This window comes from Schistocerca gregaria, chromosome 3 (genome assembly GCF_023897955.1).
Source record: "Schistocerca gregaria isolate iqSchGreg1 chromosome 3, iqSchGreg1.2, whole genome shotgun sequence".
NCBI lineage: Eukaryota > Metazoa > Arthropoda > Insecta > Orthoptera > Acrididae > Schistocerca > Schistocerca gregaria.
Window position 1 is genome coordinate 492,562,120 of NC_064922.1, and position 1,153,433 is coordinate 493,715,552.

General features: G+C 41.7%; 1 protein-coding gene across 1 annotated transcript; it reads left to right on the top strand.

Annotated features, from left to right (window-relative positions):
- Positions 1 to 36,590: 36,590 nt before the first annotated feature.
- LOC126355883 (neuropeptide F receptor-like) lies at positions 36,591 to 592,399 on the top strand. The gene is made up of 5 exons (XM_050006386.1): positions 36,591 to 37,484; positions 396,810 to 396,946; positions 472,026 to 473,358; positions 506,740 to 506,954; positions 591,080 to 592,399. Exons 3-4 carry the CDS (start codon positions 472,068 to 472,070, stop codon positions 506,949 to 506,951), a joined length of 1,503 nt encoding a protein of 500 aa, XP_049862343.1. The 5' UTR covers positions 36,591 to 37,484; positions 396,810 to 396,946; positions 472,026 to 472,067; the 3' UTR covers positions 506,952 to 506,954; positions 591,080 to 592,399.
- Positions 592,400 to 1,153,433: the final 561,034 nt, after the last annotated feature.

Genomic DNA, 1,153,433 nt, shown 5'->3' on the forward strand with positions numbered 1-1,153,433 from the left:
CGACTAGTGAGCTACCGTTTGAGGCGGTGTACGAAAAACGAGCAACAAAGCTGCATCAAACAAAAATATCCAGAAGTCTGGTCGGGAAGTTGTGGTTTAGCTAATGCGAGAAAATATCTTGATGATCAAAAAATTGTTCTAATGTCTGTGAAATCTTATGGGACTTAACTGCTAAGGTCATCAATCCCTAAGCTTACACACTTCTTAAGCTAAATTATACTAAGGACAAAAACACACACGCATGCCCGAGGGAGGACTCGAACTTGCGCCGGGATCAGTCGCACAGTCCCTGATTGGAGCCCCCCAGACCGCTCGGCTAATCCCGCGCGGCTTGATGATCAATTTCATTGTTATGTTCACTGTTGTGTCCAGTAAAGTAACGGAATAAGATATTAAAATATGCATTGTTCTAAAACAAGTGAATTACAACTTACCTTGATAACCTTGCGGCAAAAGTCGTCTACCTTTGCCTTACACGTAAGTTGGCGCCACCTAACTGCGGATATGGTGGCACTATCTATTGGCATACAGACCGACACGTGTGCACCGTTTGATGTTGCATACCGCCAGTGTGGTTTCACACCGAAGAGAAGTTATTGTCCACTACTGAACGTGCAGGCGAGTAAGCGGGAACAACGAAGAGTGATTCGATTTTTGTCTGGCGGAGGGAGTTGCAGCCCGTACGGTGAGTACAGTCTGAGTCGTCCAAGTGAAGACGACATTGCAGCAGTTTCTTTGGAAAAAGCTGGAACATCAACCGTACAGTCTTGAACTTTCACGGTGTGACTTTCATGCATCTGGACCTCTAAAACGAGGTATTCGTGGATATCGATTCGCAACCGAGTGTGTGACTGGATGGAGGCCTGGATCCGACAGCAGCCTACTAGCTTCTTCAAGGATGGAATCGACCGGCTAGTGCCGCAGTGGGATAAATGTGTCAATAGTTGTGGCTACTATTTTTGAGTATGTGTACTGTGCATAACTGCATTTTTGAGTTAACAAAATCGTTACCGTTCCTTTACACTAGTGACCAGGTTTCATTTGAATGCTCCTTATAAAACAAAGAACGGCTTATGTTTAAGTGCTATTCGGTGCCATACCCAAGTGATATAGAAATGTGTCATTTAACAAATAAAACTGCGTAGTCAGAAAAACATAATATTATATTTTATCGAAAGAAGCAGAAAAATTCATTATCAAATGTGCCGTATGTAAGTTTTTCACGTTTACTGTATGGGGAACTGAAAGTAGCTAGAAGACTTAACATGGAGAAGTTTTCTTAAAATTTCGTAACTGATTTACGATGTAACTGCTTGTATCACTGTCACAGAAATAGTAATACAGTGGCTTTCAGTGAAATTGCAGACAAGGGCCAACACGGACTATACCGCCACCCACTTACCCCACTGCTAGCGAAGAACTGTGGAATTCCTCTCCACCCTGTTGGCCCAGTAGTGGCCACGACAAATGAATCACAACATTACAAACGAGCTTAGTTGCAGTTTCTTTTCGTGGGCCTTTAATGGGCTGTCAAATGAACACTCCAAAACTAACCGTCGGCCAGGAATGTCTTTCTTCAGAGCACCATAAATACGGAAATCGCATGGGGAGAAATCTGGTCTGTATGAAGGATATGTAAGGTCTTCACAGCGAAATTTCTACGGCGTAGTCTAAACAGCCATGGCAGCATGCAGTTAGTCCCTATCCTGGAACAGAATGATGCCGTCAGTCAACATTCCTGCACATTTGGACCTGATAACGTCCTTCAGTTTTTGCGAAGTGTCCAACGAGCGCTGTTTATTAACTGTGCCGCCGTGTTTCAGGGAGACAATGAGAAGCGGGCTCTTGCAGTCAAAGAAAAAGTTCATAATGATTGTATTGTATTGTATGTTAATCGGGGACCTAGAAATGACGGAGAGGCTCTGTCCCCTCCGTCACCCCTCCGCGGCCCCACACCGAACCCAGGGTCATTGTGCGGTTCGACCCCCCTGTGGAGCCCCCCCGCACCCCCCCCCCCCCCCCCACACACAGGGAACGTGTCACACCAGACGAGCGAGCGTAACCCCTATGTTTGCGTGGTAGAGTAATGGTGGTGTACGCGTACGTGGAGAACTTGTTTGCGCAGCAATCGCCGACATAGTGTAACTGAGGCGGAATAAGGAGAACCAGCCCGCATTCGCCGAGGCAGATGGAAAACCGCCAAAAACCATCCACAGACTGGCCGGTTCACCGGACCTCGACACTAATCCACCATGCCGATTCGTGCCAGGGACCACGCGCTCCTTCCCGCTCGGAAAGCCGTGCGTTAGACTGCACGGCCAACCGGGTGGACGTCATCATGATTACTCGACGCAGTGTGACTCTTCTTTCGAATGCACTGTAGAAGCTTCGCTGGGAAGCCCTTACACATCCTCCATAGAGTCACGATCTCTCCCTATACGATATCCATATTTTTGGAACCCTGAAGAAAGACAGTTTATGCCAACGGTTCACTTCTCACGGAGAAAGCACACCTGAATACAATCATGCTTCCGTGGGCCACCGCAAACATTTTGACGTGAAGGTGCTGACCCACTTGTCACACAGTGGGATAAATGTATTAATTGCTATGGTGATTAATTTTGAAATAATAAACAGTTCACTTATGTGACGTTTTCCTTTTCTGTGGCCTTGTTTTCTTGTCTATTATTTTACCACATTCCATATTGCCTACAGGCTGTTGTTAGGATTGCTGATACAATATACATATCCCTTGGTTTGTAGTAACTTTTTCTTGATTGGTTTTTTTAGTTTGCAACTACTTCATGAACTTTGCTTGATCTTGCCAGCATGCACAATGCCCTGCTCGTTTCACAAGACGCTTTAATCCCTTTAGCGTGGCATACATTCTTTACAAGGCTGATTAAGGTCCTTTCTGGGTAACTTATTTGATAACCAATTTTCAAATAATGATAATTTATCACTGAATAGATTAAATTCTGTGTTAGCAAATAGTATTTAGTTCATCATAAATTTGATTCCACTCTTAAAATCACTGTCTTGAAATACTTAACTGTCCTAATTGATATCTGGTGCAAGGCACTGACTCATTTATTATCACTAACTGTGCATTCTTATCAGCAAGAGCAGTTATCACTGGAGATAAAATAATTTTCTTGTTTTCAACTTCTTTAAAATACAATTACCAATTAGGGTCCTACTACCCTTATCCACCAATTCTGTATGTTAATTACTGAGACCAAATTGTGGGATACGAAGGAGGTTTCCACATCATTTTCCCTATCATTTTGAAGATCTACACTGAAATCACCACATACTATCCACTTCCTGCTGTTGTGTGGCAGATAGATTAGTAGGAAATCCATATTCATCAGAAACAGTTCAAAATTTCCTTTTGCGATCTACAATGGAAAGTGAAATATTTTGAAGTGTCAATTGAAAAGCACAGTTTTCTAAATGCTGGTAACTACAAAATCTTCTTGTTATAGTGTTTTTCAATTTGTATTCTGTCTTAATGTGTATAACAAATCCTCTTTTTCTCATGTTACTTCCACTTGTACAAGACGCCAGAGACCTAAGAATGATCCCCCTTCTTCACGATTAACTGCACCGATATTGCTTAGTGTGAATGAAATGTGATAAATTCTGCTGCTAGTATCATAGTTTTAAAAGAGAAAAAATTAACGGGACTTTGCTCTTCGAAATCCGATTTTATAGTTTCAGAGGAACAGTTTCTCCAATAGGATGTACCTGTCTTGAACATGGAATCAACTGCTGTCTTACGCGTATGATCGTGATTTCCTGATAACGAAATACGTCACGTTGGATATGGAGGAAGTAGAGCGTTCCTCCACCACCATCACCACGACCATCACGACACTGGAAGAAAGTAGCTGTCATTCTGTTGTGGCGAAACAAGCACTGTATCATTGTGAGAGATACAGAGGCGAGCGAGTGTCATGTGACTTGCTTACCACAGTTCACTGCTAGTAGCGCCACGTCATTATAACCTGCCTGTGCTTAGCAAACAGAGGTTTGAACCATAATCAAAGAGCGAAAATAATAATCAAACTAACTTTGCCAATCTTTATCAGTGTGTGTTTCGTCACGTTAATGTTAACATTGTGAATCTCAAAATGATCTCTTAAGTACGCCTCACGAAATACATTGTTTTAAGAAAAAAGATAACTGACGTTAAATAATGAAGCTGGAAAACCAAAAATTGTTCACAATGTGTGAATGTATGTCACAATCAATAGTTACACGTCTCAACTTCATCGGGCCAATATTTTGGTCAAAATCGGCGTTTTTACGAAAAATTGAAGGCTATAAATATTAGACTCAGAAAGATGAAAATTCGTATGTAGCCACACTTTGATATAAAACTGCTAAATATGTAACATCAATAAGCTACCTCTATTAGTTTTCAAGCTATTCACTAAAAACCAAGTCTGGAACGAAAAGTCGCCATTCATAACACGTTAAGTATCATTTGTATTTGTTCCGAAAAAATCTATTTGCTGCACACAATTACAGTGTTGAAATAAACAGTTCCGAGTTTCAAGACTTTATTGTAAATAACAGTCATTACAAGAAACCTTAAAGAAGCAGTTTAGAAGTTATGTCCTATTGTCGGTTCCTTTTTAAAAACTGTAGCCAGCAACGTGTAAGTGTAATTAAGCTAAAACTAAACTAAACTAACTAAAGCAAACTTAGCTCAATTCATAAAAAAACTTTAGAATACTGTAAATTATTAAATAGAGATATTAAATATTACATCTCCAAGAAAGGGGCCATTTCGATGCTGCTGCCTGTGCACAGAGTGGTTAATAGTAGATGTTCCGTCAGGCAGTCTGCTGCGCCTAAATATGGCCAGACAGGCAGTGAAACAACTACTTCGCATGAGATATCCATCTGTTTTATGCTGGGTGTGCTGTGCCTCGAATGACGTCACAGCCAGGCTGCTATAAAGTGTTTCAGTAACAGTAGGATGATAACTTCACGAGGACTGTACACCACCCCGGATCGCTTAATGTTCACGGAAGTACCTGGGTGCTGCCTGTAATGTTGACAAAATCGCTTGGCAACTGGTGAAATTATTTCTAACTTTTAACCCTCTGTTACAGGCGCGAAAATTCGTGATATGGTCACTCGCGTGGATGACAGGTGTCATCCACAAAGCAAGCGGTCTACTTGTATACTCTGAACGGTCTTTCTGCCTGATTTTATGATTTTTTTTGTTAAATCTAAATACAATAAATTTAATATTCGTACACAGTATAATATATCCCAACGTTTTAAACAGGTCGGCCATGCGACGAACCATATCTTCAGGTGAATAACTGGCATTACATGGTCCCTCTGGTTGCTTACAGACGTACGGTTCTAAATTCAAAGTCTGAGCTGTTTTTACATCCACCAAAGCAAACACCTTTAACCCATACTTTGCTGGTTTGCTAGGGATATATTGCCTGAATGGAATGGGCAGTTTCCTCTAAATCCCGAACGATGTTCCTCAACTGGAAGATATTCACTAGGTGAAAAATAATTTTGGCAATTCTTCGTGAATAGTTCAAGTACCCCTCTTATAAGAGCCAATTTGTCAGTCTCTCTGCGAACACCTCTATCATGGATGTTATCAAACCTAAGACATCTCAACAGAAGTCTGAATCGGTTTTCACCTATGCATAAATAAAACGATTCAAGTCCGTTTCCCTTTGAGTTATTTCACAATTTCGATATACTCTTCCTAGAACATCTCAAAGATCCACACAGGTATAATAAACCAATGAAAGCTCATCTCTATCGCATCCGTTTCTTTAGCATCCCTTTCCATAGAGAACTTACCATGAACTTCACTGATGGATATATTAGTACATGTTGCGATAATGTTTATTATGTTTTTATCCAAGAACAAATTCAGAATTTCCATTTCTGTCTTTTTTATACGAGCTTAATTTTTTGGGCAATGACAATTGCGTAATAATATTACAAGTTCTGCTTCTAACAATAGTAGGATATTTTTTCCTTTCGTTTGGTTGTTCCATCTTTCCCTAAAAGAAATTCATCCTCTTACTTATTCCTGTGACTCATATTCATCGTTCTGTGGCACTTCTTGTTCTGTTGATGAATCATGACAGCTTTCTTTAAAACAGTTCTCAGTCTCTGAGTCAGCGTTATCACTGTGAGCAGCTACATCAGTCAGCTCACTGAACCATTCCAACCACACATTAGGATCTCTACTAAATTCTGTCCGAGGTTTTATGCTTTTGACATTTCTTACACAATAAGAATGAATGATTAAGGGAACTAGTAACTACAAACGATAAATGCTGTTTCTGCTTATACACTTATTGTGGATTAAAACCCTTTTACATACTACAAATGTTTATATATCAGTGTCCAATGGAGATAAATAGATACAAATGGAGTTCCTAACTAATATGATTGATTACCTGCCCAAATCTGCCCCTTGTTATGGCTACGCGATCTAATATAAATAACGTGAGATGACTGAAATCATCTACGTACCAAACAATAGAAGACACTGCTTTCATACAGGGTGTTTCAAAACTGACCGGTACATTTGAAACGGCAATACAAACTAAACGAGCAGCGATAGAAATACACCGTTTGTTGCAATATGCTTGGGACAACAGTACATTTTAAGGCAGACAAACTTTCGAAATTACAGTAGTTACAATTGTCAACAACAGATAGCGCTGCGGTCTGGGAAACTCTATAGTACGATATTTTCCACATATCCACCATGCGTAGCAATAATATGGCGTAGTCTCTGAATGAAATTACCCGAAACCTTTGACAACGTGTCTGGTGGAATGGCTTCACATAAAGATGAGATGTACTGCTTCAGCTGTTCACTTGTTTCTGGATTCTGGCGGTGCACCTGGTCTTTCAAGTGTCCCCACAGAAAGAAGTCACAGGGGTTCATGTCTGGCCAATAGGGAGGCCAATCCACGCCGCCTCCTGTATGTTTCGGATAGCCCAAAGCAATCACACGATCATCGAAATATTCATTCAGGAAATTAAAGACGTCGGCCATGCGTTGTGGCCGGGCTCCATCTTGCATAAACCACGAGGTGTTCGCAGTGTCGTCTAAGGCAATTTGTACCGCCACAAATTCACGAAGAATGTCCAGATAGCGTGATGCAGTAATCGTTTCGGATCTGACAAATGGGTCAATGATTCCTTTGGAAGAAATGGCGGCCCAGACCAGTACTTTTTGAGGATGCAGGGAAGATGGGACTGCAACATGGGGCTTTTCGGTTGCCCATATGCGCCAGTTCTGTTTATTGACGAAGCCGTCCAGGTAAAAATAGGCTTCGTCAGTAAACCAAATGCTGCCCACATGCATATCGCCGTCATCAATCCTGTGCACTATATCGTTAGCGAATGTCTCTCGTGCAGCAATGGTAGCAGCGCTGAGGGGTTGCCGCATTTGAATTTTGTATGGATAGAGGTGTAAACTCTGGCGCATGATACGATACGTAGACGTTGGAGTCATTTGGACCGCAGCTGCAACACGGCGAACGGAAACCGAAGGCCGCTGTTGGATCACCTGCTGCACTAGCTGCGCGTTGCCCTCTGTGGTTGCCGTACGCGGTCGCCCTACCTTTCCAGCACGTTCATCCGTAACGTTCCCAGTCCGTTGAAATTTTTCAAACAGATCCTCTATTGTATCGCTTTTCGGTCCTTTGGTTACATTAAACCTCCGCTGAAAACTTCGTCTTGTTGCAACAACACTGTGTTCTAGGCGGTGGAATTCCAACACCAGAAAAATCCTCTGTTCTAAGGAATAAACCATGTTGTCCACAGCACACTTGCACGTTGTGAACAGCACACGCTTACAGCAGAAAGACGACGTACAGAATGGCGCACCCACAGACTGCGTTGTCTTCTATATCTTTCACATCACTTGCAGCGCCATCTGTTGTTGAAAATTGTAACTACTGTAATTTAGAAAGTTTGTCCGCCTGAAAATGTACTGTTGTCCCAAGCATATTGCAACAAACAGTGGATTTCTATCGCTGCTCGTTTAGTTTTTATTGCCGTTTCAAATATACTGGTCATTTTTGAAACACCCTGTAGATGATCTATAGTGGTGTGCAACCTCAGTGAAAATAGAATTTATGTAATCACTGCTGTTTAGCTTTATAGCCCTAATAAGCCGAAGCAATTAGCTGTATCACCGTATGTACTGCGTCCGATGCGCTGGACTGATGGTTCTCGTACACGTCTGCGACGACAGAACAACTCCAGCCACAAAATATGTATAAAAAAACCCTCAATCAAACACTAGAATGGCAGAAGACGGTCCTCTGACGAGTATAATCTAATACTGTTTCTCCTCTCTGTGTTCTACAGACGAGAAACGCGAACTCCCAGCCACAAGGACGGAGTTCAGATAATGTATCAACTTGAGTAGAGGAAGAAGTATTTCTCTCAATCACTGAACGCGGTGTACTCGATGACGACTCCCTACCCGGAGACGAAGGCCAGCATCGTACAAGTCCGCAACAGTACAGTGCCTAACCGTTCTAACTATAAAATATCCTTAGAGAAAAGAGAGCAAGTCTGTCTGTAGCAACAAACCTGATACTGAGCGACCTTCAAATACGGGTGCTCAAAACGGAAGATCCCATTCTCTCCACTGCTGATTTCCCAGCAAGCCGGCCGCTGTGGTCGAGCGGTTCTAAGCTCTTTAGTCCGGAACTACGCGACTACTACTTTCGCAGGTTCGAAACCTGCCTCGGGCATGGATGTGTGTGATGTCCTTAGATTAGTTAGATTTAAGTAGTTCCAAGTCAAGGGGGCTAATGACCTCTGATGTTAAGTCCCATAGGGCTTAGTCATTTGAGCTTCCCTGCAAAGCTCGCTCTCCTTCTTCGTAACTGCAGAAGGTGAATCATATGCTTGAAACCACGGAACATTCTCCCTCTCTACAGATTCTTCCGACCGCCGACTAACCACGTATTATTCTTTTGTCGTCCAGCGCGGAAATTTTGCGAGGAAATCCCTATCCCTGTTAATTATGAATTCATACAATGACACACTTCTCAGAATAAAATTCCTCGGAAATAACGCAGCCCGCGTGATTTCCGAAGTAACGATTCCTTGTTCCTCTCTGCTGTATCCAATATTTTCAGAGTTTCCCGTTATCCTTTCGGTGTAACTACAACACCGGCTAGACACCACTCTATTGTGCTTCAGCGCTCAGGTTCCCCAGCTCTCAGTCTTGCATAATTTCTGTGTTAAGCAGGACTAAGACACCTGTGTGGGCTTTTCCCCCCAGGGCTTGAGTTACACATGCCGTTTCATTTCCACAGGCGTTCCAACCTCTACTAGTGTAGGCAATCATTTATTACGCAATTTTGGTAATATAGACATTCCATTACCTTTCACGCAATAAGCGTTAACAACTATTTACAAGGTGTATGTGGCAATGTCAGTCTTCATTAAGTATTTATATATACGATGTACAACCTTTCAAATTACCTAATTTCGATTGTAAATCACGCAAAGTATGTAAATGAGTGCTTGTATGGTGCGAAATTACAGCCCCCTTACAGTGTTATTCTCCGCATAAACTTGTCATAGATTGTGTTACTGCTTGTGGTTTTCGTAGTATATCGTGTATTTCGAGTACTTGCTTCGCGCCACATTTGAACAAAATTGTAAATTCTATGTTTACTTTGTGATTTTAAAAAGTTTCGTTAGCAGTATCCCCTATCAAAACCGATCTTTACCTAATTTAAGAATGTAGTTTCATGAAATAAATATGTTTGGAAGTTTTCAATCCTTTACACGTATTTCCGGTAACACATTCCGTATTAAGTAGACAGCTACAGCTGTGTGGGTTTGTAAGCTTCGGAAGTAATATCTTCTCAATAAATATCTTCTTAAGAAATTGTTTCACTTTGTGATTAGTAAAATATTTCTGTTTATTCTGCTCATTGACTTGTTTCTTCTAAGACAGTGTCACATTACGTTCGCGACGTGAACTTAGCTCTTGCAAAAGCGACATCGGTATTTCAATATTTTGTTTTGCGCCTATTTTAAATGTCGTATCGTGCTCCGTCTAGTGTCCCAATTCCACAGTAGTTGTTACTGTCTATATCTGTCGTATTAACACTGTTTACGACGTGTTGCCCAAGATTGTTAGTGAGCTTAACCCCTCTTGAGTTTTCCTTATATTACTTAGGTTTTGCTTACTTGTTCGGCGATTGGACCTTTAAGGGAGGTTGCTTATGATTGATGAAGTCCGACATAGACCCAAACAATCTGAGATGTTGCTCACGATGTGTCCAAAATTAATGGCCATCGAATGCTAACTACACAGGATCAGTATCTACACCCCTGGAAATTGAAAAAAGAACACCGTGAATTCATTGTCCCAGGAAGGGGAAACTTTATTGACACATTCCTGGGGTCAGATACATCACATGATCACACTGACAGAACCACAGGCACATAGACACAGGCAACAGAGCATGCACAATGTCGGCACTAGTACAGTGTATATCCACCTTTCGCAGCAATGCAGGCTGCTATTCTCCCATGGAGACGATCGTAGAGATGCTGGATGTAGTCCTGTGGAACGGCTTGCCATGCCATTTCCACCTGGCGCCTCAGTTGGACCAGCGTTCGTGCTGGACGTGCAGACCGCGTGAGACGACGCTTAATCCTGTCCCACACATGCTCAATGGGGGACAGATCCGGAGATCTTGCTGGCCAGGGTAGTTGACTTACACCTTCTAGAGCACGTTGGGTGGCACGGGATACATGCAGACGTGCATTGTCCTGTTGGAACAGCAAGATCCCTTGACGGTCTAGGAATGGTAGAACGATGGGTTCGATGACGGTTTGGATGTACCGTGCACTATTCAGTGTCCCCTCGACGATCACCAGAGGTGTACGGCCAGTGTAGGAGATCGCTCCCCACACCATGATTGCGGGTGTTGGCCCTGTGTGCCTCGGTCGTATGCAGTCCTGATTGTGGCCCTCACCTGCACGGCGCCAAACACGCATAAGATCATCATTGGCACCAAGGCAGAAGCGACTCTCATCGCTGAAGACGACACGTCTCCATTCGTCCCTCTATTCACGCCTGTCGCGACACCACTGGAGGCGGGCTGCACGATGTTGGGGCGTGAGCGGAAGACGGCCTAACGGTGTGCGGGACCGTAGCCCAGCTTCATGGAGACGGTTGCGAATGGTCCTCGCCGATACCCCAGGAGCAACAGTGTCCCTAATTTGTTGGGAAGTGGGGGTGCGGTCCCCTACGGCACTGCGTAGGATCCTACGGTCTTGGCGTGCATCCGTGCGTCGCTGCGGTCCGGTCCCAGGTCGACGGGCACGTGCACCTTCCGCCGACCACTGGCGACAACATCGATGTACTGTGGAGACCTCACGCCCCACGTGTTGAGCAATTCGGCGGTACGTCCACCCGGCCTCCCGCATGCCCACTATACGCCCTCGTTCAAAGTCCGTCAACTGCACATACGGTTCACGTCCACGCTGTCGCGGCATGCTACCAGTGTTAAAGACTGCGATGTAGCTCCGTATGCCACGGCAAACTGGCTGACACTTACGGCGGCGGTGCACAAATGCTGCGCAGCTAGCGCCATTCGACGGCCAACACCGCGGTTCCTAGTGTGTCCGCTAAGTCGTGCGTGTGATTATTGCTTGTACAGCCCTCTCGCGGTGTCCGGAGCAAGTATGGTGGGTCTGACACAGCGGTGTCAATGTGTTCTTTTTTCCATTTCCAGGAGTGTATTACAAAGGAGAATACGACGTACATAAACTTAGTTTGTTGGTTCCTAATAATGAATGAATGTTCCCAACAATGCCTTACACACCCACACTTTCCTAATCCGTACTGATAATAAATCAGTTGGTGAAGTCTCCATTTGATTTATCTTTACTCTTTCATGCTTTCATAATCCTTACTGATAATTTGTCACTTTGTGGCGAAGTCTCAATTTAATTAATCTTGACTCTTTCATCCATACCAGTTTCAATTTTTATTGCGAACGGTCGATTATTCATGTAAACTGTAATCAGTAACTTCATTTCTACTCACAGTAGAAGGGCTACATCTTACTCGTTCTACTGTATATGTATCTAATAACCACTCGATTTCTTGACTTAATTCTTCTTCTCAACATCGATTTTATTGGAACTCATCGCCGTCTTTACGATATGACCAACACGTCTAACGTACCTATCGGAGGCTCCGTAATGTCAGATGCGCCGCCAAGCGGATCCTACCAAAGAATAAGACGTAGCTGACACAACAGACTTTCAAGAGACCAAGTTCGGGAAATTCATAAATTCAGAAAAACTTTTTCTTTCATTACTTCTGCTAATCAGTTTCTTTGTTGTTGTAGCTGTTGTAGCTTCAGATCTCAAAGGTAACTTCCAAAACTTGTGGCGTAACAAAGTCTGAATAAAAAACAGTATCAATAGGCATAGTTAGTGAAACGCCCGCTAAATCACGCAGGGCTAACAGGGAATTAGGATTGTGGAAAGGGCCAAGGTAGTTGTGGTCGGATTCATTTCATTATTGTAATTTATTATCATTTAGTCCACAAATATACTTTAGAAAGAATTAAATTTGCTTCGCGGCTGAAGGCCTTCAAACACATGCTTTAGAATAAGTTCAATTTTGAAAAGACATGACACACAGTTAAGTTTACGAATAAGATAAATCGTATGCATATATGAGATGAGCATGCGGAGCCGCTGAAGGCCGCCGGATTAAATCTTCAAAATTTCAAATATACTATTATAATTATTGAAGGTGGAAGGCCACAGTGTTTTAAGATTGTAACAGGGCTGATGGCCCACAAGGTACACAGACAGAGATAAACAGACGCAGTGAGTGATGGCCGCAAGGTTAAATTCTGAAAATTAAGGAAATATATATTGCAACAATCGGTAAAACAATACATTAAGTTTAAAAAATTTCCATTTTGCAACACCAACTGCGGAAGGCCCACAATAACTTGTAAAACCTTTCAGACGAAATTACAATAACCTTTCAAGAGCGGAAGGTCATAATGTTTGGACTTGAAGGAAACTCTGAGAACATGTTTCCAGGGCTAAAGGCACACAACTTACCTTGCCAAATTAAAAATATGAAATACAGTCAAATTACAGCAACATTAACACTACAGAAAGGATAATTAAGAGAACTGCACTTAGGTGTCTCCAGTGGATCGATCTGCCCTCGTTCACTTAGGCGAGACAGGTGGTGAGTCCAACTACACTTAATTCGTGCGAACCCAACCAAGGGACCGTCACGGAGCGACCAACCAACCGCTTGTTTGCCACTATTGAGATTGAGTACACGAGAATTCAAGGGCCCTAAAAAAAAAAATACAAGTATCACTGTGCTCAAACAAAGGCGTATTTGAACTGAGCTACCAAAACTACACACCGTGTTTGGCAGCAACAACCGGTGAGCGAAGACGTTGCCTAAAAATTACGTTAGCGGCCAGGGCAGGTAACCAGAACACTGACGGCCACAACGCAGAAAATTCCACTGGTTCGCTTAACTATGAAACAAGATAATACTGTTAACTTCAACCAAAATGAACACTGCCTGAATTTGTGTTACGCTGGCCGGAGTGGCCGAGCGGTCCTAGGCGCTACAGTCTGGAATCGCACGACGGCTATGGACGCAGGTTCGAATCCTTCCTCGGGAATGGATGTGTGTGATGTCCTTAGGTTAGTTAGGTTTAAGTAGTTCTAATTTCTAGGGGACTGATAACCTCAGAAGTTGAGTCCCATAGTGCTCAGAGCCATTAGAACTATTAGAATTTATGTTATCGGCCAGAACACTTGCACGAAGACCTGAAAGATACGCAACAGTAACTAAGCACGCATAAATACAAATCGGGAGTCGATGCACACACACACAGCCGATTCGTGAACGATCGGCGAGCCAAAACGGACGACCGACCGATGATCCACCAAGTGATGGGTGGCAGCTATGGTCGGGCAAGCCATGTCGATGCAGGCCTCACTGCTCGAACCCGACTGCACTGGTGCCGCGTTACAACTCACCGACTGGTGGGTCAGGACTGCGCTCCAGACACGTTCCAACTGACTGGCAAACCCCAAGTCGCGAGCCCAACTCCTTACGAGATATAACGACCGGGAAGTAATAGCGGTCGAGAAAAAATACTGCGAGAGGGGATATACCGATACGCGCTGCTAGCGCCGGTAACGGTCAGGCAAAGTAGCAACTCAGTGACAGTAGTAATTTAAATTAACGTAGTAAGGTTGAAGTACGTTAAAAACAGGGTGCAAAATACGTGATGGTGGGAACACGAGCTAACTTAGACTTAACTGTATAATATTCAGATAAAGATCATTTCGCCAACGAGAATGTAGACCGATTGCGAATGTTGTACGCGGGTGTAAGACGATTTACGTATCACATTTTCTACGGGTACCACACGTAGTATCATCCAATGGTTACTGTTTTTCCTGCTGGAAGTACAGGATGTTTTACCCCTCGTTGAGTTGGCTGTGTGTGGCATGTCAGTTGTAGGCCTAGAGTCCTGTCAAGTGGAGGTATGAACAAGGAGAACTCAAGATATTACCCCCATACCATAAATAAGAAGTTCGAAGTGCTGACATTCACTGAAACCGAACCAAAGAAACATTTTCACTTGTTGAGAAACATGCGTCACACACACACACACACAGAATTGCCTACTGTTAACAGTGCGTAAGCCTGGAGACCTTAACGGAGAGATTATTCCGGTTGTCATTGAGAGAACAACATGCAACTAAGTGCAGATTGTAGAGCACATTGGGATGAACGATATCTATTTTCTGGAATCTAAGATCATTCCAGTTATTGAGGGAGAAGAAGAGTCTAGCTCAGGGAGTTTCAACGAAGCTCACAAGCTACAGCAATAACTTATTAAGGCCCTCCATATTTGACCGGGATAGAAACCTTGAACCAGATTCTTCGAAGAGTCAGTGACAAGCTAGGGTGTTCACGTTGAGGATTTATTCCATAAGTTTTACGATTGTAGTGTCAGCCTAAATGGGTCAAAGGTGCTCTGCACATCAGAGGCTAATACCCAGGGAGCTGACTGTGTGCGGAGTCTGTACTAGATGTTATAAGCTCTCCATCCTTTGCTGACACTGACAGCAGTAGAGGATTCCGCAGTGTTAGAGTAAGATTTGGAGAGATGGCCCCAACAGTGAAACCAATTAAAATCCTAGTGATCAGCTACCGAAGAATTCGCAACAATGTCCCAGAGTTTAAAGGAGTCCGAAAAAGCAGTGGCGCTCTTATAGTAGTAAGTACAAAAGAACTTCTAAGGAAACAGCAAATTCTGTATAATGGGCTAAAAACAAAGCATGGGGGCATAGACGGATGCTAAATGAAACGCATTTTGTGAGAGATCTTTCAGTCATGTGTGAAGGCTATGAATAGCACAACTGTTAGCGTCTAGACGTTCATGGCTGACGAAATAACTCAACCTGACGGTAGCAAATGAGAAGCAGAAATGCTGAATTCTGCCATCAAATGTCCTGTCACAGTTTGTCTCTCGCACCACTTTATAGATACCAGCTGTAAGTATTAGTGACAGGTGTACCGAGAATCATTTGAAATTATATTAGACTGTTCAAAAGGCTTAGGGAAAAGCGGCTGGGTGACGTCTTCGAATACCGTCGAAGTTTCGAAAGGTGCACACCCCGTCATTTTCAAAGAACAAAGGCAGTGAGACCGTGCTCCAACAGAACTTTAAATTTCGGTATGAGACACATACGCAGAAAGACAACACACGCACCGTAAACAGCGCCAGTACACAACCAAACACGACCAACATCAGTTATCATCGACAGTGAATGCTAATTACCAACGGCAGAGCGTGGAGAATTAGCTTTGCTTCTTTGTTACTCGACAGCAAGTTGCCAAGAGGAGTTAAAGCAAAATCCTCCGTCACTAATTATAAGAAGGGCAGCTCGTTTTGTATTATCGTGAAATTGTGGAAGAACGTCACGTATGTGATAAGCGAGTTACGGTGGCTGTCGTAAAAATAAAGGCGTTCTTCACAATGAAATCATGTTTTCTAGACATTTTAATCGCCAAATTTCTCCTCTTAGAGTGAAAAATAGCATTCTCGTTAGGGAACATAGGGAGGAATGATCATCGTAATAAAATTAGAGAAAACACACAAAAATATTTGTGTTCATTTTTCAAAAATGTTCAAATGTGTGTGAGATCTTATGAGACTTAACTGCTACGTTTATCAGTCCCTAAGCTTACACACTACTTAACCTAACTTATCCTAAGAACACACACACCCATGCCCAAGGGAGGACTCTAACCTTCACCGGGACCAGCCACAAAGTCCGTGACTGCAGCGCCCCAGACCACTCGACTAATACCGCGCGTCGTTCCTTTTTCCTCCGTGCTGTTAAAGAGTGGAACGGTAGAGAAATAGTCTGAAGATGGTTCCATTCAAACATCGGCCAGAGATTTAAGAGTGAATTGCCGAGCGGTCATGTAGATGCAGATGTAGATGTAGAAGGTCACTTGCTAATTTTATCTCAACTGGTTCCTTAATAACACTACCCCAATGGATAGAAGTGCACGCCAGAATCTCTCTGTATTTATGTTCCATAGGATCCTCGGCTTCAAAGCAATGTTCTGCAATAGTACATTTGCTTGTCTACTTTAAGCGTGCATGACGCTTTTGTTCAATATACCGACCCACCATGTTTTTGATGGTCTGATTAATGTTAACATGCTACAACTGCGTGGGTGCCAATACACACTCGCCAAACGCAAATCAAGATCATCTTTCACAAAACCTAAGAGAGCCCCAGCCATAGATGATACTCGCACAGCGTTTCCGCAGAATACAACCAATGCCGTTGGAAATTCTAGCTGCAAAATGCAAACAGGCTGTTGACATAAGGGCCAACTCGTAACTTCATCACTCAACTGACTCGCGGCGTTCGGTATCACTAAGTCGTAACTGTGTTTCACTACGACCTTTCTGGCGAAAAGTGACTTCGAAATGGGTTATTTCAGCTGATAATCCTTCAGGGTCTGAGATGGCATAGGCAGAAAGAATCAAGGCACAAAGGACGCTTTTCATGCTGAGCTGCATGTTGATAGCTACCACTTTGGAGACAAAAATCAGACTGTGTTGGCTTCTAGCAAAGGAACTGATTGATTCCAATTGCAGCCTGAGGTGTTCCACTTAAGACACGCTAGTGTAAGGACGTGCTATTCACTCCGGCTGTCTAGCGTTGTTAACAAGTATTGTGTTTATTTTGTGTGTGATTCGTCTGTTTCTGTCTACTGTTTCATAAGTGTTCAGTTGGCACTATTTAGCGGTAAATCTAGTTTTAAACTGAGAGCATTTTGACACTGTTTAACCTACCATTAATGTTAGTCATTACCTTTTATTGCTTTCGTATTTCTGTTTTTATGTTGCCATACGTCTGTATGTATTTTACGTTGACATACGTCTGTACACGAGATTTCCACACTAAATGGTTTAAATGGCTCTGAGCACTATGGGACTTAACTTATGAGGTCATCAGTCCCCTAGAACTTAGAACTACTCGAATCTAGCTAACATAAGGTCATCACACACATTCATGCCCGAGGCAGGAATCGAACCTGCGACCGTAGTGGTCGCGTGGTTTCAGACTGTAGCGCCTAGAAACGCTCGGCCACCCCGGCCAGCCACTTGGTGTAAGGAGCGTAAACATTGAACAACTGAACAGTAGGAAAATGTTGTGTGGAGTGACGAATCACGGTACACAATGCGGCGAACGATGGCAGGGTGTGGGTATGGCGAATGCCCTTTGAATGTCATCTGCAAGCGTATGTAGTGTCAACAGTTAAATCTGGAGGCGTTGATGTTATGATGTAGTCGTGCTTTTAGTGGAGGGAGATTGTACCTTTTGCTGTTTTGCGTTTCACTATGACAGCACAGGCCTACATTGATGCTGTAAGCATCTTCTTGCTTCCTACTGTTGAAGAGCAACTTGGGATGATGATTGCATCTTTCAGCACTATCGAGCACCTGAATTACCGATGGAGAACGCCACGAACTTGTAAGTCATCTTTGGCCAGGTGTCCGGATACTTTTGATCACACAGTGTACTTTTACTTTCGCTACTTTTCGCTATATGCTTGTATCTTGGTTGGCTCAAATTATTTTCCTGTGACATGAAATGTAACTACGTTTTGCTTTAGATATGTTACAGCATGAATTAATGTTTTTCTTGTTTTTGAAAATGAAAAATTTCAGTATTTCTTAATCTTCTTTGAATTTTTTGTTAAAAGCAGCATATAAGGCTGAATATACTGTATAGAATAGTTAGAACAGTAATGTGAGCACAACATCAAAAGTTGCAGTCGAATACAGTCAGTGGGTCTGCAGCGTTAAGTACACAGTGGTATGTAGTTCGTAATGCGTCAGTACCTCAACGGCTAAAAACACACGCAAATTTACTGCCGAGTTCTGCGTTTCAGACACGGTTTGAGCTAGGTATTGACGTAACGCTATGACAAAAAATATTAGACTGAACACTTCGAGATTCGTGGATTGCTTTACCCATCAGTGACAATGCAAAGGGAGCGGACAACTTTTGTAGCCACGCAAACAAAATTGTTTTGCAGCTAAGCGAGTTGTAAAAACTAATTTACTTTCCGTCTAAAGTTTTTCTCTCTATAGCAGCAGTGATTCCCTAACTTCCTAGAAGATGTCCTATCATTCTGTCCCTACTTATCAGTGTTTCTTATACATTCTTTCCTCTCCGATTCTACGCAGAACCTCCTCATTCCTTACCTTAACACTCCAATTTTCTCAAATGCTTCGATTCACTTCTGTTCCGTTTTTACCACAATCAACTTTCACTACCATACAATTCTTTGTTCGAAACGTACATTCTCAGAAATTTCTTCCCAGAATTATGGTCTATATCTGATACTAGTACACTTCTCTTGAGCAGGAACGCCCTTTGCTAGTCTCTTTTTGATGTCCTCCTTGCTCTGTCCGTCACTTGTGATTTTGCTGCCTAGTTAGTAGAATTCCTTAATTTCATCTAGTTCGTTACCATCAATCCTGGTGTTTAGTTTCTCGCTGTCCCCATTTTTGCTATTTCTCATTACATTTGTCTTTCTTCGATTTACTCTCGATCCATATTCAGCAACATTTAGACTTTTCATTCCATTCACCAGATACTGTAGTCATTCTTGACTTGCACGCAGGGTACCGATGTCATCAGCGACTCATATCATTGACATCCTTTCACCTCGAATTTTAACTCTACTTATAAACCATTGTCTTATTTACGTAACTGATTCTTCGATGTAGAAATTGAACAGTATGGGTGTCTTGCAAGCTTCTTAATCCGAGTACTTCTTCTTGGTCGTCCACACCTATTATTCGCTCTTGGATCTGGTACATACTACACATTATCCGTCTCTCCCAATAGATAACTCCTGTTTTTCTGAGAATTTCGAACATCTTGCACCATTTAACATTGACGAACGCTTTTTCTAGTTCGAGAAATCCTATGAACGAGTCTTGATTATTCTTCAGTCTTGCTTCCCTCATCAGTTTCAACGTCAGAATTTCTTCTATGGTGCCATTACCTTTCCTAAAGCCAAACTAGTCATCATCCAACATATCCTCAGTTTTCTTTTTCATTCTTCTGTATATTACTCACGTACGCAACTTGGATTAATGACCAGTTAAACTGATTGTGCGATAATTCTCGCACTTGTCAGCTGCTGCATTCTTCGGAATTGTGTGGATGATATTTTTCCGAAAGTCAGATGATATGTGGCAAAACTCATATACACTACAAACCAACGTGAATAATCGTTTTGTCACCACTTCCCCCAGTTATTTTAGAAATCCTTATGAAATGTTATCAGTCCATTCTGCCTTATTTGATCTTAAGTCCTCCAAAGCTCTCTTAAATTCTGATTCTAATACTGGATTCTCTGTCTCTTCTAAATCGAATCCTGTTTCTTCTCCTATCACATGAGACAAACCTTCTCCCTTATGGAGACCTTCCAGAAACACTTTCCACCTGTCTGCTCTCTCATTTAACAGTGGAATTCCTGATGCACTCTTAATGCTACCATCTTTGCTTTTAATTTTACCGAAGGTTGCGTAACATTCGTATATGCTGAGTCAATTCTTCCGGCAATCGTTTTTTTTTATTTCTTCGCATTTTTCATGTAGACATTTAATATTAGCTTCCCTGCACTTCCTATTTCTTTAATTTCTCAGCGACATATACTTCTGTGTTCCTGATTTTCCCTGAACATTTTTGTGCGTCCTTCATCCATCTATCATCAGGAATATTTCTTCTTTTATCCACTGTTTCTTCGCAGTTACCTTCTTTGTAACTATGATTTTCTTTCCATTTTGTGATTGCCCTTTTTAGAAATGTCCATTCTTCTTCATCTGTACTGCCCACTGAGGCATTCCTTATTACCGTGTCTATAGCCTTAGAGAACCTCAAGCGTATCTCCTTATTCCTTAGCACTTCCGCATCCCACTTCTGTACTTACTCATTCTTCCTGATTAATCTCTTAAACTTCAGCCTACTCTTCATCACTACTACAAGCTGACCTGAGTCTATATCTGATCCTTGGTAGGCCCTGCAATCCAGTATCTGACTTTGGAGTCTCTCTCTGCCCACGATGTAATTTAAATTCTTCCCGTACCACATGCCCTTTCCAAGTGTACCTCCTCCTTTTTCGGTTCTTGAACAGAGTACTCTCTGTTACTGGCTGAAATTTATTACAAACTAAATTAGTCTTTCTCCTCTCCCATTTCTTGCCCCAATCCCATATTCTCCTGTAATCTTTTTTCTACTCCTTCCCCTACAAATGCATTCCTGTCCCCAGGACGATTAGATTTTCATCTCCCTTTAAATATCCTCATACATTTTATCTCTTCATCTTCAGCTTGCGACATTGGCATTTATACCTGAAATACTGTTATTGGTGTTGGTATTCTGATAAGAACAACTCTATGCTCTACCTTCTTATTCATAACGGATCCTACTCCCGTTATGCCATTTTCTGTTGCTTTTGATGTTACCAAATATTCACCTGACCAGAAATTCTTATGTTGTTTCCATTTCACTTCACTGACCGTACTATATCTGGATTGAGCATATGCATTTCCCTTTTCAGATTTTTCTAGCTTCCCTACGACGGTAAAGCTTCTGGTGTTCCACGGCCCGACTGGTAGAACGTTATCCTTTCGTTGATTATTCAATCTTTTTCTCATGGTCACTTCCACTTTAGCAGTCCCTTTCCGGAGATCCGAATGGGAGATTATTCCGGAATCTTTTTCAAATGGAGAGATCGTCATGACAATTTTTCAGTTACAGGCCGCATGTCCTGTGGATACGCGTTATGTGTCTTTAACGCAGTGGTTTCCATTGCGTTGTGCATCCTCATGCCGTTTAACATTGCTGATTCTCCTGCCTTTAGGAGAAGTTTCCCATCCCAAGGACAAGAGAGTGCTCTGAACCCCAGTCTGCTTCTCCGTCCTCTTAACAAGGCACTTGGCAGAATGAGGGTGACTTCTTACACAGAAAGTCTTCGGCCGCCATTGCTGATTATTAACCAAAATTTAAGCGGTGGCGATTTCGCACCCGGGTTCAAGGACGATCTGATTACGAATCATAAACGCTACCCCTAGAAAAGTGATACAAACTATCTGTTACATCCCAATGGTTCTTCAAGTTGTGAATTCTCGGCCAAAATATGCGTGTTAGAAATGGACGAACTAGCTTCACAATCACCGAGTTAAAGCAAATTTTGCAGTGTTTAAAATCCGTGAATTAGATGTTATAGCGTGTGTGTCAGCACATAATGGAGTTCAGTCAAACGTCACCAACAGTTACCATCGACCAATATATACTCGAAGGGTGATTACGGAAGGATAGTTCTGCCAGCGAGTGAAAAATGTATATGGTAAGAAGGCGGATCTACCTCATTTACCCCGTTATCACGAGGAGCTATCGACGACTTCACACATCACCGCCTACACACGGACAAGCTGCAGCGCAAAGCTCTTCTCTATAAAGATAAAGAAAGGATTTTAAACTGTTTCGGTTCTAGTTTCTTTCATTTTATGACGTACATTTTGCCACTATTACCTTATCTAGTAGTAAATGTCGTTTTACAGTCACAGTACGTTCACATTGTTTATCCTATTATTAAGTATGGTCATTACTTTTTACTGTTTCCGTCTTTCTCTTTTACTGTATTTTGGTTGTTACTACATGTCTTTTTACTTGTATTTTGGATTTGTGTATTTCTGCATATATGTGTGCAGTGTTTCCTATAGGAAAATTTACGTAATTGACTGTGGTTAGTGGTAAATTACTTAATGCGTGGCGTCCGTAGTTAGCTTCCGGCCTCCGAACAATAGAACTAAGGCTACTCACCTGCTCCTGGTGCAAGGCAACAAATCGTTGCGAAATTAAAATTTGACACTTTCCAGCTATACGAACTACATTAACATTCTGTAGGTCGTCATATTACAGCACCTAAAAACCAGGTGAGAGTTTGTCTAGCTAAGGATGAACATTAATTCATTCTGTTTCACTGCTGTTTTATAAAATTTTGCAATGCATGTTCTTTTCGGTTCAGATTGCCATTCTCCGAAAGAGCTCATTTCAGTAACATGTGCAATGAAAGGGATTTCATTGAGATTGAATTAACAAAATTGGCTTCACTTTTTTCTTTCAAGTTAATAACTGAGGTAAATTCGTGGCCAAAATTTCGCAAAGTAGAGCTCTTAGTACTGGTTCCTTTACATGTGGAACAGTACACTCACCTGACTCACGGTCGATATCGCAACATGCTTCATATCTGTCTTGTACTGTATCCTTTCTGGCTAAAGATGACTCCAAGGTGGGCTAACTAATAATAATAATAATGATGATGATGATGATGAGCGTATGGCATTGGTGGCCAGGAGTCCCCTCGCGGGGAGGTTCGGCGCCACTCCACAAGTTCTTCAACGCCACTACGGCGACTTGCGAGTGAATGAGGATGAAATAATGATGAGAGACACAGAACACCCAGTCGTCTCGAGGCAGAGAATATCCCTGACCCCGCCGGGAATCGAACCCGGAATCCCTTTACCGGGAACCGAGAAGGCTACCGCAAGACCACAAGCCGCGGACGTGGGCTAACTAATCTGCAGACTTTCAGGGCCCAATGAGTCAAGATACGACGTCCCACCTTCAAGCTGACCGGGGCTGTGATACCTAGCAGCGATAAGATATAAATCATTGTTTGGCTTCCTATGAACGGCTTGTTGGATTATATTATTTTGAATTTGGGAAGTTAAGGGTTTTCGTAAAAGAGAATCCTACGTTGCTTGACAGCAACTGCTGAAGCATGCAGACGAACTTCCGTTTCATCATTGGGACGGAACTGTAAGTACTGTTTGCTTTCCATCACTTATGATGGCTCTAAATCTGTTTGTGTCTTTAACTTCTCGCCTGAAGTAGAAAACTGCTATTCGAAACATTTGCTATAAAAGTATGATTAAGTTAAAACATTAGATATGAGCTCTGGTCAAATCAACAAAAATGTTGAAAGTTTGTAGGGGCACGCTGTAGGTAGAAATTTTGATAAAAGTTATCAATCCGTCTCATATTATGGTTGCATGATAAAAACTGCATATCTCATACTCGGCCCAAGTTCTTACATACTTTATATGTCATGAAATGAACTAAACAGATTTTCGTTTGAAAGAATTCTTTGCAGCAACTTTAGCAAATATCGTTACTGAAGATCAACAGTCGACGAAGTTCAATTACTTCCACCGAGAATCAAAATAAAATTCGACTTACATCGTGACTGATAGTAAGCAAACCCGACGTAGGATGCACTATCTCCAAAAACATTCCCTCGGTGATAACTAGTAAGACACGAGTAAAATACGGAGGGAACAGTCCCGATGACACCATTACCGAAATTGAATACCCGTCTAATAATAACACTGGAGAAACTGTGTCTGATGCAGTTGTAGATAATAAGGCTGCTATTAACTCTGTGACCCAGAATTCTGTTATATTGCGGTACAGCGATACGACGTGCTCTCACTTTCTGCAGCGGTAGCTTAAAAAAATAATAAAGAAATGAGGGACCGCGTGAGACGATTAAAAAAAAAAAAAAAACAAGGAAACTACTGATAGAAATTAAAAGTTCTCGTGCTAGCCTAACGTCACCTACATTTCGAAAAGGACAGCCAGAGTACATAAACAAGAAGCAAATGACAGCCATAATATAATTACATGTGAAGGAAAATACAACCGTGTCGCATGCATGTGAGGTACCAGCCGAGGAGTAGGGACATGACCTCAAAATGACGTTTTCCTCATCTTCACATGTAGCATAAGATAACATCAGCCCTCGAAGTCATACAACAGTGCTACGAAACGTAAAATTTAAAAACAGATATCTGAATAAATCGGAGTGAAACACTAAGAACAAAAAATAGTAAACGTGACGAACCTGACACCGCAAAAGGCACCAAACTGGAGTGGACTGAGAAATAAATACAGTCAGATAGAATGCCAAAGTATCCCATTAAGTACTGTCGCTGACGTGCTCACTTGTTACTCAGAATTTAAACAGAATCACACCCTATATAAAAACTGCAGCAATTCATTCATGAGACAAACAGACGTTATCATCTTACAGCAAGTGATACAAACAAACTAAAATGAGCCTGGTTTTCGCAGAGTCGTGAACTTTTCACATGAAGAAAGCAGAGGTACTGTCGTCCTTCTGCATGAAGATATCACAGTCGTAGACGTGGAGGCATTGAAATCTGTGAGAGCGATCGCTTGTAAACTTAGCAGCCACCTTTCTAAAAGTTTATTCCCTGTCAGACAGTAGCGAAAAGTCATGGTCGAGCAAGGTGTCCGAAGTCCACCCCCGTTAGTTAAGTGGTCAGTGCGGCGGAATGCCACGCAATGGGGCCTGGGTTCGATTCCCGGCTGGGGTAGGAGATTTTCTCCGCTCTGGGACTGAGTGTTGTGTTGTCCTCATTATCATTTCATCCCCATCTCCGACACGCAAGTCGCGCAATGTGATGTCGAATGCAGTAAGTACTGGCCCTTGGCGGTCGAACTTCCCCCTGCTGGGGGACCCCCGGCCCTCAGTGCCGTACCCTCATTTCCATTTCAGAGATTCCGAAATCAGATTTTGGACGGGAGGATTCGTCTGATAACGTGACAGAAGGCGATGCAGGTGTCGAAAGAGAAGAAATAGGCGACCCAGTATTTAAAAGACCTTTAGATGACTTCAGATCAAATAATGCGGAAGGAAACGGTAACATTCCATCAGAATTTCTAAATTGAATGGGGCATATGGCAATAAGACGACTACTTATGTTGTTGTGTAGAATGTGCCAGACTGGCGATATACCATCAGACTGTCGAGAAACATCATTCACACAGTTCCGAAGATAGCAAAAGACGACAATTGCGAGATTATCGCACAATCCCATTAATAGATCATGTATCCAAGTTGCTAACAGAAATAATATACATAATAATGGACAATAAAATGACAGATCTGTTAGATGACAATCACTTTGGCTTTAGGAAAGGTAAAGGCATCACAGATTCGGTTTTGACAAGGCGATTGACAAAGGAAGCAAGACTGAAGCAAAATCAAGACGCCTTCGTAGGGTTTATAAAGCTGGAAAAGTGTTCTACAATGTTAAATGGTCCAAGATATTCGATATTTTGAGAAAATTATGGATAAGCCACATGGAAAGACAAGTAACATAATAGGACAAGAACCAAGAGGGAAAAATAAGACTGGAAGAACAAGAACCAAGTGCTCGGACTAAAAAGGGCGTAAGCCAGGGATGAAGTTTTAAACACGTACTATTCAATCTATACAACGAAGAAGCAGTGGCAGAAATGAAAGTTTCAGGAGTGGGGTTAAAACTCAAGGTGAAAGGATACCAGTTACGAGATTCGCTGATGGCGTTGCTATCCTGAGTCAAAGTCAAGAATTACTGCATCTTTTAAATGGACTGAACAGTCTGATGAGTTAAATGTACTAAACAATCTACTGAGTATAGAATAAGGATTCACGGCAAATCGAAGGAAGACAAAAAGCAGCAGGAAAAATAAGAAGAGCGAGAAACGTTGTATCAGAATTGTGGATCACGGAGTAGACCAAGTTAAGGAAGTCTGCAACCTAGCCCCAAAACAACCACGATAGATGGAGCACTGAGGACAGGAAAGGAGACTAGCCCTTGGAGAGAGGGCATTCCTTACCAAGAGACCTTACTAGTTTCTAACATACAGTGAAGGGAATCCACCGGAACAGAAGAGAATCGAAGAATTTGAGATGTGGTGGTGCAGAAGAGTGCTGAAAATTAGGTGAACTGATAAGGTAATAATCGAGGACTTACGGTGATGGTGGTGCTACTCTGAGATGATAGTTTGGCGTGGAGAGGAATTTATAGTGCGTCGCTTCCGCATCAAACCAGTCAGAAGACTGATGATTAGTCTCCTGTTTCTCTCCTCGCTGCTCCGTCTATCATGGGTTATTTTGATGATGGATAGCAGACTTCCTTAACTTCATCTACTTCGTGATAAAAAATTCTAATATTATGTTTCTCGCTGTTCTTATAATTCTACCTTTTCTCATTACTTTCGTCTTCTCATAGATCTGTACCCAACTTCATAAATGAGGACATGTAAATGATAAGGAGAGTTAAAGCTCAGAGCTCAAACCGGAACAACATCAGGAGCCCATTTCTAGACGAACTGCTGAACATAGGAGTTTGGAAATATAATCACTCACACTTAGCAAATAAAAACGTATAGATCGCTGAATAAAGTGTCTTTATTTATTACGTTTCGGCATCATCTATCGTAAGATACCAAAAACTTTGAACTTGCAAAACAAGTTTCATTGTAAATATGAGAATCTACATCTAATCAGTAGGTACAGGTTTCTTTGTTGACAATGACCTTTTTTTGACTAGTTCAAAGTAGTTTTTAAATCAGAAGATGGCAGATGCACAAAATTCACAACAAATAAGGACCTTTTATGTAGCAATCTACGTGGTTCTATTCACAAAATATTCATGATGATCGCTGAATTACATCACAATTTGTTTCCCTTGTTAATGTGCTCACTCTCCAAAACGAATGGAATACAACAGCATCTCGAAACATCTACCCCATACATGCCACCAATTGGGAATAAATATCTGAAGTCATACAACCACTGAACAAAGAAATCCGTGAAGACTATTGTAGAGAATCTGTAGCTGATTTCAATGTGGAAGTAGCCTTCGAATTAATTGTTGAATCATTAGGGAATAAAGCTCCAAGACCATACGGAATTCTCAAAGACTTTTATCACGCATTCTGGAAGATCATTGGGAATAACTTAATTACTGGTAGTATCGAGCCAAACGAGATGAAAGAGGGCAAAACTGTTCTTATACCAAAGAAGAGCAGAATGGAAAATTTCGAAAAAGCTGTATTCGGTTACACTGTTGAACTTTTACAAAGTAATTTCTAAAACCATAAATGAAGAGTACCACTTCAAAAGTGAAAAAAATACAAAGTTCGCATCGTCTGAGTACTATTGTCAGCTGCTTCTGAAACAAGAAACGTCATTTCAGTAGCTTCTATAACTAAAATAAATTAAATCCTCTTTTTCATAGAGTTTCATAAAGCCTTTGGTCATCAGCCATCAGTACATAATAGAATAATTGAGACAATCGATATGGAAGAGAGTAGAATAATATTAGTGGTGTTACCGCTACGTACACGATAATGGAGAGTTAACGAATTCTTTTAATATTCAAGAGGATTCTCTACTGGGCTGTCTGCTCTCTATGCTTCCTTTCATGCTTTCACTAGAGCCGTTGCTATCGTCTTTTAACGAAAGGTTGCCGGGTATTTCAAGGTCTGATTCAAGGTTTGTCGTAACAGCATATTCTGATTATTTCACTGTTCGAGTAACAGGTGAAGACGAAATAGCACCTTTTAAACGAGACACTGACAAATATAGCTTGGTGATGGGAGCCCAACTCTGTCAGAAAAGGTAAAATTCTAAATGTCAGGAGATTCTACATTCTCTGTATACTGTGGGTACGTGTTGCAGAAAATAATAAAATTTAGAAGGCATTCTAGGCAGATACCCTCTACAGGCGGCACCCAAAACTGGAGATCTGTACGAAACAAAATTCAATGGGCAGTTATGAAAAATACCTGGTGTTGTCTGAAAGTAACTCAAAAAATTAGAATCAATAACATTTACATAGTCTCCAAAGTGTGACACGTCACCCATTACTTTCCAGTTTCGAGATTGGATGGCAGCAGGACACTGCGGCTAACTAACAGATAGAGAAGGAAAGGCAGTATATTCAAGCTTTCATATGATATGATAGCTAGAGCGAAGGAGTCCGGTGGGCTCAAACTTTTCCATAAAGAAAGAAAGCAGTGGTGTATTCCTCGAGACAGCAATAACACTGAAACTTCCTGGCAGATTAAAACTGTGTGCCCGACCGAGACTCGAACTCGGGACCTTTGCCTTTCGCGGGCAAGTGCTCTACCAACTGCGCTACCGAAGCACGACTCACGTCCGGTACTCACAGCTTTTACTTCTGCCAGTATCCGTCTCCTACCTTCCAAACATTAAAGAAAGCTCTTCTGCGAACCTTGCAGAACTAGCACTCCTGAAAGAAAGGATACTGCGGAGACATGGCTTAGCCACAGCCTGGGGGATGTTTCCAGAATGAGATTTTCACTCTGCAGCGGAGTGTGCGCTGATATGAAACTTCCTGGCAGATTAAAACTGTGTGGCCGACCGAGACTCGAATTCGGGACCTTTGTCTTTCGCGGGCAAGTGCTCTACCAACTGAGCTACCGAAGCACGACTCACGGCCGGTACTCACAGCTTTTACTTCTGCCAGTATCCGTCTCCTACCTTCCAAACTTTACAGAAGCTCTTCTGCGAACCTTGCAGAACTAGCACTCCTGAGAGAAAGGATACTGCGGAGACAATTAAGAATTTACTTACAATTTATTAAGTTAATTGTTGGCAGCATAGAGGAGTATTCAGAAAGGTATGTTAAGATGTTGTTGTTGATGTTGTTGTGGTCTTCAGTCCAAAGACTGGTTTCATGCAGATTTCCAAGCTACTCTATCCTGTGCAAATGTCTTCATCTCCGAGTAGCTACTGCAACCCATATTCTTCTGAATGTGCTTCGTGTATTGGTTTCTTAGTCTCCCTCTACTACTATTACCCTCCACGCTTCCCTCCAGTACTATTTGTGATACCTTGATGCCTCAGAAAGTGTCCTACTAACCGATCCCTTCTTCTAGTCAAGTTGTCACATATTCCTCTTCTACCGAATTCTGTTCAGTACCTCATTAGTTACATTTGAAAGAGAGTATTCCATTCAACATTGTCAAAAGCTTTCTCTAAGTCTACAAATGCTATAAACGTAGTTTTGCGTTTCCTTAATCTAAGATAAGTCGTAGGGTCAGTATTGCCTCGCGTGTTTCTACGTATCTACGGAATCCAAACTGATCTTCCCCGAGGCCGTCTTCTACCAGTTTTTCCACTCGTCTGTAAAGAATTCACGTTCGTATTTACCACCTGTGAATTATTAAGCCGGTAATTCGATAATTTTCACACTTGCTTTCTTTGGTATTGGAATTATTATATTATTTTTGAAGTCTGAGGATGTTTCGCCTCCCTCATACATCTTGCTCACCAGACGAAGTGTTTTGTCATGGCTGGCTCTCATAAGGCTATCAGTAGTTCTAACGGAGTGTTGTACACTCCCAGGACCTTGTGTTGAATTAGGTCTTTCAGTGCTCTGTCAAATTATTCAGGCAGTATCATGTCTCCCATATCACCTTCACCTATGTCCTCTTCCATTTCCATAATATTGCTGTATATTCCATAATATTGCCATATAGTCCATAATATTACCCTTGTGTAGACCCTCTACATGCTCCTTTCATCTTTCTGCTCTCACTTCTTTGCTTAGGACTGGTTTTCCCACCGAGCTCTTGATATTCATACAGGTGGTTCTCTTTTCTCCAAAAGTCTCTTAAATCCTTAAATTTGTCCTCTAACCATTCCCGCTTACACATTTTACACTTCCTGTCGATCTCATTTGTGAGACGTTGCATTTCTTTTCATCTGTTTCATTATCTACATTTTTGTACTTTCTCCTGTCATCAATCAAATTCATTATCTCTTGTGTTATCCAAAGATTCCTACTAGCCCTAGTCTGTTTATGTACTTGGTCCTCTGCTGCCTTCACTGTTCCATCTATCAAAGCTACCCATTCTTCTTCTGTTGTATTTCTTTCCCCTGTTCTTGTCAACGGTTACATAATGCTCTGACTGAAACTCTCTACAACCTCTGGTTCTTTCAGTTTGTCCATGTTCTAGCTCCTTAATATCCTACAGAAATTTCAGTTTTAATATAAATTTCATAACCAATAGGTTTTGGTCAGAGTCCACCTCTGTTCCTGGAAATGACTTACAATTTATAACCTAAATCTTTGTCTTACTATTACAAAATCAATCTACAGTCCTCCGGTGTCTCCATGTCTCTTCCACGTATACAGCCTTCTTTCGTGATTCTTAAACCAAGTGTCAGCCATGATTAAGCTATGCTATATGCAAATTCTACGAGGCGCCTTTCTCTTTCATTCCTTACCCCCAGTCCAAATCCACCTGATAATTTTCCTTCTCTTCCTTTTCCTACTATCGAATTCAGGTCCCCCATGACTATTCAATTTTTGTCTCCCTTTACTGTCTGAATAATTTCTTTTATCTCATCGGACATTTGAGTCTCTAAACTTGTAATACTGTGGTAGGCGCGGGCTTCGTGTCTATTTTGACTCCGATAATGATTTCACTATGCTGCTCGTAGTAGCTTATCCGCGCTCCTATTTTGTTATTTATTATTAAACCTACCCCTGATGTACCCCTATTTGATTCTGTATTTATAGCTCTATATTCACCTGAGCTGAAGTCTTGTTCCTTCTGCCACACCACTTCACTAATTCCCACTAGATCTAACTTTAGCCTGTGCATTTCCATTTCAAAATTTTCTAATAGACCTGCCCGATTAAAGGATCTGACATTCCACGCTCTGAGTCGCAGAACCTCACTTTTGTTCCTTCTGATAAAGACGTCGGCCCGAGTAGTACCCACCCGGAGATCAGAATGGGGGTAATTTTACCTCCTAAATATTTTACCCAAGAGGGCGTCGTCATTATTTAACGGTTCAGTAAAGCAGCATGCCCTTGGAAAAAAAATACGGCTATAGTTTCCCCTTGCTTTAGCCATTCATAGTACCAGCACAACAATGCTGTTTTGGTTGTTTGGTTGATGTTACAAGGCCAGTTCAGTCAACCAGACTGTTACCTCTGCAACTACGGAAAAGCCTGCTTTCCCTCCTTAGGAACCACACATTTGTCGGTCCTTTCAACAGATACCCCTCCGTTGTGGTTGCCGCTACGGTATGGCTGTCTATATCACTGAGGCACACAAGCTTCCCACCAACGGCAAGGCCCATGGTTCGTGGGGGTATGTTGAGATATAACCATAGAAAGGGTAAACGAAAGAAGATAGACGAAACAAGTATACAAGACGACTGTGGGTAGGAAATTTGGAAGGAGTTGCCTTAGTAGATTCACTTTTGCACCTCAGACGGAATGAGATTTCTACAGTAGGACACTTTAGCAGTGCCTTAAGTTGGCTGCAAAATAAATTCTTTTTTTTTGTACTTGTATATTAGGCTCTGTTCACTGACGTGTTTCACAATGTGGCAGTTACTCGCCAGTAGAGCTGCTGTCTCTTGTTGTTGCTGCGTTCTGTTGAGATCTGAGGACTGGCAGCCGGGAAAGGGGAGTCTGAATCCATCCTCTCTCTTCACGTTGTTAGAGCGTTTTATTATTTCTATGGCTTCTCTGATCTTGCGTTTCAAACGCAGTTGCGTTATTTCCTTGCCGCAACGTTACTGGTGTTCGGGCACTGCAGATTTTCTGTATTCCCCTAGACGAATACAGCGCTCGTGTTCCCGAATGCGTGTTACTACAGGGTTATCGGTCTCACCGACGTATAGGTCTCCACGCTGACATTTATCCTTGTACGCTACCACAGTGCGAAAAGCATCTATTTTATCCATGGTGGTGCCTAGCAAATTCTGCATATTGCGGTTGTTGTAATAGACAGGCTGGACATCAGCCCAGAGAAGGTGTTTACCAGTCCAATCAGTGAAATTTTTCACCTAGGGTGAGCGCACTGCCAGCTGCAGTTTGCCGATTTCTTGTCTATCTATCTTTCCCTGTGTCTTACCGTTGCTGTTTGTATCGATTTATGGTTATAGCCATGACCTACTGGTCAAGCATCCGAAATCGACGAAACGCAAATAGTTGAAGCCAAAGAAATAATAACACATCCTAACAATATGAACAGAGAGGATGGACTCACAAGAAACGCCTTGAGTGCTACGTAAAAGGCCATTGATGTTAACTGCATTCGATATCCCACTTATTGTCTACTATGATGCCACAGTATTGGTTGCTAATGGAAACAGGGGACAGAATTGGAAATATCCGACAGTGAGCGCAGCATGCGGCTATGGAGCGTATGTGAAATGTTTAGTCGACGAGTAAATCAAAACACTAATACAGCGCTAGTGGTGTTAAATTTCGTGAGAAATGAGCACGGCTTTTGGCCAATGACTGGACAAAATAACTCGCTTTTTGTTGATTCTTGATCTGCATGTGAAAATCATATTGCTTTAGAGCTAACTATCCCTCCTGAAAAGTGTGTAACCTTTCTAATTCATACTACCTGGAACCACTGGACAAATTCAGCCTGTGGGTGCTTATTTTTCACGCGCTTGTAAAACATATTAGCGCTCTATCTGCAGAGCCCGTTTCACTGTAAAATCCACGGCGTACTTTCGCATTCGTTTCACGCCATCACATTACATCAGTACTCATCTCCCTTTTACACCAATATGATTCTATATGCACTCTTTAAGTGCGGGCACTTAACTGAACATTTTGCACGGTTTGTCACTCCCAAGGAGCTGGCCTTTGGTCTTGATTGTGTGTACGTTTGTGATTCCTGTAACACGTCATTTTTCATTCGGTGTTCATAAACCAAGTTATTGATTTCTTTTAAACATTTCTTGAATGTCGACGATGTACATTTTGTGAAGTAGTAATACATACATCCCATAGCAGGTTGATTTCTATCCCTCCCGGACATTCATTCTCTATCGCCCTGCTGAATCACATGGCGAGTCATTAGCAGATCATATTTTTCATGTCGTGATTGTTAAAACAACACTTCCAAATCAGCCTTATTTAAGGTTGAAACTGCGACCTCGCACTCAAGGGGCTCCTTGTCAGACTTCCTCCACCGTGGCTGTCAGCCCTCAAACTGGCCTCACGAACAGTTCGTGACACGAATGCTGCTCGGCGAGGGAGGAAAGCAGCACCGTGTGCCTCATTAACAGAAGAAGGCCAGTCCTAGCAAGCATTGCAAGAAGTAACAAACAACAGCAGAACCCCACTGCCTACACTATTGTAGGAACCTCTTATCATAAAGTTCACGTTTCTTCCACTTAGAGATACCAAACAACACTACGATCCATAAAAGTTGCGAAGTAACGTCATTCTCATTGAGTATCAACGATGATGATGATGATGATAATGTTTGGTTTGTGGGGCACTCAACTGCACGGTCATCAGCACCCGTACACATTCCCAATCTGTACACAGGTCAATCTAGCCACTTCCACCAATGATGATGGAATGATGAGGACAACACAAACATACAGTCACCGTGCAGAGGAAATCCTCAAACTTGCTGGGAATCCAACCCGGGACCCCGTGATCCAGGGGTAGTAACGCTGGCCATTAGACCTCGAGCTGTGGATAGCAAAAATGACAAAATGTAAGCGACTCCACACAGATAAGCACACCAGTAGAACCAGAGGAAGGCCACTGTAACCGTGGCCAAACTTTGGTTTCTCCAGAACAGTTTCCTACATTATGTGGCGGTACGATAAGCAGACGTTTTTACGTCAGTTGACTCTGGCCGCAGAAGGCGACAAAAGTTATATGTTCCATTCCATAAACAAAAGTGAATATTGAAGACAGATTGCAGTAGTGACTATACCGCCTCAACAGTAGACCCGATCACTTGTTGGAATCCACATCAGGAGTGAATTCTGATGCTTTTAATGCGCAGCGAGCATGGTTGATAATGTAGAGCGGACGTCACAGATGATATTGACGTATGGAAATGTCGCTTAAATTTTTTAATTACGCTTTTACTTAGTGGGTTTTACGTAAGGTTTATGACTTCCTCTTCTTAACATCAATGTATGAGAAACGTCTTCTTACGTAAGGAACTCCAGAGAACTACTAAATATGTTGTTTAGAAACACCAGTGAAACATCAGGATGCATAGATTCTACTTAAACGTTGTTTCTTTTCTTTAAAAATATCATGACACAACACTGTTTTTTTGCAGGTGGGATTTCTAAAGCATCTACTGAACGAGAAAAAGATAAATAAATAGAGAATACGCGTTTTCATGAAACAAACACATACGTACGTACCGTTATTACAGTTGAAATTGTCAAATATCTTTCTGCTGCTACAATAGCGACAGACACTAATTCCATTCATGCAAAGTAAAGAAAAGAGAAAGTATTTGATCAAAGATAATACTTAACTCGTTAGCCATCAGACGATTAGGCTCTTGAAGACTACTCTTATGTTTACTATACATGATACCTAGTTCACACACGTAACAATATAATGCACTTCGTGCTACTTATGTAAGTGGTTCCACATTACAAAAACGCAGAGTAAATATAATAGAATAAGATCTAAAGATCTGAACTCTCTCTCTCTGTCTCTCTCTCTCTCACTCTCTCTGTCTCTCTCTCTGTCTCTCTCTCTCTCCCTCCCTCCCTCTCTCAATGGGAGAGTGAAATGATGTGTGATTTGGTGTTTTTGCAAATTTAGATAAGAAATGTATCTACTCACAAAATGTTCATCATAGTTCATTGACATAAAATAGCATTGTTCAGGTCTTATCTCCGATATAATGGATTTCTTCAAGCTAGTCTATTCTCTGCAAAATTCTTCACTTTTGCATAGCTGCTACAGTGTACTTCAGCTCATATCTGTGAAACCTGCCTACTGTAACCGAACCCTGTTATAAAATTACAAATTTTACCTCCAAAACTTCCATCACCAAAATGACGGTTCCTCGATGCTACAGTATGTACCCAATCAACCGTTTAAATAGGTTATGTCGTAAATTCATTTTTGACCCAGTTCGATTCAGTACCTCCTCTATAGAAATGTCGTAAGCCCCTACCCTCTTCTTGTCTGAACTATTCATCGTCAATGTCTCACATCCATAGAGGTTCACTCCCCAAACAAACACCTTGAGAAGACAGCTCTACGCAAACTAATGTTGTTTGCCAATTAGTATCTCCTTTTTGCATGTTCTTCTGTGCTCTTCAGTTGGAAATCTGCACTTTATTCACTCGTCTTCGACCATCATCATTTATCCTGCTGCCCAAATAGAAAAACTCACCTACAAGATTTAGTATCTCCGTTCTTAATCTAATTCCTCAGCTTCGTCTAATTTGACTCCAGTGCATTCCAGTGGTAGGACAAATACCGGCCAGGGTGGCCGAGCGGTTCAAGGCGCTTCAGTCTGGGACCGCGCGACTGCTACGGTCGTAGGTTCGAATCCTGCCTCGGGCATGGATGTGTGTGATGTCCTTAGGTTAGTTAGGTTTAAGTAATTCTAAGTTCCAGGGGACTGGTGAACTCAGATGTTAAGTCCCACAGTGCTCAGAGCCATTTTGGTAGGACAAATATGTATGATTGTCTATCATTGCTAGATTCACAACTTCTCACTTTATAAGTCGAACATTGGGCTGCGTATTCATTCCATATGTGTATGCTCATTCTGCTATGCATCTCTCTTTAGTTCATCAGATTTTATGTTACTAAGTCAAATAGAAAATGGGAAAGATTTGCGTGTAATGTCTCAAGGACAACAAAGCAGTTAAATTGGTCATGGATGGAGACTACAACTGCGTTAACATGAACATATTAACGAAAACCAGTAACAGCATTGATCTGTATTATCCAAAGAATGTTCGAAACGCGCTGCTCGTAAATACGCGTGCATTTCCTTAATCAGCGCGGTCCCTCGATTGGTACGTATTATGTTCACTCCTTCAGGCCCCACGACCTGGGGCGCATTGTATGCCGCCTCAGTCGCGGACGAGGGCAGCGGCGGCAGGTAGTAATTGCCAGCCACCTGCTGACAGCCGCGCCACGTCGCTTCACCTTGCGTCCTTCCGCCTCCCCCGCCTCCCCCTCCCCATCGCAGAGCCGGAGCAGTGCGCGCGCGCGGGCCGCCCGCCGGCTGCTTGCATATAACGCGCGCCGCATGCTGCGCGTCGCAGAACTCGCCGCTAGCCAGCAGACGCCGTAGCGCCGCGGGGACGACGACTCCGACAGAGGACGCGGCGACGAGGCTGGCGAACAGCTGCGAAGAGCTCGTCTCGTAGAAACGCGCACGGGAAGAGACCCACCACGCCTGCGAGCTGCGACGGCGACCAGTCCGCAACACGCGCAGCGCGTGTTGCCTCACACTTAGGGAAAGTCAGTTCGTGTCATTCTGTCACTGTGCCTCAATAGTAAGTAACTAATTTGTGCACAAGTCGAATTCAGTCTTACGCGGAAGGAATGTGATTTACACAGACATTTGACATGAAGAGGTTTATTAAACACTTGTGATTTTACTTCTGATATGATTGACTGCTAACCAGTGACTACCTGTGATCGTGTCCACTTATCCACAACATATGTGTTACCTTTTCGGAACTGATACGGAATAAGCTCCACTATTCTATATAATACTGAGGATTGTTGAGGCAGAATGGTTTGACTCGTATACCGAATCACCTTGTGTCAAGAAATATCTAAGGACTCAAGTATACTGAAATGTGCTCCGTTTGTTTTACTTACGCATATAAAAGAGACAGACCACTCTTTGAAGAAAAAATATTAAGAAGCGTCACCAACAGTGTTGCGAAGCGCTTTACTTAACAATCTTGGAGGAAACCTTACTGTTACATATAAATACCCCAACGCAATACATTGAATAATTCCATAGGTTTTATACCAAGTGTCTTCAGCCAGACCTGCAAAAATGTAATCCAGACATTCTTCCTACTACAGCACGAAGATATGAAGACAGTTATGAGCATGGACATCTTCGTCGTGTAGTTGGAATCGCCAATCACCGACTGGGGAAACGCCCTCACTGCCTACCTGTTTTGCAAGCCGGTGAGTACTAATCCTTCTGTTGCTGTTTACCATGAACCCTCCTAATTGGAAAGTACACGTTTACTGTACATGTTCCAAGAAAATAGGGTATTTCTTATCCAGTGCATTTCACTGTGACAATTTACAGTCAATTGCTCTGATGTTGTGGTACGGATTTTTAATTCCGGTGCTGGCATTGCATATGTTATGCACTGACGGACTATGTTCTCCCTTTGAAGCTCACAGTGTCAAAGAAATTTATTTGTTTCCACGACATGTCTCCTAGTAATGGTGTGCCAAAATTAAGTTGTCTTACATTGGCAAGTACGATTTCAGAGGTATTGTTTGTGTGACAAGACACCCAAAGATGCTTGGTTTAAAATTTTTGTGCGATGAGATAAAAATAAAAGACAGAATGAAACAGTGATAGAGTAAAATCGAAAAACAAGGTACAGAAAGCATATTGTTACTATAGGTCAACGTATGAAATACATGTAATCTATTGAATGCTGCGAAATATTTTATTGCCATGTAACACAATGTGCTAACATTTTGCATCTTTATCACAGTATCATATTAATTCGAAAGTGGTGACTCATTTTCATAATTCGGACAAATTTTTAGCTTAAATGGTGAGCACAAACACTACTTCATACTACTAAGGAACCATATGTAATTGAAAGTAATATATTTTTTATATACAATCAAATACTAATATCATACAGTAACGCGACGAAATAGAGAAAGAGGGTTGTACGCTGTAATGATTGAAATATCTTTCTGTAGAAGGTAAGCTCTATGCAACACAGAAATTATATGGAGTTGGTCTATAGGAATGTGTTTCTATCAAATCATAGTCACACACTTATGTGCTCTATCTATTTTTTTCCTTAATCCTACACCACGTGGTTGTTATACAGAAATGTAAATATTTTCACGCTTTCTTATTGTACTGACATGAGTAGTGTACTTGAGAACCGTTAACAAAACTGAAAGATCACAAAACAGTTGCAGATTTTCTCATTGTAGGATGTAAGACTCTTTTTTAAAACGTGCCAACTCTAGACTTTATATTCCTCCTTCGCCCATATCTATTCAAAGCTAGCCTACTGGAAGTTCTATGCCCCATTACTATTAAGTTTGTTGTAAGTCCAGTGAGTGTATACTTCCTCGCTGTAGCTTACGTCACATAACTATAATTAGTTAGATCATCATACAGTGTGTGTTCTAAAAACTCACAATACTGTGGCTAGAAGGATCCACCCCAAACCTATAAACACTCACACACACAAACGCGCCCTCGCGTGGGCACGCGGGACAGCGCGTGTGTGTGTGAGTGTGAGTTGGTTCAAATGGCTCTGAGCACTATTGGACTTAACATCTATGGTCATCAGTCCCCTAGAACTTAGAACTACTTAAACCTAACTAACCTAAGGACATCACACAACACCCAGTCATCACGGGGCAGAGAAAATCCCTGACCCCGCCGCGATTCGACCCGGAAACCAGGGTGCGGGAAGCGAGAACGCTACCGCACGACCACGAGCTGCGATGTGTGTCGGCGCATTGTCTCTGGTGTTTCGGTAGATTTCTGCAGTTTCGTTTCTGCCCAAAGATATGCCACTCATCACGTCTTGCATGAAATGCACAGCGTCACTGGAAACTGTTTAAAAAAAAAAGTTAGTTTTAATGTGTGAAATTCTATGTGTCCATTCGGTAAACCGATCCCAAATTGGACAACTGTGATATTTGTTTAATTGTTGTGTATTAACCTACGTTCAAACAAGAAGAATAACCAACACCCCAGCAGCGGCAGTGCAGCAATGCTGCCTGCAAGTAGCAGTCAGCTCGGACCGGGACAGTGCTGTCAGTGCTACAGTACTGATTATTCTTCTTGTTTTTCTGTTCCTATTAATACATATCAACAAAACTGATATCGCACTAGATTAATTTGTGAGTGCTCTGACTAATTGGTGCATAAAATGCAGCTTTAAGAAAAATAATTTTGTTTGCAAATGGAAACAAACCGACGCTTTCAGTCGTTGTTGGTGCCTGCATAGAAAGATGTGACGAGTAGAATTTTTTTGGGTCAAAACGAAGTTGTAAATATATGTCGAAACCTGAAAGATAATGGACCTAGCCGGCTTTAGAGGAACAGCCTCCATATACTGCATATACACGAGTATATACCCTGCTTCTCCTCCACATACATGGATAAACACACGAACACAGCTAAGCATTCTTATGTGCTTTGTCGTAGACACATCATATACTAATTGCCAGTTTATTTTTTTCATTTCTTAACGTTTTGGGTGTTCCTCCTTGAGAGCTAAAAAGCCAAAAGACCTTGGATATGCACATTTTATAGAATAGCCTCCTATTAAAATTCTGAACTAAGACTTTGTTCGCATTATAAGTCGGTGCGTTTTAACTTTCAGTAATGTCAGATATGGGCACTGACAAGTTGAGAATGTAAACGGTTACGTTTCTTAACGAACTATTCACATCATCTTTGTGTTAAATGATTATAATTTTTAAGGAAAACTCTTTGCGTTTATAACAATACGCTCATTTTTGAACCTATGTCCAATGTCACGGCCTAAACTGATCAGTCAGAAAAACAGACTTTTCTGTAGTAAAACTCGAGCATAAATAAGAAAAATAGACCTAATTTAATAATTTTGTAAATTGTGTCAACTTCGAAGAATATTCTTGAACAAACGTCCAGAATTCAGTAAGCAGTCAAAAAGAACGATAGCCACTGGATGTATGTCCGCCTATGACTGCAACAGAACACCATTTCGTGTGCAAAGTTAGAAAACATATCAGCGTTATAGACAGATAATGATTTTCATTGTTTGACAACGCCTGGATGGCTGAACGCGTATTCTGTGTAATCGGCCGTATTGATTTATCACTGTCTTACGGAGGCAGACGCAAAGACGTCAAATTAAAGCATCAGCGAGAAGCTTTGATACACTGAGAGTATAAAGACAGCGACGATTTAAGATAAATATGTTAGTAAGCGCTTAGAATGTTGCACATATGGAATTAGCTGACATTAGTGCAGGATGGACTTGAAAACAGCTTTCACTGTCGTTAGAGGAAGACACATTGTATAGTAAACAGCTTTTGAAGGTCATTGTCAACAGCTGCTCTGTTTTGTTCTACGTGGGTGACACACAGCTGTCTAGATGTGCTTCATTGTCGCTACTGGTTTCACTTGATAGTCATCATTGCTGTCAAACAGTCCATCAATTATTTACGTGTAATTAACGTTTTATTAATACCTGTAAACTTTAAACAATAAATGATTTTTTAGAACGTATTAGATGTCGCAGGCAAGATTAAAATGCACATCGATTACTACTACTCTCCAGTAACAGTACGGCATTGCTTTAGCTAGCTTGATGGTTGGTCAGTGTACAGTTTTGTTTGTTTTTCCACAGATTCTGTGGGCCTAAACGTGATTCTGACACACAGCGTTATAGCGTCGAATGACGACAACAAATGAACCTAGAGAACACAATCGCGATCAAAAATACCTTGTGTTTTTGTTTCTGCTAAATAACGCTCGTCGGTAGCTTTCACCGAATTCCTTAACGGAAGCCAATATAATTTGAAATCATTCATTTGCAGCAGTAAGTAAATGAAATTAATCAGTCCCTCCCTCCTCCAAATGTGGGATGCTAAGCTGCTACCACCGTGTGGCAAGCAGCACATGTAAAGCAGCAACGTCTCTTCACATGTGCTAATCGTCATTGAGCCTGTCTATAACGATAGCATAAACGATATTTGTTTATTTCGATTTTGTGTAATTATACAGTCATCCAAAAGAAATTAATTGGACTCCACTCACGATTGTCTATATTAGTAGAATGTCTCGCCTGGCAGAGCCGTGCCAACAGTTTTAGACCTTAATGCGGAACATCAACACTCAATCTGATCAAGGACGGCACTCGACGTATTTGCCGCTTGTCTTTCACTCCAAAATTTCTCCTTTAAAAATATCTTGTATTACTGGTATTCGAAAGCTACACCTCAACGACGATTGCCACTGTTTCGCAGCTATCTACCAATATAATCCAAGAAAACAGGAATGTGAAAGTAAAACAGCAATAAATGGAGCAGTAGCAATTTGCTATAGAATTATTGAGAATATTATTAGTAATACAATACATTTTCTTGATACAGCAAGGCTTCTATCCACAGATCAACACAGATTTATTAAGCTTAGTTCGTCGGAAAGTCAGCTTGCCCTCTTGTCGCATGGGTGAAGGACCACAGGGAGATATCTATCTCTTGGACTTCAGGAAAGTGTTGAACACAGCACCGCAATGCGGACTGTTAAAAACATCCAAGCGTTCCGAACAGGTTCACAGATAAGTCAGTGGCTCGAAGACTTTTTAAGAAACACAGCCCAGTACGTTGTTGTGGACGGAGAACTTTCATCGGGAATAAAGATATCATCAGGTGCGCCCAGGGTATATATAAACGATGTGACGGATAGGATGAGCAGCGATCTCCCACTGCTTGCTGACTGCACTGTTGTGTAGGGGATGGTGTCGTTTTTAAGCGACTATAGGAGGATACAGGATAACTTGGGCAGAATATCCATTTGGTGAAATGAATGAAAGCTTGCTTTAATTGTAGAAAACGTAAATTAATATATGAGAATAGCAAAAATAATTCAATAATACACGAATACAGTAGTCGTCGTGTGCTGAATAACACGGCCACATCTATTAAATATCCAGGTGTAACGATGCAAAGAGAATTGAAATGAAAGGAGAACGTAAGATGGGTTGTAGTGAAGACGAATGGTCGACCTACGGTTAATGGGAGAGTTCTAATGCCGTATAGCTGATCTGTAAAGTAGACTGCATATAGAACATCTGTGCCGCCTATTCTACAGTACAGCTGAAGTGTTTGAGATCACCTCCGGGTTGGACTACAGAAATACATCGAAACAATTCATAGGTGTGGTGCCTAGTTTATTACCGTTTGGACAACATGTGAATGTCACGGAAATGCTACGTGAAGTTAATCTGATATTGATCAGAAATACGATACGAAGTTCCTTCGGGTATTCGTGCATATACGAAGGAACAGGCACTGCGACGGCGACAGCCGTTGTGATGTGCATTAAATGTACTCGTAGTTGCGAAAATGGACCACAGTGAGCCGTGTAGTGAAATAAGTAAAGCGGAAAATGGTGCCGGGCTGGGACTCGAGCCGGGATTTCCCGCTTACCACGAGCGGTCGGCAAACCTTTTGGCTCTGCTACCAGAACTTACGGCCATACACAAACATCCATAAGTCGTCAAACATGTGTCAACAACCTGTATTCTTACATTCATTATGTATGTATCCGCACAGGTGCCAACGGAAAAATAGGATATTGTAGTGCCTCTTTTGTTCTGAAATACGACGCAAACATTCTTCAGGGATGCATGCATTCTGAACAACAGAGGCAGTGCAGTATCGTTTTCATCCGTCGACACCGGCCAAACAACTTTAAGTTGGATGTGTCGCTTATACGAGAATACATATATTGAATGTACGAGAACAGGTTGCTGATCTATAGTTGACGACGTATGGAAGTTTGGGTCCGGCCGTAAGTCGTACTCTAATAGCGTAATGCTAAGGCGACCGCTCGCGAAAAGTGGGAAATCCGTGTTCGAGTCCTGGTCATTCTATTATGCAGCTGGCGGTTGTCCATCATACAGCTGATGGTTGTCCATATTCGCAACTCCGAATAAATTTCCTGTAATTCACAGTGGCTGTAGTCGCCGCAGTGCCCGTATCTTCGGACATACATGTATGTGCGAAGGAACTTCGTATCACTTATCTGAACGAAACAGGAACTGCATAGTTGTATTTACTGCCTACACCGGGGAAGCGACTTTCAATTAAAGCGTCTTCCGTGTACTCGAATATACATAATGGATGTACGAGTAGAAGTTGTTGGCACATGTTTGACTACATATGGAGTCGTACTCGTATAGGTTAAATGTAAGGCGACCGCAGGCGATAAGTGGGAAATCCGGGTTCGAGTCCCGGTGTGGCTCAAAATTTTCATTGCCGTCATTCTGTTATAAGGTGATGGTTGCCCATATTCACACCTTTGAATATAGTACATGTACTATAAGGAATATGGTGTTCTTTTCACGAAACCCTGTTGATGATCTTTAGACCGGAGGCATTTTAGAGAGACTGCGGAACAAACGTACACGTTGAGTGAGGTCCGCAAACACAAGATGAAAGAAATCAGGATTCGCACGTAAACATACAGGCAGGCGTTTTCTTCTAACTCCATTTGCGAGTGGAGCAAGAAACGGAATGGCTAGCAGGAGCACATTGTATCCTCTGCTGTGCACCATATGGTGATTATGTATGCGTGTATATATAGCGACTTAGATTATACGCTGATTGGAAATAATCCCAACAGTTGAAAATTATGTTTTAATATTTGTGTGACATAGCAATAATTTTCATTTTATCTACTTCTCAACTCGTAAAACATTCGTATAATAGACGTGCCTCGGTAGACAAGGAGGAGGAGAACGACGCTAGGATCATTAGAAACCGACAGCAATGGGATATGAATCGGTTATGGGTAACTGGAAGGAAGAACACGGAAATGAGAATGGCTGTACGGAGAGATAAGCACCACTCTTGCGCGATGCTAACGCAGATCCTGGTGTGCAGATTCTTGAGGTCTTTAGTGGCCACCTGTCCAGAGACTTGAATTTGCCTCTCTAAGTGAAAAACAGTCTTGATCTAGAACAGGATTGTAGGTGTAGCGTATATCTCTTCTCACTTTCGCAGCGCATTTGTTGATTCAGACACAGAATAGGCTTCTTGCTACAACAGCTGGAGCCAGCTATACTGATGGCTCTGTTGCAATAGACTGTCGGTTATGGACTATCGCACTTCATGTTTGTTCTTTTCTGTGTAATTAAACAATAAATCATAGGTACAGATAGAAACATATATACAAGAGTAAAACAAAAGCGTTATGTGTATCTGAAGGACAACAAGAACAAAGAAAAAGTTATAGAGGCTACAACACGCTACATTACAGTGTGACTGAAAATTAATTAAAATTTTGTTAAATGACTTAAATTTATGTGAAGGAATAAAACTGAGCTGTAAGACTACCATCTCGAGAAACATCCATAAAGAAAGCCAACGTACTATTAATGGAAATATGAGATACTACAAAAAATACGTAAAAGAATACATAATACACAATATAAAAGGATGCTTCAAAAACTAGCGCTAACGTACAGTGTTCAAGTGAAAACAATTTTTTTTCCTAGCATAAACGAATTTCGTGTAATGGAAACTGGTAATCTGTCTGTCAGCTTCATCTGTGACAGAGAACGTGCTTGTGTTGGGTAGCAAATATTTACTAACGTATCAACATGATAAGTGAACTATTACAGGCTACATAAAACACTTTAGCCAAATGATTATTAAGGAAATGATTAATGACAATATTAAGAAATATATGATAATATACGGTAATATATACGATAACATAAAGGAAGTTGAAAATGTAACTGCAGGTGATGAACCCTGTGCCGGACGTCATGTCTGTGCCAAGTGAGGTGGTACAACAGTTATACACGGTACTCGTACATAGGAGGATGGTGGTTCAAATCCTTGTGTGGCCATCCAGATTTAGGTTTACAGTAAGTCCCCTAAATCTCTTAGGGCAATTGCTACCGATTCATATTCTCATCCTTCGCCGATCCAAGCTTGCGCACCGACTCGGTCGTGAACGGGACATTAATCCGCTTTATTCCTTCTATGTCCACTGACTGACTCACCTGGAAAGAATTTGATAGAGGAGTGGAACGCATGCAGTGTACACTATTTGTTGGACACGTTTCATAGGGATGTCTCTTAGTTCTTTGTAACACTGTTACACAATAACACATCGCCTAGAGGCCCGTTAAATGAAATTCACTAACAGAATTGTTAAAAAACCACTGAATATTTGCAGTACTAATTGACTGCTTGACACTTTCCTTCACAAATTCAAAACTACGCTTTTTATTTCTATAGGATCTTTGCATACTTCTCTTTTAATTAATTTTAAAGCTGTAGGTATAATGTTTTTTAATATCGTTTCTTACGTACTTTTATTGGAATGAAGTATGTTATCCGGACAAAATACCAGGGGGTTCGCATTCATCCCGTCACACTTCTTTTAATAATTTCTCCTTACTTAACATTCGGCATTCCTGTACTTTTTCTATACTTTATACTAAGTTAGTTAAAGACAAGTATATGAATGGGCTTAAAATTGTACCACTAAACTAGTCATTTAATTCTCGTCCCTTTCCTAAGGGGCGAAATTAATGCCATCATGTGCTATTTATAGTTTCATTATTATAAACTCTTAATACTCTTCTTCTGCACAAGTAAATTTTAACGAATTTGAGGATACATTCTCCTCAGTCAGTGTATAAAATAAGCTGATTTACTATTTTGCTTGAAAAAACTGACAGACTAGTCAAAATAAATCTTTCGGCAAATTATTTATTGGTACCCGGAGAAAATTTCTGTTTTTGTAATGGAATTGCTCTTAAGTCCCCTCATCTCAAGAGTTAGAGCTGCTCTGTCCAAACTCAGCTGTGTCCATGGCGGACACCCTGCATTCTGCAAATTTTATGTGAAACAAATAATCTATAGTAGACTGAATTAATAGCACAGTTTTCTGAAATTTGAAAAATATAACGAAATCTCAGACACTTGGAACAAAGATGTAGTTTTGTCATTTGTCGTTGGTCGCGTTACTTTGCTATAACCAGTAGAAAGTAAGATGATAAAAAACACGCGACTAAACTTCATCGGCTGCCATTTTACTATCTTCTTAATTTTCCATACATTGCGCTATTATTCCGCGTGAAATATCCTATGGATTTGGGCACATTGTCAGTTTCTGTTCATTTTAAATGATATTAGAAGAATGCTGGGCTTCCATCATAGACACGACATTCTGGACAAACATCTTTATCTCCTTGGATGGGGGAGGGGGGTGTGTCTAATGACGGTTGAAATTCATTAAAAAGTCAGAGAAACGTTAATCTAAAATCAATAAAAAGTGATAAATATACTTATGTTGATTTCTGCATTAGATTTTCCAAGAAAAAGAATTGTGAAGTAAGGGATGGCAGAAAAGAGTGGACCATTAAGGGTCTTGAGCTGAGACTGGAGCAAAAAGTAATAGTCTTAAATTTTATCCTCTGATTTTATTACAGTTAAATAATAAATTTGTATCAACTGAAATGTTTAGAATTTTTGGCACTCTCGGCATATTACGGCCTATTACGAAGGTCGTTCAAAAATTTGATGTAAAGCATGTAACTCGTCATAATTACCCTAGAAATACATTCTTCCAAGTAGCCTCCAGGAGTGATAGCCGAGCCTTGCGCAAGTTACATCAATAAGGCGTTCGAACAATGGGAATAAAAGGCTAAAACAGCCCTAAAGATATACTCTACTCCTGTCAAGAATGTACACCTTAAATAAGATATTATGGAACTGACAATACATTATTAACGACAAATTAGTATAATAAAATTCATTGTCTGAATAATTTTAATTGAACAGAGGTAAAGAAATATTTGAAATTAGCATCGCTATACGGCATCAGCGGGTTTCTATTAATTTGGAATGAATTTATGTGCCGCAAATATCAGTTTTTATTTTCCGCTTTCGCTTAATTTCATTTTTTTGTACATTTCACTCTAATATCTGGACGGGTGTGCACACACACATTCTCAGTCGTACAGATTCGCGAAATGAAAAAACTGTAGTTGGGACACATCCACATTTGGTAACACGAACAGACGTATATTATAAAACTGAGTCTGATTTGGGTAGGGAGGCGACGTTGCAGTGTTGCAGAGGAGCTATTCAGTTGGTAGTTCAGGGAAAGCGAGCGAGCGCAATAAAATCCGGTCGTCAGTGCTTGCCGCTGCTCTTGGGACGGCACAGCAATAACTCAGGGTCGCGGCTGGCGCTTTTGCTCGTCTCCACTCGATACGTTGACACACCACGTCCCGTATTCTCCGAGAGAAAAAAAGAAGCACGATATGTTCAGATAATTACTATTTATAGAAATGCAGCCTCTTGTCACTAAGGCAAAGCAGTGTTCTTGTTTTACAGTTTTTTGAACGGAGCAAATGAAACGTTACGAATTTTTCATTGTAATGACTGGTTGCGGCCGAATTCAGCTATCTTAACATCTACAACGCGGATAGGACGGTAGATATCAAAGGTTTCAGTAGGTGGATGCCGTCACAATTGCAGCTGATGGAGGTAATCTAAGGAGGGTCTAGAATGTTTAGACTGATACACCTTTCTTTACATAATGCGACAGGTTCCAACCGGACCACACAGTCATCTTCGAAACTTCTGATGACGGATAATAAGAAATAATGAGAAGACGGTGAATTGGTTAAAAACTACACAGAATAAAATACACATAACGTACCATAACACTCGTTCTCCAGTAACTCCTCTGGACCTTAAATCGCAACTTTTCTTCTGGTCATCAGTCTTCTGACTGATTTTATGCGGCCTGCCACGAATTCCTCTCATGTGCCAACCTCTTGATCTCAGAGTAGCACTTGCAACCTACCTCCTCAATTATTCGCTGGATATATTCCAATCTCTGTCTTCGTCTACGGTTTTTTCCCACTAGAGCTCCCTCTAGTACGATGGAGGTCATTCCCTCATGTCTTAACAGATGACCGATCATCCTGTCCTTTCACCTTATCAGTGTTTTCCACACGTCCCTTTCCTCTCCGATTCTGCGTAAAACCTCCCCATTCCTTACCCTACTGAATGCTGCACAGACTTCGCGATTTAACATAGGACAATATGTTCCCATGGTGGGGTGCAGGTGGGAGCAGGTTCCAAACATAATTACAAATACATCCGACAATTACCAAAGGAGTGAAGCAAAAACAATATATATATCCGAATTGGCCAACTAAGGACCACGTTACAAATTCTGTTTGATGTTCACTTTCTTCTTTATCTTCTCTCGGGATGCTCTTCTGCCTGCTGCCATTTTTGACAGCGGTTCAGCTGTTACTTTCCTGTTGGTCTTTGGTTTTAGGAGCCTCTTCAAATACCTCAAATTCAGTTATTGCCATTCTTTACTTGTCCCTATTGATTGCATCCATTTCTGTAAGTCAAGGTTCACCGAGGTCTTTCTTTATTCCTTGCAGCCAAGATTTGGGTGTTTTCCTCTGTTGAATTATACTGAAGATTTTCTTCCTTAATCGGCCATCATTCATTCTCACCAAATGACCAATGAAGATCAGCCTTCTCTTTCTCAATTCCGTTATGACTGGTTTACTAAATTTTAGATATTCTCATTGCTCATCTTTACCCATCTTTCACCAATGTTTTTGTTTCCATCAAGAATCTTCCTCGGAATTACTCATTCCTTCTTCTCGCGCTCATCTATTAGTCCTTTGTCCTTGAGGCACAGTGTTTCTGCTGCATATTTAACTTCTGTTCTCATCACTGCATTGTAATGTAATAGCTTTTTTATTTCGAGATAGGCATTTTTTGTTGTACAGCTTCTGTGTTAAAATGTGTGCCCTAATAAGTTTAGCTACTCGAAGTTTGACAGATTCTTTTTTTATGACAGTATCCGTTATTTTTTCTACCAAATATTTAAATTGTTTGACCCTTTCAATAGTTCTCTTCAGTTCTTTGATTTCCTTATATTTGTTAGACATGAATTTAGTTTCTTCTTGTGACAATTGTAAACCAAATTTAGCTGCGTGCTTTGCTAAGGTTTCTATTTGTTTAACTGCATCCGCTATATATGTGGAAAGGGGGAAATATCATCCGCAAAAGCTAGTGCATGTATCGCAAGGCCTTCAACTGATGTTTCAAAAGAGATTCCCTTTACTTTTTTTGTTGTGTTTATTCCTCCATTGTTTCCCTCATACTCTTTTCCAAAGTGATGTTGAATAAAACTGGTGAGAGTTCGTCCTCTTGCCTCAAACCCGTTTGGATTTTAGGAGGTTCAGAAATCTTGCTTCGAAATTTGACTTTGGACATGGTATCCGTCAGTATTTGCTTTATCAACTCACTAATTTTTCTGTCAATTCCAAATTTCTCCAGAGTTAATGAGGCTTTCTCTGTCTATGGAGTTATAAGCTTTTCTAAAATCAATAAAAGTCGTGACATGTGGTTGACCAGCACACATTCTAATTATGCTTTTAAGGTTAATAATTTGCTGCGAGTGACTCCTCCCCTTTCTAAATCAACCTTGGTATTCTCCTGTCTGTGCATCGAGAACTGATTCAATCTTATTTAGTAGTATGTTGGAAAGGACATTGTATATAACGGATAGAAGGGAAATCCACTTGTCATTGTTTACATCTCATCTGTCACTCTTTTTGTGAAGTGGATGTGTAAGTGCCGTTCTCCAATCTTCTGGGATCTTCTCGGTTTTACAAATTTCCTTAAAAATTTTACCGAGGTGTAGTACTCCTTTTTACTGACGTAGTTTCAAAAGTTCAGCTGTGATTCAGTCTTCACCAGAAGATTTGCTGTTCTTGAGGGATTTTATAGCTTGTCGGACTTCATTTGGAGTCGGTGGATGGGATTCTGCAGGGATTTCTTCTGGAGTTTTGAATTACGGTTTCTCTGGAAGCGGTTTACAGTTGAGAAAGTCTTCAAAATAGTATGCCAAAATGTTGCAGTTTTCTTGTGCATTTGTACGTTGTTTCCCTGATTTGTCACAAAAATTTAAACTGCGTGGTTCGTAACCTGTCAGGTGTCTTTTGAAAGATGGGAATAGTCTCTGGATTTGTTTTGAGCGAAGTACACCTGTATTTGTTGAAGGGATAGTCTTTCAAACAGTCGCTTTTCGTTTCTGGTAGTGTAAGAGACTATTTTTCTACTTCCTCTGAATCTTTCGAGGTTGTTTTGTGTCGGATTCGATTTAAATTTCTGCCATAGCATTTGTCTGTTTTCCAAAACTTTGTTGCACTTTTCATTCCATCAAATATTCTTGTGTTTAGTTTTGGATGGGAAAGATTCTTCTGCAGCTTTCATTATATGGGACTTTATTTCGTCCCATGTCTCATCTTGCAATTTTGATTTGTAATAATTTTGAGTATTTGCCTCAATATTCCTGGTTTCAAATTGCTTTCTCATAGGTTTATTATTATTTCTTCCTGAATCTGGGATGAATTTAATTTTAGACTTAACAAGATAGTGATCTGTAATTATTTTGGCTCCTCTCTGTACCTTAAAACTGGAATTGTCTTAAATTCTTTACTAGAAATGGCTATGTGGTCAACTTGGAACTCTCCAAGTAGTTGATTTGGTGCTTTCCAAGTCTTCATCTTCTTGGAATGTTTCTTGAAATGTGTAGTCATAATTTCGAGGTTGAAGATTTGGCAGAGCTCCAAAAGTCTTATTCCATTGTGGTTTGTCCTCTTATACGTTGGGTATTTTCCAACGAAGTTTTTGTATTTCTTCTCTTTGCCGTGCTGTGCATTAAAATCTCCGAGCAGAATGATTACATTTTCCTTTGGAATCTTCTGAGTCGTATCTTCTAGTTCTTTCCAGAAAGTCTGTACTTTGTTCGTATTTTTTTATTGTCAATTTTTGTTGGAGCATGAGCATTCACTAGCGTACACATTTTTCTTTTATATTTGATCGTCAATGCTGAGAGTCTGTTGGAAGTAGTGCTGAAGTTTGTTATGGACTCCCTCATATTTCTTCTAACAATAAAGACTGTACCTAATAGAAGGCATTTTCCAAAGATACAATGTGCTGGTTTTCCTTTATAAATTCTGTAAATTCCAAAAGAATTTTCATTAGTATAGCGAGTGTCTTGTAGTGCCCGAATTTGGATATTATGGTGTTCAAGTGATTGAGTCAGTTTTCTGTTTTGATCAGTGAGTTAATGTTCAGTTTTCCTATATTATATTTCATCTTCAATTTGAGTTTTTCAGGTTTTTTCCGATAAAACAAGAGCAGAAATCGCAGGCTCCCCAGAAAACGAAATCCCTGCTTACTACCTGAGGTGGAGAGATTTTACTCCTTGGGGCAACTTCTTTTCTTTTCCACTCATAATCCATAAAATTTGTAAGGTTGGAGTCGTGGAGCTTTCCGAAGATTGCTCAAGATGCAACCGGAGTGTTAATCCAGAGGGTTTGTGTTTGATCCGCGAGAGTTATTTTATTTCGCTCGTCGAAGTAACACCTCTCCTCCTGTTGCGACAGCGTAACAGGTCCGTGGACAAATATATATATATATATATATATATATATATATATATATATATATATATATATGTGTGTGTGTGTGTGTGTGTGTGTGTGTGTGTGTGTGTGTGCACCAAGTCACCTGGTAGGGGGAAATAGTAGTCCCAGTTGGCCAGCTGGGAATATTTGAAACGCTGTAATGACTTCCATCATTTGCCACAGAAGCAAGAGAATCCTTGCGAGGAGTGGTCGGGATGTTAATTTAATTTCAGTTATCCTAGACAAAACAAACTCTAGCTTATTCATAAGCATATTGGTTTACATCTACAGGTAAAATTAATTTCGTGAAACCACCCACAAGTGAATAAAGTCACAATAACATGTCATACAAGCATAAATGGTACGGCAACTACTAAAGCAAGCTTCAAGAAAGATTGTAAAGGCATGCCAAATAAAACCACAAATATCAAAAGCCGCTAAAAGTAGACGATACCAAGCGATTATGAATGTTGCAATGAAGTGCTAACTGTCGTAACTATTTTCCACCTTGTGCTTAAATCGGCTCGAGAAAATATAAACGCACGGTTGTACATTAATTCGAAAGTATTCAACAGCATTCAGTACGAGAATTTGCGATTTATTGACCTGACGATTTACTGCGGCCATGTCTGTATGGTATGTTGTGTATTTTATCCCGTGCAGTATTTTAACCTAGTGATCCTCTTCGAATGATTCATGTTTGTTATCATTAGGTCTGAAAATATCAGTGAACTGCACATGCAACAGGTCGCGTTTTAGAAAGAATGGATAGCGACCTGGACATTAGGTTAACAAGTTTCATTCATTACTGAGCGCGCATATGAATATTTAAAATTCCTTTCCTTAAATGGTTAAAGCGAATGCTTTATTTGGGAAGACCGTGACCGACTTTCTTTATTATTCTTCGCCTGCCTGTACTAACATTCTTCTAATGATGTTATCGTCAACGGGAGGTTGAATCGTAATATCCCATTTTATCCTTCACTGAGAACTAATGTTCTCATGCCAATAAAAATTAATCGCTTCATACACATCACTTTGTCTTTATTTCATGTGGACAGCTACTTTTACTAGCGTCTGTGCAACTGATCTATCCCTTGAAACATAAAAGCCTTTAAGGCACACAGTGGAAGCATATACATTTATATTTATGTTGGTAGTTACACTGAAACCTAACGCTTTACTGATTCCGTAGAAGGCATACACTACGTAAATGTGTTGCATTTTTTTCATGTTGTTGATGGTTTCATTCACTTCGTTTATAAATGTATGTTCCATTGCTTCACACTGTCTTGAAGACAAGTTTCTAAATGAGGGTTTCTGTTATCTTTCGTTTGACAATCTTGTCTTTGTTGGAACTGCCGTTAATTTGAAGTTTTATTTATTTGTGGCTCAAGCCTTGCTATCCGTATGTTACGTCGTTTTCAATTTTTTTTCCGCTAAAATACACCTTTAATCTGCTAGTCATCTCTGCTCCGTTCTTACGTAGTAATAACACATTTTATTATTTTGATTTCATTTGGTCTTCATTGTTTGTTCGTAACTATAATGAACACACGTGATGTTATTCAGTTCCTTTACTAACCTTGATTCTGTTTCAAGAATCTACGTTTAATATATCCTAAATAAATAAAGTTAGACGGAGATGTAAGGCATCTAAGAGCCTTGCTACGTTTATTTAACCTAACGTGGGCGCAAAGAAGATGAGTGTAGCCCAAGGTCTTAAGAAAGAGGGAGATAAGGGTTTTAACATACAGCTGACAGAGTCATTATTGACGGACTAGAAACTGGAACTGATTGGTGGATGAGAAAGGAAATCGGCCGTGCCCTCTCAAAAGAACCATCTCGGTATTTACCTGGAGCAGTTTAGGGTAATCAGCGAAAACCTAAATCTCGATGGGTGGTTTCGGATCTGAATCGTCGTTCTCATGAATGCGATTCCATTATGTTACATAGCTGGGTTGCTAAAACGTACTGTCTTAGAGTTCCCTCAGACCACTATTCCCTGTTTTCGTTTACTCACATTGCCATAATACGTAAATAGACTGGTTTCGCCGAGTTAGCCGTCTTCTGATTTGTTTGATGCAGCCAGCAACAAAACCCTCTGTTGCCACCTCTCCAACTTAGAGGAACATTTTACACCTCATGTTCTCAGTTAGTTGTTGGAAGTATTTCAGTCTCTATTTCACCTCCAGTTTTTTACCCTTTGCAGCTCTCTCTATTGTTTTGGAAGTCGTTCCCTTATGTCCTCACACGTGTCGCATTATCCTGTCCCTGCTTCTTGTCAGTGTTTTCCTTATGTTCCTTTCTTCACATATTCTGCAAAGAACCTCCACACTCCTTGTCTGATCAGTTCACCTAATTTCCAAAATGCATTTTACAGCACGACATAACAAACGCTTCATTCTCTTCTTTTATAGTTTCTCCGTGGTCCATGATTCACTTCCACAGACTGCTGTACTCCATACAAATGCTGGCCTATGTTTGATACTAGTAGACTCTGTTTGGCCAGGAATGCCTTCTATGCAAGAGCCAGTTTGCTTCTGATGTCCTTGTTTCAAGCGCCATATGTATGTTGCTTGCAAGGCAGCAGAATTTCTTCACATCGTCCATTTCGCTCTCACCAACACTGATGCTAAGTTTACAGCTAATCTCATTTCTGCTACGTCTTAATATTTTTGTCTTACTTCGATTTACTCTCAGTTCATGTTCTGTATACACTAAACTGCTCATTCCGTTTATGCAGGTCCTGTAACTCTGGGGATAGAAATGTGAGAAGAAAAACGTATCATTGATCTCCTCTCTCCCAGCACTTTTTTCTCACTCTTACACATTTCTTTCATTTCCCTCGTTGCATCGTACAAGGACATCACATGGCAAATAAATTTTTGTAATTTTTTTTTGTTTTTAATTATGCTACGTGAAATTTAGAAATCAATAAGTCTTGCAAAACAGGTCAATGCGACTCTCAAAATTTCTCGAGAAAATTGGTTTTGAAAAGTTTCAAGCGTCCTTAACACCGTAAGGTGAAGTCGCTTCCTCGTTGGATGGCATGGTTCGGTGGATTGCTGGGATAACACCTGCGCGTCCATCGTTCGATTCTCGGCTGTGGCGAATTTTTAAAGGCACGTGAATATTCCATGAGCATTTTCTTGAAGAGTAAAAGACACACGGATAAAAAAATGCTTTTTTTTTAAATTTATACTATTTTAACAGACGTTTACATAAGATTAATAGTTTAAAAATTTTATTTGCAATGAAAACTGCCGACCTCCGTAGCCGTCTGGTCAGAGCAACAGAGCCTCATACAGCGGACGCGGGTTTCGCTCCTTGTTCTGTCGGCTTTTCTCGTTCTTGGTAGGAGAACTGCACCGGGATGTACTCAGCCTCTTGATAACAACTGAAAAACTACCGGAGTGAGAGGTAGCGGCTGCAAGGTGACAACGTCGGCAACGGACTGCTGTGGGCTGCACCCTTCCTCCATTCTGCATCCGATGCTGAATGACTACGGAGGTCGGTTGACTGTGAGATGGCCTGGGCAGGGCCCGATTGCAGGGTTTCCATTTTTAATGAAAACTGGATTTATGTGTGCGATATTTAATTAACTATAAGAAGACGTGCATTTTTTATAAAAATGGCAATTATATGTGTGTAAATTAGCATATGTTTGGTGAATTTTATATTTAAATTAACTAGGAATGTGAAATGAATGAAAAAAATAAATAAAAGAAGAAAAGGACATTGACTGAAGCGACGCTCGAGTCATCGATCCAGGGATTACTAGTTTCAAGTGCTGCTGATTTTTTTCCATCATTATGGATGCTCGTAGAACATTCACCTTTGCTTAAAAATTTGCCCTACGTGGCAAGTGCGTGTTCTATAACAGAGATACCCTACCCGTCGACTAAAGCCTGATGTTCGTTCACGGTATTAAAGACGGTCAGAAAATTTCAACGTCGGTTTAACGAAGAATTTTAGAGAGTTGCATCAAACTGCTTTGAGTGAACCACATTTGATTTCTGAAATTGAAGTAAGATCAGTATAAAAAAATTAAAAGAATTCGACTGCTGTTTGGTCTCCTTATCACATGTATAGACTGAGCAGGGGAAAGAAAGACTATCGTTGTCTTACGTTCATTTTAATCAGAGTAATTCGTTCTTGGTCTTCCATTTTTATTGATCCCTCTTGCTGTGAGAGTAATAAATAGTCGTAGTTGTGTTCAGAAAGTACCACAGCTCGAAGCGCTAATAGAAGCACTGATGGTTAAATCATTACAGGTACTGAAAGCTGGCTATAGCCGGAGATAAGCCTACATTTATGCGAAGGACCTAACGGCGTTCAGAAAGGTGTGTTTCTTGCTGTTAGAAGTAGTTTACCTTGTAGCATAGTTGAAGTAGATAGTTCCTGTGAGTTAGTGTGGGTAGACGTCATTCTTGGCAACCGGAATAAATTAACTGGCTACTTTTATCGACCTGTCATTTCATATGATACAGTTACTGGAAGGTTAAAAGAAAACATGCCCTTAATTTCAGAGACGTACCATACTCATACAATTATCGTTGGTGGTGACTTCAATTTTTCCCTTGTTATCTTGGAGAAAGTAGATGTAGAAATCTGGAAGTAGGCAAAAAAAAAAAAAAAAAAATCGTCCGAAATTGTGCTGAACGCCTTCTCTGAAAACTATTTGCTGCAGTAAGTTCATGAGCATACTTGAATAGTAAACGGTTGTGAAAACAGACTTGACCTCTTAGTAACAAATGATCCTGAGTTAATAACGAGCATTAAAACGGATACAGGGATTAGTGAACACATGTTTGTCGATGCTACAAAAATAAACGAAAAATATATCTTTACAAAAAAGCAGATGAAAATTCATTTGATGCCCTCCTGAAAGACAAAAAAATGGTTCAAATGGCTCTGAGCACTATGGTACTTAACATCTGAGGTTATTAGTCCCCTAGAACTTAGAACTACTTAAACCTAACTAACCTAAGGACATCACACACAGCCATGCCCGAGGCAGGATTCGAACCTGCGACCGTAGTGGTGGCTCGGTTCCAGACTGAAGTGCTTAGAACTGCTCGGCCACCACGGACGGCTCCTGAAAGACAGTCTCCACTTTTCCAAATTAACAGTGCACCGATAAGTACAAACCAAATGTGGCTTGAATTTGAAGAGAAGTATCGACGGCAACTGGAAGATTTATACCAAATAAATCAAGAAACAACGGAGTTGATCCCCCTTGGTACACAAACAGAAACGAAACACTGTTGCAGAAACAACAAAAAAGACATGCCAAATTTAAACGGTCCCAAAATCCCCAATATTGGTGATCTTTTGCAGAAGCTGAAAGTTTAATGCGGACTTTGATGCGACATGATTATTATAGTATCCACAACGAAACTTTGTTTCAAAAACTGGCAGAATATCTAAAGAGATTCTGGTCGTATGTGAAATATGCTAGCTGCAAGACCCAGTCAATGCCTTATCCGGCGATAACAATGGAAATATTGTCTATGAAAGTGTTGCTAAAGCAGAGTTACTAAAAACAGCTTTCCTAAAATCCTTCAACAAAGAATTCGAATCGAGGATAACGTAAGTAACTTAGAAGCAAGTCCTCTGAGTAGTGAAGCAACTTAAATCACTTAATAAAAGCAAGTCTTCCGGTAAAGACTCTTTACCAATTAGATTCCTGTCAGAGTATGCTGGTGTAATTGCAACATACTTAATAATCAAATACAACAGACTAGAAAGTTGCACAGGTCGCAATAATATTCAAGGAAGTCTGTAGGAGTGATCCACTAAATTACAGAGCCATATCATTAACTTCAATATTCAGCAGGGTTTTGGAACGTACATTGTGTACGAACATTACGAATTACCTGGAAGAGACCTTCTTACTGACACACAGCCAACACGGTTTTAGAAAACTACTTTCTTGTGAAACACAACTAGCTATTTACTCACGCGAAGTGTTGACTCTTATCAAAGTATTTCAAATTGATTCCGTATTTTTAGGCTTTTGACACTGTACCTCAAAAGCCACTTGGAATCAAATTGCAGCTTATGGTGTATTGTCTCAGTTATGTGACTGGATTCGTGATTTCCTGTTAGAGAGGTCTCACTTCGTAGTAGCTGGCGGAAAGTCATCGAGTAAAACAGAAGCGATTTCTGGCGTGTTACAGGCTCTCTGCTGTTCCTGACCTAGATAAGCGATTTAGGAGCAAATTTGAGCAGCTGTCATAGGTTGTTTGCAGATGATGCTTTCGTTTATCGTCTGGTAAAGTCGTCAGAAGATCAAAACAAATAGCAAAACGATTTAGTGACGATATCTGTATAGTAAAAAAATTTGGAAATCGACCTTAAATAATGAGAAATTTTTAGTCGTCGACATGAGTGCAAAAATGAATCCATTAAACATGGGTTACACGATAAACCAGTCAAATATAAAAGCCATAAACTCAACTAAAAACCTAGGATTTACAGTTACGAACAACTTAAATTGGAAAGAACACATAGAAAATGTTGTGGGGATCGCGAACCCAAGACGGCGTTTTATTGGCAGAACAGTTACTTGTAGGATATGAAACAGATCTGCTAAAGATTCTGCCTACACTACGTTTGTCGGTCCTCTTTTAGAGTATTACTGCGCGGCCAGGGATATTTACTTGATAAAATAACGGAGTACATCGGTACATCGAGAAAGTTCAAAGAAGAGCAGCACGTTTTGTGTTATCCAGAAAATGGGGGAGAGTGTGTCACGAAAAAGATACGGGCTCTGGGTTGGACATCATTAAAACTAAGGCGTTTCTCGCTGTGGCGCAATCTTCTCACGAAGTTTCAATTATCCGCTCGCTCCTCCAAAAGCGAAAATATTTTCATGACGTCGACCTACACAGGGAGAAACGATCACCATGACGTCGACCTACACAGGGAGAAACGATCATCATAATAAAATTAGGGAAATCAGAGCTCGCACGGAAAGGTATAGGTGTTGTTCGAGATTGAGGTAATTGGGAATTACTATGAAGGCGGTTCGATGAACCCTCTGTCACGCACTGAAGTGTGATTTGCTGAGTATCCTTGTAGATGTAGATGGTTCCTGTACATATTGTGTATTAACTGTCTTTTCCTATAGCTTACATCTATCTTCTCAAAATTTCAAACATCCTGCACTATTTTATTTTGTTAATGTGAGATAACGCGTCAGCAGTTCGACAGTAAATTATTATTGCATGAACGTACATTGGTTCCATAATAGAATACTGTTGCCTGACCGTCCAAGTTTGTCATTACTTTGATAGAAGTACGATGTTACCACTAAACCTCTGTCATTTTCTATACAGAGTTTATGGGCCAGTTAGCCTCCGTATTAACAATAATAACTGTTGACCGCAAAACAGAGCCCACTACTTGTAATAAACTACTGCTCACATCAGTCTAGAACAAGGTCAGCAGAAATGTAAGACAGCACTTCCTTCGCATATTTACTACGAAAGCACTTCCTTCGCTTATTTACGACGCCCATCTGGTACAGAGTTATAGAACATGTACTGACATTACAGTAGTGAGGTAACACAATGAACCCCTCCCTCCGATAAAATCGGTCGCGCGTGTTGACCGAACCTTCGGTCAAAAATCCAGTAGCAAGACACTGAAATGATTCACGCCTTCTTTTAATCTTGTCCTATGGGGATACCAGACAGTCGAGCACTACACTAGAATGGGTACCACTAATGTCCTATACGCCGTCTCATTTACAGATGTCCTGCACTTTCCTTCAGCTCACCCTATAAACCGAAAACGACGATTCCGCTTTCCATACTACCGTCTTTACATGCTCACTCCATTCCATGTCCCTTTGCAACGCTACGCACTGTGGGAATCAGCACATTACTAATGCTGCATCGAAGACTACATGATAGTTTTTCCTATTTTTTATATTTAGAGCAAGCTGCCATTCATCTCACAAAGTAGAAACTTTGTCTAAGTGATGTTGTATCCCGCAACAGGCAGTCAAGAACAACACCTTCCCGTACACCACAGCGTTCTCAGCAGACAGCCATAAACTGCTGCTCTTCCAGTACGTCTGATCATTTATATACACGATAGAGAGGATAAGAGTGATTCTGTCACACTTTCCTGGGGCGCTCCTGACAGACACATCTCTGATGAGCACTCGCCCTCGAGGGCAACCTATTGGATTCTATTCCTTAAAACGTCTCCGAGCCACTTACATATTTGAGAACCAAATCTGGATTCTCGTACCTTGGTAAGTAGTCTACAGGGGGCATCATGTCAAACGCTTTCCGGAAACCTAGGAATATGGAATATACCAGTAGCCCTTCATCCATGATTCACAGAACGTCTTTTGAGAATAGCACCAGACAAGATTCGCAAGAGAGATTCTCTCTAAATCACTGCTGATTTACGATAAGAAGCTTTCCCTATAGTCGGCATAACTTGAGATATTCAGAAACTGTATAGGTACTTAAAACAACTCTCATTTATTGTTCAGCACATTTTTAATTAGATTACATGTTTTTATCCCTCCGGATCATGTTCAGATCTAAGTAGTGTCGTCCCGACACCACATATCAGAATACTGTTGCCGCATGATAAGTTGGACGAAAATGAAGATATTTATGTACGGCGCAAGGTAGTGGTGTCTCTGAAAACGCAAATTTTGTCGGTGATTTGACTTTGCATTATCATTAATATAGATCAATTTACGATAAAAAAGGCATATTGGTCTTGCCAAAAGCCGAGACGAGATTCTTTCTGGTGTGCTAGCTTTCAGGGGCACTCAGGGATGCTGTCTGTGAGAGGCACCCCTCCGCTCTCTGTGAGAAGCGTGTGGACTTGCTTAGTCTTCCGCGGCATAGTGTATGTGACGGGCCCTAGCGTTCTTAGCAGACAGGAGTAGACTTGCAATGTCAGGAGGTGATTTGCAGTTTTGATAACGACGAGCGTATGTAAGCGCGACGACATCCGGTGACTCTGGTATGCGGTTCTGAGTAGACAAGAAGGGCTGCTGAAGCAACTACTTAGACCTGAACATTATACAGAGTGATCGAAACATGAAATCTAATTAAAAATGTGCAACTGAAACTGGAAAATCTGAAGGAAATTTCTTTTTCCCAAGCGTGAATACGTTGGAGAATTCTGCAGCAAATCGGTGAAACCCCGTAGTATTACTCACGCGCTGGACGCCTGTGATGACGGCGAAAGCAATCTGCCAACGGTCGTTGTCCTCGGAGCCTTCTTCTGCGTCGCTGCGTGTACCGCCTTCGGAATGCCACTCTCTGCTACCACTTCGACGAAAGACGAAACAATGGTCACCGTGCCGACAATCCGTGGTGCTCCAGACACTCTCGCTCTCTCGATGCAGATACCTGTCTTGACGCAAACAAGCAAATGTTCTTATTCAATATACGTGGCCGCACGATTCTAAAAGGGCAAGAGACGCCTGTCCCGTAGGTCCTTTGGAATCCCGAATAGCACTTGATATGACTCTCCTGAACCCATGGATTCCACATTTGGATGACAGTTGGTGTACCTCGACCAATGCAAGCAACAATACGACGGAAAGATAAACCAGTTCTGATCTTGCTACAGTCGAATATCAACATTTTTCGTTGTCCTTACATATTACTATCTTTGGCCGGCCATTGTGGCCGACCGGTTCTAGGCGCTTCAGTCTGAAATCGGGCGACTGCTATGGTCGCTGGTAAGAATCCTGCCTCGGGCATGGATGTGTGTGACGTCCTTAGTTTAGGTAGGTTTAAGTAGTTCTAAGCTGTAGGGGACTGATGACCTAAGATGTTAAGTCCCATAGTGCTCAGAGCTATTTGAACCAAACTATCTTTTCACAAAGATCCAACATTCCAGAGCGATTTGTGAATGAGAAAGGGACTGTGATACTTTTCCTTATATAGAGTGAACATTAATAAAACCGACAAACTGCAGGAGCGGAATCCTGTCACGAAACAAATAAAAAGAAGTCCCATGTTCATGTCTCCGGAAATGAACATTGTCCATGCAACGACAACAAAGCGTCCCGAAAACAGTACAGAGGTGCGTCGCTTCCACGTCTCAACAAATGTTCGAAGTGGCCTCTATGGGACTGCAGGTGACAGAGATAGTAGCAATTGCCATGCGGAATGTACATCATAGTACTTTGACTTAAACCATGTTGGCGAGTCAATTGCCTGGTGCTTATGATAGAGTTCGTCTCAATATCCTGTGGAACATGGTCCTCCTGATCTGGTGTAAGTACAGTCTGCCGCCTCCCTGCACGTTCGTCTGTCTCAAAGGACCCACGATCGCACAAATGCCCTATAAAGGCTTCAAATGTTGTGTGATGTGGTTGGTGTCTGACAGGGTACTTGCTTTGATATAGCCGTCCTGCCTCTCACCCAATTCCATCTGCTAGGCCGTACACAAACACTCTCTCAGCTTGTTCCCGACATAAATACCGGACCATTCTGCTGCTTACAGTACGCAGCGTCAATCACACAAGGAACACACGGCACCTGGTCAGAGGAACTATACTATATCGGGGCAACCATACGTTTCCGGACACATTTTTGTAGGTCCTTTTTCCCTCCGTTTCCAGTTCGTCGGTTTCAAATGGTTCAAATGGCTCTGAGCACTATGGGACTCAACATCTTAGGTCATAAGTCCTCTAGAACTTAGAACTACTTAAACCTAACTAACCTAAGGACATCACACACACCCATGCCCGAGGCAGGATTCGAACCCGCGACCGTAGCAGCCCCGCGGTTCCGGACTGCAGCGCCAGAACCTCACGGCCTTCGTCGGTTTATTAGAATTCACCCTGTATAAAGAATACGCGATTGTGCTGAATTGCTAATCTCTTATATACCAAAGTAAACCGCCTTCACGGCTTTCCGATATTAATGGTGAACAGTTAACGTCCCCCTTCATTGTTAAATTTATTTCACCCACATTACGTCCACCACAGTGCATATCATTACGGACAAATATGAGGACCCTCTATATAACGGTCTCCGTGCTTTATTTCGCGCCCTTTGTCTTCATTGAGCCTCTGTCCGCTGGAAGTCGGTAGGACAGAGGCTCGGTCCAAATTGATCTGCGCGCCCTTCAAAGAGCGCATGCGGTGGAATGACTTTCTCTCCCAACCCTGTGGGCATCACAGCGTCTTATTCAGAGCAAGCAATATAACATCCTAGTCACATCGAAAATATTAAGCTTCCTGAGTATTAACTATCCTAGATGTTTCGAGACGACGCATGTTAAACATAACAATGTGTCTATACAGAGAATATGCGTACTGTTTACCTACCACTACAGAGAAAAATAAGCGAAGTGCCCACAAGAGTAAATTTACTATCACTTGTGACAGCGGAAGAAGGTACTCACAGCCCTGCAGGAGAAAACCGGTCGAATTACACAGGTTATTCCAGATAATTTTTAAAACCGCGTAACTTTCGGAAACGTATCGAAACACAATATTCATTCTAGTTAAATTTTCTCTTTGGTACATTTGAAGCCTAGCAGAGATAATATGTTAATAGTTACACAAATGTGCAATAAGCTGAAGTCTTTTTATTGAACTGTAGCTGTAATTGTTCTGTTAAGTATAAAAATAAGCGATGTGTGACATCATCATATTTTCTGCAGTGGGGTGTTATGTAACTTAATATCCAGTGTTCAGAGGTGGAGGTAGCAATAAATGTACTTACGGTTTCCCGTAGTAAGTACTAACTATATCGCCTCTAAACTGTTTATATGATTTTGGACCAAGTCGAAATAACGCTGTGAATAGGACAGAGAGTGAATAGAGCGACGGCACATGATTCCGTTTCTAAGTTTTCAGACGAAATCTGTTTTATAATTTGCGATTATTATTAGCTTTTACTAGTACAAACGTTCACCGTATTAGAGGGCTGTTAAAATAAACACTAAGTTAAAAATACTGTTGTTTAGTCCAAATTACTTACCTGATTTTGGAAATTGGAACGCGAGAGTAAAAGATTTAGATCTACAGTATTAGGAGCAAAACTTACTACGACTCCATTTGGATAACGAAATGATACCTAATTTCTTGAAAGTTATAGTGTAGGGAGAATATGGTAAGCTATTTAGTGAGGAATGCCTTGCAGTCTGTCTGGATGAAAACAGCGCATGTTACTTTCCGCAGCCGTTGTTTTACTCGTTTGAGCAACATTACAACACGCTGACATTCGCGGAAATGTTTTACTGAAGAATTGTCCAGAAATGTATAATGTTGATAACACTGGTGACTCACAATGTATATTTGTCAATAAACATCACTACGTTTATTTATGTATGAGGAACATTAACATGTCCTACTTTACGTAGACCAGATGATGTTAATTTCTGGGTAACCTAGATAGATGAATTATTGAATATTATACTTTATGATTTCGTCGCCAAAATTATTTCCTTCAGTCCACGATCGACAGTCCTAACGATACTCATACACGATAAATGTAGCACATATAAATTCCAACGCAGGTACAGACTTGATCCACAGAGCTACTGTTTCTCTCCTCAGCAGTTACGGCACTGTCCCCTGAACGACAAACATACCTCATCATATTATACAGTAATGAATATAAAAGATCTTCAGTTACAGATGGAGCGTGTGCAGTTGCTGAAGTCGTTGTTGTTATAGTCTCGGATGCACAGCATTTTGGCTACTAGCATTAACTAATATTTTCCTTTGATATGTTGCCTTTAAAAAAATAAAGCTACTCTAGAAATTGATTTCAGTCTTTAAAGCAACAGTAGTAGAAAGAGGATGAAGTAATATCAAATGAAAGATATGACAAGCTTAAATTGATGATACTGGGATTCGGTTAATTATTAGAATATAAATACGAGTTAATTACGATAACGCAGTGGTATACTGATATTTACTTCTTCGATGATTTAGCTACGCGAGTTATTGAAGACCAATTGGCTTGGAAAGTTCTAAAACATCGAATAAAACATTAAATTATATAGTACAGGTGAAAATCATAACTAGGGCTCAATGACATATACTTTTGTATGTCTGAAGACATAACAGTTTTAGTGAAGAAAAGTTACTGAAGTTCATGGAATTGTTAAGTGGAGATCCATTTACAACACAGAGGACTAAAGGATCTAAAATGTTTTGCGCGCAGCATGCGGAGTATGTTGCTCAGCAAGAACTAACAACAATAATGATTTAGAACGAGCTCATCCTAAGTTTAGAACGATTCTTTGACTCCGTTTTTTTCAATTCCGTTTAACGATGAAAGGTTCTATTGTTTTTGAAGTCTAACTTCTGTATACAATGCAAATAAAGCCATTGAGGGATAGTATCCGAGAACACCATTATTTAGAATAAATAGCCTTTATTGGCAGAAAGTATTAAACATAGAGCTACAAAAGTTTAACCTATGTACATAGCGATGTTCAAGAAGTGTGGAATTCATGCCATATATCGTAGAAGTTAGTTTCAATAAGGAAATGGATATTATGAAAAAAAATTGCTTAAATCCCGATTAGGTGTATTAATGAAATTATTGAAACGGTGTATTTTAATGCGGATACTAGCAACTTAAATATTTGCTTGGTCCTAAGTTTTGTAGGACATACGATTTACAGTACCTTAAAAAAATATCCATGGACAACCCCCGGGATTTCATCTTCCATCCGGATGTCACTACTTATATGACCTCGGTGCGTCCGCGCTTTGATTTCACAGAGTTGCCATTGATTCACGCTGGTAATGGGTGTAAATAACTACTTTCCTTTTTACATTTTGCCACAACAAATACACTGTTATATGTAGTCCACACTGTGCCATGTATCAGTCCCTAGTCAGTCAACGTACTCTCATCTATTTAGCATAAAGTGCCACAGTAAATGCTGTGACACTGGACAGGGAAAATGACACTCAGAACTGATGCCAAAAAAATTTGAGCATCTTTTTAACTGCTGCATTAAACTTCCAGAGCGAGAAGTTTGTTATCGCCAGGTGCTTTTCCGCTTTATGGCCTTTGCATGTTGTGAAGCTGCGCACGCCACGCACGCATTCTGTGTAAGCGTTCCACAATTTCTTACAGCGCTCACTTTTATTGATCTTCTCATGACTGCCACTCGCTCGTGTGTAGCATTCAATGACCAGTTTGCGCGGTAGCAGGAGCCTGATTCATAACATTTTTAAAGGGAGTGTTCAAGGCTGAAATAATTGTTACTTACATCGCTATGTAATTACTGGGAGAAAACTCACCGGACAAACTGTTAGTCACCCTTTTGAAAAAGTGTACTGGGCGCTTCGCAGCACAGCAGATGTTTTAGAACTAATACCAGCAGTCATGAGACCTGACACAGGCAATGTAGCCATGATAGTGGTGTGGAGGAGCGAACGTGTTTGAACTTGCCACTGATCACACCGTCGTTGGTGACACTATGCGGTTTGTTCGTTGGTTCGGGGGAGGGGACCAAACAGCGGCCTCATCGGTCCCATCGGTTTAGGGAAAGGTGGGGAAGGAGCTCTGCAGTGCACTTTCAAAAGAACCATCCCAGAATTTGCCCAAAGCAAATTAGGGAAATCATGGAAAACCAAAGCCAGGGTGGCCGGACGCGGATTTGAAGTGCCGTCCTCCAGAATGCGAGTCCAGTGTGCTAACCACTGCGCCACCTCCCTCGGTGTGTATGGTTTGCCTGACGTCTCTACAAGGAATGGTGTGCTGCTCGCAACTCTGTCACACGCTATAAGAAACGTAGTTTCATATCCCACAAAAGCTGTGGCTGTCCGTGAAAGTAGGTCCCGTTCAGCCGGTTTCGATCCAAGCACTGAGAAAGGGAACTGCATGCAGTGGATATCTGAAGACGGGTACTACGCAAAAAGCACATGAAACTTCCGCAACAACGGACCAAGTAACAAAGACTGGCGTGTAGCTGACGAAGGGACCGTATGTACTTCCCTCATTATTTCACTCGTAATGACATGGTGCGTAGGACACCAATACGGCTTCAACATATTTAAACAGGAAGGGGGAACTCTCAACAGTTTTCGATAAAATGGAAAATTTTAGTCATGTTTATTTATTTTGTATGATCGCTAGTACTCGAAAAGCCAGCAGCCGAGCTTAAGCGCTCAGTTCTAACAGTGCGTGGTCCATGGATCCTGCCTCAAGTTTATATTCTTTACTGAAAAAGGAGATAATATTTTCATCGTGACATTGGAAAGAGATGAATATACAAGAAATTTCAGTCCAATCAGCATAGTCTACATAAGTAGCAATTACTCTATGGAGCACTGTATGAATCAGAATGATACTGATCATAGAAACGTAAGAAACAGTAACTATTGTGGCATACAGCACTAGCAATGAATGACATGTCTTCGCATGTGCATGGCTGTTTTCAAATTTGATTGAATTCGTATGCGTTTATCGGTGGAGTACACCCATATCTGTTGTTAGTATTACATGGGAATAAAATAAAAAAAGAGTACCGATAAGAGAATCGGTCAATAGACTTCACGATTTGCTGAATGCTTGGTTGCTAAGGACCATAAAACGTACATCGATGAGCCATAATATTATGACCACTGCCCAATGCAAGGTGGGTACGTTATGGTGGCGTTGCGGGCACGTGGCCCGGTAGGAAAAGTATGTAAGGCGAACAGAGATGGATGAGGGATTACCCTAGCGAAGGTAGGCGCTGCAAATTGAGAAATCCACTGAGAAAAGCTACTTCGCCAGAGGAAATATTATAATTACGCAGAGAAACGAGTATCTCGAAAACGGCGAAGCTGGTCGTTTGTTCACGTGCTCATGTCGTGAGCATCTACGGAAAGAGGCAGGACAGTGAGAGTGACGCTAGGTGCTAAATGGTTGGACGTCCACGACTCATGGAGATTGAGCACTTGTCTGCTCTGTGACGTAGGACAGATGGCGACCTGTGGCACCTCTGGCGGAAGAGCACAGCGCTGGTGAAAGAACATGTGTTCCGGAGCAAATCATTCAGCGCACGTGGTTGAACAAGGGGCTCCGCAGCAGGCGCTCTCCGGATGTTGGCCGAACGGCACCGTCAATTACGATAATAGTGGGCTCGGGACCATTGAGATTGGACCGTGTATCACTGGAAACGTGTCAAATCGTTGGATGAATCACGGCTTTGCTACACCAGATCGTCGCCACAAAAGTTGTCACTGAGGCGAACAGGGTCTCTAATTGTGCAGACCACCACGAACGCAGGCTGGCGGGAGCGTTATTATGCTATGATAGACATTCACCTGCGCTTGCTCAGGACCTGTGATAGTAATCGAGGACACCACGTCAGCTGCTGAGCACCTCAGTCCCTTCGAGGAGCTTGATGTCTTCCCTGACGACGACGTTATCTTTCAGCAGAATGATCGCCCGTGTCTCGAAGCCAGAAATATGCTGTAGTGGTACACGGAGCGTGGTAATGAAATCACGTTAATATCTTGGCTAGAAAATTTTCCTGATGTGAATCCAAATGGTTCGCATTCGGTTTGCTATCTAGCGCCATCACCGCATACACAAACAAGGGGCCAGTTATTTATTGGAATTACATGACCTGTGCGTGAAAACCTGGTGCCACATACCTCCACAGATCTACTAACTGTAGAATCTATGATATGCAGGCAAGGTGATATACTTCATTATGAAGATGGCCCAATAAGCTATTAAGGTTGGTTGTCAAGATGTTTGGCCTTGTCAGTGTATGTAATCACGCATAAAATGTTCAGACTTTATACTGCCGAAAATGGTTGACAATTGTGTACTGATATTTGCGTACATAGGATGTCTTAGTCGTTCCCTGGGTAGCTTCTCACTGTGAACCAGATAGGCGATTGATTGTTCTTCGGTCCCATTGTGAGTGAATGCTTGCAGTGTGCTCCAACAAGTAGCCACTCCGCTTCTTTTTAATGGTGCAAGGCGTCAAGTGCACCAAAGATTGTAGAGGAAGCTAACTTGCAGGTTGTTGGATGAGTCGATGTAAGCGCCTGTCGCAATTAACGTGGACACCTCTTATACTGAAGCCCAGGCATGACGTATTCATTCTTTAAACACATCTGAATTTTCCGGTTCCGTCTCGTAAACTGTGCCTTTGACAAAACCACATCAGAAAAAATCCAAGGGCGTTAAATTAGGCGATCTCGCTGGCCATCGAAGGCAACCACCACGACCTATCCACCGTTTGGGGTACACATTGTTGAGATATTTCATAATCCCTGTGTAATAATGGGGTGGTGCACCATAGTGCTGAAAACAGTGCCTCAAAGCTAACTGAGGTGCCTAAGATTCAGCTCATTCATTAGGAATAGCAAATACAGCCGACCAGTTAGTGTGGGAGCCAAATAAATTGGTCCAGTGATGTAGTCTCCTAGAATGACGCCTCATACGTTAACTCCCAAGTGCCCTTGCATGTGATGTGATCGTAACCAGTGAGGATTTGCAGCGGCGCAGTGGTGTAGATGGTGTCTATTGACAGTGGCGTCATTTGCGAAATAACATTCACCTACCCATAAATTTCTGGCTGATGAAATCTAGCTCAAAGGGATGCCATTTTCATTCCTCGAGAGTCCTTTCTACTGATGACCTCGATAGTCCCATGTCCACTACAGCCCTTGTTTGCCCCAATTACGATGAGAATTTAGTATTACTGGGCGAGATTTAATTACTTTAGTAATATTAATAATAATGACCATATTATTATTATTATTATTATTATTATTATTATTATTATAGGTACAAATAATATCGGAACCCAAATGCAGTAGCAGGATAACACTTTCGTCTGTACTACATTGTACGTACGCGTCATTTTCATTTAAGCTCTGCTTACCATGCATGGGATGTCCTCCAAAATACTCAATAACGTTCCGTGAAATATCGGGATCATCACGGATTGATGTTTCCACGGCATGTTGTACGTGAAAATGTCCCTCGGTTCTTAAACGCATTTCTTTACATCTAGAAACATACACGTAAGGGCGCGTTGAAAAACGTTGTGAATACAGCCTTTGGGCCTCAGCTGCATTGCTGTGCCTCTCCCCATAAGTCTGTATGTGTTTCATTGCTTTTTAATTTAGTTTAAAAGTACAGTCATGTATGACAAATGTCGGTGTTGCCGTAGTATGGGAGAAACTCGCTAGGAGTGATTATAGCAGGAAGCCAGTAAAGCATGGGATGAGGCTCTGCCATTGAATTTTAAATTTTGCACTGAAGGCTAGACAATCGTGGAACAGGGCATAATGATTTCTACCCTTCCAATAGATTTAGAAATGTCCTTTTCTGGATTAGGATGAAGGGGGAATGAGTCAACGGAACCTCGGTTTCCCAGGTAAAAACGTAATAAGCATAACAGTCACTCACTAAGCCAAAGGAGAAAACCTCAGAAATCACATTCCAAACTCCCGTTACCAATCAGTTTAACTTGTTAGCTGAAATGGGGCAAGAGCCTCAACCAGTTTTTGAACGAAGCAGTTTGCAGCAGACTCATAGGAACAGCTTTATGTCAAGTAGAAAGAAAAGAGTCCTGCTGCTGGATAACAGTTTTGCGACGGCTGCAGGCCAACAGCTACAAAAAAAATTAGATGAAAAGCACTAGCTCACAAGCAACATGATACCTAGTAGCAAGCTTAGGCACATGACAAAGAGCACAGAGGAAGTATGCACAGATTTTGATGAAGGTAATTATGGAAGGAGGAGCAGAAAACAGCCGGTCTAGCAACTGCTAGTGCAGAAAGTGGTCTGGAGAAAATAGGATAGATTCGTGTAGATTTGAGTGTATATTTCATAAAAGACTGTGACAGGATAAATTGACTAGAATCATTGTTGGTTTGTTTAGTCTCATTTCAGTCGTAATTTTAACAAGTCACATGAAGCAAGATAGCAGTACCCTGACTGATAACATTTATAAAGACGGTTCTCAGGCTGAAGTAATTAATGTTAACAATCTCATTATGTTTTACAATAACAGAAATAAACAATGTAGCATTTTACAGTTGTGAGGCAAAATCAGACAATGTGAAAAGCGTACAATGATTGATAAGTAAGTTAAAAGGAGCAGTATGGGATGAGACATATACATACAAAGATATGATAATGTGAGATTCAGTACAATCCATAGTAAATTTATGTTAAATTGTGAAAGAAGCTTTCCCAAAAATGTATCCAAAAAGGCATTAGGAAATCAATAAACTACAGACAAAAGAAGGAGATAAAATTTACGAAGAAACGAAAACTACACAGACGCCAGAATAAGTCAAGTTCTGATATAAATTGCATGTTGTGAAAAATACTGTAATATTTTAAAAAGATTCATTAAAAGTCCTGAAACATTCACATCCAGAAAGAACTTAATGATACAGATGATAAAGTTACTATTATATGGGAGACCGAGGAATGTGATACAGTAAAATCAGTCAGTGTACAAGATACTACAACAATTCAACCAAATAGCAGGTCTGTGACCTAAAATTCGCAACTTACAAGTATTTTAACAAAAACTTTAGAAATGTAGCAATAAAAATAGGATTAAATAGTTAGTGAAAAATCAAGAAACTATATTAAAAATGTCATTCCCCGTAGTCTTTACGTATCTAGAAGTAGCAGCAACATTATACACTGAAATAATAGACATATAAAAATTCTAAAAACGAAGCGCTCTTATACTACTGATGAAAATTAAAAGTGAATCCTGAAAAGTTGTTCTTACTTAAGAAGTTATCTTCTAAGTAATAATATATGTAATGCATCAGTAGCAGTGGGCAGTTTTCCTAACAGAATGAAATACGCATCGGTTAAATCTCTTCGTGTGAGGTTGACAAGAAAGCCTTAATAATTACCGTCCAAATTCTTTTCCCAAATAACCCTAAAAGCAATGTATTCAATAGACGTAGAAACAAATTACTAAGAACATCAGTACTAAGTGCTGAGTACTGTCTAACGAAACAGGTTTCTTAAATAACTCATCACTTCGAAAGGAAAAGTTAGATGCACAAAAGCAGTAAGAATAATATGTGGTGTCAACTTCTAAAGGAATCATGCATCTTAACTGCACATCGCACTACATATATTCCATAACGAAATTCATCATAAAAATCCACCATCATGTGAGAAGAATAGTGATGCCTAAACCTGAAAAAAATTACATATTACCCATTACCAAGGATGTCAGAGGCCTTAATCGGCAACAGAAAGTTTTCATCATTAGCCTAGTACCAAAAAAATTCTGGCAGATAGCAAAGCAAGTATTAAATGTAACATAAAATCATTTCGCTTTGACAATTGATTCTCTTCTAAGTGTCGCTACATGATGAGGACTAAAAAATTCTATGTCCATTAATATTAACGCTAATCTCGTATACATACTCTGTAAACTGACTTGTTCCACATCATGTCGATAAATGCGTCTTTCAGATGAACTGTCGAACATGTAATTCACTAACTAGAACATTCAGTACCACATTTGGATCCTATCTCCAAACTGATTTCCTGATAGAAATAGTTGAAAATTAGTAATAAATTACTACATCATGCTACATACTGAAGTTTTATTTCATGAACATCGAAAATGTAGTATAGGATAAACATTTTCTTCCCTTTCGTCATTATCTGGTGAGTATTAGCGAGAAAATGCTTCGTGCAGGTTTAATATTTTGCGTAAAGTTTGTTGTTAGTCCCTAATTGCTGTTATTCTCAAATACTGGATGAATATAGACTCGGCATTTCAGTGCCATGAGTTACAAGGCTTTAGGACATATATACACTTCACTATCTAATACTGCAATTTTACTGTGCTAAAAGATTTAGTATATTCCTCTTAAATTGTAGATTATGTTTTTATTTTTAATTTTTAATTTCGGTCAATAATTAATGTGGAATATTGAACATCAAATTCTTGAGGCCCCTAGAACCCGTTAGATACTAAACCTGCTACTGAGACTGTGCGCTAAGAACTCTGAAGCTGTTAAGTAACGTGGGTACTCAGCCATCATCACTTTTACGCCACAAAAACCTATGGCGTTAGCCGGAAACGAACAAAGTTTATGCGATTAAGTAACTTTTGTCAGCCTCTTCGTCATCATCCTGGGGGACTGTACATAAGAACATTATTTTGGCCTTATGAAATATACGGGGTTTAGATGTTAATGATGATGCTAATTACAACACATGATGAAGGGCGAGTACTTCAGGATCACAGGAGGACATTCTGCAGAAAATTAGTAGACAGTATTAATATTTCGGCTTTATTACCTTCATCGGTATATCTGCAAACAGTCCAATTATATTTTACATAATCTATAGTTTTTAAAGGATTTTTGTATTGGATATAGTAATCACGTCATGACGCTGTAGACAGGCATATGTCAACTTTGACAGAACGTTTGCTGATGTTTGTAGTTGTTGGATGTAGTATATTTTCAGTTACGTTTCAAATTCGTTCGATGAGTTGATGTTGCACGTAAAGTATAATACGTATTTTATTATTTTGCCTGACGTAAGAATTCAAGTTTGAAAGCTAATTGTCAATCATAAATCGTTATATCGTTTCTATTCGTGTATTATGGAACTGTTATTGATGTGTTTGTGATCTCTGGTGTTTTGGTTATCCGTTATCCCTGCATAAAAATTTCAATAAATTTGTTTGAAGACTGTGTGTGCCTGAAATCGTTTTTCTCATTTAGTACACTGTAAGGGTAATCCTTAGTGTCTAAACATTCATGGTGGTGTCTGATTGTTCTATATCGTGTCTCCCTACCACTTTCGCGCAACGACGCTCTGAGCGTGTTTTTTAGGGAATTGACTAGTTTGAACCTGGGACCTGTTGCTGGTAAGGAGACGCCAGACCACACATGACATGTGGAATTCAGAAGAGTTCAGTGAGACTAGCGATGATATAACCAAATACTAAATGATCTCAGCGTCAGCTCCACTGCACTCTCTGTAAAAGAATCTTAATACTAACAAAATATAGTGGAAAGGGTTCAAGGCTTTCCTATTTTTAGTTAGCTGGTAAAATAACGTCGAAAAAGCAGTTAAGTTTACCATTGGAAATTTTATTCTACTCACAAAACATCATTTATAAATTGCAATATAGATAAAAGAAAATGTTTCAATACAGGATGGTAAAAACCAACTGCGTTCAACAAAAATGTGAACGAATATTCCCTGAGTGGTTTTCCAAGTTCTACAATGGATCGAAGGATGACCTATGCCATATCACATCTATAATCTATGTTTAAATTAAGTTTCACAAAAGAGAAAACTATCAAAATGGTCTACAGTGACCCTCAATTATCTTTAATTACTAATCTAACCTGTCGTAAATTACAGTGGCTGATGTGGCTTCTCAATAACTATAAAATAGAAAAATCATCGCGTTTCAGATCTTTACTTCAAGTGGCGAATGTGAACACCATGAGTTTAAATAACGATCGACACTAGTATTACGCAAAAAGGGGGTGTAACAGATGAGACTTCTGCAGTTCTGAGTGAAGCTTTATGCGCTCAAATATGCGGCATCGCGTACTTTCATTACCTTGTCGGTGTTTAGGCAGCGTCAGGGCGACAGCGGCCGGCGCACCAGCTATCCAGCTCGCCGTCTCGGAACTAACTCTCCTCTAACTTCTCCTTACTAAAATTTACCGAAGTTAGTTTAAAAAAACTATCGGGCTATGTTTTCATCTGACCAATCAGGGTCTCAATGTTAACCTTACGCTCCGCCTACAAAAATTCTGTCTATCCAATGAGAAACGTTATACTTTTCGTGGGGGGGGGCAATGTTTTTAAAGTTTGCAACGTAACAGAGACGCTAAAAACTCTCAGGCTAAAATCTGCAGCTGGTGTGGTCCTTTTAGCGTTATCGTAAGATCTATACTGTTCTTCTGGAGGGCTCTATCTTTTAACATGGGCTAGGGGGTGGTCCTTGACGTACCTGAGACGCGAAACAGTCTCACGCTAAAACTTGCGGGTGGTAGTGGCACTTTTGTGTTATCGTAAGATCTATACTGTTTTTCTGGAAGGCTCTAGGTTTTAACATGGGCTTGACGTAACAGGGACGCGAAAAAGTCTCACGCTAAAACGTGCGGGTGGTAGACTTAGAGGTAGGCTGCCGACGTGGGTCTCCAGACCGTCCGTTATCGTAGGGCCTTCTAGCTTAACACGGTTCTGCTCTCGGCTTCTGTCCTCGTTTCTCCCCTCAGAACTGCGTCTGCCTCACGGTGGGAAGGTACGACATGCATTTAGGCATTCTTGTGTTAGTCTGTGGCATTCCATTTGCTCACTCGTTACTTGTATTACTTTGGTTAATTTAATGTCACGATTTATTCGGAGCTATGTGACATACTAGTAGATTTGCTTATTATGTCAGGGTTTTCATGGAAGGTGTTGGATTTACGGGACACCTTACAAGTGGATATGTATATTTTAAATTTCTCCAAAATATTCATCAGTGGGCTTTTTGGGATTCTTTGTAGGAATTACAGTGCGTTTTCTATTGTCAGCTTTGTGTTTTTTATTTTTGAGGTTTGTAAAGAAAATGGATTGGTTGTAATTTGCATCTCTCGTGTAAACTCTGCATCTGACATGAAATTTTTACCTGTCTGACCTATACAATTTTTACTGATCTCCGGTTTTCTTATCAGTTCATTTTGTAAATTCCAGTGTTTAAGTTTTTCGGTAGTGTAGCTTTTCCCGAACATAGTGTTCTGATAGTATTGTTCGTTGTTTCGAAGGCTAATTTCATGCGTCTTTTTTATTGGGGCTTATATACAAAAATTAAATATCAAGCAGATACTGTCTACAAATTCTCCAAATAAAGTCCTGTTGTGACCTAATATATGCTGCAAGTACCTTACTAAACGTACATGAATTGCAAGTACGAAATTTTGAGCTAGCCAATTTTTGGAATTTGAATATGATCAGTATGTCTTCTATCGTGATCAGCTCAATCCTTTGAACTGAAAACGTTTAATATGGTCTCCTGACCACAGGAGACCATATTAAACAGAACTAGTACGATAAGCACTGTTACGTCCGATGTTAGTGCAAAGCTGTGTTGGTGCCATAGAAGTAGCAGGACAACGCTTTCAACACCTAATATAAATCATGTGCTCAAAATTTATGGGTGTACATAATGATGAAAATTTGAACTGGAAGAGGTATAATACTTAGTTTCTTATGCAAGATCAGCTACTTTTGCTCTTCTCATAATTGCTAATCTGGGAAACAGATGTATGAACCTTCTGACATACTTTGCGTAGTTCCACTTACTAATGCATATGGAATAATTTTCTTGGGTAACTCATCTCTCAGAAAGGAAGGTAAGTACTGATAGCACAAAAGCGAGCAGTAAGAAAAGTAGGTGGTGTTCACTCAGTTACGTCATGTAGGAACCCCTTCAGAGAGCTATGCATTTTACCTGTACCATCACAATACATATACTAGCTAATGAAATTCGTCATAAATAATCTATCACAATTTGAGAAGGCCAGTGATGTAAATACCTACAACACTAGAGGGAAAAATAGCCTTTATTTCCAATTGTTCAGGCTGTCATTGCCTCAGAAAGGACTTTAATATACAGCAGCAAAAAGTTTTTAACATATACCCAATAATATAAAATGTCTGACAGCTAGTGAAGAAAGTTTTTGGTGTAATTTAAAATCACTTCTCATGGACAGCTCCTTCCATTCCACTGATGAATTTTGGCTAAAAATTGGTAACGGCTAAAAAGAGAAAAATATATTAAGTATATTGACATAAGTAAGACTGAAAATAATAATACACTCATTAAGGTTAACTCTAATCATATATATATGTCCCGTAAATTAACTCGTTCCACGTCATTTACGAAAAGGAACCGTTCAAATTCCCTAATTGGGATGTAACTAACTAATTAATTAGTCAAGTCACTCAGTTGAAAACGTGGAATTAATATCGGTGAAATATTAAAGTAATTGACCGACAGCAAATAATAAAATATTTCGGTAAAATATTTAATCATCACTGCTTTTTAATCGTCATTGCATTCTGCATGCGACACAGCTTTTAAATTTTGCGTCCTCCTCGGAGGTCTTATAAACGTATTGGCACCACGATCTGCACGCTGCTAAATTTCTTTCTCCAGAACCTGAAGCCATCCATCACTGGAGAGCACACGGTACGGGAGAGAGATTTCATCCAATCTAGGGGTCTGGGATGGGGATGCTCTAGATGCGAATGCACGTTTGACCGACAGCTTCTAATGCTCTTCACATCAAGCCAGGTGTTTGACCTCTAGATTATGTCGAGTATTTGGAAAATATTACCAATTCCGTCGATCAGAATCATAAACACCTCACTGAGAAAGTATGACAATAAAAAAGGTGAAAATGTCTCGGAGTCACATAAAATAATATCGAAATGCACTTATTATTCTACGTAGTATAGTATGCGTCAGGTTTACCATATACCTATAATCTCATCACTGACTGAAAACGTCTTTGAGCCTCAACTATAGAAAATTTATAGCCGAAGGAGGGGGCCATTGATCGCAATCCGAGGCATTCTCCAGCAATCGTATTTAATTTTTCCCTCAGTTTTCGCATTTCGATCTTCGGGGACAGCTGCACTCTCAGTTTCCTTTCTTGCAGTACAAGTTATTAAGTATTAAAAGTCTCGACGTAGACACGAAAATGTTGTCAGCAAACCAGGAAAATTTTCGTTTTTATAATTCCAGTCTTAGATAACAATGTTTATTTGTAATCAGGTTATTAATTTACGTCGGTAATGGGCATTTTCAGACCTGAGCAGAAACATATTGCAGTATACATATCATGCCATTACAACTGATGATTCAGTCAAAATTAGTAGTCATTTCGCCTTCGTCAAAAACAAATTAAATTCTCATATGTAAATAGCACCATTGAAGCGTATACTGTATATTGCACATGACGAGAGGCACAGTTATACCGTGTATAGTACAGTGGTGTCTTTCTTGTATGTGATTAATGATGCTCTTTACATACCACAATTTTAATTATTTGACAGAACCGAAATGTTTAATAATTTAGACTGCACCATTACATATAACGGCGTGATATGCACAACGAAACGTATTTCCTAGATATTGTTTATTCCAATTTATCCAAATGAATTGAGTATTATTTCAATTTATTGATTCAATATTTTTATAATAACAATGAACAGATTCGTTATTGCATAACGGAATGCATGGTTTTCTGTCGTTCCAGTTTCGATATTGATACGCCACATACAGTCTGTTGAACTAATGGTAAAGCTGTCAAATCATAGTTCAGATATTCACCTGAAATCAGTTTAGCAGCCCTTTCCGACTTAGATTTCTCATCATCAGTTCTCCACTTAAATGCATCGATTCTTGCCCACCTTAATACCGATCCTCTTCTCGATGTATTCATGTATTTTGATAGTTTTTGGTGTTGTTAACGTAGTACACCTTCACGATAAGTACGGAGTGGTTTGAAGTTCTGTGCCCGTTCCCTAACTGTTGGGAAGTACAATCAGAGAAGTCTCTAAACCTTCATCAACGTTGGCAATAATTCGTAAAGAAAGAGCAAAGAAATTTAAGACTGTCCAGTACTCTGATTTCTCCATTAACACGAAACACACAAACTCGATTATTTTCTTAAATTCTATAACTGAATCTCCACCGCGCAGCAAGTTAATTCCAGAATTACTTTAATGTATGCATACGCTAGCATTACATACCACAAATTTTATAGATATCAACACCATGTTCCCCAAGATTTCGATTACTCCTCGTTTCTTCTGCTCAGCAACTCGTGCTGGTGATGTAACAATTTTGATACCATTCATTAGTATGACTTGTTTTGCAGTAGATCCTGTCGGTTATCCTCAAAGAATAGATATATCTCGAGCAGTGAATTTTACATATTATTTTTAATGATTTTACTTTGGTATGGAGTGACCCTTACCACCAGTGGTGAGGGTAACCCACAAACAGAGCTGGAACATGGGCGAACTATGTTTCTGAGCAATCGATATTCATCTCAGCAAGTACAGAGAGCGCTACAAACGTACAAACGGCAGAACAAGGAAGAGGATGAAACTTTGGAAAACAACTTATTATTTACCATACGCTACAAATGTTTCAACGAAAATAGGCAGAGTATTAGAAGACATATAATTTAAGAAATCTTTTGTCCTGCTTCCAAAATATCGCCGCTGTTGAGGTGTGTTAAAGGCGACTTGCAAATTCTCAAGGTAGGTTTTCAAAGAATTCCGTGAGAAAGCAGCAAAAGTTTTATAGGAAAACGACGCGCATTGTGCAGGATCAGCCACATCACCTCCAGGCTAGGCTGTCGCTGAACATTGTACTTCCACTGGTCATTTGATGAAATATAATAAAACAAAAATTGTTTCCCTTACGTCAAACTTTCGAAGTTCCATCATCAGTGAACAAGTGGAAATACGACTGAATCCTGTCACAGAAAAACTTTGTGCTTTGAGTAGTCTGCGTTATTCTGCAATTTTCCCGTACGAGGACAATATATCTGATACCTAAGAGGAGATTTTTCACTTAGGAGGGCGCGCGATACAGCGCACAGACTAGCGGCAGAGGCGCGCCGTCTCAAGCAACGCCAACTCGAAATGTGTTTGCGGGGTCTTAAATACGAGAACTCAGTCAGCATTTTCGTCAGTATTCACCACAAGATGGCCACAAGAGCGTGCGCTGATATATCGTGGTAGTAACTTGGAGACGTGCGGCTGCTCTACCGAAATTTTATGCAATAGACTCGCATTTATTTACGAAAATCTATATTGTGCTGAATACTTGTGTTCCCGTAGATACTACCGTACCATTCAGTAAAGAGGCCGACTATTGATACTTTCACGGTCAACCGAAGACAAGCAGAATAATATGTTTATGAAGATATAACTCGACTCTACAACCGATTTTCTTCTAGAATCTAGATTTTTGATGATGGCTTGTCCCATACTCAAGTGTAATGATTGTTGATACTTGTAACTCTTGATAATGGCCTAAGCCGAAATCTGTATTGTGAAATGAAACCTGTTGCACAGTCAAATGGCGGTTATATCTTTCAGAAAGGTGGGTAAGGGCTTTAGAAAGCTTATTGTTTGTGCCGGATGGTGGCAACCAGTAGCTTGTAAGTATAAATCCGTATGAGTGGGCTTTCGGAACATCGAACGACCAACTGTGTCATCGCACTTACGTCGCACCAACACGTCTAAAAACGGCAAGCAACCATCTCTCCCAACCTCTAAGTAAAATTTATGTTTTCATTTATGGAGTTCAGATATTGAAGGAACAGTCGGAGTCCATCCAAACCATGAGGCCAAACTGTAAAAATATGTTTAGCGTTTCGCCAAAATTGTGTTGGTTTTAAAGTAAACCGACGAGTGATCGCCCCTGAGGATCTTACACAAAATGATTGGCCAGCAGAGGAGACAAAGTACACTCCATGGCGACAACGTCAGATTATTCAAAAAACTCGTATTTAATTGGAAAGTATGTCTAGAACAGTGTGTGCTCGAACAACGTTGTATTGCCAGCCGCAACCTGTTGCCAGTCAACTCACCAGAGGCACTGCTGTTAAAAGCGAAACGACATCAAAACTGACCTGCAAATCGTTGCTTTCTAGCTTAAGCGGATGAAATCTGCTGATAAAATCACTAGAATTTCTTGTATCATGTGGACACTTGCCTACAATCGGTTTGAGTAAAGACGAAAAGTTCTTTGCCGAATCATAGGTAGCTGCCCCATTATTGGCCCACTATAGAGCGTAAAAGCATTTCTGCCCTGTGAACCTTGCGCAGTCTATACATCATTGGCGCAACTGAATTATTTGGTCTCAGTCTCTAAATTCCCTGCTTTGGTAATAAATTGTGGTGCGGTCCTCGGCAACAAACGGCCAGAACCCCGATGCATTTTCTTTGCTGAATCTGTTGCAGGATGGCGAACAGCATCTTCCGTAAAACTGACAAGTCTGCTAGTTGTGGTGAATAGTCGTAGGAGCAAAATTAAGACCTTCTGCCAACAGGAGGTCTTCATTTGGCTCCTATACGTGTTTCACCGCTACTAGTAGACCTCACGGAATGAACCTGCTTTTCGCCAGAAAGAGGAAAGGAGCGTTATAGAAGATTCTTCCGAAATAGTAAGCAATACCACAACCAGAAACCTCTGGGACCATTGACATTGTCGATGGACCAGGATGCCGTCAGCGTTATGTGATAAGCCCAGTAAACCAGTAAACTCTTACAGGTTTTAAAACGTGTATGACATATGTAACACAGTGCTGCTTATAGCTCAGTGGCCTATGGTCAAGCACAAAAATTAAAACATCGAGATTTTGTTAGAGCACGATCATCGGAACACCTTGGTACTTATCGTGACTGGCACCTCTCACACATGTTGGTATACGGTAGTTTTACGTACTAATAGCATAAGTGACGTTCTATTACGACCGTCCGTGAATGTCATTTAGTTACTGCTAGTAATTAAATCTAGTATATTTGCTCATCTTGCCTATTAAATTATCTAAATGATAATGTAATAGACATGCTGTTCACAGGTATTTTTTCCAAGCAATCTTTGATATGTATCTTAAAATATCTTGCTAAATTACCGCAGACATCATTTCCTTTCATTTATGCTACTCAATTTAATCGCAATTGGAGTTCCGATGAATGTGCCTACAACATAATGATGCCCACGTGTACTCTGTGACATCCACTTTCAATTATGTGCGCAGCAAGATATGACTGGATGACAGCAGATGATATGTGATTTACGTGATAATGTAATGAGTTTGTGAAGGAAACCGTCAGATTGAGAGCGTGTATTTAATACAGCTGAGTATGTTATTTGTAATTCCTGGCAGTTTTCATCATATTAGCATATCAGTGCCGCATTAGAGGTATCATTAAAATGTGTAGTTACCTAAAATGTTAAGTACTTTCATAGTAACACTCGTGACTAGCTATTGGGTTAAAATATTATTGTTGTCAGTTTTGTGTTGGTATTGTACCTAACCGGATTCATTTCGAAAATTCATTCTTTTGGTTTTGATAACTTGTCATGGAAAAATACGATTATATTTTGAAAATGTAATTGAAAATTAAGGAAAACTATCGTGATTGCATACAACTTTTGTCGATACTGTTCTCATTCACTTAAGGAACACGTACATGTAGGTAGAGCATCTTTCTTCAAGTGATGCTGCCTTAGCGAATGACTGACCAATGAATATTTGTTATAGATGTTGCCTTGAAATTCATGATACACAATGATAATGTGCATTTTGTGCTCATGCTGAAATTTAAATTTTTTGTCCTCTTTATCTTCTGTAACATTACTTGGCGTCTGCAGTTTCCCATTGTATTGTCTGCATTTTACGTAGCCTCCTGGGAGTGGGCCAAGTATGTTGTAGATAGCCGTATTATGCATTCTGACAACATGATGCTTTAGCTGAGAAAATTTTGAGATCCTAAAAGCAAAATTTACATCTCATCTTTTCTTGTGCTATATTCATCGACCTACAGAACGGAGGTATACAATACATAATTGATAAGTCTGGGGCATATGTGGTTTCATATATTACTTAAACGCTACTCCTAAGACGCAGTTAATCCATTACAAAACTCTACAAGTGGGAGTCAAGCTACGTGCTTCCATAACTTCACTTCTTGATGTGTACAGCGCTATAGGAATAGAATTTTTGACAAGGCAGCAAAAATCTGTGATAATATTCGTTCATCAGAATTTCTGTTATCCTGTTGAAATTAAGAAAGCTATTAAAGGAGAGTTTCGCGCATAGTTTAAGTAACACTCGGCTGTTTGTACACGTAAATTCCAGATGCATAGAAAAGTATATCTTTAGACATACAAACAGGAAATCGTAGCCATTGCAAATCGAAATGAAGACACGTAATTGTCGAGGCAGCCAAACTGTTTGCCTGTTACTATTGACAGTGTAATCACACACCGTTGGTTTTGTGATTACATCTATTTTTTATACACAGACTTAATTCCTTTGTGCGCCACCATGTTGTTCTTGGCGTAGAGAGAAAGGGAACTAGACTGAGCGAAGGCATTAAATCACTTTCGCAATACAGGAAGGTAACACTGACGGGAAAGAAATCGTGAGAATTATTAATCAATTATGTTAACAGCACTTGCAAAATCCTGTTTTTTCTTATTTTATATAATGAATGTAATTGTTTCGAATTTATTGGTAAAATTTCATATTATCACATTTCAATTCAAATTTCATGTGGTATTGTGTAATTTCTCATAAAAAGTCTTAGGTTTTCACTCAAAGGGGACTCTATGGATAAAATTTCCCATAGAGACCACATAGTAATTCGTCAAACTGCTTTATGTTTAGCAAGTTCTTTTGTCTTGCAGGTGTAAAATTGGGACATGTGTGAAGACGTACAAGATCATTCGTGGAGTTGTACGCATAAATGACAATAACTGGACGGGCAGTAGCAACAGTGTTTAATGTGTGACGAGGAGTCGTGCGACTTTTGATGTGCGACGAGGCGAAAAGCAAAGATTTTTACTTCAGACAATAATTCCTGGTATAAAAATGTGACAGCTGGATCAGAATGAGAAATGGTTCCGAGTAACAGTTTGCATACATGGAAAGTCAGAAACGCTTCGCAGAACCCAAGACTAATTTACATCTGCTGAATGGAGTATACACACTCTGTGGGTTACGATTCAAATGCAGTTTTTTCGTTTCTCCAGCCATAATTTACGCAATGCATATTCAGCACGCATGTTGCACAGTCATTTTTGGAAAATTTTCAATAAGAGATAGTTGGCAGTTGAATACGAAAAACATTCAAGTACATACTTATCACAGTATCTTTTACTAAGTTAGTTACTTGTTTCTTTAAATATTTTAACCATGTTTTCTCGAAATGATGTCGAACGAGTCAGTTAAAGAACAATTATATACGGTTATATTCACTAGATGGCCACAAGTTGGCTGTTTACAAATTTCTTAACGACACCCTTATATATGTGTTGTTACTTCTGATTTTCCATCTTGAGCTTACTGCAATTTAATTAAAGAGAATTGCATCAGACGCGTTTCACTTTTACGTATAAGCATCTTCTGTGGTTATTCTGTAAATAAGATTTATACGTTTGTAGATTTTTGCTTGTTTTATGTTAAAAACAGCATTTTGTTTATGAAGTTGGTGTGCAGGTTACTAAAGGTGTTTCTGTACATATTCTGCGTCTTCCCTCCCTGTTAGTAGCAACTGACGTCGAAAGACTTTGATTCACATATGAACTTGTCACTTTTTGCCATGTTGCAGTATTTCTTGTGCTGCATTATTTACACGTTTTTTAACTGAAGTATAGTTTTACGTGTTTCTCACTCTGCACAGTAACACTGTTTATATCTGTTCGTTTGTTTTCGTTGACACTGTGAGTACTGGGCAGCTGTGAAACAGCATATATATATATATATATATATATATATATATATATATATATATATATATATACATGTGTGTGTGTGTGTGTGTGTGTGTGTGTGACAGAGAGAGAGAGAGAGAGAGAGAGAGAAAAATGTAGTTTCACGTGTTGAGAATACCCGCAATGTGAACGAAAACAAAAGAACAGACATAAACAATGCTACAGTGCAGAGTGAGAAACACATATAACTTCAATTTAGTTTACAAAACTAGAGTGTAGACAATGCAGCGCAAGAAATACTGCCGAACGTAAACTGCCAAGTGCATATTTGAATCGAAGTTATTTTACGTCAATCACTGCTATCAAGGAGGGAAGGAGCAGAATATGTGAAGAAACGCTGTAAGTAGCCTCCACACAACCTTTATAAAGAAAATGCTGTTTTCAGACTAAAACCACCAAAAATGTACAAACATACGTATCCAGTTGCTGATTAGCCACGGAAAATGCTTTATAAATAAAAGCGAAACGCGTTTGGCATAATTCTCTTTAACTGAAATTAGCTCAAGACGGAAAATCAGCAGTAATTGATTTTAACAGCTACTACGGAACAAGAACATACAAACGAATGTATTATGGAGGCGTTGTCAGGCATTTTCAAGTGGCTTCTACATGAAATTTAGAAGAATACATCACCACCTGCATAAAACAGACCAAGTTTAACAACATTTTACTATCAAATAATTTTATGCCTAAGTATCTTAACGTATAGGTTAACTACAATTTTGCCAGTGCACAGATAGCGGTACAAATGGCTTAAAATTGACTAAACGACGAAATCAAGTCACTTTATACCAGAAAGCAAACCCTAAATTGGCATGTATATATGTGAAGCACAACTGACGAGAGTTCTGAATAATACTGCTGTTTTCTTCTCATTTTATTAGCAAGACTGAAAATGGTGCAGATGTAGTGATAGCAAAAATGAATAGACTCACAAAAAACTGCAGATTTTAAAGCCAAACAAACATCCAAAACAGTCACAAACTGCACCCATTCTAATGAAAAACATCACTTCTATGCAAGACTGGTCTACCTCATTGACATTGTTTGGGTACGAAAGAAATAAAACTGCTCGAAAAAGATCTGAAACACAACGTCAGGGCACAAATAGACGAAATATACATAGTAAACAACATAGCTGCCTAAGAAAGCATTCTCACATAGGAGAAGACAAATGAAACTAGTGAGGTAAACACTGGTCTCAGGAGAGAGATAAGCAGTAATGAAATTAAAAAGGTAACAATACAGATGAAAGAAGACAGAAGAAATCAAAACCATACAGATTCCATAACACTGACAAAACTTATAAAGAATCTACATGAACACAACCCCCTTCAGCGGAAGAGAATACAAAGGAAACACGGCGGTTGTCAAGGATCGAAAGCAACTGAAGACACAAGAGTTCATAACAAAAAGTAAAATTACAAAACTAAAATCAGATCAACTAGGAGATTCCAAAAGAAGTTGAGAAACACTCTTTAACACATTGAATATTCTATGGAAAACAATGAAAAAAGAAAACTGATATAAACAAAATCCAGTGCACTTGCCTCTGATGCCAACCAAAGCTACACAAGCACTACCTCCTCATCAGAGACACTGTGAATAATGGAAACGCTCCCACGTAACCACTTGCAAGATACAAGTTGCAAATGTTATCAGCAAACTACAAATTACAAGGAGACAGAACTACATGAAACCCGACACAATTGATTCACTACATAAAAGACGTACACACTCCAAACACAGCCATCCTCCTGCCATTTGATGTAGAGACTATGTATTCCAATATACCAATGGTTCAAATGGCTCTGAGCACTATGGGACTTAACATCTTAGGTCATCAGTCCCCTAGAACTTAGAACTACGTAAATCTAACTAACCTAAGGACATTACACACATCCATGCCCGAGGCAGAATTCGAACCTGTGACCGTAGCAGCCTGTGGTTCCGGACTGCAGCGCCTAGAACCGCAAGACCACCGCGGCCGGCCCAATATACCAATAACTGAAACGATAAATACTACAAAACAAAATCTTAAGACACACAGTACATATCCATATGACCACATCAAAGAAATACTCTGGCTTGTAGAGCTAATAACAATCCAGAACTACTTTCAATTCAATAATGAATTAAATTTACAAAGCTAAGGGTTACTAATGGCCGGCTAGTGTTTGGACCCATAGCAAAAATATTTATGAGCCATGTGGAAAGATTATATATTTAATTAGATTTTGCCAAATGGGGAAAACATCCCCTACTAGATTAGGTGTATGGATGACATCTTGTGCCTGATAGATGAACAAAACAATAAATTTGAGAGTTAGATACACACATAGGTCCTGTTTATGATAAGATACATTTTACAACAGAGAAAGAGCAAAATATATTGTTAAATGTCTTGGACATCACCATAAAGATTCAAAGCAACCAATATACGTTTGAAATATGCCGAAAACCGACCACAGACACAATTATACGCGAAACATCACAACACCCAGTTCTCAAAAGCGGGCTCACTTAGATACACGCTCCACAGATAAACACAGAGTCATTAGATATAGCTACAAAAAAGAAATGAATACCATTATATAAGTAGCTACAAACAATGGATACAAAGATTACTTAGTAACAAAGCCAGACAAAAAGATCAAGAAATAGAAAACACCAAACACCCAGCTACCACCAGCACAAGGACAAAATCACACATAAGGAAACATACAAAATACAGGAATGGGAACAAAACAAAGTTTGAAAGGAAAAGGAAACAATAGATGGTGCACAATGACATACAACCACTAATACACACAGAAAATATCCAATGTTTTCAAAGGACAAGGCATTAAAAAATCCACCAATTCAACAATTCAGTTTAGAAGTACTTCCCAAAGCACTAGGAAAAAGTGATGTATATCAGAAATCAGGAGTATACCAACTGAAATATAGACGTGCGTTGTAGAGGATACAGTGGAGCAAATGATGAATATTATGTGCTGGCTTTTCATACACTTCAGCACTCTCACACATCGTCAAATACACCATACCTTCTCAATTTATAAACTCTACCTTCCAGTCTGTTAATACCATGCTCTTCAGCCAAGGAAGACATAAACGTTTCTTGTAGGGCGGAACATATTAAGAAATCTATATGGTAGTTTCCTGTACCATTATTTTGTACTGGGCTTGCGATTTGACATATAAATTCATTATAATATCTTTATTCTAAAATTGGAGCTCATCTACATTAAAATGTCTTTTGCAACTGCCTTGTCACTGTTCACAAACACAGTAGACATAGTTGATGCAGAGGATATTCAATTACAGTGTAAAGACGTATAACAAAATTCAACCTTGTTATCAATTTTACAACCATCCTTGATACTCGTCTATGAGAAATTCTTATGTCTCCCTTTACTAAGTAGACTGCTGTAAGTAGACTGGAAATTACGATTTAAAACTGCTAAATGTATGATCTGTCTGGTCCTGTAGAAAAATGTCCATCTTCATTAAACATCAAGAAGAAGTATTTAAAATGCTCTCAACTATATGTTTTGCTAATCACTTCTATGTCATTAAACTATTCTAAAACTTTAAGAATAGTTTCTGTGTTGTATTGCATTGTGTTCTGCATTTTGTCAAATGGAGCAAGAAAAGTATACAAAATCTAACTAGTGTGACTGGGAAATGGTTGAAAATAGCGTCTTTGTTACCTAAGTAATATGTTCCTAAAAAGGTGGAAACTGTTTACATATGCTCCAAGAAGAACAATGTAAATTGTAAAAACATTTTTCTCAACACAGGAGAATATTCTTCACAGTACCATCAAATGCAGATATTGCTGAATTGGGACTGGTTATCAAGAATGATGTTTCTCAGGAGGTCTTAAGAAGGAGGAACAATGTAATGAACAGACTAAACTATACCCAACGATAAAAATTACTACTTTATGTGGCTTTAATGTCTTATGTGTGTGCTAAACAATACTGTAAACAGGAAAGTTCGAAGTCCAAAACTGCAAACTGCATTTGGCAAAAACAGTTTTCGTGAAAGAAAAATATAATCTGCAACTGCAGAAAATAAATCCGTTGCAGATGTGAAAACATTCCTTACAAGCTACTTAAACACAGTATGTATATAGAAAAATCGGTGCATACTGGATCCAAAGTTACAAGCGTTTATTGAGAACATATACTATATTAGAAGCTATAGGAAAAACCTGTTTATAGACCTCTACCTAGACGTGGATCTACTTAAAGGGACGATTACATTATATTTAAATGTTATGGTGTCGCCATTAAGCATCTACCAACCGAAAAGCTATCTACAGAGCTCACAAATGATGGAATAACTATATTTAATTTGCTCAAGTCGTACGCTTAAAGTTCTGTACAGAAACTCCACTCACTGGTGATATCACCAGTGAGATAGTGAGTTGATATCAGCATACTTGAAATGTTTGCAAGTTTCAATGTACCTTTATTTTACTAAACATAAAACTTTTTTAGTGTGTTATACAATTGGTAACACTCAGGGCTAGTTACAGCATTTAAACAGTGACAAATAACAGTGCATCTGAAGATCAAGTAAGTTTCGTTATAGTTGGCTTTTCTCATGTATCAACAAGACGGATTGCAAATGTCTGCCCATCCTACAATTTATGATTTGGAATGTCATAGCAATATTGCTATGTAGAAAATAATGGGTAAAATTAAACTCTCCAATGCTTTTGCCTAGAAAAAGTGTTGTACTGGGTATAAACAAGAACTGTGCATTATTTATCGCAGAGTCCAGCACCAGGAAGGCAGGCTCGGACCACCACATACGCCACGTCGTGGTCATCGGGATCTATCATTTCAGATATCAGTTTTAGCCTAACGAAGACGAGTTTTCGATTAATTATACTCAATGCGACACTAACAGATTGGTATGTGTCCAGAAACACTGCAACGTCGTGTATAGGTGGGAATAAAAATATGGAATCACTAGAAACAACACGTAACCATCTTTGTATATTGTAGGAAAACCGTTGGCATTCAAAACAGGTACCTGTCGCCTCGGAAAAAGTACAAATCCTGCGTGTTTTTTTTAAGGAAATCTCACACTGTTCTTTCATCAGTGCCAAATTCAGGTAACGACGATGTAGGTGGACAGATATCACGAACCCCTCTCTCCAAAGTAGAACACAAAGATTCAATAATATTGACATCCGGTGACCTTAGTAACCAGGTGAGGGGAAAATTCATCCTCGTACTCAGAAGGTCAGTCCTGAACCAGACGAGCTCTGTGAACAAGGACCGTGCCTTCTGGAAAAACATCATAATCAATGGCGAACAAACACTGCACCATGGGATTGACCTGATCAGCCAAAACAGTTGCATAGTTCTTGGCGTAATGCAAACTTGTCGAGTAGCCCTATTGCCCATGGAATACAACGGTACGCCTGCCCAAATCGTCACGGAATCCCAGCCATACTTTACTACTGGTACGTAAAGTTAGAAACAAGAGTGAAAAAAAGACTCATCGGATCAAAACGCATTCTTGTAATGTTCCATAGTCTAGGTTTTATGACTTTGGGACCACGATTTCCTGTTAGGGATTTTTGCATCAGTGTGCGTGGTTTTGGTATTCCATAGCGCCATGTAATTCCCTGCAGATGAAGCTGCCTTCGTGTTGATTTGGTGCTGACAGGGCTCTCGAGAGTGACTTTCAGTTCTGTAGTGACTTTGCAGCTGTCATTGCCTAATTTGTCGTCACCATGTTCTTCAATGACTATCTTTCACAATCACTCAAAGCACACTTTCGTCCGACTTCTGACTAAGTGGACGATGTTTTGGCACTTTTCTTCTACGCGACATAAAGGTTTGGTACTGTACTTTTCGAAACACCAAACAGTTCAGCCACCCAGGTCACCTAAACACCCACGTAACGAGCTCCAACAATTTGTCCACGTACGAATTCACTTAGGTCCGACACAATGCATCCACAACTACACACTACAATTTTGTGACACAACTGACACTTGCAGAGTATTGATGACATTGCACAGGTGCCATCTGTGGTCAACTACAACAGTGCAACCTGCAGTCTTCCCTAGTTTTTGGTTTTGTGGCTTAGCATGCGTTTCTTGCAGTGCTTCCATATTTTTGTTCCACTCCTGTATTGCCATTGCACGTAAATTGAAAATTATAATTGCTGTATTAGTAGTTGCGTGCATATTTTTTTCGAAAAAAAGGACGGATTATTATGTTAGTCCTCATAACATGCGAAGTGTGATTACCGTTTTCAAGTTGTGCATGTGAAATGCTGTTGAGTATCGACTTCTTAATTCATAGGGTTGGTTTTACTCATCTTGTAGCTTGTAATTGATAAAAAGTTTCTTAATTTGTTCATTGAAGAGAGCAATTAATGTCTCATAACTGTTTAGTACCACAGGCAATAAAGTGGAAGCAACGCAAATCCTTCCTCGTACCACTTTAACCAACCCTTATCGGCAGAAATGCACAGTGAAATTAATCGAAGCCAGTGTGGCGAACCTGATCGCTCTTGGAATTTCCTGGGAAGGCTTTCATCCGGAACACGTGCACATCTAACTCAGCTTCCGCAGCACTCCCTCAGATTGGAAGCCGTAAACCTGTTTCCTTCCCCCATCTCCCCAGGTTTTGCCGATAGCTGGTGTTAGTGAGGAATGGTTGTGCATTGGGAGAGAGACGTATACAGTACCTGAGAGCCCAATTAACTAAATTGGAAATTAATTACAAAATAAATCCACTCTCTCTCCATTACTCCTGTAGAGATACATTTATTGCTTGTATAAAGTGGTGTTCGCCATAAAATCAGTCAGAAGTACTTATTGTCAGTGAGCCCTGTCGATTAGTTTTGACTGACATGATCCTTGGAGAAAAACTGATATGAGACACTGTAAGATCCAACTTAGCATCTAGGTTACTCCGTTCAAATGTAAGAGTTGTTATTGCATTGAGAAAATTTTCGTAACTGAGAGCACAGTGACTGTTAAATTTTGAAACACGATTTTTCACCTACACATTCACTAGATAATTTTATAATGTTCCCCAGAATAGTTTGTACTAGCAAACTGAACACGTGTTGTCAGACTAAAAAACGCATGTGTTTAATATGCAGCAGGAACCCCGTGAAAGCCATTGAACGACCGAAACAGGCAAGAGTGTGAAATCACGCAGCAACAGTGTTTGTGGACAGACAGATTTCAACGTCGTTACTTTTCACTTTAAAATAACTGTGTTAACCGAAAAGAAGTAAAGGGGTCGTACTGAAAATTATCACCTTCGAATATTTCATTCTGTTCTCAGTATCTGTTGAGGTGTTACATGTAACATATATCACTCGTTCGACTTTCACACATTAGTGACACAGTTCTGTAAGCCTTTGCCGATAGAAGGCTTTGAACTGTAACGTTTAACACCGCCGTGTCTAATGTAACTATGTAGGTATCTGAAAAACAGACTGCTGTTATCGAGCTTCTAACGTCATAAAACGTTTGTCCACGCCATGAATACCCCCTCTTGTAGTGTGACAATACCAGATTGCACACGAGCGCTGCGACATCTCCAATAATCCGACAACCTGGGTTCACAGCCGTCGATCATTCTCCATACAGTCTCAACGTGGCCCCCTCCGATTTTCATATGTTCCCAAAACATGAAGTGCCCTTCGAGGCCATCACTTTCATAGTGATGAAATATTGCAATCGGAGGTGAGCTTGTGGCTTCGTCAACAATGTTTTTCATTGACATTTTCAGTAATGGTGTCCATGAGCTGGTCGCTCACACGGAGAAATGTCTTCGTTGCCAGGGTAACTATGTTGATATATAAATATGTAGACAGGAAGAATAGAAGTGTAGAATGTCAAGGAAGTTTGTTTTTACTAAAAAAAAGTATTCAGAGTTTTCACACAAAAAATTCGGAGGGATTACTTTTCAGGACCCTACGGCACGTCTCAAGATGTGTTCACAGAGTGTTCTTTTTATTTTTAAACCTATAAAAATTGAAGAAATCTTTGAATAGAGATCAGGCAGATGGCGCTTTGCCTCAGTATACGTTGCACAGCACTCAAAACTAGGCGATTATATTTGTTACACTTTGAGTTCTTCATCGATAATTAATCAACAGCTGCATCAATTACTGTGGTTAATATGTAGATAAACGACACCTGAAAATACGATGGCAAATAATGTTAATCTAATTAGGGGTGCAAACAGAGGAATATACTTCATGAAAGTAACTCTGCGTCTATTATAGTACAACTAAATGGCTCTGAGCACTATGGGACTTAACATCTGAGGTCATCAGTCCCCTACAACTTAGGACTACTTAAACCTAACTAACCTAAGGACATCACGCACATCCATGCCCGAGGCAGGATTCGAACCTGCGACCGTAACGGTTGCACGGTTCCAGACTGTAGCGCCTACAACCGCTCGGACACTCCGGCCGGCTGAGGAGCCACTTGCTCGGCCACCATTGACCAGACGTTTTCAGTTGGTGAGCGATCTGGAAAATGTGCTGGCCAGGGAAGCAGTCGAACATTTTATGTATCCAGAAAGGCCCGAACAGGACCTGCAACATGCGGTCGTGTATTATCCTGCTGTAATGTAGGATTTCGCAGGGATAGAATGAAGGGTAGAGTCACGAGTCGTGAGAGATCTGAAATGTAACGTCCACTGTTCAAAGTGCTGTTAATGCGAACAATAGGTGACCGAGACGTGTAACCAATGGCACCCCATACCATCACGCCGGCTGATACACCAGTATGGCGATGACGAATACACTCTTCCAATGTGCGTTCACCGTGATGTCGCTCAACACCGATGCGACCTTGATGATGCTGTGAACAGAACCTAGATTCATCTGAAAATATGACGTTTTGCCATTGGTGCACCCAGGTTCGTCGTTGAGTGCACTATCGCAGGCGCTCCTGTTTGTGATGCAGCGTCAGGGGTAACCACAGCCATGGTCTCTGAGCTCATAGTGCATGCCGCTGCAAACGTCGTCGAACTGTTCGTGCAGTAGGTTGTTGTCTTGCAAACGCCCTCATCTGTTGACTCAAGGATCAAGACGTGGCTGCACGACCCGTTACAGACATGCTTATAACATGCCTGTCATCTCGACTGCCAGTGATGCGAGGCCGTTGGGATCCAGCACGGCGTTCCGTATTAACCTCCCGGACCCACCGATTCCATATTATGCTAACAGTCATTGGATCTCAATCAGCAATGTTGCGATACGATAAACCGCAATCGCGATTGGCTAAAATCGGACCTTTATCAAAGTCAGAAACGTGATGGTAGGCATTTCTCGTCCTTACACGAGGCATCAAAACAACGTTTCACCATCCAAAGCAGGGTCAACTGCTGTTTGTGTATGAGAAATCGTATCGAAACTTTCCTCATGTCAGCACGTTGTAGGTGTCGCCACCGGTGCCAACGTTGTGTGAATGCTCTGAAAAGCTAATCATTTGCATATCACAGAATTTTCTTCCTGTCGGTTAAATTTCGCGTCTGTAGCACGTAATCTTCGTGGTGTAGCAATTTTGATGGCCAGTAGTGTATCATCAGAGGATTTCTGCTGACCGCATTAGTACTGAAGCACATGAAACGTATTTGTGGATGTAAAATCCTGTTTGATGTGTAAAATAAGTTTTGTGTTATTTCAGCTTCACGTAAAAACATATGAAAATGGCACTAACACATTTTTTTTAATATGAGTGGTACATCCTGATGTGGAAGGGAGAAAAAGGAACTAGAGGACAAATGGTCCTATCGGAGCAGAAAAAAAGCTGATCTGCCTGTGATTTAAAAAACAGACTCGACAGTGGAGTACCAGCAGCCTCATTCTAGACTTCAGCAGCTTTACAATAGTTCTGAAAATTTTGGCAATCAAACATATTCACACTATTTTATGCCGAGGAGTGGAAGTGGAAAAGAGACGGAGAAGTAATAAACACTGGAAGATAGTATACAGTTATTGTGATAGAGCAAGAGCGAAGGAAGCAATTAGAGTGCTAGAGAAAAAGAAGGACACAGTGGCAGGGGAACATAGTTGACAGTGACAGAACTCTTCTAGGAAAAGTATGTAGAAGACAGTGCCAGTGGAAGAAGAATAGACAGAAGGCGGAAGTGGTTGGGAGCCAGTGATAATAAGAGGTGGATTCCACGATAGTGACAACGAGGAAGACCGGGATAGTAACAGTGAGAAGAGACAATAGCAGTGGGAAGGAATGAATGAGATAGTAGCAATGAAAGAGGCAAGAGGGAGACAATGACAGTGAGGGGATACAGTAGTGATAGAACCGAACGAAGGAGAGTGTGGTTGTCAGACAGGACACAGGAACAGAGAGACAAAATTGGATCTTGACCATTTGTTGACCTAAATGAATGAGGGTGAAGGAGCAAGAGATATGAGCGATGGACTAGTGGGTGTGAGCGAGTTACAGTCAGGGGAACTTGTAGCAGGGATATGTGAGTTGCATGTTCAGAATGCAAATATGTTCACTTGCCAGAACTCTTAAAAAATGAAAAGTGCTGAGGAAGGTAGAATGAGGCAGTTTTACCCTACTTTTCAGTCAGAGTATTTTAAACACTCACATGGAATTGATGGTATTACCAGCAAAATACTAAAAGCTTGTTCTCAACGGATAAGTAAGATTCTCAGCCACCTGTGTAATAGTTCTCAGGTACAGGGCATTTTCCCTGATAAACTGAAATATGCTATTGTTATACCTTTGCATAAAAAAGGGGAAAGATCTGATGTCAACAATTACCGTCCAATCTGCCTTCTAACAGCTTTATCCAATATTTTGGAGAAAGTAATGTATTCAAGAGTAGCTTCACATATCTGTAAAAATGAAGTACTAACAAAATGTCAGTTTGGTTTCCAGAAAGGTTTTTTAACAGAAAATGCCATACATGCTTTCATCAATCAAATTTTGAATGATCTGAATAACCGAACACCACCCATTGGGAGTTTTTGTGATCTCTCAAAGGCTTTTGATTGTGTAAATCATTAAATTCTGCTAGACAAGCTTAAGTATTGTGGCATGAGTGGGAAAATGCACAAATCGTTTAATTAGTACCTAGCTGGAAGAATGCAGAAAGTTGAAATAATCAGTTCTCATAATATGCAAAGATGAGCACATTCCTCAAACTGGGGAACTATCAAGAATGGGGTTCCACACGGGTCAGTCTTGGGTTCTTTGTTGTTCTTAATATACACTCCTGGAAATTGAAATAAGTATACCGTGAATTCATTGTCCCAGGAAGGGGAAACTTTATTGACACATTCCTGGGGTCAGGTACATCACATGATCACACTGACAGAACCACAGGCACATAGACACAGGCAACAGAGCATGCACAATGTCGGCACTATTACAGTGTATATCCACCTTTCGCAGCAATGCAGGCTGCTATTCTTCCATGGAGACGATCGTAGAGATGCTGGATGTAGTCCTGTGGAACGGCTTGCCATGCCATTTCCACCTGGCGCCTCAGTTGGACCAGCGTTCGTGCTGGACGTGCAGACCGCGTGAGACGACGCTTCATGCAGTCTCAAACATGCTCAATGGGGGACAGATCCGGAGATCTTGCTGGTCAGGGTAGTTGACTTACACCTTCTAGAGCACGTTGGGTGGCACGGGATACATGCGGACGTACATTGTCCTGTTGGAACAGCAAGTTCCCTTGCCGGTCTAGGAATGGTAGAACGATGAGTTCGATGACGGTTTGGATGTACCGTGCACTATTCAGTGTCCCCTCGACGATCACCAGAGGTGTATGGCCAGTGTAGGAGATCGCTCCCCACACCATGATGCCGGGTGTTGGCCCTGTGTGCCTCGGTCGTATGCAGTCCTGATTGTGGCGCTCACCTGCACGGCGCCAAACACGCATACGACCATCATTGGCACCAAGGCAGAAGCGACTCTCATCGCTGAAGACGACACGTCTCCATTCGTCCCTCCATTCACGCCTGTCGCGACACCACTGGAGGCGGGCTGCACGATGTTGGGGCGTGAGCGGAAGACGGCCTAACGGTGTGCGGGACCGTAGCCCAGCTTCATGGAGACGGTTGCGAATGGTCCTCGCCGATACCCCAGGAGCAACAGTGTCCCTAATTTGCTGGGAAGTGGCGGTGTGGTCCCCTACGGCACTACGTAGGTTCCTACGGTCTTGGCGTGCTTCCGTGCGTCGCTGCGGTCCGGTCCCAGGTCGACGGGCACGTGCACCTTCCGCCGACCACTGGCGACAACATCGATGTACTGTGGAGACCTCACGCCCCACGTGTTGAGCAATTCGGCGGTACGTCCACCCGGCCTCCCGCATGCCCACTATATGCCCTCGCTCAAAGTCCGTCAACTGCACATAAGGTTCACGTCCACGCTGTCGCGGCATGCTACCAGTGTTAAAGACTGCGATGGAGCTCCGTATGCCACGGCAAACTGGCTGACACTGACGGTGGCGGTGCACAAATGCTGCGCAGCTAGCGCCATTCGACGGCCAACACCGCGGTTCCTGGTGTGTCCGCTGTGCCGTGCGTGTGATCATTGCTTGTGCAGCCCTCTCGCAGTGTCCGGAGCAAGTATGGTGGGTCTCACACACCGGTGTCAGTGTGTTCTTTTTTCCATTTCCAGGAGTGTATATTAATGACTTGCCGTTCTATATTCATGAAGAGGCAAAGTTAGTTCTCTTTGCTGATGATACACGTATAGTAATAAGACCTGACAAACAAGAATTAAATGATGAAATTGTCAATAATTGTTTCAGAAAATTACGAAGTGTTTCCTTGTAAGCCGACTCTCACTGAATTTTGATAAGACACAGTACATACAGTTCCGTACAGCAAATGGTATGACGCCATTAATAATATAGACCCTAATCAGAAGCATATAGCTGAGGTAGAATATTCAGAATTTTTAGGTGTGTCCATTGATGAGAGATTAAATTGGAAGAAACACATTGATGAACTGCTGAAACGTTTGAGTTCAGCTACTTATGCAATAAGGGTCATTGCAAATTTTGGTGAAATAGCTTACTACGCCTATTTTCATTCATTGCTTGCATATGACATCATATTTTGGGGTAATTCATCACTGAAGAATAAAGTATTTATTGCACAAAACCGTGTAAACAGAATAATAGCTGGACTCCACACAAGATCATCCTGCAGACATTTATTTAAGGATCTAGGGATATTCCCAGTAGCTTCTCAGTATATGTACTCCCTTATGAAATTTGTTATTAACAACCAAACCCAATTCAAAAGTAATAGCAGTATGAATAACTACAATACTAGGAGAAAGGATGATCCTCATTATTCAAGATGAAATCTAACTTTGGCACAGAAAGGGGTGAATTATACTGCCACTAAGTCTTTGGTCACTTACCAAATAGTTTCAAAAGTCTGACAGATAACCAACAAGTGTTTATGAAGAAATTAAAAGAATTTCTGAATGACAACTCCTTCTTCTCAATAGAGGGATTGTTAAATATAAATTAAGAAAAAATAAAAAAAACAAAAAAGTTGTTATATTAACTTAATTATGTCATGTATTGGAAAATTTTACTAGTTCCACATCATTACGAAATATCGTATTCATGATCCATGGAACTAGTATTAATCTAATCTAATCTAATCTGATATAAAAACGGAACATATTAGCCTTTTTGTGGTCTAATAGCAGCATTTTATCGCTGGTATAAAGTTACGTTATTAAACCCAAAATCTTTGTCAAACCTTCACTATAATATGTAAAACTAAAAATAAGTGGCAGTTTTGTTTTTAAGCAAAACAGACCTAGTTACTGGGAAACAGGTTTTAGCAAAACCTGTAGAACTATACTGTGTTCTCGACGTCCTGCGTTTCTTCTCCTCCACTTGTACTGGCTATGTATCTTGGGACAATCAACAGAGGAGCCAGCAACACAACGCAGTCCCTCAAACTACGCTGTAACTTTCTTCATGAGATTACAGAACTCCGTGACGAGGTAGCGCGTTCCTTAGCTGAGCTCGCCACTGAATGAAGCGCGAACGATATTAAAAGCCTCGTCAGGACAGAGCCTGGCGGTGTAAGCCGCAGTGTGGCGGAAGTAATCGCTCAAAGAAGACTCACGCTGAAGTTGACTAATTCTCGAAGGAAGAAGCTGAAACAATTTTGACGAAGCTTTGCTACAGGTACATCATTGCTACAGGAACATTACAAATTTCCTGAGTCGTCATCGGACTAAGAAAACTGATGTAATCCAATCAATAAGCAAGCTTCATCAACGGATCGCAGCAATGTTACATTATGAGAAATTACGCTATGATGTGAATAAGACTTACAACTTATAAGTCTGTGAGAAGTACTATACACATACAAACCAACAGGACGAAGAAACATAGATCGAAAAAAGCTTAAATGATTTACGCTAATGTCTACAACAAATACGTGCAGAAAATAGTGAGCGTTTAGAGCATGAGGTAGGAATACGTATTCAAACTAAACATACAGTGAATTTTGTGTCTTGTTAATAATGTAACTGTACGTTCACTCTGTGAATACTCGTAAATGTAAATTTCGTGAGAGATAGCCCAAGATCGTATTTTAATTTCGTTGCACCGTCCCTTATTCTAATTATCTGATATGGGTGTAAAAACACGAAAAATACTGAAGTATAGGTTTCTAAACATTCATGGTGGTGTCTGTTCTATATCGTGTCTCCCTACCACTTTCGCGAAACGACGCTCTGAGCGTGTTTTTATAGGGAATTAACTAGTTTGAACCTGGGACCTGCTGCTGGTAAGGAGACGCCAGACCACCTGACATGTAGAATTCAGAAGAGTTCAGTGAGACAAGCGATGATATAACCAAATACTAAATGATCTCAGCGTCAGCTCCACTGCACTCCCTGTAAAAGAATCTTAATACTAACTAAATGTAGTGGAAAGGGTTCAAGGCTTTCCTATTTTTAGTTAGCTGGTAAAATAAGGTCGAAAAAGCACTTAAGTTTACCATTGGAAATTTTATTCTACTCACAAAACATCGTTTATAAATTGCACTATTGATAAACGGAAATGTTTTAATACAGGATGGTAAAAACCAGCTGCGTTCAACAAAAATGTGAACGAATATTCCCTAAATGGGTTTCCAAGTTCTGCAATCGATCGAAGGATGACCTATGCCATATCACATCTATAATCTATGTTTAAATTAAGTTCCACAAAAGAGAAAACTATCAAAATGGTCTACAGTGACCCTCAGTTATCTTTAATTACTTATCTAACCTGTCGTAAATTACAGTGGCTGATGTGGCTTCTCAATAACTATATAACAGAAAAATTATCGCGTTTCAGATTTTTACTTCAAGTGGCAAATGTGAACACCATGAGTTTTAATTAACGATCGACACTAGTATTACGCAAAAAGGGGGTGTAACAGATGAGACTTCTGCACTTCTGAGTGAAGCCTTATGCGCTCAAAAATGCGGCATCGTGTGCGTTCATTACCTTGTCGGTGTTTAAGCAGCGTCAGGGCGGCAGCGGCCGGCGCACCAGCCATCCAGCTCGCCGTCTCGGAACCAACTCTCCTCTAACTTATCCTTACTAAAATTTACCGAGGTTAGTTTAAAAAAACTATCTGGCTATGTTTTCATCTGACCAATCAGGGTCTCAATGTTAACCTTACGCTCCGCCTACAAAAATTCTGTCTATCCAATGAGAAACATTATACTTTTCGTGGGGGGGGGGGCAATGTTTTTAAAGTTTGCAACGTAACAGAGACGCTAAAAAATCTCACGCTAAAACCTGCAGCTGGTGTGGTCCTTTTAGCGTTATCGTAAGATCTATACTGTTCTTCTGGAGGGCTCTATCTTTTAACATGGGCTGGGGGCTGGTCCTTGACGTATCTGAGACGCGAAAAACTCTGACGCTAAAACTTGTGGGTGGTAGTGGCCCTTTTTGTGTTATCGTAAGATCTATACTGTCCTTCTGGAGGGATCTATCTTTTAACATGGGCTGGGGGGGGGGGGGGGTCCTTGACGTACCTAAAACGCGAAAAAGCCTCACGCTAAAACGTGCGGGTGGTAGACTTAGCGGTAGGCTAGCGACGTGGGTGTCCACTCCGTCCGTTATCGTAGGGCCTTCTGGCTGAACACGGTTCTGCTCTCGGCTTCTGTCCTCGTTTCTCCCCTCGGAACTGCGTCTGCCTCACGGTGGGAAGGTATGACATGCATTTAGGCATTCTTGTGTTAGTCTGTGGCATTCCATTTGCTCACTCGTTACTTGTATTACTTTTGTTAATTCAATGTCACGATTTATTTGGAGCTATGTGACATACTAGTAGATTTGCTTATTATGGCAGGGTTTTCATTGAAGGTGTTGGATTTGCCTGACACCTTACAGGTTGTGCAAGTGGTGTCGAAAGAAATTAATGTTACAATAATAGTTATAAGAATATCTTAAGTAGCATATGAAGTCTTTTTATTCATTGATGACTAGTTTCGGACGGCTCATCCATTATCGTATCATCCTGAAGAACAAAATACCGTGCACATTATAATACATAGCAGTGAAGGCATAAAAATATTACAAAACTGTCCGAACGCATATAATATAACATGTGAACAAGTTTTACCTTACAACCAGAGTAAGTGGTACATAATGATTAAATGGAGTTGCTGATGTGTGTCCGTAGTATTATCTGGGTTTCACAGTATTGCACCCTTTCAGATAACGATCGATGTATATATCTACAGAGAACGATTACTGACATACACACATTATGTCGATAAAGAAGCGGATTACATAAAAAGAGAGGCTTAGATGGTCATATCCATGCGTCTCTGAAATATTACTTAAACTATAAATATTCCACAGAGTGGAGGGGTGTAATGAAGGAGTGGCGTTGTGTGTTTGTGTGGGCGGGGGTGGGGGGGGGGGTGGGGGGGTAGAGGGTGACGCGTGGTGGTAGCGGCACGGGGGAGAGGGAGCATGAAAGAAATTTTTAGCTACATTTCCTTTGTAACTCCCACTACCGTCTGCAGCAGTGCTTCAACAGTAGTTACGCAATGTTATGTGCTGTTATCACAACGCGTTCCTCCAACATGATTGCTTCTCTTTGTCATCCCTACAAACGAAAAGACTATACTGTATAAGGGCTAGCATAAATCTTCTTTTCATTTTAATCAATTTATGTACTAATATTTACTTTTGTTTTTAGGATAGCTTGTTATTTCGTGTACATTTGATGTATAGATAGAACATAACTAGAGCTATGGGCTTTTGTGTAATATGCGATAACAAATTCGCACTATATTTGCACCTTATGCCAGACTCTGTGTTGATAGTTTGTTTTCATTGTAGCTGATCTGTCATAAGGCGTTTCCTTCTTTCCCTGTGTCACAATTGTAGAGTACGAAGTGTGTGGCGTCATATACCTGGTGTACTGTTCGCTACCTGCTAATATTGTATTTTAATAATGATTATTATTTGTATTGCAATAAATACCCCCAAGACTTTGATGCATGCCATAACTGGCGCTCTCTGGCATAGCATACTTGATGACTGGAGGCACCTCTGACTATCAGTTCGCTTTTTGACATACAGCGATGCATACGTTGGCGCTACATTGTATAATGCCACGTAGACATGTTTTGCAGCCTGTAATGCACGGCTGGTGGTAGCCCAAAACTTACCTAGATGGTGTGTTATCTACCTTCGGACAGTACTGGAAACTCATGCACCTTCATTGCTACGTCTTTTAACTTTTACTGTATTAACTTTTACTGATTAATTTCGTTATGAACGAACCATCCGAAACTAGTCATCAGGGACTAAATAAAACTTCCTACACATCTTAAGACGGTTCCTTTATCAAGTATTGTAATCACGTAGAGTTGTTAACCTGTTCAGCTCTAGCATGCTGAAGATACACAAAATGAATATGATGTTCAAATCATTCTCGTGTACTCTTCATATATCGATTTCTTTATCTGAATCTGAGACTATGTGGTTGTTTCTCATCACAAGCTCAATACAAGGATTGATTCTTGGTGGCTGTCAATAACGTATGTTCAGAGGCTGATATGAAACACACTACTTTGAATTACTCTACTTTACGAGGTTATCTCCCAGTAACGATTTCATACGGAACGTGATCTCTCCATAGCCCCAAATATTCAGATGGCACAGCACATGAATTATTGCTTGTTGCCGAACATGGCATTTGGCATTGCTGCTATTTATGCGTGTATGTCATTTATTGAACTTTAATTAATGAAACTTAAATTATTATGACTAACTACTGCTTTACTGTTGACATTGAAACATAATAAATTAGTTTTCACTGCGCAGGTTAATTTTTATAAGCTTTATTTTCTTCTCCAGTCTTGCTGTTACTAGCTAAGACGCTCACAGTGAGGTCTGTAACTTTCCTTTACTGCGTCTACTGAAAGGATCGAAAGAGAGAGAGAGAGTTGTTATATAATGCATCGTCGATGTTCTGTAGACAGATTTGGTTTCTTCGCCGGTCGGGCTTTCGTTAACTTAATACGTAGTTGTCTGCTCATGCTGATTTAGACTTCTATACGTAAAAGAAGTTCTGCTTGGCAATGTAGATGACCTGAAAGTGCTTTTGTATATTACTTGTACACTGAAGCATCAAAGGAATAACTCTTGTTATGATATTTCTAGTGATCTTACCCAGGCGTAGGCTTGAGCATAAATTGAGTATAGACCTGTAGATGCAGTACGTCTGGAAACTTGTACCCATAGAAATACTTTCTACATTTTGGCATGCTGTTCCTACTATTATTGGGATTTGAGCCGGAAATCATATAATATAACCTTTTAATAGCGAAATTCTCAACTGAAATACATTTTGACATCATGTGTACATTTTTTGTGTTCATTTCTTCTCGGCGACAGAAAGATATGATTTTGCGAGTGAGGTTTGAGCTAATTACCCTCCTTATTACAGTACTACTGTTCCTGGACTCCTTAGCGCATATGTATTAAGTTCTTATTCTTTGTGTTTGATTGCCAATCACGTCATGTCATGTCACAATACCACTCACCCGATTTCATGTGGATTATAATGCTGTTGCAGCTAAACAACAAAAAATGTGTAATGCCTTATCGATGCATTTATTGTATGAAAATCAAGTAAATCATTTGAAAAGTGTGAAACAAATTTCCTTTAAACTGTGATTTTCAATTTTCCTTTCCCTCTCTTGAATTTTCTTTACCTCTAAAGAGTACCATTCTACTACGCAAAGCGCATATATCAGTGACAAATATGAGATACGTTGGCGAACGAATGACACCGCAACATCCTATTAGTTGTCTTCAGTATCAGAGTTAAGAAATTCCACATATTCCTAAAATTGGCAGAATCGTCATAGTGTTAATAGAAAGTGACCAAATACACTGTAAGCTCAGTTTACTTAAAGGTTACTTACGTTTTACGTGTAAAATGTTTTCGTTACCTATGAATTGCATATTTAAAGTGAATCCAAACTGAAAACTTAAAACAGATATAGGTTTGCACACATTAAAATCTATTCGAAGTAATTGAGGACCAGTTTACTTGTAATTTATCTTTATATTACTCTTCAAGCATCTATCTTACTTATGAAAGATTCTACACGCTAGTGAATGAAACGATACTTTTACGTAACAGCATAGGAATTGATTAGTGTTCGTAATAATTCTAAATATCATAGTAAAATTGATAGTTCTGAATTATGCTTACAAGGTAATTTGCAGTATTTGAGTTGAAATGTACCGTTCGATATTTTCACGAACTGCTTGTCTGTTCTGTCATTTTGAACATTTGCAATGTTAGTATTAACTGAAATAGCTTTGTTTTTGTCTTTTCCTAGTTGTAAAAAGTAGAATGAATGGGGAACTAGTAATGCACCGACTACTGACGATGAAAGGACTTTTCTGTGGCCGAATTTTTTCCTCGTGCTTTATTCTGCTTCTTTCCTATGTTCATGCATTCCTTTCCCGATACCTTTGCGGCGTCCAAGGAATTTCGCGATCGCATTTACATCGCAGTGGCTTGAAGTTCGTAGGAATGTGAAATTTCTCACGAAGAGGAAGTGATTGAAATTCCTGGTAGATAGGCCTGAATCCTTCAATGCAGTGAACCATGCCAAGCAGAGAGCTCTGTGAAAAATTGGGCGACCTTAATCCAGCGATTTCCTTAGCGTATGTCTTCGTTCTTATGCTGATACTAACAAAAGACGTACGCAAGAATCGGCTGCTTTGTTATTTCGTTTCATTCCTCATTTGTAACATATCTTTTGTCAGACAGGAAATTATCAAGGTCCCTCTGCGTATTTCGTCAATATTAACAATGTATTTGACTCTGGCCCTGATTTCGCGTCGTCTATGTTTTTAGTGTGCAACAACGTAATTCTAAAGCAAAAGAACTACTGGAGAAATATCCTTATGCTATTAATTTTGGTTAAGTAGGTTGTAACAATATACATGAACTGTTATGATGGGGTAATGCCTCTACAGCCGCTGTCAAAAATAGCCACTGTTTCTAACGTAAATTTCCAGCTCATATTCAAATATGTAGATGATCCTCTTAATCTTCACTTATCCAACTGACTACATTTCAAATTTCGTCACACAGCAGTTTAGATACAACTTAAGAATTGGGATAGTAGAAGAATTTAGAAACCATGATATTATAACATATTTAGTGAAATTACTCATTGGCTACTCAATGATAATTACGTATTCTAATAATGTGCTATAATTATTATTTTTTATCAAAAATCGTAATTTCCGGTCGTTTGTAGAAACATATAGAAACGGTAAAGAAGACAGCATTTATAATAGAGTGACAGTTTACACAGAATGTTTCGTCCTTTAGGAGTCATCCGTAGCTTCCGTCGTATTTTCACAATATTGTTAAGAGTCCTGTAGCTACTGTGTATATTCATTATGGTTGTGCGAGGAACTATTGAAACATTGACCTGTGTGTAGCGTTTCTTTGAGCCGGCTATACGCACAGAAATTATCTTTGCAGTAACTTGTAATTATCACGAAATGCATAACTCTATTTGACAGACATTCGAAGAAAAATATCTCTCTGTCAAAATAAAATGTGTTTCTTGGTTTTACCATAATGCTAGTTGAAATCACAGTGAATATGTAGCACGTTTAAATATGAACGTTCGTTATGCTCACCAACAACATCATAGGCATGATTTCTAAGCGTAACATCGAAACAAATGCCTCCCATAGACGCGTCTATCAAAATCCTTAGAAACCTATCAGTGTGTATACCTCATTTGCAATTATTAGACCCGATTTGAAAGTTAGTTTACCGCAGAGTCACGAACTGGAAACTGTGTCCAGGGGCTAAAAGAAAGCACCAGTCTACTAGAAGGGTAGCAGAACTGATCCATAGAACTACCATCCATTCCATTGTCGAAAGTTCGAGCGTATTCAGAGCTAAGGTGAACTAAGACGTTTGGAACAGAATGACTTTCCTCAGGTCAATTAGCACGGATTCCGGAAAACATTGGTCATGCGATATGCAACTCGTGATTTTCTCACAGGACATCCTGAAAAGCATATATGAAGAAAATCAAGTAAATGAAATGGTTCAAATGGCCCTGAGCACTATGCGACTTAACTTCTGAGGCCATCAGTCGCCGAGAACGTAGAACTAATTAAACCTAACTAACGTAAGGACATCACACACATAAATGCCCGAGGCAGGATTCGAACTTGCGACAGTAGCGGGCGCTCGGATCCAGACTGTAGCGCCTAGAACCGCACGGACACTCCGTCCGGCTCAAGTACATCAAGTATTTCTTAACTTCCAAAACAATTTGGGTCAGCCACAAATGATTATTAATGAAAGTGCTATCATATGTAGTACTGAATGAAACTGGTTAGTGCATTGAGAATTTATTGCTACGGAGGACTAATATGTTAGTGTTATAACTTGTTGCACGCTGTGTGATTCTTTGATGGATACTGGAGCGAGGCACATACGCCGTTCTTGAATAGAGAAATAAGATTTTCATTTATCCTACATCTAACATAAAATATTAAAGATAATACGTATCTTTGTTGCAGCGTCAGTTTCTAACAGTAGATTTGAATGTAGAAATATATAAAAATATAAAAGATTTATAAATTTATCACTGTTCAATACAATATCTATTCAGGTGTCAAGCCCTAGTCACTTCGAAAGTCTTTAAAAAACACAAAGTAGAGTCAGTTCATGATTGTTCAAACTTAAGAATATCCGCAGCTGGAGCTCCGGAGGGGTGATGCGTAATCGGTCGTGACAGCGTCCTCGTGCCGCGGTGGAGGCTGTAGGCAGTAGGCGGTGTAACTGGCGGTGCGCGTGTTTGAAAGTATGGCCGACGGTATATTGGCCGATACTGCACCCTTCTCCGCCCAGCTTGGAAGGTACGGTGGGAGGTCTGTGTCATGAACAGTGATGAGGCTGGATGCTTTGTTGCGGGCGGAACAGACCAACCTGGGTCCCGACATTGCACCTTGCGAGCGCCAGGGTGTCTAGCACGTAGTACCAGGCACGGGACGGTATCGACGTCCATGGGAGAAGCGACCTACTATGCAAACTTCCTTTGAACATGCATGCATATGCAAAAGAATATCACGGACACTGTAATATCTTATTTATCCACCTGTACGCCTATACGGGAATATACTGGCCTTTAAAATTAATACACCAAGAAGAAATGCAGATGATAAACGGGTATGCATTGGACAAATATATTACACTAGAACGAACATGTGATTACATTTTCACGCAATTTGAGTGCATAGATCCTGAGAAATCAGTACCCAGAACAACCACATCTGGCCGTAATAATGGCCTTGATACGCCTGGGCATTGAGTCACACAGAGCGTGTACAGGTACAGCTGCCCATGCAGCTTCAACACGATACCACAGTTCATCAAGAGTAATGACTGGCGTATTGCGACGAGCCAGTTGTTCGGCCATCATTGACCAGACGTTTTCAATTGGTGAGAGATCTGGAGAATGTGCTGGCCAGGGAAACAGTCGAAGATTTTATGTATCCAGAAAGGCCCGTAAAGAACGTGCAATATGCAGTCGTGCATTATCCTGCTGAAATGTAGGGTTTCGCAGGTACCGAATGAAGGGTAGAGGCACGGGTCGTAACACATCTGAAACGTAACGTGCACTGCCGTCAATACGAGCAAGAGGTGACCTAGACGTGTAACCAATGGCACCCCGTACCATGATGCCGGGTGATACCCCAGTATGGTGATGACGAATATACGATTCCAATGTGTGTTCACCGCGATGTCGCCAAACACGGTGTTGACCATCATGATGCTGTAAACAGAACCTGGATTCATGCGAAAAAAATGACGTTTTGACATTCGTGCACCCAGGTTCGTCGTTGAGTACACCATCGCAGGCACTCCTGTCTGTGATGCAGCGTCAAGGGTAACCGCACTCATGGTCTCCGAGCTCATAGTCCATGCTGCTGCAAACGTCGTCGAACTGTTCGTGTAGATGGTTGTTGCCTTGAAAACGTGCCCATCTGTTGACTCAGGGATGGAGACGTGGCTAAACGATCCCTTACAGCCAAGCGGATATGATGCCTGTCATTTCGACTGATATTGATACGAGGCCGTTGGGATCCAGCACGGCCTTGCGTGTTACCCTCCTGAACCCACCAATTCCATATTCTGCTAACAGTCATTGGATCTCGACCAACGCGAGCAGCAGTGTCACGATACGATAAACTGCAATCGCGATAGGCTACAGTCCGACCTTTATCAAAGTCAGAAACGTGATGGTACGCATCTCTCCTCCTTACACGAGGCATCGCAATAACGTTTCACCAAGCAACGCCGGTCAACTGCTGTTTATGTGGGAGAAATCGGTTGGAAAATTTCCTCATGTCAGCACGTTGTAGGTGTCGCCACCGGCGCCAACGTTGTGTGAATGCTCTGAAAAGCTAATCATTTGCGTATCACAGCATCTTCTTCCTCCCGGTTAAATTTCGCGTCTGTAGCACGTCATCTTCGTGGTGTAGCAATTTGAATGACCAGTAGTGCACATTATCCATGCAAGAGTACAAGTTGTCGGCAGATGATTGACGACATACGGCAGTTTGTGTCTGGCCGTCAACGTGCACGGATAGCCAAATGGTAAGCATACCGCATGCGATAAGCTGGAAATCCGGGTTTCGGTCCCCGGTCTAGCACAAATTTTCACTGTCCTCATTACATTCTGCAACTAATGGTTGTCCATATGCGTAAATGCCAACACATTTATTGTACTTCGTAACGATGGTGGTCGCCTAAGTGCCTGTTCCTTTGGACATGCAGGCATAGAACTCTGCATCGTATTCGGAATAACACAGGCACTACAATATCATATCATTCAGAAAAGATTTCGTCGGCACGAAGATGAACTGTTGCATCTGCCCTGGCCAGAAGTGTTACTGTATCTCAGTACTGTTGAGTCTTTGTTGTCTACTTTGGAGAGGAGGATGTTTGGTCGCTGACCACATGCACCATTTACCTGAACTTGCTACTATTTTGCAGGAATCAATGTATGAGATAGGAATGGTATTGTCTTGTGCTTGTAGTATTTACATTCATTCGTCGACCTCTTGTAATACTCATATTGTCACTTACAGTCTGCAGCCGAGGGTACGTTCTTATGAAATATCGTGTTAAATGATAAAATTATGTCGATTCGCGATCCTATCCCTTAGCTAGAATTCGTTTACGTTGTGAGCTATCCAGGCAAGATCCACGCACGACCTGTCTCACAGCTTTACATCTGCCGATATCTCGCCCGTACCCTCCAGGCTTCACAGAGACTTGCCACAAACGCTAGCGGCGCAAATATTTGTGTAATGTTCAGAGAGTAAGGAGGAGCTACTGGCGGATGTGGGGCTGTGAGTGCTAGTCGTGAATTTTGTCTCGATAAATCAGTCGGTAAGAACATTGCCCCAAATAGCAAACACTTATAATCAAATCATGGGTTTTAAGTAAAAAAGAGTTCAAATTATTGAGAAAACTATTCTAACTACGACCGCCACCTGAACGGCGTGTATATGTCAACCACCATAATATGAAACCGACTGCAGTCGTGGTTTTTTTCGAAGGTTTAATGACTTACCAATAACCCCAGATACGCTCCTCTATGTGCATATTTTGGAAATAATGTCACCGGCGTCAATGTATTTAAGTTTCAGCAACGTAATGTGACCTCTGTTGCCGATGATAGTGGAAAGTCCAACTTGTATTGTTTGTTGAAGTTACTTAAGAATACTATCTTGTCAGGAGGTGAATCACGTAAGTTTTCGCAACATTTGATATTTTATTAATATTAAAATCAGTACATGAAAGTGAAAGAAATCTCTCGTAAGTTCATTGAACTGAAATCGAAAACCTTTTTGTTTATCTTAGTAGGCCAAACTACTAACGAATACAAAATTAAATCTGTGCAGGAATGCAAGGTAAACTGTAAGGCCACATGTACATGGATATGTAATAAATCTGAATCCCGTAATAGTTTGACATAATCTTTTATAAACCATATTTGAGGCTAGTCGCTGATTATATTATAAACTTCACACTTAACAATGAACAAAGTAGCACCTCCGATACATTCTCAGCAAAATTGCAGGCTGGTGCTAAGAGGAGTGTCTGATTCCAGGATGTTATATATTTTATTTATAAAAAATTAAACTCTTTCTAAAAACGTTTTTGTTATTATGTTCTATAGCTTTTCTAAATTGTAGAAATGACAGCGCGTAACATTTTAAGATGCTGTTCAATTTATTCTTAATTGAACGAACGGTTTGATTAAAGAGCATTTTCCAGCACCTGGTCCCGAAAATTTAAGGTGAAAAAGTGTTAGAAAGTTTTGGAAAAAATTCGAATAAGACGTAAAAATTTTTTCAATATCAAGAATTGCACATCTATATAAAATAGTCTTAAAATATAATATGTATAAATAATGTATATTCATGCAGAAGCTGACTGTCAATTACAGACATCTACGCTAAGAATATACGATAAGATATAAATTCGGTACATTAGTTCTAATAAGTTGGCCTTAGTGACTAGTATAAACTTTTTGACGGTACAGTATGTCTTGAAAACGTTCTAGATTACTGTGTTCTTCAATTAGAGTTGTTCATTCTTAATGGTATTGGCTTCTCTGTCACAATGAAAAAAATCTTCCCAAGGTCAGCGGCCTTACTGTGGCTACAACATTCGAGCACCCTGTTACGAACAAGAGAGCTACGCTTAACCTCCTGACAGAGGCCTCTTGAGTAGGAGTGAGAAGAACAGCAGTTGACCACCCCGGGGAGATTTTAGGCGTAGCGAACCCGACCCCCTTGAGGAGACAACATTGGTAAAAAGCAGCGAAGGAAACATTAGAAAACCTGGAGAGATGGACGTATAACTGCAGTGAAGGCACCCTTCTGAGGAACACAAACCAAAACAACGCAAACACAAGTATGCTGAGGTACCTAAAAGTGTCTTCCCTGTCTATCATGTAGGGGAGAAATTGTGACATTATTCACGTGGGAAGCTCCTCATCATAGCCCCCTAGGATTTAGTGGTAAGCTGGCCCTTTAGATAGCCCGTCAAAAACTTATCACAGGTCAAACATGAAAACAGGAAGAAGGTGTAACGAACCGTAGAAAAAAGAAGCAAAATAGAAACAGTGTACGTTCCAAATTTGATTTGTTCACGTTAATGACTGTTGTGTCCTGGTTGGGTGGTCACGGTGTTAGACTGCAAAGGGGAAGGGCTGGCTTCAAATCTCGCTAGTCCCCGAACTTGTTTTTTCTCAAAATTACGAAGTGTCCGTGATGTCGTTGACGTGTCTGTTTGCTTTATTCAAATTTGTGTATGTGCCATGGTGGGATATCCATCTGCAATAGCGACGTGTGACGAAGGGACTTCAAGACGTTCGTGTCTCCTATTGTTCCACACAGGTACCACATTTTATGCCTCTTTATTTCCCTTTTGATAATTTTTACTTTTCAATTACTTCGTTGTAACACAGTTCATACTCGTTTACTCGTTATTCTCATTTCTGTGAAAGGTTTACGCAGCTCTGACTATTCATCACAGAATATGAGTGACGTGATAGGAATATATTACCCTCACGAGGAAATGTGATGAATAGTGAGAGCAGGCCATATGCGACATAGACCGTTCACAGAAATGAAAAAAAAAAAAAAAAAAGGAAATGGGTGTGAAGTACTTTACAATAAACGAATTCAACAGTCAAAAACATATAGAAAGCAGAACGCAAGAGTCATAAAATGAGGCAGTTGTGTAGAACAAGTTGCAGGTACGTACGTCTTGAGGTCCCTTACACCTCGCTCATGCAAACGGGCGTTACACCATGATGAAGACAAAAATTTTAATACAGTGGACAGACACATTAATAACCGGACGGACAGTTCATAATTCTATGCAAAAAGCAAGAAAAAAAAAAAAAGAGACACCGAGACCACACAACTACGACCCTAGGGTCATTAACGCAGCTCAATGCTGCACACATTACGTTTGGACCATTCACTTTTCTATTTGGCTTCTTTTTTCCATAGTTCAGTACATCTTCTTCCTGTTTACATGCTTGACTTGTGTTCAGTTTTTGACGAGATATCCACTGGGCTATTTTACCACTAAATCTGAGGGTTGTGCGATGGAGAGTTTCCCTTGTCAGAATCGCGATAAAGAAAGCCAGCCGAACCGATTAATTGAGGAATATCTTAAAATACAACAATTTGGAATACACTCTGCTTTCAGATTGTCTACTTGGAATATAAGCAGTTACAGAGATAATAAAGCAGAATTGGAATAGAGTGAAAATCACAAAATATGAACTTGGCCTCTATAACATAAACTAAAAATGAATTACGAGGTTTTACAAGAATAAACAAGTATGACAGGATATACAGTGGTGTCTCGCAAAAGGAAAGAACCTGCGCTGGAGGTGATATTTTGTGAAGGAAGATTTTAAAGATAAAAATTGACTCATGCGCCTTCGTCAATGAACGGACAATTATGGTTAGACTTAAGACGCGAAGATGTTTTCAAAGTCAGAGGCATTACCGTTGGCAGCCCCGGATCTACTATATTTCTAAACAAGGAAAAAACTTGATAGTCGCCCCCCCCCCAAACCCCACCCCTTAGAGCGTTCGAGTAGGATGTGGAAATTTCAAAAAAATCAATTTTTCAAAAGTATGTTGATTTTGAAGCTCACATCTTTCTGAAGAGTCTGATATACAAATATAAATGTTCGAGGAAATTTAAGACGTGTTATTTGATCTTAAGTGTGCCAAAGTGCAGTGTCACGCTTCATACAGCATTATTCTGTTGCACGTGGATGTATTTAGCTCTGTGGAATTCAAACGTGTATATTTTGTAATGGATGCTATCACACCTATATTCAGGTCAATGGAAATGTGAATATCCTGTGATTTCTCTCCTACTCCCAGACGGTCGATTTGATATCCTAACCCCGCCTTTAATAAAACAAAAATCCTCGCAATTAATCCTGGGTGGGATTATTTGTATCTCGGAGAGTGAGAACTCTTCAGAAAATATACACTCTTTGTTGTCTATTATCTAATAAATTTCTCTTTTGTTCAACATAGAATTAAATATAGGAAACATAAAACCAACATAGAATTAAATATAGGAAACATAAAACTATTAAAGCCAAGAAGCAATCAAGACAGTTCACATTTCATTAACCGTTAGGTCCCAGCATTTTTTCTCTCTGATTTTGTTACAGCTTTACACGACGTGCTTTCCTTTGTGCGACAGAATCTATAACGTCATCACAGTTCGTCAAACTTTTTGCTATATGTAAAACCAAAATGTCGTTGTCTAATACTGAAATAGCTGTTAACGCGAATAGTATCCAAGACTTTTGTGGTTTCTCGATTTGATTACATCTATTTTGTCACTGTCTGCTACATGATAGGAAATAGGTCTTTCAGATATTGCAGCAATTAGAAAACACGCCAAATAAGGGAGACTGTTTTGGCGCGAACGGTAATTTTATCTTCCTAATTTACATAAATAACGCGCCAGAATAAAATTCACGAAGTACTAATATCAAATGCCTATTATGCCTACTACAAGAAAAACGTTTTATGTTAAGACATACTTTCAAATTTCATTTAAGCTCCAGTTTCTCAAGCATGAAATCAAAAAGGAGTAGAACAAAAATTTAATACAAATTTGGAATCGGAATATTATTCCATGTAATTTGTGTGATGTCCACGTTCCTTCTGGCAAACTCTCTTGTTATCAACAAATCTGTAGCTATTCCTGCCATTGTAAAACTTATTCTGCGGTTAACTTCAGTAATCCTGCCAGTATCACCAGTTTAGTTATCCCTTGCTTATTCTCCGATTAGGCGTTATTACGTTCCCACAACGCGTTTTCCGCGCTGTCCTCAGAACAGAACTTTGCGGCTACAAACCGGAGACTGTACAACTGGGCCTTAGGGGGGTACCGATCCGGCAGAACTTTTCTGTCAGAATTTCACTTTCTTGTATACAGGAAGAAGATTAATATGTAATCTTTCTTACCTGTTATTGCCGTTAGTCTTTTATTTCCGCTCTGATAGTCTAGATGTAAGGATTTCGTTAGTAATTATAACAACGCTGACCATTCGCACTCCCAGTCAACCACACATAGGAACAGGGACTGGCGTTCACGAATTCGGGTTTATTTCATTGAGCTCGTATAGGTTCGGCCTCTTATGTCTGCGGGAAAATTTCTTATTTATAGATGCGACGATGACTGCCCTGACAGAGACATCACGTACACTATGCAAGCAACTCAGAAATCAATTTATGATTCGTTCAGAAATCATCTTAGAATGTCTTCAAAAACCAGCAAAAAATGGCTCAGAACACTATGGGACTAAACTTCTTAGGTCATCAGTCCCCTAGAACTTAGAACTTCTTAAACCTAACTAAACTAAGGACATTACTCACATCCATGCACGAGGCAGGATTCGAACCTGCGACCGTAGCGGTCTCGCGGTTACAGACTGTAGCGCCTAGAACCGCTCGGCCACACCGGCCGGCCAAAAACCAACAGGAGCGCGTTTAAAATCATATGAATAATCGAAAGACCAACATGCGCTGGATGCTTGACACTTCACGAAACAAGGTTTTTTTCTTAAAGAATGTGAATTTGGTGACCCCTTATGTACAGAAGACCTGATACTGTCTTTGAAAGGGAATAATTTTATTGGGAGTTATATTTCAGCTGGTGTGTGACATGATAGTTTGAAGCACGAACGCGAAATTACTCCAGCGGCAGCAGTTCGCTACCGGAGCTGACATCTTCATTACGTCTTCAATTAGCAGGTGTCTCACCGGATCCGGTGCCACACGGCGCGGCGCGGAGCAGTTGCAACTCGCTCTAATGCGACGCCGCGAGGTACGGCCGCTGCTGACAGCCGTGGCGTAGGCGGCACTGCGAGCAGAGAGGCAGTCATACAGCGCCACAGCGCCAGCTCCTCTCTAAATGTAAATGTGCCTCCAAGGCCAGGAATTTCACAGGCACGCTCTCGCTGTTGAGAGAGATAGCTCGCTCACAAAATTTTTCCTGCATAGCATTATCACTAAATTTTAACACTCTTTTGAATGGAGTACTTTGGTGTAGGACTTTTTTTGTACGTTGTCGTGTCTCTGCGGGGCAGATGTCAGGGTTGTATGTACAGAGGAATTAGTATCTTTGGTCTTCAGATGCAAACGAGGACCTAACTGCGCTCCTCTGAAACTATGCCACCTATCATGTTCCTATTGTACTGCAGTATCTCAGAATGCAGAGACGTATGTACTGGGTGACCAAAAAGTCAGTATAAATTTAAAAACTTAATAAACCACGTAATAATGTAGATAGAGAGGTTAAAATTGACAGACATGCTTGGAATGACATGGGGTTTTATTGGAACAAAAAAAAAAGAAACACGTCATATTGCTAGACGCGTGAAATATCTCTTGCGCGCGTCGTTTGGTGATGACCATGTGCTCAGCCGCCACTTTCGTCATGCTTGGCCTCCCAGATCCCCAGACCTCAGTCCGTGCGATTATTGGCTTTGGGGTTACCTGAAGTCGTAAGTGTATCGTGATCGACAGACGTCTTAGGGATTCTGAAAGACAACATCCTACGACAATGCCTCACCATAACTCCGGACATGCTTTACAGTGCTGTTCACAACGTTATTCCACGACTGCAGCTATTGTTGAGGAATGATGGTGGACATATTGAGCATTTCCTGTAAAGAACATCATCTTTGCTTTGTCTTAGTTTGTTATGCTAATTATTGCTATTCTGATCAGATGAAGCGCCATCTGTCGGACATTTTTTGAACATTTGTATTTTTTTGGTTGTAATAAAACCCCATGTCACTCCAAGCATCTGTGTCACTTTGTACCTCTCTATCTACGTTATTCCGTGATTTATTCAGTTTTGAAATTTATACTGACTTTTTGATCACCCGGTAGTTCCTTGAACATTTAATCTATGTGAGCCGAAATGTAAGTCGAACCTTGGACATTTGCATTTAACTGGCAACTGCTCTAAATACTTAAATTACGGAGTTGAATTAACCTTCAATAGGTAAATCAAAATTAGAATACTGAAAGAAAATTGTTTTTGCTTAATTGCGGAAGGGTACAGGACACTGCTTCGCAGCATGAAATAAATAATATGAAATAAGATGGAATGCGACGGAGACACCGAAATACATGGAAACTGTTTATGAAAGAAAAGGAAAAAGTCTACAGAACTTGTTGGTGAAGTAATACACCCAAATGTTTTGGACAAAGAAAATAACTTCGCAAGGACAACAGGAAATCTGTTTCCATAAATAGAAACCCTGATACTACAACACTGACATTAGACGAGAATGCCTGTATGCTACAGAACGCCTTTGGTGAAATACAGCAAAATAAGTAGGTGAAATGCAAAAGAACGAAATGAAAACAATCGGGAAAACCTTGGGACCATAATACTAAAAAGGAAAATGATAATTAAGAAGTAATAAAGAAGTTTATCTTATAAATAGAACGAATATTAGACACAATGTCGAAGAGAAGACATGTGTTCTAAGGACTTATAAAAAGACTACATGGAAAAAGAATAACGAAAAGAATTTTTAACGTTATTTGACAGAAACACAAAGAACATCAATGACCTGCATTGAAGAAGTTGCAGCAGACCTTAGGGAGACAGAAATAACAGAGGAAGAAATAGCAGACAGAGAAAAGTTCAAAGCGAAAGTAAAACGTTTCAGTGGCTTCCAGGAGATAACAAAGAAACAGACGCAATATACACTCCTGGAAATTGAAATAAGAACACCGTGAATTCATTGTCCCAGGAAGGGCAAACTTTATTGACACATTCCTGGGGTCACATACATCACATGATTACACTGACAGAACCACAGGCACATAGACACAGGCAACATAGCATGCACAATGTCGGCACTAGTACAGTGTATATCCACCTTTCGCAGCAATGCAGGCTGCTATTCTCCCATGGAGACGATCGTAGAGATGCTGGATGTAGTCCTGTGGAACGGCTTGCCATGCCATTTCCACCTGGCGCCTCAGTTGGACCAGCGTTCGTGCTGGACGTGCAGACCGCGTGAGACGACGCTTCATCCAGTCCCAAACATGCTCAATGGGGGACAGATCCGGAGATCTTGCTGGCCAGAGTAGTTGACCTACAACTTCTAGAGCACGTTGGGTGGCACGGGATACATGCGGACGTGCATTGTCCTGTTGGAACAGCAAGTTCCCTTGCCGATCTAGTAATGGTAGAACGATGGGTTCGATGACGGTTTGGATGTACCGTGCACTATTCAGTGTCCCCTCGGCGATCACCAGAGGTGTACGGCCAGTGTAGGAGATCGCTCCGCACACCATGATGCCGGGTGTTGGCCCTGTGTGCCTCGGTCGTATGCAGTCCTGATTGTGGCGCTCACCTGCACGGCGCCAAACACGCATACGACCATCATTGGCACCAAGGCAGAAGCGACTCTCATCGCTGAAGACGACACGTCTCCATTCATCCCTCCATTCACGCCTGTCGCGACACCACTGGAGGCGGGCTGCACGATGTTGGGGCGTGAGCGGAAGACGGCCTAACGGTGTGCGGGACCGTAGCCCAGCTTCATGGAGACGGTTGCGAATGGTCCTCGCCGATACCCCAGGAGCAACAGTGTCCCTAATTGGCTGGGAAGTGGCGGTGCGGTCCCCTACGGCACTGCGTAGGATCCTACGGTCTTGGCGTGCATCCGTGCGTCGCTGCGGTCTGGTCCCAGGTCGACGGGCACGTGCACCTTCCGCCGACCACTGGCGACAACATCGATGTACTGTGGAGACCTCACGCCCCACGTGTTGAGCAATTCGGCGGTACGTCCACCCGGCCTCCCGCATGCCCACTATACACCCTTGCTCAAAGTCCGTCAACTGCACATACGGTTCACGTCCACGCTGTCGCGGCATGCTACCAGTGTTAAAGACTGCGATGGAGCTCCGTATGCCACGCAATCTGGCTGACACTGACGGCGGCGGTGCACAAATGCTGCGCAGCTAGCGCCATTCGACGGCCAACACCGCGGTTCCTGGTGTGTCCGCTGTGCCGTGCGTGTGATCATTGCTTGTACAGCCCTCTCGCAGTGTCCGGAGCAAGTATGGTGGGTCAGACACACCGGTGTCAATGTGTTCTTTTTTCCATTTCCAGGAGTGTAGAAAGAAGAAATAAATAAAGGGGAACAATGGTGACCTACTGGAAAGAAAGTAAGGAGGAAAGAACGAAGATATAAGTTATGTCATGTGGTTGTCAGTGGACCCAAACAATAAAAAATTAAATATGACCCCTATTCCTAACATCTAAATCACCTTCAGTGGTGTGATCTTTCGTCATTTTAAGGGTTTATCCATAAATATATAAAGTTCGCTTTGGGGTAACAGCTTTGCCCGTGAGACTTCCTACTGTTACGTTACTTTCTTCTCCATGTAGTGTCTTAAATTGTTCGTTTTTTCTTGTCTTATATGCCTGTCATTGAATTAGTATGTTCACATTAGAGTTTCTGAGGTATCCATGAACGATGTACGACCGGCACCCTTACTTTCCTGCCAATTGGGTAGCTCAGTAGGCACACAAAAGGGAAAAATCTTAAGTTCGAGTTAATCGTTCACATAATTTTCACGTTCAGCAGCAGAGTGAAAATTATGTTCTTCTTCTTCTTCCATTACCGTTTATGCAGTAGGCCTGTTCAATCTTTTAAGTATTCATCCGTCTTTTCCTTGGTCTTCCTACCGATCTGTTACCTGAAAGCTCCACATTGAAGGCTTATTTATAAATCTTGAATCTGGCGTTCTTTGTAGGTTTCCTAGCCAGCTTTGTTAATCACTCTTGATCGTATTTATTACACACGTTCCCAACTCTGCTCTTATATCTTAATTTTTTAGTCTATTTAATTTCGTACAGCCCCTAAGTCCTCTTAGAAATTTCATTTCTACCACTTGGAATGTGCTTTCTTGCTTTTTAGTAGTTGTCCAGGTTTAGCTTCCAACTAGGAATCCGAGGTTGCCATTACCATATTAAATTTGATTTTTTCATCGTTTCTGATTTTTTTCCCCAATGTTCTGTTCATTGTTCCACATATCAATCGATGTTTCTACAGTTTGTTGTCAGTGTCGATTTCGTTGTGCTAGCTCATAATATTTCCAAGGTAATTGAAGTAACTCGTTCAGTGAGTTGGTTTCCTATTACGATCTTAGTTTTCAACAATTTTGTCCCTTAGAGAACTATCGCTTTTGTATTGGGAATGGATATTTTCATACTATGTTCCTTAGAAATCTGGATCAGTCTATAGATGGATCTTTGTAGCGAAGTCTCACTACCTTGTCAACTGCAGGGCGTATTAAAAAATATGTTATGTGATAATCTCAAGCCCGGCTCAATTGGTTGTTTCCATGTTTCAATCAAATCGTCAATGTATATACGAAAATACGGGGATTATCGAACACCTTGATTTATCTGTATGTTTTCTAATGTAGCATGGTTAGTTTTTATTCTTCCTTTTGTACCTTCACATAGGTTTTTGTAATGTGCTCAGCTGTATGTTGTGTTAAATCGCCATTACTACTAGGTGTCACCTCGGTTTGTTAGCAAAATTTGCTGTTATGAAAAGAGACAAGGGTGTAATCGATTGTTTGGAAAATGCTTGCAGGCCGCGGTGGTCTCGCGGTTCTAGGCGCGCAGTCCGGAACCGTGAGACTGCTACGGTCGCAGGTTCGAATCCTGCCTCGGGCATGGATGTGTGTGATGTCCTTAGGTTAGTTAGGTTTAAGTAGATCTAAGTTCTAGGGGACTAATGACCACAGCAGTTGAGTTCCATAGTGGTCAGAGACATTTGAACCATTTTTGGAAAGTGCTCATACACCTATTTTCGTAAAATGTTGTATAGATCGTCACTTGAAAATATCTGAGCAGCAAAATACGATCAAAGTCAGCAAGTTTACTAAGTACGAACGACTGATGTGGTGCGGCTTGCTGCAAAGACATCTACGGCGCAGCTTGCGATCGCAAGACCCCAATGACAGCCGTAAAGAAAGACCAAATATCGTTAAAAGTGAACATTAGGATGCTATGTTTGCTCATCGCAAATGGTTCCTGGTTTTCTCCATGAGAAATTTACTTTGCTGTTGTCGGTTGGTAAGTGGACTAACATCAGTCCGAATCGGTATTAGACTTCGGAGTTTTTGAGACAAACGCTACAGTCGGTCAGGAGAATGCCGAGAGATTGTTATTGGATTGTTTGAAAGACATTTACACAAATTTTCTCGATCCAAAACCGTCAAGTGAATTTTGTCTGAGGTAGCAGTGGCTACATTGTATTGTAGTTTTGGATTGGTTTCTCATGGCTGGCCATTTTATGCCAAAACAGTCACTGAACGTAGATTGAGAGCCGCACGTTTTTAGGCGATCCGTATCTTATATTGGAGATTTTTTTCATTTTGTTGTGGGAGATAAGTGTCGTTACCATAAGAAGTCTCTATTTGAATATTAAGATGGAGAGAGCACTCACTAAGGAAGTAGTGCCTCTGCGTTGTTGTATTAATAGATTTGAAGGAGAAAGCAAGCGCTTAGGAAATGGTGAGTTTTCGGGGATTATTTTGAGACGTTAGCGTGAGCATTTATGTGTTTTAGTTAAGGTTAACGAGAACCAATCTAAGTCAGTATGAGATCTGCACGTGCGGTCTCGAATTTGGTAGCTTTGCCTATAAAAGCCTAAACGATAAAGTAGGAGCCATTGTTACTTATGAGAAGCTAACTCTCTCTCCTATCGTTCGAGTGCTACATTTTAGGTAATGTCAGTGGTAATGTATCCGTGCAAAGTCAACGCCGGAAGTGGAATTAGTTTTGTGTCTATGTTAAAGTTCAAGAAGTTTAAAAGCGGCGGTGAGACCGATGTTCTTTTTTTTCCGCTGAGAGGTTTTTTTGACTGGCCCGTACTTGTAAAATCGATGCTGACCTGTACCTGTACAAGAAAGGGAATAGACAAAAGAGACAGAACAACTTCTGTTTTAAGAATAAAAATAGCGTCCCGAGTCTTACTTGCTCCATATTTAATATTCCAAGCTATTTTAAAAGTAAAGCTCAATTTTATAGTAAACGAACAAATGTGGCAAAAGGAAGTCAAAGATTAGATAAAGGAAACTCTGTAATGCTACAAAAAGCTAATATATTAATTCTCAAAGAAATAGGAATATTAGGCCTAACTCACATTTGTATTTTCCAGAGAGAGAAATTATTTCTTATGTTAAAAAAAGGAGAGAAATTGTTGAGAGAATGAGAATTTTAAAACGAATTAATACACTGCTATTCAAGTACCGCAACGATATTTTTATATCGCGGGTGAAACGTTCAGAAGTTATTTCAAATATCCTCAAGTAAACAAGAAAAGAAATTATTCCACTAATAGTACGACATAAAATAAATATTAATTCAATGACCAGGCAAGCAAACTGCAGTTAACAGTTTCTTCGTAGTTTAGCTGTGACTATGAATAGGAAGGACATTTGTACAGTATTATCAAGCACGAAAGATTGTATACTTTTTCATAAAAGAGCGGAACATTTCTGTTACGCCGTTGCTCAGCGAGGTGCGTTGTCGTGTTGTAGAGTTACGCACTGAAAGATTTAATTTGAGGCTGTGAGTGGTGAGGTCGAGTATCTGATTTTCTATCCAACGTGCACCGAAGTCCACATTTTCCACTGAAGCTGAGATCGTCTTTCGTGACAGTTGTTCGTATGAACCTTGTAGAACCTTTAATAGTAAGATGTGTTATTAATATCATTATTATCGTATTCCGATAGCTGCATAGCTTCTCAAACCAGTATCTGTGGAAATTTTCTAGTGCACAACATCTTCATAGTGGCATGCAGTGTGGGCTGTATCGAGAGAATTTCAGTATCCAAGTAGAAGTGCTTGCATTGTGATCCGGACGGACGATACTTCCAATACAGAAACTTACGCGCGCTAGTTATCTTACGTATAGTCTTGTGTATGAAGTCGAGTTGATTACTTCCTCAATAGAGCTAACAAAGCAGATTCTTATGTTACATCTGGGCGAAACTAAGGTGTCGGTTACCACTGTGCGACGTCGTTCTCATCCTACGTGTCACTGTGCCTCTGTATTGTCTGATCGTTTTGTTGTTTCAACGAGGATGGTCGTGTCTGCCGGGTGGCGTAGTACACCTTCTGTCACCTTCATTATTTGCTGAGGATATCTTTTCGTAAGTAATATGTCTCATGCTATCTTTCGTTGAGTCTAGAAATGCGATGTGTGTTTCCCTGTTTCTTTGTTTTACTGCAATTTTTTAAAGTGTGAAAACATTATTAGTACGGGATCTTGCTTTTTTGAAACCATTTTGGCGATATTTTATAGACTTAGGTTTATTATATCGGCGTAAACCTTATACGCTGTGTCCGCTAATGTTATACCAGTATAATTTTTGCAATCTCTTCATTTATCTTTTTTAAAGATTGCAGTTAGATCTGCTACCGTCCACGGTGTTGAATTTATCGCTTTGCCAACACACATTCTGTAAATGAAGATGGTTTAAAAGTTATCCCCTGTATTTAGGTAACTCGGTATTTATGCCGTCGGTGCCTGTTGCTTTCCATTTTTTTTGTTCCACTGACGACCTCGTTTATTTCTTGGATCATTATAAGATTTCAGTCTTATGGTTCATCCATTTCTGGGAGGTCTTCATCTAAATCTATGTGAGTACCCATATTCACAATAAAGTTCCTGGCAGAGGGTTCATTCAAGCTATCTCTCTAACGTTCCACTTTCGAAAGGCGCACGGGAAAAACGAGCACTTCAGTTTTTCTCTACAAGTCCTCATTTATCTTATTTTATAGTGATGATCATGTCTCCCTATGGAGGTGAGTGCCAACAGAATGTTTTCGCAACCGGAGGGGAAAACTGGTGATAGAAATTGCATGGGAAGATCCCGTCGCAATGAAAAACACCTTCGTTTTAATGATTTCCAGTCCAATACACGTATCATATCTGTGGCACTCTCTCCACTATTCCGCGATAATACAAAACTAGCTGCCCTCCTCTGAACTTTTTCCATGTGACCCATCAGTCCCATCTAATACGGATTCCACACCACACAGAAATACTCCAGAATATGGCGGACAAGCGTGGTGTAAGCAGTCCTTTTCGTAGGCCTGTGGCATCTTCTAAGTATTCTGCCAATGAATCGCAGTCTTTGATTTGCTCTACCTACAACGTTATTTATGTGATCGTTCCCATTTAGGTTATTTGTAATTACAATCCCTAAGTATGTTGTTGAATTTACAGCCTTAAGATTTGTGTGACTTACCAGGCAATCGAAATTTAGCTGATTTCTTTTAGTACTCATGTGAGTAACTTCACCATTTTCTTTATCCAGGGTCAAACACCACTTTTCGCACGTTACTTATATCTTATGTAAATCAATTTGCAACTCGTTTTGGTCATCTGATAATTTTACAAGACGGCAAATGACAGCGTCATCTGCAAACAGTCTAAATGGTCTACTCAGATTGTCTACTATGTTGTTAATATAGATCACGAACAATATAGACTTACTTGAGGAACGCCGGATATTACTTCTGTTTTACTCGTTGACTACCAACTGTGACCTTTCTGACAGAGAAACACGAATCCAGTCGCACAACCGAGCGTTATTCCATAGGCACGCAGTTTGGTTAGAAGACGCTTGTGAGGAACGGTGTCGAAAGCCTTCTCGAAATCCAAAAATATGGAATCAATTTGACATCCCCTGTAGCTAGCATTCATTACTTCATAAGTATAAAGGGCTAGTTGTGGTATGAAACCCTACCGCAACTCGACATTAGTGATAAGGGACTTTAATTCAGCGGATTACTCCTATTTCAATTTTCGGATATTGCTGTGACTTTAGCAATTTTCCAGTCTTTAGGTACGGATATTTCTGTGAGCGAGCGGTTGTATATAACTGCTAAATATGGAGCTATTGTGTCAGCATACTCTAAAAGGTAAACGACTGGTGTACCTCTGAAGCTTGGCTTTCGTTACACCAGAACTGTTCGTTCTGAAAAAAAAATCCCGTAGGTTGTGGTCAAAGCAACTCTCCACAGTATACTTTCATCCAGCAGCGTAATTCCCGAAAATTATGCAAGAGAACTGAGAGTTTTCGATGGGAGGGGAGAAAGTACGAGCGGAAGTAAAGCTGTGATAGCTGGTTGTGAATTGCGCTTGGATAGTTGAATCGGTAAAGCGCTTGTCCACGAAAGGCAGAAGTTTCGAGTGACAGTCCCGTGTGCCTAGGAGTTGCAGTATCTTCATACCAGTTTGCGCAAGTCATAGTCAGTGTGACAGATTTTGTTCATGAATCATATCACACTTTCATTACACATAAACCACTTCATTATCATGTTAATCACAAGACATCGTACAAGGACAGATATCAGAGAACATAATTAAACAAGAACATATTAAAGCGGAGTACAAAATACTGTATGGTTTCTTAAAGACAGTTTGTAATTGCTGAGTAAATCCAGAATGTACGTAAACCGTTTTGATAAAAAGTCTGCTTAGATATTTAAATTTGTAATTTTTCTAAGATTTGTTAACAAAGCTATATTGAATTTCATGATTTGAATTTATCTTGGATTAATGAAGTTAGATAATACTTGCTGTTTAAATCTCATTGTGAATCAGTTGTGAGTAATGTAACTTGAATTAACAGATGCTTTTGAAAAGGCAAACATAACTTGCGATATAATTTTGCTAAGAACTCAGTGTTGGTAATTCATCACAATCAGTACTGCCTCCCTGTCAGGGTCATATATTTTTTAAAGAAGTTGGGTTTTCTTAAATACTCTCGTTTATCAGCCAAAACAATTTCATGTCCATTTCAAAGTATTACAGCCAGCCCCGCACATCGCTGAGCCTGTAACTAGCACATTTACATTTTTGTGAGGCACCAGAATATATCGCATTACTCCGTTGCTTCTTTAGAGGTAAGACAATTTAATTTATTTGCTATGAGCACAGGGACCAAAGTTACCAATCTGAACAGGGCCAGATGATGCATTGGCTAAGGGGATGAATGTATTTTACAGTAACTGTATTTCTTTATTGGTAATGGGAGTTGCATTTCCCAATCAATTGGTGTAAAGTTTTGCAAACAATAACGCAATTAAACCACTTGCCATTGCAACACGCAACATGACAATTCGAGTTATATATCCGTTTCACAGTTCAGACATTCACTCAACGCAATCTTAAAACATTAATTATTTTCAAAAGAACGTTACTCTATTTAGTTCCGCATATGCACAATTTACTTATGAATTGTCAGATCAGATTTTTCCCATTGCTGTTACATGGTCTGTATGAATTATACATCATTGCATCAAACACAGTGTCACACTGACTTTCCAATATAACAGACTTCTTTTTGCAAAATATTCGTATCTTTATTGTTTAACAATATGTGATTAACAAAGGAAATGAATTTCGCGTATGAGTCCACGATCACTCTGAATTTTTTTTAAATAAAAAGGAAGATACTGACACAGAACCTTATTTTAGGAGTACCATGCCCGTTTAATAACTGACGACGGAAATACTCGAAACGTCGTAATAAATAAAAAATGTTAATAAATGATTTACAAAAATTATGCTGAAGTGCTATTTTCTGGAAATCTTTTTCACACTGATCTTGGTTTTAAAATATAAAATTTAATGTAAACAATATTAATATTCGTCCATTTCAATTACACATCCAGCACTGATTGAGCTACAGTGCCTAGACACTAATCTTATCGGTCTGAAGACAATGTACCTCGTTTGTCAAAGTCTGTTGGAGTTTCAGCCAGATATCTCTAAGCATAGTTTGTTCTGTTGTATTACTGCCAGCATACAAAAATATTACGCATTTTGCTCCGGATGAACAACCAACAGTAATCGTAGTTTTCAAGTGTGATGGCACACTGTTTTCTAAATGAGACCTTTACCTCAACACTACGGTGCTGGAGACATTACTGTTGGTCTTGCGCTCTAATTTTCGTAATAGATCAGAATTCTCTTCGCCGACCGATTTGCCGCTGTAGTAGCGCTCGTTCCCGTCAGGTCATCGCAGGCTTGACTAGCACTTTGGCTGGAGACCGTCCGGATCTGCCGAACGCTGTTGGCAAGCAGGGTGCACTAAGCCCTCGTGAGGGCAATGGATGAGTTACGTTACCGCGAAAACGGTCACGAAAACTGACAACAACCGGGACAGTGGTGCGCTGACCACATGCCGCAACATATCCGCAACCAGTGACACCTTCAGTAGGACGCCCTTCAGTAGTGGCAGTCGTATGCGTGTTTGGCGCCGTGCAGGTGAGCGCCACAATCAGGACTGCATACGACCGAGGCACACAGGGCCAACACCCGGCATCATGGTGTGGGGAGCGATCTCCTACACTGGCCGTACACCTCTGGTGATCGTCGAGGGGACACTGAATAGTGCACAGTACATCCAAACCGTCATCGAACCCATCGTTCTACCATTCCTAGACCGGCAAGGGAACTTGCTGTTCCAACAGGACAATGCACGTCCGCATGTATCCCGTGCCACCCAACGTGCTCTAGAAGGTGTAAGTCAACTGCCCTGGCCAGCAAGATCTCCGGATCTGTCCCCCATTGAGCATGTTTGGGACTGGATGAAGCGTCGTCTCACGCGGTCTGCACGTCCAGCACGAACGCTGGTCCAACTGAGGCGCCAGGTGGAAATGGCATGGCAAGCCGTTCCACAGGACTACATCCAGCATCTCTACGATCGTCTCCATGGGAGAATAGCAGCCTGCATTGCTGCGAAAGGTGGATATACACTGTACTAGTGCCGACATTGTGCATGCTCTGTTGCCTGTGTCTATGTGCCTGTGGTTCTGTCAGTGTGATCATGTGATGTATCTGACCCCAGGAATGTGTCAATAAAGTTTCCCCTTCCTGGGACAATGAATTCACGGTGTTCTTATTTCAATTTCCAGGAGTGTATTCTATTTATTGGGCTCTAAATACCTTATACATTTTTCGACTTTCTCTTGCGCTGCTTACGATCTACGCTCTATTGCTTAACGATTGCTGCGAAACGCCTAACCGCGGATACATTCATCACGGTCAGATCGAACAACACTGCTAATAGTTAATGCTTGACGCGACGTCTCTAATGGCAGCTGAGTATCGTGCATTTCAAGCTGCGCATTTGGTATGAATGGACAAGTGCAGCTCCGAGCGGCCTCCAATCGACACGCGCTTTACGCCTGCCTATTGGTGGGTAATGACGCCGCGGCAAAGTTCATTATGCACGTAACAGGGTCTGGTCGGCGCTGGATTGCAGACGTGGTGGACGGCGTGTTAATCAATCATTGGCGCGATGGGAGCTACTGTTCAACAGACGCATAGAGAATGAGGAACATGATCGTGGTTCACCGTCGCCATTATGTAAATTTTGTGCATTCAGTATCAGAATGCAGTGTAGAGCTCTGCATTACTGAAGTCTGTTGACGTTCAGTAATTCGTAAGCATCACGTTCTAAGGGTCGTTGGCCTTGTTTCACACTAAACGCATTTCAGATATGGTATTAAGGACGAAATTATTTAAATGTTATTTAGATGCATAAGTTCATAGTGCTTTTGTTTTGCATGGTTCATAAATGCCTCTGATCACTATGCTAATTAACTTCTGAGGTCACCAGTCACCTAGAACTTAGAACTAATTAAACCTAACTAACCTAAGGACATCACACACATCCATGCCCGAGGCAGAATTCAAACCTGCGACTGTAGCGGTCGTCCGGTTCCAGACAGTAGCGCCTAGAACCGCACGGCCACTCCGGCTGGCTTGTTTTGCATGTTCGTATTCCGCTTGTTTCGGGTTTATTTTTGTTGACATTTCTTTTTGAGTCCAGTAAAGGGCTGATAATAGCAGAGGAAGCAAGAAGCAATTGCGTCGTATGTGGGGATAATGTACTGGACAATACTGGGCAAGAATACGGTCTCCTCCTTTTCAGGAGGATCTTATTGACATTAGTAACTCTCCACGTTCAGGAAGACCTAGGGAGTTTCATGAAGAACATTTAAATGCATTAATCCACAACGACCCACGTCAGTGTACTCGACAGCTTGCAGATGGGACGAACTGTGATCATTCCAGAATTTGCAAACAATGGGGAAAGTTTACGAATCGAGCGTATGGGACATCATGCTCTAAGCTAAAATCACATAAATGAGCGTGAAGTGATGCTGCTCCACGATAACGCGCGCCTTTCTTACGCTACCCTGACAATAATCACCAAACAAGATGTGGGTTACGAAGTCACTCCGCACCCATCACATTCATCTGTTCTTGCTTCCTCAGATTTTCATCTCTTCCCCTCTCTATCCGACAGCCTTCAAGGAATTTTCTTTCCGGATGAAAATCTACCCCGAACTTGACGAATTCTTCGCCTCAAAACCACCCGGTTTCTAGTGCCGCTGAATCGAAAAGTTGTCCTGGAGATGGAAGACTATTGTAAATAGTGAAGGATAACGTGTCATTGATGATTGAAGTCTTTGTTATGGAAAAACGCTGTGAACTTACGCACCAACCTAATACGACGCATAGGATTCTAATCGTTTCGCGTGGCTCAACAGCATTCGCTCAACTATTTGATTGGATTCGTGATTTCATTTCATAAAGGTCAAAATCGACGGTAATTGTCGGGACGTAGTGTAGTGAAAACAATTTTACACCTGCGATTCCCCTAGGCAGTGTTGTAGGCGAGTTGCTGTTTCCAGTGGCAATAAACAGTCTGGAAAGATTGAAAGGTGTTGAAAGGCAGGTTGTGCTGGAAAATAATTGCTACGAAAAAAAAAGTTCGATACGTTTCACCGCTTCCGAGTTTTAGCACTAAGATAATTATACACCTTCTTAATACTACAGACTAACAAACCTCTAACAGTTCTTGGTAGACCACTTGATTATCTACTTGATTAAAAATGTTAACTGCCAAAATATCCCTAAATGATTTTGTAATATGTTTATGCACACTCACGTTCTTCTTGCTAAGGAGTGCACCACTTGCAGTGTAACTGATATTTTACATCGTGACTATCAAGATTGTCCAGGTTCTCCAATAATAATTACACTCAGAGGCGTTTGTTGGTTTGTCTCATCTACTTGACTAATAGCTGAGGCATGTTTAGCGTTTTGGAGTGAGACAAAATTTGAAGGGTGTCGTACATCGTCTAGTAGTGTATTCTACAAAGAACTGTTTTTCATTGACTTCAGGAACATATCCTGGAACCAACTTTATGTATCTGTATTTAAACATTTCTTACAAAATTACTGTAACCGCATTCCCAACGAGTGCACTCTCACGAAGAGTTACCTGAATTCATGCTGTGTTGACATATTAGAAAAAGACAGGGCTGACATTGGCATGTCGCCTGTAGGGAGTTTTGCTGATGAGACGATCCTATAGGCCGTTTCACCGTTAATCTAACTCTGGGAAAGTTGGACTTTAACGCTGCATCTAAACCCTATACAGTTTATTCTCTACCTTTACAGACAACCAATAGTTCAGCATTTTCTGTTCAAGTGGTTCAAATGGCTCTGAGTACTATGGGACTTAACATCTGAGGTCATCAGTCCCCTAGACTTAGAACTACTTAAACCTAACTAAGGACATCACACACATCCATGCCCGGTGCAGGGTTCGAACCTGCGACCGTAGCATCAGCGCGGTTCCAGACTGAAGCGCCTAGAACCGCTCGGCCACAACGGTCGGCAGAATTTGCTGTACTCATTAATGATGGGCATAGGGTACTATCGCTACTTGGCGTAAAGAAGAGAGAGTCCTAGTTGACATACACAGATGCAGCTTCACACCTGTTGAAGGTGGGGAAATTGCTTAATGTAATTCATCCAAACTCGGTGCATGTTACATGTACCACTAATGCATTGCAACGAGTTCCGCCACAGTTAGATATCAGTTCCCAGAAGTAAGTGCGCTGATTTCAGCAACAAATAGGCTCTTTTTGAAATGTTGTTATGATGTGCAACGCTACAAGCAGCAGCTGCCTGACGTACCTCTGACTCCAGAGACAATGATAAGGAGGCGGGAAACATGGACTGAGCTGTGATTTTCTACAGTAATCACTTTGAAACTCGTATCCTGTCTGATCATCTGCATCCATTCATGTACGTTGTGAATTCCGACAGACTTGGGATTTGCTATAGAATGGCTCCAGGAACACTCGTCGGAGGTTAAACACTTTCTCTGGCCACCAAACTCCCCAGACGTGAACATTATTGGTATGCTTTGCAACGTGCTGTTCAGAAGAGCTCTCCAACCCACATACTCTTACGGGTTTATGGACAGCCCTGCAGGATTAATTGTGACAATTTCCTTCAGCACTACTTAAAACATAAGTCGAGTGCATGCCAAGTCATGGTGCGGCACTTCTGCCTGCTCGCAGCTGTTCTGCACGATATTAAGCAGGTGTAGCAGTTTTGTTTGGCTCTTCAGTGAATTAGCTAGATGATTTACGATAGGGACCTAGCGTTTACATAAACTTGTCGATTCGAATAGGTCTATTATGTACCTCCCGAAAAGATGGATACGTTACTTACCTGACGCTGAACAGAATGGTCTAACACAAGAATAGCTGGTTAAACATAAATTTAAAGTTGAACTATACGAGTTGGGACAGGGTAAAACCTAAGAGGCTATGGTACGGACATGGTGACCCTTTTGAAAGCCGCCGTCTTGGAAGAAATTCTCAATTTTCAGACACAAACGGCTTCAAATGATCTCAGACAGAGAACTACATCATAAAATCAAACATGCCTTTCATTTGAGCATAGCTTCATTCGTTTTCTAGTCATGTCGCATTTTTTACGGAACGAGGCTAGTGCCAATGATAACTCGTATAGTCTACACTAGGTGCTGTCGGCGCTACAGTCTTATAAAGGTACATTACCAACTTTCTCTTGCACCCCAGATAGCAGTAGAGGCATATATGGATATCAGATTTTCCTGGAGATGGGAAAGTCACACAGTTCGGGAGGAGTTCCCACAATGACCACTGGATTTAAATCGTTTAGAGTGCTATCAATAAACCCCCAGTTCTTTAAACATCCGAACTCCTATGCATGAAACTTACTAAATATTTGTTTTAATTATGTAAGCAAGAAAAAGCTTAGGAAACAATGTATGAATATAAACTGAGTAACTAGCACTGCATTTTGAACAAAACTTCATTTACCACACATCTCAATGTTTATGATACCTTGTCTCCTGAATATGTGTTGTACAATGGTCAGACAAACACAGAGTGTCTAACTGTATTTCTTGTCTTATTGTGCTAACTCTTAACATAAGGTTATACCTCTTAACGAGTAGACGATGACAGCATATAAAATTTTTGTTTTCGTACAATAATCATACAAAAAAATGAAAATTAAATTTATGCTGGTCCTAGACGCCGTTAGATAGGGAACTTGCAAATTGGCGCGCTTATAGTACCCTAGGAGTCCGGATAATCGTTGAGGCATGTGTAGGCATTTCGTTATGCCTTGTGTGCACAAAATGAGCCTAAACTCGAGAATGAATAAGGATACGCCGAAATTAAAGACACCATTACTTTTCTCTTGATTTCTCTGTTCGATGTTTGACGTGATCTCACCTATGTGTGCGACAGTTACAACTTACATCCCATCATATTGGTAACGCAGCCTCATTAGTTTTCCCTATCACCCTTGACTTTAAATTCCATTCTACTGATTTGTTTTAGAACAATGATGTAACACCTACCAGTATTTTAAAAATTCTAACTGGTTGCTGTAATACCATCTGAGAGATAGTGAATGATAATCTAACCTTATGTAGGGACTTGCACGTAACTGTTAGGTTTCATTTTGTTCGTGTATATTATTGATGTAAAGTAAACTGGTTTCCTCGCGTTAAGAGGATGCCTGATATAAGAATCGCCAGATCAGTCTGCAACTGTATTACTGTATTACTTCTGACCTAAAACTATATCCTAAAGAAGCTGACCTTTGAAACTCTGTACTACCACAGCACAGTGAACAGTGCTTCAGTAAGTGACATCGCCGGCCGGAGTGGCCGAGCGGTTCTAGGCTTTACAGTCTGGAGCTGCGCGACCGCTACAGTCGCAGGTACGAATCCTGCCTCGGGTGTGGATGTGTGTAATGTCCTTAAGTTAGTTAGGTTTAAGTAGTTCTAAGTTCTAGCGGACTGATGACCTCAGATGTTACGTCCCATAGTGCTCAGAGCCATTTGAACCATTTGGTAGCACTTCAGGTTCGTGACAGTTAGTGAGTAAACAGTCCGCCATTTCAGTAATTAAGGATTAGTGAAACGGACAACAGCGTGAGTTACCCATAAACATGTTTTATAGAAACAATGATACTTTGGCAGAGTCGCAGAGGGAGTTTCGACGTTTTTATAATGTAGCATGTCATGATGCCGTTCCCACGAAACACACGATAGAATGTTGGGTCAATAACTTTGAAGAGACTGGATCTGCCCTCAAGAAGAAACCAACATGACGACCAATAAGTGTGCGTTCTTCAGTGAACATTGATGTTGTAAGCGAGTCTGTCTTACGGAACCCACGGCGTTCAATACGTAAGCAAGCAGCAGTGGTTGAAATGTCCGGGGAGAGTGTTTGCAGAATTCTTCATCTTGATTTCAAATTTCACCCGTACAAACTACAGATGGTACAACAATTGTAGGACAACGATTACTGGTTACGATTAGAATTCTGTCAACAAACGCTAACAAAGATAAACAATGACGAAGAATTTGTAAACAAGTCGTGGATGTCAGATGAGGCACATTTTCATCTCACAGGTTATGTGAATGAACAGAACTATCGTTACTGGGCAAACTAAAATCCTAATGACGCTCATGAATGCCCTTTATACGCTGGTAAAGTAGTGTGTTTATCCCATGGCGTTATCGGACCGTATTTTTTCGTAAATGATCAGGGAAACACGGTGACTGTCAATGGAGATCGTTACGTGGAGATGTTACAAACTTTCGTTACACCTGCATTTGACGACTTTCCATGCGTTCAAGTAGCCCGGTTTCAACAGGTCGGAGCGATATCACACATTGCACGATTCGGTAACATAACCTATCCCACTAGTTCGCCAGATTTATCCGTTTGTGATTTTTTCTTGTGGGGCTACCTTAAGAGAAAGGTCTACAGGACCTGACCAAGAATCCTGGATGACAATGTTACTTATAATCCGTCTTGATTGCAAAAATGTTCATTCAGAAAATGGTTCAAATGGCTCTAAGTACTATGGGATTTAACTTCTGAGGTCAATCCCCTAGAACTTAGAACTACTTAAACCTAACCTAAGGACATCACACACATCCATCCCCGAGGCAGGATTCGAAACTGCGACCGTAGAGGTCGCGCGGCTCCAGACTGTAGCGCCTAGAACCGCTCGGCCTATCTGGCCGGCAATGTTCATTCGCATGACCGGTTTCGGTTCCTATAGAACCATCTTCAGATCTGAAATGACAATGATACAAATTTACTATTTCACAAATGCAAACCTATTTCATCCTATCTGACCAACATCAAATGTACAAGAACGTACCAGCACTTTCGGTTACGCGTCACATTAAATTGGTTTACAGAATGCACGTCATTTATATTAATTATAAAACTCTCACAGATAGTTGGCGTCTGGTACATTTGTTACATTACATATGCACCTACTGCACGGCGCTCTTACCCACGGGCCGGCCGCGGTGGTCTCGCGGTTCTAGGCGCGCAGTCCGGAACCGTGCGACTGCTACGGTCGCAGGTTCGAATCCTGCCTCGGGCATGGATGTGTGTGATGTCCTTAGATTAGTTAGGTTTAAGTAGTTCTAAGTTCTAGGGGACTAATGACCACAGCAGTTGAGTCCCATAGTGCTCAGAGCCATTTTTTTTTCTTACCCACGGCGATGGACATCAGACGACTGAACGGCTCGCACCAAAACACCAAAATACCGGAAACAACGGAAGCAGACCATGGAGAAAAACACGTCTACACCAGCGCCATGGATATAGAAATCGACCTTTGTTTTCCATCGTAAAAAAATGATAATTTTATTGTGTATTTTTATTTTGACAAATAGAGATTTTAACCTTGAAAACTACAGATTTTAACTAAGTACTTTTAGAGAAAAAGCAAATTAGAAAAACTACTTAATACAGTATGTGCAGATGTAATGTAGCAAATGCACCAGACGTCACCGATCTGTGAGAGTTTTATAATTAATATAAATGACGTGCATTCTGTCAACCAATTTAATGTGACGCATTGTGAAGGTAGCTGTGTATGGACGGGTTACTTCTGTAACCGAAAGTGCAGGTACGTTGTGGTACATTTGATGTTGATCGGATAGGATAAAATAGGTTTGCATTTGTGAAATAGTAAATTAATTAGTATCACTGTCATTTCAGATCTGATGATGGTTCTAGAGAAACCGAAACCGGTCATGTTAATAAACGTTTTTGCAATCAAGCCGGCCGAGGTGGCCGAGCGGTTCCAGGCGCTACAGTCTGGAACCGTGCAACCGCTACGGTCGCAGGTTCGAATCCTGCCTCGGGCATGGATGTGTGTGATGTCCTTAGGTTAGTTAGGTTTAAGTAGTTCTAAGTTCTACGGGACTGATGACCACAGAAGTTAAGTCGCATAGTGCTCAGAGCCTTTTGAACTATTTGAACGGATTATTAGTAACATTGTATAACCAGTGATTGCGTTATCCCATCAGACATTGTCTGTTTTTGCAAACCCTGGTTGGCTTAAAACAGAGAAGTCGGCATGCAGCTCGCAGTTTTCCAGCTGAGATGATGCAGCTCAACAGCAGATTCCACGAATATATGCGTAGAGGAGGACGCCATCTAAAGGATGTAATTTTTAGAAAATGATAATTGCCGTGAGTGTTTTGTAAATGGCGTAGTTGTAAGGTTTCAATTACTATGAATGCAATTTCTTACCTTCAGCACTTCTAGTTTTATTCGATTGTGGAAATGTTCCCGTTTTTCTGTGTAACGCTGTGTTACCACGGATAGCCCCTTGCTTCTTAGAACGACTAAACTAAAAGAACTTAATCTGCAAACACATCTCTGTGTTCTCTTAGTTATTTCCAGACCGATTAGCAACGTACTCTACACCCGACTCCCTGACTTCAAAAATGGTTCAAATGGCTCTGAGCACTATGGGACCTAACTTCTGAGGTCATCAGTCCACTAGAACTTAGATTTACTTAAACCTAACTAACCTAAGGACATCATACACATCCATGCCCATGGCAGGATTCGAACCTGCGACCGTAGCGATCGAGCGGTTCCTGACTGTAGCGCCTAGAACCGCTCGGCCACTTCGGCCGGCTTCCCTGACTTCCTTTGCATTGGAGACTACTGGCAAACGACAATGCTACTGACAACCGAAGATTACACTGTTTGGACTTTGGACCTCTGTGGCGTAACGTATCGACTATTGTAGACTTCTGTTCAAAAAATATCCAGTGCACTTATCTGAAGTATGACACATCGGATAAAGAAATGGCTCACATCCCTTTGACTGAACAGCAAAAAACTTTCCAGCATTCACGTTGCCCGGTTCCAGCTCGGAACAGCCACCTGCTTCACTAAGGCACACGTTCCGCTTCAGCGCTTGTAGCACATATGAATATGTAATCTGTGTTAATATGAGTGGCAGCTCGTAACGCAGCGGTGCGGAGCATTACAGCAAATTAAAACCCTTCTGCTGAGCCCCGGAAGCCATTTAACGCGCCCCCACAGGCTCAAGTGTTTAGCTCTGGCGCGACTCCAGCCGGTGCTGCCTGTCGCTCGTTGCGGGGATATCGCAGTCACCCGGGACTCGGCCGTATAATTCCGCGGGCCGAGCGCGGAACACGGCCTCCGCGCAACTCACGGAACATTACGACCATCCCCGTCCGCCCCAGCGTGGCCGCCTTCTCCCATTAAATCGGCGCAAAATCCGTAGCTCAACGGCAGAAATACTTTTTCGGGAAAAATTATACTCCCTGCCCTCTCGACGTCCTTACTCAAGTTAAAAATTTAAAAAATAAAATAAAAAGGAGATGGCTTTTGTTACGATTAGAAACCAGCCTGGAATAGCAACGAGTGGTAATTGTTCAGTTACGGAAGTTTCCTTTCTGAGTGGTTTGCCGTACCTGGCAATGTGCGAAGTGCAAATGCGGAGATTCTGTGCTGATGAGACTGTAGACATAACGTAGGTTGTTACAAATCGCAGTTGCAGACTGCTGTTTAATAGAGGTGTGACATCGTGAAACTGATGTGAGGGAGATCAGGCAGGAAGAACCCATCTCTTAGTATATCACTGCGGGAAACCACCTAAATCTCGAAATCAGGCTCGGTGGCGAATCAAGTTTACTGTGAAATGACGGATGAAGTTCATGCATAGAACATTACTTGGAAAATTCTATCTTACTTGAACGTCACCTGGCAGGAATTTTGTCCTTACACAAATGCAGGTGACTGTGATGCCAACGGAATTGAAATTATTTGACGTATTTTCTAGCGACAATATCCAATATTTAGGAAATTAATATGACGTTTCTTCTGTTTAGGAAGGCTGGACACTTTTTTAGGCTCGACAACTTTTCATTTTCTCCATGAAATGTCTCAAAATTAATTCATTTTAGTTATGTCCTGTACAAGCGTTGGAAATACAATTGTTTTTCATTGGGGAAAAAAAGGAGAAATGTTTCCTGTAATTCAAATCACTACTTACAATCTACTTAAAATGCGTAACAGGTTTCTTACACGCCCCTTAGCAAACCGGCCGTCATTCCAATAATTTATCTGTAACTGATCTGAGTGGTGTGTTAAATTAGCAAGCTACTGATAGCAGTTACCAGTTCTGATTTCAGGTATAATCTCTGTCAATACGTTATAACTACAGTAAAAGCTACAACTGAGTACTCTTTATAAGCTAAGGACACTGCTCGTTCCAAAAAACAAAAAGAATGTCATCTGAACTCAGGTCAAATGATAAGAATTTTGAGTCACTTAATACTGATAGCTTGAAGATGAAGCTCCCTATGATCAGGAAGATAACAGATGTTCAGACACTGGTGGTCCGCACCGTAATCAACTGACGTCTCGTAGTATATCAAGTGAATTTGGCAGTGTAGGAGTAGATGACTCGAACTATAAAGATTCCTTATCGGTTATGGTGGAACTTTCAAGAGTAAATCACTGCCACCAATGACAATAATATGGCTGCGCAATATCATCAGAAATCATCCTGCTCATGTAAGTGGTAGAGTAACACACACACAAAAAAACCACTATAAATGATGGCTTCCGAATCTAAATAAGTTTTATCATTATCATTTTGGTTTGAAATACAATTTGACAAATCGTAATGTGGCCCAAAAAGTGTGATATTATATTGCTAACTTCCTGCTCCAGAGCAGCACTGTAGACGAGTGACATCAAAAAGTCAGATTTTTTTATTCTGTAATGAATTAAAATCTGAAGTTGGTTTCCTGGCCACATGGCACGTACACTTCAATCGGATACTCAAGAAGATAGTATTTTGTCTTATGGACGTATTAGAAGTAATAGTCTTGCGCTTATTCTCACAACTTCCCACCTACGTCGAAGACAGATCTGATAAAAGGAGAATGTTTTTCATAAGAAGAAGAGAAAGTTCTACAGTCCACAGCATGGTTCACCAACAGATGAAGATTGCGATAACTGGAAACTCTAAGATGAGCAAAAAGTCGGTGCCTCATGTGCCACGCGAATTACACAGGAAAGGTGGTGAAACATTTTACAAATGACAAAAAGTATATGCAAAAAACCCAGTCAAGTTATTTCAGAATCTTATTTTTATGAGCAAATCTTCTGGTATGGACCAGTTAAAGTCAGTGTCAGTTCAGAATGTTAAATAAAACACCTTTCAGGCGTATAAATTTCAAAATTTTTATTTTATTGCCTTACCAAGTTCAGCGATATATTACACTATTTCCAGGCGCTCTGACCGACCTTTGGTCCACCCAAAATAGGGGCCAGCAATCAAAGAGTGGTATCCGTTGATATGGTCGGCAGGAGTTGTTTGATGTGATCGCTGTCTGAAAAATCTACGGATACCAGTCCCTGTTTGCCCCTACTTTGACTGAACCAAAGGTGGGAATCTTCTTACACGTTCGTCAGGGGGCTTGAAGATGGTGTAACATTGCCCAAAACTGGTAGCCCAAAAAATAAGAATTTGTAAATTTAGAGCCGGCCCCTGTGGCCGAGAGGTTCTAGGGGCTACAGTCTGGAACTGCGCTGCTGCTACAGTCGCAGGTTCGAATCCTGCCTCGGGCGTGGATGTGTGTGATGTCATTAGATACTTAGGTTTACATAGTTCTAACTCTAGGGGACTGACGACCTCAGATGTTAAGTCCCATAGAGCTTAGAGCCATTTTTGTAAATTTAGACGATTGAAATGCGTTAGACTTGACATTCTGTGCTGAACAGCCGAGGTCCCACAACCGTCTGTGTGTGGAACATACTGAGACTGTGTGTCAGTTATTCAAAGCCAGGAATGTTGTAACCTAATTTATAATACTGTATGTCATACTATGCTAAAATAAATGTAACACTATCACAATAAATGCTTTCTTATTGATTCTGTCTCACCAATACCTTCTAAATTTGATAATATTTCCATTAATACCAACATTTTGTATTGGTTTTAAGGTAGACCCCTCTCATGCACCTTTGCTGTTACAACACTCTCGCATCTAAGGGTTAACAGCTAACTGTCCCAACTGGAGTAACACAACATCAACATATTCTCCAAAGTACAGGGTGATCTAGAAAGAACGCCACTTGTCAACTGTTCATGAAAACTTTATTAATACGTGTCTTCACAATTTACAAACGCAGCCGTGTTAATAACTCGTTAGAGTTTCATGAGGTATATATCACTCACTTATTGAAGATCACATCACTCAAATGAGCACCAGCTTCATCGGAGCTGTCATATAGACGAATTATGAAGCTTTTACGCAAAGTATTCTCCAGTACAGCAACAGCAATACCGGCGACTTCTCTACGGATGTTGGCCTTCAGCGCCTGCAGGTTTGCAACACGATATTCGAAAACTCTGGACTTAAAGACACAATCGGAGGAAGAAATCGGAAGCCATTAGATCTGCGTATATCACCAGATCGGGAGACGAGATGTCCCGGAAACCGTTTTTGCTCGCGTATCATGTCGTTTTTCGAAACCCAGAATCTACTCTGTAGGAATCAACATGGATTCCGGAAACAGCGATCGTTTGAGACCCAACTCGCTCTATTTGTTCATGAGACCCAGAAAATATTAAATACAGGCTCCCAGGTAGATGCTATTTTCCTTGACTTCCGGAAGGCGTTAGATACAGTTCCGCACTGTCGCCTGATAAACAAAGTAAGAGCCTACGGAATATCAGACCAGCTGTGTGGCTAGATTGAAGAGTTTTTAACAAACAGAACACAGGATGTTGTTATCAATGGAGAGACGTCTACAGACGTTTAGGTAACCTCTGCCGTGCCACTGGGGAGTGTTATGGGACCATTGCTTTTCACAGTATATATAAATGACCTAGTAGATAGTGTCAGAAGTTCCATGCGGCTTTTCGCGGATGATGCTGTAGTATACAGAGAAGTTGCAGCATTAGAGAATTGTAGCGAAATGCAGGAAGATCTGCAGCGGATAGGCACTTGGTGCAGGGAGTGGCAACTGACCCTTAACATAGATAAATGTAATGTATTGCGAATACATAGAAAGAAGGATCCTTTATTGAATGATTATATGATAGCGGAACAAACACTGGTAGCAGTTACTTCTGTAAAATATCTGGGAGTATGCGTGCGGAACGATTTGAAGTGGAATGACCACATAAAATTAATTGTTGGTAAGGTGGATACCAGGTTAAGATTCATTGGGAGAGTCCTTAGAAAACGTAGTCCATCAACAAAAGAGGTGGCTTACAAAACACTCGTTCGACCTATACTCGAGTATTACTCATCAGTGTGGGATCCGTACCAGATCCAAAGAAGAGTGGCTCATTTCGTCACAGGGTTACTTTGTAACCGTGTTAGCGTTACGGAGATGTTTAGCAAACTCAAGTGGCGGACTCTGCAAGAGTGGCGTTCTGTATCGTGGTGTAGCTTGCTCAGCAGGTTTCGAGAGGGTGCTTTTCTGGATGAGGTATCGAATATATTGCTTCTCCCTACTTATACTTCCCGAGGAGATCACGAATGTAAAATTAGAGAGATTCGAGCGCGCACGGAGGCTTTCAGACAATCGTTCTTCCCACGAACCATACGCGACTGAAACAGAGAAGGGAGGTAAGGACAGTGGCACGTAAAGTGCCCTCCGCCACACACCGTTGGGTGGCTTGCGGAGTATAAATGTAGATGTAGATGTACATAACGTCCACTGACAAACGAGTGCGATGTTTCACCGTACTCATGATACGATATTGGACGTGTACGCTATTGTGGCGCAGGGACGACAAAATTCCAGATCATGTACACATATTAGTCGGTAGTCACAGCACATGTTGCACCAGTGTCGTCGCGAAATAAATGTGTACCGACGGCCCCAACTATAGTGAGTCCACTCCACGCCGTTATTTTGGGGTGTGTAACGCCTGCTCAGTGACTTAACGTGGATTCTCAGCCCTAATAAACAGCAGTCTTAGTTGTTACCTGCCCCTGACTATAAGAAGGGTGTCTAATCAGTGATCTTCAAGCGGTGAACAATTCCTAGCTTAACCGCCCAGAAACGTACACAACGATACGTTATTGCACTGCCTGTGTTGATCAGAAGTACGATGCAATGTGTCTTCCATGCGAGCATTACCGAGGGAACATTGCATGATACTGCCCTGTACGGGAATGTGCATCATGTGTGTATGGGTGCATGTTATAGACACATGACTGAGGACACCCTGAAGTTTGACCGTGAAGCGTAATCGCGTAGCCTAACGTACGGCGACCGCTCGCTATAAGCGGGCAATTAGGGTTCGAGTCAGGGACCGGCACAAAATTTCATTGGCGTCATTCAATTATACAACAGATGATTCTCCGTATTCACAAGTGCTAATACATTTCACGTATTTCCAGACACGTGTGACTTTGTCGACGAGCCTTATGCGCTGAATTACACAACTCGCCATTAAATTTGCTACACCAAGAAGATGACGTGTTACAGACGCGAAATTTAACCGACAGATAGGGGATGCTGTGATATGCAAATGATTAGCTTTTCAGAGCATTCACACAAGGTTTGCGCCGGTGGCGACACCTACAACATGACGAAAGTTTCCAACCGATTTTTCATACACAAACAACAGTTGACCGGCGTTGGCTGGTGAAACGTTACTTTGATGGGTCGTACTTGGAGAAGAAATGCGTACCACAACGTTTTCGATTTTTATAAAGGTCGGATTGTGGCCTATCGCGATTGCGATTTATCGTAAGCGACATCGCTGCTCGCGTTTGTCGAGATCCAATGACTGTTAGCATAATATGGAATCGGTGGCTTCAGGAGGGTAATACGGAACGCCGTGCTGGATCCCTACGGCCTCATATCACTAGCAGTCGAGATGACAGGCATCGAATCCGCATGGCTCTAACGGATCGTGCATACACGTCTCGATCCCTGAGTCAACAGATGGGGACGTTTGCAAGACAACAACCATCAGCACGAACAGTTCGACGACGTTTGCAGCAGCGTGGACTATCAGCTCGGAGAACATGGCTGCGGTTACCATTGACGCTGCATCACATACATTAGCGCCGGCGATGGTGTACTCAACGACGAACCTGGGTGCACGAATGGCAAAACGTCAATTTTTCGGATGAATCCCGGTTCTCTTTACAGTATCATGATGGTCGCATTCGTGTTTGGCGACATCGCGGTGAACGCACATTGGAAGCGTGTATTCGTCATCAACATACTGGCGCGTCACACGTCTCTGTCACCTCTTGTTCGCATTGACGGTACTTTGAACAGTGGACGTTACATTTCAGATGTGGTACGACGCGTGGCTCTGCCCTTCATTAGATCCCTGCGAAACCCTACATTTCAGCAGGATAATGCACGACCGCATGTTGCACGTCCTGTACGGGCTTTTCTGAATACAGAAAGTGTTCGACTGCTGCCCTGGCCAGCACATTTTCCAGATCTCCCACAAATTGAAAACTTCTGGTCACTGGTGGCCGAGCAACTGACTCGTCACGATACGCCAATCACTACTCCTGATGAACTGTGGTATCAGGTTGAAGCTGCCTGGGCAGCTGTACCAGTACACGCCATCCAACCTCTGTGTGACTCAATGCCCAGGCGTATCAAGTCCGTTATTACGGCTGGAGGTGGTTGTTGTGGGTACTGATTTCTCAGGATCGTTGCACCCAAATTGTGTGAGATCAAGTGAGATCTAGTAAAATATATTTGTCCAATGCATACCCGTTTGTCATCTGCATTTCTTCTTGGTTTGGCAATTTTAATGGCCAGTAGTGTACCTGTTCCTTGTACTACCGTAAATGCAAATGTAGGCGGGAAACGTGACGTACATGGCCGTAGCTTGAGTTTAATTTCTGAAATTTGCGGCGGAGCGAACGTCGAGGACTTGTTTGAATTTCTGTACTTATTTGAATGTCCGTGCACAGTCCTTGTTACCCCAGTGTCCTCTTATTTTGGGGTCGTCCAGAAGAGTTGCTATCACACGATGACCGTCCCTACACCACTCAGGTATCGGACCCCGTGTGGTGTGGCTATCAGGAACGTGTGTGCGATTGTCTAAACTGCGGAAAGCTCGTGGGGTCGTTACTGTGTCTTCGTTTCAATGTAAAGCTCTACCACACATTCACGGTATTGCATATTCCACTTCTACATAATAACTGAATTTCCCATTCCCTTGCAATGTTGCTAGTACGTCACTGACCAGCTGCGCTCGCACCCGCATTCACAATCTCCATATGAAAAGGTGCGTTCTACTTGACCTGCTGTGCATTACAGTCACTGTGCCTTATAATCCCCGAGTGACTTTTAAATAAGTGATTCATTGTGGCACAACTTGACTAGAAGAAGGGATCGGTTGGTAGGACATGCTCTGAGACATCGAGGGCTAACCAATTTAGTATTGGAGGCAGCGAGGAGGGTAAAAATCGTAGAGGGAGACCAAGAGATGAATACACTAAACAGATTCAGAAGGATGTTGGTTGCAGTAGGTACTTGGAGATAAAGAAGCTTGCACAGGATAGAGTAGCATGGAGAGCTGTATCGAACCAGTCTTAGGACTGAAGATCACAACAACAACACTGTTAATAACAGTTTCATTCAAATCTCTTGGCACATCCAAAAGCATTACGACAGCGTCATACAAATACAAAATAAAGACGGACATGTACATAGATTAACTTAATTACCCTTCAGTAGAACCACGGCCCTGGACATTATTAGTTTGTTGTGTGATTGTTGGGTTGTCGTCTTCGTGCACCATTCTGCAGCCTGGTACTGCATTCCTTAGCTAGTAGAATTACCGTATGGTGGTTCCTATCTTTACTATAGCAGTTTTCAAACAAATTTCTACAAAGATTTTCAACCACTTGCTATGCCATAGCCTCATTACTTTGCAAGGAAATAAGAAAATGCTCATATAAGGCCAGTAAAGTCGCACCGCGACAACACTTATGAAAGAGAGGATCTGCTGTTACTGCTACACAACGTCCTTCATCCCAAGCATTATCTGTTATCTAGAAAGAGAGTTAACGATTTCTCGTAACTCTATGTCGTTCTATCGAAGAAGTTAAAACCGAGTCCCCGTACAAGTCACAGAAGTACTTATTATGCAGAAACATACACTGATTCACTGTGGTGCCAGCTTAGAGACGTACTACAGGAGATGGTGATAACCTTTCCCCTGAAGATGAGAACGTAACAGTGAAGGGCAATGAGTAGCCACCGTATTTATGTCTCCCTTAACAGAGGCTAGAAGAAGAAATATTACGAAGACCAGTTACTTGGCAGCACACATCGTAGATAGAAACAATATATCGACAACGCTACTAAACACTCACGTTACTGATACCAACAGTACGATGAATTGTGTAATAAACAGTAAAATGCATGAACGTAGATTATCAATCAGTGTCTAAGTTCTTTAAGTTCACATCTCGTGAGCAGCGTGGACTCCGCCCACATACACCTAAATGTCCCCTACAGGGGAAAAACCACACCACCTCGTGAACGTTGCCGTTTTGTCCGACGTGATGCATGGACTCATTTGGTATTAAAAACAGTAGCTGCCTGCTATCGGCAATTTGCTAACGAGCTGCAGCTACGTACGCTGAGATCTTTTGAATGCGACTAGGCCTACGTCTTTCCTCATTTTTATCGTAACATTTTATGAGGTCACTGCCAATACGACGTTAAACCCAAATTTTCCTTCCCAGAGATTTTTTAGATTCTCCTTCGTGTGGGCTGATGTTCGACTTTTGAAGTGTGTGTGTGTGTATGGGGGGGTGGGGGTGGGGGTAAATGACAAAACTACTGCTGTGAGCAGTTAAATGAAGACATGAACTATTAAGCTATGCTGCCAGACATGAACCTGAGGGTACCAGAAAGCAAGCTAGACCCCGAATATTTAACGGAGTACTCTCAGTCACATACTACTTATTTAACACAGGCGCAACGGAAAGGAATTTGGCTTAGCTAACTATACAAACAGTAAACAATAATAACTTTCCACCCACACACTGTCTAAAAATTATAGACTGTACCTTTTGGCGTATAGTCCTGACAAATGCAAAAGAAGAGGTTCTGCCGGCCAGGGTGGCCGAGAGGTTCTATGCGCTATAGTCTGGAACCGCGCGTCTACTACGGTCGCAGGTTCGAATCCGGCCTCGGGGATGGATGTGTATGATGTCCTTAGGGTAGTTAGGTTTAAGTAGTTCTACGTTCTAGGGGACTAATGACCTCAGAAGTTAAGTCCCATAGTGCTCAGAGCCATCTGATCCATCTGATGTTCCCTCTTATCTCTGCTCACTGATTCTAGACTGGGATGAGTAATAAAACCAATAACTTCTTCAGTCAATAAAATCGGCACACAGCTTCAAAACATAATCTGCTCCTAATTATGCAGTTATAGAGCTCCTCGTTACTATGTATTCCACAAAACATCTCAGTAAAACGCCAAATCACTATGAATTGCACTCAGAATTTAGCAGTCTTCGAGAACAGCAGACGATGGTTTACCTTTGATCACCTGAAACCTAGTCTCATCCAAGGAAACTATTTTTTGCTAATTGTCTGCAGTTGATGAATGTAATTAATTTAGATATCTGTTTGTACTAGCTCAAGTATTTACGTGACGAAGCCAGCAACAACCAGTATACCGGCAACAGCATGTGTGCACAGTATGGCGGCGTTGCAGTAAGAAATGATTTGGTTTGGACGAAACAACAAGAGACAAAAATACGTACATCGTTCTCAAAAGAATACTACCAATTTTCGGATACGTCGAAACAGGGGGACTCTGTTGGTTGTTCTGTTTTCCCCTTGGTCGTGTCCTCGAGGTCCGACTGCCTCTTAGATTCGAAAGTATATGCGATCTTGACGACACTGGAGCAGATTAGATGCGGTTCGAACACCCAGTTCCTTGTCTGCTCCGATCCTCTGAGTGCCCTTTAAGCACTACATCGCTTACATCCAGCAGATAGAGTAGTCCAGAATATTCAGGACACCCTCCTCCAACTACAGTGACTGGGGAAGCAGGTGTCTTTCATTTGTGTGCCAGGACACATGGATTTCGTGGGAAATGAAAAGATGTAGCAGCCAAAATGGCGCGTCGCGATAGTCAAACCTGCATTTGAACGCCTCCCTGTTGCGATACAGAGTCTTGCGTCGATGAGAGCGTGAGTGGCTGGAAGTGAAAAACAATTAAATTCGTCTAGTAAAGCCTACAACGCTGCCGTGCTGTATCTCCTTCCAACCAAGTCGACGGGCCAAGGTCCTCCTTACTCGTCTTCGTAGAGGCCACAGCCCTATGACACGTGGCTTCTTGTTCCGGTGAGTGGACCCTCCAACGTGTAGTGGTTGCGGCGTACAGCTCACTGTGCGCTACATTGTATTAGCCTGTGTTTTATTTTCCGACCAGCGGGCACCGGCAGATTTGCCGACAGTCTGCTCACCATTCTAAGTGACGTTCAAACGAATTTGGTGATAGTTTTAAGGTTCTTAGATTTGTCCAACACCTTTTCCGAAAATTTTACATAGATATTTGTAACCTGTTAAGCGTGTGACTGGCTCACCCCTGTTTCTTGTAAGTGGTCATCCAGTCACATCTTCTCATACCGATCCTTTAGGTCCCCTGTCGTCTTATTTCTGTTTTAATCCCATGCATAGCACGTTTCACACATGCTATATTCTCTAAAGGCGTATGAAATAGAGTGTGTAGTCAATGCGAGTGAGTTGGGAGTGAGTGCATGACTGTCATTTTAAAGGTTTCCTTCTCGTTGTATGATAACATTTTCGTAATTTTATGCATACTCTTTTCTTTAATGTGCGTAAGGGCGCTGATAACCTTGCCTTTGAGCACCCATAAGAACCAATCAGGCAAACACACGCTACAAATTTAAGAAATCTATATGGAGTCCTTAAAGTAGCAAATTCAAGTAAGATTCTGAGAAAAAGTAAAGTGAATCACATGCTCACATTCCAAAACTTCTAATTAGAGAATAACACTTTTATAATTGGGGATGGGATGATAATCTTCAAAATAAAGCAGAAAGGATTGAAAACATATTATTCCATTCTGTAATCAGCTTCTAATTGAAGGAAATTGAGCCACTATTTCGTCACGCGGAAGGATATCATCGCAAGTCTGAATACAGATTATTCGAACAATAGCACCTTGCGGTTACTAAATCACGAACAATCACCAATGGCTGATGGCCTAAACCGGCCTGAAATTACGAAATGAAGCACTGAGGACGCAAAGACATTGCTGAAAGAGGTTATTTCGACTAATCGTGGCTTACTATAGAAGAAGCACGTAAAGCATTACAAACATTGTGAGCACACAAAGTAACTAAAACTGAACAAGCAAGTTTCAAACTCTCCTGGAACAACTATTAGTGAAGCAGAGAAAAAGAAACTCGTATCAAAAGTTTACTACAGAAACCAGCTTTTCAGGCATGTTGATTCTCTGAAAGGTTACCATGCTAATGTGGACTTCTGAATCTAAAAGGAAGTTCATGTTTGTGGCAAGCTCTTCAAATTTTCTGCAGGACTTGCACTTCCTGAGAATAGCTACAACTGAATAATGCTGGTATTATTTCTTGAAAGAGCTGTGACTAAAGATCATCTGGTAAAATTTTTAAGCGCAATAACTCATTATTCGATGCAGAAACTAGTACACTTAAGAGAATGTATTCCACGACATCTAGTAATGCAAAAAATCTTAATCAGAACTTTACAGCTGCGTACATTCGCTTTCCTTTTCTTTTGAGTAGAAGATGTTACACTCGCTGAACTTTTCACTACCTTCTAACAGCTCTGATTAAGTTTTTTGACAAGCCATCCGGAGGATGTTCCTCAGCGTTGTGTAATTTACGTAGGCTCTGCAAAGTGTCCTTCAGCTAAACGCCGACTTGGCTGTGGCAAGATTTTGTGATGTGTGGTAATGAGATCCACGAAACCACTCTGAGGCTTACTGCTATGTTTGAGAAGGGACTCGGCTGTTTGCTTGCGAGGCGGCGCGATATCTCGCTGCCGGCAGCTCGGCCGTCTTGCTCGGAGCCTTGCTTCCCCCCCCCCCCCCCCCCCCCCCCCCGTTGCTTTTCTCTGTCTGTGTGTTGCAGAAGCCAGCCAGCGGGTGGCGTCTCAAGCACTTGGGATGGTTCATCTTATTATTGGCCACTGGTATGACTAGCTTTCCGCGAATTTCAAAACTGAGTAGTTAAATTTACAGGTTTCTCTTTCGATTACTTTGAAAATTCTCTCAAGTCTTCAGTTGCGTCAGACAGGTATCAAACGTAAGGCTCTTCTGCTCAAAAGATTTATGCGTCCTTTTTTTATTTAAAAAATGCCTGCGATTTCGTATGCATCTACATCTACATCCGTACTCTGCAAGCCAGCTGATGACGGTTTGTGGCGAAGGGTACCTTGAATACCTCTGTCAGTTCTCCATTGTATTCCAGTCTCGTATTGTTCGTGGAAAGAAAGATTGTCGGTGTGTCTCTGTGTGTGCTCTAATCTCACTGATTTCATCCTCATGGTCTCTTCGCGAGATATACTGCTTGACTCCTCGGTGAAGGTATGTTCTTGAAACAAAAACAAAAGCCCGTACCGAGCTACTGAGCGTCTGTCTTGCAGAGTCTTCCACTGGATTTTATATATCATCTCCGTAACGCTTTCGCGATTACTAAATGATCCTGTAACGAAGCGCGCTGCTCTCCGTTGGATCTTATCTATCTCTTCTATCAGCCCTGTCTGGTACGGATCCCACACCAGTGAGCAGTATTCAGCCAGTGGGCGAACAAGTGTACTGTAACCTACTTCCTTTGGTTTCGGATTGTATTTCCTTAGGATTCTTCCAATAAATCAGAGTCTGTCATCTGCTTTACCGACGATAAATTTTACGTGGTCATTCCATTTTAAATCACTCCTAATGCCTACTCCCAGATAATTTATGGGATTAACTGCTTCCAGTTGCTGACCTGCTATATTGTAGCTAAATGGTAAAGGATCTTTCTTTCTATGTATTCGCACCACATTACATTTGTCTACACTGAGATTCAGTTGCCATTCCATGCAAAAATGGTCCAAATGGCTCTGAGCACTATGGGACATAACTGCTGATGTCATCAGTCCCCTAGAACTTAGAACTAAACTCCTGGAAATGGAAAAAAGAACACATTGACACCGGTGTGTCAGACCCACCATACTTGCTCCGGACACTGCGAGAGGGCTGCACAAGCAATGATCACACGCACGTCACAGTGGACACACCAGGAACCGCGGTGTTGGCCGTCGAATGGCGCTAGCTGCGCAGCATTTGTGCACCGCCGCCGTCAGTGTCAGCCAGTTTGCCGTGGCATACGGAGCTCCGAGCTCCATCGCAGTCTTTAACACTGGCAGCATGCCGCGACAGCGTGGACGTGAACCGTATGTGCAGTTGACGGACTTTGAGCGAGGGCGTACAGTGGGCATGCGGGAGGCCGGATGGACGTACCGCCGAATTGCTCAACACGTGGGTCTCCACAGTACATCGATGTTGTCGCCAGTGGTCGGCGGAAGGTGCACGTGCCCGTCGACACTGAATAGTGCACGGTACATCCAAACCGTCATCGAACCCATAGTTCTACCATTCCTAGAGCGGCAAGGGAACTTGCTGTTCCAACAGGACAATGCACGTCCGCATGTATCACGTGCCACCCTACGTGCTCTAGAAGGTGTAAGTCAACTACCCTGGCCAGCAAGATTTCCGGATCTGTCCCCCATTGAGCATGTTTGGGGCTGGATGAAGCGTCGTCTCACGCGGTCTGCACGTCCAGCACGACGAACGCTGGTCCAACTGAAGCGCCAGGTGGAAATGGCATGGCAAGCCGTTCCACAGGACTACATCCAGCATCTCTACGATCGTCTCCATGGCAGAATAGCAGCCTGCATTGCTGCGAAAGGTGGATATACACTGTACTAGTGCCGACATTGTGCATGCTCTGTTGCCTGTGTCTATGTGCCTGTGGTTCTGTCAGTGTGATCATGTGATGTATCTGACCCCAGGAATGTGTCATTAAAGTTTCCCCTTCCTGGGACAATGAATTCACGGTGTTCTTATTTCAATTTCCAGGAGTGTACTTAAACCTAAATAACCTAAGGACATCACAAACGTCTATGCCCGAGGAAGGATTCGAACGTGAGACCGTAGCGGTTGCGCGGTTCCAGACTGTAGGGCCTCGAACCGTTCGGCCACCATTCCATGCACCTTGCGTCAATTCGTTGCAGATCCTCCAGCATTTCAATAGAATTTTCTGTTGTTACAACCTCCCGATATACTACAGCATCATCCGCAAAAAAGCCTCAGTGAACTTCCTATGACATCCACAAGGTCATTTATATATATTTTGAATAGCAACGAGCCTACGACACTCCCCTGTGGCACACCTGAAATCACTCTTACCTCGGAAGACTTCTCTGCGTTCTGTTATCTAGGTGGTCTTCAATCCAATCACACAAGTGGGCTGATAGTCCACATGCTCTTACTCTGTTCATTAAACGACTGTGGGAAACTGTATCAAACCCTTGTGGAAGTCAATAAACACGCCACCTACCTGGGAATCCGTGTCTATGGCCCTCTGAGTCTCGTGGACGAATAGCGTGAGATAGGATTCACACGATCGTCTTTTTCGAAACCCATGCTGCTTCCTACAGAGTAGATTTTTAGTCTCCAGAAAATTCGGGTTCCAAAACTCTACAACTGATCGACGTTGGAGATACAAGTCTATAGTTCTGCACATCTGTTCGACGTCCCTTCTTTTTCCTATCCCTCTGTCATCTATTTCGATATCTATCATTTTTCATCTGTGTGACAATCTAGAGAAGAAACTACAGTGCAGTCTTCCCCTGTGAAACAGCTTTGAAAAAAGACATTTAGTATTTCGGCTTTTAGTCTGTCATCCTTTGTTTCAGTACCGTTTTGGTCACAGAGTGTGTGGACATTTTGCTTTGATCGACCTACCACTTTGACATGAGGCCAAAATTTCTTAGGATTTTCTGCCAAGTCAGTACGTAAAACCTTACTTTCGAATTCGTTGAACGCCTCTCGCATAGCCCTCCTCACACTACAATTCGCTACGTATAATTTTTCGTTGTCTGCAAGGCTTTGAACTTTGTCCACTGATCCTCAGCACTACATATGCTTGAGATATAAAGCTTTTGTGTTAAGCCGTCAGGTACTCTGAAATCTGGTTTTTGTCACTTTTTCTAAACAGAAAAATCTACCTACCTTTTTAATATTTCTATTTACGGCTGAACTCACCGATTCTATAACCGCTTTATGATCGCTGATTCCCTGTTCTGCGTTAACTGTTTCAAATAGTTCGGGTCTGTTTGTCACCAGAAGGTCTAATATGTTATCGCCACGAGTCGGTTCTCTATTTAACAGCTCAAAGTAGTTTTCAGATAATGCACTTAAAAAAATTTTACTGGTTTCTTTGTCTCTGCCACCCGTTATAAACGATCGAGTCTCCCAGTCTATATCTGGTAAATAAAATCTCCACCCAAAACTACAACATGATCGGAAAATCTACTCGCAATACTTTCCAAATTTTCAACAGCTGTTGAGCCAGGGGGCCTATAGAGACATCCAATTACCATGTCTGAGCCTGCTTTAACCGTGACCTTCCCCCAAATTATTTCATACTTCGGATCTCCGTCAATTTCCTTCGATACTATTGCACTTTTTATCGATTTAAACACTCCTCCCTCTTCACTGTCCACCCTGTTTCTGAGGTATACATTCCAACCTGAGTTTAGAATTTCATTACTGTTTACATCAGATTTCAGCCCACTTCCGTCCCTAGTACTATGTAGGAAATGTGACCGTTTATTAATGAGAGCAGCTCTGGGATCTTTCTATAGACTCTCCTGCAGTTTACTATTACCACATTAATATTGTCATTCCCTGTTGCGTTATGACGACTGCTACCTTGTCACGTCTCAGGAGGCGTCTTGTCGGGTCTACGGAGGGAATTCTCAAACCTACAAAACCTACATGTGCACTCCACACGTACTCCGCTACACTTGTAGCCGCTTCCTGCATATAGTGCACACATGACCTATTCAGGGGGACCCTACACTCCTCCATATTATAGCATAGGTCGAGAAATTTGCACCTCCGATCTCCGAGGAATCGTCTGAGCCTCTGGTTTCAGCCTTCGACTGGGCTCCAATCCAGAGGACCACGAAGATGACGTGCTACAGACTCGAACTTTAACAGACAGGAAAGAGATGCTGTGATATGCAAATTATTAGCTTTTGACAGCATTCACACAAGGTTGGCGCCGGTGGCGACGTGCTGACATGAGGAAAGTTTCCTACCTATTTCTCATATACAAACAGCAGTTGACCGACGTTGCCTGGTGAAACGTTGCTGTGATGCCTCGTGTAAGGAAGAGAAATGCGTACCATCACGTTTCCGACTTGAATAAATGTCAGACTGTAGCCTATCACGATTGCGGTTTATCGTATCGCGACATTGCTGCTCACGTTGGTCAAGATCGAATGACTATTAGCAGAATAAGGAATCTGTGGTTTCACGAGGGCAATACGGAACGCCTTGCTGGATGCCAACGGCCTCGTATCACTAGCAATCGAGATGACAGGCATCTTATCCGCATGGCTGTAACGGATCGTGTAGCCACGTCTCGATCCCTGAGTCAACACATGGGGACATCTGCACGAACAGTTCGATGACGTTTGCAGCAGCATGGACTATCAGCTCGGAGACCATGGCTGCGGTTACTCTTGACGCTGCATCACAGACAGGAGCGCCTGCGATGGTGTACTCAATGACGAACCTGGGTGCACAAATGGCAAAACGTCATTTTTTCGGATGACTCAAGGTTCTGTTTACTGGATCATGATGGCCGCATTCGTGTTGGGCGACATCGAACGCACATTGGAAGCGTGTATTCGTCATCGCCATACTGGCATATCACCCAGCGTGATGGTATGGGGTGCCATTGGTTACACATCCCGGTCAGCTCTTTTTCGCGTTGACAGCATTTTGAACATTAGACGTTACATTTCAGATGTGTTACAACCCTTGGCTGTACCCTTCATTCGATCCCTGCGGAACCCTACATTTCTGCAGGATAATGCACGACCGCATATTGCAGGTCCTGTACGGGCCTTTCTGGATACAGAAAATGTTCGACTGCTGCCCTGGCCAGCACATTCTCCTGATCTCTCACGAATTGAAATCGTCTGGTCACTGGTGGCCGAGCAACTGACTCGTCACAATACGCCAGTCACTATTCTTGATGACTTGTGGTATCGCGTTGAAGCTGCATGGGCAGCTGTACCTGTACACGCCATGCAAGCTCTGTTTGATTCAATGCCCAGGCGTATCAAGGCCGTTATTACGGCCACAGGTGGTTGTTCTGGGTACTGATTTCTCAGGATCAATGCACCAAAATTGCGTAAAAATGTAATCATATGTCAATTCTAGTATAATACATCTGTCCATTGAATACCCGTTTATCACCTGCATTTCTTCTAGGTGTAGTTAGATTCCTCCCCGCGAGCCAGGCTTTCCGCCTTCACCAACCCCGCCAACCGCCTGTATGAACTGAGGATGACCTCTGAACCCAGACGGCAGGAGTCATTGGTGCCGACTTGTGCAACAATTCGCAGTCGGGTGCACCCATTGCTCTCTATCGCCGCCGGCAGGGCCTCCTCCAAGTCTCGGATGAGACCCCTCGGCAAGCAGACAGAGTGAGCGCTGTTCTTCTTCCACGACCTTTCCGCTATTTCTCTAGAGAGCTCCATCACTTGGCTAACATTGGGGCACCCAATCACTAATAAAGCCTTCCCCCCTGTGACTGCTGGGACCTTGCCGAAGGAGCGGCCACATGTCCACTCACAGGCAGAGTGGGTGATGTCTCATGGCCAACCTCCACACTGACCCTCCACTTCGCGCGACGCGAACGCCATTGAACCTGGCACTCCCATTGGGGAAAGGGTGGCCCAATTGCACTCAGTACCCACGAAGATTTCTCGACAGCAGGGAGCGTGGGTAAAGCATGACACACCTGGGCTGTACCATGCGACGCACGTTTGATGACCTACAACAACTTTTAGTTGACAGAAAACATTGACAATTATTAAACAAACTTTGTCCAACTAAATTTCCAAAGTAAATTTGTTAGATGAAACCGGCTGAGTACCTCGCGTTGTCCAGATACTTATTATATCTGCATGAGTCCGTCTCCTCTGTTTATCTCTCTCTATCTTTCTCCTCCACCCCCCCCCCCTACCCCGTCAGCCTCCTTCTCTAGTTTTTCTGTCCACCTCTCCATCCCCCTCCCACACTCTGTCCCTCTGAACCTTCTCACTCTCTTTCTATCAAATCGCTTTATCAACGTCGTCCAGCAGTTCCTTCACCCTTTTCCTCGTGCCCTTAATCTCCTCCTCATCCCCCTTATCTCCTCCTCCCCTCGCTATATCTCTTCCTCCACCCTTTTTTGCCCACGTCCTACTCCCCATCTCTCAGTCCCTCCCCTCGCTCTATCTCTTCCTCCAACCTCTTTCTGTCTACCCCCTACTCCCCATCTCTCAGTCCATATCCTCCTCGCCTCTACCCCCTTCTTTGTCTACCTCCTCCTGCCATCTGTCTCAGTCAATCTCCTCCACCCCCACTCCCTGTCGCTCACCTATTTCATTCCTCTATCTATTATCTTTCCTTTTTCTATCTTTTTCCCCCTCCTCCTATGTTCATCGATCTTCTCCTCAACCATATCTGTGCCCATTTCCTCTTCCTCCTGCTGTTCTCCGAGTTATCACCCTATCCCAATATTTTGGTCGTTCTTACCGCCATAGCTTTTCTTTCCGGACAGTAAATAGTTTGTGTAGCAAGTTTAGATGAAAACGATCCAGGGGATTAAAGTGAGTATTTTATCGCAACTTTACGTGCATAGAAATTTCGCTCTGCAGCTTCATTTTCACAGCATATGGCTCCTGCTGAAGATTGCAGCTATGTGGAAAATATGTTTTCATGCAAGACGGGACAACACCCCATGTCGCTTGCTGAGAAGATCTGCTTAACCCAGTTTTTCATGAATATGTCATCTCCAGATATTTTTCAGATGCACGGGCTGCAAGACCACCTCATCTGAATCAATGTGACTTTCTGTCGATATCTAAAAGAAAGCGTTCGGTCTCTACCTGTTCTGAAGAAAAGTGAAAAAAAAAAAAAAAAAACAAACAGTTCGTATCACCAGAACTGGTGACAGCTACTGTTGATCACGTCTTTTACGAATGCAGCACCTCGTCACATCTGGGAGGTCATTTTTTTTTTTTTGTCATCAGTCTACTGACTGGTTTGATGCGGCCCGCCACTAATTCCTTTCCTGTGCTAACCTCTCCATCTCAGAGTAGCACTTGCAACCTACGTCCTCAATTATTTGCTTGACGTATTCCAATCTCTGTCTTCTTCTAAAGTTTTTGCCCTCTACAGCTCCCTCTAGTAGCATGGAAGTCACTCCCTCATGTCTTAGCAGATGTCCTATCATCCTGTCCCTTCTCCTTATTAGTGTTTCCCACATATTCCTTTCCTCTCCGATTCTGCGTAGAACCTCCTCATTCCTTACCTTATCAGTCCACCTAATTTTCAACATTCGTCTATAGCACCACATCTCAAATTCTTCGATTCTCTTCTGTTCCGGTTTTCCCACAGTCCATGTTTCACTACCATACAATGCTGTACTCCAGACGTACATCCTCAGAAATTTCTACCTCGAATTAAGGCCGGCATTTGATATTAGTAGACTTCTCTTGGCCAGAAATGCCTTTTTTGCCATAGTGAGTCTGCTTTTCCTGTCCTCCTTGCTCCGTCCGTCATTGGTTATTTTACTGCCTAGGTGGCAGAATTTCTTAACTTCATTGACTTCGTGACCATCAATCCTGATGTTAAGTTTCTCGCTGTTCTCATTTCTACTACTTTTCATTACCTTCGTCTTTCTCCGATTTACTCAAACCATACTGTGTACTCATTAGACTGTTCATTCCGTTCAGCAGATCATTTAATTCTTCTTCACTTTCACTCAGGATAGCAATGTCATCAGCGAATCGTATCATTGATATCCTTTCACCTTGTATTTTAATTCCACTCCTGAACCTTTCTTTTATTTCCATCATTGCTTCCTCGATGTAAAGTTTGATGAGTAGAGGCGAAAGGCTACAGCCTTCTCTTACACACTTCTTAATACGAGCACTTCGTTCTTGATCGTCCACTCTTATTATTGCCTCTTGGTTGTTGTACATATTGTATATGACCCGTCTCTCCCTATAGCTTACCCCTACTTTTTTCAGAATCTCGAACAGCTTGCACCATTTTATTTTGTCGGACGCTTTTTCCAGGTCGACAAATCCTATGAACGTGTCTTGATTTTTCTTTAGTCTTGCTTCCATTATTAGCCGTAATGTCAGAATTGCCTCTCTCGTGCCTTTACTTTCCCTAAAGCCAAACTGATCGTCACCTAGCGCATTCTCAATTTTCTTTTCCATTCTTCTGTATATTATTCTTGTAAGAAGCTTCGATGCATGAGCTGTTAAGCTGATTGTTCGATAATTCTCGCACTTGTCAGTTCTTGCCGTCTTCGGAATTGTGTGGATGGTGCTTTTCCGAAAGTCAGATGGTATGTCGCCAGACTCATATATTCTACACACCAACGTGAATAGTCGTTTTGTTGCCACTTCCCCTAATGATTTTAGAAATTCTGATGGAATGTTATCTATCCCTTCTACCTATGTATTCCTTTCCAACTTCTGTGAAGGCCCTTTTTAGAGACGTCCATTCCTCTTCAACTGTGTTGCTTACTGCGCTATTCCTTATTTCTGTATCTATAGCGTTAGAGAACTTAAAACGTATCTCGTCATTCCTTAGAACTTCCGTATCCCACTTCTTAGCGTATTCATTCTTCCCGACTAATGTCTTGAACTTCAGCCTACTCTTCATCACTACTATATTATGATCTGAGTCTATATCTGCTCCTGGGTACGCCTTACAATCCAGTATCTGATTTCGGAATCTCTGTCTGACCATGATGTAATCTAATTGAAATCTTCGCGTATCTCCCGGCCTTTTCCAAGTATAGCTCCTCCTCTTTTGATTCTTGAAAAGGGTATTCGCTATTACTAGCTGAAACTTGTTACAGAACTCAATTAGTCTTTCTCCTCTTTCATTCCTTGTCCCGAGCCTATATCCTCCTATAACCTTTTCTTCTACTCCTTCCCGGAGATCCGAATGGGGGACTATTCCGGAATCTTTTGCCAATGGAGAGATCATCATGACGCTTCTTCAACTACAGGCCACATGTCCTGTGGATACACGTTACGTGTCTTTAATGCAGTGGTTTCCATTGCCTTCTGCATCCTCATGTCGTTGATCATTGCTGATTCTTCCGCCTTTAGCGGCAATTTCCCACCCCTAGGGCAAGAGAGTGCCCTGAACCTCTATCCGCTCCTCCGCCCTCTTTGACAAGGCCGTTGGCAAAATGAGGCTGACTTCTTATGCCGGAAGTCTTCGGCCGCCAATGCTGATTATTTATCAAAATTTAGGCAGTTGCGGGGATCTAACCCGGGACCGTAGACGTTTTGATTACGAATCAAAGACGCTACCCCCCCCCCCCTTTTTTATTTTTTTATACAAGATTTGTATTCGGAACCTTTTGCTCAGCAGCCAAATACTTTTTTTTTCTTTATAACAAAATGCGTACGTAACACAAACAGGCATTTTTTTAATAGCCAGCTATAATAGCCACTTTTTTAACAAAATTGAGAAAAAAATGATTTTGGAAGGTTTGTTTTTCTGCGTTTTTTACTTTTATTTCATTTTATTTTCATACAAATGTATAAAAGGAAGGCCGTTCCTCTTCGGCTACATAAACAGAATAATAGGAAGTCGTCCCGCTACGATAAAGGATGCTCCCGCTGCGAATTTTCCGATGACTGTCTTCTCGTTGCTGTGTTGTTTCCGCTGTTTGTTCAAATCTCATAAAAAAAAGGAACTGGGAAGAGGTGCTATGGTTATCATCTCATGTCATCGATAATCCAGCTGCGAGGCGGATTATGGAATGCGCTCCAAAGGAAATTAGAAAAATATTGCCTATATTTAGGGTTCTTGACGATCGCACAATGTCGTTCGTTGAGGTAATACCAAAAATCGGGTACTGTCTTTTCGCCATTACCGAAAAGGTAGTGAACAGCGTGGCCGCTGATCCACGTCACAGAGTTCGTTTTTGCTCTTGGGAAATAAATCTTATCGGGGAAAAGAAGTGATCGGGTAGTTATACTGTCAGGAGTCGTGCGTGTGAGAAAAGCCAATATCTGACGCACCAAATACCTTACGTCCTTTGCTGACCCGCATTCGATGTAGGCGGGACTGGCACAACTGTTTCCTATTAACAGTTACGTACCATGCAGATTGCACGTCAGTATAAAGGGTGGTGGCATTCACTGCCTGCCACACAGCGCGGCACTTAGTATTGGGGTGTTTGCTTTCAATTACATTCGGCGTCATGTTCATTTGCATGGCAGCATACATCGCCCTCGTCATCAACAAGCGTGTGGGTAGTAGTGCAGTGCGGATGTAGCTTAATTCAAGGAAGAATTGGCTAATGCAGAAGAAAGGTGCAGGGATGTCCGATATCATCACAGGGGGTGCGAGTGAGATTGGTCGTAAGACCTCCAGTAAGAGACTGGTGAGGCACGTCGGACTTCGTCGCCACAGTTGCAGGTGACAGCTGACGAACAGGTCCTTTGCTCTGTTCTGAACATGACAAAGGCCTAAACCCCCTCTGCTCCTCGGGAGGGTTAGGGACTCGTAACGAATCTTAAATAACATGCCCGTATTAACAAAGGATCCCAAAACCGCCAACATGCGGTGAGCCAGGGTAGGTGGTATGGGGAGTATCTGTGCAAAATGGGGGATACGTGACGCCAAATAGACGTTAGCATATCGTGTCCGTTGCAGGAGGTCTAGATGTCTCAAACGGTGGTCACTTATTCCTGCTCTCATCTGATTCAATAAACGCCTGTAGTTAAGGGCTGTTGAACGTTTCATGTCAGATGTGAAATCAATGCCAAGACAGCGGATTGTGTCACTGATTCGTAGCGGTGCGACGCTCTCGCCAGGTAAGCCTCTGCCTATAGACAGAACGTGTGATTTGTGGAGATTGAGATGGCTCCCCGATGCCGCGCCGTAGGTCGCCACCCACGCCAGTGCTGCACGAACATCGTCATTATTGCGAAGAAGGAGTACCAGATCATCTGCATAGGCAGTGCAGCAGAAAGTGTGTCCACCAAGGGACATGCCGGTCAGGCGTTGTCGGAGGCCGCAGAGGAGTGGTTCCAAGACGAGGGCGTACAATATCACCGAAAGAGGGCAGCCTTGTCGCACCGATCGCTGGATCTGTATCGGCGGCGTAAGACGGCCATTATATAACACCTTGGACGTCGCGCCGCGTAGGAGACGCATCAGTACATTAACTATGACGTCATGATACCCCATGTGTCGCAGTACCTCCATCAAAAATGTGTGGTCGACTCTGTCAAAGGCCTGGTTAAAGTCGAGTGAGGCCAAAACTCCTGGCAGTTGGCGAGCTTTGGCTAGCGCGATCATATCTCTATATCGGCACAATGAAGTGCGAATATTATAGTCACCACATAACGATGCCTGGTCCTGCGACACAACACATCGTACTGATCGCTTTAGGCGTGCCGCCAGAAGCCGGGTGAAAATCTTCAAGTCACTGTTGAGTAAGGTCAAGGGCCGATAGTCACTGATCCTGGATCCGCCTCGTGGTTTGTTTATGGGCACTATCAGTCCTTCGAGGAAAGCCCCAGGTATCTGCGTCGTGGGAGACATAAGTTCGCGGCAAATATCAGTCCACGCTGGTGCCAGCAATTGTTGGTACGTCCGGTAAAATTCCAGAGGAAGGCCATCAGGTCCCGGGGACTTATGAGCAGCCCCAGCCTGTATTGCTTCAATGATTTCCTCTTCCGTTACATCAGCAGTCAAATCCGCCGCCGCTGTCGGAGAGATCGAGCCATAAGTGAGTTGAGAGGCTTCGGCGATCACCTCTGGGGGATGTCGATGTTCCGAGTACAGCACAGTGTAGTGAGCATGAAGGGCGTTTTCTATGTCGCGCTGGGTATCAAGGCGTCGTCCGTCTTCCGTCGAGATAGCTTGGATCAGTGTCCTGCGTCGGCGCCGTCGTTCTGCAAAGACGTGGTACATAGACGGTTCCTCTTGTGCCACTCTGTCTTGAGTGCGCGCTCTGACGATCGCACCCTCAAGGTGGCAACGTGTTAATCTGATGATCTGTGCCTTGGCACGGTTCACCGTCATCTGCCGTGCAGGTGAGTACGGCAGTGTTGCACATTCCCTTAAGATGCTGTAGTAAAAGTCCATGGTATGTCTCTTCCATGCTGCAACATCTCGGCCGTAGCCTATCAAGGTCTTCCGGAGGGCTGGTTTGGCGCAGAGTAACCACCACGACAGTGTAGACCGTTAGGAGCCACGCCGGCGGCTACAAGAGTCCCACGTGTTCTCTATAAGGCGGCGGCATTCCTGAGAAGCTAGGTGGGCGACGTTCAACTTCCAAGGACCACGGCTGTGCCATATCTTCTGGCGGCCGAGGGTAATAGCGCAGATGTAGGCGTCGTGGTCAGAAAAAGCTGTGGGCCAAACTTCGGCAGCTCTTGTCCCCACAGCTATGGAGCGCGAGATGTAAATCCGGTCGATGCGGCTGGAGGAATGGCTGGTGTAGTGAGTAAATCCGGGCCGATCGCCACAAACATGTTCCCACGAGTCCACCAATTGAAGATTATTTATAATTGTCGTAAGTTCTGCGCAGGGAGAATGATGTGGTAACTGATCCTTAGGTGCTTGGCTACAGTTCAAGTCCCCTCCCATTATCAAGGCGTCCTGACGGCCCATAAAAAGGGGCATGATTGTATGAGCGAAAAAGGTGGACCGTTCGCGACGCCGACCAGATCCTGACGGTGCATAGATGTTAATAAGTTTGACTCCTTGGACAGTAAGAGCCATGCCTCTGGCGTCAGGGAGATACTCGACGTCTTCTGCGTATATACAGTCGCGGAGGAGGATCGCCACACCACTGCCATTGGCAGACGCATGTGAGACCCAAGTCTGGTAGCCATAGGGTCCCTTGAAGTCGGCGACATACACCTCTTGAAGGAGCGCAATGTCGATGTCTGCTGCGTTGAGTAGATCCTGTAGCATCGCTAGTTTATGTCGGGCACGTATGTTGTTGATGTTAATCGTCGCTAGACGGTATGTTTGGTCAGCCACGTCGGCAACTGGGTTGTGTTGGAGGCCAGGTGTGGGCGGCAGGGGCAGCCCCACAGAGGCTGACGATACAGCCGTAGTCACTGTTGTTGGCTGGTGCTGGGTACAGCCGAGGGAGCATCTCTGCCTTCGGCATCCTCCTGGTGCCGTGGATCATCCTCGACATCATCCGCCCAAGAATCAGATGCAGGAATTGGTAACTGTTGATTAGTGCTGTCAGTAGAGCGCTTGCGCGTATGTTCAGTAGCAGAAGTGATGTTGTCTGACCGAGGCTCAGAAATTGTATCCGCCGTAGCATCGTGATGGGAAGGTTGAGTTGCGGTGGTAGAGTCCTGAGCGTCGTCCGACACCGGATATTCGTCTGGGTCGCACATCCGAAGCAGGCAATCATCGGACGGCGTATGGCGCCGTTTCTTGCGTTTTAGAGGGGACCGTTGTTTCCGGACATGTTGTTCTGTGTCAGAGTGCGGGCGACAATCATCTGATGCGGTCTCCATTGGTAGGAAGGCAGAGGTCGGGACAATTTTAGTTTCTACTTCCATCTTCTCTTTAGGCTCGTCTTGGTGGCACAATTGATCACCGTCTTGAGGCAAGTCTGCCGAAGGCGTCGTAGAGGGGGATATGCTGTCCGCCACACTGTCATCGACCACTGACTGCAATATGTTGTTACGATCCTGGGTAGGAACAGCTGTTGCGGTTGCAGCCGCTGCATACGTGATGGGGAGTGAAGTAGGCGTCGCCGGGGATGGAACTTCACCAACCGGTGTCTGAGTCAGTCGGCGTTGAATGCAGGCCGATCGGACATGTCCTTCCTGGCCACAGCCGGCGCAAGTACGCGTTGTCCGTCGTACATGACAATGGCTCTGCAGCCGCCAATTACAAGATAGGAAGGCACATGCTTCGTCAGTTCAATCTTAATTTGTCTCACTCCATTTAAGACGGGGTACGTCTCAAACGTTTACCATTTTTCAGCCAAGTGGCTTAGAACGTTGCCGTACGGTTTGAAAGCTGTCATCACAACATCTGGCGGGACTTCGAATGGCAGCTCGAAGACCCTCAGAGTGCAAAGGCCTAATCCAGCGTGGTCGATCGTGACAGTTCCTATGTGACCATCAGAATGCTTAAATTTAAGTCCATGAGCGTGTCGGCACACAAGATCAGTGCACGCCTTTTCATTGATCATTTTTATGTAGACGACACTTTGTGTTATAGAAAAGTGGATCCCAATGATGTCTTCAGGTGCAATATGAAGTTCGTCTCGGATGAAACGTTCAACGTCAAGTGCTCGAGGTCTTGCGTAGTCCGCTTGAAATGTGATCTTAATTGTGGACTTGCGATACGAGTGCGCCATGGCACTACCGAGACACGGACGCGTGACACTCGCCGCAGCGGAAGGTAAACAGTAAACACTGGCGCGCGCGGTGCGCTGACAGGGGGACGCAGGCGCGGCGACCTTGCCCCACCGCTGCTAACAGCGGACTGACCCCTAGGCCACGGGTCATAGTGAACAAATCGTGTAAGCAGCGGTTGGTAGTAAAATCAAAGTTATGCCTTTATCACTCGCATGACCTTTCCTGTACATGTCCCATTCCTAATCCATTACATGTGGAAACATTTTTATGCGTCTTTCTCCCATTCACAGCGCCAGATTTTGACGTGGTATCCAAAACTGAAGCATTTGTTTTTTCAGCGTAAATCGGATCCACATTAACGTACTAACATTTCTACCAAGTGTAAATGCAATTCAGTAATCACAGACAACACTGGACCTCAGTGAGTAGCAGCACTTTAGTCATAACCACCCGGTATTCACATTAGAAACTTTCAATGTCATGACTGCCGCTAGTTATATGAGGATACATGGTTCAATATGCTTCCGATAACACTTCATCAAATGTGCTATTGTGAAACTAGTTGCTCCATCGCTCCATGTAATATGTGTAGCATACATCACATTTGCTTATGTTCATGTTGAAATGAAGATTCTTGCAGCAAACATGGAACCTCTGCATTTATTCCTACATTTCGGTCCCATTTTGCGGTGGACACTAACGCACACAATAGTATTAGCGTGAACAGTTTCTCGGAGCTTCCGATGTTTCACCATTAGTCGCATACATGGAGGCAGAACAAAATTGGGCTTGAAAACATTTACAGTGGGGACTGAACCTTGTTAGCGAAAATCATGGAAGATGCTGGAAATGGTCGCTGTTGACGTCGATGCCACGGTATGCTCTGTTTATCAAACTGTGAGACACGCTAAGCAGCTGTGATGCGAAAGATAGGTCCAGTGTTCTTCTGTCCGTTGCGTGCGATTATTTGAGTACACCCGATTCTAGTATTTGCCCCACAGGTAAAAAGCACAGGAAAAGTGATCAGGAGATCGAGGTAACCAGGACATTGCACTATCTCCTCTGACGGTCCCCTCTTCAGTGGAAGACTTCATACACTCGTGACAACACTGTCGAGATGGTGTGTTCTGTTGCTCGGTCTACTGAAAATATCCATAAAGTCTTGATCCACATATGGACTACACAGTTTCCGGACATACCGGTTGCCCATAACAGTTTCGCAAGAGAATAGTGTTACAATGTGGACATAATAAATTGCGCTCCAAACTTCAGATTATTTGACGGCATTCGAAGTAGTGATGGCGATTTTCTGGTGCATAACGTGCATGTTCCGCGAGTTTTCTTACCCCAAAAGACTGAATCAGGCCTCATCTGAAGAAACTAAAAACTGACAGCCTAGATGTTTTGCTGACATTTCACGTATAAACCATCGGCAGAACTCTACACATGAAGTTTCGTCTGCTCACCTGAACATTTGAAAAACAGAAAATTTGTGAGGGTAACCTGCTGGTCATTTTTGACAAATTTCCACTACGGTTTCTTAATTCCCACTTGCATATATGGAGTGTTAAAAAAAACACTTTGCGCGGTGGTAGTACTCATCGGAATAAGAAAAATAAGTCCAACAAACTTGGGTCCGGAAACGCAAACTTTCCGAGATAAACAGTGTTTGTTGGAAGGGTTGTTCGACGCTTGGTTGCAGGTCTTAGCACATTCATTGGATTGGCGCTCCGTCAAATGTGTCGGAAGGGTACTATGATGTCTTACTCGCGGTACTCTACCTACTCTTAAGCGTTACACAGTCAGTTGCATGGTTAGAGTCCTGTTGTATGGTACGTTAGATTTCGTCGTGTTTCTGTGCCCTATTGTAGAGTACTGTCCTCCCTGGGTAAGTATAATGTTGTTTTATCTTCTTCCAAAAACGGATTCCCTAATGTGTTTACTATTATTGCACTTTTTGTACGTACAAATGGAGTAGTACATTTACTTTTTCTATCTCCTATCACTTGTTAGCAATGAAAGCCTACTACTCGACAAGTAAAATGGCGTATATGAAATGCTGTTATGATTTAGCAAATGGACGTAGCCTGCAAGTCTGTGTCGTCTATGCTGAAAAACATCCACAGCACTAAGTGCCCTCTGATAAGCTGTTCGGAAGACTTTTCCAGCGTCTGAGGGATACAGGTACAACGACTGACATGGAGGAGCGTGTGCTACGTTCGGTGGAGGAAACCGCTGGAACAAATGCGCGACGATTAGCAGAAGCAGAAGGCGTTTCTCACTTTCTTATCTTGGGGGGCGGGGGTATTCTTTAAGAACAATTGCTGCACCCATATCATCTACAGCACGTTCAGGCCCTAAGGCCAAAGAATCATCGTGGCAGACGCTGGTTACGTCAATGCCTGTTTGCAGAAGTGTGCTGCAGATCCACTATTCACATCGAAGACTTTTTTTACCGATGAGGCAGAGTTTACAGGAGATGATGTTGTGAATCTCTGTAACCAGCATTTATGGGCAGATTTAAATCCCCAAGAAATCCAGGAAAGAGGGCATCAACACCCATTCTCAATCAAAGTATGGGCAGGCGTATTTGGCGATAGATTAATAGGTTTATACGTGATACCATAAAGGCCAACTGGGGCGCATTATCTGGACTTTGTCATTAATGTGTTGCCTACGTATCTGGAGACTGTGCCACTGCAAAAGCGAATACAAATGATGTTCGTGCATGATGGCGCACCAGCACACTTTCGTCCAATGTGCGCAAACATTTGACACAGACATTTCAGGACCGCTGGATTGATCTGGAGGACGCACCGGACCTTGGTCTGCTCTTTCCCCAGACATCAATCCCTTATACTTTTGGTTATGGCGATACTTGAAGGAAATGGCCTAACCAATCAGCGGTGTTCGGACACTACAGGGTCGTTTCTTCAATTCGTGGCAGCAGGTAAAGAAACAGCCGGACATAGCTCAAAGAGTGCGTCATCCCTTACGCCCGAGGGAAGAGGGGAGCATGGACGTTACGTTGAACAACTCCGGTAAACTCGTGTTTATCACAGAAAGCATGCACTTCCGGATCCATGTTTATATGACGTATCTCAGAAAGTGTGCATTTCCGGACCAATGTTTATTGGACAGATTTTTCTTGTTTCGGTGAGTACTACCACATAGCAAAGTATTCGACCCGTTCATTTGAACACCCTGTATAAACAGCGCAGAGATGTCATCAGACCTTGTTTCTGGAATTGCTACACTCGTTTTCCAAGAATCGTGCTTCGCTTCGCATTCGACAGTGAACACGCGCTTTTTTTATCGTTAGCACCATTAAATGTTGCATTCAGTTGGCGAAAACTTCTGCTCCACTCACTGTAACGTAATGAGACTACTAAGTACTCGGGACAGAACACGTGGGAGATTCTCTGGCACGGGCACGTGACAGCAATCGATTGGGGCATCTAAATCACTGTCTCCTGCGTTTTCTATTATGTGTAGTCCCTTTCATTAAAAAGAGGCTATTTTGCTGGCCAGTTACAATTTGCCCACCCTGTACCGTGAACACGGGTAGTCCTCTTGTGTAGTAGAGATTGCATGTAATACCTTATCCTTTAAGGTAGGTGAGTCAAACATTATTTACTAGGAAGTGGTGTCAACAACAATTGCATTTGTGTGACATATGACCACATGTCTATGCTAGCGGGGTTAAAATCACTGTTCAGTCTGCTAGTTCAAGGTTGTGCATGATTTGCCTAAATCTATTAAGACGGATACCGGGGAGGACGATTTTTGAAACAGACATTGTCCATTTCCTTCCTCATCCTTCCTCCACTGGACGTTGTGCCCCGTCTCTATGCATCGGGGCATTCTACATCTACATCTACATGACTACTCTGCAATTCACATTTAAGTGCTTGGCAGAGGGTTCATCGAACCACAATCATACTATCTCTCTACTATTCCACTCCCGAACAGCGAGCGGGAAAAACGAACACCTAAACCTTTCTGTTCGAGCTCTGATTTCTCTTATTTTATTTTGATGATCATTCCTACCTATGTAGGTTGGGCTCAACAAAATATTTTCGCATTCGGAAGAGAAAGTTGGTGACTGAAATTTCGTAAAAAGGTCTCGCCGCGACGAAAAACGTCTATGCTGTAATGACTTCCATCCCAACTCGTGTATCATATCTGCCACACTCTCTCCCCTATAACGTGATAATACAAAACGAGCTACCCTTTTTTGCACCCTTTCGATGTCCTCCGTCAATCCCACCTGGTAAGGATCCCACACCGCGCGGCAATATTCTAACAGAGGACGAACGAGTGTAGTGTAAGCTGTCTCTTTAGTGGACTTGTTGCATCTTCTAAGTGTCCTGCCAATGAAACGCAACCTTTGGCTCGCCTTCCCGACAATATTATCTATGTGGTCCTTCCAACTGAAGTTGTTCGTAATTTTAACACCCAGGTACTTAGTTGAATTGACAGCCTTGAGAATTGTACTATTTATAGAGTAATGGAATTCCAACGGATTTCTTTTGGAACTCATGTGGATCATCTCACACTTTTCGTTATTTAGCGTCAACTGCCACCTGACACACCATATAGCAATCTTTTCTAAATCGCTTTGCAACTGATACTGGTCTTCGGATGACCTTACTAGACGGTAAATTACAGCATCATCTGCGAACAGTCTAAGAGAACTGCTCAGATTGTTACCCAGGTCATTTATATAGATCAGGAACAGTAGAGGTCCCAGGACGCTTCCCTGGGGAACACCTGATATCACTTCAGTTTTACTCGATGATTTGCCGTCTATTACTACGAACTGCGTCCTTCCTGACAGGAAATCACGAATCCAGTCGCACAACTGAGACGATACCCCATAGCTCCGCAGCTTGATTAGAAGTCGCTTGTGAGGAACGGTGTCAAAAGCTTTCCGGAAATCTAGAAATACGGAATCAACTTGAGATCCCCTGTCGATAGCGGCCATTACTTCGTGCGAATAAAGAGCTAGCTGCGTTGCACAAGAGCGATGTTTTCTGAAGCCATGCTGATTACGTGTCAATAGATCGTTCCCTTCGAGGTGATTCATAATGTTTGAATACAGTATATGCTCCAAAACCCTACTGCAAACCGACGTCAATGATATAGGTCTGTAGTTAAATGGATTACTCCTACTACCCTTCTTGAACACTGGTGCGACCTGCGCAATTTTCCAATCTGTAGGTACAGATCTATCGGTGAGCGAGCGGTTGTATATGAGTGCTAAGTAGGGAGCTATAGTATCAGCGTAATTTGAAAGGAACCTAATCGGTATACAATCTGGACCTGAAGACTTGCCCATATCAAGCGATTTGAGTTGCTTCGCAACCCCTAAGGTATCTACTTCTAAGAAGCTCATGCTAGCAGATGTTCGTGTTTCAAATTCTGGAATAGTCCATTCGTCTTCCCTGGTGAAGGAATTTCGGAAAACTGCGTTCAATAACTCCGCTTTTGCGGCACAGTCGTCGATAACAGTACCATCGGCCCTGCGCAGCGAAGGTATTGACTGCGTCTTGCCGCTTGTGTACTTTACATTCGACCTGAATTTCTTCGGATTTTCTACCAAATTTCGAGACAATGTTTCGTTGTGGAACCTATTAAAGGCATCTCGCATCGAAGTACGTGCCAAATTTCGCGCGTCTGTAAATTTTAGCCCATCTTCAGGATTTCGCGTTCTTCTGAACTTCGCATGCTTTTTCCGTTGCCTCTGCAACAGCGTTCGGACCTTTTTTGTGTACCACGGGGGATCCGTTCCATCTCTTACCAATTTATGAGGTATGAATATCTCAATTGCTGTTGCTACTATATCTTTGAATTTGAGCCACATCTCGTCTACATTCGCATAGTCAGTTCGGAAGGAATGGAAGTTGTCTTTTAGGAAGGCTTCTAGTGGCACTTTATCCGCTTTTTTAAATAAAATTATTTTGCGTTTGGTTCTGATGGATTTGGAAGAAATGGTATTGAGCCTAGCTACAATGACCTTGTGATCACTAATCCCTGTATCAGTCATGATGCTCTCTATCAGCTCTGGATTGTTTGTGGCTAAGAGGTCAAGTGTGTTTTCGCAACCATTTACAATTCGCATGGGTTCGTGGACTAACTGCTCGAAATAATTTTGGGAGAAGGCATTTAGGACAATCTCGGAAGACGTTTTCTGCCTACCACCGGTTTTGAACAAGTAGTTTTGCCAACATACCGAGGGTAGGTTGAAGCCCCACCAACTATAACCGTTATAACATTAAGTATTAATTTCCTTTGTCGTGAAACATGCTGTTATGGTTTTGAAATGGATTACTGTAATTTATAACAAAGAAATTATCATCTGATCACTGAAAGAAACCGAACTGTGAACAGCAACAGTCACGATTAAATACATAAAAGGAGAATAGGTGTGTAAACTGAAGAAATTAATCAAACTGGTAGGTATTTCATACTGATTTCTCATAAGAATTGGAAAGGAAACTGCAGAGAAGAAATATTTCTAGAATTTCTCGGTGGGTTTGTCGTCACCCTCTATCGATCTGCTGTCATCGACTTCTCGGACGTAGGATATGGATGTTGTTATCTACTGCATATGCCCGACTTTTCGTTACATCGATGTATCAGATGGAGCAGCCACAAAGCTCTTCACTGTAACGGCGATTAAATGTTAATGTTGACCTTTTGCAAAGTCGATAACCCTTCATTTGTTACTGCGTTACCGAAACAGGGTAGTTAACCCAGTCTTTGGATGTTAGTTATTCTTTCAACTTCCTATTTCCGATGTTACTACTGATCCGCACTGTTTCTGATATTTTATCATTTCTGACCGATTACAAACAAAATGTTAAATAGCTTTTAAGTCACAATTTACGCATCGTAATGTTCCATAATCGAACCTTCCGTCATCCAGAGATGAAGTTTGCAGCTTGTGTATGATTATCGTTGGCTAATACACACGCTATTGTGGAAGTAACTTAAGTTTTTTATAAACAACATTTAATAATAGTTAAATGATGCTGAATGATTGTGTTTTGCACATAGGTAAAGGAAGGGTTGATCCTACAATTACTCTCAGCAATTACAGCAACTAAAATGTCCGTGATTTTTACATTTCGTCACTCAAAAATGTTACAACAAAGACTATGGTCCTTTACTGTACTTCGATACAGTCATTAAAACTTCGTACGCTTCTACTTTCACAAAGCTAAGTGTCCATTTCCGGTCTCATATTCAATTTAACCTCCATTCTCTTAGTCCACAAATTCTATTATCGACTATTCGGCAAGCAATAAAATTTAATACTGGGAACTGCTCTTTGTCGCGCACACAATTCCTCAGATATTCTTAGTCCGTGATCTTACTGCAAAAGTCTGTCCTGTGTAAATTAACTATAGACACTTTTCTTCCAGATGAACTGAAATGCCCTTATCCCTTCTGTAGCATGTCGCATGCCGCAGCTACGTATACTTATACAGAACGCAGAAAACAAGACAACTAACAATATCACTAATGGTTATATAGTAGAATTTAGAAACAAAAGTAGCCGCATTAAACCCTCTGTGATTTCCCTGAAGCGCTACTTTGCCGCGGGCGTTATTCTGATGAGAGATTATATATCGCTAATTTTAATTAAAACTTTTTCAGTGCTGTTAATTAATTCCGATATTATCGAAAAACTCTCCCGTATATGAGAATAAACCTGGTAATATTGTTCTCAATTAAGAGAGTGGTTATAGGTTTCACGTATTCGGATGTACAACGTACTTGTCAGTGATGAGGAGACGTGGTAAGATATCTAGCGGACTGCGTTGTATTCCAAATTTGTTTTGCGACCATTTGCTGCCACCAACGCTTACACCACTTCGAAAATACTTTTTAAATCATAACCTAGTACCGATAAGCGAGGAGGGAAATGCGATGCTGAAAGATACCGTCTACTGGAAATGGGAATTTGACGTCTGAGTTTTCGTTCCTTACTGGAGCAACATACAAAAGAAATTCCATGGAAAAAAAAGAAAAACAGCACATACATCCTAGGTAATCCTATCTACAGAATAAGGTACGCGAGAGATAATTTTCAGAAGACTTATTCTTATGGACGGATGTAAATTCACGCGCACTAGGAAATGTATACCTAGAGATATCTGTTAACAACGAAAGTGAAATATATCCAAAATTGTTATCGAAACGGTGAACGTTAGGGACGAGGCACGTATGTACAACAGTAATATAAAACATTTAGTCATAATTTGTACTAAGACGAATTTTTCAACTTAAATGTTGCTGTTTTGCATCTGAGAGAAAGAAACATAAAGAATGTGAAAGAAAAGTCGAGGAGGAAAACAGAGAAGAGAAACAGAGCAGGTGCAATTAACTTTAAGGGAAAAAAAAGACGAACGACGAAGAAGTAATGCAAATTTATCATAACCTGATATTCATGCAGGTGTCATCAGAACATGCAACATTGGAAACTTTGGCGAGCAATGGATGTAAGTGTGTCGCTGCAGCCAAGTTTCACCGCTCAGCTGGTGAGGATCCTAAACGGGGGACATGTGGATACCAGTGTATAAAATCTTCACGAATTTCGTTCCATGTACGCAGTAGAACAATAGCTATGCCTCGCAGAAGGGTGCGTGAACAATATTCGCTCTACAGTTCAGAGAGGATGTGTAGTAAGGTTTAAAAAAGTGGTTCAAATGGCTCTGAGCGCTATGGGACTTAACTTCTATGGTCATCAGTCCCCTAGATCTACTTAAACGTAACTAACTTAAGGACAACATCCAGTCATCACGAGGCAGAGAAAATCCCTGACCCCGCCGGGAATAGAAGCCGGGAACCCGGGCGCGGGAAGCGAGAACGCTACCGCACGACCACGAGATGCGGACAGTAAGGATCAAATAAGCCTGTTGAAGTAATCAGCGTTTAGCTCGACATTTGAATAACAGCAATGCCAATATCCAACGATGTTGGTAGGAATGCAAGAGACATAATCAAACACAGCATCAAGAAGGAAACGGTCGATCTAGAGATACGACAGAGGCGAAGACTGAGCAAGAATCAGAGAGGCACTCAGAGCCCCGGATTCATCATTATCATCGATTTACCGTGCAACTGGTGCTCCACTGACCACAAGGACCATTAATAGGGGGCTCACAGAGTCAGGACTGAACCACAAAAACCCAGGTGGCGTCTACGGCAAAAAACTACTTTTGCAGCGGCGTGGGGAACATTCAGCCTGGAATCTCATTTGCTGGAGTAGAATTGTCTTCATTGATGAGTCCTACTTCGAACTGAGCCCCAAAGACCAGTGAAGACCCGTCTGGAGAGGTCCCTGATATTTGCTTTATCGCAGCAGGTCATCTGCTATAAAATATTGGCATATAGCTGAGTAAAAATTTCTGTACTGATACATTTGAAGCACGTTTTTGTGTATTCTAAACATGGACTGACGAAACAGGGAAACGTACTAGAGTACCAAGTGAAAGAAGTCTGGCAAGCAGAAAGAACAGCTCATTGGGACATTTAATGGCAATGACAATAAATGTAAACAGCTGGTTTCCACTGAAGAGGGTAGCAGCAATATATAATAGTTATTTCTGTAACGATAGATCTGTAGGTAATGAAACAAAAAAAAAATATTTCAGCAAATTAACTCAAGGGCTGGCAGAAGAAATAAAAGGAATCAAAAAGGTCTTCTGAAAGCAAAGTGTTCCTCTCTCTAAACCCTTTTCACAATAGAGAAGCTTCATAACCTGAACATGCTATGCGTTTAAGTCCCCCTCGGCGTTTTTCTGCCTATATGTCGGGAACTAATGCAGCGATTTGGATACGTCTTTGACTAAAAGACAGAACGTTTCAGGAGGGAGGTTTGTATATATATATCTTTTTACAGATACTCCAGACACGTCGATCAGTAGTAGATGCCTAGTGCAAACCGTGCGATGACGGGACCCGCCGCTATTTGAAGGATAATGTTAATAAACAGTTAATGTCCCGTAGCCATTTACTTAATATTCAGTTAACAAAACTGCGTAGTCATCACACATTGAATCTTTAGCCTCATAAGAACGAGAGAAAAGCAGAAAGGAAAATCTGTCCCAAATAATTTCCTACATCCCTTGCAAAATATTACAATAACTGAGGCACTGTAAATTTTCGGGTTGAGTGCTGTTTGTCTGAAGAAACAAAAGCGATGACGTAAAATATGAAATTTCACTAGTCATCGTAAATGTCAGAGACAGTGACATTTTAAAGCGAAAAAAACAATTCGTGATTCATGGGTGTACTGAAAGGTCAGTGCCTGTTCATTTTTTTCGTTTATTTGGTAGTTTCTATAGAATAACATTATTTATTTTGTCTTATTAAAGGATTTTGAAGTTCTATTCGTAGTTTGTGCAAGGGAATTATCATAAACTGCTTTTCACATGTTTCGGTTATTGAATTTACTTTATTTCTTATTCATGTCCTTTACGGAAAGACCACTCTGGGTCTAGTGTTGTCGTTCAACAACAAAGGTATTACAAGTGTAAAATAATTAACATGTTTAATCGTCCTATCGCATTCATCTCTCAAAACATCAGTACCAAATTAATAGCAAATTTCGCAGAGAAATATTATCAAAACTGAGACACATATATCGAACGCTTCCTATGTCACAACAGTGACCATTGAAAGAGTAATGTGACCTAGCCATCACGTCTCCATTAGACGCATGCTTGTGACGAGTGAAGATAAGCTACAGCTTGACTTATTTTACAACCGCCAGCAAGATCCCAGCTCAGCTCTCTGTTGCTTGGGAGATAACGTTGAGTTCTTTAATACTCTATGTGCTGGAGTATTAAGAACGGATATGATGTACAAGTTGGACAATAGGGTATCAGCTGCAACTTCCATTATGTCAACGTAGATTGCTACATTGATGATCAGTTCAGAATGTCCCCCAGTTGAAACAAACTAATTTATTGAGGCCTGTGAATTTTCATATTTCAGTAACTTTCAAATGCCATTACACGTTGAGAGAAGTACTTTCAGTGCTCTCCAGACAACTCTGTTTTATAAGAAAAATATGAATCAAGATTAGATAAAATCTGTAATACGTAATGGGGGTTATTGGTGAGGCTTCCTCCAGTTTGTAAAGTAGCTGTCCATTGCATAGATAATCTGTAGTATTAGCTTGAGGGAAATTACAAGTATTTGTTCTCCAAATTCATGTTCCAGAGCTACAGTGTGTGTTGACATGGTGCTTCCAATGTCTCTATTGCAACAAAGGCACTAGTTCCAATTTCGGTATAGACGAAGAAGTCGGTGCAGAACACAGTGAAATACAGCGTGTCCGCGAATGAAGCCAAGGTTTGTACGAGGGTCGCCAAGAGAGTAATGCATCGTAATTTTTTTCTCTCAACCGAACACAAAGCTACGGATTGCGAAACGATACGTGTGTATTGCTTGAAGTCACCTGAGTGAGCGCAATAAGTTTCCGTCACTTCCGACAAATCGCGTAGCTGCAGGACAGTTGCAAAATGGCGTCTGTAGGTAATGTACGTTACAAGCAACGTGCCGTTATTGAATTTCTCACTGCAGAGAAGAATAACTATTGGGAATACGCACAAACGCTTGTTCAAAGATCTGCACGCGGCAGAAGTACAGTTCGTCGCTGGGCACGCAGGGTGAGGTCATCAGAAGGCTGTTCGGCCAAATTCCACGATTTGCAGCAGTCGAGGATACCAGCCACGGCTATCACACCAAACATACTGCAGCGAGCTAATGTAATTCGCGAGGACAGACGTATTACGACTTGGCAGTAGGCGCTGCATCTATCAATTATTGGGTGTAATTGATCACACTGTTGGATATTCAAAAGTGTGTGCAAATGGGTCCCACGGTGTCTAACGGTGGATCGCAAATCACACAGAAAAAACATTTGTCTCGATTTGTTGCAGCGTTTTAAAGCAGAGGGAGACTCCTGCTTGTCCGGACTGCGACAGGTGATGAAACCAGGGTTCACCATTCTGAGCCCCAAACAAAACGAGTCGCCATTCCCATTCACCACAGAAGAAAAAATAGAAAGCAACTGCTTCCGCAAGAGTTACTTCCGCAGAATTACTACGCAAAGCTTTAGAAAACAATATCCAAAACAAGAATCGAAGAACATCTTAGCTGTTTTCCTACCCACAGGTGCCGGCCGGAGTGGTCGTGCGGTTCTAGGCGCTATAATCTGGGTTGGGTTGTTTGGGGAAGACCAGACAGCGAAGTCATCGGTCTCATCGGATTTGGGACGGACGTGGAAAGAAGTCGGCTGTGCCCTTTCAAAGGAACCATCCCGGCTTTTGCCTGGAGCGATTTAGGGAAATCACGGAAAACCTTGTTCAAGATGGCGGCGAGTGAGTGACGTGCGTTAGCTTGGCTCGCAAGTTTACGTGAAATCTGGAGGTGTTGTAAGCAGTTAGGCTAGTCTACATATACTAAAGCCGTATATCTACTGCCGAGTGTCGTATTTCACATCACATACTGAGCACCAATTACACGGAATCACACTTTAAATGGGAAATCGCCGAACAACGCGCAGTGCAGCCAACGGCCAGGCCGGAGACAGCGCAGCCGTGGAGTCTACACCGGGAGTTGCGGCCGCTTCGCGCGGCGTCGCTGACATCGCCGCATTCGTGAAGGCTGAGGTGAGTGCCGCGCTGCAGGCTAAGGAGACGCTCGGGCATCACTGATGCTGTCACTGCAGCAGTGACGGACAAAATACAGAAAACTCTGGAGGCGAATGCGAGCGAGATCCGTGCACTGGAAACATCGTTAAAAGCCAGTGAGGAAAAAGCGCGACTGCTCGAACAGAAGTTGATCGAGAAGACAGACGAGCTTGAACAATATCAGAGACGCAATAATCTCAGACTGTTCGGCATTCCAGAGAGCAGCAGAGAGAGCACAGATGAACTTGTAATAAACCTCGTCCAAGAAAAGCTAGGCGTGCAGGTGACTCTGAGTGACATTGACAGAAGTCATAGAGTGGGTCGTAAGTCGCCAGGATCTACAAAACCAAGACCTATAATAGTGAAGTTTATGTCGTATAGGAAAAGATCTGAAATCTTCAGAGCAAAGAACAATCTCGCGAAGTCGGGTCTGACAGTATGCGAGGATCTGACCTCTGAAAGGCAAAAAATTTTGAAGAGCGCGATTTCGAAATTTGGGCTACAGAACGTATGGACAAATGACGGCAGGATAATAGTTAAGACCGAAAACGGAAAGAAAACAATTTGCAGTGCTAATGAACTTGAAAGCCTGTGCGTTAGAAGCTAAATCACAACTAATCTTGCTGCCACTAACCTGTATGTTTATACTGTTTACACTGTCAACTATATCTTAACTAATGTATTATCAAATTATTCGTTTCTCTACATAACTATTTTTTATCTCTAATTATTTTTTCTCGTGTAATTTTTGTTATTATTTGTATTATCAACTTTTCGTTTCTCCACATAACTATTTTCATCTTTAATTGTTTTTCTCATGTAATTTTGTTAATTATTACATAAGGTAGTCTCACTTCCATGCTTAATTAGCAACCCACCATCATACTTTAGTTGTAATCCTCATAAGTGAAATTAATATCACACTCTGTCGTAACGTGCAGATTACTCCCGTTGTGTTTAGCGAAATTCCTTACCCTGCCAGCCCACGGCTGCTTCCAGAACTGTTGCAGACCTTGCTGACCTTGTCGGCAGATCCCGTTGCCTCCCCGGGGACATACCCCCTCCCCTTCCCGGCCGCTTTCACTGCACAGAACTGGGAGGACAGTCCCTCACCCCCCTTCTTCACACGCATTCCGCCTTCCTCATGCCACACCTCTAGTCACCGCCAACCACGACCCGCAAACATCGGTCGGCAACCTCCTCGGGCAATCAACACCCGAACGCACAAAGTTGCATGTTGCACATGCAAACGTCCTGTCTCTGCCAGCTCACTTCGACGAGTTCAAATACATATTTCAAACTGCTGATATACACGTAATACTTTTGTCAGAGACTTGGCTCAAACCAAGTATTCCTACAACTTCCGTAAACCTAGATGGCTATATCTTTCTCAGGCACGACAGATGCAACAGACGAGGGGGCGGAGTAGGGGCTTACATACGCTCTGATTTGTCACCTACAGTACTACACACATCCGACAACAATGTAGATAAACAAGTGGAATATATGTTCATAGAGATCAAATCACTTAACAGAAAGTGCTTAATATGTGTCCTTTACAGACCTCCTAAAGTAGGTGGGTTCGCCTGCTTCGAAACTGCCCTCTCTAGTCTCGAATCGTCATATGAACATGTAATTATAGCAGGTGACACTAACATTAATTTTCTTTGCAGTAGTCCTTCCACTGGGAAATTTAAGAGGATGCTTTCTTCCTCAAATATGACGCTACTTGAGCTGGCACCTACTCATCACACGACTACCAGTCACACTTTCATTGGTATATTCGCAACGAAATCTCCGAACAGAATAATCCGCACCTCTCAAATGTCTGCGCCTGGCATGTCTGCCCATGACATCATTTCCATGACGTATTCACTAGAATGTCCTAGAAAGAAACAAAAACTGTCTACATACTGAGACCTCAAACGCATAAATTTGCCTGAACTCGAAACTGAGGCACAAGAAATAGTTTGAGGGATGACCTCTACTCCCCTCATGGACATAAACGACAAACTCCAGGATTTCACTAACAAAATTACTTAACTGTATGACAAATATGCTCCAATAAAGACCAGAAAAGTAAAAAAGCAACCTGCACCCTGGCTGACTGATGAACTAAAACAGCTCATGAATCTCAGAGATGCTGCACATCGAGCATACAAGATACGCCCTACACCTGAAAATCATGCTGTATACAAGCAGAAACGAAACAAAGTCAGTCAAGCGGTGAGAAACGCTAAGCTCAGATATGCCCGTACATTAGCTGACAATAGATGTAGACCAGCTATCCTGTGGAAAAACTTCATAGTCTGGGTTTAGCAAAATAAAAGTTGCAGAAAATCACATAGTCCCAGCTGAAGAACTAAACCGTTTCTTCACGTTACCTACAACCAAAATTGTACCGCAAGAAAAACAGAGAATCATTGATTACTTCATGGGGTTGAACAACTGTAGCAAAGAAAAATTCTATCTATAGCACGTCACTTGCAGTACTGTCAAGAAAGCCATAATGCGGATTAGATCAGTATCTACTGGACATGATGGTATCACTATCCAGATGGTATAACTTATTATTGACCAACTACTGCCCTCTATAACAGACATTTTCAACGATTCATTAATCACAAGTGTTTTCCCTGAGGCCTGGAAACTGGGACAAATTAAGCCACTGCCTAAAAAGGACATAGCCACAGCACACTCTGACTACCGCCCCATCTGCCTTCTTCCTATACTATCAAAGGCCTTAGAATATATAGTTCATGACCAGCTCACCATCTACCTCACTACTAACAACCTATTAGACGCATACCAATCAGGTTTCCGTAAACATCGAAGCACTACATCTGCTCTGATAAAGGTGACAGATGACCTGAAACTTGCCATGGACAGACAAGAAGCGACTATCATTTGCTTCTTAGATTTCAGCAAAGCATTTGATACTGTCGACTCCGACATCTTACTAGCCAAACTTTGCGGTCTAAATTTCTCACCAAGTGCAGTGCAATGGTTTCGCTCATACATGACGTCTCGTCACCAACGTGTCCTGTCTGGGAATATAAAATCACAATGGCGGCAGGTAGTGTCAGGCGTTCCCCAAGGCTCAGTATTAGGTCCTATACTCTTCTCTCTGTATGTGAACGATGTGTCATCGGTTCTGACCTATTGCAAATACCATATGTATGCTGATGACCTTCAGTTGTATCTAAGTGCGAAACCAAGCAATCTCAAGAAAGCTATTGAAAATTTTGATACTCACCTCGATGCACTGTCAAAATGGGAACAGGACATAGGTCTAAAACTAAACCCATCTAAAACCCAAGCGGTACTTGTTGGTCACTCTAAGCTCATTAGCCCAAAACATCGGGAATCTGTACCACCTCTTATCCTAAATGGAACAAATATTAACTTCTCTCCTTCAGCAAAGAGTTTGGGAGTAATAATAGATGAAAATCTAAATTGGACAGAGCACGTAACTGCAGTGTGCAAAAAAGCATCAGCATCCCTTCATGTCCTACAAAAATATAAAAAACTCTTCCCTTTCGATCTGAAAAAGAAATTAGTACAAACGCTTATACTCCCAATCATTGACTACAGCGATATTATCCTACAAGGCCTCTCTCGGGAAAATTCTCCACGTCTAGAACTGGTCATGAATGCCTGCGTCCGATATATTTGTGACGTTCGACTTTTTGATCACATTTCACCAGCATATGCAAAATTGTCCTGACTGCGTGCAGACAAACGCAGAGATTTCCATGCACTCTGTCTCATCTACTGCCTTATAAATGTAAACTATCCCTCATATCTCTCCTCGTCCCTAACGCTCATGTCGGAACAACATGACAGAAACAGACGTTCCCATTATAATAAAATCCTCTCCGTTCCACTGCATCGCTCAGTCACCTTCTCCAAGTCCTTTACAGTAGCGGGAACCCGACTCTGGAATAACCTCCCTCGTTATGTTAGAGAACTTAAAAGCATGTCCAGCTTCAAAAAACAGTTAATGACGTATCTACTTAAGCAACAGTAATGCCTTCCTCTGTACATGAATTCACTTCACCTCATTACTTCCCTCATTCCCCCTCCTTAAATCTCCATTCCCTAAAACACGCTAAACTAGTAAACATCTGCTTTATACACATCTGCACAAATCTTCATTACTATTGACAATCCTTCTCGTGTTTGTCATTATTATTTGACTTTTTTAATGTTATTGTTATTGTTATTGATTATTATTGCTTTTATTATAATCTGTATGTATAGCACTTGTTGTAAAAATACTGCCAGCATTTAATTTATTAGGTCTTAGTCATGTTTATCATTACATTTTTTTACTGTTATTATTATTGCTTTTATCATAATCTGTATGTATAGCACCTGTTGTAAAAATACTGCCGCATTTACTTTATTAGGTCTTAGTCACTACTCTTTATTCATATTTTCACTAGAGTAAGCTAATATTCTCATTTAAACTATGGTCATGATGTAACTCTGATGTGTGAAATGCTGCATGTGTGGAACACTGGTCCGATGTAAGAGAGGGCCTGATGGCCCTAATCTGATCAGGTTAAATAAATAAATAAAATAAATAAATCAAGATGGCCGGACGCGGGATTGAACCGTCGTCCTCCCGAAAGCGAGTCCAGTGTGCTAGCCACTGCGCCGCCTCGCTCGGTGTGCAATCTGGTACCGAGCGACTGCTACGTTCGCAGGTTCGAATCCTGCCTCGGGCATGGATGTGTGTGATGCTCTTAGGTTAGTCAGGTTTAATTAGTTCTAAGTTCTAGGCGACTGATGACCTCAGATGTTAAGTCACATAGTGCTCAGAGCGATTTCAACCATTTTTGTGATCCACAGGTTCATTCTATTAGTACTACACATGTACACTCGTCACTTATGTACAATAGGCGTCTTCTGAAAAATATATCAGTTTCTTAAATGAACTAGAGTCATAAATATTCTATTTTAGAAATAGTATCATGTAGGGGATATAGAGTCTCATTCTTACTGTCAGCAGTTAAAAGTAAATATGTTTTGTTTTACTTCGCGTTACATATTTTTGTATCCCTATTCAGAGTTAGGAAATCGTATCCTTAGCTTGCTGTTTTGTACGTAATAATTTTAACCGACCAAGTTTTAATACCTATTAAAAATAGAATGAAGGTTATAAAGCTCTTTGTTCTTACAATCAACATTCTTAAAGAAGACAATTACGTACGAAGCGCGCGTACAGCGGCCTGGCAAGGCTCGGCGGGCAGCCCGCTCCGCCAGCTGAGCGACACGGCTCGACCACTGTGACGACATATGAATTCGGCCGGGGCGCTGGCCGCGGGAGATCGCGGGCGCAAGCGCCCCAGGGGCACAGTTTGGGCGAGCCTGTCCTAGGCGGATAGCCGTTACGTTATTACGTGCAGAACAACGACCTCTGGAAGTAGGCAGCCTGGTAATGCGCAGCAGTAACAGACAAAGAACTGCAAGAAGTGAGGAAACGCAGGTGTTTGTTTTAGCAACAGTACACTACGATCCTCATGTCAGTTTACGAGCCGTTGCTGCAGTCACTGGTGTCAGTCTCACATCTCTGTGGCGTGTAGTACACGGCCACAGGTTTCACCCATATCGCCTGTCACTGACCCAGAAGCTGCATGGGAACGATTTCCGTGCGACAGTTACAGTCTGTGAATGGGCCATGCTTCATTTCACGCTGGAGTCCTTACAAGGTGTCATGTTCTCTGATGAGTCCACGTTCACAAATTATGCTGCAGTGAATCGCCATAACGTGCCGCAGACAATCCTGGGTGGGTACGAACTGTCGACCGACAACGTAGGTGGTCTATTAATGTATGGTGTGGAATCCTTGGAGATGAAATTATCGGTCCACGCTACTTCCCAGGTACACTGACAGGTCAGTTATATCGCGCGTTTATAGCCGACAGTGGTCTCCTTGAACATGTGTGTCTACACACGAGAGTCCATATGTCCATATATGGATGCACCACGGCGGTCATCCAGTCCATCCTGCGCGTGCTGTTGTGGAAGAACTAAACAACAGGTTTGCAGGAAGTTGGTTGGGACGCCATGGTCCTCACTCACGGCCCGCAAGGACGCCGAATTTAACACCATTAGATTTCTTTTGATGGGAATATCTCAAGGATCGTGTTTATGTAACTGAGCCCACATCCCTAGATGATCTAAAACGGCCCTTCGAGGACGCATGTTGCTCAAAAATGGTTCAAATGGCTCTGAGCACTATGATACTTAATATCTGTGGTCATCAGTCCCCTAGAACTTAGAACTACTTAAACCTATCTAACCTAAGGACATCACACACATCCATGCCCGAGGCAGGATTCGAACCTGCGACCGTAGCAGTCGCGCGGTTCCGGACTGAGCGCCTGAACCGCTAGACCACCGCGGCCGGGTTGCATGTTACTCCACCGACGACGTTACATCTCGTCCGCAGATCCTTTAGAAGCGCATTGCATTGTGCATTCAGGAATATGGACACATACTGTTAAACATCTAATATAAATCAACTTCCCACCGCCAGAACATCCATCACCCACCACACAGCCATGTAATATGTACAGAGTATGGTATCTGCCACTAAAACTTTGAAGGGTTGTATTTCCAAACTAAAAGTGACGGAAATGTAAAATAAACTGATGTATACACAGCTGGTGTTACTGATTTCAGTGCATGATAGGAACAACTATTGTTCCATTTAAGAACATTTTTACTGTAAATATTTGGATAATAGCCCAATAAACTATGTTCCTAGCTCCACAGACAGTGTAACGTTTCTTGTGGTGACCTACCGCAATAAATATTTCGGTGCCTATTACTTCGTAACTTACAGAGGCAGACACATTTAGTGAAACATCCTGTATATACACTCACGCTCATAAATGAAGGATAATTGCAGAATGTGGTGCCACACAACATGACAATTCACAAAACTGGCGCTAATAGTATAGGCACATAGGAAACACACACGACACAGATCTGTAATTCCACAGTATTGGTGATAAGTTGAGAAAACTGTTCCGAAACACATGTGCTGCAAAACGCCACGGTTTCCTGCGAATGTACCTTGACATCAATATGGGATATGATCACCATGCAAGCATACACAAGCCGCACAACGGGTTGGCATACTCGGAATAAGGTGGGCGAGCAGCTGCTGGGATGCAGCCTCCCATTCTTGCTCCAGTGCCTGTCGGAGCTCCTGCAGTGTCCTAAGGGTTTGAAGACGTGCAGCGTTACGTCGACCGAGAGCAACCCAGACATGCTCAATGGAGTTTAGGTCTGGAGAACAGGCAGTCCGCTCCATTCACCTGATACACTCTGTTTCAAGGTACTCCTCCACGATGGCAGCACAGTGGGATTGTCCGTTATCATCTATCAGGAGGAAGGTTGGATCCACTGCACCCCTGAAAAGGTGGACATACTGGTGCAAAATTACGTCCCGATGCACCTGGCCTGTTACAGTTCCTCTGTCAAAGACATGCAGGGGTGTACGTTCATCAATCATAATCCCACCCCACACCATCAAACCACGACCTCCATACAGGTCCCTTTCAAGCATATGAATGGGTTGGTATCTGGTTCCTGGTTCAAGCCAGATGAAAACCCGGCGAGAATAACTGTTCAGACTATACCTTGACTCGTCTGTGAACATAACCAGGGGCCACTCTTCCAATGACCATATACTGTGTTCTTGACACCAGGTTTACAGGCTCTCCTGTGACCAAGGGTCCATATAATGCACGTTGCAGGTCTCCGGGCGAATTAACCATATCTGTTCAGTCGTCTGTAGACCGTGTGTCTGGAGATAAATGTTCCAGTGGCTGCAGTAAGGTCCCGAGCAAGGCTAGGTGCAGCGCTCCATGGACGTCTGCGGGCACTGATGGGGAGATACCAGTCTTCTTGTGGTATTGTAGACTGTAGACGTCCTGTACTGCAGCGCCTGGACAAGTTTCCTGTATGTTGGAATCGTTGCCATAATCTTGAGATCACACTTCGTGTCACACAGAGTGCCTGTGATATGACCTGCTGTGTTTGACCAGCCTCCAGTCGCCCTAGTATTCTACCCCTCATAACGCCGTCAATATGTGTTCTTTGAGCCACTTTCAACACACATTCACCATTGGCACGTCTGAAAACGACTGCACGCATACTCGTTGCTCCGTACTCTGACATGCACCAACACAGCTGGACTGTTGCCATCCCTACTGTTCGACGACCGCAAGTCAAATGCAACACATGGTTATACCCTGAAGTGATTTACACTTTAAAACCGCCCACCAGAGCGTTCTATCGCCATGTATCAGAATTATCCTTCATTTTTGAGCATGAATGTTTATATGTTGTGTAAGTGTGTGTGTGTGTGTGTGTGTGTGTGTGTGTGTGTGTGTGTGTCCAGCATGTTATCCTAATCCAGTGGATCGGTTACAACGAAATCTGATACACATCTTGCTGTATGAGGAACAGCTCTGTGTGAGCTAGACTCTCCTAATTCCCATAATAGCAGAGGTAGGAGGAAAAACGGCGATCTACTGCTGACATGTAGGCTGCCCTGTGCTGGAAATATCAGTATGCCTTGCATGGTCCACACACGTGGATAGGAGTGGCTGAGCAGGGAGGGAGGGAGGGAGGAGAGGAAATGGAGGTTAATGACGTGGCCAGAGATGGGAGGAGGTGGAGAGACAGATGGGGTAGAAGGTGATGGGCACAGCGGAGGGAGGAGGAGATGAAATGCAAAAGAGAGGCTGAAATGAATGGAGGAAATGCGGAAGAGGCATCTTGATTTAGCAGTGTCCCAATGCCTTGCAGTTGCTATACATGTGGGTGTGCATGGCTGAGAAAAGAGATGGAGGGAACAAGATAGATAAACAGAGACAGTAGATAACGAATCAGAATCAGAAAGAGGTGACGGAAAAATGTAGGGGAGGGGAATAGTGAGGGGGAGAGGATGAAATGGAGAGAGAACAGGCAGGATGAGATGTAGAGAGCAAGGTCATGAGAAACGGACAAAGAGTGTGTGGAAGACAATATGGTGGACAGAGAGAGATGGCGAATTTGGGACAGATGGAGAGAGGGGATAGGCGATGTGCAGAGGGGAATAGGACATTGTCAGAGAGAGTGGGAAAGAGGTGGACAGCCAGGAGGAGGAGATGGTGGAAGTTGTAGAGCAGTAGTGCACAGTTGGAAGAGAAAGTGGGAGAGAAGGTGACAGAGAGAGGGGGAGGAGGACATGCTAGGAGAAAGTGGTGGAAGGAGGTGGACAGAGAGAGTGGAGATATAGGGCGATAGAAGAGACAGGGAGAGGGTGTGTGCGGGTAGCAGGCAGATGGAAGACGGCAGATGAACTGAGAGACAAAGAGGAGGATATGGACAGAGGGAGGGTAAGAAGATATATTTAGCGAAATTAAACTTAACTTTCGTCAAACAGAACTAGTGCTTTTTGCAGACGATACTAATATTGTAACGAATTCAACCAGACAAACAACTACGCTGCAAATTGTTAACGATGTTTCCTAAATAACTATTAAGTGGTTCTCTGAAAACAAGCTCTTCCGTAGTATTGAGGAAATATGTTGTATTCTGTTCTGTACAACAAACAGAGTCTATCAAGAATATTGATGTAGCACAGGTACAGGAGTCAGAACACAGGGTGGAATGTTACTCACATATTCGCGTAAGTAGTGATGGAATATTGACCTGAAAGAAACACATTACTGAACAACTCAAAGAAATAATTTCAGATACTATCGCTCTTCATATAATGGATAATCGTGGAAACAAACGAATTATCCTCCTAACATAATTTGCATATATCTACTCGGTACTGATTTTGGGAATAATTTTGTTAGGTAACACATCACTTAGAAAGGAAGTACCAATACTGTAAAAGACAGCAATTACACATTATTAATGCTGCCACAGGGTCTCAAGGAGTCAGTGTGCATTAACAAAAATAATTTATCATTTACCCAGTGTCATAGAACGTCTGGTAATCTGTAAAACAAGTTTTAAATCTAACCTAAAATTCTCTGGAAAACTCCTTCTAGTTCATAGACGAAATTTTGCTTAAAATCTCTTGCAATATAAATAAGAATTTTTAGTGTAGTTAGATTAATGGGACATAACATGTTCGCTAGGTCAAAATAGGACTGCGTGCCATATAGAATGGCCAGGATGTAACCACTCACTGAAATTAATCATGTATCCATTAAATGAGGAAAAGTGCCTGGACCCATATTAGTGCACATTAAAATTGTGTGTGTGCACACTTCGCCTTTATAAAGGCTTTGCCTCTGCTGGGGACAGTTCCTATGAGGTGTCTGAATGTCAGTGGAGGATCAGCGCCCATTATTTCTCATGATGTGAAACTTGATGTTAGTGATATTGGACGCTTTATTCTGGAGCGAAGTCTACGTTGAAACTCACAGCAAAGATGTTCCAATCCGGACTGGGCTAATCAGTCTATTTCAGAAACGTTACTGTCCACAAACCACTCTCACTCGTTTCCATTCATTTTCTTCCCAGTGGCATCGCTCTTTACACCAAATCCAATGTCACTCACTGCTCCATATAGAAATGTGTGGTTAATGAGGAGCAGCTCAAACATCGTACCCCATTCTTTTTAATTCTCACAGTCAGAACACGAGGTCTTCCTGGTCTTGGTTCAGCTGTTGTTCTTCCTTCACGTTTCCACTTCGCAGTAACACTACCAACAATCGAGTCTGACAGTTCTAGAAGGTCTGTAATGTTCCTGATGGACCTCTTACTTCAGTCACATCCAAAGATATGTCCTGCTTATAAGTCAGTGAACTCTTCCGACTAACCAGTGCTGCTATTACTGCTTCTCTACTTACAATGTCATCCGCCTTCTTTTACACTGGGATGGTCAGCCTTACCCTACGTCTACAATCCACAAGCCACCTTACGGTATGTGGCTGAGGGTACATTGTGTGCTAGTTTCAAGTTCCACTTTTTCCTATTTTCCCCGCGAAGCTTTCGCGTGTACTTCACTAACCTGTTACGAAACCTGCTGATCTTCATTTGATCTTCTATATTTCCTCTATCAGTTCTGTATGGTGCAGAATCCATACTGAAGAGCAATATTGAAGTATTGGCTTCGTGAATGTTTTGAAAGACTCTTCCATTGTTGATGGATTTCATTTCCTCAGGATTCCTCCAATGAATCTCAATCTGGAATCTGCCTCACTCGAGATTAATTTTATGTTGCCCTTCCATTTGAAATCACTCAGCACCGATACTCCTAGACATTTTATGGAAGTAACTGCTTCCACTGATTGTTTTGAAATTCTGTAATCATACAGTTAAGGATCTTAGGACTTACATGTTTGCAAAACGTTACATTTGTTTAAGTTGAGGGTCAATTGGCACTCCCAGCACTAATAATCGATTTCTGCAGATCTTCCTGCATTTCGAATCTAATTTGTAGCGCTCAGAACTCTCCGTATATAACAACAATTTCGCATTTAGTAAAATTGTCCGAATACTTTTGATCAGATAAGTTCATTTGCTGTTACTTGACTTGTTCTACATCATTACGGAAAAAAGTTCTTCAAACGATATATCAGGACGTAGCACTCTAACCAAGTATGAGTGACAATCAAGAAGTCGTGCTACTCGATCTTTTTCGGTCACTTTCAGCTGAGAACAATGGCGGAATTCGTTGTGGAACATAGTAGACTATCCCTGCTTCTATAGTTTCATGAAGTTCCGATAGGTTTTGGAGCTACGTACCCTTCAAAACGTCGTCTGAAACGAAGATGCATTCCGAGCTGAGAGCTGTCATTTAGTTTCTTTTAGTGGACAACTGGAGCATCGCAGATATTCCTTGGTGCTTGCAGAGAATGTCGCCCGGACCTGGCAGTGAACCGAAGCTAGGGAGTCGTTGGGCGAGGCGTCTGCCATCATCACAACAAGGTCTCACAAAATTCTACGATCCCATGTCTGCCAGCAGGCCGCACACAGTTGTGACTTCGTGCAGTGTTGGAACGGGCGGATTCTGTCATTTGAGGTGATCAAGAGATCACAATGAAACACCTGTTAATCTACATATCTACTACATATATACTCCGCTAGCCACCAAGTGGTGTGTGGTGTCACAGGGCACAATTCGCGCCAAAGTCATATTCACCCTCCACCCCCCCCCCCCACCCCCCTCCAATCCCTCTGTTCCACTGGCGGATCGCGCGAGGGAAAAACGATTGTCTGAACGCCTCAGTACGAGATCTTATTTCCCTTATCTTTGAATGATGATAATTACTCGATTTCAAAGTTGGTGGGAATAACATATGCTCTACATCTTCGGCGATGATCGGATTTCGTAATTGAGTGAGCAGCCCCTTCCATTTAGCACGTCGTCTATCTGCAAGTGTGTCACTTCAGACTTTCTATGAGATTTGTAACGCTCTCTCGATGGCTAAATGTACCAGTCACGAATCTTGCCGCTCTTCTTTGGACCTTCTCAATCTCTTGAATCAGACCGAACTGGCAAGGGTCCCATACAGACGAACAATACTCTAAGACTGGACGGACTAACGTATTGTAAGCTATCTCCCTTGTTGAAGGACTGCATCGCTTCAGGATTCTACCAATAGACTGCAATCTAGAGTTCGCCTTACCCGCTACTTGTGTAATCTGATCATTCCATTTGAGATCATTTCGAATAGTCACACCCAGATACTTGACTGATGTTACCGCTTCCAATGGGGATTTTCGCCTTGTTATACGCAGTAGGTTACACTTACTAATATTGAGAGATAGCTGCTAGTCATTACACCACGCATTTATTTTCTGCATATCCTCATTGATTTGTTCACAACTTCCGTGTGATACTACTTTCCTATAGACTACAGCATCATCGGCAAATAGTCTAAGGCCGCTGTCAATAGCATCAATCAGGTCGTTTATGTAAATCGTAAAAAGCAGAGGACCTATTACGCTGCCTCGATGCTGAGCAGGATGCCTCTGATGGCTGTGCTGACACCAGTTGGTGCACTCAAAGTTGTATGACAGCCGGGTTCCTCGCCACCTAACAGAAGACCACAAAGAGCAACGAAGGATCATCTGTGTGGCACTGTTTGCACTTTAAGAGGATGATCGTGTAAATTTTTTGTCGAACATAGTCACAAGCGATGGAACGTGGTTTCATCGCTTGGAACCGGGAACAGAACGGCAATCCATGGAGTGGCGCCACACCACCTCTCCTCCAAAGAAGAAGCTCAGAGACGCGCCCTCAGTTGACATAATCATGGCGACAGTCTTCTGTGACATTGGTGGGAGGATTATCCTGGTGGATGTCCTGCCTCAACGTGCAACCATCTACTCTGAAGTGTATTGTACTACTCTCAGGAAGTTGAAGAAACGACTTCAGCGTGTTCGTCGTCACAAAAATGCAATCAAATTTCCCTTGCTCCACGACATCGCAAGGCCTTACAAAAGTCTACAAATCCGCGAGGAGCTCGGAGAAATTTATTGGATTGTTCTTTGACATCCATCACATAGCCCGGGTCTCGCAACATCCGTCTGTTTGGCTCAATTAGGGGTGCACTTCCCGGGAAGCAGTACGTGGATAATGGGGAGATTACAGATGCAGCAAGACGTTGACTCCGGCGTCGACCAATGGAGTCAGGCCACGTGGGCATACAGGCCCTCCGAGTACAGCCGTCGTATTGAACGGAGATTATATTAAAAAATATGGTGTTGTAGGCAAAAGAATTTGCAATAACATGTTGTATTGGAATTCTGAATGAAACCAACGTGCATCGAGGAAAAAAGTGTTACATTACGTGGTGGACGCCCGTCCTTTATTTGCAAGAACAACGAGAGGCAGCAGTAGCTCGCCGAGGGGGTTATGGACTTGTGTGCAGGCGTCGCTCGCCGGCCTGTTGCGTTATTTGCGGCCACACGGTGCCATTAGCGGTGCTCCGCGGAAGCGTCACTTCCCGGTCACCGATCAATGGGCAACCTCAGCAGGTGTCGGTCGGTGCTCCCAAAGGCCGCGGCCGTGCGTGCCGTGCTTTTGTGCGGCCCGGTCGGCGCTACGACCAGGAACATTCCTTTGTCCACTCCGGCGCCATTGTCCGCGGCAGTTTCGCCGTAAGGTGCTCCGATCCCCAGCTTAAGGAGAGCGGTAGGGCCAGAGAGGTTCTACAATTTCCTGGAGGCTGGAAAGTGGAAGAGAACTTTCGGTCTTCCAGCAACCGGTTGTTCGGCCTATGAAAACCGTTCTTGGACTCCTGGTGATCCTTTCATTGGTTTCGGAGAGTCAAAAAGCTAAAACTGACGTAAATTCTATACTAAAGAAGCGATAACTCTTAGAACTGAACTTTTACTTGGAATGTGAATGACATCGATTCGTGGCGAGTTAAAATGCGCGCCCAGTACAAATAATTGGGCCTGTAGTTCTCAGCTGTTTACTCACAGCAAAACACGTAACACACAACAATGATGAGACCACTCATTTAATCTTTGGGCGTCATTCATCTGCATTCCTTCTCCAATATGTACAGTTAAACCCAATATAAAGATTTATTGTTACTTCTCCATTATTTTATCAAATTCACTGATTACCAAAATTTCTTCACCATACACAATCTGCACCAAAACTGTGCACTGTGCTACCACAGTTAGTCGGCACGTATTTACCTTTGAGACGCTAATGTAAATATCGAAATATATAATTATTTAAATAACACATTTTTTAAAACGGACTAAAAAATATAAAATAATTGGTCTTACCCCATAACGATTCCTAAAGAGATATTGCTGGAGATGTGTGCGTCTGAATTTTGCAATAGCTATGAAAATAATTATGGAACTTAGAACGGGAAACGTGGGGCACACGCGGTAGATGACAGTCAGGAGGTAACTACTTACGTACTAGTTAAGTAATGCATGCACTCCACGTTTTCGTTTAGAATTCTACAGCTGTTTTGCAATGATATCAAAAATACTGAAGCACAGAATTTCATGACTTTCTATATGCTGTTAGAAATCTGTGTGGGGCAAGGAGAAATTGTTATATACTTTTTAATTCGTTTTGTAAAAGTGTTACATTCCAAAAAAAAATATTTAAACAATTAATTTATGCTTTTCACTCTTGTGTGTGTGTAAAAATTTTCGAACTATTTCAACCATTTTGATTACATTACAACAACGACATGTGATAAATTTCAGGATTATTTGTTTCCTCCTATAATGATCTAACGAAACGACCTCGAAGGTAGAAATTACCGAGAATCGAGCTCACACTCGCACTTACAAGAAACTGTTCTTATAGCGAAACATTCGTAACTGTTAAAGGAAACGGGGGAAATAGTAGTGGTACATAAGGTATCCTCCGCTACACACTACTGACGACACTGGGTTAATATTACACTGTCATCGAATTACGAGCTATGTTGAAAGTTTGCAGTTTCTGACTTATAGGGATGTGAAAGTGGTAAACAAAGTACCCTCCGGCTATTACCGCTTTGATAAACGCGTGGCATTCGTTTCTGCATGATATTCGTTTCTACTGATGTTATCGGCAGAAAATGTCAGTCGAAATAGTGCCTAGTGCGGTGACGTACCGACCATCGTATTCGCTGTCACCAAACACGAATTCAGTAAAACGTAATAAAGCGTTTATGCGTATCTGTGTAGCGTGGGTAACACACCGTGTAGCTTATGGAGAACCAATTTATATGCACAAGCCGATATTTAAATCGAATAGATGGAACGAAGTTTGGTTTGGTCTTTTCTGAATAAGCAATACATGTTTTACCCCAGGGCAATGTTTCATCGTTGTTGTGATTCTGTATCACGAGATAATATTTTTCAATCTGAACATACACTGATCAGCGAAAACATTATGGCCACTGCCCACCGCGACGCTGGATGGCGCCTGGTGGCGTTGCGGGCACGTGACGCTCTATTAAATGTATGTAAGCGGACCAGACACGGACGGGGGATCACCCCAGCTAAGATATGGGCGGAAAATGCGGAAATCCAGTGAGAGAAGCTAAGGGCACGAGACTGTAGATCTACATCTACATCTATACGATTACTCTGCAACTCACATTTAAGTGCTTGGCAGAGGGTTCATCGAACCACAATCATACTATCTCTCTACCATTCTACTCCCGAACAGCGCGCGGGAAAAACGAACACCTAAACCTTTCTGTTCTAGCTCTGATTTCTCTTATTTTATTTTGATGATCATTCCTATGTATGTAGGTGGGGCTCAACAAAATATTTTCGCATTCGGAAGAAAAAGTTGGTGACTGAAATTTCGTAAGTAGATCTCGCCGCGACGAAAAACGTCTTTGCTTTAATGACTTCCATCCCAACTCGCGTATCATATCTGCCACACTCTCTCCCATATTACGTGATAATACAAAACGAGCTGCCCTTTTTTACACCCTTTCGATGTCCTCCGTCAATCCCACCTGGCGAGGAGGACGAACGAGTGTAGTGTAAGCTGTCTCTTCAGTGGATTTGTTGCATCTTCTAAGTGTCCTGCCAATGAAACGCAACATTTGGCTCGCCTTCCCCACAATATTATCTATGTGGTCTTTCCAACTGAAGTTGTTCGTAATTTTAACACCCAGGTACTTAGTTGAATTGACAGCCTTGAGAATTGTACTATTTGTCGATTAATCGAATTCCAACGGATTTCTTTTGGAACTCATGTGGATCACCTCACACTTTTCGTTATTTAGCGTCAACTGCAACCTGCCACACCATACAGCAATCTTTTCTAAATCGCTTTGCAACTGATACTGGTCTTCGGATGAACTTACTAGACACTGGAAACCTGTCGTCTCTTCCGGTGAATCAAATTGTTGCCTCACCAGATCGATCGTCGCATCCAAAAACGTCGTCATCGAGGTGAACGGCGTCTCAAAAGCGCAGAGCGCCACGGACACAACCTGGTGGGAGCAGTATTATGGTGTGGGAGATATTCTCCTGAGCTTGCATAGGACGTGTGGTATTCATCGAGGACACGCTGACAGCTGCGGAAAACCCTTCATGCTTGATGTCTTCCAGCACGGAGATGTCATCTTTCAGTAATGTAATTGTGCTTATCTCGGACCCAGAACCGTGCTACAGTGGTTTGAGGAGAATTACAGTGAGCTCACGTTGACATCTTGGCTACACAATTCACCTGTTGTAAACCATATAGAACACATCTGGGTCGCTAAAGGGCGCCATCACCACGTTCGTGGGTCGTTATCGGGCGCCATAATCGCGTATCAAATCTGCGGCTCATTATTTATGCAAGTTACATGACCTGTTCGTAGACATATGATGACACCTACCTCCACAAACCTACCAATGAACCGTCGAATCCATGATACGCACAATCAGTAATGTAATTCGTTCCAAAGACGGACAAAGGAGCTATTAAGCAAGTGGTCATAATGTTTAGGCTCATTAGAGTACACATGTCGTACCACAGAGTTCCTAGGGATATAAAATTTTTGTGTCCAATAACGTGTAATTCATAATACAGATAGAGATGAAATACTGCTTATTTATTGATATTTTGACTTTTGTGTAATCTTATAAAATTTTTTCTAATCTATACCATGTTGTCGGCATGATGGCAACCACCAAAGGTAGCCAATCAACAACACAATCATCAAGATCAATACCCATAACAGCATTAAACTTTCTGCTTATTACAAACACCAACTTAGTCAACTTGAAATGTGTTTGAATACAACATCTCGATATATATTCCCCCAAATGTTCTTTTTCCAAAAGGACATGGAAAGCTGTCTTATGATTATCCGCAAAAGAAATGGTCAACTAGTGGATAAATATTCAGAGAAACTATTAAGTTACGAGGGACCAAAATATCGGCTTCTCACCTAAACTCCTAAAGTGAAGTTTCTGGAATCGATGCCATCTGGTACGAAGTAACTCTTAAAAAACATTCATGACATGAAAAACAACAAAGCGTCGGGTGGAGAAAGAATTGTCAAAGAAGAAGCAGGCTGATGGAAGTCTTTTGAAGACGTCAAAACGAATAGTGCACCATATATGGTTAACAGAAGAAATTCCTTAGGTCAGGAAGGACGCAAAATTCACAATTCATGTCAGAAAGAAGACGAAATTAAAGTAAACAAATGCAAAGGAATATCACAGCTACCAGTTACATAAAGGATCACTTCTGAAGTGACACGTAATAGGCAAGACAAGCATGAAGACGTCAACCTTTGCGGAATATCTCTGTGTATTTGAGAAGAGAATGTCATATGTGGAACATAGCTTGTGTCTTAAGCACACAGTCCAAAAAAGAATAGCAAGATGCAAGTCCTATATCGCTGTGTTTATGGACTTCAAAAGAGCTTACGAAGCTGTTGACTCCACATCTCTGTTTCAGATATTCAAAAAGTTTGATGTGGATGATAAAATTCTCTCTAAACTTCAAGATACACAAAATTGATTATCGGCTGCTCTCGATATGCGAACTAGTGTTAGACAAGGAGATAGTTTATCTTCTAGTTTGTTTAGTTCCTTTTTTCTTTTTTTGAACAGATTATCTGACAATGGGAAGATGAATTCAGAATAATGGATTAAATAACCAGATACAATTAGATGTAAAACACTAAAAGTACAGTTAAGTACTTAGTTTTTGTCGACGAACTGCGAATACTGTCCGGAGACACAGCAATGGCATAAAGGAAAAGAAACGTTTTGAAAAGATCTGTGGAAAAGGTAGAACTTCAAATATTTAATACCAAATAGAAAAAGAACCTGACAAATATAAATACGCTCAAAATTTAAAGAACGCAGTTTACAGGAAAATTGAAGGAGCCTTTGTGAGGAAATGCAGAAAAACGGCCGTGACCGTAAGGCTAATAAACTCCAATCAAGGAAGATGGGGCAGCCGCTTCAGTTGACAAAAAATATTTACAATAAGAAATTATTTCCTCTCGAGCAAAGTTGAACTTATAGATTCAGAATATTTATATGCAGCAGGATGCCTAGCTATGGGTAAAACAGGGGCAACTGAAAACATGGAAGGAAAAAATTGGGCTCCAATAAAGCACAGCAATGAATACAGGAACAAGTGTAATTAATATCTGTAAAAGAACATTAACACCTAAATGCAATGAAAAAAAAAAAAACAACGTAGAATGGTGTTTTCCACCCATGATGGGATAACTGAAAGCTGGACACACAAGAGAATTTTTGATCATGTCAACAGCAAAATATCTCCCCGGTGAGAATGGTTCCCAGCATATGGGAGTGTTGTGGAAGATGTAATTACTGAAGAACATAATACTTTGAAAAGGGTTAATTTTCAAATAAGATTTTAAATTCAAATCTACAGAGAAAATGTAAAAAGAAAATATGGAACATAGTGGTGGCAGTTTTAAATTATCAGCACTCTGCTTTAGTGAAAATAAGTTCGTAAAACTCGAAGTTAGGAACGAAGAATTATAGTAATACGTAATACAATTTATGGAAGAATGACTAAAATAAATCGACTGTATCAGGGAAATACAGCATGATTTTCGGTGTGAAGCATCAGCTGACCTGATATCCAGTTTCATGCTTGAACAATTACTTATACATGAAATGAATGCAAATTTCTTGCTGCGGAAGGAGCATGTTTACTTGCTGGTATCTCCCAAACTTGCCGGAATCTTGTCTTGTTATTCTGGCACACTGCTACAGGAATTTACTACGTAAGGGACTTGCGAAGAAAATGCCCCTCACCTGAGATGCATAAACAACTTGGTTTGAATAACTGGATGTGGAATAACCCGCTTCCTAAAACCAGACATTGTATAATAACTCGACCAGAACTTCATGGCAGCTGTGACGGGGCAAAGCGCTGTAGTCCTGCATTTACTGACCGCCATGGTAACAAGTTTCACATTTGCTATGCAAGGTTATACAGGGTGTTCCAAAAAGGTACGGCCAAATTCTCAGGAAACATTCCTCACACACAAAGAAAGAAAATGTGTTATGTGGACATGTGTCCGGAAACGCTTACTTTCCATGTTAGAGCTCATTTTATTACTTGTCTTCAAATCACATTAATCATTGAATGGAAACACACAGCAACAGAACGTACCAGCGTGACTTCACTTTGTTACAGGAAATGTTCAAAATGTCCTCCGTTAGTGAGGATACAAGAATCCACCCTACGTCGCATGGAATCGCTGATGCGCTGATGCAGCCCTGGAGAATGGCGTAATGTTTCACAGCCGTCCACAATACGAGCACGAAGAGTCTCTACATTTGGTACCGGGGTTGTGTAGACAAGAGCTCTCAAATTCCCCTATAAATGAAAGGGGGTTGAGGCCAGAAGAGCGTGGAGGCCATGGAATTGGCCCGCCTCTACCAATCCATCGGTCACCGAATCTGTTGTTGAGAAGCGTACTAACACTTCGACTGAAATGTGCAGGAGCTCCATCGTACATGGACCACATGTTGTGTCGTACTTGTAACGGCACGTGTTCTAGCAGCTCAGGTAGAGTATCCCGTATGAAATCATGATAACGTGCTCCATTGAGCGTAGGTGGAAGAACATGGGGCCAAATCAAGACATCACCAACAATGCCTGCCCAAGCGTTCACAGAAAATCTGTGTTGATGACATGAATGCACAATTGCGTACGGATTCTCGTCAGCCCACACGTGTTGATTGTGAAAATTTACAATTTGATCACGTTGGAATGACGAAACTAAAATGAGCTCTAACATGGAAATTAAGCGTTTCCGGACACATGTCCACATGACATCTTTTCTTTATTTGTGTGTGACGAATGTTTCCTGAACGTTTGCTGAAATGAGGAAAGTTTCCAACCGGTTTCTCATACACAAATAGTAGTTGATTGCCATAGCCTAGTGAAACGTTATGATGCCTCGTGTAAGGAGGAGAAATGCGTATCATCACGTTTCCGACTTTGATAAGTGTCGGATTGTAGCCTATCGCGATTGCGGTTTATCGTATCGCGACATTGCTGCTCGCGTTGGTCGAGATCCAATGACTGTTAGCAGAATATGGAATCGGTGGTTCAGGAGGGTAATACGGAACGCCGTGCTGGATCCCAACGGCCCCGTATCACTAGCAGTCGGGATGAGAGGCATCTTATCCGCATGGCTCTAACAGATCGTGCAGCCACGTCTCGATCCCTGAGTCAACAGATGTGGACGTTTGCAAGACTACCATCTGCACAAACAGTTCGATGCCGTTTGCAGCAGCATGGACTATCAGCTCGGAGACCATGGCTGCGATTACTCTTGACGCTGCATCACAAACAGGAGCGCCTGCGATAGTGTACTCAACGACGAGCCTGGGTGCACGAATGGCAAAACTTCATTTTGTCGGATGAATCCAGGTTCTGTTTACAGCATCATGATTGTCGCATCCGTGTTTGGTGACATCGCGGTGAACGTACACTGAAAGCGTGTATTCGTCATCGCCATACTAACGTATCACCCGGCGTGATGGTATGGGGTGCCATTGGTTACACGTCTCGGTCACCTCTTGTTCACGTTGACGGCATTTTGAATAGTGGACGTTAAATTTCAGATGTGTTACGAGCCGTGGCTCTACCCTTCATTCAATCCCTGCGAAATCCCACATTTCAGCAGGATAATGCACGAACGCATGTTGCAGGTCCTGTATGGGCCTTTCTGGATACAGAAAATGTTCGTGTCCTGCCCTGGCCAACACATTAGCCAACTGACAACGTCTGGTCAATGGTGGTCGAGCAACTGGCTCCTCATATTACGCCAAAAAAAAAGTCACTACTCTTGATGAAATGTTGTATAGTGTTGAAGCTGCATGGGCAGCTGTACCAGTACACGCCATGCAAGCTCTGTTTGACTCAATGCCCAGGTGTTTGAAGGCCGTTGTTTCGTCCAGAGGTGGTTGTTCTGGGTACTGATTTCTCAGGATTTATGCACCCATATTGCGTGAAAATGTTATAACGTGTCAGTTCTAGTATAATATAGTTGTCCAATAATTACCCGTTCATCATCTGTATTTCTCCTCGGTGTAGCAATTTTAATGGCCAGTAGTGTAAATATGATTTCCACCGCGTTTAATCTGCCAGGAAGTTCCGTATCAGACACTCCGCTGCAGAGTGAAAATTTCCTTCTGGAAACGGTAGACTTAATCCTACACCTAGCTTCCACTTCAGGAATATTATTCTTCCAGAGAACTACTCTTTACCTGGTAACTACTCCTCTGATTTACAGCGTTCTTAATTCTGTAAGATATAAATGGGCACAAAGGCATTAAAAGCGGTTGCGTATAACAAGATTTACTTACGTAAGCGTGAGGTGCTACATAAGTTCTTAACAAGCCTTTTTCTATACAAATCATCGCTCATGCGAAACTCAACTCGGCCTTTTCTCACATGATATACTAAGAACTATGGATGTAGGGCAACAGACAAAGACTATATTTCTGGATCTCCAGAAAGCATTTAACATGGTGCCCCATTGCAGGATGTTAACGAATGTACGATGGAAAGCGATATAGGGTGGAATGAGAATGTGAAAACTGTCGTAGCTTAGGCAGATGGTCGACTTCGGTTTATTGGGAGATTTTTAGGAAAGAGTGGTTCACCTGTAAAGGAGACCGCATATGGGACGCCGGTGACATCTATTCTTGAGTGCCGTTTGGAATCCGTAACAGGTCGGATAGAAGAAAGACATCGAAGCAATTCTGTGGAGGTCTGCTACATTTGTTGCCGGTAGCTTAGAATAAAACTTCAGTGTTACGGAGATGATTCGGGGACTCAGATGAGAATCCCTGGAGGGAAGACTGCGTTCTTTTCGGGAAAACCTAGTGAGAAAAGTTAGAGAACTGGCATTTCAAGCTGACGGCCGAACGATGCTGCTTCCGCCAACATACATTGCTCGTAAGGAATACTAAGATAAGATACGAGAAATTAGGGCTCGTACGGAGGTACATGCAGTCGTTTACCCCTCGCTCTATTTGCGAGTGGAACAGAAGGGAAAATGACAAATAGTGGTACAGGGTACCGTCTGAAACACATTTTACGGTGGATGTAGATGTAGACGGCTACATGCTGCCTACAAGTCCCAGCCTGCAACTTCAGGCCTGGCCCTCGCGGTACACAGCCCGGCTGGCTCGCAAGACTACACAGCGAAGTGCACCACTCTGGACGAGTCCGGCCAGGTTGCGCACTGTGGACACTCGCTGAGCCTGCCTGTCTCCGACAATCCGTTAATCCGCACTGAAATTGCGTTTTCGATTTGCTATGCAGTGTCTTGCTGTCAGAAGATTCAGAGAATGTTGCAGTTTGTTAGCAGGACTGTAGTCTCAGTCTACGCATTTCCTATTGCTCCTAGTCATTTAGAGCTTTCATATACGTATTTCTATTATTTCTTTCCTTTCTCAGACTTTATGTCTGGTTAAAAATGGAAAGTGACGCGGATCTTGATCAAGCGTGACTTCCTTTTAACTGCACGGTATATGTTACATTGCATTTAGCAACTTTCGGGTAATTGAACATGTATCAATAATTACAGATTTCTGTAGTTGTATATATACGTTTGGATGTAGCTGTATTGCGTTGATGTACTGGTGGATATTGTGTGGTATGACTCCTGTAGTTGATAGTATAATTGGTATAATGTCAACTTTATCCTGATGCCACATGTCCTTGACTTCCTCAGCCAGTTGGATGTATTTTTCAATTTTTTCCCCTGTTTTCTTCTCTATATTTGTTGTATTGGGTATGTATATTTCAATTATTTGTGGTACTTTCTTCTTTTTATTGGTGAGTATGATGTCAGGTTTGTTATGTGGTGTTGTTTTATCTGTTATAATAGTTCTGTTCCAGTATAATTTGTATTCATCATTCTCCAGTCCATTTTGTGGTTCATACTTGTATGTGAGAACGTGTTGTTTTATTAGTTTATGTTGTATGACAAGTTATTGATGTATTATTTTTTTCTGCATTGTCATGTCTTCTGGGGTATTCTGTATTTGCTAGTATTGTACATCCGCTTGTGATGTGATCTACTGTTTCTATTTGTTGTTTGCAAAGTCTGCATCTATCCGTTGTGGTATTGGGATCTTTAATACTTTGCTTGCTACGATATCTGGTGTTTATTGTTTGATACTGTATTGCAATCATGAATCCTTCCGTCTCACTGTATATATTACCTTTTCTTAGCCATGCGTTGGATGCGTCTTGATCGATGTCTGACTGTGTTAGATGATACGGGTGCTTGCCATGTAGTGTTTTCTTTTTCCAATTTACTTTCTTCGTATCTGTTGATGTTATGTGATCTAAAGTGTTGTAGAAGTGGTTATGAAATTGCAGTGGTGTAGCCGATGTCTTTATATGAGTGACTGCTTTGAGTATTTTCCTAGTTTCTGCTCGTTCTATAAAGAATTTTCTTAAATTGTCTACCTGTTCATAATATAGTTTTTTTACGTCGATAAATCCCCTTCCTCCTTCCTTTCTGCTTAATGTGAATCTTTCTGTTGCTGAATGTATGTGATGTATTCTATATTTGTGGCATTGTGATCATGTAAGCGTATTGAGTGCTTCTAGGTCTGTGATACTCCATTTCACTACTCCAAATCAGTAGGTCAATATTGGTGTAGCATAAGTATTTATAGCTTTTGTCTTGTTTCTTGCTATCAATTCTGTTTTCAGAATTTTTGTTAGTCTTTGTCTATATTTTTCTTTTAGTTCTTCTTTAATATTCGTATATCTATTCCTATTCTTTGTCTGTATCCTAGATATTTGGAGCCATCTGTTTTTTCCATCGCTTCAATACAGTCGCTGTGGTTATCCAGTATGTAATCTTCTTGTTTAGAGTGTTTTCCCTTGACTATGCTATTTTTCTTACATTTGTCTGTTCCAAAAGCCGTATTTATATCATTGCTGTATACTTCTGTTATCTTTAGTAATTGGTTGCGTTGTTGATTTTTTGCTGCCAGTAGTTTTAGATCATCCATTCATACAAAATGTGTGATTTTGTGTTGGTATTATTATTAAAAGAGTGCATGTCACAGCTTGAACAGTTATAGGGCATCTTCACTGTGAGTAGATTCATAATTTCTAAATATCGCAAAACAAGCTTACAATGACTGAATTAGCAGCATTTCATCTACATCTACATCTACATCCATACTCCGCAAGCCACCTGACGGTGTGTGGCGGAGGGTACCCTGAGTACCTCTATCGGTTCTCCCTTCTAGTGGCGGAGGGTACCCTGAGTACCTCTATCGGTTCTCCCTTCTATTCCAGTCTCTTACTGTTCGTGGAAAGAAGGATTGTCGATATGATTCTGTGTGGGCTCTAATCTCTCTGATTTTATACTCATGGCCCCTTCGCGAGATATACGTAGGAGGGAGCAATATACTGCTTGACTCTTTGGTGAAGGTATGTTCTCGAAACTTTATCAAAAGCCCGTACCGAGCTACTGAGCGTCTCTCCCGCAAAGTGTTCCAATGGAGTTTATCTATCATCTCCGTCACGCTTTCGCGATTACTAAATGATCCTGCAACGAAGCGCGCTGCTCTCCGTTGGATCTTATCTATCTCTTCTATCAACCCCATCTGGTACGGATCCCACACTGCTGAGCGGTATTCAAGCAGTGGGCGAACAAGCGTACTGTAAACTACTGCCTTTGTTTTCAGATTGCATTTCCTTAGGATTCTTCCAATGAATTTCAGTCTTGCATCTGCTTTACCGACGATCAACTTTATATGGTCATTAAATTTTAAATCACTCCTAATGCCTACTCCCAGATAATTTATGGAATTAACTGCTTCCAGTTGCTGACCTGCTATTTTGTAGGTTAATGATAAGGGATCTTTCTTTCCATATATTCGCAGCACATTACACTTGTCTACATTGAGATTCAATTGCCATTCCCTGCACCATGCGTCAATTCGCTGCAGATCCTCCTGCATTTCTGTACAATTTTCCATTGTTTCAACCTCTCGATACACCACAGCATCATCTGCAAGAAGCCTCAGTGAACTTCCGACGTCATCCACATGGTCATTTATGTATATTGTGAATAGCAACGGTCCTACGACACTCCCCTACGACACACCTGAAATCACTCCTACTTCGGAAGACTTCTCTCCATTGAGAATGACATGCTGCGTTCTGTTATCTACGAGCTCTTCAATCCAATCACACAAGTGGTCTGATAGTCCACATGCTCTTACTTTGTTCATTGAACGACCGTGGGAAACGGTATCAAACCCTTGCGGAAGTCAAGAAACACGGCATCTACCTGTGAACCCGTGTCTAAGGCCCTCTGAGTCTCGTGGATGAATAGCGCGAGCTACGTTTCACACGACCGTCTTTTTCGAAACCCATCCTGATTCCTACAGAGTAGATTTCTAGTCTCCAGAAAAGCCATTATACTCGAACATAATACGTTTTCCAAATTTCTACAACTGATCAACGTTAGAGACCTAGGTGTATAGTCCGCACATCTGTTCGACGTCCCTTCTTGAAAACGGGGATGACCTGTGCCCTATTCCAATCCTTTGGAACGCTACGCTCTTCTACAGACCTACGGTACACCGCTGCAAGAATGGGGGCAAGATCCTTCGCGTACTCTGTGTAAAATCGAACTGGTCTCCCATGAGGTCCAGCGGCCTGTCCTCTTTGGAGCGATTTTAATTGTTTCTCTGTCCTTCTGTCGTCTATTTCGATATCTGCCATTTTGTCATATGTGCGATAATCTAGAGAAGAAACTACAGTGCTGTCTTCCTGTGTGAAACAGTTTTGGAAAAAGTCATTTAGTATTTCGCCCTTTAGTCTGTCATCCTCTGTTTCAGTACCATTTTGGTCACAAAGTGTCTGGACATTTTGTTTTGATCCACCTACAGCTTTGACATAAGACCAAAATTTGTTTAGGATTTTCTGCCAAGTCAGCACATAGAACTTTACTTTCGAATTCATTGAACGCCTCTCGCATAGTCCTCCTCACACTACATTTCGCTTCGCGTAATTTTTGTTTGTCTGCAAGGCTTTCGCTATGTTTATGTTTGCTGTGAAGTTCCCTTTGCTTCCGCAGCAGTTTTCTAACTCGGTTGTTGTACCACGGTGGCTCTTTTCCATCTCTTACGATCTTGCTTGGCACATAATCATCTAACGCATATTGTACGATGGTTTTGAACTTTGTACACTGATCCTCAACACTATCTGTACTTGAGACAAAACTTTTGTGTTGAGGCGTCAGGTACTCTGTAATCTGCATTTTGGCACTTTTGCTAAACAGAAAAATATTCCTACCTTTTTTAATATTTCTATTTACGGCTGAAATCATCGATGCAGTAACCGCTTTATGATCGCTGATTACCTGTTCTACGTTAACTGTGTCCAATACTTCGGGTCCGTTTGTTACCAGAACGTCTAATATGTTATCGCCACGAGTCGGTTCTCTGTTTAACTGCTCAAGGTAGTTTTCAGATAAAGCACTTTAAAAAATTTCACTGGATTCTTTGTCCTTGCCACCAGTTATGAACGTTTGAGTCTCCCAGTCTATATCCGGCAAATTGAAATCTTAACCCAGAACTATAACATGGTGGGGAAACCTATTCGAAATATTTTCCAAATTATCCTTCAGGCGCTCAGCCACAACAGCTACTGAGCTAGGGGGCCTACAGAGACATCCAATTACCATATCTGAGCCTGCTTTAACCGTGACCTTCACCGAAATTATTTCACATTTCGGATCTCCGTCAATTTCCTTCGATACTATTGCATTGCTTATCGCTATAAACACATCTCCCCCTTCACTGTCCAGCCTGTCTCTGGGGTATACATTCCAATCTGAGTTAAGGATTTCATCCTCGTACGTGAAATTGCAGATAGCCACAATGTAATAATTCACTGATGAAGTGTAAGAATCACGAAATACACGTCTGAGATTTTCTCTCAGTGAACCAGAGGACGTTCCAAACAGATACAGTAGTTTTCGTAGGACTGGCAGTGTGCTGGAACGGTGAATACTGTAATCTGAGCTGGCAGCACAATGGGCTCTTAAACTGAGACGCCGGAGGACTGACCTGCAGGCACGCTGTCTGGATTAGGCTGCGCACCTGGAAGTCCTCTGTGCAGCTGACGCACCCGTCGTCTACGGGTAGTGTCTTCGATTAGTAATCAAAACATCCTCGATCCTTGGTCCGAAATCCGTCGACACTTAATTTTTCATTTAATAATCAGCATTGGCGGCCGAAAGCTTCCGGCATAATAACTCAACCTCATTCTGCAATTGGTCTTGTCAAAGAGGACGGAGGAGTGGACAGAGGTTCAGTGCACTGTCTTGTCCTTGGGGTGGGCAACTGACCCAACAGGGGAGGACTCAGCAATGAGCAACAGAATGAGGATGCAGAAGGCAATGGAAACCACCGCATTAAAGGCACATAACGTGTGTCCACAGTACATGTGGCATGTAACTGTAAATGTGTCATGATGAACTCTCCCTTCGCAAAACATTCCGGGATAGTCCACCAGCCGGCCGAAGTGGCCGTGCGGTTCTAGTAGCTACAGTCTGGAACCGAGCGACCGCTACGGTCGCAGGTTCGAATCTTGCCTCGGGCATGTATGTGTGTGATGTCCTTAGGTTAGTTAGGTTTAATTGAAGTTGTAGGCGACTGATGACCTCAGAAGTTAAGTCTGATAGTGCTCAGAGCCATTTCAAACACTTGATAATCTACCATTCGGATGTCCGGGAGGGGACTGCCAAGGGGCATGAATAACCAACGAAAGGATGATGTTCTACGAGTCGGGCGTCGAATGTCAGCTACTTGAACGAGGTAGGTAGCTATAAATGTTGAAAATGGAAATGCAAAGGCTCAATCTAGGAATAGTAGTGGTCAGTGATGTGGAATGGAAAGAAGACAAGATTTCAGGTCAGATAAGGTAATATCAACACCAACGGAAAATGGTATAACAGGAGTAGGTTTCGTCATGAATAGGAAGGTAGGGCAGTGAGTGTCCTACAGTGAACAGTTTAGTGATATGGTTGTTCTTATCAGAATCGACAGCAAACAAACGCCGACAGCGCTGCCGATGTCGCAATCTGAGGATGAAGAAGAGCAGGGTATAAGAACGTAAAGGACGACGAAAGTCTGATAGTCACGGGGAACTGGAATGCTTTGTAGGGGAGGGAACAGAAGAAAAGGTTAGAAGGGAATATGTGCTTGGGACGAAGAATTAGAGAGAAAAAAGGCTGTATGAGTTCTGCAATAAATTCTAGCTAGTAGTGGCGAAACTCTGTTCAAGAATTGCGAGAGGAGGAGGTATACTTGGAAAAGGCCAGGTGATATAATACGATTTCTGTTAGATTACATAATCGTCAGACAGAGATTCCGAAATCGGATATAGGATTGTAAAGCGTGCCCAGGAGCAGATACAGACTCACATCACAATGTAGTACTGATGAAAAGTAGGTTGAAGTATAAGAGATTAGTAGGGAACAACCAACACACAAAGAAGTGTGTTACGGAAGTACTAAGGAATGACGGCATACGCTTGAAGGTCTCTAAGGCTGTAGATATAGTTATAAAGAATAGCTCAGTAGGAGGTACAAATGAAAAGGAGCGGTCGTCTCTAAAAAGGGTAGTCACATAAGTTGGAATGGAAAACATTGGTACAAAGAAGATAACTTCGAAGAAGCCATGGGTAACGGAAGAACTACTTTACTTGATCGATGAAAGAAGGAAAAAATGTTGAGGAAAATTCACGAATACAGAAATACGAGTCACTGATGAATGAAATAACTACGAAGTGCTGGGTTTCTGGCCGAGCGGCTCTAGGCGCTTCACTCTGTAACCGCGCGACCGCTACGGTCGCAGGTTCGAATCCTGCCTCGGGCGCGGATATGTGTGATATTCTTAGGTTAGTTAGGTTTAAGTAGTTCTAAGTTCTAGGGGACTGATGACCTAAGATGTTAAGTCTCATAGTGCTCAGAGCCATTTAAACCATTTGGTTCTCATTAACAAAAATGTGGAAGACATCACAACATGTGAGAACTGGAAGAGTTTGTGGAATTGTAGAGGGTTACCCACAGCTATTCAAAGGTAATGACATGTACAGTTGATCTCATCTTCCACGGTGAGAAGGTAGCAGATGACTAGGTGTTGTTTCGATGAGCATTGTTTCCACGTTTTGCAATCGTGAACGTGATAACTGTTAAAGTGTTGATCCGCCACAACACGCGATAGGAAACAGAAATGAAAAGAGGTGCTGTTATCTTGCCGCTCAAAAAGAAAAGAAACATAAAAACATATGGAGAGAATCGCAGCACTTTGAAGTAGGGTGAGTCTCTAGCATCGAGGAACGCTTCCAAACAAGCGTTTGGAGGTAATAAACTCTACATTTAATCACATGCTCCACAGTGACAAGTAGCAGATAGCCAGTGTTCTATCGTCAGTCCCTCCATCTCAGCCAGCTGTGTCAGTCAATCATTACTTGTTAATCAACAGCGTCCAGTGGACGGACAGGATATGAAAGATATGGGGCGATTATTGTGTACATAGTTCCGCGTAGTGAGTGCGTACACAACTTTCGCAGTAGAGCGCGCCCTGCTAAGCACAACAGCGCAGGCGCAGCGCTCGTCCATCTTCGCACTACGAGATGGCGCTGTCTTAGAGACGGGCCAAATTCTGCTTTCGCCGATCCGCGTATTAATATGTAACGCAGCCAATGAGATTGCTGGTGACGTAGAACCTTTTCTCCTCGCGGATCACACTCGCACAGTGATACCTGAACGCACGAGGTACTGTAACGAGTGTACAGACGTCCAATTAGAGTTTGCATTAGTCTTTACTAGTCTGCATTTGTCTGTATTAGTCTGTAGTCAAATTTCAGTCTGCGCCTAATAAGATTATCATACTTCTGTACATAGCCATGAAGAGAAATGTATACACACTTTGTCAAGTATCAGAGATATGGAGAATAAAATTAACGTACCAAGACTGAAGGAACTCCAGATTTTCAATTGTAAACAGCATCCAGAATCAAGTTAAGTAATATTTATGATTTTTATTATTTTAATAAATGTGTGTGAAAATTAATCAAGTTCTGTTTAAAGTTGGTCACCGTCAATCTGCTACTCTGAGCGTACAAGTGGCATTTCTATCGTCTTACCTAACGGCTGAAGATAAACACGCCACGATAAGACCACGAGACATGTTGCTGACACTCGCTTACTTCGTTAGAGCGACAAGTCAAATAATCTGATGGTGTGTGTACCGCAGGTCTTACAGTACACACCCCACGGCGATGTATGGTAATACACATCACAGTTGGTAGCACAGTCAATTTTAGCAATTTTACCAGTTGGTTTATAATTTCAACGCCAGTCAATGAAACAGCAGAATGCTTCCCGATTTCTGCATCATCTGTAAATCACCACTCCACTACTTTGCAAGCACCATGTACTAGATTGAAAATGCAGCTAGATGACTGTGCAGTACATTATTTTGACCATACACACCAAACCATATCAGACAGCATAACGATGCAATTAGGTTATCTACCGATTTCCAGTGCATGAATCATAGTGCAGAATTCATGATTACGACAGATCATCATTCCCTCTGTGGTTTAGCGTCACAGAGTGTTCTAGAATTCATAGGGTAGAGTCGGAGAATGACAGATCACTCTAACATTGCCCATGACCACTCTCCCTGTGGCACCAATCCTACCCATGGCACCCATCCAAAAGCACAAGGTCTCTCCAGATGCATGCGTGTTGACGAAGGTAGCCCCCTCTTATCCATGTATAGTATACATGAGAGTGTTGCAGTGATATAACAGATGATTAAGAGGAGACATGTCGTTTATACATGATGGAGCTCCAGACGGATTGAGTTTGAAACATTTCACATATATGAACCGTGATATAAATTCTGAAGCATTATTCCACAGTCTGGAATCAGCACCAGGAAGGTACCAGCATGAGAGAAATGATTGTAGAGCATAAACAAAAACTCTGATGGTTACACAGTTGTACACCTAAGAAATGCTATATTGTTATTGCCATATGGTTTCCGAAGTATTAGTAGTGCAGAATGCAACTCTGAATACTCTAATGCAGGATGTATTTGTCCAACATTAGACATAGAACCAACCCACAAGTTTCCTACCAGAAACTCTGCATATCCAGCAATGTAACGTAAAAACTGTACCGAATTTACTCATAAGACTAAAAGAAAATGGTTACTGCCGCTTTTCCTGTAAAAAGGACTTTTATTATCATCAAGGAGACTGCGAGCGCATGCGATGCCCTACAGGCTGCTCCAGCCACAGCTGAGGAAGACTGTGCTTCCAGATAAAGCGGGATCTGCGGTCACATTATGCAGAGGGCTTTCTGTTTTCCAGGTTGTTGTTTTTGTTCATCAGGGGGGGGGGGGGGAGAGTCCAGTCTTTCCGAAAAATACGTTTAAGAGATTGCACGAAGTGTCTTCATCTTACCTTTTGTCTATCTGCGACTGATTTCTGCTGGCTGGAGACTGTATCTCGATGCCACCAGAAGGATCTCTTCGTGGACCACCAGCGGCAAGCTAGAACAGGGCTCTATGCCTACCTACTGTGAGGAGAGGGAGGGAGGAATTAGGGGTTGAAAGGGGGGGGGTTAAGTCTACTTCCAAATTGGTAGTTCGTGTGCACCCATCGGGGACGATACAACTGCAACTGCTGCCCTCTGAAATTTTCTGGGATCGTTTTTGCAGTAGTTGTGTTATTTCAACGACTATTTCCCAATCAAAAGTACACGTGGTGTATTATGACCTGTTGAATATGAGTGCTGGTTCTCTTTTCTTCATGAAATTTCGATGTGTAATTAGAAGAGTATCGCATTTTGCGTCAGTTGAGGTTGGATGTTTAGCCTTCGACTACCTGGGCTGCAGGGTGATTGTCGAGCAAGCGCCTGTAGTGAAATCCCGCGACTGAGTCCTCAGCTGTATTCTTACACGTAATATACTTATTAAACTAGTCTCTGTCCAACATCAGCACCTCGTCAGTTCAATATATTTCCCATCAAGAAAAAAGTAAAGATAGTATCTTATACATCAGCCTTTCTCCTACCAACTTGTATGTGTAGACTGCTGTTTGTTTTGAGCCGTATTGTAAAATTTTTTCCCAGCAGGATAACACCAGTTGCATGGCATCGTCATTTTTTTAGCTATATTGCTGTTTTTGGCAGTCATTGTCTAACGCTTTGCATGTAGTTGTGTATTAGGCCTTATATTTATGACTAATTATGTATTTAGGACCGATCCATACTTCTGATTTCCTACCAGATTAAATGAACTTTACTAACCTAATCTTGCTCTCCTGCATCTGGGTTGTTTCCATTTATTGGGGGTGCACAGGGGCTTACTGCAACCATATGAATACAGCCCACAGCATAACTGACCTATCGCCCCCTGACTAGTAACTTGGTAATGGGTATAATCAATAGCTTCTTGAAGCAAGCGCTCGATTCTCATCGCTTCCGTCAGCTTCCTACAACTAAGGCAAACGTTCATCGGACGATGATATACGACACTACTGCTCGAAGATCCAATACCGATGTTGACGGGGCAATTTCAGTCGATGAGCTCTGTATCGATGTGGCATCAAAGCACAGGAATCGGTCGTCGGCCTCTGTATCCTGTTCATTACATTAGTCTCCTTACATTCCTGTTAACAGAGGGTTCCTGAAATCCTGCGGCTATCTGTCACAACAGTACACTGTCGATGGCCCTGTATGGCACAACGGGTGGCGACGTGACGTCGTGCGGCTGTTTGCACTTGTGGAAATATTGTCACTGCGGTGGTGAATATCCACCCTCTATAGTGCTGACCTCGCAAACCCAAATCCATAATAATATTATCGATGTGAAAGAGTGATTATTTGCTACTGTTTCACGACCTAACCGCTCAAAGGATTATGAAGAAATTTGGTATGGATGCAGCCTTACCCTCAGGAAGAACTTAAGAAAGTGAAAAACAAAAGAACACTGACCCCTTATGGGTGACCAAGATATCAGCTTGTGGGCAATTCCCAGGCCCGAGTGCCAAAGTTCTCAGCATCGCTTCACATTTCCCCCAACGTGATGCCGTGCTGTCTGAGTGTGAGGATGGGAAAAGGGGAAAACAGCAAACAGTCCACATGAAAATTGTAGTACAGTCGCACTGCATAAGACTTGGCTTTGTGTTTCACATTTATCAAGGACACAGATCACAAGTAAAATGAATTTACAGTATTAATTAATTATTTTTGTTGCCCTGATGACATAATATAATTTTTATCTGGTACAAACTCTTGGCATAGGGACAGACGGAAAGCATATTACAGAATTTCGCAACCAAGTTGTCATGTTATTGTGATTTATTTAGTTATTTAGAATTGCATCTTAGGTGTCTGTACCTTTCCTAAAGCCAAAGTGATGATGCACATGCCACTTCAACTGAACTGCATACTGCTGTTGTTGTTGTGTCTTCAGACCTGAGACTGGTTTGATGCAGCTCTCCATGCTACTCTATCCTGTGCAAGCTTCTTCATCTCCCAGTACCTACTGCAACCTACATCCTTCTGAATCTGCTTAGTGTATTCATCTCTTCGTCTCCCTCTATGATTTTTACCCTCCAAGCTGCCCTCCAATACTAAATTGGTAATCCCTTGATGCCTCAGAACATGTCCTACCAACCGATCCTTTCTTCTGGGCAAGTTGTCCCACAAACTTCTCTTCTCCCCAATCCTATTCCATACTTCCTCATTAGTTATTTGATCTACCCATCTAATGTTCATCATTCTTCTGTAGCACCACATTTAGAAAGCTTCTATTCTCTTCTTGTCCAATTTATCGTCCATGTTTCACTTCCATACATGGCTACACTACATACAAATACTTTCAGAAACGACTTCCTGACACTTAAATCTATATTCTATGTTAAAAAATTTCTCTTCTTCAGAAACGTTTTCCTTGCCATTGCCAGTCTACATTTTATATCTTCTCTACTTCGACCATCATCAGTTATTTTGCTCCCCAAATAGCAAAACTACTTTACTACTTTAAGTGTCACATTTCCTAATCTAATTTCCTCAGCATCACCCGACTTAATTCGACTGCATTCCATTATCCTCGTTTTGATTTTGTTGATGTTCATCTTATATACTCGTCTCAAGACACTGTCCATTCCATTCAACTGCTCTTCCAAGTCCCTTGCTCTCTGTGACCGAATTACATTATCGCAATGACTATAGCATCTCTCTACATTCCTTAATACTTCCGTATCCCACAACATTGTGCCTGATTCTTCCTGACCTGCACTTCATCAATACTACGCTCAGATATGAGTCTATATCTGCTTCTAGGTATGTCTTACAATTCAGTAACTGACTTATGAATGTAATGTAATTGAAATCTTCCCATATCTCCCGGCCTTTTCCATGTACATCCCATCTTTTATTTCTTGAACATAGTATCAGCTATTACAAGGTGAAATTTATTTCAGAACTCAGTATTTCTATTTTCTCACTCCCAGTTCCAAGCCCATATTCTCGTCTAACCTTCTTCTGACCCTTCAGCTACATCCGATGCATTACAACCCCCTGACTGTTAGATTCCAATCTCCCTTTATGTACTGAGCTACCCGTTAAATATCCTCAAACACTTCTTCTGTCCCTTCATCTTCAGGCTGTGATGTCCGCCTGTGTACCTGAACTATCGTCGTGTAAAGTATAGCTTCTTCAGCAGCATGACGCACAGAGCGCATCCCTGCCCATGCTTATCAGCACCCACCGCTCGGCTGCATCGATGTGTGTGTCTCCATGTCGCACACTGGGGCAATTGAGAACCTGTTTCACATCACGAGCTGTGCTAACCCGAACAAGCACAACAATAGTTTTGTTACTCACCATAAAACATCATAACAATTGATATGTGAGACCAGCCACGGGTAACAGTGATTCTTTTCATAATCTCCAATAAGTTGTTACTCATGCGTCTTTTCGATTATCATACCACATTAAATGTCGAATAACTCGCGACGTGCTGTCATTATCCACATACTCAGATGTCATTTATACTCTCCAGTCATATCCCACATTTAGCTACACATATAGAATATCTTCAAATGGGAGACCCGTCCCACGGGGGGTGACTCAGTTTATACATCACTATGAAATTCTGTAACACAACAGCTGGACTAACGCCACTACTATGACGATATTTGTCAAGATGATGACTATGAATGTTGTTACATAGAACCTTATGAGACGGAAACCCATTTTATAATTAATATGCAAGGCTGTTGTTTGCATTAACGATGGTACAAGAAGATCGGTGAAACTACTACTGAAAACCTTCTTTGAAGCTTGCTTACATTGGAGATATCTTTTCGTCTCTTGTACTTTGTGCTCGTTATTTTCACAGAAGTGAGAAAAACTGATTTAAGGGAATGGGAAAGCCATAGATGGTAACAAGCATCGTTTGTGTGCGATATCAAATACTCAACGTCGCTGCAAATACGGCATGGTAATAGCATTACAGCAGGATATTCAAGCGGCATTAAGCTGCTTACCGAGCGGCAGGGCGTCTCAGGCCCCTACAGATGCCACTAAAGCCTCTCAGGAGACATAAATACGACTCTTGTGTTTCAGGAGTCAGGCAGAAAGCTTCTGCAAGTATATTTCCCAAGTATTTCGGTTAATTCCATTTTAGGAAAAAACGTAGCGAAGTACTGCAACTGACAAGTGAGAGTGCAGTATTTTGCATCTGTGCAAGGTGAAGCAAATAGATATGTAAAAAAATTGAGACACATTTCTCATAACTAAACGTGGAAAGAAAATGGAATGCAAACATACATCCTGAAACGTTTCGACTGAGGTATTGTAAGAAGATTATTCTGTGTGCTGATACTCACAACTATGAAAACATGAGAAATGCTCATGTGATTCAGGCAGATATCCTTCAGATCGTTTAACAGGAAAAGTGTAATAGGAATCCGGATAGTGAAACATTTTTAAAACACCCTCGTTCAGCTGATAAAATTGTACTCGCTGGATGTAGTGTAGATAAATGTCAACAAAACAAAGAATTTAGTTGTAATAGGTTTGATGGAAAATGAATTAAGAATAGATTAATGTACGTTTCATTTAACACAAAACGGTACAGATAAATAATGGATTAACCGCAAAAATTGATAAGTTTTATGTTTAGGATAGTAAATGACAACAACGCAGTGAAATTAAGAGGAAATAAAAGATTTACAATCGACAGAACTGATAATTATACTCTTCTTAACATTTTAAAATGCATCTGAAATTAAAAGTTATATTGAGAGTGGATTACTGTAATCTGCTATCACAAAGTTTTCGTTTGGAACTGCGGTATATATGCATGGACTCCGATGCGGCTATAATAGCAGTGACATTTATCCAAGGAATCAGTGGGGCATTAGTGCCTTTCCGACCTAGGTGCGGTAAATGCAGAAAAGTGAAGTATGAGGCATTATTAAGGGGACCTTCACGTGAAATGACTGAAATTTTGGAAAACATTTTTTTTTTACCACCTGAAAGACATTTTTATCTCGTTTCAAAAAATGTATTTTTGTCTACTTTTCAGTTGTTGATTTGGTCTTAAACGCTCTTTGAACAAATGTCTGCAAACCAGCCACGCTCTTGCGACAGGCAAGGAACATCAACATAAACATTTCTTGCGTGCCACGGTCATGCAAACAATAAAGCCAATATTCAAGGAACTTGCAGATACAAAATTATTTAGCAAATGTCTACATGGCCGTACACAGAAACCTAATGAGAGTTTCAACAGCTGCGTGTGGCAACGAGTACCAAAAACAGTGTTCATTGTGGACAGTACTCAAAATGGGTGTGATGGATGTTGTCTTCTGTTTCAATGATGGTGTATTCAGCAGGACAAAAGTAATGGACAAATTAGACATACAGCCAGGAAATAATATGACAGCTGCTCTGACTGCCATAGATCGTCAGCGTCTATTTGAATCTGAAAGGGCTGTGGAAGCCACCACTATAGAGTTCAGAGTAAGGAAAGCGCCTGAAGAAGTCTACAGAGGATAAAGAAGCAGCTTGCCAGCAAGATTATGCTGCTGGAATGTTCTGAAAGAGGCATACGACGAGTCAAAAACACTGTGAACATTCTCGTCTCATTTTCTCGAAAGTACATTTTCAGAATATTTGGTACATATAACTTTAAAAAGGTTCTTTCCATGTTCACCTTTCCATGTCTCTCAAGTGAAGAATGGGACAGTGTCTTTGTATTATGCCTAATACATCTAATACATCGCAGAAATGATCTATGTTTGTCATTCTGTATATAATTTTAGCGGTATTTTTTAGACAGAATTGTAATGTAGTATAATAGGGGTTTTCTCTTTCGTCAGTACAGCAACCTCCCACAGTCTGAATGCTATTACACTGATGATGGACCAGAAAATGGTACCAGAATGGGAACGTGTAATATAAAAACATCTATTAGGCAAAATACTGCGATTCTTAAACTATAACAGATATTTCAATTAATTTCGTTTTGCAGCTTGAGGTAATATCATTCATTGTTGGTAAAAAACCACGACGTCCTCCTCATTGTAGATCAAGAGTAATGTGCACTGAGAGCGAGGTATGAGGATGCTGCCCGTTCACGTCCAGGTCCCCTTAACAAATGGGTCCAAACAGGACCACTGGGTTGCTTGTTACCGATAGACAAACACCAATAGACTTACTTTGGAGAGTCAATAATGTATATGAGGCAGCAGGTCTGCTGAAAACACCCATTTTGGAATGGTGATCCTGGTCACGATTCAACACAAAACACCAGATGATCTGCGAGGGCAGCCTCAGCTGTGAGACTCAAGTGGATGATACCCGAACGCCCGCCCTATAGTCCTGATCTCTCCTTAAGCTGCACTGTTGGCCATTAAAATTTCTACACCACGAAGATGACGTGTTACAAACGCGAAATTTAACCGGGAGGAAGAAGATGCTGTGATATGCAAATGATTAGCTTTTCAGAGCATTCAAACAAGGTTGACGCAAGTGGCGACACTACTACATGTTGATATGAGGTAAGTTTGTAACCGATTTCTCATACACAAACAGCAACTGACCGGCGTTGCCTGGTGAAAAGTTGTTGTAATGCCTCGTTTAAGGAAATGAAATGCGTACCATCACGTTTACGACTTCGATAAAGGTCGGATTGAAGCCTATCGTGATTGCGGTTTATCGTATCGCGACATTGCTGCTGGCGTTGGTCGAGATCCAATGACTGTTTGCAGAATAAGGAATCGGTGGGTTCAGGAGGGGAATACGGAACGCCGTGCTGGATTCCAACATCCTCGTATCACTAGCAGTCGAGATGTCAGGAATCTCATCCGCATGGCTGTAACGGATCGTGCAACCACGTCTCGAGCCCTGACTCAACAGATGGGGACGTTTGCAAGACAACAACCATCTCCACGAGCAGTTCGACCATGTTTGGAGCAGCATGGACTACCAGCTCGAAACCCATGGCTGCGGTTACCCTTGACACTGCATCTCAGACAGGAGCGCCTGCGATGGTGTACTCAACGACGATCCTGGTTACACGAATGGCAAAATATAATTTTTTCGGATGAATCCAGTTTCTGTTTACAGCATCATGATGGTCGCATCCGTGTTTGGCGACATCGCGGTGAACACACATTGGAAGCGTGTATTCGTCATCGCCCTACTGGCGCATCACCCGGCGTGATGGTATGGGGTGCTATTGGTTACCCGTCTCGGTCACCTCTTGTTCGCATTGACGGCACTTTGAACAGTGGACGTTATATTTCAGATGTGTTATCACCCGTGGCTCTATACATCATCGATCCCTGCGAAACCCTACATTTCAGCAGGATAATGGAAGACAGCATGTTGCAGGTCCTGTAGGGGCCTTTCTGGGTACAGAATATGTTCGACTGCTGCCCTGGCCAGTACATTCTTCAGATCTCTCACCAATTGAAAACGTCTGGTCAATGGTGGCCGAAGAAGTGGCTCATCACAATACGCAAGACACTACTCTTGATGAACTGTGGTATCGTTTTGAAGATGCATGGACAGCTGTACCTGTACACGCCATCCAAGCTCTGTTTGACCCAATGCCCAGGCGTATCAAGGCCGTTTTTACGGCCAGAGTTGGTTGTTCTGGGTACTGATTTCTCAGGATCTATGCACCCAAATCACATGTCAGTTCTAGTATAATATATTTGTCCAATGAATACCCGTTTATCATCTGAATTTCTTCTTGGCGTAGCTATTGTAATGGCCAGTAGTGTACTATCACGCCACCGTACCTTTAAAAATTCCTTGAAGTGTCGATGATTCCTGTCTGACGAGTGTGTGCAGGAGGCACTTACGGACTTCTTCATGTAACAGAACATTGTGGGTATTTTCGAACTGAAGTTTCGGTGGGAGGATTGCCTCAATACCCAAGGCGATTTGGCCTAATTATGTACTTTACGGTCTTCGAATGGAAACATTTTGGTCCCTCCTTCCACTAACTGTGTAATTTTAATACAAAAGCATTTCAGAATCATTTGGTTGGACATAAAACAGCAAAGATGTTTCAGATTACCGGGAGAGACAGAAACACAAATAAACGACTGTAACTACTCACGTGCAAGATGTCATTATTAGTGTACCTAAGACTTCATAGAGGTGACAATATAGAGAAAGGAATGAGTGGAAATAGGCCAGGGAAGTTCTTTGTTGATGATCAGAGGACATTAAGACGAGAAGGTAATGGAAGACGTGTGGATGACACCGAATAACATACCGGAGCAACGTGGGCACGTGAAGCTGAGAACGGGAATAAAATGAAAAATGTAAATGGTGTTTTCATCAGCAGTGAAATTTCTATGATTTGTGTTGCTCAAAATACCAATGGAGCACCAACGGAATCATAACAGATTCAAAAATCGACAGGGTGACTAATACCACAGCAATCATATTGACTATGGAAGATTACGTTCCACCGTCATAAACGTATAGTCGACAATTTCACTTTATTTCTTAATAGGAACAGCTCCTAAACCAATTACTTGATTAGATACATATTTAAAATAAAAAACGGTTTATTAGCTCATCACTGATATTCCGGTTTTCGCCTATGTATTGGAACGATTAATTTTCCTAGAAAGATTGCAGGAATCGTGTGCTGACGATCGCACGTATATGTATAACTCAGAGATTGATTTTCGATTAACTAATACATGATCATTCTTCTTTGGCTTTGGGGCCATCCCTTCAGTATTTAATATGTCGGGAAAGCCCTGAAAATCACCTTTTATTCTGATCATTATAATCAGTTTTCTGCTGTATTAGCAGGCCCTTTGCGTCTTCACTTCCTGCGATCAATTGCTTCGTTCTTACTGTTGCTATTCGTGCTGCTGTTCATCACATCATCCAGGATCTGGAATTATTTCCTCTCTCGCTTCCTCTTTCAAGGAAATTGTAAGACTGTTTTCGAAATACCCTCAATCTTTCTTACTATAATTACGTCCGATCCAGTTTTGTACCTCTTTTTATTACACCCAGTTATTGTCTTTGCCCTTCCACGAGTCTCAGTACCTCTTCATTTCTGTCTACCCATCTAACTCATTCTCTACATCCTCCACCATTTCCATATTTCAAAAGCCTTTAGCCTTGTTCCTTCTGCTTGAGTGTCCACGCTTCAGCACCATACAGCGTTTCTCTCAATTATTTGCCATATTCCCGCAGAAAATTGTCCTTTTCTTATAAAATGTCTGTTTTGTCTTTGCTATCCTGGTTTTAAGTCCTATGCTCCTCTTCCTGTCGATTTCTATCCTGCTTCCGAAGTATATAAAGCTTTTCACACGTTCTCGTTCTTTTCTAAGGTGTTTCTCATGTCTAGAGAACCAGCAAATGTGTCTTCCACCTGTCTTTCACCTCCTAGATGCACACACGACAATGTTTGCTCAACTAAATAGAGGCAATAGAGGCATGAAATGTGCAGAAAAAGACAACTGGACAATTTACATGGGAGGGACTAATGGTCCAGCGCAAACACTCGTAAGTATTTAAACTTCTCAAATTTTCATGCAATCACGGAAGCTATTCACCAAATACTAAGTATTAGTTCGCTATTAGGCCGTCTAGAGGAAGTCACGGTTAAGTCACCTACATTCCAGCACCCCAACAGCTCCTACCGTTAGCCAGATACGTGAATCATTCCTGACACAGGTCTCCGGCCCTGCACGCCAAGCTCGCATAGGCAGAATCATCGTCCTAGGAAGCCGCCCATACATATATTTTATCATTTTACTTACAATTAAACAGTACGATCGTGATCTCAATTGGACGACATTCGACAATGAGCGAAGCATCAGAAATACACCCCGATGACCTGTGGCTCTGGAAATAGAAAAATCTGTACCATGGTTATGACTTGACATACTCTTCCCTTTGCTGTCATAGTATTCCACGTCAAATCCACACCTTCCTTATGACTGGACATAGTAATTTTCTTTGCACATGTCGGAACATACTATATAAGCCCGATGCTCAAGGCGAACCTATCATGCATCCCCTACTACTAAGTATATTACTTGGCCAGTAACTGATTGCCAGCTGCACAAAATAATACTTGGGTGGACATATCGCATAAATTTCTCTTGTGATTGGTACCACTGTGTCTTAGAAATACAGACGTAATCGCCTTAGAAACCGCCAGATGTTAAACAACACGACCATATTACTGTCACAAACGCTCTTGGTTCTACATGTGCAAACATGTTTTCATGTTAAAAGCTATACTGGATTTATAAATCAAGATATGTCTCTACCTCTGAATGAATTGGTTCTTCCGGACAAATGCTATGACGCTGAATACAGATGGTGATTGCAGGAGTGTATATTATCAGACCAGCAGTGGTGGTACACGTAGCCCACGATGCTACCTCGTGATAAAACCACGGAATTTTGCAAGTGATTCAGCTAACGAATGTGGTATGAAATGGGTATTTGCTACTCATTCAAGCCGTATTTACAAATTTCTCCAGTGTTTGTAACGCATTCTATCTCGATGCCATGTCAAAGCTTCTGCGATATATATACTGGGTTATAGGTGAAGGTTGATTGAGAGCGATCACAAACAGTATGAGGTGTGCTGACTGTGGTAATAAGAAATGTGCACTAGCTTTTCAAATCTCTAGTGTTACGTTCTCTGGTAGAAGTGCTGTCTGGGATTTGTAATCAAGTCTTTCCATTCAACTTCATACCAGTGATGGATCCTATGGAGAAGTTCTCTAACGATTACAGCCAGTACTGAATCATATTTCTGGCGCTCTCACATCGTGAAATGAGTCACCCTTTTCGAATGTATCAGGTAAAGTAAAATTTTAGATAGACACTATGCCACTTGCAACTGCTGCCATTTCTGCCGGTTTGCACATGTGATCGTTCCAATTTAAGTAGGAACAGAGCAGAAATCGGAAAAAGCTGTATCTACCAACCCATGCAGAAAAAAGAGGAACCTGAGTTAATGCGACAGGACCATGTTTTGAACATTCGGTGAAAATGGGAACATTTTGTCATGCTACTGCAACATGAGAGCGTATAATAGACAATACTGGGGGGGGGGGGGGGCAGGAGGGGCAGAAAACTAGCAAGCAAGCAAGAAGGTCACGACGAGAAAAGTAAAACCTTTGTTATGAGGGGAATCGATTGTGAATTTGTACAACAGTTCTGGGAGTGAATTCAGTCTGCTGAGGGTGCCCTGGTCATGTGTTGGAAGTAGATGACATGCCAACCTCGTGGGAATTATCTACTGCAGCGAGGACTATGCCTGCTGCTTCTGCTTATATTCCTTGTCTTTGCCATATATGTACGATTGTCTGGCAGTCGATAGGTATTTTCAGGATGCAAAATGGGGGATTTTTTTATGGCGCAGGATATGAATTATATGTTTACTACATCGACACTGTACACAATGTTTTATTGCCATGATGGAGATCGGTTCCACGTTCTAATATTCAACCTTCCAATCTCAGAGGCAGAGCAAAAAAATGGTTCAAATGGCTCTGAGCACTATGGGACTCAACTGCTGTGGTCATCAGTCCCCTAGAACTTAGAACTACTTAAACCTAACCAACCTAAGGACATCACACACATCCATGCCCTAGGCAGAATTCGAACCTGCGACCGTAGCAGTCGCACGGTTCCGGACTGCGCGCCTAGAACCGCGAGACCACCGAGGCCGGCAGTGGCACAGCAGCATAATTGAACAAGTGTCTTGCTGTTTCTTATGATCTGTAGGTCACCTCTGCAGGGTTTAACTGTCAGTGCAGTACAAATCTGTACAAAATAGTTTTGTCACTGAAAATCTCGCCTGCAGATAGAAATAAGAAGGTGGATAGTGCTTCCACACAGCAGCATCAGTAATTTGGCGGGTAAATTCAGTAAGAGCCGATCAGAACGCTCCATTTATTCACAAGACATCCTTTGTGCAGGGAGGTAGGAGGCTCTACGTAATGGTGAGAACATTTGCATTCCTGGGATGTGTGTTGAAAGCAAGACATCTCCATTTCCAAGATGGGGAACCCATGATGTACTGGGTACCATGTTAGGACTATCGGGGGGAATGCAGTCAGCGTTCTTCTGGGCTATTTTCGTAAACAGGTTCTGTTAGGACAGGAATATCCATGCTGACAAGCTGAGACATCATGAAAGCTCCCACAAAAGCGACCATTAACTATTTCTGTAGCACTTTACCAATTTCCGAGAAGTGGACTTGGCTCTTATTTAAATAGCCATATGACATCACTACACCACTGAGAACGTTTCAGAAGGTAATCACCATGTGAACATTTCTGGGAGATGCATCTGCTACTCTGGGGAAGTAAACACGTGCATGGCTAGATGCAGCTCGCATCTCGCATTAGGATTGCTAGGAGCAAAGCATACTGTGCTATTCTGCAAAACATAGTAACAGATTTCTACATTGTGACCTGTGACATCAGTACCTGTAGGTAGAGAGGTATTGATCCGGCAATGGTTAACACTTGCACGCATTCTAGAAGGTGACTAGTCTCAGTATAACACTTGAAGAACTCTAACTGTATACCTGAAAATGACTTTACTTGCTGTTGATGGCAGTGGGCTGAGAGTAATGGCTTACACTCTGGTGCTGGCTTGCATCCGGCAGTGGCTTGCAGCAGCGTCGATGCTTGCATGCGTCAGAGCCTCTGATATGATGTGGTTGACTATTGTTCGAAAGCATTTTTTATGTGCACTGGGTGTTTGAGCAATGCGTTATTTTCGGCTGTTTAAGTGTTGTGACCACGTTGGCGGAGCATTATATACGCATTATTTCGGTGATTTGCGACTTGCTTTTGTGTCTGCCACATTATTTTTTGAACAGATTTGTAGGCTGTGTCATGCATGATTTCGACAGTTTAGGATTAGGAAGTAAGTTGGCAGAGCCTTTTACATACATTACTGTGACAATTTACGCTTTTTTTGCGTCTCTGCACATCAGTGTACTGGATTATTTCGATGAATTACGAGTAGCTTGTAGGTCTGTAAACTATTAACTGCGACTTCAAGCATGCCAGGGTGAGCGTTTTGTATCAGTGTAGCAGCAAATAAACTACGTGAAATCCGTCCCTAAATAAATTGTATCCATTATTTCAACAGTTTATAATTAGTGAACTAGTCTGAACATCAGTAAACTGCATTATTTCGATGATTTACGAGTAGTTTGCAGTTCTGTATACTGTTCATTACATTATTTCTACAGTTTACAACTACCAAGTGTGTTTGCAAAGCATTAAACATGTATTATTTTGACCATTTACGAATTGTTTGCGTGTCTGTACATCAGCGTAGTGCATTATTTCGGTGATTTACGAGTAGTTTTCAGATCTGTGTGCTACGTACTGCATTATTTCGGTATATTATGAGTCGTTTGCGGGTCTGCACATTAGTGTACTGCATTAATTCGTCAGTTTACGAGTAGTTTTCATGCCTATAAACTGTGTATTGTGATCCCAAGCATGTCAGGGGAAATGTTTTGTATCAGTGAAATAAATATACTGTCAAATGCATCCCTAAATAAATTGTTCCAAAATAAATAGATGGTCGTTCCTATCCAGGATCCCAGAAGAGGTTGAGTCCTTTTCCCACCATTTCCCACCCCTCGCCAGACCAGGATCTTGGATTATGTCACCAGAGGAAGACAGTGCCCTCTGATGACAGTACTGTGTACTACGTCAGTTGGATTCTGGACCTCATGGTGAACACAGTGGATGGAGCTAAAGCCTCAAATTGTTTAAATAAATACAGCCTGCAAAATAAAGACTTATGTCCATTCAATACAGCATAGGCTGAGTCATTTCCCCACCAATTCCTAGGCGGAGTTGGATGTCGGATGACTTAGATTAGTGGAGGTAGCGCAAGTGACCTTTTTCCGAGCCATTATCTTAGCTTAGTGTATGTAGCTGTGGTGTGTTTCCTTGTTCTGCTGGAATTTGAACCTCCCACTGAGAAGGGGTGGGGAGGGAGGGGTTAGGGTAGTGGAGGTAGCCCAGTTGACCTATTTTCCCATCAAACTTTGGACTTCCCACTATGACGTTATTTCAGTATTTCCATATCTACTGCCGCTATCTTGGATTCGCCATCTTGAACAAACATAGCAACAATTCAATGTGCGACTGTACAAACGTTGTCCCACTACTCTCGCCATAGAGGACAACTTACTGTGTTCTAATACTTAAGAGGTTGTCCAATCACTGACACATCTGTGAACTTATTCCATATGCTCGCAGCTTCATTAGCAGCCTGCAGTGAGGCACCATGCCAAATGCTTTCCGGAAATCTGGAAATATGGTATCAGTCTGCTACAGTTGATCCATAGTTCGCATTATATGTGAGAAAAGGACAAGCTTTCACACTAGTCGTTTTTGTGGGCATAAGCTCGTCAGTCTCAAGAAAGATTTTTTTTTTTTTTACATTCGAACTTAGAATATGTTCAAGGATTCTGGAGAAAACCGATGTTGAGGATATTGGTCTGTAATTTTGTGGGTCCGTTCTTTTACCCTTGTTTTGTACAGGAGTCACCTGCCCCTTTTGCATTCCCTTGGAACTTTGTGCTGAACGAGAGATTCATGATAATTGCAAGATAGGTAAGGGGCCAATGCCGTAGAGTACTCTTTGTAAAACCGAATTGAGATTCCATACGTATCTGGAGATTTATTTACTTTCAGACCTTTCAACTATTCCTCTATGTCAGGGGTGTTTGTTAGTAAATAGTCCATACGGGAGTCTGTCCGATGGTCATATGGCAGAATGTTTGTATGATTCTCCTGTGTTAAAAATTTCTTGCACGTGACATTTGTAACTTCGGCTATCGTTTTGTTGTCTTCAAGTGCTACACGAGACTGGTCAACAAGACATTGAATGGAAGCCTTAGACCCGCTAAGCTATTTTACATAAGACCAGAATTTTCTCGGGTTCTCTGCCACATCGTTTGCTAAGGTATGACGGTGGTAGTTGTTGTGAGCTTCGCCCATACATCTTTTCACAGATGCCAGGAGTTTTCCTAACCTTTTCTTCTTTTTATTTGTGCGTTCTCTTTCGAACCGTGAATGCAAAAGGCTGTGGCTGCTCAGCATCTCACAAATTTCTTTATAAAACTATGATGAGCGTTTACCGTCTCTTATCCACCTACTATGAACGTAATTATCCACAGAATCTGCTTACCTCTATCATAATTCCTCTACGTCCATCTCACTGGAACTAAGTGATGTCAGTTCACTGTCTAAATGATATGCTAACAATTGCTTATTTGCTCTATTTAGTACCAACAGCCTTCTAGCCTTTTTGACTGATTTATTAACATCCTCTTGCATTATCTAAAACAGTTTGACAGCACTCAGATAATGTATCGGTTCAATGCCTACTTACTTGATTGGTGTTTATGATGTTGTTGAACCAGGTTTGAATGGCATTTTCGTTTCGAGAGAAATTTTCTTGCCTGTTTTTCGTCAGGGAGCTTGAATGGTAAACATTTGAGGGCGTAAGGGTAAATGCGTGATGGATGGCTTTTCAAACTTCTGGTTGGTTTTGTTACTCAAATAAGCAGAGTGTTTAACTTTGTAGTATCAGAACGTAATGAGGTTTTGTGGGTCGTTGTTCTTACAATGCGAACGATACGTGTCTTAAGATGCGTGTCTTAGCTGATGGCAGAAAACACTAACTACTGTGTACTCTCCCGTGAGGACGTTTTCATAATGAACAGCTCCTTTTCTGAGACACTATAGGCCACAAGAATATGTCTTTTGTTAGGGCTCAGCCACTGATTCTTCTCAAGAAGGTGATATAAACTCATAAAACTAGTTACCAGTAGAAGTATTGTATTGGAATTCACAATGAGCCAACTGATGACAATCAATCAACATCCATTAATAGTCATCTCTTTGAATTTTGTTGTTTTAAATTAGGACATGCATTACTGCTGCTACCCACATCTGAACCTTTCGTATTGAATGTACACAGCTTACTACACTCCAATGGTCGCCCCCCATCACATATGCTTGTTATTGACGCTTCCTGAATGTGCTAAGTCATTCATGACACAACGATGTTTCTTGAAGTAAAAAGTCTATTTGTGGTGTGTTTTGCTAAAACGCACTTGCCCCACACACAATACAAAGGTTCAAGAATGCCTCTGTTGCTTTGAGTCCTCTACTAAAAGCAAAGCCAATAATATGTCGCAAATGTTAGACCATTTTCCACTTGCGACTAGAATTTATTACACTTGCACCACATTCTTAAGTTTCAGGCATGCTAAATCCGAGTTGTAACTACAAGGTAATTATCCTCATAGCGCTGTATCACGTTTACCTAGTCGGAGGCGTCTGACGTTGGCAGCGGTGGTCCGTAGTGGTAGTCAAGAAAATCTCATAAAAGGCTCTAAGGGACCATTATTGACACTAGTATGTGTGTTGTTTCTCACTTAGGGAATAGTCACCTCAGAAAAACGTTACGTAGGTAATGGACACACTGAGGTAAATCTGGAGATGAAAAATGTTATGAATAGCAGAATTGCTCCCTGTTTCAAAACTTTCTTTTGTATCTGCATCAGAATAAATACGCATTTCTTGTATTTATACGTGTCGATTTCTGTGTGATGTACTTGAATCAGTTCAGAGCTTTACAGCAAACGTTCAATGATAGATACGATTTATAATTCAACAGCGTTTTAATCAAGTTTATAGAACATACGCTTCAAAGATCCTCAAGCCATTTTTTGCACGAGAAATTGCCCCATGAGTAACTTCGCCACCACTGTGTCGAAATTTTATGACACTTTAAATAACACCCATTAGGTTCACACACTCCCCCACACCCAGACCTCGAAAACAAGCAGATCTGATAAAACCCAACAAATACTCAATTTTCCACTTTCAATTACCTTACGTTCTTCGTAACTCCGTTCATTGAATTTAAAGTCAGATGGAAAGTCTGCATTTTCGTCGCAGACGCGCTGGGACAATATCACTTCTTTATCGTGAAAAAGGTGTGACATAACAGGCCATACAATACCATTTCCTAAACGTAGCGTACTCGAACGGTAGAATGGTGTAGTGGATAAGACGGTCAGTTTCTAATCTGCACTTAGTGGTTGCGAATCCTGTCACCTTCATGATTTTTAATTGGTGGTATGAGTTATTAGTTGGGAGAACAACGTCAATTATCGACTATACATAATTTTAAACTGTTACATCTACATCATCGGTCTTGCACCACTTTTTCTCTAAGTACTGTGATTTCGGCTTGGCATTAAAGGAAAGTGACATCTCTTTCGTGCTTTCATCATTATGCTTTTCTTCGACGTAAAAAAAGTAAATACTTTTTCTTTTATGCCTTCATCATCACTGGTGATATGCGCCACTTGGAAAGAAGGTCTATTTTCATGTTTTCCTAAGTATTTTTGATAAATTTCGTAGAATAATTTAAAATCAGGAATCTACTGATTGATTGAAAGGAGGGAAATAGACCGACTAGTTTTTATGTAAATTTAGCTCCTCTTCTTTTTTTCCTTCGAGGAAGAACAAGACACTCATATGTCATAAACAATTTCTCCTTAACAGCGCAATAATTCAGTACCTGTCGAGTTTCCGTCCTCTTCCACCACTGAATTTAGCAGCCAGGGAATAGAGACACCAAGTTTCCGTATGAATCTGCCATTCTACAACCCTTCCCATGTGTCATTAACTGCTTCGGACAGCTCTGTCTTGGTTGTTGGTGCTGGTCTTCTACATATAATAATTTTCTCTATCTCTACCCATACATGCTCTATGGAACTGAAGTCAGTACCTAAAGGAGGCCAGTGTAGCAGCTCAACATTTCTATCTGAAACCAGTGTTTTACAGAGTTCGCTGTGTGGCTAGGAGAAAGGCTATGACGGAAGATTATTCTGCCTCCCGAAAATCTCTGGCGAACAGAAGGAAGCATCATTTTCTTCAGTATTTCGTAGCAATGAGGTCTAGTTATAGGACGGTCCAGTTGCCACAACGCCCCAACCAGTTGGTGCGAACTAAGTATCTCGCTGTATTTAGGCCACTACTTCTACAAATCAGCAAGAAGCATTACTTGTTCCCTTCCTGCATGTGTGTAGCAGCGGGAGAATGAAGACGTTAATAGTGATAACGGCAGTAGCGTTGGAAGAATTTGGTAACCTCATACACATGAATGGTACTTATCGATCTAAGAACTTTCTTGAAATAGTGAAAATTTCAAAATAGCTTTCTGTCGAAACTATGATGCCTAAAAGCACCTTTACGTCCCCCAGCTAACATGAGACTAGCATAATGTCCGAAGGCTTCTGATAAATAACCAGTTAATAAAGAACTGAATGTTTTTCACAGTGTCTAATTTGTAAACTAAGCGCATCATACGTTTCGACACAATCATAATTGTAGCAAATGTGGGCTTCAGTGGTCTGATGGATTGATACTAGTTTTTTAATTTTGAGATATGGGTTTTATTCCCACTTCTGGCACGTATTTCAAGCAAATACGGACAGATGTCCTTAACCTCTAGTAATGCTAAGTGAAGAACTCCAGGTAGCAGCGCAGTTCAGAATCAGCATTATAAAGATTACATCGCTTGGCTGCCAAATGGGGCACAGCCAGTTTAGGTTGGGCCACAGCAGAGCGGAAATCATGGCAAACAAAATCCCTGTTTCCAATGAGCTTCCTCATACTAGAAACTTTATTTTATTTAATGAGCCAATGTTCATTAACACCACAGGGCTCTTATTTTTTAACTTGAGACGAAAAATTTTGTGTTCGACTGGGATTCTAATTCGCAAATCCTGTTTCCTTGTATCTGAGCCACACGGGACGCTATAGTTCCATCATTTCGTTGTTTTCCTCAAGATGGCAAATTTCTCTAGGTCTCCACAAATGGCAGATATGTGGGTTTGAATCCCGGTCTGACACAAAAATATCCATGGTTTTATTTAAAGAAATATTATTTGCACACCGAATTACTAGTGGTAAAGTAATTTTCATTACTTATGTCGCTTCATGTGTTCTCTACAATAACGATAGTTGTCATTATTTTTTTTTAAAAAGTACACACACCTCACTATTTGTGAACAAGCAATTCGTGGATAGAAAGACGGCGGTAGGTTCTGGGCTCCATTCCCGCTCATGCGCAGAAATTGTCCCCTTATTTCAAGTTCAAACATCTCGTTGGTTGTGAAAAAATTCGATATCTGACATTTGATTCTCCTTAGTTAACAATCTGGTTATGTGCTGTGTTCGAGTAACCTTTACGAAACTTTTAATGATGGTAAGAAATGTTTCCTTGGTTGTAGTGGCTATAGGTGTTTGGTTTCAATTCAGATCTAGAACAAACAAGTTCGTCTTGTCGTTGAAGATCAAACATGTGCACAAATAATTGGTAAATGATGAGTATAGATAAATTAAGAATTTTGAGGTTCACATATATCGCTCGTCACAGTCAATCGCATTGTTTTAAATGGTTAGTTCAACATTGAATTTAGACACACCACTCATGTCAGCAACGACGTGTCATAGCTGTGGGAGAACATTTAAAGAGCGAAAGTGCTTCGAATTTTCATAGTATTTCAAGGTCCAGATATTATCTCAGAAGGAAAATTTAATTTTACTTCAAGGTTGCTGGAATGACTTATGCGCCACAGTTAGTTAACGCAGATTCCAATGGGTCTGGTAGTGATTTTGATATATCACTTACTGTAGTAAAATTAAGCACGGACTCGCTCATCTCTAAAGATGCATTTCCTAGTTTTTACGTCACAGTGTGGATTGACTTCTGGAATGATTATCTTAAAGAACAGTGTTCTCTTGTGGTATCCATTTCGTGTATTCAAACAACTACACAACGAAGAGATTAGAGAACCTTCGAGACTCAAGTTATGTGGACTGCAGGCTGGTCAGGCGAATGGCAATTCAGGTGATTCGGATGTCATTGTACGTTGGCAGGCAGTAGCATCTTTTTGCAACCAGCTTCAAATGCCAGTTTTCTAAATTTTCTCAATATCTTTTCTTTGAAAAGAACGTCATCTTTCCTCTGGTGACACATATTTGAGTTCCAGAAGAATCTGCGTAATACATGTGTTTTGATCGAAGATGCAGGCAACAGTTCTAGCAGCGCGCCTTTGAATTGCTTCCATGTGTACCCTTAATTCGACTTTGAGGGGATCCCAAACATTTGGCCAGTAGTCAAGAATGGGTGGCACTAATATGTGGTCTCCTTGACAGATGAACCACGCTTTCCCAGAACCCTCCCAATAAACCGGAGTCGACCATTTGTTCCCTGCTTTAATCGCTACGTACTCGCTACGTTTCATATAGCCCTGGCAACGTTACGCCTAGACACTTCACTGACGTACCTCAAACAAGTCGCACACAACTAGTACTTTATTTCTACTCATCTGCGTAAACGTACGTTTGCCAACATTTAGAGCTAGCTGCCACCAATCACACCAACCAGAAATTTTGTCTCAGTTATTTCTTATGTTTCCCACAGCCACTCAACGACGACCCCTTCTGTACACTTCATCACCATCATCAAACATTCACAGATTTCTGCTCATCCTGGGGCACTCGTGGCGATACCCTTGTCTCTGATCAACAATCGGCGTCGAGAACAACATACAGGGTGCTGTAAGTTAAGAAGCACTTTTCGGAAATCTAGAAATGTGGAATCTGCATGTTGAACTTCATTCACAGTTCCCAAGATACGTGAGACAATGGCAAGCTGAGTTTCAAACTAGGGATGCTTTCTATAACTATACTGATTTATCGGCAGAAGCTTTCCCGTCTGAAGGAATTTTATTATTTTCGACCCGAGAATATGTTCAAAATTCTGCAGGAAACCGATGTCAAGTAAGTTAATCTGTAATTTCGCGGGTCCGTTCTTTTTCCGTTAGTATATGCAGGTATATTCGGAGCTTTCTTCCGGCAGGTCGGGATTTTGCGCTGGGCCAGAGATTCGCTATAAATGCAAGCTAAATAAGGGTCAGTGCCGTGGAAGATTCTTTGTAAAACCGAACAGTGATTCCATCCGAACTTGTTTACAACTTTTCCAGTTGCTTCCCGACGCTTGGGAAACCTATTACTATGCCCTGCATACTGTGAGATTCCTCCCCGCACCCCCTTGGGTTTTTAATTATTTCGTTTACTTTTCCCAGGAAAAGCTGTGATGTTAGGCAGTCGGACTAAAGTTGAATACACGGGGAACGTCCTGCCCGAGGAACTAACTAATTAGTCCTGACAGTGCACTTAGTGGCCCATGTCTATTCACTCCTTCCACCTACTGAAAAAAAATCTCTTTTCCCTTCAGATAACTTTCATTAACATGAACGGGTAGCTAAGATAAAGAACGAATATTGAAATACAATCTTTTCAGTTATTCAAGGGGACAGTATCACACTTATATTCCCGGTATACACTAGCTCATTCATACTAAGAAATACTACCACACATGTTTCTCTCTCAGAGGTAACCATTGCCACTATACTCCGCGTAATTAGGAACTCTCTCCACCATCCGTCTTATCGCTTCGCTCGCTACCTTCCCGCGAACTGTGTAACGTTCGGCGTCACTCTCGCGTCTTCTAGAATGATAAGGGTTCCAAAAACGAGCGAAGCTATCTCCACCAGGCAATGGTACGTAAGGGTAAAGTCGATACTGGAACAGCACTGCCTGTCACCCCTAGAGAACGGGAGTGTATGTGATGTACAAACGAGGGTATGTCTGAACGAACCTCCTGCGTGAATGATTACTTACTCGCGAAATTTACGGCTTCAGCTTTTCTTTAGCTGTCTTGTATTGCCTGACCAGAATGGTCACGATTGACTGGATAAAAGCTGTTGCTCCGCTTAGCGATTATATATTTTGAGTCATCAGTCATCAGTCTTCTGACTGGTTTAATGCTGACCGCTCCGAATTCCTCTCCTGTCTCAAGCCCTTCCTCAGTCTTAGATTAGCACTTGCACCTCCTCACCTATTTGGTGGACGCATTCCAGTCTTTGTCTTCCTCTACAGTTTTTACTCTTTACAGCTCCCCCTAGTACAATGGAAGTTATTCCCTGATGTCTTAACAGATGGCCTGTTTATCGAGTCTGAGAGCTGGATTCTCAGGATGGGGCAGGATAAGGTTACGATTGTGGATGTGTCAGTAATCAGCTACTCTCGGTTGCACAACAAATACGAAACTATATTTAAGGAAACTAACATTTTAAAACCATCTCTTGAAAAAACACGATTGACTATATGACGGCTGAAGGTCTTATCACAGAAAAAAATTCCACAATTTTAGGGCCGAGAAGGCCACACCAACGAGAATCAGAAAATTGCAAATATCCATAAAACAAACATCACAATATAAGGAATCAGGACAAGCGGTTCTCAGCAAGTGTTCGAATGGTCGGCCTGGTAAGCGAACTCAAACATAAGGTAAGTTGAGACAAGCAGCCAAGAGTTGTACTCATGTAACAGGATGACAACTCAAAGTAGGGGAGGTTAAGCACCGACCGACCGACTGACCAATCCGCCTAGCGTCCAATCACCAGTACAACGATGGAATATTTTCAGGCAAGGGCGAAGAGTCAGACAACACTATGTCTTAAGAAAACACCCAAGACCAAACAAAGGAAACACTGGAACCAAGGCAGACCTCCCAAAAAACAATGTGTGAAATGCTTGTAGGGATGTTACAGGGCAGACTGTACTGAGTTAAGAAATAAATTCGATACGTTGCTCCGTTTCCGAGTTATTTAGCACAGAATTTAGCCAATCGGGGCGTCGCGCGCTCGCATTCAAGCGGCCTGCCAGGGGCGGTGTTGCCCAACGAGTGCTTTGACTCGTTAGCTGAAACTTTAATTTACAAGCGCGACGATCTGATTGGCTAACTTCAATGCTAAATAACTCGGAAACGGCGCAACGTATCGAATTTATTTCTTAACATTTATGTCTCAGTACAACCTGCCCTGTAACATCGCTACAAGCATTTCACACATTTACTGACCACCCTAGTACAATACAAGAGGCTGTCGAACTGCATGCTGTGTCGCACAGCCTCAACACGATGATGAAAGGTGTAATGCCCGAAAAGTACACTAAGTTCCAGGGCAAGTAACTGGGGCGTTAGCGGCCACAAGGCAGAAAATACTGCTGGATGCACTTCACTAATAAGAATAATACTAAATTAAATGATGAATAACAAATAGAGAAAGATAGCTTATAACGGCTCTTCTTCTTGATGATTTGGTTTGACTTTTACTTGGCTCCGGCAAAAACTCGGCGACAGTCGGTACAGTGTAGAGATCGTTATCAAGTTACGAAGACGACGTTACACAAAATAACAGTCCTGAACCGAAAAGTCGACGTGCGTGAGATATTTACTTCACCAAGAATCGTAATTAATCTTTCGTAATCGATGTTTAACTGATTAATGATGAAATATTAATGACAAAAACCAATACAGTCACATCCACAACAAATTCCCTACAAGCTGGTCGTAATTTTAAGTATCTAAGAAATCGTAACAGAGGGCTTGTTATTTGAGTCAAAGATTCTACACAAGCGCCGAGCGCTATAGTCAAATATTATCGCTGCGCGTAATTATTACTCTTGAGTTTCATGTCAATAATTTGATACAATTTTAAATCACAAATGCATGACTTGGCACGAGAGGGTGTTTTATTCCACATTATCAGTCACTTCCTAACCGAGCCTTGAGAAGAAAACATTCCCAGGTGTTGGGAGGATTTAAATTATATGCTTCGGACCTATCACTGAAGTTCCATACACCACTGGCTACTATGAATGAAAATTGTCTATCAGTGTTCGTTGCCTAAATCACTGTCTACGTAATGCTTAGTTCAATTATCTAGTTGCAAATTCACTTTATTATAGTACGTAAATACCTCCGTTCGAATTCTAATGCCGTGATATTTCAAGTCAGAAGATCGTATTACTGCGTCATAATAGATGGCAATTATTCAATCTAAAAAACAATCTAAGAGCGCCTACATGTACGAGCATTCAAATGTATGACCCACTTCGGCTATCTCTCGTAACGTAGTGACAATGCATTGAATTATAGTTAGTCATTACTCACGATTCCCAAAGAGTACTCACATGGAGTATTCTCTAGGATCGTTGGTTCTACTTTGCGAATGTTAATTTATGCTAATTTTGCGATTTATTATGATTTTGATTTTAATTTTACTGAAATTTAGTCTTTCCTTCGTACATTGCTAAATTGTCAAGTCTTAGATTCCTGATTTAATTAGGACCAAACAAAGAAAACAATTGTCCTAATTATAGTGATAAATAGAACTTCGTCCGCTTATTCACTTTTCTGGGAATTTGGGGCTTGGGGGGAAATCTTTGGGGTATTGGTGCTAATTTTTGGTTTTTATTTCTCTCCCGAGGAAGTGGCATTACAAGCTGCAATACTTCACCGTCTCGAAACACTTCACTCGTTGCTGCCAGGGTCAGCGGCCCTGGGAGCAACAACCCGCCGACCAAAGGCGAGATCTCAGAACACTTCAGACTGCACTAGCAGTTAACTCTTCACTCAAACGTCCAGGGTACAGTGTGCAATGAAGTAGTCGGTCTCGCATCTACACGTCCTCAGTCCGGCAGTTGAAGCACACCGCCAGCGGCCCCAGCTTGCCCTAGCGCCGCACAGGCCTGCTCGCTGCTGAGCCCCAACCGAACTGAACTCCGTTCGTAACTCCCACCAAATCCAGGATTAAAATAATTGCACATCCAAAACCACAAGATACACACGGATCCGGGAAAACAATTCCACCAACAACTCACAATACTAATACCAGTCACTGTGAAACAACACGGACAAATTATAAGTCGGCACAAACACACAAGAAGCCAGAAGTGTTCAGAAGACCAAATACACGTTGTCTGCTGCGACGACCAACCGAACGTTATCACTTTTAGCTATACGGAATAAAATATATCAAAAGATCTATGACCTATAATATAAGGGTTATAACAATAATGGTGGTATAAATATGGCGTTGTTTACAAAGCTGAACAGGCAGGTCGAGTTACTCCAGAATACTGGTGTGGCCACTGCATTGTGGATTCGGTGGCTGTTGGAAGTTGAAGTATTAATTTCTCAACTGTAAATAATTGTCCCCCTACAACTTTTATCCTCTGTAGTGCCGTATCTTACCAAATACACACTTCCTTGATACCTCGGGATGTGTGCTATAAACTGACTACTTCCTTTAGTGGAGTTGTGCAACAAATTTCTTTTTATCACAGTTCGATTCAGTATCTCCTCATTAGTTATTCGATGCACTCGTCCAGTTTTCAACATACTTCTGTTGCACCATCTTTCACAATCTTTTTTTCTATTTTTGTTTAAACTGCCTGACGTCCACGTTTCACTTACGCTTAAGACTACACTCCATTCCAATATCTAACACTTCATTTATACTCGACATTAAATGATTTATTTTGTCCAGAAATGTTTCTGATGCTAATCCCAGAATACATTTTATTTCCTTTCTAATTTGGCCATAGGTATTTTGCTATATGAAAGAAAAAGAAAAAAAGAAAAAAACGACGCACCAGGAAGGAATTATTAGAGGGGAGGGAAATCGGCAGATGTGATGTACATGTACAGTCAAAAAAAAGGATCACAATTTCAGAAGAAATAGTGTGATTTGTTCAAGAGAAGGAATTTTACAAATCGTGCAAGTCAGTAACGCGCAGGGCCACCTCTGGCCCATATGCAAGCAGTTATCGGCTTGCCATAGATTTACAATATTGTTTGATCTCCTCCTGACGGTTATCGTGCCATATTCTGTCTAGTTGGTGCGGTAGAAGCTAAAATCCCTAGCCCGTTGTGGAAGGCCCTGCCCACAGTACTCCAAACGTTCTCACTAACTCTGAAGATATCCGACGGATGGTATGGCTCACTGTGATTGTCAAGATCGTATTCCATCACTGTTTGTGGCGCCTCCAGACATGTCTTCGCTGGCCACTGGGGCTTAGTTTCAAGCAGAACTTATCACTGAAGACAATTATACTCCGATCATTGAGATTCCAGGCCGAAGAGATGTCTGGAGATACCCTAAATAGCGGGGGCATACCAGCCTGAGTGTAGCCCTCCATACGGCCCGAAAACCCAGAAGTGATGGTCTGGGATGCCACTTCTTTTCTCAGCCGGGCGCCTTTGGTTTTCATCCATGGCAACCTTACAGTACAGAAGTACGTCGACAATATTCTACGCCCCGCTTTGTTACCCGTCATGGCAAGTCATCCGAGACTTACATATTTCCGCAGGATAATGCCTACCTGCACACGGCGAGATTGTCTGTTCATGTATATCACACCTACCGATTTCCGTCCCATTCGCATAATACCTTCGCCTGTAGCCGTATCCTTTTCTGTCTTACTATATATTTCGTTTGCTAATGTAATTCTATCAGCATAACCCGATTTAATTCGACTACTATCATTACATATGTTTTTCTTTTGTTGCTATTCATCTGGAAACTTTCATCCCAGACACGATCGATTTAATTCAACTGCTATTGGATGTGCTTAGCATACTCTGACAGAATAACAGTGTCATCGGACAACCACATAATTTTTGTGTGTTGTCTCGGAGATTTAATTCCCTTAGCGAAGTTCTTCTTGGTTTCGTTTGTGGTTTTCTCCATGTCCAACTAAATAACCCTGTCTCACTCCCATTTCAGCTGCTGCATTTCATAACCTTCGATTCTTATAACGGCATTATGGTACCTGTACAAGTTGTACAGAAATCCCTGTGGATTTTACCACTTCTAACTCCAGAATTTCGAAGAGTGCGTCCCTGTCCGTACTAACAAAAATATCTCCCTCAAAATCGAAAAATGCTATGAATGCAGTTTTTGCCTTTATTTAGCATATTTACTCAGACACAGGCAGTACGTCTTCAGTGTTCCTAAATTTCTTCAGGACCCAAACTGATCTTCCCCGAAGTTAACCTCTACATATTCTTGTGCCATGATTCGTGTTAACGTTTCCCAAAGAAACTCTATTAAAGTGTTGTTGTTTTTGTTGTTGTTGTTTTTGTTGTTGTTGTTGTTGTGGTCTTCAGCCCTGAGACTGGTTTGATGCAGCTCTCCATGTTACTGTATCCTGCGCAAGCTTCTTCATCTCCCAGTACCTACTGCAACCTACATACTTCTGAATGTGCTTAGCGTATTCATCTCTTGGTCTCCCTCTACGATTTTTTACCCTCCACGCTGCCCTCCAATTTTAAATTGGTGATCCCTTGATGCCTCATAACATGTCCTACCAACCGATCCCTTCTTCTAGTCAAGTTGTGCCAAAAACTTCTCTTTTCCCCAATCCTATTCAATACCTCCTCATTAATTACGTGATCAAGCCATCTAATCTTCAGCATTCTTCTGTAGCACCATATTTCGTAACCTTCTATTCTCTTCTTGTCCAAACTATTTATCGTCCATTTTTCACTTCCATACATGGCTACACTCCATACAAATACTTTCAGAAACGACTTCCTGACACATAAATCTATACTCGATGTTAAAAAATTTCTCTTCCTCAGAAACGCTTTCCTTGCCATTGCCAGTCTAGATTTGATATCATCTCTACTTCGACCATCATCAGTTATTTTGCTCCCCAAATAACAAAACTCCTTTACTACATTAAGTGTCTCATTTCCTAATCTAATTCCCTCAGCGTCTTAATTCGACTACAATCCATTATCCTCGTTTTGCTTTTGTTGATGTTCATCTTATATCCTCCTTTCAAGACACTATCCAATCCGTTCAACTGCTCTTCCAAGTCGTTTGCTGTCTCTGACAGAATTACAATGTCATCGGCGAACCTTAAAGTTTTTATTTCTTCTCCATGGATTTTAATACCTACTCCGAATATTTCTTTTTTTTTTCCTCCACTGCTTGCTCAATACACAGATTGAACAACATCGGGGATAGGATACAACCCTGTCTCAATCCCTCCCCAACCACTGCTTCCCTTTCATGCCCCTCGACTCTTATAACCCCATCTGGTTTCTGTACAAACTGTAAATAGCCTTTCGCTCCCTGTGTTTTACAACTGCCACCTTCAGAATTTGAAAGAGAGTATTCCAGTCAACATTGCCAAAAGCTTTCTCTAAGCCTACAAATGCTAGAAACGTAGGTTTGCCCTTCATTAATCTAGCTACTAAGATAAGTCGTAGGGTCAGTATTGCCTCAAGAGTTCCAACATTTCTACGGAATCCGAACTGATCTTCCCCGAGGTCGGTTTCTACCAGTTTTTCCATTCGTCTGTAAAGAATTCGAGTTAGTATTTTGCATCCGTGACTTATTAAACTGATAGTCCGGTAATTTTCACATCTGCCAGCACCTACTTTCTTTGGGATTGGAATTATTATACTCTTCTTGAAGTCTGAGGGTATTTAGCGTGTCTCATACATCTTGTTCACCAGATGGTAGAGTTTTGTCAGGACTGGCTCACCCAAGGCTGTCAGTAGTTCTAATGGAATGTTTTCTACTCCCGGGGCGTTGTTTTGACTCAGGTCTTTCAGTGCCAAGTCAAACTCTTCACGCAGTATCGTATCTCCCATTTCATTTTCATCTACATCCTCTTCCATTTCCTTAATATTTTCTTCAAGTACATCGCCCTTGTATAGACCCTCTATATACTTCTTCCACCTTTCCGCTTTCCCTTCTTTGCTTAGAACTGGGTTTCCATCTGAGCTCTTGATATTCATACAAGTGATTCTCTTTTGTCCAAAAGTCTCTTTAATTTTCCTGTAGGCAGTATCTATCTTACCCCTAGTGAGATAAGCCTCTACATCCTTACATTTATCCTCTAGCCATCCCTGTTTAGCCATTTTGCACTTCCTCTCGATCTCATTTTTGAGACGTTTGTATTCCTTTTTGCCTGCTTCATTTACTGCATTTTTATATTTTCTCCTTTCATCAATTAAATTCAATATTTCTTCTGTTACCCAAGGATTTCTAGCAGCCCTCGTCTTTTTACCTACTTTATCCTCTGCTGCCTTCACTACTTCATCCCTCAGAGCTACCCATTCTTCTTCTACTGTATTTCTTTCGCCTATTCCTGTCAATTGTTCCCTTATGCTCTCCCTGAAGCTCTGTACAACCTCTGGTTGAGTCAGTTTATCCAGGTCCCATCTCCTTAAATTCCCACCTTTTTGCAGTTTCTTCAATTTTAATCTACAGTTCGTTACCAATAGATTGTGGTCAGTGTCCATATCAGCCCCTGGAAATGTCTTACAACTTAAAACATGGTTCCTAAATCTGTGTCTTACCATTATATAATCTATCTGAAAACTGACAGTATCTCCAGGCTTCTTCCATGTACACAACCTTCTTTTATGATTCTTGAACCAAATGTTAGCTATTATTAAGTTATGCTCTGTGCAGAAATCTATCAGGCGGCTTCCTCTTTCAATTCTTAGCCCCATTCTATATTCACCTACTACGTTTCCTTCTCTTCCTTTTCCTACCCATGACTATTAAAGTTTCGCTCCCTTCACTATCTGAATAATTTCTTTCATTTCATCATATATTTCTTCAATTTCTTCATCATCTGCAGAGCTAGTTGGCATATAAACCTGTACTACCGTAGTAGGCGTGGGCTTCCTGTCTATCTTGGCCACAATAATGCGTTCACTACGCTGCTTGTAGTAGCTTACCCGCATTCCTATTTTTTTAATTCATTACTGAACCTACTCCTGCATTACCCCTATTTGTTTTGTATTTATAACCCTGTATTCACCTGACCAAAAGTCTTGTTCCTCCTGCCAGCGAACTTCACTAATTCCCACTATATCTAACTTTAACCTATCCATTTCCCTTTTTAAATTTTGTAACCTACCTGCCCGATTAAGGGATCTGCATTCCACGCTCTGATCCGTAGAACGCCACTTTTCTTTCTCCTAATGAGGACGTCCTCCTGAGTAGTCCCCGCCCGGAGATCCGAATGGGGGACTATTTTACCTCCGGAATATTTTACCCAAGAGGACGCCATCATCATTTAACCATACAGTAAAGCTGCATCCCTCTAATGGATTGAAAATGTTTCATAAAAGATATGGGTAAGAATGCAATCTTAGCTATTGGTTTAAATGAGCAAAAATGGGAAGGATTTCTTTTTAACTAGAGTTCGTTACAATGTAGTCTAGAATTAGTTCACACCATAAAATGTTACACCTTAAGAGAAACTCGCGAATATATTTTGCATTTTACATACAACAAATTAAGTGCGTGTAGCACCAAAATCTTCCTTCGTCACATCGTCTCTGTAATTTTATTTTGATTGCCCGCGAATCATACATTCTTACTTTCCAAGAAACCATTTGCGGACTGACTCGGTCTATTCGGATTACTTCCGTACCAACGGAAATACAGGTACCAAGACGACGAAGGATAGGCCATCAGAAGTATTTTAATAGCCACTTTTTTCTGGGGGAAGTATATCTTAGTGAATGTTCCTTGTCGCAGTTAGTAATTTCGTATGTATTTTGTAAACGTAAGAGAGAATCAAAAGTACCAAATATATAGCGAAACATCATGACTAAGTAAGTAAATTACACCTAAGACTAGTTAACACTTTACGTTTTCTATGCTTTGGGTACATTAAAAAATCACTACGGACGTTTCATTTGAAACAGGAGCTCCATCTATATATCCCTGACGCAGTAAATATTTAGAGGAAGACAAAACAATTAAGTGAAATTTGTGAATGCAAAAAGCAACTAATATTTCTAGCAGGGTATATGAATGTCATACAATATTATGTTTTGCCACCAATTGAAGTTTGCATAAAATTTTCTAATCTGCAAAAGACTATGTTAGATTCGAAGTACTTTTCAATAAAGATTGTGAAGTACTCATGAACGACTCTCATCTTGGAACAGGTAATTAGTTATTGAAAATATATACATCTATTTTATACTTCATAGGAATGTTTTTCGCATCTTCCATCAGATTCTATGTTCTGCCAGCTACATTGACAATGGTATTTCTCTGGCTTCATGTAGAAGAAAAATTGCCAATGGTTTCAATGTCGTAATCTTTGCAATGCCACCCACTGGTCAACTATTTGTCTGAGGTTCTATGAGCAGTTGCCTTGATTTTCAGGTACAACTGATACATGCAGATCAAGAGTGTGTATCGTGGGTTTCCATTTGACACTACAGGTTGTAGACTCGATTGATTCGTACGTCCTATCGAGCTGTAACACTACAAGTCAGTGTCAGAAACACATTAGCAGCATAATTTTTTTCATCTTTTTATAGTTAACGTTTGTAACTATATGTGTAACTAAATTGAAATGTTCATGCGAATGAATCGAATCTAATTTAGTCATAAATTTGTTGAAAACGGATGTGTAAAGTTGTAAATAATTTCCTGTAAAATCGATTTGTAATTAAATGTAATGGGAGATCGATAACACAACATCTATGCAAAGTTAGGCGTGGAAAATTTCTGATGTAAAATGATGTTAGAAATTCTCAGAAAAACTGTAGTAAACTGTAATCTGTAAGGAATGTTGGGTAATATATACAGTACGTAAAGAACCGAGAAGGGACAATAAGAATAGAAGACCAAGATCAGAGTGATAAGATTATAAAGGATGTAAAACAGAGATACAATGAACCAGTCTTCCTTCCCTACCGTTCAAATCGCAGAAGGAATTACGGAAATAAAATATGGATTCAGCAGTAGACTAAAAGTCAGGCTGGAAACATGTCAGAAATAAGATTTGCTGATGGCATTACTATCCTCAGTGAAGCAGAAGAGGGGTTACAGGATGTGTCGAGTGGAATGAGCAGTGTAATGAGTACAGAATAAGAATCGAGAGTAAACCGAATAGACGAAAGTAATGAGAAGTAGCAGAAATGAAATTAGTGACTAACTTGACGTCAAATTTAGGGACCGCGAAGCAGACGAAGTGAAAGAATTTTGTTACTTGGTATCAAAAGAACGTGTAACAGAAGAAGCAAGAAGTGCATTGAAGGTAGACTAGCACAGCCAAAGAAGGAATTTCTTACCAGAAGAAGTCTACTAGAGTAAAACAGTGGCCTTCATTTAGGGAAGACATTTTTGATACTGAATATAGCGCTGAATGGAAGTTAGTTATAGACCGCAGAACAAGAGAAATAGTAGAAACTCGAAGTGTCTGAGATGCATTAATATGGAAGCATTTTGAAAATTAGGTGGACAGGAAATAAGAAGGTTCTCAGCAGAATCTGTGAGGAAAGAAATGTCTGGAACACACTGTCAAGAAGAAGGGTCAAGATGTCAGAGACTAACTTCCATGGTAATTGAGGGAGCTTTAGAGAGTACAGTTGGCTAAATGGTAAATGTGTGGTAATCGCACTATCGTTCGTCTATGTTTTATAACTGCACAGAATATGTTATGGATATAGGTCTTCTCCACATTGTGGCCATACTTCTTCGTAGTTTTTAAATGTATTAAAACATACTATCAGACTGCGACAAAGCAAAATAATTTGTGTTTAAACATCTATTGCTGTTGCAACTAACGTTGGTTTCTATTCCGAAATCTGAACATATCCATGGTCAAATGTAAACAGTAATGAGATCGAAAAGGGAGGGAGGTATATGGCAACAACATTCGCAACACATGCAGTGTTACACTTACACTTACGAGTAGTACACAGGGTAGTTTATTATCATAGCGAGCAAAATTTAAAATCCATTTTAAGGTGAATCTGTCTAGATTCGATGGGATGATCCCCAAATATGAGTGACGGAAAAGAAAGTCTTTCATCAACACTGAGCAGCTGAAATCTCCGTCCCTTCAGCTAGCGTGGAACGAAGAAGGAAGCTAACAAGGTGACCGGTAAAACAATGTTTGCTAAGGCTACACTTATTTATTATACCTTGTCGATTTCAGCGCTCATTAACAGTGACCGAAGATTTTCGTATCGGCAGAAAATGAAAAATAAAACTAGTAATGAAAATTGAGCAACTGATCCCCTTCCTCTCCGTCCCGTTACTAAGCAGCCAACAATGTGGACATGTACTGGAATTTTGGTGCCCAATAGTTCTGCAATGAGAAGTCTGCTAAGGTTGATCTGAATTAAACAGTCCACCATAGAGGTATCAGATAGTGATTCGTGTCAGATTTTGTGCCTGTTCATCAGTTCATACAGTGGCCAATGAAATAGGGCAAATGAAGAGTGTACCTGAAATCTTTTGAATTGAAAAACATCATGCATTTGGATAAGTAATCATTATAGGTAACAAAAAAAGCTCTAGCAACAAAACCGTTGGATATCAAAAGGATTTATATATGTATTAGCCAACTTTTTAATTGTTGATCTCTGTATCAGGATAAGACACAATTGCGTTATTGTATGAGACCAAGTATGACATGTTATTGATGCAATGTTGAATGTTCTTCTTTTCTAGCTCTCGTTTTTTTATTTTTACCAGTTTTAGATAGTTAATTTAACATTTTTAAACTACGCGATGGCAATAGTTTTGACACAGAAATGGCGCTCGAGAAAACCTGAAACAGATAAAACAAACACAGAAATTAGTAATTCCGAAAACACGTTTATTTAAATTTTATTCATCGGAAGTATTTCAACACCCGTATTCATTATCTTTGTCCATTGATGGTATTGACAGCTGAAGGTTCACAGTGACTGAATATTCCTGGGAAGCCGACTCATTGGAGAGGGATGTCTCCTCCGTGCAGTTGCTTCAGTTTCCTTCCCAAGCATTAACAAGCTGAATTTCTGTGTCTTGATGTTGATACGAGACCGTTGGTCTGGTGCTGTTGTTGAACAGTTTAAAGGCCGGCTTGGTCACAGTTCCGTAACAGTTTCTTAAAGGCTGTGCCTAATGCTATGATTACGAACATCGTGAAGATTTCTTTATGTTAATGGTTCTTTTCCTCTTTTTCGTGTTGATTGTGTGTTAATGTTAGGAATTTTGATTTCCGGTGTGTCACAGGTTGGCGACTGAGAACGCTGAGTGGGCGACTATTTGTGTGAGGGCTGATTTACTGCATGCAAGAAAGGCTCAGTGTCTGGTGCCGTGAATATTGTTGCGTCACAATGGTTTGGTGTGGCTCTATTGACCAGGCTGAAAATTTGTGAAGCAGTCTGCTACCAATCGACACAAATTCCGGTCCTCCATAGTGTCTGGTTCACAGTACGTTTTTTGGCGTCTGTCTGGGTTAGTTATATGGCTGCTAGATTTCCAGTGGACGATATAGTCCAGTTTACATCCTTGCAGCACATGCTGCTGCCTTTTCGTGGTATGAAACGCGCGCGTGAGGGTGCTGGGCAACTGCAGGACTAGGACGCAGCAACAGCGCAGCCCGTTAAACTGGCTCACCGCGCAGCTGCGTGGGTACTTGCAGCTCACGCGCGTGGCAGAAAAACAGCGGGCCAATTTCGCTCTGCCCCGTAGCGGCTGACGGAGCGACAGCTGTTGTCCACCAGGAAGACTGGGGGAAATTACTCCTACAGGACGCAAGGTCGCTAAAGCACTCATTTGCGTGGACCGTCAGGATACTGGGCACTGGTCACTGGGAGTGGGATGCACTGCCGTATACAGACTGTGACGATCCCGTTCCTTTTTCTTACTTTTTAGAGTTTACTCCAACGATGGCCTCTCTTCCAGCTTCCTCCATGAAGTACTTCCAGTTGCGTTCATCATAGTAACAATGGCATTGTGCTTTGTTAGTCACGATGTAATATACGTGATGTTTCCGCTATAGCGATAGTCTGTGGGAAGACTGAGAATGTATCAATTTTAAATTCCCAGGTCAGGGAACGGCAGCACAGGAAGTGGCGAAGCCAAACATGTTGTATCCAGGTACAGCCACACACTTCCGGAAACTTAGGAAGTACTTGTGGAATCAATGCTTTACCGAATCGTTACTGTATTGCATTGTTACGTTCCGCAGTTGGACCAACACGCTATTAAGCAGGTATTCATAAAGTTATAGCTCATAATGTGTGTGTGCGCGCGCTTGCGTGCGTGCGTGCCTGTGCCTGCGTGTGTGTGTGTGTGTGTGTGTGTGTGTGTGTGTGTGTGTGTGTGTGTGTGTGTGTATGTGTGTGTGTGTGTGTGTGTGTGTAGAGAGAGAGACAGAGAGAGAGAGAGAGAGAGAGAGAGAGAGAGAGAGAGAGAGAAATCAGCTAAGCTTTTCGCATCAAATATTTCCGGAAGCCTTTGACATTGTTTTCACCTACATGAACTGTGAGTAAGTCCTCACTAAACGATGTTTAGTTTCTTTCAATACCTATACAAATTGCAGGGATATTGATGTGAGACTTTTCAAGTTGAACCGTAGCAGTGTTTTGCTGCGAGTATTATAGAGAGGCAGAAATTAAACCACGTTTTGCTCTTGGAAATCAGATAAGTAGTTTAGGAGTACTTACAATCATGGAACATTAATTAAATAGGTAAGAGAGTCGAAAATTGTTCTCGTTTCAGTCTATTACGACTGACATACTCCGAATTCCTGAAACATGTTCCCAGGTCACTGAAGAACAAAAGAAACTGGTACACCTGCCTAATATCGCGTAGGGCTCCGGCGAGCAATTACATGTGCCGCAACAAGACGTGGCATGGACTCGACTAATGTCTGAAGTTGGGTTGGAGGGAACTGAAACCATGAATTTCGCAGAACTGCCCGCAACTCCGTAAAAGTATGAAGGGGGCGGGGGTTATCTCTTCTGAACAGAACTTTGCAAAGCATCACAGATATGCTCCGTAAGATCCTGTCTTGGGAGTTTGGTGGCCAGCGGAATATATAAGGGACAGGAATGGAGGCAAGTGATGAGACAGGATGCTTATGTGAATGTACGATGGACAGGAACGGATGCAGGTGATGAGACAGGGTAATTACGTAGGTGTTACCTGTCAGAGTCGTATCCAGACGCATCAGGGGATGCATGTCACTCCAGCTGCATACGCCACACACCATTACAGAGCTTCAACAATCCCCTGCTGACATGCAAGGTCCATGGATTCATGAGGTTGTCTCCATACGGGTACACGTTCATCCGTTAGGTACAATCTGAAACGAGACTCGTCCGACCAGGCAATATGTTTTCAGTCATCAACAGTTCAGCGAGGCGTAAAGCTTTGTGCCGTGCGCTCATGAAAGGTACACGAGTGATCCTTCGGCTCCGAAAGCCCACATCGATGATGCTTCGTTGAATGGTTCGCACGCTGACACTTGTTGATGGCCAAGAATGGAAATCTGCAGCAATTTGCGGAAAGGTTGAGCTTCTGTCACGTTGAACAATTCTTTCAGTCGTCGTTGGTCCCGTTCTTGCAGGATAATTTTACGACCGCAGCGATGTCGGAGATTTGATGTTTTACCGGTTTCCCGATATTAACGGTACACTCGTGAAATGGTCGTACAGGAAAATCCTCACTTCATCGCTACCTCTGAGATGCTGTGTCCCATCGCCCGTGCGCCGACTATAAAACCACTTTCAAACTCACTTAAATCTTGATAACGCCACTGTAGCAGCAGTAACCGATATTGTTGTCTTATACAGCGTGTCGCATTTATTTTGACCAACCAAAAACTGTTTGACCAGATGAAAACAAAATGTTTCAAGCAAATGTACTGTAGCCGTGAGGGGGACATCAATCAGTACGATTGTCTTCGTTATAGCTTAGTTTTTTACAAAGATAAGAACAGCGGTATGACTTATTTAAATGGCACCCTGTATTTTTTATTCGGTACTGCATTTCCTGTCCTAAATACGAATTCAAAACTGTATCACAGTGTACCATTCACCGAAACACAACGTTATTAATTACACTCCTGGAAATTGAAATAAGAACACCGTGAATTCATTGTCCCAGGAAGGGGAAACTTTATTGACACATTCCTGGGGTCACGTACATCACATGATCACACTGACAGAACCACAGGCACATAGACACAGGCAACAGAGCATGCACAATGTCGGCACTAGTACAGTGTATATCCACCTTTCGCAGCAATGCAGGCTGCTATTCTCCCATGGAGACGATCGTAGAGATGCTGGATGTAGTCCTGTGGAACGGCTTGCCATGCCATTTCCACCTGGCGCCTCAGTTGGACCAGCGTTCGTGCTGGACGTGCAGACCGCGTGAGACGGCGCTTCATTCAGTCCCAAACATGCTCAATGGAGGACAGATCCGGAGATCTTGCTGGCCAGGGTAGTTGACTTACACCTTCTAGAGCACGTTGGGTGGCACGGAATACATGCGGACGTGCATTGTCCTGTTGGAACAGCAAGTTCCCTTGCCGGTCTAGGAATGGTAGAACGATGGGTTCGATGACGGTTTGGATGTACCGTGCACTGTTCAGTGTCCCCTCGACGATCACCAGAGGTGTACGGCCAGTGTAGGAGATCGCTCCCCACACCATGATGCCGGGTGTTGGCCCTGTGTGCCTCGGTCGTATGCAGTCGTGATTGTGGCGCTCACCTGCAAGGCGCCAAACACGTATACCACCATCACTGGCACCAAGGCAGAAGCGACTCTCATCGCTGAAGACGACACGTCTCCATTCGTCCCTCCATTCACGCCTGTCGCGACACCACTGGAGGCGGGCTGCACGATGTTGGGGTGTGAGCGGAAGACGGCTTAACGGTGTGCGGGACCGTAGCCCAGCTTCATGGAGACGGTTGCGAATGGTCCTCGCCGATACCCCAGGAGCAACAGTGTCCCTAATTTTCTGGGAAGTGGCGGTGCGGTCCCCTACGGCACTGCGTAGGATCCTACGGTCTTGGCGTGCATCCGTGCGTCGCTGCGGTCCGGTCCCAGGTCGACGGGAACGTGCACCTTCCGCCGACCACTGGCGACAACATCGATGTACTGTGAAGATCTCACGCCCCACGTGTTGAGCAATTCGGCGGTACGTCCACCCGGCCTCCCGCATGCCCACTATACGCCCTCGCTCAAAGTCCGTCAACTGCACATTCGGTTCACATCCACGCTGTCGCGGCATGCTACCAGTGTTAAAGACTGCGATGGAGCTCCGTATGCCACGGCAAACTGGCTGGCACTGACGGCGGTGGTGCACAAATGCTGTGCAGCTAGCGCCATTCGACGGCCAACACCGCGGTTCCTGGTGTGTCCGCTGTGCCGTGCGTGTGATCATTGCTTGTACAGCCCTCTCGCAGTGTCCGGAGCAAGTATGGTGGGTCTGACACACCGGTGTCAATGTGTTCTTTTTTCCATTTCCAGGAGTGTACATAACACAACATTGACATTGACGCTTGCAGCGCTAAGTGCAGGTACTCGGGGTAATGGAGCACATCCACGTCTTGACGATGACAGAGGACAAATGTAAACATAGGTAGAATGCACACCCGTTATTCCGTCAACTATCTTCAGTTGAAGAGTTGTGTGAGTAGAATGTACACCACTGAAGAGGAGGTAGAAATGCTACTCATCTATGGCGAATGTAAGTCAGCAGAACAGTAATTGCCATAGAGTTATCTTATGTACGGGTACATTTAGTACAGTCGTCTAGTTCTTTTAAATACTATTCTGTAGAGCAGGCATACGGTAAAAGCTGTGCTTCCTACGAACTGCATCGACATAACGTTTCTTTTATTGTAGTTGTTGTAGAAGGTAGGCGAAATTCTACGCAGGCAGCGGAATTATACAGAGAGTGATATCCTGACAAGAATCCATCTTCCCGACGGGTGTTTTCTCGTCTTATTTCACTCTTCATAAATCGCGAAGTTTAAACCCAAGGCAACAAAATGGTCGTAGCACTCGCACAGACGAAGCTGCCAAATTTAGTGTTATCGCCCTCGTTGCTATGAATCCACATGTGAGCACACGACAGCTTTGACACGAGATTGGCATTCCTAGAACCAGTGTACATTGAGTTCTTATACGTCAGTGGTTCCATCCTTACCATATACACCTACATCAGGAATTGAATGGGAATGATATCCAGAATCGTGTACAGTTCTGTCAGTGGGCACAGCAGCAAATCCTCGCCAACCCGGTCATCTTCTCCAGTGTTCTATTTACCGCTGAATATTCCTTCTCAAACAAAAGACAGGTAAATACATGGAACATGCATATTTGGTCCATCGAACACCCACGAAGCCTTAGACAGGTGGAACATCAGCGTCAGTGGAGAACTAACGTCAGGTAGGTTAGAAAACGTAAAAAGGGGAATGGATAGGTTAAAGTTAGATATAGTGGGAATTAGTGAAGTTCGGTGGCAGGAGGAACAAGATTTCTGGTCAGGTGACTACAGGGTTATAAACACAAAATCAAATAGGGGTAATGCAGGAGTAGCTTTAATAATGAATAGGAAAGTAGGAATGCGGGTAAGCTACTACAAACAGCATAGTGAACACATTATTGTGGCAAAGATAGATACGAAGCCCACACCTACTACAATAGTACAAGTTTATAAGCCAACTAGCTCTGCAGATGACGAAGAAATTGAAGAAATGTATGATGAAATAAAAGAAATTATTCAGATAGTGAAGGGAGAAGAAAATTTAATAGTCATTGATGACTGGAATTCGGTAGTAGGAAAAGGGAGAAAAGGAAACGTAGTAGGTGAATATGAATTGGGGGTAAGAAATGAAAGAGGAAGCCGCCTGGTAGAATTCTGCACAGAGCATAACTTAATCATAGCTAACACTTCGTTCAAGAATCATAAAAGAAGGTTGTATACATGGAAGAATCCTGGAGATACTAAAAGGTATCAGATAGATTATATAATGGTAAGACAGAGATTTAGGAACCAGGTTTTAAATTGTAAGACATTTCCAGGGGCAGATGTGGACTCTAACCACAATCTATTGGTTATGACCTGTACATTAAAACTGAAGAAACTGCAAGGAGATGGGACCTGGATAATCTGACTAAACCAGAGGTTGTACAAAGTTTCAGTGAGAGCGTAAGGGAACAAATGGCAGGAATGAGGGAAAGAAATAGAGTAGAAGAAGAATAGGTAGCTTTGAGGGATGAAATAGTGAAGGCAGCAGAGGATCAAGTAGGTAAAAAGACAAGGGCTAGTAGAAATCCTTGAATTTAATTGATGATAGGAGAAAATATACAAATGCAGTAAATGAAGCAGGCGAAAAGGAATACAAACGCCTAAAAAATGAGAGCAACTGGAAGTGCAAAATGGCTAAGCAGGGATGGCTCGAGGAAAAAAGTAAGTATGTAGAGGCTTATCTCACTAGGGTTAAGATAGATACTGCCTACAGGAAAAGATACCTTTGGAGGAAAGAGAATCACTTGCATGAATACCAAGAGCTCAGATGGAAACGCAGCTCTAAGCAAAGAAGGGAAAGCTGAAAGGTAGAGTACATAGGTGGTATATACGAGGGCGATGTACTTGAGGACAATATTATGGAAATGGAAGAGGATTTAGATGAAGATGAAATGCGAGATATGATACTGCGTGAAGAGTTTGACAGAGCACTGAAAGACCTGAGTCGAAACAAAGCTCCAGGAGTATACAACATTCCTTTAGAGCTATTGACGGCCTTGGGAGAGCCAGTCCTGACAAAACTCTACCATCTGTGAGCAAGATGTTGTGGCTGCATTAAAGATGTTCTCTACCGCGATATTCCAACAACTCCAAATGACATGCAAGAACGTATCGTGCTTGCTTGTATTTCCCTACAGTAGGTAACAATGGAGGCAGTAAATAATTCCTTCATTCAACGAGTGCAGCAGTGTATCGGTGTCCAGGGTCAACAGTTTGAGCGCCTTGGAATGTTCTACTCCTGGGTATTGGTGCATAACAGTCGAAGTCAATTTTATGTTATGTTTTTACTCGGTTTTTATTCGTTTTCTGACAACTCCAACAAATGGACGGGTTTGTGATACTGGGCTCAAAGTCTCAGTTGTGTTATATAATTAAGAACGTTGTGTTTCAGTGAATGGGACACTGTGATACATTCATGAATAGGTCTTAGGAGAGGAAATGAATTACCGAATAAAAAACAAGGAAGCCGTTTAAAAAAAAGTCAAACCGCCGTTCACATCTTTGTTAAAAACAAAGCTACAACGAAGGCAATTATGCTAACTGATGTTCTCCTGACCGGTAAAGAAATGGTTCAAAGGGCTCTGAGCACTATGGGACTTAACTTCTGAGGTCATCAGTCTCCTGGAACTTAGAACTACTTAAACCTAACTAACATAAGGACGTTACACACATCCATGCCCGAGGCAGGATTCGAATCTGCGGCCGTAGCGGTAGCGTGGTTCCAGAGTGAAGCGTCTAGAACCGCTCGGCAACACTCGCCGGCCGACCGGTAAAGAACATTTGCTTGAAATCTATTTAGGGTGGCCACGATAAATGGGACACCCTGTACAGGCGTTGTCGACAGCACCACTGTAATCCGCCTTTTCACATCTCTGTATTTGAATACTCATGCCTGTACAAGGTTCTGTGGCGCTTCAGTGTAGAAGCTACAGCAGATTTATTCCACCACTCTGTTTTAACTAACGTTATAATTAATGATATTTTTCACGGATCAACTACATTACCTAGCACAGAAAAATATTTATCAGTATACCAGTCAGAAAATACAACAGGATAAAGTACTTTGTCTGAAGACAAACAATCCCGACAATTTCTTGTTGAGGGAAGGTTTTTGGTCACTATACCCATTATGGGTTAACGAAAATACGAAAATATAAAAATAACCAGTGTCGCAGCTATATTAACTACAGCTGCCACAGTCCGCAATCTCCCTCGGAGATGAAGTGGGAAAAAAGAAAGAAAGCCTGTGTGTGTGTGTGTGTGTGTGTGTGTGTGTGTGTGTGTGTGAGAGAGAGAGAGAGAGAGACAGACAGAGAGAGAGAGACCGACAGTCCAACATCGCAGGGCGAATGCGAAAATTACGATGACAGAACTAGTCACTCGATAACGTCACATCGGCACATTTCCACATTAGCTGACAGTGTGAAATAAATTACTGATCGTAATTCAACAAACGTGCGAAATAAGTATATTACCTGATGTTTCGTGTCAGACGTATGTTGGTTAGCTAGAACTTTAAGACATGTGCTGTTAACAGCTACTCAGCATATTAACTCGCGAAGGGTTCTCATACCCTGGTAAGTCGTGATGCATATATGCCAGAGCCATCTTATACATTATACTATCTCTGAGAATTAATTACACATGCTGTACCTGATTGTGGCAAGTACTTTACACCGTGTGCTTTCTGCACGTCAATCGTTTTCTTTTCTTCGAATTCTCACTTGACGTTAGCATCTGACTGAAGAATGCTGTTGGGCGCAACGTTACCATGGTAGAGAGAAAGAAAGTAATTTCTGTATGTTTGTAGTAAATTTGAGCCTGAGTATAGTTATCGCCTTCTTTAATATGCTAATATACGCTGCACTATCGTCTATGTGATTCTTTATTTCCTTGTAAGTGAAATCTTCTTTATTTGGTGGCGGTAGTAATTCATGGATGAGCCAAGCTCCAGGCTCACCATCACATGTTGTTGACAATATCTAGATTTATTTCGTGAGAACATTTAAAACTTTCCTTCAAAGTGGAGTGAAGTGGAAAGGAAGTTAACAACAACCAGTAATCACAGACTGCCATAAGGGCTTAAAAATTATCTACCTTAAAAAATAACGGGTACTACAAGATCAAATCAATAAACACAGAGCGCCCGAAGGCTTAGGAATGACCTCAAAATTTTTAAGCATTACTGCTAGGTCAGGATCAATACAGAGGCCCAGAAGACTCAGAAGTATTTCCTTTTAATAAAGTTACAAAAAAACACTAACACATATAGATGAAGATGTTTTCCATTTCTTCCAAAACAATTTAAGAGAGTCAATTCCCATTTTCAAAACACGTAGGCCGTGTTATTGGCTAGCACGTATGCAACAAATGTAGAAACAGTGGCAGTAAGCAGGCCTGTAGGGGCTTGAACGTTTGATGAATTGGTAATATATATTTCAAAAAATGTTTTTCTAATGCCCAATATCACGTCCTCTTGCACTGAAGAATGCCTGTATTCGTGGTGGCATACTCACCACAAGTTTATCAAGGCAATTTTGGTCCAGGTTGTCTCACTCCTCAACGGCGATTCGGCGCTGATCACTCAGAATGATTGGTGGGTCACGCCGTCCATAAACTTTTCAATCTATCGCAGGCATGTTCGATGGGGTTCATGTCTGGAGAATGCTGGCCGCTCTGGGCGAGTGATGTCGTTATCCTGAAAGATGTGATTCACAGGATGTGCACGATGGTGGCACGAATTGTCCATGAAGACGAATACCTTTCCAATATGCTCGGATATGGTTGCTCTATCGGTCGGAGGATGGCACTGACGTATCGTACAGAGAGAGAGAGAGAGAGAGAGAGAGAGAGAGAGAGAGAGACCACCTTGCTGGACTCGCTGGACAGAGTGTAGAAGGCGTTCAGTTTGACCGGGTTGCCTCCAAACACGTATCAGACGATTGTCTGGTTGAGGGAATACGCGACACTCATCGGTGAAAAGAACTTGACGCCAATTCTGAACGGTTCATTCGGAATGCTGTTGGGCCCATCTGTATCGCGCTGCATGGTATCGTGGTTTCAAAGATGGACCTTACCATGGACGTCGGGAGTGACGTTTCGCTGCATGCAGCCTATTGCGCACAGTTTGATTCGTAACACGAAGTCCTGCGGCTGCACGGAAAGCATTATTCAACATGGAGGCGTTGCTGTCAGGTGTCCTCCGAGCGATAATCCGTTGGTAGCGGTCCGGTCATCCACTGCAGTATTAGCCATTGGGCGGCCTGAGCGAGGCGTGTCATCGACAGTTCCTATCTCTCTGTATCTCCTCCATGTCCGAACACTTTCATTCACTTCAAGACGCCTGGACACTTCCCTTGTTGAGAGCCATTCCTGGCACGAAGTAACAGTGCGGACGCTATAGAACCGTGGCGTTGACCGTCTAGCTCATGGCTGAAATACCGACAACACGAGCCGTGTACCTCCTTCCTGATGGAATGACTGGAACTGATTGGCTGTCGGACCCCCTCCGTCTAATAGGCGCTGGGCAGGCATGGTTGTTTACATCTTTGGGCTGGGTTAGTGACTTCTCTGAAGAGTCAGAGGGACTATGTCTGTGATGAAATATCCACACTCAACGTCTATCTTCAGGAGGTCTGGGAGCCGGGGTGATGCAAAACTTGATGTGTGTATTAGTGACCTCACTTAGCCCATGCTTCAGTACCGCACTGAGTGCTAACAGTAAGAAATAGTATTAGTGATTCTGAACAAAAACTTCATATGGACGTATGCCCTATTCCGAATGGTTTCCGAGTTAGAACACATTTAATATCACTTTCGTACGTTTTTCTTGAACAACTCGAAAACCGAACGCTCCAGCGAAAATGTGTCACAGCACAAAATTAAACTTTATTAAATTTCCTACAAAAAGGTCCTCCTCATTTTTTTCTCTAGAACTAACGGTTTGTGCGAAGAGGGCGCGAGAATGTTGAAAAACTCGGTCAACGTGCATGCGCTGTAGTTTACGTAGTTCTTTTGGTCAATTTGGGGCAGTTTCCCGACTTGATAGCCCACAAGTGTCCGGTATCAAACTGATCGTCTCAGCTTGTTACTTCAATATGCTACCATAAATTTGCCTACAAAAATACGTAATTTACATCACATGCGAGTAGAGCTAGTTTTTCAACATTCTCGCGCTCTCTTCGCACAAACCAATAGTTCTAGACAAAAAAATGAATAGGGCCTGTAGGAAATTTAATATAGTTTCATTTTGTAGAGCAGCACTTTTTCGCTGGAGGATGCTGTTCTCGAGTTATTCAAGAAAGCCCAATAATTTTTCAACATAATAAAAGGCAATGATTAAAGGAAAGCATATACACAGTACTACAGAAAACCATCTTACGAAAACTTTAAATATCTTCATGGTATCTTCATGGATGAAGGCCGAAACAATTATTCAGAATAATTAAAGACAAACCATAAGGTAAGCATTTACACAATATAGCTGAAGGCCATTTTAAGAATTCAAGATAATTAAAGAGAAAACTTACAGACAGTAATTTACACATTACGGCTGAAAGCCACAGATTTTAAAACAGACGCTGCTGGAGGCCTAAATACAGAGCAAAGAAGAATTTGGATAAAACATGGCTGAAGGCTTAATCTTAAAATACTTCACATAAGGTTCGGCTGAAGGCCATATACTGAACATAGAACAGACAAAATTAATACATGGCTAAAGGCCTGGCACAGTACTTGTGACAAAAGAAAATCACAATCACAAAGAACAAAACAGTGGTGTTCAGAAGTGTTCCAAGGGTCGGCCTAGGGAGGAAACTCTATCAACAGTTTAGGTGAGACAGGCAGCCAAGCGAACACTAAATAATCGGGTGGCAGCACGACCCAGGGACGGCTGAAGAACGAACCGACAACATAATAATTTCCCTTACACCCGACCACCGGAACGATAAACAAAAATATCAGTGAGTACGAGGATCGGAGCAGGACTGTGGCTGAATAATTGGCGTCTAAACACAGTCAAAGCACAATAACCTCTCAAAGAGAAAGGGAAAACAACATCAAGCTGTCTAACTACCTGCAGTGCCGTACAGCATCAACATGGCGAGGGAAGAACACTTCTGCAAAACTACACTAACTACCAGGTCAGGTAACCGGAACGTTAACAGCCACAAGGCAGAAGATACTGATGGTGCACATCACTAATAAATTATAATCATTTCAAATGTTGAACACAATATAGGAAGACAATTGCAAACTTTTGCCAAATCCCGCACACCATCATGTTGCTGCTTGCAGGAACAGCCCAGGAAACAACAACCAGCAGTCAATGAAGAGATGTCACAGCAGTTGAGGTTTCATAACAGGTTCACTAATTACTCAACTCCAGTACGCAGGTTCAGTGGGCGACAAACTTTGCAGCCCTCCCAGCTAGTGCCACACAACTCCGACCGCGCATGCACGCCGCCAGTTTCCCTGGTCTGACCGCACAGCGCGGAGACATCCTTTCTGCTCTGTCGCAGCCGACCAACTGCCTCACACACACCACAACACGGAAATATAGCCACCACACCAAAGAAGGTACAGCAGTACTAGTATAAATGCTGCTGCTGCCACTGATGGAGGCGGGAGAGCAACTGTTTCAGGTAGTAACTGAGAGAGCAATAAGACGCCACACAATGGTGACAAAATGCGAAAAAAGAAAAACGGCATCAACACAAGCCTACCACGGCTCAAGTGCCGTAAGTGACTTGCACAATTTCAAACCCGTATGAGATATCTTCTAGCTGACATCCCCCATGCTGTTCATGCAGTAGGACTATCTCCTCAAGCAATATCTATTAACACATTACTTCCTCACTCCTAAATCTATTCACAACATTTTTCACAGAAAGTATTCTCTGGATGTGCCTTCAGAATTATATCATTGTACGATAAACTGTGCAGGAAATACTACGTCATAAGCACTGTGCGCCATGGAAACGAGACAGCAGTGTGAAATTCGCAAGAGATATGGGTAAAATATCAGTACAAATACCTGTGAAATATGTTCAATAGAAGGTCATTGTAAATGATTGAAGCGATTTCACAGATTTGCTGTAGCCATTTTATTTCACGTATTGTCACAGGACTCTGCACTCACAGACATAAACTGAGAATTTACCATTCTGTATGTACTCCCCTACTGATTTATCAGATATCAGGTCGATCATCAAGTGCTTCCACGTTTAGTGCAGTATGTATATATTAATTTGTTCAAAAGCGCAGTTGGTGAGAGCTTGATGATCTGGTCTGCACTCTCGTGGCAGAAATCTGAAGTGCGCCTGCAACAATAGAGAGCTACGTGAGTTTTACTATGTGAGTAGTGAGTTTTGTGGCGTTGTAGCTACAGTCAATTTATGAATTCTGTTGAACAACTTATAATAAACTTGTATGCGTGAGACGACCGTGAGTGGGCAAAGACACTGGTGAAAACCTGCTCCTAAATACTCGGTTCGATTACAACCAAACTTGGTATGCATGTAACTACCTGTTAAAAAATAGTTTTAGGATAAAAACAGGCAACCTTTTGTTGGTGTGGTGATAATAACGCGGAGAGAGATGAGGGGAAGGAGGACAGACAAAGGCAGGATAGATGGTCTAAGATAGGGGGGGGGGGGAGTCAGCAAGATATAGAGGGGGAGTGGGAAATGGACATTTAGGAGAGGAGATGGACAGAGAAAGAAACCAGGAGGAGATGTACAGAGAAAGGGAGAGATGAATATGGACAGGGAAGGGGATGGAGTGGGATGGAGGAAACGGACAGAGATAGAGATAAGAGGAGCAGGTGGACAGAGGGAGTATTTTCCAACACAATAACACATGCCGCTGGTGCAAGCCTACATGCTCACTCAACATGTCGCCAATCGCGCCCTTAGCGGACATCATCGACCGACGACTCCACAAACGGTATTAACAGTCTCTGTATTGACCGACCAAATGCAACAGACATGTAACTCCATCCCACAAACTGAAATTTGGCACGTGTACAAAACAATGCAGGAAAGATTGCATACTTGCGTTCAACATATTGGCGGTTAACCGATTAATAATGTATCAGCACTTCACATTTGCAATGTCGTATGTTGCGCGTGCAGTACACTGCAATCTTGCATTGTTAATCACTTAAATATCTTACATAGACAAACGTATTCCCGAAACCTCGTTACTCTACATTACTTAATTTTCGATGTAGAAACTGTTTTCTACCCGTGTACTTACCTGGGCAACGCGGGGTACTCAGTTGTAAGACAGTAAAATATTTCATTATGTCATGTGAAAAAGGTGGTAAGGATAACCTTATTTTGTTGTAAATTATCACAATAGTGTTCTTCGGCGCACCGTCATTGTCTCTAGAAATGCGAAGCGATTTACACCGAACCATAGCATGTAACTTCAGCAGAGAAACGTCTCTGATGATGGTATGCTGAAGGGTTTAGAATGTGGCACAGAGGAACGCTTTATAAAGACCTCGCTGCTGATGCTGGCCTGTTTTGGTTATTAGGGCCCGTCGCTCATAATTTCCTGAACGCTGTATTAAATTTCCTCAAGGGTAGCGCCACCACAAAGTTACACGAGAACAATATCGTGGCAAATGACGCAGTTCGTTAACGCTGACGGTTGATTAAGACTGGCCAGCTCTCGGCCCGGCGCTACCGGTCACCGCGATGTTCGCCGCCGGAAATTTTGGCAGCAGTGGGGGTGGTGGGGGTTGGGTGGACCGGGTTGGTGGAGGATGGGGAAAAGGAGCAGGGTGGGGGCCTATCTCTCTTCATCGTGCGGTGTCGTCTGCAACTTTCAGGCATTCCACATTAAGTGGGCGGTATCTGTGACGTAGAACATTACCGGGCTGACGACGTTTTGCACGGCACTCAGACGTCCATTGAACGTGTAGTACCGTATGTGCCGATGGCACTGCCTTTAATGCTGTTTCACGACGTATCTGCGCACTGGGGATTGGTGCATTTAACATCTATAGCTCCCTCGTCTGAACCTGTGAGTGCTACAGCGATAAATTTTGTGATTACTGACAAGCAAAAGGAGCATTTCGAGAAATTTCCGCATCATGATCCAGCGATGCTGCACTGAATGTTAATTATTTGATGGTGGAAAACTTTCTATCTCATGAATTGATGACATTAAAATTTTTGAAAGTAATTTATATCATTAAAATATCGAACTCTATGTACTATATTATTTCAACAATAACAAAAATGAGTTTCGTGTTATTACAATATTCATTACATCAATTTAAAGAAAAGACATTTCAATTATAAGCCAACATGTTTCTTGGGTAAATATAAAACGAAAAGAGAAATGTAATAACCAAAATTAAATTTATTTTACAGGGTGTTACAAAAAGGTACGGCCAAACTTTCAGGAAACATTCCTCACGCACAAATAAAGAAAAGATGTTATGTGGACATGTGTCTGGAAACGTTTAATACCCATGTTAGAGCTCATTTTAGTTTCGTCCACCTACGCTCAATGGAGCACGTTATCATGATTTCATACGGGATACTCTACTCGTGCTTCTAGAACATGTGCCTTTACAAGTACGACACAACATGTGGTTCATGCACGATGGAGCTCCTGCACATTTCAGACGAAGTGTTCGTACCCTTCTCAACAACAGATTCGGTGACCGATGGATTGGTAGAGGCGGACCAATTCCATGGCCTCCACGCTCTCCTGATCTCAATCCTCTTGACTTTCATTTATGGGGGCATTTGAAAGCTCTTGTCTACACAACCCCGGTACCAAATGTAGAGACTCTTCGTGCTCGTATTGTGGACGGCTGTGATACAATACGCCATTCTCCAGGGCTGCATCAGCACATCAGGGGTTCCATGCGACGGAGGGTGAATGCATGTATCCTCTCTAACGGAGGACATTTTGAACATTTCCTGTAAGAAAGTGTTTGAAGTCACGCTGGACGTTCTGTTGCTGTGTGTTTCCATTCAATGATTAATGTGATTTGAAGAGAAGTAATAAAATGAGCTCTACATGAAAAGTAAGCGTTTCCGGACGCATGTCCACATAAATTTTTTTTTCTTTGTGAGAGGAATGTTTCCTGAAAGTTTGGCTGTACCTTTTTGTAGCACCCTGTATACTGAAATACATTACAATGCATTCCATTCAAGTAACCTTACAGGCTAGTCTTACTACTGACGATAGTTACAACATCTGCTTAAATATCGCATCTGCCATAATGTGCTATGCTGATGTTGACAAATTATTTGGGACCGTTTTCAACTGTTTTTAGAACGTTATCATCCGTCCCTTAGCTGCGTATCCCGGCACAGTAGCTCAGCGTGTTCGGTCAGAAGGCTGGCTGCATTCTGTAATAATAATAATAATAATAGTAATAATAAACCACGTGCGACGGGACCAGCGATGAACTTGAGCGGGTGTCATGTGAAACCCGCCTCGGCCAAATGCAACGAACAATGACGAACAAAATGAATGGAAACAAGTGTATGTTGCCTCAGGGAGTGGGTATTGTGTTGTCCTCATCATTATTTCATCATGATCGACGCGCATGTCGCCCAGTGTGGCGTCAACTGAAAAGACGTGCAACTCGGTGGCCAAAATCTCCAGGCGGAGCATTCCTAGCCATGAATACCATACGATCATTTTTCCATTATGTTGTTATTACGAAAATAAAATATACAGTTTCATAAAAAATTACACATCCCTTTTTAAGCATATTTGGTAATTTCATGAAGGAATTTTAAGCTCTGTTCCTGCGCTTGTAGTAAGTAATAATGATTTAAAGAGGGATAGCCTTCTTCCAACTTTTTTCTTTTCCTTTTTCACCATAATGGTGGCATCTTCAGGGGGATCTTCTCTTTCCTTCAGTGTTTCTCAAATATACAGGTACAAATTTTATGGACGTTCACCATAACATTGAAGGTGGTCAGTGATTCCACTTTTCATACAATGTTGTGGTCTTACCACGCCGTGCTGAGTGTCTATTGCCTGCCTGTGTCTTCTCATAATTTTTCTTGCCAGGGAGGAAGTTCACAGTAGGAACCGAAATGTAGTGTGTTTAATTTTCACTTTCATTGCATTTGATATTTAGCTCACCTTGCACCGGTGACAAACTGCCCGGATTGGATGAGTGTGGTTGTAATTGCAAACTCATGCAACTTAGGGAGTTAAGGCGGACTTCGCAGCAGAGGCTTGAGAACTGCAGTTGCATTTAAATTTCAATGGTGGTTTGAGACGCCACTCAGGAGCCTTATTTGACAGTGTTTTCATTACGGTCGCATTTGCGATTGGTTACTTCAGGCCCATGCGACGGAAGCATTTGTTCAAATTTTAGGCACTCAAAAGGTGTAATATTCTGAGGATGGGTAAAAAGATGTCATGTCATCTGTAGTATGATCGTATGTGGCGTCCGAGTGCGATGAAAACTTCTTCGTTTTGATTGGTCAGTAGGCACCCTCCTTGTTTTCTGGCTTACGTACACGGAGGCGCTGCAGATACGATTTTGTACAGAGTTAACAACTCTTAGAACAGTCGCTTACATGGTCTTTAGGGAGTATGATGTGCCACTTCCGTGCGCGTTTAGACATCGGTTTTGGACTGGAATTAGCTCAGATGTTTCGGGTTAGAAACTCCCTGTAATTGTAAAGTCCTTTGTTAGAAGTTGTATTTGGCTCTCGCAGGTGCTGATTCTGCTGTTTAATTTCACTTCGTAAGTCGTATTTCCGATTGAGTGTAGTGATTCCTTCCACTATGAAGTACAAATTAGCTGTGACGGGTCAACTTTGGCTAAAAATTAGTGAATATCATCTTCGATGTTTCCGAGAATGTTTGACTCTTTGGATGTGAGCATATCTGCGTCCATGTTGCATGACTAATACAGCCTACTACCCGGTGTATAATGAATATTAATACGTTTGGTCGTACGGACCCATAGTTTTAACAGTTTTTACGTGTAATATGATTACTGAATTTCAGGAGTACGCTGCACTTTGTGATAAGTGTCGTTTATGAAATGCGACCTTTATACTTTTGCGCAAGTGCCTACCAGCACGCCTTCCCTGCTCTTAAGGTCACTGATCTTGGGTGCCTAGTAAGTTACTAGGTAGCGTCTGGTAAAGTTGAATACCTGATAGGTCGATATGAAATCCGACAGCTAGATTTACGTTGCGCGCTTTCTTTGTGTCTGAACTAAGGACTAGAACATTTCTGGGACTTCAGACGACTTGGCACTCAGGGAACGGCGGACAGGATTAAGTACTGTATTTTTTCCACAGGAAGTTCACGGGTACAGAAGTCGCTGTTATTAGGCGAAAAATCGTTCCACCGAAATATCCACTACATATGAGGAACTATAGGTCGCGAAATGGAAAACACAGTGAAAATCAATATTGTTTTATTTGCAACAATTAGCTACAACTTCCAGCTACTTATCTCCATAATCGCCGATCAGACTTAGACGTTTGTCATGGCTCTGTACAAACTTTCCAATACCCAGGGCACAGAAGGCAGCCGCCAGTGCTTTCCGCCAATTCTCTGCGCTAGACTACAGCTCGTTGTCTGTGCCAAAATACTGTCTTCATAGCCAACGGTTCATGTGAGCAGAGATCAAACTCAGAGGGAGACAATTACTGGCTGTATTGTTGGGAATCAAACAATTGAAGTTGAAAACGGTGCAGAAGCATCTTCACTGCCCCTGCATAATGCGGCTGAGAATGGTCTTGAAGAAGAAAACACAGGACAGCCATGTAATGTTGGCTGCATAGCTTCAGGCGAAATTTCTCACTAGGCCTCGTACTTGATGGGAGACACTATTGTTCTAGGTACTTTTATGTGCTCCTTGTGTGCTCAGTACTAAAACTATCGATGTAACGCTATCGACATGCATACTAGAGATGCTGACCAACACACTTGTGCAAAACGTCATCGGACTTTCACTGTGGTTTCCACTTCGCGACCGATCGTTCCTTACTTTCCGAATAACCCTCGTACATGCAGACTTTTTTTTGGATACGCAAAAAATAGTGGTCGTCTTTTAACATGATTAGGGATTAGGCAGAACAAAGTGTTCTTGCAAGAAGATGGACCTTATTTAACTCATAGTCGTTTGTTTTACTTTTTAATGTTTTGTTCTCAAACACCTGCGGTGGTCACTTTATGTTATTATAAAGTCACGAATCCGTCAGCTATTTCATAACAGAAGTATTGGGCATTTGTCTCAGTGCCAGTCTGAATTTGACGCGAAGGAGTGATGTGTCCAGCTGTGGACTTTATTTATATCACATTTCCACTGAGAATCTCAGTGGGGTGAGTATAATTAACCTAATCACGTATATGTCTGTTACGATTATTAGATGACCTGCACTAACCTGTTACAACAGAAACTTAATTTTTATTTTAAATTTTTATTGTGCACGTATCTAGATTGATGTTTCTGTGGACTGCGTGTAAATGAGAACCTGTCTCTAAGTACGAAGTGTTTCGTATTTCGTGTATGTTAAGTCATTCGAAATCATTCAGCGTATAATGCAGTTGGAACATGTGGAAATGTAATGTATGGAAGGTTTTAATTCAGTTAAGCACTCTCTATTTTCCTATTACTGGTAAATTCGTCCCCTTATTCTAAATTTCTTCAATTATTCGGCATGCACGCTTTTCTCTCTACCTTGGTAGGTTCAAAATATATATAGAGATGGGATACCATGTCATGCAATAGGACGATATGAATCTTTAATTGACCGTCGTTAAGCAGAGAGAGAGAGAGAGAGAGAGAGAGAGAGAGATAGAGAGAGAGAGAGAGAGAGAGAGAGAGGGGACCATTACTACACCAAGCTTGGGCCTGGTGCGGCTGTAAAGTTTATGGCCCTAAGGACTTCCTGATTTTTGAAAGCATTCTGAGACGCAGGTAGGAGCTTTGGCGAAATAACGCTATAGCATGCTTTCAGAGTACGTACTTATGACGGGTGACATTAACAAATAAAACTGAAAACATACGCTAGCCTACTGAAATGGATCATTTAGTGGTTTTCTGGAAGTACGAGAATAGAGGATATGATGATAGTAAATATCGTACAGATCTCAGTGCTAATGGCGAGTGTATAAATAGCTAACTGTGGGCAGGTAACACCATCTTTCCTACTCACTGATTTAAAAGTACCGTCATCTCTACGGTCCATCCCTACGGAAGTCGATGCACAAGATTTAAGTGACGATACAAATAACATGTTGTTGTTGTGGTCTTCAGCCCACTGCGTTGTTGCTAATCTCCATGCTACTCTAACCTTTGCAAGCTTCTGCATTTCCAAGTAACTACTTCATCTTACATCCCCCTGAATCTGCTTGTTGTATTCATATGTTGGTCTCCCTCTATGGTTTTTACTCTCCACACATCCCTTCAATACTAAATTGGTGAGCCCTTGATGCCTTAGAACATGTCATACCAAACGATCCCTTTTTCCAGACAAGTTGTGCCACAAATTCCTCTTCTCGCCAATTCTATTTAGTACCCACTCATTAGTTACATGATCTACCCATCTAATCTTCAACGTTCTTCTGTAACACCACGTTTCGAAAGCTTCTATTCTCTTCTTCTCTAAACTATTTGTCGTCCGCGTTTCACATCTATACATGGCTACACTCCATACAAATACTTAGAGAAACAACTTCCTGACATTTAAATCTATACTCGATGTCAACAAATTTCTGTTCTTCAAAAACGCTTTTCTTGTCGTTGCCGGTTTACACTTTCTATCCTCCCTACTTAAACCATAATCAATTATTTTTCTCCCCAAATAAAAAAACTCATCTGCTACTTTAAGTGTCTCATTACATAATCTAATTCTCTCAGCATCACTGTCCATTCCGTTCAACTGTCTCCCAGGTCCTTTGTTGTATCTGACAGAATTACAAGCTCATTGGCAAACCTCAAAGTTTTGATTTTTTCTCCATGGATTTTAATTCCTACTCCAAATTTTTCCTTTGTTCCCTTTACTGCTTGTTCAATGTAATGATTGAATAACATCGGAGATAGGCTACAACCCTGACTCACTCCCTTCCCAGCCACTGCTTCCCTTTCATGTCCCTCTACTCTTGTATATGCCATCTGCTTTCTGTAGAAATTGTAAATAGCCATTCGCTCCTTGTATTTGACGACTGCCACCGTCTGAATTTTAAAGAGAGTATTCCAGTCAACATTGTCAAAAGCTTTATCTAAGTCTACAATTGCTAGAAACGTAGGTTTGACGTTCCTTAATCTGTCTTCTAAAATAAGTCGTAGGGTAAGTGTTGGTTCACATGTTCCAACATTTCTGCGGAATCCAAACTGATCTTCCCCAAGATCGGCTTCTACCATTTTAAGTGTCAGTATTTTGGAGCAGTGAGTTATTAAACAGATAGTTCGGTAATATTCAGAGCTGTCAGCACATGATTTCTTTGGGATTGGAATTATCATATTCTTCTTGAAGTCTCAGGATATTTCGCCTGTCTCAAACATCTTGCTTACCAGACGGTAGAGGGCTGGCCCTCCCAAGGCTGTTAGTAGTTCTAGTGGAATATTGTCTACTCCCGTAGCCTTCTTTCGACTTAAATCTTTCACTGCTCTGTCAAATTCTTCACGCAGTATCATATCTCCCACTTCATCTTCACCTACGTCCTCTTCCATTTCCATAATATTGTCCTCAAGTACATCACCCTTGTATAGACCCATATACTCCTTCCACCTTCCTGATTTCCCTTCTTTGCTTAGAACTGGTTTTCCGTGTGAGCTCTTGATATTCATACAAGTATTTACTATCAAAAACAGTCTTGATCACAATTTATTAATTCCGATGACCGGTTTCGACCATTACTGTGATCATCTTCATACCAATGAGTGATTTACCACCAGAAGGAGGTTCTTACTTATTGGTCTGAAGACGACCACAACACTGGTGGAAACCGGTCATCGGAATTAATAAATTGTGATCAAGACTGTTTCTGATATTAAATATTTGTAACAACATTGATCACTGTTCACTCCCACAATATATTCAAAAGTAATTCATGCAAGTGGTTCTCTTTCCTTCAAAGGTCTCTTTAACTTTCCTGTAGGCAGTATCTGTCTTACTACTAGTGATTTATGCCTCTACATCCTTACATTTGTCCTCTAGCCATCCCTGCTTAGCCATTTTGCGCTTCCTGTCGATCTCATTTTTGAGTCGTTTGTATTCCTTTTTGACTGCTACATTTACTGCATTTCTGTATGTTCTCCTTTCATCGATTAACTTCAATATCACTTCTGTTACCCAAGGATATCTACTAGCCCTTGTCTTTTTACCTACTTGACCTCTGCTTCGTTCACTATTTTATCTCTCAACTCTACCCATTCTTCTCCTACCACTGTTCTTGTCAATCGTTCCCCAATGTTCTCTCTGAATCTACAAACTCTGGTTCCTTCAGTTATTCCAGGTCCCATCTCCTTAAATTCCCACTATTTTGCGGTTTCATCCGTTTTAATCTACAGTTCATAACCAATAGATTGTGGTGTGAATCCACATCTGCCAGTGGAAATTTCTTACAATTCAAATTCTAAGACATTAAATTGGTAAAACAAATAACGCATATCCTCTAAATTTAATGAACCGTGAAGAGTTAATGAATTTGACCCCGTTCATTTGCATCCCGTGTGTCAACACCTCTTCCCTGCTGCAAAACTAGCCGATATAAACTCATGCAATATTTCAAGAAGCTGCATCTCCCTACACCAGACAATCTGTCGTCTTTTGTCACAGGTCGTTGAAGCTATTTCGGCACGGAGTCCATGTTATTTACAATGTAACGTGCTTACACGAAAGATAATGACACACAGCATGAAAATGTTTTTTTTTTTTTTTTTTTTTTTTTTGCAAGTGTTTATATTTCACGAAACTCGATTTTGAAACAAAATCAAAGCTTCACTCTTCTGCCCATGCAAGGATAATTAAATTCCTGAATTCTCTGCCGAATTATCCTGTACCTGAATTACGTCGTACACATTTCAAAACTTGAAGAAACGTATATAGTTGTTCTTCGATTCTGCAAATTCACTGGAGTTCTTCTGGCTCAAGTTACCTTTCAAGAAATTGAAACGAACTTCTTCATAACTAAAAAGTATCCCTTCAGACTTCTGGCTCTTCTTCCATGTGAAGCAGGAATCTGAGCGTTAGCTGGAAACAATAAAGTGCACTCAGAGCTTCGGGAACATACGAGGTTAGGAATAGGGTAGCGCGGCGGTCGCGGCCTAGATTCAGCAGAGCATGACTCAGAAAGAAGATCTTTACACATCATGAATTAATCATTTATGAGTTGTGTCTTAAATATTTCGACGCTAAGTTCTTTCCCCTGCTGCCTGCAGAATACATTCCTGCTTCGAGGAAACGGCTGAGTGTTTCAGCAGCGAACTGGAGCTATATCTTACTTGGTTTTTATCAATTTAAATGTTACTCTTAAGACTGTAATTTTTTTATAATTGAATTCTTCGATTGCCTTAACATTTATTACATCATGAATAGGTTCCTCTTCGACATCATTACGCGATTGTGCCATGCGAGTAAATGTATAGGAACTTCAGTTTAATAATTATCTGGTTTAATGTTCTATCTCAGTTGTTTCTGTCAGAGAAAACAGGACTTTATAACCATAAGGTTTAAAAAATGTTTATAACCACCATGTTTGTGTAATGATTCCTGAGCTTGAAATTTAATGTCCAACCGTTAACATACAAAATGCAAGCACTAATAAATAAGATATGGGGAAATGAACGCATGCCAGAGAACTGGAGCACTATGTTTATTCAAAAGTTAAAATGTAGAAAGTACTGCAGGAGTTCAGTTTTCAATTAAACAGCCTTGCACCCAACTATATATTTGAATTAATCTTTCTTGACCGCGTTCAGATTTCTGATACCCATTAAAAAAAGACATGTGTCCGTCGTGCATTGGTTTCTGCCTTTCTATCAAAGAATGTTACTCTGGTGCAGTCAGTATTAGTATGTATTCTAAAATATTTCTCCCAGCTATACCAGTATTACTGTGTGATTATTGTCCTCAGTTTGGCTGACTGTACTTAAATCTATGGCTCAGTACAAATTTCCTCTAGTGTATAAACTTACCTTGAAATCGTATTATAATTATTATTACTGATTTATTATTATTTCTGTCCGCGGCTGGTGGTCTTGTTGTAGCGTTCTCCCTTCCCGCGCACGGGATCCCGGGTTCGATTCCCGTCGCGGTCAGGAATTTTCTCTGCCTCGAGATGAGTGGGTGTTGTGTGTCTTTCATCATCATTTCATTCTCGTTCGCTCACAAGTCGCCGTAGTGGCGTTAAAGAACTTGTCGAGCGGTGGCCGAACCGCTCCGCGAGGGGTCTCTCGGCCACCAATGGCGTACGCTAATTATCATTATTATTATTAATAGTTCTAAAGTTTAAAATAATGTTCACTCCGCTTATTATTATTATTATTATTATTATTATTATTATTATTATTATTATTACATAGGAACGGATTTGCAGCTAGTAAAGATCTTACATAATTCTTATGTCTGAATCTAACAAATCAGTCGGTAAAATCCTTACAAAAATACAAAGGAATTCCATTATGTGAACTGCACCGTACCTATCTGATTCTCTCAACCCAAACCTTCGAATTCTTTTTCTTCACTTGACAATATCTGCCACCCCTACAGTTATACCTTTTTAATTGGAACATCTTCCTTATTAAATTCATCTTCATTACTCCTATATCTTACAGCTTCTTGGTCTTGTTCATCCAAATATGCAACTGTTCCTGATGATTTGCCTTGGACATTTCTTAACCTTCACGTATACAGGCGTACGACTCATCAGTACCCTGATTCAGTGGCTTTCACTGTAGGGTTCATCTACGCATTTTCTTCTGTTTAAGTACTACCCTCAGCGTCACTTGCTATAGGCAGAGGAAGGGCTAACTCTAGTGTAAACTTCTGATTTGAGAAGGACTGCCCGTTTTTCCGTTTCGGCCTTCAAATGTCCTATCAATAATTTAATTAACTTATAATAATCGGATTTAGAGGTTAGAGATCCCTCAAATGTTTATTTCACCTTCAGGCTCGAAACTAGGGATAGCCACGTGACAACCAATAGCGTGAGTTTCGAAAATCTCTATCACGTAAAACCCAAATTGCACTTTTATCAGATACTGAAAGCTTTGAATCAAGGAAATCAGGTAGATGCAGTTATTCTTGATTTCCAGAAAAGCATTAGACTCAATACCACATCTACGCATATTGTCAAAAGTGCGATCACGTAGGGCACAAAATGAAACTTTTGACTGGGTTGGAGACTTTTTGGTTGAGAGAATGCAGCATCAAGGCAACATGTTATCTCAGATAGAAAGTCATATACACATGTAGAAGTAACTTTGAGTGCGCCCCAGGGAAGTGTGTTGGTACCGTTGCTGTTTATATTGTGAATTAGTGATCTTGCAGACAATATTAATAGTAACATCTTATAATGAGGTACTATCTGAGGGAAGCTGCATAAACGTTCAGGCATATTTTGATAAGATCTCAAAGTGGTGCGAAGATTAGCCAGTTTGTTTAAATTTTCAGAAATGTGAAATTGTGCACTTTACAAAATGAAAAAAATTTAGTATACTATAACATAAATTAGTTGCAACTGGAATCGGCCAACTCATACAAATACCTGAAAGTAACACTTCGTAAGGATATGAAACAGAATGATCACACATAGGCTCAGTCGTGGGTAAAGCAGGTGGTAGACTTCGGTTTATTGGTAGAACGCTGGTAAAGAGCAATCAGTCTAGAAAGAAGATTGTTTACAAATCACGCGTGCGACCCATCTCAGAATATTGTGCAAGTGTATGTGACTCTTATCAAACAGGAATAATAGAAGATATTGAACGTATACAGAGAAGGGCAGCACGAATGGTTGCCGATTCGTTTAATCCATGTAAGAGTGTCACAAAGATACTGAAGGAACTGAACTGAAAGACTCTTGAAGATCCTGTAAAGTACTCCTAGAAACTATATTAACAAAGTTTCTCAAAGCAGCTTTAAATCTGGGAAGATACTACAATCCCCTAGGAATCGCTCATATAGGGATCTTGAGGATAAGATCAGAATAAGTACTGAACGCACAGAGGCATTCAATATTTCTTCCAGCACTCTATCCGTGAGTGATACGGGAAGAAAGCCTAAAACTGGTACAATGGGACATACCCTCTGCTATGCATCTCACGGTTTTTTTGCGCCGTATAGATGTATATGTAGAAATTCTTGCCACTACTCCCTCAGTGGCTGCGATTTGAGTTTACAAACTTCGTGGAGACACTTCATGGTTCTGTGACCATACCGTATCATTTGAAAAAATCTAACACTGTTTCGCCTCCCGTCGTTATATGTTAAAACTATAATTTACCGCAAACGGACTTATTGATGTATGAAACTCTGACCTGTTTTAACACCTCCTGGAAATGGTTCTCTACACATTCTAATCGACCAAACAGTGCTGCTTTTACCATCGCGTCATCTCCCCCCCACTATATAAGCACTCTTTGTTGTTGTTCTCTTGGAGCACGTTTTAGGCATGCAGTACGTATATACCTGGTATTTAATTTTTTCTGATTCATTGTATTTCTCCTCCAGGAAACTAAGAATAGTTTCAGATTGTGGAATTCTGATTTCCCGATATATCGGTAGATACCTCTTTCAAGCGTTCTTTCCTTCCGAACAAGGTCAGTTTGATCAACTGTCTTTTGCCTAATAATAACACCATTTTAGTGGTTTCTTCTTGGACTATGTTTCTGATGTTCCATATCTTTTCAATTAACTTTCGTATATTCTGTTTTTTTTACCCTAGACTCGCGAATATGTTGTTCTAATCTAGAATGCGTGTTTACCATCTGAGTACCTACAAGGGAACTGTCCAATCCGACATGTCGAAACCTATCCTGAAATGTTTTATACAGGAAGAATACACTGAAAGGAACACACTGGTAAAATTTTAGCTGCTAAGACTCATGTCAATTATCTAACAAGAAAAAGTGTTCAAAATTCCCAAATTCGTAGCTCGCCAGTTGGCTGCCGTAGCTGTGGCAAATAGCGGATGCACAACCAGGCGGGTACATAGCCTTGGTGGCCGCAAAACGGTAAACAATAACAAGGCACAGCGTGTACGTAATTGTAAAGTGAATTTCAGTTTTTGTTGATAGTTTTTCTGATAAAATTCCTTGCAGTTACTATTCACCTGAATTTTCAACTCATTTAATAGCCATAATAATTAACTTTAGCTTTTGTGGTATCCCTAAATGTTAACTATGGAGATAAAATTGAGTTAATTTCTTTTGTTTTCTTCATATGTGCTATATAATAACATTTGTCTTTTACATCTACATCAGTATCTGCGTGACTACTCTAGTAGAGGGTTCATGAAATCTCCTTCGTAACAAACCTCTATTATTTCACTATCGAACAGTTGTAAGTAGGCTGTTTAGGTTTTTATATAGGTAACGCCAAGGAAGCGCTCTGTATGACAATCACTGGTTGTGCTGTGTGCAGCCTGTGGCTGGTTTGCATTGTTGTTGGCCATTGTAGTGTTGGGCAGTTGGCTGTAAACAGCGCGTAGCGTTGCGCAGTTGAAGGTGAGCCGCCAGCAGTGGTGGATGAGGGAAGAGAAATGGCGGTGTTTTGAAATTTGTAAGACTGGATGTCATGAACTGCTATATATATTATGACTTTTGAACACTATTAAGGTAAATACATTGTTTGTTCTCTATAAAAATCTTTCATTTGCTAACTATGCCTATCAGTAGTCAGTGCCTTTAGCATTTTGAATCTTTTATTTAGCTGACAGTAAAGGCGCTCGCTGTATTGCAGTAGCTTGAGTAACGAAGATTTTTGTGAGGTAATTGATTTCTGAAAGGTATAGGTTAATGTTAATCAGGGCCATTCTTTTGTTACATGTATTTGAGTGATCAGTTTTGTACTTAAAACATTAATTTTTAAAGATTTTTGAATTACAATGATACAAAGGTTTTCCGTGATACATTTAATTCCATTGCTGTAATCTGTAACAACTGAGAGTATAATTACATCAATCCTCAGGGGGGTACACGCTTACTTTGTGCACCATGTGTTTGGAAAGCACAAGGAGCCCTAGCTAATTTGGTATTTACTTATACAATTTTACACATCGGTACCATATTTCACTAACACAGAATTACACAGCTATCTGCTTATTTGACAGAGAAACAAACATTCTTTTTACTACATCAGCGACAGATGTTTAAGTAATTACACCGTTGGATAACTTCACACTTACGAAATTGTATTTTGTCTGTGCTTTGTGAACTGTTCATATTTTTCGGAACCATTGTGATGCTATGAGAGCTTTCACTGATGTATCTGGTATGGGTTCATGATTTTTAAATTACGTTTGGGGTAGATGGCACTATTAAAATGAGTAGAGATTTTTTTTTAGTTTTTTACATTATTGCAGAAAGCTATGAAATTTTTTAGATTTGGCTGAGGTTTTATGATGTTATTATTACGATGACAATATGTATTATGCTGTTGAGGTGCGTTTACGATCAATAACCTGATGCTATATGAGGAATTTGATTATGCTATGTATTTATTATGATGAAATATTGAACAAGTGCCGACGTATATGTATATGTGTAATAAGGTAAGGAATAATGAGTAGTGGTTAGGGACTCTGACTTGTGAAAAAGGGTGTTGGAAACCAAGAATCGTACTTTAAGAGTTATGAAATGAGTGTAAATGCGTGAATGTATTACAATGCCAACAAAAATTTTTTGGACACTGTTCTATTAATAGGATTTGGTTTCTACACGTTTGTAACGCAAATTCTTGACCTGTGAAAATTTTTATATGAGACTGTCACTGTGGCGGAAACTGATGTCGTAAATATTTCGGTAAGAAAGCTAAGTGACCTTGACGTAATGCGTTGTGGTGTATAGCTGTGCCAGCCGCCTGGAGAAACAGCCATTAGGTGAGAAAAACGAGGCCATTATCCTCGCTATTCACTTTTCTTTGTAGAAAGCATCACAAATATGACACGCTCAAACTTGAATACATATGATTACACTGTGGAGCTCTTAATTTATGATATTTACTAAAATGACTAATGAAATGATGAGAAACATTTTACATCTATTGTCGTTCTAGTTGAGAGATTGCTCAATTTGTTTAATATCTAGTTTCTAGTTCCACTGCAGCCTTCGTTAAAATTAAATTTAATAGATGTACTTATATCACTATTCTCTGTCTACAGACCCAGTAAGGAATAATTTTATAATCTACTTCCAAGAAATACGAGGGAGTGCAAAAAGACATTTGCACTTCACAGGAATTGCATACATAATTTTTGTCAGTGACTTGGAAAGTTGTCTGCTAGAGTAAGTTACAGTGATGCATCACTCTAGTGTTAAGATGTGACATAGGTGTTAAACATGGCCATTGTTTCTGTAATATTTTTTCTCCTTGAGCTTTGTCATGTTTAGATATAAGTTATTGCATTTGCTGCTGCTGTTTGCCAGGCATAATGATACTGAATTTGATTTTGTATTACTCTGTTAAGCCTGTTTTACTACTGATTTATTTTTCTTGTTACTGCACATTGGCTCATATTTGGTGTATTGTTGCATTTACTCTGCTAATTTAGAATTGCTGCTACTTGCTTCGACAATTTCCATTTTTTTCATTGCTGTTTGTATTAATTGTCGGCTTCTCAATAACTATATAACAGAAGAATCATCGCATTTCAGATTTTTACTTCAAGTGGCAAATGTGATCACCATGAGCTTTAATTGAGGGTCGACACTAGTATTACGCAAAAAGGAGGTGTTACAGATGAGACTTCTGAAGTTCTGAGTGAAGCTTTATGCACTGTTATGCGGCATCGCGTGTGTTCATTACCTTGTCGGTGTTCGTCAGGGGCCGGCGGCCGGCGCAGCAGCCATCCAGCTCGCCGTCTCGGAACTAACTCTTATCCTAACTTCTCCTTACTAACATTTACCGAAGTTGGTTTAAAAAAAACTATCTGGCTGTGTTTTCATCTGACCAATCAGCGTCTCAATGTTAACATTAAGCTCCGCCTACAAAAATTCTGTCTATCCAATGAGAAACGTTATACTTTTCGTGGTGGGGCAATGTTTTTAAAGTTTGCAACGTAACAGAGACGCGAAAAAGTCTCACGCTAAAACCTGCAGCTGGTGTGGTCCTTTTAGCGTTATCGTAACATCTATACTGTTCTTCTGGAGGGCTCTATCCTTTAACATGGGCTGGGGGTGGTCCTAATGCAACAGTGACGCGGAAAAGGCTCACACTAAACCTTGCGGGTGGTGTGGCCCTTTTTGTGTTATCGTAAGATCAATACTGTTTTTCTGGAGGGCTCTAGCTTTTAACATGGACTGGCGGGTGGTACTTGACGTAATAAAGACGCGAAAAAGTCTCACGCTAAAACATGCGGGTGGTGTGGTCTTAGCAGTAGGGTATCGACGTGAGTGTCCAGTCCGTCCCTTATCGTAGGGCCTTCTGGCTTAACACGGTTCTGCTCTCGGCTTCTGTTCTCGTTTCTCCCCTCGGAAATGCGTCTGTCTCACGGTGGGGAGGTATGACATGCATTTAGGCATTCTTGTGTTAGTCTGTGGTATTCCATTTGCTCACTCGTTACTTGTATTACTTTGGTTCATTTAATGTCACGATTTATTCGGAGCTATGTGACATACTACTGGATTTACTTAAAATATCTGGGTTTTCATGGAAGGTGTTGGATTTCGCTGACACCTTACAAGCCATCTTGGGCCACCAGGTTTTAAGAATTTGTTCAAGTGTGTGTAGTACGCAGCGTAATACGCAGAAATACTGCCACGATCATTTCTTAGTCCAGCCCATTTCTGTCTAAATAACGGTAGTTATTACTGTGATGTGTCTAAATGCAACACGCTTGTAGCCATCCAATAGACACTTCGCATTTTTGCAACAGCTACTGAAAATAATTAGAGGTTTTTTTGATTTTTGGAGAAATATATATTATTGAAAAGTGTTTGTAAGACTTGTGCTACAGAAACTGTTAGAAAATATTTCATGTCAACATACTGAAGTCACGATTGCTGGAATGTAACTTGATACAGTGTCTTGTTTGTCTTCCTTCTGGTAGTCTCTTACTACATCTTCAGTAGTTTAACTGATGATATGAACTACAAGCTAATCAATAAATTTATGATTTGACACATTTTCGGTGTGGTTTAAGTGCTTAAAATTCACGTATGTGCACTTTGGACTTCGAACTACGGGGCGCTATGTTTTCCTATCATGTCTGCATCTGATTATTCCTCGATTCGAGTGCCAGGAAAGGATAGTGTTGTGATTGGCAGGCGAGCCAAGCCGTATAATTAAAGGAGGCCGAAATGCACGCGTTTTACCTCACGCAGGCTGGCGTGAGGTCTGGAGCACGACAAGGGAATTAGAATTGAGAAAAACGGACGTGTCTGGTGGAATACTTAACTTTAATCCATTAATGACGAACGTCGCTCTTTATGGTACATGATTCACAATATCAATAGTACGGATATTGGCGCCTTGCTAGGTCGTAGCAAATAACGTAGCTGAAGGCTATGCTAACTATCGTCTCGGCAAATCAGAGCGTAGAAGTCAGTGAGCCATCGCTAGCAAAGTCGGCTGTACAACTGGGGCGAGTGCTAGGAAGTCTCTCTAGACCTGCCGTGTGGCGGCGCTCGGTCTGCAATCACTGATAGTGGCGACAAGCGGGTCCGACGTATACTACCGGACCGCGGCCGATTTAAAGGCTACCACCTAGCAAGTATGGTGTCTGGCGGTGACACCACAGATAGCTCTACAAACCTCTGTTATTAGGGGTTTTCCGTATGGCACAAATTAGTAGCTTTAAAAAAATACTTGCGGTTCGCCTTAGCAGCTAAAATTTTGACTGAATTTCTGTCGGTGTAATCTTCTTGTAATAGTTTGAAAATGTTAACCTGTTGACCAAACTCATTGGCCAACTCTACCATCATGATAACCCATCGTGTTGTTGTTTTTGTCTGTGAATTCGATGGCGGAAGGGCGCTCCTTTTCTTAAGCAGCTTAGTTGATTGTCAGCCTACGGCCATCCCAGTATCTCTTCGTCTCTTTAGCTTTCAGACGGCGTCGCTCGTGCGATTTTACGCTGAAGCATCGGAAAGAGCTGTGTGACAGCCCCTGATTCCGATGTACAAGCACAGCACAACCTCAGTTTTTAGCTAATCAGCTTTGCACCGCAACAAACATTTGATTTAATGGCAGTATTTCTCTTATCTTATGAGTAAGCCACAGATAGATTTCTGAGAGTTTCGGATAAGGAATTAGCAGATTCGGAAGTCAGCAGGCTATATCTTGAGTGAAATCACTTTCAACCATTCTGGGAAAAAGGTTACCTTGTCAGTGGTAAAGATTATCTTAGAAATAGGCAGCGTCGTAAGCAATCTCCGGCTGAATTGTCAGATCTTCGTAGATCGCGTATATCAATTTACCTTCCAATATCCACAGTATTTATCAATATCCAGAAATTAACTAATTCCTCTTTTATACTGGTAATAGTATCGATGTGCGATTCGTGAAATATAAGCCGCACAGCTTATTCATACCTCTTGTGGACTTCATTACACACACAAGCGTCACAGTTCTTGACACTATGACGTCAGTCCGTAAATTGACACTTAATCTCATTACATATAAATGAGTTAACACAACTATATTGATTTATTTTTCAGTTAAAATATTCTTCGTAAGTAATTCAACCGTGGGCAGAGATCGTCTTCTCCACCTTCACCGTAGGTTAGTGCCTGGCAGTGGTCGGCTTACTATCACTGGCGGCAGCGACGAAGATTCTGCCGTCGACATGTAAAAAAAAAAAATCAGTGCACATTCTGATACAAAGAGAAGAAGATAGGTAAAATAAAGACGAATAACATTCAAATACGTGCTTCTGGAGATGGTACTACAATCATGACAATAAATGAAATCACCGGTACGGAAATCTACGAAATAAATGTTTTGAAGGTGTCAGTTGCTCCCATTCTCTAGGTTTTCAACTAATGAGGTAATGCACACTGAAGTGCCAAAGAAACTGGTATAGCCGTGTCAAATACAGAGATATTTAAACATGCACAGCACGGGGTTGCAGTCGACTATGCCTATATAAGACAACAAGTGTCTGGCGCAGTTGTTAGATCGGTTACTATTACTACAATGGCAGGTTATCAAGATTTGTGTGAGTTTGAACGTAGTGGTATAGTGGTGCACGAGCGATGAGACACAACATCTCCGAGGTAGCGATGAAATGGAGATTTTTCCTTACGACCATTTCACGAGTGTACCGTGAATATCCGGAATCGGGTAAAACATCAAAACTATGACATCGCTGCGGCTGGCAAAAGATCCTGCAAGAACGGGTCTGACAACGACTGAAGAGAATCGTTCAGCTTGACAGAATCTCAACCCCTCCTCAGCTTGCTGCAGATTTCAATTCTCCGCCACAAACAAGTATCAGCGTTCGAACCATTCAACGTAGCGTCATCGATATGGGCTTTCGGAGCTGAAGGCCCACTCGTGTACCCTTCATGATGGCACGACATAAAGATTTACGATCGCCTGGGCCCGTCAACGCCGATATTGGACTGTTGATGACAGGAAATATGTTTTCTGGTTGAACGAGTCTCGTTTCAAATTGTATCGAGCGGATGGACGTGGACGGGTATGGAGACACCCTGATGATTCCATGGACGCTGCATGCCACAGGGGACTGTTGAAGCTGGTGGAGGCTCTGTAATGATATAGAGCGTGGGCACTTGTAGCTATATAGGCTCTCTGATACGTCTAGATACGGCTCTGACGCAAGCATTCTGTCTGCATCCATTCCTCTCCATTGAGAATTCCGTAAGACTTGAATTCTGACATGTGCCTAGTCAAATAATGCTTCATACCTTCACATACCTACAAGAAAACTGTCTGATCTCTGATACGCAGAATCTGTGACGTATTTTGTTCCAAAGACGGACAAACAGGCTATTCAACAGGTGGTCATAATGATTTGAGTAATCAGTTGTATAAACGTAATACTCAATCTCAATGCTTAGATTTCCAATGAAAAACACTATGCCTTGCTGTACGTTGAAATAAAATTACTTGTTAATGCCTACTGCCATGCGCAGTGCAAGAGTATTACGGACAGCCATAAGACACAGTTAATAGTGGACTCTCGCGAACTCCGAGGCAAGTCGGTAATGTTTCTTAAATTTTTGTATAACAAGTTCAATAGCAATGGGATGTCTAATGAATTAAAAACTGTTTCCGTGCAGTTGTAAATTAATAAGCGAAATTAAATGAGTGTGAACAAAACTGCGTTATTGATTGTAGTTACTTTAACGTGATTTGCAAACAAAAGCTTTTCGAATTAATTCCTTTGCCAAAACTTCAAACGTTTATAAAATTAACTCATAAAATATTATTTACATTCAGTTTGTAAAAAAAAAAGAAAGGAGGTAAAGAGTAAAGTGCTCCATTTCTGACTCCATGCATTAACGACAAACTGAAAAACAGTACGAAATTGTCAAATAATGCATGTTACGAAATTTATAAAGCCAAACTGAAAATGTTCTCGAAAAACGATCTCCAACTTTGTATAAAGTTAGCGATCGTGGCTGGACATTATCTTCTTTAACACATTCCAGGTTACAGCAGCAACGTTCCGAAATTAGACTTCCAAACCCGTTCTCACGTCTGATTCGAGCGCGCTCGGCGCCCAAGTCTCTCTAACACGCGGAATGATTACATGACAAAAACACAAACTTTGGGATGCAGAGAGTCTCGTTCATACGTGTACCCAGGAAAAGTATCTTCTGTGGACAACATCGCAGGCAAAAATGTCTCTTCTCATACTGTAACAGCTTCTCAATTGCACACTTCTTAACTGTACATTTTGCGACACTTTTTACTCATTACACTTTACTAAACACTTTCTCCTTTAGCCTTTTCATCATCCGCTTCCGAGTCCAGTTTCAAACCTACATGCGAGACCTAAATTTACATGCCCCTATTTCTCTAACGTTGTCCTATTTCTATACTTCTTGATATCCACTTCTTTAACAATCCCTGCCCGGTGATCAAAGCGGGTGCTAGGCCTCCGGGATTTTTATCGAAAGAAGGTGCCATAAACATATATAGATATTATCTGGGAAGACATGATTCCCTTAATCGTTAATTGGCCGTAATTTAGTAGCTTGACTTTTGCACTCTTGTTCGATTTATCACTGTTGATATTTCCGACCTAAGGTGCAGTTTCCCACACCCAGAGCGAAGTGGCGATCTTCCACATCTCCACCAGTTTTTAACAGTACTGACAGTAATAACAGTGGCTTCTAATATCGATACACTTCCACAGATAATAATTTATTCTTAATGAAATTTGTGCAAAGATTGTATGCGAACGCAGAATCCACGATTTTTAGTATACTGCAGTAGCAAAGTACGATAGTCCTTGGAAATTATGGTATGAGGTGTATTGAATATGAGCTGTGATACTACTCCAGGCGATATGTTGTGATGAAGTTTATCAGAAAGGTTACATTAATCTGTTTCCATTAAGCCCATAAACTGTTAATGCCCTTCAGTGGAAATGGCGTAACAGTAACGAAGAGGTAGAGCGTAAATTAGAATGACGGTAAAGATGATCTAACATCAGTGACCGCACTAGCGTTTGTCCTCCCCCCCCATCCCCTACTCCGGTCTCGGTGTTTTTCTCTTTCTCCCTCCCATCCCCCCGTCACCCCCCCCCTCTCTCTCTCTCTCTCTCTCTCTCACTCATTTTGCAATTGCTCCCAAGCACGAGCGCGCGCTCGTGTGTGCGTGTGTGTGTGTGTGTGTGTGTGTGTGTATGTGTGTGTGTGCCAACTGGAGATCAGGAACGGAAACATCCAAATCAGCTGAGAAACATCACCGCTTGCTAAACGGACGGTAGAAGCGAAATGGCTTAATGCGCACAAGTCTCTAGTAACCACGTGATGTTTTTCTAGGCGACTTTCCAGCACTTTACTAATGAGCACACTTTTATCTGATCTCAAGTCTGCCTGTCTCTTTTGACGAAGTTTTCAGAAACGTAAGTAATTAAAGCTCGTAATGGTATACTTCCTGCTCGGTAATTCACGCAGTTTCCTTTAGCGCCAGAGCTACGCTGTGTCTAAACTTAGGTAGCGGTATCCACAAGGTGCTGGGGAAATGGAAGATTTATAGAACTGGTAGTACTGAGTTTTAGACGTGTGGGCAAATCCTTTTTTCGCAGTGTTTCAGATATCAGCACGTTGCTGCGGATATATTTTTAAGAATAATGAAAATCAAATTGTTTATAGCAAATCACTTCATTTTTCACTCTAGAATGACTTAATCTTACTGATACGGGTCAGAGTAACGAGCTGTAAAGCTCCGATACAGTTAACATATGTCAGGTTGTTACTGGTCTCTTTTTATCAAAAGCGTGAATTCGTCTGCTCGTAAGGAATTTGGTGCCTCGATTTGCTATATCAATGGAATTGTTAGCAGAACATGTTCTTCCCAAGTATCAACGAAATTCAGAGAAGTATTGATGGGTACAACCAGTTGCATACTGAATGAAATATGTTATTTCATTCTGTTTATTAGGCAGTATGGTGTATACGATTTTACTGAAATGGAGTTGTGAGAGACACATCAGGCTACAAGTACACTTAGGCAGAGACGTTCAGAGAACCGCAACGCAAATTCTCCCAACTCACACTCTGATCCTAGAATAGTATCAATAGGTCAGTCTTTAGAGATATTGGTTGCACTAAGAAATAAAACAATGTTTATCGTTCTTGAGTAATTTCATTCATTCCATAGAAATGCACATTCAACGTCCAAAAGATTACTTTTCGTCTCGCAAACATGTTTTAGAATATAGCTTGTCGATATAAAATGAAGTCAATGTATCTTACTATGTCTTACTGGTATCGATAGATTGTTTTTGAATGAAAATCTAGAGACTTGATTACTTCTGAATTCCTGCACAGGAAGAGTCTCTCTCGTAATAACATCATACGTTTAAGTATAAACGTTGTTAACGTAAAACTTTATTTTGCTTCAGTGGTGATACTGAAACGCGCTTAGGAAAGTAACATATTACTGTTAATTTGCGGTTTTAAGTGTCATGAAAAATTAAGTATAATGAGTGGATACTAAAATACTGGTATGTCATTGAGACATATACAGCATATAACTTTATCATAGCGTGTCATGCTCATTTGTGGTAGCCTTTGAACTGTCTGTATGCTAATCAATCTAAAACAAACGTTACGAGAAATTGAATATATGTCGTGATACAGTTGCTTCTCTGCTGCCTTTATCTTTTCTAAACCAAGCTGATCGTCATCTAACACAACCTCAATTTTCTTTTTCATTTTTTCGTATATTATTCTTGTCAGAAACTTGAATTCATGAGCTGTTACGATGATTATGCGTTAATTCCCACACTTGTCACCTGTTGCAGTCTTCGCATTTGCGTGATATGTCGCCAGACTCGTACATTCTACATGCCAACGTGATTATTCGTTTAGTTCCCACTTCCCCCAAAGATTTTACAAATACTGACGGAATGTTATCTACCCCTTCTGCCTTATTTGATCTTAAGTATTCCAAAGCTCTCTTAAATTCTGATTCAAATACTTCCTTCCCTATCTCTTCTACATCCACTACTGTTTCTTCTTCTACCACATCAGACAAATATTCGACTCAGAGTGGGCTTCAATGTACTCTTCCCACCTATCCGCCCTCTCCTCTGCATTTAAAAGTGGAATACCCTTGCTCTTAATGTCACCGGAAGTTAATTTGGCTTTCGTATACGCTCAGTCAGTCTTTCTAACAGTCATTTCATTTTTGGATTTCTTCACATTTTTGATACAGCCATTTCGTCTTAGCTTCCCCGCATTTCCTATTTATTTCATTCCTGAGCGGCTTATGTATTTCTGAGTGTCCCTGAACATTATTGCACTTCTTGCTTTCATCTATCAACTGAAGTATTTCTTCCGTTACCCGTGGTTTCTTCGCAGTTATCTTCTTTGTACCCATGTTTCTCTTTCCAACTTTCGTTATTGTAATTTTTACATTCCGCTTCAACTGTATTGCCTACTGAGGTATTCGTTACTGCTGTAGCCTTCAGCCCTAGAGAACTTCAAGCGTGTCTTGTCATCCCTTAGTACTTCCACTTCTTTGCGTATTGACTCTTCCTGAGTAATATCTTGTACTTGAGCCTACTCTTCATCACTACTACATTGTGATACGAGTCTGTCTGCTCCTGGGTACGCCTTATACTCCAGTATCTGGTTTCGGAATCCTGCCTTACTCTGATGTAAACTAACTGAAATCTACCCGTGTCACCCTGCCTTTTCCCAGTACACTTCCTCCTCTTGCTATTCTTGAACAGAGTATTCGCTATTACTAGCTGAAATTTTTCACAGATGTCAATTAATCTTTCTCGTCTCACTCTTTGGCCCAAGCCCAATCCTTGCGTAACCATTTCTTTTACTCCCCTCCCTAAAATTGCCCACGGCCTTGCCGCAGTGGTAACACCCATTCCCGCCAGATCGCCGAAGTTAAGCGGGGCCGGGCTGGGCTAGTTCTTGGGTTGGTGACGATCCGTTATGCCAAGCGCTGTTGGCAAGCTGCGTTCACCCAGCTCTTGTGAAGCAAACTAAGGAGCTACTTGACTGACAAAGTAGAAGCTCCGGTAAGGTAGGAAAAGCAGTGTGCTGACCTCGTTCCCTCCATATCCGCATCCACTGACGCCTGTGGGGGTAAGGATGACACGGCGGCCGGTCTGTGCAGTTGGACCTTCGTTGCCTCTTTTGGAGGAGTTTAGTTTTTGTATGTATTGTATTACCCTATCAGCGACCTCGTATATTTGCCGTATCTCATCTTTTTCAGCTCACGATATCGGCAACTGTACCGGAACTATCATTGTCGGCGTTGGGGTGCTGTTGATTCTGAAAAGTACAACGATATCACTGAACTGTTGACAGTAACACACTCTTTGCCCTACCTTTATATTCATAACGAATCCTGCTCCTGTTATACCATTTTCTGCTTCTATTGATATTATCCTATACTCATCTGACCAGAAATCCTTGTCTTCTTTCCATTTCAGTTTACTAAACCCCCTACTGTCCCTAGATTGGGCCTTTGCTTTTCCCTTTTCAGATTTTCTAGTTTCCCTACCACATTAAAGCTTCTGATATTCCACTCACCGACTTATAGAAAGTGCCATTTCGTTGGTTATTCAATCTTTATCTCGTAGTCACCTGCCCCTGACAGTCCCCTCACGGAGATCCGAATGCGGGACTGTTCTGGAATCTTTTGCCAATGGTGACCACATCATGACACTTTTTCAGTTACAGGCCGCATGTTTTGTGGATTCATGTTACGTGTCTTTAATGCAGTGTCTTCCATTGCATTCTGCGTCCTCATTCCGTTGATCATTACTGGTGCCTCCGCCTTTAGGGGCAGTTTCCCACCCCAAACACAAGAAAGTTCTGAACCTCCTCCGCTTCTCTGCCCTCTTTGACAAGGTTGTTGGCGGAATGAGGGTGACTTCTTATGACGGAAGTTTTCGGCCGCCAACGCTGATAATTAATAAAAATTTCAGCGGTGGCGGGTTGGAACCCGGGACGGAGAACGTTCTGATTACTAATCAAGGACACTACCCCTTTTTTTTTGTCGCGCTGACCATTTTTTTATGTCGCTCTGTCCACTTTTTTGTTTTTTGTTTTTGTTTCATTTTTTTTATTTTTTATTTTTTAATAACCGCTTTTTTTATTACAAAATGCGTACGTAACACAAATAGGCATTTTTTTTAATAGCCAGCTATCCTAGCCACTTTTTTAACAAAAATTAGAAAAAAAGGATTTTGGAAGGTTTGTTTTTCTGCTTTTTTTAAACTTTTATTTCATTTTATTTTTATACAAATGTGTAAAAGGAAGGCCGTTCCTCTTCGGCTACATAAACAGAATAATAGGAAGTCGTCCCGTTACGACAAAGGATGCTCCATACTATAGCCCGCTGCGAATTTTTCGATGACTGTTTTCTCGTTGCTGTGTTGTTTCCGCTGTTTGTTCAAATCTCATAAAAAAAAATGGAACTGGGGAGAGGTGCTATGGTTATCATCTCATGTCATCGATAATCCAGCTGCGAGGCGGATTATGGAATGCGCTCCGAAGGAAATTAGAAAAATATTGCCTATATTTAGGGTTCTTGACGATCGCACAATGTCGTTCGTTGAGGTAATACAAAAAATCGGGTACTGTCTTTTCGCCATTACCGAAGAGGTAGTGAACTGCGTGGCCGCTGATCCACGTCACAGAGTTCGTTTTTGCTCTTGGGAAATAAATCTTATCGGGGAAAAGAAGTGATCGGGTAGTTATGCTGTCAGGAGTCGTGCGTGTGAGAAAAGCCAATATCTGACGCACCAAATACCATACGTCCTTTGCCGACCCGCATTCGAAACGATGTTCATCTGTGTCAATCACTTGGCATGTGGCACACAAGGGGGAAACAGCGAGGTGGATGCGATGTAGGCGGGACTGACACAACTGTTTCCCATTAACAGATACGTACCACGCAGATTGCACCTCAGTATCAAGGGTGGTGGCATTCACTGCCTGCCACACAGCGCGCCACTTTGTATTGGGGTGTTTGCTTTCAATCACATTCGGCGTCATGTTCATTTGCATAGCAGCATATATCGCCCTCGTCATCATCAAGCGTGTGGGTAGTAGTGCAGTGCGGATGTAGCTTAATTCAAGGAAGAATTGGCTAATGTAGAAGAAAGGTGCTGGGATGTCCGATATCATCACAGGGGGTGTGAGTGAGATTGGTCGTAAGGCTTCCAGTAAGAGACTTGTGAGGCACGTCGGACTTCGTCGCCACAGTTGCAGGTGACAGCTGACGAACAGGGCCTTTGCTCTGTTCTGAACATGACAAAGGCCTAAACCCCCTCTGCTCCTCGGGAGGGTTAGGGACTCGTAACGAATCTTAAATAACATGCCCGTATTAACAAAGGATCCCAAAACCGCCAACATGCGGTGAGCCAGGGTAGGTGGTATGGGGAGTATCTGTGCAAAATGGGGGATACGTGACGCCAAATAGACGTTAGCATATCGTGTCCGTTGCAGGAAGTCTAGATGTCTCAGACGGTGGTCACTTATTCCTGCTCTCATCTGATTCAATAAACGCCTGTAGTTAAGGGCTGTTGAACGTTTCATGTCAGATGTGAAATCAATGCCAAGACAGCGGATTGTGTCACTGAGTCGTAACGGTGCGACATTCTCGCCGGGTAGGCGTCTGCCTATAGACAGAACGTGTGATTTGTGGAGATTGAGATGGCTCCCCGATGCCGCGCCGTAGGTCGCCACCCACGCCAGTGCTGCACGAACATCGTCATTATTGCGTAGAAGGAGTACCAGATCATCTGCATAGGCAGTGCAGCAGAAAGTGTGTCCACCAAGGGACACCCCGGTCAAGCGTTGTCGGAGGCCGCAGAGGAGTGGTTCCAAGACGAGGACGTACAATATCGCCGAAAGAGGGCAGCCTTGTCGCACCGATCGCTGGATCTGTATCGGCGGCGTAAGACGGCCACCTTGGACGTCGCGCCGCGTAGGAGACGCATCAGTACATTAACTATGACGTCCGGATACCCCATGTGTCGCAGTACCTCCATCAAAAATGTGTGGTCGACTCTGTCAAAGGCCTGGTTAAAGTCGAGTGAGGCCAAAACTCCTGGCAGTTGGCGAGCTTTGGCTAGCGCGATCATATCTCTATATCGGCACAATGAAGTGCGAATATTATAGTCACCACCTAACGATGCCTGGTCCTGCGACACAACACATCGTACTGATCGCTTTAGGCGTGCCGCCAGAAGCCGGGTGAAAATCTTCAAGTCACTGTTGAGTAAGGTCAAGGGCCGATAGTCACTGATCCTGGATCCGCCTCGTGGTTTGTTTATGGGCACTATCAGTCCTTCGAGGAAAGCCCCAGGTATCTGCGTCGTGGGAGACATAAGTTCGCGGCAAATATCAGTCCACGCTGGTGCCAGCAATTGTTGGTACGTCCGGTAAAATTCCAGAGGAAGGCCATCAGGTCCCGGGGACTTATGAGCAGCCCCAGCCTGTATTGCTTCAATGATTTCCTCTTCCGTTACATCAGCAGTCAATTCCGCCGCCGCTGTCGGAGAGATCGAGCCATAAGTGAGTTGAGAGACTTCGGCGATCACCTCTGGGGGATGTCGATGTTCCGAGTACAGCATAGTGTAGTGAGCATGAAGGGCATTTCCTATGTCGCGCTGGGTATCAAGGCGTCGTCCGTCTTCCGTCGTGATAGCTTGGATCAGTGTCCTGCGTCGGCGCCGTCGTTCTGCAATGACGTGGTACATAGACGGTTCCTCCTGGGCCACTTTGTCTTGAGTGCACGCTCTGACGATCGCACCCTCAAGGTGGCAACGTGTTAATCTGATGATCTGTGCCTTGGCACGGTTCACAGTCACCTGCCGTGCAGGTGAGTACGGCAGTGTTGCACATTCCCTTAAGATGCTGTAGTAAAAGTCCATGGTATGTCTCTTCCATGCTCCAACATCTCGGCCGTAGCCTATCAAGGGCTTCCGGAGGGCTGGTTTGGCGCAGAGTAACCACCACGACAGTGTAGACCGGTAGGTGCCACGCCGGCGGCTACAAGAGTCCCACGTGTTCTCTATAAGGCGGCGGCATTCCTGATAAGCTAGGTGAGCGACGTTCAACTTCCAAGGACCACGGCTGTGCCATATCTTCTGGCGGCCGAAGGTAATAGCGCAGATGTAGGCGTCGTGGTCAGAAAAAGCTGTGGGCCAAACTTCGGCAGCTCTTGTCCCCACAGCTATGGAGCGCGAGATGTAAATCCGGTCGATGCGGCTGGAGGAATGGCTGGTGTAATGAGTAAATCCGGGCCGATCACCACAAACATGTTCCCACGAGTCCACCAATTGAAGATTATTTATAATTGTCGCAAGTTCTGCGCATGGAGAATGATGTGGTAACTGATCCTTAGGTGCTTGGCTACAGTTGAAGTCCCCTCCCATTATCAAGGCGTCCTGACGGCCCATAAAGAGGGGCGTGATTGTATGAGCGAAAAAGGTGGATCGTTCGCGACGCCCACCAGATCCTCACGGTGCATAGATGTTAATAAGTTTGACTCCTTGGATAGTAAGAGCCATGCCTCTGGCGTCAGGGACATACTCGACGTCTTCTGCGGATATACCGTCGCGGAGGAGGATCGCCACACCACTGCCATTGGCAGACGCATGTGAGACCCAAGTCTGGTAGCCATAGGGTCCCTTGAAGTCGGCGACATACACCTCTTGAAGGAGCGCAATGTCGATGTCTGCTGCGTTGAGTAGATCCTGTAGTATCGCTAGTTTATGTCGGGCACGTATGTTGTTGATGTTAATCGTCGCTAGACGGTATGTTTGGTCAGCCAGGTCGGCAACTGGGTTGTGTAGGAGGCCAGGTGTGGGCGGCAGGAGCTGACGATACAGCCGTAGTCACTGTTGTTGGCTGGTGCTGGGTGCAGCCGAGGGAGCATCTCTGCCTTCGGCATCCTCCTGGTGCTGTGGCTCATCCTCGACATCATCCGCCCAAGAATCAGATGCAGCAATTGGTAACTGTTGATTATTGCTGTCAGTAGAGCGCTTGCGCGTATGTTCAGTAGCAGAAGTGATGTTGTCAGACCGAGGCTCAGAAATTGTATCCGCCGTAGCATCGTGATGGGAAGGTTGAGTTGCGGTGGTAGAGTCCTGAGCGTCGTCCGACGCCGGATATTTGTCTGGGTCGCACATCCGAAGCAGGCAATCACCGGACGGCGTATGGCGCCGTTTCTTGCGTTTTCGAGGGGACCGTTGTTTCCGGACATGTTGTTCTGTGTCAGAGTGCGGGCGACAATCATCTGATGCGGTCTCCATTGGTAGGAAGGCAGAGGTCGGGACAATTTTAGTTTCTACTTCCATCTTCTCTTTAGGCTCGTCTTGGTGGCACAGTTGATCACCGTCTTGAAGCAAGTCTGCCGAAGGCGTCGTAGAGGGGGATATTCTGTCCGCCACACGGTCATCGACCACTGACTGCAATATGGTGCTACGATCCTGGGCAGCAACAGCTGTTGCGGTTGCAGCCGCTGCATACGTGATGGGGAGTGAAGTAGGCGTCGCCGGGGATGGAACTTCACCAACCGGTGTCTGAGTCAGTCGGCGTTGAATGCATGCCGATCGGACATGTCCTTCCTGGCCACAGCCGGCGCAAGTACGCGGTTGTCCGTCGTACATGACAATGGCTCTGCAGCCGCCAATTACAAGATAGGATGGCACATGCTTCGTCAGTTCAATCTTAATTTGTCTCACTCCATTTAAGACGGGGTACGTCTCAAACGTTTGCCATTTTTCATCCAAGTGGCTTAGCACGTTGCCGTACAGTTTGAAAGCTGTCATCACAACATCTGGCGGGATTTCGAATGGCAGCTCGAAGACCCTCAGAGTGCGAAGGCCTAATCCAGTGTGGTCGATCGTGACAGTTCCTATGTGACCATCAGAATGCTTAAATTTAAGTCCATGAGCGTGTCGGCACACAATATCAGTGCACGCCTTTTCATTGATCATTTTTATGTAGACGACACTTTGTGTTATAGAAAAGTGGATCCCAATGATGTCTTGAGGTGCAATATGCAGTTCTTCTCGGATGAAACGTTCAACGTCAAGTGCTCGAGGTCTTGCGTAGTCCGCTTGAAATGTGATCTTAATTGTGGACTTGCGATACGAGTGCGCCATGGCACTACCGAGACACGGACGCGTGACACTCGCCGCAGCGGGAGGTAAACAGTAAACACTGGCGCGCGGTGCGCTAACAGGGGGACGCGGGCACGACGACCTCGCCCCACCGCTGCTAACAGCGGACTGTACCCCTAGACCACAGGTATCTAGGCAGCAAAACTATACGTGATCGTCAGACTAAGGAGAACATCATAAGCAGAAGAGCACTGGCATAGGGAATTCCTGGCAAAGATGAGTCTTCTAGAACAAAACTTAGGCCTCAATTTAAGGAAGAAATTTCTGAATATTTACGTTTGGAGCACTGCATTGCATGGTAGTGAAACATGGACTGTGGGAAAATCGAAACAGAGGAGAATCGAAGCATCTGAGATCTGGTGCTATAGACTAATGTTGAAAATTAGGTGGACTAATAAGGTAAGGAATGAGGAGGTTCTCCGCAGACAGGGACAGGAAAGGAATATGTGGATAACTCTGACACAGAGAGAGGACAAGATGACAGGACGTGTGTAGGGGCATCAGGGGGCTGCAGAGGGTAAAAACTGTAGAGGCAGACAGAGACTGGAATTCATACAACAAATAATTGAGGCATAGGTTGAAAGTGCTACTCCGAGATGAAGAGGTCGGCACACGCGAGAAATTCGTGGCGGGCCTCGTAAAACCAGTTAGAAGATAATCCAGAACAAGAATAAAAGTGAAATATTGCGCGTAAATACACGAAGATATTCACACGCTTCTATTACGCTATTGGTGAAACAGCACTATTAAAATTAACAAACGTAAGAAATTAAAGTAAAAGCAGTGGCCTGGCCGAGGTTCGCTGGAAAATTTAATTCATGCCTGCTAAAAATGGCATACAAAACACTTGTAGAATTACTTTCTAGCACCGTTTTTCAGTTCGGAAGTCTTTCCAAGTAGAATAAACGGAAGAGATGGAGAAGATCCAACGAGTAACGGCATGTTTCGCCACGGAATCGTTAAGCGTTACAGGGTTACGGAGATCCTCAGCAAACTGCTGTGGCAGTCAACACGAGAGATCCATGCGAGTCACGCATAAGGTTACCGTTCAGTTTTCCGAGAGTATAAGTTCCCAGAAGATCTGGGCAACACATCACTTCCACGCTCGTAAGTCTTGTGAAACTAGCAGTCAAATAAATCAGGGATATTAGAGCTCATACGTATTGCTGACAGTGTTTCATGCCGCGCTCCATTTGCTAATGGAAAAGAGAGCTAGGAAACTTAGAGATCGTTTTAGGTGTACAGATGGAGATGTTGACACAAATCATTGGTGTCAGTATTTTGAAAAAGGTTAATCCATGCAGTTGCGTGAACCGCTGTGCCAAGGTGGCGTAGCGGCTAACGCACTTGCCTAGTAATCAGGAGACCTGGATTGGATTCCCGGACTTGGTACAAATTTTCACTGGCTGCTTCAGTCTGCATACATAGAAGCAAATATTTGCAATGACACTACAGCTCTGATTGCTACTACAATGAAACTTAAACAAAGAAGAATCATCTACCATAACTGAAGCGTCAGTTCAAGGATGATACATTACTTGACGATCATTCTGTCATTACGAGGGATACATATGTCTTAACTCTAATGACTTTCAAACTGTTAAAGTTGGCAACTGATTTGTGTGTATGCCTCTATACAGTTTAGAATAGTATGTTGGGAAGCAAAAATGCTAATAATATATCATTTCTGACGGTTAAGGAGGTATTATATGAAATAAGGAAGTAAGATTGATGGCATCAAACTATGTACAGCACTGGTGTGCACAGAGAAAAGCCTTGGAGTGGAAGGAAGATGCTTCGAGAACACTTACATATATTGTAGAGTTTGAGGATGTGGAAGAGTGGGAGGTTAGCGTAATGGTTTCTGTTTGTGTGTGCATTATGTAGTGCTGTTGACCTCAGCGACCCACATGTGATTTCCCAGTCCTCGTAAAAAGATGCCTGCTATACTGGTCTTGTTATGGAATAAAGAATGTTAATAATACATCACCTTTAGAAGTTTAGTTCGTTCCCCAATGCTACAATTAGGTTATTGTCGTAATATTATTAATAATAATAATAATTATTATTATTATTATTATTAGATGTCTGGATACTTATAGCAAGTAGAGTAAGTAACACACACTTTCCATATATATATATATATATATATATATATTGGAAATTGAAATAAGAACACCGTGAATTCATTGTCCCAGGAAGGGGAAACTTTATTGACACATTCCTGGGGTCAGATACATCACATGATCACACTGACAGAACCACAGGCACATAGACACAGGCAACAGAGCATGCACAATGTCGGCACTAGTACAGTGTATATCCCCCTTTCGCAGCAATGCAGGCTGCTGTTCTCCCATGGAGACGATCGTAGAGATGCTGGATGTAGTCCTGTGGAACGGCTTGCCATGCCATTTCCACCTGGCGCCTCAGTTGGACCAGCGTTCGTGCTGGACGTGCAGACCGCGTGAGACGACGCTTCACCAGTCCCAAACATGCTCAATGGGGGACAGATCCGGAGATCTTGCTGGCCAGGGTAGTTGACTTACACCTTCTAGAGCACGTTGGGTGGCACGGGATACATGCGGACGTGCATTGTCCTGTTGGAACAGCAAGTTCCCTTGCCGGTCTAGGAATGGTAGAATGATGGGTTCGATGACGGTTTGGATGTACCGTGCACTATTCAGTGTACCCTCGATCACCAGAGGTGTACGGCCAGTGTAGGAGATCGCTCCCCACACCATGATGCCGGGTGTTGGCCCTGTGTGCCTCGGTCGTATGCAGTCCTGATTGTGGCGCACACCTGCACGGCGCCAAACACGCATACGACCATCATTGGCACCAAGGCAGAAGCGACTCTCATCGCTGAAGACGACACGTCTCCATTCGTCCCTCCATTTACGCCTGTCGCGACACCACTGGAGGCGGTCTGCACGATGTTGGGGCGTGAGCGGTAGACGGCCTAACGGTGTGCGGGACCGTAGCCCAGCTTCATGGAGACGGTTGCGAATGGTCCTCGCCGATACCCCAGGAGCAACAGTGTCCCTAATTGGCTGGGAAGTGGCGGTGCGGTCCCCTACGGCACTACGTAGGACCCTACGGTCTTGGCGTGCATCCGTGCGTCGCTGCGGTCCGGTCCCAGGTCGACGGGCACGTGCACCTTCCGCCGACCACTGGCGACAACATCGATGTACTGTGGAGACCTCACGCCCCACGTGTTGAGCAATTCGGCGGTACGTCCACCCGGCCTCCCGCATGCCCACTATACGCCCTCGCTCAAAGTCCGTCAACTGCACATACGGTTCACGTCCACGCTGTCGCGGCATGCTACCAGTGTTAAAGACTGCGATGGAGCTCCGTATGCCACGGCAAACTGGCTGGCACTGACGGCGGCGGTGCACAAATGCTGCGCAGCTAGCGCCATTCGACGGCCAACACCGCGGTTCCTGGTGTGTCCGTTGTGCCGTGCGTGTGATCATTGCTTGTACAGCCCTCTCGCAGTGTCCGGAGCAAGTATGGTGGGTCTGACACACCGGTGTCAATGTGTTCTTTTTTCCATTTCCAGGAGTGTATATATGTGACATAGAAAATTCCCTGTCCGTTGGTGTTTTAAGACAGAGGTCAGGAAGATAGGTGTTGGTGATGTTAATGCTATACATCGATGATTGAAGTTTTAATGGAAGATTTGTTACTGGGGAGAATTTGCGGAAAATCGGTTTCAGTCTCGAAAGAGAGCCTTACAAAAGCCGTTTTTAAGTGATTACAGCATCCTACGTGTCTTACTAAATAGTTACAAGGAGAAAGACATTCTTTCCACCCGTCATCTGTATAAGTACGAAATGAATATTACGACACTTCCTACTACTTCCTTTCAACTACTTTTCAAGGTCATCCAATAGCAACCTTTAACTTAGTTTGAATCTCAGATAACCACTTTTTAATACCGTCAACCAAGGACACAGGTAGATAATCGTAGCACAAGACTATTAATGTTCATGGAATTGCTATTGCATTTATTTTTCAGACTGTTATAGCAAAGGAACGTTTATTTATCGAAAGCAAAGTGTTAATGCCTGGCGTCCCGCTTTTCGTGCTTACGATATGGGAACCACTAACGTCATAAAGCACTGAATAGCAGCATCCAGTTGCATTTATAATCAAGAGATATGAGAAACCATTCCTGGAATTCCGTATATAGATGTTCCAACAACTCTCAAGTACACTGCGTGTATAACAGGCAAATACAGTTCACATACCACCTATAATTCGTTTCAAAACGATCGATACCACTTCTGTCCCTTTGACCCACCAAGCACTGTACAGAGGCTTGTGCAATGTGTGTTTGGATGTAAGCTCTTGTCTATAGGGGAAAGCTACAGCATCAGTAACCCATAGCGATTTAGAGGAAATCCTGCATAGGCTCTTTGGCTGGTGTAAGAACTAGTTCTCCTTTTGTTGTGAGCAGTATATTACTTTCTATCAAATTTGTCTCGTGAAATGCCTGCGACTTGAATCTAGAGCTAATACGAATGTCTTCTTCCACAACGAAATAATATATTTTTCAACGATTTCGGGGGAGGTATTGTGAAACACTTCTATCGGAGAACCATGACCTGTGGTGGGTGTCACAGGCCTTATGTCTTTATCGTATCGGAGTTTGCGATGAAAGTGTGTGCGTGTATCTCTATGTAGATCAAGACTCTTTCTCTTTTTTCTTATAGATCAATATAATAATAACACTGTAATAACAATAATTTCGTCATGCTAACTGGCCCGTTGCTAGTATTTGAATGGGATGCCATATAGGTGACTTTTATTTCCCTAACCTACCGCAGTTACCCAACTAGGGAAAAGTCAACTACAATTAACGTAGAAACTGAACACCTTGTCGCTTCTGACGACTTCTCTCAACGTTGAGAAGTGGAGGCGAGGTTAAACACAGCCTGGGAAATCCAAAATCCTACCTGAGTTCAATCCCACCACCTCTTGGTTTCTAGTTAAACGATTTACCACTAGACTAGCAGGCCTGGCTCGATCAATACGTCAGAGACAGATAGAAAGCAAGAGCAATAATACTGCCGCATTGTAGCCTCCGCCAAGCACTGTACAGCGGATTGCAGAGTATTTGTTTAGATGTACATGTAGGATGATTTGTGTGTCTATATGAACGTAGCAACGAATTGCAGGGCGATCGGTGTAGGAACTGGTGGTTGATCTCAACGCAAGCAGTAGTAAATATTACACTAAATTAGGACCAGATATCTTCTACGCTATTGTCTGAAACATAAACGGCTTTAATAGAGTTAAAGGACTGGTAGTTGATAATGTAACTTAGTGCTTATAAATAGACCTAGAAATGTATTACTATTCGATTACGTTAGCTATAAGGCATCAAAGCTTATTATAGTCATTTCTCTAGGGAACTAATAGAACTTATAATCCACAGCTCTCGATTTCTCACCATTAACAAATTATTCATAAAAAAGGAAAAAGAAGCTACAAGCTTCTTGAGGGGGTTAACAAGCGTGGTATATGGAATCTATTTATTTATTTATATATTTTATGGGTTTGCTATGTCTTATGCTGTATGTTGCGGGAATAAAAATCAGACTTCGCCCTGCATATCCACGAACTGTAAACACACTATTTCCTCCTTGCTCCTGTGTATTTAGAAGACACTTTAAGTAACGTCGACATGTTACTGTTAGTTACTAGAGGGTATTACGCCACCTGAAAAAAGTACTTAGAGTGCATATCAAAGCCGACACTAACATCTAAAACTTCACGATTTTTTTCTCCCTTTTAAAATATAGCATCTGATTTGACTAGTGCACAGAGTATTAATGCCCATTGATAAGTGTCCGGATAATTTCGATCAAATTGGTCATCGACGAACTGGGAGGAAACTCTCGAATAAGTTCTGTTACACATTGTGGTCTCCCCTTACACCACCACCCCCTCCCCCCGCCCCCTCCACCCCTCTCTCTTTCGCTCTCCCCCCCCCCCCCACACACACACAGAGAAAGAGAGAGAGAGAGAGAGAGAGAGAGAGAGAGAGAGAAAGACACAAAGAGAGAGAGAACTGCTGCAACGGCTAGAGCGTCTCCAGTGGCGGCAGGTCTCAATCCAGCTCTGTGCATGTGGGAGGTGGGATGACCACAGGTGTGTCTACGTGTAAAACAGCGTGTCCTGTAGTGCAATAGAAATTCATTGTGCAGAGTAGGGAAGCATTTATTATTTGCTTGCCTTTAAATAAAGTGCATAGCACTCCTATTTCTACATCTACATCTACATTTATACCCCGCAAGCCACTCAACGGTGTGTGGCGGAGGGCACTTTACATGCCACTGTCATTACCTCCTTTTCCTGTTCCAGACGCGTATGGTTCGCGGGAAGAACGACGGCCGGAAAGCCTCCTTGCGCGCTCCAATCTCTCTAATTTTACATTCGTGATCTCCTCGGGAGGTATAAGTAGGGGAAAGCAATATATTCTATACCTCATCCAGAAACGCACCCTCTCGAAACCTGGCGAGCAAGCTACACCGCGATGCAGAGCGCCTCTCTTGCAGAGTCTGCCGCTTGAGTTTGCTAAAAATCTCCGTAACGCTATCACGCTTACCAAATAACCCTGTGACGAAACGCGCCGCTCTTCTTTGGATCTTCTCTATCTCGTCCGTCAACCCCATCTGGTACGGATCGCACACTGATGAGCAATACTCAGGTATAGGTCGAACGAGTGTTTTGTAAGCCACCTCCTTTGTTGATAGACTGCATTTTCTAAGGACTTTTCCAATGAATCTCAACCTGGCCCCCGTCTTACCAACAATTAATTTTACATGATCATTTCACTTCAAATCGTTCCGCACGCATACTCCCAGATATTTTACAGAAGTAACTGCTACAAGCCTTTGTTCCGCTATCATATAATCGTACAGTAAAGGATCCTTCTTTTCCTTGGTAGCGGTACTAGCTGTAGCACAAGTCTAAATTTTAACAGTTATTTAGTGACGTCTCGTGTGTGTATGTGTTTTCTCGAAAAGTGGGAGAATGCGGTAAAACAGCAACAAATTTCCCTGAATTTGTAAACAGGGTCATGGTAGTTGTGCTTTCAAGGCATAAAAAGTGAAGGTGGTTGTTAAACATTAACAGATCCCATTTAAATTTGTTTTCTGGAAGTGGGAGAAATTCTGCAAAATTGCAACGAATCCCGCCAAAGCTGTAAATAACATCATACATTTAGCCCTGCAGGGGACATAATGCGATGGTATTTACAAACCTTTTTTCCAGGTGTCATCTCGTAAATTTGAGGAAAAAATACATGAAACAGCCACGAAATTCATATTTACCTGTGTGTTTTGAAAAAGGGGACATAGTATACAAAATAGCAACGAGAAATTACCCAGTGACCATAAATGGCGTTATATTTAGCAGAAAAGTCATTAGCCGCGGTACTCCAACGGAAACTGCAAAATAATAAGACAGAAACCACTGTATGGCATACTCTGCTTGGAATTCGTGATTATCGCCTGAATTTACTACTGCTGCTACTATCGGTCGGGCATGGTACAGACTGCGGGTGCAGAGTCCCATCTGGGGATGCTGGGCATGATCTAAATAAACAAAACAAGATCCCAACAAATCGGTTTCTTACATTACGCTCATTACACTAGGCAAGGGCAAACAACTAGTTTATTTACGTAAGAGAACAACAGGCCCCATAGCCACCTTCCCCCTGCTAAGCACTCAACAGAAAAATACTGTCGCCAAATAAAAGTTAACCAGACCAAATTATATATTTGAAAACGTCACGTTTGACGTTAAATGCACTTTTGTGAGTTTTGCAACGATAGATGGGACACGTTTTAACGGTTGCAGACGTATTGCTCGTTGTCGACTGGTTGTTCATACTCACGAAGTCAAGACATCTTTCGATATGCGATGTGACATAGCGGCCGAAAGAGTTTGAACTACGTGAACTTGTTACATGCCTGCATGGGTTTGTGAAGTCAGCAAGGTTTTCGACAGATGGACTCAAACTCTGAAAAGAAGCGTCATGCTAAGAGCTTGAAAAAAGTTTGCACAGATTCGTGAACCAAACTAACCTTTCCACAACAGGCGTTTCTGGACTAACGACGAATAGTGGTGTTCATGACCTGGTGAATTCTTGATCAGGCTCGTGGATCTGTTTATCGTTGCACATTATCATTACTGTTATGTTTCAGGCTAGTCACTAATTATTATTACGTGAACATAAATTGAAATTCAGTTACAACTCGGCGTCGGGTAGTCCTACATCTTCACTGTCATATTTTCAGTACATTTATGTATTTAGTAGTAAATCCCGATAGCCGTGTTACAACGGAACTGATTTTATTGCTGCCTAAACTTTGATATGCCTTTGAACTAAGTGATGTGATAATGAAGAATATTTCACATGGGTCACACTCTTTGAATCAGTCTGATGCTTTCTTTGCCCAATGTTCTTGGTAATATAAGGTCTACAAAGTATTCGAGATTTAAGTATCCGACGGTTCTTGGCGAATAGATTATTGCAAAACGGGACCGAAACTCTACTATCTCTGGGTTCTGAGGGACTCTCACCAGCACTTTTCGTCTCTGTATCTATCACAATAAATCTAGTTCTCTTCCTCCTGTAGAGCACTTCATAACACTCGTTACATTTGAGTAAGTAATCACAAAGATTTATACAAAATGAAAATATTGGACACACAAACACACACAAAATAAACATGTTAAAAGATACGTTCAGCCTAACAGATGTTATACATTTCAGTATCCACTGAAGATCCAAAGAAACTGGTACACCTGCCTAATATCGTGTAGGGCCTCCGCGAGTACGCAGAAATGCTCCAACGAGAAGTCGCATGGACTCGACTAATGTCAGAAGTAATGTTGGATGGAACTGGCACCATGAATACCGCAGGGCTATCCATAAATCCGTAACAGCACGAGAGGGTGGAGATATCTTGTGAATAGCAAATTTCAAGGCATCACAGATATGCCCAATAGTGGCATGTCTGTGGAATTTGGTGGCCAGTGGAAGCGTTTAAACTGTGAAGTCTGTTCCTGGAGCCACTCTGTTGCAATTGTGGACGCTTGGTGTGTCGCATTGTCGTGCTGGAATTGTCCAAGTCCATCGAATGCACAATGGACATGAATGGACGCAGGTGATGAGTCAGGTTGTTTACGTACGTGTCACCCGTCAGTGTCGTATCTGGGCGTGTAATGGGTCCCATATCATTCCAACTGCAAACGTCCCACACCGCTGCAGAGGCTCCACCAGCTTCAACAATCTCGTGCTAAGATGCAGGGTCCATTGATTGATGAGGTTGTCTCCAAACACTTACACCCCCATCCGCTCAATATAGTTTGAAATGAGACTATATCGTCGAGGCAACATGTTTCCAATCATCGGCAGTCCAATGTCGGTGGTGTTGATGAGTCCAGACGAGGCATACAGCTTTGTGTCGTGCAGTCGTCAAGGATGGCCCAGTGGACCCTCGGCTCCGAAATCCCATATCGATGATGATTCGTTAAATGGTTCGCATGCTGACACTTTTTGACGGCCCAGCACTAAAATCTGCAGCAATTTGCGGAAGGGTTGCTCTTCTGTCACGTTGAACGATTCTCTTCAGTCGACGTTGGTCCCGTTCTCGCAGAATTTTTTTCCAGCCATAGCGGTGTTGGAGATTTGATGTTTTACCCCAGTTCCAGCACTCACGGTACACTAGTGAAATGGTCGTACGAGAAAATCAACACTTGATCCATACCTCGGTTACGCTGTGTCCCATCGTTCGTGCGCTGTCTATAACACAACGATAAAACCAACTTCACTCTTGATAGGCGACTAATGACCTCAGAAGTTAAGTCGTATAGTGCTCAGAGCCAAGCCAATGTTGATAACCTGCCATCGTAGCAGTAGTAACCGATCTAATAACTGCGCCAGACACTTGTTGTCTTATATAGGTGTTGCCGTCCGCAACGCCGTATTCCGCATGTTTACATATTTCTGCATTTGGAAACGAATGCCTATACTAGTTTCGTTGGCACTTCAGTGTAGAATAGACGCATAAACTTGTAAGTAAATATACAAAGTAAAGGAAAAAGTGGAGCGTTTTGGCCATAGGGGGAACTGGGCCACACAGACCGGCTTGTCATCCTATGCAACGGTGTCATTCAATGCCGCATGGATTAGCATGTAGTCAGTACACAGCTGCCCCACGTGTTTTCGCGTTTGTGCTACTGATCGGTCTAATAGCTCCTTAGTTGACCACACGAGGCTGAGTGCGTCTCGTACCATCCGTCGAACCAAAGACGGATCCCTGGCAGTGTCGGGAATTGAAATCTGTTCCCTCACATGGCAGTCAGAGGCGCTGACCACACAGCTACGGATACAACGGTATCAATAGCGTCCTCATACTGCGTCTCCCTGCGTAGATGAGTGCTCAGCTTCACTCTCTACTCCTGGAAGATTCAGGTTACATTACCGGTACTGCCAGAGATTCTGCCTTGACAAGAGGTCTGGCACGAGGTGCAATCGACCTCGCGGTGCAAATTGTAGGCTCCTTGAATGAGGAGTGGTGGCTCCAATGTCTGCAAAGCTGCCAACAGCTGGGAGAGCGGTGTGGCGATAACACGACCCTAGGACGGGGATGGCATGGCGATCGGTTTGTCCCGATTGGATTGAGACTAGAGTGCTGAGAGATTAATTCAGTTCTGTAATAAATTTCAGCTAGTAATAGCGAAAAAATTGTTGGAAAAGCACAAGAGGACGAGGTATATTTGGTAACGGCCTGAAGACAGGTGACGACCCCAGCTGAATTACATCATCGTCAGAAAGAGGTTGCTATTTGAGATATGGGATAGGGAGGTGTATCCGAGGACAGATAAAGCTTGAAGTCACAATTATATAATGATGACAAGTAGTTACTAGAGACTGAATGCAAGCCCCGAACGTTTCAAGGATGCAGAAGGAAATCTTTCACACCCTTTAAAAGAAACCATCTCCGCAATTTCCCGCATAGTGTTAGACAAATCTAGGAAAACCTGAACCTGGACAGCCCGACGTAGGTTCAAATCATCGTCCTCCCAAATGGCTTGCAGTCTAAGGGAATAGTCAGGACGAATGAGTGTGGAAGGAAGTGGGATGGAGAAATACGGCGAACTGATGATGTTCGTTTGAAATTGCTGTAGATACTGTGATAATGAATAAGAAAATAGGCAGTTCTGTTGAAGAGAAATCGACATTTCTTAGAAGGACAATCACAAAACTTTGACGAAGGTAGAATGAGAGTAGCTGTGAATAGAACAGGAATAACAGAAAGAAAACTTAAGCTGATCCGCATGAAAGGGCGACACTAAGAATCTACAGGCAGATAAAAGAATGTAGCAATATATGTCACTTAAGAATCTAGTCAACAGGAATTGCGGGGACGCTAAAGCGAAATGGCTGCAAAATAAATTTTAATAACAAATAAATTGTTATCATAAGGACTAACTCAGCATATAGAAAACTCAACTTCGTTGAAATAAAGAGTATAAGCGTCATAAAAGGAATGACAGAGGAAATCAGTGTCAAATGCAGAGCACACTGAATATAGATGTACTTTGAGGGTCTATTAGTGATAGAGAAGTGATTATCCATCTGGAAGCCACAGGGGATCAAGTGTCAGAATTTGACGAAACTTCAGAATACTTGTGAACAAATAAGGCATAAAGTACAGATAGCATTCCTTACAAATTTCTAAAGTCTCTTTGGTAAGTGGTAACCAAACAATCTTTAAGACAGTGAATATAATGTAGGAGATTACAGACACGACATATGACTTCCGAAAGAATATCATTCACAAAATCCGAAATGTATCAAAGGCAGTTAAATGTGAGAACTATCGTATAATAATCTTATCAGGCCATGAATTGAAGCTGGTGAGAGGAACAGTAAAGAGAATAATGAAAAAGGGAACTGAGGACTTTGGAGGAAGGTCAGTTGGGTCGTAGAAGAGGCAGTTAGCACTTTATCCATAATGCAAACGAAAAAGAATTATGATTCTCTTCTACTTTAAAGAATAGTTCAAGAACGTAAAATGACGTAGATTTTTGGAAGTTCTAAAAAATTTTATATGAGCTTGTACCCGTAAGCTTGCTCTCTCCTTGTACACACATTCTCTTAAGCCGTATGACCTGTTTTTGAACTTATTGGGCTATAATGGGATCCAAAAATTATGACTAAATTTGAGCACGCTCGATAATACTGTTCCAGTTTTATGTTCACATATTGTAACTATCAGAAGGAAAAACAGCAATGACAATGGTTGGATATCGTGAAGTAGCTAACGACTTGTTACACTGAATCACAGATGACATAATGATCTAGTAACGTAATAAATACAGTAACCATTCTGATCGTCGCGCACACACATAAAAATTTTTTCGTAGCCTGGTAGTATATTTACTCATACAGATATTGTAGCGCAGTTGCTAAACTGAATAATTTAGTGCCAAGCAGGAAACACTACGCTCGTAATGAAAATTTTGAGAGCCTAAATCATTTCTAACGAAGGGCGGTGAAAATAGTTGATAAAAGATATCAGTTTTTGCACTGTATTCGATGCTCTTGTTTCAAAAGCGTGATCGCAAACTGTTAGTAAGAAGCTACACTTTACAAGTAAACACCACTTAACTGTTGCTCTGGCGTCGTTGTTCAGTGGCTGTTAACAAGTGCCAAATACTTCCTCGTTTCTTCCCCCGCCATGTTACGTTAGCTGTTTGTGGCACATCTCTTCTTGTAGATTCTCTGTGTATAGCTACGATACAAATATTCCTAGATACGAATTGAATTGATCATCACAGAACGCTTACAGTTGCACAGAGACCACACGGCGTAGCCACTACGAACCAACTTCCACAGACTAATTCTCACAAAGGTGTTAGGATAAAGAAACTCTAAGCCTAATCAGTGAACAGGGACAATAATGTGTTATGCGTACTTTGTTTCTTTCTATCACAGATTCCACTTCATAACCTAGTTTCACATTTGAAATACATGTTTACACAGATAATAGTATCTGTAAACACCGAAGTGAGAGTAATGACAGTTTTACGCAAATAGTTTTGTTATGCTGCTAACAGATGGCATTACTGGTTGCAATTACAGAACATTGACCTATACTTTGAAATACCGTACCCCAGATCGGATTATGAACTGAAATTAATAAACATTCAAATAAAAATTATTCTCTGCTTTTGTGTTTGAAAGTGAGTCATTATGTGTATGCTACTGTCTTGACATAACTGAATCATGACAGGTGTAGTCTGTAGTATAATGTGTCGGGTCGCGCTTTGAGTGGAGCCCTGAGTGTGATGGAGAGAATGGGTGCAGAGACAAATAGTTGGCATGGTCTGAGCGCTCCAGCAGTCTGCTGGCAAACCAGCGCAGCGGCCCGAGAGCTACTGCAGTGGCGAGGACCCTTCACGCCTGGGAACGCGCAGCGGGTGCAGCGCACACATACCATACTGGCAGTAGCTGGCTGGCTGCTAGCCCTCTTCGGTATGGGTGGAACGGGCGTGTTTGCTGGCACACCGGGTCCCGCGAGTAATCAGACAACTCAAACGAACAGCAAATGGACACGGAATCATGTCTCCGTTGGCAGTTATCGCTAGCTCCACTTAACATTCAAACTAACTGACCTAGTGCGTACTTTGACAAGAGAATAAGCCCATAGTTGTCCATGAATTTCGACATCGCGTCCTGCTTCTGAGTTTCCAATAAGAGGTGCGCAAAACCAATGCACTTTAGTCACGGCTTTTCGGGTAACGACTGCACTGCAGACTTCTGAACTGACTTCATGTAATGTTATCAGGGCAGTTGGTCACCTAAGTACAGTTTATCAGTAATAATTATTGGCATTCAGTCCTTAAATAGCACTGATACGATTCAACTAAGTTTTTGGAGACACAATACTCTCATCACCAGGATTTTGTCACACAGTTCGTTTAAATGTAATGCAATATCTCTATGGACTTTAAATTGATTTCCTTCTTACATAAAATATTCCTTCAAAGAGCGTAGAAGATCATTTGGAAATTCCGCACATAGAAAAGAATGGAATCAAATGCCAGTTACTGTATGAATTAGAAACAGCCATTGGTAAGAAAATACCGGGTGAACAAAAAGTCAGTATAAATTTGAAAACTGAATAAATCACGGAATAATGTAGATAGAGAGATACAAATTGACACACATGCTTGGAATGACATGGGGTTTTATTGGAACCAAAAAAATTAAGAAATTTCAACAAATGTCCGACAGATGGCGCTTCATCTACTCAGAATAGCAATAATTAGCATAACAAAGTAAGACAAAAGCAAAGATGATGTTCTTTACAGGAAATGCTCAATATGTCCACCATGATTCCTCAGCAATAGCTGTAGCCGAGAAATAATGTTGTGAACAGCACTTTAAAGCATGTCCGGAGTTATGGTGAGGCATTGGCGTCAGGTGTTGTCTTTCAGCATCCCTAGAGATGTCGGTCGATCACGATACACTTGCTACTTCAGGTAATCGCAAACCCAATAATCGCACGGACTGAGGTCTGCTGACCTGGCAGGCCAAGCATGACGAAAGTGGCGGCTGAGTACACGATCATCACCAAACGACACGCACAAGAGATCTTTTACCCATGTAACAATTTGAGGTGGAGCGACATCCTGCGTAAGCATCGTACGTTCCAGAAGGTGTTTATCAGCCTGGCTGGGGATGATGCGATTCTGTAACATATCGGCGTACCTCTCACCCGTCACGGTAGCAGTTACAAAACCAGAATCACGCATTTCCTCGACGAAAAAAGGCCAAATAACGGTACATGTAATAAGTACAACCCATACAGTGACTTTCTATTCGTGAAATGGAGTTTCCACGACAGTTCTAGGATTTTCGGTAGCCCAAATTCTGCAGATGTGGGCGTTGACAGACCCTCGGAGCGTGAAATGAGCTTCGTCGGTCCACAACACGTTACTCAACCAAATCGTCATCTTCCGCCATCTTTTGAAACGCCCACACCCCAAATGCCATCAGCTTCACTAAATCGAAGGGTAAAAGTTCATGATGCTGATGGATTTTGTTCGGATAGCATCGGAGGGTACGCCTAAGTGCCAACCAAACAGTAGTGTACAAAATGCCAGTGTGACGTGCGACTGCACGAGCGCTGACTTCCCCGTGCATAGAAGAACCCGCTACAGTCTCCATTTCTTCCTGAACTGTCTCAGCAGTATTACGCCTTGTGCTCTGTCGGCCACTAAGGGGTCTATCGTCTAAACAACCCGTGGCTTCTCGCCACAGCTGCATTTGTCAACGGATCTTTAACCGCTCGAATCCCCTTCATATGGCGATAGGATCGTAAGGCTGAACTACCACATTCCCCGTTCCAATAATACAGCTTCACTAAAAGCGCCTTTTCGGGTAACGTCAACATGCGGCGACTGCTGGCGCATCCGATTCTCTCTCTCATTACAGCTCCTTTTATCCACGATTGTCATGCGCAGTCACTGATGTTTTGCTGTCCAGCGCCATCTGTCGGACATTTTGTGAATTTTGTTTTTTTCAGTTTTAATAAAACCTCATGCCATTCCAAGCATGCCTATCAATTTTTACCTCTCTATCTGCATTATACCGTGGTTTATTACGTTTTCAAATTTATATTGATTTTTTGATCACCCGGTATTTAGCAATCTTCTTAACGTGCAAATAAATTAAAACAGAAGGAGATTTTGTAATGGTTTTTACTTTTAATGAACCGTACTTGAACAATTCTAAATATTCAGTATTCCGTGGAAGTCTAGCTAGACAAAGCACGCCGGAAAAAATACGACCGCTGGTGGCCGCAGTGTACTCCCCGATGGCACAACGCACCCACCCAGACCTTCTGTATTTTTTATTTTATTTAACTGTTGTAATTGACTAACGTGAATTGAACTTTCAGGCGGTATAGTTTTGTTTTTTTGTACCTGTCATTTTATGTTTTAAATGACTTCGTAATTTACGAAGGAGCACCTCCCATCATCAACTAATAGACTTCTCATTAGAATTATTGTTTGATATGCTTATAAATTCTTTCCACATTTTATTATTTTCGGTGGTTGAAGCCTTTTACCACCATAAGCATGAGGTATAAGAGGGTGTGGAATGTGGAAAAGCAGAAGACACAGAAGTCCTCGTAGACTGAGCTCCATGTCGAGCCGTGATGTCGGATGTCTTGGCTAGCAGTGTGTCTTTAGTTCCAGGTCCATGTCGGAGTGCTATACCTTTACAAATTTTAATTTCCAAGGTTGTTTTGGTCCTCAGAAACACTTCTCTGCTGACAAAATCTGTCGTAGACCTTAATACACCGTCCACGCATATTACTATGACGTCAACGTGCAACAACCATCCGCACACGGCAGTTAGCAACACTAGTAGGCTGTCGGGAGGTCGCGAAAAATAGTACAGTCTTCGTAATACAGGAACGAAGCTATTTATCTACGAGGGTCAGTCAAAAAGTAATGCCTCCTATTTTTTTTCTACGTTTAATTGTCAGGAAATTTAAATGCAATTACATAGGTTGAAAACCACAACATTGAGGATCATTTTGTCATTTTTCAATGTAATCTTCGCCTATCTCTACAGTTTTGGTCCATCTTTGAACAAGGGCATGTATCCCAGCACGGTAAAAATCTCAGCTCTGCTTCCTAAGCCATTACGCACGGATGTTTTGACGGCCTCCTCATCTTCAAAATGAATCCCACGATGAGCTTCTTTTAGTGGCCCGAACAGATGGAAGTCTGATGGTGCCAGGTCAGGGCTGTATGGGGGATGAGGCAAAACTTCCCATCCAATTTTGACAATCTCCTCAGAGGTGTGACGACTGGTGTGTGGTCTTGCATTGTCATGCAAAAGAAGAACATCTGCCATTGATTTTGTTGGGCGAACTCGCTGAAGACGTGCTTTAAGTTTTTTGAGGGTTGTGACGTATTGAACAGAATTTATTGTGCATCCCTGCTCCAAAAAATCAACCAGAATCACACCCTCTGTATCCCAGAAAACTGTTGCCATAACTTTCCCTGCCGATCGCACAGTTTTGAATTTTTTCTTCCTCGGCGAGCTTGTGTGACGCCACTCCATTGACTGCCTCTTTGATTCGGGTTCAAAAAAATGCACCCATGTTTCGTCCCCGGTCACAATTTTTTTCAGAAACTCATCTCCCTCCAAACGGAAGCGCTGCAAGTTTTGGGAGGCTATTGTTCTCCTTGCCTCTTTATTCTGATCGGTTAACATTCTTGGAACCCACCGTGCACAAACTTTTGAGTACCCCAATTGTTTAATAATCGTGATCACACTGCCTTTACTAAGAGAAATAATGCGACACACTTCATCTGCAGTCACCCGACGGTCACCACGAATGATGTCATCAACTTGCTGAATGTTGTGTGGAGTCACTGCACTCACCGGCCTGCCGCTCCGCTTTTCGTCAGTCAACGGTGTTTGCCCTTCAGCTTCCTTACAACGACGAACCCATCGTCTAACAGTGCTGACATCCACTGTCACAACACCATACACCTTCTTCAGTCTTTCATGAATGCGTATGGGCGTTTCACCTTCTGCATTCAAGAATTCAATCACACAACGCTGTCTCAAACGAACATCGATGTCGGCCATCTTACAAACTTCTGCTGTGCTGCCACCTGTTGACACAGAAAGTTACTACTGCAGTGGATTGCAGAAGAAGGTTTGAGGAATGGCGCCAAATTCAAATTTTTCACTTAACTTAATTTTTTTAAGTAGAAAAAAAATGGGAGGCATTACTTTTTGACCGACCCTCGTAACATCCAATAGGGCATTCGCTTTTAGGTCAAACGACTAAGTTTATAAACTGTTCGCGTGATGCTGTGGTAACAGTGTACCGCAAACGAAAAAATGATGCTATGTAATGCGTCCGGATTCTACAGACCTTACATGAGCTTGATCCATAACGTCACAGCGATACAGTTTGAGATCCTGAGAATATAATAATTACATTATATCAACAAAAGGCAATTGCAGTTAATCTCATGTACCGGAAACTAACAAAACAATATCTACCAGTATATGGTCTGGCATGAACAAACAAGTTCAAGTGAAACGCGTTTTGGAGACTAACCGAGCAGGTGGTTCATGGTGTCGTGAAACTCCTATTAAGCAGGAGAACGATGAGCTTCAGCGCAGAAGGGGATAAGGCCAGAACAATACATTATTCCTTTTAACGTGAATAAGGCTGGGACCGAGGGTGAGTGGCTGCACGTCATTAACAGTGCTAGGCTGCGACCCAGCAACAAAAATAAAAATGTATTCACATCCAGCAAGATGGTGATTGGCTGAAGCCATACTCGGCGATGCAGACGCAACATGATGGAGAGATCCCCTTTATATAAAAGCATTTTGAGACCTAAAATTTCTCTTTCTCTCGTCTCATGGTGAACTGCACATGTGTGTGGAAATAAGCGAAGGCGTTGAGGACTTTGCTTCCTGCGAAGTGGGGACAATACGCTTCACATATCGTTGCGACAGGTAGTAAAGCAGTAGTTAATTATTCCTGTGGGAATTTTTGTCGGCAAAGAAATTGTGCATGTCGCTCCAACCCATAGCGAGTGTGCAATATCCGTTATATCAAGTAGGGAAAGATGACCGTTCTACAGAATGCAGGAAAGTGGCGACTGAGTGAATTCAGTCAAGGCCAGAGTAGGGAATTAGCATTTCATATCCAGCACAGAGACAATGTCGTTGGAGGTGCCGCTCAGTAAAGCATCATCACGCATTAGGCCACAGTAAATGTTGAGTCCAGATTTGATTACTCCAGCTTGCGTACGCTTTCATCATTAAACATCAAAACCTAGAATACTAACCTACCCTCCCACTGAGTACATGAGAGTTGTTTTCGTTGGTTCAAAAAGTAAATTTATTGTCCTCCAACGCAGTGCACTGACCAGATGCGACAATGTAGATTTAAATGAGCTGATTAAGATTTTCAATAATCATTCTTTCCTCTGATGATAAATTTTCGTGTGTAAAGACAACAGTTTTAATAATTGTCATTTCAATATGTCAAAGAATTACATATTTTGTTACTGAGTGTCAAATGGAATTGAACATGATTGTTGTTTATCACTTGATCCCTGAAAGCAACAGTTGATAAATTATATGTAGAATAAAAAAGGAAGTAGCTGTGTTGTCTTTCTAGAATAGACCCCAAAAATTTAACTTTTATTAATTCATGCATTCTAGGTACGTGACAGCAGCATTACTAATGATTTTGGCTACGTTCTGCATCTGATATTAGCTACCTTGTTGCAGAGCCAGGGTCGTATTTATTTAGACTGTCTGTTTGTCACCCTGGCCTTGAGAAGGAGTTCAAATATTCTGTCCATTTGTGTGCAAAGTGGTAAGCTAAGTTTTTACAAATTAGTACACTCACTGTGCAGATACAAAGGTTGGCTGTACGGCAGCTATCCAAAACTGGCGGCAAGACAACTGTAGTGCACCATGGGCCGAGGTAACAGAGATGAACCATGGCTGTTGAGTAGTGAACGGAGGAACAGATGTGCAACTACTGAGCGACTGAAAACACAAGTCATCGAAGGTTCATTGAACAGTGTCTCCTCTCTGAAGATTCAGCGAACGTTACTGCATTTGGGTCACCGCAACACGCGCCTGGTTCGTGCACTCGTGATACTGCTGCTCACTGGCGATGAAGGCTGGAATTTGCACGTCAGTACCTCAGTAGAATGTCCACTGAATGGCGATAGGTGGCCTTTGTATTTTATGCTCCATTGAATAGACGGTTTTTGGTGTGTATGGCGTGAAATGTCTGAAAGCAAACGCTCTGCAACAATCAAGGAAGTGTTATGGTCTTGGGAACGTTTTAGGGACATTCCCTGAATGGTCTCGTCATACTGAAAGGCACGACAGATCAACACCTCTATGCATCTATCCATGGAGATCATGTTCACATGTACATGCAGTTTGTTATTTAGTCGCACGATACCAGCAGGACAATGCAACGTGTCATACAGCTCTCAGTGTACGTGTAATGTTCGAAGAGCACCAGGTGAGTTTGTTGTGGATACTTAGCAGAGGAAACTAGCACAGCTAGCGACGCACTGGAGTCGGCATAGCTCCACATCCTTGTCGGTACCCCTCAGAACCTCACTCATTCTTCTGACAAATGATCAAATTAATGTGACTTTACATTGTACTTTCGCTGCTGGCAGACATCTACGTACGTGGTGAAGCACACTTTGATCTCTTGTTCCGTGCATCACAACTGAATCCAGAGGATAGTAATGTCTTGTATTGATTTGGATTGGCCACATATCATCTTTAAATGCATGAAGTTAACATTTTTAATAGACTGTACACGACAAGGTCATTAGAAACATTACAAACCCAGATAATTCGACAGTAGAAAGGAAAATTTGTGTCTCGTTTTTGGAGGAACATTTTCAGTATCTACTTTAAGAGATAAAGAGACAGACGGAAAACTTCAGTCTACATTACCCAGGGCGAATTTTAATCCACGACTTCCTTACTCGAAAATTGGAAAGAATCACCTGAAGGCTGCCGGATGAATTATTCTGCCATTGTCTGAAGATTCTTGAAAGAAAAATTTCGAATTAATAGGATTAATTTTTCTTGAACATATAAGGGCTCCATATCAGTCTCACCGATGAGGTTTGATGTAAAACAGTACTACCAATTTTCTATTCTGCAGCGTCGAATGTGGTCATGCGATGAGTTACGGAGTTTTCGTTACAGTGGACCTGGTTATCAACAAGAAGACGTTATTAACAGTTTAGTTCTTTTTAATCATCTTTCTGGTAATCGCAACCAGATTGCTGTCTCAGAACTTTAATTTTTTTCTTTTTTACCTTTTTAAATATCATTTGGAGGAAGTTGGAAAGTAACTCAATCTGGACTGACTACTGAACCGCTGCTCTACATTAAGCGGCAACTGTTTTCTAGACCATTTCACAGAAACTTTGCTCTACACAGAACTCATTAAACTTCTTTTCCAGCTTGAGTCAGTGAGTCAGTTAAATTACTAGCCACTTACACGAGAAATAGTATAAAACTAAGTTCCTCAACTAATTATATTCCCAACTGTGAATAAAATGTGCTCTACTTGTTTGCACATTATTATATCCAATAAGATCAACAAAACTGACATTTTTACCTCTACATTTGATATAATGTACTAATTCAATACATTATCACGTATCAGTTGAGTTACGATAGGAACAGTTTCGAATCTACCGTTTGAAATATTTCTATAGGGGACAGAAAAATGACTTCTTTTTACCCAGTTGGATCCATCCAATACAATCTCGCTACACAAACATTTACTGTAAAAGATATAAATGCAGATTGTTTCAAATACATGTTCAGTGTTTGCTCACAACCATCGGTAGTAATAAAGTGTTCGCGTGGCCAGTGCACTCAATTGCTTTTCAGATATTCTCCATAATTCCAATCGCGTATTTTCAGCGGAAAAACGATTAAATAGAACAGCTGTTGTACTGAGTGACCACCTCGAAGCACAGCAGACCTGTGGTACTGCCGACAAGTACTTGAAATTCTATATGTTCTGCAGAACCTATTGTCACTTATGCAAGTTCTTTTAATCTCTACAAATTTGTTTGAAAAAATTGCAAAGCACCAGGGGAAGGTCGGATGATATCGGATAGACTATAAATTTTCTGGAGATTTTCTGGGAATGTTTTCCACATTAAAAACTGAGTGAAATGTTACCTAACTCAATTATAAAACTCAGAAGAAAATACTATACGTTCTTTGGTTTGTTTATAGTTGTCCATCCTTTGCATTTTGGTTGTTTGAATATTTGGAGGGTTGCATCTAAAATGAAATTGTAAAGTAAAGAAGTCGTTTTTGTAAGAAAAAGTTTGCCTTCTTCTGACTTTTATACATGAAGTCTTTCGACCTATTCTAGTTTCAATTCCTTGTAACTAGCCGTCCTACGTTCCTCTTTCTTTGTAAAGTTTCTACGACGGAAGAAATCAGTAAAGCAAAAGTACCTAATAAGATTAAAATAATATAGTTAAAGTTTTGAGCAGCATGAACGTAAATCAAAATATTAGTTAAACACTTAGTAAAACGGTTGTTACACGCGTAGCAGAGGCTGTTCAGCTCTGCACGGACACATTTCTCGTGAGCCCTATCCTCACGAACTTAACGTTAAATAAGACAATCTCCGAAGGTTTCACTCATCGTACAACATACGACATTATTCCCTGTTCATTACTAATTGTTCTCGGGAAGAAACATTTCCTGAAAAGGTCTTTCGTTTCCCGTAACACTTTCAATCTATCAGCAAATGTACTGTGTAGATACTTGCATCGCTGAGATTTTCTATACCGTTGTTATGAGCATGGTTTTGTCGTTCTATCTTGCGTCTTTTCTTCCGTCCGCTTGGGTTTCATAGTTTCGCCTTGCTACTTACTGGATGGAGTTCAGTATTATGTTCCGTTCCTCCTCCGTATTCTCCACTTTCTCTATTTGTAATAGATATTGTGACAATGTGTTCTGATAAAGCCTCCTGACACTGTCCTCTTGCAAATAAATAGATTTTTGTGTACTGTCTTCTTCTTCTGATTAAGCTTTGTTCTTTGACGTCTGACGCCATTATATAGACCCATTAACGTTTGAGAGAACTGCCAAATGTGGGAATGCAGGCTTTCTCGGTGAATCTCGGTAATGAAGTTTCCTCGGGTTACCAGCCGAATCAAGGCGTCGTTCTGTGGCAACGTTTCGACAACGTTCCAGTTCATTATCTTCAGGCGAAGAGAAGATGGTAGGAGTCTGAAACAGGTCTAAGGCCCTAACTCTGAAGTAATGAAGAAAAGGAAGTAGAAGACATAATGTACTACTTAGAACTGAATATTTCCCACTCGCTTCACTGTCTGCCTATTTAGGAATTCCCACTTTCTCTACGGCTTTCTTCGTATTATTTTAAGCCCATTTAATTTGCGACATCTCCATACTTCGCCGTTAAAGGTAAAACATTAAGTTTTATGAATCTGTTTTGTCCTGTACAATGGGAAATGGCATTGTCCGATGCAACTAGATGTAATGTCTCACACTGTCTCTGGCTGAAACATATTTTGGGATTTTTTAAAAGGGTTCCGTACATCAATCGGTAAATGCGAAACCTTTATAGGACCACTTTGTCGTTCTTGTCTATGTCTGTTTGTTAGGAGCCCTTTTCCTCAGAAACAGATAGAAGTATCAGTTTGAAATTTATGGCAAATAATAAGGTCTGCGGTAAATAGGCGATGTAATGTGGTGTCACCGCCAGACACCACACTTGCTAGGTAGTAGCCTTTAAATCGGCCGCGGTCTTTTAGTATACCTCAGACCCGTGTGTCACCAATATCAGTGGTTGCAGATCGAGCGCCGCCACACGTCAGGTCTAATCTAGAGAGACTCCCTAGCACTCGCCGCAGCTGTACAGCCGTCTTTGCTAGCGATGGTTCACTGCCTACATACGCTCTCATTTGCAGAGACGATAGTTTAGCGTAGCCTTCAGCTACGTCATTTGCTACGACCTAGCAAGGGCGCCATATTCAGTAATTAGAATGAATTCTGAACAGACGATAATGTGAATCATGTACCATCAAGAGCGACGTTAATCATTAATGGATTAAAGTTAAGTATCAAACTAATTTTTCCGCTTTCTGAATTCTAATTCCTCGTCGTGTTCCAGACCTCACGTCAGTATAGTTCTTCCCTCCTTACGCCAGCCTGCGTGAGCTAAACCGCGTGTATTTCGGCCTCCACTAGTAACACGGTGTTGGCTCTTCTGTCAACACAACATGTAATGTAAGCTTTAAATAAATACTATCTAAATATACGGCCATTTGTTGTCAATTTGATATTCGCGAAGTTACTCATCAAAAACTACAGAAGAACTATCTAGGTACATAGCGGGGTCTGTACTGAATCCTCCGAACGCAAACCCTACTAGCACTTTCCTTTTCTTAATGTTATTCAAGCAATTTTCATCTCTGTTGCCAGTTCATTTTCATTTGTCAAATAGTAAATGAGGAGAGGAAGAGGCAGTTGTAACTTGTCGTCTCCTGACAGCCGAGGATTATAGTGGACGCAAAGAAAGGCGTATTAGTGTCTGTGAACCGTTATTTTGAATAAAACGGTGAGTTTCAAAGAATTACATTAGCAAACTAATAATCATCTATGCTGCTACACGTCTCCAAAATTAAAGCACCAAACGGAAATTTTGCAAGGTAGCGTTTACTTTTCCACATAAACGTATAAACACGTGACAGTGAAGTAGGAATAATGTAAGGAATACAGAAGGTAAACAACTGCATAACGGTAGACAAAAATGTTCAACGTCTTTTTCAACTTAACGGATTTGCATACACATTCTGACAACTGGTTAATGTGTTCAGTGTGGGATGTGACCACCTCTGGCAGCAATACAGGTCTGACAAGGATGGTGAAAGCTGTGAATGATGTCATCAATTTCATTTTGGGCCAATAATGCCCTTTCTTCGTGCAGAGCTGCTCGCAGATCTTGGAGAGTGGCTGGTGGATACTGTCGTGATGGGACCCGTATCCCTGGTGCTTCCCAGACATGCCCTGTGGGATTAAAATCACAAGAGCGGGCAGGCTACGCCATGCGTGCAATATCTCCTGTCTCCAAGAAAACATTAACCACCAGCGCTGTATGAGGTCGAGCATTATCCACAGCGCGTCGCAACAACCGCGCGTGAGATGCCAAGATCTTCTCACGGTACCTGATAGCAATTAAATCTTGCTGATGCATCCGTAAAAGAGAGGTGACCGAGTGGTCAACATAAAAACATAACCCTTGCCCACGCCATTAGCAATCCTCCTCGATTTCCGCTCTCTTACCACAATGTTTGGGTCCGGAGATGGTGTTCCACGTTCCCTTCAGATACCAATCCGTCGAGAGTTGGTCTTGAGACCAAAATGGGACTCATCTGCGAAACGAACGTTGGCCCATTGTTCGACTGCTCAAGTAGCATGTTGACGACATCACTATAGACGTTACCTTCAGTGAAGACTAAATGGTACTCTGTGGAAGCCTTTTGTAACCCATTTGCCTCGATACAACACGTCCAGTGGATGTTGCGAGGACAGATGCCAGTTGCCGTGAAGTTCTAAAGCGTTACCGTTTTGCCCTTACTGCCAAATAACGGTCCTCTCTTTCGGATGTCACTCGTGGTCGGCCCTATCCTGGTCTTCGGGATACAGTTTAGGTCTCTATAAACTGTCGCCACATCCGAGAAACAACAGAATGACTCACATTAAGCCATCGGGTCACATCATGTTGCGACTCTCCTGCTTCCATTCTTCTTATAGGCCTCCACTTCATAGAGTTTGGTAGGCGTCTTCTCTGTGCCATACTGCACCGTCTGCGACTGTACAGACAGAAGCAGTGGATGTGGGACTACCTGGAAAACGTTACTCCGTTTGATAGGTGTCCTGACGTCATCGTTAGCGTGGCTGTCCGTGACCGGAATGCCATCTTCCGTGCAGAACATGATTGTACGGATATCTGACAGTTTATATGATTACATCGTGAATTAGACACTGGACTAGGGAACAGCGGTTAGCTGCTTTAATTTTGGACCCCAGTTTATGTAAAGACAAGTCGTTGTTTAAGGCTGTTACTATAAATCTAGAAACACAATTGACACATTTTATAGGACGCTTTAATGGAGAATTGGACTGACATAGGCTACATATTTTAATATATATATTACATTAAAATATGTGTAACCTAGAAAGGGGAAACATTGTTGAGTTCTTGACCAATATACACTCCTGGAAATTGAAATAAGAACACCGTGAATTCATTGTCCCAGGAAGGGGAAACTTTATTGACACATTCCTGGGGTCAGATACATCACATGATCACACTGACAGAACCACAGGCACATAGACACAGGCAACAGAGCATGCACAATGTCGGCACTAGTACAGTGTATATCCACCTTTCGCAGCAATGCAGGCTGCTATTCTCCCATGGAGACGATCGTAGAGATGCTGGATGTAGTCCTGTGGAGCGGCTTGCCTTGCCATTTCCACCTGGCGCCTCAGTTGGACCAGCGTTCGTGCTGGACGTGCAGACCGTGTGAGACGACGCTTCATCCAGTCCCAAACATGCTCAATGGGGGACAGATCCGGAGATCTTGCTGGCCAGGGTAGTTGACTTACACCTTCTAGAGCACGTTGGGTGGCACGGGATACATGCGGACGTCCATTGTCCTGTTGGAACAGCAAGTTCCCTTGCCGGTCTAGGAATGGTAGAACGATGGGTTCGATGACGGTTTGGATGTACCGTGCACTATTCAGTGTACCCTCGACGATCACCAGAGGTGTACGGCCAGTGTAGGAGATCGCTCCCCACACCATGATGCCGGTTGTTGGCCCTGTGTGCCTCGGTCGTATGCAGTCCTGATTGTGGCGCTCACCTGCACGGCGCCAAACACGCATACGACCATCATTGGCACCAAGGCAGAAGCGACTCTCATCGCTGAAGACGACACGTCTCCATTCGTCCCTCCATTCACGCCTGTCGCGACATCACTGGAGGCGGGCTGCACGATGTTGGGGTGTGAGCGGAAGACGGCCTAACGGTGTGCGGGACCGTAGCCCAGCTTCATAGAGACGGTTGCGAATGGTCCTCGTCGATACCCCAGGAGCAACAGTGTCCCTAATTTGCTGGGAAGTGGCGGTGCGGTCCCCTACGGCACTGCGTAGGATCCTACGGTCTTGGCGTGCATCCGTGTGTTGCTGCGGTCCGGTCCCAGGTCGACGGGCACGTGCACCTTCCGCCGACCACTGGCGACAACATCGATGTACTGTGGAGACCTCACGCCCCACGTGTTGAGCAATTCGGCGGTACGTCCACCCGGCCTCCTGCATGCCCACTATACGCCCTCGCTCAAAGTCCGTCAACTGCATATACGGTTCAAGTCCACGCTGTCGCGGCATGCTACCAGTGTTAAAGACTGCGATGGAGCTCCGTATGCCACGGCAAACTGGCTGACACTGACGGCGGCGGTGCACAAATGCTGCGCAGCTAGCGCCATTCGACGGCCAACACCGCGGCTCCTGGTGTGTCCGCTGTGCCGTGCGTGTGATCATTGCTTGTACAGCTCTCTCGCAGTGTCCGGAGCAAGTATGGTGGGTCTGACACACCGGTGTCAATGTGTTCTTTCTTCCATTTCCAGGAGTGTATATGTAATGGGAAAATATGAAATGTTACCAAAAATTTCGAAAAGTCTTAGACCGATTTACTTCAGATTTTTATGTGACAGGCTCATGACAATTCATAGAGACATAGACTAAATATGATTCTAATGTATACAATTAGATATGTGACATATAAATGGGAAATGTTACGAGGGGAAAAATTCTTGACCGATTTTCTTCACCTTTTTAAGATACTACAATGAACATTCAGATGAACGTTGGCTAATTTTTTTTAAATACGTATAACGCGACAGACATTATTAATAAATTCTTATCAATCTCGTTGACAACAAGCTTTTTCTATCTAGTGTACAAATTTGCAATGCAGGATCAATAAAAGTTATTTGGTTTTTGTGCAAAACATTCTGTAATGGGATTTTGAATATCGTCCCATATTCCACATTTTTTGCCACTTAGAAAATCTGTAGTGATCGGAATAGATAGAAACCCGATTTCGCAATATCTGGCGAGAATGGTGGGTGACGCAATATCTCGACCTCCATTTCATTAATTTTTTTCCAGAGTACGTCTTGCGCAGAGCTGTCTTGAATTATCGCGTTGGTGAATAACACCTTTTCTGTTGACAATCGCTGGGCACTTTTCAGTTAAAGATCGATTTACTCGACTCAGTTGTTCACAATAATGGTCTGCATTCATTGTTGGCCCAGGATTCAACGCTTCAAAATGAACGATCCCGCGAAACTCCAACAAATACATAAAAGCACAGTTTTGGGGAACAAAAACTTCGCTTATTTGTACTTGTGGCGATTCATTCGAAGATAGCCACTGCCTTTGAATTATCATAGAGGACCCATTTTTCATGTCCAATGACCAAGCATCCTGAAAAAAAAACTACTGTATTGTGCCACTGAGGCAATAAGTGGCTTGTGGTGGGATCAGTTAACTCTGTAAGTTTGGTTAAAGATGTCTGACAGTTCACCTACTGTTGTGCCAGATTTACTTTCACTCTTATCATTCCATTGTCTAAAGCTGTTGGTCGTCCTGATGGATACGAATCGCAATGATCAAAATTACCCCTTTTTAACTTACAAAACCACGGGGATTTACGAGCGTCTAGTGCGCTTGGATAACCATCACAAATATATTTGGTAGCAACTGTCACGTAAATAAACTTACGGAACTCAAAAAGCATACAATTCGTTTATATACCTCTTCCAGTAATTATATGGCCATTTCTCTATAAATTGTAAGGATATTTAAGATTAAATTTTTTGCGAGTAAACGTGTCCCTCTAAGGTTAAAATAACTTTGCCACACAATGAGGTGATGAATGAGAAACGAATATCGACATGCGAAGAAACGATTTACTTTCCGGTACCCCCAATACTTCAGAACATTCGGATGAATATAGGCTATATCTCTTTAGAATAAATAAATATATAAGTAATGCACAATATGGGAACTTTGTTACAAAAAATCTCGACATCTTCTTGACTGAATTGAGTCAGATTTTTATACTATACTCTAATAAATGTCCAGACGGACATCGGGTGGCTGTAACTAAACTGACAGTGTTCCGAATAGTGCAGTGCGAGCTCTGCAGGACGCTGGAACATCAGGAGTGCCAATCATATCAGTGCATAAACAATAACGTCAGGTACGGTATAGCTCCAACTTAGGCGCTAGGAGCTCTGATTTCAAATGACTAGACAGCCCTTTAGGTTGCCCATGCCTGGTGTAAAGGGTTAAGAAGCTCAATATATTCCATACGAAACACAATGGCTATTGAGAAGAAAGACCGTGCATTGCTGATAGTTGTTTTGTGAGAACGGTAGCAATAACAACTCTGCATTTCAGGAATATCGCCGACGCCGACGCCAGCAGCTGCGAATAGGTCCAACGTTCTTAAATGGATCAATGAAGAAATGTGAGGAAGAAGGTGAGTTAGGTGGTGCACCAGAGAGACGGAGGTGGCTCATTCTCATTGCACTTGTTGATGAAGTTGTTGTAGCTATAGTGAGTCATGCAGCACATGTCGCAGATTCTGCATCCGGTGCTTGAGCTGTGTCACGGGAATTGTCTCTTCCCTGGTCAACAGCACAAAACATTTCGAATGGCAACAAAACGAAGCTCCAGCGTAAGCTCCAGCACCCTCACTTTGCCCTTCATTTCCGGCAAGCATGATACTGGCGGTTGTATAGGGGGGGGGGGGGGATATTCTTTGGGCGGACGAGGCACATTTTACTCTCCACGATGCCGTGATTACACACAACTGTGGTATTTGATGTTCCCCTCCGACGCGAGTTGTTCAGGAACAGCTTATTTGAGAGTGTGGTATGGTTTCGCAAGCTCCTTCATCCTCGGTCCGTTTTCATGGAGGAGATGGCACCTCGCGGGCCTGTTGAGTGAACACTGACATCTGCGAATTATCAGGACCTCCTTGCGTAACATGTGGTTCAAAATTGCCAGAATGCGACTGTGTCCACAACACTATTTTCATGCAAGATAAGGCTACATAAAATGTCGCTTATCAGGTGAAAGATTTGCTTCGCGAAACGTAAGGTAACGACCGCATCAGCTCTAGGCAATTTTAAGATGCGTGGCCTCCCCTATTTTCCAACCTAAATACATGTGGCTTCTCATTGAGGGGATATCTGAAGGATCGTATTTGTCAGGGGTGTATCCGGACTCTTCCTGATTTGAAGGATAATATACCACGACTTAACATTCTGATAGCGCCGGATATGATGTGAGCAGCTGTCGACCATGCCATATTACAGATGTTGTTGAGTCGGGGGACCATATTGAACACATCTGAACTGCGACCATATCCTAATAAATATGCCACAACCATTGTTATTACGTGCATGATTCCTCCTCCCATTTTCGTGCACATACGCCACATTCTGACTGCTTACAGCACCATTTTTCACCAGATAGCAGAACGTGGTGCTATTGTTTTTCCAAGCGGACTCTGCGAACGCACCGATAAAAGAAAATGCCTACAGCCCACAATGCACCACAGAAAACTGTCAATTATAGATCCTGGTATTTTTAATATGTATGTATATAATAGGGAAAAAATTATAGCATTTATTTCTAAAAGTTCTCAATCGATTTACTTCATATTTTTAGAGATGCTCTAATGAACATTCAGATCGACATGAAGTTCAGATGGCTATAACCCATATATTTTTTAAGCAACAATAAAATAAAATCTGCTGAAGGGTACAGATAGGGGTAACGAACGAAACATGGTCTGTCAGGACGTGGTTGGGGGGGGGATTCTTGTGATTTCGTAGCCCGGAAAGATACAGACACAATCATGAAACAGTTCGATGAGAAGGTTGAGTAAATTATGTTATCACAGTAAAATCTACTCTTGATCCATAGTCACACGTCGTCTTTTTAGATTAGGGGTGATTTTCACAATAACTTTCTACCATTATTTTAAAGATTTAGACTTTGTAGTTGTATTAGATTTAATAGTTCCTGTCCAGTAAATTTCATTTTACGTCGAGCTCATCGTATCCTACTACAAAAGTCACAAACAGAATTTGTTAAATTCTGATATACGTCAGTAACTGGTTCATGTTGGTAATTTCCAGTAGGAAACTGAAGCGTACGTAGCTTTGGGCTGCACCAGCCGTAGAGATTACGGCACTGGAAATCTTATCAGGCGGATGTGAGTATTTGCAACACGGGCAGAAGATCGATGGAAACTACGCCAATTTCCAAGGTTTTGACGTCAACACACCCGTCATACTGTACTATCAGGGTACTGAGACAAGGTTTCCAGGTTAAAAGACCTAAACTGAGCCACTAATGAACTTGAACGTAATTATTTTATGTGGAATTAGTAACTAAGGTTAGGGAACGTAAATACAACAAACTAATTTCACGATTTGTTTGCGGTGTCCGACTTTTTAAATATCTCGAGTGGAACCTGAAAGAGAATTATATGTTTTCGAAGATAGTGGACGCTGGAATCGGTCAGATTTTCGCCCTGATTCGTGATTAAGATTTCGATCATTTGCAGTTGCTTGGGGAAACCACATTCCTCGTGAGAACATTAAAGTAACATTTCCGTCCTGTTTTTGTACCACGTTTCGAGAGCATTAGATACCTATTTTGTAATTTTCACCAACGGAATCTATATCTGGGATATGAGACCAGTTAAAAGAAAATACATTCAGGGAGGGGACTTAAGGCATGGGATAGTGATATGCACATATACAGATGGCGGTAGAATTGCGTACAAAGGTATAAAAGGAAGGCATGTTCGCGGAGTTGTCATTTGTACCCAGTGATTTATATGAAAAGTTTTCCAACGTGTGTAAGTAGGCTGTTTAGGTTTTTTTATTGGTAACGCCGCCGCCACGTAGCGCTCTGTATGAAAATCACTGGCTGTGCCGTGTGCAGTCTGTGGCTGGTTGGCATTGTTGTAATACTCGCCATTGTAGTGTTGGGCAGCGGCAGCTGGATGCTAACAGCGCGTAGCGTTGCACAGTTGGAGGTGAGCCGCCAGCAGTGGTGGACGTGGGGAGAGAGATGGCGGAGTTTTAAAATTTGTAAGAATTGGTGTCACGAACTGATTTATATATTATGACTATTAAGGTAAATACATTGTCTGTTCTGTATTAAAATCTTTCATTTGCTAACTCTGCCTGTCAGTAGTTAGTGCCTTCAGTAGTTTGAATATTTTATTTAGCTGGCAGTAGTGGCGCTCGCTGTATTGCAGTAGTTTGAGTAACGAAGATTTTCGTGAGGTAAGTGATTTGTGAAACGTATAGGTTAATTTAGTCAGGGCCATTCTCTTGTAGCGATTATTGAAAGTCAGATTGCGTTGCGCCAAAATTATTGTGTGTCAGTTTAAGCACAGTCGTGTATAATTGTTCAAAGAGGACGTTTCACATTGAACAGTCACGTATAATTGTTCTAAGGGGACGTTTCATATGTCGACCCTTAGCCGAGGATACCTCACTGGAATCTTCTGATTTTTTCTTGTAGTTTGTGTAATTAATGTAGATTTTTTTTATTGCTAGCGCGTAATCATAGAGAGAATTTCCTTTGTAGTTGTAGTCTTTCATTGTTGTACAGTAAAACAGTTGTGGCATGCATGTAGAGTTGCACCAAGTATTTCGCAGCTGCGCTTGCAATTAACTAGATATTATCTTCAGTGCTATGTTAATGTGTTCTCTTATTTTTGTTCTTCAAATTGTGTTTTTCTGTGTTGTCGTGTGAAAAATTGTGACAATAATGGCGTGTGAAAAACGTAACACTAGGCTGCAAAGTAAACTGAGAAATAATAGTGACGACGAGCGTAGCTTACCAGCACCTCTGTGTAATGAATTAACAGACATTCTAAGTAGTAATTTGGTAACTATGCATAGGGAAATGGAGCGGGCGTCAAATTATGGTGTAGACAGTAAAACAGGTAGTGATTGGTTGGCAACAGCTCGCCTCAGGAATCGGGAATGACAGGACACAATCTTGCAAATACTGCAGATTCAGGTTTTGGGTCCTCACCGTTTTCTAAAATAAGTCAAGACACATTTTCTTCTTGTCAAAATGCGAATATTGCCGGTTCAAATGCACTGCCGAAAAGCACTGAGGAACATGTTTCAGACACCAGTGCACTGTTATTACAGTCAATGCAACAAATGGGACAAAGGCTACAAAAGTTAGACACAACGCTTGAACAAAATCAGAAACAAATGGGACAAAATCTTCAAAAGTTAGACACCTTGGAACAAAATCAGAGACAAACACAGCAAAAGCTTCAAAAGTTAGACACAGTGGAACATATGCTTGAACAAACACGTGAAGGTTTAACTACTGAATTACATAAAATCGAATCGAAATGTCAAAAAGTCTGTAATGACGTAAAAACACAAATTTGTGAGCATTTCCAAAATATTTTTTCGCGGCATGAAAATGCGTTACAGAATCACGAAGCAGCCATAAAAGAACTGCAAACAATTGTTCATGAAAATCATGAGACCTTGCAAGCTAAAATTGACTCAGTTGCATCCACCGATTCGGTTACGCAACTTGCAAGAACTCAGGAAAACTTAAAGGTCACAGTAGATTCGATTTCAACACAAATGGACACTCTGAAACTTGGTTCAGAAAAACACACTGAGGAAATGTGTTCACTATCGGAGAAAGTAGCCGAACTTTCAGATCAGTTCACTAACTTATCTACAAAGGTAGATGATGATCTGAATGACACAAAACTGGTAGTCTTTAATGACACAGAAGATGTCGAACAAATTAGGAAATTCAAACAAAATCAGAATCAAATTAATACGCAACACCAAAGAGAAATCCGGGAAGTACAAGATCAGCTGACACAGGTAATACAAGATTTACGTATTTCAGAGGACACTCGCGTTCCAATACCCGAAGAGGGACATAGAAATACGAAACAGCCACAAAATAAGAACACAGGGCATTTCGGAAATCATGAAAGTAATTGGCAAAGTACACCGAATTTTGAGATGGAACCGCCGAAACGACGTAATAATGACCGATATGCGACCCGCCGACACGATGATTTTGACTATAAGCTGTTCATTACTACACGTAAATTCAAAACATTTAAGAATTCTGGCAACGACATTCATCCACAAGCGTGGCTCCATCAATTCTCTCATTGTTTTCCTCCCAACTGGTCACTAGAGCACAGATTAGAATTTATGCGTGGCTACTTAGAGAATGAACCAGCTGTAAGAATGCGATCGGTCATTCACGATTGCCACAGTGAGGGAGAATTTTATCATGCCTTCCTCTCAGCATATTGGTCTCAAGCCACACAAGACCGAGTAAAACATGGCATCATAATGATGAAAAATTTCGAACAATCTGAATTTTCAAGTCTTGTGAAATATTTTGAAGACATGTTACATAAGAATCAGTATCTTTCAAACCCATACAGCCCCACAGAACTCATCCACATTTGCTTAATGAAATTTCCTGAACATTTACGACATATTATTTTGGCAGGACGTTGCAAAGACGACATTGAAGCTTTTCAGGGACTCTTACAAGAATTAGAAATTGACACTGACAATCGCGGAACGCGAAAACTGGAACACAACAATTACAGGTCACATCTGTCTCAATTCCACGATGAAAGAAATAATAACTGGACACGACAAGGCTATTCTTACAACGCAAATCGTGAACCAAACAGGCACCGCCCATATGACAACCACTGGCAGACTAATAGTTACAGAAAAATATCGCATTTCCGTAGTAATGATTATAACAGAGACAATCGCAGAAACAGACAATATGGGAGCCAAAACAATTACTATCAAGGGAGACAGAGTAACTTCAGACACAACAGTTCAGCTCGCAGTTACGATTCAGGGAGAAATTCTCCACCACTTAACCGACAAGAAAGAAATTACAGAAACTACCAACAAAACGACAGACCTGAATTGCATCAGAACTGGCGAGATGCAAACAGAGCAGGGCACTCTCGACAAGGTGAATTTGTAGAAGTTAGGTCTCCTAATCCCAATAACGACGCGCGCCAACAAAGAAACAGACAATAACTTAAACCGAAGGCAGACGCGTACGCCGGCTGGCTCAGAGAAAGATAACATATACGCTAACCTTGAGAAAAATTCCAGTATTCTTTACCGAAGTATCCACATGATAATTGCTTTGAAGTTGAAAGTATGCGCACTATAAAGGGTAAAAGATTGCACCACATTTCACATGTAAAACCGTTTATTGAAAGATAATCTGCTTTTTAACTTTGTCTTTGCCATAAAACATTTCACTTCACATTTCTAGTATGCTTTGTCACACTTAGAAACTGTTAACATGCAACAATGTTTTGAAGTTCACTATCCAGTCTAGAACCTACGGAACATATTTAGACAGTATTTACGAGTGCATTGTTATAGTGAACAGACATCACTGTGTTATTTCGTGTATACATTCTTGCTTGTTAGTTGCACGATTACGTAACGACTATAAGGCTCACATACTTAGAACATTTACCAGTATTGCTAATGAGATTTTAATGCAACATTTTGGTTTACTTGAAAATACATTCAGGATTTAAAGTACTTTCTGTGAGATACCAGATGATACAGTGGTTAGTTTATGTGACAGCTACACGATTTTATCACGACGCTACTAATGAGTGACAATTTACAATGTTGCTTTTGCAGTTTATCTGTTTTATATCTGCACAGTTTTTCTGAATTTATTTGGAAAGTAAAACATGTTTTAGTAGTAACGTTTGTGGTATAGCTACAATGAGACAGCCTTTTCTGTAGCACAACAATACGTACAGTACAGTACTTACTTCATCATGGCAATAAGCGTAATAACTAAGATATCTATACGCAAAGCATTTCAATTTCGTTTATCATGAGGTAAGTACATTGACTTCTGCAGAACTTAGCTTTCGAAGGACAATAACTATGACACTTCCACAGAGATTGTCTTACAGCAAGACGCACATTTAGCTCTACAGGACATGCATTAAACTATTTATTTTTCAACATATTTGAATTACAAAGAAAGTTTTCCGTGATACATTTCATTCCATTGCTGTAATCTGTAACACCTGAGGATATAATTACATTAATCCTCAGGGGGGTACACGTCTACTTTGTGTACCATGTGTTTGGCAAGCACAAGGAGCCCTAGCTCATATGGTATTTGCTTATACAACTTTACACATCGGTACCATATTTTTTTAACACATAAATTATACAGCTATCTGGTTATTTAACTGAGAGAGACAAACATTTATTTTACTACATCAGTGACAGATGTTTACGTAATTGCACCATTGGATAACTTCACACTTATGAAATTGTATTTTGTCTGTACTTTGTGAACAGTTCATATTTTTTCGGAACCATTGTGATATTACGAGAGCTTTGAATGATGTAGTTGGTATGGGATCATGATTTTTAAAGTACGTTTGAGGTAGATGACACTTTTGACATGACCAGAGAATTTTTTTTAGGTTTTGAAATTATTGGAGGAAGCTACGGAGATTTTGAGAATTTGACTGTGGTGTTATGATGTTATTATTACGACGACGATGTGAATTATGCTGCTGAAGTATGCTTAAGCTGATGCTATATGAGTTATTTGGTTATGCTACGTATCTGTTATGATGACATATTGAAGAATTGTCGACGAATATATATATATATATATATATATATATATATATATATATATATATGTGTGTGTGTGTAATAAGGTAAGAAATAATGAGTAGTGGTTAGGGACTCTGATTTGTGTAAAAGGATGTTGGAAACCGAGAATCGTACTTTAAGAGTTATGAAATGAGTGTATATGCGTGAATGTATCACTATGCTGTCGAAAATTTTTGAACACTATTATTTTTAAATGATTTTATTTCTACAGATTTGTAACGCAAATTCTTGACCTGTGAATTTTTTTATATGAGACTGCCACTGTAGCGGAAACTGGTGTCGTAAATATTTCGATAAGACAGTTAAGTGACCACCTGCATGTAATGCGTCGTGGGCACCCAGCTGCGCGACAACCACCTGACAAAAGAAAGCCATTAGTGTGTGCCTGTCAGAGGCACAGGTGGAGAAAAAAAAAAGAGGTCATTATCCTCGCTATTGAGATTCCTTTGTAGAAAGCATCGCAAATACTACACGCCCAAACTTGAAAACATATGATTACACTGTGGAGCTCTTAATTTATGATATTTACTAAAATGCCTAATGAAACGACGAGAAACATTTCATGGCTATTGTCGTGCTAGTTGAGAGAAATGCCATGTGGCTTGCTTTATGCATTTATTTACTCATTTTGTTTAATATCTAGTTTCTAACTGCACTGAAGCATTGGTTAAAATAAATTTTATGGATGTACTAATATAAATATTTTATGCCTACAGATCCAGTAAATAATAACTTTATGATGTACTTTAAAAAAAAACGAAGTTACACAAAAAGAGATTTCCCTTCACAGAAATTGCATACAGAATTGTCTTTTCAAGTACATGGTAGTATTTTTTTACAATAAATTTTTGTGTTGCACCACTTTAATTGCATAGACATTAAGATGTGAATAGACATTGTCCTTATCTGCATTGTTGTCTTTAGTGTAACATTTTTTCTGCTTGAGCTTTGTCATGTTTAGTTATAAGCTGTTGCATTTGCTGCTGCTGTTTACCAGGCACAATGTTACTGAATTTGACTTTGTATTACGCTGTTAAGCCAGTTTTACTGGGGATTTGTTTCTCTTGTTTGCTGCACACCGCCTTATATTAGTTGTAATATTGCAATTGCTTTACCAATTTCCATTTTTTTGGGACATTGCTGTTTGTATTAATTTGTTTTGTGCTGCTGCTTTGCCTCGTCCCTTAGTTTAGCATCTGAGCTCAGTAGATATAAGTTGGCTTAAGAGGGGGTAACCTATATAAGAGAATGAGTTGCGATGAATTTGAAGAAATGCACTGAGAGGTTATATGAGAAAAGTACAGAAAGCAGGTATAGATAGGACTTTTTGGAAATAATGAAGAACGATGGGAGATCTCTGAGAAGTAAAGAAAGTTATGTTGGCAAAATACTGCAGTAAAACAAACCCTGTCCTTTCCTTGTGTTATCCCACTACGTGTTTGTGTACCCTTGTGTATTTATGTTCTTCCTGTCTTTATATGTTTATCTGATAAGACTTATGTTGCAGAATTTTTCTAATACTAAGCTACATTCACTATGATGAGGAATACTGTTATCCTCAAATATAATTTGCATCAATAATATGTTATTTACTTTGTAAAGATGTTTAGACATTATTTATTCTATTTTGTTCTAATGCTCATGTGTGAAGTTGATGTTTCAAAAGTTATTCTGATCTTTTATGTATGTACTTATGTCGTGATTTTTGTAACACTGATGTATTTGCTATTTCGATTATTTTGTAAAGCCTGTATTACTGCAAATGTTATCTGTAGTGTTATGTTCTTTAAAGATGTAGTTGGTACCTTTGTTATTGCATTCTTATGTTATAAAATTGTAATTGACACCAGTTCATCAAATTAAGTAACTTGTAAATTACATTTCACTGCACACGTTTCTGTTGGTCATAGTATATGGATAATATGTGAGAAGTAGGGACTGATAGTGTTTGCACATGTGTTAATAACTCAGTAAGGCACTGGATAACAGCATTGCTGGTTCTAAGGACATTTCAAAAACAATTTTTATGAGTGCACAAGTGGTGGTTATGGACTTGCTATGTTATCCGCAAGACTCATCAATGGTGATTGTGCGCCTGCACAGTCAAACAGATGGCTGCTGGCCATCTCTACAAGGACTACAGTGGGTCTACACCTTTGACGACCCACCGGTACCATTATTTCTACAAGGACTGCAGTGGGTCTGCTCTGTGATGACCTACCTACCGATAGTCTTCAATGTCGACTGACTCTGCTGTGGCCCATTACCTGTCTGCATGTCAAGAGTCAGCACTGTCTTTCGTTGGAAGGACAACACTACTTCTTCAAGACTGCTTAGAAATCCACTACTTCCAAGTGCAATTTCTTTTATTGCTCAGACTTTGAAAAAAAACACTGCAATTTTACTATGATGAACGATCAGGACTGTCTTTATGGACTGTGAGAGAATTTTAGCTTCTGACCAACATTGTATCAATAAGTGTGTGCATTTGATATCTTTGTTATAGTAATTATGAAAAATTTTATCAAATCATTATTGGCCACTGCCCAAAACAATTTGTAAAATTTTTTTGTGGGGAGCATGGGGGCTATGTAAGTAGGCTGTTTAGGTTTTTTTATTGGTAACGCCGCCGCCACGTAGCGCTCTGTATGAAAATCACTGGCTGTGCCGTGTGCAGTCTGTGGCTGGTTGGCATTGTTGTAATACTCGCCATTGTAGTGTTGGGCAGCGGCAGCTGGATGCTAACAGCGCGTAGCGTTGCACAGTTGGAGGTGAGCCGCCAGCAGTGGTGGACGTGGGGAGAGAGATGGCGGAGTTTTAAAATTTGTAAGAATTGGTGTCACGAACTGATTTATATATTATGACTATTAAGGTAAATACATTGTCTGTTCTGTATTAAAATCTTTCATTTGCTAACTCTGCCTGTCAGTAGTTAGTGCCTTCAGTAGTTTGAATATTTTATTTAGCTGGCAGTAGTGGCGCTCGCTGTATTGCAGTAGTTTGAGTAACGAAGATTTTCGTGAGGTAAGTGATTTGTGAAACGTATAGGTTAATTTAGTCAGGGCCATTCTCTTGTAGCGATTATTGAAAGTCAGATTGCGTTGCGCCAAAAATATTGTGTGTCAGTTTAAGCACAGTCGTGTATAAATTGTTCAAAGGGAACGTTTCACGTGATTATGGCGTACGGAATTAACAGAATATACGAAGGAACGTTCGCTGGGGAATTCAATATTCAAAGGCCAACAGCGTCAAGAGTGTGCTGATAAAATCAAATGTAACGCATTAACACTAACTATGGACAACACAGTCGCCAACGACCAAGACCAGCTGGGTTTGCACAGAGTTGTCAGTTCTATCAGACAAGCATCACTGCGTTAAATAACTGCAGAAATCAGTGTGGGATGTAAGTCGAACTTATCCGTTCTTACCGTGCGGCAAAATTTTGCGTTAATGGGCTATGGCAGCAGACGACGGATTTGAGTACTTTTGTTAGCAGCACGACATCCTTGGCTCGTGACCATATCGGTCGGACCGTAGATGAATGGAAAGCCTTGGCCTCCTTAGATGACTCCCGATTTCAGGTGACAAGAACTGATGGTAGGGTTCGAGTTTGGCGCAGACCCCCCGTACCCAAGTTGTCAACAAGGCACCGGTGCAAATGGGTGGTGGCTTCACAGTGAAGTGGACTGTGTTTAAATAGAATGGACTCGGTCCCCGGTCCAGCTGTCATTGGCTGGAAATGGCTATGTCCTGTTACTTGGAGACTACTTGCGGCCATTCATGTCCCCAATTAACTGTGGAATTTTTACGAATGACAGTGCGCCACATCGCTGGACACAGTTGTTCGCTATTGGTTTGAACGACATTCTGGACAGCTCGAGGGAATGATTTGACCACCCAGATCACCCGATATGAATTCCATCGAAAATTTATGGGACCCAATCGAGAGGACAGTTCGTGCACAAAATTCCGCGCTGGCAATACTTTCGCAATTATGAACGGCTACAGATGCAGCATGACTCAATATTTCTGCTTGGGATTTCCAACGACTTTTTGAGTCCATGCCGCATCGAGTTGCTGCACTTCGCCGGTTAAAAGGAGATCCGACACTATATTAGGAGGTATCTCATGAGTTTTGACTCTTTTATGCACATATTTTCTGTTTAATCTCCAGTCGACAGCCGGTCAGGATTTCAACAATTTTCTCGAAACTTACGTGTTAACAGGTATACGTATGACTGTATACAGTTTGCATGTGTTTTTCCTTTGTGTGTTCGTACCTGGCATTTTGAAAGTGTTGTTCCCCGCAGCACTTACTTAAACCAAGCACTGAGAGACAACCTAATGGTTAGGAAACTGTAATCCTGCTATGGAAGAAGAGTACTGAAATATGTGCCTGCCATTCACATTTAGGTTTTAATTATTCTTTCGTAAGTAATCCACCGCGAAGCGCGGGCTGTAACTGCAACGGAAGGACAATACTGGCATCAAATTGTTTTCAGATTAAAGTGAAACGCTGAATCACGACTCGCTTCCGAAAAAAAATTAAAAAATATTTCCTGCCTGTACTGTACAGTAATCTAGATAATTTCATGTTCATCTACATCTCTACTCCACAAACCACGATACGGTGTGTGGCGGAGAGTACTTTGCGTATCAGTGTGATTCCACCTTTTCCTATTCCACTCGCAAACGGTTAGTGGGATAAGCGGAACTATGCCTTTCTAGTAAGATTGTGTGTGGGCGCGAATGTAGTTTAACCTTCACGATTTTTTCGCCTGATTCACGTAGCAGGAAGCATTATACTCGACGACTTTTCTAGGAACGTACGTTCTTGGAACTTTATCATCAAACCACATTGTAATGTAGAACACCTGTCTTGCAGCATATTCCAGTAGAGTTGGCTGAGCATTCCGTGACACTTTCATGTCTACTAAATAAACCTGTAAAGAAACGTGTCGCTCTTCTTTGTATCTTCACTATTTCACCTATCAATCCTATCTGGTATGTATCCCAGACTGATGGGCAGTATTGAGGTATTGGTGTACGAGAGTCTTGTACGTTTACCTCGTTTGTTGATAAACTACGTTTCATGATGATTCCTCCAATGAATCTGTCTGGCATCTCTCTTTTGTGGTCTTTCCTCTTTAAATTGCTCCATATGCATACTCCTATATATTTTATGGTAGTAACTGCTTTCAGCGATTGTTCTGCAATTGTGTAAACGTATATACAGGTTGTTTCCATATATGTATACGCAATACGTTACTTTTATTTATGATGAGGGTCAACTGGAAAACCGTGCACAAACTGTCGTTGGTCTGCAGGTCTTCAAACACTTCGATACAGCTTTCTAGCGTTACAACTTCTCTGTGTAGAACATCGTCATCTACGAAACGTCTACTGGAACTTCCGGCTCTATCTACCATGTAATTTATATATACGTTAAATAGCACTAGTCCCACATCACACCCTAGGGCTACCCTTAAAGTTATTTTTACGTCTGAAGACTTCTTTCCGCAGAGAATGAAAAACTCTACAGTCTAGTCACACAGTTGGTCTGATATTCTATGCACTCATATTTTGTTCATCAGGATGCAGTGAGGAACTGTATCGAAGGCTTTTAGGAACTCAGGGAACACAGCATCGACATTAGCGTTTGTAACTATGGCTTTCTATGTCTCATGGATGAACAAGTCTAACCGGGTTTCGCACAATCGCTTCTTTCGGAACACATGTTGATTGCTACATAGATTTTTGGTTTCCAGAAATGTTATAAGACGCGACCATAGAACGTGTCCCATAATTTTACAGCAGCCCGAGGACAGAGTTTTGTGCGTCTGCTCAGTGACCCTTCTTGAAAACTGGAATGACCTGTGATTGTTTCCACTTATTAGGAACGCTTCGTTCTTCGAGAGACGTACGGTACAATGCTGCTAGAAGTGGGAGGGGGGGGGGGGGGGCACGTCCCTTCGCGTCCAGTTTATAGGATCGAACTGGTATCCTGTCAGGTCCATTTCCATCTCCTCTATTGAGCGATCTCGGTTGCTTTTCTGTGTCGTAGTCGCTTATTTCGACACTGTCATTACGTAGTTCGTGCGGTTATTTAAAGAAGGAACTACAGTACGGTCTTATCTATGAAGCAGTTTTGGGAAAAGTCGTTTGGTATTTCGACCATTTCTGTGTCATCGCCGGTTTCAATGCCAGTATGGTCACAAAGTGTCTGGCAAGATGGCTTCGATCCTTTTACTAATTTAGCATGAGACCAATACTTCTTAGCCGCGAAGGGTAGCCGTGCGGTGTGAGGCCCCTTATCACGGTTCGAGTCCCCCCTCGTGCATGGGTTTCCTTAGCGTAAGTTAATTTAAGTAGTGTGTAAGCTTAGGGACAGATGACCTCAGCAGCTTGGTCTCATAAGACCTTACCACAAATATGCAACATTTTTTGCAAAATTTCTTAGGATTTTCTGTGAGAACGACAGATAGAGTTTTGCTTTCTAATTGGAATAGTTTCACCGTTAGATAAGAAATGTTTGAATTACCAGGTCAGAAATAAAGTGTCATTATTGTACCATTATCAAATTAATTCATTTTTCGAATAAATTTAATGAAGGGAAGGGCCAAAGTATGAAGTTTTAACTGAAGTTTAGAGGCGATCGTAGCTATAATGACGTATATAACAAAACCATATGCTTCGAATCCTAACAGAAATTTATATAATACAGCAATAAATTTCTGTAATGCTATATTTGCGAAATGTGATCCTATTTCACTAATCCGAAAGTATTTTGATATTTCAGAATGTAAATCGGATACTTTTATGTGAACAGATATTTCCATTATTTATTTCTGATTATATGAGTGGTGTAGTGAAATCGATGCACGTTGGTATGTAACATTCACAACTACTACCAGATTCATGAACACAATTTAAAAATACCGAGGTGGAACGACGTTTGCTGCAAGGCAGATACTGAAACACACATTCTCCACATTCTGAACATGTTTCGTTAAACATACCTCACAGACTGTGTTACCAGTGCTCGGTTTTTTACCGAACTGTTCGATATTTCAGAGCCGTGTTATGTACTCGGTACCGAAGTATGAGTGGTTCGGTAGTTTAGGAATCCGTTCATATCACTAATTTCTATATTAATTTGCTAAATTATCAAAAGGATAATGACGGTTCCAAGCAACAATGGCAATGTCGGATGAGTCTTCAGTCACGTGGATCATTTACCGTCTGATGGCAGAAGCAATTTCAATGTAGGTATGGTAAAAGAGGAATTAAGAGTTCGTTGTCTTTTGAAGTTTGCAGGAAGCAATGACTTTTAACAAAAATTTAAATATAACAAAAATGTGTTGAATGTTTTAACAAGCAAGAATAAATATAATTTATAATGTTTGCTCAACCCTCAGCACAGTAAATCCTTTCACCAGGTAATATTGAGCAATTGTGTCTGTCTGTTCTGGTAAAATGCACAAAAGATGGTAGTGTCTGAACTGAGCTATCCTTCGTCAGAGAGTGCCTTTATTACCTAGAACAAGTTTTTAGTGACTGCTCATTTCAGTATACATGTACATCACTAGGAATGTGAAATTGTTTCTCATTTCTGCGTACGTAATTAGCTTATTCTTTAACAATACCCTCATGGCTATGTGACCGGCGCGCTAGTGGTATTGAATTTATCCCAGATTTAACCTAATAATAGACCAACGTATCTGAACGTTGTGTTTGATTTAATACCGAAATTGAAATCGAGGAATTTGCATACAACATGCCTATATGCGTCACTGGCTCCTCCTAACTGCCGTGTTGAAACGAATTTAAACTGCACGAATGGACGCAGTTAATTAAAAAACTCAGTCATCCAAGTTCGGTGTTCAGTGGCACTTCGTATTTGAGCGCATAGCATTTTAGCGATTGCGGCTTTAAACTGGAACAAATGTAACAACATCCTGACGAAAACTCAGCACTAGTAGCTCATATTATACACCACGTTAACGTACTAGATTAATTAACTTACGAGTATCAGATTGCCACAATTATTCACTGAGCTTCAAATATAGTTCGCGATCCTTCGGAATAATTCGTGACAAGTGATCACATCCTCAGATACATTTAAATCAATGAAAGTAGGGTGAGTTACAATAAACGAAAGTACATGACGGAAAGCGGACTCGTTTTACTATCCTATGCGTGTTTTATGTTGGATCCTCCCACCCAACATTAACATAGCGCTTGCTTTTAAATAGTTGTGTTTTGTGTGTCACTGGACTGTTAACTCAAAAGTAAAAATGGAAGAACATTATTGTTTAAAAGTAACCGGAGTGCAACAATGATGAACGATACGGCCATTACCACTGTTAGGTTGGAGTCTCATTCTCGAGTCAGCTGCGATGAGACAGTACGAAAAATAAAATCATGCAGCGGCATATTGATTATATTCGCTCAACAGGATGGTTATAGAACAGTTAGCCATTATTTGTGGCACGTGGTGAAATGAGATTATACGAGAAAATTCAACAATGAATAAATTAAAACATTTTTTTTTATCTTAGATATTCACCAGTGCTAAAGGAGACACACGACTATTCTCAAACCTACTATCATTATCCCATTTCGTAGTAGAGAAAACTATAAATGAGAGCTAGTGATACTTTGCAACTTCAGTTTCTAGATTCACGTCACTGATATCCTCTTCCGGAACCAGACAAACGAAATCAATTTTCTCTCTACACTGGACTCGTATTCGGGAGGACGACGGTTCAATCCCACGTCCGGCCATCCTGATTTAGTTTTTCCCTAAATCACTCCAGGCAAGTGCTGGGATGGTTCCTCTAAAAGGAGACGGCCGATTTCCTTCCCCATCTTTCCCTAATCCGATGAGACCGATGACCACGCTGTGTGGTCTCCTTCCCCAAACAACCAAAATTTTCTCATACGTGCATCTAACAATAAAATTTGTTTTATAACACCCAAGGACAGTCAAAATAAAAATTATTTCTCGTATCATATTATTCTCGCACTCCATTTTTTCTTATCGATACTACCGTGGCAGAAGTATGCTGCTTTAGACATGGGGAAATAATGCAATATCAGAATAACGCTATACGATGAGTGCACCGTGTTCAAAGGATTGGAGATTAGTAGACCCACGCAACGTTATGCCTCTCCGTACTATAGCGTGTGGCTCACCAAAGTGTTCATGTTCTACAATTCTGGACGAACCCTCACGTGGCAGTAGGTAGGAACACGTAAAGAACACGGGAACATTGTCCAACATGATCGTTTTGGTAGTACAGTTGTTGTGGTGTGGGAGGCATAATGTTGCATGGACGAAATGTCCTCCAAATCACTGAACAAGGTACAGTCAGCTGCAAAAATATGGTAATATTGTAGCTTAATGAAGGTCTTTTCAGAGGTGCATTCAATCCCGACTTTATATTTATTGGTGACAGTGCGCCACCACATCGAACAACTCTTGGAACGAGAGGATTTTCGGTGAACGGACTGACCTGGCCGTTCCCTTGACTTAAATCCCAGAGAGCACGTACTAGTTTCGTTGGGAAGATGTATGACACCACATCCACATGCTCCAAGTGCCGTCCAGCAGGTGTCAATCAGCCAGGTGGAGGAATGGAACTCCCCACCACAGTAACTCATTACCAGCCTTGTGGTCACCTTGGAGCAAGTATCAGAGCATGCATTGCCGTCTGTGATCGTACGTTCTTTGAAGGAAAAGGTCCCAACGTTTGTAATGATCAGGCCATCGTCACAGATCGTGGTTACTTCAGTGAAATGATTGTCAATCTGTTCTCTCATTGCGTGTTTCTTTCATTTACCTCCTGTGCTGTCAGTGAGATATTATGTGGCAGTTACTTTTGGTTTTAAGTTATGAGCACCGGTGGATTTTATGTACTACTGCTGACCATGATCTTTTTTTTTTATTTGCTGTTTAATAGATCTTTGAATCACGAAACGAACAAATTAGTTCGAGATGGCAGAATTAATCACGCCAAAAATTATAATAGTTCAATAATTTATCTGGTTAGATATTATTATGCACTTGTGAAGAAAGATATAAAGAATATTCAGTAAATAACAATGGGCTCGAACAACAGGGGACTCACGTACGACCGGCCGGAGTGGCCGAGCGGTTCTAGACGCTACAGTCTGGAACCGCGCGACCGCTTCGGTCGTAGGTTCGAATTCTGCCTCGGGCATGGACGTGTGTGATGTCCTTAGGTTGGTTAGGTTTAAGTAGTCCTAAGTTCTAGGGGACTGATGACCTCAGCAGTTAAGTCCTATAGTGCTTAGAGCCATTTGAACTGACGTAAGGGGACATGTTGGTGAAACTATGAAACAGTGCACTGCACTAGACGTGCACTGGGCACTAGACGAAATCTAGATCTGCCTTAACGAAACCTGAAAGAAAACGACGATTGATTGCTGTAGAGTCACGGAAAACGCCATTGTGAGAGTTGACGGCACGAGAAAACAGGCGCATTACGTGACTGATACTGCAGCAACGATGAACATTTGAGTCGGGTCAGCCCATGACAGAGCTCGTGTCCTGCTGACGTCAGAGCCCGCATCTCGTGGTCGTGCGGTAGCGTTCTCGCTTCCCACGCCTGGGTTCCCGGGTTCGATTCCCGGCGGGTCAGGGATTTTCTCTGCCTCGTGATGGCTAAGTGTAGTGTGATGTCCTTAGGTTAGTTAGGTTTAAGTAGTCCTAAGTTCTAGGGGACTGATGACCATAGATGTTAAGTCCCATAGTGCTCAGAGCCATTTGAACCAATTTTTTGCTGACGTCAGAGAAAGTGTGTGCAAGGTTGGCTCAGAAAATTCGAAGTCGAAAATGAAAAAGGATCTCGTACCTTCAGATTATCACATTTTTAACCCACTCAAAGAAGCTCTTAGTCGCTGATGTGTCGCTAATGATAAGGAAGTCCAGGCAAGGTTGCATACCTGATTGCGCACACACGACAGAGAAAGTGGAATTGAGAAAACTGTCAGCGCTGGCGTAACTGCATTAAACTTGAAGGAGAGTAAGATGAAAAAAGGATTGTATTCCATTCTCGCGATCGATTTTTTACCAAAAAGAATTTCCGGTTCATTTATTGAAAGGCCCTTATATTAATGACCTGGTGGATAAAGTAGGAATCCCCATTAAGCTGTTCGCGTAAGATGCGGTTGCTTACAGAAAGTAGCAACATGAAATATTAGCGGCAACCTTCACAGCATCCATGCTTGGTGCAGTAACTTAAAGAGGAACGACGACATAAAAATAATTGTAGAACATACAGATTTCATAGTCCCGAGAATCCACCGCACCTTTGTCCACCCACGAAGCATTAGCTTAGGAAACCCTTTCTCGACCGACACTTGACTAATGCTCGTCAGTAGCGGACTCAGACAGGAAAAGTTCCATAGAGTAAGTACAGGAAATCCAAAGAAAAGCAGCGTGTTTTGTCAGATCTTTGTTTTGCTAGAGCAAAAGCGTCATTGAAATCCCGCCAGAAAGCTACAAGGGAGGTGTCGTGCATAATAATGAGGTATATTGTTAAAATTATGTGAGGGTGCTTTCCTAGAAGGGTCAAACAATATCACTTTGATACAACTTATGTCTCGTGAAAACACCATGAAGACAAAGTTACAGCGATTCAAGCTCATATGGAGGCTAATAATGTTTCTCCCCTCGCACCATTGGCGGATTGAACAGAAGTGAGAATGTTTACCCTCCGTCAGACACCTTAAGTTTGAACTGTGCAGTATACATAGAGCAGAACAATTCTTAGTACAGCAATCAGAGTACGGGGTTACCAGTCTAGCTCGACGCTGCATTGTTTCCTAACACAGGATGCCTGCTTATCTGAGTGCTAACGTGCTTCCCTGTCATGCAGCGGGCACGGGTTCGATTCCCGGTCAGATCGCAGATTTTCTCCATCCGTGGACTGCGTTTGGTGTCACCTGAAATAAGACCTACACCCGGCGGTCAAACTTCCCCGGATGGGGCCTCCCGGCCAAAATTCCACACAATCATTTCATTTTTTCCTTGTCTTCCAGCTCTTCCTTTTTTTGGTCAGCTTATCATTCATACTCCTAGTTGTGAGTTACTTAGTTATTAGATATCGGGCATCGACAAAATCATCATAAGAGTACATATTCGATTTTAGTCCACTTGCTGCAGTCAGGCGTCTACGCTGAATAAGTAGAACAAAATTGGTTAAAATATGACACATTATACTGAGGTGACAAAGAACATGCGATCACTCATAATAACGTGTCTGGCCTCCCTTTGTCCGTTGTAGTGCAGCAACACAAATGTTCGGTGGGAATCACCTCAGACGATCTGGGTGGAGAGATTGGTCGCCCGAACTGTCAAGAATATTCTGCAAACAAATCGCGAACACCTGTTGCCCGATGCCATAGAGTATTCTGATTCACAAAATTCTCATTGTAGTTTGGAATATGAAGTCGATAAATGGCTGTAAATTGTCCCCAAATAGCCGAACATAACTGTTTCCAGTCAATGATCGGTTCAGTGGGACCAGAGGACTTAGTCCTTTGCACTTAAACACAACCCACACCCTTATGCAGCCACAATCTGCTTGTACAGTGTCTTGTCGACAACTTAGTACGTGGCTTCGTGCGGCATGCGCCACACTCGAAACCTATCGTCAGCATTTACCATCTGAAATCGGAAGGCATCTGACATCTAACGAGGCCAAGGCTTTCCATTCATCTAGGATCCAACCGATAAGGTCACGTGCACAAGATAGGGCCTGCACTCGATGTCGTGCTGCTAACAAAGGCACTCGAATCGGTCGTCTGCTATCTTAGCACAATAACACCAAATTTAGCAGTACTGTCGTAACGGATTCGTTCGTCCTACGTTCCACACTGATTTCTGCAGTCATTTAATGCAGTGTTAGCACTGACAACTCAGGACAAACGCTGTTGCTCTCGGTCGTTGAAGACCTATGACGACTGTTTTGTCCGTAGTGGGAGGTAATGCTTGGAATTTGGTATTCTCAGCACACTTCTGACACTGTGGACCTTGGAATACTGAATTACCTAGCGATTTTGAAATAGAATGTCCATGAATGGAATACGATAGGACTGTAAGTAGGCTGTTTAGATGTAAGTAGGCTGTTTAGGTTCTTATGTCGGTAACACCATATAGCACTCTATATGAAAATCACTGACTGTGCTGTGTGAAGGCTGTGGCTGGTTTACATTGTTGTTTGCTATTGTAGTGTTGGGCAGCTGGATGTTAACAGCGCATAGCGTTGCGCAGTTGGAGGTGAGCCGCTAGTAGTGGTGGATGTGGGGAAAGAAATGGCGGCGGAGTTTTGAGAGCGGGTGAACTGGACGTGTGACCATCAGAGACAGTAAATTTGTAAGACTGGATGTCATGAACTGATATATATATATATATATATATATATATATATATATATATATATATATATATATATATATATAATGATTTTTGAACGGTAAATACATTGTTTGTTCTCTATCAAAATCTTTCATTTGCTAGCTATGCCTATCAGTAGTTAGTGCCTTCATTTGTTAGAATCTTTTATTCAGCTGGCAGTATTGGCGCACGCTGTATTGCAGTAGTTTTGAGTAACGAAGATTTTTGTGAGGTAAGTGATTAATGAAAGGTATAGGTTATTGTTAGTCAGGGCCATTATTTTGTAGGGATTTTTGAAAGTCAGATTGCGTTGCGCTAAAAATATTGTGTGTGAGTTTAGTGTTGATGAGAATTGGTAAAGAGAGAAATGTCTGAGTACGTTCAGTTCCGCTCAGCTGTTGGTAAATCAAATAATGTAAGAGATTTATCAGCACAGTAGTTCTAAGGGGACGTTTCAGGACAAGGAGTGACTTGTGCTAGTAGTCAGCCAACAACTCCTAAAGGATAAGGTGAACAGGTGTAGCATACATGGCATAACGCATACGAAACAGTATTTTCCATCTTTACGGTCGACTGGATGCCAGGGTCAGTGCCTGCATTGCCGCCTGTAGACGGCACAACGAACTAATTTGGATGTTTCACATGTAGCCTTACCTGGTACCTCAAAACCGCTTGAGATATTGACCTGTAAATGTAATCATTCCATGGACACTATATGCACTGTTGTAACAATAAATCTTAAGTGCAATCTCCAGAAGGATGCACTATTCTTTTCTGGGTCCGTAGTTATTTTACTGCTCATTTTACCTTAACCTCTAGCGTGCAACGAAAGGCAGGCCACAAATTTAAATCATGCATACTACCAATAAAAGTGGAACATTAAGTGAATGACGAATTATGCCGTCCCCATGTGTCGGTTGACTCAGAGAACAAGAAAGTAGACACTGACTGGCTGCCAGCGATTCAATTGTCGAGAAAAGTTGCCTGCTGCCTCGAAACGTGGGAAACAGTTGAAAATATCACTTTTCCCACCAAACACTGCACAGACATCGTTACCGCTATGAAAAAACAAAAATGAAATCGAATCCTTCTTACGTCAGTGACATAAATGTTTGGGAAGCCTAAGCTCTCCGACATCGTAAAAAAGTTACTTATCGGAAAAAGCGTCATTCAGCGTTCCCACAGAAAAAAAGAGTCTATCTATAACCGAATCCCGCTCCAGCTACTGCCGGGTCTGGGTGCTGATGAGTCCTCTCCATTTCGCTCGGTCCTCCCACCACTTTTCTTCCTCCACTTGCTGCCAGGTCACACTTCTCCTTTCTTCAGATATTCTCACTCTCATTTTCCACTGTGTTCTTGGGCGCCCTCTAGGTCATTTCCCATCCATCTTTAGTTCTTCCATAATTTTGGGGAGTCTCTTTTTTTTAGTTCTTCCAAAAAAGGGGTACTGGTTGTTATTAGTCGCAGCAGTGACACACGAAGCATTGGAATTGTAAGGTGTTTCAATTTCTGCCAGTTCAGTAGTAAAGACTCCGGGTATCGAGTTATTTACAAATAGTAGGACAAAGTGCGCCCAATTTAATTTGTTTGAGTTATACGTGGGGTGCAGAATACTTGTGTATCAAGTATCGCTACGCAGAGGACTCGTGCAGAAGAAGCACGTTTTGTAGTAAATTTCTACCCTTAATATGGATAGTTAGCTTTCTTCTTTGAGAATGTGATTTGATACTACACGCTAAAGTTGATGGTGGTGGTGGTGGTGGTGGTGGTGGTGGTGGTGGTGGTGGCAGTGGGGGGTACCAGCTAACATATGATTCTACTCAGGTATTACAGTCTCAGAAAGTTTGGGAACCACTAGTTTGTCTGGTCTGTGATTCAGACGAACAGTACTCCTCTACAACAATTTGAACCATTAGGAGTTTGGTAAAATGTGAATAAATACAGTGCATAGTTCGATAAATTTCGAAGCAGTTGCTATTAATAATTAACTTTCACCAAAGAAAATACCACAAAGTTTTCAGAACCTCTCCGTCCTTACACTGAGAATAATGGAAGAGAAAACCTGTGAAAGTAGATGAATCTCATGCTTAAAAGTGTATGAACAGCTAAATATGAACTGACACTCAATTGCTTCCTCGTGTCACAAATCATTCCTTAAAGCCCGTTTATCGTATTTTTCTAGCACAGAACAGACCGAAATATTTCAGCTCATGCGTTCCTCCACAGGCGCAGTGGAGCTGACTTTAGCGGCGAAAGAAAAAAAAAAGAAAGAAAAAAAAGAGTGAAGGACATTCAGACTATTTGAATTCGAGCTCTCGAAATATGTTGTGCCGTTCTGCCTGAAGTCTTCACGTAATAGGCGCTTCTCCTATTAGTTCCAGTCGACTCGACGACGCGATTAAACGTCCTTGCATGGAGCAAATATCGAAAGGTGAATCTATCCGCTGGAGCGAAGGGTTGGTGAAAGCGATCAATATTCATTATCATTCCATTATTCGCCGCACGCTTCGACGGGTGCACTTCATTTGTCACTCTCGCTGCGTCCATGTCACTTAGCGAAACTGCCTGACACACACCAGATAAGAACTCGCTCCGGTCGACAAACAGCTGAAGGTTTCCGACTTTCTGCCACGTGACACGAAACTAATGAAGCTTGTTATTAACTTGCGAGTAACTCCTTTAAGGGAGTCATAATGTAGTGGCTAAGGACTGCTGACATGAGGTGAAACGGTATTAGCGACGTCTCTCACAATCATTTCTTTCTATTTTCCAAACATACTTTCTTGTTACGAATATTACTGACGAGGGAATGTCCCCAAGTGTCAACAAACGATCTTGATGAAACTTGGGAGGTGTGCAGAGGGGCGAAATACTGCAACATGATTTTTTTTTCTTTGTGACAAAAATCAGTTTTAAGGGATACGTTAGCCTTTTATGCTTAGGAAGGGAATATCTTCGAGAAGATTAGCCTTTTAGGGATAGAGGGAATGTCTTCGAAATAATGATACATGAAAAATGTTTTATATAAATACTGATATGCAATTAATAATCTTGAAAACAGTACAATCAACTTTTGTAATAATTTGAATTCTTGCAGAATCCCGCAGCACTATTAGCTAATACGGAAAACCAAAACATTTGTTACAAAAAAAAACTTAATTAAGCTTTCAAACCACATATATCCGTCTGTAACAAAATTTGTTTCGGAAATAACAGTTTTGTAAAATAAGCTGTGCATAATCTACTATAGGAGTGTTTTAAAAGTACCTAATTAAAATATTCAAACATTAATTAATAGCCTAATTATTTATTTTACATATTTTTTATGTTTTAAATTGTTGTTATACGTTTCCAATTCATTTTTATTAGTTTACCGTTTCACTTCTGTATATTTTATTAATCGAAGATAATAAGTAACTCAGTACTATTGCAGAAAATAATTACAGTATTGATAACATATAAAGAAATGTTAAACGTAAAGTGTTTTTTTACACCTTGTACATAAATGAGTGAACTTTCTTCACGTAATATACACGATAGAGAAGAGAATATAAAACAAAATTAACAGGATTAAAAATTTTTTGGGTTACCACCTTAATATACCGATTTGTATCCGGCATATTTCAGTACATTTGTAAGTGTTAACGATCAGAATTGATTATGAACTAATGTCTGCAGTTTCATTACATTGTGTGTCATGTGGAGATTGACGCCATAATCGTTCACCGGAACTACTAGAACTGAAAGTCTTCACGCGAAGTTCTTCCAACATCGAAATCTGTATACATGCCACGGCTGTGTCTGTGCCGTCGCGCTTCTGGAATCACCAGATAAAAAAGTTCTTTGTCCGCAGGTGAGATACTATAAACGGTTCTTTCACATCGACCACTGCAAGAATCTAACAACAATGCAGACATTTCTCCCTTAATGCCGGCCGAAGTGGCCGAGCGGTTCTAGGCGCTACAGTCTGTAACCGCGCGAGCGCTACGGTCGCAGGTTCGAATCCTGCCTCGGGTATGCATGTGTGTGATGTCCTTAGGTTACTTAGGTTTAAGTAGTTCTAAGTTCTAGGGGACTGATGAACTCAGAAGTTAAGGCCTATAGTGCTCAGAGCCATGTTCTCCCTTAATGCCAAGGAAAACATCTTTTGGTCAGTGTGTGAGTGTCGTACCCGAGGACCACTAAGGTTAAAATGGCACAGTTACGACCGAAGAGCGTATACAGTAAACTTAGCCTACAGGCCCTGGCGGGCTCATCGCTATCATCCGACAGCCGTACTATCCTACGCCTACGCATGTATCAGGCGCAGTGTGGCGGGGCTTGGGGTGAGTACACAGCGCTCCCAGCCGTTGTCAGTTTCCGTGAGCCGCTACCATTCAATCGAGTGGCACCTCAGTTGGCATGACGAGGCTGAGTGTTCCCCCTTCCAGTCCTCTCACTGAAGAAACAGCTCTGACAGTACCGGAAATCGAACCCGGGTCGTCCACCTGGTAGTCAGCCGTGCTGACCACGCAGATGCGGAGGTACGGCATTTCAAAATATGCTCAAGGAAAGCCATCTGAACTGAAGCCAAGTCATGTGATATATTTACCTAGATACAGTGGATCTATTATACTGTTTTGTGCTTCATAATGACATAGTGTAAGTTGTTCCAGAGTTCTGACTAATGGAACACATTGGAATAATACTTCGAAACCCGTTATAATACTCTCACAAGAGGAGGAGGAGGAATTATAAAGTGGAGTAGTGATCTAGAAATATTGCATAAGTAACTCCGAAAGACATAGATCGGTCCGTGGTGCTCTTAGATCACATGATAACATACCCAAGTGTCAATAAACGATCTTGATAAAACTTGCCGGGTGTGCAAAGGGCGCAAAATAGGTAATATGTATCTTTGTTTGTTTGTGGTTAGTTTCACTTGTAAGGGGTAACACATATGCCGAAAGGAAACTTGGAGTTTTAGGTTTCGAGGAAATATTTTCGAAACGATCATACATAAAAATGTTTTCATATAAAAGTTGATATGCAACAAAGGTTCTTGAAAACTGTATAATCTTCCCCACAACGTCTTTCAGAATCGGAAACAGTATACTCTCTACGGTCGTAACTGTGCCATTTCAACCTTAGTGATCCTCGGGGACGACGCTCACACTCTCACTAAAAGATGTTTTCCTTGGCATTAAGGGAGAAAACGGCTCTGAGCGCTATGGGACTTAACTTCTGAGGCCATCAGTCCACTAGAACGTAGAACTACTTAAACCTAACTAACTTAAGGACACCGCACACATCCATGCCCGAGGCAGGATTCGAACCTGCGACCGTAGCGCTCGCGCGGCTCCAGACTGTAGCGCCTATAACCGCTCGGCAACTCCAGCCGCCTGATAGGTAGGGTTGCAACAGGATAATGATGATAATGTTTTGAGGGGGGAGGCGGAGGACGTGCTTGGGTTGGATCAGCTGACGTCATGTCTGCCCTACCTTTCTGGTCTGGTTCGAGCCTCATTCACGTGTCTGTGAGTGTTAGAGCAAAACTGGTTGACCACACATTTGCAGAATTACACGGATGTGATCCTTCTGCATGCCGAAGCTCACGGTAAGGGGAGAGCTGCTCCTAGCCTTTATCAGCATAGCTCTAAGAAATGTCCGACTCCATCGCATATCCTTTTCGCCACAATCACGCAACAACTTCTGGAAGGAGTACCTTCACCGTCAGCTGGCGTCACTGTCGTACTCCAATGAGACACTGCACACCCGGATTGGAAGACATTAAATGAATTCGTAGTTACGAATAATGACGACCATCAGCTGTAGAATGCAATGACGACAATGAAAATCAGTACCGCTTCGTGACTCTAAACCGCATTTCCCGCTTATCGCGAGCGTTTTGCTTACCATTTGACTACCCGTGCACGACTCACGTACCGACCCAAACCTCCGTATCTCGTCCGCCATTTGTGTACGACCTGTACTCGTACATCCATTATGCATACGTATAAGTTATACGTGAAAGTAGCTTGCCTGGTATCGGCAGATAAATATGATACTACAGTGCCTGTGTTATTTTGATTACGTTGCGTCCATCACCTTCTGGTATGTTGTGAATGACCAACAAGCACATCCATACCACCTCCAACATTCCATACTACCTCTGACACTCCTAGATGCGTCAATGAGGCTCGGTCCAGGTGAGAGTGGTAGGAAAGACGTCAAATGACATCAGACAATTCGACGTAAGTACCTCCCACCATGGCTACCCTGTAGCACACCTGCCTAGTAAACATGTTTTCATCCGGCTGCAGCACGGAAATGATACTTTTCCGGACACGGGTCCCTGTTCAAAATGTTATGTGCTCACTCCCCTCTACAAGCCTGACAAGCTTGTAACGGGAATTTCCGAAAACCCTGTGTATTTATTATAGGTTTTGTCTTTGCCTTTTTTCCTTAGCATGAGACAGTGAATGCCTCAAGGTACGAATTTTTTTGATTTAGAGAATGTATCCTAATAGTGGAAACATACCCGGGCGAAATGGAAATGTGTTTTCTGCATTGTGGGCCGGGAGTCCCTATTCGGGGAAGTTCAGCCGCCGAAGGCAAGTACTTATTACATTCGACGCCACATCGGGCGCCTTGCGCGTTGGAGAGGGGGATGAAATGATGAGGAGCACAACACAACACCCTGTCCCTAAGCGGAGAAAATATCCTGCCCCAGCTGGGAAACGAACCCGGGCCCGTTGTCGTGGCATTCCGCCGTGCTGATTGCTCAGCTAACGGGGCCGGACACCTGGGCGAAAATATACAGCAAGAAGGCAAGTAAAAATGTGTTCGGAAACGATGTCATCTGCGAGTTATTTGAGAATTTGTGGTTACGAGTCTCCACTGAGCTAAGTATGAGATATTGATCCTGTCAGAATAAATATATTTCACGTTAAACTGTTCAGTGAAATCACTTTGTAATTGGGCTCAGTTTTCTCATACTTGAAGCACTTCCTCTAATTAACCTCTTGACGTATCATAAATGTTCATTTATCGATGACGAAGAGTAAAGAATATACTTTAATCTTCCACGAGTTATGCTTCTTTCTGATTTAGTTTCTCACTCAGCAGTGTCTCTTTCCAACTCCCTGCAGTGCTCTTCTATAAATTTCTGCTCCCTCTCTCTACTTCTTCTACCCTTCTATAATGTCCATTGCTGCCAGACATAGCATTTCAGTCTCCCGATGAACTGGATTTATTTTTTGCTTTACACGAACCTATGTAAAGTATATTAGCTACCTTCGCGGTAGCTACTAAAGTTTCCAATATCTACGTTAGTTATTTCTAAGCCTTGGATTAAGTATGAAGTGCAAGACCTCTTAAAACGTGTTGTTTGTGTCCGTGTAATATTGAATGTAATCTAATGTATGTGGAATGCGTGGTTCGATTTTGTGAAATATTTCTGATTGTTCTAACCTTGGCAGTAAAAAGAAATCAATAAGTATAAACTTCCCCAAATATACCGCTGTACTTGCATATGACTGGCTCTGATTATTCAAGCATATTTGACTGGTATTGGTAATTTAAGTGTAACTAAATGACATTGGACATTTAAGTGCATCTGACTAACCATTGTAGTGTTGCATCTGGCTAACACTGAGACCTGCCTATGACTAAGATTTGAATGTGTTCTGGGAAATGTTTAACTTCAACGAACAACAATTTCATCCACTCAATGGGTAATGAGTAAGGCCCAGTTAAAACGCACAGAAGACAAAACCATGACTCTCTACGAAGTTGCTTTACCAGAAGTTCACACCGGATAACGATTCTGCCTCCATGGAAACTACTCCTACTATCTATTCTTCTGTGCTGTATCTAACTAGGTGTCAAACAGTGGGGTTAGGGATCAATTCGCCATCTACATGAAATCCTACTTGTAGACGTCTTTACACTGGAACAGAAAACTGAAAGAACATTGGAGCTCTGCCGTAACATATCACAAGTGATCATGCAACGGACTATCTTTGGCTGGATCACGCAGTTTCTAAGATTTTCTATCTGGATATTCTTATAAGGACTTTTTTCGCGTAGATTGCAATGTAACATCTGAATTTTATGCCAAAATTGCGGGTAAAATCTGAGAAAGAATGTCTGCTTTAACATGAAGGAGCGAAGCTGCGGACAAAGAGGGCACATGAGATAAGTCCACACACATCCATCATGAGGGTCCGTTTCTTTTCTTTGTAACTCATGCAGATCTGCAGTTTCATTTATCTTGATGAACTTTTGCATACTTTTCCTATAAGGCAAGAGAAGGATCACTGTCTATATAAGATCTCGTAACTGACTTGAAACACATATATAAAGAGGGAAGTTTTTACCAAAAATCTCTTAAAGTTCTTGACCAAGTTACTTCAGATTTCTACACGACATCCTAATACACATTTGGGCGAACATCGAGAAGTACTTGATTCATTTGTTTCGAAATTATTGCCCTGTTTACTTCAAATTTCTATTTTCAGATGAAACATTGAAGAAAATTAATGAAAAATTAAATGCCCAATAATTGAAATATATTGTGGTAACCTGACCGTAATTCTTATTGCAAGAATAAACTACTGCAGGAACACCCGTATTGGAGATAGTACCATTAGACATCACTGATTTTAACGAAATCCGCAAGTGAAGACGTATTAATTCGTCGCATTCCGTTTACACCCAGTGATTTAAACATGTCTTTTGATTTAAAGCGGTTGCAGTTTCTTATGAGGCTTGAATTCGCTATGACTATGAAGGTAAAGGTTTCTATAATGAGAATTTCACTCTGCAGCGGAGTGTGCGCTGATATAGAACTTCCTGGGAAATAAGTATTATAAAGGTTTCTCTTTCTCTCTTTTAACCTAATAAAATCACTGACACAAACGACTTGATGTTCGAATGCAATATGAGAAGGAATTTGTTTTTCGTAAAGACTGCAATGATCCAGGTCTCATTAACCATCGGCTGGTAAGCGGTCGCTAACAGCCACTAGAAGAAGAAAACTCAAATTTACCATGAAGAATAATTCAGCGAAATTTTAAGAACATACCACATACACAAAAGTGACAAATTCCTAATCATATAGGAGTTACAAGGCTGTAACGTGCCCGCAATTATGGCGTTTGATTTCACACACGAAAGCAAATCAAGAGCATCCAATCATTTGCTTGAAACATAATTAATCATACATACATAATTAAGCTATATTATTTATTTATACAAGTTGTTGGCTTTCAGTCCGTTCTCTTTCAGCCATCTCAGTACGACAGGCGATGCGACAGTGTATTTCTGGCGAATTTCGCGATAATTATAAAGATAGGAACTTAAGATTTACACAGTATACACTCACGGAGCACGAGAACGAGCTCGGGTCTCTTCGGTTAGCAATCTGCGGCGCTGATAGGCAGTTACGGAGGCGGACAAAAGCTAAAGCAGTGAAAAATTAACCCTCCGTACTCGTACAAACATAGTGTGCCATAGCGAAGTTCTCTTGAGTAGTCCAAAGCAGCGGCAGCGTGAACGTCCAAGGCGGCGTCTCCGACACAAGCGTGTGATGCGAGGGCTCCTTTGTTAGCTATTTCCGGTTGGTGTAACTGTACACGCAATGACCAACAGTTACAAAGTCTCCTGCTTTCATTAACTTCACTCGATTCAACCGTCTCTTGTCTTACTGTGACGTTACTGACCAACACGACGCGCAGAATGTGTGTGTAAGAAACGAAAAGCTCTTTTCGGGAAATGAAAACGCTTTTGTCCGTAATACCAAATATAAAAGCGACCCGGTAGGCAATTTTGAAACAGTCATCCCGTACCCTCTATAAAAATGCCTGATTATAGGCTGTTATTGGGTCACTCTCCACTTTAATCCAACGTTTTGGATAGCTTTAAGCTAATTTAATGAAAAAGCGAAACAGTTGTAGACTTAGCATGTCAGTGATGGAAAACGTTGCGTCATGAACGACCTTAGGTCGACGAGATCGTAAGGTAGCTGAGACACTAACAAGCAGTACATTACAGTGGACCATCGACACAGACCCACACTTGTTGTAGACCTCATTGTGACTGATATTTCAGCAAATAAATCTTCACCCACTACGAATGACTTACCTATTTTTATTCTTTCATAAAATTATCATCTTCAACATATTCATCCAAGCATAAATTTTTTAGTTATTCCACAAAGTATGTACGAGGGCTATTCACAAAGAACATTACGTTTTCGTTTGTGTCCGTTAGGGGCGGGGCTTTCGCGGCCATCTTGGTGTCATGGCATTCCGCCACTCTGTCGGCATCCTGCCGTGCTAGTGAGATGTTCTCGCTGTACTCCGTTGAGTTACTGTGACAGTTTGAAATGTCAGCGTTAATTCAAAATGCGGCGAAGTGTGAAGTGCGTGCTGTAATAAGGGTTCTGACTGAAAAAAACTGTACACTGATAGAAATCTATCGGCAGCTTTGTGAAGTGTATGGGGACAACATAATCACTGAAGTTGGAGTGCGTCAATGGGTCATAAAATTTAAAAATGGCCGAACTAACATTCGCGTCGAAGGGCGAAGTGGAAGACCCAGCAAAGTGACTGCCGAACTTGTCGAAAAAGTCGATGCCGTGGTCCTTTGAAAACCGTAATTTCACAATAACGGAACTCTCTGAGTTTTCCACAAATTTCACGAAGTTTGTTGCACGAAAATATTATTGTAAAGCTTGGTTACCACAAGTTTTGTGCAAGATGGATACCAAAAATCTTGACAGAGATTCACAAAAATCAGCAAATGGCTGCAACGTTAAAGTTTTTGGACGCTTACGAGAAAGATGCCGACTCATTACTCGATCGCATCGTTACTGGTGACGAAACATGAGTTAAGCATGTGAACTGCGAGACAAAATTGCAGTCAATGCAGTGGAGGCACACAAATTCCCCCCAAAAACCCAAGAAATGCCTGCAGACAATGTCGGCAAGGAAGGTGATGGCGACTCTTTTGGGACAGAAAAGGTGTGATTTTTGTTGATTTCCTGGAAAGAGGCACTACAATAAAGTCTCAAAGGTATTGCCAAACTCTGCACAACCTTAGAAGAGCAATACAAAACAAGCGCAGGGGGCAGTTGGGCTCAAAGATCTTGCTGATTCACAACAACGCCCGGGCCCACACGGCAAATGCCACTCGTGAAGTTCTCGAATCTTTTAAGTGGGAGTTGTTTCCTCATCCGCCGTACAGTACCGACCTGTCACCGACCGACTTCCACTTATTCCCAGCAATGAAGAAGTGGTTGGCTATGCAGCGTTTGATGACGACGCACAGCTTCAAGAAGAGGTAACCACGTGGTTGAAGGCGCAGGCGGACGAAAGAATTTCCAAGCTCGTCCATCGCTATGATAAGTGCCTTAATTTAAATGACAGCTATGTAGAAAAGTATTATTCAAGTGTGGCTTCCATCTGTATATAATTTAAAAAAAAATCCAATACTTTAGCCGGCCGCGGTGGTCTCGCGGTTCTAGTCGCGCAGTCCGGAACCGTGCGACTGCTACGGTCGCAGGTTCGAATCCTGCCTCGGGCAAGGATGTGTGTGATGTCCTTAGGTTAGTTACGTTTAGGTAGTTCTAAGTTCTAGGGGACTAATGACCACAGCAGTTGAGTCCCATAGTGCTCAGAGCCATTTGAACTACCAATACTTTATTTATTTTTAATTCCAAAACATATTGTACTTTGTGGATAGCCCTCGTACATAAAAGCGAAAACACCATATGGTCATTACGCACTCAATAAAGAGGCTTTAGTTGCAGTTATGACAGAATTAATAGAGGTGTAAAGCGCAGCAGTATACTATCTATTCGCTAAAATATTATCATCGGTTGTGAACCATTGATGATTTCTCCAGCAAGAATGCAGAACGATATGAGAAACTGTGGATACCTCAACACAGTCAGATGACGAACATATTGTGATGTTGTCACATTGCACACGATCATCGCGTCAATCCATCATATTCTCGAAATTGCGGGATATGATTGAGGCGCAGGTAGTTCGTCACGGTAGTCGAAGAACCTCAGTTATTGCGACGTATACTCGTACGTAAACGATGTTGTTGAAATATCCAAGAAAATACTCAGGTCTTATTATGATGCCAAAGGGAGAGGTTTACAGATTATCTGTGGATGAGTGGGGGCCTAACTGATTTCTTATGTAAAAGTAGATTTGTGTAGTGTTATATATGTACATGTTTTTGCATTATTATGTTTAACCTGTAGTAAGAATTTCACAACAGTGTTTTATATCTGTTTTGTTAGCTAACAACGTATTACAAAACTATCTAGCGAGCGAGGTGACGCAGTGGTTAGCGCTCTGGACTCTCATTCGGAAGGACAACGGTTCGAACCCATGTCTGGCCATCCGTAATTGAGTTTTCCGTGATTTCCGTAAATCGCTTCACACAAATTCCGAGATGGTTCCTTCAAAGGGCGCGTCAGACTTCCTTCCTCGTACTTCCCTAATGCGATGGGACATGATCTCCCTTTTTGGACCCTCCCCCAAATCAACCACCAAACCAGCAAAAATCTAAAATGCCGCAGTGACACAAATACAGTGATTATCGATAGGCAGCACTTCATGTATTGGTCAGGTGCACCATTTCAGCAGTTTTGATACAAACAGAGAATATCCGGCATCTTTTCCAAAGTCTCTGGCCCAGAAATTATGTAGGCTCTGTCCAGTGGTAGCCTTGGTGCTGCGCTCGTCGGGTTCTGCCAACGGGCATTTTGTCCTACAAATGTTTAAAGGCCGAAAACTGTTTGATTTGCAGAGACCTTCTGCCCCTGTGAACTATTACAAACTATTACATCTCCCTCATGCCCACGCCCTTTCACATTCTCTAAGCGCACGCGCGCACACACACACACGCACGCACGCACACACACAGACACACACACACACACCTCTTTTAAAAGCTCAAACAACAAATCGAGATGATCAAAGAGAGACGTGAGGCACAGGTTTTTTAATTACGCAGTTTCAAGAAGAGCTAACGGAAACGTTCATATCAGGAAAAGAAATGAATTTATGAAATTATTCGTTATTTGCGTCCAAGAATCAGGTGAGTAATGAAATGTACCAAATACAACTTAAGCCAGACTGAGTTTCGCGTTTATTATAAAAGCTCTGTTTTTGTGATATAATTCTATTCAGCTCGCCGTTCTTTTCATAAATCCGAGGGCTACAATGGCCATTCGAACGATTCTAAATCGAGAGCTTGAGGTGAAACTGTTTTGTTCGTCATACCCTAAATTCTACGTAATAAATGTTGCTCCCGATGTAACAAGAGAGCCATTTTCGAGCACTACATAAAATTACTTGAAATTATCTGACCCTTTCCTTACCGATATTTATACTTTTTACTTTTATCAGCTTTTATAAGCTTTGTATGTGTACTTCCGGACATTGTATTTAGTTTCTCTTTTAGAAATTATCCCCAGCTTTTCTAACACATGCTCGAAGTCAGAATCACCTATTTCTCGCAGTCATATAACAAGTTTTGCAGGAAGTAGCTTCCATAACATAATTCTGCAAAGCTAGATGTAAGAGCACTAACCATCTTAATTTTGAACTTTTATTGAAAAGCCTTTCAAAGTAATTTTAATCAAAGCACTACGTTAAAATACCTCGATTGTGTAGGCCCCTTATTAGTTTTACTCAAAGACGATGTTTTTGCTAATATTAACTGTAAGCATCTATAAAGAAATATAAATTATTTTCGTAACACTCTGCCTAGAAGAGAGAGAATTGCAGTTTAGTAATCGTCTGGTCAAATTAAATCGCTTCATGTACATCACGAGGACGTGCTGTTTCATTTCTATGGTGACATTTTTTAGTGAATTTTTGTATGTTTTTAACTTTTTTAAACCCTTTTCATCGTCTTTCAAACTCGCTGAATCAGTACATTATTCGATCAGAATTGGCAGTTTGTGAGGGGCTTTCAATATTAGTTGGATTTACTAAACTATGTGTGCAGTTGGTCACTATAACACTTTTACTTAGCACGGTCCAGTAAAGTACTTGTAATACTACATGTATGTATTGTGTGTGTGTGTGTGTGTGTGTGTGTGTGAGAGAGAGAGAGAGAGAGAGAGAGAGAGAGAGAGAGAGAGAGAGAGTGAGTGTGTGTGCACAAGAGCGCGCGTACGTGTATTTTATGATGTTGATGATGCTGATGATGATGAGACAGTTGAAAGGGAGGAACGGGGTGCCGGCATATAGCCTACTCCTCGCAACAACACAAAGGGAACCGTCCAACTTGACATCCTCAACCGGTGGACCGATCACCATCAAGCGTTACATGCTTTCACGCCATGAAATACTGTGGAGAGGTATGGTATTCCACTGAGGATACTGGCGCAATTTGTGGTGATCATGAACCTTTTGTCGCCACCTCTCGTCCCCATGTCGGTCAAATATTGTGTGTGAAAATTTTTCCACCACCAGGATTCGTACCGGTCTATCACTGGATCGAGAGCCTTTGCAATGTAGTGTCATTATAACAGAAAAATCCATCATGCTAAGCTAGCTATTTCACAGTAATTTTACCGAGTTCCAGAATTTATTAATTTTTTCTGGTAAATTTGTCGAATAGAAGACTTTAGCTTCTGAGCAATTCGATTTCGAGGAAGATAACGGAACGCTAGCTACAAATTTCGGAAAATATAGGATAAGTGAAGGAAACAGCGCGCATATCTACAATTGAAGCGTGAGTTCAATTTAAGAAATAACTGGCTTGTGAACTGGCATAAACTCCCAGAGAAAAACACTGCTGCAATCAAGAAGCGTATAAAGATGAGAAACTTTAGGTTTCTATCGTGCATTTTGATGGCGTGTTACCAAATAAAACTGTCGCTGGTGGAGTCCTCAGTCATATGTTAGTTTTCAACGTAACAGCATCAAATACGAGCTCTTTTAGAGATAAGAGTTTCTCGATTGAAAACTTTATTGAAAGATACCTTTTATAGTTATTCTGCAGGCATCACATATATCAGATAATTTTCAGAAGATTTTTTTGGGAAATGACGGGTTGTAGAAACGCAGGTCCTACTATACCAATTTTAAATGAATTTCAGTGCAGTTGGTTTAGAACAGAGTTCTTAATTTAAATGTAGAAATAAGCGCAGAGGGGTAAACGAATACTTCGATCAAGACTATGTATATCGTATCTTAGATTTTATTCGCGAAGTTCTGAAAGAACAGCAGTCTAAATAAGATGATAGAGAATGTTCAGAATTGACTGAAATTTTTCTTGAAAAATTACGTATTGGTGCGCGATGAGTTATTCACTGTGCAAGGTGAACGGCGGAGGCTATGTATCACTTGGAAATGTTTATTTGCTGTGACGAATTCTAATTATCGTTGGAAGAAGAGAATCTAATTTGAGATATCTGTAATTTTCGAGTCGGTTATATGTTGAAGAATAGTTCTACGCCCTTTTGCACCCACAGCTCTATATTGGGTTTCAGAACTCGTTCTAAAACGTATATACATGCTTTCGATTGTATAATAAACTGAAAAGCTGTGAGGGTGGATTGCGAGTCATGCTTGGATAGCTCATATGCCCACTAAAGGTAAACGTTCCAGTTTCGAGTCTCACTTCCACACACAGTTTTAATCCGCCAGGAAGCGTGAACTGAAAAGTTATTTTAACCACGTCCTTCCTGATTCTGTTGTCTTGTTATTCTTTGTTTGTAGCATTTTCTGAATTAGAAATAAACATGCTTACTACATTCGGAGACAGAATCATTAAATGAAAACGTTGAAAGGTTTCGAGTAGCAAGAGATCATAACTCAGAAGTCACCAATAAACCAAGCAGACAATATCTACCTTCCAAAACAGTAATATTTTTATTAGATTTTATTTGTGTGACAGTCTGCTTAATCTAGATTCTTCGCAAAGGCATGAAACAGGATTTCCTCAAAACTGTATACCTAGCTAGTAAACTGAAGTTAGTTACTGATCTAGCTCAGAGAGTCGTTAGACTCTTTGAGAAAGCCGTAAGTTGGTTACGAGAAAACGAATAACAGAAGTAGCATGTGCTACAGATACTGAGTACCGCCATAAACTTCTGGGACACAAGAAGCAGACTTCATCTAAAAAAAATTATACTTATCAATGTTATAAGTTGTTTCTAAAGTAAAAGCAGTATTATTACTCAGGAAGTTTTGAGAAAAAAAGTTACAGAGTAATCAGTAATTTTTCTCTAATAATCTTAGGTAAAAAGTACATAATATTTTCTTGGAGTTGATTAAAAAGTATTTTGCAGCTGATGCAAAAATGGCGTACCACCACTGACATTCATCAGAACCAGTCGACAATTCCGGTTACTGTTTTTACGGTAACGACAAATTTAAACTGAAGTGCTTATTCAAAAGTTCAAAACTAATGGACTGATAACAAACTATTTATAAGCTGCAGATGCTGAAATTCCATTAAGCAACAGTATGGCTCCATAAAGAATTGTGGTACTTTACGTATTCTAGTAAAGATACTGTTACCAAGTGGATATGAGATCCTTGCCTAGCCTTTAATGTCATTTACGCTCTTCTTACACATATTTACAACAGGTATACTGAAAAAAATTCAATGATTTTTTCTTTTATTTAAAAACTATAGTTAACATACGCACTATTATGAATGTTAAACGAAACAGGGAATTTCTGTATGATAAACTTTGTGAATAAAACATATTAAGCAGTTACGTACCATTTGTAATACGAGGTTCATTCAAGTTCTAAGGCCTCCGATTTTTTTTCTCCGGACTGGAAAGAAATAGAAACATGAGCATTGTTTTAAAATGAGGCCGCGTTCATTGTCAATACGTCCCAGAGATGGCAGCACCGTACGGCAGCGAGAATGAGAACTGTTTTAAATACTTAGAATGTCGACGTTTTCTTACTTGAACAGCGTGTAATCATTCGTTTTCTGAATTTGCGTGGTGTGAAACCAATTGAAATTCATCGACAGTTGAAGGAGACATGGGGTGATGGAGTTATGGATGTGTCGAAAGTGCGTTCGTGGGTGCGACAGTTTAATGAAGGCAGAACATCGTGTGACAACAAACCGAAAAACCTCGGGCTCGCACTAGCCGGTCTGACGACATGATCGAGAAAGTGGAGAGAATTGTTTTGGGGGATCGCCGAATGACTGTTGTACAGATCGCCTCCAGAGTTGGCATTTCTGTGGGTTCTGCACACAATCCTGCATGACGACCAGAAAATGTGAAAAGTGTCATCGAGGTGGGTACCATGAATGCTGACGGACGACCACATGGCTGACCGTGTGGCATGTTGCCAAGCAATGTTGACGCGCAACGACAGCATGAATGGGACTTTCTTTTGGTCGGTTGTGACAATGGATGAGACGTGGATGCCATTTTTCAATCCAGAAACAAAGCGCCAGTCAGCTCAATGGAAGCACACAGATTCACCGCCATCAAAAAAATTTCGGGAAACCGCCAGTGCTGAAAAAATGATGGTGTCCATGTTTTGGGACAGCGAGAGCGTAATCCTTACCCATTGCATTCCAAAGGGCACTACGGTAACATGTGCATCCTACGAAAATGTTTTGAAGAACAAATTCCTTTCTGCACTGCAACAAAAGCGTCCGGGAAGGGCTGCGCGTGTGCTGTTTCACCAAGACAACGCACCCGCACATCGAGCTAAGTTACGCAACAGTTTCTTCGTGATAACAACTTTGAAGTGATTCCACAAGCTCCCTACCCACCTGACGTGGCTCCTAGTGACTTTTGGCTTTTTCCAACAATGAAAGACACTCTATGTGGCCGCACATTCACCAGCCGTGCTGCTATTGCCTCAGCGATTTTCCAGTGGTCAAAACAGACTCCTAAAGAAGCATTCGCCGCTGCCATGGAATCATGGCGTCAGCGTTGTGAAAAATGTGTACCCCTGCAGGGTGATTACGTCGAGAAGTAACGCCAGTTTCATCGATTTCGGGTGAGTAGTTAATTAGAAAAAAGATCGGAGGCCTTTGAACTTGAATGCACCTCGTAGTATGAATTTTCTGTTTGTTTCTGAAAGAGGTAAAGACGCAGAAGACGAAGCAGAAATAGAATTCCTGGTGGACCTTGGATCAGACCGGAAGTGTCATAGAACGTTGGGTGTGATGAATTTTGGTCAGTTTGAAGACTGTTGTAAATGGGAGTATGCACTCAATATCAGATAAACGACGTCTACCAGATAAAGGAGCGAGCGTGGAATCGGACGTACATGACACTGAAAGTTTAGGCAGTAACTTCAATCTGATTATGCCAACGGTAACATCTCGTCAGCGTTCAAAATACTGCAGTCTGCATTAACGCTTTCAATACCAATGTGTTTTGAAGAACCTTTTTTACGGTGGTGGTGGGGGGAAAGAGTAGGAGGTTTACTTTACGCCAATCCTACAAAAATCACAATAGTTGTTATTGACTTTATTAAAGAATTACTTTCTTAAAAATTTCATTCATTGCTGTCAGTGTCTCTTACGTGACTATACTATTTTCGTAAAATATGTGCCCGCTTAGTGCCTGAAGGTGAAGACATAATGCAGATACAAACATTACGGGATCACTCTACTGTTGTAGTATTGCTCAAGATTAGGTACAGGTCATTAAGGTGCTGCCGTTACTGCTGTGGTTTATTTTTATTTTATTATTTCTCTCATCTTGTTGAAAAAAGAGGGAGAAAGGAGTAAATCGTACATTAGTGTAAAGACGTCCCACCGCTGACAGTGTCATCAGAAATGTAGTATGTAATCAATTGCAGAACGATGGGGGAAAATGTGCATTGATAAAAGGACTATTTCACCATCAACAATTCTGGAGAATCACAGAAAACTGAAATGATAAGATGTGAAATGCTGTTTAAAACTGATTCCTCGTGACACAATAATAGTGTTGTAACTAAAGCGCCAGCACACGTTAAAACACAAGAAGGAGGAGACATTATGAGGTTTTAATGGTGGCCTTGCCAGAACTCCTAAGACTGTCAGCTGACCCAGACTGGAACCGCCGGAATCGTAACTGGGTTTCCGTTGTATGGTTTATTTACGTTGCCGGAAAATGCGATCGTTTCCCTCGTTTTATTTTTAGGCTCTAGTCACACGCCGCCTGTTGCACTGACAGCTACTGACTAACCAAGTGTATATTTATTGACTAATCGCGAACAGTTTTTTTCCATTTGCCTTTAGCCAAAATACTACCCAAATGAAATGTTATTAAAATGACAACTAGTAAGTCTGCAACTGCAATCTATTTAAATCATATCCTGATAAATGCCATTTTTCTTCTAAAGTACGAAATCATGCTGTAAACTGACTAAGAGAGTCACAGTAGAGTGCTCATATGCACCTTATTTCCGCTCCACAATGGGTATCGTCTTTAAGTTAGTAAATAATGACGATATCTAGAATTACTGAAAATGTTCAATCAATTGAATATTAATTTTTTAGGTTTATTGTGTAATAAACTAAAATATTGACGGCTCCAAAACAAACATTTTGGTCTCGAGTTTGAAATCATAGATGCACCTGTAAATAAAGTGTTAAAAAGATGTGCTAACAGACACAATTTGTAGCAACAACGACGCTGTACTATTGCAAATATAAGTAAATTTTTTTCCATCTGATTTTTCGATAAACTAGTGTACTTGATGTTCTGACTTCATTTGTCTTTGTTTCATGCCATTGTGTTAAGAAAACTGCAAACAAGTTTCAATAAAAGGATTAATGTTTATGTCAAATGTCAAGCAATATTGTAATAGAATATATATGTAACAAATGTTGAAACTGTTGCAAGGTGTTTAAAATTTTAACGGTGCGTCTGGTCCATACGTATGCAATGTGTTAAGATATGTAGAATGCAAAACCTCGAGTGAATACCCGGTCTGTCAGGGAGCGGTAAAAGGTGGATGGCAGGCAAGTGCGGGATACTGCGCACGGGCACTGCACGGCACAACGGGCTCAGCAGCAGCAGCTGGAGTCTGGCACTGGTCTGAGCAACACCTTCTGGAGCGAGGAGGCTCTCCTGGAAGACGTAGCTTCACTGAGCCTCGGGTATGCCGTTCCAACGCCCACACAGCATGGCAAAATTTCATAGGCACTAAATAGGAAAGTATTGCGACGCTAAGAAGAATTACAGCGCCGATACTTCAAGAGCCATAGCTGTGGTTGTAGGTGCGCTCTGTGTCTCGCGATCTCGCCGCCCGCCAACCGCCGCATCGATACAAGCAGGTTGAAACATTTAATACTGTATTTGTATGGAACAGAAAGTGAACTGTTCAATAATAACCTAAATTTTACCAGAACTTTTCCCTCATTTAATTATCCTCACAACAAAGCTAGACAGGGTCCTTTCCAAATGTTGTGCAATCCGAGTGTCCCGAAGTGAAAAATTAAATTTTATGTTAATAATAATTACTTGCAGACCTAGTTATGTTAGAATGGTCTTTAAAGAACTGTTTTGTTAATGAACCAGTAACTGAATATTGAAGGTCTAACGAAGTTGAAAGATAACTTTAATATTGATATAGTAATGAAGTTTAATTATTTCGAGACAGATATATAAAGGTATTTAAATGAGAAGTAAATAAGATAAAAATAGTAGTAACTCATATACTGGAAATCTTGAACGCACGATAATTTCAGTAACCAATTTTTTCATTATAGTGATCATAACAGTTTCAGCCCCCCCCCCCCCCCCCCCTCCCTTTATTCATTTGAATTCTGAAGTGTTCCACATTGGTGTGACCAGCAAAAGTTAAAGTCAATACATAAGTCAAAATTTATCAGTGTTTTATCTTTATCAAAATTGACATTTTGTGTGTGGCTCGAAAGTGCTATTTCTAGGATAATCTATGCCCGATTTAATCAGATCAATAGACAGTACGAAGTTTTATAGTATACATTATAGTGTAGTGTTATGTATTCATGGTTTTTCCATATCAGTACAGAACGTGCAACTATCACTTCAATAGATTTTCTATTTCTAAAATTCTACTATATTATGCAGTGTTACTACTTGCTACTTTGCACGAATATCTGCCAACTTGTACAGGGAAGAAACTCAGTTAATGCCTAATTAGGCTGGCGACCTTATTATTAACAAATTGGTAGCATCTTCTGTGTTGCTTTTTGTCCATCCTGACGTGTAGCTGCATTTTGAACTTACTTGACGGATCATTGTATTTACAGAGTGGGTGTAAGTCTGATTTGCCACCATTCAGGTACACGCGGTCGATATCTATACGAAAATCCTTTCTCATAAGGTGATGCCCGTTCACTTACCATAGTACAGGCTTTAAGGAGTATTGCGTGCCCCACGCGCACGTTACAAACTGTTTTAAGCTTATTGCCGAATTTGTAGTCCGACAGGGTTGAAATTGGTAAGTCATTTAGCTGTTACGTGACAAGTATTCACATAGTGTCAAATCATGTGAAATAATCACATACCCAGGAAGCTAAATTTGGAGCTGGAGAACAATACCGTAATACAAGAGAGGCTCAATAAGCCAGACCAAATGGCTTGAGCGTTATCGTTATCTGCGGTGTGTTGGTAAGGGAGTTTTGTGGTAGCCAGCATGTTGTAAAGATATGCCTACTTGTGAGATTTATGACATACTCGTGCAGATCCTCTTTCCGATAGTCAATGTAAACTCACCGTAGATATTGCGTGAATCATACGAGGTGGCTTGAATATTTACACTATCAGACACAGTTTACCTCATAATTGCGTCGGACACGTGATAAGCTTTTAGATGAATACATATATAAATGCAGCAATACCTATCGAATGAAAAGCAGTTCTTCGTTTCACATTTCCAACAAGAATTACCAAAACACAAGTATAATAATCACTTACTGGAGACATGTAGCTACTGTTGTATGGTCTGTGCAAATGCATGTATAGAAATTTCTACTTTGTACTCTGTCCCTTACGAAATACAATGCTGACTATTTCCAGGAAGTCATTGCGCCACAGAAGCGTTTACGGTACAACAAAACGAATAGTACGCTACACAGTAATGTGGGCAAGAAGCACGATTCTTTGTGACCGTCAGTTCACAGATCAAGGACGGTACGGCGAAAATAGATCTTTTGTTGAAGACAAATACACCAGTCTGACAAGAAGCAGACTTCAATGCGTTAGGATGCTTCCACTGGCTGTAATACACTAAACTAATAGGTTCAATGGTTAACACATTTGATATAGTTTCCTGATGAAAGCGGGTGAAATCCCTGCGCGGGTACATGATTTCTCCTCATCGTGATCGGAAATTTTCTTCGAAGACAAGGCGGATGATTATTTCCCAGTTTCTTCCGTGGTTTTTCTGAATCATTTGAAGCGAATGAGAGAATAATTCTCTCGAAAAAAATTTCCCATCCCTTTCCAATCCAAACTGTGCTACCTCGGTCAAAATGTTCCAAAAGATTTTTTGTAAATCTGTACAGTAATGGATCGTGTTTTGATAAGAATTACACCACGAGCCTATTCTCAGTCTCTGAGTGTGGCTATCACTACTGAAATATCATTGATGACAGGGATGTGACGTCAGTTAATAGTGAGGCAATAACTCTGTAACTTGACAATAACGTCCATACATGGTTTCAAAAAATTACCTAATTTTAATTTTTTATTTTTAATTTTTAATGCAATGAATTTAAAGAGAAAGACCCCAACAGCAAAGTGTTTTTTCTGATATGCACGGTAACTGTTAATGCATTGCTCTTTGGGTCACAACGCTTACTCCACTCATCTCGTATGTAGTAAGCAAGTATGCTTTATGTTATGTGACCTAGTAGTCATTTGGCGTTGGCAGTCACGAAGTGGATTAGAGTTTGCCTTTTTTATCCTTAGTCTGTCTTACTTTGATGATAAGACTTAGAAGCTCATAGAAAAGACATCGTAAGCTTCAATAAATTATTCCTGGAATGACATGAAACTGGATAACTGTGTTTTATTTGGAGAAAATCTGATTTACATGACAAAATTATACAGCTGTTGATGAAGCTAACTGCATTAGGTTTCTGCTGGAATCTAATCCAGTTCTCAAAATACCGGTTAGCAAAGGATTGTAAAAAAAAATAAAAAAAATACTAAAAACGTTTACTCGACGACGAGTGTGAGTTTCATGCATTCTAATAAATAACGAAACCGTATTCATTGACAGGGAAAGACACTGTAACAGAAGGTAGTTCTAGGAATTAAACAAAGACTTTTAGCTGTCCAGGTGACCTGGTAGAAGAGGTGAAATGAAACAAGACTGAAGAATGTGTTTATTACAGTTTTCTATCTCTTGTGCCTTTTTCCCGCAGTGGCGCACGTTCTGCGTGGTTATTAACAGGTTTGACAGGTTAATTGAAGAGGTGGCCAGGTGACCTACTTTTCGCCAGATAGTTAGCTCTCTTGGTACGGAATATGTATACCCTACCTGTGTGCAACTAGTGTTATTCAGGTGGAAATGTGCGAAACCTTTCTAAATGTTGGCGAACTGCACAAATGAGGCGGGATTTGGGTACCAGCCCGGTATTCGCCTAGAGGGGTGTGGGGAACAGCCTAAAAACCACGTCCAAGCTGGCCAGCACAGCGACCCTCGTCCACCGAGCGGACTGGATCCAGGGCCGGAGCACCTCACAGGCCCGGGAACGGCGCTTTAATACGCACGGTTGTCTAGGGGGTTACGAGTGTCTCATAATTTCCAGAGTAAAATAAAATTGTGGGCCTTTACTCTCACATATATGCAATACTTTTGCACCAAATGCCTTCATCGCATCTGTAACGCTCTCCTGATTTCAAAAACGCAAACTGTTTCCTGCAAAATACTGGGTGTACCAAAAAGAATCATCCGATTTGGCACGTCCATTTTTTTGAAACTGATAAACATAAACATTGAATTTTGGTTTTTGATGAACGGGAAACTATGATTTTTTTCATACCTTTTCATAGGTGTTCAATATGCCACCCATTGAGATAGACGGCATATGTCAATACGCCATTCAGGTTTTCCTGCACTGCAACGAGCACGTCTTCAGTTACAGCCTCCACAGATATTTATTCATTATTTATTTATTTATTTATTTAACATGGCAAGATTAGGGCCATCAGGCCCTCTCTTACATCTAACCAGGCATTCTACTTATTTTACAGTCATATGTTTTAGTAGGCATGTTAAACTACCTCTAATACAAAAAGTGATATAAACAATTAGAAAGGTACACCTCGAATAATACATTATTGAAGAGAAAGATTTTAGATAGGAGTGCTGGCAGCAGGGAGTATGAGGGAGACTCATGGTGAAGGGAGGAGAAGAATAGAGAGACATGATGAAACATGATTAAGGAAAATATAAAGGAAAAGAAGACTGCGTGGCTAATAGAGATAGATGAAGTGGAAGGCATCTCAGGAGCGAGATAGGAGACGCTAGCTTTGCTATTTGACAGATGAGAGGATTGGCCTTACACATTAATTTTGTGGAGAATTTTATGCGGATGATAGTAGGAAATGCTTCAACTTCTTCTTAAAAGCAAAAGTAGATTGAATTTTCCTCAAGGTAAGGGGCAGTTTGTTCCAGAGGCGGACAGCGCCAACTGAGAAGGAGTTTGCAAAAGTTTTTGTTTTGTGAGTGGGCACAGTTAGGATACCAGATAAGAGTGACCTCGTGTTTCGATTATGATGGCATGACAGGTTTTTAATCTCTGAAGCTAGGTACTGGGGTGCTTGCGCGACGAGGAGTCAGTGAAGTAGACATAGAATGTGGTAATCGCGCAGTTTGTCCGGCCGCAGTCACCCTAGCTCGGAGTATGAAGCACTAACATGATCATATCGGCGAATGTTGCAGGTGTAACGCACACAGGCATTCATGGTTAGCTCTAGCCGTCTTTTGTTTTCACTACTCATGCCTTGTTGAATCACATCACAATAGTGGAGGTTCGGTAGAACGAGTGCTTGCACGAGCTGGCATTTCAAGTCCTGTGGGAATATGTTCAGAAACTTTTTGAGAGCATAGAGACAAGCAGACGTCTTTCGGCACACTGCGACTATATTCTCCGCCCAGTTGAGATGCTCGTCCAAAGTTACACCCAAGTTCTTCACTGTTTTCTGATATGGTATTGGAGTACCTTCGAGAAGAATAGGAGGTAGCCGTTCTCGGAAATCTGAACTTATTAATTTCTGATGGGCTATTAAGATTACTTGCTTCTTTTTTGCATTTAATTTATGACCCAGTTTTTTCGCCCATGTCACTACTGAAGACAGATCATCATTCATCAGAGCGACTGCAGTGTTTACGTCTTCAGGTCTGACGCTTAGGTAGAGCTGGAGGTCGTCGGCATAGAAATGATGTTTACAGGAGGACAAAACCGACGAAATATCGTTGACATATAAAGAAAACAAAAGTGGTCCTAAGAATGATCCTTGTGGCACTCCCGAAGAAACATGTTTCCAGGAAGATTTTTCATTTGCGCAGACAACACATATTGTTATGTCGCATTTAATCACTGTTGTTGGTAACGAAGGCAAATAAACAGAGTTCTTTATAAACCTCCACAAGAAATAATCACATACAATCAGATCCGGTGACCTTGGAGGCCAGTAATGTGAGACTGAATCATTTGGCCCAGTGCTACCTATCCATCATAGAATAATCTTTTGATATAAAAATTACCGCGATTCCAGATGCTGCTACCTAGCGGAAACCATGTGAAACGCGAGGGTTTGCTCTTTCTAACAGTATATTGTTCACCCAAATACCTCAAATACCGTTTTTTTTTAAATCAGATGATTCTTTTTGATACACCGTGTATATCATGAGACATATTTTCTCATTTGTAATTGAAAAAAACCTAGAAAAACAACGAGAATGTAAGGCTGATTTCGAATGATTACACATTTAGCCAATGTGACTTTATTTGCACTACATTCTTTCTTGTCACATTCTCATCTATTTCATGTATGTGTACCACATATACCAAATGTCCCCTCGGACATTTTCTGTGCACGTATTTTCTTCAATAACACAACTTTTCTCAAGTTTTCAGTTTGTTCTTTACGGGATGGGCAATAGTGCCTGTTCCTCTTCCATACAATAATATGTTCCATATGCGCATCTTCATGCAGTAAGACCTCAGTTCCGTGCTAATATTCGAGGTCAGTAGAATTCATTTTCCTGTACGATCTACTTTTGATGTAAGTGAAAACTTTGAACGTCCTGTGCAATCATGCTTCCTACACAGGAGGAATCTTCCAGGTCTTCTGTTCCCTCCCTAATTTTTATGTCATGTAATTGGTTATTCTGTTATCTCATGCATGCAATTTGGTATTTTATTCCCACCCACCTCAGGATTTCGACCACCTTATCGCACATTTAATAATCGAAGGTACGAAGATAAAATTATTCATCTTCTTTATCTGTTCATGACTACGTCATTCAGAATTAAATTTCTTCCAACATTCATGAAACAAAGCTTATCTGTTGCCAGCATCTCTTTTCACTGTAATTAGCAGTTTAAGACGTCAGAGCGATCGATGAACAATTTTCAGATCTATTACAGCATGCTTTTTACGATAGAGATTTTTCTGTTCTTTACCTCATGGTTGTATTAATATATGTTCATCAAATTGTATTCGAATATAGATTTGTGAGACGAAATCTGTTATTAAACTCCAAGAGTCTGCATTTATTGTCACAAAACAGCAGCTTAAATGCTAAAACAGCAATATCTCTATGCAGACCTGAGTATCTATCTTAGACAGGCAGCCAGTGAAGAAGAAACTAGAAGGCACGGAGTTGTATGAGTCATGCTGGAAAATATGATGTTGTAGAGAGAAGAACACCAACAGAAGATATATACACTCCTGGAAATTGAAATAAGAACACCGTGAATACATTGTCCCAGTGAGGGGAAACTTTATTGACACATTCCTGGGGTCAGATACATCACATGATCACACTGACAGAACCACAGGCACATAGACACAGGCAACAGAGCATGCACAATGTCGGCACTAGTGCAGTGTATATCCACCTTTCGCAGCAATGCAGGCTGCTATTCTCTCATGGAGACGATCGTAGAGATGCTGGATGTAGTCCTGTGGAACGGCTTGCCATGCCATTTCCACCTGGCGCCTCAGTTGGACCAGCGTTCGTGCTGGACGTGCAGACCGCGTGAGACGACGCTTCATCCAGTCCCAAACATGCTCAATGGGGGACAGATCCGGAGATCTTGCTGGCCAGGGTAGTTGACTTACACCTTCTAGAGCACGTTGGGTGGCACGGGATACATGAGGACGTGCATTGTCCTGTTGGAACAGCAAGTTCTCTTGCCGGTCTAGGAATGATAGAACGATGGGTTCGATGACGGTTTGGATGTACCATGCACTATTCAGTCCACCCGGCCTCCCGCATGCCCACTATACGCTCTCGCTCAAAGTCCTTCAACTGCACATACGGTTCACGTCCACGCTGTCGCGGCATGCTACCAGTGTTAAAGACTGCGATGGAGCTCCGTATGCCACGGCAAACTGGCTGACACTGACGGCAGCGGTGCACAAATGCTGTGCAGCTAGTGCCATTCGACGGCCAACACCGCGGTTCCTGGTGTGTCCGCTGTGCCGTGCGTGTGATCATTGCTTGTACAGCCCTCTCGCAGTGTCCGGAGCAAGTATGGTGGGTCTGACAGACCGGTGTCAATGTGTTCTTTTTTCCATTTCCAGGAGTGTATGTGGTACTAGTGACAGCGGCACTTAAATCCTTCTAAGGTCTAAACACAGAGGTGTTTTCGTCACCTTGTAAGCAAGTAGTTATCTAACTGATTATTAACATACGAGGCTCCATCAATTCTACTTTCTTTAGTAATTTCCTCGAACGACCTTTCTTATAAAGAAATAATTCAGCTGAAATGGCCGCATTTTTTAGGAGGGAACAGCAGCAGAAGCCGCACATAAGAAATAAAAATAATAATATGATGAATATTTTCCAAAGATATATGGACTGCAATAAAAACTATCATGACGTGTTAAAATAGTGTAAAGCTCCTCTTTGTCACTTTTTCAAGCTGTAATTCTGACTGACTTATGGATATAAGTACCTATTCCCGGGAAAGAAGTCAATTACGTCCGCTAGCAGAACACCTGAGCCCCTTGGCTAATACAAGGCTTTTTATGTGCATTTAATTCGGCACTGGACTGGCTCTTCGTCATAATTATGGATATACAGTGCTTGTGAACAAGGATTATAACGTATTTTCCCCTAAAATGTGTGCTAAGAATCTTGTTGTGGGTTACTGGGCCGTCAGCACCGTTACCTGTTTACCAACAGATAGTAGTTAGGATGCGTAAACTAATATCATTTCACTACATGTAAGGAAAGAAGCTTCAGAAAACAGTTCTCAAAGACGGTAAAAAGTACCAAAGACTGCAATGTGACTGCCGGAAGAACGACTAGAACTATACAGATCGTGCGATTTTATAAATGTTTTCGAAGGTATACGTTACTTCATGACTAGTATATAGAGAGTGAGGCAGCTACGACATGCCACCCCAAGTGTCACCAAAATGAATAAATATATCGAAGTGCGGGATTCTCCGAGTTCTAGTGAATATCATCTTTTATAATCGCCGAAATGCGACATAGACTTTGTTTCTTTTTCCTAATTAAATTGTATTGTTTCTTCTGTGGCATGTGAAACAAGTTGTGTCTATGAGAACTTCTACGACATACCATGTATGGTACTTGATCAGATAGTGTAACACCGCCGCAAACCACTGCCCGCCGTCAGGAGAAGAGGTTCCACAAGCTTATGCCCTGTTATACGAAATATAAGCAAGCACATAACTCAGGTACGATTCATGAGTTTATAACCACGGCAGTCGCATCACGTTCTCAAAATGTTCACCTCCAGAACTGCTACACGCATCATAAAATGGTTCTGGAGAAACAACACTACTCGTTGAATTTCATCTGGAATAGAGGCAAGATATGTCCGTGTTATAAGACATTTCATGCCTTCGGGGGTCGTCATTGTTTCCTAACAGACGTCTTTTATAATTTTCACCACAGATAAAAGTATGGAAGTGTTAAGTTTGGTGAGTGCCCAGACAATTTTGCGCTTCGTGAAAGACAGTTCCCATACACTCCAAGTGTTTTCTTAAGATGATTTGTCATTACATGTGAGGTATGGAAGGGACAGCGGTCATGTTGGTAGAGTGCCTTATGGCCAGTGGGTTGTCTTCCAATAACTGCGGCAGCACTTCATCTTAGTAAGTCGAGATACCTGAATGTACTTTCCCATAAATGAAACCGGGACCATGAAGCGGTTCTTGAAAATAATGCACCAAACCTTGGTACACCAAGGCCGTTGATTTTATCTGCTTCCTTGAGTCAGGCTGCCTTTTCAACTGATGAGTAGTGCACGCTGCGAATACTGGTATGTCCACGTCCATGGTTTGTAAGAGAAGCTACATCCTTAAAGAGAATTTTGCATAGAAATGCATCAATTTGCGCTTTTCAAGGATAACATTCAGAGAAATGTAACCAATTTTGAAAGCGACTGCCACGAAACTGTAGAGGCAGCGAAATGTGATGAAGGTGGAATGCGATGAAATGTAGCGTTCGTAGAACACTCATCTCGTTGATCCCCCTCATACTTTCGAGATGGCACTTACTGACATACGCAAAATTGTGTGATACTGCTGCTAAAATGTTAGTTTCATTTCTTTGGTCAGTTGCTCTTATTTTTCTTTGACGTATTTTATTTTCTTCACTTCTAGTTTCTAGAACTTCTTTATTATTTTCGCAAGGATAGGTCGTGAGTGCTGGGAAAGATTTGCATACTCTTGAGCATACAATCACTCCACAGCCCGAATACTTTGGAGACATTCCCCATAAACGATATTCACTATTTCCATTACCGTATACATTGTGAATATCTCAGTACCTTTATGAGCAAGTTATCTAATTGCTACAACAGCAGGACGTACGGGGATGGGCTTCAAGCGCCCAGGTAAACACAAGGTCCATGCTTGAGCTACGAATTTGCTTACATTTGGTATAATAGGGCACACGTTTTTAGGGCACTCCTTTGTGGAAAATATTCTGCAGACAGCGGATCAGTGACTTTTAGCGCTGTTATCTCCATACTATTTGATCAAGTCCCATACATACTATGGCGTTGAAGTTCGCTTAAAAGCTTTTATTCAATTACCACAGAAAAAGTGTATGTAGTTCCATTCGAAAAAAAACCATAGTCGATCTCGTAATTCGGCAACTCTAATCGATACAAATTACTTGCGAACGTAAGAAAATTTTACATTCTGTCTGCTGTAACTTGACGTAGGCCGCGCATGGATATATTTATTAATTCTGGAAATATTTGGGCTGCCTGCTTCGCTGCCGCACCCTCTGAAATTCGTTTTACTTTAAAGCAAAGTTCACTAAATAATACACATTAGTGTGTGTGTGTGTGTGTGTATGTAGGGCATAATACGGGAGAATGAAACTGATGCGCCTGCAAGAGGCACAAACAACACTGAATCATAATATCATGATTTCTTCATCAAAGTGAATCTTAAAGAAAGTGAATGTTAATGTCTACTTCATAGAGCGAGAAAAGTAGGTAATAGTTTGCTTCGACACTTATACAGGATTGAATGTACTGCCATTTTGATCGATTGATATGTAAAGCTTAATGACTACACAGGGTGATTCAGCTGTAGGTTATATGCAACCTGTAAGACACTCAAAAACCATGCACCAGATTTTCATATCTCTTGCATACTGCACGCATTCTGCTAGTCTTAATGAAAGTGAATGTTAATGTGTACTTCATGGAGCGAGAAAAGTGGGTAATACTTTGCTTCGACACTTATACAGGGTTGAATGTACTGCCGTTTTGATCGATTGATATGTAACGCTTAATGACTACACAGGGTGATTCAGCTGTGGGTTTTATGGATCCTGTAAGACACTCAAAAACCATGAACCAGATTTTCATATCTCTTGCATACTGCACGCAGTCTGCTAGTCCTATAAATAAAAATGAATGACTGAAATTTAATGTAGGGATACGTTATTCCTGGAGGCCAGGGTATTCGAGATATTCAAGAAAAACGCATCTGAAGGTCACTTTTGTAGAGTTTTTCATGAATAATTTGATAATTATAGCAAAAAGTCTTCTTGTATAAAATTTAAGTACATTAAGTTTCCTATGAAAGGTCCTGCTCACTTTTTTGGAGGATTTTTAGTTTGCATATAGTGAGCCACAGCGTATGGAAATACTGCACGTAATTTTTGAACGGATTACATTTGTGTAAGATGCATAGGTAGGGGCAGCTGAATCACCCTGTCTAAAGGAAATAATTTTGATAATAAAGGTTACAACAATTTAGCATTTCAGAAATACATTTTTGCTGTGTGTGTAAATTACTTTGATTACCTGCAACAGCTGCAATCGAAGTGCCGTTAAATAGCCTATTATGCGGAGGAAAAGGCTAGGACAGATTACCGCAGATATATCCTGAACACATAAATACATCTGAGTGCGGTTTCTGTTAAGTTACAGCGGACAGTATGACAAATTTTCTGACCTACTTAAGCAATTTTTAACGTTTGTAGCTGCCGAATTACGACCCTGACATTTTCTTTCTGTGGATCTAAACTGAACCACCAAAGAAAATGGTATAGGCACAGGTATTCAAAAACGGAGATATGTAAACAGGCAGAATACTGCACCTCGGTTGGCATTACCAAAATAAGACAACAAGTGTCAGGCGCAATTCTTAGAACCGTTACTGCTGTTACAATCGCAGGTTATCAAGATTTAAGTGGGTTTGAACGTGGGGTTATAGTCGGCGCACGAGCGATGAGACACACATACGCCGAGGTAGCGATGAAGTGGGGATTTTCCTATGCGCCCATTTCATGCGTGTACCGTAAATATCCGGAATCCGCTAAAACATCAAATCTCCGACATCGCTGTGGCCGGAAAAAGACCCTGCAATTACGGGACCAACGACTAGTGAAAATAAATATTGAATGCGACAGAAATGCAACCCTTCCGCAAATTGCTGCAGATATCAGCAACGGGCCATCAACAGGTATCAGCGTGCTAGCCATTCAACCAAATATCATCGACATGGGCTTTTGTAGCCGAAGGCCCACCCATGTACCCTTGGTGTCTGCACAACACAAAGCTTTACCCCTCACCTGGGCCCGTCAACGCCGAAATTGAATTGTTGATGACTGGAAATATGTTATCTGGTCGTACGAGTCTACTTTCAGAGTGTATGGAGCGGATGGACGTCTATGGGTGTGGAGACAACCTCATCAAGCCACCATGGACCTTGTGTACCAGCAGGGGACTGTTCAAGCTGATGGAGTCTCATTAATGGTGTGTGGCGTGTGCAGATGGAGTGACATGGACCCATGATACGTCTAGATACGACTATGACAGGTGACACATACGTAAGCATCCTGTCTGATCACCATCTTTCATTCATGTCCATTGTGGCCTCAGACGGACTTGGAAAATTCCAGCAGGACAATTCGACACCTCAAACTTCCAGAATTGCTATAGAGTGGCTCCAGGAACACTCTTCTGAGTTTAAACACTTCCACTGGCCACCAAAACCCCCGGCATGAACATATTGAGCGTAACTGTGATACATCACCCCCCCCCCCCCCCCCCCCCGCTCCGCACTCTTACGGATTTATGGAAAACCCTGCAGGATTCATGGTGTCAGTTCCCTCCATCACTACTTCAGACTTTAATCGAGTCCATGCCGAGTCGTGTTACGGCACTTTCGTGCGCTCGCGGGGGTGCGACACGATATTAGTCAGGTATACCAGTTTCTTTGGCTCTTCTGTGTATATATTTTCTGTGTCATACATCCTACTATGACTTGTATCGTCGTACATTCCCCTAGCACTTCTCAACATGTCTTAGAATTAAAGAGACGTCCCACTGAATTTGTGTTCTCAGTGGTTTCTAGCAATCAACATAACAATTAAAGTGAAATGTAATCATCTCTCCACTGATTGTCTTTATGTCGACATCTGAGCTACAATTCTTGTTGTTCGCTTGTAGTTCAGGGTCCTCTACATGCTAATCTCACACACCTACCAGAAGTGTTACTGTGCTAGTTCTACCAAGAGTTTTCTAATTCATTATTATACCTGTAGAAGTTGATATGGTGACTCGAAATTCCTGTGAGAATATTTGACAGAACGCTGAAACATTTTAGCCATTACCATCTTCCCTCTTACTATCCTTCAGTTGTAAATATCTCCGTGAAGAAGTTTACATAATCGCCGCCTTCCACACGTCTGTGAGTCTGATTTTGAAATACACTCCTGGAAATTGAAATAAGAACACCGTGAATTTATTGTCCCAGGAAGGGGAAACTTTATTGACAAATTCCTGGGGTCAGATACATCACATGATCACACTGACAGAAACACAGGCACATAGACACAGGCAACAGAGCATGCACAATGTCGGCACTAGTACAGTGTTTATACACCTTTCGCAGCAATGTACGCTGCTATTCTCCCATGGAGACGATCGTAGAGATGCTGGATGTAGTCCTGTGGAACGGCTTGCCATGCCATTTCCACGTGGCGCCTCAGTTGGACCAGCGTTCGTGCTGGACGTGCAGACCGCGTGAGACGACGCTTCATCCAGTCCCAAACATGCTCAATGGGGGAGAGATCCGGAGATCTTGCCGGCCAGGGTAGTTGACTTACACCTTCTAGAGCACGTTGGGTGGCACGGGATACATGCGGACGTGCATTGTCCTGTTGGAACAGCAAGTTCCCTTGCCGTTCTAGGAATGGTAGAACGATGGGTTCGATGACGGTTTGGATGTACCGTGCACTATTCAGTGTCCCCTCGACGATCACCAGAGGTGTACGGCCAGTGTAGGAGATCGCTCCCCACACCAGGATGCCTGGTGTTGGCCCTGTGTGCCTCGGTCGTATGCAGTCCTGATTGTGGCGCTCACCAGCACGGTGCCAAACACGCATACGACCATCATTGGCACCAAGGCAGAAGCGACTCTCATCGCTGAAGACGACACGTCTCCATTCGTCCCTGCATTCACGCCTGTCGCGACACCACTGGAGGCGGGCTGCACGATGTTGGGGCGTGAGAGGAAGACGGCGTAACGGTGTGCGGGACCGTAGCCCAGCTTCATGGAGACGGTTGCGAATGGTCCTCGCCGATACCCCAGGAGCAACAGTGTCCCTAATTTGCTGGGAAGTGGCGGTGCGGTCCCCTACGGCACTGCGTAGGATCCTACGGTCTTGGCGTGCATCCGTGCGTCGCTGCGGTCCGGTCCCAGGTCGACGGTCACGTGCACCTTCCGCCGACCACTGGCGACAACATCGATGTACTGTGGAGACCTCACGCCACACCTGTTGAGCAATTCGGCGGTACGTCCACCCGGCCTCCCGCATGCCCACTATACGCTCTCGCTCAAAGTCCGTCAACTGCACATACGGTTCACGTCCACGCTGTCGCGGCATGCTACCAGTGTTAAAGACTGTGATGGAGCTCCGTATGCCACGGCAAACGGGCTGACACTGACGGCGGCGGTGCACAAATGCTGCGCAGCTAGCGCCATTCGACGACCAACACCGCGGTTCCTGGTGTGTCCGCTGTTCCGTGGGTGTGATCATTGCTTGTACAGCCCTCTCGCAGTGTCCGGAGCAAGTAAGGTGGGTCTGACACACCGGTGTCAATGTGTTCTTTTTTCCATTTCCAGGAGTGTAGTATCAGAAGAAATTATTAGAAATCATTTTATAGATTACTGAATTAGGAAAGGCATCACTGATATTGTTTAACGTTCATTCACTGAAATGAGAAAAGTCAAGGGATAGCGATACGCAAGTATACGGATGGCGGTAGTATCGAGTACATAACGGGTAAAAGGGCAGCGCATTGACGGAGCTATCTTTTGTACTCAGGTGATTCGCTTGAAAAGGTTCCCGAAGGTAATTAACAGACTCTGAACGCGGAGCGGTAGTTACAGTTAGACACATGGGACATTCATTAGAGAATTCAATATCCCGACATCTACAGTGCCATGAGTGAGCTGAGAATTCCAGATTTCGGGTATTACATCTGACTAGGGACAACGCAGTGGTCGGCGGCTTTCACTTAACGACCGAGAGCGGCGATGTTTCGTAGTACTACCAGAAAAGCAACACTGGATGAAATAACTGCAGAAATCAATATGGGACACACGACAAACGTATCCGTTGCAACAGTGCAGCGTAATTTGACGTCAGTGGGCTTCGGCATTAGACGACCGACGCTAGTTCCTTTGCTAACTACACCACAATGACCGCAGAGCCTCTTCTTGGCTCGTAACTAGATTGGTAGGACCCTAGGCATGGTCAGATGAGTCCCGATTTCAGTTGGTAAGAGCTGATCTTAGCGTTAGTGTGTGACGTAGTGGCGCAGACCCCATGGCACCATGGGTCCAAGTTGTCAGTAAGGCACTGGTCGTGTCTACGTAATGCTGTTGGCTGCGCTTTCTGCGTCCCCTGGTTCAACTGAACCGATCATTAACCGGAAATGACTTACGTTCAGCTAATTGGAGAGGATCTGCAACGATTCATTGACCTCATGTTCCCGAACAGCGATGGAATTATCATGAATGACAATGCGTCGTATCACCGAGCCACAGTTGTTCGCAGTTCAAATGGTTCAAATGGCTCTGAGCACTATGGGACTTAACCTCTGAGGTCAACAGTCCCATAGAATTTAGAACTACTTAAACCTAACTAACCTAAGGACACCACACACGTGGACCCCGAGGCAGGATTCGAACGGTCGACCGTAGCGGTCGCGCGGTTCGAGACTGTAGAACCTAGAACCGCTCGGCCACCGCAGCCGGCTGTTCGTAATTGGTTTGAAGAAAAATTCGAGCGAATGATGTATCCACTCCTCGAACATTTACATTAAATAATAGAGAGATCAGTTCATGCAAAAAAGTCTTGTGCCGAAATACTTTTGCAATTGTAGAAAAGCTATAAAATAGCAGTTCAGCAACTGGAAGCAGTTAATTCCATAAATTATCTGGGAGTACGCATTAGGAGTGATTTAAAATGGAATGATCATATAAAGTTGATCGTCGGTAAAGCAGATGCCAGACTGAGATTCACTGGAAGAATCCTAAGGAAATGCAATCCGACAACAAAGGAAGTAGGTTACAGTACGCTTGTTCGCCCAATGCTTGAATACTGCTCAGCAGTGTGGGATCCGCACCGGGTAGGGTTGATGGAGGAGATAGAGAAGATCCAACGGAGAGCAGCGCGCTTCGTTACACGATCATTTAGTAATTGCGAAAGCTTTACGGAGATGATAGATAAACTCCAGTGGAAGACTGCAGGAGAGACGCTCAGTAGCTCGGTACGGGCTTTTGTTAAAGTTTCGAGAACATACCTTCACCGAAGAGTCAAGCAGTATATTGCTCCCTCCTACGTATATCTCGCGAAGAGACCATGAGGATAAAATCAGAGAGATTAGAGCCCACACAGAGGTATACCGACAATCCTTCTTTCCACGTACAATACGAGACTGGAATAGAAGGGAGAACCGATAGAGGTACTCAGGGTACCCTCCGCCACATACCGTCAGGTGGCTTGCGGAGTATGGATGTAGATGTAGATAGATGTAGATGTGAATCTCTATAGGGCAGCTCTACTTAGTTTTTATGCAGGGCACTTGTGGAGTCCATACCAGGGTGCCTTGTTGCACTACGCCGCGCAAAAGGAGCTCCGAAACGCTTAGGAGGTATCTCATGACTATTGTTACCACAGCGTAGATACTTGCTGGTGGTAAAACATAAATGTGCATACACAATGGGATTCATTGCCCCTCGAGGCAAACCAATTACATGAATGTGTGGTGTGTATTCTTTCGCGTACGTCTGAATGATTGATTATACTCTTAATGTAATGAATCCACTGCCTTCACAAAGGATGTACATTTACGTTCGACCTCCAGCAGGAATCTGAAATTAACTACCATGGAAGACATGGACGGGACTTGTGGAAAGGCGGCACCAAGGGGCAGTGTGCGTGGAGCGGGGAGCGTGCCCAGATAGTTCGCGCATTTGCGATAAACACCGTGTCAGGGTGGCGCAGTGGTTAACGCAACTGCCTCGTGAGCAAGACATCCCAGGTTCGTGTCCTGGTCCAGCACACTCGTCGTCGCTGGCTACAAATGAAGTTCTGCTGATATAACTAGCCCTTCCCTTTCTTTTCCTTCCTCCCCACCTCTCCACTTCAATGTACAGCACTGTTAACTGTGTACACTGATTTTCCTTAAACTATTGTCTGTGGAGAAGGTTACAATAAATTTGTATTTATTCGCTAGTAAGCGGATTGTAGAAAACGATACAATACCTTTTAAACTGAGAACATCCCTCTTCTCACATACAGAACCTACTAATTGCCAGTATCATCTAACACGCCGCTGCGCGTAGGCTAAAGGAAAAACAGTAACTGCAAGAAATAAATAAAACTCGACAGATATTTTTCGCCGTACAGTTTAGACTCCTAACTGCGACACTTACAACTGTCACACTTGAGAGAGACAGTTCGTACTTGTAGATTCGATGCGGCCTGAATGTGTCTAGAAGACTCGGTATTCAAAATTTTGTGAAGGGAAGATTATCAACAGGAGAAAAAAACACTTAACGCCTGCGCAGAGCACAGATATCGTTTATTAATGACAAAGTGATTCTTCTAAACCGAAACTGAATGCTGTTACTAATCTGTCTTGATTCTACGTTGCGATTAAGGCACTTCCTCGTCTTCTTTCTATTCGTATGTAGACAGTCGAGCACATAAATCCTTCCCAGATTCTACAGAGTGGTAATAAAGGTAGATTCATTCCGAGATATGACGAAACTGCTCCTGAACGAAGAGAATTTCAGAAGGGACAGGAGTGTCTTCTTCTGCGTCGTAGTGTAATGGTTCCTAGCGTGAGCAGGTCATGGCTTACGTGCTACAGACATTTACCGTGAATTGCGCAACTCCAGTTTCTCCCAGAAATTCACATGATGGTCCATTATCACTCTTAGTAAAACAGTGTTCAAGACCCGTCTCCTCGATTTGTTACTTGAAAGATTGTTAGGTTGCAAGATCTGCAGAGGGCAGGCTGTTGAAACTATGCAAAGCCGAATGCTTGCATCTTCGTAAATAACTCTATCAAGGGACAGATTATATACTTTTCCATAAGACTGTAACGTATTACTTGACAGGGTGCGTTAGCATCGGTTCCCTAATGGACAGTTTACCTGAAGCAGTATCGGACGTATATTTTCATTATAATGCCACGGTTGTGACGAAAATTACATCTCAAAATAAAACGTACATCCATATCATCACGATACAGTAATGTCTTTACCCGGCATACAAACTGGCCATCGCGAATGGTGAAAGCCCCTTGTTGTTACACGAACATCATTTACCTCAAGCCAACTTTTACATTTCTCTTGCCGCAATATCACTGGTGAGGTTCATGGAAAAGTTCTCCATTACTTTACATGCTACTTTGAGGCCAGTTAATGATGTAGACCGTGTATAGTACGTGTCGCTTTAGTGAGGCTAGTGCGCCATACGAATCTGTTTACCCACGGAAAGTGCTACAGCAAGCGCAGTTATCTGCAAACACTTACCTGCGTCCGGCATGCACAGACCAAACAATGTCACCACATGAGTCAACAGCAGAATGCTTATCGCACTGTAACTTCCCCATATGCGTACCGACAACAGAATAACTAACTGTGCGCACATGCTTTGCAAACAATGTGGCGCGGTTCTCACGACGCTAGCTTAACTTGGAAACGGTCGATCTCCAGTGCCGACAGTACAAACCTGATATACGTTTTCCTTAATAATTTTTACATAGGAGAGACCTGGCGGTCATCGCTGTTAAGAGCGCAGGGTCATTCTTGGGTGGGCAGAATGATGGCAGGGGCATAACGAATTGTACGCTGTAGCTATTAAATTCAATAACGTAAATTAATGGTACAGCCTTCCTACCTCATTGAGAGCTAATTTTCTTCTGACTTGGATGCGAATATGACACAATCAAATGACGACTGCCTTCTTGCTCCCGCAAGACCACCCGTCAGTGCGTGACGTGTGTGCGCGTACAGATGATTTTAGCTGTTTTATTTTAAGACAAGGCCCTGGTGCTATTTTGCCTGCAAATCTGCTACCTATTTTAGATGACAGAGTAATTCGATACAAATTTAAATTTTCTGTGAATTGGCAAATTTGCTTATTAAGGCAGTGGCAAGGTGACTCCTCAAAGACTTTTTAAAAACGTTTAACTTTATTTATTTTTGTAAAAATTTGCATGCGCGCATCCATACGTCGTACCCTTTGGGGTAATTTTAGCCCCATTCTTATATTTAGTTTTTGAGTCACCAGTCTTCTGAGCTATATGATGTGCCCCGCCTCGAATTCCTCTCCTGTGCCAAACTTTTCACTTCAAAGTGGAACCTGCAACCTAAGTCCTTTTTTATATGCTTGATGTATTCCAGTAACTCCTCCACTAAGTTTTTCTCCACTGCAGTTCCCTCTACTATCACAGAGGTCATTCCCTGATGCCATAACACGTATTATGTCATCCTGTCCCTCCCCCTTGTCAATGTTTTCTACATATTCATTTCTACGCCGACTTTGGTCAGAATCTCCTCATTTCTTATCTTATTTGTTCGCCAGATTTTCAAAATTCTTCTCCAGAACTAAATTTCAAATGTTTCGATACTATTCTGTTCCGATTTTCCCACAGTCCACTCCTCACTATCATACAATATTGTCCTCCAGATGTACATTTTAAGAAATTTCTTCCTCAAATTAGGACTTTTGTTCGATACAAGTTGACATCTCTTGTCCACGAATGTCCTTTTTTGGCCAGTGCTAGTCTGCTTTCTATGTCCCCCTTGCTCTGTCAGTCAAGGATTATTTTTCTACCTAGGAAGCAAAATTCCTTACCTTCATGTACTTCTTGATCATCAATTCTGCTATTAACTTTCTCGTTGTTTTCATTTCAGCTGCTTTCATCGATTTCCTCCCAATCCATATTCTGTATTCATTAGATAATTTATTCCGTTCCATGGAACCTATAATTCTTCTTCACTTTTACAGAAGATAGCAATGTCAACAGCGAGTCGTATCATCGATGGCCTTTCCCCTTATAACCCCACTCTTCAACCTTTCTTTTATTTCCGTTATTGTTTATTCGATGAAGAAATTGAACAGTCGGGACGAAACAATACACCACTGCGTTACAACCTCCTTAATCGGTCTCCCACTCTTATTGTTCCCACTTGGTTCTTGTACATATTGTACATTTCCCGTCTCTCCCTATAGCTTATTCCTATCTTTCTCATAAAATTCAAACATATAGCACCATTTTACGTTTTCGAACGCTTTTTTCAGATCGACAAACCCTACGAATGTGTCTTAGTTTTTCTTCATTATTACTTCTATTATCAGCCGCAACGTCAGGATCGCCTATATTGTGTCTTTAACTTCCCTAAACCCAAACTGATCGTAATGTAGCAGATCCTCTGCTTAATTTACCACTTTTCTCTACATTATTCTAGTCATTAGCTTGGACGCACGAGCTGTTAAGTTGACTGCGACAATTCTCGCACTTTTCGTCCCTTTAAATCTTCAGGATTGTGTTTCAAATATAATGCATGTCTTAAAAAGGATTTGCAACATCTGACCTAGGCTACAGTAATTGAGGGATGATGGGAACATGCAGATACACGAGAGTGAAACTCAGTCAGTGTGATTTTAATTAATATCTTTTTCGTTTAGAATTTTTAAGCACATACGTTGAAATATTTGAAGTGAGATGCAGCGGAACACCCATAAATAAAAACAAAATAATTACACACACACACACACACACACACACACACACACACACACACACACACACATACACACACACGTCGCACACTCGCGAAAGCGTGTGCGGGAGAGCTGGTTTAGCGGTTCAGACATGGGAGTCGCATTCGAAAGCACGTAGGTTCAAAACTTCAGTCTAATATTATTGTTTACTAAGTTTTACGTAAACCACGAAAGCTAACGTCGTGGTGATTCATTTGTAAAGGTTAAGGTTGAGTTCCTTTGCCATCTGTCTATACGCTTAAAATATACTTAAATGACACAAATACAGCGTGATTCCGTGATGGTTCGATTTTTCAGGGATGACGGAGAAGAGTAAATTTATCTATATGAGGTAAGAGACTCTGGTCCGGAAACGACAAAGTTATAAGTGGAAATTGTTCTGATGCCTCTGATAGCGGAATACAGTTTTTGCAGGTTACTAGGCCGCAATGGAAAAATGGTGGAGCTATTGACTGATCCGGGGGAACATTAATACTTTAAGCAAACTTTGTCTCTGATAACTTAACAACAATACTCCAACAATGAAATTATTTTCTTGAGAAAAGTAATATTTTATAAAACAATTACAATTATGGCAGCACTGATAGTAAAATTTACAGTTTAACATTTTAAGAACTATATCTTTCATGTAAATCTTTCGATTACTGTTCTTCATTAGAAATTTGAGTTCCCTTAATCCTACTTCAAACAGTAATCAACTTCGTCCCTTCCCCACTTACTCATAAAGCAGAATCAACTTCTAAATCTTTCAACTTACGAGAGTATGCAAGTGATTATGCAAATGAATATACAAATTAGTTTAGGACTTTTGGAAGACAAATGGTAGCCAAATTATCTCAATGTGTACTAGCACTAGTTTTGATAGAATTAGAAGTGAAAACTTTCTTCCCTGGCTGTGTCACGACCGCTGCTCCAACACATACCTTGTCCAATGATATGCCCATCCATCTACCTCAGTCCACAAATACAAGACAAAGTGATCTCTGGCAGCTAAAATACTTTAGTGTCAGAGATAAAAAATAATAGCACTTTTTAGAAGGTAAATAGCATCAACTAGAACCACCTAATGCTACAGTCCACGTTAGCGGCCTTGACCACAAATGAACATCAACTAACTCGGTAATTAGTGACGAGCCTCACTTCACGAATGTCTTTAGAACAAAACATTCAAGCAACCATTTCGTCGGCAAGTTAAAGGCTTTTCAGCCCACATAAAACAAGGCTTTAACCACAAGGATGAACAATGTGATACCAACGCGCCTTAGGTTAATGTCTGACCAAGATAATATTGGCGAACGACAGTATCCTTGGAAAGCTTTCCATCAACCTGGCGGCTCCGTTAACACTTCACGTTTCGGGCCACTTAAGACACATCACATGCACCACTGTCTTTAGTCGCCGTACTTCCAACTTCCTCCGTAGACGAAGCTAACTTCTGCTTCAGTGTAAATTCATTCCTTAAGAGCTATGGGGACTTGTTCAGTAGGAGAGATGTGTTTGATAGTAACGAAGATGAATAAGTGCACATAGTCCTTCGGGTATGAATTTTAGAGTCCATGTTTACTACAACGTTTTCTTCTCTAGTATCTCGTACATTCAACTTTATGCCTTTACGTCTTTAATTACCTCTGTATAAAACTGTATAACGTTACAAGAGCACCTAACTTTTTCAGTAGTTTAACTTGAACTGAAAGGATAATATTGTTTACGTATCAGCTACAGTGTCAAGAGGACATTGTACGCTGCTGAACACATTTACCATGGCGACATGTATTCTGTACCTACTGAGGCCGCGCTGAAGAGTTTACGGGAAGCTGCTGGTGCAGCGGGCAGGCGGGACGAGAACTTGGCCGGCGGCGACACCCTTTTGGAGCGGCTCCCCTTACAGGCCCGGCGGCGCTTGTGATTGGCTGGAAATGCGATCGAGTTTGCAAAGCACCATCCCTCCTTTGATGCCACCGCCGCGGAGAGTACAGCCGGCTGGCCATTCCACAATAAGCGGACTACGGATACAGAAGTGTGTTTGTTCTCGTTCTCTGCACGCGAGACTACGTGTGGAGCACACACAGAGTTATTGTAGTGTGTAGCACTAGGTACGCGTTGTTCCAGGAGCATTGACACTATTTAACAGTGTACAAACAGTGATGCTTGTAGCTTTCTTAAGTTCAAAACATACCAAATAACGTGATAGTACAGTATTTTAACGGTGTCTGGTAAATAAAACTCGTCCCTGTAGACTTATTCTGGGCGGCATTCAGTTGCATATCAGCTGGTCGTTGACGTACAGTCATTCTGATGGTACCCACAAAGGCGAAATATACGATTCTCCCAAGCAGTCCTTCCAATGTATCAGTGATTCCCAACCTTCCTCAGGTCATTACCCGTGAGCGCAGACAAATATTAGCTGGTATCGCTCCCTCCCTCCCCATTATCAACATTGTCGCTTAACTTACCTTCACAATGTAAGGAATTTTATTTGAACACTTTCATTTCTAAAATGAAAAAACATAGATGATATTTGGTTTTAGTATGTGTTTCATCATACTGCGAACTAATAGTGAGTCAACTGGACTATTAATAGACTTATTTCTGAAGACTGATGAAGTAATTATCAGCCAAACGCGAGTGCCACTTACAAGTGCTTTCGAGAAAAGAAAGCTAACTATACACATTGAGGATAGACACTGCGCTTACTCTGCACCACTCCTTTCCGTAGCGACATTTGTTACCCCATTCCCTGTACTCTCATTTAAAAATCAACCACATTAAAATTTGCGCTCTACCTTGTGCTTACTGTTTGTTAATCACTTGATTGCTGGACTCCTTACTTCTGAAATGAGCGAAATTTGAAGATTTCAGACTTCCAGTGCTTTGCGTCTGACCACTGCCACAAATAATAATAATAATAATAATAATAATAATAATAGTGATAACACAGTAAAAACCCTGAAGCAGTACAGTAGGTACCACACAGTTACTGTGGCGTTGAGCTCTCAATTAGTTCGTTTATTGTTACCAAGTGAATAATGAAGAAATTATTGGACATCGCGGGAACTATTTCATGAGGTAGATAAGGGTACGTGATGTACTGAGTGGTCAGAATCAGTCTAAAAAGCTTGTAACCGTTTTGCAGGTTAGGTTGTACTGAGAACCAACTGTTAAGAAAAAAATTCGTTACGTTTGGAAGTTTCCGAGTTAATTATCATTGAAGTTAGACAATTAGGTCGCATGCGCGCAAATAAAAGACGTCCGTCTGAGACGGTGTCGCGACTCGTTTTGTTTCCTAAAACGATTAGTAAGTTGGACATGGGATGATGATACCTATCGAAACCAAGTGAAAGACTGAGCAGTCTCATACGCTGTCGTCTACGCTATGAGAACAACTGACGTAAATCTCGAAACTTTCATAAATTCATAAAGCTTAAAATAAATATAGCCTTGAATCACAAGCAAAACTTAGGCCTACGCTTTTATAAATCTTGTATGCTGTCCCAGTGGTCTCATTTCGATAATACTCGTGGAAGGCGTCGTACAAACTGGAGCTTACGTTAGAATAAATTTGGTATAATTGCTTTCACTGTCAATGATCTCCTCAATACGGCAAAAAAAGTAGCACCTACTGTTGCTTTGAAGCCTATAAGTTACTAACACAATGCACTACGTTCGTTCTACCTCTCGAAGTCTCTGTCTTACAATAACACAGGTGGTTTCATGTGAAAGGTACTTGTACTTCCAAAATTAAAAAAAAAAGATGAAAACTTGATTTCAGGCAGAAACCAATGGTACTCGTGGAGTTAAAGCTGGTTAGATGAGGACTTAAATAAAAAGTTTGCATTTCAAATACACTGGTTCTAACTCTAACAGTACTTCATGTCGATGTCAATCACGGCAAGGAACCTCAAAATAGCAACTATCTAGCAAACGGCTCATTTGCGGGTTCGTGTTTATTCGACCTATTTGATTCAAAATGGTTCAAATGGCTCTGAGCACTATGGGACTCAACTGCTGTGGTCATCAGTCCCCTAGAACTTAGAACTACTTAAACCTAACTAACCTAAGGACATCACACACATCCATGCCCGAGGCAGGATTCGAACCTGCGACCGTAGCAGTCGCACGTTTCCGGACTGCGCGCCTAGAACCGCGAGACCACCGCGGCCGGCTATTTGATTCTGCTGGAATATTATAGTAATTATGAAACAACATGTAGACTAGGGTTGAACAAGCGAAGCGAAAGAAGCAAGTCAATTGTGAACACTGATTAATATTGAATGATGATAGTGACTCATGGCCCTTATTCACTACTGCACAAAAACTGAGCGGAAGACCCTACGTGTTCTAATATTTAGCAGGTTGCCATTTGCTGGAGATGAGTTCTCTATGGATTGTACTTGGGATTAATATCTTCAGTCACTTGCTAACATGATCTTTTAACTCAGAGACCCATTAAAGAGCCTCCCTGGTACATCAGTGTTCCTGTTAAGCTCCCTGTCACACCAGATATTCCTATTACTTTTTCTGTTTTGAAAATGAAAGCCTCGTCCTTACATTATATGGTATTATTCCTTTTGTGTGGTAACACATTTAAGAGCCATAAGGTGAATACGTAAATGTACCACCCGCAATATTTTGAGTATTTCTTCTTCAAAATCAACTGTTTTTAAATTATCTCCTCTGGTCTTCGTGTGAAAGGAAGTTATGACAAAGCGATGTGCGTAGCCAACCGAAAATGCTTCCAACTGATCTTATTTTACGTAAGATTTACCGGATTTGCACCAGATTGAGTCTTTTAGTGTCATGATGCACTACAATTTGGAAATGTAAGAGAATTTCTCCGTAAGAATATACAATTACAACTGTAACATAATTCAAATGTGTGCAATTCATTATCAGATACCCCTTATTTCAAAAGTTCCATTATCACAGAACTTCTGAATTGACGTTCTATTGTCGACAAACAAAGGTTTTCAGTTAAATAAACGGCGTCAAGAACAGGCGTGTTTGTATCTAATTGTTAGAAAGTTAAAATTAAGGTTTTTCACTAAATTTAAATTCTAAGACACCAGAAAGGAATCGTTTCTGCGGATGACTGCTGTCATATAAACGCAAATATCCGTCATTGACACAAACACGCGCGCGCGCACACACACATACCTGTATAACTTGAACGAGTTTTTTCGTAAGCAAAGCGATGAATTTACATAATCATATTCTTCGGTCCGCGAACACACTGTATCTAAGTGAAATAAGTCAAACAATAGAAAACGGTTACTGACGGTATAATTCAAGTCCGGAACCACATCAAAATAGGACAGGACAACCAAAACTTCTGAAACAGGAGACTGGCTGCAGCTCCCGTCATCGAAATGAGTCCCTCATCTCTGTCTTCTTAGCACGTCCGATAGTAATAAGTGTACCGCCGAGTAATTAAGGGTGAACGAGAAAGAGCGGAAGCAATCTTGCCTCTCTCAAAGCTCCTTATGTTCTCCACCTGATCGGAGGCGACACCATGTCGCAGATCCAGACGGTAACATTCTACGTGCCCTAGCGGCGGAGATGGTGACACATTATCCAAGCGCCGCGCGGGATAGCTGCGCGGTCTCGGCGTCTTGTCATGGTCCGCGCGGAGGTTCGAGTCCTCCCTCGGGCGTGGGTGTGGAGTCGTCCTTAGTGTAAGCTTAGGGACCGATGTCCTCAGCAGTTTTGTCCCATAAGACCTTACCATAAATTTCCAATTTCCATTGTTCAAGCACTTTCCTTGAAGAATGCTCCCAGAATGCGAGCTTGCAGTAAAATAGGAACAAAGAGGGTATTAGTCAGGCTCTTTGTGACGACTATAACTGGTTTAGACAGGGGACGTCAGGGTGCCGAAAGAAGTACACAAAAGACGGAGAACGCGCAGAATAACTAAGTTGCTTCTCCACAGACCGTCAGATCTGAAGTAAAGCAAATTAATTTATTTACTGAGTAGTGATATTACATCAGTACAACTATTTTCTCTTACCAGTACCAGATCTATTCTTTGATACCCTGAAAAGTTCCTGTTAGTCAACTCTTTTGTCTATTCACTACATACTTATTTTACGTTTTTGTGAACTATAACATTTATCTTACCACTATTTTGAGATGTCAAATTAATCATTTACAATATGTGTCGAAATAGACACTTCCGGAGACTCTTTGCAAGATCACTGCAACGGTATAAAGTTATTGGCGAGTCGCTTTCATTCAACCAATAGAATTCGTTTGAGAGTTCAGACACATTTGGCTTCCTTGTTCGGAGTTAGTTAGCCATTACATTGCACGCTGAGTGTAGTTTTGTTCCGGTTGTACGTTGTAAAGCTCCTTTCGAAGTCGCAGGCAGTTCTGATGAAATCATTTTGTTTTGATGTTATTGAAAGGCATTATGACGTAAAAGATATCTGATAAGATGAATCCAATTTATGTTTAGCGCTGGAATTGGTTTCGCCGTGTGACGTTAGCTGGATTTGTGTACTAGTATCGCTCCACGTGGTAGTACTCGGTTGTGTTCCTGCGCGCCGGAATAGATACTAAGCTGTTACGAATTCTAAATTTCTTTGATGATGATTACTGCTATGTTAAAATGTGTATGAAATCTTATGGGACATAACTGCTAAGGTCGTCAGGCCCTAAGCTTACACACTACTTAACCTAAATTATTCTAAGGACAAACACACACACCCATGCCTGAGGGAGGACTCGAACCTCCGCCGGGACCAGCCAACTTACTGCTAACACACAAAGCAATCTGTGTTTGTCGTGAAACTGTTTGTTACTCTAATATACGATACTTAGATTATCTCGATATGTATGCCCAGTCTTTCCGTTGCGCGGAACTTAGGAAGTATACTGTGCCTCAGATCTACAGATCGAGTTACTAATCTATTCTCCTGGGGATTACATATTTGTAGTCTGTACATCATTAAAGTGTCAGTGCTTATTTTTCGCTACGTATGACATAGCAATTCTGTCAGACAAGGCAACGGACTTGGAAGAGCAACTGAACGAATGAAAAGTATCTCGAAAAGATGTTACAACGGGAACATCAAAAAAATTAACAGTAGAATAATGGAATATAGTCGAAATAAATGAGGTGATGTAGAGGGAATTAGATTAGGAAATGAGACACTAAGAGTATTAAACATCCGTAACTCGTGGTCTCGTGGTAGCGTTCTCGCTTCCCCACACGGGGTCCTGGGTTCGATTTCCGGCGTGGTTGTGGATTTTTACCTGCCCCTACATGAGTAGGAGTGGTTGCGTCGTCTTCATCATCATGATTCATCCCCATTACGGTCGGAGGAAGGTAATGGAAAACCATCTCCATTAGACCTTGGCTGTACGGCGGTGCCGGTCCGTTTCTCTACGCTCTGTCAAGAAGCATGGGACTTCATTTCCAAGGGCAGTAAATGAGTTTTGTTAATTGATAGCAAAAAAAGAGCGATGCACGAAGTGGAGAAGATATAGAATGCAAGAGCGATGCACGAAGTGGAAAAGATATAGAATGCAAACTGGCAATGACAAAATAAATGTTTCAGTAAAAGTGTTGGAATATAAAATTAAATGTTCAAAATAGCTCGGAGCACTATGGGACTTAACATATAAGGTCATGAGTCCCTAGAACTTAGAACTACTTAAACGTAACTAACCTAAGGACATAACACACGTCCATGCACGAGGCAGGATTAGAACCTGCGACCGTAGCGGTCGTGCGGTTCCAGACTGAAGCGTGTAGAACCGCTCGGCCACATTCGCCGGCAAAATTAAATGTTATGAAGTTTTTTCTAGAGTGTAAAATTCTAAAGAAGTACAAAATGGTTCAAATGGCTATGAGCACTATGGGACTCAACTGCTGTGGTCATTAGTCCCCTAGAACTTAGAACTACTTAAACCTAACTAACCTAAGGACATCACACACAACAATGCCCGAGGCAGGATTCGAACCTGCGACCATAGCAGTCGCACGTTTCCGGACTACGCGCCTAGAACCGCGAGACCACCGCGGCTGGCACAGCTTTCTTAACTATATGGTAACTCACTACAAACATCGCAGACAAGAAGAGCATAGGAACCTTAGAAATGATTTGCCACCTAAGAACGCTGTTGATTAGGTGGTACATGGCATAGCTAATGAGAAAGTATAAAATCGTATTGGGGAAAAAAGAAATGTATGAGACAGTCTCACTAAAGGAAGGCATCAGTTGTTAGAACACATCCTGAATCGTCAAGATATTACTGGTTTCTTATTGGAAAGAAGTAAATTTAGCAATAATTATATAGTAATACCAAGGCTTTATAACAATAATCAGGTACAAACGGAAGTAGTTTTGCAGAGATAAATAGTCTTGTACAAGATGGAATAACGTGAAGAGCAGCAATGATACCTGTCTTATGACTGAAGACAACAACAACAACAATCTAAGAATGGAAAACCTTTGTCAGTTTTCAGTCTGTGTAGTAGGAACGCCAGTCCGCGTTGAGAAGCATCCAGTGAGCTAGTCGCCGTACACCAGTCTCTGAATTTTCTACCCGTTCATATGTACGTCGGCAATGTTAAGCAGTCAACAAGTAACATCTTTCGAAATTTCAGTGTTGGAATTATCTCGTATTCAAATTGTCTTAGTTGACTTTACCGCACCACCTCCCATCGCCGATAGACAGTTAAAATCAGTTATCAACAACGTACAGCTTTCTTAAAAATGGTTCAAATGGCTCTGAGCAGTATGGGACTCAACCGCTGTGGTCATTAGTCCCCTAGAACCTAGAACTACTTAAACCTAACTAACCTGAGGACATCACACACATCCATGCCCGAGGCAGGATTCGAACCTGCGACCGTAGCAGTCGCACGGTTCGGGACTGCGCGCCTAGAACCGCGAAACCACCGCGGCCGGCCCAGCTTTCTTAACTATATGGCAACTCACTACAGAACTCTGTTACACAGCTACTTAAATATCTAAAAGATGGAAACAATTTTACTTATAATTTCCTGAAGTATACTCTTAACTAGATTTATTTCTTTCCTTGACAGTTCCTTCCCTCTCAATTTACGGCTTTCGGTGAGCCTTCATGTGGCATCCCGATACTAATATACCACGTGCTAGCACTGATTGGTTACAAGGTAGGACGTCTATGGAATCTACTGTCCATATTTAGGAATGAAGTTTTGAAGCTCTTTCCTACCATTTGAGTATTGACTACTTTATCCGTTTTTTATTGATGCCGTTTCGTACACTTCAAAAAGTTTTGGTTACCGAACGTTTGATAATCATATAAATTCACAATATTTATCACATTCTTAACTATTTGCTATGTTTTTTTTTAATTTTTGGTGCTGCCAACTATTGACGATATCGTGGAAACCGCCGAATAAGGTTGTAATTTGAATAAGATTTAGTTGGTAGAATATGATGACATGAAATATTTATCGAGGCAGCAGTCACTTGTCGAAACAATGCAGAGAACAATTAGAACTAAATAAATAATGTAGGATTTTCAGAACACTCATCCATATTTAAATTTCTCGTACCACAGTTTGATGGTAAAAGATTACACATTACTTCATATTTAAATCCATCGAATCACGACAGTGTCGTAGAAACTAAGTATACCCAGTAATTTCCCATATTTTGATGTCGATGGGACGTTAAACTTTTATCTTCTTTCCTTCATTCCATTATCTTTCCATCTACACATTCGAAGTGGCACATAAGTTTACGGAAATTTACTTATATTGTGAACTCTCACTTAAATATTTTTGCCAACCGTTTAAATCAAGTTCTTCATGAGAACCAGGTATCCTCTTAGCGTCTCTTACGAAACTAGTTTGTCAATAACTTCATTCCCCATCGTCTCCTTTCACACAGAAGTGTCGTTTTCCACGTGTCAGGAATTCCACCCGACATTTTTCGAAGTTGTGGGGTAGCAGCAGAGTGTTTTTCAATACATTTCCTCAGGCAACATGCCACGTTTAATCAGAGCGCTCTTAATTATTGTTTATCTTTGGTTGTTCCCTGTCTTTAGAATTCATCACAAATGTTTCGCCGAAATTTAGCTTGTAAGAAAGTTCGTATATTTTTCGCCACCGGATTTGATTTCTGCTACCTACCCGATTTTTTTCTGAGTTTGGGAGGTCTTCTACAGTATCCGATACGCCCCCATAAGGCCAAATATCTGCTTGAATGAAGACGCAGAGGTATCATCAGCATTCTTCTAATGGCAAAAGTGGCTGGAGGGATTAGCGACAAGTTGTTCACATGTCCCGCTATCACAGGTCGCTTCTCGTACTGCTCTGCAGGCAGCAGTGGGCCACTCGGAATATGCCTGGGGCCTAACCCATGAGTCATGTCTACGCTTAAGAAAATTTTTAGCCTCATGTCATGTAACGTGATGTTCTCGAGTCATAAGGGGAAATTCCCGTCATGCGGTGAGCGGTCTCTGCCCGTGCCGGCGGGACCAGCAGCTGCATAGCAACGCTTATCACTTCACATATTGCCAGCCGAGGGCACTCCCACCGCCGCTTCCTCCAGGTGCGCCCGGCGATATGCTGATACGGCACGCCTCCACACTGTTGTATAATACCTTCTGCTGTCTGTTCCATGGATGAAAAATACCCCACCGCCTCATCTTAACCTGTCGTTTGTATGTAGTTTTATACACCAGAAAGCTTCACCTACACTACTGGCCATTAAAATTGCTACACCACAAAGGTGACGTGCTACAGACGCGAGACATAGCCGACAGGAAGAAGAGGCTGTTATATGGAAATGATTAGCTTTTCAGAGCATTCACACAAGGTTGGCGCCGGAGACGACACATACAACGTGCTGACATGAGGAAAGTTTCAAACCGATTTCTTATACACAAACAGCAGTTGACCGGCGTTTCCTGGTGAAACGTTATTGTGATCCTCGTGTAAGGAGGCAAAATGCGTACCATCACGTTTCTGACTTTGTTAAAGGTCGGATTGTAGCCTATCGCGTCTGCGGTTTATCGTATCGCGACACTGCTGCTCGGGCTCGTCGAGATCCAATGACTGTTAGCAGAATATGGAATCGGTGGGTTCAGGAGGGTAATACGGAACGCCGTGCTGGATCCCAACGGCCTCGTATCACTAGCAGTCGAGATGACAGGCATCTTATCCGCATGGCTGTAACGGATCGTGCAACTACGTCTCGAGCCCTGAATCAACAGATTGGGACGTTTGCAAGACAACCATCTGCACGAACAGTTCGATGACGTTTGCAGCAGCATGGACTATCAACTCGGAGACGATTTCTGGGGTTACCCTTGACGCTGCATCACAGACAGGAGCGCCTACGATGATGTACTCAACGACGAGCCGGGGTGGGCAAATGGCAATAGGTAATTTTTTCGGATGAATGCAGGTTCTGTTTACAGAGTCATGATGGTCTCATCCGTGTTTGGCGACATCGCGGTGAACGCACATGGTAAGCATGAATTCGTCATTGCCATAATGGCATACCACCCGGCGTGATGGTATGGGGTGCCATTAGTTACACGTCTCGGTCACCTTTTGTGCGCATTGACGGTGCTTTGAACAGTGGACGTTACGTTTCAGATGTGTTACGACCCTTCATTCGATCCCTGCGAAACGCTACATCTCAGCAGGGTAATGCACGACCGCATGTTGCAGGTCCTGTACGGGCCTTTCTGGATACTGAAAATGTTCCACTGCTGCCCTGGCCAGCGCGTTCACCACATCTCTCACCAATTGAAAACGTCTGATCAATGGTGACCGAGCAACTGGCTCGTCGCAATACATCTGCCGCTACTTTTAATGAACTGCATGGGCAGTTGTACCTGTCCACGCCATCCAAGCTCTGTTTGACTCAATGCCCAGGAGTATCAAGGCCATTATTACGGACTTTTAGTTCTAGTATAATACACTCCTGGAAATGGAAAACAGAACACATTGACACCGGTGTGTCAGACCCACCATACTTGCTCCGCACACTGCGAGAGGGCTGTGCAAGCAATGATCACACGCGCGGCACAGCGGACACACCAGGAACCGCGGTGTTGGCCGTCGAATGGCGCTAGATGCGCAGCATTTGTGCACCGCCGCCGTCAGTGTCGGCCAGTTTGCCGTGGCATACGGAGCTCCATCGTAGTCTTTAACACTGGTAGCAGGCCGCGACAGCGTGGACGTGAACGGTATGTGCAGTTGACGGACTTTGAGCGAGGGCGGGTGGACGTACCGCCGAATTGCTCAACACGTGGGGCGTGAGGTCTCCACAGTATATCGATGTGGTCGCCAGTGGTCGGCGGAAGGTGCACGTGCCCGTCGACCTGCGACCGGACCGCAGCGACGCACGGATGCACGCCAAGACCGTAGGATCCTACGCAGTGCCGTAGGGGACCGCACCGCCACTTCCCAGCAAATTAGGGACACTGTTGCTCCTGGGGTATCGGCGAGGACAATTCGCAACCGTCTCCATGAAGCTGGGCTACGGTCCCGCACACCGTTAGGCCGTCTTCCGCTCACGCCCCAACATCGTGCAGCCCGCCTCCAGTGGTGTCGCGACAGGCGTGAATGGAGGGACGAATGGAGACGTGTCGTCTTCAGCGATGAGAGTCGCTTCTGCCTTGGTGCCAATGATGCTCGTATGCGTGTTTGGCGCCGTGCAGGTGAGTGCCACAATCAGGACTGCATACGACCGAGGCACACAGGGCCAACACCCGGCATCATGGTGTGGGGAGCGATTTCCTACACTGGCCGTACACCTCTGGTGATCGTCGAGGGGACATTGAATAGTGCACGGTACATCCAAACCGTCATCGAACCCATCGTTCTACCATTCCTAGACCGGCAAAGGAACTTGCTGTTCCAACAGGAAAATGCACGTCCGCATGTATCCCGTGCCACCCAACGTGCTCTAGAAGGTGTAAGTCAACTACCCTGGCCAGCAAGATCTCCGGATCTGTCCCCCATTGAGCATGTTTGGGACTGGATGAAGCGTCGTCTCACGCGGTCTGCACGTCCAGCACGAACGCTGGTCCAACTGAGGCGCCAGGTGGAAATGGCATGGCAAGCCGTTCCACAGGACTACATGCAGCATCTCTACGATCGTCTCCATGGGAGAATAGCAGCCTGCATTGCTGCGAAATGTGGATATACACTGTACTAGTGCCGACATTGTGCATGCTCTGTTGCCTGTGTCTATGTGCCTGTGGTTCTGTCAGTGTGATCATGTGATGTATGTGACCCCAGGAATGTGTCAATAAAGTTTCCCCTTCCTGGGACAATGAATTCATGGTGTTCTTATTTCAATTTCCAGGAGTGTATATTTGTTCAATGAATACCCGTTTATCATCTGCTTTTCTTCTTGGTGTAGCAATTTTAATGGCCAGTACCGCATCTTCACTAAAGAGTGCTGAAGGAAACATCGATTTCCTTTTCGTTACCTAGTGTTTCTTTCCACTCGTGATCTGTAGCGAAGCACCCAGTATAATTAGTCATTTGCTATATTATTCACATGGCTATAAATTAACTGATCAAATAATCCGGGCATCTCTAAGTAATGCGAAGCCTACCACTAGACGTCACGCTATGTGAACCCGCCGGTATAAAACGAGGTGGGGAGTATTGTGTTGTCAGTAAAGAAAATATGAGACGCCAGAGACTTCCAACGTGCGCTAGTCATTCCATGTCACCAGGGTAACAACTCTAAACAATTACAGAGCTGCACAAGCTGACTGCTGGTGTCCAATGTGTTGTGAAAATGCGAAAAAACAACCAGAAGTAAATCAATATATATCAGACCTCACGTACAGTCGTAGAGCATCTCCTCATATTCTACACCTTTCTGTAGTTAGTGCTTAGGGGCGCTTATCGTCTGTAAAGAGTAACGCCTTGGGCAGTGGATGACTGGAAACGAGTGATTTGGAGTGATGAATCAATGATATATACCCTGTGGCACCAATGAAAGAGTTCGGGTTGGCTAATACCTGCACAACGTTACCTGCTGTCGCGTGTAATGTCAACAGCGAAGCACGGATGAGGTGGTGTCACGGCTTGTCGGTGTTTTTCGTGGTTAGGATGTCGGCCCACACTGCGCTTAAGAAAACTCTAAATATGGAACGAGATGAATACGTTTTAAAGCAGAGGAACAGTCCAGTGTCGATGACAGTATCGGCATAACGGTGCACCTTGTCATAAGGCAACAACTGGAAGGAAGAGGTTTGTGGACAGTAACTTTCCTGAAATGTACTGGCCTGCTGTGAATCCTGCCGGTGTCGCCTAGCGGTTCTAGGCGCTTCAGTCAGGAACTGCCCGACTGCTACGGTCGCAGGTTCGAATCGTGCCTCGGATATGAATGTGTGTCATGTCCTTAGGTTATTTAGGTTTAAGTAGTTCTATGTTCTAGGGGACTGATGACCACAGCAATTAAGTCCCATAGTACTCAGAGCCATTTTAACCATTTTTTTATCTCCATAACCAGGGGACTACAGGGCGCTATGGAATTCCAAAATCACGTATCAGTCATTCACATGCCCACAACAGGAATATGCACTGCCAAAGCAATGAAACTTGAATTGTGAAGCAATGGAAGAAAGTCATTTGGTCGTATCAGTCTTCTAGAGCTATGTTTCCAAATTCTTTCTGAGTTTTAGTCCTCAGAGTGAAACTTGGCGAGGGGTTCGGTGATGCTTGTGTGGTATTCTATTCCATGGGCCCCAAGGCTACTCTGGAAAATTACTGCCGAAATGTATAAGACCATTTTGGCTAATAAGGTCCATTCTTCAAAGATGAAGGTTTGTTCCAAGATGACAGACAGTTGACAGAGTTCGCATCATCCGAAACACAGTATAAAGCATGGTAATGTATTGTCTTTTACGTGTTTCCATATTTGTGTTCAAATCGGACTGCGAGCAGACGTGGACCTCTTTCCGCGACTATTAGTTGGCATCATCTTTGTAATTAAGCACATCTGACTATCAGAATCCAGATTAGTTGGTTTATACGTATATGAAATGACTTATCTGGTGTTTCTCAAACGGTAGCACTTCTGGCCGCTGAGTTATAACGTTTTTCAACTGCTGGGCTGATCATTGGACATTTACCCTGGCGTTCCTGTCTTGTCAGAACCTTTATCGGTACTGTAATGTGTAGCAAATACGAATGCCAGAAGTGTGTGTGGCTCCTTCTGCAATATAACCATACCGAATATGTCTCCTTGCATGCTGGAGACGCCTCTTTGTGCTATAGCACCTGATTACGAAACTGACTTACAATATGCCCTGCTGAGCAGACGCACCAGGCACGTGCCATGACAAACGACTGTGGCGCAAAATTAAGGAGGACGGGTAACCATACCGGGATCAATTTGCAAACGAAAATATAATCTAATCTTTCCATTGGACGTTATTGTATTAACAGATGAGCTAACACCGTTCTACAGAAACTTCATTATGCTTACCAAGAAGTGGAAGAAGTGATCATCGTACTATTGGAGTCGAGGTCAGCAAATATACAGCGGAAGCTGAGCTGATAGTAATCACACCGCTGAATACCATACACAGGAACTGCTAAGTTTACTTCAGGGCTGTCAACCCCTACTAAATAAATATTGTGGTGCTATAAATTATTCCTTGTGCAATAGCAACAAACGTTTTCCTATGAATATACTGAATTTCATCACAAGATGTGTGAAACCAATATTGAGAAGAATTATATAAATAAGAGCATATTCACAACAGAACTCTTCGCTACCAGTGCTTTATAGTATGAAATTTTGAAGCAATCAGTCTTATTGATTGAGATCTTATTTCCAAATTGTTTTCGTTATGCAGTGGCATCTATGTAATTAATATCACGAATGATGCCAGTCAGTGTCCCGGCACTTGTTTTCAATTCTTGTTACAGTTGCCATTTGTCTGGATGACCTAGAGAGAAAGGTAAAAATTATAGCTGTTACATGTGAAGTTATTACTTAATTACAAAGAAGAATTTCAGAAACTGGATCACTGCCTCAGCTCATGCGCTCTCATATTTTAGCTGCAGTGTCAATTTATGATAGTAAAACAAGTAATTGGTAAGTCTTGTTCTCACTTCATAGTTTGATGAAGACCTATTTTTCGACCAATCCTGACCTTAGTTTAAGGGCTTACGATATCGGCGTGCTAAGCGACCACTGCTGCGACGACGCAGAGACGTATTATCTATAACGTTAGTTGCATGTCTTGTATGTCTATCCCCTCATGCAAACAGATATGGATTTCAGACCTCTCAGTGCCCTAAAAGAAATGAAATCCTAAGGGAAATTCTTACCTGAAGTTCATCATACAAAGTATTAGTTCACGTTGATGGTTTCGTCCCTCAGTAGGTAAAAATGGAACCACCATAGGATCACTACTGCCTGTCTCAGAAACCGGTAGAGCTACCATGTTAAAGTTTATATATATATATATATGTGTGTGTGTGTGTGTGTGTGTGTGTGTGATTTCGTAAGGGACCAAATTTCTGAGGTCATCAGCCGCTAGTCTTACATACTACTTAAACTAAATTAAACTATCTTATGTTAAGAACAACTCATACACCCATACCGGAGGGAGTATTCGAACTCCGGCGGGTGGAGCCGCGCAGTTCGTGACAGGTACCTCAAACGGCGCGGGGACTCCGCGCGGCAAAATGTGTTTCAAATGCTGAAGCGGACCTTCATTTGGTGGAGCAAGCTTCTAAGCCAGTGCAGTCTAAAGGTACGACCATTTGTGTCAAATATTTTGACTCTAATAAACTCACTCACCAGTGTCTAAAGGGTACTTCCCGTTGACACATTATAATGAAAACTGACAAGAAGCAGGATTTCACATAACGAACAAATGAAAAAAACAGAAATTGTTGATTTGTACCCATAGCGCATCAAAATCCATTTTCTCATATGTTGTCCGTCTGCGTCACTTCGCCTTTCAAGACCCTGTTTCTCATCGACAGATAAACGTATCAAGTTGTAGTTTATGTCAAATACTGAGGTCTAAAATCTCTTAGTGATGGAAGACATTTAAGCTTCTAAGGCTACATAACGAAAAGGAACGGCCATCCATTAAGACCACTTTGTTTCAGGAACTGCTGGAAGGGTCATGTTGTGATCTAGAACAAATACTGAAGTCAACGATCCCGTGACAGTATAAAAAAATGTAAGCTTCTAAATCAACGCAGTACAAAGATACTGCCGTTGGTGTCACATATTTTAATGCTCACAAACTCACTTAACGAATCATATGGATGTGCTCCCTATATGCGTAATTAAGTTTGTATGGAACCCTCAGACATCACACCTGCTCGTGCTTGACTGGATTTTTTAGTTGGTTGCGCAGCTCAGTTTAAATTCTTAGCATGTTATATTAAATATGTGGCAACATTTGCCTATTCTGAAGCAATGCTGAACAACCATCGCAAGATTTAGCACCTATTATGGTTTCTTAAAGGAACATACGTACCGCATTTCTTTTATCATCTCCAAAGTTTTCATGTGAAGAAAAGGATGACATCTACTAATTATTCCTTGCTCGTCTAGATCGGTGTTGTCGAGAAAACGCTCTGTTGTCTGATACCTTGAACTGAAGTATTCCAGCCTCTTACATATGTTTTTATTAATTTCATTAATTCACATCTAATATCATATGTATAGGTCAAAGTCCATAAAATGTAGTGTGAAGTTATTAGGAAATACAAAACTTCGTTTTATTGCATTATATTATTATTTATCAATACGATACCACAGCTACTGTGTTTATGTATGTTAGAGAGAGAGAGAAGGAGATGGCTTAAAAACAGAATAAAAAATACTTGTTAGAAACTGGTTGAGGTTTCGCATCAATGATTGGAATCTTAGGAATTTTTTTCACATGATAAATTTTCCCAAACATCCAGATTACATGTATTCTCATCCGACTTTGCCATGTACATGCGGAAGAATATGATAAACCTTTATTTGCTGGCTCCTTACTCAGAGTGAGGGAGTTGTGACAATTTTTTCGAGCCGCCTGTATGTAACTGATGTTAGTTGGACGTAGACCTTTTTGAGTAGTAGCTTCACACCGCTCTTATCTTCTAGCAACGTAATAATGTCTTCATGTCCATTTAAATCAATGAATGTTTCTTGTCAGGGCTTGTTGGGCGGCCGGTAGTTGGTATCGAGTTGAATTCCATGACTGACTTAGCCAGCTGGCTTTGGTTCTGGATCCTATCTTCAATATTAGACATGATGTGAATATTTGATGGTGGAGCTGTTTAGAAAGAAAGCAGGGCAACCTCTTACTTCTCTAGCAGTCCGTCTGATAAGTTTATAAAAGCCTTATGTAGCTCTGGTTACTGTCATGTAGATTTATTCTCTTGCAATGAATGAAGCTTGTCATCCAGTCTAGTGACAGATATCGAAAAATCGGCTCTCCACTTGTTCATCGCATTAAACGATCGATTTTCACAAATCGGACACGTTGACATCTTCTATTTTCAGCACTGGTCTCCATAAGATGTAATCAATTACCTTTTAGCATAAGAGAAAACGTTAGGTAGAAATGCTTAAGGTAAAGAAGAAAACTGTATGTCTCCAAGAATGTCAACTATAATATTTGAAAACATAAAGGGATATTATTTGGTTAGTAACAAACTGTATTATGCATTAATCCTTTGCAAACACTTTTAGAGACATTACTTTAATACAGAAAGTGGTTGTAATAGTGTTTAAGTAAGCAAAAAATATCACAGTGAGTCACAATGTAAGTTACCTTGAATTTATCCATGACATCGTATTCGTTCTTTTGGTGAATAAAGTGAAGTTTCCTTCTCATTTAATGAGTTATATATATTGAATTTCATCTGTTTTGTGTGTTCGCCTTATTTTATAAATTTATATATGAGCGGACTCGTGCATAATAGCGCTAAGCTAAGGTAATGGAATAATTCTTATAGCAGTGATGGTACTACTTTTATGTATTCCAATTAATGTAGGAAAGCTCAGAAAACATGAACTTCTCTAAATAAATTTTCACACCTACTGAGTATAAGGTTCTTGTAGTATAATTCAGTATCAAGAAAATCATTATAAATATGTTTGGTTTCGAATGTAGCTAAAATTACGTCTCTTCTAAAGGATCCCAAAATTAATTATTTCATAGATGAAGTGTTAGAAACGTTAGCCTTGACTATCTTAGCGCATTATTTCGTCACGACTAGTTACTTACGGCAAAGTCATCGTTTTCAAACTAGACATCTTATTTTTGATAAGAGACTAAACAATCTTAAGTAATCAGTTGGAATAAAAAATGAGTCCAGCACACAGGTGAAAGGCAACAGAAAGTGTACTTCGAGTACACAGGTTAATTACGCCAGGCGAAGATGGAAATAATGTCACTTAATGTTCACTTGTTCAGTGTATTAGCGACAAAGACAATGCTCTACACGATGTGCCACCTTGGTCGTGTATCAGGCATAGCAAAAAATTACGCAATCATATCGCTTAGTTTCTCAACAGTAAATGATTCTTGTTGGAAATATAAACGGTATTTATACAAGATTTCTTGGGCTTAGGAACACAAAAAAATATTCTTATTATCATTTCTCTGATTTCAGACATCACCGAGGTCGATATTTCACTGTAAGGAGTCAAGACGAAACTCATGTAACAGCAGAACCAACCTTGGTATCATCGTCATCTAGTTCCTGTGAAGTCATCTACAAAACAACCCGATAAGAGAAGACGACGAGCTGTAAGTAACATGCAGAACTGTCTTTTTGGACATCAGTTCTCAGCTCATGTAATAAGTTTCATTTGAAGTTAAGATTGCTGTGGTTTATAAAATTAGCATTTAAGAAAACACATTTAAATCGATAATTTTATTTAGCCCAGTTACTGGTGAGGAGTTAGTTTATTCGTGCACAGACCGATTATCTAACAATATTTGATATGTTATCTTTACAGAAAGGTTTAGTCTACAAAGGATTCATATCATAACTAAAATACATTTTTGAATGTACGAGTACATATTTATAACCGGGTGCCTAGTTAGTAATTTAAAGAAATACTGGAACTGTTTTTAGGATGCAGCTTCGTATCCCTCTCCAATTGCAAAGTTTCAGTGAATTTCTTACAGTGATGAAGTTAAAAAAATTCACGTGCATTTTCACTAAATCTCTCTTCCATGTTGCTCAACGCTTAAGATACACAGTATCCTCACTTCAGGTATCTAATTTCACAGCGCTTTTAAGTGATCATTATACTACGCCTTAGGCAGTCCTTCTATGTTCAATGGACGTTGACACGTTATGTTGTTCATTACGTGTCTCGACGATACAGACAATCCTAGTGTAGAAATGTGCACCCTTATGAGAAGTGTATGTATGAAGAGGTCAGATTAAAATAAAATTCATGAAGAGAGGTAGCAGCATTTTCAGTGTTAGCAGGGACAAAAGTCTGAGTGACTGATTAGTCTACATTTGTATAGTTAGCCAACGTGCCCTTGCTATGTAGGTGAAATGATTGGCTGGAAACAAGAGCAAACAATAGCCGTTATGCTTCTCAGTGACCTGCAGCGTCACTAAATGGAGTCAAGAACACCACACTCTCTTGAGTGAATTTTTCGGGGGTAAGATAGTGCGCCATTTCTATCTGCTGTCGAGAAATGCTCTGGAGGTAGCTGTCTTCATGTAAAAACAAATAAACACAATACGGCTTTCTGTGGGCTTGGATGGGTCGTGTTGGATCCCCTAATGAGATAGAATGCAAAATCCACAAGACAGGCGAAGATTTGCAGGAGCTCGAATTTAGGGCAGATATCAATGCGGGATGCTGGTAATAGTTTCCACAAATAAACTATGTCTGGAAATCTGACAGAATATCCAGAGAGAATTTGGTCGAATGTAAAGTGCACCAACGGCAATCACTAACTACAAATCACAAACTAAAATCACTTACTAAATACTAGTCGTCTGGTCCAGACTGAATACGAATTTAACTGGATTAAATGGCTCAATACCCAACAACCAAACACAATTCTCGTTCGAGGAAAGATTCGTATTTAAAGGTTGGTAAGTAGCACAGGCCACACTAATAACCGAGAAAGGGAATATGATTGATCCGCAGAATTAGAGACTCGTATCACTCATGCTGTGTTGGAGGTCACGTACAGAGTGGCGCAGATAAAAGTAGCCAGTGTAATTATAAAGGAAATGCAGTGTAATTACAAAAACGAAGAGCTGAAGTGGAGTTACCATTTTCTTACAGTGAAAAATGCATTTGTGTAAGATGATGAAAGTGCAACATCAATACACAGCTGTGCACGTCTAAGCACATTCAGATACACTCGAGATAAATTTCGGATATCCATGAAGACAACTTAAATGCTGATATTATCTTTCAGTTCCCCTACCCAGTGTTTGGATTTCTTTCACAAACAATGCTCTTCAAGTTTCCTTAGGGGAAGAAGTCACATTTGTTAGGTCCGGCGAACATGGTGGCCATAAATGTTTGCTGGCAGTTCGTTGCTCATTGGACATCGTGGACTTGTTCCATAAATACCTCATACACGTGGCATAATGCCCCATCTTGCTGGACGAAGAAGTATTGTCTTTCATATTCACTGAGTTCAGCACAAAACGTATTAAAAATTTCGACATATGCAACCGTGTTAAGGGTAGTGTAAAAAAATATCGGTTCAATGATATGCGTTCCTTTAACATCGCAACAGATGCCGTTTTTCACATGGTTGCCGAAAAATGGTGTTAGGGTTCTCCATTGCCCAGATTGCCCAGTGCATCGTGTTTTCCTAGTTCACATGAGCGGAAAGTTGAAACCATAATTCAACACTCATGATGTAATGGAAAGGGCTAACAAACCATTCTTGATGTTATTCAAAAGCCACATGAAGTAATCTACCCTACATATTTCTGACTGTCATCCTGCTGTAATTGCTGCACAACTGTCACACGGTGTAGCTTCAAATTAAGACTTTTCAATATCCGCTGGCAAGTCTTCCACATACATGCACGTGCTGCGTCAATTTAGGTGTAGACTTCTTTGGTCTCTGAACAGTTCATCGGCGAATGTCTGCAATATCTTCTGATACACAAACTGAAGGGATCCTTTGTCGCTTTACCTTTAGCACGGATCCGTGTACGCGCCAGTTTTTTTTATTTTTTTTAGAAAGACTCTGTATTGCTCTCTTTGCTGATAGACCTCTTTCCGGACACTTGACCTCGAAAATTTCTCGAAATTCTATTGTCGAATCTGTTTTCACATACGCATCCACAACTTCAATTCTTTCTTGTATTGATAAAGTCATCTTCCAGGCCGCAAAAGGAAACTTGCAACTTGACTGATGCAAAAATAAACAGAAACGCTGACAGAAGAATGCTAACAATCGATTATTGCATAAAATTCTTCATTGTTGTGGCTATTTATTTCAGAAGTCCGTATTCAAAGAGGAGGCGACTTGATATTTACTGCACCGACCTGAATAACTACGTATCAACCTGTTTTACGAATCTCTACAAAATTCACAAGCACATTGAAAATATATTAAAAACAGCTTAGACCGTATAAACAATGTCATTTTAGAATCGGTGACCAGTGTCGATCAATGTTTCAACATTCTGTAAATGGAATAACGTGAGTGTTATTAAGTGAAACATGCTTGTAAACACAACATTAAAACGTGACACAACTGCCATACAAGTAGAAGAAGAGATAACCTTGGTGGGAGCCGGAGCTGGAGGCATAGAGCACCAACTGCTCCAGGCTGGTGTGAAGAGTATCTGTTGCGTGACGTGCAGCGGCCATCGCATAAACAGCGGTAGCTCCGCCAACCGTCTCCAGCATTACATCAGTGATAACCAGCGACCGTGAAATACGAATAAAATCAGTAAATATGCAATAGTAGCACGAAATATTTACATCACGCTCACTGTCGTATGGATATAACAAGAGGCTTTCATAAAATACAAAAGGACAATAAAACGGCAAATCACTGACATTAAAATCAAGCACAAAGTGGGTTCTATTTTGGGCAGAAGAGGTAATAAGTACATTAGATACCATAGGAACAATGGCCTAAAAGAATATAAAGGAAGTGTCAAAGAACAATAAAGCAATATAAAGAAAGAAACGGTTAACATTCGAACGAGACTCAAGGTGCCCTCAGTTGAGACTTGTGGTATCATATATATATAGGGAATAGAGGGTTCACAAAAACATCACATATAACCATTGTAAAGTTATGAAATCGATATTTTCCCATTTCAGATCAAAGGTATGACGTGGGGCTTACAATTTTCGACTTGTAACGTATTATAATTTTGGGCAGAAGAGGTAATACGTACATTAGATACCATAGGAACAATGGCCTAAAAGAATATAAAGGAAGTGTCAAAGAACAATAAAGCAATTAAAACTAGACACAAAGTGCCCTCTACGCGGACTTCAATGTAACATATGTTGATAAAAAAGAGTTTAAAAGGACGCCACCAGTAATCATGGCCACTCTATGAAGCTCGACGTACTCCGATTTCAAGTCAAACGTGCAGAAGTGTGACTTACAATTTTTTACTCGGAAATAATCTCAATTATATAAGGAAACGAAACTCGTAAATTTAATTTAATAAATATAAATAGCACCATTGACACTGAGAAGCATAAATCAACTACAAAAGGACAATAAAAGGACAAATCATTGACATTAAAATCAGTTACGAAGTGGGTTCTATTGGACGTGCACATAAGATATGTACATCTAAGATAGCTTAAAAGAGAACGCTGGTAGTAACCATAGTAACAGTATGAAGATCAATGTGTTTCGATTCCATGTTAAACATACTTAAAGTATGGCTTCTAATTTTGTACTCAAAACGTAATTATAATTACATACAGAAAAGCATTTAGTACAATAGGAACAGCACCAAAGTCCCTAAAAGCACAAGGGAACTACAGAAACAACGCGCCCTTGATAATGAACTTGGGCACAAGGTACCTACGTCAAACAAACTCATGGAAGCGTAAGACGAGCAACCACAACCACAACGGAAGATCGGACAAGCCACCGCCAGTAACCATTGTTACAGCATAAAGGTTGATATGTTTCGATACAAGTCATAGGTTCAAAAGTGTTGGATTGTTATTACAACTTTGATTCAAAACAGTATATGCACCGTATTAAGGAGAAGAGACGATAGGCACGTTACGTGCTATAGAAAGGGTTCCACCGACTCTGTACGTCAGACGTATGATATCCCCTATGAGGCTCGTGTGTAACGTACATCTATCAGAGGGCGTCGAAACGGACGTCACTGGTAACTATTGTTATTGCATAGAGATTGATGGGTTCCGATTATACAATAAGTACTGGCCTGTTATTTCTTGATTTGGAGCAATATGTGCGTGAATATATGTTCACATACAGTAAATATAGTAGGTCCATTAGATACAACAGGAACTCAAGTCATTATAGCAATGAAAATATATTTACTTATAAAATGACCTATTTAGGGACTTCCAGAAAACGTGTGCACTACAAACTGAAAAAGCTCAAAAAAAGGCCAACAGTCATGAATGGCGGATACACCGAGGCGTTTCCTATCACCAGCTGCAGAGTATAGAACCACTGGCCAGTCACTAAAACGTTGGCTGGACCAGATACGTAATTTTATAAGCATTATAATACCTTCAACCTACTTTAGCTTTCAAATGCCAACAGTAATAATGAACACAATGTTTAGTATAGCATGGATCCATCATGGAAATAGTTACTATCTGATTATAGAACAAAAATCCGTTTTAGTAACCAGTAATTTGGTTCAAGAGCGGTTTCGAAATATAAAGCTTCATATTTAGGTGCCACCAAATAACTATGTGAACATAAATGTGTGGCGGTCGGGCCAGTCTCACATAGTAGATGTTAGCCACGTCAAACAGGCGCCAGGAACCACAGCGTTCGACTGGACAGCACTACACGGACGTGACTAATGCAATAATTAATTGGTGGCACCTGAGGATGAAGCTTTAATCTTCGAAAAGTGGAATAAGTCAAAAAAGTTACTGGAAACTGAAGCGAATTTTATTCTTTAAATATGTTCTTCAGTTGCAGATGCTCGTCTTATAAGTCTTTCCTACTACATTACTTATGACGTGAAGAATGTAGACGTGTTCGATAAGCGAAGTGTTACGCTACTAAAATGTTGAATATGGAACAAATTAAGTGTCATTTGAATAGTTATACAAAATCAGTAAGTAAGTACTGACAAAAGACAAAAAGAGTACACAATTAGTCACAATAAGTGAGAAATTAAAAATAATGAAAACAGGAGAGGAAGTAGTTCAGAGCAAATCGGTATAGAGATCGAATAAAAAAATGCTGTCTAAAGTGTTCTTTAAGCAAAGACAATGCTTACTTTACGATGAACGTAATTTCGAATTGTTGTAAAGTATTAAAACTAGGCGTTTGAAACATTGTGAAGAATTTGTACGTTATTGGAAAGAGACCCTACTGAATGGTTATTGCGTGTGATGTGTTGGTCAAAAATTAGATTTACTGTTGCCATTCCTGTTGTACCTTCAGATAATATGATTTGAAAATTACCACCTGTTGGTCCAATGTACGTTTTACCACTGGTATCAAACTAATTTTATGTACCCCTGAGTTTAGGTAATTGTCACTGAAATCCAGCGTTGTGCCTAAGCTAGTTGTACAATGAATTGCTACTTATGAAGGCTAGATTCAAATGTGTGTTCTCAAATAACTTATTAATTTCATTGTGTATGATAGGTAAGGAAGTCATTTTAGTAAATTTATAGCTGCTACTATCATTAGGCGGAAGGAAATTCTTGAAACACTTTTGTAATTTTCTGGATAAAAAGTCAGTACTGTCAGTATTCTAATCACTGTATTCTGCGATATATTGAAGAACTTTAATCTCTTTCCGAATAATGTGTGTTTCTAACAGAAGTTTCAAAAGTCTGTGAATTGTGGAATGAAAGAATGATTTTCTGTATTTGAGGGGATTGCAGGAAATGGTAAGGATAACACCTTCAGTTGTTGTAGGTTTTCCATAAATTGTAAACATGTCCGAAAGAACAGACACAACACAATTATATAAGCTTCGTTGACCAATGAATCCACAATGTTCAGTGCAGATGCACATTTACGTTCGATCTCCAGCAGAACTCTATAATTAGCGAGCATGGAGAACATGGACAGGCACATAAATGTGATTTGCAGAATATCCATGTAGATGTAGACTGCGGACGGGTGACGCTAGAAGGGAGTGTGGGTCAACCGTGCAATGTTGCGATAAACACTGTGTCCGGGCGGTGCAGCAGTCAACTCAACACTGTCCAATAAGCAGGAGATCGCAGGTCTGAATCCAGGTCCAGCACAGGTTTTCATTGAAAGCTACTGTTACCGTATGAAGTCCTGATGTAGTTGATATCATTAGTTCCTTCACTTCTTTTCCTTCAACCCCCCCCACCACCTCCACCTTCAGTTTACGTAGTATGGAAGATTAACATTTAACGATCCATCGACATACACGTCGTTAGGAAGGGATGACATGCTCTGATTAGGGAAGGATGGGGAAGTAAACGGAAACATTCTAGCTTATACCTTAAGTAGTCTAGGTACATCGTGGAAAACGTACATCTAGATAGCTGGATGGAGATTTGAACCATCATCCTCCTGAATGCGTGTCTTGTGTAATATTCAATACGCTACCTCCGACGGTATTTAACTGTGAACTTTTTGGATATTATTGACACAGACTCCAACAAACGCAAGCTCCACCTTCCATACAAGTGTTATATTAAAGCAGGAGAAAGATGTTTTCTCAGTGCAGAACATTGTTCTCTACACTGCCGCGAAATATATTTAGTGAATAATCAGGATTTGTTTCCACAAAAAATCTTATTCTACAACTGTTAAGAAAAAGAGCCAATGTGTCGAACAAACTTAAGCCATTCCCTATGAAATGTGCCGTTAGTGTGGCATATGTACACAAATGAAAACTATCAATAGAAGATATTGAGGTAGAATAAAAACAGATTTGATTATATGGCGAAAACAGTTTCCGTAATAGAGGAATATAAACTACAATTTGAAAAATACTAAGCCATTGTAATATGCAAGTAAGGCTTACATGTTAGATTCAACACGGAAAGATATGGAGACATCTGGAGAATAGAAGATATCATCTTTTACTGTAAGTAGCAACGGAAGGTGACTGGGTGTTCGTGTAGTTATAAAAATAAAGGAAACCAATGACGTTTATAATATTGTAAAGGATACATGGAAAACTTATTTATAAAAATCCGTTTTCATTTAGATCTGCTTAAAAGGGATGTTTGCAGCGAAATAAATGTAGTGGATTGGTCATTATGCATTTAGCAACAGAAAAGCTGTTTGCTGAGTTTAAAGCCGATGGATTAACTATTTCTAAGGAGCTATCGTTCACTAAAGTTGAAAACCTCAAGTTTTATACGGAAATTCCACAAGTATGCCCAAGAAGCCGTAGACTAATTTAACAGTAGTGTAGGGCAGAATATTAAAGGCAACATTAAAATCTGTGATTACTCTCAGCTAGAAAAAAATGAACAACGCAAACTCTTAAAGTCGTGAAAGAGATAGTTCATGGGAAAAAATAGATATCCATTAGAATTCGAGTACATATTTTCTTTTTATTTCTTGAATTACTGTTTCGAGAAATAAGTAGGTGATTCGTATCTGCATTTAAACCATAAGTTAAAAATTACGATCGATATTACATGCAAACGTTAATAAACATTTTCTGTACGGACATTTATTTTCCTACTCGTTACTCAGCCAAAAAATCCGAAAAAACCCTATTTATAAATCTCTAAATGTGGCTTTTGAATGGGTATCTTGCAAAGTAGCGAGAACTGTGTAGTTGGGCGGCCCTAAACTGTAGACGAAACTAAGTAGTCAAAAGCAAAGAAACCATCCTTTATTATATCAATGAAATAGTTAATTTCAGTTGCGTATGAGAACATTCTACTGGCTGAGCAACATTCCCAAAAAGTAATTTTTGTAGACTTGAAAACATAAGACCACTACCGCATGTGATTTTGCTTCACACATTCGATCTTGGGAATAGATGTGGGATACTGTATTGATTCTGCAGTAAAACTGAAAATATAAGCCGAATTGTAGAGCCAGCATTATATGTACATAACAGAATGCATAATCAGAGATAGTGTACAGATGAACGCTATCCCATCTTACTGCAGAGGCGGCAGTGAGAATCTTCTGGCTATTGTTGTGATGCCTAATATGCACTCTGATTGTTACACGTTCTGTAAATAGTAAACACACTTTCTACTGCAAACTTGTGGCACACAGATGCAGCGAGTTGTTATCTGTTCCCTGGTGCATAATTTGAGTTTCCTTGATTATCTGTTTATCTTGAGTCTTTCATTCCTCAAAGATTGCGTATATTTATAACTTGGGAAATACCAAAACATGATCTTGACATTGACAAGAAGACTGAAATAACTGATTAATGCTCATTTATCACATTTTTGCTTGCTGGATCACCATGGTGGTGTGACATAGAGGCTATAAGACTTGCTGCAGTAGCTCGTTTTTGCTGGTGCTCCCTTCAGAGATGTTGCAATCGTCTTTGTAGTCACTGTCATGGCTTTACTTGGAAAATGTAAGTAGAACATTCACTACACGCTGTTAACAGAAAATATTTAATTTGCTTATGAGATTCTTGTTACACAATAAAGCAGGGACTCTTCTGTATGCATGTTACAGAACTTGAAACCTTCGGGAAGGACATTATCCATTAAAAGACTATCAGTGTTGGACAATGGGCAGGGTCATCCGATACAGAATCAAAGTTGCGTGAACATCAAACCTGGGGATGAGGTTCTAGTTCATCTGGAAGACTAAAAATAAATATTGGCTGCAACATTCTCAAACATCAGAAGAAGTTAGTTTGACTTACTCAACAGTGGTACCATGTGCACAAGATATAGTGGCAGACTGAATGATTTTGAGACAATCAATTTCAAGACTCTGCAAGCCATGAATGTGAAAAACGGTATCTCATTTGCGTCAATTGATGTTTCAGAGTACTGCACTGAAAAGGTGTTTGAATGTTGTGCAGATGTGGCTATATTTAGTGGAGTTAAACTTCTAACTGTTGCTATTTATAGATCCCCAGACTCCTATTTCACAACATTTTTGCTGCTAGAGGAGCTTCTTGGTTCACTTTATAGGAAATACAAAAAATTATTTATATGTGGTGAATTCAATATTAATTGTATAAGTGATTGTGCAAGAAAGAGGATGCTGGTAGACCTCCATAATTCATATAATTTTATGCAAACCGTATTCTTCCCAACGAGAGTTCAAGGAAAGAGTAGAACAACCATAGACAACATTTTTGTTCGTTCCTCATTACTAAAAGGGCATTCTCTTAGCAAAAAAGTGAATGGCCTCTCAGATAATGATGCACAAGTTTTAACTCTAAAAGATTTTTGTGCTGCAACTCATGTTAAATATAGTTAGCAACTTTTTAGGAAAGCTTAGCCAGTTGCTGTAGAGACCTTTGTAAACCTTATCAAGGAACAAGAGGGGCAAGATGTTTATAGTGCTGATACAGTAGACGATAAATGTAATGCTTTCCTCAAGACTTTTCTCGTGCTCTTTGAAAATTGCTTTCCGTTAGAACGTTCAAAACAGGGTTCCAACACAAACAGGCAGCCTGGGTGGCTGACTAGTGGGATAAGAATATCCTGTAGAACAAAGTGGCAATTATATCAAAACGTTAGAAACAGTCAAAATCTAAATGCAGCAGCCCATTACAAACAGTATTGTTAGGTGCTTAAAAAAGTTATTAGGAAGGCAAAAAGTATGTGGTACGTAGATAGAATCATATAGCACTCGTAGACAAAAGTGTTCCGAGACTGTTACCTGAAATCCACCTCCATGATGCTGACAAGAGGGAGATTGGGTTAATAATTAAGTCACTAAAGATCACGAACTCTCATGGATATGATGGGGTGGTCGGTTTCCTGACTGATTAAAGTACTCGGTAGTGAAGCCACTTTATAAAAAGGGAGACAGGAATAATTCTGACAATTGTAGACCTATTTCTATGCCATCGGTGTTTGCTAAGGTTATCGAGATGGATGTATATACAAGGTTACTGGAGCATTTAAATTCACATAATTTTGTGTCAAATGTACAGTTTAGTTTTAGAATTGGTTTAACAACTGGAAATGCTATATCCTCTTTTCTGTATGAGGTTTTGGATGGATTAAATAAAAGGTTGCGAACGCTAGGTGTTTTCTTTGACTAAACGAAGGCTTTTGACTGTGTTAACCACAAAATATTACTGCAGAAGTTGAACCATTATGGAGTAAGGGAAGTAGCTTACAATTGGTTCGCCTCTTACTTTAAGAAGAGAAAGCAGAACGTAATTCTCCGTAACATTGAGAGTGGTAGTGATGTTCAGTCCCAATGGGGCGATGTTAAGTGGGGCGTTCCCCAAGGGTCGGTGCTGGGGCCACTGCTGTTTCTTATTTATATAAATGATATACCTTCTAGTATTACAAGTGATTCAAAAATATTTCTGTTTGCTGATGACAACAGCTTGGTAGTGAAGGATCTTGTGTGTAATATTGAAACATTATCAAATAATGTAGTTCATGAAATAAGTTTATGTCTTGTGGAAAATAATTTGATGCTAAATCACAGTAAGACTCAGTTTTTACAATTTCTAACTCACAATTCAACAAGAAATGATATTTTGATCCGACAGAATGGGCATATTATAAGCGAGACGGAACAGTTCAAGTTCCTAGGCGTTCAGTAGATAGTAAGCTGTTGTGGAAAGCCCATGTTCAGGATCTTGTTCAGAAACTAAATGCTACTTTATTTACCATTAGAACAGCATCTGAAATAAGTGACAGTTCAACACGAAAAGTAGTCTACTTTGCATATTTTCATAAGCTTATGGCGTATGGTATTATTTTTTGGGGTAATTCTTCTCATTCAAAACGATTTTTGGCTCAAAAACGGGCTGTTCGAGCTATATGTGGTGTAAGTTCGAGAACCTCTTGTCCACCCCTATTTAATAGTCTGGGAATTCTGACATTGTCCTTACAGTATATATTTTGAAACGTCCCTTGGAACAATTATACACGAATGTGCTTAAACTGACACAATATTTTATAGCTCAACACAATCTGACTTTTAAAAATCTTTACGAAAGAATGTCCCTAACTAACACTAACCTATACGTTTCACAAATCACTTTCCTCACAAAAATCTTCGTTACTCAAGCTACTGCAATACAGCGAGCGCCACTACTGCCAGCTAAATAAAAGATTCAACCTACGGAAGGCACTAACTACTGATAGGGATAGGTAGCAAATGAAAGATTTTAATAGAGAACAAACAATGTATTTTTCTTAATATCATCAAAAGTCATGATATATATAGCAGTTCATGACATCCAGTCTCACAAATTTCAAAACTCGGCCATTTCTCTCCCCACATCCTCCACTGCTGGCGGCTCACCTCCAACTGCGCAACGCTATGCGCCGCTAACAGCCAACTGCCCAACGCTACAATGGCGGTTGTTACAACAATGCCAACCGGCCACAGACTGCACACAGCACAGCCAGTGATTTTCATACAGCGGTGGTGTTACAAAAAAAAAAAACCTAAACAGCCTACTTACATAGCCCCCACGATCCCCACAAAAAGTTTTACAAATTGTTTTGGGCACTGGCCAATACAGATTTGAAAAATTTTTTCATACTTATAATTACAATAACAAAGAAAACAAATGCACACACTTATTGATACAATGTTGGTCAAAAGCTAAAATTTTCTCACAGTCCATAAAGACATCCTGATCATTCATCACAGTAAAATAGAAGTGTTTTCCACAAAGTCTGAGCAGTGAAAGAAAATGCACACGGAAGTAGTGGATTTCCATGCAGTCTTGAAGTAGTGTTGTCCTTCCAACGGAGAGACAGTGCTGACAGGTAATGGGCCATAACAGAGCAAACCCACAGCAGAGTCAGTCGAAGTTTTGAAGAATTTTGGAAGGTTGGTCATCATAGAGCAGACCCACTGTAGTCCTAGTAGAGATTATGGTACTGGTGGGACACCAGAGGTGGAGACACACTGCAGTCCTTGTAGAAATAATGGTATTGGTGAGTCATCAAAGGTGTAGACCCACTGTAGTCCTTGTAGAGATTATGGTATTGGTGAGTCATCAAAGGGTTAGTTCCACTGTACTCCTTGTAGAGATGGCGAGCAGCCAACTGTTGCGACTGTGCAGGTGCACAATTACCATCGAAGAGTCTTTTGGACAATATAGAAAGTCCATAAACCACCACTTCTCCACTCACAAAGAATTTGTTTGAAATGTCCTTAGAATGAGCAATGCTGTTAACCAGTCCCTTGCTGAATCATTAACACACGTGCAAACACTATCAGTCCCTACTTCTCACATATTGTCCATATACTATGACCAACAGAAACATGTGCAGTGAAATGTAACTTACAAGTTATTTAATTTGGTGAACTGGTGTCAATTACAATTTTATAACATAATGATACAATAACAAAGGTACAAAATACATCATTAAAGAACATAACAACACAGATAACATTGTCAGTAATAGGGGATTTACAAAAGAATAGAAATAAACATATACATCAGTGTTACAGAAATTATGACATAAGTAAATACATAAAAGATCAGAATAACTTTTGTAACATCTACTTCACACATGAGCATTGAAAGAAAACAGAATATATAATGTCTAAGCATATTTATAAAGAAAATAACATAGTATTTGAAAAATTCTACAACATAAATCTTATTAGCTAAACACATAAAGACAGGAAAAAGACAAATACATAAGGGTACATAAACACATAGAAGAATAACACAGGAGGAAAGGACAGGGTTTGTTTCCAGTGTAACATCTGGTACTGCAGTCCAACCCAAAACTTCATTCCATAGATCTTTCGTCTTATTTCAACATTTGTTTCCAGCAAAAAAATTCTCTCCAAGCATGCTTTCTGTATTTATATGTTCACATATTTCTTACTTCATTATTTATTTTCCATTATCTTACCTCATCATTTATTTCCAAGAAAATCCTACCAAAACCTGTTGTCTCGTTCTCTTATATAGGCTACCACATCTCAAGCTAACTTCAATCTACTGAGCTCAGATGCTTAACTACGGGACAAGGCAATACAGCAGCACAAAACAATTAATGCAAACAGCAATGACAAAAAAATGCAAGTAAGCAAAGCTAGCAGCAATAAATGTAATAACTTATATCTAAACATGACTAACCCACAAGCAGAAAAAATAGTACACTAAAGACAACAACACAGATAAGGGAAATGTATATTCACATCTTAATGTGTATATAATTAAAGTGGTGCACTACAAGAAATTATTCTACCAAAAATATTACCAACTAGTTGAAAAGAAAATTATGTATGCAGTATCTGTTATTAATCCCTTCTTATTGTTCTCTCCTTTCCAAGTGCTCCTTTTTCGAAGAATGTGCATCATAAAATGATTATTTAATAGATCTGTTGACAGAAAGTGATCACATTAGCAAATGCATTTAATTTTTTGTATAAAACCAATGGTGCAACACAGCTGGAACCAGATATCAAGTGAAATAAGCAACTATGTACAAAGTAAAGAATAAAAATATCATTCGATAGTCATGTGGCATTTCATAAGTTAGTATAAATTCTCTCAATTCTCGTAGAAAGACACTTGTCATAATCAGTTGTGCAGATGTACGAATATTTCCCATCAATTCATAAGCATTTCAGTAAGTAGCACAAAGTAGGAGTAATCATAAGTTTTCAAGTTTTGAGCGTGTCGTATTTACGATGCTTTCTACAAAGGAATGTCAATAGCGAGGATAATGACCTTTTTTTCTCCACCTGTGCCTCTGACAGTCATACACTAATAGCTTTTTTCAAGGCGTCTGTCGCGCAGCTGGGTGCCCACGACGCATTACGTGCAGGTGGTCACTTAACTTTCTTACCGAAATATTTACCACACCAGTTTGCACTACAGTGACAGTCTCATATAAAAATATTTCACAGGCCAAGAATTTGCATTACAAATCTGTAGAAACAAAATCCTATTGATATAACAGTGACCAAAAAATTTTCATCTGCATTGTAATACATTCACGCATTTACATACATTTCAGAACTCTTAAAGTACGATTCTTGGTTTCCAACCATCTTTTTCACAAACCAGAGTCCCTAACCACTACTCATTATTCCTTACCTTATTCGTCGACATTTCTTCAATATTTCACCATAAGAGATATGTAGCGTAAACAAATAAGTCATATAGCATCAGCTTATTGATCATAAACATAATGCAACCGCATAATACACATAGTCATCGTAATAATAACATCATAACACCTCAGTCAACTCTCAAAATCGTCATAGCTTCCTCCAATAATTTCAAAACCTAAAAAAAAATTCTCTGTTCATGTCAAAAGTGCCACCTGCCTCAAACGTACTTTAAAAATCATGATCCCATAACAAATACATCATTCAAAGCTCTCATAGTATCACAATGGTTCTGAAAAAATGTGAACAGTTCACAAAGTACAGACAAAATACAATTTCATAAGTCTGAAGTCATCTTAATGTAATTATATCCTCAGGTGTTACAGATTACAGCAATGGAATGAAATGTATCGTGGAAAACCTTTGTATCATGGTACTTCAAATATCTTTAAAAATAAATGGTTTAAGTACAAAATTAATCACTCAAATACGTGTTCAGTAGCGCTAAAGTGTGCGTCTTGTTGTAAGATAATCTCTGTGGAAGTGTCGTAGTTATTGTCCTCCGAAAGCTAAGTTCTGCAAAAGTCAATGTACTTACCTCATGAAAAACAAAAGTGAAATGCTTTGCGTATAGATATCGTAGATACTACGCTTATTGCAGTGATGAAGTAAGTACTGTACTGTAACGTATTGTTGTGTTACAGAAAAGGCTGTCTCATTGTAGTTATACCACAAAGTTACTACTAAAACGTGTTTTCCTTTCCAGAAGAATTCAGAAAAACTGTGCAGATATAAAACAGATACACCGCAAAAGCACAATGTAAATTGTGTCACACATTAGTATCGTCGTGATATAATCATGTAGCTATCAAATAAACCAAATACTAAGTCATCTTTAAGCTCACAGAAAGTACTTCAAATAAAGAATGTCTTTTCAACTAAACCAAAATATTGCATTAAAATCTCATTAACAGTATATGTTCTAAGTATGTAAGCCTTATAGTCGTTACATAATCGTGCAACTAACAAGCAAGAATGTACAAATAACAACACTGTGTCGTCTGTTCACTATAACAATGCATTCGTAATTTCTGTTTTAAAATGTTCCCTAGGTTCTCAGTTAACTTCAAAACATTGTTGCATGTTAACAGTTTCTCAGTGTGACAAAGCATACTACAAATGTGAAGTGAAATGTTTTATGGCAAAGACAAAGTTAAAAAGCAGATTATCTTTCAATAAACGGTTTTACATGTGAAATGTGGTGTAAACCTTTACACTTCCTAGTACGCAAAGTTTCAACTTCAACGCAATTATAATGTGATATACTTCGGTAAAGAATACTGGAATTTTTCTCAAGGTTAGCGTATATGTTATCTTTCTCTGAGCCAGCCGGCGTACGCGTCTGCCTTCGGTGTAAGTTATTGTCTGTTCCTTTGTTGGCGCGCGTCGTTATTGGGATTAGGAGACCTAACTTCTAGAAATTCACCTTGTCGAGAGTGCCCTGCTCTGTTTGCATCTCGCCAGTTCTGATGCAATTCAAGTCTGTCGTTACGATTATATCGTCTGTCGTCATGTCGGTAGTTCCTGTAGTTTCTTTCTTGACGGTTAAGTGGTGAAGAATTTCTCCCAAAATCGTAACTGCTCGCCGGACCGTTACGTCTTAAGTTATTCTGTCTCTCTTGATAATAATTATTTTCGTTCCCATATTGCCTCTTTCTCTGATTCCCTGTGTGATAGTCACTACTGCGGAGAGGTGATCTTTTCCTGTAATTATTACTATTCTGCCAACGGTTATCATACAGTTGGTGTCTGTTTTGGTGACGATTTACGTTGTACGAATAGCCTTGTCGTGTATTATTTATGTCATCGCAGAATTATGACAGGTGTGACCTGTAATTATTGTGCTCCTGTTTTAGCGTTCCGCGATTGTCAGTGTCAATTTCCTGTTCTTGTAACAGTCCCTGAAAAGCTTCAGTGTCGTCTTTGGATCGTCCTGCTAAAATAATCTGTCGTAAATGTTCAGGTAATTTGATTAAGCAAATGCGGATGAGTTCTGAGGGGCTGTATGGGTTTGAAAGGTACTGATTCTTATGTAACATGTCTTCGAAATATTTGACAAGACTGAAAAATTCAGATTGTTCGAAATGTTTCATCATTATGATGCTATGTTTTACTCGGTCTTGTGTAGCTTGAGACCAATATGCTGAGAGGAAGGCATGATAAAATTCTCCTTCACTGTGACAATCGTGAAAGACCGATCGCATTCTTACAGCTGGTTCATTCTCCAAGTAGCCACACATAAATGCTAACCTGTGCTCCAATGACCAGTTGGGAGGAAAACAATGAGAGTACTGATGGAGCCACGCTTGTGGATGAATGTCGTTGCCAGAATTCTTAAATGTTTAGAATTTACGTGCAGTAATGAACAGCTTACAGTCAGAATCATTGTGTCGGCGAGTAGCATATCAGTCATTGTTACGTCGTGTCGGCTGTTCCATCTCAAAATTCGGTGCACCTTGCCAATTTCTTTCATAATTTCCGAAATGCCCTGTGTTATTATTTTGTGGCATTTCCGTATTTCTAAGTTCCTCTTCCCGTGTTGGAGCGTGAGTGTCCTCTGAAATATGTAATTTTTGTATTACCTGCGTCAACTGATCTTGTAGTTCCTGGATTTCTCTTTTGTACTGTGTATTGATTTGAATTTGATTTTGTTTGAATTTTCTAATTTGTTCATACTCTTCTCTGTCAGTGATGGCTACAGGTCTTGTGTCATTAATATCATCATCTACCTTTGCAGGTAAATTAGTGAACTGATCCGAAAGTTCGGATACTTTCTCCGATAGTGAACACATTTCCTCTGTGTGTTTTTCGGAACCAAGTTTCAGAGTGTCCATTTGTGTTGAAATCGAATCTACTGTGTCGTTTAAGTTTTCCTGAGTTTTTGCAAGTTGCGTAACCGAATCGGTGGATGCAACTGAGTCCAGTTTAGCTTGCAAGGTGTCGTGATTTTCGCGAACAATAGTTTGCAATTCTTTTATGGCTGCTTCGTGATTCTGTAATGCATTTTCATGATGCGAAAAAATAGGTTGGAAATGCTCACAAATTTGTGTTTTTACGTAATTACAGACTTTTTGACATTTCGATTCAATGTTATGTAACTCAGTAGTTAAATCTTCACGTGTTTGTGGTGTCTAACTTTTGAAGCTTTTGCTGTGTTTGTCTCTGATTTTGTTCTATTGTGCCTAACTGTTGCTGTGTTTGTCTCTGGTGTTGTTCCATTGTGTCTAACTGTTGCTGTGTTTGTCTCTGGTGTTGTTTCACTGTGTCTAACTTCTGAAGATTTTGTTCCATTGTGTCTAACTTTTGAAGCTTTTGCTGTGTTTGTCTCTGATTTTGTTACATTGTGTCTAACGTTTGAAGATTTTTTCCATTGTGACTAACGTTTGAAGATTTTGTCCCATTTGTTTCTGATTTTGTTCAAGCTTTGTGTCTAACTTTTGTAGCCTTTGTCCCATTTGTTGCATTAACTGTAATAACAGTGCATTGGTGTCTGAAACATGTTCCTCAGTGCTATTCGGCAGTGCATTTGAACCGGCAATATTCGAATTTTGAAAAGCAGAAAACGTTTCTTGACTTATATGGGAAAACGGCGAGAACGCAAAACCTGAATCTACAGTGTTTGCAAGATTGTGTCCTGTCATTTCGGAATCCTGAGGCGAGCTGTTGCCGATCAATCGATCGATAATGCTTCCCTGTTCACTAATTGTTTCACTGTATACACCATTATTTGCAGCCCACTCCATTTCCCTATGTACAATTACCAAATTACTACTTTGAACATTAGTTAATTCATTACTCGGTGGCGCTAACACACTGCTTTCGTCTTCACTGTCATTTCTCAGTTTACTTTGGAGCCTCGTATTACGTTTTTCACACGCCATTATTGTCACAATATTTCATACGACAACACAGAAAAACACAATTTGAAGAGCAAAAATAAGAGAACACATTAACATAGCAAATAATATCTAGTTAACTGCAAGCGCAGCTGCGAAATACAAATTTACATGCACGCCACAACTGTTTTACTGTACAACAATGAAAGAATACAACTACAAAGCAATAAACAAAATCTACACTAATTACACAAACTACAAGAAAAAATCAGAAGATTCCAGTGATGTATCCTGGCAGGGTCGCCATAAGAAACGTCCTCTTGGAACAATTATACACGAATGTGCTTAAACTGACACAATATTTTTTAGCGCATCGCAATCTGACTTTTAAAAATCCCTACGAAAGAATGCCCCTGACTAACATTAACCTATATGTTTCACAAATCACTTACCTCACAAAAATCTTCGTTACTCAAGATACTGCAATACAGTGAGCGCACCTACTGCCAGCTAAAAAAAGATTCAAACTACGGAAGGCACTAACTACTGATAGGGATAGTTAGCAAATGAAAGATTTTAATAGAGAACAAACAATGTATTTACCTTAATATCATCAAAAGTCATGATGTATTTAGCAGTTCAAGACATCCAGTCTTACAAATTTCAAAACTCGGCCATTTCTCTCCCCACATCGACCACTGCTGGCGGCTCACCTCCAACGGCGCAACGCTATGCGCCGCTAACAGCCAACTGCCAAACGCTACAATGGCGAGTATTACAACAATGACAACCAGCCACAGACTGCACACAGCACAGCCATTGATTTTCATATAGAGGTGGTGTTACAAATAAAAAAAACGTAAACAGCCTACTTACAATTTTCTTTAATGTCGTTTGTTGTTAGCAACATAAACTTATTCCCAAGAGTTAGCAGCTTTCACTCAGTTAATACTAGGCAGAAATCAAATCTGCATGTGGAATGCACTTTCTTGACTCTTGTGCAGAAAGTAGTGCACTATTCTGCTGCATCCATTTTCAATAAGCTACCCAAGAACTCAAAATTCTTAGCAGTTTCCCAAACGCTTTTATGTGTAAACTGAAAGTTTCCTCATGGCTCACTCCTTCTATTCTGTCGAGGAGCTCCTGGAAGAGCTGAAAAATTAAGGAAATTCCAGTGTTACATTGTTGATTTTCATTATTTAAACTTAGGAATTGTTGCCTGAATACGTTTATTGTATTTCATTGTATCTGTTTCTACAATTATGATATAAGTTCATGTATTGACTTGTTCCATGACCATGGAGACTTCTCCTTAATTTGACCCCACGAAACAATAAATAGATAAATAAATAAATAAATTGATATGTAATTCTATGTAACCAGTAGAAATAAAATGTGAAAATGAATGTGTATCTTAGAATATCAATTTCTGTTCATGATATATACGATATACTAACATTAGATCTGTACATGACAATTGTTGAGCCTCCTTGTGTACTTTGCTAGGTTGTTTAGTTCTTATATACTAAGACGTTGATGATCTAAGTTCTTATTCAGATGTTAATACAAAGACAATACATTTGCTTAACGGAGCACAGCCAGTGATTTTCATACAGAGTTGGTGTTACAAATAGTTCTGCACCCTCTTTGGTTTTTGAAGTGCATAGTAGGTATGAATGTGTTTTTTGTATTTCATTGTTTTCGAGTCAGCATAAAAAGGTCAGATGGCTTGAGGAGTATGGATGTAGATGTAGATGTAGATAAAAATCTGCATGATAGCTGAAATAAGGATATGTTATTTAGATTTAATTCAGTTTCTTCCAAAACGCTATGCAGTGCTATTTCTGTTTTATTAAGGGAGACATGGCAAGAAAAACTTCGTTCTGTAATGAAGATGTCTCAGATATTGGCTCAGATAGTAGAGAACTGCTGTTTCCAATAGACAATAATCTTAGAGTATTTGTTATTATGTTTCCACTGTGTTTGACTGCCTGAAACTTCGTAGATCACTGTGAAAATATTTTATAATATGCTGTATAGCTATACTATTTTTTTCTACTTTTCATTCTTTCTGTAATGTATTACAGTTAGAAAGAAGATGTGGAAGTATTTTGTGCAGACAGATGAGAGGTGAAATTTAGTGATGAGGCAGACGTAGGCGCCAACAGAGAGATGAAAATTATGGGGCAAATGTGGAAAATTTTGTGCACACAAACATACACTACTGGAAATGGAAAAAAGAACACATTGACACCGGTGTGTCAGACCCACCATACTTGCTCCGGACACTGTGAGAGGGCTGTACAAGCAATGATCACACGCACGGCACAGCGGACACACCAGGAACCGCGGTGTTGGCCGTCGAATGGCGCTAGCTGCGCAGCATTTGTGCACCGCCGCTGTCAGTGTCAGCCAGTTTGCCGTGGAATACGGAGCTCCATCGCAGTCTTTAACACTAGTAGCATGCCGCGACAGCGTGGACGTGAACCGTATGTGCAGTTGATGGACTTTGAGCGAGGGCGTATAGTGGGCATGCGGGAGGCCGGGTGGACGTACCACCGAATTTCTCAACACGTGGTGCTTGAGGTCTCCACAGTACATCGATGTTGTCGCCAGTGGTCGGCGGAAGGTGCACGTGCCCGTCGACCTGGGACCGGACCGCAGCGACGCACGGATGCACGCTAAGACCGTAGGATCCTAAGCAGTGCTGTAGGGGATCGCACCGCCACTTCCCAGCAAATTAGGGACACTATTGCTCCTGGGGTATCGGCGAGGACCATTCGCAACCGTCTCCATGAAGCTGGGCTACGGTCCCGCACACTGTTAGGCTGTCTTCCGCTCACGCCTCAACATCGTGCAGCCCGCCTCCAGTGGTGTCGCGACAAGCGTGAATGTAGGGACTAATGGAGACGTGTCGTCTTCAGCGATGATAGTCGCTTCTGCCTTGGTGCCAATGATGGTGGTATGGGTGTTTGGCGCCGTGCAGGTGAGCGCCACAATCACGACAGCATACGACCGAGGCACACAGGGCCAACACCCGGCATCATGGTGTGCGGAGCGATCCCCTACACTGGCCGTACACCTCTGGTGATCGTCGAGGGGACACTGAATAGTGCACGGTACATCCAAACCGTCATCGAACCCATCGTTCTACCATTCCTAGACCGGCAAGGGAACTTGCTGTTCCAACAGGACAATGCACGTCCGCATGTATCCCGTGCCACCCAACGTGCTCTAGAAGGTATAAGTCAACTACCCTGGCCAGCAAGATCTCCGGATCTGTCCCCCATTGAGCATGTTTGGGACTGGATGAATCGTCGTCTCACGCGGTCTGCACGTCCAGCACGAACGCTGGTCCAACTGAGGCGCCAGGTGGAAAGGGCTTGGCAAGCCGTTCCACAGGACTACATCCAGCATCTCTACGATCGTCTCCATGGGAGAATAGCAGCCTGCATTGCTGCGAAAGGTGGATATACACTGTACTAGTGCCGACATTGTGCATGCTCTGTTGCCTGTGTCTATGTGCCTGTGGTTCTGTCAGTGTGATCATGTGATGTATCTGACCCCAGGAATATGTCAATAAAGTTTCCCCTTCCTGGGACAATGAATTCACGGTGTTCTTATTTCAATTTCCAGGAGTGTATATGAGATGAAGTTTAATAAAGAGACAGTATAGTATTTACATGTATTTTACACCATGCAGTGTGTGTGTGTGTGTGTGTGTGTGAGAGAGAGAGAGAGAGAGAGAGAGAGAGAGAGAGAGAGAGAGAGAGAGAGAGAGATTATTTACCCAATATCCACACAATTACTGGATTACTTTTTGAGAGACATAAAATGTGAAATGGAGATATTAGTGTTCGTCTATGTGTTTAACTGATGTATTTAGATATGTAAATACTGCTGATTGTGCTTTATGGTTGCACATAATTATAGCCGTTTGAATTATTTAGTCATTAATTAATTTCTGGTGATATAATTATTTAAAGAATGAACTCACTTGTGTTTTAATTGATTATGTATTTAGATATGTAAATACTGATGATTATGCTTTATGGTTGCACATACACTCCTGGAAATGGAAAAAAGATCACATTGACACCGGTGTCAGACCCACCATACTTGCTCCGGACACTGTGAGAGGGCTGTACAAGCAAAGATCACACGCACGGCACAGCGGACACACCAGGAACCGCGGTGTTGGCCGTCGAATGGCGCTAGCTGTGCAGCATTTGTGCACCGCTGCCGTCAGTGTCAGCCAGTTTGCCGTGGCATACGGAGCTCCATCGCAGTCTTTAACACTGGTAGCATGCCGCGACAGCGTGGACGTGAACCGTATGTGCAGTTGATGGACTTTGAGCGAAGGCGTATAGTGGGCATGCGGGAGGCCGGGTGGACGTACCACCGAATTTCTCAACACGTGGTGCTTGAGGTCTCCACAGTACATCGATGTTGTCGCCAGTGGTCGGCGGAAGGTGCACGTGCCCGTCGACCTGGGACCGGACCGCAGCGACGCACGGATGCACGCTAAGACCGTAGGATCCTAAGCAGTGCTGTAGGGGATCGCACCGCCACTTCCCAGCAAATTAGGGACACTATTGCTTCTGGGGTATCGGCGAGGACCATTCGCAACCGTCTCCATGAAGCTGGGCTACGGTCCCGCACACTGTTAGGCTGTCTTCCGCTCACGCCTCAACATCGTGCAGCCCGCCTCCAGTGGTATCGCGTCAAGCGTGAATGTAGGGACTAATGGAGACGTGTCGTCTTCAGCGATGAGAGTCGCTTCTGCCTTGGTGCCAATGATGGTGGTATGGGTGTTTGGCGCCGTGCAGGTGAGCGCCACAATCACGACAGCATACGACCGAGGCACACAGGGCCAACACCCGGCATCATGGTGTGCGGAGCGATCCCCTACACTGGCCGTACACCTCTGGTGATCGTCGAGGGGACACTGAATAGTGCACGGTACATCCAAACCGTCATCGAACCCATCGTTCTACCATTCCTAGACCGGCAAGGGAACTTGCTGTTCCAACAGGACAATGCACGTCCGCATGTATCCCGTGCCACCCAACGTGCTCTAGAAGGTATAAGTCAACTACCCTGGCCAGCAAGATCTCCGGATCTGTCCCCCATTGAGCATGTTTGGGACTGGATGAAGCGTCGTCTCACGCGGCCTGCACGTCCAGCACGAACGCTGGTCCAACTGAGGCGCCAGGTGGAAATGGCATGGCAAGCCGTTCCACAGGACTACATCCAGCATCTCTACGATCGTCTCCATGGGTGAATAGCAGCCTGCATTGCTGTGAAAGGTGGATATACACTGTACTAGTGCCGACATTGTGCATGCCCTGTTGCCTGTGTCTATGTGCCTGTGGTTCTGTCAGTGTGATCATGTGATGTATCTGACCCCAGGAATGTGTCAATAAAGTTTCCCCTTCCTGGGACAATGAATTCACGGTGTTCTTATTTCAATTTCCAGGAGTGTAATTATAGCCATTTGAATTATTTCGTCATTAATTAATTTCTGGTGATATAAGTACTTAGAAAATGAACTCACTTATGTTCTTAATTGATTGTAGTGAATAAAATGTCAGTTAACGTGACACTGAGATTCACTGGTAAAGAGAAGGGAATGGGAGTGGGGTGGGAGGGGGAGGGGAGTGAATATGGAGGTCAAGGGAGGGGTATTGTACGGTGAATGGCTTGTCATTTGATGCTGTCACCGATAAGAGTGCTAACGTCACTGATAAGGTTACTGACATTTCTGATAACGAGAACTTGGCTTGTAATGGATCTGATTTGAGTGCCATACATCCATTGTCATTGAAAATCTAATATATTGTGATGTATTCTGAAACTGGTTTATGATATGTTCCGCTTGAATTATTTACACTTTAGTGTCCCTGTAAATTATTTAGTGTGTAAAGAATAGGTAGACACGTACTGATTTACCGAGACGATCTTCATAAGGCAAGATTTATCACTGACTTGAAATTCTCAAGAATATCTCAGTTATACGAGGGTGCGTCAAATGAAAACGTTAAATTTTTAATAACAAATCGAAATTTCTCGCCGTTATCCTGTAAGTTGGTAAGCGTGATACAAACAGTGTGCAGAATAGCCTGTAGCCGGAATCTTAGTCTAGATGCACATATACCGTCGCAGTATCAGTATAAAGATGGTAGCCCCACTTGCGACTTGCACCATGGAAGAACAGCGTTCTGTTATTCGGATGATGAGTAGTGAAGGTGTGAAACCTATTGAAATTCATCGACGAATGAAGGCTCAATACGGTGATGCATGTTTGTCACAGCAGCAAGTCTAGGAATGGAGTAGGAAGTTCGGAAATGGTGTGACTTCAGTGGAAGGTGCTTCTCGTCCAGGTCAGGCACATCGAGTTGTGACTCCATAGAACATTGCAGCAGTTGAAGCCATAGAGAAGGAAAACCGCCGAGTGTCACTGAATGACATTGCATCATGTTTACAGATTATTCATTGGTCAGCACACCACATTGTGCATGATCCGCTCCAGTTTCACAATGTGTCTGCAAGATGGGTGCAACGGCAGCTGACTTCTGAAATGAGAGAACGACGTTTTGATGGTTATAATGAATTTCTTCGGTGGTTTCAACGAGGTGATGGTTTTCTCGCAAGAATCGTTACTCGGAACGAAACCTGGGTGCACTTCAACCAACCTGAAACGAAGAGAGCGAGCTAGGAATGGCGCCATTCCTCATCACCAAAACCAAAGAAGTTTTGAACAGAACCATCAGCAGGGAAGGTTATCTGACTCTCTTTTGGGACGAAAAAGGCGTCATTTTGGAGCATTACGTGTCTTGAGGGACCACTGTCACCAGAGCATCATACGAATATCTTCTAACAAATCATCTGAGGCCTGCAATCAAATCAAAGTGACGTGGATTGCTGTCAGCAAGTGTCCTTTGGCAACATGACAGTGCACAACCCTACACTGCCCCTACAACAGTTGCAACAGTCACAGATCTTCCTTTTTGAATGTGATTTTCATCCACCATACTCACCAGACCTTGCACAAAGTGACTTCCATATGTCTGGACCACTCAAAGACGCAGTGTGAGGAAAGAAGTTCCGTTCTAATGAAGAGGTACGCCACACGGTGCGTGAGTGGCTGTTCGGACTACCAAAATAATTTTTTTCCTAAAGGAATTTATGCACTTTGTAAGCGCTGGGCGACTTTCGATGAGCGTGGGGGAGATTACGTTGATAAGTGATATAGCTGTATACCACTTCTGCACAATGAATAATATTTTAAAAAAATATTTAAGGTTTTCATTTGACGCACCCCCGTAGTTGTAGGAGGATAAAAAAAATGTTTTCTCGTGAGGACTGTTCTTAGCACACAACTTGTTTGTAGTAGCTCTCTTTCATCATACAATAGTTATTTATATCTTTCAAGAGTCTAATATCAAGCATCTTGGTTTTTCAGTATTTACACTATCTTGCATTTCCTCTCAAATGTAAAAAAAAAACACATTAGGAAAGATAATTAAATCACGTTTATTGTCATGTATTTGAGATAAAGAAAATTGTAGAAACACTTCGAACAGTGTTTCATGAGGTTGTTGTAAGAATTATGCTTAAAAACAAATCATCAGTAACTTCGAAACGGCAGACATATAAATCAAGGGAATAAGTAGTTCACCCTGTGTGTATATCATCAAACTTACATCATCGCTATGAAAAAGTTTGTTTTTAATTTTATTGTCATTTCACTTTTCATTAGTTATGGAAATATTATCGCTGATTTTATAGTGCTTAGAACGGAGTAGCCACATGTATAACAGTCGTCAGATATAACTTACATTTTTGTTGTGTTTACCAGAGGAATAGCGTCAAAATAAAAAAATCACTACATAAGGGAAATGAAACGATATTTAGAAAGTACATCATCTAACCTTAAACGTCTTTCTAGCAGAGGTTGCAGCCTACGGCCTAACATTCATTTTTGGTATCTGAAGCTATTTTGCGGAGTAGCTATGCCAACATTCAGAGAAAACGATCGAAAGCTATACTTTTTTAGGATAAAACTAGCGTAGTGAGTACTCAAAGCACGTCTTCCCAGTAACGGAAAACCACTTTCCTCTCACTACACAAAACTCTAAGAGAGAAAGTTGTGGAAACGGAAGAGATAACCCCTGGAAGTACCGCTAGAAATCATTTCTTATCTCTAGTAGCTTTCTACGCTGGACCTTCAAAAACAAGTAATATCTCACGCTTCAACGACTTGTTTAACGGCTTGTGCAATACGATCTTTGTTCTTCACTGTCTTATCATTCTATGTCAGTAGTTGCGAAATAAAGTATAACGACAAGCTTCATTTCTAAATTTGAGAAGATCTTGCTTGAATTACGTCGCAGTTTTAATTGTTAAAGGACTCGATGAAGAACGAATTCATAAGGTAGAACATGTGCTGTATACTACGATCTTTCCATGATGAGGTCCTAATTTTAGTAACAAAATTCGTATTTATTCTCCAATTAAGAAGTCGAGGAAAAGCGTGATATCGTTTTGAAAATAGCATAAGATTCTGTCTGTCGCTTCCAGCGACTGTAATCAACTGTACATCATCATCGAAAACAAAAAAGGGGACCACATTAGTGTTATCATCGTCTCGAATATGGATCCTGCACTAAATTTATTGGAAAAATTTTCGATGGTGTTGAGCCACAGTTACGCAATATTTAAAAAAAAGTAAGCCGCCATTTGACAGTGTGTCATTGTATCTTCAGTACTACATAGATATCGGCTTTTATACCATTATCAAGTACGATGCTAAAAGACGTTAGGCTACTATTATGTCATATCTGTTAAGGCTTTGGATGGCCTTTACAGATATGATGTAATAATAGTTTAAAAACCTTCCGCATTGTACTTGATAATGGCATAAAAACCGATATCGGGATGGTACAGAAGATAAATACATTCATATGCATTCAAATGGTGATTCATTCTTTAAAAAAAAATTATTTTCTTGCCCTTTGATTTGAAATTTCACAAGTAAAACGCGACGTACCGTTGTCTGCTTTGATTTGGACCACAAATTGTGGGAAACAGTCAATTCGAGCTACTGTGTGGGCCATATGACGGTCAAATAACGTCGGAATGAAACATCCAAACAATAGCACTGTGTCCTCTTTAACCACACAGTTGCTAGAGTTACAAAGTTGATTTCATGTAGCAGCTGTTGTTTGATCGGTGATTTTCTATCATTGCTGTAATAACTTTTCTGTGTCCTTTAGGACGCACCTTTGAAGGAAGAAGCTGTCAGTTACTGATACTATATGTATATTCCTTACTTATCGACTGCCTGACGGCTTAGAGTTTCTACGTTTACCTTGAAAGTTACCTCAAAGAAGACTGCATGAAAAATATACCCTGTAACTTCTTTGAACATTAATCATTGCAGTATCCAACGCACGTGAGATTTTCCTTCCAACGTCCTACCTTCGCCCACGGAAACCTAAAATTTTCTGCGGAGTTGGAGAAAGAACGTTGTTTGCCATTTATAGACTGGAACATAACACCGATGACACATTCGGACAACCGGTATATCGAAAGCCCATTCGTGTAGATATTTATATAAAGAATACCACCTGCCATCATTCGGCGTCAACACTAGGCGCTCACAACACCCTGATTTACCTAGCTGTTTTCATCTCAGATATCGGTAGCCTGTAGGCAAAACTGTGTTATTAGGAAATGAATATTAGTCATCATGTACAGAGACAGCTACAGACGTATGACTGTCAGAACAAAGAAGAGATTTAAGCCATGAAGAACAGCGTGTGGCCCTACTTGCCATTTATTCGAAAGGTTTCAGAGTATTAAGAAAATCGCCACAAATAAAAAGTTTCGGCATTTCTAGGATCGGTCAAAGAAGACTTGTGTTCTAGTCAGGTGATTATAGGAATCCATACGATGAAATGAAAATTCCAAGTTTGGAGCACTGGAATTAGTGAATCGGCAGAAATGAGATTGTTGAAGATCTTATCAACAGAGACAGATGTTTTCAGCAGGGTCTAGTTAGAAATCCTGTCAGTGAAAAATACGTGCTCTGCGTAGCCGACGTCGTTCCGCCGTTTTTTGGTATGAATGTCGATAAGGCGAACATCCAACGGATGGTGCTTGGAGCAACGCACAGACTTGAAAGTAGAACACGTGTTTTAACATGACGCTTTTACAGAGACATTCAAATGTAATACACATAAGTCGGTGGAATCAGAAACATGGTTGGGAGGGGGGGGGGGGGGGGAGGGTCGACTGGACTTTCGCCAATGTACATCTGATGATGAGGAGAAGAGTCTGCATAGAGATATCGTGTCCACCAGTAGAGCCGAAAGTTTTGTGGAACAATCCATATGCATTTTAGGATCAATCCTGAATTCTGGGTTATAAAAATACAATTTGGTTATCCTTTTAAAAACTCTGAACTACAATGAGAAATTAATGGAACTCCAGACTGCCATCAGTGGGAAATCCTGAACTATGAAGTTGTACATACTCTGAACTGCATTGAAAATCAATAACTCTAGGTTAAGGCTCTTAACTGTGACGATTTGCTTGCTTCACTCCTCATATTAAGCGTAACGAATTATTTTTATTCACCTTCCCTTTATCTCACTGAGTTTTATAGCGGCGAATATACAGTATCAGCTAAACAAAGCTGCATATATTTATCTCTTTATGCGGAACTCACACAGCTCAAAATTTGCGGAAGGGTATGATTATTACATTGTGGGCAACAGGATAAGCAAGAATGAAAATTATTCCTGGGGGTGTAGAAAACATTACCACCAACTTTGACTGAATGTTTGTACTAAAGTCAAAAATAGCGAAGAAAATAAGGGTCCAATCATAGATATTAATATTACCTTATGTAACTAATACCTGAAAGTTCACAATGCGTGACACGTATTACTAAGATACAATGTAAACACTTTATTTATTCCTTTATGTCGCAATATGTATCCTATCGTCCTCATTCTTGTCAGTTTCTCTATGAGTTCCCCGAGTCTTTGAAGTAACTCCTCATTCCTTACCTTACCTGCCTATCTAATTTTCAACACAGTTCGAGTCTTTGGGGAACCTTCTCATTCCTTACCTTACCTGCCCATCTAATTTTCAACATTCTTCTACAGCACCATACCTCAAATACCCCAGTTTACTTCTGTTCCGATTTTTCCACAGTATACGATGATCTACCATGCAGTGACGGGCTACAAAAGTAGATTCTTTGTAATTTCTTCTTAATTTTTAGGCCTATGTTTGATAGTAGTAATCTTCTATTGGCAAGGAATGCCTTTTCGGGGCCTGTGCTAGTTTGCATTGCGTTAAACCTTGCTTCTTCCATTATATATTGCTTCCAAGGTAGCAGAATTCCTTCGTCTTTGTCTTGATCATTAATTTTTATATTAGGTTTCTCACTATTCTCATTTCTGCTACTTCTCATTACTTTTGTCTTTCTTCGGCTTAATCTCAGCCCATAAGCTGTACGCATTAGATAATTCATTCCATTCAACAGCTCCTGCAAGTCCTCTTCACATTCACTGAGGGTAGCAACGTTATCAAAGAATCTTATAGCTCATATATTTTCAGCCTGAATTTTAATCTCACTCATGAAACTTCCTTTTATCTCCGTCTTCGATGCATAGACTGAAGGGGCGAGAGTCCTCATTCCTGTTTTGCAAGTAAGGAGTAGAGTTGTTGGATTTCCAGTCTTATTGTTCCGCATTCGTTCTTGTGCATGTTGTATACTACTCTTCTTTTCCTTCAGTTTATCCGTAATTTTCTCCGAATTTCGAACATCTTCTACCCCGTAACATTGCTGACGCCTTTTTCCATGTCGACAACTCTTGTGAACATACCTCCTGTACCTCTTTATTCCTTATCAATTGATAACTTTTTAAAATACTGGGCCTATGAAATACTTTCTAGCTCTACAATTTAGCTTCAAGTAGTTGCCGGAGAGCGGCTCGAGTAAATATTTAGTGATTGTAAGTTCGTATCGGAATGAAGTGCAATATGTCTACTCTTCTTTTAAAACGACATAGAGACTGAAAGGTTACTCGTTATCCATAATACCAATGAAAAGAGTAGCTACCATCTGGAACGTGCAGAGCGCAACCCATGTAATGAGTCCAGTCTTCTTCGAAGACGGCGGCGAACAGACTCCTCATTACCACAGAACGTGCAACGCTGTTATCGATATTACCTATATTTGTTGTATCTAACGTCTTTGACTGCTTTTACTTAATGTGACATCTGTATCACCAACCTATTTTATGTAATATCTATTTAAATGTTATATTCATTAACTATGTCAAGGTAAGGAATCTATAGATGGAATTATAGAACATAATGTTCTGCCAAAGAATCAAAATATTAAACTTTTACTTGTAAAGCTGGTTCTTTCATAGGGTAATTAGGTTTGTGATAAGGTAAAACATGGAGGTAAGTCCCTCCGCAATGAAACATGCTGGTCGGGAATAGAAAATGTGGGTTTGGTGCTCGAGCTGCAAGGCTCCTTTGTGGCAAGTGTTAGACGGTGGCTAGGAGGCCAAGAAGTGTTCTCCTCTTGTGAACTCAACTACACAAGAAGAACAGCAATATTATTTTACATGACCTTAGACGTGGAAGAAATTGTGCTATTATTCATGGCATTCACTCGTTAGCTCTGAAATACGAGAATACATCGCAAAAAAGAGAATTTTCAGTGCGTGTTATACAGCAATATCCATGGACATTTTTGTCACAGGGGATTGACACTACCGCCACCTTCATCTCAAAGAATTAGTTGAAAACTGTATAACTACATCTATCAGTAAGGTCCTTTATTAATCAATAATACTTTTGTGCTCTATAAACCTTTTATTGGTAACTGTAGTTTAGCCTTAGTCGCCGATGCAGGGCACTATAAAAGGTGCTGCGATAATCCGAGAGCCGGCCATGGTGGCCGTGCGGTTTTGGCGCTGCAGTTCGGAACCGCGGGGCTGTTACGATCGCAGGTTCGAATCCTGCCTCGGGCATGGGTGTGTGTGATGTCCTTAGGTTAGTTACGTTTAAGTAGTTCTAAGTTCTAGGGGATTTATGACCTAAGATGTCGAGTCCCATAGTGCTCAGAGCCATTTGATAATCAGAGTATCCTGTTTTCGAACTGAAAAGCAGTTACCTTTCTTAATAAAATCTAGTAACTCTTGTAGAGTAGTAAACTACATAATAATAATGATAACATAAGTTGTCATATAAGCCATGTATTTTTCATAAAAACATACTTAAAGTTGTATTAAAATGCAATTGCCAAGAAGAGATTTCACTTATTCCGGTTAACGACTGTTCTGCTTGAAATATCAGGACAGCTTTTTTCAAAAACTGTGACAATTCGAAACAGTTACTGGCTGCTAGACTAAAAGGCCAGCAAATGATAAATTATCATGCAGGACTGGAAGTAACAGTATTTACATTTTCATGTATATACTGGGATGTGCAACGGGTGTATCGATGGTTCCAGAAGGAAGGTAGGAGACGAGGCACTGGCGGAAGTAAAGCTGTAAGGAAGGGTAGCGAGTCGTGCTTGGGAAGCTCAGTCGGTAGGACACTGGCCCGCGAAAGAGAAAGGTCCTGTGATCAAGTCTCGGTCCGGCACACAGATTTAGTCTGCAACGACGTTTCATATCGATGGTTTCCTGGGTACTTAAATACCCATGGTTACAGTCTTTGCTGCTCGACTGAGACCAGAGAGATTTAAAGAGAGCGAGAGGATGGAGAGGAGAGGTGCCGGGCTGTGCCGTTGAGGCTGTTGGTGTAAACTGCACTGATGAGAGATGTTGGGGGCAGCAGATGTGCAAACGGCACGGAGTAGAGATCACAGGTAATTCTGTTGGCATTGACAGAACCTGGGGCAACGCCAGGATGCTCACTACTGCCCTTGTAAGATTACAATCTTCGAGGAAAGGTCAGTTCTGGCAGTGTCAAGCCCGATGGTTTCGCTCGCTTAAATGTTCACTACCAGTTTCACAGTAGTGTGATTGCCTAGTCAAAGTGCGTCTGTCAGTTTATTGCTTGAGTGTGTAGGGTCAGTCAATGCTCAGAAATTTGTGGGAAAAACAACAGATTCATACCAATTGTAGTTGAAAGCACTTCAGTAAATTTATTTATCAAGTCATTATCTAAGATGACTTTAGAAGGAAATTAAAATATATAACATTAAGGTGTCAATCTAAAATAACTAAATAATTAGTACACCTTGAAACATCAGATGACTGAAAGTAAGTAATGGTTTGTTAAACCAAATAATAGTAAATTAACTCCTACTTCTGATGAATTTTAATGCAAATCCCTGAAACATCCCCACTCATATGATTCTCTCTATTTATTATATTTTCAGCAACTTTAATACTGATCTAATAAACTTTTTCTCTTTTAAATCTAATCTTATTAAAAGAGCAGAAAAAAGAGTAATTGAGATAAAAAATCTAGCTAGAAAATGATAACAAACCTATTGTCTACAGATGATCAATCTACAGATATCTTTAATTTATCATTAAACTGAACTAGAACATTCCTAGAACTATTATTAATTCCATTATTATTTTGACTTACACCATTATGAATTAATATTACCTGAAAGAAACGAAATTTTACCTTGCATAACGAATTTAAAACGGTATTAGTACCAAAATCATTCAATGGAACAATATTCACCTATATTTCAATTTTCATTATAATATTATTCAATAATTTCATAGGGCTATTCTCTTGTATTTTAGCTATACCAAGACACGTTGCATTAACATTCGTAATCACCTTACCTATATGATTTAGATTTATATTATTTGGATGAATTAATCACACCTTGACCTCAACGTACACTGCCTGCACTAACATCATTTATGGTACTAACTGAAACAATTAGAATTGTTATTTGACTAGGTACATTAACAGTACAACTAGCTGCAAATATAATTGCCAGACATTATTAACCTTATTAGGAAATACAGGGACATCTATAAAACTTAATTTCACTATTAATTATAGGACAAATACTTCTATTAATTCTACAATCAGCAGAAGCTATAATCCAGGCTTACGTTTCAATGGTCAGGTATTGTCAGACATGATTATGTGCAAGTAGTGCTCATTAACATAGATGAGTCAAATCTTAGCCCACACCAAGCAATAGTCATTTACAGCAGCTAAATAAGTTGTATTGAATTTTGCCACAGGAAGCATCTGTTAGTATTCCTCTACCATAAGCAATTCTTTTAATTGTGATGAACATCACTTTGCTGCTTTATTATACAGATAATAAGTATTATTGAAAGCCAGTGTATGCAAAAAGGAAAAAAAGTGAAAAAAGTAGTAAATATTCCTGGTGTGTTTCTCATGCAAAACTATTATTACACTGCTTGCTGAAGTGTACTACTGTCTTATATCTTACTTTAAAAAGAGAATACAGCATCAAATACGGTCAGTCCCGATATTTCACTTCCTTTATGATCAGTGCTAGTACTTCCTACAACGTTTCCTACGTTATTGCAGTTTACTTTTAGCTGATAGAATTTTGGATCAAATCGCATTTGTTTTACTATCACTTCCTTTCAGTAAAAAGCTTTTGAGAGCTGAAAACAGTAAAAAGTTCTATATCTTTCCAGCAAGCACAGTCATGGTTCAATTAAAATCTTTTTACAAGACCAACATTGTTGGTCTATTATTAATTTAGTAAGAACCAGCAGATTTATAAATGCTTACCTGTGATTTCGAAAATGAAAGCAGACGACACGTTACTGTCTTCGAAACCAAATGATGTGAGGCCGCCACGCGGGATTAGCCGAGCGGGTCTTAGGCGCTGCAGTCTTGGACTGTGGGGCTGGTCCCGGCGGAAGTTCGAGTCCTCCCTCGTACATGGGTGTGTGTATGTCCTTAGGATAATTCAGGTTGCTTAGTGTGTAAGCTTAGCGACTGATGACCTTAGCAATTAAGTCCCAAAAGATTTCACACACATTTGAACACGTTTTTGATGCGGCGCCCATGTCTAAGCTCTACGTAGATGGACTGTGAGTCAACTGAGGGCTTCTTTCATATCCGCACATCGACAAACCAACTTGGTCTTTAAAGCAGTCTATTAGAAACGTCTCTCACCTACTTGTACCTACATGAGTGGCGAGGTACTCAGATGGCTCAGTGACTGCTTACTGTTGTCTCCTAGAGAAGTCCTATCTTTGAATGTGTTGTGAGAAGGATAACTTCAAGCAGCACTTCGGGACGGAGTCTTGTTAGCCAGAAAGCTTGCTTAGCGTGGAGCTTCAAGTTCGAATAGGGCCACGGGAGGCACTGCTCTTGCAGCCGCCTCGTGGAGAAGTTAATGTCGTTCTACGTCCTGACTATTTGTTAAGGCGAGTTGTTGAAACGGGTATTGACATGGTAGAGCTTTCGCAACTTTTAGCAGTTGTTAACGTCAGTAACCAGTGTGAGCTTAGCTTATGGAAACTGATTTGCCTTCAGTAGAATTAACGCTCCGATAACCCACTTTTAGCGGAGAGCGTATTTTATTCTTTTCCAGACAGTTCAGTCAAAGAGGGAAGTTTCGGATTGCAGAAACCTTCAAGAACCTATTGCAGTCTTGAATTAATCGAGCTTTTTGTGATTCAGACTTTTTTTCATTTTGTATTTGACCGTACAGAGTGCAGACATATCTGTATCGCACCGATCTTTTCTACAAGAAGGGACACATTTACACTTATAACTTGATTTAGGAAGGTTGAAATCTTTGTTGTTGGATTCCTTCAAATCATTTTAAACGCCTTCTCTACGCATTCCATTAAACTATGAAAGTAAGCGTACTATATCATAATTCACTAACAGTAGTGACATTGAGTTGTTACTCATTCATGAGCCAAACATTATACACGGGGAAAATCTTCGATATCCGAGCTGTTACTGCTACACTCTGTGAACTGAAACACTTTGTCAAGTGAAGCTGTAATAGTTAGGAACGCTCTCAAACCCTAAAGGATGATAGTAGGTTGTGAACACAGTTCGCGTTTCAAATCAAACGTAGTTAAAATACCTGACGATGAGGGAGACACTGCGCTGTGTGGTGCGTAGAACGGGAAAAGGTAGACGTTTCGAGTATGGAACACGGATTAATAATGGAACAATTGGTATATTGCCAGTAAACTTACTGTTTCTTGAAGTATCGATCTCTCATACATAAAACAGTTTCAAAAGGCTGATTAATTTTGAAGTGCGTTAATGTTTTAAATACTTGACGCTAAGCATGTAAGTTTGGGAAAAGTATGAAATTATTCATAAGATCTGTTCGAAATCGCTAAGTTTGCTCGTTATGTAATAACGGATGAAAATCGTGTTTAAAATTTGAGCTCCATTTTAAGTTAAGGCTAGATATTCTTTCGTTTCAATGTTTATGACGTCCTACCTGCTGAGCTATTAGGTACAATAATATATTTTGCTGGTAGATTCCGTGATATAAGCAGATACTATCTGCAAAGTGATTTGTGAATAGAGTTAGTAGTAAAGAAGTAATAAATTAAAAGTTATACCTGATGTTGATGTTTTAGTGCTTGCCATTTTAAGCAGAAGCTAGTTTTTCAAGCATCTAAATCTCAGTTGCGTCATGTCTCCTGAACCAAGTGTCTTATAATGATATAAACCTGGAGGTACTTTCATTGGTACATGTGGATACTGTCCATCAACTCCGTTGCGATTAGAGTATGTAGTAAAGAAGTAATAAGTTAAAAAGTCGTGTCTGATTATGAAATTTTACTGCACGAACAGCAAAAACGCACGATTAAGCGATAAACTATTCCTTTCATCATTTTGATTGGGGGGGGGGGGGGGGAACTACAAAATGTCAAGTAGTTGCTCGGAACTATATGTAAAGTATTTGGGAGTCACTAAGTGCTGTCACTCTCAAATACTGAATGAATGAAATCCAGGGATTTAGCGCCGACAGTTAACTTTGTCTCAAGGCGAACGCATAGTTTCTAACTATATACTTGTGTTATCATGTTAAACGTAACCATAGCATGGTGAGAAGACGACTCTACAGCAGAACCAATTACTGTTAAAATTCTGAACTCAGAGATACGTAAAAGACGAATTGTAAATAAGATTATATGCAGTCTTGAAAACTCTGTTCCACTAATTTTGCTCCTTACCGACGATAGTTTTGATGATGAAAGTTTCGTATATTTAGTTTATTTCACATTCCTTGATTCACTAATCCTGGAAATCACGTGTATGTTAAACGTAGAGGTCCTCTAATGGTTTATGTGCATATTTTTACATAAAATAACGGTTTGGAAAGGGACCATATGTTTAAATAAGTTTTTTTCTTTTGTCTTGATGGCAAGAATTTTACAACAAAACTGTCTGTTTCTGCTATACAAAATCCATCTTCAGAACCTTTCTCCAAAAAACTTTGAATTCAGGACAAACGAATAAAAAATGGTACTCGTAGTGTATACTCTCAAGTTTTCAATGGTTAAATCTACGTTACGGACACAGACAACAGTTTTACAGCGCGTGACCACCAGATAACTGGTTGACATGTTACTTTCCTAACAAGATGATGTCTCTATCACTACTGACTTAAAAAATCTTAGAAACAACGTATATGTTAGACGTAAAGGTCCATTAGTCGTGTCTGTATGTAATTTTACGTTAATTTATAGTTCGGATATGGACCATATGATACGCGCTAGATTAGCCGAGAGCGCTAATGCGCTGCTTTCTGGACTCTGGTAGGCGCACTGGCCCCAGATCACATCCGCCCGGCGGATTAACGACGAGGGCCGGTGTGCTGGCCAGCCTAGATGTGGCTTTTAGGAGGTTTTTCACATCGCACTAGGTGAATACCGGGCTGTTCGCGTGTCCCGCCTCATTTACACGACTCGCAGACATTTGAAATACATTCACACTATTTACTGGGTTACAGTTGACGCAGACACCTGGGGTACACTCATTCCGCTCCGTAGGGTATGGTTTGGCGGCAGGAAGGGCATCCGGCCACTCCTTAAAATTAACTACGCCAAATCTGACCTTAGCCATGCCGACCCTGCGCAACATGCGGGCCAAGGCACTAACAAACGAATAGATGGACCATATGAAGTAAATAATTATTCTTTTGTCTTGTCCGCAAGGTTATTTTGAACAGAATTACCATTTTCGGTTATGCGATATCCATATTCAAAATATTTTCTGTTTTATTATCAAAATACCTCGCAACAGGACAAATGAATAATACTGGCATTCCTAGTGTATACACTCAAGTGTTCATTGATTAAATCTGCATCTACAACATGAATGCGAATAGTAGATGATGCCTGATCTTACTGATTTCCTAATAATATGCTGTTTCTGACAATGACTTGACTCGGCTCACCTCGAAACGGTCTGTCATAATACCATCTAATATGATCAAGATATGAGTGACGAAAAATGTATATTTCACTATAGTTCTCATGCTGGAGTTTAATACCGTCAAATTTTCCTGATTCGTCAACTCTAACTCATTTCACTAAGCAACGAGCGCGGCAGAAGGTCCCTCACTGCGCTAAGCGGCATTTTTGAATTAGTTGCAGGCGTAGATGGAAGAACGCGCGTGTACGCACAGTGGGTGACAGATCTCACAGTCCAGGTAGCATGCGTGCTGTCGACGTGTAATGCGGGTTGGAGTGTCAACGCGCAAGGCTCGCCAATGGCCAGTGTGCGAGAATGGGCGGCATGCGTAAGAGGCTCGCAGAGGACCCGGCCGGCACCGCGCTGACAGCGGCTGATGAAGTGGCCTGGCGGCCGCGACGCGCCGTAAATTAGGCCCGGCCTGGACGCCACGCCGCGCCGCGCCGGGGTCGCATGTTGTGCTCTGCTGTGGACCTCCGTGGTGTGCTGTGTTGTGCTGTTCTAAGGCGTCGGCCGCAGCTGCCGCGCCCTGGTGAGCCGGCCGTCGCCGCCACTCGCCTGCCAGTCCGGCAACCCGCGTCGCAGTAGCGAGAGGCCGTGCTGCTGACGTTGACAGCTGCCACCTTCACGTTGTTTCGTAATACGTGCTACACATAACGTGCAAGACTTTCAACTGAAACGTGGAAGAGGGCGTCTTGATAGAATTTTAATATGCTCGACACAAGTTCTAAAATAGGGTTTGCCTTTTCTTTCTTCTTCTTATTCTGCTCTTCATGGTTAGCCAACGTTGCTTGTTCCAGCTTCAAAACAGATCTGACCAACGTTTCCTTAGGTTCATAGTACAACGGTGTTCTGGTGATCCTGTAATGTTATGTGTGCCTCACTGCTTTTTTTTCACTGTTTTGTGCCTGATGTAATGTAATGTATGTAAGTAATACCGTAAATGTAAACGTGATTCAAAAAGTACTTGAAGTGAAGTGAAGTGCAGCTGGGCAGCAAGAAACTCTTTAGCGTGCAATCGCCGCAACGATAGTACTTGTGAATCTTTGAGTATGGACTCTAAAAAATTATTTATTAAAAAAAAGAGGACTGTTAATGTGTATCTTGTGGAAAAAGGACGTGCTGCTAGGCCGCCGCTCAGAACGTATCGTTACATTTAATCAAAATTGATATGTTAGTGATACAACCGAGTAAAGTATGTGTAAGAGTTGCCAAACATTTTATGTATACAAATTTTCTGGAAGTGAAGAATAGAAATATCTTGTTTTTGGAAAAGGAGGTAAACTTCATTGTCGTCGCCGTCTATCAATCGACAGAATTGTAACTGTACAAATTTCACTAAAATACAGGAAAATAAATGTTTTCTCTACAGTTTTCATTCAATAAGTAACATCCTCTCAAATTTATTAATTACAGTAATTGGATTATGTTCTTGTATAACAGTATGGTGCTGAACTCCACTGACCAATTTTGATGTAGCAGGACGTGTAGTTTTAAGGAAATTTGTGTGCCAAGCAATCTCCTATTCTAACGAAAAGCAGATTGCTGTTTGATCATATTTACTTACAACAGTGGTCCCTTAGGCATGAAAAACTACGAAAACTTATGGCCAAAGCTATCCGCAATACGGCCAAGTAACTAACAGAGTCGTATTTTAAACCTTAGAGAACAATAACTTCCTCCAAACTGTAGTACGTCACCAACTGGTACAGAAGCTTATCATTCAAAGAGGCAGCAACCAAAATTCTGGTACCAGTAACGACTTAAAGTAAAAATCCCAATCAAAAGTCAATCTCTCTCTCTCCAAACACATATATAAATATTCATATTATTAAGATAAAAATCATTCTGTAATCCTCTACCCAGGTATCGTTGAAAATGCTGTGAGTAGTAATTACTAACTTTTATATTACCTTCTTTCGAAAAATTTAAGTTGTTTCCTTATTTTCTTTCATTTTATGTTTCATCAGAAGGAATACATCCTTTAACTGTTGTTGAGAATCTCTTTTCGGCAGACCGTATTTTGTTTCCTCAGCTTTTGCCGACGTACAATCTGTTAAGTGCGTGTTCGCCATTACGCACACATAGAAAAGGATATCGCCTTAGTTCCCTCGCAGAAACCTTTGTCCTTCATGCAGTGTCCATAAACAATTCGTTTACTTTGAAATCTTGAGTCAGATATACAAGAAGAGATATGAGTGCAGCTTCCGGATCGTTTCTCAGCAGCCAATCCAAAGGTCCGAAAATGGTTCATACTGCGGGGTCTAGGTATAAGGAGAAATCAATGTCATTTATGCAAAAGGGGGAACACACTATAAATTAGTTATAAACGTGGATGACTTTGAAGAACACGGGCCAGTCGGTAAAGTGACTCCAAACATGGAAAAAGGTGATTACTGATCCTTTTCTGCAACCCTTTTCTTAACGTTGCGTTAAGCGCATGTAAATTCACTTTGAAACGGCTATTAAGGCAAATTAGACACATCTGGAGAACTCTTCCACATAAATACGCGAAAAACTTTCTTTCAAACATACCTCCGAAATGCATGTAATTATCGACGCTGGGGATGACTGGACTAATTATTAATTTACTTGCATTTTTCTTTTCTTCATACAGGTTGTATGTATATATGTTTTAGTTTGTTGCCAAATACATTTTTGTACTGATTAACCCGACCACGATCTTACTTAACAGACGTTACATATTTCAGATCCATAGAGCGTCTTTAGTATTTCTTTCCTGGCTGAGTATTTAGGATTCTACTTATTGTACCGCATGTTTGCTAGAAACTAGTTTACAAAAATCGTTTTCGCATTTATAACTGCATGTTTTCCTAAGAAATTAAAACTTCTAAGCTCTTCCAATACACAATCACTGATTACAATTTTGGTTCTAACATTACACTTACCTTTAAATGTCATTGTTTATGTTTTATTTGTGGAAATTAGATATTATTTTATTTCGCATGATATGTATCTTGGCAGCCTCCTTTTCAGTTTTATTCATCTGATTATCAGCAAATGTTATCATCTTAAGCATAAAGTCTGATGCAATACAAATGCCTCAGATAAATTATTACACTCATCACAAATCAAATTACCTATATAAATCATAAACAAAACAGGAGTCCAGCTGCAGCTCCGTCTGACATAGGAATGTTTCCGACATATGCACTGATCGTTGCAACTTTATGTATACATTTCCGTACTTTATTCTGGTGATTCGTATGTCAACTTTGAAACATAATGTCCCATAATTTTTCCCTATTTGTTGGGTGTAATGCTTTTCGGTAATCAATAAAAGCTATATGTATGTTTCAGGGCGATATTCCCTTATTTTTGTTCTTTATCTGCTTAACTGTGAAAGTCACATCTGTGCAAGATCGTCCTTTTCTAAAGCCACTTTATTGTACTACTAACAAACTGGCTGGGGTGGTTAGTAAGTTGACGTTACTTCCTTGATTACCTACTTAAACATGAAATGAGGTCTCCGGCCGGTATGGACGAAAGGGTCTAGGTGCTTCAGTCTGGAACCGCGCGACCGCTACGCTCGCAAGGTCGAATCCTGCCTCGGGTGTTGATGTGTGTGATGTCCTTAGGTTAGTTAGGCTTAAGTAGCTCTAAGTTCCAGTGGACTGGTGACCTCAGATGTTAGGTTCCATAGTGCTCAAAGCCATTTGAACCATTTTCAAATGAGGTCGCAGGAAAACGTGTGATGCAGGCACAGAGAAGGATGGTGGTAGATATGCCTAAAATAAACCGTTTGAGAAACCAAATAAAATTATAAGAGACAGGATAAATAAGAGAATCAGTCTCATTCTACACAGAAATTAGAATACAGGGATTAATATCAATGGCACTAAGAAAGAGTCTTGGGTAAGAAATGCCTGACAAGATTGCTCTCTCTCTCCGTAAATCTCAATAACAGTACCATCTTTTATTCTATTACATGTAATTTTCTGCTAAAATTCGCTGCTACATCGATCTTCGAGAGATTCCGGTTCACTTTGTTACATGGAATTCTAATGACTCTCGTTAAACCTCTGTTGATGTCTCAAATGTCATGTAAGCATTACATTACAACGTACGAATTACTACCGACGGGCATGGGACAGTTATTAATAGCACACTGGTCTCGCATTCGGGAGGACAACAGTTAAAATCCGAGTCCGGCCTTCGAGATTTAGGTTCCCTGTGATTTCCCTACGTCGATCAAGGCAAATGCCGGTTTGATTCCTTTGAAAGGGCAGAGCCAATTTTCTTCCCATCCTTGACACAATCCGAGCTTGTGCTCCGTCTCTAATTTTCTCGATGGTGGTGGGACGTTAAACCCAATCTTCATTCCTTCTTTTTCTTAAGTCATTATCTGTCCACATGAAATGTCTAAAAGTGTCGTAGAATATACTAGCTCCCGACATGGTATTCACGTAACACGCTAGAAACTCTTCTCTGCAGTGACCCGCTAAGATACACAACGCACAAGCCTGCAGCCTAGGAGAGAGCTGCGTTACGGAGCCAGATCGATGCTGCGTACGGGTACCATGAGTAGCGGAGGCAGCTTTTGTTTGCATATTCTGCAGTCATTAGCGGTACGTGCATGACTACAGCCCTTTAAGACGAGAGGAAAAGCCCTCGGCGGAAAATCTTCGAACAGTGAGCAAAGATATTTGAATATATTTGACACCAGTAGCTTTGAGGTCTAATTTACGGACACGATATAAAAGCGAAACGTTAACGGACTGTCTAAAAAATGTTACGTGGGCTTTTAGCAACTGTCATAAGTACATCACTGGCAATGAATACAGGGAATTTTAAAGGGTTTGCTTTGCTACGAGTATACATACGAGGATTGGTGTGGAGGTTTAGGATACGTTTCTTAACACCTTCGCAATGGCCGTAACCCCGATATTTTTCTTTCTCACAAGTTGATGTAGCGAGCTGTGGTTATTTCCAAACAACTTACGGTCCGATTAGAAGATCATTGAGCTAAGGACTATGTTGTACAATCGTCACTATTTACGTCTCAAAGCTAGAAAACTACAGCGAAATAACGGAAGACCTGCAGAAGATCGAGAGGTTATACACTAAACGCAGAAGTGATCCAAAAAAAGTAATGTAGTGCCCATAAACAAGCAGAAAGACGTATGAATGTTTTATCACACGATTGTCGGAAAATCACTGCAGATAGTCACAACCATTAAATATATTTAGGTGCGAAGCTATTTAAAACTGAACGACGACATTAAACACACTACTGAAAAGGCAGATACCATTTCGATGAATCATCAAAGATACAGTCCACTCACGGGAGATTTGGGTACTAAGATCTTTGACTGTTCCTTATGAAGTGTTCCTCACTCTGCGATTGTCACCAAGCAGAATATATAGAGGAAACAGAGACTCTACCGAGAGGAGCAGAGCGTTTCGTTCCATTCGTTTAGCGAGCGCGAAGTCATCATGGATACGTTTATTCAGTACCAGAGTCTGACGTCATAGCATTAGCGCTTTCCGTCACGGTATGGTGAACTGTTAAAAATTCCAAGAGTTAACGTTCCTATAAAAATCGACCTACACTGTTCTTTTACATATAACTCGTGAAAATATCCCAGTGCTCAAATTAGAGAGATTGGAGCTCATACAGAGCAAGCAGATGACCTGCCAGAGTGCCATCCGTGACTGGAAGAGCAGGAGCCATTGCCAACGGTATACGAATTAACGTTGCACCGCACACAGATGGCTTCGGAGTACACAGGGTGTTTCAGGACCTCACCGACAAAAGTTAAAGGATCATATTTCACTCAAAGATGATTCTTATTTGTTCAGAAACACATACGTTTTAGACCGCCTTTTATGACTTAAACGGATCGTCAAGATGCGCACCGCTATCTAGCGATCTGCTGCGCAGCTCCTACTCGAAATTGTTATTCCTTGGAATCGTAGCAGTCCTATCACTAAGACTGTGTTGTTCTAACACTATCTCTTCAGTGCCGTGCACCTAATTATTTCTGAATTCAGAATTTCTTGCTATTAGCACACAGTGGGCTACTGAAGTATGGGCTCGGTGAGGTCATTAACACACACATCACGTTTTGCATCAAGCCGGTTCCTAGAACTCCTGAAGAAGGACGTTTACTCTGGATTTTATGCCATAGACACAGTCCCTATGACTCTTCAGAGATGTCACTAACCCCGCCGAGAGAGGTAAACAAACATTGATGAGCAGAGCCTATCAGATGGAGGGGGTCCTACAGCCGATCATATCTAGACATTCCCCCAGGAAGGTGATACACGGCTCGTGTTATCTGTAGCTCAACCGCACCTGCACGGTCAATGCCGCTGTTCGATCGCGTCTGCATTGCTACTTTGTGCTAGCAAGGGCTGTCAACAAGGGAAGTCTTCAAGCGTCTCGGAGTGAACCATAGCGTTGTTGTTCAAACTTGGAGGAGATACAGAGAGAGAGGAACTCTCGATGACATGCCTTGCTCAGGCAGGCCAAGGGCTACTACTGCAGTGAATGACCGTTACCTACGGATTATGGCTCGGAGGATACCCTGACAGCAACGCCACCATGTTGAATAATGCTTTTCGTGAAGCCCAGTACGTCGTGTTACGACTCACACTGTGCGCTGCAGGGTACAAGATACGCAACTTCACTCCCGACATCCATGGCGAGGTCCATCTTTGCGACCACGAAACCATGCAGCGCGGTACAGATGAGCGCAACAAAATGCCGAAAGGATCGCTCAGGATTGGCATCACGTTCTCTTCACCGAAAAGTGTCGCATATGCCTTCAACGACATAATCGTCGGAGACGATTTTGGAGGCAACCCGGTCAGGCTGAACGCCTTAGACACACTGTCCTGCTGTTTTTGGGGGGCATTAGATAGGGCCGATGTACGCCGTTTGTGGTTATGGATTTCGCCTTAATGGATGCATGATAAGTGAATCCCATTCTCCGACCGTTAGTGCAACTATATCGGCAACATATTGGCGAGGCAATAGCCTTCATGGACGACAATTCGCGCCTCATCGTGAACATCTAGTGAATGACTTCCTTCAGGATAACGACATCCCTCGACTACAGTGGCCAGCATTTTCTCCAGACATGAACCATAATCGAAACAGTCTGGGATGGATTGAAAAGTGCCGTTTATCGAAGACATGACCCACCAACCACTCTAAGGGATCTACGCCGAATCGCCATTGAGGAGTGGGACAATCTGGACCAACAGTGCCTTGATGAACTTTTCGATAGTGTGCCACGACGAATACAGGCATGCATCGTTGCTAGAGGACGTGCTACTGAGTATTGGAGATACCAGTGGGTACAGCAATCTGGACCACCACCTCTGAAGATCTCAGTGTATGGTGGTGCAACATGCAATGTGTGGTTTTCATGAGCAATAAAAAGGACTGAAATGATGTTTATGTTGATTACTATTCCAATTTTCTGTACAGGTTCCGGAACTCTCGGAACAGAGTAGATGCGAGACTTTTTTGGTGTGTGTATGATTATGTGTTACGGTGAGACGAGAGGAAATGGAAGAGCATTTCCATATATACGAAATTCTGATTACTAAAAGAGGACACCAACAGCACAGTACCATTGGTGGAATATATGAGCTCTTACTGAAACAGGTATTTCGCATCCTCAGGATGTTGGTGGTGACACTAAATTTTGAGGGTCAAGTAATACATAAATTTAGCAATGAACCTTCAAGCAGCTATGGCAAGAATTCAGTATTTATTCAGTATTTATTTTGTAGAACCAGCTTATTACACACATCGTAACCAATTTGGGCAGCGGTTCTTACACCAATGAGTGCATGATGCTGCGTTTCACATATATGTTTTGTTTGCAGATGACGCCTCCTTTATACGGGACAGGTATCTGAACAGCAAGAAGAGCCACATTTGGGACTAAAAAAACCCTCCCGCGGTTGCGGTTAGATCGCATCAGAGAAGGTTTTCTATAAACATGTTGGCACCTGCGTTAACTAGAGGAGCTTACTTGCAGTCACTACAATCAGCATTTCTGTAACTTCGCAGAGTCTTCTGGTTCCAGAACGATGGAGCCCCAGTACTCTTCTGCGTTGATACACGATCAGAGCTAATTGTCGACTTTGGGTATCATTGTTTAGAGCGAGGAGGACCTCTTGCGTTTCCAGAGCGTTCACCTGACTTGAAGCCCATTTATTACTTCTTAGGAGTGTGGTTCACGTTACTCCAATTACCACGGTAACTGAGCTGATGGCCCGAATCGCTGCCGGACTCCACCAGATCCGACAGAATCCTGACGTTCTCATGTTCGGAAGAGCATTGATACGGTGTGCAGATGTATTAAGACACGTGGCGGAGTGTTTGAACTATTTGTGCAAATTACTGTCAAAACATGGACCTCTGTCCTAAAAGGTCTCTTAAGGCCCAACAACCATCCTCAGCCTGTAGGCGTCACTGGATGCTGATTTTTTTTTTTTTGGGGGGGGGGGGGGGGGAGAGGATTGGCGTGTGGTCAGCCTACTGCCCTACCGACCGTTGCCAGTTTTCGTGACCGGAGCCACCGCTACTTCTCAGTCAAGTAGCTCCTCAGTTTTTTTCACAGAGGCTTAGTGCACACCACTAGCCAACAGTTCTCGGAAGATCCAGACGGTGACCCATCCAGGTGCTAGCCAAGCCTCACAACGCTTAGCTTCGGTGACCTGACGGGCACCGGTGTTTCCACTGCAGCAAGTCGTTGGGAGGGCGCTAGCACATGACTAATAATAATAATAAACAGCAATTTTTTGCACTCGTATTTTACCATTGCTGTAACCTTCAGAGGGTATTTAATACTATATGACCCTTAATAAGAATACGACCTCTTTGTGTGAACGATCAATCCTCAAGTTTCGTCATAGAGGTTCTGAAACACCATGTGGATGTAGATGTTGTATATAGTTGCCGGGCCCGTGGCCGAGTGGTTCTAGGCGCTTCAGCCCGGAACCACGCAGCTGCTACGGTCGTAGGATTGAATCCCGCCTCGGAAATGGATGTGTGTCATGTCCTTAGGTTAGTCAGGTGTAAATAGTTCTAAGTCTAGGGGACTGATGACGGGACTGATGACCTCAGATGTTAAGTCCCATAGTGCTTAGACCCATTAGAACCATTTCTTATATATAGTTGTTGACGTAGATGTAGAAATGCAAATAACCATGTTCTACAAAAAAAAACCTTTTTTTCTGTTTCTGATAAAAATATTGTCATCCTAGTTGTATTTTGAGTGCTGAATTGAAAACTGTTTTTGTTTTTTTTCTGTCAGGGACAGTTTATGAGTAATCGCAATTTTATTTCTCTTTTCAGTTTCTGATCTAGTGCAGCAAACGCGAGGTGAAATTTGACAAACAAATGCACATCTTTACGATGATATAAGTTCATCACATTAATGGAGGGTGGGATCTAACATATAACACAGTAATCTTTTGTATACACTTCGAAGTGTTTATTTGACATAAGAAATTACAGAAAACTGACAAACAATGAGCCACTGCCTTGTAATGCACATCACTTTTTTCTCTTGTATTGTGAATCTTTCTTCTTTCGAATGATACTCCAGCAATAATCTGCTAACGTAGAAGGTACCCACTTCCCTTCATAGCGCCTTTCTATGGTAGAAATGTCTTTATAGAATCTATCCCCATGTTCATCCGATACGTCACTGTGAAGTAGTCCAGATGCGAGTCCATCATATGTACTTTCAAAGACATATTGCACCCCAAATCCTGATATGCTTTGATCATATCCTTCACCATTGGTTTGTAGTTAATAGCTCTTTTTATTCTGAGGAAATTTTCCGACACCATCTTGAAACAGTCCCATGCGGTTTTTTCCTTGTCAGTTAAACATGCTTCAAAATTTCCATCCTTCTGCAGCTCAATGATTTGTGGGCCCACAAATACACCTTCCTTTATTTTTGCAGCTGAAAGGCAGAGGAATTTGGTAGCTAGGTATGCAAACCCACAGCCTGTTGGATCCATGGCCTTCACGAATTGTTTCATCAGGCCAAGTTTGATGTGAATCGGTGGAAGTAGTATACATTCAGGAGCTACCAGACTGTCACGTTGTACATTCTTTTTGCCAACTTTCCATCTTCTCGGAAATATGACAGACATTTACTTGTCAGCCAAAACACCCACTCGTTAAGACTGACACAAATTGCGGCTAACACCACTGTTGTAAACTCGATGCACTTCCCCTAGGAGATGTGAAACTTTACTGCCGAGGCAGAGACCGACTGTCGCCGTTCGAGTTAATTAGATGTTTCAGGTGGTCTTAATGACATAGGTGTGGCAGGGGATAGCCTAATAGTGTCTGATTCTTCCCACCTGCTGTTGCACAAGAAATTATCACGTTCTATCACTATGGATGCGGCAACATACCCGTATTTCTCTATAACGTCTCTGTGTTTGCCATGAGTTGTGAATATACATATATACACACATTGTCCGTCCCCAGTAGCTGAGTGGTCAGCGCGACAGATTGTCAATCCAAAGGGCCCGGGTTCGATTCCCGGATGGGTCGGAGATTTCCTCCGCTCAGGGATTGGGTGTTGTGTTGTCCTAATAATCGTCATTTCATCCCCATCGACGCGCAAGTCGACGAAGTGGCGTCAAATCGAAAGACTTGCACCAAGCGAACGGTCTGCCCGATGGGAGGCCCTCGTCACACGACATTTCATTTATACACATTACATAAAAAGTATCCTTGACAACGATATTTTGTTTACATATTTGAATTTCCCACCGTAAAATGGTCTTCAAGCACATACTTTAATATCAGAAATAGAAGCCATGTCGAACAGTGTAACCAGTGACAGACTCGACCTTGTCACTCGACACATAATCCATTCACTGTTTATACAGACATGAGACGTCCAAGCGAAATACTTTCTATTTTGTCAGGCCTTAGTACTAAAATTTCGTTAGGAAAACATTTTACTTAAGCTATAGTCTGTTTTGCCATGCGTTTAGAACGCAGTAAGCAAACATTAATATGGTTAAAGAACCCAACAAATCCTTTTTTGACGGATATATATATGCGACCCAGGCTGGCTGTTAGATCTACTACTACAACAGCTGTGCCGTATGATCTTTCAGGTTCACAATAAACCTCGTGTCAGGGTATTGAGCATGCTTTAGAGCAGTCAGAAATAAGTTTCCGCCACGTGAAAATCATAGGATGATTTACGACCAGAATACCGCAAGAAGACTTAATGATGTTTCTGATACACACATCGAAAATAAAGAAATATTTCCTACCGTAATTCTTCTATGTAACGTGCAGTGGGATACGTTACTGATCTATAGTACTGCACTAAGAAGTGCCGAAATTAGGATAGCTGGCGCCAACTACAAACAATAACTTCTCGCGCCCGACCCATCCCCCACCGCCATCCTCTCAGTACGAAGTACCCCTTTCGTTTTCTTTTAATACCCACTCCAAGAGAAGTCTCCTCTCAAATCATTGTCAGATTCCTCTGTTTTCATGCCCGAGTAAAGCAAAATGCAATTTATGATCTTTTCGTTAATGGTAGGTATTTCAGGAAAGTGCTCTTGTAAGTCTGAAACTCTCGTCTTACCGCTTCCGGAAAGAAGTCACCAACCTGTGCCACCGCTAAACGGGCCCCAGGGCACGCGCTACGTCACAGCTATCCTATTTGCGCCTCTGGCATTGGTCGATTTTTTATAATTTTTTATTCAGAGTTCTGTTGATCGCATAGATTGGAATTCAGTGTCTCAACTGTTTCCTCTTATGTGAGTGACAAACAGAATCAGGATCTGGTCACAAAATTTAGACGTCGATCAGTCACCTAACGCCCTTCATGTACACTCCATACGTCAACTGACAATATTCAACAAAAATATATTTTCCTGATTAGACCCCGTGCTCCAATATAATAATGTTGAATATCTTTGAATGAAGAGTCTCATGAAACTACTTTTGTTTTGTGTTGCTTAATCATAAAAGCTGTCGATTTCTCGACAGGTCTCGCAATATTACATTAAAATTCTTATTTCATACTGTTTATACACATATGTGTCTGCTAAGCGATCGTTGCACGCAAACAGGACGGGACAGCAGGTGCAAGTATCGTGCGTTTAGGTTTTGCGAACCTGAGCAGGGGCTCTTCGTGTTGGACTTTGTCGAGAGGAGAGCCGTGCCCTCATTTACTTTCAGATAGCGCGAACTGTGGTTTTACAACTTGTGCGTGGGAGAACTTATCTTTGAATGAAGAGTCTCATGAAACTACTTTTGTTTTGTGTTGCTTAATCGTAAAAGCTGTCGATTTCTCGACAGGTCTCGCAATATTACATTAAAATTCTTATTTCATACTGTTTATACACATATGTGTCTGCTAAGCGATCGTTGCACGCAAACAGGACGGGACAGCAGGTGCAAGTATCGTGCTTTTAGGTTTTGCGAACCTGAGCAGGGGTTCTTCGTGTTGGACTTTGTCGAGAGGAGAGCCGTGCCCTCTTTTACTTTCAGATAGCGCGAACTGTGGCTTCACAAATTGTGCCTGGGGGCAACTTGCCAAGAACTGGAGAGCAAAATAAGGAAATAATAAAAGGGGCAGTAGAAAGTGAGAGATACAACAGGTCACGGAGACGACAGAGGGCGGTGCGGTTGAGGGAAAGTGGTGGGGGCGGGGGAGGGTAGCCTAAAGGTCGGTGCCCTGTCCAGGCCCCGAGCAGAGAGGTGAGAGGCAACGAAATGCGATGGCGCACAATTTATCGGCCTTGCTGCAGACACTGCAACGGTGGGGTGAGTCTCGGCAGAGCACGTGGGAGAAAGGCTGCGGGAACTGGTGGCTAACAGGGCGAGTTGGAACTCGCAAGAGGACGCACGTGCCTGCAGCGCCGTCGCGTTTATCAGTTCAGATTCCCGTCGCGGCCCAGAGAAGGTCCTTTCTCTGACCACCTCGAAGTGACAGGCCTCGGAATGACAATGTTTTAAATAATGCTTGTGAGTAAGTCTTCCATTGTGATACGCCGCTGTGCAGAAACTTGAGGAGGAAAGTAACTTTCGCGTGATGGCTCACTGCCAAGTAGTGTAGCACGATGAATTCGCCAACACTTAGAAAGCATACCTGACCTTTTAGCAACAAATAATCCTGGGAAAATAGTGAGTGTTGTGATGAATACACGGATTAGCGACCACAAGGCAGTTGCTGCTACGCTGAATACCGTAACACCTACAACCACCAAAAAGAAACGCAAACTATGTCTTTTTTAAATAGCTAATAAAAATGATCTTAACAGCTTTTTCAGAGACAGTCTTCCCTCCTTCCGATCTGATCATATGAGTGTAGAAAAGTTGCGGAATGTTTTCAAAGTGATAGTATCAACAGCAATTGAGAGATATATACCATATAAATAAATAAGTGATGGTACTGATCCCCACGGTACACAAAACGGGTCAGATCGTTGTTGCAGAAGCAACGAAATAGCATGAAAAATTTAAAAGAACGCAAAATCCCCAAGATTAGAGAAGTTTTACAGAGTTCGAAATACAGTGCGTACTTCAATGTGAGATGCTTTTAATGATTTCCACAACGAAATTCTGTCTAGAAATCTGGCAAAAAACTCAAAGAGATTCTGATCATACATGAAGCACACCAGTGGCAAGACGCAATCAATACATTCACTGCGCGTTAACAACGGTGAAGTCACTGATGGCAGTGCCACCAAAGCAGACTTATTAAACACGGTTTTCCGAAACTCCTTCACGAAAGAAGACGAAGTAAATATTCCTGAATTCAAATCAAGAACAACTGCCAAGACGAGAAACACAGAAGTAGATATCCTCAGTGTAACAAAGCAGCTTAAATCACTTAATAAAGGCAACGCCTCTGGTCCAGATTGTATACCAGTCAGGTTACTCTCAGAGTATTCTGATAAAATAGCTCCATATTTACTCTCAGAGTATTCTGATAAAATAGCTCCATATTTAGCAATTATATACAACCACTAGCTCACAGGAAGATCCACACCTAAAGAATGGAAAACTGCTCAAGTCACACCCATACCCGAAAAGGGAAGTAGGCGTAATTCACTGAATTACCGGCCTTTATCACTAACGTCGATTTGCAGTAGGGTTTTAGAACATGAACTGTATTCGAACATCATGAAGTACCTGGAAGGTAAAGATTTATTGATACATAGTCAGCACGGATTCAGAAAATATCCTTCCTGTGAAATACAACTAGCTCTTTACACTCATGAAGCAATAAGTGCTGTCGACAGGAGATGTAAAATTTATTCCGTATTTTTAGATTTCCTGAAGGCTTTCGACATAGTCCCTCACAAGCGTCTACAAACCAAACTGGGTGCCTACGGACTATGGCCTCAGGCGTGCGACTGGATTCGTCATTTCCTGTCAGAAAGGTCACAGTTCGTAGTAATAGACTGAAAGTAGTAGAGTAAAAGAAAAGTAATATCCGTCGTTTCCCAAGGAAGTGTTATAGGCCCTCTACTGTTCCTGATATATATTAACGACATAGGAGACAATCTGAGCAGCCTATTTAGATTGTTTGTAGATAATGCTGTCATTTACCGTCTTGTAAAGTCATCAGATGATCAAAACGACTTGCAAAATGATTTAGATAAGATATCTGTATGGTGCAAGTGGCAGTTGACCCTGAATAAAGAAAAGTGTGAAGTTATTCACATGAGTACTAAAAGAAATCAGCTAAATTTCGATTACGCGGTAAGTCACACGAATCTGAGGGCTGTAAATTCAACTAAATACTTAGGGATTACAATTACAAATAATCTAAATTGGAACGATCACATAGATAATTTTGTGGCTAGAGCAAACCCAAGACTGGGACTCATTCACAGAACATTAAGAAGATGCAACAGGTCTACCAAAGAGACAGCTTACACCACGCTTGTCCGCCATATTCTGGAGTATTGCTGTGTGGTGTGGGATCCGCATCGGGTGGGACTGACGGATGGCATCGAAAAAGTAGAAAGATGGGCAGCTTGTATTGTATTATCTCGAAAAAGGGGAGATAGTGTCACCGACATGATACGTGAATTGGAGAGGCAGTCATTAAAACAAAGGCGTTTTTCGTTGCGACTGGATCTTCTCATGAAATTTCAATCCCCAGTGTTCTCCTCCGATTGCGAAAACATAAGATAAATTAGGGCCCGCCAAGAAAAATTTAAGTGCTCGTTTTTCTCGTGCGCCGTTCGGGAGTGGAACGGTAGAGAGACAGCATGAATGTGGTTCATTGAACCCTCTGCCAGGCACTTCATTGTGAATAGCAGAGTAATCACGTTGATGTAGATGTGAACTGATACCAAACACTACAGAAGGTAGCTGAATTAAATACGCATTGAGACGAATCGAAAAGACACTTTTGTTAGAAGACGATAATTAACTGAAGCTGTCACATTTATGATAGTCCACTGGACATATCAAGAGCGCAAACATCGTTCGTAATAGGGTGTGTGATCACAACGTAAGGCAGTGATTGCTCGGAAACGTGTTCGTACGCTGGCCACAAGTTTGGTAAGGAGTAGTTGTGACAGGACGTGCCATTCCTCCACCAGTTCGGTAAACAACTGGTTGCTGGTCATCGGTGCCATTTGGACTTGCTGCAGTATGTCTCACCAGCTCACCCATACAGGCTGGAGGGTTTATCTCGTTCCTAGCGCAGTAGGATTGGGGGCGCAATGGGATCCATAAAAGTGAGGTCTGAGTGAATTCTCGGCCTAAAAGACCCACATGGGGAACGAAGGGTGTGTCACAATAGCTGTGGGCTGGCAAGTGTATCTTTCCAAAGATTTGGTGGTCTGTACGCTCGTGCCACATTTTGCATCGCCACACCATAACGCCTGCACCACCAATACGATCATCTTCGACAATGCTGAAGCTGTGGGAATATATAATTCAGTCAGGCTGATATAAATAGTCATCGTCTACCAACTTTTGCTGTACTGCAGGCAGAGCACAATTGTGTAAAATGTGTTTTCATATTCTCTCAGATTTAACGTTTTCCTCGGCACAATAAGGGGGCCTCCCGACCACGAGAAACATCACCGGAGCGTAACACTACATCGTCCGCACGTCACTGTTGACGTAATGTCAGGTATCTTTCGTCAGGTATTCGTCGGACCAACACCTTTCCGTCGCATTTCCACAGTGTATAGCGTGATTCACCAAATCACTCGTTTCCAGTGGTGACTTTCTTTGCAGCACATCCAGCGCCGCTTAGCATTGGCTATGGCAGGCATTCTCTTCTGAATTACAGATAATTTTTAATTTTCCCGCACCCCCCCCCCCCCCCCAACTACTTTTCTATCCTTCCTCAGTACTTCTAATACTTGCCACAAAAATTTTGTTTCTCTCTAATGTTTACAACTATCTGTTTCAACAGTACTAACAGTTTCAACAACGAACACACCAAACATTTTTAAAAAAAATTATCATACATTTGTAATTTTTGAAATTTAATGGTTGCAACAAGTTTGTAACTAACCATGGATGTATGCGTGCGGGTACTGGAATTGAACAAATGCGTGAATTTCATTACATATATTTACAAATTAGTTAATTGTCGGATTTTACCTGTTTCCATCTGTATTGCTTCTAATTTATATAAAAAGTGTTAATATTTGAAATACCACTACACACAAAAGACGCAAAACGAAAATCAACTCCTTAAAGCCAGTTTAAAATTGTTCTTTTCGAAATGATCATCCTAAAAGGTGACTTATGGCGGCCACTGAGTGACGCGCGTTTCTTCGGCTCGCGAGTTTTTTCGCTCATTGAAGGTGTTACAGAGAAGTGCGACAGTCCACAACGTGTGCATCTGACTAAACAAGTGTTACTTGCCGTGGTGTATTGTTCTCCGTCGATTACCACAAGTGATAAGTGATAAGTGAGTGAAAAATGGGAAGAGCACGAGTAAGCGGCAGCAGGCGAGGCTACAGGGGCGCAGGCAGCGCGGGCGCCCGGTCTCCGGCGGCAGGTGAGGCCCCGCTTCCCGACATCGGGGAGCTCGTCCGGTCCCAGGTGAGTGCGGCGCTGCACAGCAAAGACACGCTAGACGTAATCGTCCAATCCATCACGGACTCTGTGACGGCCGCGGTCATGGACAAACTGCAAGAGTCTGTCGGGCGCAACAGCACCGAAATCCAGTCTCTTAGAAAGTCCTTGGCCGCACAAGAGAAAAAAGCCGCCGAGCTAGAAGCTAAACTGTCTGCTGCCACCGATGAAATTGAGCAGTATCAGCGAAGGAACAGCTTGCGCTTGTTCGGGGTAGCTGAAAACGATCGCGAAAACACCGACGACCTGGCCATTAGCCTCGTGCGTGAGAAACTTGGCGTGCAGATCGACGTGGCCGATATTGACAGAAGCCATCGTGTTGGGCGCAGGATACCACGCGCCACGAAACCCAGGCCTATAATAATTAAATTTGTGTCGTACCGGAAAAGAGCTGAAGTGTTTGCTCAGAAAAGAAAACTCGCCAAGAGTGGGGTTACCCTGAGGGAAGATCTGACGCGCGAAAGACTAAAAGTTTTGAACGCTGCGATCACACAGTTCGGCCTTCAAAATGTATGGACCCAGGACGGCAGGATCGTAGTCAAGACGGAAGGAGGGAGGAAAACGGTGACGAACATGTTCGAACTGAAAGACTGAGCGAAATCTCGCGAGACACAAAGTCTCATATTGTAATCTGTCTAATATAAGTTAATTTTTATTCTTTCTTTTCATGTTTTAGCTTAAATATAGCTCCGTTATTTCTATAAGTACCATAAGTACTCTATTTAAAATCAGTCAATTATTTCACATAAATATTGTTTCTTTATTTGTCTATCATAAGTGCTCATGTATACTCATATTGTCAGTTAAATGGGAATTAACATTCTCCATTAGCAGGAATCTCCTTACAACCGCCTTTCTATATCTGTTATTTTCATCTTCGCCACTACTACTACTACTACTATTATCTTTTTCGTAACCACTACTGCCACTTTCCATCTTTCTTTTCGCTCCCTTCTCCGATACTTCCAGCGTGTTTTTCACCTTTAGTTCACAGACGCTTGAGTCAGTCACGACCTTGGACACCTGTAAACATGTCTTCCCCCGCGAAATCCAGCTTTTGTCCCTCTTCCGGCCAGCAGGTAAACGGAGCGCGCTCGGTCCTACAGGCGGCCACAATGGGACGGACCGGTTCAGGCGGCGGGCTCTTTGTGACCCACGCGAACGCGCAGTCGCTAACGGCTCACTTCGACGAGTTCTGTGACCTGTTCTGCCAATCGCTGTTCCACATTATCCTCGTCTCTGAAACTTGGTTGAAACCAAACATTTCTTCCGACGCTATCCGAATCGCTGGTTACTCTCTCCTAAGGGCAGATCGTGAAACACGACGCGGGGGTGGTGTGGGTGCCTATGTTCGCTCTGATCTGACACCTACTGTACTATGCACATCGGATGCAAAGGGCGAAGGAGAAGCAGAGTTCTTGTTTTTCGAAATAAATACATCAAATCAGAAACTGCTAATTGGAGTAATCTATAAACCTCCAAACGTCGGTGCCATGTCCTCCTTTCAGTCTGCCCTGTCCTCACTCGTGACACAGTATGAACACATAATCATTATGGGCGACACAAACATCGACTTACAGTTAAAATCTCCCTCTGCCGAAAAACTAAGGCGACTGTTCCACTCCAATGATATGAGTTTAACACCGCTGGACCCAACTCACCACACGTCACACAGCCACACACTCATAGATATAATAGCAACAAAGCGACCAGATAAAATAATCCGCGCCAATCAGACATCCGCTCCGGGACTCTCTGCTCATGACGTGATATTCTTAAATTACTCAGTGCATACTACCAAAGAAAAATCTCACCTGGTAACCTACAGAAACTTAAAAAATGTTAACCATGACGCTCTTCAAAAGGATTGCTCAGACATCCCTTGGCATGATATAAGCAATGAACCGACTTTAGACGGAAAAATTCGGCAATTATGTAGCAAAATTATTGCACTGTATGATAAACATGCTCCTCAACGCACTGTCAAGGTAAAGAGAGCTCCTGCTCCATGGCTCACCACTGCATTACGTCAGTTAATGAATAAACGTGATGCTGCACACAGGGCCTTCAAGCGTAACCCAACTCCCGAGGCGTACGAAGCTTATAGGAAACTCCGAAACAGAACGAAGCAAAGCGTGAGAAATGCCAAAATCAGACATGCCCGCTCTGTCGTATGCGGCATATCAAAACCTGCTGCACTGTGGGAAAAGCTGCGCAGTTTCGGTATAGGGAAGCGAAGATATGACGCTGTTTATCAAGCGTCTGCAGAAGAATTAAACGATTTCTTCTCAACAGCTGTAATCTGCCACGCAGCGACAAATTACCAGCCCCAAGATATCAATCTCTTGAGAGACAAGTTTTTCCTAAAACATGTCACTACCGGCACAGTACACAAGGCAATTATGAGAATCTCTTCCGAGGCAGTAGGAAATGATGGAGTGAGCATTGGCATGATTAAAAACGTCGTAGCCACTATTATTCCAGTTATCACAGACATCTTCAACCTGTCTCTTGTCAGTAGTATATATCCTACTGAGTGGAAGCAAAGTTTAATCCAGCCTATACCCAAGACTGACAACCCTAAGTCGCCAGGTGACTACAGGCCGATCAGCATACTACCTGCAATATCTAAAGCCCTAGAATACATCGTCCATGAACAGCTGACGGATTACCTCAAAACTCATAACATCCATGACGAATATCAGTCAGGCTTTCGAAAGCACCATAGTACAGCAACTGCATTAATCAAAGTAACTGATGACATTAAACATGCTATGGACAGACGTGAAGCTACTATCCTAACACTGCTTGACTTTAGCAAGGCTTTTGACACAGTTGACTTCGATATATTACTAATTAAAATGAAACAGCTGAATTTCTCAATCAGCGCAATACACTGGTTCGACAGCTACCTCAAAAACAGAAGTCAACAAGTCGTTTGTGGGTCGGAAAAGTCATCATGGAAAAGCGTGCACTCTGGAGTTCCCCAAGGCTCCGTCCTTGGTCCACTACTCTTCTCACTGTATATTAATGATATTTCTTCAGTGATTCACTCCTGCAGCTACCATCTATATGCTGACGACATCCAACTGTACATAAGTGCAAGCCCCAAAAACATCAGCCGGTACTTTCGCGAAACGGTCCCTAAAATACTCCTCAATGGTACCCAACTACCATACCAAAAAACAGTAAAAGACCTTGGAATAATCTTGGATGAACACCTAAACTGGGAAGAACAAACAGTCACAGCTTGCCGGAAATCGCTCTCCTCCCTACATGCAATTCAAAAATTTAGAAAAATATTTCCAACCCATGTTAAACAAAAATTAATCCAAACACTAGTCTTGCCTAATCTTTACTACTGCGATGTAGTTCAACACGGCACGAATAGTGAAAATTCTAGATGCCTCGAGCTAGTGATGAATGCTTGCGTCAGATACGTGTGCAATATTCGGTTGTATGATCATATCAGTCCTTCATACTCCCAGCTAGGTTGGATACGCCCACATAAGGCACGCGATCTCCACACGATGTGCTTACTTCATCGATTTCTTAGCCACTGGTGCCCTCAATACTTATCTTCTCACATTAAACATCTATCATCATTCCACAATCGCAATACCAGATCGGATACGTCTATCATCTTGGCTGTACCTTTACATAACACAAAATCTTTCTCCGTGTCATTCTCCATCTCAGCCATACGACTATGGAACGCACTCCCCTGTGATCTGCGTCTTATCCAGAACTACTCAACATTCAAGAGGGAACTCAAAACTTACATATTAGCGACGGTATAGCCACCATTGTTGTGCCCCTAACATCTCTTTCTTTCTTCTCTCCATCACAGCTTCGAATTTTACCATTCTTTTCCTCTTCCTCAAACCTATCTACCTCTTATATATCTCCTTCACCCCATTCTATCGTCTTATGTCTCTGCTCGATGAGAATAACTCACAAGCTGCAAGAATATAACGAGAAAATTCCCAACTAACTGACATTCACAAAAGAAATGTATGTTTACTTTCATATACTTAGTCACTATTATTATTATTATTATTATTATTACTATTAACATTATTATTATCATTATTATCGTTGATTGTTATAATTATTTTTATTGTTATAACTATCATTGTACTACTGTTATAATCTCAAATTTTTTTGTTTGACATCAATACTGCATAATACGTTAAATGTTCTTAATGTTATTTAGTAACTGTAACTCGTTCAATCTGAGTATGCCTGGTTAGGTGTAAGAGAGGGCCTGAAGGCCCTAATCTTGCCAGGTAAAATAAATGCATAAATAAATAAATAAATAAATAATAAATAAAAGTAAATACTCAGGAGTAAAAATGAGCACGATGGAAATTTCGTAAACAATTTGGCAATTGTACTTTTATTGGGACGTGTGTCATTGAATTTATGAGAAAAGCAGATGCGTTCTGGGTTGTACTTCTGAAACAGCAGCTCGGAGTTCCCCTTACAGTTGCAGTCGAGACCGAAGTTTCATCTTATGTAACGCCGCGGCGGAAAATGTGGACTCACACACACTCCGTTCTTGCTAAATAGGGTAATCATTCCGTGCCTGCATCGAGAAAGTTTCACGAGACTTCGATTTAAATTCATTTCTCAATGTTCTGTCATTTCAAAGTTCTATTAGCTCCTCATGTTCTATTTTTGACAGGAGTCTGCTATGGTAGTATAGAACGGGTTGTGGATACAGTCACAATCGAATGAAGGCTCTGGAAACTTATCCTACAATTGTTGACGGAGCTTTGCGAGACTTACTACGCACGTTTTCTAAGTCCGGCAACATCAAATTATTTTTCCTATCCGTCTCCATCGCGATTTTTCAAAATCCTATTGTTCTCTTAAACGCAAGTAATTTCTCGCTTACAAAATGATGTTACTGTTTCGGTCATGACGTGATTCGTTAACACCATTCGGCTCTTCGAAAGCTTCGCTTAGAAGCCATTTTTCATCCAGAAAGAGAGCCGCGAATATAGGACTACGGGTCAAGAGAAAGGAAACAGTTCGTCCTTCATGTCCACAACGAAGGAAGAACTTTACTATGAGACAATCAACGGGTGTCGGTGTACAATAGAAGCGAATCATGAGTAGAAGTCATCTCCTGTCAAAGAAAAGAAAATAGACAACTGTTTAAAGCTCTTGCGTCTACAAAATTTACAATACTCACTGTATAGTTCAGCACTTTATTGAGTTCAGATTGTAGTAATTTAAAAACCAGAGCTACCCAGTATGTTATGCTATGAGTAAATTTTACAGAGGGAGCAGCATACACTCCCTTGAACCTCATTCTTGTTCGAGAACATCGGTGTATTTACAAACACAATTTGTCCATTACAGATGTTGTCAACAAAAAAGGAATTCAGTATCAAGAAAATACCTTTTCCTTTAGTCCTCCCTTCAAGAGATTTTAAACATAGAAAGTTATTGTGCGTTTCATTTTCATAACAGCAAGTACAAAAATAAGAGGATGGGGAAATTTCCAATTTCAGTGTTGCAGGTAGGATATCGGACCATCAGGAAGACGTGATAGAAATTAATGTATCATGTTACAGGCTGTTGCATCAATACGACGACGACGGTGTCATCTGAGAGTTCTATCGATTTCACTCTCGCCAAATCTTTCTCCACGTATTTTGACAGCTACAGGAAAAAATTATTTCTCGCAAGTAAAGGGTTGTGATTTGGATTTCAGAATTTTGATAAGTGCTTCTTTGTGAGGAAGCTGACATTTCCTTTTTCTTGTTGCTCATAACACCAAAAAAATTCGACAAGTTTACTCACGTAGTCTGGATGTTTTTCTGCATGTGTCTCTTTAGTTTTATAGTCTTCAAGATACCGTTGGCTAAAATCAAACACACATCGTGGTCTTCCTCGTTCTTCAAAAGAATGCTAGTAAATCCTAAAGTGAGATAATCAACTTGATATTTGCGCGCTTTGGTTTTTCGTTTAAAACTAACGCTGCTGATAAGTGCAGAAGAACACAAATTATTTTAACTGCATAGCTTCGAAGAGGAAACATTCGGTGAATCACTACCACGGAAATCTTGTTACCACTGGAGATCTATGGAAATGGCGGAACTTGTATCACTATAAATCCGGATATCTACTTCCACTGAACACAACTATAATTCAAACCTTAGCTACCTTTTAGTTAACTTTGGAAGCCTAGGTGACTAGGTGACACAGTGTGGACAGTCTTTTACTGTATCCATGGATGCAAGGAATTCGCGGTCACATAGTCAAGCTGCTTCCTGTCGTTAGTGGTTGCTATAAGCTTAGTATGTAGCTAAGTCTGAGGGTGATCAGTGGTAGTTTCTCAGCTTTCCTGCTGATTGGATTTACTGGTCACTACTTGTTAGATAACAGTAAATTAATGATGGGGAGCTTCCTAATTGAGTTCTTGGAAATTAGAGTCTGATGTTAGCAGTAATTGTTCACTGGAAGTCTTTCACTTACGTAATATGAAACGCAGGTACTGGAATGGAAGTAGGCAAACCCTCTACTACTCTGTCGCCCCGACCCTCTTGGTGGCGCGCCCCCTTCTCTTAAGATGGCTAGATTACCAAGAAGCTGTCCTGCCATTGAACCATATTCTTGACTTCCTACGCGTAACAGTTCTGCTAGCCGGACTTCTGGAGCACTTTGGATCTTACGAGCGATTCGTTACACTGATTTCATTTGGTTTTCCACAACCACCCTTCTCAGTGCTCTGTGGTCCCAATCCCTCACTAAATGAGATCTGCCTGGTCTTGGATTAATTGTGGTTGTTCCTTCGCGTGACGTACAGTCCAGTAGGGCAGTTTTAGGTTTGAAATGTACCTGATGAATTAGTTACATCCATTCTGATAGTACTGTTTGTCAACTGAAAACACAATACTTCTCGCCTCCTTTTGTTTTGGTGTGTTCGCCTCTAGTGAGGCATAGTGGCCCTTTCTGTATCACACAATGGTGTCCATGTACTTTTGATCAGATAGTGTGCATGGGACAGTGACAAGGCAACGTAAATGCGATGTACCGTGGGCAGAACATTTTCCAAATAGTGGGCAGGTATACTTTGCAAAATATGCTAAAATTTCTCAGTAATAAAACTATGTGCTGGCGTAGGATCTTTCCCGTCACGTGCAAGGTCTTTGATCTGGCCCATCAGACAGTTTTAATGTTCTCGGAATTTCAGATCCCAACACACTTCGCTGCCGAGTGAAAAGATGTTTGCCGGCCGGTGTGGCAGAGCGGTTCTGGGCGCTTCAGTTTGGAACCACGCGACCGCTACGGTCCCAGGCTCGAATCCTGCCTCGGGCTTGGATGTGTGTGATGTCCTTAGGTTAGTTAGGTTTAAGTAGTTTTAAGTTCTAGGGGACTGATGACCTTCAATGTTAAGTCCCATAGTGCTCAGAGCCATTTGAACCACTTAAAAATATGTTTCTGCAAAGAATACACCAGTCTGTGACTAATACATTTTTTTAAATACCCTTAAGAGCTTTTCTTCCAAGAGTCCAGGAGTGCTCGTTGCGCAAGGCATGCAGGAGAGTTTCTTTGAAATTCGAAATGTGTGTGTTTAAATGTATGTGAATTACTAAGGGACTAAACTGCTGAGGTCATCGGTCCCTATGACCCTGAAAAACTGCATCGTGGAAGACTACGAGAATGTGTATCATTTTTTAATTAGTGAGACACCCTTTCGCATATTTTTCCCGTTCGCTTCGTCTCTCATGGTGAAAAAAAGAAACATTACTTATGGGTTTGGGAGATACAATATGGTTTCACTTTCCGTCGGCGAGAAGATCGATGGAGATGGACTATAAGCTCAGGTTGGGTAAGGATCCTGAAATGAAATCCCAGGTGTCCTTTTCAAAGGAACCTATCCAGTGTACACATAAAACAGTTTAGGGTACTTAGATCTTGACCACTGGACGGAGAATTGAACCGTCGTTCTCCCGAATACGAGTTCAGAGTCTTACCAAGGCACCAATCCCCTGGATTCTAGTGGAAAAATAGCGCATTATTCTTGTCGTTTTCGTTATTTTATGACGCTTGTACGATCGAGGCGGTAGCAACAAGTAATAACAACTGCGACATAGAGGGTTTTGGTCTAGCTTATGCCTTTGCTGTATCTAAAACGTTCTCTTCCAGCAACACACATATCGTACTTTTTATATGCGCTTCGGTAAATTCGGCTTCTCCACTCAGCATGATCACCGGACAGGATTACTTGCGAGTATTTGTAAGACATAAAGCGGCAATTATTGATCCAGAAGGTCTTACTGGCCTTACTGGCAACGACATCAGGTGGAAGCTGTACATACATTCTCATGTTCACAGTCTGTACGCGATACTTCAAATCTATATAGCAGGTTGATTTTGTTGAGTTCTTCAGTCCGAAGGCTGGCTTCATGCAGCCCGATCTGCATAGTCCACCAAATCAATATTCTCTCGCACTCTTTAATATTCGAAAGTTTCTTATTTGGTGCATCATGTTTTCGGACATCATTCAAAGGTAAATCAAGTATGTCTCTGTTTCATTTCTTACATATAGAGGATTTCACAAAACATTCGACCAGCTTTTTTTATTCTCATTAAATAGAATATATTTAAGCATCGATGGGTGTTCTATTGTCATTAATATAAAATTGCATGAATTTCTTTTATTTCGTTCAATGATCAAGAAACTTTTTGTCCTTAGACAACTGGTTTCGGTCAGCAGTGACGGTCTTCAGGTCATTGGTGAGCGAAACCGGTAATGTAAGGACGAAAGATTTTGTGTTCAGTGACTAAAATAAATGAAATTCATTCTACACTTCCTGGATCACTGTTTTAAATCGACGGCCATGCCGCGACTTGTAATATCATATAGACCAAGAGAAAGCAGAGAAGTTTCAATTGATGCTGTGGTTTTCCGTCATCAGGGACAGAAATATTATCTACCAGCTGGTTAGGAATCATTTTAGTATGTGTACATCATACGAAAATCTGTGGAAATATCTGGCAATCGCAGATTTGGGAAAGTTGGGAAATTGTTAATACCGGCAAAGAATTTTGTCATTTCAATTTCAGGTAATTTCGCCCTCCTGGACAATCTTTTCTGCTTTGGTCCTTCTCATTGGCTTTTCTGCCTTCAATGTTGCTGGAAAACCTTCCCTGTTTGGCAAGCATCTTTGCTGGTCAGCCAGGCTTGTGCATCTAAGATGATGCTTGAGATATTCTACAGTCGTCTCAGTTTAAGAGGGTCGCTGACAGCTAGTAGCTCTGTTGCCGCATTTCAGTTGGGAAGCGCTAGCGGGTGCGACAGACACAATAATCTTCATTGGAGCTGCGACAACGCTTAGGCATTACCATAGAGACGTTTCCATAATCGCATTCGTAGCCTCCTATGTTCTCACAATGTCCTGAATCTAATAAATCTTTCGAAGGAAACCATTTTGACTGTCAGATGTAACACCAATGCGTAGAACAGCTAGGTCTTCAAGAGAAGAACTTTTTGATACCTTATTCGCCTTCCTAGCGTTTTATGTCCTCTACATGTCCTAAACTTAGGACTTGATTCCAAGGAAGGCTTTTTACAGTTTAATAACACACCAGTGCCATTTTTTATGTGCAAAATGTCTAAGTCTTGAAGAGATGAACTTGTTGACCATTTACGTAGGTGGCAGCGCCCGTGACTGAAATATTTCATTTTACCCAAAAATCAGTAATTATGTTTCTACTAATTACCCTTCTTTCTTTGAAGCAATTAGATTTTGCTTAGCAAAACGACACCTCACGCTGGTATATTTGTTACACCATATCTCTATCTTTGGCTACGAAAATTTGTACAACCAGTCGTGTAAATCTTGGAGAGTCATGTTCTGGTTACACTCAGGCATTTGACCAGCAGTTATTTGTATGCAAATGACAGTTGCGTAGTGTAACACTGCCGATGTACTTACGAATGGATAAGCAGTTAAGAAAATGATTTAGTGCGAGCAGTACAGTGATTAAATACAGGGCGTTCCATAAGGCGTGTCAGAATGCCTGGTAATTTGTAGATAGGTGCCATGTGAGCGTATTGCAAGTTCGAAAACGCCAAGCTTGTGCAGTATCGTCTCTGAAATTTGGTGGAGGACGTTGGTAGTTTGGACTGCACAAGCTAAACAAGGTGTAAAGGAGCCAAAGTACGTTACTGTCAGTAAAAACCAGTTTAATTTACTTATAGGTGCTCAATTTGACCGCCACCAGCTTCGAAACGTTTTGTGCATCGCCTTACGATCATTTGCCAAACGCTTGGAAAGATCCTCGGCATAGCACGTATGACTGCAGCTACTACTTTTGTTCGTGCCACAACATCTGGTGGCTCTATGGGTGTCAAGTAAACTATGGCTCACATGTACCCCTTGAAATAAAAATCTAGTGGTATCAGGACCGGTAAACGAGGGGGAACAGGCTCTTCGGCCTCCCCATTCTATTCATCTGGTGCCAAATGTGTAATTCAACTCGTCACGTATCACACGACCAAGAGTTCTGAAGCGTCATCCTGTTGGAACAACAGAGTACGACAGATGACCAAAGCCGCTTCGTCCAACAAATACAACGTAAAGGGATAATCAACACGCACGGGAATGAGCTGTGGATCTGTGACAATGTTGTCCATGGGACGTGCCCAACTAGCTGACATCCAAGCGACGTTGGTGGACTCATATATGCAACTTATGAGGATTATCTTCGACCGAAACATGATTATTACTGGTGTTATATATGCCATCCGTCTTGTAGGTGCTCTCATCAGAAAACAGGGATCATCGTAGGAAGCTAGGATCCTTTCTACTTTGATAGATCAGCCATCGGCAAAAGTTGATACGACGAGGAAACTAATGCTGTTGTCGCATGAGTCTTTTGGAGATTTCATCGTGCTGAATGTGCAACATTGCCATGTCGATCACACCCTGGCGAGTGCTACAGCGCAGGCACTCGCAGAAGGCAGCTCTGCAAAAAGGTGACGTACAGCTTCTTCAAACACATGTGAAGTACCATTGGCAGATATGCTGCTTGTTTCACGCAAACGCAATTCCAATCTTGCAAACATGGTGTGAGCTGTGTGACGCCTGCTGGGTTAGAGTACTTCATGGAGCCAGCAATCCCCTCTCGCATTCCTTTGCGATTTCCCGTGCACGAGAAGCACATCGGTATACTCTGGAGTTGTATACACAACCGCCATCATTCATTCCTGTTTTTGCAATAGCCACACAATTGACTTAAAGCTATCAGCAGTATGAAACTACGGAGCGCAACACAGTAATGTTTTCTACTGTTGCCTAGGGAAGACTTTTGAGTACCGTGTTTGTGTGTCATGTAACAAAGGAAGGACTACCATTGCTGAACACGCCGACCCCACACAGTACACAAAGAGTTTATCCTCTGTTGCTTGTCTGTGTTTGTTTGATTACGTGCAGTTGCGTTTCAGAGTCCACAGCACGACAACGGTCACAGAGCGATTGCAATTTACATTGTCTCATTTGCTTTCTGCTTAGCTTGTGTGACTCAAACAGTCTACATTCTCTTGCACAGTTCAGAGGCGCTAGCACACAAAGTGTTTACAAACTAACGTTTTCTGCACAATGGGCATATTTGATACCTAGTTACCAACAACCACGCCATCTGAAATACCTGAACTCGTGTCAGCCCAGTCGACCAACCAAACGGAACGAAAAACTATGAAGATTTCTCAGGGTATGATATTGTTACACTAATAAGTGCTTCGAAGATATCCATTCGCCAAAGTGTCATATTGATACTATCCATGCAGGTATAGAACATTCGAAAAAGCAGTATTATTCGTGAATGGAATGTGGAAGTTCGTTGTATACTTTGCAGACAGTTATTTAAAATACCTTTGATGTGTTAAGATAGCTCTCACTATATGTGTAAAAAATAAATGAATTATCTGAAATATAGATGTAGAAAAGTGATGAGCAGAAATTATTCAAATAAATGTCCAGTACACAGCATACAGATTGAGAGATGGGCGGAATGTGTAATGTAGTAGTAAGGGCTGAAATATTACTTTTGTATGGGAGATTTCGACGTATTAATGCAAAGTATCACTAGCGGCATTCCAGAAAATATATTTGAAATACCTTATGCATACTAAATATCTCGAAAGCTACTACTGTAGTTCTATTCTTAGAAGTAGCAAGCCCGCTGCAATTATTTTCTGATGCAGTGAAGTATGTAGTGCTTCAAAGCGGAATGAGAACATATGAGAGGCGTCCGTTTCGGTAGACTCCTTTGTTTTTTCCCCGCCGCTCGAATCTCCAATCAAAGAGCTGGGAGTTGCAGAATTCCCGCAAGCAATTTTGTCACGACGCAATATCGAATTGACAGAGAAGTTAATAAGACTGCGCGTGTCGACCGAACAATGACAAAGACAACACCAAATGACTTCACGCTTTGTATACTTGGTCAATACTCCGTTGATACAGCAAACTGTAACAAATCAGATGGCACAACGAATGCGTTACTCAATTTTTTATCTTCCTCTGAAATGCACTAGTAAAGTTTCCAGAATGAGATTTTCACACTGCAGCGGAGTGTGCCCTGATATGAAACTTCCTGGCAGATCAAAACTGTGCGCCCCACCGAGACTCAAACTCGGGACCTTTGCCTTACGCGGTCAAGTGCTCTACCATCTGAGCTACCGAAGCACGACTTACACCCCGTCCTCACAGCTTTACTTCTGTCAGTATCTCGTCTCCTACATTCCAAACTTTACAGAAGCTCTCTTGCGAATCTTCCAGAACTAGAACTCCTGAAAGGAAGAATACCTCGGAGACATGGCTTAGCCACAGCCTGGGGGATGTTTCCAGAATGAGATTTTCACTCTGCAGAAGTAAAGCTGTGAGGACCAGGCGTGAGTCGTGCTCCGGTAGCTCAGATGGTAGAGCACTTGCCGGTGGAACGCGAAGTTCCCGAGTTCGGGTCTCAGTCGGGTACACAGTTTTAATCTGCCAGGAAGTTTCACTAGTAAAGTTAATTTTTCTGGATTTATTATTTATATTTTAATTTGTTTTGTACAGTGGTTACCGCATTCGAGTCAGTCTGTCAGAGATTAGCAATACTATCGAAGGAACAATGCAGAGGGACTAGATGATATTCGTCTATAATTTCTAAAAATGATAACTAATGCTAACTAAACAACTATTCGAGTTATTTCGGGTGTCTTTGAGAATGGAGACATACTATACGACTTCTAGGAAAATCCAAATTACCCCAAAAGTATTAACAGCTGATAAGATTATCAGGTCATGCGTCAATGTTGACGAACAGAATGATACACAAAAGAATGGAAAAGAAGCTAAAGATCTGCTACATGATGACTGATTTGGTTTAGGAAAGGTAGAGAAAGTTGAGAGGAAATTCTGTCGGTGATTTACATTTGAAATAGGATAGAAGAAGCAAGACATGTTTTATTTATAATTTATGAAAATTCAAACCGTCCGATAGTGTAGAACGGTGTAAGATATTAAAAATCTCTCCCGAGATAAATCTAACAGGACCGAGCGATGGCAATAAAAATGCTGGAAGTACTTTGATTCAAAAACAAGCATAAAACATGCTTGTAATTTTCCTCGTGCACTTTCCAAGCTTTATATCGAAGAAGCAATGAAAGAAAGGAATATCGGATCTGATCTATGAATTTACTCAGAAAGAAAAAATATTGATGAGAAGATTACGCACCTTCTGTGAAAGTAAGAAAGAACTGTATAACCTGATGACTGGAATAATAAACTACTGCGCATAGACTATGGTACGGGTATGGATAGTCGAAAGACAGAAGTTTTGAGGAGCAAGGACAAACCTATAAAAGTAAGTGACAATGTGATAAAAAACGCGAAGGAATTGTGCCACCTATAAAGGAAATTAACGCAAAATATACTAAACAAGGATACAGGAAACAGATAACCAAAGCGAAAGAGAGCATTCCTTGCTAAAAGAAGTCAAATTGTATGGAAAGTAGACTTTAATTTGGGAAATATGCGAGGTGCGTTCAATATGTAATAGAACACTTTATATTTTTCTCGTCCAATTTCGGTTGAAAAAAATCTTCAAGTTTTGTGGGACATCATGGAATATTCCCATTGCAAGACCTATAGTTTCATGAATTTCTGACAGCTGGCGGCGCTATACGTAGCCTTCAAAATGGCGTCTGTAACGGGGATACGTTCCAAGCAGCGAACTGTCATTTCACCAGAGAATCGCTGATATTCAGATACGCTTTCCGAATGTCTGCAGCGATCTGACAGTGAACAAAAGCGCGGTGAGTCGTTGGGCGAGCAGATGTCATCATTCCAACATGGCCGCGCAAACCTGTCTGATCTCCCGTGCTCAGGCAGGTTGGACGCAGCTGTGATTCTCGCAGCTGTGGTTCCCGCAGGTACTCTCATACAAGGTGATTGACGGATTACAATAAAATACCTCGCTGCTCAACTGCACGTCTCTGTTGGTGCTGACACACCCGTCCACCAGCTGGAGTGCTCAAACATGTGCGCCCGCTGGATTCCTCCCCATCGAATGGGTGACCATAGAAAGCAAAGAAAGATCGTCTTCACTGAACTATCAGTGGAGGACGCACTCCGCGGGAAGTAGTACAAGGATGATGGAGAGATTGGTCTCGACGTCGACCAGTACAGTGACACCATGCGTACATACAGGCCCTCCTAGGAAGGTAGCGGAAGACCGTTGCATTGAATGGAGATTATGTTGCAGACTAGAACTGTGTATCCAAAATAGTGGGGTATTCTACGGTGTATTGGAATCTTGTATAAATCCAACCTACTTTCACAACAAAAAAATGTTTTATTACCTACTGATCGGCACTCGGTTTCTGCAAATAGACATTCAGACCACAGTATGGGGAGCTAGGGTATCTTGGATTGTTGGAAAGAACTAAAAGAGGTGGATTGGCGTCTTTGAGCAGAGGACCTACAGAACGATGCAGAAAATAAGGTGGATTAACAGTGAATGAAGGGGTTCGCCGTAAAATTGACTGTGAACTGATAGACAACATTAACTAGGAGGGCAAGCGGATGGTAAGGTGTATGTTAAGAAAGGAAATTATGCTATAAGTAGACAAAAAAATGTTGGAAGGCAAAACAGAGAAAATTACCGACGCTAGATGTAAGAATCTGAGTTGGCAAATTTTCGTGTTTAGGAAGGTTATATGAGGGTAAATTAAAAACTAGAGAAAAGGTAAGTGAACAGTTTATTATTTCGAAAATAATCGACAGAACTTGTTAATATATTTATACCAGTATGAGAGAAGGTGATAAATCCCTTCACGGAAAAATGATTGTATCCAGGCGTGCACCTTTTCGCCCGAAGCAAATCGATGGATGCGAATGCTTTCTTCATGGCTTTGAAAATTTGAAAACTGAATAGGGAGAGATCGAGACTACACGGAGGTTGTTTAAGGGCTTCACGGTGAAACTTCTGCAGCGTAGTCGAAACAACTTTACTCGAAATAACTTTCTCAACATGGTGACAGACCCTTACGTATCTCCCGTACAGTCCCGACCTCTCCCCATGCCATATCCATATTTTTGAGATCCTGAAGAATGACATTCGTGTCGTCTGTTTGCTTCGGACGAAGATATACACGTTTATGTACAATCATCGTTCCGTAGACAACCGCAAACTTTTTTTCCACTGAGGCATTTACAGTCTTATATCAAAGTGGAACCAATGTATTAGCGGTTATGGTGATTACATTCTTTAGACATTCGTCTAGAATCGCCATTTTTCCCATTTTCTAAAATCTGTAGACATTATGAAGATGCTTCCGAAAAAAAGACACTTTTTTTTGTTCCAAAAGTAACACTTGTGGCTACGACCACTTCTACAATTTCGATACATCTCAAATCGTCCAAAATTCCATGTATTCTTAAGGTGAAGTTCTCAAGTAACCTTCGAACTTCTTGCGTTATCACTACCCGTCACTGAGATGTACGTGTTCAAAGTTACCGCACACAAGCACTTAAAATAAGCATGCAGTATCGTTTCTGAGCCGTAAATGTAGTTTTAACTGACATAGCGAACACGTAGCAAGGATGCTAGGGTCAATGTAAGGGTTCAGAGATTACTAAGCCATGTTTTTAGTTAGATTATTTCCACTAACATAACTCTAGGACTCGCTGTCTCTGTGTAATAAACGCTTCACGCCTATGCAAATCAGCTCAAAGTGGTACTGCAATTTAAAAAAAAAGAGGTGCTAATAAGGATCTTAACACAGCTGCGAATAAATTGAAAGGGATGCCAATATTATGTACAACTGGAAAGAAAGCAAGTGTAGTAAAATATTTGTAATAACTTTTTTCTCTTTTAAGATACAAATCACAAGCCGGGCTTTTTCGATTAAAGGGCGATGGATCAGAATAGTATCCAGAAAAATATGTAAAGCAAATGATAATGTGTTAACCTTATATTGCGCATACTTCATAGTAGTTCGTGTGTGTCAATGTATATGTATGTGTGAAAACATGTAATTAATCTGTCAAAACTTTTCTGACCTGCAGCATTCGTTTTATATAAACAGTACATCTTGCGAAGATGTTCCTCTTTAAACGAGTGAGACAAAATAGTGGGGAAACAGGTGCCTCGATCCTTTCCTCCTCCTACACCACATGATTTTCCATGTGAACATATTCGCCATTTTCTTTGCTAAAAGAGAGTAGCAGAGAGACAATGACGGTGGAAGAGAGAGGAGAAGAGAGAGGAGACAGTGCTAGTGGGATACAAGGAGAAAGGTGTAGATAGTAACGGTCATTGAGTGACATTTTAGAGACGGATGGAGATACTAGCAGTGGCGCGAAAAGGAAGAGGAGATTGTGGAAATGGACAATACAGAGGAGTGGAGATCATACATGTGATTAGGGGGTCTGGACCATCTCATACCGGTAGAAATTAGGAAACTTGAGTTAAGTTCTTATGAGGCCAAACTGCTGAAATCATCGGTCGCTAGGTTTACACACTACTTAATCTTACGCTAAGGACAACACACACACCCATACCCGAGGGAGGACTCGAACCTCCGACGGTGGCGTGGGAGGGGGGGGGGGGGGGGAGGGGGAGAGCCACCATGACAAGCCGCCCTAGACCGCGCTGCTACACCCCGCGGCTGCAATACCGGTAGATTTGAACTCGTAGGTACAGGGGTGAGAGCTTATTTTGGAACGTAATTTTGAACACCTGGTTAAATGAAATGTGTAGCGAGGGCCTCCCAGCGGATAACCTGGTCGTCTGGTGCAACTCTTTTGAAGTAACGCCACTTCGGCCACTTGCGTGTCGATGAGGATGAGTTAATGATGATGATAAAGACGACACAAACACCCAGTCTCTAATGGGAGTAAAATCTCCGACTCAGCCGCGAATCGAACCCGGGGCCCTCGGCATGACAAACCTGCGCGCTGTCCACGCAACTACGGTGGCGGACTGAGCACCTGGCGATAGCAGAAAAGGTGATTTGCAACCTCCAGAAGTGGCTGAGTTGTGATGGAGACAGTGGCAAAGATAGACAAAAGGGGACGTGTAAATAAGAGAAAAGGCATTGACAGTGGGATGTACTGTAAATCGGTTGGATAAAAAGAAGATGATGGGGGAAGGACATAAAAGGAATATGCAATGTCAGTAAGGGGGAATGCTGAGTAAAATGGATTAACTACAGTGACAGGGTAAACGGATTTAAAATGCTCTGTGTTGAAAGAGAGCCATTATATCCGAATGGCAGAATATTTTGGTTAGGAAGGCGGAGTGAGAATAAGGCATCTGGTTTCCCACTTCCTGTCAGAGGATCTAAAGAGGAATAAAATCGCCTTTTTTGTGCTCAGACATCAGCATTCCCCTGTTTACTGTGTTACAACACTGTTCTCGGTTCATACACTCTCAAAAGTTAAAAAGTAAACCTTTCCATGGTTCTTAACGCCTCTGTTGTGCTGCTAGAATTTAGTGAGTATCTTAGTAAATGACTCCGTGACGTTTTGCTCGGCCATTCTCTCTCTCTCTGTCTCTCTCTCTCTCTCACTCTCCCTCTCCTTCTCCCTCTTTAACCCACTTAGTAAAGGAACGAGACGGATTAACAGCACCCAAGGATCGGTCGAACAAGTGACAAGTGTTTTGCACACAACTTCTTTCGTGGATGAATTACATCTTCTTAAGATTCTCAGACTGGCATCAGGTTTTCCTACAATTTGTTGTGGGTGGTCATTCCACTTTTGAACCATCCGAATCATTACTGCTCAGTATTTTATGATAGTTTCTGTTTCCATTAGTTTGTCGGCAGTTGCTCATTGGAACAGTAGAGTGACTTACGAATTAGATTACTTGGTTTGTGAGGCTAAATCATTAGCTGTCTAACTAAAGTGATACACAGTGGACGGCACACGGTCCCAGTTGCAGGCTGCATATCGACGGCTTCCAGGGCAACAAATATTTGGTTTACAATATGCCATGTAATTATTAATCGAACTTAAAAATTTAAAATTCTGTAATAGTCTACTCATTAAGAGGTATAATCTTATGTTACAGGTTTAACACAATAAGACCAGTATCCCAGTGACGTGTTTATAATTAGAAATTTATTTACTAAAAACTAAACCACGGATGTTAACAAATGTATCAGTGCAGGTTCAGGTATCGGTGGAAATGACGGAACTATCAGGAAAGTGCGCCATGCGTGGTGATAATTTTGCCTCGGGAAACGTTAAGAGGATCTCAACAGAATTGGGCGCACCGTCATACTTGTGGTTCTCGAAAGAGTGTGATCAGATCTCGTAATCTGTGCAGTGATGTATAAATTTCCACATGCTGAGTTTGTTGTATAGAGAGGTGTTCTTTTATTTCACTTGGACCAATAATTATGATGGCATACATTTACTTCAAGTAAAAACTTGAAACATTTTTGTAGTGACTGTAGTAGGAAACCTAAAAGCCTTGCTGGATGTCACTGATTATAGTAGTAACTCTAGTAAGTCAGAAACTGAGACGGACGTAGAAGAAATCCAGAGGAAACAACAAGGCAGGTTTATAAGATACAAGAAAAACTGACCACTTCTCCAACAGCCAGGAAGAACACCAAGTTCAGACATAGGATTTACTATCATTTCATCCAACGTTGCCTCCATAAGCAACTTCACGTACGGGGCCATTTACGGCATTAGCAAATTTAGTTGCAGTAAAGCAGCACTGCAGAAAGATTCCCTGAATCGATCTCTGCTTTCAGAAGGAACCAGCAGTATTACATCTGGAGGGAACTGCTGCAACCTGACAATTGACGTACGAAAGTATGGACTATAATGTTATAATTACAGTTTTAAGTGGCTAGTAGAGTAGGTCCGGAAACAAACGCTTTCTCCGATAGACATGTTAGGACTGAGTGCCTGACGATCCAGACTGTAGATATCTACTTGAGGATAAACTTATAACCAGAGGTACTCCACACGGCCACCGTTAATGTGAAGGCAGGCCTTAGGACGACTCCTCATCAATGACCGTAAACGTTCAAAAAACCCATGCGTGTTTCTCATGCACTGGCAACCATTCATAACGGGTTCCCGGAGTTCATCACTGCCTGCTGGCCTGGAATAATCGAGGCTTTTAAATATTCCCCCCAATAAATCCAACGATTTCATGTTGGGAGACCTGAATGCATTATGATTGGCGAGCCACGATAAAACACTTGTTGTAGAAGATTCGCGCTACGTACTCCCAAATAACTGGATGAAAATTCGTTGGTACACCATTATGCATGTTCCAGCCAAGTGGTGCTGGCACGGTAGCTCAGTGGAGTACTACGAGTTTACGAAGTTTGCAGTAAATCTGCGTTGCAAACGTCGTGGCCTCCCCTTGTTAGTTGTGGATCCCTTCGGATTTTTATGTGAGATAAATAACGTTTATTTAGATTCAGGGTCAACTGGCTGTCCTTGAGCAGATTGCATATTGTGCTGAGTTGTGGCGGCGACTGTTGCAGAGGCGGTGCGCTCAGCGCGGGGGCGGTCGCGGCGGAGGAGCCATGGCCGAGGTGCCGGGGGTGCCGGGGGCGGTGCTGCTGCCCACGGCGGTGCCGTCGCTGCCTGGCGTCGCCCGCAACCTGTCCGTGCACATTACGCGCATCCTCAACTCCAGCCAGGTGAACCCGCACATCTTCGACCAGTACAGCCGCAACCGCAAGCTAGACGACTCGGCCGCCTTCTACGGCCTCATCGCCGCCTACTCGCTCCTCATCCTGATCGGCGCCGCGGGCAACTCGCTGGTGGTGTGCGCGGTGGCGCGCAAGCCCGCCATGCGCACAGCGCGCAACATGTTCATCGTCAACCTCGCCGTCTCCGACCTGCTGCTGTGCCTCATCACCATGCCGCTCACTCTGATGGAGATCCTGACCAAGTACTGGCCGCTCGGCAAGCAGGTGTTCATCTGCAAGATGCTCGGCGCCTTGCAGGCGACTAGCATTTTCGTCTCCACCATCTCCATTACTGCCATAGCGCTCGATCGCTACCAGGTGATAGTGTACCCTACAAGGGAGAGCCTCCAGAAAGTGGGCGCCATCGTCATCTTGGGCTGCATCTGGCTGGTGTCGCTCGTACTCGCGTCACCTATGTTCATCTGGAGGGCGCTCAAGAACCACGACATCAACCTGCCCGACCTACCGTACATCTCGTACTGCCTGGAGGACTGGCCCGTGGAACACGGCCGCCTCTACTATTCGATCTTCTCCCTCATCGTCCAGTACCTGCTTCCCATAATCACAGTCACAGTAGCCTACTCGAGGATATGCCACAAGCTGCGATACCGCTACGTCAATTCGTCCATCGCCAACGGTAAGAGCGGCAGCGGCGACGCTAAGGCTTCCTGCTCCACGCACACGTCCGTCAGGCGCAAGCCCAAAGACGACCGGCGGATGAAGCGCACCAACTCGCTGCTCTACTCGATCGCGCTCATTTTCTGCATCAGCTGGCTACCGCTCAACATCTTCAACCTGGTGATGGACCTGTGGAACCCGCCGGTGCACGACGAGCAGACGATGATCATTTGCTACGCGGTGTGCCACATGATGGGCATGTCGTCGGCGTGCTCCAACCCACTGCTGTACGGTTGGCTCAACGACAACTTTCGGAAGGAGTTCCACGAGATCGCCGCCGCCGTCTGCCCCTGCGTCAAGATGGAGGTGGTGCGCGAGCGCGTCGGCTCGCTGCGCTCCAGTATGACGCGCCGCCGCCATCGCCGCCAGGACGACGCACACTCCAGGCCTGCCACCGGCGTCGTGGCCGGCTCCACTGGCCGCACCTCCAGTCGACGGAGCGAAGGTAAGGCCGAGAGCGTATGTACAAAGCGGCAGAAGAAGTTCGTGTTGGATTTGTTACCTTTTCCGCAATAATAAGGAATGATGGGGAAACAGTAAAGGAAGAGCATCGAAGATGTTAGAAAGGGCATCAGAGAAACTGGAAAAGAAGAGAATCGCGGCTGTTGATTGTCGAAGCTGTTGACTGTTGTGCTACAGAAGAATGATGAAAGTTAGGTGGAATTACAAGGTAAGGATTGGCGAGGATAGGAATATATGAAAAACACTGACAAGAAGAAGAGACAGGATGGTACACTATCAATTAACACATCGTGGAACAACTTCGATGATAAAGATTGTAGAGGACGCCAGAGATTTGAATACATCCAGCAAACATTGAAAAAAAAGTTTGCAAGTGCTTCTTTGAGATGAAGGGGCCTGCCCAGTAGAGGAATTGGGGGTGGCATCAAAGCAGTCGGAAGACTCTTGACTCAGAAAGAAGGTGGAAAAAAAAGCAAGTAGTTGGGGCTACACGCACGGAAAATTCCATTTCCGAAATCGTTAGGGAATTCAGTATCCTGAGATCCAAAAAAAGTATAGTTCAAATGGCTCTGAGCACTATGGGACTTAACTTCTGAGGTCATCAGTCACCTAGAACTTAGAACTACTTAAACCTAACTAACCTAAGGACATTACACACATCCATGCCCGAGGCAGGATTCTAACCAGCGACCGTAGCGGTCCCGCGTTTCTAGACTGTAGCGCCTAGAACCGCTCGGCCAACCAGTAACCCAAAAAAAGCATGCCAAGAATATCAAATGTGAGGCATTACTTCTCACTGCAGTCACCTTATGACACACAGTGTTGGCGTTTTTGTAGAGTTGCCATTGCCGACAGACAAGCAATACTGTATTAAAGAACAGGGACTTTTACGTTAGGGTCGAGGGGTGGAGGGGGAGGGGGCATCACTCTTCTGAGAGGTTTAATGCGGACTGCCACGAATTTCGCTCCCGTGCCAACCACTTCATCTCAGAATAGCACTTACAAACCTAAGTCCTCTATTATTTGCAGGTTGCAATCTAATCTCAGTCTTCCTCTACAGCTTTTGCCCTATACAGCTCCCTCTAGTGCCATGGACGTTATTCCCTGATGTTTTAACAGATGTCCTATCACCTGTCTCTTCTCCTTGTCAGTGTTTCCACATGTTCCTTTCCTCGCAGATTCTGCGCAGAACCTACTCATTCCTTACCTTATCATTTCACCTAGTTTTCAACATTCTCCTTTAGCACCACATCTCAGATGCTTCGATTCTCCTAGTTTCGGGTTTTCCACAGTCCACGTTTCACGACCATACAATGGTGTGTTCCAGACGTACATTCTCAGAAATTTCTTCCCCAAATTAAGACCTTTGTTTGATACTAGTAGATTTCTCTTGACCAGGAATACCCATTTTGCCAGTGGTAGTTTGCTTCTGATGTCCTCCTTGCTTTCTCCTTCATTGGTTATTTTGCTGCCTAGGAAAATGAATTCCTTAAATTCATCAACATTGTCACCATCAGTCCTCATGTTGTTCCTCTCTGATATCATTTCTGCTACTTCTCATTACTTTCGTCTCTCTTGAATTTACACTCAATCCATATTCTGTACTCATTAGATTGTTCATTCCATTCACCTTATCACGTAATTCTTCTTCACATTCACTCAGAATAGGACTGCCATCAGCGAATCGTATCTTTGATATCTTTTCAACGCCTCCTCACCCCCCCCCCCCTCCGCCCCCCTTCGACATGGGTGTGTGTGTTGGCCATAGCGTAAGTTACTCTAAGTTAGATTAAGGGACCGATGACGTAAGTATTTTGGTTCCATAAGGCCTTAGCACAGATTTTCAGTATCTTTTCACCTTGAATTTTCAGTCAACTCCTGAACCTCTCTTTTATTTCCATCATTGCCTCTTCGATGTACAAATTGAACATTAATGGCGATAGACTACATCCCTGACTTACATCCTCTTTAACCTGAGCGTTTCGTTCTTGGTCATCCACTCTTATTATTCCCTCTTGTCTCTTGCATATATTGTATCCTACCCATCTCTCCCTATGGCTTATCCCTATTTTCCTCTGATATTCGAACATCTTTCACCATTTTACAATGTCGAATGCCTTATCCGGGTCAACAAATTCTATGAACATGTATTGATTTTTCTATAGTCTTCCGCAACGTCAGAGTTGCCTCTCTGGTGCCTTTACCTATCCTAAAACCAAACGGATTGTCATCCAATACATCTTCAATTTTCTCTTCCATTTTTGTTATTCCTACAATCATTTCTTTTTCGATTTCTTTGCATTTTTCATGCAGCCATGTCGTGTTAGCTTTTCTGCACTTCCTATTTCATACATTCCTTAGCGACTTATATTTGTATATAAATAAAGGTGTTTGATCTAAAGTTATACTTTCTGATCGTATATTAATTTCTGTTGTAATGAAATTTACTGCACCAAGAATAGATGATACACCTGCCAAGTGCAGTGAAAAAATAGCTAGATCTACAGATGCACCCCATTTCCCTGAACATTTCTGTACTTCTTTCTGTCGTAGATCAACTGAAGTATTTCTTCTGTTACCCATGATTACATCGCAGTTACCTTCTTTGTGCCTATGTTTTTCTATCCAACTGCTATGATTACCCTTTTTACAGTAGTCCATTCCTCTTCAGTTGTACTGCCTACTGAGCTCTTCATTATTGCTCTCTCGGCATCCCTTAGTACTTCCGTATCCTACTTCTTTGCTTATTGATTCTTCCTTACTAATCTCTTGACCTTCATGCTACTGTTCATCATTACTATATTCTGATCTGAGTTTATATCTGCTCCTAGGTAAGGCTTACAATCCAATATCTGATTCCGTAATCTCTGCCTAAAATTGATTTAATATAGCTGAAATCTTCCCGTATCACCCTTTATTTTCCAATTATACCGCCTCTTCTTGTTATCCTTGAAAAGAGCATTCTCTATTATTAGCTGAAATTTATTACAGAACTCAATTAGTCTTTTTCCTCTCTCATTCCTTGTCCCAAGCCCATATATTTTCTTCTACTCTTTCCCCCTACAAATGCATTCCAGTTCCCCATGACTATTAGATATTCATCTCCTTTTACGAACTGTATTACGCTTTCAGTATGCCCATATACTTAGTTTATATATTCTTTTTCAGCTTGCGATGTCGCTTGTATACCTGAACTGTCATTGTCGTTGTTGGTTAGCTATCCATCCTGATAAGAACAACCCTGTCACCGAAGTGTATACTATAACACATTCTTTGCCCAACCTTTCTAGTCATAAGACGTCCTTCTCCCGTCATACCATTTCCTGTTGCTGTTGATATTACTCTATACTCATCTAACCAAAAATACCTGTCTTCTTTCCATTTCACTTCACTGACCCCTACTACATCTAGATGGAGTTTTGCATTTCCCTTTTCAGATTTTTGGGATTCCCTACCACATTCAAGCTCCTGACATATCCACGCCTGACTCGTAGAACATCATCCTGTCGTTGATTTTTCAATCTTTTTATCACGGTCACCTCTCCCGTCGGAGTCTCCTCCCGGAGATCCTAATGGAGAGGTCATCACGACACTTTCAATTATAGGCCACATGACCTGTAGTTACATGTTATGGGTCTTTAATGCAGTTGTTTCCTCTGCCTTCTACACCCACGTGCTGTTGGTCATCGCTGAGTCTTCCGCCTTTAGAGGCAGTTTCCCACCCTAAGGACAAGAGAATGCCCTGAACTTCTGTCCACTCCTCCCTCCTCTTCGGCCGCCAATGCTGATTAGTAATGAGGATAGTGCGGTGAAATGCCCTGAACTTCTGTCCACTCCTCCATCCTCTTCGGCCGCCATTGCTGATTAGTAATGAGGATAGTGCGGCGAAATTTGGCGTTAGTGGGCTATGGCAGCAGAAGACTAACGCAACTACCTACGATAACCGTGTGACAGAGCCTGCAGCGCCTCTACTGGGTTCGTGACCATACTGTTTGGATCCTAGACATATGGAAAGCTGTCGCCTGGTCGGATGAGTCCCTGTTTCACTTGTTAAGAGCTAATGGTAGGGTTCGAGTGTGGCGCAGGATACACCGAGCTATGGAACCAGCTGCCAACAAGACACTGTGTAGGCTGGTAGTGGCTCCATAAAGGTGTAGGCTCCTTTTACGTGGGATAGATGGGTCCTATAGTTCAACTGGACCGATTGTAGACTGGATATGGTTATCTCTGTTGATCCATTATGAATGCGGGACAACGGCTGGTGATGCATTTAACAAGTAAAATCGCTATCAGCCGAGCATTTTGAGAAGTTATTTTATTTTATTTTCACAACCAGTTTCGGCAATTCTGTACGCCATCTTCAATGCCCATTTTGTTGTTGTAGATGTTGTTGTGGTCTTCAGTCGTGAGACTGGTTTGATGCAGCTTTCCATGCTACTCTATCCTGTGCAAGCTCGTTCATCTCCTAGCACCTACTGCAACATACATCCTTCTGAATCTGCTTAGTATATTCATCCCCTGGTCTCCCTCTAGGACTTTTACCCTCCACGCTGCCCTCCAATGCTAAACTGATGATCCCTTGTTGCCTCAGAACATGTCCTACCAACCGGTCGCTTCTTCTTGTCAAGCTGTGCCACAAACTCCTCTTCTCCCCAATTCTGTTCAATACCTCCTCATTAGTTATGTGATCTACCCATCTAATCTCCAGCACTCGTCTGTAACACCACGTTTCGAAAGCTTCTATTCTCTTCTTGTCCAAACTATTTATCGTCCATGTTTCACTTCCATACATGGCTACACTCCATACAAATACATTCAGAAACGACTTCCTGACACTCAAATCTATACTCGATGTTAACAAATTTCTCTTCTTCAGAAATGCTTTCCTTGCCATTGACAGTCTAATTTTATATCCTCTCTACTTTGACCATCATCAGTTATTTTGCTCCCCAAATAGCAATACTCCTTTAAGTGTCTCATTTCCTAATTTAATTCCTTCAGCATCACCCGACTTAATTTGATTACATTCCATTAACTTCGTTTTCTTTTTGTTGTGGTTTATCTTATATCGTCCTTTCAAGAACCTGTCCGTTCTACTCATCTACTCTTCCAAGTCCTTTGCTGTCACTGACAGAACTACAATGTCATCGGCGAACCTCAAAGTTTTGATTTCTTCTCCATGGATTTAAATACCCATTATTAACTTTTCTTTTGTTTCCTTTACTGCTTGCTCAAGATACATATTGAATAACGTCGCGGAAAGGCTACAACCAAGTCTCACTCCCTTCCCAACCATTGCTTCCCTTTCATGCCCATCGACTATTGAATCTGCCATCTAGTCTCTGTACAAATTTTAAATAGCCTTTCGCTCAGTGTATTGTACCCCAGCCACCTTCACAATTTGAAAGAGAGTATTCTAGACAAAACTGTCAAAAGCTTTCTCAAAGTACATAAATGCTAGAAGCGCAAGTATGCCTTTTCTTAATCTTTCTTCTAAGGTAAGTGGTAAGGTCAGTATTGCCTCACGTGTACCAACATTTCTACGGAATCCAAACTGATCGTCCCTGAGGTCAGCTTCTACCAGTTTTTCCATTTGTCTGTAAAGAATTCGCGTTAGTATTTTGCAGCTGTGACTTATTAAACTGATAGTTCGGCAATTTTCATATCTGTCAACATCTGCTTTCTTTGGGATTGGAATTACTATATTCTTCTTGAAGTCTGAGGGGATGTCGCCTGTCTCATATATCTTGCTCACCAGATGGTAGAGTTTTGTCAGGACTGACTCTCCCAAGGACGTCATTAGTTGTAATGGAATGTTGTCTACTCCCAGGGCCTTGTTTCGACTCAAGTCTTTCAGTGCTCTGTCAAACTTCTCACGCAGTATCATATCTCCCATTTCATCTTCATCTATATCCTCTTCCATTTCCATAATATTGTCCTCAAGTACATTGCCGTTTTATAGACCCTCTATATACTCCTTCCACGTTTATGCTTTCCCTTCTTTGCTTAGGGCTGGTTTTCCATTGGAGCTCTTGATATTCATACAAGTGGTGAGATAAGCCTCTACATCGTTACATTTGTCCTCTAGCCAGCCCTGATAAGCCATTTTGTACTTACTGTCGATCTCATTTTTGAGATTTTTGTATTCCTTTTTGCCTGCTACATTTACTGAGTTTTTATATTTTCTCCTTTCATGAGCTAAATTCAGTATATCTTCTGTTACCCAAGGATTTCTACTAGCCCTCGTCTTTTTACCTACTTGATCCTCTGGTGCCTTCACTACTTCATCCCTCAAAGCTACCCATTATTCTACTGTATCTCTTTGCCTCATTCCTGCCAATTGTTCCTTTATACTCTCTCTGGACTCTCTACAACCTCAGGTTCTTTCAGTTTATCCAGGTCCCATCTCCTCAAATTCCCACCTTTTTGCAGTTTCTTAATTTTTAATCCACTGTTTATAACCAATAGATTGTGGTCAGAGGCCACGTGTTCCTCTCGAAATGTCTTACAATTTAAAACCTGGCTCCTAAATCTCTGTCTTACCATTATGTAATCTATCTGATACCTTCTAGTATCTCCAGGCTTCTTCCATGTACACAAGCTTGTTTTGTGATTTTTTAATCATGTGTTAACTATGATTAAGTTATGCTCTGTGCAAAATTCTACCAGGCGGCATCCTCTTTCATTTCTTGTCCCCAATCCATATGCACCTACTACGTTTCCTTCTCTCCCTTTTTCTACTATCAAATTCCAGTCACCCACGACTATTAAATTTTCGTCTCTTTTCACTATCTGAATAATTTCTTTTATCTCATCATACGTTTCATAAATTTCTTCGTCATCTTCAGAGCTAGTTGGCATATAAACTTGTACTACTGCAGTAGGCGTGGGCTTTGTCTCTATCTTGGCCACAATGATGCGTTTACTATGCTGTTTGTAGTAGCTTACCGCACTCCTATTTTTTTTATTCATTATTAAACCTACTCCTGCATTACCCCTATTCGATTTTGTATTTAAACCCTATATTCACTTGACCAAATATCTTGTTCCTCCTGCCAAGGAACTTTACTAATTCCCACTATATCTAACTTTAACCTATCTATTTTCCTTTTTAAATTATCTAGCCTACCTGCCCGATTAAGGGATCTGACAATCCACGCTCCGATCCGTAGAACGCCAGTTTTCTTTCTCCTGATAACAACGTCCTCTTCAGTAGTCTCCGCCCGGAGATCCGAAGGGGGCCTATTTTACCTCGGCAATATTTTACGAAAGAGGACGCCATCATCATTTAATCATACAGTAATCGTGCATACCCTCGGTAAAAATGACGGTTGTAGTTTCCCCTTGCTTTCAGCCGTTCGCAATACCAGCACAGCAAGGCCGTTTTGGTTAGCGTGACAAGCCAGATCAGTCAATCATCCTGACTGTTGCCGCTGCTACTACTAAAAAGGCTGCTGCCCCTCTTCAGGAACCACATGTTTGTCTGGCCTCTCAACAGATACCTCTCCTTTGTGGCTGCTCCTACGGTACGGCTATCTGTATCGCTGAAGCACGCAAGCCTCTCACCAACGGCAAAGTCCATAGTTCATCGGGGGCAATCCCCATATGCACCTCATATTATGGTGTTCTCAGTTGTTGAAAGATCTTCCAAGCATGCATTTCGAATATGAATTCACGACATACAGATACTGATGGCTGCTTATGCCAATATAGATACGATTGAGTGTCTGCTCTTGAGATGCATATGGGGCCTGAAGATGGCCCTTAGAATTGCCGAAACTGGTTGTGAAACTAAAATAAAATGGCATCTCAAATTGCACGGCTGTTTTAAGATTTTCGTTGTTAAAAGAAAGGAAATAGTTATGTTCTTCTACTGTACACCTTCTGCAGCCATTCGTGGACTTCTTATGCTCAAGAAACGAAGGGTCATTTATGGATGACTACGCGCCATGTCACCGGGCCATAATTTTTAGTAAATGGTTCGAAGAACATTCTTGACAACTCTAGCAAATGATATGGCCACCTAGACCACCCGACGAAAATCCCAACGAATATATATGGGATATAATCTAGGTCAGTTCGTGCACAAAGTCCTTTACCGGCAAATTTATCGCAATTATGCACGGCTAAAGAGGCGGGACGGCTCAATATTTCTGCGGAAGATTTCAAACGATACCTACGGGACCATGATTGTTCCCATTCATACACTTCTTCATCCGAAGCAAATCGAAGACCTGGGCTCCAAAAATATGAATGCAATAGGGACAGCATGGAGGATCTGCAAAGCCGTCGACACATGGACTGGGAATCCGAACGCAGCGACGAGCTTGCAGAGTTCAACCTGCTGCTGTACGCTCAAAAACGAAACGGCATACGGTTCGCATGTCTCAACGTGGCGTATGAGATCGCAGTACGCTCCAGAGAGGCAGTTGTTGGCCGTATCTTGCATCGGAAATCATACTGTTTTTTTACGAAACAGATGGCCGTAAAAACCCTACGTTAGCTCTGTTAAGACACACATTTCCTCCCTTTTGCGACTACTAGTCGTGTAGTTCTGGGTATAATGTGCATAAATAAAAACTTGAATATCCATGAACTTGTTGCAAGGTAAGATGAGAAATTCCATAGCCCATACTCTCAGTAAGGGGATCAGCTTATAAAAGTTCCATTGCGAATAGTGCGAAACACATTTACTGTAGTCTTCTACATTCGTTAAAAACTATTTCATCATTTTCGCTTTGTAGTAAAACCTTAAAGTCAGTATTAGTTCATCGATGTTCTTTTTGAGTAGCACAAAACTCAGAACACGTGAAATATAAGACTAAACAAGAAAGTACAAAATATCTTGCTAAAAGTGGTGGAAGCTCTCTTGTAGATAAAGCCAATCGACCACACACACACGTCTCACGACAGCGCATTTGCATAACATAGCATGCTATGTATCAGTCTAATTAAATTAATAAGATAGTTTAAGATCATAAATCGAATGCAGTGACACGTCTACCTCAACACAACACACAGCACTTTGCAACTCTGCGTTTTTACTGTAAGCTGCACTGAACGTTCATAATATACGACATAATCTTGATGTTACAACATTAAGAAGGCTTTAATCGCAGTTATGTTACTATTTGACATTTAATTATGTTAAATCCCATCAAGAAAAACGTGTTCTTCATAGATCTTCAATCTGCCATTGCACTGAAACGGCATATTTCCATAACGCACAAGTAACAATGCGGAAATTATTTAACCACCAATATGACGTTTCCCATAAAGTTATCACAAGAAATCGTAAAAATAAGCAACTGATTTCCGAGAAATCAACTTGCTGTTGTTTTGAAACTTCATATGTTCATAAGACGTAACAAATACGGATTTCAACTGAAAGCCTCTGTGGCGACTCTTGACTCTGTACTGAAAAGGGACAGTATGCATGTGACGTAGTTGGCTTCCTTCCATCTGAATGTTCTACGTTCAGATGCACGTTCAGAATACCAGCCGTACTTCATATTGTTCTGCACGTTCGGAAAGACTTTCCAACGTTCTTTCTAAACGCCATGACGTCAGAAACTCAGAACGCTAAACGTTCGAATGCAAGGTCCGTGTGACGACTGGTTAAGGGCTTCCCAGCGAAACTTCTGCAGCGAACTCGAACCAGCGAGCTCGCCATCTCGGGAAAGGTCACGATGAACTTTTCGTTTGACTGCAAGGGACCGTTGCTAATTGACTTTCTGGAACATGGCTCCATGATTAACGCACAGCTGCACGTGGTCACTGCAAGAACTGAGGTGTCCCTTCAGGTGCAAACCCGCAGGAAACTTGATGGACGGCATCATTATGGTGCTGGACAATGCCCGTCTACATGGTGCCAGTTTATTTCTACCACGCAGCAGAAAATTCGCTGGGAAGCCCTTATACATCCTGCATCCAGTCCTCATCTCTCCCCATTCTATGTCCGCATCTTTGGAGCCTTGGAATAGGCATTCGTGGCCGTCGACTTTCTTTGGTCAAAGAGGGGTGTAGCCGCGTACAATCATGATTCCGTAGGTAACCGCAAAGTTTTTCCGTGAACGCATTTACCACCTTGTCTCACACTGGAATAATGTATTAGCAGTAAATGCGATTACTTTTGAAGTAATGAACAATTTACCTATTAATAATTTTTTCCATCTGTCTCGTTTTCATTTAACGAACCCTTGTATAATATTTCCTTATCGTTGTACTGGAAGATTTTTACACTAGACAATACTACAATACTTTACTTGATACAATAAATGATCTATTAATTTGTTCGTTGTTGAAACCTCCTGCTCGTTGCAGACTTGTGCTTTCAAATCTTTTTAGCCTGAGTTGTTCGAGTCTTTTCATAACATCGTAGTATTAGCCTGAATCTGACTTCGAGTCTCGGTCGGGAACACCGTTTTAACTCAGTTTTAACCTGCCAGGAAGTTTCATGATCGTACAATACTGTTCTCTCTTAATCACTAATTGTTCTGGGAAAAACTTATTATTTCCTTAAGTGGGGAAACAACATTGCGAGGCTGTTGACACAGATTTTTTGGGATTATTTTTGGGTGGGAAGAATTAATTAGAATGTAATCAAATTTTGATTCATATTTCGAACAGTTTTTGTGGATTTTTTTGAATAATTTCAGCCAAAAATAACGAAGCTACGCTGTGATGTCCGCTGAAGATTGCGAATACAGATCAACAACTGCGTGCAGTCTAGCCATTCCGATTTTCATCTGAAATCTAAAAGGCTTCGATTTTACATTAGTAACTTATTTTCTAACAATATGTGTCTCAGTGCAGGTGAAAATAGTGAAAAGTAAAAATTTTACAGGCGTTGGAACAATCAACTTCGATTTTCAAGATTTTTTCTCTAATTATGGAAAGAAAAATACCTTTAAAGGCATGATATCATCTCACAAGTTGGTTCATATAATTCATAATTTTATAAAGAATGATACTATCAACTTTCATACCGATCGGGTTTATACTTTTTTGAGTTAGACTGCATGCAAATGTGATAAAACTGGTTTCGAAATAAACGCGTTGAAAAATAAATTCTCGGCAACTAGAAATTCAAGGAAGTTAACAATAAGTAAAATACTTACCGATTAACCTGCGTTTCCAGTACCATATAGTAATCCTCCTCCTTCCTCAATAGCCTTCGTTTTGCGCGTGCGACAGTGCTTTCCGAGCTTTTCACCCTTACTTCGATTTCAATGAACTATGTCGATTCTGCCGGCTCACGCGCTCGTTATCCATTTGTTCGGCATAATTGAAGCTTTGCGGGCCTTCTACAATTCCTGCCTCACTCATGACCATCAGTAGAGGAATTTCCTTCATTGAATAAGTCTTCTGCTAAACACAATGCCAATTCAACGTTTTTTAGTCCGGAGTGCAAGTGCGTAGGAGCTAATCGCCGAATAGTGGAATAAAAAATTTCATTCACGTTTTCAATGTGACCACGTAAACATCTCTCCAATAATTCATCCCTTGATAAATATTCATATATTAGAAGTACTTCATACGGTTGCTCGGTTGCGCTATGCTCATAAAATCTAAACGAATGCGAGTTTCGCTTAGTATTTTGAGAGCGTATTCTTTGCTGGTTAAGCTAACGATTTATGTAATGAAAAAAATTGGATTTTTTGAACCTCCGAATGTTGTTTCCCCCCTCAAACAAGATTGATGACCATGTATGGATGTAGATGTAGATCTCTTTGTTCCCCTGTAAAGCATTAGGACTTCAGTAATTTATGAGAACGTTTTTCTATGAGGACAGCGGTTTTCTGTTACTAAAAAAATCAACATGAACAATAAAATGTGCTTGAAATCTTATGTGACTTAACTGCCTAAGCTTACACACTACTTGACCTAAATTATCCTAAGGACACTCATACACACCCATGCACGAGGGAGGACTCGAACCTCCGCCGGGATCAGCCACACAGTCCATGACTGCAGCGCCTCAGGCCGCACGGCTAATCCCTCGCGGCCACCATGAACAGTCACAACTGCAAGAAACTTCATTTTTCTATGAGGATACCGGTTTCGGTCTGTTTTAAACCATCTTCAGACCTCACAGCATTCTGGCAGACAGTGTCAGTGAACGGAGCAGGCGCTATATCTTCTTGAACGCAAAATGCTGTTAACAGTGGACAGAGGGCCGGCCGGGGTGGCCGTGCGGTTCTAGGCGCTTCAGTTTGGAACCGCGTGACCGGTACATTCGCAGGTTCGAATCCTGCCTCGGGCGTGGATGTGTGTGATGTCCTTAGGTTAGTTAGGTTTAAGTAGTTTTAAGTTCTAGGGGACTGATGCCCACAGATGTGAAGTCCGATAGTGCTAAGAGCCATTTGATCCATTTTGAACCAGTGGGCAGTGCGTCTATAACTTAACGAACGCTAGGTGCTGCAAGGAATTAGCGTTCGAGGAGCTGAAGCGCCAGCTCCGTTCTGAGCCAACATCTAGCACCATGGTGTGAGGTCTGAAAAACAACATCTACATGGATACCCTGCAAATCACATTTAAGTGCCTCGCAGAGGGTTCATCGAACCACCTTCACAATTCTCTATTATACCAATCTCGTATAGCGAGCGGAAAGAATGAACACCTATATCTTTCCGTACCAGGTATGATTCCCCTTATTGTATGGTGGTGATCGTTCCTCTCCCTATGTAGGTCGGTGTCAACAAAATATTTTGATTCTCGGAGGAGAAAGTGGGTGACTTGAATTTCGTGAGAAGATTCCGTAGCAACGAAAAACATCTTTCTTGTAATGATTTCCAGCCCAAATCCTGTATCATTTCTGTGACACTCTCTCTCATATTTCGCGATGATACAGAGCGCGCTGCTTTTCTTTGAACTTTTTCGATGTACTCTGTCAGTCGTATCTGGTAAGGATCCCACATCGTGCAGCGGTATTCTTAAAGAGGACGGACAAGCATAGTGTAGGTTGCCTCCTTAGTAGGTCTGTTACATTTTCTAAGTGTCCTGCCAATACAACGCAGTCTTTAGTTAGCCGTCCCACAACATTTTCTATGTGTTCCTTCCAATTTAAGTTGTTCGTAATTGTAATAACTAGGTATTTAGTTGAATTTACGGCTTTTAGATTAGACTGATTTATCGTGTAACCGAAGTTAAATGAACTCCTTTAAGCACTCATGTGGATGAACTAACATTTTTCATTATTTAGAGTTAACTGCCACCATTCAGATAGTTCTTCTAAGTCGTTTTACAGTTTGTTTTGATCTTCTGATGTCTTTATTAGTCAATAAACAACAGCGTCATCTGCAAACAACCGAAGACAGCTGCTCAGATAGTCTCCCAAATCGTTTATGTAGATAAGGAACAGCAAAGGGCCTATAACACTACCTTGGGGAACGCCAGAAAACACTTCTGTTTTACTCGATGACTTTCCGTTAATTACTACGAACTGTGACCTATCTGACGGGAAATCACAAATCCAGTCATAGCTGAGACGATATTCCATAAGCATGCAATTTCGCTAGGAGCCACTTGTGTGGTTCAGTGTCAAAAGCCTTCTGGAAATCCAGAAATACCAAATCGATCTGAAATCCCTTGTCAATAGCACTCAATACTTCATGTGAATAAAGAGCTAGTTGTGTTTCACACGAACGATGTTTTCTAAACCTATGTTTACTGTCTATCAATAGATTGTTTTCTTCGAGGTAATTCATAATGTCAATAAAATTCTTCTGGGTTAGAGACCGCATTGTCATTTATAAAATTCCAACGTTTCGGCGTCTGTTGCAAGACGCCTTCCTCAGGGTGTGTTGCTAACTGCTGAATGAGCGCAAGTGTGGGTACATATATACTATGGAAGAGTGTTGTGATTGGATGTGAAGATGAGGAAGAAGGGTACTAGGAGTTCATTTTATTGGCGTTTGCATTGCGTCTTGTTATTGGCGGAAATAGGCGTTTTCCATTGGAGTTTCCTTTACTGCCTGCCATTGGTGGAAATCGGCGAATAGGAGACTTAGCGGCGGCTGCAGCGTAGCGTTGTTTACTAACTGCCTAGTATCGACTAGGCCGCGTCAGCGCTCTGTGAACCATCCTCCGCTGTGGCCTACCGCACGCCTGTTGCTTTGCGCGAGCTGTCCTTCCGCAAAGCTGTCACAGCAGGCAGCCAAGACGCTGGAAGTCTGTACCCGTCTTCTCTGTTCATATTATCGGGTCGCTTGGCTATTTCTATAGCCTCTCTAATCTTCCTCCTCAAAGTAAACGGCTGTTTCGCCAGTACTCGGACCTCTCGAAATTCGATGTTCATCCTGCACTGCTCATGATGTTCTGACACCGCTGATTTGCTATATTGTTTGAGGCGGATATATCTCTCATGTTCAGTTAGCCTCGTGCTTATTGGACGCCCAGTCTCACCTACATACACCAGTCCACATTCACACTCGAATTCATAAACTCCGGCGGCATGAAACTTGTCAGTTGTATCTTTTGTCGAGCCCAGAAAGTCTTTTATTTTGTTGTTGCTACGAAAAATCGGCTTAATACCTGCCCGACGGAGAATTTTGCCCAGACGTTCAGTAACACCTTGTACATACGGTAGCACGGCGGTGTTCTGTGCTTCGTTCTGTATTTCCCTGTTGCCCTCCTCCTTCGGCGCCATTGTTTTGCGTATCAGCCTCATGTCGTAGCCATTAGCTCCAAAAATGGTCCTGAGGTTCTGCAGTTCAGCTTGCAGGTTGTATTCATCGCTGATCCTGTAGGCTCTCTTAGTTAAAGTTCGCAGGGCCGAATTCTTTTGCATAGGATGGTGGTGGGAGGATGCATGCAGGTACCTGTCCGTGTTGGTGGGCTTCCTGTAAAGGACAAGTTTCATGCCGCCGGAGTTTATGAAATCGAGTGTGAATGTGGACTGGTGTATGTAGGTGAGACTGGGCATCCAATAAGCACGAGGCTAACTGAACATGAGAGATATATCCGCCTCAAACAATATAGCAAATCAGCGGTGTCAGAACATCATGAGCAGTGCAGGATGAACATCGAATTTCGAGAGGCCCGAGTACTGGCGAAACAGCCGTTTACTTTGAGGAGGAAGATTAGAGAGGCTATAGAAATAGTCAAGCGACCCGATAATATGAACAGAGAAGACGGGTACAGACTTCCAGCGTCTTGGCTGCCTGCTGTGACAGCTTTGCGGAAGGACAGCTCGCGCAAAGCAACAGGCGTGCGGTAGGCCAAAGCGGAGGATGGTTCACAGAGCGCTGACGCGGCCTAGTCGATACTAGGCAGTTAGTAAACAACGCTACGCTGCAGCCGCCGCAAAGTCTCCTATTCGCCGATTTCCACCAATGGCAGGCAGTAAAGGAAATTCCAATGGAAAACGCCTATTTCCGCCAATAACAAGACCCAATGCAAACGCCAATAAAATGAACTCCTAGTACCCTTCTTCCTCATCCTCACATCCAATCACAACACTCTTCCATAGTATATATGTACCCACACTTGCGCTCATTCAGCAGTTAGCAACACACCCTGAGGAAGGCGTCTTGCAACAGACGCCGAAACGTTGGAATTTTATAAATGACAATGCGGTCTCTAACCCAGAAAAATTTTATTGACATTGACAACGGCCGCGGAAGCCTACGGTTACGTGATTCATAATGTTCGAAAGCAATATATGTTCTAAAATCCTGCTGCATATTGACGTTAACGATATGGGCCTGTAATTTAGTGGATTACTCCTATTACCTTCCTTGAATATTGGTGTGACCCGTGCAACTTTCCTGTCTTTGGGTACGGATCTTTCGCCGAGCGAATGGTTGTATATGGTTGCAAAGTATGGAGCTAATGCATCAGCATACTCCGAAAGGAACCTAATTGGTATACAGTCAGGACTAGAAGACTTTCTTTTATTAAGCGATTTAAGTTGCTTCACTACTCCGACGATATTTAATACTACTTTACTCATGTTGGCAGCTGTTCACTATTCGAATTCTGGAATATTTACTTCGTCTTCTTTTGTGAAGGCATTTCGGAAGGTCTAAAATAGACCGAAAATGGTAACATCATATAAAAAAAGTTCCTTGCGGTTGTCACTGTTCATGTTCGTCATTGAGTTTTCATCGATTGTAGATATTGAAACCTTTTGTTTCCCACTAGCTTCCCTGATTACACAGTCCAACAAAATTTTCTTAAAAAAACTTCTTTATAGTTTTTTATGAGCTGAATCCAAATCTAGCCTTAGGTTTTTAATATCACTCATAGTTTTCAAGCAATATGCTTTCCATTATATAGTATAAAAATGCTATGCTATACGGTTAAACGGGGAAATTAATGAAACACGTTGTTACAAAATAAACATGGTTTGTATTCACAATAACCTATGATATGTGTTAATAGAGGTTTCACTTGTCGGCTGGAAATGGTTTGTATTTTCTTTCTCTTTTTTCTTTGAAGCTTCTTGTGTAGGTTTTTCTACGATGAATCGCTTGCTGAACTTCTCGGTGAACTGACCTACAGTAGTCTGCCATTACGTTGGTGTTCCAGCGGCCTTGATATCGTTTCTAGGACACTTTAATGTCCTAGTGAAAACGCTCTCCTTGATCCTCGCTAATATCTCCCATTTTTTCCGGGATGTAATCAAGGTGACTGTTCAAAAAGTCAACTTACAAGCTCATTAAACATCCTGAAATTTTTATCTTCTTTAACATTATAGCTATAACAGAAACATATTATGGGCCTTTTCATGTCCTAAGAACTTTGTAACGACTTGCTTCAATGATACACATGCTTCTTTCTCTTTTAAGGTCATTGTGGATTCAAATTTAACTTCAAACATCAATTTTCTAATCTCAGATCCGACAGAGACACCTTCTTTAAGTTTGCCTTTTGAAAAACGTGGAAACTTTTGGCAGAGATACTTAAAACGTGAGCCATCTTTAGGCAAAGCCTTCACAAACTGTTTCATTAGTCCTAACTTTGTATGTAGAGGTGGTAGGAGTACGTTTTTTGGATCTACAAGGTTTTAGCATAGAATGTTGCTCTCGCCAGGTTTTAAAGACTCCCTCACAAGCTAGTTATCTCTGCAACAGTGTTGATCCCTAGCCCTACTATCCCATTCACACAAGAAACATGAAAATTTGGTAAAGCCACCTTGCTGACCAGGGAGTATGCATATTACTTTTAGATGCCACATAACATCCAACGCTGGTTCCCAACTTCCCATAAGTTCTTTCCTTTAATCTAGAGCCAAGCAATTCAGCTTTTCTTTCGTTAAGCTCAGATCCCTAACCAAATCGTTAAGCTCGGTCTGAGTAAACAATTTGGGCTCTAGACTTTCTGTATTACAATGGAATTCATCATCATTTGGTTCATCTAAATCAGATCGTACACCAGAAAATACTTCTGCTGTAATGGAATTTAAATCATCTGGGGTTCAGGAATCGGTCAATCTACACCATGCGCTAGTGGTCGGATGGCGGACGGAAGGTTAGGGTAGCTTATTACCTTCTTGTTTTTCGAATTATGACTAGTAATATCAACACTGGATAAGTAGCAATCAGCGGAATGATTTCTTGGATCCCTCCATATCATAGGAAAAGTAAATTTGAAGGCTTTTTTCTCCTTTTTGGACCATTTTCTCAGATGTTCAGCACACACATAACATACTTTATGTCACGCTCTTGTTTACCTTGATCACGAAGGCTAGACCCAAAGTATGGTAAATATTTTTCATTAAGTCTGTAACGTTTCTTTAGTGCTTTTTAATCACACGTTCACCACAAATATAACACAAATTGTTATCAGAGTTTTTAAAACCACGATTAGAGATTCTACTGAGCACATGTACAGGTAACGGGAGAGTGAGGTAATGCTGACAGTAAGCAAAACACCATCTGTTAACACAAAAATAGAATCGAACTTTTTTGCCAGCAAATGTTTTTCATAAGAGCTACCAACGTTATCTCCATTCAATACACCTCCTTTTTAAATTATTTTAATTATACGAAAGACGTTAAATTCTTTAGAAAGTCGATTAATTTAATAGATTTAACTGTAAAACGTGAAGAAATGGTGGGTGATACAGTTTTTGGAGTATCATATTTTGATTTCCTACCATATAAAACATATGAATAAGGTATTTTCAGCAAAAAAGTTTCTCCATTGTTGGCGTGTGTTAGTATTTGAAGAAGTTCGAATTTTTATACTGCTTAGCTTATATTATTTTCACCCAGTTTATGTCCTGATTTGTATATATTTTCCAGTAAAAATTTAAGTTTTTGTGCTATTTGTTTTGTCCTTTACAAGCCGAACGTGCTAATGAGATAATCTAACACTGCCAACAGTTATTACTAAGGCTACATGTCGTCATAGCCTACATTGCAGAGTCGAATATCAGTTACATCTACACATAAAAATGCAATCTCACTAATGCAATATCTCTCCCTTTTCAACAGCAAAGCAGAACATGAATAAACAGAACTTCCTTGAGATTGAACTGTGTATTAATTTAGCATTGCACTTCAAGCAAATAAAATACCTCAAGAAGTATCATAAACACAAGACACAGAAAAAAATTTGCATTCTAAATCTGGAGAGCAACGAACTTTGCCCAGAGGTCACAGAACTCTAAATTCATAGCACTATTTATACAGCTTTACTTTAATTAAATAGCTGGGACAAAAAACATTAATTACAAAGCTCTTGAACAAATATATTACAAACCGACACAACATTCCCTTCGGCGCCATATTATAGCGACAACGGACGCCTTCGCTGTCGTCAACAGTCTGGTGACAGGCTGGTACAGAAAGCTCGTAAAATAAGAAACGAACATAAATGCAACAAAAGAACGATTGTTTTCAAACCACACAACACAGCCCCAGCTAGGGAATTGTAATAAACAATTATAGCAGTTATCATTAAAGAATATTTCTGTGGATAGGAAGAAGCTTTACATTTCTTTTAAACTAACTGCGAAATAAAGGGTACGTGGCATCAGCTAAGGATGCCACAATATCTATTCAGCAGTTATATTGCTTGTGAGAAATGAACGTAGCAGTTGCCTTCTCGGTCTTTGCGTAGTAGAGTCCCCGTGGTCGTCATCTGCGACCCGAGCGGTACGTAAACGATTTTCTGCACCCTGTTTTGTTACTCCTCGTGGCAAGCAACCCTGGGCTTACATTTCGTGAGGGTAATGCCCACCCGCACACAGAGGGAGTTTCTGTTACTTGCCCTCAAACTTGCCAATTCCTACCTTGGCCAGCAACATCGCTGCATCTCTCCCCAACTGAGAACGTTCGCAGCATTATGGCAGGACCCTCCAACAACCTAGGGATTTTGGTCATCTTACGCCCAGGTCCCTTAGGATATATGGACTTTAATGATAAACTGTCAGGATGACCTTTCCACTGGTAAATTCCGGAATAGTCCCCATTTCGGATCTCCGGGAGGGGACTCCTAAGGGGAAGTGACCATGAGAGAAAGATTGAATTACCTACAAAAGGGTAATGTTCTACGCGTGCGGATATGTAATGTCGGAAGTTTGAAGTTGGTAGGGAGACTATAAAATATGAAAAGTGGAGTGTTGAGACCAGTCTAGATGCTGTTGGGATTCTGTGAAGTGAAATGAAAGGAAGACTTGGATTTCTCGTCAGATGACTGCAGTGAACAGTTCAGTCATAGGATTGTTCTCATCAGAATCGACAGCAAACCAACACCGATAAAAATAGTTCAGGTATACATGCCGACGTCTCAAGCTAAAGATAAAGAAAGAGAGAAAGTATATGAGGAATTAAATCCTATTTCAGTACGTAATAGGTGACTGGAATGCAGCTATAGAGGAATGAGTAGAAGGAGGGGTACAAGATATTATGGGCTTCGTTCCAGGAATAAAGAGGAGCATAATTAAGTTCAGCAAAAAATTTCTGTCAGTAAAAGTGAATTCTCAATTCAAGAATCACGAGGAGGTATAGTGCGAAAAGTTCGGAAGATACGGAAGATTTCATTAGATTACATCATTTTTAGGCAGATATTCCGAAATCAGATATTGGGTTGTAAGGGGTACCCAGAAGCAGATATAGACTCAGATCACAGTTTAGTAGGGATGTAATGTAGGCTGACGTTTAAGAGATTAGCCAGGAAAAACCAATTCGCAAAGAACTGGAATAGGGCAATTAAGGACCGCTGATATACGCTTGAAGTTATCTGAGGCTATAGATACTGCGACAAGGAATAGCTCAGCAGGCAGTCCAGTTAAAGAGGAAAAGGGCATCACGGAAGTTGAAGAGAAACATAGGAACAAAGAATGTAAATGCGTAATACACAAAACTACTCCAGTTGTACGATGAAAGAAGGAAGTGCAAAAATGTTTAGGGAAATTCGGGAAAACAGAAATACAAGTCACCTAGAAATGAACAGGAGCTGCAGAGAAGCTAAGGGGGATTGTCTGCCGGAAAAATGTGAAGAAATTCAAAGTGAAATGATTGTCGGACGGACTCACTCAGCAAATGCAGAAATCAAAAGAAAGTTTGCTGTCATTGAAAACACGGGCAATGGCTATTACTCTGTTAAATGAAGAAGAGAGAGCACATAGCTGGAAGGAGTGAACTGAAGGCCTCTATGAGGGGGAAAATTTTTCTCATGTGATGGGAGGAGAAACAGGAGTCGATAAAGCAGTGATAGAGGATCCAATATTAGAATCGGAATTTAAAAGAAATTTGGGAGAGGATGGAAAAGGCAGAAGACAAATTCCATCATAATTTCTAAAATTATTGGGAGAAGGGACAACAAAACGACTGTTCACGTTGGAGTGTAGAATGTATGAGTCTGGTGATACACCAGCTGACTTTCGGAAAAAAAAATCATCCCTAAGTTCGTACAACTGCAAGAGCCGACAAGTCGCACAATCAGCTTAACAGCTCATGCATCCACGTTACTGACAGAAATGGTATACAGAAGGCTGGAAAAGAAAATTGAGGGTTGGTTAGATGACGATTAGTTGGGCGTTAGGAAAAGTAAAGACTCCAGATACGCAATTCTAACATTGTAATTGATCATAGAAGCAAAGATGAAGAAAAGTCAAGACAGATTCATAGGATTTGTCGAACTGGAAAAAGCTCTCGACTATGTAAAATTGTGCATGATGTTCGAAATTCCTAAAAAGAATAAGAATAAGTTATAGGGAAAGACGTTTAATATTCAATATGCACAAGAACCTATAGGAATTAGTAAGAGTGGAAAACTAAGAACGAAGTGCTCGGATTAAAAAAGGTGTAAGACAGGGGTGTAGTCTTTCGCCCGTACTGTTCAATCTATAGATCGTAGAAGTAGTTACGGAAGTAAAAGAAAAGTTCGAGAGAGGTATTAAAATTGATGTAGAAAGGATACCAATGATAATAATCTCTAGTGACATTGCTACAATAACAGGATTTGATGAATGACTACAGAATACTGACTGAAGTAAAGCGGAGAACGACGAGAGTATTGTGAAGTGGCAGAAATAAGAACCGCTAAATACTTAACATCAGGATTGGTGGTCGCCAAGTGGATGTAGTTAATGAATTCTGATACTTAGGCAGCAAAATAGACCACGGCCGATGGAACAAGGAGGAGATGAAAAGTGGACTAGCACTGGCAAAAACAGCGTTCCTGGCCAAGAAAAGTCTAATACTATCAGATATAGGCCTCAATTCGAGTGAGAATTTCATGAGAATGTACATTTAGAGCACAGTGCTCTATGTTAGTGAAACACGGTCTGCGTAAAAATGAGAAAAGAAGAGAAGCGAGGCATCTGAGTTGCGGTGTTACAGAAGAATGTTGAAATCAGGAGTCGGTGAGGAAAGGATTGAATGGAAAACACTAACAGGAAGAAGGGTCAGTATGGTAGGACATCTGTTACGACATCACGGAATAATTCCGTTGGTACTGAGGGAGCTGTAGAAGATGAAGATACAGAGGAAAAAGGAAATTGAAACACGCCCAGAAAATAATTAAGGATGTAGACTACATTTGGTACTATGAGATGAAGAGGTTGGCACAGGAGATAAATTTGTGGCGGGCCACATCGAACCTGTCAGAAGACTGATGACTGAAAAAGAAAAAAAGAAAGAAAAGAAACCTAATCTCTCAGGATGTTATCCAACAACTCTATCAACGGCAAATCGAATATCTGTTTGCATATGGCAAGAGGCGGACGAACGCATAATTGACTTGCCCAGTTTTGAAGCTCTTTTTCTGGAATGTATTATCCAATTTTTCTGAAACTGTAATCAATTGTCTGCACATGTACATCGCGACTACCGATATCCGTTCCATTCTGGTAACTCCTTCGTGATGCGCCACTTTTTTTGTATTGGGGTGTAAAATAAGAGAGCACCAGCCGTCATCTAGTGGCGTGATTTAACAGAAAATTCCAACAAAGCGGAACAGTTTTATGTATTTCTGTTTTCATTTGTATTTCCGTTCTCAGGAATACAATAGATATAATTATTTCTAGCATTGCACAAGAATGTTGGCGCTACACGATGTAAATCTATATAATCCACTGAATTAAAATATCAGTAAGGTAACAATCAAGTTTTTGTCTTTTTTTGTGGGTGTGGGGAGTTGTCAGTCTTCTGACTGGTTTGTTGTGACCCGCCACGAATTCCTCTCCTGTGCTAACCTCTTCATCTGACAGTAGCGCTTACAACTTACGTCCGCAGTTATTTGCTGGATATATTCCTATCTCTCTCTTTCTATACATGTTTTGCCCTCTACAGCTACGTCTAGTAACGTAGAAGTCATTCCCTGGTGTCTTAACAGAAGTCCTATCATCCTACCCTTCTACTTGTCATATTCCTTTCTCCTCCGATTCTGCGCAGAACCTCCTTATTTCTTACCTTATCAATCCATCTAATTTTCAACATTCCTCTACAGCACCACATCCGAAATTGTTCGACTCTTCTCTGTTTCAGTTTTCCTACAGTTCATGTTTCATTAGCACACAATGTTGTGCTCCAAACGTACATTCTCAGAAAATTCTTCCTGAAATTAAGACCTATGTTTCACACTAATCAACTTTTCTTGGCCAGGTATGCTCCTTTTGCCAGTTCCGGTCTGCTTTTCATGTTCTCCTTACTCCGACAGCCGTGGGCTATTTTGCTGCCTAGGAAGCAGAATTCATCTACTTCATAATCATCAATCCTGATGTTAAGTTTCTCGCGGTTCTCATTTCTAATACTTTTCATAATCTTCGTCTTTCTTCGATTTAGTCTTAAGCTAAATTTGTAGTCATTAGACTGTTCATTCCATTCAGCAAATGATGTAAAGCTTCTTCACTTTCACTGAGGATAGTAATGACATCAGTGAATCATATCATCGATATCCTTTCACCTTGAATTTCATTTTCGTTTTTGAATCTTTCCTTTATTGTCATCACTTCTTCCTCGAAGTATAGACTGAACAGTAGGGGGGAAAGACTGCATCAGGGTCTTACACCCTTCGTTTTATCATTCTTATTCGACTGTTAAGCGTTAAGCAGATAAAATTTAGATTGATAAATGCGCAAGGTGAAGGAAATGAAAGGAAAAAAAGGCAAGAATATACGGCGTCCTTTCTGTAAAAAGCTTACCGATAGCAGATATGGACATTTGAACTAGCCCATGAGCTTCTGTTCCACGTATCCAGTATCGAATGTATTTCGTTTAGCACCAATTCAGTACCAAGCACTGAGTTACTGGGTTTTAAAGCTGCCCTGCAGTAAGTAACGCTGCTGTTATAGACATCACTCTAAATATATTTACATAATTCTGCACCGTGCGTATAAAGAAACTTTCTTGGTGCTCTAGCGCCGCTGCTGCGAACAGTCGAGGCATTGCAACAGAGTTGCACACTGTTAAAACTATTACAAGTTACACTCGCAGTGTTGTTTTCTTATCTTTCACTCTAGGGAAGCCTGAATGTTGGGCATTACGAACCGCGCGACCGCTATGGTGGCAGGCTCGAATCCTGCCTCGGGCATGGATGTCAGTGATGTCCTTAGGTTAGTTAGGTTTAAGTAGTTCTAAGTTCTAAGGGAATGATGACCTCAGCAGTTGAGTCCCATAGTGCTCAGAGCCATTTTAACAATTTTTGGGCATTACGTATTAGCACAACCTCTATTGTTTCTTTGTGGAGTAAGTGCCCACAGCTGCGAAATGTTTGAAAAAATCAACACATCGGGATAGGAGTGTCTCTCTGAGGTTTGGTACAGACTTAATTATGTACACTGATAAGCTAAAACGTTATGAAACTGCCCATCGCAACGCTGGATTTCGCCTCGTCGCGTTGCGGGCACGCAAATTTTCTAAGTGGAGCAGACACAGACAGGAAATCACCGTAGCGAAGATATGGGCTGCAAATGGGAAAATCCCTTGAGATAAGCAACTTTGACAAAGGGCAGATTATTATGAGGCTAAGCTTGTGAACGACTATCTCGAAAATGGGGAAGCTGGTCGAACGTTCACGTGGTGGTATCGTGAGCATCTACGGAAAGAGATAGGACAGTGGAATTTGCACTGGGCGCTAAATGATTGGTAGTACACGACTCTGACAGAACGTGAGGTTCAGAGGATTGTCTGTTCTGTAAAGTAGGATAGATGGTGATCTATGGCACCTCTTCTAAAAGAGCACGGACAAGTGTTTCTTTGCACACCGATCGTCGTGCATGGTTTAACATGGAGCTTGCAGCAGACCGCTCCTACGTGTCCACATGTAAGCCCCACAACACCGTCAGTTACAACTGCAGTGGGCGCGGGGCCACGAGATTTGACCGCCGATCAACGGAAATGTCTCAGCTCTTCTTGTGAATAGCGTTTTTCCTACACTGCGTCGATAGTCGTCTTGACAAACGCCGTCAGCGCGATGGGCGGCGGCTCGAAACGTGCCAAAGACGCTTATTGGTGGGAACATTCCGCGTCTCGGAGCCAAAACTGTGCTACACTGGTTTGAGGAGCATTACGGTTAATTCAGGTTAATGTCTCGGCAATCAGATTAGTCTGATGTGTATCCTATAGAGCCCTTCTGCGTCGCTATCGGCCGCCGTTACTGCGTACGCAAATCAGGGGCCGTTATTTACGCAAATTATACGATCTGTGGGTAGACATCTAATGTCATATACAAATCTATCAACAAATTGCCGAATCCCTGATATTCAGAATCAGTGTTGTATTACGTTCCAATGACGGAGAAACAAACTATTAGACTGATGCTTCAAATGGCTCTGAACACTATGGGGATTAACATCTGAGGCCATCAGCCCCCTAGACTTAGAACTACGCAAACCTAACTAACTTAAGGACATCTCACACATTCATGCCCGAGGCAGAATTCGAACCTGCGACGTAGAGATCACGCGGTTCCAGACTGATTCGCCTAGAACCGCTCGGCCACACTGGCCGGCTGCTGCGTCAACTAGAGCTGAGCAGCCGGCTGTCCGAAAACGTGTAACGGGATACTCATAATGGTTTGGCTCATCAATATATATAGTTAATGGTAATTACAGGTTAAAGCTAGATATAGTGGGGATTAGTGAAGTACGGTGGCACGTGGAACAAGACTCCTGGTCAGGTGAATACAGGTTTATAAATACAAAATCAAATAGGGGTAATGTAGGAGTTGGTTTAATAATGAATAAAAGAACAGGATCGTGGGTAAGCTACTACTAACAGCATAGTACACGTATTATTCTAGCATATATAGACACAAGCCCACGCCTACACAGCAGTACAAATTTATATGCCAACTACCTCCACAGATGACGAAGCGATTGAAGAAATATATGACGAGGTAAAATAAATTAATTAGATAGTGAAGGGAGACGAAAATATAATTGTCATGGGGGACTGGCAGGAAGTAGGAGATGGAAAAGAAGGGAAAGTAGTAGGTGAATATGGAATGGGGGTAAGGAATGAGGGAGGAAGTCGCATTGTAGAATTTTGCACAGAGCATAACTTAATCATAGCTAACACTTGGTTTAAGAATCATGAAAGGAGAGACCTGGAGACACTGGAAGGTTTCATATAGATCATATAATAGTAAGACAGAGATTTAAGAACCAGGTTTTAAATTGTAAGACATTTGCAGGTGCAGAAGTGGACTCTGACTGCAACCTGTTGATTATGAACTGCAGATTAAAACTGAAGAAACTGCAAAAAGGTGGAAATTTAAAAATATGAGACAGAGATACAGTGAAAGAATCAGAGGTTGCACAGAGTCTCAGAGAGAGCATTAGGGAACGATTGACAAGAACGGGGGAAAGAAATACAGTAGAATAAGAATGTGTAGCTTTGAGAGATGCAATAGTGACGGCAGCAGAGGATCAAGTAGGTAAAAAGACTAGGGCTAGTAGAAATCCTTGGGTAACAGAAGAGATATTGAATTTAGCTAATGAAAGGAGAAAATGTATAAATGCAGTAAATGAATTAGAAAATTGTCAGATCCCTTAATAGGGCAGGTAGGTTAGAAAATTTAAAAAGGTAAATGGATAGGTTAAAGTTAGATATAGTGGGAATTAGTGAAGTTCCGTGGCAGGAGGAACAAGACTTTTGGTCAAGTGAAGATAGGGTTTAAATAGAAAATCGAATAGGGGTAATGCAGGAGTAGGTTTAATAATGTAAAACAAAAATTGGAGTGCGGGTCAACAACTACAAATAGCATAGTTAGCGCATCATTGTGGCCAAGATAGAGACAAAGCCCACGCCTACTGCAGTAGTACAAGTTTATATGCCAACGAAGAAATTGATGAAACGTATGATGAGATAAAAGAAATAATTCAGATAGTGAAGGGAGACGAAAATTTAATAGTCGTGGGTGACTGTAATTCGATAGTAGAAAAAGGGAGAGAAGGAAACGTTGTAGGTGAATATGGATTGGGGACAAGAAATGAAAGAGGATGCCGCCTGGTAGAATTTTGCACAGAGCATAACTTAATCATAGTTAACACATGGTTAAAAAATCATTAAACAAGCTTGTATACATAGAAGAAGCCTGGAGATACTAGAAGGTATCAGACAGATTATATATTGGTAAGACAGAGAAGTAGGAACCAGGTTTTAAATTGCAAGACAATTCGAGAGGAAGACGTGGCCTCTGACCACAATCTATTGGTTATGAACAGTAGACTAAAAATTAAGAAACTGCAAAACGGTGAGAATTTGAGGAGATGGGACCTGGATAAACTGAAAGAACCAGAGGTTGTAGAGAGCTTCAGAGAGAGTACAAAGAAACAATTAACAGGAATGGGAGAAAGAGATACAGTAGAAGAAGAATGGGTAGCTTTGAGGGATGAAGTAGTGAATGCACCAGAGGATCAAGTAGGTAAAAAGACGAGGGCTAGTAGAAATCCTTGGGTAACAGAAGATATACTGAATTTAATTGATGAAAGGAGAAAATATAAAAATGCAGTAAATGAATTAGAATAAAGGAGTACAAACTTCTCAATAATAAGATCAGCAGGAAGTTCAAAATGGCTAAGTAAGGTTAGCGAGTGAGCAAACGTAAGGATGTAGAGGTATATATCCATAGGGGTGGGATAGATACTGCCTACATGAAAATGAAAGAGACCTTTGGAGAAACGAGAACCACTTGCATGAATATCAAAATCAGTTCTAAGCAAAGAAGGGAAGGCATAAATGAGGGAGGAGTATATAGAGTATTTATACAAGGGCTATGTACTTCAGGGCAGTATTATGGAATTGGAAGAAGATATAGATAAAGATGAAATAGGAGATATGATACTGCATGAAGAGTTTGACAGAGCACTGAAAGACCTAAGTCGAAATAAGGCCCTGGAAGTAGACAATATTACATCAGAGCTATTGACAGCCTTGGGAGAGCCAGGCCTAACAAAACTCTACCATCTAGTGACCGAGATGTCTGAGACAGGCGAAATATCCTCAGACTTCAAGAAGAATATAATAATTCAAAACCCAAAGAAAGCAGGTGCTGACAGATGTGAAAATTACCGAACTATCAGTTTAATAAGCCACTCGTGCAAAATAATAACAGGAATTCTTTACTGACGAATAGAAAGACTGGTAGAAGCCGACCTCAGTGAAGATCAGTTTGGCTTCAGTAGAAATGTTGCAACACGTGAAGCAATACCAACGACTTACCTTAGTAGGTAGATTAAGGAAAGGCAAACTTACGTTTATAGAATTTGTAGACTTAGAGAAAGCTTTTGACAATTTTGAATGGAATACTCTCTTTAAAAATCTGAAGGTGGCAGGGATGAAATCCAAAGAGCGAATGGCTATTTACAGTTTGCATAGAAACCAGATGGCAGTTTCAAGACTCGAGGGTCACAAAAAGGGAAGCAGTGGTTGAGAAGGAAGCTGTACAGGGTTGTAGCCTGTCTCCCATGTTATTCAATCAAAAACTGAGTAAGCAATAAAGGAAACAAAAGAAAAATTTGGAACAGCAATTAATATCCAGGAAGAAGAAATAAAAAGCTTGATGTTTGCCGATGACATTGTAATTTTCTCAAAGACAGAACGGGGCTTGGAACAGCTGATGAACGGAATGGACAGTATTTTGAAAAGAGAATATAAGGCGAAAATCAACAAAAGCAAAAAGAGTATAATGGAATGTACTCGAATAAAATCAGGTGATACTGAGGAAATTAGATTACGAAATGAGATACTTAAAGTAGCGAAAGAGTTTTGTTATTTGGGAAACAAGGTGACGGATGATGGTCGAAGTTGATATGTAGACTGGCAGTGGCTGGGAAAGCGATTCTGGAGAAGAGAAATTTGTTAACATCGACTAGAGATTAAAGTGTCAGGAAGTCTTTTCTGAAAGTATTTGTATGGAGTGTAGCCATGTATGAAAGTGAAACATGGGTAATAAATAGTTTAGACAAGAAGAGAATAGATGCTTCGAATTGTGGTGCTCCAGAAGAATGCTGAAGATTAGATGGGTAGATCACGTGAATAATGAAGAGGCACTGCATATAATTTTTGAGAAGATGAATTTGGGGCACAACTTGATTAGAAGAAGGAATCGGTTCGTATGACACGTTCTGAATCATCAGGTGATCATCAACTTAGTTTTGGAGGAAAGCGCGGGGGGTAAAAATTGTAGAGGGACACCGAGGCATGAATATACTAAACAGATTCACAAGGATGTAGGTCGCAGTAGTTACGCGGACATGAAGCTTGCACAGGATAGAGTAGCATGGAGAGCTGCATCAAACCAGTCTCTGGACTGAATATCACAACAACAACAACAACAACAACAACAACAACTTCGTGCAGCTCAGTGGCCTCGTAGAATTCCACTTCGTCGAATTGCGTGTCTCTGACATAATCCAAAAGTGGAAAGGGGACCTACTGTGTAAGGAGTAAGGCGATACACGTGCTGTTTCTGGCGACTCCTCACACCTTTGATAGGTAATGGCTGGGTTAAAGCGAAGACTGGAAAATCTCTTGTCCGACCGAAATACTACTCCGCGACATGTTGAATTCCAATCACGCACTTTACCCTTAAATCACCGGTCCCCATATTTATAGAAATAGTTCATCTACAGATTTTCAGGTGTGAGTTTTCGAATATTAAAATATATGACATGAATGGCTGTGTCTTTTGTCTCAATTGACATAGAAAGTTAAATGTCTCACACCGTCGACCGACTGTAGGGTATAGTACGTGACATGAGTTTCAGCCTGATGTCTCTAACCATTCCTGAGAAGCGAGTGTTAACAGTCGGACAGACAGACTGCTGTAATCGAGTTTCGAATTCAAAGAGTTTGTCCACACATGGGGCACCCTCTCGTTGAGCACGATAGTGCCAGACGAAACACGTGCGCCGCGACAGCTGCAACTATCCGACGCCCTGGTTGGACTGTCAGCCATTATCCTCCATACAGACACGAATTGACCTCATCTGAATTTCATATGCTTCCCAAATTTAAGGAACACCTTCGGGTACTTCACTTTGATAGTGAAAGAGCGGTGCCGGTAGCGTTTACGTTGTGCCTCCATCTACAAACATTCTATGTTGGTGACACCACAAACTGTTCTTTCGCTGAAAGAAATGTGTTCGTCTCCAGGATGACTATTCTGAGAACAATAAATGTAGAATGTTAGTAACATTTGTTGTATTAAAAAGCTTCAAGAGTTTTCACATATAAAATTCGGAGGCATAACTTTCCAGCACGCATCGTATTTTTCAATACATATAAAATATTAACAAAACAATAAAAGATGCTGCTACGAGAAAAATCCGTACATACAGTCTTACGGTTACGATCTTTTTATACTACGTACTCGGTTGCCAACAACAATGTCAACTAGTTCTAAATAGTTCATATTTATCGTTGATCTAAATTACTCTAATCTTTAGACGTGTTTCTTTTATTTTCATTTTTAACCTTGTACTGCTGCAGGAGACATGTCTGAGTGATCTTCAGATAATATTTTTGTATCACTTACGTCTGGATGTAATCCTGCCTCTGCATTCCTCTACGGCTTTTACCCTTACAGCTCCGTCTTCTACTACAGAAGTTATTACAAGACGTCTTAGCAAGTGTAGTGGTCTCTCCCCTCTACTTGTCATTGTTTTCCACACATTCCTTTCCTCTCCGATCGTGCGGAGAACCTCCTCATTTCTTACCTTATCAGTACTCCTAAAAGTCAACATTCCTGTGTATCAAGGTGTATCAAATGCTTCGGTTCTCTTTGCAATCGCCAAAATTTTATCATTGTTCTCGTATGTGCTATTTCTCATTAGTTTCGACTTTCTTCAGTTTACTCTCTGATGATGTTCTGTTCTTCTTAGACTCTTGATTCCATTCAAGAGATCCTGTAATTCTTCGTCACTTTCACTGAGGATAGCAACGTCATCGGTGAATACCACCACTCACACCATTTTACAGTGTAATCACACTCTCGAACCGCGCTTCTATTACGCTCACTGCTTCAGCGACGTATAGACTGAACAGTAGCGACGAAAGACTACATTCATGAGTTACACACGTTTATCCGAGCACTTCGCTCTTGGTCTTCCACTCTTGCTGTTTCGTCTTGATTTTTGTACGATTGCGTATTACCCGTCGTTCCCATTAGCTTACCGGTATTGTTCTCACGATTTCGGACATCTTGCCGTTTTAAATTTGTGCGTGGTAACATATCCTAAAACGAATATTTATTTTTCTTAAATCTTCTTTCCATTATCAACCGGAACGTTAGAAATGCCTCTCTGGTGCCTTTACCTTTGCTGAAGCCACACTATTCGCCGTGTAACAAATCCATTTTTTCCGTTCAGAAAGTAGGATGCATGAGCTGTTAAGCGGACTGTGTTCTCGCACTTACCGTCACACATCAACGTGACTGGTAGTTTTGTTGCCACGTCCTCCGATGTTTTAGAAATTCAGATGGAATGTTATTTATTCCTTCTGCATCATGTGATCTTCAATTGGGTGAAGATAAAAACTTTCTAAAGCCAAGTTCGCATAAATATTTATTTATTTACAAACTACTGGTTTAGATAGGATTTCCTGTCATCTTCAGTTCCTAAAAATGCACTCCGTGTTCAGGCCACAAGTGGCCCATCGGGACCATCCGACCGCCGTGTCATCCTCGGCTGAGGATGCGGATGGGTAGGGCGTGTGGTCAGCACGCCGCACTCCTGGTCGTTATGGTTGTTTTCTTTGACCGGAACCACTACTATTCGGTCGAGTAGCTCCTCAATTGACATCACGAGGCTGAGTGCACCCCGAAAATTGGCAACAGCACATGGCGGCCCGGATGGTCACCCATCCTAAAGTCGGTGGCGCCCGACAGCGCTTAACTTCGGTGATCCGACGGGAACCGGAGTATCCACTGCGGTAAGGCTGTTGCCTCAGTTGCTAAAAAATTATGTTAAAAAGTTTTCATTTTGATTTTATGTGTTATCTGTTTTAGACAACTTGTGTCAAGTAAAACAGATAGCTCCTAATTTCTCAGTACGAAAAAATTCATTTTATAAAATAAATTTTTGAATGCATGAAGATGACAGCAAAGTCCATCGAAGCAGGTTGTTTGTAGATAAAGGTATAGTAATACGATACTGGCTTCACCAAGTTTTTTCCAAGTTAATTAGAACGCACCTCGTAATTTCTCATCATGAGAAAATTCGAGCGTCCAAAAATGCTTCAAATTCTGATTCTACATCTACGTGATTACTCAGCAATTCACATTTAAGTGCTTGGCAGAGGGCTCATCGTGCCACAATCATACTATATCTCTACCATTCCACTCCCGAACAACGCGCGGGAAAAACGAACACCTAAACCTTCCTGTTCAAGCTCTGATTTCTATTATTTTATTTTGATGATCATTCCTACCTATGTAGGCTGAGCTCAACAACATAGTTTCGCATTCGGAAGTGAAAGTTGGTGACTGCAATTTCATAAATAGATCTCGCCGCGACGAAAAACGTCTTTGCTCTAATAGCTTCCATCCCTACTCGCGTATTATATCTGCCACACTCTCTCCCCTATTACGTGATAATACAAAACGAGCTGCCCTCTTTAGCACCCTGACGATGTCCTCCGTCAATCCCACCTGGTAAGGATTCCACACCGCGCAGCAATATTCTAACAGAGGAGGAACGAGTGTAGTGCAAGCTGTCTCTTTAGTGGGCTTGTTGCATCTTGTAAGTGCCCTACCAATAAAAAGCAACCTTTGGCTCGCCTTCCCGACAATATTATCTATGTGTTCTTTCCAACTGAAGTTGTTCGTAATTTTAACACCCAGGTACTTAGTTGAATTGACAGCCTTGAGAATTGTACTATTTATAGAGTAATGGAATTCCAACGGATTTCTTTTGGAACTGATGTGGATCACCTCACACTTTTCGTTATTTAGCGTCAACTTCCACCTGCCACACCATACAGCAATCTTTTCTAAATCGCTTTGCAACTGATACTGGTCTTCGGATGGCCTTTCTAGACGGTAAATTACGGCATCATCTGCGAACAACCTAAGAGAACTGCTCAGATTGTCACCCAGGTCATTTATATAGATCAGGAACAGCAGAGGTCCCAGGACTCTTCCCTGGGGAACACCTGATATCACTTCAGTTTTACTCGATGATGATTATAATACTGGCTCCGAAATCTCTTCCCTGTTTACCCCTGTTTCTTTTTTTATGACCTCATCTGAAAAATGCTCCCATTCTAGGATGGCTTCAATGTAATCTTTAGAACTGTCCGCTCTTTTCTCTCCATTCAAGAGTGGAATTCCCACTGCACTCTTAATGTTACCGCCCACGCATTTAATTTCACAGAAAGGTAGTAACTATGAAAATAATTGAAGGTGGCCAGCTCGTAAGCTACCCTCGTCAGCGGCAGCATCGCTCAGCGTGGCGCTGTTGCAGGTGGCGGCGGAGGCGGCAGCGCGCGCGGCGGCGGCGACTGCGGCAGCCTGGCGGCGTCGTTGTCGCGCAGGAGCCGCGGCGGCAGCGAGGAGGCGGCCGACACGGAGCAGACGGCGCTCACCTGGCGCCGCGGCACAGACACCACCGACAACGGGCTGGCGCAGGCGCTCGCCATGCGCGAGACCACCGCGCTCACGCTGGACGACAAGTAGGCGGTACGTCGCACGCCGGCGCGCGCTGCCACGCGCCACCCACAGTCGACCATCGCAGTGGGCGCGCACCATCTGACAGTATCCGCACACTTCGTAGTGGACTTAAACCCTTTCACTGCTGTGGGGGTGCATACACTCCTGCCACGCCATTCCCCACCTGCCCTAGATCATCAGCGCTCGCTTGGGTTTTCCTAAAGTGCTATGGTCATCAGATTGCGTCCTGAGTCGCTGATCTCGCACTGCAGGGCTACTTCCGTATCTCTGTGAATAAAAAAGTTGAGTATTTCTCACACATCATATCTGTCTCACTGCGTGCTATCATTTGCAGCAAACATCGTTTCGATATTTTGAATCGATTATGAGATGACAATTGTTACGACCACACGATTCGCGATGGGCAAGGACGTGAATGGACACTTCACAAGCGAATGTCCTTCCGAAGTAAAGCCCAGTAACTCGAGAACAAATGATATATAGTGACGCGTCCCATTAGAAAAATTATTGAATTACTGTGCTGGTAAACCCCTTACGTTATTTGATTTTCAAAAAGCTCAGCAGAACTGAACGTACTCACACATTTCGCTCTTTACTTATTCTGATCAACACTAAACTGACACACAATATTTTTAGCTCAAAGCAATCCGACTTTCAAAACTCCCTACAAAAGAATGGCCCTTACTTACAAAAACCTATACATTTCATGAATCACTTACCACACAAAAATCTTCGTTACTCAAACTACTGCAATACAGCGAGCGCCACTATTGCCAGCTAAATACACTCCTGGAAATGGAAAAAAGAACACATTGACACCGGTGTGTCAGACCCACCATACTTGCTCCGGACACTGCGAGAGGGCTGTACAAGCAATGATCACACGCACGGCACAGCGGACACACCAGGAACCGCGGTGTTGGCCGTCGAATGGCGCTAGCTGCGCAGCATTTGTGCACCGCCGCCGTCAGTGTCAGCCAGTTTGCCGTGGCATACGGAGCTCCATCGCAGTCTTTAACAATGGTAGCATGCCGCGACAGCGTGGACGTGAACCGTATATGCAGTTGACGGACTTTGAGCGAGGGCGTATAGTGGGCATGCGGGAGGCCGGGTGGACGTACCGCCGAATTGCTCAACACGTGGGGCGTGAGGTCTCCACAGTACATCGATGTTGTCGCCAGTGGTCGGCGGAAGGTGCACGTGCCCGTCGACCTGGGACCGGACAACAGCGACGCACGGATGCACGCCAAGACCGTAGGATCCTACGCAGTGCCGTAGGGGACCGCACCGCCACTTCCCAGCAAATTAGGGACACTGTTGCTCCTGGGGTATCGGCGAGGACCATTCGCAACCGTCTCCATGAAGCTGGGCTACGGTCCTACACACCGTTAGGCCGTCTTCCGCTCACGCCCCAACATCGTGCAGCCCGCCTCCAGTGGTGTCGCGACAGGCGTGAAAGCAAGGACGAATGGAGACGTGTCGTCTTCAGCGATGAGAGTCTCTTCTGCCTTGGTGCCAGTGATGGTCGTATGCGTGTTTGGCGCCGTGCAGGTGAGCGCCACAATCAGGACTGCATACGACCGAGGCACACAGGGCCAACACCCGGCATCATGGTGTGGGGAGCTATCTCCTACACTGGCCGTACACCTCTGGTGATCGTCGAGGGGACACTGAATAGTGCACGGTACATCCAAACCGTCATCGAACCCATCGTTCTACCATTCCTAGACCGGCAAGGGAACTTGCTGTTCCAACAGGACAATGCACGTCCGCATGTATCCCGTGCCACCCAACGTGCTCTAGAAGGTGTAAGTCAACTACCCTGGCCAGCAAGATCTCCGGATCTGTCCCCCATTGAGCATGTTTGGGACTGGATGAAGCGTTGTCTCACGCGGTCTGCACGTCCAGCACGAACGCTGGTCCAACTGAGGCGCCTGGTGGAAATGGCATGGCAAGCCGTTCCACAGGACTACATCCAGCATCTCTAAGATCGTCTCCATGGGAGAATAGCAGCCTGCATTTCTGCGAAAGGTGGATATACACTGTACTAGTGCCGACATTGTGCATGCTCTGTTGCCTGTGTCTATGTGCCTGTGGTTCTGTCAGTGTGATCATGTGATGTATCTGACCCCAGGAATGTGTCAATAAAGTTTCCCCTTCCTGGGACAATTAATTCACGGTGTTCTTATTTCAATTTCCAGGAGTGTAAAAGATTCTAACTACTGAAGGCACTAACTACTGATAGGCATAGTTAGCAAAAGAATGATTTTGATAGATAACAAACAATGTATTTACCTTAATAGTGTTCAAAAGTCATTATATATCAGTTCATGACATCCAGTCTTACAAATTTACTGTCTCTGATGGACACACGTCCAGATCATCCGCTCTCAAAACTCCGCCATTTCTCTCCCCACATCCACCACTGCTGGCGGTTCACCTCCAACTGCGCTACGCTACACGCTGTTAACAGCCAACTGCCCAACACTACAATAGCAAATTCCAACAGTGCAAACCAACCACAGACTTCACACAGCACAGTCAGTGATTTTCATATAGATCGCTACATGGCGTTACCAACATTAAAACCTAAACAGCCTACTTACAACCGTTCTGATCTCAATTTTAAATAAAATTTTGTTATCTTATCTACATTTCATTGACTGCAATCTCGAGCTAAAATTAACCATACGCAAAGTTTACGCAATACATTTTACCTCCAAATTTTTTTTACTTTCAGCAATATTTTATTTAATTTGAAAGACACAATAACTGCAGTAAATAACGAAACGAAATTCAGTCCTTTATCGAGTGAAGATATCAGACCACAGGATGTACAAAAAACTAATTTTTCCACCTCAGTTTTCTTAAAAGCGGATGATACGCATTTCGTAGCAGCCGGCAAGTTCACGACGACGGAACTGGGTACATTGCAACCGAACGCCCGTCGGATATAAACCCAATATCTCAAGAACGAAATCTAATAACGTTCTGCTCTCAGTTGTAAACAAAATTTAGCTACCTTATTTACAATCCATTTACTGCAATGTACGAGCTAAAATCAATTATATGCAACTTCTGCGAACTCTAAAATTTTGTGCCGTGTTTTACTTAATTTGATGCACCTCTTTATCGAACGAAGCTGTCACGGTGTAAGATACGAAAAAAATCAAAATTTCAGCGTAATTCTTTTCGAAAAATTGGATTATAGGTATTTCCTATCTGCCGCAACGCCTTCTCTCAGCATGGGCACCAGCATATACAATCAGTACAGCCATAACAGAAGACGCCTAGCTGAATATGGCAAAAACACGTCTGTTCCAGCGAACGTGTTAATATGGGGTACGTCCGACCTTCCAAATCAGCTGAGGACACTTTCATTCATGTGTCGGAATGTCTTTGGAGGTGTGGCAAGCGATTATTTTTCAAGAGCCGAAACCAGAGACGGTAGTGCTGTTGGACGCAAGGGTCTCGAGCGAAGTCGGCGGTCTAACCTATCCCAAACTTATAATACGCACTTCTTGTTGGGACTAGCGCACGCCAGTCAATTTCAGAGATGATATTGTCCACAAGCCACTACCTCACAGATACTGCTTCATGACGGGTCTCATTGATATGCTGGTACAGTCATCTTCTCCGAAAAGTTCCTCTACTGCTGGCAGTACACAATGCTCCATAGTACTTTGGTATCCTTCCGCAGTAAGCGTTTTTAAGCCAAATAATAGGAGCAGTCCTAACCACGGACACACTTCTTACCGTAACAACAATCCTCCATTTCTATTGTTGACACTATACATGATAGCTCCAAGCATTTCCCAAGTCCAAAACGTTCCATCGCATTGTCAAAGATTATATGGTGGTTTGTCACCCCAAATCGCTCGTTTACCGTCATGCACTGTTCACTGGTGTAGTGGTGTAGCCCTTAACACCACCTCAAGCATTGCACAGCACTTACTACAGAAATTTGTGGCTTATAAGAAGCTGATCGAAGTGTACCTCATTTATTTAACTGGTTGTCTGCTAGCATTTTTGGAACTGACGAGTGATTCCTTCCCCTGGTTTCATTTTGATGTTTAACAATCACTCTCTGCGATGCACAGTGGCTCTTTCTGTCAGTACATGAGGTCTGCTAGATTTGGTTTGGCTATACTTTTACATGCGATTTCCTCTTCGAAAACCCATCATCAACATTCAGAAGAGATGACATGATGGGTTCGTCACTCAGGTGACATTTAAATGCTCGTCCAGTTCGAAGTCAGTGAGCTCTCCTGACCCACACATTCTTCTGTTACCCCTTCTCTAACGGCAAGACAATACACCCCCTTCCTGTTAATCCGACGAGACTGCCTCTCGTGACACCTAGTGATCGTTTCCACATTACGTAGGGGTATTCGAATAATTTTATCAGATTTTGTAGTTCACACACATGCTAACAAACATTTATCACTTATGTCACGTCTCCCTATCACATAGACATATTATACATTCCATAAGTACGAAGCAGTTCAATGCACAAAAGAATGTAATTTTATCTTGAACCGTGGATTACTTTGTCGTACAAAGAAATTTAAACAGCTCCACCCCTCCAGTTCTGGCCAAGGTTTTCCTTCGCCATGATCCAAACGCCGGTCGGGATATCCCATCCAGTTTCTTCCCAAATGGGAAATTCTCCGTACCACAACTATCTTGCCCGCTATTTGAAAAGAAACTGGACTGTACATTGAGTAACGGACAGTCAATGGGAGCATAGGCGATCGTCGCTTACTGAAACATTAGCATGGAAATGGGTTTCTGATGTCCCACGCCGGCCGTTGTGGCTGAGCAGTTCTAGGCGCTTCTGTCCGGAACCGCGCTGCTGCTACGGTCGCAGGTTCGAATCCTGCCTCGGACATAGATGTGTGATGTCCTTAGGTTAGTTAGGTTTAACTAGTTCTAAGTCTAGGTGACTAATAACCTCAGATGTTAAGTCTCATAGTCCTCAGAGCCATTTGAACCATTTGAACCATCTGATGTCTCTCGTTCAAAGCTTTTGCGATCTGATCTAAACTCGTACGATACACAGCAGCTAGCCGCAACATTCGGGATTCATTCTGATAACATTTCAGATGGAATTACCATTCCTTTGAATGAGAAAACAAACTACGCGACATCGGTATTAGTCGGCATATATATGAAACAATTAGGTTACACGTGTGCTGAGATTTCACATCTGGTGTGTCTCAAAATTTAAAGTGAATTTCGCAATTTTCCGTATTATACTCGTTCGATTCACGCGATCACGCAAATTTGAATAGAGGTTGCTTCACCTCACTACAATTCCTCAATCAGTTAAAAATGGCCTTGATGTGAAAGCTGTAACCGGTCGTGGACTGACGCAGGCTTTTAGGTGTACAGGTACAGATATTGTAATAATTGATACCTGAATATGCAATATATTCTGCGTGTTAGTTCGTTTTCTCTTCGTCTAACAATCTACCAGCAAACACGTATCACAATTTACTCACATATTTTCGAAAAACTTTTGCGATAACAGCGTTCAGTTTCACAGTTGCACTTAGAAAAATATTATACATCGCACAAATCACATTTATTGGGGACCTATTTCAGTCCAGTAGCGTATCATCTTCAGACTGTACTCCAAAGTTTTTGTTTGGAGACAGATCCACGGAGCAGTCCCATATGCCGTCAGCTGCAACTGACGTCAAAAACTTCGGTAGTCTTGATACTAAAATCAAATCTGGCCCCCACAAAAGTAATAGGACCATGTAGTACATCTTGCTTGGCAGTTCCACTAACTCCAGAAACACCGGGTTTGAATTCAACAGTAGAAACTGCTTTATACACCGGTAGACGAGAACGTCTCCATCTTCTCCTGTAACGAGGCATCTCGGTGAGCCGTTCATTGCAGTTGCCTGATGTAGCAGCCGCGAGACGAATGACTCCGTCTTACCGGAAACACCACTTATATAGCGCGCGCTTATCTCACTTCCGGTTTGGACTGAAATCGGTCACCAATAAATGTGATATGTGAGCGCTAGATTGTCTTCCTAAGTTCACAATTTTCTACTTGATGTTTTCTGCAGAGTCGTAGCTGCGCCGTGAAGTAGACTACACCTATCAGTATAGACTTTCTATTTTGCATCCACGTGTGCACACTTTAATACCTGACATGCTACACAGGGAAAAGTAGACATTAATGGCTTGCTTGTGCCACATGTGCTTGGAGGTAGTAACGAATCTCTAACAAATCTCAAAACATACTACTCGCCATAGAATTATTAATAGTCTGCAAACGAAGTAAATACTGATATAATACTATTCATACAGTATCCTCAATCATTTACAGAAATATATGCACTTACACTCCTCTAAGCCTGCACAAAGAAATGAACCGTCATGGCCTTTCAGTAAACTGGAGCATGAGGTGAAGACATACAACACTGAACCGATCCTGTAAATCTCTCGCTAACTCAAGTTTCCAGGTCATAGTCAATTCGACGGCAATGCGCTATGATAATCAATTGTGGCGCCGGCTTACGGTAAGCAGCTTACGTTCTGCAACTGTAAAGCGCACTGCTTGTTATCGGCAGCAGCGCTGGAGGATCCGATAGTAGATTCAGATCCAAGAGGTGTTATTACCTGCTTTGTCCTTACACTCATTATAAAGCAGGAGGTTTCGACTTATTCACCAATCACACCAACACGACTAAAGATTATGTTTCATAGGGAAATATTCCAAAAGTAATAGCTTGGCGTACCTCTGCCACTGATTTCGTTAAGGAAGATGAAATATATTTTGTGGGACGGGGCATACCAACACCTCACGCATTGAATACTATATTGCCACACTTAAACACCTTGCGGTGGAATGGTTCGTTAACCAGTACACAATATTCCCTAAACTTTTGCAGAGTTCTTCCGCAGATCACTCCTGCCATAACGCGACGTACATTTCTCTCTACCAAACCAAGCAGTAAGACACTGTAGAGCCAGAGAAACTGGTACGCGTGCCTAATATCGTGTTGGGCCCAAGCGAGCTCTCAGGAGTGACGCAACACGACGTGGGGTGCACACGATTAACGTTTGAAGTAGTGCTGGAGAGAATTGCAATACTGCTGGTCTGCCCACAAATCCCTAAGAGTACGAAAAGGTTGAGATCCCTTCTGAACAACACGTTACAAGGCATCCCAGATATTCCCAAACATGTCCATGTTTGGGGAGATTGGTGGCCAGCGGAAGTGTTAAAATTCGAAGAGTCCTCCTGGAGCCACTCTGTAAGAATTATGCACGTATGGGGTGTTGCATTGTCCTGCTGGAATTGCCAAGTCCGTCGTTATGCACAGTGGACATGAATAGATGCAGCTGATCATACAGGATGCTTATGTACGTGTCACCTGTCAGAGTCGTATCTAGACGTATCATGGAGCCCTTATCACTCCATCTGCACACACCCTCACCATTACATCTTGAACAGTCCAGTGCTGACATGCAGGGTCCTTGGATTAAAAAGGTTGTCTCGATATCCGCACACTTCCATCCACTCGATACAATTTGAAACGAGACTCGTCCAACTACGCAACACGTTTCCCGTCATCAACAGACCAATGTCGGTGTTGACGAGTCCAGGCGAGGCGTACAGCTTTGTGTTGTGCAGTCATCAAGGATAAACGAGAGGGCCTTCGGTTCCAAAAGCCTTTATCGAAGATGTTTCGTTGAATGGTTCGCACGCTGACACTTTTTGATGGCCAGCATTGATATCTGCAGCAGTGTGTGGAAGGGTTGCACTTCTGTCTCGTTGAAAGATTTTCTTCACTCGTCATTGGTTCCGTTCTCGCAAGATCTTTTTCCGGCTGCAGTGATGTCGGAGATTTGATGTTTTACCGGATTTCTGATATTCACGGTACGTTCGTGAAATGGTCGTACGAAAAAGCCCTATTTAATAGCTACCTCGGAGATGCTGTGTCCCATCGCTCGTGAGCTGACTACACCACCACCTTCTAATTCACTTAAATGTTAATAACCTGCCATTGTAGCAGCAGTAACCGATCTGACAACTGCGCCAGATATTTCTTGTCTTATATAGCCGTTGCCAAACGCAGCGCCGTATTCTGCCTGTTTACATATCTCTGTAATTGAGTACGCTATGACGCTTGGTGGCAATGTACGTGCCCACAGCCACAAAATTATTGCCAGTTTCACGCTTCCCTAAGTAGTAAATGACTGAAACTCGAGTAATCAAAACTTCCATTTATTGTAACGTTTTAATTAGAAATTTATGACACCAAGTTCGAACTAGTTCCTAGTTTTCACCATAAATCACGAAACCGAACACAGTTTGTACTAAGAGACTCACAAGAACAACAATCTCTTAGTAGCAGCCAGTTTAAGATTTTGACCCCGACCTTACAATGATAATACGCAAGATATTTTCATGGTTGGAATACTTCCAAAGCGTTCTGCCAATGTTCACTTTGAATTCAGCGATTTGTCGAATACAACTGCACAGCACGCCAAACGCAGTGTAGTTATTCGGAATAAAATCACAGTTTAGCAGGAAAATCACGGAATTTGCTTGACCGTCATTTAACTTCATTCTTACTTTCAGATGCTTTCTGTCTCGTAAATTTCACACTTACCCGGAGCTCACTGTCGGCATGACTGACCGTCATCAGATATGAACACTAATTCCTCATGGCTCCAGCCGGTAGGTATCGGCGAGCAGTTCTAAGCGCTTGAGTCTGGAACCGCTCGACCGCTACGGTCGCAGGTTCGAATCCTGCCTCCAGCATGGATGTGTGTGATGTCCTTAAGTTAGTTAGGTTTAAGTAGTTCTAAGTTCTAGGGGACTGATCACCTCAGATGTTTAGTCCTATAGAGCTCAGAGCCATTTGAACCATTTTGAAACTCATGGCTCCATATCTCAATCCCCATTATAGATCAATGCGCGCGCAATATCTCACTTTTCTTTGGTCGATTCCCTATATAGTCAACCACTTTAAGATTTTAATCAACAGAATCCTACGTTTTACGCCTTGAAGCAATCCAGTTCTGTATTTATTTTAGAAATGATTGTTAGGTACCAAAATCCAGAAAAACAAATGAAAGCGAATGAATCTCGTCATCAATCGTCTGAACGACTGAACTAGGTATTATGACTCCAAAGCATCACAATACACAGCTACCCATTTCTATATGACATGCAATCAGCATCCCACACTCAGTTTCACGCACTTGTCTATACTTCGTTACTTACGATTTGAAAAATTCACACCAGATGTATACCACACTCATTCCCTCAGTCATTTAAGCAACAACAAAATTAAAGCGTTATTTCTAACAGAAATAACCACCATGTCAGCAAAATATAAAATTATTAATAAAAATTGTCTTACAATATATGTGGTTAGATATTTCACTGAAATTCTAAGTAAATTTTACCTAATACACATGAAGTTGTCAGAAATTCATTTGCTCGTTTAAGCTCTAAATTCTGATTTTTGTGTGATTTTGTGTGTACCTGCTGTAGATACGAAGGTGAAATGAACATGGTTGTTAACTTTTGACTTAAAAATGTTGTAGCTGGATATTTACCATTTGTTATTTTACAAAGGTTTAATTTAATGTTTAACGATGAACGTAATATTTCCTCATTTCTAAGGTGGTGACACCTCACGACTACCTAACGTGAGAATCACCTCTCGCCGTGGAGTCATGGCACTACGCACATGTGAAGCTATCTTCTGCCTCAGTTCCTTTGGACGGTGGAAGTTGGTACGCCAAAACGTTTTTTCTGTAGGACAGCTAATTTGTTGCTACAAATACCAGGGATGGTAATTAGCTTAGTATTATCACCACGAAAGAAAATACGCTCATGAGTTCCGATCCTGGTGGCAATGTAGCCTTATAAATTCACTCTCAAACTGACATGGTTTTCCAACATGTGGATGGGCTTGTAACTAATTGGATGAAGAGTTGCTCATTTAAGTTATTTGAAAACTATTCTACTTCTGCCCCCCTCCCCACCTCCTATCAAGAAGTTGTCGTTCTTGAAATGCCTTTGGTATAGCAGCTCTTTATTCCAGTAAAGGGACCAGAGTCATCGGCTGCCATGTAGGACTCGCTAGGAGATTGGTACGCAATTTCCCACCCCGAAAGAACCGCAAGAGTCACAGTTTGCTGTAAATAATGTGCCAGTACGTTATTCAGCATACGAACTCCCATGGACAACTTTCCCAGACTGCTACCGTACACCAAGTTCATCAAGAAAATTTAGGAATTTTGTAGGCAGTTGTCTAGTCCTTACGTGCGTAACCAGTCAACAGCAAGAAGAAGCCACCCCTGTCTACTTTTCTAAGAGATGTGCTGAACATCACTACTCTCGAAGATGTTGTGTGTTCATTTTCTTATTTTTGTTTTGAATTATCTGTTGCTACCAATGGCAGTCCTGCTTCCTTCCACTGCGTGGTGTTCTTGTAATAATTATACTTTTAACAGTGGTCAAAGTTGATCGCACGAGAAACACATAAGTGTTAAAAAAATTCTGCACCGCTTGTACCTTGCTGTGAGTGTTTAAGGTACTCAGCAGGCAGAGACCATATCCAAACGCTGCACTCTGCATTATTTTAACCTGATTGCTGTTTTCATGTATTATTCTCGTCAACATCGCCCAGTTTTTACCATGCAGACTTCTTTCCATTAGAAAAAAATTTACTCCTTGATAATTAAGAAATTGTTCTACCCAGTTCGATGGAGAACTGTTTCAGTAGCTACCCTGTTTATCCATCTAAACTTTAGCATTTTCATGTAGTGCCACATTTCAAAAGCTTCTATACTATTTTCGTCTGTATCCTTTATCGTTCAGTACCTTGTCCCACACAAGGTTGTAATTCAAACAAATATTTTCAGAAAATATCGAGCAGAAGCAAAATTGGATGTTTGATGTTTCCATGGAGACAGGAGAAACAGTTTCAAACGTGGCACTGCTATCACGCCGATTTAAGGGGAACACCGTGCTAGCCAAGGCGTCGGTGGTTTTTTACTTCTAAAGGCTATGGCAGAGACAGCTGCCAAAAGCTCCAGTGTTCCGTTCATAGCGCATTGGCGTGAAATCCGAGATGATTTTATTTTTAAATTCTAACGCTCGAATTTCTTTTCGAAGTTAACCAATTTTTCTTTTTAAGAATAGTAGTTTTTGCAGTTTTCAGTCTACGTTTTCTACCGTCTTTATTTTTGTTGATTAATTAACAAAACTTTCTCTGTACGATGTTCTGATCCAGTTTCCTCAGATTCACCAGATGTAAATCGACTACACTTCATCAGACTAATTCAAAGAGAAAAGATATATCTTTCAGTGTACGTACTGGGGCAGAAGTAAAATTTCAGAACTGGAAGAGAAGGGGCGGGCAAACGCTCGTTCTTCCACACGCTCCTTCTGTAAATGGAACCACTAAGCCTTCAGCCCTTTACGTTACACTTATTTTTGAAAAATATAAATATACGCAATAGCAGATACTACTTTTTACAGTGATAAGTCCCGTCACCGAATGGGACTGAATTATTCCACGCTCCAAACGATTCAAATAATACGCTGCCACAGGCGGATAGAATGTGCATGATATTAGCAAACCAATCATCCCTTCGTCGCTTGATGACCATTTTGCTTCATATCATTCGGATGGACATGTTCAGCTTTGTGTGCACTAGGCGCTAATCAAGCTGTCTGCTGCACATGGAGATAAGCGCGATTGCTCCAGTTTGACATCTGACACACTTAGTTGCTTTGATATACGTGCGTAATACATTCTAACACTGCTTTTCAAGCACTGTTTACGTAGTGTCCGATAACTGCGGCAAAACCAGCAACCGAACTGTTCGGCGGTCACTGCGGTTGAGAGCTTTGAAATGTGGTGAGTATGAAGGTGGTCACTTGTGGAGAAATTTCCCATTAAATGTCATGAAGTCCATTAAGCGATATGCTAATGTTTAGCTGTTACGCCGTTGTTCACCGAATGTGCCAAGTTTCTCCGTGTGTCGTACATGGAGAAATAATAATGGAAATAGGTTGTAGAAATGATCAGAAATTATAATGTGTTAAATGGGATGACACATAAGAAAGCAGAAGGAGGAGGAGATTTGTGTTTAACGTCCCGTCGATAAAGAGGTCATTAGAAGCCGACATGTAAGAAACGCGAAGAAGAAAGATGAACAAAAAATAGGATTAGAAGAAATGAGACAACGAACAGATCAAGTTCTGTTGACCTAAGTGCACACAGCTCATTAGAAACAAGGGTTCGATTTAATTATTTTAGTATTCTGAAGATTAGCTAAATCAATTATACTGTTTCCACGCGATATCTTCAGGATAACGGGAAGTTGACAACTGAAAGAAGCGTCAGGCAGTTGCATTCCCTGTCATATTAACTTTACTCAGTAGACCTACAGGAAGATTTCGGGTTTCTAAATTGAGAAAACGTAGCGAAATGTGTGCCAGCGGAATTTACCCGAAGAACCTTCAGTTGCCTGGAGACTGTTTAGCTCTCTATATCAAAGAACAGAAGAAGCAGGAATGAAAATCGTTTATGGAAAGTAAGAAATTCTTTATTATGAACGAAATTACGGGAAACTAGTACAAATAAGCAATGAAATGAAGAACGAGTTAAAAAGCTACTAAAATTGAGGAAGATTTACTTATCCGATACGACGACATTAACAGTTTCATCCGACATTAGGTATCCTCAATCATAAAGTACAGGCCGTCGTTCTGTTCAACGATTGTGGAAGCCAACGTGTCACAACATGGTTTCCACAGTGGTGAGATGAAGCAACGCCTGTACTTTATTATTTTAGTATAGCCCATGTCGCCCTTAGCAAGTAACTCCGTTAGAAGTAAATGTGGTTGTGACGCGTTATTAAATTATTCTCGAGGGCTCGACGAAATTCTCCGTCGGTTTTCAAAATTTAATAAGTGACTGACACTGTGACTTAACAGAATATCGATGTATAGATGATATATTTTTTAATGCAATAGTGATGGGCTTGAGTGAACTTCGTAGTGGATGCAAGAGTCTGGATCTGTTTTCTACAGATCTACAAGTTAACCTCATTCAACTGAGGCTGATGGTCATTAGCCTTCAATTTAGGACTCAATCTCTAACATTGCAGCTGTCTTTCGGATGGAGAAAATGGTAAAATTTGTCATACGCCGGGCGTATTATTTCACTATAACGCTTTCTGTCCTTTTCATAAGATATTTTACGGTATTATCACGAGAAACTAAGAGGAGTACGAATCAAGTAACTGACATCAGAATGAGGAGGATACATGTAATAAAATAAATAGTAAAATAAAGGAATTCCTGGTAGACGAAGAAATCTTTTTTTACATATGCTTAGCCGTCTTGGATATTTATGTGTCTTAATAGACCGGTTCTGGAAGAGACGTAGTGTGACTTTCCCGTTATCGCAGTACTAAGGACACTGACACACTGCCCAAATTAGCGCAGCCATTGATCCATTCCTTCCGCCTACTACCCACACAATATGAAAAGGGACCAAGTTGTCTACATAAAAAGTATAAAATGCCTCATGTCTCTATGATTATTAGTTGTATACTAAGCTCGACATACTGAACCCAAGTTGTTTCCTACAATATTCTCTTTCGTATTGTCCGACTACAAGAATTATCAAGTGATAAGCAATAGATCGTTAGGTTGGAGATAATGAACAACATTTCTTATAGAAAATTTTGTACAAAGATATAAAATCGATAGATTTTGTAGAATCAAATGTGCAGTCGGATAAAAAGTTTAAGGATTCTCTAAAGGGTGCTGTTTCTTACTTCCATATCGCATTTTTAGTAAATGCAAATAATCGGTAGTAGGTAAGTTGAAAACTTGTAAACGCATAGTGCTCCTGCTGTTACTTATGTACCGTAAGCAGCAACTCCATTCGATAAAGTGACATGTAATTCAGTTGACGTTGTAAGGAGCAAGTACAACTATGCTCCAAGAAATTTAGAAATACAGAAACAAAAGTCACTTAGGAATGGAACAAATAATAAGTGGAGGGAAGCTAACAAAAAATGGCTGCTTCAAAAATATGAAGCAATCGAAAGAGAAATTAGAGTCAGAATGACAGACTCAGCATTGAGAAAAGTCAAAACAACATTTGGGAAAATTGAAATAGTGATAAAGTCATGAGAGCAATGGGAATTCCACTGATAATTGCAAAGGAGAGAATGAACAGTTGGAAAGAGTATAGTGAAGGCCTCCTTTAGGTGGAAGACCTAACTGATGAAGCAGTAGAAGAGGAAACAGGAGTCAGCGTGGAAAAGATAGGGGATGAAGTATCAGAACTACAATTTAAACGAGCTCTGGAAGACTGAAGATCAAATAAGGCAGTAAGAATAGATATTTCATCAGCATTTCTAAAATCGTTTGGGAAGGTGGCAACAAAACGTCTATTCATGTTGATGTGTAGCATGTATGAATCTGACGAGATATCATTTGACTTTAGGAAAAGCACCAATCATTCAGTTTCGAGGATCATGTGCCGACAAGATCGAGTATTATCGCACAATCAACTTAACTAGTCGTACATCCGAGCTGCTGACAAGAACAATATACAGAAGAATGGAAAACAAAACTGAGGATGTGATAGATAATGACCAGTTTGGCTTTAGGAAGAGAAAAGTCATCAGACAGGCAATTCTGAATTTGGGGTTGATAGTGGAAGAAAGACTAAAGAGAAATTAATACACATTCGTAGTATTCGTCGACGTGGAAAAAGAGTTCGACAGTGTCAAATGGCGCAAGAAGCTCGAAATTGTGTGAGATACAGTGGTAAAATATAGGGAAAGACAGGTAATACAACACGTGCAACAACAGGAAAGAAGTATTGACAGAAATAAAAGGTTTAAGAGTGTAATTAAAATTCAGGGTGGAAAGATATAAATGGTGAGATTTACTAATGACCTTGCTATCCTCAGTGAAAGTGAAGAAGAGTTACCGGATCTGTTGAATGGAATGAACAGAGTCTTTTGAGTACAGAATATGTATTGAGAGTAAACTGAAGAAATACCAAAGCAAGGAGAAGTAACAGAAATGAGAACAGCGAGAAATTTAACATCAGGATTGATGATCACGAAGTAGACGTAGTTAAGGAATTCCTGACAGCAAAATAACCCACGACAGTCGGATCAAGGAGGATATAAAAACAGACTGGCAAAAAGGGCATTCCTGGCTAAGTCTGCTAGTATCAAATATAGACCTTAATTTAGGAAAAATTTAGGAGAATCTACGTCTGGAGCACAGCAATAGACTGTTTAAAAACCAGAAGAATATCGAATCGTCTGAGTTATAGAAGAATGTTAAAAATTAGGTGGACTGATAACGTAAGGAATGATAAAGTTCTGCAGAGAAGCGACGAGTAAAGCAATATAACGAAAACAATGAGAAGAAGAAGAGACAGTATGATACGACATCTGTTATGACATCAGGTTGTAACTTTCACGTTACTTGAGAGTAAAAGCTATACAGGAAATGCATCCAGTAGCTACTTGAGGACGTAGGTTGCAGGGGCTGCTTTGAGATGAAGAGGCTAGTAGGCAGCATCAAAGCTGCCTGAAGACTGATAACTCAAAAAAAATCTTTGTTGATTTTCTGGAGTTGGTGGCTTAAAATGTGAAACTTTGTTGGATACCAAAACAATGAAAGCGGAGTTCGAAATCTTCAGAGCTACACGAAGATCTCAATTAACTCAGTTTATGCCACAAAAATGCAAAATAAATGTTCCAACAATCCTTAACACGAATAAAACTAGTTCTTTGGCAAAACTGTGCAAGTGATGAACTTGTATCTGGATGAAACACCGTATTACAGGAAGGTTAGTGAATAAAGAAGGAAAGCGTTACAAAAGGGTACGCATGGGCATCTATGGCCGAAGTTGGAAAGATGTCGAATATTAAGTGGAAACAAGACTTCAGAATGAAAAGTGTAATTGCAGTACATCGTGAAACATGACTCAACTTTCCATGCGGTTCGACTGGCAATTATGGCTGCATCTCACGGTAATCATAATCTGCAAGTGGTGGCTAAGTGGCTGCAGAGTCAGTCAGTTGCTCTGTACCAGTAAATTGCATTTATCAGCGTGGATTAGAGCCTCAATCCGCCGAAGTGAAGTCTTCGTGAGGGGTCACCTCGCAGTCGTTCACTGCCCGAGCTGGCGCTTGACTGAGGAGAGTCTTACCTATCAACTCTGTCGGTGAAGCAGTCAACCTACCAAGAAACTTTCTGCGTTGAGCTGTTGACAGGTAAGACTAGATTCTCCGCGTTTTCCTAGTGCCAAGTAATTTTGATTGGTTGAGCGAGAAACATTGTGGATGTTGATCAGTGAGAATCTGTCTTAAAAGGTATTGTTCTCCCTCCATTGCTCTTAATTCAAATGGTTAAAAGTTGCAAATTTCACAATACTTGTCCTGCAAAATTAAGCCCCCCCCCCCCCCCCACACCACAGTCTCTCTCTCTCCGCCTTTGTTTGCGCATCAGCCGGTAAGGTTGAAGCTCTGTGAGCACGGCTCTGTTTCTCACTCGAGCTTCTACATTGTTTAAGTTAACAAATCACAGCTGCTTTGATATTTCCTTCATCATTTTCTCCTGCGGCTCCTGAGCACGTGGCAGTGTATCACAGCTTCAAATGTGTCCTAAATGCCTTGGTTTTCAATCAACTCTCTCAGATGCTAGCGGCCTGTGTATTTCGCCGAATTCTGACTGCCAGCTGTAACGTCCACAACAGCGTCCTCAACAGGAGTTCTTCCGCGACCCTGACCAAACGGACCTCATCCACCGGGCCACACACAGCTCGCTAAAAGCAGTCTGCGTTGTTTCTGCACACCCTAGAGATACAGGCTGCGTTTCTGACGAGTTGGCTTAACTCAAAGCACTTACCTAGATCGTCCCACCGGCCGTAGTTCCTTGCACATGTTCGATCTGCCTCTTGTGAATTCTGCCAGATCTGTTTCCATGACGGTTCTTATGACCCACGATGCACCCCCTCGCCTAAGACCAAGCGCAAGATGCATTCACAGAAATTTCTTATTTAATGTAGGATATTGAGAACTACATAGCTAAGTACTGCAAATCACTGGTATTCATATTTCATCTATTGGTGGGTATTAATTTATCCCAGTTTGATAAGTCTTTCCAGTTCTGGTTTACATCAGTTATGAAACACTTTGCGAAAAACGATCAAGTAAAAAACATTGGCGACGAGACATGAAATATTAATGTAAGATATTCACTCATTTCACAAGTTTTAGCATTAATGAATTAATGAAACCTGTACATTATCTAAATGCTTAAAGTAGCTAAGGGCGGGTAAAGTTTTCGGAAAACAAAACCAATAAATGGAGGTATGTGTGAAGTTCTTCATCCGCAATGGAAAGCCATTTTGTAACTGAGGATATAATACTGAATTTGACTGCTGTGAATGCTTCGCCACGAATATAATATGATGAATCGTTATCGTCTTCCATAAACACGCAAAAGGGGAAAGATATTTCATTTACATCATATGCAAAAACTACAGCGTACATCTTTTCGCAGACTGTGCCGCTGTTTATCTCTGTAACGATAGACAACAGTTACCTTTAGATACCTATCCTCCACAGAAACGAGAAACAAAGATGAACGGCCTTGTACTCGCAACGAGCATCAGAGGCACAGAGAGGAATGCAATTATTGCGCAAACACGAAAACATAAAAAAAGTCTTCTTGTTACAAGAGCGCATTTTCGCACTGAAGTAGTGGAGTCTCTATATTCAAGCAACAGACCATTAACCAGTTACGTCCTGGTTTACGAACCTAGCATTTTAGTCAGAAAGTTTTTATGTTTCGCAAAATGAAAAGGATGGAAACCATTAGGAAATATGTATACATGTTTTTCGCACAGCGCTACTTTTCCGCAGAGCACAAAGAAAACGCATTTAGTATGCCTGCAAAATATTTAGTTAACTGCTTTTTTTTTGCAATAAATGTAGTGTTGTATGATCCATGATACTATCTCTGAAGTATATGCTTGAATTTTGACAGTCACTGTGATAACACAATATCTCATTACAAATCTCTATTCAGCATCATTTATCTTGAGACAAGTAAACAATTATCTTCTATTCGTACTCAAAGTCTGTTTGAATGATAGACAGCATCAGTCCTGCACACAAAGAGTAAACATTTCTAGGTAACTGTAATTAGGTGTTAAACAGACTCTTCATTTTATTCTTGGGAGTTATGCAGTACTGTCTAGACTCCTACAATTACCTCGTATACTTCCTAACCACGGACTTCTTAAACTTTAAAACGACATTACCACTGAGAATGACAAAAGCTTTTCAGCTTGAGGCTAAAAAAATAAATTTCCAAACCAAGTTTATGTAATATAGATCCTAAAACAATCAGTATTCTACAGCTGTAAATACAACTGAAACTGAATATCCTGGGAAGAGAAACCACCTGGGTTCGAAAACAGTTTTTTTTATTTCCGCTAAAGAATATCAGAAAATTTCAGCCCTCTATAGTTATGAAACATTTAACATCACTAGTTATTTTTATAGACCCACCTAACGTACATTCCAGTAAACAAGCATTTACTCCATTACGTTAACGATACGGACCATTCCACAGCAACTATGTGAGGACACACAGTCATGCAGCAACAACAGCTAAAATTAGTGGCAGTTACTTCCAGGATACAACTTCAAAATGGTCTCCTGAGGTAACAAGTTTCAAATAAATTAAGCGTGGCTGACCAACTATATTTGCCGCTACATGTGCAATCCTGATTCCAAAGATCTTAATACACAATTACGAGTGAGTTACTGAAGCTCATTAATCTCTAAAATTTTCACTACACATCATTTTAATACTTTTTTCTCAGAAGTGCAGTGCTATTACAGGTGAGACAATATTACTCGCCTTCCCAAACTGAGTCTGTCAATCTGTTATATTTAAAATCAGCCGCCCGTTCTAATTATTTCATTTCTTGTTTCTAGGATTTTGTCGCCAGTGTAGTTATTCCTGGAGCTTTCCAACTTAAAGAAACATGAACCTGCTGAAAGAAGTTTTAGTTTACTATGTTTATATCAGCACCAAATATAATTACTCTTTCCAAAACGCAGCTAAATTTCAGTTTTTTACTAGAATGAATAAATCGAGGGCAAGATTCGGCACAAGACGATCGTGAAATAACTACAGAAAAGGACATTCCTTTTACTCCAGCATTCAAAAAATATATTGTAATTTGGGATTCTTGTAATTTTATTTAACTGTAGCTGCATAACAAAGGTAACATTTAATTTACTTGCCACATTAAAATTGTGTAAATCAGAACAATACATCATTATAATATTTTATGAAGATACTGCGAACATATTTCACAATACTTTTTTCCTTTCCACAGTACGAAAATGGAAAAAAATGATGAAAATTCACTTTATAATTAGAAATAAAGTAACAACATCGAAACAAACTGGTGTTTGTTTGTTTCATACTCAAGACACAAGCCTGAAAATACTCTGTGTTCAAAACATATTAAATTACACAGTTCATGGTCAGGTTGTAGAGTGATCTTTAATATGATCAGCTTACTATAATGTCCCTCCGAGTCTCACAATCATACCTATGACTTCAAAAGATCAGTGTTGTTATACAGAAAAAAGTAAGGTGGAACTGGTCCTGTATATAGCTTATTCCATGCCAAATGAGCGCAGTTCTCTGCTAAAGTTATTTATATATTAGAATTAAATGTTAATTACAAAATAAAGTCGACCAATGTAAAGCCTGTAACATGGAGGATCAGTATAGCGATTGGTACAAATCTTACATTACTTCACATAACTTCAAGAACAACAGAAAATATTTGTCAGAATAAAGACTAAGTATTAATATACTGCCCAAAATGTCTCTTCCCCAAATCACGATCTCCAAAGCCAAAATTCAGGAATCTCTTTTGAAGGTACAAAAATCGGTAGTATTCATCATTTACCACACATTAAAGGAGATTAATTCTATGTCTTTCTAATTTGTAGGCCCTTTATCATTAATGTTATGTAACACTTTGCTAAATAGTAAGAAAATGTAATGTTTCATTTATTGAATAAAATGTAGAATTTATTAATTAATCATTCTCATTTAACAACTTTTAAATTAATTCTTTTACATAAATCAGCGATGGCCTTTAATTTAAGAAGAGCAAGTGATAACTGTATGTTTCATATTGAGTAGACCTAGAAGATAGTCTTAAACTTTATCGAGTACCACTTAGTAATATCCAAGTTCCAATGTTAATTTTTGTTTAACACAAATAACTGTGAATTGTGTTGAATACAACTGATCACTCTGTACACCACGAAAATTAGTAAACAGTAGGTGGCACAACACCTGTAGTTCAGCTGATTGCACATTTAATCACATTGCTCTAATATAACTGTTACTGCCCTTCTTTTATTTACTATTAATCGCAACAGTTCAATATATTAGTTATACTGGAATTAGTTTCAGTTACTGCTAAGCTAATCTCCAACTGACCGCCCTCAGAAAGCCCATTAGTACTTTCCAATCACCATGTCATACTTACCCTAATGGCATCATCAGATGTGGGTCTGGAGGGGTTTGGTACTAGCACACTGCTGTCCCAGCCATTCTCAGTTCTCGTGGAGTCAGTAGCTCGTCAATTACATTGTGAGGCTCACCCATCCGTGTGCTATCAATGTCGGATGGTGCTTCACTTCATTGATCCAATAGCAACTGGTGTATCCACAACTATTTCAGTTGTTATCAGAAAAAAATTTATATGAAATTATCGCGCACAGAGACGTAATTTACCAAAATTAAATACTTGACACAAAGCGATGATATAAGTCTTTCCTTTCTAATCAGTGCACTGCCCAAACGTTTTTTAATTCATAGTTAATAACACAACACTAACTACAATCCATCCAGAATATAAGGTAATTTGTTACCAGTTTTTCCCAGCCTACTGTGGCTTTAATCAGTTTGTTTTCATTGATTCTCGTTGTGTAATATCTGTGCAATTTTCATAATCCGAACGTCCATTTCTAAAATTACTTTTCCATTCTTTCAATACAGATACCCACTGACAAGTAGTTATATTTCTCACCTTATTACAGCGAGTACTCTGTGCATTGTGCCAAATGTCTGAAGTCTTTTCCCCCTTCGACAGTGTTGCCATGCTCTATCAGTAGAATAGTGCACCATCTGTCTCTTTTTCATCTGTTTATATAACCACATCACTTCGGCACTAATCGAAGCACATGCTCTGATAATTATCTCTCATACATCATGCAAATAGTAAATACTCCCCGAATACGGCGTTTCCACCTAACGTGCCTTTGACATGGAAATACCATTCGACGATTTCGCTATACAACATTAATAGGAACGGTAAGACTAGTACTGACGAATCAAGCGAATGTGAATGATGTAATTCTTCGATGAACAAATCCATATGTTTCTCATTTACGGAGAGTGCCAACGAAATTCGGTGAGAGCTAGAGACTTATACCCTGAAAGATATCCTCAACGTCTCATCCTACACGTCATACACTTAAATATGTGTGTGATAAACTGAGAACAACTGGATCTTTAACGCACCGGAAACATACCCGGCGAAGGAAAGTTACTAACGAGGAAACGGAAACTGATACTCTTGCCACTGTGGTTCCAAATCTTGGTGTCAGTTCGTGTCAAATCGAAAGGGAATCTGACATGAACCAGAGTAGTGTTTTAGGTGTTCTGCATCGCCATAAATATCGTCATTACCATATCAGTCCTCCCCCCATGAACCATGGACCTTGCCGTTGGTGGGGAGGCTTGCGTGCCTCAGCGATACAGATGGCCGTATCGTAGGTGCAACCACAACGGAGGGGTATCTGTTGAGAGGCCAGACAAACGTGTGGTTCCTGAAGAGGGGCAGCAGCCTTTTCAGTAGTTGCAGGGGCAACAGTCTGGATGATTGACTGATCTGGCCTTGCAACATTAACCAAAACAGCCTTGCTGTGCTGGTACTGCGAACGGCTGAAAGCAAGGGGAAACTACAGCCGTAATTTTTCCCGAGGACATGCAGCTTTACTGTATGATTAAATGATGATGGCATCCTCTTGGGTAAAATATTCCGGAGGTAAAATAGTCCCCCATTCGGATCTCCGGGCGGGGACTACTCAGGAGGATGTCGTTATCAGGAGAAAGAAAACTGGCGTTCTACGGATCGGAGCGTGGAATGTCAGATCCCTTAATCGGGCAGGTAGGTTAGAAAATTTAAAAAGGGAAATGGATAGGTTAAAGTTAGATATAGTGGGAATTAGTGAAGTTCGGTGGCAGGAGGAACAAGACTTCTGGTCAGGTGACTACAGGGTTATAAACACAAAATCAAATAGGGGTAATGCAGGAGTAGGTTTAATAATGAATAGGAAAATAGGAATGCGGGTAAGCTACTACAAACAGTATAGTGAACGCATTATTGTGGCCAAGATAGATACGAAGCCCACACCTACTACAGTAGTACAAGTTTATATGCCAACTAGCTCTGCAGATGATGAAGAAATTGAAGAAATGTACGATGAAATAAAAGAAATTATTCAGATAGTGAAGGGAGACGAAAATTTAATAGTAATGGGTGACTGGAATTCGAGTGTAGAAAAAGGAAGAGAAGGTGGATATGGATTGGGGCTAAGAAATGAAAGAGGAAGCCGCCTAGTAGAATTTTGCACAGAGCACAACTTAATCATAGCTAACACTTGGTTTAAGAATCATGAAAGAAGGTTGTATACGTGGAAGAACCCTGGAGATACTAAAAGGTATCAGATAGATTATATAATGGTAAGACAGAGATTTAGGAACCAGGTTTTAAGTTGTAAGACATTTCCAGGGGCAGATGTGGACTCTGACCACAATCTATTGGTTATGACCTGTAGATTAAAACTGAAGAAACTGCAAAAATGTGAGAAATTAAGGAGATGGGACCTGGATAAACTGAAAGAACCAGAGGTTGTACAGAGTTTCAGAGAGAGCATAAGGGAACAATTGACAGGAATAGGGGAAAGAAATACAGTAGAAGAAGAATGGGTAGCTCTGAGGGATGTAGTAGTGAAGGCAGCAGAGGATAAAGTAGGTACAAAGACGAGGGCTGCTAGAAATCCTTGGGTAACAGAAGAAATATTGAATTTAATTGATGAAAGGAGAAAATATAAAAATGCAGTAAATGAAGCAGGCAAAAAGGAATACAAACGTCTCAAAAATGAGATCGACAGGAAGTGCAAAATGGCTAAACAGGGATGGCTAGAGGACAAATGTAAGGATGTAGAGGCTTATCTCACTAGGGGTAAGATAGATACTGCCTACAGGAAAATTAAAGAGACCTTTGGAGAGAAGAGAACCACGTGTATAAATATCAAGAGCTCAGATGGCAGCCCAGTTCTAAGCAAAGAAGGGAAGGCAGAAAGGTGGAAGGAGTATATAGAAGGTTTATACAAGGGCGATGTACTTGAGGACAATATTATGGAAATAGAAGAGGATGTAGATGAAGACGAAATGGGAGATACGATACTGCGTGAATAGTTTGACAGAGCACTGAAAGACCTGAGTCGAAACAAGGCCCCCGGAGTAGACAACATTCCATTAGAACTACTGACGGCCTTGGGAGAGCCAGTCATGACAAAACTCTACCAGCTGGTGAGCAAGATGTATGAGACAGGCGAAATACCCTCAGACTTCAAGAAGAATATAATAATTCCAATCCCAAAGAAAGCAGGTGCTGACAGATGTGAAAATTACCGAACTATCAGTTTAATAAGCCACGGCTGCAAAATACTAACGCGAATTCTTTACAGACGAATGGAAAAACTGGTAGATGCAGACCTCGGGGAGGATCAGTTTGGATTCCGTCGAAATGTTGGAACACGTGAGGCAACACTGACCTTACGACTTATCTTAGAAGAAAGATTAAGAAAAGGCAAATCTACGTTTCTAGCATTTGTAGACTTAGAGAAAGCTTTTGACAATGTTGACCGGAATACTCTTTTTCAAATTCTAAAATACAGGGAGCGAAAGGCTATTTATAATTTGTACAGAAACCAGATGGCAGTAATAAGAGTCGAGGGGCATGAAAGGGAAGCAGTGGTTGGGAAAGGAGTGAGACAGGGTTGTAGCCTCTCCCCGATGTTATTCAATCTATATATTGAGCAAGCAGTAAAGGAAACAAAAGAAAAATTTGGAGTAGGTATTAAAATTCATGGAGACGAAGTAAAAACTTTGAGGTTCGCCGATGACATTGTAATTCTGTCAGAGACGGCAAAGGACTTGGAAGAGCAGTTGAACGGAATGGACAGTGTCTTGAAAGGAGGATATAAGATGAACATTAACAAAAGCAAAACGAGGATAATGGAATGTAGTCAAATTAAATCGGGTGATGCTGAGGGAATTAGATTAGGAAATGAGACACTTAAAGTAGTAAAGGAGTTTTGCTATTTAGGAAGTAAAATAACTGATGATGGTCGAAGTAGAGAGGATATAAAATGTAGACTGGCAATGGCAAGGAAAGCGTTTCTGAAGAAGAGAAATTTGTTAACATCGAATATAGATCTATGTATCAGGAAGTCGTTTCTGAAAGTATTTGTTTGGAGTGTAGCCATGTATGGAAGTGAAACATGGACGATTACTAGTTTGGACAAGAAGAGAATAGAAGCTTTCGAAATGTGGTGCTACAGAAGAATACTGAAGATAAGGTGGATAGATCACGTAACTAATGAGGAGGTATTGAATAGGATTGGGGAGAAGAGAAGTTTGTGGCACAACTTGACTAGAAGAAGGGATCGGTTGGTAGGACATGTTTTGAGGCATCAAGGGATCACAAATTTAGCATTGGAGGGCAGCGTGGAGGGTAAAAATCGTAGAGGGAGACCGAGAGATGAGTACACTAAGCAGATTCAGGAGGATGTAGGTTGCAGTAGGTACTGGGAGATGAAGCAGCTTGCACAGGATAGAGTAGCATGGAGAGCTGCATCAAACCAGTCTCAGGACTGAAGACAACAACAACAACAACCATATCAGTCTCCACCAAGAATGAGCTGGTACTGATTGTATGCTTCGCATAGAATTCTGCCAAAGGGCTCCACTTCATATTGAGAGGGACGATGCATTTATTAATTTTATTTTATTTACTGACGAGGCTACATTCACGGACGATGGACATGTTAATTTGCATAAGATGCATTATTGGGCAACTGAAAATCCATGTTGGTTGGGGCAAGTTGCACACCAAACACCGTCGTCGGTGAATGTATGGTGTGGGATTCTGTAGGACAGAATTATAGGCCCCTTTTTCACTGAAGGAAATCATAATGGTAGGAAGTACACCACGTTCTTGGAAGAAACAGTAGTTCTATTATTGGAAGAAATACTTTTGAGAACAAGAAAGAGGATATGGTATCAACACGATAGGTGTCCAGTACATTTTTCGCTGATAGCTAGAAATACACTCCTGGAAATGGAAAAAAGAACACATTGACACCGGTGTGTCAGACCCACCATACTTGCTCCAGACACTGCGAGAGGGCTGTACAAGCAATGATCACACGCACGGCACAGCAGACACACCAGGAACCGCGGTGTTGGCCGTCAAATGGCGCTAGCTGCGCAGCATTTGTGCACCGCCGCCGTCAGTGTCAGCCAGTTTGCCGTGGCATACGGAGCTCCATTGCAGTCTTTAACACTGGTAGCATGCCGCGACAGTGTGGACGTGAACCGTATGTGCAGTTGACGGACTTTGAGCGAGGGCGTATAGTGGACATGCGGGAGGCCGGGTGGACGCACCACCGAATTGCTCAACACGTGGTGCTTGAGGTCTCCACAGTACATCGATGTTGTCGCCAGTGGTCGGCGGAAGGTGCACGTGCCCGTCGACCTGGGACCGGCCCGCACCGAAGCACGGATGTACGCAAAGACTGTAGGATCCTACGCAGTGCCGTAGGGGACCGCACCGCCACTTCCCAGCAAATTAGGGACACTGTTGCTCCTTGGGTATCGGCGAGGACCATTCGCAACCGTCTCCATGAAGCTGGGCTACGGTCCCGCACACCGTTAGGCCGCCTCCCGCTCACGCCCCAACATCGTGCAGCCCGCCTGCAGTGGTGTCGCGACAGGCGTGAATGGAGGGACAAATGGAGACGTGTCGTCTTCAGCGATGAGAGTCGCTTCTGCCTTGGTGTCAATGATGGTCGTGTGCGTGTTTGACGCTGTGCAGGTGAGCGTCATAATCAGGACTGCATACGACCGAGGCACACAGGGCCAAAACCCGCAATCATGGTGTGGGGAGCGATCTCCTACACTGGCCGTACACCTCTGGTGATCGTCGAGGAGACACTGAATAGTGCACGGTACATCCAAACCGTCATCGAACCCATCGTTCTACCATTCCTAGACCGGCAAGGGAACTTGCTGTTCCAACAGAACAGTGCACATCCGCATGTATCCCGTGCCACCCAACGTGCTCTAGAAGGTGTAAGTCAACTACCCTGGCCAGCAAGATCTCCGGATCTGTCCCCCATTGAGCTTGTTTGGGACTGGATGAAGCGTCGTCTCACGCGGTCTGCACGTCCAGCACGAACGCTGGTCCAACTGAGGCGTCAGGTGGAAATGGCATGGCAAGCCGTTCCACAGGACTACATCCAGCATCTCTACGATCGTCTCCATGGGAGAACAGCAGCCTGCATTGCTTCGAAAGGTGGATATACACTGTACTAGTACCGGCATTGTGCATGCTCTGTTGCCTGTGTCTATGTGCCTGTGGTTCTGTCAGTGTGATCATGTGATGTATCTGACCCCAGGAATGTGTCAATAAAGTTTCCCCTTCCTGGGACAATGAATTCACGGTGTTCTTATTTCAATTTCCAGGAGTGTACATTGCAGAGACAATTCCCAAAACGTTGGATTGGACTCAGAGGAGATGTGTCGTGGCCGTCTCGTTCGCCAGACGTGACGCCTCTGTATTTTTTCTTGTGGGAAGTCGTGAAAGACATTGTTTATAAAGACGATCCAACTACACCTAAAGATAAGCGAGAGAGAATTGTCGGAGCATATGCTTCGTTAAATGCCGATGTAAGGAATACATCTCAATCCATTATAAAAATGCAGCACTGCATTGATACCAATGATGATCACTTCGAATACCTTCTGTAAATGGATGTTACACTTCATTGGATTCGTCTCGATAGCCACTGTCAGAAAATAAGAACCAAACTATAGCATACCATTGAAAAAACTGACCTTGACATATCTGAAGCCACCCCACCTAGCGACAAAAACCAACGTCATATTATGGCCCCAGATGTCCCATGCACCTACAAACGTTTCAGCTTCTATCATACTTTCAGGGTTATTCTTGGTGGTAATAGTTAGTAACTGAACCTGTATAGCTGTTACAGCTATATAGCTGTATAGCTGTACCTGTACTGAAACATGTCCGTTCTGACAAATCAATCTACTGCCCAAATTCCTGGTCACTCGTAATAACTGACACAAAATATAACGTAACACAGTCCACAGTAACGGGCGACTGTGTTATCAGCATACCCAGGCTTCTGTGTTTTACACAAATTGATTGGTTGGGTTCTTCTTGTAGAATATTTGTTCATTTGTTATCAACCAAAATGTCTAAGATTCGTAATCACTTTTCCATTCTTTCACCACAAATACTCCCCAGCAGTTAATTCTACTTCACTTCATACTACCATAAGTGGCTTGTGTGTATGTGTGTCTCAATATCTTCAAAGCCATTATTCTTTTGATAGTGTTGCCACTCTCCATCAGTAAAATAGTGCACCGTCTTTTCTTAATTTGTGTATACAAAACAAGAGTACATAGAATTCTTTCTGTCTTCAAACGAACACTCGTTTACAACCATGAATAACAGAACAGACAACATTATGACTATATAAACAATTGACATTTAAAAAAATTTGAAATGAATAAATATTTGCGTCCATGCAAACTCTATTTTAGGTATTGAGTTACGCTTGTACGTTGGCAGAGCATGTTAGCATTAGCGCATATTGGAGGCTAGCGTGATACAAATACCAAATCACGCTAGTTGGTACCAACTTGGGTCTTGCGCAGCCATCCAAACATCCATATCTCAAGTAACTTTCAGCACTATACGAACATGAAGTGAATTTCGCGTTCACTCATATGTAATATTACAGTTACAAAATGAAATGTCACAATTTGATACGTTACAGTACCTTCATAGTCTTTGATATGAGGCAATTTCTTGCCCATAGTTCTCGAATGGTTGCTGTCGGGTCTTCATTGCTTCTTAACATTGCAACTGTGTGACTAAACGTTGACTTCGCTCTTCACGAACACGTTAGTGCTCAACGTGGCAGAAGCGTTAGCACTACTTCTATCTCTTGATAGACAACACAATCAAAATATACTGCTATTTCCCATCCGGAGAAGATCCGCTTGTACAGAGATGAAGTAACTACCTAGTTAAAAGACAGTTTAGCAACATTTTCGGACGGCCATCATTGTACTGCAAAGAAGTACGAGACACATTAATTATTTCACTGAGGCAAATTGTAGTAACTGTAGTATAAATGTTTCTGAAAGTCGTTAGTGAAACTTGTCAAAAATACGCCCTACTTTTCAGACCAGCATCTATTACACAGCTGCCATCGTTTTCTCAGTGTCGTGAAAATGTGTACAATCAAGGAAGTACCATACCATGTCATACTCCGATTGCCACTCCATTTTCATCCTTCCTCCACAGGCCAACAGAGTGCACTTCACAGTTCACGGGCTGCGTACCGCCCACATAACGTCGAACATCTCACTAAACGCGTAGAAATTATGGTGTCACGAAGCTCGTTACTGGAGACCAACATAAAAAAGAGGAAAACGAGCAAACCGAGGACACACAAGAGACCAATATGTTGTGAGTTTCACATATCAGTGCTGCCATTTGCGTTTTTGGTGTCTGAAGGTTTGCTCCAAATACAATACGATAATTTCACCCGTGTCTGACATACAGCTAAAAATGCCATGTATTTCCAACTACAAAGTCGATGTGGAGAAAATTAGTCTCCATCAGGATCAGCCATTGGGCGTAATTTTTAATTTTCCCCCGCAGATAATAGTTATATACTGATGATAATCAGTTGTGCTTCAGTGCAAAGTCGATACATTTGTGAAAAGCCATCGAGAAAGTCATTACTAACTGGTGCACATGGTCGCAATAGCCACAATGTTTAGTGTTAAAGCTTAACACAGTCTTTAACCCAAGATGCTTTGACTGCTCCATTAAGATACATCACACTGACTTTTGGAAATGTTTTTCATGTCCGGACCAAAATGAGATACTCTACCAACACGAAAAACCTAGAAGTGAAATCGAATGAATTACTCATGAAAGTATTGGCTCAACACATTTCGAAGTAAAACAACCGAAGTTTGATATCAACAATTTCAATTCCTTTTGTCAGATAATAATCCATACATCTTAACGGTGCCGTCAACCGCTTTCCGAACTTTCTCTGTTCTCGGCGGTGGATTTTACTATGAAGGAATGTTGACTAAAGATAATGTGGATTTGAATGTTTTTATCCATAGACTACTTTACTTGTGTGGTAACTGACGCAAGATATCCACTTCGTGAGCCGGCAGACCACATGAATCTCAATTAAAACGACAGTTTTATGGCATCTGTCGGCGTTTTCAAGCAGAACGCAGCCGAATCATTCGGTCGTTGCTACCGTTTATCGTTGCACTGCTGAATTGATGAGCTTAAAAAAGAACTACATTTAACTTCTGACTGTAGCGACTTATACTACAAGGACACCCGATGAAAGCTAGCAATTAACACTAGCATTATGATAGTTCCCAAATTTTGTGCAGCTACACAGCCATCGTGAAATCAAGAACAGAGGTTCCCTCATACTCTGTCTGTTTTACTGACTTATCAACGCAACAAGCCCATCCTAGATATCCTCGATCTTAAAACTCTTGACAGTTTCAACATAGGATTAAACAGCCAACCAGTTGCACATAAACTGTAGGTACATTGACATAGGTTGCAACACCTACTAGCGGTGTCGTCATCGGAATGAAATGTTGCTAAATCGTAAAATTACATTGCTTAAAAGCAAAAGTCAGAAACTGGAGCAGCTATGCTCCTGTGAGTCGTTGTTCCCAGCTGGGCACACGTCGCAAAAGCTAGAACGTTATATTTTAATTTTGACAGGAGCATAGTTGCCCCAAATTCTGGATACTGCTTTTTAGCAACGTAATTTTACGATTTAGCAACATTTAATTATAACGAAACAATTCCTAGAAGGAATCTAAACCTAGGTCAATGTACCTAACATTTATGTGCAACCGGTTGGCCGTTTAATCCTGTGTTGAAATTAGTATACAGTTGCTGAATCAGAGTCATGTTCAAACCTGTACCCTTGACAGTATAACAGAAACACGCTTCCCCATCAGAGAAAAAACACGTTTCGTTCACACTATGCCGTTTTTGTAGTACTTTTCCGAAATGATTCTCATCAGAATACCGGAAAACGGTCCCTCCAGCCTTTTACATATGCGTTACGTGTCTGCAAAAACATCAATGATGATTCCCTTGGAAGTTGAATGAACCCTTTGTCTATCACAAATAGAATCCCATAAACATCCCAAAGGTTGATACCTAAACTCTCCATCTGAATTTCTCCCTCTTACAAGCTACGCTTACACTAGGTTACGTCGTCGGTACTATTACTATTTTTGAATCGTTGATTTTATCAGCCGAAATCTGAAACTGTAGCATATTCATCCATTCATTATTCAAGGGTTCTTACCCTGAGAGACAGCTTTTCACAACTCCAACAGAATATGCACCACTACTGCGATCATTGAACTTCAGTGATTTGGCTGTAATACGAGGCGAACTGCGTTAAAAAGTTTGGAAAGTGTGAACAGCTTTCCCACCTTTTTTCCTCTTCGTGGGAAGTGAAGCTTTTGCAGCGAGGGAGAATTCTCGTGTAATACGTAACTCGTATGGGTGAGTTGTGAAAACTTGGCCACTTGCCTAGAGAGGAGGGTTTAACGTCTACTCAGAATTTCAGAGCAGCTGTCGTCTTGGAAACCTAGTTGTAAGGTGCCGGCTCAGAATATCTGAAAGGTTCCGAAACTGGCCCACATTTCGTATGCCACAAATAATGTAGAATTCTCAGACATTCGTTGCGACAGCATAAAGCTGTGCATCTGACTGTCAAATATTTTTGAACTTTGTCACTACACTGGGACGAGTATTCTCGAAGCAAAGAGCTTATCAGATTTTTAAGCTCGCAGCTCCCTTTCTCCCACAAGCTCACACTGTTTCTTCCCTCCTTAAGACTATTTCGTCTCATAAAACCTACATGGCCGAAGCTATAAAAACCGAAGTTGTAAATAGAAAGTTGAAGTAGAAACTTTTCCTCAAATCCATGACAATGGCTACTGGAATGCAATAAGCTATATCTCCTGGAGAGTACTATTCCAAATGTAATGAGTTTCTTTTTCTGTATTCCGATGAGTTCACAAAGCTACCATGATGTTCAACGATTAGTTTGAATTAGAAATTGGCATGAACTCATTAGACACAACTTCTGTAGTTGTGCTGTTCTTTTCTCTCTTGCCTCTAGTGTGTGCTTAACTTCTTACAGGATATTTTGACCTCCATCGTCTTGCGGTTCAATGTAATTATGGAAGATTTCGGTTTTATTGACGTCTTGGTTTCTCCTCATTCTAGCATGTCATTATTCACAGAAATTTGATACTTTTGTTTCTCCACGTAATAAGGATCCTTGAGTTTGTTCTGGTAGGATACATGAAGCAGAAGTGAAAGTATAATGTCAGACATGATATCCACATACAGTCATTAAATTTGCTTATGCTTACGCAGATGGTCAAGGATCCTCTATCTTCTAAATCGACTTCCGTTTCTTCGTCTGTCACATCTGAAAAATCATACCCCTTATAGAGACCTTCAGTGTACTCATTCTACCTACCCCCTCTCCCCTGCTCATTTAACGGCGGAATTCCAGTTGGATTCTTAGTGTTACCACCATTTGCTTTTAATTTCACCGAAGGTTCTTTTGACTTTCCTATATGCTCAGTAAGTTCTTTCGACAGTCATTTCTTTTTCGATTTTTTCACATTTTTCCTGCATTTTTTTATCTGCCTTTACGTACTATATTACCCTTTCAGTATCCTCATGTACTTTCTCTGTCTCGTCATCTTCAGCTTGCAGCGTCGGCATGCGTACCTGAACTATCGTTGTCGGTGTTGGTTTGCTGTCGATTCTGATAGAACAAACCTATCACTGAACTGTTCACACTGCCACTGGATGAGAAGTTTGGTATGGACGGCGACGTCGAGTGGGCAGTGTCTCAAAAGCGTGATGCCGTTGGTGTGAATGCTATTGTAAACGTCACCTGGCGTCGGCTGGCTCATCATGGCCGAAGAACCAGCCTTAAGTAATAGAACCCAGTACGTTGTCCTAGATGGTGAGTGTCATCGGAGGTGAGGGTATCATCTGGAGTGCCCCAGGGATGTGTGGAAGGTCCGCTGCTGTTTTCTATCTACATAAAGATAGCAATGTGCGGCTGTTTGCTGATGATGCTGTGGTGTACGGGAAGGTGTCGTCGTTGAGTGACTGTAGGAGGATACAAGATGACTTGGACAGGATTTGTGATTGGTCTAAAGAATGGCAGCTAACTCTAAATATAGATAAATGTAAATGAATGCAGATGAATAGGAAAAATAATCCTGTAATGTTTGAATATTCCATTAGTTGTGTAGCGCTTGACACAGTCACGTCAATTACATATTTCGGCGTAACACTGCAGAGCGATATGAAGTGGGACAAGCACGTAATGGCAGTTGTGGGGAAGGCGGATAATCGTCTTCGGTTCATTGGTAGGATTTTGGGAAGATGTGGTTCATGTGTAAAGGAGACCTCTTATAAAACACTAATACCACCTACTCTTGAGTACTGCTCGAGCGTTTGGGATCCCTATTTGGTCGTAATGAGAGAGGACATAGAAGCCATTCAGAGGCGGGCTGCTAGATTTGTTACTGGTAGGTTTGATCATCACGCGAATGTCACGGAAATGCTTCAGGAACTCGGATGGGAGTCGCTAGAGGAAAGGAGGTCGCGCGGTTCCAGACTGTAGCGCCTAGAACTGCTCGGCCACCTCGGCTGGCTGTTAACAATGCCTTTCATTCCTGCCCTCATAGAGCGTACGGTAATTATTGTATTTTCGGCATATGTGTATAATTACGCAAGCTTTTCATACATCTACAGTAAATGTGTTGTCCTTGGGTTACCGGTTAATTGCTTAGTACCTAATTCACTCATCGTTATCCTTTAATAAAAATGAACACATTTTCACTTATGCCTTAATAGGTAAGCAAATTTCCAACCTACACTATTACTGTTTTTCTACATCTTTATTCTTCCTTTCTTACTTGTGCTAAACGTTAGGGGTCATGTTTTTAAACTACAGTGATTAACACATACTGGGGTGATAACTATGCATTAGGTATAATTCCTCCATGAGTCTAGCAGACACAGAAACCTCCATGCAAATTAGTAATGAGTCGCAATGGTAGTACCATTAATGATTTTGAGTTTGGAATTCATTATCGTCTGTAATATTAGTATACTGTGCGGTCTCAATAACACATCCAATGTGAAACGTTCCAGCATAATTGTACACCATAATAATAGCAGTTATCCACTGATATCTCGTTATATAGCTATTTGATCTCAGCAGCAGTCTCTGTATGTATGCTGGCTATTCTTTTTACCTCATTTTTCTTCTAACCCAAAATCTGTTATCTTGTGATCGTCTGAATATAACTGAATATAACAATATTATTACACTGTTGTATGGGTCACAGCCATTTGTGTGATCTGCAGAAGCAGAGCATAACAGTTATGTCGAGCATCATTAAGTATATAAGACTAGACGTAGACCTCACACCTAGACACATTTCATTAGCCTTATTAAACCCAACAAACTTAGTCTGACCTGTGAGACTATGTGCGCTGTGATGGTAAACATTGCACTTAATGTGGAGAAATCATCCTTTATCACTTGTGGCTTCCATCCTGAACAAATCTAAAGACATTATTCCTTTATTAAAACAGTAAAATGGTTACAAAATTGCAATTTCCCTACCTCCTGAACTACAAAAGTAGGCTCATAATAAAATAATACTCCGTGCAAATTCGTTTACTAAAAACATTCATTTTTATACGAATTCAGATTGGTGATTAACTGTGTATCTTCTATTTTACACGTTATAGCCATTCTTCCGTATCTTTTCACGATTTCTTTGAAGCTCTTTACACAACAGTTCCTAACAGCTAATCGGATGCCTGTATGTAATCCCCCATTCAAGCCACTTCCCTTCAAGGTGGTCAGTCACAAATAGTGTGTCCTTTAGCTGCCCCAATTACTGCATATTACTCGTTCAGAGTGTTTCAAGAAAATAACTGGATGGAAATTTGTCCTAGTCTTTAACGTAGGAAATTTACGGGCAAAGTTGCTATGGGTACCCATATTTAAATACTTAAACCATTCTTTGAGAGTCAGTTGAAACAGTCTTGCTATGGATGACGCTTAGGTGAACCTAATATTGGTGTGACACCATAACTAATCTTATAGCAGGTTTGACTATCAATTTCTGTTTTCCTACTTTTCATCTCAGTAAACGAGTTTACTCGTATTTCTGTGCCAGACATTATTACACCCTTTTCCGATCTTACTTTATTCACTTTTGTTGGCTATTCTTCCACCTTGTATATGCCTGCTGCTATGAGTAGCACCGCTCCTTCCAAACAATGGCCCGAGTTTGTTTTCCCGCTTTTAGATTTTCTTCGCTCATTGAATGGGTGTTTGTGTTGCCCTAATCATTTCAGCTCATCTTCAGCTATGCGCCAGTCGCCAAAGTGGCGTCAAATGGAAAGACATGCACCAGACGGACAAATAACCATGGATGGCTTCTTCTGTCCAATAATGCCATACCATCAAACCACTTTACTGGAGTCAACAATATCAGGTGTATATGTAACGCATCCTGCCCCCATGAACCATGGACCTTGCCGTTGGTGGGGAGGCTTGCATGCCTCAGCGATACTGATAGCCGTACCATAGGTGCAACCACAACGGAGGGGTATCTGTTGAGAGGCCAGACAAACGTGTGGTTCCTGAAGAAGGGTAGCAGCCTTTTCAGTAGTTGCAGAGGCAACAGTCTGGATGAATGACTGATCTGGCCTTGTAACCATTACCAAAACGGCCTTGCTGTGCTGGTACTGCGAACGGCTGAAAGCAAGGGGAAACTACGGCCGTAATCTTTCCCTAGGGCATGCAGCCTTACTGTATGATTAAATGACGATCACGTCGTCTTGGGTAAAATATTCCTGAGGTAAAATAGTCCCCCATTCGGATCTCCGGGCGGGGACTACTCAAGAGGATGTCGTTATCAGGAGAAAGAAAACTGGCGTTCTACGGATCGGAGCGTGGAATGTCAGATCCCTTAATCGGGCAGGTAGGTTTGAAAATTTAAAAAGGGAAATGGATAGGTTAAAGTTAGATATAGTGGGAATTAGAGAAGTTTGGTGGCAGGAGGAACAAGACTTCTGGTCAGGTGACTATAGGGTTATAAACACAAAATCATATAGGGGTAATGCAGGAGTAGCTTTAATAATGAATAGGAAAGTAGGAATGCGGGTAAGCTACTACAAACAGCATAGTGAACACATTATTGTGGCAAAGATAGATACGAAGCCCATACCTACTACAATAGTACAAGTTTATATGCCAACTAGCTCTGCAGATGACGAAGAAGTTGAAGAAATGTATGATCAAATAAAAGAAATTATTCAGATAAGGAAGGGAGATGAAAATTTAATAGTCATGGGTGACTGGAATTCGGTAGTAGGGAAAGGGGGAGAAGGAAACGTAGTAGGTGAATATGGACTGGGGCAAAGAAACGAAAGAGTAAGCCGCCTGGTAGAATTTTGCACAGAGCACAACTTAATCATAGGTAACACTTGGTTCAAGAATCATAAAAGAAGGCTGTATACATGGAAGAACCCTGGAGATACTAAAAGGGATCAGATACATTATATAATGATAAGACACAGATTTAGGAACCAGGTTCTGAATCGTAAGACATTTCCAGGGGCAGATGTGGACTCTGACCACAATCTATTGGTTATGACCTGTAGATTAAAACTGAAGAAACTGCAAAAAGTTGGGAATTTAAGGAGATGGGACCTGGATAAACTGAAAGAACCAGAGGTTGTACAGCGTTTCAGCGAGAGCATAAGGGAGCAATTGACAGGAATGGGGGAAAGAAATACAGTAGAAGAAGAATGGGTAGCTTTGAGGGATGAAGTAGTGAAGGCAGCAGAGGATCAAGTAGGTAAAAAGACGAGGGCTAGTAGAAATCCTTGGGTAACAGAAGAAATATTGAATTTAATTGATGAAAGGAGAAAATATAAAAATGCAGTAAATGAAGAAGGCAAAAGGGAATACAGACGTCTCAAAACTCAGATCGACAGGAAGTGCAAAATGGCTAAGCAGGGATGGCTAGAGGACAAATGTAAGGATGTAGCGGCTTATCTCACTAGGGGTAAGACAGATACTGCCTACAGACAATTAAAGAGACCTTTGGAGATAAGAGAACCACTTGTATGAACATCAAGAGCTCAGATGGAAACCCAGTTCTAAGCAAGGAAGAGAAAGCAGAAAGGTGGAAGCAGTATATAGTGGGTCTATACAAGGGCGATGTACTTGAGGACAATATTATGGAATTGGAAGAGGATGTAGATGAAGATGAAATGGGAGATACGATACTGGGTGTTGAGTTTGACAGAGCACTGAAAGACCTGAGTCGAAACAAGGCCCCCAGAGTAGACAACATTGCATTGGAACTACTGACGGCCTCGGGAGAGCCAGTCCTTACAAAACTCTACCATCTGGTGAGCAAGATGTATGAGACAGGCGAAATACCCTCAGACGTCAAGAAGAATATAATAATTCCAATCCCAAAGAAAGCAGGTGTTGACAGATGTGAAAATTACCGAACTATCAGTTTAATAAGACACAGCTGCAAAATACTAACACGAATTCTTTACAGACGAATGGAAAAAGTAGTAGATGTCGACCTCGGGGAAGATCATTTTGGCTTCCGCAGAAATGTTGGAACACGTGAGGCCATACTGACCCTACGACTTATCTTAGAAGAAAGATTAAGGAAAGGCAAACCTACGTTTCTAGCATTTGTAGACGTAGAGAAAGCTTTTGACAATGTTAACTGGAATACTCTCTTTCAAATTCTGAAGGTGGCAGGGGTAAAATACAGGGAGCGAAAGGCTATTTACAAATTGTACAGAAACCAGATGGCAGTTATAAGAGTCGAGGGGCATGAAAGGGAAGCAGTGGTTGGGAAGGGAGTGAGACAGGGTTGTAGTCTCTCCCCGATGTTATTCAATCTGTATATTGAGCAAGCAGTAAAGGAAACAAAAGAAAAATTTGGAGTAGGTATTAAAATCCACGGAGAAGAAATAAAAACTTTGAGGTGTGCCGATGACATCGTAATTCTGTCAGAGACAGCAAAGGACTTGGAAGAGCAGTTGAACGGAATGGATAGTGTTTTGAAAGGAGGATATAAGATGAACATCAACATAAGCAAAACGAGGATAATGGAATGTAGTCGAATTAAATCGGGTGATGATGAAGGAATTATATTAGGAAATGAGACACTTAAAGTAGTAAAGGAGTTTTGCTATTTGAGGAGAAAAATAACTGATGATGGTCGAAGTAGAGAGGATATAAAATGTAGACTGGCAATGGCAAGGAAAGCGTTTCTGAAAAAGAGAAATTTGTTAACATCGAGTATAGATTTAAGTGTCAGGAAGTCATTTCTGAAAGTATTTGTATGGAGTGTAGCCATGTCTGGAAGAGAAACATGGACGATAAATAGTTTGGACAAGAAGAGAATAGAAGCTTTCGAAATTTGGTGCTACAGAAGAATGCTGAAGATTAAATGGGTAGATCACATAACTAATGAGGAAGTATTGAATAGGATTGGGGAGAAGAGAAGTTTGTGGCACAACTTGACCAGAAGAAGGGATCGGTTGGTAGGACACGTTCTGAGGCATCAAGGGATCACCACTTTAGTATTGGAGGGCACCGTGGAGGGTAAAAATCGTAGAGGGAGACCAAGAGATGAATTCAGTAAGCATATTCAGAAGGAAGTAGGTTGCAGTAGGTACTGGGAGATGACGAAGCTTGCACAGGATAGAGTAGCATGGAGAGCTGCATCAAACCAGTCTCAGGACTGAAAACCACAACAACAACAACATGTAACGTATAAATTTATATACCTACCTATGTTATATTGCTTTAACATTAAAAAATAAAAAACAACAAACCTACACATACCGTAATACAAACTTCTGTACATCAACTAACACCTGTCTGAAAAATGAAACCTTATCTGCTTGTCTAGTAAACACAATCGTGGTCGCATTAATGTGTTTATTTTTGTTTTCAAATGACCGGTTTCGATCTTCTAAAGGGATCGTCATTAGATCAACATTCCTTGATGAGAGAAGGAACCGCTGACATCAAGGAATGTCTGATGATCTCTTTAGAAGATCGAAACCGGTCGTCTAAAACAGAAAATCAACTTCTATATGCGACCACAAGTGTGTTTACTAAGTATGTCATAGTATAATAGATCACTGTTTTCCTGAAACACTATTTTTCTTTTTTCTCCGAATCTTAATAAAATCTTACAAAGCTACTTGCTGACTTCATTAAAATATACTTGCTGACAACTTGCTTAGAGCATCGTGTTGTAGATTCATGTCTGTCACCAATTGGTGTGTCGTAGATGTTTTCCTAACCGTGAGGAACGTCATGCTTGTAGATTTCCTTAGTCACCGTACAACTTAAAATACATGAAGGTGTCTACAATTAATAGATGGACTACACAGATACTGCTTCTTACGGAAACATTTTACTTGATGCATGAGAAAATGTATCTGACTACACTGTGGCGATTGGCGATTGGCGATTTTGTGCATTGAACTGTGCATGAAATATACACCCTACTAGCACACAGCCGACGAATGGAAAAGATCAAAATTCGAGTCCGGGCCCAACACAAATTTTGACGTATCATAATATATTCAAGAATGTGAATGTCTTCAATAAAACAACGACAACCTGTTTTCCCCTTTTCACCGATAATGAACCCGTCTTCTGCGGAATGTCAGCAACTGGAGTGCCGCAAGTTCTACACGAAGGACTGACATTGTGGAGGCTTTGTGCAAGACTATTGCCATTTCTACAAAGATGAAGACAAATTTCTCAGAAATGTTTTCATAATTTTAAACAGAATACTACTAATCTCGTGTAGGTACGTTCCGCTAGTGATTTGATATGAGTTGAAACACTACGTATGAAGCAAAACAGTAATCACAGCAATGGATGAAATCCACTATCCTTGCGTCAAAAAAGATGAAGTCGACTTTGTATCCCACAAAGGTTACGGTCAATGTTTCGAGCGGAATGAAGCCGTGTACCGCTTATATTGTTAAGAATAAAACAGTAACTTCAGAGTACTATGCAATTCCTCTGGACAGATTGAGTAACATAAAACTCAAAGTAGCCCTAGTTGGAAAATAAAATCATCTTCTTTTATTGTGCAAATTTGCCAATACCCAAAGATTCTATGGTAATGTGAGATTTCTGCAACTGGAAGTTCGAAGTGTATGACTGCCTATGAGGCACCTATGACCATTGCTATAAATAAGGGTATTTCTAGCTGGTATTGAATTGTGTGGTTCTGACAGTCGTAGATGCTATTTTTCTAACCCTGAAGAATTGAATGGATACACTTTGAACTAAGTAAAATGAAGAAAAATAGGTACGATTTAAATCAAAAACAAAAGTCTTCATTGAAACCCAAAAAATTTTGTCCTTGACCCCATGCAACTCTAATGCTACCCGCTCACAATACCAGTGTCTAACGTAACTGGATTTCCACAAAGCACTGTGTAATGGTAGACAGGTGTCATTCTGTTACATGACAGCTGACAGTGTTAGGTTCGTACTGTAATGTCCTTGTTTCTACATTCATCTGGTTTACTTAGACTTCTGGGATGTAGCATTATGACAAGGATTATTATAGAATTTAAATCCACTAGTTCCTAATTTCATGTAAGAAACTCAAAATATATCTTTATATATACTATATTTATTTATATATACTAAAGTTGACGGACTTTGAGCGAGGGCGTATAGTGGGCATGCGGGAGGCCGGGTGGACGTACCGCCGAATTGCTCAACACGTGGGGCGTGAGGTCTCCACAGTACATCGATGTTGTCGCCAGTGGTCGGCGGAAGGTGCACGTGCCCGTCGACCTGGGACCGGACCGCAGCGACGCACGGATGCACGCCAAGACCGTAGGATCCTACGCAGTGCCGTAGGGGACAGCACCGCCACTTCCCAGCAAATTATGGACACTGTTGCTCCTGGGGTATCGGCGAGGACCATTCGCAACCGTCTCCATGAAGCTGGGCTACGGTCCCGCACACCGTTAGGCCGTCTTCCGTCCATGCCCCAACATCGTGCAGCCCGCCTCCAGTGGTGTCGCGACAGGCGTGAATGGAGGGACGAATGGAGACGTGTCGTCTTCAGCGATGAGAGTCGCTTCTCCCTTGGTGCCAATGATGGTCGTATGCGTGTTTGGCGCCGTGCAGGTGAGCGCCACAATCAGGACTGCATACGACCGAGGCACACAGGGCCAACACCCGACATCATGGTGTGGGGAGCTATCTCCTACACTGGCCGTACACCTCTGGTGATCGTCGAGGGGACACTGAATAGTGCACGGTACATCAAAACCGTCATCGAACCCATCGTTCTACCATTCCTAGACCTGCAAGGGAACTTGCTGTTCCAACACGACAATGCACGTCCGCATGTATCCCGTGCCACCCAACGTGCTCTAGAAGGTGTAAGTCAACTACCCTGGCCAGCAAGATCTCCGGATCTGTCCCCCATTGAGCATATTTGGGACTGGATGAAGCGTCGTCTCACGCGGTCTGCACGTCCAGCACGAACGCTGGTCCAACTGAGGCGCCAGGTGGAATAAGAATATTCGTATTCAACTATCGATTGTAAAACAATGTGTCTGAAGATTTAAACGGGTATCGTTAAATAGCGGCATGTGAAGGTGTTTTATTTAACAACTTGTGACTTCATCATAAATTAGAATCAAGCCACGGAGTATACGATTATTAGCGGCTACCACTTCAAGGAATATGACAATGCTCTGAAGTTAAGACAAGAGAATCTTCCGTAAAATTAAAAGCAAACATGTCGTATTAAGAGTACAATAGGACTTCCACTATTCAAGGTAGAGGAAAAAGTAGATATTTGAAAGAGCACACTTAGTGCCTGTTTCAAGTAAGTATGTTAAGATGTAACAAAATAAAAAATGGGGTTCGATTAGTAAGATACAGGGAATCCTATAATAGAGCTAAACAGTACTTCGGAAGACTTGAGATGAAATAAGGCGGAAGGCATACATAATATTAATTAGGAATTTCTATGCTGATTGGAGAAACCAACAGCCAAAAGGCTATTAAAATTAATCTGTAGAATCTATGGGGGTACATCATCCGACTTCCGGAGATAATATCACTCATACAGCCCTGAACATAGAAAACGCACATTTAATTCGAAAATGGTCGTACAATGAGTTTCACGAAAAATGGATCTAACTTGCTGATGAGAATAACGTACGAAAGACTGTAAAAGAAAACTGAGTGACCAACAGTTTTGCTTTAAGAAAGTTAAATAACCAAAGAGGCTTTTATATCGTGGCTCTTGATAATTTAAGATAGATTTAAGGAAAATAAAGATACTTTATATGAATTGTGGAACTAGAAACTGCATTTGACGAAGTAAAATACTAAAAATGCGCAAAAATCTGAGGAAAACAGGTGTAAGGAGTGTGGAAAGACGGAGAGTATATAACAGGTACAAGAACCAAGAGGCTAAAAATGAGATAGAAAACCGAGATAGGAGTGCCGAAATTACAGACGATGTAAGAGAGGAAAATAGTCTATCGCTCAATTTCCAGTCTGTATATCAAAGGCGAAATAACAGAAATGAAAGTTAAGAGAGGGGAATTAAAATTCAGGGTAAAGTAATCAATGATAAAATTCGCTGAGTACACTGCTAACGACAGTGAACGTGAAAAATAATGGAAAAGGAAAAAACACTATGTGTTGAATAGAATGTTCAGTCTCACAAGCACAGAATAGGGTTTGAGTGTAAATCGATGAGAGACGAGAATAATGAGGAGTAGCGGAAATGAGATTATCCAAAAACTTGACGTCAAGGTTAGTGATCGTGAAATCGAAGAAATAAAGGTATTCTGTTATCTTGGAAACAAAATAACAAATGACAGACGTAGCAAGTGGGTTATAAAAAGGAGCTTAGCACAGGCGAAAAGGGCATTCGTGGCTGCAATACGTCACAGTATCAAATATCGATCTTAATTTAAGAAAGAATTTACTTTTGGAGCACAGTATTATACGACTGTTATCCACGGACTTTGGGAAAACCAAGAAGGAAGGGGATCAAAGTGACTGAGATGCACTGCTATAGAAGAAAGTTATGATTTTAGGAAGATAAAAGACAACTTAGACAAATTTTCGAATTAATGTGATGAATGGAAGCTAGCCCTAAATGTAGAAAATGTAAGTTAATGTGGATGAATAGGAAGATCAAAGCTGTAATGTTCGGATCCAGTATTACTAGTGCCTGCTTGACATAGTCAAATCGTTGAAATAACTGGGCGTAACATTGAAAAGCGATATGAAATGGGACGAGCAAATGAGAACTGTGGTAGGTAAGGCGAATCGTCGACTTCGGTTTATTGGGAGCACTTTAAGAAAGAGTGGTTTACCTGTAAAGGGGACTGCATATAGGAGGCTGGTGCGACCTTGAATGGTGCTCAAGTGTTCGGGATCCGTATCAGGTCGTATTGAAGGAAGACATCGAAGCAATTTAGGAGCGGGTTGCTAGATTTTTTGTCGGTAGGTTTGAACAAAACTCAAGTGTTAAGGAGATGCTTTGGGAACTCAAATGTTAATCCCTGGAGGCAAGGCGACTCTATTTTCCCTGCTACTGAGAAAATTGTGAGAACCGGCATTTAAAGATGACTGCCGAATAATTCTTTTCGCGCCAACATACGTTGCGGGTAAGGACAGCGAAGATATGATACGAGAAGTTAAGGCTCGTACGGTGGCACACAGACAGTCGTTTTCCTTCCCTCTGTTTGCGAGTGGAACAGGAAATGAAGTAAGGCGAGCGAGGTGGCGCAGTGGTTAGCACACTGGACTCGCATTCGGGAGGACGACGGTTCAATCCCGTCTCCGGCCATCCTGATTTAGGTTTTCCGTGATTTCCCTAAATCGCTTCAAGCAAATGCCGGGATGGTTCCTTTGAAAGGGTACGGCCGATTTCCTTCCCAATCCTTCCCTAACCCGAGCTTGCGCTCCGTCTCTAATGACTTCGTTGTCGACGGGACGTTAAACACTAACCACCACCACCACCGCCACCAGGAAATGAAGTGACAGATAGTGGTTCACAGTACCTTCCGCCTCGCACCGTGTGTTGGCTTGCTGAGTCTCTATGTAGATGTACGTAGATGTAGAAAAGTATATGGATGATACAATAAATAATGTGTTCTCCGCAGAATCGAAGTGGTAAGAAACATTTGAAGAAAACTGGCAACATGAAAGTGTAGGAGGAGAAGGCAAGTGTCAACTCATCCGGGAATAACTACCTGCGTTAGCAGGCCGAGTACGGGGAAAGAAACTGTAGGGGAAGACTGAAATACTTCCGAGAAACAGTTGAGGACGTGTGATGCAAATACTAGAGATGAACAGATTATGGCAGGTTTGGAAGTTTTGGTGGGCCACTTCAAACCTATCAGAAGACTAAAAGGAAGGCTGGTTTTGCCGTAGTTGCAATTAGTATGTTATATTAATTTTTGTCGTAGCAGCCGAAATGCTGCCGAGAGTCAGCATTGTTTTACGATTCAAAAGAAATACAACGTCTCGAGAAAAGTAAATTCTCTCGTGGCTCTCAGCGGAAAGATAAAAATTTAATTTCCGGTCTCTTTGAAGACCTATTTCGCATAAAGCCGCAGACCTCAGGCGTAATGAAATTTAACCTACCTCTGAAGCCTCCATATAAGGTTTTGAACTGTTTCAAGTACATGAATGTGTTTGAACAACATACAAAGATATTGAAAGTTTGATTTGTCAACGTCACATGCAAGGAAACAGTATAATCTGTAAACATTAGGCTGAAAGACTAATCACCTGTATTATCAGGTGGGTCAGTCACGGGGGTACTCGCTACGGTCAAACTGGAGCTCGTGACTTCATCCCTCGATGTAGTAGCTAAAGGACGGCTTCAGGTCCTTTCAGCCTGTATCACACGAGGTTTGGGGATCTTTCCCGGGGGTAATGCGGCCAATCGATGGCCGTGCCAACCTCTCTCCTCTAAGGTCACAGCCAAGTAACGCTGTACTCTCTGTACATGAAAACCCATTTCAACAGTTATTATCTAACCCCTACATCCAATTTCTTTTTCCTCGGCAAGATGGCATTTACCAGTAGGTCAATGTATCCTACAACTCTCACAGTACGTCCGTGGTGTTCCTTGAATCTGGAAAGCAGTGTACACTAGTGAGCCAAAACATTTTTTCTTTTAGTAGTCTGTCTTCGGAATGGTTTGATGCGGCCCGCGAAGAATTCCTGTCCCGTGTCAATCTCTTCATCTCAGAGTATCACTTTATGCCTACATCCCGAAGTGTTTGGCAGATTTTACACTCTACAGCTCCCTCTGCTGCCATGGATGTTAATCTGTGATGACTTAACAGACGGCCCGTCACCCAGCTTTTCTTCTTGACAGTGATTTCCCTGTATTTTTTTCTTCTCCGGTTCTCCAAGGAACTCATTCCTTTTGTTAACAGTCCACCCCTAATTTCAACATTGTGCTGTAGCACGGAAAGGTGATTGCAGAGCACGCAGGCAGTTAAAAAAGGAAAGGGGATATTATTAAGCCAGTTTTTCTAGGTGGAATGCAACTTCAGGTCTTTAACAGTGACAGTTATCTTAACTGAAAGCAAGACAATGCATGCGAAACTACTTTGGACCTTCAAGTCAGTAAATACTCGTGAGATTTAAAAAAAGGGGTAACTATGTCCATAAATGAAAACGACTGGTTCTACAATCTATATAAGTAAATTGATTTATCTGCAACGTAGTACCACGCAGGACAGACTATCCAATATTAGGATTCACGATCGGGCTCTGACAACTTTAAGGTTCATCAGAAATAGCATTTAACACACAACAGTGAAGTTATCGATTAAGTTTATTGAAACAGTTTCAATAAATACTTGTTTGTTTCTCGTGTAACAGGATTATGCTAAGCAAAACACAGACACACACCTCCACACATGGACAGTCATCAGTATGTGGCTTCGGGTTTGAACATACCTGAGCATAATGGCACACAGCTTGCAAATACTGACACCGAGAATAAACAGTGACAGATGTCTAAAATAATTTTATAGTCTTAAGTATTGCACTACAAGCTCGAGATGCTCGCCGTTGGAATAATCACAATGCCCGCAGCTCTTGCGAAGGTACCAGACGCGGTGTACTGTCGCTTGCGATGTATCGGCGTCTAACAGCACCGACGGCCCATGGACACATGGCTCCTATCGTGTGCCATTGATAATCCTACTTCCGCAGTGACAGGAAGACCCCTTACATCCGCCGTCCAAACTCGCCATCAGCGACACAGACTTCTCTCAAGGACTGCAAATTAAAGACTACAGCTGATACCAGTGGACTTCTCTTGGCCAGGAATGCTCTTTTTGCCAGTACTAGTGTGCTTTATATGTCCTCCTTGCTCCAACCCGTCGCTGCGTAGGTAGGAGAATTCGTTAACTTGATCTACTTCGTGATCACCAATTCTAATGTTAAGTCCCTCACTGCTTTTCTGCTACGTCTCATTACTGTCGTCTTTCTTCAGTATACTCCACATCCATTTCCCTGCTCATTAGACTGTTCTTTCCATTGTAATTCTTCTTCACTTTCACTCTGGATTGCAATTTCATTAACGAATCTCATCATTGATAACCTTTTACCATGAACTGTATTTCCACTCCTGAAGCTTTTATTTCTGTCATTACTTCTTCGAGTGTTTAGGCCTCTTAGAGGTTGTCAGGACCAGATCATTAGCTTACGGCAAATAATAGAGAAGTGTCATGAGTGGAACAGGGAATTGTATCTATGCTTTATAGGTCTAGAAAAGGCATATGACCGGGTTCATAGGAGGAAGTTATTGTCTGTTCTACGAGGTTATGGAATAGGAGGCAAACTTTTGCAACCAATTAAAGGTCTTTACATGGATAGTCAGGCACCAGTTAGAGTTGACGGTAAACTGAGTTCATGGTTCAGAGTAGTTTCAGGGATAAGACAAGGCTGCAACCTGTCTCCATTGTTGTTCATATTATTTATGGATCATATGTTGAAAACAATAGACTGGCTGGGTGAGATTAAGATATGTGAACAAAAAATAAGCAGTCTTGCATATGCGGATGACTTAGTTGTTTGCAAAGTAATATTTGAGAGCTAGATCAGAAATGTAAGGACTATGGTATGAAGATTAGCATCTCCAAAACGTAATTAATGTCAGTGGGAAAGAAATATAAACGGATTGAGTGCCAAATAGGAGGAACAAAGTTAGAACAAGTGGACGGTTTCAACTACTTAGGATGCATATTCTCATAGGATGGCAACATAGTGAAAGAACTAGAAGCGAGGTGTAGCAAAGGTAATGCAGTGAGCGCTCAGCTACGATCTACTCTCTTCTGCAAGAAGGAAGTCAGTACCAAGACTAAGTTATCTGTGCACCGTTCAATCTTTCGACCAACTTTGTTGTATGGGAGTGAAAGCTGGGTGGATTCAGGTTACCTTATCAACAAGGTTGAGGTTACGGATATGAAAGTAGCTAGGATGATTGCAGGTACTAGTAGATGGAAACAATGGCAGGAGTGTGTCCACAATGAGGAAATCAAAGAAAAACTGACAATGAACTCTACATATGTAGCAGTCAGGGCGAAAGGCGTAGATGGTGGGGTCATGTTACACGCATGGGAGAAACAAGGTTACCCAAGAGTTGGGTTCAGCAGTAGAGGGTAGGAGGAGTCGGGGCAGACCAAGGAGAAGGTACCTGGACTCGGTTAAGAGTGATTTCGAAGTAATAGGTTTAACATCAGAAGAGGCACCAATGTTAGCACTGAGTAGGGGATCGTGGAGGAATTTTTTAAGGCGGCTATGCTCCAGAGTGAACGCTGAAAGGCATAATCAGTCTTAAATGATGATGATGATGATGATGACTTCTTCGAGGCATAGATTCAACAATAGACACGACAGACTACATCCTTGTCTTAACTTTTTTCAAACAGAAAGTATCGTTCTTGGTCTTCCACTCTTACGTTCCGTCTTGGCTCCTGTGCATATTACATATTCCCCGTTTTTCCCTACAGCTTACCCTTATTTTCCTCAGAATTCCCAACTTCTTGCACAATTTTTCATTGTAGAACCCTTGTTCCAGGTGACAAATCCTATGAACGTGTCCTGATTTGCCTTTAGTCTTGCTTCCATTATCAACAGCAACGTCATAACTGCATCTCTGGCGTCTTTACCTTTCCAAAGGAAAACTGATCGTTGTCCCTAACGCATCCTCAATACCCTTTTCTATTTTTCTGTACATTATTCTTGTCAGAAATTTAGATGAATAGGGTGTTAAGCTAACAGTGCGATATTTGTGCACTTTTGGACTCTTGCAGTCTTCGGAACTGTTTGTATGGTGCTTTTCCGAAAGTCAGGCATAGATATATCTCCAACCTCATATATTCTACACAACAAGGTCAATATTTGTTTTGTAGCCACTTCCCCAGTGATTTTAAAACTTTTAATGAAATGTTTTCTATCCCTTCTGCCTTATTCGATCGTAAGTGTTCCATTGCTCTTTTAAATTCTCATTCTAATACTGGATTGCCTATTACTTCTATGCTATATCCTGTTTCTTCTTCTATCACGTCATCAGACATGTCTGCCCCCTCAAGGAGGGCTTCATTGTACTCTTTCCACCTATCCGCTCTCACCTCTGCATTTAGCTATGGAATTCCCGTTGCACTCTTTAATGTTATCATCCTTGCTTTTGCCTTTTCCATATACAGAATCAGTCCTTCCCCAATATGGCTTTTTCGATTTCTTCACATTCTTCATGGAGCCATTTCGTCATAGCTTCCCTGCATTACCTATTTATTACATTCCTAAATGAATTGTAGTTCTTTGTTCCTGAGTTTCCCTGAACATTTTTCCTTGCAACTTCTGTGATTGTCCTTTTTAAAGATGTTCTTCCTTCTTCAACTTAACTGCCTTCTGGACTATTCATTATCTCAGTAACTATAGCCTCAGAGAACTTCAAGCGTATCTGTTCATTCCTTAGTACTTCTGTACCCCACTTCTTTGTTCATGGATTTTGTTGTCTTAAACTTCAGTCCACTCAACATCACTACTAAATTGTGGTCTAAGCCTATATCTGCTCCAGGGTACATCTTAAAATCCAGTATCTGATTTCGGAAATCTGCCTGACCATGATGTACTCTATAAGAAATTTTTCTGCATCTCCTACAGTTTTCCAAGGATACCGCCTCTTCTTTCGATTCTGGAACAGAGTAGTCACTATTAGCCGCTGAAATGTATTGTAGAATTCAATTCCTTTATCTCCTCTGTCATTCGTAGATTCAAGCCCATTTTCTTTCGTAACGCTTCCCCTTCCTCCTTTCTGCAAAGTCACATTTCCCCATGAGTATTAGATCTTCATCTCCCTGTACATACTTACTTAATCCTTCACTATCATCACACAGTTTCTCTATCTCTTAACATTTGGCTTGCGAAGTCTGTGTTTCTTTGCTGTCGATTCTGATAAGAGCAAGACTATCCCTTAACTGCTTACAGTCTCACTCTCTTTCTAATAATAAAGAATCCCACTCCAGACGTAGCTTTTTTGCCATTGTTTATATTACCCTATTCTCATATGACCTAAAGTCGTTCTGTTCATCCTATTTTACTTGGCAGACCCCCACTATATTAACGTTGAGCCTTAGCACTTCCTTTTACAGATTTTCTAGCATCTCTACCACGTTCACACTTTTGACATTTCACACCCCGAATTGTAGGATGTTACCCTGGGAAATGTTATTGAGTCTTTTTCCCAAGGTCGCCTCGACCTTGGTAGTCCCATGCCGAAGATCCAAATAGGCGACTAGTCCGGAATCTTTTGACGGTGGAGGGTTCATCTTGGCAGTTTTCCCATTACAGGCCGTATGTTCTACGGATACCCATTATATGTTTTTAATGCAGTCGGTTCCACTGCCTTGTTTATCATCGCTGATTCTTCCAGATTTATGGGCGGTTTCCCACCCAAAGGGCAGGAGAGAGCCCTGAACCTGTGTGTGATCCTCCGCCCTCCTTGACCAAGCCGTTGGTTGAATGCGGGTGAATTCTTATGGCGAAGTCTTCGGTCACCATTGCTGCTGATTTTTATTCGAAGGTTAAACAGCAGCGGAATTCGAACACGGGGCCGATGAAGTTTAGATTATTAATGCTATTAATGCTCTAATAAACGTCTGGACGCTCATAGGCTACATACTTCATTATTTTAGCAATGATATTGAAATGTTCTGGACCGATTTAGTTCAAGTTTTGAAACGATAGCCTTCAAATGTGAATGGGCTATATTTCTTTTAAACTATTAAAAGTTTTTATATTAACTGAGAGGGAAAAAGAAAATGCTATACAGTACTGTGAAAATATGAGGTTTGTTTTCTTTCTCACAATCACTTTTAACTAAATAGCAGAGTACACTTACACAAGAAGTTTCACTGTCCGTGTACCAGAACTCGCAACCAATTTCCACATCATTTTAAGCTATTTCGGTTTCTAATCAAGGTTGATTTGCAGTAACAAAAAACAAACAAAGCTGAAAGAAAGTCAGCGAGGGATGGGGGGAGGAGGGACGTAGGAAAGGGAGTAGGAATCGGACAAAATGCTTAAAATGAGCACTATGGGACTTAACTTCGGAGGTCAGTACTCCCCTAGAATATAGAACTACTTAAACCTAACTAACCTAAGGAAATCACAACCATCCATGCCCTAGGCAGGATTCGAACCTGCGACCATAGCGGTCGCGCGGTTCCAGGCTGTAGCGCTTAGAACCGCTCGGCCACTCCGGCCGGCAGGAAACGGACATATAGAGGGGGTAGGTGAACAGGGGAAGACAGCAGGAGGGGATGGAGAGGTGGATAGGAGAAGATGGATAGGTCAGGGGGGCAAGCAATGGAAAGAGATGGTGATGGCGAAAGAGATGGGAGAGGTGGAGACAGACTGGAAGGACATGAGGACGTATACCTAATTTACATACACACTCATTAAATTATTGCCGAATTCTCTAGTGTACGTAAATAAGCAGTGTGGATACGATTAGGAAATTATTTTAACTACGATACTGTCCGAAAATTCGTGACTTTGGCGAAAGCGCACATTCTTATTGCCTGGGTCCTGGCGAGAAACGTTGCAGAAACTAAGAAACTCTTTGGCTGTTCACGTGCTACTGTCGTGAGCGTCTATGGAAAGCGGTTCAAGGCTATAGAAACCACGAGTGAGCTGTGAACTACTGAATGTCCAAACGAGGATTGGCAGGAGATCCGACTAGAAAGTGCAGTGCAGCAGCAGGCACAAGTGTTTGTGAGCACACCGTCCAGCGCATTTTATTGAACATGGAGTTGTGTAGAAGATGATTTCTAAGTGCCCGGTTGTTTACTCAACTACTTTCTCAGTTAAGATCGCAGTGGGTACGACAACATTGAGATTGGACCGTTGGTCAATGATAACGTGCCTGTTGGTCGGGTGAATCTCGTTCTTGTCACCCTAGTCGATAGTCACGTTGGGATATCGCGTCATCAAAGAGAGCGGCTGGTCAAAACGTGTGCTGCGCCATGGATACAAACCTGTGACGGTAGTATTGTGCTATGGTGGATGTTGACCTGGGCTTCTATGGGACCTGTCGTAGTAATGTAAGGCACCATCACAACTTTGGACTACTTGGACTTTATTTCGAACAATCTACATCCCATCACAGTCGATGTCCTCCCCAATGACGATGATATCTTCTAGCAGGATAACTGTACGAGTCACAAGAGCAAAATCGTACTACAGTTGTTTCATTGACAAAGATTCCCCTTAGTTTGGAGACCACGGTTAGCTGATTATGTTCTATAGGTTTCACAGGATTTACAGCTTTTGCATGGTTTACAGCATACCAAAGTGATGCAGAGTAAGTCGAGAGGAACAAATCAATGTGGGACGCTTGTGGTCTATCAAGACAAGAAACATTGTAGAACTGGTACACAAGATCCACACCGCTTACAGCGCATAAGCGGCTTGTTTCTCTTCGCACAAACTATTAGTCATATAGAAAAAAGAGTAGAAAATTTAGTACAGTTTAATTTTGTACTCTGACACGTATTCGCGATTTTCGAATTATTCAATAAAAATGTAAGAAGTCATATTCAACCACACCATCACCCTATTACTGGTCAGGACGTTTAGCATGTTGTTCATGGGATTTCCTCCTATCATTGTATAAAAATTTTCTACTACACGAATTAGTTTTCATATTCGACTTTACATGGCTATTTCGTTACTATTATTATTTTTAACTTTCCCTGGAGGATAATGAACGATAAAAGTATTCTGTGAACATTATGTCAAGTTTGAATACAAGCACAGTACTTTCTCAGTAAGAAAACCAGACAAACAAAATTGTTTAACCGATTGTTCTATGGTGTTAAAATTCACTTTACTGTGAAGTAAAATTTACACAAACTGCAGTTTGTAAGTTCGCGACGAATCCGGAGGTGTAATAGCCCAGTCCATGAAGACGGAAAGAAGGACAAATACGTGAAGTAATTCATGTAGTCGTAATTTTTTGTGCAATGGTTAAGATAGAGTGCCTTGAACAATATAGTAAAGCATAGTAAAGAAGGGGTTGTGGATGATGGGGAGTGGTTGAGTATAAGTGGCGGTTGGTACTGAGGGGGGAAGGGGGGGGGGGGGGGTTGGAGAGGATTGCGAATAAGCGTGACATATGTACGTTTTTGTTGAAGAACTCTAAAACTGCTGCTTGGAGCGAAAACGTATCCTAGGACAGAATTAAACTACATGAAATTTCCTACAAAAAATTATATTACTTAATTCTCTAGCATTCATAGTTGCACAAAAGGAGAGAGAGAAAATTGAAAAACTCGAGTGGCGCTTATGCGCTGTAGCATAAATGGATTTTGCAAGTCCGCTTGGGATAGTTTGCTTCTTTATGCATCACAGGTATCCTATATCAAGCAGCTATTCATATAGATTTCCTCTGCACTATTGTGTTACGTTACAAACACATATCATTTATATCCTGTATTTAATCTGTCTCAGTGGTGATGATACGCACTCTCGGTTGTGATATAGGTGGGTGAATGCAGCTGTCTGAAGAGGAACTCTGTGGTGCAAACAGCTAAGGTGAAAGACATGAAGTCAAGCGTGCTGTGAGATAATATTGCTGTCTATGATCCCCATGCCACAACTGTGATGACCTGTCAACACAAAAAGAGAGTAAATTTTTGGTCGGGCTCAACCAGTTATTGGTTAATGAGCTTTTGTTCCCATTAGGTGGACTATGCTATACTGTGTTCATAACACACACACACACACACACACACACACACACACACACACACACACACACATGCACACACATGCACACACTCCACAATCATGTGTTACGTTGTTAAAGATATTCCATTCAATACTAGCTCAGGTATATGGTGCTAACACAATGGAGCCTCAACTCAAATTACCAAACCAGTTTGTGAACGCGTGCGTCAGATGGATAGAGGATGATGGATAGGAAAAGTGGGCCCTGATTTCAGTCACCGATTTGCATTTGATATATGTTGAAACAATAAGCTTGCAGGAAAACTTCCTACTTGTGATATTCTCCCAAAAATACTGGTACTGTTCTAAAATGTACGACGTAACTGTATACTATATGAGGTAGAAAACATTTGAATGTATCACTTTGATCAAATTGACTACAAAAATTGACTTTTGCGAGTAGGGCCTATTGGGACTATTTTCTTCACAGTTGATCTAAGGTTGATTTTAAAATTCCCATTTTCGCTTCCACACTTCGACTCAATCGATTCTGAAAAAGGTTTAGGTTCTTATTAACAGTTTTTCACATTGCCATCACTCTTCAAAGTAGGTGTCATTATCACAACAATACGTTGTCAGTTCGTAAGAATACGCAGAGTAATCTTGAAACTTCCGGGCAGATTATAACTGTGTGCCGGACAAGGACTCAAACTCGGGACCCGAGTTTGAGTCTCGGCCCGGCACACAGTTTTAATCTGGCAGGAAGTTTCGTATCAGCGCACACTCCACTGTAGAGTGAAAATTTCATTCCAGAGTAATCTTGTTTGCAGAGGAAAAACTTCATATTCTAATCGAGAGTTCTTCAAAGACAATGCAATTTTCTGTAAGACGTGAACTAATATTTATTTAGGATTGGGAGGATACACATAACACTGGCATCACAACACAAAGAGTAGTAATAGACTTCGACATGGCCAATCAAAACATAATAAGAGCTTTTAGAATCTTAGCCAAGGGAACGTGGAACGGCCAGTGAACGTTTGGGGAAAACATCTTCACCCTTGAGTTTACACGTTTTATTTAAACAAGAAACAAAATTATTCAATAAGAAAACGTTTTCGGTATTTTAACACATATAATAACAAGATTTAAAAAATTTAAATAAAAGACACGTAGCGTAAACTGAAGACCTACTCAAGCGATTGAGAAAGGTTTACAATTGCCCAGTCCTTAAAAAAATGGTGCAAATGCCTCTGAGCACTATGGGACTCAACTGCTGTGGTTATCAGTCCCCTAGAACTTAGACCTACTAAAACCTAACTAACCTAAGGACATAACACACATCCATGCCCGAGGCAGGATTCGAACCTGCGACCGTAGCAGTCGCACGGTTCCGGACTGTGCGCCTAGAACCGCGAGACCACCGCGGCCGGCCCCAGTCCTTAAAAGAAGTGTTAACCACTTAAGAAAAAGCAATTTAAGAGACTCCCCAAACTTGTACTTTCAAACACATTAAAATTTACAATGCGTGCAGAATGTTTAGCAATGAACAAGCAACAGAAATTTTCTTTTCAAAAAAAATGTAATTACCATTTAAGTAAAACAATCATTTAAGGAGCACCCAAAATGTGCTTCCAAGGCAACCTTCCAATTAAGTACTGTTACTTTAAATATGAAAGTATCTGTGATTCCACCACTTTAATTGAAAGAGACTGTATGATTTTAATAAAACTCTTAAGATATTAACCATTTAGGGAGACAGCCGAGACGATTTTGCAAATACGTATAAAGTGATGTACCTATCTCTAGATTGGGTGAGCCGTTTGCGGAGCTACTATCCATCAGTTCGAGCTGTTCGGAGCCTCCTTGCACCCCATCAGATCGGCACCGTGTTCTGCAAATCGTGGCCCTCACGGTAGTAAAACTAGAACACACCAAGGCGTGTGTTAATAGTCGGTCACATACCATTTGTCCAGAAGTATTCTTAATAAACATGCATGGCATGGAAATATCAACCGGGGGGGGGGGGGGGGGGGGGGAGAGCACAGGTCAATTGGGAAGCACCAAGCTCATTCTTTCGAGAATTCAGCTAAGCATTCAATGAGAGTTAGCCTTCCACCCCTTTCTCATTAACAAGGGTGTTACGCACAAAAACCGGATCACCTGCCTTACCGCTAAATTCCCTACGCCTCTGAATACGGTACTCGACCAACCTCTGAATGGCCGGCTGAATATTTCGACGCGTCCTTCTCTGGTTTACCTGCAGCACCTTAGCGCCAATATCTTCCTGTAAGGCGGGCCGCGGTGGTCTCGCGGTTAAGGCGCTCAGTCCGGAACCGCGTGACTGCTACGGTCGGAGGTTCGAATCCTGCCTCGGACATGGATGTGTGTGATGTCCTTATGTTGGTTAGGTTTAAGTAGTTCTAAGCTCTAGGGGACTGATGACCACAGATGTTAAGTGCCATAGTGCTCAGAGCCATTTGATCTATTTTTTAGCTCCTCTAAGAAATCGTTAAGTAATCACAGATTGGCCTTGATAGTCCACCACCATGGAAGAGGGGCAGCTTTCAGTGACTCATGTTGGACCATACTGAAGGCAAAATTAAGCCACTCAACAGAGCGTTCCTACTCACCATGCAAGTTAGTATGGAAGGTAATAAGAGCCCCTTTCAAATACCGACTAACACTTTCTGTAAAACATGATTGGTTGTAATTGTGATGTGACGGATAGACTGCTCAAAACAAAATCCTTTCGAGCCCTTGTATATAAAAGCCGTGGCATTATTGCTGACCAGATATCTTGGTGGACCTAAGATGGAAATTAACTCCAAGAGATATCGAATAATAATAAGATCCGTAGCGTTGGGACTAGGGATTCACCAGCACGAGTACATACCGGTTACTATAGAGAGTGGATGCCAAAGGACCAATATAATCAATGTACCGCTTATCTACAGAATACGTTTCCCTATTGGACTGCAGAAGGTCTTTACTGGGGCAAGAATTTGGTTTTGCTCTTCTGCAGACTTCACAGGCACTCACCATCCGCCGGACATCTTTGTATATGGAAGACAAAGACACATGTCGCTTAAAATGCTTTGCGGACACCTAAATGCCCTCCAACCTCAGTACGATGAAAGTACTGGAACAAAGAATGGGCTAGCTGACTGTGCAAACTGACCAAGAAACCACCTGACGCAGCCTCATGACAACTATCCACATCTCTATGCATGAGATGACGGCCCATCTGGTCCACATTCAGCAGTTAATGGCCTTAATCTTGGCATCACTGTCCTTTCCTTGCCCTAGGTCCCCTGAAAGTCCTACGATTTCGGATAGTATCCGCCTAAGCGATTTGGAGACCGGAATGCGAATTGACATCGAAATCAGCGAAGATTGAGAACTCTGTTCAATTACATTATGCTCGTCAGATCATCAACTAATTAAAATTGACTGAACTAAGAACATACAACACTAGTCCACATGTTTGAACAGAGGTAGAGCAGAACAATGGCTTGCATGCGTGGCCAAATGCAACTGGTTATAATGTTCCGAAATTAACCACAAAAATTCCTTATACCACTCAACGAGCAATGTGGTATGAGAGCAAGACGCTAATTTAAACTGGAGCTGAAATCTACAAAAATAAGATCATGAACTAACCACAACTGATACTTAGTCAGTGTCGCCCACCCGGTACCTCCCGAAATACTGCCGGCGAACTCTTTTGGAAGCAACGCCTTCCGTTCCTCAAGAAGTGCCCAGAGAGTTACGTGGTGCCAATCTGTACACGAGATTCGTCCAAGGCGAACAGACACCTCTTTGCTACGTGATCTATAGGGTTGGCCATTCTGCAACAGTAGCACTTTTACTCCCACAGATCTAGATACTGAAATTTGTGTTGTACCCTCTTATTCATGCTTTTCGTTTATCAGGTGAGTGGAGGAAAGCGTGACTTATTGGACATGAATTAATTTAACATGCGTGTGGGGCTCCAATAATTACCGAAAATTTAGTAAATTATGAACTGAAATAAAGTTAATATACCTAGTGGCCTTTATAGACATACTCAGCTGATAAGTCTTTTTTAATGTAGTTTATAGTTTGGGCCCAGAATTGAGGTGCCAGAGGTGGGTACATTAAGTTAAATACTAAGCAAAATGAAGGAAGCGCTCATGTAGGGACCCTTCATCAGGCATTATGATCCGGGATAGCATGGGGCATACTGGCTTCCGAATCTTTGAACACAGTACACTCGCCAGTCAACGTTATTGTGACACCGTAGGCTACTTCGTCCTCATGTACGTCTTTATATGGGTGCATTCGGACCTGACTTCATTTTTATGGATGACAGTGCACGACCGCATCGAACAGCATAGGCGGCCGAACTCTTGGAACGAGAGAATATTCTGTGAATGAAGTGTCCTACTCTCCTCCCCTTTTCCCCGCCCCCTTCATCGAGCGCTTGTAGGATGCTTTGGAGAGACGTATTACAGCACTTCCACATGCTCAAACGACCATTCAGGATTTGCCAAGCGTGCTCTTGGGGTGATGGAAGACACTACCACAGGACCTCGTTACCAGCACTACGGCCAGCATGAGAGCACGTTGGCTGGCCGCTGTGGCCAAGCGGTTGTAGGCGCTTCAGCCCGGAACCGCGTTGCTGCTACTACGGTCACAGGTTCGAATCCTGCCTCGGTCATGGATGTTTGTGATGACCTTAGGTTAGTTAGATTTAAGTAGTTCTAAGTCTAGAAGGTTGATGACCTAAGAAGTTAAGTCCCATAGTGCTTACAGGCATTTGAACCATTTTTCGAGAGCACGTTGCAAAGCAGCCGTGGTGGTCACACACCTTAAGAACCATATACCGCTCTTTGTAGTGTCCAAAGGGCCGTCATGAATTGCGGTACTTCAGTGTAATTATCCTCTGTGAACGTGTGTATCATTCTGCTCATATCATTGCGTATTTCATTCTGCTACCTTCTGTGCGATAGTTATTTCGATTTTTTATCCAAGTTCCATAGAGTTGTGTCACTTGGCAGTGACACATCATGCGAAAGTTATTTTAGTCCTTAGTTTTTCTCATAAATGCACATCAGGATACACGGCACATGTTCAAGTACTTATATTTCTTACAGTACGGGCGCGTGTTTATATGGAAAAAGAAATTATGACAGATATTCGTATAACGTAGTTATTACAGTAAACTGAAAGAAAAGTGCTTTTATAGGGACGGTTATATGAAAGAAAAGTACAGCAAGAGGTAGAACTGTTCTGAGTAGCTACACTTCTGACTTAAAAGGTGCTCTGTTAATATTACTCGAATTTCACGCAGTCAATATCAAACCAGATTCGCAAGTTGATAAGAAACTTAATTTGCACCGCTAAAAGGATGGCATATCCTGTTGAGTTTCATATTCAGTTCCTCCTGCTCTTGTATCCTCTATTAACACAAATCGGCGAGGGTGAAGTCCATACAGAGGGTGCGGGCGCATCTCGTTCCGGTGTCCCGAAAGAGGGCTTGGAATCTCGGCATTGCCACTCCCGCTCCGAGAATCAAGTGTCTTCCTTCTGCACGAACCCTTCGCCATCCAGCAATCTCGTACCCCTTGTCGTCTCATCTTGTCACGCAATTTTGATGCCTGGATATTGCACTGGGCTCAGACAGCCGTTTCACTGCCAATTTTCTCATATCATGTGCGACGATTTAATTCGTTTTCTGCCACTTATCACGAGAACACGAGGAGGGCAATCTCACAGCGCCTAGAATTTACCATTATAGTCTCCGCGAAACATGAAATAAGTCATGTTAAGAAGAAAGTCCTTCTATAAAAGAAGTGCTCTCCTGTAAGATTTCATAGGGAAAGGCAGGAATACCCTGAGTCATTTTTCCTCCTCTGTCAGCTCCTTAAACGTTCTGTTTGACTGCAAGGTAACCAGTGATGACTCGCGTGAACTTTTACCCGTTTTACCCTTATTTGTAATTATTTCTACAGTAAGGCCGTGCAATGAAGGGTTTTACCCTTAATCCGTGTTCTATTTAGACTACGCATGCGACTTACAAGATCCCAGGAGGAAAACAATCAGTCAGGAAAAGGAAAGAGCTTTACAGTGCTGTAAATAGTATGAGAGTGGTATTAAACGGTCACGTGACCTGCAGCAGCTGACCTAAGTTAAGGCAGTGAAGTGTTAGATCACACGGTAAATGAAATTGCCCGATTTGTCGGCGTACCAATGCTGGTTGACCAATTTATCTGCTGTGTTGTCTTCAAATCCACGTAACACGATCTGAGAACGGTGGTTGTAAAAATATTCTAACCGACATGGACTGGAGACGAATGTCGTGACAATCGCTTTCAACCCCGACAGGAATTTGTAAGACCTCATGCAGTCGGGTCAAGCAGATACGGCAATCTGTATTATTTTTTCAACAATATAACAGTCTTGATCCCAATAAGAAGTTAAAATTGCAGGTTATCTGTTACGGTTCATTAACAACCATCTTCCGACCATGCTAATATTGGGTGTAGATACTAATTTCTTAGTAAATATACTCTGAAGATGGTTGTTGATCAAAAACTGGTAATAAGCAAATTGTAATTTTAATTCTTACAAGCCAAGTACCTGGTGTTGCCCAGGTATGTATTTGTTCCACTTCGTATTTGTTGACCTCGAGACCCTCACCCTCTCTCTTGTCATCCCTCTCTTCCCCATATCCGAATCCCACCCTTCCTTCCCCTTCACTGTATGGCCATCTAAGTATCCTCCCTTCTCGTTCCCCGTTATCATCCCCACCCTACCAAGAGTTCACTGATTCTTTATAGTTTTCACGCAACTAAATGTTTATGACGCCATATCTCCTGAACTATGGGCGGTATAATAAGATAATTTTGCAAGTACTTCCAGTGGTATATATGTGGACACTGACGGCAAACCGTAAGAAAGTGAAAAATTAAAACGTTATGCTCGATACAGCAGCTTTTCACACACTGTGTTATGACCTCATACTTCCTAAATTACGTGTCCTACAATAATATTTTTTTGCAGGTACCTTCAATGGTATATGTGAGTAATGTCTGCGAAATGTGTTTCGATTGCAGTTATAATTAAGGAAGAAATAAATTAAAATGCCACGCCTGATAAAAAGCTAAAATGTAGTAACCTCTAATCTTCTTTCCTCTCATCATTTTATGGGAAGTGAGAGGAACAAAAAGTCTCGTAAACGTTTAAAATAATGCCTAAAGTTTGTTGTAAGTCACTAAGTGTTCTCACTGTCAAATACTTCATGCATATAGTCTACGTATTTGCGCATCCTCACCAACGCTTTTTTCTCTCCCACCCCACCCCTTTGAAACCAAACACTGTGGTTCCTTCCAGACTGAAAGTAATGGGTGTAGCAAGATTGGTTCAAATAGATCGACTGCTTTAGGAGGAGATATCGAACATACAAACATATAGACACTTTTATAATATGTATGGATTGCGATCAAGACTGTTAAAATACTTTAACTGTCAGAAATTGCTACGGTCAGTACATTCATGTGCGATTAAATCTTTTCTGAGGGAAAATTGGGACGGGAAGAAGAAGCAGATAGAGGCGGATACGCCGGAAAAGGCCATTGTTCACAGTGGCACACAATGCCTTGCATGAGCAGTGGCGGAAACAGCACAGAAACAGTGTGTTATATGATCTCAGGGGTATGCTGTGGCCTGGCGAATCGCGATTTTGTCCCTTTTCAAATTATTAAGGGCGTTCCAATGAGGCTTTTAAATCGGTTTGGCCTGCCTAATTCAGGCACAGTTTTTTCTATGATGTTTTGGGGCGTTGTTTTATTATCGGTGGCCGGCCGGTGTGGCCATGCGGTTCTAGGCGCTTCAGTCTGGAACCGCGTGACCGCTACGGTCGCGGGTTCGAATCCTGACTGGGGCATGAATGCGTGTGGTGTCCTTAAGTTAGTTAGTAGTTCTATGTTCTAGGGGACTTATGACCTCAGATGTTAAGTCTCATAGTGCTCAGAGCCATTTGAATCATTTATTATCGGTATGGCCCACACTTTCCGGTAATTGTGGATATGAGCGACGATTTGCACTTCAGTCGCTTTTACTTCTATTTTCTCAAGTTAAGTAGGCTGCTGACACACTCTTATCTTCACAAATGCCAAAGTGTTCACAGAACTGCACGCATAATTTACATTTTTGACGAAGATTCAAAGTACCTGTCACAGCTCCACTGGCCTTCTGAATACTCGATCTCATGAGGCATCCTCATAATATTTGGAACAACCGTTTAAACGTATGAATCTATGAGGAGCAGGCAAATGAAAACCGAACACCTGCTATAGCCGGGCGGAGTGGCCGAGCTGTTCTAGGCGTTAGAGTCTGGAACCACGAGACCGCTATGTTCGCAGATTCTATCTTGCCTCAGGCGTGGATGTGTATGATGTACTTAGGTTAGTTAGATTTAAGCAGTTCTAAGTTCTAGGGGACTGATGACATCAGAAGTTGAGTCCCATAGTACTCAGAGCTATTTGAACCTGCTATAACTGAACCATGGAATAGTTGAATTCTAAGTAATCACCATCCGTTTTAACACATTTATCCGACTGGGAGACGATCAGTTCCAGTTTCGTAAAGGACTTCCGACATGAGAAGTGACCGTTAGTCTGCCAAAGCCTTTCAAAGAGTGCGCAGCAGCGTACACAAATGCACGACACTCTTTAGCCCATGTGGTGGAAACTGCCCTTGAAGGTAGACAATCAGCACTAACCAAGGGCATGAGGATGCCGAAGGCAATGAAAACCACTGCATTAAACACAGTTAGTTTTTATCCACAGGAAGCGTGGTTTATAACAGAAAAAGTATCACCATGATATCCCCAATGGCAAAAGATTTCGTAATAGTCTGCCATTCCGTTCTTCGGGAGAGGACGGCCAAGGGGAGGTGACCATGAGAAGAAGATTCAATAATCAACGGGAGCATAACGTTCTACGAGTCGGGGTGTACAATGTCAGAAGTTTGCAAGTGGTAGAATATCTAGAAAATCTCTATCTAGGTGTAGTGGGTGTCAGTGAAGCGAAATGGAAACGAGACAAAACTTTCTAGTAAGACCAGGTAGGGTAGTAACAATATCAGCAGAAAGTGGTATACCTGAAGTAGGATTATTTATGAATAGGAAGGTAAGGAAGAGAATACGTAACTGTGAAACAATTAGTGATAGGATTTTTCCATAAGAATCAACAGAAAACCATCACCGACAGCGCTAACTGTGATAATGTGTCGACGTCGCAAGCTGAAAATAAACAAATAGAGAAAGTATATGATGATAATGTGCGGGTAATTCTGTACGTAAAGAGAAATAAAATATAGTAGTCATGGGGCACTGGAATGCCCTTTTCGAGGAAGGAGTAGGAGTCAGTGCTACTTAGAATATGGGCATCGTATTAGGAATGGAGAGGAGAAAGACTGAGTTCTACAATAAATTACAGCTCGTACTAGCGAATACTGTGTTCAAGAAAAGAGGAGGACGTATATTTGAAAAGGCCGGGGGCTACGGAAAGATTTCAGTTACATTATATCTTGGACAGGCAGAGATTCTGAAACCAAACACTGGATTTTAAGGTGTACCCAGCAGCAGATACAGAGGCAGATCACAATTTAGTAGTGATGAAGCGGAGCCTGAAGTTAAAGAGAAGAAGAATCAATATGCTAAGAATCGGCATACGGAAGTTCTAAGGAATGAAGAGACACGTTTTAATTTCTGTAAGGCTACAGCTATTGCCGTAAGAAAAAGCGCAGTAGACGCTTCAGTTGAAGAGGAATGGGACTCTAAAAAGAGCAAGCACAGAAGTGGGAAACAAAAACATAGATACATAGAAGATAGCTGCGAAGGTTCCTAGGTTACAAAAGAAATAATTCGGTAGATCGATGAAAGAAGTTGGTACAAAATCTGCAAGGAAACTCAGGAATGCAGAAATACAAGTCACTTAAGAATTCAAAAAAGTAGGAAGTGCAGGGAAGCGAAGGCGAAATGGCTGCATGAAAAGTTTAAAGAAATAGATAAAGAATTTACTGTCGGAAGGACTGGCTCAGCATATAGAAAAGTCAAATCAACCTTCAGTGAAACTAAAAGCATGAGTGGTAACATTTACAGTGCAACAGAAATTCCACTGCAGATGAGAGAGCGGATGGATGGAAACAGTACATTGAACGTCTCTGTGTGGGGCAGACTGGTCTGATGTCACAAAATAGGAACACGTGTCGATGTAGAAGAGGTATGGAATCCAGTATTAAAATCGGAATTTAGAAGAGTTTTGGAAGAACTGTGGTCAAATAGGACAGAAGCGGTACATAACCTTTCATCAGTATTCCTAAAATCGTCGAGGGAAGTTGCAACAAAACGACTGTTCATTTTGGTATATAGAGTGTATGGGTCTGGCAATATACCAACTGACCGTCGGAAGAAAACATCATTCACACAATTCCGAAGATTGTAGGAACAGACAAGTGCGAGAATTCTCTCACAATCAGCTTAATATATCATGCATCCAAGTTGCAAACAGGAATAACATGCAGAAGAATGGGAAAAATTTAGGATGTGTTAAATGATAATCAGTTTGACTTTAGGAAAGGCAAAGACACCAGAGAGTCAGTTCTGACATTGCGGTTAAAAATGGAAGAAAGTTAAAAAAAGAAAAGACACAATCATAGAATTTGTCGATCTCAATAAAGCGTTCGATAATGTGAAATGATGCAAGAGTGTTTGAAATTCTAAGAAAAATAGGGGTAAGCAACAGGGAGATATGGGTAATATACAACATGCAAAAGAAGAGAAGTATGAGTGGAAGACCGAAAAAGATATCTTAGGATTCAAAAGGGTGTAATATTGGAATGTAATCTTCCGCCACCAATGTTGAATGTATATATCCGAGAAGCGATGATGGAAAGAAAAGGTTCAAGAGTGGAATTAAAATTAATGGTGAAAAGATATCAATGATAAGATTCATTGATAACATTGCTGTCCTTAGTGGAAGTTAAAAAGAATTACAAGGTGTATTGAATGGAATAAACAGTCAAATGAGTACAAAATACGAACTGAAAGTTAATCGAAGAAAGACGAAAGTAATGTGAAGAACCAGAAGTGAGGATTGACGATCACAAAATCGACGAAGAAATTCTGCTATCTAGGCAGCAAAATAACCCATGAATTACAGAGGAAGGAAGACACCGAATGCCCACTAGCAGTGCAAAAAGAGCATTGCTGGCCAAGAAAAGTCAACTAATATCAAACTTGGCGTTAATTTGAGTATGAAATTTCTGAAAATTTACGTTTCGAGCATAGCATTGTATGGCAGTGAAACATGGACTGAGGGAAACCCAGAACAGAAGAGAATCGAAGCATTGGAGATATGGTGCTAAAAATGAATATTGAAAATTAAGTGGTCTGATAAGGAAAGGAACAATGGAGTTCTGCAGAGGACTAAACAAGAAAGGAGTGTGTGGAAAACACTAAAAGGAGAAGGGACATTGAGGTAGGACGTCTGTTAAGAGATCAGAGGGTAACTTCTATGGGACTAGACAGGAAAAATGTAGAGGAAGACAGAGATTGGAATACGTCAAGCAAATAATTGAAGACACAGGCTGTAGGTGCTACTCTGAGATGAAGAGGTTGGCACACGTGAGAGATTCGTAGCAGGCTGCTTCAGAGCAGTCGAAGATTGATGACTTCGACTGATACCGATGTCCACACATGTCATCTTCAGTTCGCCAAAGATGTGAAAATTGTACAGTGAAAGAACAGGGTATTAAAATGCAACAGGATGATTTCGTCAGACTGCATTCCTCGACGTTTGGGCCTCATCATCCACTCTTTCTTCACATTTTACAGTTCAATTTATTAAATTAAACGATTTTTTAAAGAATTTAACAGCTTTTATATAGTTAAAACAATTAAAAAGGAGGTGTAATGAATTTAGATGACGTTGGTAGACCTGCTGAAAAACATTCGCTGGCGAAACAAGGTCGATTCTATTTTTGTGTTAACAAAAGGTGTTTTGTTTACTGTCAACCTAACCTCACTTTCAAGTTTCCTGTACATGTTCTCAGTACAATGTCTAATCGTGGTTGTTTTTGTTATGATTGTGGTGAATTCGTGATTAAAAAACACCAAATAAACGTTACAGACTTTGTGAAAAAGGTTTGTCTATCATACTTTGGATCTAAACTTGGTGACGTAGATAATATTTGGCGCCGCATATGGTATGTTATGTATGTTTTGAAGATCTGAGAGAATGGTCCAAAAAGGAGAAAAAAGATCCAGAATATGTTTCCATTATAGCTACAATGTTAAAGAAGTTTAAAACTTCAGGACGTTTAATGTGCCTGATAGTTCACTTTTTGAACAGTCACCTTGATTACTTCACGGAAAATGTGGAGATGTTAGTGAAGAGCCAGGAGAGTGTTTTAACCAGGAGATTAAAGTTATGGAAAAACGCTACCAAGGCTGCTGGAACACGAACATGATAGGGTACTACTGTTGGTCACTTCACCGAAAAGTTCAGCTGGCTACACAAGAAGCTTCAAACAAACACGACAAAGATATTACAAACCAATTCCAGCTAATAAGTGAAACCTCTATTAACACATATCATTGTTTTAAGTAGCTTACTGTAAATACAAGCCACGCTTATGTTGTAACAAAGCGTTTCATTGATTTCACCGTTTACCATATAGCATAGGATTTTTATAATATATAATAAAAAGTATAATGACCGAAAACTATGGGTGATACAAAAAACTAAGGCTTGTTTTGGGTTCAGCTCATAAAAATCTATACAGATCAGCTATCAAAGTAGAAAAAAGTTTTTCAAAAGAAATTTTCGGTGGCCCGTGTCATCTTTTGCAGTCAGTGTGCTTATACCGTAATATTAATGAGGGTATAGATATTATGATTATATTTTTCCCTGTGACATTTACGTCTCTTTATCTACGATAATGATTGAATGAGAAGAAATGAATTAGAATCTGTGTTTCAGTCGGGACTCGAGCCCGTGTCTTCTAGCTTCCTAGGCAGAAATGCTAACCATTACTACGCCACAACACTGTGGTTGACACATCTGCGCCGACTACCCAAGTTGAGTGTCCTCCCGAGCACAAGCTTCATGTCTTCAGCTTATTTTCCCTTCAATTGTCACTACTGCCAGGACTCTCCGACATTGGAACAGAGCCCTAGCGATGCACGTAATGTGTAAATCCTTTTCGAGTATTAGGTTCGAGTCCCAGCCGCAGCACAAACTTTAATTCATTTCTTCTGATTCAGTCATTGTCGTAGATAAAGAAGAGACCTAAATGTCTCAGGGAAAACTATAATTATAAGATCTATAAGATTTTCCCATTACGTGGAACGCTGGTGTGCCATTCCAATGCCGGATGGCCGTGGCAGTAGCGACAATGCAAGGGAAAATAAGCTGAAGATATGAATTGTAGTTTGTGTTCGGGAGGGCACTCAAATTGAGTTGTTCGTGGAGCAGTGTTCGTCCTAGTGTTGTGGTGGTGTAACTGTTAGGATTTTCGCCTGGTAAGCAAAAAGAGCCTAGTTCGAATCCCAACTGCAGCACAAGTTTTAATTCATTTCATTTGATTCAATTACTAAGCGTGTTACGAGGGTGACGTGTGCTTGTACACGTATCTAGCGGGCAAAACAGACGACAACACTTGCGCAATTGTCTGTTCCACTGAATTGTCCCATCTAAAGAAAAGTTCAGTTGAGGTAACAGTTAAAATTGCACGGAGGCGGAAGCATTTGCCATTACGTAGTTCCAGGAGACTAAATTATTCTTCTAAAGAGAAAAATATATTGTGAAAACTAAACTTAAAGTCTTTGTTGTGGATATACAGGGTGAAGCGAAATACGCGCACTCGTGATTCGCAGCGCGACTCCTCACATGCAAGCGATAAAAAAAATGTCTGTCACAAAATCTTGTCCGGCGAGTACACCCTGCATAAAATGGACATTAAAGAGTGGCAATCTAGCAACACTGTAACCACATGTACCGTAACTGCCTCTGTCAGGACAGTTAAGGTATGCTGTATAGTTGGTACAGTGGATAGAGTTTTGGTTTAACAAGTAGGAGGTCGAGGGTGCGATCCTGGGTTGAGGTTCATTTTTTATGGCTAATTTCATTCTGACATTTCATACTGTAATATACACCGTTTCTTAGGTCATATGTATCCTAAATGTACAACATTTTGTACCGTAACATAACAAATACGTGGTCAGACAAATAAGAAATAGACAGTGGGCACAAATGACCTGTCGTAGTGCAGAATAACTACAAAAACAATGTTATTTTCGACATGCTAAAGATGATAGCACAGTACAATAACACAACATCTACTTGTCATTTACACTTTAGCTACCAGTGACAATAGTAATTTCCATATCAATGACTGCAAGACCTTCACAACAAAATACGTCGTCCTCAGAACAACAGATGCTTAAAGCGACCTCCATGCACGTCCATATATTGCGCAACCCGTCGGATCATACAGCTCTGAACCCTTCGCAGAAGAGCTACATCCACAGTAACAAGAGCAGCGTGAACAAGCGCTACCACTTATTCCGCATTCGTCGACAGAGTAGAGTACACGTGCTCCTTCAGGTGCCCTACAGGAAGAAATCTAGGGGATTTTGGTCACTTGAACATGGTGTCAATCCAACTGGACCTCCACATCCTGGAAATGTTCTGTCGAAATGCTGATGGCGGTGTGCAGGAAGCAGGTGTTGCTTGAAAGCATGATGATAGGGGTACAGCCCATGCTCGTGCAACATGTTAACGACCGTGCATTGTGAGACACACAGCTAACTTGCTACGCTCTGGGTACTTCACTGAGGTTCTTGGTGTATGACCTCCAAAATAGCACCCTCAGTAGCTGGAGTACGGCGAGTCAGTAGACGACCTCTGTCGCGCAGTGGTAGAAGTAGAGAACCTGACTCCCGAAGGTGCAGCTTCAGACGACGAAGCACAGTTTTATCTCGATGGCATCGACGAGGATATCTAGCAGCATATTCACGAGCGGCAACACCCGCCCCGTTATCAGGTGCACCAAGGACCAAAGCAAATCCACATATTCATCGTTTGTGTATGCCATACGTCTGCCATACTAATTTACAGGTTTACATTGAGAATATTGGATACGTGTATTCATTGGAGTCAGTCACGGGTTCGTTACTCTTCTCGCGACTAGTCCCTGGTTGGTGGACATCGTATACAGCATTAACACGCCGTCAGTCCTGCGCCCTCTTCCACCTTACGTGCATTACCCCTCTGACAGATATTGTTCTGCATGATGCATCCCGACATCACTAACTGTGAAATGTTCGGTTTCGAGTTACACTGTTTCCCTAACGGTAACAGACGTGATGATTCCAAAATCTCATGGATAGATTAATAATAATACATGAGATACGTACTAAACAGCATGCAGCACCAGACTCAGTGTTGAAAGGAATAATAGTGGGACCATGGTGACAACACAGTCAAATAGTAACCGAGTTGGGACATTATTCGCAAAGCACGTTGCTAGTCCTACTGGTAACGTAAGGCCCTAACGAAATGTCATGCCCCTGAACGAGGCAAAAATATTAGTTAGTGCTAATCTACTGGGCCGCTGGAGGAGAATACAAAGAAAACACGTTTCGCATGTAGTAGATGAAGAGGTGCGATATATTTACGCCCATGACGTGGAAAGGGCCTCTTTCAAAGCTGAACAATCTTCCATTTCTACGATTGTAGTACGTAAGTGCAAAAATTTGGATTTTTGTGGTAAGGTGTTATGGGACCAAACTACTGAGGCATTCGGTCCTTAAGCCTACACACTACTTAATCTAACTTACACTAGGGACAACAAACACACACACACACACACACACACACACACACACACACACACACACACACATGCCCAAGGGAGGACTCGAACCTCCGACGGGAGGAGCCGAACGGACCGTGACAAGGCGCCTGAGACCACGCGGCTACACCGCACGGCTATGTAAGCGTAAATTTTTTCTAGACGACCCGCTGCAATCACTGTTGACGAATGAAATGTCAGATACAGTACTACCTGACTACACTTACCTTGTAAAAAACATATGCTTCAACCCACGATCGATCCATTGATCTCCTGCACTCTAACCCAAAACCCTACCCACGGCACCAATTGTACAGCACAACTGTAGTGTAGTGACAGTGATAGTTACCATACATGTGGTTACAGTGTTGCCAGATTACAACTCTTTAATGTCCTTTTTCTGCCGGATATAATCGCCGGAGGAAATTTATTTGAGGATTCGCGCAGCGATGCCCGAGTGCGTGAATTTGGCTCCACCCTGTATAAAGGGTATTCAGATGAGAAGATACGAAACGTTATAACAACGAAACCAGCAGAAATTTTGTGCTGCCGCTTTCAGGGGACGTAATGAGAGAACTAGGCAGTGAAAGTACTCGTCATCACAGCCCCCTAAAAAATTCAAGGCTGTGCCCTCAGCAGGCAAGGTGACGCTCACCGTCCTTTTCGACGTCCGAAGTCCGATACCCATCGAATTCCTCGAGCACAGAAAAACTATTAACAGTGACGCGTATTGTAAGACTCTCTGCAGCTCACGCAAGTCCATCAAGAGTCCCTGGTTGGTGGACATCGTATACAGCATTAACACGCCGTCAGTCCTGCGCCCTCTTCCACCTTACGTGCATTACCCCTCTGACAGATATTGTTCTGCATGATGCATCCCGACATCACTAACTGTGAAATGTTCGGTTTCGAGTTACACTGTTTCCCTAACGGTAACAGACGTGATGATTCCAAAATCTCATGGATAGATTAATAATAATACATGAGATACGTACTAAACAGCATGCAGCACCAGACTCAGTGTTGAAAGGAATAATAGTGGGACCATGGTGACAACACAGTCAAATAGTAACCGAGTTTGGACATTATTCGCAAAGCACGTTGCTAGTCCTACTGGTAACGTAAGGCCCTAACGAAATGTCATGCCCCTGAACGAGGCAAAAATATTAGTTAGTGCTAATCTACTGGGCCGCTGGAGGAGAATACAAAGAAAACACGTTTCGCATGTAGTAGATGAAGAGGTGCGATATATTTACGCCCATGACGTGGAAAGGGCCTCTTTCAAAGCTGAACAATCTTCCATTTCTACGATTGTAGTACGTAAGTGCAAAAATTTGGATTTTTGTGGTAAGGTGTTATGGGACCAAACTACTGAGGCATTCGGTCCTTAAGCCTACACACTACTTAATCTAACTTACACTAGGGACAACAAACACACACACACACACACACACACACACACACACACACACACACACACACACACACATGCCCAAGGGAGGACTCGAACCTCCGACGGGAGGAGCCGAACGGACCGTGACAAGGCGCCTGAGACCACGCGGCTACACCGCACGGCTATGTAAGCGTAAATTTTTTCTAGATGACCCGCTGCAATCACTGTTGACGAATGAAATGTCAGATACAGTACTACCTGACTACACTTACCTTGTAAAAAACATATGCTTCAACCCACGATCGATCCATTGATCTCCTGCACTCTAACCCAAAACCCTACCCACGGCACCAATTGTACAGCACAACTGTAGTGTAGTGACAGTGATAGTTACCATACATGTGGTTACAGTGTTGCCAGATTACAACTCTTTAATGTCCTTTTTCTGCCGGATATAATCGCCGGAGGAAATTTATTTGAGGATTCGCGCAGCGATGCCCGAGTGCGTGAATTTGGCTCCACCCTGTATAAAGGGTATTCAGATGAGAAGATACGAAACGTTATAACAACGAAACCAGCAGAAATTTTGTGCTGCCGCTTTCAGAGGACGTAATGAGAGAACTAGGCAGTGAAAGTAGTCGTCATCACAGCCCCCTAAAAAATTCAAGGCTGTGCCCTCAGCAGGCAAGGTGACGCTCACCGTCCTTTTCGACGTCCGAAGTCCGAATTCCTCGAGCACAGAAAAACTATTAACAGTGACGCGTATTGTAAGACTCTCTGCAGCTCACGCAAGTCCATCAAGAGTCCCTGGTTGGTGGACATCGTATACAGCATTAACACGCCGTCAGTCCTGCGCCCTCTTCCACCTTACGTGCATTACCCCTCTGACAGATATTGTTCTGCATGATGCATCCCGACATCACTAACTGTGAAATGTTCGGTTTCGAGTTACACTGTTTCCCTAACGGTAACAGACGTGATGATTCCAAAATCTCATGGATAGATTAATAATAATACATGAGATACGTACTAAACAGCATGCAGCACCAGACTCAGTGTTGAAAGGAATAATAGTGGGACCATGGTGACAACACAGTCAAATAGTAACCGAGTTTGGACATTATTCGCAAAGCACGTTGCTAGTCCTACTGGTAACGTAAGGCCCTAACGAAATGTCATGCCCCTGAACGAGGCAAAAATATTAGTTAGTGCTAATCTACTGGGCCGCTGGAGGAGAATACAAAGAAAACACGTTTCGCATGTAGTAGATGAAGAGGTGCGATATATTTACGCCCATGACGTGGAAAGGGCCTCTTTCAAAGCTGAACAATCTTCCATTTCTACGATTGTAGTACGTAAGTGCAAAAATTTGGATTTTTGTGGTAAGGTGTTATGGGACCAAACTACTGAGGCATTCGGTCCTTAAGCCTACACACTACTTAATCTAACTTACACTAGGGACAACAAACACACACACACACACACACACACACACACACACACACACACACACACACACACACACATGCCCAAGGGAGGACTCGAACCTCCGACGGGAGGAGCCGAACGGACCGTGACAAGGCGCCTGAGACCACGCGGCTACACCGCACGGCTATGTAAGCGTAAATTTTTTCTAGATGACCCGCTGCAATCACTGTTGACGAATGAAATGTCAGATACAGTACTACCTGACTACACTTACCTTGTAAAAAACATATGCTTCAACCCACGATCGATCCATTGATCTCCTGCACTCTAACCCAAAACCCTACCCACGGCACCAATTGTACAGCACAACTGTAGTGTAGTGACAGTGATAGTTACCATACATGTGGTTACAGTGTTGCCAGATTACAACTCTTTAATGTCCTTTTTCTGCCGGATATAATCGCCGGAGGAAATTTATTTGAGGATTCGCGCAGCGATGCCCGAGTGCGTGAATTTGGCTCCACCCTGTATAAAGGGTATTCAGATGAGAAGATACGAAACGTTATAACAACGAAACCAGCAGAAATTTTGTGCTGCCGCTTTCAGAGGACGTAATGAGAGAACTAGGCAGTGAAAGTAGTCGTCATCACAGCCCCCTAAAAAATTCAAGGCTGTGCCCTCAGCAGGCAAGGTGACGCTCACCGTCCTTTTCGACGTCCGAAGTCCGAATTCCTCGAGCACAGAAAAACTATTAACAGTGACGCGTATTGTAAGACTCTCTGCAGCTCACGCAAGTCCATCAAGAGTCCCTGGTTGGTGGACATCGTATACAGCATTAACACGCCGTCAGTCCTGCGCCCTCTTCCACCTTACGTGCATTACCCCTCTGACAGATATTGTTCTGCATGATGCATCCCGACATCACTAACTGTGAAATGTTCGGTTTCGAGTTACACTGTTTCCCTAACGGTAACAGACGTGATGATTCCAAAATCTCATGGATAGATTAATAATAATACATGAGATTCGTACTAAACAGCATGCAGCACCAGACTCAGTGTTGAAAGGAATAATAGTGGGACCATGGTGACAACACAGTCAAATAGTAACCGAGTTTGGACATTATTCGCAAAGCACGTTGCTAGTCCTACTGGTAACGTAAGGCCCTAACGAAATGTCATGCCCCTGAACGAGGCAAAAATATTAGTTAGTGCTAATCTACTGGGCCGCTGGAGGAGAATACAAAGAAAACACGTTTCGCATGTAGTAGATGAAGAGGTGCGATATATTTACGCCCATGACGTGGAAAGGGCCTCTTTCAAAGCTGAACAATCTTCCATTTCTACGATTGTAGTACGTAAGTGCAAAAATTTGGATTTTTGTGGTAAGGTGTTATGGGACCAAACTACTGAGGCATTCGGTCCTTAAGCCTACACACTACTTAATCTAACTTACACTAGGGACAACAAACACACACACACACACACACACACACACACACACACACACACACATGCCCAAGGGAGGACTCGAACCTCCGACGGGAGGAGCCGAACGGACCGTGACAAGGCGCCTGAGACCACGCGGCTACACCGCACGGCTATGTAAGCGTAAATTTTTTCTAGATGACCCGCTGCAATCACTGTTGACGAATGAAATGTCAGATACAGTACTACCTGACTACACTTACCTTGTAAAAAACATATGCTTCAACCCACGATCGATCCATTGATCTCCTGCACTCTAACCCAAAACCCTACCCACGGCACCAATTGTACAGCACAACTGTAGTGTAGTGACAGTGATAGTTACCATACATGTGGTTACAGTGTTGCCAGATTACAACTCTTTAATGTCCTTTTTCTGCCGGATATAATCGCCGGAGGAAATTTATTTGAGGATTCGCGCAGCGATGCCCGAGTGCGTGAATTTGGCTCCACCCTGTATAAAGGGTATTCAGATGAGAAGATACGAAACGTTATAACAACGAAACCAGCAGAAATTTTGTGCTGCCGCTTTCAGGGGACGTAATGAGAGAACTAGGCAGTGAAAGTACTCGTCATCACAGCCCCCTAAAAAATTCAAGGCTGTGCCCTCAGCAGGCAAGGTGACGCTCACCGTCCTTTTCGACGTCCGAAGTCCGATACCCATCGAATTCCTCGAGCACAGAAAAACTATTAACAGTGACGCGTATTGTAAGACTCTCTGCAGCTCACGCAAGTCCATCAAGAGTCCCTGGTTGGTGGACATCGTATACAGCATTAACACGCCGTCAGTCCTGCGCCCTCTTCCACCTTACGTGCATTACCCCTCTGACAGATATTGTTCTGCATGATGCATCCCGACATCACTAACTGTGAAATGTTCGGTTTCGAGTTACACTGTTTCCCTAACGGTAACAGACGTGATGATTCCAAAATCTCATGGATAGATTAATAATAATACATGAGATACGTACTAAACAGCATGCAGCACCAGACTCAGTGTTGAAAGGAATAATAGTGGGACCATGGTGACAACACAGTCAAATAGTAACCGAGTTTGGACATTATTCGCAAAGCACGTTGCTAGTCCTACTGGTAACGTAAGGCCCTAACGAAATGTCATGCCCCTGAACGAGGCAAAAATATTAGTTAGTGCTAATCTACTGGGCCGCTGGAGGAGAATACAAAGAAAACACGTTTCGCATGTAGTAGATGAAGAGGTGCGATATATTTACGCCCATGACGTGGAAAGGGCCTCTTTCAAAGCTGAACAATCTTCCATTTCTACGATTGTAGTACGTAAGTGCAAAAATTTGGATTTTTGTGGTAAGGTGTTATGGGACCAAACTACTGAGGCATTCGGTCCTTAAGCCTACACACTACTTAATCTAACTTACACTAGGGACAACAAACACACACACACACACACACACACACACACACACACACACACACACACACACACACATGCCCAAGGGAGGACTCGAACCTCCGACGGGAGGAGCCGAACGGACCGTGACAAGGCGCCTGAGACCACGCGGCTACACCGCACGGCTATGTAAGCGTAAATTTTTTCTAGATGACCCGCTGCAATCACTGTTGACGAATGAAATGTCAGATACAGTACTACCTGACTACACTTACCTTGTAAAAAACATATGCTTCAACCCACGATCGATCCATTGATCTCCTGCACTCTAACCCAAAACCCTACCCACGGCACCAATTGTACAGCACAACTGTAGTGTAGTGACAGTGATAGTTACCATACATGTGGTTACAGTGTTGCCAGATTACAACTCTTTAATGTCCTTTTTCTGCCGGATATAATCGCCGGAGGAAATTTATTTGAGGATTCGCGCAGCGATGCCCGAGTGCGTGAATTTGGCTCCACCCTCTATAAAGGGTATTCAGATGAGAAGATACGAAACGTTATAACAACGAAACCAGCAGAAATTTTGTGCTGCCGCTTTCAGGGGACGTAATGAAAGAACTAGGCAGTGAAAGTACTCGTCATCACAGCCCCCTAAAAAATTCAAGGCTGTGCCCTCAGCAGGCAAGGTGACGCTCACCGTCCTTTTCGACGTCCGAAGTCCGATACCCATCGAATTCCTCGAGCACAGAAAAACTATTAACAGTGACGCGTATTGTAAGACTCTCTGCAGCTCACACAAGTCCATCAAGAGTAAACGGCCCGGGATGCTCGAGGAGGGAGTGATTTTGTTTCACGATACTGCGCATACACACATCTCCAAGGTCACACAAAATGTAATGATCAAGTTCAATTCGGATCAGCTTGAGCTTCTTTTGAACCCCGCTCTTAGCACCTGAATGCTCCTGATAATTCAGCCTAGACGTCCACTTCAATAGTTCACTAAGGCGGCCATTGCACTCTTGGTACTTAACACTCGTTTCGTAGGGCGCCATAAAACAAAAATATGGCATCACATTAAGATAGAACAGATGACATTTATTTAAGAGTGTGTTTTCTGTTTAAATTTGGTGCAGTTTGATGCCTGGTACTTGAGTCCTGAAACTAAATAAATCCGAGTAACTTTCCTGTCTCTAACTCGTCTATGGTCTGCTCACTGTAACTAATTGTAACTGTGGAGACGCTCTCGATAGTCCAGTTATTCGGTAAATAGTGAGCGCTATGTCGAAAGGTAGTCTTGAGAGTACTGTACTGAGCTGGCTGGAGACCGTGAACTGAAATGTGGAACTGCTGATCCACAGCTGTCTGTCTGTGGCGCCTAGTGTTTTGGTGCCAGTTAGCGGAAGGATTCCCGGATATGCTAATTCAGAGCGGAAATATTGCAGTCTGCGGTTGACAGCGTATTATTGGCTGTTCATACTGCTGGCAGAATTATACGACCCGTTGGACGAAGTGGCGCGGAAGCAGCGAGAGGTCAGTGTTCGTGAGCGCCTTCTGGAGGTTCCGCCTGGAACACGGAGACCACACGCGAGAGGCTGTGCATTTGGCGCCGGTTTCTCTCCGTATTTGTTGTGTACCTCTAGCATACAAACAGTAATTTTCATTCAATTACTGACAATATCAACTGACAAGAGAACCTCTAATGGTTTATTTCTTGACAGTTTTCTAATTTAGTTAGCAGATCTTGTTAGCCTGTTCGTTGGTTACTGAGTTTCTACTATACTGGATTTCCCAGATTTGGTCACTCGACCATAGCATGACATCACCTGTATATAAATTTACAGCCACTCTCGGGGATCATCTTTACACTGAAGTGTAGCGAGTACTTTGGGTGCTGCATTCATCTCACCCTTACCTATATTATTCACGAATAATGAGCAGGAATAGTGGTTCCCAGTGATACATAAATATCTATTACTTTTCTGCCACGATTGTGCAACGAGACGTATGTAGGAGGAAGTAATTCCTCCTGATTTTCATTCAGGATAGCAATGTCATTAGCGAATCGTATCATTGATATGCTTATGCCTTGAATTTTAAATCCACTCCTGAACCTTTCTTTTATTTTCATCATTGCTTATTACGTGTACAGATTGAACACTAGGGATGAAAGACTACATCGCTGTCTTACACCATTTTTAATCCCAGCTCTCTGTTCTTGGTCGTTCACTCGTATTATTTCCTCTTGCCTCTTGCACATACTGTATATTACCCATCTCTCCCTAAGGCTTACCACTATTTTTCTCAGAATTTCGAACATCGTGCGCCATTTACATTGTCGAACTTTTTTTCTAGGTCGACAAATCCTATGAACGTGTTTTCATTTTTCTTTAGTCTTGCTTCCATTATCAACCGCTACGTCAGAATTGCCTCTTTCGTGCCTTTACTTTATCAAAAGCTAAACTGATTGTCATCCAGCACATCCTGAATTTTCTTTTCCATTCTTCTGTATATTACTCTTGCCAGCAACTTGGATGCATAAGGTGGTAAACTCATTGTGCGATAATTGTCGCGCTTGCCGGCTGTTGCAGTCTTCGGTGTTGTGTGGATCATATTTTTCCGAAAGTCATATCGTAAGATGCCACACTGACACATTCTACACACCAACGTGAACAGTCGTTTTATTGCCACCTCCCCCAATGATATTGGAAATTCTGATGGACTGTTATCCATCCCTTCTGCCTTATTTGATCTTTAGTCCTCCAAAGCTCTTATAAATTCTGATTTAATATTGAATGCCCCATCTCTTCCAAATGGACTCCTGTTTCTTCTTCTATCACATAAGACATATCTCCCCACTCATAGAGGCCTTCCATGTACCCTTTCCACCTATCCGCTCTCTCCTCTTCATTTAACAGCGGAATTGCTAGTTTCACTCTTAATGTCACGTCCCTTGCTTTTAATGTCAGCGATGGTTATTTTGACTTTCCTGGAAGCTGAGTCTGTCCTTCCGACAATCATCTCTTTTTCGATTTCTTCAAGTTTTACATACAGTGATTTTGTTTTAGCTTCCCCACATTTCCTATTTATTTCATTTCTAAGAACTTGCATTTCTGTATTCCTGAGTTTCCAGGAACGTTTACGTGCTTCCTGCTTTCATCGATCAACTGAAATGGCTCTTCTGCTACCCATTGTTTCTTCGCAGTTACCTTCTTTGTACATATGGTTTTCTTTCGAACTTCTGTGATGAGCCCTTTCCTCTTCACCTGTACTGCCTACTGAGCTATTCCTTGTTGCTGTATCTATAGCGTTAGAGAACTTTTATATCGTCATTTCTTAGTACTTTTGTATCCCACTTTTTTATATATTGATTCTTCCTGACTAATGTCTTAAATTTCAGCCCTCTCTTCATCACTACTACACTATGTGTTCAAAGTATCTCGACACCTGGATGAAAATGACTTACAAGTTCGTGGCGTCCTCCATCAGTAATGCTGGAATTCAGTATTTTCTTGGTCCACCCTTAACCTTGCTGAAAGCCTCCACTCTCGCAGGTATACGTTCAATAAGGTGCTGTATGGTTTGTTGGGGAATGGCAGGCCATTCTTCAAGGAGTACTGCACTGAAGAGGTATCGATGTTGGTCGGTTAGGCCTGGCACGAAGTCGGCGTTCCCATACATCCCAAAGGTATTCTATAGGATATAGGTCAGAGCTCTGTGCAGGCCAGTCCATTACAGAAATGTTATTGTCATGTAACCACTCCGCCGCAGGCAGTACATTATGAGTAGTTGCCCGATCGTGTTGCAAGATCCAGTCGCCAGTCTAGAATTTTTCTTCAACATTGGAAAGCAAGAATGTGCTTAACACATCAATGTAGACCTGTGCTACGATAGTGCCACGCAGAACAACAAGAGGTGCAAGCCCCATCCATGAAACCACGACCACACCGTAACACCAGGGCTCCGAATTTTACTGCTGACACTACACACGCTGGCAGATGACGTTTACCGGGCTTTCGCCATACAGACACCGTGCCATCAGATCGCCACGTTGTATACCGCGATTTGTCACTCCACACAACGTTTTCCCACTGTTCAATCGTCCAATGTTTACGCTTCTTACACCACGCGAGACGTCGTTTGGCATTTACCGGCGTAATGTCTGGCTTTTGAGCAGCCCCTCGACCACGAAATCCCAGTTTTCTCACCTGCAGCCTAACTCTCATAGTACTTGCAGTGGATCCTGATGCAGTTTAGAATTCCTGTGTGATGGTCTGGATAGGTATCTGGCTATTACACGTTAAGACCCTCTGTCGGTGGTCTCTGTCAGTCAACAGAAAAGGTCGGCCTGTACGCTTTTGTTTTATACGTATCCCTTCTCACTTCAACTTCACTATCACATCGGAAACAGTGGATCTAGAGATGTTTAGGAGTGTGGAAATCTCGCATACAGGCGTATGACACAAATGACATCAAATCACCTGACCACGTTCGAAGTCCGTGAGTTCCGCGGAGCGCCCCATTCTGCTCTATCTCGATGTCTAACGATTACTGAGGTCGGTTATATGCGGTACCTGGCAGTAGGTGGAAGCACAGTGCCCCTAATAAAAAAAACTGTGTTTTTGGGGGATGCCGGGGTACTTTTGATCACATGTTTATGTTGTGTTCTGAGTCTGTAGCTGGTCCTGAGTACGCCTTACACTCCACTATCTGATTTCGGAATCTCTGTCTGACCATGATGTAGTGTAGCTGAAATCTTCCCGTATCACCCGGTATTTTCAAGTATAATACCTCCTCTTGTGATTCTTCAAAACAGTATTCACTATTACCAACTGAAATTTATTACAGAACTCAATCAGTCTTTCACCTCTCTCATTTCCTGACCCAAGGCCATATTCTCCTGCGAACTGCTCTTCTACTCTTTCCTCTACAACTGCATTTCAGTCTCCCATGACTATTAGTTTTTCGTCCCCCTTTACATACTGTATTACCCTTTCAATATCTTCGTAAACTTTCTCTAACTCTTCATCTTCAGCTTACGACGTTGGCATGTATACCTGAACTATCGTTGTCGGTTTTAGTTTGGTGTCGATTCTGATGAGAACAACCCTATCACTAAACTGTTCTCAGTAACACTCTCTTGCCCTAACTTCCTATTCATAATGAACCTGCTCCCGTTACACCATTTTCTAATGCTGTTGATATTTACCTATACTTATCTGACCAGAAATCCTTGTCTTCTTTCCACTACCCTTCATTGACCCTCCTATATCTAGATTGAGCCATTCCCTACCACGTTCAAGCTTCTGACCTTCCACATTCGACTCGTAGAACGTTACCCTTTCATTGATTATTGAATCTTTTCCTCATGGTCACGTCCCCATTGGCAGTCCCCTCCCGGAGAGACGAATGAGGGACTATTTCGGTCTCTTTTGCATATGGAGAGATCATCGTGACACTTTTCTCAATTACAGGCCAAATGCTGTTTAATGTTTATTGTCCAATAGAAGTCCTATAATCTATATAATTAATTATATCCTTCCTGGACGAGAATATACGAACAGTAAGAGTCCAGATTGTGACTCATGAAAGACGGCGTATGGAAGATTGGGTCTGGCTGTGATTCGTGCTTGGACCGCTGAAGTTGTTAAGGTGACCACTCCCGTAAAGCGCGAAATCCGTATAGATTTCCGGCCCGACACAAACTTTCATTATTGTCATTCCAACATAAAGCCGCAAGTAGTAGATATTCGGTGCTACGAATACATTTCCTCTGCTATTATGCAGTCTTTCCATTTTAGGTGTCTCCTGGCAAATACTTCTAGATATCGTTTCTGATTCAAGCTATTAATCGCTAATAGGCTAATGTAACAATAATGGGGCGTTCAACCTAACTGTGCTACTTGTACACATCTTATTTAAGTTTAAGGTCAACTGTTGGAGCTGAGTAACCACTCCCTGCAGGTCTTCTTGCATTTCGCTACGTGTAGCAGTTTTCCGTTTAGGGACAACAATTGGTGACAAATTCAGAACAACAGTAAAACTCATACATATTACACTACTGGTTTAGCGCCCTCTGCTTCAGTTAGGTGTGTGTAGTAATAACAGAAAACATTTTATGAACATACTAACTGCACCTGGCCACGCCTTGATTTGGCTCAGTCTACCTAAATGGAAAAGTAAGAAACGTGAAAGCACACGTTTCTAATATGTGTGGGAACTGGTTATACACACATCAAAAAACGTTTTGCATCACGCCGGTTCCCAGAACTTCTGAAGAGAGATGTTCACTGTGGATTTGGTATCACAGACACAGTCCCTTTGACGGTTCAGAGATGTCACTAAACCCGCCCAAAGATGCATGAGCAACGCCTATTAGACGGAGGGGTTCTGACAGCTGATTAGTTCCAGTCATTCCACCAGGAACGAGGTATACGGCTCGTGTCCTCTGTAGTTCAACCATTGCTAGACGGTCAGTAACGCGGTTCGATCTCGTCCGCATTGTTACTTTGTGCCAGGAAGGGCTAACAACAAGGGAAGTGTCCAGGCGCCTCGCAGTGAACCAAAGCGATGTTGTTCGGACATGGAGAAAATAGAGACAGGAACTGTCGATGACGTGCCTCGCTCAGGGCGCCCAAGGGGTACTACTGCAGTGGACAACCGCTATTGACGGATTATGGCTCGGACGAAACCTGTCAGAAATGCCATCATGTTCCATAATGCTTTTCGTGCAGCTACAGGACGTCGTTTTACGACTCAAACTGTGGGCAATACGCTGCATGATGCGCAACTTCATTCCGGACGTCCATGGTGAGGTCGATCTTTGCAACGTCTACACCATGCAGTGCGGTACATGGGCCCAACAACGTGCCGGATGGAACGCTCAAGGTTGGCATCACGTTCTCTTCATCGAAGAGTGTCGCATATGCCTTCAACCAGGAGGCACCCCGGTCAGGCTGAGCGCCTTAGGCACACTGTCCAGAGAGTGCAGAAAGGCGGGGGTTCCCTGCTGTTTTGGGGTGGCATTATGTGGGGTCGGCGTACGACGCTGGTGGTCATGGAAGGCGCCATAACGGCTGTACTATTCATGAATGAGATCCTCCGACCGATAGTGCAACCATAACGGCAGTATATTATAGAGGCACTCGTATTCATGGACGACAATTCGCACCCCCATAGTGCACGTCTTGTGATTGACTTCCTTCATGATAACTACATCGCTCGACTGGAGTGGCCAGACTGCTCTTCAGACATGAAAGCTATCGAACATGAGTGGGATATATTGAAAAGGGCTTTTTATGGACGACGTGACCCACCAACCATTCTGAGGGACCTACTCCGAATCGCCGTTCAGGAGTGGGACAATCTGGTCCAACAGTCCCTTGATGAACTTGTGGATAGTATACCACGACGAATATAGGCATGCATCAGTGCAAGAGGACGTGCTACTGGGTATTAGAGGTACCAGTGTGTACAGCAATCTGAACCACCACCACTGAAGGTCTCACTGTATGGTGGTACAACATGCAATGTGTGGTTTTCATGAGCAATAAAAGGGCGGAAATGATGTTTATGTTGATCCCTCTTCCAATTTTCTGTATAGGTGCCGGAACTCTGGAACCGAGGTGATGCAAAACTTTTTTTTGATGAGTGTACATTCTGATTTCCTTCTCTCCCCATTCTATCCAGCTCTCCCCCCTCCCCCTTTCTTGGTCTTTCTCCCTCACCCTCTTTTTGCCCATCACTTCGTCCCCCTCTCTCTGTCCATTTTCTCCTCCCTTCTTCTGTCTCCTCCTGCTCCCCTCCCTCCCTCCCTCTCTCAGTACATCAACTCCTCACTCTTTGTGCAACTTCTCTGCCTTTCTCTCTATCTCTTCCTGGCCCCTTTCTCTGTACATTTACTAGTCCCCGTTTTCTACATCTGTTTCCTCCCACACATCTATCTCCTCTTCCCTCCTCCCTCTGACCTTCAGTCTTATTTATTGATATTTCAAAATTCAGATTCGCTACTAGTATTGTAATCATTTTAGAATTCAACGTTGTGTCAAATCTCAGAGTAATCGGTGAAGAAGATTTGGAGATTAAGATTCTGAACCCATCCACATTTACATTTTTGTAACGCTTCCCATTTTATTACATATACAGTTGATAGCCTTCCAGAATGATATAAAAACACGTCAGTATTCGAATGCAATGTTTTGTCAAAATTTCAAACAATCATTGAATCATTTTTGGAAATTAGAGCTTCTGAAGAAACGAATATCCAAACTGTGCTTGCACAGAAACTGTAAATCTGGGACAGTTTTTGTCAGAATGCTTTAAAATTTTAACACGACTTTGCATTGGAATACGTATATTTTTGTACACATGTATTTTGAATACTTATAGTATATTACTCAAGAATGCTGTGTCAAGGTTTCAAAGCAATCGGTCAAGAACGTTCGCTGGTACATGGTATTGTATAAATAGAGATTAACATTTTTATTTACATAGAAGATATTAGGGCTAATGAAAAATTAATGTATTAAATATCGCTTCTTTTCCTATGCAACTCTGATAAAACCAATTCATCGCGGCGGCTCTTAAGTAGCTTTCTTTGTTTTAGTTCACGAACTGCATCACTTTCAAACCTCTATACACTATTTAAGGCCTTAGACGCATGATCTTTTGCAAATGTGTTTCTGACGAAAAATCGATTGTGGTAGCTAAAGACGGAGGTTTTTGTTAACCGTGTCTTCTGAGTTTTTGTGGTATTATTTCCATAGCAACTATGTCGCCTAACACATAATTCTTTATTTCTAACCGTTAACTCAAATACCAGTTGTCAAGATTTAGCTTTAGAAACATTTTCATTAAAATTTTGATCCCATATTTCACCCACTGAAGTCCTGAATTTCCAAAAGCTGCTGAAACACGTATATGTTTCAAATTTCATACCCATAAACCAAATACAAATGTTCGTAGTTCTAGCTTTGAAATGTCTTTGATAGCGATATTTAGAGAAAGACGTGCCATGCTCTCTTTGGCCCCCTTGGGACTGACATTTCGAAAAACTCCCTTTTTAAATGGAACCTACAGTGTCAGTCATCAATGTCCTTAAATTTCAGGTTTTTCTACTTAGCAGTTTGGTCTGCACCGTTATGAGCCAGTGAATCAGTCAGGACATTTCCTTTTACAACTGCAGCTGAAACAAAGTGATATTCACTGTCTACAACTAAACTTGACTCTTACAAGATGCAGCTTCTGGATCCATGAAAACCCACAACGACCATCGTGTTGGTTCAAAAACGTTTCTAGCAGTAAATGCCAAAATCACGAACAGTCATCTGTATAATCTACAGACCTACATCCACACACATTTACATTTTCTCTACTTCTTATAACTCATTGCAAGATGCTGTTTAAGCTGTCGATGATACTTGTTCACCGATTCTCATCTATCTTTATTGTAATACTCTAAAAACGTAATGGGAGCCGAAGTATTACGAATTAAGATGCTTAGATGTCTTTTCGTGATTTCATAAGTTGACATGCTGTATAAACTTATTTCTTTTCCATGTTTCAGGCCGGCTTGCAGATTCCAAAGGAGAGCGGATGCTGAGTGGTCGAACACGGAGTTTCCAAATACCTCCTTCGACCCAGAGGTCTTGTTTCCAGAGTCTTCGTTCCGGACTGATTGACTGCTCCAACGATTTAATTGTCAGTGTCGCAAAAAAGTGTAAAACGTAACACAGTGAACAAAGATTTATTTTCGTACGTAGTGAACTACAAGTCTAAAAGTACAAGTACAATTGTAACAAAAATCTCCACATCAAAAGTGTTTTAAATGCGTTATATGTGTGTGATTGTATCGTGGTGCTATCCTCTTCGATAGATTCTTTTTCAGAGGCGAAGCCAACAACGTAGTTCCTCTCTTTGCAAAGAATGCTTTGGGTACTCTAAGGTCTAGACAGACTCACATACATTTAAGAATTGCGGCATATATGTTCCGTTGTCATTCTAGTAAGAAAAAGAATTAGCCAGCCCCTACTAATTCAAATCCTTTTGAAAATATCTTTGTTCTATACGGTTCGAATTTGACTAGCACATTAATGTTCGGTCAGACGTTCCGTTAGCGAGATCCATAACCACTTGTCTTTGTAGCTGGACGCAGTATTATTGTGATTGATCTGTGTGTGACAACTCCTACGATGGGCAAGTACATTACGATATCGTCCCTTGCTCTTCTACCAACGCGCTCTGTAATATTTCACAGGATTAGGCTAAAAAGATGGACAGTAATTTAGAAAAGAAATTGTTTTTGTGTACCCGTATTACTATTGTGTGACGAAAGCTAAATCGAGGAAATTTAAACCCTTTAGTATCCACAAACAGTTTTATTAAAGACATCCATGAGACTTAGGTGTTTATAACTACCTGTGTTATGTATAGTGTCGATGTTACAGCTCACTCACTCCTTACTGTGAAAGACGACAGACTTTAAGCGTATCAGTGACTCGCTCAGCTCGGGGACAGTTCCCGTAGCCGCAGTTAACAACTACAGGGTGCTGACCGAGCCCTTCTCTTTGCCGCAAGACGCGCCCCCTGGAGTTCAATCAGAGCCCCAAGTGTTACACAAGAAGGGTTGAGCTCCAGTTCGACTCGCGTCTCCCGGCAGAGACGAATATTTTTGTAACTCCATGCATCCCCTTTACCCGCTTTGTATCCTGTTTATCGTGTAGCTACTTGATCAGTTCGTTTTGAACTGTGTGTTGCGAGTGAAATTACACTTTGAATTTTAAGAATGTTTTCGTCTCTATAAATGTGAATAATTACTATGTATATACAGACGATGTATGTAAATCTATGTGTATAATTGTTATTGAAATAAATGTGTAACTATTTCGTTAAGAATGTTTCATTCGGATGACTTGGACAGCTTATCCTACCTATTCTGAAACTCATTACAGATTGTATTTGTCAGCTAATGTCGTAGGCCATCTGCAGTTAAGAATTTGTGCCACTGTTGTATGTCCCAACAAAAACCACGCCACATACCGAATAAGCAAAACTACAACGACATGTTGGGAATTTTTAAGTCAAAAATTTTTCGAGAGTCGATTAATAAAAATGTAGAGAGCGGCTACGATGGTGCTTTTTATGCTTCAGTTGTTCTGCATAGTGTCGCCAGACTTGGCTACAAACCACTGAACGTGCTTACGACCTTGTGGAACTGTCAGAAACTTCCTACTTTGCAATGTTGTTCAACGCACGCGCCACATTGGCTTCAATGTCAGTTACATCGTGAAAGCGTTAACCCTTCACTCTGATTTCTACACCTTTATTTGCGACTCGTATCGGTAACACCAAATTTTGTCATCCGTGATGATTTCTTTTCGAGGGAGGCTCTGTCCGCATTTTTCGTTTCAAGGAAGTCGCGTCAGATCTTTGTATTCTTGCTATTGCCTAGGAATCAATGTGTACCGGACAAATTTTACACACACCTCTTTCTCCCTTTGATACATTCTGTGAAATGTCTTCTGCACTTGATATAGAGATGTTGCTCCATTGTGATTCATGACACGACTGTTTCGACACATTTTGGTCACACTGCGACATTATTGCGGTGAGCAGATCACAACCCTACTCCCAATGTTCGTAGTTTTAATAGTAACTGGCATTTTTTTTTACTTCTGGAGCATTTTCACATCAACTGACACACACACATCTCACATATCACTAAGTAGTGAGGTCAGCTATCCCACTTAAAATTTCCAAACTGTTCGGAAAAATTCTTCGGAGATCAAATCTTAGACCTAAAGCAACCCAATGCGCAATCAATCTCAGTAATTGCAAGTCCACAATCAATCATAAAATGAATTCAGTATTTAACTGACGTAAAAATACGACGAAGTATCACTGCTCAAAAATATTCTCAGAGTTAAGCCGTACTGGAGGCATTAAATACAAGTGCCAGTCATGAGACGGTTTGCAAACAATTTTAAGGTTTACCTTATGGAAAAATATATTTATGTGCCAGCCTAGTGCACTTGGTGGACACATTCTTAGTATTTCGCGGTACTGGATTAGAAAACAACAAGTTTCAAAATCACTGCTCATAAAAGTTCACCATTGAAACTAAACGTGATTTGGTCGTTGCTGCAACGGACTAAGCGCTAATTCCTGATAAAGTTGATGCCCACCTATTTGTGATGTCGCTGAACTACTAGCCAAATGAACGATTTATCATTTTTTGCAATATTTAAAATACTAAATGCTACTTTACAAGTGGCTCTGAGCACTATGGGACTAAACATCTATGGTCATCAGTCCCCTAGAACTTAGAACTACTTAAACCTAACTAACCTAAGGACGTCACACAACACCCAACCATCACGAGGCAGAGAAAATCCCTGACCCATCCGGGAATCGAACCCGGGAACCCGGGCGTGGGAAGCGAGAACGCTACCGCACGACCACGAGATGCGGGCTGCTACCATATATATATTTTACATAAGTAGCTTCCTTAGTATTAATGAATTTGTCCCTGCTGGGACTACTTTCCCTTGTTTCATTACAAAAAAGTTAGTAATAAAATAAAAAGAACATAACACATGCATATATAATTACTCTTACCATTATCTGCTAGCAATATTTGTGTTGTTTATGTAACAGGTTTTTGTGGCTCAGAATGCATGTTCCGCAGTGTAGTTCAAATGTATACAGTTTAACAAACTTACATTACTGTCTCTCGATAGTGCTCATTGTGCCCTATCCACAGACACTTCGTTATGAAAATCTAGCTATGCGTTCTGAGATGTTAACTTTACAGCAATATTTTATACGCTATATCTTTAAAGTTAAATATCTTTAAAAGCACTTCTCAGATTAAAGGCACATAGCCCTGGTCTATGGATAGCGTTTATGAATGGTAAGGCAGTCGTTATCTAGCATCTTTCGTTCAAATGGCTCTGAGCACGATGGGACTTAACTTCTGAGGTCATCAGTTCCCTACAACTTAGAATTACTTAAACCTAAATAGCCTAAGGACAACACACACGTCCATGCCCGAGGCAGGATTCGAACCTGCGACCGTAGCGGTCGCGTGGTTCCAGACTGTACTATCGTCTTTGACTGGCAATTAAACGTCTTGGGCCCCTGGTTCGTAAATCGTCACAGCTTGAATTTTTAATGAAAATAATCAACGCTGGCCAAAGATTTCCGCTTAGGAAGCCACCCGCGTTCAGCCAATAGCCCTGTCAATGAGGGCGGAGGAACGGGTAGAGGTTCAGAGAATTCTCTTGCCACTGGGATTGCAAAACGATCTAAAAGGCGGAATAGTCAGCAGTAATCAACAACATTAAGATACGGAAGGCAATGAAAACTACTGATATAAGAGACATATTGTATCTTCACAGGACATGTGGTCCGTAATTACATAAATGTCATAATTATTTCTCCATTGGCAAAAGAATTCAGACCATTCTTCAATTCAGATCTCCGGTAGAGGATTGTCAAGGTGAAGGTGGCCATGAGAAAAAGACAGAATAACCGACAAAAGCGTAACGTTCTACGAGACGAGGCGTACAATGTCAAAAGGTTGAACTTGATATAAAAGCTAGAAAATCTGAAAAGGTAAATTCTAAGCCCCAGTCTATATACAGTGGAGATCAGTGACAATGTTGCCTGGACAGACAAGTGTCGGGTAGTTGAAATAACGGGAGTATGATTCCTTAAGAATAGGAAAGAGGGGCAGGGAGTGAATTATTGTGAACAGTTCAGCGATACTGTTGTTCTCATCAGTGTTGACAGGAAACCAACAAACGATAGTTTAGGTATGCGTGCTGGCGTTGCATGAAGAAGATGGAGAGATACAGAATGTGTATAAAGATTTTGAACGAGTTTTTGCCAGCTAGCAAGCGTTACGAAAGCTAGTGGACAGAACACAAGTGTTTCTGATGCCGACTGTGTCCGTCAATGCCTTCGTTCTAGACATGCCACTATATATCGGTGCTGCCTGCAGACTCTTCGGTTCGCAGCTCCACTTAGCTCAGCCGACGTTAGCTCTCTAACGGCTGAGCTAGGACAGACGCGCCCACTGTCACACCAACACAGAACAAGCGCGTTATGTTGCGGGTGTTTTTTTATCAGTCTCCAACTGTTCGTGAAGGGCTGCACCCTCTCAATACGACCACTGCTTGACACTGACGGCTCACAATAGACTGGTTGTTTACAGTTGTTAGTCTGATATCGTAGTATCTGAGCTGACGTCGTTTATACGCCAGGTGTAACATCAGTCCTGGAACTTAACGAACGAATAATTTCTTAAACGTGAAGAATACATAACGAACTCTTCATCATATTGCGAATCATATCACCCAACTAAAATGCATCCCAATCGCATTGCAAGTGACTTCTCTGCATGACCAACGCCTATCTTCACCGTCAATGTGCGATTAACATTACAGACGGCAGGCGGCAACACTAGCAGTGGAGGATATATAAAACGTTAAAGAAGGACCAGAGGCGGAAGCATTTCCGAAACGACTATGGCTGTAAACTGTACGTGTGATGCCGTGATTACTGTCAGTATAACGTGTATGGCAAAATAACGGCACTATCCAAAACCTGCGCCTGTGGCGTACCATCGGCCTTAGATGAGCGGGTGAACGATGGTTGCAGAAATGTTTACAGGCGAACAGACGTGCAAATGTTAAGCAACTGACCGCCCAGATGAACCAAGGAGCTACCAACAGTGTCTCCTCAACAACCATCTCGTCAGCGTTGCTGCGTTTCAGCCTCTGCAGCAGGCGCCAGGTTTATGCACCCGCGCTGACTGCGGTTTATCGGCGACAAAGGCTGTAATGTACACGCCAGTACCTCAACTGGATGTCCACTGAATGGCGACAGGTGGCGTCTTCAGACGAATCACGTTTTTTGCTTCACTGGACGGATGGCCGTTGGTGTGTGCGGCATGAAACATCTCTAAGCAAACACTGAAACGTTCCCATTGAAAAATTAGGAATAAGTGTGCCAGTAAACTTCTACGTAATTTGATACAGACAGAGCTGAGTAAAACTGAACGTACTCAGACAGTTTTCTCTTTACTTATTCTAGTCATCACTAAACTGACACCCAATATTTTAGCGCAACGCAATCTGACTTCCAATAATCCCTACGACAGGCCAACCCCGACTAACGATAACCTATTACTTTCATGAATCACTTACCTCACACAAATCTTCGTTACTCGAACTCCTGCAATACAGCGAACGCCAATACTGCCAGCTAAATAAAAGATTCTAACTACTGAAGTCACTAACTGCTGATAGGCATAGTTAGCAAATGAAAGATTTTGGTGGAGAACGAACTATGTATTTACCTTAATAGTGTTCGAAAGTATAATTTTGTGACATATAACTAAACAAATTTCCTTTTCCAGACGGACATACGTCCAGATCGTGCTCACATGGTAATCTGTCAAACTCTGGCATCTCTCTCCCGACATACATCACTACTCGCGGCTCACCTCCAACTGCCCAACGCTACGCGCTGTTCACATCCTACGGCCGCAGGTTCGAATCCTGCCTCGTGCATGGGTGTGTGTTTAAGTAGTTCTACGTTCTATGGGACTGGTGACCTCAGATATTAAGTCCCATAGTGCTCAGAGCCATTTCAACCATTTGTTCACATCCAACGGCCTAACACTACACAATCGAACATTCCACCAATGAGTCAAACCAGCCCCAGACTGAACACAGCGTAGTCAGCGATTTTTATACAGAGCACTACGTGGCGTTACCAACATAAAAACCTAAACAGCCTACTTGCAACACCTTGAGACAATCTTCGGCAGGGTAGGTCAGAGGGGGGAACGTTATCGTATGGGGAATCTTTTTATGGCGTTCCCTGGGTGACCTCGTCATTCTGTAACGCACAACGGATCATAAAAGCATGCATTTAACATTGGATACGACATTCAGGGTTTTGACAGGTGGCCATATTAATGGCACTGGAAAGTTACCATATACATTAACAGAAACACCAGGCGAAGTGAAGACTATTTGACTAATTCTTAGTAGTGTTATCTACGTCTACGTCCACATCAATACTCCACAAGTCACCGTGGTGGGTATCTTGTACCACAATCACCCGTTTCCTTTCCTGTTCCACTCGCAAATATGCATACACATATGCAAATGCGCGCTGACCAGTAATTATTTTTTAAGAACATGTTTACTTAAATGATACGATATCCCTCTACAGCTTCCATCACCACCGAGTCAACCCTACAGCAAGTGAGCAATGTCTCGCAGTGTGCAACTGGAAAGGTCACGTGCAATGAATTGTATGAATGTGACATACCATGACTTTGAAACCTGTACTCTGTGTTCTTCATTTCTTTTCCTTTCCCGTTCTCAGAGGTAGAAAGGGATTTTTGAGTAGTGACCCACTGAAGATGTAGGGACTTTTTAGAAAAATACCAGGTGTATTGCTAGTAGGACAGAGCAGTTCGGGCACATGCCTTACAACCAAGGGAAACCTCTCGAAAACCTTGGTCAGAACTAGTGGATGGCAGCTTTCAAGATAACATTCTGAAGGAAGACTTTCTAACAGGAGTACGTCAACCGTAAAAGCGTTTTAATAAATGAATAGAGGACTGAGAAAGTAAAGTGCAATTATGACGCTTCGAAGACATACTGGCTGGAGACGACAATCGCCGTACACGACAATTGACGAGGAGAATATGATGCAACGTGCATTTCCTGAAACTGTAAAACAGGACATCTCAGCACTTCATTAGAAATGAGACGAAGTTCTATTATGGAATAAGGAACCGTTTCTGCAGAGAGATAGACGACAAAGGCTTCCTTTCTGCAAATTCGTTAATGGTAATCAAGTACAATGACAGCATTGTTCAAAATGAATCAGATTCAGGCAAGGAATTAAATTAGCGAATGTTGATGTAGTGAATTCTTAAAAATTCCACGTAGGGGGAAATGCAATCCCAATGGGACCTAGTTTTGACACAGTGGATTCCAGATTCGTCTACGAAGAGCCGAAATTTGGCTCAGAAACCACAGCCTTCAATTCCCACAATATGTACGTGACACCTAATCAGTAAGGGGCTGGTTCGTGAACAAAAGTGAAATCTTGAAACTTTTGTCAGTTTCCTAAATATTGTAACTTAAAGAATAAAAGTTGTAAGCCCATGTAATGCTTACCAACTTTTTAATAAATCTTTTGATAATAATATGATAGATCAACCAAAGCTTTTGGTCTTACACATTTTTCTTAATTGCACTCTGTATTGTAAGTGAAATAAAGCATTTAATAATTTATGTACAGCTTATGTACACCATATCTCCAAACAAAACAGAGTAGAAAATTCATTATTTTTCCCACAAGTTATTCCACTATTCTGTTTCAAGTACACTTTTGAAAAGATGTTGACGTCGTAAATTATGGATAATTTATTTTAATAATGATTATCAAAAATATCACTAATTAACTCATAGTTCTTTTTCAAAAATGCTTTAATTTTCATATTTAAGTCAGCTTTTTGTTAAGAATGTTTTAATGCAGAATAACAAAATTTCAGTCCTCTATCCTCAATAGTTTTAACCGAAGAATACGAGAACACCAAAAAAGGGAACTTCTGGTAAATTCAAAGTAAAGTTAAAGCTGGTTTCTCTGCCTACCCTGCTAAACACTAATGACTCCCAGGTGCATATTCACCTTGTTTCTGGTGTTGTTCTCATACCCTTTTCTTTGTTAGACTATTTATTCTTATTCTGGCTTCTCTGGTGGCTTCCAACACTGCTATCTCGACTTTTAACAGTTTCTAGCGCTCAATGGCAATTAAAGTGAATTGCATATTTCGTACATCAGTCACTCCAGTGAAATTCCATAGTCATAATTCTTGGCACTGCACCATCACTGAAACATAGCAGGGCATGCAGAATACCTATTTTTAAAGTATTTAGTAATACAAGAACAGTTTCTGGTAGCCGTTTCCATAAACCGTTGCTAAAACTCTGTTTTGGTTTTGAGCGGTACCACGTACTTACTGCAAGAATAATCTAGTGCCTCTACGACAGTAGGGACTAAAAGCTCACGGGGTGCGGTCACGTGTGGAGACACTTCGAAGTTCCTCTAATTTTGGGGCATTCTATGGTACAGTTTTCTCAAAGTGAACTTGTTCTTGTTTACAAAACTACAGAGAGTCTCTTCAGACAAGGTTTAAAAATTAATTTTTGACATTTATTCACTAACTTAGCCCCCCTTAAAGTCTTCGTTGTGTCCGATTTCCATTGTTCTATCCATTCGCCGGCATTAGTTCCTTGAAAGTCTCAGTTTTCCTAGACAACTAGCATCCATGTACAGTAGGAGATGGTGAACAAGGTGAGAAAATGATGGTCACACCCTTTTTGATCGTACCCAGCCTCCACGAGAATACAACTCTTACATGCTAACTGCGGAACACATCACGCTTTAAGTATGAAGTCTATTTCAGTGCCGAATATTCCGCAATACAAAGGTACATGCACATATATAGGTCTTTCCTTTGTAGCTGACACAAAATGAGTCTCCCCTTCCCTTGCAACAAATTGAAAGATACATGTTTGTTTGACACTTTCATTTCTTACTATTACATGTTGTTTCTAATGGACCTATGTATTTGTCTTTGCTGTACTCTGTTCGAGTCTGCTATTATCAGCTTCTAATAATCAATATAAGCACTGTAGCAACGTCTTTGCAGCTATTTATTTGCAGATGTTCATTTGGATATCTTGTAAGACCTCAAAATTTTCGTATATATATGGCGCTTTCATGACCGATTGCTTAATGAGATATTGTTTTCTTTTAAATTTGTGGTAATGTCTTCAGTAGCCACTGGAAGTAAAAATTGTGCCATTGTTTATAACACCAAATGTACGTTTGCGGCAATTTTCAGTTTATTTATATATGCTTTTATGTCCACATACGTAATATTTTCTGTCATACCTTACACGCTTCAATGCCTTTGAGCTTTGATTTTGTCACTGTTAGTAATCTGGTTGTAGAACTTACATAAAATTCCCTTTTGATACTGGCGGATGCACAACATGGAATTGTGTTAGCATGAGGTGCCCTCTAAGGGACACAGGCGCGTTATCTGTAGCTCATGCTCTGCTACATTTGGTTTCTATCTGTGAGAGTGGAAAGTTGTGGCACCTGATATATCATATGCATGTCTTGATATATGGCATTTACGACTGCCCCTTGAGCTTATATAATTGCAAATGGTATGCAATTTCTCTCCTGTTTTGACATACTTGATTTTTTTATTATGTTTATACCTGTGTGAACCTTTCAACTGGGTGTACTTGCATTTGTGTTATGGGTTGAGTTTGTAATACCAAATATTAATTGCTGGTAGGTCACCATTGGATGGGCTGGACCTGAAACACGTTGTGAATGCGGAAACAGAAAAAACTCCAAAAACAGCTATGAGATTTATTGACAACCAACAAGCATTTTTGGAGTAATTTTTACTATATTTGTCATGGTTGCCTACTTCTACCAGAACTTTTAGTCTGAAATAAATATTCTATAAGTAACTGAACGAGGTTACTGTTTCCTTGGTATGTGAAAAACGTACAGAGTGAAAGCGCAACCTATTATTCCATACCGTAAATGGTAGATAGGGTACTCTACTACGTTTTAGCGAATGCTGGTAAACGAGAGGAGCAGGTCATGTACGCCGAAAGACATCAGTGCCGCATTTTGATGAAAAAAAAAACAATGTGATCACCATGCTCTTCAATCAACTTGCAGACAGCGGATCATCCGCAGCAGAGCAGAATGCATGCCGTACACAATAGGAGCCAAAGTATCCGGACGCCTCTATCAAAAGCGCATTGTGCATTAAATGTCACGATAGGTAGACCCACTTGTATAAAAGAAGGTCGGGAGTACTGTGTTGTTAGTACAGAAGAGGTAACAGCAGAATGGGCTGCTCAGGAGAGTTCAGTCACTTCGAAAGTGGATTAGGATTGGTGTAACACATCCACCAGGCTGCTGGAAACCGTCTTAAGATGACCAAGTTGAATGTTAGTGATGTAATTGCGAAATGTAAACGTAAATGAATAACAACAGCTAAACCAAGACCGGACAGACATCAAGTACTGATCTACAGGGGCCGTCGACATTTGCGGAGAATGGTTGTAAAAATCACATGAAATCAGCGAAAGGAGTGTGTTTCACATTGCTACGAACAGTTCATCTACAACACTGACTGTAAGCAGGGAATTAGAAGGAATGGGGTATAACGGTAAAGCAGCTCCTCATAAGCCACATATCCCTATCGTGGGGGGTAAGTGATTTTTTAGAGGGTGTAAAGAGCGACGAAATTTAACAATGCACTCTTGGAAACGAATTAGTCTCCATCCTTCGGAAGGGATCGGGTTTGGTGAATGTCTGGAGAATATGAACTGCCCTAATATATAGAGCCAATAGCAAAGTACAGAGGAAGACGTGGTAGCTTTTCGCAAAACTGTCATGTAACATAGTTCGTGATCTTATATAATCTTCTCCTTTGGTCAGTATAGTCGATTTCTTACGCTCATCTTAACTGCAGGCAACATTCAGTGCTAATAGTGACTGCCCAGCTAATTTCTATTCCCTTCTTTTATTTCTGTGACTGTGTTGTTATTGCCCTGCTGACCACAAAGCTTTCCAGCTGGCACTGGCGTCGCAAAAGTTTACTTAAAGGGACCAAGACTGGCTATAAATATATTCAGTGCCGTGAGCTGCCATCAGTGCAAATGGCTGAAGGTGGCATGCCCTTAGTCCACTCTCGCACTCTTTTTAGTCCAATGGGACAGCCATCTGTCAAAGAAAAGTACTGTTTGAGACACTAGGAATAATTATTTCAGGAATCTAGATCACGTGTGGCTTTCAGAGACAGTACAGACTGAGAAAGACTGCCTGAGAAAGGCGTCCTGACTCAGCAATCAAAACACAAACGAATGGTCGTTTCATATCATTGTAATAGCGTTTCTCATACGTTCTTTTGCGTTTGTTTGTGTGGGGCACATGCCTTTTGTGTGTGTGTCTATAAGTTAGTCTTTGAATTAGTCTGCTTCAGAACTCGGCCATGAAGCGAGAGAATTTTTCTGAGTTCCTCTTCATGAAGCGGTAGCATTCGCCGACAACAGAAATAGGAGTTTGTTCAACTTATTTACAAAGATATTATTGGACGGAACCCGCAATGTCTGCTGCTGGTAGCTGGTGAGATACATTCTCTGACATAATTACGAAGTTTGAAAGTGTTTATATAGAGAACACGTGTTGCTGATTGATTGTGGAGTTAACACTCTTGCTGATAGGAGAACTAATAGTAATGTGTGGCTGTTGGGAGTTCGATGAGATGGTTCTTATGTCATACAGAAGAATGGCTTCACTTTAGTATTGATTACAGAATGCAAGTTTGAATCAGAAATCCCAGCGGTTAACCCAACTGTCTTCTACCTGCATATGCATGGTAAGAATGGACGGCGCTGTAATCGCAGGGATGAAACTTCCCCTTAGAAAAATTAATGAATTGCTATGCTGATAAACCTCTTCATTATTTGATGTTCAAATAGGCGAGCAGAACTGAACATACTTAGACATTTCGTTTTTTCCCTGTTCTGATCAACACTAAACTGACACACAATATTGTTAGCGCAACGCAATCTGACTTTCAACAATTTCTACAAAAGAATGGCCCTGACTAACATTAAACTATACCTTTTACATATCACTTACCTCACAAAAATCTTCGTTACTCGAACTACTGCAATACAGCGAGCGCCACTACTGCCAGCTAAATAAAATATTCAAACTACTGAAGGCACTAACTACTGATAGGCATAGTTAGCAAATGAAAGATTTTGATAGAGAATAAACAATGTATTTACCTTAACAGTGTTCAAAAGTCACAATATCTATATCAGTCAATAATATCCAATATTAGAAATTTACTGTCTCTGTCCAGGTCATCCGCTCTCAAAAGTCCGCCATCTCACTCCCCACATCCACCACTGCTGGCGGCTCACCTCCAACTGCGCAACGCTACGCGCTGTTCACATCCAACTGCCCAACACTACAATAGCGAATATTACAACAATGCTAACCAGCCACAGACTGCACACAGCACAGTCAGTGATTTTCATACAGAGCGCTACGTGGCGTTACCAATATAAAAACCGAACCAGCCTACTTACAGAGGCACAATATTAATTAACCCCTGTCTGGTACTAATTGCACATTTGTAACGTTTCACAACCAGCTAGTTTCTTCCATCATGCACTTTCGTGACCTCAGTCGTGTCTGTACTTGTTTCTCCAGATTCTTTCCTTCAGTCATTAATTTTTCTTGTAGTCATCGACCTTATCCATTCATTATCTTAATCATTCTTTTGTCATGATCTCCGAGTAACAAGCGGTTTACTATAACAATCACGTTTATTATCATAAAGCATCACAGACATAAATAAAAATAAGGAAAAAAACATTTATTTAATACACAAGGGTTATAACTGTGAAATTTATTTCACAATTTTAATCCCTTGTGTACTAAATAAATGTTTTTTCCTCCTTTTGCTTATGTCAGTGATGCTTCATGACAATAGACGTGATTGTTATAGTAAACCGCTTGTTCCCCTTATAGACAGATGATCCTTCCTTTCATTAATACATCTATGTGTAGAATGATACCCATATTTCTGTGCTTGCGTAGGCCGTCTTTATTATTTATCACTGAATGAAATGTTTCCTTTTGTGCAACATTGTCATTTCCTTAATACGGTCCCTACGGCTCGGCCCACCAAATGTCCATATGCAATTATTTCCAACCCACCGCCATGAATTCCGGCGACATCCCAAAATCGAGGAGGTGATTATTACGTCAAATTCTAAGCTGTTCAAGGCACAAAAATATGTATTGATTCACCCTGAGATAAATAATTGAAATATTTCATTACTTCCGTTGGCCCATCTGTGACCTGATTACAGTTTTTCATGCTGGTTTTCAATTTCTTAGGTCATCCTGTGTCCCAATGGTTGTGCTGCGCTCTTTCAACGGCAGCCGCTACAGAAAACAGGTCACTTATTGTTGGACATTAACCCCAGCAGTCTCGTAGACCGACACTAACTTCTTATCGCTTCCCTTTGTTGAAGTACTTAGCTACAACCTCCACCCTCCACCTACCTTTCAACCTGAATGTGGAGATCATGCAGTTAAGACCTTGTGTGTCTAATATTGTTAGTTTCCACATGGTTTTGTGAAACAGTCTGTGAGGCCGTGGCATCGAAGTTACATAACTTCTCTTAGGTAATTTGTTGTCTGTATATTGAAATCAATTTTAATTTCTTTGTCTTCAAATATGGTGTAATAAGGAAATTTATCTTCAGGTATATCCATTACAGAAATAGTGGCAACAAGACCACGTAAATGAAGCATTTTAAGGGAAATGATGCTAATTTTGATGTCGGTCTTGAGGCTCGGCTTGCTGAATGTCTAGATAATAAGAGTGACATGGAGGAACCGTTTGAATTTGAAAGGAGTCATAGTTTAGATTGTGAGCAAGAGTTGGAACATAAAGAACTGGTAATGGTAGTGGTAAAGTCAGCGATATTGAAAATACTGTATTTGTAGGGATAATGACTCTCACACATACTTTTCAAAAAAAATGAGTGTCTCAATTGGAGGAAGGAACAACTTACGTTGAGTGTAAGAACTTAAGTTACTGGGTAGTAGTTTGGAAAACATTCAGACATAGAATCCGTATGGGAACTTCCGTTTTCTGAAAATATCTTGTCAGAAATAATCACATGGACAAAAACAGAAATATCTAATATGAGAACACATTATGAACACCATGAGGGACGAACTTATATTCATGATCTTGACATAACCGAGCTAAAAGCTTTCATCTGTCTTCTTACGTATACAGCGATTTTAAAATCAGAAAATGAGTCTCTAGAGTGTATCTTTGCAAATGATAGCACAGGACGTGATATTTTTAGATGTACCATGATAATAAATAAGACTTTGTTTCTTTTGGCTGCTCTTTGAAAGAAGAAAGTAGATCCAGCTGTAGTAGTTTAAAAGATTTTTAGCCCTTTTTTTGGAAACAGTCTACAATTTATTACCTTGGAAGCTACAGTGAGTGTGGATGAGGTGTTGGTACCGTTCAGATGGCGTTCCAGATTCGTTTTGTACATGCCCAAGAAAAAGGCGAAATATGACATAAAAACAATGAGTAAGATAGGTTGAAAATTCAGTACTTTCATAACGTGTACATCTTCTGTGGAAGAAGGAGTGAGAATTTCACTTTATCAAATGAAGATAAACGGCTGAAAATACCACCTGAAGCTGTGGTGAGACTGGTGAGACAAATAGAAGAAACTCATAGAAATGTGACAGCAGATATGATTCTGGGTCAGTATAATTGGTTCATCATCTTCTTAAGAAGGGACTGATGTTTATGAGCACACAAAGAAGAATAAACCAGAAATTTCCAATAACTTTCTTCCTCAAGAAAGTGGACGACTCGAGAAGACTGCTGTCTCCGGCTTCACGGAAGAGAAGTCAATGTTCTGTTACGTTCCGAAGAAGAGCAAACCTGTAATCGTGATCTCCGGTATGCATCCAGAGAGTGATAAACCAGAGATTATCTCATTCCATATTGTAACAAATGGCAGTGTGGTTCTTACACCTTAGTCGAAGTATAACACGATCTCCTGTAGTGGTTTTTTTCGCTCAGGTGGACATTAGCTGCGTAATAAACGCTTATACCCTATACCAGTCCTTCAAGAAGTCTCCAGGTATAACACGCCTTTACTTCTGAAATGGTTTTCAAAGCCGCTAACATATCATCTTACGACATGCATACTGTAGACAAAAAAGTCCGCCAAGGGAACTTATTGTTTCAACCAGATAAATGTTGCATATACCAGATGAAGAACATCCACAACTTCAGGCTCCTGATGAGAATTTTGAAAACTGAGAAACCTATAGTTTTTGGCCTGTGAAACTGAAGAGGAGATTAAAGATCCTTGCCAGCAGCATAGACGTGTACTATGTTTTGAATGTACACGAAAAATGTAGAAATTGTGCTTTGAAACGAAAAAATAGTAGTTCTTCCTCAGACGGTACAAGTTTTAGTCTAAGGCTTAGAAAATGTGTAATATGTGATTTGAAACGAAAAAAGTAGAGAGTTTTTCGTCATTGACAGACTTTAAGCTAAAGTTTCAACTGCCTATTTGGTCTCAATATGTATTATTTTTATATTGGTAATAACAGCCGGCCGATGTGGGCGAGCGGTTCTAGGCGCTTCAGTCTGGAACCGCGCGACCGCTACGGTCGCAGGTTCGAACCCTGGCTCGGGCATGGATGAGTGTTGTGTCCTTAGGTTTGTTACGTTTACTTAGTTTTAAGACTAGGGGACTCATGACCTCAGATGTTAAGTACCGTAGTGTTCAGAGCCATTTGAACCATGTTCGCTGAAGATCAAAATAAACACACCGTCACATGTTCGTGTCAGCAGGGAAGAATAGCTGCTTTATAATACCAACACTGAAAGTTTTTAGTGCTAGGAGATTAGAATAGTTGCTTTAAGGTATGTAATAAAATATTATTTACGGTTATGAGATGATCGTTTATCTTTTACAGTAGCTATGGCTGGCACAAGTTGTAATCACGTTTCATTGCATGTTTAGCTAAAAAAAAAAAAATCGATCCATCTACTTCTGGGCTGCCAGAAACTGGGAAAATGTACTTCATTAGATGAAAAGGGACTGCGCTACTGTCTCTACTACTACCTAAATGAAAGTGACTGCAGAAACTATGACATCTCCCCTGCATCTGACGATGATCCAGCTTTCAGGACCCAAGATTAAAGAGACATTTCAGATTCAAATATAAGTGATAATGGCTCGTATTCTGATGAGGTTCATGATACTCATGTAATTCTGATTATGAAAAAGGCTTTGATGAAAGTGGTACCCCAATTTGGAAACCTTATGAACAAAATATAACAATAGTAAAATTTAACTGGAATTCAAAAGTTAATATTTCCACCAATTTTGATATCAATTCCGACGTGTACAAAAATTTCAAAATACAAGACACATTTAACACTATTGTTTTCCAAACAAGCAAACATGTACCATAGAAGATGTCAAATTTCAGGCAAAACAATATCGCTACTATCCAATTGGGTTGACGTTTGTCATAAAAATAGGCTTGTTGTTTTGGCATAATACTAATTACGGAGTTAAATGAGGTCCCAGAAATTTCACTTTATTGGTCAAAGAATCTTCTGTACGAAAATAAAGTAATAGTAGCCACTATGCGTCGGAACCGTTTTCTAGTGTTGTTTGCCGGTATTTTGTTGATAATAATGTCTCTAGAAATGTAAACGACAGGACTTACAAAGTACAGGTATTAGTTGAATAACTACAGAGTAACTTTTAAATAGCTCTAAGGTATATCCCCAACAAGTCTCTGTACCAAATTTGTAGAGAGGAAGGTTTCGCTCTTGCCTTGCGTTTTTTTTTTTTTTTTTTTTTTTTTTTTTTGTTGTCTTCTTGACTGTTTGATGCGGCCCGCCACGAAATCTTCACTTGTGTTAACCTCTTTCTCTCCTATACCTAACTCATCATCTCAGAGTAGCATTTATAACTTAAGCCCTCAACTATTTGCTAAATGTATTCCAATCTCTGTCCTCCTCTACAGTTTTTGCCCTCTACGGCTAGTACCCTGGAAGTCATTCCCTCCTGACTTAACAGATGTCCTATCATCCTGTCCGTTCCCGTTATCAGTGTTTTCCACATATTCCTTTCCTCTCTCATTCTGCGGAGAACTTCCTCGTTCCCTACCTTATCAGTCTACCTACTTTTCAGCATTCGTCTGTAGTACCACATCTCAAATGCTTCGATTCTGTTCTGCTCATGTTTCACTACCATACAATGATGTACTCCAGACGTACATTCTCAGACATTTCTTCTCAAATTAAATTCGATATTTCATGTTAGTAGACTTCTCCTGGCCAGAAATGCCCTTTTTGCCATTGCTGCTCTGCTTTTGATGTCCTCTTTGTTCAGTCCTCCATTGGTTATTTTACTGCCTAGATAGCTGAATTCCTTAACTTCATTTACTTCGTGACCATCAAGTGACCATTAAGTTTCTCACTGTTCTCATTTGTGTTACTTCTCATTACTTTCGTCTTTCTTCGATTTACTCTCAGTCCAAACTCTGTATTCGTTAGACTGTTCGTTCCGTTCAGCAGACCATGTAATTCTTCTTCACAATCACTCACGATAGCAATGCCATCAGCGAATCGTATCAGTGATATCCTTTCACCTTGAATTTTAATTCCACCCCTGAACCTTTCTTTTACTTACATCATTGCTTCCTCGATGTACAGATTGAACAGTAGGGGCGAAAGAATACATGCTTGTCTTACATCCTTTTTAGTACGGGCATTTCGTTCTTAGTCGTCCACTTTTATTATTCCCTCTTGGCTTTTGTGCATACTGTATATTACACATCTCTCCCTAAAGCTGTCATATATTCTGCACACCAATGTGAATACTCGCTTTGTTGCCACTACCCCAAATGATTTTAGAAATTCTGATGGAATGTTATCTATCCCCTCCTATTTGATCTTGAGTCCTTCAAGTTTTTTTTAAAATTCTGATTCTAGTACTGGATCCCCTATCTTTTCTAAATCGAGACCTGTTTCTTCTGCTATCACATCAGACATATCTTCCCCCTCAATGAGGCCCAATGTATTCTTTCCACCTCTCCACTATCTCCTCTGCATTTAACAGTGGAATTCTCATTGCACTCTTAATGTTATCAACTCTGCTTTTAATACCACCGAAAGTTGTTTTGACTTTCCTGTTTATTGAGTCTGTCCTTCCGCAACCAGTTCTTTTTCGATATCTTCACATTTCTCCTGCAGCCATTTCGTCTTAGCTTCCCTGCACTTCCTATTTATTTCATTCCTCAGCGACTGGAGTACGCCAAAATAAAAAAAAATGGCATTGATGTCAGTGACCAAATGTCTTCGTGTCATTCACCATTGAGAAAGGGGGTGATATGATGGAGTAAAGTTGCAATGGAGCTTCTACTAGGGACGTCTATAGTAAAACCTTGGAGTCTGTGTGCAACTGATGACAACTTTACATTGAAATTCAATGAGATCATGAATGTTCTCCGCCAACGACATAACAAAATAGTTTAAATACGTTACGAGCACGGTAACCACATGTGATGCAAGGCATTAAGTTCGCTTTAGTACGGGCATTAATCATTGCTAATCGACAACTAGGACCACTCACTTTACTAATCAAGCTGACAGGTCTTGTTTACCATCGATTTCTGCGCGACAGTTTATGCTCATTACTGGAGACCGTTAACCCTACGAACCAGACAGCTAATTTTTATTATATAGGCGATTTACAGTACAGTTTTCCACGCCTCCTACGACAGTACAGGAAACAAACTTTGAATGTGCGATGGACTGGTAGAGGAATCAATCCCAGCAACATGACCCTACTTTCACGTGACATTAACCCTCAGTCATCTAGCAATGGGTGCATTTAAAAGTGTGGAAAAGGATTCGTAACTACACATATAAGACATTTTGTAGGCTTTATTGAGCACCCTTATTTTATAAACACCCTTGTGTACTGTTACGTTGATATAAATGTACCTATTTGATGTGAAGTCATATTTCTATGTCTCGAGCTCCTTTTGTTAATTGTGTACATTTCGTGTTCACTACGTATTTGTAAGAGTCGTGGGTAGTTCGTTGAACTCACGGGCAGTTGTTGAGTGTCACTAACTCAGTTTTCACGAACCCAGTACTTGGAAGGTAGCGTCCTAAAAGCTAACAAGATGCCTGCTGGTGTAGTTCACTATACGAAACTTCTTCATCTACAGAGTATGTAACGGTTTCACGTTCACCTCTTACAGGAGCTGATGGTGATTCACCGCAGTTTATCGTACATATTTAGGACGACAAATCGTCTTCGCTGATCGGAAAAATTCGTAGTCCTACAGCAGGCGTTTCTCCTGCTGATTTTAATTTTCCGAGGGTGGGGCAAGTATGATATGTTTTCTCTTTTCCAAATTTCTGAAATTGTCTCTTTTTCCAGCTGGAGCAAAAGACGTCCATTATTAGTTACTTCTTGCTCGTCAGGGAATTAATATCAATTGGGAAAATCAATGTTGTCTACACTCCAGTTAAACACAGCACGGACCATGTTTCAACAGTTCACGAATATAACAAATGTTTCTTAGAAATACAAGTGACCACCTAAATCAGAAATGAGGATAGGTAGTAAGGTGCGGTTTTGCTGTATAAAGGTGATACACATCTAAAGTTCTATTAGGCATTAACCGAGTTCAGTTAGTGTGCAGGACATCTGAGTTTTCTACCATTTCTTTCCATCTCCAGCTTAACATGTCCTCATCAATGTGCGCAATTTCTGCTGTGATGTGAACTCGTAGTTCCTCCAGGTGCCTCACAGAGGTGCAGGAGAAAGTGCCGTTCACAAAGACTCAGAAGAAGCACCAGGTCGATTCTGCGAGCATAGCTCAAGGATGTGAAAAATTGAATTCTCTGCTAATCCATCGACCAGCAAATGTGTCTTCCAAAGCCATTCTAACGATCGAGGAAGACCATCTTACTGCAGCGTGATGTTAGGTTGCATTACTTCAACCTGTGGAAATGCAGACAGATCCAACAAGTCCACATAAACAGTAGAGATTACTGATGCCTCTGAACAAGAATGATGCTCCGAACAGTCATAAACCAGACCCCACCACACGTTTACCACTGGACTGTAGCACACAATTTCTACACTAAAACGGGATACTCAGAGCCCCAGATCCTTACATTACGTCTGTTTACGATCTCAGAGTTGGACAGTTTCTAAGACATGGTGCAACAAACTCTTACACAAGAGCATGTAGCAAGGAACCAACACAGCAGTTATAGCCCATGCAGGGTAGTGTGGCAGATGCACAGTGAATAATTTTCGTCCAAAGTGCAGGGTGAGTTCATTCCTTTGTATCGAAAAGAAAGTAGCCAACTTAAGGCTGTTCTTTGCATTGTGAAAGACTGGAAATAAATAAGCACTTAGATATTGAGAGTAACAATCTGAGGTCGAAATATGGGAGCGCGATTCTAAGCAGTGTTATGAGATGAGTGAGTAGTGTTGGTTAAGACCTTGGAGACAGATGATGTGTCACGCTGCCCTCACGTCGATGATGGAAGATCTCACCACACTCAAGGCCTGATTTCATTCATATTACAGGAGAGATTTAGAGTATTTAACTACGCTTGAAGGTGGAATTCAAGGAAAAATTCGCAGCCATAGTGTAAAGTGCTATTGCACATTGCTCGTGCTTGTTAGTCCCTGTATGCAACAATCCTATGTTTTTCTCTTAGTTAAGGAGGCCTCCTTATCCTCCAAATAACAATAACTATCCTCCACATCAAATTCACAAAAATTCTGTGGTTATTAAATGTTAATGAAATTTTGAAATAATTTGTTAATCTAGGTCATGATGATTCCTAAAGTTTTTAAATAGACGTAATTCATGAAATCTCTTCTCACTTGTTATTTAGTAGATAACAGGACCCAAGTAAACTCCTTTTTATTAAATTCGTTCTGAATAACCGTAAGTTTTAGATGCTACAGCGGCATGCTGTCACCAATTGCTGTAAACCACTTGGAAAAAGGCAGTCATCTAAAGCGGCGAGTGCAAAACTTAGGGCCAAATCAGAGACAGTGGCACAGCACAACATGTTATGTACTCTAATCTAGTAAATTCCGTTGCACAAGCCAGATTCTGTATGACTAGTAAATTCTTATTGAAAAACACAGTCATATAGTTTAGGTATTCATTGTTGTGGGTTCATTTGTTCCTTCAGTTTTTCATATTCAAATACGCAGTCAGATAGCTTATCCAAATGTTCTTCATGTAACGATCTGTAGAGAGCTTAAGTGACAGTGAAACTGACACTCATACAAGTCACACATACATAGTGCTATGCAGGCTAGATTCCGATTACTCATAGCTCAGGTTGCTTATCGAGTAAACTTTCACAGACGAACGTAGGCTATATTTGTTGTAGTTAAGTAACATTTATGTTGTAGGTAAGTTACATATTGTTGTAGGTACATTACACAGCGTTTAAAACTTTTCAATCGGTCAGCGTTGACAAATCTTTCTCAAACGATTTTACAGAAAGTTTTCGCTAAAAAAAATCATTTTTGGTTTACTTATAGCTTCCTATGTCAGGTTTATGATGGCGTGCCCATCGTATCGTTAATGGTCTTAATTATTGTGATATGTACATGGAAGAGTACACTAAGTGGAATCGAAAAACTTTTAATGAAAAACAAAGGTAACTATGATTTTGCGTTTGGTGCGTGTTACATAATATGTTGCACAATTTGAAACTTAACTAACATATTGAGTTTTTCTTTATAATTGAATGGAGTTCTCTATCTGTCACTGATATCCAGAAAACTGATCTGATGTTTCACACTCATTTGCGATCGTGCCACGCCAGCGATAGAGCCAGAGTGAAATATCCACAACATTTCTCGTATTTCATAAATAACAAATAATAGCACGCAAAGAGGAGAGTATTTTGCGCCACGGTTACTATGCAAAACTTAATTATCATGCGTGTTATTCCACTGACTGCAGACATTTTTGCTGAAAGAATGCAATTTTCAAGGACCATCGACAGCAGATGAAATGAGAAATGTTGTGGGGTTTGGAAGGACATAAGTAAAGACATTATAGGTTTATTTTGTACCGATAATGTTGCTTTTCATGAGGTACTGACCTTACTTTTCCTCAGTTCCTCACTTAGTACACTCAACAAACCACGTTTTCAAAATTCTTTTGCACTTGCATCTACACAATGTGTTAGTAGGGTGAGAAAGTGTAATACCCGCTGTGTTTCGGCAAAAGAAGCAAATTTTAAGAAATGTGTAGGGTATTTTCAAAGCTCGCCACTCATGATGCTTCTCTGAAAGTTACAAATGGTTAACAAGCCCGACGAAAATAAGTCATTGCATTCCCGGCGAAATTCTTTTTAGATGCTATCCAAAGTAGAGGTGACAGTAGATCTTTCCGAATGACCTTCATGCACGTGTGGGCGAGGGGGGGGGGGGGGGCTCCCACTTAATATTTACAGAAAATGTGAGTGTAGGCTTGTTTAGAACAGCAATTTCCCTCCAGCGCTCAGCATTTCGTCTACGGCTCCTATCAGTAACCAATACCACTCTCCCCGTGTGTCCCCTACCGTCTGCACATCCAAGGCCACGGCAGTCTGCGCGCACTGTAACAGCTTGTTAAGTGAATGTAGCAGTATAAGAAGGTCTCATGCTATCCTAGATGTTACAGCGCATTCTGTGAGCTAGCCAAAATTGTACTTGAAATGATTGTCTTCATCTGGTGAATTTGATGCTGCTCACGCCTGTCTTCTACGGGTGAAGAAACTGACTGTCTTCTAACAGCATAACATTACAGGGTGGTGCAAGCACTAAAATTCACTGTGGAAGCCAGCAACAGGGCTTCTCCCTTTTCAACATTCAGATGCCTCTAGGTGCTGAAACTTACCAGGCGGTCGGGAGGTTTCCAGCCGACCACGTGACTACCAACACAGGTACAATTACAAGGTATGAAGTGGGATCCGCACTTACGCAGCCTGGTTATATCACTTTGCGCTAGCCAAAGGCCGCCCCTGCTCGCAGGCAACCCGCTGCGGCGCCTGGGTAGATGACATTTTGTCCTGGGCGTTGGGATAGACGTTATCTGGATTCCAACACTCAGCTGAATGAGCGACGTCCGAGGCTGGTGTGGGAGAACGACGATTTGTAAATATTGTGAATGCATGGTTGACTCTTGATATCGTTTTACAAGGACTGATGACGTCTCACAGAATACCAACAGCTATCCTAACTTGACACAGAAGTGTCTCCACTGTGCCCTTCCCTAAATTGGTGCCAGAAGTGTGTACTCCGAATCCGTCATCAGAGGATTTGACATCGGATGTATTCGCCGCCAATGCCTGGAATTTGGAGACAGTGTTCTGTATCTTCGGCGTTCACACATCATATCAGTAACTACAATGCGATAAGCACAAAAAACAGTTTTGTCTTTCTTTCGTTGTGATATGCAGAGTTAAGTCGCATTAAGGAGCATGCGATCGCCAAAGTATCTTTCACTGAACGGAATGAACAGTGTCTTGAAAGGATTATATAAGATGAACATCAACAAAAGCAAAACAAGCATAATGGAATGCAGTCGAACTAAATCAGGTGACGCTAAGGGAATTAGATTAGAAAACGAAACACTTAAAGCAGTAGATGAGTTCTAATATTTGGGATGCAAAAACTACTTATGGAAGTGAAATATTAAAGATAAACAGATTGTCCAAGAAGCGAATAGAAGCTTTTGAAGTGTGGTGCTACAAAAGAATGCTGAAAGATTAGATGGACAGATTATGTTACTAATGAGGTGGTAATGAATAGAACTGCGAAGGAAAGAAATTATGGCACAACTTGACTGGAAGAAGAGATCGGCTGGTAGCACAAATGTTGAGGAATCAAGGGATCACTAATTCAGTACTAGAGGGAATTGTGGGGGTCGAAACTGTAAACGGAGACCAAGAGATGAACACAGTAAGCAGATTCAGAATGATGTAGGTAGCAGTAGTTATTCGGAGAAGGGCAGGCTTGCACAGGATAGAGTACCATGGAATGCTGCATCAAACTAGTCGTCGGACTGAAGACCACAACAACAATAACATATTGTAAGTGCAGAAGTGACAAACGAAGTAGAGTCACACTGAGGCGGTACTCACAAATGTTATGAAGGACAAAGGTGATATGCCTGATTATTAGTGGAAAATCAGTTGTATTTTGTAAGGTTTCCTTCACATTAACAATCTGATGGTAAAATTTAGAAAAGAGAATTGAAACTATTGAGCTATAGTCAGCCTTGGTCAGGAGATGTGCGTTAGCTAACCGTCATCAATGGGGAGTTAGTTAGTGTAAAAATGAATTATTTTGAGGAATGCAGTTTTGGGAACGGTGGTGAGTGAACCAGGTTATGAAGATCGTAGTAACAGTTTATGGAGAATGAATACGCAGTAATTACATACAAAGATGATAAGAACTCAGAACTTCCTGTAACATTATTGCTTCGGTATTATTGCAAATCTCACTGATATTTCGAAGAAAACTAATTTCGAAATTAGACACAGAGGATTTGGCAAGAGTTAAAGAATATTGAAGAGCAGCTTAAAACCTGAATTATCACATCAAGACAATGAAAAAGCCACATAAGTTATTGAGGTAATGTTCCGACCCGTTTTCCGTGAGATTTAGGACAGAACAGAGTGTGGTTTTTGCCCGTCCCCTAGACTCTACTACAAGTTGAGACTGACATATGCTGTTTCATGTATTGAAAACTATTTCATAAAAGAGCTGAAACAGTGTAATGACTAAAGTCAGCTATATTTTGAAGGGAAATAAGTAAAAAAAACCGATTTGCTCATGAAACACTTAGTTAGGCAATCGTTCATTGTTAAACTTAAAAATGTGTCTACGCTCAACAGACATAATCCAGTTCCATATCCCACTTGGAATAGTTTAAACATTTTACATTGTGTTCAGCCACGAGACGATGCGCCGGAGCAGCTGCTGAAATGCATTTCCATTTTGTGAACTGATATTCCAATTGGCAAATAGGAGTCGTCATTTCGCATGGTCCAGCAGTTATCATAACAGCAGCAGCGCGACTTCATCAGACAGCATCCATTATTGCAAGCACATTGCAGCTTGAGACATGTTGTTGGGGCGATCTGAGTAGTTTGTAACATTAGAAGCCAATGTCCCTTGATGTGAAATAGCTTATTTCAAGACTAATTTCGACGGTAACTAACTGTCATTCTCAGATTCGCAGATCTGCCAGAAATATAATTACACATCAGTCTCGTCGGCATATTGAGAACATGCTACAATTATAATAATACAGTTCCTCACTAATTCGTCAAATTCATAATACTTGCTAAATGAAATATCCATACCACCAAATAAAGAGTACAGGAGCGAATGCAGGTACACCTGTAAAGATGAGGCGTCGACGACAACTCTTGGCTGAAATGTTAGCCAACCTTGAATGTTTTCGTTGAAGTTGATGCAGTCTTAGACTCGATGTGGTGTGGGGCCTGTGCTGGGGAACAGTGTCCTGTGTACCCACTGAACTTTAGATGGGGCAGGCCTGTATAGAAGCAGTGTGCAATGGCTTTCACAATCCAATGTGAAAGGGGTTTAGTGGATTCAGTACGGGTGAATGGAGGCGTCTACTAAATCCTGTCTTCGCGGTTGTCGGGCACTCACAATGTGGGTAGCATCATGGAATCTGTTTGTAGAGGTTACAGTGCTGCATTTGAAAACGGTGAGCATCAACCATTTTACGTGTAAGTGATTTCTTGCCTTCACCGTGAGACTGAAAGTAGTAGCCTTCCCTTAATGTCGTCAGTGTTAGGCTTTAGCTGTAAAGAGATGTTACTAACCTGCCTTCGGGTAATGTTACGGCATCGTGTTGTGCTGCTTCTGCAGCATCACTGATTCCCTGATGAAATCATAAAGCAACTGCGCCAAATCGTGTGCAGTTTTATTTATCTGTCGTTAATTTACAGCGTATTCTGGCTTACTTAATTCAAATCTGTGCTTACTCGTAATATTTTTCAGAACAGGGTCACTAGGAGTTAGTGTAGCTACTTAGAATTTTACAGCCCATCTGTTAATTTAAATGCTGCATTCAGCAGCGAGGGTTCAAAGCTTATTTGTTTGTAGATAACTTTTTTAAGCTGGTGATTATCTCTGCACATGTGGGCAATATATGTGTTTTATCACGTGTGAGTTATGGAGTTATTTATGCGTTTGTGGTTTTAAAGTCACTTATACAATTCCGGAAAAAAATTACATCCTTTTAGAGGTTTCGTATTAATTCAAGATTTATTTTTGCAACAGCTCATACGAAGTACGTGAAATGATTACATTTACAGATCAATAGCACAGGCGGTAGTGAGGTTCCAGGTATCGACCCAAGCTTAAACTCCCACGTTAGTATTTGGTGTAGACTCCACGGGCGGCAGTGCCAGCACTGAGTGAAATCCAATCGATTGTACGCGTGGCAAATACTGCCCTGTGATTCTTTACGCCACACGTGTTTCTCCAGCTCACGTAATTCTGTAAGAGTTGTTGGTTGACGAGTCGCACGAATCACGTGCCGCTCCATGATATCCCACACATGCTCCGTTGGAGACAAAGCCGAGATCTGCTGACCAGGGAATTTACTGCACATATTGCAGAGCACGTTGAGTTTTACAGGCATGGTGGGGGCAAGCATTAGCCCGTTGGAACAACACACTGTCGTCCTGTTGTAAGGACGGCCTAGTGTCTTTCTGTATTTATCCAGTGTTAGTTAGCATCCCCTCCAGAAACATCAAAGGTGAACGGGAGTTGTAGGTTACCGCACCCCCGGCCTGGATGGAGCCAGTGTGTTTCGTAAGAATACACTCCGCAAGACAACCCTGGCCAGGTCTATGTCGTACGCACAAGCGGCCATCTCCTGTGTGCGTGCAGAATCTGCTCTCATTGCCGAAGACCACAGCACGCCTTTCCCTCTTCCAGGTGATCGTCTGACGGCACCAGAACAGCCTTGCACGTCGATGCTATGGCGTGCATAGAAGACGAGCTATATGTGTGCGTGCCCGTAGTTCCACTGCTAATAACGGGTTCTCAACAGCTCGTGTTGACACGTCTCAGCTCATAAGCCCTCTTATCTGTGCTATGGCAGCTGTACGATCTTCCACTGTTGCCGTGCAATACGATGATCCTGGCGGGCTTCGTAGGCTTCCAACGTCTCGCCTATGGGTGTGAGAATGTTCACTTGACCATTGATAGCAGCGTCGTGGCACAACTGGCGCAGCTCGTGCAAATTGCACGGCAGTTATCCGAAAGGACAAACCTGGCACCAGGAAGGTCACAATTCGACCCCTTTCAAACTCTCCCAGTTGTGTGTAGGAAGCACGAGTGCGTCTATGTGATACTGTTGCCTGCTTACTTCACACATTTGCACTACAATGAGCCTTTCGGCTGTTGGCATTCACTGTTCAAGGGTGGACACAGATGTCGCTCTGGTAGCATCAACATCTTCGGCCATCATTGGATCAAACTTAACGTCTAATTTGCAGCAGTGTAGTTTCGAGCCCGAGTGTATTTCAGAACTTGGCAGGCTGCTGAAAGTTTTAATGTGTGGTAATTGTTTTATTTTATGTGTGTTATAGAAATTCCTGGCTATGCTCTTGCAAACTAATCTCAGCTGCCAGCGCTGATGTTCATTCAGCGAGGGTCTGTAGCTAATTCCTTCGGTAACTAGAATTATTGGTTGAATGCAATATTATAATGATTTAATTTAATGAGTTCCAGTTCTTAATTAATGTTGTGAATGATTTATGTAATAAATTTTTGAATTCAAACTTCGTTTCATCTGGGTGTCCTGTTTAAGTACCTTACACCACTGAGCCTAAGCGTTTATTTATATGGTCCTTTTCTGTTTAATTCTGTGACTCTATGTCTTTGCTCTTAGCATTAAGTACTTTTGATGTGCTTGTGATTAATTGAAGTAAGTAAGCATTTTGTGTAATGTAATCAAAGCACAACATAAGATGATAGCAAAGCCTTAAGTAAATCGACCACGGTTAAAAAGTAAGATGTAATTTGAAGCAATTTTTACACAAAGAAAAGTAAATGTACAGAAAAATCTACGAATGGAATAAGGTAGCTCGTTTCTGTTGTTTCCTGAATTTTCTGCGTTGTCATATGCTCAGCGTTTTCAGTTTCCTTACGTGTACGCGAAAATTAACACTGGTATTTATTCTTTGGTCGTTTTCAGATCATTTGTGAAGGAACTGAAACATGGCCTCTAACGATTAACTACTACGACTCTAGGGTAGGGTCGCTGTATTTGTCACAGAGTTCCTCTGGAAGCACATGTAAAAGAAATGAGGACACTGCTTTGATCTATATAAATTGTAACTTTAGCATTGACTGTGTGTGCTGTATCTTATCTAGTCCTTGCAGTGCAACCACCTAGATATGGCTGTCGGCAATGGGAACTTCCGTCCTCTAGTCCATCGACTTTTCCTTACTTCAAACTTAATAACTATTAATAACCCACGCTAAGTCGTCGAACTAGTTTTCATGGCGTAAGCGGAACAGGTTATTCCTATTTTCACTTAACCATTCGAAGCGAGATACATTACCGGTTGCCAGGATTAATTGGGCTCCATCTTTGATTCACTAAAAGTTATTTCATATCAATCCGTAGGACACACACACACACACACACACACACACACACACACACACACACACACACACACACACCTAAGAGCGTCTGCAAATAGGGTAAACTTTTAACTCTTTAAAATATCGAGAAAATTAACTAAGAAAACAGGAGACAAAACAAACTACTGCTGCATTTACACCAGCAGTCACTTTCCATAATTTTTATGGATTACTATTTTTAATGTATTTTATGATTCATCATGGGTGATTGAAAACACTTTTGTTTCACAGCGTAATATTCTGTATTATCCCTCATAATTGTAAAGGATAAACGTTGGAAAACTCTGGTATCCTTCTAGGAAGGCTAAAACGGTTGTAATACGATTCGAATGTTCTTACCAAATACCAACTATCCGTTCAGTGTACAGCATCCATGTTCTGAATCAGTTCTCCTCAGCCCTTAACCTAAGGAAAGGTAGTATATTATGAGATATTATCTAAACACCATCGACCCATTACCTTCCCTCATTTCCTCCAAGTGTCCGTTTTGGCTGGCACCAAGAGCTCGGTAGTAAAATTCACGCTGGTCTGCCATCCGGGACCTGTTAAATCTTCGGGTTAACTTCAATCTTCCGCACTAAGTTTCTCTGCCTCGAAAAGTGCTGACACTATGAGCAATGGTGTTAAAGGATTCAGACAATACTATTTTCCTGTGACAAGCTTATGGTATTCCCAGTCCATTGCAAATTGTGCATCCCAAGTTTTCAGAACGGTGATTCCACGCATGTCAGCTATTTCGTAGCAGCTGTAGATGCGGCTACTGAATAATTCCGTGAATGTCTCACTGTGTTGTAACTAAATAATTCAGTTTCACATTAATGACATCCATCTTGGCATGGGTCCTTCTTAATCAGCTCGTGTTGGGTGTTACATTTGGCATGCCGATTGAACTCTTAGCTTTTGTACGAAATTGGGCTCTTACTTGGTGTTACCCCTGCACTGTTCTTGGAGTTATAGCTAAATACTGGTTATTGTCCCATATCAACGATGAAAAGGTTATTTCTTATCTTTATTTGAATATGTACCATCTCGTTCTCGCTTTCAATGTAGAGGTTGCATCCATGCAACTCATCAGATCATAATTCTCCTTGTACAACGTTCTGCTTATAAATTGGAATTGTCTTTTCGGTGTTGCTCATGCTTGAAGGCGTGTAAGGTTTTCAGTTACGATGGAACTTCATAAACAGTGGGTTGCTGTTTGTCCAGGAGAGGAAGCAATGCACCGTCCTATGTTGCCTGCAATGTGGTGTAGCAGTTAGCGTCGTTGGCTGGTGTCCACGGATCGACAAATCCAGCCCAATGATCAGCAATTATATCATATCTAGCATTTATCAGATCTGGTATTTTCTCTGAAGTTAATATGTTTGTTTATTTTGGGATACTGGATATTGATATAAACAGCAGATTTCTCCGGCTTGGAGCTCAGTTCAGTTCTGTTCTGTTCTGGTTGTACGTTGGTGTTCGTAATAAATATGGTTTCAGTGCAAAGTGTTGTACTTCATTGACGACTCTAATTTCGCATTTGAAATTGGTTTGGTTTATCATGTGAGAATATCACAGAACCATCAGTTTAACACGCATGGTCGCAAAATGCCGATATGAATTATTGGGTTGGTGCGTAAGATCGTACCGTTTTCCTATTAATTTAATAAACACAAGACAAACATATTAGAGAGGGATTACCCATCAGTAATATATTCTCATCCACATTTAAAACAGTGTGCTAGTGCTAGCACAATTTTTCGATTCCGTGAGTGTAGAAATCACGTCGCTTTGAAGAGAAGAACTCGTCGAGTAATGTTTGGAGCGCATTTTCATCCGGAAAAGAAGGTACTTGAGGTGTTTCGACAGAGTGCATAAGGCGAAAATCTGAGGGCTCAAGATCAGGTGAGTAAGGTATATGCGGAATAACTTTCCTTTTTTGTGTTTTATGTCAGTCTAGCAGAACGCGGACGAGCATTATCGAGGAGTAGCCTTACTTCGCGCTGTCCTCCTGCTCATTGTTCTTGGACTGCGTCTGCAAGACGTCTCAGTTGTCGACAGTAAATGTCAGCAGTGATGGTTACATTTCAGGGAAGTAATTCGTAGTACACCACACCCTTGCTGTTCCACCAGATGCATTATCTCTTGTGGATGTGTGCATGTCTTTCTCCTACAAGTTGCTGCTTTGTTTTGGCTCAACCAGTCCCTTCTTTTCCTTCTGTTAGCGTAAATACATGACTGCTCGTCAGCACTAACGTTAAAGGTTAATAAAGGTCGGTGTTGTTCACTAGCCAACGAGCAAGCATAGATACATACATGGCCACACGCCAGTTTTTGAGATTTTGGATTAGAGTCTGCGGTACCCATAAGCTCGATTCTTGAGATTTCTCAATTGTGTGCAAATGTCGCACGATGGTGGAATGATCTCAACTGTCATATGCCAGTTTTCAAGTACACTGACTTGGATCGTTGTGGACTAATGCGTTTAACTGATCTTTTTCAAACCCGACGGTCTTCATGAACCTGTAGAGTCTCTAATGGGAAAAAATTCCTCCTTAAAACGAGAAAACCATTTTCTGGTCGTGCTCTGTCTGTCCAGTGGCATTATCTCCATACAAAACGCAAATGTCTGTAGCTACCACTGATGCTGCCACTACTCTGTTGAACTGAAGCAGAGGAATATGTCGACAATATTCCGATTTCTCGATTTGGAACTCAATTTCTAGCGTCCACAGTGCCACTCACTATCTCCAGACAACAAAATGAAAATATGTAAACCCAAATAGCAACCCGAACCACGAATGGAAAATAGGTATTGAAAATTGAACCCATAGCCACAAGAATACCAGCATGCAAGACAAACACATTATGAATTTATGAACCAGCCTAATATTTACAGAAGAATGAAAAAAAAACTGGTAGAAGCCGATCATGGGAAATATGGATTGGATTCTGAAGAAATGTAGGAGTACGAGAGGCAACACAAACGCTATGACTTATCTTAAAATAATGGGTAAAGAAAGGCAAATGGACGTTTACAGCGATTGTACATTTAAAGAAAGTTGAAGCTGGAAGTTGTAAAATACAGGGAGCAAAAGGATGTTTACAACTTGTACAGAAACCAGACTGCAGTTATGAGATTCGAAAGATAGGAAAGGGAAGCAGTGGTTGAGAAGGGAGTGAGACTAGGATGTAGCCCATCGGCACTCTTATCCAATATCTTCATTGAGTAAGGAATAAAAGTAAGCAATCATTAATTTCGTAAGAGCATTGAAGTTCAGAGAGAAGGAATGAAAATTTTGGGGTCTGATAATGACATCACAGTTGTGTCAGCGACGGCAGACGACTTGCAAAACCAGTTGAAATAAATGGCTACTGTTGAAAAGACACTATAAGAGGAGCATAAAAGACGTAGAAGAAGAGTAATGAAATGTAGCAGCATTAAATCAAGCAATGCTAAGGAAAATAGACTTAGATGTGAGAGGCTATAGGTGGTAGAAGCTTTTTGCTTTTTGGGAAGGATGTGAATATTGTAGAGAAATACCAATGCAAGAATACAGTAAAGTCATGAAAAAAATGTAATTTGCAGTAGTTACTCGGTGATGAAGAGGCCTACACAGCATAGATTATGGATGGAGAGCTGACTCAGACCAATCTTCAGAATGAAGACAATACCAACAGATATTTTTGCTGATGAGTGCTTTACACACTGCACATTGCATGTCATGCAAAACTTCGTCACTTCTTTCTGTCGTGAAGTGGAAAACCACCCATTACACGACAAATCCGGATGGGTTTCCGAAGCCTAAAGCGCCGGCCGCAGTGGACGAGCGGCTCTAGGCGCTTCAGTCCGGAACCGCGCTGCTGCTTTGGTCGCAGGTTCGAATCCTGCCTCGGGAGTTGATGTGTGTGATGTCTTTAGTTAGGTTAAGGTAGTTCTAAGGCTAGAGGACTGATGACCTCGGATGTTAAGTTCCATAGCTCGTAGAGCCACTTGAACCATTTGAAGCCTAAAGCACGACAGTAAACAGAGGTTCCGCTGCATTAATTAACGATGAGTACTGTACTCGACTTCCTGCTCAGGTTCCCAGTACCGGTATACAAATTATTTAGGACGGGAACGCCCACCTGCTGGTCGATTGCTCGGTACTGGCGCAGCGCAATGAAGAATTCCTTTCATAATGTCGCTCTACTCTTACTTTTCCTCCAGCGTTTTATTCTAACGTGACGACAGTACTACTCATTTTCCAAGTCTACGTGGTTTCTGTTTTATAATGTCCGTCTTTGTATGTTCTTATATATCGAGCTGTTGCAACACGTATACGTTTTTAATTGTTACGAGTACTCAGCTGTTTTGAACCTTCGAGTGTCTCACTTATTCATGTCAACTACTTTTAGATAAACTTTTTCTTTTCTTTCATCGTGTGTTGTCTAAATTTCTTCTTAAAATACCAAAAGATTTGGAAGTGTATGCTTTATCAGTGGTGCTCGTTTTTATTAACAGAATAACTGGACATCAGTTAGAGGTTGTTCCACTCTCTAAAAGAGGTGAATAACTGAGTTGAGTCTGCTCACTCAGTAGCAAATGTGGAAATATACATATCGGTTTTTTTTTTAAAGTATTCCTAATTGTGTTGGCTTTGCACCATATCTGTCTGTGCGTAGATTTCACATCTATTACGCGTCTGTCTTTTTTGCTTAAGCAAATTTCGGCAAAGGATGATTATGCTTTATTTAATCTTCAGTTTCTATGGTGTTCTTTTAGCCTAGTATAGATTTACCTCCAAGTCTGTCCAATGCGGGAGGACTGATATTCTTTGCAGATGACCTTATAAACACTACTTTTCATCGTCCTTGTTCATCTTTTGAACTGAAGCCAAGCTACCTACTGTTCCTTAACGTACTACAAAATTTAAGTGTAAAATAGACTGCTCGATTTCCTTTCCCGTCTATGTACCTTGTTCACAGCGTACAGGAAGCATCTGGCTTGCTTCTTCAGTCTTTTTATTGAGAATATTGTTAATAATTTTGTGTTAATATGTGGGGTCCTGCGCACTTATAGAGTGCCTAAGGGATACTGCGTTCTTGGAATGCTATACAACAATTCAAGCAAAATACATAAATAGTTTTTATTAATCATAAGAAGAATGGTAATACTTTACTTTAAATTGAAAACGGTGTTGCAACCGATGGGCCACATGCAAACAGTTGAGAGTCATGTCATTTCCGTTTCCAAGAAGGGTTGTAGGACAGATTTACGTCATTATAGGCCTATCTCGTTGCGTTAGTGTGCTGTAGAATCATGGAACGTGTTTTATGACATCGACGCATATAAGGCATGAAAGGCGTTCTGTGGTATGGCAATCCATGCTGCATTCACCTGGTTCCGAAGTTCATCTGTAGTGGCTGGCATTGGGTCACAGCGCTGCACCTGTCCTTTCACCGTACACCACACATTTTTGACTGGCAACAAACCTGTTGGTCCAGGACAAAAGGCTGATATCCTATGACACCAAGAAGGAACGTGTTCGTGCAGCAGCATGTGGTCGTGCGTTGTCTTGCTGAAAAATGGAGTCTGGGGTATTGAGCAGAAACGGTGTGGCTACGGGTCGCTTTCTGCGGATGATGCTGTGATATATCGAGAGGTTGTAATAATGGAAAATTGTACTGAAATTCAGGAGGATCTGCTGAGAATTGACACCTGGTACAGGTAATGGCAACTGAATCTCAATGTAGACAAACGTAATGCGCTGAGAATACATAGAAAGAAAGATCTCTTATCATTTAGCTACAATATAGAAGGTGAGCGACTGGAAGCTGTTAACTCGCATTAGGAGTGATTTAAAACGGAATGATCAAATAAGGTTGATCGTCGGTAAAGCAGGTACCAGACTGAGATTCATTGGAAGTATTCTAAGGAAATGCAATCTGAAAACAAAGGAAGTAGGTTACAGTACGCTTGTTCGCCCACTGCTTGAATACTGCTGAGCAGTGTGGGATCTCTACCAGATAGGGTTGATAGAAGTGATAGATAAGATCCAACGGAGAGCAACGAGCTTCGTTACAGGGTCAATTAGTAATCGCGAAAGCGTTACGGAGATGATAGATAAACTCCAGTGGAAGACTCTGCAGGAGACACGCTCAGTAGCTCGGTACGGGCTTTTGTTGAAGTTTCGAGAACATACCTTCACTGAGGAGTCAAGCAGTATATTGCTCCCTCCTAAGTATATCTCGCGAAGAGACTATAAGGATAAAATCAGAGAGATTAGAGCCCACACAGAGGCATGCCGACAATCCTTCTTTCCACGAACAATACGAGACTGGAGTAGAAGGGAGAACCGATAGAGGTACTCAAGGTATCCTCCGCCACACAGCGTCAGGTGGCTTGCGGAGCATGGATGTAGATGTAGATACACAATGTTCATGCAAGTTTGAAGTTTGTCACACAGTTTGTGGATCACTTATAAGTGCTATTGGAATGCCAGTCGAGTACTGTCCTAATACCGTACAGCCTAGGCTGGCAGGAGCGGCGCTTATATTCTTTTCGGTTAGACGGCGCTCCTATCATAGTGCCGTCCTTGTCAGTGGGCTATTGGCTGACTTCGTCTCACCACTATATCTGGTCTTGCGACCTTTGCCTTCGTTCCGGTGCTTGTGGTTACGCAAGAACATCGCCCCTCTCCCCCCCCCCCCCTTCCACAAAGCGACGGACTGTCGTGTTGGGAGTGCGACTACGGGGAGGCAGGAATGCGGGTGCAACGTCGGGCTAGAAGCTGTGGCTGCAGGGGACAGCCATACCTCGCCATCCGGCCTGCACTCTGGCAGAAACGTCCTCCGGGAAACGACCAGAAGGGTACGCGTCCACCTCCTTATGTCATGAACCAGATGAAGAAGGCGTTGACTGCTGCCATATGGGTGGGATCAGCTCCATCGGTAGGGCGAGAGACGGTGGAGGAGGCAGAGGCTCCGTCTCCATGGGGTCGGCCGTGATGTCATGAGGACACATTCTGGGGGCTGCTGTGGCCTCGCTGTCCTCTGGACCCGTGAATCTGGAGGAAGAAAGACTGAAAGATCATCTTGTACATGAGAAAGGCGAAGTAGATTTTGATGTCGGCCATCAGGACCAGAAGTACGATATATGCAAGCACTAAGTCGACGGACGACCTCGCCTCGCGCCCACCGTCAGCAGCCGCTAGAAACCCTATAAAAGACAATATCATGCGGCACGAAGCGATACTTGCAGCCTTCCTTCGGCGCCGGATGTTGAGGAGGGTGGAGCAGGTGGAGCAGCGTACGATGGCGAGGGCCGTGAAGCGGTTCCGCCGGCGATGGTCCATCTCAAGGGTGCGAACGACATGAGGCGAGAAACAGTTGCAATGCTTGGTCCCTGGTGTATGGAGCGATGTTTGGCCATCTGCCGCTTGAAGGTTCCGACAAAACGTTCCGCTTCGCCGTTTGACTGTGGATGGAACGGCGCACTTGCTAGATGTTTATGCCTTTGCGTTCACGGAACGACACAGATTCATTTGACATGAAGTGAGGGCCTTTGTCTGACACTATTACTTCAGATAAAGCTTCGAGGCAAAAAATTAAATCTGAATTGTGCTACATGACGTTGTCGAGTTCATTAGCACAGCAAAAGGAAATTGGTATGTGAGTCAACCACCATAAACCAACGGGTGGGTGTACGAAAAGGGTCCGGAAAAGTCTATGTGTACACGCAGCCATGGCGATTCCGACTTAGGCCATGCAGGGAACTTTTGTGGCAGAGCGGACTGATTTTTTGCACATGCGTGACACTATGACGTCATCTGTTCTATTGGGCGTCCATACCCTGCAAGTACAGTGTCGACGAGCAAACTGTTTCGTACGAACAATCCCCATGTGTCCTCTGTGAAGTAAGTGCAGTACTTTTTTTTGTAAAGATTTAGATATCAACAAACGTGAATTTCCGCTGTCATTTTGAACAAGAATAGCACCTTCCTGTTCAGTGAGACTATGCCGACGTGCAAAGTATCATCGCACTACAGTGTTCTTTATGCTATTGAAGAAATGAGGCCAAGATGTGCGATTTTGTGTTAGCAAAATGTTCAAATCTGAATCAGCTTCCGTGGCCTGTGCAATTTTCATATAGTTCAACTGAGAAGACAAGCAATTCAGATCCTGAGCGTCGATGTGAGGGCAAGATGCAGCGGAAGAGGCGAAGTCTGTGTCAGGGCCAATCGGAAGGTGTGAAAGTGCGTCCGCATTACTTTGATGAGCTGTCGGACTATATACAATCTCGCACTGGTATTGAGACAACAACAAAGCACATCTTTGGAATGTTTGGATAGTTCGTACAGGAACTGGCTTCGTCGGATGGAACAAGGACTGCAAAGACTTGTGATCGGTCACTGAGTAGAATTTTCTCGCATACAAATAGTTGTGAAATTTGGTGACACCATACACAGTGCCAATGCTATTTCTATCTGTGTATAGCTACACTGAGCTTTGGACAATACGTTTGATGCGAAAGCAATAGGCATGTCTTTATCACCGATTCTGTGCGAAAGCGCTCCACTAATTCCTTTAGAGGAAGCGTGAACTTACTGTACAACTGGTTTTTCCGAATCAAAGAGAACTAAGTATTGGTCACCAAGCAAAGTATCTTTAAGTTTTTCAGAAGCTACTGGGCATTCATCTCTCAAAACAAAGAGGACATTCTTGCGACGCAAGAGAAGCAAGAGAGCTGGTATCTGTGCAGCATTCCGTATGACCCGAATATAGTAGTCCATTTTCCTTAAAACGGACTGCATTTCTGTGATACTGTGAGCTACTGGCACAAGTCTCGTATGACTAACAAACGCAACTGTAGAGGATGTACACATTGACTGTTATGTCATGACCAAGATACTGCAACTCTGGCTTAAAAAAATCACGCTGGTCTGTTCTACACCTTGATCCTGCATCAGCTAACACACAAAACAAATCACGTAAATTTACTATATGTTCGTCAGGTGTACGACTTGCTACCTCATTATCGGTCTAATAGTTTGAACAGTCTGATACTTGCGCAGTCAGCTGTTCCAAATACCGTTCGAAAATGGCGGGTGCGGAAGCACTGACAAAAGTCAAACTTAGATATTTAAACAAGCCCAAATGAGTATTCACAGCATACACCTTTTGAGATTCTTCAACGAGTGGTATTTGAAGATATGGGTGGCGCAAATAAATTTTTGAAAAGTTATGTCCTGCGCCTAATCTGTCAATGAGAGGCTGTAGGTGTGGCAATAGATAAGTATCAATGACAGTTTGTGGGCTGACTGTAGACTTAAAGTCTACATGGATTCCAATGCGACCTGAGGGTTTGGGCAGCAAATCCAGTGGACTTGCCCATTGACTAGCTGATTCAGGTCGAATAACTCTGCTGTCTTGCAATTCTTTAGGTTCAACAGCGACTTAGTCGTGTAATGCAATGCGAACAGTTCTGGCCCGGAAAAGTTTTGACAGAGCACTGTCTTTCATTGTAATATGTGCAACAACATTGTTAGATTTGTCTAAACCTTCAGAAAAGAGTTCTGGTAATGTTTCTAGCAAGCTAGCTACTTTGTGTTTTGCATTGAATGCAGACAGTGACAACACCTTATCCTCAATGTTAAAGCCAAATAAATCAAAAGCATCAAGGCGAGATATGTTTTCACAAACGTGTGCGATACATGGCAGGAAATGTAGATTTTCCGAGAAGGGGGATGTCGTGTCCATTATAAGCCGTCAGTTGCAAGCTAGATTTAGAAAGGCGTGTGGAGCCTAACAGTTCATATGTGTGATGACTGAGCAATGTGGCAGAGGCACCCATGGCCAAACGAAATTTGACACGTTTCCACAAATTAGTAAATGGACAAAAAGTTTCTTTGACTGGCGTATCACTGAAGAAACTGCGTACTTGCTAGGTTTGATAGTGTCTGTTGCAGGCTGGGAATATGGTGCGTTGTTCACATGGGCCTTGTGACTAGATTTTTGTGAGTGGGCTGAATTCTTATACTTGTTCCGCTGCAAACATACGGATTGTACATGTCCTTTCCTACCAAAAGCGTATCACTGAGCTTATCGGGAGGAGCAGTCTTGGCGTTTGTGATGTGAATATCACCGAGGGCAGGACTTAACTCTGTCCGTCTGTGTGGCCACCTATTTAGCAAACTGATTACGCGGCGTGCCGCCTAGTTTACTCACTGTGACTAACGCAAGCCGCCGGTGAGGAATGGGGCGATCGCAAGCAAGGGACTCAACCTGAAGAATAGCTTGCCACTCAAATGTATGAGCCGACAAGGCACCTGAATCGTACTTATCTAGTATTTGCACTACCTGCTGAAATGATTGATCGGACTGTTTCAATATCTGAGTTTGACGTCAGGTACATTGTACAAGATCGCATCGCGCAACACAACATCTGAATAATAAGCTCTGCAAGCATATTTGAATTTGCATTCCCTTGTTATACCTTGCAATCTGTTACCCACTCTCGATAAGTCTGTTTTGTCCGTTTTTATTTTTTTGCAATTACAGAATTGATACCTAGCAGCTACCGCATTCATATGATCTTCATAAGCACCTGTTCGTGACTAAGTTCACTCAGAGTGGCGTTAGGAAAGAGGTTCTGAATGAGGCAGAACACTGCACTTCCTATAGAAGTTTCACAGTACCTATTACGTTGTGAGCTAGGATTTAGACCTCAGCCAGCCGGCATGGGGAGAGGCTCTAGGCGCTTCAGCCTGGAACCGCGCGACCGCTACGATCGCAGGTTCGAATCCTGCTTCGGGCATGGATGTGTGTTACGTCTTTAGGTTAGTTAGGTTTATGTAGTTCTAAGTTCTAGGGGACTGATGACCTCCGATGTTAAGTCCCATAGTGCTCAGAGCCATCTGAACCATTTCTGAGGTTGACCTCAAACTGGGACAGCCATTCGTGCCATTCCTCTCCTGGTTCACGAAACGGTCGGAAAGGTGGTGTAGCAGCTGTAGTAGGCGGTGCTTGTTCCGTCGGGTGTGCGGCATTGGCCAGTAGCTACGGCACGGTGTTGAGTAATGTGGAGATCTGTGGCGTCTGGAACTGAAACATCTGCATTAGCTGTGTGGCATCTAATGGTTGCGGCTGCGGCACCTGAGCAAGGGGCGGAATGGGTGGGGTGGGCATTTTGGAAGACACAAATGCAACAAACAGACAAGGCAAGCAAGCTAAATCACGCCAAAATCAATTTTCTGCAACATCCACCTGAAACCACTGATCAGCAAAGACGACAAGAGACTGTTAAAGCAAAGCAGCGCCCTGCAAAGGAAAGACAAAGAGAGAATTTAGGCGCCAGCACAATATAAACTAAAGTTCCGTGGCCGTCAGGCACTGGGTTCGGCGGATACTCGCCGCCGAATGTGGGGTCCTGCCCACTCGTCGCTTATACGGTACCTAAATGTTGCTGCGTTCTCGTAATGATATATAACAATTCAAGAAAAATGACATTAATAGTTTTTGTTACGAATTGGAAGAATGACAATATTTAACTTTAAATTGAAACGGTGTCGCAAGTGATGGGGGACATGGAAACAATTCAGTGTCATTTGCTATAATGTTCATGAAAGTTTGTCACACAGCTTCCGACTTCTCTCTGAACATTACTGTAAGTAAGGAGGAAAAGCGCGAGCCCATTATCAGATCTTCATCTCGTTTATAGCATCTTCCTTGCAAGTGGAAACAATAAAAAATGTTTTGTGGTCAAGAATTATACTGTTTTTCTAGAATGAAAATTTCCTGTGTAAAAATCAACATGAATCCCTCAAGATCTTGCGAAACTCAGCTTGCTCTGTGCATCCATGAGATTCATAGCGCTATAGGTAATGGTGCTCAGATTGATAGTTTGTTTATTGATTTCAGGAAGGCATTTGACACTGATCTGCACTGCCTGTTAGTGAAAGAGATACGATTTTATCAGGTATAGAACCATACGCGTAGCTGGATTCAAGAGTTCTTTAGGGATATAACTCAACACGTTGGCCTTAACGGAACAAAACTACAGATGCAAAGGTCGGGGGAATGGAATGGAGCTGCAAACGCGTCTGCTCGCTGGCTTTGGTCGTCCAGGTCTCCTACGCTTTCTACCGCCAGGCACCTGTTGAAGTGCGTAAATAAAGTAGTCTTGATGCTACTGACCTACATGTACAAATATTAACCAGGGTACGATCTAGGAGGCTCATATTGAATGACGACTCGAATGCGTATGTTCATTGAAATTCAGAAGTTTTTAATCACAACTAAAAATAGTTCATTGGTGGTATCTTCCAAACATTTACGTGCCGTTTTAATTATTGATCGAACCCGCAATAGGAATACTGAACACGCGATAAATTTTAATAAAAGTCGTTGAATGCTAACGAACGTGGATTGATATTTCATAGATCGATCAGTTCGCTGAAACGCGGCTTAATCCCAATAATCTACAGTTAACTCGGCAGGAGCGCGAATTCCTAGGTGTCAAATGCCACAGAGTATTCAGAGTCCCGACTGTTTTAAAAGCAGTTAAAGCCCAGTGACGTGTTGAAAATAATTAAACGTGACAGTATCAGATTATAAGTTTTGTAAGTATCCCAAAACACCGTTCGGAATGCTCAAAAGTAAACAGCGGCTACGTGTGGCAGACTAGAATGGAAACAGAATCTCATAGCTACGATTTTGTAGCAATGTCCCGTTTGCTTGCTAAAACAACACCAAAAGACACAACGCGTGAAAGCCACACGTTCCTACTGTTTTCCACACGAAAATACAAGTCCTGATTCACCCTGAAAAATTCTGTCTCCCATTTGTGCACACACGCGAAATCAGGCTCAGTTCAACACTTCTGGAACCACAAAATCTATCACAAATGTGTCGCGTCGCCGGACAGAGTGGCCGAGCAGTTCTAGGCGCTCCAGTCTGGAACCGCGCAACCGCTACGGTCGCAGGTTAGAATCCTGCCTCGGGCTTGGATGTGTGTGATGTCCTTAGGTTAGTTAGGTTTAAGTAGTTCTAAGTTCTAGGGGACTGGTGACCTCAAATGCTAAGTCCCATAGTGCTCAGAGCCATTTGAACCATTTTGTGTAGCGTCGAACAACACAGGTCTGGTATCAGAGCACAGATCTCTTACTTTGAGTTTTGTGTCAGCTCCGCTTAAATACCCTCGTTCCGAAATTCCCTAAGCTATGTGAAGTAACTACTTCCCATTGATCACCATTTCTTTGCATAACTTTTTTCACAGAAGAGTAGTCTTAATTCTAGAATGAGATTTTTAATCTGCAGCGGTGTGTGCGCTGATATGAAACTTCCTGGCAGATTAAAACTGTGTGCCGGACCAAGACTTGAACTCGGGACTTTTGTCTTTCGCGGGCAAGTGCTGTACCAACTGAGCTACCCAAGAACGACTCATACCGCGCCTTCACAGCTTTAGTTCGAGTCTCGGCCCGGCACACAGTTTTAATCTGCCAGGAAGTTTCAGTCTTAATTCTGTTTGCGCCGTTATATGCACGTTTAAAATTCTCATCGGAAAACATATATTACATAAATTTGTAGCTGAAACAGTTTGCCCGCAATATATATTTTAATGTTTCACAATTATCATTGCAGAGTACGGAAATAGTTTTTGTCCATTTGTGTCACTAAATAACATTGCAGTTCTTCATAGTAGTAGTAGTAGTAGTAGTAGTAGAGGGGTTTTGGGCGCACGACAGCAAGGTCTTGAGCGCCCGTTCAGTAACATAGTGAGACGGGTGTCAAGAAAAACAGCAGAACAGGAATATAAAACGAAAGAGAAAACATGGGTAACAGTCGTTGAAAAACATGTGGTCGCCCACACCAAAGCGTGGGATGAAGCAGAGCGTCAGCACTAAAACATGGACAACAAAGGAAGAAAATGATACAGGGAGCTAAAACAATGTAGCAGATGGAAGTGGCTGGCTGACCGCAAGGAAAAAGGGGCAGAGTCAGCCATTCTGCAATACACTAAAACCTCCAGCCTAAAAGTTTAGGCCAGAGTCCAGACACATCACAAAACTTTAAAACCCTAGACACACATGTTTCATCATTAGCTAAAACAGAAGGCAGATCCCCATCATCTTGTGCTTCTGCCCGTGCATCAGGGTATAAAATGAAGTCTGTTAAAATGTGCCGGACAGAGACGTGCACACCATAAGCATCACAAAACGGAGGAACCTCCCGCCGTAATAAAAAACTATGTGTGAGAGGACAGTGCCCGATCCCAAGACGTGTGAGGGCCACCTCCTCCCGCCTCAGCAACCGGCAGGCACTTTATCAACCGCAGTTTATTGGCCGTCACCGCCAGCCATTCGTCCTCCCACAACTCCATGCACTTTCTGTCGAGTGCAGCGATGACTGACTGCGAGGGAATAGGACACTGGACCACATTCTGCTCTCTGCAGGCCTCCTTGGCAGCCCGATCGGCCTGTTCATTGCCCCATATGCCGACATGACCAGGCACACAGCAGAAGGATACTTCTGTACCCCGCCGTTGGAGCAAGTACAGTTGGTCATGTATCAGCTGGACCACCTCCTCAGTCGGGTAAAGGTTCTGCACTGATTGTAAGGCACTAAGAGAATCGGAGCAGAGATGAAATCGATCGCCCGAACACGATTCATCTGCTCCAGTGCCTTCAGGATCGCGTGGAGCTCCGCTGCGAAAACGGTATATTCAGCAGGGAGGGGAATCCGGGTAACTTGATCAGGGAACACTACAGAACAGCCAAGGAAATTCTCCTGTTTGGAGCCATCAGTGTAAACGACAGTGAAACCGTGACGCAAATCTAAAATGTTAAAAAACAGACATTGGAATGTAAAATCTGGTGTGCGATCTTTCTTAAAATTAGTCAAATCTAAAATAAGTTTGGTTCTCCGGAGGAGCCAGGGTGGAGATCTGCTCCAACCGCGACGCAAAACACGAAGACCAGCCATAGACATCGCAGCGAGGCAATCCTGTGCGCGAATCCCATAGGGCTGCGTCGCATGTTGCCGGTTATGAAATAACTGTGCCAGAGGAGGCTGAGCAACGGTATGGTATGCAGGGGTGTATGATGTGGACAAAGTTTTATACGCCTGGCGCTCTGTAAGTAGCCGTCACCGCATATGAAGTGGAGGTTCACCAGCTTCCCATACGGTTTTCAAGTGCCCTTTCTAATGCGCTGCAGAATTTACATGTATGCAAAAGGTTAAGCACATATGGGCAAAACTATGCAAAATTATTAATAAACAGAGACTACATATAATAATAATTACAAATATATCCAACTAATGGTGTTGAAATGTGTGTAGCGACAGCCACAATCACGTACTGCTTTGCTGTTCGTGTATCTGTCTTGTATTATTTGTTTTCATTATTAGCAAGAAATTAATAAAATTGTTGTTTTATGAGTGAAATATTAATGCGGTAAAATATACAAAAATGTCGGTCGTTTTGTTTCGACCTGACCTTTAAAATGAGCACTCGCTGTACTCTGCACGTGTATTTGTTCAAAGTTATAAATCAGTCAGTAAATTGGAAATTTGGCAGGTTTGTTTATTTAATATCTTTTGATATAAGATTCGTATAAATCGTATCAGCATCTCGGTTGATTCGTCTCAAACTCCTCTTTTGTGGTATCGTACTTCGTCAAACTAATTTGTGGTTGCGTGTAATCTACGGTAACGTTGATAATGTGTTCTGCCCTGACTACTCGTCAAATATGGGGTACCTAGGAAACCTGCTTTCTCGGATCGCTAGACAACACTTCAAGCAAATCGTATTAATGATATTTTATTAGATGATGATAAATGACATTACTTAACTTTGGGAATTTACAATGGTGTGTCGGAAGCAATGGGCGACGGACAAAATAATAAAATCTCTTCAGTATACACATCTCCTTATACAAATGAAACAATAAGGTTCTTAAGTTGCCGTTCTAGAGCTCACAGAACGGCTAGACTTCAACTGGGTGGCGCGGCTCATATGTTCTCTTCACCTAGAGGACGCTGCTGTCTCCGTATCATCCTAGGGAGGGGACGGCCAGCGTACTATTGGCTGACGTCTTCGTCACAGCCCTCTCTGCTCTACCGTTCGTGATCGTGGTGCCGGTACTTGACTTTTACGCCGGAACCCTGAAAATGAATAAATGTAACATTTCTGCGTACATAGTATACGAAATCGATTATTGTACAGCTATACTATTGATGACAAGTGCTGGAAGCAGTACTTAGCGTAAAATATCAAGGAGCAACTATACAGAGCGACTTTAAGTAGACTGACCACATCAAACAATTAGTACTATGAGTAGATGACATGCTGAGATTCAGAGGAACAACCTCAAGGAAATGCAACTCATCCACGAAGGAAGTGACTTACTAGGCGCCTGTTCGACCGATCCTTGAGTACTGTTCAGAAACATAGGACCCTTAGCTGGTAGGACTGATAGAAGAGACAGACAAAATTTCGACACAGGATCATTTAGTCGCTGCGAGAGTGAAAGAAATGCTCGGCAAACTCCAGTGGAAGATGCTACAAGGGATGTGTTGTACATCACATAAATGTTTACTACTGAACATTCGCGAGACCACTTTTCACGAAGAGCTAGACTACATTTTACTTCCACCCACATAAAACTAACGAAATGAAAACGACAAGAATATTCCAGAAATTAGAGATAATAGAGGGGCCTACCGACAATCATTAATCCCAAGCCCCATTCGCGAGGGGCGAAGGGGAGAGGGGATCAATTACTGGTAGAAAAAGTACCCTCTGCAACACCACAGTTGCCGGCCGGAGTGGCCGTGCGGTTCTGGGCGCTACAGTCTGGAACCAAGCGTCCTCTACGGTCGCAGGTTCGAATCTTGCCTGGGGCATGGATGTGTGTGATGCCCTTAGGTTAGTTAGGTTTAATTAGTTCTAAGTTCTAGGTGAATAATGAACTCAGATGTTAAGTCGCATAGTGCTCAGAGCCATTTTGAACCACACCACAGTTAGTTGGCTTGCAGAGTATGATGTAGATGGAAAATAATTTCTATTTAAGGTACGTTCTACTGTACCAACATATGCTTTGCTGTTTCTGTGACTAACGCTATGCAGATACAATTATTGTGACGTAATATTTGTACAGTCTTTCGCAGGAAAGCTTGAGATTACGCTGTGTATCTCCAAAAAAGCTTATTTTGCATTTGTTGACAGAAAGATCAAAAGTGTCAATCGGATTAGCTACATATGCAATACAGGCAACGCTTCACAATACTGCCCGGAAGATATACATCATTTTGAAAGCAAAACTAAACTTCAAACGGAAATTAGCATAAGGAAGAGTTAGATTTATTAAACGAGATAAAAGATTGTTCTTCATGATGATGTCGATTCTCTTAGCAATATTGTGCACTGATGCCTTTATTACAAACAAGACCCGTCGGATTGGCATTTTTGGTTTTTGGAGTTTGGGTAAGCTATACGGCTGTGGAGCCCTAGGATTCACTTTAAGAATACTATTACCAACATATTCTGACCAATACTGGATCTCTTGTTTACTAACTGCGTAACTGATGGATATTTCTATAGTTTTTCCGTTTCTTTTGTAGAACGTGTTTTACTTAACAGCACTACAGTCAGAATCACGTTACCATTTTGAGTCCATGCTTTAAGATTTTTCATGACTAAGAACTCGTTGTTCTTCCTATATTGAAGTTGTAGTTGTCGTTGCTGAACCTGCTTAACTTCTTCTGCACACGGAAGTTTCGTAGTTATTTCATTCTGTAGGGTTAATTCTAGACATTTCCTTACAAGGTATAACACCTGTAATTTCGGTATCACGCCTGAGGTATATTTGTGGCCTTTTAATATGTCTATTGGACAGACTGGTAGATGAAACTGTACTAAGCTCAAACACCACCACAGAAGCTGTAGATTAAAAGAGTCAGATTCATTCTTTACCGAACATTGCTTAAACTACTGCTTAAACTATTTTAGGGAAATCAGTCTATATGTTCCAACCAGCTGTTTCTATTTAGATCTCCTTCTTGTGCATTGAATTAACATGTAATTCATTCCTAATGTCTTAATTTATGAAGCGATCTTCTCTGGTGCACCCTTTAACACTACGGAAAAAATCTCATTTCTGCAGCCCCGATCGTGCCAATACCCTTCTGTGTGGGAGCCCAGTTTTCAGAACCATAGAGTGTTGTAGGCAGCGCCACGAATTTGTAATACTTGATCATTGTCTCTTTCAAGACTTCCTTTTGTAGCGTATTTGTAATTATTCTACAGATGGTGTTAAATTTTAGGATCTAGCTGTCAATTTCATGGGCGAAGCTTCGTGTCAGTGAAGATACTGAAAGTTGGTTACTTTCAGCAAAATTACATTATTTATTACAGTTTTAGATCTTATAGGTGATTTTTCCATGAATGACTTCACTTTCATTTATTGGTGGGGATTTTCTTTTTACGTTTAGAAGCCAAGAGATTAAAATGATAAACAGCTCTTTGAAGATTGCCTTCATTTTCTTGAATTACTATTTGGTCATTTGCGTATAATAAGATATTATAGAGTGCAAGTGATGTGGCCTCTACAATTTCCATGAATGCATGGAGCTTATTGCAGTCGTGAGGAAGTGTTGAGTGGCTGTAGGCACTAGTAAAACTTTTTTAACAGTATGCACATTTATTATTCATGGATACAAAGTTGTCTCTTTCCACAGCCTGCCAGTATCTGGTTGAGGATAAGGGCGCTGGCCATTCCGGTACGCGCTGGCGCCTTTTTGCCTCAAAGTTTTGGCCGTCGCGAGATGTGTCTGTGCACGTAGGGGGCAGCTACGTCTCAGGATGCTCCGCTGACATTGTACTTGTGTCCCAGTGGCCAGCAGCGTGAGTAGCAAGTTACCAGGGCGCTCTTGTTGACGTCATAGACAGGGACCCAGAAAAGCACCCAAGTACTTCGCGGCCTCTCAGCAAGAGAACAGCCAGTGACGCCGGTGGCTCTCGTTGGTGCAGGTCAGAAGAGGGGATGGGGCCCTACTGCCACACTGTCCTGGTTGATGCTAGCTCGGTAGCTCACCAGGTAAAGGCCGGGAGATACGGGAGGATCCCGGTTAAATTACATCTGGTCTTGGCGGAGATTCCGAAATCGGGTGCTGGATTATAAGGAGTACGCAGGAGCGGGTATAGACTCAGATCACAATTTAATAATGCTGAACAGTAGGTTGAGGTTTAAGAGACTAGTTAGGAAGAATCAGTGCGAAAAGAAATAATATCCGGAAGTACTGAACAATGAAGATCAACGCTTGAAATTCTCTGTTGCGATAATGAATTGCTCAGTGGGTGGTTCAGCTGAAGAGGAATGGACATCGTTAAAAATGATCAGGGCAACTTGCGAATACTGAAATACAATACAAATTGTATGGAATAAAATGCAGGAAAACTAAGGCCAAACGACTGCATGAGAAATGTAAGGAGACTGAATAGAACTGATGTCCAAACAATTGACTTAGAGTACAGAAAAGACACAACCTACGGCGAAATTAAAAGAAAGGGTAGTAACATTAAGGGTGCAATGCGAATCCAACTATTTGTCCCTGAGGTGCAAAGTGTATAAGTGGACACAGTGCATTCATGGACTCCGTGAAAGGGAGAATTTGTCAAGTCATGTGACGGAAGAAGGAACAGGAGTAGAGAGGGAAAAGATAGGGGATCCAGTATTAAAGTCAGAATTAAAATAGTTTTGGACGCCATAAGATCAAGTAAGGCAAGAAGGGATAGTTAATGTTCCGTTGGAATTCTTAAATCGTTTCTGGGGAGTGGCAACAAAACTTTTCACACTGGCATTGAAGAATGTACCAGACTGGCGATATACCATCAGACTTTCGCAGGAGCATCATCTACACAATTTCAACGATGGCAAGAACCAACGAGTGCGAGAATTACCGTACAATCTGCTTAATTGCTCTTGAATCCAAGTAGCTGATAAGAATAACATGCAGATGAATATAAAAGAAAATTAACGACCTCTTAGATGATAGTTTGGCTTTAAGGAAGGTAAAGTCACAAGAGAGGCAGTTCTGACGTTGCGGTTTATAAACGAAACAAGACTAACAAAAAATCGGGACACGATCGTTGGATGTGCCTACGTAGAAAAAGCGTTCGACAATGTAAACTGGTGCCAGTTATTTGAAATTCAGAGAAAAACATGGACAAGCCATAAGGAAAGACGGGTAGTATACAATACGTACAGAACCAAAAGGGAACAATAAGAATTTAAAATCAAGAACAGTGTTTGAGGATTAAAAAAGGAGTAAAACATGGATGTATTCTTTCACCCCTACTGTTCAGTATAAACAATGACGATGCAATAACGGATGTAAAACAAAGGTTCAAGTAGTGGATTCTAATTCCGTGTGAAATGATACGAACGATAAGGTTGGTTGATTACATTACTATGCTCAGTAAAAGTGCCGAACAATTACATTATCTATTGAATGGAATAACTACAGAATAAGGATTTGAGTAAATCTAAGAAACACGGAAGTAACAGTAACGATGTGGCGGTACGCAACATAACGTGATAAAAATGATATTGAATAACTTCGCAAAAATACCAAAACTGACGTCGTAACGAAATAAATATTATCGCAAAAAATTACAAAGACTCAGTAGTCAATTAATAAGGCTTGCGAATGTAATTGCAATATCTGTTCTTTTGCAAAATGATCGCTTCCCTTTTGTTTCTTCGTAGTTTAAGAAGCCATTCTGTGACGAGGCACGAAAACGTGTAGGTTTCATGTAATATTTAGCCTAAGTGTAATCAAATATAACTGAAAAGTGTTTCTAATGTTTTTCTGTACCAGCTCCTTCAGTCATGAAGTGACAGTTCTAAAAATCTTACGCAAATTTTATAGGGGAACATTGGTGTAGAGGTCAGTGCCATGGTTCTAAATGATAACGGCCCAGAGTCGTGATAAATATCTTAAGGTTCGCTAATTTTGACAAGTAAATGTACTTACTGTTTCTTCCTTAGTTTTTTCCAGTATTGAAAAATATTTGAGTAATGTGAATTCAGCTACCTTTAACGATCCCCACATACCGATATCATGAAATCTCCTAACATAGCATTTCCATAAAAGTAAATAAATATAATTAAATTGAGTAAGATATATTACATACGTAAAATGTCGTGCCTTAAGGGAATGTCTTTTATTTTTCTTTCCCATAAAAATGTTACGTTGGGCAAACTGCGAGAATTTCCCACAACTGAGTTACTGACGTAAATAGTTTTCCAGTTGTGAAGCAGGCAGAATAACACTAACTCCAACTTTTCATAATACACAAATTTCAATACGAAAACAACTTCCACAACGACAACAGCGAGAAACTTAACATAATAAGTAGAAATCACGAAGCAAACGATGTTAAACAATTCGTGTACATAGGCAGCAGAATAAACCATGAAGAACAGACCAGGGAGGACATAAAAAGCAAAGTGGCACTGGCAACAAGTGTATTCCAGGCCACGAGCAGTCTACTGTTACCAAACAAAGATCTTAATTTGAGGAAGAAATTTCTGAGAATCTTTGTTCGGATCACAGCAATGTATGATAGGTATAGGTGGGCTGTGGAAAAACTGGAACAGAAGACAATCGAACAATTTGATATGTGATGCAACAGAAGAAGTTTGAAAATTAGGTGGACTGTCAACGTAAGGAATGGGGAGATTCTCCGCAGAATCGTTGAGAAAAGGAATAAATGGGAAACATTGACAAGAATAAGGGACAGTACGGTGGGACTTCAGTAACGACGTTTTAGGGAATCACTTCCATGCTACTACAAAGAGATGTAGAGGGTGAAAACTGTACAGGAAGACCTAGATTGGAATACATCAAGCAAGTAATTGATTTGTAGGTTGGAAGTGTTGCTCTCCGATAAAAAGGTTGGCGCAGGACACAAATTCATGGCGGGCCGCATCAAACAATTCAGAAAGCTGATGACCCAAAACAAAAGAAGAAGAAAAAGTTACTCGAAACGTCTTTACTCCAAAGTTCTTCGACCAATGGCATTGTCAATATGCTCCCACCATCATAACGGAAATGCGTTCGTAAGACTGTTCTGTCGTGCTCTTCTACATGACTACATCTCTTGGCGGGACTTAACCCTGGAACCTTCAATTCCAACGTCCATAAATCCTTCATGGTTTTTAAGGTCGACACACCATTTATCTGTCCACCACAGTCGACTATCACTTACCTTCTTCTTTACCCACGGTGGCGACGCTCAGTTCATGTGTCTCTCTTGGCAAACCACGGAACCACTCTCGACACCCGCCATGAGTCCAGATACTATTGTCTCTGCCTCGCCTGCTGACCCACTGCTCGTCTCTTCTCTCACTGCTCGAGTAGCAGTTCTCGCCGTCACTTACCAGAGACCACATTAGAGCCTCCTCGTTCGGGTCTTAACACAGCGATAATCCAAGCCCTTCCGATATAGCCACAATGTCACCGCTATGAAAGAGAAACCTCGAACATGAAAATCGGATGGGGCGAAGTTGGGACTGTATGGAGGATAATCGATGACAGCGAACACAAAGCATCGTATTGTTGCGCATGTCGCAGCACTCGTGTGTAGTCTAGCAATGAATGCTGAAGGATACGGTGCTCCATGTGTGGTGAGTGCTTCGAATTCGAAACTCTATTACAGCAGGCTGTTTCTCCTGCTCCAGCTTAGTTAGGTTACACACCAAAATGTTACTCGATACAGTTCTATTGGCAGAGCGCTGATATATGCAGTCATGAAGAATAAAGGTGTTGAATGTTAATAATGTTTGCTTTCTTTAAAAACTTTAGAGCTCATGCATTAAAAATTCGGAGGTACTACATTTCAGCTTGCCATAGTAGATGCCCTGCGGAGCCACCTTTCCCCATAATCTGCCACAGCAGCCATCTATTGACTTTTTCAAACACTTTTTCATAACATACAAATGCTATGTGCGTCTCGTACGTTAAATTCATTCATTTTCTTTACCACTTCTTTTACACTAAAGATACCAGCAGTGCACGATCAGTCTTCCCTAAACTCGTTTGTTCTTCTAATAACATAAAATAGGTGGGGAGCTGTGTATCGTTTAAGATAGAACTGTAGATTTTACAGGCTATGTTAACGCATTAACGAGGCTAATTGCTCTATATTTGTTAGGGTCGCTTCTGTTGCGTTTGTTGAATATGCTGCCTTCATTCATAAAATGTTAGTGACATAAATTCCTGTGCACACTGCTATAGTCATGTGTGTATTACAGCTATTGTAAATGCTGTACTAATGAATGTTGTAGGATACAAAAGTAATTAAGTCAAGAATCGATAGATTAAGAAGTTGATTTGCTTCTTATTGCATGATTGCCACCTTTGGGATCTCTGTGAACTACATTATGGGCTTATAACCCAAAACCTAGATCGTTTGTCATACATGGCTAATTAATTGTTGCGTTTATGTAATACAATACACACTGTTTCTCCAAGAAGCTACAAATGAATCATTTAAAACTTATAGATACTTATACATACACTTTTCATAGGTTTCAAGTTTTCTTTATTTTTATTTAACAGACATTCTCATTATGGTGTGCATTTAACAGTGAGCTGACAGGAGCCGGGAATTCTCGATTGCTCTTAGACGCACACGTTCTTCTGGCTTCGGGACTGTGGTGCCTCACGGAAAATTTTAGGCAATGTACAACTACTGAAGACAGTGAACCGTCTTAATTGCCTAACGCAAGTGTCGCATCTGAGTTCTGAGTAGCAGAGTTAAATATCCTGGCCTAAGTGCTCTCGAGGTGTCTCTGTGGAACTCATTAGAGTTGAAGACCGATTAAACCGAATGGACTAGAAGACTGATAAGGCTTAAAAGATACTATACATTAATGAAAGAAACTGGACTCCACTTTCAGTCAGAGTATATGCAAAGCTCTGTAGCCTTCTACTCTCACTTCCTCTCGGTAACGAGTCAAAATTTTTCCCCACGATTAGACTGACGGGTAAAGTCTCTCCATGCGCCGTTAGTAGACATGGATAATTGCTTTAGTATCTTCCCCCCCCCCCTCTCTCTCTCTCTCTCTCTCACTCACTCACTCTGTGATCCATCTTTTCGAAAACTGCCCTTTATTTCCCCTTACCGTTAACATGCTCAGGAATATTCTGAAAATCACTAGGTGCGTTTATGTATGCGTACGAGCTCTTTTCAATGCAAATGACTCCTTTAGATATCATGCATGATTCCGTGGCCAAGAGTACGTAATTTTTTGTCGAAATACGCAGCAGCCAGAGGCAAAAGGAAAAAAAAACTGCTTTACCTGTTTCAGGCACCTAGGCCTCTTCTTCAGAAGGTTGTAACCATGACATTATTTTGGGAACGTATAAAATAAGAAGTATGCTGCATACTTTTGCATCTTATTTTTGCCGCTCGCAGATGATGCGTTGGTTATAATCTTCTGGAGAAGGGTACTAGGTGCCTGAAACCGGTAAAGAAATAAAAATTCTATTTTTCTAGTGATTGTTGATTATTTCAACAAACTGAAATACACTTGGTAAAGATGGATAAAGTAGTAACTATATTATTGTCTGGTGGCAGAGGTTATTCATACTGCGAATGTTGTCGCAGATTCCAAGACTACTAGCTTCGAAATGTGTCCCTGTATGTATTTATCGAGGAAATGTGTCCAGTGCTTATTGGAGGGTATGGAATATTGACCGTGCGGTTGAGTGTTGCTGGTGAATTATACATTTTCAGTTCAACTCTTGTATATATCTCATTCTGGATACAAAGGTATCGTCCGTAAGTAATTGATCTGTTTTTACGTCTGTAGGTTGTCTCTTCTTATTTGTATAGTTGTTTGTGTTTTGCACTACGTCTTACAAACTTCAAATATGTAACCTGTAATTTCGTTAAAATCAGAATGTGACACCTTTCGTTAGCGTACCAAAGTGTCAAGATACTCTTTCGTCTCACAGTACTTCTCTTTAACATTATCTCAAGTGCGCCTTCCACGAATGATGTATCATTTTATTTACGCTTTAATGCTCATTGTTAGAAGATATTTTACGAGAATGAACTTATATTTTTATTTATTTTCCATTTTTATTTCACAAGTGATACGCTCTCATGTTCTAAATGCGTTCATTTCAATCTCGTTGGTGAGGATACTTACAGTGGGTCTGATGAGCGGTTCTGACTAAGAAATTATCACTGCCAGTTACACTGATACAGCAGCATTGCAGCCCCACTATTGGATCCACCCTGTTCAATACAATGCAAGTATGGAAGAATCGTTGTACAAATTCTACACACTGCCTTACGTAGCATCAATCTTTTCATAACGAATGGCAAATATTTTAAGGAAAATTAATTAGTTTCGATGAGAACTTTCAGTAATCGGACGAAGATCATCTGAATTTTTCAAGAATATTAAAGGAATAACTTATCAGTCCCACATCAAAAGGTGCCCTACAGTAGGTGATAACTTTCAACCATCACCGTACAGGAAAGAGTAGATATATATTAAAATATTTTTGTCGCATACATACAGTACGTTACAAGGGCGCAAATCATCACTGTCGGTACGAATGTAAACTATACAAGCTGACGGTGGCTCGACAACAAAACTGGGGCTGGACTCCTGAAACTCCGACGCGTGAAGCAATCTAGGGGGCAGCAGGGAGTCCGAACAACGCGTAGATACGAAGCACGGAAATAACGATAAACTCAAACAATGAGAAGAATTATAAATAGGAAGCGGAAATGGGAGCTCGTCTTGGGGCGAGGGACTTGTCCGCAGTAGTTGAAATCAACATATGGACTACCGGACCAGGCCTGTGACTGTTATCAGGTAAACACCTGAGCCAATGGCTCTCCCCAGGCCATGCTTTACGTGCACTCTCCGCTACAGGGTTTTGTAGTATTGCACTTCGATAAATACATCATATCATCTGCATCCATTTCGATGCCCACTGGATGGGATAACAAATCCGTCCTCCACGAAGAAGTAAGTCACGTAGGGCCGAAAATGACCTTACTTCTGCTGCGACCGCCGTTGCAAAACTCGCGAAGGTGAGAGATTCTCCTGCAGTAGATCGACCAGCAAAGGAGCCAACATTAATTCAACTGTCTCCGCTGGAGAGGCGGAGGTTCACAGAGGCTTGGGTGACGGCTGGCCGCTGGTGCTGCAGGAGGCGGCGACAAAAATACTGGCTACTTGGGAGTGGTGTGGAGGGGCGGGAGGGGGGGGGCGGGAGTAGAGCGTAGGGGAGGGGGGGGGGGGGGAGAGAGCGCTTGGTCAGATTCCATGGGCTACAAACCGGCAGTCGCGAGGGCGATTCCAACTTGTGCCCTGCTCCTCAGTCCAAGACGTCTTTTTATTATTTTTTTAAGTCATCGGTCATGTCAGAGTAGCATTTGCAACTTATGTCATCAATTATTTGCTATATGTATTCCAATCTCTGATTTCCTCTAAAGTTTGTACCCACTACTGCTCCATCTAGTAGCATGGACGTTATTCCCTGACGTCTCAGCGTCTCAGCAGTTGTTCTGTAATCCTGTCCATTGTGTTTGTCAATGTTTCCCATATATTCTTTTCCTTGCAAATTCTCATTTTTCACTTTATAAGTCCACCTAATTTTCAACATTCTTCTGTAGCTTCACATCCCAAACGCTTAGATTCTCTTGTGTTTCGGCCTTCCAACGCTGCACGTTTCGCTACCATGCAATGCCGTAAACCATACATACATTCTCAGAAATTTATTCCTCGCATTATGACCTACGTTTGAAACTCGTATACTTCTCTCACCCAGGAATGTCCTTATCACCAGCAGTATTCTACTTTTTATGTCCTGCTTACTCCGTGTGTCGTGGTTTATTTTGATGCCTAGATAGAAGAATTCCTTAACTACATCTACTTCGTGGCCACCAATTCTGGTGTTAACGTTCCTCTGTATTGTAGTTTCTTGCTGTTTCTCATTACTTAAGTCTCGCTTCGATTTTCTCTCAATCCGTATTCTGTACTCGTTAGTCTGTTTATTCCATTCAACAGGTCTTGTAATTCTTCTTCACTTATACTGAGGACAGCAATGCCATCAGCGAACTTTGTCATTGATACTCTTTCATCTTTAAATTGGTTCCAATATTAAACCTTTCTTTTATTTCCGTCGGTACTTCCTCGATGTATAGATTGAAGAAGGTGCGAAAGACTACATCCCTGTCTTTCATCCTTTTCAAACCGAGAACTTCATTCTTGGTTTTCCACTCTTATTGTTCCCTTTTGGTTCTTGCACAAGTTATATATTACCCGCCTTTACCTTTATCTTTCGTAACACAAACTGATGCTATTACAATATATGCTCAATTTGGTGCCTTTTCCTCTGTATACTATTCTTGTCAGCAGTACGGATGAGTGGGCTGTCAAAATGATTGTGTGAGAACTCTCGAATTTGTCGGCTGTCTTGCAACCTTCGAAATTCTGTGGATGACGTTTTTCCGAAATTCTGACAGTATATCACTAGTTTCACACCAACATGAGTCTTCATTTTGTACCCCTTCCAATAATAATTCTAAATACACTCCTGGAAACTGAAATAAGAACACCGTGAATTCATTGTCCCAGGAAGGGGAAACTTTATTGACACATTCCTGGGGGTCAGATACATCACATGATCACACTGAAAGAACCACAGGCACATAGACACAGGCAACAGAGCATGCACAATGTCGGCACTAGTACAGTGTATATCCACCTTTCGCAGCAATGCAGGCTGCTATTCTCCCATGGAGACGATCGTAGAGATGCTGGATGTAGTCCTGTGGAACGGCTTGCCATGCCATTTCCAACTGGCGCCTCAGTTGGACCAGCGTTCGTGCTGGACGTGCAGACCCCGTGAGACGACGCTTGATCCAGTCCCAAACATGCTCAATGGGGGACAGATCCGGAGATCTTGCTGGCCAGGGTAGTTGACTTACACCTTCTAGAGCACGTTGGGTGGCACGGGATACATGCGGACGTGCATTGTCCTGTTGCAACAGCAAGTTCCCTTGCCGGTCTAGGAATGGTAGAACGATGGGTTCGATGACAGTTTGGATGTACCGCGCACTATTCAGTGTCCCCTCGACGATCACCAGAGGTGTACGGCCAGTGTAGGAGATCGCTCTCCACACCATGATGCCGGGTGTTGGCCCTGTGTGCCTCGGTCGTATGCAGTCCTGATTGAGGCGCTCACCTGCACTCCGCCAAACACGCATACGACCATCATTGGCACCAAGACAGAAGCGACTCTCATCGCTGAAGACGACACGTCTCCATTCGTCCCTCCATTCACGCCTGTCGCGACACCACTGGAGGCGGGCTGCACGATGTTGGGGCGTGAGCGGAAGACGGCCTAATGGTGTGCGGGACCGTAGCCCAGCTTCATGGAGACGGTTGCGAATGGTCTTCGCCGATGCCCCAGGAGCAACAGTGTCCCTAATTTGCTGGGAAGTGGCGGTGCAGTCCCCTACGGTACTGCGTAGGATCCTACGGTCTTGGCGTGCATCCGTGCGTCGCTGCGGTCCGGTCCCAGGTCGACGGGCACGTGCACCTTCCGCCGACCACTGGCGACAACATCGATGTACTGTGGAGGCCTCACGCCCCACGTGTTGAGCAATTCGGCGGTACGTCCACCCGGCCTCCCGCATGCCCACTATACGCCCTCGCTCAAAGTCCGTCAACTGCACATACGGTTCACGTCCACGCTGTCGCGGCGTGCTACCAGTGTTAAAGACTGCGATGGAGCTCCGTATGCCACGACAAACTGGTTTGACACTGACGGCGGCGGTGCACAAATGCTGCGCAGCTAGCGCCATTCGACGGCCAACACCGCGGTTCCTGGTGTGTCCACTGTGCCGTGCGTGTGATGATTGCTTGTACAGCCCTCTCGCAGTGTCCGGAGCAAGTATGGTGGGTCTGACACACCGGTGTCAATGTGTTCTCTTTTCCATTTCCAGGAGTGTATTTCAATGGAATGCTATCCATTTCTTCTGCCTTGTTTCAAATTCCGATATTAATACTATATACCCAATCTCCTCCCTATCGATGCTTAATTTTTCTTCTATCACATTATTACACATGTCATCATCCCCACAGAGGCCATAAGTGGACGCTTTCCATTTATTCGCTCTCTCCTCTGTATTTAGGAATGGAATTACCATTGCACTCTTTATGTTACCAGCCTTGCTTTTAGTTTTTCCGGAAGTTTTTCTATATAGTGACGCAGTTCTTCCAAATTCATTTCTTTTTCGATTTCTCCTCATTTGTCTTGAAGCCATTACGCCTTAGCTTCCATGCGCTTCCTATTTAATTAATTTGCAAATGTACTGAATTTTTGTATTTCCGAAATTTCCCTGAACATATTTATACTTTCTTCTTTTGTTGATGAACTGAAGTATTTCTTCTGTTACCCATGGTTTCTTTGTAGTTACCCTTCCTATAGCTATCTTTTTATTTCCATGGGACCTTCTCATAGCTGTCCCTTCCTCTTCAACTGAAATGCCTTCTGCGATATTAAATATTGCACAATCTACAGCAAAAGAGAACTTCACGCGCATCTCTCCATTCTTGTGTGTTTCGTATCGCACTTCTTCGAGCATTGTTTCTTCCTTACTACTCTCTCAAACTTCAGCGTACTCTTTATCAGTAATAAATTGTCATCAGTCTAAATCTGCTCCTGGATACATCTTACAATAAAATATTTATTCCGAATTCACTATTTTCTGTATGTCCCGCCTTTTACCAAGTATACCTCCTCCTCTTGTTGAACAGAGTATTCGGTAATGATAGCTGACGTTTATTGCAGAATTCAAATTGTATTTTTCCTATCTCGTTTCTACTACAAAGCTCATAGCCTCCCGTACACGTTTCTTATACTCCTTCCCATACGACCGCATACTACTCCCTCATGAGCATTAGATTTTCTTCCCCCTTTACGTAATGAATTAAAAGAACTAAAACTAAACTACTCCCCAACAGGCCATGTAGGCCCTAAGGTACTGACCGGCCGCCGTGTCATCCTCAGCTCCCAGACGTCACTGGATTCGGATATGGACAAAATCTGAAAAGGGAAATGCAAAGGCTCAATCTAGATATAGTAGGGGTCAGTGAAGTGAAGTGGAAGGAAGACAAGGATTTCTGGTCAGATGAGTATCGGGTAATATCAACAGCAACAGAAAATGGTATAACAGGTGTAGGATTCGTTATGAATAGGAAGGTAGGGCAGAGGGTGTGTTACTGTGAACAGTTCAGTGACCGGGTTGTTGTAATCAGAATCGACAGCAGACCAACACCGACAACGATAGTTCAGGTATACATGCCGACGTCGCAAGCTGAAGATGAACAGATAGAGAAAGTGTATGAGGATATTGAAAGGGTAGTGCAGTATGTAAAGGGGGACGAAAATCTAATAGTCATGGGCGACTGGAATGCAGTTGTAGGGGAAGGGGTAGAAGAAAAGGTTAAAGGAGAATATGGGCTTGGGACAAGGAATGAAAGAGGAGAAAGACTAATTGAGTTCTGTAACAAGTTTCAGCTAGTAATAGCGAATACCCTGTTCAAGAATCACAAGAGGAGGAGGTATACCTGGAAAAGGCCGGGAGATACGGGAAGATTTCAATTAGATTACATCATGGTCAGACAGAGATTCCGAAATCAGATACTGGATTGTAAGGCGTACCCAGGAGCAGATATAGACTCAGATCACAATATAGTAGTGATGAAGAGTAGGCTGAAGTTCATGACATTAGTCAGGAAGAATCAATACGCAAAGAAGTGGGATACGGAAGTTCTAAGGAATGACGAGATACGTTTGAAGTTCTCTAACGCTATAGATACAGCAATAAGGAATAGCGCAGTAGGCAACACAGTTGAAGAGGAATGGACGTCTCTAAAAAGGGCCATCACAGAAGTTGGGAAGGAAAACATAGGTACAAAGAAGGTTGCTGGGAAGAAACCGTGGGTAACAGAAGAAATACTTCAGTTGATTGATGAAAGGAGGAAGTACAAACATGTTCCGGGAAAATCAGGAATACAGAAATACAAGTCGCTGAGGAATGAAATAAATAGGAAGTGCATGGAAGCTAAGACGAAATGGCTGCAGGAAAAATGTGAAGACATCGAAAAAGATATGATTGTCGGAAGGACAGACTCAGCATACAGGAAAGTCAAAACAATCTTTGGTGACATTAAAAGCAACGGTGGTAACATTAAGAGTGCAACGGGAATTCCACTGTTAAATGCAGAGGAGAGAGCAGATAGGTGGAAAGAATACATTGAAAGCCTCTATGAGGGTGAAGATTTGTCTGATGTGATAGAAGAAGAAACAGGAGTAGATTTAGAAAAGATGGGGGATCCAGTATTAGAATCGGAATTTAAAAGAGCTTTGGAGGACTTACAGTCAAATAAGCAGAAGGGATAGATAACATTTCATCAGAATTTCTAAAATCATTAGGGGAAGTGGCAACAAAACGACTATTCACGTTGGTGTGTAGAATATATGAGTCTGGCGACATACCATCTGACTTTCGGAAAAGCATCATCTACACAATTCCGAAGACGGCAAGAGCCGACAAGTGGGAGAATTATCGCACAATCAGCTTAACAGCTCATGCATCGAAGCTGCTTACAAGAATAATATACAGAAGAATGGAAAAGAAAACTGATAATGCGCTAGGTGACGATCAGTTTGGCTTTAGGAAAGGTGAAGGCACGAGAGAGGCAATTCTGATGTTACGGCTAATAATGGAAGCAAGGCTAAAGAAAAATCAAGACACGTTCATAGGATTTGTTGACCTGGAAAAAGCGTTCGACAATATAAAATGGTGCAAGGTGTTCGAGATACTGAAAAAAGTAGGGGTAAGCTATAGGGAGAGACGGGTCATATACAGTATGTGCAACAACCAAGAGGGAATAATAAGAGTGGACGATCAAGAACGAAGTGCTCGTATTAAGAAGGGTGTAAGACAAGGCTGTAGCCTTTCGCCCCTACTCTTCAATCTGTACATCGAGGAAGCAATGATGGAAATAAAAGAAAGGTTCAGGAGTGGAATTAAAATACAAAGTGAAAGGATATCAATGATACGATTCGCTGATAACATTGCTATCCTGAGTGAAAGTGAAGAAGAATTAAATGATCTGCTGAACGGAATGAACAGTCTAATGAGTGCACAGTATGGTTTGAGAGTAAATCGGAGAAAGACGAAGATAATGAGAAGTAGTAGAAATGAGAACAGCGAGAAACTTAACATCAGGATTGATGGTCACGAAGTCAATGAAATAAGGAATTCTGCTACCTAGGCAGTAAAATAACCAATGACGGACAGAGCAAGGAGGACAGCAAAAGCAGATTCGCTATGGCAAAAAAGGCATTTCTGGCCAAGAGAAGTCTACTAATATCAAATACCGGCCTTAATTTGAGGAAGAAATTTCTGAGGATGTACGTCTTGAGTACAGCATTGTATGGTAGTGAAGCATGGACTGTGGGAAAACCGGAACAGAAGACAATCGAAGCATTTGAGATGTGGTGCTACAGACGAATGTTGAAAATTAGGTGGACTGATAAGGTAAGGAACGAGGAGGTTCTACACAGAATCGGAGAGGAAAGGAATATGTGGAAAACACTGATAAGGAGAAGAGACAGGATGATAAGACATCTGTTAAGACATGAGGGAATGACTTCCATGGTACTAGAGGGAACTGTAGAGGGCAAAAACTGTAGAGGAAGACAGAGATTGGAATACGTGAAGCAAATAGTTGAGGGCGTAGGCTGCAAGTGCTACTCTGAGATGAAGAGATTAGCACAGGAAAGGAATTCGTGGCGGGCCGCATCAAACCAGTCAGTAGACTGATGACCAAAAAAAAAAAATCGTGGGTCATGTGGTCAGCACATCGCTCTCCCAGCCGTATGTCAGTCACCGAGACCGGAGCCGCTACTTCTCAATCAAGTAGATCCTCAATTTGCCTCACAATGGTTGAGTGCACCCCTCTTGCCAACAGCGCTCTGCAGACCAGATGGTCACCAATCCAAGTGTTAGCCCAGCTCGACTGATCATGACTTCGGTGATATGACGGGAACCGGTGTTATTACTGTGGCAAAGTCATTGGCTAAATAATGAATTATCCGTTCAAAATCCTCATACACTTTCTCTATGTCTGCAACTTCGCCTTACGACGTCGCCATGTACACGTGAACTATTGTTGTCGGTATTGGTCTGCTGTCGATACCTACGGGAGCAACGTTACCACTGAACTGTTCGCAGTAATCACTCCCGGAGTTACCTTTCTATTCATAATGAATTCCACTCCCGTTATACGTTTTTCTGCTGCCATTGACATTACCCGATGCACGTCTGACACCAGATATCCTTGTCATCTTTCCATCTCACTCCGCTGACCCTCACTACATCTAGACTGAGCCTCAGCGCTTCCCTTTTCATATTTTGTAGCTCCTAACATTCCACCTCGGACTCGTAGAACGTTATCCTTTCGTTGGTTATTCCATCTTTTTCTCATGGTCACCTCACCCTTGGCAGTCCGCTCCTGGAGGTCCGGATGGGGGACTGTTCCGGAGTCCTTTGCTTATGGAGAGATCGTCATCTCACTTTTTCAGTTATAGGCCACATGTACTGCGGATACATAGGCCTATTATGTATTTTTAATGAAGTTTTTTCCATTGCTTTCTAAGCCTTACGCCATAGATCATTGCTGATTCTTCATTCCCTAGGGCCAATTTGACACTCTAAGGACAAGAGAGTGCTCTCAGTCTTTATCCGCTCCTTCGCTCTCTTTGACAAGATCGTTGGGTTATGAAGGTGACTTATATGACAAAAGTCTTGGGCCGTCTTTAATGATGATTTTTATTCGAAATTTAGGCAGTGATGGTGTATGAACCCTCTTATGGAGGGCGTTTCTGATTACTAGTCATAGACGCTACCCCGTTTTTCTCATTTTGTTTATCGTTGTTCTCAGCATATCTTCTGGGCAGACCTGACATAACATATTTTCAACTTTTTCGTTGTCAGCAAGCCTTCTGACCGAAAAGGGTTAGACCACTGGCGCTCTTGATAGAAAGTGAAAATAAGTGGTTGGCCGCCAGCAGGAGTGCATGCTGCTGCAGTTGAGAGCCTTCCTCAACACCAATGCCGTGACGGACCCGTTGCCCTGCTGGCTTAACCCCTTCACGGCTTTGATCACATACAGGGTGTAACAAAAAGGTACTGCCAAACTTTCAGGAAACTTCCTCACACACAAATAAAGAAAAGGTGTAATGTTGATATATGTTCGGAAACGCTTAATTTCCAGGTTAGAGCACATTTTAATTTCGTCAGTATGTACTGCACTTCCTCGATTCACCGCCAGTTGGCCCGATTGAAGGAAGGTAATGTTGATTTCGGTGTTTGTGTTGACATGCGACTTCTTGCTCTACAGTACTAGCATCTAGCACATCAGTACGTAGCATCAACAGGTTAGTGTTCATCACGAATGTGCAATGTTTACAAATGCGGAGTTGGTAGATGCCCATTTGATGTATGAATGAGCACGGGGCAATAGCCGTGGCGCGGTACGTTTGTATCGAGACAGATTACCAGAACGAAGGTGTCCCGGCAGGAAGACGTTCGAAGCAATTGATCGGCGTCTTAGGGAGCACGAAACAGTCCAGCCTATGACTCGCGACTGGGGAAGACCTAGAACGACGAGGACACCTGCAATGGACGAGGCAATTCTTTGTGTAGTTGACGATAACCCTAATGTCAGCGTCAGAGAAGTTGTTGCTGTACAAGGTAACGTTGACTACGTCACTGTATGAAGAGTGCTACGGGAGAACCAGTTCTTTCCGTACCATTTACAGCGTGTGCAGGCACTGTCAGTAGCTGATTGGCCTCCACGGGTACACTTCTGCGAATGGTTCATCCAACAAGTGTGTCAATCCTCATTTCAGTGCAAATGTTCTCTTTACAGATGAGACTTCATTCCAACGTGATCAAATTGTAAATATTCGCAATCCACATGTGTGGGCTGACGAGAATCCGCACGCAACTGTGCAATCACGTCGTCAACACAGATTTTCTGTGAACGTTTGGGCAGGTATTGTTAATGGTGGCCTGATTGGGCCCCATGTTCTCCCATCTACGCTCAATGGAGCATGTTATCATGATTTCATACGGGATACTCTACTCGTGCTGCTAGAACATGTGCCTTTACAAGCACGACACAACATGTGGTTCATGCACGATTGAGCTCCTGCACATTTCAGTCGAAGTGTTAGTACGCTTCTCAACAACAGATTCGGTGACCGATGGATTGGTAGAGGCGGACCAATTCCATGGCCTCCACGCTCTCCTGACCTCAACCCTCTTGATTTTTATTTATGGGGACATTTGAAAGCTCTTGTCTACGCAACCCCGGTACCAAATGTAGAGACTTCGTGCTCGTATTGTGGACGGCTGTGATACAATACGCCATTCTCCAGGACTGGATCAGCACATCGGGGATTCCATGCGACGGAGGGTGGATGCATGTATCCGCGCTAACGGAGTACATTTTGAACATTTCCTATAACATAACAAAGTGTTTGAAGTCACGCTGGTGCGTTCTGTTGCTGTGTGTTTCCATTCCATGATTAATGTGATTTGAAGAGAAGTAATAAAATGAGCTCTAACATGGAAAGTAAACGTTACCGCACACATGTCCACATAACGTATTTTCTTTATTTATGTGTGGGGAATGTTTCCTGAAAGTTTAACCATACCTTTTAGTAACACCCTGTATACAAGCCCTACGGCGCCGTTCGTTCGCAAGATGCTGTGGACGCGTATATGCGCCCTACTTGGATTTTTCAACAGCGATATGGACGTCTAAATGCATTCAGCAACAGACGAGTTACTTCCGCAAGATTACTTCCATATCTCGGTGAATAAAAAAGTTTCAAGTATTTATCATACAGAAAATGTACCTCAGCGAGTGCTATCATTTACCAAAACCGCGTTTCGATATCTGTAGCCGTTTAGGAGATATGAACAATTTTATGACTGCAAGAATTGACAATGGTGAATGGAACACTCTCTTTCAAGTTCTAAAGGTAGTAGGGGTACAACACAGGGAGCGAAAGGCTATTTACAATTTGTACATAAAGCACAGGGCAGTTAAAAGTGCCGAGAAGCACAAACGAGAAACAGTGGCTGAGAAGGAAGTGAGACAGGTTTGTAGCTTGTCCCCGTTGTTATTCAATCTATGTATCGAGCAAGAAGTAAAGGAAGCAAAAGAAAATTTGGAGTTGGAGTTAAAGTCCAGGGAGAAGAAATAATAACTTTGAGGTTTGCCTATGACATAGTAATACTATAAGAGACAGCAAAGGAGATGGAAGAGCAATTGAACGGAATGGACTGTGACTTGAAAGGAGAATATAAGATGAACATGAACCAAAGAAAAACGAGAATAATGATATGTAGTCGACTTAAACCAGGTGATGCAAGGCTTAAGCGAAAGGTTTTAGCTTCTGCTCACTCATTAAAATTTCGTGCCATATTTTACTTAATTTGATTCTGCGCAGTAAGTATGACGGATAATGAATACAAATTCAGTTCTTTATCGAGTGAAGGATGATTTGAAAAAAATCAGTTTCTTTCACACACTAGTTTCCGAAAAAAATCCTATGGTGAGTATTTCATATCTGCCGGAAATCCGTCTCTCAGCACATTGGCTAGCAGTACAGCCATAAAAGAAGCCCCCTCAACACGGAATGCATAGAGCGCTTTTGTAACAGCGAAAGGGTTAAGAGACGGCGGCGAAGTGGATCTCACAGGTTGCGGGGGCAACTGATTGTAATGACAGGTCATCAGCTCCCGACCGAAGACGGCCACAAACAAATGCCGACCTTTATGGCCGCCACCACACCCAGCCACCTGTGCTGCTGGCCAAAAGACAGCGCCCAAGCACCAGCCCCACGAAAACGGCGCAGGCTGTGACGCTAAGGGCATGTGACTCGAGGTGTTTCAGAGACCAGAAACAAAGCGCGTACGAGTCTAAAGATCGAGCTGCATATTTCACAAATCAAGGCGCCGCTGGTACATCAGTGCCAGGGGCCACCTTCATTCCCGGTGTAGCTCTGGGAGCACGACGAGTCTGAGAACCGTGACGCTAGCGACACTTTCTGTTCGTAGACTCATTCTCTCTTACCGAAGCCTGGCTGGGTGTAACGCTAGTCGTGAGCTACTGTTAGTAAATAAGATGAGTATCACTGTTACTGCTGTCAAGTAGCACGCGAAACTTTCGGTTGTTGGGATCAGATGGCCATTAACGAAGCTGTGTTTTGTGAGACCGTCGAGAGTGGTAAACGAAAATATTGACGCAAAGTATACAATTGCAAATTCTCTCATTAGTGGAGTGATATCTGGAATAACTTCTCGCTGTAGTCCACGCTTCATTTGAGAAGCATACAAATTTCGTCCAATGCTAACAAAATGGCTGTACTCTTGTTTATTCCATCTCCACCATGACAAAACGTATGTACTGCGTCAAACGAAAGCAAGGTAGAGAACAGCGTCACAGTTATATACCTGCCACAAGAACGCGAACTATTTCTGTATTCATTTGGCATGGTAACTTGCGTTTATTGCTAACAGCGCGTTTTGTAGCTTGTCATTCATTTCTGTCATTTATTTTGATAATTAATGACCGGTTACAGATTCCACTTCATTCCCAAACCATGTTTTCTGGGACTCTTGTTACAAACTCGGTAAAGCGTCGAAAGTCAATATATGTTAACGTCATTGTTAGAATTTCTCTAAATAGATAATAAAAATTTAAAACAAATGTACAGCAGTTTTCGAAAAAAGTTTTCTCTGCATGAATCAATACATATTTTGAAGATGAGTATGTGTGTGTGTGTGTGTGTGTGTGTGTGTGTGTGTGTGTGTGTGTTTGTGTGTGTGTGTGTTACCTTCCGAAGTTCAAGAGATACGATGTCATTAACTATGTCATCCTTTTTGGTGATAAAAATACAAATTTGTCTGTATTATTGCTCCTGTTATTTTATACAGCCCTATGAATGGGTTCACAGAGTGGATAGTCTGTGGAACGAACTCCTCATCCTCAGCTTGCAATTCTTCTTTGCCATGAGGGTTCTACGTTGTTAACTGCCAGATCAACAAATTCGCTGTCGTTGACGTCTCATTTGTGTGAACCCTGTTTTCGGCAGATCTCCTGTTTTTGCCATGCCAAGATAATTGAAATAGTTTAATAAATTTTGTATTCCCATTCTTAACAGCAGTCTGCAATTGATATTGACTTAATGAGTGAATTTTCAAGAAGAAATTATCAGTCTTCATGAAGAAGATAATAGTGTTTTTCCAGACAGCCCATGCTGTGCTCAAAGTCTGCTATGTCACTGACGGTAAATTTCATGAACCATGTAATTAATTAACGAATTTCAGCAAAAGATTCCCAACAAACAGTGGACCATGAACCATCTACCCAATCGACAAAATTTTATAGCTTCCTAGGCAGAAGAAGAAAGAATTACACGTCACCTGCATGACATTGTATTCTATTTTGTCAATGAAAATACCACTATCGGAAATTTTTATTTTGCCAATTTTATGAATTTTTCATATCCCTTTGAGACAAAATTTCTTTCCTTCATTTCTCCACGTCAGGCTATTTCATAGGATATGTACATAACATGAAACCGAGAGAGGTGGCGCAGTGGCTATCACACTGGGCTCGCATTCCGGAGGACGACGGAGGGACCTCGCATTCGGCCATCTCCAGTTAGATTTCCTAGGATTGCCCTGAGTCACTCCAGGCGAATGCCCGGATGGTTCTCTGAAAGGGCCTCTGGCGATTTGCTGCCCCATTCTTCGGAACCCGAGTTGTGCTCCGTCTCTAATAACATCGTTGTCAACGGGACATTAAACAGTAATCTCCTCCTCCTCCATACCATGAAAAAGAATAGTTTTTAGTTACGTGACAACAAAATTTGTATATGCGGAAGATTCAATAAAATTACATTTGAATCCTAACGAATGGTTTCCTTCGTATTATTGGACAGGTTCTTGTTAATTTGTGTCATAAATTTTCAAACAAGAGGATCTGGTTCAAAGGCGGTAAAAAAGCGGAACTGCAATTGTTTTTATTTGCAACTGATATTGATGTAAGTACTGATTATTTTTTACTTTTAACGAAGTCAAGTTCACTGTGACTAAGATCTTTGGTTGCGAGTTGTGCACATTCAGAGCCCGTGTAGACATAAGTGTTTTTTGTGTAGTAACTATTAATTATGGCAATATTCTATCATAAATAAGTAAATTAGTGACGACTGTAAGCCATCTGTTAAAGGTTTCATTTTTATTTACATATTTTTTGGAAAAAGGAAACATTTCATAGACGCGAATTTTTGCGTATGTTTTGGTTACATTATCGTATACTGCCAGTTACCGGATTGTTTCAGTAAAATACTGTTTCTGGTGCTACTTCAGCACAAAATTTCATGTAATGTAGACCCAGTTCTTTGTTTTAGTTCGTATCGTCACCTAAACAGTCCAAAGTAACTTTATTTAGAAACTTCCGAACTAATCTTTTGTTTACACACAATGTGCATACAGTAAAGTCCGCTGAATCGTGATTAAGTTATTTAACAAATACTGAATTTAAGTGAGTGTTAAGTTGGTGTTGTAAGAGAAAAAAGAATTTTGTTGTTACAAACACCTGAAGCGCTAAACAGTAGTCCATATTTTTGCTGCTCATAAATAACGAACATTGGAGTGTGAAACGTATTAAATGATTGAATTCTATTTTTAAGCGTATAATCTATCTTGCAATGCGTGATAAGTGTGGATGTTGCCGTAGGATAATGAAATGGGAGTAGTATGTGCAGACTGTGGGATGGAATTTCACTGGGGTGATTGTAGTGGGGAACTGAAACGGGAACTCAGTGAGGCTCTCCCATGAAGCTGTAGGCCTTGCGAAAAGAACTAGAGAATTGCTGCACAGGAGACAAGGAATTGTACCCTTCAGATTGAATTAGATCGCATGAAACTGGAACTAGATCGATTGAAGGAAGAAAAAGGTAGTGGGAAATGGGTAAAGCTAACAAGCAATGGGCGAAAAGAGAACAGCTTATCAACTTATTCTACATTTGAGTTATCGGTATCGAATAAATTTGGCTTGTTACCTGAAGTAGGAGAGGAAGAGCATCATACAGCTGTAGGTTATAGTAGGGTGCAGCAGGCTTCTAGCCGAGAAACTCAGTGTAGGTCGATACTAAAAGAGAGTGAGAAGAAAAGAGTCTTGCTGCTAGGTAGTAACAACACGAGGGGTGTAGGACAGATGGTGCAGGAAAAGTTCGGAGCAGGGTACAAGGTCACAAGTATTGTGAAGCCAAGTGCTAGCATTAGCCAGGTGACAGAAGACATTGGAAATTTGTGCAAAGGTTTTCACAAAGAGGATCAGGTTATTATTGTAGGTGGAGTAGGAAATAGCCTCGCTAAGAACAGTAATTACATCATTAGGGGTGACCTGAATAAAAGAGGAGTAGGAACTACACACACAAATGTGAGTTTTATGGAGGTACTGCAGCGCCATGACCAGCCCTGGGTTAATACTGCTGTGAGCAGCGTTAACTCTTAAGTTGAGCAGGTTACTGCTGACTGTAATGAATTGTCATATGAGTTCAGCACCTGTTGGTTCCATTGGGAGATGGGGGTTATACTAGACATGGCCCGCACCTGAATAGGAGAGGGAAAGATAGGTTGGCTGAACTTCAAGGACGAATTGTACAAGGGGCCACCATCACGGTGGTTACTGGTGGCAGAGGGGCACCTTTTTTAAGTTAGAATCAAGTTTCAGGCACCCTGTTTTGGAACAAGTCACTAGAACAGAAGTCAGTATAACAGAAGAGCCCCACGATAATACACAGAAACATAAGTGTAACTTGTTCCATAAAAATATTAGAGGATTGAATAATAAGGTAGAAGAACTACTTCCTGCTTGCAAAATTTAGACGAAAAGATAAACATCCTGTGCCTGTCTGAGCACCCCATAAGCACAGGGTTAGGTAAGTCACATACAAAAGATTACAGCCTAGCAGCTTACTCAAGCAGAACTAATATGGTATAAGGAGGAGTTGTTGCACATATTGAGGCAGAACACAAGTTCAGAAGCATTGACACAAGTATATATTGTAGCGGTCTGCATATAGAAGTGTGGTTGTGAATTAATGCTGAAAAGCATTTCACTTTTAATTGTAACAGTATATAGATCCCCACTGGGAAATTTTGAATTATTTACAAGTAACCTGGATTCCTTGCTGTGCTGTCTGTCAGACATCGGCAAGAAGTTAACAGTCTATGGTGAATTCGATGTAGCTTTTCTAAAGGATTCCGACAGGAAAAATGCTCTGGAAATCTTACTTAGATCCTACAGTTTCCTCTCAGTAGTCAACTTCCCAACACAGCTGAATAAATACATTAGGTGCCTAACTGATAATTTTTCTTTTCATGAGGCACAAAGCCAGAAAATAACTTTACCCAGTAACAAATGCACTCTCTGATCATGATAAACAGTCAGTCAGGATAAATGACATAGTGCCTTACAGTGTAGAAACACCTCAGTGGATGTCAGTTAGAATTACAATGAGTGCAAGACAATTGATTTTAAGAGTAGTTTACAAGAAACAACATCGGATGGTATTTATAAAGAGCCAAATGCCAACATAAAATTCAAGCTATTCCATGATAAATTCATCTAAGTATTTAAAAATAGCTTTCAACATAAGCTAATCAAAAGGGACATTAAACAGCCATGTAAAAATCCATGGATCACTAAGGGGATTAAGGCATCTTGTGGAAGGAAGAAGAAAATGTATCTTTTGAGACCCTGCAGTAGTTGTAATATTCGACGAAAAACTTGAGAGTGAATAATTGAATTTCTTTAAATGTTTCTACAGTATACTTAAATAAAATATAGTAACACATAGAAAGAAGCACAATTGTAAAATAGACATAAGTAAAGTGTGATCCAAACTGTTAAGGTGAATAACCTCTGTACAAAAGCATATCTCTGTTGACTACTTGTAGGAACATCTGTGCATCTGTTTTGTTTATGTAAAATGTTTTCGATGTTTAAAAGTGTACAACAAGTTGTGTGTGATGTTTACTGTGTGTGTGACTGTGCACAAGTGGACCATAATGAAACTTTAAGTACAAAGTCTTCTAAATTTCGCCACTAACTTCACAAAAAGATCGACAACCAACTAAAAACGTGTGTTTTCTTATATATTGCAGTAAAGTCAACGAAATGAAGCAGAAATTCACATATTGACATCACATAGGAATGACATAACAAACACAAAAAACGCACCTGAAAATTGGAATCATTTCCCGAAACGCGTTGTGCGAAAAAAAGGAAAATCGTGACGGGTAGCAGATGATTTATTTATTACAAACCTATTGTTTTCACAGTCGCAGGCTTTTAGAACCATTAATAATCGATCAAATCAGTCAAACATTCTCTCAAGAATAAAAGTTCTTTTACTTTGATGGTTTCTCCAATAGAGTACTAAAGATCTGATTCCAAATAATAAGACCAGTATTGTCCAAAATATGTAATGTATCACTAACTCAAGGCATTTTCCCAGAGAGACTAAAATATGTCGTTGTTAAATTGTGCTTTTGATGGACACCTAGTTAGAGCACTTCGTGTCTTTTAGTCCACTATTATTTGTAAGTTAATCTGGAGTTTAACATCTTTTAATGTTATTCGTGAACAGTGCGTTTCCTACATATTTTTGTTTATTATTTTTATATGTAGTGTGTTCCACAACGACTATAGTGTGGTCTCAAACTGTTTGCAAATTACATAATAGCTTAGTGACTTTCTTCAGCCTATTAATATGTGCGAATCGTAGAGACACGGTAAACTCTTACACTTGCTGAATTGTTAGTTGTGTTTCTCTCACAAGCTACTGTTCATATCTGTTCCCCATTTTATTCGCCACACTTCTTTCTTTTTATTGTTTCGAAAAACGTTTCAGGAGGACTTCGCATGATGAGAATAATTTTCAGCATACAATCAGTTTAATAGACAACATTCGTCTTACTTGAAAAGGATATCGAACTTTTGGTTAAATTTTTGAACGAGATGCAAACAACATTCTGCATAAATTACATAAAGGGAATTTCTGGGATTTTCATATTCGAATGGAGTGTCAAACTGACCAGCGTGATCTCCAGTTTTGCAAAACACATATTGAATTGCTGGTGGATAATGAGGATGATTTAGAAAGTGGAATACGTATTAGTATGACGAAGACATATAGAAAAAGTTAGCAACGTTTGGGATTATATGTGGAACAATAACAGGTGTTTAAAAATAAAAACGAGGAAAGAAAGAAGGTTGATATGTTATAAGATATTGGCAGTGGGAATGCTACAGAAGTTAATCTTGGGTTGCAAGTAAACGTCGAGCACGTAACACATAATCAACAGAGATGAAGTTTCTAAGAGCAAAAAATGGTTACACAGCAGCCCACAGATTTCGAAATTCGGAAATTAGGAAAGAAATGTATGATGTGTAAATAGGCAAAACAAAGAAAGGTATAATGCCTAAACTGAATATTATGAAAAATGATATATTGAACTGTTTTAAAGTAATCTGAGTGATTAAGAAAAATTTAGTGATTTGAGGGAAAACTGATAATTCAATAAACAGTTGCTGCTAGACATGAAGTTCATCCCTTCAAGGCAGAACTACTTTGTCCGGGAAAACATACGAGGAAGTATCGAAAGCAATGCTTCCCAATTTGCCACATGAAACCTCTTAAAATTTTTTGAATAAAACAAACGTTATTAATACTTCCATAATTATTCTTCACGCCTACATATTTGGAGCGCTTGGCCGCTAGTGGGCTCCGAATTGTAGCGTTCAACATAGCAGTGAAAGCATCTGTGATGGTGCGTGAAAATCATCTAGCTGCAATTGAGTTTCAGATCAGAACAGATTGTCCGCAAATGGAATACCCTCTCCTTCAGCAGGCAATGTCGTTCTCCATACGGCTCAGACTTGGCTCTCTCCGAATTGTATCTGTTTCCAGAACATAAAGAACAACTTCGAAATCTTCCCTTTGATTGTGAAGAATTGATGGAAGCAGAGGTGAGGCTCTGGCTCCGTCGACAGTGTCAAACGATGCGCTATGACGATACCAACAAACCGGCCACTCACTGTGAGAAATGTATTCGTCGGCAGGGTGACTGTTTTCAGTAATAAATATTTAGACTAGAAGAATGAAGATGAAGTATGTTAATCTCGTACAATGATGTGATACTTCACTGTGAAAAGGCTTCCTTCTAATTGAGCACAAACTTTAGGACACAGAGAGAACAGAAGACGCTGGGAAAGCACACGAGGTGTCGCAAAGTTGTTCTCTTGAAGGCCTAACTATTTTGCGAATGAAAAGATACATCGATGTTATATTTAACTGTGGAAATGTTTTCCTTCGAAATGACTGCTAAATTAAGGACATTTCAAGAACAGAGGAGGCTAATAAATCAAATGAAGTTTTAATAAGATCAAGATTTTTGAACAAAACCTGAACTGAAATAAAATTCGAAAAAAATTCGGGAAATGTTTAGTTAGAGGATTTGTCTAAAAGCAGGCAACAAAATACATTGGAGAAACATTTGACGCTAGGTTGAAAAAGTGCAGCAAATGAGGTGCATCAAATGTTTCTATTATCTATTTTATTCCTTATATTTAGACATATCATTTCACGGCAAGATTGCCACTTTTTTCCAAAATAGCTTCAAGAATGAGTTGTCTGTTAATAGCGCACAGACTGGAGGCTTCATGCACATGGGTAAACACTCGAACCGAAGCCGAGTTACGTTTTTCCTTACATTTGCTACATCAGGGCAGACGGTAACGAGAGCTGCTTTCCTGACAGCGGGACTGTGATGTCATCCCAAGAATGAGGTGCCACGGTAAAGCTGGTGCCTTGCGACGGAATGACGAGTAACGACGGAACTTTGGTGTAGACACGCCCTCAATTGTTCCATACGCCATTGCTGCAGGATGCTCGCTTACGTCAGAGCGGAGCGACCCACAACCAGTCTGCAATCATCGCCGAAGAGGAAAGCGTCGTCTCATTACAGCCAGCAGTGCGAGAGCTGTGTTAGACAGTGCCATGTAGCAAAGTTTATAGTCACTTGTAATTTGAGAGAAGAGACTATTATCTTGTACTGTGTCACGTGGTAATCTACTGACAGTAACGGTAACAAATGTAGACGAAATTCTTGTGGCAATCGATTGTTTGAAAGTTAAGTATTTAGTCTTGTTCGAGTTTTAATACAGTGATCTAATACTTTTTATGACCCCCCAATGCGCCGACGAAAGTTATTTCGTCAGGCACAACAGGGGCAGTGATTGGCAGCAGTGTTATCTTGCTACTATTTGATCAAGTTCCTGACGTATTATGTAGCTGAACACCGAAAGTACTTCCCATCGCCAATAGAAGAGAAAGAAATAGTTAGTCTAAAAGGCGGTGATTTAATACTTCGGCAGATATGAATGTTAAAAATATCTTGCGTTTCAACATATTGTTACATTGCCTAGCTCTAGGTATTTATTCCTTCCGAATACATTTACATTGGCCTGTCTTCGTCTTCTGACTCTGCATATGCCGACACCTGCCGCAGGCAAATACTGACGCCATTGCAGCAGTCTCCTTGCGGTCGTGAGAGAGACGAGGACGTCGCTGACGGCAACTTCGCAACGTCGTCGTTATAAACGGCGGGGAGCTGCTCTACGTCACTGACTCATAGAAAATTAACCAGCGCTTCCCTTAAAGGCACCTAACTTTGGAGCAGTCGGTTGGAAGTTGCCTGCGGTTAATGGAACGCGCCGCCGCTGCGCTTGTTACTCGGCCAATCACTTCCTGCTGGAGTCTCAACGTGTTCGTGATAAGCACCCTTTTTTAAAAGCTTTAAGGAGGATAATTTGCTTACTTCCCATTATTGGAATTACGGTTCCAGAATTACCAGCCAGATTCCACAGTATACTGTGTGTGCTGCAAGGGCTTGTACAGACTAGGGGTACGCAGTTTTACTTAACTTTTGGTGGTGGTGGTGGTGGTTAGTGTTTAACGTCCCGTCGACAACGAGGTCATTAGAGTCTTAGCGCAAGCTCGGGTTAGGGAAGGATTGGGAAGGAAATCTGCCATGCCCTTTCAAAGGAACCATCCCGGCATTTGCCTGAAACAATTTAGGGAAATCACGGAAAACCTATGGCCGGAGACGGGATTGAATCGTCGTCCTCCCGAATGCGAGTCCAGTGTGCTAACCACTGCGCCACCTCGCTCGGTACACTTAACTTTAGCATTGACCATATAAGGACTTATTCTGCTGCCATGTAGAAACTCCTAGAACTCTTCACCGTACACTAAACATGGAAAAAACACGGTCTAGAAAAATGATACTGTTTCTTACATCAAAACGTTCGTCGTCATTTCGGTGTTAATGTTAGTTGCCTTCTAAAGAAATAGCCTTTAATTTTTTAGGGCATTTGTAAGATCTAGTACACTCCAACTGAGTGCAAAAGGAAACTTTCGTGTCTATATTCTGAAAAGCAATGGGAACATACAGAAAACTGCAGGGATACGTCGACTCTCCGGTCCTCAGTGCGAAGGTGTGCTAGAGCAAGTGTCAAGGAAAACGGAGGGAATTATCTGGTATGTTCTGTTTCTACGTGTTTCTTATGAGTAGTGATCTATGAAGAATTGTAGAAACAGTCTTCTATCATGATAATAAATATGGCCTAAATACATTATGTTATTTCAACTTGTGAGAAGAATGTTTAATGAAACTTTGTCAGCACATTTGTGTTATACTATATATACACTGGAAAACAGGTTATTTTCGTTGCTTTTATTGTACACCTATTACGTAATTTTATTTGCACTTCCATCTGTTGTGTAAAAGACAAATTTATTACTGTGTATGAAGGTAGTGAGAGGGTGTTTACACTGCCTGACAAAAAATTGAAGCGCACAACAGACTTGGTCGGAAGTCAGTGTAAATTCACACACGTATACCATAGGCGAGTAAGTATAAGATCACAGGTAGATGACAGGTAGAAGGGCAACCTGAGTGCATTAACGTTGTTCGTGTTCAATATCGCTAGCAGGGCTGGTAGAGAGAGCGAAGGGGCGTGAACAGCATTATGTTGAGTGATCACTTTGACGACATTATCAGCACTTGACAGAGTTTGAAAGGGGCCACATTTAGGTCCCCATTTGGCCAAGAGGTCGGATCGTGCAATATTCAGATGTGTGGGGCATGTCGAACTCCTTGGGAACGTGAGAGCAAGCTTACTCACCTTATACATCACGTCCGACCGCCTAAAGTTAGAAGGGGCTATCGCCACCAGGTGCTTCGTAAACTCCTCCACATCGGCACCTGTCGTCTGAGGACATGTAATGGATTCCCTGAAACATTCTGTGTCATCTTGCACCGTTAATCGGAAGCTGGACGTGTTTGCTATTGTAAACATCACGAAACAAACAGCTTCGTTTCTAGGGGTTCCTCGACGTGGAACCATGGAGTCTTGATGAATGGCGTCACATAGTCTTCAGCACGGAAGATCATCGTCGGCGTGTATGCGGTCGGCTTCAGGGGAGGGCGTGACCGGATGCTTTTGATCGAGGTTTATAGATATAAAGTCGCAAAGGATGTTGGAAGAAGAAAAGAAGAAGCAGGGACAAAAAAAATCTTACAATGATTTTATTTAAGAGAAACTGTGTTGTTGAGATTTAGCCTGCAGATGAAGAGTTTAGCGTGGGAGCAGAAAGTGAAAGAATAGATATTAATAATTATACATAAAATGGAAAATACTTAGTAAGGGAAGAAATCCAAAATGTTCGGCCTATTATCGAGTATTTACCATGAGAAACTGTATTTCCTTGTAGTCTCAAGAAGCCGTCTTTCGGCAGTTTCTGAGAATTTTGGAAAAAATAAAAGTTTCTCAGAATTATGTAAAGGAATAAAAATGAGAATCTCCTACTTTAACTTATTACTGCCTTTGTCCAACCTCCTCAAGTAGCCAACTGGCTCTTAGTCGACAGACACGTTCAGATTGAATGACAAGAGCGAGTCTGTACTTAGTGTATGACAAGGAGACAGCGCCTACCTTCGGCACAATTTCACAACGTATATGGATGATGTTCCGTGATAAAAAATTTCTGTTTTCTCTACGAATAAGATGTAATAAACCGAAATGCTACTGAGTTACTCCAATTAATTTCAAGGTACTCTAAAGTCACCCAATATTATTCTCACAGGTGGCTGATTATTGAAAGTCTCGAATATTAAACATATTTAATATAATTAGTATCACATAACAAAGGCTGTTGAATGAACAATTTCGTATGAAAGTTTGCGTTATGAAATTGCTCATAAAAGGCGTCCAAGATTTTCACTATGTCCAGTGTAATATAGAGATATGGGACAATATACCATGTCTGTGAAGACGGACCGAGAAAGCCGCTACTCCATTAGGAAGTAACATGCACCCTTTTGAAATATGTTCCGTCCCAGGATGACATGCTACATTCCAACTACGGGTTCATTCAGCCATCAACTAAATGTGTTATATTTAACTTCGGTGTTATTACCGGTCTACCCGCGAGTGAGCAATAATACACACGCGAGCTATGTGCCTCCTTCCATCGAAATACACTCCTGGAAATTGAAATAAGAACACCGTGAATTCATTGTCCCAGGAAGGGGAAACTTCATTGACACATTCCTGGGGTCAGATACATCACATGATCACACTGACAAAACCACAGGCACATAGACACAGGCAACAGAGCATGCACAATGTCGGCACTAGTACAGTGTATATCCACCTTTCGCAGCAATGCAGGCTGCTATTCTCCCATGGAGACGATCGTAGAGATGCTGTATGTTGTCCTATGGAACGGCTTGCCATGCCATTTCTACCTGGCGCCTCAGTTGGACCAGCGTTCGTGCTGGACGTGCAGACCGCGTGAGACGACGCTTGATCCAGTCCCAAACATGCTCAATGGGGGACAGATCCGGAGATCTTGCTGGCCAGTGTACTTGACTTACACCTTCTAGAGCACGTTGGGTGGCACGAGATACATGCGGAAGTGCATTGTCCTGTTGGAACAGCAAGTTCCCTTGCCGGTCTAGGAATGGTAGAACGATGGGTTCGAGACGGTTTGGATGTACCGTGCACTATTCAGTGTCCCCTCGACGATCACCAGAGATGTACGGCCAGTGTAGGAGATCGCTCCCCACACCATGATGCCGGGTGTTGGCCCTGTGTGCCTCGGTCGTATGCAGTCCTGATAGTGGCGCTCACCTGCACGGCGCCAAACACGCATACGACCATCATTGGCACCAAGGCAGAAGCGACTCTCATCGCTGAAGACGACACGTCTCCATTCGTCCCTCCATTCACGCCTGTCGCGACACGAGTGGAGGCGGGCTGCACGATGTTGGGGCGTGAGCGGAAGACGGCCTAACGGTGTGCGGGACCGTAGCCCAGCTTCATGGAGACGGTTGCGAATGGTCCTCGCCGATACCCCAGGAGCAACAGTGTCCCTAATTTGCTGGGAAGTGGTGGTGCGGTCCCCTACGGCAATGCGTAGGATCCTACGGTCTTGGCGTGCATCCATGTTTCGCTGCGGTCCGTTCCCAGGTCGACGGGCACGTGCACCTTCCACCGACCACTGGCGATGTACTGTGGAGACCTCACGCCCCACGTGTTGAGCAATTCGGCGGTACGTCCACCCGGCCTCCCGCATGCCCACTATACGCCCTCGTTCAAAGTCCGTCAACTGCACATACGGTTCACGTCCACGCTGTCGCGGCATGCTACCAGTGTTAAAGACTGCGATGGAGCTCCGTATGCCACGACAAACTGGCTGACACTGACGGCGGCGGTGCGCAAATGCTGCGCAGCTAGCGCCATTCGACGGCCAACACCGCGGTTCCTGGTGTGTCCGCTGTGCCGTGCGTGTGATCATTGCTTGTACAGCCCTCTCGCAGTGTCCGGAGCAAGTATGGTGGGTCTGACACACCGGTGTCAATGTGTTCTTTTTTCCATTTCCAGGAGTGTATGTTCCACAACGTCACTTCTGCGTATCGGATTAAGCATGCTCATCGCTTCCATAAATGCGTTATGCAACGAAACAGAAACGCAGGCCACTATCTCTTCATGAACGCTTCTTTGTTGATACTACAGATTCCAGTGTGATGTGATTGTGGGATTGTAAAGACAGTAGAGTCATTTAATACAAGAAAGGCCATTACAGGACATCATCAAGTACAACAGTGTGTTCTTTATTATTGGAGACATTTTGTGCTCATGTAATGAATACTGAACAAATTCTCTGTGAAAACTTTACTCCATCCATTTTCGTTGGATATGTAATTTGAGGGAAGTCTTCTTTTCAGCCAGAACTGATAACGTTGTTCGTAGTCGGCAGATATCGTTAGGGCAACAAACCGACAAGTGGTTAATCTGCTCAGTGTGGGATGTGACCACCTCTGGCAGCAGTAATGGGATGACGGGGTATGCTGTGAATGATGTTATCTGTCTCATGCTGAAGCAATAATGCCGTCCTGAAGAGCTGTTCGCAGTTTTGGAGAGTGGTTGGTGGATGTTAACGTGAAGCAAGCCGTCTCCCTAGTACATCCCAGACATGCTCTAAGGGATTTAAATCAGGAGAGCGAGCAGTCTACGCCATGCGTTCAACATATTCCGTTTCGAAGAAAATATCAACCGTCTGAGATCTATGAGATCGAGCATTATCGTCCACCAATGTGAAGTCTAGGCCCACACTACCTCGCAACAACCGCAGATGAGGTCCCAAGATCTCCTCACGATGCGTGACAGGAGTTAAACCTTGCCGATTCACCCGTACGATTTCATGAACAGGAATACAACTGGTCACCATGATCCCTGCTCACACCATTTCGGATCCTCGTCAATATCGGACTCTTTACACAATATTTGGGTCCAGAAATTGTGTTTCACGTTTTCTCCAGATGCGAATCCATCACGAATCACTCTCCAGACTAAATCGGGGCTCATCTGTGAAATCAACATGACCCTCTGTTCGACCGTCCAGGTGGTTTGTTGATGACTCCACTTGAGACGTTCCCTTCTGTGAAGACGTGTCAGAAATATACAGTAGGGCCCCGACAGTAAAGGCCTCTGTCCCGAAGCCTTCTGCACACCGTTTTCCTCGATAGAACACATCCAGTGGATGTTGCTAGCTCACATGCCAGTTGCCGTGCAGTAATAAGGCGGTACTGTCGTGTCCTTACAGTCAAATAACGGTCCTCTCTTTTGAAGTCACAAGTGGTCAGCCCAGCCCTGGTCTTTGGGGTATAGTTTAGGTCTCCATTTACCGTCGCCACATCCGAGAAACCATAGAACAATTCACAGTCAGCCATCAGGCCACTACAGCTTGCAACTTACCGGCTTCCTTTTTCTTTATGGCCCTCCACCTTGGAGAGACTTGTAGCCATCTTCCCTGCTCCATACTGCACCGTCTGTAACTGTGTGCACAGCGATTATGGATATGGGGCTCCCATGTAAAAACTACATTTCATAGGTGCCCTTACGACATCGGTGGCATGGTTGTCCGTTGATCGGTATCCCATCTTCCACGCAGAACACAATCGTATAGACATCTGGTTGACAGATTGCATGATTATATTGTGAATTAGACGCAGGAAGGGGAAATAGCGGGTTGTTGCTTTAATTTTGGACACCAGTTTCAATAAGTCATACAACTACAACTACTTGCCTGTACTTCCAGCGTCCACGTTTCCTCTCACCTGTTCATAGTTTCGAGATTCTCTTCCACATCAACGAACGAAAACTCAGTACTTTTTGCGACGTCAACCATTGATTTTGTAGTATTAACACTCTGTTTTTTGTTAAGCCATTACATACAACTAGTTGCCCGTACTTCCAAAGTCTACGTTTCCTCTCACCTGTTCATAGTTTCGAGATTCTCTTCCACTTCAATGAACGAAAACTCAGTACTTTTTGAGACTACAACCATTGAATTTGTAGTATTAACAATTTGCTTTTTGTTAACTTAATGATATAAAAAATTTCACAGCTAATCTGGCAAGCATTTCTTTTCTTTATCCCTCCCCTAGCCTGTGCATGCAAGTGTGCGTTTATGCTCGATCGAATGTATTTAACACTTTCTCTTATTTCTTATTAGGAATGATGCGGATTGGAATTGCATGTTTACCACAGGGACATTAACAGTAATGAAATTTAACTGAAATTTACTGGAGCCAGGGTAAATCTCCTCGTAAATGACACAGCACACAGTGCGCACTTGCTTATCTCTTGATGTAGATGCATCCGACCACATTCCTGCACAAGAATCAAGTATTAAGGATGGAAAGGAAAGTGTGCAGAAATACGACAGCTAAGATGCAGCCAGCGCTCAATCGTGCAGTCTTATCACAAAAAAGTGTACTTTTCACAGATTACACATGTAGCTGACGAATGAACATGACAAGTATACTCTTGGTCATTTAAACATTTACCTTTACATGCACAGTATGGGCTTTAGAGTAGCCGCAATTTCTCGGTAAGATACAACATAAAATAGACTTTTAAATTATTTATTCTTTTCACGATAGCGGTATCGTAATAGAATTGTGACATTGTTAAAGGCATTAAGAACTGAACTATCAATGGTGCACTAATATCGCTACTGCTAATCTGGCAAGCATTTCTTTTCTTCTTCCCTCCCCTAGCCTGTGCATGCAAATTTTAAGAGATTGTAAGCTGCAAATATAAATGAGTGTCTGTTCCTACGGAGAGTTCAAGTGCCATACCACGGACTGCCCATAAAGTGGAGGTGTTATATACATCGTGTCTCTACTTAGAGTCATCAGGCACAGTTTCTCTGGTATTTCGGCAGATATTTGCAACGTTGTTATTATTGTGTGTAGGACAATCCTTTTTATACACGATTACCAGTTCCCATGAACTGGGCGTGAAATAAAATATGCACCCAAGCAGATACTTGTCATCAGGTCTTACATGTGACCCCCAGTGCCGAAGGAAAGCATCCGCTTGTTTCCCGTTACAAACAAAATTATTTTTAAAACAGTGGAATTCAATCAAAGTTCTTGCTCTTACAGCTGACTTAAATACCTAATTATATTTCACAACAAGCAGTCTCGTAGCGACTTCTGCGTCATAGTCCACTCGTAGCCGAAAATGGCTCTGAGCAGTATGCGATTTAACTTCTGAGGTCATCAGTCCCTTAGAACTTAAAACTACTTAAACCTAACTAACCGAAGGACATCACACACATCCATGCCCGAGGCAGGATTTGGACCTGCGACCGCGACGGTCGCGCGGCACCAGACTGAAGCGTCTAGAACCTCTCGGCCACACCGGCCGGCGGAAATGTAACTAAAATAGAAGAAGCTAGTTCATCACTAAGCAGTCCCCTGATAGACTTGGTGGACTGAGAGCTGGCAGGTATTAGGTGTGAATACTTGCTCACAGGTGGGCTTATATGGACTGTATCTCATCCGTTTTATATACGATTACCAGTTCCCATTAACTGGACGTAAGTAAAATGCACATGGATTCCAGCACTGTGCAATACTGTAGAAACACAAAGAACATAAATTAGTTTTTGTAAGCACCATCCTGTCGCAATCTCTTATACTATATCTTACATTTTACCGGCAATTGCCGGCCGAGGTGGCCGAGCGGTTCTAGGCGCTACAGTCTGGAACCGCGGGACCGCTCGGATCACAGGTTCGAATCCTGCCTCGGGCATGGATGTGTGTGATGTCTTTAGGTTAGTTAGGCTTAAGTAGTTCTAAGTTCTATGGGACTGATGACCTTAGTAATTAAGTCCCGTAGTGCTCAGAGGCATTTGAACCATTTGATTTTACTGGCAATTATCGTAAGCAAAACCTACCACAATGTATCAAGGCAGTATCTGATAAATTTTCATCTCAGAAGAGGAAGCAAGTAAATCACTCGCACGCTCTCTACTCGTGCAATGCAGGCCAGGTACAGGAACTTGTGGCTCTTTGCTGAGGCTTAGAACTCTGTGCAGACCGTGTGCTGCGACGTTCAAGTTCCTTAGCCTCTGTCCTGATGACATGTCTTACAGAAGATTAATAAAGTAAAGTGTGAAAAAATTCCTGTAACCTCATCGTCAGTCTCGAGGATCCGGCTATTATTAGTATCTTCACACTATTCCAGTGTACTATTATATCACTTCACACCAACTGTCTGCAGTGTTCCTGAATAATTTCATGTTTACATATCTGTTAAAGAAATAATAGGCTTAGATAGATCACTTTTTCCCTCTGCAAGAATTATCCTTCGAGATAAATTCTTGTTAAAATAACCAGTACTGTGCCTTTTTAACATCAAGAAATAAAACCTATTGCTTGTACTGTCTGACGCAACAACAAAACATACACATAACGTCTTTAGTCTGTACAATTACGCACTTCCAGTGCCATGAATTGTAGCTGCTTCCCCTTCTAGTACGTAAGTCCAACATTACGATAATTCAAATATGGGATAATGTAAACTTCATTAATGAACGTGGAATTTTAAGAAATCTGAGAGCATGTATCTGAACCCACAAACAGGAAACAACGCTAACTATTGCATATGACCGTGATACTTGGTACAATAAAATAATGCAGTAGAAAACTATTGGCCCATGGGAAAAACCAGCTTTAAAATATAGGCACAAACAAACATAAAATGTCAAAAGCCCTTAACCCAACGCACAACACCAAACATCAATATTTCGTCACTTTGAGATCCAAAACTACCAATAAATGGGACATAAACTATCAAAAATGGTTCGAATGACTCTAAGCCCTATGAGACTTAACATCTGAGGTCATCAATCCCCTAGACGTAAAACTACTTAAACCTAACAAACCTAAGGACATCACACACATCCATACCCAAGGCAGGATTCGAACCTGCGACTGTAGCAGCTGCGTGGTTCTAGGCTGAAGCGCCTAGAACAGCACAGCCACAGCGGCCGGCCATAAACTATCAAATAAACTAATAACATGCATGTAAAAAGGAGAAACGTAGGATACATAACCAAGAACGTTCTAACACGTAAGTGTATGTTTAAAATACAATTAAATTAGTTAAGGCACTACCCTACAAATTACAGGCAAGCCGTAACAGGCCTAAAAACGGCCTCACCAACTAGGCCTTTGGTTAAGTATGCCAGCAGTTACTGAACAGTTTACACTACAAAATAGAACAAGACTTACCCCTGCATCGTCTTGTCATAATGGAAACCATACTGCCGCTAACACTTCCTTGCTCTCAGATGCGCTGAGACCCTTGGTCGTTCCAAGGCACAGATCTTCTGCTACTCCAGCCGGAACAGAGCCCTACCTTGATAACAGGTCACACCAAATCTTGATCGTCCTTCAGCACAATTGCCCTGCAGCTGAGCTACTCTTACAGGTCTGTTTCAAGGCAGACGCCCTCGAACTAAAACTTGCTGGTTGTTTCAACTTTGGCAGCCGAACACTGCCTCCAGCAAAGTGGCAAAGTTGCCATTATGGTTCACTACACCAGACTCCACTACTGCTCCCTCAGCTCATGGTAGAGTTCAGCCCCTGGGCCAATCACTCCGATGAAAACAACGTCGGCCAGTGCGCCACTCGTGGCAGCCAGCGCTGAACACAGTCCTGTCAGCCGCTGCCAATAGCGGCCAGGCAATGGCCCAACATGATGATGCTACTACAGTTGCAGAAGCTAGACTGCCATTCGCTCTCACAGCCCACCACTTCGCGCTTTGCTCTGACACTGCACTCGGTGACATGCAGATACGCGTACGCTCTGATGCACCAGCCACACATGAGCAGTGTTGGTGGAAGTGCTACGTGGGAAGGGAATTGAAGGGTGTCGTGAAACTGATAATTCACCACACATTTCGTAAAGATAACGACGGGGATACGCCGGGTATCCTAAGAGTCGTAAACTCATTTTCTCTACTGCTTCGGCAGTTACTGGCAATTTCCATTTTGATAAGTGTAGTTGGAGTCAGTTCAAACTACTACTCCACATCACGCCTTTCATGCAACGCGGAAGATCGACAGATTGCGCTGGTTTGCTTTCCTACATAAAAACAAAATTATATTTGAATTGGAAATTTGTGTGCCCAACTGTCCACATCAGAGTATTCCTATATTCGTTTTATCGATATGTGTAGACTGGGTCAGTAAAAGGCGGGTAATAACCAGCACTCCAACAGCAACGAAGCGGCTACACCTCTATGGGAGTTAGCGCAGGCCAGTGGAGTACTATCATTGCCGAAGTTCTGGTTGTTCTTCGTGTTCTTCTGTCCTTGTTCACAAATACCGATCAAACGAATTTAGGACTAGGCTAGTTAGGTTAAAAGTACTATCTGTTATATTCATACACATCAATTTACGTGTAACATTTGGCCTGTTTTTGTATCCACGTAATAGATTAAAGGAAAATAGAAAATAAATGAATACAATAGAATTAGTTTCCTTGCGCTGAAGTTTAGGTGGGACGTAACATCGAAGACGCCCTTCACGGTGTTTATTGTAATGGCACGGAGGTGGCTCTTGAACACCGCTGCGACGTGCCTCTGTAGGTGTTGTGCAGATTGTGACTTGCTGGCCCCGCTAAGTACCAACGCAGATGTAGATACAGACGCCTGGCAGTGTCGCAGGACAAGTGATCGGTCAGCGCCGTCCAGAGCAGAACGCCTGCATATAACCATAAACTGGTGACTGAGTTCGGATCCTAGCTTTCCATGTTGTAGGCTGTTGACCAGGCAGCCAACAGTAACAGTCCTCAGGTCTTTATGCCATGGTGATACATAATGATTGGACAAAAATCTGCAGACACCGCAAGAAATGCATGTTTGAAAATAAATACAGAGCCTTAACTAGCCCACAGGTTGTGCTGGTACACTTTACCACGAACGGTATCTCTGCGATGTCCTCAGCACTTTGCATGGTCAATTGTGGTCAGAAGAGTGTTGTGTGTAGTTGTGAGTGAATTACGTCAGAGCTAAGTGAATTCTAACGTGGGTTATTTGTTAGTGCTCGTACGGCGTGTACTTACGTAACGAAATTAGTGTTTGCATGTTTCGAGAGCCAGATTATCGCGGATTTAGACTCAATCAGAACAAAACGGAAAAGCCACAACGTGGACAAAACTGCGTGTTCAGTAATCGTGGCAGACGGTCATTTCAAAATTGAAAGTCACACTCGCGTAACTTGTCAACTCCAAAACATCGAGAAGGGTGCTCCATCAGCAGGGAATTGCAGTGAGAATTTGAATTCCGAAACCACTCATAAGCGATGGAAAAAGTTTGAAATTTATAGTAAGGTCTTGTGGGACGAAACTGCTGAGGTCATCGGTCCCTAAGCCTACAAACTACGTAATGTAATGTAAACTAACTTACGCTATGGACAACACACACACCCATGCTCGAGGGAGAACTCGAACTTCCGACGGGAGGAGCAACACGGACCGTGAGAAGGCGCCCAAGACCGAGCGGCTACCCCGCGCGGCATCAGTGATGCAAATGGCCGTAACAGGAAAACGTAGTGCCGAAGCGATTAAATCTGGCCGATGGAGGAAAGTTATTTGATTGGCTGAGTATTTGTTTCAATATGTTTCCAACTTGCGGCAGATTTTACTTCCAAAAGAGTCATCCTTGGCGGGGATTTGGTGATGATTTGTGCAGTCATATCGTGCTATTCCATGGGCCCATGGCTACTGCAGTGTCCCATTGCTGCCAAGGATTCTGTAACGGTATTGCCTGATTAGGCCCATTTCACGTTGCGGTGTTTGTTCCCCCATGGTGATGGTGTGTTCGAAGAGGACAGGTCCTCTCTTTACGCAGCTCGCGTCACTCGGAAGTTACTTTGTGTTGCACGAGGATGATTTGTCACACGTACGCTGGTGATCAGTCACCAGATCTCAACATTATATAGCCATGTGATCTACTTTGCAGAGAAGGGTGCGTGATCACTGTCAACCTAAATTTTGAACGAAGAAAGGGGTAAGATTCCCTTGAACACCATACACCACCCTTATTTATCTATTCCAAGATGACTGGAATCTAACGATTTTAGTACCACATTATGCATGATTATGTGCTGTGGTTTTGTTCTTTCCATATTTTTGTCCGTCGCCTGTGCATCACTGCAAACATGTTAATGTCTTGTGACCGTTGTTGTTCATGTTGTAATCACCTCTCAGACAACTATAATAGTTCTCAGATCGTTCACAGAAAACGCAGTTATCTATAACGATGTAAGGCATGAAAAGGAAATGCCCAAATATTCAGTCATACACTCCTGGAAATTGAAATAAAAACACAGTGATATCATTGTCCCAGGAAGGGAAAACTTTATTGACACATTCCTGGGGTCAGATACATCACGTGATCACACTGACAGAACCACAGGCACATAGCCACAAGCAACAGAGCATGCACAATGTCGGCACTAGTACAGTGTATATCCACCTTTCGCAGCAATGCAGGCTGCTATTCTCCCATGGAGACGATCGTAGAGATGATGGATGTAGTCCTGTGGAACGGCTTGCCATGCCATTTCCACCTGGCGCCTCAGTTGGACCAGCGTTCGTGCTGGACGTGCAGACCGCGTGAGACGACGCTTCATCCACTCTCAAACATGCTCAATGGGGGACAGATCCGGATATCTTGCTGGCCAGGGTAGTTGACTTACACCTTCTAGAGCACATTGGGTGGCACGGGAGACATGCGGACGTGCATTGTCCTGTTGGAACAGCAAGTTCCCTTGCCGGTCTAGGAATGGTAGAACGATGGGTTCGATGACGGTTTGGATGGACCGTGCACTATTCAGTGTCCCCTCGACGATCACCAGAGGTGTACGGCCAGTGTAGGAGATCGCTCCCCACACCATGATGCCGGGTGTTGGCCCTGTGTGCCTCGGTCGTATGCAGTCCTGATAGTGGCGCTCACCTGCACGGCGCCAAACACGCATACGACCATCATTGGCACCAAGGCAGAAGCGACTCTCATCGCTGAAGACGACACGTCTCCATTCGTCCCTCCATTCACGCCTGTCGCGACACGAGTGGAGGCGGGCTGCACGATGTTGGGGCGTGAGCGGAAGACGGCCTAACGGTGTGCGGGACCGTAGCCCAGCTTCATGGAGACGGTTGCGAATGGTCCTCGCCGATACCCCAGGAGCAACAGTGTCCCTAATTTGCTGGGAAGTCGCGGTGCGGTCCCCTACGGCACTGCGTAGGATCCTACGGTGTTGGCGTGCATCCGTGCGTCGCTGCGGTCCGGTCCCAGGTCGACGGGCACGTGCACCTTCCGCCGACCACTGGCGACAACATCGATGTACTGTGGAGACCTCACGCCCCACGTGTTGAGCAATTCGGCGGTACGTCCACCCGGCCTCCCGCATGCCCACTATATGCCCTCGTTCAAAGTCCGTCAACTGCACATACGGTTCACGTCCAGGCTTTCGCGGCATTCTACCAGTGTTAAAGACTGCGATGGAGCTCCGTATGCCACGACAAACTGGCTGACACTGACGGCGGCGGTGCACAAATGCTGCGCAGCTAGCGCCATTCGACGGCCAACACCGCGGTTCCTGGTGTGTCCGCTGTGCCGTGCGTGTGATCATTGCTTGTACAGCCCTCTCGCAGTGTCCGGAGCAAGTATGGTGGGTCTGACACACCGGTGTCAATGTGTTCTTTTTTTCATTTCCAGGAGTGTATCTTGATAAGATTTCATTGTGGTGCAAAGGGTGAAGAGTTGTTCTAAATGGCCGGCTTGTGTGGCCGAGCGGTTCTAGGAGCTTCAGTCTGGAACCGCGCGACCGCTACGGTCGCAGGTTCGAATCCTGCCTCGGGCATGGATGTGTGTGATGTCCTTAGGTTAGTTAGGTTTAAGTAGTTCTAAGTTCTAGGGGACTGATGACCTCAGATGTTAAATCCCATAGTGCTCAGAGCCATTTGAACCATTTTGCTCTAAATGTTCATGAGGATGAAATTGTGTACTTTGTAAATCGTACAAATTTAGTATCCTTTGTTGCCAATATCAAAGATTCACATCTAGGATAGCTAAGTCTTACAAACACCGGTATGTAACAAAATGAAATTGAATAATGACATAGGCACATTTTGAGTTAAAACGGCAGACTTTCATTCATTCATAGAATAATGGGGAAATGCATTCAGTCTATAATATCTTGCAAAACACTTGTGTGTGGATCTCTACCAAACAGGGCTAGCACGGAATGTTGAACGTGTACAAAGAAGGTGTGCACGAGCCGTCATATTTTCGTTTGATCCATAGGAAAGTGTCATGGAGATGCTGATGACCTAGAATTGGCAGACTTCTGAAGATCCCCATCTATCCCCAGAAAGTCTACTTACAAAGTCTCAAGGAAAAGCTTTAATGATGTAGCTCAGGAATGTACTACAAACAGCGCAGGTTTGAGATCATTTCCCCACAAATCGACTTATTATTTGGCACTCCTCACTTCCTCAGCCCCCCTCCCCCACCCTCTTCCAACCACTCCCTTTTCCCCTATACAACTTGACCCGTGTGAATTTCGCTGGTAAACATGAAGTGAGCTGACCTAAGATGTTAAGCCCCATAGTGCTCAGTGCCATTTTAACCGTTTTTGAACCATGAAGTGAGCAATATAAATGAACAAGTGGATGTGCTACATAAAGTTCCAAAAAGTCTCTATCTCAACGTGCTTGAAGAGACTGAAATATACTCTCACCAAATGAAAAACCCGGACCTACTACTTAATTAGCGAAGTGATTTTATGCACAAGCATTATTATGAGAATTTTAAAGACATGTTTTAGGCTTAGTCTTAACACAATAGCACGCTGCAGCGGAACGGTTCTCAGCGCACTGACGGCGAGGTGAATTGGGTTTGGCTCTGAGTACTATGGGACTTAACATCTGAGGTCATCAGTCCCCTAGAACTTAGAACTACTGAAACCTAAGTAACCTAAGGACACCACACACGCCCATGACCGAGGCAGGATTCGAACCTGCGACCGTATCAGTAGCGCGGTTCCGGACTGAAGCGTCTAAAAGCGCTCAGCCACCGCGGCCGGCGGTGAATTGGCCGCGGCGGAAGAGGACATGGCGTGGCGCTGCGTACGTCCTCACATAGGGAAATCCTCTCCACCAACAATTACTACATAGAGGAAGAACTGCACCTTATACAAATATTTCAATTATATTTTTAAGTTTTCTTTAAAAAAAATTAATTTTTGTAATTTTTTTCAGTTCATGGTGCGCTCAAACAAGATTATGTAAATGTTATTTCTTTAAAAATTGTCTTATTATTAAACAGTATATTAATATGTATAGTGATAAAATAACGTCTTGGTACATATGGACAATTGCTACAGACATCTACATCTACATGACTACTCTGCAATTCACATTTAAGTGCTTGGCAGAGGGTTCATCGAACCACAATCATACTATCTCTCTACTATTCAACTCCCGAACAGCGAGAGGGAAAAACGAACACCTAAACCTTTCTGTTCGAGCTCTGATTTCTCTTATTTTATTTTGATGATCATTCCTACCTATGTAGGTTGGGCTCAACAAAATATTTTCGCATTCGGAAGAGAAAGTTGGTGACTGAAATTTCGTAAAAAGGTCTCGCCGCGACGAAAAACGTCTATGCTGTAATAACTTCCATCCCAACTCGTGTATCATATCTGCCACACTCTCTCCCCTATAACGTGATAATACAAAACGAGCTGCCCTTTTTTGCACCCTTTCGATGTCCTCCGTCAATCCCACCTGGTAAGGATCCCACACCGCGCAGCAATATTCTAACAGAGGACGAACGAGTGTAGTGTAAGCTGTCTCTTTAGTGGACTTGTTGCATCTTCTAAATGTCCTGCCAATAAAACGCAACCTTTGGCTCGCCTTCCCGACAATATTATCTATGTGGTCCTTCCAACTGAAGTTGTTCGTAATTTTAACACCCAGGTACTTAGTTGAATTGACAGCCTTGAGAATTGTACTATTTATCGAGTAATCGAATTCCAACGGATTCCTTTTGGAACTCATGTAGATCATCTCACACTTTTCGTTATTTAGCGTCAACTGCCACCAGACACAGCATACAGCAATCTTTTCTAAATCGCTTTGCAACTGATACTGGTCTTCGGATGACCTTACTAGACGGTAAATTACAGCATCATCTGCGAACAGTCTAAGAGAACTGCTCAGATTGTCACCCAGGTCATTTATATAGATCATGAACAGTAGAGGTCCCTGGACACTTCCCTGGGGAACACCTGATATCACTTCAGTTTTACTCGATGAGTTGCCGTCTATTACTACAAACTGCGACCTTCCTGACAGGAAATCACGAATCCAGTCGCACAACTGAGACGATACCCCATAGCTCCGCAGCTTGATTAGAAGTCGCTTATGAGGAACGGTGTCAAAAGCTTTCCGGAAATCTAGAAATACGGAATCAACTTGAGATCCCCTGTCGATAGCGGCCATTACTTCGTGCGAATAAAGAGCTAGCTGCGTTGCACAAGAGCGATGTTTTCTGAAGCCATGCTGATTACGTGTCAATAGATCGTTCCCTTCGAGGTGATTCATAATGTTTGAATACAGTATGTGCTCCAAAACCCTACTGCGAACCGACGTCAATGATATAGGTCTGTAGTAAATGGATTACTCCTACTACCCTTCTTGAACACTGGTGCGACCTGCGCAATTTTCCAATCTGTAGGTACAGATCCATCGGTGAGCGAGCGGTTGTATATGAGTGCTAAGTAGGGAGCTATAGTATCAGCGTAATCTGAAAGGAACCTAATCGGTATACAATCTGGACCTTAAGACTTGCCCGTATCAAGCGATTTGAGTTGCTTCGCAACCCCTAAGGTATCTATTTCTAAGAAACTCATGCTAGCAGATGTTCGTGCTTCAAATTCTGGAATATTCCATTCGTCTTCCCTGGTGAAGGAATTTCGGAAAACTGCGTTCAATAACTCCGCTTTAGCGGCACAGTCGTCGATGACAGTACCATCGGCACTGCGCAGCGAAGGTATTGACTGCGTCTTGCCGCTTGTGTACTTTACATACGACCAGAATTTCTTCGGATTTTCTACCAAATTTCGAGACAATGTTTCGTTGTGGAACCTATTAAAGGCATCTCGCATCGAAGTACGTGCCAAATTTCGCGCGTCTGTAAATTTTAGCCCATCTTCGGGATTTCGCGTTCTTCTGAACTTCGCATGTTTTTTCCGTTGCCTCTGCAACAGCGTTCGGACCTTTTTTGTGTACCACGGGGGACCCGTTCCATCTCTTACCAATTTATGAGGTATGAATATCTCAATTTCTGTTGCTACTGTATCTTTGAATTTGAGCCACATTTCGTCTACATTCGCATAGTCAATTCGGAAGGAATGGAAATTGTCATTTAGGAAGGCTTCTAGTGGCACTTTATCCGCTTTTTTAAATAAAATTATTTTGCGTTTGTTTCTGATGGATTTGGAAGAAATGGTATTGAGCCTAGCTACAATGACCTTGTGATCACTAATCCCTGTATCAGTCATGATGCTCTCTATCAGCTCTGGATTGTTTGTGGCTAAGAGGTCAAGTGTGTTTTCGCAACCATTTACAATTCGCGTGGGTTCGTGGACTAACTGCTCGAAATAATTTTCGGAGAAAGCATTTAGGACAATCTCGGAAGACGTTTTCTGCCTACCACCGGTTTTGAACAAGTATTTTTGCCAACAAACCGAGGGTAGGTTGAAGTCCCCACGAACTATAACCGTATAAGTGGGGTATTTATTTGTTACGAGACTCAAACTTTCTCTGAACTGTTCCGCAACTGTATCATCGGAGTCTGGGGGTCGGTAGAAAGAGCCAATTATTAACTTAATTCGGCTGTTAAGTATAACCTCCACCCATACCAATTCGCACGGAGTATCTACTTCGACTTCACTACAAGATAAACCACTACTGACAGACACAAACACTCCACCACCAATTCTGCCTAATCTATCTTTCCTGAACACCGTCAGAGACTTCGTAAAAATTTCTGCAGAACTTATTTCAGGCTTTAGCCAGCTTTCTGTACCTATAACGATATCAGCTTCTGTGCTTTCTATTAGCGCTTGAAGCTCAGGGACTTTTCCAGCGCAACTACAACAATTTACAACTATAATTCCGACTGTTCCTTGATCCAAGCACGTCCTGTAATTGCCAAGCACCCTTTGACATTGCAGCCCATCCCGCACTTTCCCGAGGCCTTCTAACCTAAAAAACCGCCCAGTCCACGCCACACAGCCTCCGCTACCCGTGTAGCCGCCAGCTGAGTGTAGTGAACTCCTGACCTATTCAGCGCCACCCGAAACCCCACCACCCTATGGCGCAAGTCAAGGAATCTGCTGCCAATACGGCACTTTTTACTTTTACCAATCAGGTTTCTCCGAACTTTAGATATGAAAGCGAACCAGCAGTTCTGTACTGACAGGTTACTCTGTAACTGCAATATATGGTATTTTTGCATTTTAATCCATTCCAAAAAATTTTTTTTTAAACTAAGATAGTTCTGTCACTAAGTATATAATAACCCTTGTTAATTATATGTTCAACGTTATCTAACAGATCTGAATATGGGCAGCTAGCCTGAAACCGATTAATGAAAAAAAAATAGTGGTCAAAGACTTAAATGCCATATTTTTATTCAAAGAACGACCGCGGCTATCCCAGTAAGGCAATCATGTCCAGTTTTGATAAATTTCGCTATTAGTTGTAATTCGCACTGTCCACAGATCTTCCACCCCGGCGCCATTGGCATCCCTCTCAGATTTAAGTCCCAAGCGGCCAGTAACGATATTGTGGTACGTGCGCTACAGAAATCTCACGCTGTGCCGCCTACGGCGCCTCTCTCAGCTTGGCGCCGTAAACGGCTGCTTGTGTCGCCTCGGCCCTGACTACAGCCCGCGGCGTATCGGCTCCGCAGGGATCTCAAAGACAAACTAGACTAATCATAGCGCTTACATAGGGAATCCTGTGGGTATATTTTTAAACAATAAAAATTGACTCCTCCAAGTTCCAAACACGAAGTTCTGAATAGTGAGACTGAAAATAGGAATGAATTTAATAGTGTACTACACTAGCTCAAGAGGTATCCAGACGCTCATTGGAATGTGGATTTGGACACTAGATGTACTGACGACCAGGTATCATCGGCGCTGTGGAGAGTGGGTATAACAAAACCGTATTAATTCAGTGAAAACAATCACTCGTGAGTCACAAAATACTATTAGCAGTACATCTAGCACAATGATTGTGCCGAGGGAATTAAAAGGAATGGAGTACAATAATCGAGCAGGCACAAATTTCTGTAGACAATGCTAAGTGATGCTTGAGGCTGTCTGAAGAACGATGCCGCTGGATAGCAGGTTGTCACTTGGAGTGAGGAATCAGTCTGTACCCTACGACAGTCCGATGGATACTTTGGGGTTTGTCAGATGCCTGCATAACTTTACCTGTCATCATGCATAGTGCGAACGGTGAAGTCGGAAGAAGTGGTGTTACGGTAAGGGAGTGTTTTCCTTGGCGTGTTTTTCTTGGTTAGGGTGCACTTCCCTTCTTGAGCTTCAGAAATCGCTAGCATGGATGGATGTGAGCATATTTCACAGCTTTATGTAGTGCTTACAGTACAGAAGCATTTCGGAAATGATTATTGTTAGGTATCATAAAGCGGCATTTGTGAGGCCATGGTCTGCCGAATAACACTCGTGAAATGGTTTGGTTTTCCGGAGTATTGACCTGTATCTAATGAACATCGCGGAATGAGATAGAACGTTCAGTTCGCTCCAGTCCCCACCCACCGCCTCATATTGACTATTGAAATGTGAGTCCCATGGTTGCGGTGTTTAGTTTGAGGGCGCAAAAGCAACTGCCATAGGCGCTCATGTCAGAACTGTAGAACATGAAGTCAGAGAGGAATTAAAAAAGACTACACTACACGTCAATCCCAGTCGATGGAAGAAAAGACAGCTAAAAACAAGGACGGAGAAAAGTCTAAAAAATACGCTATGGTGAACAGCCAACTTTTCCTCACTTACCATAACGCCCCATCACCTATAAAAAGATAACTCTATTCTCGTGGTGTAATTCTGTGCTCCGTTCTACTAGCTGGTGTGTCTTAAAGCCGTTGCGCAAGCTTTGTCAGCGTCATCAGAATTACGTGACCCCATTTGAATTACGTGACCCGTAGGTGTATAGGAGACACTCCTGTCCCCTTCCTTATAGACGACACAGCAATTCGGTATTGATATTAAGCTCTAAGTATAGCGTGGCAGCGCTCATTCATTGTGATGAAGCAGAACTGCTCACATTCTCGGTGCCACGTTCAACTATAGGCTAATGTGGCGCCAGCGTGTACAGGAGTCGCAGGGGAAGGCACAGGCTCTATACGTGAAGCAGAAATCAGCAAGAATCATAAGCACCTGTTCATAGCTATCAAATACTTCTGAGCAACATGTAGCTTTGTACACCCTCAAGAGAAACGTTTAGGACAGGACGTTATAGACAGATATATAATCTATATAAAAGTACCCTTCTGAACGAGATGTACCATTATGTACTGCTTGTTGTTGTTGTTGTGGTCTCCAGTCCTGAGACTGGTTTGTAGCAGTTCTCCATGCTACTCTATCCTGTGCAAGCTTCTTCATCTCCCAGTACTTACTGCAACCTATGTCCTTCTGAATCTGCTTAGTGTATTCATCTCTTGGTCTCCCTCTATGAATTTTGACCCTCCACACTGCCCTCCAATGCTAAATTTGTGATAGCTTGATGCCTCAGAGCATGTCCTACCAACCGGTCGCATCTTTTTCTGAAGTTGTGCCACAAACTCCTCTTCTCCCCAATTCTATTCAAAACCTCCTCATTAGTTATGTGATCTACACATCTAATCTTCAGCATTCTTCTGTAGCACCACATTTTGAAAGCTTCTATTTCCTTCTTGTCAAAACTATTTAACCCCCATGTTTCACTTCCATACATGGCTACACTCCATACAAATACTTTCAGAAACAACTTCCTGACCCTTAAATCTACACCCGATATAAACAAATTTCTCTTCTTCAGAAACGCTTTTCTTGCCATTGCCAGTCTACATTTTACATCCTCTCTACTTCGATCCTTTACTACTTCAAGTGTTTCATTTCCTAATCTAATTCCCTCAGCATCACCCGACTTAATTCGACTACATTCCATTATCCTCGTTTTTCTTTTGTTGATGTTCATCTTATATCCTCCTTTCAAGGCACTGTCCATTCCATTCAACCGTTCTTCCAAGTCCTTTACTGTCTCTGACAGAATTACAATGTCATCAGCGAATCTCAAAGTTTTTATTTCTTCTTCATGGATTTTAATACCTACTCCGAATTTTTCTTTTGTTTCTTTACTGCTTGCTCAATATACAGATTGAATAACATCGGGGACAGGCGAAAACCCTGTCTTACTCGCTTTCCATCCGCTGCTCCCCATTCATGTCCGTCGACTCTTATAACTGCCATCTGGTTTCTGTACAATTTGTAAATAGCCTTTCGCTCCCTGTCTTTTACCCCTGCCACCTTTAGAATTCGAAAGAGAGTATTCCAGTCAACATTGTCAAAAGCTTTCTCTAAGTCTACAAATGCTATAAGCTTAGGTTTGCCTTTCCTTAATCTTTCTTCTAAGATACGTCGTAAGGTCAGTATTGCCTCACGTGTTCCAATATTTCTACGGAATCCAAACAGATCTTCCCCAAGGTTGGCTTCTACTAGTTTTTTCCATTCGTCTGTAAAGAACTCGCGTTAGTGTTTTGCAGCTATGGCTTATTAAAGTGATTGTTCGGTAATTATCACATCTGTCAACACCTGCTTTCTTTGGGATTGGAATTATTATATTATTCTTGAAGTCTGACAGTATTTCGCCTGTCTCATACATCTTGCTCACCAGATGGTAGAGTTTTGTCAGCACCGGCTATCCCAAGGCCGGCAGTAGTTCTAACGGAATGTTGCCTACTCCCAGGGCCTTGTTTCGACTCAGGTCTTTCAGTGCTCTGTCAAACTCTTCGCGCAGTTTTGTATCTCCCATTTCGTCTTCATCTACATTCTCTTCCATTTCCAGAATATTGTCCTCAAGTATGTCGCCCCTGCATAGACCCCCTATATACTCCTTCCACGTTTCTCCTTGCCTTCTTTGCTGATAACTGGATTTCCATCTGAGCTCTTGATATTCTTACAAGTAGTTCTCTGTTCTCCAAAGGTAGCTTTAATTTTCCTGTAGGCAGTATCTATCTTACCCCTAGTGAGATAAGCCTCTATACCCTTACTTTTGTCCTCTAGCCATCCTTGCTTAGCCATTTTGCACCTTACTGTTCATCTCATTTTTTAGACGTTCGTATTCCTTTTTGCCTGCTTCATTTACTGCATTTTTATATTTTCTCCTTTCATAAATTAAGTACAATATTTCTTCGGTTACCCAAGCATTCTATTAGCCCTCGTCTTTTTACCTACTTGATACTCTGCTGCCTTCACTACTTCATCCCTCAAAGCTACCCATTCTTCTTATGCTGTATTTCTTTCCCCCATTTGTGACAATTGCTCCTTTATGCTCTCCCTGAAACTCTGTACAACGACTGATTTAATCAGTTTGTCCATACCCCATCTCCATAAATTTCCACCTTTTTGCCGTTTCTTCAGTTTTAATCTGCAGGTCATAACCAATAGATTGTGGTCAGAGTCCACATCTGCCCCTGGATGTGTGTTACAGGTTAATACCTGGTTCCTGAATCTATCTGATACCTTCTAGTATCTCCAGGATCCTTCCATGTGTACGACCTTCCTTTATGATTATTGAACCATGTGTTAGCTATGATTAAGTTATGCTCTGTGCAAAATCCCCCCATGAACCATGGACCTTGCCGTTGGTGGGGAGGCTTGCGTGCCTCAGTGTTACAGATAGCCGTACGGTAGGTGCAACCAGAACGGAGGGGTATCTGTTGAAATGCCACTCAAACGTGTGGTTCCTGAGGAGGGGCAGCGGCCTTTTCAGTAGTTGCAGGGGCAACAGTCTGGATGATTGACTGATCTGGCCTTGTAACAAAGCCAAAACGACCTTGCTGCGTTGGTACTGCGAACGGCTGAAAGCAAGGGGAAACTACAGCCGTAATTTTTACCTGGTGCATGCAGCTTTACTGTATGATTAAATGACGATCACGTCCTCTTGGGTAAAATATTCCGGAGGTAAAGTATTCCCCCATTCGGATCTCCGGGCGGGGACTAGTCAAGAGAATGTCGTTATTAGGAGAAAGAAAACTGGCGTTCTATGGATCGGAGAGTGGAATGTCAGATCCCTTAATCGGGCAGGTAGGTTAGGATATTTAAAAAGGAAATAGATAGGTTAAAGTTATAGTGGGAATTATTGAAGTTCGGTGGAAGGAGGAACAAAACTTTTGGTCAGGTGAATACATGTTTATAAATACAAAATCAAGTATGGGTAATGCATGAGTAGGTTTAATAATGAATAAGAGAATTGGAATGCGGGTAAGCTACTACCAACAGCATAGTGAATGCATTATTGTGGCCAAGATAGATACGAAGCCCACACCTACTACAGTAATACAAGTTTATATGCCAACTAGATCTGCAGATGACGAAGAAACTGAAGAAATATATGATGAAATAAAAGAAATTATTCAGATAGTGAAGGGAGATGAAAATTTAATAGCCATGGGTGACTGGAATTCGAGTGTAGGAAAAGGGAGAGAAACAAACGTAGTACGTGAATATGCATTGGGGGTAAGAAATGAAAGAGGAGGCCGACTGGTAGAATTTTGCACAGAGCATAACTTAATCATAGCTAACACTTGGTTTCAGAATCATGAAAGGAGGTTGTATACATGGAAGAACCCTGTAGATACTAAACGGTATCAGATAGATTATATAATTATAGGACAGAGATTTAGGAACTAGGTTTTAAATTGTAAGACATTTCCAGGGGCAGATGTGAACTCTGACCACAATCTATTGGTTATGACCTGTAGATTAAAACTGAAGAAGCTGCAAAAAGGTGGGAATTTAAGGAGATGGGACCTAGATAAACTGAATCAACCAGAGGTTGTACAGAGTTTCAGGGAGAGCATAAAGGAACAATTGGCAGGAATGGGGGAAAGAAATACAGTAGAAGAAGAATGGGTAGCTTTGAAGGATGAAGTAGTGACGGCAGCAGAGGATCAAGTAGCTAAAAAGACGAGGTCTAGAAGAAATCCTTGGGTAACAGAAGAAATATTGAACTTAATTGATGAAAGGAGACAATATAAAAATGCAGAAAATGAAGCTGGCAAAAAGGAATACAAACGTCTCAAAACTGAGATCGACAGGAAGTGCAAAATGGCTAAGCAGGAATGGCTAGAAGACAAATGTAAGGATGTAGAGGCTTATCTCATTAGGGGTAAGATAGATACTGCCTACAGGAAAATTAAAGAGACCTTTGAAGATAAGAGAACCACTTGTATGAACATCAAGAGCTCAGATGGAATCCCAGTTCTAAGCAAAGAAGGGAAAGCAGAAAGGTGGAAGGAGTATACAGAGGGTCTATACAAGGGCGATGTACTTGAGGACAATATTATGGAAATGGAAGAGGATGTAGATGAAGATGAAATGGGAGATACAATACTGCGTGAAGAATTTAACAGAGCACTGAAAGACCTGAGTCGAAACAAGGCCCCCGCAGCAGACAACATTCCATTGGAACTACTGATGGCTTTGGGAGAGCCAGTGCTGACAAAACCCTACCATGTGGTGAACAAGATGTATGAAACAGGCGAAATACCCTCAGACTTCAAGAAGAATATAATAATTCCAATCCTAAAGAAAGCAGGTCTTTACAGATGTGAAAATTATCGAACAATCAGTTTCATAAGCCACAGCTGCAAAATACTAACACGAATTCTTTACAGACGAATGGAAAAAATTGTAGAAGCCGTCCTCGGGGAAGAGCAGTTTGCATTCCGTAGAAATACTGGAACACGTGAGGCAATACTGACGTTACGACTTACCTTAGATGAAAGATTAAGGAAAGGCAAACCTACGTTTCTAGCATTTGTAAGCTTTGGTTGGGGAAGGAGTATGACAGGGTTGTAACCTCTCCCCGATGTTATTCAATCTGTATATTGAGCAAACAGTAAAGGAAACATAAGAAAAATTTGGAGTAGGTATTAAAATCCATGGAGAAGAAATAAGAATATTGAGGTTCGCCGATGACATTGTAATTCTGTCAGAGACAGCAAAGGACTTGGAAGACGAGTTGAGTGGAATGGACAGTGTCTTGAAAGGAGGATATAAGATGAACATCAACAAAAGCAAAACGAAGATAATGTAATGTAGTCGAATTAAGTCGGGTGATGCTGAGGGAATTAGATTCGGAAATGGGACACTTAAAGTAGTGAAGGAATTTTGCTTTTTGGGGAGCAAAATAACTGATGATGTTTGAAGTAAAGAGCATATAAAATGTAGATTGGCAATGGCAAGGAAAGTGTTTCTGAAGAACAGAAATTTGTTAACATCGAGTATACATTTAAATATCAGGAAGTCGTTTCTGAAAGTATTTGTATAGAGTGTAGCCATGTATGGATGTGAAACATGGACGATAAATAGTGTAGACAAGAAGAGAATAGAAGATTTCGAAATGTGGTGTTACAGATGAATGCTGAAGATTAGATGGGTAGATCACATAACTAATGAGGAAGTACTGAATAGGATTGGGGAGAATAGAATTTTGTGGCACAACTTGACCAGAAGAAGGGATGTTCTGAGGCATCAAGGAATCACCAATGTAGTATTGGAGGGCAGCGTGGAGGGTAAAAATCGTAGACGGAGACCAAGAGATGGATTCACTAAGCAGATTCAAAGGATGTAGGTTGCAGTTGTTACTGGGAGATGAAGAAGCTTGCACAGGATAGAGTAGCACGGAGACCTGCATCAAACCAGTCTCAGGACTGAAGACCGCACCAACAACAACTGTGCAAAATTCTACCAGACGGCTTACTATTTCATTTCTTTCCCCCGATCCACATTCACCTACTATGTTTCCTTCTCTCCCTTTTCCCACTCTTTAATTCCAGTCACCCACTCTTTTATTTCTTTCCCCCAATCCATATTCACCTACTACGTTTCCTTCTCTCCCTTTTCCCACTCTTGAATTCCAGTCACCCATGACTATTAAATTTTCGTCTCCTTTCATTACCTGAATAATTTCTTTTATCTCATCATACATTTCATCAATTTCTCCATCATCTGCAGAGCTAGTTGGCATGTAAACTTGTACTATTGTAGTAGGTGTGGGCTTCGTGTCTATCTTGGCCACAATAATGCGTTCACTATGCTGTTTGTAATAGCTTACCCGCAGTCCTATTTTTTATTCATTATTAAATTTACTCCTGCATTACCCCTATTTGAATTTGTATTTATAACCCTGTATTCACCTGATCAAAAGTCTTGTTCCTCCGGACACCGAACTTCATTAATTCCCACTATATCTAACCTATCCATTTTCCTTTTTAAGTTTTCTAACCTAAATGCCCGATTAAGGGATCTGACCATCCACGCTCCGATTCACAGAACGCCAGTTTTGTTTCTCCTGATAACGCCGTCCTCTTGAGTAGTCTCCGCCCGGAGATCCGAATGGGGGACTATTTTACCTCCGGAATATTTTACCCAACAGGACGCCATCATCATTTAACCATACAGTAATGCTGCATGCCTTCGGTAAAAATTACGGCTGTAGTTGCCCCTTGCTATCAGCCGTTCGCAATACCAGCACAGCAAGGCCTTTTTGGTTAGGGTTACAAGGCCAGATCAGTCAATCATCCAGACTGTTGCCCCTGCAACTACTGAAAAGGCTGCTGCCCCTCCTCAGGAACCACACGTTTGAGTGGCATTTCAACAGATACCCCTCCGTTCTGGTTGCACCTACCGTACGGCTATCTGTAACACTGAGGCACGCAAGCCTCCCCACCAACGGCAAGGTCCATGGTTCATTGGGGGGGGGGGGGGTCATTATACACTACTGCCCATTAAAATTGCTACACCAAGAAGAAATGCAGATGATAAACGGGTACTCATATGACAAATATATTATACTAGAACTGACATGTCATTACATTTTACGCAATTTGGGTACATAGACCCTTAGAAATCAGTACCCGGGACAACCACCTCTGGCCGTAAAACGGCCTTGATACGCCTGGGCATTGAGTCAAACAGAGCTTGGATAGCGTGTACAGGTACAGCTGCCCATGCAGCTTCAACACGATATCGCAGTGCATCAAGAGTAGTGACTGGCGTATTGTGACGAGCCAGTTGCTCGGCCACCATTGGCCAGACGTTTTCAGTTGGTGAGAGATCTGGAGAATGTGCTGGCCAGGGCAGCAGTCGAACGTTTTCTGTATCCAGAAAGGCCCGTACAGGACCTGCAACATGCGGTCATGCATTACCCTGCTGAAATGTAGGGTTTCGCAGGGATCGGATGATGGGTAGAGCCACTGGTCGTAACTCATCTGAAATTTGACGTCCACTTTTCAAAGTGCCGTCATTGCGAACAAGAGGTGACCGGGGCGTGTAAACAATGGCACCCCATATTATCACGCCGGTCGATGACGAATACGCTTCCCATGTGCGTTCACCGCGTTGTCACCAAACACGGATGCGACCATCATCATGCTGTAAAGAGAACTTGGATTCATCGGAAAAAATGATGTTTTGCCATTAGTGCACCCAGGTTCGTCATTGAGTACACCATCGCAAGCGCTCCTGTCTGTGATGCAACGTCAAGGGTAACCGCAGCTATGCTCCCCGAGGTGATAGTCCATGCTGCTGCAAACGTCGTCGAACTGTTCGTGCAGATGGTTGGTTGTCTTGCAAACGCCCCCATCTGTTGTCTCAGGGGTCGAGACGTGGTTGCACGATCCGTTACAGCCATGCGGATAAGATATCGGTCATCTCCATTGCTAGTGATACGATGCCGTTGGGATCCAGCACGGCGTTCCGTATTACCCTCCTGAACCCACCGATTCCATATTCTGCTAACAGCCATTGGATCTCAACCAACGCGAGCAGCAATGTCGCGATAAGATAAACCGCAATCGCGATAGGCTGCAATCCGACCTTTATCAACGTCGGAAACGTGATGGTACGCAGTTCTCCTTACACGAGGCATCACAAAAACGTTTCACAAGGCAACGCCGGTCAACTGCTGTTCGTGTATGAGAAATCGGTTGGAAACTAACTCGTGTCAGCAAGTGTGAATGCTCTAAAAAGATTATCATTTGCATATCACAGCATCTTCTTCCTGTCGGCTAAATTTCGCGTCTGTAGCATGTCATCTTCATGGTGTAGCAATTTTGATGGACAGTAGTGTATGAAATGGGATGCATTATTTTTGCTTCTATAGTAATATTTATGAGTCAAACTGGTTCGTCTACCGCTGTTGCAGATAGAAGGAATGCTGTTTTCATTTTTTGCACGGGTCCTGACATGTTTGTAAACATGAGAGAAAATATATTCTGTTTCTGGCGAATGTTATGAGGCTTAAACACTTATGCCTTTCATATGTCTACCACCAGAGCAGTTAGAATAAAATCCAAATTAGTTTACTTCTCTCAGTTTCATTTTGTCTTGTCTAAACTCCATTGAGTCGTGAAGTTTAGCACACACACGCTATCTTCCATCTTTGTGATGTACAGCTCCGTTAGACTGCTCCTCCGCCCTCCCCGCTTGTCTTGAGTCTGATATGGCCTAAGCTCTCAGCACAACGGTGTGCTTTCGTGTCATTTGCAAACAGCTTCGACGCCCACAGACTTTGCTCCTCCAGCGACTCGCACACGGCAGCGACGACGTCGTCGTACCCAGATAAATCCGAGGCTATCCAAATAAATCCACAGCTCAGTTTCGTATCGTTCGCAAAGAGCATCGACGCCGCAACTTCCTCAGTTTTTGCGCTTCCAGCAACTTTTACTCGGTGCCGTCGACTTCGTAGTACACAAATAAATGCAAGGCTCTGAAAAAAGTACAAGCGTAAAAGTTTACTGCGAGTCGTCTAGACCACATGTGCTCACACATTCCACCAACTCCAGAGCTTTTGCCCTTCCAGCGACTTGCGCCTGGCTGCGGCGCCATGGTTGTACTTAAATAAATCCAAAGGTCTGAAAGAAAAGTACATGATTAAAAGTTTACCATGAATCCTAAGGGCTATTATGTGCTCAGATACTACGACTAACGTGCAGTTCTCAAATAGAATGAACACCATCATCTCAGCGTTTGCGCTTCCAGCGACTTGTGCACGTGGCGGCATCGAACAAATACTTTCGATCCTGCAACATACTGTCCACTCGCAGCGATGTGTCTCTGAAACTCAGCGTACGGCTCACAGCGTCTTTCCTTATATAGAAGTATGACAATGCTTAGCGTGGTTTCCGTGGGTATGTCCTCTGACGTCATTTCTTCACACATTGTCGAGTACAGCGACACAAGCGAATGTCGATACTCCACTACGAATCCTTAAAGATGAAGCGAGCAAATATACACTGTCTCACCCACTGATTGTGTGTTGGATATCAGAGCGAAAACGTAGAGGGTATCATCCTCCGGTAGTTCTTACGTAGCTTGTAGAGGCTATAAAGCATTCTGAGTTTTTAGTTCCCTTATGCAACATAGAATTGAACCAATGTTTTTCTTGATTTTGACAAGCATTCGTCCAAGCGCCATACACCATATTATATATTAATAATATTAGTGAGAGAGGTGGACCAGTTCTTAACGCAGCAAAACGCTGTTCGGATGATAGATACATTGTTACATTGTGGTTCCTTTACACAGCTTAACACAACCAAATAATTCTCAAACCTTTCCTGGCTTATCATTCACCGCTTTTGACATTGTGGCTAAAAAGATATTAAATTATAAGGTTTCTCTCTCTCAATTTTTACTCCTTATTGGTTACGAAGCTAGACCTACGATACAAGAAGTCATCATCATTCAGGAAATAGCCTTGTCGAAGAGGGCGGAGGAGTTGAAATCCGCCTGCCCTTGGGGTAGGAAACTATCCCTAATAGAGAGAATAATTAGCAATAATCAACGATATGATGATGCAGATTTGTAAGTGGAGTGTCTGGTACAGTAGCTAGCTGGCTTTTATTTTAATTAAAGAAAAGACGTAGTCCTTTCTCGTAGGGTTTCAGGTATAGTACTCTTCCGATGGCTGCTGCTTCCATCATGTGATCATGTCTTCATGCTTGCTCTGTGTGCCCGGGACGGTTCTGGCTATAGCTGCAGCACCACCAATCCCTGATCGTATAGCTGAGAGACCTGCCAGGGCACAAAGTGGTAGGTGATAATTCTGAAAGATGTCTTGGGAATCACAGAAACAAAGGTGCTTTATGCTTCAGGGAGCTTTTAGCTGCATACATCGCTGTCAGGATTAGATATTATATGACTCGTGCCGTGGGGTCTCTTTCTTCTTCTTCGTTAACTTTTCTTTTTCAGTGGATGATGTGGAGGGTTCATAACGTGCTTGAAATTCCCACCAAAGTCCAACTTAATTTTAAGACACGTCGATTTACAGACTGCAAATATCCGCATCTCGTGGTCGTGCGGTAGCGTTCTCGCTTACCACGCCCGGGTTCCTGGGTTCGATTCCCGGCGGGGTCAGGGATTTTCTCTGCCTCGTGATGGCTGGGTGTTGTGTGACGTCCTTAGGTTAGTTAGGTTTAAGTAGTTCTAAGTTCTAGGGGACTGATGACCATAGATGTTAAGTCCCATAGTACTCAGAGCCATTTTAACCATTTTTTTGTTCTTACCTATACCAATATCTTTTCTTACAAGTACTTCCTTGGCTTTATCAGCTAAAATTTGATCTGCAGCGTGAGGTCCTGTGCTGGCTGTTCTCTGTACATCCCATTATACAGAAAATAGTCAACGCCAATCCATGTGGTTTGTGCTGTAGGGAAACCAAGCTATTTAACTAGTGCTCGGTACCCTCAGTGTGTCATAACATGCTCTATGTGAAACACACGTAATTCTGAGTGTTTCTGCAATTCCTCCGTGTGAAAGCATCCTGAAATTTAAGGGACACTGCTGTCCTTTAAGATGTAAGTTTTAGAATATGTTCTCTCCACAATTTGGCTTTTCAGTGTATAATGAGGGGCTTGATTGCTTACTTTTTTTTGCTGGGTGTCAATACCAATACTAATTCTATTTAAAGCATATAATATAGGTTTTATAATGGTTTCTGTATTTCACACTCTGCTAGCTTCCCACTTTCCTATGTACACAAGTCAGTTGCAGTATTTCACCATATATCTTTAGATCTTTGGGTGAATAATTTGCACCCTTCACAGGGTGCACCTTATGTACATTCCGCCACCTTCTATAACCCTTTACAATTAAGTCATAAACATTCATTTCAGTTCCGTCAACCTTTACAGCCAAATCACCTACTGTCTTTCTCAGAATGATCCAGGTGTAAATCTGTAATTCCTTAACTCTAGCATCTACGTCATTGATCTGTCTCAGAGGGCTTCGCTATGTGTCTCTAGCTCCTTACCTTCATGTTTGGCGGGTAGACATTTTCCATCAATTTATAGATGCAACTTCTATCTACATAAACTTATCCTCTGAGGCTGAATGCCTGACAGGCATGCAAACTTGTCCCTGGTGTGATTAAAGTAGTGCACTTATTACTTATTTCATAGCTACATACAAACAGATTGCTGAAACTTACCTCTCTACTTACCACCACTCAGTTTTCTTGATTTAACAATAATGAGAAACCATACTGTATATGATTTCAGCAATCTGGGCATATGTTTACAAAACCATTGAATGACGTCTCAGTTCCTATATGCGCCGAGGTAATGTGTTTTAAATTCAAACTGCCTTGTTTGAAATCTATAATTGGTTTTGCATTATCCCTCGCCAAATGTTTCAGGGTTCTTGAGTAAGTTTGACTTAAATAAAACGCAATACCCCTATGACGACCAAAATAGAAACATCATAAAATTTTATCCAGGTTTTCCACAGCAACATCGTCAAATATGTAAATAGTGTTTGGCTTTAATTTTTATGGAGGAGGGATTTGACTGTTTTGACTGAATGTCATGTATGTTATATCACATACACCTTGAAGTATCTTTTGCAGAATCTGGTACGTGGGCTGAAACAGTATTTTTCAGTTTACACATACATGCTTAAAGTGGACTCCAGAATGGTGTATTAGCAGCGACATGAGAACATTTGTCTTGGTGCAGTTGAATGGATCCACAATTGTCTCTAGTAAATTATCAGGTAGGAATATCTGATTACTCTTCCTCTTGTTCTACTTCTGGTCTTCTTGCACACCGTCACATAACCCGTTGCATACAACGAAGTCCCAATGTTTCATCCAGCCTGCCTTTGATACTGACTACATCAAGGTTTGCTGTGCTATGGGGTTTTATAGAGATATATTTGCCATCAACTAAGCTACAAGGTATAAATACACCTTCAAGTATGGCCGATCATTCAGTTTAATAATGACTCAAGACGTTGACAGTGGGGATGAGTTGTTTGAGACAGCTTGGTGCTGCTGTGGTACTCTAAACACTTCAGTGAAACTACTGGCGGAAGTAAGATTATTATGAGAAGTATGAGCAAAGTAAGAACAGGGTTCGTTGCAATATACATATTTTTGTTCAATAGCCATACAGCCATACATCGGGTGCGCTACATCCCTTTTTCACACCTGTAGAGAATTTGGCCAACAAAGCATTCTTGTATGCACAGAATTCAGTACGTATTTCTGTCAGACTGATGGGTGTTCCGTTAGCTTCTTCTTTTGACACCGTATTGATGCAGTCTTCTATATCGTCTGCATGCATCCTACCACATTATAAATAAAGATATATTTCACAATGTCTTTATACACAGTCTGAACATACAACAGCTTACCCCGGAATATATCCAAACCACTCAAAAAGTACCAAAACGAACTTTGTCTCACTACTCACATGTTATTGGCGCTATGTCCAATGCACAGTAGCCAGATGCATTTCTGAATAATGGAATGTGTTTCAATAAATCTGTCTTAATGAGTCTAACTTCACTGAGGAAAAGGATAGAAATTCGTTTCCCCTTTCGCACTAAGCAATGTATTTACTTGAAACTTGACTTTCGTGATCACATGAGATTTCGTAGGTGAATTCGAACTCTATTGCAGTGCACAACGCTACGCCAGCCTACTTTACTAATACCTATACTTCCAATAGAATGTTTAAATTTCATAATCTCTCCTTTCTCTTCAGTTAAACATTTTCAAATTCGCTAGTCTTTACTTTCCACACAAGCAACATTAGCGAATTGTGAAAGATGTGCAACAACAGTATCACCTTGAGAAAAACTGACCTCTTCATCAATAAAACTTTGAAACTCATTTACATGAGGCTTCACAGACACGTGGTCAAATCAAATCACTGGCCGCAGTGACCATGCGGTTCTAGGCACTTCACTCCGGAACCGCGTGACTGCTACGGTCGCAGGTTCGAATACTGCCTCGGGCATGGATGTGTGTTAGGTTAGTTAGGTTTAAGTAGTTCTAAGTTATAGCGGACTGATGACCTAAGATGTTAAGTCCCATAGTGCTCAGAGCCATTTGAACCATTTTTCAAATCTAATCTCCATACAAAATATTTTAAGAAGAACACAATAAACAGCAACAAGTTCGGTCTACAGTCCACAATATTATACTAGCGAAACACATCTGCAGTAAACAAATAACTCAACTAACACTTATAAAGAAACTTAAATTGTTTCTTCAGGCGTAAAGACGACGAGGCTATAAGCCAGACTATAACGACTGAGCTATCTCCCTTACTGAAGTACTTACAGACATATGTCCCTGAGAATGAGAAAGGTCCTAGATTCCAGTCCAAATTTGGCACACGAAGCAGCACTGTAACTTATTTATAACACATTTAATCTGGTTTCCCTAGCCAGATCTAAGGAGAACAATTGTTGTTGTTGTGGTCTTCAGTAATGCGACTGGTTTGATGCAGCTCTCCATGCTACTCTATCCTGTGCAAGCTTCTTCATCTCCCAGTACCTACTGCAACCTACATCCATCTGAATCTGCTTGGTGTATTATTGTCTTGGTCTCCCTCTACGATTTTTACCCTCCACGCTGCCCTCCAATGCTAAATTGGTGATCCCTTGATACCTCAGAACAAGTTCTACCAATCTAACCCTTCTTGTAGTGATGTTGTGCCACAAACTTCTCCTCTCCCCAATCCCATTCAATACCTCCTCATTAGTTACGTGATCTACCCATCTAATCTTCAGCAAGCATCTGTAGCACCACATTTCGAAAGCTTCTATTCTCTTCCTGTCCAAACTATTTATCGTCCATGTTTCCCTTCCACACATGGCTACACTCCATACAAATACTTTCAGAAATGACTTCCTACTATTTAAATCTATACTCGATGTTAACAAATTTCTCTTCTTCAGAAACGCTTTCCTTGCCATTGCCAGTCAGTACTCTATGTACAAATTGTAAATAGCCTTTCGCTCCCTGTATTTTACCCCTGCCACCTTTAGAATTTGAAAGAGAGTATTCCAGTCAACATTGTCAAAAGCTTACTCTAAGTCTACAAATGCTACAAGCGTAGGTTTGCCTTTCCTTAATCTTTCTTCTAAGATACGTCGTAAGGTAATTATTGCCCCACGCGTTCCGATATTTCTACGGAATCCAAGCAGTTCTTCCCCAAGGTTGGCTCCTAATAGTTTTTACATTCGTCTGTAAAGAATTCGTGTTAGTATTTTGCAGCTGTGGCTTCTTAAACTGATTCTTCGGTAATTTTCACATAGATCAAGACCTGCTTTCTTTGGGATTGGAATTATATTCTTCTTCAAGTCTGAGGGTATTTCTCCTGTTTCATACATCTTGTTCACCAGATGGTAGGGTTTTGTCAGGACTGGCTCTCCCAAGGCCATCAGTAGTTCCAATGGTATGTTGTCTACTCCAGAGGCCTTGTTTCGACACAGGTATTTCAGTGCTCTCTCAAACTCTACACGCAGTATCGTATCTCCCATTTCATCTTCATCTACATCCTCTTCCATTTCCATAATATTGTCCTCAAATACATCGCCCTTATATAGACTCTCTATATACTCTTTCCACCTTTCTGCTTTCCCTTCTATGCTTAGAACTGGGTTTCCATCGGAGCTCTTGATATTCATACAAGTGGTTATCTTTTCTCCAAAGGTCTCTTTAATTTTCCTGTAGGCAGTATCTATCTTCCCCCTAGTGAGATAAGCCTCTACATCCTTACATTTGTCCTCTAGTCATCCTTGATTAGCCATTTTGCACTTCCTGTCGATGTCATTTTTGAGACATTTGTATTCCTTTTTGCCTGCTTCATTTACTGCATTTTTATATTTTCTCCTTTCATCAATTAATTTCAATATTTCTTCTATTACCCAAGTTCTACTAGCCCTCTTATTTTTACCTACCTGATCCTCTGCTGTCTTCACTACTTCATCCCTCAAAGCTACCCATTCTTCTTCTACTGTATTTCTTTCCCCCATTCCTGTCAATTGTTCCCTTATGCTCTCCCTGAAACTCTGTACAACCTCTGGTTGAGTCAGTTTGTCCAGGTCCCATCTCCTTAAATTCCTACCCGTTTGCAGTTTCTTGAGTTTTAATCTACAGTTCATAACCAATAGATTGTGGTCAGAGTCCACATCTGCCCCTGGATGTGTCTTACAATTCTAATACCTGGTTCCTAAATCTCTGTCTTACCGTTATACAATCTATCTGATACCTTGTAGTATCTCCTGCTTTCTTCCACGTATAAAAACTTCTTTTATGATTCTTGAACGAAGTGTTAGCTACGATTAAGTTGTGCTCTGTGCAGAATTCTACCAGACGGCTTCCTCTTTCATTTCTTACCCTCAATCCATATTCACTTACTATGTTTCCTTCTCTCCCTTTTCCTACTACCGAATTCTAGTCACCCATGACTATTAAATTTTCGTCTCTCTTCACTTACTTGACTAGAATTTAATTTTAATACCATAATGGAAATGCAATAGTCTGTATAATGTTGACGTATAACAGTTGAAAAATTTCCTGCTCACCTGATTTTTAAGTGATTCTAGGTTTTGCCAAACACGAACTCCACTGACAAAAATGCAGACATCGTTCAGGAAAATTTTCTCAGCGTTTTGGTATATATGACAATGGTGTTCGGCTCCTAATACAAGGCTCATAGCATTTAATTTGATTTCTTACACTTATCTATTCATTTTATTTCTATTGCAGTGAAAATATCTGCAAACACTTCGAAATATAACTGTATGTGCTGGATATGTTCTCTGTGAACAAACTTGTTTCATTCACTAACGGTATGAGCTGTTGGCAGCGGTAATGTCTCCTTTACTCTTCACCTTCAATCCTGTGTCGAGTATTGCTTTGCAATATCTGGGGTTAGTATTACAGTGCGCTGACAGTGACACACAGCAAAATGTCGATGAGTTTAGTGATGAAGGTGTGACCGAGACGCTAGTCAGCTTCTTACGTCCACCTTGTTTCGGTCTCATGTCTTTCAAGGTATCAAAACTCCTTAACTTGGTCATCTTCGTGATCTCCAACTTCGATGTCAAGTTTATCGATTATCTCAATCCTACTACTCTCCTTACTTTCGCCTTTCTTCGGTTTACCTTCGGCTCACACTGTGTACTTATTGCACTCTGCATTCCATTTAACAGTTTCCATAATTGTTCTTCACTTTCACTGAGGACAGCAATGTCAGCAGCGGATGTAATCAAAAATGGTTTAAATGGCTCTGAGCACTATGGGACTTAACATCTATGGTCATTAGTCCCCTAGAACTTAGAACTACTTTAACCTAACTAACCTAAGGAGAGCACACAACACCCAGTCATCACGAGGCAGAGAAAATCCCCGACCCCGCGCGGCTGTAATCGTTCATGTCCTTTCTCCCTGAATTTTAGCCCAACTCTTGATCCTACTTTGTATTTCCGTCATTGTTTCATTGATGTTCAGATTGATGAGTAGGGAACAGGACTGCATGCCTTACACGGTTCTTACTCTCAGCACTTGTTTTTTGTCTTCCACTATTGTTTACATTTATCCAGTAAGAAAAAGTTTTCTAACTTCATATTTCACAGCTTGCTACTCACGTGTCTTTAATATTCTATTACATCACAATATTGTTTGAATACAGGAATAATGTTGGAACCCAATTATTCGTGGTATATAATTTTTTCTTTATAAGTGCTTTCAAGCATTCTTACATGTTATAAATGATTCTTAGGAGTGCTGGGACACAATTCGTTCCCATTCTCCCGTCAGCTTTTTACTCAGATCTTGCTTTGAGTTCAACGTGTTTCTCCTGAACCTTTTATGGAGTTCGTTCCATTATTTTTCCATGGGGTTATGGTGGTGACTTATTGTTTCATAAACGCGGAGTAGTTAATGTCGCCCCTTTTGCTGCCATGTATATTGTGGCACTGTAGGAATGATTTTGTTAAAACTAGAATCTATATCTAACATTCCATATTTCTTCATTCGGACATAAATGTTACATCACAGTATTGATATACCCCTCCTGGTTTGCTGTTCCGTTAACACAATGATGAAATATCAGAACACTTCTCCCAGCGTGGTTTACAGCATGTTTCAAATGTTTAACCATCAGCTCGTCATTTGACTTTCGCCTAACCGTTCTTCTTCCGTCTTTTACGAATATGTTGCATTTGCTCTAAACGTAAAATATAACAGGACTCCACCACTTTGGCCTTTTGTTAACGCTGTCCTTTTTGAAATGAGACACTGGTTTACATTTTTCTAGAATAATGGTTTCCTTCTGCTTTCTTGTAGCTTCCTTCTCCAATCAACTTCTACCGCCCCTAACAGTACATCTAGGAATACTCAGTAAAGTACCAATATATTGTGACTACGAACTTTCGATAGCAGAAAGGTGGCAAGTTGTTGCTGTTGAACCGCCATCTTAGCCCCCTTCGTCCCAGTGCTACTTTCAACGACGCACCAGGATGGGAGATTAACGGGTATGTGGGCAGACAGAAAGAAGCAATGTCATATTACACACTATACGCATTGATTCAGATGAATTAAAGTTAAATGCTTAATCACTCAGACGACATCGGAAATCGTAAAAAAACTATGCCTCACCGAATATGAATGACACACCTAGTAGGCGAATTTCTCAGAGTTTTGTCTTGTACGTTTTGGTCTTCGCAAATTACTAACTTTTCTGTGTTGTATAGTTATTTTCACAGACACAGAGGAGAATTTGGGTAAAAACTAGGTCATAATTACACTCTACTGTCTTATAAATCATCCGAGGATACGGTTCCTTTGAACCGAAATACTAGCAAACTAACTCTAAGCAAGCTCCTAAATATGGTCGGTGGAGTTCTGATTCACCATACTTGTGTTCTTTTGTGATCCCTCATTGCACTGTGATAGTAGTTCTCTCATTAATTCCCTTGTCAGAGTTGATACAGAAACAAATTAATCTATAAATAAAAAACGTCTCTTCCCGTGTTGCTACTGTTTTTTCCGCTTTACGAATTTTTGAGAGACATACAACTTTTCTCATTTAATATTTACTCACAATCACATTGTTGAAGCTCTGTCGACCATAATTATGCCCCGTAGAACTTTGGAACTGGTAACTCGAAACTGCAATTGAAACTTGCTCGCCCTTCGCAGTTGTCGGCGAACTGCCCGAGGTCTTAGGACTTCTCGAGAGCTTTGAAATTCGCTCATTTCAAGGAGCGGCGCCCTTGTTACCGTCTGTACATACCTAATTAGATCGACGTGAAAATGGGTATGCTGTTATTGTTCAGTGAAAACTACATATGCCATTCCTTTATTACATATTCTACACACTTTATACACCGTCAAAAACTTATATGATTTTCTCCAATAAGTCCATTTCACGAAATCATGCAACTGTTTTACAGCATTTGTTAATTCTACTGTGAGCTGTGTAGGATTTCACAGCAACCATTGTCAGTTGGTTAAATACTTAGTAACTTGTTCCCTAGATCATATTCATGTTAAACATTAGACGTGAAACGTGTCAACAGAAGTACCACAGAACGCTTACATACAACATAATAAAGATACAAAGAGTGATATTTATATAGCTGAACGCCGGCCATTTATGGAAGTTGGTACAATGAATAATTTTGCCAGGTAAAGAATCAAGTGTCGGAAACATTTCTGCTATGTGCCAGACATTTTATTTCAATCAGTCGAATGGGTAAAGGTTTTATAATTGCATACTTCACCACTATGAGTGATTCAGTAAGGGTAATGCAGGTCATTCTTCCTGCTAGTGCTGTGCTTGTGAATATCTCTGTTACGCTCACTCTTGGATGGATTGTTGATAAATTTCATAAACGTACGATGAAGGCGTGCTTAATATTCCCTGCGGTTTAAAGAGATAGCTGCACAATGTATGAGTTTGCTCCACCTATAATTCTAATTACTTAGTTTTCTGCAATGAATACTTCTTGCCTAAACGAGGAGCTACCACACAGTATTGACCAGATAACACGAATGAATGAAAATGTCCGAAATTTATTAATTAACTGACTTCTGTATTCCAAAAGTCGACAATTATGCTCATGGGAAAAGTAGCCGAACCTAAATGTTTTAGTACATTTACTATAACGTTTCGCCATTACCATTGCATTCACTGCATTGCTAATGTTGCCAACGACAGTGCCACTAAATCAGAGTTCATGAGTACTTTTTCCTGTTGTGTTGTTTCTTCAATTGCCTGTGGTTGGTTCGTAGTCAACTCAGCAGCGTCCATGATGCGATGAAGCACTTCAGCTCGTGTATTTACCTTCACTTTGTCCACCTCTGATTTCATCTAACCCCGTCAGCAGAAATCTAAAGGTGTAAGGTCAGGTGATCTTGGAGGCCAGTTAATAGCACAGCCACTACAAATCCACCGACTAGGGTAGGTGCGGTTGAGATGGTTGCTCATACGTAAGGTAACTTGTTGATGGGCACCGTCATGTTGAAAGTACTTCATGTTCGCTTGCCTAAAGGAATGTCTTCAAATAGTTCCACAAACGAATTTTCCAAAAAATGCAGGTACCTTCCACCCGTAAATCGCTGATTGGCAATAAATGGACCTATCGAAAGGTTACCGATCATGCCCCACCAAAGATTTATGACAAAGCAAACTTGGAACTTGCTATCCACTGAAATCTTTGTATTTTCCCGCGACCATCGATGATTATTGCGTGTGTTGTTTATTCCATGTCGTGAAAACTGGACTCCGTCAGTAAATAGTATTTGTTGAAGCAAATGACTATTCTCAATTACCCAGTGCCACAATTGAAGTCATTGGGCATTTTCGTCAACGTGGAGATTTGGGACAAGCTGTATGTCAAATGGATACAGATTTTCCGCATGTAATGTTTCCCATAGACGTGTCTGTGGGGCAGTCATACGCAGGGACATTCTTTTTACGCTCTGTTAATGTATACCACTCCTGATACCAATGTTAATGTATAAGATCCAACTTCTGGTTACCAGTGTTATAGTATATGAGCAGGGAAGGGGGGAGGAGGTTGTTACATATGCCTCGCGACGAGAGTCTGCGGAAAGTCGAGTGGTCAGGATTTGAGAGTGGGCATCCTGGATGACGTTAAATGACAAACCAAGAGATTATATACTATAAAGAGGATGTATTCAATGTACTGTGTAAGAGGGCAGCGCTTGGGGTCGGAAGTTACCAGGTTTAGGCCAGTCTGTGAGGTCGAACAATTAATTGATATGGGCAACGGAAGGTGAAGCGGTTCATGTTAACTTACGTTGGTGGCCGATCGTGAAAAACAGAGCCAAAGGCTCTGCCTTCCGAAAACACATCTGTTCAGCTCGAGGTCTGGATTACAAGAGCGAGAGGGAGCTGTGTTCCGCACCGCAGAGCACTCCAGCGTTCACACAACTGACCTGTATCCCACGCACGCTATTGGCTGAAACCAATGGTGTGAATTCTCTAGCAGTTTCACCAGAGGTCTCAGGGCGTCTCTTTTAGCAGCTTCAACTGGACAGAACTGCCTCGGCTTTGAAAGACAGGCAAATTTTGTCACGTAGGCAGAGCGTAAGTAATACGTTAAGACTTACACCAATTCTCTAAAATATTCTGTTACTGGCTGCCACCATGTGCAGCTCGTACTCGGATTTTGCTCAACACTTGCCATAATTTCTTCCTGTTCTTGCTAATTTTGTTGACGTGCGTGCTTGGAAGAGAGCCTCTTACACGCAAAGTGAAAAACAGTTTGGTAAACACCCTGCGATCAGGTAATCGTGGAGTCGGAAAGGGCCTGTGGCATTCTTCTCTTGCAGCGGTAGCACTACAGTCGCAGAAGCCGTAAACATACAACATATCTGCGTATTCCTCATTACTGTAGTCGTGTGGCATTGTTGGCAGGGCTTGTACGAACACAGTTGACACCTTACACTACACAGCTAGCCGACCCGTCGCCGGTACACTAACAATGCGGCTTACATGGCACAACTGTGCAAACACGGGTGATTGTAATATTTTCTGAGTACATCACATGACCATAATACGTGTTAGGTTGCATACTGTAAACATGGCGTGTACGCGTGCCTTGTTTCCCAGAACATCACGTTAAGATCCAGGTGCATTGCGCATATGTTCATGTTGTGCACATCAGTTTTTCAAAACTAAAGTACCTTTCAATACCCATACCTCCTTAACGAAGCATTTGCGGACCTATGTTCATATAACATTTTTTGTTCAGAATTACTTGTACTATCACTGTTTAAAATATTGAGCTTCCCTAGCCAAACACCCTGTATATTTCATCACCGCCATGACACAATACTTTAGCATCCATTGACTAAATGCTCATCTACCATAAACACAATCTCAGTACTTGAGACAGGTCAGGATCGTTATAATTTAGTGCATAATTTCTTCAAAATAATAATTGCAAAAAACTTTAAACGAAATTTATGTCACTTAACAATGTATTTCATCGTTCTCATAAAATTGTTCAGCTAAGTTATGAAGTTGTGTAGAGGCATGTATGATGTAACACAAAGAAAAAGGAACCCATGAATACTACAGACAGTTTCACAGGTTACCCCAGCATTGTAACAGAACATGTGCCTGTTGTATTAGTTTAGAAAAATAAATATTTGTATGAAGATTTAAGCTTCTTAAAAGAGTGGTGAATATAAATTATTGTGTCTGGTAACAGCAAACGTCTTGTTTCAGTTAGCAAAATAAACTGTTATGATGGACAGACAAGCTTGTCAGATGGAGGTGCAAGGCATGTAACTGAAGATTTCTGTTTATTGATCCAAGGTGACTACCGGAAGAGAAACACAGGCATACTTCCTACACGAAAAGTTCTTATTTAAGAGTAACAATTGTTAAATTTATTTACTTCGTATACTTGATGTAGTGACTGTTCTTGTTACACAAGTGAAAACTGTATTTAACAGTGAAAACTGTATTTAAGTGTTCATAATAGTATAGATTTCGTTGAAACAAGACATCTACGAGACTGGGTATTGTTTATTTTAGCTATAGAAGTGTAATTAAATGATTATAAATATTATTAGTTATTACTAGCATTGTTACTAGTCAGACAGACGGGATCTGTGCATAAATATTCTGGGTTATAAACTACTCAAAATCAAACAACAAAGCTGGTGTCGCAAATTCCATACAAAGAAAATAACTACTAATTCATTCCACTGGCGTCATACCTCTTGACTGCAGCTTGAGGGCTTGTGGCTAGTGCTGCTGCCCCTGGATCACGGGGTCCTGGCTTCGATTCCTGGCCGGGTTCAAATGGTTCAAATGGCTCTGAGCACTATGGGACTTAACTTCTAAGGTCATCAGTCCCCTATAACTTTGAACTACTTCAACCTAACTAACCTAAGGACATCACACACATCCATGCCTGAGGCAGGATTCGAACCTGCGACCATAGCGGTCGAGCGGTTCCAGACTGTAGCGCCTAGAACCGCTCGGCCACCGCGGCCGGCCCCGGCCGGGTCGGGGATTTTCTCCGCCCAGAGACTGGGTGTTTCTGCTTTCCTCATCACCTCGTCATCAATTCATCATCATTAGAGCAGGGGCGAGACTGGCAATGGTATGATTGGAAATTGTATGGGCGCTGATGACCACGATGTCGAGCGCTCCACAATCCATTATCATTGTCATCATTATTATATTTCTAAATCCGTACAAACACAGTGGCACAAAACGCTCTAGTGTCCTTTTTGATCACATACAACCAATTTTAGGCTATTGAAAACATGATATATTCCATAAAGCGCATCTTAATGCTTCTTTCGAAACTGACTATGAGAGAAAAATGTGTGAGCTCTTAAGGGTTGGTGGTAAGGGAATTTGTGGCAATTTTCTAGGAAATATTTTCACTGGTCGAGAGGTACTGTTGCGAACGTTGAGAAAATAGAAGAGGCTCTCTTCTCAAACAGTAGAAACTACAGTGAGAACATTCTGATTGAGGAACAGTAAGGAAAAAATCTGTGCCTCTCAGGCAAAATTGGAGGAAGCAGTGAAGAAATTTATATGAATCAAAAGAGTTAGAAGGAGGAAGGATTGTTGGGAACCGGCAGATGGTAGGAAGATAAGAGGAAAGAATACATGAACTGACAGTTTTCTTATCAACACTAGAAACAGGTATTTGCCACTGCCAGAGTCTGAGGCAGGAGTAGGAACAAGAAATGCGCAGCACACTTTAACTGATACCAGGTAGCTCAGTAACCTACAAGGTGTTACGAAGACGAAAATGTTGCTGCTATGTAGTAGCCATCGACGAGGTGTAAGTCCTCGGTTACAGGAAGGCTTAGGGGTATCGTACCAGGCCTGCAGTCTTTTCAAACCAAATGCAGCGCTACGTCAGGTGACAGAGGACTTGGGATCTGTATGTAAAGATTTTCTTACGGGGACTATGTATTGGCAGTGAGTGGAGTGGGATCAGTTTGGACTGGGATGGGGCATACGACATAACTGGTGACCGGGATAATGGGGCTTCTCTGACGCTCGCTATCAATGTACAGTTTGCTTAGCTTTTCCTGCATCATGATCAGCCACACTTCAAAGGAGTTATGAGATGGATTAAATGGTTTTGGAGACGGCACTGAAGTCAGCCAACTTTACGATTGTTCCTCAGGTCCTTGTCAGAAGTATTAATAGATGGGTTTTCCAAGGCATGAGTTAGATCTAAAGAGGACTGTTAAGGAAAGAATGGTACACTTGATTCATAGAAGTACGAGGGGCGGATCTCAGGCAACACAAAGTCAAATACCTGTTGTCCTGAGTAGAAAAAATGGGTCTTTTTTTTTAAGATAAATCCAGACGAAAGTTCCCCCTGACTAAATAGTATCTCCCACAGCTTAGAAGATTCTAAAACTATCGCTCGCAACATAGATTTTAACACACAAAGTGATACAGACACTAAGTGTAACAAAGAAAAATAAATCATTTTAACAAAGTAACATGGGACGTTGCAGGGACTTAGCGATCGTTCATAAAAACACGAAATTAATAAAAAAATAAAATACATCAGCTTGAAGTTGAACTTCAGTCTGGGAAATACACAGTAGTTTCTATCACTATTTACTGATGTAGAGACACAGAACATGTAGATGTATTGCTATTAGATGAATGTGCATACTCAAGCTGTAGAACTACTTCTAAGGTTGGAAGATGAAGCATCTATTACACCAGAAAAGGAACACAGCTCCACTCAAGACATGACCTTAATACGGTGAGTGAAGACAAACACTTTGAAATATCAGCTACTGAATTAACAGGATGTGATAACGGAATTAAATTGACATATGTTCTCGATATAGCATAAAATACAAAAGTGAACATAAATTTGTGTAGAGACATAAACATAAGTACAAATATCGCAAATGAAACTAGTAGCACCCTCATAAATACCTTTTAGTGTTTTGCATTTCCTGTTTGGACAATAGTGCCACTAGGGTTACTACAATCACCACATAAGTAATTGTCCATCCAGCTACAAAAATGGACAGGGTAAAGAGTGATGTACCTGTATTTGTATTTTAGACTATTCGACAATTTCTGGCAAATAATAACAGTAAAATAGGGTATTTAGAGAGTGACTAAACTGTAGACTTACAAAACACAGTTATTTCAAATCAAAATACACATTTTTTTCGAAAGAAGTGCATACCAAATCTGAGATGCAGTGAATAGAGCAGCCTGTGTAATTGTCAAATTCTCTAAATTCTCAGTATTATTTAAAATGCACTCTCCAAAAGGAAGTGGATAAAAGCACGTATTACGAATTCCTGAGATACCCCAAAGTACAACATTGCTAAGAAGAGTCATAATGACTTAGAATTCTTCAATTACCATCATAGGTGTAGAAATACTTACAGAAAGGTGCCAAGTGCTGCAAAAAGTCATTTAATGACAGAAAAATATACAATTAAGAGAATAAAAGCAAAGCTGTGTGGGATGTCATAAAAAAAGGCAACAGAGAGAAACCGAGATAGGCACCGTAATACATTGGTAAGGGAGGAAGATACAGCAACAAATGATCCACGCCAAGAAGCAAACTATATGACTGAGCAAGTATGCCTTACTATTACAACAAAATTTACAGACAAAAATATAGCATTTGCAAATAGTTCTCCAATAACTGTGATTACATTACTGCTAATCACAGAGCATTAAGTGAACACAACTGTAAAAAAAATAAAAAAAATAAAAAGAAACTGAAATATAAAAATCGGTAGCCCTAGATAAAGAACCATTTCATGAACTAAAATAGTGCAGAGAGAGTATAAAATCTCTCTTCACAAATTTAGTAAGTGAAACTTTGGCATCTGCCTAGTTGTATGCCTCTATTGAAGAGAGGTAATGCAGAAGACAGAAAATTACCAGTCCATTTTCCTGCTGTTACGATTCTCAAAACACAAGGAATAAATTATGAAAGATTAATGACTTAATGCAATAAAAATAGTGTTCTAAAAGTACCAGAGTTTGTTTTCGAAAGTGGTGGAAGTATGGAATTAGCTATACCAGAATTTATAAAAGTGATTGCTGATGCTCGTAACAAAGATGGATGTGACGAGTATATTTTTGAAACTTTTCAAGGCTATTAATGCTGTTCATGAGTGCTGCTAAATATGCTACTGGCATTAAGAATAAGAGGGACAGCAGAAGACATAACACATACCTCAAATATGTCCAAACTTCTAGCAAAATATTTATCAGAACAAAACACATCCTCATGGTAGCACATTAGGACCAATACAATTCTTGAAATACATCAGTGACTTTTCCTGGAGTGTTAGTCACAGGGAAATAATTCTCTTTGTTGATGACAGCAATATTGTAGTCATTGGAAAAACAAGAGATTATTGAAGGGAAAGCAAATGAAAGCATCAAAGAAGTTTACAACTGGTCAATTCATAAGGGAGTCATGTTGAATGTAAAGGACGGTAACACTATGAATTTAGGTTGGAAACTGTCGAATTAAATGTAGATGGAATTTCCATAAACTGTGTAGGAAATGCAAAATTTCTAAGAATGAATATTTATGTATATTTGAAGTTACATGAACATACGCACATAATGGCAAAATGAATGTCATCAGCACATTATGTCTCAGAGTGCCATGATCACTGTGTATCAGCCAGTGTTGTTCAATTGAATACCGTTCGTGTGTACACTCTGTTCGTATCTAGGGTAATCTTTTCAAAACAACAAACGCTCCATTACCAACAGAATTTTCAAACTGCATAGAGTCTGTAAGAATAATATCAGAAAGCAAGCTCATTGCAAATTTCTGTTCAAAGTAGTGTAGAATTTAGCTGCACCACATGAATATATTTATGTACCAATCCGTTGTACACAGCAGAAATAATGTTGATAATTAGTGCACGAAGTCCTCTGTGCATGACCAAGGAATAAAATATAGACTGAACTTACATTTACCAAGAAAGATAAACATAAAACCCAAAATAGGATTTTCTGATAAGGAACAAAGCTGTACAATAAACTGCCAAAGGAGGTTGTAGAAATTGCTAAAACAAACATATTTAAAAAGTATGTCTTCAACAAACCATATTATATATTGCAGTATTACTTAGATAACATAGATTAGAGGTTTGGTAAAAACTGTAAGACAAGTAAATAATACTAAACGTCTGTTACTACACATATCTCTTAGCCACTACATTTGTTTCCTTATTTCTATTCTTTGCTGGAACAACTTACTGCACAGGCTACAAAAAACATAACACATTATCATCTTAATCAACATACTATCTCACTCGTTAGAAAGGGACGCTGACTCACTTTTACTGCTAGAAGAGGGTAAATTGCAATAGTGATAATGATCCTGGCGGCACCTGATAGTATGTGTAGTGTTATGAAACAGTGTGTGTATAGTGTATGTAGTGTCTGGAGTGACTGGGAGTGAGAAATGAATGAACACTGTAGCATTAGCATTCTTTAATTTTAAATAATTTTTTTCTAAGACAATATTGTGCACTAGGGGTAAACTGAATGAGGCTGCACTGTTCTCAGAAGAGTGGTCTTGTATTCTGAAGTCCGAAGAATTTAGTCTCCATCCTGCAATCCTGATTTACTTTTCTGTGGTTTCTCTAAATCACTCCAGGCGTATCGTTGGTACCATAAGGCCACGGGAAACTAACTGTCCTATCCTTGTCATAGTTAACCTGTAATTCTGTAAATGTATGTACTAGTAAATTACTTTAGTTTTGTTCTTCTTAAATTGCAGTCTCACGTCTTGTCCGGTATCTTTGTAAAAGAAGGCTACAGATGCATAGAACTACTACTTCAGTTACAACTACTGTTACTATATGAAAATTAGTATTACACATTATCAGTCGATCCATATTGAGAAATTTCAGAAATTGGTGTTTACGATGGTGTCCTGGTTCATCTACGTGTGCGTCATAGATTTTCTTTCCTGTTATATACCTACTGTTTTCAGACCTGCTTTGCTCCACGGAGATTTAAAGTTAAAGCTATTTTTGCAGTAACCTTCTCATGGTTTTCGTTGACTTTCATGACTTTAAAAACTTAGCTTTAATATTACGAATGTCATTAACGTGTACAGTAAGTGAAACCGTGGCCGACTTACTGCTCTTCTTCTATGTTTCGAATGCTGCCTTTTAGAAAGCCATACACAAATATTGTGTTGCAATCAAGCGGAAAAATTTTACATTACTCGAAAGTGTGAAATATCGGAAAAACCGATTTTTCACAGTATTTTGTACGCAGAAGAGTAAGAAAGTGATAGCCTCCCATCACTTCAGTGAATCCTAAATAAAGAGCAAACCAAAATAAAAGGTAGGAACTTCTGTTAGTGGTTAGAAGGCAGTACTATAAGCTTCAAATGTCAGTCATGCAACGCTTATTTAATTCCAAAAACTCCAACAAGTACCTCTCAAGAATTAAAGCCCTTCAGTTAGTAAATGTTTCATTACTGAACGGTTCATTCGTGTCCAAACAGATATAGCTCGTGGATGTTCACCCTGTAGAATATTATTACCTGTCAGCAAAAACCAGAGTGAATTCTTCCCACTATACTGACAGTAATCGTATTCAACACACTTGAAAACTTGTAAAAACAATTTTTATTCCGCTTATCTGTTGTGTGAAGCTTTATTTAACGTATAAAATTACTTCTTCACGGCGAGTTGATGTGAATTCAAAGATTTAATTCATAGATCGCTGAGTAGCTGTGTCATCCTTAGTCTTTCTTTCCATATCCATACTACCTAATATAGCAATGTTATTTTTTGTATAGCTTTCTGCTTGAAGTGTAGAAGAAGAAACAAGTTATCTGGGGGCCTGTGCTCTCTCTTGCACTAGCTACAGCTGAGATTGCTAACCGGTAGGTGGATTTTGAACAAAATCTAGGCCACCTCAGTATAAAACACTGAAAGAACAGATCCACAGATGTTTCTGTTTTCTTTGCAGCGATCCAGCTCAGGGTCATGAACTTCTACATTTTGGCGATTTGGATTCATGTCTGTTGTCAGGTGACTGGGATGCTAAGAGGCTTTTCGGGGATTCATATGGACGGGTCTGTGCTACTCTAGGAGGTGATTGGCAGCAAGACCGAATCGGCAGCTTGAAACCTGGAGTGGCGTTTCCCTGCAGTAAGACGTTTATCTTGCATGACAGTTTTCCTGTAGCCGCTTGCTTATGCCCTTCAAGCCATGACATTGGAGCTTCTGGCCGTGCAGCACACACAGCATGTTCAACTGTGACCGCTTACATCCAGTCCGCTGGTAACTCGTAGCCTTCCTGCCTTTTCAAGCTACTGTGGAGTTTAAGGTTTTCCATACGCACTGTTATTTTTCTCTGCTACATGAATGGCTCCCGAACTAGTAAATAGGATTCATGAACATTAAAAGTCTGATGTTCTTGAGTTATAGCTGATTTGTTGTATTACTCCAGTTGAACATACTGTTGATGCTCGGACATGGGACAATTGATCACTCTCCCGGTTGAACCGACACAGTCTTCACCACACTGTCATCGAAGTTCGTTGATGCTTGCAGTTTGGAGAGCATCTATTGAATTCTCCATGCACTTCAACAGATGTTGGACCTTGCAGCCAATCAAGAATATTAGTTTAATTCCTTCACAGCATACCAACTTACCCGCTAGGTCTGTGATGCCTCTCAAGCAAGATAAGCCGGTAACAGGAAGGAATTATTCTGTTCCTTAATATATTTTTTCACTGTATTTCACAGCTTGCTGTATTTAGTTATCGATATATCCAGTCGCTTGTAATGTTGTCCGTAGCTTGTTTAAGTCTTGTTGGAAGTTGTCAACATCACCTGTCTGGTGAACTGTGGCTTTCAGCGTATGTATCACAATAATATCTTTGTGCTAGAAAGTCATGTGATTCCCAGTGCAGATATCTATTTGTGCCCATCGCCCTAGTCTGACACTTCTACTTCCGGGAAGGAATCATTCTGTTAGTTTCAATTTATAGTATGATTTCTATGTTTAATGTAACCGGTTTGTGTGGCGTGTAACGTGATGAATGTGTCTTCCACGTACCTCCACCACCGACTTGAACGCTGGATCACTGCAAGCAGTTGCCCAATCCTCGTTCTGTTAGCTCTGCTGCAATGTGCGAAAGAGAGTGCTAATAAGCATCGAACAATCTGGCAGAAGTTGCAGAAGATGACGGACACTACCCAGTCGAATGATACAGCCGGTTGCATAACCACACGGAAATTATATGTATGCACGTAGGCCGAGAAACTGTAAAGTGCGGAAGATCTATGGTATTTCTCTGACCTCACGCAGCATTGTGACGAAGCTGTCTACCATGCTTCCTTAGTGGACTGTGTTACACCCCAGTTGAGTTCCCAACTGCGAATGCTCTAACTCGTGAAAGTGAATGAGCCACATGGATAGCGAGTGATGGGCGGACGAGTGCCGCTCACATATCTTTGCCCCGGGGACGAACAGTTCTATTGGAAGCTATTTCAACGCTACCCCTTATGGTACGGGCACTCCCGGAGGCTGATCAGCCCGACCTTGGGATCGCAAGTGGGGTAGGCTACCCGCTACGCACACTACTACACACGTTCTGTGCATTCCATGAACCTATTGGACAAATCTGGCCGCGTGGGTTAGGCCAGTTTAATACTATCTGATGAAACACACACTTCAGCTGGCAAAGTGCACACGCATCAACTTTGGTCCTCCTCTATTCACCTGTGTACGTGAACACCCAGTTATCTTCTGGTACGAACAACCTGCTCCAGTGTGTGCAGTGGTACGGAACAGTTGCTCGGTAAGCATGTGATGTGTTACACACAAAGGGATGTGCGTTATTCATTCTGCTTTGTGTTCGTAGAAATCGTCCTGCTAACTAATAGAATGTTGACGATGAGCATAAGTGCAAAATGTCACGGTTGCCTAACAGTACTTGGTCCTGCAGGATATTAATAGTTACATTTGTAGGTTGGGTGAAATCTCCAGGACCCTAAAAAGAGGAAAAATCAATTGTGATTAACGACATTACATAACTCGTGGGCCAAATGTTCATCATATATCACTTGGGAGAGTTTATATAACTGAGGAATGGTATTAGACGATAGACTTCCTTATGCAGTTTCTATTGCGGTGTGTTTTTGGTGGCACTGATGTGTGTCCGATAGTCATGTCAGTATCGATCTTAAATCTTTAATCAGGCATTGGATTTTCGTCAGTAAAGTTCTTCTTATATGAAATCATTCATCAATTCGCTCATTTTGACATCTGTGATGCAAGTTTTCGGTGAAATGGAATTTCGTTTAGCGTTGGAAAAGCCTGGACTTCTGATCTAATGCCTTTTTTCTAACAAAAATTTAAGATGAAAGAGCACATACATAAATAAACAAAGCAAACACTTTCACATGAACTTCAAATCAGGTAAATTCAAATGAAAAAATTATTTTAAGGTAACATATACTCGCCCCAGACTACTAAAATAATTGAAATTTTAAAGAATGCACAATGAATATAAAACAGTGATTAACCTAAGATGGTTGTATAGATATCATTCGTGAGGAATACGACTTCAGCCCACAGAAACTCACCCTACTATGACCACAGAAAACAATACTGCAGAACAATGCTAGCTTAATAGAAAATACAACAGTGCCTAGCTACAACCCACATTTTAACCATCCACTGGAAATACCACACAAACGAACAACACAGTCTACTCTGACAAATTTTTATTTATTTATTCAGATGCTACCTTCTTTTAGTCTGCTAGGTAGTTACAAGAACAGACCAAGTATTCCTCATGAACTGGTATACATGAACATAACATCATATTAAAATAATTTCAAACGAATTAATGTGTGGAAGGATTATGGCGTTTAAGGAAAAATTCTATATGAAATATGCATTTTCAAAAATAATGTAAGTAATTTGTAAAAATCTACGTACTACCCTTGGTTATCTGGCACACAGTTATACGTTCATCCAGAATCCACGAGGCACATCCTAATGGACTACTCTGCTATTCTACGTTGCTACATCACAGACTTCTCAATTTATAGTGCTAGATTACACTATACTGTATATCAAACTATACATCCCCATACTACACCAGTTAATTGTACTTGGTATCACAACGAAACTAGATTTCCTCATTGTGATTCGGCAGTTTGCCTCCTGCGAGGTGATGCAGAACTCTGGGTTCATGAGGACTGTGCTGCCACACCACCGAAGGTGTAAAGACTGCTTTCAGGACCCAAAAAAAAATCCATGTCCTCCCCAGGGGTCATCTTTTCACGTGTTATGGCTGCTTATTGAAAGTAGATGTCGTGCAGCAGTGCGTTTCGTTGTCATAATGTATGTGCTCTTTTTAATTGTATCTGGCCAAATAGACCTGCAGTTCGTAAACTGATATTTTGGATGTCAGCAAGTTCAGTATGTGCCACAGGTCTTCATTCTTTTTTATTATTGACTGATGCATTACCAAAGTTGTTCCTACCTGGGCCAGCAACACCTAGTCTAATGGCACACGCCCACACGATGTGGTCTAGGTTGGCTATTGCTCCACATTTAAGGGTGTCTGTGGAGCGTTGCCATATTTTCAGTAAGTCTCTAGGATATGAATCTTCTCCCGACAGACAACGAGTAGCTCTCTTGGTTCGAAGAAAGTATGGCACTCTTGATCTCTATTTTATAATATGTGGGAACTCGTAGTTTCTGCCCTGTCCCAGATTTCCTGTCAATCTCTGTTAATGCACGCCTTTGTTTCTTATTTAATGCGGATCTTCTGCCCAGATCTCCTCTACTTTGTGCCCTTGCTGCTAGGTCCATTTGTATTATTATTTAATTATTTGTTCTTTGCATTACAGCCTGTTACCTAGAAAGCTAACATAGGCCAGACGGTCTCATTTTTGTGGATACTAATGAAAATATGTATTAGTTATTTGTTTCTGGTACTTATAAAAATTAAAAGATGCTAACACTGCAAAAACGCTACCGCTACAATAGTTCCCTACCATTACAAAGCTACTATTAAAAAACCTTAATCAATTACCTGATTATTAATGTTACTTTAGTGCTATTGATTCCGATCTGTTTATTTTCATATATTACAGTTCATCAAAACTATACATACAGGGTGATTCAGTAGGAATGCTACATAATTTGTGAGGTGATTCTCTATGTGAAAATGAACTGAAAAATTCTTATAAAAATGTGCCTAGTCTTCGATAGTTACGGATCTGGAGCATGTTGAACATTACACACATCCAAGAATGAATATGAAGAGAAGCTTGAATGTTAATTGCCGAAATGCTTTTTACACGCTGTAGTGGACAGAATAATTGTGGAATGGATGACTATTCCATCCTACAAGAAGTGTGGGGCTCTCCAACAGATGGTTGTGACATCACATCGAGGCAACAACTGCAATGGTACCCAGTGTGCAGTCCTGGGTTGGATCAATGAGAAGTCGTAATGCCGTGTACATCTCGTGCTTCACTGCTGTGTAATTGAACAAGTCAATTGTCTCAACGAACGCCAATATGCTGCAGTTTGCGCAGACTTATTTTTAGTGTACAGGTGCTGTAATTGCATTGGCCGTGTAGCTGTGACAACATACCAGAGACTGACAGGCCCCCTGTACCAGACTATTTCCCAGGGTTACTCAAACATTCGGAAAACGTCACATCAGAACTTGAGGCTGCACTATTAGTTGAGGAAAAGCGAGATACTATTGCAATGGTACAACCGAGTAGGTCCACCACCATACGACGTATTAGCATTCAGCTCGATATGCCACAAACGCGAGTATGATGTACATTACATTCCATACCACACCATACCATGTGCAGCCTGAGCATCATCTGTATCCAGGTGGCACAGTCAGTAGATAACCATCTTGTGAGTAGTTGGTTGTACACACAGTACTCGTACAACACAATTTATTCACAAATGAGGCTATATTTACACGCAGTATCAAGAACACCCACAGTTCTAGTATCCACGTGATTCTGGGGAAACAAGATTCTAAGTTAGGGTCTGAGAGAACGTTTAGTGTGGTATTATTGACGACCTGGTAATGGCGCCTGTGCTCCTGTAAAATCTCATGACAGCCGCAGCATGTATACATTTCCCGAGAGAACACCGTCCTGCACTTTGGAAGAGCTGGCATTAGTGTAGCTGTGGCAAATGCAACTGCTACATGATGGATCAGTAATTTCCAGCACATAACATATAGCTCACTATTTCAATAATACATATCCTCAACAGGGGATTGGACATGTCGAACCCACTGACTGTCCTGCGAGATCACCCGACCTAACGCCATTGGACTTCTGTTTATTGGGGTGGTTAAAGGAGAAAGTATAAACTACGAAAGTGGATATACGTGAAGAACTCGTCGCTCGCATGACCGATGTTGTTCCTCGCATTAAAGCCAATCGAGACAATGTTTGATGTTCAGGGCAGCACAAACTCGTTAACAAGTACAGTGGAATTTTTTGAACCCCTCTTGTAGGATGGATCATTCATGTGTCCCAGATTATTCTATTCACGACAGCGATTCAGTAAGTAATATTGACATTTTCTTCATAACCACTCATGGTGTGTGTAGTCTTCAACCCACTCTAGTTCCATAACGATCGAAAATGGGACACATGTTCGCAGGAGTTTTACTGTTTATTTTCGCATATAGTATCATCTCACACTTTATGCGAAATTTGTCCGAATCAACCTCTTTATTTGCTTCCGCCGCTGGAACCGCCAACATATTGCCCTAGTCAACAGCCATTGTCTGCTGGATTCCTTAGACTTAGGACAGCACATGAGTAGCGTTTCTACTCATACTATACAAGCGATTCCACGTTTCGCTGTAACGTCTTACAATTTACACTTCTGCGATCGCTTGCATCTACGGAATGTAGATTTTCGTAAACAACATTTCACTCAGTCGTCGCTGACCTCAGTTGTCTTCTCTCCATCTTTGGAGCATCTCATCTTTCCGGATGGCAGCATATTGCTATGCGGTTGAGTGCGCTGTGAAGTCTTTCTTGGCATTCCTGGATACTGCAGCTGCAGTGTCATCGCAGATGTGGCAGGTTGACTCATTCCTCAGTGCTGCGCTGGATGCAGCGTCTTTAATGCTTGGAGGTCGTTATCTGCTAGGTCTTCGTAGAAAGCACAGTCCCATAATGTGTGCTCTCAGCTGAACAAATTTCGTTAACTATCCCTCCCGAAAGTTAGAGAGGAAGTCAAATATCCTTGAAGAGTTCTACTCATTTTCCCGCAGTTGCAATATTCGATATATTAACTTCCCTGTACAGGCCTCAGGGCCTGGTATCCTTCGTGCTTACATTTGATTACCTTTCATTCACTAATCTCACAATCTAGTAGGGATATTCCCTGAGTTGCTAACACTGCGTACTCGTTGAACTCTTCTGGCTAATGAAGATGGCTGCAGAAGTTGCAGTCTATGAGCGCAAACGCGGCGTTTCCTGGTGGTCGAGTGGTACTAAGCTATCATCACGAGCAGCGCCTCAGTCGGTATTGTTCAGTACGTATCTCCCTAAAGCATGAGTACACTTCCCTGTGCTCGCCGAAGAACCTGTGCTGTCGTTGCTCTGTGGCTCTATCAGCCGTAGGCTCGACTCGAGTCCACAGTAGCGACTAAAATAGCATTATGGTACGTTCTTATTGTGCTCAGGGACAGATGAAAGCGTCTTTGGCCAATTGTTGCTATTTTGTTCAGGATTCCAATGCCCCTCAGCCAAATGATTTCTACATATCCTTGAAAGTTACACTTTTTTCTCTTCACAGGTTGGTCATTTATTCTGATAGCGTGGTACCTCTAGGATGATAAAGTTCCTTTTAGTAACATATAAGCTGTTTTTTTATACAGCTAATGTTAATTTATTCTCTACACAACATTTATTAAGTGTTTCACGAACTTTCCTACAATATTCCTCTAATTTGGCGCCTGTGTTGGTAGATACTACAATCAGCACATCGTCTGCGTAGGCGTTGCGGCTTCCATTGTTTGTCACATTCTTGATTCAGTAATGGGTCTGTACCAGCAGCCCAGAAGTCTAAACTACAAAAAGAGCCCTGCGTGAACCCTTGGTGTTGTTTCTCGCAGTTTTCTTTTCAGAGAATTGCAGTATCACCTGCCTCTCTGTGCAGTAATATCGAATGCTCTTGCAGAGAATTCTAGGACAGTCCACCTGTTTTAGTCTTTTAAACAGGGCAGACCACCATAAATTATCGAATGCTCCACCTATAAAAATCAGTAGCGAACTAGGCAATACTTCAAAAATGTTAAATATGTATTGGAATAGGATATATGTCCTAATGTCCTTCTCCCCCTTCCCTCTCTCTCTATCCATTTTTATCTCACCCCTCTCTCTCTCTCCCTCTCATCCTCCCTTCCCACTACAAATCTCCTCCAACCCCTGTCTCTCTGTCCACCTCGTTTTTCCCCCTTTTTATGCCCATTTCCTCCTCCCATGTCCTCTTCCCATCTCTCTTCGACCGTCAGCCTCGTTTCTTGTTATTGCAATCAAAGTCACGACTGGAAATTCTAATTGCTTAAAATGAGTGTGTAAACCGGTTGTGATCATTAATATCCGGGGTACGATAGAGCTCTATCCAGCGCTGGGTTTGTGGGGCTACTAACTTCAAAGATAATATTCCACATAGTTTTAATCTGTGAACAAACAGAATCACAACGTTTCCAACGCTTCATGTTCCGTAATAGTAATCATAAACCGACAACCCATAACTAAAACAAACTTGTTTTCTGTTAAAAAGGGCTGTGATCAACAAAACGAAACATCACATTCCACTGTATACGATTTTTGTTTAAAATTACTCAGAAGCGCGAAAGAAGCTGGTATAGATATGTGTATTCAAATACAGCGACATCTAAATAGGTAGAATACGGAGCTGTGGCCGGCAACGCCTGTATGGGAGAAGAAGTGTGTTGGACAGTTGTTAGATCCATTACGAATGCTGCAATTGCAGTTTATCAAGTTTTAAGTGAGTTTGAACGTCTTGTTAAAGCCGGCGCACGATCGATGGGACACAGAATCTCCGAGATAGCGATGATGTTGGGAATTTACTGTACGACCGTTTCACGAGCTACGGCTGGAGAAGGATTCTGCTGGAACTTGACCAACAACGACTGTAGAGAATGGTTCAAGCAGGCAGAAGTGCAACCCTTCCGCAAATTGCTGCAGATTTCAGTTCCGGGCCACCAAGTGTCAGCGTGCGAACCAGTCAACGAAACATCTTCGATATGGGCTTTCGGAGCCAAAGGCCCACTCTTGTACCATTGATGACTGGACGATACAAAGCTCTACGCCTCGCCTGGACCCTCAAGGCCGACATTGGACTGTTGATGACTGCAGACATATTACCTGGTCGAACGAGTCTCGTTTCAAATTGTATCGAACGATGGACATATACAGGTAAGAAGACAACCTTATGAATCTGTGAACCCTGCATGGGAGCAACGAGTCTCGTTTCAAATTGTATCGAACGATGGACATATACAGGTAAGAAGACAACCTTATGAATCTGTGAACCCTGCATGGGAGCAGGGGACTGTTCCAGCTGGTGGAGGCTCTGTAATGGTGTGGAGCGTGTGCAGTTGAACTGATATAGGACGCCTGATACATCTAGATACGACTCTGATATGTGACTCTGTAAGGTGTCAGGCAAATCCAACACCTTCCATGAAAACACTGACATGATAAGCAAATCCAGTAGTATGTCACATAGCTCCGAATAAATCGTGACATAAAATTAACCAAAGTGCTACGAGTAACGAGTGAGCAAATGGAATATCACAGACTAACACAAGAATGCCTAAATGCTTGTCATACCTTCCCACCGTAAAACAGACGCAGTTCCGAGAGGAGAAAGGAGAACAGAAGCTGAGAGCAGAACCGTGTTAAGCTAGAAGGCCCTACGATAAGAGACGGACTGGACATCCACGTCACCAGCTAACCACTAGGACAACGCGAGCTGCAAGTTTTAGCGTGAGACTTTTTCGCGTCTTTCTTACGTCAAGGACCACCCTCCAAACTCATGTTAAAAGCTAGAGCATTCCAGAAAAACAATATTGATCTTACGATAACACAAAAACGGCCACACCACCCGCAAGTTTTAGCGTGAGTCTTTTTCGCGTCTCTGTTAGGTTGCGAAATTTAAAAACATTGCCCCACCACGAAAAGTATAACGTTTCTCATTGGACAGACAGAATTTTTGTAGGCGGAGCTTACAGTTAACATTGAGACCCTGATTGATCAGATGAAAACACAGCCAGATATTTTTTTGTTAAACCAACTTCGGTAAATGGTAGTAAGGTGAAGTTAGGAGAAGTTTGTTAGTTCCGAGACGGCGAGCTGGATGGCTGCTGCGCCGGCCGCCCCCCCTTGACGAACACCGACAAGATAATGAATTCACGCGATGCCGCATAACAGCGCATAAAGCGTCACTCAGAACTGCAGAAGTCTCATCTCTTACACCCCCTTTTTGCGTAATACTAGTGTCGATCGTCAATTAAAGTTCATGGTGTTCACATTTGCCACTTGAAGTAAAAATCTGAAACGCGATGATTTTTCTGTTATATAGTTATTGAGGAGCCACATCAGATACTGTAATTTACGACAAGTTAGATAAGTAATTAAAGATAATTGAGGGTCACTGTAGACCATTTTGATAGTTTTCTCTTTTGTGACACTTAATTTAAACCTAGATTGTAGATGTGATATGGAATAGGTCATCCTTCAATCCATTGTAGAACTGGGAAACCCATTCAGGGAATATTCGTTCACATTTTTGTTGAACGCTGTTGGTTTCTACCATCCTGTATTAAAACACTTTCTTTTATCAATAGTGCAATTTATAAACAATGTTTTTGAGTAGAATAAAATTTCCAATGGTAAACTTAACTGATTTCTCGACGTTATTTTACCAGCTAACTAAAAATAAGAAAGCCGTGAACCCCTTCCACTAAATTTAGTTGGTATTAAGATTCTTTTACAGGGAGTGCAGTGGAGCCGACGCTGAGATCATTAAGTATTTGGTTATATCATCGCTAGTCTCACTGAACTCTTCTGAATTCTACATGTCATGTGTGGTCTGGCGTCTCATTACCAGCAACAGGTCCCAGGTTCAAACTAGTCAATTCCCTAAAAAACACACCCAGAGCGTCGTTGCGCGAAAGTGGTAGGGAGACACGATACAGAACAAACAGACACCACCCAGAATGTTAGAACTCGTACGTAAGTATCCTTTGTGATCACCTGCTCCATTCATGTACATTATGCATTCCGACGGATTTGGGCAATTCTAACAGGACAATGTGACACCCGAAACGTCCAGAATTGCTACAGAGTAGGTCAAGGAAAACTCTGAGTTTAAACACTTCCGCTGGCCGCCATACTGCCCAGACATAAACATTATTGAGCATATCTGGGAATGTCTTGCAGCGTAGTGCTCAGAAAAGATTTCGAGTCCCTTGTAGTCTTACGGATGTAGGGACAGCCCTGCAGTATTGATGTGTCACTTCCCTCCAGCGCTATTTCAGACATTAGTAGAGTCCGTGGCACGTCATGTTGCGGCACTTTTGCTTTCTCGTGGGTGCCCTACACGATTTGAGGCAATTGCGCAAGTTTCTTTGACTCTTCAGTGCACATACCGCGTGTCCCTCCTATGGATCCTGAGACGCACTGTCTCTGGTGTATCGGCAATTGCTATCACATTTCTTTTTGCCAATACATAGCTGGAGTCAGCCCAAAAGACTCCAATAAATAAAGTACCAAACTAGACTTATTTGGATCGTTCTGTGAATGGGCACCTAAAATTCCAGTTTAATTTTTTAACAGCAAACAGATCTATGCATTCAGTTGCCTCTATGCGTAACATGAAACATCTGACGAGCGGTATTTGTTTGAGCTGACTCTAGCTACAAAATGAATAAAAGAAACAGTGGATATCTGCCGGAACACCAAAGAAATTGCGCCTGACGATTCTTAGGAGAGAGATGCTGTATAAGGAGAAACAATTTGTTCAGTAGTTTAAAAGGGGCCATTATCGTAGTAAAAACTGACTGCGAGGAAGAATAATAAATCGCTCATTTAATCAGCACGGCACATCGCAACATTTCCTTCCTCGGAGGCTATTTTAACAGATAATCGCTGCAGTATTGTTTGAAAAATATGTTACCAATGGACGATTGAATGACAGCAGTCATGTCTTCGTATGAAGTAATTGTATAACGATTGGAACTCACGATATGCAGTGATTTACGGCGGTATGCGGCAAGTTAGTTTATTTGTATTGAAGCGTATGGGGCCTGAAGATGTAAAGAAATGCGGAAACAGATTGCTTTTAGAATAAAATAAAAGTATACGTCGGTTGGTGAATTTTATCGACAGTGACATGCCATCCAAGCCGTCGTAGTAGTAGGCCTGCAGCGCCCGATTTCAATATATTTGTGACATCAAAATAAAAGAGATGCCTGGTTAAAATTTTATGACCTTTATTTACAAACACTGTATTCCAGCCGGAATAACACCACAGGTTTTCCGCCTATTACTGGGACGTGAAAGCATTCCTTTTGGCTGTGAAAATGCTTGTTTCGTCGATGTTGCATAGAGGGCAGCACCTGTGCACACTGCGAAATCTGCTTCGCCCTGTGTCAATTTGACATCAAACGAGGACACTCTTGTGTTTGTTACTTTGTGGAGCGGACAGGAAGGGGCTGACATTCTCTGCGCTTACAGGCTGTCGATAGAAGTGATCACACTGTCCAACGTTTGTACGTTCGGTGGTTTCCGAATAGTCGAGTGCCATACCCACAAACATTTATTCCTATCCAGATGTCCCTACGGGAGGCAGATTCACTTTGAGGTACGTTTTCCACTGGCACGTCCTCGTAATGGCGCAGTGCATTTAATGTATATTTCTAAATCCGGTGCATTTATTTTGTGTTATACGTGCGAAGGCCTGATGGATGCTATAGTCAAAGCACAGTCCGTACCACATTGAGGAGCAGGCGGCTCGAATCTCGTGGTCATACGGTAGCGTTCTCGCTTCCCGCGCCCGGGTTCCCGGGTTCGATTCCCGGGGGGTCAGGGATTTTCTCTGCCTCGTGATGGCTGGGTGTTGTGTTTTGTCCTTAGGTTAGTTAGGTTTATGTAGTTCTAAGTTCTAGGGGACTGGTGACCATAGATGTTAAGTCCCATAGTGCTCAGAGCCATTTTTGAGGAGGAGGCGTTAGCACTGTTGGAAAACACACCGTCAATAACCTCGTGCGTGTTTCATGGGTAATGAACGTAAGCCAATCCACAATTTGGCATCTGTGGCCTGGAGATGATTCGCAACCCAGAAGGTTCGCCTTCTAAATCCAGACGATTTTCCACGTCGATTTGAATTCTACCAGTGGTTTTTTTTCGTTTTGTAAATTGTTTCCAATTCAACCTGATTTTCCGAACCAAGTACATTTTACGGATGAGGCGTGCTTTACCAGAGAGGATTGAAATAATTATGCGTGGGCACGGGAAATTCCGTGCCCCGCCTTTGTTTGTGGTCACTATGATCGCATCGCTGTGAATATCTGGGCCTGCTTGGTAGGCGGTAATCTGGTCGGTCTACATACACATGCCCCCGGCGACTGACCGTGAGCAGATATTTAATCTTTTTATTCGAAATTGTGCCAGAGTTGTTGAAACATGTTCCACTCAACATGTGACAGCCAATGTTGTACCACCGCGAAGTAGCACCTGCACACTTCACACACGCACTCGTGGTAGGCTCGTGGCTTGTTATGCACCCTCCGTCGAGTTGACGCCCACAGATTTTTTCTTCTGGGGCCAAACGAAATCCGTTGTCTATGAAACACCCATTGAGACTGATGCGGAGCTGATAGCACGCATTATGGCAGACTCCGATATAGTTTCTACTTTGCCAGGAGTGTTTCAAAAAGGGCGACCGTCACTCCTGCGTCGTTGCGCGACGCTGCATTCGAGCACTAGAGCGTATTTACGAGCACTCTTTGCAACTCTCTTCAAATATAACTTCAGCCTTAACTTTTAATTTACCCTGATGCTACAAATACATTGAAAACGTTGCCCTGAAGGGCTGCTACCACGACGACTTTGATGGCATGTTGTATGGCTGTCCTCTCGGCTGTGCTACAACAACGCTTAGCGCCGTACGCGGATGTGAGGTGCTATGTGAAATATGCTTATTATTACCCACTCTACCAGCGCTCTCACTTTCTACATTCATTTCAGATACACCCTGTATATTTTGCAGTATGTGTTATGAAATATGCCAGCCGCAGTGGTCTAGCGGTTCTAGGCGCTCAGTCCGGAACCGCGCGACCGCTACGGTCGCAGGTTCGAGTCATACCTCGGGCATGGATGTGTGTGATGTCCTTAGGTTAGTTAGGTTTAAGTAGTTCTAAGTTCTAGGGGACTTATGACCACAGCAGTTGAGTCCCATAGTGCTCAGAGCCATTTGAACCATTTTTGTTATGAAATATATAGCCTATGTCTGTCCGAATGTTTATTAGAGCTTCGTGGAAAATGTGATGTAAACTCTTCGATACTTTTGCTAACAACATGTCCACATTATATTGTATACATAAATTTATGTACCACATATATTTTACAATATATAGCCCATTTCCGTCTGAATGCTTATTACGTTATGGTGTAAAAATCTGAAGTCAATCGGTGAACCACTTTTCGAGATTTTTGTTAACAACGTTGCACAACGACTTGTCTCTGTATTGTAATACTGATTATGCCTATGACGGACTTGTCATCGGAAGTGTTAGCAATACGCACTGCCTCATTTACCACATCGTCGGTGGATTTCTCTTTCCTGAAACCGTACTGCAAGGAGTCCATGCCAATCACCTGTCTGTAATACCTTATGCAGCACCATAGAAATTTTTCCTTTGCTTTGATGAGAGCATTTGCAAAACAAATCGGCCTGGAAGATTTCAGTTTTGTTGGATGTCCGTCTTCCCCACTTCTAGCATAATGATATTCGACATTTTCCCGAATCTGGACCCCCTGCAAGAGATTCGTTTCATCACACTGTTAGGTGTGGAACAGTTTAATACAATAGATGCGTATCGCTGTCTTGCCCAGAAGCTTTCTTCTTCTTCTATTCGCGACCAAATTCCGTTAATAACTGTATACTGATCTACTAATTTTGAGAATAGATACTGATGATACCGTCTATCTTCCATCATTGTATTATTAAGCATTAATGTCTTCTGGTCTGTCGTTATTGTACCATCGGTTCGTTGCAGTGCTGATAATACAGTGGATGACTGATACTTTTCTGTTGGAAGTTTATTTGAAATACTCCAAATATCTGTTACCGTTTTGTTCTTGGCGTATGTCTCCTATTCTTCCTATCTTGTTTGATTTAATAGCTCTTTACATTGTTCTTTTTCCTTACTGTTGTGTAGAATCTCAGCTTCTTTATCGTTCTATTTGGCTTTAGAATTTTTGATAGTATTTTCTCGCCTTCTTTGCTCGACGTCCATTGACAGCCCAACTAATTTTGGGATCGCCTTATCTTGCGACGTCTGCAACGGTCGTACCACTTTGTCAGAACATCAGATCCGCTTCCTTGGAGTGGTTATGTTCCAAATTAGCTTAATGTATATTCTCTGGGGCTGAATGCCAGCGTTTAATACATAATCTGTGTCGGTAATTTTAAAATGCACGATAATATGGTCACTTTTGTAAATGCTTCACCGAGCTTACAGTTTTCATCTTGGTCACTGATTTCCGAGTTTCTAGAGGTGATGTTTATATTTTGAAAGGTAAGCGTGTTAATGGGCCTACCCATGACGTGGAGCCCAACTACTTTTATAGCATCTGGAACGCATAGTGCTCTTCCATCATTTACTCTGCCATATCATAATGTTGAGTTAGCATTTGCGTCTATTGCGAAAATGGATCAATCGTGTCGACTGAGTATTGGTGCTGTTCTTAACTTTTCTTTATGTGTGTGTATGTCCTGATTGTACTGAAAGTGTTGATTAGGTGTGTAAAATTTTGCTAAGGCAGTCATTATTTCTCTTCTCACCGACTGTTCGAAGTACAGTTGCTGTATCTTTTACACTATTACATCATTATCCGGCATCACGATGTCACCCATTGTATGATGTCATAATTTGATATTTTGTGCAATATCTGGCATGTAGGGATTGCCGCATTTCTGTAAAACGGCTGCGGTATACATAGAACGAGTAAGTCCAAATGTTCTAGCACTCTCCCGAGTTCTTGCTTGATGATGGCGCTATAAATCGCATTTATCAACCCGATTTTAATCTTTCGTCTGTGTTCCTTTGCCGTTATGGTGTGAACTGACTAAAAATGCTACGGGAGCCTAGTGAGCACATAGCTATGGAACCTGTCTAACATGTGATCGTATACAGTTCTGCCACGAGTCAATACAAACTGCTTGTACAGATTCTTGAAATCGAGTGTCTTCTGCGTCCTCTAAAGACGAGACTAAGCAGGGCCTGCCGCTTCTCTGTGTTTATAGGCAAGTAGTTGACACTGATGCTAATGACCTTGTCTTAGTTTTAACACCGCTTTCCGTCAGACCATCGAAGTTAAACGCTGTAGGACTTGGATAGCACTTGAATTGGTACCTGTCTGGTCTTTAGATCGCTGTTGGCAAGAGGGGTGCACTCAACCCCTGTCGGGGAAATTGAGGAGCTACTTGACTGAGAAGTAGCGGCTACAATCACGAAAACTGACAAATCCCGAGAGAGCGATGAGCTGTCCACATGCTCCTCTATATCCGCATCCAGTGATGCCAATAGATTGCGGCTGACTTGGTGATCGGTCAGTACCGTTGGGCCTTCCGGCGTATGTTCCTACGGAGTTTCCTTTAGTTAGCTGACACCGACCGACTTTTTTTCATGACAGAAAAATTTATGGTGCTATCTTACGGATGAAAGTTCCTAACCAGAGGTCTTATTCCTACGATTAGTATGCACGTGTCACCCATTTCAACTAGTCTCATTGCGTTTTCAGTGCTTTCGTAAGCTGCGGGTCTGACTAGAAACGTCTCCCATTTCTCATGTTATGTTCGTCATTATTTATATTCTCTTCATAATTCCTGTGTCATTTGTAGGTCCCTCTGTGATCTGTGTATTTTCACAAACCTCCTCTATTAGTTGCTGCTACTATAAAGTGGTGCTTGGTGTCAGACCCTGTATTCGTCGCACTTTCAATTTGTTCTGAATTTGAGAGTGTATTTCTGTTTAGCTTTTCCTTCTATGTAAGTGGCATGCCGTCCGACCTTTGTTTTCCTATCTTCTTAGATACTTCCAGAAACTACGTTCCTGCTTTCTAGCGTTACTATCTGTTTTATTGTCCACTAGATTATCGCCCTTGCCTGTATGACCAGTCAAATTTTCGGTTAGTATGTATGTGTGTCTTCTCATTCTATCCTTCCACATCAATTTGGCTCTTTCTACATCCCACTCTTTTTCGAAGGAGGTTTTCATCGTTTACAAAGATGGCCAGTTTATACTTCATTTAACCAAAGGGATACAGGTTAATAGTTTTCATTCAGTTCAGCGCTCTATCTTCTTCAACTATCGACCTGATATTTGTTACGTTTGTGGTAGCTATGTAGTTTCTTGTGATACACGTTAGCTTATTATTCAATGGTTCAGACTCCATATCCCGTTCCGTTGTTTCCCACTCCAAGTACATTTAGTATATCGCACGTCTTTACCTCGTTGGCTTCATGTTTTCTTTCTTTTCCGATATGAAATGCACTCTTAAATTCGTTTGTTATTTTTACAACCTTTTTTCAGATGGGCGGATTCTCAAGGTAGTCCTGCACAGTGGTTGATCGAAGCCTCATGCATATTTTTTTTCTGTATAACTAACTGTGCCCTGACGTTTGGATTTACGTTCACCATATAATTTACTATGAGTAACCCTCACGGTCCTGTTTTAAACATGGCTTTGGTTTCTTCTATACATTGCTTGCTATCTGTAGTAGCCTACAATTTCTGTTTGTGAAAGGACACAATTGACTCACTTTCTGGGATGGCAACTGGCATATCATACGCTATCATTTTCTGCCTCAATTTCTCAGGTGACAATCATATTATTTCTTTATTTATTTTCAGATTTTGTGTTGGGTTGATGCTTTCCTACACTGTTTCTTCTTCAAATATGAGTACATGGTTTATTGTCTTCACATTTATAATTCTGATCTTTTATTGCTTCCTTTCAATTAGCTTCATGAGACACATCCAAATTTCCTTTACATTATTCTTCTTCTTAGATTTGATGACTAGTGTGCTACCTTCCTTGGCTTGAAGTGTTTTCAGGCTCTGAATTGTTGCTGCAGCCTGAGCGAGAGGAGCAGTGGCTGCCACACTAGCAAAAGTCTAGACTGCCTAATACAACACATAAAATACAACCAGGCATAAACTGGTGACAAAATTACAAGGCGTATCTCTGTGACATGACCAGACCACTTCAGAACTTCTCCGAGCCATTCTGGTTCATTTTTTGTTATGATGCCGTAAGGGGACACGACGATCTCACTGTGAAATTTCAGTTAAAGTACCACAATGCAAGCACTACTCTACTAGTATAGATGTAACACCGCCCCGCTGTGATCTGACGGTTCACACCTTATCGCACATTAATGCCACTTATACCCATGCGGTCCTACTCTGGCATTCACCCAAACTAGCTTTTCCGACTCACCCTTTAGTTAAAAGTATCAAATCAAACACCGTATTCAAACAATGAGCCACCCATTCAAAACATTGTACATATGATGTTATACTACAATCGGAGCAAATTTAGATCCACCAGCTTTCCCCAGGTCAAGAGGTAAGGCTGCTGCAACAAACTGTGTTCACTATGCTTGCAAGGAAATCCCTAAAAAGGAACATTTGATTTTTGAGTCATCAACTTGGTTAGATTCCGTCCATCACGATTCCCTCTCCTGTAGCAACCTCTTCATCTCAGAGTAGCACTTACAAACTGTTTCCTCGATTATTTGCTGAATGTATTCCATTCCTTTCCACGTCGATTTTGCGGAGTACCTCTTCATTCCCTAGCTTATCTTTCAACCTGGTTTTCAACATTCTTCTGTAGCATCACGTAGCAAATGCTTCTATTCTCTTCTTTTCCGGTTTTCTCACAGTACATGTTTCTCTACATGCAGTGCTGTGCTCCAAAAATACATTTTCAGAAATTTCTTCCTCAAATTCAGGCCTATATTTGATACTAGTAGAATTCTGTCTACCAGAATTACATTTTATACTGTGCTAGTCTGCTTTTTACGTCCACTTTGCTCCGTACGTCATGGGTACATCGCTGCCTAGGTAGCAGTGTTCCTTAACTTCTGCTTCGTGATCACCAGCCCTGATGTTAAGTTTCTCACTGGTGTCTTTTCTGTTACTTTTCATTACATTCGTATTTCTTCTACTTACTCTCAGTGCATCTTCTGTACTCATTAGGCTGTTCATTTCCTTCAGCGGATCCTCTAATTCCTTATTACTTTCACAGAGGATAGCAATGTCTCAGCTAATATTATCATTGATATCCTTTCATCTTGAATTAAATTCGTTACTGAGCTTTCCTTTCATTTGCGTCATTGCATTTTCGATGAATTGTTTCAACAGAAAGGGCTGAAAGACGACATCCCTGTCTTACACTGTCTTTAAACAATTAAACAGTCAGTAAAACAGTCTTCCACTGTAATTGTTCCCTGTACTTATTGACGTTATCCGTCTTTCCCGATAGCTTACCCATATGTTTCTCAAAATTTCTAACATCTTGCACCATTTTACATTGTCGATCGCTTTTTCCAGATCGACCTCGTGAATATGTATTGATTTTTCTTCAGTCTTCTTTCCATTTTCAGCTGCAACATCATAATTGGCTCTCTGGTGCCTTTACCTTTCCTAAAGCCAGCTGATAGTCATGTAAAACATCCTCAGTCTTCTTTTCCATTCTTCTGTATATTATTCATGTCAATAACTTGGAAGCATGACGTGTTAAGGTGACTGTGCAAATAATTCTGCCACTTGTTGGCTCTTTCTATCTTCGGAATTGTGTGAATGATGATTTTTCCTTAAGTTAGATGGTGTACCACCAGACACAACCATTCTACACGTTAGCGTGAGGAGTTGTTATATTGCCACTTCCTCCAATGACTTTTGAAATTCTGGTAGAATGTTTCCATTACTTGTGCTTAATTTGATATTAAGTCTTACTAACCTCTTTTAAATTCTGATTCTATTTCAGAAACCCCTGTTTCTTCCTTATCGAATCCTGTTTCTTGTTCTATCACGTCATCAAGCAACTCTTCCTACTCAAAGAGGTCTTCAATGTACTCGCTCCACTTATCCGTTGTCTCCTCTGCATTTTACTGTGGAATTCCCACTGCACGCTTTATGTTACCGCTCTTGCTTTTCATTTGATCGAAGTTTGTTATTTGACTTTTCTATTTGCTGAGTGAGTCCTTTCGATAATCATCTCTATTTCTTTTTCGACTTCTTTTCAGTTTTTCGCCTTAGTTTCTCTACACTTCCCCTTTATTTCTTTACTAAGTGACTTGCATTTCTGTATTCCTGAATTTAACGAAACGTTTTTTTCTTCCTTCTTTCATCGGTCAACTGAACTGCTCTACTGGCCATTAAAATTGCTACACCAAGAAGATGATAAATAGATATTCATTAAACAAATATACACTCCTGGAAATGGAAAAAAGAACACATTGACACCGGTGTGTCAGACCCACCATACTTGCTCCGGACTCTGCGAGAGGGCTGTACAAGCAATGATCACACGCACGGTACAGCGGACACACCACGAACCGCAGTGTTGGCCGTCGAATGGCGCTAGCTGCGCAGCGTTTGTGCACCGCCGCCGTCAGTGTCAGCCAGTTTGCCGTGGCATACGGAGCTCCATCGCAGTCTTTAACACTGGTAGCATGCCGCGACAGCGTGGACGTGAACCGTATGTGCAGTTGACGGACTTTGAGCGAGGGCGTATAGTGGGCATGCGGGAGGCCGGGTGGACGTACCGCCGAATTGCTCAACACATGGGGCGTGAGGTCTCCACAGTACATCGATGTTGTCGCCAGTGATCGGCGGAAGGTGCACGTGCTCGTCGACCTGGGACCGGACCGCAGCGACGCACGGATGCACGCCAAGACGGTAGGATCCTACGCAGTGCCGTAGGGGACCGCACCGCCACTTCCCAGCAAATTAGGGACACTGTTGCTCCTGGGGTATCGGCGAGGACCATTCGCAACCGTCTCCATGAAGCTGGGCTACGGTCCCGTACACCGTTAGGCCGTCTTCCGCTCACGCCCCAACATCGTGCAGCCCGCCTCCAGTGGTGTCGCGACAGGCGTGAGTGGAGGGACGAATGGAGACGTGTCGTCTTCAGCGATGAGAGTCGCTTCTGCCTTGGTGCCAATGATGGTCGTATGCGTGTTTGGCGCCGTGCAGGTGAGCGCCACAATTAGGACTGCATACGACCGAGGCACACAGGGCCAACACCCGGCATCATGGTGTGGGGAGCGATCTCCTACACTGGCCGTACACCTCTGGTGATCGTCGAGGGGACACTGAACAGTGCACGGTACATCCAAACCGTCATCGAACCCATCGTTCTACCATTCCTAGAACGGCAAGGGAACTTGCTGTTCCAACAGGACAATGCACGTCCGCATGTATCCCGTGCCACCCAACGTGCACTAGAAGGTGTAAGTCAACTACCCTGACCAGCAAGATCTCCGGATCTGTCCCCCATTGAGCATGTTTGGGACTGGATGAAGCGTCGTCTCACGCGGTCTGCACGTCCAGCACGAACGCTGGTCCAACTGAGGCGCCAGGTGGAAATGGCATGGCAAGCCGTTCCACAGGACTACATCCAGCATCTCTACGATCGTCTCCGTGGGAGAATAGCAGCCTGCATTGCTGCAAAAGGTGGATATACACTGTACTAGTGCCGACATTGTGCATGCTCTGTTGCCTGTGTCTATGTGCCTGTGGTTCTGTCAGTGTGATCATGTGATGTATCTGACCCCAGGAATGTGTCAATAAAGTTTCCCCTTCCTGGGACAATGAATTCACGGTGTTCTTATTTCAATTTCCAGGAGTGTATTATACTACAACTGACATGTGATTACATTTTCATGCAATTTGGGTGCATAGATCTTGAGAAATCAGTACCCAGAACAACCACCTCTGGCCGTAATAACTGCCTTGCTACGCCTGGGCATTGAGTTAAACAGAGCTTGGATGGCGTGTACAGTTACAGCTGCCCATGCAGCTTCAACACGATGTCACAGTTCATCAAGAGCAGTGAGTGGCGTATTGTGACGTGCCAGTTGCTCGGCCACAATTACCAGACGTTTTCAGTTGGTGAGAGATCTGGAGAATGTGCTGGCCAGGGCAGCAGTCGAACAATTTATGTATCCAGAAAGGCCCGTGCAGGACCTGCAACATGCGGTCGTGCAGTATCCTGCTGAAATGTAGGGTTTCGCAGGGATCGAATGAAGGGTAGAGCCACGGGTCGTAACACATTTGAAATGTAACGTCCACTGTTTAAAGTGCAATCTGTGCGAACAAGAGGTGACCGAGACGTGAAAACAGTGGCACCCCATACCATGACGCAGGGTGATACGCCAGTATGGCGATGACCAATACACGCTTCCAATGTGTGTTCACTGCGATATCGCCAAACACGGATGCGACCATCATGAAGCTGTAAACAGAACCTGGATCATCCGAAAAAATGACGTTTTGACATTCATGCACCCAGGTTCGTCATTGAGTACACCATGGCAGGCACTCCTGTCTGTGACGCAGCGTCAAGGGTAGCCACAGCCACGGTCTCCGAGCTCATAGTCCGTGCTACTGCAAACGTCGTTGAACTGTTCGTGCAGATGGTTGTTGTCTTGCAAACGTCCCCATTTGTTGACTCGGGGATCGAGACGTGGCTGCACGATCCGTTACAGCAATGCGGATAAGATGTCAGTCATCTCGACTGCAAGTGATACGAGGCCGTTGGGATCCAGCAAGGCATTCCGTATTACCCTCCTGAACCCACCGATTCCATATTCTGCTAACAGTCATTGGATCTCGACCAACGCGAGCAGCAATGTCACGATTCGATAAATCGCAATCGCGATAGGCTAGAATCCGACCTTTATCAAAGTCGGAAACGTGGTGGTTCGCATTGCTCCTCCTTATACGAGGCATCACAACAACGTTTCACCAGGTAACGCCGGTCAACTGCTGTTTGTGTGTGAGAAATCGGTAGGAAACTTTCCTCCTGTCAGCACGTTGTAGGTGTCGCCACCGGCGCCAACCTTGTGTGAATGTTCTGAAAAGCTAATTATTTGCATATCGCAGCATCTTCTTCCTGTCGGTTAAATGTCGCGTCTGTAGTACGTCATCTTCGTGGTGTAGCAATTTTAATGGCCAGTAGTATCTTTCGTCTGTTGTCCATGATTTCTTCGCAGTTACCTTGTTGGTGACTGTGTTTGTCTTTCAAGTTCCTTTGGCTGCCCTTATTAGAGGTACCGTCTCATATGCCAGCTCAACTTTATGTATCGAAGTGACACCAGGTACATCCACAACAGCTACACCTCTAATGTGACAATAAGGATCACGAGACATAGAATTTAGAATTACACCATGCTAATGCTGTCACTAGCATTATACTGACACAACCGCTAAACCATGCTCTGCTGTCAAATTGCGGCCGAGGTCTTCGGTGTGAATGGTTTTTGACTAGAGGTTGTGAGGGGCCGCGATTTTGACCAAATGCTGTGTGTTATTAACAACATTTTATTGAACAAGAATTTATCATAAACAATCAAAACAAAATATTTTCCTTCAGTTACAAATTGTTGAACCTCAGATGAAACAACACGTTTTAAAAATCGATTACTAGGCTTACAGTAATAAGAGTTGAAAGTAAGATAAGAGCACGTAGTTTTAATTAACCAAAGATACATGTTTACATATAATTCATAAGAAATATGGGTTCAACCCACAGAATCCTTACAAGAGGCACGGAGTGCAATTCTGCACACCAAACGTAGCTAATCAGAAAACGCAACTCCCAAATGCAACCAACACCTTAACCACACATTTGACCGACCATATACACCGGCACAGCAAGAGCCATGCTACACTAGCACAAAACACAAGGCTTGTCCGCCATTGCCCAAGGAGACTCCAAACCCCTACTGAAGTTCATGTCGCTGCTTCGGCTCCGTACTGCACTTGCAGTCCAACTGCTACCAATCGTGTGCACCCAGCTACTGGCCATTTGCCCGTCTGCCCTGCTGCCCATAAGACCCAGAGCGGGCTTCGAACATTGTTGCTTTGACAATGTACTACCAGAATCCCAGCTCCTGTGTCTTGCTGACAAAGCAAGGTTTGGCGTAGCACTGCCTACGCCAGTTCGCTGTAACATATGCCTATGGCGCGATTTGAACCTCAGACCCATTCTGGTGCGACCAGCTGTATGAGCAGTAACTATTTCATGAAACACTTCATACGTTGTATTACTAGTACCTTTTATTACTTTGGTGCTAGCTTTACCTCCCTGAAAAATTACGAGATTTTTCTTATTCCGGAGTTCACTTAGAGAAAATGTATCTTCGTGTTAATTGTAGTCTTTACATGCTATATGACTTTGTTTCCTATTGGAACTTCCCTGTTTCCACTAGGAACGTATATCCATATTTTGGCCACAAGGACAACAGTTCTTAACTTTCATTATACACAGCAGTATTTTGCATACATTCACTACAGAAGTACCAACACAAGCCAATGTTCCTCATTCATCTCCCACGAAAGTATTCATGCGGAGACGTATGGCGACGTGTAGGGATTTCAATATTATGGAATTTTTTAGTGTCACCAGTTGCCAAGAGAAGGTCTCACTGGTGCTTTCTGCAAAGCAGCAAGTAGTCAACAAATCCTAGCTGAGGAATCTATAGTAACTAATGTATGCACAATGAATTTCCCTGCGTGTTATAGCAAAACACCATCAAGGTCTTCAAAGAGCAGCGACATATAGATTCGCCTTGACCATCCGCGATGATCGGAGATAGAGTGGATTTAGTGAACTTTTCAGTCAATCGCAATAGTGCTGCATTTCATGTGAGACAAAACGTAAAAGCAAATACTAATAGAGCAACTAAATTTTTAGCTGAAAACGGTTGATTTCAATTGCATAATAAGACATGTGTTACATGCAACAGGGACAAGACACAACTGAGCTGATGTTCCTTCAGGTCGACTTACATCTTTATAGGAGAATGAGAAGTGATAGCTGAAGCACATCGTCAGCGCTAATAGGTGAAATGATTTTCGAATCATGACCATTAGTGGTACTCTACGAGACATATCTGAGCAATCTGTTATACACTGCTCAAAAGGATTAGGGCACATGCCACAGTGCACTGAGCAATAATTGAGGACTGGGTGTGTTACAGTATTATACTTTCATCTTTCACAAACTAAGAAAACAACAAAACATCCTTCGTACTCGATCAATCACATAAAAAGAAAGGGAATGTCTGACAAGCGTGGAACACAAAGGGGGTACAATAATTAATTTCATCGTGTTAGGTGATTTTTATTGAAATTTGAGAGCTTCACTAACGTGTATGCCTTCCGTATGCTTTTGTTACTGCCTGACACAATGTGGTACGCTCTGTATATCTCTACAGAGGTCACCCTATGGCATCCATTAAAATGCTTCAGTGAGAAAACGTGAGAGTTCATGGCCAAACTGTGGTGGAACAGGACGACCATGAACACGTCTGACAAGCATGCGCTTTATGCCGGTACTCATCGCTGGTCATTCCGCTACCTCAGCGTACAGTCTTTGCAAGACATCGTTGCTGACGTCCGTCACATGAGCCCTGGCACTAGGAGTTCAGGGCCACCGCCGTATGTGGCATGTATCACATGCTCCAACAGGATCTTTTTGATGTACTTCCTTGACCACAGACAACAAGTTATCTATGAGTGTCAACACTGAAGCCTTCACACAACATCAAGGAACCTTGGGAATTTGGCGTTTTCCTGTACAACATTTCGGAGGTACCGGCCACCGTTGGTTCCACCACGCAAACACGGCCATCACCTTGTTTCAGAGCATATCTGGACTCGTTTGTGAATAACATGTTTCGCCAGTGACGAAGTTGCAGAACTGAAGGCGTCGTGTCAAGACAGGTATTCGAACAGGACGTCTGGATCGATAGTCCTTCCTCCCAAGCGGTTTATCACAGTCTGACGAGCCGCAGTGGCTCCTTCTGAGATCGTCTTGCAGTGCTTTGTGGTTATCCATTCGACGCTGCAACGCAGATGTGGCCGGATATCGATCTTCGGATTGTAATGCGTCGGCTACCTTGGCTATATCTCGCCTTGCGACCTGTCTCCCTTCGGCGTGTCCACAACCTGTTGGTGACAGATGAGACATTCCCATCTACAACAACACAGCGGAATATCCATTATTTTTGGACCCAAAAATTGCCCTTGCAACTTTCGTGGCATGAAGAAGTCGCATTGTATGTGCTTGGTTGCATATAACGTCCACAAATGACAACTGCCCTCTGCTTACCTCACTTGAAAGCACTTCCACGCTGGTACTCACTTCGTTCTGACACTGCACTGTAGGACACAGTCAATGGTTTGCGAATGAATTTAATTGCTGCAGCCACTAAAAGCGAAGATGTCAAGCCATGAAATAAGACCACAGTTAGATTTCGCACAGAATAATGTGGTTAACAGATACAGTCAGCATGCCAGGCAAGGGGAAAGAGGTAGTGGTGGGGATTGGTGGCAGGCACTGTTGGAATGATACAAAGTAATGCAGCGAAAGTGCCATTCTAAACTGACGCTTAAATGCATATTTTTTGTAAATATTGAATGGAGCGCCCCCACACCCATACTTGTGTGGTAACCATTCAAAACAGTCTACTGTCACCCCACCCTGTTGAGTATCTAGAAACAATGCTAATGAAAATGTAACCTAGGCAGCTATTATTTGCGCATAACCCCTTAACCATTTGTAACTTTCAGAGAAGCGTAATGCGTAGCGACTTTTGAGTAAAACCTACATTTCTGTTGTCGTCATGTTAAAATTTGCTTTTTTTTGGCAAAACACAGGGCAGTTTACACAACGCTACCAAACAAACATGATGTTGAGATGCCGTTACGGGACAACACTAAACTGTATGTCAGTAAGTGAAATCGTAGTTTATTAAGTTTATCAAGTGATCAAGGAAAGGTGAGGCCAATAACTTATGAAAACGTGTTGTTTCACAACTCGCAGCATTTCTCGTTTCGCCAGGTATCGATTCCCCTTAAAAATTTCATTCTTTCATCGAAAAAACCTGTAGTTAATGGAATAACACAGTAGATAACGAAGTTTTCCGTAGTAACTGTTTGGCTCTCCCTTACTCGTGTTATCATATGCCAAAATCTCATTTAGGTATCTTAAACCATTTATGAAATATGAGGAATGTTGTGGATATTTCAAAAAAAAGGGGGGGGGGGGGGCAGTAGGCTATGTGCACTATGGGGGTCATCAGTCCCCTATGACATAGAACTACTTGAACCTAACTATCCTATGGCCATCACATACATCCGTGCCCGATACAGGATTCGAACCTGCGACCGTAGCATTCGTGCAGTTCGACTGAAGCGCCTAGAACAGCTCGGCCACATCGGCCGGCGTGGATACTTCATTCTGAGTTTATCGCTGGCTCGCGCGATACCTTTTGAGTCTACTAGAGCAGATCAATTTTCTGTAGATCAGTGACAGATAGAGAACCCCATCCAAGACAAATGAAAAATTAAATATCTTAGCTAAATTTCAAATGCACCAACATAATATGTAATACATACCAAACCTCATAGCTACCTCAATTCTACATTGAAAACATTTTAGAGTTACGCAGTGTCACATTTTAATGTAAATATCACAGTAACTATGACCAACAACGAAATGGAGTGGTTGTCATCACAAAAATGAAATGTAAAGGTACAACGCAAAAATGAAACTTTCTTTCCGAATAGTTTCTGTAAAATCGTTCGAGAAAGATCGCAGGACGTGCGCCTCTGTTCTGTCATCGAGGACCGTTCATCGAGGACCGTCGCCGGCCGGCCGAAAGTGGGCAAATAATGTCGACCACCCCGCCCCAACATACGAATGAACTCGCACAGCGCTTTGGACGAAAACCGGTCACTGCGCATCAGACACTGTATTCTGCGCGGACTCTGTTGCCTGAACCAGAACAGATTAAACATACTGGACTTTGAGTCACATATTGCCCTAATACTTTTAAACAGTGCAGATAGGTGTTTACTGCATTTAGCAGCACGTCGCCAGTCACTGACAATGAACTAGTGCAAGACGCGAATATCATAGTTTACTGGTGTTCCGAAGGTAAGCCGTAAGTTGGGTGGTCCTGTAATTTTATGGGGACAATATTTTCACGCACTGAAGCTACCACAGTTGCCAAAGTCGGACGAACCGACTTTACATCGTTTCCGCAGTCATACAGGGTGGTGGATGGTCTAGTGTGGCTGATATCGCCGCCTGTTCGAATGTGCGACGCAATTGATCTATTTCTATCACGAGCAACTGAAGAGAAATACACGGCATGGCTGGTGATCCAACGCCGGCAGCCCATTACGATGTCTTCTCATGACATCATGATGAATGCACTGCAGTGACATTCGAATACTTAAGTGAAATTGTCTGGGAATGGTCTCACTGGGGAATACACGTTCTGCAGAGCGACAAGTAGGCAAATGAACTACCCGGTGGAAGAAAAATCCACCGACAAACTGCCAGAGGTTGTTCAAGAACCGCTTCTGAGTATTTTGGTGTAAGAGACGCAAAGTTTTCGCTAGCTCGTTGCAGAGTAATCAAGTAATTTTAATTTATTCGGTTTGTTTCCACAGTCACCCATGTTTGTGTGAAAATACCCTCACAGCAGTGAAGAAGCCTGTAACATATTTACTTGACAGAAGTCAAGAGACACATCTTAATAACTTGTTGAGCCGCTTTTTGCCTGTAGTGCAGCAGCTCGACGTGGCATGGAATCAACATGTCTTTGGAAGTGACCTGCAGAAACACTGAGACATGTTGCCTGTACAGCCGTCAATAATTTCGAAAGAGTTGAAAGAGCAGACTTTTGTGCACCATCTGACCTCCCAATTGTATACCATAAATGTTCAATGGGATACATGTAGGAAGTTCTGGGTGGCCAAATTATTCGCTCGAACTGTCCAGAAAGTCCTTTAAAACAATGACGAACAGTTGTGCCCCGGTGAAACGGGACATTGTCATCCTTAAAAAAGAAATCTATCAGTGGCTGCAAATGGTCTCCAGTCAATGATCGGTTAAGGACCAGAGGACCCAGCCCAATCCATGTAGACACAGCCACACCATTATGGAGCTACCACCAGCTTGCACAGTGCCTTGTTGTCAACATGGTCCATAGCTTTGTGCGATCTGCGTCGTACTCGAGCCCTGCCCTCATGTCTTATCAGCTGAAATAGGGACTCATTTGACAAGATGGTATGGTCACGAGTGCAGGAGAGGCGCTGATAGCAAACGCTCTCGCGTCGGTCGTCTGCTGCCATACCCCCTTAACGGTCAGCGACTGTCCTAATGGATACCTTCGTCTTACGTCCTACATTGAGTTCAACAGCTATTTCATGCAGTGTTGCTAGTCTTAGCACTGGCAACTCTACGCAAACGCCACTACTCTCATTCTTTAAGTGAGGCCCGTCGTGGTGAGAGGTAACGTCTGAAATGTGATATTCTCGTTACACTCTTGACATTGTGGATCACGGAATACCGAATTCCCTGACGATTTTCCAAATCTGGTGTTCCAGGCGTATAGCTCGAACTACTATTCCGTGTTCCAAGAATGTTAATTCACGTCCAGCGGCCGTTATGACGACGGAAACCTTTTCACATGAGTCAGCTGAATAGAAATGACAGTTACGCCAATGCACTGCCGTTTTATATTTCGTGTACGCGACCATCATGATCACTACGGAGTGTACAACGATGCACTATTGACTGTCTTATAAGCTTAAGGCTTCCTGGAGTCTGGCGCACTGGTTCAGCGACTAAGGTGAACCTAGAAATCAGGTCCGTGCTAGTATCCACAGGAGCTTGGTAAATTAAGCACTTCACATCTCCCCCAGAAGTAGAGAAAGACCGTTGGCGTCTTGTAAGGAGCAGTTCTGCATTCGTAACGTGCTGTATTGCCCACTGGCAGAAGAGATTGATCACGTTGTCAAAAAAGTGCACTTGTTTGGTCCGAGAGTTGTTGCATTATTCTTCACTCTGTGTTGCACGTTCTGGTTATTCCGTACACTGAGATGACGAAAGTCATGAGTTAGATTTATGCACTGCACAGGGAGAAAGGTCAGTACATAAGGTGAGTTGGACAAGGTAGCCGACGCTTTCCTACCCCACGTGTAGACCGATATCCAGCCATCTCTGCGGAGTGTACCGCGAAGCACCACTGAATGTCTTACACGCTAACTTTAACCTATTCATTTCCCTTCTTAAATTTTCTGACCTACCTGGCCTCTAAGGAGATCTGACATTTCACGCTCTGACGCGTAGAGCGCCAGTTTTGTTTCTCCTTATAATGACGTCCTCCTAATTAGTCCCCGACCGGAGATCCGAATGGTGGACTATTTTACATCCGAAATATTATACTCAAGAGAATGACATCATCTTATAACCATACAGTAGATCTGCTTGCCCTAGGGAAAAATTACGGCTATAGTTTCCATTTGGTTTCAGCTGTTCGCCGTACCATAACGGTAAGGCCGTTTTGGTTGATGTTACAAGGCCAGATAACTCAATCATCCAGACCGTAGCTCCTGCAACTACTGAAAAGGCTACTATCACTCTTCAAGAATCACAGGTTTGTCTTGCCTCTATTGTAGTTGCACCTGCGGGACAGTTATCTGTGTCGCTGAGGCACCCAAGCTTTCCCAGCAACGGCAAAGTCATGCTCCAAAAGGGGGGGGGGGTATGGCTGTATTTTATGTAAAACCAAATCATTTGATTGCATGTAAATGTATGTATTGCCACGTATCCGCTTTGATAATCTTAGCTGTGTAACATTGGTACACGAGGGCACAAAAAATACACATATCAGCTTGTGACGTATGAACACCCTACCGCCGAGAGATAGTGGGAATGGCAATCAGATTGATAATTATCAGTGAGAGCATAGACGCTGTCTATGAATGCCAGCTGTTGGCTTGACCAGGAGAGAAACATGCGACAATCAGAGGCAGGGTGTGACATCACATAGTGTCTGGGTTCTGCCGATGGTTGGAGATATTATCCTAGTGGCCGATACATGTGACCGCAACACTAAAATTACATCATCGAGCTTACATAGAATTTCCTGTAAAAATATGAATAAATTGAAAATTCCCTTTTGCAGATCAAAAAGCGGCGTCTCTGCGATTGCTTTCGTATGTGTTGTATGGGTATTGCCATAGACGTTACTGACTTTGGGAAAGCAGATCTTTATTATAACTGTTGATGACAGAGACATGGCCTTACAGACAGACAAGGCACTTCCTTACGAGAGCTGTCGGTCGTCGGACATTCTTTTTTTTTCATGAAATTTTTATAATATCCTCCAGGAGTGGGAAAGATTTCAAAGCATCTATTAATCATAACATGACTAGCTAACAACAACGCACAGAGATAAATTAACAATAACACACTCTTGGTTCAGCAGCACAAGTATATTTCGTAATACGACATTGAAGTCTTACTCACTAGGAACTATGAACCTGGGTGTTACAGTATCAATGTGCTTAGGCAGTGCCATAATTTATGTTTCAAAATAGATAAATGAATTCTGAGATAAGGTGTTAACTTGTGAAAAGCAGGGTAACATGATTTGCCTCGTTATGATTAATGTTAACTTCAAGTATATTTAAGGTTGTTATACAAAATTAGCATCAACTATGAAACTTTTTATCATCATTTACTCAAAATTATAAACATTGTTGTAGATTACAAGGTAGCAAAAGTCACCGAAGATTTATAAATACAAACAGACAACATTGGTTTGCGCATAACCTTTGTGGTATAGAGTGCAATTAACATTTTTATAAAACATCCTGGCAGATTAAAACTGTGTGCCCGACCGAGACTCGAACTCGGGACCTTTGCCTTTCGCGGGCAAGCGCTCTACCATCTGAGCTACCGAAGCACGACTCACGTTCGGTACTCAGAGCCGTACTTCTTGCAGTATCCGTCTCCTACCTTCCAAACCTTACAGAAGCTCTCCTGCGAACCTTGCAGAACTAGCACTCCTGAAAGAAAGGATATTGCGGAGACATGACTTAGCCACAGCCTGGGGGAGGTTTCCAGAATGAGATTTTCATTTTAACTGGCATCTGAGAGAGGAGTAAGGTCGACATGGAAGGTTTGGCGAATCTGGTTGGAATCCGCTATGACAGATATGTACATTATGTACATCCCCTGCTGGATGTTTCCAGCAGTTGTAGTGTACCCACAAACAAACGTCTGGAAGAGGAATTTTTTGCAGCAGCTCAGTTATGACAATTGTTGCTGAGCGCAAAGTGTAAGTTTTGGAAAAACCATTCTCAGTGTTATGCGTTGTGATTACGAAGTACTGTGGTTAATAAATATTGTGAGACATAGTGCACTTAATCAAGTAAGTCCTACGACTGTAATTCATCCACGAAGGGCGTCATTTACAAAAAACTTGTCCGACCTATTCTTGAGTATTGTTCTTCAGCATGGGACCTTAAAAAAGTAGGATTAACAGATGAGGTAGATAATATGAAACGACGAGTCGTGAGCTTCTTCTCGTGATTGTTTAGAAGTGGCTGGAGCTCTTCGAAGATTCTCAGGAGTTGTTGTGAATAATGGAAAAAGTTATGGCCAAAATTCCGAGAGCGTAAGTTCGAATAAAAGATCGGTAACATATTATATTATCCCACATCTGTTTGGCGAAATGACCGCTGCGACGAAATCGGAAAATTAGAGTTTATTATTTACTTGTTTATTAACATTATAGAGTGACCCATCGCCTTATAAATATGGGGAATCTTTTGCTGCTAAAAGCTAGTGACGAAGCTGCAAGGATAGACTATTCGTCTTTTTCTGCAGCATCTCTTAGGGCTGTCATAGTTGTTCTCTTTTACATAATTGCGTTGTTAACTAAAATAAAAATATGCAATATATGAAGCAAATTTTGGAGGAGGAAAATAAATTTTAGTGTGTTATTAACAGGAAAATGATGGGAAAGATTTAGATAGTAGAGGATGTCCCATCATCTGGTTATTTCTAGAAGGAAGTCTCCCTTAAACGCTTCGATCCTGTCTCACCTGAATTAGCATTTTATTATTACTACTACTTCTACTAGTACTACCATACGTATGTTTTTAGATTAGCTCTACGTGGTCTGTTGTATGAGGTATGACAAGACTGTTTGTTACAACAATTACTTTCCTCATTTACCAGCGTCATAATAGTGTAGGGAGCCTCTGAAGGATGATCTCGAGCCTTATTTTCACGAGGGGAACTTCTTCCTATGTCGTGCATTATTATTCGTGTAGTTTGATCTTACTGTACCAACAAATATATTTTATGTACAATGTTGTATAGTTCGCGCGTTTTCCAATTTAAATATTGAAACTTCCTGGCAGATTAAAACTGTGTGCCGGACCGAGACTCGAAAGTGGGACCTTTGCCTTTCGCGGGCAAGTTCTCTACCAACTGATTAACCCAAGATCGACTCACGCCCTGTCCTCACAGCTTCACGTCTGCCAGTACCTCGTCTCCTACCTTCCAAACTTCCGCGAAAGGCAAAGGTTCCGAGTTCGAGTCTCGGTCCTGCACACAGTTTTAATCTGCCAGGATGTTTCATATCAGCGTACACTAGGCTTCAGTGTGAAAATCTCATTCTGGGAACATACCCCAGGCTGTGGCTAAGCCATGTCTCCGCAATATCCTTTCTTTCAGGAGTGCTAGTTCTGCAAGATTTGGAGGAAAGCTTCTGTAAATTTTGGAAGATAGGAGACGAGGCACTGGCAGAAGTGAAGCTGTGAGGAGGGGGCATGCGTCGTGCTTGGGTAGCTCAGTTGGTAAAGCACATTCCAGTGAAAGGTAAAGGCCCCGAGTTCGAGTCTCGGTCCGGCACACAGTTTTAATCTGCCATGAAGTTGCATATCAGCGCACACTCCGCTGCAGAGTGAAAATCTCACTCTGGAAATTAAATATTATACAGTTTACATATTACATAATTACAAGTTTGAAAACAATGATCCAAAGGACTGAATAATTGCTTAGTTTACTTTGTACACACAAGAAAATCTATTGCTTTACTTGTTATTGCTAACCCATTTGCAAATCTCACCTACATAATATTTGCAAAGTTGTTGCAGAGGAGTGACCTGCTACTACGATTTATATATGTATATGGTTATAGTGGCGTGTTTATGTTATAGTCTGTGTCTGTGTGTCCATCTGTTTCTGTATCAGTATTTGAATCTGTGTTGTCCCATGAATCGTGCTGTGGCGTAGGATTCGTGTCTGGTCGTGATCTCGTATTTGGTTTCGTAGCTCTCTCGCTGATTCATCAGTGATGCGGTTAAGTATGCCCCATTTGTCTGAGTCTAGAAATCGGAGTACATAAGGAAGTCGCTCCTCCCATACCAATCGCGAAGGGAACACGGAAGTGGAAAACTGACAGTGGTGCCAAATATACCTTCCACCGCATGCGGTAAAGTGGTTTGCGCGATTACCAACAGATGTAACATGTGAGTTTCTGGCCTCACCCTCTTTGTTGACACTGTCTCTACCAGTCTCCAAGTGCCACACGGACATTTTAGAAACATTGGACTGTAGTTCAGAAAATGTGCCGTCAGTTGAACGGTGCCACTTTTCGCTCCTTTTTGACAAAGTATCTGCGGTGTGTGCCAGTAAAATTGGCTGCCGAGTTTGCAGTGGTGCCGGCGTGTGACGTGAGCAGGCAGCGGCGGGCGCGCCTGTCTCGCGGCGGCTCCATTAAGGACGGAGCGGCTGTCACGCGCAGCGCCGCACTCCCCCGGGGCGCGTCACGCTCCCTCTCTGTGATATTCCCCGCGAGCAACTGCCTTTCTAGCTGCTCGTCATCATTGATTCGAAAATGTGCGCTTTCCTTTTCCGACGTAGCGAACCAATGTCTCATCACGGACAGCCGACTAACAACTCATAGCACGAAGTAATTCAACCGGACGTTACCTTCTACTATGCTTCAGTGGAGTCTCCGCTTGTTACATTCCCAAACTCAGTGAACGTTACCTGTCTTGATCGCATCACTTGTGATCAGCGACAAGGAGGGTGAGGGGTGGTGGTGGGGGGGGGGGGGCGGAAGTTGGGGTTAGTTAGCATAAGGGGCTAGTTGGCACACAGTTTATACGGGAGATGTTCATTAAATAACGTTACAAATTTTTGTTCTAGGACAGCACATTTTTTTCTGGGAAATTACGGTTGAAAAAATGTGGAATTTGTTGTGTGACATTAAGGAATACTCCCGCTCCATATTTTTGTGTTATGAAGTTCCGAAAGGCGGCGGCGCTATACGTAGGCTATAAAAAGGCATATATAGTGGAGGTGTGTTCCAAGCCGAGAACTATCATTTTATTTTGCGGAAAACCAGCGCTTCGCAGATATTCATAGGTGCTTGCAGCATGTCTTTTGTCGACCTGGCAGTGAACAAAAGCACTGTGAGTCGATAGTCAAGGTATCTGGCATCATCGCAACATCTGGCGCAAACCGGTTCGATGTCCAGTGTACCGCCGGCAGCACACAGCTGTGACTCCAGTAATTTTGGAACGTGCGGAGACTCTTATTCGAGGTAAACAATGCATTACAATCAAATACTTTGGTGCCCAAATGGATGACACTGTTCGTACTGGTGAGACCCTAGTCCTCTCCGCCTAACGGAAGACTGTAGGGAACAACGAAAGGTCATCTTTGTACTTCACGGGAATCAGAACATGGGTGCAGGGGAGGTTATTGAGGAAGCAAGAATTAAAGCACTCTCATCGTGCTGGTGAGGAGTTTATGTAGAAGTGAACCATCCAATGCTTGCAAGTTTCACAAAGGAAGGGCCCCTGCTTCATCATTTTTCGGACTGATGAGAAAATTCATTTCAGAGTGAATTTTTTTTGTGTGTGTGTTCCTGCAGAGTGAACTGAGAAGCTACTTATTGTAGTTTTTGCAATAGTGGTTAACGCAATAGTGGTTAACTGTGGTGCATGAAAGCATCATAATATTTTGCTTTTAATGCCTGGAACTAGGTGGTATCCACATAGGTTTCGGTTTCGCCATTTGGTTATTGGAATAGTTAGCAAAGTGGTCAGTTGGCATATCTATGATAACTCGCCCCAGACTTAGTCCAAATAATTTCTGTATTTCTCTTCATTAAAAGAGAAACAATTTTCCTAAATAATGAATAAGTACACATCACTCCAAAAGAAATTCCTTCTCTCCTCACGGCTCGGTCACGACATCACTCGACCATGGCCGAAAACAAAGCATTTCTGTTATTCCTGCAGACACTCCGATGTTAGCTGGAAAGACCAATCACAAGAACAAGCCAAGTACAATCAAATTGGGCGCCATGGCTAAGGGTCACAAGTCCGAGGAAACAAACTTATCTAAAAACGTCCAATTGAAATTTCTTCTACGTATTCCAATGGTGGCGTGTCTGATATGCTTGTAATGAAGGCAGCTTCACCTTTCTCAATGATAGTCCAGAAGCTCTCCATGGTGAAGAGCTTCCGACACCAGCTACCTACCTAGTTGGTGATGAAGATTTTCATTCAACTGTTCCCTATAAATCTGGAGTACTTCAAAAACGTGCCAATAGGTCACATAGAACAAGACCAGCAACAGGTCCCCCACAATCTTAAGAACCTCCTCATCCATATGCATATCAGCTTATTCCAGCTTACCCTTAGGGGTATGCCGGCTTACAACAAACCTAGTACTGTTGCTAGCTTTTAGAAAACAAACGTTTTTGTTTAACTAGGCAAGTATTTTATTAATGATACATACATGATTTTGAAGCAAAAAATTAAGCTATTCACAGCATTCACCACAATCTCTCCAAGCATAGCAAAAGCAATAGGAAAATCAAAAAACATAAATCTATGCTAACTAGTCTCCTCCATAGGTACAGTGCATAAACATTACTCCGTTTATATGTAAGCTAGCAAATCTATCGTTTCTGAGGTAATTATACCAGGAAACGAGGCACTAAACTTAGCACCTGAGTTATAGCCATTGGGCAGCGAAAAACTTATCATAGTAGAATTTGAGAATATATAAAATGCAAATTGGGTATAGCACGACACGTATTTGTCAAAGAGAGATTTTCTTAATTTATAATACAAATTTAAATGTCGAGAAGTCTTCTCTGAATGTTTGTGTCTGGAGTCTGACTCATATAGAAGAAACTTCTACGAAAATCGGTTCAGACAGAAAGGCAGTAGAAGAGTTTGAAATTTGGTGTTACAGAGGAATGTTGAAGATTGGAAGGGTAGATCGAGTGACTAATTTGGATACACGGAATCAAAATTGGGAAAAAAGAAACAGGAGGCAAAACTAAAGACTCAGTTGACAGGGAACAACCTGACACATAATGGAATCTTGAAGTTGATTGTGGAGGGATGGGGTAAATAATGTACGACACACCGGGATGGATACAGAACTAGATAAATGGATGTACATAGCGGCTGTTACAGCTGAAGGGACTTGTACAGGACACGGTATAGGAACAGCGTGGAGAGTTTCAACCAATCGGACCTCGGACTGAAGATCACAACAACACCGAAAAAAATATTAGGACTTAATATTTTCGCACATTTAAACTGATTCCCATCCCGCAGTTCTCTCCAAGATTTTCAGAAGTTCGACTTGTTTGTAAAGCAAATGTCGGAACCCGAAATTCCCTCCCAAATATTCCCAGCTGGGTATTCCTCCTGACCCTCTACCAGCTCGCGCGGTATTTACCTAAAGACATGCTGAATTTACACAGACAAAGTTCAATCCAACCGTTAGGACAAAAATAGTAAGTCTTTCACGTGGACATCACTTCGGTGATTTGCTATCTCGCTAACGTATCCCAGTGGTGCTGCTAGCAGGATAAGAGGGCTTACGGTTTAACGAAGAGTCCGATCAACATTTCGTTCCTGGCGAAGAACAGGGAGAAGTTTTCCACGTTCAAATTGAGCTGAAATATTGCGTGGTGTGACTGCGAGTCGATTACGTGGTATCTGTCTGTTTCCAGGAACGCGTTTATCCGCATTACCAAACGCCAGTCACCTTGCTAGGTACAAGGCGAATTGCTTATAAATCTATATCTTTATGTACCCTTGAGGAGTTACAGAAAGGTCCTGAGTAGGAGATGCAGCGTTTGTGTCCCTAAAGACAAGGCTTCGTTGAATGTTTCACGTGACTGGAATGTCTTTAGGTCTTGTTCTGGCTGTCTTTCGAACAGATGAAAGATGAACGGACAAGACACGCGACTATATGTGCATTTCATTATGTGTAGACTGTCCACATACGCATAGGTGTGTTGGTGCATGTCAGAGCACCGTGCAGCGAGTAGGTGTGCAGACGTTTTCAGAAGTGCAAATGGTGACTGGGTGTTGAAAATGCCTCAAAGAACACATATTGATGACGTTACGAGGGTTAGAAGACTAGGGCGACTGGGGACTGGTCAAACACTGGTCAAACACAGCACGTCGTACCACGAGCCCTCCATGTGCCACAAAGTGTTATCTCAAGGTTATGGCAACGATTCCAGCAAACAGGAAACTTGTCCAGGCGTTACAGTACGGGACCTCCACAAGAAGACCGATATCTCATCATCGGTGACCGCAGACGGCCACGGAGTACTGCTGATAACCTTGCTCGGGACCTTACCACAGCCACTGGAAAGTTGTCTCCAAACATACAGACGACTGAAGAGACATGGTTTATTCTCCTGGAGACGTGAAAGGTGCATTCCACTGGCCAGTGGTCACAAGAGAGCCCGTAAAGCCTGGTGTCAAGAACACAGAACACAGTCTTTGGAACAGTGGTTCCAGGTTATGTTCACGGACGAGTCCAGGTGTAGTCTGAACAGTGATTCTCACCGGGTTTTCATCTGGCGTGAACCAGAAACCAGATACCATACCCTTAATGTCCTTGAAAGGGACCTATATCGAGGTCGTGGTTTGATGGTGTGGGGTGGGATTATGATTGGTGCATGTACACTCCAGCATGTCTTTGACAGAGGAACTGTAACAGGTCAGGTGTATCGGGACGTCATTTTGCACCAGTATGTCCGCCTTTTCTGGGGTGCAGTGCGTCCCACTTTCCTGCTCATGGATGGTAACACACGGCCCCAACGAGCTGCCACCATGGAGGAGCACTGTAAAACAGAAGATATCAGAGGAATGCAGTGTCCTGCCTGTTGTCCAGAACTAAACCCAATCGAGCACGCCTGGGATATTCTCGGTCGACGTATCGCTCCACGTTTTCAACCTCCTAGGATAATTCAGGGACTCCGACAGTCACTGGTGCAAGAACGGGAGGCTGTACTCCAGCAGCTAATCCAGAGCATGCCAACCCGTTGTGCGGCCTGTGTGCGTGTGCATGGTGATCATATCACATATTAAAGTCGGGGTACAGAAGATATCAGAGGAATGCAGTGTCCTGCCTGTTGTCCAGAACTAAACCCAATCGAGCACGCCTGGGATATTCTCGGTCGACGTATCGCTCCACGTTTTCAAACTCCTAGGATAATTCAGGGACTCCGACAGTCACTGGTGCAAGAACGGGAGGCTGTACCCCAGCAGCTAATCCAGAGCATGCCAACCCGTTGTGCGGCCTGTGTGCGTGTGCATGGTGATCATATCACATATTAAAGTCGGGGTACATGCGCAGGAAACTGTGGCTTTGTGTAGCACATGTGTTTCGGGACGGTTTTCCGAGCTTATTATCAATACCATTAACTTACAGATCTGTGTCGTACGTGTTCCCAATGTGCCTATGCTATTATTGCCAGTTTTGTGTAGTGCCACGTTGTGTGGCACCACATTCTGCAATTATCCTTAATTTATGAGCATGGGTGTATATGGGTTCAAAAAATCTTCTTATTTTGAGGGTTATTGGCTAGCAAGGTGACCGCGGAGAGGAAGTGTAAAATTCAGACAGGTCACCTAAATCGGGGCAAAAGCTTTTCCCTAATTTTGCCTACCCCACTACTTGTCGCCCCAAAGCTCTTCACCCACACTTGAGTTCCCGATCTCAGCGAGATCGGCCGTCTTCCAGCATTATAACGATTTTCCTTCTTTCCAAGTTACACTCCTGGAAATTGAAATAAGAACACCGTGAATTCATTGTCCCAGGAAGGGGAAACTTTATTGACACATTTCTGGGGTCAGATACATCACATGATCACACTGAGAGAACCACAGGCACATAGACACAGGCAACAGAGCATGCACAATGTCGGCACTAGTACAGTGTATATCCACCTTTCGCAGCAATGCAGGCTGCTATTCTCCCATGGAGACGATCGTAGAGATGCTGGATATAGTCCTGTGGAACGGCTTGCCATGCCATTTCCACCTGGCGCCTCAGTTGGACCAGCGTTCGTGCTAGATGTGCAGACCGTGTGAGACGACGCTTTATCCAGTCCCAAACATGCTCAATGGGGGACAGATCCGGAGATCTTGCTGGCCAGGGTAGTTGACTTACACCTTCTAGAGCACGTTGGGTGGCACGGGATACATGCGGACGTGCATCGTCCTGTTGGAACAGCAAGTTCCCTTGCCGGTCTAGGAATGGTAGAACGATGGGTTCGATGACGGTTTGGATGTACCGTGAACTGTTCAGTGTCCCCTCGACGATCACCAGAGGTGTACGGCCAGTGTAGGAGATCGCTCCCCACACCATGATGCCGGGTGTTGGCCCTGTCTGCCTAGGTCGTATGCAGTCCTGATTGTGGCGCTCACCTGCACGGCGCCAAACACGCATACGACCATCATTGGCACCAAGGCAGAAGCGACTCTCATCGCTGAAGACGACACGTCTCCATTCGTCCCTCCATTCACGCCTGTCGCGACACCACTGGAGGCGGGCTGCACGATGTTGGGGCGTGAGCGGAAGAAGGCCTAACGGTGTGCGGGACCGTAGCCCAGCTTCATGGAGACGGTTGCGAATGGTCCTCGCCGATACTCCAGGAGCCACAGTGTCCCTAATTTGCTGGGAAGTGGCGGTGCGGTCCCCTACGGCACTGCGTAGGATCCTACGGTCTTGGCGTGCATCCGTGCGTCGCTGCGGTCCGGTCCCAGGTCGACGGGCACGTGCACCTTCCGCCGACCACTGGCGACTACATCGATGTACTGTGGAGACCTCACGCCCCACGTGTTGAGCAATTCGGCGGTACGTCCACCCGGCCTCCCGCATGCCCTCTATACGCCCTCGCTCAAAGTCCGTCAACTGCACATACGGTTCACGTCCACACTGTCGCGGCATGCTACCAATGTTAAAGGCTGCGTTGGAGCTCCGTATGCCACGGCAAACTGGCTGACACTGACGGCGGCGGTGCACAAATGCTGCGCAGCTAGCGCCATTCGACGGCCAACACCGCGGTTCCTGGTGTGTCCGCTGTGCCGTGCGTGTGATCATTGCTTGTACAGCCCTCTCGCAGTGTCCGGAGCAAGTATGGTGGGTCTGACACACCGGTGTCAATGTGTTCTTTTTTCCATTTCCAGGAGTGTATTACGGGCACGCTTCCAATTAGTGCCGATATGAGCAGCATCCATCCTCTCTGGGAGCAAATCACTGAGTGACCACAAATTCGCGAGTGGCGAGTTGGGTTTCAAACGCAAACACCAAGCTAGCTGATGTGGCCTTGTTGGCATCGTGAGTGGCAGTATTGCAGCCGTACACTAACCAAGATAAAGAACTATCATTCTGGTTATGATCACCAAGATGAGAAGCCGTCCTGCAATTGCGATTCGCCCGCTCCACCAGGGAAGGATTTGGATAACATGATGTGGTTTTACTATGAGCCACTCCTATTTCGGAGAAAAGAATACGAAATTGCTCCAGATTTGAAGGTCGTAGCGTTATCAGTAACCAGTATGCGACAAGGCCTAAAGGTAACATTAATTGCTAACACTTTATAGACGTTTGGGTGGCAATATCTCCAGTGGGAAGAAAACAGCGGAAGCGCTTGAACTCCTCTACACAAACAAAGACGTGCCAGTGGCCCTCTCTGGAACTTGGCAAAAGTCCCACGAAATCAACACACGATTTTTCCATACGTTCAGTCGCAACATCAAACGACAAAAGTACGTGTCGCGTCTCAAGTCCAGGTTACTGATCCCACAGGTTTTACGACGTAAACACCAACTCCTTGATCTGTTACTCATGCCCTTCCAAACAAAGTTTTCCCTAACTTTCATGCGTGTTTTAAACATCCCAAATGACCTCCGACGGAGTTTCATAATTCTTAAGAACTAAGGAAACCAATCCACCCGGCAACACAACTTTCTTACCTCGTTTCCCACTACCAGTGCAACAAAATACATTTCCCTTTAAGCAATAACGCCTGATGCTCTCTCCGTACCTTATCGTTTCCTTAATGCTACTTTTCACTGGGTCCCTATCCCGATGCATGGCAATGTCCTTAAGAAGATGCGAATTCCATTCAGAATGGCGCAACATTGGTTAATCCAGTGCCTCAGGAGTAACCTCCCGTGGAGTTTCATCCAGCTGATACTCCGAATCCTGCTTAAACATTCGGCTCAGGCCATGGGCCACAACATTTTCCGAACCTCGGAAATGACTTACAAACTGAAATGCAGAAATGTGTACTGCCCATCTAGCAATTCGCCCAACTCTCCCTGGAAAGATCAACACAAAACTGAGGGTCTGATGATGGGTTTCCAACAAAAGTGGTTGGTGACTGAATATTTGGTGTCTAATGGCGACAGACTACATGTTGCATGAGGTATAGGGCGTCTTGCAGACTCTTCTTCCTGCAAAAGGACAGCTGCAACTCCTGACGTAGAGTCGTCTGTTTGGACAATAAATTCCTTGCTGAAATTAGCCATAGTCCATACAGGGGCGGTGGCTAGAGCCTTCTTTAAGGCTCAAGCGATGCTTGTTGGGAAGGAACCTACTCGAATTTCTTTCCTTTTATTCGCAGATCGTTTATTGATGCCTCTAGTTGGACAAAATTTTGCGCAAATTTTCGGAAACAATTGGCCATTCCGGTAGAACATGCTACTGTTTTGACAATTTTTAAGAATTGGAAGTTTCAGTACGACTCTGATCGATCCTAACCCCCGGCCCAGAAACGATATGGCTCAGGATGTATATTTCATGCTGAGCAAATTTTACCTTTGAAGGTTTCGCCGTAAAAGCCACTTTTCGCAATCGTCTAAGGAGTCCACTAACATCATCAATATGGTTCTGGAAATTATCAGTAAAAATTACTAAATCATCAAGGTAATTGTACAAACACTTAAATTTAAGATCAGAGAAAATCCTAACCATCATTTCTGACAGGAACGCTGTACCCGTAGATAGTCCGAAGGGAACGCTGTAATACTCTTAAAGTGCCCAATCATAGCAAGTGCCGTGACGTGTTTGGTAATAGGCCTGTCTTAGGTGAAAGGCCGTAAAGTACTTTGAACGTTGAAACCATGAAAAGCACGAATGCAAATCAGGAAATGGTATAGATTGTAGAACAACTTTTTTGTTAAGGACCTGATGATCGACAACGGGGCGCACCCAGCCTTGCGACTGGGAAACCTCGAATATAGGGGAGGAATACGGAGATTTAGATGACGTAATAACTCGTTCACACAGCATTTGCCCAATAGTCATCCGTAAAGCTTTTATTCGGGGTGGAGACAACCTGTATTGTGGCCGCCTCACGGGAATGTTATCCGTCAACTCGATACTATGCTCTGCTTCTTTCACTTCAACTAACCTGTCAGTGAGCATATCATTAAATTCCTCACATACTTTAACAATGTGCCCCTTCTGTTCGGAAAACAAATGTCTGATATTATAAACGGCAACATCCGTGTCCACTGAATTAGTATCATTCTTCTGGCGCACCATAGAACCATTCACTATATATTTATAGAATTCAAAAATTTTGTGCAAGCAGATTCAAAATAAGATCTTTTCATACTCCATTGTTGAACCAATCCCACCTTACAAATAAAACCAGCACTGAAATAGCTGGAACCGAAAAGTTTCGGACCACTCTTAACGGAAATCAACACGTAAAATCACCAAACCCAATTTTAACCCTAATTATCTCCCCCCGATGTATTAACGCCCACTCCTCCTTCACCAAGGACACAGAACTTCCGGTATCAGGAAGAGCACAGAGAGGCTCTTCGTTTGTAGACATACTCTCAGAAGGGATTCGCGCTACGGGCATATCCAAAATACTTTTATACAAGCACCTTCTTCGCCATCCCCACTTGAGGTACCGTCCACTGTGTTTAAAATCCCCTCGCACTGTACAGTTTCTGGCAATATGCACACTTCCCTTCAACATGAAGCACCTTACCGCCGATGATGTAGATTGCCGACTGGTGTCACTATTTGGCATTCATTGCCACAAGGTAAAACCTTCTTCCCATCGCTCATCACGGTGTGCTACAGCTTGTACACGACTCATTAACTCTTCTAATCGACGAAAGTTGTGTGGATGCTCGAAAATACCGTACTGGTTCACATTCCTTGCAATATCTTTTCAATTATCTCCTCTTCACTGTAACTCGAACAGAAATATCTAAGGCTGTTCTTTATCCTTTTGACATACTTCTCTATGGCTCATCAGAATACTGCACCGAAAAATAACTTTTGACTACAAGCTCATGTCGGACGCAGGCTCTCAAATAATTACTACAAATTAGCTCACGAAGTGCAGTGAATGAGAGTCGACAATGCATTGACTCCATCAACGCCTGTTCCAGTCGCTCACTGACCATAGGACTCTGTAACTGGTTCCAATGTGCAACACTTAATTAAAAAAAAACTCTATCCTGCAATTCCAGCAAAAAATTTAACAGTCTCGGTACATCAGTGGAATCCAATGACAAACCCCTGCTCCCTGCAATAATCCCTCCAACAGGTTGGGTAACTTAAAAAACAAATTGGACATTACTGTAGAAGGAGACCCATGACATGTTTGCTATCTCATTGGGTGAAATAACTCGCCTGACACAACGTCCCCCAGTTGAGCTGACATCCTCTGAATTCGCACCAGCAGTTCATGGAGCTGTTGACACAGCGCCCTGCGTACAGGGTTAGAACGTCTCGTACACTGATCCTGTGCACTCCCAACATAATGCATAACCTGAACTTTTATTCTATAAACTTGCGAACGAACGGCTCTCTAACCTCAAAAATGAAGATTATTGAATCTAATTCCAAAAACGCGAGTTTAATGCTGGAAACAGCATCACTCAAGGAATGGTTCAAATGGCTCTGAGCACTATGGTACTTAACATCTGAGGTCACCAGTCCCCTGGAACTTAGAACTACTTCAACCTAACTAACCTAAGGACACACAGCGGAAATGCTGAGTCGCGATAGGCACAATAAAAAGATTCACACACTCATAGCTTCTGGTCATTAAGGCCTCTGTCAGCAGTATACACACACATTCAGACACACACACACACACTCACGCAAGCGCAACTTGCACACACGTCTGCAGTCTCAGAGAGCTGAAACTACATTGTGAGCAGCAGCACCAGTGCATGATGGGAGTGGCGACTGAGTGGGAGTAAGGAGGAGGCTGGGGTGGGGATGGGGAGGGATAGTATGGTATGAGTGGGGGACAGTGAAATGTTACAGTTTAGACGGAGGGCAGGATAGAAGGTGCAGAGGGGGAAGAGGGTAAGTAACGGAAAGGAGAGACATAAAAATGTAAAGAAATTAAAATACTGGGTGTGACAGTGAAATGACGGCTGTGTAGTGCTGTAATGGGAACAGGGAAGGGGCTGGATGGGTGAGGACAGTGACTAACGTAGGTTGAGTCCAGGAGGGTTACAGGAATTTGGGATGTATTGCAGGGAAACTTCCCACCTGCGCAGTTCAGAAAAGCTGGTGTTGGTGGTTTGTGCCATAGGATCCTTTCCTCCAACACCAAGTTTTCTGAATTGCGCAGGTGGGTAGTTTCCCTCCAATACATCCTAAATTCCTGTAGCCCTCCTGGGCTCAACCTTAGTTAGTCACTGTCCTTACCTTCACAGATGCTGAATTTTTCAAAGAAGAGGAAAGCAACTAGCCACAGTTACTGATGCTATTTATTTACACAAATAGCGTGGTTACCCATTTCGAACTGACAGTGTCATCTTCAGATAGTTCTATACGTTTATATTAAAATTTTTCATTAGTAGCTAAAACTGTCAACACTTTTTATCAACAGCAACAAATATAATACCAACGTGAACAGCTGTCTGTGTGTAACGTCTCCTGGCAAAACACATATAAAAAAATGGTTCAAAGGGCTCTGAGCACTATGGGACTCAACAGCGGACGTCATCAGTCCCCTAGAACTTAGAACTACTTAAACATAACTAACCTAAGGACATTACACATATCCGTGCCCGAGGCGGGACTCGAACCTGCGACCGTAGCGGTCGCGCGATTCCAGACTGAAACGCCTAGAACCGTTCGGCCACTCCGGCCGGCAAAACACATATAATATGTGGAGAAAAAGAAAAAATTATCGAACTGGGTGACTATAATTTTATTTCTGCGTGGACAATCATTCTGTGAACTTTATGTAATAAAGAGAAACCATTCTGCGTCACGTTATATACGTATACAGACGATACTTATTAAATATCAAATAAAGATGTTAATGTATTTAACCGAGCATTAGTAGTAGTGACCGAGCATTAATTTCTCTGTCGTCCTTTTGGAGTTATGCGAGTAAGAGGAGCCTGTGACGCTATATTCTTTGCCTGGGTAGCATTCTTCTGTCACGATTGAGACAAGGACGCCATTAGGCATTGATTTGTAAAGGTGTGTAAGAATTTAATCTGTCTAAGTGTTATGAATAAAGTTACTTAGCGAAAACTTGCATTATGATTTGTAATAAGCTTGTCTGGCATTTTATCCCATCCTTTTAAGACATTTTCAGACCGCCCGGAGTGGCCGTGCGGTTCAAGGCGCTACAGTCTGGAACCGCGCGACCACTATATCGCAGGCTTGAATCCTGCCTCAGGCATGGAAGTGTGTGCTGTCCTTAGGTTAGTTAGGTTTAAGTAGTTCTAAGTTCTCGGGGACTGATGACCTCAGCAGTTAAGTCCCATAGTGCTCAGAGCTATTTGAACCATTTTGAACATTTTCAGAGCAGTAGATCTTATGATGTGTTTTACAGATGGACGCTGGCTGCAGATGATGTTGTACTATTAACAGTGCGGAAAGCTAATTTACTTTTATGACAGAAAATAAATCTTGTTGTGCGCAGTTCTGGTCTGGCGACATTATAGTAAAAACATTTTTTTCTCTGATAACAGTCTCGTGTTCTCGTGTTAGTCGTGGTACTGTTTGGTGTTTTAATGTTAACAAAAATCCACTACAAAATATTGATGTTGAACAAACATTGCGAATTGTGACATTAGTATTGATAACGAAATAATTTTCAGTTACCATTTCAATAACTGTAAAGTAAGAAAGATATGTTGAACTTGATAGCGTGACCAGCAACTTGTGCAATCGTTAGAAATTATGAAAAGAGTGATTGTCTGTGTGAAACATAATTATGAGTCGATACCTAAGCCGTGCAGGAGTTGACTGTACAGGTCAACAACCTGCAAGTAGCAAACACTAACATTGTAGACGAGATAGGTGTCTTGGCCCAGCGATAAGAAAAACCTGTAGAGCAGAAGTTGAACGAAGAAGCATTTAAAATGGAAACCGAATTCAACTCATTACTAAAAGCGAAGGAGAGCGAGTGGGACAAAAATATTAATTCTAAGGTACAAGCAGCCATGGCAGATAGAGGTTTCGAATCGTTCAGTACCGCAGTAAATAGTCAAGTACAGAACGACGTCCAAACCATCAAACTTGGAAAAGGGCTTAGCACAGAGCAGCAGACATCATGAACATGAAACTATGTCGCCAACAGCCAATGTATTTGGCAATGCACAAACTTACGCTCGAAGCACCAATGGTGAATCTTTAGGCGATAATGCGAAGGGCTGTAGCTTCGGTTCGAAGTACACAGCCTATGTTCCAGGAGCAAACCAATATAGTCCGAAAATATTGGTTGAAGAAAGTTTGATAAAAATAGATAGTTTCAAAAGTTTACTACTGAACGGAAGTAGTATTCATAAAAAGCTTTAAAAATATATTGCCTAGTGTGTGGAAAGAAGAACATAAAATTCAGTACTTACTGTAATACATTCAGGGCGATGCAGCGTTGTGGGCTACCGAAGTACCAGGCAGCTGCATGACGTATGAACAGTTCGAAAAGGTGTTTTCGTCGAAGTACTGGTCGCCTTGTATACAAGGGCGGCTAAGAAAGGAAGTATACAAACCCGAACCGTACTCAGCACGTCTTGGGTATCTGAGACGGTATTTCGAGAAGTATACAAACATGACGCGCTATTGGGATGAGCCTATCTCACCAAGATCCTAAAATCACATTTACCCATTCATATCAAGGAGAAGCTAATACACGTACCAGAGAACGACATGGAACATTTCCTGTATTTTCTAGATTCAATAGAGTTAATCCAGTAAGACGAAAAAGCAGCCGATGTTCACTAATGGAACAACACATCAGGGTGTAATAATAACAGTGCACCAAACCCCAACCATGGAAATGGTGGAGGCGGTAACAAACGGTAAGAGCACTCGCAAAATGGTAAAAATAGTATAAGTCAGAACGGATATGAGCAGCCGTCCCATAATAAAAAGCGTCGATTTGATGGCCGGAACGATTCCGGACCGCCCGGGACAAACCGCTGGAAAAATGCGTGAGGTAAGTGGCATGCGAATTACAGCGACAGCAATCGCAATTGCAATCAGAATCAGCGACCAAGCTCAGAACGGCAAGGTAATGACCGGTACGATAACAACAGACCAACGCTGCAAAACGCGCTTATTGCGCAGTCATGGCGGCCTACAAAATCAAAACGTACACATAGTAGAGGTCACGGACAATAGCCGTCCAAGTACCTCGCAAGCAAGCCATCTAACAAACTAGAATCGGCCACGATATGCTCTCCGTCGCTGGCCGAGGGGTGGAGTGAGAGCAACACAAATGATACTAATATGTCAGAAATACATATGCTGCGATACAACGACGGCATCAGTATGGAGCAAGATCTACTGTCCGAACCACATGAATGTAATAAAAATAGCAATGAAAATGGCAAGCCATAATAGAAACGAAAATCAATGACGTTGCAGTGAATATAATCATCTACACAGGTGCCTCAGTGAGTGTAATGAGTACAGAATTGTTTAAAGCACTGGGGAAGGGACGTAGCATACCGACTTTTCTGGTTAATGATTGCAAGGTGTCTGGAGCTATAAGTGCACAGAGCCAATTAATTAAGCACCAAGTGCTATCGGAGGTTTGCAAGGAGGGCGAAGCCATAGTGAGCTCGTTCCTCATTGTTAAAGGGTTAAAGGTGGCCTGCATTCTGGGCGTAGATTTTCTCCGTGAGAGGGACGCAGTGATCGACCTCTCCTCGGGAAAACTAAGCATAGTTAATAACGGAAGGAGGACTGAGTTGTCTATGATGAAATCGAAGAAGGTACTTGTGCCATGTTGCAACCCAATCAATATCAAATGTAGGAACCCCTGGGTACAGCCATTAGATGATTATTCACATATGCCAGATCTTTATTAACCTAGTATGGAAGATAGAAATTTTGAAACAAATGTTGATCCATTTCAATCCAAAGTACAGGAATGTGAAAGTTTAAGCAATGTACAAAAGCAACAGTTAACGCAGCTGCTATCGGAAAACACCATGGCATTTACCGACCGACCAGGAATATTCAAGGGGTACCACTATCACATAGATGAGATGCCCCACAAAACATACTGTCGCGCATCTTACTCCATCCCTTGGTCGAGGAGGGAAATAGTGGCTAAAGAGATGCGAAACATGTTAGAGTGGGATGTCATTGAGCCCTCTCTCTCGCCACACAGTAGTCCTCTTGTAGCAGTGGCGAATACCAACGGAAAACTCCCGTTAGTATCAAATGCACGGGTCATCAATGAAATCATTATACCTGTCCGACCTCGTCCAGGAAATTTAGATGTGCAGATACAAAAATTCCACGGAGTACAGTACTTGACCTCGGTCGATCTTAAAAGTTCGTACTGGCAAATCTCACTTACGCCAGAATCGAGGAAGCACACAGCTTTCATATTCGGAGGACGAAGTTACCAGTTCAAGGTACTTCCATTCGGATTCAATGTAAGTCCTGGAGTATTTATCACTGCTCTCGACACGTTACTGGGTGCAGATTTGTTTGAACAAATCGCAGTATATGTTGATGACCTGGTAATCGCTACTGCTACTTGGGACGAACATAGGGAATTGCTGCATAGAGTATTAGAGAAATTTAAACAGGCTGGCGTGACAGCAAATTTAGAAAAGTCAAATTTGGATGCAATAAAATTAGATTTCTAAGACACCTTATCTCGCCGCTTGGTATCAGCCCAGACAACAAAAAACTAGAGGCGATCCGAGAATTTCCGAGCCCCCGAAGTAAGAGAGAATTAAAAGCGTTCATTGGACTTAGGTCTTTTTTCGGGGGGTTTCTACCAAATCACTTGGTAAATGACGAGTCATTGTTAAATCTACTGCGAAAAAATGTGCAGTGTGTTTGGACTGACAAGTGTCAGCAAGGTTTTGAAGCAATGAAAGTCGCCATGGTGAATGCAAATATTTTGCAGCACCCGGACCTATCAAAAAAAATTTGTATTGCGATGGACTCGTGTTCCTATGGCTTGGGAGCATGCCTGTTCCAGTGGGAGGAAGGCAACGACCCAGCAACAATAAAGATTATCGGCTTTGCCAACAAGACTCCTCACTAGCTGCGAGAGCGCCTACTTGTCAACCGAACCGACAGCGCTCTCCGTAGTCTGGGCTGTGAAAAGGTTTAATTACTAAGTGTATGGGAAAGAGATTAAAGTGTATAGTGACCACCAGGTGTAAAGTTTTTTGATGTAATGCAAGCTATTCCATACCCGACTAAGGAGATGGATGCTTACCTTAACAAGAATACCCAATAAAGATTGTGTATATAAAAGGCCAAGATAACACAGTAGCGGGTGCTTTGTCGCGACTGCCGTTGGGATTACCGGAGTTAGCAGAAATGCGAGAACAATCCGCTGAATATAAAGTGCTTTTAGTGCGAGACAATGCGTACAGGAAGGATTATACATCTGTATGAAAGTATGTCTGAACTACAGAGATCAGATCCGATGTGGGGAAAAATCATTAGCAATACTGGAAATGGTTTCAACAATAAAGATCAGCAAGGTTTTCAAATTGTGGACAACCTTTTGTATCATAAACTTAGCACAAAAGAAGACTGCTGGGTAGTATGCATACCTAGCCAGTCCGTCATAGCCGTAATATGGCACACGCACTTGGCATGGGGCCATGCAGGGATTGGGAAGTGCGCAGAACTCATTGCGAGATACTGCTACTTCCCCCGAATGAAACAACAAATTCAAGTAACAGTACTTGCTCTAATGCCAGAAAGTAAAACACTGTAATAGGTCCATAAAATTGGAACTTCATCCCACAGCTCCGCTCCGGTCACTTCAATTAGTATCTTTGGATGTAGCAGGTCATTATTCCATGGGCATGGGGGGTATGAAATATATACTGGCAGTGTACGATATTTTTTCCAAATACTTGACAATTTAATGTATAAAATCAACTATAGCCAAAAACATAGAGGGATCAATCAAGAATACTTGCCTCAAGTGGGAAAACCTGAAGCTATAACAACAGAAAATGCCACTTATTTCGCGGGTCACACTTGGAAAACTTATCTACAGGAACAAGGTATACAGCATATTCTGGTATCCCGGTATCATCCAGAAGCAAGTTGAGTCGAAAGAAAATTCAGAGAATTGAATAAGTTCCTTAGAACTTACATTGCATACCGACACACAAAATAGTTTGAGTTGGTACCTAAGCTTGTCAAAATACACAATTTAACACCCCACTCAAATACAGGATACCCGCCGTTAGAGATATTGAAAGGGGTCGATAAGACACAGAATGAATGGCTCACACCTCTCCCGAGAATATCAGCCAGGGCACAAACTAGAGAGGAAAAGATGAAAAAGGTGTGGGACAACTTAACCAGTTGTGCCGCCAAGAGAAAAAAGAACTACGACCTATGTGTAAACAACAAACAGAAATACAATGTAGGGGACATGGTGCTTATTCGTAACCACACCAAATCCTCAGCCACCCTAAAACAAAACAGTAAGTGGAAACTGATATATTTTGTGCCCTTTGAAGTAAAAAAAGGTGCCGCACAAATGTAGCTATTTGCTAGTGCACCCCCAGACAGGGAAAATAAATGGATTGTATCCACGTGAAGATGTCAAATTATTTATTCAATGACTTGTCCGATTTAAATAGTAGCAGTAAGAAGATTTCAGTTGTGTTATAGAGTATAAGTATGTTAGCTTTAAGAAACCATTTATGTGTATTTAAAATTTTAAGAAAGAAAGAAATTTAATGGGTAAGCATAGCATGAAAGTAGAATCAATAAATTGGGCAATGGCATGCAAATTGAATATTTTGTTTACAGACCATTACTGTCAGTAAAATACTACATGCTCATCAAGCAATCAACAACTTTTTTTGTTGTCAAAGTAAGGAATAATTTCTTGCCTCATTTTTTCATTTGTCGTAAGTTCAGTACAATTAATGTTGAGATTTCATATTGTAATGTAATAGGTGTAATTGTGTCAGAATTAAGGAACCCTGAAGAGTCTGTACTGGTCAAAAATGACTTTGTAGTATAAAACAATTATGTGGAGTAATGTTACTGCCAATACTGATCTGAAAACGACACTGGAGCAGAATGCAATCAAAGACAAACCCAGTTAGTGAAATCTACACTTTGTATGTATCAATGATTCAATTGAAGCCCGTGTACTTGGTACACGTTCTTGAATATTAATTACCCAGTACACAAATCAAGCCAGTCTACGCAGAAAGTACACTGTAGTCCCGTACGACAGATCATTAAAAAAACGAAATTAATACTAAATGAAGTATCTATTAAGCAATATGCCTATGTCCATGGTAAATCTGTTTCCTATATGGGTGATAACCTGGCAAGCTACACCGAAAAGGGAAAAGGAAAGTACCTAACAAAAATTACTCACCTTTAAATAATTACAAAAAAGCCATATATTCCTAGTAACAATATTAAAAGTGCGTAATGAACAAGGTAAACACAATGCTCTCAATATGAATGGGAGTGATTATGCAAAGAATAGTTGATATTCATTAAAAATAAACTGTGTACATAATCTATCTAAGAAACGACGGAATGTTATGTGTAGCAGGGACAGAAAATGACTGTTGGATCTGCACCAATATAAATGTCGGGATAAGTCAAGTGTTGAGTGACTAAATGTCATAGTGCAGTGCTCAACGAACAATAAATTTACCGTGTGTAAAAATGGTAGATAGTGATCCTTTCGGATCCGATCAAAACAAACATCACTCGACGGAAACATTTAGTGTGTCTAATCTGAAACATTTTCAAGTGTTGATAGACGATCTGGCAGCGCATTGAACGGGAGAACAAATGAAAGTGTCACAGTGCGATTCTGTTGTGAAGCCACAAGAAACCCGTTATCACGCCAAAACATTCTGTGCAGACCAGCGAAACGACGGATTACTGAACAATAAACGCTTTTAACCAAGAAGCATTCTCTTCCACAGCTAATAACCTGTCCCCTTAAAGACAGTACTTCGTTGTGGAATATTTGTTTTATGCGTTTTGACTGGGAGCCATGCGGAGAAGCAGAAATGGGTGCCGTGCTGCCAGCCAGCCAGTCGCGGGAGACAACTGCAACACGCTGACATTGCTGAATGGTTCGGTGCAGTTCGCGACAGCGTGGGCGCCACCCCAACACGCCGTCGCTGTTACAGCGGACAGGACGTCGACCCTAGCGATCGTTGAAACGCCGTGTACCACACGACGCTACGCAACAATCGCTTCGCTCCACCAGCTCAGTACGACATTGTCGACATTCATCCGAACATTAATAACTACGCTGTTAATGAACTAACATGAAAATGATTTATTGGACACGAAATTACGTGTCAGATATTTTTTCTTCAGTTTCCTGTGTATAAACTCAAAATATGAATTTGTTAAACGACATATGTTATATGTTTTCGTCACATTAGTGAAGCAAACTGACATGAATTCCATAGCATGATATAACATTTGTAGTAAATAATTGTAGAGATAAGGCATTATACGACTGTAAAACTATTTAAACATTGATTTCTATGTTACACGGAACATAAACTCAAACATTACTACGGATGTGGAAGAGTGTAGAAAGTACATTTTCAACAAGGGGACAGAAAGTTTACCATTTTGTCATAAATAACTTTCGTGTGCTACACTTTGTCTATGAATATTTGATAAATGCCATCCTAATTTGATGAACAATCAGACTGCGTTTTACTGCAAACCAGGAGAGATGAATATGGCTCTGGCGCAGTTTTCCCAGGTTTCCTGACCGCACATAGCCCGAATGGGGGAGCCAGAAAACTGTAATGACCCTCAACTAGGTGTACGGTCATCTCGCAAAGTGTGAGAAAACCATAAACAGTGTAAATAAAATTATAGTGCAAAAGAGGAAACAAAGTGAATAGTGAATTTCCTAAATAAGGTGAGAAACGGACTTTAAGGCAGCCTGTTGCCCAACATTCTTAACGTTAGTCAATTGCTGACTGGGGGCATTGTAGCGTCTCCTGGAGAAACACGTATTATATGTGGTGATAAAAGAAGAAGAAAAAATAGTCGGACTGGATGACTATAATTTTAGTCTTGCATGGACAATGATTATGTGAACTTTATGTAATAAACAGAAACCATTATGTGTCATTAAATACTTCTATAGAACCATGTATCGATTTCTTAAAGATAATATCTGTTCCGAGAGTACTGAAACCGCCACAGACGATATTTGTTAAATATCAAATAGAGATGTAAATGTATTAAAACGAGTGTAATTCCTCTGTCGTCCTTTTGGAGTTACTTGAGTAGGAAGAGCCTGTGACGCTATATTGTATGCCTGGGTAGCAGGCTTTCGTCAGGATTGAGAGAAAGACGCCATTAAGCATTGATTTGTACAGATGTGTAAGAATTTAATCTGTCTAAATGTTGTGAATAGAGTTACTTAGTGCAAACTTGCATTATGATCTATAATAAGCTTGCCTGGTATTTTATCCCATCCTTTTAAGACATTTTCTGCTATTTAAATATTATTCGTGGTGCAGAGCTGCGCTAAGAACGAACGAGCCTCTGTCGGGCGCATTCAAACTGCATTAAATGAAACCAATCCTACCGCAGAGAAGCGGACAGATAATTGTGCACAAAATTATTGCCTTCAGCTTTCTGGATTGCAGGCAGAGCAGCAGATTTTATGATTTGTTTTACAGATGGAAGCGGCCTGCGGATGATGTTATACTATTAAAAGTGCGGAAAGATAATTTACCTTCATGATATTAAAGAAACTTGCTGTGCGCAGTTGTGGTCTGGCAAAAACATTATAGTAAAAACATTTTTTTCTCTGGTAATTAGTCTCATGTTCTAGTGTTAGTCGTGGTACTTATTGGTGTTTTAATGTTAACAAGAATCCACGAGCAAATTTTTATGTTGAACAGAAATTCAGTACTGTAACATCAGTATTGATAACGAAATAATTTTCACTATCCTTTACAATAACTGCGAAGTAAGAAAGATATGTTGAACTTTATAGCAAGTTACGGTAACGAAACAATGTTCATTTTACAGAAAATCAGGTCCACAATAATAAGAACATAATACATTTTGTTTTGTTGAAAATTAATGATCCAAAGAAAGTCACAGCACGGCATCCCTAAATAGTATTTCAGGGCTCGTTTCGTAGCAACACATTTAATCTCATCCATTTATCAATATATTAGTTGTTGCGCAAGCAATAACATTGAGAGCGAAATGTAAATGAACCTTTCGTTTCGAAACCGATACCGGAGTTGTTGGCATTAATATACAACGTTAATAACAGAGGCTGGTTGATGTTTCCTTCTCTGAAAGAATCAACTTGTGAAAACCTTCTTATGTCGTTCAGTACCAGTCAGTCTCCTGGTAGGGCATTTAGATCGTTCTTAATAAACCATTTATTTTCCACTTCGTCGATTTGTTTTTTGCTGTGATTCGGTGAGCAGTGTAATGCTGCGGCATCAGAATAAGTTCCCAACGTTTTGTGTAGAAATTAGTTACATACAAATAGAGATACGATATTTTTTGCATTTTCCTGATAAATTGTAGATTTTTCCATTTCCACTATGGAAATGTTAAAATTCGAGCTGCAAAGATTTATCTTCAGTGAAACGCAATATTGCCATAAGTTTCAAACGATTCTCGGTGTGTTTTAGTTGTGGCAAGTATATAGGACCAATTTTTCTTGAGCGGAAATAAGAACATAGGCTACTGATGGTTTTCCAAAGTCAAAGAATTTCGACAGGTCTAATTTGCTTTGCAAGAATCTGAACTAAATTTCCGCAGAATGACTTTTCCTGAATTAATAATTGGGAACTAGCAGCCAAAATTAGATATAACATTAAATTTCCAATACCAGCGCAGTTCTCATTTGCAAAGTACAGAAACACGAATTAAGACTCTACTTCACTGGATTCGCCCATGATAACCGTTTTACAAAATAACAGTAACATTTAATGTAATATTTCTTGGTGTTTATTGTTCGTTTGGAAGACGCGTGTGGATGTACAGTTTTCTGAGAAATACGAGCCAAATGGTCTTGAGTTCGTTTACCACTGTGTATTAAGTGTGCCCCGAGTCCCACCATACTCTGGTCGATACTTAGGCGTACTGGTGTGAAGACTGTGAAGCGTGTGCCTTAAACAGCAGTGGTAGAAAACTAATGGACGAAGCGAAGGACAAAAAGAGCACTGTGTGACAGTAATGATCTCTGATAGAGTGTAAGTGTAATTAAAGACACACAATATAATATGAGAGAATGGCGGCCGAAGGCTTCCGGCATAAGATATCACCCTCATTCTGTCGACAGCCTAGTCAGAGAGGGCGGAAGAGCGGATAGAGATTCAGAGCACTCTCTTGAGTTTAGGGTGGAAAACTGCCCCTGAAGGTGGAGGAATCTGCAATGACCAAGGGCACGGGGATGCAGAAGACAATAAAAGACACATGGCAGGTCGTGTGGCCTGTAATTGAAAAAGTGTCATGATGGTCTCACCATAGGCAACAGATTTCGGAATAATCCTCCATTCGGATGTCCGAGCAGGGAGTCGGTCGCGGTGGTCTAGCGGTTCTAGGCTCGCAGTCCGGAACCGTGCGACTGCTACGGTCGCAGGTTCGAATCCTGCCTCTGGCATGGATATGTGTGATGTCCTTAGGTTAGGTTAGGTTTAAGTAGTTCTACGTCCTGGGGACTGATGATCACAGCAGTTGAGTCCCATAGTGCTCAGAGCCATTTGAACCATTTTGCTCTAAATGTTCATAAGGATGAAATTGTGTACTTTGTAAATCGTACAAATTTAGTATCCTTTGACTGCCAAGTAGGGAGGTGACCATGAGAAAAAGATTGAATAACCAACAAAAGGATAACGTTCTACGAGTCGGGGCATAGAATGTCAGAAGTTTGAACGTGGATATCTGAAAAGAGAAATGCAAAGGCTGTGTCTAGATATAGTAAGGGTCAGTGAAGTAAAATAAATTTCTGCTCAAATGAATATAGGTTAACATCAACAGCAGCAGATTCGTTATGAAAAGAAGGTAGGCCAGAGAGTATGTTACTGTGAACAGTTCGGTGACAGGATTTTTCTTATCGGAATCGACGGCAAACCAAGACCGGCAACGATAGTTCAGGTATACAAGCCAACATCGTAAGCTGTAGACGAAGAGATATCTGAGGATATTAAAAGAGTAATGCATTACGTAAAGGGAGATGAAAATCTATAGTCATGCAGTTGTAGGGGCAGACGAAGAAAAATTACAGGAGAGTACGGGCTTGGGACAAGGAATGAGTGAAGTGAAAGACTAATTTAGTTCTATAATAAATTTTAGCAGTAACACCGAATACTCTGTTCAAGAGCCACAAGAGAAGGAGGTATGCTTGGGAAAGGCAGGTTGATACGGAAATATTTCAGACAGATTACATTCCTGTCAGGTAGAGATTCCGAAATGAAATATTGGTCTGCAAGGCGCACCCACGAGCAGATATAGACTCAGATAACAACGTGGTAGTGATGAAGAGTGGGCTGAAGTTTAAGAGATTAGTCAGGAAGAATCAATACGCAAACAGGAGGGATACGGAGGTACTAACGAATAACGAGATACGCATGAAGTTCTGTAAGACCATAGATACAGCAACAAGGAATAGCTCAGAAGGCAATACAGTTGAAGAGAAATGGACGTCTCTAAAAGGGCAATCACAGAAGATGGTAAGGAAATCGGAGTTACAAAGAAGGTATCTGCGAAGAAACTATGGGTAACAGAAGAAATACTTCAGCTGATCGACGAAATAAGGAAGTGCAATAATGCTCAGGGAAAGCCAGGAATGCAGAAATAGAAGTCGCCGACGGATGAAATAAATAGTAAATGTAGGGAAGCTAAGACGAAGTAACTGCACGAAAAATGTGAGGAAATCGAAAAAGAAATAATTTCGGAAGGACAGACTCAGCATACGAGAAAACTCAAAAAACCTTCTGTGAAGTTAAAAGCAAGGATGGTATCATTAAGAGTGTAACAGGAATTTTACTGTTGAATGCAGAGGAGAGAGTGGATGGGTGGAAACAGTACACTGAAGGCCTGTGTAATGGGTAACAGTTGTCTAACGTGTAAGAGAAGTAACAGGATTTAGAAGAGATGGGGGAATCAGTATTAGAATCAGAAGTTAAGACCGCTTCGTAGGACTTAATACCAAATAAGGCATTTGAGAGTAAATCGAAAAAACACTAAAATAATGAGAAGTAGCAGAAATCAGAAGAGCGAGAAACTTCTCAGGACTGATTATCACGAATTAGGTGAAATTAAGGAATTCTGCTATTTCGGCAGCAAACCAATCAGTGACAGACGGAGGAACGAAGACATCAACAGCAGACTAGCCCTGGCAAAAAGGGAATTCCTGACCAGGCGAAGTCTACTAGTATCAAATATAGGCCTTGTTTGAGGAAGACATTTATGGGAATGTACGTTTGGAGCACAGCATTGAATGGATTTGAACCATGGACTGTTGGAAAACCAGAACAGAAGAGAATCGAAGCATTTGAGATGTGGTGCTACAGACGATTGTTGAAAATTAGATGGACTGATAATGTAAGGAATGACGAGTTTCCACGCAGAATCTGAGAGGAAAGGACTATGTGAAAATGACTGACAAGGAGAAAGGAAGCTGTAGATGGTAAAAATTATAGAGGAAGACCGAGATTGGAATACATGCATCAAGTAATTGAGGACGTATGTTTGAAATGCTACTCAGAGATGAAGAGAATGGGCACAAAAGAGAAGATCGTGGATGGCCGCTCCAAAGCAGTCAGAAGACTGATGACTCAAAAAAAAAAAGTTTTAAAGCTCCAGTCTTGGACATGTGTTTGCGCACTTGTTGATTTTATATGCAAATAATTGTTTTCTACTTTCGTCCTGAGAGACAAATTATATGAACCACACATAGTAACTCCTACATGTCACATCTTCGTTTGAAAATGTGGACCACTTCATAATAACTTTTTATGTCCGTAGGCCTCAAATGACAAATAATAATGATCGGTTATGGAGGGTATCACTGCGACGGTGAACTTACAGCGTTCCCATTTGTTTCTGTACCGGAAAATCATCTACCCTTTATAACTGTTAAAACCAGAATAGTAGCGGATCCAGTCTAAGAAAATCATCATAACGACCGGGAGAGCGGTGTGCTGACCACACGTCCCTCCTATCCGCATCTTCAGGTGAGGATCACACGACGGTCAGATGGTCCCGATGGGCCTCTTGTGGCCCGAAGACGGAGCCCTTTATAACTGTTAAAATGAACAAGTATGAAGAAGAAAACTTTATAGAATTATCTCACGATATTTAAAGGCTTTATTTGTGATAAGATCACTGAATTAATTAAACATTTTGTACCAATTGGAGACAGATGATTTATAAGATTAATTTCTCGGAGACATCATACATCATGCCAGTGTGTTGGTCACACGTCATCACATGGTTTCTTATGTGCTACTTTTGCATGCGCCCTAACAAATCCGAGAATAAATAAGGAAACTGGGAAAAGGAAAGGTAAAAGGTGAAAGATTTCCCCAGCAACAATATTAGTGATATTTGAGAAAGTGATAGAATTAAGGCTTTGACGACCGGATGACACTGCTGCTGGTAAACCTTTCGTGGTATGTCGCGCTCCACATATCTCCTCTATTCCCACCATTTCGTCCATAAATGCGCTGCACATTTTCAGAGGCGTTGCTCCTTCGCTGAGTCTTTCCGACTTTCCGACTGACGGGGCGGATGTCTGAGAAGAGAGAGAGAGAGAGAGAGAGAGAGAGAGAGAGAGAGAGAGAGAGAGAGTAACTCTGCAAAACCGCTAAACAGTTTCTTATCTTTGAGAAGAAGACAGTCGATACTTTGGTTATATCTTCGACACGGATACTCTCTGCATACTAAGTATATCTCCGATTACTCCCCTTTTTCTACAATATATATAGGCTGACCATGACCTTATGCACCGAAAGGTTTACCAGCATCAAAGAAAATAGTGTCACACTCTAACATATGCAGTCGCGACTCTCACTGTTGTGAAGGATATTTCCGAATAATAGTTGGAAACACAATAACGAGAAAAGTTGCGAGTAGGCCAGCCATTAGATTACACTTTCTTTTTAATTATGTTTCTATTTAATTCATGACATATTATATTTTTGCCACCGAAACATTAGTAGTTTTCAAGAGACATGTCTGATTATGAAATAAATGTAAAATGAGCCGAATGTCACCTACTGAGTGAAATAAACTACAATGTGTTCAAGAAGAAATAACTGCACCTTACCCAACTAAACGCAAGATAATGTGAGCACAGTATTTCATGCATGAAACATACATATTTTTGTTGCTGTCTGTTCTTATTATTACAGCTCGACCTATAACAATTTGTACGGAGCTAAATGATGTACACATTCTTATATTTCACTCACCTTTCAATGCATGAACATTTTTTATATGTAATTATTTTTATTCAGAATAAGACTTTGTTCAAAATCCTGCAGTTTGTGGCTCTTATGGGTGTGTCTCGGATGCATAAACGACTGCAGAATTGGTTTCATGTGTGTTGGGAAACCATTTTGTTCCTTTTTCTCTTTTTGTTATTACGTTTTTGTAGTTTTCTATCCAGTTATAGTGTGGCTCAATGATGTAGGTACCGTATTCCATTTATGTTTTCGATTTTCCGAATTCTTCAACTGGCCTGGCTGGAAGTGTAGTGAACAAACTTCACGTCAGTGCCTAGACAGACGCCGTCTTTTTCATGGACGTCACTCTTCTGCTCTTTTGCATCAATTCCTTGATTTTAAAAGGAACCGAAGTAACCTTCTGAAGAATAAAACTAAGTGCCCGATAACGGTAAAGAAATTAAATTTCTTTTCTAAGACTTGTGGCTTATTATTTAATTATATGCAAGTAGAGTTACTGACAATGGATAAAATGCAAAAGTAAAATATTCTCACTCTTTCGATATCGTATTCAGACGTGTAGCTTACTTCATTATTTTCATCATACAGCAACCGTTACGAAACTGTCTCGAATGAAAAACAGCCCACAGATGCACTAAAAAAAATAAAAATAAAAAAGATAAAACATAATTTAGTGCGACTGTGGGAATGAAAAACAGCCCACAGTTACACTAAAGAAAATAAAAAATAAACATAATGTAGTGCAACTGTGGGCAGTTTTTCATCCAGACAGTGTAGTTTTTGTGGCAATATACCAGGTGATCAAAAAGCCAGTATAAATTTGAAAACTGAAGAAATCACGGAATAATGTAGATAGAGAGGTACAAATTGACACACATGCTTCGAATGACATGGAGTTTTATTAGAACAAAAAATAAAATACGAAAGTTCAAAAAATGTACGACAGATGGCGCTTCATCTGATCAGAACAGTAATAATTAGCATAACAAAATAAGACAAACCAAAGATGATAGATGATGTTCTTTACAGGAAATGCTCAATATGTCCACCATCATTCCTCAACAATAGCTGTAGTCGAGGAATAACGTTGTGAACAGCACTGTAAAGCATGCCCGGAGTTATGGTGAGGCATTGGCGTCGGATGTTGTCTTTCAGCATCCCTAGAGATGTCGGTCGATCACGATACACTTCGACTTCAGGTAACCCCAAATCCAAAAATCGGACGGACTGGAGTCTGGGGACCTGGGAGGCCAAGCATGTCGAAAGTGGCGGCTCAGTACACGATGATCACCAAACGAGGCGTGCAAGAGATCTTTCACGCGTCTGGCAGTATGGGATGGAGCGCTATCCTGCATAAACATCGTACGTTCCAGCAGGTGTTTATCAGCCAGGCTGGGAATGATGCGATTCTGTAACATATCGGCGTACCTCTCACCAGTCACGGTAGCAGTTACAAAACCAGAATCACGCATTTCCTCGAAGAAAAAAGGCCCAGTAATGGTAGATGTGGTAAATCCAACTCATACTGTGACTTTCTCGTCGTGCAATGGAGTTTCCACGACAGTTCTAGGATTTTCGGTAACCCAAATTCTGCATTTGTGGGCGTTAACATACCCTCGGAGCGTGAAATGAGCTTCGTCGGTCCACACCACGTTACTCAACCAATCGTCATCTTCCTCCATTCTTTGAAACGCCCACACCGCAAATGCCCTCCGCTTCACTAAATCACCAGGTAACAGTTCATGATGCCGATGGATTTTGTACTGATAGCATCGGAGGGTACACCTAAGTGCCAACCAAACAGTAATGTATGGAATGCCGGTGCGACGTGTGACTGCACGAGCGCTGACTTCCCCGTGCATAGACGAACCCGCTACAGTCTCCATTTCTTCCTGAACTGTCTCAGCAGCATTACACCTTGTGCTCGGTCGGCCACTACGGGGTCTATCATCTAAACAACCCGTGGCTTCGAACTTCGAAATCTTTCTCGCCACAGCTGCATTTGTCAACGGACCCTTAGCCGTTCGAATCCCCTTCCTATGGCGATATTATCGTAACGCTGAACTAGCGCATTCCCCATCCTGATAATACAGCTTCACAAAAAGCGCCTCATCAGGTAACGTCAACATGCTGCGACTGCTGGCGCATCTGATTCTCTCTCTCATTACAGCTCCTTTTATACACGATTATCATGCGCAGTCACTGACGTTTGGCTGTCCAGCGCCATCTGTCGGACATTTTGTGAACTTAGTTTTTTTAGGTTGTAATAAAACCCCATGTCATTCCAAGCATGTGTGTCAATTTTTACCTATGTATCTACATTATTCCGTGGTTTATTAAGTTTCCAAATTTATACTGACTTTTTTAGCACCCGGTAAAACAAAAGCACGTCGTGACTGTGTGTGATAGACTCAGATCACATGATATAGTGGATACCTTCCTGCGATGTATATTATCATTGCGAACAAACATCGGTCTTCTGATATATTTCAAGTCGTAATGCCACAAAAGATAACAACTGAATCCCTTTTATGCATCTGACACCGCTTGCGGGATAAAACCCCGACTAGGCGGTTCGCACGCGTCCTCTCGTCGGAGGTTCGAGTCCTCCCTCAGACATGGATGTGTGTATTGTCCTTAGCGTAAGTAACTTCAAGTTAGATTAAGTCGAGTGTAAGCATAAGGTCCTATGACCTCAGCAGTGCGGTCACATGGGAAGTTAACATAAATTTCCAAGTTTCGAAGAATAGTGACACTTACGTGGAGATGGTTAGTGACGCTAGCAAGACTTCCTCAAAGTAAAATCCGACACTGATCCGAACAACCACGGTGTAGAGTGCAAGTTCCGGTTGGACTAACTCTGTAAGCATCGCAGAACTCTGTCAGAGACCTATGTTTACACAAAAGAGCCTCTTAGTTACCGTATGTGGCTCATCCTGGACAACGACTTTTGCTATTTACTTAAACTTTGACTGGTTTCGAGATTTTGCTCTTGAGGATCCAGTGTTTCACAACAACTTGCCACATCTGTATTCTATAAATTGAACTGCGTTTGCTGCGGTTGTCTAGAGAGAATTTCTTTATGGTGCTAAAAGTAGCAATTGGCACTAAACGAAGAAAAGTGCGAGATCATCCACAGGGGTACTAAAAAAAATCCGATAAATTGTGAGTATACGATAAATCGCACAAATCTAAGGGCTGTCAATTCGACTGAATACCTAGGAATTACAATTAAGAGCAACTTAAATTGGAAAGACAACATAGATAATATTGTGGAGAAGGCGAAACAAAGACTGCTCTTTGTTGGCAGTATACTTAGAAGATGTGACAAATCCACTAAAGAGACACCTGTCCGTCCTCTGCTAGAATACTGCTGCGCGGTACAGGATCCTTACCAGGTAGGATTGACGGAGGACATCGAAAAAGTGCAAAGAAGGGCAGCTCGTTTCGTGTTCGTCTCGCAATAGGGGTGAGTGTCACTGATATGATATACCAGTTGGGGTGGCAGTCACTGAAACGATGGCGGTTTCTTTGCTGCGAAATCTATTGACGAAATTTCAATCAGCAACTTTCTCTTCCGAAGGCGAAAGTATTTTGTTGATACCCACGTTCGTAAGGAGAAATGATCATAATAATAAAATAAGAGAAATCAGAGCTCGAAGGAAAAGATTTAGGTGTTCCTTTTTCCCACGCGCCATTCGAGAGTGGAATGGTATAGAAGTAGTATGAAAATGTTTCTGCCAGGCACATACGTGTGAATTCCATGGTAACCATGTAGATGAAGATGTAGATGGAGTTCTTTCGCCATTGGTAACTGCAGTTCCTTCCATGAAGAAGAAATTGATAACAAAATGCTCAGGAACTGTGCTCGTGTCGATGAATTCAGCTTTAAAATGATTCACCTAGAAGACTCATCTGGAAGGAACGCAGTAAACTGTGGATTTGTGGAATGTTTTAAATCGTTCCGGTTTTCTGGTCGTGTTGTCCTCGTGTAAAGTGATCAGACATGGAAGTACTGTAATTCATATGACTGTCGAGAGGTGCTTTTGTTCTAACATTCATGTTAGATTGTGCCGCTTCGTTGGACAGCCAGGTCTCCTCATCTGAATGACACAGTGTATTACCCTGTGGGGGTCATACGGAAACGAATTATTCGCAGTTCGTTGCCATTTAGAACCCTTTCAGCACAGGTTTTAGGAATGGTTTTGATGGGGAATAGAGCTATTGCACCGCTTCACAAAGGTCAGTACATGTCGCTGCAAGATATTTGTTGCTGTCGTTGTTAATCGCACCCATATCCAGAAGTTTAAACCTTGTGGAAGATGTTATCGAGTTTTGTAATTTCCTTGGGAATGTATTTCTTCGATTTCAGAGCAGAGATGCTTTGTGCAGTCATACTCTTACTAATTCATAGAATGATTTATGAACTTAATTTCGGCCCATTGAGGAAATGTATTTTTTTTCCTTTGTTTCGTTGCTTGTGAAGTTATACTCTTACTTATTCATATCGAAGTGGTTTACGAACTTCATTTCGGCCCATTGAGGAAATGTATTTTTTCCTTTGTTTCGTAGCCATTTAGAGTGGAAATATCTACAACATAAATGCTACTAACATTATCGGACTGAAAATCACTAACTGGTCGTAATAGGTCAATCCCACACATAGGTGAAGAAATTGGAATGTCGAAGAATCAAACGTCTTACTCAAACTTCATATTAGAGACATCGACGGAACCAGTTTACATTATCAAGATCTCGATATAATCATCGATGCACAGCTAAAAGTATACAAGACAGTCAGGAAATACGCGAATATACGAAACATTCCTTTAATGTATTTATACCCTGTTCAAAAATTTACAACTGTCAATCTACAAATCGCAAAGCTGAAACTATTTAGTCATGCCAAACATCTAATACTATGAAGCATTTGAACACGACTTAAAATATGAGTCAGCAACATTAAAATCTTGTGTTTGGTATGCGAATAACATGTAGTAGTTTGAACATGCTACCACTGATTAGGGTTATTACCGAAGTATAGCACCAGGTAAGCGACTTGACTATTAGGCATTGTGTTTCTCCATCGCATTCCTAGTCTCTTCTGTCATATCATATTGCCAGAAGGTCTTTATCTGAACATCTCGTTCTCAGTCTTAGACATGTATCTGTGCAACAAATCATCTAGTAACTTACCTATAATTGAAAACCTCTACGTTCAGCATGTTATCAGTGGCGTAGTTTCTTTCTATAAACTGTCTACTTTCTATCGAACGGAGAACCAGAATCTCTCTCCCATTGTGAATATCTGTCTTGACTTTCCTATGGCTCTCTCTTCCAACTCCTAAGCTTTCTGCCAGCCAAGGTTTCAATTTCTGATTGTTTCCTACACTTTATTGACCTTTTCCAGACATACTAAGTCTGTTGTATCCACCTGACAGATAGACTGTAATTGCTCGCAACTGATACAAACGTTACGCTCTTCAGACATGTACTTATACAATTTTTTCTAGCTCTGTTCTACTGGTAAACATGTTGGGTAATATCGTTAATAATTGTATTCTTATTATTGTTTCTAACTGTTCGTACCTTTAAAATTCTTAAAATGTTGAAACTAAATTTTATTAGATAATTACAGTGTAATTTTGTTTATGAAAAGAGCTCGTAAGGAATGTACGGAAAGGCAAACAAAATAATCAATTCCACACATTAAGTCACTAGTGAATAACATGTATCATGAAAGGTTGCTGGATAGAAAGAAATTATCACTTAGTGAAAAACGGCAATTGCTTCTGAATTTAGAGCTCAATCAGTCGAATGATTACTGTTATTCCTTGTTGTAATCATAGCCTACTGACCGCAACGTTCAATTTAACTTACATTTGCTATATCGCTTTCAATTTATTTTCTTTCTACAGTTGCACACTCATGAATAAGGGTAGATGTGTTTCAATTTACCTAAATTCCGTGAACAGTTCGTGAAAGATGTTCACTCTGCATTGGCATTGTTTCTGTCGTTAACGCTTTAAGTGAAGAAGTTTCCCCTTGAGCGGAACATCATGTTGTATATGTTACTCATTGAAAAACGATAAGTGTATTTAAATTTCATCGCAGAAGGAACAGGGAGGACGGAAGACTAGTGGGTATATTCCATTGATCTCGATGTCCCTAGAAACAGGAGTCTACTTAAGACTGGCATGAACGGGACACGATGAGAAAAAATTCGACATTCGTCTCTGCCATTTGTAAATACCACTATAACTGTAGATATGGACTACCATTAGGCAAACCTGAACCTTGTTCCTTAAAAAAGCAGGTGAGGAATTAAAAATCTCCGTATGTGCAAGTTAGTTAGGACAAGTGTATCATACTTAACAAGGAAATTTCAATTCTGTAGGTGTGCAGGGCAATGTCAAACTAATGAGGTTCGATGGTGTCGCAAATAACACCTCCCGTTTTTCTTCGGAGTACATTGCAGCAAGGCCATATAGGGCCGTTGCCGTGGAAAATAGGGCGTAATGCGGAGAGATAATGGTATCTCTGGTTGCGAATTATTTAATTTTGTTCTGTGCTTCACACGAGTGCTGGTAAGGGACTTAAGACTCAATAACCGCCCCCAGTGTCGTTTAACGTGAGGGCATTGCCAGCTAATCGAATTTCCGCGTTATTGCGATCCACTTTATCGGCCAGGGATCAGATTTCAGAGCTTTTGCGGATGTAGAGTGGGAGTGAAAATGAATAGCGGTACTGCTCTGCTCGTGCCCAGCTAAAGCAGCAGCAGATTCATTCGACAGCTGAGATATACCTTTCACTGTACGCCCACGCAAAAGGCCATTTTTTATCCCGCATTCATCTCCAGTGGGATCAAATTAGCGATATTCCGCTAAGTCTACTAATTTCTTTCCGCCTTAGTCATCTCGCTTTGCAAGGGAGGTGGTGGTCTTCTTAGTTGACTGACAGTAGTTTTACGAGTTTGTCGTCTAAATGAGAAATTTGCTTATCTCACATATGGGTCCGCAACCCTAAAATATCGTTTATGAATCCATTGAAGATGCTATAATTACGCGAATAAAACGTTTCATCTGTCACTAATGGACAATTTTGACCACATGAAGATTGAAAATTGTGAGGTACATATGATCTTAAGTACTCGTAAAATAACAGATCACTGTAAACGCAGTCCTAGCCGGCCGTGGTGGCCGACAGCTTCTAGGCCCTTCAGTCCGGAACCGCGGGACTACTGCGGTCGCAGATTCGAATCCTGGCTCGGCATGGGTGTGTGTGATGTCCTTAGGTTAGTTAGGTTTAAGTAGTTCTAGCTTCTAGGGGACTGATGACCTCAGATGTTAAGTCCCATAGTGCTCAGAGCCATTTGAACATTTTGTAGTCCTAAATGACAAAGAAAATTGTTAGGTCAGACCAAATGCGTCATTGACTTAAGACTATAGGTATCATTGAGACACGAAACAAGTTAATCTCCTTTCATATGTTCCCAAGTATAGTAAATAACTCAAATACCTTTTTAGGACCTTGTGGATCTAAATTGTGGGTGGTTAAATTGTAATTTGCGCTGATATAGATAAAGACAATAGTTGTTGTTTTGATTTGTGCCTAGAGGAAGAAGAACCTAAAAGCTCTTAGTTTAAACCCATCATCAAAGAGGTAAACTACTATGAATGATGGATTCCATTTGCCAAATAGTTCTCCTCCCCTCTTAATTTGTTACGTTAATGGTTTTAAACACACGTGGGTGGTTCAGAATAATACAAAAAATTGGTACTTACATATTTTGTCTAAAATAAAACATTACAATTTTGTGTAGTAATAAATAAAGTAGTTTAAAAATTTATAGGGTTTGGACTAAAATATGGGAACACAGCAACAAATGAATGCTTGAATATCAATGTAGATTAGAAAACGGCACCGCGGTCGGAAGTTAAACTAGACTAATTTCTCGTTCCATAGATCCGTGCTGAGGAGATCCTCGTGGATGTGGAACATGTCACTTTTTTTTAAGCTGAAGTAACAATACTAATAGTATGAGTATATACAATACATCATATGTTTCTATTAAAAAATTCATCAATGGAGTAGAAGGAGTTGGCCACTAGTAAATCTTTCAGGCTCCTTTTAAACTGATATTTATTTGTAATTAAATTTCTTATGTTTGCTGGAAAATTGTTGAAGATGAGTGTTTCTGAGTAGTGAACCCATTTTTGAACTAAAGTAAGTGCTTCTGCTTTTTAAGTCCTTGTGCAGATCATTTTTGTTCCTGGTATTGTATGTATGAACTGAGCTGTTTGTGGGAAAAAGAGATATATTGTTTAGTACAACTTTCATTAAAGAGTAAATATACTGAGCGGCAGTAGTTAGTATACCCAGTTCTTTGAAGACGTTTCTACAGGACGTCCCTGAACTTACTCCACAAATAGTATGTATTACACGCTTTTGGACTCTGAAAACTTTTGTTTTAATGGAAGAGTTAGCCCAAAATATTATACCATATGACATTATGGAATGAAAGTAGCCAAAGTATGCAAGCATTTTCATTTTTATATCGCCTATGTCTGCTAACACTCGAATTGTAAATACAGATTTGTTAAGGCGTTTTGCATTGCGTATAGTGAGTCATTTAATAGTTTAATGTCAGTGAGTTGGCTTTAAACCACTTATTTATATCCATCAAAATATCATTAGCAGATATTTCTAGAACTACACTCAACATACTATTTATTGCAATACTTGTGTCATCTGCAAACAAAACGAACTCTGCTTCTGACAGTGTAACTGATGAGAGATCATTAATGTACACAAGGAAAAGCAATGGCAATAAAATGGATCCTTGTGGGATACCATATGTAATTTCCTCCCATTCTGATGACGAGTGATGACTTAATTCGCTAGTCCCTTTCACAGACACTCTTAGTTTCCAGTTAGTGAGGTATTACTTGAACCATTTTGCAACACTGCCTGTGACACCATAGAATTCTAATTTATTTAAATGAATCTTATGGTTCACACAATCAAATGCCTTTGACAAATCACAGAAAATACATGCTGCTTGTAATTTATTATTTAATGAATTATGTACATTGTCACTGTAGGTGTAAATAGCCTTCTTGATATAAGAACCCTTCAGAAATCCTAACTGTGTTCTTGATAATATATTATTTGGGGTCAGATGGTTGAGAAGCTGTCAGTACATTACATTTTCTAAAATTTTTGAGAATGCTGGCAAAAGTGAAATCAGTCTGTAGTTTGATGCTATCTATTTATCTACTTTCTTGAATAGAGGCTTAACATCTGCATATTTTCCCTAGTCAGGAAATGTCCCAGTTATAATTGATTGGTTACACAAGTAACTTCGAATTGTACTAAACTCATAAAAATATGCCTTAATGAACTTTGTTGATATTTCATTGTAACTACTAGAATGCTTTGTTTTTAAAGATTTTATTATGGATGTTATTTCTTTTGGTGAAGTGAGTGACATATCCATGTACCTGAAGCTATTTGTAAAGGCTAGTTTCAGATATTCAAGGGCATTATTTACTGATCCTGACAATCCCACTCTATCAGTAATGGTTATAAAGTACTTGTTAAATAGATTTGCCACACTATGCCCATTGGTTACTAATGTGTCATCTACCCTCAATAGTATTTTCTCCTGTTCCTTTCTGGTTCTACCAGTCTCACGTTTCAGTATATCCCATATTGTTTTTATTTGGTTCCCTGCCATTGCTATCTTCTCCTCGTAGTGCATTTGTTTAGATGTGTGAATTACCTTTTTTAATATTTTACAGTATCCCTTGTATTTAGCTAAATCATCAGCATTGGAGCTATTCTTGGTCAACAGATAAATTTTCCTTTTTGTCTTACAGGAAATCCTTATTCCTTGTGAAATCCCTGATTTTGTTATAGACTTCTGTTTAATTTGAGTAACTTTTAGAGGAAAAGAGTTTTCAAACATGGTACTGAAATTTTTCATTGATGTCATAAACACTATAAACATCCTTCCAGTTCATATCTTTGAGCAGTTTTCTAAAGCACTCAATTTTTGATTGATTGACTACTCTCCTGTACTCAAATTTAGCACTCTTGATAATCTGCTTGAATTTACATCTAAAACAAGGAGCTGCATGTCATGATCTGATAGTCCATTTATTACAGGTTTTGTGATATGAGTTTGTTCCCTTCATTTGTCTATAAAAATGTTATCAATGGCTGTCATTGAGGATTTAGTGGTACTAGCTGGAAAGTTTACAGTGGGAGTTAGATTGAAAGAGAACATTACTAACTGCAGTAAGTGTTTACTGGAAAATGCATTAGAAAACCTGTATTAAAGTCGCCAGCAATCAAACTTTCTTTCTTTCTTCATGTTAAATAACCCAAAAGAGCTTCTAGATCATTTATGAATAGATTATAATTTCCTGCAGGAACTCGCTAGATAGTTACTATTATATAGGATCTGTTATGGAACTCCTGTTGCACATGCTTCTAGGTGCTGCTCTAAACAGAATTTATTAATGTCATTGTTCTTGAATTTATGGCATTTTTAAAGAAATGTGGCAACTCCTCCTCCATCCATATCTACTCTGCAGAAGTAAGAAGCTAGCTTAAATCTTGAAATGTCTAACATGTCTATACCAGTGCTCACTTGATGTTCAGAGAGGCATATTATGTCAATTCGGTTAGAAGAATTCATTTCATCAATACAAATAAGTAGTTCATCAACTTTGTTTCTGAGTCCCAGAATGTGCTGGTGTGATAAAGATAACTGATAGTGCATAGTAATTGGATTATAACTGCTTTGTCGAAGATGAACTGGCAGTTTCTGATTATTTTCTGTTAAAGATTGATTAAATGGCGGCTGTATGCAAAAATCTGACTCCTGTTCATCTGTTTTCACAAACTGAGTGTGTCTGCCAAACTCTCTTAAAAATCGTTTTCTTTCCCCCTTCCCTGTCCTAAAAAAGGCATCCCTCTCACAATTGTGACCACTGGTGTTTTACCTCTTGTGACAGTGTCCCCCCTTAAGTTTTCTGCAATCAACCCAGACAGTTTTCCCATTTCCTATTAAGGTGAAGGCTATGCCTAATGTAGTCCCACCTATCGATAGCATCCATGTGAATGAAACTAATATGGGACTCCATATCCATCCTAAGCAGTCACTCCAACTCCAAGTTCACCCTCCGGACGGAAGAGTTGAAATGAGGCCGATCATAGCGTCTCAACACAGACACAAAGCCCACACTCGTATGCTTCGTTCCTGATGCTATCTTCACCAGGTCACTCTCTATGGAAAATTCAGAGTCTCTCAATGCTATTTCCCAGACCACTCACTATAACCTCTTCTGTGAGATCCTTGCATAAAGAACCTACATCCACTGTTACCTGACCCAGATCTGCACTAGACTTGAAATAGTTTGTGACTTGCTACTCTGAACCTAGATTTTCCTGCAGTAGGTGGCCTGTATAAGACAAGTATCAGTCGCAGTTGTTAGCTCGGTTAACACTGCTACAATGGCATATTATCAAGATTTATATGAGCTATAAAGTGGTGTAATGGTCGGCGCACAAGCGACGGAGCACAGCGTATCTGAGGTAGTGATGAGGTGGGGAATTTCCCGTACGACCATTTCACAAGTATATCGTGAATTTCTGGAATCTGGTAAAACATCAAATCTCCAACATCGTTGAGGTCAGAAAATGATAGTGCAAGAACGGGACTAACGACTACTGAAAGAATCGTTCACTGTGACAGAAACACAACCCTTCCTGAAATTGGGGCAGATTTCAATGATGGTTGGTTGGTTGATTTGGGGGGGGAAAAGACCAAACTGCGAGGTCATCGGTCTCATCGGATTAGGGAAGGATGAGGAAGGAAGTCGCCCGTGCCCTTGCAAAGGAACCATCCCGACATTTGCCTGAAGCGATTTAGGGAAATCACAGAAAACCTAAATCAGAATGACCGGACGCGGGATTGAACCGTCGTCCTCCCGAATGCGAGTCCAGTGTGTTAACCACTGTCTGTCTGCGTGTCAACGAAACAGCACCGGGATGGGCTTTCGGCGACGAAGGCCCACTCGTGTACCCTCAATAACTGCAAGACACAAAGCCTTACGCCTCGCCTGGACCCGTCAACACCGACACTGGACTGTTGACGACTGGAAACGTTTTGTATGATCGGAGGAGTTTCGTTTGAAATTGTATCGAGAGGATGGACGTGTATGTGCATGGGGACAACATCAAGAATCCATGGACCTTGCATGTCAGCAGGGGATTGTTCAAGATGGTGGATGCTCTGTAATGGTGTGGGGTGTGTGCAGTTGGAGTAATATGGGACACCTGGTATGTCTAGAAAGGTCTAGAAACAGGTGACACGGACGTAAGCATCCTATCTGATCACATGCATCCATTCATGTCCTCGGAGCATTCTGATTTATGGACGGCCTTGCGGGATTCTTGGTTCACAGTTTCTTCCAGCACTACTTCAGACATTGGCAGAGTCCATGCCACGTCATGTTGCGTAACGTTTGCGTGTTCGCTGGGGCCCTACACGATATTAGGCAGATGTCCCAGTTTATTTGGCTCTTCAGTGTATACTTAAGGCGAGACGCCCAAATATGTCTTCAGTGCAGTTGCATATCAGGCTCGAACTCTTAAGGAAATCGGCGACCTGCGGCGAGTAGAGAAGACAACGGGCAAGGAGCACCACATTTGAAGTTTACAGTTCAGCTGAGAATTTGGATCTGATGAAGGGCATGCTAAGGTAGTCCGCCCAGTTTGCACTGACCACTGTGTCCAGATGGATCGGTGGACGGAAAATCTGACAAAGCAGGAGCCACGGATTCAAATCACGGTCCACCACAAATTTTCAGATTTCCCCAGTGATCTGAGTCAATGCCCAATCGCAGCCAACGAAGGTATATGCCAGCAAACCTGCAGGTTCCGCTGTTGTATTTGAGGCCGAACGGCACCTGTGCTCTGGCCCCAATACGTCGTAAGTCTCAGATGTTGTCAGTACAGTGTTTTGTGTTGTTGTGAATGAACTATGTCGGTGCCAGGTGAATTCGAGTGTGAGCAAAACATTGGTGCTCCTGAGGTGTGTGCTTCCGTAGCAAAGGGGGCGAAGTGTCAAAGATTTATACCGCATACAGAAACAGCACGGACGAGTGTGTGTGTTTAGCGACCGCTGAAGAGATCTGGGACGAAAAACAAGAGGACGATTGCTGCAGAAGTCGCTGTTGAACAGAAATTCGCGCTCGCAAGCACTGGCAGCCTCAAACAGCACGAAGCGCTCTCCGAGAGCGCGGAATTGCAAAGCGACCTGTAATTCCACAACCACTCATCAGCGATGCAAATGTCTGTAACAAGAAAATATGGTGCTGAAGCCTTAAAACCTGGACTATGGAGCAATGGATGATAGCCGTTCGGTCGGATGAGTCTTGACTCAAACTTTTTCCAGTTTCTGGCCGAGTTTACGACCCAACAGTGAATCATGGCGGGGATTCGATGATGCGTTTGGCAGCTATATTGCCGTATTTCTTTGGCCCAAAGATTACGCAACATGGTCGCATTATTGCGAAGGATTATGTGACCATTTTGGCTGATCATGCCATCCCATGGTACAATGTTTGTTTCCTGATGGTGTTGTGTTCCAAACCTTCAGGGGCCTTGTTCCCAAAGGTCAATATCTTACTGGTATTGGTTGTTAAGCATGAGGGTGAATTTCTGCACATCCCCTGCTATCACAGTTACTACATCTCAATATTTTGCGAAAACAGACATAATGTCTTATGGGATAACAGCAATCAGTGATTTTATATTGATACTTAAAATCCTTCTTGATTGCAAATTTTTATGACGTAGCATGTGAAAATTGCTGGATTTGGACAGGTTACTCCTGTAACTGAAATATCAGATCTGAAGATGCTTCTGAATGAACCGAAACCGGTCATATGAATAAAACAAAATTTGCAATCAAGACGGATTTTAAGTAACATCTCAATATTACTGTGTCATTGTGGTCTACACTGGAGATAAAGTTAAGAGATTGCTGTACGCCATCATTGTTACCTAAATTTGCCACTTTTCTGCAGGAAGAGCGGCTTATAATTCCCTTGTAAAGCATTGACTATCTGTTTTTATTCATTCCATGGCGATTGGAAAATTCTCTTGAATGTCGACGAGTTTGCTACACCGTATTAGGCGTGGTAATGGTGTTTTCGGTCCAACCCGTGTACATAATATAAGAATAGTCTGTTTCAATTAGCTTCTTACGTATCCTTTGTGAGGCTTTGGTTTAGGTGACTATTAGTATGGACGGGGTGACGCTCTCCCAATTATATCTTTGTCTGCTGCGTAAAACACTTGAGAGCGTCCACCTTCCTGCCATCGACTACACTGCGCCATATTTGATAACTACTGAGAAGAAACTATTATCTCAAAATACAGCAGAATCGTTTTCACAGTAATAAAAAGTTGGTCGACTTGCCCACCACCAATTTCTTGACGATACCACAGACGTTCGACTATCTTCTCCCTTCTTCTTCTCGCTATCTTACTCATGCTCTTCCTTACCGATTTTGCGGAGGTCCTTCTGATCTTTTATCAGTGATATATTTTTCTATATTCTTCTTGTAGTACTACGGCCCAGACGTATCGGTTCCATTCTTTTCATTGTAAGATAGTGAAACACTTACAGCCGTCCTTATGATATCATTTATTGTATGGCTATCAATTTCCGCGTTTCAGTGCCTTAGCTGAGGCCAGAAGATGCAGCACTGAAGCGAAGAAATGGTAGACGTCCAATAAACGACATCACAAGGACGGCTGTAAGTGTTTCATTTTCTTTTTCTAGTAAACGGCCGTAGTCTCCCAAATCTTCAGTCACAAAGATGGACAAACAAAAGCTCTTCTTCCAGGTTTCCCACAGTACATAATTCCAGCCGACGATGGTAGAATTTTTGTGACCAGTCTCTCTTTCCCAGTTCTAGCCTGCGTTTTAAGCCTTACTTGCTTCGTCTGTCACATCTTATTCTGTTTAAAAGGTAACAGTCTTCGTTCGTTTATTTCGTGGCAATCAATTTGGATGTTAATTGTCACTAATCTCAGTTCTTTAAATTCCTTCTGCCTTAATTCGGTCTTTCCTCAATCCATAATATGTTCTCACTGGACTATTCACTCAACGGAATGTCCACAGTGATCTGTACCGGTCAGGAGATGGAGTATTACACCGGCAGTTCTAGTTACTTCATTTGGTTAGACCAGTTCCCCTACTCAACATAATCTTCAAACTGCAGGATCACCCATAGAGTATTGGAATCTCTTCCACTTGTTAAACCTGTTTCCTACCAAACAGGAGCTTTTCTCCTTGATGATTATGTGGAATATGGAATTCAATGGCAACTGAGATCAAGTGCGACATGTCTACATTTACCCGTGGCGTATGGCTGCAGCGGCATGGGTTAATACGTCAGCTTATACGCATTATTCGCTGTCGTGTGATTGCAGGACTGTTAGAAATATAATTAGCAATAGAACGTTTGTGAGGTTTCGCTTAGTGCAACCTCCAACATTCATTTTCAAACCTCAATCAATATATTGTAAGCGGAAAAGCGTGCCACATCTGAGCTGAATTTATTTGCTCTAATGGTTGGAATAATTTTGTTCCCTATGTTCTGAATTTGTAACTCGCTACGCAGTTTTCAATGGGGCTCGTGAAGAGAAAAGTCGTTGGCACCCCACAGCGTCGGCTGCAACAGCGATGCTACAATCTACCGGCAGACAAAGGGCACCCAGTCGCCTCCGCTGAAGAAAATTGGAATACAACGCGACCAGCGGAAAAATGCTTTTGTCGGAACACAATAAAGGCCAATATGCTCCTCTTTAAAAGTCTCTAATAGGAAGTGCAGAACCAGTTACCTGAAGCGACACTCCGCCTTCAAAAAATGTTGGAATACGAACACGTTCGCGCTCTTTTAACATATATTGTTCTTAATCCGTATGCCCAGTCTCTCTTTGTCGTTACGCCTTCATAGTCAGCATCTCCCTCTCATTTCCATTGCCTGTTGTATAAGTTCCTCTACTACTGTCTCTTTTGTCTGCCACTGACGTACAGTACATACCACGGTAGCATTCTCCTCTCTCACTTACATTGTCTACTTTTGTCTCCCTTTTCAATTGCAATTGTCTACAGCACACCTCGAAAGCTCAAAAATTAAGGAATGCCTCCTCCTACACCCACATGTTTAAGATTTTGGTGCCAAATGTGCTCTTCCCTATACCTACGTGTTAAAGGTCGTGGGAGTGGGAGTGAGCCGACACCTCAGGCTTTTGTACGGTCTCCACTCATCTGTATTTTTCATTTCCACGTTTACTCTCTCTTTTGCTTCCGTTGTTTCAACCTCCATACATTTCACATTGTCCTTTATTGCAACTGTCTTTCACTGACCATCAATAGCTCCTCTGGCTAATAGTGTTAGTGTTTCCACTTATGTTTGTTCCTTTTTCATACCTACTTTTTCTCTCCTATCACCACTGCTTCTTCTCTGTATCTGTCCGACTGTCAAGCACTGTCTCCTCTCTCTTCCACCGTCACTATCTCCCTACTTCTCTCAGCTCAAAAAACTTGATTATGTTCGAATGCTAGAATTTTTGGTGAGGGAGGCTGAATGAGGAAGGTCACTCTCCACATTTTTGGCAGTATTTTAAAGAGGAATATATTCGCCTCTTTTGTGCTCCGACAGGAGTATTCGCTGCTGGCCCCCTTTTTCCTGCTATAACACAGTGTGCTGCTTATATAAAATAAGTTCTATAGGGCAGTAAAGTTTTGGCTGTTTATTTATATACTTAGACAAAATCATATATTTTGACACATGTAAACAACAAGTAAGTATGCATAATACACTAAAAAAAGGAAGAAACAAGAGAGGACACATCACAAAGGAATTATTCAAATGGGACGGACATCGTTATATCTAAAGTGCATGACCAGACATCCAAAGATTACAATTAAAAAAAAATGATTTATGCAAGACAAAGAGCTTCACAGTTTGCACGAGTCAGCAACTTCTTGGTCGACGTCTGACCCTTATGCAAGCAGTTATTCAGCTTGGTGTTGACTGAGTTGTTGGGTTTCCTCATAAGGAATATCGTGCCAAATTCTGTACAACTGGCGCGGTAGATTAAAAATTTCGAGCTGCTTTGAGGGCTGTGCCCATTATTTTCCAAATTTTCTTAATTGGTGAAAGATCTGGCGAACTTGCTGACCTACCTTGGCCTGCAAGGTCGCTGGGTCTCCCCCCAATTGAGGATGTTTGGAGCATAAACGGCAGGGTGCTCCAAACATCTGTGTTTTTGATGATCTAACGCGACAGTTATACAGAAACTGGTATGAATCCCTCAGGTCAGTACCAACAACTCTGCCAATCAATGCCATGCCGAAAAACTACATCCATAAGGGCTAGAGTGGACCAACACGTTCTTAACTAGCTCAATTTGAGAATCTCTTTTTCTTGTATGAATTACACAGTTCTTCTGAAATCATCATTATTTGTTTGTCCGTACATGTAAAACACATCTATTGACTTTCGTCCCATTTGGACAATTCGTTCATGTGCGAATTTTTATTTGTCTTAGAGTGCATAAAGTCAACACAAAACCATGTTCTTTTAAAAGAATTCACATACTTTGCTCAGCGATCGTAATTCATGGAAAACGCCAGGCTTATGAGTTGTATCGTAAAGGGTAAAACTGTTAGTAGAAACATTATACTGAGATTGGAGTCTTTCACGTTGACATCTTTCTTAGCCGATTTTTAACCCCTACAGTATCACTTTGCGCATATTTCTATAGAAATGAAGTACCCCGTAGACATAGACAGAATCATAAGGTCATACTGGTGAAAAAATTCTGACTCAAAAAATTGTTTGATGACCTCAGAAGCCTTGCGATGACCCTTGAACTATTTCCATGTGATCAATACATTAGCTAAAACCACATTTATGGCTCAGATCTGATATCTCGTGCGGATTTTAATGTGGAAAACTAGGTTACTTGTGAACATCTGGACCATCTGATAAATGATCATCGAAAAAAGCCTCAAGGTTCCTTAAAGTAGTCGTCTTAAGAACGCATGGTACAAATTTTAACCATTTTCCATAAACAGAAATTAGGGGACAGGATGTCGCCACAACTGATAATTTTGCTACCTCAAGATCATGGTATAACGAGATGCATGTTGGTAATAGATATAAGTTTTCGAAAACAGAAAATAGTGTTTCTACATGAATGTGTAAGTAATGTATAGTTTAAATTCAAGCCATTTGTTATGGTTAGTTATTTAGATAATAGTGGCGCAAAGTTCAAAAAGGCGAAAACCAGATGTTTTATTGCGTACGTATGGTAACTTCGAACGTCTGGATCTCGAGAACCGATAATGATATCGAGGAAAGTTTCGAAACGGCTTGAAAATATTTTCTTAAAGACTTATGGTAAACACTTCAACGACCTACCATTAATAGAAACTATAGATGTGGCCACCCCAAAATTGATATCCTTTATACCCAAATATCTCGGTTTTTCGGTGTTTTCTCAGGAACTGCTCATGAACGAATAGTGAGACCACAGGCAATAAAACAAAGAGTAAATACTAAAAGAAAAAATTTTCTATGTACCTGGAATGAAGGAAAATGTTCGAGTTTTGACCCTTTGGTCTAGGATAGATAGGCGGCCGCGAAGACCACAAGCACACAAATTGCAGTGCTATACGACGCAGTGTTGCGCATGCGCAAATCATCAGGGATGCGCAGTGTTGCCTCACAGACAGCATCCCAGGGTGGCCGTTTTTCGGGTAGGAATACAAATGGTCGCTAGACCAAGGGCCATTCAGAACACTTGACACCTTATCTCTGCGATCAGCATGTCAACCCTAGACCACAACGTCTTCGGTAGGCAGGGGCTATCCAAAACACTCGACCAATTATTTGAAATATAATCCTCTGATAAATCGCCTTTTCACAGTGGGATTTGTGGAACATATTGGTAGCATCACTGTTGTGCACGGAGAGTCTCATATTAATGGTCAGTCCTTCTCTGAATTGTATTCTGGACCGATTACTCCGCCAGACCAAAATTATACATCATGTTGACTATAACTGACCTTAGCTGAAGTTAATTATGGAAAATCACGGGGCCGTGCGTGTATGTAATATTTTCAGAATATATCAACATTTTGTGAGTGTGTTTATGCTCTTCTTGAATTATAGCTGAAGCTTATGGAAGTGTTTGACTTTTGCAGTGTATGTTTAAATAAGTCCTTCTTTTAACGGTTTAATTCAGGGCGAAGAAGTACACAGTTACGAAATGTTACGGAAGTAGTTAGTTATTCCAGGGGAACAATAGAATCTCCAGTCTGTTGCATTTTTATCAGTTGTAAGTATTTAGCTCTTTTGAAACCACATGCAGTTAATTGAGAAAATTTCTATCAGGGCCATAATAGCTTTTAAAAGCTGATCATTGTTACTTAAGTTATTTTAGGCCACTTTAGTTGGCGTGCACCTGGATCAGCGTTACGAGCTTCTTGAATCCATATTCGGGAAAGTAGAACAGTTAACTGATTAACACAGGTTGCAATATTCACGTCCAAACTGATTACTGGGAATACGTGAAGCAAGCTAAGAAATTGAAAATGGTGTTCTGCAGTGCTCTGTCTTATAGACTTTGCTTTGAATCGCTTCCACCCAGTATATTGCTGAAATGTCTGTTACAACACTTCTAAAATTTGGATACGCTGACTATTGAACACAAGCTGCACAACTTAAGGAAATTAAGAAAACTGAGAATGTTATAACAAATGATCTAGCTGCAATGGATAATTGATTATTCCTGTAATTCGAGGCTCCAGACCAATTCAAGAATGACAGAAATTTCATGCTGGCATCTAAGCAACATACCTGCAAACATGGAATTTAGAATTCGTTTCAATAATATCACATTCACTCACAATAAAACTCATAACTGTCTAGGTGCTACTTTAGACAGAACATTAAGCAATAAGGAACACCTAACAAAGACAAGTGCAGAATTTCGTACAAGGGATAACATTACATAGAATCTATGTAGTACCACAAGGGGCTCTTCAGCATCTACGTTACTAACAATAGTGTTATCTATGTTTTATTCATAACAGATTATTGCTGCACGATCTGGAATGATAGCCCCCACACCAAGAAAGCAGACAGTGAACTAAATAACACAATGCAAATACTTTTGGGCACGATTAGGAGCCAACCTTAAGTCACATGCCTCCACTACAGGTTCTTACAGGTTTAGAAAAAATCAGTGCAATCAACAACTTCCCACCAAGAGAGGAGGTGAAGTGAATAGCACACTAAACTCGAGGAAGATGGTTCTAACACTTGTCTGGCCATTCTGATTTAGGTTTTACGTGATTTCCCTGAATCGCTTTAGGCGACGATACAGTTCCTTTGAAACGGAACGGCCGAATTCCTTCCCCATCCTTCAGTAATCCGAAGGGACTGATGACCTCGCTGCAACCAAAACAGGCACCATCCATATGATAACCATTGGTAGAGTAATAATAATTACTGAGAAAGATCGCATTTTCATAGTAAAGAACATGACAGAGACAACCATAGAAACAGACAATATGGGAACCAAAACAATTATTATCAAGGGAGACAGAATAACTTCAGACGCAACGGTCACCATGCAGCTACAATCCCATGAGAAATTCTCCACCATGTGACTGACAAGAAAGAAATTACAGACATTACCGACATGATGACAGACGATATAATCCTAATGAGAGACCTGAATTTCATCAGAACTGGTGGGATTCAAACAGGGCAGAGCCCCGTCGGCAAGGTGAATTTGTAGAAGTTAGGTATCCGAATGCCAGTAACGACACGTGACAACAAAGAGACGATCGACAATGACTCGCACCACAGGCAGGCCACGAGCACTGGCTGGCTCTGAGAAAAATAACATAGACGCTAACCTTGAGAAACATTGCAGTATTCTTTACTGACGTATACCACATGATAATTGCTTTGAAGTTGACACTCTGCATACTAAGAAAAGTAAAGAACTAGACAACATTTCACATGTGAGGCCATTAACTGAGAGAGAATTTGCTTTGTGAATTAGATGTTGTTATAAGATTTCCACTTCACATTAATAGTATGCTTTGTCACAATTAGAAACTGTTAACATGCAACAATGTTTTCAAGTTAATTATCCAAGCAAGAACCTAAGAAATTTATTGACACAGTAATTATAAGTGCATTGTTATTGTGAACAGACGACACAGTGTTACTGAGTGTACATTCTTGCATGTTAGTTGCACGAATATGTAACGACTATTAGCCTTACATATTTAGAACATAAACTGATAATGGGACATTAATAGAACATTTTGGTTCACTTGAAAAAGCATTATGTATTTAAAGTACTTTCTGAGAGATTACAGATGATTTGGTATTTGTTTGGTTTGACAGCTCCACAATTATATCATGACGCTATTAATGAGTGACACAATTTATATTATTGCTTTTGCGCTGTATCTGTTTCATATCAGCACAGTTTTTCAGTATTCTTCTGAAAAGTAAAACATGTTTTAGTAGTTACTTTTGTGGTATAGCTACAATGAGACAGCCTTTTCTGTAGTACAACAATACGTTACAGTATAGTACTTTCTTGATCACGGTAATGAGTGTAATAACTACGATATCTATATGCATAGCATTTCACTTTTGTTTATGATGAGGCAAGTACTTTGACTTCTGCAGAACTTTGTTTATGGACGACAAGCGACACTTGGCATATTTTTACCGTTAAGGAATAACAGAAATTACCTTACAGCAAAATGCACAGTTTAGCGCTACAGGACAAGCATTTGAGTGGTTAAATTTTGTAATTAAAACATTTTCTCAAAATTTCTGAATTACAAATATACAAAGAAGGTTTTTGGTGAGACATTTCATTCCGTTGCTGTAATCTATAAGACCTGACGGTATAATTACATTAATCGTCAGGGGGTACATGCCTACTTTGGGTACCAATCGTGTGGCAAGCGTTAGGAGCCCTAGCTAATATGGTATTTGCTTACACAACTTCACACATTGGTACCATATTTCTGTAAAATAGGATTACACAGCTATCTGATTATATAAAAGAGAGACAAACATTTTTTCACCATGTCAGTCACAGATATTTACATAATTACACACTTAACTTAATTCATATTTATGAAATTGTATTTTTCTGTAGTTTGTGTGCTGTTCATAGTTTTTGGAGCCATTGTGATACTATGAGAGCTTTGAATGATGTAGTTGGTATGGGATCATGGTTTATGGAGTACATTTGAGGTAGATGACTTTATTGAAATAGGCAGAGAGCATTATTTTTTAGGTTTTGAAATTATTGAAAGAAGCTACGATGATTTTGAGATGTGATTGATGTGCTATGATGATACTATTATGATGATGTTTACTATGCTGTTGAGGTATGTTTATGATCAGTAGAATTACGCTATATAAGGAATGTAATACTTGTATATGAATAATGACTAAAGATTAGGGACTCTGGTTTGTGGAAAGGATGTTGAAAACCAAGAATCATACTTTAAGAGTTATGAAATGTGTGTGCATGTGGGAATGTGAGTACCACAATACTCACAGATATTTTGGAAACTATTATATATGAGATTTTGTTCCTACACACTTCTAATGCAAATTTTCAACCTGTGAATTTTTTCTTTATGAGACTGTCACTGTAGCAGAAACTACTGTCGTAAAAATGTCAGTAAAGAGGGTAGGTGACCTTGAGATAATATGTTGTGGGTTGCCAGTTTTGCTACAGTCGCCTGGAAAAAGCCATTAGTGTGTGCCTTGCAGAGGCACAGGTGCAGGGAAAAGGTGCCATTAACCTCACTATTGACATTTCTTGGTAGAAACCATTACAAGTACTACATGCTCATACCTGAGAACATCTGATTACAGTTTGGAGCTCATAATTTCTTATATTTACTAAAATGCCTAATGAAATGATGAGAAATATTTTATGTCTACATGCCTGATTATGACTACTGTCTAGTTGAGAGATATTTTCCTGCTATGTGAAATCTCATATGGCTAGTGAATGACATTTCATGCCTTGCTTTATGTATATATTTGCTCATTATGTTTAATATCAAGTTTCTAGCTGCACTGCAGCATTTGTTAAAATAAAATTTATTAGATGTACAAATATAACCTTTTCCGTCTACAGATGCATTAAATAATAACAGATAGAAATTTCCTTCACAGGAATTGTATTCATATTTTTAAACGACTTGGTAACTTGTTTGGTAGAGTTAGTTATTGTGATGTATCACTCTAGAGTTAAGATGTGACATAGATAATAGACATCTCCTGTCTTTACTTTCAAGGTTTTTCTACTTAAGCTTTCTCATGTTTAGGTATAAGTTAATGCATTTACTGTTGCTGTTTGTCAGGCATTGTCCTGCTGTATTTCAGTTTGTATTACTCTGCTAAGCCAGTTTCACTACTGATTTGTTGTTATTTTTGCTGCATCTTCCCTTATATTAGTTGTAATTATGCATTTGCTTTGCTAATTTATATTTAGTGCTGCTGGCTTTGTCATTTTGCATTTTTTTATCATTGCTGTTTGTGTTAATTGTTTTGTGACGCTTCATTGCCTCGTTCTGTAGGATGTATATTTGAGTTCAGTACATTTCAGTTACCTTAAGAGAGGGTAGGCCGTATAATAGAATGAGTTTTGTTGAATTCGACGAAATGCATTGAGAAGCTATAAGGAAAAGGTATGGCAACAAAATTAGTGTACAATTAAGACTAATTATTTTGAAAGAGGATATGAAGAAAAAAGTAGGGTTTAGGGACAACAGGCTTAGGTAGGATTTTCTTGGAAACAAATGATGAGGTAAGATAATGGAAAATAAATAATGAGGTAAGAAATATGTGAACATATAAACACCGAAAGTATACTTATATAGGAATTTTTTAGGGAAAAAATGTTGAAATAAGTGGAACGATCTGTGGAATGAATTTGTGGGTTGGACTGCAGTACCAAATGTCACACTAAAAACAAACCCTGTCTTTTTCTTTTGTGTTATTCTGCTATGTGTTTGTGTATCCTTGTGTATTTGTGTTCTTCCTGTCTTTATATGTTTATCTGATGAGAGTTACGTTGTAGAATTTTTCTAATACTAAGTTACATTCACTATGATGAGGAATACTACAAAATGGTTAAGGCTTTCATGGTCACTTGTTGACAAACTGCCTATTGGCTTCTGTCTTTGGCTCTTCGACTGACGTTCATCTAATGATTTTAATGACGTTTCGCCAGCACGAGTGGCTGGCATTGTCAAAATTTCACTCTCCATGGCCGGTGGTGAACTGGAGCCGATCTCGCGGCGCAGACTATATGTACCTGTCGCGCCAACTTCCGAGGGCTTCTCCTCAGTCATTTCCGGTGCGGTTCTCCTCTTACTACCCGCGACGGTCGTTCGTTGCAGTACAGGAAGCCAGGATTCGTGTTCCTTAAGGATTTCCTCTTCCTTGTTGAAAGTGTTCGCGTGTTTTTGTATTTCTACATTTTCTCTGTACAAGCGCGTGTGATAGTGCTTTTCTACAGCCGTAACTTCCGTGTCTAGGTCTCACTTAGTGCGTGCTCTGCCACGGCCGATTTCTCCACCTTCCCCAACCTGCAATGTCGCTTATGTTCTTTGATCCTAGTGTTGATTGATCGTCCAGTCATTCCGACATAAATTTTTCCTCATGTGCATGGTATACGGTATATTCCCGACATTGCAAGTGGGTCCCTTTTCTACTTTGCCGATCTAAGGCACTCTTTGATCTTCCTTGCCGGTCTGAAAATCGTCCTTGCGCCGTTTTTGCGAAATATACGGCCGATTCTGTCCCTCACTCTGGGAATGTATGGCAGATAGGCCGTACCCAACATTTCTTTTTCTGATTTCTTACTTAGCCAAATGTTTGGCTCTGTTACACTTCTAATATAAATTGTGGTGTACCCATTGTTCCTCAGAAAACTTTCCAAGTGTTACATTTCTCGTCTGAGGAGCTGTGGCTCACATATTCGTCCTGATCGCGTTACGAACGTATTAGTCATGCCTCTTTTCTGGCTCGGGTGGAGGTTTGATAGTTTGTGCAGGTATCGGTATTCGATACATGCTTTGTTCCAGGTTTTCGCCGTCCTTTGTGACCAGACCATTTAGAAATGAGAGTTTTTCGTCCTTTTCTACTTTCCTGGTAAATGTATGTTGGCATGGAGGCTTTTAAAGTATCTTAGGAAGTCACCGAGCTGTTCTTCACCATGGCTGCACACAACGAAAGTATCATCAACGTACCTGTACCACACCGTAAGTTTTCAAGTCGCCAAGCCAGTGCCTGTGCTTCGAATTGTTACATGAAGAAGTTGGCCACCACTGGACTAAGAGGACTACCCCTGGAGACGCCTTCCAGCTGTTCGTAGAAATCGCCATTCTGCTACTTAGTTGATAGAAAATGTCCAAAAGTTCCTGATCCCTTCTTGCCAAGTCTCTCCGTGTTGTATGAATTCGCTCGTGAAGAGAAACTCGTTCCATCCTGCCGTACATACGATGTACTTGGGCGGTGGTGAATATACGCTTACATTTCAAGAACTTCAGTGTAGCACCTTCTTCTCGAGCGCCGGAAGCAGATCGACAAGGCGATTCCCGACATATCACACACAGTGGTCAACCTCACTGAGCGACAATTGACCGAAGATTAAGTGTCTGTTCTTCAAAAAGGACGGAATTTCGCTATCTTCCCGAGAACTATACCTATGGAGGACATCATTGCCAACACCGAGATGGCCATTCGGACCCTTCCTTGTGAAAGCGCAGAGGAAATACACACTGCAACAGTCATGATACTGCGCCGAGCAAAACCACCATTATGCAACTTGAAGAAAGAAGAGCTATAATCCATTAAGAATCTCAACGCTGACAAGAATATATTGGTATTGCTTGCCGATAAGGGGAATGCGGCCGTCGTAATGATGAGCGAAGATTGTGAGCAAAAGATCCAAGAGATACTAGATCCGACGCCGTACCGAAAACTAAGCGCAGATCCGACGCAGCGTATCACACGGAATACGAATCGATTAATCAAGGCGTCTTCTCTGTCGGTGGACATACAGGGAAACCTGCGCAACACACAAGCCTACCACCTCGGCTGTATGGATTACGAAAGATGCACATGAAGAACGGTCCACTAAGACCGATTATTAGCGCTCCGGGCTCACCGACGTATAAAGTGGCAAAACACCTGGCCTCCCTGCTGCATCCACGCGTGGGGAAGACTAACACATAAAGGACTCAGGAAATTTCATTGAGAAGCTGAAGAAACTGAAACTTGCACCAAACGACATCCTGGTCAGCTTCAATGTTGTTTCTTTGTTTGCGAAAGTGCCACTCAGTGACGCTCTCCAGCACATCCGTTCCATTTTCCCGCAAGACATCACAAAGCCCTTCAATGCATGTCTCACCATGAGCTAATTCACTTGGAATGGCGATTTCTACGAACAGCTGGAAGGCGTCGCCATGGGTAGTCAGTAAAATCATTAGATGAACGTCCGTCGAAGAACCCGAGACAGAAGCCAATAGGCAGTTTGTCATGACAAATACTGTTATCCTCAAATACTTTGGAAAAATGTTTAGATATTATTTTATCTGTTATGTTTTCCTTTATTGGTCATATGTCAAATTACTGTTTGAATATTCTTATTTATTTACTTATATTTACATTGTTCCTTTAACAATGATGTATATGATTATTTGTATTCTTTTTTAAAGCCCGTATTACTACAAATGTAATCTGTACTATCATGTTCCGTAATGATGTATTTTGTACATTTGTAATTGTATTCTTATGTCATAAATTGTGATTCCACCAGTTCATAAAATTAAGTACATATTAGGGTTAATGCACACATTTCTGTTGGTCATAGTATATGCACAAGATGTGAAAAGTTAAAAAAAAAGGGACTGCTAGTGCTCGCTTGTGTGTTGATAATTCAGCAAGGAACTAGTTAACAGCATTGCTGGTTCTAAGGACATTCCATAAAATTTGTGACTGCACAGGTGGTGGTTTATGGACTTGCTATATTACCCGCAAGACTCTCCGGTTTTGATTGTGCACCTGCAGAGTCGCAACAGATGGCTGCTCGCCATCTCTACAAGGACTACAGTGAATCTGCACATTTGGTGGCCCACAAATAACATAACCTCTACCTGGACTACAGTGGGTTTACTCCGTGATCACCTACTTATCAATATTCTTTAAAACTTAGACTGACTCTGCTCTGGGTTTCCTCTGTTGTGGCTTATTACCTGTCTGCATTTCAAAAATCAGCACTGTCTTCCCACTGGGAGGACAATACTAATTCTTCAAGACTACAAGGAAATCCACTACTCCTGTGTGCATTTTATTTTACTGCTGATACTTTGTACTACTGTGATGAATGATCAGGACTGTCTTTGCAGACTGTGATGACAATTTTTGCTCTTGACCAGCAGTGTATCAATAAGTGTGAGAATTTGATATCTTTGTTATTGTAATTATAAATTTTGTCTTATCAGTATTGGGCACTGCCCAAAACAATTTGTAAATTTTTTTGTGGGGAGCATGGGGGCTATGTGAGCAGGCTGTTTAGGTTTTTATGGTGGTAACGCCACATGGCACTCTGTATGAAAATCAATGACTGTGCTCTGTTCAGCAGTCTTTGACTGGTTGGCACTGTTGGAATATTCGCTATTGTAGTGTTGGGCAGCTGGATGGGAACAGCGTGTAGCGTTGCGCAGTTGGAGGTGAAAGGTATAGTGTATTGTTTGTCAGGGCCATTCTTTTCTAGGAATTATTGAGAGTCAGATTGCGTTGCGCTAAAAATATTGTGGGTGAGTTTAGTGATGATCAGAATAATTAAAGATAGAACTGTCTGAGTAAGGTGTGTATTACTTAGCTGCTTCTGTATCAAATAACTTGAGAGTTTTTCCACCACTGTCATTCATAATTTTTCAACGTGGACGTTTCAACCCCGACAATAACATCCCTGTAATGGACTGGCTTGCAAATTGCTCTGACTTGAATCCTATATAACACCTTTGGTATGTTTTGGAACGCCGGCTTCGTTCCAGGCCTCACCGACAGACTCCGATACCTCTTCTCAGTGGAGGTATCCTTGAAGAATGGGCTGCCATTCCCCTAGAAACCTTTCCTTGAACGTATGCCTGCTAGAGTGGAAGCTGTCGTCAATGCTAAGGGTGGGCAAACACCATACTGAATTCCAGCATTACCGATCGACGGCGCCACAAATTTGTGTCATTTTCAGCCAGGTGTCCGGATACGTTTAATCTCATAGTTTATATAGTGTGCGTTTTTAATGGTAATAGGTGACTGGGTCGCTTTAGTAGATTTTCGGAAAATTCGGCTTAGGGAAAAGGAAAGATCGAGGACAGGGATTGATGGAGTTTGTTTAAAGAAACTCCTTAATGCTTGGGAACACATTCTAACATTCATGGTGGTGTCTGTTTGTTCTATATCGTGTCTCCCTACCACTTTCGCGCAACGACGCTCTGAGAGTGTTTTTCAGGGAATTGACTAGTTTGAACCTCGGACCCTTTGCTGATAAGGAGACGCCAGACCACACATGGCATGTAGAATTCAGAAGAGTTCAGTGAGACTAGCGGTGATATAACCAAATACTTAATGATTTCAGCGTCAGCTCCACTGCACTCCCTGTAAAAGAATATTAATACTAACTAAATTTAGTGGAAGGGGTTCAAGGATTTCCTATTTTTAGTTAGCTGGTAAAATAACGTCGAAAAAGCAGTTAAATTTACCATTGGAAATTTTATTCTACTCACAAAATATTGTTTATAAATTCCACATTTGATAAAAGGAAATGTTGCAATACAGGATGGTAAAAACCAACTGCGTTCAACAAAAATGTGAACGAATATTCCCTGAGTGGGTTTCCAAGTTCTACAATGGATCGAAGGATGACCTATGCCATATCACATCTATAATTGAGGTTTAAATTTTCACAAGAGAGAAAACTATCAAAATGGTCTACAGTGACCCTCAATTATCTTTAATTACTTATCTAACTTGTCGTAAATTACTGTGGTTGCTGTGGCTTCACAATAACTATTTAACAGAAAAATCATCGCATTTCAGATTTTTATTTCAAGTGGCAAATGTGAAGACCATGAGCTGTAATTGAAGATCGACGCTAGTATTACGCAAAAAGGAGGTGTAACAGATGAGACGTCTGCAGTTCTAAGTGAAGCCTTACGCGCTGTTATGCGGCATCGCGTGCGTTCATTACCTTGTCGGTGTTCGTCAGGGGGCCGAGGGCAGCACAGCTCCGCTAACCTCACCAACTCGGAAGCGACTCGTCTCTCCTCTTTTCTTTACTACTATTTACCAAAGTTGGTTAAAAAAACTATCTGGCTGTGTTTTCATCTGACCAATCAGGGTCTCAATGTTAACCTTAAGCTCCGCCTACAAAAATTCTGTCTATCCAATGAGAAACGTTATACTTTTTGTGGTGGGGCAATGTTTTTAAAGTCTGCAACGTAAGAGAGACGCGAAAAAGTCTCAAGCTACAACTTGCAGCTGGTTTGGTCCGTTTAGCGTTACCGTAAGATCTATACTGTTCTTCTGGAGGGCTCTATCTTTTAACATGGGCTAGGGGTTGGTCCTAATGTAACAGAGACGCGAAAAAGTCTCACGTCAAACCTTGCGGGTGGTGTGGCCCTTTTTGTGTTCTCGTAAGATCTATACTGTTTTTGTGGAGGGCTCTAGCTTTTAACATGGGCGGGGGGGGGGGGGGGGTAGGGGTGGTCCTTGATGTAACAGAGACGCGAAAAAGTCTCACCCAATAACTTGAGGGTGGTGTGGTCTTAGCGGTTAGCTGGCGACGTGGGTGTCCGTCCATCCCTTTTCGTAGGGCCTTCCAGCTTAACACGGTTCTGCTCTCGGCATCTGTTCTCGTTTCTCCCCTCGGAGTTGCGTCTGTTTCATGGTGAGAAGGTATGACATGAATTTAGGCATTCTTGTGTTAGTCTGTGGTATTCCATTTGCTCACTCTTTACTCGTGTTACTTTGGTTAATTTAATGTCACGATTTATTTGGAGCTCTGTGACATACTACTGGATTTGCTTGTCAGTGCAGGGTTTTCATGGAAGGTGTTGGATTTGCCTGACACCTTACAACATTGCACGATCAATACAAATGAAGATGAGGGACTAATCATTTTACTGAGATACGACAGTGCCTACATTTTGACACAGGAGAAATACTGAAATGGCTGCTCTGACATCTACCCCAACAGAAGACATGCCTTTTGTCTGCAACTTTTTTCGTACTTTTGACTGTGTTGAACTGACGCTGTGTTTTTAATCATTGGCGCACGGATGTGTTGTCACAAATTCAGCGAAGTAAAAAATTTCAGCAATTCGCATTTTATTTACATATACTCGACGTTTCAAAAATAATCTCATAAACTCTATTGATGAGTCCCTCACACCAAACCAAGGAAAAAAGATAATGTAAGTACTTGACTGAAAATCCTCCGTTTTCGAGTTATTAATGAAAGCTGGTAGCTTAAGTCATTGGAACTTATCAACACATAAACAATCGCCATGGGAGTGCATCAACACATAAAAAAATCTCCTCTTCTGGCTTCAAACAGACACGCACTCGGCGAATCATGGGCTGTCGCACCCCACAAATACTCCCTGACCGTTCCCAATGGTTCTGCAGGCCTTCATGTCGTCTCAATACAGAGTTTCTGCTTCAGGGTAACATGACGTATAGACCAGCAGTAACCTGCCCTCAGATATCCAAACCACTGAGATCGGAGTAACGTGCAGGACATGGACCTGGTCCTTCTATACCTACCCGTCTCTCTTGGTAGGTACCAGTCGGGAATCTCGGATACTGAGACTGAAATATGCTGGAGCACATCGCGCTAAATCACACGTTGCTTATCATTTGCAGAGGCACTTCCTCTAATAGGCCGTGTAGGGCGTTCTCAATAACGTCCCTGGAGACAGCACTTGGAAGATGTGCTGGGAGAATGTATGGCCCTACCAGACAGTAACTTACAATTACAGCGCACAAATTTATCGTAAACTTATCCTGATATCTAGCCTTTACTGTAGCATTAAGACTGTGATCGGCTCATACGCTTTAGTTGTGGAACGCTTTTATTCCGTGTCTTCTAGACGGTAACTCGTTTATAAACATAACTGAAGAGACTAAAACGAGTTGACAGTCTAACAAACCATCGGAAAAAGTTCTCCCTTGGTGGGTGACGGCAGACGGAATTTCCCTGAGCACGTTGAAGATAATAATGACGCATGACTTGCTTGTGAACTCTACCTCAAGCTGAACTTGAAGCGGGACCACATGTTTTTTACTGATACCTGGGTCTGCTTCCAAAGCCCCTGTAACGTGCTCTTCTTGGTCATGTGAACGAACAGCACGTTCTATTCTTCGAACTGTAGTCTACAGTGCCACAGACCATGTCTCGGCAATGCGACGATGCACAGCGCTAGAGGTTGACTGCCTCAGCTGTCTTCGGTCTGCAGACGCCGTTTAATAAAGCCGTACTACCTCTAGTACATGTACATAACGGACACTGTGGAGGCAGACAAATTATGAGTGTAAACAAGTGACCCTACCAACACAACGCCGTCAAGGAATCCATGAATGACACGGATGCATAAGTAAGTGAAGGTCCGTAGTTGCACCAAGAAATGAGTTGAACGACAACATTGAATAAGTGATATTTATACCTAACTGTGTTCCTTGCATTGTATAAGGGGCTTACATCCAAAGATTGTAAAAGAGCATTTGAAACACCGATGTAAGCAGACCACCGAAATTTCATTTGCGTGAGACTAGGTTTGCTAGATAGGTCCGCTTGGTACTTTTAGATTCTAATATTTTACTGTTTCGTACTATTTCCGCATAATCTTTCATTGATTGTATCATTAGTTCTGTGTATCGTGACAAGTTCTGTAATTTTTGACGTTTGCGAGATCCCCGAAAAACTCGTGCTGTGTCGTTAACTGTAGACTTAGTTTCTGTTTATGTAGACTTCTGCTAACAGTGTCCTTGTTCAAAAAATCTTCGTTCCCTCATTTCAGTGGCAATCTATCAAAATATACACTCCTGGAAATTGAAATAAGAACACCGTGAATTCATTGTCCTAGGAAGGGGAAACTTTATTGACACATTCCTGGGGTCAGATACATCACATGATCACACTGACAGAACCACAGGCACATAGACACAGGCAACAGAGCATGCACAATGTCGGCACTAGTACAGTGTATATCCACCTTTCGCAGCAATGCAGCTGCTATTATCCCATGGAGACGATCGTAGAGATGCTGGATGTAGTCCTGTGGAACGGCTTGCCGTGCCATTTCCACCTGGCGCCTCAGTTGGGTTGGACCAGCGTTCGTGCTGGACGTGCAGACCGCGTGAGACGACGCTTCATCCAGTCCCAAACATGCTCAATGGGGGACAGATCTGGAGATCTTGCTGGCCAGGGTAGTTGACTTACACCTTCTAGAGCACGTTGGGTGGCACGGGATACATACGGACGTGCATTGTCCTGTTGGAACAGCAAGTTCCCTTGCCGGGCTAGGAATGGTAGAACGATGAGTTCGATGACGGTTTGGATGTACCGTGCACTATTCAGTGTCCCCTCGACGATCACCAGAGGTGTACGGCCAGCGTAGGAGATCGCTCCCCACACCATGATGCCGGGTGTTGGCCGTGTGTGCCTCGGTCGTATGCAGTCCTGATTGTGGCGCTCACCTGCACGGCGCCAAACACGCATACGACCATCATTGGCACCAAGGCAGAAGCGACTCTCATCGCTGAAGACGACACGTCTCCATTCGTCCCTCCATTCACGCCTGTCGCGACACCACTGGAGGCGGGCTGCACGATGTTGGGGCGTGAGCTGAAGACGGCCTAACGGTGTGCGGGACCGTAGCCCAGCTTCATGGAGACGGTTGCGAATGGTCCTCGCCGATACCCCAGGAGCAACAGTGTCCCTAATTTGCTGGGAAATGGCGGTGCGGTCCCTTACGACACTGTGTACGATCCTACGGTCTTGGCGTGCATCCGTGCGTCGCTGCGGTCCGGTCCCAGGTCGACGGGCACGTGCACCTTCCGCCGACCACTGGCGACAACATCGATGTACTGTGGAGACCTCACGCCCCACGTGTTGAGCAATTCGGCGGTACGTCCACCCGGCCTCCCGCATGCCCACTATACGTCCTCGCTCAAAGTCCGTCAACTGCAGATACGGTTCACGTCCACGCTGTCGCGGCATGCTACCAGTGTTAAAGACTGCGATGGAGCTCCGTTTGCCACGGCAAACTGGCTGACACTGACGGCGGCGGTGCACAAATGCTGCGCAGCTAGCGCCATTCGACGGCCAACACCGCGGTTCCTGGTGTGTCCGCTGTGCCGTGCGTGTGATCATTGCTTGTACAGCCCTCTCGCAGTGTCCGGAGCAAGTATGGTGGGTCTGACACACCGGTGTCAATGTGTTCTTTTTTCCATTTCCAGGAGTGTACATACACTTGTATTTTTGAGAATTTTTGTAAATAACGAGACTTGCTAATAACGTGTTTTGTATGAAACTGGTGTCTGTGGTTTACAATTACTGTAAACCACCAACGCATCGTATCACTTTAGTTATCTCTTTTAAGAAGAATGTATACTGCCTGCATTTATCGTAAATTATGTTTATTGTCAAATTTGTTAGTGACTATAACCTCAAAAGCGTTTCAGAGGAACAGTAAATTCCTTACCTAGATTTTATGTTCTGATAACAGATATTCCGTTTTGGCTGACAGGCGCTTCAATTTTTAAATGCAATTGATAATACCTTTCGCATTCAAGAAAACTTTATCTAAAGACATTTGTTGCTGTTCTCTAAAACACTGCACTAGTCACAAAGTAACCCCACTCTTTGCTATTCTTGGATACATACTGAGTTAGTTGTTGTACGTAAGAAACCGTAAATTATCCTGACTGTTGTCAATTGATAGGAAACTGTCACGAAAGGTTGTATTAAGAGAGCTCCAGAGAGTCATATATCAGATACATCAAAGCTACATCAAATACTATCTTCTCCTGTGGCTAGCGATTTGATAGTAAGTGAGATGTCAGCGGTAGGTCTATTCACACCTTACAGAGGAGAGAGGGACCAGGGGACCCAGTGTGACAACCCATCTCTCTAACCAACACGTTCGACTTGCTGCCTCCCACTGAAATTGGAACTGAACCAATAACACTCGTTTCGCCTCTTGGGATACGTGCTGTGTCCTCAGTTAAAGAGAGACAACACAAAAGGTTAGTGGTCTACTAATCATTGGTAGTTCCAGCATCCGATAAATAATGCTGCTCCGTAGGGGAATGGCAGCAAGGGAGACGAAGAACCATCATTTGCACCTGAGGGTCTCCTTCAAAGTATCCGGTACATATTGAGAAAACAAGCTGCAACAAACAGCACACTGTGGCTCACGTTGTGGCAAATGATACCTGTGATGTGAGCTCGGAAATCCTACTTCATGTTAACAGTGACAGGCAGAGAAGTTTGAGAATACTAGCCTTACAGAATTTTAACAAAGCAGAAAATGTGCACCATAATTTTCAGAAATGATCTTGACCCCGTGGATCTAAGCTGATTGAAAACTTGACACATAGACTGCGAAGATTGTTTGACAAGATATGATACTTCATCCTCAGTACTGAGAATCTCTGAGTGCCGTTAGATGGGCAAGGTTTTCACTACACATCAGAGATGGCTATCCACGTAGCTGAATGTGTGTGGGGTTCTGTGTTTTTTACACCAGGCTGCAGTCCATCCAGTTCAGATAAAGATAACTGTAAGAGAGCCGAAGTATTAGTATCTTCATATTGGATGTCTAACCATAAGTTTGTCTCAAGAACATTGTATTGTATACCCTGGCTGTTATGAATAATTGTTACTTATGCCATCATCAGCTGATTTCTGCTGTAGCCATTTTCAGATATGTATCCCTATATTCTTAACAACATTGGCGAGAGCAATGTCCTGTACTATCATCGTTTTAAAAAATATACGCAATGTGGTCAAGAGTATCCGGACACCCCAAGAAAAATAAGATTTTCATATTAGGAGCATTTTGCTGCCACCAGCTGTAAAGTACTCCATATCAGTGAGCTCAGTAATCATTAGACAATGTGAGAGAGCAGAATGGGACGCTACTCGGAACTCACGGACTTCGAACGTGGTCAGATGATTGGGTGTCACCTGTATCATACGCCTGTAAGAGAGATTTCCACATTCCCAGACATCTCTAGGTCTTCTGTTCCCGATGTGACAGCGAAGTGGAAAAGTGAAGGGACTCGTAGAGCACGAAAGCGTACAGGCCGACCTCGTCTGTTGACTGAGACCGCCGACAGTTGGAGAGGGTCGTAACGTGTAATAAGCAGACATCTATCCAGACCATCACACAGGAATTCCAAACTGCGTCAGGATGCACTGCAAGTACTATGACAGTTAGGTGGGAGTTGCCAAAACATGGATTTCATGACCGAGCGTATGCTCATAAGCCACACATCTTGCCAGTAAATGCCAAACGACTCCTCGATTGGTGTAAGGAGCGTAAGCATTGGACTATTGAAAAGTGGGGAAAAAAGTTGTGTGGTGTAAAAGATCACTGTACACAACGTGGCGTTCCGATGGCAGGATGTGGGTGTGCCGAATGCCCGGAGAACGTCATCGGTCAGCGTGTGTAGTGCCGACAACTGAATTCATAGGTGGTGGTGTTATGATTATGGTCGTGTTTTTCATGAGGGGGCTTGCACCTATTGTTATTTTGCATGGCACTATCGCAACACAGGCTTAAATTGATGTTTTAAGTACCCTCTAGCTTCCCACTGTTTAAGAGCAATTCGAAGATGGCGACTGCATCTTTCAACACGGTCGAGCACCTGGCGGTGTTGTTACACGACAATAAAATTCCTGAAGTGGACTGACCTGCACAGATTCCTGACCTGAATTATATAGAACACTTTTGGGATGTTTTGAATATTTACTTCGTGCCAGGACTCACCGACCGACATCTGTATCTCTCCTCAGTGCAGCACTCCATGAAGAATGGGCTGCCACTTCCAAGAAACCTTTTAGTACCTGATTCAACGTATGCCTGAGAGAGTGGAAGCTGTCATCAAGGCTAAGGGTGGGCCAACACCATATCGAACATTTTCATCCAGGTGCCCGGATACTTTTGATCACATGGTATAACTGTCATAGTGCCACACTTGAGCTTTATGTTTATTTGCTTGTGCTGTCATGACAGTAGTTACTATAAAGCATTGATGAGTAACAGAAGAAATACTTCAGTTGATTGATGAAAGGAGGAAGTACAAACATGTTCCTGGAAAATCAGGAATACAGAAATACAAGTCGCTGAGGAATGAAATAAACAGTAAGTGCAGGGAAGCTAAAACGAAATGGCTGCAGGAAAAATGTGAAGACATCGAAAAAGATATGATTGTCGGAAGGACAGACTCAGCATACAGGAAAGTCAAAACAACCTTTGGTGACATTAAAAGCAACGGAGGTAACATTAAGAGTGCAACGGGAATTCCACTGTTGAATGCAGAGGAGAGAGCAGATAGGTGAAAAGAATACATTAAAAGCCTCTATGAGGGTGAAGATTTGTCTGATGTGATAGAAGAAAAAACAGGAGTCGATTTAGAAGAGATAGGGGATCCGGTATTAGAATCGGAATTTAAAAGAGCTTTGGAGGACTTACGGTCAAATAAGGCAGAAGGGATAGATAACATTTCATCAGAATTTCTAAAATCATTAGGGGAAGTGGCAACTAAACGACTATTCACGTTGGTGTGTAGAATATATGAGTCTGGCGACATACCATCTGACTTTCGGAAAAGCATCATCCACACAATTCCGAAGACAGCAAGAGCTGGCAAGTGCGAGAATTCCCGAACAATCAGCTTAACAGCTCATGCATCGAAGCTGCTTACAAGAATAATATACAGAAGAATGGAAAAGAAAATTGAGAATGCGCTAGGTGACGATCAGTTTGGCTTTAGGAAAGGTAAAGGCACGAGAGAGGCAATTCTGACGTTACGGCTAATAATGGAAGCAAGGCTAAAGAAAAATCAAGACACGTTCATAGGATTTGTCGACCTGTAAAAAGGAAAGGTAAAGGCACGAGAGAGGCAATTCTGACGTTACGGCTAATAATGGAAGCAAGGCTAAAGAAAAATCAAGACACGTTCATAGGATTTGTCGACCTGTAAAAAGCGTTCGACAATATCAAATGGTGCAAGCTGTTCAAGATTCTGAAAAAAGTAGGGGTAAGCTATAGGGAGAGACTGGTCAAATACAATATGTACAACAACCAAGAGGGAATAATAAGAGTGGACGATCAAGAACGAAGTGATCGTATTAAGAAGGGAGTAAGACGAGGCTGTATCCTTTCGCCCCTACTCATCAATCTGTACATCGTTGAAGCAATGATGGAAATAAAAGAAAGGATCAGGAGTGGAATTGAAATACTAGGTGAAAGGATATCAATGATATGATTCGCTGATGACATTGCTATCCTGAGTGAAAGTGAAGAAGAATTAAATGATCTGCTGAACGAACTGAACAGTCTAATGAGTACACAGTATGGTTTCAGAGTAAATCGGAGAAAGACGAAGGTAATGAGAAGTAGTAGATATGAGAACAGCGAGAAGCTTAACATCAGGATTGATGGTCACGAAGTCAATGAAGTTAAGGAATTCTGCTACCTAGGCAGTAAAATAACCAATGACGGACGGAGCAAGGAGGACATCAAAAGCAGACTCGCTATGGCAAAAAAGGCATTTCTGGCCAAGAGAAGTCTACTAATATCAAATACCGGCCTTAATTTGAGGAAGAAATTTCTGAGGATGTACGTCTGGAGTACAGCATTGTATGGTAGTGAAACATGGACTGTGGGAAAACCGGAACAGAAGAGAATCGAAGCATTTGAAATATGGTGCTATAGACGAATGTTGAAAATTAGGTGGACTGATAAGGTAAGGAGTGAGGAGGTTCTACGCAGAATCGGAGAGGAAAGGAATATGTGGAAAACACTGATAAGGAGAAAAGACAGGATGATAGGACATCTGTTAAGACATGAGGGAATGACTTCCATGGTACTAGAGGGAACTGTAGAGGGCAAAAACTGTAGAGGAAGACAGATATTGGAATACGTCAAGCAAATAATTGAGGACGTAGGTTGCAAGTGCTACTCTGAGATGAAGAGGTTAGCACAGGAAAGGAATTCGTGGCGGGCAGCATCAAACCAGTCAGTAGACTGATGACAAAAAAAAAAGAGTATATGAGTTTGCTGCCCGTGTTTTTAATAATATAAGAGCGCACAGTTGGAAAGTTCTAACATATAATATCAGTTGTTGGAGGTGTAAAACGCAGTGGTTCTGAAACACCCAGGGTGGAAAATGGTGGTGTCCTTCGACATATCAATGTAAGATCTACAGGCATGCCCCGCACACGCAGGAGTATGCTTGAGATTAACTGCTGAAGCATACGCAACAAAGTGCCGTAGTTTGAACCAGTTCTTTGAAGCCGCGACGCGCACGTAATACTAAATACAGATAGCTGTTATAAACTCAGAATCTGCAGCAGTGAAATTTTTGGGGAAAATTTATGATTACATCAAAAGGATAGGGTAACGGTAACGAAGCTTATGTATTTGTCGCAGCAGACAAGATACTCAAATCGACACTCATCCAGCGAAATTGAATATGCATGTAGGATTGTTTGCACAAAAGAGTATCAGAGGTCAGCACTGTCGTATAATTTTATTCTTCTATCGACCACCAAGCTAACCCAGTAATGTAAGATGTAAGCACAAACTTTAGACAGAACCAAAGGTTCCTGGTACATAAATTAACCAATAACACTAATCATAGGGGGAGACATTAATCAAATGGCTCTGAGCACTATGGGACTTAACATCTGAGGTCATCAGTCCCCTAGAACTTAGAACTACTTAAACCTAACTAACCTAAGGACATCACACACTTCCATGCCCGAGGCAGGATTCGAACCTGCGATCATAGCGGTCTCGCGGTTCCAGACCGAACCGCCTAGAGCCGCTCGGCCACACCGTCCGGCAGACGTTAATCATTCAACAATGCCCCCTATGAAGATTAGCTAGAACTGATAAAAACTCCATACATGATTGAAATATATTTCATTTAATGGCAACAAATAGACCTAAACTTTTTCCGAATGTCCCAGAAACTATGAAGCAGTTGTAGTAACAACGATGAACATACTACAAAAGGGCAACTAAAACACGTTCGAAGGGTTGGCCCCGGGCAAGAGATTGTTGAAAAGCTACGGTTCATGATTAAAATAATAGTTAGCACTTCGTGAATAGATACGTGCCTAGTGGAGCAGTTCTTGATGCGAGAAGCGCTCCTTAGTAAACATCAGTGTAAAGGAACTTCCAAAGAAACAGAGACTATTCGATAATAAGCGTAGAACAAGGTATAGAGACACAAAGAGACAAACGCTGAAGTATGTGTTTGGTTCTCAGATGATAATGCGAAAGACTACCGTGGCAGAATACTATTTAATAATCTGCTGCAAAAGCCGAAGAAATTCTTTTCATAAGTACATTCTGTTAATGGCATCTATATTAGTATGCAAACTCTCTAGACAAGACGGGATGCGACTTAAATCGAGGGTAGAGAAGCGAAAAAAGAAATTCTTATTGCTATTTCTAATGTTCCTTTACAGAGTAAAATTCAATTTCATTGTACCACTGCAGTGATGAAAGAAATAGTGTCAGTGCCGTTGAGTAAAAGAAGAAACAATGCTTTAGGTCCTTGTGGAATCTCTATCAGATTCTATATCGAATTTACGGCTATGTTAAACTCACATACCGAAGAACTTTCGAATATGAAGCTGTTCCCAAAATTGGTTGGTTCAAATGGCTCTGTGCACTATGGGACTTAACATATGTGGTCATCAGTCCCCTAGAACTTAGAACTAATTAAACCTAACTAACCTAAGGACATCACACACATCCATGCCCGAGGCAGGATTTGAACCTGCGACCGTTGCGGTCACGCGATTCCAGACTGAAGCGCCTAGAACCGCAAGGCCACGCGGTAGGCAGCTGTTCCCAGGCTACACCCATCTACAAGAAGAAGAAGTGGTCTACCTAATTATCGTCCAATATCATTGATATCCTTTTGTTGTAAAATCTTACAATATTTTCTGACCTCAAACGTAATGAGGTACATCATATATAGCAAAGATTCCTATAACATAGTTTGTGCGAAACCCAACCAGCACTCTTCGTTCATGTCAAACTGAAAAATGTTGATGGGTGGAGTTTTTCTAGAGTTCCAAGAAGCATACAGCTCTGTACAACATCTACCCTTATTATCAAAACTACAGTCGCACCGTGTATCAAGCCAAATTTGTGATTGGACTGAAGAGATTTTGATAGTGAGGACGTAGCAAATTATCTTGGGTGGAGAGTCGTCGCCACATGCAGAAGTAATTCGGATATGGGCTGTAAACGTAATATGTTAATGAACCTGCACCCAGTATGAATAGTAACCTAAAACGTTTCGCTGAATATGGAGTAATCTATAATGAAGCATTGTCCGAGAAAAGATAAACAAAAAATCTATCAGATTTTCTTAAGTTTTAAAAGTGGTGTAAAGATTAGTAACTTGCTTTAAATAATTCTTACAAATATCTGTACATAACTGTTTATATGGATATACTTTATAATGGAAAAGTCGTATAAGCGTCGTCGTATGTCAAGCGGGTGGCAGAGTACTAGAAAAATGTAATCAGTCTACAAAAGTAATTGCATAGATAACACTTGTGCGACTCAACGTAGAATACAGATAATGTGCTGTGACACCTGTACGAAAGTGGACTCAATGGGACACTGACAGTTTATAAAGAAGGGTAGTACCATTGGTGACATATGTGTTTCACCCACGGCAGAGTGTCATGAAGACGCTGAAAAAATATAACTGATAAGACACCCTGAAGATAGACACAAACTATAATGCGAAAGCCTATTTAGTTTCTAGAGTAACTTTAAATAATGAATCTAGAAATCTACTCCATTCCACTATTTATTACTCCCATAGGAATCGTGAAAATAAGATTACACTCATTAAGCTTGCACAGAGATATTTAATAGATTATTCTTGCAATGCTCCATATTAGAATAGAAAGAAAAAACCTAATAATTAATAGAATAAAACTCTCTGCCTTATATTTCACTTGATGAACAAATGTGTGTGAAATCTTAAGGGGACTTAACTGGTTCAAATGGCTCTGAGCACTATGCGACTTAACTTATGAGGTCATTAGTCGCCTAGAACTTAGAACTAATTAAATCTAACTAACCTAAGGACATCACACACATCCATGCCCGAGGCAGGATTCTAACTTGCGACCGTGGTGCTCGCTCGACTCCAGACTGTAACGCCTAGAACCGCACGGACACTCCGGCCGGCTGGGACTTAACTGCTAAGGTCATCAGTCCCTAAGCTAACACACTACTTAACCTAAATTATCCTAAGGACAAACACACACACCCATGCCGGAAGGAGGACTCGAACCTCCGCTGGGACCAGCCACACAGTCCATGACTGCAGCGCCTAAGACCGGTCGGCTAATCCCGCGCTCACTTGATGTAGATGTTTGAAAAATGTCAGGACAGTCCCGGAATAGATATCTATTCTCCTTTCCAGTAATGTTTATCATATGTAGTGCTGCACACGCTTTTCATGGACACGTATTATTTTATTATTTAACTGTGTGGACGGATGCCCTTCAAGACGACACAGTCATCGAAGTAGCCTAGGGAAGATGAGTATGTGGGTGATTATGACAGCTGGCTGGCCGGCCGGTCTGACCGAGCGGTTCTAGACGAATCAGTCTGGAACCGCGCGATGGTTGCGATCGCAGGTTCGAATCCTGCCTCGGGCATGGATGTGTGTGATGTCCTTAGGTTAGTTAGGTTTAAGTAGTTCCAAGTTCTAGGGGACTGATGACCTTAGATGTTAAGTCGCATAGTGCTCAGAGCCATTTGAACCATTTTCACGACTGGCTGTAGTTTTCTTAGTGTTTACATCTCTCTCACTATGGTGTTGACTATCGTCTGCTAGCTCAAGCCATGAGTCTAGTACCAGAACACATCCTCGAAATGAATCTACTTGTCAACCAGCGTTAATCTGTTATTAAGTGAGGGAATAAATTACCAGCAGGTAGATCGTTTAGCGGGCACGCGTGGGCATTTGTTTCTACATCTACATCTACGTAATTACTCTGCTATTCAAATAAAGTGCCTGGCAGAGAGTTCAATGAACCACCTTCATGCTGTCTCTCTACCGTTCCACTCTTGAACGGGACGCGGGAAATGCTGTCTCTCTACCGTTCCACTCTTGAACGGGACGCGGGAAAAGTAAGCACTTAAATTTTTCCGTGCGAGCCCTGATTTCTCTTTTTTTTATCGTGACGATCATTTCTCCCTATGTAGGTGGGTGCCAACAGAATGTTTTCGCAATCGGAGGAGAAAACTGTTGATTGAAATTTCATGAGAAGATCCCGTCGCAAAGAAAAATGCCTTTGTTTTATTGCTTGCCACTCCAGTTCACGTATCATGTCTGTGACACTATCTCCACTATTTCGCGATAATACAAAACGAGCTGCCCTTCTTTGTACTTTTTCGATGTCATCCGTCAGTCCCACCTGATGTGGATCCCACACCGTACAACAGTACTCCAGTATATGGCGGACAAGCGTAGTGTAAACAGTCTCTTTGGTAGACCTTTTGCACCTTCTAAGTGTTCTACCAATGAATCGCAGTCTTTGGTTTGCTCTACCCACAATATTATCTATGTGATCGTTCCAATTCAGGTTACTTGTAATTGTAATTCCTAAGTACTTAGTTGCATTTACGGACCTCACATTTGTGTGACTTATCGCGTAATCGAAATTTAGCTGATTTCTTTCAGCACTCACGTGAATAACTTCGCACGTTTTTTTTTTTTTTTTTTTCAGGGTCAATTCCCACTTTTCGCACCATACAGATATCTTATCCCGTTCCCTGGATGCCACGTGGAGAAGACTGACAACCGCTGCCGCTGCGGCGTGCGGCTGTATGCGCTCAATGTGGCAACGTGTGTGAACGCTTTAGCTCACGCTCCCCGATCTCCAACGTTTTGTAATATGCTTGGGACAGTATGATAAATAATCTAGTTAATCGTTCAGTGTCGAATACTCGGCATGAAAATCATTGATTTGGTAGCTGCTTCAAGGTAGCCACCTGGGTCTCAGTATCGCGTTGGACAATGCTTTTTGAACGTATAGCTTCATCGCGTTGCACATGGCGGTTTAGACCTATAGCTTGATTTCATATGTGAGTTTTTATTAATTACAACGTGGAATCTATCACTCTAAGCACCACCTGTAAATCGTATTCAAATGGTGGTTGTGTGCTGTTGATTTGTGGTCTCATTTAAAGGACAGCCTCTTAGTTCTCATTGTCCGCTTGCCTAGCTGAGTGATAACGTTTTCGTCTACCACGCTGCGGGCCCGAGTCCGATTCCCGGCGTGGTTGGAGATTTCCCACGCCCATGCACTGGGTGTTGTGTTGTCCATCTCATCATCAACGAAACCGACTAGCAAGTCGCTCAGTGCAGCGTCCCCTGAAATAAGTCTTTCATTCATGCGGCTGAACTCCCTCAACTGGGTGCTCCCGGCTGACAATGCCACACGATCATTACATTTCTCATTGCGCACGCCTTCGGGAAGACTTTGCATCATTATTTTGCACCTGATAATTTTAATAACATTTCATATAACTATTTCTCGACAATATGGTTAATATTGTATTAACAAGATTTCTATATTCCATACCTGTCCTCACGTGGTCGTAACTGACAAGTTAAAGTTTTTGGCTCATTTTGTCCCATCACTCCATACTTTTCGTTTGCTTTTGAGAAACAGCCTTGTTCAAAGATGCTCCCTCGTATCGCACCGTGAAAAGATTTCAGGTGCAGGTGCTGACAACGGTATATCAGAGGCTGTCACAGGGAACGGGAGATGATGCGTTGCGCGGGTAGCGTTTGTCTTTCAGAGCGTTTTAGGCCCGCACAACATATATAAACTTCCTAAAGTCCCAGGTCAACCTCTAAATGTTGAAAACCAGGATTATACTTACAATAAGACAGAATTTAAAGATCGTAACTTCACCTGTTAAAGCCTACGTCGAGCATGCGGAGTTGCATATTCAAAGAATTCATAGGCGAAGTTAGAAGAGGGTGACTGAAAATAATGGGTAATTGTGAAATGGGGGCCGTTGGGTATGCACAACTACTTTACACACATTTTTCTAAGACAATGTATAGTACAGAGTTAGCCATTATAGAATGTCACAAGCATTTTTATTTCTTGTACATCGCATCCGATAGATGAACTCCGGCTCGGCGCACAATTCCTGCAGACTGATAGGAACGTTATTCGCAGTGAGACCTAACATTTCAATAAGAAACCCGGAGATTTGCTCATATTCTTTTTTTAATTCGTTCGGTAGTAGCAGGCCGGGTACGGTAGACCGCTCTCTTAAGATGGCCCCACAAGAAAATATCACACACTGTCGGGCCAGGCTATCTAGTGGACCATCCAAATGGCACGGTTACCAAAAAATCGTCGCACAGCTCTCGATGATATCTGTGCCGTTGCCACATCGCGTTGAAACCAACTGTTGGCAGGAAAACGGACAGTTCAAGCGCAACTATATTTTCCGTCACTTCAAGAGACGTTACAGTGTTTGTGCACACATCAGCACCTTCAAATAAATAGGAGGCAATAACGCCACGTGTGGTGTGGCTCATCGTGCAGTAACCTTGCTCCCGCGCAATGGATGCACTTGTAGCTGATGTGTATTTTGCTGAGACCAATAGCGAAAACTCTGTCTGTGGACAAAGCCACTGAGATACAAGTGAGCTTCGTCCGACATCAACAGGTTCTTAACGAAATTGTCATCGTCGTCGTGCACCTTTGCTAAAATGTGTTCAGCTTGTTGTCTACGCATTAACAAATCGTTTGATTTAAGTTGCTCAACCTCTGCAGCTTATAGTGACGGAACTTTAAACCCACTTGCAATATACGTTTAACACTAACGATGCTGGTATCGAAACTGGGTGACGTCACACAGAGAGCTGTGTGGTTCTTACTTAAGCATTTCGCACAGCCACGATAGTGTCTCCCATACACGCGATTCGGAGCCTCCCTGCACACTGCTTCTTCAGTGCAGAACCCGATGCTTCAAAACTGTGGACCCTGGTACTGATTGCATGCTCCGAAGGAACACAACCATGTCGTTACAATATTGAAATGACGCCGAAATTCTCAACGCGTGGCCTCCACACTTCTGTTCTTATAATAGGTTTTCACCGCAAATGCACGCTTGACACCGTTTCGGCTCCATGTTTACTATTTACTAGACGCCAAGATACTGTAAGCTGCGTTTCGTGCCTCATTCGGGGCACCTACCTCGCAGCGTTTGTCACAAAAATTTCCAAAATTTCCTATTCCTTTGAATCATCTTTTAAGATTCTTCAGTATGTACAGTTTGCAGCACAGAAGTTTCGACCTGCATGCGAATCGTGTAAACTTTGTTCGGTGTGTTATCTTATCTCATTTGTTTGAGTATCGTATTCTCTGAGGCCGAATTCGGGAACCAGGGCAGCATTTGTCTAATGAGCGTGAGAAACTACCTGAACACAGTGTAGAAAGTTTACAAATCCACGGTTGTTATCTACCACGCGGATTCAGTCGGGCCCTGGCTAACTTCCAAGTCTTGCAAGCTAGGCACTGTACGCTATATCTGGGCAGATTGTGGTATACTTTTGATTGAGGACATAAGTATTCGAAGGAAAAAGATAGAAGAAAATGAAAAAAATCGTTATATGGCAGTGTTTCACGAAAACTTCAAGTGAAGAAAAAAAAGAAAAGAAACAAATGCAAAATTCATCAGATAGCAGTAGCAACTATTCAATTAGTCTAACGAAGCTGTATACAGATAGCATCCAAAGAAGCGATTGGTCTTGAAGAGAAGAAAGCGCCAACGAACTATTTTAAACGTGTGTAAAGTATGGAATATAGAAAGAAAAAAATACAATTTCTAGCAAAGGAGACGGTAAAAAGGAGGTATAGAACTCTACAAAATCTACTTCTAAATGAATCTAACAGAGTTAGAGTAGACTGGTTGCAACACAAGGGTAATGATATTGAAGAACTTGAAAGGAAAGGAAATAACCTGCATTTCAGAAACAAAAAGGGGGACGTTATGTATATAATAAACGTCGGCAATGGCAATGAATACGTTGAGGTCGTACTTAGATGAGTTAAGAGGTTGTCCCGATGCTACTTCGAACATGGAGTATGAAAAAAAAAAAAGCAGAGTAGAGTACGGAATTTCTAATCTTAGTGGATGAAGTTGCAACGACGCGCAAGGAAAGTAAATGTGGTAAACGAAATGGTGAGGGATTTGTGATTGAAATCATTAAGGATTTAAGAGACGAATAGGCGGAAGTATTATTTTTGTTAACAATGTTTATGAGAAAGGTTTGTTGCTATATGAGTTCCTAGGGAAATTGTTGGTAGCAATACTGAGGAAAAGTATCACGAAACTCGTAGACTTTGAAACCTTCAATGGGAACAGCTGTTTTTTTATTCCAGATTACTATTTTACGGCAAAATCTACATACGTGTTGTCTGAAGCATTTTCTTCGTTTCGCCACTGATAATGTTGTCATCGGAGGAATAGAAATGGGTACACAATATGAATTTACAACATGCTGCTCAATGGCTCTTGATTATGGAGAGGCACATGCGACCCACCTCCATGTTGCGAGGGTAGGGCAGGCCCGTATTACGTAACTTCTAATTATAAACCGCCTTCTCAAGGTTATATTCCTCCGACATATCGAACAGGGGACTGTGCCGAAGGCTCGAGGTGATCGAAGCTTTACTTTTTCAATTAGAATGAGTGTTCACACGTATGACTACGAACTTCAATTTACTTAGTCATGCACTTTTCAAATGACTTTACACAGGACAGAAGCATATCTGCAGGAATGTTGGCAGTGGCCTTTCTGGCATGGTAGACAATGTCTTCAAGGCGTGTTGGCTCTTGCTGGTACACAGTACCTTCTAAATATCCCCTCAGAAGGAAATCCGTCGACGTTAAATCCGGCGACCTAGTGGCCGATTAACAGCGTCACATCTGATTTGCAAGTGTAAACACAGTGTAATACCTCCATGCTTCAGTTGCGTAAGAGCTAGGCAACCATCATGCTGAAACCACATACGTTGTCGAACGTCAAAGCCAACATCCTGTAGTAGTACTTGTAGTTCCTGTTCAAAAACATTCGGTATTTGCTTCCATTCAACGTGCCGTCGGTAAAATACGTACTAATGAGTTTGTTTCCCATGATGGCACTGGCATACCATACGTTAACTAACCGAGGACGCTCAGGGTCAACTTGCTGTAACCAATGGAGATTGTCTACACTACAGTAACACATGTCACGCCGGTTAACGCTACCGTGGTTTGTGAGTGTAGACTCATCGGATGATAGTACCTCGGAAAAGAATGTGGGGGTCGTTCACATAAGTTTGCGTGCCCATTCACAAAACACCACAGGGTTACGGAAATCGGCGCCATAACCTTCTAGATGCAGTGACATATGGTGTAAACGATACGACGCCGTATTGTGAACATACTATCAACGGACGTACCGGAATCGCGATGTCATTGCCCGGCGCTTATCGGTGGATTTGGTGCACTGCCGCTGTTACGGCTGTTTCATTAACTTCACCTGCAGCATATTTGCTTTTTCCCTTTGACGATCTGTACGCTGTCATCAGACATAAAGGGTTCACAACGCTGCAAAACAATGAACGAAAACGCTGGTCATACAAGGGAACAGCAGCCTTAAAGTTTTTCCTACACTGTCAATAGATCAGGATCATTTCAAGTTTTTCTTCTGTGGTTGCAACCTTCATCGTCCAGTTGGATGTCTGTGCTCCAAGTGATAGGTAGGTATTCAGGCAGAAAACACTGCCCAAGTACTGTAATGGGGGCTCCAGTCGCATTGTACGTTGCAAAACAATGAACGAAAACGCTGGTCATACAAGGGAACAGCAGCCTCGATTGTTTACCCATTTCTATTCCTCAGATTACAGCGGTTTGTGGGAAAGCTAAGAAAATACTTCAGAGAAAACGTATGTAGAGTTTATCGTAGAATCGTAATCTGAAATAAGAAACGGAGATTCCCATTGAAGATTTCAAAGTTGCCCCCCACCATCCCCACCCAAGGGATCCCCCTCCGCGACAAACAAATTCTTTGATCCGATGTATAGTTTTGAGAAACAAAAATCTTGGTTGACTCAAAATATAAAAATAAACGCAAAAAACTTATTTTAATTTCAAATAGTTTGTTCTAACTTCTAAATGTTCAGTTTAACATGGTAATCTTAATGCAATATTATTTAATTAAGGACATAATCATGTTCATTTATGTCTGATTTGGCTCATAGCACATATGTAACAATGAATCAATAACGTAAGTCATAGGTGGTTTACATAACGTCGCTCAGCGACACAGTTAAGAAGTAATGAAGAATGCGTAGCGGTGAATAGGTTTCATAGTAACGATAACACGTAGTTAACAACAGTCCTCATTTCACAGCCATTGCGCACGCGCTGTAAGCTTACTCATTGCTGACTCACAGCTACTCTCTTTATTACATAACGATATTTTTCGTTGTATATATCCTAGCATCCACTTCAGCATCATCAGATGAAAATATTAAATTCACATTCAGCGTGATCACATAATACTCGGTATTATTTTCTTGGGTTGCTTCACATTAACGGGCTTAAGACGTACGTCTGCGCAGCTAATTGTAACACAGCTGTAAAAGGTTGCTCTGCTATCGGTCGTAAACTTTACTACGCTTTACGATCAGAACGTGTTCCAGGGCAGCATTGTTAGCGTCAGGTGCAGTTTTGAGTTTTATGTCTTTCTCGCTACTCTCATGTAGCTGTTCACCATGGATTATCCCTGACAGTGTTACTTGACCATTATCATTGTATTTTAGAGTTACTGTTCTTCTAAAACGAGAACATTAGCTGTGGTTCAGCGTATTCCTGTACATAATATAAAATGTCACAACTGAATCAATATGAAAGTGAACTTACACTTCATTATTTCATGGCTTATTTTCGTGCGAAGTCCTTAAGCATTTTTGATTTTCTGTGTTATTCTCATAACACTCTTGCTTGAGAAACTCTAACTACAGATGAGATTTGCAAAAAACAAAATGATATTACTGAATCTGAAATCTCCTTATTATCATACGAGTCTACTTTCTGGATACAAATTGATCTTTGACATTTGACCGTTGACCTTTGAGATGTCCACATGTAGGATAGGGACAAGTGCCTGACTTCGTGTTATGTTTGTCTTCCATATTAATCCAAACCAGTTTCTTTGAAACAGATCACTCAGAGTGCTTCCAAGCCAACATATAATCTACCTCCAGGGAAGTTTAAACAGGCTTGATGGGTATAAATCACAAGAAAAACACTGAGATACGTAGCTTATGTCATGGGACATCACACCGATATAGTACAGGCTTGATGGGTATAAATCACGAGAAAAACACTGAGATACGTAGCTTATGTCATGGGACATCACACCGATATAATACATATTCGAGCTATAGATTTCAAATCCAGTGTCATAATACGCTTACAACAAATTGATAACAATTTTAGTCACAATGTTTTCTGTCTCTATTAGATAGAGTCAGCAGATTCACAATCATGTTTGGAACACTCAGACGACAGCTTCAGTTCCTACTACATGTAAAATATATTGCTTACGTTCTCAGTCTACAACGTTTCTGTATCTGCAACATGCAGCTTACATCCACTGTATATACAGGGTGTCCCATTTATCTTGATCACCCTAAATAACAGTTTGACCAGATGCAAATTACAAAATAAGAACGTCATAATTCTTGAGCATACAACATGTCTCACAATTCTACAACAGAATGGCGTCAACGATATAGTTGTGTGGATCTGTCTTACGGCCTTTCTTAAAAACGGGAATGATCTGCGCTATTTTCCAGTCGTTAGGTACCTTTCGTTGCTCAAGCGATCTACGATAAGTTACTGCTAGAAGGGGAGCAATTTCTTTCGCATAAGCAAAGAAAAGCTTGAACACGAGACTGGCATTCCTAAAACCAGTGTACATCGTATTCTTACACGTAACCAGTTTCATCCTTACCATGTACACCTACATCAAGAATTGCATGTGAATGACTTCTAGGATCGAGTACAGTTCTGTCAGTGCGCACAGCAGAAAATCGTCGAGTACCAGAGCTTCTTCTTCAATGTTCTATTTACCGATGAATGTTCCATCTCAAACAAAGGACAGGTAAATACAAGGAACATGCTTTATTGGTCCATCAACAACCCACGATGACTTAGACAGGTGGAACATCAGCATCACTGGAGAGTTAACATCTAGTGTGGGTTGCTTGGTAGTACAATTATTGGCCTTTATTTCATCAATGGTAGTCTAATCGGCCCAGCGTATGCCAACTCACTCAGACGACTACTTCCTCCTCTTCTGCATGAATTGCCGCTAAGAACCAGAGTGCTTATGTGTATCAACACGATGGATGTCCATCACATACTATCTGGCGTGCATGTTGTGACGCGTTCTGAACCAAAGGTGTCCTGGTCGAAGAGGAACACTTACTTGGCCTGATTTAAATCCTCTGGGCTATTTTCTTTGAGGATGGATTAAAGATGATGTCTATCACGATATTCCAACACCTCCAGAGGACATGCAGGAACGTATCGTGCTTGCGTGTCACTCTTCAGCAGGCAACACTGGTAGCCGTAAATAATTCTTACATTCAACGAGTGCACCAGTGTATCGGTGTCCAGCGTCAACATTTTGAGCACTTTTCATTGTCCTACTTCTGGGCAATGGTACAGGAGAGCCAAAGTCAATTTTGTGTTATGTTTTTACTTGTTTTTCACTTGTTTTCTAATAATTCCAGCAAGTGGACGTGTCAGTGTTGTGTTATGTAATCACTAACGTTATGTGTCAATGAATGGTACACTGTGATACATTTTTGAATAGATCTTTAGGAGAGGGAATGAGTTACTGAATAAAAAACACAGAGTGCCATTTAAAAAGCCATACCGCTGTTCATATCTTTGTAGAAAACAAAACTACAACAAGGGCAATCACGCTGATTGGTGTCCCCCTGACGGCTAAAGAACATCTGCTTGAAACATTTTGTAATTTGCATCTGGATAAAGAGTTATTTAGGGTGGTCAAGATATATCTGTCTTTCCTATGGATTCTGTACTAATATTCCCAATAATTCATGATTCATTAAGCCTACCTCCTTTTAATTTACCAATGGGATGTTGTAAATGATATTATTGCAGTAGGTCACAAGCTCCAACCATCAAAGCACATTTCTTTTAATAACATGATAAATATATGAGGTAGTGTCTATGTAATACATTTTAAAATTTCGTGGCTCTTATTAATTCAACATACAAGCATAGAAACTTCAGTATACTAATTAATACCTTGTACACTTTGTATTTAATAAGTTTTCCCTAAAAGAAAGCAACAGAAATTACAAGCAGCGTTTTAGAAAACCTAAAGCTAAAGGTTTATCAAAAAGAGTTTAAAATCCACATAATACTATAGCAACGTGATTTTCATTAAGTACGACACTTTATTTAAAAATCTGTCTTCTAATCACAGCAGCTGCTCCAAATGTATCTCTGAAATTTGTTACAAGCTTTACATAATGTATTGTTGCATATTATACCATCCAAAAAATACTGTTGTTCATAAGTATAAAGAAATCCTCTCCGAATTAATTGAATTCATTCACTCGTATATCAGTATTAATATTGATGTATAGTTTCACCCATCGAGCTTGACGACATTTTATATTTACTGAAGCTTGCTTCGACTAATGATAATTATTCTGGTGCACATTTATCTTCTGTAGCGGATAAAACCATTTTTATTAATATATAATGTGGGAATCAGCGTGTTTGGTGCTTCTTGCTCGTTGACGCTAGGTCGTGATACAGTCTCTTCTAGATATAAAGGTATATCAGAGGGATGTTCATGTACTTTTCTAGATACTCAAGATCTACTTCTAAAATGAAATCTGCATTTGAATCATTTCACATCCTCAGTACATCGAACCTGCCCACAAACACCCGAAAAAGTTAAACATTGGTTTTCCAAAACATATAAATTGGAGAAAACTCTTAAAACCTTGCATTCAGAGAAACTCCACACTTCTCACATCCACTGCAGTTTCATTTAGTTGATACCTGTTTTATTATTCAGCAAGTGTTTGAAGTTTCAGTTGGCGGCAGCTGTTCTTACAACAAAGGGACCTATCTGTTGCACAACCATACAGACATTGGGTATTCTTACTGGTCACGTTAAACTGCTCACGACTGCTCACAATCAACTAAATGTGTACCCAACTTCTTTTTACGATAACTGTGGCACAAACAGCATTCACATACTAAAGTACAACGTTGAGAAAGAGTGATGCTGCTATGTACTAGCCTTACATTGAAAGATTTTATGCAGCAGAAATAATATATTTCTGTGTTTATGACAAGCAGTGTCAACAGATTCACATGTTTCTCACTTTTATTATGTCGTGAGAGATAGAATGAAGTTTAAATTTTATTGTTTCGTGTTTATCTATCCTCCTATAACTATCCACTTTTGCTCAGGGTACTGTATTCCACACAAATTACCAGATGCATAAAATTTCTTTCCTCAGATATTTCCACAGTCTTTAAATCAGTAAAAAATGGAATATTCAGAAAATTTAGTACATTTCAAACGGAAGATATTAGAGATGTGGCTCGCATGATAACTTGTCGGATGCAAAATAGCTGGTAGAGTTTACAGTGGTGCCATTGTAGGTCTCACTACTGTAAATATGAGAGACATGTGAATTAGTAATGCTGCCTGTCAGAAACATAAATATTAAAAAACAAGAAAACTTTCGCATATGCAGTAGCATTACTCCTTGTCACTGTTACATTGAAGTCATGTTTGTATTGTTTTCATTAAAAGGATAGTTTAGTGATTGTTGCATCTAGACGTTCAGCATCTGGCTGTTAAAAACATTTATTTATTGCAACTTAAATATCATCACACAGCGTCTGTCAAGCATTCTGAAGGAATGTGTACTAGTGATATAAATTAAGTAACAGAACTATATAACTGAAAACATATGGGTACTTACATTGGTTATTGAAAACTCTATACAAAATTAAGTTATGATGTGCTGGAACATATTTCTCAGCACTCTGAAGCGAAACACACATGGAGGAACACGGAGATTTATATCTACCCTCCATTCCACAAACCGTGTGAGCATACTTCCTGTAGCTAATATAATAATAGGAAACAGTTAACATGAAAGTAAAAGCAGCATCCGTCAAAAGCACAATTTGGTGTGGCGAATGTGCCAGAATGTCACAACTTAATGCTTTAGAGTCGCTTTAACATCTCATGCAAGTTTTCTTTTTTACAAATCTTTTAATCATTTTTTAACCCAATCATATTTTATGTGACTATCGTTGGCTTTCTCAATGCGTGACAATGACTACAGCGAAGTTGCAAATACAATAAATTAAATTTTTAACAGTCATATGCGGAATGTTTGCTTTTAATAATCAGCTAAACACGCAGCCAGCTACTCACTACTAAGAAAGTATGACAAACAGTGCACAAATATAATATGACACTGAGAAGGAAAAATACTACTACATACTTGGAAGGTTTTCTGAATCCTGTGTTTGTGACAGACAGCACTAAATGACTACTTTTTCTCATGTGTATCATATTTGGAGACCAACACTGAAACAAATACAGCTCTCATGGCTAGTTTATACCTAAGGAATGACCGTAGTCTTCATTGCTAATACTGTTTAGATGCAGCTATCCATGTTACTCTATTCTGTGCAAGCCTCTTCGTCTCAGAATAATAAATGCAACTTATAATCTTCTGAATCTGCTTACTGTATTCATCTCTTGGTCTCCTTCTACGATCCTTCTTCCACCCCCCCCCCCCCCCCCCCCCCCCGCATACACTCTTCATTCAAATACTGAGTTGGTGCTCCCTTGATGCCTGACAGATTTCCTATTAACTAATCCCTTCTTCTAGTCTGGTTCTGCCTCAAATTTCTTCTCTCCTCAGTTATATTTAGTACCTCCTCTTTAGTTGCGTGAACTACCCATCCAATCTTCCGCATTCAAAAGCTTCTATGCTTATATTATCTGAACTGTTTATCGCCCATGTCTTATTTCCGTAAACGGCCACACTCCATACAACACTTTCAGAAAACACTTTTTTTTTTACATTTAAACCTACATTTGATGTTACCAAATTTCTCTTCTTTGGAAACGCTTTTTCTTGTCATTGCCAGTTTACATTTTATATTCGCTCTACATTAGCCATCATCTACTATTTCACTACCCAAATAGCAAAACTCATCTGCTACTTTAAGTGTTTCGTTTTAAAACTTAATTCCCACAGCGTCACCTGATTTAATTCGAATATATTCCATTACTCTCGTTTTGCTTTTGTTGATGTCCCGCATATATAATCCACTGAAGATAGTATCCATTCCGTTCAACAGCCCTCCCACGTGTTTTGCTGTTCCTGACAGAATTACAATGTCATGAGCAAACTTCTAACTTTTTATTTCTTCTCCATGAAATTTAAATCCCTCTTAAAATTTTTATTTGGTTTCCTTTACTGCACGCTGAATGTACAGATTGGATGATATCGGGGATAGACTACAACCCTGTCTTACTCCCTTGTAAATCATTGCTTCTTTCTCGTGTTTCTCTACTCTTATAGCCGCAATGTGGCTTCTGTACAAGTCGTACATAGCCTTTCTTTCCTACTCTTTCCCATCACTACCTGCAGAATTTAAAGACAGTATTCCAGTCGCCAACGTCAAAAGTTCTCCTTAAGTCTATAGATTCTGTAAACGTAGGTTTGCCTTTCTGTAACCGTATTGCCTCGCGTGTCTCTACATTTCCCCGAAATCCAGGCTGATCTCCCCGAGGTCCGCTTCTATTATTTTTTCCAATCTCCTATAAGGAATTCCTGTTAATATTCTGCAGCCACGACTTATTAAACTGACTGTCCGGTAATTTTCACGCTTTTCAACACCTTGTTTCTTTCGATCTGGAATGGTTATATTCTTCTTGAATTCTGACAATATTTCACTTGTCTCATATATCTTGCGCACAAAATGGAGAGTTTTGTCATAGCTGGTTCTCCCCTGGCTATCAATATGTCAGATGGAATGGCATCTACTCCTAGGTCCTTCTTTCGACTTAGGTCTTAAAGCACCCCATCAAAGTTTTTCTCGCAATATCACGTCTCCCATTTCATTTTCATGTCTCTTCCATTTCTGTAACATTACTTACTAGTTAATATCTCTTGAATAAACCCTCCCTATACACCATCCTCCTTTCAGATTTCCCTTCTTCGCTTTGGAGTGGTTTCCCATCTGAGCTCTTGATATTGATACCACTGTTTCTCTTTTCTCCAAACGATTTTTTAATTTTCGCATTGGGAGTATCTATCCCCTAGTGATCTATATCTCCAAATCCTTATATTTGTGCTCTAGCCATTCTTTCTTAACCATTTTTCACTTCCTGTCAATCTCATCTTTTGACATTTGTATTTCTTATCGCCTGCTTCATTTGCTGCATTTTTATACTTTCTGCTTTCGTCAGTTAATTTCAGTATCTCCTTGTCGTTTTACCTATTTGATCCAAAGCTGCTTTCACTGCATTCCTTTCCTATGTTCTAGTCAATCGTTCCCTATTGCTCACTGTGAAACTATGAACAACGTCAGGTTCTAACTTACCCAGGTTGAATCTCCTTGATTTCCTACCTTGTTTCAGTTTAAATGACCATATGAGCCAGATATCTAAATGTATTCCTACTAAAAAATTTTAAATGTTGTGATTATCCAGTTTCCAGCTGAAGTGACGCATGTGATACGATTTGCCAAAAACCATATGCTATGCAATACCCTGAACACGAGAGGCTGAAGCCTGTGTTCTTCACTGTACACTAACTTGCATCACTCAGTCGACCAGTATAACCTATCACTGTGATTTAAATGATGTGTGTAAAGAACTGTGAATTTATAGATACTGGATATGCATTGTGTGTTAAATGGCACTGACAGATCGACTATGCTATATATAAGTATGTAATATAGCCAAGTTGAACACATATTCGACTATTAGCCAAAGTATATTAGTACTTTTGACAAAAGACGGCATGCGTTCCATACTATCGTACATAGCTCATTGTTTTTCCTTGAGATCTATACCCATTGCGTCCGTCTCAGCTTCCATAACAGACTGAACATTTCTAGGAATAGAAGCACTAGAATCTATTTCCAAGAATGAGGCCTGGCTTAGGCCTGAACAATAGCACCAAATGGGTAATGTAGAAAGAGTTGTCAGTTCTCTATGGTACATAGTTATTGGTTGTTTCGTTGTAATGATTGGTAAAATACTGGAGGAAAGGGGAGTGTAAAGTAGGCTCTTGATGGCATCATATGATCTCGTTCATTGTTAAGGTCGTGCGATAAAGGTCAAAACTCATGGCGATGTCATGTGTTAGCCTCTCTCCCTGCATGTAGGCAAGGCCAACGTCAAAGGTCAGTATTTGCTCAAAAAGTAATATTTCCTGTTCTTACATCAATTTACATCTGCTTGTTGGCACACCAGATGGTCAGCCTTCCTTTCTAAATAGATGTTTTCCTTTTTTTGAGTCATCTAATCAAATAAATATTGGCAGATAATGTTCCACATTTTTTGTGGGTTATGATCATTTCCAGATAAGTAATTGAACTCATTTTACCAATCTACCTGTAATTTTCTAGTGGTATAAAAGAATGTGAAGGAATGATCCAAAGGTAAATGCGTCACTCTTTTTGTTTGTTATACCTACAAAGAAACACAAAAAGAATTTTTAAGCCATACATGGCGCGAAGTTTAAGGAGTCAAAGCATAACTGCAATCAACAAGTTCGCTATATCACAGACAATCTGCCGTTTAGATTTCACAGTACGAATTGTGCCATCGAACGAGAATAACACGTACGAACATTTGTTTTGTTGAGTCTAATATTCCTTAATGAGATATGTAACCATTATGAGAAAATTAGGCATGTTATTACTGACAGCCATAGAGTTTAGGTCAAGTAATTGCTGTACATGTACTGCAAGATACCGTTTGTACGATAACAAAATAAGTTAGTTTCAGTGCTTCTAGTGTCAACGAGAAAGAAATTACTATAAACTGATTTTACTGAAGTGATTTATTCCTATCACTGTTCTTTAAGTTTTATATAATTCTGTTATCAAATTCAAAAGCTATCAGGAAATTAACAATCTTTAAAATGTGAACTACATAACTAATACAACAACAAATATAAGATTAATTTCAGTTTTGCTACTAAACGAATTACAAAGAGAGTTTTCCCTAAAACAGATTGAAGAAAACCAGATTTACTCAATAGTTGCGATCCCGTTTGCAGCAGATTATATTGTTGCAAGTTATTTCATCCTGTACGCAACGTTCGTCTTCCTGCAGGAAGATGAAAATGGAATTACGTGTATTGTCGACCGAACATATCTGATTACTTTACCCATTCCTTTATTCTGATATTGTCAGACTGTACATATCACTTGATAAGGTAAAAATTTGTAATTAGAATGAAAAAAAAGTAAGTCCACAATAGCTGTAAGTTGACGACATTAACACTTATGTAATTCGTTCTTATCATATCTAATTTAAGGAGTGAAATGACATGGACATTATGCATTCTATTCAAAAATACCTGCACAAGCGTATTTTGAAATGTGCCCTAGGCATGTTACCTGCAAGAGCTAATTAAGACAATGTGTTTGAAATCTTTGACATTCCTCAGTCAATAGCGGTGGAACGCTGGATCATTAGGACAAATACTGCAGAGAAAACTATTAACATTTTTTTTACGTCAGCTCCAATTATCAGAATGCTCATTTAGAATCTTAAGTACTGAATCTTTTCACCCTGTTTGGGAACAGAAATAAATGCAACAGACCTAACGAAATGTTTATAGTGTGAAATATATTTCAGTCAGCGCATTTATTCAGGTACCTCTTTTACGGTTTCACATAAAAAGCCGGTGTTGGAAAGTGGTTAAGTGAATTCACCGTTGTTCATATTCAACAAGACACGATACAGATATAACACAGCATCGATCGCCGGTGAGGAGCGGAAACTGCGTCGTGAAAAGTTACCGGCATCATCGAGAATCTCTGAGCATATGCAGCGTCTTTTCAGTTGCACAAAGCGAAATTTAATAAAGAGACGCCTGAAGTAGCGCAAAAACTCTCAGAGAAGGCGTAAGGTTGAGAAGGGTGCGAACACAATGGCTTTAGAACTACCGTCGATATTCATATGGTCCCACCCCAGCAGAAGTTGTATGCAGGCCGGAAAACTCGATTCAGTGAACAAATGTCACCAGCGGACTGGAGCTTGAGAGATGCCTGGACGAAAAGGAGCAGTCATACATGCATACTGCTTATCACCTCATGACTCTGAATCTTAGTGCAGGAGTAGGTAAATTTCCAAAACTATTTTTCCGTTTGCTTTCCAAACGTTTGGAACGAAATTACTGACTTTTAACCTGTTCTTTCTCGTACTTATTCATCAATCTGCACACGTCGAAAATATACTTGCAGAAATGCTGTTAAATGAGGCGTTATTAGAATCATTAATTCCGCACATATAATTTGAGAGATAAAGCTGATGGAACTTTGGTCTTTCACAAGGATACTGGGAAAGTCAATCAACAAAATAGACTGTTTACACACATCCCACAATTTCGGTGAATAGATTACTTCTAAACAGGAGTAAAAGGGAATCTTGAATATATATGAAGAATAGAAAAACGAATAGGCCCCCAGGAGAGTGTACCAGAAATGTTGATAAACGTGAACTGGCAGATACGTGAAGATAAAACCAACTATCCCCTTAACACCTAATATCTTTTTAAATACCGCTATTAAGTAAGTACTCCAGGAATTGACATAGCGCAGGGTAACGGGAGAGCGGAGTGTGAAGATATTGCCCATTAACAGCAAACAACATAGTACAAACAATTTTTACTAAACAGTAAACGAAATTTCTTTTATCGAAACATTGATAGAGCTAACCTGCGGAAACAATACTAAATTATGGTAGAACCAGGCCACAGACCAACAAGCACAGCGAAGACTAACATACATGAATATTGCAAGGTTCACACTTGATGTGTATCGTAAATAAAGCAGACAATTACCTCAACGTCATTAAAAGGTACAGTTTAGTAAAACGCGATTTATGTCACCTTAGAGAAAGAAAGGACTTCACGTATACTGAATCGAAGATATTATATAGATAAAGAAGACGTATGCCACCAATAAGAAGGTAGAAATTTATTTAAACAACACCAAAATACATAATATGGCTAAACATGACGTATTCCAGCTTTAAGAAAACAGAAATGAACCTAAATTGAATCAAAAGATGTAATATAGCTTAGATGTGATATACTCCACTTTTGAGAAAAACTGAAATTTACTTAAATAGGATCCAAAAGTATAATACGGCTTAGAAGTAACGCATGTCACTCCAGGAAAGCGCAACAGTTTTAATTACAACAATCTCAAATTGTACACAAGCACCCTTTAAGTAAGGAAGTATTCTTTTGCTTGAACAATGTACACCTGTCTCATATGTAAAAAATCACATACCACTGACCACCCCTCAACAGGATGGGGTAAGAAATTTTTAACAGCCAAGGCTAACTAAGGAACATGTGACTCCACGTTGTGTCCTGATTAACCGTACAGAACAAGACAGACATATGAGCATTCTATGAGAGTTTTACATTAATCACCACTCCACAATGGAGCCTTAGCAGTAGGGCCTTAATATCAGTTACTTTAGTGGTGTAATCAAACAGCAGCTAACAAATTTTGATTAAGACGTAAGTTAAAAAGTATGACGGAAGCAACTCCCAGTGCATCATGATTTAGTACATTAGTTTCCCTTAAAATGAAATATTAAAAGCTCGAGATAATGCTGTTTCTGACGTCCCAGGCCCCAGATTAGGAAAACTATAAATTCTTAAATATTTCTCCAAGGTATTGGGCAATTATATTTCTCATAAGTAAAAGAAACTGTACTGAAAGTCAAAGAATAATGCAATTACAAAGAAAAACTATTGTCTGCAATATAAGTATTATTATTCTCTTTGTTCTTTTTCGTATCGGCTTGTAACAAAAAGCTTGCTTGTTCTTGTTCGGATAGGACGCCATTGTGCGCAATCTACACAATAAGGTAAGTAGATGTTTTATTATTTGAGCAGTGAGCTCAAATATATGCCTAAAGTAGTGCTGTTGTTAATTTTAACTGTAACCTGCACCGCATATCCCGTTTGATTGTTGCATCAGTTTTAAAATAATTTCAGACGGCGGGCCGACAGCAAGCTGAACATCGCTGTTCGGCGACAACTGGCCGCCATTAAGTGCAATTTCATATTATCGTAATTATTTTCCCGTTCTTTCCACAGGCAACACTGGAGATCGGCGATAATATTTCTTTCATCCATGATCTGTAGGAAGCTGATATTTCCAAAGTACGTAACGATTTATGTTACATACAATAGGACACAGACTTGGCCTGCCTTAAGACGTAATTAAATCACGCGTAGGTCCTTCCTTATTGAAAACAGTGAAACACGTTTTTGTTTGTGTATGTAGCCTACAATGATTAACTGTTTTTTAGCATGAATTCGTCGCACGTTACATTTTTGTGTCAGTAAAATATGCAATGGAACCCAAACTCAAATGAACAACAAAAATATAAATTAAATTAAATAAAATAATAAAATACACACATAGGTTATAGACAGACACACTACATGTTCTAAGGAACTAAATTACTCATCGGGTCAAATAAACTCCGACACTCAACAAGATGATACGCTAGCATTTTAATCATACTTTGCAGTACCAGCGACAACACGCCGCTATAGAAGGCAAATGGCGTGTACGATACATAAATTTAAACTGAGCCACTGACCAACCATTGCCTGGCGTCAACCGACCCCCGTTAAGTTCCAAGTTTGTTTCCACATGTAAACTGCAGTTCACACAAAATTACAGAAACTAAGTAAAATACAAGTAAGACAATCCAGTCACTTTAGCAACGAAGTATTGACGTCAGTAGGCACAGCCCTGAGCCAATTTACAACCACTGCAATTGCATCTGACATTTCGCACAAACAGAACGTACTTCATTCTTGTACAGGTCAGCGTCCTGTGCCCTTTCAGACAAAATCAATTAAAAGTCAAATTTACAGGGACAGTTACACACGGTCAAAAAATATATAAATACTATAAATAATAATCAAGAAACGCTGCCAAGGCTAAAATGAAATTCAAACTTATTTACATATTGTAAATGACTGGTTCTATACACGGGCAAAGGCAGAAATAAGATTTAACGCGTCTAGGTTAATGAACACTACTTGCGCACGAATATCATATGTCTCAGAACATCTGACATCACACACACACACACGCACACACAAACAAACAAACAAACAGTACAAATCAAGTGGTACATTAACCGCTACACTGGCAGACACATTTACACTAGGTAGTCCTCACTACTGTGACGCAGATACCTAACAGGAAGGCGAGGGAATCCCACGGGCTTGATGACTACTTATTTCCAAAAGCGAGCTTCCGTAAGACTTGCAATTCCACAAGTGCGTTAGTAAGTATCCAGACGTGCCACAAGTAAGTAGCCAGATGTGCCACAGGTTCTTTGAGTACTAACAGAACTGAACATCCATCAACTCTGTGTCCTACAAACATGGCCTGCAACCGCCAGCACTCGTCAGCCAAGTTCACTGCAACATCACAACAGAGCTACTAGCTTCACACCAAGCTCATTCCTCCAGTCACTGAATGCCCCCTCTCCATGCTGCTTACGCAGGCCCTTCGAATCTTTCTCTTTTCCACCAGCGCAACCTCCAGCGATCGGCCTGCCGTGAGAGACGCTTGCTACAGCGGCTGTATCGAAATAAGCGAATAAATAATCAACACATCCGACCGACACCACTGGAATATTCTAGACTTTCCTAAGGAATTCCCGAATGGATTTCAAGTGTCTCAAAGTCACTACTCTGCGTACTGTTTGTGAGTCATTTATGCAGACATTCTCCATAGCCTCAGTATCCGATTGGGATGAGAAGAAAGATAGTACTTGCTGCAGTGGGAGGTAGCATGCAATGCACTTCACATTGTTCTGCAGAGTATAGACGTTGAATTTAGACATAGATATACAAATGCGTGCACTCACCCTGTTTTCCGGGCTAGGAAGTAAAGAATGGGCGTGTTTGAGATACGGCGTCACAGAAGAATGCTGGAAATTAATATCACTGAAGAGAAATGACCAAGTTCTCAGCAAAATCGGCGACGAAAATTGTATTGGGAAAACCCGAGTTAGAAGATGGGAAAGGGTGGAAGAGATTTTATAACACACCAAGAAAGAACTTTTTAGAGGCTATAAGGAAGCACTGACAGTAAAATTGGAGACAGAAATTAGGATATGCAGAACAATTAACTGAGGCCGATGGGTGCAGATGCTGCTCTGAGTTGAAGAGCCTGGTTTGTTGTCCAAACATAACAGCGCAGCTTCTAAGCTTGAACGTCGACAGAAAACGTCTTTAATTCTAAAACGGCTTAAGGACTATGAATGAAATACAACAGCTATTTTTTATTATTTATTTATGTATTTTTTTTTTTAGACAGAAGGCTCTAAGTTTTAACCGTAAATCGTATCTACGGCCAAGCGATGTTAGACTTGACTAGTCAGATAGAAAAGGTTTTTTAAAAACTGCTGAAGGCCGACAAATTTAAAACAAAGGTTACTGTAGTTACAGTAACCTTTGAACAGGCAGAAGGCTCGAGCTTCATGACGAATAAGAAACCTTACTCCAAAACTGCCGAAGCAGTTAAAAAAATAAAAAAAAAACCTATGGCAGAAGACCTTAAAGAGTGAGTAAGAATCGAAAATTTGAAATCGGCTGAAGGCCCATCGTTTTACGAACAATAAAACTATGATAAATTTACAACAGGCAGAATGACCACAGATTTATCTTTCCAAAGGTAGTAAGATCCTTAAAACTTAAAGCGGCTGAAGGACGATCCCTTAAAACAATACAATAAATTTTTAACTGGCAGAAAGCCAAAGCTTTATCTTCAGACAATCTAAGACTTGACCAATTTAGGAAAACTTACTTTTAAAACGGCTGAAGGCCTTTGATTCTAAAAACAATTACTAGCATACAAATTCCAACCATCGGCTATGAACCATTAAAAATACAAAATTAAACGCCAACGAGAAAGCCAGTATATGCAACGGCGAAGTTTCCAGGGAGCTCGGTCTGTTCTTGAAATCTTAACGTTCCCTTAGGTGAGACAAGTAGTCACACCAACTATACTCGATCCACCGGCAAAACAATCAAGAGACGGTCAGGGACCCACCGCAAGACGGCTTGATAACCACCTACCAGTATACGAGAATTCCAAAGCTAAAACGTTACAGACATAGCCGCCCATAACCAAAAATACATTAAGCTGTCAAAAATACGTACTATGTTGGACAGCGACAACAAGTGAGGAAAGAACACTGCCTGAATTTACATCAACGACCTGGCCAGGTAACCGGAACACTAACAGCCACAAGGCAAAAATATCCTGCAAGAACGAGACAAACTGAAAAGAATCGTTCAACGTGACAGAGGACTGAAGAGGAACCCTTCCGAAGATTGCTGCAAATTTCAATGCTGCGTCATTAACAAGTGTCAGGGTGCGAACAATTCAACGAAACATTAAATATATGAGCCTCCAGAACCGACAGCCTACTGGTGTACCCTTGATGACTGCATGACACAAAGCTTTACACCTCGCCGGGGCCGGCCCACAGCGACATTGGACTGTTGATGATTGGAAACATGCTGCCTGCTCGGAGGAGTCTCGTTTCATATTGCATCGAGCGGATGGACGTTTACGGATATGTGAATATGGAGATAACCTCATAAATCCACTGATCCTGCATATCGGCAGGGGAATGATGAAGACACTATAATGGTGTGGGGTGTGTGCAATTGGGGTGAAATGGGTGGGACCCCTGATACATCTAGGTACAACTCTGACAGGAAGCTAAGCATGCTGTCGGATCACCTGCATCGATTCATGTCCATTGTGCGTTCCGACGGATTCGGTCAATTTCAGTAGGACAATGCGACATCCCATACGTCCAGGAGCACTCTTATAAGTTTAAACACTTCCTCTGGCCACCAAACTCCCCAGACATGAGCGTTGTTGAGCACGTCTGGGATGCCTTGCAACGTGCTGTGCAGAAGAGTTTAGCACCCTCTCTCACTCCTACTGATTTATAGACAGCCCCGCAGGGTTCGTGGTGTCAATTCCTTCCAGCACTTTTCAGACATTGTTCTAGTCCATGGCACGTAATGTTATGGCACCTGTGCGTGCTCGTGGGCGTCCTACACGATATTGGACAGGTGTACCAGTTTCTTTGGCTCCTCTTTGTATATTACTTTATAATAGCTCAATTATCTCAAGCATTATGGAACTTAAAATCTGAGGTCATCAGTCCCCTTGACGTAGAACTACTTAAACCTAACTAACCTGAGGACATCACTTGCGACCGTTGCAGCAGCGCGGTTCAGTCTAAAAGCTCCTAGAACCACTCGTGTATATTAATTATGGCGATAGTAACGATAGAGGGAAGCCTAAACAAGGGCAGATTCACCACTATTCAGGGAGCGTACTGTTCAAAATCAGTGCTAAAAGTGTTCGCTATAACTACTTCTAACTATACTAAACAGTTTCCCACTTTTAAAAAATGCAAAGCAATTTTGTATGATCGCTGAATTCACGCCATTGTAAGGAGGTACATAATATTCTTCAAATGCACTCGTGTGCACCGTAGGCATTCATACGGATATCGTACTATAATTTTTTGTTCGTACAGTAGTGATTAAAGTTCATTTTCGCAGTTGGATCGACAATTATTCAATGTTACGCCGTGGCCTGATTGTCTACTTTCCGAACAGACTGATCTGCTTTTCTTTTGTAAATATTCCTAGCTCTGTTCTGTCTGTCCTTGAGTATTGGTATACGCCTAGGAAAAATAATTTGCATCCTTTATAGCTAATTCTGTTTATTATTTTAGTCTCAATGGGCAGATGGTACTATTGAACTCTTTCTGAAATAGGTCATGTAGAGACGACAGTAACCTGTAACTGATTATTGATTTCGATATAGATATCCTATCGAATGGGTGTCTACTGCTGTTTCACAGTTTTCTTAAAAGAGATGCGATGAAAGTATCTGAAGAATACCATAACAGTTTGATGTGATGTAAGTCTTAGAAATAATGTAAGTAATAGGAAACGTTCAAGAAACCAGTTTAATGAAATAAAATCATAGAAACTTGGTGGCTTGTTGCTCACATTCGTAAGTCAACTAAATACCACTGCAGCTATATTAGCGACCGCTTCTAAGTTATTATTAACATTGCTTCTGATCTCTGTCTTATATTTCCCAGTTTTCATTTTTCTCACTTCCAGATGAGAATCTCTTTGCTCAAAATGATTTTCGCCGTTTACCTTTCTCGACATTTTCTGGAGTTCAGCATGCTATGCAGTTGACCTATTTAAGACGTTTCTTTCATAACGAACAATCAAACAAGCATAACTTAAATGTTCCAATAGTCGCACTCCTTTGATGAAACAATCTCCAAAGTCCAAAATGGGACTGCTTGTATCTCATACCTACATAAATAGCCAAAACAAATCACAGTTACAGTTCATCACCATTAACTGATGCAACTAACGTACGGTAGTCATGTCTTAAAAATTTCAAGTGATAATGTCTCTGCCCATATGTTTAAATTACTTGTTTTCTAACTGGAGAAAGTATCTTGCAAAATGCTCCCAAGCGAAGAGCGTTTTGGGCTAAAGAGCGTTAATGTTCTGCAAGTGGAAACCTTCCTTTAAAAAGCAATCCGTACTACTTCAATCAGATTCTATTATCTTCAACTCACCAAGAGGTCATATTACTTTAGTCGTAAAATATATCTCTACACTTTGCCATTAACCGTAGCTTTTTCGGTAGGTTCAGTATATTTCAATTTAAAAGGGAAGCTATTGTGTGCAGACGTAGTGTGTAAGGCCTGGCCACTGCCTCCTTGCTACCTTTCGCCACGGGAGCCAGTGCGTTACTTCTCGTTCCTCTTGCTTCCTTACTGTCACGGAGCAGCAGCTGTTCGCGCCCATTCTCAATGCCGCTGCCGTCTGGCAACTCGTAAGAGTAATTTTGTTTACGTTGTGGCGGAGCGCCTCAAAGCGTGCGGCATTCCTCTAAAAAAGCTGGGCGCCTAATCCATTCCACGGGCCATTGCAACCCACTTTGCATCTATTTCAACGTGCCACGTGCCTTAAGCAGCACAGTTCCGATGAGCACTGCTGCAGTATACATAAAAAAGGAAATATTCTTTTAGGAGCTTTAGGGAGACGTTCTGCTCCATGGAATTATCTAACAAAATAACAGCATTTAACCACATTTATATACCCTTATATAATGTTTAGTATGCAAGAGCACACTTTATTGACCACTCACCTCTAACGCGGCAATTTATCTGTTTATCCTGACTTCTAACGATGCATACACTAATTATGTTATACACTGAAGCGCCAAAGAAACTGGTATAGGCATGCGTATTCAAATACAGGGTTATGTAAGCAGGTAGAACATGACGCTGCGGTCGGCAACGCCTATGTAAGACAACAAGTGTCTGACGCAGTTGTTAGATCGGCTACTGCTACTACAATGGCAGGTTATTAAGATTAAAGTGATTTTGAATGTGGTGTTATAGTCGCCGACAAGCAATGGGACACAGAATCGCCGAGGTAGCGATGAAATGGAGATTTTCCCACACTACCATTTCACGAGTGTATCGTGAATATCAGGAATGCGGTAAAACTTTAAATCTGCGGCTGGAGAAAGATCGTGTGAGAACGGGACCAGTGACGATTGAAGAGAATGAATCAACGTGACAGAAGTGCAACCCTTCCGCAAATTGCAGCAGATTTCAATGCTCGGTCATCAACAAGTGTCTGCGTGCAATCGTTTGAACGAAATCTCATCGATATGGGATTTCCGAGCCGAAGGCCTACACGTGTAACCTTGATGAGTTCATGACACAAAGCTTTACACCTCGCCTGGGCCCCTCAGCACCGACGATGGACAATTGATGACTGGAAGCATGTTGCCTAGTCGGAGGAGTCTCCTTTCAAATTGCATCGAGCGGATGGACTTAAACGGGTATGGAGACAACCTCATGAATCCATGGACGCTGGATGTCAGCAGAGGAATGTTCAAGCTGGTCAATGTTCTGTAATGGTGTGGAGCAAGTGCAGTTGGAGTGATATGTGACCCCTGATACTTCTACATACCAAACTGACGGGTGACGTATGTAAATATCCTGTGTAATCACCTACATCTATTTATGTCAATTGTGAATTCCGACGGACTTGGGCAATTCCAGCAGGGCAATGCGTCACCCCATACGAACAGAATTGCTATAGAGTGGCTCCAAGAAAACGCTTCTGAGTTTAAACACTTCCGCTGGCTACCAAACTCCTGGTTAATCCTCCATTGGGACCTGTAGAAGGGATCTCCTAAGGTGAATGTAGCTACGAAGAAAATATTGTATAGCCAACTATAGGCTAAAAATCTACAAATCAGAGCATGTAATGTCAGAAGTTTGAACGTTGCAGGGAACTACAACATTCGAAAAGGAAAAGGCAGAGGCTCTGCGTACTTTTAGCTGGAATCAGTGAAGTGAATTGGAAAGATGATAAGGATCTCTGCTTCGACGGATGTGGGTAATATCAACGGAAGCCGTAAACGGTATGACGGGAATCGAGAGGTAGGAAGGATGTAAGTTAATGTGAAAAACTGAGTGATACGGTTCTTCTCACCAAATCGACAGAAAACCGCAGGAGTAATGGTCAATATTGGGATATATTACAGCAAAAATCATTCGAAGCAAAATGTTTACTAATCATGGGTTCTGATATGCATGCTTTAAGAGCTATGAGTACTTGTTCATTTTCGATGCTGTGCAAATCCTTTGCTTATTATATTTCGGGAGGAGGTAGTACGGACAAAAACAAGAAAAAATTGTCAAGTAAATATGGGCTCTAGTATACACATGGTATGAACAATGACCATTTGCGAAGTAGAAGAGACGTTTTTCAGAGCAGCGAAGGTAAGAAGTGCTCTTATCTCTTACGGTAGGCTCCTTGTAGTCTATGTCAACCAGACATTTTTATCTTGTTTTGGGCCATATTACCATCTTCCAAAATATGGAAAAATATAGTAAGCATAGAGCTTGCAGTAGAAGATATTTGTTTCACAGTATACAATATGACTGAGTGCTCATATCTCTTCAGGTATTCCTTTTTGACCCCAAGTATACTCAACCTTTTGCTTTTATTGGTCGTTCCTGTCATGACCCTGAGTACCGATACTGAATATTTCTCCTGGAAGACCTGTATATGCCGACGTCCATAAACAGAGAATGTAGAAAAATGAATACGTGTGAGGGTACTGAATGGCTAATTTAGTGTGTAAAGGGAAGGATAATCTAACAATCATGAGGTTTGGGAAAGAGGTAATTGGGGAAGGAGTAGAAGAGAGCCTTACGGAAAAATTTCTGCTCGGTAGTAATAATAAGAGAGAAGAGAGCAGAAATTCTAATTGATATCTGCAACAAATTTGTATTAGTAATCCCGAATACACTTTTCAAAAATCGCAAGAGGAGGAGATATACTTGGAAAACGTCTAGTAACACCGAAAGATTCGAGATTTATTACATGTTGGTCAGACAGAGATTCCGATATCGGATATTTGATTTTGAAAAATATCCAAGAATAAGTATACACTGAGATCACAATTTTGTTGTGATGAAGAATGATCTGAATTGTTCGGAAGATTTACTGTTTTGTCGTACTCAGGAAAAATGAGACGCGTTAGAAGTTTTGTAAGGTTGTCGGTACTGTGATGGTGAATACCACAGGGGGCAGGTCACATGAATTGACGTATCTATAAAAGGCATTCACACAAGTTTAACAGACGAATTTAGACACAAGGAAGGTAATTGAAATGAATGTATATATAACAGAACAAATGATTGAAATGAACGATGAAAGAAGGTAGAAGAGTAACGTTCAGGAGACGACAGGAATACAGCAGTACAAGCCAAGAATGAAATAAATGGGAAATGCATGGGAACCAAGCTGACAGAAATATGAGAATGAATCGAAAAATTAGTGTCATCAAACGGATAGATTGGACCCAACAAAAGTCAAAGCAATCTTCGGTGAAATTAAAAGGAAAAGCTTCAACAAAAAGTATGTTCTGGTAATTACTCTTTTAAATGCAAATGAGACTGCCGGTAAGCGGAGGCAGTAGTACATTGATGGCCTCTTATAGGAGAGAAGCCGTCTGATCACATGACAGCTAAATAAATGGGAGTGGATATAAGAGACTATGTGGATTCAGCACCGGAGTCAGGCTTTAATAAAGCTTTGGAGTACTTGCAGTAAAGGTTTCGTGAAGGAGAAGAATTTAATATTTGTAGCTCCAAGTAGGTACAAATGCATATTACACTACTGGCCATTAAAATTGCTACTCCACGAAGACGACGTGCTACAGACGCGAAATTTAACCGACAGGGAGAAGATGCTGTGATATGCAAATGATTAGCTCGTGCTGACATGAGGAAAGTTTCCAACCGATTTCTCATACACAAACAGCAGTTGAGCGGCGTTGCCTGGTCAAACGTTGTTGTGATGCCTTGTGTAACGAGGAGAAATGCGTACCATCACGTTTCCGAGTATGATAAAGGTCGGACTGTAGCTTATAGTGATTGCGGTTTATCGTGTTGCGACATTGCTGCTCGCGTTGGTCGAGATCTAATGACTGTTAGCAGAATATGGAATCGGTGGGTTCAGGAAGGTAATACGGAACGCCTTGCTAGATCCCAACGGCCACGTATCACTAGCAGTCGAGATGATAGGCCTTTTATCCGTATGGCTGTAACAGATTGTGCAGCCACGTCTCAATCCATGAGTCAACAGATGGGGAAGTTTGCAAGACAACAACCATGTGCATGAACAGTTCGACGACGTTTGCAGCAGCATGGACTATCAGCTCGGAGACCATGGCTGCTGTTACACTTGACGCTGCGTCACAGACAGGAGCGCCTGCGATGGTGTACTCAACGACGAACCTGGGTGCACGGGTGGTTAAACGTCATTTTTTCGGATGAATCTAGTTTCTGTTTACAGCATCATGATGGTCTCATCCGTGTTTGGTAACATCGCGGTGAACGCACATTGGAAGCGTGTATTCGTCATCGCCATACTGCCGTATTACCCGGACTGACGATATGGGTGCCATTGGTTACACGTCTCGGTCACCTCTTGTTCGCGCTGACGGCTCTTTGAACAGTGGACGTTACATGTCAGATGTGTTACGACCCGTGGATCTACCCTTCATTCGCTCCCTGCGAAACCCTACATTTCAGCAGGAGAATGCACGACCGCATGATGCAGGTCCTGTACGGGCCTTTCTGGATACAGAAAATGTTCGACTGCTGTCTTGTCCAGCACATTCTCCTGATCTCTCACCAACTGAAAACGTCTAGTCAAAGGTGGCCGAGCAGCTGGATCGTCACAGTACGCCAGTCACTACTCTTGATGAGCTCTGGTAACGTGTTGAAGCTGCATGGGCAGCTGTACCTGTACTCTACATCCAAGCTCTGTTTGACTCAAGACCCAGGCGTATCAAGGCCAGAGGTGGTTGTTCTGGGTAGTTATTTCTCAGGATCTATGCACCCAAATTGCGTGACAATGTAATCACATGTCAGTGCTGTCCAATGAATATCCGTTTATCATCTGCGTTTCTTCTTTGTGTAGCAATTTTAATGCCCAGTAGTGTGCTTGCCTTCTCGTTCCGAAAGGCCACATTGTATCACATCACAACACTGAGCCAGCTTCAATATGATAAATCGCAGTTATGCAACAGTTCTCCCGTACACTTTGACAGTGTGAATGAGTGGAAATATATTTCAATATATGTCACACAACCCTAGTTTTCAGTAAAGAAAGGAGAGGAGTAATCAACCACGAATGTCCTTGCATCCTAACGATACAATCATACAGTATACGATAAACCTCATTCATTATAGGTTGTGGCCCTGATTTCGTAATACTACAAAAGCATGGCGGGGTGATCTAAAAGGATCAACAATGAGCACACCACAGGCTCCCTCTCCCACCACTCGAACACGCATACACGCACACCCAAAGCAGGTATGTCATAATATCTACACATGGCTTACGCTCAAAAATTTTATGTACGCACTGATTTATGTGTCGTCGTCGGATGCATACTTTTCCTCGCTGACACAGCGCTCTTGAATTTCCAGCTCCTGCTTGTTAGCGAATTCATTTTTCTGTGGTGTATTTGCACTTGGATTTGAACTTAAGACGGATGATGCAGTAATTTCTGAGGATAATTATTTTGTCTTTTATAATAAATTCAAAAGTTTATATGATGCTTGGACAGAAAGTACCTAACGTCACAATTTATAAAAGATTCTGTTTTAATTTCAGTTAATGCCGCCTTTTGTATTTCAGTTCCTGAATTATGAATACCTACGCTACATACCTGACAGATCCATCTTGTACTCGTACCTTCATGTAAACATCGAATGGAAAACATAGGTTTGGTATGTAATGAAGCCGTAGTAGTCCCGTTCCTAGATCATTGTTAGGTTTATTGTGGTCTGTCAAAACAAACAGAGAATAATTTTTTTGTTGGTCATGAGTCTCCCGACTTGATTAATGCTGCCCGTCACGAATAACTCTTCTGTGCCAAACTCCTCATCCCACAGTACCTCTTGACCCATCACTTTCTCAGCTTCTTTCTGCTTACATTCAAATCTCTCTCTTTCACTACAAGTGTCACCCTCTATCTCTCCATCCAGTACTACGTAACTTATTCCCTGACCTCTTAACATATGTCCTATCATCCTAACCCTTCTTCCTGTCAGTGTTTTCCATATTTTCCTTTCCTCAGCGATTCTGCAGAGAATCGTCTCATTCCTTACCTTATCAGTCCAAGTAATCCTCTGTAGACCACATCGCAAACGTTCTGCTATTCCCACACTCCTTGATTCACAAAAATACAATACTGTGCTCCAAACGTACATTCTGAGAAACTTCTTCCACAGATTCAGGCCTGTGTTTGGGACTAATAGCCTTCCTTTGGCTAGGGACACCCTCATTGAATTTGGTATTCTACCTTTCATGTTCTCCTTCCTTTGCTTCCAAGGTATAAGAATCTCTTAACCTCTTGCACTTTGTGATCACCAAATACGGTCTTAATGTTCTCGCTATTTTAATTTCTGCTACTTCTCCTCACTTTTATTTGTCTTCGTTTTACCCTCAAACCATATTGTCTACTCATCAGACTGTTCATTCCCTTCAACAGGTTCTATAATTCTTCTTCACGTTCACTGGGGCACTAATGTCATCCACGAATGTCATTATTGTTACCCTTTCTCCCTAATTTTTAATTCCACACATGAACGTTTCTTTACTGAAAGGAAGGGGCAAAAAGCTCATTATTCGTCTTACAGTATTTTTCATCAGAGAACTTCGTTTTTGATCTTCCAATCCTACCGCAGCTCCTGGTTCTTGTACTTAATATTACCCGTTCCAGAATGAGATTTCCACTCTGCAGCGGAGTGTGCGCTGATATGGAATTTCCGGGCAGATTAAAACTGTGTGCCCGACCGAGACTCGAACTCGGGACCTTTGCCTTTCGTGGACAAATGCTCTACCATCTGAGCTACCGAAGCACGACTCAATCCCGGTCCCCACAGCTCTACTTGTGCCAGTATCTGGTCTGCAAGGTTCGCAGGAGAGCTTCTGTAAAGTTTGGAAGGAAGGAGTATCTCGTCTCCTTCCTTCCAAACTTTACAGAAGCTCTCCTGCGAACCTTGCAGACGAGATGTATGATTTACTCCAAGTATACCAATGTTTTCAAATATATGTTTGTCTGTGAAAATACAAATGCTAATTACAGGAATGGTCCGGGTACTGGATACTTAGATTTAAAGCGTCTTTATTGTAAATTTTAAGTATAATACTAATGCTGTGTGGAATCATTACTAATTCATGCTCAATAGGGTTATGGAAATGCTACAACTGGCACTGGTCACACTGGCTAGCTTACGTTGAGACTAAAATTTAGTTACGTGTCGCTAACCTCCAGTATTTAGGCTCTTCGGGATTTGCACAATCGCTTCTCGCTGCATCCTCATTCAAATATATCTCTGAGACTTAAAACGACAACAAAGCAGCACTGACAAAACCATAGATAAATGATTGTTTACTGTCATACTGTGTAGAGCCAGTTTTAAATTTTTAACGCCTTCGAGGCACTGCAAAATATAAAAGTTACAATCACAGTCATGATATGCATCACCATTAGTTTGAAACGTATTTATCTCAATCATCAGTAGGCTAACAAGCGTATTCTCACAAGAAGCTGAAATTAAAAGCTATTAACTAAAAATATACGTATCTTCCAAAACAAGAGCAAAATTAATAATTCTAAGATTCATTCTTTCAGATTTGAAATCAATTTTATGGTTGATCTTAAAAGAGTACAACCAAGAAGAAATCACCAGTTCTGTTCACCACATCTGTTTTGACAATATTGAAGTACAGAAACAATCACAGAAGAATGCATATACATTAATCTAGTTAAATTACTACATAATTAAGAAATAAAGTACCTAATATGAGTTTTAACTATCAGTTTATGGTATAGAATAACAATTTTACATGCATATTTCTTTATGGCCCTCAATTACTGGCGAAAAAATGATATTTTAATGGTCGTAGTTGCATTAAAAAATTGGACTATGTTTCATATTACTGCAAGTTTTCGATTATAGGAAGTGATTAATTTATCCATACTATCATTTTCTGCAATAATTTTTCAGAAATCTGTTTACTTTTACGAGAAGAGCATAGCTTTGTTAATTGAGTTACTTTCCTTCCCCTTAGCTGATGCAACTTTCCGGTTATGCAACCTTTATATGTTGTGGAGACCATGCGAAGTATTACACACTAATGCGTAACTCCAGTCTTGTTAAGATGTCACAGCTATAATCTACGTAACCTGCTCATTTTTGAGCTGTCTCAGTTCCATAAGCTATGATTTATTTACTAGCGACTTGCTAATGGTTCCTCGCTCGCACTACGAATGCACAGTGTTGGTATCGCAGCTAACGTACAGAGCCTCGGATGTAACACTGACGAAAACAAATGGCGTTGCGAGTAACAATTTTTTAGCTGGGCTGCAAGTTATTAACGCCCAGGCGCCACCAACGTGCAAATGAAGAATAAAGATGCTGTTGCACTCGTAAGGCTCTTTTTTTCTCAGACTCAGAGAAATGTAAAACACTGCATCTGCTGGGAACAATTTTCTCCCGAGGGCATTATTTTTCAGCAAAACGAAGTTTTTGTGCTTCTGCAAACCTGGAAGTGCTAGGACAGCACAGAAACTACGGCACACCCACAGGTAGAGGGTAGCACATTTAGGTACACATTTAAGTAAAACACAGCTCTAAAAGAAGCACTCAAAAGTCTGTGTAGAAAAGTAAAACTGCAGCTACGTGATACATTAATCAATTGTTTCCACAAGGTGGGTCGATGACCTCTCTAAAATAAGTTGCAATAAATCTTCTTTCCTTAATTTTCAGTATGTAATTAGAAGCGAACAAATTGTTAGACGGATGTGGAAGACGATGGCTGGTGCCAACATTAAACCAACAGTCTTAACGGAGGAACCAGTTTGTTATAAAACCACGATCTGTATCAGTCATTGTCACTGTGTATGTTGAATCATTGATCATTTGATCAGATGTCAACTTAAGCAACAGCCCTGAATTTGTTATACACATTTAAGTGCTATAAAATTTTCCAACTGCCAGTTTGGAATTCATTTGCGGATATGAGGACTTTTCGTCATTGCGGACGTAATAAAATATTTCTCGAGTACCGTTACTAAAACTTAGAATATTTAGAAGTTCACAAGTTGATGGTGATTAGGATAGGACCCCATATATGGATACGAATAACGTGTTTACCCTCTAACGGTTTCAGTGTGAAACGTCTGTGGTAGAGATAGATGGTAGTACAGTGATTCTAGCGTATACTGGATCATGAATCACTTAAATATTCACAGTGTTACGTTGCGTATGAAACGTACTGCATTATTCTTCTCCTCGTCTTTGTTTTTCCTTATGCCTTTATATGGCCTTTTGTAGTTCAATCATGGATTACGTTTACTACCTCTCCTTTCAGAGGCACTTCATTCTTTCCTGTTTTCTCTCCAGGGATCGGAGTGTACTCGTTTCTTACAGTTAACCATTCCTTCCACATTGGCCTCCAGTTCCGGCCAACCCCTCCGAAGTTCAGTTCACTTGGGTCTTGTCTCAGCTCTTGTCCTACCCTTTGGCTCCCTACTGTTTTGATCAATCTCTTCATATAATTCCAGATCACAAGTCATATTACACAATTAACGTCCATTTTCGCACGATTGTCCTCATCCCATCTTTTTCTGCGAACAGCGTCTATGGTTGGGATTGTTACAACAGCTTGATTGACAATGATACGATTTCAGAGTTGCAGCAAATCAGTACCAACGTTTCATTTATTGGAAGTAGATCAGTGGAACTTGATGAATTTTCTTACTGTACTCCGGTAACAGCCTACACAAAGTTCAGACCAACTTCTATCTAGCGCCCTCAGTAAAAACTCGGCATACTGACATCCTCTTATTCTTATTATTCACGGATTATGTCGTCACTGAGAAAGTGTGTAACTCGACAGGCGTTATACGGTAATTGACGAAGGAAGGTAGTCAAAGTACATTAAGTTGCTAAAGTGATGTCACCACAATTTAAAATTTGATTATTGCCGGTCAATGGACATAAATGAAAGGAAAAATCAAGTAAACGATACAACCCAATGATACCTTTTAGGAAATTGAGTAAATGTAAAAACTGAGTTCACGCAACAACTTTTCAGAGAACACTGCGGTACATATATTCATTAGATTATTTGATAAGAATTTATTGACTGTTTTAAGTGCAGTCGAAAGCTGTATGACGAATACAACCCTGCTAAATGTTTCCACGCCTTTGATGCAACCAGTCACGCCACGAAATGTGAACTTCAAGGTAAATGTTAAAGTAATTTAGATAGAAATTATATAAGCGGAAACAGTGTTCTTCTTTTCTAAGTACAGTTTATTAATCGACATGTAAGAGTCGATTTGTTTTGCTGTCGATTATGGTGCATAAATAGACTACAGTTACATCACTAACGTTCAGGAACTACAAAAAATTGCCCTTCAGTGCTGAAAAAATATTTAACGCCGCCTCACATGGTATTCATTGTTAATCTATAATAACAACCCTCAGCAGAACGGGCGAGCTCAGTCTGTATAATTTTACAAAATGCTTTAACTTACACTCTACATTCTATACCGGTTTGTTCCAAGACCCATACAGTTATCATAATTGCCGAGCAGGATGTTATGTTGAGGAACTGCTTACGCTCTAGAGCACCAAAGAAACATTCATTTATTTTTCAGGAACAGAGTTCCCAGAACGCTGGCAACTTCGTCGGGCTGGTTGTGTGCTGACCCCATCAGCAGTGCGGACACCTCTCCGCCTGGCGGTACTGCTACACTGTGGGCGCCACCAGTGACAGCCCTTACGTCACATAAGGCGTGGACCACAGTGGACAACGGTGGACAAAAGCTCTGTAAGCTGATCTACAAAGAGCTGTAGTTGACATCGAAGACATGCGAGCAGTACAATCTGAAGTAATCGTTGCCATACACAGATCGACACGCGGCCCCCACTTAGGATAAAGCCTCAGTGTAAGCTGCAGGAACGGGGCGAGCAGCGAAGGTAACTCCTGCTGACAATGGCAGATGGCACACAGCTTCTTGGCCCCACAGGTGAAGCCTCCAGTATGCTCCATAGATGATCATAGACGATAAGGCGCATAGGACAGCTGCAACTAAGATCACTGAATAGGAGATAACCGTATTTAGGCCGGTTTTTCCAGTGCGCTCTGCCGGCCGGTGTGGCCGAGCGGTTCTAGGCGCTACAGTCTGGACCCGCGCGACCGCCACGGTAACAGGTTCGAATCCTGCCTCGGGCATGGATATGTGTGAAGTCCTTAGGTTATTAAGGTTTAAGTATTTCTAAGTTCTAGGGGACTGATGACTTCAGAAGTTAAGTCCCATAGCGCTCAGAGCCATTTGAACCAGTGCGCTCTCATGCGGCGGGGGTATCAACGACATCTTGTGTACTAATTTTCCCGTTTGGTTAGCTCTTCTGTTGGTTTCAGATCTTCGTAACTTCGTCTTTCAAATGCTCTTTTCTGCTGCGTCAGTGGCTGAATGGTTACTGTTGCGATGTGATACTCTGTTCAGTCGCCAGTATGACAGCACCTTTCTGTTGCAATGATATCATTGCACTCGCCTAAGATACTATTCGGTCGAGCTACATTACTTCTTCCCTTCAAAAATTTCGCCTCGAAATTTTCAGCTTGGAGTATCTCTGTAACAGTGTCATTATACACATGTTGCACTTTTATTGATATATCTTTCAATTTAGTTGTCTTCCAGTTCCCACTGAGCTGAGTCACACTGGTAAAACACTATATGTAATCAACTTTATTTTTATCGAAGGTATTTCATACTAGCTGGAAAAAATGTTTCCCACACCTACAAGTTCATCTAGTAATTCACACCTCAACTTTTACTGCTCCTCATCTTTGTTCACAAACCAATCAACGGGTATTAGGCCTACAGGTAAAAATGGGTGATGTACTGAGTTTCGTTTGAAAGAGAAGGAGATTACACAAGTCGCCAAAGAACAGCTACTGCGCTGGAATATGTCACGTTTATAGTTTTGATACTGTGACACTGTCTATCGCGATAGTCCTGTACGACTTGGAGCATTTGTTCTGCTGTATGTTTCCCTTTCTATGATTCCATTAGTTCATCGTTTTAAAGTCGATTGTGAAGGTTTAAGGTATGGCTTGGAAATAAATGTACGTTCTGGGTGCGGCGAGCATCTGGCGGCTTCTCGGGTCAGTACAACACAGGTCGTGTCTACTCGAATGTAGCTCTGCCAGTGCCCACGGCTGAGAGACGAAATGCTGCACCCGCTGTATCACAAAGCGTGCCATTTACTTGTATTCAGCTGGCCCTCCGCTCCATTCTAGTCATGCCCTTCGGTTCCCTTTGTTCATAACAGTTTACTGTCATTATTTCTGGTGAAGAAAAATTGAGTGGAGTCATTTGGGGCCTACTCAATAGAAACGAAGACGTGGCAATAATGGATCCCTTCGACATTTACTCGTTTCAGCTTGTCCCTACAATCGCTGTACGAAACATGTTTGTATGCCAGTCTGTATCATCTTACTCAGGTAGTTCGTAATCTTTCCCTATGACACCCCAGGAAGTCTTTCAGCGACATCAGGGTAGTTAACCCTTCGCTCTGAAATTATTAGCAGTCCCTTTGTTACTGCCTGTACCCATTGCGCTTCACTGGATAGGAGTGTGTTTTAAACCGAAGCCTTGCACTCACACCCGTTACTGGGAATCGAATTTACATAAGTAACGTGCACCGTTAGTACTCATTTCAACAGGGGACTCGTGGCAGAATTGTGCTAAATTTAATTAGGTTGGTTCCACTATATTCCGTAAATATACTGTGAATTCCTTTACCGCTTTGCGTAGAACATTTAAGAACTGATGCAGTGGCAACTATGTAGAACGTAGTAGTCCTTTGACAGCCTGGAGTAGTGCATCTTGTAACGAAGTCACGCCCATCCTTGCGTCATTCAGACTGTGTATAAACACTCGCAGTAACCTGGCCACAATCATTCTTCCGTCCTATGCGTTCAAGCTATACTGCACTACGTCTAAGTTTCTGTTTGAAGCCTGTCTGGTATCTCGCGTATTTTGTGCTAGTTCGGCAGCCAATTTTCGCACTATCCTAATATTATTCAACACATGCAACTCCAGGTTTAACATTTCGCTGGTATGCCGTGCTACTATATATCTCGTAACATCAGCTATTCCTTCTGTCCACGCCATTGGTCGTTAAGATTTCAGATATCGTTTTTGTCGGCTGTAGTAAATATCGTCTTCAACAGCTTTCCAGCAGCATCTAATCAGTCCCTCTTCCTATGTATTATGATTCTTTAAACCATGACCATCAGTTGTATCAGCTGTTCCATTAGTTTTCCGTACAACTGTAAACCTCGGTATGCCCCTCGAATTTCTGTTAATACTGTTTCCTTCTGCGCTTCTTAGTGCAACTTCACAAACGCATCCCGCAATCTACGCGCTTTATTCCCAACTTTCTATTCATAGAAATTCAATCTAACTACCAGAATTCCCATTTCGTTGCGCCATCTGGGAGAAAAGAAGCTTTACCATTTCCCCTCCTTCCTGCAACAGGCGATGCCAGTCGAACAAATTTATAGAACCGTAGCATATAAAAGTAATACTGCATCTATTGTTTAACACAAGTTACGTATAAAGAATGAAAAGTAAATGAACACCTAAAAAAATAATATGAATGGAACAAAGAAACCGAAATACTATCCAAATAACCTAGATAAAACCAGTGCTCGCAGGTACTATCTCTCGACGTAACCAATGCACATAAGGCATGCTGGACGTACTGCGTTCAGAAGTCATCTGTTCCTTCTTTGCTTTCCTAGATTTCTTATTTAGCGCTACATATGGTGATGCTACTTGCAACAACGCATCAACTTTGAATGACATAATGCACCCCAAATTAGTAAGTGAAGTTTTCGTTGGCATCTGCATCGCATGAAAGGTAGTTGACGTCAATTCCACCATTCGCTACAGTCCGTGGTATCGATTCAGTAATTATTTATGTTTTGCCTTGGGTGTGTATGGATTTGTTATCAACAACTAATGGCCAAATCCATATTGCGGCAACTTCTCCATGCAGTCTCCTATCCACTCCTGGCGTTCTAAAGCTTTGGGATTTACACCTATTAATTTTTGCCAAGTATTCCAAGAATATTTTCACCGATTCAGCATCAGTTGGAAGTTTCGGTTTTATCACTTGGAAGTGTGGTGGCGTTTTTCTCCTTTAATTGTATTACCATAATAGCGAAAGACTGGAGGTCGTGTGTATTTTGGAACTGCATTCTTTTGTTATATGATTTAGGTGCACATCTTAGTCATCATGATTACTGTTGACACAACAGTTCAACATCTTAGAAATCGTACGATAGACTCACTCTTTTCTCCCGTTGGCCTGAGGGTGAAAGGAGTCTGTCCCTATTTCTCTAATATGCAGCAGACAGTGGAATTGCTTCATCATATCAGTAATAAAATTTGTTCTCTGGTCTGTGACTGAATACTCTAATCTGTGATTATAGTATCCGAATGGGTAAAGCAGAATGTACAGGGAGATGATACTCTAATAATCAAGTGCAAATTGCGTGCTGTTACATGGGAGGGAGTAGAAGAAAGACTTTCAGGATAATATTGACATGGTAGTAGGAGTGTGAAAGGAGGAAACTATTAAAAGTAAAAACTCTGTTCATGAAGCACAGCGCAAGGAGGTATATTTCGAAAAGTCCAGGAGACACCGGGAGAAGTTGAAGGATGTGGGACAGTGCAGAGAAGAGACGAGACACGTTTGAAGTCCACTAAGGACGTAGACACTGCGATAAGGAATACCACAGTAGACAGTTGAAGACTAAAAGACAAATAAAGTGCAATCACCAACATTGTACAGTGGAACATAGGTAGAAGGAAGGTAACTGTTAAGGATCATTCGTCAACAGAAGAATACTCAGTTTATCGACGAAAGAAAGAAGTCCAAAAATGTTCAGGGAACTACAGGAATACAGAAATGTGAATCACTTAGGAATAAAGTACATGCGATATGCACGGAAGCTTAGGCGAAATTTCTACGGGAGAAGTAGAAAGAAATCGAATCAGAAGTCATCTTCGGCAGGACTGATTCAACATATGAAGATTAAAAGTAAGAGTGGTAACATTAACAATGCAAAAATTATACAGATCGTACATAATTGTGTGCTTGACAAAAACGTCAAATTGTACATCGTTGTATCACAACCTTTATTTTTCTATTCCAAAAGTCAGATATATGTAAGATTCACAGTAGACGTATTTTTGTTCATATTGTCAATTGACGGTGTACAAGCTCACTTGTGCATAACAGACATCGACGTGCCAGTCAGAAACGTAACGAACGAAGCAGAACAATGTAAACGTTGGACGTGTACAACCACTCGGCGCTGCCGTCAGTTGCTACAGAAACAAGCACTATAAACAGTCACTGGGTTGTCAAGATCGTGCAACTAGTTTCATGTAAACAATGAATCAGGTACAAAAATATTTTTTCTTTTTTACAGGATTACCATAACTAAGGTCGTGGTACTAAAGTAAATCTAACATTATATAAAGTGTATTTCCCTTAGCACAAAATCAACCAGTTACCACGTAATTCGTTGTGCATTAATTGCAAACAGCTGTTTCCGTTTCCTCCTTTTACAAAATACCATATCGAAATTTAAATTTAGATTATTTTCGTTTTGCACAACATGACCGTGACGGAAATGAAACCCATATTACTTTGTTTTCTATTACATCAATACTACAATTAGTGTTGAAAATGCCCACCATTCGATTCGACACATGCTTCATTACGGCGATTTCAGTTTCGTCGCACTTGTTCACACACAAGCACATTTGGCTTTTTCATATTGGCAGCATCGAATTCCTCTGCGTAAGTTCAGCCACATTATTTGCTTGCTTAGCATAAATAAGTTCTTTTATATGGCCCGAAAGGTAAAACTTCTGTGGGTTTAAATGAAGACTGCCGGTCGGTGTGGCCGAGCGGTTGTAGGCGCTTCAGTCTGGAACAGCGTGACTGCTACGGTCGCAGGTTCGAATCCAGCCTCGGGCACGGTTGTGTATGATGTCCTTAGGTTACTTAGGTTTAAGCAGTTCTACGTCTAGGGGACTGATGACCACAGCAGTTGAGTCCCATAGTGCTCAGAGCCATTTGAACCATTTTTAAATGAAGGCTGCGTGCTATCTTTCGACACGGACCAAAATGTCCTATATATCGTCCTGGAAATCGTATATTCAAATATTTTCGTGTTCTTTGGCCAATGTGGTGTGCATCACCATCGTGGACGAAACACATGCTTTGACGTACGTCTAACAGAATATCTTCTAATGAAGTTGGTAGCAATGTTTCCTCTATAAAACTTCGGTAATTGTTACCAGTCAATCGTGCAGCTAAGGTACAAGGCCTAATATATAACCATCGATTATACCCTCCCAAACATGTATGGAAAAGCGGCGCTGAAAATGTGTTGCTACAACTTGTAGCAGATTGGAGCAGACTGAGTACACTCCACGTATGCATCTTACGAAAATTAGTTATTCCATTGCGAGTGAAACATACTTCATCTGTGACAAGTATTTAGTTTACAAACTCATTCTGTGCACTTTGAACAAAAACTACTCTGAGAATTCTCCTTGAGGAGGGAAATCTTACTCTTCCAAAGATAGTACGCACTGAACGCGGCAAGGCCACTGACGTTCCTCTTTTTTAAAGTATGATGAAGAACAGTGTGCGATACACCCACTTGGAGGTCAATGTTTCTAGTACTAAAGTAGGACGTTCGTGGATGTGGTCCAGAATTTGTTCCTCAACTTCCAATGTGCGTTCTCCGCATTGTGGTGCTTTGCCTTCTGCGCGGGCAGTAAATCTCGCGATCTATGAAAATTAAATTCGTACTCGTTAGTTGTATTCTGTCTTGATTTATTTAATACAGAAGTGAAAACATTTCAGAATAGACAGTATGTGTCTCATAGAGAATTAAATGTAGGAAGGTAAAGATAATTACTGCATTTCGTAACGGGATGAATTGCAAAATAATCGAGTAAAGGTAGATATTTGTGATGATACAAACCTTTGGTGGACAGCAACAAATGTCGATCGCTCAGGATGTTTTCGTTGTCGGAAGTGTTCCCAATAAATTCGTACATCTGCTCTCTCAAAACCTTTCGCCTCGCCATTATTTAAATTAATATCGCATAGTTCAGTGGTAGCAAATCTCCCTTCCATCCAGAGTTGCAATCACGTCAGCACAGATGACTGGACGAAAGTCGGCAGTCAGCGTATTACAATGACTGGTCCACGCAGGTCGTATTAGCATATGTATTTGTGACTCACGCTCGCGATGTCAATACGCGCAACGGTAAATAGTACGAATCAATGGCTCACAATGTGCTCCTATGTTGGGCGAGGGCGCGGAGCCTGTACCACTTAGTGCTTTGTTCATGTTTAATGAATTCTCTCAGTCCACTGTGCATAATGTTTACACCAGCTTCATCTAATCCGAGTGCTCTGTCCAGTGTCTACTCGTCCATAAACATTGTGCCGATTGGAGAGCTTTTTTTGTGGGACAAAAGTAGGGAATAGAACAACATGTTACTAGAGTGAAGGGGGGGAGAGGAATTCATCAGATCCGAACGCGACCTGCCACGGCTTCTTCTTTTGTTTGTGCCAGACTTGTTATCACAGAGTAGCACCTGTATCAAAAATGCTCAGTTGCTCGTTGGTAATATTGCAATCTCTGAGTTCCGCCAAAGTTTTTGCCACCTACAGATCCCTCACGTACCATGAAAGTTATTCCCAGATGTCTTAAAATATATCATTTCATCTTGTCCATTCTTCTTGTCTATGTATTCCAAATACCTTTGCCTCTATCCTTGCCGATACTTGGGCGAATCTCTTCATTTCTTATTAGTGAGACATCATTCTATAACTCTACATCACAAAAGCGCTTTCCTTTTCTGGTTCTTCGTTTCCACCACAGCTCACAGTCCACTCTCAAACAATGTTCTGCAACGTTAGTACGCACATGGTGCGTAAAACTAGTTTTTCTGATACCTGATAGATTATTGTGGGCAGTGTCCTGGTTGACAGGAGGGGGGGGGGGGGGGGGTGGAGGAAGGGAGAGATGGTTCAAATGGTTCAAATGGCTCTGAGTACTATGGGACTTAACATCTATGGTCATCAGTCCACTAGAACTTAGAGCTACTTAAACCTAACTAACCTAAGGACATCACACAACACCCAGCCATCACGAGGCACAGAAAATCCCTGACCCCGCCGAGAATCGAACCCGGGAATCCGGGCGTGGGAAGCGAGAGCGCTACGGCACTGAGAGATGGTCTAGCACCGTCGTCCTTAAGGACAAATTTCAAACGAACAAACACTTATCAAGCGTTTTAAGCGGAAATACTAGTTAGCAGTTAGTGAAAATGAAAATATATGATACATAAAATAAATGAAACGTACAACAAGTGGTTAAAATTAGTGTAAGATAGTAACGGGTGCCAAATAAAATTGTTTCAATATCTGGTCAAATACTTAGCATTTATTCAAGAAATATGTATACAAATATGCGAACTGTGGCCTTACATAAATTTATATAAAGACTATGAGTTTTAACAGTAATAATTAACTAAGTAGTAAAAGACGTAGTCATGTAATGCAAGCAGAGCGTTTATCGCACAGTAGAATCTGTGAAGAAATTTGTAACAGCAGCTCATTAAAGGAAAAATCAGCAGCAGGAAATTAGTAAGCGCTGAAATTTCACTAAAAGGAAAGCTGGTTTATTAATCACCATTAGCGTAGTTCACCGACTTCCTAAACTAGTTAGATAACATTAAAGTTGGCATTGTCACATAAAACCAGTCAGAGAAAACCATATAAATAATTCTTCATTGTGCGGTCCAGAAATGACCCTCCTGGAATTACTCCAAGTCCCGAGACATTCTTAGACACTCAATTCATGATCACAAAAGTCTCTTTGACATAAAACTCACGGCTCTCTGGCTGTTGATGCCATTCACCAGCCTTCCTGTCTTAACGAACGCCAGTAAAAGACGAAACTCGTGCCCCCGCAAGCGACCCTTAAAGCTTCAGTAACGTGTTTACTCACTTCATATTACCACTCGATTATATGAGACAATTGCACATTTATACAACGTAATAAAGCATAGAACTACTTCACACAGTCTGTTTGTGGCATCTCATTAAAGGACTTATAAATTTTTGCAATAGTTTTGAGTAAAATACGGGAATTCTCGCCACGTCTGGTGCTGCAACTTGATCAAATTTAACTAAAATTATAAATAAACGACGAATCATCGAACTATTTTTCAACTTCTATAGCGGTATTTGTTGGATAATTGTGTGGGATACTAATTTTGATATCAGGTGACGTTTCTGTACGAAAAATAGTGGCACAACTCGCATATAAATTTAGGAATTTTCTTACATTGTATATATAGATTCTTAAATATGAAATTGAAGTACTGTAATTTTTATTGGCGTCATGAGCTTTTATACGACGCTTCAAAAGAGCATTTAACACGTCTAGTTCATTTGTTATTAATTTTTAAAACTGCTATAATTACATATTTATAACTATTAAGGTATATAGTTTAAACCAAGATTAGTTACTCTGTGTTCCTCTTCTCGCCTTGATTTTTTTGATGCATGTGGCTTTCTTCCAGCATCTGTGTAAAGTTTGTTACATATTTATTTCTTTATTTTACCCAACTGGAGCCTCCATCTTGTCACTGTCTGGCAAGAAAGAATACTCCGCTTCGTCATTTGGAGTTTCTCCGGAATGGCTGTGGTGAGTCACAGCTTTCAAGGACGCCTGTGCCCATCATTTGGTCTCACCACTCAGGTAAGTCAGCCCCGCTTGGACTGGCGTTCGTTGAAGCGTGCCGGTCGCTCGCAGTGTTACATGCTGTCCTCGAAAAGCACATCCTCTGAAAATTCTTCCTAAAAGCCATTGTTCGATACTGTAGACATCTTTTGGCCAGTAATGTCCTCTATGCCTCTGATAGTCTACATTTTATGTGCTTATTGCTTGTCCCATCACGCGTTATTTTGTTTCTAAGGTGGCAGAGTTTCTTCATCTAGCAGTAACTTATTGTAGCAACGAAAGGTACCTAACGACTGGAGAATAGCGCAGATCATTCCTGTTTTTAAGAAGGGCCGTAAGACAGATCCACACAACTATATCGTTGACGTCATTCTGTTGTGGAATTGTGAGACATGTTGTATGCTCAAGAATTATGACGTTCTTGGAAAATGAACATCTCCTCTATAAAAATCAACATGAATTTCGCAAACAGAGATCCTGTGAAACTCAGCTCGCTATATTCCTCCATGAGATCCACAGCGCACTGGGCAACGGCACTCAGGTAGATGCCGTGTTCCTTAATTTCGGTAAGGCATCTGACACCGTCCCTCACTGCCGTTTAATGAAAAAAAATACGAGCTTAGGAAGTATCAGAGCAGACCTGCTATTGGATTCAAGACTTGTTTGCAGGTAGAACTCAACACGTAGCTCTTAACGTAACTAAATCGACAGACGTAAAGGTAATATCCGGCGTACCACAGGGAAGTGTGATAGGACCGTTGCTGTTTACAATATATATAAATGATCTAGCAGAAAGCGTCTGATGCTCTTAAAGGCTATTCGTGGATGATGCAGTTGTCTATATCAAAGTACCAACACGAGAAGATAGTAAGAATTTGCAGAACGACCTGCAGGGAATTGATGAATGGTGCAAGCTCTGGCGGTTGACCCTGAATGTAAATAAATGTAACATATTGCGCATACGTAGGAAAAGAAATCCACTACCGTACAGCTACACTATTGATGATAAACAGTTCGAAACAGCGTCTGCCGTGAAATATCTAGGCATAACTATCCAGAGCGACCTTAAGTGGAGTGGCCAAATAAAATAAATACTGGGAAAAGCCGACACCAGACTCAGATTCATCGGAAGAATCCTAAGAAAATGTAACTCATCCACGAATGAAGTGGCTTATAAATCGCTTGTTTGCCCGATTCTTTGAGTGTTTTTCATCTATCTGGGATGCCTATCAGATAGGACTGAAAGAGGAACTAGAGAAGATCCAGCGAAGAGCGGCGCGTTTCGTCACGGGATCGTTTAGCTGGCGAGAAAGCGTTACGGAGATGCTAAACGAACTGCACTGGCAGGCGTTGTGCATCACGAGCAGAGTTACTAGAGAAATTTGGGGACAGCACTTTTTCAGGAACAGCTGGACAACATATTACTTCTCCCCACATACATCTCGCCTATTGACCACGAGGAAAAATTCGAGAAATTAGAGCCAATACTGATACTCACCCACAATCATTCTTTCCACGCACTATTCGCAAGTGGAACAGGGTGCGAGGGTCAGTTAGTGGTACCGAAAGTACCCTCTGCTACACATCATTAGATGGCTTGTGGAGTGTGATGTAGATGTAGATCTTTTGTCAGAAAATTTTAAATATATATGAAATCTCCAAACAAAAGAAACATTAAACGATTTTAACATATTCCAGTTTGTTGTAACTTGCATATAAATTAAAAATATAAAATAGAGTGACTAAAACCTAATAACTGAAATGTCAAACATATTGTATGACAGACTTTCCTATCCATTTTTCATTGAATTTTGGCACTTAATGCTACGTAAGTAAAAACTGGACAGAGAAGGAAGTAATTAAATTTCGGTACCAGTGAGACTAGTGTAGAGTAAGGAGACGGGACTGGCAGGCAGGGTCAGAGTTAAGCTGCTACTGCAGATTTTTATGTTTCCAGCGAAAGTCATTCATTAAGCACTTACTAATTTTTAAGCGATAAAAAAGTAACACATAACACTCTGCTACCATTGAGACAGAATGCCTTTGCACTGCAAAATTTGCATGTCATTTTGCAAAATATACATACCAATACCAATGAAATGAGTACTATGCATTCGTACTATATCTGTATTGTTGTCACGCTTGTGTAGTTTACAGATGGAAACTATGACAATCTTTCGTAGGTGGCACGAGGAAAAAGTAATTAAGTGAGAAAGAGATCAATCTCTCTTTGATGCAGAAATTACAGCAGGAAGAGTAGTCAACATATTACCCATTTGCCCAGCATCATATAACGAAATCAGAGATGGACACTTTCATTAGCGTATTAACTGATGCCACTGCGATGGCAAAAAAGAAATCGCATGACAACCTAATCTCGTAGACAATGTGGACAATGCAAGTAGCATACTGACTAATGCCACTTTAAAACACGAACTGTCTTCTTACCGCTGCGATGGCAAAAAGCTCTCGGCTGAGATCCTAATCTCGGAGGCAAGTGCTTTCCCGTTGACTCTAAGCACTGGAAATGTGTTACACTGATGGAACAGTCACTTCTGTTAATGAATTGAGATATAAATGAGAAACACATCCAATTTATGCATATACTTACTATAGGAATTGCATGTTTCGTCAAACCGATGTAATACGCAGCCTTTTTACATTTTATTTTGCATTGCACTAGGTCAGAAATATTTTTATTTAAGATTTTTCTGAAACAATGTTTATAACTTAAGAACTGTCAGTTGTATGAATATTGTTCAGAACGGTGTTTGTATCAATGCTTTCTTATTGTTCGTAAGAATAGAGAACAAAAACATAGCAACAACTCAGGCACTTCGGGAAGAAGTGCAATACATTCGTTTTAAAAATTGATTAAAAGAAGTATTGACCGCAGTAAAATATTTAATTGGAATGGTAATCGGCGCCTGTCAGAATATGACTACCGCCAACCATCATTGTATATATGATCTGAAGATGGCCACAGTCTGACCGAAACCGGTTCCCATTGAAAATATATATTTTATTGTCGTCAGTATTGTATTTATCCACTTTTAAAGCGTTTTAGCTAGACCACAGATTTTATCAACGAGAAATATTATCAAAAATTAATAACATATGTCTTTTTGGAACTATATAAACAGAGAGATGTTAAACCTTAAATATTTTGGCATTCCACTGATACCGTGCACCTGCACAACGGAAAAGCTAAATCCTAAAGAGAAAGAGTAGTTGAAGCTTTTTGTGGCAAATTTATTTTATTTTGTAACATTAGCATTTTCATATCAGGAGAAGATTAGTGAAGTGTTGGAGATGCCGGGCTGTCTCAAACATTCACACTAGACAGGTCTGAAGGTTACATATAGACGCTTTTTGCCTGTGGATCGTGATACGACTTGGTGGAGTGAACTGTGAAGACCAAATAAGAGAAAGACGGTTGTAAAATGGAGACCTAGATAAGGGAAGTACTCTGAAGAAACATGGGCAAGAAACCAATTTTTTTCCGGACACTGGGTTATAGAAGAAGCACTAGAAGAGAAAGTGAGCAGATAAGCAGCCGGAAGGAGAAAGAATCTTCGTAATGAATGATATTGAGATAACGTGAACGCATTGGGGCCCAAAATGACGAATAAAGTGATAGGAAACAAAAATGTAAATTTTCAGTGGGAGATAATGCTTTTTGACAGATCATAAGACAGGAAGAATAAATTAAAAAGATCAGTGTAAGGATAAGCAATAAGGCTTCTGTTATACGAATAGAGGGGTATTTTTATTCATGGAAGGCGAATCCACATACTTGAAGTACTCTGCCGAGGCGTTCCCAGTGTATCCTTTTTGGGTCCTCTAAAGGATGGCCCTATTTTCTCTGCAGAGGCCATATGTTCCCCTGGTGGGCCATTGCCGTCAATCTTCGCCTTCCGACGCACCCCTACCCCGGGCAGTAGCTCACCATTTCGACGTCCAGTGTCCCTTCAACAATACTACGTACTGGAAGTGCAGGTCTACAGAGCAGTTGTATCAGGCCCAGAATACTTCTGGGCTGTTGTTTGTGTACACTGAAAGACACTAGGCGATTAAAATATTATAGTGTTAGGTGAGATTTCAACTTACCATATATAGACTCGTGAACGTGGCATCATAGATGTCCTGGTTACCAACAGATCCTAACTTTTTGACTCACTTAACGAGAAGAGAGGTAGAGTTGTCAATGGCCGTTACAGGGTCAGTGAGTACGGCTATAAACAGGATCGAGGAAGATTGTAAGGCACTTCGGCTTAGCGCGGGCGAGAATAAGTTTTCACATTACCTAAGCGGTCTGAACCGTGGTGCGCCTTTTCTGGCACACCAGCTCTTTGGCAGTACTATCGGTTACCCGGTTGTACTACGACCTTTTCCCCTGTTGTGGTGTGGCTGCGGGTATTTGCGGTAGGGAAGTTGGTCGTCGGACTCGCTGCGAGGCCCTAGGGCGTGTTTAAGGGGACGGTCGCGAATTTGTGGTGCACGTGCCTGATCTCAACTCCGTGCGCTGCTCGTCGCCTTGCTTTGGTGCCTGTTTTCTCGAACAGACCACTTCCTTGAGACCATCTCGAACAACGCTCTTCTGGCACACCAGCTCTTTGGCAGTACTATCGGTTACCCGGTTGTACTACGATCTTTTCCCCTGTTGTGGTGTGGCTGCGGGTATTTGCGGTAGGGAAGTTGGTCGTCGGACTCGCTGCGAGGCCGTAGGGCGTGTTTAAAGGGACGGTCGCGAGTTAGTGGTGCACGTGCCTGATCTCAACTCCGTGCGCTGCTCGTCGCCTTGCTTTGGTGCCTGTTTTCTCGAACATACCATTTCCTTGAGACCATCTCGAACAACGCTCTTCTGGCACACCAGCTCTTTGGCAGTACTATCGGTTACCCGGTTGTACTATGATCTTTTCCCCTGTTGTGATGTGGCTGCGGGTATTTGCGGTAGGGAAGTTGGTCGTCGGACTCGCTGCGAGGCCGTAGGGCGTGTTTAAGGGGACGGTCGCGAATTTGTGGTGCACGTGCATGATCTCAACTCCGTGCGCTGCTCGTCGCCTTGCTTTGGTGCCTGTTTTCTCGAACAGACCATTTCCTTGAGACCATCTCGAACAACGCTCTTCTGGCACACCAGCTCTTTGGCAGCACTATCGGTTACCCGGTTGTACTACGATCTTTTCCCCTGTTGTGGTGTTGCTGCGGGTATTTGCGGTAGGGAAGTTGGTCGTCGGACTCGCTGCGAGGCCCTAGGGCGTGTTTAAGGGGACGGTCACGAATTTGTGGTGCACGTGCCTGATCTCAACTCCGTGCGCTGCTCGTCGCCTTGCTTTGGTGCCTGTTTCCTCGAACAGACCATTTCCTTGAGACCATCTCGAACAACGCTCTTCTGGCACACCAGCTCTTTGGCAGTACTATCGGTTACCCGGTTGTATTACGATCTTTTCCCCTGTTGTGATGTGGCTGCGGGTATTTGCGGTAGGGAAGTTGGTCGTCGGACTCGCTGCGAGGCCCTAGGGCGTGTTTAAGGGGACGGTCGCGAATTTGTGGTGCACGTGCCTGATCTCAACTCCATGCGCTGCTCGTCGCCTTGCTTTGGTGCCTGTTTTCTCGAACAGACCATTTCCTTGAGACCATCTCGAACAACGCTCTCCTGGCACACCAGCTCTTTGGCAGCACTATCGGTTACCCGGTTGTACTACGATCTTTTCCCCTGTTGTGGTGTGGCTGCGGGTATTTGCGGTAGGGAAGTTGGTCGTCGGACTCGCTGCGAGGCCGTAGGGCGTGTTTAAGGGGACGGTCGCGAATTTGTGGAGCACGTGCCTGATCTCAACTCCGTGCGCTGCTCGTCGCCTTGCTTTGGTGCCTCTTTTCTCGAACAGACCATTTCCTTGAGACCATCTCGAACAACGCTCTTCTGGCACACCAGCTCTTTGGCAGTACTATCGGTTACCCGGTTGTACTATGATCTTTTCCCCTGTTGAGGTGTGGCTGCGGGTATTTGCGGTAGGGAAGTTGGTCGTCGGACTCGCTGCGAGGTCCTAGGGCGTGTTTAAGGGGACGGTCGCGAATTTGTGGTGCACGTGCCTGATCTCAACTCCATGCGCTGCTCGTCGCCTTGCTTTGGTGCCTGTTTTCTCGAACAGGCCATTTCCTTGAGACCATCTCGAACAACGCTCTTCTGGCACACCAGCTCTTTGGCAGTACTATCGGTTACCCGGTTGTACTATGATCTTTTCCCCTGTTGTGATGTGGCTGCGGGTATTTGCGGTAGGGAAGTTGGTCGTCGGACTCGCTGCGAGGCCGTAGGGCGTGTTTAAGGGGACGGTCGCGAATTTGTGGTGCACGTGCCTGATCTCAACTCCGTGCCCTGCTCGTCGCCTTGCTTTGGTGCCTGTTTTCTCGAACAGACCATTTCCTCGAGACCATCTCGAACAACGCTCGTCTGGCACACCAGCTCTTTGGCAGTACTATCGGTTACCCGGTTGTACTACGACCTTTTCCCCTGTTGTGGTGTGGCTGCGGGTATTTGCGGTAGGGAAGTTGGTCGTCGGACTCGCTGCGAGGCCCTAGGGCGTGTTTAAGGGGACGGTCGCGAATTTGTGGTGCACGTGCCTGATCTCAACTCCGTGCGCTGCTCGTCGCCTTGCTTTGGTGCCTGTTTTCTCGAACAGACCACTTCCTTGAGACCATCTCGAACAACGCTCTTCTGGCACACCAGCTCTTTGGCAGTACTATCGGTTACCCGGTTGTACTACGATCTTTTCCCCTGTTGTGGTGTGGCTGCGGGTATTTGCGGTAGGGAAGTTGGTCGTCGGACTCGCTGCGAGGCCGTAGTGCGTGTTTAAAGGGACGGTCGCGAGTTAGTGGTGCACGTGCCTGATCTCAACTCCGTGCGCTGCTCGTCGCCTTGCTTTGGTGCCTGTTTTCTCGAACATACCATTTCCTTGAGACCATCTCGAACAACGCTCTTCTGGCACACCAGCTCTTTGGTAGTACTATCGGTTACCCGGTTGTACTATGATCTTTTCCCCTGTTGTGATGTGGCTGCGGGTATTTGCGGTAGGGAAGTTGGTCGTCGGACTCGCTGCGAGGCCGTAGGGCGTGTTTAAGGGGACGGTCGCGAATTTGTGGTGCACGTGCATGATCTCAACTCCGTGCGCTGCTCGTCGCCTTGCTTTGGTGCCTGTTTTCTCGAACAGACCATTTCCTTGAGACCATCTCGAACAACGCTCTTCTGGCACACCAGCTCTTTGGCAGCACTATCGATTACCCGGTTGTACTACGATCTTTTCCCCTGTTGTGGTGTGGCTGCGGGTATTTGCGGTAGGGAAGTTGGTCGTCGGACTCGCTGCGAGGCCCTAGGGCGTGTTTAAGGGGACGGTCACGAATTTGTGGTGCACGTGAATGATCTCAACTCCGTGCGCTGCTCGTCGCCTTGCTTTGGTGCCTGTTTCCTCGAACAGACCATTTCCTTGAGACCATCTCGAACAACGCTCTTCTGGCACACCAGCTCTTTGGCAGTACTATCGGTTACCCGGTTGTATTACGATCTTTTCCCCTGTTGTGATGTGGCTGCGGGTATTTGCGGTAGGGAAGTTGGTCGTCGGACTCGCTGCGAGGCCCTAGGGCGTGTTTAAGGGGACGGTCGCGAATTTGTGGTGCACGTGCCTGATCTCAACTCCATGCGCTGCTCGTCGCCTTGCTTTGGTGCCTGTTTTCTCGAACAGACCATTTCCTTGAGACCATCTCGAACAACGCTCTTCTGGCACACCAGCTCTTTGGCAGCACTATCGGTTACCCGGTTGTACTACGATCTTTTCCCCTGTTGTGGTGTGGCTGCGGGTATTTGCGGTAGGGAAGTTGGTCGTCGGACTCGCTGCGAGGCCGTAGGGCGTGTTTAAGGGGACGGTCGCGAATTTGTGGTGCACGTGCCTGATCTCAACTCCGTGCGCTGCTCGTCGCCTTGCTTTGGTGCCTGTTTTCTCGAACATACCATTTCCTTGAGACCATCTCGAACAACGCTCTTCTGGCACACCAGCTCTTTGGCAGTACTATCGGTTACCCGGTTGTACTATGATCTTTTCCCCTGTTGTGATGTGGCTGCGGGTATTTGCGGTAGGGTAGTTGGTCGTCGGACTCGCTGCGAGGCCCTAGTGCGTGTTTAAGGGGACGGTCGCGAGTTTGTGGTGCACGTGCCTGATCTCAACTCCGTGCGCTGCTCGTCGCCTTGCTTTGGTGCCTGTTTTCTCGAACAGACCATTTCCTTGAGACCATCTCGAACAACGCTCTTCTGGCACACCAGCTCTTTGGCAGCACTATCGGTTACCCGGTTGTACTACGATCTTTTCCCCTGTTGTGGTGTGGCTGCGGGTATTTGCGGTAGGGAAGTTGGTCGTCGGACTCGCTGCGAGGCCGTAGGGCGTGTTTAAGGGGACGGTCGCGAATTTGTGGTGCACGTGCCTCATCTCAACTCCGTGCGCTGCTCGTCGCCTTGCTTTGGTGCCTGTTTTCTCGAACAGGCCATTTCCTTGAGACCATCTCGAACAACGCTCTTCTGGCACACCAGCTCTTTGGCAGTACTATCGGTTACCCGGTTGTACTACGATCTTTTCCCCTGTTGTGGTGTGGCTGCGGGTATTTGCGGTAGGGAAGTTGGTCGTCGGACTCGCTGCGAGGCCGCTGGGCGTGTTTAAGGGGACGGTCGCGAATTTGTGGTGCACGTGCCTGATCTCAACTCCGTGCGCTGCTCGTCGCCTTGCTTTGGTGCCTGTTTTCTCAAACAGACCATTTCCTTGATACCATCTCGAACAACGCTCTTCTGGCACACCAGCTCTTTGGCAGTACTATCGGTTACCCGGTTGTACTATGATCTTTTCCCCTGTTGTGATGTGGCTGCGGGTATTTGCGGTAGGGAAGTTGGTCGTCGGACTCGCTGCGATGCCGTAGGGCGTGTTTAAGGGGACGGTCGCGAGTTTGTGGTGCACGTGCCTGATCTCAACTCCGTGCGCTGCTCGTCGCCTTGCTTTGGTGCCTGTTTTCTCGAACAGACCATTTCCTCGAGACCATCTCGAACAACACTCTCCATCGGAGGTGTAACTGGTTTTGGTGCCTTCGTTTCGTGGAACCGTTTGCGTTGTAGCGACTGTCATTTGTGGGTTGGAGTGTTGGTCTAGTGTATGTGTTGATGAAATAAGAGGATCCGGCAAGAAGTGTGACCGGAAGGAGGCCAGCAGTCAATACTTCCTTCAGGTAATCAGCGTCCCCGAAAGATGTAGTGAATGTAGGCTATTGAAGATATTAGGTCATAATCTAGTTTTAATTTGCTGCATACCATACTTAAACAATTCAGTTACATTACAGCGCAATGCAAGGAAATTAAGGTGCCCAAAACTTAGTCTGTGCTTAAGTTGTACATTTGAATAAAGTAATATTATCATGAAATTTCCCATTTCATCTTGAACACATCATCGACCTTTATCATAGTTGAAAATACTGTTTGGAAAACTATGAGAGTTTAAAACTCTGATACTATATTTTCAGCATTGTTCAAAAAAATGGTTCAAATGGCTCTGAGAAGTTTGGGACTTAACATCTGAGGTCATCAGTCCCCTAGAACTTAGAACTACTTAAACCTAACTAACCTAAGGACACCACACACATTCATGCCCGAGGCATTATTCGAACCTGCGACCATAGCAGCCACGTGGTTCCGGACTGAAGCGCCTAGAACCTCTCGGTCATTGCGGCCGGCGTTGATACCGACACCGAAGATGGTTTGACTGTGGTGACGGAGCCACAACCACGTGTCTCCTTGCACCAATTCATTAGTATTAAAGTGAGGTCTTCGAAGTTGTTCTTTAAATGTTAATCGGATGGAGCCAAGTCGGGGTTCTTGATGGCTGATATAGGAGGGTGAATCCAAGGCGTTGGATTGTTGCAGTTGTCACAGTGATCATGTGTGATCTGGGACGATCATACTGTGGACGAACTCGTCGAATTCCAGAGTCGATTACAGCATGCTTTCTCACGTACCGACAGTTGCGTTACATACCGCCACGTTACACACTACAATTTGAAGCCTTCTAGTGGCAGGAAGTTACTGATCTGTAGACCTGAAGAATGAGGATGTGTTAATAACTTCTGTTTTGTTTAGAAAGCTATAATTGTTTTCACTTAAAAAATTCGGAGCCATTATTTTTCAACACTTCTCTGTAGTTGTAGTTGTCACTACTCTGACACTAAAACGGAGTTTCAATTCGTTTTAAATGTACCGATAAATGTACTGTTGTGAAAAAGGAATACATCTAATGCTACTGTCATTTTATTCGACTTCGTGTTGATGTGACTGTCGTGTCATCAGTACAGACTGTACTTTTATTTACCGTTTATAAATCAGTTTTACAAAATTGATCACTATTGTGGATACACACTTTTCAGCCTAAATAACCTCCGTCGATACATGGCATCAACTGTTACGCGTTTGACAGCCGGATCTTCCTACTCTAAAATGTTTTCAGTTTCTTACCAACTTGTTAGAGTGTGGAGCACGGGAAGAGCAAACTTGTCTTCGTGAATGTTCTTGCAGAAAACTCCTAGTTTACTTAATACCACTTCCTGAACATTTTTAACGAGCGGAGAAGTTAGAATTTGTTTAAAAGCACAGATCCAGCGGCACTGAGCCGTGATTCCAACAATCTGAGAAAATTATTGATGCTTTTCTTTCTATACACTACAAAGTTAATCCAAAGAACGGAAAAACAAATACGAAGAAAGGTTTACAGAACAACTCTGAATAATGACAAGGGAACACGTAACAGTAATTACATCTAACTGCATCTTCATTTGACACTTGTGACTATCAACGAATATTTAGAGGACAGAATTATAAAGTAATTACGGAAAATAATGTGGAACAGTAATTACGATCGCACAGAAAGAATAACACATGTATAACATAGTTACAGTAGCCGAATTGTCTTTAAAATATGAATGATGTAAAGCAACGAATCTGCGAGATGCATTATACTAGCTGAAATTATTGACAGTGGAACAGAACAAAGGCCAAATGTCACACAAACCTGTATAGCCACTACGTTCACAGACACGTATGAAGTGTACAATCGAATATGGGATAATTAAATACACTGAAGATCCAACGAAACTAGTACAACTACCTAATATCGTGTAGGGCCCGAGCACTTAACTAATGACTGAAGTAGTGCTGGAGGGAGCCGACACCATGAGTTCTGTTGGCCTCGAAGGCTTGGAACGAAATTGCAGTATCTGTACTATGAGAGTCTGCTTCGCAAGGTCCTTCACAGACTGTTTCTAGTATTAATGATTGACGGAAACCACCTCAACCTTATTATTACAAATTAGCTGTGTTACGACTGGTTTCGTTCGTTGAACATCAACATTTTCATTGTCAACACGATTTTTTGTTATCGTTCTTATTTATTGCTCACGACCACTTTGTGTAACTACATTTACTGGTTTTTCTCTGTTATACACCATTGCTTCACACTCTTTTGCGTAATCAGGTACCCACTGTTTCACCTAACGCTGCTGTATCTTCGTATAAGGTTTGTTCTTTTATTGTACAGACACGGAGATAATGCAGCACTACTTACTTAGTAACACACAAGAACGACCCAGTTGTAATTTTTAACCCTTGTAGTGTACACCACCGAAAATGTAACAGTCCTCAATTATTTGTTGAAGAAACTATCTAAAAAGAGAAATTTATGTAATGAAATTGTGCTCATTTTATTTTACCTCTCCCACACTTTTCCAATCACTTTTAGTATGAATGTACGCAAAATTCGACAAATTAACTAAACATCAATGTTTTACAACTTCCTGTACTGGATCTCATTAAATGATGAATTTATGTCGGTGCAAGCAAACTACGTATGTGCAGTGACGCATGCACATAGTGACGCAGGAACTCCAGGGTCAGAGCGTACATTTCTATGGTTAATTCTTTGCATGTTCCATGCCAGTACGTTATTTGTTGTATCTGTATTCTGCGGTCATGATCATTTTGTACGAAATTACTGGTCCTGTATTTATGTAATGAAATTGTGCTCATTTTATTTTACCTCTCCCACACTTTTCCAATCACTTTTAGTATGAATGTACGCAAAATTCGACAAATTAACTAAACATCAATGTTTTACAACTTCCTGTACTGGATCTCATTAAATGATGAATTTATGTCGGTGCAAGCAAACTACGTATGTGCAGTGACGCATGCACATAGTGACGCAGGAACTCCAGTGTCAGAGCGTACATTTCTATGGTTAATTCTTTGCATGTTCCATGCCAGTACGTTATTTGTTGTATCTGTATTCTGCGGTCATGATCATTTTGTACGAAATTACTGGTCCTGTTGTACACTGAAGCGCCAAACAAGTCGGTATAAGCATGCGTATTCAAACACAGAGACCTGGAAATAGGCAGAACGCGGCGCTGTGGTCAGCAATGACTATGTAAGACAACAAGTGTATGGCGCAGTTGCTAGATCGGTTACTGCTGCTACAATGGCAGGTTACCAAGATTTTAATGAGTATGTACGTGGTGTTACAGTCGGCGCATGAGCGGTGGGACACAACATCTAGGTGGTAGGAATGGAATGGAAATTTTCCCGTACGATTATTTCACGAGTGTACGGTTCTAATCTAGCCCTTCCTTTCTCGTTGTTGCTACTGTCCACGATGGTGAAGTATTTTCTAGAGAATCGAGAGGAGTAAAATTTACAGTGAAATTTTTATTTTTCTCGCACAGTTAGGTAAAGTTCTTCATGTCTAAGGGGCTGATTCTAAGCTGATATTATCTCATTTTAGCTTCTCATGGTTCAATTGATTTAAATGATTCTGAAGACTGTCTTTGCAGAATTTTTGATTCCACGATAATACATGGTCTCACATTTTAATATATCACACTGTCATTTGAATTTAAACATTAACAAAGCAGAAATTACATTATTCTTCCGAAATACAAAAGTGCGTCCGATCACATGAGAGGCATGCTTATTACTCCTTCACTCTGCGGTAATAACAGCATTTCAAAGGTTTTACAATTTTTCTTCGCAAATGAATTTCTATTAGTATTCCACAGGCTGTGGCTAAGCCATGTCTCCGCAGTATCCTTTCTTTCAGGAGTGCTAGTCCTGCATGGTTCGCAGAAGAGCTTCTGTAAAGTTTGGAAGGTAGAAGGAGAGATACGGGCAGAAGTAAAACTGTGGGGACCGGGCGTGAGTCGTGCTTGGGTAGCTCAGATGGTAGAGCACTTGCCCACGAAAGGCAAAAGCTCCCGAATTCGAGTCTCGGTCGGGCACACAGTAATAATCTGCCATGAAGTTTCATATCAGCGCACACTCCACTGCAGAGTGGAAATCTCATTCTATTAGTATAGATTTTTATTTCATAAATTAATATAGAAATAAGCATAATAAATAGTACTAGAGTGTGTGATTAATAACGGAAATTTTAAGCGTGCCAAATATTTTGTAATTTCAAAAGTCAGTAAAGAAAACAATTTTAAATGGACATTCAGAGATAGTAAATATTAATTGTAATACAATTTATAAATTTTAGCTTGAAATATAATATATTGTGCATAAAATTATTTGGAAATTTTCAGAAGAAGAGCTGAGATAGCACTGGCCTGTCCTAAATTTTAAAAATATTTCTGATACCGACTACTACCTTTGAGGAAAAGTAATTCAAGAGGAGGATATCCCTTCACACCGTGAATATCAGGAATCCCGCAAAACATCAAATCTCCGACATCGCTGTGGCCGGAAAAGGATCCTGCAACAACGGAACCACGTAAGAGTCTAAAGAGAATCATTAAATGTGACAGAAGTGCAACCCTTTCGCGAATTGCTTCAGATTTCAATGATGGGCCATTAATAAGTGTCAGTCCGTCAACACCGACATTGGACTGTTGATTACTTGAAACATATTGCCTGGTCGGACAAGTCTCGTTTGAGTATATATCGTGCGGATGGACGTGTACGGGTATGGACACAACCACATGAAACCACGGACCCTGCATGTCAGTAGGGTCTGTTCAAGATGGTGGAGGCTCTGTAATGGTGTGGGGCGTGTGCAATTGAAGTAATATCGGACCGCTGATACTTCTAGATACAATTCTGAGAGGTGACACGTATGTAAGCATCCTGCCTGGTCACCTGCATTCATTCACGCCCATTGTTCATTCCGACGTACTTGCGCAATTCCAGCAGGACAATACGATAGCACACACGTCCAGAATTGCAACAGACTGGTTCCAGAAATACTCTTGTGAGTTTAAACAATTCCGCTGACCACGAAACTTAATGGTTCAAATGGCTCTGAGCACTATGGGACTTAACTTCTGAGGCCATCAGTCCCCTAGAACTTACTACTTAAACCTAACTAACGTAGGGACATCACACTCACCCATGCCTGAGGCAGGATTCGAACCTGCGACCGCAGCTGTCGCGCGGTTCCAAACTATAGCGACTAGAACCGCTCGGCCACTACGGGTGGTTGACCATGAAACTTCCCCGACATTAACATAATAGAGGATATCTGGGATGCCTTGCAACGCAACTCTTCAGAAGAGATCAATACCCCCTCGTACACATTTATGGACGTCCCAACAGAACTCATGGTGTCAGCTCCCTCCAGCACTACTTCAGTCATTAGTTAAGTGCTCGGGCCCTACACGATATTAGGTAGTTGTACTAGTTTCGTTGGATCTTCAGTGTATTTAATTATCCCATATTCGATTGTACACTTCATACGTGTCTGTGAACGTAGTGGCTATACAGGTTTGTGTGACCTTTGGCCTTTGTTCTGTTCCACTGTCAATAATTTCAGCTAGTATAATGCATGTCGCAGATTCGTTGCTTTACATCATTCAATTTTAGAGACAATTCGGCTACTGTAACTATGTTATACATGTGTTATTCTTTCTGTGCGATCGTAATTACTGTTCCACATTATTTTCCGTAATTACTTTATAATTCTATCCTCTAAATATTTGTTGATCGTCACAAGTGTCAAATGAAGATACAGTTAGATGTAGTTACTGTTACGTGTTCCCTTGTCATTATTCAGAGTTGTTCTGTAAACCTTTCTTCGTATTTGTTTTTCCGTTCTTTGGATTAACTTTGTAGTGTTTTTTACTGCTGATTAGTTCTATTCTTTGTTCACAATGGTAGCAATTTTAACAAAACTGGATTTTAATTGTCGATAGACGACCGGAATGATTCAGATAATTATTTTAGCATTCCACGTGTTCAGTGAAAAAACGTTATGTAATCCCCTTTATTAATTTCCCCCTTTCAGTTTGTGTGAGCAAATATACAGATTTTACTATGTTATGTGCAATTATGTCATCATTTGTGTAACTAATTACTCCCTATAATTACGGAGGATTCCGCATTCACAGCCACTTGACATAAAAGATATCTGAGCGTCGTACTGCATCAAAATTATAAAAAAAATTATGCTGGTGAAGCCAATATTCCACAAACACTTACAGTGGCTTCTTGCTGGGTGTACTGGTAACCCACAAGAAGGGTAATCGAAACGCGACAGAAATATTGGTTTACATCATTCTTTTAACTACTCACTGTTTTATCCGTATTTATGTAAGCTTTGGAATCTGTTCCCGTAATCTACAGACATACAGTAAATTCAGCACAGATCGTTTTAGGTGTGTTAGCAATGCGCAACAACCACCCAGTTCTATTATTTTCAGTTCTTTTGTACGTTTGATGACAAGACGTTGTTTGTTGTAACTGCTTTTAATCTTTAGGCACAATCACTGTGTACGACCACAGTTGCGTGATCTGTTGCGTTACGTGCAATTACTTTACAGTTGATTGTGTAACAAGTGGTATGGCGTTATAAACCAAGTGATCATACAGCTTTGTGTAACCAATGATGTATTTTATGTTTCACTGTAAATAATTTTGGCTAATTTAACACAACTTCCTCTAAGTTTTATTAACAGCGTAAGACTAACACCAGATAGGTTGCTTGAGCCATTTTACATTTTCAAAGGCAATGTATCTTGTAACTACATTATTTGTGACTTATGATCCTTCTGTAACACGATAATTGTGGTTCTTGATATATTTTACAAAATCTCTTTCAGTTTTTGTTACAGCTGTCAAATGATGATGTAACTTAGTGTACGCAATTTCACCTGTTCTGTTGTTATTGCATTTATTTGTGTTATTAACATTTGTGTGGTTCAATTTTTCAGTTGCTTGGAATAATTGTCCACTCTTCGATAATACTTATGCAATTAATTTTTTGACATTATTTGTAATGATTATGGTCCTCCAACTGACTATAGCACTCGACAGAGGATAAATACTGTGTTTACAAGTCTACCTCTTTTGTGCAGGCGCCCTGTCTGGTATTTCGCTGCACGCAGCCTGCCATAATTCCGACAGTATATTCATGGTCAGCGTTTTTGGATCTGGTCTCTGATATTACATACCACAACCAGACCATTCGTGCCATGACTTAAGAACAACTAGCTGAGGATTTATTAGAGGTGTGTTATCGCTGTGAATTGTCTATTTTATTCATTAGCATGCTTTAGGTTTATACGAGTTTCCTTTGTTGCTTGGCTGCCTCGTATCCGATGACGTTCAACAAAGGAAACCAGTATTAACACAATAATGGTGTAACAATACTGCTAAAAAGGTTTCAAGAAATTCATTCAAAATCATCGCGGGATCATTGTGACATTAAATGCATTAGGAATGAAGATATTAGCTGTCGGTGACACATGAAACTTGGTGCCAGAATGCAGCTCGATCGCGGATTTCCCGTTTTTCGCAAGCGGTCACCTTGACAACTTCGGCTACCTGTGAACCCTTCCAGGAAAACTACCACATCGTGACCAAGTCCGTTTCTTAACGCACTTTTAATAACGAGGTGTTTGTTCTAATCATTTACATTCGTGTCAACTGTTGTATCCAACATAATCACGATGATTACAGTCTCGAAACAGTGATCCGAATACAGCCATTTGCCAACCCTACTCAATCACTTTCTTTGATGTTCTTACAAATTTTTAGAGCCAGGTATTTGTGCGAGTCAGTCGATTTCCATTCTCTAAAACCACCAACACGTATAATCAGCAGTGTTAAGTGAGGCTTGTTACTTTACAACTATCTCATTTTCAAGCTAACATCCTAGACCTAAATATTTCAGCATAGCAAAGTGCATCACATGGAAGATGGTTACCTGACATTGTCAGATACGTTGGAGGTGATCTCAGAATTTAAACACGGTTCTTCTTCTTGTTACAGAAGATTATTATCTAAGATCGCATCAAAATAACTTATGATTTCTAGTACAGCTGTACTGTATATAAGTTAGGAAAAATTCAAACTCGAAGCCAACATAAAATGTACAGAGATTCGAAGAAGCATACCTTACGAAGATGACATTCCATAGTCCCATCTGTCATCACAGATTAGCGGAAAAACGATGCTAAGAGAGCACAATAGTTACGAATAAAATACGTAAGACTTTTATAAAATGATCTGCTGTGTCCTTGTTGATATTTGATAGGAAGCTGATATGACGTAATCAACACAATAGTAAGTGTTTTGAGCACCACCAGAGGGCAGCACTAGTTTACAGCATAAAATAATGTCTTGGAAATGCAATACAAAGAACTTTATATTTGTTATTACTCTTTTCACATTCTTTATCTTAATATGTATATAAGTAAAAGCATTATATATCTAGTCTGCCAAATATACTGTAATATATATATATATATAACTGTAATATATATATAACTGTAATTCCTAGGTATTTAGTTGTATTTATGGCCTTTAGATTTGCCTGAATTATCGTGTAACCGCAGTTTAAATGATCCCTTTTCTCACTCATGTGGATGACCTCACACTTTTCGTTATTTAGGGTCAACTCAACTGCCACTTTTCATACCATTCACTAGTTTACAGCATAAAATAATGTCTTGGAAATGCAATGCAAAGAACTTTATATTTGTTATTACTCTTTTCACATTCTTTATCTTAATATGTATATAAGTAAAAGCATTATATATCTAGTCTGCCAAATATAAGCGTCAAACATTACTACTAAAATATGATTACTCTGTCTTATATCAGCGTTATGATCATTGTTACCAAATTTATAAACAGGTCAACTGTTAACGTTCAATAATAAAGCCGTGGTCTACAGAGAGTAAAAATATGAAATCGGAGTTGTCTAACTATAATACATGGGAGCGTAGAGTCTCATATTATAATGTGTCTTCAAGATCGCCTAAGGTGTACTGAGTATCGCGAAGTCTAGGTTGTGGTCCAATATGTTAAGTCTATTATCCGGGTTATGGTCTAGGTTAGGTACATATTGACACACTACATAAAAGTTTCGAACCAGACTCCATCTTTAAACCTAAAAAGAGCGGGAAGGCTGGCAAGGTGGACCAATAAAAAGACTCGAGGAGGCGTGTCGTTATTATCTATAAAAAACGCTGGTGAGCGTTTTTTAATCTCTTGCAGCACTTTCCACGGTTCCACGGTAATATCTCATATAACTATGTAGAAGTATATAAAAACTATTATATATATATATATATATATATATATATATATATATATATATATGTGTGTGTGTGTGTGTGTGTGTGTGTGTGTGTGTGTGTGTGTGTGTGTGTGTAAACTATAAAATATATAAAAACTGTCACTGCAGACATAAAATCATTATAAAGCTTACAATTCCCAGATATCAAATAGCATTAATATCAATAAAAATACCAACCTCACAGAACATGCCAAGTAATAAAAGTTACAAGATATGTGTACTATTTGTACCCCAAACGACGTGGTAGCAATAAAGTAGCCACTGAATACAGCATAGCTTGAGGTCTAGGTTTTACATGACAAAATAAGAACCTGTGTGAGTGAGTGCGTATGTGGTTGTATGTGGTTGTATGTACCACTAACGGCTTAACGTGATCTATGGTAGTCCACATTTGTATTATAACCACCCACATAGTAAAGCTTAGAACATTTTAGGAGGTATCGCATTACAGAGGCATCTAGACTCCAAATGAGGAACGTCTCAACTTAATTATCGGTCTTGCTACACTATATCATATTATATAATATTCAGCACCGTGGCTAAACTGAAGCTGCCAAAACGAAAAATATGTATCAATATGTATTAAAAAGTGTTTCCTTACAGAAGGAGTCTAATGTAAGAACATATGAATAATCTATTATCTCACATGTTGGTATTAAGGTAGCATACAAAGGTACTGAGAAATGTAGCCTAAAGTCCTGGCTGCACTTAATGGTACACCGGGGAAGTGCAGTACAAGCCCAATGTCTACCCTATGGTCCAATATAGAGAGTGTGTATCTGTGAGTAACGTACATTTGATGTATAAATTTTAACATGATTTAACGAAACACTAGTTCGGTGAGCATCCAAGGTCTACTAGGACAGTGCGTGGCATGCCACAAAATGCACATTTAACGACAACAGTCTATGATACATGGTATTCGTTATCAAATTGTACCATACTATTACAGCATGTATTTAGACAACTGAGTTTCATATTACCAGAAAACCACAATCCCAGTGGTCCTGGATGGTCTTCCAGTTACAGTTTTGTTGTATCACGTTAAGACCTAGACCTCGAGCTATGCATTAGTTACAGAAACACGCACTTCATGCATTGGACGATTACCTAGGTCTTGGGCTATGTACCGCACTTTCCTATTGTACCACCGTGTACAACCTGTATTAGGATAAGCATTAGATTATTCTAGTATACTACAAAAGAGATTTTACAGTTAATATGTTCTTACAGTAATTTCATTCAGTAAGAAAAAACTTCTTCATAAACATTTGTGGTTATAGCTACTTCAACTTAGCCATTGAGCTGAATATTATAAAACATGGTATTGTTCAACATTTTGTACGAAATTTGGTTGAAATTCCTCCAGACGTTTCTTTGTTATACATCTACGTTACCAGTTACCATCCCCACCCCCCCCCACCCCCCCGAATCTCCGTCCTGTTTTCTTCTTTTCTTCTGTTTTTACTCATCAACCTTCTGACTAATTTGATGCGGCCTGCAGCGAATTCCTCTTCTGTGCCAACCTGTTCATTTCGCAGTAGCATTTGCAACCTACGTCTCCAACTACTTGCTGAATATGTTCCAATCTCTGTCTTCCTCTATAATTTTTACCATCTACCTATCTCTTTAGTACCATGCAAGTTATTCTCCGATGTCATTACCGTCTGTGTTTCCATGTATTCCTTTCCTCCTCGATTCTGTGGAGAACCTCCTCATTCGTTACCTTCTCAGTCCATCCAATTTTCAACATTCTTCGGTAGCTCCACATATCAAACGCTTCGAATATGTTCTATTCCGGTTTCCCAACAGTCCACGTTTCACTGACATACAATGCTGTGCTCCAAACGTATATTTTCAGAAATTTCTTTCTTAAATTAACGTCTATATTTGACACTAGTATGCATGTCTTGGCCAGGTATGTACTTTTTGCCAATGCTAGTCTGATTTTGATATCGTCCTTGCTCTGTCCGTCATGGGCTATTTTGCGGCCTAGGTAGCAGAATTCCTTATCTTCATGTACTTAGTGATCACCAATTATGATAATTTTAGTTTTTCAGTGTTCTCATTTCTGCTACTTCTCATTACTTTCGTTTTCCTTTGATTTACGCTCAATCCGTATTCTGTACACATTTGACTTTTCATTCCATTCGACAGATCCAGTAATTCTTCTTTACTTTCATTGAGGATAGCAATTCCATCATCGGATCGTATCATTGATATCCATTCACGATAAATTTTAATTCCACTCATGAACCTTTCTTTTATTTCCGTCATTGATTCTTCGACGTATAGACTGAACAATAGGGGTGGCAGACCACATCTTTGTCTTACACGCATTCTAATCCAAGCACTTTGTAATCGTTCTTCCACTCTGAGTATTCCCGCTTAGTTCTTGCATATATTTCTCTATAGTTTAACCTTGTTTTCTCAGAATTTCTGACATTTTGCACCATTTGAACTTGTCGAACGCTTTTTCCAGGTCGACAAATCCTATGAACATGTTCTGATTTTTCTTTAATCTTGTTTCCATTACCAGCGCAACGTCAGAACTTCCTCTCTGGAACCTTTACCTTTTCTAAAGCCAAACTGATCGTCGTCTAACACATCCTCAATTCTTTCTTCGCCGGCCAGAGTGGCCGAGCGGTTCTAGGCGCTACAGTCTGGAACCGTGCGACCGTTACGGTCGCAGGTTCGAATCCTCCCTCGGGTATGGATTTGTGTGATGTCCTGAGGTTAGTTAGGTTTAATTAGTTCTAAGTTCTAGGCGACTGATGACCTCAGAAGTTAAGTCGCATAGTGCTCAGAGCCATTTGAACCATTAGCCAATTCTTTTTTTTTGTCTTCTGTATATTATTCTTGTCAGCAACTTGGATACGTGAACTGTTGAGCTGATGTGCGACAACTGTCGCACTTTCAGCTTTTGGAATATTCGCAATTATGTGGATGATATTTTACCGGAAGTCAGAGGGGACTCATCCGTTCTACCCACCACCGAGAATAGTCCTATTCCTCCCACTCCCCAAATAATTTTAGATATTCTGATGGAATGTTATCACTCTGTACTAACTTATTCGGTCTTAAGACTTCCAAAGCTCTTTTAAAATCTGATTCTAATACTGAAAACTTACCTTTTCTTTACTGAATCCTGTTTCTTCTTATATCACATCACACAAGTCTTCCGCCTGACACAGACCTTCACTGAACTCCTAACGTTACAGGTCTTGCTTTTAGTTTCAATGAAGGATATTTTGACTGTTCTGTATGCTGAAGTCACTCCTTATGACTATCATCTAGCTTTCAAATTCTCCACATTTTTCATGACACCATTTTGCCTCAGCTTCTCTACATTTCGAAATTTTCTCATTACTAATTGACTTTTATTTGTGAACATTTCTGTGCTTCCTTCTGTCATCGATCAATTGAAGTATTTCTTCTGTTACCCATGGTTTTCTTCCAACTTTTGTGACTGGCCTTTTTAGAGATACCCAGTGCTCTTCAAATGAACTGCGTACTGAACTACATCTTATCGCAGTATCAATAGCGTTTGGGAGGATAAAGCGCACTTCTTCATTCCATAGTACACCCATAGCCCACTGCTTTGCACACTGATTTTTCCTGACTAGTCTTTAAACTTCAGCCTACTCTATCCTGAAGAGGGGCAGCAGCCTTTTCAGTAGTTGCGAGGGCAACCGTCTGGATGATTGACTGATCTGGCCTTGTAACAATAACCAAAACGGCCTTTCTGTGCTGGTACTGCGAACGACTGAAAGCAAGGGGAAACTACGGTCGTAATTTTTCCCGAGGGCATACAGGTTCACTGTATGATTAAACGATGATGGCGTCCTCTTGGGCAAAATATTCCGGAGGTAAAATAGTCCCCCATTCGGATTTCCGGGCGGGGACTACTCAAGAGGATGTCATTATCAGGAGAAAGAAAACTGGCGTTATACGGATCGGAGCATGGAATGTCAGATCGCTTAATCGGGCAGGTGGGTTAGAAAATTTGAAAAGGGAAATGGATAGGTTAAATTTAGATATAGTGGGAATTAGTGAGGTTCGGTGGCAGGAGGAACAAGACTTCTGGTCAGGTGACTACAGAATTATAAACAACAAAATTAAATAAGGGTAATGCAGCAGTCGGTTTAATAATGAATAGGAAAACAGGAATGCGTGTTAGCTACTACAAACAGCATAGTGAATGCATTATTGTGGCCAAGATAGATACGAAGCCCACACCTACTACAGTAGTACAAGTTTATACGCCAACTAGCTCTGCAGATGACGAAGAAATTGAAGAAATGTATGATGAAATAAAAGAAATTATTCAGATAGTGAAGGGAGACGAAAATTTAATAGTCGTGGGTGACTGGAATTCGAGTGTAGGAAAAGGGAGAGAAGGAAACATAGTAAGTGAATATGGATTGGGGCTAAGAAATGAAAGAGGATGCCGCCTGGTAGAATGTTGCACCGAGCACAACTAAATCATAGCTAACACATGGTTTAAGAATCATGAAAGAAGGTTGTATACATGGAACAACCCTGGAGATACTAAAAGGTATCAGATAGATTATATAATGGTAAGACAGAGATTTAGGAACCAGGTTTTGAATTGTAAGACATTTCCAGGTGCAGATGTGGACCCTGACCACAATCTATTGGTTAAGATCTGTAGATTACAACTGAAGAAACTGCAAAAAGGTGGGAAATTAAGGAGATGGGGTCTGGATAAACTGAAAGAACCAGAGGTTGTACAGAGTTACAGGGAGAGCATAAGGGAACAATTGACAGGAATGGGGGAAAGATATACAGTAGAAGAAGAATGGGTAGCTTTGAGGGATGAAGTAGTGAAGGCAGCAGATAACCAAGTAGGTAAACAAGACGAGGGCTTGTAGAAATCCTTGGGCAACAGAAGAAATATTGAATTTAATTGATGAAAGGAGAAAATATAAAAATGCAATAACTGAAGCAGGCAAACAGAAATACAAACGTCTTGAAAATGAGATCGACAGGAAGTGCAAAATGGCTAAGCAGGGATGGCTAGAAGACAAATGTAAGGATGTAGAGGCTTATCTCTCTAGGGGTAATGGATAGTGCCTACAGGAAAATTAAAGAGACCTGTGGAGATAGGAGAACCACTTGTATGAACATCAAGAGATCAGATAGAAACCCACTTCTAAGGAAAGAAGGGAAAGCAGAAAGGTGGAAGGAGTATATAGAGGGTCTATACAAGGGCGATGCACTTGAGGACAATATTACGGAAATGGAAGAGGATGTAGATGAAGATGAAGTGGGAGATACGATATTGCGTGAAGAATTTGACAGAGCACTGAAAGACCTGTGTCGAAACAAGGCCCTCGGAGTAGACAACATTCCATTGGAGCTACTGACGGCCTTGGGAGAGCCAGTGCTGACAAAACTCTACCATCTGGTGAGCAAGATGTATGAAACAAGCGAAATACCCTCAGACTTCATGAAGAATATAATAATTCCAATCTCAAAGAAAGCAGTTGTTGACAGATGTGAAAATTACCGAATAGTCAGTTTAATAAGCCAGAGCTGAAAATACTAACACGAATTCTTTACAGACGAATGGAAAAACTAATAGAAGCCGACGTCGGGGAAGATCAGTTTGGATTCCGTAGAAACACTGGAACACGTGAGGCAATACTGACCCTACGACTTATCTTAGAAGAAAAATTAAGGAAAGGCAAACCTACGTTTCTAGCATTTGTAGACTTAGAGAAAGCTTTTGATACAATGTTGACTGGAATACTCTCTTTCAAATTCTAAAGGTGGCAGGGGTAAAATACAGGGAGCGAAAGGCTATTTACAATTTGTACAGAAACCAGATGGCAGTTACAAAAGTCGAGGGACATGAAAGGGAAGCAGTGGTCGGGAAGGTAGTAAGACATGGTTGTAGCCTCTCCCCGATGTTATTCAATCTGTATATTGAGGAAGCAGTAAAGGAAACAAAAGAAAAATTCGGAGTAGGTATTAAAATCCACGGAGAAGAAATAAAAACTCTGAGGTTTGCCGATGGCATTGTAATTCTGTCAGAGACAGCAAAGGACTTGGAAGAGCAGTTGAATGGAATGGACAGTGTCTTGAAAGGATGATATAAGATGAACATCAACAAAAGATTAGATGGGTAGATCACATAACTAATGAGGAAGTATTGAATAGGATTGGGGAGAAGAGACGTTTGTGGCACAAGTTGACCAGAAGATGGGATCGGTTGGTAGTACATGTTCTGCGGCATCAAGGGATCACCAATTTGGTACTGGAGCGCAGCGTGTAGGGTAAAAATCGTGGAGGGAGACCAAGAGATGAATACACTAAGCAGATTCAGAAGGATGTAGGTTGCAGCAGGTGGGAGATGAAGAATCTTGCACAGGATAGAGTAGCATGGAGAGCTGCATCAAACCAGTCTCAGGACTGAAGACCGCAACAATAACATACTCTATCACTACTAACTTCTGATATGAGCCTATATATGTTCCTGAGTATGCCTTACGATCCAATGTCTGATCTCGGAATATCTGCCCCACTATAATGTAATATAACTGACATCTTTCCGTATGTCGGCCTTTTCCAAGTATAACTTGTTCTGCTGTGATACGTCAACAGAGCATTAGCTATTAATGTCTCAAATTTATTGCAGAACTCAATTAATCTTTCTCTGTCTCATTCCTACGACCAAGCCCATATTATTCCATAATCCTCTCCTCTATTGCTTCTCCTACAACCACATCCAGTCTCCAATGACTATTAGATATTCATCTCCCTTTCTGTATTGAATTACGCGTTCATTATCCTCAGATACGTTCTCTATCTCTTTGTCTTCGGCCTGCGCCGTCGGCATGTATGCCTGAACTATCATATTCGGTTTGCTATCGATTCTGATGAGAACCACACTACACACTATCACTGAACTGTTCACAGTAAATTACTCTCTACCCTACCTTCCTATTCATAAGGAATTCCACTCCAGTTGTACTATTTTCTGCAGCTGCTGATATTGCCCTGTACTCATCTGACGGAAAATCCTTGTCTTATTTCCATTTCACTTCACTGAACCACATTTGACATAGATTGAGTCTGAGCATTTTTTCATAATAGCCATAATTAATTTAAGATATTGTAGTGTTGACGCCCCGGTAACACGCTATTGAACTAACATTAGAACACTGAGTGGTGATAATGCAAATGTTGTCTACCATAGTTACATATAGTCACCGTAAAACCATCACAGTCTCTCTACATCTACCTATACGTGGCTACTCTGCAAGCTACCGTACAGCGTGTGGCGGAGGGTACCTTGTGCCAGTACTAGTCATTTCCTTTCGTGCTCCACTTGTAAATAGAGTGAGGGAGAAATTGTTATGATTCCCGTCGTCAGTTGCTATGTTGACAGGTGGCAAATCCTAAATAGAAACATATATTGCAGGTTTGGCAGTGAAGTAGGCGAGTATCTGGCTGGATAGTCTGTATCTGCAACGACTGAAATAATTAGTAGTTGTTGTGAAAAAATAATGTATGTTGTAGTTAACTTGTGTTACAAGCTTCTTCACTGCTGCATACACATAATTACAAACAGATATCTATAGAGGCATTACTTCTGCCAAACTTGGCTAAGCTCCTTGTTAGAGGTTGCTTCGTATCAGCTGCAGGCTATGTCACATTCCTAGTTGACGTCCCGAGCAAGAGTGGACGAGAGTTCTCTAGATACTTGTCCCAAGCCGCGGAGCGGCGCTAGTCGCGACTCGCGGGTCCAGCGATATCTATTACGGACCGCGGTCGATATCTGTAACCCCTAACAAGTGTGGTTTAGAACGTTGATACCACAGACATGACTGTCTATATGCTTCCTTACTAGCACCACTTTCTCGTATCTTATCTTCGTGGTTGCTTACACTTAATGTACGTTGGCAGCAGTACAACCATTCGGCCGTCAGATTCAAATGCCGGTTATCTAAATTTTATCAGTAATATTCCTTGAAAAAAAAAAGTCACCTTCCCTCACTCGCATGAACATACATATTCCCACATTTAGAGCTACCTGCCATTCATCACACCAACTAGAAATTTTTCCAAAGGCATCTTGTATCTTCGTATCGTCACTCAACTTCGATGCTTCACCGTACACCACAGCCTCATCAGTAAACAACTGCAGATTGCTACCTATCCCACCCACCAAATCATTTATGTACATAGAAAACAATAGCAATCCTATTAGACTTCCCTGGGGTACTCATGACGATATTCTGGTCTCTGATGAACACTCACCGTCAAGGACTACATACTGGTTTCTACACTCCTGGAAATGGAAAAAAGAACACATTGACACCGGTGTGTCAAACACACCATACTTGCTCCGGACACTGCGAGAGGGCTGTACAAGCAATGATCACACGCACGGCACAGCGGACACACCAGGAACCGCGGTGTTGGCCGTCGAATGGCGCTAGCTGCGCAGCATTTGTGCACCGCCGCCGTCAGTGTCAGCCAGTTTGCCGTGGCATACGGAGCTCCATCGCAGTCTTTAACACTGGTAGCATGCCGCGACAGCGTGGACGTGAACCGTATCTGCAGTTGACGGACTTTGAGCGAGGGCGTATAGTGGGCATGCGGGAGGCCGGGTGGACGTACCGCCGAATTGCTCAACACGAGGGGCGTGAGGTCTCCACAGTACATCGATGTTGTCGCCAGTGGTCGGCGGAAGGTGCACGTGCCCGTCGACCTGGGACCGGACCGCAGCGACGCACGGATGCACGCCAAGACCGTAGGATCCTACGCAGTGCCGTAGGGGACCGCACCGCCACTTCCCAGCAAATTAGGGACACTGTTGCTCCTGGGGTATCGACGAGGACCATTCGCAACCGTCTCCATGAAGCTGGGCTACGGTCCCGCACACTGTTAGGCCGTCTTCCGCTCACGCCCCAACATCGTGCAGCCCGCCTCCAGTGGTGTCGCGACAGGCGTGAATGGAGGGACGAATGGAGACGTGTCGTCTTCAGCGATGAGAGTCGCTTCTGCCTTGGTGCCAATGATGGTCGTATGCGTGTTTGGCGCCGTGCAGGTGAGCGCCACAATCAGGACTGCATACGACCGAGACACACAGGGCCAACACCCGGCATCATGGTGTGGGGAGCGATCTCCTACACTGGCCGTACACCTCTGGTGATCGTCGAGGGGACACTGAATAGTGCACGGTACATCCAAACCGTCATCGAACCCATCGTTCTACCATTCCTAGACCGGCAAGGGAACTTGCTGTTCCAACAGGACAATGCACGTCCGCATGTATCCCATGCCACCCAACGTGCTCTAGAAGGTGTAAGTCAACTACCCTGGCCAGCAAGATCTCCGGATCTGTCCCCCATTGAGCATGTTTGGGACTGGATGAAGCGTCGTCTCACGCGGTCTGCACGTCCAGCACGAACGCTGGTCCAACTGAGACGCCAGGTGGAAATGGCATGGCAAGTCGTTCCACAGGACTACATCCAGCACCTCTACGATCGTCTCCATGGGAGAATAGCAGCGTGCATTGCTGCGAAAGGTGGATATACACTGTACTAGTGCCGACATTGTGCATGCTCTGTTGCCTGTGTCTATGTGCCTGTGTTTCTGACAGTGTGATCATGTGATGTATCTGACCCCAGGAATGTGTCAATAAAGTTTCCCCTTCCTGGGACAATGAATTCACTGTGTTCTTATTTCAATTTCCAGGAGTGTATAACGTAACGAGTCTTCAAATGACTAACATATCTGGGAACCGATTTCGTTTCTTGTACCTTCGTTAACAGTCGGCAGTGGAGCACTGTGTCCAATGCTTTTCGGAAATCTAGAAGTAGGGGATCTACTTGTTGTCCTTTGTTCACAGTTCGCAGTCTACGAATCATGTGACTAAACGCCAGGCAGTGTTTCGCAAACCATGCTCATTCGTGGACGTAAGCTTCTCAGTCTCAAGAAAATTTATTTATATTCGAACTGAGAATATTTTCAAGAATTCTGCAGCAAACGGAAGTTAGGGATATTGGTCTGTCATTTTTTTGGGTCTGTTCTTTTACATTTCATACATAATGGATTCACATGCTCTTTGTTCCCGTCGCTTAGGATTTGTACTGTGCGAGAGATTCACGCAAGCTAAGTAACGAACCAATTCTGTAGAGTATTCTTTGTAATATCGAACTGGAATTCTATCCTGACCTTGTGATTTATTTACTTATCAAATCTTTCAGTTGATCCTCTGCGCCAGGTGTGCTTATGCCTGTCGTTTATGTGAATCTGTCCGATGGTCAAATGACGGAATGTTTTTACGGTCCTCCTATATGAACGATTTCTTGAACGTGAAATTTAAAACTTCGGCTTTCGCTTTGCTGTCTTCAGCTGATACACCAGACGGGTTAACAACGGACTCAATGGAAGCCTTGGATCCACTTAGCAATTTTAGATTGGACCAGAATTTTGTCGGGTTCTCTGCCAGATCTTTTGCTAAGGTATAATGGTGGTAGTCGTACGCTTCTCGCATGGATCTTTTCACAGACCCATTAATCTCTACTATCGTTTGTATCTCGTCATTTATGCGTTGTTTTTTTTCAAGGGTGAGTGTAACAGCCTCTCCTTCATCAGTATCTTCCGTTTTCGTTATTGTCTTTTCCATCCTATATCCACTTACTAGGTGCATAAATGTCCACTCTACTACTTACGATCTGCTTGAATTTTGGTCATAATCCATCAATTTACATCTCACTAGAACTGGGTGACGCGAGTTGACGCCCATGTGAGTTGCTAACAACTTCTTACCTGCTCTTTCTGACAGAAACACTCTCCTAGCCTTCCTGACTGATTTATTAACTATCATAGCCATAATTGCTATAATGACATCATGATCGCTAATGCGCGTTTGAATACTGACACTTTATATAAGATACCCCTAATTGAAGCTACAAAGATTTTCATTCGTCTAGGTGTCGAGCTAGCTCCGAAAGACATTTTTCAGAGAACGTATTCCAAGGTATTTCGAATCCAACATACTGTCTGTGTCCGACGCAGTGAATCTCCACATTGGCCAGTCTACAGTTGTTAGCTTAAAGTCAATTCCAATTGGGTATTCACGCACTCGTAACTGTAGACTTTTTTTGAATGACTCTAGAAATGCCAGAGCGGTATCGGGCGGCGCGTAAAAACACCCACACATTAACTTGGTTTCACCTGCACTCCTGGAGGGCAGTAAATTCGGGAACTTCGTTACGAATACTTCTACAGTTTAGTGATAAATTTCTAACAGTCGAAGTCTCTTCCCTCTGAATCCGATCTGACTTCCCTTGCTGCATATTAACTTGTGAGTGTTTATCGCAGTACCTCAAACTACCATCTAGCCTAAGAAGCCCTCATGTATCGTCCACAAGTGCTTTGCCATGCGAGTAGCTGTTCCATCGTGTAGTGCGACCGTGAACTAAGGGATGTCCTACAAATCCTCACCCGACAACGTAGGCCAAGACCGTCACAGAGCGACGAAGCCTTTGATTGATACCTTCCAGTGGGCTCCAAACCAAAGGTTCCCGATCAACTCGGAACAACGCTTCAAATAGCGAGCTCTTGCCGCAACGCGATCTTGAGGCCAGCAGTCTCCATCACCGCCGCTAGGCGCCTTTATAAACTAAGGAGGGCCTCAGAACCCATGCGACAGACATTGTTGGTCACGACGTGAGATACAACTTATAGACGACTGCATGTTCAATATCTGCAGGCAGGCCGCCTCCACAGATGAGGCCACCCGGGAGACGTACAGGATAAACATTGGCTTTCTTTCCAGTCCTGAACGTTACAAGGGGCTCCATGATGAGCCTAACGTTGTTCCTGATAACTAGTAAACCCCTGCCCCCGTCTTCCTGTTCCGACCCTGCTAGAGCAGCGTCCACATGTCCACTCACACAATCACTGGGGGAATTGGCAAGGCTTTACGGCTAGTCTCCACATTGGCCATCTGCTGCAAGCGGCGCGAACGCGTTACCGTCCGCCACTGATCCTGCAGTGAATGCAGGTCCACCGCGTCGGGTACACTAAGATGTGCCTCGGCTACAGAGCCGGTGCGCTAAACAAGAGACACCTGAGGTGCCCCACGAGACGCACCAGATTCTGCGCCACCGCTACACCCCGAGACAGCAGCCTATTCGTGAACTGAAACCAGTTCCTTCTGTGTAATGTTAAGCCTAGACCTCAAGATACGCTGTATTCAATGGCCTACCACGTCATACGAGCTAAACATAGTACATTGTGTGAAATGATAACTGCTATTATTTGTCATATTCTATGAAGTTGAGACTTTTTTTGTCATTAATGACGTCTGATATCTGTTACCGTAAGCTCCGTAATGTTTTCAATGTACTGAATTGATAGTATTTATGTATTTTTGTCTGTTACATAATAACACGTGATGGTACGCAGGAAAGTGCTACAGCAGTTATCAATAGAGCTCAACAGTGCTTTCTACAGATAACAGCAACGTGACGCGTCTTTTATTTTTATGATTCCATCTTGCAGTACTTTTCTCTCCTCATAAGCTCAAAGATGGAGTCGGGCCGGAAATTTTTATATAATGAGTCAGTGTGAAACACTTATCGTAGCCTAAACCATGACTCAGACAAGAGATTTAATACATTGGACCATAAACCTAGACCTAGAATTACTTAGCAGACATCACTTGATCATTGAAGATACTCTACGCTCGATTGTATTGAAGTCACACAACATCGTTTTCATATTTTTAATCTTTTCATATTTTTAATCTGTACAGACCAAGAATTTGTCATTGCAACTTTAATAGTTCAGCACTTTATGTGTTTGGTAACAGTGAGATAACACTGATATAAGATACAGTAATATATATATATATATATATAACTAGGACATGACTACAGGAATTCACACCATGAACCATATATATATATATATATGGTTCATGGTGTGGGTTTCTGTAGTCATGTCCTAGTTCATGAACCACGGGCAATGTATGAGTGCCCAAGTAAGTGGTCCCAAAGGTCGGGATACCAGTTACTTTGGAATAAGGCTGGGCATCTCAGACATATTCTGCGTCGTGGTCACCTTTGTGCTCAATCGGCAAAGACTACCAAATCCAACTCTTAGTCCCTCAACCGTCAGGGGTAAAACCCAATGGGACTCGGGGCAAGTAAGGCTAGCAACCGGCTTCCCCAGTACTTTAAATATGATGCTGGCAACAATCAGAGCAAAATGCCTCTGACCTTTGGAGAGGACAGAGTTCCACCTCTGACAAACCAGGGACTCCTCAGATACGACTTGGCAAACGAATGGTAATGGGGAGCTATTAATATCAATGGGGGCTACTCTGGGAAAAAGGTAGATCTGGCAGAGGCTGCAAGTAAGACGTTTTAGCTGTTAGTGACATTCGGGGAAGGGGTGAGTAAGAAGAGGAAGTGGGAGAATACAAGGTCTACCTGTCTGGAGCCAAAGCAGGAATAGCGCAATGGGGTGTAGGGCTTTATATCAGGAAAGAAATGGAACCCAGCGTAATTGCAATTAGGTATGTAAACGAACGACTGATGTGGGTAGACTTGACAGTGTATAGCAAGAAAATTGTGATTGTGTCAGTATATTCGCATTGTGAAGGGACAGAACAAGATAAGATGGATAGTTTTTACGAGGTACTCAGTGATGTAGTTGTTAGAGTAAAGGACAAGGAAGGTGTTCTGCTCATCGGTGATTTTAACGCCAGGATTGGAAATCGAACAGAAGGTTATGAAAAGGTTATGGGTAAATTTGGAGAGGATATGGAGGCCAACAGGAACGGGAAACAACTCTTGGATTTCTGTGCCAGTATGGGCTTAGTAATCACAAACTCCTTTTTTAAACATAAGAACATTCACCGATATACTTGGGAAGGCAGGGGAACCAGATCTGTCATTGACTATATAATAACAGATCAGGAATTCAGGCAGGATGTGAGGGACACACGTGTATTCAGGGGATTCTTTGATGACACTGATCATTATTTAATCTGCAGTGAAATTGGGATTGTGAGGCCGAAAGTGCAGGAGGTCAGGTCCAAATGCAGGAGGATAAGAGTGGAAAAACTTCAGGATAAGGAAATCAGGCACAAGTACATAACAGAGATCTCAGAAAGGTACCTGTTAGTTCAATGTAGTCAATTACATTGATTGGAAAAGGAATGGACAAGGTACAGGGACACAGTACTAGCCAAACAGATAACTGCAGCATCCAAGAAGAAATCTTGGGAAGACTTTGGAAACACGTTGGAGACTATGGGTCAAGCTGCTGGAAAACCATTCTGGAGTGTAATTAGCAGTCTTCGAAAGAGAGGTAAGAAGGAAATGACAAGTATTTTGGACAGGTCAGGAAAACTGCTGGTGAATCCTGTGGATGCCTTGGGAAGATGGAGGGAATATTTTGAACAGGTGCTCCATGTAGGTGAAAATACGATCAGTAATGTTTCAGATTTCGTGGTAGAATGGGATAGGAATGATGATGGAAATAGGATCACATTTGAGGAAGTGGAGAAAATGGTCAATAGATTGCACTGCAATAAAGCAGCTGGGGTGGATGAAATTAAGTCGGAACTCATCAAATACAGTGGAATGTCAGGTCTTGAATCGCTACACAGGATAATTGAAATGGCCTGGGAGTTGGGACAGCTTCCATCAGACTGGACAAAAGCAGTAATCACACCAATCTTTAAAAATGGAGACAGAAAAGATTGTAACAACTACACAGGTATCTCTTTAATCAGCGTTGTGGGTCAAATCTTCTCAGGTATTGTTGAAAGGGTAAGTGCGAGTATTAGTTGAGGACCAATTGGATAAAATTAGTGTGGGTTTAGGCCTTTTAGAGGTTGTCAGGACCAGATCTTTAGCTTGCGGAAAATAATGGAGAAGTGTTATGAGTGGAACAGGGAATTGTATCTATGCTTTATAGATCTATAAAAGGCATATGACCGGGTTCCTAGGAGGAAGTTATTGATTGTTCTACGAGATTATGGAATAGGAGGCAAACTTTTGCAAGCAATTAAAGGTCTTTACATGGATAGTCAGGCAGCAGTTAGAGTTGACGGTAAACTGAGTTCATGGTTCAGAGTAGTTTCAGGGATAAGACAAGGTTGCAACCTGTCTCCACTGTTGTTCATATTATTTATGGATCATATGTTGTAAACAATAGACTGGGTGGGTGAGATTAAGATATGTGAACGCAAAATAAGCAGTCTTGCATATGCGGATGACTTAATTATTTACGGATAATTTGTTGAAAACAATAAACTGGCTGGGTGAGATTAAGATATGTGAATACAAAATAAGCAGCCTTGCATATGCGGATGACTTAGTTGTGATGGCAGATTCGATTGAAAGTTTGTAAAGTAATATTTCAGAGCTAGATCAGAAATGTAAGCACTATGGTATGAAGATTAGCATCTCCAAAACGAAAGTAGTGTCAATGGGAAGGAAATATAAACGGATTGAGTGCCAAAGAGGAGAAACAAAGTTAGAACAGGTGGACGGTTTCAAGTACTTAGGATGCATATTCTCACAGGCTGGCAACATAGTGAAAGAACTGGAAGCGGAGTATAGCAAAGCTAATGCAGTGAGCGCTCAGCTACGATCTACTCTCTTATGCAGGAAGGAAGTCAGTACCAAGACTAAGTTATCTGTGCACCGTTCAATCTTTCGACCAGCTTTGTTGCATGGGAGCGAAACCTGGGTGGATTCACGTTACCTTATCAACAAGGTTGAGGCTACAGATATGAAAGTAGCTAGGATGATTGCAGGTACTAGTAGATAGGAACAATGGCAGGAAGGTGTCCACAATGAGGAAATCAAAGAAAAACTGGGAATGAACTCTCTAGATGTAGCAGTCAGGGCGAACAGGCTTAGATGGTGGGGTCATGTTACACGCATGGCAGGATCAAGGGTACCCAAGAGACTCATGGGTTCAGCAGTAGAGGGTACGAGGAGTCGGGGCAGACCAAGAAGAAGGTACCAGGATTCGGTTAAGAATGATTTTGAAGTAATACGTTTAACATCAGAAGAGGCACCAATGTTAGCACTGAATCGTGGAGGAATTTTATAAGGGGGCTATGCACCAGTGTGTGTGTTCTTTGTACTGTATTTAGAAGACATAATGTTACATTGTAAAAGATTTATGACATCTGGTAGCACCTGAAAACACGTTGTAATCGGTTGACAGCGCCGTAACAGTTGTCTATTTGGAAATTTGTGGTAAGTTCCTATGGACCAAACTGCTAAGGTCATCGGTCCGTAGGCTTACACGCTACTGAATCTAACTTAAACTAACTTACACTAAGGACGAACACACAATCCCATGCCCGAGGGAAGACTCGAGCCTCAGACGGGTGGAGCCGCGAGAACCGTGGCAAGGCGCCCTATGCCACGCCGCTACCCGCGCTGCAGCAGTTGTCTATCAGACGTCAACAAGAATACAACATGAAAACGTTTTATAGATGTCTTACGCATTTTATTTGTAAGTACTGAGGACTGTTCGCACAGCTGTTCTCTTATTATTTAAATGAAACAATTTTATGGAATTTCGTCTCCGTAAATGTGTTTACTTTGAATTTGTTTACACGTTATGTTGGTCTGGCGTTAGAATATTCCAAAATTGTTCATTACAGTTGTGTCCAGTTAATGGAAGAGTTGACGAAATGGATTTGGTACTTTCATTCTTTTTCTTTACGAATGATCTGAAGACGGCGATCTCATTTCGCTCAAAATAGTAATCATTGTGTATTTTGCGCGATCTAGGTGAATCAGTTTCTGTATAATAAGAACAGCCATGTATATAACATATAAATATGTGATATGTGCCATAGCTATACAGCAAACGAACATAAAATCTGAACCTGATTATCGCTGCTGATGTTTGTTTTAACAATAGAAATAATATGTAAGCTACATTCTGATTATTGCAGGAATACGTGGTGGGAATTATTTTAAGATAAAGTAGAAAGCTGAACCACCACACTTAAAGTGCGGATTGGAATTTGGGCTCAGTTCGTAGGGCTCGCTACACCTGATGTTGTAGCTATAATACTAGATATATCTGAAAGAAATGGAAGTTATCAACGTCGTTACGTACAGGTTAAAGTAACGAATGAGTCACGCTATGAGTTTCAGTTTTTTCTCAGGGAGTCTTTGTGAATGCCACACATGCTTCAGTCCACCCGTGATACGCACTCGTAACGACAGCGAAAAGCTATTGCTCTTCCCCATTCGAGTTAATGCAGACAGTTTTCACAAATTTCCTAATTATGTAGAAGGTCTCTGCAGGTCAAGCGCGATATTCCGAAGTGTAGTGTTGAGATACGATAAAACATTCTGCTATACGGAAAATAACTTTAGAAAATCAGACAAAGGAGATGGTGACATCCATTAGTTGATTGGTCTGTTGTGGATTTCATATTTCTGCGTAATATAAATGTTTGTATTCCGAGGAAAATATCACAACAATCATTGCAGAAGCTTCATTCCAGTAGAAAGGTGTTTCCTTGTGATGGAGCGCAGGAGCACGTTCTGAACGCCAGTTACATCATTTTAAACTTTCGCTGGAAGCTGAAAACCTTTTTGCCCTCTTTTTTTATGCAGAATACACCAAAGTGAAGCCAGAGAACATACCAAGTTCAAATGGACGGGACATCGTACTGTACCCTGGAGAGCCCATTGTTTATAATGAAAGAATATTTTGAACGAGGCAAATAATAGCACAGGGAGAGCTTCGTAGAAGTGTTTCTATTTCTGAGTAGTGTAACATCTAGCTACAAAAGTAAGCTGAAGTAGTACTTGGAATCAATGGTTTCCGTTAATGTTAGTTATATGTGACATAAGTCAAAATAATCACGGATAGCGAGAAAGCAAAGCCAATATTATGAAAGTAAGGAAAAATCTGGAAAGCTGCAGGAGAGGTTGGATATTTGTACAGAGTGCATTGAGGGTTTCTTTGAAGCTAACATGATAAGAGGTGGGTGTAATCCCTTATCATTGATTCTCGAACTCGTTTCCGTCGGCTCGTGCAGGACAGAGCAGCGACAAGCATTTCCACACATCCGCTGAAGGCTCCGGTCTCTCGTTAAGCGTAGCTGCTCATGAGGTTGCCCCTATAAAACGGAATACCCCATGACGGTTGTCGTGTTGGTGAGAAAGTGGAGGTCACCATAGCGACACAGAGGAAAGCCTGAGGGGCGGTCCCAGCATACAGCTGGTAGGGAAGTACACGATTTGACAATGAGTGGCAGCATTATGCACCGTACTTACATCTTACAGTTTCACAGATTAGTTGTTCATACACGGAAGATCTGAGCGGCCCTCTTCTTCAGTCAGTTACCAATGGCAGGTCTGCAGCTCGCAGAGTCTGCAGGTCGCTTGTCCCTCACAGCCATTAGACAATTCACTTGTAGAACTAGACTCCAGGCTGGCACCTGGTAGGAACACCATGTCATGTATCACCATGTCATCGAGCAAATAACGGAGCTCGCCTTCCATCAGTGCAGACTAAATGATCAAACTACGAGCCCAGAGTTGAAAGATGTGGAGGGTAGATGACGTGATTCATCCATGTGGGTTATTAACTGTGCTCCAGTTTTTCGAATCAGTCAGCATTCTCTTCTGGAGTACTGTTTAGTTTCAGAGTTTCATAGCGTTCCTTTATGCAGGTTCCGCAGCCTGAAAAGCGCTGCTGCATAGTTATTAGGTGCAGTTACTGACTTATGAGCAGAATATGGTTTCACTCCCTTCGCAATGATGGCATGCTGCTGAATGATCTATCTCTATCGCACAATCTGTGGCAACATGCTCGTTGTTTTTCTGTGTTCCAGCGCCCCTAGAGTTGAAACTCGTTACACAACCAGTGCGCACTGGGTGGATGTGCTACATCTGGACGTCGTTACATACAGATCAAAAAAATTTATTCTTTACTCTAAAACTTTTGACTGTGCAACATTCTCCCTTACTTTCTAAAATTCGTCCACAACTTTTAGCACTCAGATCCTCCCTTTAACTAATATACGTTTTCACAGCTTCATAATTAATTCGCCATTGTTGGGTGTTTTTTCCCTGTAATTAAATGTAATACCACAAAGCTTTACTCATTCCATGTAATTTCTTAATTTATTACACCAATTCCCGAACAACGCTTTCCCTTTATTTTCTGACGCATGGAGCTATGATTGTACCACATTATTGAGTATTACTTCCAGTAGCATTACTAAGTCAGGCAAGAGGTAATTGATGCACAGGTAATTCCGGAAATCGTTCACTCTTTCGCTTGCAAAAGAAGCAAATTACACAAATGGCGACCAGGGTCCCTACTGTACTGATAAGTGAAATGATTATGATGGTAACATGGTGACGCAGCTTCTTTGGGTACAGTTGAATGGGCTGCAACATCTGTTGTGCAGATATCCGCCCCTTTTGTGATACAATGAATGTATCTAACGAGGCTTTATGGTATCGTTCAAAACGGACAAGTTCTAAACTCATAGTATCTCCATCGGCTTCTCTGGCCAAACCAGCAAAAGACGTGTCAATCCAGTAATAGTCATATCCGTAATCATGGCTGTAATGCGGAAGTTTGTCCCGACTTCGTCACATACTATGTCATTTATTAGGAGGCCACTGTTTCTGAGTTCATCTCTGAAAATATGGGTAAGGGTTAGGAGTTCCATGCGACACACTACTGATTCAAATTCAACCAGTAACAACTGCACCTCACATGCTTGTGTGTCAGTCTGGATCACACTGGATGGACTGACTGTAATAGTCTCTTGCTGGCACTCCTGTACTTTTCCAAGGATATTGGAGCATTAGTATACCTGTTTACCGATACGATTAGCACTTCGCTGGTTTGTACCAATACCAACTGTCCAGATATGCCCCTCTTCACGGATAATAGTGTACAAAAGAACAATGATACTAGGCATTAAAGGCTGCTACTGGAGAACCTATTAACAAGTGCAACTTTGCACCATCTGTATTGGCTTCGACGTTTCTCATGTGATACAACAACGTCAAACTGCCTTCAGTTTGTTTTATTACGTGTAAGAGTTCTGTTACAAAGTCCTCTTGTGCTCTCCGGCTAGCAACTGCTGCAGCGTAAATAATGTTAAACTCAGAAGCACGTCTATGGCATGGAAAACAGCTTCCTGCAACACACTCACTTCTAATCTTGCACCTTTTACAATGTATGTCAAAATCAGTAACAACTTGGCTGCAGCTATTCGCCCTTCCAGCTCAATAAATTGGTTCTCTAGGCTTTCAAGATCACTATTTATGGTCTGTTGCTGCTTTGTGCATATTGTGTCAACTCTGTTGTTAACTCTAGTACGAATTTCTTATTATTCAGTATTGGATGCTCCATGTTTACCAGTTGGGTGGTATGCCATTGTAAGTTAGCCTTAGTAGTTTCTTCTACCACTTGCACCTGCCCCATCATGTTATTATGAGTCGTTGTCTGCTGTCCCAAAGATTGTTTGCGACAGTTTCCCATCTATACTTACCAATCGTCTCTTCCTCCAAACTGGTGCTCACACCACTAGATCAGTCACATGGTTCAACTACTCCCTTTGTTTCTACCTGAACCTCCGGCATACTTCCCTTTTTCAACGCCTCTACCTGCAGTTCGACGTATATGTCTTCCAAAAGGCGCAGCCCGCTTCTCATTTTCCACACACTGAATATCAAAGTTTCCTTCGGTGATATTTTCACAAGATTTCTGCTTGTCTTGGGAACACCACTCCAGTTTTAGGAGGCTGGTTTTGCAAGCCTCCCATTACTCCCCTCTGGATGAGGTGTAGGATCAGCAAGAGTATGAAATCTTCCTAGCTGTCCATGCTGTCAAGTCAGTAAAGAACAAAAAACCAACGCCTAAAATACAAAAATACAAACAAGACAAAAATTCATATGGAGACAAAAGAAACTAATGACACTTTACCACTCAGCAGTCTTAGTGCATATCAAGTGACGCTTGTATTCCAATCATTTTGAAGCACCGACATCTTTACCTAATAGACTCTTTATTCTGTATCACCTAAGGTGGTGGAATCTTCAGCAAAGCCTCTGCTGCTTCACTGAAGTGTCGAACTCGGCTAGTAACAGATTTCTTCGTTGGAACTTGTACCTTCGCATTTACCAGTGACGTCATCTATGTCACTCGGTACGGACCCTGACGCTTATTTAAAAACTTCATTGTTCTGCCAGTTGACGTAGAAGAGTTTGTCATGAAAATACTCTGGCCTACTAGATATAGTGGCTATTCTCCAGTACATTGCCCTATTCATTACTGACAGTTGAGTGCAATCGTATTCTTCCATTTTATCCTGTGAACTTCATCACCAATTCTTCATTAGCATCTAATTTATGTTTCAGAATCTCAAAAGGAGATGGCTTCTTCCTAGCATAAGCCAGATGATTGATGAAAGACATGTACCCATCTGTACTTCAGAATTATGCATACAGATGAAGATACAGATCCCAGTTATCATTCTGATTATTCACATAACTATTCAATATTTTATAAATTGTGTAGTTAGTCCTTCTGGTATGTGCATATGCTGTGGATGGGAAGGACTAGTGCAAAGTTTATTGGTACGAAGCAGGTGACAATTGCTTCAATTAGTCTGACACAAAATTTGCAATTTGATCTGTAATTGAGGTATCAGGAATGTCAAATGTTAATATACAATTGCAAATCATAGCTATGGCCACTGTTCTTGCTCACTGGTCCAGAATTACTAGCATTATTACCCACTGGGAAAAGTGGACTATTATTGTCAGATTATATTTATTTCCAGCTGCTGTGCTATCAGGTAATCCAAGGATATCCAAACCAACCATTCTAAAAGGTTTTGAACTTCTGGAAATCTTTGCACTGGTATACACCAATGACTAATAGGTAGTCTTCGTGTACATGGCAGTCTTTCAAATACTGCTGAACATACGGTTTTCTGGTTCTACACCAAAACATCTCAGCTACACGCCTATCAGGTGTGCTAGATCCACCATAACCCTCCAACAGATGGTCATGTGTCTGTCATAGAACTTAATTTCATATGATGTGAGAACCACCATGGGCGGCCATCATTTCACTCTTGCGCATGGTAAGCTGTCATGTTTCTCCCTGGCTGTGACCTAAACGCCTGCGTCTAATCCTGCTGCGTGTGCCTTCTGCTTCTCTGACAAGTTTTTCCCTACTGTCTGACAAGCCCAAACTTCTTCCTTACTGTGCCCACGTTTGTGTGCCTCTTCCCAGATCCGTCGATCAAGTCATAATTAAACTCTCATACCTTCAATAGCTGTTGTGCCAACCTACTAAAAGGGTCTTTTGATCCCAAGAGCCACTTGAGGGAACCATGAATCGTAACTACCTTAGTCGATTTCCATATACATAACTCCGAAATGACAGTTAGCATTATTTTTCTCTGTTGTGATATGATTACATTCTGCCTTGTTCAACTGCTTCAGTACATAATCCACTGGATATTTCCTGTTGTCCATAGTTTGTGTCAAAATACAACAAATTGCCACCTTTCCCAAGTCACATAATGGGATGAACTCTTGCACAAAGTTAGGAAATACCAACAAAAACGTGATATCAGTGTCTGTTTCCATTACTCAACTGTAGCTTGACACCCTGCTAACCATTCTGATATCACACATTTCCTCGATAAGCAGTTCAAAGGCTGAGAAATATCAGCAAAATACCTCACAAATTTTCCATAGTAAATATAGGCCTGCTTCATAGTCTGCAGTGGAACAAGGGCATGAACCGCTGATATTACCTGTAGATAAGTTTTTACTGCTTTCTGACTAAAACGTGCATGAGATAGTTTACTTTCATCCAAAAAAAGTGACACTTATCGGCACTGAGTGTTAGATGCGCTACGTAGTCTTATAAAAACATTTTTGAGTCATCTCTTGTGTTCTTCCAAATACTTTGAAAATGCGATAATATTTTCAATGTAGACCAAAACAATTTTGCGTTTCAATCCCCAAAGCACTTCATCCCAGTATCTCTGAAATGTAACGGGTCTATTCTTTATTCCAGACAATAGTCTGCAAACCCAGCCTTCAGTGGATCTACTGGAACTAATAAAATGAACAAATTTTTACTGGAAATACTTCGATATTGTGGTAGCCATACAAGTCCGTCGTTGAGAAGTACCTACATTGACTCAAATTGTAGAGTGTTTCCGTAATATTAGCCAAAACATTGTCACCACTACCAGCCGCGACGTTGAATTCCACCTGACAGCGTTGCGGACATGTGACATGGGGTAACAGAGGTATGTAAGTGGAACAGATGCGGACGGGGATTATTCTAGCGAAGATATGCGCTACCAACGGGGAAATCCATTCAGATAAGCGACTTTGACAAATGGCAGATTATTATTGCGCAGAGCCTGTAAACGAGTATATCGAAAACTTCGAAGCTGGTCGAATGTTCACGTGCTAGTGCCGTGAGCACCTACGGAAAGAGGTAGGAGGACAGTTAAACTACCACTGTGCCTTAACTGGCTTTTCTTCTCTGTAAAGAACGATAGATGGGGGTCTGTTGCGCCTCTGCAAAATAGCACAACGTCATCGTCGATTACGATTGCAACAAGCACGGAACCCTCAGGCTTCGCCTCCCGATCAATGGAAACTGTCGGGTCTTCCGATGAATCACATTTTTGCCTCACTAGGTCAATGGCGGTCTCCGCAAACGCCGTCATCAAGGTGCACGGGGGCTCGAAATGCGCAGCGTGCTATGGACACATGCTAGTAAGAGCAGTATTATGCAATGGGAGACATTCCCCTGCGCATTCATGGGACCTGTGGTAGTAATCAATGACAAGATGACAGCTACACCCACTTGCATCCCTTCATACTTGATATCTTCCCTGACGGCGATGTCATCTTTCAGTCATCTTTCAGCAGTATAATTGTCCACGTCTCAGAGCCAGAACCCTCCTACAGTGGTTTGAGGAGCGTTATAGTGAACTCACGCTGATGTCTCGGGGACCATATTCACCTGATATCAATCCTATGGAATTTATCTGGATCGCCATCGGGCACCATCACTACTTACGCAAATGAGAGGCCCGTTATTTATGCGTTTTACATGACAGGCTCATGGACGTCTAACGCCTCATACCAAACCTGTGAACAAACTGTCGGATCCCTTAATGCAGAATCAGTGATGTATTTTTCTGCCAAAAAGGGACAAACATGGTACTAAAATGGTAGTCATAATGTTTTGGTTCATCAGTGTATATGCGACAGAGAAGGTCCTTGTGTCGAGGTATATATTTTTTCGTATCATACGATAATTTTTTTCGGGCCTGATGACAATGCTCGCACTGAGGGGTCGGTCATTATATTCAATGTTCCCATCAGCTACCTGTTAGTTAGTGAATTCCTCCATCAATCGTTGTAAATGCGATGGAAATCCATATGGCTTGCTACACAATGGAGTATTGGAGAATTGCTCAGTAGCCTTCGCCAACGTTTATCTACAATTCCATATGCGCCTTAAGACTCCTAGCACGAATGCTAAAGGTGAGCAGTGTTGTTCTCAATGATTCCACCTCCCTGGTGCCCAGTCAACGTAACCTATACCATTGGAACTGAAGCCTCTTCCAATCCTAGAGGTACAACCGCCACATGTGCACCCCTGTCTACGATGAATTTAGGTTCCTTATCATTTACTGCGCCAAGCAGGCCATGGACCGTCTCGGCACTCGCCCTTGCAGTGTTACTTTCTATTCTGAATGTCCTCCGATAGTTAAGCCAGTGCCGTTTGCATCAGACGAACGCTTCCTTTCACTCCCTTTTTCCTGCTTCCTATACCCAACGTCACCACACTCAGAACACTGCTACAGGTGGCCAATTTCTCCGCATCTGTAACACTTAACGGTCAACCAGTTTCTGAGTAACAAAAATGATCTTCTCCCCTTATGTGGCATCTTAGTGCCACGGGGGAAATCACCAGGATTTTTCATCCGTACACACCGCAAAACATCCCCGAAATACCCCTTACGAATGTGTTTTAGGCCTTATTCTCAGTTTCACACAAGAGGACTCTATTTCCATCTGAAAACTGTGTCAGTCCGTAAGTCTACTAATTCACCTACTGGATACCGCCAGAGAATGCCTCTACCTGCTCATTGCGATTCCGTGTTAATCCTATGATTTTTTTTCCTGGTACCCCTGGCACCATTCTGCTTACAATACTTGAGCCAACTCGTGAAATTACTGTGCTTTACTAAGGGTTTCATGGTACATGGCATACGTTTTTGTGTCACCCACTAACCGTAACTTACTATGTACACATATCTTACCTCATACAAGTACCCTAGCTAAGCTGTTGCTAACACAACACCAAGAAAGATTGAGGGGTGTTGCGGCTCGCGTTGGAGCTGTTTGCAAGTTTCGGTCCTTTGTTGGAGGCCAGACCGTATCATTTCGTTACTTGCACCGTCTGTGATTGGCCTTTCTGTTTTATTATTTTATTTGCTGTTGTATTGTATGTTTCTAAATATTTCATATAATTGCCATTTTGGCATTATAGCAATTTTAAATGGTTGTGCTACCAAGTTGGTTATCATTTTGTATCGCCCGTTTGGTGATCACTTGCCTGTCTTTTTAAATTAATCTTTGCTATTACATTGCCCCTCCCCCCTGAACCATGGACCTTGCCGTTGGTGGGGACGCTTGTGTGTCTCTGTGATACAGATAGCCGTACCGTAGGTGCAACCACAACGGAGGGGTATCTGTTGAGAGGCCAGACAAACATGTGGTTCCTGAAGAGGGGCAGCAGCCTTTTCAGTAGTTGCAAGGGCAACAACCTGGACGATTGACTGAACTGGCCTTGTAACAATAACCAAAACGGCCTTGCTGTGCTGGTACTGCGAACGGATGAAAGCAAGGGGAAACTACGGCCGTAATTTTTCCCGAGGGCATGCAGCTTTACTGTATGATTAAATGATGATGGCGTCCTCTTGGGCAAAATATTCCGGAGGTAAAATAGTCCCCCATTCGGACCTCCGGGCGGGGACTACTCAAGATGATGTCGTTATCAGGAGGAAGAAAACTGGTGTTCTACGGATCGGAACGTGGAATGTCAGATCCCTTAATCGGGCAGGTAGGTTAGAAAATTTAAAAAGGGAAATGGATAGGTTAAAGTTAGATATAGTGGGAATTAGTGAAGTTCAGTGGCAGGAGGAAAAAGACTTTTGGTCAGGTAACTACAGGGTTAGAAACACAAAATCAAATAGGAGTAATGCAGGAGTAGGTTCAATAATGAGTAGGGAAATAGGAATGCGTGTAAGCTACTACAAACAGCATAGTGAACGCATTATTGTGGCCAAGATAGATACGAAGTCCACACCTACTACAGTAGTACAAGTTTATATGCCAACTAGTTCTGCAGATGACGAAGAAATTGAAGAGATGTATGATGAAGTAAAAGAAATTATTCAGATAGTGAAGGAAGGTGAAAATTTAATAGCCGTGGGTGACTGGAATTCGAGTGTAGGAAAAGGGAGAGAAGGTGGATATGGATTGGGGCTAAGAAATGAAAGAGGAAGCCGTTTGGTAGAATTTTGCACAGAGCACAACTTAATCATAGCTAACACTTGGTTCAAGAATGATGATAGAAGGTTGTATACATGGAAGAATCCTGGAGATACTAAAAGGTATCAGATAGATTACATAATGGTAAGACAGAGATTTAGGAACCAGGTTTTAAATTGTAAGACATTTCCAGGGACAGATGTGGACTCTGACCACAATCTATTGGTTATGACCTGTAGATTAAAACTGAAGAAACTGCAAAAAAGTGGGAATTTAAGGAGATGGGACCTGGATAAACTGAAAGAACCAGAGGCTGTACAGAGGTTCAGGGAGACCATAAGGGAACAATTGACAGTAATGGGGTAAAGAAATACAGTAGAAGAAGAATGGGTAGCTTTGAGGGATGAAGTAGTGAAGGCAGCAGTTAATCAAGAAGGTAAAAAGACGAGGGCTAGTAGAAATCCTTGGGTAACATAAGAAATATTGAATTTAATTGATGAAAGAAGAAAATATAAAAATGCAATAACTGAAGCAGGCAAAAAGGAATATAAACGTCTCAAAACTGAGATCGACAGGAAGTGCAAAATGGCTAAACAGGAAGGGCTAGAGGACAAATGTAAAGATGTAGGGGCTTATCTCACTAGGGATAAGATAGATACTGCCTACAGGAAAATTAAAGATGCCTTTGGAGACAAGAGAACCAGTTGTATGAACATCAAGAGCTCAATTGGAAACCCACTTCTAAGCAAAGAAGGGAAAGCAGAAAGGTGGAAGGAGTATATAGAGGGTCTATACAAGGGCGATGAACTTGAGGACAATATTATGGAAATGGAAGAGGATGTAGATGAAAATGAAATGGGAAATACGATACTGCGTGAAGAATTTGACAGAGCACTGAAAGACCTGAGTCGAAACAAGGCCCCCGGAGTAGACAACATTCCATTGGAACTACTGACGGCCTTGGGAGAGACAGTCCTGACAAAACTCTACCATCTGGTAGAAATACCCTCAGACTTCAAGAAGAATATAATAATTCCAATCCCAAAGAAAGCAGTTGTTGACAGATGTGAAAATTACCGAACAATTAGTTTAATAAGCCACAGCTGCAAAATACTAACACGAATACTTTACAGACGAATGGAAAAACTGGTAGAAGCTGACCTCGGGGAAGATCAGTTTGGATACTGTTGAAATACTGGAACACGTGAGGCAATACTGACCTTACGACATAACTTAGAAGAAACATTAAGGAAATGCAAACCTGCGTTTCTAGCATTTGTAGACTTAGAGAAAGCTTTTGACAATGTTGATTGGAATACTCTCTTTCAAATTCTAAAGGTGGCAGGGGTAAAATACAGGGAGCGAAAGGCTATTTATAATTTGTACAGAAACCAGATGGCAGTTATAAGAGTCGAGGGACATGAAAGGGAAGCAGTTGTTGGGAAGGGAGTGAGTCAGGGTTGTAGTCTCTCCCCGATGTTATTCAATTTGTATATTGAGCAAGCAGTGAAGGAAACAAAAGAAAAATTCGGAGTAGGTATTAAAATCCATGGAGAAGAAATAAAAACTTTGAGGTTCACCGATGACAATGTAATTCTGTCAGAGACAGCAATGGACTTGGAAGAGCAGCTGAATGGAATGGACAGTGTCTTGAAAGGAGGATATAAGATGAACATCAACAAAAGCAAAACGAGGATAATGGAATGTAGTCGAATTAAGTCGGGTGATGCTGAGGGAATTAGATTAGGAAATTAGACACTTAAAGTAGTTAAGGAGTTTTGCTATTTGGGGAGCAAAATAACTGATGATGGTCGAAGTAGAGAGGATATAAAATTATATTGGCAATAGCAAGGAAGGCGTTTCTGAAGAAAAGAAATTTGTTAACATTGAGTATAGATTTAAGTGTCAGGAAGTCTTTTCTGAAAGTATTTGTATGGAGTGTAGCCATGAATGGAACTGACACATGGACGATAAATAGTTTGGACAAGAAGGGAATAGAAGCTTTAGAAATGTGGTGCTACAGAAGAATGCTGAAGATTAGATGGGTAGATCGCATAACTAATGAGGATGTATTGAATACGATTGGGGAGAAGAGAAGTTTGTGTCACAACTTGACCAGAAGTAGGGATCGGTTGGTAGGACATGTTCTGAGGCATCAAGGGATCACCAATTTAGTACTGGATGGCAGCGTGGAGGGTAAAAATCGTAGAGGGAAACCAAGAGATGAATACACTAAGCAGATTCAGAAGGATGTAGGTTGCAGTAGGTACTGGGAGATGAAGAAGCTTGCACAGGATAGGGTAGCATGGAGAGCTGAATCAAACCAGTCTCAGGACTGAAGACCACAACAACAACAACAACATTGCATTGCTGTTTTACAGTATGCTTGTTTATTTTTTTTATATTTGCCATTCTTGGCGTTGAAGGCCTTCAGCCATGACTGTGCTTTCTTGCCTTAAAAGTCTATTTGGGATGACATTGGCTTGTTTTTAAAACATTATTTGCTGTGTCTGTATTTTATGCTCATTTGGTAAATTATGCTATTAATTACACAGTTGCTTATTCCTTCATTAATAACGTGTGATATATTGTTTACTGCTGAGTCTGGGATTACCGCTTTAAAATAAATGTGTGTAATTGCAAAAGGGAACCAATAGTAACTGATTACTGCCACGTCTATAATCGTTACCGAATCCTGCTTTCCTTGACTTCCAGGTTACAACAGGTAGCAGAGCGTGGTTACGATTGCAATATCGCCATTTCTGTCAGTTTTGGTTGATCTCGTATACTTTCTTACTGTTGTTCGATTTTTGCCTTTGGTGGTTTGTTGTGTTTTAGTTGATCAGTTTTGTAATGGCGGTCAGGCAGTGCCCCTGGAACGGCCTATTTAGGAAGGACTACCTCCTTTACGAGTTGGCGATAAGACGAAAGCCTATTGAGGGTAGCGTTGCAGACTTAGCAGCCCGCTTGCGTGCTACAGTTCCTCAGCTGGTTGACGTCACTTCGAATGTTGTCGGTGAGACAAAGGCAGCCATTGAGTTTTTGTTTAAAGATGTTAGGTGTCTTGAGGACAATATCAGCTTTTTAGAGGGCAGTCAACCTAGTGGCAGTCAGTTAATTAGGGTGTAGGCACAGTTCATACATTTAGCTAACCGGGTATCTGACTTAAGAGCATTAAAATCAGAGGATCTTAATAAGGAATCAACCGCTGAATTGTGGTCCTTTGTTAACAAATTGCAGTTTAAGGTCACATGTTTAGAGCTTGATGGGTAGAGGACTGGGGAGGAGGATTTGTTACCTTACGGGCAGTACACTAGCAAGCCCGGGAATAACACCCTTATGTCCTCCGAGGGGTTAGTCTGGTCGTTTGCTAAATTGCCTAATCCTCTGATGCATCTGTTAAGAGACGTCACAGAATTGGCTATACACTGACTCGACCAAATTGAAAGGTTATTATGTTGAGGAACACGCTGTTGCCTTTGGTGTTTGGCATCAAGTAATTTTGTCCCTATCCGTTAACCAGAGACGAATTGAGGACCATGGTATCCAGAGCTAAGGCAGAAGAGTTTTCATTGTAGCAGTTGAGGGAGCTTGTGATCAGCGAAAGATTGACTACAGGACCTAGTAAACAGCTCGAATGTCGTCAATTTGGCAGATGCAGCAAGGCAGGGAGTAATTGAGTAATTGCATCAATACGTGGGAAGGGTTAAGACGGCTTGTTTGGCCTTGTTAAGTCGACTTGCCAGAACGGGAGATGGTTTCAATTGTCCTGAGGGGAATGCGAGCGATGGATAAGTCACATTTTGTTTTTCGTGGTCGTCCCCCCATTGGGAAGAAATGCGTACCGCCGTTGTGGCGATGTCCGCATTGCCGCTCTCAGACGACAGACACCATGAGGATAAGATTCAGCCCGTGGGCGTCCCCGAGGGGAACTCCAGATTACCAAGATCAGCTGAGTCTGCTAACGGAGAATGGTAGCGTTGTTTCGGGTATGGTCGAACAGGGGACTTAGTTCGTACTTGCGCTCAGCCACGGACACCCACAGTTAATAAATGACGCCCGGCTGGGCAGCGACCCCGGGGCCGAGCCTTTAAACCTCTGCTAGATCATCACCCCCACTACTTATATTTATTCTCGAGTAGGTGGTGAACCTATTTGAACCCTTTCGGATTCTGGTAGCTCCTTTTCATTGTTGAGCTTGGAATAGTTTCTTGAATTTGGTCATATTGCGAGTCTTAGGCTGGTCCCTTCTTCGGTGCAGAGAGGTCGGGTTGCCAACAGGCAGGTGTTGCCTCTGCATAGTTTGGTCATAGGGAGTATCTCGTTTGGGGATTTCTCGTGGTGCTTGTCTTTGGTTCAAATGGCTCTGAGCACTATGGGACGTAACTACTGTGGTCATCAGTCCCCTAGAACTTAGAACTACTTAAACCTAACTAACTAAGGACATCACACACATCCATGCCCGAGGCAGGATTCGAACCTGCGACCGTAGCAGTCGCGCGGTTTCGGACTGCGCGCCTATAACCGCTAGACCACCGCGGCCGGCGCTTGTCTTTGGCCTTAGTTAAGGAGCTGCCGATCGATTTGATTTTGGGATGTGATTTTATCAGTGGAACTGACCTTCTCTTGGATTATTCAGAGTACACCTTTTTCTTTAAGTTTGCTTCTGGTCAAAAATGCGGGTTCTGAGATTGTACTACATGTAAGGTGCATCGAGATACAGAAATGCTAGCTGTTGATCCCAAGGTTAGTGAGTTTGATCTCTCCCATCTTTCTTCCCAGCGGGCCTCTGGGTTAAGGAGTTTGGTTGGAGAGGTTCCCAGACTTTCTCTGGGAAAGACTAGGGGTTACTGCCATATTCGTCTGTCTGATCATATTCCCGTCGGGCAGTCCCCATATCGCTTTTCACCGCCTAAGACGAAGATACTAAGGGGAAAGATCTCCGAATGCTTGAACAGTTATTAGGCCTTCTACATCCGCTTATACCTCCCTTATATTCCTCGTCACTAAGGATCAGGCAAGGCGTTTTCGGCCTATTCTTGAATACTGTCGCCTAAATAAGAAAGTTCTCCTTTACCTGTTCTCCTTAACTGTTTTACTTGGTTTGTCGGGGCTAATTGGTTTACTGTGCTCGAACTTAATCAAGCCTATTGTCAGTTTCCCTTAGCCGAAGAACGTAAACAAGTTACAGCGTCTTTTACTGATTGGAATTTGTTTGAATTTAATAGGGTCCCCTTTGGTTTGGCTACTGAAGAAGCCGTCCTTACTCGTTTCTTGGAGATTTGAAATTTGTTTCTGTTTACAATTACCTGAATGATTTGGTTATTTATAGTAGTTCGTTCAAAGAGCATTTGGAACGTATCCAGCACGTTTTTGCTAGGTTGCAGGGGGCCAGTTTGACTGTTAAACCCAATACGGTGACATTAGCCAGGCAGCAGGCATACTTCTTATGTCACCTAGTATCTGGTGAGAGTATTCGCATCGAACAGGAGCTGAGGAAGGCCTTGAGAGTCCTTTCGCCGCCCACTGATAAGCAAGGGATTGCCAAGTTCATAGGGATGGCGAATTATTGTAGGCGTTTTGTCCCTAATTTTGCTCAGTTGGTGGCTCCTCTAAATAAACTGCTCCGACAACGGGTGCGTTTTGAGTGGGGCCCTGTTGAAGAGACCGCGTTTAAGCACATTATGGTGGCTGTAGCCAATCCTCCCGTTCTCGGTGTGCCTGATTTTAATAAGAAATTTATTGTCAAAACCGACGCATCTAATGTGGGAATTTCGGCAGTCCTCCTCAAGTAGTTTGAAGGTCCAGGGCAGCCATTAGCATACGCCTCTCGTCAGTTAACCAGCGCCGAGCTTAAATTTTCTGTTTACGAAATTGAGGCATTAGCCGTCTTGTTCGAGCTGGATAAGTACCGGTTCTATCTCTAACGTAGAGTATTTCATCTACGGAATGACAATCAAGCCTTAAGCTGGGTGCCAGCCATGCCGCGTAAGACTGGCCGTATCACGAGGTGGGCGGTACGCATTTCGGCGTTTCATTTCGAGGTCAAGCACGTTAGAGGCACTGAGAATGCGCTCGCGGACGCCCTCAGCCGTTTGTTTACTGAACAACCATCTAGTGAGGGCGCCCAAGAAGCTGCAGGAAACAATCTTAATTGTATCGTGTTAGGCGGTATTCCTCATTGGTTTAATGACACTGCCGACCATCAGGAGCAGGACCTGTTAAGAAACGGCTTTTGGCGGGCGAGTATTTGGATAAATACATTATCAGCAAAGGCATTTTGCGTAAAAGGGTGGGTCGTACCAAGGAGGTTAAGATCTGTCTACCAAGCACCCTAATAAACACGGTTTTCCATTATTTCGACAACTTGTTGATTGGCGGGCATTTAGGAGACTGTAAGAGTTTGCAGAAGATTAAGGAGCATCTGACTTGGTCGTCTATTGACCGAGAAGTTAGAGAAATGATTTCTAGATATCGGTTGTGTCGTGTGGCCAAATCGAATAACGCTGTTCAAAAGCGGTTCCTTAGTTCTGTGTGTGAATCTCGCTCCATAGACAAACTCTATATCGATTATGTGGGCCCCTTACCTCGCACCGAAAGAAGCTATCGGTAAGTTTTAGTTATTATTGACGCGTTTTCGAGGTTTACCCGACTTCTTACGACCGTAATGTGACTGCTGCCACCACCATCGCGCATTTAACTATCGTATTCAGTGTTTTTGGACCTCCTAAGAAAATCGTTAGTGATAATGCACCGGCTTTTCTTTCGGCTCCCTTCAAGGCCTTCTGTTTTCAAAACGGTGATAAGCATGTAACTACCACTCCGGGGTCCTTTGCGGAAAGGGTCAATGGTAACCTTAAATCCGCACTATCTTTAATCAGAAGTCTTCCAGTAAGTATGATTCTAGTCCACCTTCGCTTAGCTTTGCCGTCAATATCGCCAGCCATGAGGCTTTGAAGACTACACCGGTTTCCTTTATGTTTGCTTATTCTGTTAACTCCCTGCCCCTAATTCCTGCAGATATCATCCCTTAGGTCGTCAAGGAAAACCGGAAATGAGAGAGGCGCAATATTCTCAGGGCCTACAACAAAAAAGCTGGTTGTTATAACCGTAATGGGCGAGCCTTCAGAGGTAAGCCGGGAGATCAGGTACATGTCCATAATTTTTCTGGGAGGGAGGTGCGTGTTGACAACCTTCGTAAGTTTACTTCCCGTTTTATGGGTCCGTTTACGATTATGCGGATTTTAGGTCCAGTTAATCTTCTGGGTAAGGACAACCGTACTGGTAAGCAATACTGGGTCCACCAAATTGAAATTAAGTTTGGTTAGGCCGCTAGTTGGGTCTCCAACCTCCCCAGCCCCTTCCCTCCAGGGTTTCTCCTTGAGAGGGGGAAGTTGAACCACGCTGCGGCTCACGTTGGTGCTGTTTGTGTTTCCGCCCTCTGTTGGAGGCCAGACCGTATCGTTTAGTTGACATGGTTGTGGTCGTTTATCTTCTTCTCGTGTTGACTGGCGCCACTTGGTTTTGCAAGCGTTGCCTGTCGGCTAGTGACAGCAGTGGCGGTTATCAATATGTACTAACTGTGGCCCTATCTTGGGGGCGACGTCGTTGTTATTTCTTCCGGGTCGTGCCAGTGTGCAGTTCGGTTTGGCACTCAGGGGGAGCCAGGTTCGCTCAGTGCGTGAACATGTCGAGACCACTGGCGGCGTGCACGGAGTGCCAGATCGAAGGCCTGTGGTCACGAGGGCGCACGACCTCTTCGTAAACCAGATCCTGCAAGCTTGAAGTTGAGTGCTTTTGAATTCAAGAAGAGAAACGTCCACAACTGTGAGATCTTGCGATTCTCCCGTGACTTGGGTTCGTGGTGCTGCTTGTAGTATTGCCGAGGTGAAGAGCGGCGAGTGGAGTCCTTGGGGAAGGAGGATCTGATTAGCTTTCCCGGATTTCTAATTACTATTTATTGCGTTGAGTTTGTTACTATTTGTTAAGTTCATCCAGCAGTATTTTTCCTGTCTCGTGGCCGGTAACGCTCCGGTTACCTTCCCAAGTTGTATAGGGTAGCAATTGAGTATACGACTTATTTTAAGAGTAGGCATGACGGAATAATTTTTCATCCTTTTCCCCATAAAAGTAAATTCTTATAATATGACTGGTTGGGAGTCCTTCAGGAGCGATGTTCAGCCACCTTCTTGCAAGTTATTTGGACGCCATTTTGTCCACATCCGTGGCCTTGACGTACCCTATTGATCATACCAGAGGAAGAAGACACACAGTTTATCGCGGAATCCGAACCACGCGCCGTCCCAGCATATCTTCACATCACTGAGAGGTGAAGGCTTGCATGAAGGCAGACTTAAAAATTCCGCCGACTGACTGGTGTTTGATATCGTGACTTTATGCCCTCCAGGCACGTACTTCACCAATACACCACAAAGGGCGACTTTCCAGATAAATATGTAATTCAGGCAGTCCGTGAACTATTGTGACAAAACGTATAATTCTAACCACTTAATATCTACTATATTACTTTCATATTTCGAGAAGTTGTATGTTTATCCTTCACCAATGTACACATGAAAATATTTGTTTGTGCGGATTTTTGGTAACGGTCTTGCCGAACACCACCGGTATCCGACAGAACACGGAAGTAATGATCTGTCGGGCTGGGCTAACACTTGCATGGGAGACCGTCCGAGTCTGCAGTGCGCTGTTGCCAATCGGGGTGCACTCATCCCTTGTGAAGTCAATTGAGGAACTAGATGGCTTAGAAGTAGCCTTTCTCCTCACGAAAACTGACGGCCACTGGGAGATTGGTGTGCTGACACACATGCCCCTACAAGTCCCCATCCTATGAGTCCTATCGATTGAGGATAACACGGCGGTCGGTTGGTATCGTTCGGCCTTCCGAGGTCTGATCGGATGGACAGAGAGAGAGAGAGAGAGAGAGAGAGAGAGAGAGAGAGCGAAAGAATTTGGTGCGGGCTTTACTTAATGTGTGGGTCATTGCATGATCCGATTTATTCTCATGAATTTCATTTCTATAGTTTCCCTCCTTAATGGTACCATATTGTGTTTTGTATGTGTACTCAGTGGAAAGGTGAAACCACTCTATAGAGGCGAGCATGTCTCTGGCAATCCTTGCTGTCAGGTATACTAAAGATAAAGAAGCAAGTCTTGTGATGGCGTGTAAAAACTTGAGAAGAGCGCCACATCGGCCACCCTGCTGACGCCGCAAGTTTCATCACAGCCCAGTCTCTCACACTCTGGTGGGAGGTCTCATGAATATTAAGCTCGCCGCTGCTCCGGCGTCTGCCGTAGTTCTGGCACAGAGCAGCGGCTGATGCGGCGAACCGTGAGAGATGAGACGCCGAACAGCGCCGTGGGGACACACACACACACACAGGCGGGCAGGGCCGGCTCCGGGGCACCTGTTGCTCGTGCCGCTCCCCACACACTCCATACCCGTCAGCGAATGCGCATACGGCCCAGAGATCGATATCGCCCTCGATGTGTGACTTGACATAAAATACGTCACTTCGTTATTTACATCACTGTTTTCAGCCCCCACCCCGCCCCCAAACCTGAGACAGGCGGCGCAGTGGTTAGCTTACTGGGCTGATATCGAAAATATGGAGATTAAGACCATCGTCCGGCTTTTGGTTTCAATTTGCAATGGTAGCTTAATTTATCAAGGGGAATGCCGGGGTGGTTCCTTTCAAACAACCTGATAGAACAATCACCATCAATGCATTATAGGAACGAACTGGTCGTTGACGGAGTGCTAGTCAATTTTGCTTATTTCTTTTCTATCATTATGTAATATCCGCGGGAATCAAGGACAAGTTGAAAGCTTGCCACATCTATTGCGGCCAAGTTTTTTGGCAAAAGGACATTCGCTGGACACTGTAGTGAGGATAATGCGAAGTCTCAGAAAGGAGCTCGCATTCGTTCTCATATTTAAGTGGGTCTCTGGAGCCATGTGGAGGTAGGCAGAATCTTCAGGTTCCGCAGTACGCGCGATGTGAATGAATATGAAAACGTGAAGGTAGACGATACCTAAGCAACGAACACGTGATGACAGAAAGAACAAAGTGTAGTAATAAAGAGGAAAGAAGTTGTTTGGAGTGTGGTATTCACATTTAAGGTGGGCTCTAGTGGTTGAAGATAACAGTAGCTTCTCGGCGATAAGAAACATTAGCAGTCCTGATGTCTCATCCAGATTTTCATGAGTTTCATGGGTAGTATTACGGAAAGTCGCTGACCAGACTGAAAAACGTGCATTTACAATAGTGAAGAGTGAAAATGCGAGTGAAAACGAGATCTGTCTGTACGTGAAACCTATTCCCGTAAACAGTGTAGGGCTTTAATATGTCTTTCACTAGAAGACAGAATAATTCAAGAGGAAAGTTTCTGTACATAATTTATAAATATATAACGCAAATTAGCAGAAACAATGATAAGCCGTGCCGTCTAGACACGTTCCTGATGTACGCTGCTTGAAGTGTTAAATATGCATTAGACTTTGAAATTAATATTTAATTAGTCTAATCAAGATTCTGGGCACTGTGCTGTAAATAAAATTACAAGAACGAGAGACGAGTCTCCTACCGGTATGTTCTTGCTGCTTCCAGTTCAAAGTCGGGGCAGATCGCTGTTGAACTGAAATGAATTAATCAAACTGTGTTTAAATTATAGCGAGACGTAGGATCGGTACTAGGCAAACTTTGTGACCTCCTAAACTTCCCGACTTACTTGTATGTGAGGTCGTCTCCTCCAAATAAATAATACCCGATTGACATTAATTAAATTATTCATCGATAATATCCATAAAACATAGGACGATCAGAAGATGGAAACTTTGAAGTACAGGACAAATGTGACATGTACTCAGATGTAATTAGTGATGATTTGACAAAGGATTACACTGTTTACTGTGATTAGGTAAATGACACTTAGTCTCATACATCAAGCACAAAAATCTGTTCAGATAGTTAAAATGGCTCTGAGCACTATGGAACTTAACATCTGAGGTCATCAGTCCCCTAGAACTTAGAACTACTTAAACCTAACTAACCTAAGGACATCACACACATCCATGCCCGAGGCAGGATTCAAACCTGCGACCGTAGCGGTCGCGCGGTTCCAGACTGAAGCGCTTACAACCGCCACTCCGGCACGAAAACGTGTCAAAACATCGTTTTCCTTAACGCCCAGCTAGAGGCCGTGATCAGACTTTTTAAATGGGTGTGCCTCTAGCGGTGAGAAGAGGTTTCCGTTGCGATGCCAATGTAATTATATGAAAATATTTAAGAGGGCCATCAGACAACATTGTTTAAAAAGACACAGTTACATTAACTTATTATATTAAGTTCTTGTTGGCAAGGATGCAGCAATGTCTGAGTGATTTGTCAATATAAACATCTTTAGAATTGCAACATCATTTCGCGAGATGGCTTAGCACAATATCTGCAATGAGAACTGCACGGCTTATGTTTTGAATGGCGATTGTTTTGCTCAATTTCCGCAGCGTTTCACAGTACGGTCAGCGTTCACTGTCGCTCTTCTTGGCAGCAAGTTAATCTGCAAAGTGCTTTTCCTGTCCTGCGCGGGTGCCTTTCTACACCGTCGCTCATTTTACTTCGGCTTCACACCAAAACTTCTGATATAAATGATTACAAAATATATTTATATTTGCATACAAATCTACTTAATCACAGCGTTACAACCTGCTCGTGTGTAATTTTGTTAGTTTGTAGCCTGTTTGAGATCAAACTAAACAGACGCCATTACACATAGTGCCATTCAATACAGAGTTCTTCTCAGATCAGATATTAATAGTGGAACCAAACAACCTTACGAACATTCAACTCAAATTGGAATATAGGATTTGGAGGCATCCAGGTTTGAAACCACCGTCATTTAATACCAATATATTGCCAAGGCTAAATGTGCCTATGCAAGGCAATACTGGAAATACTGAACATACGGAAATACAAACGACGTCCGAGAACCACAAGTGCTCCTGACAACACTGCTCTATGTAAAACAAATCTATTCAACGAGTGAGAAAGCATGATGTATGCTCCTCTTCGGGATAGTGTATGCTTGTACATGTATCATCGATATCATACAAAATCTAGGCTTCTGTGCAGCTCGTAGATGAAATAAAATAAGGTGGATAGAAAACTAAATGACATCTCGACCTTACTAAATGAATACCTTTCATTCCCATCCATGATATATCAAATTTAAAATGTAGAATTTCTCTAGGCAGGGACTGGCACTGACGATTGTTACCATTTGCCATATTATAAATTCGTCGTTGCGACGTAAATTTGATCGTTGAGTTCTGTGGTAGTCGTTGTGCGAGAAAGATGTGGACGGTTGAAAGTTATGTAAATGTGTTGGAACACTCTCTGGTTAGCTACCAGACTGGAAATAAGTCTGAAGCAATTCTAAATTGTTAGTATAAGCTTTATGACATTTTAAACTTCCTGGCAGATTAAAACTATGTGCCAAACCGAGTATAGTACTTGGGACCTTTGCCTTTAGTTGTGAGTGGGGAGGGGTTGGGGAGGGGGAGGAGGGGGAGGGGTTCTACCGACAGAGCCACCCAGGTACATCTCTGGAGATGTACCCACCCTCAAAGCTGTGCTTCCAGCAGTATGTCCTCTCCTACCTTCCAAACTTCACAGAAACTCTCCTGCGAGCCTTCCAAGACTAGCACTCCTGGAAGAAGTGCTACAAACGATATTGCGGAGACACGGCTTAGCCACAGCCACTCTACAGTGGAGTGTATGTTGATATGAAACTTCCTTACAGGTTAAAAACTGTGTGCTAAACCGAGGCTAGAGCTCGGGAAGTCTGCTTTTCAAGGGCAATTGCTCTAGTGACATTTTTATTGTATTTTTTATTTATTTTTTATTTTTTAGGGCTTCCATTCTCCCCTCATAGTCCTTCCATATGCTTACCTTGTTTTTCCTAATTCGGCTACTTTCTATGCTTTAGTCTTTTTTTATTACTATTGTTAAGAGAGTCCATCGGTCGACCAACGTCTTTACTTTTTTATTTTTGTGTTTTTTATTTTTTGAAGCCAATCCTTTGTTTCTTTTTTTTTGCTGCTGCTCGACCACCTCTTTTTTTTCTCTGATCGGCTTCCTATTTTTTCTGTAAGCCAAGCGCCTTAACCATTTTTGCTAACATAAAGGAGGTAAATATTTCTTATTAAATTAAACATAAAATTAATCTTCCTTTTTGATAATGGGAAGACAAGTATATTCAAATAAACTGAACATAAATTCTCTCATCTTCATAAGGAAAATATAAAATCCTTTATTCCCATTGAAGTTACTACTTCTTTTAGTACATAAAACTTCTCTGCTTATAAGACGATCAAAAATTAAAATGAATAAAAGTTTTTGTCTAATTTCTTTATGAGGATTTAGTCCAGCCCTTCTTACCACGAACTTGATTTCTTTTCTGTAATGTCTCGTGAAAGGGTCGAAGACATTCTGGTATCAGTAATCTGTAATAGTAAAAGACTGACATCTCTGAATTCTGTAGCAATCTTAATCTATTATTGTTCTCTGCAGCATTTTATTCCATGATTCTATTTAGGAAACATGCATAATTTTTGTGTATTTTCCGCATGAGATGATGGTGCTGAGTCGTTAGGTACACCCAGTAATCTTCTTTGCTTTTATTTTATGAGTTCAAGATATGACGCAGCGTTTGTCCTTTTAGCCAGTTAACAGTGTTTCCTTTCGTATTAGGATATGGCACTTCGTCAGGAGTCAGAAAATCTGCGGCGGTGAAGATGGTTGGCGATGTTCTGTTGACGGTCGCTAATTTCGGCTTAAATATATGCCACATTTCTCTTACTCTTTCACACACGGATCGGTGTTCTTCAGTATCAAGAAGGTTGCATGACGCGCACATGGGCGAATTTGTGAGATGTATATCAAGCAGTTTGGAATTAGTTGATATTTTCCTGTTGACTGAATTACCCAAGTTGTTTTCACCTCGGAGGATGAAGTTCTGATCGCGGTTTCTTTTTCCAAATAGCAGACCAGTCGTTGTTAGGGTATTTTCCTTCAATGCTGTTTCCTTCCTTAGCTTCCATAAATATGTGTAGATGTCCTTCACTTTCGTCAACTGCTGTTCTGAAAGCCTCAATGGGATATAACAGTATTAAACGAGAAAAGCTTTTAGGTGACAAAGACCAGCTGGTATATGCTGCACATCTAATGGCGGCCTCGTGCTTGCATGCTTGCAGGAGCAATTTAATTCAGCAAGTGGGCCGTAAAACTGTCCGGCAGTTGTTTCCATTGTTTGTACATTCGGCACACGTATAACGCTCGTGACTTTTAATTAACATCAACGAGGTTTAAACTTCCTTTCCTTGTCAGGAGTGTTAGTGTACCGAACTTCACTTTGTAAATGTTGCCGTGGCTTACAAAGCTTCCTGTCGTGCACATAATTCTTCTGGATATTTCTAATGGTATCGGCAAAGCTTGTACAAAATAGTTACGTTTGGATGTTATATATACATTTACTAAAGTGGTTTTCTGTATCTCGTCCAGTTGCCTTATACTAATTCCTTGTACAGATGCTCGTATGCTTTCAAGTAGTTTATTATTATTGATGGCAGTTGTGTGTTGGACGTTGCTCCTGAATTCAATACCCCAACATTTCAATGTTGATACTTCCTAGAACTGACCACGATTTTGCATGCGTATTCCTCTGCCTAGGTTCATGATGCCTGACTTCCTTTTAATTAGTTTGGCACCAAAAGCTAGATCATACGTGTGTACAAACTGATGACTTTCGCCACTTCATCTTCATTTGCAACCAGGACGCCCACATCATCTACGCAGGCGTTGCACACTATTTTCTTGCCGTTCATACGCAATCCTTGCAGATGATGCGTGAGTGTCGCGAGGAGAGTTTCTAATGCTATTGCGAAAAGGGCCTTTGGCATTGGGCAACCTTGTCGTGCGGATCCAGTTATCTCAATCTCTTCTCTTAGTTGTCCGTTTATCATTATTCATGCTACACTGTTTGTCAGTATTTGTTGAATAATCCTCATGAATCGTGTTGGGAATCCCTTTACTTCCATGATTCCGAGGAAATACTTATGATCTACTCTGTCAAACGCCTTCTCGAAGTATAATGGCACTAACGGACATTTTATTCGGCAGACATTTGCGGTTGATATTATATCCCCATATTCGCATTTACTCTGAAAGATGTTGCCTACACATGTTTGGTACTGGCCAGTTACAGAGTTAATAACCATTTTCATTCTTCTTGTCAGTACGAGGGTCGTAATTTTGTACTCACTGTTGAGTGATGTTATTGGGTGAAGGTTTTCAATTCCTTTGCTGAGTGAGCTTGTAGAAATTAGAACTACGGTCCCTTCAGAAAATTCTTAGGGAACGTCTACATTTCCATTCATGAGTTCGTTGAACATGCATAGCAACTTGCTTTTCATTTGTGGCCAGACCACTTGGTAGAATTCGACGGAGATATCGTCAGGTCCCGGAGATTTAATTTTAGGACTCTGTGCTATTGCGTCTTTCAATTCCTTCTCTTCTGTTTCGGCGTTGAGATTTCTACTTACTCTGTACTAATTCGTCCTGATACGTTTCTAACAAGATCTCGCCGCGCCTCGCCTCGTCGTCGGTAGGTTTGTTGGACATCATATCTGATAAATATTTATGAACCGTGCCATGAATTTTACTCTGTTTTGTGAGAATGGTCCCATCAGGTAACTTAACTTCTGTCAATAATTTTCTGTATCTTCCCCTTGTACAATGTTTTCTATTCGAGCTCTGACTTTAAAACCTTCTGGCTGTCGCCGCTTCAGTGCTTAAAGTTTTGCTTTGATTTTCTAAATCCGGGTATAGTTCTTCATTAATCGTGTGTCTGGGGTGTAAAGAACTCTAAGGTAATTAAAATAAAACTCAGTTGTCGTTTTAAACCATAATCTATTCTGTAGTGAGTAATCGATCATCATTCTTCTTATTTTAGGCTTAGCACATTGTGACCACCAAGCTACGGCTGATTTGTATAGCGGGAATCGTTTCTCGCATTTTTTACATACATTAGTAAATGCCACGCGATGTTCTTCATCTTGTAGATGTGTAATGTTGTGTTTCCATATGCCCCTCGCTCAGTACGTCTCTTACTTGTTTCTAAATTTATTGTGGTGATGTACGCGGCGTGGTCAGAAAACACAATGGGCCAGACCCCAGACATGTACACGGTTCTTTAGGTTGGACGAGACGTAAATCCTGTCTAGCCTGCTTGTTGTGTGACTGGTAAAATATGTTCCCAGGTATCGGTTAACTGCAATTGGCGGTCTATTCTTTCCAGTTCTAAGGAGTAGTTGAAATTCTGTGTCTGGTCTTACGGGCTAAGGACAGAATTAAAATCGTCGGCTTTTGATCATATAATCTTGACGTGTACCGAAAAGATGAACGATTTCACTTTTAAAAAAATACGCTTTATCCCGCCTGTTATTGTAAACGTAAACATTGATGATGCGGGCGTTATTAACAGGCACTGCAATTCCTCTACCGTTTTCAAGTTTTGCTGTTTGTATAACACGAAATCCTTCTTTTGTGATAAAGAAGGATGTTATAGGGTTGTACTGATACGTCCTGTAACAGTAGTAAATCAACGTCAGCTGCGTACAGAAATTCTTGCAGATGTTGTAAATGCAGAGAGGAGCGTATCTTATTAATGTTGAACAAGGCTTGTGCTCCGTTCATATTGTCCTATTTTTTATCGAAGTCAATTTTCGTCATATGAAGTGCTGTCGGACGAATATCCTCCCTGACATGTATATTCCGGCAACGATGTATCTATCGTGTTCAGTTGATCTCGTTGGGCAGCAGTGTGTCCCGTTCCTCCAGCTTCATTCATTTCTTTATCTTGGTTCATTTCGTCCGAATCGTCGGCCCAGATCTGTGTTGATTAGCTCTCGATGTGTCTTTTTCTGCATTTATAATCTCAGGGAGAACCTTTTCTGTATCGAAATTGGCTATCAGCTTCAATCTTTCGTGTGACGCATAGTCCGTTGACATGAGGCAAGGTGGACTTGATTTGGCTTGCAATGGGTCAGGTGCCTGCATACTGAGAACCGGGTTACTATATTGTTCTTCAAGCTGTATGTTGCTAATCTGCTTTGCTTTTTCTCGCAAAAGCGTGTCAGTTGTTCAGCGCCCTTGAGAGCTAGTCTCCTATTCTTATTTTTCATTGCAGGACTGCCTCTTGGGGAAGGTTCAACGTTTTCCATTGCCTCTTGTGTTTCTTGCGCTAGGTCCTGTACGCTGGCAACCGTTGGCTCGGTTTCCTTGTTGCTTTATGGAATCTGCTCCTTCTGAAGGACTCTAGTCGGTTCTGGGGTTTGTTCTATTTGAACAGAGATATTACTTTCTTTTTCTTGACTCTTTGGTCGTGTTGTCACCGTCGAAACCTCGAACGTCGTACACTCTGTTCATTGACAAGTTTTCAGCCACATACCGTACATTGTGTACAGAACATATGTATCAATACACAGATAATATGGACTCGTACTGGACAGAATACATTTGTAGTGTCGTAGCTACAGATTACAGGCAGATGCACGTAGTTTTCCTCCTCGTTATCAGTTCAATAAAAATTCTTGCTAAACCATGTTAGTAAAAAGTGTGAAGAAATTTGCAACCTGATAGGAGTAAGATAACAGTGAGAGAACGAGCGCAGGTGAACATTGAGAGACTCATCACTCTACTGAAACGTTAACATGGTAAATGATAAGCAGAAGCAATCAGTAGGCATTCTAGACAGAGTACGCATCAGGTTACACTTCTGCGGTCAGGTTTAAGACCTCGGCAGTACTTGGCGATTGATCAAGATCATCCAGGGGACATCTATCGCGACGGCGTAGTATCGACTTAACATTGCAGAGAGTGCATCATCATCGCCTTGCTTCATATCGACTTTATGATGCTCTTAGTCAATCACATTGGAGCATATGTCCAAAAGTATCCGCATTATTTATCATTTTTAAGCTGCCACTACATTACTGGCGTGTGTGACTCACAGTGTATGTGTAATAACGGACAAATTCCCCCATACCACCCCAACCCAACGCCATTTCTGGAAACAATGACTTCATAACATATTAATGTCGCAAAATCTACAAGCATTGCATTTATCCGATTTCCAAGCATACATACTTTATGTATAAGAAATACCACACACTAAGAGATTAACCCTTGCCAAGTCAGCTCTAGGTTACTGGGTTGTATTATGTCATAGTTTATGTGTTGAAATGAGCGTGCTGCTAGAAATAATAATGATGTCACAGATAAATTCTGAGCTTTACCGTTTTTCGAATGAAAATACGTTTTGTGTGTGTGTGTGTGTGTGTGTGTGTGTGTGTAACAACTTGCATAACGCCACAAAAAATACTCACATAGAGAAAGCTAAGCTATACCTACAATCGCCTCCCCACAAGTGAAAATAATGCCGCCTGCTTCTTCTTATCAGTCCCATGTTTCCTCGCCGATTCTCCAGAGAATCTCCTCTTTCCTTACCTTACAAACCCACCCAACTTTCAACATGCTTCTTTAGAACCACATGTCAATAGCTTAGATTCTCTTTTGTTTCAGTTTTCGTACTGTTCACGTTTCATTACTATACGATACTTTACTATAAAGATTCACTCTCCGAATTTTTCTTCAAATTAAGGCCTCGTTATTCAGCTGAACAACATAGGCTTCAACAAAGAGGCTGTCTATAATGTGACCGTTACTATCACTGTTTCTGTAATCAATTTCGACTTTTAGTAATTAAAACTTCAGACACAAAGTGCATTGAGTTATAAGTCATTATAGGTCCTGATTTACTAGAATGTAAGTACTTGCACCGTATTTGCTTGAATTTTCTGTGTTAGGTCCCGTGTGAGTCTGTCTTAGTATATGTAAATGTGTGGGATAAACACTAGAATACCCTTTAGCATGGCATTGTAATCAGAATGACCACCAATATCAAATGTATTATACTGATGAAGAATATTCATACTAGTAGTAAAACCTTCAGATAAGGGTCATGACGACAATACCGATTACATTATCTTCTGGTCATACTTTGTAAATGTGACTGGACTTTTAGTACATTACTCTATTTTGTGTGTCCTGTTGCATGGATACACGAGGGCCATGCGTGAGCGTGGGTCCAGTGACGAAGCGTAACAAGCTTGTGTTTGGTTTGTATACATAATTCTACTCTGCACACGGGATAACGTATATTTAGCACCAAGAAGTCATTAAATTATCAGCCCCAATGTCTATAAAATATGTGAGATGCTACTCCCAAGTGAACAGCACAGACAAAACCCAACAATCACATGGAAGAACATGATAATGCTGCGCTGACGTGAAGAGTCGTTAATGTATGACTGAATTTGATATCGCTTTTAGTACAACTAAGTTGGGTGTTTTGGTCAAATAACATTAGGCAAATTCTAAAATTTATTTATACGAATATACCAACAGGAAAACATTGTGAAATTGATATAATAAAAATTATGGACAGATAGATAATATTTTGCATTACACTCCCACATGTTAAACAAAGTGTAGTGGATTCTGTACCAGTGTTTGACATACAGATTTACAAATACTAAGAGATACTGCCGTGGGATCTCAACCGGTATCTTCCTGAAAATTAAAGTAGATACTGTTGACTTGTCTGAATGTAGATTCAGTCCAGGTAGTCAGAACCAATAATTAGTTATAAAACCATACACTATAGGTCTACAGTTTGAATTTATTAACCTTAAAATCGATCACACGAACTACCAAGCAGCAAAGCTTGTACTTCTACTGTGGACTATACCTGGGTCGTATTCTGTGATGTATATCTGAAACATTGTCTATTTGTCGTACGAGAATCACTTTTCAATATCAATGCGGAATAAGTGTCTTCCAAAATGTTTTTTTTTTTTTTTTTGTTTTAGTGTTAAGAATACGGAGATCTCTAGTGACAGTAAATCTGAGAATGCAACTAACAGCTATACATCTATAGAAGACTGACTATCTTGCTGTCAAAGATGCAGAACAAATTATACCTTTCTGATGCGTAAACGAAGCAATGTGTTGAGCACTCTGAAACCATTGAAGATTTCATATATGTAGCCCAAATACGGTTCTGTAATATGCCTGCTGGAAAGTAACACAAGCTTATACACTGGTCACATGCTCATATTTTTCTGGTTAGGATTTCTTTTGATCCGGACTCCTACAATTAGAACATGTATTATATCTCACCTGGATGTTTAAATGTTGTGGAAGACTGTAGCTTTAATGGAATACTCGGTAATGGCAGGGTGTAGTACCATACTTCGATACTCTGCTTAAAAAGACAGTCTGAATATATAATGGATTACATAACTAGGCACAGTATGTCTATAGTTTCTATTATATAATGTGGAAATTGACTAACAAACAGTGATGTTCACAGTCATATCATTGACTATGTCTTGGAGAGTACTATGTTGTTCCGCGTCATGACTGTCTGTCGTAAGCAGATTCGTAAGGCGAGCATATGCATTGGAATATGGCTGTTGTAATGGCACATTTGTTCGTGGATGTAATGGCTTGCCTGGCTGTTAGCCAAGTTATTGGAGTCAGACACATACAACTGGATGAAGTCTTTGAGGTGTGTTTTATTATTTACACTTAGTGTGATCATCAAATTCATCACCTTCCCCAGAAACTTTTTGTTGGGTATTACGAATATGAAAAACTCGAGCGACAATAATTCTGATAACGCGAAGAAGATTCATGGGTTGCTGGTAATGATATAGCACTCATTAGACTGTCGTGATACCTAAAGAAGGCAATGTTTCGAACAGACTGTTATCTAATGTTTCAAGTATATATTGCTAAAGTCGTCCTGCAGTTTGTCTACTGGTTAGTTATATGAGATTGTACGTTGCTCAAGTGATTATGACGTCCTTTTCCTGTTATAACTCATAAAATCGGAATATATGTGTTAAATTTTAGCTGGATATGTACACGCTGTGCAAGACTATGGTTGGATTGGTTTGGGGGGAGAGACCAAGAAGCGAGGTCATCGGTCTCATCGAATTAGGAAAGGATAGGGAAGGAAGTCGGCCGTGCCCTTTCAAAGGAACCATCCCGGCAATTGCCTTGAGCGATTTAGGGAAATCATGGAAAACCTAAATCGTGATGGCTGGATGTGGGATTGAACCGTCGTCTTCGCAAATGCTAACCACTGCGACACCTCGCTCGGTTAAATTTAACGGAATATTCGATAGTGGCAGGATTGCAAAACTATAGTTCGATACTCCACTTAAGAAAGGCAATCAGGATCGATAATGGATTATAGAACTATGCACAGCTGCCTATAGTTTTAATTATGTATATCGTGGAAAACAATTACAGAAAAATTGTTAATGAAAGTTTATTTATAGATTTTCTGTTAGTGGAATTCAGTACTACTTTACCAGACGACAGGGACCCATTCCAAGACCTATTTATTGGCGTTGGATACCTGCTATTGAACCAGAACAGGAAAGCATGCTATATTATATGGTCACATCTATGGCTGATAATAACATAAATATCCTATTGTGCTACTGTTGGCACTGCAACATATATCTGTATATCTGAAAATTTGGTATAATTCCACTATACAGTTCTACCGTGAATGTGGTGTTCTATGTAAATAAATACAATTACCCACTGAATCTATTGTTATTTATACATGCATAACAAGTTTAGGATTGTAGCACTGCGTTGTAGCAGAAACTTTATTTGTTCATTAGTATGAGATATTTACCAGGTTATATTAACAGATGTTACATTTAAAGTCAGATGTACAGCTATTACGAGAACCATGTTGTACCTCACCCATAGAAGCCTATTTTGCTGCAATTTTAGTATATAAGTGTGTTTCAGAACAGCTTACGGACAGATTCATCACAGTATTTTTTTTTCTAGACTATTTACTGCTCAGAAGAAGATCACACAATCATGACGCTTATTCTGTTCCTAAAACTTTTTAGAACACTCACATACACACATACACACAAACACACACACAACACAACACAGGGTATGGTACCCTGTACCACTCGCCAAAACAGGAAGTAGAGAGGAAAATATCTGTTTAAGTCCTAACGTACGTTGGCAGTGAATGTAAGTTCTCAACAGTGTTTTCACGAAAAGAGCATTGTTCAGTTTGATCCAAGCAACACAGGCGTATTGATGTAACATACCAGTATAAGGTCCGCCCCTGGTAGCTGAGTGATCAGCGCGACTTAATGTCATACCTAACGGCCGAGGTTCGATTCTCGGCTGGGTCGGAGGGTTTCTCCGCTCAGGGATTGGGTGTTGTGGTGTCCTCATCATCACCATTTTATCCCCACCGACACGCAAGTCGCCGAAGTGGCCTCAACTCGAAAGACTTGCACCAGGCGAACGGTCTACCCGACGGGAGGCCCTAGCCACATGGCATTTCCATTACCATACCAGTAATAAGTCCCATATCACATTATTGGTCTTGGGAGAAGTTATTGTACTAAGTTAGTGAGGAATATGTTACAGCGTTTTCACAGGCAACAGAAGTCGCTGCTACAGTACAGTGTGCACCCAGCGATCTTATAAACCACATTATAGTACATGCTCGTCAGTCTGAGATCCATACCAGGTTCGAATCATACATCTGTGATATAATTATCGAGCAACCTGCCTTAAATGTATGTCAGTTAAAACAAATCATCACATGCTACAATTATGGCATTTTCCAAATGATTTGTCACATTTACCATCTTAGAGAGAGCACAAAAAAAATTTAGTATTCACCCACACACAGACTCCTCCTCTCAAGAACATCAGTCCCGTAACAAGACTCCCATGTTTGCTGACTGAAGACTCGTCTCTAACGGCAGCGTCGTAGATTGGAAGTTGTTGAAGCTCTAACAATATCTGAACATCAGGAAAGAGGAGGATTGTGGCAAAACCTTAGCGACCAGCACCTTACACCTTACCATTTTTTATATCGAATAAAAGTAGGAATGCATTTGGTACTAAATAACCCTTTTTTAACACAGGATATTGGCGTATCCTTGTTAATAAGACTGTATGGGTAAATCTGGCATCTCTGACATGTGACAGAAACATACATGACTCGTGTAATAAAAACAATTTGGGAACGTTGTTAATGTTGCCTTCATACAGTGTTTGATGACTAATTCCTAGAGCACACAAGTTTATCGTCTCACAATAAGGTCTCCTTTAAGGAATTGTCTTAAGAAGCAGTGTGCATTACCTGGTGAAGGCAGGAGCGATGTGTTGTGAGACTCCCAAAGGAATTTATTGATCGCTACCATTAGAAACGCACACAAGGTGTAGATTCTCTACCGCGTAGTGTATTTTATCGCGGTACTCGCCAGTGATAAACGTTTTGCCGGCCGCGGTGGTCTCGCGGTTAAGGCGCTCAGTCCGCAACCGCGTGACTGCTACGGTCGCAGGTTCGAATCCTGCCTCGGGCATGGATGTGTGTGATGTCCTTCGGTTAGTTAGGTTTAAGTAGTTATAAGTTCTAGGGGACTGATGACCACAGATGTTAAGTGCCATAGTGCTCAGAGCCATTTGAACCATTTTAAACGTTTTATTTACACGAGTAGCGTTGATGCAGAGAAGCTGGGCAGCACGGCTAGTATTCCCAGAGCAGCCCAGAGCTTCTCAGCGCCGTTGTCGAGGCGCAGGACACGTCTTTGGAAGTGTCTGCTGTAACTGCTCCAAACAGAAACTCAGCTCCTTATCTGTAAATATTCGGAGACTTACGGACGTATCGTTCATGAGCTATGCAGTCCACTACGGCCGCATTTTATCGTATACCGGCAGAGGTGTCAAGACGTCTCTGAGTTGGTGAACTGGTAAGTGCAAGTAACTTATTATTTTGCTGCTCGTCGCCACAGCTGCGTCTCATTTTAGTTGTGGTGACATGTGTCTGTACTTATTTAAGGGTCTTATAGTGAGGTCGCACACTAATGATACAACCGTTTATTTCGTCTTACATGTCTCTTCGGTCTTTCTAGGAGCACTGGATGGTCTCGCCCGTCGTAAGGGTACTTGCAATATCGCATTTGTCGCTAAAAGTTTCCTAATATCCCCAGTATGGTTCACGTTTAGGGGGGGGGGATATAGCAACTTCGTTTCATTCAGAACTACTTACACCTAACTATCCTAAGGACATCACACACATCCATGCCCGAGTCAGAACCTGCGACCGTAGCAGCAGCGCGGTTGCGTACTGAAGCACCTAGAACCCCTCGGTCACAGCCGCTTGCTCCCATAAGGGCCAGAGAGAGAAAGGAAGGAGGCGATGACGCTTATATGCCATGCATCCCAAATATTTTCATCGCCGTGTTGGGAACTATTTGCCATCATTACTATGGACGAGAGTCCTATCACTGAATGTTTGATACAGCAGTAGTATCTTTTACTTCAATAAACAGGTCAGAGACAATTACACGTAGTCAGCCGCGGTGGCTAAGCGGTCCTAGGCGCTTCAGTCGAGAACAGCGAGACTGCTACGGTCGCAGGTTCCAATCCTGCCTCGGGCATGGGTATGTGCGATGTCCTTAGGTTAGTTAGGTTGAAGTAGTTCTGAGTTCTAGGGGACTGATGACCTCAGATGTTAAGTCCCATAGTGCTCAGAGCCATTTCAACCAATTACACTTAAAATCTCAGTCGCTGCTGCGGCTATATTCCAAATATCAACATTAGAGTACTGCTCTGGCCAACTGGCAACATTATTTTACTTCTTGTGGTTAGAGATACCAGTCATCTCTTTCTATCTATGTAGGTTTTGTAATGCTATGCTAATCCTTGTATACATACATAACAGGTTTTGCTATGAAGTAATAAATATGTCGTCGTGCCACACACAAGGTTGGCGCCAGTGGCGACACCTTCAATGTGCTCACATGAGGAAAGTTTCCAATCGATTTCTCATATACAAACAGCAGTTGACCGGCGTTGCCTGGTGAAACGTTGCTGTGATGCCTCGTGTAGGGAGAAAAAATGCGTACCATCACGTTTCCGACTTTGAGAAAGGTCGGATTGTAGCCTGTCGCGATTGCTGTTTATCGTATCGTGACTTTGCTGCTCGCTTGGATCGAGATCCAATGACTGTTAGGAGAATATGGAATAGGTAATACGTATCGCCGTGCAGGATCCCAACAGCCTCGCATCACTAGCAGTCGAGATGACAGGCATCTTATCCGCATGACTGTAACGGATCGTGCAGCCACGTCTCGATCCCTGAATCAACAGATGGGGACATTCGCAAGACAACAACCATCTGCACGAACAGTTCGACGACGTTTGCAGCAGCATGGACTGAGCTTGGAGACCATAGCTGCGGTTACCCTTGACGCTGCATCAACGACGAAACTTGTTGCACGAATGGCAAAACGTCATCTTTTCGGATGAGTCCAGGTTCTGTTTACAGCATTATGATGGTTGCATCCGTGTTTGGCGACATCGCGGTGAATGCACATTGGAAGCGTATATTCGTCATCGCCATACCGGCGTATCACCCGGCGTGATGGCATGGGATGCCATTGGTTACACGTCTCGGTCACGTCTTGTTCGTACTGATGGCACTTTGAACAGTGGACGTTACATTTCAGATGTGTTACAACCCGTGGCTCTACCCTTCACTTGATCCCTGTGAAACCCTACATTTCAGCAAGATAACGCATGACCGCATGTTGCAGGTCCTGTACGGGCCTTTCTGGATACAGAAAATGTTCGACTGCTGCCCTGGCCAGCACATTCTCCAGATCTCTCACCAACTGAAAGCGTCTGGTCAATGGTGGCCGAGCAACTGGCTTGTCACAATACGCCAGTCACTACTCTTAAATAATTGTGGTATCGTGTTGAAGCTGGATGGGCAGCTGTACACGTCATAGAAGCTCTGTTTGACTCAATGGCCAGGCGTATCAAGGCCGTTATTACTGCCAGAGCTGGTAGTTCTGGGTACTTATTTCTCAGGATCTGTGCACCCAAACTGCGTGAAAATGTAATCACATGTCAGTTCTAGTTTAATATATTTGTCCAATGAATACCTGTTTATCATCTGCATTTGTTCTTGGTATAGCAATTTTAATGGCCGGTAGTGTAGTTGTGACCAGGCAATAATACATAATTCAGATACTGTTCGGCACATGTTGCGTTGTGATTGGCTGAGAACATAATGACATCGATCTGACGTGATCCATTGACATGATGTCGCTGCTGTGAGACGTTACGTTGACGTTACGTCATAATGTGAAGTGATGCAACGTGACGTCTACCCCACGCTCTGCGCTATGCTATTGTGACGTGACATTTAGAGTAGTGCGACGGAAAAGTGTGCAAAATAGGAAATATGGAAAAATACCACATATAAGATTGTGGAAAAATGAGAGTACTTATTTTCCGCTGGAGTGTGGTCTCTGCTGACGAAAACCACGTAATATTAAATGCAATTTGTATTATCAAATACACCCTTGTAATGTAACTTAATAGTATTAAAATTACCTTAATTTGTTATTATGAAATAGATATATCCTGAATCTTTCCATATACTGCACAGCTTCAGAAATAAGACAACCACTCAAGTGCCCTAGTTAAAAAAGATGATAATATTGTGCCAGTGCGGAGGGGGAGGGGAAGAGGAGGTGATCAGCAGGTGTTCCCCAGGGGAGGGGAGTGTGACTGACCTTGAATATAACAAACTTAATTGTGTAACATAATATGGAAAGTAGGATCTTACACCTCCCTATCAGCAATTCTAGCTCTATCTGGAACCGCCACTGATAACCAGAGCTTGTCAGATATGACGTGATAATATCACCAAAAATTATATGTCACTTGCATATCCGTGCTCGTTTTCTCACAGATATCAAAGTGTTAGGTATATGACTGAAAAAGAAGTACGTTTATTGTTGTTTTATTTTCTCCCCTCCATAAAAATATGGGACATACTCGCATAATTCGTAGCTCTGTAGTCGCTTACAGTACAGGACCTAACATGAAACAATAGTGGCTGATAGAATCAGCTGATGATATCATCAGCTCTGTTATGCTCAATCTCACTGCCAAAAATTATAAAACAGCTGCTGTAATTGCCACTGTTACATTTTATTGGCTTCTATCCTTCAATAATTTTCTCCATTATGTACAGTTTTATTGACTACTAGGCTTCAGCGTGTTTCTCTCTTATGTATTTCTCCCTTGTGTATTTCGTTCCGAAGTCGGACAAACAAGTTCCTAAGCAGGTAGTCATAATGTTTTGGATCATCAGTGTATACATTGACATAAATACCTAGTACATATCAAAATGGATTATTGCAGATTCCTATTGTGGAATACTTTGGATGGAATTAGCAGAAGAAGGTTGATAAGGCAAGGTAATATATTTAGCATGTGAGATCCCCAAACAGCTATATTGCCAGAACGTATTTGAATGTAAAACTTAGTAATAAAAGTTATCTAATGCCTTCTCAGTGGCATTTTGACTTTAGAATCTTTTTTCATTATTGTATTATATATAATCTTGTACGTAGTCTTTTCTGTCACGTAGACACCACAATGAAAGTTCTTACATAAACACTGAAGCCCTGAAACTGTGACACATAAATCTTCATTGGTGAAGTAAACAGGCAGTACAAAGTAAAGTTGTTCATCCATTTTACTGCCTGGGATTTCGCCAAGAATAGTCATTTCAGCTGTTCTGCTTTCTTTGTTAGTGCTATTACAACGGAAGAGGCTTTGCATCACCATCTCTATGCTGTGAAAATCGTGAGATCAGAACAGATACGAACAACAGTAATACATGAGCCACTATTTTAAATTTCTTGTTCGCAAATACTTGATTTGTTAAAGGTGGCGTGCGGGTATGCTACTGACAAAAGACCCGAAATTGAGGAATCAGTTTTTAGCTTGAATGCTACATCTATCCACATGTATGTCTCGCATCCAAATGCTTACGCTGCCGTAACTTCGTGATCAAGAAGGAAAGGGAGATTCCCAGCCGCAGAAGTAATAGCTGAACAGGGAGCAGGGGAGAAGTGTTGTGCTGAATCGTTGTTATATTCGGCGGCAACACGAGTAACTCTTAGTATTAATATTTAACGTTTAAATATTTTATATGCTTTTGTAAAAATACTGAAGACAAATACATATATCAAATTAAAATTTCAGTCTTACAGAATTTTCTTAGAAATAATAATGAAAGAATCAGATTAGTGTTAAAAGCGATTGACGGTCTTAACCGATCAGTCACGAAAACTCCATGTGTGGACAGACACGAAATATTTGGACTTGCTCAACAGCAGTCTACAACTTTTCATCATGCAAGCAAAATGTGTGATGCACAAGTGACTGTTTTGTCTATATAAAAGTGAGCTAGAGTTTAACTATGCCTTAGGAATCATTAGTGTACAGTACGACAATACGATTAGTTTTCATGAAGGAAAAACGTGTGTTGTGCAACCGGTTATTTCATTTAATTAAAAATGAGTTCATGTTTAACTCTGCCTTGGCATGAGTTTATATCATGCAGTCTCGTACTACCATTGATAATGTGTGGAGTCGGATCTTGTATACTGGAAAGTGAATACCCGGACTTTCAAAAAGTTATAGTTAGAAACAGCATTAGTTACTACAAAATGCTTTCAAACACGTTTTCAGAGATGATAGACTGAGAAATGACGTTTTCCTCATTTTTATTGGAACTAATAAACACAGTTTAATCAAATTTTTTGAAACTTTCTTTTACCAACATAGTAGTATTTCCAAAAGACACTCGCAAATTCACTGGTGATTCTATGTTAGTAGCTGCGTGAACCACTGAAGAAATCTAATAGGACTTCAAGACAGCTTTAGAAGAAAAGAGTTCAGCGGTCCTCCTCCTGAGGATCTGGAGAACAACCCGGTGAAAACTACCACAGCTTCCCCTCGTGGGTTGTTAAATGATACTCTCCACGTGCAAACTTCTGGAAACTACTACTTCCGCGATTAGCATGTCCTACGTGATAATGTGTCACGGTAGGGACATTCTTCTAATTTTCGACAAATTTAGGACTGGTACCACTACAAGTTAACGAAAAATAGGAAGCCAGTGACCTTGACAGTGTTATAGCTTCTACTAGCACAGGTACTAAAATGACGTTCGGAAAGACTGAAAAATATGGATAAAACAGAATACGTCTTTGTTGGAAGTAGTTCATGTAAGGATTAGGATTCTCAGATTGACCAGAAGAGAAATGTGGACATGTTCAAGTATCTGCGTTCACCAATCGATAACACACTCCAGTCTGAAGTGGACACATCCCAGAGGGTAACTGAAATGAGGTGCTGTGGTTGAAAGCGTTCTGGCGTGTGCCTCAGAGTGTTTCTCAGTGAACGAGAGACAAAAAAAAATTGCATGTCGCATGGGGTAAGTTCAAGCATGAGAGTGCTTGGATCAACTAATAAATGAGTCTGTAAGCATAATTGGGACGCATGTGGTCTGGCATTCACTGGCAGGACTGAAGCACTGAGTTGGTGTGGACACATTAGAAAAATGAAAGAGCAATGATGTCAGCCGTGTTTGCTCAACCGGTCTCAGCCAAGAAGGAGGAGCTGAAGGAGGCGAAGGGCAATGAGGAAGGGACCTGTAGCTAAGGCCATGGGAAGGAGAGGCCTATAGGAAGAAGAGTGGCAGGACAGTGACATCTGAGAACAGCCAACTGCTGGTAAAAGGAAATTCCTGCTAAAATAAGTAAAAAAGAAACCGTGTTTGGTTGACAAACGTGAAGAGAGACAGGTTGAATATTACCTGAACAGTTGACGTCAGATAATCATGTGAGATGATGAAAACGTGGAGCATCAAGCGATACTAAGTCATCTAGTTTCTCTGTGGCTAAGGATCAAGGTAGTGAAGTAACTTAGATACTTTTTAGTTCTGTGTATTAATCAAAAACTGAAAAATAAATCTAATAATAGATGAAGCTAAATCTTAACAAGTTATTCAGTTTTATGTGCTATATTTGCAGAAGAAATAAAAACCTTAGGGTTCGCCGATGACATTGTAATTCTGTCAGAGACAGCAAAGGACTTGGAAGAGCAGTTGAACGGAATGGACAGTGTCTTGAAAGGAGAGTATAAGATTAACATCAACAAAAGCAAAACGAGGATAATGGAATGTAGTCGAATTAAGTCGGGTGATGCTGATGGAAGTAGATTAGGAAATGAGACACTTAAAGTAGTAAAGCAGTTTTGCTATTTGGGGCAACTTGACAAGAAGAAGGGACCGGTTGGTAGGACATGTTCTGAGGCATCAAGGGATCACAAATTTAGCATTGGAGGGCAGTGTGGAGGGTAAAAACCGTAGAGGGAGGCCAAGAGATGAATACACTAAGCAAATTCAGAAGGATGTAGGATGCAGTGGGTACTGGGAGCTGAAGAAGCTTGCATAGGGTAGAGTAGCATGGAGAGCTTCATCAAGCTAGTCTCAGGACTGAAGAACACAACAACAACAACATTTGGTTTTGTATATTATAATGCTGAAAAGTCTGCCTTAAAAACATCCCATCTAAACTGTCATATAATGTGTTGCAAAAATCAAGCGAATATCCCAGACACGTGCCGACTGGAACCATCTTGGTGAAGAGCTAAACTGTTTTCATCTCACAGTCATCTGTATTCGTGATGAGTCGCCGCGTATGTAGTGCAGGCTCGGTGCGATATCGATAGTTCTGTAACTCTTCTATTGGTTTAGAGATAACTTGATAAGATAGTTCTTATGATTTATCGTCATATGTTATTCTGAAGTCAGCACCGACTGATTCTCTAATTATTGATTAATAAACAGAACAGAACAAAAACTTCGATACCATGATAATTAGCCACATAGAAACAAAGATCGCTTATTTAAAATAATGTCTCAGGTTCTTAAAATTCTCACTTAATATCTCTGTCTATGACTTTTACCTTAATTAAGTATTTAATATATATAACATAAAAAATCGATTTATGTACCTTTATATAAGCTTCGCCAGAAGTACAGAGTAGTGAGATACAAACCGATCTTCATCTCCAGTATCAAACAGTATTCATTTCACGTTTCAGTTATCATTTCGAATGTCACATGTTATTTTCATGTATACGTCATTTTCGTAATGCTAATGAGGTTCCATAATTTCACTTTGATCATCTCTGATCACTTACACTAATATTATAGATTTCTACATTCATGTGTGTTACACTGAACTGTAGTATCAAATATTATTTATGACTTAATCAGCACGATGTACACTAATATACATCTTTGGCGACTGTAATGATGTAGGTGTAGGTTGTGTAGTGTACATTTAACTACGTTTGATTACAGTTCTTAAAGCTGGAGTTGACTACCCTGGGTTAAACTTTGCCTCCAGACTAAAGCGAGGTTGAACATGAAAACCAGGGAAAACCGCATCGAAGACTTCAGCAATGTGAATTGCTATGCTGGAATGTTTTAAAATATATATCACGGATTATATAGTTAATTAAACACAAAAAAACTGACAGTAGGGCAGAGGTTTCCGATGTTGTTCTGCTGAATTGATTACCATTGTTGAATAAAGTTGACGAAACTGTAAATGGTTTCCTCTTGGTTCAATTTCTTAGACAAAAATATCATACCTGGCAAGTTCTTTGCTAAGAAGACACTGAGAGTTTAGTATATTGCCAAACATAATGTTGTTGTTATTATTGAGGTCTCCAGTCCTGACACTGGTTTGATGCAGCTCTCCATGCTACCCTATCCTGTGCAAGTTTCTTCATCTCACAGTACCTACTGCAACCTACATCCTTCTGAATCTGCTTAGTGTATTCATCTCTTGGTCTCCCTCTACTATTTTTACCCTACACGCTGCCTTCCAATGCTAAATTTGTGATCCCTTGATGCCTCAGAACATGTCCTACCAACCGGTCAATTCTTCTCGTCAAGTTGTACCAAAAACTCCTCTTCTCCCCAATTCTGTTCAATACCTCCTTATTAGTTATGTGATTTACCTATCTAATCTTCAGCATTCTTCTGTAGCACCACATTTAGAAAGCCTCTATTCTCTTCTTGTCCAAAATATTTATCGTCCATGTTTCACTTCCATTCATGGCTACACTCCATACAAATACTTTCAGGAAGACTTCCTGACACTTAAACCTATATTCGATGTTAACAAATTTCTCTTCTTCAGAAACGCTTTCCTTGCCATTGCCAGTCTACGTTTTATATACTCTCTACTTCGACCATCATCAGTTATTATGCTCCCCAAACAGCAAAACTCCTTTACTACTTTAAGTGTCTCGTTTCGTAATCTAATTCCCTCAGCATCATCTGACTTAATTCGATTACATTCCATTACCTTCATTTTGCTTTTGTTGATGTTTATCTTATATATTTCTTTCAAGACACTGTCCATTCCGTTCAACTGCTCTTCCAAGTCCTTTGCTGTCTCTGACAGAATTACAATGTCATCGACGAACCTCAAAGTTTTTATTTTTCTCTGTGGACTTTAATACATACTCCGAATTTTTCTTTGTTTCCTTTACTGCTTGCTCAATATAGAGATTGAATAACATTGGGGAGAGGCTACAAGCCTGCCTTACTCCCTTCCCAACCATTGCTTCTCTTTCATGCTCCTCGACTCTTATAACTGCCATCTGGTTTCTTTACAAATTGTAAATAGCCTTTCGCTCCCTGTATTTTACCTCTGCCACCTTTAGAATTTGAAAGAGAGTATTCCAGTCAACATTGTCAAAAGCTTTCTCTAAGTTTACACGTGCTAGAAACGTAGGTTTGCCTTTCTTTAATCTTTTTTCTAAGATAAGTCGTAAGGTCAGTATTGCCTCACGTGTTCCAATGTTTCTACGGAATCCAAACTGATGTTCCCTGAGGTCGGCTTCTATTAGTCTTTCCATTCGTCTGTAAAGAATTCGCGTTAGTATTTTGCAGCTGTGACTTATTAAACTAATAGTTCGGTAATTTTCACATCTGTCAACACCTGCTTTCTTTGGGATTGGAATTATTATATTCTTCTTAAAGTCTGAGGGTACTTCGCCTGTCTCATGCATCTTTCTCACCAGATGGTATAGTTTTGTCAGGACTGGCTCTCCCAAGACTGTCAGTAGCGCTAATGGAATGTTGTCTACTCCCGGGGCCTTGTTTCTACTCAGGTCTTTCAGTGCTCTGTCAAACTCTTCACGCAGTATCTTATCTCCCATTTCATCTTCATCTACATCCTCTTCCATTTCCATTATATTGTCATCAAGTACATCGCATTTGTATAGACCCTCTATATACTCCTTCCACCTTTCTCCTTTCCCTTCTTTGTTTAGGACTGGGTTTCCATCTGAGTTCTTGATATTCATACAAGTGGTTCTCTTTTCTCCAAAGGTCTCTTTAATTTTCCTGTAGGCAGTATCTATCTTACCCCTAGTGAGACAAGCTTCTACATCTTTACCTTTGTCCTCTAGCCATCCCTGCTTAGCCATTCTGCACTTCCTATCGATCTCATATTTCATACGTTTGTATTCCCCTTTGCCTGCTTCATTTACTGCGTTTTTATGTTTCCTCCTTTAGTCAATTAAATTCAATACCCAAGGATTTCTACTAGCCCTCGTCTTTTTAACTACTTCCTCCTCTGCTGCCTTCACTACTTTATCCCTCAGAGCTCTTCCTCTACTATACATCTTTCCCCCACTGCTGTCATATGTTCCCTCTGTACAACCTCTGGTTTACTCAGTTTATCCAGGTCCCATCTCCTTAAAGTCCCACCTTTTAGCACTTTCTTCAATTTTAATCTGCAATTCATAACCAATAGATTGTAGTCAGGGTCCACATCTGCCCAGGAAATGTCTTGCAATTTAAAACCTGGTTCCTGAATCTCTGTCTTACTATTACATAATCTATCTGATACCTTTTAGTATCTCTGGGATTCTTCCATGTATACAACCTTCTTTTATGATTCTTGAACCAGGTGTTAGCTATGTTTAAGTTATGCTCTGTGCAAAATTCTAACAGATGGCTTCCTCTTTCATTTCTTAACCCCTATCCATATTCACCTTCTATGTTTCCCTCTCTCCATTTTTCTACACTCGAATTTCAGTCACCCATGACTATTAAATTTTCGTCTCCCTTCACTATCTGAATAATTTCTTTTATCTCATCATACATTTCATCAATTTCTTCATCATCTGCAGAGTTAGTTGGCACATAAACTTGTACTACTGTAGTAGGCGTGGGTTTCGTGTCTATTTTGGCCACAACAATGCGTTCACTATGCTGTTTGTAGTAGCTTACCCGCACTCCTATTTTTTTTTAAATTCATTATTAAACCTACTCCTGCATTACCCCTATTTGATTTTGTATTTATAACCCTGTATTCACCTGACCAAAAGTCTCCTGCCACCTAACTTCACTAATTCCCACTATATCTAACTTTAACCTATCCATTTCCCTTTTTAAATTTTCTAATCTACCTGCCCGATTAAGGAACTGACATTCCACGCTCCTATCAATAGAACGTCAGTTCTCTTTCTCCTGATAACGACGTCCTCTTGAGTAGTCCCCGCCCAGAGATCCGAATGGGGGACTATATTACCTCTGGAATATTTTACCCAAGAGGACGCCATCATCATTTAATCTGCATGCTCTCGGGAAAAATTACAGCTGTAGTTTCCCCTTGCTTTCAGCGGTTCGCAATACCATCACACCAAGGTCGTTTTGGTTATTGTTTCAAGTCTAGATCAGTCAATCATCAAGACTGTTGCCCCTGCAACTACTGAAAAGGTTGCTGCCCCTCTTCAGGAACCACACGTTTGTCTGGCCTTTCAACAGGTACCCCTCCGTTGTGGTTGCATCTATGGTACTGCCATCGGTATCGTTGAGGCACGCAAGCCTCCCCACCAGCGGCAAGGTCCATAGTTCATGGGGGGGCAAACATAATGGAAAATTACAATTAGTTGATTTACTTCGTTATGAATTTCATTTCTACTGCATATTTTTATGATGTCGTCGGTCTTCTGTCGATGTAACTGTAAATAGTAATTATGAAATTGGTAATCTGGAAGTTTGGAATCTGAATCGGGGAAGAGTTTGCTCAGCCATGGCGATGGATGTGCAATTTCTTGAAATTGCGTCTGTAAGAGACGGATTACTCCTGCATATTTTTTATACTCACTCAATAGATGTGTGGTCCCTAGAGATTCGTCTTCAGTTTTGATTTCCTGATACTGAATGGCTAACAGAAGAGTGAACATATTTCCTTTTGACTGAATTGATGTTCTAAAGCGTCAGAGACAACGTCTTTGTTAAGAACACGTACATAAAGGACACTTTAGTTCGAGGTAATGTCCAATATTGACGAGATTTCACCACAACATATGACACGGATTTAGCAATCGGGACGGATCACATTACATCGCATAGTGGCAGAAATGTCATAAAATTAGTATTCGAATCACATACTGGATCACTAGTACTAAAACAGGGTTCATGCTAGTCACTTGCGTGAAGTTTATGCACATCACTAAATTTCTTGAACGTCATTTCAAACTAAATTACAGCAAAAAACTATCTATGAGAACATTGTAACCGAATGCCTTTAGGTAACACATGGTCACAAGCCATTGTCTATTCATGCACATCATTTCCTTCTTTAACAAGTAGATTAAGGTGTGCTAAATTGCTGTTGAGCTGTTGTCATTTTATTTTCTAAATCTTTCTGAATCTTGGCCTCCCTAGACATTTCATTACATTGCCTTATGTGAGGCTGTAATTATTTATATACACTCCCATGTCTAAGCCTACCGACTCTTCATATGGGATCGGGTTGCCTATCACCAGCAAATAAAACTAAAGGCAACAAATAGTCAAATAAAAGGATTAACATCTCCCTGTCAAATAACAGTCTATTTGTCATAGATAGACATGAAAGGAAAAGGAGGAAATGATATACGTCGTAATGTTTAAGAAGTCAATTTGCCATGCGTAAGTTTCGTAGGAATAAGTTATTTAGAATTTTCAGTGACAGGTGAATCTTAATGTTACTGACTTAAAATTAGATAGTGAATAAAATAAAATGAAATATCTGTAATACTTTTACATGCACATAAGTTTCTATTTACATACTACATATATGAAAATAACGTTCAGTGGCAATGTAACATGTAAACTAAAGATATATTGCTGTGTAAGTTATCTTTGACAAACACAAAAGGAAAAGCAACAGAAGTTGACACTATTACAAATCTTATTCCTAAACATATTTTTAAAATGAAAAATGTTTCTCCCTGAGCGTCTCAGTCTAATGAATATTATCGTTTTAAAACTTGCTGATGATAGATCCCTTTGACTTTGTGACTAGTAGGATAACACAATACACACACGCACACACACACACACACACACAAACACACACACACACACACACACACACACATACACACATACGCACCTGGATTCGGGACTGGATTAGTTTCATATGAGTCTCAGTGTAAAAACTGCCACTCTTTATTACTCCTTTCGAATAGTGACGACTTTCGCTTACATTTTTACTACACATTTCGTGTCCAATGGGTATTACGGCATCCATTTTAGTTGTTGATCGAGGTACTTCGCTGTTGAGCTGTTGCCATTTTATTTTCTAAAGCATTCTGAATCTTGGCCTCCATAGACATTTCATTACATGGTATTGGAGGTGAGTAATTGATCAATTCATTGTTTTCTTTGTTATTGCACACCAGCTCAGCTGAAATAGTTGCAAGTATTCCACTCACTCCCGCCCTTTTTACCTATGCTGGAAATATTTGGGTATGAATGTGTTTAGTTCACGAAATAACCTTACAGTGGGATTAACCTGGTGATGCTACTTTGAAATTAAGATTTGTGTGACCTTAGTGTTCCACAACTATGTTCTCCATCTGTTATCAGTAAAGATGGGAGCATTGTCAGACAATGAAACATTTGGCTTCGCACTGTACAGAATGTAATCGCATGCAAGTTTGTTGATTATGGACTGAGCCCAATTCGTTTCTTAAGTGTGCAGTTTTATGTACTTTAAAAATAGATCATAAAATACCACCACGCATTTTACATTTCCTCTACTGTGAGGCTAATGTCCCATAACATCGACAATAATAATTTGCAATGGTTCTTGCATGATGATGGGGTGCTAAAGTCTTCTGGAGCCATGGTTTTAAAGGTTAGCCTTTTGACACAAATATGTTTCTTGGTAGTCGTTCCACGATTGTTTGGAGATTTGATATTTGATAGTACTTTCGAGTCTTTCTCCCCCTGCGAGAGATTCCACATGTATAGGGTGAAGCAGAAAGGAGAGAGGCTTTTAGAACAGATAGTATTCAGGTTCGAGTACCATGAGTGGGAGAATGATGTGGTCACATGTCTGGTAGCTCCCGCCATTTGTTGAATCGTGATCACTGAGCCACAGACTGTGCAATATTGCATAATTACTTACAGTAGTTTTGTGCATAATAATGAGTCTATCGTTCAAGTTCTCCTTCAGTTTTGTTGTCACTTCGATCTTACAAGACATGATACTGTTCATGCTTGTAACACAATTTTATATTGGGCTGAATCATTCCGTTTATGAGCAACAGAGTTGAATAGAAAGCCGTTAGGGGCTCCACACTCAGTACACACTGCAGAAGAAGTTGAAAGAGTTCAGTGAGCCATACTCGGTAGACCTGGTTGATATGCTAGGAGATATTCTGTTCAAGTGCGTCTAAGTAGTTGTTCAGTAATATGTGTTTTCTTTATTGATCTAGGAAATCTTCCAAACTAAATGGCCATGGTGCAGCAATTGAACTCTAAAGATTATACGTACAGCGGCTAAATTTTGATTAAGAAATAGATGGCATAGTTGAGCAGAAAGACAACATTATTTTGTTTATGAATGATAAACCTCATTTTCATTTGAACAGCATTGGTAAATCAGCAGAAATGTCGTTATTGGACCAATGAAAAGCCAAAACTAATGCTTGAGTGATCAGTACATACTCCTAAGGTGACTTTGGTGTGGTGTAACCAGTAGAGATATTATTGATCCATGCTTTTTCCAAGATGATAATTGCAACATTATAACTGTAACTCGGGACATTATAGACAGATGATCACAGAATTTTTTCTGCCTGAACTAAGAAGAAAACGTGTTCCTATTGGACGAGTGTGGTTTCAGCAGGACAGGGCAACATCAAGAATGCCAATGGAAAGTAACTGGACTGTTTTTCTTCGTTGCATCGTTTCCAAGTTTGGTGACATTAGTTAGCTTCCTTGTTCCCCAGACCTGTCCATGTGCGACTAATTTTTGTGAGGTTACCCCAAGTCACATGTATATCAGCATAAACTACGTACAGTTGAAGTAGTTCGTGTGGAAGTCATTGAAATTGTGAGAGCAGTGTTGGAGACAGTGGAAGCTAACTTCCGAGAGTAGTTTGAGACGTGCATCGCTGAAAACAGCCACCAACTGGGAGATATTGTTTTCAATAATTAACTTTGTAAAATAGCAACATGATTTGAGTATTATTCTGCAAACAGAAAAATTTCTTAAGCGCAAGTAACGATATATTATTTTCTTTTTATATGTCCATCCTTTATGCTTCATCCAGTATACATCAATTTATCTTTCCCACATTCTTGTCCACCAGGCAAACACACAAATTTTCTCCATGTGAATGCTTCCAGCTACATAGGACACCATGGTGTGGTCGATAGAGCTCTTCCGCCTTCAGTTTACTGCCTGTCAGAATCCGTTGGATGATAGCATTCGACAGAGGATCAGTTTACTACAAACCTGCTATGTTCTTACACATTCTTAAATAGCTTCTCCTGTTCTCAGTATCCTTCATGAGTAAATTTAAACTCTGAGGCCAGTTCTTCAACCTAAGCAGAGTTTTACAATTCTTCTGGAAGTCTTTACAGCACATCTGCAAAGATGTTTTCCCTACCTTGCATGTAGGTGATGTTGAAATAGTATTCCTGCAGAATAAATATCCATATTGCAAAGCATGGATGTAAAAGTACACAAGTATACAAAAAGTTCAGTGTATGGTGATCTCTTGCTCCTGTAAGATTATTACGAACCTAGCAAAATGAACATACAATCACCAGTGCTTTCAGCTCTGCAGTAGTGTATATCCTTTCAAAGATCTTAAGAGTTTTCAGGCAAAGTCTAATGCAGTGAAGATGGGTGATCAATTAAGTGATTCGAATAGGCATGAGCCTTATCCATATGATGATGTATCTGTCATTAGTCCAAAATATATGGCCATATATGGGTGGTACATCATTGCCACATTCACTAAGGTGGTTTTGATTTTGTCAAATGCCTACTGACAATCATGATTTTCTGGCCATGACACACTTTCTTCACTAAAATCAACAATAACATAGGGTCTAGGGCTTGAGTAGGGATGAAACGATGGTGAAATAAAGCTAATCCCAAAAATCCTTTTTGTTGAGCTCTGTTATGAGATGGTGGAGTATTCCCAACACCACTCATCTTCTTTTTAACAAGTAAAACGCAATATGAAGCAATTAAATGACAGACAAACTTAACCTCTGTGAGGGGAAACTTTGATTTGTTTAAGCTGGCAGTAACACAAGAACGCTGGAATATTCTTAGCACATGTTGAAATATATCCTTGTGTGTATTCCGATTTTGATTTGCTATTAACAGTAATCTACAAATGGCTTTACTAAACCATCTACCTCAGGTTCCTAGACAGTGTCTTGTGAAGAAAGAAAAACCCCTGAGACAATATTAAACCCAAATGGTAACACAGTGAAACTTTAACTGCATCCTGAGTAGATCAAGGCAATGTTTTTGATTCAAAATCTAAAGGTACTTGCCAGCAAACTCGTTTAAAATCTAGTAGTCATAAGTTAAACACTAGCAAATTGCTGAACAAACCCTTCAAAGCCTGAACCTCTTGTCCTCAGAGGAAGGATAATTTCCTTTATTTCCTGGTGTCGATAACTAAGCGGACACTTTCATCCTATTTCGGTACCATCAGTAATGGATTGTGATATTAACTATGTGATGGTTCTATAGTACCCCAGCTGTGCAAATGAATGTTTTCATGGCTTCTAATCAAATACAGTAGCATAATATTGTAGTAATTGTTATAATTCCTCATGTTATTCTGGCTTTAGTGCATTGGAAGTAATTGTTTTTGGTTAATCTGCTCAGACGCAGTCAAAATAGAAACATTAACAGACATTTGAGTCATCGTTTTAATCATGACTCCTTGAGAGTAGCGTCAATGTAACTGGTCTTTTTTAACTGAATTAACAGTTACAGGAGATCTGTCCTCCATGAACATGAGTTACCTAGAGGGACCATCTATTGTGGCATTACCTGTCTAAGAAATAATTCACTCTAAAACGAGATTAGATGCGGCTAAGAAAGTTTATTCAGTTATTCCATTACTGAAGCCGGTATTAGCTCCTGCTTGTGGTTTAATGCAATGAGAGCATCCTGTAACGGCATCTAGCATAGAGTTCGCCACAGGAAGGTCGGTAACTTTACTCGTCGATAGAGCTAAGTCTCGGTGTTGAGAATTCTTAAAACATAGAACCTCCTCATTGTTGACAATGATAGCTGTTTGTGACAGTTTTCTGGATTTGAAGTTATAGGGTTAATCATCATGCCATAATTCGTCACTAATGTCATTTCCACTGTTGTGACATATCATTCTGATTTCACTGGCACTTCCCCATTTACTTCTGACGATCAGCCTTTCAGGGCTAACGTTTGTTGCGTCTAGTTTAACAGTTCTTAATTCATTATTATGTTGACTGCTCACTAGTCACATCAGTAATAATTGGAGAACAGCTTCTCCATTCGTTACTCGCTTCCGTTAGATTGTTTTTGCTCCATTTGCTACCACTCACATTATTAATCATACTATTACGATGTCCTTGTTGTTTAGTACTGATTTTCAGCTGCTGATGGTACTGACGGAGGTTACAAGTCTCATGTTTCGAATAATTTTGCATGCTGTTACTACTGTGGTTGTTGATGTTGGGAACTCTAGCTCCGGCGTCTTCTATTAATTTGTCGACAGCATCAAATACACACAAAAATTCTTCACATATAATGTCACACACATGCTGTAGTTTTTGCTTGATGTCAAGTGGCACCTTTGTCTTTAGTGTTCTTACAAGGTTCTGACAGATGCTTGGTTTTGTTTTGGAACCTCTCGACATACTTTCGAGTGGTACCTAAATGTAGATTGTAAGGTTCAAGATTGTATTCTTGCTTTCGGTGTCTCTCCCGTACTGCTGCAGACCAGTGTTTTGTAATGAATACGGTCTCAAGCTGAGAGTATATTTCACTAGATCCTGCATGTCTATTACCCACAGAGTCCTGTCACCTTTTATTTTTCCACTAACATATCATATCTTTCGATTCTCTATCCAGATCCACCATCAAGCCCTGTGAAAAGAACTAGTGAATACGATTATGTACACAGTCACTTTTTTTCATAGTTGAATGTTGAAAACTCTCTATACTTAATTATTTTCTCTTCTGTACATAATACCACATAATCTGATATGGTCGTAGGTGCAGAGTGCGGCTGTGACGTTGGCTGTGCGTACACATCTGTAAAAACATCGAGCAGGGCATGTCCAAGTTTAATTTGGCATTTGTTTGTTTCATTAATGAAGGGATGGTTCTCTTGAAGAGAGTGATGCACACTCCTCATTTCCTGGTTCGCATACGCGACTTGTTTGTCAATAGCATCCCGCCAATGCAAGAAAAGTTTGCCTAATTTTGTGCATACCTCTTGTAAACCAATTTAAATTTCTCTCTTGGCAAAATCTTTGTCAGAAGTATTTTCTTTTGCTACTTAATGAAACTTTTGTTTGACGGTGGTGATCAATTTCGAGTCTTTCTCCTCTAACCCTGCTGGAAAATGTCAGTGAACTGCTCCTCATGCTGTGTAATTTGTTTCTTAATAGTATCACCTTCGTCGTGTGAGATAGTTTCTACTGTTTATGACAGCTCAGCAATACTACTAGTTAATGCATTTCGGCTTTGCTTCATGTTGCCAAATTGACTTTGTGAATAGTCAAATGCCTCTGGTAAACGTATATGCTCTTCACAGAACTGAATGAGTTCAGTTGCTTTACTTTGCTCTGCAGAGGAAACCTTTTTATCGCGTGGTTCAGTATGCTTTGTGAATCAAGTATTTTTTATCTTTTCAACGCAGTCTTCTTGCACCCATTTAGGTTCACATAGCGGGCTGGCTAGTTTCAAACTGAATTTGAACTGCAGCTTCTGTACATTGAAGTTCTGTTTACAGTGCAAACTTAGTACCTAGCAATTCCGTATGAAATGCAGTTTTAAGACCTGGTTGAAGTGCAGCTTTACTAGTTGAAATTCGTTTGGCAGTGCAGTCGTATTAGCCTGTACTTCCATTGGAAACGCAGCTTTATGTGCTTTTTGACTAAACTTCGGTTTGGTTTGCAGTGCAATCCTATTAGTTTCCAGTTCGGTTAGAAATAAAGTTTCAGGTGCCGTTTTACTAGTCTGCGAGTCATTTTGCATTCCAAGGGACAACTGTTCCATGCAGCTTAAAAGTAATGTAAACAGATCAAGAACCTCCTGTGTAGATACCATCTGCGCAATATTTTGTCCCATCCTCCACCATCTTCAGCTTATTTCTCGTTATGAATATGAAAAGTTAACAATTTCACACCAGAATGGAGTCAGTATTTTGCAATGACTTAAATCAATTGTCCTGAAGTGGAGAAAATTATTCAATTTGATCACTCTGCTTTCCTGAAGCTTTAAAATAGCATGCAAGGTAAACAGTCTAACGATGATTCCAGTTTGCTATCGATCGTGTACATAACAATCAAACCAAAATTCACTACCCTAACTACCGCTAGCTGACGGGAAGGAAATGCCTATCTACTGCAAGTAAGTGTTCTGCATACCCACAGAAGCGTCAGCAGAGACAGAAATGGAATTCAGGATCTTAATTTCCATAGATAGCCGTGTTGTCATCAGATTGGTTTACAGCCATTAACCTTTCCTTAAAAACATCAAACAATGCTTTGTTTTGGCACAAGTTCGGCTCTAATAAACGTCCATGAAAAAGATACACAGAATTAGTCACTGATATGAAATACAATGACAATATTTGTGAAAGAAAATTTTTCTCACAAATTGTTTTATATTTGTTCATGCATTCAAATAGGTATCCTGTCACTGTCGCCAAGTTGAAATATTTCCTCGTTATTGTTTTTGTTTGTCTACTCAGTTTCATGCGTTGTATCTAGTGTTGTATATTCTAAAGATGAGTGGTCTGTGTTAAGGTCCAGCCTTTAAACGCATTGCGTTAAGTGTTGGGAAGATCAAGTGAATATCCTAAACAAGTGGCGACTGGAATTAACTCACTGAAGAGCTAAACAGTTCTATAATGTGTTATAAAGATCAAGTGAAATTCCCAGAAAACTTCGATTAGAATTGTCTTGGTGAAGAGATAAATAGCTTAAATCTCGGTGTCATTTGAATTCGTGATGAATCTCTGAGTATGTAGTGGAAAACTTTTGGAAAGTCTGTTAACTTCTCTCCGACACCATGTCCTCATAGAAGTTCTGTAAGTGATCTCAAACGTTACATATATCTTGATCAGGGAGTTATTAATTTTGAGCTCACCTGTTATTTTATAGTGAACACCGATTTTTTCTCCAGTTCAGGATAAAAACAAATCATACAAGAAAACATTTCCATTACTTCGTTAGCATGATCCTTAGCTGCACAACAACAAAGGTAAATTATGTCCCTGGTTCATGAAATGAGACTTAAATAACAATTTCTGTGATTCTTACGTACGCTACAGCATTCAACATAGATAACATATAGTCTGTGTTTGTTGCATTAAAAGAAAATCGTACTATGGTTCCAACTTTCAATCTCCGTATTTGTGCCATAACTGCATAATCTATTCTGTGAACATGGAATTTGAATCGAACTCAAATCACTTAACAGAAAGAAGAAGGCATTTTACTGCGGTTGTGTGAAAGAAATTACTCTGTCCCGTCAGACACTGGATTAACGTGCTTTCCAAGCGATTAGAAAGTAGGTGCGGTCATTATCGTTCTCATGGAGAAATCAGCTACAGAAGCGACTGGATTTACATCTCCCTAAGTACTCCTTAAGCAACTTTATAGTGCGTGGCAGATGGTATTCTGTACTGTACCTAGGTACTGTTCCGTTCTGTGCGCCATTTGAATGAGAGGAATGTGCTTGCCTATAGTCCTCTACATGACCTTAGTCTCCCTTACTTTACCCTTATGGTCTTTTCGCTACATTAATGCAGAGGCAACTAAATCGTTCCGCAGATAGTCGCTAATGTTGGTTCTCTAAAAATTATCAGTAGCGTTTCGTGTATATATAGTTTCCTACTGCCTAGGGCTACCATTCAACTTCGAAGACCATTGGGGAACCATTCTCATACTGCTTAAACCGACCATTAACGCATATATTTGCATGCCTCTGAATAACTACTGTACATTGCTTTAATTAGACTTGGGCATGTCCCACACGCAAGCAATATTGAAGAATGTGTCGCACTAGCATTCTGTACTCAACATGTTTTACAGGTATTTTACAGTTTACCAAAACTCTCCCAACAAACCGTAATCGGTAACCGGCCTTCCATAAAAGTGACTTTATGTGTACATTCAATTCCGGGTCGTTTCACAATGCCGCACCTCTCCGTTTAATTAATAAAATGAACAAACCTCTAATAGTGGAATTGTCCACTGCGAAATGTATCCCCTCCCTGTCCGTATCAACATACATTTCCCCATGTCAACAGAAAAATGATCTTAATTACAATAAATATGAATTTTCAAGGATGACACTTACCCATACAATCAAAATCGCTCAAGAGAGGAAAGGCCGCTGGACCTTATGGCATACCAGTTCGATTTTACACAGAGTACGCGAAGGAACTTGCCCCCCTTCTTGCAGCGGTGTACCGTAGGTCTCCAGAAGAGCGAAGCGTTCCAAAAGATTGGAAAAGGGCACAGGTCATCCCCGTTTTCAAGAAGGGACGTCGAACAGATGTGCAGAACTGTAGACCTATATCTCTAACGTCGATCAGTTGTAGAATTTTGGAACACGTATTATGTTCTGGTATAATGACTTTTCTGTAGACTAGAAATCTAGTCTGTAGGAATCAGCATGGGTTTCGAAAAAGAAGCTCGTTTGAAACCCAGCTCCCGCTATTCGTCCACGAGACTCAGAGGGCCATGGACACGGGTTCCCAGGTAGATGCCGTGTTTCTTGACTTCCGCAAGGCGTTTGACACAGTTCCACACAGTCGTTTAATGAATAAAGTAAGAGCATACGGACTATCAGACCAATTGTGTGATTGGATTGAAGAGTTCGTAGATAACAGAACGCAGCATGTCATCCTCAATGGAGAGAAGTCTTCCGAAGTAAGAGTGATTTCACGTGTGCCGCACGGGATTGTCATAGGACCGTTGCTATTCACAATATACATAAATGACCTGGTGGATGACATCGGAAGTTCACTGAGCTTTTTGCAGATAATACTGTGGTGTATAGAGAGGTTGCAACAATGGAAAATTGTTCTGAAATGCGAGAGGATCTGCAGCGAATTGACCCATGGTGCAGGGAATGGCAATTGAATCTCAATGTAGACAAGTGTAATGTGCTGCGAATACATAGAAAGATACATCCCTTATCATTTAGATACAAAATAGCAGCTCAGCAACTGGAAGCAGTTAATTCCATAAATTATCTGGGAGTAGGCATTAGGAGTGATTTAAAATGGAATGATCATATAACTTTGATCGTCAGTAAACAGATGCCAGACTGAGATTCATTGGAAGAATCATAAGGAAATGTAGTCCGAAAACAATGGAGGTAGGTTACAGTACGCTTGTTCGCCCACTGGTTGAATACTGCTCAGCTGCGTGGGATCCGTACCAGATAGGGTTGATGGAAAAGATAGAGAAGATCCAACGGAGAGCAGCGCGCTTTGTTACAGGATCATTTAGTAATCGCGAAAGCGTTACGGAGATGATAGATAAACTCCAGTGGAAGACTCTGCAGGAGAGACGCTCAGTGGCTCGGTACGGGCTTTTGTTAAAGTTTCGAGAACATACCTTCACCGAAAAGTCAAGCAGTATTTTGCTCCCTCCTACGTATATCTAGCGAAGAGACCTTGAGGATAAAATCAGAGAGATTAGAGCCCACACAGAAGCATAGCGACAATCCTTCTTTCCACGAACAATACGAGACTGGAATAGAGGGAGAACCGATAGAAGCACTCAGGGTCCCCTCCGCCACACACCGTCAGACGGCTTGTTGAGTATGGATGTAGATGTAGATGTAGAATTTTGCTGCCAACTCTGTCGAGTAGATACGTTATGCCATTTTGAACGTGAACGGTCTGTACGCCCTGTACAGACACTGTAATGATTCTACATACTCTGCTTCTTTTTCCTTTCCCATTTGCGTCCAAGATTGAATTGCAGTAGTGTAAATCATGTTTTGTATTTTTTACAAAACAACCTTACCCCTTTATAATACTCTCCATTACAAGTAACACATTCGCCCCACCGGCGCTCCACAGTTTGAAACATTATTTGTAGTCATCTTTAGAAATGGTTGACAGCTGTTTCCCTGTTTTTCCTGACTTCCTCAGTGTTGTCAAATCTGTGTCCTTTCATGCCCCTGTTCATACGAGGAAAAAAGAAAATGTCGCACGGAACTATGATAGCTGAGTAAGGTCTGTGGGGCAGTAAAACCATCCCATTTTCAGCCAGAAACTGTCTAACAGAGTTGGCTGTCTGTGCAGGTGCATTGGTGCATTGTCATGGTGGAGGAACCAGTCTCCTGTCTGCCACATTTTTTTATTTTTTTTATTTTTTTTACGAACACCGAGCACCAATACAGCCATTAATCAGTAACAGACGATTAATTGTCAGTTGACGACCTGTGAACACAAGCTCTCCAAATTTTTCAATATTCGGTCAGCTGAGGACGTCCAGAACGACGTTTGTCGTTAATCGACATGTCACCATTTTTAAATCGAGTATACCACTCATACGGTAACCTGTTTTCGACATCAAAACAGATTTAGCAGCATTTTTAGTGAGTACAAAACAAAATTTCACAGCTGCACATTATTCACTTAAACTTGCCATTATAACAAACGAAATAAGAACAAAAAGCGTTAGCAAAAACACTCACTGGAGATGAGCAGAACAAGCCGTGTCGACAACACAGAAGACAATGAACTGGCAATGGATTGCGCTATACGTGCATAGCTGCAGAAATGCGTATTACACAACCTCCACCCATGGCAATGTTATTCCGATTTTTTTGGGTACACCCTCACATTACTAGAGAGGGCTTTTAAAATATGTCTGTAGGTCTCCTTGTGAAGCAGTCTGGATAGATTAGTGCATATTTGTTGTTGGTAGAAAGCGAGGCATGACGCGCGAAACGGAACTGTGTAAAACGGAGTGCTTTCATTTATATGCGAAGTGTAGCGTGAGAAGTGGATCATTAAACGCGTATACGCGTTCACCGTCATAAGCAATTGAATTATTACATGAAGTGCTGCGAGATCAAAGCAGATTTTATAAGTGGACGGTTTTCTGCGGTGCACAGTACCGTGACTTTTACTCTAATTACTGTTTAATAAGATTCCGATTAACTGATACATTGAGTGTCACGTATAGTTTGAAACAGGTATTGAATAATGAGTTACGATGGCATTGTCAGCTATGATTTTGGCGCTCGTGGGTGGTCTGTAAACTGTTGGCTATTACTTGTGTTTCGTCTAATGGTAGCTCTTACTGTTCGATTCTCAATTAATGTATGGAATACAACACGTGAACTGTGAATTAGGAGACATTTTTCAAACGAACTATCTCATGTGTTGAAACGAACAGTGAATCTGACGCTTACGTAATTTGTGTGTTGCTTGCTATTACGAATCGCATAACTTCACCACAACCTGAGATATAAAAGAAACTTTTATGTGAGCGAATCTTCGTAGAGTAATAAACTGCGGATTTTTTGCTGTCCACTATTCGCTAGCCGCAGCTGAACTGGAGTATAGTGTGGCGCATGCAGAGTCCGAACGCATCAACGTATTATTAGAAACGTTTTCATTTCTGGAACACAGAGAACATCGACCATGTGTATATAACGGAACAAAGTGTTTAATGATGGAAATTAACTTATGATGATACTGGTATATAGTTCGTTAGATATACTTTTGTAAGGTAATTCAGTTCCTTAGAAATCCTAAATTATATTAGTTAAGTAACACTCTGTTCATGGAAGGAACAGTGCACGAAATAACACCTTGCACTGTAAGGAAATTTAAATAAAATTAGTGAATAAATAGTGAACAAGGATGTTCAATAGATTCAACCGCTTGAGACACAGAGATATACGAAGTGCGACAATAAAGCAATGAGGCAGATTTTCTATGCAAGATGTGATAACTATGCAGGCTTGCGTAGGCACAATATATTAAACAATATCTTTGACCTGCTTCTAGTTCAAGTAGGACATCGATGCAAAGGCTAAGTCGTGAGTTGTGCCGTAATACGTTAACACATGTTTCTGCCTCTCGTCACGGAAATGGAACCGCATGATATTGCGCAGTGCTATGCCACTTCATTTTGCGTTAAATTGGGCGGAAACGCTACGACAACTTACGGCTTTTGGAGAGGAGGTTATGTCAAGAGCTCAAGTTTTTCGTTGACATTAAAAGTTTAGTGAGGGCAGAACGAATATTGAAGATGAAGACAGCAGTAGACGACCATCAACCTCACGGACAGATGTCAACTTGGACACGGTGCATGAACTCGTACGATCTGATCGAAGTTTATCGGTGAAAATGGTTGCAGAAGAATTGAACATCAGTCAAGAAACGGTTCGTGTAATGATAACTGAAGATCTTGGTATGAGAAAGGTTTGTGCAAAAATTGTCCACAAAAATCTCACATAACAACAGCGAGAAACACGGAAAAATGTGGCAGCCGATCTGTTAGAGCAAACGTAAATCAATCTAGAATTGTTGAGCCGTGTTCTCACTGGAAAGTTGGTTTTTTCAGTGCGATCCAGAGACAAAACGCCAAAGTTCGCAATAGTTCTCAAAGGGAACACCCAGACCAAAAAAAGCTCGAATGTCAAAGTCAAAAGCGAAACGCATGCTTGTGTGCTTTTTTGATTCCAAGGGAATTGTTCATAACTAGTTAAGCAATATTAATGCAAAGAAATTTTAGAAACACTTCGTAAAATTGTTCTTCATATCCGTTCCAAGATTGCTGATAATAGGATTCTGCATCACGATAATGCGCCATCCCATAGTGCTCTGCCAGTACAGCAGTCTTCAACCACAAATTTCAGTACTGCCACATCCACCTTATTCACCATATATCGGTCAGTGCGACTTCTATTTCCAAGAGTCAAAACGGCGGTCAAGGAACATCATATTCAAACAACACAAGAGGTCCAAAAAGTCGTGGCGAGGGTGTTGACAGAAGATGAGTTCCAGAAATGTTACCATCAACGGCAGAAGCGTTGGAAAAGTGTATGGAATCAAAAGGGAATTATTTAGAAGGAGACAACACCGAACTTCACTAAAACTGAAAGCAACATTTTTTCCACATCAGTCTCATTACTTTATTATCGCACCCCGTACTCGTTACGTAAGTGAGATGGGAACTGTAGAACTAAAATAGGCAGGATAAATACAAACTAGATTGTAGATAATCCATTAAAGATTCTAATCACCAAATTAACAGCGAGACCCAAACGGAAAAAGTGCTCCCCAAAACTTATGTTCCATTTTGCTGATTGTTGGCAATTTGATAAGAGGGTATAATATCTGTTATAGACTTTAAGCAAGCACATGGAAAAATTAGGAACACCTTTAAACTGATTAGACTGACTATAATATGCATTCAGGAAACTATGGCTGAAACAATGTCTAAAGCCAGGGAATCTGAGCTTTTACGGTAGGGACGGATGTAAAGTGGTATGAGAAGCCTATGTAATCTCATGTTTGTCAAAGACACTAACAAACACATCATTGATTGGCAGATGTGTGACCTTATGACATTATATGTAATTGTTAGCGTTTGCTCACAGTATTATTGTTGTATCACATAATGAAGACTAAGTAATAGGGAGTTTTAAGATGATCTAAGAGGTAATAGAGTGTATGACAGTAAAAACGGAAGATAAATTAGGGGAGGTAACACTGTATATGAGAATCAAATTCCGTAAGGACACTGGATCCTTTTAGTACCTACTAAGCATTGTTATTTATAAAATTTGTTGGTGGGGATATAATGAGCCGAATAATATCTGCAACGCGTTACAATTGTACAATAAATTAACTGTTCTCCAGTAAACTGCAAATAAGGACAGTGAAACTATGTGTTGGCAAGACAATTATGTGAGCATTCTTAATATATGAGGCCAAGATACAGACTGCAAGACAAAAACATAGGAAAGTTAGTACGTTCTAAACGATTTGTGTTGTGCTATTGTTTGAGCAGTAGAGGGAAAAACATGGATATGCACTGTACAGTGAGCCCGATTTAACAATAGTAATAAGCGCCAGAAAGAATAAATGGATGGAATATGCACTGTGAAGAAAACAAGGGATAGTAAAAGGTGTTCCACAAGGAAAGTCACAAAGAAAGGAACCCCTTGGTGGACGAAAGTAGAGGCGGCAGGAAGGAGTCATGAAATATGAGGATGCCCTGGAAGCACTCGATAACATGACTGGGATCGGAAAACAATGGAAGAGGCTGAAGAGTAGGACAGTCAGGTAGTCTATTTTATATTGTTAAAATTGCTCATTTTATACCTAGACATGATGACTAATTATGTTATATTAACTTTGGAATATAACACCACTAAGGCATGTGCAAGGGGGATTTTTATTTACAGACATTATTTAGACACTAGATGCTAGATTATACAGCATCAGTGAGTCAATAAAAAATCAAAAACAATGCCTGTGTGACTAGCTTAACTATATAACTCTAACGAAAAGTTCTATCATAATCTCTTTTATTACTTCGTAACTTTACAGACTTTACACACACAACCATTTCGAGTCAGGGCCCCTCTGTTCCCTAATTCATCGTGACAATCTAATACAGCATGTAAATTCATCTCCTGAATGCGGCCATTCAGATTAGAAAGTTTGAGAGTTTGATCTCGCTGACTGTGCGTCGATACTTATCTTACGATACATACCTTGTCAATATTACAAGGATAATGTGAGGTCATCCCTCATTATTACTGGATAATAATACTCACAAGCGACTTATATGCTTATTATTAGCTGAATGATTACAGCCGTCCTCAGGCTTCACATCAGTGACGTTCATTATTTACGCAACATTCGTGATTGATTTCTGAATATAAAATACAGCATCAGATATATCCGTTCACAGGAACAGTAGCATAAGCAGACACCAGGAAACAAAACAGCTATGAAATGTGAATGGTTCACTGTAGAGACAAGTTGAAGTCTGTGTTACTTTGGTATTGTCGAATGCACCAGGTAAGCCATCATTGATTGGCTGACTTGCATGCATATCAGATAGTGTAATTGTTGGCGTCTGCTGACAGTATTATTATTATAGCAGTAAAGAAGACGAGGTAAAAGGGACGCACATAAGGATGACGTTGAGACGTAAAATTTATTAACCTGCGATCATTTATTCAGACAAGGAGATGTGTGCATACAAATGCAATTATTTATAAATGCACTCTGTGGTGACTAAAGTCATGGAATGGCAATATGCACGTACACATATGGCGCTAGTATCGCGTATACGTGGCAGAAAAGTGCAGTGCATTGGCGATGCTAGTATTTGTACTCATGTGATTCATATGAAAGGGTTTCCGGTATCATTGTAGCCGCACGACGGGAATTGACAGGGTTTGAACGCGGAATGGTAGTTGCCGATAGACGCATGGCAATTTGATTTCGGAAATAGTTAGGGAATTCAGTATTCTGAGGTCCACTCATTAAAGATCGTGCCGAGAATACAAAATATTCGGCATTACCTCTCACCACCTACAAAGCCGTGGGTGACGGCCTTCGCTTAACAACCTAGAGCAGCATTTCCGCATACAATTGTCAGTGCTAACAGGTAAGCAACATTTCGTGAAGGAAGCGCAAAGATCAATTTGAGATGTACGCCTAACGTATTTTTTAGGTCAGCGCAGTGAAATTTGCTATGTCAACATTCGACCGACGCGAGTAACTGCGCTAAAGGCGTGTAGCCCCTCTCTTGGGCTCGTGACAATATCTTTTGCACCATAACGAAGTCCCGTTTTCAGATGGTAAGAACTGATGATGTGGTTCAAATGTGGCGTAGGCCCCACGAAGTCATGGACTCAAGTTGTCAATACGACACTGTTTAAGCTGATGGTGGGTCATTACTGGTTGTGGGTTGTGTTTACATGGAATGCAATGAGTCCTTTGGTCCAACTGAAACAAGCCTTCACTGCAAATTATTATGTTCGGCTACTTGGAGACTTTTTGCTGCCGTTCGTGGACTCATGCTCCCAAGCAGCGAAGGAATTAGTATGAATAACGGTGCGCCATATAATCTCGCCACAATTGTAAGAGATTGATTTGAAGAACATTCTGGACTGTTACAGGGAATAATTTTGCCACCGAGATTGCTCGACATTAATCGCATCGAAAATTTATGGGACATACTCGAGAGGTTAGTTTGTTCACAAAATCTTGCTCCGATAACGCTTTCGTAATTACAGACGGCTTTAGAGACAGTATGACTAAGTATTTATGCGAGTGACTTCCAAAGACTTGAGTCCACGCGACGACTATTTGCTGCACTGTGCCGAGCAAAAGGAGGTCGGACATGACATTCGAGCTATGCCATGTCTTTCGTCACCTCAGTGCGTTTTGATATGTGAAAGTGTTATTTATGGAAATGTTCTTTTACGGAAATTGGTATAAGGTTTTGTATTACTGCAAATTAATTTATTGCATATTATTCCCAGTTCATATTATATGTAACCTGTTTTTAAGCGAAATAGGGAGACGGATACAGTTTCAAGTACAGATGTGAACCGATAATTTAAGAACGCTAGAGTTTAGGAATGTGGCAACGGAAGAAGCAGTAATGCGGGCTGTACCGACGAAAAGGAGCGTTTATCGAAGTATCCTCCGATGTATTTAAAACGAAAATCAGTCCGGAGAAATACTGTCGCATGTTGAAATTCGTCACCGCAACATATCAATGTTTTAGAACAGTTTAATGAACCTAATATCGATCTACCGTTTCCTTTCAGCTCACGTAGACGGTGATGGTCGTGGTGGTGATAAAACAAGCCAGTTGAGAGACTGAGAAGTAGAATAGTGGACAGAAGTATTTTCAAACTGAAGATTCACAATAAAGAAAAAATCTGCGGATTGCATTTTAGTTTAACTTAGAGAAGTTTGGACATTGTTGCAAGATGTGTCGGTTGGAGGAGTGTGAGGAAACTATTACCGTCAGGCATTAATAATATCATTGTTGAAGAGGATTTTAATGTGTGAACGGACTGTGATTATCGGACGAAATCTCTACTAGGATAATTACTACATTACGTGAACACTGGAAATGGTAACTAATTTAGGACTATCAAATAATACGTGAGTGCATAGCAAGATGTTTTAAGTGAAGTGACGTTACTAAATAGGTGCGCACATCGTGAAACAAATGAATTCTTGCGTGCGTCTACTCTTTTTTATGTCATCCTTGCGGTTTTCTTGAAACTTTTACATCACATCCGATACAGTGGTTTTCTTTTGATTGTCTAAAACATTTATTCTACATCGTCATTTAGGAACAAAGTTGGTGTAAATTTGCTGCGGAGAACTGTTTTGCAGCAGAGTGCGACGGGAGACGAGCGCAGATCGCACAACAAGTTGTGACATCATCAAGGTACTTCGATGGTCCCTTGAAACAACATAATAACAAGTTCATCACGAGTGAAGAACGACTTCTTACAGGACTCACAAAAACACTTCTGGCAATTATCATAGCGAAAGCTACTCAATTTACATTGTAAGAAATTCAGCATTAACTTTATACTGTTACGAATGTTCTATTGAGTTTATAAATGTGGATGATATTGCAACTCTCAACAACTATAATGTTTGTTCTGTCTCAGTGAAGAACAAAAATTTCTCGCAGCAGAATTTCGTTGAACCACATTTTAGGAATATTTATAACTAGCATTACCTCTTAAAAATCTTTATGAATCCCAAATTCGTGGTGGATTGCAGGAAGATAATGTTCTCCTATGATGTTTAAGATTTAGCCGTAAGGCTGGTGTTCTATTTAATTAGAACAGTATATAAATGATCCTGGGTTATTATCAAAATTTTACACGTAACGTTACGACTGGACCCAGCAGATAATTCTCGTTTTATGAATACGTTTGTTGCCTGTCTTACAATATGAATATAGTTTTGCAATCAATTTACCCATTGTATTTGTAGTTACTCTGAAATAATGAATGAGTGTATGAATGTATGCACTCCACGAAATTAAAAGAGAATGAACTGAAGGAGCTCCATTTTCAAGTATAACAGAGTACACATTTTAAAAGAGAGTGTAGCAGCTATTTAATCGGAGGGTTAAAAAAATGGTTCAAATGGCTCTGAGCACTATGCGACTTAACTTCTGAGGTCATTAGTCGCCTAGAACGTAGAACTAATTAAACCTAACTAACCTAAGGACGTCACACACAACCATGCCCGACGCAATATTCGAACCTGCTACCGTAGCGGTTGCTCGGTTCCAGACTGCAGCGCCTAGAACCGCACGACCACTCCGGCCGGCTAATCAGGGGGTAAAGATTTAGTATTTGTGAGAATAGTAAAGATTTAGGAATCACAGAAGATGAAAGAAGGTGAGGTTTGCAATTACATACTTTTTAATATAAGACAGCACATTATTAGAATACTATTCATATAAAAAATAAATATTGTAAGCACATAGCCATAGATAAGATAAAAAAATCTAGAAGGTGTCGAATAAAGAATGTAACATACCATAAATTAAGTCAACTAGCACGACTAAAGTGTTAAAACTTTTAGTTTTGCTGGTAACAGTTACATATCAAGCGTGGAGTGAACCAACGCCAGCAAAGAAACGTATATCACCCCAGTAGAAGGACGTGTAACTGTATTAGTATGTAAGTGATCAAGAAATACTTTCCAATTCAAAACATATGGAAGTCTCCATGATTTCAATTGAAAAAAGGAAACGTCACAAAATTCAAAATATGACAGCATCGGTTAACTGGTACGGCGGTCTGTATACTAAACTACACAGATAATGCTCGCCGCAGGGAAGAATCTGAACATAGATGCTTGCAGAAAGCAAATAAAATGCCAGGAAACTTACTCCCTCTCATTGTGAAGCACGCGCCGAATCATGTTACGTATATTTCACATATTACCACATAGCATCGATAAGGTTGCAGCTGAAGCTAGCAAAACCCGATTGAAGGCCGAGTGTATGAAGACATCTTGTATGTGATCATTATTAACAAATCGCAATAAATACACGTTGTTTAAGCATACGTAGAAGTACAGAAATACTATTAAGGATTCATATGTCCTTAAAGCTCCATATTTTCCAGAGTATTACATTTAAATGCGACTGGTGCATAAATAGAACCGTAAACTCACTAGATTAGCATTTTGGACTCTGCACATATTCTATGAGTGCCCCCTGGTCATATATACACCTCCAAGAGGCATTTAAGTTCGTTCTGTACCTTATCTGGCAACATCCTGTGAGCTGCCATCATAGCAGAACTGAGCTCCGAGCTCTTTCAGTGTCCCTCTCCGTGGGAGTATGTTAACATGGTCCTTATTGTACCCAAGAGGCTAAAGTTAGGTGACTCGGGCAGTCAAGTGATCAGAGTTACATTATCTCCACCACTCCGCCTAATCCGGCGACGCGGAAGTTGGTCGTTTAGTTAGCGACGAAACTCGTTCCTCAAGAGGTTTGCGTCGTTTTGTAATTAGTATCTAGTTGTGGAAACGACTACAGCTGCAACATATCGCTTTAAGATGCATCCACCACTGTCTTATTCCTGAAGAGAAACGGCCCATGCATCTTGATCTGTGACATTGCGTCGAAAATAATAACCTTCTGCGAATCTCGTTCATTCGCAACATTTCATGGGGATTTGCAGTGCCTACACTTTCACATTGTGGTGTTAATCATAATAGGAAAACGGTTGATTGCTTCGTCGCTAAACATAAAATTGAAGGCGAAATTCTCATCCTCAAATGGTTCCCGCATTGTTACGGGAAATTAAAGGCACAGACCAAAATCTTTCGCTTGTAAATGTTGCACGAACTGCAGACGTTACAATTTGAGATGTAAGCACCGTCGCAAAATCTTCCACACGGTTCCCTGCGGTATTCCTCCAATTTTTTGGCTTGTGTGGGCCGTCTGTTTTTTAGGGATAGTAATGAAACTTTCTCTCTCCTTGCCACGATTGCATCTGGGACACGTGACCGACAGTTACTTGTTCACAGAGAGAACCAGCGTCCCTAAATTTCCGACACTAAAGCACAGAGCTTGACTTACATGGCACTTCGTTTCCATAATCCCTCCTGAACACGAGATGCACTTTTGTAACAGATATTCCAACACACAAACTCTCTTTTCTTACTTTCTCGCCAGTTTGTCAATGCACTAACTCGTAACGTGAACCAGTGAGCACAATGTAAACTCGGTGGATTTACGCTTCCATTAATGCATAAGCCACATTTGTAAATGTAATACTCTGTAAAATACTGAACTTTGAAAACAAGCGCATCAAGTAGACCCCATTCTGAAAAAATACAATGCAGTTTCCAATGCTATAGCATAGCAAAAGCTATAGCATTGGAAATTGCATTTATATATATAAAATTTGTTACCTCATTCCCGTCATCCCGTATGGGCGAGCGTGGGCTGCCAAAGACAACCAGTCGCCGTGGGAGCAAAAAGTTTAAAATTGGACACGGATTGGTCACGGCAGTTGCCAAAACGAATGTTTGACATAATAAAAATACATAGATTCAATTGCAAAATTTAAAACATAGAAGTCATATTTGTTGATTAATTAGCTACTTCTGATCTTGCATATATCTTGTTACGCAAGCAGTAACATATCTGACAGCATACACTTGGTAGCCGACTAAACTAATTCGTAAGCAGGTGAGGATGCATTGATAAATAGGCAGAATACGCAGAGCAACGGTAGCCTCCATTATTGTCGCATCTAAGGGATGTGACGAGTTATAACAGAGGGAGGACTGACTAGTTAAACGCGGCAGACCCAAACAATCCTGGCGCCGCAAACTGGCAACTCCGCTTTCTGCTGCCTCTGACTGCTAACAGGGCCTGCTGGTACTCTGGCGCCGAGTTGTGATGCTGCAGTTGGTCTGTGAATTGTGCTGCGAGCAGAACGCTGAAGCTATTGTGTACAGGGCGCCGTACCCGGAGAGCACTAAATGTAGAGCAAAACGTATTTATCTCAGAACGTAAGTAACATGTCGTGTTCACTGATCGTAGGAATAAATACACGAAACTAACGTCACCAATTAATTTCACAGTTTACTTATCTCTATTTCATGATACCTGACGTTTACGAGTCATAGCTGTAAAACCATTTCAAACACAAAGCGGTGCTCTAGCACGGTCCATCGTTGCACGAATTGTGAACATACAGTTGCTAATAGTGAAGCGAAAAAATTGTCTCAGGTAATAATAACGTCGTGTTACGAGGGCCTCCCGTCGGGTAGACCGTTCGCCTGGTGCAAGAGTTTCGATTTGATGCCACTTCGGCGACTTGCGCGTCGATAGGGATGAAACGATGATGATTAGGAAAACACAACACCCAGTCCCTGAGCGGAGAAAAAAACTCCGACCCAGCCGGCAATCGAACCCGGGCCCTTACGTTTGACAGTCCGTTGCGCAGACCACTTTTTTTTATTTTTCTTTTTAATCGTTGTGTTTACTCGTTGCGGACGTCACATGACTTCCGTTCGTTTGTTGCTCCTTCCACTCAGTTTTTTATTACAGACGCCAACCGGCTTTCTGACCAAACACGCTGAGCTACCACTCAGCTACTGGTGGCGGACATTATCTCAGGTCAATGAACGAAAGCTGAACCCCATTTACGCATCATGCATATATTTCTTTTATAGACACAAATTAGGGTCTACATCTACATGACTACTCTGAAATTCACAATGAACTGCCTGTCAGAGGGATCTTTCTCTACCGTTCCACCAACACTGCACGGAAAAAACGAACACGACCTTTGACTTCTTTTATTACAGTGTTCATTTCTCCATATCTAGATGGGTTCTAGGAAAATATTGTCGCATTCGGAGGAGAACGTCGGAGACAGAAATTTCGTGAAAAGGTCTTTTCGCAAAGAAAACGCCTTTATTTGAAGACCGCCATACAAACTCGCTTGTAATACCCATAACACTCTATCCCCTGGTTCGTGATAATACAAAAAGAGTTGCCCTTCCTTCAACTTTTCTTATGTCCTAGGACAGTATTGTAATTCAAAATGGCTCTTAGCACTATGGGACTTAACATCTATGGTCATCAGTCCCCTAGAACTTAGCACTACTTAAACCTAACTAACCTAAGGACATCACACAACACCCAGTCATCACGAGGCAGAGAAAATCCCTGACCCCGCCGGGAATCGAACCCGGGAACCCGAGCGCGGGAAGCGAGAACGCTACTGCACGACCACGAGCTGCTGACAGTATTGTAATTCCTAGGTATTTAATTGAATTAACAGCGTTTAGGTTTGTGTTATTCGTCATATAGCCGAGATGTCTCCAAGAGAGTTGGATTTTGCCCTTTCCTCGTCGCGCCTTTTGACCTTTATAACAAAGGCGACAGGCCCCAGGGGGCCTCGAGGGCTGAGCACCCAACCCATCGCTATATTACTATAACTTAATCCTACTACATAGTTTTGAAAATACACTTCGGTGTGGCCTCGAGGTAGCATTTTTGTTTAGTACTTAATACGTCCAACGTCAAGGGGTGGGTGTCAACCTGAGAGTGAATTTTGAATATACACTAACCACAAATGGCAGCCGTACATTTCCAGTACAAAAGTCATCCTCGTTCTGTCAGCGATCTTTACCAGGGCGGCCAAGATTTCGGCTCATGGGCCGTGCCCAGGTACGAGTGTCAATGTGCCCAGCTTCACTTCACATTTCCCCACCGCCACGCCACGTTGTCTGACTGCGAGGAGGGGGAAGATGGGAAAGCTGCAAATTAGCCACATTTAAATGGTACCGCAGTCGCATTGCCTACTGCTTGGTTTTATATTTCACATTTCTCAACAACATGTATCACAAAGAAAACAAATTTTCAGTGTTATGTAATTACTTTTGGTGCACTCAAGACATGATAAATTTTTATCTGGTACAAACTGTCAGAGTGCAAACACACGCAGACAGTTTCACAGATTTTCAAATTCAAGTTGCCCCATTGTTGTGACATATAACAGAAAAAGGTTTTTCACACAAATATTTCTATTGAAATATTGAAGCTCTGTTGCAACCTCAATATGGAGACTTGTAAGCTATTCCCTGAGGGAAGAATGTAAACATCCTGGAGAGGTTTAACGAGAAAGACTTGCCATTAAAACTGAAAATACCTTGCAGGTCAGTCAGCTACGTCGTTACATGCACAGAGGCGTTTTCAATTCAAACTGCAAACGGTCTGGAAAAACATTACAGAAACAGATGTAAGAGCGACAGTGGCCTCAAAATCTTCATAAAACTAACCTTTTAATTCTTTCAAGGCTACAATGAATTCTTCAAATCTCGCGTTTTTCTTAACGGCACTGATCTTAGAGAGGTGGACTCATTTTGCCAGAGTTTGCTCCTTCCACAATGCGATTTTCTTTTTAAATGTACCCCCATAAAATCAAAAATAAGTTACCTTGCAACGTCTTACTATGGGCAGTGTGCAGTCAAGTCCATCAAAACGCGAAGTCTGCAATCCAGTCCAGATGCTCTAATTCTCATTCCTGAACTTCTTTTTTCTCCATAAATTAAATAATTGCGAGTTTTAAGTAATGAAATCTTTCTAGTCATGCATCTTGAGTTAACCAACATACTTTGCTATAGTGCATGAAGTCTTCATGTTCTTTGTTCACCCCCACTGCAAGGGACACTGGGATAATGCGTGCGCCTTGAAAAAATTTGCTGCTCGAACAACCGACTTCGTTACGTGCTCAAAGCCTGCAAATTTCACACATAGAGTTTTTTTATGTAGAGAACGACGAACAGCATCTGTCGATCATTGTAATTTTTTGCTCATCCATTGTTAACTAAATCTTGGAATTCTTCCTGCATGCTATTGTCATGTCTATGTCCAAATGTGTGTAAAAATTTACGGGACTTAACTGCTAAGGTCATCAGTCCCTAAGCTTACACACTACTTGACCTAAATTATCCTAAAGACAAACACGCACCCATGCCCGAGGGAGGACTCGAACCTCCGCGGGGACCAGCCGCACAGTCCACGACTACAGCGCCTGAGACCGCTCGGCTAATCCTGCGCGGTTGTCATGTCGATGCACAATAAAACTTCATATCCGTCGCTTATGTGAAATGAGAATTCTCAACCCTCGCTTTTGTCACTCCGAATCAGTTTAAAGGACTGCGACACCAGAGTGCCTCTATTTGAGCAAACAGCCCACTGGACCTGTGAACGTCTTTCAGACCACGTATAAATAGCGAATGTTAAACAGCCCTAACTGCACAATTCTGCCATTCTCAGAGAGTTGCGCCGTCCGATAAATGCCGTATCGCAATGCTAAATGAAGTATTACGCTGTACTGGGTACTTCCGAGAAGGAACGAGCAACGTGGAGTGCAGGCCAGATCATGGCGTGTTCGCAGCCCGCGCACGCGTGTAGTTTAATACGCTGCATCCTTCACAAATGAAGGACGTTCATAGTTCCAGTGGCTGTTTGCACAAAAAGAAGCAGTCTAGCGGCCCTTCCTCGTAGTCCTATCAAGGGTTCAAAGCGCTCTAAGCACTATGGGACTTAACATCTGAGCTCATCAGTCCCCTAGACTTGTAACTACTTAAACCTAACGAACCTAAGGACATCACACAGATGCATGCCCGAGGCAGGATTCGAACCTGCGACAGTAGCAGTAGCGCGGTTCGCGACTGAAATGCCTAGAACCACTCGGCCACAGGGCTCGCCCTATCAAGGGCCTCAGGATGCCGAGACCAAGGTCAGCCACTGAATTGGAGACGCATAATGTATGTCAACAGAACATGCAGCTGGTAACTGAAAGAGTGTCTTTATTATCTCTCCACTCGCAAATCATTACGGATCGATGTGTCCATTCAGGGGACTTTCATGGAATAGGTGGCCATAAGTGAAACGTTGAATAGTAAACACGAGGGTAACATTCTATGAGATGGAGATTGCAATGTTAAGAGAAAGAACGCGGAAGAGAAGGTATAAAATCTAAAAAAGGCAAATGTTAATGGTCAGTGTAGATATAGTAGAACCTGCGAATTCAATTGGAAAGATGAGAATAATATCTGGTCAGACAAATACAGGGCAATGTTCATACCACGCAGCAGAAAATGGTGTAATAGGGCTAGGTTGCATCATAAACTGGAAATTAGGTAAAGGAGAGTTACTGTGAACAGTTCAGTGATATTATTCTCATAATAGTCGATAGAAAACCCAATCCAACAAAAATACAATGAGCTTATTGACGTCAAAAGGGAGATTGAGTTCAACATTACATTTTAGTTTTTAATAGCACATACACTGTCCAAAATCACATGAGGAGGAAGTATAAAACTAAAAAAAAAAAGAATCCTTAGGTTCAGGAACATTCCATTTAGATTATACCATGGTGAAACAGATCATGAAATCAGACCTTGGATTACACGGAGTATCCAGGTGCAGATATAGACTCAAATCAAAATTTAATAATGATGAAGAATAGATAGAAGTGTAAGAGAAGAGTCGGTGTGAAACGAATTGGGATACTGAAGTACTGAGGAGTTCTCTAAGACTGTAGGTACGGCATTAATGAATACCGTAACACGCAGTTCAGTTTAAGAGGAGTAGACAACTCTAAAAAGTCGAAAAACACAAGGTGGACAGATGAACATAGGCATAAGGAATCTAACTGCGAAGAAACCTTGAGTAGCAGTAGAAAAAAGGAAGATAAAAAAATTCCAGTACGAGACAGAAATTTAACTCACTTAAGAATAAAATAAACAGAAGTGCAGAAAAGGCTGCAGCAAAAAATGTGTAGAAATAAAAAAATAAATTGCCGTCTGAAGCAGGAGGATTCCACCATTAAACTCAGAGAAGAGAGAGGATGGGTAGAAAGAAAACGCTCAACGACTCTACGAAGGGGAAAATATGGAAGAAGGGATGCGAGTAGACATGGGAGACATGAGGCATCAAGTATTAGAGTCAAGAGTTTGACAGCGTTTTGGCAGATTTGTGATCTAATAAGGCGCCAGGCAATGATAACATTCATAGGTAATTTTTAAAATCACTAGGGAATGTGACAATCAAGCTACGATTCAAATTAGTGTGTATAATCTAAAAGGCTGAAAGGGCAAGGTAGCAAGGACAGGTATTTGAGATATCTGTCACATAATCAGCTAAGCATTTCTTTGTTTCAAGCACACAAGCACACTGCTGACCAGAGTACCACATGGAAGAACGCTAAAAAAGAATAAGGATGTTTTACATGACAAATTTCGTTTTAGAAAAGGTAGTGGGACCAGAGAGGCAGTGTTGATCATTTGCTTCACAATAGAAGAGAGACCTACGAAAAATCAAGACACGTACACAGTATCTGTCGATCTGGATTTTACAATGTAAAATGGTATAACCTGTTACAAGTCCACCGGATAATAATTGTAATCAAATCAGCGCACACTCCGCTACAAAGGAGTATTTCATTCTGCAAAACAATCACCTTTGCTGTGCGTATGTCATTTCACCTCTACATTCATTCTACCAGGATAGCTATTCCCGCAAGTTTGGCAGTAGACCTGCGATGTTTGAGTTGTAAGAGAGAGATAGTGGCACAAGTAATACTGTGAAGGTGGTTCTAAGTCAAGCTTGAGTAGCTCAGTCGATGATAGTGCACTAGTCCCCGAGAGGCAAAGGATCTTCGCTCGAATGCCAGCGAGGCACACGGATTTAACGTTCCAGAATGTTTCAGGTTACAATTTGACGTAACTATTTCAGTTTCAATGATTAATGAACAATGAAATAATATGTAGACAAAGCTAAAAAATCTGAGGCCTACGAAAAATGCAAGTGTTCCTACGAGTATGGAGGAGATTAAACTGCCCATAGCGATCATATAGTTCACTTAAACGAAAATATATCACATGTGCAAAGTTCAAGCTACGAAAAAAAACGTCATAGGCAAAAATGTTGAAGAAAAGCGGAACGGAAGAAGTAAGCACATAACAGCAAGAGAAACGAAGAATGTTACCACAACACCTGGATGTTAGGAAGAAAAATTGCTATGTACAACAGTATCAGCTGGAAAAAGTCACACTTCATTATTTGTTTCGGTAACATTTAATAATCATGTTTGCACTTATAGTTCATGAATATTTGAACCATGGTTTTCAGACGAAATCACATAGTTAATGTTTTTAATGAGTATATTCCTCTTTTACTTCTGTTATGTGTTTACCATAGTATCAAATAATATTTCTAGTGAAACATCAAAATGTCAAATAATAAATCTTCAGACTGTGTACTGCCGTTTTCTTCTCTTGTGGAAAGTAATAACTACACTGTTGGGAAACGGTGAACTGGAATTAATTCCGGAATTATTGTTAATTGTAAATCATTGAACTGAAAGTGATCGTAAATGCAATTTATTCAAATTCATTTAATGTATTTAATATTCGAAATTAATATTTACGTAAAATGCACGCAAGAGCAGGAAACGGAAAAAAGCACTTGCCAGAGGCCAAAAAATTATGTAATGTCGCTGGAGACTAATATATACAGGCATTTCATCAAAAGAAGTAGAAATGTAGAATTTTTCTCAGTAGCCAACAAAATAATTCGTTGCGCAGAGTGAATTTATTGTTTTCTCTCTATTCATTAAAAACCGTCACGCAAATTTGTAGTTACCAAAACCCATATTAAGTCATCTGTTCTTCCTAGAATAATTATATGCTTTTCATATTATTCGGAAAGGAGGATCATCGATTTGAAAACTTTTAGAAATACTTTATTTTGAGAATTATTGTTTGACATAGCTGTTGTGACTAACTTTTATCTTTCACAGTAAGGCTACAACATGATCCTAAGAGGAAAATATGCTCCCATTTCGTGAAATTGTTCAAACATTTGAGACTAAGATTATGCTACTCGTTATCTGGGTCTATTTCCATGGCACAACATGTGAATAACTTCACCGTGCAGTAATTACGAATTCATCATGACGTATAATGAAATATACATAATGACTCGAGTTCCCTCAACAGTCCATACTCAAGTTGGTGAAAACAATGCTTGGCACCTTTCTCACAAACCTCATGCACACTGATGTATGTACTCCATCATCTGTTTGAGACATGTATAAACGCGAAGAGATGAAATTAGGACAGTGGTACTTGCAACGTACCAAAGAATTGTATTCTAACCCAGATCATGGACGAGACAGCTAAATGCGACGTCCGCTTATGTGCGGTAATTGTGCAATGCGTGACAGCTGCTGCGGCTTTGTGCAATTATAGGGTCGAGTCGTACACATCTGCTTTCATGCCCAGCAGCTAATCTCGCTACAAAATACGTACACCTGTGATACTGCAGTGTAATTATGAAAGCATCTGCATGTAACACGAATTATTAAGTCAGGCAAGTTGCATTAAAACTGTATAACAATATTAACTCTAACGAATAAGTGATGCTGAGGAAACAAAAGGTTTAAATTTAATAATTTTTTTTAGTCAGTTAAAGAAACTGTTAAGAATGGTGATCCTGTAATAAATTAATAATACATATCAGAAATTAATAATAGCTGTCAAATGCAGTTAAACTTGTATATATGTTTAATTAGAATGGTAGCAGAATGCCCAGATAGTATCTCGGCATCCACGGTACGCAAAGAGCAGAGTTCCATTCCTTTAACTAAAGACAGCTTGTTCACAAACCCATAAATACTTGAAATTCACTTATGGGAATCAAAATATTAACTCGCACGAATTCTCTAGCAGATTGTCATACTCTGTCCGTAATAAGAATTCCAAAAGTGGAACCGACAAGAGTACAACTTGTCCACCATATAATGCTCACAATATGTTAAAGTTCCAGTCAGCTCCCATATTGTAATCCAAGACGAGTCAGAAATTTTGTAAGTTTTATCGAATGTTACTATTTGTGCGTCCACCTGCCGCCGAGAAACTAACAGTTTACAGCACTATTAGATCTACGATGTGTTACCTTAAGATTGCTCTGCACCAGGCTCGACTTCCTAATCCTCCGCCTGATCGACACAAAGTGTCGACTAATCCACATCTACAGAACTACCTTTCTCCCAGGAGCTGCACAGAATTCTCGATCATTTGCCTCCTCTCCCCAATTAGAACTTTCATTTCCCCATCTTTACGTGCACAGTTTACTGAAAAGCACAGGAAATGGAGCACCATTTGAATAACGACGAAGATACAAAATTTGCGTACGATTTAAATAAAGTAGAGACCAAACAAAGCATTCTGCGTATGATTTAAAAAGAATACAGACCAAACAAAGTATTGTGTACACAGGAGTTTAGACATGATAACTAGTTACGGATCTAGCCCATACGCACCTATTACAAGTAACAACAGACATACGAAACGATAAACTTAGCCTACTCAATTTATGTGTTCTTTCACGCTCAATCTATTGATGGTGTTCAATGTTACGAATTATTTACCATTTTCAAGATACTTTTTTTAATATGTGCGAACTTACCTTTCAATTAAATGACTCGTAATTAGTTAATAATGTAGGTAAATGTAACAAATGAGATTTGCCAGACTTATTTCATATCTTGTGTAAATGTGCAGAATCCGATGGTCTAGAAAACTGAAATATTAAAAAAAATACAAGAAACTACTACCTCTATAAATATAGCATGTATAAATTTGTGGCTTTCAGGGATGATGGCTGGATTCCTAAACTGTCGCCCGGCAAGGTTTATAAAGATGGCTTGAAGTGTGATTCTTGAGTTTCTCCCGGCGTATTTGATAATCAAAATATCCACGGGTGTACTGCCGGTCTATAGTGTCCCACGGGCACAATATTTCGGCGATCAAACATGTCGCTTTCATCAGGCGAACCGCGACCGAACCCAGTTCCCCCTGAGCAGCCATAGCGTACGGATCTCCGTGCCGGCACGTTCACAGGAGCTCAGTCCGTCAGTTCACCTGATGATGGCGACATGTTTGATCGCCGAAATATTGTGCCCGTTGGACACTATAGACCGGCAGTACACCCGTGGATATTTTGATTATGGCTTGAAGTATTCAGGAGTTATTGGTTTGGTGCATAAGAGAGTAGCGCTTTTCCTTAAGTTTAATAAACACAACTGAATGATATATAATCCTTCGCCGTTTATAGCAGCCTTCCGACCCAGGGGTAAATTTTCGTTCCTGCGGCTGTAGAAATCACGTGGTTTTGAGGTGAACAACTTGTCGCCAACTCTCTGAGTGCATTTTCATCCGGAAAGGGAGTTCCTTGGAGACCGTTCGATAGAAAACGGTAAATGTGAAAATCGGAAGAAGCAAGATCACATCAACAACTCAGCTCCTGAATAATATCTTTTGTCAGTCTAGCAGAATGAGGGTGTGAATAGCAACACTTAAAAAAGAGTCTAACTGGTCGTTCTTCGTGCACTGCGTCTGCAAGACGTCTCTCGTTGTTGACAATAAATGTCAGCAGTGATGGTTCCACCTCGGGGAAGCTGTTCCACCAAATGCATAACCTTATGTTTTATATATGATCACAGGTCTTTGTACGGGGAGTTTCTGCTTTGTTTGGGTTCAACAATTTCTTTCTTGCCCTTATGTTATCATAAGGATACAATTTCTCGTCATCATTAACAATAGAGGATAGAATTGGTCTGTGTTACTCACGAGAGATGGCCACCCACATATATTTTGTGATTTTGGCTTAGAACAGTCCGTACTGATACACCAGATTTTTGAACCTTACCAATTGCGTCCAAATGTCGGACGATAGTGGAATGATCAGAGTTGACCCCATTTGTAAGTTCTCATGTGTCGCTTAATGCGGTTAAACTATCTTCATCAAATTTCGAAAGTCTTTCTGAAGGGAGAGTCACTAATACCAAACCGATTCCCTTCAAAACGAGAAAATCATTTTTTTGCTGTGCTGTGTCCAAAAGCATTATCCTCAAACGCGGCGCAAATGTTTCTGGCTGCCTTCTCTGCTGAACTCACACACAACTATGCGTCGTAAATGCTCTGATTTCTCTACTTGCCTCTACATTCTCTATCGTCCACAGCTCCATTAGCTACGTGGGAATGACAGTATCAAAATATGTGAACTGAAATAGCAACAGCGAACTACAAATAAAAAACATGATAATCGATGAATAAATCCAAAGCAACCAAAATATCAACATTTAAAACAAATACGCTACAAACTTATACATCAACCTAATGTTAATTTTCTGTGATTACTGTAAGAATATTTATTTTATGTGATCATATAACTGTAGATTTCAAGATATTTATAACATTATTTTTGGAATGAAGACTTTTTGCACGTCACCATCTTCCATGAAGTAACAAAATCTGCCATTTTAACAGGCCCATAAAATTCAGACTTTACTGCCTCGGAAACTAGCCTTCCTCACCTCACCTCACTCCATTGTAACCTTACAAAACCTAGCTTCCACTGCCCTGAATCGATAGGCCTAGGCTGTGTGCCGGCTTTGCAATGGGCAGCCGCCTGACTTCGCCTAGACCAACACTTGAAACTCCAATGACTTTAATGACTTAACACGACTGACAGCTCACCAGCACATCTGTTATGTTACATAATGCACACAGGTACTGACAGCGTGTCTGGTAACGAAAATGCACACTAATGGAAAACGTTGGGTCACTCCTCATTTCTGAGGGATTTGGAAAATTGTTGGATAAAATATGAGCTCTAAAGCACGGACATTTACTTTTGTGAGTTTCTGCGTACACTTACAATGTGGCCTTCCATTCGTGTATAACATGAAAGTGGATATGCCTGGATGTATGAGTCGGTTGGCGGATGAGCGTCTCTTTGTGCAGCTGACACCGGAACAAATGAAAATTAATTTTCTGAGAAGAGTACTCTTACGTTTCTTCACTGGTTTCTCGTAACCAAGCAACCTCTTTTACCGCTTGAGTTGTATGAAGAGTGTAACTGAAATGAGTACCGTAGTTTGTACATTACAAGTGCGATTATTTACTTACTGCGCACCTGAATTAACATGGTAATTACAAATCAGTCAACATTTGCTTGTGCTTATAGTTTGGTAAGATGTCGGAAAACATATTCTGTGCGTAAGTATTCGGTAGATCTCAGCAATTCATTTCTTAATATTTCCTCTAATTGCATAATTTTGGCATCACGTTAATTTAACGTTTCATAAAATAATAAAAAATTCTTAATTCAAGAAATATAGCGTTTGTAGGGTAATATGGAAACGATAAAAGTTTTTTATCAGGTACTATTATACCCGGACAATGGAGAAATCCTCACTGCGCGAATATAATAGACTACTGGATTAAAGAAGCGTGACGAAACATGTATCTATTGTACAAACATGTAAAATGTATAACCACTATACTTATGTAGATATTCGATTCCAGTTCTATGCTGTGATGTGGTTTTCTGTACACTTTTCTGGTGGTGTAAATGTTCTTAATTAGTTTAAATACTAGCAGTTCATAGTTCACTACACTGTTATCTCCACAAAACTGATGACTAATTGTTCATCAACAATATTATGTAATGTTATGTAACACTAATTACACCATTTCCGTTCCCGAGATTTATCGTGTACTGGATCACAAAACCACATTTTAATATTTTTGTCAACTGTTCGGGCAGTCTCAGAAGCTACGACATAAAGGTAGATTTCATTAGCTTCAGAGAATCTAGCAGGTATCAGAAACCAAAAGGTTAAGTAATGAAATTAACTGCTAATTTTAATGGGATAATGTAAACTTGCAGCTTCCCGTAAATGTGTCAGTAATTCGCGTCGTTCCAGTGACGCTAAATTATTGCTATTATTTGTATCAGGACATTATACTAGCAAAGGCAAGACTTCGCCTACATGTACGAAGAATTCTATCGTGATAAGCAAACGAAATAATTGATTTTTCCTCGTCTAGGACATATTTTGGAATGGAGAACGTTATATTAACCCCATCAGTAACAGCAACTGAGGGTGGTTCATTACCTACTGTACCAGGAATTGATGTGATATTAATAAATAACAAATCTCTGTGAAGAACTCAGCAAAATTTATTGTATCGTTCGACCGAAGGATCCTAAGGCTGGTACCCGCGGGCAGAAAATAAACGTTTCCTCATCTCCAACGTCTTTATATAGGATACTAGCTCTACCGCACAATCAGGGACTACACATCTGGGAGAAGATTTTCTGGCGTACTTATGAACATACTTGAAATCATGAGAAATCTAAATCCTTAATTGCTTTAACCAATAAATCAGCTAGGTATGTGTGTAGCAACGGAAACAGCCGAAGGGTAGCTTTGTTGTGGTCTTCGTTCCGAATACTGGTTTGATGCAATTCTCCTTGCTACACTGTCCTGTAGAAACCTCTTCATCTACGAATAACTGGAGCGACCTTATTGTAATCACCTCTTGGTCTCTGTCTTTCTCCCTCACTCGAGTTCTTAGCTCTCACCCCCCCCCCCCCCCACCAACTGTTTTCCTTCTCATTGTCGCTCTCGTTACTGACTGAATTTCCCTAGAAGTGCCTGAGCTTCTGGTACTCCTCTTCATCCGAAACAGCTTCCTTCTGCCTGATGGCAATGTAGAGCGGTATTGTTCATGGTTTAACTGGATTGCCTTGTGCAACAAACGCTCCTCTCGACAAATGAACATTGACGAAAGCTTCGTACCACCAAAGGCAAACTTTAGCACGATGTTCCGTTAGAGCTTTTACTTTCAGGCTCGCGCTAAATACAGTCGTTATAATTCAACTTGAGTACTTGAATGGGGCCCCACGAATGGTAGGTGATGGTAGTACAATGAAAAAATTTTGGAACTGGCGGAAAAGAAATAGCAAATAAACCATTGAAAGAAATTCATTTGAGTTTCCACTAGAGAGTATAACATACGATAACTTCAATCCTCTCCTTAGAAAATTAAGAGTAACAGTGCTGGAAAAACTCTTGTGTTATTTGATACTGAAACAGCTGAATAAAACTGAACGTACAGAGACAGTTTATTCATTACTTATTCGATCATTTCTAAAATGACACACAATATTTTAGCGCAACGCAATCTGACTTTCAATAATCCCTACAAAAGAATAGCCCTGACTAACGATAACCTATACCTTTCACGAATCACTTACCTCACAAAAATCTTCGTTACTCGAACTACTGCAATACAGCGATCACTTATACTGCCAGCTAAGTAGAAGATTCTAACTACTGAAGACACTAACTACAGATAGGCATTGTTAGCAAATGGAAGATTTTGATAGATAACAAACATTGTATTTAACTTAATAGTGTTCAAAAGTCACAACCATTTAAACAAATTTCCTTTTTCTGACGGGCACACGTCCATATCGTCCGCTCACAGTAACCTCTCAAAACTGTGGCTGCTCTCTCTCCCCACATCCACCACTGCTCGTGGTTCACCTCCAACTGCCTAGCGCTACGCGCTGTTCTCATAAAAATTTTTTAAAAAATGTTAAAATCTGTGTTAAATCTTATGGGACTTAACTGCTAAGGTCATCAGTCCCTAAGCTCCTAAAGACAAACATACACACCCATGCCCGAGGGAGGTATCGAACCTCCGCCAGGACCAGCCTCACACTCCACGTCTGCAGCGCCCAAGACCGCTCGGCTAATCCCGCAAGGCGCTGTTCACATCCAACTGCCCAACGCTACAGTAGCGAATATGCGAACAATGAGTCCAACCAGCCACAGACTGCACACAGCGCAGTCCGCGATTTTCATACAGAGCATTACCGACATAAAAACCTAAACAGCCTGCTTACAAACTGCGTACCATGTTTACGTTCAATGTTACAAATGTTGCTCCTGGTGATGACCATCTGCATCCATCCATGCGGTAATAGTTTTTACTTGTACACTGGATCAAGTTGCGGAAGTTTACTTATAACCACCCTGTACCCTTGAACCGCTTTACACTCGTCGCATACGTCTTCCCCTGGATGTGATGTGCACAGCTCGCTGAGGACGTTAAGTGCTTGCCCTGGAAGTTTGTGTCCATGCGCCTGCATCCACGCTATTCTCTTAACCTATGGCGTACACTCTTTAACACGTACAGCCCTGTCGACTTCATTATCCACTCATTGATCTCCTCTTCCTTTTCCTCCGTTAACCCTCTTTCTGAGGGGATATATGTGTCTATCCCATTGCTGCCAACATCTGAGAAACATCATCAACGACTTCTTGTACATTCCCCGTAGAACCCTAAACAGCAACACTCCTGCAGACCACGAAAATTACCGGCAAATGCACTTCTCCCAATATTTTCTGACAGTACAACACCCATTATCGCGCAGTGGGGAAGATATCACCACATCGAGTAACCCTTGTTGCTATGAAAACATTCAATAGTTTCGGTAGAGCCCACACACATTCATACTATCTATAAAAATAAATGTAAATGTTCTGTGGCTATGGCCTCCCGTGCGGTAGACCGTTCGCCGGATGCAGGTCTTTCTAGTCGACGCCACTTCGACGACCTGAGCGTCGATGGGGATGAAATGATGATGATTAGGACAACACAACACCAAGTCCCTGAGCGGAGAAAATCTCCGACCCAGCCGGGAATCGAACCCGGCCCGTAGGATTGACAGCCTGTCGCGCTGACCACTCAGTTACCGGGAGCGGACTCTTACTACCTCTAACTCCACATTTGCACTTGATATCGGAGCTGGTACTTCTACATTACACTTCTTAGTTTCAACAATATGATTATTGTGTTCATTGCTCGAATTCACAGGAGCTTTTATTTCTACACCATCTAAAACTAATTTAATCTCCCCAAGAGGCAAAGAAGGAGGCAAAACGATCCGTGGCTAAAGCCAAAGCTGAATCAGTAAGGGAGGTATACGAACAACTACAGAAAAATTAGGATATGAGGCAACTGATACGGATAGGCAAATCAAGAGATAAAGCTTCTAAGGACCTAACAGCAACAAAACAAATGAAAGATGAAACAGGAATAATTCTGCATGATCATGGAAATATAATCCAAAGTTGGTTGAATTATTTTGAGAAACTGCTGAATGAAGAAAATGTAAAAGTGAAAACTGAGGAAGGAGGGACAAACGAAGGATTGACGATGGATATAAGTAGAGATGAAGTCGAACAGGCAGTTGAAAAGATGAAAAATGGGAAGGCAGTTGGCCGAGACCAGATCCCTGTTGAGGTATGGAAGTGTCTCGGTAAAAAGGGAATTGAGCACATCTGGGATTTAAGGAAGAAGATTTGGCGATAGGAGGAGATGCCAGACGAGTGGAGAGCTAGTGTACTGATCCCAATATTTATAGGGAAAGGTGATGTGCAGGACTGCAGTAATTATAGCGGTATTACAAAAAATGGTTCAAATGGCTCTGAGCACTCTGGAACTTAACTGCTGTGATCATCAGTGCCCTAGAACTTAGAACTACTTAAACCTAATTAAACTAAGGACATAACGCACATCCATGCCCGAGGCAGGATTCGAACCTGCGACGTAGCGGTCGCGCGGTTCCAGACTGTAGCGCCTAGAACCGCTCGGCCACTCCTGCCGGTCTGATGGCACACACAATGAAAATTTTGGAAAGAGTGATTGAAGCAAGATTACGCAAGGAGACTGTGGTGTGTGAAGAACAGTTTGGGTTCATCCCTGGAAGAAGAACGACTGATGCAATACATGCATTAAGGCGAATAGTGGAGAGACACGGGGAGCTACAAGCCGATCTACATATAGCTTTCATTGATTTAGAGAAAGCATATGACAGAGTCCCTAGGGACGAAATATGGAGAAGCATGAGAGAGCAGTGCTTGCCAGAGAAGTATGTGAGCTCAGTGACAGAAATGTACAGATGAGCAATGACACAGGTGAGAAGTAGTGTGGACATGACAAAGGAGTTTCCAGTAAAAGTAGGGTTACATCAAGGGTCTGCGCTTAGTCCCTACTTCTTTGACCTGATTATGGATGTGCTGGTGAAAGATGTGAAGAAGGAAGCACCGTGGAATATGATGTTTACGGATGATGTGGTTCTTTGTGAGCAGAGTATCGACAGACTTGAGGAAAAGCTGGAGAATTGGAGGAAGGCACTAGAAGAAAGAGGGATGAAAATTACCAGGACAAAATTAGAATATTTAGCACTGAAGGATGTGCAGATGAGGTCATGCAAGATCCAGGATGATGAGCTGAAATTGGTCTCCAAATTTGAATACGTGGGGTCGTGCACACAGAGGGATGGAGGACTGGAAAGCGAGATACATTACTGAATAAATTGCGTTTGGAACAACTGGAGGAAAATGAGTGGAGTGTTGTGTGACAAGAAGGAGAGCATTGGGTTGAAACGGAAAGTGCACAAGTTGATGGTAAGGCCTGCTGTGATTTACATGGCCATTCACAGTAGCCCAGGAAAGGAAGATGGAAGTGGCGGAAACGAGGATGCTGGGGTGAATGTGTGGGGTAACAAGGAAGGACAGAATTAGAAATGAATTTGTTAGAGGAGCTGTGAAAGTGTAACCCATGGGGAAAAAGATACAAGAGAGCAGACTAAGGTGGTACGGACACTTACAGAGAAAAGGGGAAGAGTAGATCGGAAACAGAGTTGAAGATATAAATATTGAAGGAGCGAGAAGGAGAGGAAGACCGAAGATGAGGTGGAAGGATAAGATATCCGGGGACCTAAGGGGGAAAGGATGGAAGAAGGAAGAGGCAATGGATAGATAAGTATGGAGGAGAAGGATCCAGAAGAGCAACGCCGACCCTACGTGACGTGGGACAAGGCGACGACGAAGAAGAAGAAGAAGAAGAAGAAGAAGAAGAAGAAAGAAGAGGACCAACAGCTTCAACTACATGAACGATAGTAGGACGTCAAGCACCAGCAGGTAAACTATCCACCAGGCTGCTACTCTCCCTTTCTACATCCTCCTTCTTTCTCCTCTCTTTTTTTCTTTCTTTCCCCCTTTTCCATTCTCTTCGTAATCAACACATTTATCAAATCCTATATCTGTTTCCGGTAAACAAGTCATCGTGGGCTCTCCGACACCTCTCTTTTTAGTTCGTAGAGTTGCGGTATCTCCGTCTCCTCACCATGAAATGCTTCCTCCCTCTTACAAGGAACCCATTGAGTGCGAGGTCGCAGAAGGCCAGAGACGTTTACAGCATTCGACGCCCTTTATATTGTCCACCGTGCGACCACAATATTGGTTGCTAATGGCATCGGGTGGCGGGACTGGAAGTATTCAATGTTAAGTACAGAATGAGGCTAAGGAGAGTAGCTGAAATGCTTACTCGACGAATAATTCACAACCCTTCTACAATGCTAGTGGTGTTGACACAAAGCGGAGCAATGGTAAACATACACACAGCAAACATTGCATTATGTCTACAACAGTTGCTGAAGTTGACATTTCTTTCCAAAGGAACTCAAATAATTTCACAGAATGCGAAAGAGCGGCAGATGGAATATTAACTTGTCTGCCAGATAAGTCTGTGGAATGTCTAGTTTCCTATACACTCAACAGTCCGTACAGTAGACATGTGTACTAAAATGATGACATTCAATCAGGAGTCGCGCAAAGTGGTTCAGCATACTCGTGGGACAGCGAGCCGCACATTCTGTCTCCAGTGAAAAATAGTAAAGAACAATCACTGTCCAACGAGCGGATATTAAAAGCAATTATGTACTTGGAAGATCATCCTCAGCATAGTAAGAAAGCAACTATCAACAGATTTTGAGTAAGTCCGCAGCAATATGACCGTATTGTGTATAAGAAAAACTACCGATATTCAAGGGAGATCAAGGTGCGCTTATTAAAAAAACTGGTGTTTGTGCCTTTTAAAAATGTTCGATACAATTTACAGGATGTGTATGAAAGTGACTTACTATGTTATGGACATTAAACTGCGAGCGGCCACGTTTCATTCGGTGTTCTTGGTGCAAGTTAATGGACTCTTGAATGTCAAAGATGTCCATTATCTGAAGTGTAATACATATACTCCATAGAAGGTCAATCTGTGTACCTGCCGGACACTAATTTTCTGTCGCCTTTCTCATCCTGCCAATAGCAGTTAATATTTTTTAATATTCTATTTGTTAACCCAATAATTTCAGATGAGCCTTACTAAAGATGAACTTGCGACCTTACTTTCAACCGGTTCCTTGTTAACCAGTTTTGGCTTGTGCCCTCCCACCTTACCCACCTCGCCTGCTAAAATTCTCAATACCTCCCCTGTGGTAGCCCCTCACGGTATCGAAAACCCTGGTGCCCGTGATTGTGGTCAGAACATGTTCACCCCTTATCGCTTACGCAAACGTTAATGAAAACAACACTTAAACATACCATTATTCTAACATCTCCTAGCCGGCCAGTGTGGCCGAGCGGTTCTAGGCACTTCAGTCTGGAACCGCGCTGCTGCTACAGTCGCAGGTTCGAATCCTGCCTTGGGCATGGATGTGTGTGATGTCCTTAGGTTAGTTAGGTTTAAGTAGTGCTAAGTCCAGGGGACTGATGACCTCAGATGTTAACTCCCATAGTGCTTAGAGCCATTTGAACCATTTGAACATCTCCTATTACTTTATTTGCTAGAACACTGAGCCATATTCCTTGCAATGCACCAAACAAAAACGAGAATAAATAACTGTAGCACTATCATATTACTATTTAAAATTAATTTCTCTTGCCTGAGTGGCTAGTAAAACTTATTGTTACGCATCAAAACAACGGTTAAACTTAGCTTCACCTCTTGAATCACTAATCATGGTCCACAGCTTATATGTACTACTATACAATGAGCCACACCTCTTGCTGATAACGCACATGTTGTTGATACCAGTCAGGTGAAAAGTAACGCATTTCGTCCTCTTAAGTCTCTTGTAACATACTGAACTTATCAGCATGAAGTATCCGTCACTAGTAATTCGAGAGAGACACAACCCACTATGGTGACAATGACTGGCTTCGGTTTACTGTGGCTGCTTCCACCCTGGTGAGAAAATAATCTCCGACAGTAGGCCGCGGTATTGACTAATAACGGCACTGTTCTCCTACTCCTGCTGCAAAGGCGCTCCTCTGTGGCGTCGCCGCTCTCCGGGACTCGGTCCCCTCACACATCCACTGTGGGGGCGACTGGAGGCTGGTGTGTTGGAGACACAGTCCTCTGCCCCGAGCAAGAGTCTGGTGACAACAGCCATTGACGGCAGGGCAACAGCACTATGGCAACAAGTCCTGCAACGAGACTAAATGCAGTTGGCGGTTGGCATGGCCAAGTTTCGAACACATGGCGATATCCAGTCGTCTCGTCGTCTGGCTTGGACCTGGTATCTTTGCGGTGTTGCTGGACTCCGAATTAATCCGCCCCAAAATTCATATGTATCTACATAGCTCTGAGGTACCTTCGTTGCATTAGTATCCAGCCTCCTAGTTACATAGCGTACCGAAGGACGTTTACCCCACAGTGGTGATACCGACCTGCCCATTTCAGCTATTCCTGTTCTGTGATGCAGGTTCTAGCTGAGTGTGGCTAGCACTTTCGCAATCCTATTGAGTATGTTTTATTCTAACCCACACGTCGCCGTACTTCACCTACTGGTGTGCAGTTGCTACTGCAATATCTTGCCGTGGCTTTCTTGTGACTTCATACTAATCCCATTAACATTCTACACTACCTTCTAAGATCACTGTAGAGTCAGTATTGCTACAAGTGTTCCAACATTTCTCCAAAACCAAAACTGATCTTTCTCTTTATTGCCTTTTAACCAGTTTCCTCTATTCATATGTAAATAATTCTTTTTAGTATTTGGCAACCATGATTAACTAAGCTGATGTTTCGGTAACACCAACCCCTGTCAACCACCGCTTTCTTTGAAACTGGAGTTACTTCATTCTTTTCGAAGTCGGAGGGAGTTTCGCATACCCTGTCAAATAGCTGTGTTATGCATGGCTCTCCCAAGAATATCAGTAGTTCTGAGGGATTTTTGTCTACTCTGGGGGCCTTGTTTCGACTTTCTTCTTCTTTCACCTGTGCCTGTTTCGGATTTGCCAATGTTAGTTTAAGGGGTGGCCAGATGCCCTTTCTGTCCTCACCCCATAGCCTGCTGGGACAGAATTAGTGCACCACAACTGTCTGCGACTATTGTAAGTCATGGAATAGTGCGGAAGTGTACAAATGTCTGCGAGCCGTGTAGATGAGGCAAGATGTGGGGACCAGCCGGGTATTCACCTAGGGGGATGTGGAAAACCACGTAAAAACTACATCTAGGCTGGCCGGCACACAGGCCATCGTCGTTAATCCGCCAACTGGATTCGATCTGGGCCCGGCACGCCTACCCAGGTCCAGGAAGCAGCGCATTAGTGCTCTCGGATAACCTGGTGGGTCTTGTTTCCACTTTCTGCGCTGTGTCAAATTCTTCTAGCAGTATCATGCCTCCCATTTCTTCCCCTTTCTCCAATTTAATATTCACTTACGTCTTCTTACCTTTCTACATAACTAGCTTCAAATTCTCTCCCGTAATAGCTTCTCTATATTCGACTTTCAACACGTTACACTTTCCGTTCTTTGCTTAGTACTGGTTTTCCATCTGAGCTATTGATATCCATAAAACTGATTCTCTTTACTTCAAGGGCCTCTTTAATTTTTATATAGGTGATATATTTTTTTCGTAGTTTCATAACATTTTAACTAAATGACAATGTTGTGACGGAGAATTCGCAAGTTGTCGGTGTTTTGAACAATCAGTATCTAAATGCAGCAAAAAAAAGTAGCACTTACAGGCTCACAAGAAGAAGCAAGAGAATATATTAAATATGTCATTCCAGAAAACATCCTTCACGGTATTTAATAGAATTATAAAAATTCCAGGAAATAAAAGTTTGTGTGGTGTTCGTGAAATTTCGAACAGAATTCTGAAGAATTGTTTCAGCCGAATTAGTAATGTCCTTAGTCGTATGTGCAGTGCAACACTATCATAGGGAATTTTCCCACATAGTTTAAAATAAGCAGTTGTTAAGCCTTTCCATAAGAAAGGTGACAAGGTATACATTAACAATTATCGTCCTGTTTCTTTACTGACGTCGTTTTCCAAAATATCCTAAAAATTAATGTACTTAGAAGCAGCCTCACACTTAAATGGAAAGTATTTACTTAACAGAATATAGATTGGTTTCCAAAAGGGTTGCTCGACTCAGAATGCTTTATACGTACATCCACCCAATAGCACAAGTCTTAAACAATAATATATCGCCAGATGGAATTTTTCGACATCTTTCCAATGCGTTTGATTGCCTTGAAGATGTTACTCTCTTAGAAATATTCAAATGTAATGCAATTGCCATTATGCTCAGCTGCTTTTAATCATACTTAAAAAAAATGAAAAATGTTGTGCTGAATAATCCAAACAGTGTTGGAAGAATAGAAAATTTCAGTGACTGGGAACACATCACAAAGTCCCACAAGGTTTAATTCTGGGTCCACTCCTGTTCCTTGTATCTGTGAATGACCATCACCTTAACATTGAACAGGCAAAATTGGTACTTTTTGCAAACTATCCGAGTGTTATAATTGATTCTACTAAAGAGAAAACAACGGAAGAGTTGGTTAGCGGAGTTTTACAAAACATCGTAAAGTGGTTATCAGAAAATAGACTCTCACTAAATCCTGAACGAAAATATACTATATCAAGTTCTGCACAATGAATAGAGTAATACCAACAATTGATTCTGCATATGTGTGGGAGTCAGTATATAGAGCAGAATGCTCCCAATATTTGGGTGTACATACTGATGGGGCTTGTAAAACAATTAGGTTCATCCACTTTTGCTCTTCGTATAATTTCTAACCTTGGAAATAAACGAATTAGCTTTCTTAAATAATTTGCATATTTGTATTCAATACTGTCTTACAGACACATTTTATGGGGTAAGTCATCAATTATAAAGGAATGTACGTGCCTAATTTTACCAGGATGGGAAAATGAGTGGGAAGTGGGGCGCCTGGTGATGCTAAAAGGAAGCCTTCTAAAGAAAAGACAGATTTCAGTCATCAGCGGAGGTTTTACTTCTGCGAAAGCTTACGTCTAACGAGTTCGCTAAACCCAAACTTGCTACGCGAACAGGAGGCTGTCGCAGTTAAACTGAGTGGCATTGCGACCCCAAAGGAAGGAACTAGTGGACAAGTCCAGTTGCGGACTGAGCTGGGAGGCAGAGGGCATTCTCAGTGTCGGTGCACACTCACCAATCCGTCCGGCGCGCCCCACGTGACCACCACCCAGGTCCCCCGCTGATGGTCAAACGATCCTTCAGTGGGCGTCCCTCCGTTAGCTGTACTCAACATAGCGTTCCTAGTAAACAGCACTACCGTAGGACGGCGTTCATGTGAACTGAGCGTTGGTGCTATATAAAGCATCCGGTACTCTGCCGGCCCTTACTCAGCCAATGTCTTACCAAATTGCAGTACCATATACACTCCTGGAAATTGAAATAAGAACACCGTGAATTCATTGTCCCAGGAAGGGAAAACTTTATTGACACATTCCTGGGGTCAGATTCATCACATGATCACACTGACAGAACGTGCTGGACGTGCAGACCGCGTGAGACGACGCATCAGCCAGTCCCAAACATGCTCAATGGGGAACAGATCCGGATATCTTGCTGGCCAGGGTAGTTGACGTACACCTTTTAGAGCACGTTGGGTGGCAAGGGATACATGCGGACGTGCATTGTCCTGTTGGAACAGCAAGTTCCCTTGCCGGTCTAGGAATGGTAGAACGATGGGTTCGATGACGGTTTGGATGTACCGTGCACTATTCAGTATCCCCTCGACGATCACCAGAGGTGTACGGCCAGTGTAGGAGATCGCTCCCCACACCATGATGCCGGGTGTTGGCCCTGTGTGCCTCGGTCGTATGCAGTCCTGATTGTGGCGCTCACCTGCACAGCGCCAAACACGCATACGACCATCATTGGCACCAAGGCAGAAGCGACTCTCATCGCTGAAGACGACACGTCTCCATTCGTCCCTCCATTCACGCCTGTCGCGACACCACTTGAGGCGGGCTGCACGATGTTGGGGCGTGAGCGGAAAACGGCCTAACGGTGTGCGGGACCGTAGCCCAGCTTCATGGAGACGGTTGCGAATGGTCCTCGCCGATACCTCAGGAGCAACAGTGTCCCTAATTTGCTGGGAAGTGGCAGTGCGGTCCCCTACTGCTCTGCGTAGGATCCTACGGTCTTGGCGTGCATCCGTGCGTCGCTGCGGTCCGGTCCCAGGTCGACGGGCACGTGCACCTTCCGCCGACCACTGGCGACAACATTGATGTACTGTGGAGACCTCTCGCCCCACATGTTGAGCAATTCGGCGGTACGTCCGCCCGGCCTCCCGCATGTCCACTATACGCCCTCGCTCAAAGTCCGACAACTGCACATAAGGTTCACGTCCACACTGTCGCGGCATGCTACCAGTGTTAAAGATTGCGATGGAGCTCCGTATGCCACGGCAAACTGGCTGACACTGACGGCGGCGGTGCACAAATGCTGGGCAGCTAGCGCCATTCGACGGCCAACACCGCGGTTCCTGGTGTGTCCGCTGTGCCGTGCGTGTGATCATTGCTTGTACAGCCCTCTCGCAGTGTCCGGAGCAAGTATGGTGGGTCTGACACACCGGTGTCTATGTGCTCTTTTTTCCATTTCCAGGAGTGTATAATATGAAACAGAGCAATGCTCTAAATATTGGGGTTAACACAGTAATGAAACGTGAACTGGGAGAAGCATATTACTGAGTTTCTAAAACAAGTAACTCCATCTACTTTTGCGGTTCGTATAATACATACATTCGCTTGTGAAATTCGTCATAAATAATCTATCACCATTTGAGAAGAACAATGAACTCCATACCTACAAAACTAGAGAAAAAACTGAACTTTATTACAGATTATTATAGCTGTAAGTGGCTCCAAATGGAATTCAACATTCAGCAACAAAAACCTTCTATCATTTGCCCAACGTTAAACGTCTAACTAGTAACAAAGGATGTTTTAAATCTAACTTAAAATCATTTCTACTGAACTATTCCATTGGCGGCTAAAATCTGGCAACTAGTAAAAATAAAAAAATAAAAGAACCTTTTTCAGGAAGAGTCGCATTTGATTAACTAAAATCTTAGTGTGTTCATTGATGTTAAAAAGTAGTCACGAATACATATCTTGTAAACTGAATCATTTCACATCATTTTGATAAACAAATATCGTTCAACTCACTAACTCACACATCTAAATCCTTCATTTGTCCTCTAAGCCGGCCGCGGTGGCCGTGCGGTTCTAGACGCTGCAGTCCGTAACCGCGGGACTACTACGGTCGCAGGTTCGAATCCTGCCTTGGGCATGGATGGGTGTGATGTCCTTAGGTTAGTTAGGTTTAATTAGTTCTAAGTTCTAGGTGACTGATGACCTAAGATGTTAAGTCCCATAGTGCTTAGAGCCATTTCAACCATTTGTCCTCTAACCATTCTTGTTTAGCAATATTGCGCTTCTAAACTATCTGATCTTTTAGATGTGTTTTTTTTTTTCGCCTTTTCGCCTTTCGCCTGGTCCATTTTCTGCATTTTCTAATATTTTTTTCCTGATATATCTAAGAATTTTTTATACCCCCTTTTTTTTACTTATGTGATTTTCTTATGTCTTAACTAGTTCATCTTTCAAAGCAATCTATTCGTCTTCCATTGCATTCCTTTCCCCTGTTTGAGTCAATCTTTATGCTCCTTCTGAAAGCCTCAGCCACTTATGGTTATTTCAGTTCATCCAGGTCCTATCATATTAACTTCTCATGCTTTTGAAATTTCTTCGTTTCTAATCTGCAGTTCTTAACCAAAAAATTCTGCTCAGGGCACACATCTGCCCCGCAGATGTCTTACAGTTTAAAATTTTGTTCCAAAATCTCTGTCTTATTATTATATAACGTATCCGAAACCATTCATTGTCTCCAGGTGTCTTCTACATAAGCATCCTTCTTTCATGATTTTTAAACCAAGCCTGTGTGCAGAATTCTGCCAGATGGCTTCCTCTTTCGTTCCTTTCTCACAGGCTATATTCACCTGCTATTTTACCCTCCCTTCCTTTACGAGCTACCAAATTCCAGTCCCTCAACACATTTAAATTTTCTTGTCTCTTAAATACCTCTGAATCAATCTCTTCACCATCTAAGGAGCTATTGGACATATGAGCTTGTACTGTGGTGGTGGGTATGGTTTTTGTCTATCTTGGCTGTGACTATGCGTTCACTATGCTGTTCACAGTAGCTTATCCTCACCCTGTTTCCTTATGGTTGTTAGACCTATTTGATTTTGTACTGATAAACCTTTACTGACCTGACCAGTAGTGCAGTTGTTCCCGCAGAGAATTCAGTGTTATGAGAAACCGTTTCTTTCCTCTGAATAAAACTGCTCAGCACGCATAGAAATTATTGGTTGCACAAAGGCGAGCAGTAAGAATAACATGTGGTGTTCAGCCACAGACGTCATATACGAATTACCAGTACATATCACCTCAGCAATTTCCATTTTTAAATTTTCTAACCTACTCGTTCAATTAAGGGATCTAACCGTCCATGCTCCCATTAGCTGAGTGCAGTTTTTTTCTTGGTGACGACATGCTGCTACGTAGTCCCCTCCCGGGTGCTAATGACAGATTGTTTTACCTCCGGAATGTTCTACCCGAGGCGATACCATCATCATTTAACCATGTTGCAGACCTGCGTGACCTGCTTTGAGTAGCTGACAACAGAATTCAATGGCGATCAAAATGAACGTACCTTCAACCAGGGAAGGTAGAAATAAAAATGAGTTAGAGCAGTGACGCAAAATGAATGTATGACAAGTTTATAACTACCAGTTCGTGTGAGGAGACACACTTATGAAGCATTAACATAATGAATTTATCTGGCCATAGTCTGTTTCTCTACACAGGTTAGTGGTGCATTGTATTTTGTGATACTCAAGAAGAGGGAGAATGAGAGCTTGTACATTTCTTAACTATCAATAGTTCAGAGATGGTGCGAATTCGTGATGGATTCGAGTGGGTGCTAGTTACCTTTGTGTGCCGCGAGGAACTTAAAGTATTGAATACAACCTGCGATATTTATGAAAACGAGTGCAAGGTGGTACTTACAGGATGTCAGTTATTAACGGTAAATAAATTGTGAACTTTAAGTTCAGCTGAATAGATAAGCTCAGTTTCGCAGGTAAGCTGAATGAGGATCGCATACATACACTGTGACAATACCATTAATACGAACATCTCGATGCACATGACTAAATGTGAAAAAGCTGTGAAACTAGTCGTGTGAATATATGGGTGCAAATTGTTTCGCGAATGCTACGGAATAGGGAAACGTAGGCACAAATACGCTTCAATAATTTCCAGCGTGTTTGCAGGTGTACTTTGTGCACATCTAATAAATGTAAAGCCGCAGTGTTAAACATTCGACCAAAAAAGGCTAGAGTAAAAACAATAACGGAACAGGACAGAAAAAGAGATAGAGTCATGATTTTAAAAATGAATAAATCTACTGGTAACTTAACCAATCTCCTTGCTTCCCAGATTTTGGCAGGAGTTAATGTGGATCAAAATAAGAAAAAACAGGATTTACAAAGGATATACCTTAAGAGCTTTGAGCACTTGCTCAGTAGAAGAGATGTGTTTGCGTCAGCGGAGATGAATAACTGTTCATAGCTATTACGATAAACAGTTTAGAGCCTTTGTTTACTAGACATTTTTGCTTCGATTGATCGTTTTTAAAATACGGTATCTGGTAAACAAGTGGCACTAGAACCAAGCAACAAACACCACAGACATTCTTATTTACCCAACTTTCAGTCTGCTAATGTCAATATCCATTCTTCCATTTCAACAAATATACGACTGCACAAAAAATACATTTTGTAAGTTTACTACAATCAGTTTACTGGCCAGCAATACGAGCCCCTGAATACCAATCCATTCTGTGAAAACCGCCCCTCAATAGACCTTTCCATTTCCGCAATATTTGTGGGGTAGGTTTAGGGTGATTCTCACCGTGTACATTGTGGTTCTTTTATGCCCTTTCACACAAACGCTTACTGACAATATTAACAGAGGAGTTACAGGAACAAACAAAAGTATAGGAGCGCTAAAAACAAAACATTGCCGTCCGTAATAGGGTAGGGAAAACCGGTTGCATTCAGAATACCTTCTAATTGTCTCTGAATGGAAAAAAAACCAGTTCTGAATGGTTTTTATGCGTATCCTATACCATTATTCCGGCAAAATTATGCCAACTTCAGGTAATGAAAATAAAAGTGGATAGTGGTCAAAGACACTTATTTTATAAGTTGCCCACAGATGATGAAGAAAATCGAGATCTGCTGACTGCGGTGGCCTCGTGCTCACAAAACCAGTCCTGGCCTATGAGAGATGTGTGAAAAGGGGCTGGGCCTTGTCGCCTTGGAACGCGGCATTATCATCTGCAGAGAATATTCTACCAAGAGAGGCTCTCATCTGCTAAAACGGTCGTATAATTCTTTCCAGTAATGCAACCTTACAGGGTAACCGTGTCACCCATAGAATAGCATGATATGGCTTTCCAGGTCATCACCGAACCCCGCCCGTCATGTTTCGCTCTCGACAGCAAGCAGTCCGCATCTTGGGCTTGAATCTCGGCCAGAAGTTGGTAACAGTGTCAACCAAGACTCACTAAATTACTTTCTTCAATTGCTCCATATCCTAAATTTTATGTTTCTGGAAGCACAGTTTCCTGTTACGGGAATTTTCATCGCTGATCAGTGGTTCCGGAATTCCACCTCGCCCTGCAATTCCCTGACTATTGAATCCCCTCCCTCTTTTTCACGTGATGTCAGAGCCCGCGAGAGCGTCATTCAGCCATGGACGCAACTTTTGCATCTGTCGTCCTCTTATTTTTCGACATCCTCTTCAATGATTGTCTATTAGGATCACTCATCAGACACGTTCGTCCGAGTTATCGGATGACGTTTTCCCACTTTCGCTGTATGCTGCATAAGTCCTCTATAGGTGCCTGTTAAAACACCAAACACTGCTGGTACCTTGATTAACAAAGCAGCTACTATGCAAGCACCAACAACTTACCCACGTTCGAATTCACTCAGCTTCGCCATTATGGACACACAAAAAGGCAGAACACTGTCCGACAACGACTGACTGACATCATGTTGGGCACACAGCACATTTGCAGCTACAAAAAAATGTCGTGTGACTAGGGCCTCTATCGGGTAGACCGTTCGCCCGGTGCAAGTCTTTCGATTTGACGCCACTTCGGTGACTTGCCCGTCGATGGGGATGGAATGATGATGATTAGGACAACACAACACACAGTCCCTGAGCGGAGAAAATCTCCGACAAACCAGGGAATCTAACCCGAGCCCTTAGAATTGAAATTCCGTCGCGCTGACCACTTCTTTTTTAAAAAATCTTATTTTGTTCGTTTTAGTTCGCTGCATCTGCTCGGCGCGGAAGTCGCTAGACGCTCGTTCCAGTTCGTTGTTGGTCCATTAACTTAGTTTTTCTTATTAGAGAGGGCAGTTAACCCTCTGACCGAACACGATGAGCTACCGTGCCGACAACACTCAGCTACCGGGGGTGGACACGTTTGTTGCTTGTGGTCAAACACAACATCGCCACCTGCCAGCGTAACTCCGAATTTATGTTCAAGTATGCATCTCGCTCGGTGTTTCCATACTTTTGTCTTAGGGTTGCAGCTCATGCTCTGTTAATCTGAAGGCATTCTTAACGAATAATCTCAGGTGATATGTATAAAACGTTGCAGCGATAATGGTTTAAGATTACGTTACACATAGGGTCAGTAATGCCTTCCCTCATTCTACTGAAAAACTGATATCTATTCATACCTTGACAATGGTGCGCAGTCAAAGGAACTGCGAATGTGAAAACCGGTACTAATCAGTGTAGGTAGTTGGAGCGCCGTCATGAAACGTGAAACACCGGCCTCAACATTAAATCGACGGCAAACCATTGCCAATTGCGTAGAACAAACTGTGTGTGACTTTCCTGTAGTAGAATGGGCTAGTGGCATGCGTGTATTGCGTTGGACTCCATTCGTATTACCTAGAAACGTCTCAAGTTGCTATGGTCATGTGACCTGTGTAGCAGGTTTCCCGAGTTGCATAATAATAATCGCTTTAGTATTGCTTTCTACTGCGTTGCTTTCGACAAAGTAATTAACATAATGTCATGCTTAGTAGTTCGGCACACTTTCATATATCCAGTGCAATATCGATTCCTAAGAATGAAAGGCATTCGCAACGCCTTAAGACCACTTGCAGTGTTTTAGTAAGTCAATACTTGCAACGATTGGCGAATCGTGATTAATCTTTCGTCGGAGTACACTGGGTTCCATAGCTCCCATAACATCCACTTCCTCCCAACTCACTGATCTGTGGATTCCGGGAAATGTGTCCGTATAACTTTCTAGCTGGCACGCTAATGTTTCGTGCTATTATTTTGAGGGATGATCTTCAGAAAGACATCTGGCCTTTGTTACGAACTCCTTCCAAATGTCTAGAGTCTCTGGGTGTCACATTTTACTGATTCCTGACTTCCAGAATTTACATGTTGATGGGCCCTTTTAATCATTCGTTTGATATAATGGACGTAAACTTTACTTGAGTCACATGAAAAATTCTTGCTGTTTAAGTTATCACGAACGTAGTGTACATGTCTCTTTGCGAGCTGCCATTAGTCTATTTTTGCATTTATGGTAAGTATGGGAAAGATATGTAGAACCATGAGTATTGTGACTTAACAAAAGACAACGTACGTCGAATTTCTGTCAGTAGAACACCTTTGAGCATTTCTGACATCTTCTACTGCAAATTATAAAAGCCTATCAACATTATGGTTTTGTCGTTAAATACTCATTGCTCTTTCCGCTAACCGCACCTTTTGTAGATCTCATACGTCTCAGCAGTTCATGCACTTGCGAAGATTCTAGGAACTTGTCAATGATCAAATTTATACTACCAGTCAAAAGCCATCGGACACCTATCACAACTATGGGTTTGTATTTAGAACAGGGATTTCGATTTGAATATTCTACCACATTCCCGTTCTGATAATAAAATAAGTATAAACATATACACACTAAGCCCCTCTTTCGTGTATTTCACTGGCTCTTTGCATACAGGAGCGCTGATGAGTATCCACAACACTGACATGCCTTCACCGAAGACATTCCATTAAGCCTCATTCCGTCAGGTTGTGACGGGACATCCTCCTCTTGCATTACTTTTCCTCAACTGTAGTTGTCGACACCAGTAATATTTTTCGCATTTTGGACAGGTCAGAGTTATCTCAGCTGCTTTTCAGAAAAATTCCGTATAATTATATACACAATATGCTATATTTGAAGCTAAAATTTAGCTCGGAATGTACAGTTAAAACGGTCTTTTTGGAAACATTCGAAGTTACGAATTGTTTGGCACACTTAAAATTTCTATTATTAATTACGCAAGCTAGTATTATTTACTTTGTGTATTTCTGGATTCAGTTATGAAATAATGATCGAAATTAATAGAAACTTATTTATCAACAAAAATAGCAAACCCTTTGGAATATGGTTATAACCGCAGAGTGAAGTAGTAGTAAGCACGCTGATCGGACTTATTTTTGTATTTTGGGCGAACAATGTAATTTTGACTTTGTTTATGTGGAAATTCAAAAGACAATATGATATACTAAAATGTGACAGAATATGCTAACGTAAAAACAAAAAATTCTGCACCAACGATCTTCTCAATTATTCAGATCAGTTCAACCATAAGGACCTAAAATGTTACATTTTCAACTTCAAGAATCAGACCCCTACACAAGAAGAAGTGGATCCAGCTCTACAAGAAAAGATAAGTAAACTGAAAAGTTTATTGTAATCTTACTACTCTCAAATCTTGCTTATTATGGACAATAGCAGAAAATAGGATGGAGGAGGGAGATTACAAGTTGTCTGTGTAGCAATCACTTCGCATTAGTTTGCAAGTTTGCCGTCCATTGTGTGCATCTAACAGTTTGTTTGCATGCCTGATCACGTTTATACCCTATTACCTCCTAACGGTACAGAAGCAGGAGACTAGAACTGAAAAATGTCCCGAAATTGTAACTCAGCATCAAGGAAGGCTATTCAAGTTGGACAACAGCAACGACAGTTGGAGTTCAAACTACAGTGGTGCATACACCGCATCGGATAAAGCAAACTGGTGTCAGCGCAAGTGTTTCGCGACCTTGAAGATCAAGTAATATCGTACAGGGAAGATCAGTTAAATATGTGCACATGCTAATCGTCGGAGGACTTGTACAGCACCCGACATTCGTGACAAAGTTAATAATATGTGAGCAGATCTGATCTCTGTCTCAACACTGCAGCAGTTGTCTGAGGTGTTATTCACGGACGAATCTAAGTTTGAAGCATTTGGAAACTGTCGTTGAATGTTTGTTCGTCGAATTCGTGGAGAACGTCGATATGTGACTCCAGTGGTGAAGCACGATGGAGGTTCGCTCTTGGTATAGGGATGTATTGCGGGTGATAAAGTGAGTGATCTAGGGAGAATTAATGCAACGTTAATCTAAACAAGATATGACAGGATTCTGACTACAACCTTGTAGAACACTCTCTGGTCGAGAGCTGTTCTGCAGCAGGACAGTGGTCCCAAGGATACTTTTAATTCTTGCACAGAGTATGTAAGTAGAAAAGAGATAGGTGGGGAACTGAACAATATGATTCGGCCAAGTCGGTCACCTGCCATAAACCCTACTAATCTTTTATGTCATGAACTTGATAGGGAGGTAGGAAAAGGGAGGTCATGCAATTATTTACAGACGTGTGGGACTGCAATATCTAGCTTACCTCGAAAATCCCAAGAAACTGTGCTGTTCTTCAGAGGGCAAAGAATGTCATCTAATATTGCACTGTACTTTATGATAGAGAGAGAAAACGCTAATTTTGTTTGTCTTTTTGGTTTATGCGACCGAATTTGTATTAAAATAAAGTATAAAGGTTTTACCATGGGTGATCGGAAACTTTTGACCGGTAGTGTAAGTGTAATTTGTAAGAACGGAGTCAGTTAGGTAAGAGCAGGGGAACAATATAATGCTGCACGAAGAAGTAGAGAAGCCTCAAAGGAGATATGAAAAGTTCAGACCACATTCCTACTACACTACCCACTGCCCTGACGCTCCACAAGGTTTGCAATTTCACGTGATCCGATTTCTTCTTAATAATTACAGTGAATAGATTAAGGATGGAAAGAATTATCACGAATCTATTTCAAAAAGTCGACGACTGACTGAAGGAAAAACATTGGTGTCTTAAACTTGAACACCAAAGTAACATTCACATTATGAGTCACTGCCAAGTAATACAGCTTGTGTGAAACATAGAAAGAGCTGCTGCGATATATATTGATGAAGACCCATAAACGTATTAATAAAAATTTTACCGATTCAACTAGGTAAATCGGCACTCAAAAATCTGGCAAAAGTGCCAGGTTACGAAGACCAGTAGCCAACTCTCAGTCAGACGAAAGAAAGCCACACACATGACTACAGTACTGCAGTACCGGTGTTGTTCAGAAGAACGATACAAAGTTCCTTCTGACGTGTGTATAGTGGAATGACGAAAATGAAAATTTCTGCCGCACTGGGACTCGAACCCGGATTTCCCGTTTATCACGAGCAGTCACGCTACCCTTTTTTTTCGTTTTGTTCGATATTGTTCGTGGTATTTGGTCACATGGCACTTGCTGTACTTCATCATGAACCCCTTTACTCAGTTTGTTTTTCATTACAGAGGGCAGCCTACCCTCTGACCGAACGCACGTAGCTACCGTATCGGCATTGCGACTCACGGCCTGAACCAAACATCCGTAAATCGCTAGCCGTATGTCTACACCCTGCACTCATACATCCATTATACAGTATATATACCGATGAGCCAAAACATTATGACTACTTATTTAATAGCGTGTTGTTCCACAGTACAACATAAATTGTCCTTGGCATGGATTGTAGAAGTCCTTGATAGGGTTCCAGAAATATGTGGAACCGGATATCTATTCACAGGTCGAGTGAATTCCGCAGATTATTGGATGGTTTACGGGCACGGAGCTGGCGCCCGATACGTGTTCCAGTGTGTATAGATCAGCGACATTTGCTGGCCCAGACATCAATGTCCATCAGACCACTGTGGCAAGACTCTGACCTTGCAGCACTGACAATTATCCTGCTGGAAGATGTCATCGCCGCAGGGGGAGACTCCAAGCGTCAAGCGATGCAGGTGGTCCACACTAACGTTCATGTTGTTCACTGATGTCGTGATGTCTTCGATTACGAGCATAGCTCAATGCACCTCATAACATAATTACCCATCACCGGCATGCATTTGTGGACGGTGCAAGTTCAGAGCAACCACAAGCCTGAATGAGGGCATCTAAGGACCCAGCGATCGATCTGCTGTAACAAAAACTGCGATTCATTTGACAGGCGCACATGTTTCTATTGATCCACGGCGAAAACTCAGTGATGCTGTTGCCACTGCAATCATAGTTGTCGACGTCGTTGGGTCAACACAGGTAAGACGTGGATGTCGTGTGATGTGGACCGCCATGTCCAACAGTGGCCTTTGAACAGCGGCTCCGAAACACTCATACCTGCACCAGCACTGTACTCTGTTGTCAGATATGCCACAGATCGCTGCAGGTCCCGAATTACACAGTAGGGGTTCCTCCGACCTCTAGGTTTTGTGATGGGACGTGATATTGCAATACCTTCGCCGTTTCAGAGATTCTCGTTTCCAGCCGCAGCGCCACAACAATGTGCCTTTTGTCAAAACAGTGGATTTCTGCCTTTTCTGCCCTAACCGTCCCTACCTATTCGTCCCTCTTCTACTTACGTCCTTTCCTTATAGCCGCCACGCGTCCGCAATACCAAAGGAGCCATTCAACCTCACGGTGGGCAGTGCTTCATAATGTTTTGGCTCATACGCTTATCCCAGTATACTCGCATATATTTTTCAGAAGTATGATTCAAACTTCCTTGGGACATGCGACCGCTCGAGGTAAGAGCAACATACAGGTTCGATTCGTGGCCTGGCACAAATTTTCATTGTCGTCAATCCATTGTACAGCATATTCACAATTGTGAAAAACGGTCTAACCGTCAAATGTAAAAACTTCGATATAAGTGTTGTCATCTGTTGCTGGATACGGGTCCTATCGAAATTGACGTTTGTCTCACCCCTAGATATCACTTACCGGTGAAACCAATGTCAATTTTGATAGTTCCTATACCCAGAAACAGATGGCAACACTCATTTCTAAGCTTTGACATTCGAGGGTTAGCCCGTTTTTGCGCTCATGTCTCTAAATGCGGACGAGCGAGAAACGGCTCTTGTCGGCAGGAGAACTCGGGTCTGAGTGAGATGGGGCTCTTGCTTTGGGGGTTAATTATCACTTTTGTTTTCAGTGAAAACAGCCGACGGTGCAGAGAGCTCTACTTTTCAGAGCGAATCTGACTGTCTCATCTACCCATCTTTTGGTGGTTGCTTACTTTTTGAGTTAGGTTGCCAGAGACGGCTCTCTAGTGTTTTCCTGCGCAAAGGGCTGTCCAAATAGCACAAAGGGCTCTTTTAAAACGGAAAACATAATCTTCGCAAAAGTACCAAAGTCTGAATTAAGTGCAATTATGAGCAGTAAAAATTGTGTCCAATACCTCTATACTGGACAATATCGCTGCCTGTTTCGTATCCCTCATTCACTCTTCCCAGACAAATAAAATTACTAATCTAACAAAAGCCAGATGTAATTAATATCGATACTAGCCTTAGAGGCTAACTTTCTTATGATGTGGCAATAACAGTTTGCCATCCTAGAAGTCTCTGTCATCACAAAGAGTTATCATCAAACCGAAGACTTCGCAGAAATTTTTGTTCAAATAAAAGGCTACAGCTCTCGGTTTCTGTTCTAGTTGCCAAGTAGACAAGAACACATCATAACTCTGTCAAATATACCAACGACTAAACATAAGTACCATGAAGCAGATGTCACATACGAGAAAAAAGACGCTCAAGAAACGGAGGAGCCAGTAAATGGCAAAGTGTTGAAATCTTCCATCACCACGCTAGCTGTATGGTGCGAGAAGAAATAATAAATCTGTGGGGCCATTGGACTTAGAAGTCATGGAAAATTCAAGATCCTCATATACAGGATGAGCACGAAGTCTTGCCTTGATTATAAAAATTTATAACAGAATAACCTTTTGACATAACAAGTTCCATTTGATGCCGTTACATAGGTTAGGTGTTTCTAGTCGTTGTGGCCAACAGATGGCGCTAGTGCTCCACAACGTCGACGCGATCCGTTAGGTCACGAAATGTTGTCGAAGCAGGAAAAAGCGCAGCCTTTGCTCTGGTTTCAAGAAACGAAATCGCCTATAAGTGTTCAGCGTAAATTTCGGGCTTCTAATGGACGCAGCCATCCTGACGTCAAATCAGTAAAGTTATGGTATGCAAAGTTTAACGAAACTGGCTGCGATGAAGATCGTCCTCGAAGTGTCAGGCCTCGTGTGAGTGATTCTACTGTTCATCGCGTTCGGCAATCGTGTCAACGGAGCCCGTCTAAATCAACTCGTCAAGCATCACGTGAACTTCAAATACCGTAAGCAAGTGTGATGAAGATTCTTCACGAAAGGCTTAGGTTGCAGGCCTACAAAGTGCAATTCGTGCAGGCCTTGCAACGGAATGATTTGCTGACACGTCCCGAATCTGCAACTGGGATTCTCAACGGGATTGACGGCGCTAAGGATTACTTAAATCGAATGTGCTTTATTGATGAATCCACCTTTCATGTCAGTGGAAAGGTAAATATGCACTATGTCCGTATATGGGGTTCAGAGTCTCCACATGCTACGGTACAGTTACAGAGAGACAGCGAAAAAGTGAATGTTTGGTGCGGCCTCATGCATAAAAAGGTTTTTTGAAAATCGATTACCGCTAACATTTACTAAGACGTTCGGCAACAGTTTATTGTCTCACAGTTAGAAGAATATCAACTATGTATACTTTTCCCTTTTCCAGCAAAATTGTGCACCCCCCCCCCCCCCCACCACCACCACCACAACCTCTGGGCTTTGATAGTGCGTGACTCCTGGATGAAAAATTTCCGAATCGGTGGATTGGAAAAAACGGCCCAACACCCTGGCCACCCCGCTCTCCAGACATTAAGTGCGTTGACTTTTTTCTGGGGCTATATCAAGGACAGAGTTTTCGTCATACTAGTTGCTGACGTCGACGAACTGAAGGCTAGAATGCAAGCTGCTGTGGGTACTGTGACAGAACATAAGTTACGAAACACCTTGCCTAGACATTCTCCGAGCTACCAAACGAGCACTCATTGAGGTTTACTAACGCAAATGGTCTTAAAAAAACTAGTAACATTAACCTATGTAACTGCATCAAATATAAATTATTATGTCAGATGGATATTCCTTAATGAAATGTTATAATCAGGGAAAGACATTGTGCTCACCCTGTATATCTACACTAAACATTAAGTGCTCTAGAGAGAAGTATCCAGTAAAGAAAGTTGTTAACGTGGAAAAGCCGTTTAAACTTAGGCTCTACCATAATGATGAAACAGAGATTTAGGTATAGAATATGTGTTGTGAAAATACTTCTGACTGTATACATCACTTAAATTTTAATCTTGCAGCAACAGAAACGCAAACCATCATGAGAAGGAGAAATAAAGCAATGTAGAATGGAGTAACTACAATTTAGCAACAAGGAAGTGAAGTGGAAGTCAAAATCAACAATCAAGAATATAGGTAGAATGGAAATTACTGAAGAAATCATCTGGGGAAAAACTGAGGAGTTATCTTGGATATGTTCAACATATAAGGAAGAAGGATTAAAATTATACCGACGAAACCATGAGTAACGCAATGACGGGTTGAGACGGTGGAAGAATGGGGCGAAAATGTGGGAATCGTGGGTGTATTAAGAAGGGGAATGTCATGTCAGGGAAACGCATTTGAGTTAGATATGTAAAGAAATAAAAGAATTTCACACATGAGGAATGTGCGATCTCATGAACAAGGACATCTTCTAAAACATCTGGGAATATTGAACCTGGTGAGAAAAGGGGCAGTTGAGGAACAAAATAGCAGAATCAAATCTAGGTAACAATACGGAAAACACACTTTTGGTGGATGTAGGAAGTAATAGGTACGCAGAGGGCATCAGGACAACGGAAAAATATGTTGTGGGCAAGAGCAAACAAGTCGAAAAACATTTAAAAAGTACGAATGATACAGAAATTCTTTCGGACTTTTGTCATCTCCCGCTGGGTTGCCTACATGCAGGAGCTTGCATATATGTCAGGGGAATTATGTCATCAATGACATTAAATGCATATCATCAAGATGGCGAATGGAATTGAATTTAAAATTCAAAGACAGTGGATATTGAGAAAATTAAAAGTTAAAGAAAACAGATGGTGGGAAATTTAAAATTAAACATCGAAATTCAAAATGCAAACTTTGAGAAAATAAAAACAAAACCATAAATCGAACTTGTCGGTAGTAGCAGAGTTGTTTGTAAAACCTCCTCCTCCCCCCTCACCCCAACTAAAGCTTAGTACTTTACAGACCACTGAAATAAGACAGCCCATCACAATGCAGTCATCTCGTTGCTCAAAAGTATCCGAACATTGTGACTTTTTGTCCCATTTTCAAAAGATTTTTTAAAAAATTGCGTAAAGAGTGAAATTTGCAGTATTTTCCATTTTTTAGGTTTCAAAAACATCCAAACGCTTTGTGTTTTTTTTTCTTTCTTTGCTTTGGTTTGAGAAGTATCTATCCAAAGAATTACATAAAGGGTGAAGCTTGCAGTATTGTCACTATGCTCAAAATATCCTCAACGCTCTTATTCTTTCTCTTGAGCTGTGTTCAAATGCATTGACCTAAAAACTTACGTGAAGTGTCACAGCAGGCATCTTGGGTATACCAACTGTAAGTTAATGCTTTGATCATTTTTCTTGAACTGTATTCAAAAGAATTTATCCAAAAAGTTACCTCTCGCATTGCAAGGGGAGGTACTATATACCTAAATTTATAAAGACATCATAATGTAGTGATGTACCGCATATTTTACAATTCTTAAAAAAAAGTTTATTATTTTCGACGAATTCCTACACCATTTTCCGTACTTTTTTTAAATTTTTTCAGTAAAACCCATCTCAAAAATTTTAGTCCCAGTAGTGAATGAGACTTATCACAACAAAAGTCAGTTTTCATATTTTTTTTGTTCAGGATCCTTCTTACACATCTATATATCTTTCAAAACCTGTTGTCGATCATGAAAGTTAACTAAATTGGCATTCTTTTAATTTTTTGTGGTCATTAAGTAGCCCTCTCCTCGGTGTACACATTGCTAAAAATCAGTGCGTATAGCTAAGATTGTGCCGAAAATTATTTACAGGTTCTGGACCCTAATTATACATCATTACCTATTTAAAAAGTGTATTGTAAATGGAAGTTAACGCCAGTTAACGAAATATGTTGCTTTTATTTATTTTGGTGCACCGGTAATGATTTATATCAAACTCTATTTCTTCGTTGTACTTCATAATCCACGAAAAACGAAACCTTTATAAACATTAAGACTCCCAAATACGGTTCTGGAAAAAGACAGAAATGAAACAACGCCACAGACGATAATCCAAAAAGGCAGATATATATCGAAAATGAAATATTTGATATGGAATTATACCTTTAGATCTGTGAAAACAAACGAAAATTCGATCTTTGCAACAAAACTAAATTGTATTATTTTTCAAAATATATAAGGATCTGATCACAAAAAATACGTGTGTGAGAGTTGAACTGTTGCCTTATACACGCCTTTACCGGTCCCACCCAGTATTATGGTTTGTGGTAATATCTTACTCCACTTCTTCATCCCCCAAGTACGTATTGCCGGCATACTAACAGGGCAGCGATACATGTTTGTGGTTTTGGAACTTGTTGTCCTCCGATATCTTCAGAGTTTGTTGACGGCCACACTGACATTATATTTTGTTGCTTTATTAATATTTATTGCGTTTATCTTCTATGTTACAGTGAAAAAAAAGCGTTCAAAATTAAACAGCAATTTTTAGCTCTCAACTTCTAATAAAAAGAAAGTACTATCTGTATACAGTGTGAGTCACTAACTATTGGCTCCTAGAATAACACCGAAAGTATGATATTAGCTGAAAATTTTGTGGGACAAATGTTACATAGGACAACGGGGGCAACAATATGACGTTGGTTTTTTGTTGCTGTGTGGGGTCGCGTCGGGGATATGAATTTCAACTTCGTTTTCTTAAATGGGATACTATAGTTTGATACTTACTTTCTAATAGCGGCTATTGAGACGAATCCGATGATGTGTAACAGTAAGGTCCTTGAAGGTCAACGAAAGGGAAAAAAGGTGGCATGAACGTCCGTTTATAGAATGCATTCGAAATGGTGACAATTGGTATCAATGCAGTGCTGCAATCTTCTTATCATGGATTGAGTGGTATTCCTATTACTTCGGCACTCATCTACGCCCATGCTCTGACAATTCTCTCTCGTATATCGTGCAAGTAGTAAATACGGCGTATCTATCTAACTTGCCACTGACATGCTAACACCATTTGACGGTTTCGCAATACAACACTAATAGGAACGGTAAGGCTAAAACCGTAGAATCAAGAGAATGTGAATCGAGTATTCATTCGAAGAACAAGTTGATATGCTTCTCATTTACCCAGAATTCTAACGAAAGTCAGTGAGAGCTAGAGACTTATACGCTGCAAGATATCCTCAACGTAGTCAACCCACATGTCGTACATTTAAATATGTGTATCATAAATTGAGAACAACTGGATCTCTAACGCATCGGAAACATATCCGGCAAAGGAAAGGTAGTAACGAGGAAATTGGAATTGGTACTTTTGCCACTGTGGTTCGAGATCCTTGTGTTAGTTCGCGTCAGATCGCAAGGGAATCTGGCATGAGCCAGAGTAGTGTTATTCGTGTTCTGAAATGCCACATATATCATCCTTGCCATGTCAGTCTCCACCAAGAATTAACTGGTACGGATAGCAGCTATCAGAAAATAAGTATCAAACTATAGCATCCCATTTTAAAAAAAAAAAAACAAAGTTGACGATATCTCTGAAGCGTCCCCATCTAGCAACAAAAAACCAACGTCATATTATGGCCCCCGTTGTCCCATGCAACTTTTGTCGCATAAACGTTTCAGCTCGTATCATACTTTCGAAGTTATTTTTGCTGGAAATTTTTTAGTGACTCACACTGTATATTGCTGGCAACCCAACATGAAACACCCTGAAGGAAGCATCTACAGGAGGTGAAATTTGCATAAAGCACCTGCGGTGATGAGAGATGAACGTGGTTAGCATTTCAGCGCAGTAGCGCCATCTGAAAGCGCCATGTAAAGTGACCACAGGCGGCCTTGTGGACGTACTTTAGTTCTTCTCTCTTGCAGTTGTTTTGCGTAAGTAGCTTCACTATAATGACAGACTGTCGAGCTGTTGCCTTATACGAGGGTTGCAACTTAAATAGTGCGAACTATTTGTTCAAAAGCACCTCTTACTATCCTTCAAAGTAGTCACCAGCGTTGTGGAAGCCATCTGGAACGCGTAGTATATCGTTAGAAGAGCCCGTTCTGTTGATGGTGCGAATGGAGCGGTCAGCTGCCTGCCAAATCTCTAGAACAGTTGAGCGAATGCCACGAAATGGTTTCTTTATCTTCGGAATCAAATCAAAGTCACAAGGGCTTAAGTCCAGGGAGTATGGTGCTGGTACAGTACATCCCATCCCATCGACCGAACAACGCAGGTACAACTTGGGTGTATACGCCCGCGCATTGTCGTGCAAAATAATGGGTGGGTTGCACAGAAGGTGTCCCCGCTTCTTTCGCAAAGCTGGACGCAGGTGCTGCTCCAAAAACTAACAGTAATACTGTGCGTTGACGGTCTGTCGTGGAGGAACGTAATGCATTAGGATAGCACCATCACAGTCGTACACGAGAGTTACCATAACTATAGACCGCTACATTTGCACCATCCACAGAACAGGCTATGCTAACGGTATACTACGCCTTCCATATCGCTGTCAACGGGCTCTACACAACGCTGGTGATTACTTTGAAGGACAGTAGCAGGTGCTAACATGTAACTCTTTTGTATCGGTTGTGAATATATAGTTGCCACTATTTGGTGAAGGCTGCCGGTCTTGCTTACGAGATGAAGGCAGAGCTCACCATCTGCAGCATCGTTGACAGAACCGACTGCGGACCTTTGGTGCAGAGCCGGGTGGAGGGTCTGAATCAGAGGCTCAGACGGTTTTGTGACCGTATTGGCTGCAGATTCCTTGACTTGCGCCATAGGGTGGTGGGGTTTCGGGTTCCGCTGAATAGGTCAGGAGTTTACACTCAGCTGGCGGCTACACGGGTAGCGGAGGCTGTGTGGCGTGGACTGGGCGGTTTTTTAGGTTAGAAGGCCTCGGGAAAGTGCGGGATGGGCTACAATGTCATAGGGTGCTTGGCAGTTACAGGACGTGCTTGGATCAAGGAACAGTCGGAATTATAGTTGTAAATTGTTGTAGTTGCGCTGGAAAAGTCCCTGAGCTTCAAGCGCTAATAGAAAGCACAGAAGCTGATATCGTTATAGGTACAGAAAGCTGGCTAAAGCCTGAAATAAGTTCTGCAGAAATTTTTATGAAGTCTCAGACGGTGTTAAGGAAAGATAGATTAGGCAGAATTGGTGGTGGAGTGTTTGTGTCTGTCAGTAGTGGTTTCTCTTGTAGTGAAGTCGAAGTAGATACTCCGTGCGAATTGGTATGGGTGGAGGTTATACTTAAGAGCCGAATTAAGTTAATAATTGGCTCCTTCTACCGACCCCCAGACTCCGATGATACAGTTGCGGAACAGTTCAGAGAAAGTATGAGTCTCATAGCAAATAAATACCCCACTCATACGGTTATAGTTGGAGGGGACTTCAACCTACCCTCGGTATGTTGGCAAAAATACTTGTTCAAAACCGGTGGTAGGCAGAAAACGTCTTCCGAGATTGTCCTAAATGTTTTCTCCGAAAATTATTTCAAGCAGTTAGTCCACGAACCCACGCGAATTGTAAATGGTTGAGAAAACACACTTGACCTCTTAGCCACAAACAATCCAGAGCTGATAGAGAGCATCATGACTGATACAGGGATTAGTGACCACAAGGTCGTTGTAGCTAGGCTCAATACCATTTCTTCCAAATCCATCAGAAACAAACGCATAATAATTTTATTTAAAAAAGCGGATAAAGTGTCACTAGAAGCCTTCCTAAAAGACAATTTCCATTCCTTCCGAACTGACTATGCGAATGTAGACGAGATGTGGTTCAAATTCAAAGATATAGTAGCAACAGCAATTGAGATATTCATACCTCATAAATTGATAAGAGATGGAACGGATCACCCGTGGTACACAAAAAAGGTCCGAACGCTGTTGCAGAGGCAACGGAAAAAGCATGCGAAGTTCAGAAGAACGCGAAATCCCGAAGATGGGCTAAAATTTACAGACGCGCGAAATTTGGCACGTACTTCGATGCGAGATGCCTTTAATAGGTTCCACAACAAAACATTGTCTTGAAATTAGGTAGAAAATCCGAAGAAATTCTGGTCGTATGTAAAGTACACAAGCGGCAAGACGCAGTCAATACCTTCGCTGCGCAGTGCCGATGGTACTGTTATCGACAACTGTGCCGCTAAAGCGGAGTTATTGAACGCAGTTTTCCGAAATTGCTTCACCAGGGAAGACGAATGGAATATTCCAGAATTTGAAACACGAACATCTGCTAGCATGAGTTTCTTAGAAGTAGATACCTTATGGGTGGCGAAGCAACTCAAATCGCTTGATACGGGCAAGTCTTCAGGTCCAGATTGTATACCGATTAGGTTCCTTTCAGATTACGCTGATACTATAGCTCCCTACTTAGCACTCATATACAACCGCTCGCTCACCGATAGATCTGTACCTACAGATTGGAAAATTGCGCAGGTCGCACCAGTGTTCAAGAAGGGTAGTAGGAGTAATCCATTTAACTACAGACCTATATCATTGACGTCGGTTTGCAGTAGGGTTTTGGAGCATATGCTGTATTCAAACATTATGAATCACATCGAAGGGAACGATCTATTGACACGTAATCAGCATGGCTTCAGAAAACATCGCTCTTGTGCAACGCAGCTAGCTCTTTATTCGCACGAAGTAATGGCCGCTATCGACAGGGGATCTCAAGTTGATTCCGTATTTCTAGATTTCCGGAAAGCTTTTGACACCGTTCCTCACAAGCGACTTCTAATCAAGCTGCGGAGCTATGGGGTATCGTCTCAGTTGTGCGACTGGATTCGTGATTTCCTGTCAGGAAACTCGCAGTTCGTAGTAATAGACGGCAAATCATCGACTAAAACTGAAGTGATATCAAGTGTTCCCCAGGGAAGCGTCCTGGTAACTCTACTGTTCCTGATCTATATAAATGACCTGGGTGACAATCTGAATAGTTCTCTTAGATTGTTCGCAGATGATGCTGTAATTTACCTTCTAGTAAGGTCATCCGAAGACCAGTATCAGTTGCAAAGCGATTTAGAAAAGATTGCTGTATGGTGTGTCAGGTGGCAGTTGACGCTAAATAACGAAAAGTGTGAGATGATCCACATGAGTTCCAAAAGAGATCCGTTGGAATTCGATTACTCGATAAATAGTACAATTCTCAAGGCTGTCAATTCAACTAAGTACCTGGGTGTTAAAATTACGAACAACTTCAGTTGGAAGGACCACATAGATAATATTGTCGGGAAGGCGAGCCAAAGGTTGCGTTTCATTGGCAGGACACTTAGAAGATGCAACAAGTCCACTAAAGAGACAGCTTAGACTACACTCGTTCGTCCTCTGTTAGAATATTGCTGCGCGGTGTGGGATCCTTACCAGGTGGGATTGACGGAGGACATCGAAAGGGTGCAAAAAAGGGCAGCTCGTTTTGTATTATCACGTTATAGGGGAGAGAGTGTGGCAGATATGATACACGAGTTGGGATGGAAGTCATTACAGCATAGACGTTTTTCGTCGCGGCGAGACCTTTTTACGAAATTTCAGTCACCAACTTTCTCTTCCGAATGCGAAAATATTATGTTGAGCCCAACCTACATAGGTAGGAATGATCATTAAAATAAAATAAGAGAAATCAGAGCTCGAACAGAAAGGTTTAGGTGTTCGTTTTTCCCGCTCGCTGTTCGGGAGTGGAATAGTAGAGAGATAGTATGATTGTGGTTTGATGAACCCTCTGTCAAGCACTTAAATGTGAATTGCAGAGTAGTCATGTAGATTTAAGTTCCAACCCTCGTACATCGTCATACCGGTCTCCGCAACTGGTATAATGGTTTCCGTTGCTATCTGATTCCACTCTCTTACCACCCTAATACGCATTGCCAAAACACTAAGTAGCCAGCGACACATTTCTGAAGCTTTAGTGCCCGCTGTCGACCGACATCTTCGAAGCTTGCTTACAGCCACATTTCAGCTCGATTGCACAGCTGCCTAGGCCTTCCTGTAGACCAATATCGCTTAACAAGAAAGTCTGGTCGATGGCTGCAGAAAGACTGCCCCGGGGTACACCACCACCTGCAACATCAGGTCAACTTTGTCATATGTGGAAGCAGCATGGACTACTGTACTCTAACAACACGTCCAAAGTTTCTTTCATTCAGTGTCGGGGCATGTAGCAGTGGTTACAGTCAGCAATGGTGGCAACACTCAAAATTGATTTCAACATCTTACAATCATGTGATTTTGGTACAACGTGTTATCTCCCAAATCACCTTGGCTCTGATATCTCTGCGGTCCAACTTTGTGCTGTACTTCGCATTGCCAGTAGTGTATAACGCGAAGCACTACACAGAATAAAACATACATTTATGTGAAAAGCATGTACATTTTTCACTGAAAGAAGTAAATTATACCGGAGTTTAAATTTTAAATTAAAGATAAGTCACACTACTTCATATGATAACCAGAAAAACATTGAACACGCAGACACACATTATATGTCTGGCACATTATACGTTGTTGTCACTTGAATTTCTGTAATTGCACAATCAGGTGCTTCATTCCATCAAACTAGAGCTCATCTGCTAGAGTACTGCTTTCGGCGGTGTCGCATACCTCTTCAGCTATGTCTGCAGAATTTGCCTCTGAAACGTTATTTCAGAGATTGTATCTGCGTTGTGTATAGTGCCTTGCAAAGGCCAACAGTAAAGAGCCCAGCGCTAGTGTCCATTAGAGAAACAGATCTTGTACAGAATAACATTTTGAATCATCAGATCGCGCTGATCCTTGCGTGTGGTTGGTCACGGAACTACTACGAGTTCCATTGACTGCTGAGGATGTATTGTAGCAGTAATCTCTGATTTCACGGCAGTTGCATTTGCAGCCACAGAAACAATGGAGTTGTAATTCCTTTTTCACAGAAACAAACAATTTTCTTTTTTTTTTTTTTTGCAGACTTAATAATATTTTAAAGGATATGATTCGCTCTCACAGTTCCAGTGACCTCAGAATAATATAAATGTACTATAAGAATTGCCATACTAGAATAGCAGGTAAAAATAGCTTAAGTGCTTTCATTAGTGTTTGACATTACTTTCGTTTAACGCTGAAATGAAGCATGGTCCTTGAATCACAAATAACATTACATAGATTTAAATAAATGACATCTGAACGTTGGTGTGTTAAACAGCCTGAATAATAAGATAATTTAAGTATTGCACTTACTCTACATCGATAGTGGATGAAATACAGACTGCAGAAAAAAAGTTTAAATTCATTTGCTAATTATTTTCAGAAGTTGACTGCTTCTCACAACTACTAACGCAGAAATGATAGAATCAATGTTCAACAATTTCTGAATAAGCATACAAGGGTTTCAGATGATCATCGTTATCTAAAACGGGAGTGACATTCTAGTAATGTCGCGTGTACCAGTAATGAAACTATGGTCAACAAAGTGTTAATTGTTTTATAATATTTAAAAATCTGCACACAAGACTTGCGTATTGTACTACAGATGAGACTTATAGGTTACGCATTACATGTTAACGACCAAAGTGCGATTGTTGCAGCACAATTTGCACCACGGATCTTCAAATTATACATTCTCAGATAAAGTATTAAAATATATGCATCTTGCTTTTGGCAAAGCCGGAGTAAAGTACAGGTTAGCAGATGATCATAGCTCGACCATAGTACCACGCATTAAATTCATCAAAGTACCTTAAAATTGGCCTATAGCAATGCATAACACACATCAGCACTACTGCTTGCCTATCTTAAAGAATAAAGTGAAGTTTTGGAAGAGAATTAGTGAATTAATCAATGTTACACCCAAGTCTAAAACTCGTCTATGAAAACAATATCAGAGTCATTCAATATTTGCAGTGACCCCGTGGTAGGGTATTAGTATCGACTATTCTATAAATTTGTCTTCTTCTGCTGTAATACATACGAACTACTATGCTTTCAACGCGAGTCAAACATATATCCACACCATGCTCAGGTACTAAATTTGCCTGCAGAGCAGAATGTTTGTCATCTCCTGCTCATAATGTTAAATTTTGATGCAAGGCAGTGGAAACGAGTTTTTTTTAATGCACGTTTTCCAGTAATTTTATAGATGTACGTTGTTCTGGAAGCTTCGTACAATTTACTAGCACTTTCTACGGAGTGTCAGCTGCTGGACGTGTCAGCTACTGAGACATCAGCTTCTGGGGCTGCCAGCTACTGTAGACTGTTTTACAATGTAACCAGCAAATGTATAACGAAGTGAAAGTGCAACGAACAGCTTTACGTAACAATTAAAAAATAAGAAAAGAATGTGCTAACAGTGGCTGTAAGCTGCAGGATCCCAAAAACTATTTCAACACCCGGAGTTGACAGTCAAGGAAGACATATAAAGTTCTTGTAGACATATAGGAGGTAATTTACAAAATAGATTAGGTGGCTACTGATATCATTGTTAATGCCTAGGCTTGTAATTAGACACTGCTATAAGACAGTTGAAAAAAAATTAGCGTGGAAGAGCTCTAAGTGATTTCAATTTAATTCAGTCTAAAAAGAAAATGCAGCAGTGCAATCAGCAGAAAATTCCACCTTTTCGTTAGCAGTGTTGAGTCTATAGTTTTCCAGCTGTAGCGTTTTGACATCCTTAACATAATGTGTAATGTCAGGAGACTGTACTGAGATAATTGTGTATTCTTAGTCACCAAGCTCTCACACGACTCGACACTAGTTCCAATTTCAGAGGGCATAATTAAAAGTAATGTTACGATTACGTAAGAAGATCTGTGGTAATCGACTTTCTTGCGAGAAAGCACATGTTCATTTAGGAAAAGAATTGATGTGTATAGATGCACATGTGCTCGAGACGGTAGCTGCTGCTTAAGCAGGAAGACAGACTTTAAAATCGGTAGCAAGTGATTGTCGTTGCTGTTGGCCTGTATGTCTATCTCGTTAAAAAGGTGTCACGTGCACACGTACATTTCTCTTCTGCTCCTAAATGAAACTTTTGACGATTTTACTATCAAAAGTATTTGTTCTTGTATACTTACTCTGAACTAGAATATTCAACGATCTTCTTCTTCTTCTTCTTGCAGATATGAAACGTAGCGAATGGGAAAGAGATGGTGAAAATAAGAGCAAAAGACATTCGTTGTCATCTCTAACAAACACATAGTGAGAGCCTTGATTGTTAGCTGAACAGAGGGAAAATAAATTAGAAGTTCCGAAGTCAGAAGTGTCTTTTTACAGGGTTAACCTCTTTCATTCAGTTATTGTTACAAGGGACCATCGACTCTTCAACATTCATATTTTCACGAATGTTGCATGGGAAAAATGTTTTCAATATTCTCAAAGAAATTATCTTAACGATGTCAAAATGCTACAGCTAGAAGGCTACAGCGGGATTTGCTGCTGATTGTACCACTGCGTTTTCTTGTTTGACTGGATTAAATTTAAAAAGATGTATGTAAATCTTAGTTATTTCCTAAATACATGGAACAGACAACTGTCTCTTTTGAGAATAATTATATCCAAACAATGATTACCACATTTATGTCGTGTAATACACAGTTTTTGCAGGTTTCCTTTTGTCTTTCAATCTGATGACTTCAGATCTCTACACTCCTGGAAATTGAAATAAGAACACCGTGAATTCATTGTCCCAGGAAGGGGAAACTTTATTGACACATTCCTGGGGTCAGATACATCACATGATCACACTGACAGAACCACAGGCTCATAGACACAGGCAACAGAGCATGCACAATGTCGGCACTAGTACAGTGTATATCCACCTTTCGCAACAATGCAGGCTGCTATTCTCCCATGGAGACGATCGTAGAGATGCTGGATGTAGTCCTGTGGAACGGCTTGCCATGCCATTTCCACCTGGCGCCTCAGTTGGACCAGCTTTCGTGCTGGACGTGCAGACCGCGTGAGACGACGCTTCATCCAGTCCCAAACATTGTCAATGGGGGACAGATCCGGAGATCTTGCTGGCCAGGGTAGTTGACTTACACCTTCTAGAGCACGTTGGGTGGCACGGGACACATGCGGACGTGCATTGTCCTGTTGGAACAGCAAGTTCCCTTGCCGGTCTAGGAATGGTAGATCGATGGGTTCGATGACGGTTTGGATGTACCGTGCACTATTCAGTGTCCCCTCGACGGTCACCAGAGGTGTACGGCCAGTGTAGGAGATCGCTCCCCACACCATGATGCCGGGTGTTGGCCCTGTGTGCCTCGGTCGTATGCAGTCCTGATTGTGGCGCTCACCTGCACGTCGCCAAACACGCATACGACCATCATTGGCACAAAGGCAGAAGCGACTCTCATCGCTGAAGACGACACGTCTCCATTCGTCCCTCCATTCACGCCTGTCGCGACGCCACTGGAGGCGGGCTGCACGATGTTGGGGCGTGAGCGGAAGACGGCCTAACGGTGTGCGGGACCGTAGCCCAGCTTCATGGAGACGGTTGCGAATGGTCCTCGCCGATACCCCAGGAGCAACAGTGTCCCTAATTTGCTGGGAAGTGGCGGTGCGGTCCCCTACGGCAGTGCGTAGGATCCTACGGTTTTGGCGTGCATCCGTGCGTCGCTGCGGTCCGGTCCCAGGTCGACGGGCACGTGCACCTTCCGCCGACCACTGGCGACAACATCGATGTACTGTGGAGACCTCACGCCCCACGTGTTGAGCAATTCGGCGGTACGTCCACCCGGCCTCCCGCATGCCCACTATACGCCCTCGCTCAAAGTCCGTCAACTGCACATACGGTTCACGTCCACGCTGTCGCGGCATGCTACCAGTGTTAAAGACTGCGATGGAGCTCCGTATACCACGGCAAACTGGCTGACACTGACGGCGGCGGTGCACAAATGCTGCACAGCTAGCGCCATTCGACGGCCAACACCGCGGTTCCTGGTGTGTCCGCTGTGCCGTGCGTGTGATCATTGCTTGTACAGCCCTCTCGCAGTGTCCGGAGCAAGTATGTTGGGTCTGACACACCGGTGTCAATGTGTTCTTTTTTCCATTTCCAGGAGTGTACATCAATATTCTTATGAGTAAATATTAATGCAAGCTGTGTAGACTGATAGTCTATTTCCCCATTGAGCATGTTTGGGACTGGATGGAACGTCGTCTCACGCGGTCTGCGCGTCCAGCACGAACGCTGGTCCAACTGAGGCGCCAGGTCAAAATGGCATGGCAAGCCGTTCCACAGGACTACATCCAGCATCTCTACGATCGTCTCCATGGGAGAATAGCAGCCTGCATTGCTGCGAAAGGTGGATATACACTGTACTAGTGCCGACATTGTGCATGCTCTGTTGCCTGTGTCTATGTGCCTGTGGTTCTGTCAGTGTGATCTTGTGATGTATCTGACCCCAGGAATGTGTCAATAAAGTTTCCCCTTCCTGGGACAATGAATTCACGGTGTTCTTATTTCCATTTCCAGGAGTGTACGTCCCCGTACCAGTCCCGCACCCACTATTATGGTTTCGGGTCGTATCTGATTCCACTTCTTCATCCCTTAAGTATGCATTGCCGGCAAACTAACCAGATAGCGATACATGTATGTGGTTTTGGAACTTGTTGTCCTCCGATATCTTCATAGTTTGCTGACGGCCACACTGACAGCATGATGTTTCGTTCCTTTATTTAAATTTATTTCGTTTACATTCTTTGTTACAGTGAAAAAGAAGAGTTTAAAATGAAACAGGAATGTTTAGCTTTTATCTTCTAATACGACGACCGAACTATGTATCGGGTGAGTCACTAACTATTGGCACCTAGAATAACGCCGAAAGTATGATAAGAGCTGAAATGTTAGAGAGACAAATGTTGCATGGGACAACGGGGGCCATATTATGACGTTTGTTTTTTTATTGCTACGTGGGGTCGCATCAGAGATATGGTCAACTTTGTTTTATTAAATGGGATGCTGTGTTTGGTACTTATTTACTGACAGCGGCTATCGAGACGAATCCAGTGATGTGTAAGGTCTTTGAAGGTCAACGAAGGTCAAAAAGGTGGTATGAATGTCCATTTACAAAATGTGTTCGAAGTGGTGACAGTGTCTGTGCAGTACTGCAATCTTCTTATCATGGATTGAGTGGTATTCCTTATCACATCGGTAGTTATCGGCGCATATACTCTGTTAATTCTGTCTCGTATAACGTGCAAATAGTAAATATTCGCCGAATACGGAGTCTCCATCTAACGTGTCATTGACACGTAAACTCCAATCCACAATTTCGCAATACAACACTAATAGGAACGCTAAGACTAGTATATTCGAATAAAGTGAATGTTAATGACGTATTCCTTTGAAGGACATGTCGATATTCTTCTCATTTACGGAGAATTCCTGCGAAATTCAGTGAGAGCTAGAGACTTACGCGCTGAAAGGTATCCTCAACGTACTCACCCTATACGTCGTACATTTAAGTACGTGTATGATAAATTGAGTACATCTGGATCTTTAACGCATCGGAAACATATCCGGCAAAGGAAAGGTACTAAGGAGGAAACAGAAATTGGTACTCTAGCCACTGTGGTTCGAGATCCTTGGGTTAGTTAGTGTCAGATCGCAAGGGAATCTGGCATGAGCCAGATTAGTGTTATTCGTGTTCTGCATCGTCATATATATCATCCTTGTCATATCCACCAAGAATTAACTGATACGGATTGTATGCATCGTTGAATTCTGCCGATGGCTCAACTTCAGCTTCAGAAGGACGACACATTTATTAATTTGATTTTATTTACTGACAAGGCTACATTCACTGACCATGGAAACGTTAATTTGCAATACATGCATTACTGAGTAACTGAGAATCCCTGTTGGCTGTGAAAAGTTGCACACCAAAAACCGTGGTCAGTGAATGTATGGTGTGGGATTCTGGAGGACAGAATTATGGACCCTTACTTTGTCTGAGGAAATCTTTCGCTGATGGCTAGAAATATCGTTGGATTGGATGCGGAGGAGATGTGTCGTGGCCGTCTCGTTCGTCAGACTTGATGCCTCTGTATTTTTTTATGGGGATTCCTAAAAGGCATTGCTTATGAAGACGTTCCAACTACACATGAAGATATGAGAGAGATAATTGTCAGAGCATGTGCTTCGATAAGTGCCGATGTGTTAAGGAATACCATTCAATCCATGGTTAGGAGATTGCAGAACTGCATAGATATCAATAGTGTTCACTTGGTACACCTTCTGTAGATGGACGTTCATACCACCTTGGTGTCCTTCGTTAACCTTCAAAGACCTTACTGGTACACATCATAGGATTCGCATAGGATTCGTCTCGATAGCCGCTATGAGTTTCCAACCGTGCACAGGAAAGGTGACGACCCCAGAGAGCGATCACATGGTGTAAATTGCCAAGAAGATGTCCCCATCGCGAGATGAAGCCGGTTGGTGGCAAAATAAATAATGCGATTGTGACTGTCATTTTGAATATTTGATTATAAGTAAATTAATCACTGTTATCTCCACACAACTTTGTTGTGTAAAAAATAAACACCATAACATTCAATTAAAAAAAACAAAGCTTGCCTTCATATCTCTGAACCTTCATATCTCCCATGTAACTTCTGTCCCACAAACGTTTCAGCATCTATCATTCTTTCGGAGTTATTCTTGCTGGCAATGGTTAGTGTCTGACACTACATTTCTGGCAACCCGGAATGAGACACCCTGCAGGAGGTGAAATTCGCATCAGATATCTGCAACGATGAGAGATGTACGTGGTTAGCATTTCAGAGCAGTAGCGCCATCTGAAAGCGCCGTATAAAGTGACAACAAGCGGCCTTGTGGACGCATTTAAGTTGTTCTCTCTTGCGGCTGTTTTGCGTACGTAGCTTCACTATGCCTGGTAGAAGACAGTGAGCCGGAGGAAAAATAGTTACCTACAAGGACTTCGAATTATCCTTCAGAGAAATCAGTGATCGTCCCAGAAGGAACCAAGTGATTGTGATGGTGATGTGTAACTGCTGCACGCTTGGCCGATTGCACCCTCCTCCTGGCACCAACACGCACGATGAGAGGAATATTGTGCGCATGGTAGTGATGGATCCCTCTGCCGCATCACGAACCGCACCCCAACAAATTCAGTGTGTGGCACAACACGCAGTGTCAGCCGTTGCGACTCGATGTTGTCAGCAGCATGGTGGACTGTCACAAGGCATCCATTGCTACGTTTACCAATGAGTCAATATCACTGACGTTTGCACCGGCACTGGTGCTATGAAGAACGGACATGGACAACCGAATGGAACGGCATTGTCTCTACCAACGAATCCCGATTCTGCCCGCGCCACCATGATGGTCGAATTACAGTGTGTAGACTCTGTACTGATAGACTGTTGTGCTGTTGTCTTATACGAGGCTTGGAACTGAAATAGTGGCAACTATTTACTCACAACCGATACAAAAGAGTTAAATGTTTGCACCCGTCCTTCAAAGTAGTCACCAGCGCTGTGTAGAGCCCGTTTCCAGCTATGTGGAAGGTGTAGTATACCGTAAGCAGAGCCTGTGCGAATGCGAAAGGAGCGGTCTACTGCCCGTCGAATCTCTGGAACAGTTCTGAACCGAATGCCATGAATGAAATCAAGGTCACAAGGAGGGAGTAATGTGGATGGTACAGTACTTCGCAGTCCCATCGGCCGAACAGAGGAGCCACAGCTTGCGCAGCATGTTCCGCGCATTGTCTTGTCAAGTGGTGAGTGGGTTGCGCAGAACGTGTCGCCGTTTCTTTCGCAAAGCTGGTCACAGGTGATGCTCCAATAACGAACAGTAATACTGTGCATTGACTGTCTGCCGTGGAGGAACATAATGCGTTAAGGTAACACCTTCACAGTCGTATACCGTAACTTTAGACCGCTCCATTTGCGACATCAACAGACCAGGCTCTGCTAACGGTATACTACGCCTTCCACAACAAAGGCAACGGGTTCTACCCAACGCTGCTGGCTACTTTTAAGGACAGTAACAGATGCAAACATGTAAGTCTTTTGTGTCGGCTATGAATAAATAGATGCCCCTGTTTAAGTTCAAAGCCTCGTACATCGCCATACCAGTCCCCGCAACTGGTATTATGGTTTTCTTTGATATCTGATTCCACTCCCTTACCCCCACCCCCCCTATTTTGCATTGCCGGTACACTAACTAGCCAGCCATAAGTCTCTGAAGTGTTGGAGCCTGTTGACATCCGACATCTTTGGAGCCTGCCGACAGCCACATTGCAGCACGATAGTCCGCGATCACACACGACATGCTACGTTCAAAACTTCTTCATCACCCATCGTATTGCACTGCTACCTTGGCCTCCTGTTCTCCCGATATCTGGCTTATCGATAACGTGTGGTCGATGGCTGCAGAACGACTGGCCCGGGATACACCACCCCCTGCTAAACCAAACCAACTTTGTCATGAGTGGAGGCAGTATGGACTGTTGTACTCCAACACGTCCAAAGGTTCTTTCATTCAGTGTCGAGGCATGTAACAGCGGTTATAGCCAGAAATGGCAGCAACAGTCAAAATTGATTTGATTAACTTCCATCTTTATTTGGGGCTTTATGTTCAATCATGTGATTTTCGTACAACGTGTTATCTCCCAAATCAGTTTCGCTATGATACCACTGCGGTCCATCTTAATGCTGCGTTTTGAATGGCCAGCAGTGTATAACGTGAAGCATAAAACGTATATTTATGTGAAAAGCTTATACATGCTTCAACGGAAAGAAGTAAATTGTACATGAGTTTAAATTATAAATTAAAAATAAGTCACATTACTTCATACGATAACCAGAAAAGCATTCAATACGGAGGCCCACATTATATTTCTGGCACTTGACACGTCGTCTTCACTTCAGTTTCTGTAATTTCACAATCAGATGCTTCATTCCATCAAACTCGAGCTCATCTGCTGGAGTACTGCTTTCCGTTGTGTCGCATACCTCTTCAACTATATCTGCATAATTTACCTCTGAAACGTTATTTCAGAGATTGTATCAGCGTTGTGTATAGTGCCATCCAAAGTTCAACAGAAAAGAGTCCAGCGCTAGTGTCTAATGGAGAAACAGGTCTTGTACAGAATAACATTTTCAATCATCAGATCGAACTGATCCATGGGTTTGATGTATTCAGTCAAGATGGTCGGTCACGGAACTACTATGAGTTTCCTTGATTGCTGAGGATGTATTTTAGCAGTAATCTCTGATTGCACACCAGTTGCATTTGATGCCATAGACACAATGGAGTTGTAACTCCTTTCACACCGAAACAAACAGTTTTCTTTTTTCTGCTTGCAGAGTTAATAATATTTTGAAGGATATGATTCGCTCTCACAGTTCCAGTGACCTCAGAATAATACAAATGTACAATACGAATTTCCATAATAGAATAGCACGTAAAAATTGTTCAAGTGCTTTCATTAGTATTTGGCATTACTTTCATTTAATGCTAAAAATGAAGCACGTGCATGTGCATGTTCCTTGCATGTGCCTAGATTTAAATAAATGACATCTGAACGTTGGTGTTTTACACAGCCTGAATAATAAAATAATTTAAGTACTGCACTTACTCTGCAACGATAGTGGATGAAATACAAATTGCAGAAAAAATGTTTAAATTCATTTGTCAATTATTTTCAGTAGTTGACTGCTTCTCATCACTACTAATGCAGAAATGATAGAATCAATGTTCAACAATTTCTGAATAAGCATACAAGGTTTATAGATGATCATTGTTATCCAGAAAGTCAGTAAAATTCTAGTTACGTCACGCATACCATCTATTAAACAATGGGCAATAAAGGCTTAATTGTTCTATAATATTTAAAAATAAGTACACAAGGGCTGCGTATTGTCACTACAGATGAGAGTTAAAGGTTACTTGTCACATGTTAATGACCAAAGTTCGATTGTTGGAGCACAATTTGCACCACGGATCTTCAAATTAAATATTCCCAGGTAAAGTATTAATAGATATGCACCTTGCTTTTGGCACTACCAGAGTGAAATACAGGTCAGCAGATGTTCATAGCTCTATCTTAGTGCCATGCATTAAATTTATCAAAATACCTAAAAATTGGCCTATAACAACGCATAACACACGAGCGCTACTGATTGTCTATCTTAAAGAATAGAGTGAACCTTTAAAAGAGAATTACCGAAATAAACAATGCTACACCCAACTCTAAAAGTCGGCTCTAAAACCAATATCAGAGTCAGTCAATATTTGCAATGATCCCTTGGTAGGGTATTAGTATCAAAAATTTCAAAAAATTGGTCTTCTTCTGCTGTGATACAGTAGTCTTACACTTTTGTATAGGTACGAAATACGAACTGCTATGCTTTCAAAGCCAGCCAAACATTATATCGACACCATGCTCAGGTACTAAATTTGCTCGCACAGCAGTACGTTTGTCATCTCCTGCTGACAGGCCAAATGTTAAATTATGCTGCAAGGGAGTGGAAGCGAGTGTTTCTTAAATATACGTTTTCCAGAAATTATATACATCAAGGTTGTTCTGGAAGCTTCGTACAATTTACTAGCACTTTCTACGGCGTGTCAGCTGCTGGATGTATCAGCTACTTAGGCATCAGGTTCTGGGGCTGCCAGCTACTGTAGACTGTATAAGAGCTCTAAGTGATTTCAATTTAATTCAGTCTAAAAAAAATGCAGCAGTGCATTCAGCAGAAAATTCCACCGTTAGCAGTGTTGAGTCTATAGTTTTCCAGCTGTAGCGTTTTGACATCCTTAACATAATGTGTAATGTCAGGAGACTGTACTGAGATAATTGTGTATTCTTAGTCACCAAGCTCTCACACGACTCGACACTAGTTCCAATTTCAGAGGGCATAATTAAAAGTAATGTCACGATTACGTAAGAAGATCTGTGGTAATCTACTTTCTTGGGAGAAAGCACATGTTCATTTAGAAACAAATATGATAACTCTGAAGATTGTATCGATGCACATATGCTGGAGTCAGTACCTGCTGATTAAGCTGAAAGACAGACTTTAAAAGCGGTAGCAAGGGTTTGTTGTTGCTGTTGGCCTGTATGTCTATCTATTTAAAAAGATGTCACGTGCACACATACTTTTCTCTTCTGCTGCAAAATGAAAGTTATATAGATTTTACTATCAGAAGTATTAGTTCTTGTATACTTTCTCTGTACTAGAGTATTCAGACGATCTTCTTCATCTTCTTCTTCTTGCATATTTGAAACATAGCGAATGGGAAAGATACGGTGAACATAAGAGCAAGTGACTTTCTTTGTCGTTTCTAACAAACACTCAGTGAGAGCATTGATTGTTACCTTAACAGAGAGAAAATAAATTAGAAATTCCGAAGTCAGAAGCGTCTTTTTACAGGGCTAACCTCTTTCATTCAGTTGTTGTTACAAGGGACTATCGACTCTTCAACATTCATATTTTCAAGAATGTTGCACAGGAAAAATGTTTTCAATTTTCTGAAAGAAATTATCATATGGATGTCAAATGCTACCACTAGAAGGATACAGTGCTGCTGATTGTACCACTGCAGTTTATTCTTCGACTGGATTAAGTTTAAGAAAATATAGGTAAATTACGGTTTAAAATTTATAACATTTAGCTATTTCCTAATTACAGACATCTGACCACTGTCTGTTTTGGGAATAATTAAAACCACACAATAATTACCATATTTATGTCGTGTATTACATAGTTTTTATAGGTTTCCTTTTGTATTTTAATTTGATGACTTTATATCTCTACATCAATATTCTTATGAGTAAACATTAATACTAGATCTCTAGATTGATAATCTATTTCCAATTAAACTCAATTTTACAAGCTGTAAATGAGATATAATTATGAAAATAAAGAACAAGATTGATCATAATGCTCTTACTTTTTTTTCACCATTTAAACGAACTATAATACATATTTTAACATATTATTGAGTCCATGTAAGAGTACTAATATTATCCTCCAGTACAAAATATTTCTCGTCTTCTCCTGATAATGCTAATTTAGTATCAGATTTGCTGATTTCTGCACGTGCATGTTTTTTCAGTCTCCAAGCGAGTCGCAAGAAGCTGAGTAGACATAAATGCATATGCGCTTTCTCACAGAAGATTTCGACAAGCACAGACCCTCTCACATAGTCGTGAATCGCTTACAGCTATGCCTCCCAAATTTAAAACATGTCTCGTCTTGTCTGATTGACTGCTGTCTGTGAATATATGCATTTCTCTGCCTTGTCCTTCTGACACCACATATGTGAGGCGAGCAGGGAGGATTTCCACAAATGCTCCTCTTCTGCCTTAACTTCATTCCCCGGCTGTCTTATCGTTGTGACCAATCATAAGACCTGGAGTGAACAATGATATCAGTGACTATTTTACTCTCTTACCGATGCAGAGTGTCCCTGACCTGTGTCTATGACAAACTTTAACATCTTTCTCTACTATCAATGTCTACTGTTATAATATTTCTTTAGATACAATAGCTGACACTCCCTATCAGACTATGGCACACGCACACACACACACACACACACACACACACACACACACACACACACACACACACACACACACACACAGTCTGTTAAATCCTAGTGGTAATTAATATACTAGATTCACTAGGTGACACACACTGACAGCCAATTAAAATTTGTTAAATATTTAATAAAACCATCTGTTACATGTTTACTTGTAATCTATTTACTAATTACACTGGATAACAGTCCACAGCAGTTAATATCCGCAGTATCTGACATCCCATAGCAAATTCTAGTAAATTATGCCAAGTTCTGAGAACAACTCTGAGCCATGAAAGTTTTCGAAAACATTGCGTTCAAAGACAGTTGTTTCCTCTGTCTGGCAGTATGATTTAGCATTATTAACACAAGATGATATACGTTTTGTACTGCAAGTTAAAGTTAATACCCTAGCATGGAGTCGCTATCAAGTATGGCTTATTTTGAAAGCATAGCAAATCCTTGGTTCTCACCTATGTGAATGTGTATTACTATGGTACAATATGCTGTTACACTGAAGTGCCATGCAGTGCTCATTTCATTGTAGCAGAGGAGTTCAAATGTTTCGAATGGCAAGATGGTTCTAGTTCGTTAGCATCCATCACTGTAGGTTTGCCTAAATGGGTACCTGCTTTAGAGACGAGTTTTAGATAGGAGAATAGCATTGTTTACTTTGTTAGCTGTAGGCGACATGTGAACTTTGAACTGTAAGGTAAATTGGCAGTAGTCAACAAGTCTGTTTTGCAGTGTTATAGAACGAATGCTTATATAATTTGATGAATTCAGTTCATGGTACTAAGATCAAACTGGTCATCTAGTAAAGTGTAAATTATTTCGGTAGTGCGAACGATCAAGATGTGTGAGCTTTAGTGAGATATACAGACAATTTAGATTTGAAAACATTTCATTGGAAGGTCCATTGAGATTGCAAAGTATGCTACAGCAATCGAGCTTAGGCTTTTAACAAGTCCTACGCAATCATATAGTTTCTTCTGTAGTATCAATACGCAAGACACCCGTCTTCTTTTTTTTTAAGTTTATGGAACCATTAACATACGACCGTAATGAGACGTGTTTTACATGATCGAAATCTTACATTATTTTAGAAGTTAAACAATTTCATTTAGCTGCAAATTTAGAATTTTCGTTTCTTATCAGAGATCTGAAAGTTTACTTCCAAAGCCTTCATTCTGAAGATCCTCCATATCTGCTTTGTTGCACCGTCGTCTTTGGCGACATTTTATCTCTGCCTGCTTCCAGCATCGTCCTTGATCGTATTTTAATGCCTACATAGATTTCATATTTCTTGGATTAGTAGTACGACGAAAAAATGCAGTTTGATATCATACATTATCGTTGTCATCAAAATGCATCATTTTTTGTTTAGTTTGTTGTGCTAAACTATCGGCAAATAGGACATTGGTGGATAACCCTATTACCAGAGGTAAATCTTAGATCGATACAATACAAGAAGTTAATAATAGTTGTTAAATATTACTGCATTGTTTTTACTTCTGTTTTCTGTAGTTATAGGACAATTTAGACGTGAAAATATCATTGTGGCAATTATTTTTAGAGTCTACAGTCTTGCTTTAAGGTGCCACACAGTAAGTGATACATCGTTTTCACATCAACATTAACTTACTCTCACATGCGCCTAGGAGAATCTACGAGGGCTGTCCAGAAAGTAAGTTACGATCGGTCGCGAAATGGAAAAGACTATGAAAATCCGATAAAGCTTTGCAAAGATGTGTTGGGCAGTGTCTCTAGTATGACTCTAGGTACAGTTATGTAGCTCTTTTCATTCCTGAGCTCTTAGTGAGAGCATAAAGATGTTATAGGAAATAGTGTCACCCGCCAAGTACGAGGGCCTGGTGAGAATTTTCCCCTGAAGCTATGCAACCAACATTATATAACTGTTGTCCGCTTTCTTCTTCAAGACTATTCTCAGCCTCATTCTGCAGGGGAAATGAAGATGTTCCTGCATAGTTTCAATTGGAAATGTTTGGTTACCCAAAATACAGCCTGTAATTGTCTCCCACTGAGTTTCATCTCTGCTCAAACGAACCGCTGGCTATGAAGACAACATTTTCGCACAGACAACGAGCTTTAGGCAAGCGTAGAGAATTGGCGGAAAGCACTGGCGGCTGCCTTCTATGATTAGGGTATTGGAAAGTGGGTACAACGCTACGACGAATGTCTGAGTCAGAACGGCGATTACCTAGAGAAGTAGCTGAAAGGTGTAGCTAACTGTTACTAATGAAACATTTCTGATTTTCACTGTGATTTTCATTTCGCAATCAATCGTAATTTACTTTCTGGACAGCCCTCGTATTATCTACCTGTGAAGCAAGCCACATGTATTTTGTAGCGTTATGTAATATTGATCCAGATAAATGAGACACGGAAACACGATGGAACACTTAATATGACAGTCGATATTAATGTTTTAGGAATGACTTTTTAATTATATTACGACCCTCGTTCCTTATCTTTAAGAGTCTGTATTAATATAGTGCTGTAATGTTTGGGATTAGTAGCGGGAGATGGCATACGTGTGGCATTTCAAGGTAAAGATGATACCCTAGCGTGGAGTTGCGGTTTTGTATGGCTGACGTTGAAACTGTAGCAACACTTATCTTTTATCTATACGAGTACGTATTAGTAGCTGCCACTATCGAATTCAGTTGAAGTCTCATTTAATAGTGATTGTACTACAGCAGAAGTTGACAGACATTTTGAACTGATAGATGAAGCTAATATCCTAACCCTAATGTTTAGCTGAGTTTGTTATTGGCTCTAGAGACGAGTTTGGAAGAATTTTCATGTGATAACAATATTATTCACTTGGGTAATTCTCGTCGACAAGTGAACGATAAGCTATATGTTAGATCAGCATTAGCGCTCTTTTTCATTTGCAGAGTTTCATGCATGTAATATTGCACCATACTGGCAGATAAACACATAGGATGTCAACAACACATGACTCATCGGAACTCACGAAACGCTCGATCTGTAATTTCATTCTTGTCGATGTTTTTCCGCCCAGCTTGTGACATCTGACAAACATAAAACATGTAAGATGTGAAAAATAATTAATCTTCCTCGGCATTATGCCTGACATCACCTGTGGTAGAGAAATCAAACTTTGCACATACAGATATGGTGTTTTGTGTAATTTTTTGAATAAATATTTTTGAACATGACGCAAAAAAAAGGGGAGAGGACTATATTGTGATAGTTTACATCAGTGTTTTGGTAAATACTTTTGAGCGTTGCACAAAGATATTCAGTGAGTTTAGATAAATATGAGTATCTTAGAAAATATTGCAAGTTTCATCCTTTATGTACTTTTCTGAATAAATATTTTCAAATAAGGCGCAAATGATAGGTGTCAGATACTTGTGAGTACAGTCATAAAAATGTTAGTTCCAGCCCTTTCATAATTTTTAGTATAAAGCCTTTTTATCCTAATGAAGAAAGAATTATGAGCATTCGTGTACTTTTGAGCACCAAAACGGCTGCACTGTGGAGTTTCTTTTTAATGGCTTGTATTGGAGATGAGGAGAGGGCAGTAGAGGGGTTGGTGTTAAAATTCAGAACCTGTCTAGTCCCAGCATAGTGAATGTGTAAATTTTTATTTATATTTTGGCGTCCTCTTACATTTTGCTTTAAATCCATGCCCATGCACTTTTTGTCTTTAAATTTTCCACTAATTGCCACCTGATAACGTCGTGTGTTAAACCTTATTGATGACTTCATTGCCTTTAGCTTGTAGACTATCGGAAGTAGTTGAAGGTGTGTCATAATGACTTCAGCGTACCTCGTTAAAAAGGCGTCTTGCACTAGAAACCACAATATTTAGGCACTAGACTTAGAAAAATGTTCGCAGTTGATATTAGAAAATATACTATGTCACTGATAATAGAAATATTGCTAAAAATCTTGGAAGCATAGATAAAAAAGCTCTACGGCCAGAAATAGTAGCTGTATTTATAAGAAGTGTATTACGTGATAGATGTTGACATCAAAGGACGTGACGCGAAAGGGGAAAGCTATAGGTGATGATAGATCAGCGGATCTATCGAAGGAATTAGAACACAACAAAACTAAGACTTTGATTACACCTGTCAGTAAGACTTATTAAAGTGAAAAATGGTCCAATGGTTTCTTGTCTGTCAGAATTGCCAAAGGCAACAATTACTTGGAATTACAGAGGCTACATAAGTATCAGCTATTTGTAATTACCAGGAAAATTACTACACAAAATATTTCTGAATGTTAGGATAGAAAGTTCGAAGATGTTACAGAAAAAGATTGATTTCAATTCAAATGAGAAATGAAGGCCTGAGACGCTATGGGATTATTTAGAGTGAAAATAGGAATAGGCGTTTATGTTTCATTACGAGGTAAAAAGATTTTTCCTTGTTTGTCTGACCAGATCCTTGGAAATACTAAAACAAAGTCGAAATGATCAGACAGATCGAACACTTAGTTACAAGCCCCAATTATGAATGAAATTTTGTTACACCAACAGAATTTAAATTGGGGGCGATGAGGTGTAAGTTATGTTTTTCCTTAACTATTCAGTATGTGTGAATAGTATTTGATGTAAGAGGCACTAACATAAATGGACAATTGTAAAATGTGAAAGCAAATTTGTAATAGGATGAAATGTGCTGATGATAGGCTGCTTGAAGGCAGAACAGTACGCACTTCCAGTGATAGAGTATCTGATTTTCGGAGAGAGTATTTCATGAAATTTAACATGGGGGAGACAAATGTAATGAGAATATCTGAAAATACTATAAAAACTGAATGTAGCTGTGGATAATTCATATGGAAGACATTAAACAGTCCTATTATGCAGGAAGGCTCTTTTTAAATGGTGTTCTTTGTACCAAGAAAATGGATTTTAGTCTTTAAAGGCGTAAGAGGCACTTATTTGGTCATAAATATGATCCTACGAAAACCTGACACCACATATTTCGACCATCTTGAGGCATATCGTTGAAGAACTATGAGAAAGGTAAAAAGGACGTACAAAATAATATATGAAAAGAATCTGTAACGGGCTACGAGTGGAAATCTTTTTTGATCATGTAACATCTGTTTGCAAAGAACGTTTCTTAACATTTATGTTTTTCGTTACGCTCCAGAAAAAAATGGAAAACGTGGGCCGTTAAGAAGACAAGCAAAATTTACTGATAAACTGAAGATCAACAGAAAATGTTGGAGGTTGCCGTAAGAAACTTTAGACTGAGATAATTAGAAAACTATCGGAACGTCGCGAAGATTGTGCGAAATCTCCTAACCAACTATGCACCTGTTGGGAGACCACTATTGATTAATAGCACTTCTAAGTATGTTGTTACCAGAGGAAATGTGCGTACTAAGTAAAGTCCACCATTGTTTCCTGCACATGTATCTACAACTCATGACATAGATGTATATTTTATTGGGAGATTACAGAATGACTTCGCAACTTTAACGAAAGTGCCTTGTAATGTAGTCGATAACAATAAGTCGCCACATTTGAAGGGGAACGTGCAGTATACAGAATAAAAGGAATTTGACATCAATGATTTTATGAAAGGGGCCACCTATCCAAACTCACTTTTAGAACACGGAGAAAAAAAATTACCTCTGCACTTTTCTTATCAGAAATTATTTCGTAAGTGTTTGCGGAAGTCATTTTACGATACTGTTTTGTTGCATAGTTATATGTTTTGATTACTTTTATGATTGACCTCTATTTTCACACTTCTTTACCTTTTCATATTTCCGTTATTCTACTGTTTGCAGTCATCATAATTGCATTTCTTCTCTAGCTAGTATTGATTCGACCGCCTTCTTCGAGGTACATGTGTTGCACGCATTCACATTATATAGACATTTGTATTATATATAAATGTTTGGCGAATAGTACTAATAAGTCCATCTCACTAATGCGGCATCATTGCGGCTTTTAGATCTAACACTCCCTTGGTGAGGAACCGAGCTGCTGTAGCGAGTGATGCCTCGTGGAGGAACGGACGGCCGATAACCAATCACGAAGCGACCGCCCTATAACGCGGGCTCCGGACGATCAGAGACTGCGAATTATAGCCTCATTACACGCTAGTGGCTCTTCATTACACGGGGTTTCATCACCCCAGTTATCGGCTGAGAGCACGCCTCTTACAATGTGACAGAAGGTCGTCTTCTAGAGCTTCGCACGACTGTTGCTTCCATACGCATACCACGACTCGGCCTGATGAAAACATAATCACACGATCGGTTAAATGTTGTCAATAACGCTTGTTCTTCTGAAAATCTCCTTACTGACCTGCTGATTAATATAAAATTTAATATTTGCGTCGTACAAGAAATAAATGAAGAAGTTACCTGACGATTCTCGATTTCAGTGGCTAGGATAAAATATCGAGTTGCCCCATTTGGCGAATTCTTCCTGTAAGTCTTCGTAGGACCACACTCAGGTCATTATAAGAGATAAGTGACGAGCCATTAGAACGGTGGATATCCTGTTCCTGGAGCGTTTTAGCCCAATATACATATTCTCTTAGAAAACTTCAATGATGCCATCGGCTACCATAGTGAATTTTAGTGACTGTCAGTCGCTAAAGGATATGCTTTCCTTACATTGCAAATGCAAAATGAATTATCTGACGGTTACAAGAACGTCGTGAGTAGATCATTGTTCGTTGATCTCTAGCCGTCCTCAAACCTACACTATAAGCTGTTAGCACTGATGGTGGTATGTCATTTCTTTCTTCTTTTTTTTTTATCTCAGGGGTAACAGCACCTAACTTTTAACCAGGTAAAATTAACTCCAGATGAAATCAAAGTTGCTTAAAATTAATCCTTGTACTTCACTGAGCATTTAGAAAATTGGTATTTAAATTAACATTTTGATAACCTTATACGCTACTGGATGTTCTACTAAGTCATTCTTGTATACATTGAACGTCTTCTGAAGGGAAGAAGCGATTATTATTGCTACTTGTTTCTTGCACAGCTTTCTTATAGATGATTTAGTGTCTTACGAATGCAGAGTCTCGCAGCGGTAACATTGAATAGAAGGTTCTAAGGTTACCAACAGCGTCAAACAAAATTACACCAGCCTTCGGTCAATAATTCCTTGGTCATTGGCGAGTGATATGACTGCCAGTCGGCTGCTGGTATGCCACTTATATTCGGCAGCTGCCAGGTGTGACGTCAGCGGTGCCCTCTGCATCGCCATGTGTTGACTCAGCATTCGTTGCACCCGCTTCAGCCGCGCGATCGCTGGATCCCACGCCGTTTTGAGCTGCAGGCCACAGTCTCTATTTAGGGTGACCTCTTTAATGATACAGTCCCATAAGCCGTTTGTGCGAGTCTACGAGGAATATTTCGTCCGATTTTATCCGGTTTTCGTTTTCAAAAGAATGTTCAGCTAAAGCGGATTTCTCGGGTAGCGTAGACGCTAAAACCTCTCATGCTCCTTCCTGTGTTGTTCCACAGTGCGTACTCTCTGTCCGACGTAAGATTGGTCACACGCGGAAGATAACTTGTAGACCCCAGGTGTTGCGAACCTGCTGCGTGTTTGACTGGTTTCAGTAATTGACGGATTTTAGTCTGAGGCCTGATTTTATGTCATTTCAGCATATTAAATTGACCTACATGGAGTCACGGAATGGCAAGAAAGTAAATTCGTTTTCCTGCTCCTCGTCGTTGGTCTTGTTGCGTGTCTCACTTGAAATCAGGCCATTTATTTGGTGGATGTTATATCCTTTATTCCTGAGGACTTAGCGTTGGGGGGTTAGCTCATGCTGTAGGTTATCAGCGTCTTGTATCATTGTTGCACGACGCACCAGTGTTTGTAAGACAGAGCGCTTGATGCCGTGTGATGGTGACTGATGGCGTGTAAGTACACATAGGTGTGGATCGGTTTTGCTATAGGTGCTGTGGTCAATGTATCCATTTCGTTTGTGGAGGACGAGAACGTCGAGGAAGGGCAATACGCCTTTTTCTACCTCCATGTTAAAGTGGACGTTACTGTGAATCCCGTTGAGATGTTCCAATAACTCATCAACTTTCACATGCCGGTGGAGACGAATGTATCGAAATAAAGAAACAGGCTTTAATGTTTAATGACGCTGCGTCTCACGCAACCCTCAAAATTCTCCACGAACCGTTTTGCCACAGATGGAAAAAACGGACTACTTATTGCAAAGTTGAGCGTCTGTTGGTAATACTCGTTGTTGTGTGGAAAATAATAAGACGTAAGAGTATGCTTAAACAGCATGATCACTTCAATACAAAAATCTGGACTATTGAGTCCAAACAGTCTTTAACTGGCACATTCCTAAACATTGCCAACGTATCAAAACTGACCACAACGTCACCTCAGTAAGTCAAGGACGAATCGAGCTGATTTTTTAATATGATGTTCGCAGTGTCCCACGTGTGGAGCGAGGAGATTGGCAAAGTAATACGTCATTGGTGAACGAATGACGGATACCGTGAGGCGGAATGGCGACCCCGCCTTGTGATCTTCGGTAAAGCGTAAGCAGTAGATGGTCTAGCTGCCTGTGGGAGTACAGTGCCTTGACCACAGTGTCTTCAACGGAAGAACGCTTTAGAAGTTCAGAACTCTTCCTTATTATTCTCGATGTTGACTGGCGTGGGAATTTCCGATCAGTAGCTTCATCCAGTAGCGTGCAGATCCTCGTGTCGCAGTTCGCGTATTGAGAAATTACGGCTGCATTCTCCTTGTCAGCTGGAAGAACCACAGTGCTTCCCTCACTGAGAATTCCCCGCAGGCCATTGTGGTTGTTCGTGGTCTTGTTCCGTGCTCGTAACTTTGCTTTCGTCAGAAAACAGCTCGTTTCATGTCGTATTTCATCCGCTTTTAGAGAGCTTGCGGACTGCCTGTACGACGGGTCTTATTATATCAAAGGAATGTCCTGCGGCGAAGCTGGGAAATTAAATCCTTTCTTAAGTGCCGACTTTGCACCCATGTTAATATCACTCGCCGTCGAGTTGGCGGGATACTTTCCGAGGTTCTGTGGTCCGCACGGTGTTGCTGCTGCGAAAGGCGCCTGAACCTTCCTTTCTGTCTCTATGTAGTTCGTTTCTGTGATGACGTTTGTTGGGGAACCGTAGCTGCGCCAACTCATTACAAGGCCAAAACTGTGATTGTCCTTGGAATTTACTGATGCAAGGCTGTAAAGCATGTGCATTCGAATTTAGCTGTTGCCTGGTGTTTTGTGTCATTTCTCGTAGCAGTGCGAAGCTGGCACGACAAATTATCCTCCTGCAGACGGCGATGTTGCTATGATGGGATGTCGTAGCAAATCGTGGAATAGTTCCGTACACACTAGGCACATCTCTGCCAGCGAAACGGTTCGCTGTCGTTCATTGGCCTAGTGTGTATGCGCCTTACTATTTAAGGACAAGATAGGAACATAATGGTAGAGTTCGTTCGTCTCCTACTTAATTCTTAGGCCACCTTAACTCTTTTTTTTTGTGCTAGCCTTTACGTCCCCACTGTGCGAGCTTCTTTGGCCGCGGTCCAAATCGCCACCCTCTTGGTACGGCCCTGGTTAGCCGTAATGCTGGGATCACAGCTTAGGACCTGCTCTTCCTGCCGTCCGGCAGCTGGGCGTCAGCTGCTCGGCGCTCTCTGCACGTGTAGCCTTCCATCTGCCCCCCCCCCCCCCCCCCTCCCCCACAGTCCCAGCGGTGTCAACACGGCGCCGGCTGCCGGGCCAGCATTGGACGCTTCCCGCTCTGGTTTCCGAATATCGACTGCTGCCGTCGCCGCCGCTGTGGCTAACACGGCTGCCCTAGCAGTTTACCTATGCGCAACAGTCTTCTCCGGCAACCTAAGAAAGACCACGAGGAGTTCATTTGTAATTGTTTCTTATGGATTGTGCGTAACATTTACCTCATCTTTCATTGCGTCCATGCAAAAGGCATTTGCAAGTGACACTAAACACCATGTGCTCCATTCAAAAATTAGGCAAAACTTGCAAAGTACGAAACTGGATAAAAGCAGAAGGATCTTCATTTCCTGTCAGACGCACCCATGGTTTTATTGCTTGTGAAACCCAGATTGGGATGTCATATACCGTGTTTACAGTGTTAATAATGTCATATGGATAAATTTGACAACTGCATACTAAAAAAAAAGCCCTATTTATATGTTTGAACACTGCTCCATTCCTTATAGAATTCTGTATAGGGCATAAGACGAAGATGGTATCATGGTCCGGCTGCACTAGTACATTTTACCTTTGACAACAGTGACACAGGATGACTTTTTGCCGGCCGAAGTGGCCGAGCGGTTCTAGGCGCTACTGTCTGGAAGCGAGTGACCGCTACGATCGAAGGTTCGAATCCTTCCCCGAGCATGGATGTGTGTGATGTCCTTAGGTTAGTTAGGTTTAAGTAGTTCTAAGTTCTAGGGGACTGATGACCCCAGTAGTTAAGTCCCATAGTGCTCAGAGCCATTTGAACCATTTGATGGCTTTTTATTGTTTTGTATATTTTCAAATTCTGAAGGTGGCAGGGGGAAAATACAGTGAGCGAAAGGCTATTTACAATTTGTACAGAAACCATATAGCAGTTATAAGAGTCGAGGGACAAGAAAGGGAAGCAGCGATTGGGAAGTTAGTGAGAGAGGTTTGTAGCCTCTCCCCGATATTATTCAATCTGTATATTGAGCAAGCAGTAAAGGAAACAAAAGAAAAATTCGAAGTAGGCATTAAAATCCATGGAGAAGAAGTAAAAACTTTGAAGTTAGCGGATGACATTGTAATTCTGTCAGAGACAGCAAAGGACTTGGAAGAGCAGTTGTATGGAATGGACAGTGTCTTGAAACGAGGATATAAGATGAACATCAACAAAAGCAAAACTAGGATAAGGGAATGTAGTCGAATTAAGTCGGGTCATGCTGAGGGAATTAGATTAGGAAATGAGGCACTAAAGTAGTATAGGAGTTTTGCTATTTGGGGGGCAAAATAACTGATGATGGTCGAAGTAGAGAGAATATAACATGTACACTGGCAATGGCAAGGAAAGCGTTTCTGAAGAAGAGAAATTTGTTAACATCGAGTATAGATTTAAGTGCCAGGAAGTCATTTCTGAAAATATTTGTATGGAGTGTAGCCATGTATGGAAGTGAAACATGGACGATAAATAGTTTGAACAAGAAGAGAATAGAAGCTTTCGAAATATGGTGCTACAGAAGTATGCTGAAGATTAGATGGGTAGATCACAAAACTAATGAGGAGGTATTGCATAGGATTGGGGAGAAGAGGAGTTTGTGGTACAACTTGACCAGATGAAGGGATCGGCTGGTAGGAGATTTTCTGAGACATCAAAGGATCACCAATTTAGTATTGGAGGGCAGCGTGGAGGGTAAATATTGTAGAGGGAGACCAAGAGATGAATAGACTAATCAGATTCAGAACGATTTAGTTTGCAGTACGTACTGGGAGATGAAGAAGCTTGCACAGGGTAGAGTAGCATAAAGAGCTGCATCAAACCAGTCTCAGGACTGAGGACCACAACAACAACATATATTAATTATTCCACGGTAGGAATTATATCGGATAGATTGTTACAATAATTTTATGTTGTATGACGATAGTTTGATCGCAACTCTTGTCGAATAAAGGTCTGCTTAATTAGCCAATTTTGGTGCTATTTAAAAATAGCTATCTTCACATATCTACAAGCTGGAATTCACCACCTGCACGTAATATGACGATAAGGTAATTTGGCAGGCTATGAAATTCAGAAGGTGGGTTTGAGCATTGCAGATGTCTACCGACTCATATTGTGGTGCAGCTCGGATCCATAACATTCAACTCGTAATTCTTAACTGGGGCAGGAAGCTATGACAACAGTTTTGACACGTTCAGTCAAAGTAAGAAGACTCCGATGTAGCATGTCATTCCTGGGTTTGAAATCTCTAAGATACCAGAGACGAAGACAGAAAACATGAAAAATAAAATTTACTGTCGAAGTAAGTTAAGCACAGATTCACCCACAAATTTATTTCTTCTTTCCCATAACCAAACTAGGAACGCAGATTATTTTAAATAGAAGAATTTTTTGTTGAATGACGCTAGATATCTTCTCGTTATCTGAGTCCTGCTTGAAAGAACTGCACCCTTCCCGACATAGAACGTTATATTGTTTCTCGTTGTGTATTAGGTATGAAAGCGACTGCTGTTCATCACCGTACAGAACACAGTAGGACTGTTGGAAACGGTCTGTTCCATCAAGAAACACCTCGAGAGGTAGTACAAGCAACTGTTTGACATTAGAAGTCGTTGAAATGTATATGTTAATAACGGAAACGAATTCCAAATAATCCGTGGCCTTATTTCTCGTCTCTTATTGTTCCCTCACTGTATTTCTGTAATGTAGTTTATTAATTAAATAATTCGGCAAAGACAATTATAAAACGTAATGTGTCGGAATAATTACAGGGTTAAAAACCGGTCTCATTTCTTTGCGAGAAATGGGCAAACAGGATACTCACCTAACTGGAAAGTCGATCGCAAGTTAATGATGAAAGTGGTTTCCTAACAGTTGATGGAGTGACACCTGGTTAAAAATATGAACTAAGTTAAAGACGAAGCCTAAATTTTCACAATGCGACGCAAACCAGAGGTATAACACCGTTTGCTATAAGCCTCATATATTACAAGAGCAAATGGCAAATTATAAATGTCAATTACTGTTTTACGTAGACAATTTAAAAAATATGCTAACTTTTACCTTCATTAAATAAATATGTAATTAAGCACTTTGGGAGCACATCCTTATGTGACACATCCTAAAAGGAAACTATATGCGTTGGAGGTATGAACAATTTAATAAGGGAACATGTGTCACACAAGAAACTTCAGCTGCCGACAGGTGAAGTTGAAGTACCTCGATGTGGACAGCTAAAAATGTGTGCTCCGACCTGGACTCGAACCCGGGATCTCCCGCTTACATGGCAGACGCTTTATCCATCTGAGCCACCGAAAACATAAATAGCGCGACTGCAGGGACTTATCGCATGCACGGTTCCCGTGAGACTCACATTCCCAACTGCCCACAATTCTACATATGTATTGTACCTGATAGACATTTGCCCACCCACTAATTACTCGCGCACGCTTTGGCGATTCTCGTAAGAGTTTGGGAAGCCTGTGCGCATTCGTACAGACGAAGGTCAATGGCTGGGTAGCCTTTAACTACATATATATGAAGACAGTAACTTGTTCTCAAAAGAACAGTTACTGTTGATGACCGTGCAGCTTTTCCCTGGAATAAATGATGACTAACTAACGACCTTAGCTGCCGACAGGTGTTGTTGATATACCTCGATGTGGACAGCTGAAAACGTGTGCTCCGAACGGGACTCGAATCTCGGATCTCCTGCTCACATGGCAGACGCTCTATCCATCTGAGCCACCGAGGACACAGATGAATAGCGCGACTGCAGGGACTTATCCCTTGCACGGTTCCCGTGAGACATTCCCAACTGTCCACAATTCTACATATGTATTGTACCTGATAGACATTTTCCCACCCACTAATTACTCGCGCACGCTTTGGCGATTCCCGTAAGAGTTTGGGCAACCTGTGCGCATTCGTACAGACGAAGCAGGAGATCCCGGGTTCGAGTACTGGTCGGAGCACACATTTTTCAGCTGTCCACATCGACGTATATCAACAACAGCTGTCGGCAGCTGAGGTTGTTGGTTAGTCATAATTTATTCAGGGAAAAGCTGCACGGTCATGAACAGTAACTGTTTTTTGAGAACAAGTTACTGTCTTTATATATATAGTTAACGGCTACCCAGTCATTGACCTTCGTCTGTGCGCATGCGCACAGGTTGCCCAAGCTCTTACGGGAATCGCCAAAGCGTGCGCCAGTACTGAGTGGGTGGGCAAATGTCTATAAGGTACAATACATATGCAGAATTGTGGGCTGTTGGGAATGTGAGTCTCACGGGAAGCATGCAACGGATAAGTCGCTGCAGTCGCGCTATTTGTCTGTGTTCTCGAGGGCTCAGATGGATAGAGCGTCTGCCATGTAATCAGGAGATCCCGGATTCGAGTCCCAGTCGGACACACGTTTTCAGCTGTCCATATCGAGATATATCAACAACACCTGTCGGTAGCTGAGGTTGTTAGTCATCATTTATTCCAGGGAAAAGCTGCACGGTCATCAACAGTAACTGTTCCTTCGAGAACAAGCTACTGTCTTCATATACTCCTGGAAATGGAAAAAAGAATACATTGACACCGGTGTGTCAGACCCACCATACTTTCTCCGGACACTGCGAGAGGGCTGTACAAGCAATGATCACACGCACGGCACAGCGGACACACCAGGAACCGCGGTGTTGGCCGTCGAATGGCGCTAGCTGCGCAGCATTTGTGCACCGCCGCCGTCAGTGTCAACCAGTTTGTCGTGGCATACGGAGCTCCATTGCAGTCTTTAACACTGGTAGCATGCCGCGACATCGTGGACGTGAACTGTATGTGCAGTTGACGGACTTTGAGCGAGGGCGTATAGTGGGCATGCGGGAGGCCGGGTGGACGTACCGCCGAATTGCTCAACACGTGGGGCGTGAGGTCTCCACAGTACATCGATGTTGTCGCCAGTGGTCGGCGGAAGATGCACGTGCCCGTCGACCTGGGACCGGACAGCAGCGACGCACGGATGCACGCCAAGACCTACGCAGTGCCGTAGGGGACCGCACCGCCACTTCCCAGCAAATTAGGGACACTGTTGCTCCTGGGGTATCGGCGAGGACCATTCACAACCGTCTCCATGAAGCTGGGCTACGGTCCCGCACACCGTTAGGCCGTCTTCCGCTCACGCCCCAACATCGTGCAGCCCGCCTCCAGTGGTGTCGTGACAGGCGTGAATGGAGGGACGAATGGAGACGTGTCGTCTTCAGCGATGAGAGTCGCTTCTGCCTTGGTGCCAATGATGGTCGTATGCGTGTTTGGCGCCGTGCAGGTGAGCGCCACAATCAGGACTGCACACGACCGAGGCACACAGGGCCAACACCCGGCATCATGGTGTGGGGAGCGATCTCCTACACTGGCCGTACACCTCTGGTGATCGTCGAGGGGACACTGAATAGTGCACGGTACATCCAAACCGTCATCGAACCCATCATTCTACCATTCCTAGACCGGCAAGGGAACTTGCTGTTCCAACAGGACAATGCACGTCCGCATGTATCCCGTGCCACGCAACGTGCTCTAGAAGGTGTAAGTCAACTACCCTGGCCAGCAAGATCTCCGGATCTGTCCCCATTGAGCATGTTTGGGACTGGATGAAGCGTCGTCTCACGCGGTCTGCACGTCCAGCACGAACGCTGGTCCAACTGAGGCGCCAGGTGGAAATGGCATGGCAAGCCGTTCCACAGGACTACATCCAGCATCTCTACGATCGTCTCCATGGGAGAATAGCAGCCTGCATTGCTGCGAAAGGTGGATATACACTGTACTAGTGCCGACATTGTGCATACTCTGTTGCCTGTGTCTATGTGCCTGTGGTTCTGTCAGTGTGATCATGTGATGTATCTGACCCCAGGAATGTGTCAATAAAGTTTCCCCTTCCTGGGACAATGAATTCACAGTGTTCTTATTTCAATTTCCAGGAGTATGTGTGTGTGTGTGTGTATGTGTAGGTGTGTGTGTGCATGTGTGGAATAAGGACGCTCAAAGACGAAGTTAACCGCGGCCAAATGCAATTAATAGAAACAAATGTGGTTAAAATGTAGAAAAGCTTGTAAACAGAAATCTGACAAGAGAAGGTTACTGTACTTGGGGCTGGGAATAGAAGAAAACTGTTTTTGTTCTGTTGTTGACTAGATAGAAAAACTCTTCAAATAATTTTAGGTGCTATGCTGCAATGGTTTTGACGGGAGAAGGAGGAATAAATGGGGCGGCAATACGTTTCTGTACTCTATTGAAGCCCTTTATTTGCGTATCGGTCTGCGAGCAGCACAGTGGTCAAAATACGTCAAATGCGTTTGTACTTGCAGTTAGAGTAGGTCGGGTTATATTTGTTGTGTGGAAATATATTTACAGAGTTAGTAAATATTTAACGTTGTGAACTAGACAGGCAGTAATTGTGAAACTGCTCGTAGAGTAATTTGGTATTGCAAATGATGTATCTACAGGAGAAGAGCGTGTTATTTATGAACAAACAGAGCAACAGTTGACAGAAGAGGATGCTGTAATAGCATAGGTTACTACGCTTTTAGTAGATCATGAGGCACCAGACGAAGAGGCATCAGTTGAAGTAAATGATAATACCAAGGCAGTGAGGGACGAAGCAATGTCTCCAGCGACAGATATCCAGGGAAAACTGCAGTTGCTCTTATCGGCCATCACCTGCAAGGAAACCAACGTTGCTTTCAGAAGAATATCTGGCTGATACCTACAAGATATGGGCATAACAACCTAGGACCAAATGAATTGTCAGTTATTGAAACCAAATAAGTAAAATTTTACGCTTTTCAGAAGAAACAAAATACTGAATACTGCTACATGTATCACTGTTACGTCACTAAAATTTTTCAGATCTGAAAGTGACTTCATTCTGCTTTTATTGAGAGAGAAATAACTAATTTAGAGCACATCATTTCGATATTTAATGGTTTCAAAGTTTTTTGACTAATTTGATTTCAACAATTTACAAACATATTTTCTGCTGTTTTAGGATTTAATTGTATGAACACTTCATAATACATTAGCATTTTCTGACAGACTACAACAAACCGAATTATTTTTTAACCGTAATAATGATTAACTGTACATGACCTATAATTTTAGTCAATCATTGGCCAAGAAAGCCCTTCCTCACACAATGATCTCTTTGCAGCAGACACATGTTCAATGACTTTATTCACATCTTCCATCTCCATTCTAGAAATTGATAGTTGGTAAGAAGGGTAGGCCACTGGAATGCTGCCCATTAATCCTGGAATGAAGGGATCATGTCTTTTTCTTAGTGAAAAGTATGTCTTACTAATCCATCGTTGTACAGATTAGAAACACTCGCGAATTCGTCACTGCATGTACGAGTATGTTCAAGAAAGCTTTCTTGCAAACCAGTTTCCTTTCACTTCCAAGCATTATATGGTATAGAAACGTTGCATCCGTACAGTTTTCACATCATTCTGGATCAGAATTCTGAGCACGCCTCTGCTTCACTTACTTTGCTTCATTAAGAATGAAATGTAAGTCTTGGGCATCTTTGCTAGGAAGATCAAGAAATTATGTTGAGTTACATCAATGGAGTCATGACATTTCATTCTGCAGCTGAAAGGAAATTAATAATGTAAGACTGGTATTGCTTGTAATATTGATATTATTTACATCTATGCAGTTTCGTATGGTTGTTCCAAGAAATATTTATACTTACCTGGAAGATTCTCTAACTACTTTCCCTGGAAAATAATCTCCTCTGTAATTTCGATAAGGCATTCCTCTGGTACGAGCTGCCTTCACCGTATTTCTATGAAGGTTGCACTACTATTCTTCCTTTTTGGACCCATAGTTATAGAACCACTTGCCACTCAATGAACATTAACAGTGACTGGTAGTGCCACCGATAAGAAAGTGGACATTTCATAAACAATGTGTAGTATTGGAAGAAACCAGATTCTGTGCGGGAACGAGCAGCATCTGTTGAAAACAAATGTTAGTGACTGATTTGGTATCAACAATAAATAGCGTAAAGGGAACTACATTTTCCACCATTTGTAGGAGCATAATGTGTTTCAATTCAACACCACAGGATTGGCTATACTCTTTAATCTACTGTTCAGTGAAAAAAGAAAACTGAAAATTTTGTCTTACTTGGTTTCAACAATTTGCGATTCAAATATGGGAATGTTTATCTGCTCCGTCTGTTTCGTCCTGGATTAGCAGCTGATATGAAACCACGCCTGAAAATTACAACAGTGTAAGAATTAAAATGAAAATAATGAGTAAGACTGTGTTACGAAGCTATGTAAACAACCTAAAACAACTTTATTCGTCAAACCTAAAAATTCTATCGGATACGATAAGTCGTGCATTATTTTATGACAAAGGGACATGACCATACATTGAGACCTTGGACACTGAAAGTAAAGAAAAGAAGGGACCCCCCCAGCTAACTGCAGTTCAAAGCTTCCAACTGGTGTGAAAAGAAATTGAAATATGTTGTTGTTCTCGTCTTCAGTCGAGAGACTGGTTTGATGCAGCTCTCCATGCTACTCAAGCCTGTGCAAGCTTTTTCATCTCCAAGTAACTACTGCAACCTACATCCTTCTGAATCTGCTTAGTTTATTCATCTCTACGATTTACCCTCCACGCATCCATCCAATACTAAACTGGTCATCTCTCGATGCCTCAGAACGTGTCGTACCAACCGAACCCTTTCTTTACTCAAGTTGTGCCACAAAGTCGTTTTCTCCCCAATTCTGTTCAGCACCTCCTCATTAGTTACGTGAACTATCCACTCAATGTTAAACATTCTTCTGTAGCACCACTTTTGGAAAGCTTGTATTCTCTTCTTGTCCAAACTGTTTATCATCCATGTATCACTTTCACATGGCTACACTCTATAGAAATACTTTCAGAGAAACACTTCGTGACACTTAAATTTATACTCTATTTCAACAAATTCTCTTCTTTCGAATCGCTTTCCTTGCCATTGCAAACCTACATGTTAGATCCCCTCTACTTTGACCGTCATCAGTTATTATGCTCCCCAAATAGCAAAACTCCTTTACTACTTTGTTTCATTTTCTAATCTAATTCCCTCAGCATCACCTGATTTACTTCGTCAACATTCCATTGTCCTCGTTTTGCTTTTGTTGATGTTCATCTTATATCTTCCATTAAGACATTGTTCAGGTGCTTTGCTGTCTCTGACAGAATTACAATGACATCGGCAAACCCCAAAGTTTTTATTTCCTGGCTATGGATTTTAATTGCTTCCCCAAATTTTTCTTTTGTTTTCTTTATTGCTTGCTCAATTCAATACCTCTTCTGTTACCCACAGATTTCTACCAGCCCTCGTCTTTTCACCTACTTAATCCTCCGCTGCCTTAACTATTCCATTTCTCAAAGCTACCGCTTCTTCTTCTACTATATTCCTTTGCCTCGTTGTTGTCAGTCGGTCTCTAACGCTCTGTCTGGTACTCTCTACAGTCTCTAATTCTTTCAGTTTATCTAAGTCCCATCTCCTTAAATTGCTACCTTTTTGCAGTTTCTTCAGTTTCAGTCTGAAGTTCATAACCCATTAATTGTGGTCAGAGTGCACATCTGCTCCTGGAAATGTCTTACAATTTAAAATCTGGTTCCTCAATCTCTGTCTTGGATTTATATAATCTATCTTAAACCTTCCAGAGTCTCTTGGCCCCTTCCACGTATACACCTTTCTTTCATGATTCTTAAACCAAGTGTTAGCTATGATTAAGTTATGCTCTCCCCAAAATTCTACCAGGCGGCTTCCTCTTTCGTTCCTTACCCCTAGTTTATCGTCAGCTACTACTTTCCCTTCTCTTCCTTTCCCTCTTATCGAATTCCATTCCCGCATGACTATTAGATTTTCGTCTCCCCTCACTATGTGCCTGACTTATGTCACCTCATGATACATTTCTTGAATCTCATCGTCATCTGCGGAGCTAGTTGCCATGTAAGCCTGTACTACTGTGGTAGGCGTGGGCTTCTTGTCTGTCTTGGCTATAATAATGCGTTCGTAGTAGTTTTCCGTTGCACGTATTTTTTATTAATTATTGAGCCTACTCCTGCATTGAGCGTGTCTGATTTTGTAATTATAATCCTGTGTTAAGCTGACCAATTCATGTTCTTCCTGCCACAGAACTTCACTAATTCCCACTATATCTAACTTTAACCTATCCATTTCCCTTTTTAAATTTTATAACCTACCTGCTCGATTAAGGAATCTGATGTTCCGCGCTCCGATCCGTAGGACGCCAGTTTAGATTCTTCTGATCACGTAGGAATATGATTTTTTCCACAACGTTAGCAAGTAGTTGGTTGAAGGGGAAGCTTATCAACTAATGGAGAAATCAAGATTTAATAAAGAATAACGATCTGGACGGAATCGCGCAGTAAACTGTAGAAAGCGTGGCTTTGGTACAAAGTGACAAACACACATTCTTGTATGACTGCGATGGACGATACGCTGCTACCCCATTTGTATGTCATTGTATCGGAGTCCACAGGCCACTTCCCTGCAAATATGAATATAATTTTAAAGAACATCAAGGCGTTTTATAGCAAATCCGCTAATATGACGGAAAGGGATTTAAAAGTCTCCCTAGAACAAGTAATCTGGTAAGATGTTCAAGAAAAAACTAAAACCTTTCTGTTGATTGACTCCTAGGCAGCAAATAGATGACGAAGTATAGAACTCTACAGTTCCTGAAAGCGATGAATTCCGATTCCAGCAAAGAGCATAGGCTTCGTTCAATCTGCCGATGGTTTCTTCTTCCGTCCATACAAAAATATTCTCAAATTTATTACAGATATAAGTATCGTACCTTCTGACAATCACATTAACGTCTGGCATAGAGACCACTTATACCCCTTAAAACGTTTGTGTATTTACCGTTCTCGATGGCACGATTGTCCAACTTAATCAAATTTGCATTTATTCAGTGTTGCTACACCAACGAATTCCCTGGTGTATTTCAAACATCCCTGGAGTACTGCTTCGAAGAAGGATTAACAGAAGAGTGTTTGCACGAGAAAGGTGACTAATCATTCTTTCACCAAAGGTGCAGACTGCGAGAACTATGCATGGACCATGTTGTTATTGCTGACCTGAATATTTTTTGCTTCCGTTAGTGTATTTAAATAAGTAACTATGTCACAGAGTGTTACATGTCGTATTATTGACTATTTGTCCCGAATAATAGATTTCCATAATAAACCATTCGTACTTACAGTCTTCGCGTCGTAAATATGACGACTGGTTTCTCCTGCACTAACAGTCCATAGATGCTACAAGTTTTATGGTGCATGTATGTTTTGCTATTTTTTCTTTATTAATTGCTTTATGTATAAAAATAATTTGGGTGACAACATAAAGTGACCTCTTCTTGTGAGATATCTCCCAATCTTACCAGTGATCACCAGCTCAATCACACTAGCTCCCACTCACACTACAACATATGTTCTACAAGTGTTAAGTGGATATAAGTAAGAGAAGACGTAAACTAAAATAGATCTACAGGATTATGTGAGTGGCGGAGCACGTGCCGAAAACATGGATAGGCTATCCAGCCTTATAACACATTACAAACGTCGCTCTAAAATTTTAGGGGAGAAGTAGTACGGCTCACTAAATCTTAAGAGTAGTACAACATTCGTTTCATTGTCAATTGAAATACAGCGTAAATCTATCGACAAATGAGCTTCCACCCTGAACATAAAACACAGTCTAGTAAAACGTGGCGCTTTGTGATCTGTACACCACAAGCACCACACACTTTAGGGTCTTCTCTCTGTCGTAAAAAGTTATGTCACATGGCTGTTAAGGAGGTACCATACGGCCGCGTCTCTTCCAGCCACGCTTCATCTCATCCACACACTCAGCGGCGAGGTCATATATGTCACACTAATGTATCTGAGATTCATTCAGTGCCTGCATGGGTGTTACATCTACCCATTCGTCCCCTTTTCTATACATTTGGCCTGGCACGCGGCAGCTTTTCATCTTGGAAGAGGGCATCTTGCTAACATCGTAGAGAGTGTAGAGCACTCAAGGAGACGTAACAGACAGGAAATATACCACTCGCAACGCATCTCATCTGCATCACCGATGATTCTGCGTCGAAAAGAGTAAAATCTTTACGCAATCCGCATGTGGATCCGAAAAAGCCTTGTTGCTCGTGGACGACTGCTGAATGGGCTTTCCAGAGATGAACAAGTAACAGTATGGTATGATAGTAAATTCGAAGCAGCGAGGGACTTACAAGCCTGATGCACCATGAGAAGTAGCTGCTGGATGGTGAGTTGCAGTTCCCCAATCTCAACAGAGGGGTGGGGTGGCAGGTCGAGTGCGGTATAGTAAACATATAGGCAGTCATAATTTTTATCGTTCCTTTTGAAAGTGAAATACGAAAAAGAGTGACTAGTTAGTGGTAGTATTAGGTTCCCTACGGCATGAACCACACTTTAGATTGTGGAGTTTATATATATACCCTGAATCAAATTTTAATCAACGTATACGCGTACTCAGAACGCCAACTCACGACGCCGTACCTCAAACAGCGCAGGAAGATATCATTTCAGTGAAAGTAAAGAAAGAAGCTCATTCATTGACTCTCTCTCTCTCTCTCTCTCTCTCTCTCTCTCTCCCTCTCTCGCTCCCTCCCTCCCTCTTCCCAAATTCCACAAATCACAGTGTGGCGCATGGAGGACGGAACATTGTACCAGTGCCAATCATTCCGTTTCGTGTTCCACTCGCAGAGGCAACGAGGGAGAAAACGACTGCCTGTATGCTTTCTCACAATACCTGATTTATCTTCGCGATCCGTATGCGAGATGCACATCGTTGGCAGCAGCATCGTTCTCCAGTCAGTGGAAATTCCGGTTCTCTAAACTTTCCCAATAGTGTTTCGCAAAAAGACTGTCGTCTTCTCATAAGGGGTTCAAGTTCAACTTTACAAACCACCTCCAGAATACTCGCGTGTTGCTCGAACCTAACAATTAAAAAGCTACAGCACACCCGTGAAATGCTTCGATGTCTTCCTTCATACCGACCCGCTGGTGAGCCCTAACACTCGAACACTACTCTCGCTGATGGACCGGTGGGGTGCAGTCATATGTTGCTTGGGGATTGCTATTGGTGAACAAACGGATGAACGTCATAGAGCAGTAGGTGAGAGACGTAACATGGGGTATGATGGCTCTCCTTTTTACGCACTGTAAATACGAGTCCCATGGATATAAGCCGTAGCAGCTACTCTGAGATGAAGAGACGTGTACGAGGTGCATTAGTATCTAGAACTGCATGAAACCAGTCTTCGGAACGAAAATTGCACAGGGTAGGGTGCAGGTCAACATATCGTTTTATTAAGGTGCACAAACTAGTTATTAAGTGTGAATTAATCTATTATTGAAACAATTTTGATTATAGAATAATTAATCGTAGATTAACTTTGTTTTTATAATACAGCTTATTGGTATCCCAAAACGAGCATATTCCATTACACGGAAGCTGTGTGTGTCTCTATCTACAAAAATATCTGATATTTAAGTCATTGAAGAGTTATCACAATAATTATACAAAATTGAAATTGAGGATTGTTCGGTAACAAGTGTACATGTTCAATTGCAACGATAGGAGCGTGTCAAGCGAACAATTATATAGCCCGACAGATCGTACTTCGTGCATCTGATTATCGTGAATACTAGGAGTAGCAATTATTTAGACAGGAAAATATTAATATTGATCTCAGAAACGATACGTATAGGTAAACCGTTCCAACGATTAATGACTATAAAAATAATCGAGGATTTCCCTTGTTTCCCATAACAACCAAATACAAAGGCAGTGCATATACACAATCCTCCCTCAGTCGTCTCCTCTAATTTACACACACACTCACACACACACAAACACACAACCCTTACCTTTGACTTTGTTTGAGGTCGTTAAATAAGAGCTCTTGAGACCTTGGGACAGTCTTCCCTAATTACAAATGAAATATTAACAGCAGGGCAGATAGGATTTAGCGAACTCGAGCCCTAAGAGGAAAGGAAAGTCAAAGGAAATTACTATCTCGTAAGTGCACTAGGTTGATGAAAGACAATTCGTTTCAGGAAGTCACTGTACGTTAATGCCTCCAAAGTTTCTGCTCAAATACTTTTTTGCTTATTTCACATTTATTCTTAGGTTTCACAGACTGATGTGATTCTAACAGATGGAAAGCCACTTCAAGAATTAATATTAACTTTCTCATGAACGTCTCGGTATAGTCTGTTTACTTAATAATATATTAGTATTTATTAGTTACATCATACTTTTGTATAGTCATATGATACGTTTACGTGTGAGTGTAATTTAAGCAAAACTGTAAACAAAGGAAGAACTATAAGGAACGCCGTCTGCGTGTAATGAAATACTTCTGACGTTTTACTTTTTATCAGTACTAGTCTTAAATCCACGTAACACGGTAAACATTTAAATGACATTCCTGCACTGTGTTTCGAATCATTTTTACTTGCACTGAAAAGCCAAAGAAACTGTTACACCTGCCTAATATCGTGTAATGCCGTCGTGAGCACGCAGAAGGGCCTTAACACGACGTGGCATGGATTCGAGTACTCTCTGAAATGATGCTGAAAGATAATGACACCATGAACCCTGCAGGGCTGTCAATAAATCCTTAAGAGTACGAATGGTAGAGATTTCTTCGCAACAGGAAGTTGCGAAGCATACCAGGTAGGAACGATAATGTTCATGCCTGGGGAGTTTGGTGCCCTCTGTAGCAAATTCTAGACATGTGGGGGGTCGCAGTGTCCTGCTGGAAATGCACGAAGGACATGGATGGATGTAGGTGATCAGACAGGATGGTTACGTACGGGTCACCTGTCAGAGTCGTATCAAGACTTGTCAGGGGTTCCATATCACTCTAACTACACACGCACAACACCACTACAGAGGCTCCACTAGCTTGAACAGTCCACTGCTGACATGCAGGGTCCATGGATTCATGAGGTTGTCTCCACACCCGTTCAAGTCCATCCCATCGATACAATCTGAAATGAGAGTCGTCCGATAGGGCAACATCTTTCCAGTCATCAACAATACAATGTCGGTGCTGACGGGCTCAGGTGAGGCGTTAAGCTTTGAGTCGTGCAGTCATCAAGGGTACACGAATGGGCCTTCGGCACTGAATAGCCATGTCGATGATTTTTCGTTGAATGGTTCGCGCTCTGACACTCCTTGATGGCCCACCATTGAAATCTTCAGCAACATGGGGAATGGTTGCACTTCTGTCATGCTGAAAGATTCTCTTCAGTCGTCGTTCGTCCCATTCTTGTGGGAATATATTCCGGCCGCGGCGATGTCGGACATTTGATGTTTTACCAGATCCCTGATATTCACGGCACATCCGTGAAATGGTCGTAAGGTGGAGTCCCCACTTCATCTCTACCTCGGAAATGCTTTGTCCCATCGCTCGTAAGCCGAGTATAACACCACGTTCAAACTCACTGAAATCTTGATAATCTGTCATTGTAGCAGCAGTAACCGATCCAACAAATGCGCCAGACACCTGTTGCTCATAGTGGCGGAAACTGGTTTGAAGCAGCTCTCCGAGCATAAACATTCAGTGCTAGTAGCCCCTCCATCTCTACGTAACTACTGCAACCTACATCCTTTTAAACGTGCTTACAGAATTCGAGTCTGAGTTTCCCTCTACTATTTTTACCTTCCGAACGATTTGCTATTATGAAATTGACGAGTCCATGATACCTCAGGATGTCTTCCTTTCATTCAGTCAGGTTGAAGCACTTTTCTTTTACTCCTCAAGATCGGTTCAGCAGCTCCGCATTTGTTATTCGACGAATCCACTTAAACTCCCGGATTCCTCCTTAGCATCATATTTCAAATCTAGGCTTAATGGCTTCTCTTAACAACGAAGCAGTTCTTTTCATCTTCTATCAGAGTGGAGACTGCACTATAGATCAGTCTGCTTATAGAACCATACTTTCTAACATATACTTTGGGGTACGCTTCAGATGACGCTTTCTGAAATTCTGAAATGCTGTTTACAACGATGACAGCAGATTCACATAATTATAGACCAATATCGCCAGTCAGTTGCATGATCCTATAGAGATTTAAAAAAAATGGAGACGAACTCCTTGCAAACAATGGATGCAGGTAAACACATAGAGTGCGTATTCCTAGGTTCCGTAAGCCATTCGTCCCACTGTCCCACACCGTCAACTAGACTGGTGTCCAAAATTAAAGCAACAAACAACTGCAATATGTATGACGGTAGACAAAATTGCTTCAGAATGAGAGTTCTCACTCTGCAGCGTCGTGCTCGCTGTTATGATACCTGCTGGCAGATTAAAAGTGTGTGCCGGAACGAGACTCGAACTCGGGACCTTTGCCTCTCACGGGAATGTGCTCTAACACTTTCCCGCGAAAGGCAAAGTTCCCGAGTTCGACTCTTGGTCCGGTACACAGTTTTAATCTGCCAGGAAGTTAAAATTGTTCCATTCCAACCTAACGGATTTGCACACAAATTCCGGCAAATTGTTAATACTTGTTAATGTACTCGGTATTGGGAGTGACCATCTCTGGCCTGATAACGATGGGTCATGTTGTGAACAATATCATTAACCTCATGGTCATGAATTAACTCATATTCTTCCTGGAGAGCTGCTCACAAGTCTTGGAAAATGGTTGGCTGCTGCTGACATGATGCAACCTGTCTCCCTAGTGCACCCCAGACATACTCTACGGATTCAAATCGGGAGAGTGACCAGGTCACGCCATGCGTGCAATATCTTTCGTTTCCAAGAAGACACCAACAACTCTTGCCCTATGAGATCGGTCATTACCGTTCATCAATACTGGGTACGGGCCCGGACCACCTCGCAACAACGGCACGTCGGGTCCCAAGATTTTGTCACGATATCTGGCAGCCGTTAAACCTTGCCAATCTACCCATGGAATTTCAAGAAGAGGTATTCATGTGATCAACATAGCCCCTCCCCACAACATTAGGCATCCTCCTTTCGTAATGTTTGGGTACTGAAATCGTGTTCCACGTTTTCTCGAGATGCGAGTGCGTCGAGAATCACTCTCCAGACTAATCAGGGTTCATCTGTGGAAAGAACATTGGCCTACGGTGCACACTGACGATTACACTCCAGACTTTCCTTTCTGTGAAGACGCATCGGAGCTACACGTACAGTAGGTCCGAAACAATAAAGGCCACTCTACCTAAGCTTTCTGTACACCGTTTGTCTCGATACAACACATCCAGCGGATGCTGCAAGGTCATATGTCAGGTGCCGTGCATTACTAAGGCGGTACTGTCGTGCCATTCCCTCCAAATAACGGTCCTCTCTTTCTGATATCACATGTGATTGGCCCTGCCCTGGCGTCTGACATGCCCTTTCTGTCTTTATAAATTGATGTCACATCCGTGAAAATCAGTTTGCGACTGTCCTGCTGTCATTCATCTTATGGCCCTTCGTCGCAAAGAGTGCGGTAGGCGTTTTCTCTATGCCATACTGCATTGTCGCTAACTGTATACATAACGATTGTGGATGCGGGACTACCCGGCGAACACTACCTCGTTTAAAAGGTGGCATGACGTTGTGAGCGTGTGAGTGCTATTCTGTCATTCTGCGCAATGGATTACTCTGAGATGTACCCTTTACCCTGTGGTTGCACGATGCAATTTCCACTACCACAATACTACAGAAGTCAGTCAGACGCTCCTAACGTTCTAAAGAGAAATGCCTGAAAAACTTTCAGCAATAAATATCTTCTGGAGTCATTCGCTGTAAGAAAATGACACTAAAAATTCACAAAATTTCTTACGTAACTAGTGGGATACTTGGGTACTGGAGTGGTGCTGGTTAGTGGAAGAAAAACATGAAACTAACGAAAATTATTACTTATTTTGCAAAAATTCTGAGATATCACAATGGCACTTTTAGTTATGAACTGACCGAGCGAGGTGGCGCAGTGGTTAGACACTGGACTCGCATTCGGGAGGACGACAGTTCAATCCCGCGTCCGGCCATCCTAATTTAGATTTTCGGTGATTTCCCTAAATCAAATGCCGGGATGGTTCCTCTGAAAGGGCACGGCCTACTTCCTTCCCCATCCTTCCCTAATCCGATGAGAAAGATGGCCTCGCTGTCTGGTCTCCTTCCCCAAAACAACCATGAGTTATGAAATGAACAAGTTATTTCAGGATTCTTTTCAGAGTGTGAAGTTACCTCTTAAGGATAAGATTCGCTAATGAAACTTCTATTCAATGTCTGAGATTGTTATTGACTTGGCAGAATGGCTGAGAGCCGCGCCTACTCAACTTGAATAATTATCCGTTAGAATGTAGCTACGTTCAGTCAAGCCTGTCGAGTGTGAAAATCAGTGAAGTGTACTGTTGTGGAAGAAATATGATGCTCGCAAGAGCTGTAGCGCACAATACCGTAAACTGCGATGACTGCTGTCTGTGCCACTCGCTGCTGACAAATAATTCTCGTTCTATCTGGATTGACCTTCGCCAATCAAACTCTCCCTATGCTTTGATGAAGTCAAGGACTCCTATTCGCCCCACGTCTAACTATTGGCGTGGTACACCGGTCAGATAACCAGTTCACCGCAATGCCACTCAAAAATTCGCTCACAGGGGTTTAACTGTAACTCTGTCCATTCACACCACGTGATAAGTGTGGTGGCCAACACAGTGAACAACGCTTAATCACAAGGACTCAATATAGAGTCGCTCCGATTCGCTGTCGACAGAGGTGCTCTTCCAGTGAAGTACTGAGGAGAGACTTGATTCTCGCTCTTTGAGTACACATATGAGCACACACGCTCTTGTTACGTGTTCTCGCGCCTGAAATGAAAATGGAACGGCCCCTCTCCATGCCAGACGTGAAGGGGTGTGTCATTTGGTCTCCTTCAGCTCAAGGCGGCAGGAATATCGTCTGCCAATCAGCATTGCTCTTCTGAAACAGTAGATTGACGCTACGTTTAATGCGATCAATCTGGAAATCTGTAGCATCGGCCATTGACGTTTGCTGTCTACTTGTGAAAATCTCTGAAATTGCTATGTTTGTAAAGAATGCGTAGGCTGGGCGCTCCCACACAATGTAGCGAAATTTGCTTTTAAGCTGGACACGGGGTTGTTCTTCCTTTCATTCAGGCAAATGCTGTCTGCTCTATGGGCAGTCGCCGACCGACGTAGGTAGGTTGAGTCGTCCTCTGAAGGGACCAGCTCCCTCAGCGTGCGCTTTGCGTGTCCCGAACTAAAAGCCCCTGTGATCATCGTGACTTTAATGTGTGTTTGTATGCCTGCCTCGAGTATTCCAATCTCGGTGCGCATTTGCGATTTCTAGTTATTTCCATATTGTTTACATGAATTCATACAACATTGACTTTATCTTATCGAGACTGGGTTCGAATGAAGCGTCTTGATGTGCAGAATATGATTGTGAGGTCGGAATATGTAAGCAATGAAGGTCAGGAGACCACGACATCTTACATACCTCGCTTCCTCTGACAAAATTTTTGTCTGGGGTTTGTCAATGCCGAGGAAAACATTGACAAAGTTAGGTAAAAATTGTTCTTTTAGATTTTCCAATAAACTTTTCTCTTCCATTATTTACATTTTTTTCTATTGATTTCCTTACAGCTCTTGTATCTATTTTATAATTCTACAATTTATGTTTTGTTGTTAGGCAAATATAGACTTTAGAAAGGTTGTTATTCTTTGTCATTGACAGTATGTGTCTCTGATTGTATTTTTCATTTCCAAAAATTGTTTTTACAATATTAATTTTTTTCTTATCTCTTTCGTGTACAATGTGTCATGGTTTAATGTGGTTATATCTTTCCTTTAGTTAAGCTTCGCGTGAAAGTTTGCAAAAGCTCTGTTTTGTGACTTTCTTTTATTTGTTTAGGCAATATTTGTGTCACTGTGGCATTGTGACACTGTGAAGAAGTGTTTTTTCTTTATTCTATCCTCTTTTAACCTATGATTAACCAAAACTTCTTTATATAAAAAACTAACTTGGCTTTACATGGATTTTTGAGATTATCTACTTACACTAATTAATTTTCTTTACATAATATTTTAATGTCTCTATCACATTATGGGATTTACATATGTGATAAAATAATTACTTTTACAAAAACAAAAAGAATATTTTTACAAATATATTATTTTATTAACTCTGCATTTATATTTTATCAGCCTTTTCGTATTGTGCTGCGTCAGTTTCTGTGTTCGACAATCCCCACGGAAATACTTGAAGGCATCGACTCATTTGTATGGGTGTCACAAATCATGAGAGAAGCACTCTAGCATGCGATGCCGGGTCTTACTTGTTGACATTGTGGTCATGGAGTGGTACTTTTAACCAATGATGATGACTGTGGTTTACTGTAAAAACAGTGATGTCTTGGTACCACTTTTCTGTCATACCTGGGACTGTATGGCAGCTCGATTATTGTGGTTGACTACCGACGATCGTCACCCAGTGTTGTGCTGTGACGTCTTGATGCTTCTCACCTGGTTCGGTATGGCAATTTGATGATATGGTAAGGAGAATAGTGTTCATTTTGCTGAATCTATTTCTAGATAAGTTTGGTTGGTACTACTTAATATTCTGTTTGCCGTTCGCTTGTATTTGTCTGACGATTCAATATTTATTTTTGGAGAGGTAGTTGTGGTAGTTGCCATGCCTCAAAGTTCATGGAAAGACGTTTGTAGCAATTTGCTTTGTAGGATAACAGAGAAAGATATTTGCTGTCTTCTTCATCTTGCATCTTCTGTTGTTCTCTCCTTTCTTGCATTCTCCTGTTCTTCTTGGGCTAGGATTATGTGAATTTTAGTGTAGGAGTGATACAGGATTTGTACGATCTGACTGCCTTTCTAAATGTTACTTGATGAGTTTGTAGACCTTAGTAATTTTTTGTACCTTCATTGTCGTCTCGTCATATTATGATTCACCCTACGCTCTTCCATTGTGCACTAGTGTCGTGACATATGAAATGTCCGTGGTGCTCATTGTCCTCCTGAAGTCCAACCTAGTTGCAACCTGCATTTCCAGTGTGGTGTTGCTCTTCATGTTGTTGTTATTGCCTGAGTGCTTTCTCAAATTGTCTGTACCCTCTCCGTCGCTATCTCGAAGCACCTTGTGTTAAGGGAGCTGGTGACTGGTGTTGGTGGCGATGTCCCTTTCTCCGTGTAGAGAAATTATTTACAATGTTTTGTGTTATACAAACAGTAAGAGATTTGACTCTATATAATGCAATGTTTATGTAAATGAAGAAAATTATTATTTACTTCTCATATGATAATTTAATTAAAGCATATATCTATCAGTTTTATAGCATACCATTTCTTCATTGTTTTATTTGTTATGTACCATTAATGTTTCTGTGCATGTTGTAGTGTACTTGATACTACAAGAGATTGTTAGTGTGCATTGTGTCTCTTTTTCTTTTAATTAATGTGTTGTTCTGTTGATCTATTAATTTAACTTTTATTGTTGTGGTTAGTATAAGATAGGGTGGACGTTAGTTTGCCTACATCTTTCTCGTTTTTCAATTCAATCTTTACGTTTTGCAGTATTCGCTGGCCTAACTTCTATGTCTGGTTTCTCTTTGTTGTGTTGTGCTTGTCTCTGTGGATCATAATTTCCTCGGTAATTATTCGAGCCCTGCTCTCGCCATTTGCTGTTTCTAACATCGTGACCTCTTTCAAAGTACCCTTGACCTATGGCAGATTGATTCCTAAACCCATATTCGCCGTTGTATGAGTGTCCATTACCGTTCCTATTTCGGTATCAATTATTCTGGTTATCGTTTCTATGCCAGTTGTCTCCATTGTGCCACTGCCCTTGTCTGTTAAATTGCCTTAAATTATTGACGTTAGGATTACGATTATTATTATTGGAATATTCGTTCCTAGCCCTCTCCTTTCGCTGTCGCCTTTCTTTTCTTTCTTCATTCCCCTCGTCCTCTTTAAAAACCTCTTTGAATTCTTCTGTATTTTCATTTTTTCCTACTGTCGCCTGTTGATACTTTACCGGTAATTTCATTCTACATAGACGTATCATCTCTCCATTACTGTATGGTTTGTCTACACTTTGATACTTTTTGTCCATTGTATCAAAGAATTTTACTACGCTTTGCTCTTCTGAGTTTTCATATGGTGTCATCTGAAGAAACTCGTGATTAATTTTGTGTTTCGCCTCCTTAGACCAATATCTTTCGAGAAATACTGTTCTGAAATGTAGGTAAGACGTACTGGTAGCCGCGATCTTTTGCATCACCTCTGCTACTGTCCCTGACATGTGTGCACAAATGAAGCCAAGTTTGTGAGCTACGCTCCAGTGGTTTGGTGAGCCTACTTGAAAATGATCGATGAATGTGCGTGCATGCAAGCTACCGCTTTCTTCTTTTAAATGTTGAAATTTGCTATCTGTAAGGAAGTGATCTGTACCATATCTACTCATAAATCCGGTTAGTGGCTGATTCATTGATTCGAATAATCTACCACGGTTTGTGTTGTATTTTTCTCTGATAATCTACTGCCTGTCTGTCTATTCTCAATTTACTGACTCATATCAGCGTCATATCGTATCATTGGTGAACGAAAGTGTTGTTCGTGTGTTTCTACTCTCGTCGCTCGCGGTATAGTACCGGTGCTGCTATTATGTTGTGTCATTGGATTTACTGGTTCAGTTGCCTGTCTTTCGATTGGTATCGGCTGAGTGTATGTATTCCAGTTTTCTAGATACTGTACATAGTCCTGTGGCATGTCATGTATTACTTTAATCGGGGTTTTTTGTTTCGATTTCTGCGCGAGTGTTACGTCTAGCCTTGGTTCTACTTCAACTTTCTTAGACGGCGAGTGTTCGTGTACTGAAGTAATGCTTGAAGCGTAATTTTTTTCGCTACAGGTGTAATCGGTCTCGATCTTTTCTTCGATAGTCTGTATCAACTCTGTTCGAAGCTTTTCAAACTGATCTTTGTTTTTAAGTTATGTTTCATTGATCCGCTGATCATATTTCTTCAGTGCAACCTTTGCGACCTTGCTTTGAATTGCTTGTTCTTCCGAAATTTGTATTGCTGTTCGAGTGGCTTTTTTCGTAAAACGATCCACCTTTTTGTCAACGTTTACGATGTCCAATCGGAACTTGTTCACGTCAGTGCTGCTGACCTTGTGTTAGTACTGAATTCTTTCTCTAGATTCTTTCGCCTCTTTTTTCATCTGAGTGATGTGACTCTCAATTATGGCGATCCCTTCTTCCATCTGGGTGTTAACCTGTTGGACCCGTGTCTTAATAGCCTAGTTATCCTGTTTCAATACCTGATTATCCTGTTTCAATTCCTGATACTGTTATGTTAATTGTGTGTTCTGTTTCGTCATACTAGCGTTCATTTTTTGTAACGTCTCCATGATCGCGTTTTGTCCTGTAACATTACCTTCTACTGCACTCTGTATTCTCGATCTATTGTTTTACTCGGTCAGTTACGTCGTTTACTGAACTATGCTGTGGCGTTTCTAAGTTTGATAACTGCAATAATCCGTGCTGTCTGTATTGAGGAGTAGTTGCGTTTGTCGTTGAACCATTACTTGGCGCAAACAACTCCGCATTCTGCCGTCTCTGTTGTGTATGTCTTGTGATTGCAGGTACAGCTGCGTCTCTTACGGAACCTTTTCCTGGCGCTCGTAACTCCGCAAAATTCTGTGTCTGTTTGTTGGGATATATTTAGAATGTGTACGATAGGTTCGACGTATTCTAAACGTTCCCTCTCTTCCTCACTGTCTACTTCGATTTGAACGTTAGCTAACTGCTGGTTCATTTACTGTATTGACGCGTATTCTGTCCCTGAATATGCGGCAAACAAACGCTTTTCCTGTTCTCGTTTCGCTTCTAATGTTTGCCATTACCTACGTGGGCTGTCTATTTCTGGCTCAGAATGTGCCCTACCTGGAGTTTCATATTCTGGAAATTCGATGTTCTCGTCCCTTCGATTCCCATCTGTCTGATCTGTCTCAGTTTTATCCCAGTCTAAGTGAGGCTGCTGATTCTGCAGCTCCCCGACTGTCCTATTCTCTGATTCGCCGTCTGACCTATTCTCAGGTTGACCTTCTGTCCTACTGTCAACAAGCTCGTTTACTTGCTGTCTATCTGGTTGATTCTCCCCCATCTTGTCTACTTGCTGTCTCTCACGTAACCTTTTGGCATGTGCTCTCGTTAACATGGAAATTCTTTCAACACACCACAACCTTATCTACAAAACTGTACAACTTACCTGTTGGTTGAACCAACTACAACAACAACGTCGTGACTTCTCGGCTAATGTTCCGTCTACTATGATACAGTCTCCAATCTCCACTTGTGCGCTTGCAAAAGGAGAAATATGTTACATCTTAATTCTAACACATATGATGCTGTGTCACACTGCCTCTCTGCGCCACTCTGCGTTTGTGCCTATCACCTGATAATCCTATACCCTAAGAGCTACACAAAAATCGTAAAAAAATGCAAAATTATCCGTAACACACGCCCTGTTCCCTACAATTCTGCTTTCTTCACTATCTGTACCTATCTTGATTCCAATTTTTGCAAATAGCTATTTAATACATGAAAGAAAATTCATCAGTGCTACTGCTGCGACCTGCCGTACCTAACTATCCTGAAACTTTCTTATCCTGGTAGCTTACCTATTTTACCTATCACGTCAGGGTCGCCATTATCTGTGAGCGAGGGGTTGCTATTCTATCATTCTGTGCTACAGATGAATCTGAGACGTACCCTTTACCATGTGGCTCTTGCAGGATACAATTTCCACCCCCATATTACTACAGAAGTCAGAAAGACGCTCCTAACGTTCTAAAGAGTAATGCCTGAAAAACTTTCAGCAATAAGTATCTTCTAGAGTCGTCCGCTGTAAGGGAATGACACAAAAATTCACAAAATTTCTTATGTAACTAGTGGGATACTTGGGTACTGGAGTAGTGCTAGTTAGTGTAAGAAAAACCTGAAACTAAAGATAATTATTATTTATTTTTCAAAAATTATGAGAAATCACGATGCCACTTTTAGTTATGAACTGAACAAGTTAGTTCCGGATTCTTTTCGGAATGTGAAGTTACCTCTTAAGGATAGGATTCGCTAATGAAATTTCTATACAAAATTTAAGATTGTTATTTACTTGACAGAATGGCTGAGAGCCCCATCTACTCAGCTTGAATAATTAGCCGTTAGAATGTTGCTAGGCACCGTGAAGGCAGTCGAGTGTGAAATGCAGTGAAATGCACTGTTGTGGACAAAATATGGGGTTCGCAAGAGCTGTAGCGCACAATACCGTAAGCTGCGATTACTGCTCTCTGGTCCGCTCGCTGCTGACAATTAAGATAACTCTCGTTATATCTGGATTGACCTTCGCCAATCAAACTCTCCCTACGCCTTGATGAAGTCAAGAACTCCTATTCTCCCCAAGTCTAACTATTGGCGTGGTACACCGGTTAGATAGCCAGTCCACTGCTATACCACTCAAAAATTCGCTAGCACGCGTTTAACTATAACTCTGTCCGTTCACTGTGTGGCGGCCAACACAGTGAACATCGCTTAATCCCAAGGACTCAATATAGAGTCGCACTCCAATTTACTCTTGACAGAGGTGCTCTCCCAGTGAAGTACTGAGGTGAGACTTGTTCCTCGCTCTTTGAATACACATACGTGTGCACACGCTATCTTTACATGTTATCACTCCAAGAGCGACAACAAAACAGCCCCTCTCCATGCCAGATGTGAAGGGATACATCTTTTGGACTCTTACATTACTCCTTCAGATCAAGGCGTCGGGAATATCGTCTGCCAATTAGCAATGCTCTTCTAAAACAGGAGAATGACATTTCGTTTAAGGCGACCAATCCGGAAATCTGTAGCATCGACGTTTGGCGTTTGTTGTCTCCCTGTGAAAATCTATGAAACTGCATGCTTTGTTTGCAAAGAATGCGTAGGCTGGGCGCTCCCACACAATGTAACAAAATTTGCTTTGTCGTTCTTCCTTTCAATCGGGCAAATGCCGTCTGCTCTATGGGCAGTCGCCGACCGATGTAGGTAGATTGAGTCGTCCTCTGAAGGGACCGGCCCCCCGGTGTGCAGTTTGCGTCTCCCGAACTAAAAGCCCCTGTGACCGTTGTTACTTGAATGTGTGTGTGTATATGCCAGCCTCGAGTATTTCAATCTCGTTGCGCATTTGCGATTTACTAGTTATTTGCACAACGTTTACATGAATTCATACAACATTGACTTTATCTTATCGAGATTGGTTTCGAATGAAGCTTCTTGATGTGGGGAAACTGATTGTGAGGGCTGAATATGTAAGCAGTGAAGCTCAGGAGACCATGACGTCTTACGTCATCACTGACGTCGTCGTCGCTCCTAGTTTCTGTTCAGAACACGATGATAAAGAAATTTGTGACAGTTTGAATGATTATACAATGAACTAGACACAAGACTGAGAAATGGAGGTGCGTTACTTCAGTTTTGGACACTAGTGTATTAACAATGTAACCTTCATCTAAATGTACACCGTATGGAGCATAGTACCAAATTCTGTTACATTCGCAAACCGAGTGAGGGTAAAACGACTGTCTATATCCCGCCGTAGAAAAAATTCCTCGTATAGTATCTTCATGCTCCTTACGCGATATGTAGTTTGGCAGATGTAAAACCTTTCTCAACATTGATCCATGAGAAGAATGTCGTGTTCCCTACAGGGATTTTCATCTTAGTTCACGAAGCATCTCTGTACCATTCACATGACGATCGAATCTACCGGTAACAAAGCTACCAACACGCTTCTGAATTGCTTCGATGTTCTTTAATCTGACCTGGTGGGTATCGCAAACGCTCGTGTAGATCCTAAGTGTCTTCCCGCTGGATCACCTCCGCCCTTCCTCACCTTATTTGCGGGTTAATTAATGTCCCTGACTGCTGAATCGGAAGTCCAAGTAATGCGTCATCTGTTTCCTGGTACGCGCTGACAAACTGTGATAGTAGAAATAACAACAAGGTTATGGATATAATTGACGCACGAGTCACAAAATCTACTTGAACGAATATTGCAATCATTCTTCTTGACTGCTACAGGAAATAGTAAAAGTGAAATTAGGTCTCATTCCAGAGTCAACGTAAGCGGCTAAGCTATTCGTCATACAGAAAACCTCGAATGTTTGAATCTCTCTTCCCACATCCGTTCCCTACATTTTGTGTTTCCATTTAGCATATATTACAAGTTTGGTATGAAGTAAAGGCGTGATAAACGTCGCAGATTAGTAAAAACAGTAATTTAGAAATTCTATAAGAAGGTACTGAATCTTTTATTGTCTTAATAACAAACATAGTAGTACGATTGTGTGCTCTAATTGCTAATATTCACATATAGACGAAAATAAATCCAGTTCTAGTGATCTTGTTGGTAATGGGAAGCTCAAATCTAATCTTAATTCCTTTACTAAAATAAACGTATGAAATACATTTTACAAACAAGTGTGACAGCACTAGTCTGGCGTCATTTGCGTAAAATATCAAGTAGCAACTATCTTGACACAATTAATAATTAACAACAGGCTTCAGAGCACAAATACCTGTAGGTAATGGTCGCATTGATGTAATTGCGAAATACGCAGTTACATCAGCCATGATATTATGTTGGACTACCACAATTGTTCATCATCTTCGAATATTGTTCCGTTTGTGAAACACATTTCAACATAAGTATTTCAATCAAACTTCTCCTACATGTCAAATTTGTGGCAGGATTGCTCACAGCAATTTAGAGAGATGGTTACACTCCAATTGTAGTATATAATATGTCAATAAGATATATTCTTGACATTTCATTCGGCTTATCCTCTTACAAACATAATGCGACCAAATACACAAAATTCGGAACAGTTTTTGTGAAATATGTTAAACTGTTAGGAAGTTATTAGTAAGTGAAACAACAACCAACCGCACCACCATCCTTCCAGAGAATCTTTATAGAATCGAATTCCCTTTTTAGAAAACTATACTGGGCTATAGGAAGGACCTCTCTTTCGTAATGTATTGCAATCTTTCTATTCTCTACAGATTTTACCATCTATAGCTCCTTCTACTACGATGGGAGTGTTCAGTGATCTCTTAACAGATATTCTATCGTCCTGTCCTTTCTTCTTGTCAGTATTTTCCATATTTCTATTCCTATCCGATTCTGACCAGTAGCTCTTCACTCCGTACCGTAATAGTCCACTTAATTTTCAATATTCCTCAGTAGCACCACGTTTCTAATGCTTCGATTCTCTTCTGTTACGCTTTCCCCACAGTCCACGTCTCACTACCACACACTTTTGTGCTTGAAATGTACATTCTCAGAAATTTCATCTTCAAATTAAGGCCTGTTCTTGACAGTAGTAAAGTTATCTTGGGCAGTAATACCCTTTTTGCTACTGCTTGCCTGCTTTTGATGTCGTCTTTGCTCAGTCCGTCCCCGGCCATTTTATTGCCTAGGTAGCAGAAATCTTTCACTTCTATTTCATGCCCATCAGTCCCGATGTTAAGTTTCTCACTGTTCTCATTTCTGCTACATCTCATTACTGTCGTCTTTCTTTGATTTACTCTCTATGTTTTTGTACTCACTTTACTCTTCATTCCATTCAACAGATACTGAAATTATTCTTCACGTTCAGTAAGGATAGCATAGTGGTCAGCAAATCTTATAATTGATATTTTTCACCTGGAATTTAAAGCCACCCTTGAACTTTTATATTCATGAGAGCTTCTTCGACGTATAGATTGAATAGTAGATACGAAAGCCTACATCCCTGTCTTACACCCCTTCCAATCCGAACGCTTTAATCTTGGTCGTCCACCCTTAATATTCCCTCTTGGCTCTTGTACATGTAGTACCTTACCCGTCCCTTCCTATAGTGTGTTCCTATTTTCGTCAGAATTACGAATATCTAGCACCATTTAACATCGTCGAACGCTTTCTGAAAGTCGACAACTGCAGCGGACGTGCCGTAATTTGTGTTTAGTGTAGCTTCCTTTATCAACCGCAATATCGGAAATGCCTCTCTGGCCACCTAAACGTTTCCGAAAGCCAAATTAAACTCCATCTCACACATCTTCAGTTATGGTTTCGATTTTTCTGTTATTATTCTTGTCATCAACTTGAATGCAGGAGCTGTTAAGCGGATTGTGCGATATTTCTCGCACATTTCAGCTCTTGCAGTCTCCAGAATTGTGTGAATGATATCTTTCCTAACGTCAGATAGTTCATCGCCACTGTCATACATTCCACACACCAACGGTAATAATCGTTTTGTTGCCACCTCCACCAAGGGTTTTAGAAATTCTGTTGGAATTTTATCCGTCCCTCCTGTCTTACTCGATTTTAAGTCTCTCAAATTTGTTTTAAATTCTGATCCTAGTACTGGAACCCCTATCTCTTTTGTGCCGACTCCTGTTTCTTCCTCTGTCACATCAGCAAGGTGTCGTCGCATGCCAAGAAAAGGCCACAGCTCAGAAGTTCATGTGACGTGCACGGTGAGTTAATCAACTCACATTGTCACCTAATACCACCACAATGGTGGTGTCCTGCAATTGGACTGGTCAGGTAAGATGATAGAACGTAGATAAAAGGGAGAGTCTCACAAAACATCCTATGTATTTACTTTCCTAACAAACAGCGCTGAAAAAGAAAATTAGTTGTTTCGTAAGATGTGTCATCCTCAACACACATGCAAGCACGGACGTGTGAAAATATCGAAAGGTCGTCATATTCACTCTTACCCATATTTCACTCCTTCTTTTGACGCCTCTGCGATGGGGGACAGAAACGCGACCGCCAGCGTGACGGAGGAAAACGTTGCAGATACACCGTAACTGAGAATATGCAGGAAAAGGCCGCAGACGCTGGTACTGAGAGTGTTGTTAATGTGCACTAATTCTCCATATTGTATTTTATGACTCTGCTTTCATAGCTGGTAATTCCTATGTCACAGTAAAGAGCCACAGACATTTCCAAGGTAACGTACTGCGATTCAGCGCTTATGGCGCCTAACACGAGATCGCGTTATTCAAAATCCGTTGTGTGCTTTCATTAATTAGCACTGGACTCTGAGCTGATATCTGCTACTGCAGTTGGGCTGGTCAGGTCAGATGGTAGAACCTCGATGAAAGGGGGAGTCTCACAAAACCAGCTATGTATTTCCCTTTCCTAACATATAGTGCCGAAAAAGAAAATTAGTTGTTTTGATTGGATGTGTCATCTTCAGTACTCATCCACTAAGCAGACCTGCGACTGTGTTCTCTAGCTACACCAAAGAACGAGAGGTAAGTGCATCAATTTCGAACATGCTCCAGCGAGGAAAACGCATTCCAGTGGTCTAGCGCTCCACCAACAAGCGACATCCATTTACAACGTCGCTGCCTCTTCACACTACGTCCTTCTCATAATGTTTTCTTTTCCTATAGATCAAAGATTTTTGGTTTTATAAGTCAGCTTTTTTTAGCTCATAATTATCGATGTCATTTAGTAACTATTAGTAATAAGTAAGTCTTAATTACGTTAATTTCCACCTGCACGCTTATTTGTAGGCGGTTTCGCAACGCAGAGCTTGCATCATTCCTCTGTTGTACCATTTTTCTAACATGTCGTCGTTACGTGTCTGACCCGCTGAGGAAAAGTCTCAGAATAATATTGAAGATAACGGTCGCTTGATTGTCGTCAACTGCCAGCGAATGTGTGTACTCTCATTCGGTGCAATAAAAGTCACACACTGCATAAATTACGTCCCATTCTGATATTCATTGTGCCATAAATATACTGAAAGCTAGTATCACTACTTGTTGAAAACGTGTAATCTGATAGCATGAGGCTTCATAGTCGTGAGAAACTGGAGCTGGTTTTTGCAAAAATTTTGATGAGCATGGTAGGTTTCCAAATACCTAAACATAATAAAGTACTGGCGAGACTCATTGAGAGAGCCTCTTTGTCAACCCAACAAAATAAATTATTTCGACATATAAAACTGTTATTTTCTAACTAACACATTAGGCTGCGAACTGAGACGCAATGTGTGTAATGGCTCTATGTAACACAATCCTTATGGTACCACTAACATGCTACGCTTTATTCTTTACATTACATCATTTTACGCTTTGTTTGTATCTGTTTTTTGTCCTTTTGCAGTTTCGGTTAATGTGTCATTGCCAGGTACCTAGCAATATACAATACAACGTACTTAGATTATAAGAGTATCAACATCTACATCTACGTGATTACTTTGCTATTCACAATAAAGTGCCTGTCAGAGGTTTCAATGAACAACCTTCAAGCTATCTCTCTACCGTTCCACTCTCGAACGGCACGCGTGAAAAACGAGCACCTCAATTTTTCTGTGCGAGCTCTGATTTATTTTGAGCAACAGTATTTATAATTCTTATGCTTCCAAGATTCGATGTCACATTATCTCTTGGTTGTTGGAACTGATGTTGATCATTGCGTCAGTGCAGGTGGCTTATCAGTATATTCCGAATTTCTAGGAACACTGTTGTTCTCTGTATTGAAATCCAAAATATTAATGACTGTTATTTCTCTAGTTTCATAACAATAACGATATTTGGATACACACCGTTCAGTTATAATAATACAATCTCCATTTCAGCAATCGTGCTGTTAAGGAGTACAACATTCTCGTCCGCACACCTCTTGCAGTGAAAACTGTTGCTAGCTGTATCAGTAATTTTTTTTAAAGAACTGGTTCTCTGAATGTTTTACGAAACAGTACGCCAGTAATACAACGACCCATGATGACACCATGTGAATACGTCTCATCCTCGACAGGATTAACTGCTGCAAGTCAATAATTTCATCAATATCAGCTATCCCAGATTTTTTGTAGTAAGGACGTTCTGTTTTTTTAATGTCAATGGTTTCTAGCAATGGCATACTAGAGGATGTATTGACAAAGCTGAATGAGAGGAGTTTTCGTTTTACAATACGGGTATGATTTTAACCTGGATAGCTAGGAGAACAGTATTTTTAACAATGCTGTCTCTATCAATAGTGTTAAATTTTCTTATTGCAGTAATAAATTTGCTACTGACTTTGTAGAGGCTGTCAATACACGTGACTATAATATAGGGCACACAGTATTATGTGTTCGGCTGAGCATGAATTATGAGTGTTTATAGATTCATGCCCAACAGTCATTGGCTCATATTTAACTACCACAGTAGCACCCTTGTCTGCTTACAGAGCAATAGCTTTCTTTATTGTAATTTCTTGTTAATTTCATGTGTGGTAAGAATGAACGTTTTTTCTTCAAGTTACTGGTATGTCAGCGGGGTTATCGAACAAGACAAATGTTTCACACGTGAAATTAAGAAGAAATGAACTACAAATAAAGCTAATGCCCCGAAAGTAGATGAGGGTGCAACAATAATCGCGAGCACAATTTCCTTGATAATGTGCACAACTCCATTGCCGATTGTTGTTGTTGTTGTTGTTGTTGTGGTCTTCAGTCCTGAGACTGGTTTGATGCAGCTCTACATGTTACTCTATCCTGTGCAAGCTTCTTCATCTCCCCATACCTACTGCAACCTACATCCTTCTGAATCTGCTTAGTGTACTCACCTCTTGGTCTCCCTCTACGATTTTTACCCTCCAAGCTGCCCTCAAATACTAAATTGGTGATCCCTTGATGCCTCAGAACATGTCCTACCAACCGATCCCTTCTTCTGGTCGAATTGTGTCACAAACTTCTCTTCTCCCCAATCCGATTCAATACTTCCTCATTAGTTATGTGATGTACCCATCTAATCTTCAGCATTCTTCTGCAGCACCACATTTCGAAAGTTTCTATTCTCTTCTTGTCCAAAATATTTATCGTCCATGTTTCACTTCCATTCATGGCTACACTCCATACAAATACTTTCAGAAAAGACTTCGTGACACTTAAATCTATACTCGATGTTAACAAATTTCTCTTCTTCAGAAACGCTTTCCTTGCCATTGCCAGTCTACATTTTATATCTTCTCTACTTCGACCATCAGTTATTTTGTTCCCCAAATAGCAAAACTCCTTTACTACTTTAAGTGTCTCATTTCCTAATCTAATTCCTTCAGCATCATCCGACTTAATTCAACTAAATTCCATTATCCCGATTTTGCTTTTGGTGATGTTCATCTTATATCCTCGTTTCAAGACACTGACCATTCCATTCAGCTGCTCTTCCAAGTCCTTTGCTGTCTCTGACACAATTACAATGTCACTCGCGAACCTCAAAGTTTTTATTTCTTCTCCATGGATTTTAATACCTACTCCGAATTTTTCTTTTGTTTCCTTTACTGCTTGCTCAATATACAGATTGAATAACATCTGGGAGAGGCTACAAACCTCTCTCACTCCCTTCCCAAGCACTGCTTCCCTTTCATGTCCCTCGACTCGTATAACTGCCATCTGGTTTCTGCACAAATTTTAAATAGCCTTTCGCTCCTAGTTTTTTACCCCTGCCACCTTTAGAATTGGAAAGAGAGTATTCCAGTCAACGTTGTCAAAAGCTTTCTCTAAGTCTAGAAATGCTAGAAACGTAGGTTTGCTTTTCCTTAATCTTTCTTCTAAGATAAGTCATGAGGTCAGTATTGCCTCACGTGTTCCAGTGTTTCTTCGGAATCCACACTGATCCTGCTCGAGATTGAATTCTACTAGTTTTTCCATTCGTCCTTGTGATGGGTGGGTGTTGTGTTGTAAGTAGGATGTTTAGGTTTTTTTTTTTTTTAATTGGTAACGCCGCTTAGCGCTCGGTATGAAAAATCACTGGCTGTGCGCAGTCTGTGTTTAGTTTGCATTGTTGTCTGCCATTGTAGTGTTGAGCAGCGGCAGCTGGATGCTAACAGCGCATAGCGTTGCGCAGTTGGAGGTGAGCCACCAGCAGTGGTGAACGTGGGGAGAGAGATGGCAGAGTTTTGAAATTTGTAAGAATTGGTGTCATGAACTGCTATATATATTATGACTAGTGAGATAAATACATTGTTTGTTCTCTATTAAAATCTTTCATTTGCTAACTATGCCTATCAGTAGTTAGTGCCTTCAGTACTTTGAATCTTTTATTTAGCTGGCAGTAGTGGCGCTCGCTGTATTGCAGTAGCTTGAGTAATGAAGATTTTTGTGAGGTAAGTGATTTGTGAAACGTATAGGTTAATGCTAGTCAGGGCCATTCTTTCGTAGGGATTTTTGGAAGTCAGATTGCGTTGCGCTAAAGATATTGTGTGTCAGCTTAAGCACAGTCGTGTATAATTGTTCAAAGAGGACGTTTCACATAGACCAGTCTTGTACAATTGTTCTAAGGGGACGTTTCATATGTCGACCCTTAGCTGAGGATACCTCACTGGAATCTTCTGATTTTTTCTTGTAGTTTGTGTAATTAATGTAGATTTTTTTTGCTAGCACGTAATCATAGAGAGAATTTCCTTTGTAGTTGTAGTCTTTCATTGTTGTACAGTACAACAGTTGTGGCATGCAGGTAGTGTTGCACCAAGTATTTCGCAGCTGCGCTTGCAATTAACTAGATATTATTTTCAGTGCTATGTTAATGTGTTCTCTTATTTTTGTTCTTCAAATTGTGTTTTTCTGTGTTGTCGTGTGAAAAATTGTGACAATAATGGCGTGTGAAAAACGTAATACTAGGCTCCAAAGTAAACTGAGAAATGACAGTGAAGACGAAAGCAGTGTGTTAGCGCCACCATGTAATGAATTAACTAATGTTCAAAGTAGTAATTTGGTAATTGTGTATAGAGAAATGGAGCGGGTTGCAAATAATGGTGTAGGCAGTGAAACAATTAGTGCACAGGGAAGCGTTATCGATCGATCGGTCGGCAACAGCTCGCCTCAGGATTCCGAAATGACAGGACACAATCTTGCAAATACTGTAGATTCAGATTTTGCATCCTCACTGTTTTCTCAAATAAATCAAGACACATTTTCTGCTTTTCAAAATGCGAATATTTCCTGGTTCAAATGCACTGCCGAAAAGTACTGAGGAACATGTTTCAGTCAGCAGTGCACTGTTATTACAGTTAATGCAACAAATGGGACAAAGACTACAAAAGTTAGACACAACGCTTGAACAATATCAGAAACAAATGGGACAAAATCTTCAAAAGTTAGACACAATGGAACAAAATCAGAGACAAACACAGCAACAGTTGGACACAATGGAACATAATCTTCAAAAGTTAGACACAATGGAACAAAATCAGAGACAAACACAGCAACAGTTGGACACAATGGAACATAATCTTCAAAAGTTAGACACAATGGAACAAAATCAGAGACAAACACAACAACAGTTGGACACAATGGAACATAATCTTCGGAAGTTAGACACCACACTTGAACAAACACGTGAAGATTTAACTACTGAGTTACATAACATTGAATCTAAATGTCAAAAAATCTGTAATGACGTAAAAACACAAATTTGTGAGCATTTTCAACCTATTTTTTCGCGGCATGAAAACTCATTACAGAATCATGAAGCAGCCATAAAAGAATTGCAAACTGTTGTTCATGAAAATCACGACACCTTGCAAGTTAAAATGGACTCAGTTCCATCCACCGATTCGGTTACGCAACTTGCAAGAACTCAGGAAAACTTAAAGGACACAGTAAATTCGATTTCAACACAAATAGACACTCTGAAACTTGGTTCAGAAAAACACACTGAGGAAATGTGTTCACTATCGGAGAAAGTAGCCGAACTTTCGGATCAGTTCACTAATTTATCTACGAAGGTAGATGATAATTTTAATGACACAAAACCGGTAGTCTTTAATGACACAGAAAAGTGCGAACAAATTAGGAAATTCAAACAAAGTCTGAATCAAATTAGTACACAACACCAAAGAGAAATCCGGGAAGTACAAGATCAGCTGACACAGGTAATACAACAATTACGTATTTCAGAGGACACTCGCGCTCCAATACGGGAAGAGGGCCATACAAATACGGACAGGCACAAACTAATAACACAGGGCACTTCGGAAATTATGAAAGAAATTGGCAAGGTACACCGAATTCTGAGATGGAACCGCCGACACGACGTAACAATGACCGTTATGCTACCCGCCGAGACGATGATTTTGATTATAAGCTGTTCATTACTACACGTAAATTCAAAACATTTAGGAATTCTGGCAACGATATTCATCCACAAGCGTGGCTCCATCAATTCTCTCATTGTTTTCCTCCCAATTGGTCACTAAAGCACAGATTAGAATTTATGTGTGGCTACTTAGAGAATGAACCAGCTGTAAGAATGCGATCGGTCATTCACGATTGTCACAGTGAAGGATAATTTTACCAAGCCTTCCTCTCAGCATATTGGTCCCAAGCCACACAAGACCGAGTAAAACATGGCATCATGATGATGAAACATTTCGAAGAATCTGAATTTTCCAGTCTCGTGAAATATTTTGAAGACATGTTGCACAAGAATCAGTACCTGTCAAAACCCATACAGCCCGTCAGAACTCATCCGCATTTGCTTAATCAAATTGCCTGAACATTTACGGCATATTATTTTGGCAGGCCGTTGCAAAGACGACATTGAAGCTTTTCAGAGACTCTTACAAGAATTAGAAATTGACACTGACAATCGCGGAACGCGAAAACAGGAACACAACAATTACAGGTCACATCCGTCGCAATTCCGCGATGAAAGAAATAATAACTGGACACGACAAGGCTATTCTCACAATACAAATCGTGACCAAAACAGACACCACCCGTATGACAACCGTTGGCAGAGTAGTAATAATTACAGGGAAAGGTCACCTCTCCGCAGTAATGACTACCACAGAGACAATCAGAGAAACAGACAATATGGGAACCAAAATAATTACTATCAAGGGAGACAGAATAACTTTAGACGCAACGGTCCAGCGCGCAGTTACGATTCTGAGAGAAATTCTCCACCACGTGACCGACAAGAAAGAAACTATGGAATCTACCGACATGACGACAGACGATATGATCGTAACGACAGACCTGAATTGCAGCAGAACTGGCGGGAATCAAACTGAGCAGGGCCCTCTCGACAAGGTAAATTTGTAGAAGTTACGTCTCCAAATCCCAATAACGAAGCGCGCCAACAAAGACACAATAGGCAATGACTCATACCGCTGGCAGCCTCAAAACGTACTTATGAAACTGGCGACGCAGCTGCCGTAGCTAGTAATTACGTTAAAATGGAAGACATTAGGGACATATTACTCCAGGAACACGACGTAAAACATAACAATATTGCATATCCTGTGATTCACATTACTGTAAATGACGTAAAATTTACGGCAGTACTTGACTCAGGCAGTCCCATTTCAGTAATTAGTGAAACAGCTTTTAGTAAATGCAGCAAATCGAACGATTGCCCCACACTTCCGTTACGCAAGATTAAATTACAAGGTGCAGTCATTGGAAAAAGTGTAGATGTACGCCCACAAACCCACTTAGAATTCTTTTGTCAGAGCCACAGCTTCTCTATGAACTTTCTTATTGTTTCATTGTTGTCGACGGAAATTATACTGGGAGTAGACTTTTTGAATGAATACAAAGCAATCTTAAACTTTCACGATGCTGAAATAAGTTTAGAGAAAGAAGTAAGTCAATAGCTTTGAAATTTGAAGATTGGCTCTCAAACCATGACGAGGAAATTAATCGGCTTTACCTTCTGTTAGACAACAGTTCGGAATTTTCTACGGAGCTAGACACTAACAGTCGCTCTGCAGGTACTGACAGGGATGATATCGAGGGCACAATTGAAACTAATGAGTTAATTCAGAATAAAATTCAAACAATTGAGAATTGTAATGATACTGATAGGCAGGACCTTTTTAAGATTTTACAAGCACATTCCACAGTTTTTACTCACAAAACAGGAACAATCAAGGATTTCAATACCAATTTCGTGTTCGTGAGCATACTAAATTTTGTGTTAGACCATACGTAATTCCAGCACATTATAGGGACCGTGTTAGAACAGAAATACAATCTATGCTTGACGACGGCATTATTGAGCCTGCAGTAAGCTCATACAACAATCCATTACATGTTGTTGAGAAGAAAAATGGATCGATCAGGCTTGTCTTAGATTCGAGACAAATCAATACTATCATTATTCCTGAAACAGACAGGCCGCAAACGTTGGAAGAACTTCTTCAAAATTTTAATGGTGTAAAAGTGTTGTCTTCCATTGATCTCAGATCCAGCTTTTATCAGATCGAACTTCATCCAGAATGTAGAAAATACACAGGTTTCCTTTGTTTCGGCGTTTGTTATCAGTTTCGGAAACTTCCTTTTGGTTTGAACATTTCCTCAGCAGCATTCATTCGCGGGCTAAATTCCATATTACCTGAGCTCTTAAAACGTCACATCACCTTATATGTGGACGATATTCTGATAGCAGAAGCCTTATGGGAACAACATAATCGCATCCTCAACAGCGTGTTACATATTTTTGCAGAATCTGGAATTACAGTTAACTTGGAAAAGTCTGAATTCAGTAGGACAAAATGAAGTTTTTGGGACATATTATTTCTTCTGAAGGCATTCAGCCGGATCCTGCAAAGTTAGAAGCAATCAGAGCCATTCCAGTTCCATCCACAAAAAACAAGTCCGCAGTTTTCTAGGTCTCGTAAATTTTTGCCGTCGTTTTCTAAATATGCAAATTCTAGTTACACCAAAACTTTGTTCTCTCACTGGAAAAAATACTATTTGGAACTGGGACGAACAAGCACAGTTGGAATTCAATTCTTTGAAAGAATCGTTACTTAACGCGGCAATACTAGCTCATCCACATCTCTCACAAGATTTTTGCCTTAGCACAGATTCTTCATAGTCGGTCTTGGTGCCCATTTATTTCAAGAAGCCACAGAAAATGACATTACTGTTCAGAAAACCATTGCTTTTGCTAGCCGAGTGCTAACAAAATCTGAAAAAAATTATTCCGTTACTGAATTAGAAGCTTTAGCTATCGTTTGGGCATTTAACAAATTCCGTTTCTTTCTTTATGGTAAGCACGTAAAAGTATATAGTGACCATCGTGCATTACAATTTCTTATGTCTTCAAAATTAAATCATGACAGGTTAAAACGTTGGGCATTGTTTCTGCAAGAATTCCACTTTACAATAGTCTACATTCCCGGCAAGGAGAACATTGTTGCGGACGCACTGTCACGTGCACCGGCTGGGCTTGAGAAAAGTAACACAGAAAGCAACCTCGAGAGAAATTTCAGTATTCTTTACATCCAGAAAGTCGCCTTTGAAAACTTCATCACCACGTCTTTAAAGGACATTGCTCATGAACAAGATAAAGATCCGATTTGGAAAGACATCAAAAGTAAATGGCATGAAAAGACACACACACACATTCGGCATTATTATCTGGTTAGAAACAACATACTGTTCAAACGATGCACTCTTGATGACAAGCGATGGGTACTTTGCATTCCAGACGATTTTGTTAATAAGCTCATTTGGTACATTCATTTCAGCTATGCACATTTTGGTCCACGAAAATGTTATCATATTCTTCGAAAGACTTATTATTTTAACAATATGGAAAAGAGAATTCGAAGAGTCTTGTCTATTTGTAAACTTTGTCAAAAGGCAAAACCATCTACTGTCTCTCATCGTGCTCCATTGTTTCCTATCATTCCTTCTAAATTAAAAGAATTTGCTGCTTTTGATCTCTTGGGACCGCTTGTCAGAACATCTAATGGATTTTCGTAAGTTCTAGTAGCTGTTGAACTTACTTCAAAATTTGTTTCTTTCACTCCGTCACGTAAAGCCACTGGGCGGTCTGTATCCAACGCCTTTGTTAAAAATTTCTTACGTGAAGTTGGCCACGTTGCTAAAGTCATTTCAGATAATGGACCGCCATTCAGATCTGCTGTTTGGTCACGCATGCTTCGTAACCATAAAATCAAATCTGTTTTTATTTCATTGTACTCACCACATTGTAACCCGTCTGAACGGATTATGAAAGAAATCAATAAGCTTTGCAGACTTTATTGTCACTGAAAGCATCAGCATTGGGACAGATATTTACACTTATTTCAAAACGTGCTGAATGAAATGCCTCATGACTCCACTGCTTTACCACCTGTTCTTGTACTGAAGAATAAAGAACCACCAAACAGAATCAGAGAGCTTGTACCTTTTCCGAAATACACGTAAACTTCGACACAAAGACATAATTGATTTGGCTATTAAAAATATAAATTCTGTTGCAGACAAAAGGAAAAAATTACACGGTAAAGCAAATGCAAAGAAATTATATATTGGTCAGAAAGTTCTCATTAAAGCTCATCCATTGTCACATAAGAAGAAACACTTGAGTCACAAATTCTTTCTAGTTTACAATGGACCTTACAGAATCCGACGTATACCACATGATAATTGCGTTGAAGTTGAAACTCTGCGTACTAGGAAGAGTAAAGGTTTACACCACATTTCACATGTAAAACCGTTTATTGAAAGGTAATCTGCTTTTTAACTTTGTCTTTGCCATAAAACATTTCACTTCACTTTTCTAGTATGCTTTGTCACACTTAGAAACTGTTAACATGCAACAATGTCTGAAGTTTACTATCCAGTCTAGAACCTACGGAACATATTTAGACAGTATTTACGAGTGCATTGTTAGTGTGAACAGACATCACAGTGTTATTGTGTGTGTACATTCTTGCTTGTTAGTTGCACGATTTCGTAACGACTATAAGGCTCACATACTTAGAACATTTACCAGTATTGCTAATGAGATTTTAATGCAACATTTTGGTTTACTTGAAAATACTTTCTGGATTTAAAGTACTTTCTGTGAGATACCAGATGATACAGTGGTTAGTTTATGTGACAGCTACACGATTTTATCACGACGCTACTAATGAGTGACAATCTACAATGTTGATTTTGCAGTTTATCTGTTTTATATCTGCACAGTTTTTCTGAATTTTTCTGGAAAGTAAAACATGTTTTAGTAGTAACGTTTGTGGTATAGCTACAATGAGACAGCCTTTTCTGTAGCACAACAATACGTACAGTACAGTACTTACTTCATCACGGCAATAAGCGTAATAACTCAGATATCTATACGCAAAGCATTTCAATTTCGTTTATCATGAGGTAAGTACATTGACTTCTGCAGAACTTAGCTTTCGGAGCACAATAACTACGACACTTCCACAGAGACTGTCTTAAAGCAAGAAGCACATTTAGCGCTACAGGACATGCATTAAACTGTTTATTTTTCAACATATTTGAATTACAAAGAAAGTTTTCGTGATACATTTCATTCCATTGCTGTAATCTGTAACACCTGAGGATATAATTAAATTATTCCTCAGGGGGGTACACGCTTACTTTGTGTTTCATGTGTTTGGCAAGCACAAGGAGCCCTAGCTAATATGGTATTTGTTTATACAACTTTACACATCGGTACCATATTTCTCTAACACATAAATTACACAGCTATCTGATCATTTAACTGAGAGAGACAAACATTTACTTTACTACATCAGTGACAGATGTTTACGTAATTACACCACTGGATAACTTCACACTTACGAAGTTGCAATTTGTCTGTACTTTGTGAACAGTTCATATTTTTTCGGAACCATTGTGATACTATGAGAGCTTTGAATGACATATTTGGTATGGGATCACGATTTTTAAAGTACGTTTGAGGCAGATGACACTTTTGACATGAGCAGAGAATTTTTTTTTAGGTTTTGAAATTATTGGAGGAAGCTACAGAGATTTTGAGAATTTGACTGTGGTTTTATGATGTTGTTATGACGAAGACAGTGTGTATTATGCTGCTGCGGTATGTTTATGATCAATAAGCTGATGCTATATGAGTTATTTGATTGTGCTATGCATCTGTCATGATGAAATATTGAAGAAGGTAAGGAATAATGAGTAGTGGTTAGGGACTCTGGTTTGTGCAAAAGGTTGTTGGAAACCAAGAACCGTACTTTAAGAGTTATGAAATGTATGTAAATGCGTGAATGTATTACAATGCAGACGAAAACTTTTGGACACTTTTATATTTATAGGATTTTATTTTCTACACATTTTTAACGCAAATTCTCAACCTGTGAAAATATTTTTATATGAGACTGCTACTGTAGCGGAAACTGGTGTCGTAAATATTTCGATAAGACAGTTAAGTGACCACCTGCACGTAATGCGTCGTGGGCACCCAGCTGCGCGACAACCACCTGACAAAAAGAAAGCCATTAGTGTGTGCCTGACAGAGGCACAGGTGGAGAAAAAAAAAAGAGGCCATTATCCTCGCTATTGAGATTCCTTTGTAGAAAGCATCGCAAATACTACATGCCCAAACTTGAAAACATATGATTACACTGTGGAGCTCTTAATTTATGATATTTACTAAAATGCCTAATGAAACGACGAAAAACATTTCATGGCTATTGTCCTGCTAGTTGAGAGAAATGCCATGTGGCTTGCTTTATGCATTTATTTACTCATTTTGTTTAATATCTAGTTTCTAACTGCACTGAAGCATTGGTTAAAATAAATTTTATGGATGTACTAATATAAAGATTTTATGCCTACAGATCCAGTAAATAATAACTTTATGATGTACTTAAAAAAAAAACGAAGTAGCACAAAAAGACATTTCCCTTCACAGAAATTGCATACATAATTGTCTTTTCAAGTACATGGTAATATTTTTTTACAATAAATTTTTGTGGTGCACCATTTTAATTACATGGACATTAAGATGTGAATATACATTTCCCTTATCTGCATTGTTGTCTTCAGTGTACTATTTTTTCTGCTTGCGGGTTTGTCATGTTTAGATGTAAGTTATTACATTTATTGCTGCTTGCTTTGCTTACCTGCACCTTTTTTTTATTGCTGTTTGTATTAATTGTTTTGTTCTGCTGCATTGCCTCGTCCCTTAGTTAAGCATCTGAGCTCAGTAGATTTAAGTTAGCTTAAGAGGGGGTAGCCTATATAAGAGAATGAGTTGCGATGGATTTGAAGAAATGCACTGAGAGGTTATATGAGAAAAGTACATAAAGCAGGTATAGGTAGGATTTTCTTGGAAATAAATGATGAGGTAATATACTGGAAAATAAATGATGAAGTAAGAAATATGTGAACATATAAAAGCATGCTTGGATAGGATATTTTTGGTGGAAACAAATGTTGAATTAAGACGAAAGATCTAAGGAATGAAATTTTGGGTTGGACTGCAGTACCAAATGTTACACTGAAAACAAACCCTGTCCTTTCCTTGTGTTATCCCGCTATGTGTGTGTGTACCCTTGTGTATTTATGTTCTTCCTGTCTTTATATGTTCATCTGATAAGGCTTATGTTGTAGAATTTTCTAATATTCAGCTACATTCACTATGATGACGAATACTGTTATCCTCAAATATAATTTGCATTAGTAATATGTCGTTTTTTTGTAAATATGTTTAGAAATTTTTTATTCTGTTCTGTTTTAATGCCCATGTGTGAAGTTGATGTTACGAAATTTATTCTGATTTTTTATGTATGTGCTCCTGTCACAATTCCTGTAACACTGATGTATATGTTATTTCGATTATTTTGTAAAGCCTGTACTACTACAAATATTATCTGTATTGTTTTGTTCTTTAATGATATATTTTGTACCTTTGTTATTGTATTCTTATGTTATAAAATAGTAATTGACACCAGTTCATCAAATTAAGTAACTTGTAAATTACATTTCACTGCACACGTTTCTGTTGGTCGTAGTATATGGACAATATGTGAGAAGTAGGGACTGATAGTGTTTGCACGTGTGTTAATAATTCAGCAAGGGACTGGACAACAGCATTGCTGGTTCTAAGGACATTTCAAACAAATTCTTTGTGATTGGACAAGTGGTGGTTTATGGACTTGCTATATTCTTCGCAAGACGCTTCGAGGGTGATTGTGCACCTGCACATTCGCAACAGATGGCTGCTGGCCATCCCTACAAGGACTACAGTGGGTCTACACCTTTGATGACCCACCAATACCATTATTTCTACAAGAACTACAGTGGGTCTACACCTTTGATGACCCACCAATACCATTATTTCTACAAGGACTGCAGTGGGTCTGCATCTCTCGTGGCCCACCAATAGTAATCTCTACCAGGAGTACAGTGGGTCTGCTCTGTGATGACCTACCTACTGACAGTCTTCAACGTCGACTGACTCTGCTGTGGCCCATTACCGGTCTGCATGTCGAGAGTCAGCACTTTCTTTCGTTGAAAGGACAACACTACTTCATCAAGACTGCATGGAAATCCACTACTTCCGAGTGCATTTTCTTTTACTACTCAGATTTTGAGAAAGACACTGCAATTTTACTTTGATGAATGATCAGGACTGTCTTTATGGACTGTGAGAAAATTTTAGCTTTTGACCAACATTGTATCGATAAGTGTGTGCATTCCATTTCTTTGTTATTGTAATTATGAAAAAAATTTTCAAATCTGTATTGGCCACTGCCCAAAACAATTTGTAAATTTTTTTGTGGGGAGCATGGGGGCTACGTAAGTAGGATGTTTAGGTTTTTTTTTTTAATTGGTAACGCCGCTTAGCGCTCGGTATGAAAAATCACTGGCTGTGCTGTGCGCAGTCTGTGTTTAGTTTGCATTGTTGTCTGCCATTGTAGTGTTGAGCAGCGGCAGCTGGATGCTAACAGCGCGTAGCGTTGCGCAGTTGGTGAGCCGCCAGCAGTGGTGGACGTGGGGAGAGAGATGGCGGAGTTTTGTAATTTGTAAGAATTGGTGTCATGAACTGCTATATATATTATGACTAGTGAGGGAAATACATTGTTTGTTCTCTATTAAAATCTTTCATTTGCTAACTATGCCTATCAGTAGTTAGTGCCTTCAGTACTTTGAATCTTTTATTTAGCTGGCAGTAGTGGCGCTCGCTGTATTGCAGTATCTTGAGTAACGAAGATTTTTGTGAGGTAAGTGAGTTGTGAAACGTATAGGTTAATGCTAGTCAGGGCCATTCTTTCGTAGAGATTTTTGGAAGTCAGATTGCGTTGCGCTAAAGATATTGTGTGTCAGTTTTTAGCACAGTCGTGTATAATTGTTCAAAGAGGACGTTTCACATAGACCAGTCTTGTACAATTGTTCTAAGGGGACGTTTCAGTGTGATGTCCTTAGGTTAGTTAGGTTGAAGTAGTTCTAAGTTCTAGGGGACTGATGACCATTGCTGTTAAGTCCCACAGTGCTCAGAGCCATTTGAACCTTTTTTTTCATTCGTCTGTTAATATTTATCAGCTGTGGCATATTAAACTGATTGTTCGGTAATTTTCACATCTGTAAACACCTGCTTTCTTTGGGATTGGAATTATTATATTCTTCTTGACGTCCGAGTGTATTTCGCCTGATTCATACCCCTTGCCTACGAGATGGTAGAGTTTTGTCAGGACTGGCTCTCCCAAGACCGTCAGTAGTTCCAGTGGAATGTTGCCTACTCCGGGGGCGTTGTTTTGTCTCAGGTCTTTCAGTGCTCTGTAAAACTCTTCACGCTGTATCGTATCTCCCATTTCGTCTTTATCTACATCCGCTTCCATTTCCATAATACTGTCCTCAAGTACATCGCCCTTGTATAGACTCTCTATATACTCCTTCCACCTTTCTGCTTTCCCCTCTTTCCTTAGAACTGGGTTTCCATCTGAGCTCTTGATGTTCATACAAGTGGTTCTCTTATCGACTCAGGGCTCTTTAATTTTCCTGTAGGCAGTATCTATCTTACCCCTAGTGAGATAAGCCTCTACATCTTTACATTTGTCCTCTAGCCATCTCAGCTTACCCATTTTGCACTTCCTGTCGATCTCATTTTAGAGACGTTTGTATTCCTTTTTGCCTGCTTCATTTACTGCATTTTTATATTTTCTCCTTTCATCAATTAAATTTAATACTTCTTCTGTTACCGAAGGATTTCTACTAGCCCTCGTCTTTTTACCTACTTGATCCTCTGCTGTCTTCACTACTTTATCCCTCAAAGGTACCCGTTCTTCTTCTACTGTATTTCTTTCCCCCATTCCTGTCAATTGTTCCCTTGTGCTCTCCCTGAAACTCTGTACAACCTCTGGTTTAGTCAGTTTATCCAGGTCCCATCTCCTTAAATTCCGACCTTTTTGCAGTTTCTTCAGTTTTAACCTACAGGTCATAACCAACAGATTGTGAACAGAGTCCACATCTGCCCCAGGAAATGTCTTACAATTTAAAACCTGGTTCCTAAATCTCTGTCTTACCATTATATAATCTATCTGATACCTTTTAGTATCTCCAGGGTTCTTCCATGTATACAACTTTCTTTCATGATTCTTAAACCAAGTGTTAGCTATGATTAAGTTGTGCTCTGTGCAAAATTCTACCAGGCGGCATCCTCTTCCATTTCTTAGCCCCAGTCCATATTCACCCACTACGTTTCCTTCTCTCCCTTTTCCTACTACCGAATTCCAGTCACCCATGACTATTAAATTTTCGTCTCCCTTCACTATCTGAATAATTACTTTTATTTCATCATACATTTCTTCAATTTCTTCATGATCTGCAGAGCTAGTTGGTATATAAACTTGTACTACTGTAGTAGGTGTGGGCTTCATATCTATCTTGGCCACAATAATGCGTTCACTATGCTTTTTTTAGTAGCTTACCCGCATTCCTATTTTCCTAATCATTATTAACCTTCTCCTGCATTACCCCTATTTGATTTTGTGTTTATAACCCTGTATTTACCTGACCAAAAGTCTTGTTCCTCCTGCCACCGAACTTCACAAATTCCCACTATATCTAACTTTAACTTATCCATTTCCCTTTTTAGATTTTCTAACCTACCTGCCCGGTTAAGGGATCTGACATTCCACGCTCCGATCTGTAGAACGCCAGTATTCTTTCTCCTGATAACGACGTCATCTTGAGTAGTCCCCGCCCGGATATCCGAATGGGGGACTATTTTACTTCCGGAATATTTTACCCAAGAGGACGCCATCATCATTTAATCATACAGTAAAGCTGCATACCCTCGGGAAAAATTACGGCAGTAGTTTCCCCTTGCTCTCAGCCGTTCGCAGTACCAGCGCAGCAAGGCCATTTTGGTTAATGTTACAAGGCCAGATGAGTCAATCATCCAGCAGACTGTTGCCCCTGTAACTTCTGAAAACGCTGCTGCCCCTCTTCAGGAATCACTCGTTTGTCTGGCGTCTCAACAGATACCCCTACTGTTTGGCTATCTGTATCGCTGAGGCACCCAAGCCTCCCCACCAACGGCAAGGTCCATGGTTCAAGGGGTGGGGTGTTGCCGTTTGTAATATTTCGAAACTATGTGGAGGTCATACAAATAGATTTCATGATTCAATGAACGTGGCTTCAGGAACGTGACTACATTCCAACAGCGAAAGTGCTCGATACTAGTCATGAATTCACGCTCAGCAGAAGGCCCATGATGCAGGATTTTCTATGTGATCCAAAGTCAGTTACAGGAAGCGGTTCAAAATATTAGTAAATGTCCTCAGAAAATAGAGGAAACGTAAGGTACAAAAAAAAACACCTTCCCTGGTAATCAAAGCAATCACCATTATCTACGACTTGCTTCTGACATTGGTTGTAAAGCGCTTCAGGTGGAATATCTCGAAGCACCGTGACCATGCATTGTTGAATATCCGCAGGTCTGCATTCTCACCTTTTTCTTTCAATGCAAAGACACTGTTCTCCAAAATCCCGCTTATTCTCCAGATTTGGCGCAGACAGATTTCTTTTTGTTTACCCTTTTCAAATATCACTGAAAGACTTCGGCTTTGCAGACATTGTGGGTGACCACGGTGCTTCGAGAAGTAGCGTTGCTGACAGATTAGCAACAGATTTTTGAACTGTGTTGTAACTAATGGTGATTACTTTGAAGGCGATCAAGGTATTTCGTTTGCCACCCTCAGTTTCCTTATTTTTTAAGACAATTCTCCGTCCTTTTCAAACACACCTTGTATATTAATCACCCTGCTCACAGAATCTGTTAGAAAACTGGTACTCTACTAAGGAAGTATTACACTTTTAAGACAGGCTATATAGTTGAAAATGTCGTTGACGTAGCTACCAAAATTAAAGACGACAGATATTGACAATAAGAGCCATAAATGAGTAATATACAGAAATCAATCTGAACTATCAGCAAAAGCCATAGCAGTGCGTGCCACCCAGGGATAATGTAACAACGAATATTGTAGTGTGAATCTTGATGCATATTTGTCGTACTGTCATAGATATTGTTGTTCTGTGCTATGTCTTAGTACGCTGTATTATATCTTTGCAGAAGCTTCACAGTGACATATAAGCCCAAACTGTAATAGCCGAATAAGAATAGTTACAGCCAAGAGAGACAAATTACATCACTGAAAGGATTTGTAGAGTCTGTGGACCCACTTTACAAGACTGACGACTAATAGGATATTTTTTCTTTGAGAAGTATACTTTGAGTGCTGTTTTGTTTTCACTGCTATCACAAGAGAGGTACGACCGCTATCGAAAATTTAAACTCTCTCCACGCCCGAGAAGTCTTGATGATATTGGATATCAAACATTGGGCATATGTCCGTGCTAGCTACTTCAATAATTGCTCTGATCAATGGCTCCAAATCATTTACCGCCTCAGCTGTTTCAGACACAAAATGCCAATAGCTTACCGTCCGGTTCATCTGCTCACAGATTGGAATGTTATTACGAGCTGCGGGTTAATAGCTTTCCCTGCCTTGACTCTCTGTTTCCTTGAGTCCCTGTCGCTCCCTAACCCACTGCCTTCCCCCTTGGAATGCGGATATAATCTTTACAGTTACTTCGGAGCGATACTTACTTCTAATGTATACTTTTCGTCTTTTAATTCGTTACTTTTATTATTATAGTTCTGGTGTAGTTGCCACGATAGAACGAAAGAATTCTTATGCCATATCTGTATGTACAACCGGTAGGTGAAAGCATTGACTGGACGGACTGGGAAATACATAAATGAATAAAACAATTACAAAAACGCACAAATGCGGGTAGGTCCCACACTCTGAAGGTTCCGAACAAACTTAATTACCCATAGAGGAACTTCATACATAGATTTAGCTGAGTGGGATCGCAAGTATCAAAATATGACGTAGTTACCGTATCTCTCGATTTCATTGACTTAGAAGCTGAAATCTTTTACTCCACCGAGGTACGGAACAACTTAATATTTTTTAGCTTTTAACTTGATACCGGTAACCGTTCCTGAAAAAAGGGGTCATAGCCAACAGACTGACCGGCAGACAGACGGGAAACGAATTGGGAAAAAATTGTATGAGATAAAATTACAAATTCGCAATTTTCAGGTCTTTCTTGTACTAAGAACCCTTGCTTTTCGCCACGTTTAATAATTCTAGGTGAACGGAAGTACTCTATAGATTAAGACGACTCAGTTTACAAGTACGAAAATATGTGACGTAAGTGGCCTTATCTGTTGATTCAATTGAGCTGGAAGCTCAAATTTCTTACACTGCCCAAGGATTGTAGACTTTAGTATTTAACATAATTCTCATTTTGATACCTCTGCTTGTTATTGAGAAAGAGTGGTCTTAACAGACAGACAGACAGAGAGACGTTTCAACTGATTGACGTACGGAACCATGAAAATGGCCAGGAATGCTTTGATAAATTGAATAGCATTTGAGGAACTGTACTTCCGATGTGTCTGAAAAGAAAACACATAAGTCAGTGTGTATGCTTATGACAGTTTGATACTGATTTAAAAATCTAACGGCCGGCCGCGGTGGTCTCGCGGTTCTAGGCGCGCAGTCCTGAACCGTGCGACTGCTACGGTCGCAGGTTCGAATCCTGCCTCGGGCATGGATGTGTGTGATGTCCTTAGGTTAGTTAGGTTTAAGTAGTTCTAAGTTCTAGGGGACTAATGACCACAGCAGTTGAGTCCCATAGTGCTCAGAGCCATTTGAACCATTTGAAAAATCTAACATTATTAGAAGATTACAGGCTGCTCAGCAGCGTAGGAAAAATATTTGCTAGAAAATACTAGTTTTAACAGGAAAGCAGACAAATTTATCAGGGTGCGTAGTGGATTCATAGATGTAATTATGAGCGGAATGAAACTGAAGTCGAGGTGGACAGAACACGTAGCAGGGCGCATTTATGTATACATGGCACAAGGAAGATATTTGCTGGATTCGAAGATGGTTCCTCTGTTGCAGCAGCCTCTCCATCTAAGAATAGGTTTTCCACCCGACGTCCTGAGTTAGTTATTATATATAGTGGAAATTCTGTCTTTCATTACAGCTCCATAAAATACCATTGAAGTTATTACTTTATATCTTAACCTGTTTCAGATCATCTTGTCCCTTCTCTGGTCAACATTTTACACATGTTCCTCCACTCACCGATTTTGCAGAAACCCGCCCAAATTTCTTGTATTGTCGGTTCCCCTATGTTTCAATATCCTTCTACAGCACCACATCCGAAACACTACGGTTCTCTTTCTATCTGTTTTTCCAACAGTCCATGATACTTCAGCATAATGCTGCGATTCAGACATAGAATCTCAGAAATTTCTATCCCAGATTGAGGACCATTTCTGATACTAGTGGAGTCGCTGGTGAGATTGAAAACCAGCTTCAGTTGTGAGTGCAACATCTTTTAACACGCAACTAGTTTCGCAGACCTACAGCTCTATCAATGAGTGTCACACAATGGTTTGGTGCTTCATAGGTGTTGGATGGGAGGGCCAGTTACTCATGACAGACCTAGCTGCCATCTTTACCCCACTAGGAAGCGCTGGAACAGGGAGAGGAGCTGCTGCCCCCCTAGTAAACAGAGAGACTCTTTTTGGCCAGGAATGCCCTCAGTGTTCGTGCTTGTCTGGTTATTATGTACCTCTTGTTTCATCCGTCACGTCGTGTACTTCGGGGCCCCGAATATTGATGTTAACCTAACACTACTCTCATTTCTGCTACTCCTCCTTACTTTCGTCTTTCTTGGATTTACAGTCAAATCGTTGTGTACGTTCAATAGACTATTCTTCCCGTTCAACACCTAGTGCAGTACTTCCCCACTTTAGGAAAGTTATGCTATCACTGAATCTAAACATTGATACAATTGTACCCTGATTTTAATTCCGTTACTGCTCTTTCGATGCACAGATTGAACAATAGGTGCGTAAGGCTATATCCGGTGTTTTACCTACATTGCTGTTCATCCCCTTGGAACACTTTGTTCTTGACTTCTCATTCTATATGTCGGCTGTTTGTTCCTGTACGCATATGTCCTTCTTCCTTATACGTTGCTGATACCTGGTGGCGTTGGCGCCAGTCGCTTCTCTGTATTCAGTTAACATCTCTTGCGTTCGACTCTGTATTGCGTGGCCGTGGTTTTCCTCTTTGGTTGTTTTTCGATTATTTAAGCGCACGGCGCTGTCGGGAGAGGCCTGGTTATACTCGGTTGGTTATCGTCCAGGTGTGCAGTCTGGTTGCCGGCGGTCTCTCGTTGTGCATGCTCTGCCTCTTTCTGTCACGTGGCCAGTGGGGCTGAGGACGGAGACGTGCGCGCGGTCGGTGAGTGTGTACTGCGTCTAGTGAGAGGGCGAAGGTCTCGTTTGTGATGTTAAATTACGTTATAACACTACCGTCTGCTGCAATTTGCTACTGCTGTTGTACCATAACCTAAAAGCAGGTTGTGAAATAAAACAATCTTATTAAAGCAATTATGGTATAACGCAACAGAGCAGTGTTACCCTCTGAGAGGAATTTTGTTGTGTTGACCGTATTGTACCTAACGGAGGTGGCTTATCGGAAGTGAAAGTCAGGATTACGGAAATATTTAAACAGTAACAAACAAAATTTTGGCCTATCTGTACTGTTTAACGGGTAAATAAAACGGTCGCCAGCCTAACTAGGCAAAAGAATGATTAACATTCTCGTTCAAGAAAATAGTTATTCGTAACTTTAATGGATAAACACAACCTATACTTTGTCACACGCGAGTGCAGTGAACTCTTGACACATACATATGTTTTAAGATTGAAGCTAACAACTGGAGCAGCACAAACCATTTGCAAATTTATAACAGATACCGAAACACACTATTACGTTAAGGGGTTACACAAACTGGATGGTCTTTATAACGTTATTATTACTATTCACTGCAGAATCATTAATTGGATATAGGTTAAGTCTCTCTCAGTTAAATACTTTACTATTTAAAATGAAAGTTAATTGTAATCCAATAACAGGTTGCTTCTCACTATCATTTCAATAAAGAAATTATGGTTTTCATAATTAATGTTTTTTCCGTTACTTGTTACCGAGCATTAACACAATAGACAGACTGTGGATCCTGGTATTCTATTCACATTCACTTCTAATACACAAGAGAGACACTTAGCAAACATGAGTATATAACGTTTCATACTGTAGTTTCCCCCCCCCCCCCATGAACCATGGACCTTGCCGTTGGTGGGGAGGCTTGCGTGCCTCAGCGATACAGATGGCCGTACCGTAGGTGCAACCACAACGGAGGGGTATCTGTTGAGAGGCCAGACAAACGTGTGGTTCCTGAAGAGGGGCAGCAGCCTTTTCAGTAGTTGCAGGGGCAACAGTCTGGATGATTGACTGATCTGGCCTTGCAACATTAACCAAAACGGCGTTGCTGTGCTGGTACTGCGAACGGCTGAAAGCAAGGGGAAACTACAACCGTAATTTTTCCCGACGACATGGAGCTTTACTGTATGATTAAATGATGATGGCGTCCTCTTGGGTAAAATATTCCGGAGGTAAAATAGTCCCCCATTCGGATCTCCGGGCGGGCACTACTCAGGAGGATGTCGTTATCAGGAGAAAGAAAACTGGCGTTCTACGGATCGGAGCGTGGAATGTCAGATCCCTTAATCGGGCAGGTAGGTTAGAAAATTTAAAAAGGGAAATGGATAGGTTAAAGTTAGATATAGTGGGAATTAGTGAAGTTCGGTGGCAGGAGGAACAAGACTTCTGGTAAGGTGATTACAGGGTTATAAACACAAAATCAAATAGGGGTAATGCAGGAGTAGGTTTAATAATGAATAGGAAAATAGGAATGCGGGTAAGCTACTACAAACAGCATAGTGAACGCATTATTGTGGCCAAGATAGATACGAAGCCCACACCTACTACAGTAGTACAAGTTTATATGCCAACTAGCTCTGCAGATGACGAAGAAATTGAAGAAATGTACGATGAAATAAAAGAAATTATTCAGTTAGTGAAGGGAGACGAAAATTTAATAGTAGTGGGTGACTGGAATTCGTGTGTAGGAAAAGGGAGAGAAGGAAACATAGTAGGTGAATATGGATTGGGGCTAAGAAATGAAAGAGGAAGCCGCCTAGTAGAATTTTGTACAGAGCACAACTTAGTCATAGGTAACACTTGGTTTAAGAATCATGAAAGAAGGTTGTATACGTGGAAGAACCCTGGAGATACTAAAAGGTATCAGATAGATTATATAATGGTAAGACAGAGATTTAGGAACCAGGTTTTAAGTTGTAAGACATTTCCAGGGGCAGATGTGGACTCTGACCACAATCTATTGGTTATGACCTGTAGATTAAAACTGAAGAAAATGCTAAAATGTGGGAAATTAAGGAGATGGGACCTGGATAAACTGAAAGAACCAGAGGTTGTACAGAGTTTCAGGGAGAGCATAAGGGAACAATTGACAGGAATAGGGGAAAGAAATACAGTAGAAGGAGAATGGGTAGCTCTGAGGGATGTAGTAGTGAAGGCAGCAGAGGATAAAGTAGGTAAAAAGACGAGGGCTGCTAGAAATCCTTGGGTAACAGAAGAAATATTGAATTTAATTGATGAAAGGAGAAAATATAAAAATGCAGTAAATGAAGCAGGCAAAAAGGAATACAAACGTCTCAAAAATGAGATCGACAGGAAGTGCAAAATGGCTAAACAGGGATGGCTAGAGGACAAATGTAAGGATGTAGAGGCTTATCTCACTACGGGTAAGATAGATACTGCCTACAGGAAAATTAAAGAGACCTTTGGAGAGAAGAGAACCACGTGTATGAATATCAAGAGCTCAGATGGCAACCCAGTTCTAAGCAAAGAAGGGAAGGCAGAAAGGTGGCAGGAGTATATAGAAGCTTTATACAAGGGTGATGTACTTGAGGACAATATTATGGAAATGGAAGAGGATGTAGATGAAGACGAAATGGGTGATACGATACTGCGTGAAGAGTTTGACAGAGCACTGAAAGACTTGAGTCGAAACAAGGCCCCCGGATTAGACAACATTCCATTAGAACTACTGACGGCCTTGGGAGAGCCAGTCCTGACAAAACTCTACCAGCTGGTGAGCAAGATGTATGAGACAGGCGAAATACCTTCAGACTTCAAGAAGAATATAATAATTCCAATCCCAAAGAAAGCAGGTGCTGACAGATGTGAAAATTACCGAACTATCAGTTTAATAAGTCACAGCTGCAAAATACTAACGCGAATTCTTTACAGACGAATGGAAAAACTGGTAGATGCAGACCTCGGGGAGGATCAGTTTGGATTCCGTCGAAATGTTGGAACACGTGAGGCAATACTGACCTTACGAGTTATCTTAGAAGCTAGATTAAGAAAAGGCAAACCTACGTTCCTAGCTTTTGTATACTTGGAGAAAGCTTTTGACAATGTTGACTGGAATACTCTTTTTCAAATTCTAAAGGTGGCAGGGGTAAAATACAGGGAGCGAAAGGCTATTTACAATTTGTACAGAAACCAGATGGCAGTCATAAGAGTCGGGGGGCATGAAAGGGAAGCAGTGGTTGGGAAAGGAGTGAGACAGGGTTGTAGTCTCTCCCCGATGTTATTCAATCTGTATATTGAGCAAGCAGTAAAGGAAACAAAAGAAAAATTTGGAGTAGGTATTAAAATTCATGGAGACGAAGTAAAAACTTTGAGGTTCGCCGATGACATTGTAATTGTGTCAGAGACGGCAAAGGACTTGGAAGAGCAGTTGAACGGAATGGACAGTGTCTTGAAAGGAGGATATAAGATGAACATCAACAAAAGCAAAACGAGGATAATGGAATGTAGTCCAATTAAATCGGGTGATGCTGAGGGAATTAGATTAGGAAATGAGACACTTAAAGTAGTAAAGGAGTTTTGCTATTTAGGAAGTAAAATAACTGATGATGGTCGAAGTAGAGAGGATATAAAATGTAGACTGGCAATGGCAAGGAAAGCGTTTCTGAAGAAGAGAAATTTGTTAACATCGAATATAGATTTAAGTGTCAGGAAGTCATTTCTGAAAATATTTGTTTGGAGTGTAGCCATGTATGGAAGTGAAACATGGACGATAACTAGTTTGGACAAGAGGAGAATAGAAGCTTTCGAAATGTGGTGCTACAGAAGAATACTGAAGATAAGGTGGATAGATCACGTAACTAATGAGGAGGTATTGAATAGGATTGGGGAGAAGAGAAGTTTGTGGCACAACTTGACTAGAAGAAGGGATCGGTTGGTAGGACATGTTTTGAGGCATCAAGGGATCACAAATTTAGCATTGGAGGGCAGTGTGGAGGGTAAAAATCGTAGAGGGAGACCGAGAGATGAGTACACTAAGCAGATTCAGAAGGATGTAGGTTGCAGTAGGTACTGGGAGATGAAGAAGCTTGCACAGGATAGAGTAGCATGGAGAGCTGCATCAAACCAGTCTCAGGACTGAAGACCACAACAACAACAACTGAAGTTTCCACTCTTACTACATTGAGAAACAAAATTAACGTATATGTAAGATACTGACTCACTCTCTGTGATTTACAACAGGCAGTAATGAGATCATTTACGAAGCAAAACTTTATAAGGCTCAGTCTTACTAACTCTTAATTTGAAGCTGGCAACAATACATTAATAAGCAGTTTTATTAGGAAAATTACTGTCATTAACTTTCTTTTTTTATGTTCAAAAGGCATTAATTAGCAAAAACACTGGCCTTTAATGTTCTTTCAGTAGGGACACTCGGAAATCACTTTAGTTCAAACGGGGAGGAACCTGAGAGATGTAATGATAAGGAGAAAAATCAATGTAGGTACATAAACTCAGTTATAAATTACCTTATATTTGAGCACACTAACACATCCATTTAGCTGATCCTTCACTGTACATTGCTATAGTGCTCCATTACAGTGATGTGGTGGCGATTGCATGTCGGTAGGTGGAATTGCAGTTAGGATTGCTGGACTCTGTCATTTCTTCGTGGCGATGATAGATACAAATTCCAGAATAGTTCCAGCTATTTATCCATCCATCCGAGGTATTGGAAAGTAGCAGAAAAAACCTCTCTCGGAACCAGCACAGTATGCAACATTTACATGGCAGTGCACAATTTGGTAGATCGTCCCCGACTGGTGGCTCGCCTCCGACTGACTCTCAGTTCCACCTTTTCTACCTAGGCCGACCACAATTTGCGCGCGCTGCCCAGTTCCGTCCCCGAGGCGAACCACAACAACTTTTACATACAAACTAACTAAGAACCCTAAGTTAGGATCAGCAGTTAACATTACAGCAACCAAATTCATTCAATAAAACAGAATAATTGCACATATTGACATTTCTACAAAAAAAATTACTCACGCAGAAATTACAATTATATACAGTAAGATTTGTTCCCTCCAAATGGGACAAAGAATTTAAATGACAGATACACTACTTTGCATAGAACCAAATCATGACATCAAAGATTGTACAAAGAAAGGAGTATACAATTTTGTGTTATCAATTCAATCAAACACATTTACAGACGCTTAACAATGTAATATTAAATGAAACAAAAGCAAAATAAATCCATACAGCATAAGAGCTGTGGTGTTACAATGTGAGTGAGGGTGAGATATTTACTATTAATCTGGTACTGTTACCAGAAGAAGATAATCGTGTATTTGTATTGTGTTGCAGTCAGCGCCTCTTTTTCCTGATTGAGTTCTGGTCCGTCAGTGATGGTATGGTGTGTCTGTTCCGTCGGATCGTTAAATAATTCCTGTCGGAATTTCCTTTAGAAATAAAGCTTATTATCTCTTGGCAGAAGTTGTAAATAGAGGAAGGACAGAACCGGTGGCATAATTACAAACTTCACTATTTGACTTGATTATATTCTGAACATTTTAATAATTAATTTGCAAAGCGATTAGCGGCTTGTTGGTTCAAATGGCTCTGAGAACTATGGGACTTAACAACTATGGTCATCAGTCCCCTAGAACTTAGAACTACTTAAACCTAACTAACCTAAGGACATCACACAACACCCAGTCATCACGAGGCAGAGAAAATCCCTAACCCCGCCGGGAATCGAACCCGGGAACCCGGGCGTGGGAAGCGAGAACGCTACCGCACAACCACGAGATCCGGGCAGCGGCTTGTTATCGAAAAAGTTTGTAGAAGTAATTTGTATACAACACTATTTCATGTTAGCAGGAAGTGCCGAACGTGAATGGCTTGTGCGTCCCCTGTCGCCGTGATCCTCTTCTGATTTTTTTTAATGTTTTAAGAATTGTGTTACTCTGGATTCTCCCCAGTTGCTGCGTGGTTTTATGTTGTTTTATTGGTATAATCAGCGGTGTGCGTCGTTCTTTCTAGTTGGCCGTTTAACTGGGGGACGAAGCCTTGTCGACGGCCAGTTGGAATTGTAGCCGATTAGCACGGTCGCTGTGTTTATCAGTAGACTCGAGTTTTTCGGCGAATGTAAGTTGAGTATTTTATTGTTTGTTCTTGGTAACTCCGTGACGTCCGTCTTTCCTTCTTCACCGTTTCTTTCAGCTTTCTTCGAGGCTCGATCTGAGTTGTAGTTTCCGCGCACCTCTGATGCGTCATCACTTGTCACTGAAATTTTGTAATACCTGAAAGACGCCTTTCATTGTACAGGGTTTTTAATATCTTATTCAGAAAGAGAGAATGTGAGCTGTTTCTGCTGTTATGTCTTGAAAGTCGTCTTGCTCCTGTGTGGGTTTTTCTCAGTAAACCATTTATTTTTTGTGTGATTCTTAAGATGAGGGTTTCGACTTTGACGTCGTAGGTTCTTTCTGTGTTTAGTAACGTTTCAAATTCTATGGCAATTATAGATATTATTCTGGGGTAAGAGGAGTTTGCTGTTGTCATGCAATTATTAAATAAAATCTATTGGGAATGACAAGCCAGAGTTTGTGTTTGTTTTGGATTATTATTTGGATTATTGCCTTGTCTTTATTCAGTTGAAGTCCAGCCAAAACATTATGACCGGCTACTCAAAAGTGTGTTGGTTCACTTCTGGAACGCAATCCAGCAGTGATTCGACGTACCACGAATTCGACAGATACGTGATAGGTTTCCGGAGGTTTATGACACCAGGTGCCTAGGCACATGTTACACACTAATGGTCGGCTTGTGAGCAAGGAACTGGCAGCCGATAGCGTCGTAGTAAGGTTTTATCGGATTAAAATAGGCTTAACTTGATGGCCACGACATCAACGTGAGTTGCCTATCGTGCTTCTCAAACCAATCCAGCACGATTCTGGCCTTTTGACACGAACAGTCATCCTGCTGGTAGGTGCCGTCGTTCTTGAGGAAGACATCAATAGTAGGGGGCTACAGGTGGTCACTAACAATATTCACGAAGTGCCTAGTTATCGTGCTCTGTTTCCGAGATACTCGCCCCAGGCACTAGGCCACAACAATCTGGCATTTGTCAAAGACACTTAAGACCGCAGATTTCCGCATTTGCACCATTTATCGTCACTAGAATGATTCCCCATTCATCTCCGCCCCGCTCATATACTTCTCTTGCCGATTCACGTGCCCTCGGCTCCAACAGGCAGAATAAAACCTCACGGTGGGCAGTGGTCTTAATGTTTGTGCTCATCAGTATATTTTCATTTTGATTTCCAACATCTATTACCATTTTACACTATCGATTTGTCTCCTAAGCGATAAATCTTATATTCCATTATAAAGCACAAGGGAATTTTAACTGATTGTGTTGTACACTTAAGTTCCCTTGCTATTTTCAGGATTCTGCATGTGACATTTCTTCCAAAGGCTGATGCTATGTGTGCAGGTTTTTAGATTCTAAAAACAAACTTCAATAGTCGACTGTTTGGCATTTCTGGGTTCGCTAGCAATTGCTGGCACTGGGAGTTGGAGACGACGTAATCTCAGACCGCAGCAAAGTAGTTGTAACAAGATGGTGGCAATACGGCGCCTGTTCCCTTTTTAAAATTTTAAAATTATGTAAATATATATTTTACTCAAACTTTCAGCTCTGAGAAACAATTTAGAGAATAAATTGCAATGGGCAAACATTTTTTGATGTAAAATTGCAGTATCAGACTTACGTGTGGTCTGTGGATAAAACAGACACTGTATATATTACAAAGCTCTCGGACAACAGATTTGTTTGATCGAGCGACCTGTAATTCTTATTTAAACTTTTACTGAAATGTAGTATGCTCACACGATGAAAAGTTACTGATACAAATTGCTCTGAGTACTATGTGACTTGACTTCTGAGGTCATCAGTCCACTATAACTTAAAACTACTTAAACCTATCTAACCTAAGGACATCACACACATCCATGCCCGAGGCAGGATTCGAACCTGCGACCGTAGCGGTCGCGCGGTTCCAGACTGTAGCGCTTAGGACCACTCAACAACTCCGGCCGGCAGATACTGATAAAAACTGATTGTTGGCAACGAAGGTCCATAAAAAATTATCCGATTAAGATAACAAAGTTCGAAAGTACGCTACCAATCACCCGTACTGCACAGTCACTGTAAACCTTTCACCTCACCCAACAAATTCACCCTGCCTGACTTACACTCGCAGGACAACACAGGTCGTTCAACTTCTATTGGACTGTTTAAAGTCAGAGTCCCGTTGATGTTCAGTTCTCAGAAAGCCCGACGCATGTGGAACTAGAAAATAATTCTGTTTCACCTTTAGTCAACAGATCAGCCTTTTCCATTCTTAAGTCGTGTCTTCACGTTCAATTACGCTTCTGCCAACACAATCGACCAAGACGGCATTGCTCAGTCTGTGACAAAATTTTTAACCCCGGGGAACAGCTCCACTTAAGCTTGTTCTCGTAAATACTCCCCTTTACTCATTATCGTTTTCTTCTTCTACTGTACACTTCACAGTGCTACACTTCCCTGAAAAATATTTAAAGGCAAAACCAATCCCCCTTAAAGTACTTTAATGACAAACAGAATCCTTCCGACTTCAACTGCCTTCGTCTTCGTTTTTAATTACAAAGACATAGATATTCTCCTAACGGGCAAAGTACTTCGTTTGTGGAAAGCTCAAAGTTTACATCGACATTACATAAAAGTACAACAGAATATACATTTACCGATAAGATTGCGTTCATTCAAACATCAGTTCCAATTTAGATTCTGTAGAAGAAAAATAGTAAAAAATACCTTGTAACAACGTTGCAACCACAGTCATCAAGCAACAGAAAAAAAACAAAAAGAAAACATATATCGTTTCATTGAATATCGTAGTGGAGCCTGAGCTTAACTAACAGCATAACGAAGTCGGACTGCTGCAGTAGGAAGCGGGAAGACCCATCGCAGCTTGTAACATCAGATGTCTTATCACTGGAACGCATCTCGTATAGGTTATGTGCTAGTGCTTTGTAGATGCGAAGCTGACGTTCAGTAGTGTGCTAGATGTGTGCGATTTCAAAAGAGACGCATTTCATGGTCAAGGCTTCCATGGAAACAGTATGTGCAGGCAGGAACAGTTAACTGTTCGAAGAAGATTAGAAACTGCAACGTACAATACAGAGCGTACTACTTCATTTTCGTAAAAGACTTTGGATATCCTTCCGGAATGAATCTTCAGATCGCAAAACGTTATTGAGCAACGCATTTTCCAATTTCCAATTCCAAATTCAACTTTCAAAATGTTCCATAATATTCAATAGGTACCCAGCATCGTTGACAGAACCGACTGCGGACGTTTGGTGCAGAGCCGGGTGGAGGGTCTGAATCAGAGGCTCAGACGGTTTTGCGACTGTATTGGCTGCAGATTCCTTGACTTGCGCCATAGGGTGGTGGGGTTTCGGGTTCCGCTGAATAGGTCAGGAGTTCACTACACTCAGCTGGCGGCTACACGGGTAGCGGAGGCTGTGTGGCGTGGACTGGGCGGTTTTTAAGGTTAGAAGACCTCGGGAAAGTACGGGATGGGCTGCAATCTCAAAGGGTGCATGGCAAATACAGGACGTGCTTGGATCAAGGAACAGTCGGAATTGTAGTTGTAAATTGTTGTAGTTGTGCTGGGAAAGTCCCTGAGCTTCAAGCGCTAATAGAAAGCACAGAAGCTGATATCGTTATAGGTACAGAAAGCTGGCTAAAGCCTGAAATAAGTTCTGCAGAAATTTTTACGAAGTCTGAGACGGTGTTCAGGAAAGATAGATTAGGCAGAATTGGTGGTGGAGTGTTTGTGTCTGTCAGTAGTGGTTTCTCTTGTAGTGAAGTCGAAGTAGATACTCCGTGCGAATTGGTATGGGTGCAGGTTATACTTAACAGCCGAATTAAGCTAATAATTGGCTCCTTCTACCGACCCCCAGACTCCGATGATACAGTTGCGGAACAGTTCAGAGAAAGTTTGAGTCTCATAACAAATAAATACCCCACTCATACGGTTATAGTTGGTGGGGACTTCAACCTACCCTCGGTGTGTTGGCAAAAATACTTGATCAAAACCGGTGGTAGGCAGAAAACGTCTTCCGAGATTGTCCTAAATGCTTTCTCCGAAAATTATTTCGAGCAGTTAGTCCATGAACCCACGCGAATTGTAAATGGTTGCGAAAACACACTTGACCTCTTAGCCACAAACAATCCAGAGCTGATAGAGAGCATCATGACTGACACAGGGGTTAGTGATCACAAGGTCGTTGTAGCTAGGCTCAATACCATTTCTTCCAAATCCATCAGAAACAAACGCAAAATAATTTTATTTAAAAAAGCGGATAAAGTGTCACTAGAAGCCTTCCTAAAAGACAATTTCCATTCCTTCCGAACTGACTATGCGAATGTAGACGAAGTGTGGCTCAAATTCAAAGATATAGTAGCAACAGCAATTGAGATATTCATACCTCATAAATTGATAAGAGATGGAACGGATCCCCCGTGGTACACAAAAAGGTCCGAACGCTGTTGCAGAGGCAACGGAAAAAGCATGCGAAGTTCAGAAGAACGCGAAATCCCGAAGATGGGCTAAAATTTACAGACGCGCGAAATTTGACACGTACTTCGATGCGAGATGCCTTTAATAGCTTCCACAACGAAACATTGTCTCGAAATTAGGTAGAAAATCCGAAGACATTCTGGTCGTATGTAAAGTACACAAGCGGCAAGACGCAGTCAATACCTTCGCTGCGCAGTGCCGATGGTACTGTTATCGACGACTGTGCCGCTAAAGCGGAGTTATTGAACGCACATTTCCGAAATTCCGTCACCAGGGAAGACGAATGGAATATTCCAGAATTTGAAACGCGAACATCTGCTAGCATGAGTTTCTTAGAAGTAGATACCTTAGGGGTTGCGAAGCAACTCAAATCGCTTGATACGGGCAAGTCTTCAGGTCCAGATTGTATACCGATTAGGTTCCTTTCAGATTACGCTGATACTATAGCTCCCTACTTAGCACTCATATACAACCGCTCGCTCACCGATAGATCTGTACCTACAGATTGGAAAATTGCGCAGGTCGCACCAGTGTTTAAGAAGGGTAGTGGGAATAATCCATTTAACTACAGACCTATGTCATTGACGTCGGTTTGCAGTAGGGTTTTGGAGCATATACTGTATTCAAACATTATGAAACACCTCGAAGGGAACGATCTATTGACACGTAATCAGCATGGCTTCAGAAAACATCGCTCTTGTGCAACGCAGCTAGCTCTTTATTCGCACGAACTAATGGCCGCTATCGACAAGGGATCTCAAGTTGATTCCGTATTTCCAAATTTCCAGAAAGCTTTTGACACCGTTCCTCACAAGCGACTTCTAATCAAGCTGCGGAGCTATGGGGTATCATCTCAGTTGTGCGACAGGATTCGTGATTTCGTGTCAGGAAGGTCGCAATTCGTATTAATAGACGGCAAATCATCCAGTAAGACTGAAGTGATATCAGGTGTTCCCCAGGGAAGCGTCCTGGGACCTCTGGTGTTCCTGATCTATATAAATGACCTGAGTGACAATCTGAGCAGTTCTCTTAGATTGTTCGCAAATGATGCTGTAATTTACCGTGTAGTAAGGTCATCCGAAGACCAGTATCAGTTGCAAAGCGATTTAGAAAAGATTGCTGTATGGTGTGTCAGGTGGCAGTTGACGCTAAATAACGAAAAGTGTGAGTTGATCCACATGAGTTCCAAAAGAAATACGTTGGAATTCGATTACTCGATAAAAAATACAATTCTCAAGGCTGTCAGTTCAACTAAGTACCTGGGTGTTAAAATTACGAACAACTTCAGTTGGAAGGACCACATAGATAATATTGTCGGGAAAGCGAGCCAAAGGTTGCGTTTCATTGGCAGGTCGCTTAGAAGATGCAACAAGTCCACTAAAGAGACAGCTTACACTACACTCGTTCGTCCTCTGTTAGAATATTGCTGCGTGGTGTGGGATCCTTACCAAGTGGGATTGACGGAGTACAACGAAAGGGTGCAAAAAAGGGGAGCTCGTTTTGTATTATCACGTTATAGGGGAGAGAGTGTGGCAGATATGATACACGAATTGGGATGGAAGTCATTACAGCATAGACGTTTTCCGTCGTGGCGAGACCTTTTTTCGAAATTTCAGTCACCAACTTTCTCTTCCGAATGCGAAAATACACTATTGGAAATGGAAAAAAGATCACATTGACACCGGTGGGTCAGACCCACCATACTTGCTCCGGACACTGCGAGACGGCTGTACAAGCAATGATCACACGCACGGCACAGCGGACACACCAGGAACCGCGGTGTTGGCAGTCGAATGGCGCTAGCTGCGCAGCATTTGTGCACCGCCGCCGTCAGTGTCAGCCAGTTTGCCGTGGCATACGGAGCTCCATCGCAGTCTTTAACACTGGTAGCATGCCGTGACGGCGTGGACGTGAACCGTATGTGCAGTTGACGGACTTTGAGCGAGGGCATATAGTGGGCATGCGGGAGGCCGGATGGACGTACCGCCGAATTGCTCAACACGTGGGGCGTGAGGTCTCCACAGTACATCGATGTTGTCGCCAGTGGTCGGCGGAAGGTGCACGTGCCCGTCGACCTGGGACCGAACCGCAGCAACACACGGATGCACGCCAAGACCGTAGCATCCCACGCAGTGCCGTAGGGGACCGCACCGCCACTTCCCAGCAAATTAGGGACACTGTTGCTCCTGGGGTATCGGCGAGGACCATTCGCAACCGTCTCCATGAAGCTGGGCTAGGGTCTCGCACACCGTTAGGCCGTCTTCCGCTCACGCCCCAACATCGTGCAGCCCGCCTCCAGTGGTGTCGCGACAGGCGTGAATGGAGAGACGAATGGAGACGTGTCGTCTTCAGCGATGAGAGTCGCTTCTGCCTTGGTGCCAATGATGGTCGTATGCGTGTTTGGCGCCGCGCAGGTGAGCGCCACAATCAGGACTGCATACGATCGAGGCACACAGGGCCAACACCCGGCATCATGGTGTGGGGAGCGATCTCCTACACTGGCCGTACACCTCTGGTGATCGTCGAGGGGACACTGAATAGTGCACGGTACATCCAAACCGTCATCGAACCCATCGTTCTACCATTCCTAGACCGGCAAGGGAACTTGCTGTTCCAACAGGACAATGCACGTCCGTATGTATCCCGTGCCACCCAACGTGCTCTAGAAGGTGTAAGTCAACTACCCTGGCCAGCAAGATCTCCGGATCTGTCCCCCATTGAGCATGTTTGGGACTGGATGAAGCGTCGTCTCATGCGGTCTGCACGTCCAGCACGAACGCTGGTCCAACTGAGGCGCCAGGTGGAAATGGCACGGCAAGCCGTTCCACAGGACTACATCCAGCATCTCTACGATCGTCTCCATGGGAGAATAGCAGCCTGCATTGCTGCGAAAGGTGGATATACACTGTACTAGTGCCGACATTGTGCATGCTTTGTTGCCTGTGTCTATGTGCCTGTGGTTCTGTCAGTGTGATCATGTGATGTATCTGACCCCAGGAATGTGTCAATAAAGTTTCCCCTTCCTGGGACAATGAATTCACGTTGTTCTTATTTCAATTTCCAGGAGTGTATTTTGTTGAGCCCAACCTACATAGGTAGGAATCATCATCAAAATAAAATAAGAGAAATCAGAGCTCTAACAGAAAGGTTTAGGTGTTCGTTTTTCCCGCTCGCTGTTCGGGAGTGGAATAGTTGAGAGATAGTATGATTGTGGTTCGATGAACCCTCTGCCAAGCACTTAAATGTGAATTGCAGAGTGTCATGTAGATGTAGATGTAGATATACAATGGTTACATTATGACAACGTCAAAGACTAATGACATAAAAGGCTCAACTGTATTTTCCTGTTCAACAGCTCTAACCGCTTGGGTTACTAATGACTAGTTTGGAACGTGTAAATTCATTATCGAGCCAATACTTGAGCAGTTCTGAAGTGATGAATGAAATAACATTTGTAGGTTCTGAGGAATTCATAGCTACTCAACTTCGAACATTCTCTGTCCTTAATGTAAGTGAGTAATATACACAATCTATGATCGCTAACTGAAGGAAGGTAACTGAAGAATCTGTGACGGTCTCAATGAGAGATCCGAATAGTATCAATTTGTCTTGTTTATTGTCTACGGTTATAATACTGATTTCATTAACGCTTTACTAGCTTTTATTATACAAATACTAAGTTGTAACTTATATCTGAATGTACGTAATGTTTTGTGTAAATGTATGTCTCGTTTTTGTACTTTAATGTAATATTGTAAGTTTCTTCATAAAGTGGAAGAAAGGCAGGTGGACTGAAGTTTAAATGTGAAAGTCATAAGTACAAAGCTGAAGAGAGGAAAGTAAGAAATTTTGATAGGCTCGTGTTACGAATAGTACACTGACTTAGCAAATGAAAGATTGCAAGAATAGTTAAATGTTGGTTGTACTGACGTCTTGCTAATGTTAATAAAGAATACTTTTAAAAGAAAGAAGGACACAACTCTCTTATTCTACCAGTTACTAGTTGCCATCTGATTACATTTTCGGGTCAATTTCGAGTTTACAGTTTATACGTGAGTGTCGAAAAACTGTTCGTTCTCAGGACAAAACCATCTCGAACAGTCCGTTAAGTAGCACAATTCAATTTGGAATGTAATGAAAAAGGGCAATAAAACTAAGGGAACCAAAATAAAAGAACGGAAAGAAAATAAAGTATGATCAGCATGAAAAAAAAATTAGCAAGAGCTTAAATATGTCACATCCATTATATGTTTGATAAAAAATTAATACTTGCGGGAAAGATCGTGTAGAAAAGTCTAGCCTAATCCCTCCCAGCTAATATCATGGAACCGATACTGTAATAACCATAGGGTGATTGCATGGTCATCGCTGTCAATAAAAGTAATGCAAGTTGCACAACATTTCTTGGACGACTCGATAACAATAACCCACCTTAATTACGCCCTGGTAGTTGAAACACAGTTGTGACAGGTTCAACTGTCCCTTGACGTACAATGTAACACACCGCAAGAGAGTTCAGTACACATACCAGGAGAGACGTCTGTGTAGGTCAGACCTGGGGCATGGACTTGCAGTATTCGCTCTGGCTCTGCTCACACTCATATTGAGCCATGTACCTCTCTCCATGGGAGATTGCAATCACGAGTAGTGTACTTACATTCACGTCATTATCCAATTGTGTTTGGACGAGCTTGGAATTCATTTATTCCATGGACTTGCATACTGACGTTGTATGACCTTTTTTTTCGTGGTTCTGTTGGTTTGTGTAAACTTGAGGCAGCACGTAAAGTCTTAGTATCATGTAGGCAGATTAGGTACCTTCAGGATTCATCTATCAACAGGATCAATTCTGGTGATATATCGTAGGGTCGTCTGCATGACTCTTACATCTGGCTTTGTGCTTCACGTTTAGATCTACCTGCTTATAAATCAGTATCGGCTACGTTTTTTAGTGACATTGCATTGTTACGTATATTGAAACATTTCGCTTGATCCGTGTTCATTTCTTTAAAATCTGCATCGACTGTGTTCGACGAGACGAGGAACTTGCAGAAGTAGAGCTGTGAGGGCAGGCCGTGAGTCGTGCATGGGTGGCTCAGATGGTAGAGCGCTTGCCTGCGAAAAGCAAAGGCCCCGAGTTCGAGTCTCGGTCCGGCACACACTTTTAATCTGCCAGGAAGTTTCATAGGATGTATGGCTTCAGCATATTATTCACGAACTTTATGTTTCGTGTTGAAAGCACGTCTAAAGGCTTTTCTGACCAACACAAAGGAGGTTGCGTCCACTTGAGCTTATTCGTACCGGTGACCACAGCTGCGTGACAGGACGTAGTGCCCATGTCACAACTCATGCCCTATATTATTACTCCGCTCTCCCATAGTTTCACTCACGTCACACACTTCAGCTTCCCTTTTGGTGAAAATCTGAGTAAACCCTGTCTGTAACAGTTGTCTGACAATAAGGGCCCAATACTAAAACTGCCCTTCGATATTTACTTGTTTCTGCTTTTCTCAAGAAAACTACACCTCACATACCTGTGCATCAGCCTGTCATCCAATTTGGGTCGACAGTTATTCTTACCTTCTGATATTCCACATGGACGGCTCCGTTGGCACGTCTTCTGAGAGAGAGGAACCTTCCTCGATTCCGCGCCTGCTCAGATGGCTCTACGCACTATGGAACTTAACATCTGAGCTCATCAGTTTCCTAGAACGTAGAACTACTTAAACCTAACTACCCTAAGGACATCACTCACATCCGTGCCCGAGGCTGGATTCGAACCTGTGACCGTAGCGGTCGCACGATTCCGTACTGAAGCGCCTACAACCGCTCGGATACAAAGGCCGGTCCCAACTGCTCCTCTAAAAGATGTGTCTATAGTTCAACAACACATCGTAAAATGCAATAAAACTACCTTCCGGTTTAGCTACCGACTAGTTTACTAAGAATAAAAAGTTCTATAATCACCCAAAATATTCGACACATAACACCATGAACTCGTTTGTTACTAACCCATTTTCCAACTCTATATTATGGCATTTTCCGTATACGTTATCCTGTCCTCTCTTGAGGTCTAAAGCTCTGGTATTCCGTCGTTTCACTTTTGTCAAATGTCTCGCAACGTTTCACAACTTGTTTTTACCAATTACCCATTGGTCCCAAGGTTGAAAGGTAAAGCCACTTGCCAGCCATCTACTACTTCATGGGTTGAAACATCAGTAGTTGTATGTACCTTTGAATTATACGACATATTGATGTACTGAAGAAATGTATCCCAGTTTCCATAAATACTATTCATAAAGTAGCTTAACACTTTAGAAATTGTGTGCTATAGCCTCTCCATTCTCCCATTTGCTTGATAGTGGATTCTCCCATTTGCTTCATGGTGGAAAGGACTTATTTAAAGTTTGCTCATGTGAAGTAATCAACAGAACTGTATCATCAAATCGGAGATAAAACTAGTGTCCTGAACCATGATCACAGCACCTGGAATGCCAAATGTGAACATCGAATTATTCATCATTACTTGTGCTACCGTGGTTGGTGATCAGGAGTTGCAGTCATCACCATAAACCTAAATATTATGTCCTTTGATGACTATGTTACGAATACCTGTGGTGATGTTTAAATATGTGTAAAATATCCAGTTCTTCAAATGGTTTAGACGCTTCTGGAAGTCTCGGTAAAGGAATTTGTCAGTGAGTAAGGTCAGCTCGTTGTGTAGAAGACACGCAGGACCTAGCGAGTTGATCGATAACTTGTTTCCTAGTTCTCCACCAAAACTTTTCAGCTACTCATTGGCCACTTGCTCTGCAATTACCTTGACATGTCAGCAAGCCGCACACACTTGTTTCTAAACTTTGTCCTGAACGCCACAGGTATCACCACACTTGGTCCACACTTCGTCGTGCTGCCCAATACAACGTCGTGCGTCACAAACTGTGGCCTTCAAGTCTGATAGTCAGCGTCAGCAGTCTGAGCACTTTGCCATTAGCAACGTCCTTGCCCAGAGCTTATAAAACTCCATTTCTCATGCTTAAATTGTTGGCATTACTATGATTTTCCCTAGTTTTTGCACTTCCTGGGGTTAGTCTGTACCTACCTTAACACAGGCCAATTTTCCAGTTCCTTGTGGTATGCGACCATGCAAATCGATCTCAAACGTACGTACCTGCAGTTCATTTGGTACCACGTCCGTGATTAGTGATCCTAGAGACATTGTCTCACTTGCAGTAGTTGGCCCCAGTGGAAACACTGTCCCATCGAGTTCAGCTGTATACTGCGAAACGTCCTTCTCCGCGTGATGTTTATCAAGAAAGTCGAGTTCTAGGACTGCACAATACCCTTCACTAATCTGTGGCACCACTTCGAAATGCTGCTAAATGCGTTTAGCTCCAACGTTAAACTGAGCCGTGATGTCTTCAATAACGTCACTTCAGTGCCACCCACACCACATAACCTACATCGTGGAGACTTGAGTGTCCTCCTACCTACGAGGTCCAACTAATGACCGACACATTAGACCCTTCGTCTACCAATAAATTATGTTCCAAAAAACTATATCTTACCGATATGCTGTCTATCTGGCTTTATGCTTCGGAAATCACGGGACCTTGTCCTACTTCATCAAACTCATAACATGCTGGCTGGCAGCTCTGCTTCTTGTCGTGGGCCGTTCACCACATATCTATAATCACATCAGAGTAGAAGACGCCGAAGGGCATGTGCTAAGGTCTGATCAGGATAGATCCAGAAAATAAAGACGAATTTTTCCAACCGCAAGGTGGAAAGAGCATAATATCTTTGAGTACGAGGATCTTTGATGGTTAAGAGAGCCGGGCGCGCACAGTAAGACACTCGGAGTCGTAGCTAGGTGCCCAGAGGAAGCAGACATGTGGTGACAGTTTTAAGGTAGGATTCGCGCTACGCGTTTCTCAGGTTGTACACAGAGCAAACTTTAACACATTAATGGGAAAAGCTATAAATCGATTTCAAAATGGTTTTTGTTAGATAATGTTCAGAGTTAGGATTTGTATGTCTGAGTTTTGATGCAGTAAGCGTGCTTTGTAACATTTTTTGTAAGTGTGATTCGTGTTGCAAAAATATTGGAAATGGTAGTTTTTGTATATGACATAAATTTTTAACAGTGTATATATATTGAGATCAACATTATGTTTAAATCTAACAGCCTGAATCATACTCCACATCCTTGGCTCGTATTGAATATGAAAGTGAATAGTAAAGTAACGTTACCCACCCAATGAAAGAACATAAAGAAAATGAGGCCTCTATGCAATATATATGTGCAGCTCATGATTTGAAATCGATCATGGTATAACTAAAGTTATCAGAGCAAAGTTATTTCAAGCAACTAATTTTATGCCATTGCCCATCTGGCATTATTCAAGTCAAGATAAAATTTCATTAAGTAAACATAAGGACCAAAAGTTAATTTTTCAATACTATTTTAATGCTATTGCACAAATGGCATTATTCTCTTAAACATGATTGCTGAGTTAAATACAAGATTCATTACTGGCAAAATGGAGGAGTGCATGAAACCAGTTTACAGACACAGTCAGACGCAGGTTTGTTGAATAATTATTTTGGAACAAATTTATGTTTCATACTTTCGACAATATAGTTATTTTTGCGCCAAATAACAATGTCTAATTGACTCCAGTTGTATGGTAATCCTAATGGCAGTGAACAAATCACTTGGATTTTTTATTCTGACTTTCTCAAAATGTCAGTGAAAATACCCTTTACAAGCACACATATATCCCTGTATTCCAACTGGCACAGGATGACTCTCTCAGCTTCTGCCTTTTGTGTTAGCTCATACATCTCTTCGTTACTGTCTCTAACCCTTTCAAAGAGTAATTCCACTAACTAATTGTTTTATTAAGATAATCCACTGTGTTTATCCCCGAACATCCCCATTCTGTTTAGCTTTTGATAACACTTGACAACTCCAGTGGCCTTCTGGTCAAACGTTAGCACTTTTCTAAGAGCCTCGTGTTGTGTAGTATATGTCTTTACGACACCTGCTAACCACAACCGAAACATGGCCCTACTGATACGTTTTCAATGTGCCCTCTATCCCAAAATAATGGCAGCCCTTAATTTTCTGATAAATACAAATACATCTTCGGTTGTTCTCCCGAAAAATGAGCCTCTAGATTAGCTGCCACGGGATCAATGGAAGGAATGGGTATGTTCAACAAAGTTTCTGTCTCCTTCCTCCTCTCCTTGCCCAGTAATGCGTTGCAAAAATTTTACAGGTCTTTGTAATGCCACATTAATTTCCGTATTTTAAGCTTTAGTTCCTAATAACGAGGCTATCTGCCCCTTGAGCCTCGTGCGAAGTTGCCTCATGCGTTTCTGGCGTTTTTGTGACCTCCAGAAAAACAGGATAGTACCCACAAGGCGAAAGAAAAAAGAAAAGAATTATATTAATACATTAATACTTATGATGTATCATGCCCAATAGGATACTGTCCACTGTTGTGCCTTGTCCCCAAACGTTCTACAACTATCACACGTAAGCATTCGTCTATCAGTGCGTGGCAACTAGTGCGCAGTCAAAAAAAATGGCTCTGTGCACTATGGGACTTAACATCTATGGTCATCAGTCCCCTAGAACTTAGATCTACTTATACCTAACTAACCTAAGGACAGCACACAACACCCAGCCATCACGAGGCACAGAAAATCCCTGACCCCGCCGGGAATCGAACCCAGGAACCCGGGCATGGGAAGCGAGAATGCTACCGCACGACCACGAGATGCGGGCAGTGCGCAGTCAACTTAGTAATTTGACAAAAACAAATTCATACACAGGCTCCTGTGGTTTAACAAAATTAATCTTCAAACTTTTTTGTCTTTCCCTATTATCCAACATTGCTACTCACTGCACAGTAAACAACTGACACAGCGAACTGCAAACTGTAGCAGTCGAGCTTGAGAAGGGGCTGAAGAGGTGACTTTGGGTGCTAACGCAGTATGTGTGGCTGTGGTACAAGGTGCAGATGACTTGTCCTGCTGGAACCGTGGCATCTATGGTTGTCAGGATAGCACGGTGCAGAGTGGCTGATGGATACACGAAGTGGCTAGTAAGACATCGTTACCACAGAACATACTTTTGCTCATGTCTTCTCTGAGGTGGTCAGTAGTCAGGCAAGCAGGTGAAGCTCACACAATGGTTTTACATGCTGGCTCCTGCGCACCACATGGTTTCTGCCGCCGCAGCGATTTGGGTGCACATGCAGTGGGCAGCTTTTTCATACAGGGTTGCGACCCGACCCCACTACAGATGTAGACATGTGGTCTTGATTGCCAGCAGCGTAGTTACCCAATTACCAGCAAATTCTCGTTGATGTCATAGATGATGCCCTGGACAGACACCCAAGAGCTCTGCTTGAGATGGATGGCCTCTCAGTGCGAGAATGGCCAATGATGATGGTGGTTTTGCAGCTCCCACAGTATGGTCAGCTAAGTCTCCAGGGTTACTTGTGGTAGGAGTCTTATTGTCGATGGAAATGAAGACGATGTAGCTGCACCCCACAATTGCTGAGCCATTCAAACTGAGCTGGCTGTTGCATTGAAGATCGATATCATCTGGCAGATTGTGGATAGAGTGCCACAGGTGCCACACCAGGACAGGTTGGATGAAAAGGCTTCTACCCTGTCAAGCAGTATGTTCAAATTTTGCGTACTAACATGGGTAGCTTGATGAAATTTGTTTCTAAGATGACATTCGATTTCGAAGCTTATTTTTATTTATTCCAAGAATTCATATTTCTGTACTTTGCCATATACTTTTTCCTGTGTGCTTGGTACTGCGCAGCTTGTAAGTATTTATTGAAAGTAATTTTCCTAGGTGGCATGAGATGCGTATAAAATACTGTGACCAGGAAGCGTGGGAATCCAGCGTTTGGCGTTTGTCACATAGAGACACAGTCAGATGTGTATTTAAGAGCCCCACATCAGTTTTGTCACCATGGACGTTTGATAATTGATACACACATCATCTTAACGTGGAAACTTGCGATCTACATCTACATTTATGCTCCTCAAGTCAACCAACGGTGTGTGGCGGAGGGCACTTTACATGCCACAGTCATTACCTCCCTTTCCTGTTCCAGTCGGATATGGTTCGCGGGAAGAACGACTGCCGGAAAGCCTCCGTGAGCGCTCGAATCTCACTAATTTTATAATTTGACATTCGTGATCTCCTTGGAAAGTATAAGTAGGGGGAAACAATATATTCGATAACTAATCCAGAAACACACCCTCTCGAAACCTGGACAGCAAGCTACACCGCGATGCAGAGCAGCTCTCTTGCAAAGTCTGGCACTTGAGTATGCTAAACATCTCCGCAACGCTATCACGCTTACCAAATACCCCTATGACGAAACGCGCCGCCCTTCTTTGGATCTTCTTTGTTTCCTCTGTCAACCCGACCTGGTACGGATCCCACACTGATGAGCAATACTCAAGTATAAATCGAACGAGTGTTTTGCAAGCTCCTTTGTTGATTGACTACATTTTCTAAGGACTCTCCCAATGAATCTCAACCTTGCACCCGCATTACCAACAATTAATTTTGTATGATCATTCCACTTCAAATCGTTCTGCATGCATACTCTCAGATATTTTACAGAAGTAACTGCTACCAGTGTTTGTTCTCCTATCATATAATCATACAATAAAGGATCCTTCTTTCTATGTATTCGCAATACATTACATTAGTCTATGTTAAGTGTCAGTTGCCACTCCCTGCACCAAGTGCCTATCCGCTGCAGATCTTCCTGCATTTCGCTGCAATTTTCTGATGCTGCAACTTCTCTGTATACTACAGCATCTTCCGCGAAAAGCCACATGGAACTTCCGACTCTATCTACAAGGTCATTTATATATATTGTGAAAAGCAATGGCCCCATAAACTCCTTTGTGGTACGCCAGAGGTTACTTTAACGTCTGTAGACGTCTCTCTGTCGATGAAATACATTACATGCAGCTCATGATGTACAGCAAGATCATTTCCCCTTTGCGTACGTATGATAGCACTGTTAATTATTTGGTCCCCTTGGCTTCAGTGAGAAGAGAGTTTTTGATGACCCTGAAGATGATGGACTACTCCTTCTCTAATCCTCCTAAATTGGTTGTGGGTGGCACCTACATGGCTGACAGCCTGGAAGGAAGCATCACTTTACAGAAGATCTATTGGCGAGGACAGGAAATGAAACGTCTCAATGTTAAATAATTTACATGAAGGGTATGACGCCTGCTGATTCGGATAGCCATAATGTTGGTGTAGAAGTCGTGTTTTCTCTGTGGAGGAGGCGTACTTCCCTTTGCGTATTTCAAAGTGTGGAGTTGGTGATCTTGCGCTGCTGTTTGCAAACTACAATAACAAAGACTGAGAGAGTATAAAGACGTTTCCCAGGTACTGATGGAGGTACCTGCTTACGCACTCTGCTATTTTACATGGCAAGTGTTGCAGATAAGTTAGGCAGGACTTTTTCGGCAAAAAAAAGAGAGACCTCAAAGCAGAGCTGAAAGTGTTGTTGATAAAGGTTATGGACATGACTAGGGTTAATTTATGTCAATAAAAATTCATTTGTTCCTGTCCCAGTTTGAGAGTTACACTTTTATGTGTCTCTTTCCCTATAGAATTTGAACTATAAACGTGTTTGTAGTTGGTGGTGGTTACCGCTGAGAGTTACTTGTAGGTAACTGGAGGCGATGTACGAGCTAGCAGCGGCGTACGTATTCGACTCCTGCATTCGTATCTCGAAATCGTCCTGAAAGTGTTTAGAGGGCTTTGATTGCTGACGTTGTAATAGCCAAAATTTTAGCCCTCTCTCGCTGGTCACTGTGAGCCAGACGACACTCTTTTATATTTACTGACAGTACAATAGAGCAGACAATTAATCCAAATCTGCCAATAAGCGTTTCCAATTAAATCTGTGTCACTGGACTCTCACACCGCACATCGCTGGAAGTGCGTGTATTCTGGCCGGGGCCGCTAGTGTGAAATCAAGCGGCCCCATGAGAGTTCCCGCCACGGACCAAAGGCCCGCTTCAGGTTTAATATTTTTTTCGTATGTTGTCTCTTTTCACACATTGCTAAGAGACACCTTTTCTTCATGAAAACAGTTCATGTTATGCTTGCAGACGACAAAAGTTTATCGTAGTCTAATTCCTTTCCGGCTTTTAAAGACATGATTTTATGTGCCGATCTAATACCTTCAAAATTAATTTGTGCAGGACTACTTGTTTCGCCATTTTATCTTTCACAGCCTTAGCAGCCTAGATAAACATCTGTTTCCTGGACAAAAACTACTGCTTCTTTTCTTTGCTTACAGCGTCTTTGACACAATAATGGGAACTGTATTTGTTATATTATTTCTAGCTCAAACTGTCATTGCTGTAAATAAAACACATGAGCGGTTAAATGTTTATATCTTAGTTCGAGCCTATGATTTGCCTCTACAAACAACAAGGCAGGAGTCTCCAACAACGCATTTTCCAAGCGGGAAAACAGAACAGAGAATGCAAACGTTCTCTGGGAACGTTATCTACAAAAGTGAGGGCCAGTGCATCCACCACCGGAAATCTATCTTCAAGGCAAATTGGAACCCAATTAATCGCTTACAGAGTCAACTCTGACGATTGTAAACCTAAACGTCTTAATAGTTACAAAGAACAAGGAAGACATGTTATCGACATGATGCTAAACACAGAAGTGGGAAATATTATGCATTCAAAAACTCACATAGGCGCAGGAGGAAATCACTAGGAAATATAGTGAAACTGACTAGCTGTAGAAACACCTTACTTCATGTGTGTCAGTACCATATTCGTTAGATCAGACAGACATGATACCGACCTTTGTCGATAAAATAATAAATAATGCCATTGAAATACTAAATCGTAAGCGAAAACTTCACAATCACATTCGTGTAAAAAATCTCCGGATGAAAAATTCGCTTCCTCACCCCTGACAGTTTCAAGAAGCAAACTAAAACTTCAAAGTGGGAGATTTTAATTGCCGCAGCATCAACTGGGGCTACAACGGAACAGACAGAGCCGCGCGAAGTGGCCGAGCGGTTCGAGGCGCCATGCAAGGATTGCGCGGCCCCTCTCACCGGAGGTTCGAGTCCTCCCTCGGCCATGGGTGTGTGTGTTGTTCTTAGCATAAGCTAATTTGTTGTTGTTGTGGTCTTCAGTCCCGAGAATGGTTTGATACAGCTCTCCATGCTACTCTATCCTGTGCAAGCTTCTTCATCTCCCAGTACCTTTCGCAACCTACATCCTTCTGAATCTGCTTAGTGTATTCATCTCTTGGTATCCCTCTACGATTTTTACCCTCCACGCTGCTCTCCAATACTAAATGGGTGATCCCTTGATGCCTCAGAACGTGTTCTGCCAACCGATCCCTTCTTCTGGTCAAGTTGTGCCACAAACATCTCCCCAATCCTATTCAATACTTCCTCTTAAGTTAGTTTAAGTAGTGTGTAGGTCTAGGTACCGATGACCTCAGCAGTTTGGTCCCTTAGGAATTCAAACACATTTGAACAGACACGAGCAGACACCTGCTGGAGGAGTGAGCAGATACGAGCGGTCTTTCTATCCTTAAGGAACCAAAAATACCCTACTCCTTTACCGATAAAATTTAGAAGTGTGGCTACCTTCCCGATAACTGTATCACAATGCATTCAAGTCTGAAGTCTGTTGTATTAAAATGTGCGTCATCCCATTCCTCGACGCCAGCACGGATCAATTGGAATACAATACGATACTGCAGTGCCTGTGTTATTATGAAGAACGATTCAGTGCTCCTTTGGTCATACATGCATCGGTCTTCTTAACTACACAGGCATTCCCAATGTCCTCCTTTGAAATGGAATTACGTAAAGCGTGTACGAGTACAGGTTGTGTCTCAGTAACGATGATATATGGAAGATTGTGTCTGGCAGTGAGTCGTGCAGGGATGTACAAAGCGGTTACGGCGACCGCTCGCTTAAAGCGACAAATACGGATTAGAGTTACGGTCACGCAGTAACTGGCGTTGTCGTAATTCCATTGCACAGCTGATGCATGTACGAATACATTTCATGTAACTGGAATACAGGTGATGCCAGAGCTAAGACCACTACGGTGCCGTTCTGCGGAGGATTCAACTTCAGGAAGGCTAAATGAACATACTTTCAGGAGGAACTTGACAAATCCATTGTGGATCTCACGACCTGACCACTACATCTTAAAATTACCGGGCACTTATAAAAATATTAAAATAATCTCAAGACAATACATACTACGACACAGCAATTCATCCAACATTTCTCACATATGCCTAGAAAACTCAAAGCTTGATATGAGAAACTATATAGAAAGACACTTTTATCTAAGAAATCATAAGATGTGGCGCAAAAGTGATGGATATGCGAAATGAAGTGAACCAGTGGTATTTTATTGTATTCATCGATGGCATTAGATGTTTTAAAGAGCTGTAATTTTCCCCAAGATTTTGCACAGGTCTGTTCGTCGTGTTCTGTGAATACAATATGAGTGTCTCCGTTGAAATAACGGCACAGAAATACTCAACGAGACCCATTTTGATGTGAGAATCTGAACTGAACTCCGCACAGCACTACAGCTTTGCTGTCTCTCTGCTGCATGTGCTCACAGTCGCAGCGGTCTGTAGTTGCGGTGCTCCATTTGTCACCGACCAGATTACTCCGCAACACATGGCTGTGTAGCACGGCGTTATCTCCGGTGCCGGCATGAGGTCGATTGCCCATTGCTAGCTCGCCTCTCGCTCCTTCCCTCCAGCGGAATAGTCAGTCTCCCAGTCCATTCCTCACTGACTCAATTCCCTCGTGGACGTGACGTCAGAATTGCTTAGAACTCTCTAAGACAACGTGCTGGCTGCATGCAGTGACGACTCTGCAGATCCACAATGTTTTCTGTGCTGAAATCTAAAACAACAGATGGCAGGCTACTGTCCAGAAACTGGTAAGTATAAGTCATGTCAAAATAGCTTCACTACCAACAACCAACGAAAAACCTGAACTCTCAACCAAAGAAGCGAAATTCACAACGATCTTAATCGTTAGTGTATACCAAAGAAGGAGCTCACCAGAAAACTGTATGCCAGACGCAAGACGAGAACTCCCATCAAGAGTCGACGTTCAGTCGATTTAAACGAAAAACGAAGTCTACACGAGCTACTATCTGATGCGTAAGTTCTATCCAGCTGAAGGGCTCTGTAAGGAGTCTGTCCAGCACCATGGCTGAGAGAGATCTCTTCTTCCTAAAAACTGCTGGCTCTCCATCTCGCCTCTGTGACTTCTTTACTAAGTAGGAGAGGGCGAATCGAAGTCTTAGTATGCTCCGTTCGTACTCACTCTCTCCTCACTCCAAAAAAGTTCCCATCGCCCAAAAACTCAAGTTCGGTTTCTCCCGTTGAACCTCATAGAACAAATTTCCTCTCCCCGCGCTTCATACACATCTACCAATTGGAAACGAACATTTTAAAAATCGCGGGCAACAGGCTAGAGGAGTTGACTGCATTCTGACTGCTGGTGGCGCCGGCCCGCTACCCAAATTTTTGAAGGCAGCTTCTGCAATGTCCGTAAAATTTGCCATTCGTCACTGTACGCCGCCTCGCCGTCCTTCCGCCCGCATATTCTTGAAAGCTAGCGCCGACGGTGTCTCCGGGTCGACGACGAGTCGCTTACAATAGCCATGCTGTGGTTGCATCTCCATACACACCCTGATGTGTCATGCCGCTGCTGAAAGAGTCTTTGTGGGACCAGCTGACGGCTGACACCGCTTGCTACCCTGTTGGCCCACTTCACGCCGCACTCCGGCCGAGGTGCCCTTGTCCGGTTCCTCCACTGAGCTCATCACAGCAACCCTACATTTAAGGCCAATTACCCAACACGCAAGTGAGCTTCAGTTACTAGCGCCAACGTGTAATTGTCAGTGTCAGAAACGTTCTGTATTCGTAATAAAACGATGCTGCCCCTATCAAACGATATCAAAGCTCATTCTAATACCATGTTGTAGGGTCAAGTGCAAAATCTGGCCACCTTACAACTGGCAACATTTGGAAAAATCGTGCGATTGAAGAAAATGCAAGGGAAGTACAGAAAGTAAGGTCCGATCCTCAACGAAAGGGAAACTACTGTAAAAAATCGAAAATATTTTGTCTTTAACAGTTAGCTACAGCTTCCAGCTACTTCTCTACATAGACAGCAATCCGATTTAGATCAAAACAAATTGTAAAACGGATTAGAAAAGATATCTGTATGGTGCGAAAACTGACAGTTGACCACAAATAAAGAAAAGTGTGAGGGGCATCCACATGAGTGCTAAAAAGAATCCGTAAACTTCGATTACACGATAAATCAATAAAACCGAAGGGCCGTAAATTCAACTAAATGCCTAGTAATTTAAATGTTAAATTCGAAGGAACACATAGAAAATGTTACGCGGAAGGCTAACCAAAGACTGCGTTTTATGGGCAGGGCACTTATAAACTGTAACAGATCTACTAAGGAGACTGCCTGCACTACGCTTGTCCGTCATTTTTTAGAATACTGCAGCGCGGTGAAGGATCCTTACCAGATAGGATCGATGGAGTACATCGAAAAAGTTCAAAGAAGGGCAGCGCGTTTTAATTATCGCGAAATAGGGAAGAGAGTATCACTGACATGATACAGCATTTGGGGTGGATATCATTAAAACAATGGCATTTTTCGTTGAGACGGATTGTTCTCAGGAAATTTCAGTCACCAAATTTCGCCTCCGAATGAGAAAATATTGTGTTGACTTTGACCTACATAGTGAGAAACGATCACTATGATAAACTAAGAAAACTCAGTGTTCGTACGGAAGGCGCGCTATAGAAGGTTCTAATAATAGAGAATTGTGAAGGTGGTTCGATGAGCGATCTAACAGGAACTTAAATGTGAATTGCAGAGTATCCATGCAGAGGTAGATGTAGATGTCGAGATATATCGTAGCGTTGTACCAACTTTTCAATACCCTCGTCATAGATTGCAGCCACCTGCGCTCCCAACCAATTCTCTACGCACGTCTGCAGCTCGTTGTCTGTGCCAAATGTATTGTCTTCCTAGGCAGCGCTTCATGTGAGCAGAGTTGAATATCGGTGAGTCATGACACGGCTATATAGCCGGCGTTCACAGGTTTCCCATCGAAAACACAGCAGGAACATACCCCTGCAGTGTGCAGCCGTGCATGAGTATTACCTTATGTGGGCTGCATGAAATCAGGCGAAATCTGACTGGAGAGAACCACACTTGGCGCAAGACACTGAATTCTAGACATCCTCACAAACTCACTGTGTGCTCAGAACTGAGACGATCGACGGACATAGTCAACGGGCGTACTACGGACCACGTCCAACACATCTGTGCAAAGCTTCATCGGATTTACACTGTGGTTTCCATTTAGCACCTCATCGGACCTTGATTTCCAAATAGCCCTCTTATTATCCACGAAAATTAAATAATTTAGACTTTAATGTACGAGCTTCGGGAAGTTGCTCAGCCTACAACCAAAACAAATTGGACAAGTCTGTTAAAGAGGATGAATTCATTTTGAAGTGTAATAGGAATAGAAAAAAGAAAGGAAGGAAATGAAAGTTAAGAGAAAATAAAATAAAAATAACGGCAAAATATTTCGCAAAACCTTAAATACTTCATCTGTATGGTATTTTTATAGACTATTAAAACTTAAAGCAAAGAACATATAGAAAAGTCTAGCGCATTTCTTCTCCATTAATACGATGAAACTGTTTCAGTAGCATCAGTCGGCTGATTCCGAAAATTTAAGACAGTAGTATGGGATTCGGATGGCCCATTAAATCCCTCACGTAGTATTTCACAAATATTGGCCCTCAGCTCTCCTTCGATGTGCTGACATTCTGTACGGTTAACGACTTACAGGAAAGTTACTCGTCAGATCCATTTTATCCTTGGCTTCATTAACTTCCCCTAACGTGCCAGTGGACATATCACTGAATTCGTCACCCCCCTCTCTTCAGGCGGCAAATGCCCGATGTTACACACGGCAATATCCGTACCCACAGAGTTAACTACACCCTTCTGGAGCCCTACACCACCATTCACTACATGCTTACAAAACATAAAAATCTTCTGGAGCACAAGTTCAAAGTAAAACTTTCTCTTACTGTACTGGGGATTAATCAAACCTTGCAGATAAAGAACGAACCGAAAAAAATAGGCGGCTCAGATAGATTACGGTACACCTCAACTCGGAATTTTCACATAAAATCACCGATTCAGACCAATACTGGCATCTGCGCGGGACTGGCAAGATGACAGGATTCAGTTTCACCGGTCAACGCCAGCTGTTTGCAACGCTTCAACGCGTTAACAGCCACTATTTGTATATCAGGAAGACCGAACTACCGGTTTTGAGAAGAACGCAACTGGGCTCCCCGGTTAGAGACATAACTCAAAGTGAACTCGAGACTCGGGTATCTGCATAGCTCTAATGCAAAAGCCCCTTCGGATCCAACTTAAGGTACCGCCAAACGTCTTTGAAGATTCCCAGGTGAGTGCAATTCCTTCCAATATGCCCACTCCGTGTTACACCCTATACTGCAGACGACACTAGCTGCTGGCTGGGTTACTATCTGCCGCTCCCTGCCGCCCAGGGGTCAATTATAGCTCCCGTCCCTGATCAGCGTGCACTGCAGCTTGAACGCGCCTGATCAACTCTTCCAAACTGTGAATGTTCTGTGCCCAGAAAAAAAAAATACGCCATACAGCTTTCTCTAGAACGCAATACTGCCTAAATAGTTTCGACTATTTCCTATTCTATTTCCTACGGTTACAACACAGAATTCTAGCATGATCTTTTATCGTTTAGGTGTATTTCTCTAGTCTTCATCATAATGTTGTAACCCAAGTAAGTTCTTTGTCGACACGCTAATGTCGGGTGCAGACGTTCAGATATTTACAGCAAAATAAGTCACGAAATGAAGTGAACCACAGTCTACGTGGCATAGTTTCCATCAATGTCTATTCCATTAGCCCATTCACCATAGCACACAGCAGCTGATAACAATATTCAGCAATTAATTCGAAATATTCCCCTCTATCTAGTAATTACAACAGGAATTTTAATGCCCCTCGTATTTCATCAGTAAAATAAAATCGCTCTAACGGGTTGGGGATCTTAATAAATAAATTAGACATCGCCTTGGAAGAGGGCCAGTGAGGGGTTTGCTGAGCTTTTGGATGACACGACTCTCCAGGAATAACCTCCCCCAAGCGGGCTAGCCTCCCGTGGGTGCATATAAGCAGTTCATTCGTTTGACGTTACACATACCCTGCGCTCTCTCAACATTATATATATCACTGGCGTTAGCTCTGTTAACCTGAGAGCAAGATTGCTCACTATCCATAAAAATGGAAACTATTGATTCTAGCACAGTCAACACAAAGTTTGATGCTGGACATAGCCCACAATGTTTCTTTGATAATCGCATAACAACAAACCAGCTAAATCGAGCGCTAATGTTTGGAACACGTACAGCGCTGTCCCTTCCCGTACATTTTGATAGGAAAGGGAACACTCATTCAAATTTAAAAATATATAGACTTAAGTGCAACACTCAAAAGAGGGCAGAGGACTCTTATACAAAGCCCTTAATCTAGAATTGGGCATGAAACGACGCAGTCAATCATGATGCCCCCCACTCCTCACAATCTAGCCGGACGTACAGCAATCCAATCCTGATGGCAACTAATCTGCTTTCAGATATTAAAGAATGGACGTGCTACATCAGGTTTACACAAAATTTCGGAACCTTTGGAACCACACAGTTGAGTAGGGTCCGGGCACTAAGAGACCGAATAACTGAATTCGAGTTCTGACTACTTTACCCTTTCCCCCCTCCCATACTCGAATCTTCTGTAATGGTGTGATGCCACATTTTAGTGTAAATTCGAGGTGCTAGGTTTGTTTTTTCCCTTGTAGAGCTTGAGCTATTAGCTTTACACTACTAGACATTTCATGGACGTGGAATATTACATCATGTCGCTTGATCCAACTCTTTCTTTATGTTTCGATTGTTTTGCAAAAGGTTTATATTATCTTTAATTGCTAGTTTAATATTTTTGTGATCAGTGTAGATTCTGAATGGATTGCCAGATTTTTTGGAAATTTGTGGTAAGTTCCTATGGGACCAAACCGCTCAGGACATCAGTCCCTAGGCTTGCACACTACTTAATCTAACTTATACTGACTTACGCTAAGGACAACACACACACACACACCGAGGCCAGAGGCTGGAGCCTCACGAGCCGTGGCAAGATGCCTAAGACCGCGCGGCTACCTCGCGCTGCAATAGATTTTCAGCTAGCACATTTCTTTACATCTCCAGTTAGTTAAGTTGATGATGACCGATTCTGATGTGGAATTTTTTTGTTGCCCCGCACAATTTGCCATTGACAGCTCCAGTTCCTGTGTTATGTTTAAAGTCTTCTGGACTCATCTGTGTGCTTGCGAAATGGGAGTGTCCTTCTCCTGTCTATGTCCGCAGTTATTGACAAAGCGCCACTGCGCGCTTTCCAGGATGTTCGATATTTGGCTCTACGAGTTATGAGTATTGTAGGTGCGTAGTTTTGAGGACATCCATTTTACACTATTATTACTTAACTGGACTCATTTTTAGTGACTTGCGTTGTTACATACATTGGAATATTTAATTTGATCGCTTTCATTTCGTTAAAATCTCCATCTACTGTGGCCGTTGATACATTCTTTGTTTGTTGTCTCCATTCCATTGCTACATTGCGTCTACATTGAATATTGTTACTATAAATTACACGCATTGATTCAGATGTTTTATTGTCTATGGCGGCAAGAAATTACAGAGTGCTGTAATCGCGAAGCACTCGGTACACCTTCCTCACTGATCACGAGCGTGAGATAGTTTACTTGTGTTGCTGGAAAACGATATGAACTAATACTCAGATCCACAGTCTCATAAACACCTCATCCACTCTTGTACATGTTTCTCCATGTTTTTCGAAAACACTATGATGGCATTCAGATTCACCATGCATCGTTTGGCTTTAACCCCCTCAGTACTCCATCCTACAGTCTCTGAAAATTACCCACTGCAATTTGTGTCCGAACAACGTTCGACATACTCGTACTAGAACTAGTCCCATGGAACAGTAATGAAATTTTCGATTGGTCCTCTACTTACATCTGGTTACGGCAACTACTCAAACCCCGTGTCTAAAAATACTTATACCAAACTAAGTTGTATAGAATCTCTGTTATGTCTGGTATGAGATAAGCTTGGTAACAGTTCTCGCATTAAGCTACCGATGGTCACAGACAAATCTGTACTTCCTAGCTCCATCCACCAACATTTTGGGGAAATAAACTTTGGTGCGGTACATCGACTGCCACTGTGTTCAATAATATCATCAGCAAGCTGCAGACATCCTGGGACCCTGTACAGTTCTTATATACCGGCGCACTATTGCCTATTGGTATTCTGCACTGTGTGACTGGTGTTTCTGCTAGTAGTGGAGTATTTGCATTATACACTCCTGGAAATTGAAATAAGAACACCGTGAATTCATTGTCCCAGGAAGAGGAAACTTTATTGATACATTCCTGGGGTCAGATACATCACATGATCACACTGACAGAACCACAGGCACATAGACACAGGCAACAGAGCATGCACAATGTCGGCACTAGTACAGTGTATATCAACCTTTCGCAGCAATGCAGGCTGCTATTCTCCCATGGAGACGATCGTAGAGATGATGGATGTAGTCCTGTGGAACGGCTTGCCATGCCATTTCCACCTGGCGCCTCAGTTGGACTAGCGTTCGTGCTGGACCTGCAGACCGCGTGAGACGGCGCTTCATCCAATCCCAAACATGATCAATGGCGGACACATCCGGAGATCTTGCTGGCCAGGGTAGTTGACTTACGCCTTCTAGAGCACGTTGGGTGGCACTGGATTCATGCGGACGTGTATTGTCCTGTTGGAACAGCAAGTTCCCTTGCCGGTCTAGGAATGGTAGAACGATGGGTTCGATGACGGTTTGGATGTACCGTGCACTATTCAGTGTCCCCTCGACGATCACCAGAGGTGTACAGCCAGTGTAGGAGATCGCTCCCCACACCATGATGCCGGGTGTTGGTCTTGTGTGCCTCGGTCGTATGCAGTCCTGATTGTGGCGCTCACCTGCACGGCGCCAAACACGCATACGACCATCATTGGCACCAAGCCAGAAGCGACTCTCATCGCTGAAGACGACACGTCTCCATTCGTCCCTCCATTCACGCCTGTCGCGACACCACTGGAGGCGGGCTGCACGATGTTGGGGCGTGAGCGGGAGACGGCCTAACGGTGTGCGGGACCGTAGCCCAGCTTCATGGAGACAGTTGCGAATGGTCCTCGGCGATACTCCAGGAGCAACAGTGTCCCCAATTTGCTGGGAAGTGGCGGTGCGGTCCCCTACGGCACTGCGTAGGATCCTACGAGTTTGGCGTGCATCCGTGCGTCGCTGCGGTCCGGTCCCAGGTCGACGGGCACGTGCACCTTCCGCCGACCACTGGCGACAACATCGATGTACTGTGGAGACCTCACGCCCCACGTGTTGAGCAATTCGGCGGTACGTCCATCCGGCCTCCCGCATGCCCACTATACGCCTTCGCTGAAAGTCCGTCAACTGCACATACGGTTCACGTCCACGCTGTCGCGGCATGCTACCAGTGTTAAAGACTGCGATGGAGCTCCGTATGCCACGGCAAACTGGCTGACACTGACGGCGGCGCTTCACAAATGCTGCGCAGCTAGCGCCATTCGACGGCCAATACCGCGGTTCCCGGTGTGTCCGCTGTGCCGTGCGTGTGATCATTGCTTGTACAGCCCTCTCGCAGTGTCCGGAGCAAGTATGGAGGGTCTGACACACCGGTGTCAATGTGTTCTTTTTTCCATTTCCAGGAGTGTATAAATCCATAAGCTGCAGTAACAACGGTTACATTGCTTTTCTAGAGTTTCCTTGGACGCGCATTAGTTTCTTACGTAATGCAGATGCACCAGTGGTTTGTTTACGGTAAAGGTCCTCACTTGACTTGTCTACGTCATTACCATTTAGGACATCTAAATTAGCAATCAGCAAATACTTTGGAAAACCCACCTCGCCCACGTCAAAATTATCAAGATTAGGCGGACCCAACACTCCGTTCGTTGAACTGACACATCTCACGATTCTGCATACCACGTAAAGTGACATACCCCATCCATTACTGTATTCTAATGGTTCTACAACACATAACACTTCCTCTGATGAGTCTGCACCTCAAATAACCCAGATTAGCTTTCCTCTATCTTGTGGTATGCTTCCATGTGAACTGATGTTCAGCGTACACCTTTCCACTTCACTTGGTAACATGTTCGTGATCGGTGGGACCTGCAACATTGTCTCATTGGCAGTCATTACCCCCTGTGGGAACACAGTCCCACCGATTTCAATAGTACACTGCGAAAGGTCAATTCTTGCGTGATATGGAGTCATAGAATTACATAGCCAACATGTGGTAACATTTCCATGTGCTCCCGGACACTTCTTGTTCCAACATTGAAGCTTAGCAGCGTCACGCCATGGTCACGTAACCATTATCGTGCTGTCTTCAGTCTCTTTTGCCTACGTAGGTCCAGACTCACAACCTACAAATGAACCTCTGTGTTCCCCAAACATTTAGGTTCCTTGCCGCTCACTATGACTAAGAAGGGCATTCAGTTACTGGTTACTATTTTTCTTACTTTGTTCTAATAGGAATGCCCACTTTCACGCTTTACGAACTCTTACCCACGCGCTTTTTATCTTGATTACCGTTTCGGCCATCACACTCCCTATACCCTACTCCTCCAGATGCATAACATTGTTACTTGACATGGGTATGAGTAGTATTAACGATTTCTTCCAGTTGTGTGGCAATCCAAATGGCAGTGGACAATGCACTTAGTTTTCCATTCTGACTCTTCTCGAAATGTTAGTTTGAGTGCCCCTCACAGACACATATTAAGCCCTGTACTCCTCCTCGCGCATGCTGCATCTATCAACCTCTGCACTCTGCGTTAGCTCATAAATCTGTGTTAACTGTCCTAATCCTGTCATGGAGTGGTTCCACTGTCCTCACTGAGCTTTTGAGGCAACCCACTGAGTTTCTCCCAAAAAACCTCGTGCTCTCCTGTTTGCAATCACGCAGGGCAAGACCGATACGCTGCTGGGTCAAAAATGGGCACTTTGCTGAAACTCACGTCATAGGCAGCATAAGCCTTTGCATCACCATACTTAAACAAGGTTGCCTAATCAGTTGCCTAATACAATGGCAGCCCTTACAACACTAATAACAACACAACTTTGGTTGTTCTCCCCAAAAAGTAAGTTATTTAATTTGCTACTACTGTATCAATAGTCGGAAAAGGTATGCTGAATAAGGTTCCTGTCTCTCATGAATCAGACTTAACTTGTTCATTTGTGGCTTGCAATGCTCCTATTTTCCTTTATAATATATCGCAAATTTCCTTTTTGTTGAATTCTTCCTTAATAGCGAGAATATGTCCTTTCAACATTACAGCTCCCTCTTGCAAAGTCGTCGCACGTGTATTTTTGTGACCTCCATGTACCTTTATAGTAGAAAAATATGTGAACAGTACCCACAACACGAAAACAAGAAATAAAAAAGTTTTTGTATGTCCATCGTTTTGACTGGAAGTCTTGGGGACCACGGCCGTTCACTTTAAAAAAAAATCAAAAGCTTACAGCCGTCCTTAAAATCTTGTGTACTGCTTAACGAAGGTCTTGGAACTTCAATGCGCCACATTCAGGCCTTCGTTGATGATGAAGGGGCATCATGATTCATATATATGTTGCATAAGTGCTCATCATAACTGGTTTACGCAGACTATCTGTAACTGTGATTTTTAGAGTGCTGATATCACAGTTACAGACTGTCTGAATAAACCAGTTATGTTGGCCAGTGATGCAGCGTATATATGGATCGCGATAATCCTGTCACAATCAACGAAGGCCTGAAGATGGCGCACTGATGGACCGAAACTCGTAGCTATACAATAAATGAAATCATCAGGAGCGTTGTTTCATTTTCTTACAACAGAGAGAAAAATTTGTTGTTGTTGTGGTCTTCAGTCCTAAGACTAGTTTGATGCAGCTCTCCACGCTACTCTACCTTGTGCAAGCTTCTTCATCTTCCAGTACCTACTGCAACCTACATCCGTCTGTATGTGTTTAGCGTATTCATCTCTTGGTCCCTCTCTAGGACTTTTACCTTCCACGCTGACCTCAAATACTAAATTGGTGATCCCTTGATACCTCAGAACATGTCCTACCAACCGATCTCTTCTTCTAGTCAAGTTGTGCAACAAACTTCTCCCCAATCCTATTCAATACCTCCTCAGTAGTAATATGATCTACCGATCTAATTTTCAGCATTCTTCGGTAGCACCACATTTCGAAAGCTTCTATTCTCTTCTTGTGCAAACTAGTTATCGTCCATGTTTCACTTCCATACAAGGATACACTCCATACAAATACTTTCAGAAACGGCTTCCTGACACTTAAATCTATGCTCGATGTTAACAAATTTCTCTTCTTCAGAAACGCTTTCCTTGCCATTGCCAGTCTACATTTTATATCCTCATCAGTTATTTTGTTCCCCAAATAGAAAAAACTCCTTTACTACTTTAAGTGTCTCATTTCCTAATCTAATTCCCTCAGCATCACCCGACTTAATTCGACTACATTCCATTATTCTCGTTTTGCTTTTGTTGATGTTCATCTTATATCCTCCTTTCAAGGCACTGCCCATTCTTTTCAGCTGCTCTTCTAAGTCCTTTGCTGTCTCTGACAGAATTACAATGTCATCGGCGAACCTCACAGTTTTTGTTTCTTCTCCGTGGATTTTAGTACCTACTCTGAATTTTCCTTTTGTTTCCTTCACTGCTTGCTCAATATACAGATTGAATAACATCGGGGAGAGGCTACAACCCTGTCTCACTCCCTTCCCAACCACTGCTTCCCTTTAATGTCCATCGACTCTTATAACTGCCATTTGGTTTTTGCGCAAATTGTAAATAGCCATTACACAGACGGAAAAAACTCTCAAAACCAGGGAGGTTTGTGCGACATAAAGGAAAGTTGGTAGCCATGTTGTTACATCACAGAGATGATAGCTACTCAATTTTCACGCCAGTCGCATAAGAGCGGTGCTAGAAGCGCTACTATGTGGATGTAAATCAGATTTGCTTCAAGTGCGTTACTTACCTTCGAGGTTGGATGAGGTAAGCGGATCTTAGTCAAGAATACCTTTAAAGCGACACTGAGTTTGAATGTGGTCGTGTAACAGGTCTATTAGAAGTTGGATGTTTTTTCTGCAATATTGCAGAAAGACTGGCCAGGAATGTAGCCACTGTATATGATTGCTGGCAGCAGTGATCACGACACTGTACGGTCATTAGAAAAGAATGCTCCCGACGGCCACGTGGCACTACCGAGAAGGAAGACCATTGAGTTCTCAGTACGTCTCTGGTTCATCGTAATACATCTGCAGCAGCAATCTGAACAGCAGTTGGTATCACCGTGACACAACGAAATGTAACAACCCGGTTACTTCAACGACAGCTCCGAGCCCTGAAGTGTCCATTCCACAGACACCAAACTGCCGCCATTTGCTGCTTTAGTGGTGCTAAGCGAGGGCTCAGTGGAGGGCAAGGTGGAGGTCTGTTGTGTTTTCTGATGAATTCTGGTTATGCCATGGCGTCCATGATTGGCGTGTGCTGGTTAGAACGAGACAAGTAGAGCTAATGCGACATAAATGAAAGTTGGTAGGTAGGTTTCTACATCTTAAAATTGACGTCTGTTGAAGTTTTGCGCCAGTCGTATAAGAGATGCGCTAGTAGCGCCAGTATGTCTGCATCCTAGACATACTGGACTTGCACTTGAAGTTACGGTCTGGAGTGAGATTTCGTATAATGGGAGTACGCTCGAGGTTTTCCCATGCACCCTGACAGCAGATCTGGTGCTACAGATCTAGAGCTGCCTTTCATGAACAGCATTCCACGGCGTCTCTACGAACAGGATAAAGTTCGTTCACATACCGATGCTGTAACCGAGCATGCGCAACACTGTGTCGAGGTGTTGTCGTGGCATGCTCGATCACCACACCTGTCTCCAATCGAGCACATAGAGGGCATCATCGGATGACAACTCCGCCACCCTTGACAACCGCCATGAACCGTCCCCGTATTGACCGACCAAATGCAACACACATGGAAGACCATCCCGAAAACTGACGCATGGCACCTGTACGAAATCTTGTGCACACCTTTACATGCTTTCATTCAAAATTCTCGTTATTTCGCCAGTTAAAAATGCACAAGCAATTTACTTTTGAAATTTCTTATATTTTACTTACATCGACCTGTGATCTTGCAATGTTAACCAAGTAAGTATTTTTCGTAGATAAATGTATTCACAAAATTTCATGACCCTACATAAACTATTCTTTGAACTTCCTATCCTTTCTCCGTCAGTGCATATTGCTATTTAGTGTATATTTTTATTTAGACCGTACCATGGCCGAGTAGGGTTCTGTGTACTGTTGTGCCTGCCTCAGTATCCAGTAAATCGTGCCCAGACAGATTACAAAATTGACACCTCACTGGCATCAAGCAGACTTCCCCAAAATTGCCTGAGGGAGAGATCTGCACGCCCCTGTGGTTTAACAAAAGTACTCCTTAAATTTTTGCCGATGTCCCTATGACCGAAAATGCTCCTAAATAAAAGAAAAACAAATGGCAGTCTTTCACTGCACCCTGGATGGCTGAGAACGGACATGTAGGATGCTAATGCTGTAGACTTGTGGTTATGGTACAGTTCTCTTCCGATGGTGGCTACTTCTCATTCCAAATATAGAAGGACGACCCTTGGCCACGATTTTTGTCAGGATAGCATTGTGCGGAGTGCAGGCCATACTGTCTGATGTATGCCCGCATAAGCTAGTAAGACATAGTTACCGGTATGTACGTTTATTGCTCATGAACACACAATTGACTTACTTGAGCGGGGCCGGTCGACAGGCGAGCAGGTGAAGCTCATGCTAGGCTGCTATGCATGGACTCCTGCGCGCCTTGTGGTCTTGGCTGCTGCAGCATCTGGGCTGCACATGAAGTGGGCAGCTTTATGAAAGAAGGTTGCTGACCAGATGCAGTACAGATTTCCCTTGTGTGGGCCCTATGGGCAGCAAGTTAGCAGAGTGCCCTCGATAAGGTCGTAGATGATGTCCTGAGAAGGCATCCTCTGCACGAGGTGTCCGTAGTCGTGGTCTCTGATGGCCGCTTAGTAAGAAAACAGCCAGTGACACCTGCGTATGATTACTGACGCAGGTCTGCAGTGGCACCCACTGCACTTCACCGGAATGTTGTTAGTTTCACAGCTCACCAGCTGTGCCTCAGGGAGCCTGGTGGTAGGAGCGATAGAAGTTTATCAGCGAAGGTGAAGAGGAGGCGACAACATCCCGTAGCACAAAAGTCCTTCGGGCTGGGCTCTCAGTTACATCGTAGATCAATGTCATCTAGGCAGACCGTAGACCAAGCGTCATTGACCCACTTTATGACAGATTACCTGCCAACTGAAGACTGAGTTTCGAAAGTCCGAGTATTTTTACCTGTCGGTCTAAGCCGATAACGTGATAATGTGGCAAGCTTGATCCAATATAGCCTAGTTTGATGGACCTTGCACCTGTACACCGTATTGCACCGCTATGTTCTAATTCTTCTTTTCAAATATTCAATTTGGTTACCTCCGCAGCATCTGTGTACTGCACAGTCGCTCTTGCTTACGACTTCCGCACTGTTACTTTACTGATTTTGGGCAACAGATGATGTTTAAACTCCCTTGTCTGGGCGATGACTGTATTGCATCAAGGCTTTGATTCTCTATGTGTGGTGGTGTGTGGTACGCCAATGGCACAAGCAATGTTGGCTATGCTTCCTTGTCGGCAATGCAATCTAAATTTTGCGCATGTACCTACCTCGGTATCACTTCTGGCGCTGGCACAGGTCGAGGAAATCCTTAAAAATTTTCCTCTTCCGTCTGGAAAATTACTCTGGGACGCAACAGTACTGCGTATGGAAATTTTCTCTTCGCTTCTGTTGGTCATAATGTGAAGTCTCTTTAGGATTTAGCATGAAGTGTTGTACTGCTAAACACATCGATACACTCCGTAGTCTATCCCAGCAAACTGTAGGTGCAGAAGTATTATCTCACACATTGTTTGATGTCATTATTGTACCTTTTCTTGCTATTATTACAGAATATAAATTCTCATGATTGGTTGCTGCATTCTTTCCATTGATGACCAGAAGTTACCCATTTGGCGTTCCGTTTTGTGATTAGTTGTTAAAAACCCTCCTGCAGCTGTAATGATAAGAGCCTGAAATAGAATGAAATCTGTACTCTGTCAAGCAGTACATTAATATGTTGTGCAGTTACACTAATAGCTTAATGAAATTTATTTCTAAGCAGACATCACATTTCGAAGCTTATTTTTATTTCTCCCAAAAATTTGAATTCTGTGCTTTATCCTTTACGTTTCTATTGTAAAAAAACTTTAGCTTACCATTTCCTGAAGATCTTATATTCTTGGTACTCCGCAGCTTGTAGGTATTTGTTGAAAAACATCGTCATATACACTAAGGTAGCCATATAAAATACTATGAGCAGAAGCGTCGGCATTTGGAAATTTGGCGTCTGTGACAAATACGCACGGAGACAATTGTACTGGAAAGATCCACATCAAATTTCTCATAATACAGATTTAATCATTCACACGCACCTCATTTGATATGGGCATGTGTAATATACACTGAGATGACAAAAACCATGGGCTAACGATATTAAGATATACAGATGGCGGTCGTGTCGCGTATACAAGGTATAAAAAGGCATTGCATTGGAGGAGCTGTCATTTATGCGCATATGATACATGTGAGAAGTTCTCCGACGTAATAATGGCCGCACGACGGGAATGGTTGTTGGAGCTAAACGCATGGTCATTCCATTTCAGAAATCTTTAGGGAATTTACTATTCCGAGATCCACTGTATCAAATGTATGCCGTGAATATCAAATTTCAGGCATTACCTTTCACCACTGACAACGCTGTAGCTGACGGTCTTTCCTTAACGACAGAGAGCAGCGGCGTTTGAGTAGAGTTGTCAGTGCTAACAGACAATCAACAGAGCATAAAATAATTGCACAAATCAGCGACTGACTTACGAAAAACGTATCCGTTGGGACAGTGCGACGAGATTGGAGTTAATGGGCTATAGCAGCAGGCACCGACGCGAGTTCCCTTACTAAAAGGACATCGCTTGCAGCCGTTCTCCTGAGCTCGTGACCGTATCAGTTGGACCCATGACGACAGTAAAATCAGCTATTCAGAAAAGTTCACTTGGTAAGAGCCGATGACAGGGTTCGAGTGTGTGACAGGCTCAAAAAGCTATGGACCCAAGTTGTCAACTAGGCACTGTGCAAACTTTTGGTGACTTCATAATTGTGTGGGCTGTTTTCACTTGGAACGGTTTCGGTCCACTGGTCAAAGTGAAACGGTCATTGACTGGAAATGGTTTCGGCTACTTGGAGACCATCTGCCACCGTTTACGGACTTCACACTCCCAAACAACGATGAAATTTTTGTGGTTGCCAGTGCGCCATTTGATCGGGTCACAACTGATCACAAGAACATTCTGAACAGTGCGAGCGAATGATTTGGCCACCCGGATCGGCCGAGGCGGACCTCACCGGTCATTTATAGGACATAATCGGGAGGTGGGTTCGTACACAAAATTCTTCACGAGCAACACTTTCGAAATTATGGACGGCTATAAAGACTTTTGCAGAGGACTTCCAGTGACTTGTTGAGTTCATTCCATTTCGAGCTTCTGCAATACTCCGGGCAAAAGAAGGTCCGACACGCTATTAGGAGGCATCATATGACTTTCTCACCTCAGTCTATGCTGCTAACGATGGAGACTATACTACAGTACCGGTCTGGAAATGTAATACTACGCATTCAGAACATGGCGTACAGCAACACGTCTTTTAACAAAGGTCATTTGCTACCCGCCCATGTGTGACTGACCTGTTTGTCATTCGTAGTCACGTTAGCTTCAGGGAGGACAGAGGTTTTTTATTTGACCTGACAATGACGAACTGTTCTTTCCCTAATCCTCCTAAATGAGTAGCAGCCGGTTCCTACATTGCTGGCAGCAAGCGAAGGCGCAGAACTTCGCAGAAGCTCTATTATGGCGGACAGGAAACGAAGCGCCTGAATGTTAAATAATTTAGTGGGGCGACCTGGCACCCGCTAAGACGCGGTGTCGGCTGGCAGCCATAATGAAGGTATATACGTCGTGTGCCTGCTGTGGCGGCTATGGAGTTCCCCTTGTGTATTTCAAAGTCCGGAGGGGGTGCTTTCCGCAAACTGCATTAATAAAGACTGAGACAACATAGAGTTCCCAGTAGCAAAAGGCGAATTCTGCTATTTTAATCGACACATGTTGCAGATTAGCTACGCAAGCCTTGTTCTTTGAAAGGAGAGGTCTCAAAGCAGAGCGTGGAGCCATTCGATAGTTGGAGGAGTCTTCTATAAAATTTCTTTCTGTCCCAAATTTGAAAGCTATATTTTTGTGTCACACTTTTCGTATTGTCTCTGAACTATAAAAACAGTCAAGGATGCCTTTCTGAGGCATCTTCAGAAAAAGGTGAATGGCGTCAGTTAAACCTACGCTATTTTTGCGACCTAGACTTTTGTGGTTGGTGGTGGTTATCGGCGAGAGTGGCTAGTAGGTAACTGGAGGTGGCACACGAACTGGTAGCGGCATACATCTTCCTCTCCAGTGTTCATGTCTCGGAATATGTCTGAAAGGAGGATTGCCACAGGGGTTTCGCTATTGACATTGCAATAGTGAGAAGTTTAACCTATGTCGACGGTCATTGCGAGGCTAGCAACACTCACTTCAAGTGGTTGACATTTATTTGTTCACTAACAGTACAGAGTAATCCACCGTCTTGAAATATAATGTGGGACAGATGCTTCTAAATCTATCAGCAGACTTCTTATCGCCACAATATTATTGGTATGCTGTTGTTAATGCCTTTTTAAATAATTTAAGTAGCATAATGCATAATAATTTCTCTGAGGTTACCGGGACTTGAATGCTTAACAATTGTTAAAGTGGTTCCATATAATTTGTTTCTGCCTAGTTGCTGAGGATGTGATTTATATAATGCCAATTTCAAAGGAAAAAAAAGTAATACAATAAGGGTTACGAAAATAAGTTTCAATATGTAGAAAGAAGTGAAATACTATATTTGGATGTGCTTGTTGGCTGATAATAGCCTATTTGTACCAGTTTCAGGTGAGAAGGTCTCAGTAAGAACATCGAGCTATTCTCACTTGAACCGGATTGTGTTTACGTATATTTATTGCGTTTCTGTGTATTGATATGTTACCTGAACTGTTGCATGTAAGGCCACGACATGATATTCAGCATTTGTTTGTCTTATTGTTGGTAGTTGAGGTATATACTATATGACATCCTAAGTATATACACCTGGTATTACACATATTAAATTCTAATTTGATACATGGAATACATGAATTTTAGCTTCACATGAAGAATACACCTACGTTTGTAAATTTGTTAGTAGGAATAGAATGTAGTTCATTGCCACTTGAAAGCAGTATTCCTTAAATATCGGAATCATATTTTTAGTTTTATACATACATTATATAGAAATTAAATTTGATATATAAAATTCATTGATTGTACCTTTACATAAAGAAGAGGATATACTTCTATCTCCACTTAATAAGACGGGAAATACATTACTGCTTTTGTACACTGTACTTTCAATAATATGCAGTGTGTCCTGGGGGAGGAGGAGCCTCGGAATAAAAGTTCTTCTAACCTTCTCCTCCCAAGCGGCGCTTCGTTATTACTAGAGTCTTAGTATGTGGTGTCAGTGTTTGTTTTGTGATTGTCACTGGCAGCACATGCAGTGTCATATGTTGTAGTTTGAGTTTCTTACGTGTTGATCCCTCCTGAATCATGTTCAAATGGTTCGAATGGCTCTGAGCGCTATGGCACTTAACATCCGAGGTCATCAGTCCCCTAGAATTTAGAACTACTTAAACCTAACTAACCTAAGGACATCACACACATCTATGCCCGAGGCAGGATTCGAACCTGCGACCGTAGCAATCGCGCGGTTCCGGACTGCACCGCCTAGAACCGCTCGGCCACGGCGGTCGGCGTGGTGCGTAGGTTCCTTCCTCGGTCGTGCTTCTGTCCTCCTAAGTGGTTTGTTGTGTTGTTTGTACTTACCTACGCGTGTTTCTAAGTGAGTTTTGACGCTTTTATTCTTCGTGAAATATGTTCAATACAATATCGGCTACGCTATTTAATGTGTTCTAATCATCGGGACAACTCACTATTCTGGACATGTCACTTTCGTTCTGTATATGTCTCACATGTGCTAACGTGTTGCATAGCAGTGTTCTGGTGTTCCAGTTCCTCCGCAAATACATATTTCATCGTCAGTTAGCCCCATGCGGTTTACGAGTTCCGGATACGGCCCGTGTCCTGTCAGTAAATGAAGCATCCACCGTCTTAGGTGGACATGTTTCAGTTGTAATGTTTCGCGTACGTCAGGAAAAATAGAGTGTACTCTGCAACCCTTGTCTGAAGTGTCCCACTCATTTTGCGATGTATTCATCCGCCATTGTTCCACTTGTGTTTTGTTTATAATGTTGGTTCCTGTCATTATATGGTTATGTCTATAGAGTAGGTCTCCATCACAACGCAAAGTGCCTGTAGAGATGTAGTACTACAGGCTCCGCTCATTCTGAGGAGTACACAATGTTTACTTAGTCTTCCAATTGTCTTGTTGGTCTGTATGTTTGGTCTGTGAGACCAATCAACCGCGGCGAAGCATGCGATGGATTCAAATATCGCAATGTGGTAGGTGCCTATCGCCTTGATAGGTAATCTGTACTGAGTAGTGTTGTCTTGCTAGTTCCTGCATAATTTTGGATTCTTTATCAATTGTCAGTTTGATATTGGTAAGGTATAGAATTGGTAAGCAGGGCACATGGCCTCCTGGAGTGAAATGCTTATTCCATTAGAGGATACAAAAATTTATTTTCACCACGTTAATGAAAACAAAACACTAGTAACAACACAATGATTAATTAGCATTTGCAGATTGCGGTGTTCTACACCAATTATTCAGTTGTATAAAAGCAATGAGAATAAATCAACAGAATTTAAAAGAGAAAGAGCCTTGTGGCCCCAACTTTAAATTAATAAAAAATTACTTAATACAAATATAACTTTAACTGCAGATCTGAGCTCACTAGTTGCGAAATTTAGACAATTATCACGCCTTGTGAATATGGAAAATAACAATTTGTAAAAGCTATTACGTTTCAAAAATACTCAAGTAGCAAGATCTCATAAATACGTGAATTAACTATTATGGAAAACATTCTCGACGTTTGGCGTTCACATCGGCCGCGCTCTGAATTCCGTGAGCGAGATCTCAAGTGATATCAACAGGCACGAGGACCTGGGCACATCAATAACGGCTTCTAGAACACACAAACCCAATATTAATACACAGTTCACTAAAATACTAAAACTAGCAGCCAGGCACTGGGTAGCTCCAAATGCAGGAAGAGACGTTAACGCAATACTTCATTAAACAGTCTCCAATGACGTGAAATTTCACTTGATAAATTTATAATCTAAAACTAACTCAAGGTGATAATGACCAGACAATCCGTACACAACCTTAAATACCAAAGCATCGTATATTCTTCACTTTCACTTGATAAATTTATAATCTAAAACTAACTCAAGGTGATAATGACCAGACAATCCGTACACAACCTTAAATACCAAAGCAGCGTTTGACGGCGCAAAATTGTTATTATTATAGTTGCCAACAAGGAAGAAGTTTGCAATTCCAGTTTAAATTAGCGGCTGAAGTTTTATACAGAGAATAAAATTTGATTAATAAAATTGACCACTTAAGATATTAACAATAATAATAAAAATGGAATCACCGAGTATCGGCCATACTTGTAATTCAAGATAAATGAAACGGAACCAGGGCACAGCGTATTTACATGGTCATGCAATACAAAGTATCCCGGACCCAAGTCCAAGTGGTTTACGGAATGATCAGTGTAAATCGAAGAGGCTACACGGAGCAGTCACATCCAAAAATTCCACCACAAAATTGATCACCATTTAAAATTAGTAGGGGAATTCGCTAATAACATGCACGTCAGGGTAAACTCCCACGCTCTCCTTAGGATTCGAGACAGACACTTAAACAGAGTCTACGTTGACCGGTGACTGCTTCAGCTCTCCCGGCTCGCTCTCCGCCAGACCTAGTCGGCGGAATGTCAACACCGTGTGTCCTCGCAGTACAACAACCGCCAACTGACTACTCGCTATGCTCCTTGAGTTGTCTTCCTCTTTCACTACCCCCGACCGAGTTTTGCTTCGCGAGCCGCGGCCGTTCTATATAGAGGGCGCTAGCGAACCAGGACGCCCAAAGCGCGTAACTTCGACAGAGAAACTATCCTGCCATTAGCATTGCAAAGAAGTCAAAGCTCAGAACTGATAGTTGAAAGACTGTTTTTCGTCAAGATGCAGTCCTAGACAACGCCTGGCTTACTTCCTCTGTGTGCTGGTATTCTCTAATGTTAAAATTGGATTCCTCTGTAGTGTCCCTCTCAGCACTAAATATATAGTTTTGTTGGGCGCTACTTTTAGTATATTTGCTTTTCAGCAATTGCTAATTTTCTGAAGCTGTTGCATTCCCTTTATCTCAAGTGCTGGTCTGGAGTTGGCTGGCAACACTACGAGCTGGTCATCTGAGTACGCCACCTCTTCTCTTACCCTGTCGTCACAGTCCATGGTGTTCAGCAACGGCTCGATTGCGACATCCCAAAATATTGGTCCGCAGATCGAGCCTTGTGCACATCTCTTTGTTATTCTCTCGACAACCTTGCGTCTACCAGCCTTCCACTCTGCGATAGTTGAGGAGGCTATTGTAGGGGGAAGGCGACAGCCTCATTTCCGTTAACCTGGCGAATAGGGACGGCTGCCGTAGGTTGTCATAAGCGGCGGCTATGTCGATTAATATGGCATCCACGTATTTGTCGCTAGTGCTATTTGTTACTGTCAGTGCTTGGTTGACGGCGTCTTCCCTGAAGGCGAATTGATGGGGCGTTAGACCGAGGAGGTGCCTGCACAAGGGCAGTCACAAAGGAGCCTTTCCTGTACCTTGGCGAGAATGTTTAATAGGCAGATCGTATGGTACGTTTTGGGATCTGTTGGTTCTTTGTCTTGTGGTTTCCTGATTATTACCACATTAGCAGTTTTCCATAGATTTGGAAATTTGCCTGTTAATAGCCACTCATTGACACGTTATAAGAAACGGTGTAATCTGTGTTACTGTTTGTTATAATGTTTCTGAAGGTATTTTGTCTGGGCCGTGTGCTCTTCGGTTCTTAAGTCTGCTGATTGCCATCGGCACCTCTTCTTGTGAGAACGGTATGGTTACACTGTCACCGATGTACGGTTGTATCATCTTCTCTCTTATGTCAGCGGGACTGACAGTGAAAGAGGTAAGAGAATCAGCCGCACATCGGCGAATACGTGGATTTAGTCCAGGGCCGGAAGTGTGACTTCGCGCCATACGGCGAGAGTTCCCGGGCACGGACTAAAGACCCGTTTCAGGTTTAATAATTTTTCTTCGTCTGTTGTGTCTCTTCATATACTGCCAGCAGAGATCTTTCGCTCTTCAGCAGCTTTTATTTTATAACTGTTCCCGACAAAACTGTTTCGTCTTGTATTTTCTTTATGCCGAACGAATACCTTCAACATTCATTCCTACACCGTTAATTGATTTGGCCAATTTCTCCTTCACTGATGTAGCAGCCTTTTTCTTTGTTGCCGAGACAAAACGTAGCGTGTGTTTTCGTATCGGATTCTGAGGGAAGATTCGAAGGTTTAAGACGGGTATAAAACGTTTTCCTTCCATTGCTCCTGTTGGTGCTCAAACACAACGTATCTTTGATCTCCTTTAAGATTTCTTTCGGTAGTTTTTCCTTTGAAGCATAGATTACTAATTTATAATGTCCTCCACAGTTTTACCTTCTAGGGACTGGTTTGTCTTCTAATTGGCAAGCTATCCATTTCCTTACCGCGACTGCTACAGGTACAACAGTTAACTGGAGTCCTATCCGCTTAGTGAATTCGGTGTATATAACTTGGATGCGCCCAGTGGTAAAACTTGGCATTGCGGCTTCTAACGACTGCTGTCCACAAGAATACTAGTTATCTTCATTTATGTAATAACTGTGAGAGGCGAAAACATTTTAATATACAGCAAGTTATGGTGTGTGTGGGAAATAAGCAACATGTGAATGATCCTGAAAGAATTGCACGATTTTTCGCGGAGAACAATATTTGTCGCTAGTTTTCTCGCGGTGGTCTCGCGGTTAAGGCGCTCAGTCCGGAACCGCGTGACCGCTACGGTCGCAGGTTCGAATCCTGCCTCGGGCATGGATGTGTGTGATGTCCTTAGGTTAGTTAGGTTTAAGTAGTTCTAAGTTCTAGGGGACTGATGACCACAGATGTTAAGTCCCATAGTGCTCAGAGCCATTTGAGCTAGTTTTCTGCAGATATTAGATGACAAATAAATAGAGCATAAAAGGAACTAAATCTTATGTACAAGGATCACGTATAAGAAATTTGACAGTGTTGCGCTGTCTAAATGAAGCGTGCTGGCCATGAAATACACAAAATGTGAACTAAGCGAAAGTGAATGATTCAAAACAAGGTACTTCCAACAGGTTTGGCTTTCAGCGCCACTTTACAACTAATGTGCTATGCTTGTCGTTGTGTGTATCCAATGCCCATCCATGTAATCGTCTCACCCCACCACCAATATCACGAAGTGTACTAAACGACGAAGCAGTCACATTACTGCACTGATCTCCATTTTCTGAAGAAACAAAGTTACAGGCCGTAGAATAGTGTCAGCGGTTTAGGCAGTGTCAACAGATCTAGCAAGGAATTCCGGATGTTTCCAGAGCCAATTCCGGTTCGTCAAGTGTCCACAGAAGGTAAATCGATGCTTAATGGTATCTGTGAAACACACTTACTTCATTTGTCAGAGTCACCGACCCCATTTCCAAGCAGAAGGTCATTAGAGAGGAACAAATTTCTTTCGGTACTGTTCCAAGAAGTGGACACTACCATGGAATGAACTAGAAGAGCAACATTGTTCCACACTGTCTTTCAAGGGATCTGAGGCGAGATTAGATCTATGGAATTGGGACAGACCAGACAATGACCTCCAGTCATGCATGCTGATCTACAGCAGTAGCCCACGGAACAACATCATTGACGACCCGTAGTGTAAGAATCTTACTTTTGCACTTATTAAAATGTGCATCAATAATTCGACTAAGAACTTCAGTCTCCCCCTAACAAGAGAACTCTTCACTATGGAGGACAGCATCCATCACTTCGTCGTTATAGGTTTCTTCGCATTCGGGAGGACGACGGTTCAATCCCGCGTCCCGCCATCCTGATTTAGGTTTTCCGTGATTTCCCTAAATCACTCCTGGCTAATTCCGGGATGGTTCCTTTGAAAGGGCACGGCCGACTTCCTTCCCCATCCTTCCCTAATTCGATGAGACCGATGACCACGCTGTCTGGTCTCCTTCCTCAAACCAACCAACCAACCATAGGTTTCTCATAAGAACGGGCCATTCCTCGAAACTGAAGTTGAAGACGTAACTGAAGAGAGAACGAACAAGGACATAAAAGGCAGGCTCCTGTGAGTCATCAGTCTTCTGGCTGGCTGGTGCGACCCGCCAGGAATTCCTCTCCTATACCAAACTCTTCATCCCTGAGTAGTGCTTGCAATCTGCCGTCCCAATTCTTTCCTAGATGTATTACAATATCTGTCTTCCCCTACAGTATTTTCCTTCCACAGTTCCCTCTACTACCATGGCAGTCATTCTATGATGCCTTAACGGATGCCCCATCATCCTGCCCCTTCTCCTTGACAGTGTTTCCCACACATTCCTTTGCTCTCCGATTCTGTGCAGAATCTGCTCATTCGTCTCCTTATGAGTCCACCTGATGTTCAACATTCGTCTATTGCACTACGTCTAAACTGCTTCTATTCTCTTCAGTTCCGGTTTTCCCATAGTCCATGTTTCACTACCGTACAATGCTGTGCGCCAAACGTACTTCCTAAGAAATTTCTTCTTCAAACTAAGGCCTATGTTTGATACTAGTAGACTTCTCTTGGCCAGGAATACCTTTTATGCCAGCGATATGTTTTTTTGCTCTCCTTGCTCCGTTCATCACTGGTTATTTTTCTGCCTAGGTAGCAGAATTCCTTAACTTCATCTACTACGTGACCATCAATCCTGATATTAAGTTTCACGCTATTCTCATTTCTGAAACTTCTCATTACTTTCGTCTCGCTTCGATTTACTCTCAATTCACAATCTGTACTCATTAGGTTGTTCATTCTACTCAGCACATCGCCGGCCGCGGTGGTCTCTCGGTTCTAAGCGGGCAGTCCGGAACCGTGCGACTGCTACGGTAGCAGGTTCGAATCCTGCCTCGGGCATGGATGTGTGTGATGTCCTTAGGTTACTTAGGTTTAGGTAGTTCTAAGTTCTAGGGGACTGATGACCACAGCAGTTGAGTCCCATAGTGCTCAGAGCCATTTCCACCAGCACATCACGTAATTTTTCTTCACATTCACTCAGGAAAGCAGTGTCATCAGCGAATCGTATCATGATATCCATTCACCTTGAATTTTAATTCCACACCTGAACCTTTCTTTAATTTTCCATCATTGCTTCTTCGATGTATAGTTTCAACAGTAGGGGCGGAAGACTACATCTCTGTCTTTCAATCCGAGCTCTTCGTTCTTGGTCGTCAACTGTTACTGTTCCCTCTTGGCTGTTATACACATTGTATGTTACCCATTTCTCCCTATAGTTTACCCCTTTTTTTCTCAGAATTTAGAACATCTTGTACAACTTATCAGTGTCGAACGCCTTTTCCGGGTCGGCAAACCGTATGAACGTGTCATGATTTTTCTTTAGTCTTGAATTCATTATCAACCTCAACGTCCTAAAGCCAAGTGATCGTCATCTAAGACATCCTCAATTCTTCTTTTGCATTCTTCTGTATCTTATCCTTGGAAGATACTTGGACACACTAGCTGTTAAGTTGACTGTGCGGTAATTCTCAGTCTTGTCAGCTCTTGCAGTCGTCCGAAAGTTCAGTATGATATTATTCTGGAAGTCAGTTGGTATGTTGCCAGACTGATACATTCTACACACCAACGTAATTGGTCGTTTTCTTGCCACTTCCTCCAATGATTTTAGAAGTTCTCATGGAATGTTATCTATCCCTTTTGTCTTATTTGATCTTAAGTCCTCCAACGAATTTTTAAATTCGGATTCTAGTACTGGTGTCCCTTTCTCTTCTAAATCGGCTCTGTTTCTTCTTCCATTAGACAAATCTTCTCTTCATAGAGGCGTTCGACGTACTCTTTTCACCTATAAGCTCTCTAACCTGCATTTAACAGTGGAATTCCCGTTGGACTCTTAACGTTACCGGCATTGCTTCTAATTTTACCAAAGGTTAGTCTGACTTTCGTATACGATGTCAGTCATTACTAAATTAATTTTTCTTTTTTTGGGTTTCCTTACATTTTTCATTCAGCCATTTGTCTTGGCTTCTCTGCACTTCCTATTTATTTCATTCCTCAGCGACTTGTATATCTGTATTCCTCAATTTCCTGGAACAATTTGTACTCCCTTCTTTTATCGATCAACTGAAGTATTTCTTTGTTACCCACGGCTTCTTCGCAGTTACTTCTTTGTACACATGTTTTTCTTTTCAACTTCGGTGATTGCCCTTTTTAGAGACGTCCATTCCTTTTCAACTGTACTGTCTATTGAGCTATTTTTTTACTGCCGAATCCAATGCCTTAGAGAACTTCAAGCGTGCCTCGTCGTCCCTTAGTACTTCAATATCCGGCCTCTTTGCTTATTGATTGTTCTTTGCTAATCTCTTGAACTTCAGCTTCCTTTTCATCACTACCATATTGTGATCTGAGTCTATATCTCCTTCTGGATAGGCCTTACAATGCAGTACCTGATATCGGAGAGTCTGTATGGCCATGATGTAATGCAGCTAAGATCCTCCCTTATCACCCAGTCTTTTCCAGGTATCACCCCTCCTCTTGTAATTTTTGAACATATTATTCCTTACTACAAGCTGCAATTTATTACAGAACTTAATTAGTCTTTCCGCTTTCTCATTCCTTGACCCAAGCCCATATTCTCCTGTAACCTTTTCTTCTGCTCTTCCCCTTCAACTGCATTCCAGTCTCCCCATGACTATTAGATTTTCATATCCCTTTATGTACTGTATTGCCCTCTCAATACCATCTAATATTTTCTTTACATCTTCATCTTCAGCTTGAGATGTTGCCTTCATAAGGGTCCGTAAATTAGGCAACGATCGGTATCATTCAGAAAATATCATCAGGTGGTCTGAACACAACAGAAATTTCTCTAAAAGTTATATTACCTTTCGGGTGTTTGAGTCCACACTTCCTGACTGTTCTCAGCCTAGTGTTCATCACTGTGGTATTACTCTAATCTGCTCCTGTGTACGCCTTACTATCCAGTATCTGATTTAGGAATGTCTATCTGACAGTGATGTAATCTAGGTTTCCTCCCGCATCATCCAGCCTTTTCCAAGTATACTTTCTCCTCTGGTGATTCTTCAGCAGAGTAGTTCCTATTACTAGCGGAAATATATTACCGAACTTAATTGGTCTTTCTCCTCTTTCATTCCTTGTCCTAAGCCCGTATTCTCCTATAACCTTTTATTCCTCTCCTTTCCCTACTATTGCTTACCAGTCTCCCAACACTATTAAATTTTCTTCTCCCTTTACATAGTGTATTACCCTTTCCATATCCTCACATACTTTCTCTGTCTCTTCTTCAGCTTTCGACATTGGCATTCATACCGGAACTATCGTTGTCTGTTTTGGTTTGCTGTTGATTCTGTTGAGGACGATCCTATAACTCAATTGTTCACAGCAAGGCACTCTCTGCCCTTCTAGTTCCCCTACCACGCTCAAGCTGCTCAGATGTCACGTTCCGACTCGTAGACCATTATCCTTTCGTTGGTTATTCATGGTTTATCAGATGGTCACTTTCACCTTGGCAGTCCTCTCCCAGAGATCAGAATGGGGAACTATTCCGGAATCTTTTGCCAATGGAGAGGTCATCATTACAGTTTTTAAATTACAGGCCCCATGTCCTGTGGATATACGTTATGTGTCTTTAATTCAGTGGTTTCCATTGCGTTCTGGATGTTCATGCTGTTGATCATTGCTGATTGTTTCGCCTTTGGGGGCAGTTTCTCACCACATAGAAAAGAACTTAACATCCAACATCCACGCACTCCTCCTCCCTCTTCGACATGGCCGTTGGCGGAATGAGAGTGACTTCTTACGCTGGAAGTCTTCGACCACCAGTGCTGTTTATTAATCAACACTTATTTATGCTGTGGTGGGTTTGGAACGTAGGACGGACTTTTTTTTTTTTTACTGAAAACACTATCACTTGACCACGGGTGTATCCTACTCTTACTCATTTGAAATGTGATTGAAAAGGAAAATGATCGAATAAGTGTAAATTGATCTTCTTTAATTCAAGTATGTTATTTCAAACTTTTAGATCAGCAGCATACACGGACTTTTGATATCAGGTGAAGACACATTCTTGACTTAATGGACTATACGAGGAAAATATTTTTTATTTTACTTTGTTATACTAGTTAGTTATGTACGCACACAGGCACCCTCCCACCCACCCAAGCACCCCCCCCCCCCCCCGCCCAACACCTGCACACACACACACACACACACATATATATATATATATATATATATATACCTGGAAATGGAAAAAAGAACACATTGACACCGGTGTGTCAGACCCACCATACTTGCGCCGGACACTGCGAGAGGGCTGTACAAGCAATGATCACACGCACAGCACAGCGGACACACCAGAACCGCGGTGTTGGCCGTCGAATGGCGCTAGCTGCGCAGCATTTATGCACCGCCGCCGTCAGTGTCAGCCAGTTTGCCGTGGCATACGGAGCTCCATCGCAGTCTTTAACACTGGTAGCAAGCCGCGACAGCGTGGACGTGAACCGTATGTGCAGTTGACGGACTTCAAGCGAGGGGGTATAGTGGGCATGCGGGAGGCCGGGTGGACGTACCGCCGAATTGCTCAACACGTGGGGCGTGAGGTCTCCACAGTACATCGATGTTGTCGCCAGTGGTCGGCGGAAGGTGCACGTGCCCGTCGACCTGGGACCGGACCGCAGCGACGCACTGATGCACGCCAAGACCGTAGGATCCTACGCAGTGCCGTAGGGGACCGCACCGCCACTTCCCAGCAAATTAGGGACACTGTTGCTCCTGGGGTATCGACGAGGACCATTCGCAACCGTCTCCATGAAGCTGGGCTACGGTCCCGCACACCGTTAGGCCGTCTTCCGTTCACGCCCCAACATCGTGCAGCCCGCCTCCAGTGGTGTCGCGACAGGCGTGAATGGAGGGACGAATGGAGACGTGTCGTCTTCAGCGATGAGAGTCGCTTCTGCCTTGGTGCCAATGATGGTCGTATGCGTGTTTGGCGCCGTGCAGGTGAGCGCCACAGTCAGGACTGCATACGACCGAAGCACAAAGGGCCAACACCCGGCATCATGGTGTGGGCAGCGATCTCCTACACTGGCCGTACACCTCTGGTGATCGTCGAGGGGACACTGAACAGTGCACGGTACATCCAAACCGTCATCGAACCCATCGTTCTACCATTCCTAGACCGGCAAGGGAACTTTCTGTTCCAACAGGACAATGCACGTCCGCATGTATCCCGTGCCACCCAACGTGCTCTAGAAGGTGTAAGTTAACTACCCTGGCCAGCAAGATCTCCGGACCTGTCCCCCGTTGAGCATGTTTGGGACTGGATGAAGCGTCGTCTCACGCGGTCTGCTCGTCCAGCACGAACGCTGGTCCAACTGAGGCGCCAGGTGGAAATGGCATGGCAAGCCGTTCCACAGGACTACATCCAGCATCTCTACGATCGTCTCCATAGGAGAATAGCAGCCTGCATTGCTGCGAAAGGTGGATATACACTGTACTAGTGCCGACATTGTGCATGCTCTGTTGCCTGTGTCTATGTGCCTGTGGTTCTGCCAGTGTGATCATGTGATGTATCTATGTATCTGACCCCAGGAATGTGTCAATAAAGTTTCCCCTTCCTGGGACAATGAATTCACGATGCTCTTATTCTCTTATATCAATGTCCAGGAATATATATATATATATATATATATATATATATATATATATATATATATATATATATATATATGTGTGTGTGTGTGTGTGTGTTTCCGTTTTTGCGGCGTATAGCTCTGTGGTCAGTACAAACAAGTCTTGCTCATCACGTCTTTCATGCGATGCCCAGTGTCCACGGTAAGCGTCGGTTTATTTCCCATTACAAGCTTAATGATTTTTATATTGGAAATTTAACTGTCCATTCCATACAGCGCCCCTAAATTAGTCTGACGCGTTATTCGTTTTATCGATATATATTAACAATAACAGTAAAACATGAGGGAAAAAAAGTGTCCTATGGCGACTGAGAAGTACTTATGGATGGCGGTAGTAATCAGCGCTGTAGTACTGGATATTCTTCATGTTTTAGTGTCCCTGTTAATACGCATCGGAACGGAGAATATCACACTGGGCTAATTTGTCGAATGGGTAGATAAAATTCCATTTTAAAAATTATTCTGTTTGTAAAGGGAAAGAAACAGACGCGCGCGCGCGCGTGTGTGTGTGTGTGTGTGTGTGTGTGTGTGTGTGTGTGTGTGTGTGTGTGTTTGTATGGGACATTTTCAAAGGCTAATAAAAGATAGAAAGCATGTTAGTAGAACGCGAATCTAGATCTAGAAGAAGTGCTAGAACAAATAAAAGAGACACATATCAAATTAATGACAGTATATCAGGTACCTTACTTTTTCTGTTGTGTTTCGAGACAGCTCCCCTTATGAAGAGTTTACCATACGTTTCTTGTGTAATGCAGACCTGACAAATTGTGACTACACTGGAGGTGGGAAAAAGTATCTGCCTGTTAAATACAGTGTCCTTGTTACCTAACAACAGATGGTTTTCATATTAAGAGAGTGAGATCTGCCTTAACACAAGTTTTATTGCTACAGTTCGTCGATGGAACATAAGTCAGATCACTCTCACACCGTGAATACTTCAGTGACGTATTACAATAAGCACATTTGCTCATTGAGATACTGATTAACTGAAACTATATTATATTCGATCGGGTTGCACGGGAGCTCAACGCCAATGCTATCAGCACCCTTATAAATTAAAAAAATGTAATGAAATAATTCCTGGCGGCAATAAAATGGATAACTTGAGTTATTAGGTGCTACACAGAATTGCAAACTGAGGAACCTGATTTCAAGCAACTACTTTTCTACATCCGCTGTTTTTCAAAAAATGTGATACATGTTGAAAAGAGTTCCTTTACCTATTAGTCATTTGCTCAAATTATTCAAAAATAATTATATACTGAAACACTTATTTGAATTTCAATATGATAACTTTAGAAAGAAAACAGATACATTTACAAACTGTATTAGTATCGATAACCTACATGATTTAACTTCCAAATGTTTTCTTATTGCCATACATATCTCATACCTAAGTTTTATTTTGTAATAAGCTTCTTTTTGTAAGTAACTAATAAATTCAAATATTATTATTCAATTGTTTCAAACAAACTTCGAAAAATTTATTCTTACTAATTTCATCACATACTGCAAACAAATTTACAGGTTATTATGTAATATCATTAGCGGTACGATGTTGTAGATTTCGATGATTGAATTTTTTGGGTGGCCTTTAATTATTATTCTCTGTATTGCTGTTAAATTACGTAAATACTGAAATACTGTTTCATTTTTGTAATATGCAACTTGTTTTTGGCATCCATCATTTATGACTATAACGGGATCTCGGAAAGAGTATACAACGAATGCCATGAACACAAGACATTTGATATTATCTGAATATGTAGAATTAATCTGTTATTTCTGTTGATTGACTGCTGTCACCGATTTTAATCAACTCTTAATGGAATTTTAATTCAATTTTCAGGAAGTGTGTTGTTGGGGAAACGTTATATTCAAACTATCCTCGCTGACCTTCCATTAGCGATTTTAATAAAAGTAATGGCTACCAGTAATTTTTGTAGGGTAGTAACTTAATTCAAACTGAGTGTCTTCTCAAAATGACTTTTTCTGGATAATAAAATTAAATAATAAGCCAGTAGGAATTAAGATGATTCCGTAAACGTTCTGCATGAGCAGTAATTATCCACTCCAGAAATACACATTCCCACATGAGATTTATCAGAGCAGCAACCATCTTATTTACCAGTGAAAATGTAGCAGTTAACCAACAGCCTGACACCCTCATCCAAACACAACCAAAGAAGGTAATACAATGCCATTACAAAAAGTTATACTTCAACCCAGTAAGTCGTGTAGGTGTGTTGCTGTTGTGACTGTTGCTGTACCGATCGAAATATGTCGTTTACTGCAACATGCAAAGAACACCAGATTGGAGGACTCCATCTTTTCTCAAGACATGAAAGCAACCGATTTCGGACAGTGGGGCAGTTTGGGCCAAGGTAGGATTGATGAACTCATGGAGGGTGGTATTCAAGCCTGCAACCGAGAGGAGTAGTGTAACACCCCCCCCCCCCCCCCCCCATCCACACACAAAATATTGCTTCGTTATACGGATGTTTATTTTTTTTTGGTTTGGTGATGTAGGCAAATTATAAATAAATATACAGGCATGCATCAGGGCAAGCTTTAGTTTGCTGTGCCATGAATTTTAAAATAAAGGAGCGATGAAATACTTTTGTAAATGTGTGTAGACTTTAACAATCGATGCATATTATAAAAGTGGATGTATATATTTGTGTATGTTCTACATTTTGTCCTAAAAAACTGGACCAATTTCGACCAAAGTTGGTACACACTTCACTTACTGTCTAGAAAAAGTTCCTACGAATGTAAGAATCACCTACATGTCAAAATGGCGACGGTAGTGGTGAAGAAGCAGTACACGTCACAACGTGATATTACCCATATATTCTTAATCCAGTATTTGAGATAGTGAATACTTAGTGACCTGCAACAAACTTCACACGTAGTTTAAAACCTTTACGAAACTTTTCTCGGTGACAACCCCAACAAAATGATGAAAGGAAGAAAGTCTGTCTCTTATAATATTTTCGCTGTTGATGCAGTAAAACCGCTGCACGAAAAAAGGCGTTTTAATTTACTACTTCTTTTACTACTAACTGTATTCGTCACACAGTTTTCAGACGGCATTCAAATATATTACATAAGCTACTAGCAAAATTATATCACTCTACAACACCTAGTTCGGAAAACACTGAAATACGTGAAAAACTGGCTTATCATTCTTGAAGTTTCAATTTATTACTTGTTTGCTACTAATACTATTTGCAACACATTTAGCAGACGGTATTCATATATGTTGCTGAATCTACCTACAAAATTATATGATTGTACGATTCATAGTTCCGGAGACATGACGTCATAAACACCGAGATGCGTGTTAAACAGCACGACCACGTGGGATGTTTTAGTTTTTTACTTCTTTGCTGCTAAAGGAATTCTCATTTCACATACAGTAGACACATATGCCACTGGGAGTACCTGCAAAAGTCATAACGATTGAGCTGCGTGTAAACGAAAATCCAGGGCGTAATCTGCTTGAGATGCATGTGAATTTTGTGTATAAAGGCGTGTGAAGTACGTTAAATGTAGGTGAACTGTATTTGAAACATACGTACGCGGGCAAGACCATGGGTGAGAAGCTCATCCAAAACCCCTGGAACAATGTGAGCCAAATTTTGTACACATAGCAGTTACGATTTGGAAAGAAATACTATATAGTTAAGAACCACTAACCCCTTATTGAGATGAAGGCGATAAAGTTGGAGGGAGGGGATTAACAGATGAACGGACATAGAAGGGAAGGAGAGCTGGACACGGATAGGGGAAGCTAGGAGATGGTCAGAGGCGGGGGGAGCAAGAAATAGCCAGAGAGAGGGGGAGGAGGAGATAGATAGGGAGATGAGAGAGAAGAAGACGAACAGCGAATTGACTGTTAAAATAACACTATAAATTTATATGTGCACTGTTACAAAGTAATCGTTGATATTACTTGTGAAAAGAAAGACAATTTTAGTTTATTTCTTTCCACACTAGTAATAAATAAGAATCGAATTAATCATTTATTTATTATCATAATTATCAGCATTCCCAAAAGCTGAAAATATTTTTTGTAAATTGTCAATAACTACTGATGCTCTGAATGAAGCTACGAAATATTGTGGTTTTGAGAGCCGATCCTGCAGACAGTTGAAGTCTGTCAGGAAGATTTGGAAACGCGCTTGTTCCTCTGTACACTGAATGATTCATCCTGGAAACAATAGGTACGTCATGTGGAACCTTCGGCGAGGACTACAGCCCACGCGAAAGCTTCTGACTGATTCGAAGCGGCGAGGGCAGCTATATATTCGTGCCTAGATGGATCGTCGGTAAGAGACTGCTTGCCAAAAGTAAACTCTCGAATCTACATCCTGACCGCTACACAGATCTCATCCCTTAGGAATAACCAATGATTCTTCAAAATATTTGAGTAAATTAGTTTTTAAAACACGTTTTTCGATACTAATTTCAAAGACGTTCTGATGAAAGGCGTCCTCCACTGCTTAAATAAGATCCACACAAGGCATTCGACAAAGTCGACATGTACTGAGAAGAGTAAGAGTCTATGAAAACAGTGACCTGTTTACGTTGTAGCTACTGTGATACTGCATTGTTGTCTGCGTGTTAGGAGGTGTAAATAATGAATGAACGGCTTACAGAAGCAGCGAGTTGCTATCTTCCAAGCACTTCTCGCTCGCAAGAGTGCTAATGAGGCAGAACAGACATTTATTCCTGATCAGATGGTCGTTCCTACACATGTGGTTGGTCTTGACATATACATAATGTGGCCCAGAAAAAAAAAACAAAAAGGAAAACAAAAACTTTGATAAGACACACACAACATGTTAAAGAACGACATTGTCATAAATGCATTCTCGATATTCTCGGAACTAATTTTAGTCATTTTTTATATGCAGCGATGTCAAAAATATTAAATTAAGGGATTTTCAAAGATTCGAAAATGTGACCCTGCAGTGTTTCACGTGAGAGACATAGTCGATACTACTGTCATTGGTACAATCCCTTTAACTCTTTCAGCACCAGTGATTTTTGCCTGAAACCAACTTTTTATTAGCTTTGTTTTGAAGTACCAGTACCTTAAGAATAAACCACCAATGCTGTTGCAAGACAAGAGATCTAATGAATGTAGTGCACTGTAGCAGTCACTTAAAGCGTTCAAAGCAACAGTCTGCGAGGAAGCTGTGCTACATGATTATGGGGGAGTTTGTGACATATGTTTCTCTCTCTCTTTCTCTGTATTTTTTTTAGTGGCCATATGGAGATGGTTGACAGTGAAATCAATTATATCTGACGTTTTGCAGCATAAATTTGAGTTTACACTGCTGCTTTTGTCCGTGGTTTCGAACTGAAATCACGAGGGCAATATGATAATTTTTTTTAAAAATTGTATGCTCCTTTTGCTTGTTATTTACGACCATAATTGGTTTCAGTCACTTTGAGCTGATGGAAGTTTCGAGATATGGGACTGAACTAAGAAAAAATTCATCTTCTAGTTCTTCCATAGTGAAACTACCTCCTTAGAATAATGAGTGCATTACTATTATAATGCAGGTAACTTTTTTGAAAAATTCTTCAATTACATTTTTCATATTGTTGGGACTAAACATTAAATAATAACATTTCATCTTCCAGTAAAGCAGCTCATATCTCACAGAGAAGTAAAAACAGATTTACATCACTGACAGGCAGTGTGAAAAAATGTTAGCAACCAGTAGAATTTCGGAGGCTGCCCCAGCTTGCAACATACTCCCGACCGGCGCTGAACCAGCAGACACAAAGCACGCGTATCGAGGATTATTACGAGGTAATTTTGGCCGCTTTATTGTGCGATCTGGTGCTCATAATGAGATATTCGTGAACGCAGAATCAGCGAAATTCAGAATACTAGCAGTTCATTTTTATTTTGTGGCCGACCCTTGTTTCTCTTCTGCGTCACTGAAGCCCTCGTGTACGTCCAGCCGGTATATCGGAAAACTTTCATGTGTGTCGTCTCACAGCAGACTAGAGACTGTGGTGAAGAAATAACACCGACGTGAGTTTCAATCAATAACCACACATCCATACAGCTTCTTGGAACATGTCATTCAATGGAACTAGGTAACGTAGTAACAACAGCTTTGTTCTTTAATTGTCTCATAATGAACATGCTACAGTTATAAGCAAAAACTACCTGTTTTTCTTTTTTTTGGCTGTTTATAAAAACAGAAAGCAAAATACATTTTAGTACAACAAATACGTCTATATGTTTATTTCTGTTTGTTGGTAGGAACAACAGTTATTTTTTTCTGCTCAATCACTCTACTTATCGTTTTCTTTCATTATATATGACAATCGAGAGCAGAGCAGAGAAGAGCAGAGCAGATGCTCTGCTCTCTGCTCTCTGCTCTCTGCTCTGCTCTGCTCTACTCTGCTCTCTGCTCTCTGCTCTGTTCTGCTCTGCTCTGAGGGCTTTTCTGTTAGGCAATGTGTCGTTGTTACCGTGGAAATCCCTACAAAACATATTAAATCCTTGTATTTCCTGTTGCCTTTCCTATAGTAAGTCTTCAAAATACGTTTCCTTTGACTTTCTCTATATTTCATTTATCGAACAGAGGCCGACAATACGTAACGCTTGAGAATGTTAACATAATTAACGAGTAAATACAGTAAATAACAAGTCATGAATTTGAACATGTCGCGCGTTTGCTACAACTTGTACGCACGTTCAAATATCTAGACATTAAATGTCAAGCAGCTTATATTCTGTTACCAGATATCCAAGCCTCAATTCTTTCACAATTACTAAATAGCAGAAGTTCAATCACCGTGTTTATCCGCAAGCTATGTTATAAAATACCAGTCTGTCGAAGGAAGTAAGGTGGAATTTAACGTCCCGTGGACATCGAAGTCATTACAGATGAGGCACAAGCTCGGATTGCGTCAAGGATATTGAAGGAATCGGCCGTGCCTGTTCAAAGACACCATCCCAGCATTTCCCTGGGGCGAAACAGGGATATCACGGGAAATGTAAATTTGGATACTAGAGTCAGGTTTGAACGGCCGTTCTCTTGAATGACCAGTCTGTCGAGATATGAATGCAATAGTGGTCAGAAGCACGTACTGAAACTGAGCTTACATTGCACAACCACCAGATTCCGTAAGTGTTTTCTTGAATCGTTACCAGAGAGATAGGGTTGGCCACCATTCCCTTCTTAAGCACCTGCGCTTTCCATCAGAACTCACTACTCATTAGTGCTCTGATGTGTTCTTCAAAATTTATTATTTTCGTAAGTCGTATCAGGTAAATGCCGGGATGCTTCCTTTGAATGGTCACGGCTGACTTCCTTCTCCATCCTTCCCTAATCCGTTGTACCGACGACCTCACTGTCTGGTTCTCTCCCCCAACCAATCAACCAAAGTTTGAGAACATATATAGACTATAAGAGGTTACAATTAGTAACTCAAGGAATCTGTTTACATTCGATACCTTTTTACAAGCTTTATAGAAATGTTAGACGAGCCTTATTACTGAAAGAAAGTTCTCCATATACATGTAATCCACAGGCTATTCTCCTTTAACACCTTACAGAAATTTTGGCTGTTGATACACAGCGTATTATGGGTATAGGTGCAGATCCTGTGATGATTGTGACCTTAATATGTACCCGCTTCAGAGAGTTAGTCGTATTTTCTCTATGTTAGTCTGTGTCATTAGCCGAGCGGTTAGCAAGTTTGACTGCCCTGCACCGCCGCCAGGTTCGATTCCCGGCTGGGTCCGAGATATTTTCTGCTCAGAGACTGCATACAGTATCATCATTATCAAGACGCAAATCGCTCAGTCCGGCGTCAACTGCGAGTACTCGCAACTCTGCGAACAAACTTCCCAAAGTAGGGACTCCGGGCCATCAATGTCGTATGATTACTTCCAGTTTTTTTTTTTTCTTTCTCTGGGTCTACCAGTCTTTCCACAAACATGTTACATAATCTACTACCTGATGTTTCCCTTACTGTCTTGATTATGATGGTCGAATACCTGACCTGGTGCCAGGGGAAAATAAACATTAAATGAATTGCTTATTATACGAGTGCGTGATGAATATTTTTTCGGACATATCAGAAAGAACCGACAGCTCTCGGAATCCGCAACTGTGACACTTGTATGTAATTGTATGCAAGCTGAAGGTGGGAGAAAGGAAAGGAAAGGAAAGGAAAGGAAAGAGAAGGGAAAGAGCTACTGGTATCAGCTGCATCGGTCCTTTACGCGGAATCAGCGGCGACGAGTAAAAAAATTGCTGCCGGATGGGGATTAGAACTCTGGATCCCTAGTTGAGGTACATGCGTCAGTTAATGCGCCAACTGGGCACTGTATTTATCGAAATGCATGGACGAACACAGCACGCCTCGCGTCCGACCAACATTTCAGCCTCGAGGCACCTATCCACAGCCTCCGTTCAAGTCCTTCATGGTCTCGAATGAGGTCGAACATAATTGTACATCAGTACTGAAGATGACGGTTTCATTACCAATTGAGGTGAATCAATTAAATGAATGCGTGGCGTCTGTTTCTTCAAGACATATCCGAAATAATAAACACCAACAGAATCCGCAGCTGTGATACGTGTTGCGCAAATTGAAGGCCAGGGAGGACAAACTGAAGGAAAGGGAAGAAACTGGTGATGCCACCTGCATTGGGACATTATCAGCGGCGTCGAGTGAAAATGTATGTCGGACAGGGATTGGAATCCGGGATATCGTGCTTAATAGGCAGAAGTGTGCACCACTATGCCATCCAGACACAGTTTTTATCGCAACTGCGCGAACAGTGTCGGCAAGCCTTTCGGCCGACCCCCATGAGAGGCACGCCACACTCTACAGTATTAATTACGTAAAATTCTTCAATGAAAATTGCAACCATGCAGGTACGCAAATGAAGCAATCAAATCACTTCGAACTACCATCTGGCCTTGTGCCTACATGATTAACGTGACTTCAACATGAAAACAAAATATGTTTAAATCAGTTAAGTTTTTCATATAAATTACTTTAGCCACGCTCTGTGTGGGACTCCGTGGTGGTCAAACATTGTATAGCTGCTGTCCTGATCCCGTCTCTGGGGCCAGTTTATCGATCCACCGATCAGCTTAGGCAGGATAATTTTTACAGACGATGCTTTTGCAACAAATAACACATTAGCGTTCATAAAATTTCCCCACACCTTGCGCTAGACAATGTCAAGAAATCAGGAAAAGCGTTGTGGGTGAATATTACCAAAGTTATGCGTCCCTATTGAGAGCTAAGAATTTGGTTTTATACATTAATTCAAGATTCTTGAAACCTGGAAACACGAATTTAGCTTCTGATTAATACTAATCATCTTTATAACAGCTTTTTCTAGTAAGTGTATAGACACCTGCTAGTGTTCTTGCAAACTCAGTATTATAGATATGCCTACTGACGTAACTATTATCTCCTCACCCTCTTCCACATGTCTATCAATTTTTGCGTGGTAACATAGTAACACGCTGTGTACTTAAGTACAATTAGTTGAAACCCAAACATCAGATTGTCTGACAAGTTCGAAACAAGGACACATTATTAATACTGCTGAAGTACTATACATATGGCTCTAAGGCAAGAAACAAAACTTTGGTTCTCCCATTTAAATCACTTACAAGTACTTGAAACGAAAAAACATTAAAGTAGGAAAGGGGTACAAATTGCAGACGGCGAACTATTTTATTCGTTTCGGGATAAACGTTTGAAACGGTGGACGACGTATTTGATGAACAGAACTGGTGCTGCACCGTATGTTTAACATTCTTTAAGTAACCACTAAATGTAGCATAAAAACACCGACTTTGGCATTAGCTTTGCCTAAATGTGCTTGGAAAAACGAACAAAGTAAGGATATAAACAGAAGTAAGCGTACTACAAATGATTTTACTGCGATTCTTGAACACTGGAGGACTTTCTTCATAGAGCAATAAAGCTGGTGTCCCATTTGTACAATATCAAAACCAGTAAATTTTACCGTATCCAATTCTTACTCCGAAAGTACTTACTGAACAAATAAAGTTCGTTTCGTTCTCTTTTATCGCCGTTCAGTTGCGGTTCCAATTACCGTTTCTAGTTGTATAGTGCTGCAATCCGCGATAAATTTAATTTGTATCTAATAAAGTGCTCAACAGGAGTCTAGGGCACTGTAATGTAGCCAGCTCATTCGAAATATTGGGCTACTGCAACGAAATTGGTAGCGACATTTTAATCTGTCAGCGTCACATCAAGTCTTTATTTTGCCTTCGAATGCTGTTTACGACCTACATCTTCATCAGAGCTGTGCAGAGCTACTACGGAGCTGTGGTTATCCGACTGTCGTCGAAATCATTTCTTTCAAATGTGGGAGTAAAATTAGTTTCCTGATCGAATGTGTTTACAATGCTGAATGACGTTCGTGTGTAAATCATCAAACGATATGATGTTGAAGACGCAATCTAGTAAACTAACCCTCTTGATTACTATACAGGGTGAGTCACCGACCATTACCGCTGGATATATTTCGTAAACCACATCAAATACTGAAGAATCGATTCCACAGACCGAACGTGAGGAGAGGGGCTAGTGTAATTGGTTAATATAAACCATATAAAAGGCACGGAAGTATGTTTTTTAACCCAAACCTACGTTTTTTAAAATGGAACCCCGTTATTTTTCTTAGCACATCTGAACATATAAACAAATACGTAATCAGTGCCTTTGTTGCATTGTAAAATGTTAATTACATCCGGAGATATTGTAACCTAAAGTTGACGCTTGAGTACTATTCCTCCGCTGTTCGATCGTGTGTGTCGGAGAGCACCGAATTACGTAGGACTCCAAAGGGAACCGTGATGGACCTTAGGTACAGAAGAGACTGGAACAGCACATTACGTCCACATGCTAACACCTTTTTATTAGTCTTTTTCACTGATGCACACGTACATTACCATGAGGGGTGAGGTACACGTACACACGTAGTTTCCGTTTTCAATTACGGAGTGGAATAGTGTGTGTCCCGACATTTCAGGCCAATAGATGTTCAATGTGGTTGCCATCATTTGTGGCACACAATTTCAGTCTCTGGCGTAATGAATGTCGTACAAGCCGCAGCACATCTGGTGTAATGTTGCCGCAGGCTGCCACAATACCTCTGGGGCTGTAAGCACATCGCGGTACATATTCTCCTTTAACGTACCCCACAGAAAGAAGTCCAGAGGTGTAAGATCAGGAGAATGGGCTGACCAATTTATGCGTCCTCCACGTCCTATGAAACGCGCGTCGAACATGCTGTCAAGGGTCAACCTAGTGTTAATTGCGGAATGTGCAGGTGCACCATCATGCTGATACCACATACGTCTACGCGTTTCCAGTGGGACATTTTCGAGCAACGTTGGCAGATCATTCTGTAGAAACGCGATGTATGTTGCAGATGTTTGGCCCCTGCAATGAAGTGAGGACCAATGAGGTGGTCGCCAATGATTCCGCACCATACATTTACAGTGCACGGTGGCTGTCGCTCTAACTGTCTGAGCCAGCGAGGATTGTCCACGGACCAGTAATACATGTTCCGCAGATTCACTGCCTCGTGGTTTGTGAAACCCGCTTCATCGGTAAACAGGTAGAACTGCAACGCATTCTCTGTTAATGCCCATTGACAGAATTGCACTCGATGATTAAAGTCATCACCATGTAATTGCTGATGTAGCGACACATGAAACAGGTGAAAGCGGTGACGATGCAGTATGCGCATGACACTACTTTGACTCAGTCTGCCGGCTCTCGCAGTGTCCCGTATACTCATGTGTGGATTCATGGCAACAGCAGCTAACACACCAACTGCACCCGATTCTCCTGTGACGGGCCTGTTACGGACCCGTTTGCGTGCTACGACCATACCTGTTGCATACAGTTGGCGGTAGATGTTTTGCAATGTGCGGCACGTTGGATGCTCTCTGTCCGGGAACCGTTCT

Excerpts from the sequence above, each read along its gene's own strand:
- LOC126355883 (XM_050006386.1), top strand. The coding sequence starts at position 472,068 with ATGGCCGAGGTGCCGGGGGTGCCGGGGGCGGTGCTGCTGCCCACGGCG. Across the intron at positions 473,359-506,739 it reads CTCCAGTCGACGGAGCGAAG|GTGGCGGCGGAGGCGGCAGC; the intron begins GTAAGGCCGAGA and ends GCGCTGTTGCAG.